Source organism: Ambystoma mexicanum, chromosome 3q (assembly GCF_040938575.1).
Source record: "Ambystoma mexicanum isolate Mex_15411 chromosome 3q, UKY_AmexF1_1, whole genome shotgun sequence".
Classification (NCBI taxonomy): Eukaryota; Metazoa; Chordata; class Amphibia; order Caudata; family Ambystomatidae; genus Ambystoma; species Ambystoma mexicanum.
In genome coordinates this window covers 458251204-459404636 of record NC_090926.1, presented here as the reverse complement: position 1 = coordinate 459404636, position 1153433 = coordinate 458251204, and the positions used below count along the sequence as shown (strand labels likewise).

Sequence of the window (1153433 nt, the reverse complement as noted above, 5' to 3'; positions counted from 1 at the left end):
CATGGTTTAGCACCGGAGTCCTAATGAGGCCATAAGTGTTTAACGGCGCTGCAGCCTTTTACGGCGCTGTTAAACACTTAGCGCCAGGGTAGTAATGAGGCCCAATGTCTTCATCTACTTTCTGACAGCAATACATATCTGTTTCTACATCTGTAGTCGTTATTTCCATTTTTCCACATCTATACTGTCAAATAATGAAATAAGAAATATGTTAGATCAAGAGTACAAAACAGTAGCTGCTTCCATTTTTGGTATGTCGTGTGGTTTGCTCTCAAACAGTTGTGGAAAGGTTTTTGTGGCTAACTCTATGTAGTCTATTTTGAACAATGCATTGTTTATTTGTGGTCCCTTGTAGCAATATATTATATCTTTGGAATGTGAAGCTGGCTACATTTCTCATTGTTGGATTGGACAAAGAATAAAGTTTACAAAAAAACCTCACCAAGATCAGCGGTGTTGTAACATATGCACTCTTTGCTGGCAAACATTTTCAAATTAAAAAAGAATTGTATAGAGTGCCGTGCAAATAGAGAAGACATTGGGCCTCATTACAAATGTGGCGGTAAGGCAACAATGCCGGCGGTAGTGCTACCGCCGCCATTGTTACCATACCGCCACATTACGAGTTGACTCGTGATTGCACTGGCACTGTTATGAACGGTGCCAGTGCAACTATGCTCCCGACCCCCATTCTGCCCTATGGGGCGGAATGGGGATCTGGAGCCCGCCCAAATGGCACCCGTGAATGGGCTATTACCGACCCCTTCAACTTGTTATGGGCCGGTTATGGTCCATTCGCGGGTGCCGGTGCAGGTAGCGAGATCGGAGGTAACCGTGCCCTTAATAAGGGCATGGCTACCGCCAAACTCGTAATGAGTCCCATTGGCTTAATCAATCAAACTCTATAACATCATTTTAAATTTTATTTATCTGTTTTTTAAATGTTCCTGAAAAGTAATGTTTCGTTTTAAGGGGGAGGGATTGCTGGCCACCCTACAGTGGGATCAGAATCAGTGAGCACCCATGTACTGGTCCAGGCAAAAACAGAGGAACATTCCCCTAACTGGCACAAACCTCACTCCTTTGGGAGTGAGGTTTGCGCCAGTTAATTGCGCCAGGGTTAATTGAGTGTGTCCTCAGGGTGTTGGAGTTTGTTTGAAAGGGGTGGGGTTCTCCTGTTGACCCTACTCATCTTATCTTTTGTCATGTCTCACGCTGTGTAGCATTATGCTTGGTCAATGTAAATTGTATTGTGTTAGGGTGCACTTTGATGGCTGAATAAAGTTTTCTTGATGATTAAAAAAAAGGCCAGGAGGCGCCCGCGGGACTAGAACCCCCAACGGGGCTGTCTTTGTCGAGAAAGAAGGAACCGCTGAGCTATAGGTGACCCGTATGTTTCCGTGTCAAGATTGTATAAGAGCTGTGAGCAGGCAGGCTGGGGCGGAGTAGCATAATGCGTCAGAAGCAGGCTGGCCGCTTGCATAAGCCGGGAAAAAGAGTAATGATAGATACTGCAAGCTGGCAATCACCTCCGCAGGCCGGGAGAGTGTGACCATTTGCCTAACCTCGACAGTTTGCTCTTGCACTAACTGCACCCCTCTGGCCGCAAGATATATTCCTTAAAAGAGGAACTCGCGTGTACGGTTCGTTCCTTAATCGTCACACTTCACATGAATGGCGCGGCGGCAGCTGCTTGGTTTCTGCAGGTAGCTGAAGCAGGCAAGTGAAGCCATCTGCAGAAGGTGGAGCTCCGAAGACTTGTAAAGAATTCTCTAGTACTGTTAAGAGCAGGCACTGGACGCGTTACTCGGCGTTTTACGCGATAGCTTCGTTGTATGAGAGAGTTTACTAAACGTGTGTTGAACAGCTTTGGTACCTTCTAAATTCATTAGTTCTCTGCTGTGGTGAGGTCTGCTATTAAGAAATATCACCCATTGCTCACTTACGTCTAGCAACACAGTATTCTGTATAATGGTTGTTACTTATTTAAGTTAATTCTCTTAACGTATCCGTGTAGACGGCGCCAGGGCCTTTCAACTTTTTCAGTTGAAATGGACCTCGTACTTCAGGAGTTCCCCGAACTGCTGTGGCCATGTTTGCAGTCTTATCGCAAAGAAAAATACTTTAATTCAGTACATTAAATGTGGTTTCCAGCAGGTGCATTACAGACTGCCTTTCCTGGTGCCCCAAGTCTCACCTCTCTTGGGCCTTTCAGTATCCACCAACTTTCTTATCACTGCTTGCCTTTTGACTCCATTTTCGACTGAATTGGCACCTGGCTGACAGAGAGAGCTTAATAGCTTTTCAGTGGACATTTAAGGCCTGATCATGAGTTTGGAGGCATTACACACAGCAATACCTCAAAACATGTTTTTCCCGTTACCACAAGCAGTAATTACCGATTGGCCTGGTAGGTACGCATGATTACGAGCCATGTAGACCATACTGTTAATCTCCATTTTCGAGTCCTATAGGACTCTATGGTGATCCGGTAAATAGCACACACATTAATACTGCAACCAGCAATTACCACATGCAGAACCTCGTTGCGGTGAGTCTGCAGACCAGTCCGAGATATTTGTAGAGGCATCCTCGTGCCTTTGAGCCCCAATCACCCCCTGTTTTCTATCCCGACCGTGCCCGCTCCCCGCTTCCTGGTCCCTCCACCTCCCGCCTCCTGCCCCTCCCACAGCCCTTCCCATTGGCCACCCGGCCCCCTTTCCCAGGCCATTACTGCACCTCCCAAGGCAGCCCTCTGCCTGGCAGCCCCTGCGGCTAAGGACCCGAGGCAAAGGACGACTCCTCCAGGGACGAACCCAGATCGTATCTGCAGGTATCCGCAGGAGAAGCAAGAAGCCAACAACAAGTAAGTGTGGCAAGGGCAGGGCCAGAAGCAACTACTTCAGGCCGTACTACCCTACCACTCCTCTAAAACAGCATCAATCCCATTATAAGTTACACTCAGAAACCCGCCATTGCATTGCTCCCAATTGTACTCTGAAGTTGCGCCCATTAGCCTCTCGCAGGAAAGTTCAATTAGAAGTGTTCCCAATTGCATTTAGTAGTTGCGCCCAATAGCCTTGAGTAGTGCTCCCAATTACATTAAGTATTGTTACCAATTGCATTTAAGAGTTGCGCCCAATAGCCTCTCTCAGGAAAGTTGCATTTAGAAGTGCACACAATTCCATTTAGTAGTGTTCCCAACTGCATTTAATAGTAATAGTGCTCCCAATTGCATTTAGGTGTTGCACCCAATAGCCTCTCTGAGGAAAGTTGCATTTTAGAAGTGTTCCCAATACCATTTAGTAGTGTTCGCAACTGCATTTAATAGTGCTCCCAATTGCATTTAGGTGTTGCGCCCAATAGCCTCTCTGAGGAAAGTTGCATTTAGAAGTGTCCCCAATTGCATTTAGTAGTCTTCCCAACTGCATTTAGGTGTTGTGCCAAATAGCCTCTCTAAGAAAGTTGCATTTAGAAGTGTTCCCAATTGTATTTCTGAAGTTGCCCCAATAGCCTCTCTAAGAAACTGACATTTAGAATTGTTCCCCAAATTACAATTAGAAGCTGCGCCCAATAACCTCTCTGAAAAAAGATACATTTTAGTAGTGTTCCGAATTGCATTCATTAAGTATTACACTCCTATAGCCTACGTGCGTATGTAGAAGTTGTGCCCAATAATCCCTCTAAGAAGTCTCTCTGAAACTAACAACCTAATACCCCTTCTAAGCAAATAGAATCTTGAGGCTGTCCGAATATCCTCCCTGGCGACAGAGGAACTTAGAAGGGTACCCAATAAACTAAAATAATCTCTGTTTACAACTCTAGCTAGAAGTGTACCCAATAAACTAAAATAATCTCTGTTTACAACTCTAGCTAGAAAGCACCAAATAAATCTAATACCTTCTTGAGCAGTTGAACCCTGAAGTGTGCCTAAAAGCGTGTCATCACTGACCTTATAACTACAATCAGAAAACCCTCCCAAACCAATCTTAAAACTCGCACCAATCATGAGTGCACCCACTCCACCAGAATCAGTCAGAAACACCACCCATGGACCACCCCCACTCTCCGATCTGTCTTCCGTCCCTTCCTGCCTCTCCCAAACCCCCCCACCCTCTCTCGCACTCCCTGCTTTTCCCCTCTCCAAACACCAAGCAAGGGGGGCACGATGGCGAGCCACCCACCCCAAGACCACTCATCCCCTGAACCCCACCCGACCCACCAGCATTACCCATACCCGCTCCCCTCTCTATCATACCTGACACACCCCACCCTGCAATCACCCTACTCCCGCCCTCCCCTTATACCCCTGCCACCATCCCCACTCGACCTCACCCCTTCCCCTCCCTAAAAACTGCACGGCTAGCCCTAGCAAGACCCGAAGCTGCCTCCCGCTCACCCTCCGACCCCCCCACTCTCTCCCACACACCAGTCGCAGCAAGGAAACTAAAGAGGAAACGTTCTTGGTCCCCCTCAATCTCACAGCACTCCTCGCCCCCCCTATCTCGACCAATCACATCTATCCTGCAATCCCCCGTCTCCCCCGCGGCTTCCCCCCGCCTGAAACCCCTCTCCCTCGATTTCTCATCAGCTGCAACTGAAACTCCTAACCGTCAACATCCCTCTTTCAAATCCCCCTTCCAAAACCCGACCATCCTATCACACGCAGCCTCCCAACCCCTCCCGAAGCCTGCCAATCTCTCTGCTCGCCCACTATTCCCATCTATCATCACCCAACCTACCCCCCTCCCCCCAAACTCTCCACCACTGCACCCTCCCCCTCCACCACCAAGATCATCCCTGACTGCCGATGTGAACTGCATCCTATTTAACGCCCGATCAATAGCAAAAAACAGACATTCCATCTTTGACCTCCTCACCTCTGACAAACCAGACCTAGTTTTCATCACTGAAACCTGGTTCTCTGACGACTTCAGCCCAATCGCCAACGAAGCCTTTCCCCCCAACTACTCCCTCATCCCACTGAACCGTCCGTCCAGGGGAGGAGGGGTAGCATTCGTCTTCAAATCTCTCTTCCGCGCCTCAATCATCGATAACCAACCCTCCATTCCATCCTGCGAATCTCTCCTTGTTAAACTATCCCTCTCACCATCGCTCTCACATAGCTTCCTAATAATCTACAGGCCCCCAGGCTACGATAGACACTTTGCAAATAACCTTTGCGACTCTATTGCCACCCTCCAACTAAACCATCCCACCTCACCCTTCTTGGAGACTTCAACATATGGCTCGACATCCCCACCAACCCTATGACATACTCCCTGGTTGACGGATTAGATGCAATTAACCTCCAACCCCACATAAACGGACCGACCCACTATAAAGGACACACTCTCGATGCCATCTTTTGCTCCAACAACCTGATTCAGCTAATGCCGCCCACCCCTATCATCTGGTCTGATCACTTCATTCTCCCTTTCACCATCCACTCACCCGAACCCCTCCCCTTACTCATATCCGAACCTCCGAATATAGGCAAATGCTGGTAGAAACTAATAATCAACCCAGACCTAGCCGAGGTTCTCCTCCAGTCTCCACCACCATCCTGCCCTCTCAACAACCATCTCACCCCTGAGGCCCTTGATTCATGGCTTAGCGCATCTCTGATGCGCCTCACCCCCTCCTGCAAACCATCAACCCGCCGTGGCCCTTTCCCCAGATGGTTCACTCCTGAGCTGAAGACCACTAAACGACTATACAAACACCTAGAACGCAAGTGGCATAAAGAGAAAACCCATGAGAGCAGGACCACCTTGGCCCGACACCTGTATCGGTACAAAGCCGAAATCCGGAAAACAAAAAAGGCCCACTACAACTCCCGAATCCTAAACTGCAAAAACCCAAGTAAAGAACTCCACAAAATTATCTCCGAATTCACCAATCCAGCTTGTAACACAACCATCCCGACCGCATCGCAATCACTCTGTGACTCACTCTCCCTCCACTTCTACTCCACGGCTATAGAAAGGACAAATACTCTAACCTCCAAACTAGCACTCTTACAGCCACTAGACAATCCTCAGCCCGTACCACCCAACCCATCAGCTGCAAGCTCCACGCAACCAACGTTCGACTCCTTCAGTCCATTAACAACAGAACAGTTTCTCAAACTCCTATCTGCCCGCAAACCATCCGGATCACCATTGGATCCATGCCCAGCCACTACCCTTAAAGAAATCTTTGCCTCCACCTGCGCAGGAGAACACGCAAGATCCATCATAAATACCTCCCTCTCTTCCGGTACCTTTCCAGACGCATTCAAATTGGTGCACGTCAAACCCCTGATTAAAAAACCCTCGCTCGATCCGCTCGAGCCCAAAAACTACCGCCCCATATCAAACACCAGGTTCCTCGCCAAACTCATTGATCGAACTGCCTACTCTCAACTTAACGCCTTTGTTGAAGCCAACAAACTCCTAGACCCCGCCCAATCAGGCTTCAGAACTTGTCACAGAACTGAAACCACCCTAACCTCTATCTGGGACGACCTTAAAATGACTGCTGACTCCGCGGGATGCGCCGCACTAATCCTTCTCGACCTATCAGCCGCCTTTGACACGATCAATCACTCAATACTCCTTGATCGCCTCCACTCCCTAGGAATACGTGGAACCGCCCTCAAATGGATAGCCTCATTCCTCAAGGACAGGCACCAAATAACGACACTCTCCAACTTTACCTCCCAAGCCCGACCAGTCGACACAGGAGTCCCACAAGGAGCGTGTCTATCCGCCCTCCTTTTCAATCTCTACCTGATCACCCTCCCACCGATAATTCGTGCACACAACATCCTATGTTACAATTACGCCGATGACACACAACTAATTCTAAAATTCTTGAACACGAATCCTAACTCACGACCTGACCTGGCATCCTGCCTCCTTAACATTGAACGCTGGATGACCCAAAACCACCTCCTGTTAAACCCCTCCAAAACAGAAATCATGGTGTGCGGCAACCCAGATCTTCTCCCGCACCCACTATCCTGGCCAACCGCCATGGGCAACTCACCGATACCCTCCAACACAGTGAAAAATCTTGGATGCACCCTAGACTCTGACCTAACACTCTCGCGCCAAGTCAACAATGTCTCAAAGTCCTGCCACTACCACCTCAAAAACCTTAGGCGCGTCTTTCCATATCTATCATTTCCTAACAGAGTCTCTGTGGTACAATCAATCGTCATCTCACGGCTGGACTACGGCAACCCCCTATACCTCGGAATCCATGCCTACAAAATGAACAAACTTCAAAGAGCACAAAACGCGGCGGCCAAAGTGTTACTTGCGCTTGGTCCAAGAGACCACGTATCCCCAGCCCTCAAGACACTGCACTGGCTTCCAGTAGCCCGTAGGGTAGCTTTCAAAACCTTATGCCTCACCCATCGAGCAGTACATAAAACTGGACCGCAATATCTTCAAGAAAAACTAATAGCTTATCACCCCACTCGCACCCTTAGATCAAGCACAGCCGGCCTCCTAGTAATTCCTAAGACAAACTCAGTCAGGTTAGGCGGAGCATCATTCTCAGCCCTAGCCCCAACCCTGTGGAACTCTCTCCCACCCCACATCAGGCTAACCGAGGAGCTAACAGCTTTCCGCAAACTACTGAAAACCTGGCTCTTACCCTAAAACCAACCGGTTCCGTTCTAGCATCATCAGAATAACACCGACCCAGCGAAGCACCTAAAGCAAAAGCAAAAGCAAAAAAAAAAAAAAAAACAAAAAAAACGGATTGTATCAAATATTCACAAAAGAAATTAAAACGAGTAATGTAGATCTAAACAGTGAAGTCAATAATACGAATTGATCACTGGATAAAAGAAAAATAGAGCGTGGACGAGCTTGGAAAGCCGATGAGTGTGGTGAACGGATGAGTGAGAAGGGCGAATGAATAATGATGATTCTAGACAAGTATAAATGAGTGTGGTGAACGGATGAGTGAGAAGGGCGAATGAATAATGATGATTCTAGACAAGTATAAATGAATGTGGAGGATGAAAGCGGTTGACAGGTGTGTCTGGAAGACGGTTGAGTCTGGAGACCTGATGAATAATACGAGCAAAATCAATGGGGATGACGGATGAGTGTGTAAACCAATTGACTGTAGAAAGCGGTCCGAGTATGGAGAGCAGCTATGTGTAGAGAGTGGAGGAAGGTGGAGAATGGAAGAGCATGCAGAGCGAAGGAGCTTGTTGAGCGAAGAGAGCATGCAGAGCAGAAGAACGTGGAGAGCAGATGCGCGTAATGAGTAGAGAAAAGTATCAGCGACTGAATGGGGGAGCGACAGGGTGTGGAGAGCGGAAGAATGTGGAAAGCGGAGGAATGTGGAGGGTGAGAGGCCGGAAGTGGGAGACCGACTGAGTACCAACGAGTGGAATGCGCGTGGAAGATGAACGCTGCTGACAGATGATTGTGGAGGGCGGATGACTGTGGAAGGCGGATGACTGTGGAGGGCGGATGACGGTGGAGGGCGGATGACTGTGGAGGGCGAATGACTGCGGAGGGCGGATGATTGCGGAGGGCGGATGACTGCAGAGGGCGGATGATTGCGGAGTGCGGATGATTGCGGAGTGCGGATGATTGCGGAGGGCGGATGACTGTGGAGGGCGGATGTCTGTGGAGGGCGGATGACTGTGAAGGGCGGATGACTGTGGAGGGCGAATGACTGTGGAAGTCGGATGACTGTGGAGGGCGGATGACTGTGGAGAGCGGATGACTGGGTAGGGCGGACGACTGGGCAGGGCGGATGACTGTGGAGGGTGTATGCCGGTGGAGGGTGTATGCCTGTGGAAGATGACTGTGGAGCGCGGATGACTGTGGAGGGCGGATGACTGTGGAGGGCGGACGACTGGGCAGGGCGGATGAATGTGGAAGGTGGATGCCTGTGGAAGATGACTGTGGAGGGCGGATGTCTGTGGAGAGCGGATGTCTGTGGAGAGCGGATGTCTGTGGAGAGCGGATGTCTGTGGAGGGCGGATGACGGTGGAGGGCGGATGACGGTGGAGGGCGGATGACGGTGGAGGGCGGATGACTGTGGAGGGCAGATGACCGTGGAGGGCGGATGACCGTGGAAGGCAGATAACTGTGGAGGGTGGACGACTGTGGAGGGCAAATGCCTTTGGAAGATGGGTGTGGATGGCGGAAGACTGTGGAGGGCGGATGCCTGTGCAAGATGATTGTGGAGGGCGGATGCCTGTGGAAGATGAGTGTGGAGGGCGGATGACCGTGGAGGGCGGATGACCGTGGAAGGCGGATGACCGTGGAAGGCGGATGACTGAGGAGGGCGGATGACTGTGGAGGACGAATGACTGTGGAGGGCGGATGACTATGGAGGGCGGATGACGGTAGAGGGCGGATGACTGTAGAGGGCGGATGAATGTGGAGGGCGGATGACTACGGAGGGCGGATGACTGCGGAGGGCGGATGACTGCGGAGGGCGGAGGACTGCGGAAGGCGGATGACTGCGGAGGGCGGATGATTGCGGAGGGCGGATGACTGCGGAGGGCGGATGATTGCGGAGCGCGGATGATTGCGGAGGGCGGATGACTGATGGGGGCGGATGACCGCGGAGGACGGATGATTGCGGAGGGCGGATGACTGCGGAGGGCGGATGATTGCGGAGGGCGGATGATTGCGGAAGGCGGATGATTGCGGAGGGCGGATGATTGCGGAGGGCAGATGACTGCGGAGGGCGGATGATTGCGGAGGGCGGATGACTGTGGAGGGCGGATGACTGTGGAGGGCGGATGACTGCGGAGGGCGGATGACCGCGGAGGGCGGATGACCGCGGAGGGCGGATGACTGCGGAGGGCAGATGACTGCGGAGGGCGGATGACTGCGGAGGGCGGATGACTGCGGACGGCGGATGACTGCGGAGGGCGGATGATTGCGGAGGGCGGATGATTGCGGAGGGCGGATGATTGCGGAGGGCGGATGACTGTGGAGGACGGATGACTGTGGAGGGCGGATGACTGTGGAGGGCGGTGAGCGTACAGAGCGAACGAATATGAAGAGCAAATAAATGTGGTGGACAGATGAATGTGGAGAACACATGAGTGTAGAATGCGGCTGAATGAATATGGAGAACACATGAATGTAGAAAACGGTTGAGTGTAATGAGGGGAAGAACATGGACCGCGGAGGAGCTTAGGGAACGGCTGAGTGTGGCTATCGGCTGAATCTGGCGAGCGACGGAGTGTAGCGAGCGGCTGAGTATGGCAAGCAGCTGAGTATGTCGGGCGACCGAGTGTAGTAAGCGGCTGAGTATGGCGAGAGAACGGGTATGCGTCGAACGAACGAGAATAAGAGCGAGAGAACGAGTGTACACAAAACAGATAAGTACATTGTACGGAAGAGTGAATGGAGCTGATGAATGCAGAACTGACGAGTGGCAGATGAGCCTCTGAAGCGAATGCGTGCGTAACAGATGAGCCTGGGGAGCGGGTGAACGCACGAAACAAATGAATGAATGGACCAGAGCGCATGATTATGCTAGATGGAGGAGTATGCTATACGGATGAATTCGCTGAGCCGATGAATAGTGCATAAGAGCAGATGAGAAACAAAACACATCGCACGGACCGGACCCCTCTGAATTGCGTGATGTGCAGACTTTGATGTGGAACGCAAGGAACCGTTGTAAGAGCATACTTCATTTCACACCCCACGCTTACTCTCTCCTTACACCACCACTCAAGTAGAACACAGAGATACTATGACACCATTCGGTATAACTGTTCTCATATCAACATCCGCCGCTCACTCCCCATCACTCTAAGTAAACATTGCTGGTTTCTCACCCCCAGCCAGGCGTTCTCGTCAGGCCTAACGCTGCCTCACTCGGACTGGATAACTCCTGCCAGACCGAACACATATTCCTGATTCCTCAACCACCACACCTATTCGCTAGGAAGCAGCTACCACAGAAATTCCGCACCAGCTGCACACATACCTGGTGCGCACACGCACCTTTGACTCTCTCTAATCTCTCCACTGACCCGAACCTCGGTTCCCAAGGGCGTTCAACCTACCAGCGCCTTCAGACCATACCAATGGTATATAAGGCGCTATATAAATGCAAAATAACAATAACAACAATAACATGCAATACTGGTTTTGTGTTGCGATAAAATCTGCCGCACAAAACCAGCTATAAAAAAGATTTTTCGTAATGAAATTCATAAATAGTTGGTGCAGCCGCAATTACCAGGTGTATCTTCTTTCGCCATCTTGAGTTACCTCAAAGGACTGATCAATTCTGGCTATTCCCTATGCCTCCAGATACTTCCAGCATTATTTGGCAGAACCACAATGGAGTTTCTTCCAAATACATTTTGCCCACTTGTGGCTTTCTCCATCGATCCTTCCTTCTCTGATATTGTCATTTGCCTCGTCTAGAACGGGGGCTTACGAATGAGTGCTCTGTTGCCCACCTCAATGTCCATCTTCTTCAGTGTAGTCCCTTAGTTGTCGTTTGTGCACAACCTCAATGTCTACTTCTGGTGTCTGTCTGGACCCATGTTTCGGGAAGACCGCCTTACTTTTCATCTCAGAAAAATACCTGTGGCTAGGTCAGGGGTGGTCTGTGGGCCATTAAGTTGCTCGAGCTTCTCTTAGTGAGCCCTCTTTCTCATGAGCAATGCAGAATGTCTTTTCCAATGTTCTAATGATCCTCCACTAATCCCATTAGCTCTCGGGCAACATGCTTTTATGCGCAATGCACCACTATCTGTCTATGAATTCCATGCATGGATTTGGGGATTGTGGTGAAAACTTGCTATCAAACACAGGTAGGACTCCAGCTGTAGTTGATGAGAGAAATCTCACCACGGGTACCTTGAAAATTCATCCAGCGAATTCCGTAATGCAGGCAGCAGAGGCAGCAGCATAATCCTGTAGCTCCTGGCCCTCTCCCTATCTTGATTATTATTAGATTATGAACTCTAAGAAGAAAATTGAGACAGCAGACAATCCCATCCCCAAAAAATCAAAACCAGCTTCTGAGATGGGGGACACCCCCAGCACAAAGGTTATTTATTCTCTGCTTCAGAAGATGGCTCAAGACCTTGGAAAAGTGGTCCAGGATGTTGGGGATGTTAAATCTGCTATGGAGGATATGTCTCTAAAGGTTTCCCAGCTGGATTGTAGAGTTTCTACCTTGGAGAGATAGCAGGTAGCTTCCGGGCATATAACCGCTTGAAAGAAGTAGTACAGAAGGGGAGAGATAAGCACCTAGAGTTGGACTTAAAATTCAGAAATAAGAACCTGAGACTGGTTGGTGTAGGAGAGGATAACGCTGAGGATCTGCGGAAACTGGTGTTGGACATCTTAAAATCCTCCTTTGGATGCGATCACATTTCTCAAAATGACATTGACAATGTTTATAGGGTTGGCAGGAGGGGCAATCCTAATCCAAGACAGATTCTTCTATCCTTTGTCTATACCAGGAATAAAGAGGATGTCCTTAGGAATACAAGGAAGAAGGGTAATGTCATTTATGGAGGTAAGCAGATTTCTATATACCCTCACTATCCTAAGGAATCTCTGCTTATCAGGAAATCCTTCAAGGAGGCTAAGGATTTGGCCAACCTTGTGGGAGTTAAAACATATCTAAACAGGAACAATGTCCTGACTGTGGCACTCCCAGGTGGTGAAAGGGTTACTTCTGATCCGAAAGAAGCTGTGAGCTGGCTGGAACCTTTACATAACAAAAATGTTTGAAGCTGCTGTATGCACCCCTCCGATATTCCAGCATTTTTTGACTTATTAGTGGTTATTTTGTGTTTGCAAGACATTTACTAAGTGATTTAAGATGGCGCCGCAGACCTGCTACAGTTGAACGTCTTGGTTCATTTGAAAAATACACATGCATCATCAAGAGGGTTCTCCCGGCTTCTTCAGCTTCGAATCGGGGCTGGGGGGCAATCGTCCATGGCAGAAAGGACCTGCCAGCGGTGCATTGTTACGTGGATTCCCCTGGATGTGACGTGTTTTACGCTGCAGCGTGTATTTTCAGGAAATGGATGGCAGCGAACGGACGATGGCGGCCGGCGGGAGCATTGGTTGGGAGCGCGAGTAGTATGCAGTGGAGCCTCAGCCGCTCGGGTGCTCCGCTCCGCTCTCGATCCTTGGCATTAGGAAGCAGCATGGTGCTAGAAGGGAGAGAGTGGTTGCGATGGAATTGAGGGAGAGTCGTCAGGGCGGCTGCCGTTCACTTTTCTGCTCAATGGTTCCCCAACTGGCCTTAGGAGGTGGGCTATATGGAATGGTGAGAGGGGCAGATGTGTATTTTTAAGGTGAGATACTGCCCCAACTCCCCAATGCCCGACTTTGATGTACAGCATGTACGGGAGATCAGCGTTCATACGTACAGTGACTACCTAGGGCAGAGCAAGCAGAAGCACAGACAATGTACTTGTATGAAACAGTGGCAGCATTATTCCAAACACAAGAATTGAAGATATTTGGTCATTTGCATTTTGTAAAAGTAATGGTAGTGTGCGCATGCTTACAAATTCCTTTCTGTATTTGGTCTTCTCTTTCACTTCTCTGTCGCTTTCCTCATCCTTTTTTAGTAGACCTTTGAGCGTGTAAGCATGCGCAGGTTTAGGCACAACCATGGCTGTTTCAATACTCTGGTTCCATGGGCTGAGAAAGTCCCGATGCTGACATTGACCCTCCGGTGACCTTTTCTCAAGCACCTGTCCGGGCACAATGCCCCCTTTTTACTACGGGTTTCTTCCTTCTCACCTCCCTCCCCCCCCACATTTTTTTGCATGGACTTAAGAGGGGAATTTAGTGTTATCCATGAAAACTAAGTGGAATGATTTAATGAATGCAGTTATTTTTACTTGTAAATTCTTAAGGAGAGGGGGTTTATAATGCAATTGTGAGGAGGATACTTGTGTTGGTTTAATTATGTTGCTACTCCTAAATTTTGGTCAAAGATTCTGAAATGGGTAGCCTAGTGGCTGCTTTGTATGGGATTTGTCATTTAAAATATATGCAATTGGGGATATGGTTGGGATGTAGGTGTGTACCAGGGATTGATATTGATGTATTGACGTTGACATGTGGGTTTTATACGTCTGATTGTAGAGAGGACTGGATTTTTCTTCCCTCTAGATGTCGTTTTTCATAACTGCCACTGCAAGGGGGGAGGGGGGATTTTTATTTTTCTTCAAATTAATGCTGGTTGTTTTTCAAATGCTTAGGTAATTGGCAGATTGCTATGTCGTGTCCTCTTCCATGGGTAATTAAGTCCTTAATGTGTGCCACCTGATGCAATTGATGCAAAGGGGGGGTTGGTATATTACTGTACCCTTGGCCTAGATTCTTAAGGTATTTCTCTGTTTGGATTTGAGTAGGTCATGGCTGTGTTATGGACATTTCGGTGATGTATGTGTATTTATTAGGGGTCTGCGATGGTAGTTAATTTGTATGGGACTGGAATCAAAAGGGGGGGTGCTTCAGCGGTGGGGGATGGGGGATGTTAAAGTATTTTTTTGCATAATTTTTACGGATTTGAAATGTAAGTTCTATATGATTGGGAGGTGGGCTGGGACATTAGGGCTATAGAATGTATTTTTTGAATGGTTGCGTTGCTGTGTGGTTTGCTTTCTGCATCTATATATGTGGGGGTGGGTTGGGTTTGTATGGTGCGGGTGTACATAGGTTACCTGGTCTATTTGCATTTCTAGTCGGACCCTTTCATTTGTGTTGGGATTGGATTGATGTGCTAAAGATGGGTGATGATTTGAGACTTGTGACATGGAATGTAAATGGGTTGAATAATGTGAAAAAGAGAATGAAAGTGTTGCATTGTTTGGATGACCTGAAAGCGGACATTTGTTTAGTGCAGGAGACACATTTGATGAAAGAAGAGATTGAAAGGCTGCGGAAAGGATGGGTAGGAAAGGTTTGTGGTTCTTCATTCAACTCAAGATCGAGGGGGGTTGCAATATTGATTAGAAGAAATGCTCCTGATAAAGTTTTGAGAGAGGTGTCGGATGGTGAAGGGCTGATGGTGGCTCTGTTAATGGATGTACAAGGCCAAATGGTATCTGTATGTAACATATATGCACCGTCAGTCGATGATGGAACTATCTTTAGAAAAGTAGCTCAGACTTTACAAGACATGGGGTCGCGGGACATTGTCTTAGGTGGTGACTTTAATATTGTATTGAATTCCGGTATGGATAGGAGTGGGAAATCGGCTAAGGGGGGTCTGGACAGGCAACACTTAGCTTTGAAACAGCTGGGGGGGAAGTTGAGTGAGCTCTCCAAGAGGGTTATGGCGGGACCGGTAGGTGCTGAGATAATGGCAGATCTAAAAAAAAACAAACAAAGAGCTGAAGGCATTGGTTGATGAGTGTGCAGAACGAAGTAACTTTTTTCTTAAATGTGCTTATTACGAGAAAGGTGAGAAATGTGATAGGTGGTTGGCCTATAGGTTGAGGAAAAGGGATGCTGAGAGAGCCATTCCGGCGATTCGGAATGGGAGTGACAATCTTACGTATCATCCTGGTGAAATAAATAACGTTTTTCGAGACTTTTATGTGAATCTATACAAAAATGAACCGGAAGTGACTGGGAGGGGCGAAGCTTTGTTGGACAGGTTGGATCTAACGAGGATTGGAGAAAATGAATCCGAGCTGCTAGATGCGGATGTTACGGTTGAGGAAATTGTACCGGCAATTGGGAAATTGAATGTGGGGAAATCCCCCGGCCCGGATGGGTTTCCAGTTGAAACCGCAATCGGCACTTCTGCTCTTGAGAGACATTTGGAATTGTTTGTGAATGGTGTTTTGCCGGATTCTACTAGACATGCCATGATTTCTGTCTTTCTGCAGAAGGGTAAGGATGATACTCTACCAGCGAGTTATAGACCTATTAGTCTTGTAAATGTTGATAACAAGATTCTGGCAAAATTGCTGGCGGTTCGGATGGAAAAATTGCTTCCGACATTGATTTGTGCTGACCAATCAGGCTTTGTTAAAGGTAGGAAGACCTCTAGTAACATTAGGAAGATCTTGAATGCTATTTCTAAATCGGAGGGGCGACAGGGGGATTGCACTATGTTGTCATTGGATGCTGAGAAAGCTTTTGACAGAATAAATTGGGATTTTCTGTTCTCTATTTTGTCCAGGATGGGTTTTGGTGAAAAATGTGTTTCTTGGATAAGGCTATTGTATGCAACTCCGACTGCTGAGGTTAATACTAATGGTATGCGATCTGAGAAGTTTGAACTGGAAAGGGGGACTAGACAAGGATGTCCGTTGTCACCGCTACTATTTGTGATTGCGATGGAACCTTTGGCTGAAGATATCAGGGAGGCGGTTGAGGTGGTGGGACTTACGAGCTGGGGTTTGTCACAAAAGATTTGGCTATTTGCTGATGATATGCTGTTAGCACTGGATGATCTGGAATGATCTGTGCCGGCGCTTATGGGGATAATAACTAATTTTCAGCTTTGTTCTGGATTCAAGGTGAATTGGACTAAATCGGAGGTTATGCCTTTAAAGCTCTTAGTGAATAGGAACTTTTTGGAGGACCTGGGCTTTCGGTGGTGTCCTGATAAAATGCATTACTTGGGGATATGGCTGTCTCCCGGGATTAAAGATTTGATTTCAGAAAATGTGAAATCAGTGTGCAGTGGGTTGAGGGTTGACCTGGACAGGTGGAGGTTACTGAATCTCGCGCTTCGGGGCAAGGTGAACGCCCTGAACATGATCTCAGCCCTTAAAATTAATTATGTTTTGGGTATGCTTCCTTTGGTGTTACCGGCTTCATTTTGGAAAGATTTGGGCAGCATGCTTCAGGAATTCTTGTGGGATTGGAAGCCTCCCAAGTTGATGTTGTGGAAATTGCAATTGCCATTGAATGAGGGTGGTTTAGGGGTTCCTAACTTCAAGGCCTACCACTTGGCTTTCATGTCTGATTTCATGGTACCGTTCGTGGATGAATTACAGGATGAGTGGGTGGAAGCTGAGACTAGTTTTGTTGGACCATTGACTCCACGAGCTGTGTTGACTTCTGTTTCAAAAAAGGCCTGTGGAAAATACCTGCTGATTGAGTATTTGAGAAGTGCGTGGAAGAGTATATGCGGATATTTGGGTGTGGACGCATTTAAAGAACCTGGTGCGTCATGGTGGTTTAATCCAGCTATTAGGATTGATGGTAATATGGTTTTTTGGGCAGATTGGTTTTTAAGTGGAGTGAGGAGGGTGGCGGATCTTTTTAAAGACGGTAATTGGTTGACAGCAGGGGAAATGCAATTGCACTTTGACATAGAGAATTTTAGGACCTCAGATTATGTGAAGCTGAAACAGGCTATTGGGGTGGCGGACTTTGATCGGAGAATTGATTTGAGTTTGTTCACTAGAAAGCCAATTGGGAGCGAAGGTGGACTGGCCAGTCGTGTGAATAAGGAGATTGTGTCACATTACAATGGTAATGACTTTTTGAGAATGGAGTGGGGTAGGAGAATTGGTTCAGATATATCTGAAGACATGTGGCGCCGGATGTGTGAGAATGTAAAGTTGTGTTCCTTGGGGCTCACAGAGAGGTCGAGACAGATAAAGATCCTTAATCGGGTATTTTGGACTCCAGAGAGAATGGTGAGTAGGGGGATGTTGGAGAGCTCGGATTGTTGGAGGTCTATACATGTAGCAGGTTCATTGGAGCACATGCTATGGGACTGCAGGTTGGTGTGGTTGTCCTGGGGTGAAGTTGGTAGGGTGTGTGGTGAAGTGATTGAGGATTTACCTGCTTTGGACTTCAAATTGATGATATTGGGGGATGATGGGTCTTTGGAGGATCTTACTCTGAATCAGAAGAAATGGTTGTTTCGAGGGGCAATGATCGAAAAGAAAATTGTTTTGCGAAATTGGATGTCTGCAATAACTCTGAATATTGAGGAGTGGTTGACTGAAATGCAAGAGTTGGTGGCTATGGAAAGGACAATTTACAGAAGAGAAGGGAAATTGAGTTTATTTGAGAAAATCTGGGGTACATTTCTTCAGCTATACTAGACTTGGTGTTATAATGGTGTAAATAGGATGTGGGGAGGTGACTGGGTGATGTTGATAAGTTTATTTGGGGTTATCTTTGGCATTGTACAAAGTTATTTTGTAATAGTTTTAATAATTTTGGGAAGTTTAATGTCTTATGGAGTGTATTGGGTTATATGTGATTTTATGGTTTTGTTATAAAATTTAAAATAAAAGTGCAAAAAAAAAATGAAATTCATCCAGCACAACTATGATGCGCTTGTCCTGTAAAACCACCCCAAAGTCTATACTGACGGCCTGCCGTGCTTTTGTCCTTTTGACCATAAATGCGAAAGGGGTAGCCGCCCTCTACATCTTATAGTTGCAACCAACAGCAGTTTTCCACAGCCACGTAGCGCTCTTCTACCAAATAAGGGCATCATACATTTGGCCTTAGGTGGGCCTTTGTTTTACTTGTCCCTTGATGTCCATTTAGGTCAGGCTAATGACTATAATTGACCAATAGCAAATACATTGATTTTGGACCAAATATCGATCTATGGCATTTTATCGTTTGGTTACATTTCGTGACATTAACATCTACGAAGCTGAGGGGTCCCCAACCTCCATCATGTGATAGACTAATCCATTCCACGATCGCCCTAAGGTCAAGTGCTCTGGTGGCAATAAATCAAACCCTGTGCCCCTCTATGTGACATCGAAGGCTATGCAATGCTCCCTTGTTGTGATGATTTATTTATTTATTTTCATTTATTCATTGAACATTTGAATGGCGCCTATACAGCAAAAGTTTTTCCAGCTGCCAAAAGACAAAAGAAGGTGGGAAACAAGGGAGAAAAAACAACAATAACGGCCCTACTAGGCCTAGTGACATTCGGATTCTGAAATTGCAGTATAAAAGTGCAGTGGGAGGGGCGGAGATCAGGGTGAGGGGATGGGATAGGGATGGGGTGCAGGGGGAGAAGTGCTAGAGGGAGGGAGCCCAGGGCTGGTTAAGTGCTCAAGGTTACCCAGGAGGAAACCAGGAGGTAGGGTCAAGTGCAAGGACAGGGGGGACAGGCCTCAGAAGGATAGTCAGGGAAGGGTGCCCGATGGCAAGTGCTGGTATGAAGGAGTGCAGGGGAAGGCTGGTCGAAGGAGGTCCTGACCCCAGTAAGACTCATTAGGGAACACAGGCAACCACTATCAGCGGCAGGAGGAGATTAGCAGGGGAGGGGGGGAAGTGGGGAGGAAAGGAGGAGGAGAAAAGGAAGGTCTTGAGAATCTTCCGGAACTTAAGGAGATGCGGATCATGTCAGAGAGGGGCAGGGAGACTGTTCCTATGGGAGGCTCCTGCCAAAGAGAGAGTTTCCCCCCACTCTCTACTTGGCGAAACGTCGTATCTGCAGAGAGTTGGAGCTAGATGACCATAGGGCTATAGCAGAGAGGTATTTAGGGAGAGAGAGTTGGATGTAGCGGGGTCCCAGGCCCCTGAAAGCCTTGTGGATGATGCAAAGGGTCTTTGATTAGATCTTTATAACCACTGGGTGCCAGTGGAGAGATTTTAGGGCTGGAAAGGGGCAGTCCCTGGTCTTGAGTCCAAAGATAAGTCTTGCAGTCCAATTCTGGATTAGTTGAAGAGGGTGACAGGTGTTGTGGCTGAATAGAATATGGAATGTTTGGGGAGTGGAACTTGGAATGGAATTGGGATTGGGTAGTTGATTTATGGCAATAAAGAAGTGTAGACGCACAGAATGTATTCATTCATTATTTGAAGACATTGGACTATTTATAAGTGTATAAAAGGAATACAACAATTGGCGACAAGCTAGTGACTCGAGTAACCCATGGAAGTGACTGAAGGAAAGCAGCCGCGGCTTGTAAGCAACAACCTGCGTTACTGCTGAAGGAAAGGAACTAATGTAACACGGCAAACGCAGCCTGTGGAGGTGCTGAAGTGATACCATGGAAATAAGGAAATATTGATTGCAAATGTATGAGGGGTCGTGAAGGAAACATAACCCAGGAACAGGAAACTACGGACAAGGATGGCAAATGAAAGCAGTCCGTCGAGGAAAGCAAACAAGTAAATGGAAGGAAAGAAAGATGTGTGGCGCAAGGTGCGGTCGATGTATTGGGACAGTTAAAGATTTAAAACATAAAGAGTAATAGGTGGCATTATCAAGGAAAGTGGCCTACAAAAGGGAAAGGCATTAGTTTTAAATAATGCGGTAATGAATTTACTCAGGGCGCGACATACAGTGCGAGCATCAGCCAGGAGTCAAGAGGACTGACGTACAAGGCAACGTCAGGGGATTGTTAGAGAAAAGGACCTAATAATGTGAGATAATGTGCCTCCATATTTGTTTACAGCTGAGGCAAACTATAAAGGCTGTCATAGCAACATAACGCTGAAATGAAAGATTGTACAGAAGTGAAACAAAAGGGATCTCGATGATGAAATTCAACCAGTGCAAGTTACAAAGGTTGTTATAGCAACGCAAAGCATCAAATGAAATAAAATATTGTGTGGAAGCAAAGGAAGTGACCCAATAAATAAAATAAGCACCAAAGTTAAGTAAATTTAAAAAAAAATCTATACTTACAAATATCCTTGGGTGCAAGCAATAGTTTGGCAACACAGCAAGCATAAGTGAAATTAAACAGAACTGGTTACTGATGCAATGAGAATTGGACTAGCATGGTACAGATGTTCGATGAGAATAAAAAGGAGCAAAGTTGAGCGGGAAATATAAGCAAAACAAGAGACATATGAGATATTGACAATACAACACAACACAAAACATGGGCTTTTGAATATGAGAGGATTGAAGTGAGCAGAACGATTAAAGAAATTGCTGCCAGCCCATTCGCATATGCTTAATCGGTTGGCACAATCAGTTGCCACTAACCGACTTCAGCAGAACTATCAAGATCACATGATCTCATGACAAATGAACATTTGAGTAACCATACAGATGATTTTGCTGCATCAGCTCCAAGCTTTGAACACATGCAGTAGTATTTAAACATGGACGTGAACACCACTTGGGAAAGATGATGATGGAAAGCTACAACGCGCATAATGAATGAGAAGCATGGCGTGTTGACATTTTGTGATCAGCCTTAAATAGTAAAGTGTAGCATCACAAAACACGAAAAATAGTGTGATAAAGAAAGATAGTAACAGACTGCACTAAAGGAAAACACAATGGCACTAAGAAAGCCCAAAGCAATGAACAGCCGAACCACTGCGATTGCGTCTGGATGTGATTGGGGAATATATATATATCTGAACAAGTAATACACTTATGAGCGCAAGATTTTGCTCCAGGATTATTTCCCTATATCTTGCCGCAATTTTGCTGATGCAGTGCCCTGGACATTTCACATCACAGATGGACCAGCAAACGACCATCATACAAGCGACAGAGTGTTTAAAGTGGTATTAAGTTTTAAGGTTTGCTTCAAGTGCATTCACATACGGATGCATATAGAATTGGGCAAATGAGAACTGCACAGATGAAATAACTTGGCAGACAATAAAGGAAATAACCTTGTGCCACCAAACAACAAGCACAGCAACAGTGTGCATGATTACATAGTTGTTGGTAAAGAGTGAAGCAACTGTCAGAAGTGAGTAATAGATACAAGCGAGGATACAAGACCAGCAGAGAATGATGGGTTTCTAGTGAACTATTTGCATTGCCCTGACCCATTTATACTTGAGCCACAAGAAGATCAGGGGCAACGGTGGCAGGAATGGATAGAGGAATTTGAGGACTTTTTGAGAGCGGCAAAAATGGACATATTCATTAATTTGGTAGGAAAGGAGATGAAAAATGTGATAATGGGCATTCCGGCTCAGGAAAGATCTACGTATCAACAATTGGTCTCTGCTATTGGTGAACATTTGGTGTCCCTCCCAATCGGGACTATGACCGGTACGCATTTAACCAGTGCACACAGAGTCCACATGAAACAATTGACCAATTTGCATTACAATTGATGGGAAAGGCAACATATTTCAAATTCGTATGCTTTAGTGATGATGAGGCAATTAGGCTGAGAATCATTGAAGGATGTATGTCATCACATCTTTAGAGACATCTCTTAAGAATGCCTCTCCCATTAAAGGAAGTCCTGGAATTGGCACGGGTGTATGAAAGAACTGAAAAGCAAGTGGCCAATATGCAAAACAAAAGTGAATCGAATATCATTACTGGTGTTAGGACTAATAGGCAGAGGCAATCCCGATGCTCGAACCTGTTCTCCGCATAAAGTGCATGGGATGGTGAAGGTAAGGGTCGACTGGAAAAGAAATGTTATAGATTTGGATTGGATTTTCCACAAAGAGGTGTATGTCCAGCTTTTGGTCAGATGTCTATGAGATGTGGACAGATAAATCACTTCTGGATCGTGTGCAATGAGGGGGTTCCATTATTGACAACATGGAGATCCAGGGCACAATTGCTACCAAAAAGGGTGTGTGACATATTGAGGCTTCCTGATGCGAGATTGTACTGGGAGAGAGACAACAGACAACCTAGTGCGAGTAGCTATGTGAAATCTTTCAGTCCCAGCGGGAATGTGTCAAAGTAGTAAAACCAAACCAAAGGAAAGATCTAGCCACGAAGCATGTTGAAAATGGGGAGGGGGGGTATGGAAGAAAGAAGACTGTAGGCCAGTGTAGATTGGATAAATCGCAAGATGAGGAGAATTGAAGGAAATCAGATGACCGTGAGTGAAAGCAAATCTGTACTAAGCAGGCAGAAACAACGAAGGAAGATGGGATCCAGCCATGAGCCAGAGTCACTAATAGTTATGGCTGTCAAAAGGCTAAGAGTGACTGCTGTGAAAAATGATGGCGTAATGACAGAAGATGATTCGCTCTTCCATGCAATGTTCCAGGATGAATTGGATGAAGAAATATATGAGGAAGGGAGAAATGAGCAACCTGCTGGTCTCATGTCACATGAGGAACCTGCTGGTCCCATGTCACAGAATGACTCAAATAGAGAACTGTTTGGGGAAAGGAGGAATGAAGAACCTGATGGTCCCCTGTCACTTAAAGACTCTAGACATTCTCCACCTTGTTTGCTTGGCATTGGTCGCCCTCAAAGGACTATATGCAAGCCCTTACGTCTCATTGAACAAATGTAGAGGTGACCCGGCCAGGCTGATGGAGAGAGTGCACTACCATGATAAGCAAGGGGGAGGTGTTTTGGCTGAATAGAATATGGAATGTTTGGGGAGTGGAACTTGGAAAGGAATGGAATGAGGAGAGGGCAGTTAATTTATGGCAATAAAGAAGTGTAGACGCACAAAATGTATTCTTTCATTATTTGACAACCTTGGACTATTTATAAGTGTATAAAAGAAATACGACAACAGGAGGAGAATTAGGTTAAGGAAGAGGTTGTTACCGTAATCAAGCTTTGAGAGAACCAGAGCTTTAGCGACATTGAGTTTCTGGGGGAAAGTGAGGAAAGGGAGAATGCCTCTAAGAATAGGGAGGATTCTTGGTAAGGTCAGCAATATGAGGAGAGAGGGAGAGATAGGAGTCATAGATGACACCCACGCTTTCAGCCTCACACGAGGGGGATGGGATAGGGCCCAAGGAGGGCGGCCAGAGTGTTGGAGGGAAGGAGGAATATGAGTCCCAATGAGAAGGTTCTCAGTCTTACTGGCATTAAGGCAGAGATCATTAGCAGTGCACCATGCCTGAATAGCAGTCAGACAGTCAGGAATGAGAGGAAGAAAGGAGAGCCACAGCGAGAGGATAGAGCCCTGAGGGATGCTGCACGTCGAGAGTGAGGTAGAGGAGAGAAAAGGGCCCAGTAGCACTTGAGAAGGCTGATTTGAAGAAAGAGTTCAACCAGGCCAGTGCCCGGTCTGTGATACCCAGGATATCACGTAGCCAATTAATGAGGATGGAATGATTGACCGAGTCAAAGGCAGAGGACAGATCGAATAGGATAAGGGCGGAAGGAGTGTTGGAGTCTAAGTTTGAGAGAAAGTCGTCACAGGTGTTCAGGAGTGCCGTTTCCATGCCTCTGGCTGCTCTTCAGCCAGACTGGTGTGTCATGGAGGCAGCCGCCCAATTCAGTGTGATGAATTATTTGGGAGATGGCCAACTTCTCCTGGAGTTTGCCCAAAAAGGGTGTAGTGGAGATAGGGCAGTAGTTAGACAGGCTGGAAGGGTCCGCAGATGTCTTTTTTTTAGGAGGGGGTGCACAAGGGAGTGCTTGAGAGGTGAGGGGAAGGTGCCAGTGGCAAAATAGTGGTTACAGAACTCAGCCAGGTAGGGAGCAAGACAATGTTGTCCTTGATAGTTCTAGAGGAGCAGGGTAGCACCTGTTTGGAGGAGACTTTCATAGAGCAGACTATCTTGGTAACCTCATCAGGTGCTATGGGTGAGAGGAAGGAGAGCGGGGGCCAGCGAGTGGGGGTTCAGGGGAGGCCTGCATGCAGGTGGGGGAAGGAAGAAGGGAAGGAGAAGAGGAGAGAGAGAACAGGAAGTCTTGAGTTTTGGTTGTGTAATGTGAGGCCAACGCAGTGCAGAGGGCCTGAGAAGGAGAAATGGAGACTGCAGTAGGACTGGCAAGTTCCTTACAGATTTTGAGAAGTTCAGCCTTGTTGTTTGAGGCTCCAGGGATGCGAGATTGTATCTGGGCTTGTTTCTTGGAGCAGATGGAGAGTCAGTATTGCCTTTGGAGCAGGTGGCAGGCCATTTCTTCAGAGGATTTGCTTGAAGCCAACCACTTCCGTTCTACAGCTTTGCACTTGCGTTACAGCGATGCAAGATCGGAATCATACCAGCTATTGCACTTGGCGTCTGGCTTCATGCGGATCCTCGTGGCAGGTGCAAGTATGTCAAGGGCATTGGAGATGGCGAGGAGAAGGTTAGTAAGAAATTATTCAATGTGAGAAGGAATAGTAGGAGTGTGGGGGGTGAATAATTCGGCAAAAACAGCTACTGACACACGCTTCATTGGTCGAATGATGGAGAAGGAAACTGGCAGTGCGGGTAGAGGCTTACCAGGGGAGCCCAGGAGCTCAATATGAGAGGAGAGGAGCGGAGAGCATGGTCAGTCCAGGAGAGAGGAGTAGTGAGAGGTGTGGAGGAGGAGATATCAGCAGAGTTGAGCGCACCCAAGATGTGCCCAGCTGAGTGGGTTGGGTAAGAAGGAGGAATGGCGAGGGAGAGAAAGTCCCAGAGGTTGTGGAAGAGTAGAGTGGCTGCATCAGGAGAATCCATATGAATATTGTAGTCTCCGAAGAGGAGAAGCTTAGAGTTAGAGGTTGGAAGAGAGGAGGCGAGGTCGGCCCACTCCGAAAGGAAGGGTGAGATTGGCACAGGAGTCCTGTAGATAGTAGCAAGAGTGAGCAAGAGGGTAGGAGAGATGCAAAACCCGCAGACAAGACATTCAAAGGAAGAGTCAAATTGAGTGGGTAACATTTTAGCAGGGACCCATTCAGGAAAGACAAGGGCCTCTCCACCTCCAGACCGGTTAGGCCTGGGCTTGGAGAGGATCTTGTAGCCCTCAGGAATGAGAGTGTCAAAAGAAGTGGCAGAGCTGGCATTGAACCACGTCTCAGTGAGGGTATGGACCTCAAGGTCAAAGTCTTCAAGAGGTGACACATGTCAGAGGAGTGTTTAACAGCAAAGCAAGATTTGAGGGTATCTAAGTGAAGCTGGTTGCCACCTTTATAGGTTTTCCGAGGTGGGGTACAGGGACAGGGTACAACCATTGGTGGGGCAGAGAGGCCAGGGGGGTGGAAGCAGGAGGAGTGGCCGGAGAAGAGAATACATTTAATGAGAGATGGGAGACGCCTGTTAAGGAGGAGGTTGGGCTGAGAGCCCTGGGCCAGGATAGTGCCATCATGGTAGACATTTCTGATGCACCTTGATGATAAGTGTGCAAAGGGAACTTCCCATCTGGTTCCACCATTAATGGGAGAGGACAGAGACCATATGGGGAGTCCATAGGTCCGGGGAGTATGTGACAAAGAGGATGTCATTGATAGTCTGTATGGAAGAAGCATTGACATAGCTGTTGGCAATGGGCAGACCTAGATTGGAGGCCAGGAGCGATTTCTTAAACCTCTTCCTTCCAGGCTTGGCGAGAGAGGTACGATAGGTGATAGAGTAACAGTTTGACTAGATAGGGGAGACAGAAAGCACCATAGAGGCAATGTGCAGTGGAGGAGGGAAGGTACTGTGCACAAGGAACTCACCAGGTGGCCTAGCAGCCATAACAGGGAAAAATGAAACAGAGGAACACTAAGTCAAGCATCCAAGAGGGAAACAAGGGCTTACGTTACAGTAAGCAGTTAAAGCAATAATGATATGTCATTTGTAACGTGCCTGCGCAAAAATCTTTCAAGGCGCGACAAGACAAGGAAGGAGATACAAAGGGAGGACAAAACAAACAATGTTACTAGGCCTTCTGTCATTCAGATTGTGCAAGTGCGAGGGGGATGGGAGAGGAGAAGTGCCATGGGGAGGCAGGGCGGAGAGTGCAATAGGCAAGCTCAAGCAACTGCTGCCGGGGTGGACGGCTCAGGTAAGTGCAAGCAGGCAGGGGACTGTAGAGTTGCAGATCCAGTCCCTAAATCCATGGGAGGCCCAGCCCCAGTTCAAGGGAATACTGTTCGTGCAGGAGCCTGGTCCCCGTTATGTTCAGAGGGTGGCCAAGTAACCAGATACAGGTATATCAGCAGGGGGGGAGAGAGAGTTAGTAGAAGTGAAAAGGAACGTCTATAGTTGCTTCCAGAACCTTTAGGTTGGTCCTGTTCAAGTTTGATAGAGGCAGGGAGGCTGTTCCAGAGGGAGGCCCCAGCTGAGGACAAAGATCTGCCCCCCTTCCTTTGCCTGGAGAAGCAACTTACCCTCAGAGAGTTGGAGGTAGATGAGCAGAGGGCTCCAGAAGGAAAATGCTTAGGAAGAGAGAGTTGGATGTAGTGTGGCCCGCCACAAAACGACTTGTGGACAATGCAGAGGGTCTTGAAATTGATCCTTGCAGCCACCGGGAGCCAGTGGAGAGATTTCAGTGCTGGAGAGATTTGATCCCTGGGCTTGAAGCCAAGGAAGCGTCTTGCATTCCTGTTCTGTTTAGTTGCAAAGGGCGAAGAGTAGAGGCAGGCAGATTTAGAAAACGGCTGTTGCAGTCGTCCAGTCTAGAGAGAACCAGGGCTCTGAAGACAGTGAACTTCTGGGGGAAAGTGAGAAAAGGTAGAATACCTCTGAGGAGATGCAGCTGGTAGTGGGACTTCTTAGAGATGTCTGTGATGTGAGGCACAAATTAGAGGGTGGGGTTGCAGATGACACCAAGGTTTTTTGCCTCGCAGGAAGGTGCAGGTAGAGGGCCCAGGGAGGGTGACCAGAGTGAAAGATGGAAAGCAGGAGTGGGGGTCCTTGTCTAGAAACATCATCAGGAGAGAACATGTGGACAGGGGAGAAAAGGGGAGGAGAGGCAGCCGGAGAGGGGCCAATAGAGGCAGAAGGAGAGGAAGACGATAGAGAGGACAGGATGTCCTGAGTTTTAGTAGTGAAGTGAGAAACCAGTGTCATGCAAAGAGCCTGGGAGGGAACAGGAGAGGTAGAGACTGCAGCAGGTCTGGCTAGCTCCTTGCAAATTTTGAAGAGTTTGGCCATGTTGTGAGATTCCACAGAGACACGGGCTTGGATGTAAGCCCTCTTCTTAGATAGGACAGAGAGTCTGTATTGCCTTTGAAGCAGGCGGCCGGCCAGTTTGTCAGATGATGAGCCTGTTGACCTCCACTTCCTCTAAGCCACCCTGCACTTGCATTTAAGGGTGGTGAGGTCAGAGTCATACCAAGAGTTGCACTTGGATGTGGGCTTCAAATGGATCCTCATGACAGGTGCAAGACATCAAGAGTGTTAGAGATAGCGAGATGCAGGTTGGAGAGGGCTGTGTCTGAGTGTGAGTCAGGCATAGGAGGAGGAGAGAAAGTAGCGGTGAAAGCCTCCACTGACACATGTTTCATGGGTCGGATGACCAAGAAGGTGGATGGCAGTGCTGGGGTCGGCTTCACCTGGGGGACAGAGAGTGACCGGTGGGAGGAGAGAAGAAAGTGGCCAGTCCAAGAGAGAGGAGTGGTGAGGGGGTTAGAGAGGGGGATGTCTGAAGAGATGGGAACATCCAGGGTGTGCCTGGCAAAGTGTGCAGAGCCAGAGGGTAGAATAGAAAGGGAGAGAGAGAGTCACAGAGATTGTGAAAGAGCCCTGAGGAGGGGCTAGAAGCATCCCGGTGGGTGTTGGGGTCTCTGAGGAGGAAGGACTGAGAGGTATAGGCAAGGAGAGAGGAGGAGAGATCGGCCCGCTCAGAGAGGAAGTGGGTGAACTGGCTAGTTGGCCTGTAGATGGTGGCCACAGTAAGAGAGTGGCTGGTAGTGATTGAGAGTACTCAGACCAGGCATTCAAAGGAGGAGTAGGCCTGCAGAGGAATGACAGAAGCAGGGATCCACTCCAGGAAGATCAAGGCTAGTCCACATCCTGGACCGTTGGTTCTGGGTTCAGAGAGGATCTTGTAGCCATCAGGGGGGAGAATGTCAACACTCGTGACAGAGCTGGCTGTGAACCATGTCTCGGTGATGCCGAGGACATCCATATCAAGTTCTTTGAGGAGTCGACAGATGTCGGAGTGTTTGACAGCAGAGCGAGAGTTAAGAGTAGTGAGATAAAATTACATAAAAGTGGCATATGTGTTCCTAAGTATTGAACAGAAACACAGGGGTCAAAAATCTAAACTTCACTTTCAAGTACAGGTGTAAAAGGCGCATAGATTGAAACGGCACAGGAATCAAAAATGTCTAAATTTGACTTCTAAGATGATACTCCATGACATAGACAAACTACCTCGTATGTAGCCACAAAATCACGTTTTCACACTCAAAATGTGGAAGAAACCCATTCAATGCATATACATATATTTTGTTTAATCACTTCACACAGAACATACTTTAATGTATTTTAATCAGAATCAATAAAGTTGTTCAAGACTTTTGTATATCCGTATGTTTTAAATTAAAATGAAAATTATTAAAAGAACCAATCAGTCAATCCATCTCTTTAGGGCCATCACTGTGGAAAGAACAGAGCGCTCATTAATAACATTTTGGGCTTTTAAAAATGATCCAAACAATAAAAAACGATGTTATATGACACAAGTTTAACATTTTTTTTAAATGTGGTGTTTCCCTCTTTGATTGTCAATTTGTAGAATTCCTCAAAGATTTTTGTTTTAAATGTTCCTAAGCAAACAGAAAATCAAAATGGTTCCTTTGCAATTCCAGTGTTCCATTGACTGACAGCCAAATCCATATCGCACAAACATTTGCGTTAACATTGGACTTGAGGGACGGTTCTTCAGAAGCACATGGGATTCCAGTTAGCTGAGTATTTTGCGGTTGACATCGAAAAATGGTTTGCTTATTTCTATTTAAAATCTTGCAATGTGCGCACTGTTCACACTATGGAACAGCGAAGGGCAAACCAACATTACCTTCAACAGCATGTTTTGTTCCTCCCCTCCCTTTCTGCATCTTTTTCCCTCACCTTTTGTTTTCTCCGGCTCTAACAGCAATGTCGCCAGGTCTAGTACGGTAGTCGCCTGTCTGCTTCCATTTCCTTCCCACTCTCCCCCTCCCTTCCTTGTCTATGTCTTATCTCTTGCACTATCTGAAATATAGTTAGGCCAAGTACGATAGTTAATTTCACATCCTTGCTGTTCATGGCCTGTAAGAATGCCATTGTATTTTCCCTTGTTCCCTCCCTTGCCTTTAAGTGCTTTGAATCACATTGTGTATAGGCGCTATATACATAAACTATCATATCATAATGTTCAAAAGTTGACAAAAGTTGAAAATGAAGGCCATAGAATGGAATATAGTTTCTGGGGCAGGACAAATATTAGGCTCACATACCTGTGTGTGTATCAATAAAGAATTATTCTAGTATCATGCCATAATCGATATTTGTTACACCATTTTCTATAGTTTGACTATACGAGCACCTCTTCAACATGTGCAGAGGTTCAACCAACACGAGTGGTATTCAAAAAGTTGTATGCTTAGCACCCCCATCATCAGAAATACTTTTGGGGAGCTCCCCCAAAATAAAATATTGTTGATTCACCCCACATGCCATATTAAGCAGTCACCCTACTCCCTTTTTTAACAGCCTCAACCCCCTCCCCTCCCCCACTTGAATTTCTTGGTTCTCCCATTAGAGGGAGCATTCACACAGTTTGAACACCTCAGAGCTACTGGGTCCAAAATAGTTTTGGAGGGGCTGGTGGGTGATTGGTTATGTAGGTTAGATCAAGAGTACAAAACAGTAGCCGCTTTCATGTTTGGTATGTCGTGTGGTTTGCTCTCAAACAGTTGTGGAAAGGTTTTTGTGGCTAACTCTATGTAGTCTATTTTGAACAATGCATTGTTTATTTGTGGTCCCTTGTAGCAATATATTATATCTTTGGAATGTGAAGCTGGCTACATTTCTCATTGTTGGATTGGACAAAGAATGAAGTTTACAAAAAAACCTCACCAAGATCAGCGGTGTTGTAACATATGCACTCTTTGCTGGCAAACATTTTCAAATTAAAAAAGAATTGTATAGAGTGCCGTGCAAATAGAGAAGACATTGGGCCTCATTACAAATGTGGCGGTAAGGCAACAATGCCGGCGGTAGTGCTACCGGCGCCATTGTTACCATACCGCCACATTATGAGTTGACTCGTGATTGCACTGGCACTGTTATGAAAGGTGCCAGTGCAACTATGCTCCCCACCCCCATTCTGCCCTATGGGGCGGAATGGGGATCTGGAGCCCGCCCAAACCGCACCCGTGAATGGGCTATTACCGACCCCTTCAACTTGTAATTGCCCGGTTATGGCACATTCGATTGGCTTAATCAATCAAGCTCTATAAAATCATTTTTAATTTTATTTATCTGTTTTTTAATTGTTCGTGAAAAGTAATGTTTCGTTTTAAGGGGGAGGGATTGCTGGCCACCCTACAGTGGGATCAGAATCATTAAGCACCCATGTACTGGTCCAGGCAAAAACAGAGGAACATTCCCCTAACTGGTGCAAACCTCACTCCTTTGGGAGGGGTGTTAGGGTAAATTGAGTGTGTCCTCAGGGTGTTGGAGTTTGTTTGAAAGGGGTGGGGTTCTCCTGTTGACCCTACTCATCTTATCTTTTGTCATGTCTCACGCTGTGTAGCATTATACTTGGTCAATGTAAATTGTATTGTGTTAGGGTGCACTTTGATGGCAAGATAAAGTTTTCGTGAGGATTAAAAAAGGCCAGGGGGCGCCCGCGGGACTAGAACCCCCAACGGGGCTGTCTTTGTCGTGAAAGAAGGAACCGCTGAGCTATAGCTGACCCGGATGTTACTGTGTCAAGATTATATAAGAGCTGTGAGCAGGCAGGCTGGGGCGGAGTAGCATAATGCGTCAGAAGCAGGCTGGCCGCTTGCATAAGCCGGGAAAAAGAGTAATGATAGATACTGCAAGCTGGCAATCACCTCCGCAGGCCGGGAGAGTGTGTCCATTTGCCTAACCTCGACAGTTTGCTCTTGCACTAAGTGCACCCCTCTGGCCGCAAGATATATTCCCTAAAAGAGGAACTCGCGTGTACGGTTCGTTCCTTAATCGTCACACTTCACATGAATGGCGCGGCGGCAGCTGCTTGGTTTCTGCAAGTAGCTGAAGCAGGCAGGTGAAGCCATCTGCAGAAGGTGGAGCTCCGAAGACCTGTAAAGAATTCTCTAGTACTGTTAAGAGCAGGCACTGGACGCGTTACTCGGATAGCTTCGTTGTATGAGAGAGTTTACTAACGGTGTGTTGAACAGCTTTGGTACCTAATAAAATTCGATTAATTCTCTGCTGGTGTGCAGTGTGCTATTAAGAAATATCACCCATTGTTCACGTACGCCTAGCAACACAGTACTCTGTATAATGGTTGTTACTTATTTAAGTTAATTCTCTTAACGTATCCGTGTAGACGGCGCCAGGGCCTTTCAACTATTTTCAGTTGAAATGGGCCTCGTACTTCAGGAGTTCCCCGAACTGCTGTCGCCATGTTGGCAGTCTTATCGCAAAGAAAAATACTTTAATTCAGTACATTAAATGTGGTTTTCAGCAGGTGCATTACAGACTGCTTTTCCTGGTGCCCCAAGGCGTCACCTCTCTTGGGCCTTTCAGTATCCACCAACTTTCTTATCACTGCTTGCCTTTTTACTTCAGTTTCTACTAAATTGGCACCTGGCTGACAGAGAGAGCTTAATAGCTTTTCAGTGGACATTTAAGGCCTGATCATGAGTTTGGAGGTATTACACACAGTAATACCTCAAAACATGTTTTTCCCATTACCACAAGCAGTAATTACCGGTTGGCCTGGTAGGTACGCATGATTATGAGCCATGCAGACCACACTGTTAATCTCCATTTTCGAGTCCTGTAGGACTCTATGGTGATCTGGTAAATAGCACACGCATTAATACTGCACCCAGTAATTACCACATGCAATACTAGTTTTGTGCTGTGATAAAATCTGCCGCACAAAACCTGCTATAAAAAGATTTTTCGTAATGAAATTCATAATTAGTTGGAGCAGCGGTAATTACCAGGTGTATCTTCTTTCGGCATCTTGAGTTAGCTCAAAGGACTGATCAATTCTGGCTATTCCCTATGCCTTCAGATACTTCCAGCATTATTCTGCGGAACCACAATGGAGTTTCTTCCAACTACATTTTGCCCACTTGTGGCTGTCTCCATCGATCCTTCCTTCTCTGATATTGTCATTTGCCTCGTTTAGAACGGGGGCTTACAAGTGAGTGCTCTGTTGCCCACCTCAATGTCCATCTTCTTCAGTCGTCTCTTGTTTCTTTCTTTCTTGTAGTCCCTTAGTTGTCGTTTGTGCACAACCTCAATGTCTACTTCTGCTGTCTGTCTGGACACATGTTTCGGGAGGACGGCCTTACTTCTCATATCAAAAATACCCGTGGCTAGGTCAGGGGTGGTCTGTGGTCCATTAAATTGCTCGAGCTTCTCTTAGTGAGTCCTCTTTCTCAAGAGCAATGCAGAATGTCTTCTCCAATGTTCTAATGATCCTCCACTAATCCCATTAGCTCTCGGGCAACATGCTTTTATGCGCAATGCACCACTATCTGTCTATGAATTCCATGCATGGATTTGGGGATTGTGGTGAAAACTTGCTATCAAACACAGGTAGGACTCCAGCTGTAGTTGATGAGAGAAATCTCACCACATGGACCTTGAAAATTCATCCAGCACAACTATGATGCGCTTGTCCTGTAAAACCACCCCAAAGTCTATACTGACTGCCTGCCGTGCTTTAGTGCTTCTGACCATACATGTGAAAGGGGCAGCCGCCGCGCTACACCTTATGCTTGCAACCAACAGCAGTTTTCCACAGCCACGTATCGCTCTTCTACCAAATAAGGGCATCATACATTTGGCCTTAGGCGGGCCTTTGTTTTACCTGTCCCTTGATATGATATGATATGATATGATATGGTATTTGTAACGCGCCTATACACAGGTGTTTCAAGGCGCGACGAGGCAGGGAAGGGAGGGACAAGGGGAGACAGACAACGATCTTACTAGGCCAGGTGTCATTCAGATCGCGCAAGTGCAGGGGTGGGGGAGGAGGAAAAGTGCAAGGGGAAGGGGAGGGGGGGAAGTGCAGTACAAGGTAAGTGGCGTAAAGTAATAAATAAATAAATAGGGCCAGCTGGTGGCAAGTGCGAGGTAAGTGTAAGTGCTGGGGAAGGGGGGGGGGGCTGTAGGGATACAGAGACAGTCCCACAGTGCAAAGGGGTTCCAGGACATCAGTGCAAGTGGAGAGTGGCTGGGCCCAGGACCGAGGCCGTTTAGAGTGGTCCAGTTGCAGGATCAGTGCAGTTTCAGTGAAGAATTAATTAGCTGTTCAGCAGGGGAGAGGGAGAGAGAAAGCAGAAGCAAAGAGGAAGGTTTTGAGGTGCTTCCGGAACTGGAGGTGGTTCTCCTCAAGTTTCAGGGAGGCAGGAAGGCTGTTCCAGAGGGAGGCCCCTGCCGCGGAGAGAGATCTACCCCCAGCTCGTTGCTTCGAGAAGCGGCTAACCCTGAGGGAATTGGAGGCGGATGAGCGAAGGGCTCGGGAAGGAAGATATTTGGGAAGAGAGAGTTGAAGGTATTTAGGACCCAGGCCCCAGAAGGCCTTGTGGACAATGCAGAGGGTTTTGAACTTTATCCTCGCAGCCACTGGGAGCCAGTGTAGAGATTTCAGTCCTGGAGAGATACGGTCCCTGGGCTTGAGGCCAAGGACAAGTCTCGCAGTTCTGTTCTGGATGAGTTGCAGAGGGCGGAGAGTGGAGGCAGGCAGATTAAGATAGAGGCTGTTACAGTAGTCCAGCTTCGAGAGAACCAGGGCTCGGGAGACAGTGAGCTTCTGGGGGAAGGAGAGGAAGGGAAGAATACCTCTGAGGAGGTGCAGCTGGTAGTGTGACCTCTTGGCGATGTCAGAAATATGAGGAGAGAAGGAGAGTGTGGAGTCGAAGATGACCCCAAGGTTTTTTGCCTTGCAGGTAGGAGCAGGGAGGGGGCCAAGGGAGGCAGGCCAGAGAGCTGCAGGGAAGGAGGGAGTGGGAGTACCGATGAGTAGAATCTCAGTCTTACTGGCATTAAGGCAGAGGTCATTGGCGGCACACCATTCTTGGATAGCAGACAGACAGTCAGAGATGAGGGAAGGAGAGGGGGAGGCTGAGGGTAGCCTGAAAATGAGCTGGGTATCGTCCGCATAGCACTGGAAATTAGGGCAGAGAGCGGCGATGCGGTGGGCAAGGAGTGCCAGATACTGGTTGAACAGCCATGGAGAGAGATTAGATCCCTGGGGGACACCACAGGTGGAGAAAAAGATGTCGGAGAGGAAGGACCCCAGTTGGACCTGGGAGGGTCGATTTGAAAGGAAAGAGGTCAGCCACGCCAGAGCCTGACCAGTGATACCCAGGTTTTCCCGGAGACGGTTGAGCAGGATGGCATGGTTGACAGTGTCAAAGGCAGAGGAGAGATCGGGCAGAATGAGAACACACGGAGTGTTGGAATCGAGGTTCAAGAGCAGGTCTTCACGGATGTTCAGGAGAGCAGTTTCCGTGCTTCTGGCAGCTCTGAAGCCAGATTGATGGTCATGAAGACTACCAACAGATTCAGCATGGAGGTTAAGCTGGGAGATGGCCAGTTTCTCCAGGAGCTTGCCCAGGAAGGGAGTGATGGAGATAGGGCGATAGTTAGCCGGGCAGGAGCGGTCCGAAGAGGGTTTCTTGAGAAGAGGGTGCACAAGGGAGTGCTTGAGGGGGGAAGGGAAGACTCCAGAGGCGAAGGAGTGGTTGCAAAAGTCAGCCAGGGCAGGAGCCAGGGAGTCGATGTGGTCCTTGATAGTTTTGGAGGAACAGGGGTGAACCTGTTTAGACGAGACTTTCATTGATCGGACTTGTCTGGAAACCTCGTCAGCAGAGAAAGGTGGAAAGGCAGAGAAAGAGGGAGGAGGGGTGACCGCAGAAGGGCCAGAGGAAGGGCCGGGTAGGGAGGGAGGGAGGTGAAAGGAGGAGAGCGAGGACAGGATGTCCTGAGTTTTAGAGATGAAGTGAGAGGCCAGTGCAGTGCAGAGGGCCTGGGAGGGGACAGGAGAGGTAGAGACTGCAACAGGGTTGGCCAGCTCCTTGCAGATTTTAAAGAGTTCGGCGGAGTTGTTTGATGCCGCAGAGATGCGGGCTTGGATAAGGGCTCTCTTCTTGGTGAGAACGGAGAGCCGGTACTGCCTTTGGAGCAGGCGGCAGGCCAGTTTGTCAGAGGATGAACATGAAGCACGCCATTTCCTCTCTGCAACCCTGCACTTGCGTTTTAGGGTGGCAAGATCCGAGTCATACCAGGAGTTACATTTGGCTTTGGGCTTCAGGCGGATTCTCATGACGGGGGCAAGGATATCAAGAGTAACAGATATAGCAGAGAGGAGCATGGAGAGGGCTGTGTCAGGGTGGGAGTCAGCCGAAGGGGTGGGGGGGGCGAGAAGGTAGCAGCAAAAGCCTCAACTGACACACGCTTCATGGGTCGGATGACCGAGAAGGTGGGTGGCAGTGAAGAGGGTGGCTTTGTCTGTGGGGTAGGCAGGGTGAGGTGGGAGGATAGGAGAAAGTGATCACTCCAGGAGAGAGGAGTGGAGAGAGGGACGGAGAGTGGAAGGTCAGAAGAGATCAGAGCATCAAGAGTGTGCCCAGCAGAGTGAGTAGGCCCAGATGGGAGAATAGAGAGTGAGAGAGAGTCGCAGAGGTCACGAAAGAGACCAGTGGGGGGACTGGAGGCATCAAGGTGGATGTTAAAGTCACCAAGAAAGAGGAGTTGAGTGGTTGAGGACTGGAGTGCGGAGGAGAGGTCAGCCCACTCAGAGAGGAAGGAGGAAATTTGACCAGGTGGCCGATAGATAGTAGCCACGGTAAGGGAATGGCTAGGAGAGAGAGAGAGTCGGCAGACAAGACATTCAAAAGAGGAGTAGGTCTGCGTAGGAGTGACAGTGGCAGGAATCAACTCAGGGAAGATAAGGGCATGTCCATTTCGGTCAGGCTAATGACTATAATCGACCATTGGCAAATACATTGATTTTGGACCAAATATCGATCTATTGCATTTTTTCGTTTGGTTACATTTCGTGACATTAACATCTGCGAAGCTGAGGGGTCCCCAACCTCCATCATGTGATAGACACATCCATTCCACGATCACCCTAATGTCAAGTGCTCTGGCGTCAATAAATCAAACCCTGTGCCCCTCTATGTGACATCGAATACTATGCAATGCTCCCCTGTTATGATGATTTATTTATTTATTTTTATTTATTAATTGAACATTTGAATGGCGCCTATACAGCAAACATTTTTCCAGGTGCCAAAAGACAAAAGAAGGTGGGAAACGGGAGAAAAACAACAATAACTGTCCTACTAGCCCTAGTGACATTCGGATTCTGAAATTGCAGTATAAAAGTGCAGTGTGAGGGGCGGAGATCAGGGTGAGGGGATGGGATAGGGATGGGGTGCAGGGGGAGAAGTGCAGGAGAGAGGGAGCCCAGGGCTGAGCAAGTGCTCAAGGGTGCCCAGGAGGAAACCAGGGGGTAGGGTCAAGTACAAGGACAGGGGGGACCGGCCTCAGAAGGATAGTCAGGGAAGGGTGCCTGATGGCAAGTGCTGGTATGAAGGAGTGCAGGGGAAGGCTGGTCAAAGGAGGTCCTGACCCCAGTAAGCCTCATAAGGGAACACAGGCAACCATTCACAGTGGCAGGAGAAGATTAGCAGGGGAGGGGGAGAGAGCAGGAGAAGGACAAAAGGAAGGTCTTGAGAAGGTTCCGGAACTTGAGGAGATCCGGCTCACGTCAGAGATGGGCAGGGAGACTGTTCCAAAGGGAGGCTCCTGCCAAAGAGAGAAATTTCCCCCCACTCTCTCCTTGGAGAAACGTCTTATCTGTGGGGAGTTGGAGCTAGATGACCATAGGACTATAGCAGAGAGGTATTTAGGGAGAGAGAGTTGGATGTAGCGGGGTCCCAGACCCCAGAAAGCCTTGTGGATGATGCAAAGGGTCTTGTATTTGATCCTTACAACCACTGGGTGCCAGTGGAGAGATTTAAGGGCTGGAAAGGTGCATTCCCTGGTCTTTAGCCCAAGGATAAGTCTTGCAGTCCTATTCTGGATTAGTTGAAGAGGGTGAAAGGAGGAGAGTTAGGTTAAGGAAGAGGTTGTTACACTAATCTAGCTTTGAGCGAACCAGAGCTTTAGCGACATTGAGTTTCTGGGGGAAAGTGAGGAAAGGGAGAATGCCTCTAGGATAGTAAGCATTCTTGGTAAAGTCAGCAATGTGAGGAGAGAGGGAGAGAGAGGAGTAGTAGATGACACCCACGCTTTTAGCCTCACACGAGGGGGGTGGATAGGGCCCAAGGAGGGCGGCCAGAGTGTTGGAGGGAAGGGGGGATATGAGTCCCAATGAGAAGTATCCCAGTCTTACTGGCATTAAGACAGAGAACATTAGCAGTACACCATGCCTGAATAGCAGTCAGTCAGACAGTCAGGAATGATAGAGAAAGGAGAGCTACAGTGGGAGGATAGAGCCCTGAGGGATGCTGCAAGTCGAGAGTGCGATAGAGGAGAGTAAAGGGCCCAGTAGCACTTCAAAAGGCTGATTTGAGAAGAAAGAGGTCAACCAGGCTAGTGCCCAGTCTGTGATACCCAGGGTATCACATAGCCGATTAATAAGGATGGAATGATTGAGGGCGGAAGGAGTGTTGGAGTCGAAGTTTGAGAGCAAGTCGTCACAGGTGTACAGGTGAGACGTTTCCATGCCTCTGGCTGCTCTTCATCCAGACTGGTGTGTCATGGAGGCAGTCGACCAATTCATTGTGATTAATTATTTGGGAGATGGCCAACGTCTCCTGGAGTTTGCCCAAAAAGGGGGTAGTGCGGATAGGGCAGTAGTTAGACAGGCTGGAAGGGTCCGCAGATGTCTTTTGTACGAGATGGTGCACAAAGGAGTCCTTGAGAGATGAGCGGAAGGTGCCAGTGGCAAAAGAGTGGTTGCAGAACTCAGCCAAGGAGGGAGCGAGGCAACGTTATCCTTTATAGTTCTAGAGGAGCAGGGTAGCACCTGTTTAGAGGAGACTTTCATAGAGCAGACTATCTTGGTAATCTCATCAGGTGCTATGGGTGAGAGGAAGGAGAGTATGGGTTAGGGAGTGGGGGTTCAGGGGAGGCCTGCATGCAGGTGGGGGAGGTAGGGGGGGAGAAGAGGAGAGAGAGGACAGGAAGTCCTGAGTTTTAGTTGTGAAATGGGAGGCCAACACAGTGCAGATGGCCTGAGAAGGAGCATTGGAGACTGCAGCAGGACTGTCAAGTTCCTTACAGATTTTGAAAAGTTCAGCCGTGTTGTTTGAGGCCCTAGAGATGCGGGATTGGATATGGGTCCATTTCATGGAGCAGATAGAGAGTATGTATTGCCTTTGGAGCAGGTGGCAGGCCATTTTTTCAGAGGATTTGCTAGAAGCCAACCACTTCTGTTCCGCAGCTTTGCACTTGCGTTACAGCGATGCAAGATCGGTATCATACCAGCGATTGCACTTGGCGTCTGTCTTCATCCGGATCCTCGTGGCAGGTGCAAGGATGTCAAGGGCATTGGAGATGGCGGGTGAAGGTTAGTAAGAAATTAGTCAATGTGAGAAGGAATCGTAGGAGTGTGGGGGTGAATAAGACGGCAAAAACAGCTACTGACACACGCTTCATTGGTCGAATGATGGAGAAGGAAACTGGCAGTGCAGGCATAGGCTTAGCAGGGGAGCCCAGGAGCTCGATATGAGAGGAGAGGAGCGGAGTGCGTGGTTAGTCCATGAGAGAGGAGTAGTGAGAGGTGTGGAGGAGGAGATATCAGCAGAGTTGAGCGCATCCAAGATATGCCCGGCTGAGTGGGTTGGGTCAGAAGGAGGAATGGCGAGTGAGAGAAAGTCCCAGAGGTTGCGGAAGAGTAGAGTGGCTGCATCTGCAGAATCCGGATGAAAATTGAAGTCTCAGAAGAGGAGAAGCTTAGAGCTAGAGGTTAGAAGAGAGGAGACGAGGTCAGCCCACTCCGAAAGGAAGGGGGAGATTGGCCCAGGAGTCCTGTAGATAGTAGCGAGAGTGAGCAAGAGGGTAGGAGAGATGCAAACCTGCAGACAAGACATTCAAAGGAGGAGTAGGATTGAGTGGGTATAATGTTAGCAGGGACCCATTCAGAGAAGACAAGGGCCTCTCTGCCTCCAGACCGGTTAGGCCTGCGCTTGGAGAGGATATTGTAGCCCTTAGGAATGAGAGTGTCAAAAGCAGTGGCAGAGCTGGCATTGAACCACGTCTCAGTGAGGATGTGGACCTCAAGGTCAACGTCTTCAAGAGGTGTCAAATGAACAGCAGAGCTAGAGTTGAGGGTAGCTAAGTGAAGCTGCTTGCAGGTACAAACATTGGTGGGGGCAGAGAGGCCAGGGGGGTGGCAGAAGGAGGAGTGGTCGGAGAAGGGAATGAATTTAATGAGAGACTGGAGACGCCTATTTAGGAGGAGGTTGGGCTGAGAGCCTTGGGCCATGATAGTGCCATCATGGTAGACATTTATGATGCACCTTGATAAGTGTGCCAAGGGAACTTCCCATCTGGTTCCACCATTAATGGGAGAGGACAGAGACCATATGGGGAGTCCATAGGTCCGGGGAGGAGGTGACAAAAAGGATGCCAGTGATAGTCTGTCTGGAGGAAGCATTGACGTAGCTGTCAACGATTGGCAGGCCTAGGTTGGAGGCCAGGAGCGATTTCTTAAACTTCTTCCTTCCAGGCTTCGAGTGAGAGGTACGATAGGTGATAGTGTAACAGTTTGACTAGATAGGGGAGACAGAAAGCACCATAGGGGCAAGGGGGTGGAGGAGGGACTGCACTGTGCACTAGGAACTCACCGGGTGGCCAAGCAGCCATAACAGGGAAAATCGAAACAGATGAACACTAACTGCCCGATTCATGGAATCATTTGTGAGTAAAAACTAGTACTTGCACACAAAAACATGTGCAAGCCCCTGTTCACCCATTCATGGACCACATTGTGCGTGGCTTACCTGAGACGTGCGCGGAATCAGCACGCGCTCAACATGTCACAGCAACACCACAAACGCATGCGCGAGATGCCCAGCGAAGGCGCATACTGCCTAGCGCAGTCACCTAAAAAGGGGGCGGCACACGTGGAATGGAGAACAAGCGTAAATGTGGATGTAACATGGGAAGTACCACAGTAAAATGCAACGCCCATATGTGCGCTTACAACACATATTCATGGAATAAAACAGGGCTCACCAGCGCAGCGAAAAAGACGCGCTAATGCGGAAACACATCTGCCAAAGCCAAGCTGGCGTAAGCATCACCACGCACAAATACAATGCATAAATAGACACGCAAAACAAAAATGTGCTTATACATCTACGATGAATGTGCCATTTCTCACAGCAGTGATCGTGCGACACCGCAAGAGGAGGAGGATAGCCAGGGCCTGAATTGTTTTACCCAGGACCAGCCTTTTTGGGATGCCTGATGTCTATGTCTATGGCAGGTGTAGGTTCCCACCTCATATCATCCTAGACCTGGTCAGGGAGTGGGAAGATGACCTCACATCACCCACCCTGTGCTCCCAAGCACTGAGCACCTTAGAAAAGGTGCTCAATGTACTGCATTTTATGTCCACTGTGTCATTTCAGCGGACAACTGCCATAGTTTGGGGCGTTTCACAGGCCACGCAGTCACGCTGCCTACACCAGGTGTTGGCAATCATGACTGCACGCCTCTCAGTCCACAGGCACATATACATGCCCAGAACACCTGTGGAAAGGCAGGCCGTGGTCCAGGACTTTTACGGGGTGGCACACTTCCCTAAAGTGCTCGGTGCCATCGATTGCACACATGTGGCCCTACATCCACCTATGGCCACTGAGCACATCTATCGGAATATCAAGCTCTGGCATTCCACGTGCAAGTTGTATGTGATGCCAAGGGAATCATCACCTCTGTATATGTCAACTATTCAGGATCCACCCACGATAGTTTCATATACAGAATGTCACCCCTACACCGAGCCCTGGAAGCTGGGAGGCATGGAAACACATGGCTCATTGGTGTGTACAAATGACCCTGCACATGCATGCATGCCTCATACAGACTAAACCACAACACTGACAAACCATCTTGCCTCCACAGGGGACAGTGTCGACCCACTGATCACCTACATGATGACGCCAATACGGAACCCCACCACACCACCCAGATGAGATACAACGTAGCCCATATTTCAACTCGGGGCATAGTCATGCTTCCGCTACCTTGACCACTCCGGTGGAGAGCTACTATATGCACCACCAGTAGTGTGCAGGATCATTGTGGCAGCATGTGTCCTGCACAATGTTGCAACACGACGGGACGTACCCGTCGACATGGTGGTGCCCCCACATTCACAACCACATGCACGGCCGCTGCGCTTGGGAGGAGAAAGGGCACGTGGTGAGGCTGCCCGTACCCAGCTTGTGGCACAATTTTTCACGTAAAATCTACCCCCCTGCGCAGTGCGCACAGCCTGGCACATTCCGGGTGACAATCGATGATGACAAAGGATCAATCCTCTGTCACAACATTACCACCCTGAGAACCTGTCCTTGGAAGTGCTACATTGTGTGCATCCCTTACAACTAAAATGAAACCAAACTTGTGAGCACAAAAGGCACACCTGGAAGATGCAGTATGCCTTCAACCCCAAATACACATCCAAATGATGGTATGTCACCTTAAGCCTCCCAAACTTCATATCATGCTAAGCAACGTCAATAGTCACACATACATGGCCAGCACACAACAGTACTTTCAAAGAGGCCTGAATGATAAACTGAACCAGTACTGAAATAACTCTCTCTCACACATCAAAACAATCATGTACACAAGAACAACAATTGGCCAGTATGACTTACCACAAACACAGGACACAACAGTGAATATAACTGACAGTCAAAAATCAGAATACCACAAGTGCCTCAATGTGCCCTAACTAACACATGGCACCCTTCAATAAGTAGTGTTGGCCTGCCAACTAAAGGTGGCATGGAAGCCCATACATCAGGAAGTCCAACAACAATGGCAACGGGCAAGCAAATACATGAAGATGAAACATGAACAAAGGATGTATCTCAATGTCAAAACGAAAAGGCATGCCAACCGTGCACGGCCAAACAATCATGAATCCCACTAGGGTTTGTATACACAGGTTGGACTTGAGTCTGCCCACAGATGAAACAGAACCCCAATGCCTCTTTTTCAGTTACTTTCACACGCTGAACTCCTTGCAAGCCCATGGAAAGGGGAAGCAGGAGTCACATATGTGTCTGGACACTAAGGCACGAACAAGCAGTGTACCGACATGATACAAGCCTGTATGGGCCCAGCTGGAACCTACAGTGGATGCCTTTGGATGCCACACAAATCAACACACTGTCACATAAATGCACAATAGACAAAAAAGTCAAAAAGAAATAAAAAATTCCCATGGTGGAGCGAGGGGGGGACCGACCCAGGCGAGTGGAGGGGCAGGGTGCACCTCAACACCCACATGTGTTGATGTTGAGAAAAAAAAATAAAACCCCTCCATGGGTTCATGGTGCGCACGGCCATCATGGACTGGGAGAGCTTTCGCTGCTGTCACTGCTGTCACCATCCTCTAGTGTAGCAATAGAAGGTGGCTGTGTTAAGGGAGGTATACCACGTGTAGCCCTGGCCTGGTCCTCCATGGCAGCGGGCATGCGGGACTGAGATGTGCGCATCTGTAACATGATGGCACAGAGGTCTGCATGCAACACCTCAATTTATGCATGCAGTTCTGCTTGCAACACCTGACGGGTTGCTCGCAGTTCCTCAGAGATGGTGCGTGTCAACTTTTGCCTGTGCTCTTCTGCAAGTCTACTGCATGCTGCCTCGAGTGCAGTCAGTGTAAGTCGCAGTTATCTCTCGGGTGGATAGTTCAGGGGACAACGTGCTCGCCTTGAAAGCGGGACAGCACGAAACAACACAGGTTCGAACCCCGGGTCCGTGCTTAGAAACCACGGGGTATTAAGCGCGTTATAAATAACCTATCATATCATATCATACCTAGCCTCATCACTCATTGATCACCTCCTGAGCTGTGCGCCTCTCATGGCCCATGGCGTTTATACGATCCGTGATGGCCTGTCAGTGGACCATTCACTGAGCAGGTGTATGTGTGCTCCCTGCCCGCATAAGCATGTCACAGTCGTGCTCCAACACGTAGTCCAGGAGGATGTCCAGTTCCTCATTACAGAAGATCTTCTTCCTCGACGTGTGGGGCTCCTGTGCCATGCCTTGGGTTGGAGCCTTTCTCGCTACTGCACGCTTTTGCTTCTTGCAAGTTGGTGTAGACCCGGAGTGGCCTGGACTACTTGGGTCAGTAGGGGCTGGGCACTAGTGGACTGGGCCATGGCATCAGCCACTGATGGGACAACAGTAGGCTGGCTTGCAGGTATCCGTCCCAGGGTGCTGGTGCCAGTAGCCTTTACGGCATGTCTCTTGCCCTTACGGACAAGGACATCTACCCCTGAGGCACTCTGTGTCTGGGCCACTGCAGTCCGGCCTGGCTGAGCCTGGGTATTGGTAGCCACAGGTGCCCCTGCAGCTTCCACACCCTGGCTGCTCTGGATAGCAGATGGCACTGCTGGACTGTGACCCTGGGTGCTGGTGCCAGTAGCTTTCACTGCACGTCCCTTGCCCATAGGGAGATGAAAATCTGACCCTGAGTCACTCAGGTCCTGGGCTGGGACCACTCCAGTCAAGCCTGGGTGACCCTGAGTCTGGTTGGTGGTAGCCGCAGGTGCCCCTGCAGCTTCCACACCCTGGCTGCTCTGGACAGCAGATGGCACTGCTGGCCCGGGACCATGTGTACTGGGGACATCAGCAGCAGCTGCATCTCCCTGATCCTGTTGGGTGGGGGGGGCATAGCTCTCCCTGCACGGGCCTGTACACCTTGTCCACGTGGCCCACCTCAGCCACCTCGCACACCCCAGCCACCTTGGCCACCTCGTCCACCTCTGCCAGGACGCCCACCTTTGCCTCCCTTCCATCTTGTTGCCCTCCCAGCCATGACACTGATGGACTAGCTCAATGGGAGGTGCAGCTAACAATTGCGCTGGGCAATTAGAGTGAGGGGGCAGGGTACGTGATGTAAAACGTACCACTGTTCTCCAATAAGGCTCTATGTAACCCCTGGTGAAACATTAACTGGTCGCGTAACGCACAGGTACCCCAAAAACAAAAATAAACATGTACGTGACCCCTCGGTAGCCCACGTATGAAGAAATAACATCACACAGTATGCTGTGGCACCCAGCAACACAAAAAATGCGTGCATGAGGAACACGTAGTGTACTATGACCTTGTAAATGGGGTACGCGACACACAGGGGCAACCACAGTATGAAAAAGCATGCTTGTGTCACCGTCTGCCTCGAAGAAAGAAAAATAATAACACGCGCGTAGGCAACTCCCCCGCCAAAAGAAGAAGTACGCACTCAAACAGTAGTGAACAATTTGAGTGGGACTCCAAAATACTCCGAAGTTCATGCGTCCTTCCAAAACGAAATGCACGTACATTGTAATGTGGTCCTACGCACACCTTTAACCCAATACTGAACGGCAACGCCCAATGTTCAACGTGTGTCATGTAACTTACGCACTTAGGGCCTTTCCTCTGATTACACACTAACGTGCTCTTTCCGCACGTGTGGAGTCACTCTGTTTCCGGCTGGCCCTGCAAAGAACACGGAAGACCCACACTCCTGCCTACCAGCCAATTTACCTCCCTCCAACTGCCCTGAGCTGCCTTCTATGAGCCATCTGCTGCTGCCTGGCCGCTCTGTGTGCCTTCTGCCTACGTGCCCTTCATTTTTGTGCCTGCTCATCAGCCGTTGCCAGTGATCCTGTCGTCGTGACCACTTCTGCTGATCCTGAAGACTCCCAACTGCCATACCACCGCTCCACAGCCCAGCACCAGGACCACCCTGCCCACACACACCTGCAATGTGGGTTGCCATGTCTGAACAACACCATCTGAGGCAAGTGGCAACCCATCGGCAGAGAGGCCGAGGGCTGTCAGCTTCTCACCCAGGAAAGTTGGCATCCTGGTGCAGCAAGTCCTGGTGCATCATAATGGCATCTTCCACGGACCATCACAAGTCGGCAATGAAGGACGGAAGAAGATCTCGGTGGACATCGTGGGTGCCATCAACGCAAAGGGGTTGGCACCCTGTGACTACCAACATGTCCGTAAGCGCTGGGAAGACTTCAAGTCCAGGACCCTCAACAAGGTCCGGTGCCTCATCAAGGATGGTGGTGTGGGAAGGGGCGACGGGGCCGGTTGACCACCGATGAGATGGCAGTCTTGGAGTGATTCTACCCAGCGCTCCCCGCCCAGGTCATGGAATTGGATCTCTGTCTGGAGTCGACTGGTAAGTGTCCATGTGTTCTTGTCCACCATAGTGCATGTGCATGTTGACGTGTGGTTGGAGTATGCACCTTGGCCTCATGTCTGGCATGCCTCCTGTACCGATGTCTGTGTGCATGTCCCAGTCACAGCTGCATGTGAGTCCATTGAAGCGTGTGCCACATCAATGGTGTCTGTGTTGGAATGTGTGATGTGCGCCTAAACAACATGCACATGTTTGCATTGTTGAGTCTGTACCGGGGCAAGCCAGAGGTGTGACACATGGGTGTTTATTGCCCACATCATGGACATACATGGTGTACATGTGCATGTGTCTGAGAAGTGAGTGTGTGAGTGGCCAACACTCCAGGATGTCTGTAACTTAAGCTTTTGATTGTGTGATTGCCTCATGCTGCCAATTTGACCTTTAGTGCTCTGACCTGATGGCTCCATGGCTTGCTTTGTGACTGTCAGGTGATGTGTGTGAATTACATGTGTATGTGCCATAATGCGTGTGAGGTGAATGCACAATTTACAGGTGCTGGTTGTGTCTTGTCCAAGGATGTGAATGTCTAGTGTGAATGACAGACATGATTGTGCATGTGTGTGAATGGCACTTCCCTGTCCTAGTGGACGGTGATGATGGTTCCAACCTTTGACAGTGCCACTGATGTACAATTGCATTGTGACATAAACACATATGTTCATTACCCTGAGGTATGTGTTCTATGTTTCCTTATCCACAGCGATGATTGAAGGAGAGGGCGGAGAAGGTGCTGTGGAGTACGGCAGCACGGATTCCTCCACCAGGCGTAGACGCAAGGCCCAGTCATCCTCCCAGGTATTGTCATCTCCCTTGAGTGAGGAGACTGGTGCCATGTCTGAGTCAATGGCCGCAGCTGCTAAGGGTATGTCCAAGAGGGCGAAGGTGGTGGAGGACTCCTCTGCAGTGGGAGGGACAGGTGAGCCCACACAGGGGCAAGACACTGCGGATGAAAGTGGGCAGGCATCCAGATTGGTGGGGCAGAGAGGAGGAGGAGGCCACATCAGCCCAGCCCATGCAGCCCCGCGGTGTTGGTGATGTAGGTGTGACTGCTGCTGTCCAGGGTCAGAGGTTGGAGGCAGTGCAGGTCACAATGGAGGGGCCTGTGCCTAATCCTGTCCTTGGTACTGCGACGGCAGCAGTATGCACCTGCGGGCATGCCCCAGGCCGGACCCATCCAAAGGTGGCAAACGATTCCACCCAGACGGAAAAACCAATGTCTGTGGATGTCGCCATTCGGTACAGGGTGGAACCTGAGCTAACCGGTATCATAGTGCGGGTAGACCCCATTTGTGATGATGTGCAGGCTTCCAATCGGGAGCTTGCACGTCATCACAAGGAGGTCTGCTGTCTCGTGAGCTGGATGGACCATTTCCTGGTATCGCAATGGGTGCAATGGTTGGCCACTTTTGTGACCCCCTCCTCACCTGCCTCCTCTGTGCGCCAGTCATCCTCCCTGCCGTCTTCCAGCCCAGATACCACCAGGGCCCCCTGTGCATCTGTCCTAAACCCGCGGCCAGTCTGGTGGAGATCACATCCCTGCCAGTATCGCGAGTTGACGGAGGATCAGCAGAGGTGGTCACCACGGAGATCTATCCAGCAACAGGACATGTGGCAGTGGTGGAAGAGCAGGCAACAAGCAGCAGGGCACATGCACGACAGCCCTGGTGGTTGTCCTCATCCGAGAGGCTGTCCCAGAGGCGCAGGCACCAGGCTTTTCGGCAGCGGCAGGCTCAGTGTAGGAGGCAACAGGACTCGGGGCTTCCAATGGAGGAGAGGCAGGAATCGGCCGTCGGGAAGGAGGCACACGTGGACCTTTCAACAAGGATGTCTTCCGTGTTGGGGTGACTTGGCCAGCAGATCGGAGCAGAGCGGCAGTGGGCGCAGGGGGGACCACTCACCATCGCCAGGGTAGAGAATACCCTCCGTCGGGCAGAGAGGCAGAGTTCCTCGAGGAGACTTGCAGGGAGTTTGAGAGGGGCACAGTGAAGTCCCTGTAAGCCCTCGAGGGGAGAGCACAGGCCCGCCTAGGGGAAATCGACGCAGAGTGCGACGATGCCCTGGCTGAGACTTTTGGGGGGAAACGGTGTGTCACATGACTAGCCCGCTGCCACTGTGCATAGTTTTTTTAGGTGTAAGTTTCCTTTTGTTATTTTTTTCTTTAGACTTTTGTGACTTTCCTCCATGCATTGTACATAGTTCTTTGTTATTTTGGTTCTTATTTGGACATGGTTTGGGACAATGGACCCTGGATTTGTGTAAATAGGACTCTTTTGAACAGATATTTTTCATTTCACCATGGAGCAATGGTTTTCTTTTGATTTGTCTTTTGATTTATTCACTAATGTAGCACATCTTTGCTTTCAGCTTCATTTGTTAGACTTGCAATTTATTTTGTTTTTGACAATCTTTTATTTATTTGCTCATTTGGTGCTCAATTGGTAAATTAGTTTTATATTAGTTCAATACTGTTTTTAATACATATTATTTTTATTTGAAATCAAAGTGTGTCTGTTCTTGATGGTTTAGGACAAGTTTTGCTGTTGCTTACTCTATTCTATGTCCATGATGTTGGCGGTTGTTGTGCATGTGTGTGCACACATGCATGCATGTGTCATGTTTCACTTTCATTGGCATGTGGCATATTGTACATGTACAATGGATCGGTGTTAAGGTGCACTTGGAGTGTGCAGCGTGTGGTGGCTTGTTACATCTGCTGCATTCATGTCTATCAGTCCACAGTGTGTTGGGGGATGAGGGGACATGTGGCGGGGCCTGCCTGCAGGTTTCCGTCACAGGTGGGGGAGTGGGGACATGAGGTGGGGCCTGCATGTAGGATGACATCACAGGTGGGGGTGGGGACATGAGGCGGGGCTTGCCTGCAGGTTACCGTCGAAGGTTGGGGTGGGGACATGAGTCGGGGCTTGGCTGCAGGTTGCCGTCACAGGTGGGGGTGTGGACATGAGGCGGGGCCTGCATGCAGGTTGCCGCTACAGGTGGGCGGTGGGGACATAAGGTGGGTCCTGAATGCGGGGTATGGTCACGGGTGATGGTGGGATCCCATGTGTTCTGGTCTGCCTGCGGAGTATGGTCATGGGTGATGGTGGGGTCCCATGTGGTGTGGGCTGCCTGCAGGCTATGATCACAGGTGATGAGGGGGTCCCATGTGTTGTGGGCTGCCTGCGGGTTATAGTCATGGGTGATGGTGGGGTCCCATGTGGTGTGGGCTGCCTGCGGGCTATTTTCACTGGTGATGGTGGTCCCATGTGTTGTGGGCTGACTGCGGGGTATGGTCACGGGTGATGGGGGTCCCATGTGTTGTGGGCTGCCTGCGGGGTATGGTCACGGGTGATGGGGGATCCCATGTGGTGTGGGCTGCCTGCGGTGGCTGGTCACGGGTGATGGGGGTCCCATGTGTTGTGGGCTGCCTGCGGGTTATGGTCACGGTCGATGGGGGGGGTCCATGTGTTGTGGACTGCCTGCAGGGTATGGTGACGGGTGATAGAGAGGTCCAATGTGATGTGGGCTGCCTGCGGGGTATGACCATGGGTGATGGGGGGGGTCCCATGTGTTGTGGGCTGCCTGCAGGGTATGGTCACGGGTAGGGGTGTAATGGTATAACGGTATACCGGTATAGATACAGTGAACAGCTTAATTGAACTATAATAACGGTCATGTAGTTTATGCTGGTATACCGTTTTAGGGCCTGCAGCTATTAAGTGAGCTTTTCAATCTTATTTGGAAAGGCTGCAGTAAGCAAGAGCTGCACATTCTGGATCTTGCACTGTGGGATGTGGCGTTTGACAGACAAGAGCATAGGGAAAGTGAGGCCACATTAGTAAATACAGCTTTGATGCTGTGACCGCTCGTTCTCTGTGAATAGAGTCGGGTTAAAGATCAGCCCATTTGTAGTTTTCCCACCAATTTACAAGATGCGGAACTACACATCCCAGAATTCAAAGGGGGAATGAACTGAATGCCCTTCTGATGCATGTCCACAAAACACGTTAGCTCTGTAGACTGTATGAACACTGGGCCTATCAGTGCTTTGTGCTAGTATATAAACTACCCCCCCCCCACTGTCCTCTGCGTAGATATTTACACATTGGCACCAGTTGCTTCGCTTGATCCTTCACATGCCTTCTGCATATGGCACTGGACTCAAGCAGGCAGGACAGATTCTACATTCAATTTGAAGTATCCAGAGCAATGGGGGTGAGATATTTCTCCAGTCTATCCTCGATTTGTGACACCATCAATGAAAGCATTCCTTCGTCTCAACTCACACGACAAGGGTCCTAATGCGCTCAGTCCTGGGAAAATGGTAATGATGGGGCTGTGGTGAGGTGGTGGTCTAAGCCATATTTGTGCCGATATATATATTTTAACTTTGTCATTTTCGAAAAGTTTTTGTGCCACTATCTTTAAGAAGGAAAATTAACATGTATTGCAGGAATCAAGATAGAAATCAACAGCACCCACTGAACGCTTTCCTGTTAGGATTACATGGTCAGTGGTGACTCCAACATCCGACCTTTAAAATACACCAGGCAGATGGTAAACAAGCTATAGTGACACTTTGACAAAAGAAACACAATGGGCCTCATTACGCGGTAGGAGGTAAGGGATTACCAGCACCGGTAAGGGTGCCGATGCCGGTAATCCCTTACCTCTATATTCCGAGGTCCCTTAGTTGGTCCCTTCCTTAACGCCTGGTCTGACCAGGTGTTAAGGAGGGTACCCGCTAAGGGACTTCAGAGCTAATAACGGTACCGCAAATTGCGGTACCGTTATCAGCTACTTCCCCATTCGCATTGAGCCCTATTGGGGCTCAAATTGGAATGGGGAATGGTTATCAGAATGGGGACTTACCGGGTCCTCCAAGGTTGGAATGACCCTGTAAGTACCCATTCTGAGAACCCGGACCCGGTATGCGGTAAGGGGGTAGCCATGGCTACCTCCTACCACGTAATGAGGCCCAATGACATGGGCTTTCAGACCTCACATGAGTGACTTTTCTCGCTTTAATGGGATAAAGCGTTATCAAAACAAACTTTTATGACTGATCGCAGCGAGGGGTCATGATGCCCATGCCACGTGTTTCCAAAATAATGCAGGTTGAGGCCGATTTTCAAAGCGATGACCTGTGACTGAGCAGCAAGCTCATTGCTCAAAATGTTCATTTTAACACTTCCACTAGTCACTCTTTCGTACAAGACAGCGCCATGAAAGACCAAATCTGCAGCTGCCTTAGATTCTGTGGAGAATCAGCAAAAAAATATGCAGAGACAAGTTTCAAAATGCTGACAATTTATGACCTTTAAGAAAATATTTGTTAAGATTAGTTAACTCCACCTGCTATACCGCGATAACCATGATATACCGTCATTTGGTAAGAATGTTATCATACCTCCATAAAACCAATACCATGACACCCCTAGCTCAAGGGTGATGCTGGAGTCCCATGTGTTGTGGGTTTCCTGTGGGGTATGGTCACGGTTGATGGCTGCTGCGGTGTGGCTATCCCATCAGTAGGCGTGTGATTCCAGGGGATTTGTGCATGTATTGTGGGGTGAGCGCAGGCCTTTCCACGCGATTTGGCTGCTGCGACCGGGGTACGCGATTACGGTGGGGTGCGGACGCGATACACGCAGGTTTTTCCACGTGATTTGGCTGGTGCAATCGGGGTACGCGATTATGCTGGGGTGCGAACAGGCTACGTGAGGGGTAGTCACAGGCTTTTCCAAGCGATTTGGCTGGTGCGACCGGGGTACGCAATTACGCAGGGGTGTGGACGGGTACACCCGGGCCTTTCCACGTGATTTGACTGGTGTGACCGGCTACGTGATTACACTAGCATGCGTGACAGGGTACGTGCAGGACTTTTCACATGATTTGGCTGGTGCAACCGGGGTACGCGATTATGCTGGGGTGCGGTAGAGCTACGTGCGGGCCTTTCCTCGCTATTTGGCTGGTGCGACTGGGGTTTGCAATTACGCTGGGGTGTGGGACAGGGCACGCATGGGACTTTCCAAGCAATTTGGCTGGTGCAACCGGGGTACGTGCAGATTTCTCACGCTATTACGATGGGGGGGCTGTGTGCTGGGCCATGGATGGCGTGGGCCTTCCACCCTATTTGGCATTTCACTGGGTTTTCCTGCGCACAGGGGCGTGTTGGGGGCGTTACTGGCACTGCTTAATGTTCATTGTGCCACGGCTACTGATGCCTCAGAAAATCCATGAATATGCGTGCCGTGCAATTGCTACTTTGTGCCACGGCTGGTGCATGCGTGGCACATGATCTATCTCGGCCCGCGGGGCGTTCTACTTCTGTGCTGGATTCTATGAATTGGGCCCTAAGTCAAGTATCCAAGAGGGAAACAAGGGCTTACATTACAGTAAGTGTAAAGGACCGGAGGGGGGTGTCTGTACTACTGCTCTATACATGGCAGAGGAGAAGCACAGAGGACCCCAGCCAAGATTCTCTATTGTTGGTAGCAATGGACGATCAATCAAGGCCTAGCTTCTCAGGAGGTGATACGGGCTGGTTCTTAAGTACAGTGTGGACCTGGGTATCCCAAAATGGAGGATACTCAGAGCACCTGTCAAATTCAGCATGGAGCTGCCACCAGCCCATACCCTGCTCTGTGGGCCACACACAGGTGCCCGAAAACATACACTAGGTGCACATGGTTGTACTCCCCACCCATGGGTGCCATAAGGGTATCTCATGGGTCTGTACATCAAACCAAAAGAGAAAGCTGCACCACCAGGAGTCCTACATGAACTCCTGCGTGGAAAACACGACAGAACACATACAAAAAATCAGTAAAGGACAAGGATGTGGAGGCCCTGTCCCTCTGATGCATTTCCAGCATCACAGTAAGCAGTTAAAGCAATAATGATATGTCATTTGTAACGTGCATGTACGCAAGTCTTTCAAGGCGCGACAAGACAAAGAGGGGAGACAAAGGGAGGACAAAGCAAACAATCTTACTAGGCCTTTTGTCATTTAAATCGTGCAAGTGCGAGGGGGATGGAAGAGGAGAAGTGCCAAGGGGAAGCAGGGGGGAGAGTGCAATAGGCAAGCTCAAGCAACTGCTGCCGGGGTGGACGGCTCAGGTAAGTGCAAGGAGGCAGGGGAGTGTAGAGTTGCAGATCCAGTCCCTAAGTGCGTGGGAGGCCCAGGTGCAGTGCAAGGGACTACTGGTCGTGCAGGAGCCTGGTGCCGTTATGTTCAGAGGATGGCCAAGTAACCAGATACAGGTATATCAGCAGGGGCGAGAGAGAGAAAGTAGAAGTGAAAAGGAAGGTATTTAGTTGCTTCCAGAACCTCTAGTTCCTGCTCTGGTCCTGCTCAGGTTTGAGAGAGGCAGGGAGGCTGTTCCAGAGGGAGGCCCCAGCTGAGGACAGAGATCAGCCCCCCCCACTCTTTGCCTGGAAAAGCGACTGACCCTCAGAAAGTTGGAGTTGGATGACCAGAGTGCTCCAGAAGGAAAATGCTTAGCAAGAGAGAGTTGGATGTACTGTGGCCCCGGCCACAAAAAGACTTGTGGACAATGCAGAGGGTCTTGAACTTGATCCTTGCAGCCACCGGGAGCCAGTGGAGAGATTTCAGGGCTGGAGAGATATAATCCCTGTGCTTGAAGCCAAGGACAAGTCTTGCAGTCCAGTTCTGGATTAGTTGCAAAGGGCAAACGTAGAGGCAGGCAGATTTAGAAATCGGCTATTGCAGTAGTCCGGCCTAGAGAGAACCAGGGCTCTGGAGATAGTGAGCTTCTGGGGGAAAGTGAGAAAAGGTAGAATACCTCTGAGGAGGTGCAGCTGGTAGTGTGACTTCTCAGAGATGTCTGTGATGTGAGGAGAAAAGGAGAGGGGTGGGGTCGAAGATGACACCAAGGTTTTATGCCTCGCAGGAAGGTGCAGGTAGAGGGCCGAGGGAGGGTAACCAGAGTGAAAGAGAGAAAGTGGGAGCGGGGGTCCCAATGAGAAGGATCTCAGTATTACTACCATTGAGGCAGAGATCATTGGAGACACACCATTCCTGAATCACGGATAGACATTAATGGATGAGCTAGAGAGGAGTGGAGGCAGAGGTGAGCCTGAAGAAGAGCTGAGTGTCATCCGCATAACACTGAAAGTTAGGAGAGAAGGTAGAGATGAGGTGGGACAGAGGTGCCAAATAAAGGTTGAAGAGCCATGGTGAGAGGTTAGAACCCTGGGGAACAACACATGTGGAAAGAGAGTTTATGGAGAGAAAAAACCCCAATTGGACCCGGGAGGATCGCTCGGGAGGATGGAGGTTAACCAGGCTAAAGCCTGACCTGTGATTCCCAGGTTGTTACGGAGACGATTGATCAGGATGGCATGTTGAGCCTGTCGAAAGCAGAAGATAGATCAAGCAGGTTGAGGACAGAAGGAAGGCTAGAGTCAAGATTAGAGAGCAAGTCTTAATGGGTGTTCAGGAGAGCAGTTTCCATGATTCTGGCTGCTCTAGAGCCAGACTGCTGGTCATGGAGACAACCAACAGGTTCATTATGGAGAGTAAACTGGGAGATGGCCAGCTTTTCCAGGAGTTTGCCCACGAAAGGAGTGATAGAGTTCTGGTAGTTTGCCGGAAGACGAGGGATCGGCAGAGGGCCTCTTAAGGAGGGGGTGCACACTGGAGTGCTTTAGGGGGAGGGGAAAGTTCCAGGGGCAAAAGAGTGATTGGAGCGAGGGTGTGGATGTGGTCCTTGATGGTTCTGGAGGAGCAGGGGAGCACCTGCTTGAACAAAGCTTTCATAGATCAGACTTGTCTAGAAACATCATCAGGAGAGAACACATGGAAAGGGTAGAAAAGAAGAGGAGAGGCAGCCAGAGAGGGGCCAAGAGAGGTAGAACGAAAGGAAGATGAGAGACGGACAGGATGTCCTGAGTTTTAGTGGTGAAGTGAGAAGCCAGTGCCATGCAAAGAGCCTTGGAGGGAACAGGAGAGGTAGAGACTGCCGCAGGACTGGCCAGCTGCTTGCTGATTTTGAAGAGTTTGGCCATCTTGTTAGATTCCACAGAGACGCAGGCTTGGATGTAAGCTCTCTTCTTGCACAGGACAGAGAGTCTGTATTGCCTTTGGAGCATGCAGCAGGCCAGTTTGTCTGATGATCAGCCTGATGACCTCCACTTCCTCTAAAGAAAGTGGTCAGTCCAAGAGAGAGGAGTGGTGAGGGCGTTAGAGAGTGGGATGTCTGAAGAGATGGGAACATCCAGGGTGTGCCTGGCAATGTGTGCAGGGCCAGAGGGTAGAATAGAAAGAGAGAGAGAGAGTCACAGAGATTGTGAAAGAGCCCTAAGGAGGGGCTAGAAGCATCCCGGTGGATGTTGAGGTCTCTGAGGAAGAACAATTGAGAGGTAGATGCAAGGAGAGAGGAGCAGAGGTCGGCCCACTCAGAGAGGAAGAGGGTGAACTGGCTGGTTGGCCTGTAGATGGTGGCCACAGTAAGAGAGTGGCTGGTAGAGATTGAGAGTACTCAGACCAGGCATTCAAAGGAGGAGTAGGCCTGCAGAGGAATGAAAGAAGCAGGGATCCACTCCAGGAAGATCAAGGCTAGTCCACCTCCTGGACCGTTGGTTCTCGGTTCAGAGAGGATCTTGTAGCCATCATGGGGGAGAGTGTCAACATTCGTGACAGAGCTGGCCGTGAGACCGAGGACATCTAGATCAAGTTCTTCGAGGAGTCGGCAGATGTTGGAGGAGTGTTTGACAGCTGAGTGAGAGTTAAGAGTAGTGAGATAAAATTAGATAAAAGTGACATATGTGTTCCTAAGTATTGAACACAAACACGGTTCAAAAATGTCAGTTTGACGTTCAAGTACAGGTGTAAAAGGTGCAGAGATCAAAACGGCACAGGAATCAAACATTTCTAAATTGGACTTTCAAGATGATACTCAATGACATACTTCCTCTGTACGTGTCCGCAAAATCACGTTTTCACTCGCAAAATGCGGAAGACACCCATTTAATGCATATACATTTATTTTGTTTAGTCACTTCACACAAAACATACTTTAATGTGTCAGAATCAATAACGTAATTCAAGAGTTTAGTATATCCGTATGTTTTATATTAAAATGCAAATTATTTAAAAAAACAATCAGTCATTTCAACTGTTTAGGGCCATCACTGTGGAAAGAACAGAGCACCCATTAATAACATTTTGGGCTATTAAAAATGATCCAAACAATAAAAAACGATGTTATATGAGACAATGGGCCTCAATCCAAGTATGGCGGTAAAGCAACAACGGTATTGCTACCGGCGCCGTTGCTACCATACCACCATACTACGAGTTCTGCTCACTGGTGCCCTTGCAGCCACCAGGTCTGACCTGGTGGCCGTACCGGCACCCGTGAGCAGAACATGATGGTAGCACTGGTACCTTTATTAACCGTTATTAACGGTACCGGTACTACCACCTTCACCATTCCCATTCAGCCCTATGGGGCCGAATGGGGATGGGGAGTCCCTTATGACCGGAACCCACGAATGGGAAATTACTGGGTCCGCCAAACTCGGCATGACCCTGTAATTGCCCATTTGCGGGTGCCAGAAAAAAATGGATACCGGTGGCAGCCGTGCCTGTACTACAAGCACGGCTGCTGCCAGCCTCATAATGAGGGCCAATAAGTTAAGATTTTTTTTAAAATGTGGTGTTGCCCTTCTTGATATTCAATTCCTCAAAACTTTGTTTTTTTTAATGTTCTTAAGCAAACAGAAAATCAAAATGGTTCCTTTGCAATTCCAGTGTTCCATTGACTGACAGCCAAATCCATATGGCACAAACATTTGCGTTCACATTGGACTTGAGGGACGGGTCTTCAGAAGCACATGGTATTCCAGTTAGCTGGGTATTTTGCGGTTGACATTGATAAATGGTTTGCTTTCTTCTATTTAAAATCTTGCAATGGACTCACTGTTCACATTATTGGAACAGCGAAGGGCAAACACCCCCAGCACCGTCTTCCCAAATAATAGTGACCAACATTACATTCAACAGCATGTTTTGTTTCTCCCCTCCCTTTCTGCACCCCTCTCCCTCACAGTGGCATGACACAAAATGTGGGGGCCCCCCTGCGAGCCATGCTGAGAGGCCCCCCCACCAACCTCGGCAACAATAATGGGTTGTGACACACTCTGGGCCCGCCTTCATTATCACGCTTGCACAATAAACACAAACGTGCTTATAAAGGGGTATGTCACACACTGTACTCAGAGAAAGATATAAATATTTGTTTTAATGCAATATACAGAACACTTTCTGAGAAAAATTGGCTAAAAAGCCAGAGCATTTGCAATTGTTTTGTAGGGTAACACCAATCCAATACATGCAAGTCACCAATAGTGCACAGGAACATCCATGCTTTGCTATTAAAAATGCCATGCCACATTGAAAACATGCTCCACTGGCTGCACAATGTAGACCAGTGTAGACACATAATAGATGAGAGGACACATTCAAGGCTGGGTCTCAGAGGCTTCTAACAACACGGCCAAACTCTTTAAAATCTGCATGGAACTGGTCAATCCTGTTATGGTCTCTACCTCTCCTGTTCCCTTCCAGGCCATCTGTATGGCTTTGGTCTCTCACTTCTCCGCTAAAACTCAGGAAATCCTGTCCTCTATCTCCTCTTCCTCTCCCTCTTCCTCTCTCGCCCCCCCTTTGCCAATCTCTACCTCTCCTCCTCCTTTCTCCTCTTTCTCTCTGACAACACCTGACAAGGTTACTAGACAAGTCCGATCTATGAAAGTGTCATCCAAACAGGTGCTCCAGAACCATCAAGTACCAGATTGACACCCTTGCTCCAGCATTGGCTTATTACTGTAATTACTCTTTCGCCACTTTAACGTTCCCTTCTTCGCTTAAGCACTCCCTTGTGCACCCACTCCTCAAGAAACCGTCTGCCGATCCTACCTGCCTGGCAAACTATCGCCCAATGTCCATTACCCCTTTCCTGGGCAAACTCTTGGAAAAGCTGACCATCTCCCAGCTTACACTCCACACTGAATCTGTTGGTTGTCTCCATGATCATCAGTCTGGCTTCAGAGCTGCCAGAGGCACGGAAACTGCTCTCCTGAACACCTGTGAAGATCTTCTCACTAACCTTGATTCCAGCATTCCTTCTGTCCTAATCCTCCTTGATCTTGCCTCTACTTTTGACACAGTCAACCACGCCATCCTGATCAATTGACTAAGTCAAAATGTGGGCATCATGGATCAGGCCCTGGAGTGGCTGACCTCATTCCTCTTGGACTGCTCCTTCCAGGTACAACTTGGTTTCTTTATCTTCGTCACCTCTCGCTCTACCTGTGGCATTCCCCAGGGCTCTATCCTCTCACCTTGGTTTTTCAACCTCTACTTGGCCCGTTTGGCCGACCTGACCTCTACCTTCTCCTCTAACTGTCAGCGTTATGCAGATGACACTCAGCTTTCCTTCGGCTCCTCTCCTCTCTCGCTCATTCCTGACTGTCTATCTGCGATTCCGGATTGGTGTGCTCCAACAATCTCTGCCTTAATGCCATTAAGACAGAGATACTTCTTATTGGGACCCCTTCTTAACCCTCTCTCACCTGGGCCACCCACCTTGGGCCCTCTTCCTTCGACTTCCTGCGAGGCAAAAAACCTTGCTGTGATCTTCGACTCCACTCTCTCTTTCTCTCCTCACTCACATCTTGTGTGTCACCAAGAAGTCCCAATACCAAAGGGACTCTTCCCTTTCTCTCTTTCCCTCAGAAGCTCAATGTCTCCAGAGCCCTGTTTCTCTCTAGGCTGCACTACTGCAACAGCCTCTTTCTCAATCTGCCTTCCTCTACTCTTCGCCCTCTGTAACTAATCCAGAACAGGACTGCAAGATTTATCCTTGGCCTCAAGCCCAGGGATCGTATCTCTCGAGCCCTGAAATCTCTCCACTGGCTCCCGGTGGCTGCAAGGATCAAGTTCAAGACCCTTTGCATTGTCCACAAGGCTTTCTGGGGTCGGGGCACACACTACATCCAACGCTCTGTTCCAAAATACCTTCCTTCTCGAGCCCTTGCCCCAGCTACCTCCAACTCTCTTAGGGTGAGATGCTTCTTCATGCAGACAGTGGGGGGAATATCTCGCTCTTCTGCAGGTGCCTCGCTCTGGAATAGCCTCCCTGCCCCTTTCAAACTTGAGCAAACCACCTGACGTTCCGGAAGCAGCTCAACATTTTCCTCTTCCCCTCTGCTTTCTCTCTCTCCCTCCCCTGATGACATACATGACCTACCTGTCTGCTGTACAGACTGGTTGCTTGGCTACCCTCTGATTCTCACTGAGTCCAGGCTGTTTCTTTATCAGTAACCCTTGCTTTGCCTCCAGGCCTACCATGCACTTACGGACTGTAACTGTAACCCTACAGTCCCTTGTTTTCCTTGCACTACCCAGAGCTGCGCTGCCCTGGATGCCGCAGTAAGAAACAGCTAGACTGGCAGCACCCAAATGCCAGTGTAGCCAGGTAATTACACTTAGCAGGATTGCTTTATCAGAAATGCACAGTTAAAAAAAAGCCATAACAAACTGAGCATGACTAGATTAGCTGCACGAAAATGCCTCTCTAGCCACTAATACCACATATCTTGCCTGCTTTGCCTGGACATGGACAACCATTATGATTTATTTCACAAGCCTGCACCTCCCACACATCCCCTCTCCCTCCCATGACCTACCCCAACCTCCCAAATCAGCTCATTGGCCCAGAATTACCTTCAAGTCCTTCTTCCTTTTCCCAGAGGGTTCATATGAGGCTCCTTGCCTCATAGGTAAGTACTGGAATGAGGAAGAGTGGGACTAGGAGTAATGAAGATTACAGGTAGCTAAATCAGACATTGGGGGTCATTACGACCCTGGCGTTAAGGGTTTAATGGCGCCGTAAAAGGTGTCGGCGCCGTTAAACCCTTAACGCCTGATTACGAGGTCCCTTTGCGGGACCCGACCTTAACGGCTGGTTTTACCAGCCGTTAAAGTAGGGTGCCGCAAAGGGACCTCGGTGCTAATTACGGTACCGCGATTTGCGGTACTGTACTTAGCGCCTTCCCCAGTCCCATTGAGCCCTATGGGGCGAAAATGGGAATGGGGAAGGGCCATGGTGAAATGGGGAAATACCGCCCCGCCAACCTTGGAATGTGGCTGTATTTCCCCATTCCACCATGGCGGACTTGTTACAACACCGGCACCAACCATGGTGCTAATAGCACCATGGTTTAGCACCGGGGTTGTAATGAGGGCCATTACCTCCATGTACCTCTATCTCATCCCAGTACTTGTGTATGAGGCAGAGTGCCTCATACATAAGTAATGTCTCATACACAAGTACAGGAAGGTGGAGGAATAGGGCTAGGAGTAATGAATATTACCAATAAGTAATCAAGGCATTAAACACAAGTAGTGGTGCAACACCACTGAGTTGACTGGGCTTCAGCACTCCCCCCCTCCAAGTTTCGGCTATGTTGACTCAACCTGGCTGACCTTCAGAGCAGTTGCTGGACAGAACAGGACACACATGTTAAACGGCACCTGGATTTCGATGTTAACAAGTGCCCAGCAATAACTAACGTAAAGCATTTCACTGTTAGTACCTGCATTCAAATGCCACATATTACGCAATTTAAACTGTGATGTAGGTTTAGTACTGGCATGCCAGGGGAGTATTTGGAAGGGCAGAGAGGGAACAGCAGACTGCTTATTCTCGCAGCAGTCCATAAGTGGGTGCTTTCAGACTTAAAGAAGAGAGTTGAACTGCTTGTAACATTGAAGCTGCACTGAATAGTCTCATTAAAATGCGTAAAGAAGTTAGCTGCCCCCACACAATAAGTTTGCCCCTCCTCCATCGCCCGTGAAGTTAGCACCTCTCTCAAAATGTGAAGGATTAGTCTCCCCGAAACGTAGGTTTTGTTGCGCCTCCAAACACAAGCACCCACACCATTCACACACACGCACACCCAGATATCCATACATTTAAGTGTGCACTATTTTACCATACATGCACACCCAGGCAGCCATCCATACATGTAAGTGTGAACCCTTCCACCATAGAGGCGCATACACCCAGGCACGCACCCATACATTAAGTTTGCATGTATGGGTGTGTGCCGCCGGGGTCATGATGAGGCCCATTGTTTCATTTTGAAGTCACTCTGGCTTCATAAAGAAATTATTTACGTTAAGGACCAAACGATAACGAAACTAATTTCTTTATGAAGGCAGTGTGACTTCAAAACTAAACTATTTCTTTTTGAAGTCATGACATGGAGGCCTCCAGCCTGGGATCTTCCATATCATGGGTTGGGGGGAACGCTGGGAGATCAAAAAGATAGTGGGCCTCATTATAAGTGTGCCGGTCCGGTAACAATGGTGCCGGTATTACTGGCACCGTTGTTACCAGATTGGTACACTACGGGTTTGCCTGCCAGAGTCGCTGTACCCGGCAGGTCTGACCCTGCCAGACACAGCGACCATGGTAAGCAGACCATAACAGAAGCACCGGCAGCGTTATTAACAGTGCTCGTGCTTCCGTGGTACCCACTCCCATAGAGTCCTATGGAACTCTATGGGAATGGGGAGTAACAGAATTACCCGCGCCTGACTTCCCGGCTGCCGGAGTTGTAATACCCCAGTGTTACCAGGAAGTCAGACGCCAGTAATTTTGTTCGGTTTGGCGGCATGTCGCCGGTATCACCATCAGGCTTACCGCCAGACCCATAATGATGCCCAGTTTCTATTTTGTAGTCACTCTACGTTCATAAGGAAATTATTTCTGTTTCAGAAATAATGTATTTATGAATCTAGAGTGAATTCAAAAAGAAAATGTAAAAAGAAAAAATATTTGAAAAAATATTTTTTACTATTTATTTTCTCCAAGTGGGGCCCGCTCCCAGGACACGTGCTAGCGAGGCCCCTCGCACTGCGGGAGCTGCGGGGGCCCCGGTTATGCCGGTGCTCCCTCACCTTTTGTTTTTCTCCGGCTCTACCAGAAATGTCGTTAGGCCTAGTACAGTAGTCACATGTCTGCTTCCATTTCCTTCCCACTCTCCCCCTCCCTTCCTTGTCTATGGGCCTCATTACACGCTGTGCGGTAACCATGGCGCTATTAGCGCCATGGTTGCCGCCAGTTTTTTAACGTGTCTGCCTTGGTGGATGGCGGAATTACCGGCCTACTCCAACTTGAGCGGGCCGGTAATTCCCCATTCACTAAGGCCCTTCCCCATTCCCATTTTTGCCCCCATAGGGCATAATGGGAATGGGGAAGGTAGTAATTACGGTACCGCAAATTGCAGTACCGTAATTAGCACCGAGGTCCCTTTGCGGCACCCTTCTTTAACGGCTGGTAAAACCAGCCGTTAAGGTCTGGTCCCGCAAAGGGAACTCGTAGTAAGGCGGTAAGGGTTTACCACCTACCGTGTAATGAGGCCCTATGTTTTAGCTCTTGCACTATCTAAAATGTCGTTACGCCGAGTACGATAATTAATTTCACATCCTTACTGTTCATGGGCTGTAAGAATGCTATTGTATCTTCCCTTGTTCCCTCCCTTGCTTTGAAGTGCTTTGAAACACATTGGGCCTCATTCCGAGGTTGGTGCTAGTCATGGCGCTATTAGCGCCATGACTAGCACCAGTACCGGTACCGCCACTGACTTGGTGGTATGGGGACTTACTGGTCTATTCCGACCTTTGCGGGACCGGTAAGTCCCATTTGAAAAGCCATTCCCCATTCCCATTTGAGCCCCCAAAGGTATCCCTTTGAGGGTCCTGTCCATAATGCCCGGTAAAACCAGGCGTTAAGGGAGGGACCTGCAAAGGGACCTTCGGAATAGGGCACAAAGGGAGTACCGGCACCGGTGTCATTACCGGTGCCCGGTATCCCTTTGCGCCCAGGTCGTAATGACCCCCAATGTGTATAGGCGCTATATACATAAACTATCATATCATATCATAATGTTCAAAAGTTGAATATGAAGGCCATTGAACTGAATATAGTTTCTGGGGCAGGACAAATATTAGGCTCACATACCTGTGTATCAATAAAGAATTATTCAAGTATCATGCCATAATCGATATTTGTTACACCATTTTCTATAGTTTGACTATACCTGCACCTCTTCAACATGTGCAGAGGTTCAACCAACACGAGTGGTATTCAAAAAGTTGTATGCTTAGCACCCCCATCATCAGAAATACTTTTGGGGAGCTCCCCCAAAATAAAAATATTGTTAATGATTCACCCCACATGCCATATTAAGCAGTCACCCTACTCCCTTTTTTAACAGCCTCGTCCCCCCGCCCCCCTTGAATTTCTTGGTTCTCCCATTAGGGGGAGCATTCACACAGTTTGAACACCTCGGAGCTACTGGGTCCAAAATTGTTTTGGAGGGGATGGTGGGTGATTGGTTATGTGGATTTGGTAGATGTGTGTCCGCATTAGTTCTACTCTCAATATAAAATAGCCGTGCTTATTCCATGGATGATATGGCTGCTACTTGGATAGTACTCGAAAGAGGGTTGCTAATTAAAAGCAATGGCCCTCATTACAACACCGGTGCTTACCCATGGCGCTATTAGCACCATGGTTGGTGCCGGTGTTGTAACGGGTCCACCATGGTTCAATGGCAAATTACCACCCCATTCCAAGGTTGGCGGGGCGGTAATTCCCCATTGAACCTTGGCCCTTCCCCATTCCCATTTTCGTCCCATAGGGCTCTATGGGAATGGGAAAGGCGCTAAGTATGGTACCGCAAATTGCGGTACCGTACTTAGCACCAAGTCCCTTTGCGGTTCCCTACTTTAACGGCTGTTGTAGACCCGCCGTTAAGGTCGGGTCCCGCAAAGGGACCTCGTAGCAAGGCGCTAAGGGCCTCATTATGACCCAGGCGCTAAGTGTTTAACGGCGCTGTAAAAGGCTGCGGTGCCTTTAAACACCTAGCGCCTAATTACGAGGTCCCTTTGCGGGACCTGACCTTAACGGCTGGTTTTACCAGCCGTTAAAGTAGGGACCCGCAAAGGGACCTTGGTGCTAATTACGGTACCGCAAATTTGCGGTACCGTAATTAGTGCCTTCCCCATTCCCATTGAGCCCTATGGGGCAAAAATGGGAATGGGGAAGGGCCATGGCGGCATGAGGAATTACCACCCCACCAACCTCGGAATGGGGTGGTAATTCCACATTCCACCAACGCGGACTCCGGCATGGACCATGGTGCTAATAGCACCATGGTTTAGCACCGGAGTCCTAATGAGGCCATAAGTGTTTAACGGCGCTGCAGCCTTTTACGGCGCTGTTAAACACTTAGCGCCAGGGTAGTAATGAGGCCCAATGTCTTCATCTACTTTCTGACAGCAATACATATCTGTTTCTACATCTGTAGTCGTTATTTCCATTTTTCCACATCTATACTGTCAAATAATGAAATAAGAAATATGTTAGATCAAGAGTACAAAACAGTAGCTGCTTCCATTTTTGGTATGTCGTGTGGTTTGCTCTCAAACAGTTGTGGAAAGGTTTTTGTGGCTAACTCTATGTAGTCTATTTTGAACAATGCATTGTTTATTTGTGGTCCCTTGTAGCAATATATTATATCTTTGGAATGTGAAGCTGGCTACATTTCTCATTGTTGGATTGGACAAAGAATAAAGTTTACAAAAAAACCTCACCAAGATCAGCGGTGTTGTAACATATGCACTCTTTGCTGGCAAACATTTTCAAATTAAAAAAGAATTGTATAGAGTGCCGTGCAAATAGAGAAGACATTGGGCCTCATTACGAGCATGGCGGTAAGGCAACAATGCCGGCGGTAGTGCTACCGGCGCCATTGTTACCATACCGCCACATTACGAGTTGACTCGTGATTGCACTGGCACTGTTATGAACGGTGCCAGTGCAACTATGCTCCCCACCCCCATTCTGCCCTATGGGGCGGAATGGGGATCTGGAGCCCGCCCAAATGGCACCCGTGAATGGGCTATTACCGACCCCTTCAACTTGTTATGGGCCGGTTATGGTCCATTCGCGGGTGCCGGTGCAGGTAGCGAGATCGGAGGTAACCGTGCCCTTAATAAGGGCATGGCTACCGCCAAACTCGTAATGAGTCCCATTGGCTTAATCAATCAAACTCTATAACATCATTTTAAATTTTATTTATCTGTTTTTTAAATGTTCCTGAAAAGTAATGTTTCGTTTTAAGGGGGAGGGATTGCTGGCCACCCTACAGTGGGATCAGAATCAGTGAGCACCCATGTACTGGTCCAGGCAAAAACAGAGGAACATTTCCCTAACTGGCACAAGTGAGGTTTGCGCCAGTTAATTGCGCCAGGGTTAATTGAGTGTGTCCTCAGGGTGTTGGAGTTTGTTTGAAAGGGGTGGGGTTCTCCTGTTGACCCTACTCATCTTATCTTTTGTCATGTCTCACGCTGTGTAGCATTATGCTTGGTCAATGTAAATTGTATTGTGTTAGGGTGCACTTTGATGGCAGAATAAAGTTTTCTTGATGATTAAAAAAAAAAGGCCAGGGGGCGCCCGCGGGACTAGAACCCCCAACGGGGCTGTCTTTGTCGTGAAAGAAGGAACCGCTGAGCTATAGCTGACCCGGATGTTACTGTGTCAAGATTATATAAGAGCTGTGAGCAGGCAGGCTGGGGCGGAGTAGCATAATGCGTCAGAAGCAGGCTGGCCGCTTGCGTAAACCGGGGAAAAGAGTAATGATAGATACTGCAAGCTGGCAATCACCTCCGCAGCCCGGGAGAGTGTGTCCATTTCCCTAACCTCGACAGTTTGCTCTTGCACTAAGTGCACCCCTCTGGCCGCAAGATATATTCCCTAAAAGAGGAACTCGCGTGTACGGTTCGTTCCTTAATCGTCACACTTCACATGAATGGCGCGGCGGCAGCTGCTTGGTTTCTGCAGGTAGCTGAAGCAGGCAAGTGAAGCCATCTGCAGAAGGTGGAGCTCCGAAGACTTGTAAAGAATTCTCTAGTACTGTTAAGAGCAGGCACTGGACGCGTTACTCGGCGTTTTACGCGATAGCTTCGTTGTATGAGAGAGTTTACTAAACGTGTGTTGAACAGCTTTGGTACCTTCTAAATTCATTAGTTCTCTGCTGGGGTGAGGTCTCCTATTAAGAAATATCACCCATTGCTCACTTACGTCTAGCAACACAGTATTCTGTATAATGGTTGTTACTTATTTAAGTTAATTCTCTTAACGTATCCGTGTAGACGGCGCCAGGGCCTTTCAACTTTTTCAGTTGAAATGGACCTCGTACTTCAGGAGTTCCCCGAACTGCTGTCGCCATGTTGGCAGTCTTATCGCAAAGAAAAATACTTTAATTCAGTACATTAAATGTGGTTTTCAGCAGGTGCATTACAGACTGCTTTTCCTGGTGCCCCAAGGCGTCACCTCTCTTGGGCCTTTCAGTATCCACCAACTTTCTTATCACTGCTTGCCTTTTGACTCCATTTTCGACTGAATTGGCACCTGGCTGACAGAGAGAGCTTAATAGCTTTTCAGTGGACATTTAAGGCCTGATCATGAGTTTGGAGGTATTACACACAGTAATACCTCAAAACATGTTTTTCCCGTTACCACAAGCAGTAATTACCGATTGGCCTGGTAGGTACGCATGATTACGAGCCATGTAGACCATACTGTTAATCTCCATTTTCGAGTCCTATAGGACTCTATGGTGATCCGGTAAATAGCACACACATTAATACTGCAACAAGCAATTACCACATGCAATACTGGTTTTGTGTTGCGATAAAATCTGCCGCACAAAACCAGCTATAAAAAAGATTTTTCGTAATGAAATTCATAATTAGTTGGTGCAGCGGCAATTACCAGGGGTATCTTCTTTCGCCATCTTGAGTTACCTCAAAGGACTGATCAATTCTGGCTATTCCCTATGCCTTCAGATACTTCCAGCATTATTCGGCAGAACCACAATGGAGTTTCTTCCAAATACATTTTGCCCACTTGTGGCTTTCTCCATCGATCCTTCCTTCTCTGATATTGTCATTTACCTCGTCTAGAACGGGGGCTTACGAATGAGTGCTCTGTTGCCCACCTCAATGTCCATCTTCTTCAGTGTAGTCCCTTAGTTGTCGTTTGTGCACAACCTCAATGTCTACTTCTGGTGTCTGTCTGGACCCATGTTTCGGGAAGACCGCCTTACTTTTCATCTCAGAAAAATACCTGTGGCTAGGTCAGGGGTGGTCTGTGGTCCATTAAGTTGCTCGAGCTTCTCTTAGTGAGTCCTCTTTCTCATGAGCAATGCAGAATGTCTTCTCCAATGTTTTAATGATCCTCCACTAATCCCATTAGCTCTCGGGCAACATGCTTTTATGCGCAATGCACCACTGTCTATGAATTCCATGCATGGATTTGGGGATTGTGGTGAAAACTTGCTATCAAACACAGGTAGGACTCCAGCTGTAGTTGATGAGAGAAATCTCACCACATGGACCTTGAAAATTCATCCAGCGAATCCCGGAATGCAGGCAGCAGAGGCAGCAGCATAATCCTGTAGCTCCTGGCCCTCTCCCTATCTTGATTATTATTAGATTATGAACTCTAAGAAGAAAATTGAGACAGCAGACAATCCCATCCCCAAAAAATCAAAACCAGCTTCTGAGATGGGGGACACCCCCAGCACAAAGGTTATTTATTCTCTGCTACAGAAGATGGCTCAAGACCTTGGAAAAGTGGTCCAGGATGTTGGGGATGTTAAATCTGCTATGGAGGATATGTCTCTAAAGGTTTCCCAGCTGGATTGTAGAGTTTCTACCTTGGAGAGATAGCAGGTAGCTTCCGGGCATATAACAGCTTGAAAGAAGTAGTACAGAAGGGGAGAGATAAGCACCTAGAGTTGGACTTAAAATTCAGAAATAAGAACCTGAGACTGGTTGGTTTAGGAGAGGATAACGCTGAGGATCTGCTGAAACTGGTGTTGGACATCTTAAAATCCTCCTTTGGATGCGATCACATTTCTCAAAATGACATTGACAATGTTTATAGGGTTGGCAGGAGGGGCAATCCTAATCCAAGACAGATTCTTCTATCCTTTGTCTATACCAGGAATAAAGAGGATGTCCTTAGGAATACAAGGAAGAAGGGTAATGTCATTTATGGAGGTAAGCAGATTTCTATATACCCTCACTATCCTAAGGAATCTCTGCTTATCAGGAAATCCTTCAAGGAGGCTAAGGATTTGGCCAACCTTGTGGGAGTTAAAACATATCTAAACAGGAACAATGTCCTGACTGTGGCACTCCCAGGTGGTGAAAGGGTTACTTCTGATCCGAAAGAAGCTGTGAGCTGGCTGGAACCTTTACATAACAAAAATGTTTGAAGCTGCTGTATGCACCCCTCCGATATTCCAGCATTTTTTGACTTATTAGTGGTTATTTTGTGTTTGCAAGACATTTACTAAGTGATTTAAGATGGCGCCGCAGACCTGCTACAGTTGAACGTCTTGGTTCATTTGAAAAATACACATGCATCATCAAGAGGGTTCTCCCGGCTTCTTCAGCTTCGAATCGGGGCTGGGGGGCAATCGTCCATGGCAGAAAGGACCTGCCAGCGGTGCATTGTCACGTGGATTCCCCTGGATGTGACGTGTCTTACGCTGCAGCGTGTATTTTCAGGAAATGGATGGCAGCGAACGGACGATGGCGGCCGGCGGGAGCATTGGTTGGCGAGCGCGAGTAGTATGCAGTGGAGCCTCAGCCGCTCGGGTGCTCCGCTCCGCTCTCGATCCTTGGCATTAGGAAGCAGCATGGTGCTAGAAGGGAGAGAGTGGTTGCGATGGAATTGAGGGAGAGTCGTCAGGGCGGCTGCCGTTCACTTTTCTGCTCAATGGTTCCCCAACTGGCCTCAGGAGGTGGACTATATGGAATGGTGAGAGGGGCAGATGTGCATTTTTAAGGTGAGATACTGCCCCAACTCCCCAACGCCCGACTTTGATGTACAGCATGTACGGGAGATCAGCGTTCATACGTACAGTGACTACCTAGGGCAGAGCAAGCAGGAGCACAGACAATGTACTTGTATGAAACAGTGGCAGCATTATTCCAAACACAAGAATTGAAGATGTTTGGTCATTTGCATTTTGTAAAAGTAATGGTGGTGTGCGCATGCTTACAAATTCCTTTCTGTATTTGGTCTTCTCTTTCACTTCTCTGTCGCTTTCCTCATCCTTTTTTAGTAGACCTTTGAGCATGTAAGCATGCGCAGGTTTAGGCACAACCATGGCTGTTTCAATACTCTGGTTCCATGGGCTGAGAAAGTCCCGATGCTGACATTGACCCTCCGGTGACCTGTTCTCAAGCACCCGTCCGGGCACAATGCCCCCTTTTTACTACGGGTTTCTTCCTTCTCACCTCCCCCCCCACCTTTTTTTGCATGGATTTAAGAGGGCATTTAGTGTTATCCATGAAAACTAAGTGGAATGATTTAATGAATGCAGTTATTTTTACTTGTAAATTCTTAAGGAGAGGGGGTTTATAGTGCAATTGTGAGGAGGATACTTGTGTTGGTTTAATTCTGTTGCTACTCCTAAATTTTGGTCAAAGATTCTGAAATGGGTAGCCTAGTGGCTGCTTTGTATGGGATTTGTCATTTAAAATATATGCAATTGGGGATATGGTTGGGATGTAGGTGTGTACCAGGGATTGATATTGATGTATTGACGTTGACATCTGGGTTTTATACGTCGGATTGTAGAGAGGACTGGATTTTTCTTCCCTCTAGATGTCGTTTTTCATAACTGCCACTGCAAGGGGGGAGGGGGGATTTTTATTTTTCTTCAAATTAATGCTGGTTGTTTTTCAAATGCTTAGGTAATTGGCAGATTGCTATGTCGTGTCCTCTTCCATGGGTAATTAAGTCCTTAATGTGTGCCACCTGATGCAATTGATGCAAAGGGGGGGTTGGTATATTACTGTACCCTTTGCCTAGATTCTTAAGGTATTTCTCTGTTTGGATTTGAGTAGGTCATGGCTGTGTTATGGACATTTCGGTGATGTATGTGTATTTATTAGGGGTCTGCGATGGTAGTTAATTTGTATGGGACTGGAATCAAAAGGGGGGGTGCTTCAGCGGTGGGGGATGGGGGATGTTAAAGTATTTTTTTGCATAATTTTTACGGATTTGAAATGTAAGTTCTATATGATTGGGAGGTGGGCTGGGACATTAGGGCTATAGAATGTATTTTTTGAATGGTTGCGTTGCTGTGTGGTTTGCTTTCTGCATCTATATAGGTGGGGGTGGGTTGGGTTTGTTTGGTGCGGGTGTACATAGGTTACCTGGTCTATTTGCATTTCTAGTCGGACCCTTTCATTTGTGTTGGGATTGGATTGATGTGCTAAAGATGGGTGATGATTTGAGACTTGTGACATGGAATGTAAATGGGTTGAATAATGTGAAAAAGAGAATGAAAGTGTTGCATTGTTTGGATGACCTGAAAGCGGACATTTGTTTAGTGCAGGAGACACATTTGATGAAAGATGAGATTGAAAGGCTGCGGAAAGGATGGGTAGGAAAGGTTTGTGGTTCTTCATTCAACTCAAGATCGAGGGGGGTTGCAATATTGATTAGAAGAAATGCTCCTGATAAAGTTTTGAGAGAGGTGTCGGATGGTGAAGGGCTGATGGTGGCTCTGTTAATGGATGTACAAGGCCAAATGGTATCTGTATGTAACATATATGCACCGTCAGTCGGTGATGGAACTTTCTTTAGAAAAGTAGCTCAGACTTTACAAGACATGGGGTCGCGGGACATTGTCTTAGGTGGTGACTTTAATATTGTATTGAATTCCGGTATGGATAGGAGTGGGAAATCGGCTAAGGGGGGTCTGGACAGGCAACACTTAGCTTTGAAACAGCTGGGGGGGAAGTTGAGTGAGCTCTCCAAGAGGGTTATGGCGGGACCGGTAGGTGCTGAGATAATGGCAGATCTAAAAAAAACGAAGAAAGAGCTGAAGGCATTGGTTGATGAGCGTGCAGAATGAAGTAACTTTTTTCTTAAATGTGCTTATTACGAGAAAGGTGAGAAATGTGATAGGTGGTTGGCCTTTAAGTTGAGGAAAAGGGATGCTGAGAGAGCCATTCCGGCGATTCGGAATGGGAGTGACAATCTTACGTATCATCCTGGTGAAATAAATAATGTTTTTCGAGACTTTTATGTGAATCTATACAAAAATGAACAGGAAGTGACTGGGAGGGGCGAAGCTTTGTTGGACAGGTTGGATCTAACGAGGATTGGAGAAAATGAATCCGAGCTGCTAGATGCGGATGTTACGGTTGAGGAAATTGTACCGGCAATTGGGAAATTGAATGTGGGGAAATCACCCGGCCCGGATGGGTTTCCATTTGAAACCGCAATCGGCACTTCGGCTCTTGAGAGACATTTGGAATTGTTTGTGAATGGTGTTTTGCCGGATTCTACTAGACATGCCATGATTTCTGTCTTTCTGCAGAAGGGTAAGGATGATACTCTACCAGCGAGTTATAGACCTATTAGTCTTGTAAATGTTGACAACAAGATTCTGGCAAAATTGCTGGCGGTTCGGATGGAAAGATTGCATCCGACATTGATTTGTGCTGACCAATCAGGCTTTGTTAAAGGTAGGAAGACCTCTAGTAACATTAGGAAGATCTTGAATGCTATTTCTAAATCGGAGGGGCGACAGGGGGATTGCACTATGTTGTCATTGGATGCTGAGAAAGCTTTTGACAGAATAAATTGGGATTTTCTGTTCTCTATTTTGTCCAGGATGGGTTTTGGTGAAAAATGTGTTTCTTGGATAAGGCTATTGTATGCAACTCCGACTGCTGAGGTTAATACTAATGGGATGCGATCTGAGAAGTTTGAACTGGAAAGGGGGACTAGACAAGGATGTCCGTTGTCACCGCTACTATTTGTGATTGCGATGGAACCTTTGGCTGAAGATATCAGGGAGGCGGTTGAGGTGGTGGGACTTACGAGCTGGGGTTTCTCACAAAAGATTTGGCTATTTGCTGATGATATGTTGTTAGCACTGGATGATCTGGAATGATCTGTGCCGGCGCTTATGGGGATAATAACTAATTTTCAGCTTTGTTCTGGATTCTAGGTGAATTGGACTAAATCGGAGGTTATGCCTTTAAAGCTCTTAGTGAATAGGAACTTTTTGGAGGACCTGGGCTTTCGGTGGTGTCCTGATAAGATGCTGTACTTGGGGATATGGCTGTCTCCCGGGATTAAAGATTTGATTTCAGAAAATGTGAAATCAGTGTGCAGTGGGTTGAGGGTTGACCTGGACAGGTGGAGGTTACTGAATCTCGCGCTTTGGGGCAAGGTGAACGCCCTGAACATGATCTCAGCCCTTAAAATTAATTATGTTTTGGGTATGCTTCCTTTGGTGTTAACGGCTTCATTTTGGAAGGATTTGGACAGGATGCTTCAGGAATTCTTGTGGGATTGGAAGCCTCCCAAGTTGAAGTTGTGGGAATTGCAATTGCCATTGAATGAGGGTGGTTTAGGGGTTCCTAACTTCAAGGCCTACCACTTGGCTTTCATGTCTGATTTCCTGGTACCGTTCGTGGATGAATTACATGATGAGTGGGTGGAAGCTGAGACTAGTTTTGTTGGACCATTGACTCCACGAGCTGTGTTGACTTCTGTTTCAAAAAAGGCCTGTGGAAAATACCTGCTGATTGAGAATTTGAGAAGTGCGTGGAAGAGTATATGCGGATATTTGGGTGTGGACGCATTTAAAGAACCTGGTGCGTCATTGTGGTTTAATCCAGCTATTAGGATTGATGGTAATATGGTTTTTTGGGCAGATTGGTTTTTAAGTGGAGTGAGGTGGGTGGCGGATCTTTTTAAAGACGGTAATTGGTTGACAGCAGGGGAAATACAATTGCACTTTGACATAGAGAATTTTAGGACCTCAGATTATGTGAAGCTGAAACAGGCTATTGGGGTGGTGGACTTTGATCGGAGAATTGATTTGAGTTTGTTCACTAGAAAGCCAATTGGGAGCAAAGGTGGACTGGCCAGTCGTGTGAATAAGGAGATTGTGTCATATTACAATGGTAATGACTTGTTGAGAATGGAGTGGGGTAGGAGAATTGGTTCAGATATATCTGAAGACATGTGGCGCCGGATGTGTGAGAATGTAAAGTTGTGTTCCTTGGGGCTCACGGAGAGGTCGAGACAGATAAAGATCCTTAATCGGGTATTTTGGACTCCAGAGAGAATGGTGAGTAGGGGGATGTTGGAGAGCTCGGATTGTTGGAGGTCTATACATGTAGCAGGTTCATTGGAGCACATGCTATGGGACTGCAGGTTGGTGAGGTTGTCCTGGGGTGAAGTTGGTAGGGTGTGTGGTGAAGTGATTGAGGATTTACCTGCTTTGGACTTCAAATTGATGATATTGGGGGATGATGGGTCTTTGGAGGATCTTACTCTGAATCAGAAGAAATGGTTGTTTCGAGGGGCAATGATCGAAAAGAAAATTGTTTTGCGAAATTGGATGTCTGCAATAACTCTGAATATTGAGGAGTGGTTGACTGAAATGCAAGAGTTGGTGGCTATGGAAAGGACAATTTACAGAAGAGAAGGGAAATTGAGTTTATTTGAGAAAATCTGGGGTACATTTCTTCAGCTATACTAGACTTGGTGTTATAATGGTGTAAATAGGATGTGGGGAGGTGACTGGGTGATGTTGATAAGTTTATTTGGGGTTATCTTTGGCATTGTACAAAGTTATTTTGTAATAGTTTTAATAATTTTGGGAAGTTTAATGTCTTATGGAGTGTATTGGGTTATATGTGATTTTATGGTTTTGTTATAAAATTTAAAATAAAAGTGCAAAAAAAAAATGAAATTCATCCAGCACAACTATGATGCGCTTGTCCTGTAAAACCACCCCAAAGTCTATACTGACGGCCTGCCGTGCTTTTGTCCTTTTGACCATAAATGCGAAAGGGGTAGCCGCCCTCTACATCTTATAGTTGCAACCAACAGCAGTTTTCCACAGCCACGTAGCGCTCTTCTACCAAATAAGGGCATCATACATTTGGCCTTAGGTGGGCCTTTGTTTTACTTGTCCCTTGATGTCCATTTAGGTCAGGCTAATGACTATAATTGACCAATAGCAAATACATTGATTTTGGACCAAATATCGATCTATGGCATTTTATCGTTTGGTTACATTTCGTGACATTAACATCTACGAAGCTGAGGGGTCCCCAACCTCCATCATGTGATAGACTAATCCATTCCACGATCGCCCTAAGGTCAAGTGCTCTGGTGGCAATAAATCAAACCCTGTGCCCCTCTATGTGACATCGAAGGCTATGCAATGCTCCCTTGTTGTGATGATTTATTTATTTATTTTAATTTATTCATTGAACATTTGAATGGCGCCTATACAGCAAAAGTTTTTCCAGCTGTCAAAAGACAAAAGAAGGTGGGAAACAGGGGAGAAAAAAAACAATAACGGCCCTACTAGGCCTAGTGACATTTGGATTCTGAAATTGCAGTATAAAAGTGCAGTGGGAGGGGCGGAGATCAGGGTGAGGGGATGGGATAGGGATGGGGTGCAGGGGGAGAAATGCTAGAGGGAGGGAGCCCAGGGCTGGTCAAGTGCTCAAGGTTACCCAGGTGGAAACCAGGAGGTAGGGTCAAGTGCAAGGACAGGGGGGACAGGCCTCAGAAGGATAGTCAGGGAAGGGTGCCCGATGGCAAGTGCTGGTATGAAGGAGTGCCGGGGAAGGCTGGTCGAAGGAGGTCCTGACCCCAGTAAGACTCATTAGGGAACACAGGCAACCACTATCAGCGGCAGGAGGAGATTAGCAGGGGAGGGGGGGAGGTGGGGAGGAAAGGAGGAGGAGAATAGGAAGGTCTTGAGAATCTTCCGGAACTTAAGGAGATGCGGATCACGTCAGAGAGGGGCAGGGAGACTGTTCCAATGGGAGGCTCCTGCCAAAGAGAGAGTTTCCCCCCACTCTCTACTTGGCGAAACGTCGTATCTGCAGAGAGTTGGAGCTAGATGAGCATAGGGCTATAGCAGAGAAGAGGTATTTAGGGAGAGGGAGTTGGATGTAGCGGGGTCCCAGGCCCCTGAAAGCCTTGTGGATGACGCAAAGGGTCTTGAATTAGATCTTTATAACCACTGGGTGCCAGTGGAGAGATTTTAGGGCTGGAAAGGTGCAGTCCCTGGTCTTGAGCCCAAAGATAAGTCTTGCAGTTCTATTCTGGATTAGTTGAAGAGGGTGACAGGTGTTGTGGCTGAATAGAATATGGAATGTTTGGGGAGTGGAACTTGGAATGGAATTGGGAGAGGGCAGTTGATTTATGGCAATAAAGAAGTGTAGACGCACAGAATGTATTCATTCATTATTTGAAGACATTGGACTATTTATAAGAGTATAAAAGGAATACAACAATTGGCGACAAGCTAGTGACTCGAGTAACCCATGGAAGTGACTGAAGGAAAGCAGCCGCGGCTTGTAAGCCACAACCTGCGTTACTGCTGAAGGAAAGGAACTAATGTAACAGGGCAAACGCAGCCTGTGGAGGTGCTGAAGTGATACCATGGAAATAAGGAAATATTGATTGCAAATGTATGAGGGGTCGTGAAGGAAACATAACCCAGGAACAGGAAACTACGGACAAGGATGGCAAATGAAAGCAGTCCGTCGAGGAAAGCAAACAAGTAAATGGAAGGAAAGAAAGCTGTGTCGCGCAAGGTGCGGTCGATGTATTGGGACAGTTAAAGATTTAAAACATAAAGAATAATAGGTGGCATTATCAAGGAAAGTGGCCTACAAAAGGGAAAGGCATTAGTTTTAAATAATGCGGTAAGCGAATTTACTCAGGGCGCGACATACAGTGCGTGCGTCAGCCAGGAGTCAAGAGGGCTGACGTACAAGGCAACGTCAGGGGATTGTTAGAGAAAAGGACCTAATAATGTGAGATAATGTGCCTCCATATTTGTTTACAGCTGAGGCAAACTATAAAGGCTGTCATAGCAACATAACGCTGAAATGAAAGATTGTACAGAAGTGAAACAAAAGGGATCTCGATGATGAAATTCAACCAGGGCAAGTTACAAAGGTTGTTATAGCAACGCAAAGCATCAAATGGAATAAAATATTGTGTGGAAGCAAAAGAAGTGATCCAATAAATAAAATAAGCACCAAAGTTAAGTAAATTTAAAAAAAAATCTATACTTACAAATATCCTTGGGTGCAAGCAATACTTTGGCAACACAGCAAGCATAAGTGAAATTAAACAGAACTGGTTACTGATGCAATGAGAATTGGACTAGCATGGTACAGATGTTCGATGAGAATAAAAAGGAGCAAAGTTGAGCGGGAAATATAAGCAAAACAAGAGACATATGAGATATTGACAATACAACACAACACATGGGCTTTTGAATATGAGAGTATTGAAGTGAGCAGAACGATTAAAGAAATTGCTGCCAACCCATTCGCATATGCTTAATCGGTTGGCACAATCAGTTGCCACTAACCGACTTCAGCAGAACTATCAAGATCACATGATCTCATGACAAATGAACATTTGAGTAACCATACAGATGATTTTGCTGCATCAGCTCCAAGCTTTGAACACATGCAGTAGTATTTAAACATGGACGTGAACACCACTTGGGAAAGATGATGATGGAAAGCTACAACGCGCATAATGAATGAGAAGCATGGCGTGTTGGCATTTTGTGATCAGCCTTAAATAGTAAAGTGTAGCATCACAAAACATGAAAAATAGTGTGATAAAGAAAGATAGTAACAGACTGCACTAATGGAAAACACAATGGCACTAAGAAAGCCCAAAGCAATGAACAGCCGAACCTCTGCGATTGCGTCTGGATGTGATTGGGGAATTTATATATATCTGAACAAGTAATACACTTATGAGCGCAAGATTTTGCTCCAGGATTATTTCCCTATATTTTGCCGCAATTTTGCTGATGCAGTGCCCTGGACATTTCACATCACAGATGGACCAGCAAACGACCATCATACAAGCGACAGAGTGTTTAAAGTGGTATTAAGTTTTAAGGTTTGCTTCAAGTGAATTCACATACGGATGCATATAGAATTGGGCAAATGAGAACTGCACAGATGAAATAACTTGGCAGACAATAAAGGAAATAACCTTGTGCCACCAAACAACAAGCACAGCAACAGTGTGCATGATTACATAGTTGTTGGTAAAGAGTGAAGCAACTGTCAGAAGTGAGTAACCATGTTCCTGAATATCACAAGCGAGGATACAAGACCAGCAGAGAATGATGGGTTTCTATTGAACTATTTGCATTGCCCTGACCCATTTATACTTGAGCCACTAGAAGATCAGGGGCAACGGTGGCAGGAATGGATAGAGGAATTTGAGGACTTTTTGAGAGCGGCAGGACATCAGGATGCCTCAAACAAAATGGACATATTCATTAATTTGGTAGGAAAGGAGATGGAAAATGTGATAATGGGCATTCCGGCTCAGGAAAGATCAACGTATCAACAATTGGTCTCTGCTATTGGTGAACATTTGGTGTCCCTCCCAATCGGGACTATGAACGGTACGCATTTAACCAATGCACACAGAGTCCACATGAAACAATTGACCAATTTGCATTACAATTGATGGGAAAGACAACATATTGCAAATTCGTATGCTTTAGTGATGATGAGGCAATTAGGCTGAGAATCATTGAAGGATGTATGTCATCCCATCTTTAGAGACATCTCTTAAGAGTGCCTCTCCCATTAAAGGAAGTCCTGGAATTGGCAAGGGTGTATGAAAGAACTGAAAAGCAAGTGGCCAATATGCAAAACAAAAGTGAATCGAATATCATTACTGGTGTTAGGTCTAATAGGCAGAGGCAATCCCGATGCTCGAACCTGTTCTCCGGACAAAGTGCATGGGATGGTGAAGGTAAGGGTCGACTGGAAAAGAAATGTTATAGATTTGGATTGGAGTTTCCACAAAGAGGTGGATGTCCAGCTTTTGGTCAGATGTCTATGAGATGTGGACAGATAAATCACTTCTGGATCGTGTGCAATGAGGGGGTTCCATTATTGACAACATGGAGATCCAGGGCACAATTGCTACCAAAAAGGGTGCGTGACATATTGAGGCTTCCTGATGCGAGATTGTACTGGGAGAGAGAGAATAGACAACCTAGTGCGAGTAGCTATATGAAATCTTTCAGTCCCAGCGGGAATGTGTCAAAGTAGTAAAACCAAACCAAAGGAAAGATCTAGCCACGAAGCATGTTGAAAATGGGGAGGGGGGGTATGGAAGAAAGAAGACTGTAGGCCAGTGTAGATTGGATAAATCGCAAGATGAGGAGAATTGAAGGAAATCAGATGACCGTGAGTGAAAGCAAATCTGTACTAAGCAGGCAGAAACAACGAAGGAAGATGGGATCCAGCCATGAGCCAGAGTCACTAATAGTTATGGCTGTCAAAAGGCTAAGAGTGACTGCTGTGAAAAATGATGGCGTAGTGACAGAAGATGATTCGCTCTTCCATGCAATGTTCCAGGATGAATTGGATGAAGAAATATATGAGGAAGGGAGAAATGAGCAACCTGCTGGTCTCATGTCACATGAGGAACCTGCTGGTCCCATGTCACAGAATGACTCAAATAGAGAACTGTTTGGGGAAAGGAGGAATGAAGAACTTGATGGTCCCCTGTCACTTAAAGACTCTAGACATTCTCCACCTTGTTTGCTTGGCAGTGGTCGCCCTCAAAGGACTATATGCAAGCCCTTACGTCTCATTGAACAAATGTAGAGGTGACCCGGCCACGCTGATGGAGAGAGTGCACTACCATGATAAGCAAGGGGGAGGTGTTTTGGCTGAATAGAATATGGAATGTTTGGGGAGTGGAACTTGGAAAGGAATGGAATGAGGAGAGGGCAGTTGATTTATGGCAATAAAGAAGTGTAGACGCACAAAATGTATTCTTTCATTATTTGACAACATTGGACTATTTATAAGTGTATAAAAGAAATACGACAACAGGAGGAGAATTAGGTTAAGGAAGAGGTTGTTACCGTAATCAAGCTTTGAGAGAACCAGAGCTTTAGCGACATTGAGTTTCTGGGGGAAAGTGAGGAAAGGGAGAATGCCTCTAAGAATAGGGAGGATTCTTGGTAAGGTCAGCAATATGAGGAGAGAGGGAGAGATAGGAGTCATAGATGACACCCACGCTTTCAGCCTCACACGAGGGGGATGGGATAGGGCCCAAGGAGGGCGGCCAGAGTGTTGGAGGGAAGGAGGAATATGAGTCCCAATGAGAAGGTTCTCAGTCTTACTGGCTTTAAGGCAGAGATCATTAGCAGTGCACCATGCCTGAATAGCAGTCAGACAGTCAGGAATGAGAGGAAGAAAGGAGAGCCACAGCGAGAGGATAGAGCCCTGAGGGATGCTGCACGTCGAGAGTGAGGTAGAGGAGAGAAAAGGGCCCAGTAGCACTTGAGAAGGCTGATTTGAAGAAAGAGGTCAACCAGGCCAGTGCCCGGTCTGTGATACCCAGGATATCACGTAGCCAATTAATGAGGATGGAATGATTGACCATGTCAAAGGCAGAGGACAGATCGAATAGGATAAGGGCGGAAGGAGTGTTGGAGTCTAAGTTTGAGAGAAAGTCGTCACAGGTGTTCAGGAGAGCCGTTTCCATGCCCCTGGCTGCTCTTCAGCCAGACTGGTATGTCATGGAGGCAGCCGCCCAATTCAGTGTGATGAATTATTTGGGAGATGGCCAACTTCTCCTGGAGTTTGCCCAAAAAGGGTGTAGTGGAGATAGGGCAGTAGTTAGACAGGCTGGAAGGGTCCGCAGATGTCTTTTTTTAGGAGGGGGTGCACAAGGGAGTGCTTGAGAGGTGAGGGGAAGGTGCCAGTGGCAAAATAGTGGTTACAGAACTCAGCCAGGTAGGGAGCAAGACAATGTTGTCCTTGATAGTTCTATAGGAGCAGGGTAGCACCTGTTTGGAGGAGACTTTCATAGAGCAGACTATCTTGGTAACCTCATCAGGTGCTATGGGTTAGAGGAAGGAGAGCAGGGGCCAGCGAGTGGGGGTTCAGGGGAGGCCTGCATGCAGGTGGGGGAAGGAAGAAGGGAAAGAGAAGAGGAGAGAGAGAACAGGAAGTCCTGAGTTTTGGTTGTGAAATGTGAGGCCAACGCAGTGCAGAGGGCCTGAGAAGGAGAAATGGAGACTGCAGTAGGACTGGCAAGTTCCTTACAGATTTTGAGAAGTTCAGCCTTGTTGTTTGAGGCTCCAGGGATGCGGGATTGGATCTGGGCTCGTTTCTTGGAGCAGATGGAGAGTCAGTATTGCCTTTGGAGCAGGTGGCAGGCCATTTTTTCAGAGGATTTGCTTGAAGCCAACCACTTCCGTTCCACAGCTTTGCACTTGCGTCTCAGCGAGGCAAGATCGGAATCATACCAGCTATTGCACTTGGCGTCTGGCTTCATGCGGATCCTCGTGGCAGGTGCAAGTATGTCAAGGGCATTGGAGATGGCGAGGAGAAGGTTAGTAAGAAATTATTCAATGTGAGAAGGAATAGTAGGAGTGTGGGGGGTGAATAATTCGGCAAAAACAGCTACTGACACACGCTTCATTGGTCGAATGATGGAGAAGGAAACTGGCAGTGCGGGGAGAGGCTTACCAGGGGAGCCCAGGAGCTCAATATGAGAGGAGAGGAGCGGAGAGCATGGTCAGTCCAGGAGAGGAGAGAGGCGTAGTGAGAGGTTTAGAGAAGGAGATATCAGCTGAGTTGAGCGCACCCAAGATGTGCCCAGCTGAGTGGGTTGGGTAAGAAGGAGGAATGGCGAGGGAGAGAAAGTCCCAGAGGTTGTGGAAGAGTAGAGTGGCTGCATCAGGAGAATCCATATGAATATTGTAGTCTCCGAAGAGGAGAAGCTTAGAGTTAGAGGTTGGAAGAGAGGAGGCAAGGTCGGCCCACTCCGAAAGGAAGGGTGAGATTGGCACAGGAGTCCTGTAGATAGTAGCAAGAGTGAGCAAGAGGGTAGGAGAGATGCAAAACCCGCAGACAAGACATTCAAAGGAAGAGTCAAATTGAGTGGGTATCATTTTAGCAGGGACCCATTCAGGAAATACAAGGGCCTCTCCGCCTCCAGACCGGTTAGGCCTGGGCTTGGAGAGGATCTTGTAGCCCTCAGGAATGAGAGTGTCAAAAGCAGTGGCAGAGCTGGCATTGAACCACGTCTCAGTGAGGGTATGGACCTCAAGGTCAAAGTCTTCAAGAGGTGACACATGTCAGAGGAGTGTTTAACAGCAGAGCAAGATTTGAGGGTATCTAAGTGAAGCTGGTTGCCACCTTTATAGGTTTTCTGAGGTGGGGTACAGGGACAGGGTACAACCATTGGTGGGGCAGAGAGGCCAGGGGGGTGGAAGGAGGAGGAGTGGCCGGAGAAGAGAATACATTTAATGAGAGATGGGAGACGCCTGTTAAGGAGGAGGTTGGGCTGAGAGCCTTGGGCCAAGATAGTGCCATCATGGTAGACATTTCTGATGCACCTTGATAAGTGTGCAAAGGGAACTTCCCATCTGGTTCCACCATTAATGGGAGAGGACAGAGACCATATGGGGAGTCCATAGGTCCGGGGAGTATGTGACAAAGAGGATATCATTGATAGTCTGTGTGGAAGAAGCATTGACATAGCTGTTGGCAATGGGCAGACCTAGATTGGAGGCCAGGAGCGATTTCTTAAACCTCTTCCTTCCAGGCTTGGCGAGAGAGGTACGATAGGTGATAGAGTAACAGTTTGACTAGATAGGGGAGACAGAAAGCACCATAGAGGCAATGTGCAGTGGAGGAGGGACTGTACTGTGCACAAGGAACTCACCAGGTGGCCTAGCAGCCATAACAGGGAAAAATGAAATAGAGGAACACTAAGTCAAGTATCCAAGAGGGAAACAAGGGCTTACGTTACAGTAAGCAGTTAAAGCAATAATGATATGTCATTTGTAACGTGCCTGCGCAAAAGTCTTTCAAGGCGCGACAAGACAAGGAAGGAGAGACAAAGGGAGGACAAAACAAACAATGTTACTAGGCCTTGTGTCATTTAGATTGTGCAAGTGCGAGGGGGATGGGAGAGGAGAAGTGCCATGGGGAGGCAGGGCGGAGAGTGCAATAGGCAAGCTCAAGCAACTGCTGCCGGGGTGGACGGCTCAGGCAAGTGCAAGGAGGCAGGGGACTGTGGAGTTGCAGATCCAGTCCCTAAATCCGTGGGAGGCCCAGCAGCAGTTCAAGTGAATACTGTTCGTGCAGGAGCCTGGTCCCCGTTATGTTCAGAGGGTGGCCAAGTAACCAGATACAGGTATATCAGCAGGGGGGAGAGAGAGTTAGTAGAAGTGAAAAGGAACGTCTATAGTTGCTTCCAGAACCTTTAGGTTGGTCCTGCTCAAGTTTGAGAGAGGCAGGGAGGCTGTTCCAGAGGGAGGCCCCAGCCGAGGACAGAGATCTGCCCCCCTTCCTTTGCCTGGAGAAGCAACTGACCCTCAGAGAGTTGGAGGTAGATGAGCAGAGGGCTCCAGAAGGAAAATGCTTAGGAAGAGAGAGTTGGATGTAGTGTGGCCCTCCACAAAACGACTTGTGGACAATGCAGAGGGTCTTGAACTTGATCCTTGCAGCCACCGGGAGCCAGTGGAGAGATTTCAGTGCTGGAGAGATTTGATCCCTGGGCTTGAAGCAAAGGAAGCGTCTTGCATTCCTGTTCTGTTTAGTTGCAAAGGGCGAAGAGTAGAGGCAGGCAGATTTAGAAAAAAGCTGTTGCAGTCGTCCAGCCTAGAGAGAACCAGGGCTCTGAAGACAGTGAGCTTCTGGGGGAAAGTGAGAAAAGGTAGAATACCTCTGAGGAGATGCAGCTGGTAGTGGGACTTCTTGGAGATGTCTGTGATGTGAGGCAAAAATTAGAGGGTGGGGTTGAAGATGACACCAAGGTTTTTTGCCTCGCAGGAAGGTGCAGGTAGAGGGCCCAGGGAGGGTGACCAGAGTGAAAGAGGGAAAGCGGGATTGGGGGTCCTTGTCTAGAAACATCATCAGGAGAGAACATGTGGACAGGGGACAAAAGGGGAGGAGAGGCAGCCGGAGAGGGGCCAATAGAGGCAGAAGGAGAGGAAGACGATAGAGAGGACAGGATGTCCTGAGTTTTAGTAGTGAAGTGAGAAGCCAGTGTCATGCAAAGAGCCTGGGAGGGAACAGGAGAGGTAGAGACTGCAGCAGGACTGGCTAGCTCCTTGCAGACTTTGAAGAGTTTGGCCATGTTGTGAGATTCCACAGAGACACAGGCTTGAATGTAAGCCCTCTTCTTAGATAGGACAGAGAGTCTGTATTGCCTTTGAAGCAGGCGGCCGGCCAGTTTGTCAGATGATGAGCCTGTTGCCCTCCATTTCCTCTAAGCCACCCTGCACTTGCATTTAAGGGTGGTGAGGTCAGAGTCATACCAAGAGTTGCACTTGGATGTGGGCTTCAAATGGATCCTCATGACATGTGCAAGACATCAAGAGTGTTAGAGATAGCGAGATGCAGGTTGGAGAGGGCTGTGTCTGAGTGTGAGTCTGGCATAGGAGGAGGAGAGAAAGTAGCGGTGAAAGCCTCCACTGACACATGTTTCATGGGTCGGATGACCAAGAAGGTGGATGGCAGTGCTGGGGTCGGCTTCACCTGGGGGACAGAGAGTGACAGGTGGGAGGAGAGAAGAAAGTGGCCAGTCCAAGAGAGAGGAGTGGTGAGGGGGTTAGAGAGGGGGATGTCTGAAGAGATGGGAACATCCAGGGTGTGCCTGGCAAAGTGTGCAGAGCCAGAGGGTAGAATAGAAAGAGAGAGAGAGAGTCGCAGAGATTGTGAAAGAGCCCTGAGGAGGGGCTAGAAGCATCCAGGTGGGTGTTGGGGTCTCTGAGGAGGAAGGACTGAGAGGTAGATGCAAGGAGAGAGGAGCAGAGGTCGGCCCACTCATAGAGGAAGTGGGTGAACTGGCTAGTTGGCCTGTAGATGGTGGCCACAGAAAGAGAGTGGCTGGTAGTGATTGAGAGTACTCAGACCAGGCATTCAAAGGAGGAGTAGGCCTGCAGAGGAATGACAGAAGCAGGGATCCACTCCAGGAAGATCAAGGCTAGTCCACATCCTGGACCGTTGGTTCTGGGTTCAGAGAGGATCTTGTAGCCATCAGGGGGGAGAATGTCAACACTCGTGACAGAGCTGGCTGTGAACCATGTCTCGGTGATGCCGAGGACATCCATATCAAGTTCTTTGAGGAGTCGACAGATGTCGGAGTGTTTGACAGCAGAGCGAGAGTTAAGAGTAGTGAGATAAAATTACATAAAAGTGGCATATGTGTTCCTAAGTATTGAACAGAAACACAGGGGTCAAAAATCTAAACTTCACTTTCAAGTACAGGTGTAAAAGGCGCATAGATCGAAACGGCACAGGAATCAAAAATGTCTAAATTTGACTTCTAAGATGATACTCCATGACATAGACAAACTACCTTTGTACGTAGCCACAAAATCACGTTTTCACACTCAAAATGTGGAAGAAACCCATTCAATGCATATACATATATTTTGTTTAATCACTTCACACAGAACATACTTTAATGTATTTTAATCAGAATCAATAAAGTTGTTCAAGACTTTTGTATATCCGTATGTTTTATATTAAAATGAAAATTATTAAAAGAACCAATCAGTCAATCCATCTCTTTAGGGCCATCACTGTGGAAAGAACAGAGCGCCCATTAATAACATTTTGGGCTTTTAAAAATGATCCAAACAATAAAAAACAATGTTATATGAGACAACAAGTTTAACATTTTTTTTAAATGTGGTGTTTCCCTCTTTGATTGTCAATTTGAAGAATTCCTCAAAGATTTGTGTTTTAAATGTTCCTAAGCAAACAGAAAATCAAAATGGTTCCTTTGCAATTCCAGTGTTCCATTGACTGACAGCCAAATCCATATCGCACAAACATTTGCGTTCACATTGGACTTGAGGGACGGTTCTTCAGAAGCACATGGTATACCAGTTAGCTGAGTATTTTGCGGTTGACATCGAAAAATGGTTTGCTTATTTCTATTTAAAATCTTGCAATGGACGCACTGTTCACACTATGGAACAGCGAAGGCCAAACCAACATTACCTTCAACAGCATGTTTTGTTACTCCCCTCCCTTTCTGCGTCTTTTTCCCTCACCTTTTGTTTTCTCCGGCTCTAACAGCAATGTCGCCAGGTCTAGTACGGTAGTCGCCTGTCTGCTTCCATTTCCTTCCCACTCTCCCCCTCCCTTCCTTGTCTATGTCTTATCTCTTGCACTATCTGAAATATAGTTAGGCCAAGTACGATAGTTAATTTCACATCCTTATTGTTCATGGCCTGTAAGAATGCCATTGTATTTTCCCTTGTTCCCTCCCTTGCCTTTAAGTGCTTTGAATCACATTGTGTATAGGCGCTATATACATAAACTATCATATCATAATGTTCAAAAGTTGACAAAAGTTGAAAATGAAGGCCATAGAATGGAATATAGTTTCTGGGGCAGGACAAATATTAGGCTCACATACCTGTGTATCAATAAAGAATTATTCTAGTATCATGCCATAATCGATATTTGTTACACCATTTTCTATAGTTTGACTATACGAGCACCTCTTCAACATGTGCAGAGGTTCAACCAACACGAGTGGTATTCAAAAAGTTGTATGCTTAGCACCCCCATCATCAGAAATACTTTTGGGGAGCTCCCCCAAAATAAAATATTGTTGATGATTCACCCCACATGCCATATTAAGCAGTCACCCTACTCCCTTTTTTTAACAGCCTCAACCCACTCCCCTCCCCCACTTGAATTTCTTGGTTCTCCCGTTAGAGGGAGCATTCACACAGTTTGAACACCTCAGAGCTACTGGGTCCAAAATAGTTTTGGAGGGGCTGGTGGGTGATTGGTTATGTAGGTTTGGGAGATGTGTGTCCGCATTAGTTCTACTCTCAATATAAAATAGCCGTGCTTATTTCATGGATGATATGGCTGCTACTTGGATAGTACTCGAAAGAGGGTTGCTAATTAAAAGCAATGGGCCTCATTACACGGAAGGCGGTGAGCCATGGCGCTATTAGCGCCATCGCTCATGCCGGTAAAATACCGGCACCACCTTGGCGGAAAGGGGATTTACCGCCCCATTCCAAGGTTGGTGGGGCGGTTAATCCCCCTTCCGCCATTGCCCTTCCCCATTCCCATTTCTGCCCTACAGGGCTCTATGGGAATGGGGAAGGCGCTAATTACGGCAATGCAATTTTGCGGTGCCGTAATTAGCTCCAAGGTCCCTTAGCGGTTTGGTTTTTAATGCCTGCAAAAAGCAGGCGTTAAAGCACCAACCCGCTAAGGGACCTCGTAGTAAGGCGGTAATGGTAAACGGTCACCGTTACCATTAACGGTGGCCGTTAACCATTACCGCCTTCCGTGTAATGAGGCCCAATGTCTTCATCTACTTTCTGACAGCAATACATATCTGTTTCTACATCTGTAGTCGTTATTTCCATTTTTCCACATCTATACTGTCAAATAATGAAATAAGAAATATGTTAGATCAAGAGTACAAAACAGTAGCCGCTTTCATGTTTGGTATGTCGTGTGGTTTGCTCTCAAACAGTTGTGGAAAGGTTTTTGTGGCTAACTCTATGTAGTCTATTTTGAACAATGCATTGTTTATTTGTGGTCCCTTGTAGCAATATATTATATCTTTGGAATGTGAAGCTGGCTACATTTCTCATTGTTGGATTGGACAAAGAATAAAGTTTACAAAAAAACCTCACCAACATCAGCCGCGTTGTAACATATGCACTCTTTGCTGGCAAACATTTTCAAATGGGTAATTAAAAAAGAATTGTATAGAGTGCCGTGCAACTAGAGAAGACATGCTCGCTACCAGCACCGCCACCTGCGATTGTGAAATACCCGGCCCATTACGAGTTGAATGGGCCGGTAATTGCCCATTCGCTGGACGTGGTATTGCCAGGCTCCCGATCCCCATTCTGCCCTATTGGGCAGAATGGGGGTGGGGAGCATGGATGCACCAGCACCGTTGATAATGGTGTCGGCACAATTACGAGTTATACTCGTGGGTGCCGCACAGCCCGCCAGGTTGACACTATAACATAATTTTTATATTTTATTTATTCCATTCTTGTTTTTTAAATTTTCGTGAAAAGTGATGTTTTTTTTAACGAGGCAAAAAAACACACATTACGAGATGCTCGCCAGGGTGCGGGCGGAAGAAAGATTCACAAACGTATCATAGAGAGTTAGTGATTAGGGAATAGAGAAGACATAAACGCCGAGCAATGCGTAACATTATAGAAAGAAAGGAAGATGGAGCGAGAGAAATTTGGGGTAGAAAGATATGAGAGTTCTAGAGCGAAATGTGGAGAAAGAGAGGAATAGAGAGATATATAGTGATCGAGAGACAGAGTGGTCATTTTATGTGAGAGAGAAAGTCCATTTTAAGTGATAGAAACAAAGAGAATAAAAGTGACAAAGATACACAATGTAAAAGACGGGGATAGAGAGTGACGGAGCGAATGAGTGAGAAAGAAAACGAGAGAGCGGGAGAAATAAAGATGTAGAGAACGAGAGAAATAGAGCAAGAGCGTGTTAGAAAAAGAGGGGGAGAGAGAAAAGGGGCGAAAGAGAGAGAGGGAGAAATAGAGATGAAGACAATGATGGCGAACGATGGAGAAAGAGAGGGAAAGGGAGTAACAGAGATGGAGAGAATACAGGAGAAAGAGAAAGACAGAGAAATGGGAAAAGAGGGAGAGAGAGGGGAAAAAAGATGAAGACAATAAGGGAGAAAGAAAGAGAAAAAGAGAGGGAAACGAGAGAGGGAGAATAGGGAGGAACATATAGAATACTGGAGAAAGAAGGAAAAAGAGAAAGAGAGGGAGAAACAGGAATGAGAGAATGAGTGAGACAGATAGAGAAAAAGCTAGTGAGAAAAAAGAGGAAGAGAGAAATTGAGAGCGGAGGGAGAGAGAGAGAGAAACAGTTGGTGAGCAGGTGCAAGTGGATCTAGGTCACCTGGCCTAAGCCCCGCCCACCCACCATTCACCTTAATCTGTTAGCAGCTTCCTGTTTTCCAGTGCTTTTTCCCTTCTTAAGCACCCCTCTATCCTCTTTCCTTTCCAGTTGGTGAGCAGGTGGAAGTGCATCTAGGTCACCTTCATAGCCCTGCCTCTTCCTTTCTGCTCTTAACCCTTAGCACAAGGGTGTCTCTGGCCCACGCATCCAAAAGTGAAGGGCAGATGAGAAAAGGGCAATTCCTATTTGGACCTGTTCAGACCCAGGGTCCAAACCCCTGCTCATAAAACAGATAAGAATGTACCGACATGTGTTTTCTCCCTCCGTCCCCACCATCACCAGGCAACTACAATGACATTTTCTCCTTCCTCTAAGGCATGGACTCTGCAATGCAGCAAACTCACCCACATCAGCCTCAGGCCCATCAACACCCCCTCACCATCCACAACACAGAAGTTAATGCCCGCCAGCGTCCACTCAGCTATCACCCATGCAGCAGACATTGCCGACCTCATCACTACACACGACCGCGACGCCATATTAATCACTGAGACCTGACTGCAACCCACCTCCACCCATATCCTAGATGTCCCTGTCCCCGACGGCTACAGCATTCAACACAGAGACCGGCTAAACAAGACAGACGTAGGACATACAGTCTTACACCAGACCTTTTGACACTGCACCAGACTTGACTTTGTTTCATTGGCTCCTTTGAAGTCCTCTCCTGGCACTTTTCGCTCTCCCAGATGGACACATACAGCTTTCATCTCATCTACAGGCTACCCAAACCCAACACTGCCTTCATCAGAGACATCACAAACCTGGTCACCACCATGTCCCTCATGCACGCAAACACTATCTTCCTAGGAGGCTGCAACCTCCCAGGTAACAAAGCCACCAAACTGATGAAGGACGCTCTCCTCAGCCTTCTTGACATCCTCGCACAATACACGAAAGTCCCATAACACAAGAAAGGCAACTAACTTCCTTGACCTAATCAATACTGCACTCTTTTCCTTCCACTACAGCTCTCCTCTCCCACTTTACTGCTCTGACCACATAGCCATGCCTATCAACATCCTGCACACCACCCTAGTCAAGCACTCCCAGCAGACAAACCCTCAGGCCCTTCACGAACTTCCCAGTAGAAGCCCTCAAGGAAGACCCTGCCAACCTACATCTTACATGGACAGAACACCACCAAGCAAACTGTGACTCTCTACTGGAAGCACTCAGCGCCGCCCTCTCAGCCTCCATCGGCCAACAAGCACCTCTGAAACATCACACCTGCAAACCAAAACTGTCAGCACCGAGGTACACGCAAGAACTCAACCTTATCAAAAGAGTCATCAGGAAACAAGAGAAAACCTGGTGCCGCTCCATGACTGCATCCGACCTGGCACTCCTCAAGGAACTCTGAGCAACCTGCCAACAACCCAGGCCTCCTGCTATCAGAATACCATAGCAGAAGCCGACAGCAAAAGCAGAGCTCGCTTCAAAGCAGTCAAGCGGTGCATCAAACTGTTACCCAACACTGCCATAAAATATCCACCGCCATCAACACCTTCTTCATTGACAAAATCAGCAAGATTCACCAACAAATAGATGCCAGCTCTGAATCCACAGACCCACCTCACGTCCCTCCTTGCGAAATATCCACACCCTGGACAACATTCAAGACATTCTCAACAGAGGACCTGGTAGAAACCCTAGCTGCCCTCAAAGCCAGTGGAAATACAAATGACATCATTCCAGCCTCAAGCCCTACCCTGCAGAAGATTTTGTTCCCTACCAGGAGAACATCAACAGCTCCGTAACTCAAGTCACCTTCCCATCGACCCTAAAAACAGGACAAATCCTCCCTCTACTAATGAAAGCTACTATGCATCCCAACAACCTAGGTAACTATCACCCCATCACACATCTTACCTTTCTAGGTAAGATCATTGAGAAAGCCGAAGCTGCACAACTGCAGCAACACATCAACACCAACAATCTCCTCCAAACCTACCTATCCGGATTCAGCCCAGATGCAGCACGGAGACAGGAACCATACTGGTGTTCAATGACGCCCCCAACAACCTTGACGCCAGGCACACTTGCCTCATGGTTCTACTTGACCTCTCGGCTGCTTTCGACTCAGTAGACCACCAGGCACTTACAGACACCCTACATCAGCGCATGCGGATCAGCAACGTTCATGTCCTACCTCGCTAACCGCAAGCAGTTTGTTCAGATGGACTCCTCTAGATTGCCAATGCTACCGATCACCTGTGGAGTCCTGCAGGGTTCCATTCTCTTCCCAGTGATCTTCAATCTATACATGGAGCTGCTGGGAGCCCTCCTAGCCACACACAACATCCACAGCCACCAATACGCAGGCATCACCGAGCTATACCTCAAGATCGACTCCATCAAGGACATCCGAAGGCTCAAATCCTACCTCCTGCTGATCCAGTCTTGGATGTCCAGTGCATAATTGAAGCTCAACCTCTCCAAGAATGAGTTCCTACTCCTCACCAACAACACTGAACACCCAGACATACAGCGATGGCTGTAAACCATGAACTCTGAGGTCTTCACACCCAAGCTCACCTCCTGTGCCAAGAGCCCTCGGGTTCCACATTAACAAACACCTCTCATTCAAGATACCAAGCTGTCTTGAGTTTTCTTAGCTATGTGTATCAGCTCTCTCTCCTGCAAAAAGTCAAGCCCTTCCTCGCTCCAGCCAACTTTAGATCCACTGTTCAAGCACTGATCCAATACCAACTAGATGGGGGCAATGCACTCCTTGAAGGCTTCCCATCATCCTCTCTTGTGCCCCTGAGAAGTGTCCTGAACACAGCTGTACTTCTCATGAAGGGTCTACGCAGATACAACTACATCACCATGGCCCTCATTGACCTTCACTGGCTCACACTGCATGCATGAATCACCTTCAAGTCTTGCTGCATCATCTATAAGGCAGTCATCCTCAAGTCACCCAGCGATCTCATGGAGAAACTCCTTATCTTTGGCAGACAGTGAACCACCAGAAGCCAGGAGACATGCAGACCTGAAATCTGCAGCTGCAAAAAGGAGAGGACCAGAAAACAAGCCTTCTCTGCCTACACCTCAATACTATGAACCAACTCCCTGTCGGCATCTGACTCGTCCCCATGCTCCTAGAATTCGGAAAAGAAGTCAAGAGTCTCTCCTCAACACCTAGGCCATAACGTTGCCCATAGCGCCACCTGACTTGCTAGACACCGCCGCCCCTCTCCTCCCTGCCCCCTGGTACAGCTGTACCCCTCCTCTGTCCCCCTCTGTATCCTACTCCCGCTGTATATCTGTTCTATTGTTACCACTGAAAAGTGCTCTGTTATGCATCTGCAATGTTGTACACCTCTGTAAAACGCTCTGTTATGTATCTGTATTGGTGTATACCGCTGTAAAGTGCTCTGTTGCTTCTTTAAGCTAGGTCGCCACTTAATAAATACCATAATAATAATAATGATAATAACAATAACAAACAGAAATAGAGGGAATGATAGAGAAAGGGAGAGAAAGGAGAACGAGAGATAGATGGAGAAACAGATGGAGGTATTGAGGGTGAAAAGGGAAGATAAAGTGAATGATGGAGAAATAGTGAGGAAGAGAGAGTGAAGAAGTGTGAAAGGAAAAGTGAGAGCTAGAAAGATGGAGAGAGACAAATACAGGGACAATTACTGAGTGAAAGTGAGATAATCCTAAATATAATAATAGGGAGGGAAAAGGGTGGTTGCATTTATAGTGAATATATGTATACAAAGTCAAAGAGTAAGATAAAAAGATAAGAAAAAGAGAGGATGCACAGAGAAATTGAATTAGATATAGAGATTGATAGAGATAAGGTTAAAGGAAGCGGGATGAGGAGGGATAGGGAGAAAGTTGAACAGAGAAATCGAGAAAGAGCTAGAGAGAAAGATGGGAGTAATATATAAGTAAAAGAGAAAACAGCAAAAGAGAGATGGATAGATAAAGGAATAATGGAGAAAAGCAATATTTCAATGGAATTTCAAAACTAATGAAGACATTATCACATGTTTCTATCTATACCACAGTAATTTACAACATTAATCAACACTCGTATGCACTTTCTTTTTCATGTGAGACAACACATATATTTGTAGAAATTATCTCTAAACGATAACTAGTAATACTTGTAACATACAGATTTATTACATTCTCATTATATATTTGTAATGTTTTTAAATAGTGAGAAAGGGACAGAGGCCAATAGAGATGGGCAGAGAAAGTGGAAGAAAGTAATAGAAAGATAGAGGAGATGGAGAGGTAAAAGTAAGCATAGTTAGGTAGAACTACACATTGAGGGAGTAAGAGACATGGAGAAAGAGATTTAGAAAGATAGAAAAAGAGAGGGCAAGCAAGAGTGAAAGATAAAGAAAAAGTGAGGGATATAAAGATAAATGAAAGAAATAAACAGAGAGAGCAGATGAGTGATAGATACAAAAAGAGAGAAAGATAAAGTAGAGATGGAGATATGGAAAGGTAAAGATGGAGAGTAATATAGATACACACAATCTAAAGATGGGTCAACCCTGTTTTTTTCATCATAGAAAGGATACCTACTCTTCATTCAGGGTTAGCTAAGGAAACACCACTGATGAGTGTACTGCACCGAATAGGGCCAAATCGCTAACTGTCGACGCCCGTATAAGTCTAGACATAGGGTTTATATCTATATGATGTCAGCCGGTGAGGGACATATCAATTCCAGAAGGGCTAACATGGGTTTCAACACTAGGGAATAGAAGGTGTTGATATATTAAAGGAATAGCATGATCAATGGTGAGGTGTGTACACAATTGTCTGTGAGACCCATGTGATCGTTCATGACAATTATACAATGTTCTTGGCAGGGGATACTGTGGCTATGTACTATACATGTTGCCTATACAAGCTGGTCAGACAGAATTTCTATGCACTTGCACTTATTTGTGGTTCCTAACATTGTTTTGCACATCGTTGTACTTTGTATGGAGGTATGTCGCTGCAATGTGCTTTTGAAATATATGAATTATGATGTATACAAGTATGAATAAAATGATATGTGTTGTTTTTAACAATTCACAACAGTTTGAGATCCTTCTATGGGAATAAGTGAAAAAATAGGAAAGAGTGTGGCACTAGATTTAATTTTCAGTATTAAAGGAATGAATAGACAGCGGTGTACATCTAGTGGATACAAGGGGTGGTGACCTCCTCTGTTTGTTAGTAACAGAGATAGACAGAGAGATAAATACAGGAAGAGTGATAGATGGCGGATATAAAGAAAGCAAGAGAATGGTTGAAAGAAGGGAAAGACAGACAAAGAAATAGTGACAAAGAAAGTAGGTTGGAAATATAGAGGAGGCAAAGTGTAAGTGAAAGGGTAAAACAGAGCAAAATAATATTTGAGGAATGATAGAAAGAAAATGGGAAACAGAGAAATAGAGCTAAAGAGAGAGAAAAGAGGGAGTAACAGATATATAGAGTGAGAGAGAGAAAGCTATACAAGCAAAGTAAAGAGAGAGACAAGAGAGAGAGGGTGATATAGATTGAGAGATAAATAAAAAGAAAGAAAGATACAGATGAGTAACAGAGCGAGAGAGAAAGAAGCGGATAAAGATATAGGGAGGAAAAAAGAGATGAATAGTGATAGAGAATGTACAAGGAAGCGAGCAAGAGAGAAAGGGAGAGAGAATGGAAAGATACATAAGATACAAGATATACATATTTATTACAGTGCCTGCAGTAGTTATGGTTAAGTTGCTCAACTCATGGGAAGAACACTTTTTGGGCGGTTTATAACTTTTCTCCCCCTGGGCAAATCCCTACCAAACTGCATAAAACGTATATTGCCCTCTCAGATTTTCTTTGTTAAGTTTGGTGAGGTTTTGTTAAGGGGGGGGGGCAAAGTTATACAGGGTGCTCCCGAAATGTTCTTTTTTTCCATAGACGCAAAGAAAAATAAATGTGCTCACACCTACTGCCCATACCACTGGACGGATTTTCACTAAATTTGTGGCAGGAGTGGCGGCTTGGTCCCAAAAGCGTGCTTTTGAAAATTTGGTGTAAATTTGTCCAGTAGTTTTCTTTACAACGGGCAAAATGTAGGTAAACAAAAAATAGTGATATCTGGGTTGGGTTCCGATTGGCCAAGGGGCCGTCGCGATGTCGATGGACATCCAACGCGCCTGCTGATTGGTTGGTAAAAAGCGGGAGGTATGTCATATTTTTCTGAGACGCCCGCCATGTTCTATCCACGGACAGCGTGGTGGGAACAGGGTTGGGAAACATGTTTTGGTCATTTGGTGTTGGAAAGAGGGGCTGCGAAAGGGTGGTAGAGTGAAAGAAAGATGATATGGGGCTATTTGTTTTGGTGGAAGAAGAGCGTGCGGGGCACGGCAGTCTGCGGACACCGTGGTAGTCCGCTGACAGTCTTTTTGGGCGGGCACGTTATATGGTGACTGCAGGCAGGCTTTATTAGGGTAGGTGAGTGGAATGTAAATGATATGAGCATTTTTGCATAGGTCACAAATAGGCCATGCTCCCAAGAATCTAGGCACTGGCACAACTACCACAGTATAATACGGCCATGCAACCAAGAGTCTGGCTACAACCATTGTAGTAGTAAGTGTTTGGTGGGCAGCTGGAGAAACACATTAGGGGTTATTTGGTGACTACAAGAGGTCTTGTTAGAGGAGGGGAGTGGGTTCTAGATGATATGGCAATATTGTCATTGGTGAAAAATAGGGTTGGCAGTCTATTTTGATGGCTGCAGATGGCGTTTGAATTGGGAAGTTAAGGCCAAGTTGTGGTGTGGTGGTTGTGGCCAGTGGCCATATTCTTGGGTGCATGGCTGTATTATGCTGTGGTGGTTGTGGCCAGTGGTGGTGGTGGCCAGTGCCTACATTCTTGGGTGCATGACCTGCCAGTTGGTGTATTCTAACTGTTGATAGTTTCATAGTTTTGAAGCACTTTCATTCCTGTTGGTGGATTTTAACTGTTTCACTATTATAAAGTAACATTGCAGTATTATGGGTGCTGTTAGAAAGCCATTGTCTTATTCTAACTGTTGATAGTTTTACAGTTTTGAAGGGCATCTTTTGAATTATTTTTTTTCTGTTGGTGTATTTTAGCTATTTTGCTATTTAAAAGTAGTATTGGGGTAGTATGGCTGCAGTTAGATACCAGGTGGCATATTCTAACTGTAGATAGTTTTACAGGTTAGTGACTAAACATTGTAGACCCTCATCATCAGTACATATTAAGTACTGTGGGTGAAACAACAGTGTGTGTTTTGCACAGTTGTTTCTGTTTGCATAACAATTAGGTCATTGGGGAAAAACCCTATCTAGCATTATCAAAAATGTACTAAATGTACCTCTGTTAGCATATTGAAGCTGTTTTCCATTTCACAAACAACAGTGTAGCACTATGGATGTTGTTAGATACCAGTTGGCGTATTCTGTTTATAGTTTTACAGTTGTGAAGGGTATTTCGCGAAGCACTTAGATACATGTTGGTGTCTAAAGTGCGCTAATTTACGATAGTTTTACAGGTCAGTGACTAAATTTAGGTTTAAGGAAAATTAAGAAGTCATTTGTTAGATTTGCGGCAATCTATGTTTTAGATTAATGGAGGTGTCATTGCATTCAAACCAACCACATCTTTTTTAATGTATGCAATATAGTGACCTGCATTGATTGTGGCACCAGTGTGATAGATTATGCCTACTGTTGTGAAGGTTTTCTTGCCAAGAGATACTTGCCCGTGTCTGAACCTAGTAAGCTTGCAGTTGTTTTTCGTACCATCTATGTTGTACCTTAAAAGCATTACTTTTACATTTTGGCCATGTGAGTTTAAGTGTTAAGGTGGAAAGATTGTCTGAATTCCAAACAGTGCATAATATGCCATGATTTGCATTTTGCACAAGCTGATGAAATGGAAGGGATCCACAATTAAGTATAGATACACACAAATGGTTCATTAGGGACCTGCTCCTGTGCAACATTGTTGCAGAGAGTGCATGTATGCTTCCACGTGTATGAAATCTTAAAGATTTCATTTATAGGTGTATTTTTGCTTTCTAGTACTTGTAGTAAGTACATTAGAAATTCTTGTGTATCTTCCTGTGTGTTATATGGTGAATCATACCATTCCTGCTCAGTAGTCCAATTCATACCTTATTCCTGAGACACTGTAAGTGTTGTCAGGATTATTTGTTGCATTTCTATGAAGGACGAGCATTTGCAAACACAACTGGTCTGAGCCGTTCAAGTAAATGTTTTGAACAATTGGTGGCAATTGGAACAGAAGATTGATTGCTACATTTGCATAGCAATTTGCACTAGTTGAGTTGGAAAATTTAAATGGACCGGAGAGTTCTGTTTCTGTGTCATTTGCTGGACCTCCACGTGTTTTTTTAGAAGACATATTTCCCTTGTTTCTACCGTTGGATTTGAACTTGTGTTTGCACTAGATATTTTTGTGGTTGTGCTACTTGATGGAGTAGCAGTTGATTTTAGTTTCTTTGGTGGTACTGTTGGGAGATCTGTTATAAGTTCTGTTTGCATTACTTTTCTTTTAAAAAGTTTACCTTTTTGAGCAACAGGGTACATATTGATATGGGGTGTGTAGAGTGCACATAATCTGTTGTACTCTACTATGCAAGGAACGTAAGCCTTGACTTTGTTTGCATCAAAGTTGACTAGAAATAGTCCTTTGAGTGTACGTAGATATGACAGTGCTATATAACTCATACCTTCTTTAAAGACTTTGCTGCCAATGTCAACCAATACCTGATCTAGGGTTAGACCTTGTGATTTGTGAATAGTGACTGCATAGGCAAGAGACAGAGAAAATTGTTCTCTGCGTACATACATGTCTTTTAAAAGAAGTAATCGTGCTGTTGAGCGTCCTATCCTTTTAGCTCCTGAAAGTTTGTGAAAGTGTATGTTGACAAACTGAATGTTGTTGTCATGTGGATATGCCTGGAAGCCAACAACTGTACCAATTGCTCTATTGACTAAACCTTGCTCCACGTCAAGGTTATGTTTCAGAATTACTCTGTAGTTGAAACACAACGTTAACATTTTCTCCAAACCAGCTCTGTTTGAGATGCATTTTCTTCTAAGCTACTTAGTCATGCTGTTGTTTGTTGACACATAGGGAGTGTCATATTGTGCACTTCCGGTTTGTCTGTGGAGCTAATATGCACTATTGTCTGCATTTCATTTTTTAACATTGGGCCTCATTACAACGTTGCCGGTCTGGAAAAAATGGTGGTGGGATGCTTATCGCCACTGTTGTTTCTGGACCGGCAAAATAAAAGTCTGTGGCCGTGTGCCATCCCACCAGCCAGGTCTGACCTGGCGGGCATACCGCCACCCTGCCGCAGACATTTGTGGAAACACCAGCACCATTATGACCGGGTGCCGCATTTGTGCAGTCCCCATTCCCATTGAGTCCTATTTGACTCAATGGGAATGGGGACGAACAATGATCGATGCCTGATTTACCGGACCTCCGGGTGTCACGCCCAATAGGAAGCGCTGGTCCATCTGGCACCATTGGGTTTGGAGGTACGCGGTGCCCATTTTTGCTTCCAAGATGGCGGCTACAGCTGCCTGCTGCAGTCTAGCTGCTCTGACTCCTTACTACACCTCGACTCCGCACCCTCGATCAGACACAGCATATCTGTCCATTCTGGCAACAAGCAGACACATTGCTACTCTTTTGAATCAACGCTATGTAAGTACGGACCTAGGCTTACCTTTCTGTCTTTTAAACATTTAATGTGTATGGTTACCTTGTACTTTCGGTTTCCCGTATCAGCTTTCCCTGCTTCCCAGTTACGGACCTGAAAGCGCATTGCCTTTTCCCACAAAGCGAACTTTCTCGCTCTTTGAGAATACTTCCGAGTTTATCCCGTACTTCAAACTATTCCATCCTTCGGATCCAGCCGAGGTACAAAAGGCAGGGTTGGTTTAACCTCTTTCATCCCTCTCGTTTTAGGAGTTGCTCTAATGGTGTTTCCTCCTTTCTCAGCCAACCTTATGTTTCTGCAGCTCCCGGTAAACATTGGGTACCTTAACTGAGCCACAGCTCAGAAGTTGTTCTATCCCTCACTACAGGTACTTTTTGCCATAATAGGTACATGCACTCTTCCACTCTTTTTTCTTCCGTTATAACGGATATTTCTTGGTAGGAAACTTTCCCGAAACCTGAATTCACAAATCATCAAATTGTAATATCCCGGGAAACTACAAGGTGTGGATTTCATCCTGTTTAATCTCCTTTTCCTCTGCTTTATACTATCCAAACCTATACTCATTACAGCTCACTGTTTCTTTTTCATCTCTTATATTAGACCCTCCGGTTGATACTATCTCAAAGCATAGCTCAGGAAGACATCCGAAGCAGATGAATTGACAGACTACACAGGGTTTTCTTCCCCCTGAGGGTTTCCCTGGGGTCTTTCTCTCCATCTGGGGTTTTTATTGCCATGGAGGGGGAGGAAGGTTTCAGGGGGAATTTCTATTAGGATCGCCCTTTCTGATCCACGAGTATAGACTGGTTCAAGGATTCTTCTCTGTTGGTGAGTCCATGCTAAAGATTAATTCCTTGTCATTGATACTGATAATACTTAATATTGTAATCATATATCATACAACTATTTGATTATTACAGTTAGCAATGCCAAAAAAAGGATATGTTGTATCTAAGGACAAGGATTGAAAATTTGGTATTGTGCTCCAACTTGGGCGTAATCCTCAAAATGTACCCGGCCCAACAGCAACAATTGCTGACAGCTGTTCAGTCACTGACAGCCGAGGTACAATCCTTAAAACAGGAAAATGCTATTTTACATCATCATATGGGAAGAGCTACCAGTTGCTCTGAATTACCCCCTGGTCCTATACCCGGAGGTTTATATGATGGTGACCCCATAAACTGAAAGCTTTTATTGAAGCTTGCACAGTGCAGTTTTCTTTTAAAGCTGCATTTTTTCACAATGATCGGGATAAAGTTGGTCATATGATTTCTAACTTGGCCGGTGCAGCCTTAGCCTGGGCTACCCCATTAGTTACCTCTAATAATCCCTTATTGGATTTGTACCTGGCTTTTCTAAATAGCCTTAGGGCTATGTTTGGCAGACAAGAAATCACGTTATCGGCACAAGAACAGCTTTTGGATTTTAGGCAAGGGTCTCAGGACACACTTTCCTATATAACCAGGTTTAAACAATTGTACTTCCTGGGCAGACGATGCTCTCATTACCCTTTTTAGAAGAGGTCTAAATGAGGAGTTAAAGGATGAGGTGTCTCAAGTTCCTCATTCCCCTAATCTCGTGGAACTAATCTCTATGGTGATGCAGATGGATTATCGATTACAGGAGAGACATAGAGAACATCGCAAGCCCAGGAATCCAAGACTTACCTCTGATTTCCCCACCATTCCTACATGGGTTCAAACAGATGAACCTATGCAGATTGGAGCGACGCAAGGCGGTTTGACTCCAGACGAATGTAGCAGGTGCCGCCAACAGAATCTTTGTATGTACTGTGGGGCTAAGGATCACACGGTACAGAACTGTCCTGTAACTCCCATTAGAAGATCGGGAAACACTTGCTCCCTACCATCAGGAGAACCATGGATAGGGAATTGAGAATCAGTTCCTCACCTATACATGTGCCTTCCCAAATCACTGAGATCCCTGATCTTGCCATGGTCGTTTTACACATAACTCTCCAATGGGATTCTGTTGAACCAGTGGAGGTATCTGCCTTGAGTGACAGCGGGGCCGCCTGCAATTTTATTGACCATCAGTGGGCTCAACGAATGGGCTTACCTTGCTCCTTGAAGACGTTAGCGATTCCAGTTGAATCGGTTGATGGAAGTCCGTTGGTTTCCGAACCTATCACTAAACAGACTCAACCTCTTAATATGAAGATTGCTTCCGATAGCAAAACCATCACTCTTGACATCATTCAGACCGCTCCTTATCCAATCATACTTGGACTACCTTGGCTCAGAGTCCATAATCCATATATAAACTTGGCAGCAGGAAACCTTTTTATGGGTTCAGAATATTGTATTAGACACTGCCTCTCGAGCTGAGCCATAGGGTTTCATCCTGGGTCTTCTTTCAAAGAATTTAGGTCGAACTCCACTATGCTTAATCACATACAAGGCATTCCTGACGTCTATCGACCTTTTCATACTGTATTTTCAAAGACTGAGTTTGCAGAACTCCCACCTTACCAGAGGGATGATTGTGCAATCAAACTCATGTCCGATGCTCCTATTCCATTCGGCCGCATGTATGTCTTATCTTCACAGGAGAAAGTAGTGCTGAAGGAATACCTACAAGAGAACCTGCGTCATGGTCTTATTGCAGAGTCAACATCCCCGGCAGGGGCCTCATTATTTTTTGTTCCTAAAAAAGACACTACAGAACTTAGACCATGCATAGACTATTGCGGATTGAATAAGATCACGATCGCTGATAGGTACCACCTTATCCGTATTTGGGCTGGCGACGAATGGAAGATGGCTTTCTGAACACCGTTTGGGTATTTTGAATATCGGGTGATGCCCTTCGGTCTCTCAAATGCCCCTGCCATCTTCCAGCGTTTCATGGACCATATTTTCTCCGATCTTCTCTTTCACTCCGTGATCGTTTATTTGGACGATATTTTGTTTTTTTCTTCTTCCCCTTCTCAACGCATACGACATGTCATGGAAGTACTAGAAAGGTTGTCCGATAATCATCTTTACTGTAAATTGGAGAAGTGTGAGTTTCACAAGGAAAGGGTGGCATATCTCGGATACATCTTATTGACACAAGGGATTTCTATGGATCCACGAAAGGTCTCTGCTATTACCGAGTGGGCTACTCCTGGGTGTCTGAAGGAACTTCAGAGATTCCTCGGGTTCGCCAATTTTTGTTGGTGCTTTATTCCTAACTATTCAGAAGGGATCTTACCAATGACTGCTCTTTTCAAGAAGGGAGTGAAGTTTCTTTGGTCGGATGAGGTTCAGTTGGCCTTTGGTAGACTTAAAATGCGCTTTGTCTCTGGACCTATCCTTTTGACCCCGTATCAAACTAAGAGGTTTATTGTGGAATCAGACGCCTCTCACTATGCATTGGGGCCCGTTCTCTTACAGGAGAACGATCACAGGGTAGAATGTCCGGTGGCCTACATGTCTAACACACTCTCGCCCTCCGAGAGAAACTACACCATCCTCGAGAAGGAACTTCTGGCAATCAAACGTGCCTACGAGGAATGGCGACATCTTTTGCTAGGTGCTTGCCATACAATTGAGGTTTGAACAGACCACAGTAACCTCCGGGCATTGCAATATGCCCAGACCAGAAACAGTAGATATAACTTTTACGTTTATACCTGGCAGAGTAAATCTCAAGGCAGACTCCTTGTCTAGGAAGTATTCCACCTTTTCCAATCCTTTTCGATCAGAGCCAATATTTCCCAGGGCTCAATTTCTGCAGGTAGTTACTACGTTTCTACAGTCCGTCTCTGAGGATACAACTCGGTTCCTCAGGGCTAACCCTACTGGATTAACTGACTTGAAACTGGTCATGTCCCATGGTTGTGCCTACTGGGAGACGCTATTATTCCTACCTTCTGATGACCTGAGGAAGACAGTATTACAGTTATGCCATGATTCAAGTATAGCAGGACATTGAGGAATCGCCAACACTACGGAGCTGGTTCAACAACATTTTTGGTGGCCCAAGTGGACTCAGGATATCCGGCACTATGTTTCAGCTTGTTCGGGTTGCTTACAAACACTCAACACTCAGCTCCCCATGGCCTCCTTTCAAACATGCCTATACCATTTCATCCCTGGCAATTTATCTCTACCGATTTTGTGGTTGACCTACCTGTTTCAGATTTTGTGGTTGACCTACCTGTTTCAGAAGGCTGTATGGCTATAATGGTGGTTGTGGACTATTTTACGAAGATGGCCCATTTCATTCCTCTTCCTCAGGTTCCCACGGCCGCTCAGATGGCGCACATATTTATCGCTCTGATCGTCTCGCTTCATGGGCTTCCAGAAACCATTGTCTCGGACCGTGGGCCACAGTACACATCTCAGTAATGGCGTCAAATCTGTAAATGTCTGAAAATCAATAGGGCCATGAGCTCCGGATTCCACCCACAGACCAACGGCCAGACGGAACGTCTCATTCAGACCCTTGAAGGTTATCTACGCTGTTTCATTTCCACCTCCCAGGACAATTGGTACGAATTGTGGCCTTTGACGGAGTTTGCCTACAATAATTCAAGACATTCTGCCCTCCAGACCAGTCCTTTTCGTTGTTCCTACGGATTTCATCCTACCTGTTTTCCTGTGGGTCTGTCTTCTCCTTCTAAGTTTCCTGATGTGGATAGCCTATTCTTGCAGATCTGGGAGTGTCACAAGCTGCTCGGACCTCTCTTCTGGCTGCACAGGAACGTGTCAAGTGCTTTGCCGACAGACGTCGCATACCTGCTCCACTATTGGCTCCGGGGGATTGTTGGCCTCCCGATTCTTGCCCGGTCATTTGGTGCCTTCCAAGTTATCTCCCAAGTTCTTGGTCCTTTCGCCATTCTCCAACGAATGAGATCTACAACGCATTCTGTCCACATCCTTCGGCTCCCTTCCTCGTGGTCCCGGATTCATCCTGTGTTTCATGTCTCCCAATTTAAGAAGGATGTGGTGGATCGTTTTTCTAGACATCGGGGTTCTCGCCCTCCTCCTGTCGCTACACCTTTGGGACCTGAATATGAAGTGGCCGGTATTTGTGACTGCCGTTATTATCAGGGTCGCCTACAGTATCTCATAGATTGACGTGGATACTCTCCAGCAGATTGTTCGTGGGAACCTGCTGCTGATGTTCATGCCCCGGTTTTGATTCAGCGTTTCTATCGCGTTCACCCTGGTAAACCTGGTGCCCCGACGCTTCGAAAAGGATTGAAAATTTGGTATTGTGCTCCAACTTGGGTGTAATCCTCAAAATGGACCCGGCCCAACAGCCTGTAATGCCCCAGTGTTTCTGGCAAGTCAGGTGGCGGTAACTCATTGCAGGTCTGGCAGCAACCTGCCGGTTTTACCAGCAAAATTACAGCTGTACTTCTAATGAGGCCCATTGTCTCATTGAATTGCGGACAGCTTGCTAGGGTTGGCATTAAGGACATCCATTTTACATTTGTTTGTGCTAATTGTTTCATGACATCAGGAGCAGATGTGTTGCCCATATAGCTCATGGATGAGTCTACTATTTAAGATTGATTGTGCGTCTTTAGAAAAAAAGGACCAGTCCTAATGCTCTTTAAAATGTTAGCATAGGTGAGGTCTGCAGAGTGACACGTTTTAGTTAGTTCTCTGTATTGGAAATGTTGCCAGAGATTTACATTTACTACGCTGCCAAGTGTGTTGCAGCATTGTTTGTGTCCTAAGGTTTTAAAAATAGGTTCACCTTTCACTGGTGTTAATTGTAGGAGTTCTCCAAAAATATTAATGTGTTTTCCTCCAAAGAGTTCTTCGTAGTCTCTTTTAAGTTTGGAGACCATGCTCACCTCATCTATTAGGAGCATTATATATTAGGAGTATTTTCATTTCTTCCAGAATTCAACATAGTTCAGTAGCAGCTTCTGTTGATAGTTTGTAGTACTCTTATTTATTTTGGTGTTCTGGAAGGTGCAGTAGGCAGTGTAAAGTAACACCTCCTATGTTGTAGGTAGCTAAACCTGTGGGGGTTGTTACAACAGCTGAAATGTTGTTTGTTAACTTTTGGAGGAATTTGCTGACGATTTGTATTAAGAATGTTTTGCCTGAACCAGCTTCACCACTTACATAGAGGAGAACAGGTTTATAATGTTGACAGCTGCAAGTTTTACTTTCATGCTGCAAACCATGTTCAGTGATGATTGAGCAGTGCCAAGTTTTGTTCTGATTGCTCATATTGATACATGGTGTTTTCTACTTCAGGCATGATTAATTCTGCTTCATTTACTATGAGTGGCTCTCCAAGTGGTTCTTGGCTTCCTGTAACAGAAGGTTGAAATCCCTCAGGAGTGTCTTCATTTAGTTGTACTTGAAATTCTTCCTCTTGTTGGCGTTCATTGTCCAACATGTTTTTGTACTGCTTGAAATTGAAATTTGTTATAAAGTTTCATTTGCATTGAATGCAGCTTCAAATGAGTCATGGGTGCCCAATCTTCTTCTTTTCTCCATGGTTTAAAAAGTTGGAGGAGTTTTAAATGATAACTTCATATGATTAATTAGGCTGGGTTTGGTAAGTTTGAGGAGGCTGCCTTTGCTAAGCCCTGAAGACCCTCGTGCATGGAAAAAAGGCACAATCACCATACACGAACTGATACGACAGACAGGAGGTTCAATTCCCAAAATATAGGGTTTATTGCAAAGCAAATAGTCTCAGTCGGCTAACTGGATCTCACATCTCGCAACGTGTGTCACCCAGACCTCGTGAGATGCAAGAGAGTGAGCATTCTACAACAGTGTCAAATATACAAAAAGACAATCATACAATCTGTTTGTGACACATCAAAACCGCCCATAATGTATCTTCTTGAGCTAGGGTTCGGTGATTGACAAAGATGACAAATATGACACCTTCTGAGATGTTTCTATGTTAATCTATATTACTTGATTCAGCAACAGTTGCAATTTGAAAGACACAGACAGGATTCTTTGTTACAGAGAACATAATGCACTTGTTTAGTGAGCAAACTGTGTTCGTAGGAGAGACACATTCCAAAGCATGCTATCTTCTAGTTTCTATTCGTGAACTAGGGGTCAGCCTGATCTAAGAGGGCCCAAAAAGGGGGGCCGTAAGGAGAGCATAATTTGTGCCTTTAATGGCCTGTTTCTACAGCTTCTAGCGAGACCAGCTGGCACCTGGCTTGGTGATTAAATGCCTCTCTGCTCGCCTTCAAGGACTTGTGAGGGAGGAAAACAATGTATTTCTGTACTGCTTTGGCATTTAATAATAATAATAATAATAATAATAATAATAATAATAATAATAATTTGGCATTTATATAGCGCTATGAGCGCTGCTTATTATTACCCACGGTGTGTGGTGCTCATTTATCGACCTCGGAAGGATGAAACGCTGAGTTTGGCGCTGCCGGGATTCGAACCTGCGTTCGCAGGCTCTGCACTGATGTCAAAGCGAGCGCTCTACTCGCTGTGCCACTTGACCGGCTATGTTATTTCTGTCTGGGCTGGTCTCTATACATGTAACTTGTGGCCTTGCTTTGTGCAAGAGCAGAATGAAATTGAATACATTTTTTGCAAAGCATTTGAACAGAAAGCAAAGAGAAAGCAAATGGTGGATCCTGCGGGAACAAAATGGACGCTCTATGGTTATGCTGACGATTCTGTATTTGGCGATGCTGGCCATATGGTTCGATTGGCTGTCGGCCAACATAATATAACATCTATGCTATGGTAGGGTATTTTCTAGACTCACAAACCCTCCTTTTGGCCGTAAACCAAGAGCATCAACCATGCATCGCATCTTCCTCTGACCATGTATCTAACTCTGAATTATGCATGCTACTGTAATCGCTGTTTGTGCCCTCTCTGTCTTACACGTGCAAGAAAATAAAACAGACACTCCCCAGACAGGGAATAAGGCAAAAGAGAGCGGGCTGCTAGAGTTCAAGGAAAAGTTTATCTAGATCTCTCAGAGCGCTCTGGCAAAATTAATGTTACAGTACATTTTATAGGTACAATGATGTGTCTAACATATGATACTACGTTGGACCCGGATTGGTCAGCCAGGGTGGTGTCTTAGGTGTGGGCATCATCTCGTCCTCTTGGTTGGTTGCTCGGTTGGCGTGAGGATGGACGTCAGACATCTGTGCTCCGGATGGGTGAAGGTCAGGTCGCTGTGAAGCAGGGTGGTCACTATCTAAGCTAACATAATACATTCTCTATAATTCAACAAAGGTAGCAGGCGCCCCTCTCTAGGAAGAACAAGGCATGATAACCTGTTCAGTGGTAGTTAACCACATTGAGAGTTCGCAGCCATCTGCTTTTTGCTCACTGTACCTTTCACAGATGGGAAATATCCATTTGCATATCAGTCTTTGTCCCGCCCACATGGGCAGTCCAGCACCGAAATGCTATGGCAATTCCTCTCTGAACAAGAGTACCACCAGCAACCCCATACACGTGTTTCAGCCTTGTTGGGCATCATCAGTGAGGTGAAGCTGAGCCTCTCTAAGCACAGTGATGCATGCACTAAATAATAGTGATTCAAAGACTCTCAATAATTTGTCATGTCTCTATAAAAGTCACACAGGTATTTATATCATCTGTAACCTTTGGATTTTAGTCATAGGTTAAGCATCTTCACCACTATAATACAATGACCAGAGTGTAGGTTTATGCTTACAAGAATCTTAGGTTGTGACGTTTGTTAGTACTGGGCACGATATAATGCAGCAGGGGTCTAATGTTAGTTGGGGGTCTGCTGGGTGGGCATCATGGCGTGGTCAGTGGCCTGGTACATGAAAGGAATACCTTGCAGGGACACAGGGTCAGAATGGCAGTAAGTTTCCGCTGGCAAGGGTGTGGGGGCGAGGACACATTTGTGGAGATGAACGAGCTATGGGCTTAGCTCGTGCCGGTTCACATGCAGGACAGTGATCTCAGAGGAAGAGTGATTTGTTACATTTATTAGTTGTTGCAAATACCTCCAGCTTCAGCCTGAGACTGGAGCCGCAGAGTTTTCCAGTCCAAGTGGGAACGAGGGTGGGGGCCATGTGCCCTGTGCCTGGGGGCTGCGAGGAAAGGGAGAGAAGCATTTCGTACTATAGCAGTGAGGCCTTGTCAACAAGATGGAGTCGAAAGGGGGTACAAAAATGGATGCCTTGTGTCCTGCTCAGTGGTCCCATCTATGCAAATGTAACCCAAAGTTAACATTGCATAAGGGCAGGGGCGAACCCACTACTGAAGGCACTTCGTCCGAGTCTTGTACTGAGAAGTAAAGGATGAGAGGGGCCTGCTGGCCCCTCGCTCCCACACATTCTCCCTTTCGTTACATCTAAAGTAACAAATATTTATTTTTTATTCTTTTCGTTCTCCCTTCGGTAGTACGGTGAAAAGGTAAGTTGGAAAAAATGCATGCCTGGATGTTGTGAATACAGCTGGACTACTGTAACAGCTTCTACCTAAATCTGCCCGCCTCTACTCTCCGCCCTTTGCAACTCATCCAGAACAGGACTGCAAGACTTGTCCTTGGCCTCAAGCCCAGTTACCGTATCTCTCCAGGACTGAAATCACTACACTGGCTCCCAGTGACTGCGAGAATCAAGTTCAAAACCCTTTGCATTGTCCACAAGGCCGTCTGGGGCCCTGGGCCAAAATACCTTCAACTCTCTCTTCCTAAATATCTTCCTTCTCGTGCTCTTCGCTCATCCGCCTCCAACTCCCTCAGGGTCAGCCGCTTCTCCAAACAACGAGTTGGGGGCAGATCTCTCCCCGCTGCAGGGGCCTCCCTCTGGAACAGCCTTCGTGCCTCCCTGAAACTTGATGAGAACCATCTCCGGTTCCGGAAGCACCTCAAAACCTTCCTCTTTGCCTCTGCTTTCTCTCCCTCTCTCCCCTGCTATAATTACTGAAACGTCACTGAATCTGCAACTGGGCCACTCACAGTTCTCGGTCCTTGGCCCAGCCACTCTCCCCTGTACTGCCTCCCTGGCAACCCCTGCACTGCGGGACTGTGTCTGTATCCATACAGCCCCCCTTCCCAGCACTTGTCTGCACTTACCTCGCACTTGCCACCAGCTGGCCCTTGTTATTTATCCTGTATGCTATAACCCTGTACTGCACTTTTCCCTCTACCTTTCCCCCCTGCACTTTTCCCTTCCCCTCTACCCTTGCACTTGCGTGATCTGAATGACACCTGGCCTAGTAGGATTGTTGTCTGTCTCCCCTTGCTCCCCCTGCCTCATCGCGCTTTGAAACACTTGTGTATAGGCGCGTTACAAATGCCATATCATATCATATCATACTCAGCCTCCGCAACTGCTTCGTCCCATGCTGGGGTACCCTTTATTGGCATCCATGCCCTGCATATGCTTCTCAAGCTATTCCCTCTCCTTGCATATTTGTCTGGTGTACACATCAAGTAGATCCCACCATCCCCATCTAAGTCCACCCAGACCTCCCTGTACCATTGCAACTCACTTGGTTCCTTTATTGTTGTAGGATGCAAATTATCAACCCTGTCCCCATATTGCCTGTAAATGGCTGTCATCCTGTATTGCGGTGTGGTGTATTCCCCTGTTTGTATTTGTGCATCTATCATGGTAGCTACCGTTGTCGGTTGGCCCATTGTTACCATCATCATAGCCGAAGTAGGCATGCTCTTTTCACAGCACTGGAGTCCCAGTTGGCACACACAGAAGAATAGGAGCACAAAGACGATGATGGGGACGAGTATTTTCATTGCCACGTTTACCCATGATGGTATCCAGCCAAACAGATTGTCAAACCATGTCCTTTCCTCTGCTCCTCCTTCTGTTCTCATCCTATCTCCTAAATTGTGTACTGCTGTTATCACATGTGAGCGTGTCCCGTTATCAGCATCTTCAGTTGGCACGAACGTGCAACACGCTCCCCCAATTTTTCAGCAAACACCACCGTCCATTGCCTTGATGATTGAACAGACGCAACAGCTTTCATTTGTTGCTTGCTTGGCCGTGGCACTCATGTCTGAATACCATTTATTTGATTCATCAGGGTGGCCGGGGTCTTCCATTTCATCTAGCCCCAGGCCATGATAAATGTCGTATCTTTTCCCTTCCACCCCCTTTTTCTTATCCTTCTCCCTCCCTCCTTATTGTTTCTCACTTTTTTGTAATGTATTGGAAACATTCCAGCCCAGGCTGTGTCATTGTTGTTCAATATGGCATGTGTATCGTCATCAGTGGCAGCAGCATGATATGAGGTAGGGCGTATGGTTGTCTGTGCATGCATACTTGTGTTAGTTACATCATTTGGCCAATAATAATCTCCATCATATTCATTAAGTTCATAATGATTACTCATATTTATATTTGGAAGTAACATGGAGACACTTGTTGGGCCTGCAGTGGCGTGTTTTGGAGGTTGCATTACATTTGCACCATTAGCATCAATGTCATATGTTTCTTTCCACATTGTCTTTACTCCAGTCCATATCAAGTGCGAGCCTTCTCGTATCAAGTTAGCCCCGCTCCCCCCCTTGTGCATGTCATTAACCAAAGATAGAAGTGTGTAGTACCAGGCCATAAAAAACAACATTACTGAAAACAATACTGCAGCACATTTTAAAATGCATTCAACATTGCTAAATCTATAAGCCCTAATGGCATCGCTATTGCTATCTAGCATTAATTAATTCTCCACGATTGTTGTTCATTGGGCCATTTGTCACCTGGAGGGGCGATACAAATTTGTTAAGTCACCACAATATATTCATGTGTTTACATTTCAGTTTCATACTTGATCAACATTCGCTTTTGCTTGTTTTTATTACACATCAATTTTTATTGAGTGCTCCATGAAAAAGAGAGAGAGAGAGAGAAAGAGATAAAGGAAGAAAAGAAAGGAAGGGAGAAAGAGAGAGAAGGAAGAAAGAAAAGGGGGAGAGGAAGGAAGGAGAGAGAGACAGATAGATTATGAGAAAACAAGGCGTATATTATAACTTTTGTTTTTAGCATATTCCTTTTTGTCAAACAATTTTGCCATTACTTCTCAATCTCATTTGTAGTGCTACTAGCACATTCCTGTTCGTCCTGGGGGATTGTACTATCCCGTGCCATCCTCAGATCAGATAAGTGCACCCAATATTTCAATCCCTTGACTTTCACTGCAGTGGGTGTACTATATATAACCTTGTAAGGGCCGTGAAACCTGGGTGAATTCCATCTTCTCACAAAACTCCAGACATATACTTGGCTCCTGGCATTAGCGGCCCACTTGGGCTGTCTGTGGATGGTGTGGTAGTATCAGTTGCCACATTCTCAGTAAAAGGTGGTGCTATATGTCGCACTATGCTGTGTACTGCGTGCGTTAACTGGGTCAGGTATTCCTTAAATTCCTCCTCCAGCACTGTTGCAGCCCTGTGTGCGTCTGATGCTCTCCTAATCGGGGAGAGTGGTGTTTGTATTCGCCTCCCAGTGACAATTTCATGGGGGCTCAGATGATGATCCTTACATGATTGAGTTCTGAGTTGAAACAGTGCTAGGGGCAAGCAATACACCCAATTGTTCTTCAGTTTATTACACATTTTTGATAGTTTACTCTTGAGCAATCCGTTGATCATTTCCACCACCCCATTCGTCATCGCATGATAAATGAAACACAGTTTGTGTTTCACCCCCAAGAGTGACGTCACTTCTTTGAAAAGGTCATTCACAAAGTGTGTGCCGTTGTCTGATCTTATCACATCACATATGCCCCATCGAGAAAAGACCTCTCGCACCAGAAACTTCGCCGCACACTTCACGTCTGGGTGGGGAAATGGACCACCTACCACCCACCTGGAAAAGGGGCATATCACTACAATTAAATACCTTGATCCGTTACATCGCTCTCCCATGTCAGCATTATCTCTAAATGGTCCTACTGGTCATGGCAGGATGCCACGCAGTGTTCTCAATGTCATTCCTGAATTGTATGTTTGGCATGTTGTGCATTCTACTACAAATTTTGACAAATGTTCCGGTAAATTGGGGACAAACCAATGTTCCTGGATGTCTGCGGCAACATGTTGTTTTGCTACGTGGGCTGGGAAGTGCAGCTGTTGGAATGCTACCTCTAGCAACACTACTTGCATTACTACCTTTCCTGTTGTCTCCTGTCTCCAAATTAGGTCTGTGGCTGATTGTTTGCACCCCTGTTTGCTCCACAATTCTTGCTCCTCCTGTGGTGCTCTCCTTTGTAGTTCTATTATCTGCGCTATTGGTGTGTTACTGTATACCTCTTCCAATGGCTCTGTAATGGCTGATTTTACAACCCATTCGATTGTTGGTGTATTGAAATACGAGGCCTCCTTCGCTGCTGCGTCAGCTGCCGCATTTCCCAATGAGACCGCGTCTGTATTGTTGGTATGGGCCTGGCATTTCGCCACTGCCACTACCGATGGTTCTGCTAATGCATCTATCAGCTCAGTCAATAGTGTGGCGTGCTGTACTGGTGAGCCATCCGCTCTTCTGAACCGCCTCCTATGCCAGCGGGATAGCCCTGAATGGACTGTGGTTGTCGCGTATGCTGAGTCTGAGTATATTGTTACTGTGCATCCTCTGGCTGTATGCAGTGCCTCAATCAATGCAGTTAATTCTGCTGCTTGTGCAGAGTAATGGGACGGGAGGCACTTCTGGACAATTGTATCGTAGCCATCTTCCTCCATGCATACTACGGCCATATCTACATGCTTTTCCCCCGTTTCAGGGTTTATCGATGCTGACCCATCTATGAAATATATCTCTCCTTCCTTCAGGGCATTTTCGCTCGCTTTGGGAATGTCGTAGCCCTCCCCTTCATAGGTGGCGCAGTCGTGTTCTTGCATGTCCTCTGTGGTGCATGGTTCTGTGATAAATGTTGCTGGGTTTACTGTTTTGCACCTGACAACGTGCACGTTGGGGCTCGAAATTATTATCTCATACGCTGTTGTGTTGTAAAGGTTGGTTTTCACCTCCCAAGAATTGCAAATAATGAGTGTTCTGCATATAGTGTTACTGAACATCCCATCACTATTGTGGCGCTTTTTTCAATGGCGAAAGCTGCTGCAGCGAGTGACTGTTCACATGCGAAGTGTCCTTGCATCACTGCATCTAATGTTCCACTGTAATAGGCCAATGGTTTGTGTCCTAATGATGTTTTCAGTGTAAGCACTGCTGTCATCAGTGTTCCATTGCAGTGTGAAAATAAGAAAAAATCCCTCTCATAATCTGGGTTTGCAAGTACTGGAGCATCCGCAATGAGGTCTTTTAATCTAAAGTACTGTGCCATCATGTTGTGTCAATTTTATTGGGGCCCTATTCTTCTGCGCTTCTTTCAATGCTTGTAGCAGTGGGTGTGTGTATGCTGCGTAATCAAGGATCCATGCTCGGCAATAATTACATATGCCGAGGAATTTTTGCATTTCTTTAACTGTTTTAGGTATGATCATGTTGCATATAGCAGCTGCCCTTTCTGGGAGCATTTGTTTCCCATCTTTTGATATTAGCTATCCGAGGTATACAACGTCGGCTAGGCAGTATTGCAATTTTCCTTTGTCCACTGTATACCCCTTTGCAGCCAACACATTTTGTTATGGAGTCTTCTCTGCACTTTTCTTCTGTGGGGCTGCAGACGAGTAAATCGTCTACGTATTTGTATAATGGTGCTCTCTACATCTATGTTTCCAATATCTTCATGCGATACTCTGTTGAAAATGCTGGGGCTTTCGCAATACCCCTGTGGGAGTCTGCGATGTTCATACCTGTTGTTTCCTAGTGTGAATGCTGTCAGGTACTGTGAGCCTGGGTTGAGTGGTATGGAGAAGAAAGTGTTCTTCAAATCCACCACAGTAAAACATGTGGATTCTTTGGGTATTCTGCACAGTATTGATGATGGGTTAGGCACTAATGGGAACTCTTTTTGGATGACGCCATTGAGTGGGCGGAGATCTTGGATGATCCTCCACGCCCCTCCTTTTGCTTTTTTGATCAGGAAGATAGCTGTGTTACAGGTGGAGCTTGACGGTACTATAATACCTTGTTTTAGGAGTTCATTTATTGTTTCCCTAATCCTGTCTTCTGCTTCTCTGGATATGGGATATTGTTTCACTTGTGGCGGTATGGCACCAGGTTTTAGTTTTATCTTTATTGGGTTCACCAAATGGAGTAATCCTACATCGTGGAGGCCTGTAGTCCAAATTTCAGGTGCCACCTTTGCCATGTCTTCCTCAAATATTGTCGGCGGAGCATTAATGCTGGCCATAAGTGGGTTGTGTACCTCTCTGTACTGAATCATAATGTCACATGGTATGCTTATTTCCATTATTATCTCTCCGTCATCTTCATTGTCAGTTAATAATTCCTCATCAGTTATGTCTCTTAGCATTATGTTGGGGTCTATGCATAACACAGGTCTCCACTCGCACCCAGGCGCGTCCAGTCCTATGACCACAATGCGTTTGCTTGATACTTGAACTGCCTCGATGTCTACGGATATGATTGTGCCTGGCACAACATCTGAGTGTGCAATTAGGCGGATTATAAAATCTGATGGTGTTCTCCATTCCTTTTTCGTTATCTCTGGTACCACTCGGGCTAATACTTTGATGCCATACATAAACATGTCTATGTCAATGGGTATCCCTCGCACCACAACTTCATTCATCACTGTATTAATCATCAATATTGCTCGTACTGGGCATACTCCTGGGGTGGAGCACACTATTCCCCGCTCAGTAAACGAAATGGTCATGTTCAATTTGCTTAGCAGGTCTCTGCCCAGTAAATTGATTGGCGCGTCTTCGTGGTACAGTAAGGGTGCGCGCACAGTTTTCCCCCCCACTGTTATATCAAGATCTTTAGTGTAAGGAACTTTTAAAATAGCCCCAGAGAACCCATGCATTTCCAAATTCCTGCCTGAGAGCGGAAACCGCCCTTCCATAAGACATGATTTTTCTGCTCCCGAGTCTACCATGAAGATTAACTGTTTGTTTCCTATCTCGGACCCCACTAGTGGTTCCTCTTCTGCACGTAGGGTGGTGGATAGAACTGGACACGCAAGTGTTCCCTGTGGGCTGACCTAGTCTGCATACCTTTCTTGCCCTGATACTGAAAAGACAATGGGCCTCATTACGACCCAGGCGGTAAGTTACCGCCTGGGTCGTACCTTTACCACCATGGCGTAAACTATGCCACCATGGCGTAAACTATGTTTACGCCATGGTGGTTGGCGGACATACCGCCCCATTCCGAGGTGAGTGGGGCGGTAAGTCCCCATTAACCCATTTACCCTTCCCCATTCCCATTTTTGCCCCATAGGGCATAATGGGAGTGAGGAAGGCGTTAATTACGCCACCGTAAATTACGGTGGCGTAATTAACAACAAGGTCCCTTAGCGCCATGGATTTTAACACCTGCTAAAAGCAGGTGTTAAAACCTCCATGGCGCTAAGGGACCTCGGAATCAGGCGGTAATGGTTGGCGCTGTTTACGCCGCCGTAAACCCCTTACCGCCTGGGTCCTTAATGAGGCCCGATGGGCCTCATTACGAGTCCGGCGGTAACCGAGGCGGTAAAACTGCCTGGTTACCGCCAGATTCGTATTACCATTCCGCCTCTGTGATTCCCGGAATTACCGGGGCATTACAACCCCGGTTTCCTGGGAATCACGGAGGCGGAATGGTGTTAATCCCCATTCCCATGGGACTCAATGGGAATGGGGAGCATGGAAACACTGGCAGCATCTCGTAATGTTAAACCCTGCAGGAGTTGTGATCGCCCGGCATGGAAACAACGGTGGCGGCGGGTTTACCGCCACCTTTGTTTCCATACCAGGCGATTTGTAATGAGGCCCTTTGTCTCTGACCACTGTCACGCCGCGAAATGGCGCAGGTGCGCCATTTGGAGCCGTTGCGAAACAGTTACTATTTGCGTTGCCTACAGCGTTTTGTCTCACCATGGGTTGCTGTGCGCTGTGATGTGGTTGCGGGGGTGGCTGTCTTTGCTGCATTTGGGGTTCATTATAGCACTGGTCTTGTTGTCTTCCCCCTCCCATTGAAACCCATAGGGGCTACCTGGGTGTGGGCATCCCCATCCTTGTTCATTTTCCATGGGCTGCTGCCCCTGGAAATACCCTGAAGGCCGCATTCTGCAATCCCTCAAATAATGTTCCCATCTCCCACAGTTCCAACAAGACCCTTGCGGTCCTCCTCTCATCCCCTGCCCACCAAATCCTCTATTCCCCATGCTCCCAAATCCTCCTCTCTAGCCACGGTACCCACCTCTTCCTCTTGCCGGTCTTTCTTGCCACTGTTGTCCGCTGTATAAATCCTCTCCGTTCCACGGTCCTTGTTCTCCTGCCGTCCGCAACACTGCTATTGTCACTGGCCTACTTACCACTCCTTCATCCCCCTCATTTGCTCTACCTGCTGCTACGCTGGTGTTTACGGCAGCAACCTTCACCAATTTGTTCTGCAATAGTTTCGCTTCGTCTGCCAACCTTTTCTGTGCTATCTCCTTTCCCTCTCTTTGATCCTCCTGCAGTGGTGTGCAATTATACTCTGAATCTCAGGCCAGCCCTTGGCTTCTATCCCAGCTATTATATCCAAGGCCTTCTGTACCTCCTTCGGAAGCCCCTTTTTGATGATAAAATAGAACAAGGTGGTGGACTGATTCCACGCCGTGCCAGTCTCGCTTCTCCATAAATCTTGCACCCGTAGTATGAATTCTGTAGGATCCTCGTTTTCCTCTATTGTACACTGCATCACTCAATGTAAATCTGGAATGTCTGGAAACGTGCGCCGCAATGCGTCCCATACTTGCGCTCGAACGTTGTTGAACGGGGATCCGTCGTAGCGGTCACAACTCATTGTTACTCCTAGGAATCCCGCCTTCTCCCATACTGCATCTGCCTGATCGCCGACTGCCGATACTAACAAACTTTTTACATCGCCTATTGCCAGTGGCACCCCTGTCGTGTGTTTTTTGAATGCGTGTATCCATTTCCCAGCCCCTCCCGATAGTGGGGTGAGAACTTTCAACAAGTTATTTTTGTCCATTTGGGCCCATGGGATATAGTGCGGCCTGCCTGCTCCCTTATGTATTAGTGGCATCTGTAACTTATGTTTCTTTCCTGTTTTACTTACTGTCCCTTTCTTGACTTTGCTCACCAACATATTCCCTGTTCGCTGTCTTAATCTACCCTGCCATCGTGGGGGTGACCGTGGGTCTATGTCATCAAAATGATGCGGTAGTGGGGACCCTAGGGCCGCCGCTCCTTCCTCGTATTCATCTAGATCGCTCCACACTTCTTCTATTTCCTCCTCTTGTTCACCATTCTCATTGTGTTCTTCCCCTCGCTCACTTTCTGGTGTGGTTGGGCATATAATCCTCACTGGTTTGTCATTCAAATGGAACAGGAACTCCCCCGATCTCCACACTTTTTCTCGCCCTTGTGGTATGTGTGTCCCTTGAGACGATATGGATCGTGCTGGCTCTGATGTGGTTGGTGCTAGTTCCCCTGTCGTGCTTGGTGGGGGTGAGAGATCTGCTACGGACAATGGAGGCACCTCCCCTCCCCCAGGCAGCATTTGGCCCCTATCGCAGAGTGCTCTCAGCCATGTTATCTCCATTTGTGCATGTGCTAACTGGCGGTCTAATTCTCCTCTCAAGTGTGCTAAATTCACGGGAGGTGCACTCGTTGGGCCATACAGATCTCCTTTGTCATAGGGTGGTGGTGCTGTAGCTACCGCTCCATTTGAGGGAGTGGGGGTGGGACATGCTGGTACATACAGGGGCTCGCTGTATCCTACTGCTGGCCTTGTCATTAACGGATATATTTTGGTTGTATCACCCTCAGCTGTGGTTGTTGTGCACTCGCCCTTTGCCGTTCCGCTTACCTCTTCCTGTGATTTTTGTTTTTCAGTTTGTCCTTCTTTACCTACCTCTGCTGTGGGGGTAACTTCCTCGAACATTCGCCATAGATCCAGCACTTCCCTTCTATTCTGTAACTGCTTCCCCTTATATCTTGCTAGCAAGTGCGTAGACACTAAATCTAACACTCTCTTATCAAATGACCCTCCTTCTGGCCAAATTGGCGTTACACTGTCTCCTTTTATCTCTGTCAACCATTGATCATGGTACTTTTGTATCTTTTCACTGTATAATGGAAGGTGTTGACAAATATGAGCTAGTGGTGTTATTCCCCCATGTCAATGTTTTTCTCCCCCTAATCCCCCTTCCACCCGCTTGCCTTTACTTTAGACCAACAATATGTCAAGTGCTTCTCAATGGCTAGTAATTTGTATGTATCAACATTCACTGTTTCTTTTGTAATTATTGCAGTTCCAAATTCAACAGTTCATTTTCACATGTGTACCACTTTACCAATAAATCAATTACAATACTTTGATACTCTTGACCAAAACAATAGACGGGACATGGAAAAACATATAACACGTAACATGCACATGCACTATCTGCACGCTTTTATTTCCTCTTTGTTCCCGTTACCAACCCTTTCCCCTTTCCACCTACTCTTCTCATTCACTCCCCACCTCTTACACCCTTTTACTCATCCCCAAGAACTCTTTCTTACACGGAAAAAGAATATTCTAAATAACTACTCCGAGTCTACTCAATATACGAGACCCCTACTATTTTCTCTTTGTCTTCTCTTATATTATCTGCACTGCACGAGACAATGCTACGCGGCGCCGCTTCTACCCCGTTTGGGCTAGTATACCTCTTCTCTTCTTCTTTTCACTTCTCACGAAACCTAATGGCCATATAAAGGACAGATCAGAAAAGCCTCATCATCACTCACACAGGCCCTACTCTTCCTTATAACCCATTACCACCAGTTCCCCTGTTCCCTCCTATTTCCCCTTACCTTTCCTTGGTAACCTTTGCAACCAGCACTCACGTGTTCAGTAAAGTCATCCGAGGGTCACCGTTCACGGTCCAACCCCAGTTATGTCCGCACCCCAAACAAGCTGCGGCCCGCCTCGGCGAGCAGCTTTTCAGTCAGGTATTCGTCAACCGGGAACCCTTGACCCTTTCTTGTGGTGCGCACAGGCTGGTCGGCCGCGGAGGCGATGGTTTTGCTGAGGGGCGTCCTGGATCTCGCCGCATGGCGCGGCCTTGAGGCACCTCTCCAAATCACGTCACAGGGGGTCACCAAATGTTTGTGCCCTCCCTGTCTTACACGTGCAAGAAAATAAAACAAACACTCCCCAGACAGGGAATAAGGCAAAAGAGAGCGGGCTGTGAGAGTTCAAGGAAAAGTTTATCTAGATCTCTCAGAGCGCTATGGCAAAATTAATGTTACAGTACATTTTATAGGTACAATGATGCGTCTAACATATGATACTATGTTGGACCCGGATTGGTCAGCCAGGGTGGTGTCTTAGGTGTGGGCATCATCTCGTCCTCTTGGTTGGTTGCTCGGTTGGTGGGAGGATGGACGTCAGACATCTGTGCTCCGGATGGGTGAAGGTCAGGTACCTGTGAAGCAGGGTGTGCACTATCTAAGCTAACATAATACATTCTCTATAATGCATGCACTAAATAATAGTGATTCAAAGACTCTCAATAATTTGTCATGTCTCTATAAAAGTCACACAGGTATTTATATCACCTGTAACCTTTGGATTTTACAACTCATAGGTTAAGCATCTTCACCACTATAATACAATGACCGGAGTGTAGGTTCATGCTCACAAGAATCTTAGGTATGTGGCGTTTGTTAGTACTGGGCACGATATACTGCAGCAGAGGTCTAATGCTAGTTGGGGGTCTGCTGGGTGGGCATCATGGCGTGGTCAGTGGCCTGGTACATGAAAGGAATACCTTGCAGGGACACAGGGTCAGAATGGCAGTAAGTTTCCACTGGCGAGGGTGTGGGGGCGAGGACACATTTGTGGAGATGAACGAGCTATGGGCTTAGTTCGTGCCGGTTCACATGCAGGACAGTGATCTCAGAGGAAGAGTGATGTGTTACATTTATTAGTTGTTGCAAATACCTCCGGCTTCAGCGTGAGAATGGAGCCGCAGAGTTTTCCAGTCAGAGTGGCAACGTGGGTGGGGGCCATGTGCCCTGCACCTGGGCGCTGCGAGGAAAGGGAGAGAAGCGTTTCATACTATAGCAGTGAGGCCTGGTCACCAAGATGGAGTCGAAAGGGGGTACAAAAATGGATGCCTTGTGTCCTGCTGAGTGGTCCCATCTACGCGAATGTAACCCAAAGTTAAGATTGCATAAGGGCAGGGGGCGAACCCACTACTGCGGTACTTGGTCCGTGTCTTGTACTGAGAAGTGAAGGATGAGAGGGGCCTGCTGGCCCCTCGCTCCCACACATCGTCATCATCAATATTAATTGACATAAACTCTTTCATAGTTTGGTTTTCGTTGTTTGCATTCGTATCTACTTTGTGAGTTCTTTCTCTGTTACCATGTGTACGCATTCATCAGTTATTTCAGAGCAAATAATTGGCAGGCAGTGTATGCAACAACAACATATCATAAAGATTCCGAGTACTGTTGCTAAAATTGCAATTAGCTTCCATCCCCATGAGCGCAGTAATTCCCAGAACCAGGAACTTATATTCAGTTCCCAACCACCTGTCGGGGCACGAAGGTCAAGCTCAGAATGTGTAATTTCTTTATTGCTTCAGAAATCGTAGGGGTGGAGTCACTTACAAATACGCAGCACACTGACTCCAGGATTTTGCAAACACTTCCACGGTCGGGCAAAATAATATCAAGAGCCATTCTATTCTGAAGTGCCATTAATCTAACTGCCTTCTGTTCGAGGGTCATATTATACAATATATCTGTCGTCCCGTTTTTTTGTATATTCCAGGGGTTTATTGCTTGTCCCCAAAATGGTATAAATGATTTTGCTATGTCTTCCGTAATTAATCCTGCCTCATCATCCTGCCGGGGCCTTGATCTAGATAATTTTGATAAATCTGATGTTCGGGAAAGGAATACCACGGGAAGAGAATCCCTAAGTAACAGGTCCCACCCCAATTTCTAGGCAACCAGGGATAATCTTTTTCTCCACATACAAAATAAACAGGATCACCCACATATATTGGTTCTTCTTCTCTCTCCAGTACTGCAATATTCATGCACTTATTGAATGTCCCTACTGAATAGGAACCTTTTTTCCGTAGCCAAATGGGACAGTGCGAGGATTGTAATTTATTGTATACGAGGGGGATACTACGTCCTTGTCCCCTACTAGGTTCATGTGAAACATGATTAGAGATGACTTATAAGGCACATACAGTCTGTCTACTGGCCTTACCACCACTGGCTTTATCACTCTTGCTCTGTTAAATATGGAACAACCTACTGGTTCCATTACCACTTTCTCAAATTCATCTATGTTTATATTGTCAAATTGACCAGTTTCACTCTTATTTCACTTTCCATAAAATAGTGCACTTAGTGATGCATAGCATTCTCTATTAAGGGGTAATGGCTGTACATACCAACCCATTCCTTTCCCGCCATGCTAGGGTAAATGGGTGCAGACCCAGCAGTTTGTTTTGTTCAGGATGGAGTGAGTCATATTCATAATTAAAAGCAATGTGTTATCACCATAACCTTCCCTGTGTCTTTCTTCTATCGAAGGGAGAGTATAAGAGAGTATATGGACTGGACTGTCTGTGACAGGTGCTTTTGTGGCAGGCAAAAGAGAACTTAATGGATGCATGCTCTCCAAATACCATAATACTGGGATACATACTACTGGGATAATTATACACAGGATACACAAAAGTGTCGTAATTATAAGCATTGATTTTTTACAGCAACACCTTCTAGATTTTTTTATAGTCTCTATATCTATTATATCATCAGCATTGGTGCAGCAGGGAACAGAAGTGTGTATGGGCATTGGTGCGATTCTTCTTCTCCAACAATGTTCGTTGTGAATACTTCTCACAGCAGCACCTGTTGAAACACCAATATGTTCGAAGAGGTCAGCAAAGTGTTTAGGCCAGTTCTCGGCAGCCTGGATTGCTAAACGTGTGACAAGATTATCGTGCCTCTGCACATTACTCAAAAAGACTCCAGAGCAAACATCAATTGCCTTTGTACCACGGGGTGATCAACAAATGGATATTTTTTTCAAAGATAGCACGGGAAGCCGCGTTCCAGAGCTCCCAAATTGTTGCAGATTGGTACAGCCCCCACGCTCCACTTCCCTAGGCCTCCGATTCCCAATTCATCCGTGATGGGAAAAGAGGCAAAAACAAAACACGAAGATCAGATCACTTTCGATTTTGAGAACGTAGGTTGTACCTTATCGCTCCAGGTACTGTGTGATCAATAAACAGTGCAGATGCACTTCCAGATGCAGGCTCAGTGTCAGCCTGTGATGCAGCAAGTGATGATGCAGGCTTTATGTCAGCCTGTGATGATGCAAATTCAGCTGGGCAAAGTTGGGGCACCTTTAGCCCTTTCTCCTCTTTAGCAATCTTTTAAGGCTTTCTCCCAGGCTCAGGCAGAATTTGTGACAGAGAACTGGCAATGGTGTCTTTCGAGTCAGAGGCAGCTATTTCTTTCTTGTCATCCAGATCAGGCTGCTCTTTCAATGGCGATGGAATTCTTTTGGTGTGGGTGGCATGGATCCATGCCTTACGACCATCCACACGGACTGCAGTCTGTGTTGCCAGGAGAATTTGATAAGGGCCCCTCCACCTCGGTGCGAGTGAGGACTTCCTTTTGAAATTCTTGACCAGGACCCACTCGTCCGGCTGCAGACAATGCCCCGGGCCTGTGTATCTGACAGGAAGAGCCTCCTGCACCTGCTGATGAATCAAACAGAGTTTCTGCGTTAACACATCACAATATGTACTAAGCACAGGGTATTCAACTTCACTCGGACGCCTAGGCTGTGGTGTGCACCAAACATTTGCAGGTCTCCCCATGACAATCTCGTATGGGGAGAGTCCAGTCCTTGCTTGCACAGACGTGCGCATACATAACAAAGCTAAAGGCAGTGCATCTGGACATTTTAATTGACTCCCTGAACATATATTGGTTATCTTATTCTTTAAGATGCCGTTCTGGCGCTCAACAAGACCGGCACTCATAGGGTGTCTGGTGGAATGGAATCGCTTATCAATCTGAAGGCCTGCACAAATCTGTAATATGACGGCGGCAACGAAATGCGGGCCATTGTCTGACCAAATGACCCGTGGCAGGCCGAATCTAGAGAAGTATGCCTTTAGCATTACTTTTTCTGTACACATCGCTGTGCAGTCCTTAAGCGGGTATGCTTTCACCCATTTACTGAATGCACAGACTACCACCAAGATGTATTTTAGATTCTGACATCTTTCCATTTCAATGAAATCAAAATGGATGACTTCAAAGGGCTTAGAGGGGGGGCCAAAACTACCTGTTAAAGTAGCTGTTCCTTTTCCAATATTATGTTGCAAACAGGTCATACAATTCTGGACTAGCCTCTCTGCAGTTTTTCTAATGTGTGGGTTCTGCCATTCTGTGGCCAGATGCTGAATCATTTTCTTAGCACACATGTGTGTGGGGCTGTGGGCCATGGTGACCATTGCAGTTTCATAGGAGTTGGGCAGCATCCACTTTCTACTTTCTTTGTCCACCCAGCAACCTTCTATGTCTAACTCTGCAGAGCCCTCAGCCCACCCTTTTATTTCATCGGCAGTTGCTTCCGCCTGCATCTCTTTGACTGTGGCAATCCCATTTCCTATCATGCATGGCACTTCTTCTGACCTTTCAATCAACATTTTTGTGTGCAAATCAGTGGCAGTTTGTTTCGCAATTTTGTCCGCCAATGCTTTTCCTTTTCCAACGTTACATGTTACTTTCTTATGCGCCTTGAATTTCATTATTGTTAGCCGCTTTGGACACGTGAGTGCAGACAACAATCTTGCTATCAAGGGGCCATGTTGAATTTTAGTTCCATGTGATGGTAGAAAACCCCTCTCAGCCCAGAGTCGACCAAAATTATGTACCACCCCAAATGCGTACTGACTGTCAGTATATATGTTTACATTCAAGTTTTCAGAAATTTCACATGCTCTTGTCAATGCTATTATCTCTGCAGCCTGAGCTGAATTGTATGGAATTATTTTGCTCTCTACAATACTCGTCAGTGTCAGGATGGCATATGCAGCAGTTGATGTGCCATCGGGCAATTTAAAACAGGAACCGTCACAAAACAGTTCTCTGTGTGGCTCTTTCTGTGGGGTGTCTGTTAGGTCAATTCTCCCTTTCGTTTCTTGTTCAGTAACCATTATACAATCATGGGGTGGTGATTTCTTCTCACCCGTATCTTCATTGGGAGGGGGCATTAACTCTGCAGGATTCAAAGCGCAACATCTCTGAATTTGGATATGTGGCGAAGAAATGACAATTTCATATCTAGTCAGTCTAGCTGATGTAAGATGTTGCGTCTGCGTTCTATTTAAAAGAACGTCTACTGTGTGAGGCACCACTAAGGTTAAGGCGTGACCCAAAACCATTCCCTCAGTTTGTTTTACTGACACAGCAGCCGCAGCGACAGCTCGCAAACAGTGCGGCAAAGGGCAAATAACCACATGGTCTATTTCTTCCTCCTTGTTCCTGAGTCAAAACAGCCAGCGCACAACCATCATTTTCATGCACAAATAACTTAAAATCCTTTTCATAATTTGGTGTGCCCAAAACTGGAGCTGAGCACAACGCAACTTTGAGCAGATCAAATGCGTTCTGACATTCCTCATTCCATGGTAAAGGCAAGGCAACATCCTTCTTTGTCAATGCCACCATTGGTTTCACAATCATAGCAAAATTGGCTATCCACTGCCTGCAATATGAAGCCATGCCTATTATGGCTCTGACTTCTTTCTGTGTCTTTGGAATTGGCATACCAGAGACGCTTTCTATCCTTTCTGGTGTCAGTCTCCTTCCCTCTTTCGAAAGGAGGTAGCCCAAATAGGCCACTTCCTTTCGACAATACTGGAATTATTTTAATGATGCTTTATGTCCATGTGTTGCCAAATGTGTCAATAATCTTATGGTACTTTCTTTGCAAATATCTTCTGTGTCGGCAGCAATTAACAGGTCATCAATGTACTGCAATAGTACACAACCCGCTGGTAATTCTAACATGTCAAGCTGTTCTTTTAGTGCTCTGCTATAAATACTCGGGCTCTCAGTGTAACCTTGTGGAATTTGTGTGAATGTGAAAGAACACCCTCCTAAGGTGAAAGCAAATAAATATCTGCTATCTGAATGCACTGGGATGCTAAAAAATGCATTCTTAAGATCTACGACAGTAAAATGTGAAGCAGAGGCTGGAATCATTGTCAAAATGGTAGTGACATCTGGGACCAATGGGAATTGGGGATAAACTACTTTATTCAATGCATGCAAATCAATTATGAAACAATATGGTATTTCATTACCTCCTTTCTTAAAAACTGGAAGAATCAGACTATTGCAGGTGCTACCAGTAATATCTTCAATCATGTTTCGTTTAACCAAATCAGAAACAATGCATTTCAATGCTTTCTCACCTTCCACTGAAATGTTATACTGTGGGATACGTGGCAATGTGACTCCATCTTTCAAAACAATTCTCACTGGTTCTATTCTCAAACAACCAACATCGTTGTCATTCATCGCCCATATACAAGGCGGTACCTTGCTTAATTTGGTTGGTAATGGCTTAGACAAAAATTGTGATACTGACATTTGTTGTGGTGCATTTGTCAAAAACACTCCATCAGGAGAACAATGAATAACCGCACTTAATGTTTTCAACAAATTTAACCCCAATAATTTCTCGCTGCACTTTTACGTTAAAAGGAATGGCCATGACTCAGTGAATGGACCTAGTGTTATGGGTACTGACTGTGACACTGGACTAATTACTGGGGTGCCTGCAAACCCTACTGAAACGTTCTTTTGCCCTGACAGTGGTATCTCTGGAACCAAGTGATGGCCTATTGAGCACCTGTGCACCTGTGTCCACTAGAAAAGTGTGCTCCTTATTCCCAATTTTCATTTCTACGTAGGGTCCTTTCTGATCAACGGGAATAGGCACTGGTTCCGACCCCTGTGTTGGGCTGTCCTAGTGGAACAATACATCATCTAGCAGCTAGTCTGCTGATGTTGATGTTGGTTCTGACTCTGGTTGTTATTTCCTTGGTTATTATAATTTTGTGGCATTCTAGTGTTTCTATTTTGTCCTTGTGTTCCCGGGCGACCTCTATTCTGTCTTCTCTGGTAATTCCCATTTCTATTCTGCAAATGTGGGCACTGTGCTCTCCAATGACCTTCTTCCTTACAATATGCACATTGATTGAGTCCAATTGGACCTCCGTGCATGTTCGAGTAATTCCTTTTTTTGTGTGTATTACTTCCGCCCCTATTATTATTTGCTACCTGTTGCAGTAACACTCTTGTTTTTAGATTCACTCTATCCCTCACCTCTTTCTCTTTTTCTGAATTTACTCTATTCTCATAATATTGTGCCATGTGTAATACTTCACTCTGTGACTTTGCTTGCCATGCACTCTCAGACGTCATTATTAAATTTTGAATTTTCGGTAGCAACCCTCTGACATATTTGTCAACAAATAGTCTTTTCCCAGGTTCAGTGCTTAAATCTTGGCTACTAAAATCTGCAAACACTCCTTCAAATCTATCGAAATGGTCAGTATCCAATTCATCTTTACCTTGCACGCATGCAGTTAATTTGTCACAGATAATTCTTCTCTCAGGTACCAAAATCTTCAATTTTTGTACTATTCGCGCTGGTAACGCTAACAGATTTGACGATGGCTTCTCACCAGCCTTTCTGTCCGTATCCTCTTTTATCAAATGTTCCCAGGTAGCACCCAAAATTTCACTATCATCTACATTTCTTATTTGCTTCCATGTATCTACTGGGAGAATTCCAGGAAATAATAGGTCAATATTACTCATTGTAAAAATGGACGACTTCAAATAGGACTCAATTTCTTTATAGAATCCTGCCGGATTCTTTCTCAAATCAGGGATTGTTTGTTTTATATTATTCACCTCTTGTCTAGAAAAAGGGACATGTACATATTGTGCTGTATAATGTGCTTCTGTTACTTGCGCTGGTTGTCTATTAATACCAGGAATTTCTACTTTTGGCACAAAAGTGGGAGGGACTTCTCTCATGGGAAATATTGCACTGACCCTTCCTTCTTTCTCTCTCTTATTAAGCACTATAGCTAGATCAAGGGATAGGGCAGTCTTTCCAGTTTCAGTTAAACATGCTCTCTTGTATACTGTCATTAATTCAGAGGGACAACAATCATTTCTCTCAACATATTTATCTTGCAAATATTCAACCATTACTTGCAATACCTTCCTTTGCATTTCTATTGTATACTGTTCAAACGTATCATACACCTCCATTATAGGAATACTAGCATCTGTAATCCATCTAAGCACCTCTTGTGTACATATTTTTATTTCTTCACCAACAGGTTTTGATGGCGGAAAACCTCAGGCTCGCTGACAACTTCACAGGAGATGCCATAGCCTGGGTCCAATCCTTTCTAGCCAACCGGACTATGAGAGTTTTCTCCACTTCCACCTGCGCTGATCCCATCCAAATAACATGCGGAGTCCCACAGGGATCTTGTGTCTCACCCACCATGTATAACATTTTCACCAAGCCTCTATTCGACAAGTTGGACAGACTGGTTGTCACCTATACTAATTATGCAGATAACACCAGAACCTCATACCCCTTTCGGGCAACTATGAAGTGGACCTGGCCTTGGTGAATAAGATATACATCCTCATTCAGGCATGGATGGCGACCCACGGCCTCTGCCTGAACGACGATAAAAATGAACCCCAAACTACGCATCCTTCAACATCGACAACAATATCATTAAGGTTATGCCCGAGGTAAAATCTCTAGGATTCTATCTGGACTCCTCACTCACCCTGAAAAAGCAAGTTAAATCTCTATCATCCACAACAGCTTACACCTGTAAATTAATCCGAGCTGCCAGACCATTCCTCTCTAGTGCCAGCTGTATCACCTTGGCTAATGCTCTTATCATGTCTAGATTAGACTATTGCAACGCCCTGTATTCAGGAGCTAACAAGTATGTCACTGACAAACTCCAAAGATGGCAAAACAACGCCTTAAGAGCAGCGTTGAACATTCCATACAGAGAGCACGTCTCTAAATTCCGGAAAGAGGCCCATTGGCTAAAAATAAAGGACAGAATCCTCCTCAAAACCATATCTATTACTTCCAAATGTCTCAACAATCTAGCACCTCCTTACTTATTGGAATAAAATACCAGGGAATCCACAACCTGACCTTTGAGATCCACCAATACATTATTTCTCTAAATCCTTAGATTTAAACTTAACACTGTTGGAGGAACTAGCTTCCCAGTCAAAGCTACGCAAGTATGGAATTCACTTCCTATAGACCTTAGACGTCCCCTACCCTACGCCAGATTCAGAACCAATGCTCTCAAATGGCTTCACTCTAATGACCCTTAACTACTACACCCTGACAACCACTGCACCTGACATTACAACTGTGACTTACACTTCGGTCCTGCTTGTCCATAGCCACAGCCGTAGGTACTCACTAATTTAGGCAATGTTAAGTCTGACCTGTGTCTTGTATCTAACCAGTTATATCTGTCCATGCTCCACGAATCGAAAATGTTTATACTGCTTCATTTACTGTATTCATATTGCAATCGCCTGTATCCATGAATGACAAATGCCTGTACTGTCTCATTTACTGTACTACACACTGTATCCACATGTATGCACAAGCCTGTGACAGGCAATGTAACTAAGCTTTGAGAATTCTTGAACTGCTGCGCCCAGCTGCCCAAGGGCTTGGTGCGCATTATCAAATTAATAAACAAACAAACAAACAAACAAAAAATCACAGTGCGACATATGGTGTCACCTCTTACCTCCCTCTTTTTACCTCTTGGTGCCGAAACCCAGGAACAGAAAACATCTCTGAATATAATTCATCAAGTTCATCTTTAAACTGAAATAGCCTGTCTATGTGCTCTTTTATTTCTGCCTCACTTTCCCTCAGAGGTGAAAATGCATTCAGATCTCGCAACTTCTGTGGTGCTACCATGCCAATTAATTGCTTCCATCTATTCATAAGATACTCTCCCATACTTTCCAAGAGTACCTGTTTTTCACCGAGCTTCTTGTAGTCATACATTGAACTCAGCGTCGATCCCTCGTCATTGCTTTCAATGTACATTTCTGCCTGTTCTTTCAGTTCTCTCTTCCTCTCCCTGCTAACCGTGCTACGGGTTACTCTAGTGCTTCCTCTCTGTGCAGACCCCGCCTCTGCAGAGCTGCCTTCTCTGATAGCTGCTAATTCCAGCTCTGTCGGTGGGGGGGGGAATGAGATCACATGTTCAGGGGGCGCTGGTGCAGATGGAACAACAGGAGGGGGGTGGCAACTGCAGTTGAGCAATGGGCACTGCTGCAATCTGGGGTGGGAGAGGCATTGTGTCAATTTTACTTTTAGGACGTTCTTGTCTTTTTTCATTCAAAATCTTATTTATTAGTTCATCTGATGCATGCATCTCTTGTTATGGATATATTTTTTGTATGCCTAATTGAATACTCCTTTCCGCCCTTCTGATATCTTCATCCCATTACTTCTCTTCCAGTTCTAGTGCTCTGTCTGCATTAGACTTGTGCCTCCGCGCATGTTTCTCTCTACTTCTTAACCGGAGGTTAGCTTCCTTCCTCCAGTCTCTAATAACGTCAAGTGTCGCAGGGCACGCTTTCTTGCGCAGCAGTACTGATTCCAAATGCTCTATTCAGGGTATCTCAAAAGTCCCATCTTTCGGCCATTGCAAATCTTCTACGTGTCTGGTTTTCCTATGCCAAAGTTCATTAAGCATTATCGCTCCTATCCCATACTTCACATACATCTCGAATGCTGGCGACCCTACAGGTGGCGTAGCCTGGCCAGTTTCCAAAGATTGTCTACCGCAGTGGAAAAATCCCACTAGACAGGAAGACAATTTCCCAGGCATGTTTGCTCTTATCCGTACCTTACCCTGGGCGTTTGATCTTGCAAGAGCAACTCTTAACCAATATCAGGGTTGTTAAGAATCGGGGCAGGACTCACCTGATCAATCAGCTTGTCTCTCAAGATGCAATTCGTCCGTATACAGATGCAACCAAGGATCGTTGTGACTGCGTATCTGGCACAATCTGTCTCGTTTCGGGACCCTCGCCTCAATGCTCTCTGGCCGGAAGCGTCGATCAGGGACCGGTTGTGTACAGATCTGCAAAGGAGTCTCTCATCACTTTCACAGGGGCGCCCCGAACACCTCTCGATCCCGGCTCGACGGCCTCGTCCTTGACTCGTTTTCGCCTTCTTCAATGTCAACGTACACAATGGAGCAAAATGGGGGTGGGTCCCTATTCGGGCGCCATTTTTTGCTAGGCCCTGAAGACGCTCGCGCATGGAAACAAGGCACAATCACCGTACATGAACTGATATGACAGACACGAGGTTCAATTCCCAAAATCTAGCATTTATTGCAAAGCAAATAGTCTCAGTCGACCGACTGGATCTCACGTCTCGCAACGTGTGTCACCCAGACCTCGTGAGACGCAAGAGAGTGAGCATTCTACAACAGTGTCAAATATACAAAAAGACAATCATACAATCTGTTTGTGACACATCAAAACCGCCCATAATGTATCTTCTTGAGCTAGGGTTCGGTGATTGACAAAGATGACAAATATGACACCTTCTGAGATGTTTCTATGTTAATCTATATTACTTGATTCAGCAACAGTTGCAATTTGAAAGACGCAGACAGGATTCTTTGTTAGAGAACATAATGCACTTGTTTAATGAGCAAACTGTGTTCGTAGGAGAGACACATTCCAAAGCATGCTATCTTCTAGTTTCTATTTGTGAACTAGAGGCCAGCCTGATCTAAGAGGGCCCAAAAAGAGGGGCCGTAAGGAGAGTATAATTCATGACTTTAATGGCCTGTTTCTACAGCTTCTAGCGAGACCAGCTGGCACCTGGCTTGGTGATTAAATGCCTCTCTGCTCGCCTTCAAGGACTTGTGAGGGAGGAAAACAATGTATTTCTGTACTGCTTTGGCATTTCTGTCTGGCCTGGTCTCTCGACATGTAACTTGTGGTCTTGCTTTGTGCAAGAGCAGAATGAAATTGAATACATTTTTGCATTTGAACAGAAAGCAAAGAGAAAGCAAATGACTGATCCTGCAAATGGACGCTCTATGATTATGCTGGCGATTCTGTATTTGGCGATGCTGGGCATATGGTGCGATTAGTTTTCGGCCAACATAATATAACATCTATGCTATGGTAGGGTATTTTCTAGACTCACACCTTCATAAATTGACCATGTATTTTCCACTTTTTTGATCTGGTTTAACATTATTCTTATAGGAAAAATGTTGCGCTATGTGGTATAGGCACATGTTTTCCAAAGCAGTACTTATGTTTGGGTAGTATGTGTCTAATACATTGTTTTTCAAAATGTCCTTGCTGTTGGGCAAATTTTTGGCTATTGTTTCTATGTCTTGGTACAATTTCTGCACTCTTTCTTCTGGATGCAGCAGGACCACGGCTTAGCCAAGACTATGGGCCTCATTATGAGTGAGGCAGTAAGGGGTTAACGGTGCCGGTAATGGTGCCGGCGCCGTTAACCCCATACCGTCTCATTACGAGGTACCCTCGTGGGACCCGCTCTGCACGTCTGGTTTTACCAGACGTAATCGGCCCGTTGTTTGCTCCCTCCCCCATTCCCATTCAGCCCTATGGTGACTGAAATGGGAATGGGGAAGGTCCGGGCCCCGGTTCCTGGAGGGAGGAATTACTGGGCCCTCCGAACTTGGAATGGGCCGGTAATTCCCCTTTCTGGGAACCCGGAAACCGATTTTGGCGGCTGCCATGCCGCCAATAGCGGCATGTCTACTGCCAAAATCGTATTGAGGCCCTATGTGTTCAGATTTGTCATATAAGGCTGTTCCTGTTAAACAAACTGCACCTTTGTAACATCTACATTCTCTATGGGAGAGCATTTTTATGCCAAAGCTGTACAGTTTTTGTGACAGTGTTTAGTCAGATGATATGTCATCCAAGAGGTCTTTTAGCTCTGTTTTCTCAGCTTTGGTTAGGTAGGCTGTGACATATCATGCAACATCAGTGGAAATGTCTGCAATATATTGTATATCTATGTTTGCATTCCACAAGAGGGCAATTATTTCATTGTAATCATTGATGTACTTTGACACTTTGCCTCTTTTAATGCTGTATGTGTTTTTAGGCGCTTTGCCTTTCACACTGCATCTCACAAAAGACATGAAGCTGTTTACTTGTCCTTTTGCTGAAACTGGACTAGGGAAACCAAAGCAGCATTTGGTATAGTATTTACCTTGGTTTTTATATCTGCATCAGCAATATTTGCCACACTTATGTTTTTGGAAGCGTAAAATATGTGTATGTAGCTCACTATGTGTGCTTTCTGAAGGGATGTTGCAGGTTACATATTTGTGAATAAACTGCAAAACAGTGGCATCACTGTCATGACCAAATTTAGGAGCATCTTTTATCCACAAAAGCATGTGGGTGTGTGGTGCTCCTATAGATTGATATTCATTTCTCCAAAAGAAGTGTTCTACGAGGGGAGGAATATTTTTATTACAGATAAAGTGCAACATGGCAATAAAGCGGTGATGAAAGTATCTTGATACATTTACAGGGTCAAGAGTGCAGAGTTCTGGTGTTTTTATGTCTATCCCTTCTTTGTGTTGGCTTGCTATGCATAGGAAGTCATGCAAGTCCTCCCAATGCATATTTTGCACAACTCAAAGTAACAAACCATGTGGGTGGACTAAGGTTCATTAGCATACACCGTACATCAGCCTGACATTGGGACCAGTATTCTTTTGTACCACACATGTTTGCCAAGAGATTTGTGATACTTGACTGCAAAACTTCATCTTTGTCTTTTATCTTTTGAAGTAGTTGGGTAACAGACATGTTTTAAAAATTGGAACCTGTTTTCAATGCGGGTGCAACGCCGTAACATAGAGTTGCTAGTTCCCTTTCAAACAGTAGGTGGAATATGTATTCAACATTTTGTCTGAAGCTGTGGTGTTCAGAATACATTCATAAAGAGCAGTATTCTGATGCTGTTATTTGTGTGCATCTTTCATCATATCTTCCCTCTTTTCCTGTATGAAAGAGTAAAGGAAAGGCTTGTGCTTCTACACTTTTTCACATATGCTGATTGGAGTTCTTTGGCTTGATGCATTTGATATGTTTCTAGTGTGTCTGTGTCATCTATGGTGTCTTTGGAGTGTAGTGGGTGAATTGTATACTGGTCTAAAATATTGGATGCCGTAATAGGATCTACAAGTTCAAATTGGCCAGTTGGTGAGAAATCCTGAATTATTTTGGTGCGTTCCCTTAGGTTTTGTTCAATGTTTATATCTTTGTAGTACTCATCCTTATCTTTAAGATATAGGGCTTTTCTAACTTTGTTTAAGTTTACTAGTTGTTGCCAAATTATTTTGTCTTTTGTTGGTACACCATTCACTTGGATAATCAAAGATTGATCTATTGGTCATTGCCCTCCTACAGTGTCTACATTTTCTTTAATATATAATGACAAATAAACTACTTTGCCACAAATTACTTTTAGTAAATATAAGGAGGCAATTTTGCTGCTTTGGGTTAAAGACGTATTATAGCTTGAAATTAGTGTACTGTTTGGATTATAATGCTCTCCTACAAATTAAGCTGTTGTAGAGGTTTTGGAAGTAGCAATATTTCCAAGTTAAAAGTGATAGCACTTGAAGGCATTTGGTTATTAGCAAGCTTTCTATTGCAGTATGTGCAAAGTATTGAGGGGGTAGTTATTTTGTATTTGTTTTCTGTTATAAGATATATAGCTAATTGGAACCATTGGGATTCTTCATTGTCTTCTATTTTGTAAGTTATATCTACAGTTTTGGTTCTCTTTTTATAAAGGTTCTGCAACAACACACACATACGTAGTTTACTTCAGCAGCTGTGCTTTTAAACTTTGCTATTTCATTTTTGTACATGTTCATTAGGAGATTGGCATTTGTTCGTTTTTCACTACTCTTCTCTAAATTTACTGGATTTTCTAAGTGATCTTCACTTCCAAAATATTTACTTTGGATGTGGTCTATTTTTTCAAGGAGTTCTTTGGCTGCGCCATGTAGGAGAATATTATCAAAATGTTGCAGTTCTGAAGCGGGACATTTTGCATAGTATAATCTCTGGAGAAGATTCTGTATAGTAGAATGGTGTGTTGCTAACATTCTGATGTGGTGGAAGGTGGTTTTGCAAGCAGGTCCTGAAATGCAGGCTAATGAATGTCCTCGCAGTCCAGTGTAATTGCGCACTGGACAGGAATCCATGGTTTGCAAAGTTTTTATTCTAATTTTCTCTTTTACTTTGACATAGTGATTGAGGAATTGGCGTAAAGATTTGAAGGATTGTTTCTGTATGTTACACATTGAGGTGCATGGCCATTTGTAGACTGGACGGTTCGGTTAAGTGGAATGAAGAGTTGATTGTAAATTTGATGGGGCCATTTTTTCAATGAGGGTTTCTTGTGCCATAATGGCATTGTCTACCATTTCATACCCTCAGCCACTAATATGTATGGCGATTGTTTTTTCTGCTGTTGTTTATGTGCCTCTTCATTGAAATATGGTTCTGTGCTGCTTGTGTGAATCCATTCACCTGCACAGAAGTTTGCAAAGGTATCTAGGTTGACATTGCGCTTGTTTATAAGCACTTTTTGTAGTCTACTGATTCATTTTGTTAGTGGTTTCATTCTGGTTAAAATTAATAAGGAGCATTGCGCTGTCAATGAGAGCTTACAGTATTACTCTTGTGCAGTAATTTCTAAGGATTGAGCGTGACTTTTCTCTTGTTTTTATAAGATTTTGAAGTACTCTAAAGTCAAACATTTCTTGTAAAATAATTTTTTTGAAATGCTTAACTGTGGCTATATTAACATTGGTAGATGTAGTGCTAGCGCTATTAGTATTTTAATTCTTCTTTATAGATTTATTTTTATTTTAAATTTTTAGAACAGGGGCCCTAGTTATTCTCACTGCTAGCTGGTTCAGTTGTGTTGACTGACTGTATTAGCAGTTTTGTTTGACCATTTGCTATACATTCTGCTAGAGGTGGATGAGTAATTTGCATGCTTTTAGTTGTATCTCCTCTATTTTTTTGTTGCTTTCTGAGGAGTTGATTTTTAGTAGGCATTCTGTTCTGTCTGTTGGAGAAAAAAAAGGAAAGTGTGGGTTTTAAAAGTTGTGGAATGTATTTGCGTGCATTGTGAATGAGTGTGTGAATATGAGGGCAGACATTAAAAGAGGGCTGTGTGATTGTGCAATGGGCTGTTAGTTCTGGTTGGGAAGGTTCTAAAATTAGCTGTGTGTGTAGATGTGTGAAGGGCTTGGGTAAGTGTGTAAGATAGTGTACTGTGCATTAATAAGTAAGGGTATTATGACGTTTTCACGATAATAGTGGGTGTTATGAGACTGGTGTTCAGATGAGAATACAAAGAGTGTACCTGCTGAGGTGCAATGAGAAAGAGTGAAGTAAATTCTGTTAGTTTGGAAAGAATTTTGTAGCTAGTATTTGGATACACTGTACTGTATGAGTAACAGAAAGAATACTACAACACTAGTGCACTTACCTTATAGGATGTGAACAGTAGTTTTCTCCAGGTTGTTGTCTTCCAAGAGAGAGGTTGTTATCTTTAGGAGGTTGTCCTTCACTGCAATTGGGAAAGAAGAAAATTAGTGGATATGTATGGTAATCGCAATGTAATTGTACTACCAGAAGACATTATTTTGCAATGTAGGTGGAGTTGTTGGAACGAATATTGGACTTAATTATGAGTCTGGTTCTACCACTGTCATTGCTGCAGATGGGTTGCCACCAGATTCCTAATAATTGTTTGGCAGCTAGCTTTCCAGTGTCACTAGGACATTACAGGTCATGTTGGCCTGGAAAATCCGGTGGTGGAAAATGTTAGTCTCTATTCTTGTCGAGTTACATAGCACGGTATGGGAATGGGGACATGGGAGCACCGGCAGCGTTGGGTTGTGGGGCTGCTGGTCCATTGATAAATATGCCACACAGGGCTGGTGTTTTGAAAGTGTGGGAGTTGTTGTTGCACTATTTGTAATAGAAATGGTGCACTGCAAGTTCCAGTATGCAGAGAAAAACCGAGAAGCCAAAAGCATGCACAGATTAGAAAAGAAAAGGTTAGGTAGCAAGTATGCATGTGTGGGAAAGTTAATTAAATTGCACACACTGAGTGCTATTGCAATATGTTGGAGAAATCGTTGCCATCTTGTTTAATTTATTTATTAAAAATTACACACAACACTGTTGTAAATGTACACATGCATTTATTTGTTTTACAATTTGTGCTGAAATGAATATTTTTAAATGCATTGGATTTTGCCATTTTTCATTCCATGCGCATGCCATGCTTTAGTAACATACATGCAATTTTCACTTTGAGTGTGCATTGTACGTGTTTTACTGCAGCTTTGTTAGTGGGAGAAGTGGTTTTAAAAGTGACAGAATGAAAGAAGAAAATCAGAGTTTGTACATTATAATGGGTTATATGGACAAGCATGTCGTGGTAAGATATTGGTAATATATTGACGTTTCACATAGGATCTGGAACTTAAACATGCCGTGGACATGGTTCAAATGCGGTTTTCTTTTGTTTCACAAAAAAGACACAGAGAGTGCTGCTGAAATTGCAAATATGTGTTTTGAAAGTTTATGAAAATCTTCATTAAAAGAAACGTTTGCAACTACACAACATTGTAAGTGAGTGCCATTTGATATCAGGAGGTGGGACAAATGAGAGTATGATTATTAAGTAGGTTAATGCAGAGTAGGTGGTAGGAACCCTGTTGACATGCATTTGCGAAAGAGTTGGAAATGTAATTTAAAAAATATATGCATACCTGTACTTTGTGTTGATGAGTGCAGATGTGGATGAATCGGCAAGGAGAAATCTTGTAGAGTTTTACAGTAGTTTTTGATGCAGGTGCTTGGGAATAACAGGAGACCTGTACTCTGAGTGTTCAACAGTACATCTCAAGTGTTGAACTGAGATGACAGAGTTAGATGTAGAGTTCTTGGATGTGATTGGTGGATGGGTGTGCGGCTGCTTAACAGTAGCCAATGAGGAAGTACAGCAAAAGTAAAGTGGAAAGGGAAGACAGACTGGCCTGTTTTATGGTGTCCATGGACACCGCGGTAGTCCGCGGACAGGGCATGCCACATCCAGGTCTTTTCATGGTGCCTGGCATGGAAAGGGGACTGTGGGGATTAGCCAATCAGGTGTTCTGGTTGTGCTTTATGGGAAGAGAGGGTAATCATTTTTTTTTCATTGCTGTGTGTAGTGAAGATGGCTGTGGTTGGAGAGAAGGAGATAGTCAGCGTGTGGATGGTGGGAGATTGTTTCATGACTAATCTGCAGAAGTATGCAGCAATATGCAGCAATATGTGGCATTTCTGCCAACCTTGGATTGGAGGAAGTGGAGGCTTTGTGGTGTGGTGTGCCTGGGAGTAATATGCAAGGTGTGTTTGCACTTTGTAAAAATATGGCTGTGGTGCATTGTGGAGCACTGTATTTGGGGTATGTTCGTTGAATAACTTTACAGGGTGCAGTGAAGGAGTTTCTGAAGGCACTAATGCAGCTCTTTCCATGTGCAAATGTCATCTTTTCCAAAATACCACCTAGACCTCTATGGACCTGTCCCAATGTCTTTTGTCCTCAACAAGACACAGGAAGGCATCTTGTCAAACAAGGCATATCTTCTTTTTTGTGCGACATTGGAATGTCATCATTCCCAAATGAAACATTCTGGAGGATGGTGCAAGTCCTTTTTTTGTGATGGCATCAATTTGACAGATTGTGGGAATTAAATCTTTGTTACTAATATTCAAAATGCAATTAGAAAGTTGTTGTAAAATCATGCATTTGGTAGGTGTAGCTATAAACATCCGAAAAGCCCCAAAAACAAATACAAAATACATTTTAAAAAGTCTCTTTTCAGGGCCACAACTAAAGAGTAAATACCTTACCTTGGGCCTCATTACACGGATGGCGCTAAGGGATTACCGGCACCGGTAAGGGCATCGGTGCCGGTAATCCCTTAGCGCCATACAACGAGGTCCCTCAGTGGGTCCCGTCCTTAACGTGTGGCCAGACCACACATTAAGGAAGGGACCCGCTGAGGGACTTCAACATACATGCAATTTTAATACATACCCCCTATGGGGGCTCAAATGGGAATGGGGAAGAAGACTTGTGGATCCATTGGTTGCAAATGTATGCAGATCAATGTGGATTGGGTGAACATTTTTGATTTGATCATGTTGATGTGAAGTGGTATAGAATGCAGAGCATGCAGTGGGTGGACTTGAATTCCATTTAGTGTTAATTTGGTCACACTGAAACATCTGCATCTGCACATTATCATTGTTCATTGTGGAGGGAACAGTTTAGGTTATGTCACTGGAATTTCTCTGTCGTTTGAAATGAAGGAAACATTTGGCAAAATGATGGAAATGATCCTGAACTGTCGCCTAATTTTTTCTCGCATTGCCCAGAGACAGATGTGGCTGTGCTCCAGTTCCTTTGGTCCACAAATGGAGAAGGCGAGGCGCAGTGTCTACAAGGCTGTCTGTGCATTTTTGGTAGATGTTGGCATGACGTCTTTCAATAATGAAAATATTAAATTTGATATTACCAATATTTTTCACAGAGATGGAACATTTTACTGATGCTGGCAACCAGCTTTTCCTGCAAAATATTTCAAATGCTTTGGCCCTCATTACGAGTCTGGCAGTAACCGTGCAGGTAAAACTGGCAGGTAGCCGCCGGACCCGTAATTATTTACCTGCGCCTGACTTGCCGGAAACACCAGGGCATTACAACCCCGGTGGTCTGGTAAGTCAGGTGCCGGTAATTGTAAATCCCCATTCCCATTTGAGTTCCATAGGATTAATAGGAATGGGGACCACAGAAGCACCGGCACTGCTAATAAAGGTGCTTCCGTGAAAGTCTGCTGGTGGGTGCCGTTAAGCCTGCTAGGGCAGACCTGGTGGGCGGAACGGCACCTGCCCGCAGACTTGTGCTTTGCTGGTCAGTAAACAACGATGCCGGTAAGCTTACCGGCACCGTTATTTCCCGACCAGCAAAGTTGTAATGATGGCCTTTAAAGCACTTTTTGTAAATACAGAAAGCATTTTGCAGTAGGTTGAACAATAAATGCATGGAATGATGGCGAAAACAAAATGCCAATTGTTGTGCAAGTTGCACCGACAAGTTTAGTTCAGTAGAATATGTTGTTTAATTTACTTTGAAACTTGAAAAAAAAATAAAAAAATAAACAATACAAGCAAAGGTTCTTTTCAGAGACAACACTTTCTCTCGAAAAAGAGTACAATGTTTTTGATGCCACCACCAGCCACATTTTTCTGATATCCATTGACTACTACGCTGCTGCAGACTTCACAGGCTGCGTAGGGGCCTGCAACTTTTTTTGGTACTTCTAATTTTGAACTGTGAAAGGTGGTTCTTCCCAACTCTCCAATGAGTCCCCCACCCATCTACACCTCTGCCCACCATTAAGACATGAGATCCAATATTCCTCATAGTTTTCTAAATCCCCATGCTACTTTGTGACCCAACCATCAATATTGTTGCATTTTCCCCAATTAGTTCATTAGTACCCTTCTCTTTTTTATTAACCCTATCAACACTCAGGGGCAGCATGAATCTTCCTCTTCGTTTGTTAGTATAAAGTCACAGAAATGTTTTGCCAATGCACAATGTGACCAGCATGAAGACCAACACCTGGACAGTCACTTTGAACATCCCTGAGAGCCAAGTAGGCACCCAGGCAAAAAGGGTGTGGAGCCATGTTTGTTTCCACTCCATTCACTTCATTTGACATTTTCTCATGGAGTATCTGTATTTCATTAATAGAGGCTTGCAAAGTTCCATTTGGTGCATCTCCATTGGGTACTACTGTGCAGGAGCTGCTGCCAATTTTGGAACACACCCTTCCCTCTATGGCAGTAGGTAAATCCAAAACATAGTGATTTTGAAATGCCAGCAGACAAAGAACCCTTAGTTCTTCCTTTACTGTATTCAGTCTTTTTGCTGTTGAGTTCCCCAATCACAGTAACTCGTACCGCGTCAACTGTAACCTCTTAACATTGGCTGCTGTCTGCACTCCTGGTATAATAGGGAAACAAAGAAAGTGGTTGCATTTGCGAATAGCCCACACTGCTTGAAATGCTGCCAGGCTTTCGGCACTCTTTTCAGACCAGTAGTTGTTGCTTGTTCCCTGTCATGCTGTAACACTTTTTCCTTTAACTCTATTGACTATTCTCTCAACGAAAGCCCCATATTGTTTTTGCTGCCTCGGGGCACCACAAGGGCAGGACTGTGTAGTGCGACAAGCACACAAAAACCGCCCCAATCAGGAGGGAGCTGGGCGTAAGTCTTTGATACACAGGCCCACCAAACATCCATTATTGTTGCTGTCCTCTGTGCCAGTGCCGCACTCCACATCACCTTCGCACAGCCATTGTTAGTGCCTATATCGATGAACCCACTGGACATGAAACACAAAGAGAACTGTGTAAAGCTCTTTATGTATACGGGTTGATGCACCTCACTTAACCAAGTTAATGCATGTACATGTTTTCCCAAAAATGCCTTACAACTGTCATTCACCTTAGAAACCACATTTTGTACAAACCTCCCCAACCCTTCAGCATGACATTGCATTATTCCCCTCTGCCATTGCCCACCGTATCACACGGCACCCTTCATTCTCATCAATGGTCCTGTGTGATACCAGGGAATGCTATGTCCTTTCTTCTCTGTACACTGCAGTCATTTGTGCTCTTTAACCATTTGTTTCCCCTTTTAGAACCTTCAGGTATTTATTATATTATCAGCTTCTTTGTTCCACTCTTTTGGCCCATACGATTGAGTTGCATATAGGTATCTGTATAAATTTCCTCCCCTTCATCCACCCACTGGACAGACACACTTGTTCCCTGGAGAAGACCACTCGTTTTGCAGACGCATAGGTGGATTAAGCATCCTGATTCCTTATATGACACAGCTTGGGGCAGGAAAAACGTGGGTGCTCTTATAACATGTGGGATTAGTGAGCAAATGTAATATGTGCTGTTTGCTCTTTCTCTTCCCAACTGTAACATTTCATCATACCAGACATTCCTGGATGTTAATTCCTGCCCTTTTTCAGTGGCAAGATCAAATTCCACCTCATTTAAAACACTTATTTTGTTTCTCTTCACACTATAATTTAAAGATGCAGCATTTTTCTATTCAAACAAAAAACATAATAACCATATTAGTTCAATACTAATGCATACTGGCATGAAAATAATCCAAAATATAGAAGTCTTGAAATATTCCCCCTCCTTCTCCATTTGTTGGCCTTCTGGAAAGTTTTATAGCTGAAAAGAAAGTTAATGAAAGTTGTGTTATACTTCCCATCACGTTGTGCTCCGCCCTTCTTCTCTGGGTGAGCTGGTGCTCTTATCCCTGCATACGTCGCTGATGTGGACCCATCCCCGGTGACCAATGACCTTGACTGCTGTTTGTGTAGCATAAGTCACCGTGTGTAGCCCAGTGAAGTGTTCTGCCTTCCACTTCTGAATGTGGTTTTTGATGAGTATTTCCTTGCCAGGGTATAGAAGTGCTGCTTGTGGAAAGTCCCTTATTGTTTCAGCTCCCTGCTCAGTTGGTGTCCTTGTGTTGCTCTGTTGGTATATATACTTAAGGAACTTAGTAAGTTCAGTGAGGTACGTATGGAACTATTCCCCCAAGATGTTAGCAGAGGAGTTAGCCTCAGAAATTATATGTGCCTGAGATATGGGTGCATGCATCTTCAGACCAGTAACAATTTCATGTCGAGTGAGATGATGATCTCCTCCAGGCGAATTGCGCCACTCAAAGAGAGCATGAGTCAAGCAATAAAGCCAGGACTTGCCAAGCGTAGATGTTAGCTTTGCTAAGCTGTTTTGTAGTAAGCCATTAATTATTTCTGCCATACCATTGGCCAGAGGGTGGTAAATGGTACTTAGTTTGTGCTGAATTCCTAAAACAGCAGTTGTTTCGCCAATGAAATAAATTGAACCATTGTCAGAGCGAATTTGATCTGTGATCCCCCACCTTAGAAATAGTTCCCTTATTAAGAATGTAGTAACTGAGCGGGCATCATTATGGGCACAGGGACCAGCCCCAAGCCAACATGAAAAAGCTCACCACAACAAGCATATACCTGTAAGAACTACATCTGTCTTACATATTGACATAGTTGGAAGGGGCATTGAGGTCTGAATATACATTAATTTGACAGACCTTTCCCTGTATTCTGGGGACCCTTCATAGCAGTATCTGGACCCGTATAAAACACCTCTGTGTGTGTGGTTATCCCTCTCAGTGTGCTGTGTGCGTATTATGCCTGTATCAATACTGCAACCCTAGTTGGGTACATTCCAGGAGTGCTGCTCACAGCCCCTTTCTCTGAAAATGAAATTGTGCCATTTAGTTTGCTTAGCAAATCTCTTCCCAAGATGTTAATGGGTGTGTCTTTTGAATGTAATAGTGGCTCTACAATGTGCTGCGTCCCTATTGTCAGTCGTAAATCCTTTGTTAGAGGAACTGCTTGCATAGTTCCCGAAAAGCCTTGCATGTCCAATTTCTTATTGGATAACGGGAACCCCCTTCTTTTATACAGGAACTAGTTGCTACAGTATCTATTAGAAAGGGGAAGCACCTCTACCCTATTTGAACTGCTATCTCAGGCTCCTCTTCCAGGTCTTCAGTTACTGGTAGGACAGGACACACTCATACTTCCTGTGGGCACCCCATTGAGAAAATGTGTTATTTGAGGATGTGAAAGGATCTCCACCCACCACTGTGACCGTGGTGAACTGAGGAACCTCATTCTGTCCTAATATTGTAATATTGTCACCCTCTTTTGTGTGTGTGTCTGTGCTGGTGCCTGCAGTATACCTACAGTAACCTGTGAATTTAGCTACCATTTCCACTTGTGCTGGTGTTTTCCCCTGTGTTGGCGAGATCTGTGTCAGTACTGGCTGCACTTACATTTGCTGTTGCAACACTATTTGCGCCTGCAGTTGTGTGTATGGCTGTGCGTACTGCAGCGTAGCTGTACCCCTCCTTGCTGTTCTGCTTGTTGAAGGAATGGGCATGTTCGAGTGAAGTTACCAAAATTACGGCAAACAAAGCACCCAAATCCTCCATACCAGGGCCCCATTCTCCTATACCCAAACCCTCTTCCTCTTGGATAATATCCTGTTCCTGACTGATATTGTACATGTTTGCTCCTCCTTCCGATACAACCCCAGACGGTTGTATATTCATAAATCCAGGCTGCTGTTCTATCTATTGTATCCCCCACTGTTGGTGATATAGTGTCTATGTATGTCCCCCCTGTTGTATTACTGTAGTTACTGGAAGCCCCCGCTGCGTTGGGCAGGTGGAACACTGACAGGTCTCATGAGTACTGTTCCTTCCATACTTATTTTCACTAGGTATTTCTGCACAAGTTTATTTTCTGCTTTTACTGCATTGTCTACTGCCACTTTGTCGTTTTTCTGTTTCTGTTTGCAATAATGTACAATAGTCAATGTATTTCAGGCCATACATTTGCTTCTATCATGACCACCTTTTCTAGGGAAGCCTGTATGTCCGTTCTTGGATTGATCATATGTGTTCTGCAGGGTCCTCATCTGGCTTCATTGTCTGTGCTAATATTTAGGCCATATCTGACATGTCTGGTACGGCTCTTTCAGACCCTTCCAGATGTGTACTCGGTAATTATTAAAAGGTACCCAGTTATGTAATTTCCCCCGCACATCCTGCTTCCTGCCAAATTTTGTCGCTCTTAATATCCCTTATCGCTAAAGGTATCCCTGCTGTCTCCTTCTCAAATATGTATATATCCACTTGGTGGCCCTTGCCATTAGCGATGGTGAACTGCACACCAGATTGTCTCTATCTATGGTCTTCCAGGGTACATATTGTACTTCCCCTTTTGCCTTCTGGAGAAGTGGCATCTGAGTTCTCCATGTCTTCCCCTCCTTTGTGGACTCTCTACTACCACCATTCTCGCTTTTCTGCTTCAGGGCCTACTTCCCCAGTTCCCTGTTTGGTTTTCCCTCTCTTGTCTTCCCCTTCCTTTCTCTTCCTTTCTCTGTCCTCATTAGTTAAGTACAAGGGTCAAGCTCAACATCCCTACTGTCATTGTCACTGCTGTCCTCCCAATCTGATACAGTATTGTCACCCTATGTTGTCTCTTGCTCGTCCTCTTCTAGGTCCTGCCCCCACCTGTCCATTTTAAATTGTATGCATAGTGCTGTCCATCACTCCTTACCCATTGTTCTTATTAATTTACTTTCTTTTTTTATTTCCCTTTATTTTCGATTACTTTTTCCGGCTTCCTAAACATTGTATCTAGTTGCTGCTGTGTACTTTCTTTGAAGTCTATTAAATATTTTTTACTCCCTTTCTCTTGTTTGTCTCTTGGATGGGATTCCTGACCCATCTTGGTTTTCTTTGTCTTTTCCCTATCTGGAGACTCCCGTCAGGGGTTTGTATATCCCGTCACTGGTTTCAATAAAGTATATAGTCTGCAGGGAGGGGAAGAGCCCGCCCCTTTTCTCCTTTCCGCACTCCTTTTTCCCTCCTTTAATTTCTTCATAAAGCTTCCAAAAGACCTAAAATATCCTCCCTCTTTTTAAGCTTTACACTTTTATGTGTAGCTAGCGATTATGAATACATACTGTCAATTATATCCTTTTGAAATGTTCCCTCTATGGCCATCCCTGATAACACTTTCCCACTGTGTCGCTCACCCACTGAAAGTGGTAATTTAGTATTAAATCGCGATAACAGTGCATATTTTGCATATGTGATCAAGGATTGCGTCCATCCATTGGGATGACATTATCACACCCTCTTCCTGATTGTTAGAGTACCCTTCCCTCCCCATTGTATACTTAACCCTTCTTATTTAACCTCCAAACTCTTATATCCTTATTCACTCATGTCCATTCACTCAATCATATACTTACTGCTTAACTTGTTCATCCTATTTCATTCATATTGGCTTTCTCCACAGGACCCACCCTCTCACACCTCTTGTTCCACTCTTACATGCAATGGGACCTCTCCACAGACCTGTCTTTTTAGTTTTCATTAGTACACAAATGGTCCACTCCACAGCCTGCCACCTTAACAACAATGCCCAATGTTAGTATACCAAAAGTGCGGTTGCTCCTCTCTTTGTTCGACCGCGTCCCATGCACGCGCTACACAGCTCTTTTGATATGTACACGCTAGTTTGGCTCTGGCCCTTCCATAATTTCTAAAGCCTCAATAAAAGTGCCACAACTTCCACCTGTTCACGATAAAATGTTATTACTCAAATAAATGCTAACGCATATGCTTCCTCACCTTTTTTCTTCTCCCTTCTCAAACTCTTTAACCCAAAGGAATATAAAAATGATGCAACTATACCAATTTTCTGTACTATGCGCAACTCTTGTCTAACAAGGTCCACCACTTAATATGCAACTCTCTGATCTACCACCTACTTACTCCCTATGGGATAAATGGACCTAAAATCTATCACTACTACACCCAATCCCCCTCCACCTCCTGAGGGTGTGTCCTATACACGATAAAAAAATCCCTCCCCCAGCATGTTCATGCATGGGTACACTCACGTATCCTTCTTTGGAAATTCTCGAGCCCCCTCGACGTCAGAGTCTCCTGTTAAATGCCAGCACCCCTTTCCGATCTCTGGGGGCGTTTAGACCAGTGCAGACCTTTGCGAATTCAGCATCTGCAATGCCTCCTCTGTGTTGAGCTCTAGGTACTGGTCTAGAAACACTGTCCCGCACCCCTTCGGGCATGGCTTGAATCCTCAAATCTGGTCGGGAAAGCTGGACTATCTCCCCGTACGGGCCACCAAAAATGTACTGCAGGTTGCTTTTGCACTCACCAATAAAAAATACAAAAGTAATGATATGATATGATAGGTTATTTATAACGCACTAAATACCCAGAGGTTTCTAAGCGCAGACCCGGGATGAAACCTGTGTTGCTCTGTCTCGTCTTGCTTCCAAGATGAGCACGTTGCCCCTGAGCTATCCTCCCAATCCAAGAAGGAGTGTGCACCAGGCAAAGGAGTGTACACCAGGCAAGAAGTAACACAGTTTTATTCAGGGCCCCAGACAAAGCTGGGACTGCCATATTCAAACAGAACACGGAACAGAACTGCATGAAAAGGTGCTGTCAAAGAAACGTCCCTAAGTCTAGAACTTTTATAATCATCTACATTAATTAACATCAAAGCATATTGATATATTTGGTCCATCCTTTGAATGAAAATCATTGGGGAAACATGTAATTCGCCTATATCGGGACATACATTAGCCTGCGATGATTGGGTCCTGAAAATCTTACCACACGACCCTACACCCCAACCGTGACATCACAGTCCAACCCCCAATTTCCACATCATAAAGCCAAAGTATTGAAACATTTGGGATGACCAGCGGATCTTTATTCATCTGTCGCCGATCATCCCCATCCGCTTCTCATGCAGATAATACTACCAATCATGACACTGGCAGAGCCATGAACCAAGGGCATGTTACCATTCTAATGTTGCATCTTAAGAGGACCTCAAACTGCTTCCCAGGCTTAATGTGTTAAAGTGCAGTTTGAAACCGTCATGGGTGCTTTGAAACTCCAGGAGGCCAGTTTCATAACTAATATGGAGAATTATTAGATGAGGTTATGTTCAATGCCTTTCCTCTGCACCTGTGAGCTCGGCTCTGTGACCTCGAAAGTATCATATATTGTTCTTTCTTTCCCTCTTGTACGATCCTGGGAATGTCTACTCTTGGGATGTGCTTTCAGCCCCTATGGCTGCTTAGAAAATTAAAAGGTGTGAGTTGATTTATACTAAAGGGACATGCTGTTAGGCCTGTTTACAGCACCTTAAGCTCATGTTAAAGTCCAGATACTTACCTGTAACCTATCTTTATCGTTTCAATGCTATCTACCTAAACTTCAATTGTTTAGGACATTCACTTTAAATTATTTAACCCTCCCCTTTTAGTGTGCTATTCTCACAACTGATATGTGTGTGCCTCTTTTCCACGCAGAATTTGCATTTCCACTACAAAGTCATGGCCAGCTACTCGGCTCGTTCCCGTTGATGTCCCCCATAATGCCATTTTGCACGTCATTGTGAATCCCTTCCCTTATAATATGTATGTGCTCATGGGCTTTCCAATGGAAATGAAATTGAAGGGTTTTGTTGCATTACAACTACACAACTTAACTACACCTTAACTAAGATTTTGTCAGTGAATTTCAAAGTTTTTGTTATACCATAGGTTTTTTTACGGGACACTAGCCATGGCTCTGGACATGGCCACTGTTGATTTTCCCCCTATATGTTTTTTTTGGACCCACTATTCATGTCTTTCAGGCCCACTAGACAGGGCCTTCGGCCTTTGCCAATGAGCACAGTCTTTCGTGCTCACTGGCTAGAGCCATTTTGCACCATTGACATGTTCTCCCAATAGGTTACCCTACACCTCACTGTAGCCGTAAAATTCAATTACTTTTGTATTAATCTAATTTTTCTAAATCTCTTGTTTAAAAAAAAAGTTTCCCCCCATAACAGCAGTTATTTTAGCAAAGGACTACAATAAAAACAAAATATTACAAACATATTTGCGGTTATTATACATGTGACACATTTTTTATTCCTATGTCAGTTTACTGGTATAATCTCGAATATGCACACACAAAAAATGAAAATGAAAAATAACCTCAAACATGCAAAAATAACCCTGAATGTGTAAAATTGTTCGAAGTCTGGACTTGGTCCCCTGACCCTCAAATTCACATGGTGTCCTCTTTTCCCCTCCCCACCTCTCGCTTGGTGACATTTCCTCCTTTTTCCTCATTCAAAAGAAATGTTTTCAACTTTTTGTTTTCAGATAACCCTGTATATCACCCCGAATATTCGTGAATATCTCTTGTGTCGGACAAAAATAAATGGTGGCTTTTTCATTTCAAAAATAGTAGACGCAATAACCCCAAAACGCCCCAGGAAATCGTGTCAACACCTTGTGCCCAAGTTGTTTTGTACCTGGTCCAATTCTGTCCGGCGGTTTGGGCTGTGCGCTTGAGTAAAAATAAGACGAGACTGAGAAGCTTTTCAGAAAAGGAGAAATGTTTTCCCGAAATTCTTTTGCTAATAACTTTTTGTCTTGCTAAATGAATTTGGATAACATTTTCCAAACAAAATGTTTTTCAAGGCCCCACCCCCTTGAGCTGCAAATTTTGGGAACAATATGTTATGAAACGAAAAATGTACTAAGAAAACATAACTCCACAGTTTTCCGTCAATTCATTTTCCTATAGAGAAAAAGAAAAAATGTTAGCCTTAGCGCGAAAACTTCTGTGCAGATTGAAATAATTAACAACTTGGGCACAATGCGTTGATTTACGGGGTAATTCATGGAATTTTGCACATAAGGGGCGCAAAATCCATTTCATCGCACAGCGTATTCATGGATTTTAGCCTCCAAAACCAGCCGTGGCACAGAGTGGCACAACGACCCTGCAGCAGCGCCAGTTACACCCCCAATAACGCCTTCGCGCAAGGAAAATCCATCAAAATTCCCAATTCAGCGCAAAGGGCTGCGCTAACCCTGGACCAGTTTACAGGGCTGCCAAACAGCAAACGCCAAGCGGGGAACGTGTATTTCAAGGGTGCGTGTGAAGTTACACGCGTGATTCCAGCAGGGTACGTGTATTTCGGGGTGCGCGGGAAGTTTCACACGCGATTCCAGCAGGGTACGTGTATTTCAGGGGTGCGCGGGAAGTTTCACACGCGATTGGGCTGGGTACGTGTATTTCAGGGGTGCGTGGGAAGTTTCACATGCGATTGGGCTGGGTACGTGTATTTCGGGGTGCGCGGGAAGCTCCACACACGATTTCAGCAGGGTACGTGCATTTCGGGGTGCACGGGAAGTTCCACACGTGATTTCAGCAGGGTACGTGCATTTCGGGGTGCATGGGAAGTTCCACACGTGATTTCAGCAGGGTACGTGTATTTCAGGGGTGCACGGGAAGTTTCACACGCGATTCCAGCACGGTACGTGTATTTTGGGGTGCGCGGGAAGTTCTCATGCGAGTGGGCTGGATATGTGTATTTCAGGGGTGCACGGGAAGTTTCACATGTGATTCCAGCAGGGTATGTGTATTTCGTGGTGCGCAGGAAGTTTCACAAGCGATTGGGCTGGGTATATGTATTTCAGGGGTGCGCGTGAAGTTTCACACGCGATACGCCATGTGCGAGTGGGGTACGTGTATTTCAGGGGTGCGCGTGAACATTCGCACGCGACTGGGCCTGGGAGAGCAGGGTACGTGTATTCCTGGGGTGGGCAGGAAGATTTACACGCGACTGGGCCTGGGAGAGCTGGTTACGTGTATTCCTGGGGTGGGTGGGAAGATTTACACGGTCGCCTACAACGCGCCAAAAAGTCGGTCCAATCCGGAAACACGTACGCCAGCATGAAGCAGGCGTACGTCGACTCGCAGGAAGCAGGCGTACGTCGACCCGCGCAGCATAAAAGTGCGCGCAAACAACAAACAAGCTCAGACGCCAGGATGAATATACCGTTCTTAGCAGCAGTGGCCGTGGGATACCGCAGGAGGAGGAAGAGGATAGTCAGGGCCAGAATCTTTACACCCAGAACCAGCCTTTTTGGGATGCCTGATGACGAGGTGTATGGGAGGTACAGGTTTCCACCTCACATAATACTCAACCTGGTCAGTGAGTGGGAGGATGACCTCACATCACCCACCGTGTGCTCCCCAACCCTCCCCCCCTGGAGAAGGTGCTCAATGTACTGCACTTCTTGGCTACCGGATCATTTCAGCGGACAAGTGCCATAGTGGGGGGGGGGTGTCACAGGCCACGCAGTCACGGTGCCTACACCAGGTGTTGGCCATCATCACTGCACGCTCATCAGTCCGCAGGCACATATACCTGCCCAGAACACCTGCAGAAAGGCAGGCTGCCGCCCAGGATTTCTATGGGGTGGCACAATTCCCCAAAGTGCTAGGTGCCATTGATTGCACCCATGTGGCTCTACGTCTCCCCAGGGCATCTGAGCACATCTACAGAAACCGCAAGCACTGGCATTCCATCAACGTCCAGGTAGTATGTCATGCCAAGGGAATCCTCACCTCAGTATATGTCAACTATCCAGGGTCCACCCCTGACAGCTTCATTTACAGAATGTCAAACTTAAACCGGGACATGGAAGCTGGGCGGCATGGCGATGCATGGCTGCTTGGTGAGTATAAATGCCACTGCACATGCATGCATGTCAGATACAGAGTAATATCACTACCCCACTAATGATACCCATCACCACCTCCCCAGGGGACAGTGCCTACCCTCTGAGCACCCACATGATGACGCCAATTCGGAACCCCATCACGCCTCCTGAGGTAAGATACAACACAGCCCATATTGCAACCCGGGGCATAGTGGAGCACACATTCAGAGTGCTCAAGTCACGCTTTCACTCCCTTGACCGTTCTGGCGGGCAGCTGTTATACGCTCCCCCAGTAGTGTGCAGGATCATAGTGGCAGCATGTGTCCTGCACAATGTTGCAACACGCCGGGGCCTGGCTGTGGACATGGTGGTGCCCCCACATCCCCAACCACATGCACGCCCGCTGCGCATGGGAGGGGAAAGGGCACGGGGTGAGGCAGCCCGTACGCAGCTGGTGGCTAATTACTTCACATAGAAATCACACTCCTGTGGAGTGCACACAGTCCTGGCACATACCATCTGACATTCAATGATGCCTCAATCTGACAATGATGATGAATGAAGGGACAGTCAACTGTCACAACCATAGCAGCCTGAGATTGTTCACCTGGAAGTGTTACAATGTGTGCATCCCTACCTACACAAACACCACCAATGCAGTGTCATCAAAAGACACACTTCTATGAAGCAAAAATGAATACCCATTTGCAAAATACAACATGAGAACAGTGCCATGTCACCCAACCCCCTCCCCGGCACCGCCACACAACACACCATGGCATGTCATGCTATGTGAAAGCAAACAAAGTAATCCCCACAACATGACACAAGTGTCACAAAGTACAGTGTCCCTAATGGAAACTGGCCACACATGAAATGCTCACAGTAATGCAGGACCAACAGCACACATGAGCAAATATTTAGCAATAATACAAATCAGCTACACAACCTCAAACCTACCATAAACATGACAGTATGAATTTGAAAAAATTGGTAGTCTCACTACCTGATAATGCCAGCACTTCGACCACTTCCAACTGTACAGTGTTGGCGCCACACAAAAGTGTAGGTGCACTGCTTACAACATGGACTCCATCTCCAAAGTAGACGGCCTTGTGAAGAAATGAGGAATGGACCTGCAAATTAGGAGGATGAGATGGATGCAGAGGCACATATCAATACACCATGCAGTGTACAATACAACAACAATGTGCACTAGGAATGTATACACAGTATTGACTACAGACTGCCCACACAGCACATGGGAGTCCAACGTCACTGTGTAAGTCAATGTCACTTGGGCACACCCTTTGCAAGCCCATGGAAACGGGAAGCAGGAGGGGTGTGTGTCTCACAAACCCAAGCATCTAACCCAAATTCAGGACAAGCCTGCATGTGCCCAGCCACAATACAGCGGATGTCTACGGGAGCCACACAAGACAACACACTGTAAAAAAAAAAAAAATCAAAAATCATAAATCAAAAATCAAAAATCAAAATCAAAAATCTAAAATGGCCATGTATGGGCCAGGGGGGGTGGGAGAGGCCACCCAGGAGGTCCGAGCACAGGGTGCACACCAAAACCCACCTGTGTGGATTCTGGGGAAAAAAAACACCTCCATGGGCTCATGGCCTGCACGGCTACCCTATTGTGGGAGAATCGCTGCTGTTGCTCTCCCCACCCTCTGCAGCTGCATCAGGAGGTGGTGGCACTATGGGAGGCAGCCCATGCAAAGCCCTAGTCTGGTCCTCCATGGCAGCAAGCATGCGGGTGTGGAAGGTCTGGTTCTGGAGGATAATCGTGTGGAGGTCCCCATGCAACAACTCACGGGATGCCCGGACCTCCTCCCGAGTTGTCTGCATCTTAGCTGAGAGCGTACGTGTGAGCCACCCCCAGCTGCTGTTCTGTCCTCGTGTCAGTTGAAGCCTCAAGCTCAACAAGAGTCACCCTGAGGTGACGGAGTTCCACCCTCAGGGCTTCCCTGTGGCCCTGGGACTCTATAGAAATGTCTTCCCGCAGAGTCTCTAGTACCGCCCGTCTCTCCCTGTTGGATGCCAACATGTCCTCCCTGTGTGACTGGCAAATGGAGTCTGTTGCCTGCTGTAGTTGCTCCATCAGCCTTTCTTGGGGGACAATGGAAGTGGCCACCCTATCCATGGCCTGAGCCATCATCTCAGCTGATGCTACCTGTTGGTTTGCCATACCGTATATGGATTGCTCCCATGCGGTATTGACAGGTGGCGTACGGCCACCGCGTCGGCGGGCACCACACCTGTCTGGGGCAAGGCGAACTGCGCCTTGCTGTGCCGGCACTGCCTGAGGCTGCAGGATTGCATTCCCCCTCTGATCTGCTGGCCCAGGAACAGGATCAGATGTTGCGGAGTGTGACCCTGCATCCGTAACCACCAAAGGCGGACCTACCAACACTGACATCCCCATTGAGGGTTCTACCCCTGGTGCAGGTGGGTTGGACAGAACAGAATCCCTCCCAGAAACACTTACCTGTGACCGCACATAGGTCTCATCATCTGAATCGACACCTGAATAGAGCTCGGGGGAGGTGCACCCAGAGTCACCGCTTGAGAGAATGGTCTGCAGCAAGAGTGGGTTCTCACCCACCACCACACCACGTCCCTCACTGGTGCCCGGTCTGGCCTGAGACCCCTCCTGGGTCTGCACCATCTCCACAACCCCAGCAGTATCAAGTGCGTAATCCTCTGCAAAGACATGAAAGAAAAGAAATGGGAACAGGCATTAGCACCATGGCACAAAATTAGGGCAGAGAAGCAACAGAACCAGTACTTCATTGACGCATGTCCCACATGACTATAACCCTCCCATGCATGCACCGTCACTGCGTATGAAGGGGAGGCAAATAGCACACATTGATGACACCAAGATGGAAGATCAACACATTTGCTGCATGCTGGCTAGCAGTGCCATCACACATTGGCCTGTGATTGGCATGTCCAATACACATACATGACAAATGCCATCACACAGATGGCATGTACCATAGCCATGTCACACATGTGACAATAGGACTGAGAAATACCTAGTGAAAGTGGTGGAATGCAAACAATCAGCCTGAATGAACACAGAAAAATACGCAACAATGTTGTGGCAAGATGACACTTCAAGGGCAACTGGCGTGATGTTGGGCTAAATGTCTACTGTTGCCAGAAGGGATACTGAAATACCCAAATCCTGGTACGCAGAATGTATTGGATGAAGCACATGGGTGACCCAAACCACCCAGGCACACACACCCTCACCTGGCACTCAATCAGAAGCCCTCACACACACACCATGCACATGGATGACACACACATGCATGTGCACTCACCGGACAATGCCTCGTAATCTGGCAGGTCTCCCACGCCTTGGATCTGTTCCTCCGTGATGTAGGTCCCAGCAACATACTCATGTGGAGTGAGTTCAATGTCCTCTGCTGGAGACCCACCTCCAGTCACTAGAGTAGCGGCATGACTTGAGGCCAGCTTTTTCTTTGCCCTGCGCTTCAGGTCATTCCAGCGCTTGTAGCAATCATTAGCTGTGCGCCTCACGATTCCAAGGGCACTTATGATGTCCGCGATCGTCTGCCAGTGTGCCTGACGTTGAGCATGTGTCATCTTGCACCCTGCAGTAATCAACATTTCCCGGTCATGTGCGGACACATACTCCACAAGTGCATCACGTTCGGCCTCACTGAAGCTAGGCTTCCTCGAGGTGCCGGACTGTGTAGCCGTGTCTGGGGCATCCGCCTGTATTGGATGAGCACTCTTCCTCTTCCGCTTGGAAGGTGGTGGGGATCCAGAGTGTCCTACACCGCTCTGGACACTAGGGGCAGGAGCCCCGGTGGACTGTGTACTAGGAGTGTGGGAATGAACACTGAGCATGGGACTTGGGGCAGGCATTAGCTGAAGTGTGATGTAGTCAGGGGGAATGTCAGCAGGATGGACTTGGACCGACACTGTCCTGGCTGGGTGAGTGAGAGCTGGGGTGGATGGAGCCGCAGCTGCCCCTGCAGCCTCCCCACCCTGCCTACTTGGGGCAGCAGATGACATAGCTGCCCCTGATCCACGTGGCCTGGTGACACCAACATGCACTGCCACACATTGCCTAGACCTGCTGACCTGGAAGTCAGCCTGGGAGTCACCCTGTGCCAGGTCTGGTGCCACAATGGGCTGGTCCAATAAGGGCTGAGCATGGATGGTGTCAGCCACGTTACCCTCAACTGGGGGGGGCATGGGTGTCCCTGACTGGTCCTCCCCACATGGGGGGCTAGGGGCACCCTGCAAGTCCCGGCCACGTCCCCTACCGTATCCACCACGCCCACCTCTTGAGGCTCAGCCACCTTTGCCACCCTTACCGCTTGCTCGCCTCCCAACCATGGCACTGATGTTGTTGTGCGTATGGGAGATGCAGTAAACTATTGCCCTGGGCAATTGGGGGTCAAAGGGGTAGGGTACTGGATGGAATTCGTAGCAAGGCTGTATGTGGGGAAAGATGACGGGTCACGCAATGCACAGGCACCCCAGAAAAGGGAGATAATGTGCACACAACCCCTCCTAGACCACATGCGTGGAAAAATAAACCTGCACTACGCTGTGGCACCCAGAAACACAAAAATGAACGTATGCGTGTCACATGCAGCCTAGAATGGCCTCTGAAGGGGTACGCGACACACAGGGCAAGCACAGGTGTTAAATACGTGTGCGACTCACCGTCTGCCTGGAAAAATAGCATGAAAAAGACGCAGGTGTGCGCGTTGGCAACACCCCTGCCAAAAGAAGAATTGTACACTGTCTGGGGTGACAGGACAACAGAAGAAGTATACGCTGTTTGAGGAAACAGGCCCAGAAAAAAGACAAAAAGAGAAAAAGCTGTCAGAGGTAACAGGGAGTACGAACTTGAAACGCTGTGAAGTAAATCGCATGTGAACTGACAAGAAGTACAGATTTCACCCACTCGCTCTCCACAAGGAAATGGCGTTCTACACGTGCCTATTAAACATGCCCATATTCCAGCGTCACTTCCGCATGTACGCACTAAGGCCCTATCCTCCAATTACATGAGCTGACACTCTGACGCGCAGTCATTGGACTTGTAACATGCACCCGTGTACACGGAAACGCCCGTGCACGCACATCACAGACGCGCATACGCGCTGAGGCCCTTTCCACCAATTACACTTGGACGTGCTTATTTTTTCCCCGCGCCATGGAAAACGCCTGTGCGCGTAACGTCATAGATGCGCCTACACGCTGGGGGCCTTTGGGCCAATTAATTCGCGTATGTGTGCTGGCGCGCTTACGCGCTAAGGGCCTTTCCTCAAATTACACGCAGACGTGCTGGATTTTCACGTGCCAAATCACTCCGTATCAAGCTGGCCACGCGTAAGCACACGGAAGACCACGCTCCTGCCCAGAAGGCCGAATTACTGCCCCCCAGAGCCCCGAGCACGCTCCCACCTGCCATCTGCTGCTGCCTAACTGCCTGCTGCCCACGTGCCCTGCCATTTGCTGCCTGCACATCAGCCAGGGGTGGTGTTGCTGTGACCACCCCTGCTGGAACTGAAGACTCCCGACTGGGATTCCATCGCTCCACAGCCCAGCCCCAGGACCCAGTTGCCCACCCACTCCTGCCTCTGGGGTTGCCATGTCGGGCACTGCAACATCTGGCACCACTGGCAAATCCCGGCCAGAGAGGCAGAGGGGCACCAGCTTCACTGCCACCGAAGTTGGTGTCTTGGTGGAGCAAGTCCTGGGGCAGTATGATGCCCTCTTCGGAAGTTTGCGTGCCGACAAGGAAGGACGGACTCGGATCTGGACGGACATCGTGACTGACATGAACGCGGAGGGGGTGGTAGTCCCACAATTCCATCCTGTCAAGAAGCGCTGGGAGGACTTCAGGTCCAGGACCCTGAACAAGGCCCAGCACCTCTTGAAGGCAGCGGATGCTAAGGGGCGCCGGGGCCACTTGTCAGAAGATCAGATGAGGGTCCTGGAACGCATATCCCCAGCGCTCCACGTCCAGGTCCTTGAGAGGCAGACCCGTCTGAAGTCGAGCGGTAAGTGTACATGCATACTGATTGTAAACTGTGCGTGTGGTGGTGTGCCAGTAGTGTGTAGGTTGCACATGTGGTTTTATGGGGCGAAAGTATGGGGGTGTGTGTACAGGGCCGTGAGGCTAACACATGTGAGGGCTCTCATGTGTGAGACATGGATGGTGCTTGTGTGTGTATGCTTGCATGCCAAATGCAGATGTGTGGGCACACATGTTTGAATTAATGTGTATGTAAGTAGGCATGGTCGTGATGTCACACATGGATGTTGGTTTCAGCTGCATGTATCTGCACCGTGTACATGTGCATGTGTGTGTATTTGACAAGGGTGCAACAGTGATGCAACATGGATGCATGTGACACTGGGATGTGGAAGACTGATTGGCAGATGTGACATGGATGCCGATCTCAACACTGCGACAGTTGGCGGAGGTGTACACATGCATGCAAGTGTGGTGGTGTGTGTGCATGTGTAGTGAACTCTCTGTGTTGCATGTGATGTCTGGCTCACCTTTGCCTGCTCATTCTGTTGTATGTGTATGGATGGTGCTGGCTGTTGCGATATGGCTGTGGTATAGCTCATGTGTGCGAGTTGAAATGACATGTGTGTTGGGGATTGTGATGCCATGTCTGAGGTTTTCCAATGCCACTCATGTACAACTGTCATGTGTGTATGAGTCCATTGTGCAGTGCCCTGATGCCTGTGTTTTATTTCTCCCTGTCTGCAGCGTCAACTGATGAAGAGGGCGGAGAAGGTGCTGTGGAGCACAGCGGCAGGTATCGCACTGCCAGCCGGAGACGCATGGCCCGGCTCCCCTCCCAGGTTGTCATCTCGTCGGGGAGTGAGGAGTCCGGTGCCGCGTCCCAGGCCGCAGCTGCCGAAGGGAGGTCCAAGAGGCGGAGGTCAGAGTTGGACTCCTCGGCAGCAGAAGGGGCAGCTGGGACCCCACAGGGCATGACGGAGGAAGATGGCACGGAGTCATCCAGGTTGGTGGGGGGTTTGGTGGAGGAGGAGGCCATGCAAGCGACAGAGACGGGGTCTGGAGGTGGGGATTCCACTGGTGCTAGTGGTACAGTACAGGACCAGGGACATGAGGCAGCACAGGCCGCTGCAGAGGTGCCTGTGTGCAATCCTGTCCCTGATCCTTTCACTGCATCATCTTGCACCAGCAGGGATGCCTACCTCCAGACCCGTTTTCAGGCAGGGGATGAGCTTACAACTGGCCTTCCTCTGCCAGCGGACGTGGCTATCCAGGTACGGGTTGAGCCTGTCCTGACTGGTGTGGCGTTGCGTCAACGGGCCATGCGAGGTGACCTGCAGTCTTTTCGTGAGGAGACTGCACATCATCTCGAATGGCTCGTTGACCGCGTCGGCCTACTGGGATGGGTCACCCAGGCCGGATTCTTCCGTTTGCTGGAGCTTGTTCCGAACCCCTCCTCAACTGAACACCGTCCTCCGTGCCATCTTTCCACCCATTTGTCACCTGAGTGCCCTGAGGAGCTGCCTCTGACCGTGCGGCCAGGCTGGTAGAGGACACATCCCTGCCACAGTCGGGAGTCGGACGTCCAGCAGGGGTGGCCACATCAACGACTGCACCCCAGCCGGAGGAGGATGTGCAGGCAGCAGGAGCCAGGGCATGGGCACAGGCACAGCAGCAGCAGCAATGAGGTGGGAGCCATGATGGCTCGGGGCCTTCAACATCGGAGGGGCAGGCATCGGCCATAGGGCAGGAGGATCCAGGACAGGAAGTGTCTTCCGTGTGGCAGCGTTTGGGCCACGCCATAGATGCGGAGCGGCAGCGGGCGAAAGAGGCACGGCCCACGATGGTCAGGGCGGAGAACTCCATGCGGAGGGCCCTGAGGCGGGCCGAGTGCCTCGAGGCAATCCGCAGGGAGTTGGAGGAGAACATGTCATCGTCCCTGCGGACCCTCTGGGCCATGGAAGAGGACCGCCTCCGGGACATTGAGCAGGAGTTCGATGATGCCCTGGCCTGGAACATCCAGAAGTGAGCTGTCGGACTAACCCGCTGCCCTTGTAAATAGTTATTTATTGTTAAGTTTCCTTTCGGTTTTGTTTTGTTTTGGGGTGCTTGGACAATGCCCCAACTTCTTGTATATAGTTCTTCATTAGGTAGGGTTTTATTTCATAGGTTTCATTTGAAGGATTGGGCACATGGACCCTGGATGTTCACTTTGTAAATAGTTTGACAATGGATTTGGATTATTGATTTTTTTTTTTCATGGATCAATGGTTTTTTATTATTTTTGCACCTTGGATTTATTTTCTCAGACTAACACTTTGGAGACTTGCTTTTGGATTGCTTTTCATTTGGATTTCATGCATCTTTTTCATTTATTGGACATGCAGGATTTCATTTCTTATTTCCATTTTCTTCTGTTCCATTTCATTCCCTTGCTTTTCTGTTTAAGACATTATCATTTGGTACTTCAGTGTGTGGTATTCTCTCTTTGGTTTCATGCATGTCACAATGTGTGTTTTATCATTCACATGCTCTCATTGTGTGGGTTTGACGGATATATGTTGATGTGCAGACTAGCCATTTGGCATGCATCATGTGCTGGTGATTTCTTTATGGGGTGGATGTCATACCTGGTGGTGTGTTCGGACTGGGGTGGCGTGGGGGGTGTATTGCGGGGGCATGGGGGCCATGATTGTGGATCGTCATGAGGTGTTGGGGGGACATGTGTGGGGGGCCTGTTGGCAGGTGCCCTGTACTGCTGGGGGGTGGGGGTGCAGGGGGACATGTGTGGGACATGAGTGGGGGCCTGCTGGCAGGTGTGCTGCACTGCTGGGGGGTGGGGGTGCAGGGGGACATGTGTGGGACATGAGTGGGGGCCTGCTGGCAGGTGCCCTGACTGCTGGGGGGTGAGGGTGCAGGGGGACATGAGTGGGGGCCTGCTGGCAGGTGCCCCTGACTGCTGCGGGGGTGGGGGTGCTGGGAGACATGAGTTGGGGCCTGGTGGAGGGTGCCCCTGACTGCTGGGGGGTGGGGGTGCAGAGGGACATGAGTGGGGGCCTGCTGGCAGGTGCCCCTGACTGCTGGGGGGTGGGGGTGCAGGGGGACATGAGTGGATGCCTGCTGGCAGGTGCCCCTGACTGCTGGGGGTGGGGGTGCTGGGAGACATAAGTGGGGGCCTGGTGGAGGGTGCCCCTGACTGCTGGGGGGTGGGGGTGCAGGGGGACATGAGTGGGGGCCTGCTGGCAGGTGCCCCTGACTGCTGGGTGCTGGGAGGCATGCGTGGGGGCCTGGTGGAGGGTGCCTCTGACTGCTGGAGAATGGGGGTGCAGGGGGACATGAGCGAGGGCCTGCTGGCAGGTGCCCCTGACTGCTGGGGGTGGGGGTGCTGGGAGACATGTGTGGGGGCCTGGTGGAGGGTGCCCCTGACTGCTGGGGGTGGGGGTGCTGGGAGACATGAGTGGGGGCCTGGTGGAGGGTGCCCCTGACTGCTGGGGGGTGGGGGTGCAGGGGGACATGAGTGGGGGCCTGCTGGCAGGTGCCCCTGACTGCTGGGGTGGGGGTGCTGGGAGACATGTGTGGGGGCCTGGTGGAGGGTGCCCCTGACTGCTGGGGGGTGGGGTGCTGGGAGACATGAGTGGGGGCCTGGTGGAGGGTACCCCTGACTGCTGAGGGGCTGGGGTGCAGGGGGACATGAGTGGGGGCCTGCTGGCAGGTGCCCCTGACTGCTGGGGGTTGGTGTGCTGGGAGACATGTGTGGGGGCCTGGTGGAGGGTGCCCCTGACTGCCGGGGGGTGGGGGTGCTGGGAGACATGAGTGGGGGCCTGGTGGAGGGTGCCCCTGACTGCTGGGGGGTGGGGATGCAGAGGGACATGTGTGGGACATGAGTGGGGGCCTACTGGCAGGTGCCCTGCACTGCTGGGGGGTGGGGGTGCAGGGGGACATGTGTGGGACATAAGTGTGGGCCTCCTGCAGGTGCCCTGCGCTGCTGGGGGGTGGGGGTATAGGGGGACATGTGTGGGACATGAGTGGGGGCCTGGTGGAGGGTGCCCCTGACTGCTGGGGGGTGGGGGTGCTGGGAGACATGAGTGGGGGCCTGGTGGAGGGTGCCCCTGACTGCTGGGGGGTGGGGGTGCAGGGGGACATGAGTGGGGGCCTGCTGGCAGGTGCCCCTGACTGCCGGGGGGGGTGCCCCTGACTGCTGGGGGGTGGGGGTGCTGGGAGACATGAGTGGGGGCCTGGTGGAGGGTGCCCCTGACTGCTGGGGGTGGGGGTGCAGGGGGACATGTGTGGGACATGAGTGGGGGCCTGCTGGCAGGTGCCCTGCACTGCTGGGGGGTGGGGGTGCAGGGGGACATGTGTGGGACATGAGTGGGGGCCTGCTGGCAGGTGCCCTGCACTGCTGGGGGGTGGGGGTGCTGGGAGACATGCGTTGGTGATCAGTAGTGTAAGGTGACATGTGGGTTGGCTGGGGGGCATGGCCATGGTGGATGGGCTGCCTGCGGGACATGACCAGGGGCCTGCCGGGGCTGTGGAGGGTGTAGAGGGAACACCTGGGAGGACCCACACTGCCAATTCATGTGTAGTACTCCCCAGCACCCCTGAAATACACGTACCCTGCTGAAATCGCATGTGGAATTTCCTGTGCACCCCGGAATACACATAGCCTGCTGAATTTGCATGTGGAACTTCACGCGCACCCCGGAATACACATAGCCTGCTGTGATCGCGTGTGAAACTTCCCGCGCACCCCGAAGTACACGTACCCTGCTGAATTCGCGTGTGACACTTCCCGTGCACCTTGAAATACATGTACCCTGCTGCATTCGCGTGTGACATTTCACGTGCACCCCGAAATACACGTACCCAGACCAATCGCGTGTGGTACTTCCCGCACACCCTGAAATACACGCACACGCTATTTTTCACACAGCGGGTGTCCGTGTTTGTCGCATACCCCTTTGCATGTCATTTGTCCTAGAGGGCCACAGTATGGGACATTCATCATAGCTGTATATAGGTGCTTTTTGTTAGCGCACATTTTGGCGCACATTTATTTCAGGCGCAGGAACGCTACCACCTGCTTTCTTGTGGCCGATGTGTTTGGGCCTGTGCGCGTCTTTGCCCGTGTGCTGGTTTGCCCTATTCGATTCCATGAATACGTGTTGTAGGCAAGCGTGTGGGCGTTCCGCGCACTTGCCTCCTGTACTTCCCCCGTGACGCCCATATTTTCACGCGTTGTTCCCCATTCTGAGTGTTACGCGCCGTGTTCCGCCTACTTTTGTTATGTGCGCCACGCTATGTGCGATTTCGCTGTGGCCGTGGCGCACGCCGTTAGATGACCTGTGCGCCGGCTTCAACCCATTTACTAAAAGCACAAATAACTACCAAAACATATTTAAAATTGTTACAGCGCTCCATTTCAATGAAGTGAAAGTGGATTACCTCAAAGGGGACAGAAGGTGGACCGAAACTACTCCGTGGTGTCTATGTACCTTTCCCCACATTGTGCTGTAGACAAATCCTACTCTGGACACAACGCTCAGCATTTTTCGGGATGTTAACATTTACTCAGACAGATTCTAACATTTTGCAAATTTTCCTAGCACATATGTGAGTGCGACCATGAGCCATTGAAATCATCATAGTGATGTACGCGTCTGGCAACATCCATTTTCCCTCTGAGTTATCCACCCAACACCCATCATCGTCCAACCTCGTCAAGCCCTCAGCCCATTGTTTAGTTTCTTCTAGAGTGGCATCGGCTTGGATATTTTTTTATGGAATCAATTCCTTCATCTATAGTGCATAGTACAGACATTTGTGGTTTCCCTTGCAATATACATTTCTGAATAGAGATCAGTAGCAGTCTGTTTGGCTATCTGATCAGTGAAAGCGTTCCCTTTTCCTACATCGTCTAAGATTTTCTGATGGACCAAATACGAAACAATTTGGGCACAAAGTGTTGACTTCATTTTCCTCACTGGTTTGGGGTAAATCCATCCAGTTGCTTTTAAAATATTCAACAGAGATGTTGGGGGCCTGCTGTTCCTTAAAACCTTTATATATATATATATATATTGATTCCACTCCCTGATGTATACATTAGACTATCACCCATATCAGGGTTAGCATGCAGATTTGGCATTGATAGCTTAGCAGGAGTAATGGATCCAGACTTCTGAGATGATGTTATGGTCTTTCTATAGAACCACGAAAAGAACCCATTCCAGATCCACCAAGGAGATAGGATTGCTCAAGAGGTGTTGAAAAAACATTATTCCCTAGGATCAAGGAAATATCCAGGTAGAAAATCACACACAGGGGGACTCAAGGCTTTGGGGAGGCTGACAAAACATCTGAAGTCCCTCCCAAAACTGAAATTAGAAATCCTATAGAGGAAGAGTCGGAGGAGCTTCCTGACTTAGCTTTTGCTCACAGAAATTACCCCTTATTAGCTGAGGCTTTCTTGCAGGCAGTTTTGGAACCTGAGGGTTGTGAAAAAGGGGGACCCTTCTTTTTTTAAAATCTGGACATCTTTACAGAGGGGATATCACTTAGGAAGGTCTAGTAAAAATGCAGTTGGTGGTACCCAAGAGTCATCAGCGAGTGGTATTAGAGAGAGAACATTCCCATCTGACGGGATGTCATCGGGGGCAGTCTAAGACTCAGTCACAAATAGCGAGAATTTACACTGACATTAAAACCTTAAATCGAACACGTGCAGTTTGCCATAAAACTAGCACACACATACCACCGCCAGCTCCCTTGAATCAGTTACCAATAATTTAGGTTCCATTTTCCAGAATTGGTATGGATATTGTGGGACTGCTGGAGACTTCTAAATTGGGGAATAAATATATCTTAGTCATTGTAGATTACGCCACATGTTACTCAGAGGCCTTCCCCTTGAGAGCCAACATGACACAACAGATCATGAAACATCTACTTCCCTTTTTCTCCAGGGTGGGTTTTCTGAAGGAGATCTTAATGGATCAGGGCTCCACTTTCATGAACCAGCTTCTGGGGGCAGTTAAAGAGCTATTACACACTGCTACCCTTAGAGCATCAGTGCATAATCCTCAGAGGGTCTTGTGGAAAGATTTAACAAGGCTTTCAAGACCGCAAGTTAGTTCAACAAGATGGAAACAATATGGGATCAGATGATACCTTGGGCCTTATTTGTGGTTCAAAAAGCCCCTCTAGCCTCAACAGGACTTTCCCCATTTGAACTCCTTCATGGACAAGAACCACGGGATGTCCTGGTTATGTTGAAAGAAACTTGGGAGGAGAGAGAAGCTTCTCCAGTTCCCCTCTCCCAGACTGGGAGTACATTGAAAGAGCACATGAAGGTTGTAAGATCTCTGGTGCAGGCTCACATGGTTAAGGCACAAGAGCAACAAAATACTTCTTACGATAAAACGTTTTCCCTTAGATCCTTTCGATAGGTCAAAAGGTACTTGTCTTGTTGCCGACTTCAGAAAATAAACTTTTGTCTAAGTGGCATGGACCATACGAAGTAATAGAACAGACTTATCCTTGTAATTATAAGATCTCACAACCTGATTGCTGCCTAAAACCAATTTGTTAAAGAAGTGGAAAGAATATCCCATGGAGTTGCTTCCCAGAATATTATCTTGTCTCTTACCCAAGGACACAGAAAGTGATATTAAGAGACTAAAGCTTGAAGATTGTTTCAGTCTCAATTTCAACAAACAAAGAAGGCACAAGAGTGACAACGAACTTTAAAGAGAAAAGGGGTATTTCTGTGCTGAAATTAATTCTTGATGAAGGGAGCCCTGAGACTTGCTGAACGCCCTTTCCACTGGCCATAGCTGAATGCCATGGATAGTGATTCCCAAAGAAACCTATTGGTGCAATATGTACAGTGGCCACAATCGAAGGCCATTACTAGTGGGCCCAAAAGAAACCTATTGGTGCAACATGTACAGTGACCACAACCAAAGGCCATTACTAGTGGGCCCAAAAGAAACGTATTGGTGCAACATGTACAATGGCTATGGCAAAAGGCCATGGCCACTTGTCATGGCTGAAGGCCATGGCTAGTGTGCCTCATAGAAAGCTATCGGTACAACATGGACAGTGGCTAAGGCCGAAGGCCATGGCCACTGGTCTTGGCCGAAGGCTCTGGCTAGTGGGCCCCAAAGAAACCTATTGGTGCAATATGTACAGTGGCTACAACCAAAGACCATGGCTATTGGGCCAAAAAGAAATGTATTGGTGTAACATGTACAGTGGCCACCGCTGAAGACCATGGCCACTTGTCATGGCTGAAGGCCATGGCTAGTGGGCACCATAAAAAGCTATTTGTGCAACATGGACAGTGGTAATGGGCCCCATAGAAAGCGATTGGTGCAATATGTACCGTGGTCAAGGGTTAAGGGCCTGGCTAGTGGGCCCCAAGAAAACCTATTGGTGCCACATATGCAAAGGGCATGGTCACTGGTCATGGCTGAAGGCCATGGTTAGTTGGCCCCAAAGAAAGAAAACTATTGTTGTGACATTTACAGAGGTCAAGGCTGACGGCCGTGGCCACTGGTCATTGCCATTGGTCAGGGCCAAAGCCCCTGGCTAGTCGGCCCAAATAATTCTATTTGTGCAACATGTACAATGGCCAAGGCAGAGGGCCAAAGGCCATGGCTAGTGGGCCTCAAACAAACATATTGCTCCAACATGTGCAGTCGCCATGTTTGAAGGACGTGGCTAGTGGGTCCCGAAGTAACCTATTGGTGCAATAAGTGCAGTGGCCACGGCCAAAGGTCATGGACACTGGTAATGCTGAAAGCCATGGCTAGTGGGCCCCAAACAAAACTTTTGTTGTAACATGTACCGTGGCCAAGGGGGACTGCCGTGGCCACTGGTCATGGCCGAAAGGGAAGGCTAGTGGGCCCAAAGAAAGCTATTGGTGTACATGGACATTGGCCAAGGTGGAATGCCGTAGCCACAGTTCATAGCCAAATGCCATTGCTAGTGGGCCCCAATGCTATTGGTGCAACATGGACATTGGCCAAGGCTGAAGGTTCTGGCCACTGGCTATTGCCAAAGGCCATGAATAGTTGCCCCAAAGAAACCTGCTGTTGCAACATGTACAGTGGCCACTGGTCATCGCTGAAGGCCATGGATAGAGGGCACCAAAAAATGCAATTGGTGCAACATGGACCGTGGCCAAGGCTGCAGACTGTTGCCACTGGCCATGGTTGAAGGCCAAGGGTGCTGATTGCCAAAGAAACCTAATGGTGTAACATGTACAGTGGCTACAGCCGAAGACCATGGCTAGTAGTTCTCAAAGAAACCTATTTGTGCAATATGTACAGTGGCTACAGCCGAAGGCCATGGCTAGTGGGCCCAAAAGAAACATATTGGTACAATATGTACAGTGGCCACGGCCAAAGGCCATGGCAACTTGTCATGGCTGAAGGCCATGGCTAGTGGGCCTCATAGAAAGCTATTGGTGCAACATGGACAGTGGCCACTAGCCAAAAGCCATGGCTAGTGGGACACATAACATACTATTGCTGCTACATGCACAGTTGCCAAGGCCAAAGGCTATGGCTAGTGGGCCCAAAGAAACATATTGATCCAATATGTACAGTTGCCACGGCCGAAGACTATGGCTAGTGGGAACCAAAGTAACCTATTGGTGCAACATGCACAGTGGCTAAGGCAGATGGCCGTGGGCCGTGGCCACTGTTCACACGACGGGCATGGACACCGGTCATGGCTGAAGGCCATGGCTAGTGCGCCCCAAAGAAAACAATTGTTGTAACATGTACAGTGGCTAAGGCAGACGGCCCTGGCCCGTGGACACTGCTCACACCTGAAGGCCATGGCTAGTTGGCCCCTAAGAATGCTTTTGGTGCAACATGGACAGTGGCCAAGGCTGAAGGCAATTGCCACTGGCCGTGGCTAAAGGCCATGGATAGTGATCCCCAATGAAGCCTATTGGTGCAACTTGTACAATGGCTACAGCCGAAATGCCATGGCTAGTGGGCCCTATAGAAATCTTTTGGGGCAACATGGACAGTTGCTATTGCTGGCTAGTGGGCCCCAAAGAAGCTTATTGGTGCAATATGTACCATGGTCAAGGAAAAGGGCATGGCTAGTGGGCCGCAAGGAAACCTATTGGTGCAATATGAAACATGGTCAAGGAAAAGGGCATGGCTAGTGGGCCTCAAGAAAAAGTATTGGTGCAACATGTGCAGTGGCCAAGGCTCATGGCTGTGACCACTGTTCATGGCCAAAGGCCCTGTCTAGTGGGTACAAAGAAAGCTATTGGTACAACATGGACAGTCGACAAGGCTGAAGGCTGTGGCCAGTGTTCATAGCTAAAGGCCATGCCTAGTAAGCCCCAAAGCAACTTATTGGTGCACCATACTGTGACCACAGCCTAATGCCATGGCAGTAGGCCCAAAGAAAGCTATTGGTACAAAAAAGCCAGTGGCCATGGCAAAAGATCATGGCTAGTGGGTCCGAAGAAACCTTTTGATGCAACATGTGCAGTGGCCACTGCCGTAGGCCATGTCCACTTGTCATGGGTAATGGGCTTTAAAGAAACCTACTGGTGCAACATGTACAGTGGCAAAGGCTGAAGGCTATGGCACTTTGGCCGCAAAGAAATTGAATTAGCAGTGTTTCCACGGGCTGCAGCGTGCGATTTTTTGCTACTCCTCCTGCTGTGAAAGTGGAGGGCAACAAGTGCTGGGTCCACATCAGTGACGTACAAAGGTATACTGGTACCCCCTAACCCTCCGCCCTCCACCTGCACAGGCGCAGGAGCAGGCTCAAAGTTAAGAATGCCCTAATGATTCACAGTACAATCCAGTGGAAAAGGGGGTTGCAGAGAAAAACCAGGAACTGACATTTTTAAACTTGGGATTTATAATGTATAGTAGGATGGTTGTTTAATGTCTGTTTTGTTTCTTTTGTCATATTCAAAGGTGGCAACTAGTCTGGATGTGAATGGTTTAAATCTATCTAGTCTCATAGAATTTAAGCACATTTTAATAAGATCAAAAAGAAATGTTGATGCTGATTTCCTGAACAATGCGGATGATGAGAATGTGGACCCAATAGTCGATGTGCGTGGTTTTGCAACAGATAATATATGGTATAGCTAAATGAGGAGAGTTGGGAGAGAGAGATATGTAGAATGTTGCTACATCTGCTCTTTCATCTCCCATGCTTCTGGGGTCCCTAGAGTGTTTCTACTGGATGAAATAGAGTTAGCAGACACACTGTGTCTAGTGCATCTAGCTCTGTACAGCGTCCGAGGGCAGTTCCAAGCGCAATCAGTCACATCATCAATTTTTCCCGTTGATGAAAAATGTTCAGCTACAGATCGTAAGGAGAAGAAGAAGATTCAGTGTATGCAAAGGGTCTGATTGAGTTTAAAAGGGGCTATTATCAATATCCGATAGGAGCAAGGGGCTCAGAAATGCAGAGCTGGAGTGATGATGGGATTCTCAGAAGAAGAGGTGGCAGATGTAAACCAAGAATGTGAAAATGTGTGGCAGAAATATCTACAACATCTGACATGGCTCAAGGAGCCAGAAAAACCTGTTAAAATACAGACACTTACCCATTTTCCTCTGTGTTTTAAGGGCGATGGCATGGTGCCTGTTGGCACAAATGGGATCTGCAGCCACATGCTTTGCATCGCCGACCGGGCTGTAGGTGCAGCTGCTCTTCTGGAAAAGAATTTGACTTGCGGACCTCTCGCTTACAGGTAGTTGCCTACAGCCTGCTGAGGTTTGTGCAGTTTCACCACATTACATGTGCCTGTCCTTGTCATTCCTAAGGAGCTCAAACCCACATCTGTGCCCCCTTTGTCGCATGTGCCCCTTGCATCTCCTTTATCATCACATCGATATATCAATGACTCTGGTTGATCAAGGAAAGGAGGGACTATTGCAACAGACAAGGCGTTCCAATTACATATCAGCAGCATCTTTAAAACCTTTAATGAACATCCCTGAACAGTATCTGCTATTTAGCTGCACAGAGACCTTCTTTTTTTCCCTCCTGGCACCTGGCGTCAAAGCCACGGCTAATGCTAAGTGGCTCCAGGTGACCCAGTATGAACATCTGCTATTTGTCAATTCATCCAAATCAGCTTTCAGTGCCATCAAGGACGAACTGCGGGCCCTGAGGCTTATAGCCTTGCAAAACAGGTATGGTATTGACCTCCCGACAGCTATGGAGAGGGCCTTTGACAGAAGCTAAGCAGCACATGCTGCATGTTTGTGCCTCCCATTGTTTCGGAGAATGGGTTCCTGACTCAGATTGTTGCCACCTTGCACATGCTCAGAGTAATCACGGAGAATGAGACAGGAATCACAAACAACATGTGGTGCCTATTTTTGTCTTTTTTCTTATTATCTTTTGCTCTTGTCAAATGTTCTTACAATGTTGTTCTGTCCAGGTACCTAAAGCAGCTGCCAAGGTGACTCTGACCCTGTCCGAAGCCAGAACGACTATCATTTCATATCACATGGGTACTCAGACTGAAGCTGTCTTGTGTCATCAAGCAAGATGGTAAGGCAAGGGAGCTTGGCCAAAGGGAGAGTTGAGGTTAGAGAGGCGGGGGAGGAGCCTGTTGAAGAGAAGAAGGTTGGGTTGAGGACCCTGAACGATGATGGCTCCATTGAGAAAAACATTAATGATGACTCTGGAAATGGCAAAGAGATCAAGGAGAACCTCCCAGCGAATGCCACCATGAATGGGAGAAGAGGCGATAGGTCTGGTGCGTTAACAAAGAAGAGGATATCAGTGAGAGCCTCTCTGGCGGAAGCCATGACATAGGTGTCTGCAATAGGAAGGCCTGGGTTGGAGCACAGTATGTCCTTCTTAAGTTTCCTCCGGCCAGATTTAGTTATAGCAAAAGGATAGAAGATAGTGAAGCAGTTGGAGAGGATAGGAGAGACAGATAGCGACATAGTTGGCTGCAGTGGAGGGGGGAGACACTTACTAGTGTGAAGTGCTGATGCACTCAGATTTGAGGGGTCGGGTGGTGGCAAAAGGGAGGGGGGAGACAGAGGGTAGCACACCAGCTAATGAAGACAGCAAGCAACCACAGGGCAAAGCTATATTCAATTACAGCAGCACAAGATGAGAACCCATGCAGCAACTGGGCACAGCTAGATTAGTGGGAGTCCAGATGAGATGGAGTGAGTGGTGGAACAGTCCCGGTGTGAAGCAAGAGGATCCATGCAGTTAGTTGTGGGAACTAACCTTCAGAGAAATGTTAGAAGTTGAATTGTTACAGTGTGTCCAGAAAGAGTGGAGTTATCATCAGCCTCCATGTGCCTGTGGGGGTGTAGGAAAGGACCCACAGACCCGGCCAGGCAATGGACAGCGGAACATACAGGGCCTTAGAAAGTGGCCTTTGGGGAGGGACCCGGCTAAAGCCTGTCGGTCCCCAGTTCGCCGCTTTAAGATTCTGGATGGCCACTAGGCTAAAGAGAGGCAGAGTGGGAGGCACTCGTGGACAGCCTTTAAATCCCAGCAAAGGCAGCGGCCATCTTAAAATTGCAGCGAGGACGGCAAGAAAGGCAAAACAGATTGGGCTCTTCAGCCACACATGCTGCAGCAGAGAGTTATTGGGCACACAGGAGAGATGTCAGGCAGCGCACCGCAGAAAGTGCAGAAATTAGAAAATCTATATAAAATGTAAACATTATTTTCGTTTTTTCTTCTTTCAATTGCAAAAGGATGATGAGATTTATTCAATCATTTCCATGGTCCTCCTACCTCCAAGAGTGAGTATTATAGCATCAGGCACGATCTACAGGCGTGCAGTTAGTCTGGGAGGGTGGGAGCACACATCTTCATGCTCCAGAGATGAGGGGTGAATGTAGGCACAGTGATGCAGGCCAGGAAAGAGTTGGTGAGACTGGGTGAAACTGAACATTGAGCGACATTTGTCGAGTACTATAGAGGTGGGTAAGGGTGTGAGATAGGGATGTGTCATGACACCGACATTCTTTAATTTGTATATAGTTGATCTTTGGGATAAAAGTACGGGGCTGTGTAGATTTCCCTCAAAATGTGGAAGATTACAGTCAAATTGCATTGCATATGTCGACGATCTGATCTTGACGGACTTCACACCGGCAGGACTTCCACGGTCACCAGACAGTGTAGCGTCCTTTTAAAGTCAGAACAAACTGATCGCCAATCCAAAGAAATCACAGATCATGACCATTACTGCCAAAAGAAGGAGGACAAAGTATGTCTGGGTAATTAAGAAAGTAAGAGTTCTGGAAGTCGACTCATTGTGCTACCTAGGCTACTTGTTCTCTACCAAAGATGTGCTAAATAGAAAGAAAAGGAAAATTGAGGGACAAGTAAGATCTTGCATCTCACTGATGAAGTTTATAAAGCACAGGCTATGAGCTTATTCACTCATCCCTCTAATTGAATTCTATTGCGTGAAGGTGTCCGCAATGGTTCTTTATGGAAGTGAATTGGCCTTCACAAGAAGAACATATTTGGACTGCCTGGGAGGACGTATCTTCAAAGTAGTCCCTGGCTTGCCCAAATCGGTTGCCATTAGTATTATTCGACTGGTGCTGGGCCTACAATCACGGTGGGCACAATACATGATAAAAATGTATTTCCTTGTACAAGTAAGTGACTAATGGGGAATGTTTGAGCCTGGGTTCATACCTGGGAGATATGCTGAAAAAGAACTCAAACGCATTTGTATGTAATTTTAAGAAACATATTGGTTTTATGAAAATGGCCAACCTAGCTACTCTTGATATGCAGTGGGTTTTGAAAAACAAAATGAAAAAGGTGGGATAAAATAACAGACTCACTGAATCTCAGAAGGTTGAAATTGTATCGAAATTGTGGCCTTTTTACATACCAATGCCTTATTGTAGATTGTATCTGATGAAACGTCCATCTCAGCTTTTCCGGTCATGGTACCTAAAGTTCAGATTGAATTGTCTTCCCACTTTGGAGGTCATGGGCCCTAGATTAAATATCCCTAAGGAACTGGGAATGTGCAGACTATGTAAAAACAAGTGCACAGGGTCACTGTATCACGTGGTGATGGAATGCCCGCAGACTACAATGTCTAAAATTAAATTCCTGGGAACACATGTTCATTCAACTTCAGCAGTAATGGCAACAAGTTTATGGAGCAGACTAATGATCGACATGCAAGTGGTGCCATTACTGACTCTGTAAAAAAATGTTATGCAAATATTTGAGGAATTTCAAAAGGTTGTGGATCAAGGTTATCATATTTTGCAAGGTTTTTTTAGAAATTGGAAGTAATGTGTAGTATTTAGACATATCCATATTTGTTTATTATATGAATCATAACATCAGTTTGTTTGTTAAAGGTTTTTGTTTCTGATCTATGCTGCTAGGACTGTAAGAGTATTTAGCATTATTTGTATGCAGCACCACTGCATGGGTTTGGTGCATTGTTATAATGCGGTACAGCAAGGCATGTGTTGCCAGTGTGACATGGACATGTAAATGAAAACAGGCTATTCAGTCAAAAACGATTTCTACATTTAAAATTCAAATAATTATTTTTCACAGTTAAAAGCATATTTTTTTCTCCACCTGAAATTCCTCTGTTGCAGGAGACACATTTGAGGATTAATGAACTAACCTTATTAACAATACTAATGATTCTAACTCATTAATAATATAATGTGTTCTCCAGTGCAAAATGAAATGAAAATGACAGGCTCTGAAAGTCATTTTAAACGCGCATCCAGATTTTTTTTCTTTGCTTCTATCTGCGCTCTGTCCACAGTATTTGCAGGAACCAAAGACTCGAATAAGCAGGAAATCAGTTTGGTTACAGTTGCAATTGTATAAACCAAGCCATTGTTAAAGGAAAGGAGGGTAGGACATGATAGAATTTCATTGGTTGAACTCGTTTGGCAGGCTGTAACAGAGCTTTGCTAATGAATCTCGGGAAAAAGAGAGGGAGAAGACATTTTACACAGCTGGGAGAAAGAACTGGCTGGTGGCTGGGGATTTTCCTGATTGAAAAAGCAGATCACAGTGCACTGCTGTAGCGACTGGGAATTCCAGTCAATAAGCCCTGGTTTGAGTGACGGCAGATGCCCGTCCTTGCTGGGGAGATTTAAGTAGAATTCATTGAACCACTTCCAGAAGGCGACCAGCCGATGAACTTTACATGCTGGACAGGCCTGGTAATTATATTACAGAGTGTGGGGGCAGTGTGTATGTGTGCGAAACTATTCAGTCAGCATGGAAGAGGGAACTCCAGTGTTTTATCAAAAGGTTTAATGTTGCGAATTGGGTATGTTCTCGCCGCTCTCTTCTCATTTTGTTACAGATAAGGTTGTTACTGTGCAATTTCCATTTATTTCTGTAAAAAGAGTAGGATCGTGTTGAAATGCAATTTTTATAATACACAAAAAATATCTGAAAGCAGACGGATAGTGTGTTTTATTTTTCTCTTTTATTTGTGCATCTACCATTACAGTACTGATAATATGGGGAGAGGTTTAGACAGTGCAATTGTCATTTTTAAGCTAGCTAAAAATAAGACTTAGAGGTAGCTGTGTGCATGATTCTATTTAGTATATAAGTGTATGTTTCTGAACAGAATATAATAATAATATAATGAAATAGACTGCTGCTGGAGGTACATGAGTCAGCAGAAAGAGAGGTCCTGGACATAGTTCACCGATGTAGATAAGTTGGTGATAAATACTGCATGTTAGCTCGCTGCCGTAGATAAGACAGCGCGGACAGCCCATGGTGGCACTCCAATTGAAAATGTGGTGTTCCTGAAATGTAAGCCTGAGGCCTCTCTAGTGATCACACGAACAAACTAATCAAAAATAAGGGGTTCTGGATATTGGGGCCACATATAAAACAAAGGAATTATGCTCACCAGAAATACCACCAATAACGCATACCAACATAATGTATACCACTATATGTATCAGTGTGCTGAAATAATGTATGTATACTGTAGGACTATATACCAAATCTAATCTGAATGCAAAGAGTGATTATTACTGAATTATTTTCAATTTGGCGGTTAGAAAGTACCGCTAGGCCCCAAATCTATACAAAATACCCTACATATTTATGGTGCGTTGCAGGCCGGGAAAGTGATCATAGAGCACCTACTGGGCGTGGCAAGTGTGTCTCACACTGCCATCTCTACATTAAAGGGAAGCCATTTCATAATAACAGTGTGTCACCAAAACGAATTTCAGAATGTCACAAAGGGAAACCACATTCTCAGACCTAGTGCAATATTTAGAGGCAAATTTGTTTGCACATGGGACGTGGTCATCGAACAATACCTCGGAATGGCATGACCGCATTCAGGGTGAGGTGCAGAAAGAAAAACTAGACAATATTTTTGCAGAAGGCAGTGTCAAGGCGTCTTCAAACTTGCCCGGCGCAGAGGCAGCACAAACTCCTTCCTCCCCGTAGGGTCTTGGCACCTGGACCTGATGGGAAACTCAGGCTACCGCAACCCGCCGGGGAAAGAGGGTTAGGGTCCGTTGAATGGATGGGTAGGGGGTTGTAGGTTCACCGGAAAAAGGTTTAGGGAGAGGTTCAGGATGGGTATGGGAATTATAAGGAAAGATGCTCCTCAGCTCCTGCCGCCCCATCCACTGGTCGTTTTCGTGGTGAGTTCTCCGCCCACTCATTCAATCCTCAGTCATACCATAACCAGTTATTGGGAGCCTTTGTAGTGGAGCTTGGAACCACTGCAGGAGCTTTTGCTTGGAGCTCTAACCACAACGGTTGCACCAAAACAGCGCTAGCATGAGCTTGGTATTCCCCACTGCATTCTCTTCTGCAGTTACCCAAAAGCCTGTGCTAACGTGCGCAATTACACAATATCACTTGTCATTTACAGAGTACCTGGCAGCTTAGATAATATGTATACTTTAGCAAGGAACCAGAAATGTACTTAGCTGCGGGTCGTGAGCTTGTTCTCCTTGACGCGGCATGGGAAGTCCTCGAAAGTTCGTAGCGAGCTCCGCTGGAAAATACCAAAAATACAATGAACGTGTGCTGGGTCAGACTACACCTTCTAGCACAGACTTGTGCTCCCAAACCACTACGTGACCCGCTGGTGTGTTCGAATCGGGTTGTCTTCACCCGAGCTTCCGCACACGTGCCTCCTGCCCTGCCCCGTAGGAGACTCGAAACTGTACGTGTCGGGTTGCCTCACCCGAACGTTTTCCCTCAGTCACCCCCACATAAGCACTCTGCATGCGGGTTATTGTTCAGCCATACGTTGCGGTCCGAACCGCCAGAATCCTATATTTGCATGCACCGCGACCTCAGCCGCTTCGTTAGTCTTTCTCCCTGCACGCGGATAAAATATCAAGTAGCACTTATCTCAAGTTGGTGCGGGGCCTGTGCTGAGTTCAGGCAGGCGAAGTGCCCCGCGAAGGCTAGCCCTGAGCGGAGCGCTGAGAAACACGTCCGTTCTCCTCTGAAGCCGGAATAGCAAGCAGGGAAGCGTGGGCGCGGTTCGCGCATGCGCTGTTCGTTGGGCGTAGCCCGCGTGCAGATGTTTTCCTCCCAGCAGGCTTGTGAAGCACACAGCCTGCTGGGATATGTAGTCTCCTGATGTTTCTTAGCCCCTGCATACTTTGCCTGCAATAGGGATGAAACACCCTCCTTATGTACAGCATATAAGGTTTACTCAAAGGTTTCACAAGGCTTTGGTGACTGTGGGATACTAGTTTCCTACATGAAGTGCTGCCAACCTGCCCAGCCCTGACAGGCAGCATAATTCAGGTCTGCCTTACAAGGTTATTGAATGCAGCCGATAAAAGTGCAGAGAAAGACTGTTTAATACAGCTATGCGCCAAAATATGGTTTATTTTGAATAGGTCGCTGCGAATGCAAGAAAATTATACCAAGCTAATTAACAGGTTAAAGACTGACTCAGATGGGGCAAGTAAAAAAGAGGAGATGTTAAGAACAGGATTAGAAGGATGTCAGAAAGACATGCAATTAAAATGCAGAGATTTTGACATTCAGTTGTCCAAAAGCAAGAAACAGTTTGAAGACAGTGAGCAAGAATTGGTACACTTAAAAGCCGAAGTGCATCACATTAGACAGGATAAAGATGAGATTGTTTCAGAAATGCAGATTTTACAAAAAAGAAAATTGTGAAAAAGAAAGTGATCTCCAAGGTGCAGAGCAAGAAATGGTTAAAATGATTCAAGAAAGAGACAAGAGAAACAAAGAATTCAATGAATGCCAAATGCAAATGTGCGACATGCAGGAGGTAATAAATAAAATGAGTGATGAAAACAACTATCTGCAAAATGAAGCACGCAGGCTCCTTAAAAAGTGCAAAGACTTAGAACAACAAATGTGCATTCCCAGGTCCCTGGAGAGGCGGCAGGGTACTACATTCAATGGAGTGGAGGTGAATTCTAGTTCTGCCCAAAGAGCTAGTGCTCCAGTTACTGGGCCGGTGACTGAACTTGGTTGCAGCGCCCTTGGGGGATTTGATACTCCCATTGGGGGCAGCCACCAATCCCATACACCTGGAACCAGGATTGAATCGCCAAGTAGTGCAACTCCATGCATTGCAACAAGTAGCTCCATAAAAATAATGAAATCTATTAAAGCTCTGATCAAACCATTTAAAAAAGGAGGGGAATGCTGCATTGAGGATCACTTTGAAGCGGTTCATGACATTTTTAAAGCACTCCAGATACCTAAGGAACAGTACAGACAATATTTTCATTTAACTTTAGATGCTCCGACGGCCAGCATCATAAGGGGATTAAATGAACAGCAGAATATGACATGGGTGGAGTTTGAAAAAGAAATTAGGCGTAATTTTTCTCCTTTCCAGTCATTACAGGAGGCAAAGAAAGTTGCTTACACACTTACTCCTGGGCCTAATACATCCCCTCGCCAGTTTTTACAAGACTTAAAAAGAGCATTTTCTCGCTTTGATGTATCTTTTGACCCCAATTCTAATGAATTTAAAACCGCCTACTTCTATGGGCTACAGAAAGACATCATATCCCAATTGGTTTGTGAATTTGATTGTGATAAGTCCCTTGAGTGGATTGTGCATCAAAGCACAAAACTATATGAGGTACTCTATTGTCAGGGTAGAGAAAGTGATAAAAGGAAAGATACTAGACCTAAATCTAAAGAACCCTCAGCAACAGTGATGGAAATCAGGTCAGCCAAAATGTCCCTTGAGTCTGGTAAAAATAATTCGGCACCTGAACAAAGGGTTAATCAACAAAGGTCATCACACTCTGCACCAATGTTTCAATCACATGATCCTAGTAATAGGGAGAGCTACATCAGTCCTAGGTATTTAGGTATTTAGGAGATAGGCCTCGGGCAGGCTATCGGCCTGATATGTCAGGTATGAACTATAATCAGAGACAAAATCAAGATCAAAGAAATGATGGTCCCTACCAGACATTGGGGGCACAGAGCAAATTTGATCCCAACACCATGATATATGGTAATCAGGATAGACCCCAATATGTGGATCGTTTTGCTGATAATGGGAATCAACATAGGGGTCGGTACCCACAACATGAGAGACAGGACATGAGACAGAACATGAATTACACTCCACGTCAGTACAATGATTCCCCACCAGGGGACTACAACCAAAAGGATAGGTGCACCCCGCTCCCCTCCACAAATGAATGAAGGGTTCAGAAACTATCCCAATAGAAATCACTCACCTGAGAGGTATCAGAATCGATCCAATCAGGGAGAAAGCAACCAATATCGATCTAGGCCACAGAGGGAGGATTCTAGAGAGATGAAAAGGTTCCAGTGCCTTGAGGCCCAAGTGAAAATGTTAGCTGAACAAATAGGGAAGCTTTGAACAGCACAAAGACAGTCATCAAAGGAGGGGGCTGATGGCCATAGCAATGACTGGGGGGCTTCTTCTGAAAAGTGACTAAGTACTCATGATACCTACATCGCCGTAAAGACAGATTGCTCTGATGTAATTTTGCATAATGACTCTGAGATGTCTAATGATTTAAAACTGAAAATACCAGTAAATGAACATGTAACAGAAAGTGCAAATACTTCTAAAAGAGAGGTACGGTTTAACCTAGAGCTAAATCAAACATTGGAGATTTGTACAAATGAAATAAGAAACACTGAAACTCCAAGAGAACAAAGAGACAGATTTAAGAAAAATGACTCATGCATGGTGAATACCAGTAAACAGGGAGTAAGTGGGGATGCTATGATTTCTTCCCTGGACACTCAAAACAATGACCAAACACAGGCAGAAAAAGGAAATCCTCAAAAGGAGGGTACATGCCAATCACTGTAGAATTCTTTGAGCCACATATCTTTGAAGAGGCTGAAAGGGCTGGTACCACACTAAATGATCACAAATGCACAGAATTAAACAATGACAGATTGCTGAATGATGTTGTTACACATGTTCAGTTGGAGGGTTGTAATGTGGCCCCTGATGATACCTGGATGGATAGGCGAACAGTGGCCACACTCCAAAAAACCTCTGAACATGGAGAAATGAATAAAGTCACTTGCGCAGAAATGGGTAGAAAGGAGGGAAACATGTCTTTCCATTTACCAATGTGCTTAGCCAAAAGTGAAAAAGGCCTGAGAAAGGTGAGTCCTGAAATCAGTAAGAATTCACACTTCTTATGTGTATTAGAGGAAGTTGAGGACAGGTATTATGCTCCCATCACTGTAGACGAAAAATGCCAAACATTTGCAATGATTGACACTGGCGCACAGGCCACAATTATGTCCAAGGAGCTGGTAAAGAGTATCAATGAAGGGAGATCCCCACAGAATCAGATCACAGTGAAGGAAAATCAAGGTCCAGTGCATAACTTTAATGGAGATGAGGTGCCCATCATAGGTGTAACTGAGCTTGACATAAAAATAGGAAAGCACAGAATGAAACAAGAGGTATTGATCACATCTATTTGTGAAATTCCATTTCTGATGGGGACAGATTGCCTGAAAAGATTGTCTCCTCTCATAGATGGGGTGAATGGAGTGCTGTGGTCCTTAACCAAAAAACCACTGAGACCAAAGAAACTAAAATCACAAAACACCAACATAAATGAATGTCCAACCGTTGAAAAATCAAATGATGCTGTGGAGATATATCTCCAGAATAGTTGCATACCTAGTGTCACTGTTATATTAATGTGTCAAGACAAAATGCAGAGCGACAATGAAAAACTATCTGTACAAATATACTTGGACCCAAGGACAAATTGGCAGACCGCCATAGATGAGCACACATTACGTTTTTATTTAAAATAAAAGATATGCAAACAAAATATTACTCCTAAAGCAGATTCAGAAAAACACATTACCACTCTTGCTGAATACACATGGAAGATGAGCAACCATGGGTTCATGTTGGTATGAATTACTATTTTAAAACAATAAAAGCCACTTTAGCGCTTGAACAGGAGAGGAACTTCATTAATGAGAAATTGTTGCAAAAAATAATGGAGAGGGAGGAAATCCCAAAATTTAGGATTAAAAACCAATATGTTTCTGGGTTGGACAGTCCAGACTTTGAAAACCGAATTGCAGGCAGATGCATGCTTAAAATTAGCATTGGGCAGAAAACAATTTACCATAATGTATGGATAGTGAGTGGAGCACAAAACGATTTTTACACGGGCAATGACATCATACACAGAATGTGTATGGTGTTAGATTTCCTTAATCAAAAAATATGGTCATGCCTAGGTGGGCCGGCATCTGAATTTGAAGACAAAAGAAGGGCTTATCATTGTGCACAACTGGTTCCTTATGCAATCGAATTACAAATGAGGAAAGATACTATTATTCCTGCATTTACAAAACAGTTTGCAATAACACTGAAATGCAAAAATGGACAGCACATGAAAGACTCTGATGCATTTGTGTGCCTGAATGAATCCATAAAACAGCAAGGCCTGGATTATGAATACATTCCATTGGTAGATATTGGTGAAGGACCTGTAAGAATTATGGTAAATAATAAGGGTTGTCAAGATATTCACTTAGAGGAAAACTCCCCATTAGGAATGGCCATACAAAAATCACATTATACTGCAGATCTAAATAACATGGTGGTTGGAAATATCCCTGACAAGTATGTAGATGCCAAGGGTGAGTTGCCAGAATACCTGGACTCTCAGCCAAAAGGAATATTTAGAATTCATTCTGTGTAACCTTATGATTCAAGTGAGACAGTGTGCTGTTATCAAGAGAGTTGTATGACATTTGATTTAAGTGAAAATGAAATGGAAAATCAGCCCATTGAAATGGAAGCTGACATGACAAAACATTTAAAAGTGGCAGCTTTACAAAGAGACACAGCCACACAGCTAGAGGAAAGCACCGAGATTCCACTACCAGAACATTTTCCGGAATTTTCCAAAATGGTAGAAGAGCAGATCTCCTTAGCGGATGCGTGTAACAACGATGAGGATAGAAACGAATTGAGGAAGATATTTATGGAATTTAAAGATGTATTTGCAAAAGATGCCTATGATTGCGGGTTAACTAATTTACATGTGGCCACACTTCCGGAAGGGTGTAGCAGAAGTCCAGTATTTGTATGCCAGTATAGACTACCGCTGGCATGTTTAGAATCATTGGCAGAGATTATTAAAAATTTCGAATCGCGAGGAATCATCAGGCCTATCCATAGCACATCCAACATGCCCATTTTAGGTGTGTTAAAGCCAAATGGTCAATGGCGGCTTTGTGCAGATTTGAGGGAGTTAAATAAAAGAGTACCAGTGTCCAGATGGCCACTGCCATTCATTGATCAGGGCCTAGCTCAGGTACATGGTTCAAAAGTGTTTACCACATTAGATCTCACCTCTGGATATTGGTGCGTGCCATTGGCAGAGGAGATACAGAATGTATTTTCCTTTACATTTGACAAGACTCAATATGCATGGGTTAGAACTCCGTTCGGGTACGTTAATAGTGGGAGTGAATTTGGAATATTTTTGAGGAAGGTCATGCCTGATGCAGCGGAAAGAGGAACCATAGTTTAAGTGGATGATGTCCTGATAAAAAATGAAAGCTTAAAAAACCATTTTGATGAAATAAAGCATGTGCTTGGCCAATTGCAGAAAGCAGGTGCCAAAGTGTCTTTACAAAAAGCACAATGGTGCAAGAAAAAAGTGAATTTTCTAGGCCATGAAGTAACTGAACATGGACTAAATCCACAAAAGAAGAAAATAGAGGGCATACAAAAACTAAAAGACCCTAAAAATGTGAAAGGGGTGAAAAGTTTATTAGGAATGCCAGGCTATAACAGAAAGTTCATTGAAAATTATGCTGAAATCACTCAGCCATTGACTAAACTGCTAAAACTAAATACGCCCTGGAAATGGGAGAAAGAGCATTCTGAGGCAGTAGCCAAATTGAAGGAATGTCTTGTAAAGGCACCATGTTTGGCTTATCCCATAAAGGATAGGGATTCCTTTATAGAAATAGGTTTCTCTGAACATTGTATGTCAGCAGTATTATCACAAAAACATGATGTGAATCACAAAACCATTGCCTATGCAAGTAAAGCATTTTCCCAAGTTGAAATGAAATTCAATGAATGTGAAAAGGCCCTATTAACCACTGTGTGGGCGCTACAACATTTCCGCCCTATTGTTCAGGGAGAAAAGGTGATTATTGAAACAAATCATCAACCTTTGCAATTCTTAGAGAGTAAAAGAATTAGGTCAGGTAATCTAGCGCAGTCCAGAATCACTTCATGGATGCTAGCATTACAAGGTTTTCCTGTAGAAGTGAGATATGGCCAAAATAAAAAGAGCCCAATTGCTCAAAGTTTAGCAGATTTACACGACTGTGCAGCTGAACAAGCATCAAACGAAATGGAAATAGAACCTAATTTACAGGAGTTTGAGCAATCACCACACAAAGCTTTTGATGAAAAATCATGCAAGGACTTGCCAACTGTATATGTCGATGGTTGTGCTTTTCACATTGAAAATGACAGTAATAAACAATTAGTGTCAGGAATAGGAAATGTCTGGTTGAAATGTGAAGGTATCCCCAGCATAGGGATGAGAATTGGAGCTAGGAGCAGTCAAGTAGCGGAATTGGCAGCCATTTTTAAAGCCATTGCTACTGCAATTGATAATAAATTCAGTGAAATTGTCCTGGTGACTGATTCTGACTATGCACGAAACAGCTTTGTGGAATATCTACCTAGCTGGAAAGCGAGAGGCATGATTACATACAACAAAAAGCCACTTAAACATGGAAAAATGATACAAGCCATAGACAAATTAGTGTCAGAAAATAATTTCACAATATACTGGAGAAAGATTTGTGGGCATTTAAAAACTCCAGGAGAGGATAAAGAGGGGAATGATAAGGCAGACCACCTGGCTAAAATTGGGGCTGTGATGGGAGAATTGCTACCTATTGAACATTTACTGGGTGAAATACAGATTGATGCAGTAACACGTTCTAAAGCACCAACGGAGACAGAACAATCAGTGGTACAATGGAGTTACAACACTCCAGACCAAGATTTGATTGAGGCACAAAAGAATGATCGAATTTTGGGAATCTATTATAACCATTTGATAGATCCTGGACAAAACCCTTTAACAGAAGATGATTGTGTGGGAAAAGAGGAATTGAGGGTGCTATTAAAGAATAAAAAACGAATTAGACTACAGGATGGACTCATGGTTAGAGAGTCCATAATAGGGCAGATACAATGGGTGGTACCCTTTTCATTTAGAGGGGTAATGCTACACCATTCACATGATGCCATAACTGCAGGCCACAGAGGTTCACAAAAAACATTGGAAATACTAAAAGAATATGCTTATTGGCCACATATGTCCCAAGATGTGGAATTGTATACTAGAGGATGTCTGGTATGTGCCCAATATAAACCTGCTTCACCAATGCACAGAGCTCCACTAATGAAAAGAGGCCTAACCCTTGCATGGTCAGATTTGCAAATAGACTATGTAGGGCCTTTAAAAAGGTCCGGCAGAGGAAACCGTTATATTTTGAGTGTGGTATGTTTGATGTCGAAGTGGATTGAATGTATTCCTGCACCAGATTGTAGTGCGCAAACAGCAGCCACATTGCCAGTGAATCATGTGTTCTCAAGGTTTGGGTTGCCACAAAGAATTGAGTCAGACAGAGGAAGTCATTTCACAAGTGCTCTAATGAGCAAGGTATGGCAAATACTGGGTGTGAAAAGGAAACTACATATCGCATATCGGGCGGCTTCTGCAGGTGGAGTTGAACGGGGTAATAGGTCTGTTGTGGACATTTTAAAGACATTTGTAGCTGAAGCAGGTTCCAGCTGGGATTTACGTTTACCGTTGGTTTTGATGGCAATAAGATCAACTCCTGCCAAAGCAACAGGTATTAGCCCACATGAGGTCTTGACAGGTAGGAAAATGGTGTTGCCGCAACACCTATTATACAGAACACACGAGCAAACACTTGTAAGCGCATCTACATTTCATGAATACATTGATGAGCTGAGGAAGCATTTACAACATGCATTTGCTTTTGTACAGAGAAATCTGGAAAGGGCTGACGGTGCTAAAACATATAATGATAAAAAGTCAACAGTAAAGGAATATTGTGTAGGGGATCGGGTGTATAAATTCAATTTTGGAAAAAGTAAACAGAAAAATTCCAAATTCCTAGCAGCCTGGCAGGGGCCATTCCGAATTATAGATAAAGTCTCTCCTGTAGTTTACAAAAGTTTAAAGACTGAAGGTGAAATAACAATAGAACAGTTTGTGCATGTAAACCAAATCAAGGCATGTCATCCAAGACATGAGATAAAAAATCTGGAGCATGTAGAAACAGATAAAGTCCCTTGAACGCAAAAAGGTCAAATAAATGGGTACAGTCAGGAGGCAGTGACAGAGAAGTTAAATAAAGATGGTTGATTATAATGGCACATAAACACTGTAATATATGTAAATATATATATAATATAAAAAAGAAGCTGAAGTTTATGGAGTCGGTGTGCAGAATGAAAATGCATTAAATATTGAATGTTGTTTTATGTATGCTTGTTCTCTATAACCTGTGCTTAATTTCAGGAGGCGAAAGAAAAAGGGCGAAATGTTTTACAAAGCATGTTTTATTTTTGGCAAAAGGGTGAAGTTAGTATCGTGCTATATACTTAATCTGTTTCTTTTCTATTTGATTTAGAATATTAACATATTTGTACCGGAGGTCACGGGAGACGATGGAGTCCTGGAGTCCCCTGGATGAAGATCGAATGATGCCTGCCTCCGGGTGGAGGTAAAGACAAAATAACCAGAATGACAAAGAAAAGATGACTTCTATAGAAAAGGATCCAAGAGTACCAAGATGAAAAAACACCCAAATGAACCAAATGATGTGACATCGCTGGTCGGGACATATCAGAGGCAGACAAGTGTCCTGGCGTATGGAGTTCCACGTATTTATTATTTTAATTAATTATTTTAATCTGTTATGTTAATTCTTTGTTTTAGTTATTTGTTTTATCTTATTGTTTTTGATTGACTTCAAGTATAAAATTGAAGCACTGAACTATGGACACTTCCATTGGGAAGGAACTTTTTCATTTTTTCATGTGAATATTCATTTTGTTGGATTGCTACATTTTAAAAGAAGGAAGGGAGCAAGTTGATTTTCCTCTAATTATGGCTTGGACTGCCACATTCTCCGAAAAAAGGAGGGAATATGTAAGAGTATTTAGCATTATTTTTATGCAGCACCACTGCATGGGTTTGGTGCATTGCTATAATGCGGTACAGCAAGGCATGTGTTGCCAGTGTGACATGGACATGTAAATGAAAACAGGCTATTCAGTCAAAAACAATTTCTACATTTAAAATGCAAATATTTTTTTTTTCACGGTTAAAAGCATATTTTTTTCCTCTACCTGAAATTCCTCTGTTGCAGGAGACACATTTGAGGATTAATGAACTAACCTTATTAACAATACTAATGATTCTAACTCATTAATAATATAATGTGTTCTCCAGTGCAAAATGAAATGAAAATGACAGGCTCTGAAAGTCATTTTAAACGCGCATCCAGATTTATTTTTTCTTTGCTTTTATCTGCGCTCTGTCCACAGTATTTGCAGGAAGCAAAGACTCGAATAAGCAGGAAATCAGTTTGGTTACAGTTGCAATTGTATAAGCCAATCCATTGTTAAAGAAAAGGAGGGTAGGACATGATAGAATTTCATTGGTTGAACTCGTTTGGCAGGCTGTAACAGAGCTTTGCTAATGAATCTCGGGAAAAAGAGAGGGAGAAGACATTTTACACAGCTGGGAGAAAGAACTGGCTGGTGGCTGGGGATTTTCCTGATTGAAAAAGCAGATCACAGTGCACTGCTGCAGAAACTGGGAATTCCAGTCAATAAGCCCTGGTTTGAGGGACGGCAGATGCCCGTCCTTGCTGGGGTGATTTAAGAAGAATTCATTGAACCACTTCCGGAAGGCGACCAGCTGACGAACTTCACATGGTGGACAGGCATGGTAATTATATTACACAGTGTGGGGGTAGTGTGTATGTGTGTGAAACTATTCAGTCAGCATGGAAGAGGGAACTCCAGTGTTTTATCAACAGGTTTAATGTTGCGAATTGGGTATGTTCTCGCCGCTCTCTTCTCATTTTGTTACAGATAAGGTTGTTACTGTGCAATTTCCATTTATTTCTGTAAAAAGAGCAGGATCGTGTTGAAATGCAATTTATATAATACACAAAAAATATCTGAAAGCAGACGGATAGTGTGTTTTATTTTCATCTTTTATTTGTGCATCTACCATTACAGTACTGATAATATGGGGAGAGGTTTAGACAGTGCAATTGTCATTTTTAAGCTAGCTAAAAATAAGACTTAGAGGTAGCTGTGTGCATGATTCCATTTAGTATATAAGTGTATGTTTCTGAACGGAATATAATAATAATATAATGAAATAGACTGCTGCTGGAGGTGCATGGGTCAGCAGAAAGAGAGGCCCTGTACATAGTTCAGCGATGTAGATAAGTTGGTGATAAATACTGCATGTTAGCTCGCTGCCGTAGATAAGACAGCGAGGACAGCCCATGATGGCACTCCAATTGAAAATGTGGTGTTCCTGAAATGTAAGCCTGAGGCCTCTCTAGTGATCACACGAACAAACTAAACAAAAATAAGGGGTTCTGGATATTGGGGCCACATATAAAACAAAGGAATTATGCTCACCAGATTACCACCAATAATGCATACCAACATAATGTATACCACTAAATGTATCAGTGTGCTGAAATAATGTATGTATACTGTAGTACTATATACCAAATCTAATCTGAATGCAAAGAGTGATTATTACTGAATTATTTTCATTTTGGCGGTAAGAAAATACCGCTAGGCCCCAAATCTATACAAAATACCCTACAGGACCTATGGTTTTATTATATTTATTGATGAATATGCACTGAATGTATAGGATTTGTGTATTTAAGATGAAATTGCTGAATGTTTTTGCTTTTCTTTGTGTAAGGTATCATGCATACTATACACACAAAATAAACAAATAAAAAAATATCTGTTTTACCTTCAGAAAACTACCCATAGTTTCCCTCCCCTGTAATACTAATAAGGTGAGATGTGTCAATAGACATTTGATACGAAAGGGATTCCTTAGTTCAAATTATGCTTTTAAAAGGAAACCTACATGAAAAACTGTACCTCATTTTCTGCATGTAGACAATTGCAGATGTGTATGCTTTTATGTTAGATACTGTATGTCCTAACAACTACTGGAATGCAATTACTGATTCCCAGCAGAAGGTATACATGGGTTGTTTTGTATGCGTATGTTGGTAAATTCAATTATACAATCAATGGCGGTGAGGCCCATCTTGGTAGAAACCCTCCAACACCTGTTTTTGAAACACAGAATAGTGTCGTAAAGTGAGATTGTTTAGCGCCAGGGTTGTCCAACTCTGGGCCTCGAGGACTGGAATCCTGGTGGGTTTTCAGGATATCCCTTATTAATATTCATGAGGAAAAATGTGCATCCATTTAGAATTATTGTATGCATACTTGTCTCATAAATATTAATAAGGGGTATCCTGAAAACCCAGCATGGATCCGACCCTCGATGCCTGTAGTTGGACAACCAAAGCCGATTTGACTTTCATGGTAGAAACCATGTATTTTAGCCATTGAAATGTAAGAAATCTTTGAGATTCCCTCTAGCAGATGGAAATCTGTCACACAGGTACATTAAGGCACTTCCAGATTAACTGTTTGTCTGCATTCCCTGTGTCAGGATTGTCCTCTCCGGGCAATGGTAGAAGCCTGATTGTGCTACCACCTCTGCATAAATCATTCAGATGTAACGTCTTCAGGGCTTTGATGAGAGTTGCCCTACAACTTTTAAGCTGTATTCTTAAAATGCAGTACTGCAGGTAAGACAGCTGTGGAAACAAAGCATAGACAGGTGAGTGGAGGCTTCTCTCAAGCGTGTATTTTCTATCACATTTTTCCACCCATCCTCCTACAATCACCACATGTGTGTCCCAGGCTCTAAGGCAGACTTATGCCTTCCTCTATGGTGCGTTAGAGGATGGGCCTGCATAGATTGATTTGTTGGTAATGATGAACAAATTGTCAGAATACCTTTCAGACATGGCTTATGACACCCTGAAGTCCTTGACATTGGCATGCTGTTCCAATGTTGGGGCCTGTCATCGGTATTGGCAAGGAGGTAGTGTTTGATTGAGGCTGCCGAGAGTTCCTCTTTGATCAACTAGACTGCATAACATGGAAGATGATAAAAAAGGCGGGTGAATGCTGTAAACTTGGGTTATCTGTGTCAGCATCCTCTGGATGGTGAGCAGATAAGCCCCCCTAGGTTTCCACCAGTACTCTCTTTTAATGCCACAGTTGGAGGAAGACGTTGGGACCATGAGGTTCATGCTCTGGTGACGCACAACCAAGATTCCTCCAAGCCTCCCAATCAATGGTACCGTCAATCCTGACTCGCACCGCCTCTTGCATCACCCGGTTCCCATCAGAAGGGTCAGCAGGAGGCAGAATCAAATGTTTTGTGTAGTTTGTAAGGCATCAGATTGCTGGGTTTTGAAACATAGCCCACCTTTGCTCCTCCCAAGACAGCGTTAATCACTACTCCACTGACAAGCAATCCAATGAAAGCTCATGAGTACATTTTGGCATAAATGTGCTCCTTGGGAAGTGGGCGATTTTGTTTGTTTGTGAGGCAAACAAGACCTGTGGTATTGCACAATCCTATATATAATCCAGAACAATATAGGCAATTGGAGGCCTGGTGCGCAATTACGGTTTTTAAATAGTTTTTCCAAAGACGAAACTTTTAAGATGATGTCCATCTCGTCTATTTCTCAGAGACATTTCTGAGTAGACTTCACAATGCCCAAAGAGTCAAAAGACACATCCGTTCACATCTATGTCGTAGAACAATATGGCAAAGTTCCCCAAAAGTGTCTGACGAGCCAAAAGTCGATTTCCAGTGAAAATGCATGAGTTACTATTGTGACTTCAAACTATCACCTCTGCATATTGTTGGGAGAGAGGGTCTTCCCACCCCTCTAGGCGATACCGAATAATAAATAAACGCTAAGAGAGCACATTCAGGGAGTTGGGGGGAGGGGAGTGCACATAGAGGAGGGTGCGCGGTCACCTTAGTGGATGCATTACAAACTATCTGGTAGATGCGAGTGTGAACGCCATCTTGGCAAGCTGCAGTCATCGTAGAATTTTGGCCCAATACAGGCAGCAGAGTTCTTTGCTGATGCACTTCTATTTTGTAGAAATAAATACTTGATATCTTTGCAAGCATGCCTTGGGCCTTTTTCCCTAGCAGGCTGTATTGTCTCTGGTGTGAGCGTGCAGTGGTGTGCCTTCATATGCTCACCGTGACATGATCCCAGCAACCCCCACACTGACAGAGGCTTCAAGGCCATTCTCCGAAGGCACCCACCTGCAGCGACCAGTCCCAGAGGTTTGCAGGAGCCGTTTCTTACAGAATTCCTGTCTGCTCTTTGAAGCGCAGCACGCAATTGGAAGTGTAGGGATGCTTTAGAGTGCACACATTGGGAGGGGAGACCCCTTTTGAGCACATTCAGGGAGTTGGGGGGAGGGAGTGCACATAGAGGAGGGTGTGCGGTCACCTTAGTGGATGCATTACAAACTATCTGGTAGATGCGGGTGTGAACGCCATCTTGGCAAGCTGCAGTCATCGTAGAATTTTGGCCCAATTGCGGCAAACAACATTTTGTGTGTTAGTGCTAGACCCCTTGCATGAGTGTGAACACCACCCTCACCCTGGCCAGGTCTCAGAGATTCACAACACCCTCCATTGTCCAGAACGTTACAGGCCCTCGCGCCCTGGAAAGAATGAACCCTGCAAGGTCATGAGAATGGAGCAGAGCGCCTTTGGGCAGTACAAACCCACGGAACAGATAGCAAGGCCCTTCTGTACCCAACGATCCCCACATGGGAAATACAGCTTTGCCATGCTTTCATCCCAGGACCCCCGCATGCCACAGCACCATCCAAACTCAGACCACCGACCATAAACCTTTACACCCCTCGATCGATCACTAATATCAGAAGGCAAGGCTATCACGCCTTCAGAAATGGGGCAGCTGATTTGTGCAGCGAGGTGTATGGTAGCATCAAAATTATGGCCTAAAACTAAGGTGGAGGACCTTGGGAGTTGCTGATCTGTCTGCGAGCTAGTGAAGCATGTGAGATAGTGTGACCTGCCAGGGGCTTGTCACAAAGAGAAAATAACATTGTTTGTGCAAGTAGCTAATTAAATATTAGGTCAGCTTCACCGTGGATGACGAGCCCAGTGATGCCCACATGGACAAAGACGGACAGATGAAGAAGGACCAATGGCCTGGCATCCCATATGGGGCAGGCCCTACATATATAGGGCTCCTCCAATCCGTATTGTAGAATTGTACTATATGTAATGGCGTCATTAGTGACGCCGTTTCTGCTCATGCCTATGGAACTCAGAACGTTCAGCGGCAGCAGAGTTCTTTGCTGATGCACTTCTATTTTGTAGAAATAAATACTTGATATCTTTGCAAGCATGCCTTGGGCCTTTTTCCCTAGCAGGCTGTATTGTCTCTGGTGTGAGCGTGCAGTGGTGTGCCTTCATATGCTCACCGTGACATGATCCCAGCAACCCCCACACTGACAGAGGCTTCAAGGCCATTCTTCGAAGGCACCCACCTGCAGCGACCAGTCCCAGAGGTTTGCAGGAGCCGTTTCTTACAGAATTCCTGTCTGCTCTTTGAAGCGCAGCACGCAATTGGAAGTGTAGGGATGCTTTAGAGTGCACACATTGGGAGGGGAGACCCCTTTTGAGTACATGTACAAGGCCCTGCCCTTGTACCGGGAGAACATTGAGAAAGACCATAAGCAGGAGGTGACAGAAACACGAGCAGGGATGCCCCGCTCATGGCCAGAGCAGGGGACCCATAATAAGGGAATTCTTGAGCAAAATCACCACATTCCTAGAAGCAAAGTACAATGCTAAACAACTACAGAAAAGAAAGGAGATTTTAGACTTATGGAAGATGATTGAGGACATGGAAGACACCAATGAGGGAGTGGCACGGAACACACTTGAGGGGGACAAACAAGCAGAAGCGGGTGGGACACAAACAGAATACAAGGGGATATATCCATTTGCAGCGCTCCCAGTGACGGGGTACACTAACCCAACCTATGCATCCACTCGGGCCACGGCCCCTCCACCTCATATATACTCACTCCAGTAACCGCTCCATCTCAGGAGTGCGCAGGGCAGAGGGAATAAGAAGAGGCACTAGAATCACCGCAAGCAGAGCTAGCGTGCCTGTGAACAGCACAGAGCGAGGCAAGGGGGAGCGGTCTACACGAATGGAGGAGAGCAGGGGACATTTTGTTTAGATTGGACAGTACAGCAATAAAGGATGTGCATACAGAGAAGGAAGAGGACAGGCAAGCAGACAGCACAGGGTATGGAACTGTAAGATCCGACAGAGGCTTAGGTGGAGATCCGGGAGACGATGGGTGGAGTACCGTGGATGAGTTTGAGGATGACATTTTGGAGGAAGTGCAAAAGGCACCGGAAATAACATCTTGAGTGAAACGTTTGTGAAATGAGAGGGTAAAGAGGTTTGGCTGGATGGCAGTAGCGAGGAAAAAGGGAAGTGCCAGAAGAAAGGAAGGGAAATCTGACAAACCTGAGATGTTTTTCCCAAGCTATTCCCGGCATCCTTTGTTCAGGTGGCCAGGGAGGGCCATCACTCTTGAATCCTAACCCTGGGGGCGGCCGAGTGAGAGAGGATCACCTGGGCAGGGAGTCCTTGGGGACTATGGGAGACAGGCCCTCAGGCGAAACTTGGTATTCCTCCCGTTCTGATACACCCCTACCTGATATCCCCTCAGTTGTCATGGGATATTGTCAGCAGAGTCCCATCATACCCGAGTACCTTTCTGTAAGAAAAAGGAGAAAACGAAAAGGGAAATTAAAACCCAATAGAAAATCCATTCACTCCTCACAATACATTAACCCCCTGACAAAAACCTATATGGGTTTTCCATATTCTCTGGAAAAACCTACAACTCGCACAATCCCTATTTCCATTCTAGAAGTCCAACTACTGGGACGAAGAGGAGGCAGATGGGAATCATGGGGATTACCCATAGGAATCTATGGGCAATGGATTCCTATGTACAGTCTCCATGTTGCCCAGATAATGAGGTCAGGCTGAGCCAGGCAGGGAGGGACAACTACTCACACCTGCCTCCAATTAACTCTAGCAGAGAGTATAAAAGCAGCAGCCAGAAACAGCATTTGGAGAGAGCAGGGGATCCTGAAAGAACCGTGAAGACCATAAGGAGAAGTCAGCAGTTGGGAGAACCTTGGGAAGCCAGAAGGGAGGACTGCCAAGACACTGAGGCCTGTGAGTACAAAGGGGGCTCCAGTGTGGTAGGGAAGCTGTGCCCTAGAGAACCAAAACTACAGCTACAATTTTCTGGTAGTGTTTAAATCAGAACTTGCTCCCTGGGTGAGTTCCAGAAACCCATGTAGTTGATGGGCAGGCACTGGGACTCTGCCTCAAGTGAATCCTCATTGAGGACCCGCTAACACCTCATCTCTGAGGGTATGAGCTGGAGACCCTGTGGCTCTAGGGAAGCTAAGGCAGTATAACCTGTTGTGTCAAGAACTTTGTGTAAATCCAAAAGGTGCCTGTAACTGGCGAAATGGGAACAAAACCTTGAATGTGCATTCTGTGACTTGCAGTCCAAAAGCGCAAAGCTGTGAGAAAGAGTGGTCCGGCACCGTGTGTGTGCCCAATCAAAGCTCTCTATAAGGTATCCAGCTGAGAGGTGAACTTTGGCAGAAGTGAAAGTTAAAGAGTTGCAAAGAATTGTAAATCGAAGTGGTCCTGCGACAGGTAAAGCAAAATCCCACACACAGTCGAAAGTCTTCAATTCTGGTGTCAAAAGGGATCTGAGCCCGGAAGGGGGGGATCCATGGTCCGAGCCCATATGAGGGAGACCAAGTTGTGAATTGTGAACATTGTAGAAAATGGGTCTGAGCCCGGACGAGGACCACCCGTGGTTACAAGCCCGAAGGAGGGAGACCAATTGTGAACTTATTAATGTGAGAATCTTGACAAAGGAAATGATCTTTTGTGTTTTTTTTGATACATCAGACCTTCTGCAGTAAGAGACTTCAAATGGCCAGACACTTTGGCACAGAAGGTCCTGATACTGAGATATTGAACTATGCGAGTAACAAAAGGAACTACAAGTACCAGCAGTCAACGGGAAAGAAGACTTTGCCAAAGTGGTGTGAGACCAGCTGAACCATTGAACTGTGTCCTCCTGCCGAGAAAGCCAGAGTGTGTACAAGGCAAGAGCGTGCTGCGTTGTACTGTGCTGAAAGCGTGATGAAGGGAGGCCAACTGCTCAACTGTCCTGACATATTGTTTTTTTAACACTTTTCCTTTTTTGCATACACTATTGTCCCACACCATTTTGTATTTAGAATAAGGATTGGCAATAGGTTTATTAGCATAGGCCCTTTTATTTTGACTGACTCGACTAGGACTGCGTTGTTACTATTTGATGGTTGTAGCTTTCTCCCATCCTGGCGTTTAACCAATGTTTAAAATTCAATAAACACCCTTGAACCGTGTCGCAATTGTGTCGGTCTTCATTGATGATACCAAGCCTTTCCTTACAGAAGAGAGTAGGCTTACAGATGCCTCTGATAAACAAGTGCATGGGTAGGGAAAAGTATGTGCCCTGGGCGCAGATGGACAAAAACAATTTTAATAAAGCGCTCTCGCCGTTGACAGCAGGTGTGTAAATGGATATACGCACTGAAAAACAGACTGCAGTTGTACCCCTTGTCGTGAGTGATATGAAAATGTTATTAGTGGCCATAGTGGGAGACCATGCTGGGGACGTGTGGATTAAAGCAGGATACCCTGGAGTGAGGTTAGATGATGATGCACGTGGCAGAGCACTGTTCAATAGCATCAGAACGCAGGTGTGGGACGCGCTTCAGCGCACATACCCTGATACGCCAGACCTACATTCAATTATGCAATATACTATGGGTGATGACGAAGACCCTGCTCAGTAAATTATTCAGGTCCATGAGATGTGGAGGGCGGAGACGGGAGACCAGTGGAACCGATCAGTTCCTCTTTTCTACTTCATTATCAAAAGGGGCTTACTGAAGGAAGTGCAGAAGACACTAGATAATATTGTGGGCATTGAAGCAAAAGTGTGGGGTGTAAATTCAGACTATAATAGTACACCACTGCAAACATATAAAGGAACGTAAAAGGGCAATGGCACAGCAATTGCAGGCAAATGAAGAAAAATTGGTCCAGAGGAAGCTAGATAAGATAGCTGCAGAGGGGGCTGTGTACACACCTGCACAGACGGAGGCGACAGGGAGCACGCATGGGTCTGTGGATGTCCGAATAGCAGCGTTTTGGCCAGAAGGAGGACAAGGGCAGTGGAGAGGTGGACAGCAGGGCCCCACCCAGGAGTGGCAACAAGGAGGTTAGCAGCACGAGAGGGGTGGATTAGGGAGGGTACAGGTGGCTTTGGAGGCATGGGACCAAGAGGGGCGGATATGGGTGTTGTAACTGCAGGAAGTAGGGATATTTTTTGAGAGAGTGTAGAAGCAGGCCAGGGCTCGGATATAACACGTACAATAATTACCACCCCCAACCCCAGAACACACAACATATGGCAACACCAAGGATGACCTCCGTACCCTACGCAATGCACCAAGCATACACGAAGCACCCACCTCACCCCTCCCAGGGGCATAAGAATAACAGCAGCATCAACGTCAGCAGTACCCACAGCAAATGATGCCCAGTCACGGAAATGGTAACTTGAGCACACCCAACAGAGTACCGAATCGCACAAAAGTGCCCTACCGAGGGTTGAGCATGAGGGGAAACAATCATTTCACATTCCCTGGGTCAAATACATACCCAGATTAGGACAGCCCACAGAGAGCTCTTGCGTGCCCAGTCCTATCTATGACAGTGCACCCTGATGCGGAACCCTTGATGGGCGCAGAGATAGGAAACAAACACTTCATTTTCATGGACGACACAGTGCCACAAAATCATGCATTAGTGATGTCCCACTATCGGCCACACACTTGACATGCACAGGTTTTCTGGGGCTGTCTCCATGGTTCCATACGCTAAAGAGGTTGACATCAAAATAGGGGGGAAGGTGGTGCGGGCCCCCCACTCTATTCCAAAAGTTCCCCAGTCAACTTCTTGGGCATGGATCTCCTCAGCAAGCTCATTATAACAATCTTGTTCACAGACAGTGGCATAGCTTGGGCATTGGAAGGGATGTGCTCCATGAGGGCAATGCTAATAATACATGCAATGGGAGGAGAAGTGGTGGTTTGTGGAATTCCCATAGACCCGGACATGTTTGTATATGGAATAGCTGTTCTTGTGGAGGCAGTCCCTCAGATTGGCAATGGGTGTTGGTGAGTACCCGCAGACTCCATTTTCTGCCCTGTTGTGTCCCCTGAGTTGGCAGCATGTACAATACTGTCTCTAGTTGTAAAAGGATTGGTGATTTCGACAAAAAGGATTGTTGTGATAGGGACTGACCAGGACAGGTGCGAGTGGCACACAGTAATTTGCATTGGCCCCACAGTACCTTTGAAGGTGGTGAGTGATGCAGAATTGTTTGAGGACAAGCAGGATGAAGGAGAAATAGTACTAACAATCTGTATCCCCTGCGAAATAAGGATGCAGTACTTAATGGTCCAGTACCTCATTACGAGTTTGGAGGTAACCATGCCGCTATTTGCGGCATGGCTGCCTCCAAACTCGTTCCAACTCCGGCCTGGTGAATGGAGCAATTACCGGTCCATTCCAAGGTCGGAGGGACCGGTAATTCCCCATTCACCATTCCCATTTGAGCCCCCATAGAGCTCAATGGCAAGGGGGAAGGTGGCAATAACGGTACCACAAATTGCGGTACCGTTATTGACCCCGGTATCCCTTTGCGGGTCCCGTCCTTAACTCCTGCAAAAACCAGGCATTAGGAAAGGTCCCGCAAAGGGAACTCGTAGTAGGGCGGTAAGGGATTACCTGCACCGGTGCCCTTACCGGTGCCGGTAATCCCTTATCGCCCACCTCGTAATGAGGCCCAATGACTCTTGCAGCTCCACCCCAGTTCATTGACGCAGATTTAAAGCAGGTGCCTGAGAGACTGTGGGTAACTAACCCCCATGACGTAGGGCTCCTACATGGAGTAGCCCCAGTACACATAACATTGAAACAAGGAGCAGCATTACCCCAAGTGAAGCAATATCCACTCTCCGGGGAGGCAGGTGAGGGAATTAAGGATACCATCAGTATGCTACTCAGCCAAGTGATAATTGTACCATCTACCTCCCCATGCAACACGGCTATATATCCTGTTAAAAAGGCAACGGGGCAATTGGAGAATGATTCAGGATTTGCGTCCCCCAAATAATGATGTTGTGCAGCAAGAGTTTCCTGTGGTTCCTAACCCTGTCATGATCTTGTGTAGCATCCCCAAAGAGGCAACAGTAGTTGACCTCAAAAATGCATTTTTCTCCATACCACCACACCCAGACTCACATTACCTCACTGCTTTTACAAATGGGGGTATGATGTATTGGTCAACTACAATTGACCAGGATACGGGTCTCAGACATACTGGTGCAGGGGTGGTGTGCCTAGTGGACGGTGAATATGAGACATTCATTCTAAAAAGACTACCAATGCATTATTCTGCGCAGGCAGCGGTACTCATTGCACTTATTGATGCACTACAGTCATCACAGGAGTTTCCCGTGACCATTCACTCTGACTCGGCATACGTCACTACAACAGTGCACACCAGTATTTCGCGAAGGAAAAGGAGGGCCTGTCGGAGGGCAGATGGGTCGCCAGTACAGCATGTTGTGTTATTAGACTGCTAATTTTTGCACTCACAGCCTTCTGTTGTGTCGGTTGGCAAATGTGCCGCCCATACTAACAACACTGACGAAGTGTCACTCGGATAAACTGTGGCCAAACGAGCAGCATATCTGCCAGTACAAACTGTAGCTGAATGTTGTCACGCTGCCTGCCACTGACCAGCCACCTGTCTCATACAATGCCCTGCCCATAGTGCAGACTATTGAATTACAAGGAAGGGCCCCGGACGAGGAAAAACAGTTGTGGGTCAGAAGGTGTTGCAAACAATCCCGTACTGATTTATTGTAGAGGCAGTGATGCTACACCAACTGTTGATAAAAGCATTTGATTAGTTCCATCACCCCTCCCACAGCTCATAACACTACATTGCTGCTGATATACAAGAGGATTGGTTTATTCCAAACATCCAGCGACACTTGACAAGCATGGTTATTAGATGCACCACGTGTCAAAGTTTCAGCACAGGCATGACATTAAGAACACTGAGAGGTACTCTGCCCCTGCCCCACTAGGCCATTCCACGAGTTGCATATCGACTATGCAGACATGGGCGAGAGATGCAGTGGGTCCCGGTATCTGATTGTTGTCGTCTACCCCTTCTCACATTGGGTGGAGGCACATCCAGAAGGCAAATGCGCTGCAAATTTTCTGGTCCGCTAAGTATTTCCCGGATGGGGTGTGTGTGATGTATTAAGGTCAGATAATGGCACACACTTTTTCAATTAGTTGTTTAAGGAGATTACTGCACTACTTGTCAATAAAGACCGAATGTGTACAATTTATCACCCCCAGGCCAACAGAGTTGTGGAGAGGATCAACGGACTCCTTAAAAGTAAGTTGTATAAGCTTTGCACCACGTTGATGAAAAACTGGGTGTATTGCTTACCATTAGCCCTGTTCAGTTTGTGCACACAGTCCAGCAAAGACCAGCATTTAACCCCCGTTCAGGTGGTAACTGGTCACTACATTCACACACCAATATCTCCCATTATGAAGGCATAAGGCACGCATAGGGCAGCAGTTGTTTTAGGTGACAAATTCAAAGACTATTTGACAACCCTTACACAAGCACTAAAATGTATTTACCGACAGATTGCACCAACCCGATCAGAAGATGTGACAGGTGCCACAGCTGACTCCCTGACTGATTCCCCACCCACACAACTGCTGCTGCCAAGAGAATTTGTCTACGTGCGGTCCTTTGTCCGCAGGTGAAACAGCCCCAGATTCAATGGACCGTTTGAGGTAGTGTTTTCCACTCTTCTTGCGGTTGAAATTAAGGGACTCTGTTATTGGATCCACTTGTCTGACATTCGGAAGGCACCTTTGGACATTACACCAGCACTTTAAAGGTAAAAGACCAGTAGTGTGCATCTACCTCATTTCCCATTTCACTACCAGCATTCAAATTTGGATTGCCCCACCCACCCCAAACCCATGCACATGCACAATTGCTTGAACCATTACATTTGCAAAGGAGACCCTTTCTTCCACTTTCTCTCTCTCGCGCTCTCACACGATCTCTCTCACTCATGCTCTCTCTCTCGCTCTCTCTCTCTCTTTTTGTGTGCATACATTTTGCCTTTCAATTGTGAAATAGATGGAACCAGCACTCTCAAATTACTCATTATACATTAGAAAGTATTCTACTTATAGTATTATGTCTAGGTTTTTGTATTCTTGCATGTGTGAAATGCATTTTATAGCAGGTATATTTGCTATTACAATGTTTATTTTAGAGATCTATTTAGAGACATATAAAAGAGGGGGTTGCAGGGATAGGAGGACATTACAATTTCGCTGTAAATAATAGGTCGATAGGTCAAATATACACTTAAACGAAACTGAACATTACTCAAATGAAACTGAATATGTATTTATCCCAAGGCCCAACTTTACGCATCAACATGTCAACAATTCTGTACACAATTAGGATCCACCCCCTTGCATTGGATTGTTATTGCTAGGTCACTACTGGTTTCAAAATGTCACAACATGTCTATAACACAAACCTTACTGATGTAAATAATATTAGTAGTGTTATCAATGGATATATAGGTGCACCCAAACGTACAAAGAGACAAGCATGAAGGGGGAAATACGATGCCTACCACGGGCTTGGTCTCGACGCCACAGAGGATAGGCATCATGCAGAACTGTCTAATGGTTGGTATACAGACATGAGCTTGGTGGTGAGGAACAAAGTAAATGACAGTTGCTATGTTTGTTCGTTGATACCGCATGCATCAGAGGCACCAAGGTCCTAGTGCCACAGGAAGTACCAATTTTATAGGCACAATGCCTTCTCATCTGGCGCAAAGTAGGTTTAGGGGCACTTTCCAGGCACACAAAGTGAGGCTCAAACTTATCGATCTAGATCGCCTGCAATGCGACAAAAATCCAAAAGGTAACAAATGCCTGAAAAGACCCTACATGGTGATACAAGGACTGAAATACACAAACAACAAATGGCAAGAAGCAACGGTTAGCTCCATGGCAGAGGGTCTAAGAGGATACAAAGAAAGGGTTCTGGCCCAGGTGGAAGCAGCATGTGCACTTCACACATCACACAACTAACATGGATTGAAGCAATGGAGAAACCGGTGAGAGTGCACAGAAAAGAAACCTATGAACATTCCTTTTATAGTGCCGGAGCAATATCTGTAGGGGCCAACAAACATCGCAATATATGATCTCAAGAAAGGCACGGCGGCCATGATGGATTACTATTGGGTGTGCGGCCGACAAGAACACTTGCACCTCACACCATCATTGATGGGCTATTGTTTGCTAGCAATGCTGTACTCAGCCCTGCTTGTAATCCCAGAAGTACATTTGCAAGGGGGGGGCGCTACCACCTTTCCAACCCTTGAAGAAGAAACAAGAAACCTGTTGCCAGCACCAGAGTTCCACACCCTACCTGGGAAAGAAAAAGGTGAAACCTTGCGAAGGAAGAAGAGACCAAACTATCTGTCCAAAAACTCATCAAACTTGCTCAATGAAATACCGGACAAGTACAGACTCATCAGCAAAGCAGAGACTTTCTTTGCCTCATTGTTACTGCCTGCTGTGCAAGCTGTGGCCAATGCTAAATGGCTGCAAATTGTCTGCTGGGAACGGAAACAGTTGGCTAACAAGGCCAAATGGGACTCTGATGTTGTCCCAAAGCAGTGCTCAATAGCGCAATGATGATGGTCTCAATTGGGGTAGCACACAAAGCACCTCGTGCTACCACAGAAAGTGGTTCCCAGACAGACGACCCAAACAAACCTGTATGATAGAGATTTATCATCCTTGGCACCCCCGTGGGACAATCACCACATTCCCACCTGGCCCCGAGAATTATACAGAGCACTTTGTTGATTTAGCTGGGGATGTTGTATTTACATGACCTGCACCACAGAAGAATATGCCCAGTCTGGAGAAAGTTTGCGAGAGTTTTGCAGAGCATGGGTTCCAAAGGACAGGTTGCCACCATAACTGAAAGAAGAAAGGTTGGAGAGGGTGCAGAGAGGGGAGGATAATATATATTGGAACTTAGCTGCCAATGACACTGCGGGGGGTTTGTTAATTTGGGATTAACAAAAGGGGGAATATTGGGAAGGAAAGAGGGTCTTACCACCCCCTAGGTGATACTGAATGAGAAATAAATGCTAAGAAAGCACATCCAGGGAGCAGGGGGTAAGGGGTGCACGTAGAGGAGGGTGCACAATCACCTTTGTTCAATAATTACTAGTTATATGGTAGATGCGGGTGTGAATGCCATCTTGTCAAGTGGCAGCCATCGTAGAATTTAGGTCCAAGTGCAGCAAACAACATTTTGTGTGTTAATATTAGACCCCTTCCATAAACCCAAACACCACCCCCACCCTGGCCAGGTTTCAGAGATCCACAACACCCTCCATTGTCCAGAAAGTTACAGGTCCTCGTGTATGATAGCATCAAAATGATAGCCTAAAACTAAGGTGGAGAACTTTGGGAGTTGCTGATCTGTCTGGGAGCGAGTGAAGCATGTGAGTTAGTGTGATCTCGGCTCTGCCCCCGAGCTCATCCCTGTATCTGCCAGGTTCTTGTTACAATGATAAAATAACATTGTTTGTGCAAGTAGCTAATTAATTGTTAGGCCAGCTTCACCGTGGATGACGAGCCCAGTGACGCTAACGTGGACGAAGACGGACAGATGAAGACGGACCAATGGACTGGCATTCTATATGGAACATGTATAGAGCTACTCCAATCCGAATTGTACCATATGTAATGGCTTCATTAGTGACGTTGTTTGTGCTTATAATGTGCCGCACATGCCGACAGAACTCAGAATGTTCGGCGGCAGCAGAGTTCTTTGCTGATGCACTTCTATTTTGTAGAAATAAATACTTGTTATCCTTGCAAGCATGACTTGGGCCTTTTTCACTACTGGGCTGTATTTTCTCTGGTTTGAGAATGCAGCAGCGTGCCTTCAATATTCAAAGAACACCCTAATGCACTCCTGCAACCTCATAGCTCCACATAGCCTCCCTGCTCTCTATCACCTCCAGGATATTATTTACCAAAATAATGGTTGGTTTACAGTTGAAATGGCAGCAGCAACAGTGTTTCATTCCTTTTGGCAGGATCACAGCTTCATCACTTAATGACACATGCATCCTTTACATAATCTCAGGACTTCTCATTGGTGACACCAATTGATGATTCTTTCTAAAGATACATGCACTAATGGCTCAAAGGTAGATGGACGTATGCACTTCGTTGCACCTGGTTGTCTTGACGGATGGTCACAGGATTAGGTCTGGGTAAATCCTGGGTAAATCCTGTGAATGTGAACAGCCTATGAGATTTGGAACCTTATCAAAAGAAAACAGTTCTCCAGCTGAAGACAGCTGCTGGAAATCCTTATTCCCATCAAATGTTTTCTCCATAAATATTAAATTATCCTGGCCTGGTTTGCCCAAACTACAAAGCGACAAAGGCCTATTTGAAACACCAAGGGGACTTATACCACTAACTCCTGGAAGACATTGCACATCAGCCTGGTCTTTTGGGGCAGAACCCCATGTTCTGTCTCTATCAGCAGCTTACATTCCAGCGGTAGAGAATGTCTTGGTAGACAATCTTAGCAATTCTTTCTTTCTTCCCTCTTTGCTTGTTGAAAATGTTGTTACAACAACTAATCCTAATATTGGGCACACTCTGCTCGGATGTCTTTGTCTTCGGTCAGGAGGAACCTCTCCCTCTTTACTCCCCAAAGAGTTAGGATTCCCTGGCATGAACTTCGATACAATGCAATTCTACTTCCAATGATATCTTCCCTATTCTTTCCCCATCCTTTGATTCTCCAGATGCTTCATAGTATTAGGGAAAAGGGGACCCATGGTTCGGGTGATTGCTTCTTAGTGCTGCAGCAGGACCTGGTTTCCTTGGCAGTTGATGGTGTTGTGTTCCCACATGTGCATGTGTCTCCTCCCTTGAGTCCATTAAGATGTCTTGATTACGCCCACGCAAACCCTCTTGTGGCTCCATCTCCTGACATGTGCAGTGACCTTGTTAGGCGTGCCATGAAGGCTAGCTACCTGAACAACATAGTTTGACTGACTTCTTCGCGTTACCTGTTTGAGCTGTACATATGAGGATCAGTACATACGGAAGGTAGACACGCCTGGCACACTATCTCAGCCCCTTCCCAAGCACCAAGTGACTCTCACAAGTCAGCAAGTGACCCTTCCCAAGCACCAAGTGACTCTCACAAGTCACCAAGTGACCCTTCCCAGGCACCAAGTGACTCTTGCAAAACACTCACCCAGGCAACACACTCAACTGTTCACTCAGCTCCATGCAGGAGCGGGGGACTGGATGCAACAGCTCTCTCCTCCATACAATTCAGACAAACATCCATGAATCGGGGTTTGTGTCAGCAGCAGAGGTCGAAGTGCGCGGGAGCGGTCGGGAGCAGTGCTCCTATACTTTTTATTTTTAAGCTTCACTGTTACCATACTTTTATTTTAAAAAGAAACCGTTCTGGTTTAGTTTTAAAATAAAAGTGTAGGAAGAAGTTGAAGCTTGCACTTCAGTGCATGGCACTGAACATTCCCGTAAACAGCAGGTGTGTTTGTTTGGGGGCTTGGATTGTGTGTCTGAGGGGGTGCATCGATGGGGTTTGTGTGGAGGGGGGGCAGGCCAGCAGGGAACATAGCTCAACTACTTGTTTTTGTGCACTTCGACCACTGCTCAGCAGTGCAAAGTCACTTTTCACCAGTGCAAAATCACTTTTCACCAGTGCAAAGTCATTTTGAACTCTGCAAAAAGAATGCCATGTTTCGTGCCCTAAACGTGCATGGCAAAAGGACCGTATGCCACCTTTTGCCCTCCACTGTTACACTCCACCTTACAAATGACTAACATTTGGCGGCGAGGAACCATTCGCGTTGTAGTGCGCGAGTAACGTTCCCCGTTGTCAAATTACGGGCTACAAAAAAATGAGCTGCTAGGCATCTCCTGGACTTGGTCCCAAACAGGCGCAAACTAGCGATTACTTCCCTTTTCTAGCCTTTTAAAGTGTGTTCGGGACACATTTTTAAAATGCAGGCAAACCTCCCTCCTCTAACCGCTTTTGTGATTGTGTACCAGGAGGGGGGGGGGGTACCTGCGCGTAACGGGCGCAACCTTTTTTTGACGCAAGTGACGGGAAGTGCTACTGCTTGCTGTTTTGGACACTTGTGCGGGACATTACACAGCGGAGACGTGCCCCGGCTCTCCTCCCCAGTCCTTTGTCAAACCTTGTTCTGAGGAGCAATGATTCACCTCCAGAGAGTGCTGTTAAAAATAGTGCCGTTTCATTTGTATGATGATGAAATCTGCCGCCAGGAAAGGTCAGGCAGACAGTAGAGCGAGCCTTCAGGATACCCCGGGAATTGCTAAGAGCCTTTGTTGCGCGGGAAAGCACTGCAGCGTGTTGCCGCTGACCCAGAAGCGACCTGCTGCCGATCTATCCATCTTATCATCAGATCCCCTCGAAGGGGGAAGTGACCCGTGCCTTAGAAACTGACTGTACAAGCTCTCCGAAGGCTCCACCATCACCATGCCCACAGCGAGGAGACGTGCGTCCACAATGCAAGGCCTTCGCCATCGCACGACTGTAGGACACAAATGCTGGCTGATGCAGTACAGCCCTGAAGGGCGGGAAGTTGCTGAACCCCCCCCCCCCCCAACCCCCCTTATAAACAGTCCCACGCCATTCATCAAAGAAACTGCGCCATTTTACAGCAAATGCAAACACCGAAACATCGTATAGTGAATCTATTGTGAACATGACAATTATGCATTGTGAGCTACTTCTTGTGCGCCTCAGGTACGCAGCCCTGACAGCTTCTGCGCATAATACTCTACCTTGGAAATATAAACGCATATAAAAATAAAACGGTCTGAAAAGAAATGTCTACATCTGAATGACAGCTCTTGCTTTAATAGATTTCTGTGTGGGTCACATACCACATAGAAGTGTTGGAATGAGCAGCAGTACCTGCATTCATGCCGCAACCAGTCAGGCTGCTCAGAACACCCGGCGATTTTTTTTTTTTTTAAAATGTTTATATGTTATATTGAAAAGTTGATTGTAATGAGCTGTATCAATAAAAATAGAAAATAAAATAAAAATAATAATAAAAAAATCCGGCGAATTCTCAAGTAAAGGCCAGGAATCTGGTTCAGTGATGCAGCCTGTACTGCCTGATATTTTGTACTCCCCTGGCCCATTTTATTCTCCATAGCAGGTCACCCTACACCCAACCAGGCCCCCCTCGCGTAACCCTTACCTCCAAATTCCCCTGTACGGAGGACAGCAGGGAGTAGGGGTGATTTGGTGTTTGGAAATCCAGACCTGTTTGGGATTTCCTTTTTTTTTGTGTTTTAAGGACATTTTTCTTGTGAATACTGTTCTAAACATGAATACAGATTGTCCACACTAACGTTGAGGAAAGTCATGATCCTAGTAAATTCATTTTGAGCCCACCTCTTTACTTCTCAAACAGCAAACCGTATCAGCTCAAACAACCAAATACACTGCAAAACCCAGGGAAAAAAAACATATGGCAGTGGCAGGAAAAAGTGGCAGTAATTCGTACACCACCCCTTTCCCTGCCTGTCAAATAACAAAACTTGCCGGTATTACCACTGGCATAATTACTGAGTAGTAAAGTAATTCTGCTGATTTTTGTAGGAAAAGTGTAGGATTTTCCCATTAGCATCAAATTCCACAAATCCCCCACTTTTTCTCTAAAAATGGGTGGAATTACCAATCTGTAGTTCCACCTATGGTAATTCAGCCAAATGGTACCGGAAAAGTGGTGGTAACCGAATTACTGCCAATTTATTCCCACACCACCAACCTCGTAATGAGGGCGATAGTCCTCTCTACCTCCCATTTTCCAAATGGAAACCCTCTCAATATTCCAAATTCCATGAGGTGATGACAGAATACATGTACACTACTGCATATTGTCAGAAAAAACAGGCTTCTGGGAATATTGTCGTATGTCTAGATGAGTTTGTGACAGAAATTCAAGAAAACAGGAATTCCCGTTGAAACTGTGTGATGTGATGCATTTTCTTTCCTGCTTGAGAAACCTGTAAACCCCATCGGGAGCGAGCAAGTGTGAATGCGTGCAGTGGTGCTTTCCAGCTCCAGCCTCGAGCTGCCTCATGACGGCTTCAAGACCATTCTCCCTGGAAGCTGTATTTGCAGCAGTGTGGCACCCTTCCTGAAAGCTGCACAGTGCACATGCAACTTTTCTTTACCCTTAGAAACACACGGCCACGCTCAGACCAATGGACCGTAACATTCTTCTGAGTTAGCCATCTCATTTCTTGCGTTTTGTCAGGTAAGGTTTTTGCTAACAAGTCCAAGGAATGAGGCTACCGTTCCCTTGTGATCAGATTTTGTTATTTCCATAATTGCTTTGACTATGTAATTTTGGATCTCAGTTTCTGCGATGACAATTCATGACCTAGGTAGTCTATTTTGTCCTTGAAGAATTTGCAATTTTCAAAACTTCTTACGAGGCCAGCATTCTATGTGAGGCATTCCTTAGGCTGCCATCATGGTCTTGATAACACTGTATTCTGTTTATTTTCCCAAATCTGTACATAAGCTCTTGAACATACTGGCTTTGCAAATTACATCCAAACCCATTGGCATAATGAAAGCTGTCAGGTCCATTGATGAAGAGTGAAGTTTTGCCTGGTGGTACACTGACTTGAGATCAATCAACAAGAATAGCTTTGCATCACTGTTATTATCTTGAAAATGTTGGGTAAGGGAAATTGTTCAGTTTGCACCAAGCAAGCCAGGCAAAGTGAAGAGAGCGATGTGAACACGGCCCTTGTTGCACCGGTCCCTCTCTCATCTCGACGTCACAGAAATGAAAGGTGTACATCATTCCTAGACCCTCCTCCCCATCATGTTGTTCTGCAGATGTGAGGAACGCTACTCACTCAGACATCTGTTTAGACTTTATCCTGATGACGTTGTAGAGGAAATACATTTGCAGGCAATGGAGCAAATGGACTGACTATGACTGTGCAAGAGCCGATGATTACACAAACGAGACCATGACATAGAAGCATTAGACATTAATCACATATGCATCACTGCAAGAAGCTGAACAGCCACTTAGATTAAACTATGCCTAGACACGAAGAACATGCTTATGACCCATTTAGATAGAGGACAAATACACTTTTGCTATGCAGTAACACAATTTGCATAAGAACACATATAAAGCACATGCTGACACTGAAAGCAACTAGCATAAGAGGCCATGTAAATCAAAATGGAAGCTCCAGCCACATTGAAGTGAATGCAAGGCACTGCAAAGGCTCAAGAATTCATTGAGAGGTCTGATGGCTGATCCAGCAGGAAAGCACAGACCAGACTGTTTGTGTAACCAGCGAGCATGTTCCAGCCAAGGACACCAAGGGAGGAAGAGTGTCACAGTTGCTGAGGTGATAGGACACCTGCATGCAGGAGAGCTACAAATCCTCATAAATGTGAGCGGGAAAATTAAGTTTATGATATTTACACACGTGACCTGGGACGTGGAAACAAAGCCTATTCATTCAGAGACTGTCATTCCCATCTAGTTAAGGACAGACGATACAAAAGTAATACTAGGTTGTGATCTAAATATTCTGTTTTAAGGTCTAGAGGATCGGAGATGGTAACCTTATTGGTACAGACAGCATCTTTCGCACTGTTCCCATCACCTTGAATTTTGCGCATGGGCTGATAACCATCCAACGTGCCATGGCTGAGAAGACCATCGCTGACCAATCTCCACTCACCTTCCGCGCTAATTCACACTTTGTTGCATGGTGCAATTGCAATGTGGTACCCTGACATGCTTGTATTTGCAACATTTAGGAGGTGGTCACAGGTGAAGCCACCAGATAGTTTGTAGCCAATGGCAGCACGACGCCCATATGGTTTCTATATGTAGACTACCTCACTAACCAATCCATCCCATGTTAGATTTGTGCAATGTATCATTAGTTTGTGATGTCACATTTGAATAAAACTCCATGACAAGCCTGTAAGCAGGTGACAGAGCATTGGAAATCATGAGATGTCCATGTTTATCCCTGTTATGAGATCTCTTAATAAACAGTTTGTTTTGTCACATTTATTCACTTTTCTGTTTCTTTAGTGCAGGGATCTCACCTGAACCAGTTGTACCTACCTGCAATTCGGAGGCATTAATAAAATCCCCTCCACTTCAAGAGTCTCCACAACACATTGGTTTTGCATACCACTACTATTGAACTGATCGACTCCGAGGCATCAGTAGGTTCTATTCTCTCCTTGACTAATCTTTCCAACTCCAATATTTCCTCCTCTCTCAAAACAAAGGGAATTTTCCTGACCCTAACTGCTATGGCAACTTCATTGCTTTTGAGACTAATTATGTAAAACAAACTTTTAAGATATCCAACCTCTTCTCTGAACACCTCTTGATACCAGTCCCGACTTTATTCTTTACCAGTGTGGGGGTGAGGGTGGGGCCACTGTCAGCCTCTTCATCAAACCTGATCTTCCTGACTGGGGTGCAGCAAAATTCTAAGTTCTGATTGATTCTTCCAACTTAGAAATGTGCCACCTTTTCTTGTGACTTGGTTGAGGACTTTGTTTTTCCCCGATGATTTCCAGTTCCACATTGAATACTTCCAGGATCTCAAAGGGCAGTTCTTCATAACTGTTCATCTGAAAGGCCATTCCTAATGGTGAAACAAAAAAATGTGCTCCTCCACACCGCTGAGTTCATGATGGTATAGTTAGTGCTACAGTCTACTAAGAGACCTACATTTATTCCATTGCCTTTGAAGCTGGCATATGGCTTCTTCATTTTGAGCATGGCACTTGCTGCACAGATGAATAGGAGATAGTCCCCATCACCTACCTGGTTTCAAATGTGGGCCCAGATTCGTTAATTTCTTGGATGGATCTTCCTTTGAAGAACTTGCAGCAGCTTCCACCTGTCTCTGCGTTCCACATTCTCGACTAACAATATCGAGTGCAGGGCGCTCTTTGTCGTTCTACAGAAACTAGGCTCTTGTGTCTTCTGTCTGGTTTCCATGTCTGGGAGCATCTTAATTTTACACCCTTGGCAGTGGCAGGGGTTTTACTTGCTCTTTTTTTTAACTCCTCTTCAGGTTCTCTAATGCACATCTCCAATTTCTTTTCTAAATTTAGGATTCTAACATTTGATCATTCATTGATCCTATGTGGGGTGCATTTAAAGCCCCAAACAGAAGTTTCACATGTTAGCAAGATTTTAAACACTGAAACACAGACAGACTGGCATTGTTTTTTTTTCAAGTAAAGTTAAAGAGCCATGTGGAAAGGGGCCTACCTGTCATTACCAATGGACAAGCAGCATTTTAAATTTACAAAAGTAGGAATCAAAGATCCCTGTCACCTGGAAAACAGGATTTTTATATATTGAAAACAAAGAAAAGGCCTGTACATGAGTGTGCATATAAAAAAGTAAGAAAAAGTAAAAGTGAAAAAGATATCACTGCTCACAGAAACATGTAAGGAAAACAAAACATGATGTGTGAGTTGACAAAGAGAAATGTATAGTATGTTTCACCCACAAAACTATAGTGACATTTGAAGAGCCACTTTGTCTTCATGAAAAAAATATCAGCCCAAGGCAGACACTTTTGCTGGCTGTGGACAAAACATCACAAGGACATCTACTTCCAGCCTGGATGTCACATCTCCCATCTAATGACTAACAGCAATAAAAACGTCCTGCTAATGGTGCCGAAATTGAATGTTTTCCAGACTTGCTGGCTCCGAAAGCAGGGACTTCAAGAAAAGTCATCCTTGGCTGGAGCACAACTAATATGTGTGACAATGGGGGCACCCACTTCAAAGAGCAAGCTCCCAACACAAAGTAGATTGATCAACAACAAAAAACTGGGCACAGGCGGACCCAGTGAAAACAAATAGCCGGAAGGTAGGAGGCAGGACCATTTATCCCACATAAAGATTCACAATTTATTTAAAAGGACTATTATTTTTTTTTTTTTTTTTTTTTTTTTTTTTGTGTTTAACCTGTTTAAGGTTTTTTACAAATCTGTGCTGTGTTGAATTGGGTTTGTGCTGCTTCCAAGAAGTTTTTGCCCAGAACTTACGACACCACTCTCGAATTTCCTCGAAGGTCTCTTGCTGGCATTGGTGTTGCGGGCGGCAAAGTGCTCTCACTGGCTTTTACCAGAGCTACTTCCAGAAACTTAGCTGCAGCTCTGGACCATCTGGTGGAATCGCCTGCAATTAACCGAAACCATATTGTCTCTTCGTCGAGTGTGAGCGGGCACGTGATGAGTGGTGTCAAGTAAGCCCTTCTTTCGTGCGCCAAGCCAGGACATGAGGTGAGTAGATGACGAACAGATTCTATTTGATCAACTAGTCCACAGACCCGGCAGTGAGGAGAATTTGCCAGTGCCCTTTTAGCCAAAATTTCTCTCGTATGCAGAAGATTCAGGCGGGCTCGAAGAAGAATTTTCCTCAGCCTTTTTTCGGGAAATTTTTCGCAGTATTTCAGCGGAATCTTTGGGCGGTTGTAAGTAGGTGGGAGATCTTTTAGAGATGTATACGTTAGGATTTTCTCGTTGGTACGTATCCAGTCTTGTTCCAAAAGTTTTTGTTTCACACGCCCAGGATTTAAGATGAGGAGGTCGTCCGTGCAGTGGACTTCTTCTAATTTTTGTCCGATTTTCTTCGCCCAGTTGGTGAATGGTGTGCACTTCCCGTTTTCCAGTTCGTTTTCTAATATCCGAAAAATCGGCAGAGAGTCGGGGGTTCGTATTTTCCTATAAAGTAGAATCGCGCTTTGCATGACAACTGAGGCTAGTGAAGGAAGGCCAAGGTCACGCCGAATGGCTGGCATGGGGGCTGCAATAGGAAGTCCCAAGACCGATTTCCATAGAAATCCTTCCAGTCTCAGCCAAAATTCAGCAGGTAGAGTTAAGTTGGCTGCCATTCCGTATGTTATGGCCGGTACTACCTTTGTTTTGTAAAATTGCAGTACCGGGGTCCAAGAGAACTTGCCGAATTTACTATCGACAGCTCGAGAATGGGCTGTCAGGTTCTTAATTTTTGCCCATAGCGAGGCTTGAAGTGAAGAGTCGTTTAGAGTGTTGTCTAGTTGGATGCCCAGGTACTTAAACTCATCTACTACTTCGATTTTTTCTTCATCGAGGAACCATGTCGGACACTTCTTTGTCTTTTTTTTGCTTTTTGAAAAGAACAGGATTTTAGTTTTGCTTTTGTTTATTTGCAGGTTATTTTCTTCCATGTATTTGGCCAAATTTGTTAACTGTCTCTGAAGGCCCACTGCCGTCTGGTCAATCAAAATTAAATCGTCGGCATACCACAGTCTTGAGATTTTAGAGGTGCCCACTCGCGGTGGGAAAGATCTTACTGATTTCACTGAGTCTTGGAAGTCTCCAATAAACGAGATAAACAGAGCTGGGGCTAACGGGCAGCCCTGTTTTACTCCCCGTTTTGTAAAAATTTGCTCTGAGAGTGTGCCTTGTTGGTTTAGGCGGACTCTGAGTGAGGTGGTTTCATGGAGTGCCATTACTGGTGCGAGAATCGAGTCTGGACATTTCCAGTTTGCTAACTTGGTCCACAGTCTTTCTCGATCTACCAGGTCAAAGGCCTGGGACAAGTCTACCATTGCCATATGGACCTTTCCCGTGCCCCTCTTTGTATTTGCTTTAAGTATGTTCAGAAACAGTAGGTTGATTGACGTTCCTGCTCCCTTCTGGAATCCTGTTTGGAACATGTCGGCTGCTGGGGAGGCACTGGCCCAGACTTTGAAGTGGCGGAGGAGTAATGCTGCGAAAATCTTCCCTATGACATCCAGTAAGACAATAGGTCTGTAATTGGCGGGGGTGTCTCTGTTTCCTTTCTTATAGATGGGTACCAGTACAGCCTCTGTCCAGGTTTTGGGAATTTCTTTTGTTTTCTGAATTTGGGTAAATATTTCTCCAATTGCTTGCGCCCATAATAGTGGGTGTGCCTTGAGATCAATGTTAGTCAGGCCATCTGGCCCAGGAGCCCTTGAGGGTTTGAGATTGTTGATTGCTTCTGTGATGTCCTCGATCGATGAGAGAGTGATCCATGGGGAGTCTGAGAGGACGGGAAGATGTAGTAACGTGGAGGTGGGACAGCGGTATAACTCCGTGAAATGCTGAATCCACTTTGACTCTGAGACACAGTTTGCCAGCGCGTTTGCCTTCTGCCCATTGGTTGATTTCAGTAGTGACCAAAAGTTCCGAGTGTTTCTTGTGACACAGGTGTGGAGCATTTCTTCAGCGTCATTTTGGTACATGAGCAACCGATGCTGTTTTAGCCAGGATTTGTAGGACTTTTGTTCTGCTTGGTAATCGAGCCATGTTGCCGGCGAGTCAGCTAGTGTGGCCGTTTTTTTCAGTTTGTTAAGATTTTTTCTTTTTTTTGCCACTTCAGCGTCGAAGGAGTGCGTATGGATCGATTTCCCTGTTTTTGTTCCCGCAAATTTCGTTTTGTGTGCGGCCAAAAGCGACACGTATTCTGGCCGACTGCCGCTTTTGCTCTTTGTTATTTGGACGGTTTTCCTCGCCATGTTAGAGAAAAAGTTTTGTACATTTTCAGAGGTTAAGCGAAGCCTGTTTTGCTGTGCGTTAGTTTCCACTACTGCAGGATAGAAGGGTCTTGATGGAGCTGTTCCGCTCCATGACATTTTTAAGAGGTTGTGGTCACTTTCCTGCGTTTTTACCACCGTGAAATCGGTGAAATAAGCTATCAGCCCTTCCGTGATGAATATGTAGTCCAGCGTGGCGGACGAGCTCAGTCTTTCCCACGTAGGGATTTGCAATTCTCGGTCTTGGAGTGATGATACATTGTGGAAGTTCCTTGATTTCATTAGGAGGGACCAGGCTCGACCTCTTTCGTCCATCGTTGAGTTCGGGCTTTGTTTGTTTTCCACTCTCCCCTCACATTTAGAGTTCAGATCGCCGCAAATGATGATATTGGGTACTTTCCGCTCCACCATTAGGTCGTCAATTTGGTTGGCGACCATGGTGCAAAATTCATTGGTGCTGGTTTTCGCCGGGTTCCAGTAGAGGTTTATTATGCCTAGGTCTGAGTTTAACCAAGCATCTCTGGTTAGGTCTTGATGGCACCATGAGGCCAGCGTCGTCAGCATTCCGTAGCCCTCTGCTGTTTTCCCTTTTGGAATGATCCCTGAGCCAGTCCGGATGGCTGTTAGTATGCCTCCGGAGGGGCGTCCTAGGATGGATTTGCAGGCGGGCGAGGCCTCTGTTACGTATCCGTCCATGGCTGGTTTGTGGACCAACCATGTTTCTTGAAGGCAGATCAATTCGAACATACCTAAATTTGTGTCACTAGGCTTTGTAAGATGTTGATGACCTCTCGTATTCCATGAAGCCATGTTTAGGGAGCATGTTTGTAGAGGATTTAAAGGAACAATGTTTTGTTTCTCCGTCGAATGCAGTCCTTGGTTTTGTTGCTATTTCTTGTGAGTTTGCGTAAAGGTTTCTGAAAGCCATTTCCATGGGTTGCGTGCTGGTGGTCTGCTCTCCTTTGTAAGTTCCGTTCTAGATTGTCTTGTTTCTCTTTTCTCGTGATGACTTTGTGTTTTTGAAGTTTCGTAGTTGTTATTTCGGGTTCTAGGTTGAAGGGTAGTTTGGTGTCTCCGCCCCCACCTTTCGTCGCCGTGTGCCGCGTTTTGTTTTCTCGGAGGCCTCTGTATGTAGTTTTCTCTGTGTCGCTCCCTGTCTCGAGTTGGATCTCCAGTTTTTTCTTTTGTCTCCTTGATGTTTTCCTTCGAATATTTCTGAAGGCAGTGGATTTTTAGGCCCATTTTTTGGAGGTCCTTATGCACGTCGGGAGTTAACTCCAATGAAGTTTTTCTTCGTAAATGGAGATAAGCTTTTGCTTTGTGTTCCCGGTGGTAGGGTTCGACCAATGTGAAGTCTTCCGTTCTTAAGTGACGGAGTGTTCCTATTTTTCCCAGTCTATTTAACACTGTTCTGCGGTTTAGGACCAGGTAAGAATCTTTAGATGATGTTTGTTCTAACTTGAAGATTTTTCCCCCTTCAGAGATCTTGTCTTTGTCTGAGGGAGTATCCTTTGCTCTTTGGTCCTTCGATGACTGGACTCTGGCAGGGTCGTTCGGTTTATAGTGTTTCTGATCTCGGTCTCTGTGAGGCTCATGTCCAACGTGTTCGTGAGTCTCTTTTAAGTTTTTCAGGGCTTCTAAGGCAATAGATGGGGAGTTTGAGTGAGATCGTTGTCTGGGCAGCTCTCTTGATACCTCAGAAAAAAATGTTTTCTTTTGTTCTCGGATAAGTTCGTCATTAGATAGGGGGTTTGTTTGCATTTGTTTTGAAGCATCGTTGCAGTTTGTCGGCTGTGGGGAATCTGTTTCCCGTTCGTCGGGGTACAACGATATGTTTGACAAGTCTGAGGATGAAGTTGAGTCTACACTTATTCTGGTTTTGTCTGTTGCGGTCAACTGCGTCAAGTTTGTAAGTGTGGGGTTCATAGTCACTTCCCCTTGGTTAGCTCCCATCTCTGTTTCCCCAGAACAATTTCGGTTTTGAGGGACTTTTTGAGGGGATTCCTTTGGGTGCAGCCACACAGGTGGTTTGGTGCCGTTTTTGGTCTTTTCTTTGACTTTGCCCCTAGCTGAGGATTTTGAGGGGGACAGTACTAGTGTATTCTGCTCAGTTTTATGTTTTTGGGGAATTTTTGTGAAGATTGGGGCAACTTCTTTGTTCTTCTCGGTCTGTGTGGACTGTGTGGTTTTGGTTGGTGGTTCCACATTTTTGTGCTTAGTGCCCTCTTTCTTTAGTAGTTCTGACATCACAATGTCTATTTTTTCCTCCCATTTTGAATGTGTGGAGTTTGACGTTCTTTCCATTGCTGTAAGGTAGCCTTCCACGTAAATTAGTTTGTCCTTTAGTTCACTGATCATTGCTGTATTGTCTTTCAAGGCCTCGTGTATTGATTCGTACAGCTTTGTGAACGGGTTTAGCACTATTGAAAATGCAGACATCACTGACAGAAGATCTTTTTTCTTTGTCGCGGGAGAGTCGTTTTCTGACATATTTGATGTGTTTCCAGGACGTCTGCTTTTCTGCGGGGTATTTGAGTCTTTGGCGGCATTGAGTGGTGCGAGTCTTTCTGAGGATCTTCTTTCTACAGTTGGTACGTTCATTAGGGGAGGCTGAGATGGATTTTCCGACGATTGGGTCAGGTTCCCCAAAGTATGCGGCTTGTGCCGCACATAATTTTCTTGTTGTTGGCTGAGGCAGGAGTTGGTCTGCTGTGGTCTCTCTAGGGTGGGCACTGGAGTTTGAGAATTCGCGTGTGGCAGCTTTGGGAGACTGGGAGAGACTTCGGGGAGCTTATATGTTTCGTCTGCCTTCTTTTTGTTCAGGTCTTTTCCTCTTTCTTCTTGCTGAGACAGTTCAGGCGGCGCTGGTCTCCTTTGGTTCAGGTCTCCCGATTTCGTGGGCTCATGGTCGGTGACAGTATGTGCCGTCTGAATCCGTTCTTGAAGATTTGTGTCAGTTTTTCTGACTTTGCTCAGTGGGGATTTGTCTTGGATAGCCTCTAGGATTTCGGCGTCTGATAGCTCAGACTCTTGGCTAATCTTTCGTTTATGTTGTTTTAGGAAGTAGTCCTTTAAGCTGCTTAGGTTTGTCAAGGTCGGGTTGCCTTTGGACCCTCCTAAAGGTTGAGAGGTGGCTTTTTTTTTCAGGGTCTTTGATATTGTTTTTTTTTCCCTTATTACATTCAAATTAAGGTTTTCCTTTTTTCGTGGAGTCTTTCTTCTCTGGGATGAGTTTGTTAGGACTGTGTTTTGATGACCGTTGTCACTCAGCTGTATTTCAGCCGGCACCAAAGGCGTGCCTTCTGGTGATTTTGATGGTTGAGGACTCAGATGTCGGTCTAGGTCCTGGACTGGGGATTCGTTTCCTTCTGGGTACCCTACGGACCCCTCGGACTGAATTACTATTGATTGGTTTTGGGCCTGCTCCGGGACATTGGTGCTGGGTATTTCTGATGGTGAGTGCCCTTCCAGTCCTTTGTTCGTGAATACGTCGTCTTCAGATTCCGTGTCCCATGAGGAAGTTGGAGTACCTCGTCTCGAGGTTAGCTGGGCCTTTCTGAAATGAAATCTCTTTTCAGGGTTCGTCTGATAGGCTCGACTCTGATGGACCTGAGCTTGAACCTTAATTGCTGTATCGCGTGAGTGTTCTTGTGCTGCCGTCGCCTCAGCATGTGTCGCGCTGCTGACCAGCATAGTAGCCCGATCTGAGTTTTCCCCAAGTTTCTGGGGTGCTGGGTGGGGGTGACATGGCGAGGTATGTGAAGCCTCCAGGTCACTTTTTCCGTTAGTGGAATAAGTAAGTTGCAGATGGGTCGTGTTTGGCCTGGCCTGCTCTGCAGTGCCCTTTCTGCAGTATAATTTCTGCCTTTTTCTCAGTCTTTTTCATAAGCCATCATCTATGTACCACTTTTTATGTAATTTCCATACGATTCTGGGGATATAAAATCCATCATCCTGTGACTCTGGGAACTGTAATGGCCAGTTAAAATAGGTTTCTGGCTGATCTGAACATGTTCCAAATGTGAGAGTTGGTGAGCGGGTGGAAAATTAAATTAGGGAAATGGGGTGTGTAGAGTGCACATAGTGTGTTGTACTCTATGATGCAAGGAATGTCAGCCATGACTTTGTTTTTATCAAAATTGACTAGAAATAGCCCTTAAGGTGTAAATAGCCATGACAGTGCTATGTAACTCATACCTTCTTTGAAGACTGCGCTGCTAATGTCAATCAATGCCTGATCTAGGTTTATATCTTGTGATTTATAAATAGTGAGTGCATATGCAAGAGACAGAGAGAACTGTTCTCTGCATACATACATGTCTTTGAAAAGAAGGAATCAGGCTGTTGAGCGTCCTATCCTTTCAACTTCTGAAAGTTTGTCAAAGTGGATGTTAACAAACTGAATGTTGTTGTCACGTGGCTATGTCTGGAAGCCAACAATTGTACCAAGTACTCCATTAACTAAATCTTGCTCCACGTCAAGCTTACGTTTTAGCATTACTCTATAGTTTAAACACAATGTTAACATTTTCTCCAAACCAGCTGTGTTGGAGATACAGTTTTCTAAGGTATTTAGTTGTGCTATGGCTTGTTGACACATAGGCAATGTCATACCCTGCACTTCCAGTTTGTCAGTGGAGTTAATTTGCACTACTGCTTGCCTTTCTTTTTTTACTATTGTTTGATTGAATTGTGCACAGCTTGTTAGGGTTGGCTTTAAGGACATACATTTCATATTTTTGTTCCATGAAATAGGCAGCACACGTGTTATGCCCATATAGCTCATGGATGAGTCTACTATTTCAGGTAGACTGTGCATCCTTAGAAAGCAGACCAATCCAAATGCTTATTAAAATGTTAGCATAGGTGAGGTCTGCAGACTGACACATGTTTTTAGTTAATGCTCTGTATTGGAAATGTTGTCAGAGATTTACATTTCCTATGCTGCCAAGTGTGTTACGGCACAGTTTGTGTCCTAAGGTTTTAAAAATAGGTTCACCTTTCACTGGTGTTAATTGTAGAAGATCTTCAAAATCAATAATGTGTTTTCCTCCAAAGAGTTCTTCATAGTTCATTTTAAGGACCTCTTGCAATCTGAGGTATTTCAGAATTCTATAGAATAGCAGCTTCTGTTGCAAGTTTGAAGTACTCGAATTTGTTTTGGTGTTCTACTGAAAGGAGCAGCAGTCAGTGTAAAACACCACCTATGTCTTAGGCAGTTAAACCTGTGGGGGCTGTTACAACAGCTGAAAGCTTGTTCTTTATCAATTTTTGGAGGAACTTGCTGATGATTTTTATTAAGAATGTTTTGTCTGAACCAGCCTCACCACTTCACCACTTCCATACAGGAGTACAGGTTTAAAATTTTGACAGCTACACGTTTTAGTTTAGTGCTGCACACCATGTTCAATTTCTTTAGTTACTTCCAGGAAAATGCTATGTTGTTCATCATTGAGTTGAGATTTAAGTAGAGCAAAGTTTTCTTCAGATTCCTCATACTGACACATGGTGTTTTCTACTTCACTCAGGGCTAATTCTGCTTCATTTACTATGAGTGGCTCTCCAAATGGTTTTTGGCTTCCTGTAAGAGAAGGTTGATGGCCCTCAGGAGTATTTTCCTTTAGTTGTGCTTGAACTTCTTTCTCTTGTTGTCATTCATTGTCCAACATGTTTTTGTATTGCTTGAAATTTATATTTGTTCTACTGCTTTCATTTGCATTGAAATCATCTTCATAGGAGTCATGGGTGTCCAATAAATCTTCTTCTTTTCTCCATGGTTTAAAAAGTTGGAGTAGGGATATGCAGTAAAGTTATCTATGTTGAGGAGTTTTAAATGATAGCTTCATATGATTAATCGATCTGAGTTTGGTAAGTTTAACATGGCTGCCTTCACAAGTTTTGACTATGTATTTACCTTTTTTTCATCTGGTTTAACATTATTCTTGTATGAGAAATGTTGGGCTATGTGGTATAGACACATGTTTTCCAAAGCAGTATTCCTGTTTCTGTAGTAGGTGTCTAATAAATTGGCTGTTGGGATCATCTTGGCCATTGTTTCTATATTTTGGTACGATTTGAGCACTCTTTTTCTAAATGCAGCAGGACCAAGGCCTAGCCAGTCTATGTTTTCAGATTTCCAATAGAAAGGCTGTGGCTGTTAAAAGGTCTGCTGCTTTGTAGCAACCACATTCTCTATGGGAGAGCATTTTTATGCCAATGCTGTATAATTTTTGCGACAGTATTTTGTCAGATGATATGTCATCCCAGAGGTCTTTCAGCTCTGTTTTCTCAGCTTTGGTTAGGTAGGCTGTGACATATTGTGCAACAGCAGTGGAATTGTCTGCAATACACTCTACATCTGTGTTTGCATTACACAAGAGGGCAATTATTTAATTGTAATCATTGATGTACTTTGATGCTTTGCTTCATTTAATGCAGTATGTGTTCTTAGGCAATTTGCCTTTCACACTCTGTCTAACGGAAGACATGAAGCTGTTTACTTGTCCTTTTGCTGAAACTGGTCTAGGGAAATCAAAGCGCCATTTGGTGTGGTAATTGCCTTTGTTTTTATACCTGTGTCAGCAATATTTGCCACATCTATGTCTTTGAAACCACAACGTTTGTGCACGTAGCTCACTATTTGTGCTTTAATAAGGGATGTCGCAAGTTACATATTTGTGAATGAACAGCAAAACAGTGGCATCACTGTCCTGACCAAATTTAGGAGCATCTTTTATCCACAAAAGCATGTAGATTGATATTCTTTTCTCCGAAAGAAGTGTTGCACCTCTCTGAGGGGTGAAATTGCTTTATTACAGATGAAGTGCAGCATGGCAATAAAGCAGTGGTGGAAGTACATTGACGCATTTACAGGGTCAAGAGAGCAAAGTTCTCCTGGTGTTTTTATGTCTATTCCTGCTTTGTTTAGGTTTGCTATGTATAGGAAGTCGTGCAAGTCTCCCCATGCATACTCTGCACAACTTAAAGTGACAAACAACTTGGGTGGGCCAAGGTTGCATAGTATACCCCGTACATCTGTGTGATGTTGGAACCAGTATTCTTTTGTACCACGCATGTTTGCCAAGAGATTTGTGATACTTGACTGCAAAACATCATCTTTGTCTTGTACCCTTTGAAGTAGTTGCATAGCAGACATGTTTAAAAAATTGGAACCTGTTTTCAATGTGTGTTTAACTCCGTAACATAGAGTTGCCAGTTCACTTTCAAACAGGAGGTGGGATATGTATTCAACTTTTTGTCTGAATCTGGGGTTTTAAGAGTACATTTGTAAAGAGTGGTATTCAGATCCTGTTATTTGTGTGCATCTTTCATCATACTTTCCCTCTTTTCAAGTAGGAAAGAGTAGACAAAAGGCTTGTTGATGAGGAATCCAGAATTATTTTGGCTGTTTCCCTCAGGTTTTCTTCAATGTGTATTTCTTTGTAGTATTCAATGTTCTCTTTAAGATATTGCAGGGTTTCTCTAACTTTGTTTAAGTCTACTAGTTTTACCATTTGTTTTGTGTTTTGTAGGTACACCATTCACTAGGATAATCAAAGATTGATCTGTTGGCCGTTGCACTCCCGGAGTGTCTACATTTTCTTTAAGATCTAATGGCAAATAAACTACTTTGCCACAAATGCCTTTTAGTAATACAGAAGGAGCCAACTTGACTGTTTTAGGTTGAAGGTGTATTACAGCTTGAACTGGGTGTACTGTTTGGATTATAATGCTCTCATACAAATTAAGCTGTTGGAGTGCTTTTGGAAGTGGGAATATTTCCAAGTTATTACTAATAGCCCGTGAAGGCATTTAGTTATTATCAAGCTTTGTAGTGCAGTATGTGCAAAGAATTGAGGGGTTACTAATTCCATATTTGGTTTCTACTATAAAGTAGAGAGATAATTGGAACCATTGGGATTCCTAATTGTCTTCAATTTTATAAGCTATATCTACAGTTGTGGTGCTCTTTGTATAAAAAGTTCTGCAACAACACACATATGCTTGGTTTGGTACTTCAGCAGATGTGCTTTTAAACTTTGCTATTTCTTTTTGTACATGTGTACTAGAAGGTTGGCATCTTTGAAGTTGTCGCTACTATTCTCTAAAGGTACTGCATTTTGTAAGTGCTTTTCATTTCCAAAATATTTGCTTTGGATGTGGTTTAATTATTCCATCAGTTCTTTGGCTGTGCCATGTAGGAGAATGTGATTTAAATGCTCCAATTCTAAAGCAGGACTTCTTGCCCAGTACAGTCTCTGGACAAGATTCTGTCTAATGGAATGGTGTGTCGCTAACATTTTGATGAGGTGGAAGGTGCTTCAACAAGCAGGTCTGGAAATGCAGGCTAATGAATGTCGTTGCAGTCCTGTGTATTTGCACACTGGACAGGAGTCCATGGTTTGCAACATTTTAATTCTCATTTTCTCTTTTGCTTTTACATAGTGATTGAGGAATTGCCATAAAGATTTGAAGCATTGTTATCGTACGTTACACATTGAGGTGCAGGTCAATCTGTAGACGGCACGGATTGGTTCGGTGGAATGGTGAGTTGATTGTAAGTTTGTTGGGGACATTCTTTCAATGAGCATTTCTTCTGCCATAATGGTGTTGTCTACCATTTCATACCCTCGAAAACCTCTATGTATGGCCTTTGGGTTTGTCTGCTTTTGTTTTTATGCCTCTTCATTGAAATATGGTTCTGTGCTGGTTGTGTGAATCCACTCACCTGCAGAGAAGGCTGCAAAGGTATCTATGTTGATGTTGCACATGTTGTGAAGTACTTTTTGTAGTTTACTAATTAATTTTGTTAGTGCTTTCATTCTGTTTAAAATTAATATAAACAATTTTCTTTTGAGGAGCATTGCACTGTCAATGAGAGCTTCCAGGATTAGTTTTATGCAGTACATTTTAAGGGTTGAGCGTAATTTCTCTGCTGTTTTTATAAGATTCTGAAGGACTCTACGGTGGAACATTTTTTGTTAAATACATTTTTTGGAATGCTTAACTGTGACTGTGTTAACATTGGTATATGCAGTGTTAGCGTTACTGGTAGTTGTATTCTTCTTAATACATTTCTTTTTATTTTTACAATTTGGAAGAGATGCCACACTTTTTTTTCCTGCTACCTGGTTCAATTTTGTTCAGTGACTGTATTAGCTGTTTTGTTTGAACATTTCTTACAAACTCTACTAGAGGCGGATGACTATTTGGCTTTTGTTTTAGTTTTATCTGCTCTATTTTTGCATTGTTTTGTACAGAGTTGCTTTTTAGTAGGCATTTTCTTTTGTCTGTTGGAGAAAAAAGGAAAGTGTGGGTTGCAAAGTTGTGCAATGTATTTACGAGCACTGTGCATGAGTGTCTGAATATCAGGGTAGGCATAAATAGAGGGGTGTGTGATTGTGCAATGGGCTGTTACATCTGGTTGGGAAGGTTCTACTAGTATCTGTGTGTGTGTTGATGTGTGAAAGGTTTGCTTCAATGGGTATGACAGTGTACTGTGCATGAATAAGTAAGGACATTGTGATTTTTTCACAAAACTAGTGGGTGCTTCGATACTGGTGTTCAGATGAGAATACAAAGAGTGGACCTGCTGAGGTGCAATGAGTAAGAGTGAAGCAAATACTGTTGGGGTGGATAGAATTTTTTAGGCTACTGTACACCAACACTGAACTGTATGAGTAACAGGAAGAATACTACTACAGTACGGCACTTATTTTGTTGTATTTGAAGGGTATGTTTTGTTCTGGGTTTTATCTTCCAGTAGAGACGTTTATGGCTTTCAGGATGCTGTTCTTCACTGCAATTGCAAAAGAAGGAAGTTAGTGGGTATGTGTGTTAATGGCACAATAATTGTACTCAGAGAACACATTATTTTACATTGTAGGAGGATTTGTTGGGTAGAAGAGTTAGTAACATTGCACATGATTACAAATACGGTTGTAACACTGCTGTTGGTGCAGATAGGTTGCCACTAGATTGCTAACACTTATTTGGCAGCACACTTGCCAGTGTCACTAGGATATTACAGGCCATGTTGGCCTGGAAAGTTAGGTGTTGGAAAATGGTAGTCTGTATGTGTTTGGAATTGTACAGCACTTTATAGAAATGGGGATTTGGGGACTTGGGAGCATCAGCATCGTTGGTATGGGGGCCAGTGGTGCAGTGATAAGTATGCCCTATGGGGCTGCAGTTTTCCAGGTGTGTGAGTTGTTGCACTATTTGCATTAGAAATGGAGTAGTGCAAGTCCTAGTAGGCTGAGAACAATGCAGCAGCCCAGAAAGATGTACAGAGTAGAATGAAGAATGTTAGTGTGTGCAATTCTATTAACTTTACCCCACATACATGCTTGCTACATGAGAGCCTCCTTTCCTGTTCCTTTCATTTATTTAGGAAAGTTTACAGATAGCACAGTTGCAAATGTACACATGCATTTATGTGCTTTCCTTCAAACTGTGCTGAAATTAGTAGTTGTAAGTGAAGTGCATTTTGTTAATTTTCCAGTCTATGTACTTGCCATGGTTTGGTAACATACATGCAGTTTTCGTTTCTGTCTGCATCCTGGGCGTTTTACAGCAGGTGTGTTAGTGGGGAAGTGGTTGTAAAAGTGACAGGAGGAAAGAAGAAAATAACAGCTTGCACATTAGAATAGGTGATATGGGCAAGCATGCATGTCGTGGTAATATATTGAAATTTCACATAGGATCTGCCACTTGAACATGCTGTGAACATGTTCCCAATGTGCTAAAATTGAAATATGTGGTTTGCAACTGTTATGCAAGTGGGCATTAAAAGAAAACTTTGAAAACAGAGAGCATTGTAAGTAACTGCCACTTGATATCATGAGATGGGAGAAATGAGAGCATGATTATTGAATTGGTTATGCACAGTAAGTGGCATGCACCCTGTTCACATGCATTTGTAAAAGAGTTGCAAATGTACTCTACAAAATATAAGCATACTAGTACTTTGTGTTGATGGAGGCAGATGTGGAGGAATCTGGAAGCAGAAATCTTGGAGAGTTTTACGGTACTTTTTGATGGAGGTGCTTTGGAATAATAGGAGACATGTACTCTGAGTGTTGAAAAGTACATCTAAAGTGTTGAACTGTGATGACAGAGTTAGATGCAGAGTTCTTGGATGTGATTGGTGGATGGTTGTGTGACTGCTTAACAGTAGCCAATGAAGGAGTGCTGCAAGGAGTGGAGTAGAACGGGAAGAATGGCTGCCCCTGTGTTACGGGGACTGCAGACACTGTGGTAGTCCGTGGACAGGGTGTGCCACATCCGTGGCTTCTCAACATGTCTGGCATGGAAATGGGACTGTGGGGATTAGCCAATCAGGTGTTCAGGTTGTGCTTCATAGGAAGAGAGGTTAATACTGTTTTGCATTGCTGTTTGCAGTCAAGATGGCAGAGATGCAGAAAGTCAGAGTGTTGATGGTAGTAGATTCCTTTGTAAGTGATCTGCAGAGGTAGGCACAGGGAAGAGGCATTTCTGCCAATCTTGGTTTTCAATGAGTGGAGGCTTTGTGGTGCTGGGTGCCTGACCACAATTTGCAAGGCATGCTTACTCTTTGCATAGTTATGGCCACTTTAAGTACTCCTGATGTAGTAGTGGTGCATTGTGGAGCACTGCATTTGGGTTACATCAGTGTTCCAAGTTTGCTCAGTGCACTGAAGGACTTGGTGAAGGTACTGATGCTGCTTTTTCCCAGCGCAACGGTGGTTTGCTCACAAATACCACCTAGAGCAGTATGGAACAACCCCAATGTTCTCTGTCCCCAGCCTCATTCCCAAAGGTGTCTCGTGAATAGAGGCATTCTGCATTTCTGCATAGTGCTGGGATGTTCTCTTTCCACAATCATAACATTGATTATCTTAGTGTGAACTATTTCACTGCAGATGGCATTTCTTTGTCCACCATTGGAAATGCCATTTTCTTTTTTGCAATTTAAGGGAAGCTTCGCAGAGGTTGATATAAGGCAGAAAGGAGGAAAAGAAGAGAATATCCCCAAGAAATACAATACAAAAGGTGTTTGTTTACAAACACTTTTAAAATAAAAAAGGCTCCTTTCATAGCCACCACTAAGGGAGGAAATCTCCAACCCTGGGTTAAATTTCTCTCCTCATCCCCTTGAATTGGATGATTTATCCACGGACACCGCAGAGGTCTGTGGATCACACGTGCTACATCCGGTGCTTTTGAGGATGGCAAGCATGGTCGTGCCTTGAAACACTTGTGTATAGGCGTGTAATAAATGCCATATCATATATCATATCATGGAATTGAGACTGTGGAGGCCCGGGGTTTGCCCAATAAGGTTCCCTGGGTGTGGTGTGCAAGGAGAAAGTGTGGCAGAGGGTCTGTTTGCTGAGGGGAGTACAGATGGCTATGGAAATGGCTGTGTATATCAGTAGGCAGAGTGTCTGGATTTTGGAGGATTCATGGATGCATTGGTTGCAGGTGTACGCAGAGCACTGTGGAGTGGCCACACATCTTGGATTTGATCATGTGGATGTGCACTGGTATGGAGTGTGTGCATGAAGTGGATGGACTTGCTCCCCTTTGTGCCACTTTGGTGATGTGCCATCATCCAGCCATTATTATTGTTTATTGTGGAGGGAACAGTTTAGTCCATGTTACCGGAATCCTACTGCAATTTGTGATGAAGGAGGCAATTGGGAAAGCCATGGACATGTTTCCTAACTCCCGAGTAATTATTTCTCGCATTGCCTAGAGACAGAAATGTGCTCTTCTTCATTTGGTCTGCAAATGGAGAAAGCAAGGTGCAATGTCAACAAGGCTGTTTGTGCATTTTTGAGAGGTGTTGGCATGTCATCCTTCCACAATGAAAATATTACATTTCGTAGCACCAATATTTTTCACAGAGATGGAGTCCATCTTACTGATGCTGGCAATCAGCTTTTTTTGTCAAATATCCAAAATGCTTTGAAGCCCTTTTTGCAACTATAGCAAGCATTTTGCAGTAGGTCATGCCACTTTACATCTTCCAAAAAAAAAGAAAAAAAGCTCTTTTCAGAGCCAGCACTTTCTCCCGCAAAAGAGTACAATGGTTTATATGTTGCCACCACCTACATTTTTTTAGATGTCCTCGAACTACCATGCTCTCCACGGATTTAGCAGTGGCCTGCAACCATTTTCGTGGCACCTCTATTTTTATACCATGAAAGGTGGCTCTGAAAATAGCCTTTTTGGTTTGTTTGTTGTTTTATAATTGTTTGGATGTTTTTTGTACATGACACACAAGGAAGGGAAGGGAGGGTAGGGAATGAGCACCAACCACAGCGATGAATGGGCAGGTGGAGAGAGGAAGATGTTGGGTGAGCCGCACAGAGGTAGGGGGCAGTGTTTCTCATGCTCCCAGATCATAACCTCAAAAGCACGTTGAGATTACTCTGCCCTGCAGATTACAGCGTCCGCAGTACATACACAGTACAGTGACCCTCGCAAGGCAGGGTCTACTGCGTTATGTATGGCCTGTGAGGCCTGGTCAGGGATCTGCTGCCCCACAGGAGTGTCTGTTGTGGTGACAGGAGCAGATGCGGAGGATGTGATAGAGGAAAGCAACCTACTACCGTCTTAGAAGGGTACGACCCTCCGAACTGCTGCCTTGTGGTTTGACCTCAGGTGTTGCCGCATGGAGGGCTATACAGCCAAGGATTGCTGCGACTGAGTACCAGTGCAGGGAACATTGGCCGCAAGCACCTTGGAAACCCACCCAATGGTGGTAAAGTGCCACCACACCCAAGACTCACGTTGGCAGCTGATAGTGGGGACTTGTACTACCCCATTCTCTTCCTCTTCTTGATCCCCCTCTACATCACCATGCCTGTTCCCCTCCCCAGGTCCTCCAGAAGATGGTGATGGTGGTGCTGAGGGTGGGGGTGGTGCTGAGGAGGCAGCAGAAGCCATGGTTTCCATTTGGATCAGCACACGAAAAGTAGCACAGCACAGCAGAAAAGCAATCCCAGAAAACCAGCAATCTGGAGCTTGGAGCTATGCTTTGTCCTGGTCAGCCAAAAACAGAATGAGCAGCAGCAGTGGATGTTAAGGGTTCAGGGGAACACTCTGCAGACAGTCACATGCTCCGCTGACACTTTGAACCCCAAGCTGGGCTCAAAGACTTGCAAAAAGTCTCTAGATCGACCAGGGCATGGTCTAGGACCTCTGCAAGGGTGAAGTTTCATCTTAAAACACTTTGGATTGGGTATCCGAGGGTCCGGAGAGTGACCGCGGATACGGACCAATGCTGAGTGTGGGTGCGGTCACATGATGACATCAGGAACATTCGCTAATGGGACAGCTGTCTGCAGGACACCTATTACGTGGGATGTGATATATGCAGGGGTGCTATGGTTACATTGCACTAATAAAAACCTATCAAAACCAGTGGGAAAAGTGTGTTAAGTGGATATTATGGTAAAATTGAAAACCCCCAGAAATTCACCAGTTAGAGTAAGCTAAGTAACCATAACTCGCGCCACCACTGTGCACTGCTAAGACTAACACCCATAACATAAAAGATGACATCACAAATGTCATTTATGACATCGCTGATGACATCACATGTCTGATCCCTTGTCTTTTGTTCACTGACATATCTAGGCCAGGTGGTTTTGTTCACTGACAGTCCGAAACAGAAAATTCTAAAGGTACTATATGTCATATGTTCTTACAGTACTTTACTTACGGTTCAGTCACATCTTGTGATGCATATCGATAGGGGAAGGAGCAGGCCTGAAACACAACAATCATTGCTGTACCTGGAGATAACCATTTAGGTTATGAACAGTTTCTGATGAAACTGCTTTTTTTTTGCTTACTTTACTTTTCCTGTACATGCCCAGATTTGTATGCATTGTGGTCTCTTTATATTTTGTTTGAATGAAGTAGTACAGGTATGTAGTAAGTGATGCATTATTAGCTAGTTATTACATGTTTCGCAGTATGCCTATGTGTGATAGGGAAGCATTCATTATTATACTATCCCACATTGCAAGATTATAAACATTGCACCTCTATGGGGCATGCTGCAGCCAATACCTATGTTTCTGTATGAGTAGGTTCCTGTACTAGAAACAACACTGCAATGGAATGTTATTTAAAGCAGTACTAATGAATTACGTAGTTCATGATACGTCTCCTGATCATCCCTGACAGTTTTTTGCCAACATTATAATCACAGCACCTTGTAGGAACTTTTCATGAAAGGTAAGTGCATATGTGATGTCATCAGTGATGTCATCAATGACATTTGTGATGTCATCTTTGATGTCATGGGTGTTAGTCTTAGCAGTGCACGGTGGTGGCACTGTGGTGGCACAAGTTATGGTTGCTTAGCTTAACATTACTGACAAATTTCGGGGGGTTTTCAATTTTACTCGACCCAAAGATGGAAGGAGAGGCTGGAGTGCCCACTCCCTGATGAAGGAAAACAACGCCTAATGAAACCCCACTCTGCTCTGCTGTTTATCAACAAAGAGTCATGGAAGAACAGGGGCAGTGACATGTGGGGTGCATTTAAAGGCCCCAAACAGAAGTTTTGCATGAATAGCAAGATTTTAAACATTGAAACAAAAATGGCCTGGCATTTGTTTTTGTTTTTCAAGTAAAGTTAAAGAGCCATGTGGAAAGGGGCCTATCTGTCATTACCAATGGACGATCAGCATTTTAATTTACAAAAGATGGAGGAATCAAAGATCGCTGTGACATGGAAAAACAGATTTTTACACATTGAAAACAAAAACGGCCACACGTCTGTACAAATAAAAACGCTCTAAAAAGAAAAGTAAAAGTGAAAAAGATATCACTGCTCACAGAAAAATGTCAGGAAAACAAAAAATGACGTGTGGGTTGACAAAAAGAAATGTGTATTATGTTTTACCCACAAAGCTCTAGTGACATTTGAAGAGCCACTTTGTCTTCATGAAAAAAAACATCGACCAAGGCAGACACCTTTGGTGGCTGTGGGCAAAACTTCACAATGACATTTCCTACTTCCAGCCTGGATGTCACATCTCCCATTTAATGAGCAACCACAATAACAATGTCTTGCTAAAGGCATCGAAATTGACTGTTTTACAGACCTGCTGGCTCCAAAAAGAAGGGACTTCAAGAAGGATCATCCTTGGCTGGAGCATGACTAATATGTGTTAAAATGGGGGCACCCACTTCAAAGAGCAAGCTTCCAACACAAAGGCGATTGACCCAAAACCCCCAAAAAAAGAACTGGACACAAGTGACTCAGTGAAAACAAATGGCTGGAAGGAAGGCAAGGCGGCAAAACCATTCCTCCCACATAAAGATTTAGAATTTATTTAAAAGGCATATTATCATTTACATCTTTTTCTTAGCCATCATAAGGCGGATGGATTTAATCTATGGACCATTTTTTATGTAATTTCCAGGCAATTTTGGGGATATAATATTCATCTTCCTGTGACTCTGGGAACTGTAATGGGCTTTTAAATTAGGTTTCTGGCTGATTTGAACATGTCCAAATGTGAGTAGGTGGAAAATGAAATTAGGTATAGGCTTAATAACTTACATATTCATGACTGTTGTACTTTTTATGGAAACAGCAGAAATGTGCCACATTGCTGTGCTACATTGTACATATTTGGTGGTCGGTTTATCTAATTCTCCATGATCAGCGGAATCAGAGAATATGTTTAGTATGGCAGTTGCTAGTAACATTATGAAATTGTGATACATAACTCGTTTTTGCCAAAAGTTGAAAGGAGAACAAAGGGGTGATTACAATTGGCAATTGCCATATGTTGCACCAGATCCGTAAACCAATCCTGACTTGGAGGCTGGCTTTGGAGGAGAGCGAAGGGTAACTGTCCAATCATAGTGGCAGGGATTATTGCAGGGTACTTACCCAAGATTGTACAATTGATGTTGTCAACGCTGCTATATAAGGGGGACTGCACTAGGACAGGGGATAGAGGGAAAAAAAGGAGAGGAACAGACAGAGAGAGGCAGAAAAAGGAGAAAGACAGTAGGACAGAGAGAAGAGACAGACCATCAAGAAGGCTTCTGAAACGTACCATCTGACAGCTATAAGGAGACACCAGATGAGATTGCTGACAGTGCATCTAGGAGGAGCTGTCTATTTCTAGGAAGGCCTCAAAGCTGACTGGGTCCTATGGTGGAGAGCGGGTGGCCATCTTTGAGAGTGGAGTGACCAGACCCCTGCCCTATCTTTCCTGAGTGTCCTGAGATGCAGCTGGCTTTCCTAAACATTAAACAGAGGCTTGATATGTAAGTCGAACTGAGCCCTGGGAAACCAAAAGGTGGGGGAGTCTGCTTGCCTGGAATCCCTTCCCTTTATAGTGGGCATGGGGGCAAAACTGCGTCGATTCTTCGCCTATTTAACCAAAAATATTTCTGTTTGACGTCCCAACATAGACCAAAGCAAGGGGGTTACTGAAAAACAAAGCGATAAATCACCCGGTGTTTATTTTAAACCAAAAGTGTTAGTGAAATTATAATTACCATATGTATTTTTACAAATCTTGAAATGCTAGTGTTACCCTTTTAAGCCTGCAGGAAAATCAAAATCCCACAACATTACATAAGTGCCTTTGTTATTGATCAGTGTAATTATTTCGTGAAGTGAAATATGCAGAAAGTGAAGAATTGTGTCTGTGTTCTTTTTAACTCACTTTTGTGATTTATTTCTGCTGAGACAAGTTGATTGTGTTGTGCCACGGATAAAGTGGTGTTTTTGACATGTTCATGCTAATTCCTATTACTTTAAATAAATACTAATATATTTCCTGTCCATCTGACTGGTTCTTGGCCCGTTGTTACACAGGGGAGATGGGTCCAAAGGGCATGATATGTGTCTGAGATAGGGGTAAAGAAAAGAATCTGTTAAACAGTTTGTTGCGTCACCACTTGAGTGGGGAGGGAAGGAACTCCCCATGTTGAGGGTGGCGTCTCAAAAAAACGGTTACACCTATGATTGTTCATAGTGACTGTTCCTTAGGTCATATTTTAAAACAAGCACCCTTATTATGAATTTTCTGTTGTTTTGTTGTTCTTTTGCTCTCTTGTCGCTAAGCAGGAGCGATTGTGTATTTTTTAGTGTATAACGTAGATCTAATTTCTTTGAACCTTTCTCAGAAAAGTTATGCTCCCCCCCCATTCCTGTTTTGGCAGGCCCAAAAGTATACTAAGAACTCTTTGACCTTCATGGCTGAGGCAATGAAATAACAGTGCGACTTTTCTGTCCACGCTGTAGGTGGGACCATATGTAGGCAAAATATATTTAAAAAATCCTTCCTTCAATTCTTTCCACTTGACCACAGTTTCTCCTGAAGAAGGAGGGAATACTGTGGGTCCTAGTATATCCGTCATTGCCGGTGGATCTGGGGTCAATGCGTGTATGCTCAAAGAAAATATACAGGCCTCAGTTGCTGTTTTTTAAAATGTAGATCCCACTGTGTTTTTAGTAGCAAGATCCTAAGCATAACAAAGAGTGTACTTATGTTCATGCAAGATAGGTGTCTCCATATTATAGGTGTCTCCATATGTTTCCATATTTGGATAGGGCAAGTTACAGTCAAGTATTGGCAGATGAAATCATGCAAGGGACGCCATAGGTAGGCCAGGTATTTACTTTGTTCATGCTGCTCATGTGTACAGACCCTGGGTGTCACTGCAGGACAGCCCTGGCTCCTTGAACTGAACTCATGGAGTCTGGAGCCATCCCCCCATCATGTGGGGTTGGGGAAAAGTGGATAGGGGAAGAGCACACGGAAAGGCGGACGGCAGAGGCAGAAAACAATGCATGGGAACACTACAAAAGGAGGACCAGGAGGACCCAAATATAAGTTCGAACCACCCCCTTGTTTTGGGTTTTTCCTTTACCTAAACATTGTTGTGCTTTTTTATGACACCTTGTGTTATAGTTTCCTCCTGATAGACCTGGTAAGCCTCAAGCCAACCTAACCTGATAGAGGCGTTGCTAGTGCGGGGGCTCAGGGGGCTATAGCCCCGAGTCTTTTGGTTGTAGCCCCGGATAGAAGCTCAGGGGATACAACCAAAAGACTAGCTAGTCCCGAGTCCCGCCAGTCCTGACATTAGCTTAGCCCCTGATCTTTTCCAGACCTAGCAACACCTGGCTGATACAGCCATAAAAGATACTAGATTCTCCCAGGCCCTGGTTTTAGGTGGCGATTGGACATTCCGCAGGCTAAACAAACTGGCATAGCCTGAAGATTGTCCCAAGCGGCATACACTGTGTGCGCCATCAGCTGCCATTTCACATCGCGCGCAGCTCTCTGCATGTGCACAGGACCCACCCTGCCCGCTGAAACTAATAATGGTAAAGTGATAAGCAGCTAGCTTACATGCACGCCACTCACCGGATGACTTGCATACTTCGTCTAAGCCACTGCAGAGCTGCTGGTGCCCCATTCTCCTGCCGCTCCTCACCAAGCAGCGCGTTCCCTGTCAGCCATGATGAAGATCACCTACAAGCTGCTGCGAACCTGCAACATTGTTGTCTTCAGCTGACCACTCTTCAATGAGAGGCAGGCCAGCTTTGCACCAGCTCCCCCTGCTGGCTATACAGAGCAAAAAGGCATAATGCTGTTACAGAACAAGATGTAAATATGCTTGAAATTAACAGATGTGAGCCCAGCAAACAGACAGCCACCAAATGAGCCAAAGATATCTTTAAAAATTGGCGGCTGAAAGCAAATCACCTCAGGCTTTTAAAAATTGGCTTGTTGCAACTTCAAATGCCTCTCTGCAAGAATGCTATGCTGGGGATAGAAGTTCTTCTGAAGCACATTGTCGCCCTACAAGCCTGATATCCATTGGCACTGGCCTGAATGCCACATCAACAATCCCCCTCATTCCTGTAATCTCAGCCTCATGCATGGAGAAGACTTCCACAACGTCAACTACATTTTCCTTTCTGTCATTAAAATGTCAAAAGAGGTAGGACTTGATAACTCAATTCGCAAGCCCAGCTTCTCTGATAAAAAGTGATCTACAAAAAACTGAAACAAATGGCATACTCAAAACAGATCTTCCCTTTTCACCTCAGTTCAAGGTGTGGTAACACTTTCAGCTTCACTTCATCTTGGGAGGGAGAGAGAGACAGCGAACATTGCCTCCAAATGCCTTCTCCTTTTCCACAAACGACAATGTTAGACTATATGCAACCGTGTCCTTCAACAAAGTCACCCAAAACTCTCAGGGCCTGATTTAGAGACCAGTTTTCAAGGGGACTTTCCCATGTTAAAACATTTTGTAAATCAGGCCCTTAATGTTTTATAGAAAAGAACAGAGACCCTTTCCCAGTGCCCTGTCCAAGGTTCCCTGTAAATTCTCTTCAACTTCATATTCAAAAACTACCTAAGCATGCACCCTGCTTTTTGTGCTTTTGATAAAAATGCCTGTCCAAGAATCTAAAATGGAGCTCCTTTTGATATACATAGAGTCCACTCTGTAAAAACACTGTAGAATCTATGATGCAGACTATTGGGTCAAAATTCAAATTCAGCACCATACGCACACCCATCACTACCTGCTAGTTGTAGCCAACACTGGACTGCAATCATAGTAAATAATGACTGTCACTGGACACCGTTAAAGGCTAGATCCTCCATAATGCTGGCAACCCAATTCTCAATTCAGCAACAACCTCCCTTACCACCACTGCCTCTCACCAACATCCTCCGGACAACTACGTCCACCACCAATAACTCCAACACCGAACTTGTCCGCTGTGTCTTTCCACCCGCCAATGTATAAACTGCACCCTCAATTTTCACGCTAATGTTCAATTCAACCGTAAATGCATTTCTTGCATCCTGTTTCAGTATTCACATTACAAACATTGTTCTGCTTGTTTACGTCCCTATTCACTTACTTTTTTATTTTAAAGAGTAAAGGGGTAACAATAGCTTTATGGCCCCTCCTTGGGAGGGGCCTCCGTTATGGCCCGTAAACCTTATTAACGGCCCTTGCTGTGCTGAGGCATTTATCTTGGACTTCAGGGCCCATAACAACCGGTACAGACCTTAGACAGGGTCTGTGAATCTTAATTAAACCTGTTCTGTGCATTCACTCGTCAATGTGGCAGCAATTATCAGGAAATATGGGAGGACCCCTGGGCAGTACGCAATGCACTCAACATTCCTCAGTGTTCCTCCGAGACGTGTCTGGCGTCTGCTATGATGTATTTTAATGGTTGTTTAATGGCTAAACAGGTGACTACCAATCGAGGGTTATGGATGTAATACTTTTGGAATAGCTGTTTGGAACATACCTCCCAGAACTCAATCAGCACTTCGTAGTTTCCAAAACAACGTCCTCCAGTGAGTTAGTGTTCGTGGCTGACAGGATAGTGTCACCCCGAGTTCAAACTAAGGGATAGTGAAAATAGTGAAAATCTGAAGAAAAAGTAAAGGCTATTTTACCTCAAAATTTGACAAGTCCTTAAAGGTCCCAATCCCTCACATGTGGTGATTGCAGGACACTCCACTTTTTGTGGGAATTGAGAGAATCCAACATCACTGTTTGACCCAGAGATGAAAGTTGGGATTGTGGTCAGTCTCGTCACAGTAGGTGGCATCCCCAGTGTAAGAGGCCCATGCACCTGGACACAGCCAGCTTCTGTTGCCATGCTAGATAGTGTGAGACGAGAGCAGGATTAACAACCAATCATAGCCTGGATGAAAATGACAGGATTGTAAATGTTGTTTAAGCATCAGTTTAAATCTTCTTGTGGCCACAGCTTGAGTCACCAGTTTTACATCTTGGGGCAGTTTTTACTACCACTCACAGTTTATCTGAACTATCACTGTCAAGAGTTTGGTAGTAAGTTCTTACTTCAACGTTGAGCATGCAGCACTGAACCTTTACTCTTAAAATCCCATTAGTTTGTTGTGGCTTCAGTGTCAAGCATGCCCTATATCTCATAGTCTCTCTGTAGTTTAGTTATACAGCGAGGTCCGACATGCAATATATTTGTTTTTCACCGTGGTTTTGTGGTTCAGTTACTCTAACAAGTCAAGCATGCAGTATTTCTCTTACTCTTAGGGTCCCATTAAAAGTAGGCAGCAGAGTTCAAAACAGGTGGTCATTCTGTTACCCCACGTTTTACCACTCTTCCTGATTATGGGTTGTACAAAACACAGCCTACAAAATCCTACTTGTGACTGGAAGTACTTTCTGCCTCCTCTCCAAATGCTAATGATTGGGCTTGCAGTATTTCTGCATGAGGTAATAATGCATTTCCCAATGAAGGGCCTGAGTCATGGAATTGTTTTCACGGTGCAAAGTGACTTTTCACTGGTGCAAAGTAACTTTGCACTGCAAAATTACACTTTGCGCTGCTCCACCCTGATTCATGGAGCAGTGCAAAGTCTGATTTTGCAGAGCAAAGTCGCTTTGCACTGCAAAAATACACTTTGCACTGCTCCATGAATTAGGGTGGAGCAGCGCAAAGTGTGATTTTGCAGTGCAAAGTCATTTTGCACCAGTGAAAAGTCACTTTGCACCGTGCAAACAGTTCCATGAATCAGACCCTAAATCCTTTGGGAATTCTTATTGGAGAATAATCCAATTAAAAACAAGTGCACAGTCACTTTTTAGTGCTGTGTTGAAATGACCACTGCTCATTAATAGTTCAGGGGAGAGCATTGGTATCTTACCCTTGTGCAGCACCCCAGACTACTACCAGTGCAATAGTGATCCGCTCATAATGGTAAGACTGGCACATAAATGAATTGTATACATTCTTCACCCCTTAAGGCCAGGCTATACTCTCTGGGGATGTTTGTATACAGTGGTACCGAAATAAAGTGAATGCCCACACAGGGTTCTTGTAAAATATAGTTACTTTACTGAAAAACAGGTAAGTGGTCAAAAACACTAAACAGTCTCACCCTCGTAAAGCAAATGCAAATGCACAAGAAAGGCTTGTTGCCCCACATGTGACAGATGTGTGGAAATTCATCCCTAAAGATGCCACACAGAGTCCGAAAGGTAGGCCTAAGGGGGGACTTGCACTGGGAGTCAGAGATCCACTCCAACCAACTGAGGCTAATATTGATTCCAATTATCTCATTGTTGGCAAAATATCATTGAATAAAAACAGTGAGCTTTAACACAACCCGACCTGACATAACGAGTATTAAGGTATACCTTCCCCCCAACTGGTCCTGAACATCAAAATATTCTCGGGTTATTGGAACCATTACTTTTATCTACCACGGTTAACTCACCAGTGGTGTTATGTGGTGACATTAATGCAAGAATTCTGAGTGATACCCCTATCAGTGTCATTGCGACTCCCCACCACTCATCTTCATGTGCACAAGGGGGTTTGTTTACGTATGTATTGGAAAGTAATGAATGCCACGCCGGTAACGTTAAATTGGTGTCGGAGAGACATTCTTGTGAGAAAGAGGGATTTCATGAGAACTAGTGTCATCTGTAGACTCTCTGTCACTGCTAATGTATGGATCAGCAGATCCCTGTATGGTGTATGGTCACTGCCTTATTCAGGATTTTAAGAATACGACTCATTTGATCTTGAATAAACACAGAAGAGAGCGACATTTAGCAGACTTTGCTGGTAAATCATCTGCTGAATGATATGTCGCGCATATCCTGAGGTTTGACAATTTTGCACCATACGCTAAACACTTTCTTGGGAATTATGAAATATTCGATGCTTACACTAGTGCTCCCAGGGGAGCAAGAATTTGTCGTTGATGTGATGAAAAGCAAACAGAGGCCGATAAACATCTTGTATTGCGCTGCTGTCAAACCCTGGAGAATATAAGAATGAAGCACCTTTAAGCTTGGGGCAAAAATACATCTGCCAATGCCTATTACATATGGGATATTTTCATGACAGGAGAAGACGAAGGGTGTATCTTCCATTTGACTAAATTGTGGAAGATAATTGAAGCAATACTGAGGATTATCAACAAACTTCTTTCTTGACTTTGAACTCAGAACTGATGTATCATTTTACATGAATATATTTTAATTGATGAACTATGTAAGATAATTGAAATAATATTAAGATTCTCAATTATTTTTACTTTCGATGTGAGTTTTAGAGAATGTATTAAAATGTTACTAAATGTTAAACTGTACAATAATGATAATTAAAAAAAAAGAAATAAAAAAAAGATTCTTAAGGATGGTTCCAAGAAAATAGTTTCAAAAGATTCACCAGAATGGGGAGTTTCACCATCATATAGTCATACGCTAGCTGGGGATTGGTCCTTTTTCAAGCCTTATTTTGAAGGACGATGCATGTCTCTGTTACAGATTTTACCTCCTTTTCATTAACATCCACAGAGTCGTTGGTTTTCAGGAAGTCAGGGGGGTGGGGGTAGTTAGGGAAGTGATGTACAGTCAGAACCAAGATGGCCAAGTCTTCTTCCTGTATATTCCTGGCCCCATGGTTTCCTGGATATCCCTGCGCCCCTATCTGTTCCACATTGAATGGTCTCCTATGTTCATTTGCTTCTTTCAAGTCTTCCCCATGTGTCTTGCAGCTTCGGTTGGGGAGACCAATCTTTCCATCTGGGAGAGGTGCTAGATTTCCAACGAGAGTACAATGAGCTCCCTTCTGGGGAGTAGCTGAGTGCATGGGTTGTGGGGGCAGCTCCAAAGGCAGAAGCCTGCAGCAGATGTCCTTTTCATCTGAAGGCCAAAGTGTAAGGCCAAAGTGGGAGTCAAGGGCATGTTAGCAAATTTATTTTTGACTGTTTAAATTTCCTTTCATCGAGCTTGTCCTTTAATAAGATATAGCTAGCTTTATCTTTACATCAGCACTGTCCTTAAGTTTAAAAGGGACAGTTTGCTCTGCCACCAGATTCGTTATGTGAAGATTTAACAACTAGGGCCTTTTTGTTTACCCTCAAATGGATTCCTGTTCTTATTTAAAAAAATCCCATACATAATTTAGCATATCTTTATTCGTAGACATAGTAGCAATTCATTCTTGACAAAGTTCCTGCCTGATTTACTTGCGAATAATTCCCACTTCGGTTAAGCCCACGCCAGTGAAGGTCGCTTTCTGCATTTGCTGTTTGGCTGTGCTTCTCACCGTGTGGAGTTGGGAGACTCCCTGCCTGCAGCCCCTGTTGAGCCGTTGCTCTGGTGTAGCTCCGCCCCCTTCAGGAAGTGGAAGTATAAAGGGCAGACAGAGACACCCTTGCGGCGTTAAGCCCGCGCCAGTGAAGGCGCTTTCTGCATTTGCTGTTTGGCTGTACTGCTCACCGGGTGGAGTTGGTATAGTCCCGGATTGCAGCCCCTGTCGAGCCGTTGCTCCACCGTAGCTCCGCCCCTTCAGGAAGTGGAAGTATAAAGGGCAGGCAGAGAGACCCTTACGGCCTTAAACCCGCGCCAGTGAAGGGCGCTTTCTGCATTTGCTGTTTGGCTGTTTGCTGCATTGATGCCGGATGCCTGTTCCATGTGATGACAGACCCCAACAAACGATAAAAGTGCTGAGAGAGCAAGTGCCCTCTAAATAGCAAAACCACGAGACAACTCGGCAACCGGAGACTGTGAGCCTTTGATCCGGGTACGCCAACAGAAGCAGTTGCATTGGAACAAAGATAAGACACAGACTAAAGCTTCTGCTACGGAGCGACTTCCTGAGGGGACCGCTGCCTGAGGCTGCTTACAAGAGCAAGCTGCCAACATCAGGGGAAACTAACCACTCTATCAACAAACTCCCGAGAGGAGGAGGGACACTGGCTCCGTAGCCAGCGTACCTGCAGTGAAGACGGTGGTTTAGTAGTCCCCTGAAACACCAAAAAAACAGGAAGATTTTGGGTAAACACACAGATGCACTGCATGCTTCAGAGACATTCCAACCCCTATCCCAATCCCCATGTACTGGAGCCGACAGACGTGCATCTCAAGCAGAGGATCCCAACACAAGGAAAACAACAACAATACTAGGATTTGGCGAGCAAATGCCTAAAACATTACAAGATGCTCCCCCACAAGAGGAAAGAAGCAGCCCTGAAAACAGGACACTTACTGAGGTGCCGGGTTGCATGGTGTCTCTCGTTCGGCTGGACGTGGTGGACTGCCCGGTGGGCGACTTGCGGGAGCAGTTCCCTCGGGAGGAGGAGCTCGGACGGGAGAGTCCCTTGGCCGCTCTCGTGGAGGGCCACTTGGAGGGGAGGGGAGGCCCAGAGGTGGAGACTACGGGGGCCGAGCACTTGGTTGCGGGGCTCGGGGTCGGGACGCTGATCTGTGCCTTGGAGCCGAGGCGGGCCCCTCTCTGGGAGAGGGAGGGGGTCAATCCTGATGCTTTTCCTCTGGGTTGTGCTCGGCCAGGGAGCCCAGTGCAGGAGGGAGTGGCGCTGGCACCTGTGGTGAGTGGGGGGAGCTTCCCATGGAGGCGGGGGACTCACTGACCTGCCGAGTCCAGTGAAGGGGAAAGATTTCTATAGCCAGACACCGTCAATCGAGGAAGCAGCGACTGGAGGGAGGGAGGAGCTCTCCTGTACATCGGAGGAGGTGGGAGGAGAAGAGGACAACGGAGAAGAAGTCCCACCCGAATGCAATTTAGAGCGTGACTCCAATACTAAAGAGATACCACCTGAAAGATTAGACAAGGTACAGCCGGTCTCCCCCAAAACCGAAAATAATCAGACTTTCGAACTATTGGCAAAACCCCCAGGGGCACTAGAAAAATCAAGTCCTGGAGCGTTTAAAAGAGATCCCATAAAAATCGCCATAGAGGTCCACCCAGTAATAGCAAGGGCAGACCTGAAAACTCTTCCAGCTACCCCACAGGTCTCAGGCTTGTAGACATGGGCCCGGGACATCTCATATGAAACAGCAGATGATTCTAACACAGACACAGACTCGGACCAATGGGAAAACACACAAAATAGGGGTCTGAAAGAGAGAAGTTTCTTTGATGAAAAAGAACAAACAGCAGATCGTCAAAAAGGCACGAGGAAGTACACCCGAAAAGGAGGTTGGGCAAACAAAAAAAAACTTAACTGACTTTCAAAAGATCCACAGCTATTGAAAAATGAGGGCTTCTAACAGACCCCTTTTCCCAATGTAGGGAAAGAAGTCGGTCTCAACCCACCTCATCGGTGGGCCAGCGAAGTGCCATGAAATGGAACTAAAAAAAACAACTGGCAACACAAAATATTGGGTCTACGAAAGGGGTTCTGGAAAACGTTTTCTATAAATGTCCAAAAAAGACAGGAACAAACAACAACGAGATAACAGACATAGAGCTACTAGAAGGGACAATAGAAGCATCAGAAACCATGCAACCAATCAATATGGAAAACCAATCCATACCAAACCAAAACATGGATGGTCACAAAGTGCCCAAGCTAACAATTGAAACAGAAATAAGATGGCACTTTGGAAAACACCCAGTAAACAAAACGTCTGAGTTTTCTAAACTTCTGAACTCTCCACAACTATCTCACTCCAAACAAAAAAAGAATCGAAATCTTCCATAAATCACAGGCCCTTTAACAACAGGGCAATATCATGATCCACTAGGAACACTCGGATCAACAAACGAAGGGGAGGCCACTTTGAGGGCAACATCAAAAGTGGATGGATCTAAACCACACTCAGACAAAGGAGAACAAGCCACAGAGGCAGAATCAGCAATAGAGGGGCCTCTGGAAATCCCGATCTATGAGCCAACCCCAAAACCTGACCCAACCTCAAAACCAAAAGTGAACCATGCGAAACAGAGTACCAGAATCGAACCACAGGAAACACAAACATCACCACACATTCCATACACGCCCTGGAAACAAAGTAGATCAAGTTAAACGGGCAAGGATGCAGAAAATCAGACTCCTAACAAAAAAATTGATCTCTATTCTATAATATCAACCCTGACGATAGCACTGGCCCCTTTTACAAAACTCTATGAGGCACTAAACGATACATCAAAGGACCTACTGACCCTGGCAGCCCTGGCGCAAACCAGACTATCCTTTTTGGAAGGTTATATCACTTCGGGAGAGCACAATAAACCAATTACAGTGGAAAGAAATAACCAAACAGGGTCCATTCAAAAGACAGCCCAGGAAGAGTAATCAACTCAAACAGAACAAGCAAAACTAAAAACCTATCATTTCTTGGCACAAAACAACAATCCTCGGGCTGAAATATTAAGTATGATTCAGTCCGTGGTCCTCCTTACGAGTACGGTGGTAGGGGGTTAACGGGACCCGCTAAGGGACCAGGGAGCTAATAACGGGCCCGCTATTTGCGGGCCCGTTATTAGCTCCTTCCCCATTCCCATTGAGTCCTATGGGGCTCGAATGGGAATGGGGAATGGTTTTCAGAATGGGGACTTACCGGATCCTCCAAGGTTGGAATGACCCGCTAAATCCCCATTCCGACTACCCGGACACGGGTTTTGAGGCAGCCATGGTGCTATTCCTCCAAACTCGTAATGACCCCCAGTATCAGGAAAATAAAATCCAGCTATACAACTCAAGGATTTGGGCCCCAGCAATCAGGGGAAGAAAACATATGAAAAGAAATAAAGGTCTACTGCAGGACTCGGAAGACAGAGCCCAAATGCATCAACTAACCCTAGAAGAGAAATACCTACAAGGGAACCGAATCCAAGGAATAAGAGACTAAATGGATTCACATTCCAAGGGACAAAAGGTTTACTAAAAATTACAAGAGATCCCTGACAGAGGTCACCCCACAAGCGAAACAAAACGGAAACGTCCGTGGGGCCTTACAAAAACCAGCGGAAAGGGAAAAAGGAAAGAAAGACGTTACATCGAGACAAATGGCACTGATGTTTGAAGATAGAACCTATCGAAAAGGAATACCCAAAACAAAAACATTGAGAAGTGTGGGATATTTTGACCCACTCAGCTGTGCTATGCTACATCACTATGCTACATCACTTTGCTGCATTGGGGCAAGAAAAAGAAAAATGGCCGCGCTGACTCCTGGGCGCGCCAGAATCTCTAAACTGTGTTTTTGCAACAACCAGAAAATGGCTGCACTACCCTGCCACACACATTTCAGGTGGGGTGGAACAGAGTACTCCCTGCAGGAACGTGCCAGTGTGCTCTGCAACATTTAACATGGAGTGAAGTGAAAGAGGCAGCATTACTTTGCTGAAAACCCAAAATACCTCTTTAAAATGACACCTTTTTCAACCTTGAAAGTGCTGCTTGGCGCTAAACTCATCCAGTCCTCATGAACCATTGTGATTAAAAAGGCTCTGCAATGCCCAGGATCATCCATTGTGTCTCAGAGGAACCGGGCCTCATTTGAATGACAGCTCCTGTAAAAAGTATCCTTGAAAAATCAACCAGGGGCTCTGTTTTCATTTTACACGGAAACGCGTCTATTTTCTTTGCAAAAGTATCAAGAATCAGCTGTTCAGAGAAAGACTCTAAATTGATGCCTGTTAAATGTATCCATGCTGCAAAACAACTCCAGCACTCAAGAAAAGAACTATAGCTGCAAAAAGTGTGTATTTGCTGGAGATGAAAACCGAATTTAAAGAATTGTAAAATTTGCTTTTTCTGCTTGAAGAGAGAAAATCGCCTATTTAAAAGTACATTGTTGGGTAAAGGCCTGCTTACTTAGAAATGTAAAAGGATGTGTTGCTGGTAAAAGTGCACCTATAAACTGTTTTGATTCCATAGGTTTAAGTCAAGATGTAAAATGAGAAAATAAAAGCTAAAACTCAGGCAAGCTTTATAAAAGAAAAAGACGTTCTCTGCCAGTTGCTAGCCCTGAGAAAGGGTGACACCTCATACACTTCTGGAACAGGAAAGCACTAATTGCTAGCTTGGAGGACTTTGAATGCACCAGGACAAAGGGACTTCACAAGTCTCATCAGACATTGATCTTTGTTCCAGGTTGGGACAATAGCAGGCTGAGACTCTCACCTGTCAAGTGTGGGGGCAATAAAACCTTCAATCAAGAGAGAGGCCCCTTATCCTGCTTCAAAGAAAGTGACAGCTGCTTGCAGTTGGGGGAAAGGAAAAAATAAACGGATCAAGTGACATTTGGTTTTAAAGGTTTTAAAGGTTATTTTGTAAATGAACTTTAAAAGATGTTTAACTTTGCCGCAAGAATTAGGAAACATATGAAAAGTTGGTAGTTCAAAATCAAATTTTATGCTCTTTATTTGAAAACTTGGTAGAACTCATAAGGAACAGAAGTCGTGAAAAAGGACAGATTGCGGGGTAAGTATTGATGTTGCAAGGATAACATTTGGTACTCACATGCCAGGGGTAAATGCGCATCTGTGTAAAAAATTGGGGAATTTTAGGCCAAATCTTTCATTAAAATTACCAAAATGTAGCAGAAAGGCAAAACCAGGTCCCACAGACTTGAGGTTTGGATTGAAATATGACGCACAAAATATGTAACCTGTGTATCTGATTAACTGCATAAATATGTATTTGTGGTAAAAGTAGATTTTGGTTCCAGTGGCTATGGGAGGTTTCTAGACATTGTAAAAATAACCTCATAAACATGACATCATTTTTCTGTGATCCAGTCAGCCGTGGGCAAGGCAGAAACTATACTCTTGCCCAATCCTAGCATTACGGGTGTGGGTAGTAAGCCCCTGCTACATACTGTAGTGATGATATCTGGCATGATAAATAAGGGCACCTGACAGCACACAGGGTACACACTGATTCCTGACTTTCTTCCTGAATTCATGCGTGGTGTTCTGTTCCTGATTTCTTCATCCTGCTTGATTATGATTCCAGATTTTCATTGCAAAGCCGAAGCCTATGCATTGCTGAACCCCTTTTCAGCTAGGCCTCACATTTTAAAATACCCAAAAACCCAAGGGAAGCATCCTGATCCAGCCTGGCTTGCTACTAATAGATGCATGCCTGCAAACTCACCATCCCGCTGATCTGTAGTATCCAGTCCAAGTCCAGTGCAGTCCGGTGACCAGAGCGGCCCAGCTGATCCTGTTCCACCAGATTTGCCCAGCTTTCCTTGGTTAGACCCGATCCGTGTGATGACCAGAACCCTTGACGGTCCAAAACCATAAATTAAAGTGAACTGTAAAAATTAATAGGAATCATAGAAAACCATAGCATACCTTGCCTTGCCTTGTCCTATCCCAATCTCCAAACTATCCTATCCTTACCTTAATAACTTTGTCAAAATTCTTACTGCCACCCTGTCTTTGATTTATCTTGCTAGGTGCCATTTCTTTAGTCAATCCTATTTTGAGTGATCCGATTGGTGCTGCATGGCTGGGCGCTGAGGATCTGGGGTTGAAGTCATGAATCAACTCCGGAGCTTACTGTGTCCCTCTTTGGTATTCTAGCCGGAATGCTCTAGTCGAGTAAAATTATAGTAAATATTTTCTTGTCCAAATTGAATTTCTTTTCTGTTTTCACTACCCGATTTTTCTAAAAACGCCTCTCATTCTACATTGCATATCTTCCTCAGTTTAATAGATAGAGACTTCATTTCCAGAGTATACCTAAAACCGATAGTTACATCCCAACCCAAAAACCGCACTCAAAATCAGTATACTTCACCCGTTTTCTATTAAAAACCGTTTGGTTAATTTTAGGCGGGAATCAACTTTTTTGCCAAGTTTTATATGTGGTATTTTTATTCGAAATTATTTTCCACCTTCCATTCAAATTCGAATTGTTTACTTTTGCTCAAACTATTGCTTATGACTGCTAGTATCTCTCCAATGTTGCTCCCATAATAATTTGTACTCATTTAAGGATTTTGGCACATTTTCAGTGTTTTATTCAGCCATTTCCAAAATGTCATTTTAAACAGTAGGGTTTCAAATCCGTTTTTCTCTCTTTTTTGGAGAGGGAAGGTTGGATTTGAATTCTGTTTCTTGTTCCTTATTCCTGATACCGGCTGCTCCCTTATATCTATTTAGAATTGCTTATTTGTGGGTTGAGGAATATTGCAGGGGGAAATCCTAATTTAAGTGCTATATCTCCAAACAAGCCAAAAGTGTTCTTTTCTCTGGTGTTTTCCATCGGTGTTGCTAAAGAGTGAATTTAAGTGCATTATGTTCCTTCTTATCTGTTATTGTCACCACATTGGTGATTGCTGCTCCCTATTAAAAAGTACATGTTTGATTTGAATGTTAAATAAATAAATACATATTACCTTTACCAACCAGCCTGATTCCTGGTCCATCATTACCTGGGGTATTTGAAAAGGGGTGTGATATGAGTGGTGTATCACTCAAAATATTGAACCTATATATATAATAAAATAAGCCTTTCGGTTGTGCGCTGCATACTAGTCTGAGACCAGGGTGTATCGCCTGATTTAAATACTTAACAGAAGAGACTCCCCTATACACGAGATTCTGCAGCACAACAAATCGCTAACGGAATCAGAACTAATGGAAATCACACTTAATATAACGCAAAACTCGGCAGTGGACACAGCCGTCGATCACACATCAAAGGGTAATGGGAAACGTATAGCCCTACTCTAGGTGAACCTGAAAAAAAGATCATCATCCTTGACCCACAATCACAATCTTCCTCACATTGTAGGAAAAAAGGACAAAACAATGGAAAAAAGGGGAATAACTCGAACTAGCCAAAAAGAAAAAAACTGATTATAAAAATAGACCAGCAAAGAGGCATACCAGAGAGCGACACACTACATGGGCAGAAAGAGACCCTCATCAAAAGAGCAGGGCTCAACTAGCAGAGAAAGGAGAGGGCCCACCAAATGGAAATCTCGTGCATACACAAAACTACACCCCACAAGAAGATCTCAACATCAAAGACAACCCTCTAAAAGGTCAACATCGAAGGCACATGGGGAAAGGCAGGAGAAAAGAACTCAACTGACAAGAACTGAGAGAACTACAAAAACCCGTACATTTCTACTAACACGAGTGAGGGGAACAGAAGGCGGCAAAATCCTAAACCGAAGATCAATACTGGTGCTCTTCCACCAAATACATTCTCTGAGATCATTAGGTTTGGATGACATTGACATAATAGAGTTTGCAGACGAAAAAGCAACGGACAAAGTATATCTGCACATAACATCACAATAGGCTAGGAAAACACTAAGAGAAGCAAAACACAAGCTAAAAGCCATAGCCCTCAATCTAATGGAAGTGAAGCATCATGGGTGCGAGGAGAGAAAGAACGTGGACAGAACAATTGGTAGATCCATTCCCGTTACCCAGACTGATTCAATGTACGAAAATGGAAAAGAGAAACGTGTCAAGCGTCAAGGTGCGAGGGAGACACTTGGAAAATCATTAAAATGGGCACCAAAGATAAGTATTGACTACCGACCAAACCCAGTTCAAAGGGGCCGTCACTCTAACTCAAGAGAAAAGACAAGAACAAGGAAAACCAAACAGGAACAAGAGAGACAGGGGTATAATCTCACTCCCAGAGGAGACTGGCGAGAAGTCAGCACTCGGCTCAAAGAAGAGATCTGAATTTAAGAAAAACGAAGAAGAGAACTATCCCTGGAAAAGGAGAGGGTACCTAATGGGCCACAGAAAAACTGGGAAATTATTATAGATCAAAACAGACCCAAAAGCAGACATAGAGAATTTGATAGCAAACTAAGACAAAACCTTGTAAAAAAGGATCTAAAGCAATGGGATTGGTTACCAAATGTATTGGCCTTTAAGCAAAGTTCCTAGCCACAAAAAGACCCAAAACCAACGCAGGTGCCCAAAAAAAGTACCCATCTCAGTACAACACCAAACAAGATAATCATTGGTTCATGAAACACTTGCAGCTTCTCACCTGTTATGAGGCCTTCGGATATAAACTTTGGAGAGTTCGACATGTGCGGCAACAACCTGCAATTGACGACTGTGAGATCGATTTCGCGTCAGCAATTAAAAGACCAAAGGTCATCCATGGTCTGGTTTGCTGTGCATTGTCAGAACAGGAAGAAACTTGGTGATTGAAAAAATCCTGGTTAAAGAGCCTTTTATTTTGGCAATTGTGATCCCTCATAGAGGAAACTCTGTCGGAACAAAAGAAAGGAGAAACAAACGGTATCTTCTGCTTAACCTTTATTGGAATCCAAAAGAAGTAGCAGACATTGCCTTCATAACAAAGATCGAAAAAGTACTAGATGACGCCTCCCAAGAGCCTGAGATTGACCACACAATTATATGCGGCGACCTGAACGCAACCTTCAACTGTAAAGATCAAAAGAAGGATGCAAAAAGCTTAACAAATAAGCGAGCGAGCACCTCACACATATTCAGATCAAAGAGATGAACAGTGGGCGCCAAGCATGGATGCTAGAGACCTACACAATTTACATAGATCAACATGAAAATCCTAAAACAACCCACCAACTTGGGAACTTGAAAATCTCAAAGCAAATTTAGACCACGTTTATGTCTCAAGGGACCTACTGCCAAGGATAACAACATTTGAAGTGGTGAGAACTCAACACAGCGACCATAATCTTTTACAAACAGAATAGGACCTGGAAACACCTTTAATTCCTCCCAGCAGAGCAAAAAATGAATCACAACTTAGAATTCAACAAGGGCGGAACCAGACTGAGGCTAAATTCAATGGTAATAAAAGAAATTACAGACGATACCAACAGGTCAGCCTAATACACAAGGGACCACAGAGTGTGCTTATCCCAGACTACCGGCCTCTGTTACTTCCGTACATCAAAAGGACAGGTAATAAACCTCACATAGTCCACAGTCACGCAAATGACCAACTACTAAAATTGAAAAGAAGAGAAGTGCGGATGGTAACAAGAAAAGCAACACAAAAAACCAACAGTGGCAAACACAGACAACATAAGTACAAACTCTGGCTAAAATCCCACCAAATTAACTTATACCAACAGGATTCCAAAAAAAATGCTATCACCATTAAGTGGGAAACAGGCGAGAGCCTTTTGATCACTGATCAACACAAAGGGAAGAGAAACGCAAGAGGTAATATCAAACCATGTGCCCAAAAAAAGAAGGATCGGTCCCGTGCATCGCCCCACCAAAGAAACTCAAAACATGGGATGTCGAACAAAACATTGAGGCAATATGTGGCAAGATCGCCAAACTGAAAACATTGCGAGCACCAGGTCCGGATGGGGTCTCAACTATAGATCTAAAATCAAATGCTGAAGATTGGGCCACCTTGATTGGTGAAATCTTCAAAAACTGCGCCATCTCTCGATCAATTCCCTTGTCCTGGAAAACCACCAAGGTAGTACCCATTCACAAAAAAGGAGACAGGGGTGATCCTACCAACTATCGCCCTATCGCCCTATTAGACACAATTGGTAACATTTTTGGGTCTTTCCTCCTGGGCAAGTTCAAAGCATGGGTAGTCACCTCAGAGGGTTACGACCCATTCCAAACAGGCTTTACAAAAAACATGGGCACAGAGGCAAACATCGTTATCCTGAGTATCTTACAAGCAAAAGTCCTGGAAGAAGCCCCTAAAATTGCTCTCACCTTTATAGATCTTTCCCAGGCCTTTGATAAGGGAAATCGAGAAAAACTCTGGGAGAAACTATACAAATGGTAATGTCCTGACACGATATTGAACCTGATCAGGGAATTACATACAGACACGTTGATGAGGGTGTGCCTGAGTGGAAGTGTTCTACTGTCTAAAAAAATCCTCACTTTCAGAGGAGTAAAGCAAGGCTGTCCCCTGGCACCGGCACTATATAATGCCTACATCAGAGACATCAGTGAAATGGAAAAAGACATCCGTACCTTTCCTCCATCATTCAGAAAGAAAAAATATACAGATTTGTCTATGCAGACAACATCATCTTCATAGATCAAACAGGAGCTGGCCTACAGAGGAAACTGGTCAGCCTACATAAATACCTCTGAAAAAACGATCTGGAGAGCAACACCATGAAAAAGAAAGGGATGATCCTCGAGAAAACAGCTAAAAGAAAATCTAAAAACTCTCTTTTCCTAGAAGGATGTGCCCTGGAAACAGTAAAGAGTTTCAGATACCTAGGAGTGAAATTCAATTGGCATCGACAAGAACTGCCAATGCAGGATTTCCTGTTCACCAAAATCAAGACCCTCACAGCTCAAACAATGAGAATGGACAAAAAATGTGGACGCTTTTCTCTCCAAGCTTCAATAAATTTCTGCAAAGCAAAAGTTGTGCCGGCAATAACCTACAGTGCCGAATCTATGCCGATGATCCCACTGCATATCTGGCAAAAACTCGAAGGCTATTATTGGAGGAAAATCTTGATTCTACCTCCCTCTACTGCAATCTCAGTAGTGAGGAAGGAGCTTAGCCTTACCTTGTTGAAAGGCACAGTGAAGTTAAATGGTTTGATGCTCTTTAGAAAACTTCAAACGTCAAACCAAACACTATTTGAACTTATGCGGGAGGAAATGAACAAAGGCTCCAACACTATGCTGCACGAATGGAAGACCAAAAACATCTGCCTTTTGGAAGAAATCGGTAGCTCTGAAAGATAATTGGACTATAATCCAACTAAAATGGCAAAAGAACTAAAAGAATGGGACTGGTGCCAGACATTGGACAAGGCGGAGAAAAACAAACTGACTAAACATCTACCATTGAACGTCTGGAAGATTAACCAACCCATGACATATCTCATCAAATTCCCAAACAATAGACTTTGTTCCACTTTCTTAAGAGCTCGGCTAAATCTGCTGAAAACCAACAAAATCTGGAAAATCAGGGGAATCGCGACATAAGATTGGTGCAGGTTTTGTGACAGAGACAAGACAACAGAAAATATAAGACATCTGCTCACCCATTGCCAGGGTCTGGTCGAAGAGAGAAGGAAGTTTATGGGACACTTATTCACTGAATTCAGGCAGCAAAACGAAGATTACTGGTGGAGTCTTTTGATGAATGGTACAACCACCAAATCAGTAATCGCTGTAGCAAACTTTTTGGAAAGTCTGAACCTGGATAACAAATGCTAGGCCACCACTTTGGCAAAGAATCATTCATTCAACAAATCCAACTCTAAGCAAGTCTACTGTACGCCACTTCAAACTTTTGTTCGATGACGCAAGACTTGTAAAAACTGGTAACACAGGTAAACCAAGTATAATAATTTAAAAAAAATTACTTCTTCCAACGTGTATGCCCCTATCACTTTCTTAGCAGGATTGGCAACCAAAAATATATTCCCCTTTGTAAGTGAACAAATAATTTGGGCCACTAGTAGAAGTGTTACGACAGTGCTGCTATAGGTGAACTTAACTTGTAATTACAAACCAGACTTTCATCTTCTTATATTTGATTAAGAAGGTACACAGCATCAGTAGTATTGTTTTGCAATTATCATTTGTATAGCACCTTTTACCATTTATATGGTCTCAACACACTGTTGGTTGAACACCCTCAGGGGATTAAAGTCCAGGTATGGGAAATTAATCAGAGGAATTTAGAATGCTTGTGTGCATTTTAGCTATTATGAAGGTAAGCAGGGTTGGCCAAGTCCCAGCTAGCCACCCATGTCGAGCTGGCATGTGGATGGGTGCTGAGAGGTAGTCAGGAGAGTATGTGAGAGCAGGAGACTGATTATGTGTGGAGCTAGACCGAATTTCTGTTGTGGCGATAGCCACACTCTTAAGGCATTGGTGGTGTGCGATGTGTTTTAAGTAGTGTATGATAGCAGATGCCTGTGGGTGAGTGGCTTACTCCATAAGCATGGGGTGGTATGAGTATAGTATGCCTGCATGGTATGTGGTTCCTAGGCACCAATAGAGCTTCTAAAACGCAACTCAAGGGAAAGGCTGCTCCTCTGGAATACATGATACTTTTCTCCGAAATTTGGCCAATTCACATTCCACTGCGGTTTGCGAACTGGGCACAGCATATGTATGCTTGTGTCCACTATATGAATGGCAGTGATCATGTTAAATAGTCACAAGGTCTGAAACCATCCCAGGTATGATCACAGATGTATAATCACTGATGGTACCTTTTTAGCAACAGACCATATGTTGGAAAAGGGTGTCTGTTTAGTAGTACTATTTTCCTGTAGAGAAACCACCCTCAACTTTCCTTTCAAAAATCAAAAACGCTTAGAATTTCCCCCTGACAGATGGCATCCTGGAATGACTGCATTTGTTAATAGTAATTGCGTTTTCTGGAATAGCACAGCCAATAGCACCAATCTTATAATGAGGCCCTAAGTGTCGTTATAGCCCGTTTTGATACCACTGCCACAAGGCAATATTTCCCTTACTCTCTGTGTCTTTGTGGTTCAGCTTTCAACGAAGTCCAGCAAGCAATATTTCCCTTACTCTCCTTCCGTCTAGATCAGTTGTGCTACTGTAACTAGAAGGAACTGTCCTTCTTACTCTCATTTGTTCAATTTCACCACAGTATCTAGTATGCACTGTTCGCTTTACTTTCAGTACGTCTGTTTAGTTTTATTAAAAGCTCTAGCTTGCCATATCACTCGTATTCTCTGTTCTTTGTAGTTCAGTTTCATAACAGTAACCAGCATGTACTGATCTCTTTGCTGTTCATTTCATTCTCCCAAGGTACATTCCACGGCGTATATGTTTACACAACACATTTATACTTACAGCAGTGTCAGCTTGGATTCTTACGTTTCTCTCCAGCACCGAGCTCAAAACTCTTTCTTTTAACATGGCATTTCTACTTCCAACACAATACCCATAGTTTCCCCATCCCCTCTGAAGCAGAATTCTGAACCACGTTGGTTTTATACATGCGTGCATAATTCTAACAGTGTCACTTCATTGTCTGAATCCGCTCTCTAGCACTAGGCTCAACCATATCATTTTTAATATGGAATTCAAACTTTCCTCGATTTCTTTATTGGTCCCTTCTCATCCGAAGGCCAAATTACCATTACTGCTTTCCCTGAGTTTCTGTCTCACCACCCATCGGTTTTAGTTATCTGTTTCTGTGTTTGCACTGTTTTCTCCATCCTTCGTTTCCATCTGCCAGGTGGCCTGTGGACCAATGTCCTCTCAAGCTGTCTTGGCAACTTTTCTCTGATGCCCCTGTAAGAGGTCTATGGGCTTGGGTCCAGCAGCTCCACTCCAGGTTTCGCTGCCTATGTTCCCCTGGTGATTCTCCACTGAGTGATATGCTGGTGTTCCTGTTCACTGCCTGCTCCCTAACTTGTCTGGTAGGCCGGCCTGGTGACTAAGGCACACACTGTTATTCTTGCTAATTTTTAATGTGCCTCAGAGATTCAGTTTTGGCCAAAGGCTGTCTCTGTGATTTGACATTCTTTCCCAGCTGATGGTATCTTAGCCCAACCTCTCCGTGCTTCGGGATTCCTACTCCTGAAACCACACAGCATACTTGAAGTAAGCAGCTTCCTTGCAAAGACCACTTCCCCTTGCTTCTCCTCTGCGGTTCTATCAGTCTCCTGTGGGGCTGACGATGATGCTGGAAAGGGCGGATAGACTTCCACACACCAGGAGAGAGGGTCACCACATGGCATGCACATGTGCACAAACACACACACACCCTCTCCCTTAACTTCTCCATCTCTATTTGTTCACAATAAGGAGTGGGGAAGTGAAGTCTGATGTATGTTCCAATTCAATGGATCACAGAACATTGTAGTGGGTTGCAGAGCATGGACCCAACTCGGAATTCATGCATTAATATCCGTATTTCTGGAAGACCACAGTAAAGGTCCATCACGGGTAACAAGCCAGAAAGGTCCTCTGCCAGGTGCTACCTCAAGGTCTCAACTGCTCACTTTATTGTGAGACATCCTGCTTAACGTTGTAATTCCTTGTTTCTCTGTAAAATAATGGCAGACTTATAAAGACAGGTGGGCTTCTCTACTTCTTCCCAGAATAGAGCTACAACGGTTCATAAATTCACCCAATCAGGGGTGATTAATACTGGTGACAGGCATAGTTTGATCTTCAGAAGTGAAGAGGATGTTATTGATGATAAATTCAATTGTATAGAATTGTGTCAATTATTTGACAGCATATCCGCTAATATGCAGTCTACGGTGGAGAATTGGGGAATAAATGTTTAGTAGTACTCAACTAAGCCTAAAACTTGTCTCAGTTCTTTTTTTTTACCAGGTAAGAAGGCATTAATGCAACTTTATTAACTAGGAGTTGTATTAACCAGTTGCCTTTGAGATTACCCAGGTATTGCAAGGATGATGTTTTAAAGTTTCATTTTGCAGGAGTGTCTGCTCACTTCCCACTTCAGAGATTTATAGAGACACTTTCCAGATTTTCCAGATGTTACTTCCAGGTTTTTGTATGGATAATTGCATAATCCACATATGCATTCCTGGTAGTTCAATAAAAGATCATTATTTAGCCATTGGAATGTGGATGGGGCTCTATTCAAGTCAAATGATACAATGGACGATGGATTGGAATTGGCCTTGATGTGTAGCAAGGGAGGTTTTCTCATGGGCGGGAGGATGTAAAGGGGTGAGATCCAGGGAAGGCATATTCTTGGATTTTTCCAAAGCACTCATTGTATTATTTCATGTTCAGCATTGGATAGACATCACACGCATGTGCTGCACCCCCTTTCTAAAGTCTGTAAAGAAGCTCCAAAAAGCCATCCAGTTTTGGTAACAAAATGATAGACAGGCCCACTCGCTAATTGATCTTTCTATTACATCCATTCACAGATTTTGTTTTTTTGCTTCTTGTATAACAGCTCTTTGGGCCGTAGGAACGTGCTAATGTTTCTGTCCTGCCCCTTTGCTTGATGAGGTTCATGTGGTGGGTGATTACTTTGACCTTGCCTGAAAATAAGTCCTGAAAGTTTCATAGGAACCTCTTCAGGTCCTGTTCTGTTCTACCAGTAGATATTCAAGAATTGTAGTAATACCTTCCTGGATTGGGTCCCATAAACCTTCTGGGTTGTTTATCTTAATGGTCATATAGGCCATCACTTGATCTTCTGCCTGCCAGGGATTCCTCTCCTTCAGCCAATTGGCCTAGTAGAGTTTCTATTACTTTTGATGGTCTGGTTGATGTGGTCTGTAGTTAGTCTTTCCTTATGTGATGGAGGCCATGCCATGGAGCTGATAGTTTTTGTCACTACTTGCCAGCAGTACCAGTTCTTGGCCTCCAATCTTGGAATGCAGCACGTGGGTCGTTCTGATGTGGCACTCTTGGGGCTCCCCCTGGATCTCCTGTCGATGTTGTCACTAAGGCTACTTCCAGATGGATTGATTGTTGGTTGTCTGCAAGAAATGTAACTAAATTAGTTTTGTTGTTCTCTTGCTTATCGTTGGGCGCCTCACACACTTATTTGAATGGGGAAACACTGGTAGTCGTTGCAGGGGTTTTTGGATAGCAGTCAACACCAAAAGCCATGGCATATCCGAATTATGGTTCTCATTATCCAGAACCTTCCTCATCAGCTCTTTCATAGTGTTATTGAACCTTTCTATCTAACCGTGTGTCTGAGGGTTGTTATCTGTAGTTAAGCTTTTATTTGCTTTGGACATGAAGTGGGTGCCCCGGTCAGATGATATCTCCTATGGAAATCCCAATCCTGGCAGAACATGGTAGCAATACTTAAAGGATGACTTCAGGGTTCTACATAATAAGAGCGAAAGGAAACACCGGGAAGCATAATGGAGCAGCAGGGCACAGGTGAGCTAACGGGACGAGAACTTCCCTGTCACGCAGCAGCAGTTCAAAGGGTCGAGCTCGCAGACTCAAACAAAGACGAGCCCTATAGAGGGTCAAACGAGTAGCCTGGGAAGGAAATGAATCGGCCAATCAGCAAGCTGCCAGAAATGTGCCCCAGGCCAGCATTAAGCAACGTTTATTGAGTGCTTTCAGGACAGGTAGAAAGGTATTCGTGAATTCTGTTATGCATGTTCAAAAGTGTGGACAAGGGCTTTGAAAGTAGTGGTGGTTTTATTAAATTAAATGAATTGCTCCGGGGGTTGCACATTGAGTGGTATTTTATAAGTGTCCGGGCGTGCATGCGCATATGTGGCGAAAGGATATAATACACGATATTTGATGAGTTGCTGCTGAAACTGTTGCTGTTGTCTATTAAGAAACATCTGGAAAAGGCCAGACTGCGAAGGAACCTCTGGGCTCAGAGCAGGTGCTAGGCCATGTTAAATTAGCGACTCCACAATGTGCTCTGCTGCGCATTAAGGCGCATTTCAAAGGAGGAAGGCAATACATACGAACATGTGAGTTTGCGAGTTGACTGTTTAAACTTTGCATTTTTCCCAGACTCATTGCTGACAGCTTGGCTGATTACTTTCTCTCTTGGCTTCTCCGTTGGCCTTTTATACCCTGCTATGCCAGCCGGAGAAGGCAGCCCTTTGAACTCCTGTAATGTTAAGGAAAACCAGCTTGCAAGTTGTCTATTTTTAAACCTTGCCTTGCAGCCCCTTTTCTCGATTCTTGTGAAGCCCTCTCTGCCTTTGTGTTTCAATACAGCTCCTTAGCAGCTGTGAAGTCGTGGCCTCTGCATTCACTCCTTTCACTTGATGGCCCGTTGGTGCTATTGGTCCAGAGAGGAACTGCATCCGGATATCTCCTGGCATGCTCACGGGTTACCAGTATATATCGCGATGCTCCTTTTGATACTTCTAGCGGTCCAATGCCATCCATAGGTATATCAGCTATGGGCAATGGTTGTAAAGGTGCATGGGGGCTTTATTGGATGTTTCTCTTCTAGTAGATGAGATGTCACATGTCTGGCAATACTTCATAATACTGTCACGCAGCAGCAGTTCAAAGGGTCGAGCTCGCAGACTCTATACTGCTATAAGCCCCCAGCCAGTAGAATCAGTTTAGAGCATGCGTCTTGGCTATCCCTAAACCTGCCGCTGTCAGATGGGCATTGACCAGATCCATAACACTTTCCTGGACCTGTTTGACTATCAACAATTGAAATCCGTGCTCTCCATCCTTCCAGATCAAGGGACTGCGTCCTATAAAGTAATCCCTCTTTCTCCACCAGGAAGACCTGGCTACATCTCATCCCTTCTTCATGGGTAATGTGGCCCAGATGGTGGTGACCCATTTACTGTCCCGATCCCGAGGCACAGCCTGGAGATGTAGCCATTCCCGGTGGGTTCAGTATTTTTATTTATTGTATTTTATTTATTTATCTATTTGTATAGCGCCTGAAACCCACAGGCATCAGGGGGCACAACTACACATTACGACACACAGAAACAACAGGACAGGTGCAGTGTAGATTAAGTGCCTGCGGGCTCTGGCGCATTATAAAAAGATAAATAAAATTTTAAAAAATAAAGTAATCTTAGGCCGTCAGGTTTAGCAGGTTTTGGACTACCTGTAAGCCATGGATGTGTTAGCCAGTTCTTTCGCCATCTGTTCATTTTTTAGGGCCGGAGAATGCAAAGACCCCAAACCATTGCACACTTGTGCTGTGTTTTTAATATGTTTGACTTCCTCCAACTTTTTGTTACACATCGTTGCACGTATTTTCTGGGCTTCAGCACAGGGGACCAACAAAGGAGTCAAGAGGGAAGTTTAAGATAGCGAAACCAGTTTGATTTTGCTGTATGTACACAATAGGATTCGAACAAAAAGGAAAAAGCAAGGTAGGACACCTCTCCCTAGATATAGCGAGAGATCTGGAATGATAAGTGCAGAGGATCTTCACAGGGTTCATGGACATCTCTCGAAGTGTCTCCCATTAGTAAATGGCCGTATCAGTTTCAGGTCAGGATGGTTTATCTTCTTCTTGGAAACTAGTCTTTCCCGGTTCCTGTCCTTCGAATTTCATCCTAGTGTCTCTGAAGTCCTATTTTACAACAACGCCCATCATGCAATATTTTTCTTACTCTCCATATGCTTGTAGTTCAGTTTTCCAATGTCCAACCTGCAATAGTTCCTATACTCTGTCTCTTTGCAGGTCGGTTTTTCTACTAGCTCCAGCATGCAACATTTCCCTTACGCTCTATAGTTCCTTACTCTCTTTTATTGTAGTTCATTTGCTGTACAAGGTCCGGCATGCAACAGTTCCCTTACTCTCTTTTATTGTAGTTCATTTGTTGTACAAGGTCCGGCATGCAACATTTCCCTTACTCTCTTTTATTGTAGTTCATTTGTTGTACAAGGTCCGGCATGCAACATTTCCCTTACTCTCTTTTATTGTAGTTCATTTGTTGTACAAGGTCCGGCATGCAACAGTTCCCTTACTCTCTTTTATTGTAGTTCATTTGTTATACAAGGTCCGGCATGCAACAGTTCCCTTACTCTCTCTTATTCTTGTCCATTTGTTGTACAAGGTCCGGCATGCAACATTTCCCTTACTCTCTTTTATTGTAGTTCATTTGTTGTACAAGGTCCGGCATGCAACATTTCCCTTACTCTCTTTTATTGTAGTTCATTTGTTGTACAAGGTCCGGCATGCAACAGTTCCCTTACTCTCTTTTATTGTAGTTCATTTGTTATACAAGGTCCGGCATGCAACAGTTCCCTTACTCTCTCTTATTCTTGTCCATTTGTTGTACAAGGTCCGGCATTCAACATTTCCCTTACTCTCTCTTATTGTAGTTCATTTGTTGCACAAGGTCCGGCATGCAACATTTCCCTTACTCTCTCTTATTGTAGTTCATTTGTTGTACAAGTTCCGTATGCAATATTTCTCTTACTCAGTATCTTTGCCATTCCGTTTTTCAGTTTTTCTACAAGATGGATCATGCAATATTTCCCGCATTATTCATACCTTTGTATTTCTGTTCAACAAATTCTAGCAATCTGTCCTTTGCTCTGTGTCTTTGCAGTTGCTCTTTACTGCAGCACGCCATCTTTGTAATACACTCAGTTTCTTTGTTTGACTCTCTTTTAGAGCACCCTGCCTGCCTATGCTGTGATTGGACATTTCTCTTTTTGTGCATGCCACGGGACTAAAATTGACATGTTACCAGAACCTCTGTTTCGTGGCCATGGCAGGCACTCCATGGGACCACTTTTAACACAGACTAACCTGGTGTAATGTCAGGAACGTTTGTACTGTCACATTTAGGTCACTATTCAGAAGTTTGAGTTAGAGAAATGCGCCTCTGAGTTGTAGTGTTTTAAAGTTCTAGGAGCTTTATGGACGCATTTGGATGCGCAAATGAACGAACTACAGTCCCGCTTCACAAGGCGGATCGGCACGGTAGCATAGATGCAGCTATCTAATATTTCATTTGAAGGTTGGTAAGTCGGGGCTGTATGAGCAAGTATGAGCTGAGGTCATATTTGTAGTGGCGTAGTTTGAGTTAGGGAGATACTTAATTTCTACCTCATGGTTGGCATCCGCAAACTTTGCAGACTTTGTTTTGTTACCGTTAGACTGAGTGTTTGAACCTTAACAATAAAATGAACAAGATTTATGGAATTAATTTTATGTAGGTAGTGACTTAATTCTTTTTGATAACTTGTATTCCCACTGATTTCCTCTGTTTTTAAATTGGTGTTTTCCTATGAATTATGAACATAATGTGTGGGTGTACTGTGTTTTCGATGTGAGTTTGAATGTGGAGCATATGTTTGTTTGTTTGCTTTCTTTGGCACTTGATTCATGTCTTACGTATGTAGGATGTGTTTGCTCATGTGTCATCTGCTAATGCATGTGTGAACGGTATTCTTTTCTAATGTGCATTGTGTGTTAGTTGCAGCCCTGTAGTGTTGTAATGGTGTCTGTATGACGAATCAACTCCCGGGGCACCAGTGGTCCAGGGATGAATATCGGTTTCTAAACCATCAATCAGCCCCACACCTCTAATACACCAGAAGGGATCTGAACAGATTGGAAACACAAGCAAATTATAAACCTCCTTGTCTAATTTTGGTAACATGGACGAAATGGCAGGCTTATCTCTGCAAGGTCGTGGATCGTTGGTTAGTTGCAACACAGCGAAAATACAATTATTACCCAATAATATAAGGCACTCTCCAGCCAAGGTTGTATAGAAATATCTACTTTATTATTATTATCACAACAGACAGTGCTAGCACACTATAAAATACAACCCACCCTGTAAAGGAATGCAGAGGACTGACAGTTTCAAAAAGGAAAGGGGATGCACTCTGGATACTCACCAGAGGGTAGTCAGTAAAGTAATCGCAATAGTTCAAGGATACTTGGTTTCAGCACAAAGGGGAAGTGGGTTGTAAAATGTCACTAGGGGCCTTCGGAGAAGAACTAGTGGGATAGAACCACAATTTGCCTTGTGCTTGTAGAAGTTCTTGGTGCTCAACAGGTTTGAGTTCGTTTCAGGGCGCTTTGAAGCTTCTGCGACAGAGCTCAAGATGGGAGACAGCTGCGGGTTCGGGTGGCAGGCCGTTCGGAGAGCGAGGCTGGCTGGACAGCTGCAGGCTGGCCTACACGGCGGCTCAGGATCAGGAACCGTCTCAGTGCTGGTTGGTGGGTCTGAAGCACTGGTCGAGGCATCTCAGACGACGTTAGCGACTGGGGCATGACAACAGTCAGTGGTGCAGTCGGTTGCAGATCGAGGGGCTCGACTGGCTCAAAAAAATTTCCTTTAAGGCAGATGCTAGTAGATGCTTGTCTATGCACTACTCCTAGCTTGTTCACTGGGCTTGTGCCATCCTTTAAGGCAGATGGCCCAAAGCTGAGGAGAGTGTTGCAGGCACCGTGCTTGTCCTTGGTTTGGTTCTGAAACCCTCTGGCACTTCCCACCTAGGAAGTTTGTTTGCAGAGCCTACCAGGGCATGCTGTGTGCTGGCTGGGTAGCATTTCTGGAGCTGCTGGAAGGGTCCTCTAGGTTCAGTATTTCCTTCTTTTCCATGGGGGGTGTTCTTGTTACTCCTCGCAAAGTCTTCAGATGATCTCCCAAAAGAGGGACTTGACACTCTTTTAAAGCCAGTGATTGTTGTAGGCTAAGCCTACCTTAATGAACCAATCCTGGGTCCCCACCAACAATCTCCTATGTGTGTGAGGTCATAACCAGATTGTTTTGCAACAAGAAAGGTAAAGGGGTGAAAACATGTACTACTAAATCCAACCCATCTTCCTGTCTGTTGCAGATCAAAGTGTCTCTCTGGTTAATTGAGCTCTCTATGGTTCCTGATTAAAGTGGCAGGTCTCCCTTGAAGCTGTGGCCAGACCAGACTTTCGTTTGCCGCAAACCATATACTCGTACCTTCCGCCTGCGGGATGACATCTGTAAACAGCTGTCCCATACATCGCATTTCACTGCCCTTTAAACTAAGAGGTGGGAGCTTGCTTCATGTTCAAACAGATGCATATTAAAGGTCTTTCCTTTCCTATCTTTTGGTAGCCCTGTGACCAGGGCTCCTGTGGGCCTGCTTGAATGAACGCTCATCAGTATGCATTGGTTCCACCAACATGGCCAACAAAGGATAGGGAGGATCCATAGAGCCTTTGTCATATAATCTGGCTGGCCATGGCAGGAGGAAGGCTTTGCCCTCCCCTTTTTGAGATGCCTTGATGTACTCTGAAACACTTGTGTACGAGCGTGATGGAAATAAAATATCAATAAAAAAAAAACTCCTGGCTGTCACATTCCAAATTAATGTGACATGCGCGCGGCGCCTGCAGGCTGTGTCTACCCAGAGTACACAGGTCTATCAGTTAGTTGTGGGCTGAGCAAAGGAAAATATGTGCAGATTAGCCCCACACATTTTGCGCGGTTCATCTACCATCATTTAATTTCATATGAAATTTCCAAAAAATCCCAGGGGAGTGCACACCCACTGTGCAGATGGTCAAATTCCTCACAGTCTATGAGTTTGCATTTGTATCTGCACATGTGTTTACAACACACTAGTATAACAGTCATGATAGGGTTTTTTCCCATTTTGCATAACATGAAGAAAGATCCTACCTGGTTCTGGGGACTGCCAAGATTGTGTCATCCCGAGCCATTGGATGCTGGGCCCCACCTTGGTCCCGTTCTCAGGAGATTGACCCTTGCAAGTCTTACAGCCAGTTAGTGAAGGGCAATCTTGCTAGTATCAACCCTTTACAGACCACAGGTGTAATCCTGCAGGACAGTGGTAGTGAGCCTCCTCCCCAAAGAAAGTGCGTATCAGACTCTATCCAAACCCAAAATCACAAGAAGGGAAAAATAAATTAATCACTATTATTGAGGTCTGTTCACTCACTCAGCAACAATAACTTTTGTTCTAAAAAGGATACATTTTAATTTTCGCTTCAGAGCTGTTACTTCAATCTCTTGACAAGACTCTTTGGGAGTCCCGAAGAACTGTGCCAAATACATTGTTTACAGTTTGACAGACTTTGACCCTGGTTTGCCTTGCTTTTGCGTTTCAGAGATCAAGTATTGATGCAGTGCCGCAAAACCCTTATAGTTTGGCCTGGCTCTACATGATGAAAAGTTCCCACATTAAGTCGTATTACATTTGGAAAACTCCTTTTGAGCGATCTTGGTTGACCTCCATTTTTTCTTGTATGAGGTGTCCGGCATTCTCTCTCCAAGCCCCCACACCCTCCCCAAAACTCGATCCCACCCAAAAAACCCTTAATCCCAAAGATGCATGTATATATATTAAATCAAAAAACTTTGTTAAAAGGACGTTATGGTTAAATTGCGCTAATAAAAACTTATGAAATTTAATAAGAAAATGTTGTTAAAGGGAACCGAAAACCTCCAGAAATGTGCCAGTTATGGTAAGCTAAGCAACTATAACTCACAAGATCAGCATGCACTGCTAAGACAAACGTCCAGAACCTGAAAGATGACATCACAAATGTCATTGATGACATCACTGATGACATCACATTTCTGGGCCACTTGTTTTGTTCACTGACATGGGTAGGCTAGTTTTTCTTTTTACTGATGACCATTTAAAAAATTGAGAAGGTGCTATAAATAAACATCAACCTTCTTATATGTTCTTAAAGTTCTCTAGAGTTTGATTTGACCTTATAATGCACATACATGGGGTAATGAGCAGGCCTCAAACACACAATTCATTTTTGTACATGATAATCAACTCTAGTGCTATTCTCATTTTCTGGTGCTGTTGTTTCTTTCTTCCTTACTTAAGTTTCTCTGTATGTGGCTCTAATTAGTATGTATTGTGGGTTTTTTATATGTATTTGTTGTACTAACACAAGTGTGTCATAAGTTTGAAATTGTTAGCTATTTATTCAGTGTTTAAAATTATGCAAAACTTTGATATGGTCGCATTCATTATTTTACTATTGGAAATTACCAGATTTAAAATATTGTACTTCTTTGGTACATGCCGAAACCATTGCTTATGTGTATGTATGATAAGGTTCCTGTATTAACAATAACACTTGAATATAATGTTTTCTTTAGAGGAGAACATTCTTTAATACATTAAGTAGTTTATGATCAATCTCTCGATCACCCCTAACATCTTGTTACCAACATTATAAACACTACCTCTTATAGGGACTGTTCATCAACATTATTTTACAATGTGATGTCATCAATGACATTGGTGATGTCATATTTCATGTACTGGGTGCTAGTCTTAGCAGTGCCCAGTGGTGGCCCGAGTTATGGTTGCTTAGCTTACCATAACTGGCGAATTTCGGGTTTTACCTTTAACCATAACGTCCCTTTAACAAAGTTTTTTCATAGGCTTTTATTAGTGCAACTTAACCATAACGTCAGTTTAACAAAGTGTTTTCATTGAATTTGATGAGTTTTTATTAGTGCAACTTAACCGCAATGACCCTTTAACACAGTTTTTTCATTGAATTTCATGGGTTTTTACCAGTGCACTCTAATTTGCTACAACTTATTAATATCATACTAAGCCCAATATAGCAACATTTTTGTACAATTTAGAAAGTTTCTCCTTAAAACTCTGCCATTTTCCACCTTCTTTGCAACCTTTTACACTGCTTTTGTGTTCGCCGATGTTTGTGCACGTGTGACGTCATCGCAGACTATCCAGACAGAATCACGTGTCCACGTGCTCCTGCGCGGCATGATCACGTGTCCACGAATGCGTCCACACTTCGTGAAAGGGTACGTGCCTCACGAACATTTTGAAACTGCATTTTTCAGTTCATCTAGAAACTTTAAAGCTCAAAATGTATCCTTGCACAGCTCCTACACCTATTCTCACTCATTCTCCATTAACAATCTAGCACACAGCACATACATGGACGAATATTAGGAACACTGCTATTTATCTTAAAAATGGCATCAGCTATTGCTAACCTCCTCGCCAAGAGCCACCACCACCACCAGCTACAGGACCTACACAAAGAAAGAAGCGCAGTACTTCAAAAGACAATCCAGACGACCGGGAAGATGAGGTAGAAGAAGTGCCCACCACTAGCACCCAGAGAGAATCATGGGTGTGGCAGTTCTTTACCACCGTTGAAATTGTACCAAAGGCTAAAGCTACTGAAGTGAAATGCATGTACAACCTGGACAGTACTCCTACGGGACCACCTCCATGCGCTGCCACACCAAAACCAACCACTACAATACTCTCAGAAAGGCTATTCCTTTCTTAGGAAGTAGTAGGCTGTCTTGCTCTACCTCATCCTCCTCAACCAATGCTGTAACCACACAGCCTACTTCTGTGGGAACACAATTCCACCAGTTACCTTGCAAAGCCATAAAAGAGACTGTTGATCCAGATCTTTTGAAAACAACACTACTCTGCATATACTGTAACACACCACTCTGCAAGGGTTGGAGCAATTTAGAAGTGCTTTTGAAGCTGTAATCAAGGAGCATGTGAAACACTGCTCGCTTCCTCAGATTGAACACACACACATCTTCCCCTGTCCACCTGCCCCTACATATCAGTGGTTGGTGCCCCTTCCCTCATTTCCCTCCCCAGCTTACTTCTGGCCTCTCCTGCAAACAAAACAAACAACAAAAAAACACATAAAAGAAGTTCCTTTAGGAACCACCTTTCACAGTTAAAAAATAGAACTAAAATAATAAGCTTATAGACTCCATCTACTTTCCATTGTAGAGGAGCAGCTGAATGCCTCTGCAGGAAGTCCCGCCCCTATCTTGCCTATATGTTGGAGACCGGAAAATTGCGACGTGTGCAACACCAGTGATGATGCCTATCCCACGAAGAGCCTTTGAGACAAGGTATCCACTGAGAAAACCCTTTATGATGTATCCCCGAAGAGATAACGATCTCCTGAGGGAGAGCCCCGAAGAAATGTGAAGATTTGAAAAGGAGAGGCTGGTGATGTAACAAGAAATGAGCGTGACACACTGAGAAGGATGACCAAAGTAGAGAAGGCATAGACCTTATAGAAACGGATAGCGAAGTAAAGAATCGAAAAGACTTTCATGTGTGGAATGAAGATTTCACGTGTGAAGAAGTACTGCAGAAATGCAAGTCATTTTATAACTGTACAGATGCCGTAACGCAAGTAGACTAAGTGATCATAAAGGCTGGCTATACGTAGTGAATAGATTGTAGGTGGTTCCGCCAATATATATATATATACATATATATACATATATATACATATATATATATATATATATATATATATATATATATATATATATATATATATATATATATATATATATATATATATATGTGTAGAATCTGAACCTTCAATGTCACATCTTTAGTAAGCTCAACCCGTGGAGCAAGGAAGATTGATAGCTGTGTGTGTGTCGCAGCAAGGAAATAAGCCGAGGCTCGAAGATGGACCAAAGAGAAACTGTTTTGCCTGGTGTCAAAGGTTAAAGCAGCCAAAACTGGTTATCAGTCCTTGAAGAACAGTGAATGTGAGACGCTGAGACATCCCTTGTTAAGTTGCAAAGAGAGAACACCATGAGTGCCAAGTTCCTTTATTCAGGACAAAGAAATGCTATAAAATGTGCCGATTCACGGTCTCTGATCACATGGGTCCAAGATGGAAATAGATGTGGGCATGCAAGCCTGAACCTTGATAAGAACATGCTCACACTCCCTTATATTATCAGGAGCAAGAAGCAACCACAATGCCAAGTTCAAAGACAATCTGAATGGCAGACGGCATGAGTGATGAGAGATGATGGGCTAATTGCGTGGGGAGACACAGTCAAGTCCACCCACCAGCACCTGGGGTACCAGTTTACGTGCTGCTAGAGAATCGAATGTTCCAGAAGGGCACAAGCGTGCCAACCAATTGTAGAGGGCCATATAATGAAGAGCCTTATAGTTTGAGATCCAATGTGATGTTGTGTTTCTAATCACTGTCAAAGGTGACTTGCACGAAAGGAGGGCATGAGTTGCCCACCGGACTATAAAGATCCAATCACAAGCCAATCCATCATAGAAAGTACACTTAGATACTCATCTTAGTCCAATCACAATCCCATGTAGTTTGTCACGTAGTATGACGTCACGTATGACGAGTTACTGCTATAAAAGTCATGTTTTTTATGAAATGTGTTGTGACCATGCTGTGAGACGTCTGTTGTACTCCCTGTTTTAGACAATTGAGAATAAAACAGACACTTTGCCAACTTCCTGAGTCGTTCTTCTTATTTGATGTGAGAGTTATTCTCCATCCCATCCATCGTACGATGTGTTACCTTAATTAAAAAGACCATAAGGGTTCAACATTTCTATTAAAGTAGTTGGATTCAATAAGATTCTCCAAAATTCCCCTTAGCATTTTCTACTATGCTAATGGGAATAATGGACAATTTTATACTAGATAAAAAAGAAAAAAGCACAGAAACACATTTTTGTCGAAATTCTTCTCTCTAGCATACAATAAACACCATAAATCATGGCCGTTTATAACCACCCACAGTCTCTACATTCCCCTGTCTAGTGACTGCCTTATTAGAAAACCTCTATTGCACATGCACACCATCACACAAGAAAGCCCTTCTACACTTTTTACTGTTCTGTTTGTAACACTCCCTCATCGACTGCTTTAAACCATTCACACATGTACCAATCACTTAAAAAAACTCCACATATAGCCTATCAACTACCACTTAACAATATTCTACAAATCCTTGCATCTCCATTTCCCATACTTATACCAAGATATTGTACATAGTGCTTCTATAAATGCACATATGCATTGTGCAGTGACAGAAGTGTGTAAATAAAAGGGGCAGTACGGATGGACACGTGCTCATGGGAGCACAGGAAGGAAGTGCCAAGGGATGCCAAGGTGTGAGGCTGTAGAGGAGGAGCCAGGTACCCCTACTCCACCTACCCCGCCTACATTACCTGAGAAGTATGAACCAAATTATGTGACATATACTACACCAATCAGAAGGCAAGAAGAAGAGCAGTGACTCTGTGCAGTACCCATAAGAATGCTTATACCTAAGAGAATATGGGAAGTAAAGTGTCCATTAAGGAAACCATACCTACATCCAAGACAATATATATCCATAGATAGAAGATAATCAGACCTATGAGGCAGACGATTTATGAAGAATGAAGAAGTACTAAGGATAAGTGACATTTTGGGATCAAGATGAAGAAACATATGCCACAAACATGATGAAGATATTTAGTTAGTTTAAAGCCAAATGCTTATAGTAAATATACACATATACCTCATAGATACATATGGATTGAATAAAGAATGAAAATTCCACTACGTATATAGCAGTCTTGAACAACGAGGAAGGCCTCAAATGTAGTGTCGCAGTTACAAAAGCAATTGAATTAAACATAATATTTGAGCTAAGGAGTTGGATGAGCCAAAGAGCCAAGGTCTTATCAGAACTGAAATTGGCTGACATTAGATACAATTAACATGAAAGAACAGAAGCTCCTGTTCAAGAAGGTCAAGTATAAACAAAGACGTCAGAGGACTATTGGAGAATACAGTTAAAAAGGCTCAATTCATGGTGTCCAGTCACGTGATGGAAGAAAGTTGGACGCATGAGGAGATCACACCTACGCACGGAAGCCAGGCAGTACCCATACTCCTTAAAAAATCACAGAGAACTGTACAATCTCAAGGCCAACTTCAGGTTGAGGTGATGATGGAGTGTCCTTTTTTAATTGGTGGGAAGCTGGTATCGAGACAAGCTCACCTGCACCTGGTTGTTCAGTCTGCATGCTGCTCACGTACGTGTAAATTTATTGACAGGGTATAGTAGCCAACCAATTGTAGAGGGCCACATAGTTGGGGGTCCTATAGTTGTGTAGCCAATGGGACGTCATACATTTAGTGATGTTCATAGTGGCCATTTTGAAGGGAGGGCTTAGTTGTCCCACCTGTTGTTGGCTATCCAATTCATTTCTCTCTGTTACTCAATATAGATATTACACCTATACGTATTAGTTCACTTAGAGCCAATCCCGCTTCCCGATAGGTTTTAGAACCTTGCCACCTAGCATCACGTTGGTAATGATGCAGGTCTACACGTCAATAGTGACACATTTGGTCTATAAAAATATGTTTTTTCTTAAATGAGTTGAGAGTTGAGTATCAAGCAATTGCTGATGTTCATTGTACTCTCTGTTTTAATTACTTACATTAAAACAGACAAAAACATTTTGCCAAGCTATTTCTGTCGTCTGAATTATTGATGTTTGATTAAAATCTGACTCCCCATCCATCTCAAGGGTATTGCTACTCATCATAAAGAGCTGGAAGTCCGCAGTGCAAGGCCACTAGCTAACTTAACTGCTTGGGCAGACGAGTCCCTAGGGTACATTTTAACCGTGATGTCACTTTAACAAAGTTTTTTCTGTCAATTGGAAACGTTTTCATATGTGAAAATGTTTCATAATCACTGTATATAAGTTATTCATAATTCCTCTTTTAACATATATGAAATAACCATAAACTTCTTTTAGCAAATATATTTTTTGCAATGCATACTTACGTGAGTCATTATCAGCGGCGCATAACCCAAACAGGCAAATCAGAGTAGACATTAGTTCTTGCCGAAGGCCAGGCCGTCTGCCCATGGCAGAAAATGTATATCACTATTTTTTGTACTTACGTTTCGACAATTGCAAAAAAGTAAAACACAGGACAGATTTCCAAAAGCATCCTTTCATGTTCTTGCTGATGCTCCTCACACAGCTTTACTGCAATCCCGTCCAGCATTACGAGCTGCAGCCGCAAGCAGATTTTTCCCATTTAACTTAGAGCTGCGGCCATGCCGCATGCCGCAATAAGTGAATCAGAGTAGGCATTCGTGCTTTCCTAAGGCCAGGCCCATTGTTCATGCACCAAACGTATCTCACCATTTTTTGTGCTTACATTGGGACACCTTGGAAAAATAAAATGCAAAACAGATTTGCTAAACCATGCTTTCAGGTCCTTGCTGATGCTCCACATGCAGGTTTGTTGTAACAGCACTTCAGGCTGTAGCCGCAAGCAGAATATTTCTTCCCACTTAAACCTGTGGTTCGGCCATGCTGCATACCCAATAACCAAATCAGAGTACACAATGATCAAATAATTGCAGGGGGGTAGAATGCACTTCATCTAGTAATTTAAACAGATTACCCCGTTGCTGTTAATGGGGTTCTTTTGTGAAAGTGCAGTTTCTTCTTCAAGTGTTAAGTTTTGAATAGGCGAGTGACCCCTGTTCACCTCAACACTGGGTTATTCAATAAGTAACTGTTGTCATACTGAAGCAGTCGTACTGAAGCAGTCTTCAAAACCATCCTTGATGCTATATTTATTGTTAGAAGTCAGCCGACGCATGATTCGACTCACTAGGGTCTTTCTTAAGGCATGTGGATTGTAGGCCAGTCATTGCTGCAAGGTTGTGGAAATGAGTCCGACATCCAATTCCAATATCTTGTCCCACTATGGTCGCAAATAAGGGTGGTTAATGTTTTCAAGGGGTGCCCTGGTGACCACATGGGCACCTAGTTTGGCGTGCTTGGTAATTATCTGCTGATTAGCATTGTCTAGAGTGTATGCAGTGATAGTCATGGCGATCTATTGATGTGATCCTGTGCAGCACTTCAGGCTGTAGCCACAGACAGAATTTTAGCCATGGGCAGAATTTATTTTCCCATTCAAACCTATCCCGATTTTGAAAAACTTCACCACATAGCCAGTTCCTGGTGGCCATGCCCACTTTAACCCCATTGCCAGTTCCTCGTGATCATGGCCAGTAGCCAGATTGTCCGAGTCATATGACTCGGACAATCTGGCCACTGCCCATGGCCACCGGCTAAACCTCAATCACCAAAAGTATATCACTATTTTTTGTACCTACATTCTGACACTTTTCAAAAAATAAAACACAGGCACATTTGCAAAACCATGCTTTCAAGTCCTTGCCAATGCTCCTTGCACAACTTTTCTGCAAATCCATCCATGATTTATTTTTTTGAAAAGTGTCAAAATGTGCGTACATAAAATAGTCATATAACCTAGCTCCCAGTTGACAAAATCCATTAAGACTTTGCAGAAAAAAAGGTTCGGTCTATAATCTTTCTAAAATCTTTTGTGCACATTTGTCAAATGTAACAAAGTTATAACCCATTTAAAAATGTTGAAACCCCCCTCTAATTTTGCTCCCTCTTCGCAAAATCCCATCAAGCCTGGCTAGAACATTCAATTGTATGTCTTAAATCTTTTTGTAAACTTTTGTGCAGATTTGTGAAAGAGCACCAAATTTAAAAGCCTTTCAAATATTTTGGGAAACTTCCTTCTAATTGTGTTCCCTCTTGGCAAAACAGCACCAAACTTTGTAGAACCATTCAAGGTCACTTCTACAATTATATGACAATATTTCATACAGTTTCATTGAGTGGTGACAAAGTTATATGCCATCCAAAAACTGCATTTCAACAACCCTTTAATGCAAAAATATCTATGGATGTCCCCGACCATCTGACCACCATGTTCGCAAAAATCACAGGGTTGTCCCCCAACTGTTCACAGACATTGGAGATGAAAACCCACCCATTTTTTGGCTTTTTATGGCCATATCCCATCTTCATCCCCCCTCACCTCCCGAGAGATTGTTTCATTATTTTGACAAGTGCAATATTGTGTTATTTAATATGTTTTTACCACGATGTTCGTGGACAACGAGCACTGTCCGTGAATCAAACATGGCAGGCGTTTCTAAAAAATATGGCGCACCTCACACTTTTCACCATCCTATCAGTGGGCGCGCCTCCAATGTCTACAGACATCGAGCCACCTTGTGGACCAATCGGAGGCCTGTCCATGGACCGAACAGGGAAGTGAGGCCGCGGACCAAACCAAGATATCACTAAATCTGTTTTACCTACTTTTTGGCCGTTTAAAAAAAAAACGACTGAACTGATTTACACCAAATTTACAAAAGCACCAACCCAACACTCCTGGTGCAAATTTGGTGAAAATCCATCCAGTGGTTTGGGGTGTAGGCGTGAGCAAATTTATTTTTCTATTGCGTCTATGGGAAAAAACACACATTTTGAGACCCCTTTATAACTTTGCCCTCCCTTCACAAAACCTCGCCTGACTTGGCAGACACAATCTACATTTTATGCAAAGTTTCGTGAGGGTTGAGAAAAGTAATAAACTGCCCAAAAGTGCTCTTCCTTTGGGTGGAACAACTTAACCATAACTACAGGGCCCCCACCGCAGGCTCTGTAATGTGTGACTCGTTTAAAATGATATAGTTTGTTTTAATCACTGCACAACCTTTTGAGCACCAATTTACCCACACCCAATACATTGTTGCAATCCTGATTATGAGCACATCCTTTTAAGGAGGAGAAGGAGGAGGTGACACCATCAGAGGCCAGAAGTCATACAGAGGAGGTAACATCAGGTGGACAGCGAACTTTGGAGGAGCTGGAGAAAAGAACATGATGAGGAGATGGTGGAGTGAAGGTGGTACAGAGGAGGTTGGAAGTGTGACATGATGAGGTGATGGCGGAGTGAAGGTGGTACAGAGGAGGATGGAAGTGTGACATGATGAGGTGATGGTGGAGTGAAGGTGGTACAGAGGAGGTTGGAAGTGTGCCATGATGAGGTGATGGTGGAGTGAAATTGGTTCAGAGGAGGATGGAAGTGTGACATGATGAGGTGATGGTGGAGTGAACGTGGTACAGAGGAGGTTGGAAGTGTGACATGATGAGGTGATGGTGGAGTGAAGGTGGTACAGAGGAGGTTGGTAGTGTGACATGATGAGGTGATGGTGGAGTGAAGGTGGTACAGAGGAGGTTGGAAGTGTGACATGATGAGGAGAAGGGGATTTCCCAGGGGAAGCAGAAGTGGGTAAGAGATAGCCACAGTGGGTGGAGTGACCAGAGCAGACCAGGAGGTAAAATCTCCAGAGGTAGAAGCAGGAATAAGAACATGGGGTGAGAAAGGACCATCCTGCAGGGAGAGAACTATCACTTTGATAGCCAGAACCGGAAGGGGAAGCTGGGTCCGGACTTCCCTATACAGGACCAGGCAGTATGAGGAGGAACAAGGCTGGATCAGGGAGTGTATTGTGAGATCAGAATTGTGCAGGAAGAGGAATCAGGAGGGTTCCCAGGCCATCATCCAAGCGAGATGAGACTAATGCCAGTATTGCTTTTTACATGAGAAGGTTGTGCTATACAGGGAAAATACTTTTTCAGCATTGCAGTGTTTGTAACCTGGAAAATGTGTGTGGGCAGTGACAGGTCACTGTCTATAATACTACCCATGCATTTTCCAGCTTGAAAAGATGCTGGCAATAGCTAGTGCCGCTGGTCAGAGTGATTTCAGGTACGACACTGCTGACCCACAATCAATAACCCTGAGAACGATTCTCATTTAGCAAAGCAAGAAAGAGATTTTAATCTTCCACAGCCCTGTCTGATGATAACATGGTAATCTCCAGGATGGTCTGGGTGTTAGCAGCGTAATTAAAAAATGTAAAACCTGAGGCTTGAATTGAAAGTGCCAGCGGCCGCAGCCACGCGTTATTTAAGATAGGGAACACACAATAATTGCATTTTGCTAGTGGGGGTGGAAAGCGTAGGTGGGTAAACTTATCCAGTTGGGCAAGAAACATGCCAGCATGCAAAAAGGGGTTCCTTCGACACTGATGGCCCCCAGCCAAGAAATCAGGACTGAGTGGCTGACGGTATCCAAGGCGGACGAACACTCGAACAGTACCAGGACTGACAGTCTTCATCAGAGATGCAGTGCTATTCAACCAGGGCTGCGGTAAAACGCCATCCTGCTTGTCTATGCCGGGGGAAGCCGGCCCGCAACGTATCCAAGAGGTTACTGCTTTCCAAATGGTTGTACACGAATTGTTCGTTTTACAACTGTTCGAATTACAATTGACCTTTTCACAATTGACTGAATTGTGAAGGTCAATTGTAACATATATGTAGGGGGAAACCCCCCACAACCCCCCAGCTAACGCCAAACCCCCCAAAACCCTTATATATATATATATAAATATATATTACCAAACAGATATATATATATATTTATATATATATATATATATATATATATACGGTCAATTGTGAAAAATCAATTGTGACCCTTTAAATTCGGTCAATTGTTCATTCGAACAATTGTAAACGAACAATTTGGGTAATACCTTCCAAATACAACAGAAGTTGGGTATCAACTATGGATTTCAAAATTGTAGGTAGCTAAGGTAGGCTATAAATAGGATCAACGTGTCCTGGATCTCTCGGATCCAGGGAAGGTTTCTTCAACAGAGGGGTATACATGTATGTCCCCTTGAAAGTGTATGGGATCTGGCCATGGCTCAAGAAGCATTTATAGATGTTACAAAGAGCACTACATATCGCCATTAAAACATGTAAATGTTGCATTTGTTTCAATGCCACCTGTATTTCAAAGCTGTTTGTTTCAATGCTGCATTTGTTTTGTGCCACGTGCTTTTAAATCTTAAATGCATGTTCTTTTAAATGATAGTTTGTTTCGAGGCATTGTGTGTTTGAATGCTACACTTGTTTCCTGCAATGCTAAGCTTCTTTCCTGTGCTAATGTTAGTTTTTTGTCGCTGGGTAATATGTTTCAGATCCATCGTTTCCTTTAATGTGTCATATGCAAACAGGCGGTTTACATTGTATCACCCACTCAGTGTGCATGAACACATCTCTGACATACATAATTCTACTATGCTCTCTGTACATTGGGGATTGGGCATGCACACTGTAAAACACACAGACATCCATAGTCAGTGACTTGGCTCCCATGCCTGACCATTCCTTTTTACATTCTGTAAGCCTCTCAGTTTTGGTGAGAGGAAACTTTGTCTCTGGAAACAATAAACAGGATGGCTCTTAGCCCAAAGGCGTGACATATGCTGCATTCACTTTATCCTCCCATCCGCATCTTGAATATGCTCAAATGAGTATATTTACATCGGGGGTAAAAACATTTTCATGTAAGGTCGAGTGTACCGAAAAATGAAATGAACACGGAGGCCAGTGTCCATTATGTAGTGATTCAAGCATACAACACTGTTATCACAGACTTTAAAGACCGCTGGTCATTGTTATACTCCCAGAATGGTCTTTCACTGTATGCAAAGCTGTCAGGGAGCCTTATTGGTGCTATTTGCTTTCTTCCGAATTCCATGGGGGGTATTTAGAAAGAGTAGAAACAGGAATGTATCAGACTGTCCATCTTAGAATAACATTTTAGCAAAAAATAATGTATATGTTATTATAGGTGTTGATCATGTGGTTTGGTCTGGTAGACAAGTGCAACAATTAACATTAGGACTGCAATAGATACTGGAAGTGATCGTAGAAATGAACATCATACAATTGTAAAAAGAGCCGTGTACGATGTTATTGTAAATATATCCCTATGTTAATAGTTTTGTTTTGCTGAGAATAAACAACTTTTTGTCTCACAAATGTCCTTCCTTCTTGAAAGGGTTTCACTCATATCGAAAGTAATGAATAGTTCCAAGGCAATGTTTAAAGTTGTGTTCTGACCACTGATTGGTTGGTAGTGCTGCTAACAAACACTGTGGCACACTCTGCAGTCTGGCCCTGTAGTCCTCTGACACCTCTTGCTTAGCTGATCCTCACCCTGCTTGCTTCTATTAGTAGGGACATTGGGTCATCAGTGTGATTATGTCATTCCTTTTCAAGCTAGCATTGGATAACCAATGGAAATGTTGGCATGGTTCCTTAATTAGCAGAAACGGGAGTTATGGCTGGAAGGTTTTGAATTAATCTTAACCATTGGCATTGCTCTTGGAATCGTTCTTCAGCCTTCAAAGCCATTACAAAAAGGGGGAAACACATGTCAGGCTAGATCCCACCCCAAGATGGGGGAGCCCTGCCCAAACTGCTTGCTCACATCTCTTCTGCCTGAGACCACTAGCCACCTCAGACATGTCCTGACCTCATAGACCTGTTCTCAAGCTGGACTCTTGGCTCTGCACCCCCTCTCCAATTACCTTGCAATTAAATGTTCCTGAATATTCAGAGGCTTCAAAGGTTCAGATCCCCCTTTCCATTTATCTCTGCATCGCTTTAAGCTCTTTCCAGTTGTGGTGCTGTGAAGTGAAGGCGCTGTGGCTAGCACTGGACAAAACAACAGTAACTACAATACAATTGCTCCAGTGGACATGACGAGTTATGTCTTTAAATACCAGGACGGTCCCAACTACGTCCCGGGAGGATAGCTCAGCGGCAGCGTGCCAGGTTCGATCCCCGGGTCCGCGCTTAGAAACCTCTGTGTGTTTAAGCGTGTTATAAATACGTAACTAAGACAAAAAAAAAACACAATTACACAACTAAGAAAAAAAAACAATTCCTGTAACAGCGCCTCGATGCCTGCGGGCTGTGTGAGCGCTTTATAAATGTAAAAATAAATAAAAAAAAAATAAGTAAAAAAGATGCCCTGTCGCTGCTGCTCTCAGTCCTCTTTTGACAATAAAAAGTACTGCCCCCCTTCAAGATTACTGTGTAGGTTTCTCTTCACACTGCTGTCAGGAGAGAGAGAGAGACGAGAGAGAGATAAGAGAATACATGAAAACAGTGCAAGAGACAGGAGTGTGCAAAAATGTGAAACAGTGGAGGGGGCAATTTTGATTTACGCATCTCTAAACTATCTTTTTCAGGATCTTTGGAAAGCCCAGTGCAAAAAAATACCTACTTCACCAAATGGTCCTTCATTAGTCAGATTTGGCTGCATCAGTTGTATGCCACATCGGGTAAACTTTCATGTCCTAGGGCATCAGTTAAGAGCATTTCGTGTTTTCCATCGAAAGTGCCATGTAACCTTAACTATAGATTTGTGACCATGACTCAATGAACTATTATGGGCCTGATTCATGTAATATTTGCACAGTTCAAAGTGGCTTTGCGCTGCTGAAAAATGTACTGCCAAAATGACTTTGCACACACTTTGCACAGTTCCATGAATCAGGGTGTGTAGTGCAAAGTCACTTTTCAGCAGTGCAGAGCCACTTTGAACTGTGCAAATAATTCCATGAATCGGGCCCTATATGTATAATATAATAGCTTGCCCACACTCCGTTTATTGAGCTTGAACCTATGTACCATTTTGTCATCTTTTCTACATCGTTCTCATAACCCCCGAGTTGCACATTAGATTGCGAGTTGCATTGGCACCTGCGGCTCCGGCATCCGGCTTCCCAGCCGCGGGCCGTGGAGCGACAGACACCGGAAGATGGCCAGCCGCCCAGCAAGAACCCCCGCACCCACCCGGTGGGCCCCGGGAGGTAAGGAGTGGTGGGGTAACGGCGCTGTTCCCCCCCTTCCGCCTTCGGGACTAGGCGGCAGCCGTACCCGCAGTGGCAGGGACAATCAAGCAGCAAAGCGCCCCCCGGCAAACCAGTCACTCCTGCAACCCGCTAGGCCCAGACGGGTGCGGCACCCGCACACACGGACGACCTGAACCCCTCCACTTGGGGCGGAGCACCCTCCCTGTCGCAAACCATCACACGGCCCTGTACTACGAATCAGGAGCACAGGGGGTTGTCCATCACTTCACCCCCTGAACCAAGAAGAGCTGGCAGAAAACCTCTGTAAACCTCTTTTGACACGAGCCAGCATAGCGCCTTTATAGTCAACCCCTCCACGCATAGCGGGCAACGCACATCCTACGCCAGTCTTCCACTGAAACCCACCAAGGGGGGTGCGCTATCAGTGGAAAAGCACAGCGCACGACGACGTCCGGCCCTCGCCCCGCATTGCTGATCAAGCACCACATTCATCCAGCCGCGGCCAGTCCGATCCGGAGGGGGATCCGAGGCACAACCTGACCACCTGCAGCCAAGATGGGCAACAACGATAAATCTCAGAGAAAGCTAAACTTTGAGAGTGGCCTGACCCCCAGAGCCCCTCACCACCCAGAAGATCAAGCTTCATCGTCCGAATGTTCCCACCAGGATTGAGCGTCGGAGAACCCGTTTGAAATCAAAGAAATCCTCATTGACTTAAAAGCAGGCATTGGCAGCCTGAGTAACAAAATGGACGGTCTCGCGTCCAAAGTCGATCTCATGCAACACTGCATGGACTCCCAGGCCGAACGCCTAAACGAGATGGAGCAAAGGGTGTCAAATCTCAATGACAGTTCGGCAACCCTCACAAACAGAGTTTCACAGCTAGAATCGCAAATGAAACTAACCGTCGCCAAGTGCGAGGACCTCGAAGGTCGGTCGAGGAGGAATAACCTACGGATAGTCGGTGTGAGAGAACATCAAACGCGGGAGAAAATGGAAGACTTCGTGGAAGCCTTATGCATCACTCTATTCGGCCGCGAGGCCCTATCTCGCCTATTCATAATCGAGAGAGCCCACAGGATTCCCGCGACGAGACCGGCCCCAGGGGCTCCCCCCAGACCCATAATAGCGAGACTGCTGAACTACAGAGATCGCGACTCCCTGCTCCGCCTCGCCAGAGAGAAAGGCGAACTGAGCCACGATGGAGACAAAATCCACTTTTACCCCGACTTCTCCCCGGCAGTTCAAACACAAAGGAAAACATTTGCAAGCGTTAAACAGAGACTCCGCAACAGCCAACTGCCGTATTCCATGCTTTACACAGCACGCTTAAGAGTCCAGCACAAGGGAAAGGTCCAATTTTTCCAAACCCCAGATGAAGCAAATTTGTTCCTGGACCGTCTAGGGCTCCCGGATCAGAATCAGGCTCGCCCCAGACCACAAAGAGATAGAATCCCCAGGAACCCTCCTTAAACGGTTGGACACAAAAGGACGCAAGACCCGACACAGCTGCACTGAGTGGGCCAGACCAATTAAAGCAGCACAAGTCGGGGCTGGGACACTTGGGAGACCCCAGGCGCCCCCAGCTCAGCTACCGTTAAGTTACTGTTAGCATGAGTGGTGTCTGCCCGGCGAGGTGTGGACGCACGTCTCGACATGGCGACTCCGAGGGCCGTTTTGGTTTGGGGTTTGGTAAGTTGGAACCTCCCGGTGAGCATGTTCAAGATTGCCCACCCTCGGGAGAGCTACGTTATGGGCCAGTTGGGGATTGCCCGAAGTTCGAATATTACAAAGTTAATGGAGAAGTCCAACGCCACCAGTTCCCGATTGTCCCGCTCGCTGCCTGCTCCCTGCCATATTCATCATCGCATTGTGACTCCCATCCATCACATACAGACCCAGTCAGCAGCTCTGGCTCAACCAGACCACGGCCGCCCGCTGATTTAGAAACGAGATCCGAAATAAAAGCAAAGTCGCCGCGTTCAACGTTTTAACATGGAACATAAGCGGAGGTAACATCCCAGCTAAATCTAGGAAAATCCTGCACTATCTCAGACGCCATGATGTAGACGTGGCCCTGATTCAAGAGACGCACTTTACGCCGGGGAGTGGCCGCCAGTGGGCCAAAAGCTGGGGCTGCCACAGATACTTCTCATCATACTCCATATACTCGAGGGGTATTGCCATCCTCATACACAGGCGGCTCAGTTTCCGGCTACTGCACACGGCAAAAGACGAGGAAGGCAGAGCACTACTGGTGAGTGGCATCGTCGCAGGTCAGAAAGTGACCTTTGTCAACTCATATGCTCCGAATGTGGATGGCCATAACAACTTCGGCTGGATGTTGACACAGCTCTCCACGCTCGGCCCAGCCAAGGTCATTTGGGGCGGCGACATGAACATGGTTATGGACCCTACGAGAGACAGATCATCGGCCGTACTTCAACCAACCTCAAAAGCTGCTATCCAAATAAAGGAAATCTGCAAAGCATTTGATTTACAGGACACATGGAGAGTCTCCAATGGGGAAAGGCACGAGTACACCTTTCATTCTACAGTCCATAACACAAGCTCCCGAATTGACTACTTTTTTACCTCAACCAACAGCACCCTAGCGTGTGACCGGTGCCTCATCCACCCAAGAACACTCTCGGACCACTCACCAATCTTCCTCAAGCTTAAGCCAGCTAGCCCCACCCCACCGCTACAATGCTGGCGCTTCAAACAGGGATCACTGCGGGACGAGGTCTTTGCCTCCGAATTAAGAGAGGAGATAGACGTGTTCTTAGGAGCCAACCTGGGTTCGGTCCCATCGGCAAGCTTCATTTGGGAATCCTTTAAATGTTTTATCAGAGGAGTCTGCCTCGCCAAAGAAAACGGCATTCTCAAACTCATTAGGGGCGAGCTTGCAAGCAGCGAAAATAAACTAAAACAGCTCGAAACTCAGAACCCGAACAATGACAACCCGGAAGCTGCAGCAGCATTGAAGACGGAATTGCAGAAATTCAACGACGCAGCGGAGCATGAGGTGAAATTTCTTCAACGCACCAACCAAATCCGCCAATACAGCGAGGGCCAGAAACCAGGAGCTTTACTGGCAAATCTAATTAAAGCCAACAATAAACAGTCCCAAATCGAAAGGATCAGAACTAGGCAAGGGGAAGTGGTCCACACTGACGAAAAGATAGCGGAGGAATTCAGCCTATTCTACCAAGACGTTTACAGTGCCAAGCTACCGAAAGATTCGCACCTCCCCCTGGAATATCTGGAAGACACAGAGCTCTACTGGGTCGAACATCAACTACGTGAACCCCTGAATGAACTAATCTCACAAGAAGAGATCAAAGCAGCCATAAAGACCCTACCGCCCTCCAAAGCACGGCCTAACGGGAGAATTTTATAAGGCCTTTGCAGAACCCCTGGCTCCGTTGCTGGCAGCGGTGTACGAGGAAGCGCTAGAGCTTGGAACCCTTCCTCAATCTTCGCGTGAGGCCAATGTCATTCTTTTACACAAATCAGGAAAACCACCAGACGAATGCGCCTCGTATCGCCCGATCTCCCTGCTCAATCTGGACAATAAAATCCTTGCTAAGATCCTGGCGAATAGATTGATGCCCCTGATGCCTGCCCTAGTACTAGCAGACCAGGCAGGTTTCATACCTGGCCGCAATACGACCTTCGGCATCCGGAGAATGTTTGGAATCATCGAGGCTCTAGACCCTATAGGCCAGGCAATCACGGTCCTGCTTGATGCAGAAAAAGCATTTGACTCAGTGGAGTGGCCGTTCATGTTCATGGTTCTCACCAGAATGGGGCTGGGGGCCCGCTTTATCAAACTGGTCTCTCTCCTGTACACCAACCCACAGGCCAATATCATAGTGGGCAAGGCAAAATCAGCAGCAATAAACCTGCAGCGCGGCACAAGACAAGGATGCCCCCTGTCAGCACTAATCTTCGCTCTGGTAATGGAGCCACTAGCCTCCAACCTGCGGGAACTATGCCAACAAATGGGACTCACCATCGGCCCACACAAACTAATTGTGTCCTTATACGCCGACGACGTAGCACTATTCATAAGAGATCCTGAAGTCAACCTGAACCCGGTCATGCGGGAAGTCATCAGATTCGGGGTACCCTCCGACTGAAAACCAATCACTCAAAATCAGTCGTCTTCCCATTGACCCGGGACACGAAACAATTCGCTGATGACTTCGGACTCGAGTGGAGAACCTCGAGGGTCCGTTATCTTGGAATCCAACTGTCACTGGACCCACAAGAGGTATTCTGGGACAACTATGAGGAGGTGTTTAAGTCTCTACAGGACAAGGTCACGCGCTGGAAGACGCTCCCACTGACCCTCTGGGGCAGAACCTCCTTAGTCAAAATGGTAATGCTGCCAAAATTACTGTATCTCTTCAACAATATCCCGCTGCTACTACCACAATCCTTCTTGAGAAGGCTGAAAAGCTTGGTTCTGGATCTACTGTGGGCTGGCAGACCAGCCAGAGTGGCGTACGCAATACTGACGCTTCCCGTGTCCAGCGGTGGTCTAGCCCTCCCAGACATGGAAAAATACTTCTGGGCGGCCCAAGCACAGTACCTCAGCCATTGGTACGCAACGCAAACGATTCGCCCCCATGTACAGGTCGAGAGGGCCTTGGCAACACCCAACTTCATAACTACCGTGGTTTTCAGTCGGCTTCCCGTTCCCAACCGCACAATGAACGTGATGCTTACAACATACAAGGTCTGGAAGTCGCTAGCAAACAAACTGGGGGTGCAGATAAGGTACTCTCCCCTCTTGCCAGTTAAATTTATTCCTGGAATCCCCCTAACATCAGAGAAAGTGTTTCACCAGTGGGTCGACAAACTACACATACAATCCCTTGGAGACCTATTCACAGAAGAGGGCTTCCTGACCCCTGACCAAGCCAAACAGAAAGGGGGCGACTCAGCACTGGACGTCTTCCTCTACTTCCGAACTCGATACACTATGCAGACCCACCTGCCTGGTTTCCCGAGACAGCCACCGACCTGGCAGCTACAGCATGATGTCATTCAAGCACAGGGGGAAGGCAGGCTGGTGTCGCAAATATACAAAGCACTGACCACCGGAACGCCCCCGTCAACTCAAGAGCGAAAACGAGATGGGAACGAGCACTAAACACAAGTATATCGGAGGTTGATTGGGACTACATTCTGAAGCAGACCCAGAAAATTTCACTTAACTCCCGGCTCAAACTTATCCATTTTAATTTCCTCCACCAAACCTATTATACACTGGAAAAAGCTAATAAACACCACCCCGACACCCAGGCAGAATGCAGGAGATGTGGTATTCTATCAGCGAGCTTCGTGCACCTGGCATGGGAATGCCCTGAAGTAGCCCCATTCTGGAACCGAGTGTTAGACACGACATCCGCAATCGTGGGTGAAGTAGTACAACCGCGATGCACAGCAGCTTTGTTGGGAATGACGAGGTTGCTATCCACGCCGTCGAGGAAACTGACCGGAGTCCTACTGACACTAGCCCGCAGGAGAGTCGCCATGGCATGGGGCCGCGGCCCCCCGCCTTCCTACACCGCTTGGCGGAAAGACTTACTCTATTACCAGGACACAGAAGCAGATTTCATAAAACTCCTCCCGCTTCACGTGCGCCCGCCCGACATATGGGGCCCGCTGATATCCTACCTGATAAGAGAGGCCGACACCTCCTCAGAGGGACCACTAGACACTGGGAACACACCCTGATGCAGTCTTAACTCGGACTGACAAGAATTACCACTGGGTCGGTGGGAGGCTGAAACGATGCACAGTGAGGACGATGCGAGGATGCAGCAGGGGCAGGGGGAGGGGCTCGGAGGGAGGTGGGGAGGTTGGGGCACTGGTTGACGGCGTAAAGTTAAATCCATCCTAATGTGGGTGCGTATTTGTATGGTGTGTTGAAAGACCAAAAATAAAGGTTTTAAAAAAAAAAAAAATTGTGGGAGCGAATTTGGCATATTTTTGAGAAAAGCTATGCCAGATGCAGCGGAAAGAGGGACCATAGTTTATGTAGATGATGTCCTGATAAAAAATGAAAACTTAAAAAGTCATTTTGATCAAATTAGACATGTATTTGACCAATTGCAAAAGGCGGGTGCCAAAGTATCTTTACAGAAAGCCCAATAACGCAAGAAAAAGATGAATTTCCTAGGCCATGAAGTAACTGAACATGGGTTAAATCCACAAAAGAAAAAGGTGAAGGCCATACAGAAACTGAAAGATCCTAGAAACATGAAAAGTTTAAAAAGTTTATAAGGAGTGACAGAATGTAACAGGAAAGGTATTGAAAATTATGCTAAAATCACTCAACCATTGACTAAACTATTGAAGCTGAATACGCCCTGGAAATAGGAAAAGGAGCAATCTGAGGCAGTTGCTAAATTGCAAGAATTCCTCATAAAGGCACCATGCTTGGCCTATCCCATAAATAACAAAGATTTCTTTATAGAAATAGGATTCACTGAGCAGTGTATGTCAGCAGTGTTATTTCAAAAACATGATTTGAACAGTAAAACTATTGCTTATGCTAGTAAACCATTTTCTCAGGTTGAGACTAAATTCAGTGAATGTGAAAAGGCTCTTCTGACCGCTGTATGGGCATTGGAACATTTTTGTTCCATTGTTCAAGGGGAGAAGGTAATCATTGAGACAAATCCTCAACCATTGCGGTTTTTGCAGAGTAAAAGGATTAGATCAGGCATTCTAGTACAGTACAGAATTACATCATGGACATTGGCATTGCAGGGTTTTCCTGTAGAAGTGAGATATGGTCAGAATAAAAAGAGCCAAATTGCTCAAGCGTTGGTAGATCTACATGACTGTGCAGCTGAATGTGTATCAGATGGGGTAGAGGTGGAATCCAGTTTGCAGGAATTTGAACAATCACCACACAAAGTGTTTGATGAAAATACATGCAAGAAATTGCCAATTGTGTATGTCGATGGATGTGCTTTTCATATTGAAAATTCGAAACGGGGGGAGGGCGTCCTGCCACTTCCTATTAAGGCTCTTCACCTATGTATTTGGGTAAAGGCTAAATTATTTTGCATGCTAAATATGGCATTAGCTATTTCATTGAGCTAACTGTTATATGTGTTAAAAAGACGAGCATTAGAGCCCTTCAAAAGTACATTCTAGCTTTTTTTATTTTGCTAATGTTAGTAGGTGCACATCACATTTTATGCATTTAAGTTTAGCAAGTCACTATTGCGTTTCATAGTGTGCATTTCAATCCAAACATATTCATCTTCTTACAGAAATATATTGAAGAAAAGGTGACAATCATTGTTTACACAAAGGTTTTGACTCAATAAGATATAATGAACAGAACCACCTTCATTAATGTTTTGTCTGAATGTGCAGTAGAGACAAGAGCACCTCAAACATGTTGTATTCTTTTTTACAAGGCAAACAATTACATGAGGTAGCTAAAGTCAAGAACCATATGTTAAAAAGAAAGAAGGAAATGGAAAGGGCATTCTTTTTATAACTAAATTAGTTTCTGTTGGCTCTTGAAGAGAAAGGGACCTAGTCGTTGGTCATATTGAAAATGACATCAATAAACAGTTGGTGTCTGAGATAGGAAATGTCTGGTTGAGATGTGAGGACATTCCTAGTATATAAATGAGAATTGGGGCTAGGAGTAGCCAGGTAGCAGGATTAGCAGCCATTTATAAAGCAATTACTACTGCAGTTGATAACAGCATTGCTGATCAAGCACCACATTCATCCAGCCGCGGCCAGTCCGATCCGGAGGGGGATCCGAGGCACAACCTGACCACCTGCAGCCAAGATGGGCAACAACGATAAATCTCAGAGAAAGCTAAACTTTGAGAGTGGCCTGACCCCCAGAGCCCCTCACCACCCAGAAGATCAAGCTTCATCGTCCGAATGTTCCCACCAGGATTGAGCGTCGGAGAACCCGTTTGAAATCAAAGAAATCCTCATTGACTTAAAAGCAGGCATTGGCAGCCTGAGTAACAAAATGGACGGTCTCGCGTCCAAAGTCGATCTCATGCAACACTGCATGGACTCCCAGGCCGAACGCCTAAACGAGATGGAGCAAAGGGTGTCAAATCTCAATGACAGTTCGGCAACCCTCACAAACAGAGTTTCACAGCTAGAATCGCAAATGAAACTAACCGTCGCCAAGTGCGAGGACCTCGAAGGTCGGTCGAGGAGGAATAACCTACGGATAGTCGGTGTGAGAGAACATCAAACGCGGGAGAAAATGGAAGACTTCGTGGAAGCCTTATGCATCACTCTATTCGGCCGCGAGGCCCTATCTCGCCTATTCATAATCGAGAGAGCCCACAGGATTCCCGCGACGAGACCGGCCCCAGGGGCTCCCCCCAGACCCATAATAGCGAGACTGCTGAACTACAGAGATCGCGACTCCCTGCTCCGCCTCGCCAGAGAGAAAGGCGAACTGAGCCACGATGGAGACAAAATCCACTTTTACCCCGACTTCTCCCCGGCAGTTCAAACACAAAGGAAAACATTTGCAAGCGTTAAACAGAGACTCCGCAACAGCCAACTGCCGTATTCCATGCTTTACACAGCACGCTTAAGAGTCCAGCACAAGGGAAAGGTCCAATTTTTCCAAACCCCAGATGAAGCAAATTTGTTCCTGGACCGTCTAGGGCTCCCGGATCAGAATCAGGCTCGCCCCAGACCACAAAGAGATAGAATCCCCAGGAACCCTCCTTAAACGGTTGGACACAAAAGGACGCAAGACCCGACACAGCTGCACTGAGTGGGCCAGACCAATTAAAGCAGCACAAGTCGGGGCTGGGACACTTGGGAGACCCCAGGCGCCCCCAGCTCAGCTACCGTTAAGTTACTGTTAGCATGAGTGGTGTCTGCCCGGCGAGGTGTGGACGCACGTCTCGACATGGCGACTCCGAGGGCCGTTTTGGTTTGGGGTTTGGTAAGTTGGAACCTCCCGGTGAGCATGTTCAAGATTGCCCACCCTCGGGAGAGCTACGTTATGGGCCAGTTGGGGATTGCCCGAAGTTCGAATATTACAAAGTTAATGGAGAAGTCCAACGCCACCAGTTCCCGATTGTCCCGCTCGCTGCCTGCTCCCTGCCATATTCATCATCGCATTGTGACTCCCATCCATCACATACAGACCCAGTCAGCAGCTCTGGCTCAACCAGACCACGGCCGCCCGCTGATTTAGAAACGAGATCCGAAATAAAAGCAAAGTCGCCGCGTTCAACGTTTTAACATGGAACATAAGCGGAGGTAACATCCCAGCTAAATCTAGGAAAATCCTGCACTATCTCAGACGCCATGATGTAGACGTGGCCCTGATTCAAGAGACGCACTTTACGCCGGGGAGTGGCCGCCAGTGGGCCAAAAGCTGGGGCTGCCACAGATACTTCTCATCATACTCCATATACTCGAGGGGTATTGCCATCCTCATACACAGGCGGCTCAGTTTCCGGCTACTGCACACGGCAAAAGACGAGGAAGGCAGAGCACTACTGGTGAGTGGCATCGTCGCAGGTCAGAAAGTGACCTTTGTCAACTCATATGCTCCGAATGTGGATGGCCATAACAACTTCGGCTGGATGTTGACACAGCTCTCCACGCTCGGCCCAGCCAAGGTCATTTGGGGCGGCGACATGAACATGGTTATGGACCCTACGAGAGACAGATCATCGGCCGTACTTCAACCAACCTCAAAAGCTGCTATCCAAATAAAGGAAATCTGCAAAGCATTTGATTTACAGGACACATGGAGAGTCTCCAATGGGGAAAGGCACGAGTACACCTTTCATTCTACAGTCCATAACACAAGCTCCCGAATTGACTACTTTTTTACCTCAACCAACAGCACCCTAGCGTGTGACCGGTGCCTCATCCACCCAAGAACACTCTCGGACCACTCACCAATCTTCCTCAAGCTTAAGCCAGCTAGCCCCACCCCACCGCTACAATGCTGGCGCTTCAAACAGGGATCACTGCGGGACGAGGTCTTTGCCTCCGAATTAAGAGAGGAGATAGACGTGTTCTTAGGAGCCAACCTGGGTTCGGTCCCATCGGCAAGCTTCATTTGGGAATCCTTTAAATGTTTTATCAGAGGAGTCTGCCTCGCCAAAGAAAACGGCATTCTCAAACTCATTAGGGGCGAGCTTGCAAGCAGCGAAAATAAACTAAAACAGCTCGAAACTCAGAACCCGAACAATGACAACCCGGAAGCTGCAGCAGCATTGAAGACGGAATTGCAGAAATTCAACGACGCAGCGGAGCATGAGGTGAAATTTCTTCAACGCACCAACCAAATCCGCCAATACAGCGAGGGCCAGAAACCAGGAGCTTTACTGGCAAATCTAATTAAAGCCAACAATAAACAGTCCCAAATCGAAAGGATCAGAACTAGGCAAGGGGAAGTGGTCCACACTGACGAAAAGATAGCGGAGGAATTCGGCCTATTCTACCAAGACGTTTACAGTGCCAAGCTACCGAAAGATTCGCACCTCCCCCTGGAATATCTGGAAGACACAGAGCTCTACTGGGTCGAACATCAACTACGTGAACCCCTGAATGAACTAATCTCACAAGAAGAGATCAAAGCAGCCATAAAGACCCTACCGCCCTCCAAAGCACGGCCTAACGGGAGAATTTTATAAGGCCTTTGCAGAACCCCTGGCTCCGTTGCTGGCAGCGGTGTACGAGGAAGCGCTAGAGCTTGGAACCCTTCCTCAATCTTCGCGTGAGGCCAATGTCATTCTTTTACACAAATCAGGAAAACCACCAGACGAATGCGCCTCGTATCGCCCGATCTCCCTGCTCAATCTGGACAATAAAATCCTTGCTAAGATCCTGGCGAATAGATTGATGCCCCTGATGCCTGCCCTAGTACTAGCAGACCAGGCAGGTTTCATACCTGGCCGCAATACGACCTTCGGCATCCGGAGAATGTTTGGAATCATCGAGGCTCTAGACCCTATAGGCCAGGCAATCACGGTCCTGCTTGATGCAGAAAAAGCATTTGACTCAGTGGAGTGGCCGTTCATGTTCATGGTTCTCACCAGAATGGGGCTGGGGGCCCGCTTTATCAAACTGGTCTCTCTCCTGTACACCAACCCACAGGCCAATATCATAGTGGGCAAGGCAAAATCAGCAGCAATAAACCTGCAGCGCGGCACAAGACAAGGATGCCCCCTGTCAGCACTAATCTTCGCTCTGGTAATGGAGCCACTAGCCTCCAACCTGCGGGAACTATGCCAACAAATGGGACTCACCATCGGCCCACACAAACTAATTGTGTCCTTATACGCCGACGACGTAGCACTATTCATAAGAGATCCTGAAGTCAACCTGAACCCGGTCATGCGGGAAGTCATCAGATTCGGGGTACCCTCCGACTGAAAACCAATCACTCAAAATCAGTCGTCTTCCCATTGACCCGGGACACGAAACAATTCGCTGATGACTTCGGACTCGAGTGGAGAACCTCGAGGGTCCGTTATCTTGGAATCCAACTGTCACTGGACCCACAAGAGGTATTCTGGGACAACTATGAGGAGGTGTTTAAGTCTCTACAGGACAAGGTCACGCGCTGGAAGACGCTCCCACTGACCCTCTGGGGCAGAACCTCCTTAGTCAAAATGGTAATGCTGCCAAAATTACTGTATCTCTTCAACAATATCCCGCTGCTACTACCACAATCCTTCTTGAGAAGGCTGAAAAGCTTGGTTCTGGATCTACTGTGGGCTGGCAGACCAGCCAGAGTGGCGTACGCAATACTGACGCTTCCCGTGTCCAGCGGTGGTCTAGCCCTCCCAGACATGGAAAAATACTTCTGGGCGGCCCAAGCACAGTACCTCAGCCATTGGTACGCAACGCAAACGATTCGCCCCCATGTACAGGTCGAGAGGGCCTTGGCAACACCCAACTTCATAACTACCGTGGTTTTCAGTCGGCTTCCCGTTCCCAACCGCACAATGAACGTGATGCTTACAACATACAAGGTCTGGAAGTCGCTAGCAAACAAACTGGGGGTGCAGATAAGGTACTCTCCCCTCTTGCCAGTTAAATTTATTCCTGGAATCCCCCTAACATCAGAGAAAGTGTTTCACCAGTGGGTCGACAAACTACACATACAATCCCTTGGAGACCTATTCACAGAAGAGGGCTTCCTGACCCCTGACCAAGCCAAACAGAAAGGGGGCGACTCAGCACTGGACGTCTTCCTCTACTTCCGAACTCGATACACTATGCAGACCCACCTGCCTGGTTTCCCGAGACAGCCACCGACCTGGCAGCTACAGCATGATGTCATTCAAGCACAGGGGGAAGGCAGGCTGGTGTCGCAAATATACAAAGCACTGACCACCGGAACGCCCCCGTCAACTCAAGAGCGAAAACGAGATGGGAACGAGCACTAAACACAAGTATATCGGAGGTTGATTGGGACTACATTCTGAAGCAGACCCAGAAAATTTCACTTAACTCCCGGCTCAAACTTATCCATTTTAATTTCCTCCACCAAACCTATTATACACTGGAAAAAGCTAATAAACACCACCCCGACACCCAGGCAGAATGCAGGAGATGTGGTATTCTATCAGCGAGCTTCGTGCACCTGGCATGGGAATGCCCTGAAGTAGCCCCATTCTGGAACCGAGTGTTAGACACGACATCCGCAATCGTGGGTGAAGTAGTACAACCGCGATGCACAGCAGCTTTGTTGGGAATGACGAGGTTGCTATCCACGCCGTCGAGGAAACTGACCGGAGTCCTACTGACACTAGCCCGCAGGAGAGTCGCCATGGCATGGGGCCGCGGCCCCCCGCCTTCCTACACCGCTTGGCGGAAAGACTTACTCTATTACCAGGACACAGAAGCAGATTTCATAAAACTCCTCCCGCTTCACGCGCGCCCGCCCGACATATGGGGCCCGCTGATATCCTACCTGATAAGAGAGGCCGACACCTCCTCAGAGGGACCACTAGACACTGGGAACACACCCTGATGCAGTCTTAACTCGGACTGACAAGAATTACCACTGGGTCGGTGGGAGGCTGAAACGATGCACAGTGAGGACGATGCGAGGATGCAGCAGGGGCAGGGGGAGGGGCTCGGAGGGAGGTGGGGAGGTTGGGGCACTGGTTGACGGCGTAAAGTTAAATCCATCCTAATGTGGGTGCGTATTTGTATGGTGTGTTGAAAGACCAAAAATAAAGGTTTTAAAAAAAAAAAAAATTGTGGGAGCGAATTTGGCATATTTTTGAGAAAAGCTATGCCAGATGCAGCGGAAAGAGGGACCATAGTTTATGTAGATGATGTCCTGATAAAAAATGAAAACTTAAAAAGTCATTTTGATCAAATTAGACATGTATTTGACCAATTGCAAAAGGCGGGTGCCAAAGTATCTTTACAGAAAGCCCAATAACGCAAGAAAAAGATGAATTTCCTAGGCCATGAAGTAACTGAACATGGGTTAAATCCACAAAAGAAAAAGGTGAAGGCCATACAGAAACTGAAAGATCCTAGAAACATGAAAAGTTTAAAAAGTTTATAAGGAGTGACAGAATATAACAGGAAAGGTATTGAAAATTATGCTAAAATCACTCAACCATTGACTAAACTATTGAAGCTGAATACGCCCTGGAAATAGGAAAAGGAGCAATCTGAGGCAGTTGCTAAATTGCAAGAATTCCTCATAAAGGCACCATGCTTGGCCTATCCCATAAATAACAAAGATTTCTTTATAGAAATAGGATTCACTGAGCAGTGTATGTCAGCAGTGTTATTTCAAAAACATGATTTGAACAGTAAAACTATTGCTTATGCTAGTAAACCATTTTCTCAGGTTGAGACTAAATTCAGTGAATGTGAAAAGGCTCTTCTGACCGCTGTATGGGCATTGGAACATTTTTGTTCCATTGTTCAAGGGGAGAAGGTAATCATTGAGACAAATCCTCAACCATTGCGGTTTTTGCAGAGTAAAAGGATTAGATCAGGCATTCTAGTACAGTACAGAATTACATCATGGACATTGGCATTGCAGGGTTTTCCTGTAGAAGTGAGATATGGTCAGAATAAAAAGAGCCAAATTGCTCAAGCGTTGGTAGATCTACATGACTGTGCAGCTGAATGTGTATCAGATGGGGTAGAGGTGGAATCCAGTTTGCAGGAATTTGAACAATCACCACACAAAGTGTTTGATGAAAATACATGCAAGAAATTGCCAATTGTGTATGTCGATGGATGTGCTTTTCATATTGAAAATTCGAAACGGGGGGAGGGCGTCCTGCCACTTCCTATTAAGGCTCTTCACCTATGTATTTGGGTAAAGGCTAAATTATTTTGCATGCTAAATATGGCATTAGCTATTTCATTGAGCTAACTGTAATATGTGTTAAAAAGACGAGCATTAGAGCCCTTCAAAAGTACATTCTAGCTTTTTTTATTTTGCTAATGTTAGTAGGTGCACATCACATTTTATGCATTTAAGTTTAGCAAGTCACTATTGCGTTTCATAGTGTGCATTTCAATCCAAACATATTCATCTTCTTACAGAAATATATTGAAGAAAAGGTGACAATCATTGTTTACACAAAGGTTTTGACTCAATAAGATATAATGAACAGAACCACCTTCATTAATGTTTTGTCTGAATGTGCAGTAGAGACAAGAGCACCTCAAACATGTTGTATTCTTTTTTACAAGGCAAACAATTACATGAGGTAGCTAAAGTCAAGAACCATATGTTAAAAAGAAAGAAGGAAATGGAAAGGGCATTCTTTTTATAACTAAATTAGTTTCTGTTGGCTCTTGAAGAGAAAGGGACCTAGTCGTTGGTCATATTGAAAATGACATCAATAAACAGTTGGTGTCTGAGATAGGAAATGTCTGGTTGAGATGTGAGGACATTCCTAGTATATAAATGAGAATTGGGGCTAGGAGTAGCCAGGTAGCAGGATTAGCAGCCATTTATAAAACAATTACTACTGCAGTTGATAACAAATTCAGTGAAATTGTCCTGGTGACTGATTCTGATTATGCAAGAAATAGCTTTGTAGAATAATTGCCTGGATGGAAAGCAAGAGGCATACTCACATATGACAAAAAGCCCCTCAAACATGGGAAAATGATTCAAGTTATAGACAAATTAGTGTCAGAAAATGACTTAACAGTATACTGGAGGAAGATTTGTGGACATCTGAAAACACCAGGAGAGGATAAGGAGGGAAATAATAGAGCAGATCAATTGGCCAAGATTGTGGCTGTTATGCGAGAATTGTTGCCCATTGAACACTTAATTGGTGAAATACAAATAGATGCAGTTACATGCTCTAAAGCTCCAAAAGAAGTTGGACAACCTGTAGTGCAATGCAGTTATTATACACCAGATCAGGATCTGATTAAGGCACAAAAAGATGACCCTGTATTGGGGGTCTATTATAATCATTTGATGGACCCCGAACAAAATCCTTCAACTGAAAATGATTGTACAGGAAAAGAAGAGTTGAGAGTGTTATTAAAGAACAAAAAATTAATTAAACTACAGGATGGTCTGATGATCAGGGAATCTATAACAGGACAGATACAGTGGGTGGTACCTCTTTCATTCAGAGGGATAATGTTACACCATGCGCATGATGCGATAACTGCAGGACACAGAGGTTCACAAAAGACTTTAGAGATACTGAAAGATTATGCTTACTGGCCGCACATGTCCCAAGATGTGGAATTATATACCAGGGGGTGTTTGGTATGTGCACAATTTAAACCTGCTTCACCAATGCATAGAGCTCCATTGATGAAAATAGGTTCATCAATGGAGGTTTAACTCTTCTATGGTCGGATTTACAAATCGACTATGTAGGGCCTGTAAAGAGATTGAGTAGGGGAAATTGTTATCTTTTGACGGTGGTATGTTTAATGTCGAAATGGGTAGAGTGTATTCCTGCACCAGATTGTAGTGCACAAACAGCAGCTACATTGCTGGTAAATCACATATTTTCAAGATTTGGGTTACCACAAAGAATAGAGTCAGACAGAGAAAGTCATTTCACAAGCACCTTAATGAGCAAGGTGTGGCAGATATTGGGGGTAAAAAGGAAGTTTCACATTGCATATCGGCCTGCCTCTTCTGGGAATGTTGAACGTTGAAATAGATCTGTAGTGGACGTACTAAAGAAGTTTGTAGCAGAGGCAGGTTCTAGTTGGGATTTGTGATTACCTTTAGTATTGATGGCCATCAGGTCGACTCCTGCTAAAGCGACAGGTATCAGTCCTCATGAGCTGTTGACAGGAAGAAAAATGCTACTGCCACAACATTTATTATACAGGACGCATGAGCGTCTGTAGATGCACTTGTGAGTGCATCTACCGTTCACAAGTATGTGGAAGAACTGATAAAGCAGTTACAACATGCATTTGCATTTGTGCAGTGAAATTTGGAAAGAGCTGCTGATAGTGCAAAGTCATACTATGATAAAAAAAGACATCTGTGAAAGAGTATAAATAAGTGATCGGGTATATAAGTTTCATTTTGGGAAAGGTAAACATAAAAACTCAAAATGTATTGCAGCATGGCAAGGTCCCTTTGAAATAATAGATAATGTGTCCCTGGTAGTCTATAAAACATTAAAGACAGAGGGTGAAATGGTGACAGAACAGTTTGTTCATGTTAACCAAATTAAGCCCTGTCATCCAAAGCATGAAATCAGGAAAATTGAGCAGGTAGCGACAGGTTAAGTGTACTGATTACATGGAAAAGAAAGATGCAGTGGGCTATTTCATAATGACAAGGTGGTATATGTCTCACGCCATGAGAAACCAGATATATTGTTTAGTGTGGAGATAAATGCAAATGAAAGTGCCACATTTGGGAAAAGTGTGGTAATGTGCATTGTTGGAATGTGCTGAATCAGGTTAATTTACTATGGTACAGTGTGGTGTAGTATTATTTTTTTTTAATTTGTTTACTCGTGAAACACAACTTTTCAAATATCATACACAAAACAATTAATAAGATACAATCCATACAATTTTGAAGCATACATTAAAATTAAGATTAACAAAAACAAATGTCACATTAATACATTGGAATACATTTGAATCAGCGAAAGACAGATGTCACATTGATCTATTAAAATATTATTCACTTTTAAACAACTTTCAATCTGGCACTGTTGCTTCTAGAAAGTGGAAAATTGCCACTTTTACAGGCAATCTTGGGCACGAAACGACTAATTGCCATATTTCATCTTGATTTAATTGGGTGTTCAGATCGAAAACATGCTGAAAAAATTGTCTGCAGATTGAGCAGAGGCCAGGACATGTTATCACGAGATGTTGCAAGGATTCGAGCTCTTGCTCATCTAAGCAGTATTGGCAATGTCTTTGACTTCTAGGAATTAGTTTCCTCCTAAACAATATTTCTCGGGTGTGCCACAGGTTGAACCTGAAGCGCATGTATTGGCTTTGAATATGTGGTGATGGACATTTGGTAAGATATTCCATCATTTGTCTATATCTTTTCCTCCCAAACAAGGTTATGTCAAAATCCTTAAAGCGGGCACAAGCAGTTATGTTATATATCCAGTTAAATTGGAAAAATGTGATTTTAGCTCACCCAGAGTTATTGATTAATAGGTCCAGGTCAATGGAAGCCTCTGCCATGGCATTGAAAACAATTTTACACCAATTTTTAGAGAATGTGGTAGAATTTCCCAAAAGATGTTGCGCTACTGTGCTCAAAATGTTGGGTGTTTGTATTCAAAACAAGCATTTACGAAGTAACAAGCACATCTTCCACAAAAATTGTGAATATAGGGACAAAGATCCCAACTCGTACCGTATCCTGGGTAACGGAGTACATTTGGGTAGGTGTAAGACTTGTTTCCAATATTATGACTCCAATTTATCCAATTCCTCTCTTTTCTTAGGGCAAAAGGCTTCCATGCCGTATATCAATATTGGTGTTACTTTCATCTGATAAAATGTTAATACATGTTTAAGTGAGTATTTACCAAATCTACGGGCTAATAACTCTGCTTGTGAGGTTAAAGCCTGTAGTTTGGATTGCAGTTCCCACTTATGACACGCTGAATTATTTAAGTTTGAGAACATGATCCCTAGATATTTATATTGGTCTACAACTGTCAGATTTTGTAACCTCCATCTGTATACCTGTTTCTTGTGATTTGTACTGTTCTTGCACACCACCACCTGTGATTTGTCGATGTTTATTACCATATTGTTTTCTTTGACATATGTGTCAAGGGTATGCACCATATTTTGTAGGCCACTTTGGGTTTGGGACAGTACCACCAAATCATCGGCGTACAAGAGATGTCTTATTTTCTGATTTCCCAGTTTCGGCGCATCACAAGCCGTTTTAACAAAAATCTCGCCCATGTCAAATATAAAGAAATTCAACAAGACTGATGCAAGTGAGCACCCTTGTTTCAAGCCCCTCTCAGTCGCTATTGGGGTGGACAGGGTGCCTTCATATGTTAATCACATTTGCATCGTTGTTTCTGTATGAAGCAACATGACTAGGGCTAATACAGATGGTGGATAATTATGTTTTTTAAAATTTTTTATATAACATAACCCGGTCAATTGAATCAAACGCTGCCTGAAAGTTGATGAACGCCAAATATAATGACTGACCCTGTGCAGCGTAATGCTTTTTGATCAGGTTTAGACATAAGATATTTGGAACAGTCCCCATTCCTGACATAAATCCCGCTTCAAATGGATCTTTTAGATGATTCTCTGTGATCCATAGGTTTAGTTCTTTTAGCAATAACCTCACATAGATTTTACCGGGGATATCTAACAATTGAGATGGGTTGGTAGCTACTTTTTGGCAATGCTTGGGCAAGATTTATAGCCGAGAATATCTTAAATAATATGGAGGCCCAAAGATCGGGATGTGATTTCAACATTTGATTAGACAACCCATTAGGCCCGAAGCCCTTGAGTTGCTTACTGTTTTAATGAGACATAACATGTCATCTTGATCAAAGTTGAGATGGAATTTTTGGATGAGCTTGCTAGAGCCTAAGCTTACACTGCCCTGGGGTACAGAGTACAGATCAGTGAAGTATTGTATCCACCTTTATTTATTTATTTTTATTTATTGCATTTATTACTCGCCCAAACCCTTGGGTACCACGGCGATGTTACAGACAGCTTGGTTAAAACATTTCTTAGAAATTGCCAATCGGGCGCAGTGCAAGTGAATACAAGATAATCATACACGAGACATTTAATGCAGGGCTTCAGTACAGTGATATTTCCTTAGTCTTGGTTAAATAGCCACGTTTTCAGGGATTTCTTGAAACCTGAGAAAGTTTGCTCATTTTTGATGGGGAGGGGAAGAGTGTTCCAATATGTGGGTGCGAGGTATTGGAAACTACTGCCTCCTGCCTTGGTTGTCTTGTAGCGGGGGATGGCTAGGAGTAGTTGACTGTTGGATCTGAGGGGCCTCTTAGATACTTTTTTGGTGATGGCGTGGTTGAGGTAGATGGGGGCGCAAGAGTGGATGCATTTGAATGTGACGCACAGGGCTTTGAATATGACCCTGGCTTTGATGGGGAGCCTGTGATGGTTTCTTCTAATTTTTGAGATGTGATCTGACTTCCTTAATCCAAGGGCCGCCCGAAGGGCTTTATTTTGAATAAGCTGTAGTTTGTTTAGATTGGCTTTTGAGGTACCCAGGTAGAGTGCGTTGCAGTAGTCGAGCCTGGATAGGATTAAAGCTCTTGCCAGCGTGATACAGTTGGTGGGTGTCAAGAATTGGCGACTGAGAGCAATAAGTTTTGCGGTGTAGGAGGTAGAGGAAGAGAGGGCGTTAATGTGCTTGGTCATTGTGAGGTTGGCATCTAGGTAGACACCTAGTGTTTTTACTTGTTTGAGTACTGATATGTTTGTGCCATCGATGTTGATGGATGAGTAATCAGCATGTAATGCTTCTATTTTGGATTGGGAGCCCACAATGAGAACCTCAGTCTTCTCATCATTGAGACAGAGGCTATTTAGTGCCATCCAATTTTGGATTATGGCATATATTTTGTGGATAGTGTCGGTGTCTTGAGTGTAGTCTCCCGATAAAGGGATGAGGATCTGGGTGTCGTCTGCAAAGTTGGTGTAGATGACACCCATGTCGTCTAGCGCTGAGAAGAGGAGTTTAGTGTATGCATTGTATAATGTTGGTGCGAGACAGGAACCTTGGGGGACACCAATGGGTACTATGATGGGGTTGGCGGCTTCTTTACCTATGGCGACCCTGGAGGTGCGGTCAGCAAGAAAAGATTTGATCCAGGTAGTAGCTTCGGTGGAGAAGTTGAAGTCTTTCGCTAGTGTGGCGCACAGTTTATTATGGTCTACTAAATCAAACGCTGCGGAGAGATCGAGTAGGAAAAGGATGCAGAGTTTTCCTGAGTCTCTGATGGTATCCATCTGGATTTTTAAGTCAAGGAGTGCCGTTTCTGTGCTATGGTTGGGGCGGAAGCCTGATTGCCTCGTCCCAAGGAGGTGGTTTTGTTCAAGGTGAGTTTGGACTTGGTTGTATGCTAATTTATCCAATATTTTGAGGAGAAATGGGACAGTTGTTATTGGCCTGTAATTAGTGGGCACAGTAGGGTCTAGGGTAGGTTTTTTCAGGAGAGGGGTGACCCAGGCTTCTTTGATGCTAGCTGGTACTAGGTTAGTATTGAAGGATGCGTTCACGAAGTTGGTGATAATGGGGGTGAGGGTGTGGGCGCAGGATTTGACTACTGATGCGGGGACGGAATCTCCTTTGCAATTGGAGGCTTTAAGTTTGTCGATGGTGTCAAACACTACATTTTGGGATACTGGTGTGAAGTGGAATGGGGAGCTGGTGAATTCCTGATGTGGTCGATTTAGATTAAGGAGAACAGGTTTGTTGGCTAGTGATTGTTTTTTGGATGTGATTTTTACTTGGAGTAGTTCAATTTTGGCTGTTAGTGCTGTTAGCCTTTGTTCATTCACTGCGCTTGATTGAATCGCGAACTGTGAACCCAAAGCAATTTGATTAATGATTGACCACATTTTTGCTGTATTCTTGGTTGCAAGAATCCTCAGCATGTTAGCACCATCATTTTGATACATTAGTGCTCGGTGTTGTTTTACCCAATTTACATAATGATTTCTAATCTTCCTTAGTTGACCAGCTTTCAGGTCCGAGGTGTAGTGAGCCACTTGCCTCAATTCGGCACAGTATAATGTTTTCCTAATTTTAACGGCCTGATCAAATGAGTGGAGGTGGAATTTAGCTTTTGGTTTGTCTTGTGTGGTAAAGTATTCTGCATGAAAATTGTTGTATTGTATAATAATGTGAGAAGTAAATATTGTTGTTTTTCTCTAACATGTGCTTAATTGCAGGTATTCAAAAGTAAAGGATCATAATGTTTCGGGCCCCATTTTTGTTTTTGGCAAGGTAGTAGAAAGGGTAAAATTGCTATAGTGCTATGTACTTAATCTGTTCCTTTTCTATTTGATTTAGACACGATTAACTGACATCTTGGCAGGGGTCAGAGGTTGCTGGACCGGAGGATGCGAGAGATGATGGATTCCTGTGATCCACAGGAGGAAGTCCCAGGGAAGCCCCGGATGGGGGCGAAGACAAAGTCTGCAAGAAGGAGGACAATGACAATAGAGTCGGCAACATGGATGTTTGGCACGCTGATCGTGGTGAGTCTTCAAGCCACAGCATCACAAGTCATCATTGAGCCCGGACCGAAATATGGAAGTGGAGACAAATAGACTAGGATGCTAAAAGAAATGATTTCTGTGGAGAAACGCCCAAGAGTGCCAGGCTGAAAGAATTCCACTGAAGGGAAGATGTAATGGAAATTTGGTGATCAGGACATCTCAGAGCTGCAGTCATGAAGATGGTGAATGCCATCAATGGAACAGCTAGTTGAACTTAATTTTGCAGTGTTGCTGGTGGAGCATAGTATTGTCCCATGTGACTGAAAATGTGAATAATGGAGACGCACAAGTTTGTTATTTTATTGAATTGTTTTAGTTAGTTATGTTAGTCATTTGTTTTATCTATTTAATTTATTTTATTGTTTTGTTGTCATACATGTACACTAATAAGAAATGTTGATTTCACACATATATAAAGACTATGATTGAAAAAACATTCAAACATACGTAGACAATGTTCCGTTACGCAATGTACATGCACATGTACATATGTGTGAAGACTAATGGGCCCCATTTGGGATCTGTTTCACTTTTGTTATGATTAAGCAATGGTTTGTTATGAAATATTTAAATATTCATTTTTATTAAGATGCCATTATTTCAACCATGATTCATCTAATAACAATGGAAAAAGAGAGATGTACATTTTAAGATGTTTCCTCCAATTATGGGTTTATTAGCCAGAATTGTCGGAAAAATTAGGGTATGTAAGGATATATATGGGGATTTTCACTTTATTTTCAATGAAGAGATGCACACTCAGTCCATGTGAGCGTTTGATTTTGTGGAGAGCAGGAATATGCCACTGGAAGGAAGAAGGAAAACAGAAACAGTTGCTTTGCAGAGCTGAAATCTTCATTATCTTGAAAAACGAGAGCTGGTACAGGATGATTGGGAGAGATTGAGGGTGGATGGGCCACGTCAATAGAGGGCTGACCTAGGGGTGGTAGGCAGGAGTAGTTTTCTTAAGGAATAACCAGGGGAAGAGTTCAGATCGTGCTGGGACAGAGATACAGACGGTGCTACATAATAAATGCTGCTGGACACCATGTGGGTGTGTGCGCTAGCTACGAACTTAAACACCTGGAAGCTCCCCACACATGCGAAGGAGTTCTTGGCACTGGGTCTGCAAAGCGGCAATGTTTTACAGACAAAATACTGACAACGAGAGTTTCAGACTTCACTGGCCTGGGTGAGTTAGTGCCAAGTGAGGAAAAAGTATGAATGGGAGGTGACAAAAGTTGTTGGCAATGCAGGGAGTTAAAAAATAAATACTGGATGTTCCTATTTCTCTATGTTAAAAAATGCTGAACACCAAATTCTTTCTTTTTGTTGCAATGTGCCTGTTTGTTTTCTGTTCTCTTTTATATTTTGTAGGTGATGCTGTGAAATCAAGTGGTAAGATGTATTTCTGTTTATAATTGTTATATAATACAGAGTGTACAAAAAAACAAATGCTGGGATTTTGGAGTCATTCATGCATCTGTGAATCATTTCTATACAGGGGAATCACAAGGGTTTGATGTTTATACCAGAGCAGTAAAGGATTTGCTAATTTACCACTGTAGTTAAGATAGCACTCTAGTTGTCAAGATTTTGTCTGTACGACCTTGCCGCTTTGCAGACCCAGTGCCAATAACTCCTTTGCATGTGTGGGGAGCTTCCAGCTGTTTAAGTTCATAGCTAGCGCTCACACCCACATGGAGTCCAGCAGCATTTATTATCTAGCACCGTCTGTCTCACCGTCCCAGCACGATCTGAACTCTTCCCCCTAGTTATTCCTTCAGAAAACTCCTCCTGCCTACCACCCCTAGGTCAACCCTCTATTGACGTGGCCCATCCACCCTCAATCTCTCCCAATCATCCTGTACCAGTTCTCATCTTTCAAGACAATGAAGATTTCAACTCAGAAAAGCAACTGTTTCTGTTTTCCTTCTTCCTTCCAGTGGCATATTCCTGCTCTCCACAAAAAAAATAAACACTCATATGGACTGAGTGTGCATCTCTTCATGGAAAATAAAGTAAATTTTAAACCATGCATGTAAAAACATAAAATGCATTTCATTGTGCACAAAAACTGCATTAATAATGTTAGAGGGGTTGAAATTAATATATTAGTAAGGCAGTTAGTACAAGGTTAATTAGTTATGTATTTCTAATGCAGTTCGCACACATGAAACATCCAATTTATAAAAATGTGCACCTCTTCATTTTAAAATGACAGCACACTGTGCTAAAATGTTTTTTTACTAAATGCTCTGAAAAACGTGCCTGCTGGCTGTTACTGAAAACTGCTGTGCACCTATTGTGCATCTATTTTGAAATAGCTGCATTTAGATATTGCATACTGACCACAGACTAATTGCTTTTAAAAATAATGCCCACAGTTTGGAAAACTGGGCCTGGCTGCATTTCCATATTGCATACTGTATACTGGCAGTAGAATCCCCATATATATCCTTACAGCCCCATATATATCCTTACAGGCCCAACAAGACCCGAAGGCAGAGTAAGAAGCCCAAAAAGTCCACAAGGCGAGGTGATTGCAGTGAAACCCCAATGCAGCGTGGGAAAGGCACAACCCCATGGATGGGTGATATGAACCAGATGCCAAGGTGTGTGAAAGGCACTGGACCCCAAGGTGGGGTGAACAAAGTAAAACCCCATGACAGAGTGAGAGAAACAAGATCCCAAGATGGTGCGAACTAAGTGTAACCCCAAGGTGGGTTGATAGGCCCAAAAAAGATCTCAAGGCGGGTGAATGAATCAAAACACCCCAGGGTGGGGTGAGAGAAGCAATACCCCAAGGAGGGGTGAGAGAGACAAGACGCTGAGTTGGGGTGAGAGAGAAATAACCCCAAGAAAGGGTGAGTGAACACATACCCTAAGGCGACATGATAGACACAAGACCCCCAAGGAGGAGTGAGAGAAACAATTACCCAAAGTGCGGCAACAACCAAGGACTATATAGATGGTGAGAATTTCAGGAACATTCTTGGTAGAGATTACTGAGACATCCTCACAGGAGTGAGGACATAGACCCTATATTCCCAAGTGAGGCTGTGAGGATAAGAGACACTTTTGAGAACTTGTTTGAACTATAAAGAGACTTTGAGGCTACTTGTTTAGACTGTGCACCAAAAGCGAGCAGCCTGATTGAGAAAGACACACCAGGGTCGGGTTTAGACACTAGCCACCATTCAATTGCTAAGGCCAAGAGCCGTCTAAGTGTTGCTGTGTTGATTTATATGTTTTTTTGTATTGTGGTGGGAACAGAATTCAGGCTAGCATAGGATTCCAGACAGAGGATTCTCTTGTTTTGTAAGGACACTCCCGATGAGCACCCTTTTAATTGCCTTCATAAAGTGTCCCAAGAATCTTATACTCAGGGACAGCCTAGGGTTAAGATTGATCATAAACGAAAATGTCAATCACAATGCCACCTTCTTCGTATACTGATTCCGATTGACCACAGGAGTGCAAACCATGGGTGAAGAGATTAGGGATTCAGTGTTGAAATGTTTGGGGTCAAGGGTTAAGAAGATATGGGATTAGGAGATAAGAAATTATGGTAAAGCATGATGAGGTTAGGTGCTATTGGTCATGGGTTGTGATGAAGTGCTGCAATCTCATTAATGCTTCAATGATGAAATGTACTTATAATCCGGATTGTGCTAAAACGTAGACCATAGGTTAAACAAGGGAAAGCCTGACTATGTAGATCCCAGAGCAGGCTACCATCAGATGTCAACCATAATTGTGATAGTAAAAACAGACACATAGGAGGACAGAAATGTTGTGTTCAGAGACCAGGAATTCCTGAATACTGGGTGCCATCCGAAAGACCCTGTACTTGAGAATGTAGACAAGGCCATTGCTGGGTGCCCAGAGGCTGCTGGAAGATGTTGGGGAGTGGGACACTTAGGAGCTGCAGAAAGATACCAGAGATAAATGCCTGAGAAGAAACAAGGTAGTGAGTGGCCCGCCATCATCTAAGCTCTAATATTTAAAAGCAATCATCAGCAATCAACATCAATTACCAACCATTGTGGGTTGAGAAGGAAAGGAGAAACATGAATTAACCAATAGTGTACTATTGTTATGGGAGACAACGTCCCCACCAATCCTCTAGCTGATCACATGGTATTATAAGAGAGACAAGTTTGAAAGAAAGTCAAAGGAACAGGGACATTAACGCAAAAGGAAGTTCTCCTTATGGTTTCCTGGCCCATTAAGGCTCTGTTCATAGAAATGTCTGGGGACTGTAAAATGGCTGAGTTACAGTTAAGTGAAAAAGGATTAAGCATTGCTAGTCCTGTGTTGCCTCTGCAATCTAACCTCCTGACGCCTAATAAAACCCTGGTGAAAACTTTGAGTGCTTTGGTTGTCAGAATTGCCCTCTGGGAACAAGGCACTGACAACTTTAAAAATAAAATAAAAAATGAAAAAGAGCTCTGACACCAGGAAAAATAACAAAGACACGCCGGACCAAGAGCTGGATACAAACTCTTCCCCTGGAAGGCTTGTGAATTTGAAGTCCTCAGTCCAAATGTGAAACAGAGAATTACTTTGAGTCCCCAAGAATTTTATTTTTAAATGGTTGTGACACACCAGGAGAGAGTGAACCACTTTTAACCCTAAGTCCTGTAAAAACCCCTTGTGAAGTACTATGAGAAAATGAACAACTCTGATTGCTTGAGTCACTACCCTTATCATTATAGAGGATAGTGGAACGGTAGAAGAGAATCATCAGTATTAAACCCTACACTCTATCCGTTTGGAACCATAGAAAGGAACTAAGCCTTGTGAAACCCTGTGCAAATGTGTCTTGCTTTGGTATCCTATGAACTGAATCCTTATTTGAGCTGCTATGTGAGAGTGGCCTACTTTGAACCCTGGAAGTATGAAGTTGGAAACATAGGAGGTAACCAACCCTTGCTATGCCAGTATACACTTGTGTTATTCTGTAACTGAATCCGCAAACACCTAATTTGGTGTGATGCTATGTGGAGATAAATTCCTTTTGCATCCTGAGACCCTATGAAATCTCATGAACTGAAACTATTAAGGCCTCCATTGTTTTGAATGACCTTGAACCTTTGGGGCCTGCAAAGCTGACATATAAGACAAATTGATGGGTTAAATACATAGACGGTTAACTATAATATCCAAGGCTAATGTTAACCCTGTAGAAATTTTGTTTGTTGAGTTTAGTAATATGACGAATGTCTTAGAGCATGACAAAATATTAAAGGGCTCGGAGTCATCTGGCAAACTGTCCATCTGATAATGTTTTAATAAAGTTTGAAGATATTGTCTTTTACATCACATGTATTTCCTTACAACAGTTAACCACATGGGTTAGACATTGTGTAATTTGGTCTTCAGGGATAGGAATTTTGAAAGGTTAGGTGTTTATGGGTTAGGGTGTAAGAGTATGGGGGTTTTCAGGATAGTGATTAGCTGCGATGTTGCTAGTGATAAGGCTTTAGGAATTATGAATTGAGTGTTCAGAAACAAAAGAAAGCGAATAAGAATGAATACATTTAAAAAAAATAGCAACTTGAAAAAACATTCAATGGTAACTACTTGAGGAGATTAAATAAAGGAGCATTTTCCACAAAGAAAAAAACCCGAGGAAGTAACAAAGATGCATGTAAACCACAGGTGCACTGTGCTCCCAATCCCAGATAGCTGACCTAGGCAGTTGAAAGCTATATTTTGTAGATGGAAAACAAAATTTGGCTGAGGGGTACAGTAATAGAATGGTGGCTGTCTGGCCTTAGTCTCTGGAGACAATACATTCCTCTCTCATATCCGGTTCGGAAATTGCCCAGGATACAATTATATTCAAAACAGGTAAGTAATTGCTTGGCGACAGCCAACTTAAGGATTTTTGCTAGAAATGGACGAACTCAAATGCGATGGTAGTTATAGAAGATGTTTTTGCATGATACAATTTTAGGTTTGGCATAACAGTTATTTGAAAATGCCATACAGTGCAGGATCTTTCAGAGAGAATCAAATACTGCATTTATAAAGCACACTTATTAGCTTAATGGATGAAGAAAATGTCTCCAGTCTGTGCTGTTCAAAGGATCAGCCATGAAATCTTGATACGGTCATACTGAATGAGAAAGCCCTCAAGCGGCACAAATGCTTCTGGTTGACCACGGTCAAGCGTCTGACTCACCTCCCATTTTATCCCTGTCCTGTTGAACCCAGTACTGGCTTCCACAGGGTACGTTGTTGGTATCTTCCATTGTTTTCAATGTGTACTTCCATCCCATGACCTAGATAACCTAAATATTCAACCTTTAGTTTTATATGTTTGCAGATGACACTCCTGTACTGTCTGGACTGGACTGACATTGGAAGCTGCAGGAATTCACCTTTGCACAATTTGTGCAGTTTACTGCAAAACTTTGCAAACTTCACTAAGTTGCTGAGTTTTGCTCACTTGGTATTAAATACCTACAAATCAGGGTTGCAGGTAGTTAAGTATGCATATGCCATCGATAGTTCAATAAATGGTGTTTTGATGGAGCTGCGCTTTTAGTACTTCCTTTGTTGTTCCTTTTCAATTTGGCTCGATGTCTTTTTCAGAAGAACCTCGACTCGCCCCTCCAGAGCAGTTAACTCCCATTGCCTAAAACTGCACAATCCTGGAATGCTCTACCACTAGCACTCAGAACTGACCAGTCCTATTACAGCTTTAGGCGCAATACCCTTATCTGGCTGCGTGCTAACGGCATATGATCCCTGGAGAGTCTGCAACATTTACCTATGTAACTGCTTTGCATGCTTGCATGCAACATTCTGTACCTCACCACTGTATTGAACTGTATTTTCCTATTGCCTTTACTGTACTTTCAATTGTGTAAATATGCCTTAAGTATCCTTGTACCTGTTGCGCCCAGCTACCTAACAGTTTGGTGCGCATTACCAAATAAACAAACAAACCAATTTTATTTTTAAATGGGGGTACCCATACCCCATTAACCTACAACTCTGTAGTATTGGGGTTCAGGTAAGCAGACACACGTAGCAGGGATGACTCTGGAGGCAGGTATGTATAAAAGGAAGTTGCTTTATTTAGTTTCAGGGCTAGTTGGGAAAAGAGAGGCAGGAGCTACATAATATGCATCCTCTCTATTCGGATCCTGATCAGGATGGGAGATCTGAATAGAGAGGATGCATATTATGTAGCTCCTGCCTCCCTTTTCCCGACTAGCCCTGAAACTAAAAAAACAACGTTCCTTTTATATATACTTGCCTCCAGCGTCATCTCTGCTACGTGTGCCTGCCTCCCGAACCCCAATACTACAAACCGCCACCCCTCTACTCCCACAAACCCCACCGTCACACCCCTACTTCCACACACACAACAAATATTTTTTTAAAATCAGTGAAAAAGAAAAACATGCATGAAGAATGTGCACATGATAAAACTTACAACGAAAAAACAAACATATTACAATAAACAATGTATTCGAAAATCCCTAGAAGGTGTACACCAATTAACACATTCATTCGTTTTGAAAATGTTTAGAATGTTTTTACTATTTAAAAGAAATAAAAAATAAAAACCTTTTACATTCTATTTTAATTGTGTACGTTTCTAGCTATGTACCCGTAATGTATACTGAATATATATTGCACCCCTTCCTTCCCAAAAGAGTCTGGGGTTAGGCAAGGGTGTGTGTTGCCTCTGATATTATTTTGCATTTTTATTAATAGCTTGTATGATGTACTTTTAGAATGTAAGGCCGATGTTCCAAAGCTGGGGGATGTGGCCCTACCAGTACTGGCATATGCAGAGCATACTGTGTTACTTGCTCATACTCAGAGAGCTCTGCAACTCTTAATAAATAGATGCACTGCATTTATGAATGCATTGGACTTGCGAGTGAGCATGGCCAAATCTGCAATAATTGTGAGTTCTAGTGTTAAGAGGAAGATAAACATATCTACTATGACCAGTAATGGCTGGCCCCATACCACGGTCACAGCAATATGTTGATTTGGGCATTCGGTTTTTCGAGCACCCTATCGCCTAAATCACGCTGGGATTAGCTATTGGTCAGGATGAGACAAGTTGTAGGGGGATCTCATTAAAAAGTGTAAACTGCAGCCTATTAACATAATTACTAAGATTTATACGTTAGCAACTAAAGTTTCTGTAAAGCACAGTGCTTAATTATAGGGTTTCTCAAATGCTCATTAATTACCAATGGGTGAAAACCTCTTTTGGAAAATATTACTAGGCTTACCTAAATCTACACCGAATTTTGCGGTGCACACGGAAATTGGGTTGCATTATTTACAAGATGAAATTATACTTGAACCTGTGCAGCATTGATTGAAAATATGGACAAAACCTCAGGTTGTGCTAACCCAGTTTTGAATTAGTATCATCAGATGTACAAAATGAATGCGGAAGTTTATTATGCTATTCTTTGCTTTGGACCCCCTTTGTATTTAAAGACTCATCATCATGCCTTAAGTAGTATGATTGTAGAATATCCCTGTAGATGTGTAAACCACTAAATCAAAGATATATGTCGATTGAAATGTGTTAAAAGTCACATTTTGGCTATTCCACTATAAATAAATAAATAAAAAAAAGATATATGATGATTACATCCAACAAAATCCAAGTATACCTCCTCTGGAGAAATCGCATTATGGAAAGAAGCCATATCACGCGAGATTGATTTAATTGTTTACAGCTGGGCACTATTTTGGCAAGCAGATCGGGCCAAATTCAAACACATAGATGAATAAAGTGTAAATCTGATCAAGAAGATTTGGCATATTTTCTATTTTTTTGTCCAGTGAATGTACATATCAAATCCAGAATGTCATTACCTGCCCTAGAAGACATCGGGCTGCTACAATATCGCCCAGCACTTTATTTGTACTTGAAACACCATTAACAGAGTGGCCTTTATTATCCTACATTGACAAGCTTGGACGATCCGGGGTTCTCTTAACACACTATTCAACATGTGTAATGAAGGTTATGAATGTTAAGCTTTGAATTGTATCTGAGGGAGGGGCTGTATATGTATTTGTATTGCATGATTTAATGCTTATTATATATTTATTGTCATCCTTTTAACAAAATTTTATGTATTTGATTATTGTTTTATGGAACTTTGTATTCCAAATAAACACGGACAATTGATTGATTGATTGATTGATTTATTAGCGATATGGTTTATAAAAACCTCCCACAAACTTCATTCATAACATTTTCAAAAGAAATCATTAATACACATAAAACAAAAAAATACATAGATTTAAACCATACTAAAATAATGCATCGTAACAGATTTTTCAATTCAATATACATACAATTTAAAATAAATCAGCAAATATAAATGACTAAATTAAAAAATACATGATTCACATTGAGACAGACAAGCTAATTGCATATTACATTTAAAGAAATCACTGCAAATTGTAAAACTTCATATGTATTATTTAACTAATATATCTTATACATCTGAAGTTTTATAATTTCCATTTATGTATTGTATAACTTCAGATGTATTATACAGCTCCTGCTGATTTTCCTCTGAGTAATGGAAACATCTATTACATGGTTCAGTATTCAGTATAACTACACCATGTACTGTGGTTAAGTATTGTGTAATATAGTATAGTCAAAGCAAACTACTACTCTATAACTATCATGGAGGCATCCAAAAAAAGCAAAGCAATGCTCCAAGCTGTGAAGCACTGTGTCCTGCGCCTCTTACCATGGCGCCTGTGGTCCAGAACGCGCCTGGGTGGCCATTAGTCTGCCTGCCGCGTTACACCACAGCAACAGGTAGCAGTCTAGTGGTTTACACGCACTCTGGATGCTACTTTAGCCATGCCTATTGTGCTCCTCACTGCGTTGCAACCTACACGATTTCCTCCGCTGATTCTGTTGCATAACGCTCATGAGTTTTCCTCTTGTTCCTTGATATGAACCTTTCTGTTTCTTTATTCTTTGTGCTTTCTGTCACCTGCAGCATTGTTCTGTGCTGCTCTCCTCTTTCTCTTGGTTGCGGCCGGCGTCCCCTTTCCCCGGCTCTCTGCCCGCTCTCTCTCCCTCTTTCTTCTTCTCTTTTCTGCGTGCTGTTGCTCCCTCTCACCGCCTCTCGCAGCAGCTTTTTCCTTACCTTACGCGGTCATTCTCTTTGGCCTCATTACTTCCTTTCGGAAGTTGCTGTGTCCCTACCGGAGTTCCTGTCTTTCTTTGCTACCTGGACCTCTTTCCTGGCAACTCATTACATCACAGCCATAGGAGCCCATCTACCCCTCATCTTCGTTGGGATTCTCTGCTGGAATTTCTCCGGATTCTACCATCACAGGTTTTTTTTTAATGCCGTATTAGGCTTTTTCCCCCTTTCCTTTTGTCTCCTTCCGGAAGCAAGTCCCCAGGGTAGCTGTTCAATAAGCTTCCATTGTGGCTTCTTTTCGGGAGAGACACTGGGGGTCATTACGACCTGGGCGCAAAGGGATACCGGGCACCGGTAATGACACCGGTGCCGGTAATCCCTTTACGCCCTATCCCGAGGTCCCTTTGCGGGTCCCTCCCTTAACGCCTGGTTTTACCAGGCGTTATGGATGGGACCCGCAAAGGGATACCGGGGTCAATAATGGTACCGCAATTTGCGGTATCGTTATTGACGCCTTCCCCCTTCCCATTGAGCCGTATGGGGGCTCAAATGGGAATGGGGAATTGCTTTTCAAATGGGGACTTACCGGTCCCGCAAAGGTCGGGGTAGACCGTTAAGTCCCCATACCACCAAGTCGGTGGTGGTACCGGTATTGGTGCTAGTCATGACGCTAATAGCGCCATGACTAGCACCAATGTCGGAGTGAAATCCACTCTCTTCTAAAAAAAAAAAAGGTGAAGGATTACAATGCCCAAAGACCGCAGTTATTTTCCAGCTCATGTTCAGGAACTGCAGGTGAGGAGGTGGAGGGGGAGAAACGGGACTTTGGGGAAAAAGGGTCAGTGGAAATTGACAGATTGCAATGCCCACGTATAGAAATGGCCACCGCCGAACAGATCCAGGAACTAGTCACTGCAGTTCAGAATATGTCTGTTGAATTGCAGAATCTAAAGGCAGAAAAGAATGTGCTTCACCAGATGGTGGATAATCGGGACTCTAGACATGCAGATCTACCCCCATATCTTTACCAACGGGCAAGTTTGATGGGACCCCAAAGAAGCTTAAAGAATTCCTTGCGCTTGCCAAGTACATTTCGCTTCCGTGCCAACACCTTTACCACGGATCACTCCAAGGTGGGGTATTTAATCTCTAATATGACATGTAATGCCCTGGCCTGGGCTACTCCACTCGTGACCAGCTCCAGTCCAGTGCCACAGGACTTTGGGGCTTTTACAGCTCAACTAAAGCAAACATTCAAAAGGCTTGAGATCACCTTTCCAGCGTGTGAAGACCTGTTGGATGCCCGACAGGGACAGATGGATGTCCTCTCATATGTCACCTCATTTAAGAGACTCTCCAATGAGGCCGGATGGCCTGAGCAGTCCCAATATGTTATATTTCAGCGTGGACTCAAGGAAGTGATTAAAGATGAGCTGGCAAGGGCGCCTCGTCCTGCTTCTTTTCCTGAGCTGGTATCTGCTGCTCTTCAGATAGAGTTCCTCCTCCAAGAACGAAGACAAGAAAGGCGTCATTTGCAAAGCTAGTTTTCGATGCGTGAAATTCCTCCTCCTCCAGCCACTGCCTCCCAGAGAAATGAGGAACCAATGCAGATTGGCACAACTCGAGCCCCTCTAACTCCAGAAGAACGGAGACGCCGGAGTGGGAAAGGCCTATGTGCCTATTGCGGTTCGGATGCTCATCTGATTAAGAACTGTACAGAACTTCCATCCAGATGCTCGGGAAACGAGCACCCTCGGTCCTAGAAGGGATGAGTAGCCGAGGGTTTCCTTCTAGTCCCTATGTCTCACTCTCAATTGGACCTACAATATCATCAGAGGACTCCCGACTCATGGTGATTGGAGTAAGACTTACTCTAGGCTCACAAAGGATAGAGGTATTGGCCCTCCTCCTAGATTGTGGGGCGGCAGGCAACTTTATTGACACTGTTTGGGAAGACAAGGTGGAGCTTTGCAGGCTGGACTGCAATGAGGACCAGAAAGTCGAAGGTGTTGATGGTAGTCCCCTCAGTTCTGGTCCCATCACACAGACCACGGAGGACCTACACCTCACCATTCTCCAACATACTGAAGTGCTGCGATTTGACATAATACGTGCAGCACATTTCCCCATGATTTTGGGGATATCTTGGCTTTGTAAGCACAGTCCTCGGATTAATTGGTCCACAAACCAGTTGATTTTTGACTCCTTTTACTGCCAGAAGAACTGTCTCCAAGAATCTACTTATCAGGAAGGTCACACTCTTCCGTCAAGTACTAGCACCACTGTTGGGGTACATACGGTTCCTTTATACCTTACCTGAATATGATACAGTATTTGCTGATCAGGCCCCTCTTGAATTCCCTCTTCATAGACCAGAGGACTGCTCCATAGATTTAGTACCAAACACATTGGTTCCTTTTGGGACGGATGTTTTCTTTATCACAGATTGAGAGGAAAGCACTCCGCTCCTATTTGGATGATAACCTGAGTTATGGACTCATCCGACCTTCGAAGTCGCCTGCCGGAGCCCCTTTATTTTTTATACCCAAAAGGGATTCTCAAGAACTCCGGCCTCGTATCGATTTCAGAGGTCTCAATAAGGTCACCATCTGGGATCGCTAGCCCATGCCCCTTATTTCTGACATCCTTGAGGTGGTACATGGGGCTAGAGTCTTTTCTAAATGGGACCTCCGCAGTGCCTACCATCTCCTAAGGATCCGCAAAGGGGATGAATGGAAGACGGCATTTTGCACACCTTTTGGGTTATTCGAATACTGTGTGATGCCATTTGGCGTAGTCAATGCCCCTGCAGTCTTCCAGTGATTCATGCATCGTTTCGTCTCAGACCTCATGTTTCTTCCTGTAATTGTCTACTTATACGCTATTCTGTTTTTTTCCCGGAACCATCAGGAACACAAAATTAATCTTAGGGAGGTCCTGAATCAGTTAAAGACTCATCATCTCTTAGCAAAAAAATAAAAGTGCCTTTTTGGAGTGGAGTCAGTTCCCTACCTAGGATATGTGCTATCTCAGAACGGCATTCAAATGGAGAAGAAGTTGGTGGAGCGCGATGGCCTTATGTTCCATGATAACTGTCTATACTTACCTACAATTCCTCTTAGGCCCCAGGCTCTGGCTTGGTGCCATGACGCTCGGTCAGCTGGTCATCGAGGACAAACCGGTACCTTGGAGCTACTCCGACGGTCTTTCTATTGGCCTACAATGACAGCTGACGTCAAGAAGTATGTACAATCCTGCGCAGTGTGAGCCAGAAGTAAATATTCTACCTCGCGACCCATAGGTCTCATGGAGCAAGGTACGACACCCACACGACCATGGAGCCATATCACCACAGACTTTATTGTTGACCTGCCGCCCTCTCAATCCTGCACATGCATCATGGTAACAGTAGACACACTGATCAAATTGGCTAATTTTTCTCCTTTACCCGGAATACCAACCGCCGCAGGTATGGCTGAAGTGTTTCTTAAGGACATTTTTTGTATTCACAGGCTTCCAGAGAAGATCACCCCGGACAGGGGAAGTCAATATACCTCCAATTTCGGGAAATCTCTATGTTCCAACCTGAGCATTGAGCGAGCCTTGTCTTCGGGGTTTCACCCCCAGACTAACAGCCAAATGGAGAGACTGAATGCTACGTTGGAACTGTATCTCCGATGCTATACCAACTGGGAACAAGACAATTGGGTGTCCTTATTTCACATTGCAGAGTTTGCCTATAACAACTCCCGCCATTCCGCAACATGACTTACACCTTTCTATTGTACTTACGGACAACATCCTCTTGCGGTGTACCCGCCATCAAAGACACTTTGTTCAGACTATCTGAAGCCGATAAGACTGCCAAGCTTAGCTTAACAGACAGTCGGAGGACATACAAGATCCAAACTGATCGTCGCTGCCAAGTGGTGCCTGAATGGAAGATGGGCTCCAGGGTATGGCTATCCACCAAGTAATTACCCCGCTGGGTACGACCAACTAAACTCTCACCAAGAAATATTGGCCCATTTCCCATTATGGCTAAACTCAATCCGGTTACTTTCCGCCTTAAATTGCCAACTATTCTTCAACGCATTCACCCTGTTTTCCATTCTTCTCTTCTTAAGGGGGTAATTCCTGCTTTGACCTCTCATCTGTACCCTATTCAGACTTCCAGTCCCTCGTATCTAGAGTATGAGGTGGCAGAGATACGCGACTCAAGATATAGACGGGGTCGTCTTGAGTACTTGGTTCACTGGAAGGGGTACCCTAGGTCTGAGGACTCTTGGGAGCCGTTTTCCCATATATCGGCTCCGATACTCATGAGGAAATATCATCGGGCACATCCCAGAAAACCAGGACGGACCCGTTTTGGTAGGAGGCATACTGTCATGCGCCTCTAACCGTGGTGCCTGTGGTCCAGAACGCGCCTGGGTGGCCATTAGTCTGCCTGGCGTGTTACACCACAGCAACAGGTAGCAGTCTAGTGTTTTACAAGCACACCTTATGCTACTTTAGCCACGCCCATTGTGCTCCTCACTGCGTTGCAACCTACACGGTTTCCTCCGCTGCATAACGCTCGTGGGTTTTCCTCTTGTTCCTTGATAGGAACCTTTCTGTTTCTTTATTCTTTGTGCTTTCTGTCACCTGCAGCGTTGTTCTGTGCCGCTCTCCTCTTTCTCTTGGTGGCAGCCGGCGTCCCCTATTCTGCGGCTCTCTGCCCACTCTCTCTCCCTCTTTCTCCTTCTCCTTGCTGTTTGCTGTTGCTCCCTCTCACTGCCTCTCGCAGCAGCGTTTTCCTTACCTTTCACGGTCATTCTCTTTGTCCTCATTACTTCCTCTCGGACGTTGCTGTGTCCCTACCGGAGTTCCCGTCTTTCTTTGCTACTTGCACCACTTTCCTGGCAACTCATTACATCAAAGCAATAGGAGCCCATCTACCCTTCATCTTCGTGGCGATTCTCCGCTGGAATTTCTCCGGGTTCTACCATCACAGGGTTTTTTTTAATGCCGTATTAGGCCTTTTCCCCCTTTCTTTTTGTCTCCTTCCGGAAGGAAGGCCCCAGGGTAGCTGTTCAATAAGCTTCCATTGTGGCTTCATTTCGGGAGAGACACTCTCTTCTAAAAAAAAGGTGAAGGATTATAACGCCCTAAAATCGCAGTTATTCTCCAGCTCGGGTTCAGGAACTGCAGGTGAGGAGGAGGAGGAGGGGGAGAAACAGGACTTTGGGGAAGAAGGGTCAGTGTAAGTTGACACACTGCATCAGCCCCCTTCCTGACTCTACAGTACCAAAGTCCACTGTCAAATGCAGTGTCATCAATAATGTCTTCACTGAAAAGATACAGAAGATAAGGCATGACATTGACAGCTCCAAACACATCACAGTGGCCCCACCCATAAAATCACACAACATATCATGGAGGATCGAATTCAGGAAACATAGTTTACACAACCCCAGCAACACTCTTGCATCCACAAAACCAAAAGCCTACCAAATGACTTCCATCCTTCTTCCATTGTGAAGCCCATTGCAGTGAATTACATCATCAATGCGTCATGGCACCAAGCCAGAGCCTGGGGCCTAAGAGGAATTGTAGGTAAGTATAGACAGTTATCATGGAACATAAGGCCATTGCGCTCCACCAACTTCTTCTCCATTTTAATGCCGTTCTGAGATAGCACATATCCTAAGTAGGGAACTGACTCCACTCCAAAAAGGCACTTTTCTTTTTTTGCTAAGAGATGATGAGTTTTTAACTGATTCAGGACCTCCCTAAGATTAATTTTGTGTTCCTGATGGTTCCGGGAAAAAAACAGAATAGCGTATAAGTAGACAATTACAGGAAGAAACATGAGGTCTGAGACGAAACGATCCATGAATCACTGGAAGACTGCAGGGGCATTGACTACGCCAAATGGCATCACACAGTATTCGAATAACCCAAAAGGTGTGCAAAATGCTGTCTTCCATTCATCCCCTTTGCGGATCCTTAGGAGATGGTAGGCACTGCAGAGGTCCCATTTAGAAAAGACTCTAGCCCCATGTACCAAGGAGGCACGTTCCCAGATGCTCTGAAACTGGGGCAGATCCTCCCCTTCAGAAGAAACTTGCTGTCAATCCAGACAACCTGGCCAACTAGATCATGCACCTCCCCTTTCTATGGAACGTGATTGAGAAGACCATACAGCACAATCTCCTCCAGGACTTCCCATCAAGATTCCTATAACGATGCAGCTCCGCGACTGCCACCATTCAATTTATTGACAATGCTCTCCACATTCTGTGAAAAGGGGACCTCTGCTTAGTTAACCTACTTGACCTCTCTAGAACCTCTGATACTATTAACCAGGGAGCCCTCTTCAGGATTCTTGACACCTGCGTGGCCTTGGATAGTACAGTACTTCAGTATTTCACCTCCTACCTCTCTAACAGAGACTAACTCATCAATAGTGGTCCCAAGATATTCCAGCACTCCCCAGGAACCTGAAGTGTTCCAGAGTGCTCCATGCTGTCCCCTGTTATTTTCAACCTCGATAAGGAATTGTTGGGAGAACTCCTCCCCAACACCAATATCAAGGTAAACCAATGGGTAGATAACACCCATCTGTACCATATCCATTGCCTCAAACATGGGGTATCCCTTATCTTATCCAAGTCGGGATGTCAAGTGTCCACCTAAAACTCAGCCCAACAAACACTCAATTAATTCTCCTAGGAAACCCCACCAAGCATGCCAAAGTCCAGAATTGGCTGACAGACATGAATATTGAAATATGCACGCATCATCTATCACCCATTGCAAAATCTCTTCGCGATGCCATTGACTGTGACCTCTCATTCAAAACTCACATCACCAAGAAAGCCGCACATGCTTGCAATTCTGCACAAAATCAAGCTTTTTACCCATGCCTGGAGTTTCAGCCCAATTCACCAATCCCTCATCCTCTCTTTCCTTGGTGGAGGCAATAATCTACTCCCAGGAGTCCCTGGTGCCATTGTGGTCTTCTGAAAGCTGTCCAGCACACTTCTGCACACCTCATAAAAAGATTAAGGAAACTCAAAGACATTACCCTCATCATCAAGGTGCTCCATTACACACATTTACAAACATGCTCTGTGTTAAAAGCAGCCTGTATCTCCAATAAAACAGTCACACCAAAAACACAACCGTACCTGGACAAAAACGTACTGTATACAGAGGCCAATGTACCACCAGAAGTTGCAAAAACACTAGACTGCAAACAAAGAACTGCAAGAGGGGAAAGATGCATTTTCCTGCTTTGCACCCTATATTTGAAATACGTGTCTAATACAGATAAGACTGCCTCCAAGCTTCTTATACTTCAGGGAGGACCTCAAGACACTACTCGTCAAAGAGCATCTTGTCAGTCACGGATGGCTTCACTCAGCCTTACTTCTACCCCTCCTCTGCTCCCCCACCCATACCTGCTACCCTCCCCCTAACTGTAACCCTGTTGGTGTGTCCCAGTTTTTTTACAGCACACTGTTGCTTTGCAGCTAGGTTTGCAGTTTATAAATCAATCACATATAGTATAGCATTTTGTCTAGTACAGGTTCGTATATAGTACAGTTTAGTGTATAGTGTATACTTTAGAAGTTAGATTTAAGAGCTTAGGTTTTCGCATTAGGTAAAACTTACATCAGAACCAGATTTCACAGTTCATGTGCTTTCCCTTTCTGCCGCCTTCTGCTACCTGTGTATCCCAGTCTCCTGTATTTCCAGGCTCCCGAGCAGGTCTGGCCTATTTTGGGATGTGTTTTCGCACCGGGGCTCATTTTAGTGACCACCTTCTGCCTCTTTACTTGGAGAGGGAATTCCCATCCACACCCCTCAGTATTCTCGGCATGAGACGTGCCACACAGCGCGTGAGGCAAGCCACTTCCGTGTCACGAAACCTAGTGCTTCAGGGGAAGTCACCAAGAAGGTGCGGATAGGAGTAGCCCCGGACTTGCGTGTGGTTTGTGCATTCATGAACTATCACTTTTGCCCACGCCATGTGCACTAAGAGTGCATAAACTCCGCATTTGGGTGTCATTCGTTATGATAGCTATACTGTAGCAATTCATAAAGTTCACACGTGGTGAAGCATGTTTTATTTTTCGTTTTATACACTTTGGCAAGTAATACACTTCGCAAATTGGATTATGCTTCCTAGTTGTTCAGCAGGACTGCATATTTGTAAACTACTTCACACACAGAACTGTGTGTGGTGATTTTTATACAATTTGTATGCAAAGAGAGCCCCAGGGAAATGGCAATGAATGATACATGCAAAAATGCTTTGCCATGGGTGTAAGAGGGAAAAATGGCAAACTTTGCAACTTCCCGTAGCTGCGAACTTGGGGACTTGCCGAATCAGATGGAAAAGAAAACTTTGCACAGCCACATCTTAGATCAGAGATCCACAGCAGCTGGGATAGTCTTTATGACTATTGGAAAGGGGCTGTGGATGAATTGTCAACAAGATTGAGATGTTAGTCATGGCTTGAGTTCTGAATCCAGAAATCGTTGGGAACCTAAATGTGGTGGTATTCTTTGGCTGTTTGCCCAGTGGCAACATCTAATTTAAGAAAAAAAGCCTGAGCATCTGCTAACTTGGATCCCTCCCTGATGCCACAGGTGAGTACAGTGTTGGGTTTCTTGTTAACGTTGTTGGGAAGGCGAGAGGGTCTACCCACCCCCCGAAGCAATTCTGAATGAGAAACAAACTGTGAACTGTACATTGAGGGATCAGGGCAGACCGGGGTGGGTGTACACATAAGAGAGTGTATGATTGTGTAGTGCATGCATGAGGTGCTATACAGTAGAGGCAAATGTAAACGCCATCTTAGTTGTTGGCAGCCATTTTTTAACGTAGACCCAAGCATGGCGAAAAGCACCAAACGTGTTGGTAGTAGATTTGCATGGCCCACACTGACATAGACCCCACCACGAGTACGCGTCAGCGAATTACAAGCCTGCCATTGTCTCAGAGGCTGTAGGCCTCCGCGCCCCGGAATGAATGTGCTCTGCAAGGCTGCGATGAGCGGGCAGAACACCTCTTGGCAGTTACCATTCTATGATACAGATGACATTATCCCCTCAGCGCCAACACCCCACACATGAGAGTTACAGCTTTCTTGTGCATGTTCAAAAGAGGAGTCCCCCTGCCCTCTCCTGTTTACAATTCCCAGTAGTTAATGATCAACGCCTTCTCCTGTCCTGATTGGTCCAGCATCTCTTCTAAGGCAACATGGCTCCTTCAATCAGCCCACGTCTTAGTCTTACACATTGGGGGCATGCGTCTCACAGCTCAACCAATCTGCACTGGCTTCCATGATCCCAATGCATTACACTCTTGTGTGCTTGACATCTTTCCTTCTATGATAAAATACCTCCTCAGAAACACATTCTTCCCTTCCATTCACATTCGTGCAGTGGGAGCTGAGTGTTCAGGAAGGGCTGATAGTTGCTCACTGCTCACCGTGCGCTACGAGGCACAGATGTGTGATATATCAAGCCGCCCCCCCAACCCTCACCTTGGAATTCTCTGTAACGCTCACCTGGTTCCCACGGAGGCGCGGCGTCGAAGGCGCAGAACTCTGAAGATGGACAGGAAGGGCCCCTCTATTCTGGCTTCCCTGGCTCGTTGGATACCCTCCTGTGCGTGAAAAGGGGGTATTACCAACTGTGGAACAATGCTCAAGCCTCCCACTCCCTTCCAGCCCTCCACGATACCTCCTCCACGATTCCCCGTGAAGCCTCACCTTAGGGTTTGGAAGGATGAGCTCTCCATCCTGCTTCTGATGCAGGGGCGCGTTGAAACCCAGTTACTTCACTGGATTGAGGATTGATGGGAGTTCAAGTAAGCTTGACTGTTCAGGTAAGGCGCTGTAAAAGTTCTGTTCAAAAGTTCAAGCTTAATAATAATGTTCGTTGTCTAATTGCAGCAAGCGCTAATGCTTATGTCTTTTTCCCCTTAGGGGCCGGGGTTCGGAGTGCCGGAGATATGGCGCCGACCCGAAGTGAAACGTTCTGGATGAGCGCTCAGGTAATATCTTTGCATTCGCTCATTCAATGTCTTTGTCTTTTTTCCCCATAGGGGCCGGGGTCCGGAGATGCCAGGAAGCGGCAGGACCCGAAATGCAGTGGGAATAATCCAACAGGTAAGACTTAAAAGGAAACTGAGCTTTCCTTATTCCTTTTCTCCCTCTCACCTTTGTTCTTGTCTTTTTTCCTCTAGATGCCGGGGCGTAGCTGAATCCGGAAGATCGCTGCTGAAGATGGAAGCGCCTTGCAAAGGTGAGTAAAATGCAGCGCTGCAGCGATCGAAACAAAATGCCTTTAAAATGATGTCTTCCTTTTCAGGGCCGTTGGAGAAATGACTCCGGGATGCAGATTTAGCAGGTAAGGGCTTTTCTTCTCCTATTCTCTTCCTTTCTCCCCTTGCAGGTGTTCCAGGGTGCTGGCAGGCGTGGCTGAAGTCAGGATGCAGGAGCTGACACGGTGAGCGTCCAGCTGCTAGGTGCAGAACAACGCGAAGCACGTGTGGCTGTTCGGGTGGGGTTTAAATAGCCTTGGAAGAAGTTCTTGGTATGTATCCTTCCACCAATCAGGTATGTATCCTTCCCCGACCACACCCGGGTGGTGAAGTAGTCCTACAGGTAAAGTAGTCCCATTCAGGCCTCAAGAGGGCCTGGATGAAGCAGCAAGGTCTGCATCAGGTAAGTGTGCACCCAAGCACTTAAACACATATCCTCTTCTATGAGCCTGGCGCCTAGGGCGCCAGGACTGGGGTCCGCTATGAGCCTGGTGCCTAAGGCGCCAGGACTGAGTCCAAAGGGCCCCGACTTGGGCCCGCTGTGACTTCCCTGGGGAAAATGATGTCTGCCTCTGGGGTTGCTGGGCCCGGCCTGGCTCCTTGGAGGTAGGCATCATGACAGTACCCCCCCTCAAGGCCCCTCCCAAGGTCTTTTCCTCCGGGGGTTTTGGTTTTTGCGGGAATCTTCGATGGAATTGTTGAATTAATCGTGGTGCGTGAACATAGTTACTGGGTTCCCAAGATCTTTCCTGAGGTCCATATCCTTTCCAATCAACAAGATAGAAGAGTTTCGACTTAACTATCTTGGAATCTAAAATGTCTTTCACTTCGAATTCTAATTCTCCATCAATTTGGACAGGGCCTGGGGGCTCAGACAGTCTGGTTCCAGGTTGTACTGGTTTTAGAAGAGATGCGTGAAAAACGGGATGAATCCGCATGTTGGATGATGGTAAATCGAGTTTAAAGGCCACTGGGTTGATAATAGCTTTGATGGGGTAAGGCCCAATGAATCTGGGATTAAAAGTTAGCTGACCCTTGAGGGGTAGATGTTTAGTTGCTAGCCATACCTGATCTCCTACTTGGTAAGGAGGAGTTTTACTTCGGTGCAAATCAGCATTTTCTTTATACTTTTTCTTGGCTTGCTGTAAGTGGGTTGTAGCTTCTTTGAAGGCTTGGGTTATTGTGGAATGAAGGTGATTTACTGCAGGAATCTCCAGGGTCAGAGGTGGATCTAGGTCAGAGGTCCGAGGATGGTGACCATACAGGGTATAAAAAGGAGTCTGTCCGGTTCCAGAATGCACTGAATTGTTGTATGCATATTCTGCAATCCAAAGGATGTCTTTCCAATTTAACTCGGATTGGTGTAACATGCACTGCAGATATTGCTCGAGAGTCTGATTGGTTCTCTCGGTTTGTCCGTCGGTCTGGGGGTGGTGGCTGGTGGATAACCGCACGTCTATTTGTGCTAGTTGGCAACATTTCTTCCAAAAGTGGGAGATAAATTGACTTCCACGGTCTGAGACTAATATGGAAGGGAAACCATGTAACCGCACTATATTTTCCATAAATTCCTTGGCCAAGGTGGAAGCTGACGGCAATCCTTTTAAAGGGATAAAATGGGCCATTTTGGAGAATAGATCCACTATTACGAGAATCGTGTTGTAACCACCACAAGGAGGCAGGTCAGTTATAAAGTCCATTGACAAGGTGTGCCAAGGTGCTGGTGGAATGTCCAAAGGTTGAAGTAGGCCGGCTGGCCTTTTCTTTTGACTCTTATTTTGGGCACAGATTCCGCAAGACAACACAAATGACTTTATGTCTTTTCTCCAAGAAGGCCACCAGAAGTGGCGTTTGATCTTTTCTTCTGTTTTCGCGATATCGGGGTGTCCTTCCATTAATGATTCATGATGACGGGTAATGACAAGTTCCTGCAATTCTTTACTTGGCAGAAATAACCGCTCTTGGAAGTAGGGTAAATCATCCTTAACGGTGTAGTGAGGACCCTTTTGACTCCATTCCAGTAAGGCAGAAGAGTCAAAAAGCTGTTTTACTTGAGCTTGGATGTCCTCAATGGTTTGCAATGAAGTCAAGCCCAGAATTCTTTGTTCCGGTATGATTGGCACAGGTTCTAAACTCGAATTGGGTTCTTCCATGCCTATCCGGGATAAGGCATCTGCCTTACCATTCTTGCAGCCAGGGCGATAGGTAATTACAAAATCAAATTCCGCAAAGAATAAAGCCCATCGGAGTTGTCGTGAAGATTGAGCTTTGGCGTCTTTAAATACTGCAAATTTCTGTGGTCCGTAATTACGGTGATGGTGTGTCTTGCACCGAGAAGATAGTGACGCCAAGCCTTGAAAGCTGATTTAATAGCCAGTAGTTCTTTGTCGGTAATTGCGTAATTGAGTTCAGGTGGAGAGAATTTTCTGGACCAAAAGGCTACAGGGTGTAGTTGGTTAGTTTCTGGGTCTCTTTGCGACAGGACAGCTCCCATGGCCGAACTGGATGCATCGGTTTCCACGATGTAAGGGAGATCTGGGCGCGGGTGCTTCAATACAGGTGCAGAGGTGAATTTGGTTTTCAGGTCCTGAAAGGCTTGTTCAGCCTCCAGAGTCCATTCAAAGCGTTTATTTTTCTTTAGGAGAGCTGTGATGGGTTGAACAGTTCGAGAAAATTCCGGGATGAACCTTCGATAGAAATTGGCAAAGCCAAGCATGCTTTGCACTCCCTTCACAGAGCTAGGAGATGGCCATTTGAGAATGGCGTCCACTTTCCGCGAGTCCATTCGGATTCCTTGAGGTGTCAGGATGAATCCGAGAAACTCCACTTCTGTGGTATGAAAAACGCATTTTTTCGAGCTTGGCAAATAATTTGTGCTGGCGCAATTTCTCAAGAACTGCCCTAACATGATTTCTGTGATCAGATTCTGAGGAGGAATACACCAGGATGTCGTCAATATAAACGATGACACAGACATCGATAAGTTCCCGAAGAACATCATTCATGAAGTACTGAAAGGCGGCAGGTGCGTTGCACAAACCGAAGGGCATTACTTGATATTCGAAGAGCCCAAATTTGGTGCGGAATGCAGTCTTCCACTCGTCGCCCTCTTTTATACGTACCAGGTGGTAAGCTCCTCGGAGATCTAGCTTGGTGTACACACGAGCATCTTTTACTTGGTCGATAAGCTCAGGTATCAGGGGCAAAGGGTAACGATTCTTAATCGTTATCTGATTTAGGGTGCGGTAGTCAATACAGGCCCTAAGGTCTCCTTCCTTTTTAAGTACGAAGAACAAAGCGGAAGAGACTGGTGACTTTGATGGGCGAATGAAGCCATTGGCCAGGTATTGATCCAAATACTGGCGCAAATGCAGGTTCTCAGGTTCAGTAAGAGCATAAATCCTACTACAAGGTAGTTGTGCATTGGGTACCAAGTCGATTTGGCAATCGTAAGATCGATGGGGAGGTAAGGTGTTAGCCTGCTCTTTCTGAAAAACGTCTTGGAATTCTTGGTATTCAGATGGTAGCTGTACAGGGGTGGAAGTTACAGAGGCTAGACCCATAGCTGGATTCCTTGGGTAACAGGTTGGTTCACAATCAGGAAAAGTTATCTTCTTTGCTCGCCAGTCTATTCTCGGATTATGTGTTTCTAACCAAGGGATACCAAGAAGTACTTGAAATTGTGGGGCCTTGATCACATCAAACACGATTGCTTCCCGAATCCGTCCTGACCCACCAGAGTGATTTCAACTGTGGAATGCGTTACAGGCCCAGAGGCTATTTCGGTTCCATCAACTGTAGTAATTACATCTTGGGTTACTTTCGGGCGGAGAGGAAGCTTAATCCTGGAAGCCAATTCACGGTCTATGTAATTTCCAATAGCTCCACTGTCTATGTATGCTTTTATAGCATGCAACTGCTGAGGCTGTTTTGGGTTCACAAGCACCATTGGCATGACAAAATGCGAGGTCAAAGAGTTTGTTTTCAAGCTCGGCAAGCGGACGCCTACGCTTGTCGGGCTAGGTCGTTTCACGAACCAGGTGTCAATAACTCGTTATCAGTGGCTCCAACCACCTTCTTGGGTGGTTTAACTGGACAACTTTGAAGAAAGTGACCGGAAGTTCCGCAATACAGACAAAGTTGCATTTGTCGCCTTCTCTCTCGTTCCTTCTGCGTTAATGGTCCTTTAACACTGCCAATTTGCATAGGTTCGGAAACGTCAGTACTCTTGGAGTTAACGTGGGTCTTGATAGGTACTCTGGTTTCATACTTGAGCCGATCTGCTTTTCTATTTTGAAGTCTGTGATCAAGTTGAACCACTAAGTCTATGTAGTCTGCGCAGGCCTGGGGTGGATCTACTATCTGAGCTATAACATCTTTAAGCTCTCCGCGCAGGCCTCGATGAAACAATGTGATCCTTTTATTTTCAGGCCATCCGGTTTCCACAACTAGTCTATTAAAGGTGGCGATATAGGACAAAAGATCCTGATTACCTTGTCGTAAGGATAGCAGTTCGTTGTCAAGGGCCTGTCCCTGCGAGTGTCGAGCGAACAATCTTTCCATGCTGGCCTGGAAGCCCTGGAAATCCCGGAGAATGGGATCATCCTGATTTACCAATGGAATAGACCAATCGGCAGCACAGCCACTGAGGTAAGATAGTACAAAGGCTACTTTGGTCTGGTCGTTGGGGAAGGCCCCGGGCCTGCATAAAAAGTGTAAACGGCATTGGTTCATAAAAACGGCATATTTCTTGGGATCCCCCGCAAAACGTTCCGGCGGGGCCAAATGCATGTGTCCAGGTGGATTGATTTGTACCGGGTTATTCGAACCCATTGTTGTAGAAATATCTCCGGAAACAGGTAAAGGAGTGTGCTCTGCCTGGCCCTGCAATAACCTTTTGGCCAGATCATCAGTTCTTTCCTTGGATAGGATTAGTTCCCTTCTGAGAGCATTAGTCTCCTGGCGGGCTGAGTGCACTACTGCCCGTAATTCCCCTAAAAGATGGGCCAGCTGATCTGTCTCGGAAGTCTCCATAGCGCACAGGTGGGAAATTGTGGTGAGGCTTCGCGTTCTGTAACGCTCACCTGGTTCCCACGGAGGCGCGGCGTCGAAGGCGCAGAACTCTGAAGATGGACAGGAAGGGCCCCTCTATTCTGGCTTCCCTGGCTCGTTGGATACCCTCCTGTGCGTGAAAAGGGAGTATTACCAACTGTGGAACAATGCTCAAGCCTCCCACTCCCTTCCAGCCCTCCACGATACCTCCTCCACGATTCCCCGTGAAGCCTCACCTTAGGGTTTGGAAAGATGAGCTCTCCATCCTGCTTCTGATGCAGGGGCACGTTGAAACCCAGTTACTTCACTGGATTGAGGATTGATGGGAGTTCAGGTAAGCTTGACTGTTCAGGTAAGGCGCTGTAAAAGTTCTGTTCAAAAGTTCAAGCTTAATAATAATGTTCGTTGTCTAATTGCAGCAAGCGCTAATGCTTATGTCTTTTTCCCCTTAGGGGCCGGGGTTCGGAGTGCCGGAGATATGGCGCCGACCCGAAGTGAAACAGTTCTGGATGAGCGCTCAGGTAATATCTTTGCATTCGCTCATTCAATGTCTTTGTCTTTTTTCCCCATAGGGGCCGGGGTCCGGAGATGCCAGGAAGCGGCAGGACCAGAAATGCAGTGGGAATAATCCAACAGGTAAGACTTAAAAGGAAACTGAGCTTTCCTTATTCCTTTTCTCCCTCTCACCTTTGTTATTGTCTTTTTTCCTCTAGGCGCCGGGGCATAGCTGAATCCGGAAGATCGCTGCTGAAGATGGAAGCGCCTTGCAAAGGTGAGTAAAATGCAGCGCTGCAGCGATCGAAACAAAATGCCTTTAAAATGATGTCTTCCTTTTCAGGGCCGTTGGAGAAATGACTCCGGGATGCAGATTTAGCAGGTAAGGGCTTTTCTTCTCCTATTCTCTTCCTTTCTCCCCTTGCAGGTGTTCCAGGGTGCTGGCAGGCGTGGCTGAAGTCAGGATGCAGGAGCTGACACGGTGAGCGTCCAGCTGCTAGGTGCAGAACAACGCGAAGCACGTGTGGCTGTTCGGGTGGGGTTTAAATAGCCTTGGAAGAAGTTCCTGGTATGTATCCTTCCACAAATCAGGTATGTATCCTTCCCCGACCACACCCGGGTGGTGAAGTAGTCCTACAGGTAAAGTAGTCCCATTCAGGCCTCAAGAGGGCCTGGATGAAGCAGCAAGGTCTGCATCAGGTAAGTGTGCACCCAAGCACTTAAACACATATCCTCTTCTATGAGCCTGGCGCCTAGGGCGCCAGGACTGGGGTCCGCTATGAGCCTGGTGCCTAAGGCGCCAGGACTGAGTCCAAAGGGCCCCGACTTGGGCCCGCTGAGACTTCCCTGGGGAAAATGATGTCTGCCTCTGGGGTTGCTGGGCCCGGCCTGGCTCCTTGGAGGTAGGCATCATGACATTCTCTCCCTGTGTTCCTCTGTGCTTCTGAGGAACGCCTGACCTTTAGGAAGAGGGTTCTACTGATAGCCGGCCCACTTAGCTGAGAACATCACCAGTGACCTTCTAGGCAGGAGGAAGCAGGAGGCCCCTGGGACTCTTCTGCTCACAGCATGCACCAAACACACACCGTAAGCAAAAGCATCTCGGAAATGTGTAAGCAAGGCTCAAGATTGAGTTTAGTTAAGAGTGAGGGGATGAAAAAGGCCTTTAATAAAGAGGTGAGGGGATTTCATCACTGCCCACTCCAACAAATTCTTCTTTCTGCCTTCAGGAGATTTGTAATTGATTATATATTTAGATTCCTTGGCTGGAAACAGCCCCCACGCATCCCTTGTGTAGGCTGTTTGGTGAAAGGTGAAAACACACTTCTATTGATCAAGCACCACTATCTTTACAACCTGTGACGCAGGGCCTCCATATCAGTATTGTGGTAGATGTATTTCAAAATAGCATGGGCCTGATTCACAGAGCTTTTTCCAATTGGATTGCGCCAGTATAAAACACTACTGTGAATCAGGCCCCTTGTGTTCTTATCACTTTCCTGGTTATGGGACTGAATGTGGTATTCACCCGGAATTATGCATATTATGAGATCAAATGCCTCATGAGGTGAAGGTCAACATTGTAAAAACGCCCCTGAAATGTTTAAAACTTCCCTACAATGAATCAAACAACGTTTTTGGCAAGCAGAGAATCCAATGGGGTGAAAAAGTGGGCCTTTATGAGGCTCACTTTTTTGCCCTCTTTGCCATGGACGGACACCTAAGGTTAAATTGACGTGTGCGCCTCCAAGAATAATTGTATAGCAGTGATTTTCAACTGCTATTAAATCCAATCCATTCCCATCCTAAACAAGAGGGTGGATTTAGGATGTTTAAAACATGCCAAAATAAGGATATGGCTTAACTGAGTATTTTAATTCATTACCTAAATGAACATGTCATTTTATTGATGTCATTTTACTAATGGTTTTAGTTTTGCTAATTTCTGTTTTTTCTTATTTCATTTTCTTTGATTTATTATTATTAAATTGTTTTGTGAATTGTGAAAAGTTAGTAAGAAATATTACAATAAAAAATGTTTTTAAAAAGATATGGCTTTTCAGAAATACTGCAAGCGTTTTGTCCACAAATCTGCACCTGTCACCGCATTTCTGGCTGTGCTCCTGCAATAAAATAGGCTGCCAGAATGATCACATGCAGTAATGAGAATAACAGCATGCATTAATCCTGGATAAAAAAAACTGCAACTTTTATAATGCTGCCATGGTTGGAAAAGAGGGACACCAAGGGCCACAAAAACAAACAAAAAAGAAGAAAATAGAAGGGAAATGGTGGCCTGCGCAAGCAGGACGAGCCGCCCGCGACCGACATCCCAGGGCTCAATAATGCTTTGCGCTGTGCATTGACATTCTGTCCAGCTCATCACTTTCATTAGCCAGACACCATCTCGTTGCGGTTCAATCATCCGGGAAGTTAGCTGTGTAAACTTTAAACATGCTCCAGTCGATGATGCAGATAATTGTGTATTACGTCTGTTTATCCGCAGAGATGTGCTCTGTTGCCGGTGTGTAGTCGGGCCTCTGTAACGATATGCAGGCGTGGGGGGAACTCTCACAGCTGGCCATGAAGGGAGTGAATGTTCCCAAGCATGCAGGCTCTCCTGAAACTCACCATGGAGGGAGTGAATGTTCCCAAGCATGCAGGCTCTCCTGAAACTCACCTTTACGCCCACAGCTCTACTGGCTTATTGTGTGAGATGATGTATTTACAGGCATCCATAAAGCAGAATCCTAGCTAGCGAGCAATGGAGCGCTGTGCAAAGGGAGCAGTGCATCCTGCCTGTTGGGGTGAGGCGCAGGATGTCCAGGAGACATCTGAAGCGTAGGGTGTCCAGCTCCTTCTTGAAGTGTACGATGAGGTCTACTTGACTGATGCATGTCGGAAGGGTTTCCCTATTTTTTTTTAACTTGTATTCTTTATTTGTTTTATAAGATTAATATAAATCATAGAAGTACCTTTAGTTGAAGTTTAAAAATGCAATAAATTGACTAAGGATTTAACACTGAAATTTGGTATATGGCTACTTTCCACACATAATAGGCAGCGGCTGACAGACCCATGCTCTGAGCACTGTATAACGTGTTCCAAAACTGATCTCCTGATATAGAAGCTGAATTGTGTACTAAACTGCTGTGATTAGCAATATAGTAGAGTGAGAGAGCCTGACAGTGAGTGAGCAAAAGGCGCACAGTCTCAATGTGCACATTACATAATCTACAACTTCTTTCATTTGGTGCTAATTTGTCCCATCTCCCTGTCTGCTCCCTGGTCGGGAGTTTGTTGCATCGCAGGTATAGGATGAACCTGCTTATGTTAATAGACAGTAGTTTTATTATAGCTTCCGAATTTTAGAAATGTAGTAGCAGAAGTGCTTTTTCCTCTTCTTATGGGAGGATTGGTCCAAGAGACCCCCTTCCCCTACAGCCTCTCCCCCCTGTGAAGTCCATGGCTCGTCAGGGGCTCCCCCTGCCACCAGGGCCCAGGTGGCGGGTGGACCACTGGCTGAAGACATTTACCAAACATGCTGTATTTAGCTAGGCCCTGGAAACCATTTTGTGAAATCAAAATGGTTTGAGCCCTGTGCACCACAGCACGGCCCCCACCCCTGGAGAGTCTCACTTGTCCCTGCGGCCGCAGCTCCCTGGCAGATCCGCTGAGAGCTGTTCCCACGAACAGACGGACATGAGCTAGTGCTAGATGCAGACACTGTAACATTTCACCTTCCGCAGTGTATCACTGTTCCCAGTATGACCCGGCCAGCAGGGCCGGGGTGGAAAAGAACTGTAAAATGGTCCCCTGACAAAAGCAGAGCCCCCAAATACTAATGAGCAAATTACCTGTGATGAAACTCTTCTCTCCATGACCTTTCTGACTAAAAACATGTAACCTCCATGAAGATGGCAGAATGTGTGCTTATATGGCATTCGGGATGAAGTACCCACATCCCCGTAGTTATGCGCAAATGGTAAAAGTGTCCCGGGGTTTTCATGTTATATGTTTCGCCGAGAAGACTGCACCCCAAGGTCCCATGCCATAACTGAACTAATGCTGCTAGAGTGCAAAGGAAGACAAATACAACCCCATTGCAAGCTCATGTAAATGGTGCACGAGAATGCACAGTATGTATGTCCAAGCTCACCATGTGTCACTGCCATCAGTCTTATTAGCCGGTTGTTCCTGCATGCTCCACCAACCTTACTACTACCTCGCTTACCGCGCATGTATAGAAATGTAACAAAATGTTGTGGTTGTTAAATACTTAACATATAGGTAACACATTTGAAATGGCAATGTAAAAGGCACTAATAATGTTGAAAACATAAGCTTTGAAAAGACTCAATGAGTATTGTATATTATATGAATGTTTATGCATCTTCCACTTAAATCTGAAACACACGAGGAAAATACCTTTGTGGGCATATCCAAGGCCATTCCCTCTTCCTCCTCATTGAAGCCTGCCAGACGGAAAGCAGAGGCCTGTGCTGCTCTGCTCCACCTCCCCCAATTCGGCTGGAGCCGCTTCAAACATTCACATTCCCCCGCAGCACCCAGGGCCGCGGCCTGCCACCTGAATTATTTACAACCCAGCAGTAAACCCCGGCCATAAACGCAGGCCCGAAGGCGCCCTTTTTTAGACTCCACGACCCACCGGCTCACCCTAGGTTAATGGCCCCTGTAAAATTAGGACACCCAATATTATAGCAACACTACAGGAACACATTCATAATGACTTCTAATGGGACATGATAACTCAGACAGCTCGTCCCTTACCCTAAAACCCAACCTCGCAACCTATGATACCCGGTCAACAGGACGATGGTAACCATGTATTGATGTATCACCAAAAGACCCCACTCTAGGTGCATTCCTCCTGTGTTGCATTAACCTGTAGAATAACCTATTGGAAGATAATATTGCAATGTTGAATGAATGCAGTGTGCGTGGCCTTAGGGCAGAAAGCCAGGAAAGACGTTCATCACTGACACTGGTCACGGCTGGCACAACAACACCGTCTGGATGAACCCAGCTGGCCGGCCTGGCCCACGAGGGTAACCAGTGATGTCCACCAACCACGGAAAACCACATCACAGCGGCACCTATAGTTAGTCATCGCCACCCAATCCCCACGAACCTGTGCCCCCTATAGTATGTAGGTTCTTATGACGTTTTTTGTAAATATATACGCCTGTCTTTGCTATTGTCAGACAGAGCGCTCTCTGAGTTTGCAGAGTCCTTTGCATGCCCTATTCTGATTGATAAACTCCCATTTAAGCTCACCCGCACTTTGTCTTAGCCTTATTCCCATCTTGGGAGAGTCCATTATTGTCTCTCATTCTGGGGAGGATCGTGCTATCTGGGGGACGCTCGCCTTCAGTGGTGACCCCGACAGCGTGATAATTATTTTTTCTTAACATATATATCCCTACCGTCCCCTTTGGCACGAAAATCTCCGGTCGAAAAGGGATACGCACAGTGCGCCGGCTCCGGAAGGCTGCCCGCCAACGGTGACCGGTACGCTCAGAAGTGCGCACTCAACAGAGAAAGGGTACGGGATCCCGGTTGAAAAATCCCCTTTGAGTACCGCTCGCCGGAGCCGGGGCTGACCGTTGAGCGTACGGCAAAACTGCCTGGACGGACCCAGTTCGGAGACTCTCTGTTCAAGACGGGCACGTGAGTATTAAGTGCGAGCGACCATAAAGGGAGCAGGGGAGGAAAACAGGACAGGGAACAAGGTTGTTTGAAAGGGGACACTTTGGGACTAATAAGAACCACTTTAGACTTTCTTTACTTTTTCTTTGCATATGGCTATTAGGATCAAGAGGTGAAAAGAGATAAAGAGACGGGAACCTAGCTCCGCAAGGGGGTAGAAGGCGGCGCCGCATAGTGCTATCTTGACTAGTACTGGGAATATATGATGAAGTGAAAATAAGATAAAGGTGTCTGTTAAAAGGGAGACACAGTGAATATATTAGGGGCCGCTATTCTTTCTATTCTTCTCTCTGGGTTTACGGGGAAAAAACAGGGTCAGTACAAAAAAAAAATATATATATATAATAAAATTATAATAATAATGTAAGAAGAAACACGAGTGTATATCAAAACTACAAGACAAATTAATATTAATATCAGATTGAGAAAAAGAAAGGGACAGCTAGTAAGGGAGGAAAGGGATTACAATTGAGCGATGAATAGAGCGTTGTTTATGAGTGTGTAAGCATCACATGCGCCAGAACATATTTGTCACGTTGAATGTATAAGAGTGGTCATTAGTGTATAATTATGGTGTGGTCATGGTAAGCGCGACCAGAAGAAATTTTGCAAGGAAAAGCGCAATGCAGTAAGGTGACTGTTTTTTCTTTGGATAAATGTGCTGAAGATATTGGCGGGGTACGAAGGGTGCTTTGCTCTTGTATGTGCCCCCTAAAAGCATACAGAAAAAAGGCTGTGCACAGCAATTCTTAGATTGTTCAGGTGGCAGAAGCACACGCAGGTCCCCACACGCAGTGATACACAAATACTCAGATATATCTGGTGACACATCTATATAAAGATATATATATATATATATATAGATATACATCCGTATCCAGCAGCCACGAACTATGGGGACAGAAACACCATTAGCCCATATTTGTAAGAATCTACCGGGGTATGCTGAGCGCATTAAGAAATATCACGATCAGTGGATTACAGAGCTGAAGGGGGAAGGGTTACCACAAATATGGCCTGAAGGTGGATTGTTTGACAAGAGTGTCCTAGATATGGTAGCTACATGCATTTATTTGAAATACAAGGGGAAGCAGCTACATAATAGGAGAGAAATATTAGACCTATGGAGATTGTTTGAAGAGGTACCCCCACCTAAGAAAAGGGAATTAGGTACTGATCTGCCATCTACCACTGACAATCCATTACTGATACCAAAAGACGACAAGGTGTTGCCGGAAGGGGAGCCACCGGTAGAGGTAACCAGGTTGTACCCAATACTAAATAAGCCAGTGCCCGCAGAAGGATACAGTGACCCAACATATGTACCCCCAACAACAGTCACTACAACTCAAGGGCCAACAGCACCCCCACCGTATGAGAGTCATAGAGAGCGCGACCAGGCAAGTACACCAATAGTGAACATAGAGAAACTAACAGAAGACCTAGAGTCTAGGCTCTCTGTAGCAAAAGACGAGCTCTCAAGGATAAAAAGCATATGCGAACAGACTGCGACTAATGCTGCTAGGTCAGAGCCCACATCAAGAGCACAGAGTCAGGATAAAACCATTGAGGAGGGATTGAAGAAGGGGGAGATATTGTTTAGGATACAAGAAGGACCGGCCCGAATAATTGAACTAGAGGAGAGGGCGGAGCGCACTGACGATGAGATAAGGACCACAGGAGGTAGAGAGGAGCTATTGTGTGATATAGGAGAAGACTTAGAGGAAAGTGAAAGATTAAGCATGGCAATGGGAGGAGGAAGTGAGGGGTTGGATGGCGCATGTTCAGGGAGAACCATGGAAGAAGAGTGGGCAGGACGACTAAGGAATAGGTTGGGGAAAATGGCACCACTAGGAAAGAACGGAGTGAAGGTGAGTGCAGACAAGACAACAAAGGGTAGGTTACAACTCCCACTAATACACAGGGGAGGAGGGAGGCCGAATTATATACCCTGGGCTCAGATGGATAAGGCCAATCTGTTAAAGTTATTACCACCGCTATCAGGAGGGGCAAGCAAGTGGATATATGCATTTGAGAAACACGCAGCCGGGGTACCTCTAGTAATAGGTGATGTGAAAAGTCTGCTAGTATTAGCAGTCGGGGAATAAGCTGACAGAGTATGGGTGAAGGCTGGCTTCCCGGGAGTAAAGTTAGACTGCGATCGACATGATGGTGCCTCTTTTAATACAGTACGTGCCAGGGTGTGGGACGCATTAAGAGAGATGTTCCCAGACACCCCAGATTTGCAGTCAGTCATGCAATGTACGATGAACGATGGGGAAGATGCTATGGATTACATTTTTCGGGTCCAGGAGATGTGGAGAGCAGAAACGGGCACGCCCTGGTATCAATCAACATCGTTATTCTACTTCATAATAAAGAGGGGGCTCCCTAAGGAGGTACAAAACGCACTTGACAAAATTGCAGGTATTGAAGCAAAAGGATAGCCTGAAATACAGAGCATAATAGTTCACCACTGTAAACAAATAAAAGAGAGGGGAAAGGATTGGCAGACGAGGCAAAATTAGTACAAACGAAACTGGTGAAGGTCGCTGCAGCAGTAGCCGTGCTCCCACACAGCAGGGAGGGAGAAGAGGAGGAGGAGGGGCTGGTAGCAATACAGGGGAGGATGGCAACAAATTGGGTAGGAGCAGGGCAATGACAGTGGGACGAGCAGGAGCAGAGTGGAGGTCCGCAGTGGCAAGATTGGGCCCCTCGAGGGGTACGAGGTGGGTACAGGGGTCATAGAGGGGGTGGACAAGGGGAATGGGGGGAAATGGATGGCAAGGTCCCAGAGGTGCGCAGGGAAGCTGTTGGAACTGCGGGAGGTGGGGGCACTTTTCCAGAGAGTGCAGGAGTAGAACAAACAACGGATTCCCAGAAATAGAACACTATGGCAACCCCCACCCGGGAAGCCCATATGGTCTCCCAATGGGGCGACAACAGAGGGAACAAGAGCAGGGGTACCCAGAGCAAAGGCAAGTGCATCACTACAGAACACAGAATCACCCACAAAACAACGACATTATGCACTACACCCCAGGCAACCCTTTCGCAACGAATGGCAATGGAGCACCAGCACCAGCCCCCTATAGTGGTGTGTCAGTAGTTTCAGGAAGTGTCTTCAGACAGGGGGGGACAACGAGACAACCAGCATAGGACAGCCCACAGAGAACACTTGCGTGTCCTGTTCTATCTACAACCTACGATGCATCTGAGGAACAATTGGTAGGGGCGCAGATAGGAGACAAGCAGTTCATATTCATGTTGGATTCGGGAGCGGAGAAATCATGTATTCGTGAGGGCCGGTTTCCGTTATCTAACCAGAAGTTAGGGACGCAGGGGTTCACTGGGGCTGTAATTGAAGTTCCTTACACAGAAGATTTGGATGTGACAGTGGGGGGTAAAACGGTAAAGACACCCTTACTGTATTATGAACAATCGCCAATAAACCTGCTCGGAAGGGACCTTCTTAGCAAATTTAATATGACAATATCATTTACAGAAAGAGGGATAGTGTGCTTGACACCAGGAATATTCCCATTACGCGTAATGCTGGTAGTGCAGGCTCGGACAACGGCACCGGAAATACGTGGCATGCCAGTGGATGAAAGAATGTTCATCTTAGGCTTCAAAATGCTCGCCCAAGTAGTTCCCCGAGCTAAAAAAGTTGGAGTGGAAAATACCCGCAGAATTCATCTTCCGCCCAATAGTGCGCCCAGACATAGCACCAGGGTCAGTGGTATCATTAGACCTACATGCTGTACAGGTATCAGCAAAAAGGATTGCAGTGATTGGGATGGACATAGATGGGTGTGAATGGCGCACTGTACTGTGCATCAATGCTGATATTGCCCTACGAGACCTATCTGATGAGGATCTCTTTTCTGATGCGGAAAATGATGGCGAGATAGTAATGGAAATAGCAATGCCCTGTGACATTTTGATTCAGACAGGACAAGTTCCCGTCCAGTTGATGGCAGTGGTGGGAACGCCACCAACCTTTTTTGATGACGACATGCAACTGGTGCCAAACAATTTGTGGACAACAGGCCCCCATGATGTAGGTCTGTTGCATGGAGTGACACCAGTGGTAATAAAACTCAAACCAGGGGCAATTGTGCCCCGAGTGAAACAATACCCATTGTCCCGCGAAGCTGAGGAAGGGATAAAAGAGACAATAAATGCATTGTTAGCACAGGGGATAATAGTGCCTTCAAACTCCCCATGTAACACCTGTATCTACCCGATCAAGAAAGCAAAGGGAGGGACTTGGAGGATGATCCAGGATTTACGCCCCCTAAATGACATCATACAGAAAGAGTTCCCTTTGCTCCTGAACCCTGCTTCAATATTATGCAGCATCCCAAAAACGGCATCACATTTCACAGTGGTTGATTTGAAAAATGCATTCTTCTCGATCCCCTTGGCAGAAGAAAGCAGATACCTGACAGCATTCACATTAGGGGGAAAGAGATACGAGCATTGCAGGCTACCTCAGGGGTACTGTGAAAGTCCAAGCATATTCAACCCCATACTACATGAAGACCTGGGTAATTTATCAGTTGAAAGCACGATCATTCAGTACGTAGACGATTTGCTTGTCTGCGCACAGAGTGAAGAGACGTGCAGAAAAGATTCAGTAACACTTTTGACGCTGCTGGCGAATAAAGGGTACAAGGTGGACAAGGGAAAGCTACATTACTGTCAGTCAGAGGTCCTGTACCTGGGACAGCTGATATGAAAAGACGGGAAAAGAATAATCCCTGACAGAGTGGAAGCAATAAGGTCAGTGAGAGAACCAACAACAGTGAAGGAGATGCAGAAATTCTTGGGAATGTGTAACTATTGCAGAGCATGGATATTAGATTATGCAGCCTACACCAGGCTATTACTGCAAGCACTCAAGGAGGCCCAGCAAGAGAACAGGAAAATAGAGTGGTCAGAAGAAATGAGTGACTCGTTTAGGTCGCTAAAAGAGCTGATTTCGAGTGCTCCAGTACTCGCCAATCCTGATTATGAGCACAAATTTTACCTGTTCTCACATTGTAAGGGAACTCTTATGACAGCTGTACTGACAAAAAAGACTTCCCTAGGACACAAACCATTGGCTTACTATAGTGGCAGATTGGATGCGGTGATGCAAGGCCACTTCGCATGCGAGCAATCTCTCGCCGCCGCCGCATTCGCCATTGAGAAAAGTGCCACAATAGTAATGGGGTGCCCTGTCACGTTGTTTGTGGAACACTCATTATTTGCAATACTTGAAAGATCAAAAAGTACACTGACCACACAGCGAGCAACTGCCTATGAGATAATATTGTCCAGCGCCAATATTCACGTGGTAAGGTGCAGGACGGTAAGCCCGGCAACATTCATCACAGAACCATGCACACTAGAGGACATGCAAGAACACAATTGTGCAACTTACACAGGAGAAACGGGGGAGGGCACGGTGGTGTGCGAAAATGCCCTGAGCGAGGAAGAGGTGTACTTTGTGGATGGGTCAGCGTCGATTGACATGGACACAGGAGAGAAACATGTGGGACTAGCAGTAGTGAGGTTAGAAGAAGGTGAGTATGAAGTACTAGTACAGTACCGCCTTCCGTCCCATTTCTCAGCCCAAGCAGCGGAACTTATCGCCCTAATAGAAGCATTACTATTACCATTACATGCAGCTAAAGGATGTGCAGTAACAATATATACCGATTCAGCCTACATGACGACGACAGTACACAGAGGTCTAGCCCGGTGGGGGCGGAGAGGGTTTCAAAGGGCAGATGGGACCCAGTGCAACATGCTGAATTACTGAAAGAATTGTTTGAGGCCCAAAAGGATCCAACAGTGGTAGCAATAGTGAAGTGCCAAGCACATACGTCCAACAGACGTTGTGTCTTTGGGGAACGCGGCAGCGGACGCTGCTGCCAAGGAAGCTTTGTATTTTGAAAGACATGGAACAGGTGAGTACCTATTGCAGCACAAGACGAATGAAGAGCTCCCAGAAGGATACAATGCCATGCCCATATCACAAATACTAGAGCTGCAGGAACAGGCCAGTTGTGATGAAAAGATGGTGTGGGAAAAAAGAGGGTGCAGCCAATCGGCAACAGACTTATTATGGCGCCAAAATAACTCAGGAAAAGTAGTAATGCCCATCAAACTGTTAGAGATAGCATTTCAGCAATTACACTTTCCCGCGCATAACACTAAACAACACATTGCAGCAGAGATACAAGAAGACTGGTTCGTGCCATGTCTCCAGGAACACATATCTAGATTGACAATGGAGTGCACAACGTGCCAGATATATGACTGTGGAATGACGCTACGAACACTCAGGGGGATAATTCCAAAACCCATAGGGCCCTTCAGAGAACTGCACATTGATTACGCAGACATGGAAGAGAGGTGTAATGCGGCACGCTACATGATAGTGGTTGTATGTCCATTTTCGAGGTGGGTGGAAGCAGGCCCATGTGCGCGACCTGATGCTAAAAGCGCTGCAATGTTCCTAGTAAGGGAAGTGTTCCCGCATTGGGGAATTTGCAACGTAATTCGCTCAGACAACGGCACTCATTTTGTGAACGAGCTCTTCAAAGAAGTGACCACGTTATTGGGAATAAAGCATAAATTGTGCTCGATTTATCATCCTCAAAGTAATGGCGTTGTCGAAAAGATGAACGGACTGTTAAAAGGGAGATTATCTAAATTGTGTTTTTCGTTGAAGAAAAACTGGATCTACTGCTTACCCCTTGCGCTGTTTGAGCTGAGGAATCAGCCGAGCAAGGACCACCATCTGTCCCCGCACAAAATAGTGACAGGGAGACGGATGCACACAGCGCATTCCCCACTATGCCAACACTCAGATGCACACAGAAGCGCCACGATATTGGGAGATGAATTCATAGAATACCTGAAGAAGCTAACTAGGGCAGCACGTGCAATCTCAAAGCAGCTCTCACCACCATTCACAAGGGAAGAAGGAAACACAACGGTGTCCCTTGCAGAACATGAAGCACAGGTACAATTAATGCCAGGAGAGTTCATTTATGTCCGGAGCTTTGTGCGCCGGTGGAATGCCCCAAGGTTCCATGGGCTGTACAAAGTGGTATTTTGCACCCCTACAGCTGTAAAAGTAAAGGGGCTCAAGTGCTGGATACATTTGACAGATGTGCGAAAGGCATATAATAGTGTACAGGAAGAGGTGGATGGGGAAGCACAGACAACAGCAAACAAAAGTAATGAAAATGATGAGTGAGCGTGAACAAGTGAATGGAGGAGTGTAACTGATAGACAAAATTGTTAACGAAAGAAATTATATCACAGGTTATTGATCGAGATAAATGAAAGAAAAAATGCGTTCAAGTGAAAATAACGATGTGTATATTGTCTGCTCCCTTCTCTGTGCATTCCCCACATTCCCCCCTCCCCCACCCAACCCATCTCCCTTTCATGACCTTGTGGTACATACAGTGCCAAAAAGAATGTTTACATGCACGCACTTAATGCACTTTTATATCTCAAACAGGAACTACCATGGCAACTAACGGGCAGCTTGCAACAGATAGATTTGTTAGATATAGAGAACTTTTAGCTGAAAGATGTAGATATTCGTATGAGTGTGGATTGTCTGTATGCATTACATTCTTTTTTACAATACTGTTTGGCTTGGTTACATATTGGTTTATAGCGTTCATCTCTATCGAGATGAACGAGGGGGGAGGGAACAACGGGATTAATGCGACAAATGAAACAACTGCTGCAAATACTAAAGAAGGTGATTTTTTGGTGTGGAACAGATCTAAACTTGTATGGGGATATTACACGACACCACCCAATGTTGCTATCTCGTCAAATGACAGACTGCAGGGAAAAATGCGAAACAGCACAACTTCCCCGCCAGAATCATCTAATTACAATGCCCACAAGTTTAAATGATCGCAACCCCTCTGTTATATCATGGTTATACAACACCCCCACTAGCGTGTCCACTCCCGCAACAGAAAACACACTGCTAGATAGTATAAAGAAAGAGAATGAAAAGATGGCTGTGAGATACGAAGCATTAGACAATGAATGGGGAAAGGGGGGCGAAGGGGAGATAGGGGGGCCTATACTGTTCCTCGCCCATGAAGCTGGGAGATATCTTAGAAATAACAGGAGGAAAAGGGAGGCGGGAAGGAGAAAATACGACGAGTATTACGGGTTGGGACTGGACAAAATGGAAGACCCACGACACCCCCACCAGACAAATAAATGGTATGCGGACATGAGTGCAGTGGCTAAGCAAACAACAAATGAGAGCTGTTATGTCTGCTCTCTCATTCCCCATGCTTCAGGTACACCCAAAGTATTGCTGCCCAAAGAGTTGCCTATTGTCGATGCCCAATGTCTCCTTCATCTCACGTTGTGCAGAATTAAGAACACCTTCCAGGCACATGAGGTAACTTTTAAAATGCTGCAGAATGAGAAGACATGTTATCCGAAGGCGGTAGGAGTGATATGTTTGGAAGAACCATTTTTTATAATACAAGGGACATTATTTTCAGAAAATAGGTGGAAAGATGAAGAAATAATGTGCAAAGCTGAAGCACTGCGAGGTGTGGCACCAGAAAAACTGCAGTGGATAGAAAAAAAAAACACCAATATGGAAGGAGCACATCTCATAATTGACTTGGGTGACGGCTATTGAAAAGCCCTTCAAGCTACAGAAAGAAATAAACTATGAACTGTGTTTCAAGGGAGACGGGAAAGTCATCATGGGGGTAAACAAAAATTGCAACAAGACCCTCACCATCCCAGATATGAGAAAGGGAACAGCGGCCCTCATGGACACTTATTAGGTATGTGGCAACCAGCCATACCTGCACCTCCCATAATCATGGAGTGGCAGATGCTCATTGGCCACCCTACATTCCGCACTAATGGTGATACCAGAAAGCCACATTGATGGGAGCAAGAAAATGCGAGAGACCCCTCAGCAGAATGAGGCCCAACCAACTGCAGAGTCACAAGCATATGTCCTGTCTTCCGGTAACAAGGAGGAGATGCTGTCACGAAACAAACGATCATCGAGCTACATATCAAAAGCATCATCAGAGCTCCTGGCCCAGATCCCGGATAGATATCGATTATTCAGCTCTGCAGAAACTTTCTTTGCCTCACTCGTCCCTAGCATCCAGGCACGAGCAAATGCAAAATGGCTCCAAATTACATGCTGGGAGCTGATCCAGCTGGCGAATGACACTGAAGAAGGATTTAACGTAATAAAGGTGGAACTGCGAGCACTGCGGCTAATGACCATGCAAAATAGGTATGTCTTGGACCTGTTGACAGCAGTGGACGGAGATGTTTGCCGAAAATTGGAAGTGCCTGCTGCACTTTCGTACCTTCCGAAGACGCAGATAATGGTTCCTTGTCCCATGTGATTGACGCAGTACATAACCTAGGAGAAAATATGAAAATGGAAGGTGGAGCAGAAGCAAGCACATGGTTCGACAACATCTTCTCCTGGGTCCCATCATGGCTGGGAATGACTGTTAAATTTTTGATGCCGACAGTAGTGTTCCTCCTTTTTATCTTTTGTATGTGCCAGGTGGGCCTTCGATGTTGTGCAAACGCAGTACCAAACGGTGCAATGATGATGGTGACAATGGGCAACGCTCGCGGTACGGTACAACATATGCAGGAAGTAGAGCTACAAACAGGAACAGAAAACATACCAAGATACCAGATGGTGCCTAGGTACCACAGAGGAGATGTAGTAGACAGGCTGTGGCACACTACAATTAAAGAGCCCCGTATACTTGAATGGTATGAGGAGGTGTGGGTGGATTTGGACGAAGATGAAGGGTGTATATATCTGACCTGCACCCTGGATGAGTATGCTAGAAGAGGAGAAAGCCTGCGAGGAGTGTGTAGGGCATGGATGCCCATAAAAGGTACCCCTGCATGGAATGAGGCTGTAGCTGAAGAAGAAGAACGCAAGAGGTTGAGGGAGTTACAGTATTCGTTACTTAAGTAACGAAAGGGGGGAAATGTATGGGAGGATTGGTCCAAGAGACCCCCCACCCCTGCAGCCTCTCCCCCCTGTGAAGTCCATGGCTCGTCAGGGGCTCCCCCTGCCACCAGGGCCCAGGTGACGGGTGGACCACTGGCTGAAGACAAACATGCTGTATTTAGCTAGGCCCTGGAAACCATTTTGTGAAATCAAAATGGTTTGAGCACTGTGCACCACAACGCGGCCCCCACCCCTGGAGAGTCTCACTTGTCCCTGCGGCTGCAGCTCCCTGGCAGATCCGCTGAGAGCCTGTTCCCACAAACAGACGGACATGAGCTAGTGCTAGATGCAGACACTGTAACATTTCACCTTCCGCAGTGTATCACTGTTCCCAGTATTACCCGGCCAGCAAGGCCGGGGTGGAAAAGAACTGTAAAATGGTCCCCTGACAAAAGCAGAGCCCCCAAATACTAATGAACAAATTACCTGTGATGAAACTCTTCTCTCCATGACCTTTCTGACTAAAAACATGTAACCTCCATGAAGATGGCAGAATGTGTGCTTATATGGCATTCGGGTTGAAGTACCCACATCCCCGTAGCTATGCGCAAATGGTAAAAGTGTCCCGGGGTTTTCATGTTATATGTTTCGCCGAGAAGACTGCACCCCAAGGTCCCATGCCATAACTGAACTAATGCTGCTAGAGTGCAAAGGAAGACAAATACAACCCCATTGGGAGCTCATGTAAATGGTGCACGAAAATGCACAGTATGTATGTCCAAGCTCACCATGTGTCACTGCCATCAGTCTTATTAGCCGGTTGTTCCTGCGTGCTCCACCAACCTTACTACTACCTTGCTTACCGCGCATGTATAGAAATGTAACAAAATGTTGCGGTTGTTAAATACTTAACATATAGGTAACGCATTTTAAATGGCCATGTAAAAGGCACTAACAATGTTGAAAACATAAGCTTTGAAAAGACTCAATGAGTATTGTATATTATATGAATGTTTATGCCTCTTCCACTTAAATCTGAAACACATGAGGAAAATACCTTTGTGGGCATATCCAAGGCCATTCCCCCTTCCTCCCCATTGAAGCCTGCCAGACGGAAAGCAGAGGCCTGTGCTGCTCTGCTCCACCTCCCCCAATTCGGCTGGAGCCGCTTCAAACATTCACATTCCCCCGCAGCACCCAGGGCCGCGGCCTGCCACCTGAATTATTTACAACCCAGCAGTAAACCCCAGCCATAAACGCAGGCCCGAAGGCGCCCTTTTTTAGGCTCCACGACCCACCGGCTCACCCTAGGTTAATGGCCCCTGTAAAATTAGGACACCCAATATTATAGCAACACTACAGGAACACATTCATAATGACTTCTAATGGGACATGATAACTCGGACAGCTCGTCCCTTGCCCTATGACCCAACCTCGCGACCTATGATACCTGGTCAGCAGGACGATGGTAACCATGTATTGATGTATCACCAAAAGACCCCACTCTAGGTGCATTCCTCCTGTGTTGCATTAACCTGTAGAATAACCTATTGGAAGATTTACCGGGGAAGATAATATTGCAATGTTGAATGAATGCGGTGTGCGTGGCCTTAGGGCAGAAAGCTAGGAAAGACGTTCATCACTGACACTGGTCACGGCTGTCACAACAACACCGTCCGGATGAACCCAGCTGCCCGGCCCAGCCCACGAGGGTAACCAGTGACGTCCACCAACCACGGCAAACCACATCACAGCGGCACCTATAGTTAGTCATCGCCACCCAATCCCCACGAACCTGTGCCCCCTATAGTATGTAGGTTTTTATGACGTTTTTTGTAAATATATACCCCTGTCTTTGCTATTGTCAGACAGAGCGCTCTCGGAGTTTGCAGAGTCCTTTGCATGCCCTATTCTGATTGATAAACTCCCATTTAAGCTCACCCGCACTTTGTCTTAGCCTTATTCCCATCTTGGGAGAGTCCATTATTGTCTCTCATTGTGGGGAGGATCGTGCTATCTGGGGGACGCTCGCCTTCAGGTTTCAGCAAAAACTAGTGGTATGAATATTGATAGACGCAAATTCTTTTAAATACACATTTCACCTTTTGTATGTTCCTGCCATTGCGATTTTTAAAAAGGTGATCGTTCTGAGCCCGATTCATGGAAATGTGCGCAGAAATCCTGCTTGTGCCACACGCTGAGAAGGACACTGTGCAAGCCTGCATAGCGATTACAAAATACGCACCCCGCGTTTTCATGGAATTTACTGCGCAAAGTAACTGTATTCGCAAGTCGTGCCCGGAACGCCTCCAACACGCCCACACGCAAAGCAAAAACAGCCAGGATAGCTACTTTTGCGTGCTCCTCCTAGCGCGAATGCATGCACCCTTCAAACAGTGTGTGAGGTCCCCTGCAAGCAAGCCTGCATTTTGGGGACCCTACTCAGGGTCCCCCGTAACTGTATCCGGCACCCCGACAACATGCGTATGAAATTCGTAACTCAGTTGAAATCTCAATAAATCTGCATGCGAACACCCGTATGCTGTTCCTGCAGCCTGCTACAGTGCGTACGCACACCCCTAATATGGATCAGAACCCCGGTTGCATACACGAACCCCGAAATCCAACATGCAAACCCACTTCTGCGCTGCCATTCCTATGCTCAAGTGTACTTACGCCTGCCTTCGAGTGGTGAATAGTATGAAGGGCTTGCGTGGACATTTCCCGGCCGAGAGATTGCGCGATTGGCTCCATGAATACGTCTCGTGCTGTACAATTGTGGGTGTGCGAGGGACTGCCTGCAAGCCTTCTCTTGGAACGCCCACTTATTCGCAAGTTCTTCTCCATTTTTGGTGTTCCGCCCCTTCTCAGCCATCTGCACAAGCCACGCCCATTCTCTGCTTGGTGTCTCGCGCAAGGCCCTCGACGGCTCGCAGAGATGAGCCAAGCCTGTGCGAACTCCACGCAAGTCCAGGAGAAGTCCCACGCATTCGATTCCATGAATCACCGAACGTGGACCTGCACGCAGTCCCCGATTTTCCCAGCAAATAATTCCATGAATCGGGCCCTCTGTGTCTGCCTTGGTTGCAATTTGTTGCCACTGCTGTCATTTGTATGGAAAGGGTCCCACATATCTGAGGCTTGATGAAAAAGTGTTTGTTTGCTCTATTTTCTTTAGTTGAAGTGTGTCTGTTTTGTGTTTAGTACTCAAATGAATGTAATTGACTCTTTGCACTGCTGCAAACTGTATTGCTGTCCTTGAATAACAACATGAAGTCTATCAGTCATTTCAGGATATACTTGACAAATGACAATTATTCTTACCTGTAGATCTTGGTTTTGGCCTGCCAGTGTGTTGTCCTCAGTAAATGCTTCAGGTACCTGATACCTTAGGTTGCTCACTGAGATAGGATGGTAAGATGGGCATGATGCTCTTGAGAGTGCAGTAGATTCTTTTAAAGGTGATGTGTGCTGGAAGTGGCAGCCAGTGTAGCTCTCCTGCATTAGGAGTGATGTGTAAAGTCTGTTTGTGCCAGCGATGAGCCATGCAGCTTTCTACTGGATGGCTCCCTCAGGAGCCAGTGTGACCTTAGAGTTGCCTGTTAGGAGGGCCCTGCCATTGCTTATGTGGGAAAGAAAAGGCCTTGGATGGCATTTCTGAAGTTGTGTTCAGAAAGTACACAAACGGCTCATTCTGAAAGGTCAGGAAGGATGGGGGAATTCAGCAAGACATGTAATTGAATCTATCCCACCAAGGCCGGCCTTTGAGAGGTGACAACCTGTTGAGAATTCCCCTGATCTTCCAAAAGGCCAGTTTGCCCAGGTCTCAGCTTGAGAACAGTAAGAGTCATAGGAAATGCATTTCAGGCTCAAGCAAGCAACTTCACAACCTTCCAGATATCCGGGATTCTCTGTTCGGTGTTGAATAGAGATCGGGAACCACTTCACGTCGATTTGATTCTGAATTACTTCTGTAATGTTGAGAACCATTGAACTAGTCTGGCGTCATTGCTAGATGGTGTAGGCAGGGCTGGTCTCAGGTTGGATGCCATACCAGGGGCGTTGCACATAACAAGGGGGTTCCTGAGGGTCCCTCTGCCAGACATTAGTTCTAGTTACGAGAGCCTGACCCAGAGTCTTTAGCTCACCATCTTTCACAGAGGAGAAATATCCAAATCATATCAGTCTTTGTCCTGCCCTGGGGCAGTCCAGCACAGAACTGCTAGGCAATTCTCCTCTGAACAAGAGTACCAGCTGCAACCACAGACACGACTTTTGGTCTGGTTGGACCTCATCAGTAGTTTGGAGCTGTGCCTCTCTAAGAATAGTGAGCAAGGGGTCCATATCTGGATTTCCCTAGTAACTTAGTGTGAGGACCAAAGTTACTTAAAATATGCACATAACAAGGGGGGTCCTGGGAGTCCCTCTGTCAGACATGAGTCCTGGTTGCAGAGCCTTACCCAGATTCTTTAGCTCACTATCTTTCACAAAGGAGAAATATCCCAAAAACATCAGTCTTTGTCTTCCCTGGGGCAGTCTAGCACCGAAATGCTAGCCAATTCTCCTATGAACAAGAGTACCAAGAGTACCAACAGCAACCCCAGACATGTGTTTTGGTCTGGTTGGACCTCATCAGTAGGGTGGAGCTGTGCCTCTCTAATAATAGTGAGCAAGGCGTCCACGTCTGGATTCCTCTAGTAACTTAGTGTGAGACCCAAAGCTACTTAAAATATGCACATACCAAGGGGGGTCCTGGGATTTCTTCTGCCAGACATTACCCAGAGTCTTTAGCTGGCTATCATTCACAGAGGAGAAAGATCCATGCAGGCAGTGATTTTCAGGCATTATTTGCACTTCGTAATGCAGACATACAGAAATGCCTCCCCCGTGTGTGCATAGGGGGAGGACTTCATCGTTGGTTACTATGAAAGGTCTCCCTAGAAGGTAGGAAAAGCTGGCAGCTCCATAGGACTCCTATGCATTACATGTTGCTGTTGTCCGACTCCAGGCCTGGAGTTGGACAACCCTGTGTTAATGCATTACTCTTCAGCCGATGGAGCCCTGGCTTTCGTACTGGGTCCCAGAGTGGTAAACATGTGAAAACATGCTATGCATAGTTTTTTAAAACATGTTTTACCACTTCGGCGATTGGAGAACGACCTCAAAAGAAGCAAAAACATTTTGGTGTGCAGAAAAAAGCTCGTTTGCAAGTATGCCTGAAATTAAAATGAATGATAACTGGTGAAACAAGGTGAAGGAATGCCAAAGAAAAATAGTGAGGCTTATAAAAAAAGATGATTTCTGACCGACAAGTCAAAAGATTCGAAAGGAAAACACATTGACTATCTTGTGAAACAGATGGCGCGAGACACGCACTGTGTGAAGCGTGAAGCGGGTGCAGGGAACCCAAGTCTGCGGAGGTTTTGTTTTGGCACATGGAAAGGGGCTTCAGGCAAAAGGGAGCTGCCAGTGGCAACGTGGTGGGATCCAAGAAATGTGGGATTAGAGGATATGGGGGATGGTGGCAGAATGCGTCCTTCGCTCGGAGGCAAACCCGTTAGGGTGGCACTAGCCAGGTTCCCGCCCTGGATGTGTGCTTTTGCCAGTTATCCACCACGTTCAAGAGCCAATCACTGGCGTTTCATTTGGACGCCCAGAGGAGGCGAGTGTAATTGCGTTAGTAGATCCCATGCATGCATTGAGAGGCAATGATGCCTGAATTCGCATTGAAGGCACGAGCGTGCGGAAGGATGGTGGGAAGCAGTTTACGAACGAGAGAGGGGCGAGCAACTCTCTGAATATTGTCATGCCTATGTTAGTACGTTTAAACCTGTTCGTGGGCCTTTTTTCTCTTGTACATATTTTGAAGACTGCTTCTCCCATAGGGCCTCATTAGGAGTGAGCTAGTCTGGAAATAAGATGCCTTAACAAACGTTACCGGCACCTTTTCCAGACCGGCTCACTCCAAGTCTGCTGGTAGGGGCTGTTCACTACCAGCAGGCCTGATCTGCCGGTAGTTCAGGCCCCTACCAGCAGAAAAATCACTGAAGCACCGGCACCGTTACTAACAGTGCCAGGTCTTCAATGTTCCCATTCCCATGTTTCTTCCACCTTATGCTCCTTCCCCTTCTATGTGGGTATGTGAAACGGTAATAACCAGGCCCTCACTCCCTCCTCACAGTGGGGGTGCGCTCGCATGGGCATTTTTTGAAATTTTAAATGGAATGATGGTAGATCAACCTCCGGAAAATGTGTGAGGCTCATCTGCACACATTTTCCTACGACATACATATAGACCCATGTACTCTGGGTGGACACAGCCTACAGGCTCCATCCCCCAGGAGTACATCGAGACATCTAAGAAGGGGGAGGCAAAACCTTCCTCCTGCCATGGGCAGCCTAATTATCTAACAAAGGATCCATGGATCTGCCATGTCTTTTGTAAACTGCAGGATTAACAAAAGACTGGAATACCACAACCTTTGAAATGCACTGTGTCAACCTGCAGCCAGCCCCCACCTCTCATTATCAAGGGCAGTGACCTGTCATGTCTGGGACTATGTGTTTCCAGTAGGTGATCCCTGCAGGTGGACCACATTCAGAAGGTAGAGTATGTGGATTTATGGAGACAGAAAGTCTGGTCCTGCCACAGCTTCAAGGGAGACCTGCCACTTTAATCAGGAACCACAGAGAACTCAATTAACCAGACAGACCCTATGATCCACAACAGAGAGGAGGATGGTATTACATGTTTTCACCCCTTTACCTTCTCTGTTGCAAATCCCTCTGGTTATGGCCTCACGCATACAGGAGATTACTGGTGGGGACCCAGGATTGGTTAATTAAGGTAGGCTTAGCCTATCAATCACTGAAGCCCATTTGGCTTTAAAAGTGGGTCTAGCCCCTCTTTTGGCAGATCATCTGAAGACTTCACAATGAGTAACAAGAAGAACTCATTTGGACCCTGGCTGAAGGTACAGTATGCCTGACAGCTTCCACCAGAGAAGAAAGGCCAAGATTTCCAAAGAGTGAAGCAAGCTACCTCCCTTAAACATCTCCCAGGGAATGGAGGGAGATGCTGAATCCAGAGGACCCTCCAACAGCTCAAGAACCGGTACCCAGCCAGCACACAGCATGCCCTGATAGGCTCTGCAAGCAAGCTCCCTAGGTGGGAAGTGCCAGAGAGTGTCTAAACCAAACCAAGGACAAGGACGTTGCATGCAACACTCTCCCCATTTTTGGACCGTCAACCTTAAAGGACAACACAAGCCCAGTGAAGAAGCTAGGAGGAGTGCATCGAAAAGCATCAACCAGCATCTGCCTTAAAGGCCATTTTCAAGCCAGTTGAGCCCCTGGTGATTCAACGGACTGCACCGATGACTGTTGTCATGCCAGAGTTGCTAGTGTCATCCAAGATGCCTCGACCAGTGCTTCAGACCCGCCAACCAGCACTGAGACAACAATTCCTGACCCGAGCCGCCATGTAGACCAGCCTGCAGCTGTCCGTTCAGCCTCGATCGCCGAACTGCCTGCCTCCTGATACCCGCAGCTGTCTCCAGTCTTGAACTCTGTCACAGGAGCTGCAAAGCGCCCAGAAACCGACTTGATCCTGTCGAACACCAAGAACTTCTACAAGCACAAGGTACATTGTGGTTCTGTCCGTCTTGTCCTTCTATGAAGGCCCCTAGTGATATTTTACGACCAATAGCTCCCTTTGTGCTGAAACCAAATATCCTTGCACCATTGTGTATTGTGATTAATTACTTTACCGACTCCCCTTCTTTCAGTATCCAGAGTGCATCCCTTTTCCTTCTTGAAACTATCTGTCTTCTGCATTCCTATACAGGGTGGGTTGTATTTTGTAGTGTGCTAGAACTGTATATTGAATAATAATAAAGTCGTTATTTTTATACAACCTTGACTGGACGGTCCCATTTATCATTGGGTAATAATGGTATTTTTGTTGTGTTTCAACTAACCAACGATCCACGAAATGCAGAGATAAGCCTGCTGTTCCATCCTCATTACCAAAATTCAATTATAATTTGCTTGTGTTTTGCTTGTGTTTCCGATCTCTTCAAACCCTTCTGGTGTACTAGAGGTGTGGGGCTGATTGATGGTTTAGAAACCGATATTCATCCCTGGACCGCTGGTGCCTCGGAAGTTGATTTGTCTTCCTTCCCTCCCTCCCTCCCTCCCTCCCTCCCTCCCTCCCTCCCTCCCTCCCTCCCTCCCTCCCTCCCTTCCTTCCTTCCTTCCTTCCTTCCTTCCTTCCTTCCTTCCTTCCTTCCTTCCTTCCTTCCTTCCTTCCTTCCTTCCTTCCTTCCTTCCTTCCTTCCTTCCTTCCTTCCTTCCTTCCTTCCTTCCTTCCTTCCTTCCTTCCTTCCTTCCTTCCTTCCTTCCTTCCTTCCTCCCTCCCTCCCTCCCTCCCTCCGAAGTTGATTCATAGTTCTTAGAGCATGCAGATCTGTAAAGTGGGGGGGGGAATGCAACACCACACAAGCGCAATACTATAACAGACAATTGCAATAGTAATTGAAGCCATAAGTGCAGGAATTCATTGGTGAATGCGGCGAAATGTTCAGGAGTACGTGCCGCCAAAAATGTCTAAGTGCAGGTACAGGCCAGCAGGGTGAGGAATGCGGGAGAGGCAACGGCAAGCTACTGCCATGGAAAACAACCAATTATTTAATGATTCATTCAATAGTTGGCTGAGAGAATTTCAATAGGTGAGGTGTTAGCATTTTTCAGAATTTTCAATGGGTTTCTCTAGCTTTGATGTTCCAAAGCAAGTTGTTCAGGAGGGCCGAGCCCACTGAACCTATTTAGTGTACACCAAGCTTGCTTTTCCTGAAAGTGGTGTAGGATAACCTTCTAGTCGTGATAGACCTCAGTTCACATGGAGGATTGCATTATTTGATGTATGGCCTGATGTCGGTTCATGCACTTGTGTAAGTGGCAGAGAACTTTGAAATCAATCCTTCCTTCAAGTTTCAAAGAGAAGCAGTGTAGGGCCTTCAGGGCTGGGGAGATGTGCCCCAGGGGTTTACATCCTAACATGGGATGAGCTGCTGTACTGCGGTAGGGCAGAAGGCCTTTAAATATGTGCAGGTGGAAGTGACAGGATTTGGATACCTCTCAGATATGTTCGTTGAAGGGAATATTTCAGTTGAAAGAAAAGCCTAAGTTCCTGCCTTTGGTAGCTGGGATAAGCATAAGGTCCAAGGAGGAGGCCAGTGGAAAGGGAAGAAATTAAGTGGCTGATTTATGTGAAATGAAGCAAGATTTCCTTGTAGTATCATGATAGAATTCTGTCCTTGCTTCTACCGAATTTCAAGATAATATAAGGTTGCAAGTTTTAATTTAATTTTAAACAAGATGTAGACTTTTGGTCGAATTTTATATTTTGTTCTAATTAATGTACATGTTTTACTTTTTAAATTTTAATGTATATAAATATATTGTTAAAGTTGATAACATCAGCTAAAACAATAAAAATCAAAAAATAAAATGGATAATTTAGATTGTGGCGTTAATACAATCCAGCAGGGCAAAAACACCTACTGTAAAGTTTAGACTTTCTGGATTTACACCATTGGATTCCTGGATGAAAGCTGGTGGAAGGTGCGCTAATCACCATTCCATCAGTGGACAAACCGCTGCTCTCCATTGCCATGTATGGTGACCAGCAGATAGTCCACTGATAGAATAGGCACCGGCGGATGGTCCACCAGCTTTCCTCCAGGTAGCAAATGGTGAAAAGGGAGAAAGTCTAAACTTTAAATTAGATCTTTGACCACCCGTGAAAACCCTGAGGATTTTATTTACAGCACACTCTAAATCACATACCTAATGGTATTAGGCCTGGTGAACAGTAAGTCGATTTTAGAAGTGTTTATACAGAGTTGGTTATTTATCATCCAACCTTGGAATGTCGCAAGACAAAAGATGATCTGGGCATTATCAGTATTTTTGGACAGCCTGATGGTGATTTGGGTAAAGAAGAAAAGGGGTAAAAAGTGTACTGGAGAGCGGAGCATCCACTGACAGGCCCATAGGTCAGAGCTCACCCTCGGGTACCTTTAAAACAAGATAGCCGCACCTTGAGGAGGATGGGGTGCAGGATTCTCTTACTCCAACACCGATCAATAAGGACAACTCAATGGTTTGGCAAAGGGAAGTCTGTTTAATGACAATTACAAAAAACGGGGAAAGAAAATGGTAATCAACAGTGATGCGATCGCCTGTTTCGCTTCAACTTCCAAATTCTTCATGCAAACAGTAACTTTTATAGCAAATTCGCGTCATCATTGACGTGTAAAACACATAAGTTTGACATGCAATTCTATTGGTTGGAAAAGGTAACTTAAGTATAGGTGCAATATCTGTATATGGTAACAGTGTGTGCAGATTGGATAACTCTTATCGGGTGGGCATCTACTCCCACCCCTCTACATCACTCATGAAAGACGTCACTACAACTACGACGTCTCATTGGTTCTACTAGCTATAGGACCCCAGATTATCTGGCCCATTGTGATTGGGTGGGTTACACCCGTAGGTATAAATCTCCACTTTAATTAGCAGCATGCAGAATGGACACCCAGGTGCCTTGTGCGCCAAGATTCAACCTGCCTCCCTTCCATCAATCAGCACTTTAGGGCTATGTGTCAATTAGTTGGGTGAGGATGGCCTCGAAACTGTAGCTTCTTATCAAGAAACGTTATGGCATCCTCGGGTTCTGGGTGACATCAGACGTTGGTGCCTCCTTGTGCTTGGCTGGTGACGTGTCTGTTCACCGTGGATCTACTTCATTTTCCTTCTTTTCGTATATTTGATTCTTTGTTCAGCCTCGCCACCTGCCTGGGGCCTCTTTATCTCGACCTTCACTGGCTGGCTATCATGCTCTGAAGTTTCGATTCTTCAGAGTTGGCGCTCTCCTCCCTTCCTGGAGTTGACCTTGAATTCACAAGCATGAGCTACTTCTTGCTGAGTTTCGATTCCCCTCTTCCCTTCTAGTCTTTAGCTGGAATATGAATCTCGGCCTTGATGGCCCCTTACAGCCTGGGCTTAGTTCTGCTTTACAAAATGGAGTCGCATTTGTATGGCATGCTTCATTGAGGTAGATGTATAATTGGTGCATGCCGCTCTATTCTTCGACTAAGCATTGCAAGCAGTACCGCTTTCTTAGCTTCTTGCGTTCCAAGCCTATTTACATGCATTCAGTTAGTCGCATATTTTCATCTTACTTCATGGTTACGTTTCTTTTCGTTAACATTGTTTCTTCTTATATGTCCATTACATCGTTATTCTTTATATTTCACCCTTGGGTGTCAATTTTCATTCGTCGTTTATGTTAATTTGTACGTCTGTCTGGGTTCTTTTGTTGTCACCATTTGCCCTCCATTAAGGTTCTTTGCGTTTCTTCAGGGACCGTTTGTAAGTAATCTTCATTTCGTGTCAGCTGCTGGTATGGTTGTCTCAGTGGGTACCTTGCAGCCCATGGTTGTCTGGTTATTGGCGCTTCAGTAGGTATACATGTCCTTCTGATGGGTACTGGACAGAGCACCACCGTGGCTCTCTGTTGATTCATTTGCTCCTTATACATCACATATCTTGGCGAGTATGCTTCTGGCATCTCAACATGGGTGGCTGGAGTGCAGGCCATATTTGGGACCTCCTCTACACACCCCCCTCTGGTCGGTTTATCGGCCACCTTTTCTTCTTTCTTTAGATTATTCTTACTTCGTTCTTCTATATCCAATTCTTCATCTTCTGGGTTTGTACATGATGGTGTGAACGTGTGCATCTTTGGAGTCCATACCTTTATCACTCCTTTCAAACTTCCTGTTGTTTTTACGTGTTCGTCTTTGTTCCAGGTCATTAGCTGGCATTGCCCATTTGGGCTGCAGTAGATCCATTTCCCTTCATACCTTCTTCGTTTTCTGGGGTATGCAAACTTTGTTCCTTCTGGCTCAAATTCGCTAGCCTTCACAAAGTTTCTTATTCCTTCATCAGTTAGGTCTCTGGGCTTCCTTCCTGGTTCGACATCGACCATGATTTTCATCCCAATGGCTTTCTTTGCAGTTTTCTGGCATTGTGTTACGATTATCTTGATAACACAAAATCATAGTAGTATTTTTACTAGCAGGGCTCCCAGAATTTTTAACATGTCTGCCATCCTTTGTGGGACCCATAGAAACAGTGTTCCAAACCAGCTGTCATCATCAACTTCGCCGGTTTCATCGATCATCTGATTCTGCAGGTTTGTCAGCATACTTATGGCTTCTGTTAAAGTTCCATTTTCTTCATCATGTGAAGGTATGAACGTGCAACATGATTCTCCGATTTTTGTGCAAACACCTCCACCCATCACAGTGATTATGTCGAGTACATATCTGTTCTGGAGCGTCATCAATCGGATTGCCCTTAATTCTTCTTTGATTGCGTTGAATCCTTTTATGGTGGTGTTGATGGTCTGTAATAACTCCCATCTGGTTATCTGCAACCATTTTGTATTTACTCCAACTTGGATGTGTGGCAAGTGTATTGTTGTGAATACTGATGAGGTAAGGCTAAACAGCCTGTGATCATATGGGATTGCATAAAATGTTTCTTCTGATTTGGCTGAGAAGTAATTCTCTCTCTTCATTTGGGATATCAGCTCCGCAGATTTCCTTTTCCTCATGTGAGCACTTTTTGGGATCACTAGTGCTGGAACGTGGACGTTCACTATCGTGCATATGCCTCCCCAGTATTTTGGCAACCTTATGTATATCTTGGATCCACATGCCCAGTAATGATCCATAATTACTGCGGTTCTGTGAGTCATATATGGCGCTTCAAAGATGCGTCCGCAGTTCTAATTCTCTCCCATCTTTCTTTTGCCATTGTTCCTGAAGCATAATTTTGGGCTTTCCAGTGGCACTATCTGCAGGGGTCCTCCTCTATCATCGACCCATGTTAGTAAGTTCACCAACTTTGCCCATAGAGGTTTGCACAGTTTTTGAGCATTTTCTATTGCTTCCTTGCAGGCTCCAAGGACCATCCATGCTCGGCATATCACTACTCCTGCTTCCCATCCGTCTGGACAAAGCACTGTTTCCCAAATCTGCATTTGACCTCTATTTTTCCGAATTCGGGCTTCTATTGGAGTTTTTCCTTGGACGTTCAGTCTCGGGTTTATCTCCCATCTTGTTCCTGCTCCTTGTGCTTCTGGCTTTGCATACCTAATCACGTGATTCCTGGTATGAGCTCTGTTTCTTGTCTTAATGTCCTGGATATAGTCATCTTCATTGGAATATGCTATTTCTGTTGCACATATCAGTGAGGCATCTCTTCCCATGAACTGTCCTCTGGTGTTGCACATTTCTATGTGTGACAAACAGTGTGCTGTCGGGACATCAATTTCTACAGCCACGAAGATCTTCGATTTTCCCATGCTGTATGGTAGGAGTGCGCAGACGTAGCATTCTCCTTCAGCTTTTCTTCTTCCGACCTCTTTCTTGTGTTGGTACCAAATGTTATTTCCTAGATGTGCTGTGCTGTCTAGGTAATCGTTCAGTTCATTGTTGTCTTCATGTGGGTTTCTCTTGATTCTTAGTGTCTTTTTGTAGTTAGCTATAACTACGTCTCTAAATGCGTCTGTGTGACTTTTCCTTGCTGGAGGATTCTCGGGCATGCTTGTCGGTAAAATAAGTCTCTTTGTTCGAGGTTCTGCAGCCATTGACACTTGTCCTTGTTCGTGTGCATTCAGTGTTTGCGTGCATGTCGTGGTCAGTGCTGTATTTTCATTAATTCCGTGCTGACCCTGTCTCCAGCTTTTCTCTTCATTTGTTACCTCAAGTATATATGAATCACTGCTAATTACATTCAATTTTAGTTTGTTTACCTTATCATCAGATTTTCTTGGAACTGGAATGACTATTTCAATCATGAAACAATTGTCAGAGTTGTAATTCTTTTAGCGAGCTCCGTTATTGTTTCTCAGGCAGTTTGTAACATAAAGTGTCTTGTGCTTCGTAAGTGTCCCCCCTCTTACGGGTGACGATTGTCTTGGATTACAGGATGCAGTCCCCTTACTAGACTATGGAAAAAGGTCAGACTAACACCTCTTTGGTGAGGCACGTTCATTATGCATATTCAAAATAGGTCAATTCCCAGTCCACCCCCCGAATTTGCTTCAGTCCTGAAGACATGCTGGATATTGTTCAATGTGAGTAACGGAAAGTTTGTAGTCAATCAAAGTCAAAGTAAAAATAAAAAATAAAAAATAAATAATAAAAAAATAAAAAAATAAAAAATAAAAAATAAAAAATAAAAATAAGAAAATAAGACAGTGAAGTTCTTGCCTCGACACTCTCGATCTGTCCCTCGGCGGAAAGATGAAAAACTGTGTCTTTGCCTCCTGGATCTGTACCCTGGCGGAAAGATGCAGACCTGTGTCTTTGCCTCCGGGATCTGTCCCTCGGCAGAAAGATTCACTGGAATCTCTATAGATACTCTTGTTGAAAGTTGGACAGCTCCACTTGGAGCATAATTCCATGGAGGAGTGTTCCCATGTGTGCTGTATTAGCTGGATCTCTGAGGAAGGTGATGACGTCAACCTCGGCAGGTCTCCCTATCATTTCTGGATAGTCAGTGACTAGACGGAATAGGACATTATGTGCCAGGCGGCTGTCCTCGGGTGACAGGGACATTTGTCCTGCTTTTCTGGGTTCAGGATCACAGGCCATTCTTTTGACATGAACAGTCTTTACACTTTCCTGCTGTGTGGATTGCGACCACATAGTTGAGCCTGGTCCACAGTTGGTTCAAATGTTCAGTGTTTCTTAGGTCTCCAATGAAGGTGGGTGTATCCGTAGTTCTCCCTACGAGTCCTGGGCATTCCTCTATGATACGAAAGAAAAGCGTGTTCGTGAGTTCATCGATGATCACTTGTGGTGGAAGCATCTGTGTCCTTATCACCGTACTCGGGCAGTACAATGAAGGCTTCCGCGATGACAGTCAGTAGTTGCCAGATTACTTTCTTTCTGGCAGGATCTTGGACAAAGTCTGTGATACTGGTAACTCTCCCTACAAGCGATGGATATGTCTCTAGTACTAACTGGAAACAGGACAGCACATCTCTTGTGATATTCCTGTTGGGGGATGTCATAAGTTCTGCAAAACAAAGTCTGGGTGTTGGTTGATTCAGGTGACTGTGTGATGCTCTCAACCTTTGCTCTTAGTCTACCAAAGTTTTGTTTACCAATAATGCTTGAATATGGCCTGATTCAAAAGTTCGTATTATCAGTGTGTTGTGGCTTAGATGCGCGATTCTCTGCAACTAGAATGCACAGAGTGTTCGTTATGTCCTTATCCCCCTTTGTTTGAAGGAACTGTCCAGTTTTAAGCCACAACTTGCAACCGGGTTCTTTGTCTTGGTTTTCCTGCTCATGCATCCTTCTTCCTCGTCATGGCTCTCGTCTGCACATGCTGAGGTTCTTCCCCATTGTCTGTAGGTTCTTTGCGGTGGGGTGCAGCTAGAGGGATGTTGCCAATATAGGGTTTAATGTCACTGAGGAAGATCCATGCTCTCTTGCCTTGTAGTTTGACGGCTGAAGGAGTGCAGTCCTCTACGATGAACGGGCCGTTGAATCTTGGCTCATCCCACCTTTTCCTTTTGTGGTTTCTTACCAGCACAGCATCACCAGGGAAGGTGATTGGCGCACATAGACCTTGAACTGCGTCATTTTTAGCACCTCCTGCTGTATCTTGTGCTGTGCTGTACCCTTTTCGTTGTCGCTGTACTTGGTCTGAAATGATAAGAAGGCTTGATGTCATGCAGTTCAGGTAATCTGACAGTTCGGTTCCCAGGACCTCTCGGGTTGGCTGGGCATCACATCTAGCTCTATCTCGCGGGATAAGGGGGGTTCTCATTCTCCTTCCTGTGACTATCTTGTGTGGCGTAAGATGATAGTCGGAGCCTGATTGGTTCCGAAGTGCATACAATGCCAGTGGTAGACAGTGCAGCCATCCCTCCTTTAGAGTAAGCTTCAACTTGGCTATCCTCTCCTTTAACAAGCCATTGAGCCTCTCACATATACCGTTACCTTTCCGGATGATAAGCTGATGAGAACTTGTGCTTTATACCAAGCAACAAGCTAATCTGTTCAAAGACTGCATTTACAAAATGAGCCCCATTATCTAACCTCATCACCTCACACACCCCCCATCTATGGAACACTTCCCTCACCAGGAATTTGGCAGCACAGGTTGAGTCTGGGTGTTTACAGGGACCTGCTTCTATCCATCTAGAGAATGGACACACCACTACAATTAAATACCTGTACCCATTACATACTTGAATCATGTCGACGTAGTCGATATATGCAAGTGCTGAAAAGGCCCATTTGGCCGCGGGATGACTCCTCTCACTACTTTTAATGTGTGCCCAGCGGTGAATTGCTGGCCGACTATGCAATTCACCATGAAGAATGCAACATGGTCCGCTAAATTTGGTATAAACCAGTCTTCTGGGAGCGTTGCAGCAAGATTTTCTTTGGACATGTGTTATGGATAATGTAGTTGCTCCAATGCTATCTTTAGTAGGGCTATAGGCATTACTGGTTTACCAGTGCTGTCTTACCTCCACAATCCATCTGAGGGGTTTAAAGAACACCCACGATGCTTCCACAGGTTCTTTTCGTCCTGTGGTGCCTCTCCTTGAAGCTCCATCAGTTGAGTCTGCCCCCTATTACCCTAGGCTTCTGGTGTGGCTCGAGCCACCATCATTCTTTCATGGGCAGCTCAAGAAGGGGTACTAGCATTAAATCATTCAAGGTGAACATTTTTAGAGGGGGTCATGAACATCCCTCACAAATTGATGCAAGCTACCAGGAGTAGCGAGGGGTCACTAAGTAATTTAGGAGGCTTTGGAGGTGTTTCTCCCTCCAAGAACACTTTGTTCACTATGGCAGCACATGAAAGCATTCAGTAGATGACATGTCACCAACAATGCACTGGAGCTTTTACATTTTTTTCCATAATGTCTATGTCCAAAATATAAGCCAGCATTGTAATTCTAAGTCATTTTGATACAGCTGTGTATGACAAAATGTGCACTGTAAATCAACTTTATGTTGCACCCACCATTTAACCTGGTACAGTCACACTGTCTATCAGTTTCAATAAGCTATGGCTACAATCTATGTCAGTATGGTAACTTTGAATAGCTTTCATGATGCTTCCTTTACACTCTATGCCACTAACAGTCATTATACATCACCTTCATGAAACTGCAGCCCCAATCTATGCTAGCAGCATTACTGTAAATCCCTTTCATGAAGTTGTGGCCACTATCTACACCAGAATGACCAATTTGTTTTGATGAGTACTGTTGCCAAACAAAATAAGCCATCACTTTCAATAGATATTTTACAGTGGGGTAGAGGGCCACTTGGTCCTCCTTTACACCCCCTCCAAAATTTTTCCCATTTTGGAAGTTTGCATGGCTCTACCCACCACCCGAAAAGGTAATATCATGGGCCCAACCCCACAACAATGGCAAGCACCATGGTAGGGTAAGCGTTGACATTTACAGAAAACCCCATATGAAATGTATTTTTCTCACCCTTCCCATATCAGGATCAGGATAACTCCATCACAGTACCACAAGCACAGTTCACCCTGGTTTGCCTTTTTTAAAGAGTTGAAATCATTGTAATTGACACTGCCTCCATGAGGTTTCCACATATCAAAGGTCCAGAGAATTGTACAGTGTGACACACAGAGTTGAGCTCCAGTGTAAGCCCGGATTTATAGGCAGGGGCTGAGTAGGTCGGTCAGCCACTGCCAGCAACTTTGCTCTTCTATGAGATGCTTCCACTTGTGAGCTTCAGCATCGAGTCACTGCCAGGAAAGTGGCCAGAATACCACACAGGTATGTGTTGGATCCAGTACCAACATAGCATTCAAAGAAAAAGTGCTGACAATTAGTACCTATTCAGTGTTGTGTGCAACGTAATGACTTTAAGGACAAGCCTGGTGGGTTTTCTGTGACTTTCATGAGCTTGCATGTTTTAATTTTTATCGCGGGTCAGACCCACAGACTGTGGGTCAGTTGGCAGCTATGTACATGATGCAGTGCCCCATCAAATACATTCACCCGTACACACAGATCTCACACACACACACACACTCTTCTTTTGGTCCGGGCATCTGGCGAGTCTCAGGTTTCACCCTTATTGTAGGAGTACATGTGATTTTGGTTCTTTTTCTAAGGATATTTGAGCTTGCCTATTTTTTCACTGAAGCATGCCTAACGTGCCTTAGAAATAGCCCCAAAACGTGTAATGAAACAACACTGAAACTGTTGGGATGGTGCTACAGGGGTCCATTATCCTTGCAATGTGACAAGCCAACATCAGGTGCCCCCCAATTCTGGGTCTCCAGCACAGCAGGGGGTGCGGGGGCCACTGCTACACCAGTGGCTGAGAAGAGGAAGAGTTCATAATTAGGGAATGGGGGTTACATCAGCACCCCGGAGGTGGAGCTGAAAGAAATATGGCATCAAGGGTGTGCCCCCCGACAAAAGTAGGCAGGAGCGAGAGGTTAACACTGTCGGCATACTCCAGGTAGCATGAGGTAGTAGAGACAAAAGGGCAGTCCTGCCAGATAAGGTTGGTGGCTAGAAAAAACAATGGCTCCCGTCTTCATGATATAATGCGTCACCTTCATTGTTCTGTTTAAGGAGAAGGGGGACTGTCCATCGGATGGCAGACTTGGCTTAGGGACAGCACAGGTTGAACAGCTTCCCCGCAGCGCTGGCTTCTCATTGTTCACCTGTCAGGTTACCCATGCCCAGGGGTGTTGTTAGATCTGGAAAAGATCTGGGGCTGCGCTAATGTCAGGACTGTTGGGACTCGGGGCTAGCTTTAGCCTTTTTGGTTGTAACCCCTAAGCTTCTATCCGAGGCGACAACCAAAAGAACCAAGGTTACAGGCCCCTCTGACCCCACCTAGCAACACCAGCAACGCCCCTGCCCATGCCCCTTAGAGCAGTGCTCTTCAAATCTTTTTATGCTGAGTCTCCACCATGAGTAACAAAAAAATCTTCCGTCCCCCCCTGCAAGCCATTAATGCTCATATTTTCTATAAAATGCTCATATTTTCTATTAAATACGTCACTGTATTCCCATTGTGAAGAGCTTTGTGCTCCCCACACCTTCTGCAACCTACAGCCCCCCTACAGGGGCCAGCCCCCAGTTTGAAGAGCACTGCCTTAGAGTTTGGAGGACCTACACCCTACCTCAAAATTGAGTCCACATGGGGAAAGCTGTGTCAGGGATTCCCTAAACAAAAAGTGGCAGAAGGGCATGTGTCAGACCTATTGGCACACCAAGGGCCTTGCTCTTATTTGCTGGTCACCATCATGATAACTAAAGACTGGTTGCACCTAACAACACCCCTTTCAACTGACTGAGCTTATTCCAGGGTACCAATTTGCGCCTATCATTCCCGGTGCAACTTCTGCATGTACTGGGGGAGTTTCCTTCAGCCCCTTTCTAGTCATAGCTGCCCCATTTCATGCTGGGATTTGTAGGCCCATACATACAATGGGAAAAGCGAAACAATACCCAGCATGCAATGGGAAAAAACAAGAGCTAGCTCGAAGTGCCATGAACGACCGAGGGCAACTTGCCAGCTCTGCCTAGTGTAGTGCAGTATATAGTTACTGAACATTTAGTGACCCTTCAACCCAGGACCCTGTACAAACATGCCCATAGGCTCTTGGTAGCTTAATCCACATGGGAGTCATTATACCATACGTCAGGCCCCCTGGGTGGCTACTTTTACAGAAGCACTTATACAAACATGCCCATAGGCTCTTGGTAGCTTAATCCACATGGGAGTCATTATACCATACGTCAGGCCCCCTGGGTGGCTACTTTTGCAGAAGCCTACAGCTATGATTCTGTGAGAAACCTTATTAGGTGGTGAGGGGAATCTGTTCTCTCCACCACTCCAAGTTCACTCTTTCAGGAAGGTCTATATGTCCATGCTTTCCTTTCCATCACCATAGGCGACCCTGCCATGCCAGGCTGGCCAGTGAGTAAATATGCAGTAATTTTGACATGGATTTCAGCTTATTCGGGAGATAGCTGTCTTGTACATGGAAGAGTATTGGTGTGCAGGCATTTTTAATAAAAACAGACGTAGGACTCTAGGCCATCAGCGATTATGATCAATAGTCACAGACTGGTCCTGCTCACCATTACTTTTCAATTTACTAATGATACACTTTTAATAAACTCTTAATATAAAGGGGTTCCTTGTCTGCTATCATTGTGTCCAGACAGCCCTCTGCTTGAAAGCATCCCTTGCTTCTGAGTTTGGTCTTCAAATACTCCACCGTAGGAGCTACACACCACTTTGAAAGCCTCTCTCTTTCTGATATCTCAACACCATTATTTCTTCTGCCGGAAAACTTTTCTTTTCAACTCAGCCAGGCTATTTTTGACAGTCACGGGAAAAAAGGAAGGGGGGCGAAAACTGCTAAAATGGGGACTGATTAAGAGCTTTCCCTCCACGTTTTTCTGACTCACTGCAATTATAACAAGAAAACGACATCAAAAGACAAGGCGTCCTTTCGTCAGACCTCTGAATGGATCCCATCCCACTCCCGGGCCTGGTTTCTGTGGCATAGCTGGAGCGTGAGCTCCTAATATAACGTTTGACATTTTTCACATTTAGTCTCTGTCCCATAATTTCAGCAAGCCGCCAACTTTCACTTCCTGCAAATGACTGGGAATAGCCCTCGTCCTTGAATTCTCGCATTTTAGGCCCTCTCTGCTGAGTTCTGTTGAGAAGCGCTGCGGCGCGGAAACAAGCATTTGGCAAGTTCAGAACTATGAGGATCAAGTGCCAAAGAGAAAAAAAAATCAGATTTTAAAATAACCAACGTCCTTTCAGATGTACACCGACCCTTTTCGCACAATCTGGACTCTTTTAAGAGAACGCATGTCATACAGAGATATTGTGTCAGGAGAGAAAACGGGCAAGCTGTTGGCTAGTATGCGGCATACATTGGGTCGAGAGGCCGCATGGTTAGTTCTCGCTCCTGCAAAGGACTGCTTGGAAAACGGAGGCCCCAAAAATGCTGCAGTGGGATTTGACAATTGTGTTGATTTTTCATGACAGTGAAACTCCGACTGGAGGACTGGGATAGACGGAGGACTCCTTCACCCACCGCTCTGGCCCAAACTCAGACTCAGAGAGCTCACACGTCAGTAGAACAGCGGCACGGTTTATGGTCGCTTGACCTGCGCAAGATATCCCCACAGGAGAGGGACGGTCCAGTTTCAATAGCTATGCAATTTTACATATGACTGAAAATAAGAGGGTGGAAACGAAAGAAGATACAGTTAGAAATACATGGTGTGGTGGCCTCTATGGATGACAGGACGCTTAGATGGGTTCTAACTGTCTTTATTAACAAGACAAACTGGTGGGCATAACTTGTCATTGTGCAGGGCAGGGGAGTTACTCACATTTCGAGTCTGGGCCTCCCAGTTGCTTCACTGGAGGCAGGGTGTGCACATGGATGGCACACTGTAAGCTTCCAAGGCCCCCATGTGGCCTCCTGTGGCATTGGACTTATGCCCTGGAAGCTAGACTCTATGGGCTTCTCTGGGCCCTAGTTATGATGGCTCCTTATCAGGAGCAGCGCAGTCTGCAGACCTCTTGGTCTGGCGCGCCGCCAATTCTGGCAGCAACCATCTCCCCACGTTCTCTCACGGGGTGTGGGCTTGCGAGATCTCGTTATGGTGAGATCTAGCAAGATCGCGCTCCCGCGATCACGTTGCGTCCCCACACATGGGTTTGGTAACGCCAGCAGCCTTGTAGCTGAACAAGAAACCCAAGAATATCAATAACATTACCTGCCACGACCAGAGGAGCTGGGTGAGGAGATACGCAACACGCTCCCATCGGTCTGGTTTTGCTTCATAAGAACATAAAGGTTTCAGGGGTGCATAGCGAAGGAGCACTGCCTGTGCAGTGGCATGGTTGATTGGCACAATTGAGTGAACCTATCTTAAAGCAACCCAAGCCAGCTCCAATGACACCATTTCCTTAAATCTCGGTCTAGAGGAGCTTAGTCTTTCAAGGTATTTTGAAAGACTGTGCCCTGCTGTTGTCGCAGGCTGCCCAGATGCATTTTGGTTATTGTATTTGTTCACGCTGGACTTGCTCTACAGACAATGTTGTTATTAGGGACCAGGTCTAGCAAGCTCTGCTGGTTGGCAAACCATTAGTGAGTGTGTCGCCGTTTTATTTGTGATGGAGTAGAGCGCACGTAGTGTTCGCCTTTTTATAGGGGCTGTTGTATGAACAGTTTTTCAGCGTTGCACTCGCAGATGCCACGAGAGAAGCCTGTGATGGCATTGAGAACCTGATCATGGAGGGTGATATTGGTTGGATTGAGAACTGCCTGATATGACCGTTGCTATGTATTTTTGTGTCGTATACATTTTGAGCGTCCTCTTCAATGGGGCGTTGTGGTGGTCCTGCACACAGCCACTGTACCTAATGTGGCAGTTTGGACTCAGTGGGATCTTTTGTGTTTTGTGTTTGTGTACTCTGATTTTCTAACATTGATGCCCAGAGCTCTTTGCACATTGGATAGGAGAAGACAGCTTTATACTAAGTGAGGACACTTTAAAGGATGAATTGCGCCAATTAAACAATGCAATGGCTTGAATCCTCTTCTTGATTGTTGCTGTCATCACCATTTTTACTGTTCCCCTTGCAGCTGGTCTGCCATGTGAAGCCACCCATAATGAACAGCAACTTTTTTGCCAGGCGTGGGCTGCCCTAGTGGCACTCAGCCTTTTGCACAGATATGTCTGGAGTATTTTCTGAAGCTAGCTGTTCCAGCCTGGCTAATGTATCTTTAGCTAATGGAAATAGTGCAAGTGTTGCATCTCCCAGACATTTGGAAAGGCTTAAGCACATGACAAACTGAACATGAAAGGGTGGTTAATCAGTGCCACGGAAAATGGGTAGAATGAGTGGTCTTGTGTGGTGATTCCAGTATTTCTTCCACTTCCATGCTGCAGTAGGAGCTAGACGCTTGGAGTTTTGTCTTGTCACTACTAATACCACCAGACAGGCCTGAAGCGCTGCATGCTGAGCAAGTGGGGAGGAAAGTGGTCTTCTTTCTGGACCCTATAAGTGAGGAAGACTCTATTGTCTTGGTCAGCCCGACATGCCCAACGCAAGAAGAAGGTGCATTGCAAACAGAGGGAGTGGGCAACACAGACTCCAAAATTAGGAACTACCCACCACGTTCCTCAAGAACATACCCTCAAAATACGTTTAGATTTGGCGATCCCCACAAGGGAAGGGAACTAAGAACAACACAAAAATTACCAATTTCTTTGGTGCTCAAGAAACCGTATCGGTTAATCAAGCCCATAAAGGGAATTAATTTTGTACCGAATTTGCAGCAGAGCTCACAGCGTCTCTACTCTGTCTTGGCCCAAAAGCCATTGAGTCAGTGGTGAATGCTTTAGTGCCGGGACACTCGGACCAGAGTTTGGGGCCTTCATCAGTCTCTTCATGGCTAGAATTGTCATGCACTGTGTGTCATGAACTTCAGATCACGCCCCTTTTGGACTTCCTGGTCCTTGTCTCAACGGGGCTTACATTCCGTACTACTTCCAACATGGCCATCCAGCGCTGAAGCCCTTGCTCGCTCCATGCGCTGAACGCGGCGTGATCTATTTATAGACCACGCCTTCCGCGGCTCCGCGCATCTCAATGCTATTGTAGAGTAGCCTGAGACGTGTGTTCGTAGCTCGTGGTATTGTTTCCTTGTCCCAGTGCTATTACCCGCTCCTGACCCTTTCCCCCTTCCTGATTCCGAGCATTACTAGCTTTCCCAGACTCCCGGATTCCTGGACTCCGCGCTCCCGGAACTAAACGCAACCTGGAACCAGACGAGACTCGAGCAGCGCTGTTCAAGACCAGGAGCGTTCGCAAGAAGGCAGCGATCGAAGACACCGGCAAACACCTTACCCAGGTGAGAAGGGGGGAACTCCTTGACAGTTTGAGACGCCACCCGATCAAACCTAAAAACGAGATGGAAGCTGCCGTGCAGGACTTAATGCGACACATGCAAGAATTATCAACCGAGGTCCAAAATCTTAAGGCGGAAAACGCTGCGCTCAAACAATTGGTCTTATCCCGGGATTCTGCTACAAAGGAGGGTGCCCTGTTGGGCGGTATTGTTGACAAGTATGATGGTTCGGCAAAAACACTTCGCGGATTCCTGGATTCGTGCCTGGTCCACTTTACCTTTAAGCCCTATTATTTCTCTACTCTTAAGGCTAAGGTGGGTTTCATCATATTCCACCTTTCCGGCAAAGCCTTAACTTGGGTAACACCCCTTGTTAACTCCGGCGATGCTCTCCTAGACAACTATGATGGGTTGATACAGGCCCTTAAAGGCATATTTGACCGTCCAGAGCAGGTCTATACTCCATAAGAACGCTTGCTGGACTTTCAACAGGGCTCCCAAGATATGCTCACTTATGTGACCAGATGTAAACAATTGGCTAAGGAAGCAGACTGGTCCTCTGAGGCTAGTTTTACCCTGTTCAGGAGAGGCCTGAACGATGAGATCAAGGATGAACTGGCCAGGGTGGCCCGACCAAATTAATTCCAAGCACTAATGGACCTGGCCTTGCAAATAGACTTTCGCATCCAGGAAAGGAAGGCTGAAAGGAAGAAATCCAGGGGAAACCCACCCAAGACTTCCTTTGAGAGCACAGCCAGAACAGACGTAAACCCAAGTCCAGCCCCAGAACCTGAACCCATGCAAATTGGAGCCTTTCGTGGGCCCATATCACCTCAAGAAAGGTTGAGAAGTATCCATACGGGTTTGTGTATGTATTGTGCTTCAGACAAACATTTGGTCAGGGAATGTCCTCTGGCACCTCCTCGGCGTTCGGGAAACACCAGCTCCCGATCTTAAATGGAGCAAAGATTCGGGAGAGAGATGTTTGCTCCACATCAATTCCATCCTTGAACTCTCCTGGACAAAACAGACTGGTCGTTCTCTAGGCATTTCTTTCACCTTCGAAGAATAAGATCTGCCCCATTCTGGCCTTGGTTGACTGTGGAGCTATGGGAACCTTCATAGATCAGGAATGGGTTGTCAGTCATCAAATCCCATATGAGGCATGAAGCACCATGCAGCCTGTGGAAGCCATCGATGGAAGACCCCTCAGTTCAGGGCCCATAAGCCTACAGACCAAAGAAATCCAGCTCTCAATAAACCACCATCAAGAGCTAATCAGATTCGATATCATTAAGTCCGCCCACTACCCCATGGTATTGGGTATGCCCTGGTTACAAAAACACAATCCGTATATAAACTGGACAGCAGGATCATTATTCCTAGGCTCTGAGTTTTGTATGTCTCATTGTCTATCCCTGGAACTTCCTTTAACACCCCCTGAGGAACCAGCTAAGGAGCAAGAAACCCCACTCATGGTTTCCAATATAATACAGGTCCCAGAGGCCTACCAAGGATTTGCCGATGTCTTTTCCACTGCCGTAGTTCAGGCTTTACCTCCACACAGATCCGAAGACTGCGCAATTGAAAGGGAACCCTCGGCAGTGATCCCTTTCGGTAGGATGTTTATCCTTTCCAAACCTGAGAAAAAGGCCCTCAATGAATATCTGGATACAAACCTTGAAAATGGTACCATAAGACCTTCAAAGTCACCAGCAGGCGCATCATTGTTCTTTGTTCCTAAGAAAGACACCCAGGAACCTAGACCTTGCCTCGATTATCGTGGCCTAAATCAATGCACTCTTAAGGACCGATACCCACTACCCTTGATATTGGATATCCTGGAGGCAGTGAGGGGTGCAGTATTATTCACCAAATTGGATCTCAGGGGTGCCTACCATTTGATCCGTATCCGGGAAGTTGACGAGTGGAAGACCGCCTTTAGAACACCCTTTGGCCACTACGAGTACCTGGTCATGCCCTTTGAACTAGCCAATGCCCCAGCAGTATTACAACGTTTTATGGATAGGGTGTTGTCTGATATGTTGTTTCTCTTCATCATTGTCTATCTGGACGACATATTGATTTTTTCCAAGGACCCTCTGAAGCATGAAAAACATGTTAAGGCAGTTCTACAAAGACTCCGGGAACATCACTTCTTAGCCAAACCTGAAAAATTTTTGTTTCACGTTACCTCTGTGCACTATCTGGGATTTATCCTTAGTCCAGGGGGGATTGGTATGGACCCTTCAAAAGTAAAGGCCACTCTCGCCTGGCCTACTCCAACGTCCGTGAAACAAATCCAATCCTTCCTAGGACTAGCCAATTTCTACCGAAAGTTCATAGCCACCTTTTCCGAGATTGTCCAACCTATAGTGGCTCTGCTAAAGAAGGATACCCCATTTGTCTAGTCAACATTACAAGAAACTGCATTCCAGCGTTTGAAGACCGAGTTCACACAAGCTCCAATTTTGGCTCAACCCGATACAAGTCGACCCTTTTTAGTGGAAACGGCTGCCTCTAATTACGCTATAGGAGCAGTGTTGAAGCAGAAGATGGAGGACGATTTGGAACACCCCATTGCTTATCTTTCAAGAACCTTAACTCCGAGTGAAACATACTACTCCGTCCTGGAAAAGGAACTCTTAGCCATTCGCCAAGCCTTCACTGAATGGCGACACCTACTTCTGGGAGCCAGACATCCTGTCCAAGTCTGTACTGATCATCGAAACCTTCAGATTCTACAGTCACTGGAGTGCAGGAACAGTCGTCAGGCATGTTGGGCCTACTTTTTTGCCCAGTATCAGTTCCACATTACTCATGTCCCTGGATCACAGAACCTGATCGCTGACGCCTTGTCTCGCCGTCCTGACTACGTGACCTCTGAAGATAAGGCATTTCCTAAAATGTTTTCTCCCACGATCTTCGTAGCCCAAGCAGTTGATCTCCTGGAAGAAGTCCGATCGCAGACCCAATCCTCGGAAATATGGAAGGACATTTCAACAAGAAATCACTGGAAAATAAGAGCCAAGGAAGGCTACTTATTCAAGGACAATGCACTACTCATTCCTACACGGAAGTTACAGCAAAAAATAATAAACCTTTGTCATGACACACTCCATTCCGGGCACTGAGGTATCACCAACACCCTCCGTCTTATACAGAGACAGTTCTGTGGCCTAAAATGAAGTCTGACGTACAGCAATACATCCAGGCTTGTATAACCTGTGCCCAAAATAAACATGATAACAAAAGACCGGCGGGTCTTCTTCTGCAGCCCACTCTACCCTCTAAACCATGGGAAATCATCGCTACAGTCTTCATAGTGGAGTTACCACCTTCCCGAGGATATACTAGCATCATGGTCACCATAGATTTGTTTACCCATATTGCCCATTTTACGCCACTGATGAAACTACCCTCCTATTCAGAGCTAGCTGGAATATTTCTGGAACACATATTCCGACTACATGGGCTTCCTTCCAAGATCATATCTGACCGGGGTCCACAATACATTTCACAATTCTGGAAACACCTCTGTCGGGTACTAGGAATCCAACGTGCCCTCTCTTCAGGATATCACCCCCAAACCAACGGAGCCACAGAACGTGCAAATCAGACCCTGGAACAATATCTCCGATGTTTCGCCACCAAGGTCCAGGATGACTGGTCTCTCCTGATACCCGTTGCGGAATTCACTTACAACAACTCCGAACATTCAGCGCTAGAGACCAGCCCTTTTTATTGTAGTCAGGGGTTCCATCCATCGGTTTTACCCTCAGTTCTTCCTTACCCTACACCAGTACCTACTGTTGACTTCTGGATCAAAACTCTTATCAACATTCATCGGGAGGCTAAAGAACACTTAGAGAAAGCCAGATTACAGACCAAGAGGTATGCGGATTCCAAGAGAAGACCAGGTCCTTCCTATACGGTCGGTGATCGAGTGTGGTTGTCATCAAAACTACTCCCCCGACACTTGCGACCAAACAAGCTGGCTCCCCGCTACTATGGTCCATTTCCCATCAAGGAAATTATCAATCCTGTCTCATATCGAATCAAGCTACCTGACTCCTGGAAAAGAATTCATCCAGTTTTTCACACATCCCTTTTGAAGCCCTACATCCAATCCTCTCGAAGATGCAGTAGACCTCCTCCTCTACTGGCTGACAGCCAACTGGAATATGAGGTGTCCCGGATTTGTGACTCCAGGTATAAGCAGGGCCATCTTCAAAACCTAGTGGAGTGGAAAGGATATCCTCCTAGCGAAAGGACCTGGGAACCTGTTTCAAATATCAAGGCGCCTCGGTTACTCACAAGATTTCACCTAATACACCCGGGCAAAACTGGAGGAAAAGGCCTTCGGAGGAGGCATGCTGTCATGAACTTCAGATCACGTCCCTTTTGGACTTCCTGGTCCTTGTCTCAATGGGGCTTGCATTCCGTACTACTTCCAACATGGCCGTCCAGCGCTGAAGCCCTTGCTCGCTCCATGAACTGAACGCGGCATGATCTATTTATAGACCATGCCTTCCGTGGCTCCACGCGTTTAATGCTATTGTAGAGTAGCCTCAGACGTGTGTTCGTAGCTCACGGTATTGTTTCCTTGTCCCAGTGCTATTACCCGCTCCTGACCCTTTCCCCCTTCCTGATTCCGAGCATTACTAGCTTTCCCAGACTCCCGGATTCCTGGACTCCGCGCTCCCGGAACTAAACGCAACCTGGAACCAGACGAGTCTCGGGCAGCGCTGTTCAAGACCAGGAGCGTTCGCAAGAAGGCAGCGATCGAAGACACCGGCAAACACCGTACCCAGGTGAGAAGGGGGGAACTCCTTGACACTGTGCCTATGAACTGTTCAAGCCCTGTGGCGGTGGATACAGAAGAACAGCTAGATCAGGTTGTGGGCAGCACAATGAACAATGAACAAGCCCCCACTAACACGATACAGACACAGGTGGACGTTAACACTTTAAAGAGGCTCGCCAGTGATTTTGCAACTCTGCATTGTCAACCCGAGCTCATGGTTAATATTACATAGTCGCCCAACAGAGAATGTAACAACTGAACTCATAATAACCTAAAATCTATTAGTTTAGCTAACTATCAAATGAGACAATATGATGAAAAGGTAAGAGAATCAGGACAACACCCTCGAGAAAATTGCAGGGGTTTTAAATCAAATTACCAACCCCACTGCTATTGGCTCGGGCAAAATTCAGGAAAACACTGCCACACTAATGAATATACCCCAAGAACAGGTCAGCAGAGACAAGTAATCTTCGACTACTAATCATGAAAGTGTTGGCGTCAATTCAGCAAACTGGTATCAATGCAAGTATCCTAAAGTCATCAAAAAGGCAGTCATGTATGACGATCTCACGGCTGTAAGGAAGGGGCCAAAAAATGGACCTAAGAGCATCAAATTATCTGCGACCTCTGCACTATGGGCCTCATTACGAGTTTGGAGGTAGCCATGCCCTTTAAGGGCATGGCTATCCTCAAACTCGGGTCCGCTTCCGGGTCCCGCGAAAGGGGAATTACCAGGCCATTCCGACCTTGGAGGGCCCGGTAATTTTCCTTTCGCTTGACCCGGAGCCGTTATGTCCCCATTCCCATTTGAGCCCCTATAGGGCTCAATGGGAATGGGGAGGATGGTAGCAGCGGTACCGTTGCTACCATCCTTTTCTGCTCGCGGGTGCCGCTTTGCACGCCTGGTCTGACCAGGCGTCCAGAGCGGCACCTGCGAGCAGAACTCGTGATGTTGTGGCGAGGTAACAATGGCGCTGGTAGCACTACCGGCGCCGTGGTTGCCTTACCGCCACAGTTTTAATGAGGTCTATTGACTACTCCGTTAAGTAATAATGGAAGCAGCTGTACCATTTTTCCTGCTCAGACGGGCAGCACAGTCAAGAACAAGGGCCTTAGTATGGAGGAGCCTCACCTGCCTCAGTGTGTGGTTGACACTTCTTTTCAGGTGGAATAAGGGAACGAGACCGCACTGAATGATAGGAAGGACCCACCCAAGAATAAAAGAGTTACTAAACACAGAGGGCTATCACTGCCCGTGGCAGCTCTCCATTAGATTGTTGGGCTAAAAGAGGGCTGGGTGAGCAACACGAAAGTACAAAGGACACGGGTTGTCCTTTGTGGGGATGGACTATAATCTTGAAGGGTTATCTGCGACAACAGATGTTGCATCAGTCATTGAGGCGGGCCGCAGTGTGAACAGTGTGCTGGTTCAGATGAACCCCCACAACATCGACACAAGTGCAATTTTTACCCTTGGACACTGAATGTATATTTGGTAGACAGCATAGGCAGCAGTGTTCCCAGTCCCCCTTTTCTGGAACATGCAGGGTCATCAGCACCTAGTGGAGCAGGATGGTTTACTGGAGCACACTGACAATTTTTTTAATAAAAACTTTATTTCGGTTACAGCATTATCTTTTTATTACATGTGTTATTTTGACTCTCTTTACATTTAGTATGCATGTGGCTTGGCCATTACCCCTTCCCAGCGGTCCCTCTTCTGCCACCTCTTTAGTCTGTGGTGTTCTGATGGGCTGGAGACCCATCAGGGCTTTGGGGGCCCAGGAAATTCGATTCCAGACGGGATTGAAATGTTAGTGCTGGGAATCGGGAGTGGTAGTCCAATACCTGGGCCCAGCAGTTGGTGAAGCGGTGGAGGGCGCCCTCCTTAGCTGCTGTGACCCTCTCCGCCACCAGGATCTCCCAAACATTTATCCACCAGAGGGCCAAAAGAGGTCCTTCCTGGGATTTCCACTTCCATGCCACTGTGATCTTGGCTGCTAGCAGTAGGTGTGTGAGCAGTTTGGCAGATCGACCTGATTTGGGATAGCAGCCCGGGCTCGCCACCCCGAGAAGGACCACTCCCGGGTCCATCGGAAGTTTGAGTTGGGTGATGTCTTCAGCGATCCACAGGACCTCCCTCCAGAAGGACTGTATAGTCGGGCATCTCCACGACATGTGGAAAAAGGATCCCTGCTCCCCGCAGCATCTCCAGCAGCTTGGGTCTATGTCAACGTTGCAGTGATGCAGGCGAACTGGGGAGTAATGTCAGCGGTGAAGAAGCTTTAGGGTGCATTCCTTGTTTGTGACGCATCTAGAAGTCGAGTTAATCCTGGACCATATCTCCACCCATGTTTGGTCCTCTATGGGGTGTCCCAGGTCCGCTTCCCAGCCGGACATGTATGGCGGTCTAATTTTTAGCATGTCCTCCTGGAGGAGGCGATACAGTTTGGTGATCTGACCCGGTCTATGTCTTCCCCTATCGCCTGTTCAAGAGGGTGGGGGTCCCGAGTGGCTCCCATACGGACAGCGGGCTGCAAGATCAAGTTGGACGTAAGCAAACCTCTCTCTTTCCGTCAGCTGAAAGCGGTCTTTGCATTCCTCGAAGCTGAGCGGGTTGTTGGCCTCGAAGACTTGGGAGATGGTTCGGAGACCTCCTGTGGTCCATCGGCCGAAGCAAGCTGCTTCTATTCCTGGCCTAAAGTCAGGGTTCCAGATGACCTGGGCGAGTGGGCTCGAGCCCTTGGGCACGTGGCCTCCACCGTCGGGCCCACGCCCATGCCTCGAGGGTCACTTTGGTGGTCGATAGCATCTGCGGTCCGTGGCTCCGGTGAGACCCTGGCATATGTAGCAGGGAGTGTAGCTGTGGCTGACATCTGGATTGCTCGATGCAGACCCATTTTAGGGGGGCCTCCAAGCTCACCCAGGCCACAGCACTCACTAGTTGGGCCGCCAGGAAATAGTTCATCCCATTTTGCCCCATTTTGCAGCCCCGGTCATGACCTTCATAGGTATTCTGGCTCTGTGTCCCCTCCACAGAAATTTCGCTAGTTTCCTCTATAGTTGTTCCAAGGCCTGTTTTGGCGGGGACCGGGAGGGCGGAGCACAGGTACAACAGTCTAGGGAGGAGGTTCATTTTACATGCTGTGACCCATCTCAATAAAGAGATCTCTTGGTTGTCCCATCGTTGGAGGTCCTCCTCCAGTTCCTTGAGCAGCGAGGGGAAATTGGCAGTGTAGAGTTGCTTCGGGTCTGCTGTGAGGCGTATTCCCAGGTAGGATGTCGAAGATGTGCTCCATGTAAGCGGGCAGAGTGCCTGGAGGTTGGCTACAAGGGGAGCGCTCATGTTGACGCTCAGTGCCTCTGATTTGGAGTAGTTCACCTGGAATCCAGGCACTTTTTCGAACGCCTCCAGCTCAGTTAGGGTAGCGGGAAAGGAGAATTGGCAGTTTGTGATGGAGATCATCACGTCATTGGCATATATGGTGATCTTGAATTGTTTGCCGTTTATCTCTAGCCCCTTGATGTGCTCGTTGGCTCGTGTCCTTTGGGCAAATGGTTCCATGACCAGGGCAAAGATCAGTGGGGAGAGTGGACAGCCTTGTCTTGTTCCGCACGAGAGCCGGATCGGCCTGAGGTTTTCTGATTCAGCCGGAGTGATGTTCTCAGGGCTTTGTAGTTTGCAAACACCATTTTCTGGAATGTCGGGCCAAACCAGAATGCCTCCAGAGGGACGCGCATGAAGTTCCAGTCCACCCTGTCGAATGCTTTGGTGGCGTCCAAAGTTAAGACCGCCAGGCCCCGTCGTTCTTGAGTCGTGACTTCGATGAGATTGAGCACTCGGCGGATGTTATCCATGGTGATTCTCCCTCTGATAAACACTGCCTGGTCCTGGTCTATGATAGTCGGGAGGATTTGCACCAACCTGTTCGCCAGAACCTTTGAGTATGCGTTAGCAACCACATTGAGCAGGGATATTGGCCTTTATGACAAGGACTCCTTGCCGGGTTTTAATAGCATGATTGTGGTAGACTCTTGCATGGAGGGCACGACAGTGCCCGTGTTCCAAAAGGTGTTAAATAACTATATCATTGGGTGCAACAACATGGGGCGAAAGAGTTTGTAAAACTTTGGTGGAAAGCCGTCTGGGCCTGGGGCCCTGGGGTCAGATTTTTTAGTACTTCTTCCACCTCTTCGGTTGTAATTGGGGCTTCCAGGGCAGCTCTGTCTGCTTCTGAGATGTGTGGTAGTCGGGCGTCTGCTATAAATTGTTCCTGGAGGACCTGTGGGCGGGGGACAGAGGTCAGGGTGTCAGCTAGATGGGCTGCCACCACCTGTAGTTTCGCCCCTTCTCCGTACAGGGTTCTGCCTTTCAGGTCCTTCAGTGCGACAGTGTGGCTCCGTCAGCAGATTTTGGCTAGTTTGTTCACCAGGTATTTATTAGCGTTGTTGCCATTCACGTAGTAGCTCTGTTTGGTCCGGAGCAGGGTCTGGGCTGTGTCCTCAGCATAGTGAGCTTCCAGCTTGGTGCGAGCTAACCTAACCATTTTGGTTGCTTTGGGCGACCACTTCTTTTTAGGGTTGCATCTGCCTCCATCATTTCCTTCTATACCTGGTTTCAGTTTATGGTTCTCCTCCTCATATATGCGGCCGGGGCTTCATGGCTTCCCATCTCGTTGCTGTAGAGGTGAGGTCAGGGGGGTTTTCCTTAAAGAAATTGCTGATCGCCTTGGCTATGGCATCGCACACCGCCATGTCATGGAGCATTGGTTCACATAGGTACCATCTGCGTTGGAGGGGCGTGGCCAGCACGCATGCTGTGAAGTCGCACCTCAGTGAAGCTCCTGTCCGTGATCCTTATCGCCGCCTGAATTAAGCAGTTGTCACCAGGCACTCTTTACGAAAACAACATCTGCTGAAGGGAGAACCTCCATGCACTGGGGTGTCTCAACTCCTGACCAAAAACAGAGTCGGCAAACCCAGAAACGAGTGAGGAGAAAAAGTGCCCCCACACACCCAAGATGGCGGAGTCCCGTGTGGCTCCCTGCGCCTTCAAGTGAGCAGCGTGAATTTCGGCTCTCAAGCCAGGCAACACTTGTGCAAACATCACACGCTGAAAGAGGACCCGTTTCCCGCAGCTGCGGCCCGACCATCAAAAGAAATCAGGGTCTGCTACGTCGGAGACGAGTTATTTAAAGAAGCGCCCCTACACACCCAAGATGGCGGAGGCTGATGCGATCTCCGGCGCTGCGGTGTGAACGGCGGGATCGCTGCGAGATCAGAGGGAAGCGGTCATTGCTCGCTCTCCCTGCAGGGACCCAACTACCGCTACGGGCCCTGATCCCAGGCGCACTGAGAGCGGAGAGGCGTTGAGGAGACCGACAGATAAGCGGGCGACGGGACAGGAGAGGCTAAAGGTGAAAGCCTCCCTCCACCGCCCAAATCCACCAGGACGGTCGCTCCCCTGGCCCTGGAAGTGAGCGGGGAATCCGGAACGTGGCGACATCAGCACCCGCCGCACACGATAGACTGGGTGTGCGAGATAGCAGCACTCCCACAGCTGGAGTGTATGGGTTGGACTGCACAATATGCAGGTCGGGACCGGCGGCTGGAGCGGGTCCTCGCACACGAGCCAGTTAGTGGCAGGACAGACTTATTCACCTCATATTGCCACAAGAGACAAAGGGGAACCTCCCGACTAGCAACACGGAGCGCACTGCTCCACAAACGCAAATTTAAAACCAGAAAGGGGGGGAAGACGGAAAAACCTTGGCAGCGCCGTTCAGCGCAGCAGGGTTATAAGTTATAACTGAACAGATCCTAAATCAGCACGAGCCCATGAGGCGTGATCCTTGAACATGAAAGAGCCCATTATATCCCTTGAGACGACCGGGGCTAAGGAACTGCAGTCACTGAACCGCCTGAACAACACACTGACAGTCAGAACTGCTGGAAGGGGGTGGCCGCCCTTCTGCCCGACTCCAGGTGAAAGTCACACAGGCACCCCCACCTCTGGCACCTCCCTGAGTTGCTGTGGACACACAGCTCACCACTGCCCGCAATACTCTAACATTAACGCATAAGGGAGCCTAACCAGACACGGCCTAACGATTTCCAGATAAGTGGCCAGTTTGGAGAGTGCAATGCAGAGCCAACGTAACCACACAGGTGCATATTGGACAGTGCAGACCGCACGCTGTCCCTAGGAAAGTAATGTCGCCACCCAAACCCAAATCCAAGACAACAACAATGGACTCTTTCATGACCGTAAAGCCCAAGCAACTGCCGCAATCTGACTCCACGGGCGTTAGCGGACCACCGAATTCAGATGCAATGCCTGACAAAATGCAGGTCCTCCAGGCCATAGCAGACCTCCGCACCTCCATAGAAAATAGGATTGATGAAGTGAAAGCGGACATGCAGCTAATGCGTCAAGACGCCCGCAATCTAACGGAGAGAGTGAACTCCAATGAAGCCGTCCTCCAGGAAAATGTAGAAAATGCTAAGGAACTGAAAGCAAAAGTCCGGGACCTAGAACAAAAGGCAGCCAGGCTGGATGCACGCTCAGAGGACGCAGAAGGACGCGCTCGGTGCAATAATATCAGGATTCTGGGTGTTCCTAAAGATATGGAAGGCCCGGACCAGACAAACTTCATAGAGACATTGCTACAGCAGGAGATTGGTGCGGGAAAACTCTCACAAGGCTTCTCAGTGGAGCGGGCTCACAGATCCCTCCAAAAGCACCCACCACCAGGCTTACACCCAAGGCCGATTATAGCTAAAATCCTTAACTTCAGGGACAGGGAAGTAATATTGAGGTACTCCAGAGAAGGCGGAGTGATCAGAAAGCAAGACTCTACAATAGTCATGTATCCTGACTATACCCCTGCAGTGCAACGCACCAGGAATTCCTTTATACCAGTGAAGGCGAGATTACGGGCACTTAACCTTAAATATATGCTGCTCTACCCATCCCGCCTCCAAGTCCTTTATAAAGGAAAAGCAGTTTTTCTAGAATCCCCTGAGGCGGCAAACATGTGGCTCGAGCACAATAATCTGGCAGATGATGGCAAGGAACTTCCAAGAGCAGACAAAAGATGAATAAGCAACCAGACTCACAAACACTGGCGGCAGATCCCACACTAAAGCATGGCATAGACTTCTAATTTGCACTTGGGACCACATCACACAGATAGCTGTATCGGACAGGAGCACCGGATACCACAAGCGAACATGCTAATGGCCCACCCCTACGAGACATGTGCAGTTCGCATTCCCGCACACCGCCCACGCCGGAAAGCCTGGAGATGTTTGGAAAGCGTGGGAGCCCCTGAGCGCTACATGTTCACGGTAAATGCTGGTGACAGTTGGCAGTTACACAGTCCGAACTGCTTGTTTGTTGGAGTGCCAGTTCACAAAGTTGATCGTTTAAGCTGCACTTGTTGTTGCAGCAGTTTCAGTTTGACACTACAGTCTTCATGCAGAACGAGGAATAAGGAGTGGTGGCCAATACATCTAGGACGCAAGAAGGAAGGTGAGGAGGTGAGGGGGAAACAGAGCCCCCGGGGTGAGCGCCCTAAATATGGCAATGCACTTAGAATACTAACTTGGAAGGTGAGAGGGTTGGGGTCATATCTACGCCGGAACAGGATCAGGTCCTATCTGCGCAGAAAAAAAGTAGAAATCGCATTGCTCCAAGATACTCACCTCTCAGTGGAGGACCAAGCAAGGTTAAGGGAGCACTGGGGAGGTCAAGGACAGGGGACCCCATATTCCAAATTTGCTAGGGGAGTGTACACTTGGATCAACCCTGTGGTGCCCTTTCAGACGATAAGAACTGAAGTAGACGTGGAGGGGAGGTATTTGATACTGTGGGGATGCTTGAGCAAGTAGAGATCTGCATAGTCAACACATACTTTCCAAACCACAGTATTCCGTCCGACCTAGCTAGGCTGCAGATGAAACTGGCGGGGCACAGAGACGGCCTTTACATATGGGGTGGGGATCTGAACTGTGTGAGGGACGTGAACCTAGATAGATCTGAACCCCCACAGAAGCATACAGACAGGACCTCTAGGGTGCTGAACAACCTGCTGGAACAACTAGACCTTGCAGATGTCTGGAGGGAACATCACCCCATGGACAGAGGATACTCACACTATTCCTCCCCACACAACCTCCACACGAAAATCGACTACATGTTTAATGACAAAATGCACCTGGCTCAGTTAGAATCAATTCAATACTTGGGCAGATCGATCTCGGACCACTCCCCCCTGTTAATGCATTGGGCTTTGAAGTGCCCTAGACCCCCTACCCCTCTATGGCGAATGCCCACGGAGGCTCTGACGGACCCAATATTTAAGGAGGAGCTAGGAGAAAAACTGGTAGAATATGTCACCAATAACAGTGCTAGTGTGAAGCACTGGAGTACGGTATGGGAGGCCCTAAAGGTGGTAACGAGGGGTGAGTTTATAGCCGGGACAGCAGGAGTCAGGAAAATGCTGAGGAAGGAGCTGGGGGAAAGGGAGGAAGAAATAAGGCTGGGAGAAATCAATAGCTCTGGTACTAGAGAGGAAGAGGAACAATTGCAGGAGGCACAGACAAATTGTCACCAGGCGTGAGGACGTGTCAGGTACTGTCAGGTTGGAGTGACATATTCTTTACATACAGTATCATATACTCATTTACATTGGGTCAGGGGAGACACATATTTAGTATAGAAAGGTTTTAGGAAGTTATTATGGGTTATATTTTTAAACAGCCAATTTTGCCCTTAACCTTCATTGCAGTCTATGGAGATTGCCCCAAGCCAAGATGGAGGTTCTCAGTCTAAATTCTGATTGGCTGAAGATTGTTTATAGGGAGGACAATGAACATTCTAAACTGCCTTTCATCGTCCTTGCCCAGCTGAGAGGTTGTGTGCCTTGTTGCTCCTGCTTAACTTTGTCAAGGGTGACAAGTTTCTAGCAGTTGAGCGGAAGATCTGAAAGTATAACAGGAGTCGTGTTTGGAGTTTGGTGGAGACACAGGACAGGAGTCAGAAACTTCCAATTATTCTGAGAAAAGAAGTTTTCAAGTCTTATTCAAGATAAGTGACTTTCCAGATTTGTTGAACTTTGTAAAAAGGTTATATTTATCTAAGGGATTGAAATCAAATCTGTATCTAAAAAGATTGAAGCGCGTACGTTTGTTTTTATCGCTACATGTCAAATCAAACTAGCGCGAGAGATTTTTGTCCGTTACTTTTCGCCCGCGCGTGTGTCTCTGCGCGTGAGAGTGGAGCGCGAGCGTGTACTTTGGACTCGCGTTTACTGTTCGTTTACGCAAGGGTTTTTTCTGCATGATAAAATAAGCGCGTGTGTATGTTGCGCGTGTACGTATTTATTTGTGAGTTGGACATTAGCGCGAGTGCGTTTTACCCGTGAATTGAATCGTCAGCGCGTGTGCGTGTTTCCCGCGACTTGGAGGAAAGCGCGTGTCATTTTTTTTGCGTCTTGGATTTTAGCGCGAGTGCGTTTTACCCGCGAATTGAATCGTCAGCGCGCGTGCGTGTTTCCCGCGACTTGGAGGAAAGCGCGTGTAATTTTTATCGCGTCTTGGATTTTTGCGCGAGTGCGTTTTACCCGTGAATTGAATCGTCAGCGCGCGTGCGTGTTTCCCGCGACTTGGAGGAAAGCGTGTGAAATTTTTATCGCGTCTTGGACTTTAGCGCGACTGCGTTTTTACGCGTGTGCGTATTTCCCGCGATTTGGAGAAAAAGCGCGTGATTTTTTTTTCTTCCCGCGGTTTCTGGCTTTCCACGTGAAGATTCCAGCGCAAGTTAAATTTGTTCCTGAGAAAAAGACTCTCTACAAAGAAAATATTAAAAACAAATACAAGAACTTAAAAGGACTTCATAAATCTTACTTGAAGACCTTGTTCAAGAATCTTTGATTTGAGCAGACTAACTACAAAGTTACATTACATTCATGGACCTACTGAGAAGGCTGAATTATCAATAACATTCTGGTCCACAAGTAAGGAAGTCTTGTCTGCTTTTCACTTCTCTGGGCATTCTGAAGAGAAGAACCAGGTATGGTTTTTAAACTATTTTGGTTAAGGATTTAGAGTTTAAGGTTAGTATAGTAACCCATGTGTAATGAGGTATATTGCATGTTTATGTTTTAACTACAGGTGAAGAACCAGCGAGTTGATAGCTTCCAGCCTGGTGTTTGTTTCTTTGTCCCTTCCCCCTTTCCCCTGAAAGTGAAGTAAACTGAGCAGTTATATTTATGTCAGCTCAGAGTGCCACATTTTGGGTGGATTGTCGGGGGTTCAGCAGCTTCTGCAGACACCAGGTTCTCAGCATGACAGGACGGCTAGCAAAATTTGACTACACAACACGCACCACCAGGGCACACATACATGGAGACAAGCCAGGTAGGCTACTGGCTTGGCTATGTAGGCGAGAGCACCCAAAACACCCAGTGACTGCAATAAAAGACAAGACGGGAGAAATGAGAACAACCCAGCACTCGATAAACACCACATTTGCCGACTTTTACTCCACACTATACGCACACGACACCCAAGTTACGTTGACAGACATACAAGACACTCTAGAAGAGATAGGACTCCCTAAGCTGAACGAGCAACAACAAGACTCACTAGAAGAGGCCCTCACGCCAGAAGACATTACAGACGCTATTAGAGCCCTGTCCACATGCAAGACGGGCTCCCCCAGAGTTCTACAAGGCATACGAGACAACACTGGTCCCATTACTGCATGAGGTATATCAAGAAGCCTACGAGACAGGAACCCTACCCAAGACCATGAGGGAGACGCTAATAGTCGAAATACCCAAACCACAAAAATCAACCGAAGACTGCGACTCTTACCGACCAATAGCAATGCTGAATTATGACAGTAAGATACTTACCACCATCCTGGCCAAGAAATTGTCCAAAGTGATAGGCAGTCTGGTTCATGACGACCAGAATGGCTTTGTGCCCGGCCGTAATACAACCGCCAATTTGCGAAGGCTACAGCACATTATAGCACACACAGAGGGAGGCCAGGAACATATGGCAGTGATGTCATTAGACGCCATAAAGGCATTCGACTCCATCTACTGGGAGTGGTTGACAGAGGTGCTAAGGGAGTTTGGATTCGGGGAAGGATTCGTGCGATGGGTCAAAATACTGTACAATGATCCCACAGCTAGAGTGAAGACGGGCAGGTGAGTATCAGAAGCCTGGGAAATACAAAGATGTACCAGACAGGGCTGTCCCCTCTCGCCCATGCTCTATATACTGGGGTTGGAGCCGATCGCAATCTATATAAGGAATCAATTCTGGGACGCTGGAATACGAGTGGGCAGGGGGCACCATGTTATCTCACTATATGCGGACGGCGTCCTGATTTATCTAACAGACCCAAAAAACAATGCCCCTACAATCTTGGAAGTGCTAGACAACTTTGCACGGTACTCAGGGATACACTTTAGCAGACAAAAATCATGCATGTTCCCACTGGCGGGCTTGGGAGGGGTGGCAGTAGACAACCTACCGCAGGTTGGGATAAAGTGGCAATCAGACATGTTTAAATACTTGGGGGTCAAGATCAGACAGACACCTGAGCTCACACACGAGCAGAATACACTGGCGGTATCTCAAGGGCTCCACAACTCAATGAAACTTTGGTCTAGGCTACCGCTCTCAATGATGGGAAGGGCATCGATAACAAAAATGATTATACTTCCACGTTACCTATACTTCTTCCAAACCATCTGTCACTACATCAGGCCACCCTTTTTCCGAAAACTAGATGCCCAGATTAGAGACTTCATTTGGGGAAAAGCACGTCATAAACTGGCATTGAATATTTTAACCCTCCCCCATGATGAGGGGGGCATACAGCTCCCGGACTTTGAAAGGTACTATTTGGCAGCCCAACTCAGACACGTCACTAAATGGCTGTCAGATGAGGACACCAATGAAACCGGCTTACTGAGTGAACTCGTCACCTCAAAGAAATAACATGGGTGCCCCCGGATCGAGCTGGAAGAGCTCCCTCACTGGCTAAACTGGGTAGACTAGTATGGGAAAGAGTTAAAATCATCACACATTTGAAGAACCCTTACTCCCCTGAACTGCCAATAATGACAGATATGAGAACGACACTAGCTGAGGTTAACACACTTAGGCAATGGGAGGGACTGGGTATATACGCCTGGGGAGACATGTACGAGGATGGGGAATTTAGAGACCTGGAATCGCTGCACGAGATAGATGGCCTACCTATGGGGCAATTCTTATGGTATCAGAAACTTAAACATGAGGCTAAGGCGAGATGGAACAGTTGGCCAGAGGAACCAGCAACGACCCCCCTACTGACAGAAATGTACAACCTAAGTGATGGGTGGAGGCCAGTGTCGAGAATCTACGCGCAGCAAAACGATAGGCCCAACCCCCGTGGAGCCACATTAAGAACCATATGGGAGACGGACATTGGTGAGGAGATCTCGGACAATGATTGGGAGAGAGCACTGAAATTCCCAAAGGCAGTGTCCAGAAATGCCAGGTTCAGGCTAATCCAAACAAACGTTCTATATAGAACATATATGACCCCAAAGAGGGTAGCAAGCTTCAAACGGCAGGCAGAAGCACACTGCCCATGGTGCACTACCGATGAAGCAGGCTTGATACACATGCTTTGGGAGTGTGCAAAAGTGGGCGTTCTTTGGGCCAACATCAAACAGGCATGCGAGAAGAGCGGAGTAAGCCGATATGAATGGACAATGAAGGAATGTCTGCTGGGCACATACCCCAGACTAAGCAAAATAAAACATATTGGGCCTCATTACGACCCTGGCGGATTTTTTCCGCCATCGACGGACTTTCCGGCCATGGCGTAAAGTCCGTTTACGCCATGGCGGATGGTGGACTTACCGCCCCATTCCGAGGTCGGCGGGGCGGTAAGTCCCCATTGACCCATTTACCCTTCCCCATTCCCATTTCGGCCCCATAGGGTATAATGGAAGTGGGGAAGGAGTTAATTACGCCACCGTAAAATACGGTGGCGTAATTAACACCAAGGTCCCAGAGCGCCATGGATTTTTCCGCCCGCAAAAAGCGGGCGGAAAAATGACCATGGCGCTCCGGGAACTCGTAGTTGGCGGTAAGGGGTCGGCGCAGCTAACGCTGGCGCAGACCCCTTAGCGCCAGGGTCGTAATGAGGGCCATTGTCCGGGTGATGGACATGGCATGCATACTGGCAAAAAGGGAGAAAGCAATGTCGTGGAAGTCAAAAAAAGGCCCACAATACATAAGATGGAAGAGGGAAATGGTGTGATGGACAGCCGCAGAAACAGAGGCCTGGGGAACTGGGATCGTTGGGGGTGATGGGGACACCAACGCTAAATTTGAGGCATGGAAAGCCGTGGTGAGAGACATGTTTCTACCATCTGATGATATGCCCCCGTGAAGCCTAGTTGTGTGGTGAGTGGCGCACAGCCGCAAGAAGTGCGTATCTCACAGAGAAGAAAAAAGGGAGATGCGACACAAAAGGGAAAGAATGCCAACCCTACCCGTCCCCCACCTACAAGGCCAGGGACAGGCCACCAATTTGATCCAAGGCGATGTAGACTCCACAATCGTTGAACATGAAGACAGTTTATGTTTATTTAATGTTGTTGTTTTATTCTGTTTGTTGTTTCCTTTCAGGAACTAATCGAATTTGTATTGAAATTGTAGAATGGCGGAGAAAATCAGAAGGGGGGGAAATTGACACTGATGTAATCTCAACTTCAAAATGCCAATACAAATATTTTGAAATAAATAGGTACCATCTGCGTTTTTCTGGGGGATCTGGGCCAAAGACTCTTGCCGTGAGGAGAATTGGGGCATGGTCCGACAACACCATCGCGCCGATTTCCACATCATCAGTGAACTGCAGGAGCTGCGGGCTAGCTAGAATCAGGTCTATTCGGGATGAGGAGAGGTGGACGTGGGAGAAGAAAGAGTAGACGGGGGTGTCTGGGTGAAGGACCATCCAGGTGTCTACAACGCCTAGTGTTTTGAACCAACCTGAAGTCCCTGGTAGAAGGGGCGCCTGTCCTGTCCAATGAGGGGTTGGGTACCCCATTGAAGTCCCCGCCCAGGACCACCTGTCCTTCGAGGAAGGGAAAGAGAGTGAATTCCAGGGTTGTGTAGAAGGCCGCCTGACCGTCATTTGGTGAGTAGACCGCGATCAGCATGTGAAGTTGACAGTAGAGGTCCCCCTTGATCGCTACGAATCTGCCATCTGGGCTACGCAGGGTCTCCTTTTCTTTAAAGGGGATGCCTTTCGCTAGCAGAGGCCAGATATTGCGTTGGGAATGATCGGCATCGCAGTCTGGTGAAGTCCTCTGCTAAGAGGTGGGTCTCCTGGAGAAACCCCACCGAGGCCTGAAGGTCCTGCAGGCGTTGCAGTATGGACTTACATTTTGTAGGCAAGTTCAGGCCCCCGACATTCAATGAGATGTAGCAGAGTTTGTTGTGTGCCGGAGGGGGGTCAGCGAGGTGCCATTAGGATTCAGGTGGGTGGTGGGTGGGGGGGGTAATCCTGTGCTTGGGGGAATCCCCCAAGGAGCCAATGTCGGCATGATTCAGCTGTAACTGAGTTTTAACTTTGTCCAACTCAGGGCCAACTGGGCCCAGTAACCGTGGGGGCTGAAGAAGGTTCCAGCCCAACAAGAGGAAAGGAAAGAACACAAGTTAACCAAACAGGCCCATAGGGGCCTCGGGCCAAAGTGATTGTCCATCCACTCAGCTGGGGCATTGCGTGGGACGCCCGGGTGCCAAGAGGGCAGGTTCCAGCCTGGAGAGCTGATGGTCGGTTACTGGTCATGTGCGGCGGGAGTTTTCTCTCCTTTTAAAACCTTCATCCAGCGGCCATGCTGGGGCTTCGGTGTTGAGCTGCGCGGTTTATCCGTCGGGGAGGTAGTTGTATCTTCTTCGGGTGTCGAGGGCTTGCTTTCCATAATGCTGCCAGCCTCCTCCAGAACATGAATTACCCTCGTTTGGCCTTCAAGAGTGAACGGAAGCGAGTCCGGGTAGATACAAAGATATTTGAATTTCCGCTCCTGCAGAAGGGATGCTAGAGGCTGCAGGGCTCTCCCCGTTGGACCGTGGGGGTGGCTAGATCCTGGAACAGCTGTATGGTGAATCCCTGGAATGTTAGGTCGCCATGTGAGCGGCTCGCTGTCATGATCTCTTGTTTTGTTCGAGAAAAAATGTACTCTGGTGATTACTTCAGGGCTAGCCGCCGACTGGGCGTTCCTGCGGCCTCGCAGTCTGTGAGTGCGATCGAGCAGAAGTAGCGACTTATCGCAGTCTGGGAGGAGAGTCTGGAAGAGATCTCCGATGTAGGGTGGTAGAGCTTGCTCTGGGATAGAGGTGGGGACCACTTTGATCTGAATATTGTTTCTGCTGGACCTGTTTTCCAGGTCCTCCTCTTTGCGGTGCATAGGTTCTGAGTTATCCTCCAGAGTCTGGATTTTCTGTTGCAGCTCTGCAATCTGTGCCGTGTGCTCCAGGACTTGATCCCCGACCCTATGTTCCACCTCCTCAAAGCGGTTGTCCAGGCTATCTATCTTGTTTGTAACCTCTGCCATGCAGTTGCGGAATTCCGTTTTGATGTCGGTGAGGAGGCCCTGAATATCGTCTTTTGTAGCCCATTGTCCTTGGGCTCTTGTGGGCGACGAGGGCTGGGTCGGGGGGGTCTGGCTGTTTGGATTTCTCCTTCAGGTGGAGTAAGTTGGCAATGTCTGCTGACTTCGGGCGCTTTTGCTTAGACATTTTGATGTCTTGGTCGCCCTCCGCACGGGTGAGTGGTATCCGCAAGCTTTCATTGCAGCGGGGGCAGTTTCAGGTGTGTCCCCCTTTTCACCCCATGCTGAGGGTAGGCCTTAGTTTGACAATGCCGCCCGGCAGGGGTTCGAGGTTTACTGCAGTGGTTGGGCTATTTACTACTGCTTCGCCCCTGTCATTTGGGCCGCTGGTCACCTGCTGTTCTCCATGTTCCCTGTAAAGATACTGGTGGGGGGTGCCTGTACTTGTGCTCTCTATATGGTCGAGGAGAGGCACAGAGGACCGCAGCAAAGATTCTCTATTCGGTAGCAATGGACAAGCAATCAAGGCCTAGCTTCTCAGGAGGTGATGCGGGCTGGTTCTTAAGTACAGTGTAGTCCCCGAACCTCCACAAAGGAATGCCCACACACTGTATTACTGAAAACACAGTCTTTATATAATTAATATTCAAAGGTATGTACACAATCACAATAACGCACTTTGTACTCGGAAATCAACAATGATAAATATATACAATTCTAAAGTGGTACCATCAATGTTATCAAATCTCATTGAAGTGCATCAACTGTACGGTTAAAATGTCACACAGATCAATAACGAGGAAACCAGCAATAGAGATAGAAAGGAACGCAAGATGGTTGAAACAATAGGCAGATTTCTGCCCCTACCACTAGACACAGTTCTGTGTGGAGATCCCCCCACCTGGGCAACCTGTAAAATAAAGATATATAGCACAAGCCCAGTCCATATATTGTTCAATAGTCTTATTTCCTCCTATAATGTTTTACCCCCCCAATGTACCTGGTGGAGTATAGTCATTCGAAGTTGCATCAAAGGATCCTTCTTGAGTGACTCCCTTTAAAGCAGGAGCCACGGATCGTCGAGAGGCGTCGAAGATGGTGAACTTGTCATCGACAGCGTCGATGAGAAGTTCAAGGGTGCCGAGACCACGACATCGATCCAGGTGGTGCTCGTCAGCGGCGACCTGTGAGGATGAGGTGTGCGGGGCACCTCGACGATGGATTGTTCAGGACTGCAAAGAGTTTCAGAAGAACTGTGGCCCAACAAGGGCGTCGAGCCGTCAAAGTCTTTGTGGCCTTCAGGTGGCGGGAAACCCACCAGCAGATTCTCCTCGGCGCGTTGGTCACCCTTGACTTTCTCCGGCGGGACAAAGCGGTCGACGTGGTGGTGAAGGGAGTCCTTCGATTCAAATGTTCTTAGGCAAAGGAGCGGGCGGTTCCGGTCGTCAGTGGCACAGCGTCAAGTGGTCCCCACGGCTGGGCAACATAACTTGGATGGGCCTCCAGTGGTTACACAAACCTGCGAACCCTGGTCGGCGGCAATAGACTTCGACAGCGGCGAAGTCCGGGTGCTTTGCTTTGTTCTCCTCGGCAGTCCCGTCTCGGGTCGGCAGCCTTTCGAGGGATTGACTTCCAGGGAGCTTCGGGGAAAGTTAGTGGTGCTCGATGGTCCCTCGGAGCACGGGAAGAGGGCGCCTTACCAGGTCGTCTCTCGGATCAATCTTCGATGAATTCAGCAGCTTTCAGATCAGGTCAAAGCAAATGCAACAGCAAGTCTTCTTCTTCCAGCTGGGCGTTGAGGATCAATTTCCAGTGGTGAGAGGTCCCCAGATATACTATCCTGTCTTTCATCCACACTGCTGGGTCACTCTCAGCAGCCAATCATACAGAAGGGCATTCATGCAGTCAGTCAGCCAATCAGGCACACAGTGCATTCAGGCCATCCTCCTCCCTCTCAGACACTCACAACAATGAATGTGGATTGGGACAAGTTCCCAGCCATTCAACACTACACACTGCATTCAGGCCAGTTTCGGGCAGGGCTGTCTCAGTCTTTGTCTCTCATACCAGAAACCAGACAGCCACAACAAGAACTGCATATTGTTCACACACTCCATTCACCCAGGTCCCACCCACAGTGTGTACCCACAACATAAAGTCACTGGGAAGGCTCCAGCCAGTCTGGACTGGACTTCAGAACAATACCATATATGGAACTTCCACCCAACAGCCAGTCAGGGGGAAGGGACAGAGTCAGGGCTTCCCAGGACTTTGGGAAAACAAGGTAACCGGCAATAGAAAGCAAGAGGCTACAGGGGCCATCTTGTTTTCTATCAGGAATCAACTGATTCCAATGGCAGGGCTGGGGTATCCCAAAATGGAGGATACTCAGCGCACCTGTCAAATTCAGCATGGAGCTGCCACCAGCCCATACCCTGCTCTGCGGGCCACCCACAGGTGGCCAAAAACATACACTAGGGGCACAGGGTTGTACCCCCAACCATGGGTGCCGTAAGGGTATCCCATGGGTCTGTTCACCAAACCAAAAGAGAGAGAGCTGCACCGCCAGGAGTCCCACATGAAATCCTGTGCGGAAAACACGACAGAACACACAATAAAAAGGCAGTAAAGGACAAGGATACGGAGGCCCTGTACCTCCAATGCATTTCCAGCATCACAGTCGCCCCCCAAGACTGAGGTGGAGGGTGCCTAATCTCCCACGGGATAGACACCCTCATCCAGACGGTCAACATACCTTCTGGAAAGGCCATCTGCATTATCATGACTCTTCCCTGGTCTGTGCTCTATGGTGAAGTCTAACCCTTGCAGGCTAATGGACCACCTGAGCTTCATCTGCATAATCCACTTCAGGGGCTTATGATCTGTTTGGACCTTGAAGGTAGACCCCGTAAGGTAGGGCCTAAAACGCCTAAGGCTCCAAACTATACTGAAACATTCCTTCTCAACAGTAGCCCACCTAAGTTCTCTACCCTTGAGTTGTCTACTGATGATAGGATGTTCCCTCCCTTTGTCATCTAACTGGGACAAGACAACTCCAATTCCGGTGTCGCAGGCACCCGTCTGGACGATAAAGGGTCGGCTGTAATCAGGTGCACACAACACGGGTGCCCTACACAGACTTTCTTTCAAGCCATCAAAGGCCCTCTGACAGTCTTCAGTCCAATTAACCTTACTAGGTTGTTTGGGTGAAGTCAGAGCTGTCAGTGGTGCAACTATGGTTCCATAGTCCGCCATGAAATTGCGATAATACCCAGACCGAAAAAGGCTCTCACCCGGGTTTGAGTAGTGGGAGTCTCCCAGTCCTTTACATCCTGTACCTTACTGGGCAGAGGTTGGATTTGACCCCCTCCTACCTCATGACCAAGATATGTTACTTTCCCCTAAGCTATCTGGCACTTGGTGGCCTTGATAGTGAGGTTAGCCCTTTTCAAGACCTGCAACACCTTACCCAAATGTGTCAAATGCTCTTCCCAAGTGGAATTGTAGACAGCGATGTCGTCTAAGTAAGCCACGCAAAAGGCTTCCAGCCCACTGAGCGCATGGTTGACCAATCTCTGGAAGGTGGCAGGGGAATTCTTCAGCCCAAAAGGCATGACCCTAAACTGGTAGAGTCCCTCTGGTATTGAGAACGCCGTCTTTTCCTTGGCATGGTCCATCAGAGCTATTTGCCAATAGCCTGAGGTAAGGTCAAAGGTGCTCACAAATTTGGCAGCACCTATGGTGTCCACGAGCTCATCAGCCCGGGGCAATGGGTGCGCGCCAGTTTTGGTGACGGCATTGACTCCTCTGTAGTCCACACAGAACCACCAATCCTTGGTACCTGCCTGGGAACTTGCCTTGGGGACAAGGACCACTGGACTGGACCAGGGACTGGTTTAGGGTTCAATAACACCCAGATCAAACATCTTGGCAACCTCAGCCTGGATGTGGTTCTTAACAGTATCTGGCATACGGTAGCTCCTGCTTTTGACAGGCACGCTGTCACCAGTGTCAATCTCGTGCTTGCACCACGGTGGAAGGCCCGGTGTCAGTGAAAACAGAGAGGCATACTGCTGGAGCAAAGTCCTGCAGTCCCTCTGCTGCTCGGTTGTCAAATCTGGAGAGAGATGCACTCCCTCCACTGAGCCATCCTGAGGGTTGCTATGCAGCAAATCAGGAAGGGGCTCACTCTCATCCTCTTCTTGCTCTGAAGCTAGCAAGAGACATGAGACTTCTGCTCACCTGTGGAAAGGCTTGAGCCTATTAACATGGAATACCTGGGGGGATACCCCCGAGGCTCCCATGTCAACCAGATAATTGACCTCGCCCATCTTGGAGATTATCCTGAAGGGTCCAGTCCATTTATCTGCCAATGCTCGAGGCTTGGTGGGTTCCATCACGAGGACCTCCTGTCCCGGAGTCCAATCCACTTGCGACGCTTTAAGGTCATGCCAGTACTTGTTCAATTCCTGGCTGGCCTTAAGATTCGCTGTTGCCTGACCCATCATCTGTGTCATCCTCTGTCTGAGGCCTAACACATAGTCCCCCACTTGCTTGGCGGGACCGGGAGGGGTGGCTTCCAAACCTTCTCGTATCAAGGCAAGGGGCCCCCTCACGGGATATCCAAAGAGTAACTCAAAGGGGCTGAAACCAACACCCTCTTTAGGTACCTCTCTGTAAGCAAAGAGCGGGCATGGCAGGAGGATATCCCATTTCCTCCTTAGGGGCTCTTTCAAAGCACCTATCATGCCCTTGAGAGTTTTATTAAATCTCTCAACCAGACCATTGGTCTGGGGATGGTAAGAGGTGGAGAACTTATAGGTTACCCCTCACTCCTTCCACATGGTTTTCATGTAACTAAACATGAAGTTGGATCCTCTGTCAGAGACAACCTCCTTAGGGAATCCAACACGGGTGAAAATGCCCAGGAGAGCCCTGGCAACCACCTTGGCAGTTACAGTCCAAAGGGGTATAGCCGCAGGGTACCTGGTGGCATGATCTACCAAGACCAGGATGAACCGATGTCCACCTGAAGTGGGAGGGACCAGGGGACCGACAATGCCGATGTCCACCCTCTCAAATGGTGTGCCAACCACTGGCAATGGCTGCAGTGGGGCAATGACACTGCCTGCAGTCTTGCCAGACAACTGACAAGTTGGGCAGGTCCTGCAGTGGGACTCCACTTCTACTCCCATCCGAGGCCAGTAGAAATGGGCATAGAGCCTCTGCTTAGTCTTCTTGGTACCAAGATGACCAGCTAAGGGCACCTCATGCGCCAACTGCAATAGGAAGGGCCTGTAAACCTGGGGTACCACCAACCTCTTGAGGGAACCAGGTTCAGGCTTAGTGGGCTCACTAACAAGGAGCTCACCCTCCCAATAAATCCGGAATGTCCTAGGCACTTCTCTTGTGCCTGGGACAGGGCCTGTTTCCTCAGACCCTCGAGAGAGTGGCACTCTCTCTGTCCCTTTCAGAAGTCTGCCCAGGAGGGTGCCCCTTCAGCTAACAAGCATTGAAGATCGGGATGATCCTCCGGGTTGAGAACCTCTCCCACAGGAGAGTCTTCTGGCTCTTTTACCACAGGAGTTGAGACGAGGTTTACCACTGGACCCAGCCCGTCCGGAGCATGGATCCCAATGGGTGCTGTAGGAACAGCAAGAAGAGAAGGAGCTCCCTCCACAGAGGTGGCCTTCTTGGTCTTCCTTCTTCTTGCCTTAGGCCTCGCCTTTGGATCGGGTACCTGACTCACAGCCAGACCCTGTGTCACCTGTGACCTAGTGACCGCAGCAGCAGTCAGGGGAAGACCATCCGAGATCAATCCCAACTCTACTAGATCATTACCTAACAGAATGTTAGCAGGGACATTGTCCTGAATCAGGACAGGAAGCTTTGCTGTCTTGTCTCCAATTACGAGTGTGACTAAGGCTACAGGTGATAATTTGGGAGGCCCACCAGCTAACCTGGTGGTTCTCAGAGGAGCACCTACATAGTCCTCTGGCTTGAGCAGGGTCCTGTCCACCACTGTCATGCTTGCCCCAGTGTCTCTCAAACCAGTAGAAGGCTGGCCATTCAGGAGGACACTTCTCAAAAATCTACGGGTGTTCTGTGGGATAGTCGCCAGTACTTCTTCGTACTGGTCCCAGGCCCCAACGGACCCTAAGGAAATCTCTACAGGAGCACCAAATGTGATCCCTGTAGAGGAGGGCAGGACAGTGGCCTCCACCTCAGACATGGGGTAAGGGTAGGTCAGGCTGACAGCCTGTATTCCAAGTGCCTTACCTTTACACTTGGAGTCACCCCTCTTGTGATCCAGAGGCCCACATTCCCAACAAGTGCCAGGAGTGCGGGGTACGGTACTGGCACCACTGGGAGCCTGCTTTGCAGCAGGTGGACCACTACTCTTATTCCCACCCACAGATGACTTATCCGAACTAGAATTTTGGGTCTTAGGAGAGGAGGGTTTAGGTTTACCCAACTGTGACTGCTTTTGGGACTCCTCAGCTTTCTGAGAGGCCCCCTTTTCTTTGTCCTTGTCCTTCCCACTGGAGTCATTAGGGGACACCCGGTGGGAGACCCACTTGTCAGCCAACCTAGCCAGCTTAAAGGGATCCAAAATGTTCTGGTCAGCAACATACTGGCACAGCTCTGGTGAACAGGCTTCAGTAAAATGCTCAAAAAACAACAGGTGGGACAATTCAACAAAGTGTTCACCTTGTAACCATCAATCCACCCCATCATGTTCATGTGCACAGCATTCACCCAGTCAACCCAAGACACATTCTCTCTTATCTTAACTTCCCTGAACCTTTTAAGGTATTGGGTAGGTGTCTTGCCAAACTTGACAATCAAAGCAGATTTCATACACTCATACTGACCCCTGTCTTCCACACTCAGCTTCAGAATACAGTCATACCCAGTCTGAGGCACTCTGCTTAACAAACACTTAGCCCAATCTCTTTTGTCAACATCATGAATTGCACAAGCCATTTCAAACCCTTCAATCCATTGGAGGATATCAGAACCCTCCACAAACACACCAACCAAATCTTTCATAAACTTGGTGGCTGGGGACCTGCCACTCTCAACTGGTTTCGCTGAAGTCTCCACTCTAGCATTCTCTAGCTGGATTCTCTGACATTCAGTGTCCTTGTCTTTGAGTTCAAGACCCCTATTCTTCAGTTCCACTTGCTGTGCCAGCTCCTCTTTCTTAAGCTCAGCTTCTATCTCCAACTTGCAGCATTCAAAGGCCAATTTCATCCTTAATAACTCACGTTCTATGGAATTGCAGGGGTTCGGAACAGAGGCAGCAGGAATGGTGGCATTCCCAGAAACAGATTCAGCAGAAACCCCAGGGGCAGAGTCCCCATTGGTTGCATTCCCCCCCTCATCAAGAGTTTCACCATCAGTCTGGTAGTCCACCAGGGCAGCTATCAGCTCAGCCCTAGACTTATCCACTAAGTCTAACTCCCTGGCTTCACAAGCACTCTGGAGAGCCTCTAAGCTCATCCTAGTCAATTTACCCTTTGGAATAGACTCCATTGCTTGTAATGCAGTTATTTTGTACACAACTAAACCTTAATTTAATAAAGTGCAGATATTTTGTAAGTGGCACGGTTATACACTGATTCTTAAAACCATAAGCATCCCACCGCTGCCACCAGTGTAAAGATACCGGTGGAGGGTGTCTGTACTTCTGCTCCCTATATGGTAGAGGAGAGGCACAGAGGACCCCAGCCAAGATTCTCTATGCGGTAGCAATGGACAAGCAATCAAGGCCTAGCATCTCAGGAGGTGATGCAGGCTGGTTCTTGAGTACAGTGTAGTCCCCAAGCCCCCACAAAGGAATGTCCACACACTGTATTACTGAAAACACAGTCTTTATATAATTAATATTCAAAGGTTTGTACACTATCACAATAACGCACTTTGTACTCAGAAATCAACAATGGCAAATATATACAATTCTAAAGTGGTACCACCAATATTATCAGATCTCATTAACTGTCAGAATGTCACACAGATCAGATCAATAACAAGGAAACCCGCAGTAGAGATAGGAAGGAAAGCAAGATGGTTGAAACAATAGGCAGAATTCTGGCCCCTACCACTGGACACAGTTCTGTGTGGAGATTCCCCCACCTGGGCAACCTGTAAAATAAAGATATAGCACAAGCCCAGTCCATATATTGATCAATAGTCTCATTTTCTCCTATAATGTTTTTACCCCCCAATGTACCTGGTGGAGTAGAGTTCTTCGAAGAAGCGTCGACGGATCCTTCTTGAGTGACTCCCTTTAAAGCAGGAGCCACGGATCGTCGAGAGGCGTCGAAGAAGGTGAACTTGGCGTCGACAGCGTCGATGAGAAGTTCGAGGGTGCAGAGGCCACGGCGTCGATCCAGGCGGTGCTCGTCGGCGACGTCCTGCGAGGATGAGGTGTGCGGGGTTCCTCGGCGATTGATTGTTCAGGACCGCGAAGAGTTTCTGAAGAACTGTGGCTCAGCAAGAGCGTTGAGTTGTCGAAGTCTTTGTGGCCTTCAGATGGCGGGAATCCCACCGGCGGATTCTCCGCAGCGCGGTGGCGGCCTCGACTTTCTCCGGCAGGATAAAGCAGTCATCAGTGTGGACAAGGGAGTCCTTCGATTCAAAAGTTCTTAGGCAAAGGAGCGGGTGGCTCCGGTCGTCGGCGGCATGGTGTCAAGTGGTCCCCGCGTCTGGGCAACACAACTTCGATGGGCCTCCAGCGGTTACACAACCCTGCAAACCCTGGTCGACGGCAATGGACTTCGATAGCGGCGAAGTCCTGGTGCTTCACTTCGTTCTCCTCAGTGGTCCCGTCTCAGGTCGGCAGACTTTCAAGGGTCTGACTTCCAGGGAGCTTTGGCAAAGGTTAGCAGTGCTCGAAGGTCCCTCGGAGCATGGGAGGAGGGCGCCTTAACAGGTCCTCTCTCGGATCAGTCTTCGACGAATTCGGCAGCTTTCAGATCAGGTCGAAGCAAATGCAACAGCAATTCTTCTTCTTCCAGCTGGGTGTCGAGGATCAGCAGTTCCAGTTATTCTTCAAGTGTAGACACAGCTTCTGAACAATTTCCAGTGGTGAGAGGTCCCCAGATATACTATCCTGTCTCTCATCCATACTGCTGGTTCACTCTCAGCAGCCAATCATCCAGAAGGGCATTCATGCAGTCAATCAGCCAATCAGGCATACAGTGCATTCAGGCCATCCTCCCCCTCTCAGAAACTCACAACAAGGAATGTGGATTGGGACAAGTACCCAGCCATTCAACACTACACACTGCATTGAGGCCAGTTTCGGGCAGGGCTGCCTCAGTCTTTGTCTCTCATACCAGAAACCAGACAGCCACAACAAGAAGTGCATATTGGTCACACACTCCATTCACCCAGGTCCCACCCACAGGGTGTACCCACAACATACAGTCACTGGGAAGGCTCCAGCCAGTCTAGTCTGGACTTCAGAACAACACCATATATGGAACTTCCACCCAAAAGTCAGTCAAGGGGAAGGGACAGAGTCAGGGCTTCCCAGGACTTTGGGAAAACAAGGTAACAGGCAATAGAAAGCAAGAGGCTACAGGGGCCATCTTGTTTTCTATCAGGAATCAACTGATTCCAGTGGTAGGGCCTGGGTGTCCCAAAATGGAGGATACTCAGAGCACCAGTCAAATTCCGCATGGAGCTGTCACCAGCCCATACCATTCTCTTTGGGCCACCCACAGGTGCCAGAAAACATACACTAGGGGCACAGGGTTGTACCTCACCCATGGGTGCCGTAAGGGTATCCCATGGGTCTCTTCACCAAACCAAAAGAGAGAGAGCTGCACCGCCAGGAGTCCCACATGAACTCCTGCATGGAAAACACGACAGAACACACGATAAAAAGGCAGTAAAGGACAAGGATACAGAGGCCCTGTCCCTCTGATGCATTTCCAGCATCACACACAGACATTAGGTCAAACTCATATTTAGAGACATAGAATATTACATACATTCAAATAGATACTAGAAACATATATTATCTACATTCAATAGATACTAGAAACATATCATAATCAATGTATACACTGAAACGCAAGATGCATAAGCACACATATAAAAGATTGCTTAACGCAGAAGATGTCACGTGCCCATCCCAGAACCCCTCTGGCAACTCCATGGGCCAAGAGAGATCAGGGCTCGGGTCTCTAACAAGCCTTGGCATCCGCTTCCTAGGCCCTCTTGGAGCTAGTCCTGGAACCTATGGCGCCAGGCTCATACACTGTGAAAAGACATGTAGGGGACTACTTTATTTTGAAGCTGTCAGCCAACATGGAGGCATCCACATAGCTTGGTCCTAGGAACCAAGCTCTGCGGTATAGTGTTTTCGGTGTGGTAGCTTAGGGACTACTTTACCTGGACTACTTTCTTGAAACTATTTAAACCACACCCGAACTGGATAACACGCTTCACGTTACTTTGCAATCTTGCAACGTGACGCTCACCATGTCCAGCTATACCCGTGAACCTCGGAGAAGCAGCACCTGTTTTGGGTGTGGTATCTTAGGGACTACTTTACATGGACTACTTTCTTGAAACAATTTAAACCATACCCGAACTGGATAACACGCTTCACGTTACTTTGCAATCTTGCAACGTGATGCTCACCATGTCCAGCTATACCCGTGAACCTCGGAGAAGCAGCACCTGCAAGGAGACAAAAGGAACATCATTAGCAGCAGCATCTTACCTGCAATCTTCATCTTTAGCCGCCGACAGCTCCTGCGAACAGCTTCCTAGGATCAGCGCGTCTCCCAGCCCGACGGATCTGAAAGAGGAAAGAAACAAGGTATTAGAGACATTTCAACATTACAAACTGCACCGAAAGGCTTACCTGGCAGGTCGCCCCTTGGCCAGCATCGCCTCGGAATTCCACACCCTGAGAGAACACCGCGACCTATGAGAAAAGAAGAGAAAACAGGTTAGCAAAGGCAAGGCATCACAGCGCTGTGCATAGCGCCTACTTACCGCATCATAGCGCTCATCATGCGCCACCATTTACCGGCGAGGCCCAACTCAGCCAATGCGCTACACTGAACCTCCGCATATCTAAGGAAGAGAAACATTATTAAACCAAGAAAGGCATGCAGGAATAACAACACTATACAAAAAGAGCAACAAGACCTACCTGAAAGACATCAAACGGGCCGGCGTCAGTGAAGTAACTAGATCGCATTCGCTCACAAAGGACAACGCGCCTCTGCCAAGAAGGCAGGATGGAGAGAACACCTAATTCAACAATAAGGTGAGGAGAGACCCCAGAGGGGCTGATGGCATACAGGGTGGTGGGAGGCTAATTATCTCAGTTGGCCAGTCTTGAACATAGCCCTCCTGTATTTCAGGCAGAACCTCCCCCACAGGCCACATCTGGGAACCACTGAGAAGGACACCAGTGTCCAATACGGCTGGGTGGCATCCCCGTGGATACCAGGTGAGCGTAACAGAACCTTCTAATGTTACAACCCCTGCCACTACCACAACCTCCTTCTATTCACTTTCCTCTGATGTTAAAACCACCTTCTTCAGTTCACTTTGACCTCTTGATGTTACCACCTTCTTCAATACCACATATTTTTTTTAGTAGTAAACAATTTATTTTAATGTACAAACCATAGCATCCACACATTGACACAAAGTTCATCACATTAAAATTAAAATGACACAAAATCAATATCATAACTACATTTCTTAATAAAGTATCAGCTAATATTCCATAAAATCTCAGTTTAAAAATAGACAATTTCATAGCAAATTTGATGGCCAGAATACTATTAATCCATGTATTTCCTTTTTAGTAACTATGCTTTCTTCAGATATTTAGGGTGAGCCCAGGAATCCCTCTGGGTTCCCATAAAGGTTTCCATTGCCTGACCAACAATAACCATTTTTAGGTTCTTGCAGATCCGAAAAAGACACCTTGTCACAGATTATTGCATAAAGGTAAAAAAATAACGAATGCAAGTAATCCTCTCTCTCACGTTGCCATATTTTACATCTTTCTGTGGTACCCCAATCCAATTTGATGTAAGGGCTGCCAATAGTAAGACTTCCAATTTGGCTTTCAAATATAGGATTTTCACTTCCTTGTCTTCCTGAAAGTTTACATACTTTTCCATGCCAAAATAAGATTTAAATGATAAATACTTTGCCGTTATGCCAGTGGAGTCTATAGTAGACAGCTTCAGTTGATAGTGGGGCCCCTAAATGGGGGGGGGGCATAATTAGAACAACTTCAGCCTGGAAGAAGACCTCTTGGTCGAAACACGTGTCGGCTATATTCATCTAAGCGAATTGAATACAAATTACTTTTCGCAATTGCGCAATGTGGTTGTGTACCTTCTTATACATTATATATTATTGTTTGTGGGTTGTATCCATATTTCTTACACTTTGCAGGTCATGTCTGTTTTTGTTTTTTGCTTTCAACATTGCTTTTCGTAGATTGTTTTTTGCGATAACCTCTCTTTTCAAATTTGGTAATTGCATTGTGCACTTCTGTTTCGTAATCTGAGATGTCACTGCAATTTCTTTTAATTCTCAGCATTTCCCTATATGGGAAGTTCTGTATGATATGTTTTGGATGGTTATTGCTGGCATGTAAGATGCTGTTTCCTGCTGTAGGTTTGAACAGTGGAGACAAATATACAGCATTTCCAAGGGGCTCTTTCTCTCCTATGAGAAAGTGGTTGGCCAACTCACATATTTATGGGGATGTATTCCGGAAGTACCAGAGGAAAGTCAGCTGACGTCTCAGGTCCTCTTGGGAGGGGAAGTTATATAGAGCATTACATGCGGAACACTTTTGCCAAAGTGGGCCACATTTTTCGCCAATGTGGTCCAGTTTGATGAGTTACTTCACTAGGCAGTTAGTAGTTTTGACCAGTGTTGCTGAATAAATATAATTTAAAATGCACAATTTGCATCACATTGTATCCCAAAAAAATCTGTTGGGTAGTATTCAAGCAGTCTATCACAAAAGGAACACATTGTCATTTGCAAATGTGGGACCCTTTTTGATTGGTGCCCGAGACAATTGTATGGCCCTGCCCGACCCTGGTGACAGTTACTTCAGTTACATCTAACATCACTGAGGTGAAGCATGCCTGGGATTTCTGTCCTGCTTCTGTCTTTACCTAACTGGAAACCTGGTGGCTACCTGCTGAATCCTGTACATGTATTCAGTCACCTGACTTGGCCCACCTGCCTCTGGTCTTTCTTACCTTTCAGCTTTAATAAATAACAGCACGGTTTGCTCGGCAGCCATAATGCCTGATTGTGACAAAAAAGGTGGGTCCCTTTCAGTGCAAGGGGCGGGGCAGAACATTTTGAGAACAAAGTTGTAGAGACTTAAAATTAGAAACTCACAATTTGTAGCCAAAGGAATGCAAGTATACATGTTCCCTATAAAGTGGTGAGAGTGGGTAAAAAGTGGGAGGCAATGGAATGTGGTTGAAATGTAGGAACCTGGACTCTTAGAGGGAATAGACATTACTAGTTAGTGGCTTGAAGTAGCAGATGGGAATGCTTCAAAAATGTCAAACTGATCCTAAGGGAACGCAGCAGAGAAAGTCAGAAGTAAACATGCACAATAAGAGCAGGGATCTTGCAAAGAGGCAAGGCAAAGGCAGCCGCCTGTATATTTCAACACAGTCTCCACTATGAGAGTCTCTAAGCTTCTATTGTTATTCAAACTGTTAGCTCTTTATGTTAAACTCTGGAGGAGGAGAAGTTGTGATTATGTTGCTAAGCTACAGCTGGCATCCTCATGCCGATTTATGTCATTACACTCTCGAATTGACTATGTATGTCTGACATCATCAGTTCACTGTCGCTTGGCCCGAATGCATGGATGTCTGGGCGGTGCACACACTTCAAGAAACCCTCACTGGACCTGGCATCCTTAGACCTGGTTTCCTTATTCTAAACACGGTAAAATAAAGCAAATCTTTACCATGGCCAATGCCCAGCAATGCTGTAACATTCAGCAGGCAATGGTGTGTGGACTGGGGCTCTGAGCTTCACTCACACCCACCACCCCCCTGCCCGTGCAACACATAATTCCTCTATACAGTAGGTGGCCTCAAACAAATGTGGCATGGCCTCGGATTCCTTGGAGATGTAATTAAAACTGCCATTACATAACCCGTGGAGTTATGGGGAAGGCTAGCAGTGGTCGGGGGCCCAGGCAGTTCTCCAAAGACACAACATACTGCGGGAATCTCTGGCGACTCTGTCCACGGCTGGAGTGTGTGTCTAGGTGGTCTCCGTAGGAAGGACCAGGGAGTTTTCCTTTTCACTGTGCCTCCCACCATTGATAGACCCTGTCATTTTTGCAAGTGCTCCATTAAAAGAGCTGGCAAAAATTAGATGTTTGAGTGAAAAATGAGGAAGGTTGGACACTTTTACCAATGAGGTGGCCACCTTGTACCACCCACTGATTCATGAGGCCACAGAATGGCCACTGTGTCTAAAGCTGTCGCAGGGAGGCCACCACTTCCATCATTTTCCCCATGCTAGAGTCCACACCCCGCCAACCCCCTCTATATGGTATGAACATACCATATATAACATTTCCTGAGCTAGCCCCTCTACTAAACATTCCTACTAGCTATAAAAAAATATACAGAGTGTGCAGCTCTTCATTCTTGCCCCAGGCAGCAGCACTTTGCAATGTTGGGCACGTCCAGTCTGCCCCCTGGGCAGGTCGACAGCACTCACTGCCTCGTGGGTGCCCTGACTTCTCCTGGGTGCCTGTGGAGCTGTTTCTTTCATCTCCTTCTCGCTTCTTCTTCTCCCTTCTCTCTCTAATGTTCTTTCTAATAGTTTCTTTTTATTTTTAAAAAAATCTCTCTCAAATCGTGTCTCCCCTTTCCAGCCCATTCTTGGCCAGGGAATATCTGTCCCTTTGTTTTTTGTTTCTTCTTTTCTCTTCACCATTTCATCCATCCCCATGGTCGGCTGGATGGATCAGGCCAAAACACTTAAACAGACACTACATAAAATAAAAAACACACTACATAAAATAGAGTACTTTATTAAAAACTCTTGTGTTTATTCCTAGCTTTTGCCTTTAGGACAAGTTTATAGCTCTACCTAGCCGGGTGTTTTTTGGGCCACGGGCTGCATTGGCTCCAAGTGGTGCTTGGGGCCACCTTTAAAAGAGACCAGTGGGCCCAGGCCCGAGCCACACCAAGGACAGACCTGTGAAGGTACTGTAAGGTGGTGGCTGACTGCAGCAGTCACCCCTATTGTGACATAATCTATTACATGTTGTATATGTCATTTTTATATTTATGTTTACATAGAAATGTATGTGTACAGGTATAATAATGTTTATTTTCGAGTACTGTTAAGTACAGTAGTGTTTTTATTTATAATTAGTAGGAATGTTAAGAAGAGGGTTTAGCTGGGTATTAAGATGGTTTTCTGAACTCTGACCTGGTGGGCAGAGGTTCAGAAGGCCAGCCTAATTTCTTGGAACAGGGTAACCTTCTGGACAAGCCAGACCAATCAAGGTAGCATTGGTGGCGGTCAAGACTAGGTCTCAGGAGGGTTGAGGGTGACTGAAAGACCTCAATGAGAACACAAAGCAAACAACACCACAAATTACTCCCAGTCAGGTGTATATATCAAAAATACATATACATTTATTAAAGGCCTTTTAACTCAAACAGAAGATGAAACTAAGCAATATTAACAATACTAACACAACACTAATTAGGAAACATATATACAGTAACTATTAGTCTAAAGTAATATTCAACAAGTAGAGGTCTGCAACCTGCAACAGAAAGGAGTCATTCAGTGCAAATAGACTTTAGGCAGTCCTTCAACAACTCAAATCCTAACTAATAGGCAGTCCAGTCCCTACGAAGTGTGGAGCCTTGTTCTCAAAAGTACATTCAGTGTTGGGACACTCGATCGTGCGGTTAAGTTCAAAACGGGTCTTCTTCATGGGGCTGTAGTGACTCAGGAAGGTAGGTGGGGTGATGAAGAATAAGGTCCCACTATTGAAGGAGGGTCTCCACAAGAGAGCAGAGCTATTTCCAGTAATCAGGAATAGGATGGTAGCACAGGCTACCTTAACAAAGGGAGAGTGGCCCTTGGCGGACACTTGTGTGTACAAGTCTATGGATGCACCAGGGGTCACTGGTAAGGGTTGCAAGTACTTACCAACCCTCGATGCAGTCCAGAACAAACATCGCCAGTCTAGTCCAGTTAATTTGTAGTTTCGAATCCGGCAGTTGCGTGTCTCTCCGGCTTTCATGGACTGTGTTCAGGGACCTCAGTCCATGGCGGGACAGTGGCGATTTCTCCGCTTCTGGTGAAGGGATCGGGCCAGTTCCACTGCAGCTCATTTTAGGGCACAGGGGGGGCACAGCAGCAAGGCACCCACAAAGTTTGTCACCAGAGCTGGGCGACACAGGAACCACGTAGGCTCGGGTTCAGGCAGACTCTCCTAATTCCAGACTCTCCTCATTCCAGACCTAGGAATGCTAGGTATACAACACTCGGTGGGAGAGTGCCTTCTACCAAGAGCTTATGGTGGAAGCCATTTAGTGATTTGTGAAAATGTTCAAGATAATCCTTACCCTATTTCCAATGAAGATGTTGCTAATGTATCACTTGTGCATTAGTAGTTGGTGGGATTTGTGTCATAAGAACTCTTGTTTAAGGTCTGCCATGAAATATTTAGCATGCTGAGTTGCCATGATGTGTGCCCTTGGTTGTTTTGTTTTTTATAGGAAGTGTCTTCCATTGAAATAAATCTGTTGTTTGTTAATAATAATATCATGATGTTGTTCATGTTAGGGGTGTCTATCTGGGAGCTTAATTACTTCAGAAATCTCCTGCATGAAACAATTAGATTTTCATATGGTATGTTCCAATGAAGTGAAGTGACATCCAGCGTGGTCAGAAGTGCATCCAGTGGTACATAGTCTGCCCCTTAAATCTTCCAGGAGAAGTGTGCTGTGTTGTGTATCCATCAACAGGGCTTGTAGGATGGATTCAATATATCCAGACACAAGCTACAGTATTAAATTGTATATTTAGTTGGAATGTTAAGAAGATGGTCTAGCTGGGAAATGTTATGTAGGATATAGAGGGCATTAGAGGGCGGAGTACCCCGGTGTGGGGTAATTGATGGAAGTTGCGGACTGCCTGAGGCTGCCTGGGGGTGGGACCAAGCATGGAGGCCATCTCCTGGCCTCCTGCATCAGTGGGTGGTATCATGTATTAGGCAGAGGGTCTGTTGCATGAGTCCAGCCTATGTGTCTCCCTGGGACCCCTCCTAAGAAAGGTGGGCTTATGGAGCAGATCTCTTTTCAGAAAGACCTCATGCCAGGGGCACTTTAGATGGCAACATTAAGTTAGGGGATAGAACGTTTATTTAAGGTTTAAGTGTTTTCATAAAGAGGGGTCCCTAAAAAATGCACTGGTGCCTCTGTGTCCATTTTAAGCAAGGTAAGAACTAAGGGTGTAGCCCAACTGCAATTTTATTTTACAGGTGCACTGCCCCTCCCTATCCAGGTGTCCTGGGCAGTGGTCGAAGTGAGCGGGAACGGTCGGGTGCGCTGCTCCTCTACTTTTTTAAATTACCTTTTATAGCTCTGTTCCGGAATGGTTTCGTTTTAAAATAAAAGTGTAGGAAGAAGTTGAAACTTGCCCTTGAACGTTCCCTTAAACAGCTGGTGCGAGTGTTTGGTGGTGTGTATTGTGTGTGGGAGGGGACGTGATGATGGGGTTTGTGGGTAGCGGGGGAAGGCCAGCAGGGAACATACCTCCACTACTTCCTTTCGTACACTTCGATACTGGTCCTGGGGGTGTGGGCGATGGTTCCCACGAAGACTGCTCCTAGCCTGGGGCATATAAGGCGTGCTGTCGGGCCCAGGCTAGGGTCAGAAAACATGGGCTACAGGTCGTCAAAGATAGAATACATTTGCACCGGCCAGTCATTTTTACCGAACATGGAGACAGTATTAGAAGCCCGGCTACATTGACATCGAATACCTTCTGTCAGCGTCATCCTCACAGATTTCTTTAAATGCCAGTCATGGGCTTCTTGTTACGCGTCACTGGGACCGAGTGCCGTGTTTAGCCTCATTTTCTGCACACTGCAATCCCAGGTGCATTACAGTGCGTGGCAAAAAAGCGTGTGCTATTATGTTAAAGGTCTGAAAAGCCATCTGCAGGAGACACTTCACTGGAGGGGGCACAGCCCTTTGAGGGTAATAATGTGCTCGAGGGTTGAACCTTTTCCCTCAGCATGACATTAGAATACCTCGGTGATTGGAATGGATCTGAAACTGCCTCTGCAAAGGCATTTGTGTAGGCAGCTTCTTTAGGTGTGATTATTTTCTATTTGCATGCACACTTGAGACACAACTGTGGGAACTACTGTCTGTAAAGCTTGGAGAACTTGTTGTCTATGTACTCACGTAATGCCACCCCAAGGGAAGGACATTTTTATTGCAGGACAAAAATAGGGAGCAACAGAGCAGCCCAAGACTAGAATCTGGTGTACTCAGCCCAAGTCCATTGACACACAGTAAGAGGTTGCATACCTTGGGAACCAACAGAATTGAATTCCTGCGACTTTGAGCAACTGGATTGGCACATACAACAATATAGGTCCTCCTTCCACCCCACATTCTGTCTCCCAAGGTTCTCTCAGAAGAGTATGCATGCCTCGACACCATGTAAGAAAAGAACCCCTGTGAATGCTACCAACCTTGTTGCCTGGTTGGTCTATCTTTGTTCAAATATCCTGTGGTCTGTTGGGGCCCATGCCCTGGCATTTTTCCCTACCTTTTTGAGCTCATGGACAGGTGGGATAACTCCTGTGGGACCTAGGATTTTCTTCACACAACAGAAAAAGGGAGGGCTAAAGACTTTCGGTCCTCACTCTTTCCTAGCCATCGATCACTGAGCGTACTGCAAAAGACCAACTGCCACGTTTTGGGTCTACTCTCGAACCAAGGGGGCGCGAGGGGGGGGGATTTTATTTCTTGTTCGGAACTGTTAATGTTTATAAAAATGCCAATAAAAAGTTAACTAAAAAAAAAAACAGTACCAGGATAGGCTAAATAAAACTATGCATCCCCTCTCCTAGAATGACATATGCTCAACATTCCAGAATTCTAGGCTCTAGTTTTGAAGGCAATGCTCTCAAAGTCCAGTAATGTAATTCATAGTCTTTGGCAGTTGCAGGGTAAGCCTTGGCAAATTAATTTGTTTGAGCCCCAAATAACTGTATTCGGGTGATAATAGGTGTGACAAACGTTTAAGGGGTTTGGTGACAGATTTGCCTTAAGCTTTTGACAATTCATGCTGATGAAATGTTGCTATAAACACTGGGCTGTGCTGAATTAACCAGCACATTTTCAAAATGAACTAAGTGCAAAGTTAATGGAATAGGTCAGCAGTACGGAACCTTTCATGTTATGGATGCTCAAAGAAAGCTAAGTGTGTAAATGAACAACATCTTGCCCCTGGCTGTTTCTTCAACAAACAAACCAAAATTAACTATTTCATTATAGCCGACAAACAATTGCATAATTTCTTTTAAATAAAAAGAGCACACGCAGTGCCAAATTCACAAAATGTAATGCAAATATAAATGCTCGGAAGATGCATTTTTTATTTGGATTACTTTGAGAAATGCTGAGGTCACCTTATTCAAACAGTTGAAAAACATATTTCCAGGGGATTGTGCTGCAGCTCAGAGGAAGCTCTGGCCAGCCCCCTTGCATGCATCAGGAACATGTACGGAACTTTCTGCACCCATAGGTTTCTTACTGTAGATATCTGCTGTGTTTTTTTCACAGGTACCGAGCTTGTAGCATTGCAACCCTACCGGCTTAATGTTATTCCTTTAAGGAATGTCAAAGACATGTGCTTACTCTGCCGGTATGTAGCAATAAAATTGCAGCAAAAATATCACCTTTACAAAAAAAGCGGCAAAAATGCTGTGGTTTGACCCGGTAAAGGTGTACCCTATTATACCATTTAAGGGGAGCGGGGGTTGAAGGGGTGTCCCCTCTCCTATTAAATGGTATAATCGGTCTGGGGGTTGCACGGGTGTCCCCTGCATCCCTTACATGGCTTGCGGCAGCAAAACCACTGCCTTTTTGCCATGATTCTTTGTGTAAACAGCAATTTTTGCCACGATATTAACACATGGAACCACTCTGCCCTAGCCCTACTGGCCTTTCTGCAGCCATGGACTCTCTCATTAAATTATTAACCTCTGTAGTCGTCATGGAAACATCATTCACATGTGTTGCATGACTGACTGTTCCCTAACTCTGCAGACTTTTCAGAGGTCTATGTCTGTTTTGAATTTCCTTGTTGCTTATCATAAACCTTATTAATACACAAAGTGTCAAACCAGAAGTTGGCACATTGTGTGAATGATGAAAAGCAGACCCATGCAAACCTGACATATGAGTGACTTTCATCTTCTAATTTTCCAGTTCAATTTCACTAATTTGATAAACTCAGAATGATGAAAAACTGAGGTTGTTTTGCCAGATACAAACCTGGAACCTGCTATTTACACATCTTTGCAGTAGATTCATTAATCTATTGAGATATATTACTGCAGATATATAATATGCTCTCATTCTTGGATAACATTTACAGATCCACATGACTCTGACTCCACCCCTACCCACCCAGCTTCACCTGACTCCTCCGTGTCTATTAACCTGTCTCTCCATTCCTGAAGCCTTCTAAGTTACTTTGTATATTTTTTCTCCCACAAATCAGCCTGAACCTGCCCAGACTTCTCCCGACCTTCCATGAAGATGTATGGCTCTTAAAGGAGATTTGGACAGATTTGTGCTGGGAGAAAAATCTGCAGGAACTTGTGAACTTACCCAAATTTCACTAGGAGATTTGGTCAGACACATGGATCACTTTTGAGAAAGTTCACCCAGGCTTATTGTAGGATCCTGGCATTGTTATTTTGTCATGGTGCGATCTGGTCCTCCAAAATCATAGTTTGGTGTTTGTCTTGGCTGCGTCACTTCCTTGGATTGCGGTTGGACTCCTGCTGTCTTAATGATCTAGAATGGGCTGGTGCATGGTTTCTACTCCTACTCTAGAGGTCCCCTGGTCTTTTCTGTCCAGCCTGGGACAACTCATCAAATAGGGAAGTGTGCAGTTCTCCCTCCTTCTCTCGTTGGCTGTTCCAAGTTGGGAAGATTTGTGGAGCGGTCTGGATAGGATTTCTCACCCCTATCTCGGTAAAAGCTAGAGTGTCTCAGGTTCTTAGGAATATAGAGTTCTGCTCTCTCTGCTACATTTGTGTGCCAATAGTGCGACTAACCTGCTCAACAATCATATTGGTATCTCGGCTTGGTTCCTCTTAGTTTCTGTCCCCAGGTCCTCAATAGGTCCTCTTTCTTTGTATGGATTCTTCCCTTGGATACCAGCTCAATGGGTTCTCTGAATCTGACGCTTCCTGGGACTTGGCCATGCTCCTGAATACTCCCTGGGTCATTGGTTGGTGGCCATAACAGTATTTTGGGCCTCACTCCACAAGGCTTGCCACCTGCTTCTCCCCAGTGACCTGGATTCTTGTGTCCCACAGTACCGATGGTCTCACCACCTACCTAGTGTTAACATCTCTCCTTCACTTTGGCCCTGTTGGAATTTCCAGTGATGGTTCTCTACTTTGGAATTCTCTGTACTCCTCCTTTCTCTTTCCTCCTCCTGCTGCTCTTGCTCTTTCTCCGGCAACCACAACCTTTCCCTCTCTTGCCTCCCTGTGTTCACCTCTTCCTCCAGGTCTTGTTTTCCCACCTCCAGCTTCAACTTGACCCTCACTCTGCTTCTCATTCCTTCCGCCTCCTCTTCTTCCACGTTCCTTCTCTTCTCTCTCTCTCTCTCTCTCTCTCTCTCTCTCTCTCTCTCTCTCTCTCTCTATCTCTCTCTCTCTTTTTCTCTCTCTCTCTCTCTCTCTCTCTGTAACACCAGCTCCCATTAACACTGTGCTTTCCCTCACTGTGCAAGCTGGCTGCCTTTAATACTTTTGATATAAGGCCGGTTTGGGTAAAAAAGGGCTCTAATCGCTGTCTGTTACTTCCTGTTTTTTCCTGACCCTCATTAGCTCTGACCTCTTGTGCCAACTCTAACTTCCTTCCCTTCTGTGTATCCCTCGGACACTCCATAACACCAGGGAGGGTATTCTTCTACTGTTCTCGTTTGTTTCACTACCATGTTATTGTCAGACAGAAGTGAAATTGCTGCTTCATCGCATAGGGATCATGGAACATGGAGAAAGGGAGAGGAGGAGAGAACCGAGAGTAACCAGTAAAAAAGCATGGAGAAGCAAGAGGGGAGAGCGAATTGGGCCTGTTGCAGAAGTCAGTAGTAACACATAAGGTTGCAAGCCAGGATACAAGATGAAGATGGGAACAGCATTATTCAGGGCCACCATGAGTACAAGATGCAAAGGAAGTCCAGCATGAGAGTTGAGAAAGGTTGACACACTGTGAATCAATGAAGTCCATAAAAGTCAAATTCAGCATTGGCCACAAGACGGTGATGGTGAAACCAGAATGTATCAGGACAGACTCCTGCAGAAATAGGCTGGAGGGGGGGGTGGGCTGGGTAGAAGAATCAAGCAAAACAGGCAACACCTGTGTGCGAGAAGGGTGGAGGCAGAAGGGAATATCACAGGGGGAGCATAGAGGTGGGGGTGGCCTGTGGGGACAGAAGGAGTAAACACATGTTGGTGCATGCTTACCTGCTGTCTGATCAGGGGGTCGGGCCCTGGGTCCTCCTGGTCCAAACAGGAATTGCTGTTTTCATCATCATTACTTCGCTTAGGATGCCCGGGTGAGAGACGCCCTTGATCTAACAGTTAAGAGCAGGAAGGAAGAGGCAGGGCTAAGAAGGTGGCTAGTGCTTCGGCCAGGTCACCTAGATCCACTTGCACCTGCTCCCCATCTGCAAAGGAAAAGAGGCTGGAGGGCTCCTTAAGTAGGGAAAAAGAGCAGCAACCAGGAAGGCACCATGTGGGTGGGGCTTGCTAAGTGGGCAAAAAGAGCGGCAACCAGGAATGTGCCAGGTGGGCGGGGTTTAGGCCAGGTGACCTAGATTCACTTGCGCCTGCTCCTCATCTGCAAAGGAAAAGAGGCTGGAGGGCTCCTTAAGTATGGAAAAAGAGCGGCAACCAGGAAGTCACCAGGTGGGTGGGGCTTGCTAAGTGGGGAAAAAGAGCAGCAACCTGGAATGTGCCAGGTGGGTGGGGCTTAGGCCAGGTGACCTAGATACACTTGCACCTGCTCCTCATCTGCAAAGGAAAAAAGGCTGGAGGGCTCTTTAAGTAGGGAAAAAGAGCGGCAACCAGGAAGGCACTAGGTGGGCAGGGCTTGTGAAGTGGGGAAAAAGAGCGGCAACCTGGAAGGCACCAGGTGGGTGGGGCTTAGGCCAGGTGACCTAGATCCACTTGCACCTGCTCCCCATCTGCAAAGGAAAAAAGGCTGGAGGGCTCCTTAAGGAGGGAAAAAGAACAGCAACCAGGAAGGCACCAGGTGTGGCAGGGCTTGCTAAGCGGGGAAAAAGAGCGCAACCTGGAATGTGCCAGGTGGGCAGAGCTTAGGCCAGGTGACCTAGATCCACTTGCACTGCTCCCCATCTGCAAAGAAAAAGAGGCTGGAGGGCTCCTTAAGTAGGGAAAAAGAGCGGAAACCAGGAAGGGACCACAGGAAATAACTCTGCATCTGACATGCTAACCTCTCTCCATCAGTTCATTTTAGGGACCTGAGAGACATACAAAGCAAGGTGACTGCAGAGAGTATCTGCCTAAATCACATGATTCTCATCTGGAATTAACAAGATGTTTTGATTTGATCTAACACTTCTGTTCAGGCATTTAGAATTTGTATTTCTTCAGCCATTGCTCGGCATTGTGAAAGTGGTGTACTGTGCTTGTTGAAGCTTCAACATGATTAGGCCTACTTTCAAGCCCTTCTGTGTACTATAGAGAGTATCTAAGCATACTACCTACACATTCCATTAAGTTCTTCTTCTGAGTCCCCATCGGTCTTGCAAAGATGACATTGTGAAATGTCTGACAATGCTGCCATCCCATAGTGGATCCCCCACTCTACAACAGCCTGCAATTGTTAGGCTGGATGGTCCACCACACTGTGCTGCTCATTCAACACCACCCGTTGAATGAGAGAGAAACAAACTTCAAAGTCTTCCCACTACATTGAATAACCCCGACACTCCTAGAATTACTCAACAACTCTCTTATGAAACTGGTGGAGAGTTATGCAACTTAAAAACCATCCATGCTAAAACCAAACCATCCCCTTGGTTCACCACAGAGCTTGCCTCCAACAAACACTCAATCAGAGCTCTAGTAAAATGGTGGTGCAAAAAGATCTCACCAACCTCAAATCTCTCTGTGCCAAGATTCGGATCACCATGGCAAAAGGCTTACTCCTCCATCACAATTGTGGCAACCTACAAAGGAGAAAATACCTCTTCAAATTAGTAAAGCATTATACAAAGTCTCACTGACCCTGAGATGCCAGAAACTCATGGAAAATGCATTGGAATCATCACCCTTTCATTGAAAAATAGACAAAATCCAACAGATCATTGAATCAACCCTCCAGCGTTAGCCCCTTCCCTGCACCCAGTTATGCACATTGCTTCTCTTGACCAAATTTTCTCCTCTCTCCCCCGACATCTCCTTCAAAAATACTTCCTCATCTGACAATATCATCCTGGCCTCCATCATTAAACAGTTGATTGTGCCAGCCCTCAATGCGCTCCTCAGCATCATTAATGCCTCCCTGACTGGAGGGTACTTACCGGACACCCTCAAGACTGGTCTAATAGGGCCTCTTTTGAAAAACAGACCCTAGTGTAGCTCAGAGCTAGGCCAAGGAACACTCATTCCTTGCCCACATCAGGGACTCTCCCCATGGGAACCACCAGCCACAACCCCCATGTGGATCAACATGGAGCCAGCGCTGCACCGGCAAAACATAATTGGTGTTAACAGGAGATGGGCTTCACCCTAAGTTCTTAGCTAACTAAGTGGACACAGACACCACAGTGGCTTTTATTGGGATCTCAATAGCAACACTTCTTTATTTATAAAAACACTTAGGAGCTCGTGTTCCACAAAATCTCAATTTAACCCTGGGGAGTGGTTACATGTTAACATACTAGTATGTGGCTCCCTGCTGCCAAATGTTTGTCATTTGCATGGCAGAGTGCAAATGTGCAGGTTAAAAGGTGGTGTACATGTGTGCAAAGTAGGTATACACTGCTTGACATGCTTGCATGCCAGCCAGCATTTACTTTTAGTTGTGAGTGCAGCTTGACATGCTCGCATAGCAAGCAGCACTCTCATTTACAATTAAATGCAGCCCGACATGCAGGCATGTCGGACAGCATTTAATTTTCATTGTGTACACTTCTTACCAGGCGTGCATGTTAAGTGTTGTAATGTTAATTCCCGTTTATTACTATCCTGTTTATTATTTGTCTAATACTCTGTCTGTGTTTATATTGTTACTAGTGTTATTGTACATAGTTTAGCAGTGTTGGAATCCAGTGACCTCATGTTCTCAGGATGCTAGAATTGTGATGAGTTGAGGGTAGGAATACTTGGATCAGTTGGAAGTTAGCTTCTGAAGAGGTTCGCCGCATTCAGATCTTGGAGCTTAATAAATCTTCCCTGCACTCTTCCATTGGAGGTTCACTAGTGCTTTATTTCACTTTTTGTCTTCACAGTAATAAGCAGTGTTCAAAATTACAAATAAACGCTGCCCGACATACGAGCATGTCAGGCAAAGTTTAATTGTAATTGTACATGCTGTCTGTGAGCATGGTAGGCAGCGTGCACAATGGATCCATATGTGGTCCGCATGCTTTATTCTAAAGCAGACAGACTCCATAGGGATCTCCAGCATTTGCGCCAGCCTGAAATTCCATGCCACTGCAAATGCTTGAGCCTTTGTATGGTGGAAAGGAAGGGAGGCGATGGATATGCTAGTTGTGTTGTGCCCAGTCTCTCCCCCCCACAAATGATCGAAAATGAGCTGTGTCATGAATGGAAAGCATTGAAGCCTTACTCAAGTCTTGTCTGTCTTCCATTTATGTTACAGCTAATAGAACATGATCTCCTTATTCTTATTTATAAATATTTGCTATCCCTTCCCTATCATAACCCTGGCGTGATAACCAACTAAATTGGGATCTGATATGTCGGCTCACCTTTCCTTGGAGGGGTCTCGGGAACTCTTAGGGTGAGTCTGATACAAGAGACCCCTTCCCTAACTTCAAGTACCACCTACATGGAGTGTGAGTCCAGAGGATGGCCTCTGTGGGGCCGATTCATGGAACAAACGTGCGCCGAAAATCCCAGCGCAAGCAGGGGCAAGGTGGCGCAAGCGTGAGAAAGCAAGCGCACGCGCACGCGTGCAATTCAAGGAAGGCGCTGCGCTTGTTTCCCACTGATTGTGCGCCAAATCGGTGCATGTCGCACGCGGGCACATATGTCATCAAACAGCGTGCGCTACGCGCACAGCAAAAGCACACATAGCGCAGCGCACACAACAAAAGTAGGCGGAACAGTGGGCGTAACACGCAGAATGGGAAATAACGCGTGAAAAAGAAGGCGTAACTGAGGAAGTACTGCAGGGAACTACACGGAACGTCCACAGGCACACGAACAACCCGTATTCATGGATACAAATACGGGAAACCCGCGCACGGCAAAAGACGCACACAGGCGTGAATGCATCCGCCACACAAAGGCAGGTGGAAGCGTCCCCGCGCACAGTATAAGAGTGCGCGCAAACAACAAACACGTATATACAGCTACGATGAATGCCCCATTTGTCGCAGCACTGATCGTGGGACACCGCAGGAGGAGGAGAATAGCCAGGGCACGCATTTTCTCACCACGGACAAGCCTTTTTGGGATTCCTGACGACCAGGTCTACGGCAGGTATAGGTTTCCACCCCGTATCATCCTAGACCTGGTCAGGGAGTGGGAAGATGACCTTACATCCCCCACCCTTTGCTTCCAAGCATTGAGCCCCTTGGAGAAGGTGCTCAATGTCCTGCATTTTTTGGCCACTGGGTCATTTCAGCGGACTACTGCCATAGTGGGAGGGTCTCACAGGCCACGCAGTCACGCTGCCTACACCAGGTGTTGGCAATCATGACTGCACGCCCCTCAGTCTGCAGGCACATATACATGCCCTGAACACCCGCAGAAAGGAAGGCCGTTGTCCAGGACATTTACAGGGTGGCACACTTCCCCAAAGTGCTTGGTGCCATAGATTGCACCCATGTGGCCCTACGTCCACCTAGGGCCACCGAGCACATATACCGAAACCGCAAGCACTGGCATTCCATCAATGTACAGGTGGTATGCGATGCAAAGGGAATCATCACCTCTGTCTATGCAAACTACCCTGGCTCCACCCATGACAGTTTCATATACAGAATGTCTGCCATGAGCCGGGCCCTGGAAGCTGGGCAGCATGGCGACACATGGCTCCTAGGTGAGTACAAATGCCCTTGCACATGCATGCATGTCACACACACACACACAAATACACAAACCGCAATAATAACAACCATAATCACCTCTCCAGGGGACAGTGCCTACCCTCTGAGCAACCACATGATGACACCCATCTGGAACCCCACCACACCACCCCAGGTAAGATACAACGCAGCCCATATTGCAACCAGGGCCATAGTGGAGCACACATTCGGAGTGCTCAAGTCACGCTTCCGCTCCCTTGACCGCTCTGGTGGGCAGCTACTCTATGCACCCCCAGTAGTGTGCAGGATCATTGTGGAAGCATGTGTCCTGCACAATGTTTCAACACCGCAGGGCCACCGGTGGACATGGTGGTGCCCCCACATCCCCAACCACATGCACAGGTGCTGCCCATGGGTGGGGATAGGGCACGTGGCGAGGATGCCCGGACCCAGCTTGTGGACACATTTTTCACCTAAACTCCCACCCCTGCAGAGTGCACACAGGCCTGGCACATACCAGGTGACAATCGATGATGACAAAGAGACAGTCAACTGTCACAACCTTACCACCCTGAGATTGTTGCCATGGAAGTGGCACATTGTGTGCATCCCTAGCTACTTAAACCCAAGCATTCCTGTGTGACAAAAAGGCACACATGCAAGGTGTGAATCACACACACCTGCAAAACAGGCCATGACTATCATTGGTATGTTACTCAAACCCTCCCAAAGCACAATATGACATGGCAAGCAATAGCCATACACCAAAACAGTACCAATAAGGTAAACATTGCCATGTGAAAAATGTAAATTGGCATCAGACAATGATGCCTGACATGGAATCAGATGAAATGACTGACCAACAACCTCCCACCCAAGAAAGGTCATACCCAAATGCATTCCAGAAGTCGAAGTTGTAACATAACAATGAATGCCTGTCTACATGCACATTGTGCATTGAAAAATCAACACTACAGCTTCTGTGTGCCGTGTCCACCTCCTGCAACACACTGCTCAGTGCACAGCACAGTTAACAGCCCTTGCGTGTGATGCACACCCTGAGCATCACATCTAAGCGACAAACCACATCAACACTGCTGCAGGGACACAGTGGGCACCGGAAGGAAAACAGAGTGTACACGTGGACATGGAAGGGTGGTTGTACAGGTAGTGCATTATAGTGCGAGTGTGTGGGTCAGTAGGGACATGCACTCAACATATGCATGTGCAATCAAGTGACCATCAGTGTCCTCTACACATCACAGGTGAACATTCACCATGTGTACACCCCAGCATGTCAAACCACAACTATCCCCTCATACCTGAAAGGTAAATACAACACATGAACAGGCATTGATCAGCAGAATACATCATGTACATAGGATACCACAATTACAATGTCAGGGTGCCCATCACACTGCAGGGCAAGGCAACTATCATCAACGAAGCACCACCCCTCCCTCACAAATCACCATGACCCACTGAACAATTGCACCAGGGTTATGGAGCCTACATCCTTGAATTCACCTGGCCACAGGATCACCCTTCCCCTTTGTCACCATCTCCCACCTTGTGTGTAAAAAGTTGCCTGCACCCTCAGAGTCCACCTTGATTTGCAAAAACACTACATCCAAGAGAACTCAAAGCAGGCCAACACAGAAGCCAAGCAAAAAGCTTGCAGGCAGAAAAACTAACCAGAACAGCCTCCAGTAGATGACTTGAAGTAGCAGTACCTCACAAAGGCCAAGTACTGCCACAATGACGTAACAACCAAGGTAGCACAGTAAAACAATGTCACAACAGGATGTGTACCATGTGTGGTACATAACATAGAATGAGGCACCACAAACGGATGTGTACTGTCACTGCTCCCGTGTACAGGTGGAGGAGTGGCACGAACCAACCACCCCCACCGTGGTCTGGGTGGCTGCAAGGTCAAACTCACACAGGCCTCTGAAACCCTGGTGGGGAAGGAGGGTCAGGTATATGGAGTCGGGACAGGCGTTGGCATACTGGATAAACCGAATGAGGGGCAGGAGAGGGGAGTAGGATTGACAGAGGAAAGTAGGGAATGGCCGAGAATGTAGTACTCACATTAACACATACACAATCATACCAAACTTGTTCGTCATAAACATAGCAGCAATTCACTGAAATGGAAGTCAAAGAGAAACTTATCTCTGGGGTGAGTGCTGGCCTCCTGCCTGCGCACTCTCAGGTCCGGTAACAGAAGCACCTCAATGCTGCAAAGAGAGCCACAGTTAAAAATCTGTACGTGCCCATAACACACAAACACACCACCAAATATGCCCCAAAGTAACAAACTACTCTACAAACAGACAATCTGGTGTGGATGCTTCGTACCCATATGTAACATTACCCCTGTGATGGTTCATACACAGTCATTGCAGTAAGTCAGGCGCCGGTGGGTGCGTGGCAAATGGAACGCCAATGTGTCACGAATCACACAACATGCAATGTTCCCTGGGTAAGCAGACAGATGCATATAGCAAGGTATGACTTCCAAACAAGTCGTGTTCCACCATGACCCAAATAAAGTAGGCAGGGGATGTTTCAAATTCTACATGGAAATGAAATGTATTGCACCCGAGTCTGTCCCTTGCCGTCTGTCCCTGTCAGCTGCTTCTTTCCATGTCTCGGAACGCTACTTGGGTGACACAAGTGCCTCAATGGACCATGGTGGACCAGAGAGAATGTGCCACTGCCCCTGCAGGTGCCCCAGACAACCTTACAATCAACTAGCCATGAGTCCACCAACACATCTGAGCTGTATTGTGCTTTTCAACACCAATATTCGTCCAAGCTCACCCTCAGTGCTGCTACTAAGCATGCATGTGCAACTGGCCTGGTGGAAGGTTTGCTGTGTTGTGGCCCCCCTGTGCTGCTCACCTTGCCTGGAGTCCCTTGAAACACATCAGCAGTTTTCGAATGTATGATTGCAATCCCTGTGCCTCTGCTTGCGCACACATGTGCATGTGGGCACCACCAAACGTGTCCAGATTCCAGACGTCCAATGGCCCATGTCTGATGGCAAAGGTGGTCTGGAGGCTCATCCCCCTGCAGAAAGGGCATGAAACACATGATTAATGCATTAGATTCATCAGTGTGTGTCTCTTCAGGCATCACATCACTGGACCATGTCAGAGATGTACATCAGAAATCACACCACAGTCCGTCTTTCACAGCCAAAGTGTGGAACACACTATCTACGGCATGAATTGCAACAAGCACATGTACAGTAAAGATAAGAAACATACTACACAATGCATGGCAATGAATGTACACATGAATCATGAAACACCCCATCTAGCAAAAGCAGAACAGTGGTCAATAACACCCCAATCATCCCCAAAAGGGGTGTTAACACAAGTTCCACAGCATCAGACATGCCACAGATATGACAGTCCAAAGCCCTTGTGTAATAGGCTGTTACACCGAACCATCCTTGCGAGCCCATGGATAAGGGAAGCAGGAGTTGCATATGTGAGTCAAGGACCCCAAGCAGCAAACACATACACAAGACAAGCCTGAAGGGCCCAGCTGGAACAGACAGTGGATGCTTTCAAAAGCCACAAAGCACCGCACCATCACATGAAAGCACAATAGACAAGCAATTTTAAACTATATTAACTAATTACACTAACTACGAAAAACCTAAATTACCTAATTAAACTAACTATGAAACAGAAACTTAACTAACTAAACTAAAATAAAAATAACAAATGGCCACATACGACCCGGGGGGGGGGGGCACCCAGGAGGAGGGAGGCACAGGGTGCTACTCAATACCCACATGCGATGATGCTGAGCCAAACCTCCATGGGCTCAACGCCTGCACAGCCCGACCTATGTGGGAGATAGTTGGTCGTCCGAGTCTGGCTCATCCTGGAAAGGAGGACGTGGCACAGTAGCCTGGCCACGCCTTGCCGCAGCTTGCCCCTCGTCGGCAGCAAGTCTGCCGGACGGGTAAGCCTGGTTCTGTGTGGGGATGACACGTAGGTCTGCATGCAGAACCTCCCAAGATACATGTGCTTCCTCTTGCAAGGTAGCACGTGTAACACGGAGTTCCTCCTGCAAGGCCTGGCTTGACAACCACTGCACCTCCCGGCAAGCCTGTAACTCAGCCGAGATGGTACTCTCAAGCTGTGCAAACCTCTCCTCTGACCGCTCCCTCTGGGACATCAGAAGGACACCCAGAGTGGATCTGAGGGAAGCATACTCCTCCCTCAGGGCCTCCATGTGTGCCTCTGCATGAGCAGCAATTGCTTGATGCAGAGACGACATTTCAGCCTGGCGTGCCCTGTCTGAGGCCGCCATGCCCAGCCTGAGCGAGCGGGCCGTGGACCGTGCCGCCTGCTGCTGGAGAAGCACCTGCCTAGCAGGGGGGAGCACGGATCGGGCCACACGCTCCATGCCCTCAGTGATGTTCTCCATTGCTGCCCCCTGCCGTTCTGAATTGGCAGTCATGTCTTGCTCCCACTCAGTATACAGCGGTTGCGCGTGGCGACCGCGTTCCTGGGCATGACCCCTGAGGGACCCAAGGACCGGTTGTCCTCATTGTGTTGGCACCGCCCGTGGCTGCACGACTACATGTCCCCGTCGACGTGATGTCCCAGGCACATCAGTGACTGGTGTGGAGGGTGACCCTGCATCCCGATCCACCACGAGCATAGGATCCAAGACTGTCTGACCCCTCAGTGCAGGTGTCGCGGACACAGAAGTGTCCACATCAGAATCACTCAACCCTGACACATGGACCTGATGCTCATCCAACTCGACATGGACGTCAGAGTCATCATCATGGCTGGAATCATAGGCAGCCAGAGACAAGATGGCCTGTAGCACTTGGGGGTTTTCGTGGCCTGCCACCCCACAACCCCCACTTGTGCCCGGTTGATGTAGTGATACCAACCCTGTGCCTGGCATGACAACACCATCCTCCAGCTCCATTGCATCATCATCTGAAAAATATAGAGAAAAAAGGTCACTACACATGTCAGAGGCCCAAAACACACACACCGACAACATCAGGCAGACATGTGACACACAAAATAGAACCTGGCATGCATGCTGGGTCAACTTGGAATTGCTTCTGTGATCAGACCTTTTGAAAGGTGGCAGTCTGCATTGAAGTGGGTCTATGCAGTGCAGCAAATATGTATGTTACTCACTACCTACATGTACAAGGACTCCATGGTGTGTGTCAGAAAATGTGAAGGCAGTGCAAGGTCAACTTCAGGCATCACGAGCAATGTGCATTCAATGGGTAGCATATCTACAAGCAAAGCACCCCTCCACCCAAGTGCAAAAGCAGGGATGCCTAGCATGGTATCAAAAGGTTGACCACAGACCTGTGTATTGACAGACAGTGTTGACTAGCATCAACAGCTTCATGTGAGTCAAGTGTCAACACTGCAAATGATGATGGGACAGTAAGCAGGACACATGATGAAGCGTCTGGAGGCCACCCACATGTGAAGAGGACACTACACCAGTTGGACAGAGTCATTGGCCATTAAACAGGCTGAGACCTGTGACCCACCCAGATTGCCAGACCCTAAACCTGTGTGCAAAGCAGTACTGAGCCACAGTAGACATGGGAAGGCTGATGAAATGCCATGCAATGTATGTCACCCAGGACTTGTATTACAGTGATCATCCAGTCAAGGACACATAGGGGCATGCCCGCAATGCACATGGAGCATGAATGGGCACTCATGTCCCTGTGGGGCATCTGACCTCTGCACAGTACAAGTGAGATACCCTGCATCAAGAACTAAGGCTGTACCACACAGCATATGTCTGGCAGATTGGTTGCGGGAAGTTAGCATGTACACAGGAAGCATTAACAGGGAAGTACCCAACGGCAATATTGAAGCGGACCAGTGCAAAGGTGGAATTGGGGTGCAGAGTGGGGGTGGAGGGGCAAGGGAGTATGCCTACATGGAGTACCCGCATGCAGGCAGAGGACACATGCACATCAATCATGCTATGAGATCGTGCCTGGGCTGAGAGGAAGGTCACCCCACGCTACATGCAGAAGGGCCAGTGAGCTGGGACATGGACCGGAGGGGCATCCTGGTAACCAGCATGTGAGTAGGATGCAATAGTGTTGATGCCAACAGTCCCCGTCTGCTCCACATGTCCACCATCCAGCAGAGCAGACATGCATCACGGAAGCATTGCATTACTTGCACATCCAAACCATGTACACCTCACATGTAGTGGCAATCATGCACAACACATCCCACAAGTAAAACACACACGTCCTCAACAAACACGCATCAACACTCATTGGACTGGGCATCAAAGTCCGGCATCTCTCCCACTCCTTCGACCGATTCAGATGGTATGAACTCTGCAACAAGTGACTCATGCGGAGTGAGGACTTCCCCCTCTGGTGCAGGCCCACCGCCAGTCACCAGAGTCAAGTTGTAATTAGAGGCACGCTTAGCCTTAGCGCTGCGTTTGATGTCATTCCAACGCTTTTTGCACTCTTGCGCCGTGCGCACCTCATGGCCGAATGCACTGACATTTTCCGCAACATGCTTCCAGTGGGTATCACGTTGGGCAGCCGTAGTCTGACTATTGGCACCCACTAGCATGTCACGGCTGTGGCCTCGCACGTAGCCCACGAGGAAGTCCAGTTCCTGGTTGCAGAAACGCTTCTTCCTCGACGTGCAGGAGGTTGTGGCTGTGTGTGAGGTCCCAGCCTGTGCTGCAGGTGCAACCTTCCTCCTCTTGGAATGTGGCTCAGACCCTGGCAGGCTAATGCCACCCTGACTAGTATGGCCAGTGGGTTCGGTGGATTGAGCCAAGGGAGTGGCAGGTGGAGGGACGACCAAAGGCCTGACTTCTGTCAGTGGCAGCTGGGTGCCCTCTAATGGACCCTGCGCAGCAACATCCGCTGTGGCAGGGTCATTGACTGCAACCGTCCTGGTTGGCAGACTCACAACCGGGGTGTTGTTGGTTGCATCTTGCCAACACCCAGCTGTTTGGGGCAGCAAATGACATAACTGCCCCAGGGACACGTGTCTTGGTCAAGGCAGCCCTGCGTGCCCCTACGGTTTCCCTCCTGGCCTGTTGGAAATCTTCCAAGGGCTCCTCCAGTGCCAACGCAGGCCGCGCTGGCAGACCCTGAGCCTGGGTGGCGGTGTCCACAGCTGCACCTGCAGCTACCACTACCCCAGGGCCGTCACGAGGGGGGTCCAGGGGGGGCAAACTGCCCCGGGCCTCGCGCTTGCTGGGGGCCTCGCGGCCCCCGCTCCTAAGTGGAAGGCAGCACAGTCTCCCGTGTCCTTTATTCACACGGGGGACTGTGCTGCCCCTGCAATGATTTTGCTGTTTCTTGTGAAGCCGTTTGGCTCCGCAACAAACAGCAAAATAATGGGAGACAGCAGGGCTCAGAAGTGAGCTCTGCTGCCTCCCGTCATTCAGCTGAAAACGTGGACACGCTGACTGACAAGAGAGGACTCCTCTCCTGTCAGTCAGTGTGTTCACGTTGCTCAGCGTGACCACACTGACTGACAGGAGAGGAGTTCTCTCTTGTCAGTCAGTGTGTTCATGTTGTCAGTGTGACCACGCTGACTGATGGGAGAGGAGTTCTCTCTCGTCAGTCAGTGTGTTCAGGTTGCTCAGCGTGACCACACTGACTGACAGGAGAGGAATTCTCTCTGGTCAGTCAGTGTGTTCATGTTGTCAGTGTGACCACGCTGACTGATGGGAGAGGACTCCTCTCCTGTCAGTCAGTATGTTCATGTCAGCGTGATCATGCTGACTGACAGGAGAGGAGTTCTCTCTTGTCAGTCAGTATGTTCATGTTGTCAGTGTGACCACGCTGACTGATGGGAGAGGAGTTCTCTCTTGTCAGTCAGTGTGTTCATGTTGTCAGTGTGACCACACTGACTGATGGGAGAGGACTCCTCTCCTGTCAGTCAGTATGTTCATGTCAGCGTGATCATGCTGACTGACAGGAGAGGAGTTCTCTCTTGTCAGTCAGTGTGTTCAAGTTGCTCAGCATGACCACGCTGACTGACAGGAGAGGAGTTTTCTCTTGTCAGTCAGTGTGTTCATGTTGTCAGTGTGACCACGCTGACTGATGGGAGAGGAGTTCTCTCTCGTCAGTCAGTGTTCACGTTGCTCAGCATGACCATGCTGACTGACAGGAGAGGAGTTCTCTCTTGTCAGTCAGTGTGTTATGTTGTCAGTGTGACCACACTGACTGATGGGAGAGGAGTTCTCTCTTGTCAGTCAGTGTGTTCACGTTGCTCAGCATGACCACGCTGACTGACAGGAGAGTTCTCCTGTCAGTCAGTGTGTTCATCTTGATTAGAGAGGACTCCTCGCTTGTCAATCAGTGTGTTCACGTTGCTCAGCGTGACCACGCTGACTGATGGGAGAGGAGTTCTCTCTTGTCAGTCAGTGTGTTCACGTTGCTCAGCGTGACCATGCTGCCTGATGGGAGAGGAGTTTTCTATTGTCAGTCAGTGTGTTCACATTGCTCAGCGTGACCCCGCTGACTGATGGGAGAGGAGTTCTCTCTTGTCAGGCAGCATGTCTACGTGTCGGCTGCGTGGATGCTTTTTAAGGGTGCATGGAGGTAAGGTAAGTGTTTTTTTATTTTAAATTAAGTGTGTATGTGTATTTAAATTAAATTAGTATGTATATGTGTATGTATGTATGAATGCATGCGTGCATGTTGATGTTTGTGTCAAAGCTGTGTTTGGTTTTATGTATACATGCATGTATGGAGTTGTGTAACTGGTGGTTGAATGCATGGGTGAAAGTGTTTTTTGTGAGTGTGTGTTCAGCACCACCCCTAAATGTAGCCACCCTGGGGGCCACTTCATTAAGGGGTGGGCTCATAGCATCAGAGGTGCACCTAGGTTAAAATGTCAGGGGGGAAAGGGGACTAATACTTCAAATGTTGGGAGAGGTGCTAACGTCAGTAGCTGTGAGGAAGGGGCAAACTTCCTTGTGTGGGGGCACCTAAAATCTTTCCACTTTTCGAATGAGACTATTCTGGTGAAGCTTCAATGTTACAAGCAGCTACCTCTTGCCTTCATTTCTGAAATATCACACTTAAGGACTGCTGTGAGAATGAGATGTCTCATGTCACCACTTCCCTTCTAATCACTCCCCTAGCATGCAAGTGCTAACCCCACATCACGATTTCAATTACCTAAAAGTGTATGGATATGAATGCAGGTGCTAACAGTGAAATGACTTCTCATGGCCATGCTTATCCCTATGGCATTCTCACCCAGTCCCTGTCCTCCCCACCCAAAACAACTCCTCACTGGAACTCTTTGGGCTAGCTTTAAACATGGCTAGCCATCAAACTTTGCCCTCAATGTGCCTGCAAGTGTTTCCTCAAAGGAGTCTTCTAAGAGTTCATGACTTCATTGGAGTTGTAAACACGTAACTGGTGTAATAAAAATGTCTTAATCAGGTCTGCCTTTGGCCACTCAATTTAAAAACACCCTGCATGTCTTTCGCTGAAATTCTTTTAAAAATAAGCATTGGTAAAGCCAACAGTTTTGGCTTATGTATAAGTATTAGGCATTTACGAGGCACTGCTATTAGCTGCTCAGGTACTCAAACCATTTTGCACTGGCACTATCAATGGCCAGCTAATACCAATACAGAAGTGCCTTTGCCATGCCTACACAAATGCCCAAACTGTTAGCATTGCCAGTGCTCTTTTTGCTTTACCCTTGATGCACAGGACTATGCATCAAGGTTAAAGCAAACATACTACTTGGCTAAATTGGCCCACTTTGAATGTAGGCCAATCTAGCCAGTAATAACACTTATGGTACACAGTCAGCCTGGATATACTTTCTGTGGCATGGCATTTTTACTGGTTGGGAATCCGTACATGGTAATAATGGCAAATATTGATGCAGCCTGCTTCAACATAATTAGAACAACCAGCATGAATATATGTTTATACTAGCATATCCCGTGTGGAAAGGCGGCATGAAATGTATTGGAAAATGTTCCTATGCACAATTTGTGATTTGCAACTATTGGGAATTTCCATGTGCTTCCATACAAAACCAATTGCAAACTGTGTGGATTTCTACCCAATTTTGCAAAGAAAGTGCTATAAAATGCATACTTTTAACCCAATGTTTCAAACATTTTCTTGGGAGTTAGAAACCCCCCCCCCCCCAAGCCACCCTTTGGTTTGGGCTCCCTCACTGTGCTCTGTTGATCCTGACTAATTGGAACAAACATTTAAGCCTCTTAAGTTCAGAAATGTACCAGCCTCCACTGTACATCATTTGTCACTGTGTATGATGTGTGTTTTAATGCGCAAACAGGGGCAGGGTGCTCCTTAATTATATGATATGGCATTTATAACGTGCCTGTACGCAAGTGTTTCTAGGCGCGACAAGGCAAGGAGGGAGAAACAAAAGAGTAGGACAAAACACAGATCTTACTAGGCCTTGTGTCATTCAGATCGTACAAGAGCAGGGAATGGGGAGGGGAGAAGTGCCGAGGGTGGGGTAGGATGCAGAAGTGCAGGAACAAAGTAGAAACAAGAGTGCAGCCAACTGGTGGCAAGTGTGAGTACTCATAAGTGTAGCCAACGGGTGGACAATACGAGCAAGAGCGGGGACTGTAGGGTTACAGATACAGACCACAAGTGCAGGGGAGCCAAGAGGCAGTGCGGGATTGCAATAGGACGTACAGGCAGGGACCTGGGCCCGAATTCAGAGCTTCACCAGGTGACCAGTGCATGGATCAGGCAGGTGATCAGCAAGGGAGAGGAAGAAAGAAGGCAGAAGCAAATAAACAGGTCTTGAGGTGCTTCCGGAACCGGAGATGGTGCTCCTCGTTTTTAGCGAGGCAGGGAGGCTGTTTCCAGAGGGAGGCCCCAGCCGAAGAAAGAGATCTGCCCTCAACTCTTTGCTTGGAAAAGTGATTGACCCTCAGAGAATTGGAGGTGGCGCAGTAGAGAGCTCATGCCATCTTATATATATTTATTCATATGATAAAAAAGTTAGTCTGGCATGAACCTTTCTTCATTAGAGAAAGTAGTAATAAACCATATTTGGGATCCTGCACACAAACTCAAGGGTAGATTTCTCAAGTCTCCTGTGTGCGGATATGCCGCCGCTGGCCGAGTGCAAAAAACTGTAAGGGGGCCTCACCAAATGTTTTGCCCCGGGCCTCACCACATCTTCTGACAGCCCCGCACTACCCTTGGGCCTGTGGCAGTAGATGGAACGGACTGCCGGGTCACATGGCACGACATCGTGCTCAAGTGGCGCACCCCTGCCTCTTCCCCCTCTGCGGCTGCCCTGGACACCCTGGAGTCCCCCTACTCCCTGGTCACCCCGGCCAAGTCCCTGAACACGCCCGCCACGAGGAGTATGCCCAGCTGAGGCGCCCCTCACCTTTGGTGGCCTCTCAACCATGGCACTGATGTAGTAGTGATGGCACAGATGGAGTTGTGCCAATGGGAGGTGTACACCACAATTGACCTGGGCAATTGGGGTGAAGGGCGTGGGAAGCAAGATGTTAACAGCCCCCCTGCACCTGCAAGGCTGTATGTGACCCTGGTGATGTAGTGACGGGTCACGCTACGCTGAGGCACCCCAAAACTGCTGGAAAACCGTGCACACAACCCTGCAGCCTACGTGCGTGGAATCAACCTCCTGCAGTACGCGGTGGCACCCAGTAACACAAAAATCGCGTACGCGTGGGACACTCAGGCTACTATGACATCAAAAATGGTGCGATACACAGGGGCACCCGCAGTGGGAAAAATAGCGTGCGCGACTCACCGTCTGACTAGCGCGATGCAGAAAAACACGCGTAGCCAATCTCCCCGCCAAAAGAAGAGATACGTCCTTGATAGCTGTGAAGTTGTGATGGCGCGCGAAACAACAGGAAGCAGCAACACACGTCGGTCTCCACGAAAGGCACGTACAGCGAACTGCTGGCCCCGCTCACCTTTAACCCATGCTGAGGGAAACGCCCGCGCGTGTCACGTCACTTACGCGCGTAGGCCCTTTCCTCGGATTACACGCAGTCACATGGGGACGTGCATTTTTTTTGCGCGCATGCTAATCCACTATGCCCATGTCACGGGGGAAAAGCCGGCGCACGCCCCCGCACCTCACGTCACAGAAGCGCTTACATGCGAAGGGCCTTTGGTCCAATGAAATCGCTGACGTGCTCACGCGCTAAGGGTCTTTCCTCGAATTACACGCTGACGTGCAAGGTTTTCACGTGCCAAATCACTCCGTATCAAGCTGGCCACGTGAAAACTCACGGAAGATCACGCTCCTGCCCAGAAGGCCAAATTACTGCCCCCCCAGAGCCCCGAGCATGCTCCCACCTGCCATCTGCTGCTGCCTGCCTGCCTGCTGCCCACGTGACCTGCCATTTGCTGCCTGCACATCAGCCAGGGGTGCTGTTGCTGTGACCACCCCTGCTGGAACCGAAGACTCCCGACTGGGATTCCATCGCTACAACACAGCCCAGCCCCAGGACCCAGTTGCCCACCCACTCCTGCCTCTGGGGTTGCCATGTCCAGCACTACACCATCTGGCGGCACTGGCAACCCCTAGCCAGAGAGGCAGAGGGCCACTAGCTTCACTGCCACCGAAGTTGGTGTCCTGGTGGAGCAAGTCCTGGGGCAGTATGATGCCCTCTTCGGAAGGTCGCGTGCCGACAAGGAAGGATGGACCAGGATCTGGACGGACATCGTGACTGCCATCAACGCGGAGGGGGTGGCAGTCCGCGAATTCCATCATGTCAAGAAGCGCTGGGATGACTTCAGGTCCAGGACCCTCAACAAGGCCCGGCGCCTCTTGAAGGCAGCAGATGCTAAGGGGCGCTGGGGCCTCTTGTCGGAAGACCAAATGAGGGTCATGGAACGCGTATGCCCAGCGCTCCATGTCCAGGTCCTTGAGAGGCAGACCCGTCTGGAGTCAAGTGTACATGCATACTGATTGGAAGTTGTGCGTGTGGTGGTGTGCTATTAGTGTGCAGGTTGCACATGTGGTTTTGTAGGGCCATGTATGGATGTGTATGTACAGGGCCATGAGGCTGACACATGCGAGTCCTTTCATGTGTGAGACACATAGATGGTGTATTTGTGGGTAAGCATGCAGGCCAAATGCAGATGTGTGAACACACATGTTTGAAGGACTGTGTATGTCAGTTGTCAAGGTTGTGGTGTCACACATGGATGTTGGTTCCAGCTGCATGTATCTGCACTGTGTACATGTGCATGTATGTGTATCTGACAAGTGTGCAACCATCATGCAACATGGATGCATGTGAGACTGATATGTAGAAGACTGATTGCCAGATGTGACATGGATGCCGATCTCATCACTGCGATACTTGGTGGAGGTGTACACATGCATGTAAGTGTGGTGGCGTGTGTGCATGTCTAGTGCACTCGCTGTGTCTCATGTGATGTCTGGCTCACCTTTGCCTGCTCATGCTGTTGTATGTGTATGGATGGTGCTGGCTGTTGCAATATGGCTGTGGAATGGCTCATGTGTGTGATTTGAAATGACATGTCTGTTGGGGATTGTGATGCCATGTCTGAAGTTTGACAATGACACTCGTGTGCAGCTGTCATGTGTCTATGAGTCCATTGTACAGTGCCCTGATGCCTGTGTCCTATCTCTCCCTGTCTGCAGCGTTGACTGATGAAGAGGGAGGAGAGGGTGCTGTGGAGCATAGCGGCAGGGATCGCACCGCCAGCCGGAGACGCAAGGCCCGGCTCCCCTCTCAGATTGTTATCTCGTCGGGGAGTGAGGAGTCCGGTGCCACGTCCCAGGTAGCAGCTGCCGAGAGGAGGTCCAAGAGGCAGAGGTTGGAGTTGGACTCCTCGGCAGCCGAAGGGGCAGCTGAGACCCCACAGGGCCCGGCGGAGGAAGATGGCACAGAGTCATCCAGGTTGGTGGGGGGTTTGGTGGAGGAGGAGGCCATGCAAGGGACAGAGACGGGGTCTGGAGGTGGAGATTCCACTGGTGCTAGTGGTGCAGTGCGGTGGCATGGACAGGGGGCAGCACAGGCCGCCGCGGAGGTGTCTGTGGGTAATCCTGTCCCCGATCCTGTGACTGCATCATCTTGCACCAGCAGGGATACCTACGTCCAGATCCGTTCTCAGGGAGGGGATCGTCTTACACCAACTGGCCTTCCTCTCCCTGCGGATGTGGCCATCCGGCACCGGGTTGAGCCTGTCCTGTGTGGGGTGGCGTTGCGTCAACGTGCCATGCGAGCTGACCTGTAGTCTTTTCATGAGGAGACTGTACGTCTTCTCGCATGGCTCGTTGACCGCATTGACCCACTGGGACAGCTCACCAGGGCCGGATTCCTCCGTTTTCTGGACCTTGTTCCGACCCCCTCCTCAACTGAACCCCCTATGCGCCAGTCGTCCTCCGTGCCATCTTCCCACCCATGTGTCACCTGGGTGCCCTGTGGAGCTGCCTCTGACCCTGCGGCCAGGCTGGTGGAGGACACATCCCTGCCACAGTCGGACGTCCAGCAGGGGTGGCCACATCAACAACTGCACCCCAGCCGGAGGAGGATGTGCAGGCAGCAGGAGCCAGGGCACAGGCAGAGGCACAGCAGCAGCAACAAGGTGGGAGCCATGATGGCTCGGGGCCTTCAATATCGGAGGGGCAGGCATCGGCCAGAGGGCAGGAGGACCCAGGACGGGAAGTGTCTTCTGTGTGGCAGCGGTTGGGCCATGCTATAGATGCGGAGCGGCAGCGGGCGGAAGAGGCACGGGTCACGATGGTCAGGGCGGAGAACTCCATGCATAGGGCCCTGAGGCCTCGAGGCCATTCGCAGTGCCTCGAGGCCATTCGCAGGGACCTGGAGGTCCAGATGTCATCGTCCCTGCGAACCCTCAGGCCATGGAAGAGGAACGCCTCTGGGACATCGAGCAGGAGTTCGATGATGCCCTGGCCCGGGACATCAACAAGTGAGCCGTTGGACTTGCCCGCTGCCCTTGTAAATAGTTAGTTAGTTAGTATTAGGTTTCCTTTCGTTTTTTCTTTATTTTGGACAGCTTGGACAATGCACCACATTTTTGTATATAGTTTCTTTATTAGGTAGTAGTTTTGGTAGGTTTCATTTCTTAAGATGGGCTCATGGACCCTGGATTCTTCAATTGTACATAGTTCTACATTGGATTAATCTTTTTTAATATTTTTTTTGTGTTCACCATGGAGCAATGGTTTTTACTTTTTATTTTCCCTTGGATTTGATTTTTTGGACTGTGACTTTGGACAACATTTCTTTTTGGATTTCTGTTGCTTATGTTTTCTTGATTTTCATTATTTATCGGACATGGACCATTTCTTTTGTTATTCCCATTGTTGTCTGTTTAATTTGATTTACGTTCATGTTATCTTTAATATATATTTTTTTATACTTCCATTTGTGGTATTATCTCATTGGTTTCATGCATGTCATGATATGGGTTTTGACATTCATTTGCACCCATTGTGTGTGTGTGACGGACATGTGTTCATTTACATACTTACCATTGGGGTTGTATCATGTAATTGGCATTTCTATGTGGGTGGATGCAATACTTGGGTGGGTCTTTGGCATGTGGAGGCTGGCCATAAGGGCCAGGGATCTAGATTGTGATGACGTGTTGGCTGGGGGACATGTGTCGGGGCCTGCTGGCAGGTTCCCTGCACTGCTGGGGTGTGGGGATGTGAGGGGACATGAGTGGGGGCCTGCTGGCAGGTGCCCTGCACTGCTTGGGGGGTGGGGGTGCAAGGGGACATGAGTGGGGGCCTGCTGGCAGGTGCCCCTCAGTGCTGGGGGGTGGGGGTGCTAGGGGACATGAGTGGGGGCCTGTTGGCAGGTGTCCCTCAGTGCTGGGGGTGGGGGTACAAGGGGACATGAGTGGGGGCCTGCTGGCAGGTGCCCCGCACTGCTGCGGGGTGGGGGTGCAAGGGGACATGAGTGGGGGCCTGCTGGCAGGTGCCCTGCACTGCTGGGGGGTGGGGGTGCAAGGGGTCATGAGTGGGACATGAGTGGGGGCCTACTGGTAGGTGCCCTGCACTGCTTGGGGCTGGAGGTGCAAGGGGACATGAGTGGGACATGAGTGGGGGCCTGCTGGCAGGTGCCCTGCACTGCTGGGGGGTGGGGGTGCAAGGGGACATGAGTGGGACATGAGTGGGGGCCTGCTGGCAGGTGCCCCTCACTGCTGGGGGGTGGTGGTACAAGGGGACATGAGTGGGGGCCTGCTGGCAGGTGCCCCTCAGTGCTGGGGGGTGGGGGTGCAAGGGGACATGAGTGGGACATGAGTGGGGGCCTGCTGGCAGGTGCCCTGCACTGCTGGGGGGTGGGGGTGCAAGGGGACATGAGTGGGACATGAGTGGGGGCCTGCTGGCAGGTGCCCCTCACTGCTGGGGGGTGGTGGTACAAGGGGACATGAGTGGGGGCCTGCTGGCAGGTGCCCCTCAGTGCTGGGGGGTGGGGGTGCAAGGGGACATGAGTGGGACATGAGTGGGGGCCTGCTGGCAGGTGCCCCTGACTCCTGGGGGATGGGTGTGCTGGGGGACATGGTTGGTGGCCTGCTGGCAGGTGCCCTGCACTGCTTGGGGGTGGGGGTGCAAGGGGACATGAGTAGGACATGAGTGGGGGCCTGCTGGCAGGTGCCCTGCACTGCTGGGGGGTGGGGGTGCAAGGGGGTAATGCGTTGGTGATCACTAGTGCAAGGTGACATGTGGCTTGGCTGGGGGAGCATGCCCATGGTGGATGGGCTACCTGCGGGACATGACCAGGGGTGCAGGGTAGTCCCCTGTGGTGTGGGCTGCCTGCAGGGGCTGTGGAGGGTGTAGAGGGAACACCTGGGAGGACCCACACTGGCAATTCACGTGTAGGACTCCCCTGCACCCCAGAAATACACGTACCCTGCTGAAATCGCGTGTTAAACTTCCCCGCTCCCCAAAAATACACGTACCCTGCTGAAATCTCGTGTGGAACTTCCCGCGCACCCCAGTAATACACGTACCCTGCTGAAATCGCGTGTTAAACTTCCCCGCACCCAAGAAATACACGTACCCTGCTGAAATCGCGTGTGGAACTTCCCGCGCACCCCAGTAATGCACGTACCCTGCTGAAATCGCGTGTTAAATTCCCCGCACCCCAGAAATATACGTACCCTGCTGAAATCGCGTGTGGAACTTCCCGCGCACCCCAGTAATACACGTACCCTGCTGAAATCGCGTGTTAAACTTCCCCGCACCCCAGAAATACACGTACCCTGCTGAAATTGCGTGTGGAACTTCTCGCGCACCCCAGTAATACACGTACACTGCTGAAATTGCGTGTTAAACTTCCCCGCACCCCAGAAATACATGTACCCTGCCAAAATCGCTTGTGGAACTTCCCCCGCACCCCAGTAATACACATACCCTGCTGAAATTGCGTGTTAAACTTCCCGTGCACCCCAGAAATACACGTACCCTGCTGAAATCGCGTTTGGAACTTCCCGCGCACCCCAGTAATACACGTACCCTGTTGAAATCGCATGTTAAACTTCCCCGCACCCCAGAAATACACATACCCTGCTGAAATCGCGTGTGGAACTTCCCGTGCTCCCCAGTAATACACGTACCCTGCTTAAATCGCGTGTTAAACTTCCCCGCACCCCAGAAATACATGTACCCTGCTGAAATCGCGTGTGGAACTTCCCGCGCACCCCAGTAATGCACGTACCCTGCTGAAATTGCGTGTTAAACTTCCCCGCACTCCAGAAATACACGTACCCTGTTGAAATCACGTGTGGAACTTCCCGCGCACCCCAGTAATACACGTACCCTGCTGAAATTGCGTGTTAAACTTCCCTGCAACCCAGAAATACACGTACCCTGCTGAAATCGCGTGTGGACCTTCCCATGCACCCCAGTAATACATGTACCCTGCTGAAATCGCATGTTAAACTTCCCTGCACCCCAGAAATACACGTACCCTGCTGAAATCGCCTTTGGAACTTCCCGCGCACCCCAGTAATACACATTCCACGCTTGGCGTTTGCTGGTTGGCAGCCCTGTATACTGGTCCAGGGTTAGCACAGCCCTTTGCGCTGAATTGGGAATTTTGATGGCTTTTCCTTGCGCAAGGGTGTTCTTGGGGGCGTAACTGGCGCTACTGCAGGGTTGCTGCGCCACTCTGCGCTACGGCTGGTTTTGGAGGCTAAAATCCATGAATAAGCTGTGCGCGGAAATCGATTTTAGCGCACGCAGCTGGCGCAGACATTCGCACGCGCACACTGTGCGCCAGCCGCGTGCGCCACTTGTGCGCTAAATTCTATGAATTACCCCCTGTGTGTGGTCCCATCTCTCTAGGCAGCCTCAGGCAGGCCGCTGCATCCTCGCAATACCTCACACCAGGGTACCTCCCCTCTACCCCCTGATCTTTTAACAATAACATCCTACACATAATTAACTTTTAAATTACGTACCATTCTCCCTAATACTTTACCCAATTGTATGCTCCCCCTACCTAACAGTTGCATATATATATATATATATATATATATATATATATATATATATATATATATATATATATATATGTACATATATATATGTATATATATATATATATATATATATATATGTACATATATATATAAATATATATACATTTATTTTTTTTTACTGAAAAACCTTTAGTTAAAGTTTAGTTAAGTTGACCACATTTATCGCAACAAAACCCCATAAATTCAGCTCATTTGGGAAGTCATGACCGGCTTAAATCAGCGACTTAACTCAACTCAACTAAAGCTTTTACAGGGAATTTCAAGGGTTTTGTTATACCATCGGGTTTTGCACCACTGACCATGGTCTTAAGCCATGACCATTGGATACGGCCTTCGGCCGTGCCCACTGTATATTTTACAAAACTACCAGGATGCTAGGCATGCCCTTCGGCCACAGCCAGTGGCCACGGCCTTTGGCCGTATCCACTATTCATGTGCATCAGGCCCAATAGCTGGGTACAATGACGTTTTTGGAGCACACACCTTTGTTCTAAATCAGTTCAAGTAGATTCTAAAGAACCTTTAAAATGGTTAACAGGTGCTGCGGATAAATATTTGACTCTGGCACAGGAAGTCACTAATATGAATCAAGAGAAGAAAAAGTTTCCCTGATTAGTGGACACTTCTGTCCCCTGCACACCTCAATAGCTGACGGAAGTGAGTCGAAAATAACACATGGTGCATCAATTCCATACGATCAATGTGTATGTGTGTCTGTCTTACAACATAGAAACAGTTATTTCATTCTCAATTAGCAAATGTAATAGGTTCAATAATTAAATGAATCGACAATTACAAAAACAAATAAAAAGAGTGCGATGCATTTTGGGATAAGAATCTCTTCATCAGGAGAAATAATTCACAAGTCTCGGGTACTTCAGTTAGTCTTCAGGCTTCAACATTCATAGTTCATCTATAAGGTAAGTAAATTGGTTCTAGGGTCAGTTTTGTGCTTAGTTGAAAACAGAAAACTCAATGGGTGCTATTGTGAATCAACTTCACCTTTAATAGGTACAGGAAGACATCTAGATGACGTCTGAAGACCATCTAATCTTCTAAATCTGATATCCTTGTGTACTTCAATTCATAGATGTTTACTAATGCAAGTAGTGTAGGTACCAGTCATTAAGGTTACATCATGTGCGGATAGCAGAAATGCCTACCTCCAGGTTTGGCAACATATAAGGAGCTTGGCGAAATCATAGAGGATATTTCTAAGAATTCCCGTCCATTATTAAATGTGACATTCAAACAGAGGTCCTTCTGGATCACAGTGTCTAAAAAGATCAAGTGCAAGAAAGAAATCAATCAGCTCACTACCATGAGTGTCATTTCACTTTTCTAGGATGTATATAAACAAAAGGATAAGGTGTTGAAGATCCTGGGTTGGTTTCTCAGCCCAATATATAATCAACAGCTCATGCTGAATATTGGGTTCTTTTCAGCATTAATAATCAACAGGAAACTGCTATGCAGCTTCCCAATTTAACTTGGTACAGGGAGAGATACTCACTTTGGACATTGTTATTTAATATTTATTAAGAACCTTTGCCCTAATAAATATGGCAAAGAATACCCCACCCCTCTCCTTTCTCCTGTAAGAACTGAAGCACAAAGGTTGGTCTTTAGGCTGATGACCATATAATCTATTAAATGCATGCTCCTTCCTCCCTCTTTTTATTACAGCGGGGGGCAAATCTGGTGCAAGTGTGTAAAGTGTCCAAATGTATCTTCTTGTTTAACAGTGTGCTGACAAACATTCCTCAAGAGCCCCCAAAGAACATTCAAAGTGCCTTCAGCTCATTTGCTTGATAATGTATGACACGGTATCCAGTAAAAAAAAATGTTTTTATAAACACATTCGAAAAAAAAAAATTCTACATTATTTTTTTCGACATTTTTGCAGTCGACATTTTCACTATAAACCGTATGACACTACACCTCATGTTGAAGAGACAGAGACATTTAATGAAGCAAAGTGGGCTAAGTTGTGACCGGGTTTACCTTGTGTTATTGGACAGTTTGGGTAAAAAGGGGCCTTCATTTGATAAATTTAACAATCCTGTCAGTATCATCTAGGGATATGTCTAAAGCCATGGTCAGCCCCTACAAAAAGAAGGGGTATTGATTAGCTTTGTTAGCCCTCAATATGTTGTCTGCTTCAAATTTTAATTTCTTGACTGGTGGACTTGGTGGTATATTAGAAAATGTCTCCAGAATGCTGAATTCGTGTAGCATTTGCCTTTGGTAGGCCCCCCTCTATTTTAGTTGATATTTCAAGACAATTTGAAGGCAGGGATTACAATGTGGTTTGAAAGGGTGAGCTTCAGAAATTCAAAGACTTGAAAAATGCCACTTATGGTAGACATTCTTTAATTATCCCCAAATTTGAGGTTTTATGTGAGGAAATCCCATTGAGAAGCTAGTTCCTCTTCGAAATGGGTCTTGGACTGCCTGATTACTTCAAGGAAACAGAATGATAGTACAGGACTTGGTATCATCTAATCTAGTGCAATGAGGATGACAATGTGGCGACTGCAGCAGGAAAATGGCAACTGGAGATACAGAGCATAACCATGGAAACTGATTTGCTTTGATTAATGAAACTGCACAGGTGGCTATTCTGGCTAACCTCATCAACCATAATGGCTTTATCATGCATCAGCTCGATTGGATACCATATAAAATCTAAACTATCCTTAATAATGGGGAGGGAAATGTTGAAAAGGTGGACAATTATCCACCTCTTAAAGGCACTCATGTTTGGGTTTAAGGACATACTAATCATGGGTGCAGTTTATTAATATTTGGTGCAGTATTCCGGAAGGGGGGCATTTTTACTGAAAATTAAATCATGTTAAAATTGTATTTATTATTATATGCAAAATGTTTCATTGCCAAATTTTGGCAGAGTGCCAACAGACCCCCCTTTAATGACACATAGTACTGGAACGAGCCGTTGTGGGCGAGAACCGTGGAACAGTGCTAAAGGTTGCATATCAGTCACCTGTTTGGTTGAAGGTCATTTTTAATTGAAAACATAAATAATTGTGCACTTTAAGTTACAGCATGATTGGGAAGCCCATGGATTATGGTATTAGTACTGTGGTAGCATTGATACTCTCCCTGTTTTGGGGGGAGAATCCTGGTTTGCTAATGAGTAAATGCTATGATTGAAGCAATGAGGGCTATAACAATAAATAGATTCATGAATACATAATTGATCCGTGATTTGAATTATCACCCTATGGGGAGCAAAAGATTGCTGATCCAGTCAGAGTGGTTTTAAATTCCAGTTTTTGAGAACAATGCTTCCCAGCAGGGATTGCCTTCTTAACCCATATTTTGTTGTGATATGGATTAGATGTGATAAATGATGGTGTCCAGACATTTGGTCGACCTAAAACTGGTCGAATGACATTTGGTCGACGCAATTTGGTCGAAAACCAAATGGTCGAATTTTTTTTTAAATTATATATTTATTTTTCGGGTTTTCGTTTTTTACAAAAATGGGTTTTTAGAAAAAAAGGGGGTTGGGGGGGGGAACCCCCCCCCAAAAAAAGGGGTGAAAATAATAATAAAAAAAATTCGACCATTTGGTTTTCGACCAAATTGGTTCGACCATTTGTCTGGTTGACCAATTTTTTTCGACCAAATGTCGTAACCATAAATGATTATAGCAATGTTCATAGCAATTTTCTCAAAAATTGTCCTCCTAAAAATTTGCATTTTTGGGTCGATGCAAAACATGTGTAGGTAAATTTCTTCGACAGATGTGAACTTCAAACAGGGGTCCGACTCTGGCAGACCAGTTTGCACATTTGTTTCCAGTGTCCATCATTGGCGACACAATGTTTTCTGCTGGGAGGGGTGATGCCGTCATAGATATTATCAACATTGCCTGAACTTTCAGCTTGGCTCAGCCCATCAGAAGCAGGGGTTCCACGTGAATCCTAGGCACTATTACCCATTATTTGCTCTGAATCTTTGTTTCTTGTCTGGCTGTGACAAGCCGAGTATTTGCTTGCCTGCAATGTCCTCCATCTCCCTTCTGTGCCCAGTACGCCCTGAGGATCTCCTTCCACTCCCCTAGGCTCTATCCACTGATGCCACCATGCTTCTCCTCTCACTGGCGCCAGCCCACATAAGCTGAGGAGCAGTGAGACTCATAAGACATAACTTATATTTGAACTTATTCCGAACTGTAGTAATCATAATCATCACTCAGAAACATATTTTTGATGACAATAAAAGGCTGTGTTTTTTATTAGACATAACACTAAATAAACATAACTGAGTACTGTGAAAATTCCCAAACCAACAGGTGTGTAATGTCTTACTTGTTCTGGGCAATTGGGCCAGGAAACGGAAGTTGCCCTTCCTTGCCCACAGGGTGCCACCAGCGTGACCTCCCGCATCTGTGTCATTTGGACCTGTAAATCGGCTGGTGATGGCAGTTTCCTTGCTGGCCCATGCTGCCATCGCTGTCCCATGACTTTTGACCATGTCCGTTGTCTTGTGCTTACCCAAAATGTACCTTCTCTGAGGGTGGGTGAGATGTGGGAAAAAGTCATGGTTTTCTGCATTCACAGAGAACGTTGTGCACTCCATCCGGGGTGTTTGGATCTGCAGGTCTGTCCTCTGCGCCCTGCAATTATAGTCCAACTATGGCCTGGGGCCATGCATTTGGCTGTTGGCTCTTGCTGCCAAATAGCCGGCTGGCACTTTGCGCCTAGGTGTCACAGTGTGCCCTTTCTTTTGTTATGGTCTCTTCCCCCTTAGAAATGGGGGAAGAGATGCCTCCTTAGATTTTTGCTGGGCAGCACCATGCATTAGCACATATTTCTATTGGACCCTCCCCAGCCCTTTGTGAAATACCCCGGTCTGGGGGGCAGAATGTGGAGCGGGTTCATCGCCTTTCTGTCACCTGCTTACCCCTTTCCCCCAGGCTCTGTTTTAGACATAAGACTAAATAAACATAATTGAGTACTATGAAAATTCCCAAACCAACAGGTGTGTAATGACCGCACAGGTCCTTGTCATGTTGACCTGTACATTGGCTGGTGCTGCACTCCTGTGCCTGATGGCAATGTCCTTCCTGGCCCATGCCGCCACACCTGAGTGGGTCCACGGCCACTTGGGTTCCCCCTCAAAAGGACTCTTGCTTTACTTTCACCCCTTCACTGTTAAGGCATTGAGAAACTCTGTGTGAAATGGCTCTATCCCTTTCACTGTAAGTGGTTTCCATCTTTGTGAAACAGGTCAGAGTCAGCTAAGGCTATGCTCCAGTTACTCATGACATTCAAGCCCCTGCTTGTGCACATTTTTTTCTATACTTTTGTAAAGCTTCTTTTTTGCTATGTCAAAAGCTTTCTTTGAAGAGACATCCCTCCAGTGTTTCCCAGGCAAAATAACTGATATAAAAATCTGCTTCCTTCCAGCATCTTGATATTCCTGTCATGGATGAACAAATGTCATGTCTTACTTAATTCTGCTAAAGTGTTGGCCCACGTGTCCATTACCCGGCATTCTCAGGGGTCTCTGAAACCTACTAGATCTGCTAGTTGTTCGTGTATGCCACCGCTTTCCTGCCAGGAGGTGATGGTGGCTCTAAAAGGTAGTCTTTCTCTTGATTCCTAGGTCGCGCTCATTGCTGCTCCTATTCTGCAGCAATGGGTTCCGTATTCTGTGTTGTCCCAGCCAGCACTGGTGGTAGTTTTCTTGGAGACTGCCTGGAATTGAAAGATTGCCGAGAGCCTCTATCCCTGTGTATTGGGGACTGGTCCCCATGGTGTGGGTGTGTGGCTAGGATCTTTCTTGTGACACGTAATGGATAATTAACCCTATTCTTGATATAATACTGGTTGATCATCCCACCTTTCCCCGTTTAAGCCTTGATTATCCTTATTGTCATGTAATCCCGCTCAGTGAACATCTGTCATGGCTAACCCACCATTAGCCCTTGTGTTTGAGGCTATTAATTCATCGTCACTCAGCTTTGTCAAAAATATTCTTCACTTTTCAAACTTCAGGGGGCATCTTTTGAATTTCGATGGTCTCTCGAGCTTCCCCAACCTTTGAATGCCTAGTCTATCAGTGTGCTGTGTGTTGGATCCTTCGCACCAGCAAATTTTCCTAAGCATGCAACCACAGACATGTGTATCCTTGCCCATACAATTCTCTTCTTCTGGCCAAAGCGCATTCTACAAATCTGTTAACTTCATTCTCATTTATATCTCTTGTGTGTACAACATTTGTTACTTGTTTTGCTGTCGCCAGGCACTTACTGTACTGTTTTGCTATTTTTGTTGCAATAGCCTTGTTGACTAGCTCCATGAAGGCACTTGAGGTTGGGCCTCCTGGCTGTCTGACAGGGAGGGGGATATGCTGGCACCCATGGCTGAGGTACGTTTTCTTGTTGAATTGTCCCTATGGCCCTGATGTTCGGAGTTCACCAGTCAGCTGATGTTAGCTTCCTGTCAGTTTTCAAAACCCCTTATGGCACCTTTGTCTTATACTGGTCTGCGTCTGGTCAGGGACACCAGACTGCATTGCACTGTGGGCAAGATAGAGCATCTGCAACTGTAGAGGAGGTCCCAGACATAGCATACACCCCAGCCCCACAGTTTGAGGTACCAGACCAGGAACAGACTTGCCAAGGTACGTGACGTACGAGGAGCAATTGAACCAACAGAGAGCTGCACTGACCCTGTGCCCAGTGCCCATCAGAAGAGCAATACCTGTTGAAGTGCCTATAACCAGACAACCATGGGCAGCTCGGTACCCACTGAGACAACCGTACCAGCAGCTGACACGAAATGAAGACTACTTACAAACTGTCCCCGAAGAGACCCATTGAGTCTTAATGGAGGGCAAAGGCTCAATAATGTGGACCCCTGCATCAAGTTTACAATGCATCATGATACCAACAATCTGGCCTTCCTAGATCTGAACATCCTCAGAGTGGAAGATGGGACGATCACAACCACACTGTATCGCAAACCAACTGAAAAAAACACATTATTGCAATTCACAAGTTTCCAGCCACAAGCCCTGAAAGAAAATTTACCCTTTTGCCAGTTCCTGAGGATAAGAAGGAATTGCTCCTCCTTACCGGAATAAGACCACCATGGCAAAGAACTTGAAAACCGACTGCAAAATAGGGGGTACCCTGCAGCAATTATCAGAAAAGCTCGCAAAACGGCAAGAAACCAGAACAGGACAGATTGCCTGACTAAACAGACAGGAACAGAGCACAAAGACAAAATGACCTGTGTCCCCACTTTCTCACCAGTCAGCAATGCAATTAGAAAAACGATCCTGACAAATTGGCATCTGTTACAGACAGATACTTTTGCACCAACAACGCCACGTTTTGCCTTCAAGAGAAATAGAAATATCAAAGATCATCTGGTACACACATACCCCATAGAGAAATCTATAACAACAGCTCAAACCACTCTTTGGCATCTACCGCCAGTAGTCAGACACTACCTCTGCGGCAAGTGCTCTGTTTGCCATCTCACACAAGACCAAAAAGAGGTATCCTTAAATGGCATCACTTGGAAATACAGAACTTTCTCAAATTGCCTCACCAAATGGAGCGTATATATGATCAAATCCCCATGCAACCTGTTATACATTGGGAAGAGCAAACGTGAAGTGAGACAAAGGATTTGTGAGCACAGGTCCTGCTTGAAAAACAAAATAGAGGACAAACCAATGGTGGCCCATTTTACGAAAATGAAACACAAACATACGGAATTAAGATGGTGTGTGATCCAAACCATCGAAGCCAAAGCCAGAGGGGGAGACAGAGATTTAGAACTAAGGAAACTAGAAAAGAAATGGATACACCGTTTGGACACAGTGAAGAACGGTTTAAATGTGTCCATTGAGTGGAACTTGTTTTTCTGAAAATTCTCCAGGAATGTAAACCAGTTGAGATATCATTTTAAAAAGCAATCATGGTTCCAATGCAAGGCGTTTCATATATGTCGCCAGATCATGTGTCCAACCTTGTCTATCACATTTAAATTATGCCACAAAGTTTAAATGATGCCACGAAGCAAAAGATTTACGTTACGAGGTTCATTTAGAACTGTGCCCGCTTTGATGTTAATAATGTAAAATACAATCTATTCTCCCAAAATGTCTAAAGAGGAGACATTGAGCCAGCAATGTAAACCTTTTGAGATATCAATTTGAAAGACTACCATGGTTCCAATGCTATGCGTTTCATATGTATCGCTAGATCATGTGTCCAACGTGGTTTGTAACCCTTAAAATATGCCACGAAAAAATGTTACGTTACGAGGTTCACTTAGAACAATGCCACGTTGATGTCAATAATGTAAAATGCAATCTGATCTCCCAACTGTCCTAGGAGGAGACTTTGCACCACACAACTTGCACAGATAATACTACGTACAGCGTAGGTTGGAATTCCACCCACACTGACGAATCATTACTGCCGAATTTAGTTCTCCCTCGCATCCACATCTGAGCCGAGACACTACCCTCATGTCCCTACACTAAGGCACTAAGACATTGATCACACGCGCATGTGCCCTTGATATCAGGCCGTGCACACATCAGTGACGTGCACTGAAATAGCTTAGACGCATGCGCACAGCTGCAGACACCACCACAACCACGGCACTGCAGCTACGGAAGCACATAGGTAAGCGCCAGCTCTGAGTTTATAGCCATCACCCGCCCGCACGGCACTTTCACTGCCTTGCATAGAAGGGAGCACTCTCTATCACCACGAAGAGGCCCCACACGGTGCTGATGAGCCGCACACCCAGTATTTTCACGGAGACTAGTCTTAGACACCATTTGTGTCTCCCGTCAACAAGCCCATAAATACCAACATGTAACACGGGACAGTTACGGATTTTCACCCATAGCACACCACCACGGCCAGATAGTGAGCACTGATAGTTGGCCCATCCCAAAGCCAGCACAGGTGCAAGAAACACGTATGCAAGTGCGGATACCTTTATCTAGACTATGTTTCACAAGATATTTATTATCTTCCCTAACAGCTATTGAGCTGCAGACCAGATCCTAGACACACAGGATCAAATGATACACAGTGCACAGAAGGCACTTGGAGTGAAGTAATTGAATAAGGTTCTTCACCAACCTGTGACACTGAAAAGAAAAGGCTCAGGTATGATCCTACCCAGCACATTCTCCAGGCACCAAAGTCCCTGCAGAGATACACCCATGTTTTCATTTTTACCTCCTTACCTTTAGATGTCCTAACTTTGTGATACATCGGTGACACCACCAAGTCCACTACAAGCGTCCTGAAGACGGCACCAGAACCCAAGCCACACAACTTGTGCCAGAAACACCATTTAGTGTCGAATAGACAGACGTGTAGTCAACCCGACCACATTCTAAAGTCACCCAATGTATTAACCCACACTGCAAAGGATTGCATGGAAAGAATCAATGCCTGAGATTGTTTTTGAGATACCTTAAACAATGCATAATCTGTCATTTACGGGCTAGGAAAAGGTTTTGGATGATAGTTTTGTTATGCTATTTTTAAACCCACATGAATAAAATATAATTGTGTTATACGTAATTTTGGTGTTCTCTGATGTACAGACCACTTGGCGGGATCTGTTAAAAAAAGTGTGCTGGATCCACACCCGACCAGTGTCCAACAGTTGGGGTAGCCTAAGTCCCTGTTTTTTCATATATATCGGGCAAATGGTGACGACAGAAGAGCCCAGACAGACGTACAGATGAACATAAACGACGAACGAAAGATGACACACAAGGGCGAAATACAAATAATAACGATGTAATGGACGTGTAAGAAGAAACAATGTTGATACATAAAGAGACGTAAGGAAACGTAGCTGTGAAGCAAGATGGAAGTCTTCAACCAGCTAACGCTTGTAAATAGGCATGGAACGCACAGAGCTAAGGAAACGGTACTGCTTGCAATGCTTAGTAGAAGAATAGAGCGGCATGCGCCAATTATATATCTACCTCAATGAAGCACATTAAATAAGTGCGACTCCATTGTGTAAAAGTAGAATTAAACCCAGGCAGCAAAGGGCTAACAAGGCTAAGATTCATATTCCAGCCAAAGCCAAAGGAAGGAGCAGAATTGAAACTCAGTAAGAAGCAGCTCAATGCCTGGGAATTCGAGGTCAACCTAAGGAAGGGAGGAGAGCGGCAGCCTCAGAGAATCGAAACTTCAGAGCCACCAGCTACCAGATACCAGCCAGCCATTGAAGGTCGAGATAAAGAGGCCCCAGGCAGGTGGCGAAGCTACGGGAGAATCAAATACACAAATAAAGGGAAATTGAAGCAGATTCACAGTGAACAGACACGTGACCATCCAAGGGCGAAGAGGTACCAACGTCTGATGTCACCCAGAAGCCGAGGATGCCATAACTTTTCCTGATAAGAAACTACAGTTTCGAGGCCATCCTCAGCCAACTAATTGACACATAGCCCTAAAAGTAATGATTGATGGAAGGGAGGTAGGGTGAATCTAGGGGCACTCCGCATCTGGGTGTCCCTTCTGCATGCTGCTAATTAAAGTGGAGATTTATGCTTAGGGGTGTAACCAACCCAATCACAATGGACCAAATAATCTAGGGTCCTATAGCTTGTAGAACCAATAAGACGTCGTAGTTGTAGTGACGTCTATCACGAATGATGTAGAGGGATTGGCGTAGACGCCCACCCGATAAGAGTTATCCAATCCTCATGCTCTGTTACCATTTACAGATATAGCACCTATACTTAAGTTACCTTTTTCCAACTACTAGAATTGCATGTCAAACTTATGGTTGTTACACCTCAATGATGACGAGAATTTACTATAAAAGTTACTGTTTGCATGAAGAATTTGGAAGTTGATGCGAGACAGGCGATCGCAACACTGCTGATTTCCATTTGTTTCCCTGTTTTTTGTACTTGTCATTAAACAGACTTCCCTTTGCCAAACCATTGAGTTGTCCTTATTGAATTGCATCGGAGTAAGAGAATCCTGCACCCCATCCCCCTCAAGATGCAGCTATTTTGTCTCACAGGTACTCGAGGGTGAGCTCTGACCTATGGGCCCGTCAGAGGACACTCCGCCCTCCTGTACACTTGGTAGCAAGAGGATGGCTGTGACCATTGAGTATTTATTAACTATTGATAAGTCACCTATTGACCGACAGCACGAAGTAACTCTAGGTTTTTGGAAATATCACAATTCCTTTGCCATTCGGCTGAGTAGACTGAGAAGCTTCCCGTGGACAATGACAGTATAAGTCCATAAAATCTGCAGTGGGTCTGAAGGAACCTGCCTTACAGAGCATAACCCTTCTCATTCCTACGGGCAGCCGATCGGACGAAAAGACCGGAGAGGCAGTAACGGAGGGGCAGGTGATCCCGAAGATCCAGAGAGGAACCATGCGAGCGGTGAGTGAACGAAAAAGATTCAATATTTTGGCAAATGTTTTGTAGGCATTAGAACAAGTAAGCGAAAAGGTAACGGAGGTTGGTGGAAAATAAAATAATCAGAAGTAGAGAAGACTGCATATATATATATATAAGGGGATAATGACTCGAGTATAATAGAGAAAACCAGTGGTTACCAGGATAGATACCCGAGAGAAAAACAGTGGTTACCGGGATAGATACCTGAGAGAAAAAAAGTGATTACCAGGATAGATACCCGAGAGAAAAACAGTAGTTACCGGGATAGATACCCGAGAGAAAAACAGTGGTTACTGGGAGGGCACCCGAGAGAAAACAGTGGTTACCGGGAGGACACCCGAGAGAAAACTGAGGATACCAGGAATGACACCTGAGATAAAAAAGTAATAGGATTCGCCTTTTTCCTGCGCTTTAATATAGCGGTCAGAAGAAACTTGAACTCATAGTCCCACATAATAGGGAAAAATTAGGCTACTAGGCTACTATGACGATTAAAGACGTCATAAAAGGGGTTTGTTTAAACTCCATGTCAGGGTTTGATTAGAAGGCAGCGATATATGTGTCCAGCTGGTGTCTGTCTGGTCTGTCAAGTGTCTGTTGTGCGTGTTCTGTTATATGTCAAATGTAGAGAACTGTATTATTGATTGTTTGAAATGAAGTTTGGGTTTTATGCGATTCTGTAACTGAGAGGGAATCACACATGGATTGATGTTCTTTAATAAATTGATGATATAAAATTTTGGAGGGAAAAGATTGGATTGGAGCTTGCGGTATTTGGTGCTCGCTCGTATTGTTGGGAGTATTGAAAGTGCATGAAAACATTGTTGAAAACATAATTCAAGCACTGAGGATATTGCACCACTCACCCACTTATGTAAGCAATTGCCTAAACATGCACCCAAGCTTAAGAAATATAGTGCTGAGTGGGTTAAGGATGCCGCCCGCAAGATGTTTATGCCGTGGCCACAGAACGGGTCCCTATCCAAAGCCGTCCTACAACACATGACGACTTATCTGCATGCCACATATACAAGTAAAAAACTAGAGAAACGCCTCGCTGTTGTTCGAATAGCCGAAGGAGGAGGAGTCACCCGTAGACTGGATACTAAACATAGGCACGGAGGGGGTGAGACGCCTGCCACGCCACCAGCCCCGCCTGATCCAGAGATCGAGGGAAGTAAGTCAGAGGGACTCTACCAGTTAAGAGAGCTTAAGGCAGCCACCGGGTATAGCAACCCTGCATATGAGTCACCTAATTATAGTAGTGATGAAATTAAGGGGAAGGATCAGGAAATTAATGTACCACCACTGTCCCGAGGGACAAGGAGAGACGCAATGGTGAAAGGAAGGACCAGGCACAGATTGGTGAACCTCTCGATAAAGAGAGAGAAGGAAAGAAGTGGAAAGGAAGTGAAGACCGAACTGATGAGATAGCATTCGCAAACGACGAATGGATGGGAGGATAGATATTATTGAAACTCGATGGGAAAGGAGGTGATGATGTGAGACCGAGAGAGAAGTCTGATGAGACGCAGAGAAGGGAGAAAGAAAAGGAGAAGGAAATAAGGGATGAAAGGATAAAAAGGAAAGATAGGCTGAGGCGAGAACAGCTATATCGGCAAGAGCAATAAAAACAGCTTGTTCGCAAACAGAAGGCAGCCTATGACCAGTACAGGCAGAATCAGGAAAGTTTGGAAGAAGCGCAAAGAGTATGTGAAAAAAGGATAAAGAGCCCAAAGGATGAGGATGTTAGAAGGGTAAATGAACGTAGGAATGAAAGAAAAAGGGAAGAAGAAAGTCTAGAGAAGACGCAAGGAGACGCAAGGAAGTTGACAATGATATAGAATGTAAGCGTAGACAGAGGGCACGCGATCTTGAATATTTGGAGCGGGAAGTTAAACAACCCAATCCTGTTGTAGAATGGGAAGATATCGAAGAATTCTTTCCCGCGTACGACTCAGTACCGGGCACGAGTGGGGCATATATTGAAGATGATTTCAACACCAGAAGCATCAGGGAAACGATCGATAAAATATATGATGAAATGGGGCTGGAGCCAACATCCCATGGGGAAAGGGAAGACGAGTGCTTGGAGAGCACTCAGTTATATGATGCAGAGGAGGTCACCCGAAGTAGTGGGAGTGGAAGATTGTAAATGATCGTAGGAATGAAAGAAAAAGGGAAGGAGAAAGTACTAGAGAAGATGCGAGGAGACACAAGGAAGTTGACAATGATATAGAACGTAAGCATAGAGAGAGGGCACGCGATCTTGAATATTTCGAGCAGGAAGTTAAAAAACCCAATCCTGTTGTAGAATGGGAAGATATTGAAGAATTCTTTCCCGCGTACGACTCAGTACCGGGCATGAGTGGGGCAAATATTGAAGATGACTTCGACACCAGAAGCATCGGGGAAACGATCGATAAAATATATGATGAAATGGGGCTGGAGCCAACATCCCACGGGGAAAGGGAAGACGAGCGCTTGGAGAGCACTCAGTTATATGATGCAGAGGAGGTCACCCGAAGTAGTGGGAGCGGGAGATTGTCCCTGGACAGGCTAAAAATTAGTAAGAACAATGATGATGCAAGGAGTTGTGTGAATATGGAACAATCAATGTCCGACTCCGGAGGGGAAATGGAGGACGAGATAAATGAAGAAGGGAGACGGTGCGAGAAGCGGCTCCCAAGGGACAAAGGGGTACGATGATCAGACGCCCGTGAGTCTCCATCTAGGGCATCAGAGTCTGTCATGCGGCCTGGCCGACATGAAGGAACACCCCACAGTAAGAGGGGGGTGTCAGCACCTGCCTATGTAGACAGATTGAGGACATTGCCAGGTAGACAGCGATGCGGTAATGCTACTCCAGCAATAGACAGGAGAGCCATGGGGAAGGAGAAGGAAGTCTGCGCATTCCAATTCCCGCTGCTAGAAAAAGGGGGAATAAGACCACAATATATTCCATGGCCACACATGGATCGAGAAAACCTGAAAAACAAGCTTCCAATGCTGACATCGGGAGCCAGGAAGTGGATACACGAGTTAGCGAAAATGACAGGGGGTGTCACGTTAGCTATAGGGGACATTAAGGGACTACTAATCGCCATACTTGGTGAGAGAGCAGACAATGTGTGGAAAAGAGCAGGGTACCCTGGGGTAACCATAATTAACACTACCCATTACGGAGAACCATTTAATAACTGTAGAGCAGCAGTGTGGAAAGTGCTACGAGTACTGTACCCAGACACTTCCGATATGGGAGCTATAATGACTCGGGAAATGAAGGAGTCAGAAGATCCATTGATTTATATCCAGCATTTCCAAGACGCTTGGGTGCTCGAAACGCATGAATCTTGGACGAAATCTATCCCTGCATTCTACCATATATTGTGCCAAGGGTTGCCAGAGCCGGTGCAAAAACAGCTCAAGAAATTGGTAGGAGTAGAAGCTAAAACATGGGCCAAAATACAGTTGACAATTGCACATTACTGTAGATTGTTGCAAGAAAAGAATTGAAAAAAGGAGGCAACTCATAAGAGTGAGGAAGCGAAGCTGGTGAAAAAAACCCTCTCAAAGTATGCTCTCGAATGCCGAGCTGAATCAAACACACCACATGCGACTAATCCGTTGCAGAATAACCAGGGAAACGCAGGATTTTACCCGAGGGGGAGGGGATTCGGAGGAAGAGGATGGCAGAGTAATCAGGGAGGTTTCCAGAATAATCAAAGAGGCTTTCAAAATGTGCAGATGGGCAATCCAGATATGTCATATGGACAGATAGCCAGACCACCGCCAGTATGTTGGCTGTGTGGTATGACAGGGCATGTGGCACGCGCATGCAGAAGCCAAGACACATTGCAAAATGGAAAAAGAATGGGAGAAGGCACAGTGAATCCGCCTGCTATCCCACAACAGGACGGTGCACAAAATCACACAGTACAGCAGCAAGAACCAGGCTTGCAGCAAGGTGCACAACAAGGGATTCAACCATTGAACATGGCAAACCTGCCACAATGGCAATCCCAACAGGCACCACCGCAAATGACTCAGGGCACAAACTCCGGAAGGGGAGGCAACCCTGGGAATGGAGAAAATACACAAGCATACAGTGGACCGAACTTATACAATGAAATAGGACAGCTCGCTGGGAACCCGGATGAGTTCTATCCTATCAGTGACACCAGACCCTAACAGGGAACCAAGGGTAAATGTCATCATAGGGGGGAAAGAATATTCCTTCTTAGTTGACACGGGTGCAGCACGCTCGTGCATACGAGAAGGCAAGTTTTCCTTTCCTTGTCTGGCCAAGCCATAGTTTTACAGGAGCGCACAGCAGAGTTCCATTTACGCACAATATCCCAGTCTCTGTAGGAGTTTGTGAGATGAATGTACCTTTGTTATATTCACGTCAGACCCCAGCAAACATTTTGGGTCGAGACCTAATGACAAAGTTGAATATGACTATATTGTTCACAGAAAGGGCATAGTATGCTCCACTCCAGGAATGCATTATTCAAACGTGTGCAAAATGATTAGAGCATACTCTGGACATGTAGCCATGAGAGCTATACCGCTAGAACATGAAGTCTTCGCATATGGCATATGTGTGCTTATGGCGGGGTTGCCGGGTCTTGCAGATAGGACCATGAGAACCCCTGACGAGTTTCTATTCAGACCAAGATTACATATGCTTGAAGAAGGGGGACAAGTATTTCCCTTAACGATACATATTGCAGCAGTACGGGGGAAGGCAGAAATGGTTGAAGGGTTCAACGACGAAGGCAGACAATGGTGTGCAATTATCGCCATTGAAGAAGGGGATCGAGTGACTGACGTCACCGATGACGATCTGTTCAAAGAACACCCTGACTTAGAAGAGACGAGGGTGGAATTAAGTCTCATATTCTGGGTCAAAATGATCAAACGAGAAGTACCACAGAGAATGATGTTAGCATTGATTCGTCCTGCATACTTTGATGACGATATGGCCCAGGTGCCTGTCTCAGTATGGACTGCAGGGCCCTATGATGTAGGCCTTATGAAAGGGGCAGGGGAAGTGAAAATTAAACTAAAACCAGGAGCAATTTTACCAAGAGTACGACAATATCCCATGTCCAGAGAAGCGGATGAAGGGATTGCGAAGACAATTTCCGCCATGATGGATCATGATGGATCAGGGCATCCTAGTGACATCAGAATCACCCTGTAATACGGTGATTTATCCCGTCAAGAAATCAAAAGGAGGATCTTGGCGTTTAATCCAAGATTTAAGAGCATTAAACGATATTGTTGAAGCCGAGTTCCCTATAGTTCCTAATCCATCTACGATCTAGTGTAACATACCGATCGAGGTGAAATACTTCACGGTGATTGATTTAAAAAATGCTTTTTTCTCACTCCCGTTACACCGTGACTCGCAAGATCTGATGTCATTTACATTCAGACAAATGCATCTGAAGCGCACGAGATTGCCACAGGGTTATTGTGAGTCCCCGTCCATTTTCAACAGTGTCCTGCAAATGGACCTAAGCAATATTGCAGTAGACAGTGTTGTTTTGCAGTATGCGGATGACATTCTGATCTGCAGCACCACTGAAGAGCAATGCAGGCGCGATTCCGTCCAACTACTGACCATATTAGCAGAGAAAGGATATAAGGTTGACAAGTAAAAGCTGCAGTACTGTCAACAAGAGGTGCTGTACATAGGCCAGTTAATTTCGTATGAAGGAAAGAAGGTGACCCCAGAAAGGGCTGAAGCGATCATGAACACGGCTAAGCCACTCACGATGAAGCAAATGCAGAGCTTCTTAGGCCTGTGCAATTATGTTAGTGCATGGGTCTTCGACTACAGCTCGTATACCAAGCCCTTATTCCAGGCCCTAAAGAAGGCCCAAGTGACAAAGGAACAGATTGAATGGACTGAGGCAATGGACAAAGGGTTCTCAGAACTCAGGAGAGCAATTTGCACAGCTCCAGTTCTCGGGATTCCTAATTATGCAGAGGAATTCTAACTGTTCTCGCACACAGATGGCAGAGTTATGACGTCAGTGCTTGCTCATAAAACCTTGTTGGGATACAAGCCCCTGGCGTATTATAGTGGAAATCAGGACCCAGTGATGAGAGGCCAGTTCCCATGCGAACAAAGCTTAGCTGCCGCAGTATTCGCCATTGAGAAGGCAACAACCATTGTAATGGGATGCTCCATGACATTATACATCAAGCACTCAGTATTCATCATCTTGGAAAAACCAAAAGGCACATTGACATCACAGAGGGCTTCTGCCTATGAAGTGATTATATCTAATCCATTGATCAAAATAGTTTGATGTAAAACTGTAAACCCAGCTATGTTCATAGCTCAGCCAGTCACCGAAGGCGAGCCGATACACGATTGCGCAAACTATGAAGAATTCTATGATGAAATCCCCAGTGTGAATGAAAATGCCCTGGCGGGGGGTGAGATTGTTTTCATTGATGGTTCTTCGAGAATCTACCAAGAAGATGGGCAAAGATACACAGGCGTTGCCGTAATGAAACACATAGCAAACGGAGAATTTCAAATATTCGTCAGTGCACAAATACCGTCTCATTATTCAGCACAGGCGGCAGAACTATTGGCGTTGATACTCGCCATTGAGAATCACGCAGATCAGGAAGTAACGGTGTACAGCGACTCCGCCTATGTGACGTCAACAGTAAATGCAGGTTTAGCGCGCTGGAAAAGGAGGGGCTACCTCCGAGCGGACGGCACGCCAGTGCAGCATGCAGCCTTATTGGACAGGCTGATAAAGGCACTGCAGCTCCCAGTGGGCATAGCGGTTGTGAAATGCGCCACCCATACTCACGGGACAGATTTTGTGTCACGTGGAAATCACGCAGCAGACACGGAAGGCAAGCGTGAGGCATCCAAGAATGAAATAATCAACGAAGTAGAAGTGGCACGCACCCATGAACGAATGATGGTAGCTCGAGCCACCCCAGAAGCCTACAGTAATATGGGGCAGACTCAACTGATGGAAATTCAAGGGGAGGCACCACAGGGTCAAAAGAACCTGTGGAAGTTTCGAGGGTGTTCTTAAACTCCTCAGATGGGTTGTTGCAGCAAGACAGCACTGGTAAACCAGTAATGCCTGCAGCCCTACTAAAAATAGCATTGGAACCACTACATTACCCATTTCACATGACAAAAGAAAATCTAGCTGCAACTCTCGCAGAAGACTGGTTTATACCGAATTTAGCAGAGCATGTTGCATTCTTCATGGTGAACTGCATAATCTGCCAGCAATTCACCGCTGGGCACACATTAAAAGTAATGAGAGGAGTCATCCCCCAGCCAAATGGGCCTTTTCAGCACTTACATATCGATTATGTCGACATGATTCAAGTGTGTAACGGGTACAGGTATTTCATTGTAGTGGTGTGTCCATTATCTGGATGGATAGAAGCAGGTCCCTGTACACACCCAGACTCAACCTGTGCTGCCAAATTCCTGGTGAGGGAAGTGTTCCCTAGATGGAGGGGTGTGCGAGGTGATGAGATCAGAAAATGGGGCTCATTTTGTAAACTCTGTCTTTGAGCAGATTATCTTGCTGCTTGGTATAAAGCACAAGTTCTCATCGGCGTATCATCCGGAAGGTAATGGTATTTATGAGAGGCTCAACAGCTTGTTAAAGGAAAGGATAGCCAAGTTGAAGCTTACTCTAAAGAGGGGATGATTGCACTGCCTTCCACTGGCATTTTATGCTCTTCGGAACCAACCAGGCTCCGACCATCATCTTACACCGCATGAGATAGTCACAGGAAGAAGAAGAATGAACACCCTCTTTACCCCACGAAATAGAGCTAGATGCGATGCCCAGTCAGCTCGAGAGGTTCTGGGAACCGAATTGTCGGAAAAGCTGAACTGCATGACATCAAGCCTTCTTATCGTTTCAGACCAAGTACAGCAACAACGAAAAGGGTGCAGCACAACACAAGACACAGCAGGAGGTGATGAAACAGACACAGTTCAAGGTCTATGTGCGCCAATCATCTTCCCTGGTGATGCCGTGTTGGTAAAGAACCACACGAGAAAAAGGTGGGACGAGCCAAGATTCAACAGCCCTTTTATCGGCGAGGACTGCACTCTGTCAGCAGTTAAATTGCAAGGCAGGCAAGCATGGATCTTCCTTAAGGACATTAAACCCTATATCGGTGAGATCCCTCTAGCTGCACCCCACCGCGAAGAGATCACAGACAACGGGGAAGAACCTCAGCACGTGCAGACGAGATCCATGACGAGGAAGAAGGATGCATGAGCAGAAAAGCCAAGATAAAAGAACTCTGTTTGAAAATTGTGGCTTTAAACTGGACATTTCCTCTAAGCAAAAAGGGGGATAAGGACATAATGGACACTCTGTGCATCTTAGTTGCAGGGTGAAGAAGAGAATTACGCATCTAAGCCACAATGCATTGACAATACAAACTTTTGAACCAAGCCACACTTAAGCATTTTTGGAAAACAAAACTCTGAGAGACTGTGAGCCAAGACTTTCTGTGTAAGAGCATAAAACAGGTCCTGAAGCAACCAACACCAAGACTTTGCTTCACCTAATTCATGGTATCTGCCAGCAGAAATCTCACATGGGATGTACTCACCTACTTCCAGTTAGTGGTATTATCTTATCCGTCACTTATAGGGAGAGTAACCTGTGTCACAGACTTTGTTCGAGATCCTGCTAACAAGAAAGTAATCCGGCAACTACTGACTGTCATCGCGGAAGCCTTCGCTGAGTTGCCTGAATACAGTGATAATGACACAAATGCTTCCACCAAAAGTGATCATAGATGAGCTCACGTACACGCTTTTCTTTCGTATCATAGAGGAGTGCCCAGGACTTGTTGGGAGAACCACGGACACACTCATGTACATTAGAGATCCAAGAAACACTGAACATTTCAACCAACTGTGGATCAAGCTCAACTACGTAGTGGCAATCCACGCAGCAGGAAAGTGTAAAGACTGTTCACGTCAAAAGAAAGGCCTATGATCTAGAAACCAGCAAAGCAGGACAATGTCCCTGTCTCCCGAGGACAGCCGGCTGGCCCATAATGTCCTATTCCGCCTAGTCACTGACTATCCAGAAATGGTGGGAGACCTGCTGGGGTTGACATCATCACCTTCATCAGAGATCCAGCTAATGTTGCACACGTGGAAACACTCCTCCATGGGATCATGCTCCAAGAGGAGCTGTCCAACTTCCAACGAGAATATCTACGGAGATACCAGTGAAACCTTCCGCCAAGGAACATATCCAAGAGACAGAGACACAACACAGTTCCTCATCTTTCCGGCGAGGGACAGATCCAAGGACAGAGACACAACACAGTTCCTCATCTTTCTGCCGTGGAACAGATCGAGAAGAGCAGAGAAGAGAACTTCACCGTTTTGTTTTATTTTTTATTTTTATTTTTTCATTTTTAATTTGATTTTTGGTTTAATTTTGAGTGATACCACTTTTGCCATTTTTCCACGTTTACATTAAACAGGATCCAGCATGTCTTCAGGACTGAAGCAAATTCGGGGGTGGACTGGGAATTGACCTATTTCGAATATGCATAATGAACGTGCCTCACCAAAGGTGTTAGTCTAACCTTTTTCCATAGTCTAGCAAGGAAACTGGATATCCCATAACCAGAGACAATCGTCACCCGCAAGAGGGGGGACACTTACGAAGCACTTCCGCACATTCCACCATAGGTTCCATAGTCACCGAAAGATGACATTTTTGTGGAGCATGGGAATTGCCTTCCATAACTTTGTTCCAATGTAACCCTTGAATCAAGCTTACGTACAATTTCCTGTAAAAGCGCCTCAATTCCTCTGGGCTGTAGTGCACTCTACAAATACAAAAAAATAAAATAAAATAAGTAATGAATGTATTAATGATAAATGTGCTTAGTGCTTGAGAAAGAGCAGCCTTGCTCTTCATAACTAGAGGAGGAAAGAGATTGGCTGTGGATATATATTGTTTACAAGTGTGGGGTTGGAAAATCCACTTTGGACCGTGACTGGGAGGAAGTGAAAGGGTGGAACTGAATACATTGTGATTTCTCACGTGCCCTACTACCTATATAATTCTGGTGGCAGCCAGATTGATTTAACGTCCCTAACATTGCGACCTGACCGGTAACCTGTAATGCTGCCTTTAACTGCATCCATGGGTGTATAAAGGCGAGCAGGTTAAAACTTTATAAATCGAAGAAGGATGTCACCATCTTATGTCCCCCACACAAAATATCTGAACTAGCCATGGTTTAGTCTTCACCAATTTTTTGTTGGAGGAGCAATGCAATAATTTACCCTATGAAAAAGTATCCTATTAACCCCACAAGAGCTCTAGCATTGACACTAGAAGATGGCATGCATTTTAAATATGATATTTTTTAGGACAGGAAAACTAGGCTAAGCCTTCCAAGTGGACCGTGCCATTGCACACGTTGATTAATAGGACATTGGAATATTGCAACTCAATGTAAGGAGGCTAAGCACAATAATCCAACTGGGGAAACACTACAGAACTAAACATTTTCTAAACTAAACATTTAGAAACATTTATAAAAGGACTTCTTGGCCAGCACCATAATGTTTCCTTTTAAAGGCAAGAGCATCATTGCTTTTAATTAGAGGATTAGATTTCCTGTGAGGACACTCGGTCTGATCCTCGGGGGGGTCCAACATGTGTTGAAGAAAGCATTTAACCTTATAGACCACAGAGACGATTCTTGACCCGCGCTGCCGTGTAGGCAAGCCTGCAGCTGTCTGCCCAGCCTTGCTTGCCCAACTGCCTGCCGCCTGAGACCCGCAGCTGTCTCCCGCCTTGAACTATGTCACAGGAGCTGCAAAGCATCCTGGATCCGACTCAACACTGTCGAGCATCAAGATCATCTGAAGCACCAGGTACATTGTGGTTTTGTCCGTCTGGTCCTTCCCCGAAGGTCCCTAGTGACTGTTACAATCCCTTGCTCCCTTGGTGCTGAAACCAAATAACCTGGAACAGATTTGTAAACTGTCCTCTGTGTCCCTTTACAGGGTGGGTTGTATTTTGTAGTGTGCTAGAACTGTCTGTTGTAATAATAATAAAGTAGATATGTGTACACACCTTGACTGGACAGTCCCTTTTATCATTGGGTAATAATTGTATTGTTTTGTTTTGTTGCAACTAACAAACGATCCACGATCTTGCGGTGTTAAGCCTGCCATTCCGTCCACATTACCAAAATTGGACAAGGAGGTTTATAATTTAATTGTGTTTCCAATCTGTTCGGATCCCTTCTGTTGTACTTGAGGTGTGGGGCTGATTGATGGTTTAGAAACCGATATTCATCCCTGGACCATTTGTTCCCTGGAAGTTGATTTGTCACCATTGGTGGCAAGCCGTAGGATCAGTTGGAGCCTTGCGCACAGCACAGTCACCCAACAATAAAAGTACTGTTGCCGGCAATGTTTAGTCACTGCTAGGTATTAGTAAAAGTCATGGATCTTGACATGGAGACTGTAAAAGGCAGGACCAAGGATGTCCTGCGCGTCTTATGTCAAGAGAGGGGACTAAAGTTAATAAACCTGAGTTGCTGACCAGCCTCCATGATTGGGTAGGGGCGAGGATGGTTGGGAGGAGACCCCCAGAGGACAGGCTAGGCCCTGTGTACCCAAATGGACAAGACCTTCCGAAGGGGGAAAATGACGAGGACAACTACATGAGCAGTGTTCCTCGCCAATCATCCCACTCGGGGGCAAGTGTGGTTTCTCAATACTTGAGAGTGTCAGTGAGGACAAGGACTAGTGCATCATCCCACAGGTCCCAGGCCTCAGCACAATCTCTAAGTGGCCCAGTTATTGCTCTGGCTGTTAATGAGGTAGCAGCTGGAAAGCTCATGCTTGATGAGAGGAGACTAGTGCTAGAGGAACAGAAACAGAGGAACAAGGTCACCATAGAGCTGTGCAAAATGGCGCTTGAAGAGAAGAAGGAGGCCAACAGATCCACCTCTAGCGAAAGCAGCAGTAGTTGCTCAGAATAGAGTGCCAGAGATAAGCCCCGGCGGCGCATCCCCAAAGACTTAGTGCAGCCTTATGAAGTGGGGAAGAATATTTTTGACTGGTTTGAAGCACTTAAGCTGGCTTTCCAGCTACAGGAGTTGGATGAGTTACTGTGGGGTGCAGCCTTGATGAATCGCTTACCAACAAGAGGGACTGATTCAGTCTTCAGTTAACTCCTGAGGAAAGGCCCGTTTATGAGAGCATGAAGACAGCCCTCCTCAGGAAGTTCTGTAAAACTCCAGAACAGTATCCCAAGTGCTTCAGAGAGCTCAGAAAGAAAAGCGGGCCTACATTTGAAGCGTTCACACACTTGTCGTTGAAATATCTGAGCTAATGGGTGACTGGTAACAAAGTAGACACGTTTAAAGGGATGTACAATTTGATTGTGTGTGAGCATGTATTGGAAAATTGTGAGGTTGACCTACACCAGCATCTTGTGGACTAGACTAATACAGACCCTAGGGCTCTTGCAAAGGCTACTGACAGGTTTGTGAGTACTCAAGTTCAGAAAAAGGCTCAGATGAGCACACCCAAACCAGAAGCAAAATTGGCAGACAAAAGAGTTAACAAGGATGGGAATGACAAAGGTCCAACACAATCCTATTTGAAGTCAGGTCCCCAAAAGAACAAAGGGAAATTTTAAAACTCTAGTTCAGCGATGCACACCAAAAAGAAGAGCGCATGCACCCCTAACACTGGGACACCTATTTGAAGTCAGGTCCCCAAAAGAACAAAGGGAAATTTTAAAACTGTAGTTCAGTGATGCACACCAAAAAGAAGAGCGCAGGCACCCCTAACACTGGGACACCTGCTTTCTCACCAAGGTTGTTTCGTGTGTAAGAAGCTGTAAGAAGCTGGATCATAGGAAAGGGGACCCTACTTGCAAGGGCTTACCCAAACAAGCTATAGTGAATGTTGGACACGTGGAAGAGGCCATCATGAGTGTGGGCCTCTTAGAGGAGGACTTCCCACAAGGCATTGAAAGATAGGCACTGCTTGATGCTTGTTGTGGCACTCCTCCTAGCTTCTCCGCAGGGCTCATGTCATCCTTTAAAGGGACAGCCCAAAGCTGAGGAGAGTGTTGTCCTTGGTTTGGTTCAGAGACTCTCTGGCACTCCCCACCTAGTTCTTATGTGGGAAGAGTTTACGACTAATGAATAGGATGGAAGTTTCTAATCCATCGCATATTTGTGACAAAACTGCTCCCAACCATGAGGCATCTGTTTGTAACACAAATTCTTTTGAAAGGTCTGCTACTTTTAGGATTGGGTTCTGACACAAGGTTTGTTTTAGGTTGTTGAAACACGCATCGTCCTCATCAGTCCAATGAATCTTCTGGGGCTCAGCATTCCTGAGTTTGTCTGTAAACCTGCCTGTTCTATCGGAGAAATATGGGATAAAACTACGGTAATAACCCATCAATCCTAGGAATGCCCTGCTGTCTCTCTTGGTCTTGGGAGCGGGGCATATAGGAGGGCTTTCAATTTTTCTTGCTGGGGTGGGAAACTGCCATTCCCTACAAAGAAGCCTAGGTATTTCATGGCTGATTGAGCAAGCTTACATCTGGATGGACTTGCAGTTAAGCCGGCCTCTCTGAGGGTCCTCATGATAGTAGAAAGATGAAAAAGATGGTCTTGCCAAGTTATAATATAAATGACTATGTTGTCAATATAGGCCCCACAGGAATCGGAGTAGTGCTGTAATATCCAGTCCGTAAGTCATTGGAAAGTGGCTGAGGCCCCATGTAGGCCAAAAGTGAGGACTTTGAACTGGAATAGTCGGAGTGGTGTTGAGAAAGCTGTCATTTTCTTACCAGGTCCACAGACTGGGACCTGCCAATGTCCCTTGGTTAAATCTAGGGTTGATGGAAATGTGGCATTTCCAAGTTTATTTATTAACTCATCGATGCCTAGGCATCAAAGGCAGAGATGGCATTAACCTGCCTGAAGTTTATGCAAAACCTCCAAGTATGATCACGTTTTGGTACCAAAACAATAGGGGAGGACCATGGACTTGAAGTGGGCTCGATAATGTTTCAGCATTTTTTTCACTTCCTCAACCACTATTTGTTTTAGTGCTTCGGGGAGTCTATATGGTTTCAAATGGACCACTTGTTTTTTTTTATTTTTGCATTTATATTACTTTTCCCTTTGGAGTTCTGATATAATGTTAAGTACCATCTACTTTCTGTGGTTTCTCGCAGAATACATCGGGGAATGCCATAATAAGGTTGTTCAAATCTTCTTGTTTCTGTCTAGATAGTTCTTGGGGAATAAGCTCAGAGTTGTCTTTTTTCACCGGTACCAAACAAGACTATATCGAGGAGATGGCAGCGGAAGGATTTTCTTTCCATTCCTTTAGGAGATTTATGTGGTAAGGGTGGGTCTTCTGCTTTCTATCTGGTTGTGCTATTTTATAGGTACAGGTTCCTGTTTGCTCTAGCACCTCATATGGCCCATGCCACTTTGAGAAAAGTTTGTCCTACTGAAAAAGATCTTAAATTCACCTTCTTGTTATAGATGGACTTCTGGTGGGCTTGAGCTTTCTCCATGTGAGTGTGGTCTAGACTCCAGACGAGAGTCATCTGCTCTTGGAATTGGGAAGCCCTCTGGGAGAGGTGAATAGGTGCCTCTTCTCTCTCTTCCCAGATCTCTGGGAGCATGTCTAGGACATCTCTTGGTTCTCTACCGTAAAGCAATTCAAAAGGAGAGAATCCGGTGGATGCCTGAGATGTCTTTCTTACTGAAGATAGGGACCATGGGAACATGCAATGCCAGTCCTTCCCATCCTCATCTACCAATTTTCTCAAAATCATTTTAAGGATCTTGTTAAATCTCTCTACCAATCCATCCATTTGGGGGTGGTAAACTGAGGTTCCTAAGGTGGTAATGTGTAGTAATTCCTTGACTTCACCCATAGGTTTACCCATGCAATTGGATCACTGATCTGTTAGAATTTCCTTGGGGAAACCAACCCTAGAACAGAATGAATGGTAGAAGGTGTTTTAAATTTGCTTGGTTGTTTTGTTTCACATGGGGAAAGCCTCTGAGTATTAGGTAGCATAATCAACAATTATGAGAACATATTTATTTCCCAGTCTAGAGGTTTTTTATGGTCCAATGATATCGATCCCAATTCAGGAGAAAGGGACCTCTATTATCGGCAAGGGGTTTAGAGGGGCAGGTGAGGGAATAATCTTGCTGATTTTATGGCATATCTCACATGTCTGAATGAAGTTCTTTATGTCAGTATGGATACCTGGCAGTATAATTTCTCACTGATGTGAGCTTGAGTTTTAGATTGTCCTAAATGTCCCCCTGTCAAATGAGAATGCGCAATCTCTAGCACGATCTTACGATGGGTTTTGGGTATTGCTGAGTGTTACTTAGTCCTTCCCTCATGGTTTCCTTTCAATACAATAATCCCTGTTTCAGAAAGAAAAAGGGGCTCCCCTTTTCTTGTCCTTTTCTCTTAGGAATCACTTGTAAGAATCCATCTGCAAGTGCCGGGTCATTTCGCTGGGTGAAGGGTAGATCAGGAAGGATGGTAGGTTCTTCTTTCCAAGTTGCCTCAGGGATAGGTGTTTGATCAGCCTCTCCAAACCCTAAACTACCTCTCTCAGTTTCCTCTGGTTCACTTTCTTCCTTAAAGTGGGGGAATACAGCCTTCTCAAGAATTCCCTATGCAATTTTGTCCCCACAGTGTATTTTAAATGAAGTTCCCCCATGGTTTGTTAGGAGCTGGATGAAAGTCTGGATCAAAGACGCCTGCCAGGACATCTAGACCAAACTTCCAGGCATGGCCAGATTTTGGGGTTAATCTTATATAACAACCCACAGGGGTTATTAGGACTAAGGCTGTGGGAATCATCCCTCTTTTCCCTGGAGGGATAGTGGATTCTCTGATGCTAGAGAAATATCAAAGCCTACGGATATATTTGTGGCGGTCGAGGGGTTTGAGGCTCTGACTAAGTTTCTGGAATTTTAGGGTCCCCAATTTGTCTCAATTGAGTCATATCCCACTCCTGACACCTTATTTAGTGGAAGCATGCTATCACAAGTATGACATTGGCACAATGGGTATAACTTGTAAAAATGTTATTGAAATTCTTGGGGTTGGAGAAACTCCTATTTTGCCCTATAACTAAATGGGAGTAGTCTCGACAATAAAATAATAAATAATGCAGTCCTAACAGAGTCTGTCAAATCAAAATGGCCCATACTAACAAAAACCTAATGCCTGCCCTTTCTCTTGTACAAGAAACATGTAAAAAGTAGAAATGTATGCAAAAGGAAAAAAGCAGTTTTCAAATGAATAAATGTGGTTGAACCAGCTCTCCTCCTCACGTTAGACCGAATGGAGTAAGGCTGTTCCTGTAGACAGGATGACATACTCTGGCTCAGCTTCTAACACATTACATAGTTCCAACACGTGGATCGATGCCCGCCTGGCTTTCCACGTTTTACTGTCTTTCATTTCTTTGACTTCAAAAATAACGTTTCATCAAAACAGTTCACAAAGGTCCTCCTCTCTTGGGCTCAGATCTTGCACTCCACAATTCTCGTAGGTGCCCCCCTGCCAGACTCAGACCTCTTAAAACAAAGTTTTACATAAACAAGCGAGGGGGCTCCCTCTGTCAGGCTCAGACCAGTTTCGGATATAATTCAACACAAACTCTTCAGGTCTCCCTCTGTCAGGCTCAGACCCCTTTCAGATGCAGCAGACTTTCGAATGTCCGTGGTTTGCTTCACAGACCACAGCAGGAGCACTTCGACTAAATGTTCACAGTTTAACTTTCACTTTCCCCCTTCTCTGGGAGTTAACTTCTTTATTTCACTTTTCTGGTTCATGTGCGTTATCGCTTTAAACAATTAACTTTTCCTGGAGACTTTCGAGTAGGCTACTTACTTTTACCGGACCACTCTGTTGCTTAGTATCACTGTTTTCCCAGCCGCCTTTTACTTTAAAGTTCCTTCACAGGTCTGCCTTTGCTCGTGTTTCATTCAAACATGCGCAGCCTCCAATTGTTATATAATGTTGCTATCTTAAACTTTTAACACACACCCGTCTTTCAGGCCTCCTTGCCGACTCACCGGCTGTGTGCGTTTCTTCTTGTTTTTTATACAAGTCAAGGTTAGTACCACAGACTTGACCTCGTCTTCCCAACTCTGCCGTTCACCCAGGAGGGTTGCTCGCGTCCTTGGAACACAATGCAATCTTGACTTGTGGAATATGGCCTTCTACACATGTCTTCCACGACCTGTCGGAGGCAACGACCTCTAGTAAGGAACTCTGGGGTTTTCCAACCCTCGGCTTCTGTCCCTTGGTCCGTTGTTTTGCTCCAGTAGGTTTGCCTTCATCCCGGAAGCCAGCGCGTACTCTTTTTCCACCTTGCGCAGAGTGTGTCTTTAGGTGCTTGCTTTTATTTGTGTCAGGAGAGCAAATTAGTGTAAGCTGTATGCACTTAGCATCAAGTGACTGCCTATGCCTGACCTAACTAATGGGACCTGTCCAGTACGAAGTGTGTAAGTGAATGTTGTTACTCTCAGTCACCCTCTTCCTTGGCCCAGTGTTTGTGTAAAAGGGGAGGGGTGAGTTCGGACCTTGTAGCATCCTAAAACATAGGATGGGTTGTATAAACAAAAGAGGGGGAAATACCTAATCTCACCATCAGTGGCCTCACACCCACTCCCCAAAGACCACTCACCCAGGTGATTCTCCCGCACTGGTCCACCACCAGGGTCTAGATTTGAAGATGATGGCCATGCCCTGGCCACCTGAGAGATCCCTGGGGACTAGCGGGTGAGACACCCTCTAGTTTCTCACAGAACCCAACGTGCAGCCTTGAATGGCAAGGTTCGCCCACTCACTCTTGGGTACCTTAGGGTTATTGCTACCTCTATGACTGTGTACCTGGTGTACAGCCTTAAAGGGCAATGATCCCTTACTAAATCTTTCCTACTTAAGGTTTACTGCCACATTAAGGGATGTGAGCCCAGCAGCAGGCTTGAAGGGCAAAGATCCCCCTACTCATTCTTGCCTTCCTAAGGTGTACTGCCACCAATAGTGATGTGAATCCAGTGTGTAGCCTTGGAAGGCAATGATCCCTTACTCACACTTGCCCAATTAAGGTATACAGCCACCTCTTGGATATGATCCCAGAGTGCAGCTTTGAAGGGCAATTATCCCTTACACACTCTTGCCTACCTAAGGTTTACTGTCAACTCTAGTAATGTGAACCCAACTCGCAGCATTAATGGGCAATTATACTTTACTCACTCGTGCCTAGGTTAGGTTTACTGACACCTCTAGGGATGTAAACCCGGTGTGCAGCATTGAAGGGCAATAACCCCATACTCACTCTTGCCTGCCTAAGGCATACTACCACGTCTAGCGATGTGTATACAGTATGCAGGCTTGAAGATCAATGACCCCTTACTCAATCTTGCCTATCTACGGTTTATTGCCACCTCTAGGGATATGAACCTAGCGTGCAGCCTTGAAAGGCAATGATCCCTTACTCACTCTTGCCTACCTAAGGTTTACTGCCACATCTAGGGATGTGAAAGCAACATGCAGCCTTGAAGGACAATGATGCCTTGCTCGTTCTTGCCTACCTAACGTTTACTGCCAACTCAAGGGAGGTAAAACAAGTGTGCTGTCTTGAAGGACAATGATCCCTTACTCATTCTTGCCTACTTAAGGTTTACTGCCAACACTAGGGATGTGAATCCAGTGTGCATTCTTGAATGGCAATGATAGCTTACACACTCTTGGGTACTTAAGGGTTATTGCCACCTCTATGGATGTGAACCTGGCATGCAGCCTTGAAGGGCAATGATCACAAACTCACTCTTGACTACTTTATGTTTACTGCCACCTTTAGGGATGGGAACCCAGCATTCAGGCTTGAAGGGCAAATACCCCCTACTCATTCTTTTTATTTGTTATTTTTTAAAGCGTTATTTAAAGAGTGTGTTTGACATTACAACAAGAGTAATACAGAATCAGCTTCAATAGCAGATTGTGTATTCCTACTTTGAACATCAATGAACATTATACAGCAGTGAAATCACAGTGAATATTGCATCCAGTATAGGGGAACAAAAGAATAACATTAAGCATTGGGTGTACATCATGAAAGTCATATTTCGGTGGGTGAGTCCTCAATGCCTTTTGTACTTGTCTGGACAGACACTAGGTAACTGTGGTACAGAGGCCATATATCCTTTGGTTTACATTTCATTGGCTGTAGTCCAGACCAGCAGCTCTCCATATCTGATGCCCATGTGACTGCTTTCAGCCACTGGGGGAGAGTTGGACAGGTAGGCCGGAGCCACAACATTAAAATACAGCAGACTGCTAGTAACATACATAAACTTGTCAGTTTACGAAGACCCCCTTGTATATGTTTGAGTTGATGAAACAAACAATTAGCTCCACTAGGGTCTAGCTTAGAGTTTAATATAGCTGACATGATATCGCAAACCCCGATCCAGTATTCTTTCAACCTCGGACAACTTCAAAGCATATGAATATAGTTTGCTTCGTTCGTGTGACACCTTGGGCATGAGGAGGGATGAGTGTGTGAGAAGCGGTGCAGCCGAGCAGGGGTGTAATGGAACTGGTGTAATACTTTAAATTGTATTAGCTGAAATCTCGAGTTAAAGGATACTTAACGGGTTTGTTGGCACATGGACTTCCAGCCTTTGTCCCTGATGTGTTCCCCTAAATCCCTTGACCAGGACTCTCTAAGCTTATGCAGGGGCTTACAGCCTCGGTTTTGCAGTGCATCATACAATCTAGCCACCATCCCTCACACGGAGGTACCCCTCATGATGGTGTCTAATAACGGTTTATCTGGCAGTTGTACCAGGAATGTGTTCTATGTGTGTTTAGTTGCCGGTAGAGCCCAGCGTATTGCAGCCACTGTATGGACTGCCTGCACAAGGGCTTAACTAAGTCTCAACATTCCATGAAGAAGTCCATGTTGTACACATCGCTGATCACGGCTTAGCCATCCATAGTCCACTAGTACGCATCAACCTTGCTTACCATAGGAAATTATGGGAAAAAATTCCAGAGAGGCAGGCCTCTATGATACGAATCAGGGGTTATTTAATATCTTCCATATTTTGTCCCATGCTAGGGCTGTTACAATTACTGGATCAGTGTCTGCTCCTTCCTTGTTGTATGGTGGTAATACTAGCGAGCGCACATCACGGGTGCCTGCAGCGTGTCTTTATATTTTTAAGTGAGGGTGCTGAGGGTCAGCATCGAACCAGTAGGCCGCATAGTGTGCTTGCGCTGCTTCCCAGTACCACTCAAGGTTTGGAGCTGCTAGGCCCCCTCTATCATAAGGTCTGGCCAGCATATCCCATTTGAGCCGTACCACGCCGGCGTGCCACATGAAGCCGTTTATTGCCTTTTCTAGTGTCTCACAAAATACAGTTCAAGGCCATAATGGTATGTTGAGGAAGTAATAGAGCAGCTTAGGGAGTACGACCATTTTAAGAAGTGAGACACGACTTGCAATAGTAATTGGGAATTTTTGCCTTGGTGCGCAGTTCAGCATGTAGCTGAGGTAGGTATTCACCAAAGTTTCGAGTGTACAGGGAGGTGTTATGTCTTCTAACAATTATTCCTAAGTATTTTATTTCTAACGGAGACCAAGTAAAACCCATTAGATCCGGCAGGGGCCTGGTTGTATCAGTCAACAGAAATAATTCAGACTTTGTGCAATTGACTTGTAATCTGGACATAGTTCCAAAACTAATGACAGTACACATAATTGGTGCCAGATGCCTAGCAGGGTCACGTATAAAAAACAACGCATCATCGGCATATAGTGAAATGATTTCTGGTTCTCCCGTGAGTCTGATACCCCTTGGCGCATGTTTGATATGGATAGCATCTGCTAATGGCTCCATTACCATGGCAAACAGCAGGGGTGACAGCGGGCAGCCTTGCCTAGTTCTGTGGCATATATTTATTGGGGGAAATAAGGTACCATTCACATTCACTCTGGCTGCGGGTTGTGTATACCATAGTTGTAGCCATGAAATTAATCATGGTCCAAAGTTGTATTTTGCTAATACCGCCCACATGAACTGCCAGGACACGGAGTCAAAGGGCTTTTGGATATCAAGGGCAGTGGCTACCGTTTGTAGCCCCAGATCTATTTGCGCTAGGATATGGAAGAGGCGTCTTAGATTTAAAGCCGTGGAGCATCCAGGTACAAACCCTGATTGATCTGGGTAGATAATGTGTTTAATTTAGGGGGCTAGGCGCAAGGCCAACACCTTGGCAAAGATTTTAATATCCGAGAGAGAGAGAGAGAGAGAGAGGGGCCAGTAAGAGCCACATTGTTCAGTTGTCTTGCCGGGCTTAAGAAAAATTGTAATCACTGCCTCTCCTAGCATTGGGGGAAGTACTCCTATTGAGCAGGCCTCTGACCACACTGACATTAACTGCGGGATAAGGCGAGACTTGAAGTATTTATAAAACTTCATCATTAGGCCATCTGGACCGGGTGCCTTGCCGGCTGGAAGCACCTCGATGGCGCGGGATATCTCTTCCAGCTTAATGGGGCTATCTAGGGCTGCTTTGGTGCCTTCTAAGAGCGACATTAATTGGAGGCCGTCCGAGTATTCATTTATTTATTGAGGGATTGCTGTATTGGAGTTGGCATACAGCTCTGAATAAAAGGTGTGAAATTCCTGGCTCACCCCTGCAATGGTATGGACCAGCGTCCCCGATGTATTCTCTATAGATGGGATATGCTAGCTACCCCAAGCCTGCCAGGCGTTCACTTTCGCCATATTTCCTTGCCATGTTAGGGCTGCCTAGGAATTTCAGCTCCCTGTCTGCATGCATCCAGAACTGATCCAGTTCCGTTTTTATATCTTCTAGGATGTGGCTACCAGAGCTTGTCTCATGTGCCTGCTCTAACCTGCGCAAGTGGGCCTCACTCGATTGTATATCTCTTCATATGTCTTTAAGTATCCAAGTTTCGGTTGCTAGGGCTACCCCTCGTATATATGCCTTAAAGGCTTCCTAGAGTATCGCCTCTGTGTACACTGTGCCCTTGTTCAGATTGAAGTACTCGCCAATACACTTTGTCATTTCTGTCTTGAATGTGGGATCCAACAATGAATGTGGCATGAGCCTCCACCCCCTTCTCACATTTGGTGCTTCACCTAGTACCAGCTGTATCGTTACTGGGGAATGACCAGAGAATGTTATGGACAGTGTAGAGGAGAAGTCAAGTAACCCCACCAAAAGCTGCACCCCCATGTTGCCTATATGCTGGGAAGCTGAAATCGTGACACGTGCAGTACCAGTGAGCTTGTGCAGCAGAGAATCCTGGAAACAAGGTATCCATTGAGAAAACCTTATATACATTCATGAAGATATGATGGTCTTCTGGACAAAGTCCCGGAAGAAGTATGAAAACAAGTGAAAGAGAGGACTGGTGATGTCATGCGGAGCAGAGCTGACTCACCCAGATAAAATGCATGAGGTAAAAGAGCGTTGACATTCTATAAGATCTGAAGAGAAGGTGATAAGGATGAGCAACATTTCGGGCTCGAGATGAAGATGCTCATGCTATAGAAACGCTGAAGAAAATCCTAAATCAGTTTACACTTGTACAGACGCGGTAACACAAGTAAACAAAGTGATTTTAAGGCTGGCTATGTAGTGAATAGTTGCAGCAATGCACAAATGTGTAATACATAGGAATGTATAGAACCTGGATATTCCACAATGCACTTTAAGCAAGGCTTAAGACTTTGTGATTGGAAAGGGTTTTTCAGTGAGGTGCAGTTGGAAAATAAGGCGATGGAGAAATACAAGAAAGGCTTGGCTGTCCCAGCACCAAGAAGTCGAGGTCACCGTGAGCCTGGTTGTCCATCCGCTAGTTGCATGAACGTGAGAAAGAAACAAACTCCAAGTCACATGGTCAGATCAAAATAGACATTGGGTCGAGCTACACCGAAACCAAGAAGATACTCCCTTTTTATTCTCAAGCGCAGAGAGCTTCTGCAAGGCCAAGTTCAAAGCCTTAATTGACTGGCAGGCTGCAAGAGTGATGATTGATGTTGGGCTAATTGGGTGGGGAGGCATGATCACGCCAACCCTCCCTTGAACTGGTATGCTAGCCTGCTTTCTGCTAGTGTGTGGAATATTCCAGAAGAGTACAAGAGTGCCACACCAATTGTAGAGGGCCACGTATCAAAGAGCCCTATAGTTGGTATAACCAAAGAAGTGTCAAATATTAGAGTGACACATAAGATGACTTGCAATTGGGATGGGCTTAGTTGCCAACCTGACAGTAGAAACCCAGTCACAACCCCCGTCAATATGGAACGTATACTTAGATGTTACTTTTAAGTCACATCACCAAGTAGATTTTTGTAGTTTGCCATGTAATATGACATCACTGATGAGGAGTTTGGCTATAAGAGTTGCGTTTTTTATAATATGCGCTGAGAGAAATTGAGCAAACGTCCAATGATGTCCGTTGTAACTCACTGTTTAGACAATTGCAAGTAAAACAGATCAAGCTTTGCCAACTTCCTGAGTTGATTTTGATTATTGATGTTTGAGTAAATTCTGCACCCCCATCTATCTCTAAGTATTGCTACCTCATCTTAAAGAATTTTCAAGAGCAGTGGTCTTTGGAAACTGAAGAGCCGTGGGGGAAATCTATATTCTATCATATATGATGTCAGGGGTTGCCAGACCAGGTACAGAGACTGCTCATGAAGCTGGTTGGTGCGGAGGCAAAATCGTGGGCAGAAATACAGCTGACCATTGCGCTCCATTGCAGATTGTTGCAAGAGAAAAATCAAAAGAGAGTGGATGCTAGGAAGCTCGAGAAAGCCAAGTTAGTACAGAAAAAGCTGCACAAATATGCTATAGAATGGGAAATGCTGACTAGTGGAGAAGGGCCAAGATCACAGCAAGTATCAGGTTTGCCGCAGGCGAATAACCAACGTCAGTCGGATCAAGTAGAGAACAGGTTTATGGCGAGGGGCAGTGGAGGCTTCCGCAAAAGAGGAGGCTTTCAGAATAATCAGGAAAATCTTCAGAGTAACCAAGGTGGGTTTCATAATATGCTAAATGATAGTCAAAGCATGCAGGGAGGGCAAGTTAGGAGATTCCCTCCTGTATGTTGGACATGTGGAATGACAGGGCACATTGCATGAACATGTGGGAACCAAGGATATTTGCAAAATGGGCAATTCTTGAGAAGGGGTGGGACAGCTTATCTTCCAGTATATAGCCCACAAAACTGGGACGAGTTCGCCCAAGGTCAGACAGTGTATCAAGCACAGGTACCACAAACAGAACAGGCTTTGCAACCAGAGCAAGCACCATTGAATCCGTTGCAAGGACAGTCAAAACATGCACCCATGTAGATACAGCAGAGCGCAAACACAGGACAGTTATTGACTCCTAGAGTAGGGGGTGTCACTGTCATGAGAGGGAATCCTTTTATGGGCAAGGGAATAAATATGTACCCACAATAGGACAGCTCACAGGGTGACTTGATGTGTTCAGTATTATCAGTGACGGCCAATCCTCAAGAGGAACTGAGGGTTGATGATACCATAGGAGGCAAATCCTTTTCTTTTTTAGTTGACACAGGGGCAACTCACTCTTGTAAATGAGAGGGAAAATGTTTGTTATGGGTAATGCCATGAATGCTCAAGGGTTCTCTGGAGCTACAAGTAGAGTTCCCTTTATTGAGAAATTGCCAGTCTCCATAGGAGAGTGTACAGAAGGGAGTCCCCCCTCAAACTGACTCTATAGGAAATAGACCCCACGCCCCTCAAATCAAATGTAGATAACTTACTGTGTTAAACAATGACTCTAACACTGTGAAAATCAGAAATATAGTGCCTTTCAGAAAAGTGCTTTAAAGGTAATCTTTTTTGTGTGGTAAGAATGTCATGCATAGTAGAGAATATGTTAAGTGGTACATGTTTATCATAAATTATCAAACAATCCAGATTTGAAATTGAGCAGGGACCAAGTTTTGAGTAAAAATAAGTTGGTCAGGCATTTTGTAATTTGGTCGGTCATTTTTGATAAGACAAGTCAGGCAACTCTAAGGCAGATGCTTGAGCATATAAAATGGTTGATTTCTTCTAGTCATGATGGGATCAGTGGATAACTTTTTTTCATAGAATTTCATGAAGAGGCCACTGGTGTAGAATGAGTTAGATGAAACCTGTTCAGACTGGGTCTGAGTGACAGCTAAGGCAACCACCAGGGATTGGAAAAGGGGTATTCTTCAACTACCAAAGCCAATCAGGATGTCTTATGATGATCATTGCATTACCTCACCTTTCTAGATTGTATAAAAGGGGATAAGAGCTCAGGAAAAGTTGGAAGTTCCAGATTTTTCTTCAATATGCTGTATCATGTGTCCTGCTCTGCTTCAAAGAATAAACAGCTGACTTTGAAACTACAGTCTGAGTGTCTTGATGTGCTTCAGCCTCCCTTTCCTCATCCTGGGGTGCCAAGACCAACAGAAGATGTTGGGACCTTCTGTACATTTGGCGAGCCATAAGCCAGGAGTCCTAAGATGATTTTTCTTTAGGACTACGAATCAATCTGGAAATACAGGTACATGCTCACATGCTATCAGGACTGCGAGAGAGGAAGAGACAGAGAGAGAGGGAGAAAGAGAGAGAGAGATTAGAAGGCACACTGCAGGTGACCGCACATCACTAAAGGAGAGGGGACTCACAGGCCTGATAGCATGGGAGGGTGCCTTGGCACCTGGGGATCGGAGTGGGCTATTTTTGGAAGTCTTCCAAGAAAAATGTGTTTACTAGTTTTTTGGGAAAACTTCCAAGAAAACATATTGTAAATCATATTTTGGGGGTCTTCTGGAAAATTATTTAATTAATTATTAAATCTTTTTTGGGGGGAACTCCTCTCAGAAAAATTATTTATTTATTTATTTTTTGTTTGTTTGAAGGATTATCTTTGGTGAGTCTTTCGAAAAAAAAATATTTTGGGTAAATCAAGGGATTAGAATGTAATGTAGTAGTTTAGAAGAAGTAACGGGAAGGTGGGGTAAAGTAACTTGAGAACGATGAGTGTTGAATATTGAGTAATTGACTTGAGCGTAGGCCAAGAAATTGAGAGGTATCATGAGAAGAAGCCACGATAAAGGATACACCCAGGTTTCCTGCATTTTAAAGAACACAGAACAAGCAGCACCTAGAACGGGTGAGGTAGATGACGTACTTGGTTAAAGACGAGTTTAACGATGGCAACTTAAATCCCATGTCAAGGTATTTTTAGGGGCAAGACAGGTCTAAAAGGGAAGACTGTGAGATATTTGTGGCCGGCCAGTCTGTCATGTTTGTCGAAATTGTATTGTGTGTTATATGTTATGTTTTGCATGCATTATTGTGAGAAAAGGTACAGAAAAGAGATGTTTAGTTATTTAAGAAAAAATGTGCACCAAGCCAGAAATTAAAGTGATCAGTTATGGAGAAAATAGAATATAAATATGAGCTATGGATGAAAATGCACATATGTGCGCTCTTTAAAATTATGGTATATCCACTATTTAGTGAGAAAATTGAGAAAAGGGTGAAAAAGTGATCATGTTTGAAACCTTGCAAAAACCAGAATTCAGTAAATACAGGGTTAATTCTTGTATTTGCCAAAAATAGACAGGTTAAGCTATTTAATTAACTACACACAACATGCAACTGCATTAGTCTTGAAAGAAACGAAGGCCAGATTAAACTTGACAAAATGTGAAAAATTGTGTCTTGCTTTAAGGCTGTTTTTTCAGATGACTGCGTAGCCTACAGATACAGAGGGCTTCATTTCTGCCAACACATGCCTTTCTAGTATAAATAAATACAGATAACAATACCACACACTGCTGAAAAGAGGGCAGTGTTTGGTTAAAGAATTGAAAGATAACAGTCGACACAGTTAAACGAGGTGATTTATGATCACAGTAAAAGTTTTCCTGAGTAAAATGCAATTCAGGCACGACAAACATGACAATGAATAAATGATTAAAAAAACAGATGTCAGGAAGGCCCTTATCTCAGAACAGGGCAAAATAACTCCTTAGTGATCAGTATGTTGAAAAAACAGATGCGTTTAGACTGAAGGAGAAGTGAATAAATTGAAGTTGTTACCTGTATGATTCAAGGTCATGGCAGCAAAGACAAGCTGACACATTGTTTAAGAAGTACAGGAGCTATTTTTAATTGAAAAAAGTTGACTGATCATGTGGAAATATAATGGTGGAAGTCTTATGTGGAGGGAGTATTAATGGACAATTTTCTAGCTAGTTGGTGATGAATGATTTTTTGAAGGGTGTACTTTGAGAAATGTCCCTAAAGATATTGGTTTTATGTGTGGCAAAAACCTGGGACATTTAGAAATGTCCATAAGTTATTGAGTCATGCACTAGTTGCCTGTGTGATTTTTTGTTGTGCCATGAAGAGGAAAGAAGACAAATTGCTAAAAGAAATCAAGAGGGTGTTTTACATAACTAGAAAGAGGAGGTGACTGGGAGTTGGGAATAGGGAAATATTGCATTGCAATCGTAGCATGAAATGTAAATGCATGCGAGTTTACAAAATTGCATTGAATACATTTGGAATATAGTAGACAAGTGCCGAGCAGAACAGCCATTTTTCCCAAGCTGTATATTATGTGTGTAATATCTGAGGACATTTGGAGATCAAATCGGAAAATAATGTGTCCAAGATCACAGGTGTAGCTAAGATTCAAAATGTACTTTTGAGTGCAAAGTACAGCAAAACGCAGACCAATGGGTATTTGAACTAGGCACAGTAAATAGTTTTGTGAAATGACAGAAATAAATGAGGGAAAGCATTGTTTTTGAAAATGTTCTTGAAATATACGTGAAAATGAAAACTTTTATATTTTTTATCATAAAGAAAGCAGTGAGCATTACAGAAAGTGCTAGCAAACTGTACTGACACATGCAGGCATTCATATAGATGCATTAACATGGGAGAGGATGTAAATATGTATGCACACACTCAAGCATGCACATATATGCACATGTGCACACGTGATGTTATGAAAGTATAAGCAATCAGTACATTACAGACAATGCATCCTTGCAAACATACACACACACACACACACACACACACACAAACACACCGGATGTTTTTGTATTTTTAAAATGCGAGAACAGGAACAGTAATTATATTTTACTGTGGTCATAAGCGAAGATTGTTTGAAGTAGATATGAAAGCAGTTTGGTAACAAGTGGGATTTGCAGTGAGTTTGCCAGAAAAGAATGTGGCAGATATCGCACATTCTGTGCTGGCTCAAGGAAGAGCTTGCAAAGGTCAAAGCTGATTCATGAGAGAAAATATTCAGGAATAATGGGGAAAGTCACAAATCACAAATAAGTGGGTGCATCACTGGCAAATAATTAAGTGTTAAGCAGGCTTTGTAATCAACAGCTTGCACCCATGCCGATATGGTACAGCGCACATTGCACACAGGATGGACACATTTAAAATATGAGAGGCTTGTTCTGCCTCAAGCATAAGAGCCTTGTCAATGGACAGGTTGATTGAAATAGAGACTAGAATGGTGAGAGTCACGTGAGTTAGGGACAGGATATGTTAGACGAGGACAGAGCAACCTTCCGTGGGGAAGAGGAAGATGACACATGTAGCCCTGAAGGGTGTTTTTCAATGGATAAGTAAGATGGTCGGATTTAGACCTACACAAATCTTGGGCGTCAGGATCATTGACACAGCTAGATCAACCTAAAGAGCGATCCCATGGTGAGAGGGGGGACATGCCACTTTATCTAAGCAGGTTAAGGTTTCTGCCAAGTGAAAGGCAGAGCGGAAGCATTGTCCCTGTTATAGATAGACAGACGATGGGTGATGAATGCAAGTTTGGGTTTTCACAGTTTCCTTTGTTAGAGAAAGGAGGAGCGAGGCCACGTATATACCTTGACCACAGATGGATAAGGACAATTTAAGGTGTAAACTCCCAAAGTTTAACTTTTGGCACTGGGAAATGGATCCATAAGTTAGAAAAAATGACAGGAGGAAACATGTTAGCTATAGGGGACACTAAGGGTCTTCTAGCCGCTAGCCTTAGGGAGAGAACTATAGGGAGCTATAATAATGTCAAGGGTTGCCAGAGCTAGTATAGAAGCAGCTCAAAGAAATCGGTGGGCATGAAAGCAAGGCTATGGTCAGAGATACAGCTGACGATTGCGTATTATTGCAAATTTTTGCAAGAGACAAATCAGCAGAAAGATGATGTTTGGGAAGGTAAGGAAGCGAAAGTAGTGCAGAAAGAATTGTCAAAATACGCCATTGAAGAGGCGATGACTAGTGGGGAAGGGTCAGGTTCTCTGCAAACTATAAGGCATGCCGCAGGTGAACAACCAAAGGCAGTTTGATCAAGGTAAAAATGGATTCATATGACGAGGAAGGGGAGTCTTCCAAGGTAGAGGCTTCCAGGATAATCAGGGACATTCCCAGGATAGTCAAAGTGGATTTTTAAATATACAGAATGATAATCAAAGCATGCATGGAAGGCACGTTAGGAGACCTCCTGTATGTTGGACATATGGAATTCCAGGACACATCTTACGCATGTGTGGAAGTTAAGGGTTTGTGCAAAACTGCCCATTCTAAAGAGAGGGACCGCACATCCACTTGCATGCATTCAAAAGGTGGAGAGTTTTTTTTTGCCCAGGATCAGATATTGTATCAGACATGAGCACTGGGGGTGCAGCTGATACAGCAGCTTAGGAAAAAAGCAAAACGGATTTACTGCAGAGGGCAAGTGCAGTGAGCCGACATACAGACTCAGCAATATGCAAGCATGGAATAAATAATGACACACAGGAATGAAGGTGTCATTAGGAAAGGAAGGAATGCTTTCGCAAGGACAAGGTTATGCATGCACTCGCATTGGGAAAGCCTCATAGGGCGACTTGGCGTGTTCAGAATTGTTAGTGGCACTAAGCCTCAAGGAGTGACAAAAAGTAATGTAGCAAAGGGAGAACAATTTGTTCCAGTGGTAGACATTAGGACTGCATGCCCATATTGCAAAGACAGAAACGTGTTGAATGATGATTAGAACAACTGAGGATTTTGTTGAAAACTATGAGCATAGTCTTCTTGCCTAGTGATGAATTAGTAGTCTATGGAGGAGAGTGTGTTATGATGAGTTTCGTTACATGTGTCATAGGAACCTGTAAATGTTTTGAGAAAGAGATTGGATGATACAAGCCTAAACATGATGATTTTGTTTACATGGTTAAGGGAAAGTGTTTTTTGTTTTGGGAATGCACCATTTGAATATGGGTGAGTTCATAGTGGCATGTACAGGGTAAGAGACCTGTTGAGACGTTTCTGGTAGAAACCAGAGGTTTTTATTTTTGTAATGAAAGCACAGTATTGCAGATAGCTGTGTGGCCTAATGGAAAAGTGGTGAGAGTATTTGAGGAATTTAGTCTCAGACTGTGGATATTTACAAACAAAGAGGGGGGACAGATGCCACCCATAAAATCTGAAGCACCCATAGTATAAGGGAACATGGCAAATGATCAAGGAATTAATAATACAAATGGACCACAAAGGACAGTGATGGTTCCCAAGAGAAAGGTTCAGGTTAATTAAACATCACTAATGATAACATATTTAAATAGGGTTTACAGAAAGATGAAGTGGTGTTTCTTTAGGAACATCACACACTAAAAAGAAAGGAATGGAAAACATTTTATTACATATGGCAATAATATAACAGCTTTTAGTATAATTTACAGAAGATTTGGAGAAAGTGCCAAAATGTCAGGTGGACTTTGGGCCTTTTTGGCATGTGTCCAGAAAAATGAATTAGGAGAAGATGAAAATAAATAATTTACTTTAAACAGTATAAGAATAAAGAGCTCAGTTTAAAGATTTGACATCATTTGGATGAAATAAATAAGTAAATAAACAAATAAATGAATAAACAGAAAAGTGAATGAAGACATGATTGGATGAATGGATGAATGAATGAATGAATGAATGAATGAATGAATGAATGAATGAATGAATGCTGGATAGTAGAGTAACAGGGAGCGTATAACAGCACCAATGAAGATTAAAGGCCAAAATTGAAAATGTATGCATTTCAATAAAAAGTAATTATGGGATTGATAAAGAATCAAAAGGGGTAGGGTTGACCAAAATTGGGTTAACCGTACAAGAAACATTATGTATAGTGCAAATTCAAGAGAACATACAAGGGTGAGTAAAAATCACATTATTTGAATTTACTTGATGGTGTTGAGTCATATTTTTTAGATGAAAACCACGGACCTTCAGTAAACATTGGAGGAATGTCTGCAGAGGGGAAGAGACAGTATATCATGACACAAGTAAGTGCTAGTGAATAGGGAGAAAAGGAAAAAGAGGTAAGTACTGGTTCACACCACTGGGTCTGGGCACACTGTTGATCATTATTACAAGTAAGAGGGCCCAGGTGAGTAACAGGAAAAGAGGTAGCAACACAGTGTTTCAATTATGTAGCATTTCTTTACCAAGATAGGTGCAAATAGATGTGAATAGAGTAGCAAATAAATACAAGAATGGCCACCTAAGACAAACGCAGGACATAGCAGACATCAAATAAAAGGTGGGTAACCTTTTTTAATTTTTGATAGTTGGCAGGATGCCACCAAGGGTAGATTTGGAGAACATATAAGAAATATTTAGAATAAGCAAACAATGTAGTTTCATGATAAAATGGGAACGCACATAGTAAGAATTGGTGTCATAGTCTAGAAAAACAGAGGTAGACTAGATTAGTGTAGTGGGGTAAGGAGATAATGTGGAGCGATATGTTTATTTTGTCTCAAACAGGATGCAAATACAGAACAGAAGGAAAATGACTATGGTCCAACGCGATTGGAACGAAAATGGCGAAGGCAAAGCAAGAAACACGTGCAGCAAAGATGGAAGGACATGAAGCAAAGCAGAATTAAGTATTTACAGCAGAGCAGATGAAGACCATTCAGCTGAGCTAGGAAAAAAACAAGAACAGGTTCAAATGTGGATAGGCCCAAAGAAAATTATTATGATTATTGTGTACACCAACAAGTAAGAGGCAGTCTATGAGTTAAATGGGCTGAAAATAGTGAGAAATGACCATAAGAAAAAAATAATTGTTAGCAGCAAGGAGAAAGAATTTAGGTTAGGAAGAAACTTGACCCCCCTTGCCACTCCCTGAATGACTTTTGTCTCTATTTCGATTTTCTACAGAGAACAGGGATCCCTACCAGCGATGTCTTCTTTTGCTACGGATGCTCCTAGGAGATGGAGAAGATGACAACATGTCTTTTTAAATGTTGTTTTTAAAATTTGTTTGTGCGTCATTTATTATTTTAGCTCCTCCTCATCTGAGAATGTCGATGTAAAGGGAAAATGAAAAAGTCCCCTGAGGCGACACATCATTTATGTAAAAAGAAGCCCATCGGACATAAGGGCAGAAATGAGATAGGACCATCTATTTATTGCCTAAAAAATAGACGCAGCTGAATTTGTTTATTGTAAAAAAAAAAACAGGTCCCAGCCATCACACAGCATACAGTAAGAAGAATAGTAAATGTGTATGAAAAAGGGAGAGAATTAGTAGCTTTGGTATATAAATAACCAAATTAAATGTTGACATTTTTTCTAGGAGGAAGGGATGTTCAAAAAGTGAGATAATGAAGTTTGTTTAGAAGGCAGGGGTGTGACAGACACATAAGAGTACATTTATAAAAAGGGTTGGGTCGAGAGGAAATGTATTGATGATAGAGACATACTTATTTTTCAAAGGAAACTCATTCAGCTATCTATTACAGTGGACAACAAGGGACCTATATAACTCAGAAAATCGGCAGCACACGAGCCTATGAGCAGAGAAAAGGGTCAAGGGACCTAACCAGATGCCCATGCACAAATGTTTCTGCTGTGCAGTTTTGACAGCAGACAAACTTTCTGTGAAAAACTCCCATATCCTTGAATCCCCCAAGAAGTGGCCGAATTCCCCCATGTTCATAATGTCATGAAAAAGACATTAAAAATACAAAAACAATGGACCAAAGTGGCCTATGCATTGAAAGGCCTAGACATTTTCTGTAAAAAAGCCTAAAAAAGGACAAAATCAACGAGACACAGATGACCTAAGATGAGTTGGATGGAAGATATAACGACAAACAATGAATAAAGAACAAAAAGAAAAAAGGCACTTGTAAAAAATGAAATTGGGGAAGACAATGGGAAACCAGGAAATGTTGTGAAATGGGAGTGGTGGAAAGAATGTAGAGTATGAGCCGCATGTGGATATTGTGTAAAGAAACGGGCTGATGGCTTACCTTAAAGAAAGACCCTCTCTTAAATGCTCATAGTGGCTGTAAGATTATCTGAGGCATATAGTTAGTTTAATAATAATAATAATACGTTATTGTGATTTAATCCACAATATTAGGATGTTACACAACATAACACATAAACCATGTAGTGAAAAGTGCAAACAGAACATATCATACAACAAGAAATAATAATCATAATAATCAGGCAATACCCATAGACATCAAGTAGTATATCACAATATATAAGGCAATAATATTAAAGTTGAACAACACATGGGGGGGCGCTGTTGCGGGCGAGAGAAAATGGCGGCTCTCGTGTGAGCTCCGGCTAGACCCAGGGCCGAAAATCCAGAAAAGACAATTTTCAGGCACCGGTTAGTCGCGATTTTTGCAGAGAACAGGTAACAATATCTTCAGACTGCCCACACGAAATTTCAGGCTTATCGGTGTGGGGATTCCAGAGATAGAGGCCTGGATGATCCGTGGGCGGCCCGGGAGTCGGCGGCCGGCGGGAGGAGAGAGGAGCCCCGCCCTGTGGCAGCGGGTGTGACGGCATCAGGCCGCTCCTGCCATCCATCCAGCGGGAGAAAGCCGCGGCTGCCCCGGACATCGTGGACCGTCCACTGGCCCCCCTGCTGCCTTCTTCGCCTGAGAGGCCTGGATGAGTGACGGCCTGCTCTGAGATCGGACCGCATTTGAAGAGGTAGGCCCTTCCTGCTCCCAGTGTGTAAATCCGCTCACGCCTCACAACCAGCGAGCCACCCAGCTATCCCCTGCGGGCTCGGGGACTGCGGGACAGACTGTAAAAAAACTCATCTTATTAAGAGCTTGGAGCTTCGCATATCGGCGGGCCACAGGAGGGCCTCCCTGCACCGCCTGCGCAGGCCTCGATCCCCAGGAGCTGTTGACCATCTGCGCGCCGAAACTAGCGCTCCATTCGTCCATATATGACAGAACCGGGAGAAACATCTGACCCTCTAATAAAGCTGCGGCGGGTCACTGATTCCACCGTCGTGGGCACCGGGGTGCCGGTAGAGACGAGAAGATACAGCGCAGAGCGAATTGTGGTGGAACCAACGCGGCCTTCCCATTGAGAGCCTGGATAACCCACATCTCCCATTCCGGAGACGATGCCCAAGAACTTTGGCCCAAAGAAAGGCAGAGGGACCATCAACAAATACACGACCGCGATGCAGAGGGAAACAGAGCCCGAGACAGTCCTGGAAACGCCGGTGCATGAGAAGCAGGCACCCACGGCTACAATGATGGACCCCCAGGCCGTTTTTCAGGCGATGCAACAGGGCTTTGCTACACTCATGGACAAGTTAGATGGGATCACGGCAAGTGTCACCAACATTAAAACACAACTTGACAAGACAATCACTCGCATGACAGAGGCGGAATCTAGGATATCTGGCACTGAGGACGCTTTAGAGGCCCTGAAAACCACGGTATCCACAATGGCTATTGATCTTGGAATGGTGAAGTCCAAATGTCAAGATTTGGAGGCAAGATCCCAGAGAAACAACATCCGCATTATTGGCGTTCCAGAAGGGGCTGTGAAAGGATCAATGGAGAAGGCGTAGAAGACCTCCTCCGCACACTATTGGGTGATCCCGGATGGTCACCGATGTTCATAGTCAAGAGGGCGCACAGATCACTGGCCCCGAAACCAAAACCCGGGGCATACCCCAGGCCCATCATAGCGCGCATGATAAACTACAGGGATAGAGACCGGATCCTTAAAACCGCCAGAGAAAAACAGGAGCTCAAATGGGAAGCAAATGTTATCCGCATCTTTCCAGACTTTACCGTGGCGGTCCAACGGGAAAGGAAGCTATTTACAGGAGTCAAGAAAATGCTACGCGAACGGCAAGTTCAATACGCGATGCTCTACCTCGCCAGGCTCAAAATCTAGCATCAAAACAAGTCATATTTTTTTACATTTCCCGAAGAAGCGGCGAACTTTATAGAAACACATATTCCTCCAATCATGGGACAGACTTAAAGTGTGGGCGATTTGAACAAGACTGAGACCTAAATATTCTCACCCCGTTCTTGAAGTGAAAAGGAACAGCAACGCCAGAGGCTTCCCCCCTGGAGGTCCGCATATGGGATGCTAAAGTAGAATGTACATGTTTAATCTGCTATGGAAACACCGCCCCAGAAGTCATTAGGATGTGTGAGAGCAACGTGTGTAAATCGGACACGATACCTACAAGTAAAGCTGGCTTGGGCTCTGGAGACGCCGCAGCCCCCCCTTTAGCAGGTGCTTGAAATGTTGTTGGGTGGGGCGGGATGGATATCTAATGGCACAGTTGAAGTTTGGGGAACTGTGAGGGTGGGGGGAGGCCCTTACACGGGCGTTACGGGGTTTTGTTATAAAAGAAAAAGCACACAGATGTCAGACATGTCGACATTCCATCTCATAATGGCAGATTATAAGGGGCCACATGGCTGTGAACACCCCATTGACAATGGCTAGTTTAGACAAAGGCAACATTAATATGCTTAGCTGGAATGTAAAGGGGTCTGGGATCTAGGATTAAGAGGGGGAAGATCCTGGCTTACCTTAATAGGCATGCAGCCAGGGTGGTCTTCCTACAGGAAACACACTCTGGACCGCGACAAGGAGGACAACTGATGCCGAATTGGGGCTCACATCAGTATTTCATGAAATACTCCAACCGGGCGAGAGGGGTAGCAATTCTGATTCACAAAACACTGCCCTTTGAATGTATTGATGTTGAGTGTGACCCGGGGGGGGGGAGATATGTCATGCTTCACGGCAACCTATATGATAAATAATGCATGTATGGTCCGAACATTGACCAACCAGACTTCTATGCCTCAGTGTTTGAAAAATTGGCAAGATACCCGACAGCCCGGGTGATATGTGGCGGGACTTTAACACAATATTAGATGTACATCTTGATCGCACATCTACGCAAGTTAGAACACTGACTAAAGCAGCACACGCAATACACCTACATATGGCTGATCTACAACTAAAAGACACCTGGAGGACAATGAACCCTATCAGTAGGGAATACACCTATTACTCCACAGTCCATGACATGCACTCCAGGATAGATTTATGGCTAATAGATGGAGACAGCATGGCATGGGTCACAGACTCCCATATACACCCAGGAACGTACTCAGAACACTCACCGATACAGCTGACACTAAGAATCCCTGGTCGGGTCACCTCCAGACCACCTTGGAGATTTAAGCCTGCGGCCTTGGAAGACCTGGTTTATAACAACTTGATGAAACAATATATACAGGACTACTTCGATAACAACGAACACTCTGTCCTGACCCAGTCTATACTATGGCAGGCGTTCAAAGTCTGCATCAGAGGTCACTCAATATCCGTGGAGGGTGGAATCCTCAAAGACATTAGGAATAGGTTAATTAGACTAGAATCTCAAATATCGTCCCTGCAATCACAGTATGCATCCTCCCCGTCACCCCAGCTCAGCTCTGAATTAAAGACCAAATTAGACGAATACACCGAGACCCCAGAACAAGAGGTCAGATACTTTGATCGATCAGCTGCAGCCCGTAGATATGGGGAAGGGGAACGCCCGGGGAAATTATTAGCAAGAACAGTACGTGTAGAGAATGGCCCCACAACCATACCCTGCATACAGATGCCTGATGGCACGGTATCCACCGACCAAGACAAACTGAAGGAGACCTTCTATGCTTATTATAAAGACCGTACATATGGAGAAGGGGAACGCCCGGGGAAATTATTAGCAAGAACAGTACGTGTAGAGAATGGCCCCACAACCATACCCTGCATACAGATGCCTGATGGCACGGTATCCACCGACCAAGACAAACTGAAGGAGACCTTCTATGCTTATTATAAAGACCAATACTCCCCACAAAGCACTGTAACAGATGCCGAGATTGAGAGCTACCTAACCCAGATACCCACAACCCTTTTAGCGGATACCACTAGGGAATCACTTGAGCTACCCATCACCGAACCTGAAATACTTGATGCAATAAAAGCTCTCCCCAACGGGAAAGAGCCGGGTTCAGACGGGCTAAGTGCTGAGTTCTATAAAGAGTTTAGTAGTGAACTGGTTCCCAGGCTCAACGCTGTATGGATGGAGGCACTGGACACAGGAGAACACCCCGAAACCACCAGGGAAGCTATAATTGCACTCCTGCTGAAATCAGGGAAGCCCCCTGAGGACTGCGGGTCATACCGACCTTTATCCCTAATAAACACTGATGCCAAGATCCTGGCCAAAATAATAGCAACTAGACTTACACCACTGATGCCATATATGATACATGAAGATCAGGCTGGGTTTATATTGGGCAGATCTACGGCAACGAATATAAGGAGATGCCACCAAATCATTGCTGCGATACCCCCAGAAACCCAAGGAATAGCGGTCTCCTTAGATATGCGGAAAGCATTCGACACTGTCTCATGGCCATTCCTGTTCGGGGTGTTACGAAACTATGGATTTGGCCCAAACTTCATAAAGTGGATCCAAATTCTTTACACGCGGCCATACGCTAAGATCAGAATGAATGGGTCTTTCACGGACATACTTGAACTACTAGGGGGCACCAGGCAGGGCTGCTCACTCTCCCCGGTACTCTTCGCCCTGGTTATTGAACCCCTTGCGGACATACTCAGATTCCGTTATAGCACATTCGGGATATGACTTGAAGGTAAACCACATATTATAACGCTTTATGCGGATGATATTTTATTATACCTGAAGAACCCAGACCGCACATTGGGCAAGGTGCTGGCTGCAGTGAAAGAGTTTGGCGAATATTGAGGTCTTCGCCTTAATCCCAATAAGTCGGAGATATTCCCGCTCACAGATGCCACCATGCAGCCCCAAAACCTCCACGGCCTCATACGGAGCCCATTACACATTGTTTACCTAGGTGCTGCTGTCGCCAGATCTGCTCAACTGTCCCGAACACTGAACTACAGCTCACTGGCAGATGCACTTTGCACCAAAATAAAGCACTGGAATGACCTTCCTATATCAATGATGGGGAGGATAGCATTAATTAAAATGATCATTCTGCCTAAGCTTTTCTATCTGTTCAGTACAGTACCCGTGTGGCCAGGTCGCGCACTATTCTCCAGAATTAATAGTGCATGCATAGCGTTTGCATGGGGAGGCCACTCGAGGCAGAGCTGGAGGGTGCTAACAGATACGTATCCCAGAGGCGGCCTAATGGCACCCGACGTGGAATTGTATTACCTGGCAGCGCAGGCACAATATGCTGCCTACAGGGCTACATGCTTCCTCAACCCTGGCCCCCCACCCCCTCCTGCGAGGGAACAGGAGGCGATACTAGCCCTACAGAAAATCACTAGGCCCACACCTAAACAATATAACACTATACATCCATCCAATGTCACAATCACTGCATGGGCCAAAATAAATGATTTGTTTGGAGCCAGCAAACTATACCATCCGAGCATGCCAATATGGGGCGACCCCCACACACCCTTCCCCATAGACAGTGCGGTGGCAATTCACTGGACTGCCAGAGGCAGCACACAATGGGGACAGATGTTTCAGGATAAACACTTTTTGAAGTGGGATGAGATTAAAGACACGGTAGGAAACACAAACACACACAGACAGCAGTTCGACAAGGTTGCAGCAACCACACAACAGATTTACCCATCATTCCTGAATGAACCCGAAATAAACATGGGTCTTGGTTACATATTCACGGGGGGGACTCAGAAGGTCACGGCCTCCACTCTCTACAAAACTATAATGCAAACACGCCCGAAACCACCCCACGCTGCAAAGGCCGGTTGGGAGCGGGATCTGGACCAGCCGATAGAAGAACAGGATTGGTCCCAGATCTGTGCACTGACTAAGCAGATATCATGCAACTCTAGATTCAAATTGATCCACTACAAAATTATCCTTGGAACCCACCACACACCAGTGAAACTCAAACGTCTATACCCTGCTCTCTCTGGTAATTGCCCAAGATGTAATTCTGAAAATGCTAACATATACCATATGCTGTGGGACTGTGTAGAACTGAGTCAATACTAGGCCGGTCTGTGGAGCTCTAGATAAGATGGCGGACCAACCGGTCGAATGGACACCGCAGTTGTGTATATTAGGTGCGATTGGGAAAATTAACCCAACTTGGCGAAAACTGCTGAATTTAAGTCTGCTGTTGGCAAAAAGGGTCATATTGATGAGGTGGAAAAACGATCGGCCGCCAACAGTAGACGACTGGAACAGTGACAAGTTGTGGGCTAACGACACCGAAGAATTGTATATAGACTCAGTAATGACCCCCTCTAAACCCAGGAATATATGGGCACGGTACAAGCAATATCTGGCAGATTTACCTGCCCCTGTTGACGTAAATGTAATGTCAAATCGGCCAATACATGTATTTTGTTCACCGAAATTGAATGTTGCAAATATAACTGCTTAATCTGTGTGCAAAGTTAAATAAAGAAGTTGTAAAAAAAAAAAGTTGAACAACACATCGGAAGCAAGATCTAGTCCATGTAGATTTAGTAAAATAGACTAATAATAAAAAGAAAAGGGGAGGGTAGATAAAATGAGTTAAGTAAAATAAATATATCTGGAGATATATATATATATATGGGATACAGTATATGAACATTAAAATAGGCAGGAAGTAGGCCACCATATCATATTTCTATTTCTTCCGCCAGTAGGGTTTTAACCTGAGACCATACCCGGAAAAGAGCCAGTTGGATACCCAAGGCCTCAGAATTTAGACAAATGTCGCAAAGGTCTTCCTCCATTATGGTCTTATAGTTATGAACCCATTTTCCAAATGCGCACATATATGTCGGTCCAAGTTTTGGCCAGAGGGTTAGGATATGTCTGGTAGTTTCCAATACTACTGTGGTCTGGCATATCTGGCAGTGTCTGGCCTCAATCGGAAGCTTTGCACGGCCCCCAATGACAGCTAAAACCGGGAGCTGGTTAGTCCGAAGTCTCAGTATAAAGTGCCTCGCTTCTGGTGCCGGGCACAATAGCAGATAAGGCTGGGGTTTTCGATATTTATGTATTCCATGAGCTACTGCCTCATATCCACTCAACTTGGCCAGATGGACGGCATTCATGCTCCAACCCCATCTGTACAATTTTTCCTCAAAAGTTTTTTTTTGGTGGATATAGGGCAAATGTAACTTATTCTCATAAGACCAATCGATCTCCTTGTAGAGGGCCTTGTTTAGTTCTTTAAAATTGAGGTCCTGCGGATGTCTCTCAGTTTCATTGTTGTCCCCAGCCAACCTCAGTAATTTACACATAGGTTCTGCGCGCGCTTTAAGGTACAATACTCCTCTTGCGCGTAAAGCCATACCCTTCAGAGGGATGAGGCCCAGCTCTAGGCGTAAATACTGTACTGAACAGGACAGCCCTAGTCCCAGCACAGTACGGCAATAGTGCCCCTCCAATATATTCAGCCACTTCAGGTCTTGCATGGCCAGTGCCTCCAAGCCATAAAGAATGGCAGGAACAAACCACTGTTGGTAGAGTTTTAGAATTCCTGCCATGCTAAAGCCTGCCGATCCCCTGGCAAATTTGCATGCCTGTAGTGTAAGCAACTTGGCTCAGTGTTTTTTATGCCTAATTATGTCATCGTAATTAGCCAGTGCTTTAATGTCCACCCCCAAATAAGGGTAGGAATCTACCACTGCAATAGTCCCCAGTTTTGTGTCAATACCAGTGCGGCTAGGGCCTTTCCTGGACTTTAACCAGGGTGGGCAGTTCATAGTTCTAAGTTTTGACCACAGAGTGTCACAAACCACCAGGTCAAAAGCACTGCTGAAATCTATGAGCGCAATGACAGGGTACGCTCCCTGCTGCTGGTGGTATTATTGATCAACTGATCAAGCACCCGAATGTTATGGGTAGTGCTTGCCCCAGGTCTAAATCCAGTCTGTGCATAATGTAGGATCTGATTTTCTGTAGCCCAGGCTTCTACTTCTTTAAGTACCAGTGTCATAAAGGTTTTACTTGTGACATCAGGCATTGACAGTTTTCTATAATTAGCAGGTAAACCCCTATCTCCCTTTTTATACACCGGGATTGATAGTGACTTTTTCAACGAGGAAGGGACGAGGCATGTTCTGCAGATGCAAGAGAATAATGTCAGCAGCACCTGCGTCCAATTATTAGGGTCCTTTTTCAATGCCGACTTTGCCAGTCCATTAGGGCTCGGGGCATTGGAAGTCTTTAGGTTCATAATTGTTTGTTTTATTATGTTGTGACTAAGTTGGAGTGGCCAAGGTTTTACTTCCAAAGGGGGCCTAGTAGTAACCACACCCTCCTTATAGAATTTATTAGAGATGTGGTTAACCCATATTTCCCCAGAGATAGGGTTCAATACCTTTAGCTTCTGCTCACCCCTTGCTTTAGCTAGAAAAGTGTCATATATTGCGGCTGTTTCTGCTACAGAGGATTTCAGTAAATTTTTGCCACTGAACTCTCTGTTGGGTTAATCGATAGGCTTGTAACCAGGAGCAAAACTTTCGTTTTATCTCATTGGTTTTTGCCTTTATCAGCCCATGATGACCAACAGTCGCTATTGGCCTTTTTAATGCTCGGATGGCTCGACACATCTCCCATTTCTGATCACGTATATTAACATCAAAAGCCAAGTTTCTCCCCACCTTCCTTCCCATCCCTGGGGCTGCAGAGCCCTTAACCAGTGTCTGAGTTAATTGAGATATCCACAATTCAATCTCCTCTGGATATTTCCCCCAAAGCAACTGTTTAATGTCTGTTTGGATAGGGAAATAGATGGTGTTCATTTTTTCAATGTTACGCTGGGTCTACCGGACCCTATTTCCAGCGTGGTTAGGTACTGCCTCATAACATGCCACCGCATTTCCAGCCTTTGCCCTTCCCTCGATACTTATCATTAAACTTGCATGATTGCTATGATTATTCAGGGCGATACATAATTGCAAGACATGACCCAATAGGTACTCCGACGCTGTCATATAGTCTAGCACAAATATCCCGGTGAATCACCGAGAGCGCAGCCATTTAATATTGTCAGATTCCACTTCTTGCAAATGTCTAACCACGCTTTCCCTTTGGGGTTACGTCTAATCAGAGGTAAGTGACAGGTATTAGTAACACAGGCATATTTCCCACACACTTCAGGGTCATAGCATTTGACATTTCGATCTCCACATAATAGTAAGGGTGCAGGGTCTTTTCCTATACACCATGAGGTCAACAAAGAATCCAATTTATCCCCTAGGGCTTCCGTGATCGATTCCCCCAGAGGGTCATACACATTAACTACCAATATGTCATTGAACCCCCCACCAACTCCCCTGGTGGAGATATCTGTATTACCAGTAGGTTTCCCCCCGAGCAGTCCCCATGGATCAACCTGGGGTTATACAAGGATTTAACAGTGGTCAATAGTCTACCCCTGGGTCTAGCCATGTCACCCTTTGTTGCCAGAGATTGGTAGGTGACATAGCCATCCAATTCCACATCAAATGTGACCCACGTTTCCTGTAATAGGAAAATCTCAGTTGACAATAGCCAGTCGCGGGAACCCCCTGCATTTAACCAGTGGCAGAAACCCCTAGTGTTCCAGCTCATTATGGTGGAATTTCACCCTCCTTTCCTTTGCGTGAACATTTCTTGTAGCCACTCCCACCCTTGTTCATCGGAAAGTTTGGTAGCAGCTCTTCCTAGGGATGCTGACGGGGCACTGGTAGAGCTGGCACATTTACATTTCCGGAATTCCTCACGTGGTGGTCTTTTAAGGATAGGAGGGTCCAATACATATCCCAGATAGCCCAAGGACGCCTCATTTGCCCTTATCATTGATGCAGTTTCCGGCAAACAACAGTGAATTGTAGTAAATATTGCACCAAGCATACGTAAGGGTTCCGCAAAGTCGACATCACTTGAATTAAGTATGCGAAGAGATGGTATTTTGGTGAACAAAGCAAACAAAGTAGGCCTTTTTAATTGGGACCCAGTTTTGGTACTTTCCACCGGCGAAATGACCACCTTTCTTATGTCTATATAGTGAGTTTAAAGTTAATTGGGTAATGGAGGTGGGACTTAGATAAAGGGAAATAAAGGTATTCTTTAGGGACACATACATGTTTAGACTAGGAGAGTATAATTTGTTAGTACTGACATTGTAGAAATGGTTTAGGATACCTCTCGGATTGAAATAAATTGTTGCACAAGAAAGAATTATTAGGGCCGAGATGTATAGGTACACTGAAAATTGAGGAGGGTGGACATGGGTGTAGTGGTATGTATTGAGTAAATGACTAAATACAATCCAGAGGGGGGAGTGTACAGAAGGTAGTTGTACTCCCCTCAAACTGACTGTATAGGAAATAGACCCCACCCCCCTCTAACCAAATGTAGATAACTTACCAGATTGATCAATGACTCTAACAATGCGAAAATCAGAAATATAGCGCCTTTCAGAAAAGCACTTTAAAGGTGATTTATTTTGTGGGGACAGAATGTCATGCATATTAGAGAATATGTTCATTAGTACATGTTTATCAGAACTGATCAAACAAACCAGATTTGAAATTGAGCAGGGACCAGGTTTTGAGTAAAAATAAGTTGGTCAGGGATTTTGTAATTTGGACAGCCATATTTGATAAGACAAGTCAGGCAACTCTAATGTGGATGCTTGAGCATATAAAATGGTCGATTTCTGCTAGTCATGATGAGATCAGTGGATAACGTTTTTCACCGAAGTTCATGAAGAGGCCACTGGTGTAGAATTAATTAGATGACACCTGTTTAGACTGGGTCTGAGTGACAGCTAAGGCAACCAACCAGAGATTGGAAAAGGGGTTCTCTTCAAATACCAAAGCCAATGAGGATATCTTATGATGATCATTGCATTACCTCACCTTTCTAGATTGTATTAGGGGGTAACAGCTTGGGGAAAGTTGGGAATTTTTCTTCAATATGCTGTATCCTGTGTCCTGCTCTGCTGCAAAGAATAAACAGATGACTTTGAAACTCCAGTCTGAGTGTCTTGATGTGCTTCAGCCTCCCTTTACTGATCCCGGGGTGCCAAGAGCAACAGAAGGTGTTGCGACCTTCTGTAAAAGAGTGTAATATGTCTGCCCCATTGTTGTATTACCGACAGGCACCAGTTACTATACTGGGCAGAGATTTAATGACGAAGTTCACTATGACGATTTCTTTCATTGATGAAGGCATAGTGTGTTCAACACCACAAATCCAATATTTAAACCTGGGTTCAGCTCTATGAGGAACACCGTTAGAACCAGACGTTTTACACTATGGGGTATGCATTTTTGTTAACATGCCTACCCAGTATAGTGGGCAAGATTATGAGAATACCTGATGCATTTTTGTTCAGGCCACAGATACCTATAGATGAAGAGGGGGGACAGGTTTTTCCCTTGGAATTACAGGCAGCCACAGTGCAAGGAGAATTAGCCATGCTCGAAGTTTGGGATCGAGGCAGGCCATGGAGAACAGTAATTGCTATTGAGGAAGGGTATAGATTGACTGACGTCACTGATGAGGATATGTTTAGAGATGACCTGTTAGATGACAATGTTCAAGATGAACATTACTTCGTGGATCAGGACAGAAAGGTGAGAGATCCCACAGAAAATGATGATAGTGCAGCAGCACACCGCATTTTTTGATGAAGATATGGAGAAAGTGTCTGTTTCTTTATTGACTACTGGCCCCTATGATGTAGGCCTGTTAAAGGAGGTGGGAGAAGTTAACATTAAATTGAATCCTGCAGCAATTTTACCTCGAGCAAGGCAGTATCCTATGTCTCGAAAGGCAGATGAATGTATTTTCAAGACTATATCAACAATGATGGATCAAGGCATCTTAGTGACATCAGAGTCACCGTGCAATACCGCAGTGTATCCTATCAAAAAATCAAAAGGGGGTTTGTGGCATTTAATTCAAGACATGAGTCCAATTAACCAGATTGTAGAGGCAGAGTTTCCTCTAGTTCCAAATCCGGCGACAATATTATGTGGTATCCCTGTTGCGGCACGATATTTCATGGTGATTGACTTGAAAAATGTGTTTTTCTCAATCCCATTGCATAAAGATTCCCAAGATCTTACATCGTTTACATTCCAACAGACTAAGCTGAAAAGCACACGATGGCCCATGGGTACTGAGTGTCTCCATCGATTTTCAATAGGGTCCTGTAGATGGACCTAAGCAATATTGATTTGCCAAGTGTTGTGCTGCAATACATAGATTATATTTTGGTCTGTAGTACATCAGAAGAAGAATGTAGATGAGACTCAATTTAGCTAATGATTATTATAACTGAGAAAGGATATAAGGTGGACAAAGAAAGAATTGCAGTACTAACAAGAATAGGTGTTGTACATAGGTCAGTTAATCTTGCATGTGGGAAAGCAGGTTATGCCTGAAAGAGCTGAGGCGATTTTGAAAACCTCTAAACCATTGTGTGATGCAACAGTTTTTAGCGCTATGTAATTATGTCAGGGCAATGGTATTTCACTATAGTTCATACACAATGCCACTGTTGCAAGCCCTAAAAAAGGATCAGGTACATCAGGAAAAAATTGAATGGACTGAGGAATTGGAGGAGGGGGTTTGATGAATTAAAAAAAGGCAATATGCACAGCTCCAGTTTTAGGAATTCCCAATTATTCTGAGGAGTTGAGACCTTTAGTAACCTCGATTCGATTATGCTCATGTGCTTAGTGGACTTTGACTCATCTATAACATGCTTTTGAGGTAGATATGTATAATTGGCACTAGGCACAATCTATTTTACTACTAAGCATAAGCAAGCTTCACCATTTCTTAGCTTCTTGAGGTTTCCTGCGTATGTTCACGTTTAAATTGGCTTAATGTCTTCATCGTGCCTATGGCATAAGTTTCTTTATCTTGAAGTCACCTGTTCCACCTTAGGCCCAAGATGTCACTCATCCATGGCATTTAGTCTCTTTATCAGGATTCTTGGGTCATTATATACTCTATATGTGTGTCAGTCCGATCTCTCATGACATCACCAGTAATCGTCTTTTAGTATCATATTGGCTTCTTTGGGTATTCCATTCTGACAAACATCTTTTTGTCGTGTCTGTAGATATGGATTCTCAGTGGGTACCTTAATGTCCAGGTTTGCTTAGGTGTTTGTGCTTCAATAGGTGCTGTTATTCCGATAGGCACTGGGCAGAGCCCGACTGCGGCTCTCTGGTGGTTTATTTGTTCTCCATACGTTACATATCTTGGCATGAACGTTCCTGGCACTTCGACGGGGTGGCTGGAGTGCAGATGATTTCTGGCACTTCCTCATTACTCATCCCTCTGGGTGATTCAGCAACCACTCCTACTTCTTTCTTTGTGTTCACCTTTCTGTCCTCCTCTGGATCTGGACATCTAGGCCTGCAGAAATGGTCCTTTGGGGTCCATATCTTTATCACTCCCTTTAAACATCCTGCTGTTCTTACGTGCTTGTCTTTGTTCCATGTCATTAGTTGACATTCTCCAACTGGATTGCAATAGATACATTTTCCCACATATTTTCTATGTTTCTTCGAATACCGAAACTTTGTTCCTTCTGGTGCATACATTTTGGCCCTCATGAAGTCTCTTATTTTTTCATCGGTCAGGTCTTTGGGCGTCCATCCTGACTCAACGTCAATCATGACTTTCATCCCTATGGCCTTTTTCGCAGTTTTCTGGCACTGAGAGATTATTATATTGATAACACAGAATCCAAGAAATATCATCACCAACAGGGCTCCTAGAATCTTCAATGCGTCTGCCATCCATTGTGGAACCCATGAAAACAGTGATCCAAACCAGCTGTCATCATCTACTTCATCTGCTTCATCAATCGTCTGATTCTGTAGTTTCGTCAGCATACCTTTGGCTTCTGTTAAGGTTCCATTTCGTCATCGTGAGATGGTATAAATGTGCAAAATGATTCCCTGTTTTTTGCACAAACACCTCCCTCCATAACCGTGATCATGTCTAGGACATATCTGTTCTGGAGAGTCATTAGTCGAATCGCTCTTAATTCTTCCTTGATTGCATTGAATCCCTTTATTGTTGTGTTGATGGTCTGCAGTAATTCCCATCTGGTTATCGGCAACCATTTAGTATTTGCTCCAATCTGAACTCTTGGCATCAGGATTGTCGTGAACACTTATGAGGTCAAGCTGAACAACCTGTGTTCACATGGGATTGCCTGAAAGGCTTCTTCTGATTTGGCAGAGAAGTAATTCTCTCTGTTCATTTGGCTCATCAGTTCCACAGATCTCTTCTTCCTCATGTGAGCATCTGCTTTTGGGAAACTGTCAATATTCAGGTCACCTTTTGGAATCACCAATGCTAGAACATGGACATTCACCAATGTGCATATACCTCCCCAATTCTTCGGCAACCTAATCTATGCTTTGGATCCACATGCCCAATAATGATCCATAATCATTGCAGTACCATGTACCATTCCTGTGGCATCGAAGATTCGCCCAAAGTCTCTTATTTTCTCCCATTTTTCTTGTAGCATTGTTTCTGAAGCACAGTTTGGAATTCTCCAATGGCACTATCTGTAGGGGTCCTCCTCTGTCTTCGACCCATGTCAGCAGTGTTGCCAGTCTCAGCCATAATGGATTGCATACCCTCTGTGCATTTTCAATGGTTTCCTTGTAGTTTCCAATGATCATCCATGCCTTGCAGATCACGACTCCTTTCTCCCAGCCTTCTGGTGAAAGCACTGTTCCCCAGATTTGCATTTGACCTCTGTTCTTCCATCTTCAAGCTTCTTCTGGAGATTTCCCTTGGACAGTCAGTTTTTTTTTTTTTGTTTCTCTTCTGATTTCCTCTCTTTTAACTCCAGGCTTTTCATATCTTAACACAATGTTCTTTGTTTTGCCATTGTTTCTTGTTTTTATGTCTTGTACATAATCATCTTCACCTGGACCCGTTGTTTCAGTTGCCCATTTGAGTGAAGCATCACTTCCCATGAACTGACCACTGGTCTTGCACATTGCTATGTGTGACAGACAGTGTGCTGTCTGCACATCTACTTCAACAGCTACGAAGATGTTTGACTTCCCCTGCTGTAAGGTAGGAGTGCACACACAAAGCATTCTTCCTCTAAAATTCGTCTTCCAACTTCCTTCATGTGTTGGTACCATATGTTGTTTCCCAAGTGTGCTGTGCTGTCCAAGTAATCATTCAATTTGTTATTGTCTTCTTGTGTGCTCCTTCTAATTCTTAGGTTTTGCAGAACACCTTCATCGCTTCCATGGGTTTTTTTCTTCCTGTGGTGCCTCCCCTTTGTCATGTGCGCTGGATAGAGTAATTGTTCCAGTGCTATCTTTAATAAGGCTATAGGCATCACTGGTTTACCAGTGTTGTCTTGTCACCACAAGCTTTCAGAGGGGTTTGAAGAACACCCTCATCGCTTCCATGGGTTTTTTCTTCCTGTGGTGCCTCCCCTTGGAGCTCAACTAACTCAGTTCTTGCCAAATGGATATAGCCTTCAGGTTCACTTCGTGCAACCGTCATTCTCTCATGCACATCAGTTATTTCCATCCTCATGATTATTTCGTCTTTAGTTGCCACGCGCTTGGCTTCAGTGTCTGCTGCTTGATTTCCACTTGAGACAAAATCTTTCCCTTTCGTGTGGGCGGTGCATTTCGTGACCGCTATGCCCACTGGGAGTTGTAGTGCCTTGATGAGCCTGTCCAATAGGGCTGCGTGCTGCACTGGCATGCCGTCCGCTTAGAGGTAGCTCCTCCTTTTCCAGCACACTAAGCCTGTGTGCACTGTTGACGTCACATAGGCGGAGTCACTGTACACTGTCACTTCCTGGTCTGTGTGATTCTCGAGTGCGAGTATCAATGCCAATAATTCTGTAGCTTGTGCTGAATAATGTAAGGGTAATCGTGCACTAATGAGTACTCGAAATTCCCCATTTGCTGTGTGCTTCATCACAATGGCGCCTGTATATCTTTGTCCATCATTTTGATCGATCCTCGAAGAACCATCAACGAAGACGATTTCTCCTCCTGCCAATGCATTTTCTTTTACTCTGGGAATGTCATCATAGAATTCTTCATAGTTCACGCAATCGTGTATTGGCTCTCCTTCAGTGACTGGCTCTGCTATAAACATAGCTGGGTTCACTATTTTGCATCAAACTAATTTAATCGTTGGATTTGAGATGATCACTTCGTAAGCAGAAGCTCTCTGAGATGGTCAATGTGCCATTTGGTTTCCCTAAAATGGCAAATAGTGCGTGCTCGACGAACAACGTCATTGGGCATGCCATCACAACGGTTGTAGCCTTCTGCATGGTGACCGCTGTGGCAGCTAAACTTTGTTTGCATGGGAAGTGACCCCTCATCACTGGATCTAAATTTCCATTGTAGTATGGAAGGGGCTTGTACCCCAACGTGGTTCTCTGTGTGAGTACTGCTGTCATGACACTGCCATTCATGTGTGAAAACAGGTAGAATTCCTCTACCTAATTGGGAATCCCTAAAACTGGGGCCATGCAAATGGCCCTTTTAGTTCAACAAACCCTTCTTCCATGGTCGCGGTCCACACGATTTTTTCTATCATTGCCTGTGCTTTCTTCAAGGCTTGTTTGTTTGTTTGTTTGTTTGTTTGTTTATTAATTTGTATAGCGCACCTGACCCAAAGGTATATGGGCGCTTAATCTTCGAGTTACAGGCAAGGTAGGGTACAATTATACAGTGATGAAGCAAAGGTATACAAGACAGGATAGCAATTCGTGCATAGACAGTAATATAGCAATTCGTGCATAGACAGTAATATGCTGGCATGGTGCAAAATACAATCAAGCAGGAGGTATGCATTCAATCATGGTAGGTTAATTGTTGAGTAACCAGGTGATGACCTTAGTTCTGAAAGGTTGGAAGGTGGGTGTAGATTTGATATCCAGTGGAATGGTATTCCAAAGTTGTGAAGCCAGAACTGGGAAGCTGGAACCACCAGCTCTTTTGAGGGAGAATTTGGGCACAGTCAATTGTAGTGTATTAGAGGATCTAGTGGTTCTAGTGTTCTGTCTTAGTGTGAATTTGTTGGTGAGATAGGGCGGGGCAAGGCCGTTGAGTGCTTTATAGGTGAGGCAGATAGTTTTTAGATCTATTTTTTGTTGGATGGATAGCCATTTGCATGCAATTCTGGTAGCCGAAATATGTTCTCTTCTGGGAATATTCAGGGCGGCACGGAGTGCATTATTTTGTATAACTTGCAGTTTATTGATTACCGTTTTGTTGGCACCTACGTAGAGACTATTGCAGTAATCTAGTTTAGATTGTATAAGTGCTCTGGCTAAGGTGAGGCAGTTGTTAGGGGAGATCAGCGGTCTACAGGCCCTGATTAGTTTGCCTGTGTAGGCCGTGGCTGAGGCAGTCATATTAATTTGTTTGGCTAGGTTAGTGTTCGTGTCGAGGTAAAAACCAAGGGTTTTTACACTCTTGGCGATAGTGATGGTGTTGCCGTCAATGGTAAGGCTAGTGTAGCTAGGACTAAGTTTCCGAATGGTGTTGGGCGAGCCGACAAGGAGCAGTTCAGTCTTGTCATCATTCAGGCAGAGGCCATGTGTGGCCATCCATGCCTGAATGATGGAGAAGACTTCATTGATCCAAATGGCGTCCGAATTATAGTTGCCGGTTAAGGTGAGGAGTATCTGGGTGTCGTCTGCGTAGTTGGTGTAGGTGACACCCAGATGGTCCAGCTTGTCGAATAGGGGCTTTGTAAAAATGTTATACAAAGTGGGTGATACACACGATCCTTGTGGGACACCACAAGTAATAGGAATAGGGTCGGCCGCTGCTAGGGGTGAGAAGACCCGCATGGTCCTATTGTCCAGGAAGGATTGGATCCATGAAATTGCGGAGTGGGAGAAGTGTACTGCCGATGACAGATGGTTGCACAGGATTTTGTGATCAACCAGATCAAAGGCAGCGGATAGGTCAAGAAGAAGAAGGATGCCAGCTTTACCTTTGTCTTTGAGGTCGTCTATCTGGCACTTGAGATCGACCAGGGCCGTTTCTGTCCCGTGTTGTGGACGAAAGCCGGACTGGCGAATTCCTAGTAGATGGTTTGTCTCAAGGTAATCCTGGATTTGTAGATAGGCCACTCTATCAAGAATTTTTAGTAGGAATGGGACAGTGGTGATGGGTCTGTAATTTGTGGGTATATCTGGGTCGAGGGTAGTTTTTTTTAGTAGTGGTAGGACCCAGGATTGTTTTAGATTACTAGGGACCGAGTTATCAGAGAAAGACAGGTTTATTAATTTTGTGATGAATGGGGAGAGATCCCTTGCAGCATCTTTTATAATCTGAGCGGGACAGCTGTCCCCCTTGCAGTTCGAAGGTTTCAATGACGCTATGATTTTCTGTACTTCGGGTATGGATACCTTTTTGAAGGTGAATCCTGGGCTGGAGGCTGTAGGAGGGGGAGGGGTGGGACTGGAGGTCGGATCATAGGTGAGTTGTTGTTGTTTATTGTCAATTTTAGACTGGAGCCCTGAAATTTTGTTAACAAGGGCATTCTGGATCCCTGTGCACCATTGTTTATTTTTAGTGCAAGTATCCGTGGGAGGAATGGGGTTTTCTAGTTCCTTTAGGATCTTAAAGAGCTCCTTTGAGCTGGAGCTTGCCTCCGAGATCCTGGAGTTGAGCGATTCTTTCTTTGCGCGTATAATCTCATTTTTGTAGAAAGTGGAGATATTAGTGAGATTCGTTCTGTTAATTGCTGAGGGCGCTGATTTCCATAGTGCTTCAAGTTTACTTTTTTGTTGCCGGAGGGATTTAAGTTCTGGGGTGTACCATGTATTCAGGTGCGCTTTTGGTTTCCCTTTGCGCATTTTTAGTGGGGCAATGGTGTCAACAGCTATGGCCATGGAATTATTGTAGACGTTGACCAATTGGTTCAGGTCAGTTGAGGCTGGTAGTGCGTTCAGGATAGGGGTTACCAAGGGTATTAAGGCTTCCGCTGTGATGTTACTCTTTTTCCTGGTTAGGCAGGCTGGTGCGGTAACAGGCTTGTTATGCACTAGGCTGCTAGTGTTAATGTCAAATGGGAGGAAATGATGGTCAGTCCATAAGAGCTGTATGGGATCCTTCATGGTAATGTTGCAGTTAAGGGCGGTTACCCAATCGAGGATTCTGCCCTTCGAATGGGTAGGTTTGGAGCAGAATTGTTGGAGGCCATGCTCCTCTAATGCTGTGGCCAGGGCAGTGGCTGGGACGTCGAGGGGGTCATTAAACCCAAGATTGAAGTCTCCAAGTATAATCATTTGTGCTGAAAGTTTGGAGCTTTCGGCAACTAGTGAGGTGATGTCTTCCTCAAAGGAGTCTGGTGGGCCCGGGGGTCTGTAAATTAAGTGCATCGTAATGTGTTCTTAGGGGACGTTTGTAATTTGAATGTGAGATGTTCACATGATTTAAGTGGGGGAGATGAGGCTAGTCTAATATTAAGCGAGGACTTGAAGATGATGGCTACACCGCCTCCTCGTGCGTTAGGTCTATCTGCTCTGAGGATGGTATAGTTGTCTGGTATAGCTAGGGTGAGAGATGGTCCTGCAGCATCATGCAACCAAGTTTCAGTAACAGCAAGGAAGTCCAAATTGTTTGTTAGAATGATGTCGGCTACTTCTATGGAATGGGCGACTAGTGATCTAACATTTAGGAGAGCTCCTTTAGGAGTAGAAAGGGTGGAATTGCTAGGTATTGCAGTGTGATTGATAGTCTTGCAGGGTCGCTTAACTAGGGGTATGCTGGTCTTATGGTGGGTTCTGGCACAGAGTCTTTTGTTCCGATCAATAGGGGTGAGGGTGGTAGTTCTAGAGACAGTAAGGTCAGCAGTTGTAGAGGTACTGGGACCAGAGGTAGGGCTTGAGGTACTTATATTGGTAGGGTTCCGCTTGGAGGTATCTAGGTGATTAGTAGCCGGGACATCAGAAGAGTATGCGTGGTAATGGGTCGAGAGGCGGATTGTGAGACTGGGAGGAAGGCAGGAGTGGTAGGCAAGAAAGGTGTGGGGCATATAATGGGGTAATGTCTTGGGCAAGCCGGCCTGGCTAGACCGTTTTTATGGGCTATGTAGCTATTGCCATTGCAGGGTATGTTACTTTGCATGTAACAAGGGTCTGGTATAGGAACTGTAGTCAAAGACCCATGCCTTGACATTTGTGCATAATCTGAGAAAACTCTGCATTTGTTTTATTGTTTGTGGTTTGGCTGTCTTTGAAATGGCTTCAGCTCTTTCAGGGGTAACCTTTTTCCCCTCATGTGAGATTAGCTGGCCGATATACAGCACTTCTTGTTGACAATATTGTAACTTCTCCTTGTCAACTTTAAATCCTTTCTCAGCTAGCATAGTCAATAGCTGAATAGAATCATGTCTGCACTTTTCCTCTGTCATGCTGAAAATTAGGATGACATCCACGAAGTGTAAGACAATACTCTCTAATGCAATATTGCTCAAGTCCATCTGCAAGACTCTGTTGAAAATCAAAGGAGGCTCACAGGACCCTTGAGGAATCCTTGTGCTTTTCAGATGAACTTGTCTGAACGTAAACAATGTCAAATCTTGTGATTCTTTGTGCAATGGGATTGAGAAAAATGCATTTTTCAAGTCAATCACTGTGAAATACCTCGCTTCAACAGATATATTGCATAGGATCATGGACGTGTTAGGGACTACAGGGAACTCGCCCTCGACTATCTGGTTCAATGGTCGTAAATCTTGGATTAAACGCCAAGACTCCCTTTCTCTTTTTTCACTGGATAAATCGAAGTGTTGCATGATGACTCTGACGTCACTAAGATGCCCTGCTCCATCATGGCAGAGATTGTCTTAAAAATCCCTTCATCTGCTTCCCTAGACATGGGATACTGATGTGCTTTTGGTAAAATTGCTCCTGGTTTCAATTTAATCTTCACTTCTCCGACTCCTTTCAATAAGCCTACGTCATAGGAGCCTGTAGTCCATACTGAGACTTGCACCTTTGCCATGTCGTCCTTAAAATATTAAGGACATTTTTGTGCCAGCATCATTCTCTGAGGCACTTCTCTTTTGATCATTTTGACCAAATAGATGAGATTAACCTCAATTTTTATCTCACCTCCACTTGTTTGTTATTCAAACAGATCCTCATCAGTGACGTAAATCAATCTGTAACCTTCCCCAATGGCGATTACTGCATCATCACAACCGTCAAGCAGAGCCATTTCTCTTCGCACTATGGCTGCTTGTATTGTCAAGGGAAACACTTGTCCCTTTTCTTCATGCATAGGTATTCTTGGTCTGAACAAAACCTCATCTGGGGTTCTTATTGTTTTGTCTGCAAGGCCTGGTAGCCATGACATTAATATGTGCACTCCATAAGCAAATATTTCTGGTTCCAGTGGAATAGCTCTCATAGCCGTTTGTCCTGCGTATGTTCTAATCATTTCGCATACGTTCAAATAATGCATTCCTGGAGTTGAACATACTATACCCTTCTCCGTGAACGAGATTGTCATGTTTAACTTTATCATTATGCCTCGTCCCAATATATACACTGGGGCTTGCCTTGAATAGAGCAATAGAGCAGTGGCACATTCATGTCACATTCTCCTATAGAGACTGGAAGTTCTTTTGTAAAAGGAACACACTTGTTGCTCCTGTGAAGCCCTGAGTATTTATGGTATCACCGGACAAAGAAAATGTTCCTTCACGTATACACGAGGGTGTTGCACATGTGTCAAATAGGAAAGAATAATCTTTATCCCCTATACAGACATCTGCCCTTTGTTCTTCGTGAGGGTTCGGTGTCACGGATAGGATAGAACACATCAGGTCTCCCAGTGAGTTGTCCTAGTCTATATTTAATCTTGGCCCATTCTGAGTGAATGGATTTCCCCCATCACTTGTGGCATTTCTCATTCCTGAATTCAGTACCTGTCCTATACCTGTTGTTTGTGACAGTTGCATTGGCGAATGTTGAGATTGTCCCGGCAGAAAATGTGTCAGATTCTGGGGTTGCAAACTCTGCTGTACTCACGGCGCTTGCTGCTGCACCGTGTGATTCTGCGCAGCTCCAATTCCACCCTGCTGTGAGAACGCAGATAGATTCACCATCCCTCCTCTTCTGAGCTGTTCGTTTGGTACCAAGCTTTGACTTCTGCATGTGCGTGTTAGATGTCCTGTCATTCAACATGTCCAACATGTTAGCAGTGGTCTGATTATTTGCCCATTTTGCATACCCTGGTTTCCATTTTGAATATTTTGAAAACCTCCCTGATTGTTCTGAAACCCTCCCTGATTAATCTGCCAGCCTCTTCCTCAAAGGCATCTTCGCCTTGGGCGAAGCCTGTTATTGTTTTGATCAAACTGTCTTTGGCTATTGGCCTGCTGCATATTTTATCCATCTGTATGAATTATCATTGCCCCCTCCGTGGCATACTTTGATTTTTTTTTCTGCACCAATTTAGCCTCTCCACCTTTCCATTTAGTGTCTTTTTTGTGATTCTTTTCTTGCAGCAGCCTATAATAGTGCGCGATGGTCAACTGTATTTCAGACCAAGGCTTTGCCTCTATCCCTACCAATTTCCTGAGCTGCTTCTGTACCTGTTCTGGCAGTCCTTGACACAATATATGGTAAAACACGGATATAGATTTCCCCGAAGATTCATGAGTTTCCAGCACCCAGGCATCTTGGAAGTTCTGAATATAAAGCAAAGGATCATCTGAATCCTTCATCTTGCGTGACATTAAAGCTCCCATACCAGAAGTGTCAGGGTATAGCACTCGAAGCGCTTTCCATACCGCAGTTCTGCAATTGTTAATCGGCACTTCGTCATGCGCGGTATTAACTGTAGTCACTCCAGGGTAACCTGCTTGTGCCCACACATCGTCAGCTCTATCCCCAAGTATGGCGATTCAAAGACCCTTAATATCCCCGATAGCTAACGTGTTCCCTCCTGTCATTTTTTCTAAATCCTGTATCCATTTTCTGGCCCCCGATGTCAACATTGGGAGCTTATTTTTCAGGTTTTCTCTGTCCATGTGAGGCCAGGGTATATGTTGTGGTCCTGTTTCTCCTTTTTCTAGTAAAGGGAACTGTGACACACGACACCCTATCTCATCATTTTTCTGTCTACTGCAGGGGTAATATTCCTGCATCGCCGTCTACCTGGCAATGTCCTCAGCCTGCTCACATAGAGTGGTGGTGACACTTCCCTCTGACCGTATGATACTCTTTCATGCTGATCTGATGTTTTAGGTGCAGACCCACTAGAATCTGACCATCTCACTTCCTTTCCCCTAGAGAGGCATTTTTCGCATCTTCTCTCGTCTTCTCTTTCTTCACATTCTTCTCTTTCTGTCTCCGATATTGTCTGTGCTCAACTCGTGCAACTTCTCTCATCCTTCTCTTTTCTAGTTAGGGTCAGCCTATCTAATGACAGCTCTCTATTTCTGCTACTTTGTGAGGCGTCCTCAGTATCGGACAACTGAGTGCTCTCCAGATGCTCACCCTCTCCTTTCCCTTCGGGTACCGTTTCTAGCCCCATCTCATCGTATATTTTATCAATCGTCTCTCCAATGCTTCTGGTGCCGAAGTCATCTTCTATATTTGCCCGTACTCAGGAAATAATTCTTCTATATCTTCCCAGCCTAATACTGGATTGGGTTTTTTAACTTCTCTTTCCAGATACTCGAGATCCCATGCTCTCTATCTTCGCTTATGTTCTATGTCGTCATCAAAATCTCTATGCTTCCTCGCTTCCTCTCTGACTTCTTCTTGTTTCCTCGCATCACTTTGTTCATTTGCCCTTCGCATTTCCATATCCCTTCATCTTTTTATTCTCTTCTCCCGTATCTTTTGTTCTTTTTCTTCTATCCTCCTTTGTTCTATTCTATCTCGATCATCAGCTGTTCTCTGCTTATGATCGCGTCTTCTCTGCTCTTCTGCCTTTTCCTGTTTTCTGACCTGTTCATCATAATATAACTGCTCTCGTTTCTGTCTATCCTTTTTCTTAGCCCCTTCGGCTCTTGGTCAGTTTTCCTTTCCATTCTCTCTAACTCATCCCATTCTCCCTTTTGTCTCATATCCTCAATGCCTTTACCACGAGCTCCAATAAAATCTGACCTCCCATCCATTTGTTCTGCGCGAATGCCATCTCATCAGTCCTATCCTCATCTCCTTTCCATCTCTTTCCCTCTCTTCCCGTACCTAGAGTTGTACTTGCTTGTGTTTGGTCCCCTTTTTCCTTTTCGTGCCTCTCCTTGTCCTTTGAGACTTTGGAGGTAATATCTCTGTCTCTCGTTTTCACGTGGCTTTCGTCACTACTTTGTGTAGGTGACTCATATGCCTGGTTGCTACATCCCGTGGCTGCTTTAAGTTCCCTCAATGGGTATAATCCTTCGTCCTTACCAACTTCGCTTTTCATTTCAGACAGGGCGGGTGGCGCAGAAGGCTCCTTACCCCCCTTTGTCCATATATTCAGTATCCAATCTGTCGGTGGGGCCGCCTCCTTTTCTTGTTGATACATCTTCTTAAGCTCTAAACTAGTTAGGCGTTTGTCTAACTTTTTGCCAGTATACGTGGCGTGCATATATGTCGTCATGTGCTGCAGGACCGTTTTAAATAGCGAGCAACCTTGGAGCCATGGCATAAACATTTTGTTTGCGGTCCCTTTAACCCATTCTGCACTGTACTGTTTAAGCTTAGGTGCGTGCTTCGGCAGCTGTTTGCACATGTGCGCCAATGGGATAATGTATTCCATGCTCAAAATGTTTATTTTCTCCTCTATACAACACTTTATTATACTTTACGTTTCACAACCGCGATCAAAAATATTTTTCAAAAAAAATGGCACTGATACTTTTGTTAACTGCAACCATCAATACATGCCATGCAACCTCATATTATCACAATCATGCAATTTTCATGCTGATTTTTAAATGTTTTTTACCTTCTTATGTCATAGGCAAAAACATGAGACAGACAAGACAGAATCCGGCCGTCTACACAAATCGCATGCCATCTGCTTCCTCAGATGCATTATGCTCCTAATTGTATTCCGACATGGAATTTAAGCCCATTTCTTTCAGATCATCTTTAATCGATTCTGATCGTCTATGTCGTCATATCAATTCAGGACCTTAAAAGAAGGCTTCTTCTGGCGCTCTTTAAAACCTAGGAAACTGGGCTTATACTCTCTATGTCGGTCACTCCCGGTATCTCTTTCTATTGCTCGGCCACCCTTGAGTCAATATTTTCCCCTTATATATACATATATATTACTCTGACTTTATTTTTTGTCCCACCTCCTTTCGTTACCTTCCCTTACTTGTTTCAAGGCCTGCAACTTTTTGCCAAAGCATTCAGTCTTTTTCACTCACTGTTTGCATGTTTTTCCTCTCCGGACGCTCGCGCTCATCGCATTCGGTACCGCTTTTCCATGCTGCTCGTCGGATCGGCTGTGCATAGAAGTTGGAAGGGATTTTTGGGGGAAAGCAAAGGTTCCTTCAGACCTAACCTGCAGGGTTTTTTATTAAACTAGCCACTATCTACGGGGAGCTTCTCATTCTATCAGCCGGATGACAAAGGACTTGTGGTATTGCCGAGGACCCGATGTTACTTATGTCGACGGTCAATGGGTGTCTTATCTAATCGAACCATCCAATCTCTGCCACCAAGTGAACTGGAAGGACCCCAGCCGGCCCATAAGACTGGGGGTCTCCAAACAGCCCTTTAAGATGAGTAGCAGCACCCTTGAGATAGATGGGGATGCCGATTCATACACTTGCATCAAATAATAATGACAACTCAATAGTTTGGCAAAGGGAGTCCGTTTAATGACAAGTACAGAAAACGGGGAGTTCAATGAACATCAGCAACCACTCGATCTTACTTCAAGCTTACACTCCAATTAATTTCAGGAAAACAACAACATTTCTACCAAAAACTCGTCTTCATTGACGTGTACTCTTAAAAACCTAACATGCAACTTGATTGGTTATAGGAAGGTAACTTTAACATAGGTACTATATCTATATATGGTAACGGGGAGAGGGGATTGGATAATAATATCGGATTGGGCAACTAAGCCCTTCCTTCAAACTGGCCACTGTAAACGTCACAAAAAGTATTGGCTCTACTCTCTATAGGACCCTAGATTACATGGTTCACTATGATTGGGTTGGCATTGAGCCCACACATACTTTTCCACTTGTGCTTAGCAGCATGCAGAATAATGAGACAGTTGCAGGGAGTAAACTATTGAAACTGATGCTACTTATGCGCATACGCCCAAAATAATAAGGCAGACACAAATGTATACAAAATTGTCCACAATGAAGATTGCTGCGATTATTTCTGTTCAATTGATACAGCCGACACGTGTTTCGACCTGACGGTCGTTTTCAAGGCTGTTAAATTATTATCAAACACATGATGAATGTATTATAATCAAAAGTCAAAACATAATATTTAAAATAAAACATAAAATGACATACCAATTGTAATAGTCGTTTGCAATCGGGTTCGAGAGGGAGCGAAAATAAAAATAAAAATATATATGTAATATAATGTGATCAATTGAGACTGTGGAAAATAAACAAAAGTTGCCAACACACCAATAAAAGCTGATGATGACAGTTAAGCTCCACAACGTAAAGCCACGTGCATTGCCATCTCCAAGCGTCATAAATCAAAGTGTGGACCACAAATGACCCAATGTAAATTATATTGGCTGGCATAAGTAGCATCAGTTTCAATAGTTTACTTGTATGATGGTCGTTATGGGGACCACATCGGATGCTCTTTGCTGCTAACACACCCTTTTCAATTGAAAGTTTGGGACCAGCGCACACCAAAGTTTATTCACATGAACTTTTTCCTTAGGCGCAGGGAGTAAGTCTGCACCTCAGCTTCCCTCCAATTTATGTTACAACCATTCATCACCTCAGTGGCCGTGTGTCAATTATTGCTTTGTAGATTGGCCTTGAGCCTGCTTCTTGGTCTGAGAAAGTTAAGGAGTATGGGTACGACAAGGCTCCATGCGTAGGTGTGAAAGTCTCATCCCTTTCTGCCTGCCTTGCCACATGACTAGAACACCTTAAAACAGGCCTCTTATTCATGCAATTTTGTGTATTGGATTAACTTCTGTCAGTCGTTTACCATCTGCAGTTTATCTCAACCTAGCTGAACAGGAGACTCTTGTTATTTTTCTCTTTAACTGTAGGCATTGCTAGCCTATCCCAGCCTGACATGACCTTGGCTTCTTTGCATGGTTACCTTCAGCAGGGTTTCTCTCCGTCTTTAATTCTTGAATTGTCTGCTGAGGCCCTCTCCTCTTGAGACCTTTAGTAACCTCGATTTGGTTCTGCTCATGTGCGTAGTGAACTTTCACTCAACTATAAAGTGCTTTTGAGGCAGATATGTATAGTTGGCGCTTGCCGCAATCTATTTTACTACTAAGCATAAGCAAGCTTTTCTGCGTATGTACACGTTTAACCTGGCTTAAGTTTCTTCATCTTGAAGTCACCTGTTTCACCTTAGGCCCAACATGTCACTTATCCATGCCGTTTAGTCTCTTCATCAGCATTCTTGGGTCATTATATACTCTATATGTGTGTCAGTCTGATCTCTCATGACGTCACCAGTCATCTTCTTTTAGTATCTGTCAGAATTCAAGGTACTCTCCCGTTCCCTCTCCTCACCTGAATCTTCAGTTAAGTACTTGGCTTCTTCGGATAACTTATTCTTACAATCCCTCCTGGTCTCCTTTGACTTTCTCTCCTCTTTAGTGTGTAAATAAGACAGATCACCTTTTACCTGAGCATCTTACTGGAGGTACAGGTGAACCTGTCTAGCGACAATGCCCACAATCTACTTGTTATGATTTTTTCCTATTTGCTTCAAGTTCATCCTTATCCTGTTTGGAGGAACACCAATACTTGTGTGTTTATGCGATATCCTATAAACTGACCACCAATCAGCCAGTTACTTGTAGAAATCATTGAGCAGATTCAACAGCTACCAGAGAATCTGACAGGTTTGCCTGAATAAAACAAGTTTTTTCTTCCTTAAAAGCAATCACAGGCAACCATGTGGGCCATAGAACATATTGCAGGTCCAGAAAGTGAGCAGAGTCAATGACGAGTGGCAAGGCGTTGATGGTGGAGGCTTATGTGTTGGTGCATAATATATGCTTGCTCTACGTTTATCATTGTTTTTCTGATCCTGCTAATTCACACTGTGTATTTCATTGGTCCCAACAAAGCAATGGTCCCTTTGATTCTTCCCACTCCAGTTACCTTGGCATAACTAGACATTGTGAGACAGCCAAGGCCTTATGTGATTGTTCCTACTCTAATAGCTCATGTGTAGACACCTTGGGCCTCATTATAACTCTGGCGCTCCCGGATTAAAGGGGGCGGTACAGGACCGCCCACCTTCAATCCAGGAGCGCCGATTGCAAGCTTCCCATTGTGGGACCCGGATCGCATGCCTGGTAAAACCAGGCATGCTTTCCGGGTCCCGTGAGGGGAAGAGAGAGGCAATAACGGGTCAGTTGTACTCTGCCCGTTATTACCTCCCTCCCCATTCCCATTGAGCCCTATAGGGGCTCAAATGGGAATGGGGATGGGTTCCTGCATGGTGGATTACTGGGTCCTCCTATCTCGGAGTAACCTGGTAAATCCCCATTGCAGGAACCCGGTAATGGAGCCCGGAACGGAGGCAGCCATGGAGCTAATAGCTTCATGGCTACCTCCATTCTCGTAATGAGGCCCCTAGTCTTGTGACAATTGTCCCTAGAAATCTGTATGCAGGACAGACTTTTATAGATATTCTTACTGAGCGCCAGATACAGATTCTGAGAGAGAGACAAAGAAAGAGACCTAAGAGAAGTGCATGGGAGGATGATTATGAATTAAACAATTTTTTGGACAGTACAGCACATTTGGGGAACAACATGTGGTATCAGCACGTGAACAAGGTGGGAAAAAGAACATCTGAGGAGGATTGCTATGTATGTGCACTACTGCCTTATGCTATGGGAAAGTCTAAGATATTCATAACTATTGAAATAGATTTTTAAACGGCTCATTGCCTTACTCACCTTGCACTCTGCCATACAAGAGGTCAGTTCCAGGGTCAAACGGAATCCTTGGTATGGATGACAGACTGGTCAGCACCAGATGACAATGATTATGTCCAAGATTTGAAGACAAGAGCGAGGGCACACACCAGAAATCATGTGATAAGGTTCCAACAGCCTGAATCAGATGGGAAGTCAACAGAAGACTCAATTGTAAAGGAAAAACTGATGAAGAGGTTTGAAGCTGCAAGGAAAGAGGTCAGATGCAGATCTGGGGAACAGTGCTTTCTCTGCATGGATGGAAAGAAGGTGTAGTCACAGGCAGAGCTGTAGCAGTAACTGGTCATCACAAACCAGTTATCAAATGAGTAGAAAATGGATGCAAATCTCTGGCCAAAGCTTGCAAAGTTATTGACATGGGTCAAAGACAAAGGAGATCCATTGCAGATAGTGTCTTTGGCAAGTGCAGAACTATGTTTCAGAAACAATGTCACAAGAAAGGTTGGGGAGAATCAGCAGTGCTGATGAATCTTTGATGTACCAGGAATGAAGGACGGGACAGCAGTGATAATGGATCACTACTGGGCTTTAGATTCAGAGCATATATGAAGCTGGCCAGAGATTGGGGCGCACTATGTTCTATAGTGATTGTCCATGTTCCAGCGTTGGTGAGCCCAAAAAGTGAAATGCACATTGGTGAGTTCCCAAAAGCAGATGCTCACCTGAGGAAGACTAGATCTGCTGAGCTCCTGAATTGAACGAAGAGGGAGAACTATTTTTCAGCCAAATCGATAGAAGTTCTGATGCCATTCCATATAAACATAGATTGTTCAGCAAGACATCTTCAGTTTTTACTATCATCTTTATGCCTGGGATTCAGACGATGGTGAATACCAAATGGTTACAGATAACCAGATGGGAGCTTTTGCAGACGATCAACACCACTATAAAAGGGATTCAATTCTATCAAGGAGGAGCTGAGAGCCGTAAGATTTATGACTCTTCAGAACAGATATGTCCTGGACATGATCACAGCTATGGATGGAGGCGTTTGTGCCAAAATTGGAGAATAATGTCGCACATTCATACCTTCTCACGACGACGAGAATGGAACCTTAACAGAGTCCATGATGATGCTGACAAACCTACACGTCAAGACGGAAGACCAAGTGGAAGACATTGCTGATGACAGTACAGGTCAATCTTCTCATGGGTTCGACAATGGATGGTGAATATCTTCAAGTTACTTGGAGCCCTGTTGGTGATGATCAAGTTTGGATTTTGTGTGATCAGGATAATAATCACACAATACAAGAAGACTGCAAAGAAAGCAGTAGGAATGAAGATTGTGATTGATGTCGAATCAGGATTCCAACCAAAGGAACTGACAGATGAAGAAATCAGAGACTAAGTGAAAGCCAGCATTCATGCACCTGAGGTACCAAAGTTCCTGTACCCAAAGAACCACACAAAGTATGTGGGGAGATGAATTTATTGTGGTCTCAATTGCCACTGCATGCTCATGACTTGGAGTGTTGATGAGCATGTGAAATCAGCAGGATGCCTGAAGGGAGTCATAAAGACCTGGGTCCCAAAGAAGAACTTCTTCAAACAAGGATGTTTTGATGTGAAGATTGATGAGAGAGTGGTTGATGAATCGCACAGAGGGGGGAGTGTAGAGGAGGAGTCAAGTACTCCCACCAAAAGCTCCGCCACATTTCGCCTATATGTTGGGAACCAGAAATTGTGACACACATAGTACCAGTGAGAATGCCTGTGCTGCAGAGAATCCTGGAAACAAGGTATCCATTGAGAAAACCTTATATGCATTCACGAAGATATGATGGTTTTCTGGACATAGTCCCGGAGGAAGTATGAAAACAAGTGAAAGAGAGGACTGCTGACGTTATGCGGAGCAGAGCTGACACGCTCAGAAAAGATGCATGAGGTAAAAGGACATTGACATTCTATAAGATCTGAAGAGAAGGTGGTAAAGATGAGCAACATTTCAGGCTCGAGATGAAGATGCTCATGCTATAGAAACGCTAAAGAAAATGCTAAATCAGTTTACACTTGTACAGACGCAGTAATACAAGTAGACAAAGTGATCTTAAGGCTAGCTACATAGTGAATAGTTGTGGTGATGCACCAACGTATAATACATAGGAATGTATAGAACCTGGATATTCCACGATGCAATTTAAGAAAGGCTTGAAACCCTGTGATTTGAAAGGGTTTTTCTCTGTGGCGCAGTTGGAAAATAACTAAAGGCGATGGAGAAATGCAAGGTGGCCTCGACTTCTTGGTGCTGGGCCAGCAAAGGCCCAGTGCCAAGAAGTCGAGGCCACCGTGAGCCTGGTTGTCCATCCAGTAGTTAGATGAACGTGAGAAATAAACAAACCTCTTTTTGAGGTGAAATGGAAAAACACTGAAGGTGTCAAGAGTTCATCATTTAATAATATTAAATACTGTAAAGAGCTTGAAACTGTGGTCTCCAAGTCACATGGCCAGATCAAAATAGACATTGGGTCGAGCTCCACCGAAACCAAGGAGATACTCCCTTTTATTCCCATGCACAGAGAGCTTCTGCAAGGCCAAGTCCAAAGTCTTAATTGACTGGCAGACTGCAAGAGTGATGATAGATGTTGGGTTAATTGGGTGGGGAGGCATGATCACACTGACCCTCCCTGCACCTGGTATGGTAGCCTGTGTGCTGCTAGCGTGTGGAATATTCCAGACGAGTACAAGAGTGCTGAACTTATTGTAGAGAGTCACGTATCAAAGAGCCCTATAGTGTGTATAACCAATGAAGTGCCAAGTATTGGAGTGACACGGACGATGACTTGCACTTGGGATTGGTTTAGTTGACCACCTGACAGTAGAAACCCAATCACAACCCCTGTCAGTATGGAACGTATACTTAGATGTTCCCAGTAAGCCTATCACATCCCCAAGTAGGTTTTGTAGTTCGCCACACAGTATGACATCATTGATGAGGAGTTTTGACTATAAGAGTTGTGTTCTTTATAATATGCGCTGAGAGAAATCGGGCAAACATCCATTGATGTTCGTTTTAACTCCCTGTTTTAGACAATTGAAAATAAAACAGACCTAGTTTTGCCAACTTTCTGAGTCTGTTTTGATTATTGATGTTTGAGTAAATTCTGCATCGCCGTCTATCTCTTAGTATTGCTACCTCATTCTAAAGGGCCAGATATGAACCACATGTCTATTCAGGCTTGTGAGTCATCTACCGTTGAGTAGTACGAATATTGTCATGACCCCTGATTCAGCATCCTCCAAGCATCTACCAGGCCCACCTCTTTAAGGTCCTCTTGTAGCACCTGAGCTGCTTTAGTCGGCTGCTGGGTTTTTGAGATAGATCCATCAAGGCTCAGGTCCATTATGGTATTAAAATCGCCCCCCCCCCCCAATGGATAGGGATCAATAGATATTGTGCCAGCAAGTCAAACATCTCTACATAGAAATTGGGGTCATCAATGTTAGAACCATATGTGTTTAGCAATAAAATCTCTTGGGTTTGTATCTTCCCGTGTATCAACACATACCGTCCCGCCAGGTCCAGATGGTCTCTTATGCGTGTATAATGCGTAGATTTGTGAATAAGGGTCATTACCCCTCTGCATTGCGTCAAATATGTGGTATAATAACGTTGCGTGCCCCAGGTGTTGGCGAAGGCCTTGCAGCTTCTCATCTTCCGGCTCTCTGAGGCAGGGATTGCTGGTCAAGTACTGCACTGTTTTACTGCATTCCTTGCAGATCGTTCTCAGTCAGTCTCTCTTCCTCCTTTCCGCTCTGCTCCTGCTTTTCTATCTTGTGGAGTTCCTGTGGGATCAGCATGATCCCCTATCTTATTTAATATCTTTACAAGATATCTCCTGCTCCTCATTGCTGCTCACGGGTTCCGCTTCTATTCTTATGCGGACGATACCCAGATCTTGGTTTGCCTCGATCTAACTAAATCTGAAACAGCGTCTCGTCTCAAACTTTGCCTTGAGGAACTAGGTATATGAATGTCTCCGAATTGGCTGAAACTAAATGGAAGCAAAACCGAGGTTCTTGTTGTGGGCACTTCCAGTCCGCAACTATTTTGGATGGCTCATCCCTCGGTCCTCTTCCCATACCTGTATCATCTATACGGAACCTTGGTGTGCGGTTTTAGGCCACACTGACCATGGACGAACAAGTCAGTGCGGTATGTAAATCTGGTCATTTTAAACTCAGGATCCTCCGGAAGGTTCTCCCTTTTATTCCGGCTGTAAACCAGGCACCTATGGTTGCGGCTTTGGTCCTGAGTGTGTTGGATATCACTTTATCTGGCCCAACCGGCCCAACCGGCCCACCTGACGGGGGGCTACATTTACCACAGAATGCCACTGCCCAATCTATTATCCACCCTTCTTTTGGCACACACATGACTCCTCTGCTATGTCAACTGCATTGGCTTCCCGTTGCTCAACGGATTATGTTTAAATCCATGTGTTTGGTGCACAGGGCCTTCTATGGAACGAGAGCTGAATACCTGCAAGCCAAATTCCCCCATTACCTGCCTACTCGCACCCTCCATTCTCAAGGGACTTGTCGGGTGGCACTACCTTGCTTTGGGCTCGCTCTTAAAGGTGGTTGCTCGTTCTCGGTAGCGTTCTCTAAAGGGCGGAACAATCTGCCTCTTCCCCTTCGCGAGACGATCGATCATCTCACTATGCGGTGAAAGTTGAAAACTCTGTTGTTTTAATAGTAGCGTCTCCTGTGTTTATACCGTCACTCCCTCTCTGTAGCACCATGATGCCCTCGGGTGTACGTGTGCTTGATAAATAACAATAACATAACATAACAGCTCTGTGCCAGTGCATGCGTCTCCTGCAGGAGTTTTTCCCAACCCCCGCACATTCCAGCTCACGAAGTGTATCAGGTCAGTTCCCATTGCGACAGTTCACGCTGTGTTTACTACATGCCATTGTGTTACTCATCAAGTACATCTGTACACCTTCCATATAGTTATTGTGGTTGCTATCAATAATTACAAACATGTCAAACACATTTTCTTTAACTTTACCCCATTACCCACAACCCCATCCCTTTCCCAATCAGAGGGTTGACTCCGCCATTGTGAACACCCCAAATACATCTGCAACATTGCATGGGGGTCTGTGTGCCGACTACTTCCGGTTCGGCACAGTTGGCTTCAGTGTTTTCCAATTTCAAATATAGCTCTTCCGGCTGTATAGTAGTCTGGGTAGTAAATGACCTTCACCCAGGTCTCAGTCACTTGTTCCATTGTTTTTATTAGGGTTTGCTGGCAAACACCTTAGAGAGGTTATAGTAGATTGGGTTGGTCACCCTGAAAAATGTTTATCCACAAAGCGCATGGCGGCCTCAGGCAGAGTGAAAAATACACCTTGTTGTTGTGTTCAATGTGCAGCTTGGTGGGAAAGAGCATGGCGTATTTCACATAGTGTTGTCAGAGTCTCTTCTTGGTCCCATGAAGGATTTACAATACTGTTGGACTGATGCTGAGAAATCCAGGTACCGGTGAATTCTGCTAGAGCCTAGTATTAGCTCGCCCTTGGCCCTTGCAGCACGGAGCAACATGTCTATATCACGATAATTCCGCACACCGGCTATTATCAGGCATGGAGGGGCCTCAGGTTCGGGCTTCGGGTTTAATGTGCGGTGGGCTCGCTCGATGTCAAAGTGCTGTGACATCTTTGGAGTGTCTAGTATCATCATCAGTATTCGTTCCACGTATTCTTCTATTGGTCCCTTCACGTTATCTTCAGGTATGCCAATAATTCTAAGGTTGTTGCAGCAAGACCTAAATTCCAGGTCCTTGTTCTTCTTGCTAATGGTCTGGACTTGCTTCGAGAGTGTGGTGATGTCTTCCCTAAAAGCAGTCACTTCATCTTCAGTCAAGCCCACTCTATTCTCGACTTTGTTAATGTGTGTGTCTGTTTTGACCATCAGGGCTTTAATGGAGCAGATTGTGCGGCTCATGTTGTCTAACTTGGATTGTAGCCTAGTACACCCCTCCTGCATGTACTAAATCATGCGTTGTAGTTCGCTGGGGCCTTGTTAATCGGCACCTTCACCGGGTGGTTCATTCGCACCCTACTCTCCTTCTGCCACCTTAGGCGTAGTCTTAGTGAACATGTTCATAGAGCTTTGTTTTTTCCCTGCTCCTTTTGTCATTGCGTTTGTGTTAGGATGTTAATCCAGTGTGCAGCCTTAAAGGGTTTTACCCCTTACTCACACTCTTGATTTGATTTTGATTTTATACGATTTTATACTTAAAGAGCGCATGAACACCCTAAGGCAACCAGGCGCTAACCAGCAAGCAGAGTAGCCGAACAATTCACTAGAAAGGGAAGGTCTTTACTGCATGGCAAAAAACATGATGGTTCTCTGTGAGCCACAACTTCTGCTGGAGTTTATTCCAAAGCTTAGCTGGCGGAACTGAAAATGTGCTGCCTCTTACACGGGAGAGCTGGAGTCGAGGAATGGGCGATAACAGAATTATAACAAAGGGCTCGAGTAGGGAGAGAAGGGCAGAATTTTTGTTGAAGATATTCAGGTCCCACTCTGTAAAAAGTCTTATGAGCCCGACAGAGGGATATGAACTGCACTCTTTTTTCAATAGGAAGCCAGTGTATCTGGTATAAAATGTGGGACATATCCATGGAAATAGGGACCTGTGAGACCACACGTGCTGCAAGGTTTTGGAGTAGTTTAGGACATCGAATAAGATAAGATGGCTGGCCTAAAAAGAGAGTTAGACTAGTCGGCTGCACTCAAAACGAAGGAGGCAACCACAGGAGCATGTAACGACAGAGGAACAAAAGGAAGAACTTTCCAAAGAATTTTTTATTTAAAGTACCCAGCTTGACAAACAGCTGAGACCCGTGCTTCTCTAGAGAGTGAGGCAAGAGAGTTTAACCCCAAGATCCTTCACCACTAAAACAGGAGAGGGTAGAGAACCGAGTGAAGCAAGCCAGAACTCCACAGTCCATAGGGATGCATTTGAAGGGGCACCCATCACCAAGACTTCTGTCTTGTCCCCATTCAGCTAAAGCCAGTTATCAGCCATCCATCCACCCACCGCCCCCAGGCACTCTCTCAGGTGAGAAGCAGCCTCCATATGCTGGAGATCAATACGGATAATTATCTGCATATCAGCAGCATATGAGTAGCACCTAAGGCCGTGAGAATAGTTGAGTCTGATCAAGGGCTGAATATACACATTGGAAAGTGTAGGGGACAGTGCAGAGCCCTGCGGGACTCCACATGACAGAGAAAGAGTGGCAGACGGAAAGGTAGCAAGAGACAGTCGTTAGGAGCGTCCAGCAAGAATGGATTTTAGCCAGGCCAGCACCTGACCAGACACCCCGGGCTCTATTAACCAATCAATGCGGATGGCATGGGTGATGGTGTTGAATGAAGCTGAGAGTTCTAAAAGGATCAGTGCACCCACACCACACTGATCAGAGAGGAGCTCGGAGAGATCATCCACAACGGAGACTAGAACAATGTCCGTACCTCAGCCAGGGCGAAAGCCTGACTGAAATAGATCATACAAACCCGTTTTTTCAAGAAAGGAACTAAGTAAAGGAGATATAAGTGATTCAAGCAGTTTCATGTAAAAAGGAAGGAGAGATCTAGGGCGGAAATTAGAAAGAATTGAAGGATCTAAAGAAGGTTTTTGAAGAAGATCAATCACCAAAGTGTGCTTTAAGTGGTCAGGAACAACTCCAGAGCTACACAAGGCCTGAGCTAGCCATAAAGCCGTCTGAGGGATAATACTCTTCACAACTTTCAAAGGGTTATGGTCAAGAGAGGAATCAGACCTCATTTTCTGTGTGGCCTCCCCTATTTCATTGGGACTTAAGATGGGAAAGGCAGCCTATAACTACAGAGGGCCCGCAGATAGAATCGCAGAGGCCTAATCACAGATCTGAGGCTCGAGGTCACAATTTAGTTTCTAATATTGACAATTTTCTGGATGAAAAATTGGGACAAAGAGTCACAAAGGAGTTGTGAAGGGGTAACCTCAGACTGGGTTTTGGAATGAGATGAGAGCTTATGCACCAAACTGAAAAGTTCTCGTGGCTGATAAAGTGCTGCCTGGATCGTCAAAGTGTAAAAGGGGCATTTCGCCTCAGACGTAGCTTTACAATAGCTATCTGTTGCTTGTCGCAGAAGTCGTCTATCCACCTGAGAATAGGATTTCCTCCACTTACGCTCAGCCTGCCTACATCTGAGATGTTGAAGCCGAAGATCACCAGTGAACCAAGGCTCAGAAGGAGAAGAGCGGGTAGTAGAAAGTCTAGGAGAAGCCAAGCAGGGGCGTTGCTAGGGGGGGGCTAAGGGGGCTATAGCGCCTGATCTTTTGGTTGTAGCCCCGGATAGAATCTCAGGAGCTACAGCCAAAAGACTAGCTAGCCCCCAGTCCCAACAGTTCTGACTTCAGCTTAGCCCCGGGTCTTTTCCAGACCTAGCAACTCCCCTGGAGCCAAGTCATCGGCAACAGCAGTCAATAGCTGAGTTCAACAAGTAAAATCAAAACAATTGCCTGATCACGACTTTGGCGGTAACGCCGGAGGTATTACTGCCGGCGGTATGAGCCCAACCGCTGAACTCCCCGACACTAATAACGCCGGATGAGGAGTTTGGCGGTAATGTAATTCCCCATTCCCCATTGAGCCCATTCGGGAATGCCCATTCCCCATTGGGCTCAATGGGGAAAATGTGCTCTCTTACCGCCGGCGGATTTACCCTCAGCTCAGAGCTAGGGCCAAATCTGCCGAAGTCCTGATTTGGCAGACCCTTAAATCCGGCGATAATAGCGCGACCGCCGGATTTAAGGGTTACCGCCAAAGTCGTGATCAGGCCCTTAGGACACCCCGATTCGATTTGAGCAATAACAGCAGGATCATAAATAGGTCCCCAACGATGTCGGGGGGTTTTAACACCAGAATTCAGGCTAGATTTCATCCTAATATTGATATGAAAAGATATAACTAAGTGATCGGACCAGTGAACCGAAGAAACTGGTAGTACCGACACTAAAACAGCAGAAAACAAGTTAGATTGAGTGTGTTGCCATGTTGGTGGGTAGGCTGACGTACCAGCCGTGAAAACCCAAGTATGCGCATTGCTGCCACAAACGGATTAATCGTGGGAGATGTGGTATCACACATGTTTAAATTAAAGTCCCCAACAATAATACAGCTACAGTATAATAATTGCAATTCTGCAGCTAAAATGTTTGCAACAAAATCATTGCAAAAAGGGGCATCATAGCGCGGAGGGCGGTAGCTGACAAGAACATGGCAAGTGTTGGTAGGGGGGATGGAAAGACGAACCCGACACGCATACATATTCGTGTTATGGGACAGGGGCAGAAGTGTAGCTTTGATGTTGGATTGATAAATTAATGCAACCCTGCTCCACCCAGGTGGGGTGTGTCATGATATGAGTGCAGTATATGGTAATCGGCAGGAATCGCCTCTATAATAGATGGACCAGAGGATTTGCAAAGCCAAGTTTCAGTAACACAGGCAACTGCCGTCTTCACCTCCTGCAAAAGGTCATGAATTGCCAAGGCATGTGCCAGCAAAGAGTGGGCATTATGCAGAAGGAATACAAAAACCCTATTAACAGGAAGCACCAATGAAGTAGTCTTCCTTTGGCTTGCATAAAATCCATTGGAAACACAACATTAAGAAGAGTTAGCTTTAGTAAATTAGTGCGTAAAGCATCTGGCTTACCATTAGAGAGTGTTGTGATCCCTGGCCTGTTCGAGGCACGGACGGGCACAGACGGGCTCTCCTTTTTCACGTCTTTGGCGTGCATTAGGCGTGACCGCTGCACCCATCCGCTCTGCGTCTAGCGTAGTGACACAACACACTTTCATTCGTTGCCTTCCTAAGGTTCCATGTCACCTCTAGGGATGTGAATCCAGTATGCAGCCTTGATGATCAATGCTCGCTTATTCACTCTTGGCTATCTAAATGTCCCTGCCACCTCTAGGGATGTGAACCCAGCATGCAGCATTGAAGGGCAATGATGACTTACTCACTCCTGCCTACCAAAGGTTTACTGCCACCTCTAGGGATGTTAATCCAGTGTGCAGCATCGAAGGGTAATTCCCCCTTACCCACAGTCTTGCCTTCCTAGGTTGTACTGGCACCTCTAGAAATGTGATCCCAGCATTCAGCCATTAAGGGAAATCATCCTTTACTCAGTCTTGCCTACATAAGGGTTACCTCCACCTCAAGGGACGTGAACCCAGCGTACAACCTTGAAGGCCAATGATCCCTTGCCCACTCTTGCCTACCTAAGGTTTACTGCCACCTCTAGGGCTGTAACCCAGCGTACAACCTTGAAGGCCAATGATCCCTTGCCCACTCTTGCCTACCTAAGGTTTACTGCCACCTCTAGGGCTGTAACCCAACGTGCAACCTTGAAGGCCAATGATCCCTTACCCACTCTTGCCTGCCTAAGGTTTATTGTCATCTCAAGGGATGTGAACCCTGCGTGCAGCCTTGAAAGGCCATGATCTCTTACGCACTGTTGCCTATCTAAGGTGTACTGCCACCTATAGAGATGTGAACACAGCGTGCAGCCTTGACTGGCAATGATCTCTGATGTACTGCTGTCTACCTAAGGATTACTGCCACCTCTATACCATTGAACTCCCTTCCTATGCAAATGCAATGGACAGAGGTCAGGGGTCTCCCATAGGAACTATTTGTGAGGAATTTGACTATCCGCACAGTGGGTGTGCACTCACCTAGGCTTTTTTTAAATGTTATATGAAATTGAATGAGGGTAGGTCAACCTAAGGAAAATGTGGAGGCTCATTTGCACACATTTTCCTATGCTCACTGCACGACAAACACATAGACCTGTGAACTCTAGGTGGACACACCCTACAGGCGCAGCCCACCCTGTCACATTTACTTGGAATGTGACAACCAGGAGTACATCAAGGCCTCTCAAAAGGATGAGGGCAAAATCTTCCCTCTGCCATGGCCAGCCTAATTAAATAACAAAGGCTGTATTGATCCGCCCTATCTTTTGTTGGTTCGGCAGAATGGTGGCAGCAATTAAACATGGTTAGCATACTAATACAGTATGCTTCAAACAGGCCAACATGGGCCCTAACTGTAGAGGCTAACAAAAGACAGGAACACCCCCAACAACCTCTGATATGCACTGTGTCAACCTGAAGCCAGCTCACACCCCTCAGTATCGAGAGTCATGTCTGGTACACGTGTTTACAGTAGGCAACCCCGCAAAGGGACCTCTTTTCAGAGGGTAGGAGTATGTGGACTGATGGAGACAAAAGTATGGTCTCGTCACAGCTTTAAGGGAGACCTGCCACTTTAATCAGGAACCAAAGAGAGCTCAATGAACCAGAGAGACCCTTTGATCCACAACAGATAGGAAGATGAGTTGGACTTAGTACTACATGCCCCCCCCCCCAGCCGCCATTTACTGTTTCTGTTGCAAAGCACTCTCATTATGACCTCATGCATAACAGAAGATTGTTGGTGGGGACCCAGGATTGGTTCATTCAGGTGGGCTTAGCCCACAACAATCACGGGGGCCTTCTGGCTTTAAAAGAGGGTTGAGCCCCTATTTAGGCAGATCATCTGAAGACTTTGCAAGGAGTAACAAGAAGAACTCATTTGGACCCTGGCTGAAGGCACATTCTGCCTTACTGCTTCGGCCAGTCAAGGAAGGCCAGGATTTCCAAGAGGGAAGCAAGATTCCCCCCGCAAAATATCTCCCAGGGAGCAGAGGGAGATCCTGAATACAGAAGACCCTCCCGCAGCTCCGGAAACAGTACCAGCTAGCACACCGCGTGCCCTGCTAGGCTCTGCAAGCAAGCATCCTAAGTGGGGAGTCCCAGAGAGTCTCTGAACCAAATGAAGGACAAAGCCATTGCCTGCAACACTCTCCTCAGCTTTGGGCCGTCCGCCTCAAAGGATGACACAAGCCCAGTGAAGAAGCTAGGAGGAGTGCATCGACAAGCATCAACCAGCGTCCGCTTTTAAGGACATTTTTGAGCCAATCGAGCCCCTCGAGCTGCAACTGACTGCACCACTGACTCTTGTCACGCTGCAGTCGCTAACGTCGTCCGAGAGGCCTTGACCAGTGTTTCAGTCCCGCCAAGCATCACTGAGACAATGATTCCTGACTCCAAGCTGCTGTGCAGGCCAGGCTGCAGCCGTCCGTCCAGCCTCACTTGCCGAACTGCCTGCCGCATGATACCTGCAGCTGTCTCCCGTTTTGAACTCTGTTGCAGAAGCTACAAAGAGCCCTGAAACCGACTTGACGCTGGCACGCACCAAGAACTTCTACAAACACAAGGTACATTGTGGTTCTGTCGCCGAAGGCCAGTAGTGACATTTTACGACCCATTCCCGTATTTGTACTGGAACCAAGTATCCTTGAACTATTGCCATTAATTATTTTACCGACTACCCTTCTGTCAGTATCCAGAGTGCATCCCCTTTCGTTCTTGAAACTGTCTATCCTTTGCATTCCTTTACAGGTCGGTTGTATTTTGTAGTGTGCTAGAACTGTCTGTTGTGATGATAATAAAGTAGATATTTGTAAACAACCTTGACTGGACAGTGCCTTTTATTATTGGGTAATAATTGTATTTTTGCTCTGTTGCAACTAATAAAAGATCCACAACCATGCAGAGATAAGCCTGCCGTTCCATCCACGTTACCAAAATTGGACAGGAAGGTTTATAATGTTCCTGTGTTTCCAATGTGTTCCGATCCCTTCTGGTGTACTAGAGTGTGGGGCTGATTGATGGTTTAGACCCAGAAGTTGATTTGCCACACTATTTCCCATCAGAATGGGCAAACAACGCTACCGACCTGTCAGAGATATGCAAACACATCATGGAAACAAGAAAGGCAGTCAGGTTCTACTCAGCTTAACTGACCTTCAAAGAACTTTAGCGATTTCCCTGTGGAGGTACCGATCCCAGTCCATGCCAATCTGACGTGTAAGACAGCACAACCTTACCAGCAGCATCGTCCAGGTGTTTGTGTGATCTGGGGTCTGCACGGTGCCAACATTCCGCACAGGTGTCCTCTTCCATCCCAACCTGGCACAGGCGCCAATGTAGTCTATTTCTCATCCTTGCCCACCAGGACACCATGTCAAGACAAATATTCCTACACCACCCCATGTGGATATTGGCACCATGTGTTCCCCATCTATTCCAGAAACCACACCCAGTGCTTAAAATGGAAACTCAGAAGTGCACTTTGTCACTCACTATCCCAGAGGACTTGCTTACTGTTGAGAAGTGCCGGTCCTATGTGTTTCAAATAACAGACGTGCAGACATCAGGTTCGTCCAGGACCTGCCCACTTAAAGCACTGTGTAGTGTGCTTGTCCGCCAAGAAATCACTGGACCTAGGCTTCACTGTAGGTATGTTTATTGGCCGTTGGTGTGCATGAGGTAGGTGGCACGCAGGTAAGTAGACAGCTCCATAAGTACGTAAGGAGACGAAAACACTGGCAAATACACACGCAGCCATCTCCCAGATGTAAGTGCCACTCTCAGAACTCTCCAGCAGTCACACACACAACATTCCAGGATGACTTCACAACATTCCGGTGAAACCCCACCCTGACGTCATAACATACTGCATGCCAATACATCATTAGGCCATCAAGTGCCAGGGCAAATTGGTGGCTTAGTTGGGACCCCTCGTGACGAATGAAAGCGCGCCTGTGAACATTTCCAAGTCCCCGCTCTAGCCCACATTAAGCACGCGCCTCTAGATGCTGATCCGTAATTCCCGTTCCCATGCGCCTCATTGTAACACATGAGGAGGAACAACTCCCCGTGCACAAGATTAGAAACTCGCAGAGCCATAGACATGGAAACAGGCCTGGCCCAAGCACGCTCGCTGCAATAGTGCTGGAAAAGCGGGGGCGGGAGTTCTCGTTTTATCGGAACCGAAATAGAATTAATGTTTATCCTGATGTCTGAGATGTAATCCCCTTCTGTGGTAATTAAAAAAAAAAATCAGTATTACAAGGAAAACGGTGTGCAGTGAAATGTAATCAATTCTGCAGGAGCTTAAGCATCTGGTAAAGGTTAAATCTATGCAGGGCTGCTGGAGGGTGGGATACCCACACCGCGGATTAGGATTTCGATGTTCTCTGGACCCTTTAATCTACTGCCATGATGGAGATATCGCTGGCATCGCAGGCAGCTCCTCGGGGGCCCGCGATTTATTTTAGTTAACAGCATCAACTCCGGCAGCAGCCGAGACAATTTACATTCAACAGTTCCAAGGCAGCGCTGCCCGCGAGCGCCCGACTTGCATTGAGCGATAAGACCAGGGGACGCCTCGGCTTCAGCCCCTGCGCTGGAATGTGTTTACTCCGGATAAGTCAGTCCCTTGGGCGAGGCTTCCACAGTCATGAGATGCACACGGCTGTATTGTTCTGGGATCTTACAAAATCACCCGCCCTCGCCTCCTGTCTGCCTTTCACCTGCCTATTAATGAAGAATCAACTTCCGGGGCACCACTGGTCCAGGGATGAAGATCGGTTTCTAAACCATCAATCAGCCCCACACCTCTAGCACACCAGAAGGAATGGGAACAGATTGGAAACACAAGCAAATTATAAACCTCCATGTCCAAATTTGGTAACGTGAATGGGACGGTAGGTTTATCTCCGCAAGGTCGTGGATCGTTGGTTAGTTGCAACACATCGAAAATACCATTATTTTTTACCCAATGATGAGAGGGACTGTCCAGTCAAGGTTGTATACAAATATCTCCTTTATTATTATTACAGCCGACAGTCCTAGCACACTACAAAATACAACCCACCCTGTAAAGGAATGCAAAGGACAGACCGTTTTCAAAGAAGGCCCCGGGTTGCTCTATGGATACCCGCAGGAGGGTAGTTGGTCAAATAATTAAACGCAATAGTTCAAGAATACTCGGTTTCAACACACATGGGTCTTAAAATGTCACTGGGGGCCTTCGGCGAAGGACCAGGGGGACAGAACCACATTGTACCATGTGCCTGTAGAAGTTATTGGTGCTAAACATTGTCAAGTCGGTTTCAGGGCACTTTGCAGCTTCTGCAACAGAGTTCAAGATGGGAGACAGCTACGGGTGTCAGGCGGCAGGCAGTTCGACGAGCGAGGCTGGGTGAACGGCTGCAGGCTAGACTGACCGCTGCAGGCTGGACTACACAGCGGCTCAGGGTCTGGAATCGTCTCAATGCTGGTTGGCGGGTCTGAAGCACTGGTCATGGCAGCTTGGACTTTAGCGACAGCAGCATGGCAACAGTCAGTGGTGCAGTTGGTTGCAGCTCGAGGGGCTCAACTGGCTCAAACATTTCCTTTTAGGTGAGCGCTGGTTGATGCTTATCGATGCACAACTCCTAGCTTCTTCAATGGCCTTGGTCGAAAGTGTTACAGCAATAGCCTTCTCCTTGCTTTGGTTCAGAGACTCCCTGGCACTTTCCCCCTAGGATGCTTGCTTGTAGAGCCTAGCAGGGCATGCTGTGTGCTGGCTGGGTACCGGTTCTGGGGATGCTGGAGGGTCCTCTGGCTTCAGTATCTCCCTCTATTCCCTGTGAAATGTTTAATGGAGAGATCTTGCTTCCCTCTTTGGAAATCCTGCCCTTTCTTCAGCCAGGGTTCAAATTAGTTCTTCTTGTTACTCCTTACGAAGTCTTCAGATAATCTGCCCAAATGAGGGGCTCAGTCCTCTTTTAAAGCCAAATGGGCCACAGTGGGCTAAATCTACCTTAATGAACCAATCCTGGGTCCCCTCCAACAATCTCCTGTATGCATGAGGTTGTAACTAGCGTGCTTTGCAACTGAAAAGGTAAAGGGGTGAAAACATGTATTACTAAGTCCCACCCATCTTCCTGTCTGTTGTGGATCAAAGGGTTTCTCTGCTTAATTGAGTTTTCTGTGGTTCCTATTTAAGCGGCAAGTCTCCTTTGAAACTATGGTGAGACCAGACTTTCTGTCTCCATCAAATCAAATACTCATACCCTCTGACTGGAGTCCTCCTGAAGGGGTTGCCTACTGTAAATACATGCACTAGATATGACCGCTCGCTGTCATTGATACTTTAGGGTGGTAGCTTGCTTCAGGTTGACACAGTGCATATGAAAGGGGTGGGGTGTTTTCTGTCTCCTTTGTTTTAGCCTCTGCAGCCAGGCCTCATGTGGACCTGTTTGAGGTATACTTTATTATGATGTTAATTATGTTAATTGCCACCCCCATCTACAGAGGGTAAACTAAAAGACAGGGGTGATCCATGAGCCATTGATAGTTAATTAGGCCGGCCATGGCAGGAGGAAGGTTTCGGCCCATCCCCTTCTTAGATGCCTTGTGTAATCCACCTGGCAGATCCCACCTAAATATGACAGGGAGGACTGCATCTGTAGGCTGTGTCTACCCAGAGTACACAGGTCTATGTGTATGTCGTGCGGTGACCATAGGAAAATGTGTGTGGTTTAGCCCCACACATTTTCCAGAGGTTGATCTACCATCATTCAATTTCAAATAAAATTGCAAAAAGCCCAGATGAGCACACACCCACAGTGAGGATGGTCGAATTCCTCACATTCCTATATCACACCAACCTGTAAATCAACATGCCTCTGACAGGTGCAGCATCCATCTGGCGGTCCATCCATCTATCTTGCCATCCATCCTTCCATCCATTCATCCATCCTTTCTTCCTTCCATCCTTCCTTCCATCCATCCATCATCGTTCATTCATCCATCTACCCACCCATCTGTCCGAAAATGAATCCGTCCATTTATCCTTCATTCCATCCATCCATCATCTGTCTGACTGTCTATCTGACCATCTATCCTTCCATCCTTTCATCCATCCATGCATTTGTCCTTTCTTCCATTCATACAGACATACATTCACCCATCATCCGTCTATCCATCCATCCATACTTCCATCCACCCACCCTTCCATCCACCCATCATCCTTCATTCCATCGATCCATCCTTCAATCCACCCATCATCCGTATGTCCGTCCGTCCATCCATCCACCCACGCACCTGCCCAAACCTTCATCCATCCATCCAGCTGTCTGACCATCTTCCTGTGGGTCCTTCTGTCCACCGCTCCATCAGTCCTGCAATCCCTTCATTCATCATTTGTAGGTACAGATGTCTGTCCGTCTTTCTGTCAATCCATCTGCCCACTAAAGATTCTGTCACAACAGCCTGTCAGCCAATAGGCCTCTGTTGCAACATCCATCTATCCATCCATCCATTCGTCCGTCCGTCCATCCACCCATGCATCCATTGCTCCTTCCAGCAGTCTGTCCCACTGCCCACTGCGCAATTACCCTACAATACCTTCATGAATCCAAGTATCCACCCATCTGACCATCCAGCTGTCTGTCCCTCTTTCTGTCCTCATTCTGTCCACTACTCACTCCATCCATCCATCCATCCATCCATCCATCCATCCATCCATCCATCCATCCATCCATCCATCCATCCATCCATCCATCCATCCATCCATCCATCCATCCATCCATCCATCCATCCATCCATCCATCCATCCATCCATCCCTACAGAGCCTTCCATTCATCCATCTGTGTCTGCTACCGACCTGTGCGGGCTACAGTCCTTCCATGAATGTACCCTCCTACATACCCTGCTCCTTCATCCAATCAAAAAGCCGTCTATTATCAGACTTAACCATAACTTATTTCAGACATCTATGTTGTTTTTTTCCTACATATCCATCCCTACAACTGCCCATCCACCCTACTCATCAAAGCATTCATAAATTCAGCCAAAAACATACCTATGCCTGTCTGTTTCCCATGTAGCCATCCATCCATCCCTCTCCCCATCCACATTAACCATACAGTAGCCCAACAATCCACCCGTCCACACATCAGTTCCATGAAATACACTTAAACATATGTCCAACCATCAATGCACCACATGCAGGCTAATGGCCCACCCACATATGCAGCCACCTACAAACATACCTCATGAAACCAATCCACAGCTCTACATACAAACTCACTAATCTATCCATGCATTCATCCACATATCCAACCAGTCATTCCATCCTTTTCCTTTCAGTCCGCCTTATTTTCCGTGTATCCTTCCATTCATCGCCTTGACGCCTTTCCCCCTTCGTCCATTTATGTCCTTTAATGTGTCCTGAATTCCTTCCGGCTTTTCCCACTCGCTTCCAAAATGACTTTCAATATATCCCCCACACGTCTTTGCTTCTCTGCAATTCCTTCCAGTTTAGCCAGTACTCCCATCTGCTCTCATTTCATTGTTCTTTCCATCGATCTTTCTTCTGGGCTCCCTCTCCTGCTAACCTTTCACTTTTCCTTCTATAACTTGCACTCCTTCCCATCCACTCTTCCATCACCATTTCTTACCATTTCCTCTATAGTTTCCGTCGTTTGCTTTCTCCTTTACTCCCCTCCTCCCCTTCTGTTACTTCGTTCATCCTCTTTCCTTGCATCATCATCTTCCTTCCTCCGTTCCTTCCTGCCTCTCCATAACTTATTATTTTCTTCCTTCATTTCCCTCCACACCTCCTTCTTTCCTTTCTCCCCCCCCGGGCCTTCTTCTTTCCTTCCTTCCCCTCCTCCCTTCCTTCCATCTCTTCCTCCCTTCATCTGATTGTCTGCCTCTTCAGTCTTTCTTTCCTTCCTTCTCACTCCCTCCTTCCCCTCATCACTCTATATTTCCCCAATGGGTACTCTCTCATTACTTTACTCCTCTTCTTTCCTTCATCCTTTCCTCTCCACTCCTTCTTTCCTTCCGATTGTCTGCCCATTCCTTCTTTCCTTCTCACCCCCTCCCTCCCCTCATCATCTAGCTCTTCCCATTGGCTACCCTTTCTTTCTTTCTTTCTTTCTTTCTTTCTTTCTTTCTTTCTTTCTTTCTTTCTTTCTTTCTTTCTTTCTTTCTTTCTTTCTCTCCTTCCTTCCTTCCTCCCTTCCTTCCCATGCCCTCCCTCCCCGCATCGCTGTACTCTTCCTTCCGGCTACTCCCTCTTTACTTTACCCCTCTTCCTCCTTTCCTCTCCACTCATCCTTCCTTCTTTCCTTCCGATTGCCTGCCCCTTCAGTATTTCCTTCCTTCCTTCCTTCTCACCCCCTCCCGCCCCTCATCACTCTATCTCGTCCCTCTGGCTACTCTTTCTTTCTTTCTTTCTTTCTTTCTTTCTTTCTTTCTTTCTTTCTTTCTTTCTTTCTTTCTTTCTTTCTTTCTTTCTTTCTTTCTTTCTTTCTTTCTTTCTTTCTTCCTTTCTTTCCTTCTTTCTCATCCCCTCCCTACCCTCTTCCCTCTGGCTACGCCCGACTTCCACTGCTGCCTCCACTTCTTCCCCCACCCTTCTTCCCTTTCCTTCTCACCATGTCCCCCCCACCCCCATTCTTTTCTTTAGTGTACCCCTTGGTCCTCGCCTGCCTTCCTGTTCGCTTGCTTCCCCTTCCTACTGGCCCCTGTAAGTTGCGTGCATGTGCCTTGGTTTCTCATCGCTGCGCCCCACCCCGGTACTGTACCGCCCGCCGGCGGCGGCTTCCCATGCCCCCAATTAAGATTCCGCCTGTGCCTGTCCCTCTCCTTGGATTGTCACTCGCGCTCATTTTCATTCTCCCCGCTCGCCCCTGCGAGCAATTAGTTCCCGTGTCGCCCCCTATCTCCCCATCGCCTCCCTCTCGAGCTGATTGCACAGACTCTCCCCTCCAGCCCTCTCTCGACGCGGCCGGGGAAGGGTTAACCAATTTCAGCTTTAATTGCCGCGCGCTCGCTCCCCTCTCTATCTCTGTCCACCAATGCGGTGCTGAAATGTGCCCCCGGAGCCCCCTCCGCCGCCGCCGCCTCCTCCTCGGCAAGAGTTGGAAATCAAAGTATTCAACGCGTCCAAGTGGAGGAGATACGCGCGCTGTCGCGAGGAGCGCGGCCGCCTGCCAGCGCCGCCAGCCCCTCATCCCAGCCGGCCTTCTCTTTCTCTCCTCCCTCGCCCTGCCCTTTTGCCCTCTCCCTTCTCGTGTCTCCTTCCCTTGCCGCCCATTCCTTCTTCCGCCGTCCACCCTTCCTCTCAGCCACTCTTCCTCTCCTCTCCTGCTTCGCCCGTGTGCTTCCTTTTCTTCCCTCTGGTCCTCCTTTCATCCTTTGCTTGCTCTGACTTTGCTGCCTTCCTTCTTTCTGTCTGTTTCCGCCCATCTCCGCTCCTTTACTCTTCCCACTTCTCTCACTTTCTCTCCTTTTATCACTTCTTTTCGTATTCAATCCTTTGCTCCCCGTTAACTTAATTTCCCCCTTCTTTCTTCCTCTTCTGACTTGCCTTTCCTCTTTCCCTTCTGTTATCCGCTCATTCTCCTCCTTCTCTTCTGGCCCCCTCCTCCCCTGCCTCTTCAGGTTGGTTCATGCGATCTTTGGGGGAGCCACTTCGAAGTGAGGGCGCCCAGGTTCCTGCCCGGTCTCATTGAAAGCTCCTCGCCTCCACGCCACTGCCATGTCCCGCGGGGGGAGACCGTGGACTTACGCCGGGTGGCTCCTGCTGACCTGCCTCGCCTGCTGGGGCCCGGCCTGGGCACAGATCCGCTACTCGGTGCCCGAGGAGCTGGAACACGGCGCCTTCGTGGGCAACATCGCCGAGGACCTGGGGTTGGACGTGTCCCAGCTCGGCTCTCGGCGCTTCCGGATCGTGCCCGGGGCTGGCAGCCGCCAGCACCTGGAGGTCAACCTGGAGAACGGCGTCCTCTTCGTGAACGAGAAGATCGACCGCGAGGAAGTTTGCGAGCTGGGCGGGGTGACGTGCGCCCTGCACCTGCAGGTGGTCCTGGAGAACCCGCTGGAGCTCTACCGGGTGGAAGTCGAGGTGCTGGACATCAACGACAACGCCCCCAGCTTCCCCTGGCACGACTATGTCCTGGAGGTGACCGAGCTGGCCGCCCCGGGGGCCCGCTTCCCGCTGGAGAGCGCCCAGGACCCGGACGTGGGCAACAACTCCCTGCGCACCTACCGGCTCAGCCCGAACGCTTTCTTCTCGCTGGAGGTGCAGACGCGGACCGACGGCAGCAAGTTCGCGGAGCTAGTGCTGGAGCGGCCCCTGGACCGCGAGCGCCAGCGGACTCACCGGGTGCTGCTCACCGCCTTGGACGGGGGTCTGCCCGAGCGCTCGGGCACGGCCCTGATCACCATCAGCGTGCTGGACGCCAACGACAACGTGCCCACCTTCGAGCGACCCTCCTACCGGGTGAGCCTGCGGGAGAACGCGCCCAGGGGCACACTGGTCATCAAACTGAACGCCACGGACCTGGACGAGGGCACCAACGGGGAGGTGGAGTACTCCTTCAGCGGGCATGCCCCGCAGCGGGTGCGGGACCTCTTCCTGGTGGAGCCCCGCAGCGGGCAAGTGCGCGTCAAGGGGGTGCTGGACTTCGAGAAGGCCAGCCTCTATGAGCTATACGTGCAGGCCAAGGATCGTGGGCCCTCCGCCGTGGCCGTGCACTGCCGAGTGTTGGTGGACCTGCTGGACGTCAACGACAACGCGCCCGAGGTCCTGCTCACCTCGGTCTCCACGCCGGTGATGGAGGACGCGCCGTCGGGCACAGTGATCGCCGTCATCAGCGTCCTGGACCGGGACTCGGGGGAGAACGGGCGGGTGGACTGTGTGATCGCCGGCAGCGTCCCCTTCCTGCTGCACCCATCCTACCAGAACTACTACACCCTGGTGACCGCCGGGCCCCTGGACCGCGAGGCTGTGCCCGAATACAACGTGTCCGTAAGTGCCCGGGACCACGGCTTGCCCCCCCTGATGACCAGGAAGACTCTGACCGTGCAAGTGACCGACGTGAACGACAACGCGCCCACCTTCGTGCAGCCCGCCTACACGGTGTACGTGCCCGAGAACAACCCGCCGGGCGCCTCCATCTGCACCGTCAGCGCAGTGGACCCGGACGGGCACCAGAACGCCTACCTGTCCTACTCCATCGTGGAGGGCCAGATCCAGGGCATGCCCGTCTCCACCTACGTCTCCATCAACTCGGACAGCGGCAACATGTACGCCCTGCGCTCCTTCGACTTTGAGCGGATCCGAAACTTTCGGGTGCGGGTGCAGGCGCAGGATGCGGGCTTCCCGCCACTCAGCAGCAACGTGACCGTCAGCGTCTACATCCTGGACCAGAACGACAACCCGCCTGTCATCGTGTCCCCTGTGCCCAGCAACGGCAGCGTGGCCACCGACGTGCTGCCCAGGTCCGCGGACCCGGGCTACCTGGTGGGGCGGATATCCGCCCTGGACGCGGACTCCGGCCAGAACTCGCGCCTCTCTTACCAGATCTTGCAGGCCACGGATCCGGGGCTCTTCAGCGTGGCCCTGTACACTGGAGAGCTGCGGACCATCCGGGCCCTGACCGAGCGGGACGCCCCCCGGCAGCGGCTGGTGGTTCTGGTGCGGGACAGCGGGCAGCCGCCTCTATCCGCTACCGTCTCCATACTCCTCTCGGTGGTGGACAGCGTTCCCGAGACCTTATCCGAATTCGGCGACCTGACCCTGAACTCAGACCCCAGCCCGTCCAACCTGACCCTCTACCTCATCATCTCGCTGGGCTGCGTCTCCTTCACCTTCCTGGTGGCCATCATCGTGCTGGCGGCCATCAAGTGCCACAAGGACGGCCATTCCCCGCGGACCTACCGCTGCCCGGCCCTGACCTGCTGCGCGAGGGCCCGGGCCTCCCGCGAGGACTTCGAGCACTCCAACATCAACCTGCAGATCTCGGCCGGGAACAAGGTGCCGACGGGCTGCGGAGAGGCCGGCCCCGGGGCCTCCCAGAACTACTGCTACAAGGTCTGCCTGACGCCCGAGTCCGCCAAGAGCGACTTCATGTTCCTGAAGCCCTACAGCCCGCTGGCCCCGCAGAACAACGAGGAGAAGAAGCACCACCAGGCTGCCAACAACGCCAACCTCAGCGCAGCCAAAGAGGTAACCACCACTCTGCTCTCTGCCTGGCCTGCCCCAAGGTTCTAAACACACTGCACACACCCTCATGTGTTCAAGTGAACATGTCTTAGTCTTAAGTCATATCTCTCAACTGCCACTTCCACTCTTTGACATTCCCCATAAACTTCAATGGGACACACTCCCAACAAGCCTTTACCTCCCCACTCCTCTAAACATACTTCATCTCCATTGGCTTCAATGGCTCACCTTCCCCGCAGACTCAACAGGCTGAGAGGTATGCTTAAGTTGACTAGAACATGTCCGTGTTCCCGGCGTCCTTGGTTGTAACAATAACTAACTTGATTGTTAGTTTGGCTCCTGGTGCCACAGGCCTGCAACTTTGTAGCACAGGTGTCACTAACTCTGTAGTTACTGAGATTAGGAGGCGTCACTATCACACCCGACACAATTGCTACTCATTTTTATAGATCTCAAACTTACGAAAATCTCAGACAATGATGGAACATGGTACATGCAGCGCAGAGACAAATCTAGGCAGTAGTCACGTTCACCCACTGAGCTATCTTGCCAGCCTACATTTAAAAGCTTGGATAGCCCGTGGCTGCCGTACACGTTCTCACTTTCGGCCATAATATGCTTCTTTCTGAATACAAGGTATGAAACACATTGTGTATCGGCGCTATATAAATAAACTATATATCAAGGAAGCGCTGCCCGTTACAGACGTACCCCTTCATGGCACTCTAAATGATGGCTGCTACTCTCACCCCAGCAGATTTGGAATAGGCAATTTACCTGGTATGTTCGCGAGGGTGGATCGAGGTTTGGAACTTTTCATGTGACGTGTAGTACACACAGATTTTGTTCTGCAGGGGTTGCATTAACCAAATAATGCAATCCAATAACCACAATGTTACTTTTGTTACAGAGTGTCTGTTCATAAACACCTCCTACTTTTCTGTACAAATGACAATGCCATCTTGCTTACTTATATTTCCGGGGCAACATTCTTAAGGTGCAATTGAGATGGTAATGGCAGGCATTGCACACATTTTGTCAACATCCGAAGGATGAAAGGCTGAGCCTGGAGGGGCAGCTGCAGGCGTGCTGATTTCCTCGGTGGGCACATTAACACACGAACCTACACCGCATGCCTCAAATGATAGCCTTGAAAACTTGGGGAGTTCTTTTACCCGTTTGATGGGAACGATACCCTCTGGCATGGCGCCTGCTGCCAGCCTTTCATCTGTGCTCACTGTCCATAGCAACTTGCAGGGTCGGACTGGGACATACGATTGTCTTGGGCACCAATGAAAAGTTGTCCCACAGTTGCAAATGGCAATCCATTTCTTTTGTGATAGACTTGTTGAGCAGTACCCAAGGGGGAGGTTTTTGATAAAATGTGACACAAATTGTGCATTTTAAACAATATGTATTCAGTAGCACTGGTCACAACTACTAACCGCATGGTGACAACACTTATCAAACTGGCCTACAGGGGCCAAAAAAAGTGGGACACTTAAACCAACAAAAACTGGCCCACCGTAGCATGTTGTGTTTTTGGTTCGGGCATTGCCCTATTGCCCAACAGGCCAGTCCGGGCCTGATAACAAGTGTCATTATGGCCTCTACATCCGTCACCCCAGGTTGATGAAGCACCCATTCAGGGAATCTGAAAGCAGGTCACCTCTGTTGCACTCGTCAGGCGCATTAACACACCGAGCTATCTAGGCAGCCTAAAGGGAGCATTTGGTGCATACGTTCAGGCTGCCCACAAGCTCACGTTTTCCCTAGCCATTCTGTGTATAACCAAACGCAACAGGAGTGCAACATTTCATTACTGCCAATCCCGCGGAAAGCAAATCACCCCAAACTTCAATAAAATGCGCTCTGAGGTGCACTTTGCATTGGAAGGGCGGGGAATTCTCCAGCGCGCCACTTACTGGTTCAGCTGTTTTCCTATAAGCCCCCCGCTATTTTTAATTACGAGAAAGCTCTTGGTAGTCAGCGCGGGCTTTAATTTCGCTGGTCCGGTAAAACCGGCTTTAATTCCGTCTCCTGAAACCCATTACAGCCTCTGCTTTGGAAAACACAGGCAAACAGCGGCGCGCGCCTCCCAATCCATCTGCCCCCTCCCTCCCTCCTCCCTGGCATCGTGCCATCGTATTTAATGAGCGCAGTCTGAAATACGAGCCCACATTATGCTCACCCAGCCAGTGCCCCCCCGCCAACACCCTCCACGGGGGTCCCTTCCGAGGTGCTGTGTTTTGGGATGGGGGTGGTCCAATCTTTCTATTTTTTAAAGATACTCTCAGCCACAGGCAGCGGCAGGAGCTGGGGTCCCACTTCTGTTTTTAGCATGCTTTCAGCTGGCTGGCATTGTCTGCGCAGCATTGTTTGGCCGTGATCAGATAATTGCAACTGCACACGCCGATAGGATCAGAGCCGGGGGAAAAAAAAGAAATAAAGAGAAGTGATGCCGACTCTGCCAGGCAGAACATCATTTCTAAGAAATACCAATTACATCCTTGACCCTCTCAGTGTTATTGGCTCTTTTTAATTCAGGGGAGCGGGCTCTTTTGTGGTGATTACTGCGCTGAGAGGGAAGGCAGACGGCTTCTTTGCGGTTGTCACAGAAACGTCTCATTGCCTTGTATGAGATCGCCCGCTATTATCTCATTTCCCAAAGACACCGCGGCTCTGCCCGACAGCTATTACAATAATACTGAAATATTGTCAGAGAGGAGAGAAGGAAAAAAAAACATTAGCTGAAGACACGTCCCAAGCCATGGGAGTTCCGGTCGCTAGGTGGCGCTCGAGATTTACATTTTAAACGCGCGATGATCTCATTGTGTAGGACAAAGGTATATATATGTCTACATATAGGTATAAATCCTGCCAGTAGAGTGCCTTGCGATTCGCAGGAAAACATTTTTGTCCTAATATAGTTTTAACAACTACTATTTATAATATTTACGTGATAGTAGGCGTGTTCCTTTACTACATGGCAAGGAAATAGCATACATCTAGGGTTAATGCGGTTGCGTGTAGAGGGTTTCACTTGCTCGGGGTAAACCTGGGAGCCCAAGATCACACATTGAGCCAGTGGGGATTACAGGCTTGAATCTTGATTCTGAGGCCTGTTGGTTGGCAAGGTAACACTGCAGGGATAGCTGTGTCCCCCGACTTCATATAATTGAATGCAAGCCTTCGATCAACCCACCTGTTGACATTTACACATAGCTAGCACTTCGCGCGCACCGAGTGAAGCGGCCTTCATGGCTGTAGATCAAGGTGTTGACCTTGCCTAAACAGTGCTGTGCAGTGCTGCTTCAAAGCACTCGCGAGGCGGTGATAGAGGCACACTGAGCAACGTAGAGTGAGATGTGTGCATATTGCAGGTTACTCCCAGGCAGGGACATTTTAAGGTCTTCTGCGGCCCAGGGCACAGATGCCTTTGTGACCCTCCCGCCCCTGAACCAAAACAATGAAGGGATCCAGAATCTATAGTCATGACACCACGATCACCAGTGCCATCACAACCCACTGCTTGATATGCTGCCCCACCACAAACTGTGCGTGGGGACTCCCTCCCCCCGTCCCCTTACCCTCTTCAGACTTGCTGGAATCAGAATAATGCAAAACTGGCAGTCCACGATGAGAGTATAGAACACATTTGACACATCTTAACACGTATTGGCAAAGTCAACCGTTTTGGCTTCTGTGTAGGCAGGCATGAGATTGGCATTTGCCACAAACTGCTGCAATGGTGCCACCTAGCCATACAATGGCAACAGCTGGAAAATTGTGTGAGTACATCGGCATATGATAGCAGTGCCCAGAAAATGCCGATCTAATGACTATACACAAGTCAAAACTGTGAGCTTTGCCAATGCTAGTTTTTCACGGCCTTCAGTGCAAGGACATGCATACGGCTTATACATCATGTGGCAGAAGGCACACTTGGTAAGACACGCTTATGGCACAAGTAACACATTTAGAACTGAAATGAAGCCATTAGGTCTCAGAAGACCAATGGCAGGCACACATTTGATGTTACAGCTTGACAAAGCGAACTAAGAGTGATCCTAGGAAGATGTGCTTTGAGTGAGGAGTGGCTGGCCATACTTGGGAATGGCCATATGGATTAGCATGGCGAAGGACAGTCAATGGGTGAATACATAACCATACAATACCAGCAGGCTGTATATCCCTCCAAGATTCCATCCCCTTACTTGCTGTACTCCAATTCCTTAGTTTCAACTTCTAGGTTGCTCAAAAGCGTCACATAATAGCCCAAACTAAAACTAGCAGCCACACATAGTAGCTATAGGAAAAGGTACACTTACTCTAGCATGGACAGGGGGCTTATATTAGCAGAATGTAACAGTGCTCAAGCATGCAGGCAGATTGGAAGCAATGGGAAAGGTGCACATACCATTGCATAGAATAGAATGTGCTACCAGAAAGGTGCATGTAAGCTAACATTTTCAAGCTTTATTGAGATTAGACAGTGAAGAAACAGATGACTTTGTGATGTAATATATAAGAAGGCCAATATTACCATTCACGAAGCAAAACTATAGCTAGTTAAACAGCGAGTGAACCTTTTTTTAAGAGCATACCCCAAGATCAATTCCCTTTAAGTGTCTGAGAACATGCAATACTTAGATAATGGTAATTTTGACAGGCTAGGCACCACACGATTACAAGAATTGCTCAGGATCACACATGTTGGTTATGAGGTGAAACTGGGATTTGAGCCAATGTGAATTTCTGCACTTGACAAATTGATTCCCATTTCTTATTATAGAGCATGGTACAATTATTTGTGAATGTTTTACTTGCATGACCTAAAATAATACCCTTTTTTGTACAACTGACTTGGAAAGTGCACCCATCACAAAATAACCTGACGTAACAATATTTTAAAAAGAATGTATAGACACATGTTTCGCAAAAGGAGAATGATTCCAACTACCTGTTCTCCATCATCAAGGTAAGTATGCAAGTACCAGAATACTCATTTGTGTAAAATATTTAACATGGGGGTGGGGGGGCTAGTATTGTATTTTAAAGCTTTAAATATACCCAAACTCAGACTTGTTGACTGTGATTTATGATGTGCAGGAGCACATTTGAAATGGTATAAGAAAGCAACCCATTTCTTGTGCTAAATAAGCACATTTGACAGTGTTATCACCAGAGGCCTGTGACATTTGGTCCGCTCTCTTCTGAATATGACACCTTCAATCAAATGGCCTGCATAAAAAGGGCTAAACAATGGCACCAGTATGAACGAAGGCAAGCCTTCTAAAGGAAGGAAGCTGATTACCAGAAAATGAGGTAAGTTGATGTGTCCAGGATCACTGTATCATCCGCTGGAAAAGCCAGGATATGAGCTTCATTACTTTGGTTGTACACTCGGGAATTTGACTACGTAATCACCTTTCCTAACACTTCGTGCTCTTTATTGGAGTGGCTGCTAGTTCTTTGAACTCGCGTTTGGTAGAATCAAGCTCTAGGCCTGCTTCATGCATGATGCCTTGTTACTTTCTAACGCTGTCTAATGAGGTACATTGTTTTGTAGCGCAGCAGGTGTTACTATCATACAAGTATATATACATGTGAGTTTATTCACCTAAGACAATGGAAAGGCTGAGGCTACATTGCAGGAATTTGGTACTGTGATATCTGCTATATAAACGCTAATCTCTGTAATGAGTGTTTATTGCATGTGATCAATATTTCCCTCACAGAAGGGTGCAAATGCTGTAGGAATGCAGGAGTTGTGCTATAGTGAATGGACAAACTGGGGCAGATTCCCAAAAATGAGTGCAAATGAAAAAAGCCTGTAGGATGCACTTTTTTCATGTGCGCTCATTTTAGAAATGTGCAGTTCACCTTTTCCTCAAAGGTGAACTGGTATTTCAAAAGTGGCTGAACAGTAGCTCAAAGAAGCCTCCTTAAATACATTCCGACACTAATGTATTAACAGCTGCCAGCACCCACGTAAGTGCTTGGAGCGTATTTCAGAGTGGCAGGCCCTATGCAGTTCTAGCTGTGTTTGAAGGATAGAAATCCAAGTGGGAGGCAGTGGTTATCACCACTGCTCTCCCGTTTCAAACACAATTCATAAAAGGTTGAGAAATGAACCTATCCTGCATTGGGCCCTGTGAAGAATTGACTTTGACCCTGAGGAGTACAAGGATGAGTAGAGGCTAAAGCACCCAGTCAGCCCTCACACTTCTTCAAACCACGAGCCAACCGAATCATAATGGTAAAACAGGCGCAGCTAAGAGATACACCTCCTTCACCATTAGTGGCAACGTGGTCTGAGGCAAGGCTATACTCTCAAGAGCAGTGTGGATGTGGTTCAGTAGTACCCCAAACTGAGATGTATAACAGTCCAACATAAATGCATGTCCAATCAAGTTTCCATAAAAATATATACTTTAATCAAACACACCATGTACAAGAATAACCAATTTGAAAACACTGTAAAAAGCCACCCCTTTAGAAAGAACACAGAATATTCAAGGATAGAAAACATATAGCACTCTGGAAAATGAGACAGTGGGAGAAAAGGTAAATAAAATACCAACATTTTCAAAAAAACTAGTCAGTCAAAGCAGAACTTACACACAACTGTGTATTGCATAAGCAGAAATGAACGCTTAATTATCTAAAAAAAATGTTTTGCCATTGCCTCCCTATCTGTTCAGTATCATTATCATTGTTAGAACACTGAGCAAGGGCGTAGCGCCATATCCTGTTTGCCGTGTCTATGAAAGTGCAAAATCTAAAATAGCATTCTACTAGCACCATTACACGACTAGAAGATTAGCACTGTTACTACTGTTGACATTGTCTTTACCAGGTTCTAAGAACTGCTCTTGAAATCCTAAGAAACACTGCCGTCTAACTGGTGCATGCAAAGTTTATTGCCTACATATTACACGTTTTCTTAGCGGGTTGACAAAACTGTATGCAGCCATCCCAGGCCCCTTTCCCTGACTCATAAGAACAAGTCACACCCATTTCTTAGTGTCTGCTTAATACAAATGTATCTGTGCTTTCTATGTTTCCTTGTAAGGCACTGCAGGTACTTACCTTTATACAGTACCACCTTTTACTACTTATGTACTGATTACGTACTGCTTCGTTTGGGGCTAATGACTTTGCTGCCTGCTACAACCTACCATGGTGAGTTTATCTTGCACCCGATTTGATAACTGTCCCATAGCCTTGCCTTGTACCTACAGGAAAATCAGCGCTAAGCCCACTGCCCCTCACCCTTTGCGCCTAACTAGTATTGCAACATTAGTGTTTGACGCGTCTAGCTTGGCCCAACTCTAGAGACCACTGATATTCTCGCCACTTTTCTTCTTTTTATATAACTTCAATTTGCGCTACCCATGCTGGTAAAAGATAATTCGCATCAGAATAACTAGCAAGTGACCCCATCATGATTATTCATATGTTTATCATTGAGGTTCTAGTAAGTCTCCTCCTACTGGGACAACACCTGCCAGCCGTAATTCCCGCTCCTCTACTCACTAAGAAAATGTCTCTTCACTGCAATGCCAAACCTGCACCCCCCCTACAAATTACTTTGCTCTCAGACTCCATCAAACCTACCCCATTCCTACCCAAACTAACTACCAACTTGGAAAACTGCCAAACAGCCCAACTGACCAATAGCTAAATCTGCCATTCCTCATTAATCCCTGTGTAATGGATTGAGCGGTTTGGCACTAAGCCAACCCCTAATCAACCTTGCCGCGGCCTCCATAGAAATAAAAGACTCGCCTTGAGGTTCAACATAGCAGCACCTCTAGTCATCATCTACCAAGAGAACCTAACTATCCAGAACACATCACCTAGCTCCTCATGGAGCTTACCATGCCCTATTATCACTGTCTCGCTTCCCAAAAAACTGAAACCAAAGTGCAACAAACCATTGGCCCCGACGGCCTTACAAATCTATCTCACCCACCAGCTCAGGCTAAACCTTCACTGATCAATGGCGTGCTTATAAATGCCAGATCTGTAGTTGTACATTCAACTGACATAGCCGACTTAATCAAGGACAACAACCTTGATTTCCTATCTGTTTCGGAGACCTGGCTCCATGCCGCGGCAGGGCCATCTCTCATGCTAGCCATCCCAGACTCTTACACTATTACCCAAGTTTACAGAGAAAATGGTAAAGGCGGAGGGGTTGCCTTCATAGCTCGATTCAACTTGGCACTCAGGCCGTCAACCACCTTGTCACTCAAATCATGCGAACTGCTCACGCCTAAAAGAGCAACTTCCCACACCAGTACCCCTACCATCCATCTCATATACAGGCCTCCCGGCCTCCCAGGTGACTTTGAGGAGGATATTATCACACTGCTTTCCGATAACACTAAACCTAAGTCACAAATTCTAATACTTGGCGATTTCAACTTAGGCCTTTCTGACCCAAATGACCAGTCTGCTAAATCCTTGGAAGAATCCCTAAGTGAACTGAACTTCACACAGAGAATCAACCAACCTACGCACTCAGAAGGACGAATACTGGATTGGTTGGCAGACCATAACTGCGACACGACAATCACCGCCATTGAACCACAATCTTGGACTGACCACTCCTTCATCTCGTTCACCATCAATGCTAATTGTCCAGTCACACAAACTAAGGCTATTGTGTCCCCCACTACTCACTAGAAATAAGCAAAACATTACAGCTGAAAAACTAGCCCCCCCGCCTGCTAATTCCAATACTAAACTCTAACTACTCTGAAGATCCTGAGGAACTAATAGAGCTCTTTAACAATACCATGTCCAATGCCTTAGGCGTAATCACGCTCCTCTGAAAACACCACAATTGAAAGCCTTGAGGCTGGAAAAAAGGAAATGTGTGGTCATTCGGAAAAACCTACCTCGAAGGAGAACAAAACTAAACAGGAAACTTACAATGACAGGATCCAAAATGCCAACCTTAACATCAAGGAACTATTTGGAATCTAAGGGAATTAGAATCACTGATAGTCCCTGATGACTCTCACCTGAAAAACAAAGACTGGTGCACTAGCATACAAAACGCCCTGACTAATAAAATCACCACCCTCCAAAAGAAAATTGCCTCTAAGAGACTCAACATTAACTGCACTGACTCAGCTCCGAACCACTACTACCCCCACTAATATTATACCTGAATTCAAATGTGCCCAAGTGACTGCCACAGAGGTCGCAAAAATCATTAACTCTCTAAAACCTTTACGCTGCCAAGGGGACATCTGCCTTGCCCAAATTATAATAGATGCAGTTAGAGATCTCAACCCGTTCATCACTAGGTTAATAAACGCTTCCTTTGAATCATGCCAGGTCCCAACCAATTTAAAAGACGCATGAGTATTACCCTTGCTTAAAAAAGCCACCCTGGACCCATCCATCCCAACTAATTACAGACCCATAACCACAGTACCTTTCCTTCTCAAAATTATTGATCAGGCAGCCTACCTCCAAATCCAGTCTTACCTAGAGATCAATAATTTCCTAGGGTTTAGACAATCCGGATTTAGACCCTTGCACAGGACTGAAACAGCACTACTAGATCGTAAAACACAAATAGACCTAATAAAAGATAACAGACAATGTGCACTACTCCTACTATTAGACCTCCCTGCTGCCTTTGACTTAGTCGACATAACATACTTTGCAAGCATCTATCTACGGCAGCCAACTTCTCCCCTGAAGCTACAACATGGATTAAATCCTTTCTAAATAATAGAATGATGAGAGTATTCTCTCCTTCAGATGCAGCCGACCCTATCCCGATCACCTGTGGAGTTCCTCAAGGCTCTTGCGTCTCCCCCACACTATACAATGTGTTTACCAAACCCCTATTCGACATCTTGGACCGTTTGGGTGTCATTTATACTAACTATGCAGATGACACCTAGATACTAATCCTACTATCGGCAACTACGACGCAGACAACAACCTACTAAATGAAATATATCTTGGCATTCAGGCATGGATGGCTACCCATAGCCTGTGCCTGAATGACAACAAGACTGAAATTCTCATACTAGGTGCCCTCATCTACCTAAAAAATCTCAACCCTAAATACACCTCATTCAATGTAGACGGTAACCTGATTACCATGGCCAAGGACACTAAAACCTTAGGCTTCCATCTCGACTCGGCCCTAAACCTGAAGAAACAAGTTAACGCCACTGCTACAGCTACGGCCTATAATTGCAAACTGATTCATGCATGCAAAAATTACCTCTCTACCAACAGCTCCATAATTTTAGCACGAGCACTAATCTTGTCCAAAATCGATTACTGCAATGCCCTCTATGCAGGCGCAAATAAACAAGTACTAAACAAACGCCAAACCTTGCAAAATAATGCACTAAGAACTACACTGAGTATCCCAAGAAAAGACCACATCTCCAAAACAAGAAGAAGCCACAAATGGCTCTGCATTCAGGATAGAATCTTCTTTAAACTTGTCTCTATCTCCCACAAATGTCTTCACAATGCTGCACCCAAATACCTTAGAGACAAAATTGCTCTAAAAACGTCTTCCAGACCCTTAAGATCAGCTAACGTCCACCACATTATCTCGCCACGTTTCAACCTAAAAAGAGCTAGCTTCCTGGTTCAAGCATACGTTGCATGGAACGTCCTCCCACTTAACCTACGCACTGATCCTAACCTACACAGCTTTAGGTCTAATACCAAAAAAATGGTTACTGTCCAAAGACAACACATACAATGCATGATGCGATAAAACAGATGCTTAGAAACTAGTGTGCACAGACCTTTTTACTGGCCTGTTTGCATAACCCCTCTCTTGACCTATGTATCTAGGGACACCTAGTTTCCTGCGCCTGTTGCCTCTGTATTGTACTGTCATGCTGTTACATTGTTTCTATGACCTGTCTACATTCTACTCTGTGTTAATATTCTTCATATGTATTTATATATTTTTAAGATGTCTTGCATAGCGCCCAGATACCTGAGGGTGTGGCACGCAGTATAAATAATAAACAAAAAAGGATATTTCTTGAGTATTCTAAAGAAATTAAACTCACCTATCCAGTCTTTAGGGTCCAAAAATGGGCCAAGGGGGCAGATATTACTCAATAATTTCAGCGTTGACCCAGGCTTTGTTTGATGTCGATCGCGGGTTGGTCTCGGATCGAGGATGCAGCAATCGTGATGGTCCCTCAAGCTGGCATCGAGTCGGGGTTGAATGGAAGTTAGCTGCTTTCTCAAAGTGTCTAAGCAAGCTGTGTGGATTGGGTGATCTCCAGTTTTGGTTCGGCGGTTTAGGATTGACGAGTTTGAACTGGTACCAGTATCCGCAGGTGAGTCAATTCAATGCATAGGTTCGGAGGTCACTGTTCCGGAAACACCAGGGTGAGGTCAATCAATTTGTAAGAGCAGCAATGGAGAAGCTGGTTCTTTGAATGATGTTTCAAAAAATGCAAGGCAGCAGTGCATCTATGGTTCGAGCTGAGGCAACGACACACTTCATGTGGCATGGTGGGGCAGTGAATGGAGTAAAACAGAAAAAAGCGGTTCGGGAACAATGAATGCCAAAGGCAGATTCAAATGGTCCTGGAGATTTGCTCAGCAGTGAAAACACTTTCATCATGGCTCACAACAGGTGGGCGTTGACAATTCAGGGATCTTGGCTGTTCGGGTTTTCAGGAGCTGCGAGACCCGCTTCAGGGTCTCAAGAGCCAAGCTTAGTCCTTTTCTAGGGCTCCCAAACATGGGGTACGTTGGCACACACCTTTAGGGATCTTGCAAGCCAGTGATGTCCCAGGTAATAGAGTGATTTTCAGAGATGTAGGTTTTGGTCCATCAGCAGAGTTCACCCCAATGGTCCTTGGGGATGGTTAGGGCACAGCGCTCACCTCTGCCTTGGAACACCTGCCTTCACCTCACAACTGGAGGACTTTAGAAAGTACGGCTCTCTCCGCAGAGTTCAGCAAAATATTCTTCCATATGCATTCCCAGAGAGGATTCAAAGAAGTGCTGTGAGAATCCTTATTTTAAAGGTAAAAGTCCACACGTGATTGGACCAAAAGTAGCCTGTTTTAGTTGTCTAATACCTGCTCTTGGAAGACGTGGACTTCTGACATCACACCCAAAGTGCTTTGCTCTAGAGCAGTGGTCTGCAACCTTAGGGTCTCCAGATGTTTTGGACTACAACTCCCATCAGTTCTAGTCAGTATAGTCAATGGTGAGGTATCATGAGAGTAGTAGCCCAAAACATCTGGAGAGCCACAGGTTGTGTATCCCTGCTCTAGAGGAAGTGGAGGGGACAGGAAGGATATAGAGAGGCAGAGAGAAACAAGATGGTGCACTCTACAGATGTATCCCTGGCTGCACAAACCCCACCCCTCTTCCTTATCAATAGAACCAAAGGCCTTTAGAAATGCAACACCATGGTGTGAGGCACAGTGTTTTGTGAATGGGTGTGCCCTTTAATTCGTGTTCCCAGGCAAGCTCCTTGTGGGATGGCTGTCCCTGGGAAAAGGGTGCTACATGTTTTATTTATTGCATTTGTATAGCATGCTCAAGCCCTCAGACAACAGGGCACTGTGAATTACAGGTTACGTGAGGCCAATAAGGCACAGAAGGTGGTTACAGGTTACATTGTTGCAGTGGTTACATTGTTGCATATGGTCATAAAAGTGTAAACTGTTCATACATATTGCTGCAAGGGTCCGGATGTGGTGGGAGGCCAAAGTCCTTCGAGTTAATTAAGAGACAGGTTTTGAGGGCTTTACAGAAAGCCCAATAGGAGCCTTCTGATCTGAGATTGTGTGTGCAGTTCCATTGCTTGGCTGCAATGGCAGGGAATCTTGAGCCACCTGCTTTGGCACGTTTGAAGGTGGGTTGAACTAGTCTTTGTGCATAGGGTGTTCTGACGTGCCTGGTTGATTGCGGTTAGGAGAATCTTTGAGTCGGGTAGGGCGGCGCTGACTTGTAGATGCATCTGTGGGGATGGTTAGGGTCTTGAAGAGAGTTCTTTCTACGATAAGGAGTCAGTGTACATTCCTGTGGGCAGCTGATATGTGTTTAGTTTTGGAGAGGTTGAGGGCAGCTCTTAGGGCATTATTTTGTAAAACTTGCAGTTTTTTTAGATTGTGGGATGAGGTGCTGGCAAATAGAGTTAATTGTCTAATCTAGCGCCCACCACAGCGCAAGTGATTGTCAGGCAGCTGTCTGGTGATAGGAAGGGTGTTCAGGCCTTAATGAGTATTGTGGCGTATGCAGCTGAAGCGGGGATGTTGTTGACTTGTCTGGTAAGTGTTAGAGATGCACCTAGATAGACTCCCAGGGTCTTTACTGAGGGTGAGACTGGGATTGGGATGCCATCGATAATGAAGGTTGAGTATTCAGGGTTCAGTTTGTTTAGGGCTGTTGGGTGTCCTAAGATAAGGAGTTCTGTTTTGTCATTGTTCAAGCAGATGCTGTGGGAGGCCATCCATGCTTGAATAATGGTGAAGGTTGAGTTTAGCGTGGTGGCATCTTCTGAGTAGGTGCCAGTGAGGGGGTGGAGAATTTGGGTATCATCTGCGTAATTTGCATATACAATGTCATGGGAGCCGAGGAGGTTGAAGAGGAGCTTTGTGAAAATGTTATAGAGTGTGGGGGAAACACATGAGCCTTGGGGGACTCCACAATTGATTGGTGAAGGTGTTGCGCTAGCATTCTCAGAGAAGACTTGCATTCTTCTAAGAAGGAGGCTATCCATGTTGTTGCTTCTGGTGAGAAGAATGCTGCTTGGGTGAGGTGTCGGCAGAGTATGCTGTGGTCATCTAAATCAAACGCTGCTGACAGGTCTAGTAGCAGCAAGAGGGCAAGTTTACCCTTATCCCTGAAGTCATCCATCTGTTTTTTAAATCAAGCAGGGCAGATTTGGTTCCCTGCTCAGGGTGGAACTCGGATTGGCAGATTCCGAGTATCTGGCTTGTTTCTAGGTATTGCTGTATTTGGACGTATGCTGATCTGTCAAGTATTTTTAACAGGAAAGGGACAGTCGTGATGAGACAGTGGTTGTTGGGGGATGTTAGATCAAGGGTTGGATTATTTAGGAGTGGTAAGACCCAAGCTTCTTTGAGGCTTGCGGGTACCACGCTTGAGGTGAAGGAGGAATTTATCACTGCTGTGATAAACGGACCAAAGCTTCACCGCAGTCTTTGATCAGGGCGGGTGGGCATATGTCGCCTTTGCATTTTGATGGCTTAAGACTTTTCAGGATGTTTAGGGTGTCTTGGTCGGAGATGGTATGGAATTTGAATTGCGGTGCATTGTGGGGTGTGGCAGAGTGGATGTCCTTGGGGCCGGTGACGATCAAGGTGGGTTGTTTGAAGGGGTTCAGGGTATTATGTTTGGCGATGATTTTATTTTGGAGTAAGCTGATTTTGTTCAGCATGGCTTGCTGGATGCTGTTGCACCATGCACAATCTTTGGAGAGCAGGGATGGCAGGGCGACTGGGGCCTCAGGATCCTTGAGGATGGAGAATAATTCTCTGTTATTAGTTCTGGAATTGAACCTATTGGATTTGGCTTGGATGATTGCATTTTTATATTGTTTGTATGTGATCAAGAATTCCTGTTTGAGGGTGTCGGAGGGCAGGTTTCTCCAGGAGATTTTGGATGCGATAGTGATGTGGCAGTTTAGGTCGGCTATCCAGTCTATGGGGCGTCCTTTGTTGTGTGTGGTGCTGTGGATGTAGTGACTAAAGCAGACTTCGGAGAATGAGTTGGCGAGAGAGGTGGCTGATGTGTCATTGGGGTAATTGAGGCCTAGGTTCAGGTCACCCAGGAGGAGTATTTGTGAGGACGGTTTGGTGTTTACTTGTAAGATTTGAAGATCTTCTTCAAAAATTAAGATGGGGTCGGGCGTCCGGTAGACTAGGTGGGCGGTGATGGTGTTGGATGGGGATATGGGCATTTCTAGTGAGAGAATGTCACAGTTGTTGTTAAGGGAGGTGTTGTCTTGTCTGATAGATAGGTGGTCTTTGCTGATAATGGCTATTCCACCTCCTTTGGAGTCCAGTCTGTCACTCTTGATGATGATGTAGCCTGGCGGTATGGCGAGGGAGAGAGCTGGTCCTGCGGCAGCATGGAGCCAAGTTTCTGTGATTGCTAGTGCATCAAGATTATTGGTTGTTAGGAGGTCGAGGATGTCGAGAGCGTGGGCTGACAGGGATCGGGCATTTATGAGGGCTAGTTTGAGCGAGGGGCTCTTGAGGGAAGCTGATGCTCTGTGGTCGGTGGTTGGAAGTGGGTGGGAAGGCTGCTTGTTCATGCTGGATCGGAGCACAGAGGCAGTGGCAGTGGGTGTACAGATAGACTGAGTGCGCATGAGGGCATTGTCAGAGGACACAAAAACAACAGACGGGGTCATGACAGTGGCAATGGGTCTGTTACCACTCAGCCTACAGGCATTGGCATTGTCATGGTACTGGTGTTGGGCAAGTGTGCATTCGTAGTAGGCAGACAAGTAGTTACAAAAGGCATATGTGCATTGGGGTTGAGCATACAAGTAATCACAGTTGGCAGGCAGGTATTTTCAGTGGGCAGGGGTAGTCTAGGGGCCAGGCTTGAGGGCTGTACATGCGCGAGGGGCAGGTTGCTTCTATCTGTACAACATTGTGCATGCAGCGTGGGGCGAATCTGGAGCTGATTCAGAGGTTGCGTGACTGGGTAGGTACCAGGCGGCTGATGTTGGGGCTGTGGGCAGAGAGGCATTGTTTTAGTTGGGTGCAGCCTAGTGGGGTTCTAGAGCCGATTCTGTAGTTGTGTAATTGCATGGACTCCGGGTGGCTGATGTAGGGGCTGCAGGCAGGGACGCGCTGTGTTTGTTGTGCGTGGTCCCGTAGGGTTCTAGAAGCGATTCTGTGGTTGCGTAGTTGCGTGGATGCCGGGGGGTTGATGTTGGGGCTGCGGGCAGAGAGGTGGTTTGTTGGTTGCGTGTGTTCTAGTAGGGTTCTAGAGGCGATTCTGCTGTTGAGTAGCTGCATGGATGCCGGGCGGCTGATGTTGGGGCTGCGGGTCGAGAAGCGTGGGTTGCTGGGTGGAGGCAGGCAGGGTTCAGCGGGGCAAGGGGTAGGTTTATTGGGTGAGCTGTTTGGGACAGATGTGGTGAGGTTGGTATACTCTCGGGGTAGGATGGAGGGCAGGAAGGTGGTGGGCGGGATGGTGGAGTATAGGGGCAATGTGGTTGCCATGCTGAGAGAGAGAGAGTGCAATTGCCACTTTCCTGGTGAAGCAGGTGCATGTACCGTCTGAGTCCAGTGGGTGGATGAAGGGCGTTCATCTTAGCCAGCTGAAGCAACAAGTGTGGTGGCTCCATTCTGTGGCACCTACTACCTGCGGAGCAAAACACCGCACCCATGGCCTGTGCAGGCTTTGCTGCAGAAGGTCAGTGAGTTGATTTTATTGTATGTGTGGGCGGAGAAGAGCATCGAAAGTGGCGTCAAGCGTTGCACAGAACGAAGAATCCGGCAGCATGCTCTGCGGACCTGCAGAGCACAGCACTGGGCCCTTGGCCTTTGTCCTTAGAAAGGAACAAAGAGAGGCAATCCCCCAAGGCTACAGCACTGCCAGTGGGCAGGCAGAGCCTTGTCTGGAAAGTTATCCCTTCCACAGCTGAACTAGGCTGACAGGGCTGACACATGTGTGATATCAATGTAATGTGGCTGGAATAACTATGAGAGATGCTGGCCACCATAACCTATCTCAGGTATGGCTTATTTTTAAAGTTTAATGTGCCACCACAACAGGATCTGTATCACTTATTTGTACAGTTGAACATGCTACCAAGATAGAATCTTCAGAGTTATGCAGTTTTTGGAACAGGTGTGCATATCTTAATTGCAGTACCTGCATTGCAGATACTTTACTGCAGCTGTCAAGAGGGCACTTGTGACCGGAACCTGCTCTGTGCCACTGGTAGAGCAATTGCTGCAACTCAGGATACTGATGCAGCAGGACACAGATACGCTCTATGCTTTTGGCATGGAGATTATGAAAGGGGAAGTTGATTTGCAGATGACCCTTTCAAAGATTGAATTTTCTGCATCATTTTTTAATTTATTACAAATAAAAAAAGTGGGGGATTCCACACCCTCGCCAGGTGGCAATTCATCACAGGCCTTCCCCAGCACCTATTGAAAAAGGATGCACCTGAAGATCTTTCATTTTTGCGCATCCCATTTGTGGATTCAGGATGCGCATTGAAATGCTAAAATATGTCCTCTTATTTGTGCAAATGAGCAAAGGGAGTGAAAAATGACATTTGAATGTGAGTATCTGAGATGTGGGTGCACTTTGTGGCGCAAGTGATGAGATGATCACTTTGAGCACAGTTGATCACTTTTACCAAAAAAAGGTTTGAGAATTTGGCCCACTGCTTGTTCTATAGTGAACTTAGGAAGCTTGATAGGATTAATTGATCAGAAAAGAATGTATCTGTGAGTAACATTCAGGCAGCAGGTTTAAGGCTTTACCAGAGCACCATAAAACATCCTGGCACGTTTTATAAATAATGACTTCTTTGAATCATGCAGCCATGTTGGCCCTTCCCAATGTGTGGCCTCTGGGAAACAAGCCTCTTTTGGCCTGCCTCCATGGCTGGGTAGGTCATGGGCTGGGCCTAGGTGCTCATGAGCAAAGAAGTAAGGCAGCAAATGCAGTGGTTTTGGGGTGCCATAGGCGGCTGCACAGTGGTTTTGCGTTCATGTTGTAATGTCAGGTGTGGGTGGTAATGTGAGAGGTGAAGCATACGTTTATCTTCTGTGCATTGCACATTGTGGGGTAACATATAGCCCCAGAATGCCAGAAATAAAGAGGCCACGCCTGTGTTTAAGAGTGAAGCTGACGGGTGCTATCCATTGGAAAATGGAGGCAAGTCCAAAATATTTTTTTGACTTAAGGACAAGTGACATGAACAGAATTGGGCCTCTTTCAACTTTACCAAAATGAACAGGCGCTCTAGTGAAGGAAAATGTGCCTGAAAACTTAAAATCGCCAGTTCTGCCCAATGTATGGCAAAAGACAAGTATGGCTGAAAATGCTGTTTTCATAAAATATGAAAAGCTACATTTTACTTAAAGTGACAGATAGCAGCATGTTACATTGACTTCAACACAGCATAATACTGTGATCCAGAAATCTAAAGTGAAGCCAAGCACTTTCTATTCATCCCGAATAAAAACACTTACTTCACAACATTAAAATTACATAATTTAAAAGGAGGGGCCTACTTGGGCTAGAAGTGAACACTGGTTTCATATGTTAACTATAGCCTATGCGTGGACATTATCAAAGGGATACTCATGTCATTTCAACTTTAATATTAATGAAATACATTACACATGGACAGATTTAAAAACTGCAGCAATGCACATGGGAGGAAAAGAAATAGTGGTGAAATTGGAAGCTAAAAGCGGAAACAATGCATTTGCAATCCAGCAATAACGTGAGGCACAGATTACATTCATCAGCAGGAAAGGGACCTGGTTTCACCATATAAAATGACAGCATGGAGAAAGAAAGGCCTATTTCGTTTGGTGTAGATCTGAATACTGATCCCTGATGTAACTGAACCCGTAGGCCCTTTGAGCGAGGTAACGCTGTCTGGGATGGATGGGCATGCAGATCTTACTCTTACACCGATAATCAGACCGACTCAGGAAGTTGGCAAAACATAACTGTTTTTAATTGCAATTGTCTAAAACAGGGAGTACAACGGGCGTCAATGAACAACCCACAGCACAAGTCTCAATGCATTCATAAAAAAACATTACTTTTATAGCAAAAACTCATCAGACATGACGTCATACTTTGTGGCAAAATAAGGAAACCTATGTGAGATTACAATAGGTTTATGGGGAACATCTAAGTATACTTTCTATGGGATATAGGCTTGTGATTGGCTCTCTAAGGTCAGGTGGACAGCTATGCCCACCCCTAGTGCAAGTCAGCTTCGCTGTCATGAAACACATGATGTTTCATTGGCTTTCAAGCTATAGGGCTCTTTACTACATGGCCCTCTATGATTGGTTGGCACGCTGTACCCTTCTGGAATGTTCCACTCGCTCGCAGCATGCAAGCTGGCACTCCAGGTGCTGTAGGGTTGGACTTGTCCATGCCTCCCCACCCAATTAGCCCAACATCCATCATCAATCCTACTGTCTGCCATTCGAATTAGTCTTTGAACTCGGCCTTGCAAGTATCACTACACCTGAGAATAGAAGGGAGTGTGAGCATGGTTTTATCTTCAGGTCTCGGTGTAGTTTGCCCAACGTCTATTTTCATCTTGATCATGCGACAGGAGGCCATGTTTTGAGCTCCTTCTTCACATTTAACACTATTTAATAAATAAAACCTGGCACTTCTAGTGTTTTTCCATTGCACCTCAACAGGAGCTTGTCTTGCTTCTCACATTCATTGTATCTTCTCAAATAGATAACCAGTTTCTTGGCTGCCCCAACCCTTGACACTGGTCTAGACAACCTTTCTCGAATCTTCCCTCGTCATCAACTGTTTTCTTCTACTGCGCCACACTTTCAGCCCTTTTGTTCATGGGGTCTTAGTTTGCTAAAATGCATCGTGGAACATCCAGATTCTATACATATATATATATATATGTATACCCGTATATATATATATGTATATTCTATACATGTATATATATATGTAAACCCGTATTTCCTGTGTGTTTCCGTGTGTGCATGGGCTTTGTGTCACGTTTTGTTTGGCGGGCATGTTTGTTTATTTTCCCTTCCCGTTGTCCTTTTCACTTTGCTGCATGTTTCAGGCGTGCTGCGTTGGCCTGACAGACATGGTAGGTTCCACCAGCAGGCAGAGCGGGCCCATTTGTGAGGTCATTTCACCTCAGGACTGGCGCAAGCCCCCCTGCAGGTGGATACAAGTGAAAGGTCCCGGGTGGCATAAGAGCCCCCAGGGGTTGCACAGGAAGGAGAGCGGCGGGAGATACGAGCCAAGAAGGAAGCTCCAGACCTCCACGGAGGGCACCCAGGCCCTCTGTTGTGTCAGGGACGACCCCCGTAGGCCCTCCACCTTTCCAGGTTGGCATTTCTCTCTCCCCTACCCTGGGTCGAGAGAGTGTGCCGGGTAGATGATCTGAAGGAGCACTTGGCGGGTACTGTACCCCGGCTGCCACCATTCATGAGGGAGAGAGCTAAGTCGTCTCTCGTGCTGTGTCATAGCCATCAGGTAGGAGAGGGAAAGAGTGAGAAAGGGATACCGTGTCCTGCATGTTCCGGCATACGGCGAACACGTGGGCCATGGTTGACTGACCGGAAGGTAATATTCTCCACACCTGTCCAGTGACACGGAGTGCTGTATGCCACAAGTAGGTCTGTGGATGCGTGGGGATGAGGTAGCTCTCCTGATAAAGGTGTGGGTTTTGCCGGCTCAGGGGACAAATTGTGAAAGGCATCAGTAGTGCCTAGAGGGGGTTTGTCACCATAGTTGAGAAGTGTCCCTCTAAACTTTGGAAGCCCATTTTGGCCCGTTTGGTATGTTTGTATTGTTCCACTTCGCTCAGTTAAATCCACACTGGGGGCAGAGATATACGCATTTCCGAGCTAAGCCCCTAGCCAGCACTGTAGGGAAACTGAAGATTCCCGCTAGGACATATCTGTCCTAGCGGGCCTAGCTCTGTTGTAGGGGTGGATTATGGCCTGGTGGCCTGACTGGGTGATTGGTGGATCAGTGTTCTAAGTGTTGTACATCCCATTTATAGTCTGAAGCTACGAGTAGTGAGGGAACGCTGGTATGGCCTATTTAATTATTTATTTACCAAAGGGGAATGCACTTGTTCCCAGGTGATCCCACTGATCTATGTAATTATTTATGTACCAAATATGAACGCACTTCTTCCCAGGTGACCCCACTGATATATTTAATTATTAATTTACCAAATGTGAATGCCCGTGTTCTCAGGTGACCCCACTGAACTATTTAATTATTTATTTACCAAATGTGAGTGCCCTTGTTTCCAGGTGTCCCCACTGATCTATGTATTACTTATTTACCAAATGTGAGTGCCCTTGTTCCCAGGCGACTCCACTGATCTATTTAATTATTTATTCACCAAATGTGAATGCACATGTTCGCAAGTGGCGGGGCTGATCTATTTAATTATTTATTTACCAAAGTTGAATGTACTTGTTCTCAGGTGACCCCACTGCACTCTTGAATTATTTATTTACCAAATGTGAATGCAGTTTTTCTCAGGCGACTCCACTGGATCTACTTAAATATCACTGTAGCAATGTGTGATTGTTTGATACCGAAGGTAATGGAAGGAGGACTTTGAAGTATTGATTTATTTCATGTACAAGCAAAGAGCACCTCCGCTAGGAGCACAGTGGTCTAATATTACTCATGTATACAGAGGATTGGTTTGACAAATTCAATTACATAAACACAAGCTGTTCACGCTTGTTATAAGAAACCAGACTGTGTCTGTTTATTTAACCGGGCGCACCAGTACATCTGTCAGTCATCTGGGCTGACCGACCATAGGCCCTCATGAGGGTCCCTTCATCATCCCCCTGGGTTTTCCTTTTTTTGCACATGTGTGAAGTAAGGAGTTAGACTCCTATGCTCAGGTCTCCTGCAGGTTGCTGTTCACTCATTCCTACAGACAAAAAGGGGAGCGACACCTTACATATATATTGGCAGCACTGCCTTTAATCTATTCACTACGTATAGCCAGCCTTCATGATTACCTCGTATATTTGGGTTTCAGCATCTGTACAATTATAAAATTACTTGCATTTTCTTCATTACTTTCCGTACGTGCAATCTTCATTTCGCACATGAAATGTTGCTGAGTTCTTGACTTCGCCATCAGATTCGTTAAAGCCTACATACTCTTTCCATTGGCATCTCTTCTGGGTGCGTCATTTCTGCATCATGTGACGTCACCATTCCTCTCTTTCATTCAGCTTCACACTTCTTCAGGAACCTCCTTTAAAAGACTGCCATTTCTCCACGGTTACATCATATATAGCTTTCTCAATGGATACATTGTTTCAAGCACTCTTCGTGGTATAAGGACCATTATTGGTGCCGTGCATGTTGCAATTTCTGGTTTCCATCATATAGGCAAAATGGGAGTGGGACGTCCGGTAGAGGCACTTGGCCCCTCCTCTACACTCCCCCCTCTGGTTGATTCATCAACCACTCTCCCATCAGTCTTCACATCTAAACATCCTCGTCTGAAAATGTGCTTCTTCGGAGTCCATATCTTCATTACTCCTTTCAGAAATCCTGCTGATTTTACGTGTTCATCAACAGTTCAGGTCATGAGACTATATTGTGCATTCGGGCTGCAGTAGTTCCATCTACCCACATACTTCTTGTGATTTCTTGGATAGAGGAACTTTGTTCCCTCAGGTGCTAAAATATTTGCTTCTATATACCTTTTGATTTCTTCATCTGTCAGCTCTTTGGGTCAAAACCGTGACTCGACATTGATCATGATTTCCATTCCTACTGCTTTCTTTGCTGTCTTCTTGCACTGTATGATTATTATTCTGATCACACAGAATCCAAACATGATCATCACCAACAATGCTCTAAGGAACTTGAAGATATTCTTCATCCATTGTGGAACCCATGAGAAGATCGATGCAAACCAGCTGTCATCTGCAATATCTTCTACTTCATCTTCCATTTTGATGTACAAGTTCGTCAGCATCGTTATGGCCTCTGTCAAGGTCCCTTTCTCTTCATCGTGAGAAGGTATGAATGTGCAACATGATTTTCCGATTTTGGCTCAAACACCTCCATCTGTAGCTGTAATCATTTCCAAGACATATCTATTCTGAAGAGTCATCAGTCGTATGGATCTTAGTTCTTCCTTGGTTGCATTGAATCCCTTTATGGTAGTGTTAATCGTCTACAGGAGCTCCCATCTGTTAATCTTTAACCATTTGTCATTGGCCATTGTCTGGATCCCTGGCATGAAGATTGTTGCGAATACTGCTAAAGTCTGACTGAACATCCTGTGTTCATACAGAATAGAATCAAAAGCTTCTATCGATTTAGCTGAAAAGTAGTTCTTTATTCGATTGAGAAATGCAACTGATCTCCTCTTTCTCAGGTGTGAATTTGCTTTTTGAAACTCTCCAATATTCAGGTCACTCTTTGCAATCACCCACACTGGAACATGAACAATGACTATAGAACACAGCCCTCCCCAGTCCTTGGGCAGCTTCATGTAAGCTCTGGATCCACAGGCCCGGTAATGGCCCATTAACACTACTGTTCCATCCTTCCTTCCTGGTAAATCAAAAATTCTTTCCAACCTTTCTTGTAACATTGTTTCTGAAACATAACTCTGCACTGGCTAGAGGTCCTATCTGCAGAGGGACTTCTTCTTGGTGTTCAGTCATAATATCTAAAAAAAATGTCGAAAGACAATAATTTAGAAAAAATAATGTCTAAAAAAAAATCAAATTCTTTATTTTTTTATTTATATATTTTTTTGGGGTTTTGCAAGTAAAAAAAAGGTAAAAACCAAATTAAAAAAAAGGGGGCGGGTGGGGGGTTTGGGGGCACCCCCCTTTTCGAATAAAAAACTTACTGAAAAAGAAATTCGATATTTTTTTTCGACATTATTTTTTCGGAATTATGACTTTCGACATTTTTGTATTCAATATTATCACTATAAACCCTTCTTTATCATCAAAACATGTCAGAAACATTGCAATCTTCGGTCAATGCTGTTTGCATTCTGTCTCTGCAGTAACTGGCACATAGTATCCTAAAAATGCTGGTGTTTTAAACACAACCAGGCCTTCCTCACATCCATATGGAGAAAGTACAGTTCCCTTGATTTGCAGCTGACCTCTCACCTTGCATCTTCGTATTTCTTCAAAGCTCTTTCCTTGACATTTTTATTTCCGATCTGATTCATGCTCCCTTCATTCCAGGCTGTTCATATCTTATCACATGATTTGTGGTGTGTGCTCTCGCTCTTGTCTGTGAATCTTGCACATAATCATCTTCTTCTGGAACTGTCCATTCAGTCACCCATACCAAGGGTGCTCTTTGATCCTGAAACTGACCTCTCGTACGGAAGAGTGCCAGGTGCGACAGGCAGTGAGCTTTCTGGGTTTCTACTTCTATAGCTATGAATATCTTGGAATTCCCCATAGCATAAGGTAGGAGAACACAAACATAGAAACTCTCCTTGGATGTACTGATTTCCTTTTTTCCACCTCTTTCATGTGCTTATACCACATGTTATTCCCCAAATGTGCTGTACTGTCTAGATAATTATTTAATTCATAATCATCTTCCCTCGCGATTCTCTTTTATCACCCTCTTGCAAGGACAGTGCGTGCATAATGCTCATGAAGTACATCAAAAAGGGTCCTTCCCACAGGGGGAATCACAGGAACACTTGTCACAGAAATGGGTGACTTTACATGTGTCACTGGTGTTGGGATAATCAAAGGGACTTCTACCTTACTTGGGCCAATGAAGTAGACAGTATGGATTAGCAAAAACAATAATAAATGTTGAGCATGCATATATTATGCACCAATACAACAGTCTCCACCATTTTCAATTCTCCACACGTCATTGAGTTTGCTCATTTTCCAAAACTGTTTCATTCCCAACATTCCTCATTGTGCCTGTGTACTGCTTTAAGGAAGGAAACAACTTTTTTAATCAGGCAAATGATCAGGTAGTTGCAGAATCTGTTCAACTATTGCCACAAGTAGCCTCCTGATTACCAGGCTATTCTTAGGATCTTGCAGAAAAATATGTATAGTACTATGCCCAACAAGAGCAGGATAGGCTTGGAGTATGTATACAAAGACAGCGAGAAGTAGTCTATCTGTACCTGGCAGGACCACAGGCTTAACCAAAGAGAGACTCAGTGAGGAAGGAATCTGGAAACTGTTTGCGCTTCCAATCATCGAGCTCGAATTCCAAATTTGGCACGTTTATCACATCAACAATTTCTAAAGTCCAATTCAAAGATTCCTGTGGCTCGAGATCTTTGCTTTTCACTCCTGCTATAATACCTATAAAGAGTGTCCGGGGTGAGCCACAGTCCAAATGCACACTTGCATTTATTTAGTCAGCAATCTGAGCATCCTTCTTCCTCATCATCGATTGAGTCTGCACATGCTGAACTTCTTCTTGTCTTGCTTCTGAATCAACGGGTGGGGTTGCATCAGTCTCACCAGCATGAGGTTATACATCGCCCAAGTGAATCCATGCACATCTTTCTTGGACTTTTACTGCTGAGGGTGTGACCTTCTCAACAATATACCATCCACTAAAACAGGGCTTGTGCCACTTCCTTGTGAAGTTGTGCACTAGGACTGAATCTCCAATAAATAATTTAGGTGCAGGAAATTGTTCTTGAAGTCTGGTTGCTGAATGGTTTTCATCTGTGTCCTGAGACCGATACCCCTTGCACTTGAGATGATCTGAAATGACAGAGATACTAGCGGTCATATATGTCAAATAAGTACGTAACTCATTTCCTAACAATTCTGCAGTCTTCTGGGCATCACTTCTGCTCCTCAATGAAAGAGACAAGGGCATTTTAATTTGCCTTCCTGTCATTAGCTCGTGGGGTGTGAGGTGGTAGTCGGATACAGGGTGATTCCTTAATGCAATTCAGCCATCCCATTTTCAATGTTAATTTCAATTTGGCAATTGCCTCTTTAAGGACACTGTTGAGTCTCTAACATATCCTGTTAGTTTGCGAGTGATAAGCAGAAGAAAACCTGTGTATTATACTAAGCAATAGGCTAATCTGTTCAAATACTTCATTAGCAAAATGGGGCCCATTGTCGGATCTGAGTACCTCACATACTCCACATCTAGGAAAGACTTCTCAGACCAAAAGCTTTACTGCGCAAGTGGCATCAGGGTGTGTACAAGAACCTGCTTCGATCCACCTAGTAAAGGGGCACACCAACACTGTCATATACCTATATCCACTACATACTTGCAGCATATCAACATAGTTAATATGTAAACACTGAAAAGGACTGTTCGGTCCAGGAATCACTCCTCTAATCGTTCGCATTGTGTGCACAGCGGTGAACCTTTGACATACGGTGCAATTTACTACATAAAATGTATGTGTTCTAACAGGTTCAGTACAAACCAGACTTCTGCAATAGCTGCTGCAAGGCTTTCCCTAGTTACATGTGCAGGGTAGTACAGCTGTTCAAGCGCTACCCTTGACAAGGCTACAGGTATCACTGGCTTTCCAGTGCTGTCCTGTCACCACAATGCTTCAGAGGGGAATAAAGAACATTCCCTCTGTTTCCACAATTCTTGCTCTTCCTGTGGTGCACTGCCTTGAACCTCCATCAACTTTGTTCTTGATAAATGATTAAACCCTTCATTTACAATCATAATTGTTACTACTTTTTTCCTTTACATCTGGAGTATCAGAACTTGAGATATCTGGTGAATATGCAGCTCTTTTGGCCTCTTTGTCTGCGGCTTCATTCCCATGAGAGATAAAGTCAGTTTGCTTAGTATGTGCTGCGCATTTAACTATTGCAATGGCTACTTTGGAGTTCTAGTGCCTTAATAAGCCTGTCCAATAATGCTGTGTGTTGCACTGGAGTGCCGTCCACTCGGAAGTAGCCCTTCTTTTTCCAACGTGCTAGCCCTGCATGCACGGTTGACGTCACATAGGCGGAGTCACTGTACATTGTCACTTCCTGCCCTGCATGTTTCTTGAGCGTGACAATAAGCACCACTAATTCTGCTGCTTGCACTGCAAAGTGAGACAGCAGTCTTGCACTTGCTACAACCTCAAATCCCCCATTATCTCTGTGCCTTAGAACAGCTGAAACTGAATGCCTTTCCCCATCAGTTTGATCAATTTTTGAAGACCCGTCAATAAAGAGAATCTCCCCCCCAGCTAACACATTTTCCTTTCCGCGTGGGATATCGTCATAGAACTCTTCATAGTTTGCACAATCATGCACATGCTCACCCTCTGCCACAAGCTCATCTACAAACGTGGCAGGGTTCACTATTTTACACCTGACTATTTCGATTGTGGGATTTGATATAACCACCTCATATGAAGAAGCTCTCTGACATGTCAATGTACCCTTCGGTTTCTCCAAAATGGCAAACAAAGCATGGTCAACAAACAATGTCATAGAACAACCCATCACAATATTAGTAGACTACTCTATTTTGAACACGGTTGCTGTCAGTGATTGTTCGCAAGGAAAGTGCCCTCTCATAACTGGATCTAAATTCCCACTGCAATATGCCAGGGGCTTGTACCCCAATGTAGCTCTCTGTGTAAGCACCAAGACTGTCATGACTGTCCTATTCATATTTGAGAACAAAAAGAATTCTTCATCATAGTTGGGAACTCATAAAACTGGAGCTGTACAAATTGCTTTCTTTAATTCTTCAAACCCTCCCTCCATTTCCTCAGTCCATTCTATTTTTTCCTTGTTCACTTGTGCTTTCTTCAGAGCCTGCAAAAGGGGTCTTGTGTATGAACTATAATCAAATACCCATGCTCTAACATAGTTGAATAATCCCAAAAACTGCTGCATTTGTTATATCGTGTGTGGTTTTGCTGTTTTCATAATCACCTCAGCTCTTTCAGGTGTGATGCTCTACCCTTCACGTGAAATTAACTGACCTATGTACAACACCTCTTCTTGACAATATTGCAATTTCTCCTTGTCCACTGTATATCCTTTGTCTGCTAGAATAGTCATTAACTGAATCAAATCTTTCCTGCACTCATCTTCTGTCATCCTACAAACCAAAATGTCATCTATGTACTTCAGCACAACACTTTGCAAATCAATGTTGCTTAGGTCCATCTGCAGGACCTTATTATAGATCGATGGAGACTCACAGTACCCTTGGGGGAAACAAGTGCTCTTCAGCTTAGTTGGTGAAACATAAATGATGTAAGGTCTTGGGAGTCCTTATGCAACAGGATTGAGAAAAATGCATTTTCAAGTCAATCACCATGAAATATCGTGCCTGTGCTGGGATACTGCATAGTATCATCACTGGATTCAGAACTAAAGAAAACTCTGCCTCTACAATTTGGTTCATTTGTCTCATGTCCTGCATAAATCTCCACGACTCCCCCTTCGATTTCTTTACATGGTACACTGAGGTATTATCCATACAACTAAATAAGGGCTGTTTTTTTTTGGAACAGAGGCCAGGACCGCGCCCCTTACACAGGAATAAAACAGTTACAAAAAAGATCCTGCGCCTCACTTTCACCCTTTTATAGCGAGATAAAAACTCACAAAATCTCCTTAAGGGTGTGCAATTACTCGGCTCAAACCAAAACACAGTTCTAGGCCATAGATGTTGAAAAAATATATATATTTTTTATTTTATTTATTAGTACCAAATTACATTCTGTTCTAAAAATCATACAACCTCCATGGGTGTACAATATCATCGTTTCTTTAAAAAATGTTTACGTTAATTACCAACATTAATGATTACAAAAATAATAACCCGAATTTTTAAACAAAAAGAACAGAAAAAGAATGTGGTTAGGTGAATGTATAAACTGATTAACCCAAATTTAACACAAAACAACCTCCACCTTTATACTGACACTATCAAAATTCAACAACACATTTACAAAATTACAAAAAAGCAATATCATCCACTTTGATTACACAAAAACACATTAAGAAACCGCTATACAATTTAGAAAAAAGCAATTTTCATTACTAGTAAAGCTATATTGGTAACACATTTGGCATTCTAGTACTTAATTCTTATTCAAGTTAGGATTTCTCAGTATTATTTTAGTACATGCAAGCTATAAGTGCTCTGTTGTAAACGTGTCTGGATCACACGGTATCGTTAACCCGACATGTTTCATTCCCCCAATCTGTAAATCTTGTGCTGGGAATTTCTTCAGGGGTATTGCTTCAATATACGACCAGTGCAACATTGACCAAACTTGTCTAATGTCGGTTCCCTTCTAAAAACTTTTTGATTTGGTTTTGCCGGTGTTGCAGCCCTCGAGGGATTCCTTCTTGTTATGAATTAACTATACATCACAACGGATGGGTAACCCCTGAACCATGGAACTGGGGAACAACAATGTAACACAAAAAAAACCCCAAGGGGGAAAAAAGTTCACATGGAAGAGTACTATATTAATTTGAGTACCCAATAATGGAAATAGAGGCGAAGAAGTGAAGGGAGCCCAATCATGATAAATTCACATTTTCTTTTTTAGTTTATTACCATTAAAAAATTGCATAATATACAAACATCACAACAACAATAAAATAGATGAATTAATTTTAATATAAAATACTTGTCAAATCTAATGCCTTAAAACATTCAATCGCAATTTGATTACCACAATTCATAACCTCGTATTACTCAAGGTAAAGCATCACTGTCTCATTTTCAAATTTCATTCGAATAGTGGAGATGCTGTAGAAAAAATGAATGGTTGACAATAGAAAAAAGTGCCAAATGCAACCAAGTGCTAAGTGCCAAATTGTTAACAATGGAATAAAGTGCTAAATGCAAAAAAGTGCTAGGTGCCAAATACTTGTCAAATCTAATGCCTTAAAACATTCAATCGCAATTTGATTACCACAATTCATAACCTCGTATTACTCAAGGTAAAGCATCACTGTCTCATTTTCAAATTTCATTCGAATAGTGGAGATGCTGTAGAAAAAATGAATGGTTGACAATAGAAAAAAGTGCCAAATGCAACCAAGTGCTAAGTGCCAAATTGTTAACAATGGAATAAAGTGCTAAATGCAGAAAAGTGCTAGGTGCCTACTGTGCATACATGATCTTCAAATATCATAACAGTTTCGGCGAAATCAACCTATCTGGCTCAATTAAACGAGCCAGTAGTCGCCTTCTTCAGGGCGCACTAAATATTGCAAATATAAACCTGGAACATACTAATGCTTGAATTTTTTTCACTCAGTAGTTCTCATAGGTAAAACTTTGTACAATTCAAGAGGGCTTGATTGTAGATCTGAAGGTCTGTTCGAGACGTTAGCCCTTAATGAAACACATTAAAACAGACAAAAAAGAAAAAACAAAGAAACTTTAAGTTTAAGATACAGAATATAATGAGTGAGCCTCCTAATATTCAACGCCTCCAACCATAGAAATGAAACCTGGGGATATATATATATTCACCTAAATTGGTCCAAATATGGTGCCGAAAATTGTATTTGTTTCAATCTGCCACCCGAACATTCCATTGTTAACAATTTGGCACTTAGCACTTGGTTGCATTTGGCACTTTTTTCTATTGTCAACCATTCATTTTTTCTACAGCATCTCCACTATTCGAATGAAATTTGAAAATGAGACAGTGATGCTTTACCTTGAGTAATACGAGGTTATGAATTGTGGTAATCAAATTGCGATTGAATGTTTTAAGGCATTAGATTTGACAAGTATTTGGCACCTAGCACTTTTTTGCATTTAGCACTTTATTCCATTGTTAACAATTTGGCACTTAGCACTTGGTTGCATTCGGCACTTTTTTCTATTGTCAACCATTCATTTTTTCTACAGCATCTCCACTATTCGAATGAAATTTGAAAATGAGACAGTGATGCTTTACCTTGAGTAATACGAGGTTATGAATTGTGGTAATCAAATTGCGATTGAATGTTTTAAGGCATTAGATTTGACAAGTATTTTATATTAAAATTAATTCATCTATTTTATTGTTGTTTTGATGTTTGTATATTATGCAATTTTATAATGGTAATAAACTAAAAAAGAAAATGTGAATTTATCATGATTGGGCTCCCTTCACTTCTTCACCTCTATTTCCATTATTGGGTATTCAAATTAATATAGTACTCTTCCATGAATTAACTATAACCTGATGGAAAACACGGGGGGAACAAATGTGAACACAACATATAAAGTCGGTTGTGTTAGGCTCGAAACATAACTGAGCAAACATCTCAACCTGAGTATATAATTTACCCGGTGAGGCTGACCACACTGCAAACTTGATAAATAGTAAGAGGTGCAGGTCACGCTTCTTATAAGTAGGGTGCTGATTCCCTAAAGGGGAAAAACGAGAAAATAACACATGGTCAGTGTCTGGTATGGGCAAGACGTTCTTATTCTACAGTACTATTTACCATGTCTAATTATAGTTCTGTACATAATTCAGAATGTAAATGTCAGTCTACCAAACAACCCTCGGTTGTGCATAAAATGTATTGAAGTGCACCAATAGGAATTGTCCTTCTAAGACTGGAATTGTAGCCATAAAAGGGGCCACAAATACTGGTCAAATTAATAATCAAGTGCTCACAGTCTGAGCAAATGGTCCAGATCATGGGCGGGACCAAGGGTCTTGGTCGCTAATATATCAAATGGGTTACGATCTCTACTGCCCTCAAGTATAGCACTTAATAACAGTTGTCTGTTTTTTTCAGGTGCAACTATGTATGTCATTCCTCACAAAATTAAGGTAATGTATTCTAAACATACCTGGTTGGTCGTAAAACAAAATCCTGTCTTAGTAAAGACTTCCTACTGGTCCCTATAGTAATTTTTCATGGAATTAAGACTCGTGGTAGTACTCTTCGGGACTGAGGTATTGCACAGTGACTCTGACGTCATTAAAATACCTTGTTCCATCAGGGTTTATATAGTCTTAAAAAATACCTTCATCCGCCTCTCGAGACATTGGGTATTGTCTTGCTCAAGGTAAAATTGCTCCTGGATTCGGGTTAATCTCAACCTCTCCTATCCCCTTCAATAGGCCTGTAGTCCATAAAGAGTTTGGCACTTTTTCCAAATCTTCATAAAAAAATGCTGGGCGCTGCCGCACGAACACCATTCACTGTGGGATTTCTATTTTCTCTGATCTTATCCAATATTTAATACTCATCTCGAATATTACTTCATCATCCGATGAATCATCTCTGAACATGTCTTCGTCTATGACGTTAGTCAATCTATACCCTTCCCCAATGGCAATCACGGTTCTCCATGGACTGCCATTGTCATTGTTCCTTCGAGCACAGCCAATTCCCCTCGCACTATGGCTGCATTAAACTCTAGGGGAATAGTCTGTCCCCCCTCTTCGTCCATAGGTATCTGTGGCCTGAACAAAAACTCATAAGGTATCCTCATAATCTTTCCCACTAGGCCGGGTAACCACGTCCACAAAATGAGTACCCCATAAAGAACTTCTGGCTCTAATGGCATTCCTCGCAGAGCCATTTGCCCTGTAAACGCCAACATAAATTCACCCACGTTCATATAATGTATCCCTGGAGTAGAACACACTATGCCTTCATCAGTAAAAAAAATCGTCATAGTTAGCTTCATCATTAAATCTCATCCTAGGATATTAACCAGTGTCTGCATTGAATACAATAATGAAACTGACATGTCACACTCTCCTATGCAGACTGGTAATTCATCAATAAAAGGAACTCTGCTTGTTGCTCCAGAGAAAACTTGAGCATCCATGGCATTTCCCGACATTGGATATTTTCCCACTTGTATACATGAAAGAGCAGCCCAAGTCTCTACTAAAAAAGAAAAAGATTTGCCTCCTATGGTCAAATCAACCCTGGTTCCTTTTGGGGGGTCTGGTGTCAATGATAGTACTGAACAGATCAAGTCGCCCTTTGAGCTGTCCTATTGTGGGTACATGCTTATCCCTGCACCTGTAAAAGGACTTCCTCCTACCACAATGACACCTCATACTCTAGGTGTCAATAACAGTCCTGTGTTTTCATTCTGCTGTATCTGCATGGGTGCTTGCTGTGACTGCCCTTGCATCGGATTCAATGGTGCTTGCTGTGGTTGCAATGCCTGTTGCATTTGCAGTGCTTTTGCTTGATACACTGTCTGATCTTGGGCAAACCCATCCCTAGTTTGTGAGCTATATGCTGGAGGATAAGCTGTCCCCCCTCTTGAGAATTGCCCATTCTGTACATACCCTTGGCTTCTACATGTTCGCGTGATGTGCCCTGTCATTCCACATGTCCAACACACAGGAGGAGCTCTCCTGACCAGCCCCGCTTGATTAAATCCTCCTTGCACATTTTGATTATCATTCTGCATATTCTGAAATCCGCCTCGGTTATTTTGAAAACCACCCCTTCCTCTGGAGCCCATTCCTCTGCCTCGTAGCATAAACCTATGACCGCCTTGATCCATTTGGGGTTGATTATTCACCTGCGATGTACCCACTGCTTGCTGCATTCCCAATCCTTCTCCGCTTGTGAGTACTGCCCCTTCTATGGCTTACTCCGATAACTTCTTCTGAACAAACTTGGCTTCCTCAGGTTTTCTAACATCTTCCTTCTTCTTATTTTTCTCTTTCAACAGCTGGCAGTGATGTGCTACAGTCAACTGTATTTCTGCCCTTGGCTTTGCTTCCATTCCTACTAGTTTCTTAAGCTGTCTCTCCACCTGTTCTGACAATCCCTGACACAAAATGTGGTAAAATACTGCCACTGATTTCCCCTATGGCTCCCTCATCTCAAGAGTCCACTGTTCCTGAATACTTTTAATATAAGCAAGCAGATCTTCGTCATCTTTCATCTTACGTGCCATAATAGCACCCATATCTGACGTATCAGGATACTGTACCCTGAGCGCTCTCCAGACATCTGCTCTACAATTGTTCAATGGTGCTCCATCGTGCACAGTGTTCTGTGTCGTGACACTTGAGTAACCTGCTCTTGTCCAAATGTCATCAGCCCTTTATCCAAGAGTGGCTGCTAGGAGACCCATAATGTCCCCTGTTGCCAGAGTATTTCCTCCTGTCATATTTTCTAGCTCATAAATCCATTTCCCCGCACACGCCATTAAGCTGGGAAGTTTACATCTTAAATTATCCTTATCCATCTGTGGCCAGGGGATGCCATTCAGCCTGACTGGACCACTTGCGATCTCAAACCCCTCCCTTGGACTCTGTTCGGCTGAGGATCGGGCCTGAAATACAGGAATTTCAGGTTTAATCTTACTGGGGGTCATTACGAGGTTGGAGGTAAGGAATTACCGGCACCGGTAAGGGTGCCGATGTCAGTAATCCCTTACCTCCGTATTCCGAGTTCCCTTTGCGGATCCTTCCTTACCTCCTGCTTTTAGCAGGAGTTAAGTACGGGACCCGCAAAGGTACCTCGGAGGTAATTACGGTACCGTAATTTACAGTGCCGTAATTACCTCCTTCCCCATTCCCATTGAGCCCTATGGGGCAGAAATGGGAATGGGAAGGGCAAAAGGTGAATGGGGAATTACCGGTCCCTCCAACCCTGGAATGGACCGGTAATTACTCCATTCACCATGCCGGATTTGGGACGGTTTCGTAGGCAACCATGGAGCTAATTACTCCATGGTTAGCTCCAAACCCGGAATGAGGCCCACTGTCTCTTGTTGCTTGGATCCCACCTCCCTTGTGGACCCAACTTTCCCCTTAGTTCTCTCCCCCCCTTGCTTTCTTTTATGATGCCTCTCGGTGCAGGGGTGCGTTGCTGGTGTGGGCGTGCCGTGACCTAGTTGCTTCACTGGTGCAGGCCCTAAGAGTCCAGACCTGCTGTGACTCCAGTCCGTCAAGGTAAGTTTGCTGGTTTTTGCAGTTTGTCCTTTTCTTTCCAATTGCCCCTGTTAATGTCTTTCCTTCTTCCTCTAGGAAGAGCTCATTAGTGATGTCGTGCTGGTTGGGGCTAAGCACGAGATGGTAAGTGAAAGAGCGATGTGCGGCGCTATCTGCCTTTTCTTGTGTTGACCTGTCTTTCTCTCTTTCTTGCAGGCCGCTGCAATGTCCCAGAGTGGATGCTGGCTGAAAGAAATAGTGAGCGGTGAGCAATGCGTAGCAAGCGGCGCCTTCTTGACTTTTCATGTGCTAATCTGTGTTTCCTCTCTTTTGTAGGTCTTTGTTATGGGCCGGAATGGATGTTGACCAAGAGCTACTCGAACCCAGGTCAGTGTGCGATTATTTTAGCTATTTTCGGAATTGGAATATAAACGCTTACTAATGCTGTTTCGTTCTCTTCTTCTCAGGTTGCGGCGTTTTCGAAGATCGAGGGGTCGTCGCCGAGATGCTGTGTTCTCTCGACCAAAAGAGCGATGGATGGCGAGCAGGATTCACTCACAGGTAAGTGTTATACTGATGGTGTTCTTGTTCTTTCAGGTACGCAGCTCTGGGAAGGCAGGCGAAGATCCGAGAAGAACGTGGTGAGCGTCACACTGCAGATCGCAGAGTAACGGGAAGCATGTTCCTCTGCCCGGGCGTGGCTTATATAGCCCCCAGGTATCCCAGGTATCCCTAGGCCTGACCACACCTAAAACACTAGACCGCATAGCCCTGTTCATTGAACCGAGCTATGCGGGGCATCCATATTGTACAAAAGTCCATTGCCAAGTCCAGTTCTCAAGTCTTCCTCACTTTATATATGAGCCTGGTGCCAAAGGCACCAGAACTGACTCCAGGAGGGTCTTAGATGAGATGGCAAGGCCTTTAAGGCCATGATGGAGGGTCGTAGCTTAGCCCCAATGCCTTGCCTATTAGGGCCAGGGGCAGGGGTCATGACATGTGGTCTGGCCCCTCCTTTCTCCAATAAAGGGAACTGCATGAACCCAAATCCTTAATCAGCTCCCATCGTCTGCCTATCCATACTGGGGACAATGGTTCCTAATTGCCTTCTACCTGGCAATGACCCCAGCCTTCTCACATATTGTGGCAACTCTCGCTTCTCACTATGCGTTCATCCTTTAGGTCCCTCTGGATACGCTGTATGATCTGGCATCCTATCCATAAGCTGTTCTAGATCAAACCATCTCACTTCCTTGTCTGTCTGCAGACATCCCTCTGCACTACATGCACTTCCTCCCTCCTCCCCACAGAAAGTTTCTCTGTCTTCATCTGACATATCTGGTCCACAACTAGTATGGCTTTAATCCCCAACACCCTTATTTAAAGTCAGCCTGTCTAAGAAGAAGGCTCTGTGCTCGAGACTAAACAGGTCTCTTTCTATGCTTTGTGCTTAAAGGACCAGGGATTGTTCACCCTTCCTTCAGCTTCCCAATTTGCTGCTTTCCCTTAAGTCTTGATAGGCTTTATCAATTCTCTCCCTGATGCTCCCAATATAAAAATTCTCCTGTTGGTTTATCCTCCCTGTGATGGGAGGAACTCTCTATATTTCTTCATGATATTACTGGACTCGGTTCCATTAACTCTTTCTGAATGAGATCAACATCGTGTTCCCTTTGCCTCCTTTTTCACTCAATTTCTTCATCTAATTCTCTTCGCTTTCTCGCTTCCTGTCTAACCCTTTTCTCTTCTTGTCTTTTCTCTTTCCTTCTTTAATTTTCTCTACGCTCTTCTTCGTCCCTTCATCTTTGTATTCTTTTATCCCTTATTATCTGTGCTTCCTCCTCTTCTCTCTTCTTTTCTTGCCTATCTCGTTCTTCCATTAATCTCTTCCTGTTGTCATACTTCCTTTGCTACTCTGCCCTTTCTTCCTTTCTTTCTTTTCTTCCTGATACATCTGTTCACGTTTCTGCCTATTCTTTCCCTTGTGCTCATCTTCTTTCAATCTTTTCTCTCATTCACTGTCTTTTCTATCCTGTTTGTCTTGATCTTCCCTTTGCCTAACTTCCTCAATACCTTTCCCATCAAGCTTGAGCAATATCTGTCCACCCATCCGTTTGTTCTGTACGAGAGTTACCTCATCAGCTTTATCCTTTTCTCCTTTCCATCTCTTAATCTCTCGTTCTATGTCTACTGATATATTCGGTCGTTCACTTTTCTCCTCCTTGTCCTGTAAGACCTTCAAGGTCTCCTCCTTTCTTTTAGTCTCTTCTGGACTATCGTCATTGCTGTTTGCAGGGGGTTTATATATCAGATAAATATTTCCTGTCACTGCTTCTATTTCCTTAAACAGATACAATCCTACATCTTCTGTACTATCGCCGTTTACTTCGGGTGAGGTAAGGAGAGCAGAAGGCTCAACACCTTCCTCCCTACACTCATTAAGCATCCAATCCTCAGGACGCAGATCCTCCCACTCCTCCTGGTACATTTTCCAGGGCTCTAAAATAGCTAACCTCTTTTCCAATTTCTTCCCTGTGTACGCAGCGTGCAAGTATGTGGTCATGTGTTGCGAAACCACCTTTGACAGCGATCCCCCTTCTGGCCATGGCATAAACATTTTGTCTGCTGTGCCCTTTACCCACTCCACACTATACTGTCTGAGCTTAGGTGCATCATTTGGCTGGGTCTTGCACAGATGCATCAATGGAGTAACATCCACCATTGTGACAAGTCTCAATTGATAATCAATACTTAACGTTAGTTACACAGATACGTTTCAGAAAAACAGCAAATATGAGTGCACTCCATCACTCGCCACTCAAAGCCTCTACTTCTCAATTATCTCACAGTTTTCTCTTGTTGCTCTTCGACACCTCTTTTTAATTACAAAATACATAAACAGACAGACTGGTCGACTTTACACATATTCACCATGGTACTCCTTTTCTCTTAGCCCCTAAAATACCCCGACTAGAGTTTGAGTCATTCCCTATCATAAACATGTTTATGTGCCGCCAATTTACCCCCTTGGGGTTTTGGAATCACTCCTCCTGGACCTTCCTTGAGGTAGGAAACCAGGCTCTACAAAACGCTCCTCGTTCGAACGCTCCTCGTTATATACAAGACAAACCCCCTGTTCCTTTTCTACATTACCACAATCCCATTCCCCTATTTTGCCAGTCCCCTCTATCTACTCACCGTTTGTTCTTCAGCTCAAGGCCCTCGGTATCGACCTCTCCTCCAATGGACCACCGTAGCCTTCAGTCCGCTCAGCGCCTGTGGAAACTGGGAGGGATTTCATCAAAGAGGGACCCTTCCCACCTGTATCGATTTTCTTGCAAGAGTTCTATATCGGCCACTCTCCACAGGAAACATTGTGATCCTCCGGCTAGATGGCAGAGGGTGTCCGATTATCTGAAAATGTTCAGACCTACTGATCGATGGGCCTGAACCATCCTCTGCTACCACCTGTAGACCCTTTAAACGATGTAGCGCTATCTGGGATGGATGGGGTTGCAGATCTTACTCTTACACCAATAATCAGACTGACTCAGGAAGTTGGCAAACATAGCTGCTTTTAATTTCAATTGTCTAAAACAGGGGGTACAAAGGGCATCAACGGACAAGCCACAGCATAAGTCTCAATGCATTTAATAAAAAAATTACTTTTATAGCAAAAACTCATCATACGTGACATCATACTACGTGGCAAAATAAGGACACCTACGTGAGATTATGATAGGCTCAAGGGGAATGTCTCAGTATACTTTCTATGGGGGATAGGCTTGTGATTGGATCTCTAAGGTCAGGTGGACAGCTATGCCCTCCCCTAGTACAAGTCATCTTCGCTATCATGAAATGCACAACGATTCATTTGCTTTCAAGCTATAGGGCTCTTTACTGCGTGGCCCTCTATGATTGGTTGGCACGCTTGTACCCTTCTGGAATATTCCACTCGCTAGCAGAATGCAAGCTGGTACCCCAGGTGCTGGAGGGTTGGACTTGACCATGCCTCCCCACACAATTAGCCCAAAATCCATCATCACTCCTACTGTCTGCTATTTTAATTTAGTCTTTGAATTCGGCCTTGTAAGTAATACTGCACCTGAGAATGGGAGTATGAACATAGTCTTATCTTCAGGTCTGGGTGTAGCTTCCCCAAAGTCTATTTTCATCTTGACCATGTGACAAGAGACCTTGTTTTGAGCTTCTTCTTCGCATTTAACACTATTAAATTAATAAAACCCGGCACGTCTAGTGTTTTTCCATTACACCTCAACAGGAGCTCGTCTCGCTTCTCATGTTCATTGTATCTTCTCGAATAGATAACCAGTTTCTTGGCTGCCCCAACCCCCTGACACTGGGCCAAACAACTTTTCTCGAATCTTCCCTTGCATCAGCTGTTTTCTTCTTCTGCGCCACACTTTCAGCCCTTCTGTTCATGGCGTCTTAGTTTGCTAAAATGTATTGTGGAACATTCAGATTCTATACACATTACATGGCCTGCCGTAGCGGCCATGTAGTTATGGTTAAGTTGCTAAACCCATAGGAAGAATACTTTTGAGTGGCTTATAACTTCGCTCCCCCTGGATGAATCCTCACCAAACTTTGCAAATAAAGTATATGGTCCACTCTGAATTTTATGCAAGGTTTGGTCCAGGGGGGGCAAAGTTAGAGGGGGGTCCAAAAATGTCTTTTTTTCCCATAGACTGAATGGAGAAATAATTTCTGTCACACTTACAGACCAAACCGCTGGACGGATTTTCACCAAATTTGTGGTAGGAGCAGCGGCTTGGTCCCGAAAGTGTGCTTTTGTAAATTTGGTGAAAATCCATCCAGTAGCTTTAAAAAAAAGGACCAAAAAGTGATATCTATGTCCGCTCCATGGACACACTTCCCTTTTCGCTCTGCGGACAGGACACCGATTCGATAATCGGCTTGCGTCATGTCCGCAGACACACGACGTGTTCGCTGATTGATTGGTGTGAAGCGTGAGGTGTCTCAGATTTTTGGAAACGCCCGCCATTTTGGATTCGCGGACAGCGGCCAGTGTCCACAGACTTCACGGTAAAAACATATTAAAAAACACAATATTGCACTTGTCAAACTTATCAAATAATCTCTGGGGATGAGGGGTGATGAGGATGGGATGGAATATGGCTGCAAGAAGCAAAAAAAGACAGGCATTTTTCACTGCGCAAGTCCGCGAATGGATCGGATGTTCGCAAACAGTCCTGTGAAGTTCACAGACACCTCTGCATTATAGGGTTGGTGAAAAGCAGTTCTTGGAGGGCTTATAACTTTGGCGCCACTTCATGGAACTGCATGATATTTTGCAATTATATTCCTGACCTGATCCCAAATGTGTTTGCAAAGTCTGGTGGGATTCTGTCAAGAGGGGGCAAAATTAGAGGGGAGTCTCAAAATAATGTAAAGGCTTACAAATGAGGTGCCATATGACGAACCTACACTTAATTTGGCAAACTGATAATACATATAGATATAAATGTTTTTGCTAAGTTTGGTAGGATTTTGTCAAGAGGGGGCAAAATTAGAGGGGGGCTCCCAAAATAATGTAAAGGCTTATAATGAGGTGCAATTTGACAAATCTACTCAAAGGTTTGCAAAAAGATTATAAATCTAGATATAAATGTTTTCGTAAAATCTGAATGGATTTTGTCAAGTGTGGGCTATGTTATATGACGATTGCATGTGCATACATTTGACACTTTTGAAAAAATAAAATATGGGTGGATTTCCAGCTAACATGTATAAGGAGCATTGAGAAGGACCTGAAAGCATGGTTTTGCAAATGTGCCTGTGTTTTATTTTTTGACAAGTGTCCTAATGTAGGTACAAAAAATAGTGACATACCTTTGGTGACTGATGTGTAGCCTGTGGCCATGGGCAGTGGCCAGATTGTGCGGGTCATGGAATAAAGTCATGATCCGGACAATCTGGCTACTGGCCATGACAATGAGGGACAAAAAATGGGGTTAAATTGGCCATGTCCACCTTGGACTGGCTTTGTAGTAAAGTTATTTGGAATTCGGATAGATTTGAAAAGGAAGAAAAATGTGCTTGTGGTCATAGAGTTCTCTTTTTGCCTTCTGCAGGCTTCCATGAAAAGCAAAGATGGGCCCTGTATGGAACCCTCACTTCCCTTTTAATGGTGGCCATCTTGGAAAAGGATTTTCCTTCCTACAACGGGATACAGGAGGCTTCTCGGTGTAGGAAGAAAAATCCTTTTTTTTAGCACCCCGGATACCCGCTTTGGGAATTTTGGGCGCTAAAGGCCTTCATCCCCCATTACAGGAATGGGGGGATAAGGGTCCAGAGACCTCGTTATCCACCCTCCATGCTTGGGCTGATAACTTGAGCTGCCGGGCGGTATCCACCTTCCAGTCCCTGGAACGGAGGATGAACGCCACAATTTTCATTAGAATAACACAAAATGCAAATGGAAAGGTTGGATAATCTTATTGAGTCTATGTATTTTACTGAGAAATATAAGGTAGATGGAGACAAGACTTTTTTAGTACTATTTTTTAACTGTGAAAGGTGGAACATTTCTTTTGTTGTTTTTGGATGTATTTTTTTTTTTGGCAGGAGAGCTAAGAACGAAAGGTTAGGAGGGAAATGAGGCAAGAGGCACCAAACACTAATATGAAGCGGTAGGTGGACAGGGGAAAATGATGCGCGTGTGTTATTTCTTTTTTTTAAACTCTTTATTTCTTATTTTCAATGATAGTCAACAAACAACAGTAGCATCATCAGAAGTCATCCAACTGCAAATATACAATAGCGGGAAGCAGTACAGCAGAATTTTACACCATAACCCCATATCCCACCATATCAAACTGTAAGATTAACTGAAAACCAAACTAAATGCACCAAACAAATAACAACAGACAAACAAGACTACACAAAACAACCACATGAACAACACAAATCCCCCCACTCCCATATGTACTGCACCTGAACGTAAACCATTGCACTCCACTCCATAACTCAACCTAGCATTAACCATAAAGGTCATTAAAACCCTCCCACATTTCATCATAAAGGTCTGCCTTGTCCTGTTTATGAAACATTGTTTTTTCAAATCTTGATAAAGCTCTAACATCCAAAATCCACTCCTCCACCGTCGGCTTTTTTTGCGTCTTCCAGACCTTCAACACCTGTTAAGCCGCCACCAACAAAACTTTACGCACCCCACACAATGTCACCCAACTTACATTATGCCCACCACCATATGACAGAAATATAACTGCTAAGGGATTGCGTGGGTAGACAATATCCCAGATTTGGTCGATCCTGTCAAGAACCTCCCTCGAAAAGCTTACCACCCTTTCACAATGCCACAACGTATGTAACAGTGTACCCTGTTCTTTCCCACAACCCCAACACAAAGCATCATCAACTAAACCCAATTTGTACATACGTGCCGGAGTCCAATAAATCCAGCCCAATATCCTTTGATGTATGTAGCGTAATTGCAAATCCACTTTGGCTGTCGTCGGCACTTTCCAAATCTCATTCCATTCTCTCAATGTGAGTTCCTATGAAATTCTATGAAATTCAATGAAAAAACTTTGTTAAAGGGTTGTTAAGGTTAAGTTGCTCTAATAACAAAGGTTTTTCAATGTATTTCATAGGTTTTTATTAGTGCAACTTAACCATAACGTCCCTTTAACAAAGTTTTTTCATTGATACATATATATATATATATATATATATATATATATATATATATATATTTTTTTTTTTTTTTTTTATTATTTGTGTTTGGTTTATTAAAACCTTTACAAAAGAAGAAGAACAACAAACAGAAACTACATACAAATGGAAACAAAGTTTAAAATACAAAAAAACATTCTAACTACACACATAATACCTAAAATGCATATAACAAATATATCTCACATAGCAACGAACTATACAAATCTCAAAATCACATAAAAAGAATGTCTAAAATATCAAAATATCAGAATAACAAAAATGTTTTATTATGTACAAAGAGATTTCAATTCACAATTCATAACATCCTAAAATACGTCTTTGTCTTATATTCACTTGTGCACGGGTACAACTCCTCAGGAAAACGTTTGTATCACAGATGTTTTTCAGAAAGCCAATGAGTCTAATTTTTAATACCATTCTGTTCCGATGCAACATTTGATGCCATAACAGGTCTCTATTTACCAAGTAGATAGAATCAACAAAATGTGAGAAGTATACAATTCTCTGGGGAAGGTGAACAGGACAAACAAGTAATAGGTGTTGGAGGGTTTCCTTTTCGCCTTCCACTTTACAAAAACAACACCATTTATCGATACCACTGTTCCCATTTCTAATATTTATTATCTCGTTGGTCATCATAACATTCATCCGAAGCGCATCGTTTCATTTCTAATCACCCTGCTCGGATATTTTTGCAGATAATCTTATATCTCAGGATAGAATTTCCAAAAGGAACATACCTGACAATAGATTCTCGATCTAGTGATGGATTCATTGTTAACACACCAATCATTGCCTTTTAAAATGTTTTCTTAGCTTATCCAGATTCTCTATCAGAGTGGATAAAGGCACTCCAAGATTCAGTAATAAAATGTCCACCTCAGTTTTTAATTCCGTCATAAAGACTCCTGAGATTTCTGCCCCTGCTATAGCATAAAAATCTTCCTTTTTAGGTGTTAAACACTTCCTCCATAACTTTGCTCTTTTCCATACCACATGTGATTTCAGTGACTGTATCACAAATTCATACCTAACCAGTTCCATAAGAACACTTTTTGGTAGGAAAATAAATACCCCTTTCCACACAATCCCTTCCACCACTTTTAGGTATTCGTAAAGTCATACACAAATAAACTCGAGTTCATACAATAATCTTGGCAGAACTTTCATCCTGTAAAATTCTCTCACAGGTACCATGGAGTTTTTGCCATATTTTCTTTAAACAGTGCACATTTGTCTAAGTGCTATTTCTGCCTTTACCTTCAAACAATTTTTAGCCATTGTTGAAGAATCCGTTCCAATGAAGGAATAGCCCAGGTATCGCAGAACATTTTGAGATTTAACATGTTTGCCTTCACAATACCAAGAGAACTTCGTTTGGTTCTTGTTTCCTTTTCCCAAACGAACAATAACAGTCTTGGTGGGGTTAATTTTAAGTTTTAATTCTCCACAAATTTTCTGAATTCATTTATCAGATGTTGAAGTCCCACTTTGGTACTATCTAGCAGCAGGAAATCGTCAGCATAGGAGATCCATCCGACAACAACACCTCCGAACTTAGTTGCAACCAATCGTTTCTCCTCTAAAGCAATTCCTGCACCAGACACGTAAAGATTAAAAAGGGTTGGGGCTAGCATACATCCCTGTCTCAGCCCATTTACAATGTCAATTTCCTTTGACATGAATCCCTCTGAATTCAGGTGGACTTTCATTTTTGTACTGGAATAATGAGCTATAATAATATCTAGCAAACCATGCGGCATACCCAAGTCACTTAACTTGTGCCACAATGTGGGACGGTCAACTGTGTCAAAGACCATAATGAGATCCATTGAGGCTATGAAAACTGGCCTTGAGTCCTTCATCAGCGCAGTCTTCTGTAGACAGCGAATAATCAGACCTCCACAGTACATTCCCATACCTTTTTTTAAACCAATTTGTTTGTTATCTAAGATGTGGTTATCATCAATGCTTTACTGGATTTGTATTAACACTAGTGAGGCAAAGTATTTGGCATCAGCTATAGCAATTGGCCTATAACTAATGGGACATAGCTGGTAACCTTTTTTTTATAGATGGGAAGTACATATGATAATTTCCAGGAGAATGGTATCATCTTGGTTTTAAGTACATCAGCAATGAGAATATGTAGCACCCTTGCTCAGAGAGGAATGTTATATTGCAAAATGTTATTTGACAGATTACTTGGGCCTGGACTCCTTGTATTTTTAGATTGTGTAATTAGTCGAGAAACGGTCCCAACTGTATTGTCTAGGGACCAGTTAATTTACTCTTTACTGCAACAGATGTAATCATTCCCATTTTTTATATAGATTACTTAAGCGATCTATCCACATTGATTTCTTGATTGGATAAATTATCCTTTCAATTTGTGTGGATTCCAGACTATTAACAAGATCCCAAAAAGAGGATGTATTATGGCTCTTCAAAGCGTGCAACATCATTTCACCATCCCTCTGATGCAACTTCCTCTGTTCTCTATCAGCCATTTCTTGAACTGTTGTTTTACCCATTTAATCTTAGATAGTGTGTCTGAAAACTCCCCAACCTCATTTCTGAGCCACCTTACTTCTTTACGCATATGCGCTTTTCGATCATGGACCATGATGCAGTCCTATGTCGATTACACTTTTTTCTAACAGGACTTATTACATTTTTATCTTCTAACTTTGCCATGGTTTCCCTCAAATATATCGAGAAGTTAGTTACAGAGTATCTTTTTACCCTTTTTTCGAGTCTAGAAGAATCATAATCATGCAACATGGTTAACATGAATTTGTTAGTTTTGCGCTGCATCCATTTTAGCCTATTATCACTTGTGTTCACCATAACACCCACTTCAAAATAGTCAATGGTTTCGTTTGGCATGATACGCTCAATGTAAACTGAAAGCATCGAGTGGTCACTAGTGAGGGAATCTCTCACTTCAAATGTGTTCATTCTCTTGCTAAACTGGCGAGATAGGAAGACATAGTCAAGCATAGATGAACGTCCCCTAGCTTTCCAAGTGGGAAACATATTCGCCACCAACTCCAAAATGCCGTATGTTTGCTAAGGTTAGCCATAGAGATCCTCGTAATTTAATATTACCTGCCTTTGTATAGTTGACCCTAGATCCGACCTCAATTTGTCAATCTGCACAGAATCAATGTTACAATCTGCATTTAAATCTCCTACTACCACTATTTGCCCCCCTTGAGTATTGTAAAGCCACTGATCTATTCGTACTACCAGGGTTGAAAGGTAATTCGCTAACTGCCTATCAGAATGGTCCATCAGATTCCAATAAAGGTTAATAATCATTAACAGGAGAGTACCTCCCGGTTCATCTACGTAAAACATGGCTATTAACATGCTATTTGATATTTCCCATTGTTCCCTTTTTACAATAGATTTCCCCAGGCGGTAACCTAAGAGCAGTCCACCTTTGGGTCTGCACCTACACCCTGTTGTTGCACACATACTTATTGTGTCAAAACCATCCCACAATAAGTTGCTTCTTGCCCAGGTTTCTTAGAGGAGGATGAAATCAAAGCACGATAGTTCCCCAACTAATTTCACATTTTTTACCAATTGAGAACAGCCATGTGAGTTCCAACTAAGTATACTCAGATTCTCTGTAGTGCTAAAGGGGTTTAGCCAGTGCTTTTAATTGGGTAATTGATTCCCGTAGAGACAAAGCTAGCCATCTCCAGTCTTGCATGTCTGTTCCCTTCAAACATTCTTCAGTCTGATACTCAATTTTTGCAGGTTGGGTTGACACTGCTCCCCCCTAACATTGTCAATTCTTCTCTCAGATGGATTATGGGATGGAGTATAGTTAGTAATGTCAAAACCTTTCCTCTGGAGAGCCACCCCCTCTTTCAACAACAAAGACCTTACAAGAGGAGAAGGTATCACCAGCTGAACATAATCATATCTTTGACTATGTATAAAATCTACCAGCACAACATTCGTGGAAGCTATTAAGCTCAATTCAGGCACCTCTGCAAATAGGGACAGCATATATGGTCTATTCAATGACCGTGGACCTCCATCCTCAAATAAATCACTTGTTATCAAGCTGGGATTCTCTGGATATACTGGCTTTCTTAAAATCAAATCCTTGTTCAACTTATTTCTATTTTGGAATTCCTCATAGTGAGTCTCAACCTTACTAGGATCTTCTTGCTATTTATCAATACAATCTGTATACGTTTGATCTCTCATGCGCTTTTTTTCTACTAGCCTGCTTTCAATTATTTGTTTCACTGCTTCTTTATCTAATTTTGAATCAGTATGACTATTGATATCTCTTTCAGTCAAAGCAGTAACCTCAGGATTAACATCACTATTATTATCAATGAATTCTGACTCCATCTGCATTTTTGTGACAGTACTAATCACAGTGCTGGCATCAATCTGTTTGCCTTGTCCCTTTTCCTGGTGTCCTAATCCTGTATTAACAGATTGTATAATAGGCCTTCATATGAGAGGTGATGCACCAGATAACACCACTGGCTGTTGGTCAATGTCCCATACATTTTGGACTTTGTTACCCAATGACTTATCTGATGACCCATTCTTATGGTTAGCAGACAATGGTGTAATAGTTCTGGATAGAGCAGCTGGGTTTTTAAAAATCTCTCAATAATATTGTTAATACCATATTCTATCGATTTCAATTGCATTTCCAACCTTCGCCAACCTTGTTTTTTCACAAAATCCAATAGTTTGTTCTCATCCTCATGTTATTTGCTCTGAGTACATTGATCTATTCGAATACATTTTTTTGCACTGGAAATGTTAACAGGAACCTCCTTCACAATGGTAGTCTTTCATACTTGTACCATAGGTTGATTACACCTTACTTCCTCCTGACAGTATTCCTCAATCCTGTGTCTTAACCCCTTGTCTCTCAAAACATTTCTTGAAGACTTATTCAGAGTCTTTAGATCATTTGATTTTTTCAGTTTAATTTTTTTCTTGTTTTTTAGTTAATTTAACTTTAAATGAAGAATCATCCACTTGATCAATCACCAGGACTTCAGAGTCTAATGTTACATCATTGAGTAGTCCCGTAGTGCTGGTTGCATTGATTTTGGTGTGCAGTCATAAAGTCGAATCAATAAAGTCGAATGACAAAAATGTGGAAAATAAAATTTCGAAAAAAAAAATTTCAAATTTCGTTTTTTTAATTTATATTTCTTTTTTGGATCCCGCAAGTAAAAAAAAGGGGTAAAACAAAAAAAACAAAAAAAGGGGGGTTGGGGGAACCCCCATTTCAAATAAAAAACGTAGTAAAAAAGAAATTCAAAATTATTTTTTTCGAAATTTTTTTCTCGACTTTATGACTTTCGACTTTTTTACATTCGACTTTATGACTTTAAACCATTGATTTTACCTCTTTTAGCGTTGATTCAGTAATAGCAATTAAACCTAATGCAGCCACACAGGAGCCATTTTTTTTGTTCCCTGTCGTGCACCTTTCTTAACTGCATATCATTCTGCAATTGTAATTCCCTTGTCGTGTTTAAAGGATAGTTCCGGGACTTTTTTTTATTGTTCCTACGGTTCGGCCATGTGTTTTTAAGCATAAATCGGTAGATCGTAGAAAACTTTCCTATGGACCTTACCCGACTTTTCGTCCATTAACGCACTCGAAAACATCCGCCATTTTATGATAATCCTATCATTTCCCCCCATCGCCCTGGCTCACCTGCTTTTGCGGCACTAAATCAAATCCCCCGCCCCTGAGCCTGACATCAGCAGACGCGTACCGCCCATTTCCCGTTTCGTGTCAACAATCGCTGCGCCTCAGCTAATGAAGTGTCGCCATGGAAATGGCAGGACGCCTCTTTCCTCAATAAGTATAAACAGACCGTTTCACAACACACAGCAGCAGATTTTCGAATCCATTCCTCTCTCTGTGTTACTTTGAGTATTCTGTGACTCGTTTCTGTGCTCTGGTCAGCTACCTTCGTTGATTGTAGCCCGTGTGAACAGATACCAGTACCACCGCTATAAATTATTTTACTTTCTTTACCACATAATGGCTACAATAATGCCGTATATGTACGAGCCCAAGTACACCGAGGAAGAACTACTGGAAAGGCAAGCACGCGAAAACGATGGGGATTCGGACGGCAGTTGGGAGGACCAGTCAACGGATGAAGAGCCTGGACCATGTCGCATGGACGGCGTCTCCACCTGGTGCACGTGCAATCGGTGCGAGCTAATGCCAACTGAGGAGGAGAACTGCTGCTGCCGAGAAAACTCGGGATGCCTGGCCTACATTTCGGAAGGCGAGCCAAGTCCGCAATGCATCACTGAGCTGCCAGAGTTCAGGGAAGCCTGCCTCTCACGGACCGTGTTGAGGATGATGATGGTGCTTATGCACGAACTTCGCGGCACTGTTCGTCCGCGTAATCCGAGTAACGAGTAAGTATACTCTGGTTGTGATGTCAGTGATGCCACTACTATGTCATGGTCGTCTCCCACATATAAAATTACATCTACATATCATTAGAATGCATGTAAATTGGTTCCATATTGTGCATTTTCTAGATAGAATTTTTTTCAAAGCAGAATGACATTTTTTACCTGAATCGACAGTGATAAGAAAGTTTTGTCATTTTAATACAGTTTGCATCTTTCATTTTCACAGGTGGTACAGGCTGGTGGCCTATTGTTGCTTCACTTGGTGGCTTCACGGGAGGCTCGGACACCGCGTTCGGAGAGTAATACCTGCCTGTGCGGTACTTGCCATTAGACAACATTTCCCCAGCGACAGTGGACAATACCGCGGATTTTCCCTGGATGTGCTGCAACCGCAAATTTACAATGTGTAATGTTTATTATTTATGTTCAATTGAAATTAAGATCCAAAATAAAACCCAATATATATTTTAACAATGGTTGTTTTGATTTGTTCAAGCGTTGGCAATAAAAGGAAGGCCGTTGTATTTTATTGATACAAAACATGGTTATGTTTTATGTACATGGGCACCGGTTATGTACATGTTATGTACATGTACATGTTATGTACATGGGCACCGGGTACAGAGATGACCACCTCTGGCCCGTGCCGCCTTGCCACCACAGGCCAGCCTGCTGCTGACTAACTGCCTAGGCATCCAGGGTCTCCAGGGTGAACTGCACCCATATATTCTCCTGGGAGGGTGAGGTATTTATAAACTCACCCCCCTGCCTTCCATGTACTAGATCCTGCAGCCAGCCTCTTACATGCAGTTAGATGGCCTCTCCTTGGTGAGGCCCTGCGGCAAACGAGTCTTGTCTGCACGACCACTGCCCCAATCCACCCCCCGCCCTATCAAAGGCAGTTCGCACCGGGGTACTTGTGCTGGCAACTGGAGCAGTCAGGGAGCGATAAAGGCCAAGAGGTGCCAAAGACCATGTACACTTCAAAGTGGTCTATAGAGCATGGGTTGTTGTTCCCATGTCTACCTCCAGACCCCGTGTCTCCTGCCAAGCATCCCCCCTCACGCTGGACGGCCCCCTGCAATCCACATAAGTGTGTCTCCATTCACGAGTCTTCCTGTGTCTTGTCTGCACGACCACCGCCCCAATCCACCCCCCGCCCTATCAAAGGCAGTTCGCACCGGGGTACTTGTGCTGGCAACTGGAGCAGTCAGGGAGCGATAAAGGCCAAGAGGTGCCAAAGACCATGTACACTTCAAAGTGGTCTATAGAGCATGGGTTGTTGTTCCCATGTCTACCTCCAGACCCCGTGTCTCCTGCCAAGCATCCCCCCTCACGCTGGACGGCCCCCTGCAATCCACATAATGCCACGACATATACACGTCATTCATTCACAAGCACACCCCTGTTTCGAATTCTTTATAACCCACTTCATATTTCTAATGAGCACTTCTTTGCGCTTTGCTAGTCAACCCGTGAAGGTGCTGGTTATCTGCTCTTCGTCTCTGTGAACTTCCGTGACCACTTCGAGGAAACTCGTCAGTTTGCAACCTGTGAACTGCTCCCTGTTCTACGACAAGAAACTACTCTGATCCCTGCATCTAACTGTTTGTTCGTCAAGGTAAGGCCATGTACCATAATCATTTTGCGTCCATTTTCTTTTTGTTCAAGACAGTACATGCAAGGAACTAGTCACATGTTCTGAGTTTACATTGGTATTCATAGAGAATTGTTGATCTTTACTTTTCAGAACTTTCCACAATGCCTGCCTGTTCCATTGGCGGTTGCCCTTCGAAGACCCATAATAAATCTGAAGGTACTATAATGCATGTTTTCCCTAAGACAATAGATCAGATAAGAGAATGGGTCCGATATTGCGGATATCCACCGTCTGAGCTTGAAAGTAGAGTCCTAGAGGTCTTTGCGGACAAGAGGGGTGATCGATACCGCATCTGCAGCAGGCACTTTACCTCTGACATGTACTCCACATCATTGCTAATAAAGAAGAACACACCGCGAGCGAGGCGAAAATTGCTCTCAACCGCTATTCCCACTCTATTCGTCCACATCCCTCCACTGGTGAGTCAAGTTTACGTATTTATCTCTTGGCCTTGCGGTAGTGTGTAGCATTAGCTAACAATAATTTCCCCATTTATGTATCCACTCAATATGAAGGCGGAAGATTCTCCATCCGTGTCGTTATTGCAGTCATCAGCCACTTCAAGCGCCTATCGGGTAATCTTACTTGGCTATTCTGCCACTGACTTGTTTTAGGCATGTAAATCAATAGTTTTAATTTATCGTGTCATTATGTCACCTAATGGTACACCCTTGTACTCGTCCTCTAGTCTTTGTTTTCAGTTATAATTATTGTTATCCAAAATAATGCAAGTACTGTCTTTCAGGGAGATGCTGAGGAGTCCAACGTATTGACGACTACCGTTGATGTCACTCAGATGCTCGAGGTACGTTTCAGGACAGTTCCGTCGCCCTCCTATGTGTCTTCTTTTTTCAATTTTGTGTTCATTACTAATGAAAGTCCTATGTTTCAGGGAGTCGATGGAGCATTAGTCCAAGAAGAAGGGGGAGCATGCAGTTACGGGTCGGCGCAACAGCTTGCAGAAGTGTGCACCGCAGTTACATCGTCCCTTGATGTTCTTATGCATTTCGAGGTATGGATACTGACAGTTCGATCAAGCGAAATCATATGACGTGATTACATCCGCTATACTTCCTTCTTTATTAACGCAAGTACTATGTTTCAGGGAGATGACGGAGCTTCTTCTACAAGAACATCACCCCTAGTAGTTGATGCAGATCTCTGGGTGGTGACACTTCCAACGATCGAGCAAATCGAATCATATTTACATATCCATTATTTATTTTAGACAACTGATCATTTGTGCAGGTCTATTTAGATGAGCCGTTGACGCCTGCACAAAGTTTCTGTTCTTTTTATCAAAATAGAAAACCATACTAATGCAATTACTGTGTTTCAGGGAGTCACTGAAGCATCATCTTCAATAATATCATCAATGGAAGTCTATGAGGAGCCCGAGGTATGGATCTTGACAGTTCCATCTAACTAGATCAACAATGCGTGAATAATTGTCGTTTGAATGTTCTACACAAAGCGTTCATTCGTGTTTTGCTATTGAGATGTACATGGGTATTGGTCCCCAAGTACATTTTGTGTTTTCGATATTATTATACATACTAATGAAAATTCTATGTTTCAGGGAGTCGATGGAGCGTCAGTGCGTGATGAATGTGCTTATCATGAAAATGTAGTCGTTGCAGCGCAAGAGGAAGTGGAGACATGCACACACGAGTCGGAGAAACAGCGTCCTGATGTTGAAGTTTGAGGCAAGAAAGTTTCAAAGAAAAGAAAGCAAAAGAAGGTTAGTGTCCTGGTCACTATATTATGTTGTTTTTCACTGTTAATAGTTCAATACTGTAAGTTGTGTTTAAACTGAACATCCCTTTTCCAATCTGTCCTCTAGTTGCGAGTGGGTGTACGAACTAGATCTACACAGACAGTGAAGCGAACGAGAGATGTTGCTTGTCAAACCTTTTGGCAGGGACTTGAGACTGGAGATGCATCGTGCCAATGGGAAGAATATGAAGTGATTGACAACGGAGCTATACCACCACCAGCCATTGATAGTGAATGTCCTCCTGGTAGTTCGGATGCAGTTGGAGATAAATTCACAGAATCCACACCCGCAAAAACTAAGACCGCGAGAAAGTTGAAGAAATTGTCCTATTCACCCATTGCCGGAGAAGGAACAGATGTTGCAATGGAAGAGAATGAAGTGGACTACAATGAAACACCTTCAATATCACTGAACATAGCGGAAGACGATATCAGAGATTCTACCTTTCATGTGAGTGACATGTCCTCAACGTTACAGGCCGAACCAGCTGGGATGCAGAGTAACAGTATAAGGAAAGAGGCCAAATTCATTGTATTCGATAGTTGTTTGATTGATATTATTATTCGGTTGAAATGTGGGCATTCGGTAGGTGGGGAAGTATGTGGGGAGCCATTGATTAATGTGACTCGTGCAATTCGAGGCACTAACCTTAAAAGACATGCCACCTGTACAAAATATCATCCTTTCTCATGGTCTGCACAACCCACGCTGGGACAACTGCCAGCAGGCAATCTACTTTGTGCAGCGGCTGCACTTTTTAGTGGTTCAAGTTTTAAAAAATTAGAGTCTTTCTTTCAGTTTGTGGGAATCCGTTTCATTGCGAAAACTCAGTTCTACAAATACCAAACTGATTATCTATTTCCAGCCATTAGCGAAGCTTGGAGAATGGAAAAAATGTCTATTGATAGTACATTCGCGGGCAAACGGTTCAGGCTAGCCGGTGATGGACAGTGCGACAGCCCAGGATTTTCAGCCAAGTACTGCACCTACCACTTTCAGGACATGGAAAGTAAGAAAATTGTGAGTTCGGTGGTCGTGCAGGTGTCACAAAGTACATCCTCAGTGGCCATGGAGAAAGTTGGCTTTGTAGCATCATTGCAAGAACTACAATCGCGGGGAATGGTGATCGACCTGATAGCCACGGACAGACACGTTTCAATTGCCAAGACAATGAGAGAAGAGTACAAAAATATAAATCACCAATTTGACGTTTGGCATCTTGCAAAAACAATCAATAAAAAATTGTCGGCTGCAGGTAAAAAAAAAGATATGCAAGGTATTTCACAGTGGTCCAAGTCAATCAGCAACCATCTTTGGTGGAGCTCAAAAACATGTGGAGGGTCGTTGGAAATTCTACTGGAAAAATGGCGGTCAGTAATGCTACACTGTACAAACGTGCACAGCTGGAACACGAACCAACATTTCCACAATTGTGAACATGGCCATTTGTCCACAGAGGAGGCACGGAAGAAGTGGTTGATTCCTTCATCACCCACTCACAAAGCCATTGAAAAGATTGTATTTGATAAAACTATAACAAAAGCTTTGAGGGGACTCACGGAATTCTGCCACACAGGAGATTTGGAGGTGTTCCACAATATGTGCCTAAAGTACAGGCCAAAACGATTGCATTTTGGCATGGAGGGCATGATAAATCGGACTCTTTTAGCGGTCTTGGCACATAACCATAATGTCGGCCGTCAACAAAGTAGGACGACCGGAACTTTAGGGACGCTTCGCTACAATAAGGCCTTCACTAAAAGAAGTAAACAATGGGTGATCAAACCAGTGTTTGAGGATATGCAATATGAGTTTATTGAGAGACTTATTGTTGACGTCCTAGATAGGCACATAAATGGAGTTGTGAACGAACCTGTGCAGGTGACAACTGCATTGCCACCCAACATTGCCTCTGTTCCATGTCCACCTAAAGAAGAGCTCATTGAGAAATACACATCACGGTTTAAATGATTGTAATTTGATTGTCTGTTCTCTCGAGTCTCCTCATGTCGCAGGCCCATTGAATATGTTTATCTATCCAACCTTGTTCATTTGCGCATTAAATTAAACCAAACAGTAATATAAATGATTTTTCCAAAAATATAGAATGTCTCCGTATTTATGGTTCTGTGGGGCAGCAAAGCACGCAGACAAAATGCAAAGATGGAGTGTAAATTTCAAGTCCTGTAAGACGGCCTTACACTGAATGTAGCTAACTAGGAATGTGTGTTCGTTCAAAGTGAAGGTCAGCTGCTTTGATTTTTTCTCGGGTGCCAGAATGGCCCACGACTCAGTATAAGGTTCTATTGTTATTTGACCTTGACAGGCCGGGACCACGTAAGAAACGATAATGAATATAATTTCAGAAACGAAAGCCATTTCATGTTCGTTCATTAGAAGAAATAAAACGTCGGCATAGAAGGAGTGGTATTTCGGGGCTGCCCTACGCACAGACACAATGGAAAATGCAAATATAATGTAAGTAACTCTTTAGATGAGTTTATACCGCAATTTAATTACTATACAGTAGCTTTAAAGACGGGTTAAGTTGTACTTGTTCATTCTATGTGGTATATTGTTTTGTACCGCGCACTATCTTGGGGAGAACCGTCTACTTTTACGGAAGCACCTCCAAACCTTCGTCTTTGTTTCTGCTTTCTCTCTCCCTCTCCCCTGCTACAACTTGTCCACTATCTGCGACCTCGGTCCTGGGCCCTTCCACTCTCCACCTGCAGTCCCTGTCAACCCCTGCACTGGGGGACTGTCTCAGTATCCTACAGCCCCCCCTTGACGTATAAAACCCAGTTGTACTGTCCTAGCTATTAAATAATTTCCAGACCTAATATATAAAATGAATAATTTTAATAAAGATCTGATGGTGAGACTAATTTCCTTTTTTTATGTTTTTCAAATAGATACATCGTCCATTATTGTCTGTGTCACGAGTACCAGACACCGGCGGATGGGTTTTTCAACCGCCAGTTGCTTCTCCGCGTGAACAACGTTAGCACCCTGACCATTTTGTGGGACGATCGCCAAGTACAAGTATGCCCTTACGCGGTACTAACGGCTAGATGCAACATACAGACCGTTGTGGTGGCCTAGTGCCTCGTTGTTGGAACAGCCATGCGATTATCAGTGCGACCGAAGAGCTTATTTTATCGTAAACCAACACCCTGTCTACTGCACACGAACATCGCTTGCCTCAAGACGAAATATTTTGGATCGAGAGCAAATAAAAATTCATTGATCTAAGACCCTGTGTACAGCAAAGGAACATCGTGTGCCTCGAAACGAACTTTTCGGAACGTGAGCAAATAAAAATGCTAATCGCTGAATATTCTCAAAACATTTGATGTCAAATAAATGTACTTTACCAAATTTACAATCTTGCGGTTTAATTTAAAAGTACAGTTTCATATTCCCAATTGTGGCGCGCTGTGTTGTGTGAGCTCATCTGTGTTGATTTCCTGGTTCTGTGTGGAGTCGCGTAGAAGATGCCTGGGCCCGTTTGCCTACGCAGCTCAGTCACGTCACGGATAGAGGCGGGGAATATGAATGTTTTGATCAAGTCTGTTTCAGGGGCGGGGGATTTGATTTAGTGCCGCAAAAGCAGGTGAGCCAGGGCGATGCGGCAAGTGAGAGGATTATCATAAAATGGCGGATGTTTTTGAGTGCGTTAATGGACGAAAAGTCGGGTAAGGTCCATAGGAAAGTTTTCTACGATCTACCGATTTATGCTTAAAAACACATGGCCGAACCATAGGAACAATAAAAAAAAAGTCCCGGAACTATCCTTTAACACAAGTTCTTGCATAACTTCCCTGAGTTTATCAGGTAACAAGCCAAACATCATTAGGACGCTGTTCAAATCATCTGTTTTTTTATGCAACTCTTAAATGATAAGACTGCTGTGCAACCCCCAACAATGAGGATAACTCAGAGATATTACCATTCTCGTTACATTCTACTTCATTTTTTTCAGTGTGTGTTCAGAGCCCCAACAGGAATATTTCACCATCTTAAAAGATTTCTGGAGTGTCAATAAATGATCTATTTGGGCTAAGTCCTGAATCTAAATTACCCCTCACCTCCTGAGGTTTGGGATTAGGTTCACCATGTCCCCTCTTTTTCCCAGTCTTCAGCAAATAACGATTGGGAGGACCCCTCATTTTCTGGCTGTATTATAAAGTTTTTGTTATTCATTTTGAGTTCATTAGAACATAGCAGCGCACAATCCAATAATTCCTTACATGCTAGCAGCAAAGGTGTGGCAGCAGCTCTAGCCAAACTCGCTCTACGTGTTTTTACTGCAGCAACATATCTGGAACACCGTCCCTTTTGCACAGCGCCAATTTTTTCTTCATTCTCCTTTATGCTACACCACTCACACTCTTCACTTGACCACAATATATTTTCAATGAAGTTGAGTGAAAAATAGGGTCCAATTAGACTTGCCTTTTAAAAATAAGAATAGTTATACTGTGTATTGTTAAGCGTATTAGACAATCAAGAGTATTTCAAAAAACTTTATAGCAGTATACCGACTACACATTAATTTACTAATGTATGTGAATGCGTAAAGGATTTGCCCCATCTGCCTCAATGAACAAATCACAATGCTAGGCAAATAGTAACAGCTTTCCTGGGACTTATAATAAAGTATGCAACCACTGACCCACACAATTTATCAGATGGAACTAATTCGTAGAGCAGACAAATTTAGCTCAGACCACAACAAGCCTTACCCAAGTTGAAAGGTCATACAGCACCCATGGGAGTCAGCTGGTGACCGTCGGACATATGACCCTGTCTCCTTGATGCGTGTATTCAAAGTAGCACAGTTTAGAAGGTGCATAGAAACTTAGGCACCTCGCACCGCCGCACAGCCAAACAGTGGACCACTTGCGATCCACTTCTGTTGCACGCGCGGGTGCAACGGACCAAATTGTAGGGTAGGTGGTAGCCCAGGGGGGCGGGGCCAACAGAGCAGTAGAAAAGTTGCAGGTAGAAACACGAAACGAATATTAGAGCATTGATCAAAAAGCAAAGTACAACAGAATCCAGCCTAATCAAACAGAGTCTAACAAAGTCACAAAAGGACTTGGAGATATTAGGTCCAATGAAAGATTAACTGCAATTCACTGAAGTTTCTCCTAATTTGTAATGAGCTGTTTCTTCTTCTTACTGACGAAGCTCCAGACAACGGATCAGGCATCCCAAAGCCAGGCAAGCAGCGGACCCCTTGCGGTCCACTTTGGGTGCGCGCGCGGGTGCGCATGCATGGACAAAATTGTAGGGTATGCGGTAGCCCAGCGGGGCGGGGCCAATGGAGAAGTAGAGAAGCAACGAATCTCCAGACAATGGATCAGGTATCCCACAGCCAGCCAAACAGCTCACCACTTGTGGTCCACTTCGGGTGCGTGCGCAGGTGTGCAGGCACAGACCAAAGTTGTAGGGTAGGCTGTACCCCAGGGGGGCGGGGCCAACAGAGCAGTAGAGAAACAACAAACCTCCAGACAATGGATCAGGTATCCCACAGCCAGCCCAACAGCAGACCACTTACGGTCCACTTCGGGTGCGCAAGTGGACTGCAAGTGGTATATACATATATGAAAAAAGTAGGTAAGGCGTGCACCCTGGTTCCCAGTCAAAAATTCTTAATGCAAATAGTAACTGGGTTAAATCCCAACAACATGCAGTAGTAACAGGGTTGAATCCCATGCTGCAGTAATAACAGGGTTGAATCCCATATGTTGCAGTTCCAATTCTTCGGTTGATTCTATCCTCATATTACTTTCCTGTCTCAAACATTCTTCAGGGAGGCTGTAACCTTTTCAGGTGCTGCTAATTAGTTTCTGATTTCAGTCTCAAAGGATTCTGGTACATGTGATAACAAAGTTCAGTCATTTCAGGTTACCAGGAACAAACACCCCTCCAAAACAGATCTCAACCAAAATTGGGGGAGGGGAGAGTACCAGCATTGTGGTCCTCCAAAGAGGGGCATGGTAACCCTTGTGCTGCTGCCTCTAGAGCCCGGAACTCATGTAGAAAAAATGAAAACAGGTCAGGCGCGCACCCTAGTTCACAGTCAAAAAATCTTAATGCAAATAGTAACTGGGTTAAATCCCAACAACATGCGGTAGTAACAGGGTTGAATCCCATGATGCAGTAATAACAGGGTTGAATCCCAATGTGTTGCAGTTCCAATTCTTCTGTTGATTTTCTCCTCCTAGTACTTTCCTGTCTCAAACATTCTTCAGGGAGGCTGTAACCTTTTCAGGTGCTGCTAATTAGTTTCTGATTTCAGTATCAAAGGATTCTGGTACATGTAGTGATACAAATGTTCAGTCATTTCAGGTGGTCAGGAACCAACACCCCTCTAAAACACAGTTCTTACCCAAAATTAGGGGAGGGGAGAGTACCAGCATTGTTGTCCTCCAAAGTGGGGCATGGTAACCCCGGTGCTGCTGCCTCTAGAGCCCAGAACAAATGTAGAAAAAATGAAAAAAGTAGGTCAGGCGCGCACCCTAGTTCACAGTCAAATATTCTTAATGCAAATAGTAACTGGGTTAAATCCCAACAACATACAGTGAATCCCATGATGCAGTAATAACAGGGTTGAATCCCATGTGTTGCAGTTCCAATTCTTCTGTTGATGTTCTCCTCCTATTGCTTTCCTGTCTCAAACATTCTTCAGGGAGGCTGTGACCTTTTCATGTGCTGCTAATTAGTTTCTGATTTCAGTATCAAAGGATTCTGGTACATGTAGTGATAACAAAGTTCAGTCATTTCAGGTGGCCAGGAACTAACACCCCTCCAAAACACACTTACCCAAATTTGGGTGAGAGGAGTGTACCAGCTTTGTGGTCCTCCTATGTGGGGCATGGTAACCCTGGTGCTGCTTCCTCTAGAGCCCGGAACTCATGTAGAAAAAATGAAAAAAGTAGGTCAGGCGCGCACCCTCCCTAGTTCCCTGTCAAAAATTCTTAATGCAATTAGTAACTGGGTTAAATCCAGTTCCAGGCGCTAACCAGACTTCATCTCCAACTTGGTAGGTTGGGGCTCTTCATCGGTGTTGGTCAGCAAACTTTTTCTCTGAGTTAAGTGTTCTGCCACCTTCTTGAAAGTGTGAGCATTTCCAAAGTTGTAGGGACGTCCAAAATCCGAAGTACGTGGATTTTTCCATACATGGTATAGAATGGACTCTGTCCTGTACTGGAGTGTTACGAATTGTTGTAGGCATATTCGGCTATCCACAGCACATCCTTAGCACCTTAGGTATTGCTCTAATGTCTGATTTGTGCGCTCTATTTGACCATCAGTTTATGGATGGTGACTGGTGGATAGACGGATATCAATTTGGGCCATTGCCCAACTCTTCCTCCAGAAATTAAACACAAACTGACTGCCTCGGTCTGAAATCAGGACCGAGGGAAATCCGTGTAGTCACACTATTTGTTCCAAGAATACCTTCCCCAGGGTGGATGCATTTGGTAGACCCTTAAGTGGTATGAAATGGGCCTTCTTTTCTAAGAGGCCCACTACCACTAAAATAGTGTTGAATCCTGGAGGTCTTTGCTTCAGGGATTTATTCTGTGCACAAATGCCACATGATAGAATAAACTGTATGATGTCCTTTCGCCAGGTTGGCCACCAATAATATTTCTTCACCTTGGCTAAAGTTTTGGCAATACCAGGGTGTCCTTCCATCAGAGAGTTGTGATAACCTGAGATGACTTGTTCTTGAAATGCCTTATTTGGTAAGTATAAAGGTCCCCTGAAATACGGGAGTTCATCCTTGATTGTGCGATGTTCACCTTGAGCGGCCCAATCTTGTAATGCCTCAGTGTTCATTAGGAGCTGAATTTCCTTGTGAAGTTCGTCCAGAGACAATGTAGCGGTGGGACCAAGTAGTCTGTCACCCGGAATGATGGCCACAGGGTCTGGGGTTGAGTAAGCATTTTCATCAACTCCCATGCGAGATAAGGCGTGCCTTACCATTCTGAACTCCGGGTCGATAGGGGATTATGTAATCATACTCTGCAAAAAATAAAGCCCACCTGAGTTGGCAAGATGATTGAGCTTTTGCCAACTTGTGGTATTGAAGGTTCGATGGTTGTTGATTACAGTAATGGTATGTCTGTTATTGCATAATTAAGTTCAGGTGTGGAAAACGTACGCAGCCAAAAGGCCACAGATGTAATTGGCCGGTTCCGGGATCTCTTTGGGAAAGAACTGCCCCGATTGCCATGCTGGATGCAGCTGTTCCTACTATATACGTGAGGTCTGGACGAGGGTGTCGTAAAACTGGAGCTGAGGTAAACCTCCTCTTTAGTTCTTGAAAGACCTTTTCTGCCTCTTCAGTCCATTGGAAATGCTGGTTTTTCTTTCGGAACAAAGAAGTGATCGGGCGTACAATCTGTGAGAAACCCAGAATGAAACAGCAGTAAAAGTTTGCAAAACCGAGCATACTCTGGACACCTTTCACTGAAGACTGGGACGGCCAATTAAGAATGGCATCCACCTTGTACATATCCATCCGGATGCCTCTGGGAGTGAGGATGAAACCCGAGAACTCGACTTCAGTGACATGGAAGGAGCATTTCTCAAGTTTGGCGTATAGCTGGTGCTGACAGAGTTTTGCAAGGACTGAGCTTACATGCCCAACATGATCTTGTTTCGAAGAGGAATACACCAAGATGTCGTCAATGTACACTAGGGCACATATGTCGATCAACTCTCGCAGTACATCATTCATGAATTACCGCAATGCGGCGGGAGCGTTGCAAAGCCCGTTGATATTGGTACAACCCATATTTGGTACAAAAGGCAGTCTTCCATTTGTCTCCTTTCTTTACTCGTACGAGATGGTCTGCTCCCCTGAGGTCCAATTTGGTGTAAATTTGGGCATCTTTGACTTGGTCAAGCAGTTCCGGGATCAGGGGTAGAGGGTAGTGTTTTTTTACTGTTACTTGATTTAGTGTGCGGTAATCGATGCACGTTTTCAAGTCTCCCTCCTTCTTGGGTACGAAGAATAAGGATGACGTGGCCGGGGATTAAAACGGGTGGATGAACCCGTTTGCCAGATATTGGTCCAGGTATGATTTCAGATGGAGGTTTTCAGGTTCTGTGAGTGCGTAAATGAGACTACATGGAATTTGCGCTCTGGGTATAAAATCGATCTGACAGTCATATGGCCTGTGAGGGGGTGAGGTATTAGCCTGCTCATTCTGGAAAACATCTTGGAAGTCTTCGTATTCACTTGGTAGCGTACTGGTAACACCTAGAACCACTGCCTCTTTACCTTGAGCTGGCATTAACGGATCAGACATTGGCACTTATACTTGGTAGCAGGCATGAGCACAGTCATTGGAGAAGGTCAATTTATGTGCACGCCAGTCGATGCTAGGAATGTGAGCCACCAACCACGGCATCCCCAAAATCACCCAGAACTGAGGGGCCTTGATAAGGTCAAAGGCTATGGCTTCCCGATGTCCATCCTGGCACAAAAGGATTCATTCTGCTGTGCGTTGAGTTACTGTACCCGATGCTATCTGTGCCATTGACTGTGGTAACCTTCTCAGTTGTCGTTTTCTGACAGAGGGGAAGCCCCATCCTTGTTGCCAGGCCTTGGTCTATGTAGTTACCAATGGCTCCGCTGCCTATATAAGCCTCCACGGCATACATCCGAGACGGTTGTTGACGACTGATCAAAATCACAGGCCGGGCAAGGTGTAAGGTCTGTGGCTCTTCATTTTCACTCGACAAACGGACCTCTATGCTTGCCGGGCCTGGAAGTTTTCCGACTCATGTTCTCCTCCTTCTTTTTCAGTAGCACTGACCATTCTTCTAGGAGGCTTCACTGGGCATTCCCTAAGTAAATGACTGGGCTTCCAACAGTACAGGCATAGTTGTTGTTGCCTTCTTTTGTCTCTTTCGGCCTTGGTCAATGGACTGCGTACCCCCTCGATTTGCATGGGTTCTGAAGTGTTTTCTGAAGCACATGAAATATACTCCTTGGGACGTACATACACAGTACGAATATTTGTTCTGACCCGATCTGTCTTTCTGTCTTTCGATCTTGCAGCCTGTGCTCGAGCTGGACAGCAAGGTTGATGAATTCAGCACAGTCTCTTGGTGGTTTCAGCACCTGGCCTAGGACGTCTTTCAATTCCCCCTGTAAACCTTGATGGAATAACGTGGTTCTTTTCTCCTCCGGCCACCTAGTTTCTATGAGTCTGTTAAAGGTGGCGATATACGTCAAAAAATCTTGGCTGCCCTGGCAAAGTGACAGAAGTTCGTTATCCAGAGCTTGGCCCTGGGTGTCGGGCAAACAGCTTTTCCATTTCCTGTTGGAACCCTCCAAAATCTTGCAAGAGTGGATCATCCTGTTTCACCAACGGTACAGACCAATCTGTGGCACTGCCACTCAGATATGACAAAACAAAGGCAACCCATGACTGATCATTTGGAAAGGCTCCGGGTCTGCAAAGGAAATGGAGGCAGCACTGGTTCATGAACACTGCGTATCTCCTTGGGTCCCTGGTGAAACGCTCTGGTGGGGCCAAAGGAACTGCCCCGGGGAGGACCACTTGCACAGGATTGACAGATGTGGCAGAAGCCGAAGGAACAGTTCCTGGCAATGGAGCCTGACCAGCCTATGCTTGGAGTAGTTGCCTAGCTAAATCTTCGGTAAGTTCCTTGGCGACTATCAACTGCCTTCTAAGAGTGTTGGTTTCTAAGTAAGTAGTTTAGCGCTAAGCGCAGCACTGCACAACGTGAGCCAGATGCTAACCTGTATTCCTTTCTCTCCTTCACACAGGAGGCAGCGCGCTGATGATCCAGAATGCAGTTCATTCAGTGACCGGATATTCAGGTAAGTGATTAATGGTGTTTTGCTTGTTTCTCTGTCACCCTTGAAGATTAGCGTAGTGCGATGTTAGAACCCGCTGTTAATGCTGTCTGTTACTTTGCAGGTTGCGGAGCACTCCGGAGATGGCGAGGCCACCCAGCACCAACGGATGCAGGAGCTGTTACTCACAGGTAATTGTCCCTTTGTAATGCTGTTCTTGTTCTTGCAGGTTGCGGAGAGCTCCGGAGATGGGTGAGCCACCGAGCGCGGACAGATGCGCGGATGGATGTTGGAGCTGGTACTCACAGGTAAGCGTTTCTAGTAATGCTGTTCTTGTTCTTGCAGGTTGCCGGTAGAATCCTCCAGGTTGATGCTGCAGATTCAAGCCGCCGGGAGAAGCAGAGGAGCTGGCGTGGGCACGGTGAGCGTTACGCTGCAGGAGTGCAGAATAACACGAAGCATGAATTCCAGTTCAGGCGTGGCTTATATAGCCAGCCACACCTGAAGATTCGACTACACCCAAAACACTAGTCTGCATGCTTCAGTTCATGGAACTGAGCTGCAGGAAGAACCTCCATGTTGGATTAAGGCCCAAAGTGGGCTTGCCTTATTCTTGATAATGAGCTTGGCGCCAAAGGCGCCTGGCCTGCCTCCATGTCTGCTGTTGCTGGGTCTTTAAGACCCTTGGAGTCGCTCTGTGGGGCTGTAGCCTCACTGCTACCAGAGGGCTGTTGCAACTGAGGGGGTCAGGGATAGGGGTCATGACAATTACAAAGTATCGTATCTCATCTGTATGTGGGTTGATACATGACATTTATCTTTTGTTTTCATTTTTCTCTGACCTCAAACTATCAACTCCTGCCTTTTATTTCCCAACCTTACCTTTTAAACAAGCACAAAACGATTTTTCTCATTTCATTTCTTTCCGAAACAGCGCCTTTTAAAATCAGTTGCAAAATAATTTTTCCATTGTGTCCACACTCCCTACACCTTGCCTTTCAATCAAAGGGGTCATATAAAATTGAGGCCTGTAGGGTGGGGGTTGCTGGGAGAAAGGTATTGTTTCAAAATAAGTCCTTTCTGTGGATTTTGTGTTGTATTGCAAATGTTTTTATTGGTTAAAGTCATATCAAATCTGTTATAAGTTTTTATTGCATGTTTCAAAATGTTACCTGTGTCGTTTTATATATATAACCGAGTCATAGTTGTGATTTTGGCTGTTGCCAGGGTTTTGGTGGCTGATGTTAGTCTGTTGGTCAAATCTTCATTAAATAAATAAATAAACATATATTCTTACTATACACCGGCCTGATTCCTAGTCCATTGGTGACGCAGGGTATTTGTTGGGGTTGTGTGCGAGACGGGTTGGAGCCTCACCAAAGTGAACTTGAATAAAAGTGTGTTATTGTGCGCCACCTTATTTTGGGGAAAGGAACTCCCTGAGTTGAGTGTGACCGCATAATAAAATGCAACAAAACCACAACTCATTGATAAAAGGTGAGGGTTCTTTTAACATTATTCAGCACGTATGTAGGGAATACCGCAATCTGAATCACAGGGCTTTTAAAATAGGTATTTTCCATATTTACTCGCGGGTGGTATTCACAGTATTACATCCTAGTGGGGATTCATGGGGGCTCTGGCCCTGTCTGGATATACATGTGATCCGACATGAATGCATAGATATATGCAGCAGGTAATGTAACCCACTGAGCTGCATTTTTCGCACTGAATGGCTTGATTACTTTCCGGTAAACTTTATTACTCTGAGTCCAGGTCTTCCTCATCATAGTCCTTGACATCCTCATAGAGTCAGGCCTGTGACAAGGAGGACGGACGAGGAGGTGATGGCCCAATTACTTACAGGCAACCTTCATTATTCCCAGTCCAGGTCTTCCTTGTCACAGTTCTTGACACCCCAAACACCCCCATGCCCTCCCCCTCCCGCGACCCGTGTGATTTTAAATCACTTGGTCATCAAACAGGAACTCTTTGTGAGTCGGTGGTGCAGTTGTTACGGCTTAGGGGAGGGGTTATACAAATGGGAAGATCAACACATTTTTGTTTTTGTAGAGCAATTGTGAAGCGCATGCCATTCGCGTGATGACTCACCTCATAGAATATGACTGTGACGAGAAAGACGGGCGAGGGGATAATGAGTCCACCTGGCCTCGAGTCGAACCTGTGGTCTACACAGAGCGAGGGGCACTCATTTCTCTCTTTGATAGGCTACTTGGGGGACCTGTGCACTGTATACAGGCCCCACACAGGTTTCAACAGGTCGCAGGGGTGGACTGGCCTATAGGGAACTCTGGAGATTTCCCGGTGGGCCTCTGCACCCTGGGCCTCATTTCTGTTGGGTTTTCAAATTTTCTCACAGGAAAAGCATTGGGCTTGCTGAAAATGTGTCATATGGGGCCACTTTGAACTTTATTTCCAGGGCCTCTTTTGGTCCCCAGTAATTATTTCCAGGGCCTTTTTTAGTTCCCAGTCCAGCCCTGACAGGTCGCCATGACCTGGCTCCCATGCTGAGAATACGGTCTGGAAAGGTGTACTTGGGGGAGTACTCGTTCCTCACCAAGGCGTTTTCACTTGGTGGATTGGTAGACCGTCAGATCTAGCAACAAGCACTCGGAGTCTGCAGACACCAGCTTGCCACCGACCCCCTCTGTGAGGGCGAGATTGCTACTCAGAACACCCCTGGAGCTCACAGCCCGATTGCAATTCAGCGAGGATCCCGGTGCCTTTCGGAAAAACGAGCCGGGAATGGCAAGTGGCTGCAGCAGCGGCAAAGTGTACGGGGGCCGGCTTCTAATGGGCCTGTAATTCGCCAAATGGCGTCCGATGACGCGCCTGCGTGGGCTAATCAAAGTCAGGCAGATAATGCCAGCGACTGGTTAAGCCGTGTCACGGGCGGCCATGTTTAATTCATCACCACCCTCTGCCTCTCCCTTGCATCGACGTCTTCCCGAAGCACCCTATTATGCCGGAGACCTCCTTTCTTGCATAATCAAGGTGTCAGGGCCCACCTCTTTGCTGCTGGGCGCGCACCGTGAAGAGGTCACACACGCAGCCACTGTCACAGATATCTGGACACTCTCTGGGCTTCTAAGAGCAGCAGGCGGTCTCGGTGGTTAAACGAACACAAACACGTTTGCCGCTTTATATAGAGCGTGTAGGATAGCTAAGTAAGGTAATGCACTGCCTGGAAAGATAGCTGCGATAATTTAAGGCCAATGGTCCACATATTCTGATTTCTGACAGTCACTGACTCTGTGCCACTGAGTTGCTGAATACCATTTCACTACTCCTGTGAAATGTTTGGCTGGTGGTGGCACTATGCGACCTATGGCTGTGCTTGGCCAGTCTTATTTTGCCCAGGTGTAGTTCTTGTCAGGTATCTTTTCTGTGGGCTATGTTCTACTTTCCCAAATTATATAATCCCTGAAAATATAAGTATGTAAATATTAACCAGGGTAAAATAGGCGTGGTAAAACATAGATGGAAACAGCACCATTTTCACAAGGCACACATCTTTATCTAAACGCAACCCTAGAACACAGGGCCCGATTCATGGAATCATTTGCACGGTTCAAAGTGACTTTGCACGGCTGAAAAGTGACTTTGCACTGCCGACACAAATCCTGATTCATGGAACTGTGCAAATAGTATTTTTGCAGTGCAAAGTGCACGAATCAGGGTTTGTGTCGGCAGTGCAAAGTCAATTTTCAGCAATGCTAAGTCACTTTGAACCGTGCAGAAAAATTCCATGAATCGGGCCCAAAGCTTTGCTTTTAAGGGTGCTGTCTGTATTTTAGTTTTGGCAGTTAGGCGCCACCCTAAACTGGATCGACTGCATTAGAGAGGGAGATGGGATATGAGGAGGGACATAGAGATTGAAAGTGCTGTTTGGGTTTTGCCCACACATTGACTGCCCCTGGACATGGTAATCCCTGTGGCCATTCGTACCCGCTTCTTGCCTCTCCTTGCCCAAAGTGCATCCTCCTTGGATCTGCTTGAGTCTCATTTATCAAGCAGTGACATCAAACCGTGTGCTGGAAGTGCCTGCCAGTGATATTTCTAAGCAGTTTTCTGAGGTAATGACATACATCTGTAAATGCACTTCTGTTGCAAAAACATAGGAGTTTTATTCAAGGTCTAAATCAACGACTTTTTTACGTGTTGCATTGGTATTGTTCTTGCCTTTGCTGAGAGAGAGAGAGAGAGAGAGAGAGAGAGAGAGAGAGAGAGCGAGAGAGAGGCAGAAAGCGAGAGAGACAGAAAGAGAGAGAGAGAGAGAGCGAGAAAGAGAGAACGAGATGTCATTCCTAAATTATATGCAATCTTGCAGGCCAGAGGGACCCTGTTCAGCTAGCCCCTCATCGCCCACTCAACCTACCCCTAGAGCAAAGGTAGCTCTGGTATAGGTGTGACAAATCAACTTCCAGGGCCACATAACACACTGAGACTAGAGGGTTATTTAAAAACGTGATAATGCAACTCCTATGTAAAGCTTATCTGCAACTCAAATACACAAACGCTCTCAGGTCTATGTGTTTCAAAGGACGCAGAGTACTGCTCGTCACATCACGCTGTGCACACAATATATTTATGAATACTTTATGTATTCACTTATTGCAATTTGTAGTTATAAAAACAGTTTTTCTATTATCATAACAAAGTGAGTCACAAGAACATCCCAATTTTTCATAAAGTGCAAGTGCTAATACTAAAGCGGTAGTCAGATTCTCAGAAAAAGCTATATTCCTAAATACTAGCGCATTCAAGCTAAAGTGCAATTCATCAGGCTTAAATTAACCTATCAGTATCTAAAACCTCGTATTCATTCCATCCATTCTTCATACCACAATAACCCCACATGTCTCATTCCTCCCTATCTTAATTAAAAAAAAATCTAGGAATTTCTTCAGGGGCAAGCTGGCTCCGCTTGTCTTTATGTGAACTGTCTCTTTTACTTAAAGCTGTATATTGTTACAGCTTCGTCTCACTATTTTCCTATTCTTGATTCTGTGCACTCATTCAGATATTCATAGCATCTCTGTGCACCCTAAAACAACATAACACTGTTGGCCTCCTTCTTCTCGTCGAGTGCCAGTCTGCGCAGCTCTATGGCGACCCTGTCCCGCTCCTTTGCGACCATGTCTCACTCCACTGAAACCGTGTCCTGCTGTTTTTGTTCCTCCAGGGCTAGTCTCCTCTTCTCCAACAGGCACGTTCTAGCCGCTACATTGTTAACAGCTGGGACTATTACTGGACCACTTAGAGATTGTGCCAGGCCTGGGACTTGCCACACAAGCTGCTGACCTCTGTGACACTCTTGAGTGTTGCGAAACCACACTTGCCCCCCGGTGCGGTGGTTGGTGAGAAACACTGCACATGCTGGCTTCCTCAAGGGACTATCCATTGAGGCTGTATACAAATCTCGACTTTATTATTATCACAACAGACCGTTCTAGCATACTACAAAATACAACTCACCCTGTAAAGGAATGGAGAGCACAGACAGTTTCAACGAAGGAAATGGGATGCTTCACTCTGGATGCAGACAGGAGGGTAGTCGGTAAAGTCATTAATCATAATAGTTCAAGGATACTTGGTTTCAACACAGATTGAGCAATGGATCATAAAAATGTCACTAGGGGCCTTCGGAGAACAACCAGGGGGACAGAACAATAATGCACCTTGTGCTGTAGGAGTTCTTGTTGCTCGACAGGGTTTAGTCGGTTTCAGGGAACTTTGCAGCTTCTGCGACAGAGTTCAAGATGGCAGACAGCTGTGGGCATCAGGCAGCAGGCCGTTTGGAGAGCGAGGCTGGACAGACGGCTGCAGGCTGGCCTATACACCGGCTCAGGGCGAGGAATCCTTGTCTCTGTGCTGGTCGGCGGTTCTGAAGCACTGGCCGAGGCGTCTTGAATGGTGTTATCGACTGCGGCGTAACAACAGTCAGCAGTGCAGTCGGTTGCAGTTCGAGGGACTCAACTGGCTCAGAAATGACCTTTAAGGCAGATGTCGGCAGATACTTGTTGATGCACTTCTCCTTGCTTCTTCACTTCTCCTTGCTTCTTCACTGGGCTTGTGTCGTCCTTTAAGGTGGATGGCCCAAAGCTGAGGAGAGTGTTGCAGGCAGCTACTTTGTCTTTGGTTTGGTTCAGAGACTCACTGACACTTCTCACCTAGGAAACTTGCTTCAGAGCCTAGATCGGCATGCTGTGTGCTGGCTGTGTATTGGTTCTGGAGTTGCTGGACGGTCCTCTGGATTCAGAATCTCTCTTTGTTCCCTGGGAGATGTTTAGGGGATGGATCTTGATTCCCTCTTGGAGGTCCTGGCCTTCCCTCACTGGCAGAAGACAGTGTGTACCTTCAGCAAGGGTCCAATGTTGAGTTCTTCTTGCTACTCCTTGCAAAGTGTTCAGATGATATGCCCAAATGGATCACAGGGATTGCTTAGGCTAAGCCTACCTTAATGAACCACTCCTGGCTTCCCACCAACAATCTCTTGTATGGATGAGGTCATAACCAGATTACTTTGCAACAGAAAAGTTAAAGAGGTAAAACATGTAATTCTAAGTCTGACCCATCTTCCTGTCTGTTGTCGATCAAAGGGTCTCTCTAGTTAATCGAGCTCTCTGTGGTTCCTGATTAAAGCGGCAGGTCTCCCATGAAGCTGCAGCGAGACCATACTCTCTGTCTCCATTAGTCCATATACTCGTACCCTCTGAATGGGGTCTCCCTGTGGGGATAACTACTGTAACACGCAGTCCAAAACATGACATTTCCCTGTCAATCGATACTAAGGGCGGGAGCTGGCTTCAAGTTCACAAAGTGCATATGAAAGGGTATTGCTGGTCTTCTCTCTCCTTTCCTAGCCACTGCAGCCAGCCCCCATGTGAGCTTCTTTGAATTAGACTCTGATTAGAATGTGAAGCTGCCACCAGCAACAGAGTTAAACAAAAGTACAAGGCGGATCCATGGAGCATTTGTTAGTTAATTAGGGTGGCCATGGTCCCCCTTCTGAGAAGGCATGGTGTAATCCTGGATTTCATATCTCAAATAAATATGACAGGGGAACTGTGCCTGCCGGCTGTGTCCACCCAGATTACACAGGTCTGGGTCTATGTCATGCGGTGAGCATAGGAACATGTGTGTGGATTAGGCCCACACATTTTCCAGAGGTTGATCTACCATCATTCAATTAAAATTAAACAGTTCCAAAAATTCCAGGTGATAGCACACCCACTGTGCGGATGGTCAAATTCCTCACAACAGGACATCCTTTTTCTGTAGCTCTTCCAAGACCTGCCCAGCCCTGCCCCAGATCTGTATCCTCACATAGACCAACAATGAAACAACCTGCTCTTCTCGACTGGTCTATCTGGGTCCGTCTATCTTGAAAGCAAATCCTACAGCAGTTTCCAGTCATATGTATGTGGAATGACGGCATTGGGCATCAAAAAGCGAAGTACGTATTCATAACTATGGGGCTTTCTTCTGCACAGGAGGGAACTAGCCACATGCAAATCAGTCTTAGTCCTGCCCTAAAAGGGAGCAGTCCAGCCTGAGCTGGTTGGCCACGTCCCCCCTGCATGAAACGCAAGCAACCCCTCGCAGTTTCAGCTTTTTTGGCTGTGAAGCTTGAAGGCACAGCAGACAAGAGACTCATGTCTCAGTACATTCCCTTCTACTTAGGGAGACTCACTACAAAGATCAATGTGCACTGGAAATGCCAACAGTGTTGGCTATTGTGTAGTAATGGGACATGCATTTGACAGGCACTGCTGTCATGGAACTAACTGGCCATTAATGGTAGCAGCTGCAAAATGGTAAATGATGTGAGCACCTGTTCATTTAATAGTAGTGCCTGGCAGATGTCTGTCTAATACCTATAGACAAGCCCACGCTCTTAGCTTTGACAATGCGTATTTTTAACAGGACTTCAGTGAAGGACACACATGCTTCTTATAAACCATGGGTGCACAACATACGGCCCGCGGGGCAGTTGCGGACCGCCATGCTCTTTTGACCGGCCCGCGAGGCACAAAGACTTTCCTAATGGAGGGCGGCCCGCGGCCGCCCTCCATTAGGAAAGTCTTTGCTGTCTTCCGGGCCGGTGAAAACACTGGCCCTCATTGGCTCAGCAAACACACGCATCACGTCGCTCCTACGAGCCACGTAATGCGTGTGTGCTGCACCAATGGAGGGCCAGCACTACGGCTGGCGTGGTCCATAAGGCTTGATGCCGGAAGGCATTTCAGCCTTCGACCACGCCAGCCGTAGTGCGATTCCAGCGACTTCCAGCTTACCTGCCTGCCTTCCAGCACGTCTCCGGTAAGTGGTCTGTTTGTGTTTGTGTGTCGGGTTTGTTTTGCTTTATGTTTGTGTGTATGAATGTTTGTGTTTGAATGTATTTTGAGTGTATGTTGAGATGCGGGGGTGGGGGGGTGTGTCGGATGTGTATGAATGTTTGTGTTTGAATGTATGTTGAGATGCGGGGGTGGGGATGTGTGTCGGATGTGTATGAATGTTTGTGTTTGAATGTATTTTGAGTGTATGTTGAGATGCGGGGGTGGGGGGGTGTGTCGGATGTGTATGAATGTTTGTGTTTGAATGTATTTGAGTGTATGTTGAGATGCGGGGGTGAGGGGGTGTGTCGGATGTGTATGAATGTTTGTGTTTGAATGTATTTGAGTGTATGTTGAGATGCGGGGGTGGGGGGGTGTGTCGGATGTGTATGAATGTTTGTGTTTGAATGTATTTGAGTGTATGTTGAGGTGCGGGGGTGGGGGGGTGTGTCGGATGTGTATGAATGTTTGTGTTTGAATGTATTTTAGTGTATGTTGAGATGCAGGGGTGGGGGGTTGTGTCGGATGTGTATGAATGTTTGTGTTTGAATGTATTTTGAGTGTATGTTGAGATGCGGGGGTGGGGGGGTGTGTCGGATGTGTATGAATGTTTGTGTTTGAATGTATTTGAGTGTATGTTGAGATGCGGGGGTGAGGGGGTGTGTCGGATGTGTATGAATGTTTGTGTTTGAATGTATGTTGAGATGCGGGGGTGGGGGGGTGTGTCGGTTGTGTATGAATGTTTGTGTTTGAATGTATTTTGAGTGTATGTTGAGATGCGGGGTTGGGGGATGTGTCGGATGTGTATGAATGTTTGTGTTTGAATGTATTTGAGTGTATGTTGAGATGCGGGGGTGAGGGGGTGTGTCGGATGTGTATGAATGTTTGTGTTTGAATGTATTTTGAGTGTATGTTGAGATGCGGGGGTGGGGGATGTGTCGGATGTGTATGAATGTTTGTGTTTGAATGTATTTTGAGTATGTTGAAATGCGGGGGTGGAGGGGTGTGTCGGATGTGTATGAATGTTTGTGTTTGAATGTATTTGAGTGTATGTTGAGATGTGGGGGTGAGGGGGTGTGTCGGATGTGTATGAATGTTTGTGTTTGAATGTATTTTGAGTGTATGTTGAGATGCGGGGGTGGAGGGGTGTGTCGGATGTGTATGAATGTTTGTGTTTGAATGTATTTTGTGTATATGTTGAGGTGAGGGGGTGTGTCAGATGTGTATGAATGTTTGTGTTTGAATGTATGTTGAGATGCGGGGGTGGGAGGGTGTGTCGGATGTGTATGAATGTTTGTGTTTGAATGTATTTTGAGTGTATGTTGAGATGCGGGGGTGGGGAGTGTGTCGGATGTGTATGAATGTTTGTGTTTGAATGTATTTTGAGTGTATGTTGAGATGCGGGGGTGGGGTGGTGTGTCGGATGTGTATGAATGTTTGTGTTTGAATGTATTTTGTGTATATGTTGAGGTGAGGGGGTGTGTCGGATGTGTATGAATGTTTGTGTTTGAATGTATTTTGTGTATATGTTGAGGTGAGGGGGTGTGTCGGATGTGTATGAATGTTTGTGTTTAAATGTATTTTGAGTGTATGTTTAGATGCGGGGGTGGGGGGGTGTGTCGGATGTGTATGAATGTTTGTGTTTGAGTCTATTTTGAGTGTATGTTGAGATGCGGGGGTGTGGGGTGTGTCGGATGTGTATGAATGTTTGTGTTTGAATGTATTTTGTGTATATGTTCGGGGGGTGGGGGGTTCGGGTCTGTATGGGTGCATGCTTGAGTGTGTGTGTGCTGAGTTGGGGGTTTGGAGTTGGGGGGGGTGGGGGGTTCAGGTCTGTATGGGTGCATGTTTGTGTGTGTGCTGAGTTGGGGGGTGGGTGTTCGGGTCTGTATGGGTGCATGTTTGTGTGTGTGCTGAGTTGGGGGGTGGGGAGTTCGGGTCTGTATGGGTGCATGTTTGTGTGTGTGCTGAGTTGGGGGTGGGGGTTCGGGTCTCTATGGGTGCATGTTTGTGTGTGTGCTGAGTTGGGGGGGTGGGGGGTTCGGGTCTGTATGGGCGCATGCTTGAGTGTGTGTGTGCTGAGTTGGAGTGGGGGTTTGGAGTTGGGGGGGTGGGGGGTTCGGGTCTGTATGGGTGCATGTTTGTGTGTGTGCTGAGTTGGGGTGGGGGTGGGGGTTCGGGTCTGTATGGGTGCATGTTTGTGTGTGTGCTGAGTTGGGGGGGTGGGGGGTTCGGGTCTGTATGGGCGCATGCTTGAGTGTGTGTGTGTGCTGAGTTGGGGGTGGGGGGTTCGGGTCTGTATGGGTGCATGTTTGTGTGTGTGCTGAGTTGGGGGGTGGGGGTTCGGGTCTCTATGGGTGCTTGTTTGAGAGTTTGCTGATTTGGGGGCTGGGGGGGTTGGGTCTGTATGGGTGCATGTTTGTGTGTGTGCTGAGTTGGGGGGGTGGGGGGTTCGGGTCTGTATGGGTGCATGCTTGAGTGTGTGTGTGTGCTGAGTTGGGGGTGGGGGGTTCGGGTCTGTATGGGTGCATGTTTGTGTGTGTGTTGATTTGGGGGGTGGGGATTCGGGTCTGTATGGGTGCATGCTTGAGTGTGTTTGTGTTTGGGGCATAGTGTTTGGGTGGGGGTGAGGGGGCCATGGGGCATAGTGTTTGGTTGGGGGTTAGGTGGGTGAGGGGGCCATGGGGCATAGTGTTTGGTTGGGGGTGAGGGAGCCCTGGGGCATAGTGTTTGGTTGGGGGTGAGGGGGCCACGGGGCATAGTGTTTGTTTGGGGTTGGGAGCCATGGGGCATAGTGTTTGGGGGTGAGGGGGCCATGGGGCATAGTGTTTTGTTGGCGGTGAGGGACAGGGGGCATAGTGTTTGGTTGGGGGTGAGGGGGCCATGGGGCAAAGTGTTTGGTTGGGGTGAGGGGGCCACGGGGCATAGTGTTTGTTTGGGGTTGGGAGCCATGGGGCATAGTGTTTGGGTGGGGTGGGAGCCATGGGGCATAGTGTTTGGTTGTGGTGAGGGGGCCATGGGGCATAGTGTTTGTTTGGGGTTGGGAGTCATGGGGCATAGTGTTTGGTTGGCGGTGAGGGACAGGGGGCATAGTGTTTGGTTGGGGGTGGGGGCCATGGGGCATAGTGTTTGGTTGGCGGTGAGAGACAGAGGGCATAGTGTTTGCTTGGGGGGTGAGGGACAGGGGGCATAGTGTTTGGTTGGATGTGGGAGCCATGGGGCATAGTGTTTGGTTGGGGGTTAGGGGGGTGAGGGGTCCATGGGGCATAGTGTTTGGTTGGGGGTGAGGGGGCCATGGGGCATAGTGTTTGGTTGGCGGTGAGGGACAGGGGGCATAGTGTTTGGTTGGGGGTGAGGGGGCCATGGGGCATAGTGTTTGGTTGGGGGTGAGGGGGCCATGGGGCATAGTGTTTGGTTGGGGGTGAGGGGGCCATGGGGCATAGTGTTTGGTTGGGGGTGAGGGACAGGGGGCATAGTGTTTGCTTGGGGGGTGAGGGACAGGGGGCATAGTGTTTGGTTGGGGGTGGGGGGCATGGGGCATAGTGTTTGGTTGGGGTGGGAGCCATGGGGCATAGTGTTTGGTTGGGGGTGAGGGGCCCATGGGGCATAGTGTTTGGTTGGGGGTGAGGGGGCCATGGGGCATAGTGTTTGGTTGGGGGTGAGGGGGCCATGGGGCATAGTGTTTGGTTGGGGATGGGAGCCATGTGGCATAGTGTTGCACTCCAAGAGTGAACTCAATAATAAAGCTAAAACAGGCACAGTTAGGAGATGTACATCCTTTGCTTTATTGAGGAAACCTGACTCAACGAAGGCCATACTCCTCTTGGGTAACCCAAACAGCAAACTATAGCAGTCCAAAATAACAGAATGTCCAATCAAGGGTCAATAAAATATATATAATTTTATTAAACAAACGATATACAATAACTAAATCGAAATAAATGATAGCAATGGAAAATGTGTAGTACAAAATGTAAGTTTGAAATGCAATAAAAATCGTTACCCCTCAAAAACATATCTTTTTCCATGTGTTTAATACAAATTGGGGGTTGAAAAAGCCTCCTGACATGTCTCGCCTACCGCCCCACCCACTTTTACTTTTCGGCCCACTATAGCCCTCATGTAAGGTACTTTCGGCCCTCTGTCAAAATCAGTTGTGCACCCCTGTAATATAAACCAAGTGGTTGACGGTGCACTTATTCAAGAATTTTTACACCAGTGGTGCATTTAAAGATCCAATCAAGCCGTTAAATCTGAGAAGACTGCTTTGAAATAACTCTGACAGGCACTTTGAGCCCAACGTTTGGTGTTACAAATTGATAAAGCTAGCTCAAAGAGATCCCAGGATGATGTGTTCTGGGTGGGGCAGGGCAGGTAGTGTGTTTGAATGACCATAGTAAGTGGCATGGCCCTGGGCAGTGCATTGGTCAGTAAAAAACCCAACAACATTCACAAGCTGTGTGTCCCTCCTTATATCCCATCTCTCTCCCAGCTGTGCTCATATACACTATTTTCAGTTCATAGCTGAAGCAAAGCTAAAACTAAAGAGTGATGGATGGAATGCTTTGAATGAATCTTAACAATTGAGAACGCCTGTGGGCAATTTTGGTTACATTGCTCTTCAGTCCCTTTGGGCCATTGCAGAATGGGGACCATAATATGCAAATGAGCCTTAGTCCTGCTCCTAAACAGTGTGGTCAAGCCCAAGCAGCTAGGTCAAGTTCTATGTGTGCAGAAAACAATGTCTCAGCCTTATTGTGCCATCGCCAATGGGGCACACATTGATTCAGCAAGCAAGGGACCTACATCTAAGCAGGGATGGGCTGGCCTATAGGGAACTCTGGAGATTTCCAAGTAGGCCTCTGCACCCCGGGCCTCTTTTGTGTAGGTATTTCCAAATGTTCTAATAGAAAAAGTGTGGGTCTTGCTGAAGATGTGTAATATGGGGCCACTTTGAAAAGTATTTCTAGGGTCTCTTCTGGTTCCCTTTCATACTCCCTGCGGATACTCGTGCTCCTGTGCAGAGGAGGTGGCTTAGCCTTGTGTGTCTGACCAGCAGGCAGGTGGCCTAGTAGATTGGGCTTGACTGCTCCAATTAGAGGAAAGGGGGAACACGAATGTGTGTATCGAAGGGCCCATTCTGTAATGGTGCAGGTCACGGGAGCTGCATGGACACATTTGAATTGATTATAAATAAATCAAAGATTCCACTGCATCATAGTTTGTAGTTTTTCACATTCCACGGCGCAAAAAAGAAGTAGCAGCATATATGATATAGGTCTATAGGTGGCATGTGAACATGGAGGGGATATCAAACGGATTGCCAGGAAGTGGGCACTTATCCCGACAAGGAACTGCCTCTGTGGCGGAGGCAGAGAATGCCGGGAACTCCTGTTCAGGAAAGGCGTTGCAGCCGGGCCATCACTCTGCACCCTCCGCCCTGGATCAAAGCCAGCTGTGCTGCCTGCAAAGTTGGTGAGCCCGAAGGCAAATCAGAGAAGTTAGGGGTGTCAAAAACTTTAAAAATAACCCTGATATTAGCAGCACGCGGAGATGTGCGAAGAGAGCTCAGTTATGCAACACATTAATCACAGGCAGTCGTCCAATACAGTTATGGCTGTTAACTCCATCTCTCTAGGCGCGTGTGATGTGCGCAAACGGCGGGACCAATCACGGCTTGATTGATGAGGCCCTGGAACCCCTCGCTTGAATTACAAGCCCCACAATTGATAAATATACACGTCAGAGTAAATTGAATTGCTTATATGTTTATTAAGAATGCACTCTGATGTTTCACAAACTCGTTCCTCTACAGTGCCCAGGAATGCGTGGGCCGGTGACAAGTCTCTCGTGACTCGCAGTTCTCCCCCCTCGGCGATGCGGTGCCACTGTGCCGCACGCCTGATCTCTGGTGTTGCGACGCGGCATGGCATTGTGGCAGCAGCCTTCACTTCCGCATTTTACCATGCTTGCGTTTGCGTAAAATATGCCTCCATGACTGTTATCTGCTCAATGTTTTCCGCTATTCTATCAACAATGAAAGGGGGGCGGGGCGGGTTGTATGTATTTGTGTGTGGGGTGAGTATTTATTTAGGGTGATTTTCTGTGCCGACAATCTGTTTTACGATCACTTAAGAGAGTTTTGAGTCGAAAGAGTGAGCAAGAGAGCGAGGGGTTGGGAATGGGGGACGAGGGGTAGGGGTAGATGGACTCAACAATCTGAGCAATGCCTCCATTACCAGCAATCTTCATTACTCTGAGTCCTTCTCTTCCCCATCCCAGTACTTGTGTCAGAGGTATCCACCTCTGATCCAGGACAATTTGTCGCTTTTTTTTGGGCCGCCCAGGCTCCCCATTAGCTGTATAATACCTGAATGTCTGCAATACACCAACACATTTTATTCCCCCACTGGATTAAGGGGCCTTTCATCCACTCATTCAGCAGATAGGAAGGAAGTCAGTACTGTGAAGAGGAAGAGTAGGATTAAGCGTAATGAAGATTACCACTGAGTAATCAAGGTACTGCTTTAACTTCCACATGTATCTTCCTCATCGATGTACTTACCTAGGAAGTATACCAAAGCCATTGGATGGGATGAGCCTCTGAATAATCCACACAGGCCACCTTAACTGCTGATGCAACACCCATCACCTTTACTAATCCAGTCCTTTTAATCCAGTGAGTGCCAGCCCTCAGCATTCTCATGCCAAAAGAGCACAGCGCTGGATAGTCCACATTGAGTCTGTACTGCCGAATTAAGGTGTCAGGGTTGGACCAAGTGGCTGCCCTACAGATGTCCACAAAATGATCCCCCTGACTGTAGGCCCATGAGGCTGCCATCCCTCTCATGGACCTTTGCTATATTCTTTAGGGAAAGGGGACGTTTGTCACCTCAGAGACTAGGGCAATACCAGATCAAATCCATCAGCTGATGAAGGTTGCTGATGCCTTCTTGCCCTGCTGCTCCAAAGGTCACAACAAAGTTATCTGTCTCAACAAAGTTGTCTTTCAAGGTAAGTACTGACCTCCGAACATGTACGTTGTGCCACCGCTCTTCTTCTGGTGTTGAGGCTCGCAGAAAGAAAGCTGGCAGCACTACCTCCTGTGCTTGATGAAGCCATGAGAAAACCTTGAGCAGGAAGGGAGTGCCCCATCTTAGAACCAGAGCCCCTGTTAATATTGTCAAGCCGATTCTCTATTTTTAGACTTACATGTCTTAAAGTAATCCAAGCGTTCCACTGTTTGTAATGATTTTATAAGGGTTTGTGATAACATTTGGACTGATTTGCATCTGTAAAGAAGTGCTCTTATTGAGAATCCAGAGGCATTAAAAAAAAGCTAAGAGTAATTGAATGGTGTAGAGACCAGGAAAATATATCCAATTTGTACCCGGCGAGGGTCAATGAGCTTGTAAAATCGCAAGGTCATTGGCCCTCCCCTGGGCCTTACCTGCCTGAAAAGGCTCTGATCTCCTCTGCGTCCAGCGTTTTTCTGCGACTGGCCGCCATGGAAAGAGAGAAGGGACTACATTTGGTCCTTTTGTCCATTTCCATGATGGCCATTTTTTTTGTTGACTTGTTTTCACATTGATTTTAATGGCCGCCATGGAAATGGAGAAGGGTATGACCCTTGGCGGGGGGCCATTACTGAGGCTCCGTTAAAGCCCTTGCTTCTCTCTGGCTTCTATCTATGGCCGCGGGGGCATTACCCAACTGTTAAAGGCCCCCCTACTCGGTCTCATATTGTCTAATTATAAACTATTCCATGATTTTAGTCTGATGCACAGTGCACCTAATCTATTGGTAAGTTATATAGTCAGATTTCCTTGCCCCTGATATCGCACAGATTCAGACTGAATGTATTGGGCACATTGGAGCACATGGGACCAATTACAAAACATGTGCCGGAATATAGAACTTGTTGTTTATATAGAGATAAGACAGCAGTGGAAACTTTAAAACATCTTTTCATTAGTTACAGTACAACTTTTAACATGCAGGGTTGCTTTTTTGGTAGATGTGTTCATTCTTAGAGCCCCTGCTAAGTGAGGACTTTTGGGTACGGCTAGTGAACGGGCATCCTTAATCATTGCACTAGTCCATTCATGTCGCACTGGGGGAACACGTTTATACTTCTAAAATGCTGCATAATGAGAAATATGTTTTATACATTAAGGTTACATGATATTGATGTGTTGTGAATGTATTGTGTTTTATATTTTTTATTGCTTTATTCTTCTTTGTTTTATACATATATATATATATGTACATTTATTCGATTTTTATAAAAAATGTGTACAAGTTTTATTAAACTATATAGACAATAAACAATTATATGTATATTGTCAAGAATGGTGATTTGGCCAGCAGGGCTCCCAATTCCCTCATCCTGCGGCAAGAGGTGATTGACACTAATACACTGTGTTAAGAGTCAATAGTGTTAAATCCATAGAATCCGTGTGTTCAAAAGGATGGATCTGCACAGACTCAAGAACCAAAGGCAGATCCCAAGTGGGAACCTCTGAGTGTGCAAGGGGGCGAGATAACAAGACACCTTACAGGGCCCTACCCACCAGGAATTTCAGCTACGCTGTGCTCTGCCTAAAAGACCAACCGGTGTGCCACTGCCACCCCCCTGGAAAGTCCGACCTTTAGAAACAGCCTAATGGCAGGGACCTCACAAGAAAGAGAATGCATGTCCATTCTGAACCTCAGGCTACAAAGTTCTCCAAATGTCAGCTATACGTTTTCAAGGTCGATGGCTGTCTTGAAGTTTGCACCGACAGGACTAGAAAGTGGAGAGTTTCAAAGCCAGCAACCCTTTTTTTCAACCTCCACCCACCCACCCACCCACGTGCAGGAAATGACCTGATGATGCCCCCCTGCGGCCCTGAAGGAGCAGGTTAAGTTAGCAGAACCCATGCCTATCACACTTGCCATTCAGAGCGCAGGTCGTGGTCTCCTTGGCCAAAAAAGTGTTACCAGGATGACACTTTCCCCAAAATTTCTGATTTTGAGCAGCACCCTAGGAATCAAAGGAGTTAGATGAAAGGCATATAGTGGGGACTTTGGCAACGACAGAAAGATGGTGCCACCCCCTCAGGCAGGCCTACTTGGGACCTCACCCAGAACGTCAGAAGCAATGCATTTTTCTTGTGATGCAAAGAGATCTGCTGCACTTTCCTTCCAATTGAATGATCAGTTGTGTGCCACCGATGGCCATTTCTGCTCATGTTCCTCCTGCATCCGAGTGGCGCGCCATCCAATACCATCTGTGTGGACTTCATGAATGGCCTACCAGCCTTCTCCAAGTTTGCCTTAACCGTGCATCAGTGTATAGCTTCCCTTAATTCTTTAGATATTGGGATTATCCACTCGCACTCCTGTGCAATTAAGTACACAATGCCGAAGAAAGTGAGCTGAGGGGCCTGATGTGCGGTGGGGTCTCACCGCTGGCACCACAAACTCACAGGGTGACATGTGCACCTATTAGCTGTCTTACTCCCACTTGAAAGTGCCGCTTAACAAGTATTTTACCATCCTTTTCTTGTCTTTGGGTAGAACGACTTTCCTCCACTCTTTGCGAAGGTGAGCCCCTGTGCACTGCAAGTCCTGAGTGGTCTCCAGTTCTGACTTGTTCCAGTTCATCTGAATTCCCCAGGAACTTCGAACATTGCGTGCTCTCTGAACAAGACACCTCAGCTGGTTCTTTGAGGTCACCTTGATCATCTGCTTGCCTAACTAAGTGAAGACCGCCTGACGTCGCACCACTACCATGGGTTCCAAGACCAAGGTGAAGACCCAAAGAGTTGATCTTCAAGCAAATGGGAGAGCTCGGAATTCATAATGGTAGTTCTTGACTGCAAAGGTAAACATTTCTGATAGGTTTCTCTGATGGGCACATGTCATCCGTGGCCTGCAGATCCAGCAACACCATGCATTCCCTGATTTCTTTGCAGAAGGTCCAGCTCACAGTGGCACTTACTGACAAACGGGCTCCATCCTTTCCAATCTAGCACAATGCAGAATGTTCCTCAAGTGTGGGGTACCAAGAATGTAATACAATACACAGTTTCCTATTCTCTACCTTTTTTGTTGGAGCTATCACTCCATTTACTTTTAACTCCTAAATGCCAAGCAGGAAACCTCCCATCTTCTTTCTTCGCAAGGGGTATGTAAATAGTGGTCAGTGAAGTGGGGGAATACTGAAATTCTATTTTGTACCCAGTTTAAGAAGCCTCATCACCCAAGCACCCCGTGTCTCCCAAGCCCAATAGGCAAGCTTAAACTGGGTATTCACTGCCAGGAATTCTTTTCCTGCTGATTTGATGGTAATTTCTCTGGTGGTGCCTTGTGTTGTCCCTTTGGCTGCTGCAATCTAGACCAGTCAAGGTTGTAGACACATATATACTTTATTATTTTCACAGCACACAGTACTAGCACACTACAAAATACAACCCACCCTGTAAAAGAATGCAAAGGACAGGCAATTTCAAAAAAGGAAAAAGGATGCACTCTGCATACTGACAGGAGGGTTGTCGGTATAGTAAATAATCACAACAGTTCAACGATACTTGTTTTCAGCACAAAGGGAGCAATGGGACATACAATGTCAATAGGGGCCTTCGGAGAAGGACCAGGGGGACAGAACCACAATGTACCTTGTGCTTGTAGAAGTTCTTGGTGCACGACAGTGTAGAGACAGTTTCAGGGCACTTTACAACTTCTGCGACAGAGTTCAAGACGGGTATTAGGTGGAAGGCAGTTCGGTGAGCGAGGTTGGACAGACGGCTACAGATTGGACTACACGGCAGCTTGAGGTCAGAAATCAGTGTCTCAGTGATGCCTGGCAGGTCTGAAGAACTGGTCGAGGAATCTCAGATGACGTTAGCGACTGCTGCGTGACACCAGTCAGTGGTGCAGTTGGTTGCAGCTCGAGGGGCTCAACCGGCTCGAAAATGTCCTTTAAGGCAGACGCTGGTTGATGCTTGTCGATGCACTCCTCCTAGCTTCTTCACTGGGCTCATGTCATCCTTTAAGGTGAATGGCTCAAAGCTGAGGAGAGTGAGTGTTGCAGGCAACAGCCTTGTCCTTTTTTTGGTTCAGAGACTTTCTGGCACTTTCCACCTAGGAAGCTTGCTTGCAGATCCTATCAGGGCACGCTGAGTGAGTGCTGACTGGGTAACGACTCTGGAGCTACTTGAGGGTCCTCTGGATTTAGTATCTCCCTCTGTTCCCTGGGAGATGTTTAGGGGAGGATCTTGCTTCCCTCTTTGGAAATCCAGGCCTTCCTTCACTGGCAGAAGCTGTAAGGCAGAATGTGCCTTCAGTCGAGGTCCAAATGAGTTCTTCTTGTTACTCCTTTTGAAGTCTTCCGATGATCTGCCAAAAGAGGGGCTCAAGCCTCTTGCCAAATGGGCCCCAGTGATTGGTTTATGATAAGCCTATCTTAATGAACCAATTCTGGGACCCCACCAACAATCTCCTGTTATGCCTGAGGTCATAACCAGAGTGCTTTGCAACAGGAAAGGTAAAGGGGTGAAAACATGTACTACTAAGTCCCACCCATCTTCCTGTCTGTGTGTAACAAAGGGTCTTTCTGGTTAATGGAGATCTCGCTGGTTCCTGATTAAAGGCATGTCATCACCAATTCCATACTGGTTGGTTCACGCAAGATGAGTTCATATTGCTTACTTTATCTGTTTGGCGATGCAGCCACAGATTAAAACACCTATGATCAGGACGTCATGTGATAAAGTTTATATGTCAATGACATGTTTACTGTTTTGTTGAGGTGGGCTTCAGAGTGGTCTAATGTGGATATAAGTGTGAGAGGAAGTGTGGGACAGTTTCTATTTAAACCCTTGCACGCATCTTTCTGTCATGCAAAGAGAGAAACATGCACCTTGCTTAAACCCCTCAGCCAAACTCTACACATTACATGCTCGGAAAAGTGACTTTAGAAATGGTTTAACGAAGGTTATACTTACACAAGACATGCCTTAGGAAAGGAACGTGTCTTGCGTAACGCACACGTTACTCCATCTCCTGCCGTTCGAAGTTCAAAGGTGAAACATAAAAATGTCCTCTGTTTTGGAGAGCAAATATTGACGGAGTGGAATTTTGAGTGGATTAGTCGCTGCACTTGTTGGCTGACGGCAAATCTGTTGTCAGTGGTCTGAGATAAGCTCGGACGTTAATTAACAATGCATACGTGGCATTTCTCAGTACGAGCTCATTGGATATTGAGGAGAAGTTGAGCAACACTATGGGGAAGCTCATGCAAACAAGTGGAAGTAAAAGACTTGATGACATTTAGGAAACTTGGCGCCCGCCATTGGCTAGGGCAGGTCGCAAGACACTATGCGATTCTGATAGGTGCTTGCATCTCTTATTGGTTGGGTGCTCTGCTCTGAAGGCCGCTCCACTTGCCGGAAACCGATGGGGCTTTTTCTGATTGTAATGCCTGCACGGAAAGCAGCGTTTCACATTTCAGGAGGCCTGGCTGGTGGTCATTGGTAAGTTCAGTCATCGGATTTCGGGCTGATTAATGAGCCAGCTCTGTATTGAAACCCCCATCACACCATGCGCGCATCCCATTCCTGACACACACACGCACAGAAGCCAGACGGTGCCATCGTTTATATTCCGGCTGCAGTGTAAACAAGCATAGACAAAGTCAATAGGGCTAGTGATGCGCTCATGCGTAGAATAATTGCTGGTGATGCCGTGGGAGGTGAAGACTAAGGGGGAATGTCTGCGCTGACAAGGTCAGACCTGTGTGTGCGTGTCTGTGTCCGAGCGCGAGCGCGCCCGTGTGTGCTGTGCGTGCCTTGTGTGCAAACGTCGTTCGCTATTGTTCACTAACATCAGACACGAAAGTTTCACGCCCTTTGGACATGCACTAAATGCAGAATCTGCGTCATTGGGACTGCACTTGCCCACATGGGTGCCTGACACGAACACAACAACATCAGAAACAAAGCGTTGTCACACAATCTGAGTTTATGGCCTGATTATGGGGCTTTGTGCTACTGAGTGGGTTATGACATCACAGTGGAACCTGGGAGGTGACTGTGGGATTCCAGGGATGGCAGTTGGTCCTGCTGCTATGGATGGGAAAGGATGTCCCAGTGTTTTCTCCACGTAATACCTTGTGTATCAATAAACTCAGGTTTATAACGTACCTTTCGGTAGTTATTACACTTGAGACGCGGATGGGATTCTGCCGGGAAGGGGCAGATGCTGAGGAGTACTGCCTTCCATAGGCGACACTCATTTCACCTTGCCAGATCCGGCCGGCCTGAAGGGGTTTGGTGTGGCAGATCCTGCGAGCCGGGCGGTTACAGGAGCAGCAGAGAGGTGTCCTTCGAGGTCCAAGAGGGGCCCTGGTCGAAGGGAGGATCATAAGCTAGGGATCCGTGCTTGTGCCTGGCTAGCTGACAGGAGGTTGAAGTGTCCAGGCATTGCCGAGGTTTCGCCAGAAGACGGTCAAGGGGCTGAGGTGGCCTGGCATTACGGCGGTCTGGGCGGAGGACTGTCAAGGAGCTGAGGTGGCCTGGCATTACGGCGATGTGGGCGGAGGACTGCCAAGGAGCTGAGGTGGCCTGGCATTACGGCGATGTGGGCGGAGGACTGCCAAGGAGCTGAGGTGGCCTGGCATTACGGCGATGTGGGTGGAGGACTGTAAAGGAGCTGAGGTGGCCTGGCATTATGGCGATGTGGGTGGAGGACTGCCAAGGGGCTGAGGTGGCCTGGCATTACGGCGGTCTGGGCGGAGGACTCTCAAGGAGCTGAGGTGGCCTGGCATTACGGCGATGTGGGTGGAGGACTGCCAAGGGGCTGAGGTGGCCTGGCATTACGGCGGTCTGGGCGGAGGACTGTCAAGGAGCTGAGGTGGCCTGGCAGTACGGCGATGGGGGTGGAGGACTGCCAAGGGGCTGAGGTGGCCTGGCATTACGGCGATGTGGGTGGAGGACTGCCAAGGGGCTGAGGTGGCCTGGCATTACGGCGGTCTGGGCGGAGGACTGTCAAGGAGCTGAGGTGGCCTGGCATTACGGCGATGTGGGTGGAGGACTGCCAAGGGGCTGAGGTGGCCTGGCATTACGGCGGTCTGGGCGGAGGACTCTCAAGGAGCTGAGGTGGCCTGGCATTACAACGGTCTGGGCGGAGGACTCTCAAGGAGCTGAGGTGGCCTGGCATTACGGCGATGTGGGCGGAGGACTGCCAAGGAGCTGAGGTGGCCTGGCATTACGGCGACGTGGGCGGAGGACTGTCAAGGAGCTGAGGTGGCCTGGCATTACGGCGATGTGGGTGGAGGACTGTCAAGGGGCTGAGGTGGCCTGGCATTACGGCGATGTGGGTGGAGGACTGCCAAGGAGCTGAGGTGGCCTGGCATTACGGCGGTCTGGGCGGAGGACTGTCAAGGAGCTGAGGTGGCCTGGCATTACGGCGATGTGGGCGGAGGACTGCCAAGGGGCTGAGTTGGCCTGGCATTACAGCGGTCTGGGCGGAGGACTGTCAAGGAGCTGAGGTGGCCTGGCATTACGGCGATGTGGGCGGAGGACTGCCAAGGGGCTGAGGTGGCCTGGCATTACGGCGGTCTGGGCGGAGGACTCTCAAGGAGCTGAGGTGGCCTGGCATTATGGCGATGTGGGCGGAGGACTGCCAAGGAACTGAGGTGGCCTGGCATTATGGCGATGTGGGCGGAGGACTGTCAAGGAGCTGAGGTGGCCTGGCATTACGGCGATGTGGGTGGAGGACTGCCAAGGAGCTGAGGTGGCCTGTTATTACGGCGATGTGGGTGGAGGACTGTCAAGGAGCTGAGGTGGCCTGGCATTATGGCGATGTGGGTGGAGGACTGCCAAGGGGCTGAGGTGGCCTGGCATTACGGCGATGTGGGTGGAGGACTGCCAAGGGGCTGAGGTGGCCTGGCATTACGGCGGTCTGGGCGGAGGACTGGCAAGGAGCTGAGGTGGCCTGGCATTATGGCGATGTGGTTGGAGGACTGGCAAGGGGCTGAGGTAGCCTGGCATTATGGCGATGTGGGTGGAGGACTGGCAAGGGGCTGAGGTGGCCTGGCATTACGGCGTTCTGGGCGCAGGACAGTCAAGAGGTGAGGTAGCCTCGCATTACGGTGGTCTGGGCGGAAGCCTGTCAAGAGGCTGAGGTGGCCTGGCATTACGGTGGTCTGGGCGGCGGGAGACTGTCTGGAGGCAGAGTTTTGCTGCGGTCGTTGGTGTGGCCTGCGTGGGGTCTGGTGTCCACGCTGGAGGAGGGCTGGGTTTCAGAAACGGACGCCAGTGGTGGAGGAGTCGGCCTGTGTGTTTCAGCCGAGGTGGCAGTGATGGGGATCGAGGAGCAGCTGTCAGGAGGTTCATGGCTGCAGGAGCCAATACCAAGGAGCAGCAGTGTTTACTCTTTGGAGCCGACAGAGTTTATGATGACGTCTGCGGGTTGTGCACGTAACTTATTACTGAACACCAAATTTCAGGCGTTTACATGTCCCTGGTGGTGAAGCCGGTGGTGGCACCAAGGTTGGCCAGCTTTTCGGGGCATACAGGATAGTAGCCTATTTATGGGTGCAAGATGTGTTGACTGCAGGAGGGGCATGCCGGCTGAGCTAGGGGCATTGGGATTGTGGCGTGGCTGGGGATTGTGGCGTGGCTCAGCTGCTAATAGCGCCAGCAAAGGGTACAATGGTGTGAAAATAGGGAACTTGATGGCAGATCCTGCAAAACCTAAATACGATACTGCAAGATGTGCAAGACATCTCTTCAAAGTCTAAAATGCCACGATCATTACGAAAACCAAATCCCTCCTTCATGACCTCATTTGCCAAAGCCTGAACACATTCTTAGTAGTTGTAAATATCTGCCACAAACTTAGAAACCACAAGGAATGCGGGCAGCATGTTGGTCCTGGAAGTCATGCTTACAGTGACTGGCCAGGGAACTGGTGTCTTGCGGGTGATGCTGGAGGCCTTGTCAACCTTTAACCTCCCTAAAAGTAGGACCCTCCATAGCAGAGTAGTACAGGCGGCCATTTTGTCGCCATTCTAATTCTGCTTCTTTGCACACTTTTCTCAGACCACTGACCAGGCTTCCTCCTGCAGTTTCTCTGCACAACTTGTGAACATCAAATCCTGGTTCCCCATGTGATAAGCTTCGTCGTCAGCCCCGCTGAGCATGCGCATCTTTAATGGAATCTCTTCTGGATAGCAAACATTGGCTTTCATATTCATTTGAAAAATATAAAACTGTTCTTGGAGTTCACAAATCCTTTTGTCGTTACATGGCAGATTTGGCTGAACGGTGGAATATTGATGACTGGCAAAATGCTCGGCTTGAACTCACCGAACATCATTCTTGTGAGAATCAAACTTCATCTCAAATAATGTGTTAAAAAAAATCGTTTTACTAAATGTTTGTGTATTGTGTGCATGGCACATGGAAACAAATGGGAACCTACTACGCTCAGTGCTAGTTGATTTTGGCATCATTTTCCCCTCTGGCTGGCTCATGGGTCTTGCTCATGAGACCTCTGTTTTCCGTGAGCTGAGGGCAGGCTTGTTTATCTTGAGTGAGGGGAAGAGGGGGTGGGAAGGGCTCCAGAGTACAACATCACGCGCAGAATCACTTCCTGGATGGGATTCATCGAGGGTCTTGCTCATGAGACCTCTGTTTTCCGTGAGCTGAGGGCAGGCTTGTTTATCTTGAGTGAGGGGAAGAGGGGGTGGGAAGGGCTCCAGAGTACAACATCACGCGCAGAATCACGTCCTGGATGGGATTCATCGATTATATGTGCATCTACCGACCCAAATCTCAGAGTGATACTTTCATCGCGGCCATACTACCGAAACACACCCACATTTATTTATTTTAATTTGGGTGGGGGTGGCCCCCCAGACACCCCAAACCCCTGTTTTTCTACCCTTATAACGCCACCCCATCCCCATACCGCTTCATTTTAACCCCTTACCCTAATACATATTTAATTAACATTTGCTGTGCTTTTCTGTGTTATGTACTTCGGTGAAATCTACCCCTCTGTTTTGTATTCGGTAAAATGACTGGGTACCGGTACATCCCGCTTGTCGATAGGGTTAAACCAAATGAATTGTGAACAGCTTCAATACATATGTGCATTCTAATGAAAGCATTGGAAATTGCCGTGATGTAAATGAGGGAGGTGGCTGAGTGGGCAAAGAAAACTATTAAGAGACTGGCTCGACAGAAGAGTGCAGTGGAACACTACAGGAAACATAGGCCCGAGAAGATGAGTGCCGAACAATGGCCACGTGCTCCCAGCTAATGCACAGGGGGACATAACATCTGTCTTTTATTGCAAATATCCCGGTATAATGCTGGTGAAATCTCCTTAATGCACTCTGGCAGATGCTTAGTTCCTTCCTATAGGCAGCCAGGCCACGTCTGACGCAAGATTGAACCTAAACGATTTTTTTTGGCATAGCTTTACCCGTTTTGCTCATCAAAATATCTGCTGCAAGCTTCTGAATTACTCGCAATTACTATAAGTAACGTTGCTGTCTTTATAAAAGCAATTTGCTGCCAATAAGGTCTGTCTGCGCTTATCAGCTGGCCACGACGGCCAAGATGAGTGTCTCACTCGTGTATGTTGCTGTAATAATGATTTCTCGCATGCGCTGTAAGTAATGTAGCTCTGGGTGGACTATGCAATGACCTTTAACAAGCATGTCACTTCCTCCACTGTGCAACACTCTAATGTCTCTTGAAGAACTATACAAAGTGCCCCAGTGGGTTACCCTGTGCAAAGCTTGGAATATTTTCACCTTGCAAACTGCACTTCAAAAGGTATCAGAACAAAAGCCAAAAAAGGCTCTTAGTTGCAACCGCAGAATATCAACACCTCCTTAAAAGAGACAGTAACAGACCTCCTCATTTACACCGATGACCACGACACATAACACACCTTCAGTCAAAATGTAAGGTCATGAGTTTCCGCACCATTGGTGGAGAAACCAGATGGAACGTCAGTTTAGGAGCTTTTGCTCCAGCCAGGCTGGTTGCTGATGGAACCGTCATGGTACAGGGCAACCTTAGAAATCTCCTTGATTTTGATACCGTTATTCCCACTCTCACAACCATCTGCTGCTAGTTTACCCACCCAAAGGAGCGCAGCACTAGGCCAATTATTAGGGCATCGGCTCGCCAGAATGTATCACCGCCGAGGCAAGTGCCCCTATGATTTCAACCTTACGCTCAGGTGTTACTCTGTCCCATTGTTAAACACTGAGAAGTTGCCCTCATTCAGGACATCACCCTCGCCCCAGTCAAGATATTGAAACTCAATAACATGCTCAACATGGGTACTCTCAACACCTGATCATCAAATAAAAAATATCCATGGCCTCCTTAAAGACCTCAACAATGACACCCTAACTATCAAAGAACCGTGGTTTCGGATAGATACACACCATTTGTGGACATCTTCCTCCCAGCAGTATACAACGTTGCGGTTAGTAACAGACCTAAGAGACGAGAAGGCTGTGTGGCCCTCTTCACTCCCTTTTACCTCCAAACCTCAGTGATTCATGCTAACTAAATCATCATCCTTCGAAAGATAAGCCTGCAAGTGCCCACTGGACTCAATCACATCCCTCATCATGGTCAAAATGTGTATACGACATGTTACACCTTCTTAAATGAATGGACAGAATATATTGTCAATTTACTGTTTCAGGCAGAGTCCTCATCCTGGTAGTTTTTAACATTTGGCTGGAAAGCCTGTCTACCAGATGCAGTGCCTCATTCCTTGAAAACATTGTCAGCCTGAGCCTTAAACTACTATTTCCAACAGCTCCTACCCCTACTGGACACTATTCTTTCCACCAAGCTTCCACTCTCAGATTTCATAGTCAACACCACTTTTCCCAGGATGGATCATAAACATGTTGTCTGCAAACTTACCAGAACCAAAAAACACACAACTTTAACATTGGTGAGAGTACAATCCTGCACATTCCATCTTCACAGAATTCTCCCCAAACCAGATAAAGCGGCCTCCCTGAAGAGTTTATGAATAACCCACTAGAGGAGATCATCCGAACACTGAAATTGTTGACCCGGACGATTGACAAACTATCAAATCTCCCATGAATAGCACTGACAAAGGGTTCAATGGCGGCCTGTACTCCTGAAACGTGAACATCAGAGACTTGATGGCAGATTAAAGGCTAAAATTCCACAGACATTCCATAAAAGAACCCCTTCCACCATGACCTAATTCGGCAAACCCTGAACATATTCTTAATCGTTTTTAAAGTCAGTGACAAACTCAGACACCCCCGGTGATGCTTCTCTAAAGCCAGCACATTGCAAAAACAAAATGTTTTAGCTTCCTAATTTCAAAAGAAAAACAGTGATTTGACGCAATTTGCACAATCCACCCAGATTGTCTGTATCTCCCACCACGAAACAGCTAACGATTACGAATCTTCTGAGCACTTAACCTTTTCTTGTAAGCCTAGCAGAGCTGTTACCTGCCACATTCCTTGAAGCTCATGGTTCTCAGTTTACGTCCATCCCCTTCACCCTCTTTGTGCAGTTAACTGATTCTAATCTACAAAGCGCTGTGAATAATCAGATATTCTGTTAATCCCTACTTTCCTGTTTTCATCCCTCCAGCCATGCCTTGCCATGAAGCAATTCATCTTGCAGATCATGTCTTACAAATGAATGATAACCAGCCAACTAAATATCAAAGCTCTTTCATACCATGGGCTCTGGCTTAACCTTTTTTTGAAATAGGCCAGCAATATGTTAACTCTTCAGGACACAACCAGCCCCTTAAACAATGATGAAACCCAACTTCAGCGCGTTGATGTAGCATACATCTCATTTAGGATTGTTTTGCTATATTGCAGTAGTATAGAAAATAATGTTTTTTGTGTGTTGAAGCAGCAGAGAACCGCCTCACGAATTTGTTACGTACCCTGACTGTGTGTTGGGAGCAGGAAACACCCAATGTTGGTGTGCTTTGATTGGAAACCTATTAAAGAAATGTCTCATTAGGAGGGTGTAGGGATGTAAGCATAGTATTTGCCCTCCACATAAGCAGCTCTGATTGGTTAAGCCGCTGTGATTGGATTCCCCAGAGAAATAAACTAAGAAAAAGCAACTTCTTTTAGTTTCTTACGACTGCTGGTTTAAGAGGTGTATGCTGAAAGAAAGGTACAACTTCTGTAGCATGTTCGTGGAAATTAAGGCTCTGCCATCGTCAGTCTGCATCCTGACACAGGCATCTGTCCCTGAAATGCATGTTTGCATTGATGTTTGTGAAATCCACATACCAAGTGCAATGGGCTCCCAGTTCATATAGACAACTGAGATTTAATAATAATAATTGTATTAAGTGCTTCATGCTGGATTCATCCTGCTTCTGGGCTCAGCAATAACAGTGTTTTTGTCCCCCAAATAAATGGCACTCATATATTGACATCTGAAGGATGAAGGGCTGAAATGAACTTGCAAATATTCGATTCCACAGAATGAACACAAAATACTGGGGCAAGCACTTAACTCATTCAACTATTGCACTTTCCATAGGGTTGAACTTCTTCCATTGTCACAATTTATTAGGCAGTCACTCTTAACTCAGGGGGCACCTTTCCCCCCCAAGCAAGGTGGCGCGCAACAATATAATGTACATAATACCATTCAGGAAATACCCTCTTTACCACCAATAAACTAGGAACCAGGCCATTTTATAGTAAGAATATCTCTTTATTTAAGGTTTGACAAAGAATAATAGAACGGTCACCAAGACATCAGCCACCAAAGCTGTGGTACTACACAATATCACAATTTCAAATTACTTGCACCAATTGACTGACATATTTCTAATGGACTTTCAGATACTACAACACACAGGTACAATTTAGAGATGGGCAGTCATCATTTTACATCATTTTACATCAGATTTCTTGCAATTGAACCCATAGAACAATATAACACACATAGGTATTGCTTAGTTTGTTATCAGGCTCTTTTTCCCCATACAACCCCCACCCGAGGCATCAATTATATAGGACCCCTTAATTTGAAGGCCAGATATAGGGAGTGGGAATACAGTAGGAAAGCCGTTTTGGCTTTTTATCAGAAAGGGGGGGCTTGGGAAATGAACTCTCTCGGAAAAATCGTTTTTCAACACACAATAAAGTGCAATGCAAGGCTTTGGGAATTCTGGTTATGGAATGAATGGGAATAACTGAGAAATTTCGTTTTGAACCACTCGAACAAGGGAAATGTAATACTTTGGGATTATGGCTTGATTATAAATGGAAAGGAATACATGGGGAATTTTGTTTTGCACCACTCATGCAAGGGAAATGTAATGCTTTGGGATTCTGGTTTGAGTATACATGAGAATAAGTGGGGAATTTCATTTTGCATCACTCATGCAAGGGAAATGGAATGCTTTAGGATTGTTCTTTGAAATGAATGGGAACATTTGTTTTACAAACTCTACATTCAATTGAAAGGCACAGTTTTAGGGTTACTCCTTTTTGGGATTAAGGACACCCCTTTCAGGGGTTTCAGAGAATTAGTCACCCAAGTACCTATTGTCTATACCAGTTCTAACACAATGGGCCTGAGCTTTGTTAGTTTCAAACTCTAACAACACTCATCCCCTGATTGTTCTATATGGAACTTAATTGATTTAACTTGTATTAAATATACTATGGGCCTATACAGTTTTACCACCCTCCCCCACAATTTAATGGAAAGCATAAAGACAGGCAGTTCCCAACACAATTTAATTTAAATGGATAGGATGGTTTTCTGTGGTGGAATTAATGTGAGTTATATTTAATAAAATGGGCCAAGGTTCTTCACATTTTCTACCCCCTACCCACTATGTGGGATGGAGATTAAGGCTGGAAGAGTCCCCCCCAGACCTTTGTTGGCATTTAGATTAATCTACTTACATAGGAGGCCTTGGTTATGGGGCATCCAGGGAAACAGCAGGGCTCCTCAGAAGACAGCACAGATCAGGTCAGAGGCTTTGGTCTAGCATAGTCCCCAGCACCCATTCCTCCACTGGCTCCTCAAATGGCAGGCCCAGCTAGCTTCTAGATTTCCCAGTCTCTGCCTTGCATGCAAGGTTTAAGGCCTTTCCAGGTAACGAGATTTTCTCCTGGCAAGGTTTACCCTGATGGCCGTAGTAGGTCTCCTTGCCTCTCTGCTAGTTGTTCCTCGCAAGAGTCCAGAAGTAGACTGCCTCCGGGAATAGAGTGGAAAAGTCAAGTGAAAAAGTCCTTCTCAGATTGAAAACTGACCTCTTATAGGGCTGGTGACACTCAATTATAATCAATATTCCCATGATACGTATTGGCTCGCTCTCTCCGTCCCTCTCCCTCCAATATGCCCACTGCCCGCTGATAGGACAAGGAGTTGGGAGGTGTGGATGATGGAGGCTGAGGGAGGAGAAAGATTCATCATCCCAAAATAATGAGTGGGTATAACCTTTCAGTGTTGCTAAAAAATTCACAACAGGGCAGCTACCTTCATTTGTCAGATAACTGCAGGCACATACATATAAATATATATTTCAGTTCAACATTTTATGGCTAGTCAGCAAATACTAATCTGATTTTGGCATGCCCTTCCTGGGAGGAGCTACTTTATTTTGTATTTGCTTTGAGCTAAAATTGATAAAACTCGGACGCTTCAAGATTCAAACATTCATTTCCCACTCTATCACCACACCAACTTTCCATTTCCTCGGAATTATGAGAAAGCCGCAATTATAATTTTCTTCATAACACAAATTGTATACATTACACATGATTCATATTTACATGGTACCAATAGGCATCTTAGCCCCTTTAATATGAGTCTGGGATGAGCTCAACGGGACACACAATGCTCTTTTTACTAAGGAAAAAGTGTCCCAATGTTAATCTATGGCGCTGCATCACATAGGAGTTCATAGTTTCATATGTAGCCCACACTATTTGTTTTAAAGTTTTAACGTTTTATTTCTGTTCTGTGACCTGTCACGAACATCTGTTTATCAGCAGGGCCTGTTTCTACAGTGTTTGAAGATCTGTTAGTTGCCCTGAAGGCCATTTCATGAGGCCAAATCAGCCCTAAAAGGGTAATTTCTGTTGGCCACTAATGCACAGTTAATGGGCAGGCCTGACATTAAAGGTCATCTCTGCAGGCCGGCTTATCTATAGCCTCCACATTTCTGATCTAATTCTCTGTAATTAGTTGTATTTTAAATTAAAAACCAGGCCTGCTTTTCGTGGTGGGCCCAGCCCAAAGGTCTTGGGGTGAACATTTCAGAGGTGGGGAAAACAAGCTACATGCATAATTCTAACAGAATAGCATTTTCAATTGAAAAGATGTGTTCAACATGACATTTTTGTATCACATCTGGTCCTGCTTTTCATAACTACAATACAATATTTAAAAAGATATTAGTTCCATTCTGGTATTATTTACACATAAGCCACAGTTACATAGAAACTAGTGTTCATTTTTACACAAACACGAAATAGGCCTTTCCTTTTAAATGTTGTCATTTTATATGATGAAAATAAGTCTTTTATTTTTATTATGAACACATGCAAAATGCTTGGCTTCACTTTGGATTTCTGGATCACCATCTTGTGCTGTATAGAAGTCAATGTCACGTGCTGCTATCTGTCTCTTTAAAGTTTTAAACTCACGGGTAGATTCCCTTTCACTTGAGCGCCTGTCCTTTTCAACACAGTGGAAGCAGGCCCATTTCTTTCATTTCACTAGGCCTTATGTCGGAAATCACTGTTTTGTACTGGCTTTTATATTTCAATGGGACTCTACATTAGCCATCTTCAGGCTCACAATGGGGGCCTAGCATTGCATCTCAGTCTCTGTCACTCTGGGGCTTTATTCTCACCCCACACAATTATAAGCCTCCTACTCAACACTTACTTTAGCTTTCAAACTTAATAAAGCAAGTTTTGCGGTATCCCATTATTGTTTATCTTGATATTGGAGCTGATATTATTCGTAAGAGAGATCTTAAAGGGGAAGGGGGGCAGGATGCAGTCTTGAAGGCTGTAAAGGGATGTGCTTTCTATGTGTGGGTGAAAGTGTTAAGTTACACATCTACCTGTTGGGATAGACACTAGGCCAAGTCTGACGTAATGTAGCTACCAAAACAACTTGCTTTCAAATAAACTTTCAGTAGTGTGAGAAAAGGATGAGGTGTTTGGAAAATTCCATGGGGACTCAGACTAGAACATTCTGAAAAATAAATCAGATAACTATCAGAGAAGGTGCCGTGGCACCCCACCATAAAGCCAATTTTCAGGCTATACGAGCTGGTATGATTAAGAAATCAAAGCAAATTCCTGGAAACTGGTCATTAAGAGGGGGAGCCACATTACTTGCCCAGTCACTGCTGCCGACATGGCTCTCAGTGCGTAAATCCCACTCATCATGTCAGCGCAGCACTGACAGCCCTGAAGGCCTCATTAGTACCCTTCTCACCCAGGCCGTACTTCACAGATGCGGGCCAAGCACCAGAAATTCACCACCCCAATACAATCCCCAGTTCCTTTTCTTGATGGGGTAGGGCAGATGGATGAGCCCCCTGCCACCTCATCTTCAATAGGCTGCACCTGGCAGATATGGTACAGCTGTTTAATAAGCCCTGCCCCTCACACTACATCACATTTCTACTTGGTTGCTGGGAACTAGCCATTTCCCAGCAACCACTCCAGGCAGATAACCTTTTTTGAACTCCCCTCCACACCACATTTGTGCAGGTCATAATAGCTTTATAAACCTGAAAGCTGGAGTATATATGCCTGTAAACCTTATTAAAATCCCAAGTGAGCTTGGTCTTTGGCGCCCATAACTCCCGTTACGGCCCCTGAGCTAGGTCTATAAAGTTTAATTAATGGTACAAATAGGAAACCAGTGAGCCAATGCATACTCAATTATGTTTTGAACATGACCATAGTTTGAAGCTTAACTTTATTTGTAAACTCTATCTGGGGCAGCATAAATCATCTTTGAGTGGCCCTTTGATAGTTGCAAGTAAGAACATGATGGGGAGGATTGATTCTGCTAGCTCTTGCTTCAGCTTTTTCTTTACCTCAGCTTTGCACTGAAGATGATGTTTAACACTAATTAACATTTGAATAAGACATTTTGTATGTGTTTACTCAGGCAATAATAACTACAATCCCGGGGCAGATGGTTAGGGCTCAGGAGCCTGAACTCTTAATCCTGTTAAATATCGTTATGTCTCAGTACTGCCCACAAACTATCTTGATGCGTTTCTTGCTCTGTATGCATTGGGGAACACTTCAGACACACTTTGCTGCGTGAGATGCTGTCGGAGTGGTGTACTGCAGATGTGCATGCAGCAGGCTTTGAGACCTCAACAGCTGTCCGTCAGCAGCCTTCTTACTCGGTGCTATCAATAACAAAGTGCCGGGCTTTGACGGAACGGACTCGGCTGGTGTCCATGTAGGCAGCCATGTTCCCCCTGAGCAGCCGATTATCTTATTGGTCACATCTGGATCCTGGTGGGCGAGGCTACCGCATTGACAAGTGGGACCTTTTTGCAGCCACCCCGTGTCGGTGCTCGTCTGGCTTAATGCAGCGGTCAGGACCTAACAGGGAACGCTGAGCGGTTTACTCTCAGCGGACGTGGGATGGATGTGAATGGTGGCGGGGCTCTCGTTGGTTCCGCGCGTACCGTGGCTGCTGGTATCAGTCTTTCAGTGAATATACCGTCTAATTTCTTCTTTTGGCATCGGATGGACATAAACTTGCACACGGACGGTGCCCATTAGAAGCAGTGATTTTATTGGGGCATGCTTTCACTAGTAACAGGCAGTGGAGCGTTTACTGACTGCCATTGAGGCATCCTCTGTACGTGTCTTTCTAATCCCTGTACTTGATTGACTCTTTTGGTTGGCAACTCAATATTGTTGTTGCAAAGGTTTCATTATGTACTTGTAGCAGACACCTTGAAAGGATATTGTTTGCTTGCATAGTGTGCACACATGGATTTCACACCCTGTATCTTCTGTCAACCTGAGCCTGGACTTTTGTGCACAAATATTAGGCTTTCATTGTTGGCAATGTCTACCAAGGCTAATTCATCCAAAAAGCAGACTTAATTAGATGCCTATACCAAAGAAATGCAGTCCGCTGCAAGCCTGGATGATTCAATACTATGCAATGGTGATTAAGATATTATTGAGGTAGCCTGTGACGACCCAGTGGCAGCGACCCTGTGTAACCTGCAAGAGAGCATTAGAACCACCAGGGAGGATATAGATACCCTTAATTTGTCTGGGGGTCATTGTTTTGAGAACAAAATGGTTGGAACATTTTTAAAGTAAATTCACAACACTGTCACTGGAGTTGGGGCGGTTGATGTCTTGTTCCCAAATCTCTCTGACTATTGCTCTGTTGGCTTTTTTGAAAAATGTATTTGAACTATTAGCAGAGAAGCAGCAGCTGGCTCTATGAATTTGAACTTTATGCAGAGAGTTGGGGGCTTCTCTCATGTTTTTGTATACTGAACAATGAGTTCATCAGTTTAATGGTAATATCTTGCTTCTTGTACTTTTTTATTGATCTCTTGCTCTTCTGTGATATAATGTGATTTAAAGTGATTGTTTTTTATTTTTATTTTTTATTTTTTTATTTGTATTGGTTTATTCAAACCTTTAAAAAGCAATACACACAGTACAATCACTTCATCCCTCCCTCCATCTCTCCATTTTACTTTAGCAGTCAAAAGCGTCGTCATTTGTTTCCACACATGCAACACATGTGCCTCCTCCAGCAGGATTCTCGGGATTACATACTCCCAGTTTTTCTTTCTCGGTATCTAGGCTGCTTTTCAACGTTCGCAGAAAGTTTACCAGAGCAAATAAGACTGCTCTGTTGTTCCCCCCAAAAAATGCTTTCCACCAGTCTTCTGTACTCATAAATTGATGCTCATTGATCATTTGTCCAAAATGTCTCTCTCTTTGTTGCTCAAAAGCCGAGCATACCATTACTAGGTGTTTGAGGGTCTCATCGCTCTTTTTGCAAAATCTGCACACCAGGTCGATGTTAGCAAACTTCGCCCAAGTAGCCAGACGCTCTTTTGTTAGAAACAAGTTCATTCTAAAGCGCATGTACAGGGCTCTTGAGTACTGGTCTGGTAAACAGGTTAAATAGGTATGTCGCTGACCATAAGCTTTTGCTTCTCCTGGTACCTCGTGCATTAGTTTTGATTTTACTCTTGAATCGCAAGCATTTATCCAGTCAGTTCTCCAAATGTTCGTTTTTGCAAGATCTGGGTTCTCTAGTAACGTTAGGAGACTGATATCATACTCCTTTAGAAGAGCCTGGCAAAGTAGATTCCATTCAAATAATATAGTGTAGACCCTGTCATTGTCGGGCTTGTGTAACAGTTGGAATTGAGGCGCCGGAGTTTTAACCATCATTTTTCTATACAAGCTCAGTAGGTTCCAAGTAACTCTTGCTTTGATTGATATGAGCCCCAGCTCATAACGTAGACATATCTTTGAGGTGCCCTTTGGAATCTGCAGGACGTGAGTCCAAAAAATGTTTTCTAGAGAATTCCACAAGGCCTCTGCACAACCAAACGCATTTTCCCCACCATATATTAGCGCAGGTACCGCTTTTTGCTCGAAGAACAAAATGATAGGTTTTAACGAGAATTTGCCGAATTTTTTGTTGATTAGTTGGGCTTGGCATGCCAACTGCCGGCATTTGCTTTTCGCAGCGTCCGACCACGGCTCGTCACTTCTGCTGGCGCTGATCTTCATACCTAAATAGATAGAGTTCTTTACAGTTTGTAGACACTCGTTTGCAAGCCGCCAGCGAAACTTCTGTTTTTGGCCCCTGTCTCCTTGTAGTTTCTCAAAGATCAAAATTTCGCTTTTTTGTTTGTTAATTTGGAGTCCATTGGCTGTTGTGTAGCGGTCAAGACAGTTCAGTTTTCGCTGGAGCCCAATAGGGGTCAAGTCTACCAGAATAAGGTCGTCTGCGTAAACCAAGTAGTCAATGGGAGACCCATGAAGTTTTGGAGGAAACGTGACTACACCGTTGAATGCTTACTTTATGTCTGATATAAAGAGATTAAAGATGATTGCTGCCAACGGGCAGCCTTGTTTCACGCCCTTGTATGTACCGATGGCAGCAGACAACGTACCTTTCTCATCCAAGCGGATCTTAATGGAAGTGTCCGTGTATAGCTTGCGGATTGCATCCACTAAGCTAGGAGGACAGTTCCATCTCCTGAGTTTTTCCCACAACTTCTCCCTGTTTATGCTGTCAAACGCTTGTGACAGGTCTATCAGGGCCATGTAGATCTTTGTATTTGACTTCATTGCTTCCATCTTTAAGAGGTTTAACAATAACAGGTTTAGCCCACATCCTACTCCTTTTACGAAACCTGCTTGCCTAGGGTCTACGTGGTTGGAAACTGTAGCCCATTTCAGAAGTTTTTGTTGCAGAAAGCTGGCGTAGATCTTCCCCAATACGTCGAGTGGCGCTATGGGCCTGTAGTTTTGTGGGTTGGTTCGATCCCCTTTTTTGAAAATAGGTACCACCACAGCGCTTTTCCAGGACTTTGGGGTCGAGCGGTTCTTAATGACTCTTTCAAACAAGGTTACGCAGAAATCTGTCCATAGTTCTGGGTTTTTCTTGAGGGTAAAGCTGGTTAGGCCGTCCGGCCCGGGAGCTCTAGATTCACGCACGTTTTTAATTACGTGAAGTATGTCAAAGCACTCAAACACCAAGTCCCATTCGTTTACCGCCATGTGTTCCCAGACTATAGAAGGTATATCTTTAGCATACAGGTTTGAGTAGAATTCGGCCCACTTTGCTTCCGAGACTGCGTTGGCCTGAAGTGCATGTTGGGGAGCCATACTGTTGTTTATCAGTCTCCAATAGTCGGCCGACTTTTTACAAGACATTTTCTGTAACATGTCTTCTGAATCATTTTGCAGCATAATGGCTGCGTGTGATTTGAGCCAGTTCCGATATCTTTGTTTGATCACCCTTTTGCGCTCTTTCATGGAGATGCTACTTGAGCCTTTTAGGCCCCTTAGTTCTTGACGCATGGCTCTTTTCCATTGCAGAATAGCCATGTCAGATTTGTGTTTTGGTCAAAACTCTTTGTGTTTCGTGTTGTGTTTCCGTTCTTCAAAGTTGCACAAGAGGTCTTGGTATTCAGGTGATTTCGAAGCGTGTTGGAAGTTGTGTGTAATAGTGGCTACTTCCGTGTCTAACAGATTTAGTCTAATCCTGCCGGACCCAGTGCTAACCGCAAATCGCCAAAATGCCTTAATACGCGAAGTGGAGTGATCAAATATAAATTGAACCATGTCGTGATCGCTGTGCTTCATTTTGACGACTTCCATTTTTCTGCTCCGTTTGTGGATGTTTTCGGATACAAATATGTAGTCAAGTACCGATTGTTGATCAAGTCTTCTCCATGTAGGGCATGCCGGAATGTCGCCGACCGTGTGGCGGTTGAGCATTGATAAACCTCGGAGCTCCATTTCCAAACACCACTCCGCCGCTACTTCTTCTATCTCTCTTGGTTTTTTTTCTATCTCTTAAAAAGCATAAGGTTTATCTTTTTAAACCGAATGCTAATTAAAAAAAAAGATACCCTCTGTATTAAAATGGAAACTTCTAATACTACAATTGAAAAGATGTGCAATAAGTTAATAAAGGCCAAACAGAGATGTTCTAAGTCTGAAGATCTAATGGCGGGCCTTGAGACAACAGTGAGATCATTGAGTTCTGAGCTTAAAGCGGCACAAGCTAAGATCGACCATTTGGAAAATCGTTATAGGAAGTAATAACATCCGCATTCTGGGCCTTCCAGAATCCTCGGACCTACAGTCAAAATCTTTCTGAAAATCTTTATGGAAAAACACCTACCTTCAACTCTTGGCAACCCGGTCTTTTCTTCACATTACCTGATTGAGAGGGTGTATAGATCATTGGAGTCGAGGCCTGCGCTGGGGCTTCCGCCTAGACCGATCAATGCTAAGATTTTCAACTTTCGGGATAGAGACCTGATCATTAAGGCGGCCAGAGAAAAAGGATCCTTACAATACCAGTCGGCTAACCTTCAAATCTTCCCGGACTTCAGTCCTGCTGTACAGGCTTCCAGGAAAACCTTTAACAATGTGAGGAAATACTTACGAGATCATGTGCGCGATGCTCTGCCCTGCCAAACTCAAAATCATCCATGCAAACAAGTCGCATTTCTTCACATCTTCATCAGATGCCCTGGATTTCTGCACCTCCATGTTTCATTCCAGTCACCCACATCGCTGAATCTTCCTTTACTTGTATAATATACCCCCATGTGTCCAGATGTACTGAGACAGGATGTTCTACTCAAGAATCATTTATTGACAGAGAAGGGATGCCGGCCCACCCACGCAAGGCCAAGTGGCAATCTTGGCTGTTGATCATTGTTTTTGTCTTTTATATTTTGTTTCAGTTTACAGTTTCCTTTTCATGTCTCTGTTATTACATGTCGTTTCAGTACATGTTTTGGTTCATAGGTGGAATGTTCTCTGGCAAGCTGGGTAGTCGTGCGTGGGTAGGGGATGGACGGCATGGCATTTCTCTTATAAGTGCCATTCATATATTTTACAGGTGCCTCCTTTCTACATTTTTGTTTTCTGAATAAGGGAAATCCATTCAAGTGAACATGATATATCTATTGTCTGCCCATACAAAGCGATAGGCTGGCAGGACCCTGGATATTACCCTTGAGCTGTAATGTCTTTCTTTAGATATATTACCTGGAATGTGCATGGGTTAAAAAACCCAATAAAAGTTTCCAAGGTATTTGCATATCTCCGGCGACACAGCACAGATGTTATGCTACTGTAATGTTGCAGGAAACGCATCTTATGAAGCAGGCACATATTTCAGTTGGTATCCAGTGATTTCACAGAAATAAATGTTGATGGATTTTTTACAGAAGGAAATCCATCGAAAAAATACCAATTTGTTTTTTCAAATATATATGGAGTAAGGGGTTAAAACAGGCGGGAGAGGGTGCTAGGATGGGGTTAAAACATAGGGAAATGGGGGGCTTGGGAGGACACCCCAAATAAAAAAAACAATTCAGTGTTTTTATCGATGGATTATTTTCAGTAAAACATCCATCAAAAAGAAAGTTTTCAGTAAAATCACAGGTAACCATTTCAGTTATCAGGAGTGGAGAGATTGCTGCTGGTATGCCAATGATTCTACTTATTCGAGAGAGGTCATGACTGTGATGCATAAGAATCTCAGCTTTAAACTGAAGGGGTTATAACTGACGCAGATGGTAGGTATTTCATAGTGGTGGGACGCCTGTCTGGGGTTGACACAATGTTGCTGAATGTATATGAACCCAATGTGGATGATCCTGATTTCTTCCAAGTTATGCCTGAAAGGTGTATGCTATCTGTGGGCTATGAAATGGCGATGGGTGCTACAGGATCACCTGGACAGAGCCTCTACAATTGGTTGTGGACATCCCAATGATGCACACAGGATTCTGGAAGCATGCACATTGCTGACTGTGGTGTATAGTTGGTGAATGGTTCACCAGTCTGAAAGAGAATATGCATTTTATTAGTTAGTCCATAACTCGCATTTATATTGGACATGTGATTGGGTTCCACAACATTACTAAATAGAACTACCAAATGTGAGATCCTGGCTCACACTCTATCAGTGTGACTGCAGGTCCGGGTTCGGGCTACTGTTCTCTGGCCCGCTATCTGGAGATTCAAAGCTGACTCCATGTCAGATTTTGTGTTTAGATCTGAAGTGAGGGAAGAGATTGTGCATTATTTTCAGATCAATAGACAATTGATTTATGATTGCTTGGTGGTCCTTCATTCGGGGAATGTGCCTGGCTAAGGAATTTGGGATTCTGAAACTGGTGCAGAGAAAGCTCACTATCTGTGAAACTCACCTGCAGATGCTATTTAGTAATCAGACCCCCACAGATCGACCTGAGACATTCACACACATCTTGCTGAATTTTGACAGCTGGCAGACAGAGGATTTAAGCTCTCTAATAGTAGACCATTAGCCACAAGATATGCAGAGACAGACAAACCCTAGTCAAGTGGGATAAAGGCTAATCAAGTATCACAGCTTTGGTGTTGAAGTGCACGTGACACATGCAAAGGTCATTAACTCCATTCTCCTTCAAGATTACTCATGGTTATACTCCTCCAAACATGATAACTCAGGACCACAGCTAAACACATGCTTAGAGAAGGCAATGTTGATATGGTTCACCGATGAACAAAGAGACACATTTAATACTCCACCACAACTTGAAGAGATCAAGGCAGCAATTGTGGAACTTCAATCTGGCAGGGCCCTTCGGCCTGACGGTCTCATGGACGGATTTTATAAGGATTTGATCGGTATATTGGCTTCAGAGTTATTAACAATGTATGCTGTGGTGCTGGATACAGGTCCACCCCCCTCTACCACAAACAAAGCTTGATTAGTGACCCTTCCAAAACTGATTAAAGACCCACAGGACTTTCGATCCTATCGAACATTGTCCATGTTGAATATTGATAATAAGATATATGCTAAAGTCCTATCTCGCAGGCTTCTTCCTTTGCCACTGTACATGGTCCTTGATGATTAGTCTGGCTTTGTCTCTGGCCGCTCCACGTCCCATAATCTATGGACATTATTTAGTATTATGGCATTGATTCATCCTGCAGTCCCGGATGTAGACTTTTGATTCCTTAGAATGGCTGTTTATAATGAAGGTGCTTACTAGAATGGGTGTAGGCTCCTATTTTTCTAATCATGGGTATCTTTGTTGTATGCTAATCCAACTGCCAGGGCTTATGCTAATGAGGTAACATATGGGCGTTTTTCACTTTCTAGGGGCACGGGTTAAGGTTGCCCTCTTTCTCTAATGTTATTTGCCCTATCTAGGGGCCTGCGACCTTTTGATCAGACTGTAGTGCTATCTTTATACACTGATGATTTACTCGTTTTTGCCAACATTCCAGACCGCAACCTCATACTGGTTGTATTGGATATAGTGCAGTTTGGGCAATACTTTGGGCTACAGATTAACTGGAACAAGTCAGAGCTCTTCCTATTAATGTGTTCTACGTAACACGGGCAATAGTGTGAGCGATTTAACTATCCCTGGACATGGTTAGATATCTGGATAAAAATGCAGCACATACCACTTCATTGCTGTACTCCCTACTCTACGACATATTGCTTGTGGAAATACAACTAAAATGGCTAGACTATTTCTCATCAAAATTCTATTGTTGCCTAAACTCCTATACATTTTTGCTATTATTCCTATCTACATGACCACCTCATTTTTTGGAACAATTAGATGGGTATTGAGAAATGTTATTTGGGGTGGAAAGAGGCCACACATTAAATGGGATGCATTGGCGTTACTGTACCACAAGGGAGGATCAAATGTTCCCAACTTTGAAGTATATGCGTGGGTGTGTATGCTTCACCATGCGGTTTACTGGTACAGACCTCCTCCAACACCCAAACGTATTAAGATGGAAAAGATGCTTTATTGACCCATGCCCTACAGAGTATTCCCACTCTCGGTGGTACTAGTTCATGTATTGTACTAGATAGAGTTGTAAACACTAGATGGGCATCAATGAAACGTCACACAAAATGTAATATGCTCCCACCCTATTCCCCTCTCCTTCCCTTGGACACCACAGTGGGGATCCCATTCACGGCTGTTAGGGGAATTATACGGCAGTTGCGCAGGCGAGAGTTTGCTAGGTTTGAAGACCTTTATGTAGGTGGGCAAATGGTCACCTTAAAAGAAATGTCTACAATGCACATTGTCCTCCATGACCAATACACTACTATACACACGCATAAAAGGCTAAATATCCATGCACACCGGTGGAAACGAGTTGTAGCCCTTTTGTGAAATACATACTGTCAGCAGATACTTCGTATAAGCCGATTTCCTCCTTATATAGACTGTTTATGGTCACCTTAAATACTTATAATGGTAGGATTTAGGAAAGATGCAAAGCTGCGTTGCAAGGTATAATCGAAGGAGAAAAGTGTGAAAAGGTCTGCTGGCAAACAAGGTTTATCTCGCTTAATTATAAACACTGTGCATTACAATATCGTTTTCTACACCAAAAATGGTTTACCCCCTGAAAATGAAGACATTTGAACCCACAGCATCTGGAGCATGCCCCAAATGAAAACCGCTTCATGCTGATTTTGTCTATATGACATGGACGTGCTCCAAAATTGAGGACTTCTGGGCAGATGTGACTAATACGATAGCTGAGATGTCTACCACTGAAGTTGGAAGCTTTAAATGGTCCCTTAATTTGCTTACTAAGTCTTCCTCCACACAGCTGAAACTACTATGTAGATTCTGTAAGGGTGTCGAAGAAGGAAGCTGACACAAGTTTTGGTTATAGATGTTTATTTCTGTGTGAAAAAAGGTCCTTACTATCCCTAACTTCGAAGATGGGTTTCTTTGCCTCATAACTAAAACTAAAAGGATCTGTCAGAATGTCCGTCAATGTAAATTCCATCGTCCTGTCTCAAAAGCTACTTCTATCCCTCACACTGTATAACTAAAATGTAAACTAACACAAAGTTCCTTCTTTACAGAGAATGTCTCCAAACTCCATCTTCTTGGGTAATGTTCAAAAGACTGTTCTCTCAAATCAAAGTTACTAGGGGTTTCACCCAGTCCTTGCACAATGTTACCTCCAGGAGAATGCCTCACTTCTCCTGGTGCAGCTCCTTATACTCTTCAGTAGAACCAGGGGGAATGAATTCCTTCCCCTGGTAAAATGTGGTACAGTTCACAACAATACCAGGGGAAATACTCCTTTGCCTGACTTCTTGATCTCCTCTCTAAGTTCAGGACCAAGAGAATGTTTCCCTTCTCTTGGTATACTTTTGGCACAGTTCAGCACAAGGCCAGGGGGAATGACTCCTTACCATGGCATCTTTGGCTTACGTCTAAGACCAGGACCAAGAGCATGCCTCCCTTTTCTTGGCATGCTTTGGCACAGTTCAACACAAGGGCCACGGTAATGACTCCCTTTCCTGGGTTTCTTTATCAGAATTCCCAATCTGGCACCAGAAGAAAGACTCCCTTCTCCTGGTATGACTTGATATATTTATTTCTCAATGCTTTCAACTTCACTCACGCGTTGCCACTTTTCAACAAAGTCCTAGATCAGTCTCCCAGGCCCTTCTCTGATGGTCAGTAGTTTTACTTCTCCCACTGTAATGAGGAAGATTTCTTCTGATGGTTTCCATCTCTGAGTTTGGGTGCCAGACACTTCTCTGTTGGTCAGTGGTTTTCCCTCTCCCACTGTAATGAGGAAGATTTCCACTGATGCTTTCCATTTCTAATTTTGGGTCCCAGACCCTTCTCTGCTGCTCAGATGAGGAAGCATTGCCCGGGTGCTTCCTGCATAAGCTATTCCCTTTGTGTCCCCACCAGGCCTTCCATGTTCCCTTGCATGGCCCACGGTGTCAGGCACTGCTTTGGTTCTTCCAGGGATGGGTCATCCGCTGTGCTGCTTCCAGGTGCCTTCTCCTTCGGCTGGCGGGTTGCACAGCATTCTCACGGATCTCCCACCTTTGTGGTCTCGGCATCTCTGTGGGAACCGTTGTTCCACTTGGCCAAGGTCACACCACTGTAACCTTGTCTCGGGAGGATAGCTCAGGGGCAACGTGCTCACCTGGCAAACAAGTCGAAACAGAACAACACAGGTTAGATCCCTAGGTCCATGCTTAGAAACCTCTGGGTATTAAGCGCGTTATAAATAACCTATCATATCATATCATATAACTGCTCTTCTTTCCAGGACAGGCAAAGAGATCTGCTCCTTGGTCGACTTTCGCAGCATCTCGCCGGCGTCTGCTGTGCCCACTTGTTTCTTTCAGGATTTGAATCTCATGGGTTTCTCGCTCCTCAAAGACTATTGTTGAGTCTCTCTCCAGTTTCCTTTTTGTAGGACTGGTCCCGCCGCGGCCTTTCGTCAACACCTGCAGTGGATGATCGCAGGGCGCTCTTCATGATTCCAGTGAGCCACCTCGTGGCAGTACCTGAAGGAGCAATCTTCATGCTTCTGATGTTCTTTCTCATCGTGAACCTTCGTACTTGGTTGGTATCATCACTCTGACAATAATACATATGTTGGCTCTCTAAGGAATGATTGGATAGACTGTAGGACTAGGGAATGTGTGGGGGTGATGGGATTTCCGGGCTGCACCCCTGGTGGTCATCCTTCTGCCCAGAGGGGAAGTTCCTTCCCATTAGATGCTCCCATATTAAACCACCCCTAGGGGGACTATTGGGTAGTGGCCACACCTCCCTGGCCCAATGAGAAGGGGCTCCACTTGGGTAGAAGTGACAACACCTTGTCACTCACCACAATTCACAGTCCTTGCACTGCTTTTGGCCAGTAAATGCATAGCTTTTTTTATTTATTTGTTTAGTTTATTTAGTTATTTATTGTGTCACGGCTTATCAACAAACCTTTCACAATATACTACACATAAACAACTTGCATTCATAAAACCTTCTTCCTCCATTAGAAAAAGTAAATATACATATAAATGCATAGCGCTATTATGGATGGACAAAGTTTCAACCACACAAATTGGTGAAACCAAATGAAGCAGAGGAGATCTATAGAGATCTGTTGCATACTTCGGCTAAGCCAGGGACATATGGTGCTACCACAGACGTTATATAGCAGAGAAAAACGTAATCAACATGGATCCAAGATACCTATGGCTGCCTATAGCCTGGGGCACTCTGTTTTGTTTCAAATGTGTGGAATTGTTTAATACTCGCAGCAACCTATAATGTATTGGAAGTGGTCGAGTGTTTAACCTTTGTGGCTGACTTGTGGATTGCTGGACGCTTCACTTTCTGTATTGGTTTCATTTATATTGGAGCACCTTTTTTCTGATGTCAGATCTGCTACCTCTTTTTTTCTTACCTCTTTTTAGTTATTTTAATGGCACACTGAATAAAAAAAAAAATAACTACAACCCCACAGGAAATCAAGGAACTAAATCTTTTAAGAACATATTTGTGAAAATCCTTGGTAGTAGGTTAATTCTCTATGGACACCCATAGAGCTTCAGGTGGGTTAGAGCTAGCCGGCTCTAAATCTTGCTAGTTACTGTTGTATTGTGCTTGGCATGAATGCAGGTGCTTGGTGATGTAAGAGAGAGTGTTGGTGTGTCAGAGAGTATGTTATGTTGTGAGTGAGGGAATGCTTGGAGTAAAGGTTCCATACTGTGCCAGTTGGAGAGTTCCTGTCTGGGTGATGGGAGCCAGCGGTTATCTCTGTAACATCTTTATGTAACTGACTGAAGCTAAATAAAGTAACTTGTGCTGGAACATACCTGAAGTACTGAGGATCCTACTTTATTTCACTGGCGACAAGCTGGTCTCTGTGTGAGGCCTGGAGATGGACCTGCGTGGAAGGAGAAGAGGTTTAAGGTGACCAGTCTGCTGTGGGGGTGCAGAGAAGAAGAGAGAGGAACCACTGCCTTCACAAGTAAGTCATATCACCCAGGGCTAAGCAAGGGGAAGCTGGCTCATTAGTTAGCAGAGGGAGAAGACAAGCGCATGGCCCAGGGTGGAGATAAGGGGGAAATCTCCCATTCCCCGGTGCAAAGATGTCTCAGGGCAGGAGAGCAGAAGCAAAGCCCATGGCAAACAAGGAGAAGGAAGACCCAGGGCAAAGTATGAGCAGTAAAACACAGGCAAAGAGCATAAGCAAAGCCCGGGGCAAACAAGGAGAAGGAAGACCCAGGGCAAAGTATGAGCAGTAAAACACAGGGCAAAGAGCAGAAGCAAAGCCCAGGGCAAACAAGGAGAAGGAAGACCCAGGGCAAAGTATGAGCAGTAAAACACAGGGCAAAGAGCAGAAGCAAAGCCCAGGGCAAACAAGGAGAAGGAAGACCCAGGGCAAAGTATGAGCAGTAAAACACAGGGCAAAGAGCAGAAGAAAAGCCCAGCCCAAACAAGGAGAAGGGAGACCCAGGGCAAAGTATGTGCAGTAAAACACAGGGCAGAGAGCAGAAGCAAAGCCCAGGGCAAACAAGGAGAAGGAAGACCCAGGGCAAAGTATGAGCAGTAAAACACAGGGCAAAGAGCAGAAGCAAAGCCCAGGGCAAACAAGGAGAAGGAAGACCCAGGGCAAAGTATGAGCAGTAAAACACAGGGCAAAGAGCAGAAGCAAAGCCCAGGGCAAACAAGGAGAAGGAAGACCCAGGGCAAAGTATGAGCAGTAAAACACAGGGCAAAGAGCAGAAGCAAAGCCCAGGGCAAACAAGGAGAAGGAAGACCTAGGGCAAAGTATGAGCAGAAAATCACAGGGCAAAGAGCAGAAGCAAAGCCCAGGGCAAACAAGGAGAAGGAAGACCCAGGGCAAAGTATGAGCAGTAAAACACAGTGCAAAGAGCAGAAGAAAAGCCCAGCCCAAACAAGGAGAAGGGAGACCCAGGGCAAAGTATGTGCAGTAAAACACAGGGCAAAGAGCAGAAGCAAAGCCCAGGGCAAACAAGGAGAAGGAAGACCCAGGGCAAAGTATGAGCAGTAAAACACAGGGCAAAGAGCAGAAGCAAAGCCCAGGGCAAACAAGGAGAAGGAAGACCCAGGGCAAAGTATGAGCAGTAAAACACAGGGCAAAGAGCAGAAGCAAAGCCCAGGGCAAACAAGGAGAAGGAAGACCCAGGGCAAAGTATGAGCAGTAAAACACAGGGCAAAGAGCAGAAGCAAAGCCCAGGGCAAACAAGGAGAAGGAAGACCCAGGGCAAAGTATGAGCAGAAAATCACAGGGCAAAGAGCAGAAGCAAAGCCCAGGGCAAACAAGAAGAAGGAAGACACAGGGCAAAGTATGAGCAGTAAAACACAGGCAAAGAATGAACTCCTGCTTAGATGAACCTGCAGCGCATAGGGATATTTTCTCTGGCATGCGCAGCTGGGATGTGAGTGCCCGCTAGGGCATAAGGAGGCCTGGATGCAACTGGCAGCTTCCAGCCCCAAGGACCAGTCGCCATACATTGCCCCATATATTGCCCTCGAGCTGGGGCTCTGCAGGGGCTCGCCGAATTGACTTCCAAACCTGATTCCCTCGAGCACTAAAGTAAATGAAAAGATGATGAATGACAATACTGCCCAGCCCCAGTAGATGTCTCTATTATCCGGTTTTAGAACAAAAACATCAGAGACAGACAATTGGAATCGATTATTTGTTTGCTAACAATATAGGAAAGGAAATTATAATACAAAGAAAACGTTTTGATTTTTCAACATATATTAAAATGTCATGATTAGAATGATGCAATAACATTCATACATAAGATTCATGGATTTTCTTCAAACTGCTGAGGCACTGAGACCTATTGTGATTTGATGACGATGTTATAATTAAAATATGCTGCTTTTTTTGTTTGTTTTACTACAGCTTAATTATGTTTGAAAGCCTTTTAAAATAGATTCCAGCTACGACAACTAGTCTACGTTTGTTAGACCACTTCTTTAATTACATGGGCACCGTGTATTTTGAAAGGTTCCTTGACTACTTGGTTTTCTGAGGCCACACGGACGCCTCCTAGGCCCAGATCTTAACATTGTTTTTTGACATGTTAGAGCAGCGTCGTTCTCTCAGGAAGCCTCCATTTTGATCAGGCCTTCCATAAACATCAGAGGCTCCAGCACCCAGGCTCTTTTGTAGTCTGGCTGGATTGGTAAAGGAATAGCGCACAGCGTGCAAATGTCTCACTCTTTGGAGGCTGTAAAGGAAAATATCATCTATAAAATCCACACTCTTGTATTGATTGTCAGCCTCGTGCTGGAGGTAAAATGACGGAACCGTTTAGAAAGGCCATGGACACTGAGCCGCCTTCCTATCCAGTGCTTCGGGCCCTCGGCTTGCATCAAGGAGGCGCTACTTCCACAAACAGCCGGGACGGGTAGTGGAAGTAAGGCCATGCTCTCAACTTGGTTTATATTTGGATCGCGCTATGTGTACAGATATTTGTCCCATGTGGGGCTAGAAATGGGGCGGGGGAGTTACTCTGGAGCTCCATCGTGATGGCGGGAGGCAGCGCTAGGGGGGGTGTCCTGGTAGGTGACCAACAGTTTTATAAAACGACTTAACTTGCTCTAAGATTTAAAAATGTTCAGCAATCACATAAACCATAAACCAACCGGATAATATAGCTGAGGAAAAAGGGTATGATTCTAGCTTTATGTTCCAACCCTGAATGGAAGCCTACAACAAATAATCAGCATGCAGATACATTTAAACCTAGAAAAAAAATCACCTCCAGAAACAAATGCAGCAAAAGAATATTAACTTGATTGTAGTGATTGTGTCACACAGCATGCAACTTCATGCATCATTCTCATTCTTAATTAGTGCCCATTTGAACCTTTTAACCAGTAATAGCTACTCTGGGGTATCCACTGCCCTCTCGATCTGTACCCATGAAACGTTGATTGCACTTAAATGCACAAAAACAAAAAAGCTATTGTGGACTCAGAGTGTGATCAAGCACTGGAAACAGCTGATCACTGTGGATACAGTATATTACCAAGACTTGGGCATTGGCTTTCGAATTTCCTGAAATCAGTCTGTGGACACAATTGTTAGCCAGAATTGGAATCTGGGGAAATCAGTCCAAATTCCAGCACTGGACCTAACCTAAGCCAAAGACAATGGCTTCGCTGGGAGAGAGCAGAACATGCAATGTCAGATCTTCCATAAGGCCTTCTGGTGACTACCCTGGGACCCCTGAAAATGTGCCCTCCATGCTGAAGCAAGACCCCTTAAAGGACTCTGCAAATTCGACCACATCATCCTGACCCTCACCAAACTGCACTGGCTCCCACTGCAAGCCCATATCACCTTCAAATCCTGTTGCCTCATCTAAAAGGCTGTCATCCAGAAGTCCCAATGCTACCTTACTGAGAAACTCACCATCTCTTGAGGCCTGCGATCCACCAGAAGTAAGGAAATGTGCAGACTTGAATTAAGACAGTTCAGGAAGGAAAGAACCAGAAGGCAGGCCTTCTCTGTCTATGCTCCAAGACTCTGGAACCTCCTCCTTGTCAACATCAGACCTGCCCCATCACTTCAACAGTTCTAGAAAGTGTTCAAGACCTTCCTCTTCAAGGAATGGCTCCTCCCTAACACCTAGGTCCAAAAACCCTGCACTCCCCACCGTACCTGAGACTCAGTGATCTGATCCACACTGTCTTCCCCACATGATGCCAACTACCCACCCTCTCCTGTTACTTCCCTGCCCCTTTTATCTCTGCTTCCCTCACTGTGTTAGTCCCCCTATGATTGCAAAGTGCTCCTTTGCTTCCCAAAGCTAGGTCTGCACTCAATAAATATAATAATAATAATAACAATAATAATAATAATAATAATAATAATAATAATAATAATAATAATCTGTATTGGACTCTACGGAACATGCATCATTTTAACATATCTGATATTTGCACATGCTTTAAATGCAAATTTGACACTGAGTGAACATTGCATATGATGTGGAATTGTACAAAGGTACGTATAGTATGGAAAGGACTACATCAATATATCAATACAGAAACAATAAAATAATTAAAAGCCTGTGCTTAGCCTAAAGAATGCCCCCTCAGCCAGAATGCAGGGAGACAACATGCTTTTCCAATTGGTCACCAGCACTTGGGGGAGGTGGGGTGTTGCTCACCGGACTTACTACCCCACCCTACCCATCCAATTCAGGTCTTGCAAATGTCGGTGGTTCCCTGGAATGGTAGATCGTCTCCATAAAAAGGAAAAACCAGATTGTATCCTTTAAAGAGGAGTTTATAGGTAAAGCATTAGGAAACTGAATTTTGTTGTCCTATACAGGAATGTGTACGAATTAAAGAGTAATGATCTATGGAAAGTAACATTGTGCATGTATCCTGCAAAGACTGCATGCCGAGAATGACTCTGCGTAAGCCTGCGTGCAGCATTTTTTCTGCACACTCTATGTATTCATACAATTGTTTGTGCAAAGTAAGTGTGCAAGTTGCGGCCGGAATGCCCCCGATGTGCCCCCACGCAATGCAAAAATAGGAAGAATAGCTACCTTTGTGTGCCCCCCCAGCATGAATACACAGTACAGCATCCTTTAATCGCGGGATTTTGTTTCGCTGGGTTTTTTACTGCGAATTTTTCAACGAAAAACCCATCTAATTTTTTAGGAGGGGTTTAGAAAAGGATATACATGGGGTGTGGGTTTATGGCAGCATCCAAACATTTAAAGGTAATGGGGGCTTCTGGGGGAACTCTCTAAAAAATTAAAAATGTGATGTTTTTTTCGTAAAAAAATGTGCTGTAAAAAACCCAGCGAAAAACATATTGCGATCAAATATAATGCAACCGAATACACGCAGCCTTCAAACAGTGCATGGGGTCCCCTGTAATCAGGCATGCATATTGGGGACCATGTGTGTGGTCCCCCGTAACTATTACCGGCACCACCGCAACATGAGTACGATTTATCGTAACTCAAGTAAAACTCAGAAAATCTGCATGTTAACTCCTGTGAACCATTCCTGCACCCCGCTACACTACATGCGTGCACCCCTAGGTCAGATCGGAACCAAGACTGCGTACACGCACCCATAAATCTTACACCCGATTTTACCTCTGCCCAGTGAATCCTATGCACAAATGTTTGTACGCCTGCCTTCGGGTGACGGATAGTATGAGGGCTTTGCATGGCCATTTCCCTGCCGAGAGATTGCACGCTGGGATCCATGAATAGGTATCATTCCACCCAATAGTGGGTCTGCAATGGACTGCCTGCGGGCCGTCCCTCGTAACGCCCACTTTCTTCCTTGTTCTTCCTCTTTTTCCATGCCCCGCCCCCTACCCTACCCTCTGCACAAGCCACGCCCATGCTCTGCACGGTGTCTCACGCAAGGCACTCGGCATCTCGCAGTGATGTGCTGAGCCTGCGCAAAGTCCCTGCAAAGTACAATAAAGTGCTGCGCAGTCGATTCCATGTATCGACAAATGGGATTTCGCATACAGTTTGGCATGCAAAGTCCCGATTTTCCACGCTGATAATTCCATGAATCAGTCCCTAAATTCTAACTTAGGCCAGCACTAATATGTACAACTTGCTTTGGCCTCGCTGTTATAGATCTGCATGTACAATAATACGGTTGCATTCTAATGTGGCTGGCACTAGTCTTTTATAAATCCTGGTTGGGTGACCCTCCTGGCCTAGCCTGGTCAGTTGTCAGAAGGAGACAGGGGTGCAGTTTGGGTGGGGTGTGGGTGAGTTATGGCACGTAGTCAGCAATAAGGATAACTGGAGTGAATGGGATGCAAATAGCTGAAGCACTAGAATAGGTGTAGAGACATCACCAAACCCTCACTGCTGATTAATTCTTACAAGGTTTCCTGGCACTCAGATGCACATGTTGAACTAAGGTTGAAAACCCGTGAGGGAGGGGAGGTTAGGTGGGCACACTCGTGAGAGGAAAGATGCTCACTTCCACTTGTTTGCCAAAGATCACACATGCCATCCCCTGAGGCACATGTCTGGTTTATAAGGTCTTTAATCACACAGGATAAAAAAGGTTACATATCTTTATTAGAATGTCAGTGTGACAGAATGCCATTTGGTGATGACGGGATAGCCTGAACTTTTTGCATGTTTAGAAATAAAATGATGCAGGTCATTCTGTTTCTGAAAGGGAGCCCTGGTATTCAGGTACCCCTTTCATAAAGCTGCATGCCTAAATCAAAGTGCACTCACGTGCCTTTGCTGTGCCCATATCCAGCAACTGCCCTGCAGTGGCAGCTGGGCAGGGTCACTTGTGCATTCCTGAAAACTGCTGCAACATACATTTCCAAAAGGCAGAGGTGGCTTTTTAATTGCCTGCCCACTGTTTAAAACTAAAATAAATCAGACCAATGGCAAGTTACACTCTAATATAAGCCATGTTGGTTTATGACATTGTGGCTACTGGGATCACACAATTATACTGCCACAGAATGCGGATGTCATATTAGTGTCGGCTTGGAGAGGTGACTTACTCATGACAGTACTGGTGTGTGTTAGCCATCTGGCCTGAGTGTACTCACAACAACATTGTGGGTCCTTGCCTCTTTCCTCCAGGGCACAGGGACCCTTTCTGTGAGGAGCCCTGCTAACTGGTTCTTCAAAGACAGTCGTTACATAACAAAGATATTCTCATACCAGGGTTCATCTCTGAACTGCTTACCTGCTTCTTTGAGCTGTCTTGACACTAAATCAACACAGCAAAGTTCATCGCAGCTGTGACTCGATATCCAGCTTGCTGCTGTGGAAGCACCCAACTTGCTGACTACTCCTGAATGTTGACTTGACCCAACAGAAGCATCGTCTGGATCCGACTTGAAAGCCAACCCAATCAACTGAAAGCCACTGACTCACCCATATCAAGCTCTAACTCGACCCATCGGACACACCAATTAGACTTGACATGACTGCCTACACAAACTGTTGGGACCTATCTACTCGGATCTTCTCGAGTGCCAACGTGATCCACAGAGAGCCTGTCTCACAGCCAACCTAATGACGACTCGCTGTTACAACAAAGTGACTCAACTGTCTCAACAGCAGCTTGACTGCTGAAAAGCACCAAGAAGTCTGGCTCGACGCTGTTGAGCACCCAAGACAAGAGATACATGTATTTGGGCCTATCCTGTTCCCGCCTTAAAGGATACTAGTGAATTAGAACACCTCACTCTTTGCCTTTTTAAGAAACTTTCAAGTACTTTTGACATTTGCTACCTACATCCCTGTCTTCATCCAGAGTTCACCCTTTGCTCCCATGGTGTGCATTCTATGTGTTTCCTTAACAGTGGTGAGTTGTTAGTATTTTTTTTTGTTTTTTGTTGTGTGCATTGCTGGTTTTAAATAAACTTTCAATGTTTTATAGAACATTGGTTGGACATCCTTTTCTTTTAACACCACTGTATTATTGGTGATTGTCATGCAATTCTGCCCAGGTCACCAAAAGAGGGGAAGGAGGTTTACCTGTTGGTCTGTGTCGATTTCACCTTCATGATTTGGATAACTGCTGTCAACACTCCTCATCCCTGTAGCCCTGCAGAGCAGTGGTGACAGGCAGGGACTCCAATAAACGCTCTCGAACTGCTGAAACAGACGCCATTTCATGAAGCCATTGCTTGCTTTTTAAATAAACGTGCTCTGTCTCTCCTGCAAGGAACCATAGCCCGCTGCAACCCTTTAATGTGTGTTAATTAACCTATATCCCTCGTTAGACCTATCACTCTTTATTTGGCCCGCGTCTGCGCCTTGGGACGTTACTCTACAACAGTCAATTAACCCGCTCAATGGACCGATTTCAGGGGTTACAATACGATTGCAGCGACCAACCTCTGTGCAAAGTAGATTTGTACTCACCACCTGCTCTCGGTTTCATCCGCTCGTGATGCCCGATCACGCAAACCGCTGCCCTGTGAGGCATTCCTACACTTGCCAATGATGCACCACCCGACCATTACACAATGCAATGTTTCCATTGGTCAGTCGGTGCATGCATTGTTTTCGCACAGGCCAATGAACAATTGCCCGTTATCCCTGAGAAGTTGCCTGGCAACAGATAACAATTGCCCAGCACTGGTACAGTTCGTGTGATCTGCACTACCGGCGCCCAGGGGTCCCCTTTCTCGGTGCCCTTCACAGTATATGTGCATTATGTAAAGCTGTAGGCTAGTAGGGGTTATTTGTCTCTCAGACTTGGCGCCTTGTGTTTGGCTTTCCATGGGCCCCTTCCTACAATCCCGCTTCTCTTTGTGCGTCTGTGCAGCCCTCCCACACAGTCAACCCTCTGCGTGTCTCCTGTTGCAGGCCTGCTCTTGGAGGGCACTTTTACGGTCTCCTTTCAGCAGCATCTCGGTGCCCTCCGCTCACCCCTCAGCACCGCCTGTCTCCCCAACCTATGCCTTTCTTTTCTGCGTCCTCGTGAGCAGCAGGAGCCCAACCTCCCCGCTCGCCAACGGCATTATCTCTCGCATTTATACAGTCATCCACTCTCAACCCACTTAGTAATTCAATGTCCCCCCACTCGCGTTCCCTGTAGACAAGCAATGTCCTCCAATTGTACCGCAATTGCTTTCTTTTCTGCAAATGGCAGCAGTTTCATATCTTGCCTTTGTGTAGGAGGTACAAAGATTATTTCTACCGGTGTGTTTTGTGCATGTGTTGTTAGGGGGGAGGTGGGGGTGTTGGCATTTGTTAAAATTCTGCTAACTGTAGGTTTTTTTTTGTATCTGGAACTTGGCGATCAAGCCGGTTTTAATTTTCCTCAAAGGAGTGAGATTGTTATTAGTTGTTTCTTTTTTGATTGCAAGTATTTATATAGTACCGACTTAGTCCCAGAAGGCAGCGGAGCGCAGTGCAGCGGTCAGATCAACATGACTGGAGACACAGGTCAGAACTTTGAGTAGCTTAGGGGAAATGCAGCAAGTTCGGGAGCCCATAGAGCAGTAACATAGAGTGTGGAAAAGAGGTTGAGTGGAGGCATAGGCGTGTTTGTGCTGGGAGGATGGAGAGAGGAAAGAGCTTCTTTCTGAAGGACCTGAAGCACAGGGGAGAGACTCTGGCAAAGAGAAGCAATGTTCCAAAGATTTCCTGCGCAGAGGAGTGCCTGCCACCTTGCCTTCTCCTTGCTTGCATTTTGGACCCCCGCAGAGGAGTGCCTGCCACCTTGCCTTCTCCTTGCTTGCATTTTGGACCCCCACAGAGGAGTGCCTGCCACCTTGCCTTCTCCTTGCTTGCATTTTGGACCCCCGCAGAGGAGTGCCTGCCACCTTGCCTTCTCCTTGCTTGCATTTTGGACCCCCGCAGAGGAGTGCCTGCCACCTTGCCTTCTCCTTGCTTGCATTTTGGACCCCCGCAGAGGAGTGCCTGCCACCTTGCCTTCTCCTTGCTTGCATTTTGGACCCCCGCAGAGGAGTGCCTGCCACCTTGCCTTCTCCTTGCTTGCATTTTGGACCCCCGCAGAGGAGTGCCTGCCACCTTGCCTTCTCCTTGCTTGCATTTTGGACCCCCGCAGAGGAGTGCCTGCCACCTTGCCTTCTCCTTGCTTGCATTTTGGACCCCCGCAGAGGAGTGCCTGCCACCTTGCCTTCTCCTTGCTTGCATTTTGGACCCCCGCAGAGGAGTGCCTGCCACCTTGCCTTCTCCTTGCTTGCATTTTGGACCCCCGCAGAGGAGTGCCTGCCACCTTGCCTTCTCCTTGCTTGCATTTTGGACCCCCGCAGAGGAGTGCCTGCCACCTTGCCTTCTCCTTGCTTGCATTTTGGACCCCCGCAGAGGAGTGCCTGCCACCTTGCCTTCTCCTTGCTTGCATTTTGGACCCCCGCAGAGGAGTGCCTGCCACCTTGCCTTCTCCTTGCTTGCATTTTGGACCCCCAGTTTTGACACGTTTGTGGCTCTAGATTATTTATTTGATTTATTTACTGTGGTTTTGTTTCAAAAGAAACTTTTGAAACTTTTCACATACACATATAATCACAAAAACATACTGATAAAATTGTGTATCTTACAAAAGTTAAAATCTATCAATAATTAAATTACCAGCAACATTAGTCCATATTCTATAAAGTGCATTGTGCAGCAACGCGTTCTTAGTGCTGAGACAGTATTTCCAGAAATCTTGATTCTTGATGGCATTGCAGCAATAAACAAACTCACCCAGCTCTCTCATGTTCAGTGGCCCAAAGTGTTTACATTGCGTACGTAGGAATACATGCCTTGGCGTCTCTAATTCATCACAGCTTTTGCATATGCAACACGGTCTATGTTCCAAGGTTACGCCAAGTCTAGGGTCTACTATACTTAGAACTGCTAGCTGGTTAACCCAAAGTAAAAAAGCAAACCTACGGACCTTCACAAAACAAAGGCAATTCATGAAATATCTTCGACGGGTAAGACATCTATGCACGTTCTCAAACACCTCCACATATGTTTTTAGCCTTCCCAGTTTGTCATAATTAACCTTTCAGTCCCAGGTTCCCAGCTTAACTTTCCACTACCGACATAAGGCTGAAAAATCCCATCCTGGGCCTGGCCAGGTGACCAAAAGATAGTTTTGAGTTTAGAATATCTTGTTACACAAAGCTTCAAGCCAGAACTTCTCAGCAGGTAATATTCCAATAGGTGCAAAGAGTGTACTCACAACCTCCAGTTCTTGCGCCTTGGGTCTTTCAGAGTCTTAAAATAATGCAGACCTCTACTTTCAATAACCTGACCTTCAAGTGGCAGGAATCCCGTCTCAAGCCGTCTGACAGAAATTGGCACACAAGGTGGCAGGGAATGAATCTCTGCCAAAACCTTGCCTCCAAATGTCCCAACCATTTTAGGTTCACACCTGTGATATGATAAGGTTATTTATAACACGATTTATACCCAGAGATTTCTAAGCGTGGACCCAGGGATCGAACCTGTGCTGCTCTGTGTCGTCTTGTTTTCTAAGGCGAGCACGTGCCCCCTGGGCTATCCTCCCATGACTAATGAGGGCCTCTAATCCATAAAGTATGGACGGACAGAAACACAGCCTGTATAACCTCAATATTCCATCCATGCTGTATCCTGATGTTCCCCTTGAACCTTTTACAATGGTGGCTATGAGCAGGAGTGCCTTTCTTCTGTCTTTAACCAGGCATTTATATCTGCTCCCAACCTCTATAATGACACCCAAAACCTTATTTTTTAGCTGTTTTCATATTCAAGTTTTCTACCCATCAGCCATATAGAAGGGCGAGGAAACTGTTTACTGTGAAACGTCATTACCTTTGTCTTGGACAAGTGAATTTCAAGGTCACTCTCAACGGCATAGTGTTCCAGGGCTTTTAAAGAGGAAATCAATCCATCTCAAGTATGGACTAGTAAAAACTATTTCATCTGTGTATAGCAAACTGCTGATATGCACTTGACCAACCTTTATTCCTCTCAATATTGAAGGTAGGTCTGGTAGGTAAAGATTGAACACGAGTGGGGCCAACACGCAAACCTGCTTCACACCGCTCTTTGTTGCTATGAGTGCAGTGAAGGCCCCACCACTGTCCAACCTATCCATTACACTTTTGTCAGTGTGCAGACTCTTAACCAAAGAGAGCAATTCTCCTGTGCAACACAAGGCCACCAGTTTAACCCATTATTTCTCCTGATTTTTCAATTTCGAATGCAGCATTGAAATCTATATATGCTGTGCTCTAGCACCTTGAAGCGTATCTTGCGCTAGATGGAATTACCAATAAGGTTCTCAGACCAAATAACCGGACGGGCTCAAAGAATTCGGCAATGTACTACTTTATTCTCCATTTAATAAAGCAGGGTACACCAGCAGACATTGGCTGATGCTTGCACACATACAAACAAACTTGAGTACACAGAGGTCTTATACTCCAATATGTGTGATCTATGACATCATCCTACATGGCAAACTGTAAATCCTACTGGCGGAAGGGATTGTTTAGGGGGACATGCATACTTACTCAAAGGATACAGGTTAGTATTTCATTGGTGGTCTCTTATCTGTAAAACACACCTCGAACTACCTCTAAATACATATAACAATGATTATAGCAGACAAAATGGCAGCGGATTGTCTATGCAACACTATATAGCAGGTTGCCCCATAGACCCACTGATTAGTTGGCATTCCTACCCAACCATATTCCACTCGGCACATAAGGAAACCGAATCCCAGGTGCTTTAGTCATGTCAGATTGCTCTCCACTTTCCCAATTAGTCCATCATCTGTCATCAGCTTGACCATTACCCAAAATGTCTTGTCTGTAGTTGATCCTGCCGTTGCTCTCTGTTATGGGACATTCACAGGAGTTTGAGCACATCACTTATCTTCAATCACAGCTTAATCAATAGCCCTTGTTTTCGACTTCTGCATTACGTGTGAGAGACTGCAAATGTGTTGATTTCAACCTCCTATTTACTGCTATTTTATTCAATTATGACGGGTTATATTGCTTCTTTGGCCTCTAGAGACTTGCTCACTCAATTTTGTATGAGCCTTATTCACTGTTAATTTTCCAATAATTGGCTCTTGCACATATTGTCATCTTCTTTAATTAATCTAACAGAAATATGTCTCACACTCATGACCTATGCATCTGCCTCCCTTTGTGCTTTGCAGCTATTTCGTGAAATAGCATCCTTGATCCCAGGCCAACATAGACTCCTCTTCGTTTGCACAAGAAACTGTTATCCAGCATCTCCTGACTCTGTAGCCCTCCTCTGTTTCTGAGGTAGAGTGAATCTTTGCACAAGCCGGCATCCATTTTCCAATGATGGCGTCCTAGCCACGTTATATATTCCTCTATAGCAAGCTTCTATTTATTTCATCTACCTTGCGTTGCTGCATATTTACACTTATTGCTCCACAAGTTACTTTATCTTCTTCTTGCATACATGATTACTTTATAATTTTGTAGATATAGCTCTTGTAGCTTCTGTTACATTGTCATTCTTAAGTATTTAAATATTGTTTCAGTATGTCCTTGTATATCTTCTTCATGATATCTTGTCTAAGGTATATATTGTCTCGGGAGGATAGCTCAGGGGCAACACGCTGCCTTGGAAGCAAGACGACACAGAGCAACACAGGTTCAATCCCCGGGTTTGTGCTTAGAAACCTCTAGGCATTAAGCGCGTAATAAATAACCTATCATATCATGACATCATTCTGCCCTGCTTCATGCTGTCCAATGATGTGTGCATACATCCTTTGACTCTTTCAGTGTGAGGATACATTTGGTATTGTTGTCTGAGTGCATATCATCTCTCATAAACGTACAGGGACAATACAGGGAGTCCCACATGCAGCTCTTCTCCTGTTGTTCCAGTATGATGGCGGTGATGGCGGTGAGGCGTCAAGAGTTAGGGTATATATGTTCAACTGCTCCTCCTACATTTACCCTTCTGGTCGAGTCCACATTCTCCACTTCAATCTTCTTCATACTGTTGTTTCTGTGGTATCCATATATTTATCACTCACCCCCTCAGGTGACCTGCATTCTTTATATGCTCATCCACATTCCAGGTCATGTAGCAGCAATCTCCTGATAGTGGCTATGTCCTACATATTTTTGATGATACCTAGGGTAATAGAACGTCATTCCTGGAGATGCCAGAGGACTTTTAGTTACATTCCCACAGGTATTTTTCTCATTTTGCATCTTTTCACCAGTTCCAGCATCTATGTAAATCATGATCTTCGACCCAATAGCTTTCTTGACTGTCTTCTTAAATTGTCCCAAGATTATCCTTATGAGACAAAATCATAGCAGTACAAACACTAGTACTGGTCCAAGTAATTTGAAGGCATCTGCCAACCAAGTTGGAGTCCATGAAAACAGAGACGAAAACCAGCCATCATCCTCAGTCTTTGCTACTTCATCCATCATTTCTATGTGCAAGGTTGACAACATTGTTATTGCTTCTTTCAAAGTCCCATTGTCTTCATCATGGGTAGGTTTAAATGTACAGCAAGAAGTACCAATCTTTGCACACACTCCTCCTTCAACTGCTGTAATTAAGTCCAGGACATACCGGTTCTTGAGGGCCATGAGCCTGATAGCCCTCAATTCTTCTCTATAGGCATGAAATCCTTCTATTGTCGTGTTGATAGTTTGCAGGAACTCCTATCGGGTTAGCTGTAATGATTTACCATTTACTGCAGTCTGAATTCCTGGCATAAATAGCACTGTGAATATCACTGCTGTTCTATTGAACAACGTATGCTCATCTGGAATGTTATAATAGGCATCTATTAATTTTGCTGAGAAGTAATTATCTCTCCTCTGTCTGCTTCGATGAAAGTATCTTTTCTTCCTCAGGTATGTGTCAATTTTTGGAAAGTCTGTTATCTGCAGGTCACTTTGTGGCACTACTAAGGCTGCTATGCGTATCATTACCAATGAACAAACTCCTATCCATTTCGGTGGTAACTTTATATGTGCTCTTGATCCACAGGCCCACTAATAGTCTATCAGGACTGCTGTTCATGCCCTCATGCATGGTACATCGAAGACCCAGCCACACTGGCAGTTTTCTCCAACTTTCACTTTACCATATTTTTTAATATTTATTGCTTTTATTGCAGCACACAAAACGCTCAGGTATCTAGGCGCTAGTTACATTGTGGAAAAAAGAAAAGGGGAGGATGAGAAAACAGGGGGAAATGCATCAGTGTGTGCAAGTGTTTGGAGTATGGGGGTACTTGCTATCATTTGTTGGCAAACTGGGAAGAAGACTTTTCTCTATGGCTACTCCAAATTGTGGTACTGCTCATTTAAGGTAATTTGCCTTATAAACCCTGCCCCGATGCAAAGCAAAGTGTGCGCAAGTGTTTGTAGTGTTCAGAGGTGGGCAAAGCTTGCTACTGAAACCCGGATAATGTTTGCATTTGCTGCAGAGGAGGGGGGTTGGATTGGCTCTCTGTGACTTTCAAGTGTGACTTGAACTTGCGGGTAAAGTAAATCACTGAAAGATCTACAAATTCTGACTTCAAATGTGGATTATAGGACAGGAGAGTCTGTCGGGAATTGGCCTTTGATCTCCCTGGTGACTCAAAACAGTGTCCCTGGCGAAAAGGGTTCTTAACAGTATGATTTATTCAATCTCCTTGCTTAGCTCAAGTTGGCACAGACTGTGGGCCACGAATCTTTGAACTCTGTGGTGGCTTATATCAGTGTCCAGAGCTCGACTACAACTACATGTCCAGCTCGACTTCCTTTTTGAACTAAGGGCAGGATAATCTGTGGGCGGCTTGCCTTTGATCTCCATTGTGAATTGAAGTTAATGCTCTTTCTGCCTAAGGAACTTACTGTGTGGCATATATTACTCTGAATTTTTTAAGTTCTGAATGGAGGAGAGGAGAGGCTGTGGGCAACTGACCTTTGATCTTATTTCCAAACTGAACTTTATGCCCAAAAATCTGTTGTGTTCATTCTACCTAAGACTAAGTGTGTGTTGTAAGTTGGTTTATTTAAAAAATGCCAACTGAACTCTGCAGCAAGGCATGAGTTCCTGTTTCTGGCATCCTAGGCTAAGTTCTAAATGAGCGGAATATGTGTATGAAAGTTCACAGACTGATGTTCCAAAGTTCCAAACATAGGGTGGCTCTGGACCCTTGGTTTCTATCCTCAGTGTCAGTTGGGAGGGTAAATCCAGAGGAAAACGGGTCAAATGATATAGAAGGTGATGTCCAGTGGATATTCTTTGAGCAGGCATGTTCTGTTACTTATGCCTAAGTTTTGTGTTCTGAGAAGTAAACTGGTAACCTTGAATGTTCTCCTCAAGAGGATCAGTTTACAGACTCAGTTGAGCCATCAGAATTAAACAACATTGGCTCGGGTCAAATGGGGGTGGATTGTCTGGCCTGGTTTTTTCCACTTGATGGTTCTGTAATACTGGATGAGTCTTTCATTAAGTTGGGTAATGTTATGAATGTGACTAATATGACAAAAACAATGTCGAGTCAGTTGAGAGACAAATCTGTGGCTCCTGTGGCACAGCTAGGGGTTGATAGTGAGGACCAAATCGGGTTTAAACATTTTGAATAAACATTTATTACGCCAAAAATCATACATCTGAGGAGTCAATCTGAAATGTTGCCTAAAGTTGACTCTCTGGGCCCGGCCACTATATCAGCACTGCACTTGTTACTGGAGTCAATCCTCAGATTGTAGGACAACATTAAAGATCTTGCCATGGGAAAAACTAATAAACTATGTTATTCAGGAAAATCTATCCAAAGAAATTGACCATTTGGGTACAGGGAGCATGGATTATGCTGCTCAGAGAGTCAACTCATTTATTCCATTAATGGAGACAACACATCTAAATGTGGGTCAACAGGTGTCTACTGCCCCTATAAACCTTGATGATATACTAATTCCACATGATTTAAGTTTACTGCCAGGTCAAAGTCCACAAAGTAAACAGGATCAAATGGCGATTAGTCAAACTCCAAATAGTCCCTCACCACTAATTGATGGTATTGAGCGATTAAGTGCCTTGCTTTGTTCATCTCCACCAATTAACCCAGGAAGATATAATGTATGGGAAAATAATGTATCAGGTGTGATTGATGGAATCAATTCTAAACAACAGACTACAGAGAGGAAAAGGGTCTACTGGAATAAAAAAAGGAAATCCAAATTATGCCTGCACTCAAATTAAATGGTCGACAATCCACGTTAAAATGGCTACGAGGTTTGCCACTTGAGGAGGAAATCATACATTTAAATAGCCTGGATGTGATTGATGTGTTGGAGCAGGGTGTAAAAGGCTGTGACCAAAGACAAACTGTGTAAAACACTATGAGGGTAAATAGGAGTCCTCTGGTATCCCCCACATCTAGTGGACCAGGGAAAATTACTCCGCAGGATGGGCCTGCTACTATGAGAGATATGGGGACCAACATCTGCCCGGAAGTATTGATTGTGTCAGGGGGTTTGAGTTTGACACCTGGTGCAATTCCCTTTGAGGTACAGACTCTGGGTCTGCCTGGAAAAGAAGTCTGTATGCAAGGACCACTTAAGACACTACAGTCTAAGATGACAACTTTCTTTCAACCTTGCAATATAGAAAACGGGATAAAAAATTGTGATGCTCCTTCCTTGGGTATAGTTGAGTCTGTGGATATTACTAGCCTCGCAGACCCAAATTGATAGAGAATCAACTTTAGCTCTGACACACGACACCTCTGTGGGTTTAAGCCAGACGGTGGGATGTGTGACCGAGGCTACAAAGGCAAATGATGTTCAAGGGGATTATAAATGGATCAAACAAGGATATAGTTCTAAGATCGTGGGTTGGACCTCTAAATGTCTCACTCCTGAAAAAATCAGAATAAATAGATCAAAACATCTACACATCTTCAGGGAAATCTTGTTATTGAGATCTTTGTCATCTGATCATATAGAACTTATTACTTTACCATTCCAAAACAATCATAGGTTGGTGTGTTATTTCCACTCAATGATGGTGACTAATATGGTATGGGGACAGAGGGCCAATTTATATACACTGGCCTATGATCTGGTAGAAATCAAATCTCCTCTGGCGGCAAAGTTGGTTTTGGTCCTGAAAAACAAGTGGCAGGGCTGATGGGAGGAGTGGTACCGCCAAATAGTAATTTAACTTAGAATGGCGCCTCTCCCATAGCCTTACTGTCAAACCTTGTGCAAAATGGACAAGACTGGTTATGGATTGAATCAGCCCTTAAGTCCTTTGCGGGGCTAAAACAGGGTTTAAATCAGCCCTAGCATTCGAGTCTAAGAATTATGTCTTGGAATGCATGCGGGAGAGTTAATATTAATCACTTTTTAAGGGAGTCTTTATTGATTAGGGTCATGGATGTATTAATGATTCAGGAAATAATTTTGAAATAGAGGGCTTTCATACCTTTTGAAATCCTGCTACCCCTTCACTTATGGGAAATCCAAGTGGTGGTTTGATTGTTGCAATTGACTATAACTTGAACTTAAATGTGTCTGTAAATATATCAGAAGGGCTATTGGTGGTAAGTCTGAATGATAATAGAGTCTGTACTAAACATTTGCTGGTTAAAATATATTGGAACCCTGCAAGGAGCAGCTAAATTAGGAACCTTCAATCTCACTTAGTGGACTGTTTTGCAAAATGATTGGCTAATGATCATCACTACTCAATTCTGCTGGGGGGGATTTTAACGCAGATTGTGATGTTGTGGCTGATCTTAATGTTAATTAAACCATTCCAAAAGCATCCTAAAATAATGTCACTAGAGGCATGGTCTTAGATAACTTTCTGTCAAACAGGGAATTCTCAAGAGTTGGTGTTGAAGACCCTTCCTGCCCCATTACCTATACCTGGTATAGGGTAAATTTCTCCTCAAAATTGACTTCATTTTTACTACCTATGATCTCAGGTCTATTAGAGGACCGGCCTCTAAACCTCATAATCCTGGCTTAGGGGAGAATATAATTCTTTATTTTGAGCTGGGTCTGGTTCTTCCTGCCCATGAGATGGTACTTGCTCTCTCCTGTCTATCTTCAGAGAGGGGGAAAAACTGTTAAGTGGAATAAGAGATGGGGGGTGGATTTAACAAAATACTATCTCAGGAGGTTAAGAATGGTAATCTCCTGTCAAATACTGATCTTGCTGCTGAGGACTCTACAGAGAAACTGTACTATAACAGTCAGGCCTGTCTTAAACTCATTGGCTCCAGATCCTCGTGTCCTCATAACATGATTGCAGTCCACTCTTTTGATGTGAAAGTATGAGACTCTAAAAGATCTATGCATAGGACTTTGGCTGATCTTAAAGGTCAGGATCACAGGGACATGATTACCTGATACATAAGAAGAAGATCTTGAGTTCATAAGAACTCCATGAAATCATTAGAAATTGATCTGCACAACAGGGACAATCAATGTATGCTCCATGATTTGGGCAAGAAATATGGAGGGCAATTTTTGAACACTATCAAAAAAGGTGTGGGTAGGATGGCGGTCTCTCTTGAGTCCAGTGTAACTGAAGACAAATGGGTTGAATATTTTTGCAAATAAGTATTTCCTACCTGATGGTAATTCGTATCTAAAGGGTCCTACAGTTGGCCCTGTCATATATGGGAAATGTCCATGGGAGGGTGAAGATATCCTCTGGGCACTTTCTAGAGTGAATCCATCTTGGACTGCTGGACCTGATGTTATCTCCCCCTTTGTTTTGAAAAATTGCCCTCTCATGCAGACTAGGATCCTTAAACCTCTATTTGTTACTATTTATGAGACCCATTTTTTGCCTACTACGTGGACTCAGTCGATCATCATAACGATTTTCCAAAAAGGAGACTGCCTAAATCCTTCCAACTATACACCTATTTCCCTAACAGATGCCATAAGCAAGGTTTTCGCAATAACTTTATTGAGAGAACTTAATCTAGTGAGTTCTTGCAACATTCCCTCTTTTTGAATTCACAAGTTGACTTTAGAAAAAGTATAGGGACTACACTAAATGCCACTGTTTTGGCTCATTTATTACATGATGTATAACTTAATTCTAAGGGTTCAATTTACATGGCAACATTGGGTATGACCAATGCTTTTGACTGTGTCGTAAGAAAAACAAGTTATGGATAAAGTTAACTAAACTAAATGCTCCCTTGAAAATGGCCCAGCTTCTGGCAATGTTTCATAAAAATACAACCTTAAAGGTGCGACTGACTCGTGTAGAATCAGTTTCTAGATCAGTATCCACCGCACTTGGTCTAAAGCAAGGATGTATTTTTGCACCTACATAGTTTAAATTATATATGAGCGATATTGATCATTTGTGGCAGACAACTACTATATATCCAGCTAAATTAGGATTACTCAAACTTGACTGGTTAGCTTTTGCTGATAATTTTATATTGTTTGATAGAACGGTAGTTGGTCTGCAGCACAAAGGAAAACTGTTTTATGAATATGCTTGTGTGAATAACTTAGAAGCAAATGGGCCAAATTAAACATTGCTATTTTTACTAAAGCTCACAAGCCTAAAACTATGTACTGGGTTTAGGTACAGTCATAGGGGAGAGGGCTTGCAGTATGAAATATCTGGAATATTGCCTGCCTAATACTGAGTTGTCTGATATGTGGAAGAATTTATTGGATGAGAAAATACAACCATTGACTGCCAAAATGAACTGTCTAATGTCTAGAATATTCAAATTCTCTATTATTCTAATGATTCGATATTACTCAATGAAAATTGAACCTGGTTTTTGTATGGATTGGACATGTGTTTGATAGATGTTGGAAAGTGGCGAAATGTTATCCAGGGGAAATTATGGAAGGAAACGCTGGATCTCTCATTAGCTATTCCAAACTCAATTGTTCGACACAAATTGTGCCTTGTATCTCTTCATGTGAGATTTGCATGGCGTCAATTGAGCAACTATGCTAAGTTTATACAACCTCCAATGAATTCTTTGTACATGGACCCTGGCTTGATGCTAGAGGGGTCTAACATTGTTTCCATAAATAGCTATGAAAAGAAAATGCAAGATCTGCTGAAGGAAATTGGGTCTACGCAGGAGGAATTAATAAATCGTCTTGGGGGGTTTACAACTAAACCTTTCTGACAAGATTGGTTGACCGCAATTGAATTAAATGATACCCATTCCTCCTATACTGAATATGCTAATTTTGCACAATAATGGCATTATTTTCCTTTATATCTAATCCGTTTTCCATGTAATAAAGTGTGTTCTCTTCTTATGCGATTCAGATTAAATCAGTTTCCGACCAGGGAATGAACAAAGCACTGGACAACATACATTTCACAATGCATTTTAACTATCTGTCGATTTTCTACAACAAATGATTCTTGGTTATGGATTGTCCATTTGTTGATTGTATGAGAAGTAGGCATTTCAAAAAAGAATTGGAAAGTTTTAATTCTGAATCCTCTAGAATTTTTTTTTGGTCTAGATTAATCTGGGGGAAAAATGTTTCACTGACTATTGCACTATTTCACTACCTAGAGGAACTTCTAGAGAAGTTAAAATGATTTTACAAAATTATTCTATGAAACGTCCTCTTTTATCTGAAAGATGTTTTAATGTAATAAGTGTATTTTGTTTATTTGTGTTTTTTATTTTTTGTGTAAGGTTTAATGCAAACCAATTCACAATTCAAAAAATGCATCAGGTTGAGTAGCGAGTCTTAGAAGGTGCTGTGTTTGTTGAAGAGCCAGTTCTTTGGATTTTTGTGTAAGGTCCAGTAGGCAGGTTCTTTGCTGAGGACTGGTGGGAGATTGTTCCAAAGTTTGGCAGCCATGACCGGGAAGCTCTTGTTCCCCACCGAGAGGCAACTGAAGTTTAGGATCTTGAGAAGGTAACAGTTCCTGGATGTGTGAGGTCGGGCTGGAGAGTATTTGTCCATGCAGCATGAGAGGTAGGTCGGGGCTGTGTTGGAAAGGTGTCTATGGGCTATGGATAGTGTTTGGTCTGCTCACGGATAGGTAGCCAATGTGCATCTCTCCTGGCTTCTGTGAAGTGGTCAAATTTGGAGAGGCCCATGGCTGCTTTGAAGGCATTGTTCAGAATAGATTGTAGTATGTTCAAGTTGCGCTGGGAGGTGCTGGCAAATAAGGTGTTGCAATAGTCAATCTTAGCTCCGGTGATTGCTCTTGCAATAGATAGGCAGTTGGGTTTGGAGAGGAAGAGTTTACTGGCATGTAGCAGTTCGGCAGTGTAGGCTGCTGATGAGGTGATAGAGTTCACCCAATGCGAGAGGTCAATGGTTGAATCCAGGTATACGCCTAGAATTTTGGCTGCAGAAGAGGTGGGGATTCGGTTTCCATCAATAGTAAACTCCTTGTAGGCTTGGTCTATGTTACGTAGCATGGAGTGGAAGCCGATGATGAGGATTTCAGTTTTATCATCCATGAGGCATAGTAGGTGAGATGCCATCCAGTTTTGTACGACTTCATTAACAGAATTTATTGTAGCTGAGTCCTGAGCGTATGAGCCAGAAAGGGGGATAAGGAGCTGCATGTCGTTGGTGTAGTTCGTATATAACATGCCAAGGAGGTGAATGTGGTAAAAATGGGTTTCGTGTAAATGCTGTAATGAGTGGGGGAGAAGCAGTAACTTTGGGGAACCTTGCATGTGACAGGAGTGGGTGCAGCACTAAAGTCATCGATGAATACTCACAAGCATGTGGCTAGAAATTATTTAATACAGTTGGTGGCAGATGGGAGAAGTTGGCTGCAGAGGCGAGTTGGGAGCAGAGAGTTTGTTGGTCTACCAAGTCAAATGCTGCAGAGAGGTCCAGCATCATCAGAAGGGCGAGTATGCCAGTGTCCTTGATGGCATCGAGTTGAATTTCCAGCTCAAGTAAGGCAGTTCTGTTCCGTGCTTGGGGCAGAAGCCTGATTGGCAGACACCCAAGATGTTATTCTGCTTGAGGTAATGTTGAACCTGGATTCAGGCTATGTGATCCAGGATCTTCAGCAGGTAGGGTACTGTTGTAATGGGGTGATAGTTTGTAGGTATCAAGGAGTTGAGGGAGGGCTTCTTGAGCAGCCGCCATTATTTCTGAAGCATAAGGGCTCATTCTTCAGTGGTAGTATTTGCAATGGTCCTCCCCCATCATCGACCCAGGTCAACAATCTTGCAATCTTAGGCCATTGATCTTTGCATTCTTTTTCTGCATTTGCCATAACTACTTCCCATTGTTCGGTTAATGCGCTGCTTTGCACACAAACAATTCATCAGCCCATCCTTCAGGAGTGAGAACTATTCCTTTAAATTGTAGTTCACCTCATTCCGAGTATTCTCGTATTTCTTTACTGTTAAGACGGATTTCTGAACTCTGTCCTGGCGGCGCAGAAGTTCAGAAGGCCAACCTAATTACTTGGAACAGGGTAACCTCTGGACAAGCCAGACCAATCAGGGTAGCGATCGCGGCGGTCAAGACTAGGTCTCAAGAGGGGTCAGGGTGACTGAAAGCCCGCAATGAGCACACAAAGCAAGGACACTTACAAACTACTCCAAACAGGTGTTATATTAAAAATATATACACATTTATTCCAAGGCCTTTAAAACAATGACCGTAGCGAGAAATCACAATACAACTCTAGTAAACCAACACATACCATACCAATACAATATATATACAAATACAAACAAGTCTAAAGCGTTAGATGGACGAAATGTGTAGTCCACCTAAAAGGGAAGGAAAACAGGCAGTGCGAAATAATGCTTATACCCAGTCCGCCTTCAGAGGCACCTAACTAAAAGGAAGTCCGAGCCCTACGAAGAGTGGAGCCTTGTGCTCAAAAGTACCTGCACACGGTGGTGCCAACGGGCAAAAAGGGGAGTCTCTTCGAGGGAATCAGGCATTTCAGTTTAGTGCACAAATGAAGAAGAACAGAGTTCCGCGACTCAAGCACAGCCTCCACTGTGGGCAGAAGCAGAGCGCGAGTACGGAAAGTCGTGCTGTTTTGACACAGCGGGGAGAAGCTATGGGCTCCTGCAGGAGGGCGACCAGTTCCTAGCTATGCTACTCACCGGTCCCCGATGCAAGCAGACCCAGGCTTCTCTGCGTCAGTTTCAGTCGCTGGCAGGTTCAGGAAAGCTGGGGACGTCTCGTCGTCGTGTTGATTCTGCAGCAGCAGAGTTGAGTTAAAGATGTCCCAAACGAAGTGAACCCGCACAGTTGGTTACCACAACAGGGCAACGGAGCAGCCGTGTGTATCTGAGCCAAATGTACACTACTCACTTCAGACCTGGGAACGCCAAGTGTACGAATCGTGTGAGAGTGACAAGGAGTCGAAATACTACACAACCTGGCGGCGGTTACAGAGCAAGACTCCTGTGTAGGCTGGTCAGTCTGCTGGATGGCCCAGAGACACTTCCGAAGGCTTACGAGCAGGAGATGGTGAAGATGCCGAGAATTGCTGTGCCCGCTATTCCAAGGGTCGAAGTACCAGTACAGGCCTTCTGGTTCGATCAGAGGTAAAAAGGGTTTCACAAGGCGACAGCAGTGCAGAGGAGCAGTCCTTCAGCGGGTCACGAGCGATTCCACGGTTCAGCCTCGTGGTTGCAGGATACTTGGCTCCTGTATTCCTTCGTTCGTGAAAACTCAGGAGATCGACATGGTAGTGGTGTTTCCAGCCCCCTCTTATCCACGGTTCCCTTCGCGCCAAAACGGAGGGGACCCAATGGGAGATCCGCTCATCAAACTCACACCATTCGTGGACCTATCACGGACCACGGTGGTCCCAGGCATTCACACCACCCTAGACTCTCTGGCACCCAGGATGTGTATTGGGACCAGACATCCCAGCCCACATCCTGGAGGCACACACCAGGCCTGTAGAAGCCCGCGAAAGCATCCGTGTTTCGCGGGAAAGTACATGCCCAAATAAGGAAGGCCCCGGGTCTGCATGACCTGGGGAAGGTGAAGGGAGCAAGACGGTCAGCGGACAGGACAAAGGAGCCTCGTGGTCTGGCCATTTTGGGAGCCAGGCCACCATTTTGGGATAAGCGCGAGAAACGTGCTTAAAACGCCAAAAGGAGCTCAAAACACAAGAAACAATCGCTGCCACCATTCCCGTCCGTGAATCACTTGCAACGATCAGTTACAATCCAAAAAGAGTGTCTAGGGCCTGTAGAAGGCTAGAGACCCAATAGAGCAGTAATTTAGCTTACAGTGCCCTCTTGTGCCATGTTGCACGAAAGCCGCAACATTATAAAAGAAACTACGGAAAACAGCGTTTCCCGGTACTGACTGTCTTAAGGGCATGTCAGTTTCCCCGTAAGAATGGAGCGAAAGCCCAGAGGATTGCGGCAGAAGGCTGCACTTCTCTGGCAAAGTCTAGCTCAAGGTGAAAAACAACAGCAAAAAGTTTAGGGGTTGCCACATGGAAGGAAAATTACCTACAATTACGAAATCTTTCCTAACACTTACCATTCTTATCTTATCCTTGTAGTATAGCATCTTTTTTTCTTCATTCTTAATTCCTGCTCAATTTATTGCAGGCTGTTCTATTTTATTATTTGATGCATTGTTTCTGGCTTTTCTCTTGACTTTGTATCTTGTACATAATTGTCTTCTCATTGAGATGTCGCTTTATTCACCCACTCTATTGATGATGTTCTGCCTTGATACTGTCCTCTGGTTAGGCAAAGTGCAGGATGTGTGAGGTAATGTTCCTTTTCACTGAAACCTCTGTTGCTATGAATATTTAGAGGTTCCCAAAGCATAAGGTATTAGGGTAAACACATAGCATTGTTCATCTGGCATTCATTTTCCCACCTTCTTCATGTGCTGATACCATAGGTTATGTTTTAAGTGAGCCGAATTATCGAGATATGAATTCATAGCTTAATGATCTTCCCCAATATCCCTTTTTAATCGATTTAAATGCCTTGTAAGATTATAAAAACAGTTGTCCATGATTCCATCAGGGATAATAGTAACTATCTCATTTCTCACCATCATGACTGCAATATTTTGCATGATATGTCTGAATAGCATAATGATCAGGATGAAAAGACAAATCATAACATTTCCAAAAAACATTACAGTATTTATGTATCTTCTCACTAAAGCTGGATGAGACTGTAACATGTAGGTAAAAACAGCAAACAAGAATGTGTGACTGTTATTGCAATATGTAAAATAAATAAAGTGTGCTTTTCCTCTTTCTGCTCCAGTAGTTAAATGTAATGTTACTTGGGCCTGTCCAAAAAGAAAGTTCCAGGAGAACTGCAAGTCTATTTATTCCTCATCACATGCTGAAAGACATTGGCCCTTTAGTTCAAAATACTGTGGTGCTCTTTATTTTCTTTGTCTTTGCTCCTGGCCATCGAACCATTCTGTAAGCATGGAACATGCTTCACCTTTGGTATCTTCGTGAGGGGCCAGAATTTCTCCTTAATATGGCTTAATGTGGTGTAAGCTTGTCTTCCTTTTAACTTTGCAGCAGTTGAGGTAACGTCTTCCACCTCTTATGGCCCTTGAAAGCGGGTCGTCCACCAAGTGCGTACAAACCTCTGTAGCAGCACCTGGTCCCCTCGGTATATGCTGGGTTGTTTCAACAAATCTTCTACTTCAATGGACTGATTGTCTTTGTTACTTCTCTTTCACCTCTCCCTCCAGTTTTTGACCTGTTGAGACATGAAAGAAACACTTGTAGTCATTGTTGTTAGGTAATCATGCATCTTGTCACCTAATACCTTCGCTACACAATGAGCATCAGTTTTTAACCTAGTTAGGAGAGAAAGGGGAGGCCTCATGCATTGTAAAGTTACCAACTCATGAGGAGTTAGATGGTGATCTGAGCCAGGCTGGTTTCCTAGGGTGTATAGGGCAATGTACCCATCCCTTCATTAGAGTCATCTTAACCTTTGCAATCCTTTCCTTCAATAATCTGTGTGATCATTCACAGAAGTCATTTGCCTGTGGGTGATACCTGGAGGAAAATGTATGCTTAATGCCTAATAGGAGATCTATTTGCTCAAAAATTATTTACAAAATGTGGTCCATTATCAGACTGCAATACCTCATACACAACCCATCTTTGAAAGACTTCACACACAAGGAACTTGGTGTCAGGGTGTGTGCATGGACCTGCTCGATTCATCTAGAAAAAGGACATACTATGACCAGCATATATCTGTAACCGTTGCATGTCTGCAGCATGTATACATAATCTATATGTAGGTGCTGCAATGGGCCATTGGGTCTAGGAATTGGTCCTCTCACTGTTTTAAAAGTGTGCCCTGAAGTACATTTCAGGTACACAATGTAATTTACAATTAACAGTGCCACATGCTTTAACAGATTTCGTGAGAACCACTTTTCTGCAATTGTAGCAGCTAGACTCTCTCTCGAGTCATATACGTGGGATAGTGGAGTTTCTCCAATGCTGTCCTCAATAATCTAAGAGGCATAACTGGCTTTCCAGTGCTATCCTGTGTCCGAATTGCCTCTTTGGGGGATAAAGTCCAGCCCTGTTTCTTCCATAACTCCTTTTCTTCTTGTCGTGCTCATCCTTGTATCTCAAGTATCTGGACAATAGACAGCATGTTAAACTTTAACAACATGCATTATCATGTCATCTGTTTAACACTTTTGGTTTCAAAATTAGTGATCTCTGGGAAATAGACTGCATTTTTGGCTTTCAAATCTGAGGCTTCTTTTCTGATGGAAATTAAATCTTCTCTTTTAGTGTTGGCTGCACATTTTACGACTGCAAGCCTCAATGGAAGTGCTAATACGTCAATATTTTTATTCAATAAGGCTACATGTTGCACTGTAGTGCTGTCTGCACAGAGGAAGCCCTGCCTTTTCCAGCGTAACAAACCTGCATGTACAGTTTACATCACAGAGGCGGCGTCAGAGTACACTGTCACTTACTCATCTTCGAATCTCTGAAGCACATTGATAAATGCCACAAATTCTGCAGCTAGTGCTTAGAAATGCTATGGCAATCTAGTGCTTATCACTACTAGAAACTCACCCTCTTGGTTCAGCTTTACTACCGCTGATCCAGTATGCGCTTTGCCAGTTTGGTGAATATTCAGAGAACCATCAATAAAAACAACTTCCCCCCTCCCGATAGCATTTTCTCTAACTTGGGGAATGTCATTATAGTTCTCAGTATATGTTATGCAATCATGTACATAATCATCCTCCCCTACTGGTTCAGCTATGAACGTTGCTGGGTTCACTGTCTTACATCTGACAATTTTATTCACAGGATTCAATATAATTACCTCTTATCCTGCTGCTCTTTGTGTAGTCAATGTACTTTTGGACTTCACTAAAATCGCAAATACTGCATGCTTTAAACATAGTTTTACTGAACACCCCATTGTTATACTTGATACTTTTTCAATTGCAAATGCAGCAGCAAATGAAGACTGCTTACAGGGATAATGCCCTTTCATAACTGGATCTAAAATCCCACTGTAATAGGCCAAATCGTCCATTGCTGTCGTGACTTCTCCATTTGAGTGAGAAAATAAATAAAACTGTTCATGATAATATGGAATTCCCAAGACAGGGGCTGTTCTAATTGCATTTTTCAGTTCTTCAAATCCTTCAGTCATCTCATCCGTCCATGTTATTTTACTCGCCCTACAATAAATACATAGGCCTAACAACTGTTGCATTTCCCTCACTATTTTAGGTTCTGCAGTCTTCATAATTGCTTATGCTCTTTCAGGTGTCATTTAACTCCCCTTACAAGAAATCAATTGTTCTATATACAAGACCTTTTTCTGGCAATATTGTAAGTACACTTTGTCTACATTATACCCGTTCTCTGAGAGTATAGACACACGCTTAACTGAATCTTCTCTGGATCTTTCTTTTGCGTCACTGCACATCAAAATGGCATCCACATATTGAACTATTGCACTTTTGAGCTGGACATTACCCAAGACAACTGAAGGATTCTGTTAAAGATCGAAGGAGACTCACAGTAACCCTGGGACAAACAAGTATGTTTTAGGCAGATATTTATATACGAAAAGGAAGTCAAATCTTTTGAGTCTTCATGAAGGGGAATTGAAAAGATAACATTTTTTAAGTCAATGGAGGTCATTACAACCTTGGTGCTAAGTGCACCAACTTTACCACCATGGTGTAAACTACGTTTACACCATGGTGGATGGCGGATTTACCGCCCCATTCCAAGGTGAGTGGGGCGGTAAATCCCCATTTCCCATTTTCCCTTCCCCATTCCCATTTTTGCCCCATAGGGCATAATGGGAGTGGGGAAGGCGCTAATTGGACGCCATGGACTTTAACGCCTGCCAAAAGCAGGCGTTAAAGTGGGAATCTGGTGTTAAGGGTTAACGCCGTCGTTAACCCTTAACGCCGGGGTTGTAATGACCTCCAATAACTGTAAAATACTTTGCCTTGGATGGAATGTTGCAGAATATTGTTGCGAGATTTGTAACTAAAGGGAACTCAGCTTCGACTACATTATTTAGAGGGGGCGAAGTTCCTCTATGTGTCCCCAAGACCCCCGTCAATTTTCTAACTGAGTACACAGCCGTGTTACATGGAGAATCAAATGGTACCAATATGCCTTACTTAATTAAAGCGGAACTGGTCTCAAATATTTCTTCATCCGCTTCTCTAGACATGGGGTATTGCTTTGTCCATAGCAAAAGTGCTCCTGATTTAAACTTGATTTGAACTGATCCTACCCCTTTTAATTAACCCACATCTTATGGACTTGTGGTTCATAAAGTATTTGGTACTTTCTCTAAATCTTCCTGGAGAAATGACAGTATCTTTTTTACCATCACCATTCTCTGCGGTATTTCTCTATTCTCTACTTTAATCCAGTAAGTGAGATTTATGAAAAATACTTACTCATCATCTGGGTATTCACCCTCAAACAGCTCCTCATCTGTCAAATCTGTTAGCCTGTATTCTTCACTGAGGGCTATCACTGTTCTCCATCCTCTTCCCTCATCATCTGGCCCACGAAGAACCCCCTTTCCTCTCTGACCACTGCTGCTTATAATTTCTAGCTTCTAACTAGGGGATACTCTGCCCTTCATCATCATTCATAGGGATTTCTGGTTTGAACAAAAACTCATCAGGTATTCTTAATAACTTGTCTAACAATCTGGGCAAAAATGATGATAAAACAGTCACTCCTACAAACATACCTCTGGATCTAAAGGAACTCCCCGTAATGCCTTCTGGCATGTAAAGGCCAATATAAGCTCTCTCACGGTCAGACAATTTATCCCTGGGGTGGTACACACAATTCCATCATCATTAAAATATATATGTTGAGTTTCGTCATCAAGTCACGCCCTAATATGTTAACTGGCGTTTGCCTAGAATACAATAATGTCACTGACACGCTGTGTTCTCCTATAGAGATGAGTAAATTTGCCTGTAAAAGAAACTACATTTGTTGCCCCGGAGAATCCCTGCACATTCATGGCTATACCTGACATTGGTTATTTTCCCTCACGGACCCAGGAACGAGTTACACCAGTATTTACAAGAAATTAAAATGTCTTGTCTCTTGTCGTCACCTTAACCCTTGATTCCTCTTGGCGTTCTGGTGTCACAGATAGTACTGAACACATCAGGTCGCTCTGTGGGCTGTCCTATTGTGGATATAGATTCATCCCTGTACCTGTGAAAGAATTTCCTCCTACCACAGTTACAATCCCCAATATGGTTGCGGGTGCTTGCTGAACTGCTGTATTAATATTCCATTGTAGTACCATAGCGTTTTCTGTCTGCACTTGCTGGGGTTGTACTTGTGTTTGAATGGGCACTTGATGTGATTTCATTTGTAATGATGCCTGCTGCATTTGCAGTGCATATGTCTGAGCCTGCGTTTTATCTTGGACATAATACTCTTGTGGTTATGTATTATATTGGAATACATAGCCCACACAACCACTTGGAGTTTTCCAATTTTGCTGCATGCTTCCTCTGCTTCTCCATGTTCCAGCTATGTGTCCTATTCTCTCGCAATTCCATCATTGTTACAGTTGCCCACCATTACATCCTCCCCTTCCCTGAGGGTTTTGAAATCCACCTCTTCCTCTAGGCTTGTTCCCTCTTCCTCTTTGCTAATAATTATACCCACTCTGATCTGGGGAATTACCTTGCATATCCTGTGTCAACCCACCTTCATTACTCATCAATACTGCTCCCACTATAGCTATTTTTGACAAATTACTCTGATCCAACTTTGCTTCAAACGGACTTTCTAATCTCGACTTTCTTTTTATTTTTCTGCTGCATTAATCTGCAGTGATGCACAATAGTCAATTGTGTTGATGATAGGTTATTTTTTTATATGATAGGTTATTCATAATGCGCTTAATACCCAGAGGTTTCTAAGCGCGGACCTGGGGATCGAACCAGTGTTGTTCTGTGTCATCCTGATTCCAAGGTGAGCACGTTGCCCCTGAGCTATCCTCTTAAGAGGATAGCTCTGGTTATGGTTTCGCGTCCATTACCACCTGTTTCTTCAGCTGTCGTTGCACTGGCTCGGGCAGTCTCTAACACAAAATGTGGTAAAATAATGCCACTGTTTTATCCCACAGTTCACGCATCTTAAGACGCCATCTCTCTTGAATATATGCAATAGGGTCTTCATCCTCCCCCATTTTGCTAGTCATTCGCGTCCATTACCACCTTTTTCTTCAGCTGTCGTTGCACTGGCTCAGGCAGTCTCTAACACAAAATGTTGTAAAATAATGCCACTGTTTTATCCCACAGTTCACGCATCTTAAGACGCCATCGCTCTTGAATATATGCGATAGGGTCTTCATCCTCCCCCATTTTGCTAGTCATTCGCGTCCATTACCACCTGTTTCTTCAACTGTCGTTGCACTGGCTCGGGCAGTCTCTAACACAAAATGTGGTAAAATAATGCCACTGTTTTATCCCACAATTCACGCATCTTAAGACGCCATCTCTCTTGAATATATGCGATAGGGTCTTCATCCTCCCCCATTTTGCAGCCATTACTGGTGTATTGGGATATTGGACTCTGAGCACCTGCCATACATCTGCTCTGCAATTATTAAATGGCTCTCCATCATGTGTCATGTTTTGTGCAGTCACACCTGTGTATCCTGCTCACTTCCAAATGCAGTCAGCTCTCTCTCCAGCAGGCATTTGATGTCACCTATGGCTAATGTCATTCTTGATGTCATTCCCTTGAACTCATAAATCAGTTTTCCCGCACCGGAAGTTAAAAACAGTAGTAATTTGCATCTTAAATTATCTTTATCCATTTGTGGTCATGGTATATATTGTGTTCATCCTCCCCCTTTCTGAAATAATGGGAATTGTGAAGATCCCGGTCCATAATCATACATGCCTACACTCCAGGAGGGGTTAGTCTCGCCCATCTGTCTCTGTCCTGGTAGTACCCTTAACCTGCATACATAAGGCAGGGATACATTCCCTGTACTGCCCTACTGTGCTTGTGGTTGCTTAGCATATGGTGTTGATGATGGTGTTCTCTCTTTGGGGTCCTCTAAATCTGACCATTTTACCCATTTCTCTATGCTTGATTATTTTAAAAACCTGCATGCGCCCTTCCTTCGCGCGCTCTCGTTTTCTTCCCTTTCTTCGTCTGACATTACTATGCCCCAGCTTGTATGACTATTATCCTTTTCCACATCATCAAGGACGAGTCTACTTAAAGACAGCATTCTATGTTTGCCTGTTATGACGTTATATGAACTTCCTCCCATTTCCCTCGAAAGAGATCCTTCTACGTTCTCTTGGGTTTTTATACCCTTCTTTACCCATCATTTACCTGTTTAAATCCCGAAGTCCTTTGTCTACACCTTCTGTGTCTCGCAAATTGGCCCATGTTGGGATTCTTGGTACTCCTTGCAACTCCCTGCGAGGCTGTTGTGACCCTCTCTTTTCTTTAAGTCGCTCTTGTGCTTTGATCAGCACTATGCTTTAATGACATAGATATTCTATCTCGTCATCTTTTATTCCAATACTTCTATTAATTTCTTCTTCTCTTTTCCTCATCTTCTTTAATTCATCTTCCTCTTGCCTTCTTTGCAACCTATGTTCTTTCATACTTTGTTCTTCTATCTCCACTCAGCTCTTCTCTTCTAGCCTTTCCTTTGCCTTCATTGACTCATATCTTCTTCGTTCTTCTCTTCACCGGCATTCTATTTCTTTCTCTTCTATATACCCTTTTTCTTCTTTTTCTTTCTTTTCCCACCTTCTCTCTCTTCTCTTTCTCGAACCCCACCAATGCCCTTATCATACAGCTTGAGTAATATTTGTCCTCCCATACACTCATTCTGCACTATCATTATTCCCTTAGCTCTGTCCTTTATTTCCTTCTGTTTCCTCACTTCTGCCTCTATCACCATCTGTCAATCTTGTCTGTCCTTCTTCTCCTCATGCTGTTTACTTTCATTGCATGGAAATATATATTTACGTTCTCTGTTTTTACTCTCTTCCGCATTGTCCTCACTGCTGTAAATGTAGGGCTCATATGTGGGATTAACGTACCCCGTCGCTGCTTTCAATTCCTTTAAGGGATCAAATACCTTCTCCTCTGTCTCTGCACTCTTGTTTTCAGGAGGGGAAAAGGGAGCTGAAGGCATTTTATCCTCCCCTTCATGCTGATTAAGCATCCACTCCTTCTCTGCTGGATCTTCTTTCTCACTCTGGTACATCTTCGATTGCTCTAAAATGGCCAGCCTTTTCTGTAGTGTCTTTCCCTTGTATGTGGCATGCAAATATGTATTAATGTGTCACAATACTGTTTTTGGCAACAAATCCTCCTAAGGCTACAGCATGAGTGTCTTATTAGTTATGCTTCAAACACATTCTAAATGATATTTCATTATCTTAGCTGTGTATCTTGGCAATGTTCTCCATAAGAGTAGAAGTGGAATGTCTCCCACAGTGACAAGTGGATTTCGACTGCCAATATTTACCTGCATTTTTTACTTGTTTCTTTATTTCGTCAAATGAGGCACCATCAATTGTTGCTTAAATATCTGAAAATTGCAATATTTTATCCGCTTTTAAAATGCTATGCTACAATGTTCTTTACACTTTCTATCAATTTTTAGTATCTCGCTTTATCATTGACATTTTAAGAACTTCTTCTTTATATATTTATTAGTTTACTTTGATTTTTATCGTTCTGATTGATGACAATCTCTTGATTCAAAAATCTAACAATCACAGTACCGTTTTACTATTGTTTTATACCTATTCATTTAAACACATTAAAAGCTTTTCATTAACATATTTATAACCCCACACATCTATCTTTAGTAAATGTATCTAATCTCATTTAGACCCCATTTTGGAGTATGATACACACTCTTCTTGTTGGCTTTGCCCCAGATATCCTTAACACCCCTATATGGAGTACTTTTAGTTCATACCCTTCCTTCCCCCTGGAACCAGGAACCGAGGTATCTACTTTTCTTCTTATTAATCTACCAAAAATCAGTTATTTAAGTATATATATATATATGTATATACGGTAGTGGCCATGTAGTTATGGTTACATTGCTAATCCCATAGGAAGAGCACTTTTTGGGCGGCTTATAACTTTGCTCCCCGTCGACGAACCCACACCAAACAACCTTGCATAAAAAGTATATAGACCACTCTGAATTGTTTCGCAAAGTTTGGTGAGGTTTGGTCCGGGGGGGGGCAAAATTATACGGGGGTCCCAAAATTTCTTTTTTTCCCATACAGTGAATGGGGAAAAAACTTTGATCACGCCTACAGCCCAAACCGCTGGACGGATTTTCATCAACACTTTTGCGGCAGGAGTAGCAGCTTGGTCTCGAAAGCGTGCTTTTGTAAATTTGGTGGAAATCAGTCCAGTAGTTTTTTTTAAAACAACCAAATAATAGGTGTAAAAAATGATTGATATCTATGTCCGCTCTGCGGACACATTTCCCTGTTTGCTCCGCGGACAGAACACCAATTGGCTAATCAGCTTGCGTCATGTCCGTGGACATACAACGTGTTCGCCGATTGGCTGGTATGAAGTGTGAGGTGCGTCATAATGTTTTGATGTGTGCGCCATCTTGGATCCGCGGACATCCGCGGACACTGCGGCGATGAATGTGGGAACAATACAATGGGGAGTGTGTTAGTGTGTAAGAGTGCTTGGGGAGGGTGTGGAAGTAAGAGATGGGTCAAATGCTGTATTTGTTTAGGTAGCAGGCGCCCCTGATGTGTTTGTTATGTCCGCGGTGACCGCGGCTGTCCGCGGACATAAAAAATGCCAATATAGCACAGTTCAAATGTTTGATTCTATGGTTGTGTTATGCTGCAGTTGTTGTGGGCACGGCCTAGAGTCTTGGGTGCATGGCCAAAGGTTGTAGGCCGTTGTCCATGCACCCAAGACTCTAGGCCCTGGCCACAACCATCAGAGGATAACACACCCATAGAATCAAACATTCATCAATTAGCCACAAATCTACAGTTTGTGTACTGTTTGATTTGTATAGTTTGTATGTTAGGTTTTGGCTACATCATGTAATTAAGATTGTAGAGTTTGGTAACAAGCACTGCAATATAACATATCCATGGAAGTAAACATTTTCAATTGTGGTGTATGGTTAGATGTTTGCTTCAATGGTTGTGTTATGGAGCAGTATTTGTGAGTTGAATTATGATATACTTAATGTTTGACTTTTTGTGATTTCGATATATTTTTTCATGACTTGGGTAACTGGAGCAGATATTCTTTTTCAATCTCTGTGATAAAAGAAAAGATCATGTTAGTGTAGGTGGTTTATAATGAGTTATTGCATTGCATAATAGACATTTCTGCATTATTTCGACCCTCATATTTAGTGGTTTACAAACCACTGTATTGTGCAATTTCCTCAGTTTCTGTGTTTCTTTCTTAAATCATTGGTTCTGTGGGAAAAAAACATGCTGGTTTAAATAAAACACTTTTTTGTTATGGTACAATACATTCCTTTCTTTCTTTTCAGTGTCTATTTGTTGTTTCGGGCTAATGTCCTATCTGTTGGCTTGTTGCAGATTGTTAGATACCTGTTGGCGTATTCTAACTGGTTATAGTTTTTTATTTATATTTTCAAGTTGCTCATATATCTGTTGGGTTGTTGAAGACTTTTGTGGCAGTTAGATACCTGTTGGCATATTCTAACTCTTTATTTCTCCTTGATTTATCTGTTTGGTTGTTGCAGAATCTTAGGGCAGTTAGATATCTGTTGGCGTATTGTAACTGGTTATAGTTTTTTATTTATATTTTCAAGTTAGTCATCTATCTGTTGGGTTGTGTAGATTTTTGGGGCAGTTAGATACATGTTGGCATTTTCTAACTGTTTATTTCTTCTTATATTTTAGTGATATTGATTTATCTGTTTGGTTGTTGCAAAATCTTGGGGCAGTTAGATACCTGCTGGCGTATTCTAACTGTTTATTTCTTCTTATAATTTAGTGGTATTGATTTATCTGTTTGGTTTTTGCAGAATCTTGGGGCAGTTAGATACCTGTTGGCGTGTTCTAACTGTTTATAGTTTTTTAATTGAAGTTTCATTATTGTTTATGTACAGATTAGTTATTAAATTTTGGTTTTAAGAATATTAAATAAGCATTTATAAGATTTGCTGATAATCTCTGCTTTAGAGTAATGGTACTATCATTACATTCGAACTGTCCACAATTCTTTTTTATATATGCAGTGTAGTGACCTGCATTGGTTGTGGGTCCTGGGTGGTAGAATATACCTATTGTTGTGAAGGTTTTCTTAACAAGTGATACTTGACCATGTGTGAATCCAGCCAGCTTGAAGTTGTGTTTGGTACCATCTGTATTGTAACATTGAAGCATTAGTATTACATATTTACTATGTGTTTGTATTTGTAAGGTGGAGCGATTATCTGATTTCACAGTTAATTATGGATACATACACAAACGTTCATTAGGGGTTTGTTCCTGTGCCATATTGTTGCAGAGAGTGCATGTATGTTTCCACATGTATGACATCTGGAAGATTTCATTTATTGGTATGTTTTTGTCTTCCAGTACTTGTAGTAAGTACATTAGAAATTCTTGTGGATCTTCTTGTGAGTTTATAGTGAATTTCACCATTCCAGCAAAGTAGTCCAATTCTTGTCTTATTCCATGAACACTGTATGTGTTGTCAGGATTGTTGCTTGCATTTCTATGAAGGACTAACATTTGCAAACACAATTGGTCTAAATGTTGTCAACAATTGGTGGCAATTGGAATAGAATATTTATTACTACATTTGAGTAGCAATTTACACCAGTTATATTTGAAAATTTGAATGGACCAGATAGTTCTGTGTCCGAGTAATTTCTTTGGAGTGTGTGTTGCTTCTTTGAAGAAGTACATGCATTACTTTGAATAGTAGATTCTTCTTTGGTTCTAGTAATTGATGAAGTATTAGCTTCTTTTACTCTCTTTAGAGGATTTGCAGCGATATCCTGTTGCATTATTGTTTGAAGTAGTTTTCTTTTACAACGTTTTGCTTTTTGTGAAACAGGATAGGCTTTTAGATGGGGGTGTATAGTGAACGTAGTCTATTATATTCTAAAATGCAAGGAATATCAGCGTTTACTTTACTTGCATCAAAGGTGATTAGAAATAGACTGTCAAGTGTACGTAAGCTTGATAGTGCTACGTAGCTCATGCCTTCCTTAAAGGCTGTGTTCCCAATATCTATCAATGCTTTTTCTAAGGTAAGAGACCTTGTGACTTGTAAATGGTGACTGCGTATGCTAGAGTTAGAGAAAATTGTTCTCTGCGTACATATATATCTTTGAAAAGAAGGAATCGAGCTGTTGAGCGTCCTACCCTTTTTACTTCTGATAGTTTGTCAAAGAGAATATTGACAAACTAAATGTTGTTGTCACGTGGGTATGTTTGAAAGCCAACAACTGTACCAAGTGCTCCATTAACTAGTCCTTGCTCCACGCCAAGGTTACGTTTACGCATTACTATACAGTTTAAAGATAATCTTAATATTTTCTTCAAACCAGCTGTGTTGGAGATAGAGTTTTCTAAGGTATTTAGTCTTGTTGTGGCTTGTTGACACATGGGTAGTGTCATACCATGCATGTCCAGTTTGTCTGTAGAGCAAATTTCAATTATTGGTTGCATTTCTTTTTTCAACATTGTTTCATTGAATTTGGAGCAGCTTGCAAGAGTTGGCATCAAGTACATACAAATGACATTTTTGTGTGCTAATTGTTCCATCACATCAGTAGCACATGAGTTATGACCATAGAGTGCATGGATATGATGGGCTTTTAATATTGCTTGTGCTTCTTGAGATAGTACACCAAATCTAATACTTTTTAAAATGCTGGCGTATGTGAGGTCTGCAGACTGGCACATGTTTTCTGTTAATTCTCTGTATTGGAAATGTTGCCAAAGGTTGACATTTCCTATGCTGCCAACAGTTTTACGGCAGGGTTTGTGTCCTAAGGTTTTAAAAATAGGTAATCTTTCACTGTTGTCAATTGAAGAAGATCTCCGAAAACATTAATGTGTTTTCCTTCAAATAGCTCTTCGTAGTTTGTTTTGAGTACTTCTTGTAATCTGAGGTGAATCAATGCCAACATTAGGTTGGAGACAATGCTCACTTCATCTATTAGTAGCATTTTCATTTGTTTTAACACTCTGTGTAGTTCCATTGCAGCTTCTATAGAAAGTTTGTAATATTCTAATTTGTTTTGGTGTTCTACTGGAAAGAGTAGTAATCGGGATAAAGTGACACCACCTAGGCTGTAGGCAGCTAAACCTGTGGGGGCAGTTACAACAGCTGACAGTTTGTTGTTTGTCAATTGTTGAAGGAACTTGCTGATGATTTTGATTAAGAATGTTTTGCCTGAACCAGCTTGACCACTGATGTATAGTAATATAGGTTTTTAATTTTGGCAGGTACATTCTTTATTTTTATGTTGTACACCATGTGCAATTTCTTTTGTTGCTTCTTGAAAAATGCTACGCTGCTCATTGTTCAGTTTTGATTGCAGTACAGTTAAGTCTTCTGTATCTTCTTCATAGTGACACATGGTGTTTTCTACTTCTGTCAGAGCCAATTCTGCCTCATTTTCTGTTAGTGGCTGTCCCAGTGGTTCTTGACTTCCTGTTACAGAAGGTTGACTACTGTCAGGAGTGTCCTTATCTAGCTGGGCCTGGAGTTCTTCTTCGTGTTGCTGTTCATTGTGCAACATTGTTTTGTACTGTGTAAAGTTTACATTGGTTATGGTGCTTTAATTTGCTTTGAAAGCGTCATCATATGAGTCATAGATATCTAGTAACTCTTCTTCTTTTCTCCACGATTTAGAAAGTTGTAGCAGGGACATGTAATACAGTTCTTTATGTTGAGGAGTTTTTAATAACAATTTGATATGATTAATTAAGCTTTGTTTGGTAAGTTTCACTAAGCTGCCTTCACAATTTGTCACACTGTATCTACCTTTGTTTTCATCTGGTTTTATATTATCTGTGTATGTGAAGTTTTCGGCTATGCGGTATAGACACATGGTTTCCAAAGTGGTACTCCTGTTTGGGTAGTATGTGTCTAGTAAATTGTTTCTCAAAATGTCTTGGCCTTTGGGGTCATTTTTGGCTATTGTTTCTATGTCGTCGTATGATTTGAGAACTTTTTTTCTAGATTTAGCAGGACCAAGACTTAGCCATACTATATTTTCAGATTTTCCATACAAAGCAGTACCGGTTAAATGGTCTGCAGCTTCATAGGAGCCACATTCTATATGAGAGAGCATTATTATGCCTAAACTGTCAAATTTCTGAGATAGTGTTTTGTCTGATGATAGGCCATCCCAGAGGTCTTGAAGCTCTGTTTTTTCTGCTTTTGTTAAGTAGGCTGTAACATATCATGCAACTGCAGTGGAATTGTCTGCAATGTACTGCACATCTATGTTTGCATTCCATAAGAAGGCTATGATTGCATTGTAATCACTGATATATTTGCTTCTTCTGTTCTTTATATGTAATATGTGTTCTTAGGTGATTTACCTTTAACACTATGTCTAACACTATGTATAACTGAAGACATGGGGCCTCATTACCACCCAGGCGTTAATGGTTTAACGGCGCCGTCGGCGCCGTTAACCCTTAACGCCTGATTACAATTTTAACGCCCGCTTTTAGCAGGCATTAAAATGCAAGGCGCTAACCCGCCTTGGTGCTAATTACGGCACCGTAATTTACGGTGCCGTAATTAGCGCCTTCCCCACTCCCATTATGCCCTATGGGGCAAAAATGGGAATGGGGAAGGGTAAATGGGGAATGGGGATTTACCGCCCCACTCACCTTGGAATGGGGCGGTAAATCCGCCATCCACCATGGTGTAAACAGGGTTTACACCATGGTGGTAAAGTAGGGAACTTACCGCCTGGGTTGTAATGAGGCCCATGAAGTTGTTTACTTGACCTGTTGCTGTAACTGGTCTAGGGAAACCAAGGCATTTGGTGTAGTATGTCCCTTTGTTTTTGTATTTGCGACAACAATATTTCCCACATTTGTGTCTCTGAAATTGTGAAATTTGTGCATGAAGAACACTATTTGTTGCTTCTGAAGGAATTTCACAAGTGACATATTTTTCGATAAACTGTAAAACAGTGGCATCACTTTCTTGACCAAATTTAGGAGCATCTTTAATCCATAAAAGTATGTGGATATGTGGTATTCCTCTGGCTTGGTATTCTTTTCTCCAAAAGAAGTGTTGCACTTCTCCAAGGGGAGGAACAGTTTTATTACAAATAAAGTGTAGCATAGTAATGAAGCGATGATGGAAATATCTGGAAACATTAACAGGATCTAGAGAGCAAAGTTCTCCAGGTGTTAGTATATCTATGGCTGTTTTGTTTTTGTTTGATATACGTCGGAAACCATGTAAGTCTTCCCATGCATATTCTGCAAAACTTAATGTAACAAACCAAGTGGGTGGGCCAAGGTTTCTTATCATATAACGTATATATCCATGACGTCTGAACCAGGACTCTTTAGTACCACACATGTTTGCTAACAGATTTGTAATGCTTGATTGTAAAACCTCATCTTTTTCTTGCACTTTTTATAGTAATTGTGTAGCTGACATATTTTGAAAATGGGTACCTGATTTCAATGTGTGTGCAACTCCGTAGCATAGAGTTGCTAGTTCACTTTCAAAGAGTAGGTGGAATATGTATTCCACATTTTGTCTAAATCTGGGATCTTCAGAATACATTCGTAATGAGCGGTATTTTGATGCTGATATCTGAGTGGATCTATCATCATACCTGCCTCCTTTCCCAGTAGGAAAGAGTAGAGGAAATGCACGTGCTTCTATACTTTTTTCCCATATGCTGATTGGTGATCCTTTGGTTTGTCGCATTTGGTACGTTTCTAGTGCATCATCTATGGTGTCTTTAGAGTGTAATGGATGAATTGTATAATGGTCTAAAATATTGGATACTGTAGCAGGATCGAGAAGTTCAAATTGACCAGTTTATGAAGACTCTTGAATTATTTCAGTGGTTTTCTTCAATATTAATTTCTTTGTAGTATTCATTATTGTCTTTTAGATATGGCAAGGCTTGTCTAACTTTATGTAAGTCTACGAGTTGTTGCCAAATTCTTTTGTCTTTCCTAGGTACACCATTTACTAAGACAATTAAAGATTGCTCTATTGGATGTTGCACTCCTAGAGTGTGTACATTTTCTTTCAGATCTAATGGTAAATGAACTATTTTGCTACAAATGCCTTTCAGTAATTCTGAGGGAGGTAATTTTGCTGTTTTTGGTTGAAGGTGTATTATTGCTTGAAATGGATGCACTGTTTGAATTATGGTGCTCTCATATAAATTGAGTTGTTGCAAGGGTTTGGTAGTGGGAATAATTCCAAGTTATTTGTGATAGCACGTGAAGGAGTTTGGTTGTTGTCAAGTTTTGCAGTGCAGTAACTGCAAAGTATTAAGGGGTCATTTATTTCGTATTTGTTTTCTGCTATAAGGTAGAGCAAATTCAAACCATTTGGAATCTTCATTGTCTTCTATTTTGTATGTTATGTTTACAGTTTGTTTTTGTACTACTTTTATAAAAAGTTCTGCAGCAACACACACACACATGATTTGGTACTTCAGTGGATGTATGTTTACATTTTAGTATTTCTTTATTGTATGTGTGTAGTAGAAGGTTGCCACTTGTAGAATTGTTCCTAGTCTGTTGTAAAGTTATTGCATTTTGTAAGAGGCTTTCACTTCTGAAATATTGTTTCTGGATATGCTCTATTTCTTCGAGTAGGTCTTTAGCTATACCATTTAGAAGCCTGTTATTTAAATTGCCTAATGCTAAAGCTGGACTTTTAGCATAGTACAGTTTATGGACTAGATTTCTTATAGTTGAATTATGTGTTGATATCATTTTGATATGATGGAAGGTGCTTTTACAACTAGGTCCTGAAATGCAGGCTAATGAATGTCCTTGTAGTCCTGTGTGTTTGCGCGCTGGGCAGGTATCCATATTTTGTACACGCTTCATTTTGAATGTGTCTTTGCCTTTTACATATGGTTGAGGAACTGGCGTAACGATTTGAAAGATTTTTTTTGGCAATGTTACACATTGACGTGCACGGCCATTTGTACACTGGACGTTTTGGTTCAGTCGGATGGAGAGGTGATACTGAGTTTTCTGGGGATATTTTTGTAAGCAGAATTTCTTGTTCCATTATGGTATTATTAAGTTTTTCATACCCTCGTCCACTAGTATGTATGGCAATTGTGTTTGTTTGCTTTTGTTTATATGCTTCTTCATTGAAATATGGTTCTGTGCTCGTGGTATGACTCCATTCACCTCCACAGATATTTAAGAAGTTATTTTTGTTAACATTCCATTTATTGAGAAGTCTTCTTTGTAATTTAGTAGTTAGTTTTGTTGGTGGTTTCATTCTGTTTAACACTAAAATAAAGAACTTCCTTTTGAGAAGGATTGCACTGTCTATGAGAGCTTCTAAGATTCATTTTCTAGAGTAGGTTTTAAGGGTTGTGCATGATTTCTCTTCTGTTTTTATAAGATTCTGAAGGACTCTGTGGCGGAATTTCTTTTGTAAAATACTTTTTTTGGTATGGTTACTTGCCACTACACCAAGATTTATAGGAGCAGTGTTAGCAGTAGTGTAGCTGAATTCTTGTTAATCTTTTTGTTTCGTTTTACATTTTGAAAGAGGAGACAACGTTTTTGTACTGGAAGCTTGTTTTGTTTCGCTTAATGATTCTATTAGATCTTTTGTTTGAACTTTTTGTACAATTTCCGCTAGAGATGGATGCTTACTTTAGACACTTTTATTTTCATTTGCTCTACTTCTGCGTTGCTTTCTACGGACTTGGCTTTTGGTAGGCATTCTTTGTGGTCTGTTGGAAAAAAAAGAAGGTTTGTGTTGGGCTGTTCTGCAATGTATGTGTGCTGTGTGCATGAGTGTCTGCGTGTGATAGTAAGGATGTATGTGGAAGTGTGTGATTGTGCAATGGGCAGCTACAACTAGTTGGAAAGGCTATTCCTGTATTTGCGTGTTACTTTACTGGGGTTCAGATGACAATACAAAGTAAGGTAGTGGTGAGGAGAAGCACTAATACTAAATCTAATGGTATAGAATTAAAACATTTCTTTGTTTTGCAATGCTAATATTCTAGGGGCTGATTCATGGAATTTGTGCACCGAAAAACAGGGTTTTGTGTGCCATTCTGCCTGCAAATCCCTGTTTCACAAATGGGGATTTGTGGGCAGAATGGTGCACAAATCCCAGTTTTTTGGCACAAAAATTCCATGAATCAACCACACAGTGTGTTTGAGTAACAGTTAGAACATTATGGTAGTATTGTACTTAATTTTTTTTTTGTTTGGCATGAGCAGGTTTCTTGTGAGTTGTTGTTTGTACTTCACATGCTGCTGCTTTTCAGAGAGTGGTCTTCACTACAATTGTAAAAGAAAGAAGTTTGTAATATTGTGTGTTTATAGCACTGTTGTTAATTTAGATGTTGATTTTTATGTTTTTGTAGTAGTATTGTTGTTTGATAACTGAACATAGTGTGTGCATGCAGTTTCCATTGACTATGTGCAGCCTTTATATTGTACTTCCAATCTGTTAGTTCACCATGCTTTGCAAATTAGTATATTACTAAGCGTATGGAACTCATTTGGTTTCTTAAGGCTGTGTTACTGGATGTTAGGAGATAGAAGAAATAATCATATACTTATTTTCTACTTTTATAGGGTAAAAGGCAGAAACTGCATAGAAAAGCATAGAATGTATGCATTTGTAAAGGTGTGGGTAAACAAGCAGAAGGATGTGATATACAGGCAGTGGTGTTATTTCAGCTGGAAGCTTTTTAATGATAGTGTCTATCTGTGTGAGTGTATACAGATGCATGAACTTAGCCTGGCTGTGTGTAATTTCATAATACACTACTAAGTGTTTTTCTACATTTATACTGTTATTTCTCCCATCTTTTAATATTAACATTTTTTAGATAGCTGTGTGTGTAAAAAAAGAATTTAGATAGACAGGTTTGGAAGTGACAGTTGATTATAGCAGATGGGAAAAATAATAGTAAGTTAATTTTATAGGTTATACAGGTTAAATGTCAGCTATTCTGTTTATATGCATTTATAAGAGTTGTACATGTACTCTGCATAACATATGCATACCTGTAGTTTGTATTCATGCATGTGTATATGTATGCAGCTGCAAGTAGAAATCTTGGAGACTTGTACAGTAGTTTTTGTAGTAGGTGCTTTCCAATGATATGAGGCTTGTACTCAGAGTGATCAACAGTACATTTGAAGTGTTGAATTCTGATGATGCAGTTAGATGTAGAGGTCTTGGGTGTGACTGGTGGATGGTTGTGTGACTGCGTAGCTGTAATCAAGGAAGGAATGGCACAGAGTGTGATGTGGAAAGGGTAGAAGGGCTGTCTAAGAGTTACGCGGTCCGCGGACATCACGGCTGTCCACGGACAGGGCGTGCTACATTCAGGCTTTACCAGCAAATCCAGCATGGAAAGGGGACTGTATGGATTAGCCAATCAGGTGTTGAGGTTGTGCATTTGTGCTGAAAGAGTCTGTGTGTAGTGAAGATGGCAGAGGTGGAGAAAGTTAGGGTGTTGGTGGTTGGAGATATGTTTGTGCATGGTTTACAGCAGTATGCTCAATGTAGGCATGTGGCAAACAATCTTGATGTTAAAGGAGTGGAGGCGGTGTGGAGCACTGTGCCTGATTGCAATGTACAGGGAATTGTACAAGTTTGTGAAGATATGGGCATGATGAACAGTCCCCATGTGGTAGTTTTGCAATGTGGTGCTTTGCATTTGGGATATGTCAGTGCCCCTACTTTGTTGGCAGATTTGGAACACTTGGTTCAAGCAGTAATGAACATCCTTCCACATGCCAAAGTTATTTTTTCTGGATTAGTACCTAGGGCAATATGGGACAATAGTTCTGTTTTTTGTCCTCAGCAAAACATTGCTAGGTGTGCAATCAACCGAGGCATGTGTGCTTTCATGCTTAGAGCTGTTATGTTCTTCTGTAATAATGAAAATATTGATTCCAGTAATGCTGTTTATTTTAAAGAAGATGGTATTTCTTTATCTTTTATGGGGAATGCCATGCTGTTTTGGAATGTAAGGGTTGCTTTGGAGACGGTTATCTCAAGATTTTAGGAGTAAATTATGAAAAAAACCAAAAAAAATACAAAATTACAGGTGTCTGTCAAGCATCTGCAAAAAATCCAAAAGAAAACAGCTCTTTTCAGAGCCAACCTCAAAGGGGAATTGGGTCACACTAAATTTAAATTCATCACGTTCAGATTTTCGATATGTCCGCGGATATGGCGGTAGTCCGCGGACACCATGTATTACATATGGGGATTTAGGGTTGGAGAGGTATGCAAATGAGAAAGAGTAGAGCAAGGGATTGATCAATAAAGTTTACTGGGTGTGTTGTGTAAGGAGAGAGTTTGTCAGAAAGTCTTTTTCCTGAGAGACGAACAGATAGGTATGGCTGTGTGTTTTAGAAAACAGATTAGATGGATTTTGGGAGACTCATGTATACATTGGTTGGAGGTGCATGCAGAATGCTGTGGAGTATCTGCAGATCTTGGATTGCCTCATGTGGCAGTGCACTGGCATGGAGTGCATGGAATGAATTGGCTGGACTTGGTACCTCTCTGTGCTACTTTGGAGACACAGCATCATCCAGACATAATTATAATTTATTGTAGAGGGAACAGTTTAGGACATGTGTCTGGAATTTTGGGGAGGTCATGGACATGTTTCCAAATTCCCAAGTAATTATTTCTCGTATTGCGCAAAGACAAATGTGGCTTTGTTCTTCTTCATTTGGTCCACAAATAGAAAAAGCGAGTCACAGTGTCAATAAGGCTGTTTGTGCCTTTTTAAGAGATGTTGGTATGTCCTCTTTTCACAATGAAAATATTATGTTTCGTAGCAAATACATTTTTTGCAGAGATGGAGTCTGGAGTGCTGGCAATCAGATTTTTCTGTGAAATATGCAAAATGCATTGCAACCTTTTTTGTAATTACAGTAATACATTTTGTAATAGGTGTTAATCGTTGACGTTTGTGAAATACAAAAAACACCACAAAAAGGCTCTTTTCAGAGTCACCACTTCTTCCCATCCAAAAGTGCAATGGTTATGATAGGGCAGCACTCCCCCCCAACAAAAAAAATGTCAGCTGACTGCCCATGGACTTTCCACAGAATACTAAAAAATGCACAGGGCCCTGCGCTATTTATTTATCACTTTTTTAAACTGTGAAAGGTGGCTCTGAAAAGAGCCTTTTTTTTGTTTTTTTGTTGTTTTAGTATTTTGTTTGTTTTTTTACACACGACACACAGGAAATGAGGTGAAAGGAGGGTAAGGAAGGGACACCAACCATGGGGATAAGAAAGGGAGGTGGAGAGAGGAAGATGTAGGGTGGGCCTTATTTAGGTAGGTAGCAACCTTCTCGTGCTCCTTGACCACAGTCTCGAAAGCACTCCGAAGATTCTCCCCCCTGCAGAGTACTGCATCACAGTACATACACAATATTGTGACCCTCGAAAGTTAAGGGTCAACAGCATCATGAACGGCCTGTGAGGCATCTGGAGGGATGTGCCCTCCCACAGGAGTGTCTCTTGTGGTGACAGAAGCGGAAACACAGGATGTTGTAGAGGAACTCAACCTACTGCGTTTATCACAAGGTACAACCTTGCAAATAGCCCCACCCTGGAACGTCTTTAGGTGTCGCTTCATTGATGTTGTACCAAAGCTGTATGAACCAGGCCTCCACGACTCAGCACCATGTGGCAATAATTGCAGGTGACCTTATTCACACGTGTTTTTGGCACTCCACCAAGGGTGGTAAACAACCGCCACACCCAAGACTCAAGGCAAGTGCTGGTAGTAGGGATTTCCACTACCTCATCCTCTTCATCCTCTTCATCCTCCTCCTCTACATCCTCACGCCTGTTCCCCTCTGCAGGCCGTGGGGAGGTGGTGGTGGTAGGGGGGTAGGGGTGGTGCTGAGGCAGAAGCAGCACCAGCTGAAACTACAGCATCCATGGATGCCATCAGGTTTGATGATGAAACAGCAAAGGCAGCAAAAGCAGGTCAATCTTCAATAGTAGAAAGACAGAATAAAGATGAGCTCTAGGGTATGGACTTTTATAGGGGTGCTGGTACGCGTTTCGCGGACACCCATGCAAAAAGTATGTATAACGCCAGGGACATTGTCTGGGACATGTGCAATGGTGAATATTTACTGTAAAATAAGTTGGATTGTCCAAAAAAGTACTGCGGTCACATGATGACATCACGAACACGTCCGCGAATGGGAAGGGTGTCCTCAGGACACCAAATGCGCAGGAACGGTCGTTCGCATACACGCAGGTGTTCTACGGACAGTGTTCGGGTCCTCAAACTAATTAAAAGTGCAACACACATGAGACAGACAGTTACAGAGAGGGGCTATGTTCATAGGATCTCTGGGTGTGGTGTGCATGTGCGTAGATGTTCTACAGACAGAATGGACAGATATAGTGTCCTTAGGACACCCCCATTTTGGTTAATTACGGACATTCCGGACACCGAGTGTGTTCTAAGAACAGTTCCGTTTTGCTTGCGGGCAGTACGGACAGGTATAGTGTTCTTAGGACACCTCCATTTTGGTTAATTGCGGACATTCCGGACACCAAGTGTGTTCTAAGAACAGTTCCATTTTGCTTGCGGACAGTACGGTTATTAAAGAAAATAAGACACAAAGGACTAAATTAAAATACACATAATATTTGTTTTATGATATACATATATAAAATGTATGAAAAAGAGGGGGAAGCAGAAACTGACACAGATTCAGGGGAATTAGGGGTTTGGAGAGGATGGATGGGAGGGGATGAAGGGATGGACATCTCATAACGTTTTTCTAGGTACTGAGGGTTTGGGCATAGTTGACTGGGACATGGAGAGGGGGAATAGCTGCATGTGGGACAACTATATTTAATTTTGTCTTTTATGTGGTCCTCCACAAAATGTCTTAGAAGATTGAAATTTTCCATAAGCATATCCATTTTTTGTTCCATACGCTGCAGAATATTTTCTAATTTCTCTTTTGCTATATTATTTTCAATGTTTGTAAAAAAAATATATATGTTAAGCACACATAAAGTAATGATTATTAATTTGCTTATATAGAGAAGTGTCTACCATTAGTATCACTGTCATGAGTCATTTCCTCATGTGGGATATTTTCTTCAAGCCATTCCAAAGTACTGGACATTTCTGTGTAAAAAAAAAATATATTACTTTTAGTGTACCTAATACAGAAAGTTTAGAAGAATAATGAAGTTTACTTAATAGTTTCTGGTAGGTTTGGTTGTTACTGTTGTGTAGGTCTGCTGTGGCTTCTTGCTGTCCAGTTTCTGTGAGGTAATTATGTTGGAGGCATATCTTTTTTGTTTTGGTATATTCCATTTTAGTACATATGCTATTTAAATGGACTGTTGAAATGGAACATAGGTTCCCCTTCTTATTTATTATTACATATAATGTGGTTATGTGCTGCTTTTTGAACTTGTTAAGGGTTTATATGGTATGATAGAACAATTTAAGAGACCTCCTGAGTTTTTGGGTAGTGTTGATGTTGTCCGCGTCCGTCCGTGGACATATGCACAGTCAGCGGACATCAAAATCGCTAGCAGGGGGTTCAGTATTTTCTATGTTACATGTATATAAAGTAAGGGAATCCTAGTAAACATCTATCAATTTCACACTATGAATATGTATATTCAGTAAAAAAAACCTTGATAAAGGGATGTTATGGTTAAGTTTCACTATTAAAAACCTAACAAATTCAGTAAAAAAACTTTATTAAAGGGACATTATGGTTAAGTTGCGCTACTAAAAACCTATGTAATTCAGTAAAAAAACGTTGTCAAAGGGACGTTATGGTTCCAAGTAAAACCGTAAACCCGTGAAATTCGCTAGTTATGGTAAGCTAAGCAAGCATAACTCACGCCACCACCGTGCATTGCTAAGACTAACACCTAGGACATCAAAGATGACATCACAAATGTCATTGATGACATCACTGATGACATCACATCTGTGGCTCCCTCTTTTTTCCTTTAGTGATATATCTTAGCCAGTAATACGTAGGAACAAATAAATCAAAAAGTACTGTATTTGTAGACTTATACTTCAAATATGTTCTTACATTAATTCATTTGGGGTTCACTCACAGCAGATGAAACATATACATAGGGAGAATACACACTTGAAAGATAGCAATGCTTTCTCTGTATGAAGACAATAAGCAAGGTTATCAACACTTTCTTATTGTTCTGCTGTTGTTTTATTACTGTACTTTCTCTGGATATGCTCATATTTATATTTGCATTACTATCTTTAGGGTGCAGTCACATCATTTGATAGTTATTCATAGGGAAGTAGTAGGTTTGAAGCAGAACAATCATTTCTGTGCATAAAGATAATTAGGTAGGTTATGAACACTTTCTACTGCTGCTTTTTGCGTATTTCACTTTCCCATTATATACTTATATTTGTATGTGTTGTTGTGTCTTTGTGTTTTGTATGTAATAATGAAATTATATAGGAAGTGGGTTTCATTAGCTACTTATTACATGTTGCACAGTACTCAAAACTCTAATAAGAAGCATTTATCATTTCACTATTCAACATGGGAAGATTATGAATATTGCACATCCATCATGTATGCTGCACACAATGCTTATGTTTATACATGAGTAGATTATTATACTGTAAAGAACTTCATAATAGAATGCTATTTATATCAATGCATTGCTTAATGCACTACATAGCTCATGACATCTATTCCAATGATCCTTGACACTTTTATTGTCAACATTATAATAAGAATCCCTTGTACAGACTTTTCATGAAAAATACATGCACATTTGTGATGTCATCTTTGATGTCCTGGGTTTTAGTCTTAGCAATGCACGGTGGTGGCGCTAGTTATGGTTGCTTAGCTTACCATAACTAGCGAACTTCAGGGGGTTTCAGTTTTACTTGGAACCATAACGTCCCTTTAACAAAGATTTTTTACTGAATATATATATATATTATTTACAACACAGTCCTTCCTCTGTTTTTGCCTTTCAATGTATTACTTACATCCGTGGCTCAGCTCGCGTCTCTTGGCATCAACACTCCATCAACTGACAAGTTTGCCTTCTGTCCACGGGGCACCTACGGGGAACGGCCAGGAATTCTGTTAAAGGGGGACCTTTCAACTGTATCTTTTTTCATGTGATCTTACACAACACTTTCCAGAGTAAACTCTGCAGTCTTCTGGCTAATGGCAGGAGAAACTCGATTATCCGAAAGCCTGGGTCTTGTCCTAGGTCGATTAGACCTTGAACCATCCTCTGCTACCAAATTGTGCTCTAGCACCTTGAAGTGTATCTTCTGCTTGATGGAATTTCCAATAAAGATCTCAGACCAAATGACCAGACAGAATCAAAGAATATGGCAAAGCGCTACTTTATTGTCAGTTTATTAAAGAAGGCACATCGGCAGACATCATCTGATGCTTGCACACACACAAAGAAACTTGATTACAGAGAGGTATTATACCCCAATATGCGTCATCCATAACGTCATCCTACATGGCAGACTGTAAAACCTGCTGGCAGGAGGAATTGGTTAGGGGAACATATCTACTTCTAGAAAGTATACAGGTTTGTATTTCATTGGCGGTCTCTTATCTGTAAGACACACTTCGGACTACCTCTAAATATCTATAATACTGATTATAGCAGACAAAATGGAGGAGGTGGTCTATGCAACATTATATAGCAGATTGCCCCATGGGGGCTCAAAGGGGAATAGGGACGTACTGGGTCCGGGTCCCGCGAATGGGAATTACCGGGCCCACAAAGGTTAGAATGGCCCGGTGATTCCTATTTTTCGGGACCCGGACGCGAGTTTGGGGGTAGCTTGGGGGTAGAACGGTAAAAACGGCATGGCTACCTCCAAACTCGTAATGAGGCCTAATGATTGGTTGGCATTCCCACCCAGCCTTAGACTTTCGGCTCGGCTAGTAGCACATAAGGAAACCGAAACACTGATGCTTTAGTGACATCAGATTACTTCTGACTTTCCCAATTAGTCCATCATCAGCTTGACCATAAGCCAACACCTCCTGTCTGTAGTTGACCCTGACTTTGCTCTCTATTTGGGACATTCAAGGGAGTATGAGCACATCACTTATCTTCAATCACAGCTTAATAAATAGCTCTTGTTTTCGACTTCTGCATCATGTGTGAGGAGACCACACATTTGTCCATTTTGACCTCCTAATTACTGATATTTGATTCAATTATGCTGAGTGTTATTGTTCCTTTGGCCTGCAGAGACCTGCTCACTCCATCTTGTATATGCCTTATTCACTGCTAATTGTCCAATCCTTGGCTCTTACACATGTGTTCATCTTCTTTAATCTAACAGTAAATAATCTCGAAGTCAATGCGATGGACACCTTCCCTTGCATCTGGTCCGACCACAATCATGGTTCCTTTACAATCCCTGCTCCTGGCCCACCTCCTAAACCACTAAACCCTCAGAAAACTGTTATAAACAAGAACTTTAAGAAGATTATGCAGCTAGACCTGAAAGACTGCCTTGACAGCATCATTTCGGCCACATCTGATCTGGACCCTCCTTCTATTCTTACCGATATCTTTAATAACCTTATGGTCACAATGCAGAATGGTGTGGAGCCAGTTAGGAGCAAACTGGTTACAGGCAAACCTTCTCACCAGAAATGGTTCACACAGCATCTATGCCAAATGAAAGTTCAGAAATGTCAGGCGGAGACCAAATGGCTCCAATGTGCTTCAGTAGACAACAAAGCCCAGTGTAAGATCTTAGACAAAGACAACAAGACAGCTATTAACAAAGCTAAAAGACTTTTTAAACAAACAAATAAAGGATGCAAACAACAGTTCTAAGAAACGTTTTGAAATTGTGAAGACATTAGAGAAACCCAGTACTCTTTCGATCGTTATAGTTCCCACGGACCAAGTCTGTGCTGATATACAGACTGCCTTCGAAGCCAAGGTGAACATGGTGCAGGGCAAAATCAGAGCTAAACTCTCGACTGATAAACATTTACCTTTCTGTCCTTCTCCTGTTCCTCTGATCAATAAATCAGAGCAAGTGTTTAGCTTTGTTCCTGTCTCTCTTGCCGACATGATGGCCACCCTCTCGACTACACACCCATCACAGTGTCCAGAGAACACCATTCCCCCTAACTTTTTCTTGGTCTACAAGGATATCTTTGCACCATTTTTGATAAGATTTGTCAGCTCCTCTTTTGACAGTAATTAAGTCCCTGATTCCATAAAGAAAACCACCATCACCCCTCTGGTTAAAAAAACAGGACTAGACCCAAGTGACCCTGGTAACCTGCGCCCCATCTCCAACTGTCATTTTCTCCTCAAGGTGCTTGATTAATGTGCTACTAACCGACTACAAGCCTTTGTTGAGAAGACTAACATCCTGGATTCCAGACAGTCTGGCTTTAGACCCCTCATGGTACTGAGACCGCTCTTCTAGATCTACATACCCACATGTTGAGAATCTCAGATATAGGTCGCTCTGGCAGGCTGGCTATGCTGGATTTATCAGTGGCTTTTGATCTTCTTGACCATGACCAACTCCTGCTCGCCTTAGAGAAACATGGTCGCTGCACTCCTGACTCAATCCTATGGGTGAGATAATTTCTCCAGAATTGTACTTCTCGAGTATGTTGGGGTGAGGCCACTTCTCCCTCTTCCCCCATTTCCTATGGGGTCCCCCAGGGAGCATGTATGTCCTCCCTTCTTTTCAATCTTTATATTCAACCTTTCTGTTACCTGTTGGATGAGCTTGGAGTGTACTTCTCAAACTATGCTGATGACACCGAGCTGGTTCTTGAGTTATCAGGGGATTATGCCAAGGATGACATACTTCTTCAGACCATCTGTCTTCGTGTTGAGACCTGGATGAGCAACAACTGGATGTGTTTGAATGGGGATAAGACTGAGCTGTTAGTTTTTGGCACCAAGCATGCTCAAGCAAAATTAGATCCAAACTACAGATTATTCTCCATTCATTGTGGTCCAATTCTGGTGCCAAAGAGTGTTAAAACTCTGGGCTTCTATCTTGATCCCCTGCTTAGTGCAGACAGTCATATCAACCAGATAGTAAAACATGGTTCTTACTACCTTAGGCTGCTGTAAAACCTGTGTCCCTCTCTGTCAGCATCCAGTTGCTCCTCAGTGGCCTGTGCTGTTGTGATGTCCAGAATGGACTATGGCAGTGCATTATTAATTGGGGCCAACAAGAAAAACATCAATTCCCTCCAGACTCCTCAAAATGATGCAGTTTGCATTATCACAAATAGATCTAGAAGAGATCATAGCTCTGGCAGCCAGTGAGATCTTCCTGTGGCATCCTGGCTGGAATTTAAGGCTGCCTCTCTAGACCATGGATCATTACATAGTTATGTACCAGTCTATATTAAAGAACTCGTATCGTTTTATGAACCACCAAGGAAGTTGCATTCCTCGGCCTTGGCGCTGGTCAACATCCCTAAATTTGTTCTTTCCAGTTGTCTGGGCAGACCCTTCCCCTTCAAGGCCACGATAATCTGGAATGCCTTGCCTTTGGAGCTCAGGCTGGTAAAGGATAACAATCACTCTTGCCGGAGATTGAAAACCATCCTTTTCAACTAACACTCTCTACAGCCATACCTCTCTGACTAGAACCCACCCCGCTTGTGACTCTCTTTCCCAAGTTGGTCACCTGTCTCATCTTTTTTGTTGCTGTTTCCTGTGTTTGCTTTTGTGCGCCCTGATGCCTTCAAGGTTCCTCAGCCTTGGCGCTGGTCAACATCCCTAAATTTGGTCTATCCAGTTGTTTGGGCAGACCTTTCCCCTTCAAGGCCACGATAATCTGGAATTCCTTGCCTTTGGAGCTCAGGCTGGTAGAGGATAACAATCACTCTTGCCGGAGATTGAAAACAGTCCTTTTCAACTAACACTCTCTACAGCCATACCTCTCTGACTAGAACCCACCCCGCTTGTGACTCTCTTGCCCAAGTTGGTCAGCTGTCTCATCTTTTTTGTTTCTGTTTCCTGTGTTTGCGTTTGTGCGCCCTGATGCCTGCAGGCTTCAGCGCCCTACAAATAAACAAATAAACAGAAATATGTTATCCATCTGCCTCCCTTTGTGATTTGCAGCTACTTCTTGAAATATCATCCTTAAACCCAGGCCACCATAAATTCCTCTTCGTTTGCACACAACGCTGTTTTCCAGCATCTCCTGACTCTGCAGCCCTTGTCTGGTTCTGATGTAGCCAGCATTCTTTTTCCAAGCATGGCCATTTTAGCCACATATATTATATATTCCTCTATAGCAAACATCTATATATCTCATCTAGCGTGCATTGCTGCATATTTACTTTTATTGGTCCACAAGTTACTTTATCTTCTTCTGGCATACACAATTACTTTATAATTTTGTACATGTTTCTCTTGTAGCTTCAGTTACATCGTCATTCTTAAGTATTTTCATACTGTTTCAGTATGTCCTCGTATATCTTTTTCATGACTCAGTTCTCCATGATGTCCAATGGTGCATGCAGACATCCTTCGACTCTCTCAGTGGGAGGTTTCCTTTTTTTATGATTGTCTGAGTGCGTATCATCTCTAGTACACTCAATGTGGTATAGGGATAACACAGGGGGTCCCACATGCAGCTCCTAGGGTATATGCATCTGTTTGCTCCTCTACATTGCTACATACAACAATGGGTTACCTCTCACTCTGATCATTCAACAGCAAGTTATGTGCAGTTGACCTCCCCTCTATGCATCCCGGCTGCATATCATCCAGAATGGTTTCCCTATCCACCCATTCTTGTAATGCTTTAAAGAGTACAGAGGTAAATAATTGACATTGACAGAAGCCAGTAGTTAACAGGTTCCTGCCGATTTCCTGCTTTATAGATTGGGACCAACAGAGATGTACACCATGATCGATGAACATGTTTTGTTTGGACTACCCTATTTATGAGTCAATTCAGCAATACAGGCCATGTCACAGGGTCCTATTTAATGACCACATTTGCCAATCAATTGGGTCCAGGTGCCTTTGAGGATTTCACCCTTTTTATCAGTCCAGTCACTGTTTCAACATCCGGCATTTATCACAACAACAGGTACTTGATAGTTGTCACCCCTACCAAATTGTCTAGTTACAGACTTCACCAACTACACTTCTTGGATGCCATAGTAACCTTCTTGGATTGTTCACCTTCCTATCTGTTCAGATGTTGCCAAATTGTTCTGGAATCCCCTCTTGCTAGTACCTGCACCATCTTTTGCCATCCCTGGTTAATAATGCCAGACTTCCTCATCTTCAGCCAGTTCCTGTATCGATTTTTGTATTCTCTGCTAGGTTCTAATTTGTTTCCTACCTCCAGAGTCCTGCTTGCTGTTAATCTAAGCTCTCTTCTAAGCTCTCTTCTCATAAAACACTTGGTGTCTGTCACCTCCTGATTGCACCTTTTAGTGTGCCCTTTGCCATCAGCAACTACATAGTTTCCTTTTTGGAGTCCAAATCTGTCAGTTAACTGATTTCTTCGGCTGTTTTATACTTGATACCTTTCAGTTCTTTATTGTGAAGTTTAGAAACATGGGCCTTCATACGCCTGACAAGGGCCGCTAATTCTGGGTCAACAAAAACATAGTCAAGAGTCGAGCTGCTGTTGCCATTTACCCATGTATCTTTGCCCGGTACATTGGAAAGCGTTCTACCATTTAGCATCAGCTGTCCCCTCTCATTGAACATGCTTTCCCAAAATGTACACTAAGAATTAGAATTCATGAACTGCATCACTGCATAAACTTCAAATAAGACCATTACCGTCTGTAGTATCTAAGGCACTGGACAAACAGGTAAGATGCTGGAGACTGATTAGTATAAAAGTAGTAAGATTTATTAGTAGCTACAGGGTACGCTTAGATGAATAAGACAGGAGCTAGGCAAGATACATCCAGTCAGTAAGCGCTCCATAGCCAAAGATCTCAACGGTAGGATTCAGAACCTTGATGACACATAAGATTTTAAATAACCTAATTACATTCCACTATCTGCACAGTGTGCACCCAGTGCAGATAAGCAGTCTAGATATTACACTGTCTCAAGCGGCTTATCCAAGGAGCGTGCATGCAAGTCAACCCCAACAAAAATGAGATCTTTACTACCATCAATTACCCATTCTACTAACCGATCATAAATACACTCAGTGGTGCTCTCAGTCTCTGAGCCATCACTAGAATTATAGACGTCAATTATAATAGTTCTCCTATTCTGGCATCCCACTTTCAACACAACTTCTACTGCTATAAAGTTTGTATATGCAGTAGGCAATACAACTGCTTGGGATGGTATATAATGCTCCACACCCACCAAAAGGCCCCCACTCAGTCTTCCTACAACTCCCTTGGTTGCAAATTTATGTTTGATTTTATAACACTCTTTACAAGCCATGTCTAAATGTTGTTGACTTTCAGCAACTTAAATGAACCATCTTGTGCAAGCTAGTGACTTAATCCTCAAGTATTCTTAACACCTACTGCAGTCACTCACGATTGCTTTCTCGTGCCACTTGGTACCATACTTACAATCCATTTCAGTACCTGCTGGATATCTTCAGGTCTGGGATAGACTAGAGGCATATTTGAGCCAGAGAGTTTCTTATCAATATTAATTATTTTCGAGTGTGCCAAAGGGGTCTATTTTGAAAACATAGTTGAAGTATAGTCCAGATCATAGCCTAAAATCAGGATGATTTGATATTGTTCTCGTATGACAGAAACCATTTCCGTTCTGTAGCAGTAATGCCTGGATGTAGGCGCATCTTCTTCATCCAGCAGATCGAGGAAATAGAAGTCGCAGGTGTCAACGATCCACAAAGAGGGTATATGCTGCACTAGTTGTAACATATCTATTTTTTCTCTTAACGATGGTTCGCTGGGAAGATACTTCATATAGTAAATGATTTCACATCACGTGGGAGTTGTGTTGTAACCATCTGCTCCTCCACCAGATGGTCAACAACCCTATTTGCTTCCTCCACTGAAGACTCTTCCAGGGAAAGGTCGCAATTGTAAGCCTGTTAGGTATGGGGACCAGAATATGCCTCCGATTGCCCATCTGTTGTGTGCAGTTTCGCAGCATCACCTTTACTGGATTGAGGCCACTGTTCCAGTGGCTTTAAGCTGCTTCTGCCCGCAACGCTTTGTCTTTTTTCCCATTTTCCTGATTGACTTATCTTGACTTTGAGTATGGATAACTACTGAGGGTTGTTGTCAGTAACTCCAATACCCTTCTCCACAGATTGTTTTCGCGCCCTCAGTCACTTTAACCTGTGGTGCTGTTTTCTAGAGCTACAGATATTTCGCTATATTGTGTAGCATTGTTAGACTCCACCAATGTCTCCTGGTGTCCCTTTCCCCGCAAAACCCACCCGTGATGCCGCTCTAAGTCCTCTACCACCTGACCCAACGCTTCTAACTTAGCTGAAATCACACTGTGTTGGGAATCTATTTTGTCTTCCACTTTCAATAAGGTAGAGCCGAAATCCGGTTGACATTCATGGATACGACCGCACAGTTTCAATAACATTTTTGCAATTCTTCAATTTGCGTAGATTCGCCAATAGAGGGCATTGTGTCATTCAGCTCTGGTGTAAGGTTTTATGTATTTGATAACCTTGGTGAAGGTTTATTGACCCGGCTGGAGGTCCGCAAGTATGCTACTACCACCCTCAATAACCAGTACTTGCTCAGAAACACATCCACAAACCAGGGTAAGGGGGTGTCTGGCTGTATTTTGAAGGACATAACCTAGTTCAAGGAGGGAATTGTTATCAATAATCAACAAATCAGTTTTGTCCTCATCACCTCCATTAACCCTCTCAATTTCTGTATTTTTCATAGCAGCCACTTTTCCCCCAGCTGAAAATATGATGTAATTTTATTTTTATTTTTTGCACTGTTTCCCACCAGTTCTTCCCACCTATTGTCCTTCAATACAGTGTTACTCTGGACTTTTTGCACAAGTGTAATCTTGTTCCCAGCACACTTGCCACCTTTGTTCCACAAATCATAGTTCTCCCTGCTATTAGAGTGCCTGCCTTTTCTGGGTGGAATAGCAGTCCAAATATTATCACTCCATATGCAACACTCTACCCCCTGTACTTAGAAAGCCAACAAAATCCAAAAATAGAGTGCAAGAATTGATTCTCCTTGGATTAAATAGTTAAATCGGTAGCATGGTCCCAGACTTCTGCTCCATAGTTGGCCACCGAAATCCAAGGAGAGCCCCTTTCACATGAGTCCTTTTTAAAGCTTGTTGGTTAAAAAGTGGGCCCCAATTTAGATCACTTGAAAAAGTAATCCCTAAATAACAAAATTGCCTGACCCACTAAAATGTACTTTCAGCTGCCATTATTAAATATGATCTTCCACTAAATTGACCTATGTGGATTATATTTGATTTATCAACATTCAAGCATGGGTTATGTGTGGACATATATTCTATGGAGCCATTGGTGAGTGCATGCAAGGATAATGGAGTGTGGGCTATTAAAACAACATTGTCTGCATATGCTAAAGGCAAATATTCCAACCAGTCACTTTAGATGTATCTACAGTGATCTTAATTAGCATGTTACTTGAGGAAATACCATGAAGGTTAAAAAAGAGGGGCCAGTATGCAACCCCGCCTTAGTCCTCGAGTTGATGGAAAAGCAGAAGTCAAGTTACCTAGCTAATCGAAAAAGAGCTTAGCTGACAGGTCTGAATGAATTTCCACTTCGGATAGCAGGAAGAGGTCTAGCCATCCGCTTGGAGCACACTTTTTCCTATAATTTGGGCTTGTTAACACAGTCATAAGCTAAATATAGATCCATAAATCCAGGAAAATAGTGTTTCTATTATCAAGAGTGCATTTATAGAGTATTAGCCATGTATGGTCTATTCAATGGTTTCCACTCCCTCCCAAATTCCAAACTGTCCCTCTGAGAGGTCCTTGTTTGTTCTAGACTAGTCCCTCACTCTGTTGTAGATCAATCTATCGAGCCATTTGGCTGATGAGTCAAAAAGAGGAGCAGGATGGTAGCAGTTAGGATCCTGTCTATAACCCTTCTTGAATGTTGGTCTAATATTTTCTTTCTTTCAACTCCTCAGAAGGGAATGTTCTACACAATTGTATTAAAGATTTGATTAACCACTGAAACTCAAACCATGTGATTTGTAACGCTCACCTGACTCCCACGGAGGCGCTGGCCTGGTTTGGATTGCTGTGGCCTCTTCTAGGGTGATGCGCAGGACTCGAAAGATGGAATGGACCGGACCCCCAATTCTGGCTTGTCTGGCTCGTAGAAATATCCTTCTGTGTGTGAAAAGGGAGTATTAACAATCTGCGGGATCATGCGTAGGCCTCCCACTCCCCTTCTCACCCTCCACGAAACCCTTCTGCGATTCCCCGTGAAGTCTCACCTTAGGGTCTGAAAGGACAAGCTCTCCATCCTGCTTCTGATGCAGGGGCGCGCTGTTATCCAGTTACTTCACTGGATCTCGGATTGGTGAGAGTTCAGGTTCGCTTGACTTTTCCGGTAAGGTATCGTAAGAATTCTGTTGCAAGTTCAAGCTTTAAATAACCATTGTCTGTTTTCTCTATTTCAGGTGCTGAATGAAGATTACGAGTTAGGGAATTGAACCGTCGAAGGAAAATTTTGGTGAGTTTTTGATGAGTGGTTCCTCTTAATGCACTAATGCTTGTGTCTTTTTCCCCTTAGGGGCCGGGGTTCGGAAATGCCAAAGATACAGCACGGACCCAAAGTGAGAAGAGATGTCCCAATAAATATCAGGTAAGTCTTTGATGAGCGTTCCGCTAATGTCCTTGCATTCGCTCACTAATGCTAATGTCTTTTTCCCCTTAGGGGCCGGGGTTCGGAAATGCCGAAGAAACGGCGCCGACCCGAAGTGAAGAGGGATTGACCCAACAGGTAAGTCTTATGGTGGAAATTAAGCCTTTCTTATTCTCTTCCCTAGCTCACCTTTGTTATTGTCTTTTTCTCCTTTAGGCTCTGAAATGCGGCGGAAGATCCAGATGGTCGCTGATGGGCAAGAAAGCGCCTAGTAAAGGTGAGTGGAATGCTGCGCTGCAATGAGCTATGCAATGTGCTTTTAAAAATGAATGTCTTCCCTTTAGGATCGTCAGCGAGATGACTCTGGAATGCGGATTAAGCAGGTAATGTCTCTTCTTTCTCCTGTTCCCCTCTCTTCTCCCTTTACAGGTGTTCCAGGATGCTGTCAAGCGTGGCTGGAGCCCGGATGCAGGAGCAGACACGGTGAGCGTCCAGCTGCTAGGTGCAGAACAACGCGAGGCGTGAGTTGCTGCTTGTGTGTGGCTTAAATAGCCTTCAAAGTAGTTCCAGGTATGTATTCTTCCTCTAAGGTATGTATTCTTCCTCCGGCCACACCCGTGTGGTAAAGTAGTTCCATAGGTAAAATAGTCCTATTCAGGCCTCTAGGTGGCCTGGATGTTGCAGCACGGTCTGCATCAGGTAAGTTTACACCAAGCACTTCTTAACACAAAGTCATTCTTTATGAGCCTGGCGCCTATGGCACCTGGACTGTTGTCCAACATGAGCCTGGCGCCAATGGCGCCAGGACTGAGTCCAAAGGGCCCCTACCTGGGGCCGCTGGGACTTCCCTCGAGAACATGATGTCTGCCTCTGGGGTTGCTGGGCTCCTTGGGGGTAGGCATCATGACAGTACCCCCTCCCAAGGCCCCTCCCAAGGTTGTTCTCTCCGGAGGTTTCGGTTTGTTTGGGAATTTCCGGTGGAATTTCTGTATTAACCGATGTGCATGTACCTGGTCGCTTGGTTCCCAAGACCTTTCCTGAGGCCCATATCCTTTCCAATCAATTAAATAGAAGAGTTTTGACTTTGACACCTTGGAATCTAATATGTCTTTAACTTCGAATTCCAGCTCCCCATCTACTTGAATTGGTTCTGATGGTTTAATTAGTCTGGTTCCAGGTTGTACTGGTTTCAACAGTGATACGTGAAAAACGGGATGGATTCGCATGTTAGCTGGTAGATCGAGTTTGAAGGCCACCGGGTTGATTATGGCTTTGATTGGGTAGGGCCCTACATTTCTTGGATTGAAAGTTCGCGGTCCTTTGAGTGGTAAATGTCTAGTCGCTAGCCACACTTGGTCCCCTATTTGGTACGGAGGTGCTTCACTACGATGTAAATCAGCATTGTCTTTGTACTTTTTCTTGGCTTGCTGTAAATGAGTCGTTGCTTCTTTAAAGGCTCGAGTTATCGTGGAATGCAAATGATCTACTGCGGGCATTTCAAGACTTTGAGGGGAGTCAAGGTCAGAGGTTCGGGGGTGATGGCCATATAAGGTATAAAAAGGGGTTTGTCCCGTTCCAGAATGTACAGAATTGTTATATGCATATTCTGCGATCCAAAGAATGTCTTTCCAATTACATTCAGATTGGTGCAACATACACCGAAGATACTGTTCAAGGGTCTGGTTTGTTCTCTCGGTTTGACCATCGGTCTGGGGGTGGTGACTAGTGGATAGTTGTACATCGATTTGTGCCAGTTGACAACACTTTCTCCAAAAAAGGGAAATAAATTGGCTTCCTCGATCAGAGACCAGTATGGATGGAAAACCATGTAAACGAACGACATTCTCAAGAAATTCCTTGGCCAGGATGGAGGCTGAAGGTAACCCCTTTAATGGGATAAAATGGGCCATTTTGGAGAAGAGGTCCACAATCACCAGGATAGTGTTGTATCCATAGCAAGGAGGCAGGTCTGTAATAAAGTCCAGCGACAAGGTGTGCCAAGGTGCCGGTGGGATGTCCAAGGGTTGTAAAAGGCCGGCTGGTCTTTTCTTTTGACCTTTATTTTGGGCGCAAACTCCGCAGGACATCACAAAGGATTTTATATCCTTTCGCCAGGAGGGCCACCAGAATTGCCTTTTGATCTTTTCTTCAGTTTTAGCAATACCAGGATGTCCTTCCATTAATGTATCATGATAATGGGCAATAACGAGTTCTTACAATTCCTTATGAGGCAGAAATAATCGCCCCTGGAAGCAGGGTAGATCATTATTGACGGAAAAATGTGAACCCTTTTGACTCCATTCTTGCAAGGCTGTAGGGTCTAAAAGTTGTTTAACTCTAGTTTGAATGTCCTCAATAGTTTGTAAATAGGTCAACCCCAAAGTTCTCTGTTCAGGTATAATCGGTACTGGTTCTAAGCTTGAATTTGTTTCTCCCATCCCAATCCGGGATAAAGCGTCCGCTTTGCCATTCTTGCAGCCAGGGCGGTATGTGATTACAAAATCAAACTCCGCAAAGAATAAAGCCCATCGGAGTTGACGTGATGATTGAGCTTTGGCCGTTTTTAAATATTGCAAATTTCTGTGATCTGTAATCACTGTGATGGTGTGTCTTGCGCCGAGAAGGTAATGACGCCAAGCCTTGAAGGCGGACTTAATAGCTAATAACTCCTTGTCGGTGATTGCATAATTAACTTCAGGAGCCGGGAATTTTCTGGACCAAAAGGCTACAGGGTGCAATTGGTTAGTTACAGGATCCCTTTGAGACAGGACAGCTCCCATGGCTAAGCTGGATGCGTCGGTTTCAACAATGTAAGGGAGATCTGGGCGCGGATGTTTCAGTACAGGTGTGGAGGTGCATTTAGTTTTTAGTTCTTGAAAGGCCTGTTCTGCCTCATTAGTCCATACGAAGCGTTTATTTTTCCGTAAGAGTGCAGTGATGGGTTGAACCACCCGAGAAAATTCTGGGATAAATCTTCGATAAAAATTGGCTAAACCAAGCATGCTCTGAACACCCTTCACAGAGCTAGGAGATGGCCATTTGAGGATGGCGTCCACTTTTCGTGAGTCCATTCGGACTCCCTTTGGTGTCAGGATGAATCCAAGAAACTCGACTTCTGTGGCATGAAAAACACATTTTTCGAGTTTTGCAAACAGTTTGTGCTGGCGCAATTTCTCAAGAACTACCTTGACATGTTTTCTGTGATCGGATTCCGAAGAGGAGTACACCAGAATGTCGTCAATATATAAAATGACACAAACATCAATAAGTTCCCGAAGAACATCATTCATAAAGTATTGAAAGGCAGCAGGTGCGTTGCACAATCCGAAAGGCATCACCTGGTATTCGAAGAGTCCATATTTGGTGCGGAAAGCAGTCTTCCATTCGTCGCCTTCTTTTACACGCACCAGGTGATAAGCTCCCCGAAGATCTAACTTGGTGTATATACAAGCATCGTTTACCTGGTCGAGAAGTTCAGGGATCAGGGGCAGAGGATAACGATTCTTAATCGTTATTTGATTTAGGGCGTGGTAATCAATACAAGTTCTAAGGTCGCCTTCTTTTTTTGGCACGAAGAACAGAGCTGAGGAAACAGGTGACTTTGACGGGCGAATAAAACCATTGGCAAGGTACTGATCTAAATACTGTCGCAAATGAAGATTCTCAGGTTCAGTAAGGCCATAGATCCTACTACAAGGCAGTTGAGCATTGGGTACCAGATCGATTTGACAATCGTACGACTGGTGGGGTGGTAACGTGTTGGCCTGCTCTTTTGGAAAACGTCTTGGAATTCTTGGTACTAAGGCGGCAGTTGTATTGTGGCGGAGGTTACTGTGGCCAGGCCCATGTTTGGATTTCTTGGATAGCAAGTTTGTGTACAATCAGGAAAGGTTATTCTCTTTGCTCGCCAGTCAATTCGAGGATTATGTGTTTCTAACCAAGGAATTCCTAGAATTACTTGAAACTGTGGGGCCTTGATTACGTCAAACACAATAGCTTCCCGATGTCCATCCTGACCCACTAGTGTCATTTCTGTAGTAGAACGTGTTACCGGCCCTGAGGCAATTTCGGATCCTTCAACTGTGGTAATGACATCCTTGTTGGTTTTCGGACGGAGAGGGAGATTAATCCTGGAGGCCAATTCACGATCAACATAGTTTCCGATAGCTCCACTGTCGATGTATGCCTTTATAGCAGGCAACCGCCGAGGCTGTCTCGGATCCACGAGGACCATTGGCATGATGAAATGCGAGGTCAAAGAGTTTGTTTTCAAGCTCGGCAAGCGGACCTCTATGCTTGTCGGGCTTGGTCGTTTCCCGAATCAGGTCCCGTTAGATTGTTGTCAGTGGCTCCAACCACCTTCTTGGGTGGTTCTACCGGACAATCTCGTAAAGAGTGGCCAGAAGCCACGCAATAAAGACATAATTGCTTCTGCCGCCTTCTTTCTCGTTCCTTCTGAGTTAACGGTCCTTTAACTCCACCGAGTTGCATAGGTTCTGAAACGTCGGTACCCTTGGGGTTAGCGTGAGTTTTGATCAACACTCGGGTTTCAAACTTAGATCGATCTTCTTTTCTATTCTGAAGTCTGTAATCAAGTTGGACCACTAAGTCTATGTATTCTGTGCAGGCTTGGGGCGGATTTACAATTTGAGCTAGAACGTCTTTAAGTTGTCCGCGCAGGCCTCAATGAAATAATGTGATCCTTTTATTTTCTGGCCACCCTGTTTCCACAATCAACCTATTAAAGGTGGCGATGTAGGATAAGAGATCCTGGTTACCTTGTCGTAAGGATAGCAGTTCGTTGTCCAGGGCCTGTCCCTGGGAGTGTCGAGCAAATAATCTTTCCATGCTTGCCTGGAAGCCTTGAAAATCCTGGAGAATTGGGTCATCTTGACTTACCAAAGGAACTGACCAATCGGCAGCACAGCCGCTGAGATAGGATAATACAACAGCTACCTTGGTTTGGTCATTAGGGAAGGCCCCAGGTCTGCATAGAAAGTGTAAGCGACATTGGTTCATGAAAACGGCATATTTCTTGGGGTCCCCAGCAAAACGTTCAGGTGGGGCCAGTGGCATATTTCCAGGTAGATTGATTTGTACCGGGTTATTCGAAACCACAGGAGTGGGATTACCCCCGGAACCAGGTAACGGAGTTTGTCCTGCCTGACCTTGCAACAGCTGTTTGGCCAGGTCATCAGTTCGTTCCTTGGATAGGATCAGTTCTCTCCTGAGAGTGTTAGTCTCCTGGCGGGCGGAATGTACTTCTGCTCGTAATTCCCCCAAAAGTTGGGCCAGCTGGTCTGTCTCGGAAGTATCCATAGCGCCTGGGTAGGAAATTGTAGGTAGGCTTCGCGTTCTGTAACGCTCACCTGACTCCCACGGAGGCGCTGGCCTGGTTTGGATTGCTGTGGCCTCTTCTAGGGTGATGCGCAGGACTCGGAAGATGGAATGGACCGGACCCCCAAATCTGGCTTGTCTGGCTCGTAGAAATATCCTTCTGTGTGTGAAAAGGGAGTATTAACAATCTGCGGGATAATGCGTAGGCCTCCCACTCCCCTTCTCACCCTCCACGAAACCCTTCTGCGATTCCCCGTGAAGTCTCACCTTAGGGTCTGAAAGGACGAGCTCTCCATCCTGCTTCTGATGCAGGGGCACGTTGTTATCCAGTTACTTCACTGGATCTCGGATTGGTGAGAGTTCAGGTTCGCTTGACTTTTCCGGTAAGGCATCGTAAGAATTCTGTTGCAAGTTCAAGCTTTAAATAACCATTGTCTGTTTTCTCTATTTCAGGTGCTGAATGAAGATTCTGAGTTAGGGAATGGAACCGTCGAAGGAAAATTCTGGTGAGTTTTTGATGAGTGGTTCCTCTAGTGTTCTGGCATTAATGCACTAATGCTTGTGTCTTTTTCCCCTTAGGGGCCGGGGTTCGGAAATGCCGAAGATACGGCGCCGACCCGAAGTGAGAAGAGATGTCCCAATAAATATCAGGTAAGTCGTTGATGAGCGTTCCGCTAATGTCCTTGCATTTGCTCACTAATGCTAATGTCTTTTTCCCCTTAGGGGCCGGGGTTCGGAAATGCCAAAGAAACGGAGCCGACCCGAAGTGAAGAGGGATTGACCCAACAGGTAAGTCTTATGGTGGAAATTAAGCCTTTCTTATTCTCTTCCCTAGCTCACCTTTGTTCTTGTCTTTTTCTCCTTTAGGCGCTGAAATGCGGCGGAAGATCCAGATGGTCACTGATGGGCAAGAAGGCGCCTAGTAAAGGTGAGTGGAATGCTGCGCTGCAGCGAGCTATGCGCTGTGCTTTTAAAATTGAATGTCTTCCCTTTCGGATCGTCAGTGAGATGACTCTGGAATGCGGATTAAGCAGGTAATGTCTCTTCTTTCTCCTGTTCTCCTCTCTTCTCCCTTTACAGGTGTTCCAGGATGCTGTCAAGCGTGGCTGGAGCCCGGATGCAGGAGCAGACACGGTGAGCGTCCAGCTGCTAGGTGCAGAACAACGCGAGGCGTGAGTTGCTGCTTGTGTGTGGCTTAAATAGCCTTCAAAGTAGTTCCAGGTATGTATTCTTCCTCTAAGGTATGTATTCTTCCTCCGGCCACACCCGTGTGGTAAAGTAGTCCCATAGGTAAAATAGTCCCATTCAGGCCTATAGGTGGCCTGGATGTTGCAGCACGGTCTGCATCAGGTAAGTTCACACCAAGCAATTCTTAACACAAAGTCATCCTTTATGAGCCTGGCGCCTATGGCGCCTGGACTGTTGTCCAACATAAGCCTGGCACCAAAGGCGCCAGGACTGAGTCCAGAGGGCCCCTACCTGGGGCCGCTGGGACTTCCCTCGGGAACATGATGTCTGCCTCTGGGGTTGCTGGGCCCGGTCTGGCTCGTTGGGGGTAGGCATCATGACATGATTATACTTAAACAGCTCCAGGGGGTTCAGATCAGTACAAGGAGCCTTCCCACTTAACCTTAGAAATATGGCTTCATTACAGGTGAACTCAAAGAGATCTCAATGAGTATGAATCAGATTATTAGCTACTGCTGCAGCAGATGGAAAAGACCTGCCGGTTTTCACTGAGGTTGAAAGTTATGTAGCAAAACAAAATGATTAACCCATATGGTCGGAGACAAGATATTACCATGGGCTACAGAGGGCTGGTCTAAACCGAGAAACAATTCTTCAAATGTGATCTTGTTCTTACTTTTGTGGGGCTTACGCAAGAGTTTTCCAATCGTCCTGCTTTCAAGTCTTTTAGTCCTCATTAAAAGCCGTTTTGTAATTGTGCCTACAATGTGCCAGAGCATGTTTGTTCCAGCACAGATATTTATATATATATAAAATGCATAGATAGCACTTCATCAGTGTTAGGTTGCCCCCTGCTGTCCAAATGGAAAATTGCACCTCTGTGTGCCCTTCCACTTCAGCAACAGCTATATAACAGAATGATCACGGTTCTACGTGGTCACCTTCACCTTCCACTATCACAAACATTCAGAATGATTTCAAGTTACTTCTTTCCAAACCCACTTCTCTTCACACTTGGCACAGCGGTTCCAGAGTCAATGAACAGTTAAATGTCAGCTCAATGATTCAGTCTCTAATGAGTGAAATGCTGTAGGACGAATGCCTCCTCACAAGCTAAAACTGAAAATATGTGCTGTAATTATGCGCTGCATTTATGCTTCTACACAACCTACCTTTATCTCACATGGCAACTGCTGTGAGATCTCTAAATACCTTTCTAACCAGCCATTAATGTACTATCACCACATTGCGTTATATATGGATGTACTAAGATACAATGAATAAACCTATGTATTTTTCTATATGCATTTTAGTCCACAAGGATTAGGACTTTCTCGGAATTATTGTGTAAAGGAGGGAATGCTAGATATAAGCTTCCCTCTTCACTGGTTCTAGGTTCTTTTGTACATATTAGTTCTACTTTATTTGTTCAAATATTTGAATACTGATCTAAATATGCCAACAGATGTTTGGAGCCCACTTATGTAATTTGTACTACACAATCTCATGCCATCACAGGGACTCTGCAATGGACACTCTGCAATGGAACAAGATTAGCAATTACGTGTCATCATAGAGGCCTGATGCTGTTCTTATACTGTGCGTACCGCTCGTTCCACCTGATACAAAAAAAATCCTTTCAAATTCAAAAGAAGACAGATTCCTATGCATTGAGCCTTTCAGTGCCCATTAATAAGTCACATGGACAGACTTTTGAGAGAATCTGCGCATACCTTCTGAAAACCTGTTTTCAGTCATGGCAAACTACATGTTGATCTCTCAAGATTTTGATAATTCGGCTCATTAAGTGCTGTATCTGAGAAGAAAGAGATTGTTAATTGTGTTTACAATGAAATATATGAGTGAATAAATAAATAAAAGTGCAATGATATTTAATTAATAACCTTTAAGATATGCTAGTACGGCGTATTTTAGGCCAGATACAGCTAGTTTTAAAATAATGCCCTTGAGGAACCTACACTCTGCTGTGCACCAATTCAGTAGATGTTTGAAACCACAATACCTGGATGTAATATGTTGCTTACATAATGCTATAATGTTGTCTTATGTCTGAGGGATACAATCTATGGGAAAAATGACTCACTACCCTCGGAAACCCTTAGCAATATTTGAATTTGCCTACCAGTAAAGGACATTTTCCTTGTGGTGGATGAAGTGTATGTACATTTTCATTGAAATGATTTATATTACCCATTTGGTCAAATAATGGTTCCTTATTACATATATAATATATAGCATGAAAACTGTAATTTATTTGATCAAGTGTCCTTGTGATACAACCTATATAGTTAAAACAGATGTCCAGTTAATATCAGGTTCACAGAAGATCACTGAAGAATTCATGATAAAAAGTTGACAGCAACTATGGTGAACATGTTTGTTGATTGTGGATACACAGCTGAAAACATTGTATGGTGGTGTCTTGAAAAGAACATATGTAATCCTAGAGGGGGTTCAGTTGCTAACAGATTGTCTCACAAACAATAAGTGAGGATGTATACTTTACATTCTTATGAGGTGGGCCTTAATGAGCAAATGGAATTTATGGGTTTTAAGTTTGAAACATAATTAACATTCTTAGAGATTAGCTACATTGATCCCATTAAATTGTACTCAATTCCATATCAACAAAGTGTCTCTAGTTGGATTCTTTTGTGATATACATGTGTGTGTATTTGCTCTGCATATTCTTTTTATACTTTTTGTTTGTGTGGGGCTATTTTTTTAGTAAGTTGTGTATTCCTAAATAAGATGTATTATACAGAACTGTCATTCAATGTAGGTACCCGTTTACTTTAGTGATGCTGCAAAGTGGATATCAAACGTTTCACAGTCAAGATACATTTAGTTTCTGAGTGATGTTTTGATTCAATTTGGTTTGTAAAAAAATGGTTATGTAAGTATTCAGAGATGCACAACAGAGTGTATAATGGATGAGGCCCCTTTAAATATATATTTTGTTGATTTCTTTAATTACTCAATTGTTATGATTTCTGCAATATCATTGGTATTTCAGTTTTCTTTGAGCAAGTTCATCTTTAATTTGATGTGTCCTCATATGCAACTGTTTAACAATTTGGCTTTTAAGTTCGGGCAAACAAATGGCCACTACATAGACATGACCAGGTTTCTCATTAGTTGACATTTAAAGAACGGTTGGCATTGAGCGATATTAGCGATAGCTCCTTTGAACACTTTGTGCATTTCCTATGTTAATGGAAGTTTGCGTATTACATAAAGTTAATGCCAACATTTTGCTTATCCATCTTGTCATTTGGGAAGTGTCTATCTGATGTACACTTTTGTCTTTAAATAATATTCTACTTAATTTTTCAATTTTGGAATGCTATTTTGCATATGGATTAGGCCAATCAGGGTCGCGCTGAGGTTGAAAGTTACATAGAGATGTAACCTAATTAACCCATATTCCTCCAGACAAGATATTAAAATGGGCCACAGGCAGCCTAAAGTGTGCCAAGCTTCCTGCATCCAACCCTTTTTGCCATAATTAATAGCCATTTTGTAATTGTGTCTATAACATGCCACAACATTTGAGTTCCTGCATGTTTCTTTAATCTTAAAGTATGCTTTTAATGCAGATGTTTTTATTTGTTTTGTATAGGATGTTATTTTTTATAGGATGTTATGTTATTGTTGTTTGCAGAACAATTTAGGGCTGTGATTATAGCGCTGCATTTGCTTCATGAAGAGCAGATGGTGTTATCCAAGTCCTGATTGTGTATAATTAGGTAATGTGGTGTTTTTTCCAGGTAATTTTGTTTGTGGTTGGCCAATGTAATCTTGATTCATGACCAGATTCAGTTATTATTTTCTTGGGACATGTTTTGTAGGAGAAACTGATTTGTTCTTTCTCTAATGCAATATTTCCTGTAAATGTTCAAGGTAATTTTCCTTGTAATATAGATTTTCATACTCTGTTAAAAAATTATGCTCCCAGAATATTTCCCTGATGAAGACATGATTGTAAAAAATTGCGGAAAAACTGCCCATTTGTTCCTTCAATACTGTCTTTTTATTGGGTTTTATTTTAGTTCAGTGCTGTATTTTTCTGTATTTGGGTTTATATTTTTGCTGAAACGTTACTTGATTGTTATACTTTCGATATACGTTGTTTCATTTATTCTGTTGACGTTTGTTTTATTCTCTTTCTTACTCAAACTAAGTGTTCATTTAATAGGGGTGGCTGGACGTATGAAGGATTTGAACTCCTTTATTTTCTCTTTTATATTTAATCACTTTGCTTTTATTTTTCCACATTTTATGTATTAAATCATTAAATATAGATCCAATGTTATATTTTTTAAGAAGATTTCCTTTGTTGAGAAATATGTGACTTAGTATTAAATGATGCAAATTAACTAATAACTATTTTTTGATCTATCCAGTCAATACATGTTTCTTGTTCTTTTATATTATGTAGCCCCTGATGATTTGTGGGTTATTGGGAATATAGCAAAAGAAAAGAGATTATGGCTAGAAAGTTTAGAATCAATCTCAACCTCCGGTTTTCTCTGGGCAACCCTCTAGACCATTGTTCTTTGCATGTCAAGCAGTTATAAAAGGGGAAAGACCATGTGCAAATCAGGGTTGATACCACCCCAAAAAGGGCAGTCCAGCCCAAACTGCTTGGTCATATACCTTCTGCACAGACATGGTTCAGCCTCGTTGGGCCTCATCAGTGCTCCCAATTTAGGTGCCTCAAAGTAGAGCTTAGTTCAGCTGTGTTTCCCATATGAGTGCCACTGTTTCTGCAGTAACGATTACCTTGTTCACTGCCCTCATTCCACACACCCTTGAAAACTATGTGTATTTTGTCCCCATCCACTTTAGGGCTAATGCTCCATTATCTATATATTCTATGTAAAGCATTTCTGGTCACAAGTCTCAATAATTTAAAACATACACATACAAGATAAGGATGGGCAAGAGATACATTGAAAGGTTACGTTCAGAGTTTAAATAAACGGGGTTTATTATTGTCGGGGTGCATTTCGTTTTTTTTGATTAGCTCTTCAGCGTCCACATATTGGAAGACGCAGAGAAAACACAACCCACACAAGTACACTAAGGTAAAAATGAGCATGGCTATACCGTGAGACTTGTACCTCATGCTATAGCATTTCATACGTTAATATTGTGACACTGTGGGCCATTTGTAGTGTACATGTTTGCTAGGAAATACCATTTTTTCATTGTGTCTCATTCCCATTAACATAAACCAAACAGTGCTGTATGATTGTATGGTGGTGTAATCCAACCACTCACATGAGTCTCTTGTCTACTCCCACCTAGGTGATCGGGGTAGTCAGGTGAGAACCAGGCGTAGCGAAGAGAACCAGAGGAGATGAGACTCAGCCGGATGGTGTCAAGAGCTGGGAGGACCAGGCTTGGACACATCCACCAGACGGTTGCACCAGGATATCTGGAGCCACAGGAAAAGTGTGGCTGTGAAGATCCAATGGGCAATGTTGCTGTGGAAGAACCACTGCACTTGGCCAAGATTAACCAAAAAAGCTGATCGCTCAACACCAGCCCTAGGCACACCCATACCAAGAGGCAACAAACGTTTGTGAAAAACACCAAAATTAATGCCATGAATTATACATTATGAAATCCAGAAAAGGGTGTAGGCAGTGTGTAAACACTGTAGTTTTCAGGAAGCTTAAGGCATCTTATCAGATAATGCCAAACGGAGGCTTGGGCAGGATGACCACTCACATTTACTTCTATCATCAATGTTTCCTTATGGTTTTTACTCCATCTTCAGGTCCACCATTAATAATGATAGGGATGAGAGGGTCCACATACAACAGGCAGATCAAACTCTATAAAATTGCATCTAAAGTGGAAGTTTAACTGAGAACTAAACTTGGGAAAAACAGAGTAGGATTGAAATGCTGAGTGCTAGATCCCCATGTAGTGATCGAGGCAGGAATGCTGTTGTGATCTGGTGTGCTGAAATCAATGGCAATCAGAATGAGTTGTAGGCAGCACTAAAGGACCACAGCAACTACAGCCTCCGAGCCACTGGATTATTCTGCCATCCAAGGAGCTGATATCGAGAGAGATTAGCCCCAGCTGGGGCTAGACTACTTGCTGATGCGACTTTAGGAGAAGCCTTTATCTACTGAGCCAAGAGAGCAGAGCAATACTCCTCTCTGTATACGTGCCCAGAGAACATTCCTGCTTTCACTACACATTTAATAAACAGGCATCAAGGCGCTCGCTCTAAAATTGCATTTAATAATTACATCCATTATTATCTTGCCATATACTGCAGCACGTTTATTGGGCCATGCTTTCCATGCAGACAGGAGAAGAGCAGAACAATATTGCGCAGAAAAGTTTTCTCTTTAGATAAGCGATACAACTGACACATATTCAACACAACATCCCGTCAGGGAGACAAGAAATAAACAGCCTCAGTGCAGACAGAAGTAAGACACTTTCTTTCCACAAGAGCACAACAAACTTCAATAAATTTCGCTAATCTCACTAACTGGTCACAGGTTCCAACTTCAACAATATCTCCACTTTGGACCTGAATAAATTGTACACTTGGATTACAATATACCAGGAGTCTATTACCTAGAGTTAAAAACAATACGTTGTGCTTTAACCCGTAAATAATGACTGCTCGTCATAGAACGTACGAAAGGTTGCTTCTAAGACAGTTCAAAGCATCCAAGTATGCACTCTCATATGTGGCCAAAAGAAAAGGTCATAACACAAGGACCAAGGCACAATGGATGCGGATCACAGCCACTGTGAGAATGTGAGAATTCGCATTGAAAAATACCATATCATATGCATAAACCATTGGACTATAAGCATTTGTTAAAGAAATCCAACTATGCGACCCCCATCTCTCCCTGCATCTCCCGCATCGGCCCTGGTCTAAGGGATGAACAGGTATTTATTGGGTATATTTACAAGGGTCTACATTGTGGAAACCCCATTCCTACCTAATCCCTTTTGGGTTTCTTCTTCTCACAGGCCTCTCGACCCTCCAGCCTTCTTATTTCCCAAGTGTATCCAAAAACAATCTCTGAGAAGATGTCAACAATATGCTCTGATCCGATGTGTACACATTCACTAAGCATATGCCCCAAATAATTTCCTGTGGGCTGTTATCAAGTCATACCAAGGGCAAAGGATTTCTATATGCTGTGTAATCCAGCTGCTACAGAGACTGAACCAGGCCCGTTGCACTGGCTCACTACACAAAGCCATTCTCAATATGAATATATAGTAGATTGTACCTCTTGTTGCAGACTAAACATAAATATATGGATGATATATGTATGTACATGTTACTGGCTGAATCCATAAATCGCCTCACTATACTACCTTCATTGAGTTATGTGATTAAATGATTGGATGAATGCTAGCTCAGAAACATATCTCTCCGAGTTGTGTCATCAGAAAGCATGCTCCTTCTATAGATGATGCTTACCACTACAATTCCTATATTGTACTGTGATGCTTGTCAAGGCTTTCTGAGTGCATCAATGCACTTCTAATCGCTGCAGCCTAAATGAAATAAAGCAAAAATACATTTGCCACCTACACTAGCAACACAATACACATGTCTACACAGAATATTTCGAACAAAACACCGTACATGATTTGCTTCCACTTTCAGGTGGCATAAACATTCTATCTGGTTCTGGCTAGGCCCCAAATGTCAACACTATAAATGGCCCGATATAAGTGAACAGGATGCATGAATCTGAGGCTCTCCTACCTCTCTTGACCCCTAGGAGGTAGACTGGGCAAAGTACTATGTGAGCAGCGTTATATCCATGAAGGTACCATGTGGGCATCTGGCAAGATACTATTCCTGATGCCTAACAGGCTAAACTCAAAAGGGGGGCAGGTACATTACAATCCAGGCAGCATGGCTTTGGAGCCCTCTCCCCTTGACCATCAGCACCGAAACAAACCACCGTGCATTTAGTGCTAAAATAAAGGTCCCTTCTTTTGAATTATTAGGATTGACACTACTCTTAACCAGGAAGCACGTTAGCCGCTTTAGGTTGCAGAGCCATGCCATGTGTGCCATTCATTCACCAAGTTGCCCCATTCATTCATTCATTCATTCATTCATTCATTCATTCATTCATTCATTTGATCAAACATCCATTAATTAATTAATTAATTCGTGTATTCATATTCATTAATGTATGCATTCATCATTCGTTTGCTCATTCGGTCATTAATTCATACTTGGATTCATTTGTACATATTTACATTCACACAAATGTTCATTCACTGATCAATTTCTGCATTTGCTCATTCTCTCATGTGTCAGATCATGCATTCGTTTAGTCACACATTTATTAATGACAATATCCAATATGAATTATTTTTGTTCGTCCATCCCTTCATGTATTCACCATTAGGGAAACCATTGTTAGCAGGGCTTTAGTCAGTCCGGCAGAGACATGCAAGCATCTTACTTGTTCTCTTCACACCCCGCACTCCACACCAATTGAGTGCAGTCGGGAAACATTAGCCCTTGCATATTCTCGTGCAGCATACATGAAGGAAGCAGTGCAGAAGCACTCCATCTTGGCTGCAGTGTGTTAGTTAAGCCATTTGCTTGTTTTGACAGCTGATTTCTGGTGGCATCTTGCTGGAGACACACTACTGCGGAAGAGCTGTTCTTTTGCCTTGCTGTTTATAAATAAAACTGTGCATTGGGCATAACCTAAAGCCATCTGCATTTGTATTTTCTGGAACGGTCGCTGATTAAACAGGGGAGAGCTGGGGCGTGGAGTGAAAAGACAAGCAAAAACAAAAAAACACCCTGGAGGTAATTTTTTAAGACCTCTTGAATTTCAATGAGGTGACATGTTACAGTGGTACTCAAGTGCAAAAAGGACGCTGCCATGCAAATGTCATCATTTACGCTACGAAATTCAAAAGGAGTAGAAACAGGCACAATGCTCGTATTCCTTTTGGCAAATGGTGTAAATGCCGCTTGCCGTTCACGCTTGGCAGCCACGTTTACTGTAGATTCCTACGGAGTCTGAATGCTTTTATCAGGTGGTAAAAAAAGAGGATTCCCTCAGAATACAATGCCTTAACACCAGCATTAAAATCTGATGCTGGAGGTAATGCCAGCAGATATGAATGCTAGAGCTAGGAGGCAACTGACACATATGAAACCTGCTCCCACCCACAAAGCTCCACGGATATGTTCAGATATGCGATCCCAGCAGAGCGGGGCCACACGCAGTGCCTTTACTATTAGTACTGCTTGATGTTATCCATGTAAAATGAAATTAAAGACTGAATGGCCTTATAAGGAGGCCTTATAAGGAATGGACAATGCCAGACAATCATCATAGTAGTTTACAAACTGAATAAACGGACAGCACCCCCGCCACCCAGTCTGACCCACCCCACTTCCAACTCGCCTTTCCCATATATCCCCATATGGTCGGGCCGCTTCAATTCAGCATCACTTCCGGTTGACTTCCCCCATGACATCATAATCACCCTTATTGATTATTGTATTAGTTTGTCCTTGGTTTCCAAATGGATCCTCCTCCCCACGTGATTGCCCTCTTCCGGTTGGTCGCTCTGGTCTGATGATATTCTGCATCCACCCCCTCAGATGATGGGTGTTGGGCCACCTCCCCCCCAAACGTATTTACGGTGATGAAGAAGAACCCAGTGTCATGTCTAGTTTAAACTGGCTGGTTCCAAGACAGAGGCCCGAGTGGTCTTCACCCAGTGCCCCTGAGAGCTTCTAATTGTAATTGTAATTGTTTATTTATACAGCTCTTATACGCAGGAGGAGTGCTTAAAAGAACTTCAAGGTGGGAAGGGAACAAGGGAGTACAGTAATCATTCTTAGGCCTTGAAGTTTCTTAATGATCTAAGAGAAAAACTAGCATACTAGGCCTGATGGCATTTCTCCTAGTGCAAATGCATGAATTGTTACAGATTGTGACCAGTCTAGTGAGGGGGGACAACAAAAGGGGGTGTGGGGGACAGACATGGCAGATGAACTTCCTTGTCCTAGTACATTTAGGTCATGCATGCGTACAGACGGAGGCGTGAGGAAGGGAGGGATGGGGGGTCAAACAGAGCGTCCAGTCCAGCAGGGCCCTGGGTTAAGTGCAGAGAGTTTGCCCATCTCATGCAGCGTAAGCTGAAAGTGCAGTAATGCCGAAAAAAAGTGCAGCAACCGGAGACAAGTGCCAGAAGACTGGCAGGGAAAGCTGGGACCTATAAGGCTCAGGGGGTGAACCAGGCAACCAGTCAGTAAAAACTGAACAATGTTAGGGAGGAGAAGGAGGAGAAGGAAGGGGGATAGAAAAGAACAGAGGTTAGCAGGGGTTAGGGAGTGACCCCTAGATTTTTTGCCTCATTAGTAGGTGAGGGCGAAGGGCCAAGGGAGGCTGGACAGTGTGAAAGTGGGAAAGTGGGAGCAGGCGTCCCAATGAGGACAATCTCTGTCTTACTGGAATTCAGGCATAGATCATTAGCAGCACAAAAGACTGAATTTTGGATAGACAGTCAGGGATGAACGAGGAGGAGGAGCCTGAGGGTAGCCTGAAAGAGAGCTGCATGTCATCCGCATAACACTGAAAGTTAGTGGTAAAGGTAGCAATCCTGTGGGCCATAGGTTAGATCCCTGGGGGACACTAATAGTAGAGAGGGTGATAGAGGAGAGAAAGGACCCAAGTTCCACCTGGGAGGGCCAGTCAGAGAGAAAGGAGGCGAGCCACATCAGGGCCTGATCCGTGATGCCCAGGGTATTACAGAGACGGGTGATCAGGATATTCTGGTTGACCGTATTGAAAGCAGAAGAGATGTTGTGAAGAATGAGTACAGAGGGAGAGTTAGAGTCAAGATTTGAGAGCAGGTCTTCATGGGTGTTCAGACGAGCAGTTTCTGTGCCTCTGGATGCTCCAAAGCCAGCCAGACTGATGGCCATGGGGACAGCCAACAGATACAGTGAGCTAGCTTCTCCAGGAGTTTTCCCAGGAAAGGGGTGATGGAGATCGGGTGATAGTTTGCCAGAATATACGGGTCGGTGGAGGGATTTTTGAGCACAGGGTGCAAAAGAGAGTGCTTGAGAGGAGAGGGGAAAGCTCCAGTGCTGAAAGAGAGGTTGCAGAGGTCGGCCAAGGCTGGAGCGAGAGTGTCAATATTGTCCTTGATGGTTTTGGAAAGGTAGGGGTCCACCTGATTGGAAGAGGCTTTCATAGACTGAACTTGTCTAATGACCTCATCCGGTGTGACAGGGGAGAGGGAGGAGAGAAGAGGGGAAGGGGTGCAGGCAGCCGAGGGGGGCACAAGAGATGTTAGTGCAGGAGAGGGAGCAAAAGAGAGAGAGAGGGCAGGATGTCCTGTGTTTTGGTAGTGAAATGTGCGGCCAGTGCCGAGGGCTGCAGTAGGTTTGGCCAGTTCCTTGCAGACTTTGAAATGTTTGGCCATGTTGTTAGATGCCGCAGAGATACAGGCTTGAATGTAGACTCTTGGAGCGGATGCAGAGTTTATATTGCCTTTGAAGAAGGCGGCAAGCCAGTTTGTCAGAGGGTGCACCTGAAGATCCCCATTTCCGTTGACTTGCTCTGCACTTTGTTTAAGGGCAGCCAGATCGGAGTCGTACCAAGAGTTGCACTTTTTGGGAGGCTTAAGTCGGACCCTCATGACAGGGGCAAGAATGTCAAGAGTGTTAGGGATGCAACAGTGAAAGTTAGAGAGGGCTATATCAGGGTGGGAGTCAGTTGCAGGAATAGAAGGAGTGTAGGTGGAGGCAAAGGCAGCCACTGACACTCTTTTCATGGGTCAGATGACCTTGAACGCAGGAGGTGGTGTAGGATGTGCCAACGCAAAAGGAGAAAAGAGCTTCAAGTGAGAAAATTGAAGAGAATGATCATTCCATGAGAGTGAGGTAATGAGAGGGATAGATAGTCGGATGTCTGTGGAGATGAGAGCATCCAAGGTGTGGCAGGATGTGTGTGTTGGACCAGATGGTAGAAGGGAAAGAGAAAGGGAGTCACACAGGTTGCAGAAAGGTACTGAATAGTCAGGAGAGTCAAGATGGATGTTAAGCTCCGCCAAGTGGAGGAATAGGGAAGAGGAAGAAAGGAGAGAAGAAAGAGGCTGGTAGGACCATTCCAAGAAGAAGAGGGTGGACTGGCCTGGTTGCTGATAAAAGATGGCCAGAGTAAGAGAGGCAACAGATGAGAGAGAGAGCCTGCAGACCAGGCATTCAAAAGAGGAGTCTAAAACTCTGTCTCAGCAGTCCTACAGTGCATGCTCGTACTAAGGAGCGCCCAGGACTGGGACAAGTACCACCAAAGCCAATATGCAGGTATTCCCTATCCAATGTCCACTAAGATCTAAAGAAAAATAATAAACTCTCTGCCTTTTTTCATATTAGGAATAACCCTTCAGGTATTTGAATATTTCCCTCCTAACATATCCTCATTTCCCTTTGTTATGTTCATTGCCATCATATCTCATTAAGACAAATAATACCACACAAATCACATCTCCTCCTCCCCCAGGCTCATAATCATTCAGACACCCCTTTTGGATTTACTGAGCAAATATTCTAACGACACTTATTCTTTAACCTAATCCACTATTCACCTGTTTTTCCTTTGCACAGGGAATTCCATCTATCTCTACTCTATGGTCCAATCCTGCTTTTCATTTGTGCAGGTAAACCACCTATTACTATTAACATCATCCTTTGCAATAAGTACAATGCCTATCATGTCTTCACAGTTGCCCCAATTCTTTCTGCAACATTACAGTTTCCTGTTGTATTTCTAGCAGGGCAAATGAGGGGCTTAGGTCAAGAGGAGAGCTGGAGGGTCCATTGTTGATCACCCTGGCTCCTGAACGGCGACAACATGTCATATAGCATGACATTATCCCAGCCAATATGAGAACATATATTATGAGACATACTCTAGTGGAATGTAAGGTTGCTCACTCACTTCCTGATTTATTGGACATATGACATCCCCTGCACCACACAAATTAACTGATCGGTGAGCTACCTCAAATACCTGTTTCTCCTTGTTACAGACAGTTTCTTCAGTCATTCTTCAGCACATATTCTTGGAATCAACACCAGCGCGGCATTCAAATAATCTGGTACCTCTTCACACAACATATCCCATTCCAGGTTTCTTCCAACCTCCTTCTCATCCTCCATCAACCTTTGCAGAGCACCCTTGATAAGCTGACTGAGGGTACCGATTGCAAGTATGTCACCAATTCGTACTTCTGTTCCCATCAACTCTGCCCCAGGTATGATCCCATTTGCTTTTTCTAATCGGTCAAACAAAACGTCTAAATGTGTACCTATATAAATTCCTTGTGTTGCAAGTGCTATATTAATTTCACTCCATGCTCTTACTAATACTTCCCTTTCCTGCCATCCTTTCAGTTGCACCAACCAGATTTTAGCCCCCATGGTACAATTACAGTAATGAGTAGTCACCTGAATTGCAGACAAAGGAACAGTAAACAATACCATAGCCACTGTGGCATTTAACACCATGTACCTATAACAAGCTATGTCCAAGTCCGACACAGAATTATACCATAATCATTGATTGTACACCTGACTATATTTGAGAAATTCTTCTATATCCATCTCTGGAGACTGTAAATTCTGAATCATAGTACGAGTTATGTTATCTATCTCGCGCCTTGAAACACTTGTATATAGGCTCGTTATAAATGCCATATCTTATCATATCATATCTATGGTATTTGAAAAATGGCACTGTGAATCCATGGAATTAGAATACACCTTCACTGTGCTAGTATTGTTATGTCCATCTACGATCATTAATAAATATAATTTGAGATGTACTGGACGTTCTTTTCCTTTACCTATCCATACACTAAGATCTTCCAATTCACATGACCCTGGTACCACCACTCTGTGCATAGCCAAAGGCAAGTTTACCAAGTCTGGAGCCGCTCCTACATTACCACTGAGTTCTCTCTGTATTGTCATCACTGTCGTCCTGGGCCACTTTCTATACCAGTAGATCCATTTGGAGGTGATATTTTTTCTCCTCCTGGTAAAAAGAACCAATTGACAGTAATAGATTAAACCAGCAATATATGAGAGTTACAGATATAATACAGTTGCTTTAATAGTTACAATTGCAGGTATATTATTAGTTGGACTCGTTTCTCTATATCTGAGGCTAGGTTGGGGTCTCTCTGTGGGCTCTTCCATTTCTGAGTTCAATACTTCCGGATAATCTTCATCACTCATCCAAATGGGTAGAGCATGACAGGGATATGGTACTACCCCCACTGGACATTTGGCTGGTTGAGGTATGAACCCCATCCAAATATCGACCTCACATTCCCAGGATCTGTTTAAATAGCAGGTTCCTTTTTGCCAGTGTACTATCCATCATTTCTTATACCAAGGCCAAGCCTTAATATCACTAGTAGTCACTACGTTAGTCAAGTTTTTCATCGCCAATATAGCCAGTACAATTCAGTCATATTTTTCACTAATGGTATTAGCATACACCAGCACAAATAAGCAAATAAGCAGTGCAATTGGACCTACACTGCAGGGTTTACTGCCCTCTTATAGTGACTCACATTCACCCATGTCGGGTGCCCCTGAACCTTTACTGTAGATCTTCAGATGAGAAGCACAATGAATTGTCCTTTCTATCGCGGGCCAGTGCTGTCTTTCTCTGGTTGACTTTTATCAGTACACTGTCCCCGGGCTGTAGGGACGACCTGGACAGTCTGGTTACAGTGGCAGAGTAGCTTGAACCTGATTGTGAATGCATTGACTGAAGACATTAATGTCTTAACATATTTCTACAGTCTCACAATTGTAAGTCATTGGGGACATTATTTACTTGTGGGTCCACAGTCAATCTCATGGGTCTTCCATACAGAATTTCATATGGACTCAGACCCGTTTTCTTAACAGTGGTACTTCTCATACTGAACCAGGTTTGGACTGGGGCATAACATTTTCCCGGGAACCATTGAAAATGTGGGCCACAGTTGCAAATGGCAATTAATTCCTATTGTGAGAAACTGAGTAGTACCCATGGAGGAGGTTTTTGATAAAATGTGCATTTTGAAGAATATTTATTCAGCAACACTGATCAAAACTACTAGCAGCATGGCGAAGTAAATCATCACACTGACCTGCAAGGGCCACACAACTGGCCCTCACTAGCATTTTGTGCTACTGGTTTGGGAATTGCCCTATTGCCCTGTAGGCCAGCACAAACCTGTACTGAACAGAACCAGTGGAAGAGCCTCTAGCTACTTTATTCCAGTCTACTGACATAATAGTCTGTCATAGACTTATTCTTTACAACCCCATGCTGTCTCTTCATTACCCCAGCTGACTGGGGGTGGTGGGGGCAATGCAAATTGGGCTGAACTTTCAGTGCAGACAACACGGCTTTGATAATACTATTTACAAAATGTGTTCACTGGTCACTGTTTATACATATAGGTATTCCGAATCTAGACACAAAATCTCATATCAGTATTTTAGCAACTGTCACAGCATCAGCCTTCCTGCAAGAGTATGCTTCACCCCATGCAGAAAACACATCCACTATCACTAACAGATACTGTCATTGATTGCACTTAGGCAATCATCAAAAGTCAATCTGTAATCCCACTAAAGGGCCATAAGTGGGAGGATATGCTCCTTGTCTGACTGGCACACGTTCCCCCACCTTATTCTGCAAACAAATCACACAATGCTGACAATACTCTTGGGCAATTGTATTGAATTCTAGCATGGACCATGACTGTCTAACCAACATCATCATTCCATCCCTAGCTACATACGCCAATCTACGATAAAGTCTAACCAAATGGGATACTAGAATTTCTGGAGCCAGTAACCAACCCTGTTCATCTCACCACAGAGAGTCTTCATGCAATGGGCACCCCTTCCTTATCCAATTGGCCTTTACACTAGATGGTGAATATTCCTCTATGCATGCAATATCTTCCAGTGTTTTATATGGAGTCTCTTCCTGTGCAATTTGAACCAGCAATGCATATTCCTCACTACCCTCTGAGGCAGCCACCAATGTGGCTGTCCAGTCAGCAAAATCATTTCCAACACTGATTGAATCATCCAATGCCTGGAGAGCAGCACATTGTACAATAGTAATCCGCTCAGGTAACAATATAGCATCCAAAAGAGCTAGCATATCTTAATGACATGAAACCCCTTTGTTTCCAACTGAATGAACAGACAGCATCCCACTGGCCTACCACCCAATATAACCCAACCCTCCTCCAACTCACCTTCCTCTTATATCCCCACATGGTATGGTCCCTTCAATTCTACCTCATTTCCATTTAACCTCCCCCATGACATCCCAATCAACCTTATTGTTTATTGTAGTAGTCTGTCCTCGGTTTCCATCTGGCTCCTCCTACCCACGTGATTGTCCTCTTCCGGGTCAGTTACTCTGGTCTGATGATATCCGGTGTTCACCTCCTCAGACGTTGGGCCTCCACCCCCGACGTATATCCAGCGATGAATAAGAACCCATTGTCTTGTCTAGTCAAACTGGCTAGACCCAAGATGGAGGCTCAAGTGGTCTTCATTCAGTGCTCCCGAGAGCTGCTAAATCTCTGCCTCAGCAGTCCCACAGCACATGCTCGAATTAAGGAGCTCCCAGGGCTGGGACAAGTACAACCAAAGACAATATGCAGATCCTTCCCATCCAATGTCCACTAAGATTTAAAGAAAAACAATTAACTCTCTGGATTTATTCACATGGCAAATGACACTTCATTTTAATATTTTAATATTTCCCCAGACACTTCCTATATCCTCATTAACCTTATTTATATTAATTGCCATTATATTCAATTAAAACAAATAACACCTGTAAGGGATCAAGAGTAAAACTCGGAAACAGTGTTATATAAGATGTTGGTTATAGTCAAGAAGGGCTGGGAAAATCCTGTCTATCCCTAACTCTATGAGGTGTTTCCCTGCCTCAACAGAACTAAGGAACGTCTGTGGCAGGATGTTAAATGAATAATCAATGTTCCATACTTTCTAGGTGGGGTTCTGAACCCCCTTTGCTCACTTCTTCTCTCACCCCTGATTTACTCTCCTGTCAGGGTGTCACAGTGTTCTGATTAGGGTGTGAGACCCATATATACTGTTTGCTTGGTTCACCAGCCTGCCAGGACTTCTATACTTTCTTTTCCATATTTCTTGCATCCAAGAAACAACACTTCTCCAATATTGGGTCACTTACCTTTTCTTCACAAGCTGTGTATCAATTATACTGTCTTTGCTTGAGTTTTCAACAATATTCAGTTCTGTATTAATGTTACTGCCTTCACTTAGGCTATTCCCGATGTTCCTATCAGTTCTATTACCTTCACTTAGGTTTTCCACATTTTTGTATCTGTATCAATTATGTTGCCTTCTCTTAGGCTTTTTGCAATGTTCGTCTCAATTCTATTGCTTTCACCTAGGCGTTTTGCAATGTCTGTGTCTGAATCGATTATTTTGCCTTCTCTTAAGCTTTTCCAATATTTGGCTCTGTATTGATTTTATGGCTTTCTCTGTTTGGGCTCTCTCACATTGGGGTAATCTCCCTGAAGCTCCCTGGTAACCCATGTGCTCTCCCTGAGCTTACTGGTGTTATTTGGCATCTTTGCCGTTTGTCTTGCTTCTCTGCACTCTTTGCTTCTCACTCGTTGACTGGCAATGCCTTCAGTGAGCTTCTTCATTACTGCCTGGCTTCCTTCTGTATCTGGCACCTCCAGATGCCCATCATAGGGACACAGCAAACTTCCTTCAACTTGTCCTCGCTGCACGCTGTCTCTATTAGCTTCTGATCTGCGTTCCACACTCCGCTCTCCTCCGGTGTCCAAAACAGCATCAGAAAAAGTTGGATGTAGTGGCAAGCTCTGACGCTCTTCTCTTCGTCGCTCACTGTGTGTGTTTTCATTTTCTGCTGCGTGTGGTCATCCTCATTACTCTATATCTTTCCCTCATCTCAGTACTATAAGGGGTGGGGGTTGGATACTGTATTTGGCTAGGAAAGCCTGGGAATTCAGTGTCCACATTACAATAAGCCATACAGGAGCATGTTATAAGTCCTTGGGTGTTACTAGAAGTTATCACTGAAGGGTTGTTCTGTAGCCTTCCCAGAGTTTGTCTTCCTCTATGTGGGTCTCCTGCAGATAACCTCTCCCAGGGTCAGTTTCAGGTAGCTTCTGCCTTTCCCTGCCCATGTAGGAGAAGCTTCCCAGAGAATCAATGGCATTGGTTCTAGATTCGCCAGACATCACACAAATCAGACCCCCCATGTGTCCTTAATCGTTCGCAATGTGAAGAGGAACTTTAAGGTAAAGAAACATCTTGTAGTTTGAAGGGGGCTTCTGGGAAATCATGTATCTTGTGTCTTGCCATGAGTGAACCCTTTGGTGCCCTGCAGCCCATCCCAAATAGGATGAAGAGGAAGGCAGAGTTGACCATCAAGACATGGTCATGGAGGAAGATAGCAGTTTAGGAGAACCCACCAACTCACCCAAACCAGTAATGATTGTGTCCCATATCAGGAAATATATATTGGCAATTCACATGGCTATCTCCCATTGCACCGAAGGCCATCCATTTGATGAGTTTTGCATAGTAAAAATGCATGTTTTCACCGATGTTTTTTAGGATATGAAATATATGTGAAGAGCGGAAACCCCTGTCTATGATGGCACTTGTTGTTAGGCGCCCTTGGATTCTGTGGACATCAATAAAGACATATTTACTCCTCGAAACCTTTGAGGCTACATGGCCTGTTCAACGTGGGCATTTTGGAGAAACTGTGTAACATTGTTCAAAAATTCTCAATAAAAATGGTTTTCAGCTGACTATCATTCATTTTCGAATAGAGAAAAGGAGTTTCCATTGAACACACATTGCATGAAAACTACTGTATGGATTTGCATCTCTGATGGTGTATTGCCTCAGTGCGGGTTTTCAGAATTGAAAACCTGCCATTATTTTTTTCCTCAGTGCGAGTGATTCCTGCAGTAATCCCAAGGGAAGGTGAAAAAGAAAAATGCTGAAAATTATATTTGCAGGAGGGAAAGAAGTAGTTTCATATATGGGTAGATGTGTCAAGGAGGGTCAAAGAAAACCCCATGTATCGTGGAAGGGCTAGGGGTGAGGTGGGGAGCACGTTTGTTCCAGATCATTTTCTTGCTGCTAGGGGAATACCATTTGATTCCTGCAAGATTCCCATAGAAAAATAAAATGCGTCATACACACTATCAAGAGTAAGGGGATAATAAGAGAGGGACAGGGAGGATTTACCCAAGGAGGGACCTTTAAAGAGGAAAGGACACATAGAGGGTTGGCAGTGGGGATGAGGAAAACATTTAAATTGTTGAGAAGTTTCCCATTCCCAAACGAGCCAAAGAAAGCCATTAGCATTACTAAAGTAATTATTACTGGTAATAGTTTCTGTGGCAATAGAAAGCAGTACATGGTGACTGCGGAATGTTTCTGGGGGAAATTACAGCAGAAATTAACTCAGAATCCCCTATCATAGATGTCCCCCATAATGTCATTGTTCTATTTAATTGTCAATCCCTACTGTGATGTTGTATATGTGATCATGGGTTGAGCAACACGGGTGGACTCTGATTTATCAGGGTTATCACACCCCATTCTGGCTGAATTTTATGGGTTCAGAAGGGATAAATGGAATCACCTCAACTCTATATATATACGTACTATACATATTGTTCTTTTATTTATTTTTAAAAAAAACCCTGAAGGGTAAACCAACAAAATCAATCTACAAACAAAAGAAATTAACGTTTAGATAACATAACAATATATTATCAATACATTTAAATATATATTATTTTCAAATCCAATATCATGATAACCTTAACTCAGACTGTTTCTGTTGTGTAACATTGTGGTTGGATTGTAACATTATTTACAGTGAAGATGATTTGTGCTGCTTTTGTAACTATATACCTTTTGCATTATTAGTAATTATTTTTAGTAGAAAATGGATCTTTGTATTTGTGTTTATGCAAAGCAGGGGTAGTATAATTTAAATGTTACTAAGTTTGCAAATGTTATAAGTTGTGTATATATTTATGTTAATTGTTGAAATACATGTTTCTAAATAGTGTTTCTAAATAGTGTTTGTTATATTGTAATTGTTTTTTGTTGTTCGGTGTATGTGTTATGTTTGTGTGTACTGCATGTTGTATTTTGTGTTATGGTTTGTTAATGAACTATATAGTTGACATTTTGAAATGTTATTTGGTTATTTTCCAAAATATAAATTATAAAACAGAAATGTTTATGTATATGTTGTTTTTTTATTTAGATGTTAAAGTAAATTCTTGATGTAAAGTATATGTGCAGAGTATTTTATTAATAAATAGAAATGTTGCTTTTGAATTATATGTGCAACATGTTTTTTTTATTATGGAGCATATTTGTATCATAAAAATATGTTGTAGTTTGATGTATTAAAGGTGTGAATTTATTTATGTTTTTAATACATTTTTATTTATAAAAAGATATGATTTGTTTGTATGCATATAATTTTTGTTACTATATAGTAATATTTTAGGTTTTATGTGTATGCATGAGTTAGGATGACCATGATATTTGATTTAATGTATTGATAATATATTTTTATGTTTTTACATTAACATTATAATGTCTTTTGTTTGCATATTTGAAGTTTTCATTGGTTTAACCTTAGCTGTTTTATAAACAAAAAAAAGGTTAAATCTTTTCCTATGTTTTCTCAGGTTGTGTAATCGTTTGAAAAATGTTTTAAGTACTATTACATTTGATTATTATAGATTATAAATTGAATTTCAATGTATGACTATGATTGTTTATTGTAATTGTGTTATATTAATGTAGTAGTGTAAAATTAACATTTTTTATAATTGCAAAATTAAAATATCATTTTTGTGAGGCCTCAACATCACCCCTTGAAGCTGTGCCTTACCACCAATTTCAATAAGAACCTTTGAAAAAAGTCCATTTGAAAATACCAGATTTGAACATTTAAAAATTTGAATTACATTGATTTATGTATAATAGCTTTTAGAAAAATACAAATTAAAGGTTCTTTAAGTTATAATAAGAATCCGTTTATGTACTTGTTCAATTTTTTCTGTGTATCAATAAAAATATCACCAGAATTTGAGGAAGTAGGTAAAAGTATACTAACTTGTTATTAATATAAAAATAATACATGTTGTGAACTTGTATGTAAAATGTTTTAAAGTATTTTTTTTTATTATTTTGTGTTAAAATGCATTTACTTTAAATATATGATATATTTTTGTTATTGTGTTTTTATGTAGTTGGATAAAATTGAAATGAATTATATTTCTGAAAATGGAAATTTTATTTTTGTTATGGACACCGCATCACCCCTTAAATGCATACCTTACATCCAATTTTAATATGAACCTTTGAAAAACAGTCCAATTGAAAAGAGCAATTTGAAATTTTAAAAACTCCAATTGCTCTTTATTTATGTATAATAGCCTTTAGAAAAAGACACATTAAATATTCTTGAAGTCATATTAAGAATACCTTTAAGTACTTGTTTATTTCTTCTGGGTATCATTATGCAAATCATCAGATAAAGGGTAAGTGTGTAAAAGTAGACTTACATGTTATGAAAAATATATGTGTATGTTTTTCTATTTTATTCATGTTGGTATTAATATTTTTTAACATTGCATTATTTTTAATATATTTTGTACAGTATAAAGCAAATTATTAAATATGTTATGTGTTGTGTGCATTTTTATATATTAATGGATAGATTATTTTAAATTGGTATACAACATATTTGTGTGTGTTGTGATTTATAATTATTTTTAAAAATACAATTTTGCAAATATTTTATTGTAGTACATGTATTATTGTTAATATCCTCATATGTTAGTGTAATGCATTGATTAATATCAAACAGCCATTGCCCAAATTATGAATACACACTAAAATACAAATTTCAATTTTAAATTTATTATTCTAATATGTGTACTATTTTGTAAACAAAACTTGGTTTTAATAAATATTTACTTTTAAAAGCATGCCTTAATTGATGATATTTACATTTTTGAACCCAAGTAACTGCATTTGTGTCTCATACAGCAATTTCTGTTTCAAATATTAACCATCCTAAAAAGGGATAAGCACACTCTGGATCAATACTTGTTAAATTGGAAAGTGACACTCAATCACCCACTTTTGGGAACTTTAGAAGGCACAGGTTAGTTTTCTTTTCTACAGTTATAGTTTCTAAATGTTTTCTGTTCCTTTTTTGTTTTTTAGTTTTACTAACTACAGTAAAACGTTTTTTTTAATTGAATTTTGTTTACCAGCTTTTCCAAAATATATTTGCTCCTGCTTATTTCACATATTTGCTACCGCTACTGAATTTCCTAAATTATATTTTTGACGGTATCCCCTCTTTAATAGTGATTTGTAGATCATGCAAACTACTTCTGTTACATTTTGCACATCATCTGGTTCAGGAGTTTCAAAGTAGTCCCAAATCCAAGATATCATTTCGCCAAATGGAGTTTTTCCAGAGGAATTTATATTTTTGGCACTTTGCTTTTTTGTTGTTGCTAGTACTAGCACTTGAAATGCTTTGACTATGATCAGCACTACAAACATTTTGTTGTGATATTTGTTCAGTTGTTGAACTTTGTGACGTACAAGTTAAAGGAGTAGTGGCAATATGTAAATAATGTGTTTTTTGGGCAATGCTAGTTTTACTTAAAAGTGATGGTGTTTTACGCTGCTTTTTTGCCTTCTTCCTTTTTTGCTGATGTTATAGGAGTTGCTATTGGGACTTTTATTGTTTTATTTTTTGTTATATCAGATGTTGTATTTTTAGAAATAGAAGTAGTCAATGTGCTACCATGTAGTCTTTTTGGGATCACTAAAAGTACTTTGCACTGCTGAAATAGTAGTAGCAGTAGTGGTAGGTATAAGGAATGTGCTTGTGTTTTATTTATTTTTGTCGACTTTCAGCTGTTGGAATAGTAGTATGTTTATTATTAGGAGATGTTTGTTTTGTTTTGTATGGTATAAAATCACTTTCTGGTATTAAACTACACAGTATAGGAAGCATATTTACTCATTCAACTGTTTACTGTACACATCTCTATATTATAAGAGTAAGGACATTAGATGCTAATGCTTACATTGTCTTCAAATGTTCTATTTAGTACTATTTATAGTATGCTGCTGCCTACTTTCATAATGACGTTTTGTATATAGTGATATTATTTATACGCTAGTACCTACATTTGTATTAATATTTTGTATATAGTGCTATCAACAGTATGCTAGTGGGTACATTGTTACTTTTTATTACCATGACAAACATAAGTGAATACACCTGTATGTTATTAATTTAAGATCAAGTGATGGTACTGCTTACATTTATATTGATAATTTGTATATAGTGTAATGTTTCAGTATTATAGTGCCAAAAGTAATATTACCATTTTCTATATAGTTCTACTAATAGTACACCTGTAGCTACATGCATCATATTTTTTATTTAGCAGTTGAAATATAACAGAATTTTGTTGAAGCTGTGCAGCATATGAAGCGTGTTAGCGTGTCCAACTGTTTATTGTACACACATGTATGTTATAATTGTAAGGACATTAGATGCTACTGCTTACATTTAAATTAACATTTTCTGTGTAGTACTATTAAGAGTATGCTTGCGCCTTCATTTGTACCTTTATCCTCTTCGCTTAATGTTGATGTTTCACCTATAGAAAAGAAGACAGGTTGTTACAATATAAAATGTTGTTCTGTTTCCTGTATACTCCTGTATATTTTGATTGTGCGGACATTTGATGCTACTGCTTACATTTATATGAACATTTTGTATGTGTTAGTATGTATAGTACGTTAGTGTCTAGACTTGAGTTGACATATTCCGTATACCGTCCTTTTGCTGATTATCGTTTTTTCAATGGATTTGTTGTGGGGGAAAATCCATCGAAAAAACTCATCAAAATGTATACGGGAGTGGGCAAGGATATAAAAGGGGTCGGGAGGGGTTGGGGTTAGAGTAACGACATAAGGAAATGGAAGGTTTTGAGGGGAGCCTCATATTAAAACAAAATATATTTTTATTAGTTTCTTCGATGGATTTACATCTGAAAAAAATCCATTGAAAAAACAAACATCAGTAAAATGACATAGAACCCACATATTCAATATAGTGCTAGTGATGATATGCTAGTGGCTACCTATGCATTCTCTTTTATTAAGCAGTTGAAAGATAAACATTTTGTTGAAGATATGCAGCATATGAAGCATATTAACGTGTTTAACTATTTTTTGTACACTCCTGGGGCCATTGGATGCTACTGCTTAAATGTGTATTAACATTTTCAAACTAGCACTATTTATAATACGCTAGTGCCTACATTCGATTTGATATTTTGTGCATGGTGCTATTAATAGTACACTAGTGCCTACATTTGTATTGACATTTCGTTCATGATGCTATCAACAGTAAGCAAGTGGCTAAATTTGTATTAAGGATATTAGATTCTACTGCTTACATTTGTATTAACATTTTCTATCTAGTACTATGTATACTACGCTTGTGCCTACATTTGTATTGACATTTTTTATATGGTGATATTAATTATATGCTAGTGCCTACAGTTATATTACCATTTTGCATATAGTGCTATCAACAGAACACTAGTGGAGACAGTGGTATTTTTGATTTAGCATGACAAATATAACTGAGTACACTTTTATGTTATAAATGTAAGGACCTTAGATGCTAGAGCTTACATTTGTATTAACATTCTACCTAGTACTATTTATCGTTCTCTAGTGCATACATTCATATTGAGCTTTTGAATACAGTGCTCTTGATAGTACGATAGTGTGTATATTTGTGTTGATGTTCCTGATATTGTTGGTACACTAGCGGCTATAATCATATACATTTTTATCTGGCAATAAAATCATAATTGTATTTTGCGTTAACAGTTGTTGAAGCTATGCAAGATATGAAGTTTATTAACTCATCGAAAAACTAATAGTCAGCTAATGTTTTAAGTTGTTCTTCCAGTTTATATTTATTGTTATATTACATTATGAAATGAGTACCTTAAAGGGTAGGTTTTATTATTTACATTGTTCACATTTAAACAATATTTGCATTCACTGTTAAAAGGTATTTTATAAAAAAACATAAAAAAACAATTTACTAACCTGGCTCCACTCAAGACTGTAAAGGAGTGGTTGCTGACATCTTCAAATGTGCTGCAATGAAATTGTAATACATCATTTATGTATTAAGTATAATATTTAAAAATTACAATGTTATCATTATTATTAAAAATGTATATAAGTTTGTAAAGGGTACTTCAATCCGAACTGGCCACTGTCTTCAATTGAAGTGTTTAATATTGTTAATAGACATGGTTGAACAAGGTGCGCATTTGGGCATGGTCTAAAGCAAAAACGCCACATGTGTTTGTTCTAACATTAGTTTGGCAGAGTGTTTCTGTACATTGCTTGGTTGATGTACATTTCTGTACATTACTTGGTTGATTTACATTACACATTGGAAGTTAGTATTTGTTTGCACAATCTGTTTATGAGCCAAGGGGTGTTTATTTGGACAAACAATTCCACATTCATGTTTTTTCAAAATGGAACACGAGGTAAATGTATAAGCAAAAGAGTTGTGTATGTGTTATGTGTATTTTGTAATAATAAGTTGTGGAAGTTTTATAAGAAAATGTTATTAGACATCCATAATTTCACTGTATTTGGCATTAGATATGCATGCGTATTTGTAGTGTTGCAACGTTATTCCAGTCATTCCACATGCGTTCGTATCTGTAGTGTTACAACATTATTAAAGTCATGTGAGTATAAGTATAGGTGCAATGTTATTACAATATACATGCGTACAATATTTGTGTATGAAACGATGTGTATTATGTGTTAGGAATGCATAAACATATGCTGATTTGTTTGTAATGCAAATGATTGTACTTTGAGTTTCACCTGCTTGTCTGTATATTTGTATGCACGTGTGTATCATTACGCATGCCTTTTTATATGTATTTTTCATGTGCATGCACTTATTTAAAAAAATATGTACATGTAGGGAAATAAATTCTTGATTATTGGAGACCCCTGGGTGTACTGGCTGAAGCATGACATCCACTGACTGCTAAGTGTGTCACCATTTGGTAAAATTAATATCAAGTTGGCAAATGGCAAAGCATTCTTGTTAAACATTTTGTTTATTATGACAATGTTGTCAAGCTGTAGGATTTTATTTTAATCCACGGCGGTGGAAATTATCTTGGCTATAGGAGAGGAACAGAAATATGTTTCAACATTAAAATTGATCTGTTATTCCTAGCAATATTATTTCCAGCTACAATTTGAATACAGGGTGGTGTGAATCATCAAAAACAAAATGTGTGATTGCACAACTAGAAATAGATATATAAATACATTTTCAGTTGAGCATGGACTACATTTGATTTTTTTTCACAAGAACATTAAGCATCAATTAGACAGTATTTTTTGAATGGATGGAGTACAATTGACGAATGATGGAAGTATTTTTTGTTAAGGTAATATTCTTGAAGGCCTACATTATGCTTCACAGTAATGTGCTGCTTTACTTTTTTTATCTATGGCATATACTTTTTTGTTAGTGAATTGTTATGTTTTTCCTTGCCTAAATGATGGATTTCCTTGCGTAAGTGTGTTTTGTGATGCGAATGCAGTGGGTGTAAGTGATATGCTGTGTGGTTATGGTAATATGGGCTGAATATTGTTCCTGGAATTGTGTTTTGTTGCTTGAGTGTTTTTTGGAATGTTTACACTGTAGGGGTTGAGTGTATGTTAGTAATGTGCACACAGTAGGGGTTAGTGCGTATGCTGTGCGTGGTAATGCTAATGTTGGATAAATATTGTTCCTGGAATTATGTCTTTTTGCTTGTTTTTCTTGTGATGCGTAGGCAGTGGGTGTACGTGTGTGTGCTGTGTCTGGTTAAGTTAATGTTGGCTGAATATTGTTCCTGGAATTATGCCCTTTTTTGCTTGAGTGTATGTTGGAATGTGAACGATTTAGGGGGACAGTGTATGTTTGTAATGTGAACGCAGTGGGGGTTTGTATGTATTTCTTGCTTAAGTTTATATTGTGATGCATACGCCATTGGGGGTACGTGCATAAGCTGTGTGTGGTTATGGTAATGTTAGCTGATAATTCTTCCTGGAATTTGCTTCAGTGTATGTTATGAAGGCATCACGAAGTAAGGCACAGACAACACATTCACTTTTCTAAAATAAAATGGTTTATTTCTTTATTTCAGGATGGAGCAAGGCCTGCCTTGTCCTATGCTAAGGTGGGATGTCCCTACCTAATGAAATTAAAGATAGTCTGTGCCATTAAGTTCAACTCAAAAGTCTGTGTCTAAAACCTATACCTGCCCTCACAACTAAAGATATACAAAGTGTAGGGATGTCAGCAGCAAAATGAAACAGTGGTCTAGCATAAAGTTCCAAGCTTCTTCCAGCTCCTAACTTGCCTTTCAGCTTCAACTTCCTCAAGTTCAAAACAGTTCCACAAAAGGGCCCTGGGGTTCCCTTCCCCAAGTTCAAAACAGTTCCAAAAGATCTCAGAGTTGCCTCCCCCAAGTTCAACATAGTTCACAAAGTCTTGGGGTTCCCTTTCCAAAGAAGGCAGCTTTTCCAGCTTCAGAGCACTGGTCAGTTCAAATCTCTCAGGTTTCAATAATGGTTCCAAATTACCATTATAATGTTTCAGGCTTTTCAACAGTTCACGTAGAGTTCTCCTTTCTTTAATCACTTCAACACTTGTTAGGAAAAACAGATTCAGTATCCTTACTTTCCTTGGTTCTTTCCAAGTAGGGGTTACTCAGTCTAGGCACAGTTCTCGGACCACACAGTCGGGGTGATTATCCCGGGGTCGGCTGGGCCGTCCGCGGACCTCCGGGCTGGGCGGCCCCAACTCCTCCCGTGTTCCCCAAAAATGAGTATGAGACACACACAAGAAGCCAGGCGGTTCTGCTGTTTATTAAAACAACGGCAGGGATGGGTCTAGGATCGTACGCGTCCATCCAGACTCTCGAAATTCGTGGGGCTCGCAGGTCCTTTTTGCCTCAGTATGACGCGCTACTTCCGTCACCTGGGAAAGTTAGCAAAAAACCTATTGCCACTCCGGATTGGTTCCTCGAGTGGTAGGGTTAGTATAGCATACATATAGAGAGCAATATTAGTGGTTGAGGATGAGTCAGGTGGTATACTTGGGTTGTCCCTTCTATTAGATAGTTGAAAATTGTTACAAGAAGACCCCTGATGATTGGCTAATGTTAGTGGCATCAGTGATGAGTGCCCCCATGTTCTGATTGGTCCACCCGCGAGCCCCCCAGTCTGGGACCATCGTTGTTCCCAGCTCGCGGTGTACCTGTCACTAGCAACAATGTGTAACTATGTGTTTGTGCAGACAATGTGCGGATTTGCTCATAGGCTTGAGAGCAGACCATTCCCATCCCTGTAGGTGTCCATCGGGTCGTTTCATTGTTGCAACCTGTGTCCCAGACGTGGGACCCAGGCGACTTCTCCCTCGTGGGTCTGGCACCCTGTCAGGTTGGCTTGGTCACGTGTGGAGAGACCGTGGCTGGGGCAGAATTCTGCACATTTAAAGTTGTATTTTGCTTCTGTGTGCTTGGCTTTGCTTACAGGTGTGACCTTGGCGCTGGCTGGTAGCATACGAGTTGCAACATCGCCCCCTTGGCTGTGAGCTCTCGCTGGGCTCGTTCTGCGTGATCAGCACTTGTACTCCCGCTCATTCGGTGTTCATGGTGGTTCTTGCTTGCGGCCTACTTGGGCCTGGTTCATGGGTGAGGTTGTGTAAATGCACGGCACCTGTGTTGCGGTGTGATATGGCTTCATAGGCAGTATTACGTCTTCGTTATATTCTCATCACGATGCGAGGGGTGGGAGAAGTGTCAGCAAGCGTATACGCGAGTGCTTTATGCGTCTTGCGTTTCTGCATTACGGAAAAACCTATGTGAAAAATAATAAAGATGCGCGTCAGTGGGTGTATCCGTCACCTACGTCATAGCACTGAATATATTCTTCGTGTGGGTTGGTGCGTGAGTGACCAGTGTGCATGGTGGCACGTGTGCTCTTGGCAGTTGGCTAGGTCGTCATGGCATCTCTAACGATGTGGGTGCTTGTTGTTGAGGTCTTAGTCGAATTCATCCATGCCGCAGGTGTCGGCTTGAGTAGGGCAGGCTGGTGGGCATATCCTTATGTTCTTGAACCAGGGTATTTGGTCGTCTGGTAGATAGACAAATTTATCTTGTGGTGGGTGTCTGGGCCGCGATCCTCTAGGCCATGGTCGCGAGGAGATTGGGTGGAGCTTTTTCTCCCATTCTCCCACTTCAGTCCCCCCTCTGGTCGACTTGTCGACCACAAACATATCTTTTTCTTTATCTCCTCTTACTCTCCACATTTTGGTCACTCCTCCCAGGTGTCCATAGTGGTTGACATGGTCTTCAAATGACCAGTACATAAATACACAGCTCCCTCCCGGTTTGCAGTATACCCATCGTCCGATATAGCTCCTCGGGTTTCTTGGGTTCTCAAGCTTTACGGATGGTGGGTTTAAGTGATTGGTGATGATCTGTTTGCGCAGTTTCTCTCTTTCCTTTATTATCACGTCGGTGTGCTGGTCATTGTCAGTTGGCATCAAGGGGTGCATGCCGACCATTTCGATCATTTCGTCTGTAGTGCGTGCCTTCCTGGCCTTCCAAAACCTTATTACAATCAATACAGCTGCAGCTAGTATTATGCATCCAACTTTTATCTTCAGCCCGTCCGACAGCCATGATGGCATCCATGACCATAACAATGAAAACCAGCTATCATCCTTCTTTACTCCTTTACTTTCTTCCATCATCTTGGAGTGCATTTGGGCCAGTTGTGATACTGCTGCGGTAAGTGTACCATTATCTGCATCGTTAGCAGGCATAAATGTGCAGCATGATTGTCCTATCTTTGCACAAACTCCTCCTTCCATCGCTGTGAGAAGATCCAGTACATATCTGTTCTGTAGTGCTACCATTCTTACCGCTCGCAGTTCCTCTTTAATTGCATTGAATCCGTTTACTGTTGAATTAATCGTCATCATTAGTTCCCATCGGGTGATCTGGAGCCATTTAGCGTTTGCATAAGCTTGTAGTCCAGGGTGTATGATTGTCGAGAAGAACATAGCAGCCCTGCTGAATAATCTATGTTCTGGTGGGATAGAAGTGAGTGCTGTTTCCGACCTTCCCCACAGGTAGTTTCCTGTCAGGGGTTCTCCTTGTCTCTTTATCCTTGTTAGGACATTATTGTTGTTGTTGTTGTCTCCCTCCTGTGATTGTACGGATCTCTTCTTCCTCTTGTTCCCTTCATCCATTTTGGGGAAATTGGCCATGTTGACATGTTTTTGGGGCACCACTAGTGATGGTACGTTGATGTGTACCTGTGTGCATATACCATTCCACAATGGGGGCAGGGTGTGATATGCCTTTTTTCCGCAGGCCCAATAGTGATCCATTATCACTGCCGTTCCAGCACCCCCCTCTGGTAATTCTAACACACTTCCACAGTTGGTGTTGTATCCCACCTCCACATCTCCTCTGTGTTGGTAGCATCACTTGGGCGCGGTCAGCGGTAGTATGCTTATTGGGTCTTCATCCTTCTCCATCCATGTCATCATGGGTACGTATTGGCCCCATGTCGTCCAACATCTGTCGTTGTGTTCCTGTATGGTGGTAATATTTTCTCTCGTTATCATGTTGCTACCGACCACTCCTATTTCCCATTCATTGTTCATGTATACCTTCCCTGTTATTGTTATCAGTGGCCTTTCCCAACATCCTTGTATACCAGGAACTTCAGTGGCGTACCAATCACATGGTCGGTATTGTAGTGTTATTTTCTTTGTTTCTCCCTTTTCAGGGCCACTCGTCATGTATCTGAACGCTTCAGCGTGTAAACTGCTCTTATGGTAGCTCAAATATGACTTGAGGAAAATGTTTTCGTATGGGTATGTGTCTCTTGTTTCCCACTGCATTCTCACCACCGTTCCTTGAAATCGTCCTCTCGTTTGAAATAGTGCCAGATATACTATACATCGGCCGTCTTTTCTTGTATTTCTGTGGCGACAAATGTTCGTGAAGCGCTCATGGCGTATGGGATCAATGAGCACACATAACAGCTATCTTCTGTTGTCTACTTACCAATTTGGGTCATGTGCTGGTACCACATGTTGTTTGAGATGTGTGCTGAATCTGTTATGTAATTATCAATACCCTTCTTACCTGTATATGTGCTGCGTTTAACTCTACTTCCCTTATGCGTAGGGTTGCTAGTACCACCTGACGTCATACCTGTTGCAGCCGTGGGAGGGGGCATGTTAGTTTTGGGTGCAGCCATAATATTGATAGCATAACTTTTCTGCCATACAGGGGAAGCCAACAGACCAGTGATGACCAATACTCCTATCATTTTTATTACAAAAGCTAGTCTCACCGGAATTTTGCCCTTACCTTGATGCAGTCCGGCAGCTTATTCTTGCGACGTTAAAGGTGCCCGCCTGAAAATCCTCAATATGCTTGTTATTATTGTTAGTCGTTGTTATTAAGCTCTCCCTATCAAGTAATCGTTCAGTGCCCAGGCGAAGAGCTGTTCCCACGCTAATCTTAGTGATCTATCTCCTAGAGCAGGTAAGTGCTGGTGAAGATGGGGAAATGATTGTTCTATGGCCAAATCAAATGCGGTGTAATATACGCGTACCCTCCTTCTTTTTAGGTACTTTGGCCTTCTTATGTGATATACAAATTGGTGTGATAGGGCTTCAGGGGTGTTATCATCCATGGGCAGCATCTACTCCTGGGCAGAGTACACTTTTAGTTACTTATTTTCTTAACAATACAATTATACACGGTACCTGCATGTGCGAGAGAAGAAAAAGAGAAAACATACAAGTGTTTTACATGTTTGTGTGCGCAATACCCAAGTTTGTTATACAATGTCCTTCAATAGGGGGTGACCTTAGAGGGGAGGGGGTTGGGGCTCAATTGGCGGGAATTTACTTTGTGATCTCGTGACCATGGGATGGGCTATGGGCAAGCGTTCAATGTCTATTTCAGTAGTTGCCTCTGGGGAATCTGGGGGGTGATCAGGTGTAGTGACACTACTGTCATCAGCTGTGGTCGACGTCTCCTTCTCTGTAGCCGATGTTGTTGCTGTCGTTGCTCTTCCAATGGCCCTGTCGTTAACGCTAGGGCGGGTCTGGAGTTTGTAGATCTTCACGTCGTGTAGGTGATTCCAGGCACGCTTATCCTGCAATTTCACCGCTCTGGTAGCTACCTCCTCTACCAAATGAGGACCAGTAAAGCGTGGGCTGTTCCACTTTCTATTGAAGTTGCGGAGTAGCACATGGTCACCTTTAGCAATTTTGCATAGTCCTTCCTTTTCCAGTTCCTTGTTGAGAACTCTTCGACCCGCCCCGCGTGCGCTCGAGCTGTTGAGATACAAACGCTACACTAGTAATCAAAGAAGACACATATTGATACATTTCGTCACCAAGAACAGTTGCAATGTTTTCATGGTCTGTGATGTAGGCGTTAGAGGAAGGCGCATTTGACGTCCTGTCACCACCTCGTGAGGAGTGAGGTGGTGATCAGACCCTGGCCTATTCCTTAGCTCAAATAGAGCTAGCGGGAGACAGTACAACAAGCTCTTCTTGGTTGTTTGCTGGATTTTTGCTATTTCTTGTTTCAATAGGCCATTCAGGTGTTCACATATACTGTTGGCCTGTGGGTGATATGCACATGCAAAGCTATGCTTAATACCCAGCAAGGACGTGATGTGCTGAAACATTTCATTAGCAAAGTGTGGGCCGTTATCTGACCGCAGCACTTTGCACACACCCCACCTGGGGAAAACATCTCTCACTAAAAATGTAGCTGCTCAGAACGCATCCGCGTGTGAGCAGGGTCTGGCCTCGATCCACCTGGAGAATGGGCACACCACTACAATCATATACCTATTTCCTTGACATACATTGACCATATCAACGTAGTCAATATGAATGTGTAGGAAGGGTCCGTCTGGCCGGGGTATAGTACCTTTTATCACTTGCAGCATGTGACCAGCCGTAAACTGTTGGCATGTGAGGCAATTGCTGATGAAATTTGTTACATGAGAATTTAACTCGGGGCAGAACCAATCTTCCCTAATTCATGCTGCAATTACTTCCTTTCCTGTATGTGCTGGGTGATGGAGCTGGGCCAGGGTGGTGTTCAACAGTGCCAATGGCATGACCACCTTTCCAGTGTTATTTTGACGCCACAGTGCGTCAGTTGGGGACATCGTACATCCTCTTTTTACCCATAGTTCCTTTTCTGCCATTGGTACGGCTGCCTGTAATTCCATTATCTGTGTTGCGGGGAGATAGGTGTACCCTTATTTCATCATCATCTGTTTTGCCATCCCCCTCCCTCTCCCTCTCTCTGACTCTGGGGGGTTCCATATTTCACCAAAGTATGCCGCATGCTTGGCATGTGCGTCTGCTGTTTCATTCCCTTTCGAGATATGGTCGTCTACATTAGTGTGTGCCGGGCATTTAACCAAAGCTATCTCTTGGGGATCATTAATTACTTCAATTAATTCTGCTAACAAGAGAGCATGTTGCACTGAGGTGCCATCAGCTCTCCTAAACCCTCTTCTCTGCCATTTTATCAGCCCCGAGTGGACAGTTGACGTGACATATGCGCTATCAGAATATATAGTAACTCTTTTGTCAACGCTTTCCTTCAACGCCAAGATCAGGGCAACCAATTCTGCTGCTTGAGCCGAATAATGCTGTGGTAACTACACGCATTTCACCGGGACATACATCAAATCTTCTGTCTTTTTACAACTGCTGCCCCAGTTCTCCTTATCGCATCACTTTGGTCTATTGTTGATGACCCATCAATGTACAAAATCTCCCCACCCTTAAGTGCATCCTCTTCAACTTTTCTAGTGCATGAGTACGTTTCGATAGTCTGTGTACAATCGTGATCATAATCACCTTCCTCAATAACTTCTGTTATAAATCTGGCTGGGTTAACTGTACTGCATCTGACAATTGACAGTTCGGGTCTAGACAAGATGATCTCATAACCTGACGCCCTCTGTGTGGTTAGTGTGGACTTAGGCTTATTCAATATTGCAAATAGCGCATGCGCCACAAATAGTGTGGTTGGGCACCCCATTGTAATCGATGATGATTTCTCTACCGCAAATGCAGCCGCGGCAAGACTCTGTTCGCAAGGGAAATGTCCTAGCATAACAGGGTCCAAGTGACCACTGTAGAACGCTATTGGCTTGTGTCCCATGCTGGTTTTCTGAGTCAATACTGCTTTCATTACTGCTGAGTCGCAATAATCTGGGGTGGCTAGTACCGGAGCAGTAGATATGGTGTGCTTCAACTCGTCAAATTCCTCCTTCATTTCCCTTGTCCATTCCAATGTTTTGTCCCCTTTGTGTGCTTCTCCAATGCCTCAAGTAGGGGTTCTATGTATGAGCTGTAGTCAGAAACCCATGCTCTACAGTAGTTGCATAATCCCAGGAACTGCTGCAGCTCCCTCACCGTTTGTGGTAGTGGCGTGTTGGATATAGCTTGTGCTCTTTGTGGTGCAATCTTTCTTCCGTGTTGGAATATTAGTTGACCAATGTATAGTACCTGTTCCTGACAGTACTGTAACTTTTCTTTGTCTACCTTGTAACCCTTTTCAGCCAACACTGTCAGCAGTTTCAATGAGTCCTCCCTGCACCTTTTCTCGCTCGTGCTGCAAATTATTATATCGTCAACATATTGCAGCACCGTACTTTCCAATTCAATGTTTCCCAAGTCCATCTGTATTACTCTGTTGAAAATTGAGGGTGACTCGCAGTACCCTTGTGGTAACCTGGTGGGTTTCCATTTTGTGTTCCTGTATGTGAAGCTTGTCAAGTCTTGTGAATCTGGGTGCAGGGGTATTGAGAAAAAGGCATTTTTGAGGTCAATCACGGTAAACCGTGAGGCCTCTGCCGGAATTCCACATAATATTGTGGCTGGGTTTGCTGCTATGGGGTATTCTGCTTCTACAATGTTATTCAAGGGTCTGAGGTCCTGGATAAAGCGCCAAGACCCTCCTTTAGCTTTGCGCACTGGGTACACGGCCATGTTACATGGTGATTCTGATGGTACCAATATGCCATTATTTCTTAGGGCCGTTATGGTTTCGTATATGCCCTCATCTGCCTCTTTTGATAGTGGGTATTGTTTCACTCTAGGTAGTATTGCACCCTTCTTCAGCTTTATTCTTACTCCCCCGATACTCTTTATGCAGCCCATGTCATAGGGACTGGTGGTCCACAGTGATGTTGGAACTTTTGCCATATCTTCCTCGTAGAAGGGAACTGGGGTAGATGCGGGTGCTTCAAGTGCCATGGCCATTTTCTGTGCCACTTGCTTATATGTCACTCTTAGCCATATATCTACACTCATCATAAATACCATCTCACCTTCTTCCTTGTCTTCTGAAAAGAGCTCTTCATCGGACTCCTGGGTGAGCCTGCACCCCTCAGCCAGGGCTATCACTGCCCTCCATGCTCTCCCTTCCCGGTCTAGGGCATTTACTGTGATATAATCTGCAGTTGCTATAATACTCTCGATGCTCACCGAAATCACCTTCCCTTCTGGTTCATTGGCTGGTGTCTCAGGCCTGAACAAATATGCTGCTGGCCTCCTCCAGATCTTTCCTTCTATTCCTGGCATCCAGGCGAATGCCATGTCTGTTCCGTACTGGAACAGTTCGCCATCCACTGGCTCAGCCCGAGCTACTGTCTGGCCACAGTACGCTTGCAGTATTTGTCGTGCAGTAAGCATGTTTATTCCTGGAGTGGAGCAAATTATGCCATCCTCCGTGAAGGAGATTGTCATATTTAGCCTGTTCATTATGTCCCTCCCAAGTATGTTCATTGGTGACTCCCTTGAATACAGGAGCGGGACAGACATGTCATAATCTCCAATAGATAAGGAGATGTTATCAGTAAAGGGAACCAACCCCCTAGCCCCAGAGAATCCTTGGGTGTTCATGGCCTCACCTGTCATTTTAAATCTACCCTCCCTTATGCAAGACCGAGTTGCCCCAGTGTCAACAAAGAATGATCATTTTTTGTCACCTATCGTTACCTCAATGCGTGGTTCCTCCGCACTATTAGGTGTTATCGACAGGATGGGACACACCAAGGACGTCTGTGGGCTGTCCTATTGTGGGTATAATGACTGACAACTTCCTGTGTAAGGGTTGTGTCCCAGGATAGTCACCCTTCCCAATTGTGTTTGTTGTAGCTGTGTATCGGTGGAGGTTACCTTATGGTCCTGTATTTGAGTGGGCTGCTGCACTGGCTGCACTTGGTGTTGTTGTGTTATTGCTACCTGTTGTTGCGGTAGTGAATATGTTGGCAGCTGTTGTTGCGTTGCTAATTGTTGCTGTGTGCTGCTCTGTGGTAGCCCCTGTGGTTGTTGGTAACCCTGCTGCTCCCTCATAGGCCCTTGTTCCCCCCATGCTGGTGGGGAGGGTCTCATTCTACACGTACGTGACATGTGTCCTAACATCCCACAAACCCAACATACAGGTGGTTCCCTGGTCTGCCATGGGAAACTTCCTGCATTATCTCGGTACACTGGTTGCCCAGTGGGGTAGAAGCTCTGGAATCCTCCCCCTTGCTGTTGTGCAGGTTGGCCCTATCCCCTCCCCCTCATAGTTCCTCCCCTTCCCCTGATGTTTTTATAATATCCATTTCCTGGTACCATGTAGCCTCCTCCCATGTTAGCCGTGTATGGTGGGGGTGGCGGCAGCTGTTGTGTTATAAGTCGTTGTGATTGTGGTAGTGGTGGTATTTGTAGTTGTGAGGGATCCTGTGTGGCCACTACTTGCGCAGGGTTTGGTGTCATTGTTGTTGGTGTAGTTATTAGTGCACCTTCAATGGTGTATTTAGTCAGTTTTTTCTGCACTAATTTAGCCTCTTCCGCTTTTCTATCGTCTTCCTTTTGTTTCATCTTTTCTTGCCACGTCCTACAATGGTGTACTATTGTCAATTGTATTTCCGGCCAAGCCTTGGCTTCCATCCCCACTACTTTCTTCAATTGTTTTTGTACTGCCTCTGGGAGCCCTTGTATTAGTATGTGGTAAAATATTGCCGGTGTCTTGTCCCATTGCTCTCTAGTTTCCATACGCCACTTCTCCTGAATCTCCTGGATATAATCAACAGGATCTTCGTTCTCACGCATCTTGCGTGACGTAATTGCTCCTATGTCTGAGGTGTCTGGGTATTGTACCCTCAGAGCTTGCCATAATGCATGCCTGCAATTCGCAAATGGCGCCCCGTCATGTGATGTGTTCATTATTGTGACCCGGGGAAACCCGCTCTCTTCCAGATGTCATCTGCCACATCCCCTAATATTGATATTAATAGGCCCTTCACGTCTCCTACTGCTAGTTTCTGTCCTGCAGTGTGCTTTTCCATCTCGTATATTCATTTTCCCGCTCCTCCACTTAGTGATGGGAGCCTACACTTTATATTTTCCTTATCGGCATGCTTCCAAGGGACGTATTGTGGTCTAACCCCCCCTCTGCAATAGCGGCATTAGGTTGTGTCCCATCTGTCCCCCCAGTTGTCGCGGTGTGGCGTCCGCATACCCCTCCTCTTCTTCGGTGTTGTCTATATCATCTGTCATGTCCATATTACCGCCGCTCGTTGCAGCTTCCCCTTCATCTCTTCCCCTTCTCTTATTATTTTCTTTATTTAATGTGGGTGTGTGTGTCGGTTCTTCCTGCCTACATCCGGGGAGATCTCTAAGCCTGCCGGCGTAGAGGGTGTGTTCAGGAGCGGGTGTGGGCGGACATGTTGGACGGGATGATGCGGGTGTAGCTGCACATGTTTGCCTTCCCGCCACTTCTCGTTCTTTCTCCTCACTTCCCCCCTGTTCTTCCTTCCTTCTGCATGCCCATGGTGATTCCCGGTTGGTGCGGGTGATGTACAATTTGTCTAAGCTTTCCCTATCGCCGCTTTTTCCTTCTCCCCCCATTCCTTCTTCTTCGCTGCAAAATTCATCCAGGAGCGACAACCCCCAATCTGTCTTTTCCCCCCTAATCGTCACTGTTTTTAAATCTATTAAATCTGTTCCTTCCTCTTCTTCTTCACCAATTGCTCCCCTTTGCGCTGATGTTGTGGCTATTTCTGCATCCTGGCGTACATATGTCCTTACCCCACTCTTCCTTTTCCTATCTCTTCTTTCCCCTTCCCTCTTCTCCACTATTTCACCACCTATTTCCTCTCTTTTCTTTTTCAATTCCTCCATCACCTCACTACTCACCTTCTTTAATATCCTTTCTTCCTCTCTCCTCCTTTCCCATCTCTCTCTCTCCCTTTCTAATATGCTTTCTATCACTTTACCTTCCTCGTATTTCTTGGTGGTTTCTGATAGTATTTTCTTCTTCCATATTTCCATTTCCTTTTCTTTCTCTTCTTCCTCTCTTTTCTTGTCACGCTGTGCTGCTTGAGATACCCTTTCTGCTATCGCCTTCATCCTTTCAGCTTCCCGCTTCCGTTCTTCAGTTCATTCCCTCATTTTTTCTAACTCATCCTTACTTTCCTTCCTTTCCCTCCTTCTCTCTCGTTCCTCTTTCTCAAGCTGTTTGATCAGGGCGTTTTGCTCATTCCTTAATTCTGCCAATCGTTCCTCTAACATCTCCTCCTCTGCTCGTAACAGCTCCCCTTCTTTCCTTTTATCTTCCTCCCCTCTTATTTCACTGCTACCCTCATCGTCCTGGTTCATTCTCCGTACTACCTCCTTTTCTTCTCCCGTTAGTGTCCCTCGCAATTTTAACAGCACCTGCGGGGCTACCCACTCGTCGTGTCCTATGGTTGGGATTGGTTCTTCATTATTCTTCCCTTCCTTTGCGTGCATCTTCGTATAAATTGGGCCTACCATACTTGTCACCTCCCCCCCTGTGTAGCTACCTGTAGCTGTATATGGTGGTGGGCTGTACGCGGGGTTCGAATACCCCTTAGCCGCCGTTAGTTGTTGCCTTACCGCTTCTCGTAGTTCCATCACAGGATATAACCCCCCTTCTTCCTTCTTCACTACTTTCGCTAAAGGCATGTCGTCGGTCCTTTCCTTTTTTATTTCTATTTCATTTGCGATGCTAAGCTTTTCCTCCCCCTCTCGGTCTCTTCCCGCACACTGTGCGCTGTCAACCTCCTTTTCCCCATTTACCTCTTCCTCCTTAATCTTCTTCCCCTCCTTCGTTTCCTCCGCAGTGAACATCCCGGTTGGTCCTGGTCGGGACCCCTGGAACATCCTCCATAAGTTAAACACCTCCACGTGATGCGCCAACTTCTTCCCCTTGTATGTGTTATGTATATGTGTCAGTAGTAAGTGTTGGACGTACGGGTCGAAACTGCCGTTAGGCGGCCAGGGTGTCGTCATTTTGTTGTCTGTTCCTTGTGGCCATTCTATGCTGTATTTGATCAGTTTTTCCCTATGGGGTGATAGTGTTTTACACATATGCTGCAGCAGGGTAGTGAGGGTATTCCCCCACCCTCCCGATCCTGACCCGTATGACATGGTTACACTGTGTTGTTAGCTCCCTTCAGTATAGTTGTCGTTACCTGGCCCCGTAGTTTGGGGACTTGCGACCGTCCTCTAAAAGAAAGCCAGTCAAATATGACAATTGCAGATATGTTACCTGGCCCCGTAGTTTGGGGACTTGCGCCCATTCGTTAAAAGGGAAAACAGTCAAATATAACAATTGCAAAAATCCTGTATTTGTTTTTCTTCCTTAATACCGTTACGGCCCCCTGCGGCCACGGCGCACGAAGCCCCCTGCGGCTGCGTGCCCTGTGTGACGTGCTTTTACAGCCGTCCCACTTTTCTCCTCCCCTCCTCCTCCTACCTCACTCGGCATGGCCAGCGTTCTCCGTGCACGGTCACTTCCCCCTCTCCACCTGTCCCCTATTTGGGGTGGCCGACAACCTCCGTGCGCACCCCCTGTCCTCTATTCACTTCCCCACCACCTCTCACCAATTCTGTGTGGTCAAGATAACCTATGAAAGCCCTGCGGGTGACGTTACCGACCTCTTCCAAAACTACCGGTAAGATCTTTTACACTTCAGAAAGCTTGCCATTAGTTTTTGCTGTTTGTCCCCGTTAACCCCACAGCTGTCCTCTTGTTACGCCTGGAACAAGGTAACCAACAATATAATCGGACTGCGCATGCTGCGTCGCCTCGTGTGTGATACGCCCCTCAACGGGAGGGCTTAACCAGCCAATTATCTTCCGTACTAGGCAACCAGTTAGCTACCACCTACAGGAAAACGTCATCTATCTATCGAGTTTCACTGCTCGATCAATAGGGATCCTCATCTACTCATTGATCAATAACCGCCTATTCGTAGGAAGCCACACACACACCCCCCTTACAGGTGGCCACGACCTAGGCCAATCAGTGTCTACGAGCAACCGCACGTGATATTTTCTTGCTCCACCCACCATTTTCCGTGACGTGGTAGCAGACGGCTCTCGCGCCTGTCCTGCTACCATTCAATTCACCGTTAACACTAATTGATCAAATCTTCGCCGCACACCTTAGTAACACCTCCCACCACCCTTATTTTACTCCTCCCCCCTCCCTCACAATCTCACATTGCTTGTTGGGTGTGACATACTCACCAAGTTCTCTTGATGCGGGGCCGCTCGACTGCGTGCACCCCTCCATGCGGCTTGCTACCTCCCCTCGTCTGGACCAGGTCTGGACACTCACCAACCGCGGGCGGGATACTTCTCAACCGGCTCCCGAGGGCCAATATCCGGATTGCGCTGTCCGGTCTTCTCGCAGTTCCACGATGGTCCTGTAGTCCTCAAAAAGGGGGCAGCAGCAGAGGGGGCTGCGCCGCCGGGCCTCCTCACAACGAGAGGCCTTGGAAAAATAAAAAGGTAGATCGTAAACAGATCTCAGCAGTGCCTCCAACTTGTCGGGGTGATTATCCCAGGGTCGGCTGGGCTGTCCACAGACCTCGGGCTGGGAGGCTCCAACTCCTCCCGTGTTCCCCAAAAATGAGTATGAGACACACACAAGAAGCAAGGCGGTTCTGCTGTTTATTAAAACAACGGCAGGGATGGGTCTAGGATCGTACGCGTCCGTCCAGACTCTCGAAATTCGTGGGGCTCGCAGGCCCTTTTTGCCTCAGTATGACGTGCTACTTGCGTCACCTGGGAAAGTTAGGAAAAAACCTATTGCCACTCCGGATTGGTTCCTCAAGTGGTAGGGTTAGTATAGCATACATATAGAGAGCAATACTAGTGGTTGAGGATGAGTCAGGTGGTATACTTGGGTTGTCCCTTCTATTAGATAGTTGAAAATTGTTACACGAAGACCCCTGATGATTGGCTAATGTTAGTGGCGTCAGTGATGAGTGCCCCCATGTTCTGATTGGTCCACCCACGAGCCCCCCAGTCTGGGACCATCGTTGTTCCCAGCTCGCGGTGTACCTGTCACTAGCAACAATGTGTAACTATGTGTTTGTGCAGACAATGTGCGGATTTGCTCATAGACTTGAGAGCAGACCATTCCCATCGCTGTAGGTGTCCAATGGGTCATTTCATTGTTGCAACCTGTGTCCCAGACGTGGGACCCAGGCGACTTCTCCCTCGTGGGTCTGGCACCCTGTCAGGTTGGCTTGGTCACGTGTGGAGAGACCGTGGCTGGGGCAGAATTCTGCACATTTAAAGTTGTATTTTGCTTCTGTGTGCTTGGCTTTGCTTACAGGTGTGACCTTGGCGCTGGCTGGTAGCATACGGGTTGCAATATCGCCCCCTTGGCTGTGAGCTCTTGCTGGGCTCGTTCTGCGTGATCAGCACTTGTACTCCCGCTCATTCAGTGTTCATGGTGGTTCTTGCTTGCGGCCTACTTGTGCCTGGTTCATGGGTGGGGTTGTGTAATGCACGGCACCTGTGTTGCGGTGTGACATGGCTTCATAAGCAGTATTATGTCTTCGTAATATTCTCATCACGATGCGAGGGGTGGGAGAAACGTCAGCAAACGTATACGCGAGTGCTTTATGCGTCTTGCGTTTCTGCATTACGGAAAAACCTATGTGAAAAATAATAAAGATGCGCGTCAGTTGGTGTATCCGTCACCTACGTCATAGCACTGAATATATTCTTCGTGTGGGTTGGTGCGTGAGTGACCATGTGCATGGTGGCACGTGTGCTCTTGGCAGTTGGCTAGGTCGTCATGGCATCTCTAACGATGTGGGTGCTTGTTGTTGAGGTCTTAGTCGAGTTCATACATGCCACAGGTGTCGGCTTGAGTAGGGCAGGCTGGTGGGCATATCCTTATGTTCTTGAACCAGGGTATTTGGTCGTCTGGTAGATAGACTAATTCATCTCGTGGCGGGTGTCTGGGCCGCGATCCTCTAGGCCATGGTCGCAAGGAGATTGGGGGGAGCTTTTTCTCCCATTCTCCCACTTCAATACATTACAGGTCACACAACCGATAACCCTTGTACTTTGTTATATTCACATGTTCTCGATGGAATTTCTCCTATGCTATTGCCTGTCTCTCCTTTTATGTAACTGTAGCCTCTGATTTGGCTGCAGGTGCAAGTCCTTTGCCTGACCATAGTTAACATTACTAGTGCGACATGCCTGACCATTGTAGTAGTGCTGCATAGTCCTCTTACTCATCTCAGTACCAAAACGGTGTGCATGAATGGAAGTGTGTATAACTCTCAGTTACCTCTTCTTCGTCCCAGTCTTAAAGGAATATGAATGTGGGGCAGTTTGTGCGTGTGAAATTGAGAAAGACTGATAATAACCTACAACGGCAGGGGGGGTGGGTGTATTTTGTCAATGGAAAGGGGCATGCCATGTCTCACCTAACAACATCCTCTCCCCACTTTCCAAAGTCCCTCCACCCAGGTGATCCTCCCTCGCATATCCACCCTCAGGGTCAGGATCCAAAGGTGATGGCCCTTCCTGGGCACCTGAGAGGAAGACCCAAGGGGAGGAGATGGGAGGATGCCCTCAGGTTCCTCACGATGTTAGAATGTGTGCACTGTGGGGATTGAGTCGGTTGCCTGGGTATGTTTTGTGTTGTTAAGACAAAGGGGGAGAGTGTATATTGTATATGGTCATGATAATAGGGTGAGTGTGTACCTTATGGGGAGAGTGTGTTTTATGATAATATTATGATAATAAGGCGAGAGTGTATGTAATGGGGTCACGGTGCCTGCGTTGTGGGTCAGTGTGTATGTTGTCTGTAGTTATGATAATGAGATGAGTGTGTATGCTCTGGGGTGAGTATGTCTCATGATAATATGGTGGTTGTGTATTTCAAGGGGTCAATCTGTCTGTTACGTAGTTCAGGGTGTATGTTGTGTGTGGTGTTGTGTGTGGTTATGATAATAGGTTGAGTGCTGTGATGAATTGTGGAAATGTATCCCTTCTCCTCAAGGGGGACCACCCCATGAGGCTAGGGAGGAGAGCCTGCTCTGCAATACCCCCCTTTGTGGACAAGGACACGCTTTCCTGTGAGGAACTCACTGCAAGACATTCTAAAATAACATTCTCAAAAAAACAATATGTTTTGTTGTAAACAGGAAATTGTAAATCTTCCTTTAAATATAAATTCCCATTCAAATGGAATGAAGAAGATGACGTACAGAAGAGGACATAAACCACTGGAGACAGAAAGAGGGACATGGAGGTGTGCCAAAAAAAGAAATTGCTACATAAGTATTGAAAGGGGAGGGGCCTGGAGATGCGAGGGAAGAACCTGTGAATTACAAAAAGGCTGGAATGCTGGCATGAGGGAGAGACTGGATGTGTAGCATCCTGGAGCTGTGAGAGTTCGAGAAGCAGAGAGAGGCGTGCTACAACATTTAGCGGGGCAACATAGAGAAATGGAGCCGGACGTGTGGTGTCCTAGACTATAGAGAGAGATAGAGACAGAAAGTTGTGGCATGGACCACGGAAGGATCATGGTGCACCGAGGGCCCTATCAAGAGCACCAAAACTACTCACTATCTGCGGAACAAGCTGGTATATGAAACACCAAACTGCCACCTCTCAATAAGATACAGAGGAAAAGATGAGGAAGGGACACAAGAGACCAAGCTGGAGCGAGAGAGAACCGACCCCGAATGACTAGGAAACCCAGTGATGTTATCCCTAAGAACATCGGGTAAGGGGGGCGGAGAATCATTATCGGAATTCTCATACTCATCCCAGTCAAGAGAAAGATATTATAACATTGTCTAAAGGTGCAGGAGTAGACGCGAGACACACATGTGGCATGCTTGTTGGCATAAACTCTAATTTAACAGAAAAATAAGGAAGAACCATATCTGCCCATATAACTAAGAGGGGTTTCCCTACCTCAATCAAAACTAAGGATGATGTCAGAACATCTGTCAAAACCAAATGGCCCACTTTCCTGTGTTCCAAACCTATGTCCATCTCTTACACTTCAAAAGAAAACTATAGAGTAGGTTACACCCTGATTCCAGAAGGGTGGCTACCTCCTTCTCGTTGATTTTAGGCAGGTTGTGACTGATGGGGGAATGTCCTCCTTCCCCTGGCCACCCCTACGCTTTTCTGTATCATTCCACACAGATGGAGAGTCGCCCTTCCTCAGGCCTTCTCAGGTGTAAGGGTTTTGGGGTCCCGGGGCTCCCGAAAACTACATTGCCAATGAGGCCCAGCGGCAACGTACCTCATGCACGTGCTGCCGGGCTTTCAAGAACTCCTCCCCTGCCCGTGCCAGGTGCTGGTTATTGTTTCCTTTGTACGGCATGAGTGGGTTCAGAGTGGAGAACACGCAGATTATAGCTGGCAAGTTGGGCGGCATTGGACTTTGCATGGAGGCCTCCACCTCAGGGGAACACTGCAGTTGGCTGCACGTTGGGGGAAGCCTCATGAGATTCCCCATGCTTGAGCTAAGTACTGTCAGGTTTGTGTACCATTGAACACTCGTTCCATGTCACAGAGCATGCTGTGAAGTTTACAAGTGCATGCTGGGGTGAAACTGTATTGAGAAGGAACAGAGGATAGTTCACTTTCTCTAAGGGGCTCGCTAAGTACTGCTAAGCGTTTGCACTGTCCAGAACACTCATTCCAGGTCACAGAGTATGCTGTAGTTTAAAGGTGCATGTTGGTGTAATACTGCTTCGAAAAGGAACATAGCACTGGACACTCGCTTTCAGGGCATTGAGTGCTGTGTCATGCCATAGTGGGTTTCATAAGCTAATCATGGCTCTGTGAGAGCAACAGAGCGCAGTTACAGGTTTGGGAGACAATAGAGTGCAGTAAGGGGTGCTCACTGTAAGTGGTCATTGTTTGCTCATTGTTTAGGTTCATGTGTCCAGCATTCAGAACTTGTGCTCCATTTTATGCTTGGTGCTGTTTTTAATTTATGTGCTTTTTTGTCTACGTTAATTTGCTCATGTTCTGTTGTGTATGTGATTAAGCTAGAAGGGATTTGCCGGAAGTGAGGCGAGAGGCATAGGCAGGAGTAGTAGTGTGTGAATTTCAGGACAGATTACAGGGAGTGATTCTAGAGTTGGCAACCTGGAAGTGAGCAATGCGCATGACAAATGTTTACCCAATGTCCCTCTACCTGTCCAATTATGCTACCCTAAACCTCTTCCCAGAGTTCCTAATTGTCCCACCTATCCACAACCTCTCCCTAACCCTCCTCCTCCATTGGCTGCCTTGTGTAGACCTGTTATTCCGAAATCAGGGACCTGTGCCAACCAAGGTGGGAGATTTGTATGCCATTCAGCTTCCGTGGTTGGGGAGAGGGTGTGAATACAGTTCAACAAAGGTGGGGAAAGTGTCTCCCTTCCCCAAGCATTCCTTAGACTTTCTTTCAATAATCTCAATGATGTCTGTATTTTCTTCCAGATGATATATCTTTTCTCCTCTGATCTTCTCTTGACTTTTGCCAAAGGATATTTCTCTCTTCCCCTGGTCTTCTCTTGACTTTCACTAAAGAATATTTCTCTTTTCCATTGGTCTTCTTCTGATTTTTGCCAAAGGATATCTCTCTCCCCCCTTGGTCTTCTCTTCACGTTATGTGGTTTTCAGACCCCCTTCTCAGGTTTATAATGTGTCTTACTCAAGATTGGTTCACTATCCTGTCAGGCACTGTCTCACATTTACAATTCTCCAGTCCTCTCAACATTCGGGTACCAGACCCCCTTCTTAGGTTTATAATGTCTCTTAATCAGGGCCGTTTCACTATCCTGCCAGGCTACAGTTGTCTCAATATTTGGGTCCCAGACCCCTTTTCAGGTGTATAATGTCTCTTAATCAGGCCCGGTTCACTATCCTGCCAGGCTCTAGAGCTTTGAACATTCGAGTCCCAGACCCTTATCTTTGTTCTGGCTTCTTTGGGGTGCTCTCTCACCAAATAGGTATCTATTGTGTTTCTCTGCTCGGTTTCACTGGGATGAGGAAGATGGTTCTGCACTTCCTCTCTATCAAAGCCTCTATTATGTTGATCCCAGACCTCCTTCTCAGGTTTGTAATGTCTCTTTTGAGGCCTGGTTCACTATCCTGCCAGGCATTGTCTTGCATATACAATTTGCTACTTCCCTCAACATACGGGTCCCAGACTCTTATCTCTCCTGGTTTCTTTGGGGGTGCTCTCTCACCCAGTCTATGTCTATGTCTATAACCCCACTGGGACGTGGAAAAACATTCTGCACTTCCTCCCAACCACAGCCCCTTGGGGTTCCAACCACCTGTCTGGTCCCCCTTTCCATACCTTCTAACTTGGTCCGCGAGGGTTCCGGTCCTCTGCAACACTGGCAAACTTCTCTGGCTTCCCCTTAGCTCTCACGGTCTACTCTCTGCTTTTGGCAGCTCTGTAAACTGGTATCTGCCAACAAATCAGGTCCCACCTGGACCACCCAGTTGGCTTCCTTCCTGTCACCAGACGTCGGGTTTCCCAGCCTTCAGGTGAGTATTGTCTCTCCTCTGCCTTTTCAGATGCCAACTTTCTTCACCAGGCATCCAGATCTGCAGTGCATCGTCTCTATGTGGTTTTGCTTCCCTCCTCGATGCTCCTCTGGGGCAGGACAGACTGTGAGGAAAGTCCTTCGTCAGTGTTTATAGTAAGTCAGCTCCCGAAACTCGCATCGCTAGTATGTTTGTTTTGGTTCCGTGTAGGGCTCTTCATTGTCCTGCTCTTCTATGTGTCAGTACTTGTGGAACCATCTATTTCCAACCTTTCCTCATTCTTCCTCATCACAGTATTGTCTATCTGATAGATAGGGCTACTATGCATGAAGCATTTATCAGAAGAAAAAGTAGAAGTAGAGGCTGGGGGTGCTGAAGCCCTATCCATGTTATAGGGTGAATAATGTAGGGCAGAATGGTGGTTGTCATACTGCATTCTCCCTTGATAGTCTTCTCTTCTCCCACAGAAGGGGTCCCTTCTCGTGGTATCCTCCCGCTGAGTACCAACCCCAGGGGGACTATCGGGTAGCAGCCTCATCTCCATGGCTCCATGGAAAGGGTCCCCCTCCCATGGAGTGACGAGACCCAGGGATTCATCACAATTGTCCCAAAGAAGAGTGAATGAAAATCATTATTGTAATGATCATACTTGTCCCACTCAAGAGAAAGATATACTAACAGGATATTATTATAACAGTGTTACAAAGAGAATTGCATGAAAACTGTTATGGGAGTGATCAAACGTGTATCCAACAAGGCAAAGAAAGCCCAATCAAAGAAGAAAGCAAAGTCATAAAAGTGAAACTTGAGAATAAGGTTAGAATACAATATAGTACCAAGGACAACGATCAGAGATAGGGTTAGTGGGGTAGTGATAGGACAGATATGAATGGAGAATTGTTGGAAGATATGGCGGATGAATTGAGTCTGGTATTGCTGAATGATGGGTCGGGTACAAGGTTGGATGTGAGGACTGGGAAGCTGTCGTGCTTGGATCTGACCTGGGTGACTGCTGCAATTGCAGGAGAATGTGATTGGAAGGTGCGTGAGGATGGAGACATGGGGAGTGATCATTCTGCTATTTTGGTAACTGTGAGGGGTGAGGTAGGGATCAGGTCACGTATGACTGGGAGTCGGTTGAATTTTAAGAAGGCTGATTGGGAGGTGTACAAAGGAGTGTTTCGGGATTTGATTGGTCCAAGGGGAAGAGAGGGGGGATTGGATGAATGGAATGAGCATCTGGTGCAGGGAATGAAAGCAGCGTCTGTGGCAGCAATTCCGGAGGTTGAGAAGGGGAAGGGTGGGAAGATCGAGGTTCCTTGGTGGTCAGTGGAATGCTCAAGAGCAGTGGCGGCACGAAAGAAGGCTAGAGCAAGAGCGGTGAGAACGGGAATGTTGGTGGATTTGATGGCATATAAGAAGGCTAAGGCGGTGGTGCAGAGGGTGATTAGGGAAAGAAAGAGAGGATATTGGAGAGACTATTGTGGGTCTCTGGGGAGTGATTCTGGTGTGAGTGAGGTTTGGAAACAGTTCAAGCGGATGTCCGGATTAATGAGGTCGCAGGGTGGTATGTCTGTGTTGTTGAAAGGAGAAGAGGTGATTAGTGAGGATGGGGATAAGGCGAATTTGTTGGGGGAATACTTTGCGGGGGTTCACAGTTCAAGGAACTTCCCAGAAGAGGTGAGGATACGAATGGGTGCGGTAGAGGAGGAAACGCGAGAGGTGGTGGTGAATGTTGGGCCTTGGGAGGAGCAATATGAGGTTTCATTTTCGATGGTAGAGTTGAAAGGAGCGATTCGAAAGGGGAAGTGGTCTAGCCCTGGGGTGGATGGAATTATGTATGTATTTTTGGAGAAGTTGCCTGAGGAATGTAAGTTGGAGGTATTAGCGTTGTTCAATGAGATCTGGAAGAATTGAGTTTTGCCGAAGATGTGGAAAAGAGCGATTGTAGTGGCGATTTTGAAGGGTGGCAAGGTTTCTACAGATTGTAAGTCATATAGACCGATCGCGTTGACTGTTGTGTTGTGTAAGATTATGGAACGGATGGTGGTTGAGCGATTGGGGTTTTATTTGGAGTCGAATGGATGTTTGAGTGACTTTCAGAGTGGGTTCAGGAGGAATCGGTCGGTGGCTGACCCATTAGAGAGATTAGTGACTGGGGTGGAGGAGGCATTACGTGATGGAGAGTTGGTGGGAGCGTTCTTTTTGGATTTGGAGAAGGCGTATGATATTGTGTGGAAGGGAGGGTTGTTAGTGAGACTGTTGGAGATGGGTGTGAAGGGAAGAATGTTTCGGTGGATCAAGGCATTTTTGGCAGATAGGACATTTCAGGTGAGAGTGAGGGGGGTGCTGTCTGAAGTTTGGAAGATGGAGAATGGGACACCACAGGGGAGTGTGATTAGTGCGATGTTGTTTAATGCGATGGTGGATGGGTTGATTCGAGCTTTGGCAGGAATTGGGTGTCAGGTGGATTTCTTCACAGATGATGGTGTGGTCTGGGTAAGAGGGCGGTGTTTGTTGTTGGTACAGAGACGGTTTCAAGCTGCGATTGTACGCATGGAGGAGTGGTGTGGGAAATGGGGTTTCTCGGTGTCTGTGGATAAGAGTGTGAGTATGGTGTTCTCAAGGAAAAGAGTGCAGCAGGAGTTGAATTTGGTTTTGAAAGGTGTGAGGGTGAAGAGCGTGGAAGAGTTTCGGTACTTGGGGGTGATTTTGGATAGAAAGTTGAATTGGAATGTGCAAGTGGATGGTGTGGTGGATAAGTGTAAATGCAGGCTGAATTTGTTGAGGGCGGTGACTGGCAAAGAATGGGGTGCGCAACAGAAGTGTTTACGAATGTTGTATAAGGGGTTGATTTTGAGTGTGATGGATTTTGGGTGTCAGGTGTCAGTGGGTTATACGTCAAGTCAGAAGTTGCGGTTAGATAGAGTACAGGCGAGGGCATTGAGAGTGTGTTCGGGTGTGATGAGGTCCTCTCCAGTGAATTCGGTTCAGGTGCTTGTGGGAGAGATGCCATTGGGGTTGAGGAGGGATGCGTTAAATATGAGATGGTGGGTGAAGTGTAGTGCGAAGAGTGTGGCTCATCCGGTGCGTGAATGTTTGAAGTATAACTGGAGGTTTGACTATTACAGGGATCGGTGGAGGAGGAAGGGGGGCACTTTTGGGTTTCACATGTGGGAGAAGGGAGTGCAGTGGGGTGTAGGTGATTTGATGATTGTGACAGATACGGATTTGGAGAGAAGGCCGAGGTGGATGATGAGATCTCCAAAGGTGTGTTTGGAGTTGGCAAATGTGGTATCGAAGAAGAGAGGTATGCGGGGAGAGATCAAAGCTTTGGGTCAGGAGTTTGTGGCAGGAAAGGAAGGATACAAGGTGTTTACGGATGGTTCAAAGGATCCTATGTCTGGGAGAGTGGGAATGGCGTATTATATAGAAAACATTGGGGAGTATAAAATAGGACGACTGACGAATGATGTGTCTATTTGTACGGCTGAGTTGGTGGCGATTGCATTGGTGATTGACAGGGTGTATGAGTTGAGGTATGAGAAAGTGGTGGTGTTCTCAGATTCATTGAGTGGGTTACAGGCGATTGTGGCAGGGGATGGTGATAGGAAGGATGTGATTTTGGACATTAGGATGAAGATTGATCGGTGTGTGCGTGGGGGTATGGATTTAGAGTTGGTGTGGGTTGCCAGCCACAGTGGCATTTTGGGAAATGAGTTGGTGGATCTGGCGGCGGGTGAGGGTATGAGGAGAGGAGCGATTGATGTGAGGTTGCCTTTGAGTATGGATGAGGTGAAGGCTGTGATGATGAGACGGGTCCTGGATGAATGGCAGGAGAGGTGGGTGAATGGGGTGAAGAGCAGGTGGATGTTCAGTGTTCGTGGGAAAGTGTCGGTGAAGGTGGATGCAGGGAGTTTAGAATGGAGGAGGGGGGAGGAGGTGATGCTGAATCGGTTGAGGATAGGTGATGTGGGGCTGAACGACTGTCTATTTTGAATAGGGAAGCGTGAATCAAGGGACTGTGCGGTGTGTGGGGTACCTGAAACGGTGGGACATTTTTTGATTAGGTGTGAAAGACATGTTACGGAGAGAGAATTGATGAGGGTTCGGTTGAATGCGTTGGGAGTGGTTTATACTGGGAGGTGATGGGGAGAGAGGCAGGAGGAGGAGTAGTGTGATGTTGGATTTTGTGAGACAGACGGGGAGGTGGGAGGAGTTGTGAGCTTAAATGGAGCCAAATAATAATTAGTGGGTGCGGTGCACATCATCCTATAGGATGGGGAAGCGCCTGCGTGGGTCCGCCCACGCTTCCGATAATTAAGAAGAAGAAGAAGAAGATCAGAGAGAAACCAAAGACTGTGAAGTGTGTACAAAGAAAATAAATAATAAAGAAGAAAGGCATAACTATTGGATAGTTGTTCCCTGTGAACAGAAAGTAACAACTCTTTGTAGAGGAAACCAAGAGACGAAAGAAAAGCCCAATTAAGTATTGAAGGAATTATATAAACTGGTACAAAAAGTCACCAAAGACTATTTAAAAATCAGATTTTGAATACAATTTGGTGGGAAACCAAAGCCCATGAGAAGAGAGACATTCTCCTGGTCTTTAGTTGTTAAGCTAGGGGTAAGGTCAGATAAAGGTTAGTTTGAGAAAGGTGGACTGCTTGTTTTCAAGACATTCACTGATGACTGATAAGCATCGTAGGTAGTTTTGTTAGCTGGGGACAGTGAAATGGCTAATCATAGGCCACGTCCACAGGGTGTATGTTATGGGGTCAATGTGTCTGTTATGTGGGTCAGTGTATATGTTGTGAGTGGTTATGATAATGGGGTGAGTGTGTATGTTGTGTGTGATAAAAATATTTGGATGAGTGTGTATTTTGTGTGTAGTCATAATGCCTTTTTTTTGTTTCAGTGCATGTTGGAATGTGTACGCAGTGGGGGTGAGTGCGTATGCTGGGTATGATTAGAGCTGCTGTGTGTATGGGTGGCATGGTTGCTGAGCTGGTAGAATATATTTCTCAGTTACGTTGTATTTTGTTCGCTGCAACATCAGTTGGTGAGCTGCAATTTTGGCCTGAGGTCGGCATACCAGTCTGGTGTGTACTGGGGATAGTGAAATCTGACCAACCCCACCCATTCACCCTGCACAGGGTGGGGTCCGGCCCTGTGCTATAAGTATAGTTGATTTTGGAGTTTGCCGATTTTGCAATTGTTGGCTCTAGCCCCACTCCAGTTGGTGAGCTGCAATTTTGACCTTAGGTCGGCATACCCGTCTGGGGTGTACTGGCCATAGTGGAATTTGACCAAACCCACCCATTCGCTCTGCACAGGGGTGGATCTGGGCCCAGCCCTGTGCTATCAGCATAGGTGATTTCAGGAGATTGCCAATTTAGCGATTTTTTTATAATTGGAAGTTATGACACAAAATACACACAAGGCTATAGCAGACCCCCACGTGCATATCAGCTACAGAACCGGGCAATGCCGGGTGGTACCGCTAGTTATTCATATTTGTCAAACAACCAGGTCTTGACTAGTTTTTTGAACGTGGAGAACATTTTTTTGTTTCTGATGTGAGTGGGTAGTGTGTTCCAGAGTGCAGGCGCCAAAACACAGAAACTAGCACCGCCTACTCTTTTGTTCTTGAAATGGGGACTCAGCAGTGAGATGCTGATATTGGATCTGAGTGCACAAATTGGGAAAATGTGCGTAATGTGTTGTTAAGGTAAAGGGGGGGGCTTCTTTGTGGATGCAATGGTGTGCGATGGCTAGGGTTTTGAATTCTACTTGGGCTTTGATGGGGAGCCATTAGGATTCCCATCTAGTAGCTGAGATGTAGTCAGAGCATTTGAGCCACCAGTGTTATTATTTGTTTTAGTACCGGTATAGATGTACCCTCAGTACAGCAGGAGGAGAAGGTAGCATCCGGTTGTCTAAGTCAGTGTGGGGAGCCAATGATGAGAAGCTCTGTTTTTTCGTCATTTAGGCATATATTGTGAGAAGCCATCCAGTTTTGGATTGTGCTGTAGACGGAACTGATTTTGATGGTTTCACAGTTGTGATCACTTTCTTATCTGGGGCCATGACTCTCTCCTCCTCTGATGGACCCTACATGACGTCAACACCAACTGTGACTAAAAAGGCATATTTTGGCTCGGTTGTGTGCTGCAATGTTGATTCACCATGTGTTGTGGCCCTTGTTCCTGCGGAAGGGCTCTGCCCACCACCATTACCATCCTTGTGTAAAAATGCCTGTCTTGCTGCTGCGGCACACTGCAATGTTGCGTTACCATGTGTTTTGCCCCATGATTCTTCTGATGTCCATCCCCCACCTCATATACCATATTTGATCAAAATGCTGGTCTTGGAGCGGCGACGCTCTGTAATATTGCCTTACCTTGTGTTACTCCCCATGTATCCACTGATGGCCCACTTCCACTTCCTATCCCATTCCTGCATGCATTCTACTCACTTGGCACCAATGCGCATTGTCCACCTGCACCCTCCAGCAGCCACCCAGATCCTCCAGTCTCCCACACCTGGGCGCCAAGGACTCTTGGTTAGCCCGATCCCAGACACAAGCCGTGGCACAACTAATGGTGACTTGCCACCCCTACTGCTTAGACCATTCTTCAGGCATTACATGCCCCACCTACTATAGTGACTCCCTCCACTCTCCCTATGCATTTCACCCTCCTTAACCTCACAATTGTACCTCCCCACTGGGCATTGACACCCGAAGCTGCCTCAATGCACTATCCACACATCACCATTCACCCTCTTCCAGTAGCCCTATCCCAGGCCACAAGGTACCATGCCTGGGCACTTCTTGTCTACTTAGACTACGATTTATAACACTCACTACCAACACCAGCTCCAGCAACCTGATACCGGGTCTCACGCTACCACGCCTGAGCGCATCTCGCCTACATAGACTCCGTTTTACAACACTCACCACCACTACCGACTTGTAACTTAGCCCTAGCTGGTGAGTTTGTACAATACGGTGAGCACAATGTATGGCAAATTGACCAAGTTATCACATGTATCACTAAATATGTGGTTTACTACATAGATTGTCCATGCAATATGAAGTATAAAGGTTCCACTGCAGTACCTCTAAAAATTTGAATTTTCCAGCAGTATAGGGCCATTAAAAACATTAATGCTAATTAAGCATTAGCAGTACACCTACACAAAAACACAGTAGTGATGTTTTGTTATGAGACTTGGTGCTCTGGCACATGTTAAAGAACATACATGCAATGGAGATGGAGAAAAACAACTCAGATGTTTGGAATCAAGGTTGATAATAAAAATGGAAACCCTGAAAACAAAAGGCCACAACAGTGGTGAGGAATTATTATTTTTGAGATAAATCAACAGAAGTAACATACAACTATTCGAATGCATAACTCCTATCATGTGAAGAGTTTATGAAATAATGTGTAATATTACTATTGACATTAGTTAGAGCTAAATAGACTGATCAATATTTTCACTCCTTTTCATCAATATTAGATCATGGGAATATAACATGGAAGTAAGCCCACTGGGGCTGAATTTTGGTCAACATCATAAGAGATATACACCTGCATTTACATATTCCTCAGCACATTAGTGGAATAATATACTCCTTTGCATTTTTGCACAGAGCACTTCTTCCTATGCTCACACCATCCGCTGCTTTGCATATGTTTTTGCAGATTTGCCGGTGATTGCTACTCTACATTGTATTTAAAATTAACTACTATTATGTGTTTACAATTCACGCACTAGCACTTTGCTTGGTGAAGATAATTTTAAAATATGATTGAACCAAGAACTTAGCACAACAAGAATATACCATTTAAAAGTTTCAGACACAGGTTTGACTTTATTGTGCGTATTAAAGGATAGTTCCGGGACTTTTTTTTTATTGTCCCTACGGGTCGGCCATGTGTTTGTAAGCATAAATCGGTAGATCGTAGGAAACTTTCCTATGGACCTTACCCGACTTTTCGCCCATTATCGCACTCGAAATCAGCCTCCATTTTGTGATAATCCTATCATTTCCCCACATCTACCTGGCTCACCTGCCTTTTTGGCACTAAATCAAATCCCCCGCCCCTGAAACAGACTTCATCAAAACATTCATATTCCCCGCCTCTATCCGTGACGTGACTGTGCTGCGTAGGCAAACGCGCCCAGGCGTCTTCTACGCGACTCCACACAGACCCCGGAAATCAACACAGATCAGCTCACAATACAGCGCACCACAATTCGGAATATGAAACTGTACTTTGAAATCAAACCGCAAGATTGTAAATGTGGTAAAGTACATTTATTTGACATCAAATGTTTAGAGAATATTCAGCGATTTGCATTTTTATTTGCTCATGTTCCAAAAAGTTCGTATTGAGGAACGCGATGGTCCTTTGCTGTACACAGGGTCTTAGAGCATCTCACAATACAGCGCCACAATTCAGAATGTGAAACCGTGGTTTAAAAGCAAACGGCAAGATTGTACATTTGGCAAAGTACATTTATTGGACATCAAATGTTTAGAGAATATTCAGCGATTTGCATTTTTCTTTGCTCTCGATCCAAATTAGTTCGTCTTGAGGGAAGCGATGTTCGTGTGCAGTACACAGGGTGTTGGTTTACGATAAAAATAAGCTCTTCGGTCGCACTGATAATCGCATGGCTGTTCCAACAACGAGGCACTAGGCCACCACAACGGTAGGTATGTTGCATCTAACCGTTAGTACCGCGTAAGGGCATACTTGTACTTGGCGATCGTCCCATAAAATGGTCAGGGTGGTAACGTTGTTCACGCGGAGAAGCAACTGGCGGCTGTAGAAGCCGTCCGCCGGTGTCTGGTACTCGTGACACAGACAGTAGTGAATGATGTACCTAAAAACATAAAAAATGAAATTAGTCTCACCATCAGATCCTTATTAAAATTATTCATTTCATAGCGAGGACAGCGCTACTGGGTGTACACAAGTGTTTAAAGGCGTGGCGAGGCAGGGAGGGGGGGGAGTGGAGTACAAGGTAAGTAGCATAAAATAATAAATAAATAGGGCCAGCTGGTGGCAAGTGCAAGGTAAGTGCAGAACAAGTGCTGGGAAGGGGGGGCTGTAGGATACTGAGACAGTCCCCCAGTGCAGGGGTTGACAGGGAGGCAGTGCAGGTGGAGAGTGGAAGGGCCCAGGACCGAGGTCGCAGACAGTGGACCAGTTGTAGCAGGGGAGAGGGAGAGAGAAAGCAGAAGCAAAGAGGAAGGTTTTGAGGTGCTTCAGTAAAAGCAGATGTTTCTCCTCAAGATAGTGCGCGGTAGAAAACAATATGCCACATAGAACGAACAAGTACAACTGAACCCGTCTTTAAAGCCACTGTATAGTAATGAAATTGCGGTATAAATTCATCAAAAGTTACTTACATTATATTTGCATTTTCCATTGTGTCTCTGTGTAGGGCAGACCCGAAACACCACTCCTTCTTTGCCGACGTTACTTCTTCTAATGAACGTGGCTCATCGTTTTGTTTCTGAAATTTTATTCATTATCTTTTCTTAGTCTTTCGGGATGGTCCCGGCCTGTCAAGGTCAAATCACAATAGAACCTTATACTGGGTCGTGGGCCGTTCCGCCACCCGAGCAAAACATCAAAGCAGCTGACCTTCACTTTGAGCGAGCACACATTTCTAGTTAGCTGCAGTTAGTGTAAGGGCATCTTGTCTGCGTGCCTTTTTTTTTATTGTCCCTATGGGTCGGCCATGTGTTTGTAATACGGAAACATTCTATAATTTTTGTAAAAATGATTTATATTACTGTTTGGTTTAATTTAATGCGCAAATGAACAAGGTTCGAGAGACACATTGCATTTACACTGAGCAATCACTTTTATTTACACAATACATAGCTACACATATGCAATGGGCCTGCAACATGAGGAGACTCGAGAGCAAAGTCACAGGTGACACCCGGGTGGTTCGCACTACTGCACGGTGAAGGGAGGGGCAAGGGTGGAGAGACACATTGCATGTACACTGAGCAATCACTTTTATTTACACAATACATACCTACACATATTCAATGGGCCTGCAACATGAGGAGACTCGAGAGAACAGACAATCAAATTACAATCATTTAAACCGTGATGTGTATTTCTCAATGAGCTCTGCTTTAGGTGGACATGGAACAGAGGCAATGTTGGGTGGCAATGCAGTTGTCCCCTGCATAGGTTCGTTCACCACTCCATGTATGTGCCTATCGAGGACATCTACGATAAGTCTCTCAATAAACTCATATTGCATATCCTCAAACACTGGTTTGATCACCCATTGTTTACTTCTTTTAGTGAAGGCCTTATTGTAGCGAAGCGTCCCTAAAGTTCCGGTCGTCCTACTTTGTTGACGGCCAACATTATGGTTATGTGCCAAGACCGCTAGAAGAGTCCGATTTATCATGCCTTCCATGCCAAAATGCAATCTTTTGGGCCTGTACTTTAGGCACATATTGTGGAACACCTCCAAATCTCCTGTGTGGCAGAATTCCGTGAGTCCCCTCAAATCTCTTGTTATAGTTTTATCAAATACAATCTTTTCAATGGCCTTGTGAGTGGGTGATGAAGGAATCAACCACTTCTTCTTCCGTGCCTCCTCTGTGGACAAATGGCCATGTTCACATTTGTGGAAATGTTCATTTGTCGACCATCGATGTACGTTGCTACAGTGCAACATTACTGACCGCCATTTTTCCAGTAGAATTTCCAACGACCCTTCACATGTTTTTGAGCTCCACCAAAGATGGTTGCTGATTGACTTGGACCACTGTGAAATACCTTGCATATCTTTTTTTTTTCCTGCAGCCGGCAATTTTTTATTGATTGTTTTTGCAAGATGCCATACGTCAAATTGGTGATTTATATTTTTGTACTCTTCTCTCATTGTCTTGGCAATTGAAACGTGTCTGTCCGTGGCTATCAGGTCGATCACCATTCCCCGCGATTGTAGTTCTTGCAATGATGCTACAAAGCCAACTTTCTCCATGGCCACTGAGGATGTACTTTGTGACACCTGCACGACCACCAAACTCACAATTTTCTTACTTTCCATGTCCTGAAAGTGGTAGGTGCAGTACTTGGCTGAAAATCCTGGGCTGTCGCACTGTCCATCACCGGCTAGCCTGAAGCGTTTGCCCGCGAATGTACTTTCCATTGACATTTTTTCCATTCTCCAAGCTTCGCTGATGGCTGGAAATAGATAATCGGTTTGGTATTTGTAGAACTGAGTTTTCGCAATGAAATGGATTCCCACAAACTGAAAGAAATACTGTAACTTTTTAAAACTTGAACCACTAAAAAGTGCGGCCGCTGCACAAAGTAGATTGCCTGCTGGCAGTTGCCCCAGCATGGGTTGTGCAGACCATGCGAACGGATGATATTGTGTACAGGTGGCATGTATTTTAAGGTTAGTGCCTCGAATTGCACGAGTCACATTAATCAATGGCTCCCCACATACTTCCCCACCAACCCAATGCCCACATTTCATCATCATAATAATATCCATCAAACAGCTATCGAATACAATGAATTTGGCCTCTTTCCTTATACTGTCACTCTGCATCCCAGCTGGTTCGGCCTGTAACGTTGAGGACATGTCACTCGCATGAAAGGTACAATCTCTGATATCGTCTTCCGCTATGCTGAGTGATATTGATGGTGTTTCATTGTCGTCCATGTCATTCTCTTCCACTGCAACAACTGTTCCTTGTCCGGAGATGGGAGAAAAAAACAATGTCTTCAACTTTCGCGCGCTCTTATTTTTTGCGGGTGTGGATTCTGTGAATTGATCTCCGACTGCATCCAAACTACCAGGAGGACATTCACTATCAATGGCTGGTGGTGGTATAGCTCCGTTGTCAATCACTTCATATTCTTCCCATTGGCACGATGCATCTCCAGTCTCAAGTCCCTGCCAAAAGGTTTGACAAGCAACATCTCTCGTTCGCTTCACTGTCTGTGTAGATCTAGTTCTTACACCCACTTGCAACTAGAGGACAGATTAGAAAAGGGATGTTCAGTTTAAACACAACTTACAGTATTGAACTATTGACAGTGAAAGACAACATAATATAGTGAACAGGACACTAACCTTCTTTTGCTTTCTTTTCTTTTAAACTTTCTTGCCTCGAACTTCAACATCTGGACGCTGTTGCTCCGACTCGTGTGTGCATGTCTCCACTTCCTCTCGCGCTGCAACGACTATATTTTCATGATAAGCACATCCATCACTCACTGAGGCTCCATCGACTCCCTGAAACATAGAACTTTCATTAGTATGTATAATAATATTGAAAACACAAAATGTACTTGGGGACCAATACCCATACGTACATCTCAATAGCAAAACACGAATGAACGCATTGTGTAGAACATTCAAACGACAATAGTTCACGCATTGTTGATCTAGTTAGATTGAACTGTCAAGATCCATACCTCGGGCTCCGCATAGACTTCCATTGATGATATTATTGAAGATGACGCTTCAGCAACTCCCTGAAACACAGTAATTGCATTAGTATGGTTTTCTATTTTGTTTAAAAGAACATAAACTTTCTGCAGGCGTCAACGGCTCATCTAAATAGACCTGCACAAATGATCAGTTGTCTAAAATAAATAATGGATATCTAAATATGATTCGATTTGCTCCATCGTTGGAAGTGTCACCACCCAGAGATCTGCATCAACTACTAGGGGTGATGTTCTTGTTGAAGAAGCTCCGTCAGCTCCCTGAAACATAGTACTTGCGTTAATAAAGAAGGAAGTATAGCGGATGTAATCACGTCATTTGATCTCGCATGATTGATCTGTCAGTATCCATACCTCGAAATGCATAAGAACATCAAGGGACGCTGTAACTGCGGTGCACACTTCTGCAAGCTGTTGCGCCGACCCGTAACTGCATGCTCCCCCTTCTTCTTGGACTAATGCTCCATCGACTCCCTGAAACATAGGACTTTCATTAGTAATGAACACAATATTGAAAAAAGAAGACACATAGGAGGGCGACGACAGAAGGACATACCAATGGCTAAAAACGAAAGAAACATTGTGTGTAACAATCACGCTACAAGAATGCAAGATCTGATGATCTCCATCGATGGAACTGTCCGGAAACGTACCTCGAGCATCTGAGTGACATCTACGGTTGTCGTCAATGCGTTGGACTCCTCAGCATCTCCCTGAAAGACAGTACTTGCATTATTTTGGATAACAATAATTATAACTGAAAACAAAGACTAGAGGACGAGTACTGTGGTGTACCATTAGGTAAAATAATTACACGATCAATTAAAACTATTGATTTACATGCCTAAAACAAGTCAGTGTCAGAATAGCCAAGTAAGATTACCCGATAGGCGCTTGAAGTGGCTGATGACTGCAATAACGACACGGATGGAGAATCTTCCGCCTTCATATTGAGTGGATACATAAATGGGGAAATTATTGTTAGCTAATGCTACACACTACCGCAAGGCCGAGAGCTAAATCCGTAAACTTGACTCACCAGTGGAGGGATGTGGACGAATAGAGTGGGAATAGCGTTTGAGAGCAATTTTCGCCTCGCTCGCGGTGTTTTCTTCTTTATTAGCAATGATGTGGAGTACATGTCTGGGCTAAAGTGCCTGCTGCAGATGCGGTATCGATCACCCCTCTTGTCCGCAAAGACTTCTAGGACTCTACTTTCTAGCTCAGAGGCTGGATATCCGCAATATCGGACCCATTCTCTTATCTGATCTATTGTCTTAGGGAAAACATGCATTATAGTACCTTCAGATTTGTTATGGGTCTTCGAAGGGCAACCGCCAATGGAACAGGCAGGCATTATGGAAAGTTCTGAAAAGTAAAGATCAACAATTCTCTATGAATACCAATGTGTTAAAACATTAAATGACACATAAAAGGTTCAATGCAAGGTCCGTTTTGGTTCTTGGAACTATACACGTTATTCACATGCGGATAAGTATTTCAATAACTTTCAAAAAATAGAAAAAGTAATTTGACTAAACTCAGAACATGTGACTAGTTCCTTGCATGTACTGTCGTGAACGAAAAGAAAACATGGATGCAATTTGATGACTACTAGCAAATAGATATAAATTAAAAAATTGGACGCAAAATGATTATGGTACATGGACTTACCTTGACGAACAAACAGTTAGATGCAGGGATCAGAGTAGTTTCTTGTCGTAGAACAGGGAGCAGTTCACAGGTTGCAAACTGACGAGTTTGCTCAAAGTGGTCACGGAAGTTCACAGAGACGAAGAGCAGATAACCAGCACCTTCACGGGTTGACTAGCAAAGCGCAAAGAAGTTCTCATTAGAAATATGAAGTGGGTTATAAAGAATTCGAAACAGGGGTGTGTTTGTGAATGAATGACGTGTATATGTCGTGGCATTATGCGGATTGCAGGGGGGCGTCCAGCGTGAGGGGGGATGCTTGGCAGGAGACACGGGGTCTGGAGGTAGACATGGGAACAACAACCCATGCTCTATAGACCACTTTGAAGTGTACATGGTCTTTGGCACCTCTTGGCCTTTATCGCTCCCTGACAGCTCCACTTGCCAGCAGCGCAAGTACCCTGGTGCGAACTGCCTTTGATAGGGCGGGGGGTGGATCGGGGTGGTGGTCGTGCAGACAAGACACAGGAAGACTCGTGAATGGAGACACACTTATGTGGATTGCAGGGGGGCGTCCAGCGTGAGGGGGGATGCTTGGCAGGAGACACGGGGTCTGGAGGTAGACATGGGAACAACAACCCATGCTCTATAGACCACTTTGAAGTGTACATGGTCTTTGGCACCTCTTGGCCTTTATCGCTCCCTGACAGCTCCACTTGCCAGCAGCGCAAGTACCCTGGTGCGAACTGCCTTTGATGGGGCGGGGGGTGGATCGGGGCGGTGGTCGTGCAGACAAGACACAGGAAGACTCGTGAATGGAGACACACTTATGTGGATTGCAGGGGGGCGTCCAGCGTGAGGGGGGATGCTTGGCAGGAGACACGGGGTCTGGAGGTAGACATGGGAACAACAACCCATGCTCTATAGACCACTTTGAAGTGTACATGGTCTTTGGCACCTCTTGGCCTTTATCGCTCCCTGACAGCTCCACTTGCCAGCAGCGCAAGTACCCTGGTGCGAACTGCCTTTGATAGGGCGGGGGGTGGATCGGGGCGGTGGTCGTGCAGACAAGACACAGGAAGACTCGTGAATGGAGACACACTTATGTGGATTGCAGGGGGGCGTCCAGCGTGAGGGGGGATGCTTGGCAGGAGACACGGGGTCTGGAGGTAGACATGGGAACAACAACCCATGCTCTATAGACCACTTTGAAGTGTACATGGTCTTTGGCACCTCTTGGCCTTTATCGCTCCCTGACAGCTCCACTTGCCAGCACAAGTACCCTGGTGCGAACTGCCTTTGATAGGGCGGGGGGGTGGATTGGGGCGGTGGTCGTGCAGACAAGACCCGTTTGCCGCAGGGCCTCACCAAGGAGAGGCCATCTAACTGAATGTAAGAGGATGGCTGCAGGATCTACTACATGGAAGGCAGGGGGGTGAGTTTATAAATACCTCACCCTCCCAGGAGAATATATGGGGGTCATCTCTGTACCCGGTGCCCAAAAAGAGGATTTATTATGATCAACCATATTTATTATTTACCTATAACCATGTTTTGTATCAATAAAATCCAACGGCTTTTTATTGCCAACGCTTGATGCCAACCCACAAAATAATATATGTATGACTGCTGCATATATGGGTTCAACGGTTATGTGGATTGAAGGTGTGCGGCCAGCGTGAGGGAGGATGCTGGCCGGAGACATGTGGTGTGACAAGACAAGGCACTGGAAGGCTATTCAACGGAGACACACTAGATTCATTTAAAAAATCAAAACAACCATTGTTAAAATATATGTTGGGCTTTATTTTAGATTTTAATTAAACATAAATAATAAACATTACACATTGTAAAGTTGAGGTTGCAGCACATCGAGGGAAAATCCGCGGTATTGTCCACTGTCACTGGGGAAATGTTGTCTAATGGCAAGTACCGCACAGGCAGGTATTACTCTCCGAACGCGGTGTCCGAGCCTCCCGTGAAGCCACCAAGTGAAGCAACGATAGGCCACCAGCCTGTACCACCTGTGAAAAAAAAAGATGCAAACTGTATTAAACTGACAAAACTTTCTTATCAATGTCGATTCAGGTAACACATGTCATTTTTCTTAGAAAAAAATTATATCTAGAAAATGCACTATATGGAACCAATTTACATGCGTTCGAATGATATGTAAATGTAATTTTATATGTGGGAGACGACCATGAAATAGTAGTGGCATCACTGACATCACAAACAGAGTATACTTACTCGTTACTCGGATTACGCGGACGAACAGTGCCACGAAGTTCGTGCATAAGCACCATCATCATCCTCAACACGGTCCGTGAGAGGCAGGCTTCCCTGAACTCTGGCAGCTCGGTGATGCATTGCGGACTTTGCTCGCCTTCCTGCAGACTTTGCTCGCTTTCCGAAATGTAGGCCAAGCACCCGGAATTTTCACGGCAGCAGCAGTTCTCCTCCTCAGTGGGCATTAGCTCGCACCGATTGCACGTGCACCAGGTGGAGACGCCGTCCATGCGACATGGTCCAGGCTCTTCATCCGTTGACTGGTCCTCCCAACTGCTGTCCGAATCCCCATCGTTTTCGCGTGCTTGCCTTTCCAGTAGTTCCTCCTCGGTGTACTCGGGCTCGTACATATACGGCATTATTGTGGCCATTGTGCTGTAAAGATAGTAAAATAATTTACAGAGATGGTACAGGTGTTCACACGGGCTACAAGCGGCGAAGGTAGCTGACCAGAGCACTGAAACGAGTCACAGAATACTCAAAGTAACACAGAGAGAGGAATGGAATCCAAAATCTGCTGCTGTGTGTTGTGAAACGGTCTGTTTATACTTATTGGGGAAAGAGGCGTCCTGCCATTTCCATGGCAACACGTCAATAGCTGAGGCGCAGCGATTGTTGACACGAGACGTGCTTGAAATGGGCAGTACGCGTCTGCTGATGTCAGGCTCAGGGGCGGGGGATTTGATTTAGTGCCGCAAAGGCAGGTGAGCCAGGTCGATGGGGCGAAATGATAGGATTATCACAAAATGGAGGCTGATTTTGAGTGCGATAATGGGCGAAAAGTCGGGTAAGGTCCATAGGAAAGTTTCCTACGATCTACCGATTTATGCTTACAAACACATGGCCGACCCGTAGGGACAATAAAAAAAAAGTCCCGGAACTATCCTTTAACTTATTCAACTTTAAAAACCTTGTTTCATACCATGTCAAGATGGCGCTCTGATCAACCAACATATTAGAGTGGATGTCTGGTCCGGGTTAATTAACAGAACACACACGTGGTTGTGCATGACGGTCTGGGTTTAGTGTTCAAATATACAACCCAATCAATCTTTTTTTAACATTTGTCTGATGAAGTATGTAGCTGGATGGAACGTGTGGCAGAATAAAACCTGTTTACAAGGGCTTACATTAACTATTCAGCTCATGAACTCGATGAGTTTTGCAATGGATGACTTGCTAATAATGTTTTAATGAAAACAAACACGTGTTTTCAATTTCTTATCAAACGGGTGCCTGGGCTTTTTCTTCTTACAACTGGGGATAATGCTACCTAACGTAACATAAAGATTGAATCAACACCTTGTATGCAGTATTTCACTGTCTACTATCATTAGAGTAATGTAATTAATTCCCTTGCTTTCAAAATAAGGGATGATCTGAAAGCTCCTTTTATAAACACTATGGGCCTCATTACGACCCTGGCGCTGGACCATGGTGCTATTAGCACCATGGTCCATGCCGGTCTCCGGCATGGTGGATGGCGTAATTACCGCCCCCATCACAAGGTTGGCGGGGGCGGTAATTCCCCATTCACCATTTGCCCTTCCCCATTCCCATTTTGCCCCATAGGGCATAATGGGGATGGGGAAGGCGTTAATTACGGCACCGTAAATTACGGTTGCCGTAATTAGCTCCAAGGTCCCTTAGCGGGTTGGATTTTAATGCCTGCAAAAACCAGGCGTTAAAGCCTCCAACCCGCTAAGGGACCTTGTAATCAGGCGCTAATGGTTTAACGGCGCCGACGCTCTTTACGGTGCCGTTAGACCATTAGCGCCTGGGTCCTAATGAGGCCCTATATAATGAATCTCTGTCAGTCTTCACCCCGTTTTGGTCAGGATTATTCTTGACTCCATCAAATGTGGTTACGTGCCCCTTTAGGCAATGGATATGGCAATTGTTATCCCATTGTTGATATTATATTTATATGGTTTGTAAATTCTATGACTATTAGATATCTTATTTAATCTATCGAATCACATTCACCTGGAATTTGAATTTTTGGTTTTCAGGCCACCCTTTCATGTAGAATGAGTTTGTAGGGCAGGTTAACTATAGTTAAACTCAGCCTACTATGTTTGCAGTGTTTGCCAAAACATGCACACAAATATTAAAATACTCCACATAACTTAGTACTGCAATTATTTGTGTGTGTGATTGTCACATCTTTTATTGAGTCCTTTGTTCATTAGTGCTTTTCTAGCAAGTCATTGGGGAAAATACTTTCACCGGGTAATTCATAGAATTTCGCAGAAAAGTGTCGCAAGCGGCTGGCGCAGAGTGTCCGCGTGCGATTGTCTGCGCCAGGCGCGTGCGCCAAAACCGATTTCCGCGCACAGCGTATTCATGGATTTCAGGCTCCCAAACCAGCCGTGGCGCAGAGTATCGCAGCGACCCTGCAGCAGCGCCAGTAGCGCCCCCAAGAACGCCCTTGCGCAAGGAAAAGCCATCAAAATCGCTAAATCATCGCAAAGGGCTGCGCCAACCCTGGACCAGTTTACAGGGCTGCCAAACAAGGAACGCAAAGCGGGTAACGTTCATATCAGGGGTACGCGGGAAGTATTGCATGCGATTAGCCAGGGTACGTGTATGACAGGGGTACGCGTGAAGTTTTACACGCGATTAGCCAGGGTACGTGTATTACAGGGGTACGCGGGAATTATCACACGCGATTTGGCTGGGTACGTGTATGACAGGGGTACGCGTGAAGTTTTACACGCGATTAGCCAGGGTACGTGTATTACAGGGGTACGCGGGAATTGTCACACGCGATTTGGCTGGGTACGTGTATTACAGGGGTGCGCGGTAATGATCACACGCGATTTGGCTGGGTACGTGTATTACAGGGGTGTGCGGGAATTATCACACGCGATTTGGCTGGGTACGTGTATTACAGGGGTGCGCGGGAAGTTACACACGCGATTAGGCTGGGTGGGTCCTCACAGGTGTTTCCTGTACACCCTCCACGGCCCCTGCAGGCAGCCCACAAAACAGGGGACTACCCTGCACACCTGCTCATGTCTCCCACCCCCCAGTCCCCCCAGCAGTGTGGGGCACCCTCCACCAGGCCCCTACTCATGTCCCCTATCACCCCCACCCCCGAGCCACCATGGGCAGCCCCAACCAGGCCCCCACTCATGTCTCCCACCCACCCCCACCCCCCACCCACCATGGGAAGCCTCCACCAGGCCCCCACTCATGTCTCCCACCACCCCCACCCCCCACCCACCATGGGCAGCCTCCACCAGGCCCCCACCCATGTCTCCCACCACCCCCACCCCCCACCCACCATGGGCAGCCCCCGCCAGGCCCCCACTCATGTCTCCCACCTCCCCCACCCCCCCAGCAGTGTGGGGCACCCTCCACCAGGCTCCCACCCATGTCTACCACCACCCCCACCCCCCAGCACTGTGGGGCAGCCTCCACCAGGCCCCCACTCATGTCTCCCACCACCCCCACCCCCCAGCCACCATGGGCAGCCCCCACCAGGCCCCCACTCATGTCTCCCACCCACCCCCACCCCCCAGCAGTGCAGGGGCACCCTCCACCAGGCTCCCACCCGTGTCTACCACCCCCCCACCCCCCAGCCACCATGGGCAGCCCCCACCAGGCCCCCACTCATGTCTCCCACCACCCCCACCCCCCCAGCAGTGTGGGGCACCCTCCACCAGGCCCCCACCCATGTCTCCCACCACCCCCACCCCCCACCCACCATGGGCAGCCCCCACCAGGCCCCCACTCATGTCTCCCACCACCCCCACCCCCCCAGCAGTGTGGGGCACCCTCCGCCAGGCCCCCACTCATGTCTCCCACCACCCCCACCCCCCCAGCAGTGTGGGGCACCCTCCACCAGGCCCCCACCCATGTCTCCCACCACCCCCACCCCCAGCCACCATGGGCAGCCTCCGCCAGGCCCCCACTCATGTCTCCCACCCACCCCCACTCCCCCAGCAGTGTGGGGCACCCTCCACCAGGCTCCCACCCATGTCTAAAACCCCCAACCCCCCAGCAGTGTGGGGCACCCTCCACCAGGCCCCCACTCATGTCTCCCACCCACCCCCACCCCCCCAGCAGTGTGGGGCACCCTCCACCAGGCTCCCACCCATGTCTCCCTCCATCCCCCCAGCAGTGTGGGGCACCCTCCACCAGGCCCCCACCCGTGTCTCCCACCACCCCACCCCCCTGCAGTGCAGGGGCACCCTCCACCAGGCCCCCACCCATGTCTCCCACCACCCCCCCAGCAGTGTGGGGCACCCTCCACCAGTCCCCCACCCATGTCTCCCACCACCCCCACCCCCCACCCACCATGGGCAGCCTCCGCCAGGCCCCCACTCATGTCTCCCACCCACCCCCACCCCCCAGCAGTGCAGGGGCACCCTCCACCAGGCTCCCACCCGTGTCCACCACCCTCCCACCCCCCAGCCACCATGGGCAGCCCCCACCAGGCCCCCACTCATGTCTCCCACCACCCCCACCCCCCCAACAGTGTGGGGCACCCTCCACCAGGCCCCCACCCATGTCTCCCACCACCCCCACCCCCCAGCCACCATGGGCAGCCTCCGCCAGGCCCCCACTCATGTCTCCCACCCACCCCCACCCCCCCAGCAGTGTGGGGCACCCTCCACCAGGCTCCCACCCATGTCTACCACCACCCCCACCCCCCAGCCACCATGGGCAGCCCCCACCAGGCCCCCACTCATGTCTCCCACCCACCCCCCAGCAGTGCAGGGGCAGCCCCCACCAGGCTCCCACCCATGTCTATAACCCCCCCACCCCCCAGCCACCATGGGCAGCCCCCGCCAGGCCCCCACTCATGTCTCCCACCACCCCCACCCCCCAGCAGTGTGGGGCACCCTCCACCAGGCCCCCACCCATGTCTCCCACCACCCCCACCCCCCACCCACCATGGGCAGCCTCCGCCAGGCCCCCACTCAGGTCTCCCACCCACCCCCACCCCCCCCAGCAGTGTGGGGCACCCTCAACCAGGCTCCCACCCATGTCTACCACCACCCCCACCCCCCAGCACTGTGGGGCAGCCTCCACCAGGCCCCCACCCATGTCTCCCACCACCCCCACCCCCCAGCCACCATGGGCAGCCTCCGCCAGGCCCCCACTCATGTCTCCCACCCACCCCCACCCCCCCAGCAGTGTGGGGCACCCTCCACCAGGCTCCCACCCATGTCTACCACCACCCCCACCCCCCAGCCACCATGGGCAGCCCCCACCAGACCCCCACTCATGTCTCCCACCCACCCCCCAGCAGTGCAGGGGCGGCCCCCACCAGGCTCCCACCCATGTCTACCACACCCCCACCCCCCAGCCACCATGGGCAGCCCCCGCCAGGCCCCCACTCATGTCTCCCACCACCCCCACCCCCCCAGCAGTGTGGGGGACCCTCCACCAGGCTCCCACCCATGTCTACCACCACCCCCCAGCACTGTGGGCCAGCCTCCACCAGGCCCCCACTCATGTCTGCCACCACCCCCACCCCCCAGCCACCATGGGCAGCCCCCACCAGGCCCCCACTCATGTCTCCCACCCACCCCACCCCCCAGCAGTGCAGGGGCACCCTCCACCAGGCTCCCACCCGTGTCTACCACCCCCCACCCCCCAGCCACCATGGGCAGCCCCCACCAGGCCCCCACTCATGTCTCCCACCACCCCCACCCCCGCAGCAGTGTGGGGCACCCTCCACCAGGCCCCCACCCATGTCTCCCACCACCCCCACCCCCCACCCACCATGGGCAGCCTCCGCCAGGCCCCCACTCATGTCTCCCACCACCCCCACCCCCCCAGCAGTGTGGGGCACCCTCCACCAGGCCACCACCCATGTCTCCCACCACCCCCACCCCCAGCCACCATGGGCAGCCTCCGCCAGGCCCCCACTCATGTCTCCCACCCACCCCCACTCCCCCCGCAGTGTGGGGCACCCTCCACCAGGCTCCCACCCATGTCTACCACCACCCCCACCCCCCCAGCAGTGTGGGGCACCCTCCACCAGGCTCCCACCAATGTCTCCCACCACCCCCCCAGCAGTGTGGGGCACCCTCCACCAGGCCCCCACCCATGTCTCCCACCACCCCCACCCCCCAGCAGTGCAGGGGCACCCTCCACCAGGCCCCCACCCATGTCTCCCACCACCCCCACCCCCCACCCACCATGGGCAGCCTCCGCCAGGCCCCCACTCATGTCTCCCACCCACCCCCACCCCCCAGCAGTGCAGGGGCACCCTCCACCAGGCTACCACCCGTGTCCACCACCCTCCCACCCCCCAGACACCATGGGCAGCCCCCACCAGGCCCCCACTCATGTCTCCCACCACCCCCACCCCCCCAACAGTGTGGGGCACCCTCCACCAGGCCCCCACCCATGTCTCCCACCACCCCCACCCCCCAGCCACCATGGGCAGCCTCTGCCAGGCCCCCACTCATGTCTCCCACCAACCCCCACCCCCCAGCAGTGTGGGGCACCCTCCACCAGGCTCCCACCCATGTCTACCACCACCCCCACCCCCCAGCCACCATGGGCAGCCCCCACCAGGCCCCCACTCATGTCTCCCACCCACCCCCCAGCAGTGGAGGGGCAGCCCCCACCAGGCTCCCACCCATGTCTATAACCCCCCCAACCCCCAGCCACCATGGGCAGCCCCCGCCAGGCCCCCACTCATGTCTCCCACCACCCCCACCCCCCAGCAGTGTGGGGCACCCTCCACCAGGCCCCCACCCATGTCTCCCACCACCCCCACCCCCCAGCCACCATGGGCAGCCTCCGTCAGGCCCCCACTCATGTCTCCCACCCACCCCCACCCCCCCAGCAGTGTGGGGCACCCTCCACCAGGCTCCCACCCATGTCTACCACCACCCCCACCCCCCAGCCACCATGGGCAGCCCCCACCAGGCCCCCACCCATGTCTCCCACCACCCCCACCCCCCAGCCACCATGGGCAGCCTCCGCCAGGCCCCCACTCATGTCTCCCACCCACCCCCCAGCAGTGCAGGGGCAGCCCCCACCAGGCTCCCACCCATGTCTACCACCCCTCCACCCCCCAGCCACCATGGGCAGCCCCCGCCAGGCCCCCACTCATGTCTCCCACCACCCCCACACCCCAGCAGTGTGGGGCACCCTCCACCAGGCCCCCACCCATGTCGCCCACCACCCCCACCCCCCACCCACCATGGGCAGCCTCCACCAGGCCCCCACTCAGGTCTCCCACCCACCCCCATCCCCCCCAGCAGTGTGGGGCACCCTCCACCAGGCTCCCACCCATGTCTACCACCACCCCCACCCCCCAGCACTGTGGGGCAGCCTCCTCCACCAGGCCCCCACTCATGTCTCCCACCACCCCCACCCCCAGCCACCATGGGCAGCCCCCACCAGGCCCCCACTCATGTCTCCCACCCACCCCCACCCCCCAGCAGTGCAGGGGCACCCTCCACCAGGCTCCCACCCGTGTCTACCACCCCCCCACCCCCCAGCCACCATGGGCAGCCCCCACCAGGCCCCCACTCATGTCTCCCACCACCCCCACCCCCCCAGCAGTGTGGGGCACCCTCCACCAGGCCCCCACCCATGTCTCCCACCACCCCCACCCCCCACCCACCATGGGCAGCCTCCGCCAGGCCCCCACTCATGTCTCCCACCCACCCCCACCCCCCCAGCAGTGTGGGGCACCCTCCACCAGGCCCCCACCCATGTCTCCCACCACCCCCACCCCCCACCCACAATGGGCAGCCTCCGCCAGGCCCCCACTCATGTCTCCCACCCACCCCCACCCCCCCAGCAGTGTGGGGCACCCTCCACCAGGCTCCCACCCATGTCTACCACCACCGCCACCCCCCAGCACTGTGGGGCAGCCTCCACCAGGCCCCGACCCATGTCTCCCACCACCCCCACCCCCCAGCCACCATGGGCAGCCCCCACCAGGCCCCCACTCATGTCTCCCACCACCCCCACCCCCCAGCAGTGTGGGGCACCCTCCACCAGGCTCCCACCCATGTCTCCCACCACCCCCACCCACCATGGGCAGCCTCCGCCAGGCCCCCACTCATGTCTCCCACCCACCCCCACCCCCCAGCCACCATAGGCAGCCTCCGCCAGGCCCCCACTCATGTCTACCACCCACCCCCACCCCCCCAGCAGTGTGGGGCACCCTCCACCAGGCCCCCACCCATGTCTCCCACCACCCCCACCCCCCAGCCACCATGGGCAGCCTCCGCCAGGCCCCCACTCATGTCTCCCACCAACCCCCACCCCCCCAGCAGTGTGGGGCACCCTCCACCAGGCTCCCACCCATGTCTACCACCACCCCCACCCCCCAGCCACCATGGGCAGCCCCCACCAGGCCCCCACTCATGTCTCCCACCCACCCCCCAGCAGTGGAGGGGCAACCCCCACCAGGCTCCCACCCATGTCTATAACCCCCCCACCCCCCAGCCACCATGGGCAGCCCCCGCCAGGCCCCCACTCATGTCTCCCACCACCCCCACCCCCCCAGCAGTGTGGGGCACCCTCCACCAGGCCCCCACCCATGTCTCCCACCACCCCCACCCCCCAGCCACCATGGGCAGCCTCCGCCAGGCCCCCACTCATGTCTCCCACCCACCCCCACCCCCCCAGCAGTGTGGGGCACCCTCCACCAGGCTCCCACCCATGTCTACCACCACCCCCACCCCCCAGCCACCATGGGCAGCCCCCACCAGGCCCCCACTCATGTCTCCCACCCACCCCCCAGCAGTGCAGGGGCAGCCCCCACCAGGCTCCCACCCATGTCTACCACCCCTCCACCCCCCAGCCACCATGGGCAGCCCCCGCCAGGCCCCCACTCATGTCTCCCACCACCCCCACCCCCCAGCAGTGTGGGGCACCCTCCACCAGGCCCCCACCCATGTCGCCCACCACCCCCACCCCCCACCCACCATGGGCAGCCTCCACCAGGCCCCCACTCAGGTCTCCCGCCCACCCCCACCCCCCCCAGCAGTGTGGGGCACCCTCCACCAGGCTCCCACCCATGTCTACCACCACCCCCACCCCCCAGCACTGTGGGGCAGCCTCCTCCACCAGGCCCCCACTCATGTCTCCCACCACCCCCACCCCCAGCCACCATGGGCAGCCCCCACCAGGCCCCCACTCATGTCTCCCACCCACCCCCACCCCCCAGCAGTGCAGGGGCACCCTCCACCAGGCTCCCACCCGTGTCTACCACCCCCCCACCCCCCAGCCACCATGGGCAGCCCCCACCAGGCCCCCACTCATGTCTCCCACCACCCCCACCCCCCCAGCAGTGTGGGGCACCCTCCACCAGGCCCCCACCCATGTCTCCCACCACCCCCACCCCCCACCCACCATGGGCAGCCTCCGCCAGGCCCCCACTCATGTCTCCCACCCACCCCCACCCCCCCAGCAGTGTGGGGCACCCTCCACCAGGCCCCCACCCATGTCTCCCACCACCCCCACCCACAATGGGCAGCCTCCGCCAGGCCCCCACTCATGTCTCCCACCCACCCCCACCCCCCCAGCAGTGTGGGGCACCCTCCACCAGGCTCCCACCCATGTCTACCACCACCGCCACCCCCCAGCACTGTGGGGCAGCCTCCACCAGGCCCCGACCCATGTCTCCCACCACCCCCACCCCCCAGCCACCATGGGCAGCCCCCACCAGGCCCCCACTCATGTCTCCCACCACCCCCACCCCCCAGCAGTGTGGGGCACCCTCCACCAGGCCCCCACCCATGTCTCCCACCACCCCCACCCACCATGGGCAGCCTCCGCCAGGCCCCCACTCATGTCTCCCACCCACCCCCACCCCCCAGCCACCATGGGCAGCCTCCGCCAGGCCCCCACTCATGTCTACCACCCACCCCCACCCCCCCAGCAGTGTGGGGCACCCTCCACCAGGCTCCCACCCATGTCTACCACCACCCCCACCCCCCAGCACTGTGGGGCAGCCTCCACCAGGCCCCGACCCATATCTCCCACCACCCCCACCCCCCAGCCACCATGGGCAGCCTCCGCCAGGCCCCCACTCATGTCTCCCACCACCCCCACCCCCCCGGCAGTGTGGGGCACCCTCCACCAGGCTCCCACCCATGTCTACCACCACCCCCACCCCCCAGCACTGTGGGGCAGCCTCCACCAGGCCCCCACTCATGTCTCCCACCACCCCCACCCCCCAGCCACCATTGGCAGCCCCCACCAGGCCCCCACTCATGTCTCCCACCCACCGCACCCCCCCAGCAGTGTGGGGCACCCTCCACCAGGCTCCCACCCATGTCTACCAACACCCCCTCCCCCCAGCACTGTGGGGCAGCCTCCACCAGGCCCCCACCCATGTCTCCCACCACCCCCACCCCCCAGCCACCATGGGCAGCCTCCGCCAGGCCCCGACCCATGTCTCCCACCACCCCCACCCCCCAGCCACCATGGGCAGCCTCCGCCAGGCCCCCACTCATGTCTCCCACCACCCCCACCCCCCCAGCAGTGTGGGGCACCCTCCACCAGGCTCCCACCCATGTCTACCACCACCCCCACCCCCCAGCACTGTGGGGCAGCCTCCACCAGGCCCCCACTCATGTCTCCCACCACCCCCACCCCCCAGCCACCATGGGCAGCCCCCACCAGGCCCCCACCCATGTCTCCCACCCACCCCACCCCCCCAGCAGTGTGGGGCACCCTCCACCAGGCTCCCACCCATGTCTACCACCACCCCCTCCCCCCAGCACTGTGGGGCAGCCTCCACCAGGCCCCCACCCATGTCTCCCACCACCCCCACCCCCCAGCCACCATGGGCAGCCTCTGCCAGGCCCCGACTCATGTCTCCCACCCACCCCCACCCCCCCAGCAGTGTGGGGCACCCTCCACCAGGCTCCCACCCATGTCTACCTCCACCCCCACCCCCCAGCCACCATGGGCAGCCCCCACCAGGCCCCCACTCATGTCTCCCACCCACCCCCCAGCAGTGCAGGGGCAGCCCCCACCAGGCTCCCACCCATGTCTACCACCCCCCCACCCCCCAGCCACCATGGGCAGCCCCCACCAGGCTCCCACTCATGTCTCCCACCACCCCCACACCCCCAGCAGTGTGGGGAACCCTCCACCAGGCTCCCACCCATGTCTACCACCACCCCCACCCCCCAGCACTGTGGGGCAGCCTCCACCAGGCCCCCACTCATGTCTCCCACCACCACCACCCCCCAGCCACCATGGGCAGCCCCCACCAGGCCCCCACTCATGTCTCCCACCCACCCCCACCCCCAGCAGTGCAGGGGCACCCTCCACCAGGCTCCCAGCCGTGTCTACCACCCCCCCACCCCCCAGCCACCATGGGCACCCCCCACCAGGCCCCCACTCATGTCTCCCACCACCCCCACCCCCCAAGCAGTGTGGGGCACCCTCCACCAGGACCCCACCCATGTCTCCCACCACCCCCACCCCCCACCCACCATGGGCAGCCTCTGCCAGGCCCCCACTCATGTCTCCCACCACCCCCACCCCCCCAGCAGTGTGGGGCACCCTCCACCAGGCCCCCACCCATGTCTCCCACCACCCCCACCCCCAGCCACCATGGGCAGCCTCCGCCAGGCCCCCACTCATGTCTCCCACCCACCCCCACTCCCCCAGCAGTGTGGGGCACCCTCCACCAGGCTCCCACCCATGTCTACCACCACCCCCACCCCCCAGCAGTGTGGGGCACCCTCCACCAGGCTCCCACCCATGTCTCCCACCACCCCCCCAGCAGTGTGGGGCACCCTCCACCAGGCCCCCACCCGTGTCTCCCACCACCCCACCCCCCAGCAGTGCAGGGGCACCCTCCACCAGGCCCCCACCCATGTCTCCCACCACCCCCCCAGCAGTGTGGGGCACCCTCCACCAGTCCCCCACCCATGTCTCCCACCACCCCCCACCCACCATGGGCAGCCTCCGCCAGGCCCCCACTCATGTCTCCCACCCACCCCCACCCCCCAGCAGTGCAGGGGCACCCTCCACCAGGCTTCCACCCGTGTCCACCACCCTCCCACCCCCAGCCACCATGGGCAGCCCCCACCAGGCCCCCACTCATGTCTCCCACCACCCCCACCCCCCCAACAGTGTGGGGCACCCTCCACCAGGCCCCCACCCATGTCTCCCACCACCCCCACCCCCCAGCCACCATGGGCAGCCTCCGCCAGGCCCCCACTCATGTCTCCCACCCACCCCCACCCCCCAGCAGTGTGGGGCACCCTCCACCAGGCTCCCACCCATGTCTACCACCACCCCCACCCCCCAGCCACCATGGGCAGACCCCACCAGGCCCCCACTCATGTCTCCCACCCACCCCCCAGCAGTGGAGGGGCAGCCCCCACCAGGCTCCCACCCATGTCTATAACCCCCCCACCCCCCAGCCACCATGGGCAGCCCCCGCCAGGCCCCCACTCATGTCTCCCACCACCCCCACCCCCCCAGCAGTGTGGGGCACCCTCCACCAGGCCCCCACCCATGTCTCCCACCACCCCCACCCCCCACCCACCATGGGCAGCCTCCGCCAGGCCCCCACTCAGGTCTCCCACCCACCCCCACCCCCCCAGCAGTGTGGGGCACCCTCCACCAGGCTCCCACCCATGTCTACCACCACCCCCACCCCCCAGCACTGTGGGGCAGCCTCCACCAGGCCCCCACCCATGTCTCCCACCACCCCCACCCCCCAGCCACCATGGGCAGCCTCCGCCAGGCCCCCACTCATGTCTCCCACCCACCCCCACCCCCCCAGCAGTGTGGGGCACCCTCCACCAGGCTCCCACCCATGTCTACCACCATCCCCACCCCCCAGCCACCATGGGCAGCCCCCACCAGGCCCCCACTCATGTCTCCCACCCACCCCCCAGCAGTGCAGGGGCAGCCCCCACCAGGCTCCCACCCATGTCTACCACCCCTCCACCCCCCAGCCACCATGGGCAGCCCCAGCCAGGCCCCCACTCATGTCTCCCACCACCCCCACCCCCCAGCAGTGTGGGGCACCCTCCACCAGGCCCCCACCCATGTCTCCCACCACCCCCACCCCACACCCACCATGGGCAGCCTCCGCCAGGCCCCCACTCAGGTCTCCCACCCACCCCCACCCTCCCCAGCAGTGTGGGGCACCCTCCACCAGGCTCCCACCCATGTCTACCACCACCCCCACCCCCCAGCACTGTGGGGCAGCCTCCTCCACCAGGCCCCCACTCATGTCTCCCACCACCCCCACTCCCAGCCACCATGGGCAGCCCCCACCAGGCCCCCACTCATGTCTCCAAACCAACCCCACCCCCCAGCAGTGCAGGGGCACCCTCCACCAGGCTCCCACCCGTGTCTACCACCCCCCCACCCCCCAGCCACCATGGGCAGCCCCCACCAGGCCCCCACTCATGTCTCCCACCACCCCCACCCCCCAGCAGTGTGGGGCACCCTCCACCAGGCCCCCACCCATGTCTCCCACCACCCCCACCCTCCACCCACCATGGGCCGCCTCCGCCAGGCCCCCACTCATGTCTCCCACCCACCCCCACCCCCCCAGCAGTGTGGGGCACCCTCCACCAGGCCCCCACCCATGTCTCCCACCACCCCCACCCCCCACCCACCATGGGCAGCCTCCGCCAGGCCCCCACTCATGTCTCCCACCCACCCCCACCCCCCAGCAGTGTGGGGCACCCTCCACCAGGCTCCCACCCATGTCTACCACCACCCCCACCCCCCAGCACTGTGGGGCAGCCTCCACCAGGCCCCGACCCATGTCTCCCACCACCCCCACCCCCCAGCCACCATGGGCAGCCCCCACCAGGTCCCCACTCATGTCTCCCACCACCCCCACCCCCAAGCAGTGTGGGGCACCCTCCACCAGGCCCCCACCCATGTCTCCCACCACCCCCACCCCCCAGCCACCATGGGCAGCCTCCGCCAGGCCCCCACTCATGTTTCCCACCCACCCCCACCCCCCAGCCACCATGGGCAGCCTCCGCCAGGCCCCCACTCATGTCTACCACCCACCCCCACCCCCCCAGCAGTGTGGGGCACCCTCCACCAGGCTCCCACCCATGTCTACCACCACCCCCACCCCCCAGCACTGTGGGGCAGCCTCCACCAGGCCCCGACCCATGTCTCCCACCACCCCCACCCCCCAGCCACCATGGGCAGCCTCCGCCAGGCCCCCACTCATGTCTCCCACCACCCCCACCCCCCCAGCAGTGTGGGGCACCCTCCACTAGGCTCCCACCCATGTCTACCACCACCCCCACCCCCCAGCACTGTGGGGCAGCCTCCACCAGGCCCCCACTCATGTCTCCCACCACCCCCACCCCCCAGCCACCATGGGCAGCCCCCACCAGGCCCCCACTCATGTCTCCCACCCACCCCACCCCCCAGCAGTGCAGGGGCACCCTCCACCAGGCTCCCTCCCGTGTCTACCACCCCTCTACCCCCCAGCCACCATGGGCAGCCCCCACCAGGCCCCCACTCATGTCTCCCACCACCCCCACCCCCCCAGCAGTGTGGGGTACCCTCCACCAGGCGCCCACCCATGTCTCCCACCACCCCCACCCCCCACCCACCATGGGCCGCCTCCGCCAGGCCCCCACTCATGTCTCCCACCCACCCGGACCCCCCCCAGCAGTGTGGGGCACCCTCCACCAGGCCCCCACCCATGTCTCCCACCACCCCCACCCCCCACCCACCATGGGCAGCCTCCGCCAGGCCCCCACTCATGTCTCCCACCCACCCCCCCCAGCAGTGTGGGGCACCCTCCACCAGGCTCCCACCCATGTCTACCACCACCCCCACCCCCCAGCACTGTGGGGCAGCCTCCACCAGGCCCCGACCCATGTCTCCCACCACCCCCACCCCCCAGCCACCATGGGCAGCCCCCACCAGGCCCCCACTCATGTCTCCCACCACCCCCACCCCCAAGCAGTGTGGGGCACCCTCCACCAGGCCCCCACCCATGTCTCCCACCACCCCACCCCCCACCCACCATGGGCAGCCTCCGCCAGGCCCCCACTCATGTTTCCCACCCACCCCCACCCCCCAGCCACCATGGGCAGCCTCCGCCAGGCCCCCACTCATGTCTACCACCCACACCCACCCCCCCAGCAGTGTGGGGCACCCTCCACCAGGCTCCCACCCATGTCTACCACCACCCCCACCCCCCAGCACTGTGGGGCAGCCTCCACCAGGCCCCGACCCATGTCTCCCACCACCCCCACCCCCCAGCCACCATGGGCAGCCTCCGCCAGGCCCCCACTCATGTCTCCCACCACCCCCACCCCCCCAGCAGTGTGGGGCACCCTCCACCAGGCTCCCACCCATGTCTACCACCACCCCCACCCCCCAGCACTGTGGGGCAGCCTCCACCAGGCCCCCACTCATGTCTCCCACCACCCCCACCCCCCAGCCACCATGGGCAGCCCCCACCAGGCCCCCACTCATGTCTCCCACCCACCCCACCCCCCAGCAGTGCAGGGGCACCCTCCACCAGACTCCCACCCGTGTCTACCACCCCTCTACCCCCCAGCCACCATGGACAGCCCCCACCAGGCCCCGACCCATGTCTCCCACCACCCCCACCCCCCAGCCACCATGGGCAGCCTCCACCAGGCCCCGACCCATGTCTCCCACCACCCCCACCCCCCAGCCACAATGGGCAGCCCCCACCAGGCCCCCACTCATGTCTCCCACCACCCCCACCCCCAAGCAGTGTGGGGCACCCTCCACCAGGCCCCCACCCATGTCTCCCACCACCCCCACCCCCCACCCACCATGGGCAGCCTCTGCCAGGCCCCCACTCATGTTTCCCACCCACCCCCACCCCCCAGCCACCATGGGCAGCCTCCGCCAGGCCCCCACTCATGTCTACCACCCACACCCACCCCCCCAGCAGTGTGGGGCACCCTCCACCAGGCTCCCACCCATGTCTACCACCACCCCCACCCCCCAGCACTGTGGGGCAGCCTCCACCAGGCCCCGACCCATGTCTCCCACCACCCCCACCCCCCAGCCACCATGGGCAGCCTCCGCCAGGCCCCCACTCATGTCTCCCACCACCCCCACCCCCCCAGCAGTGTGGGGCACCCTCCACCAGGCTCCCACCCATGTCTACCACCACCCCCACCCCCCAGCACTGTGGGGCAGCCTCCACCAGGCCCCCACTCATGTCTCCCACCACCCCCACCCCCCAGCCACCATGGGCAGCCCCCAGCAGGCCCCCACTCATTTCTCCCACCCACCCCACCCCCCAGCAGTGCAGGGGCACCCTCCACCAGGCTCCCACCCGTGTCTACCACCCCTCTACCCCCCAGCCACCATGGACAGCCCCCACCAGGCCCCCACTCATGTCTCCCACCACCCCCACCCCCCCCAGCAGTGTGGGGCAGCCTCCGCCAGGCCCCCACTCATGTCCGCCTGCCCACAGGCCCTGACAATCCTCAAGCATGTGCCTCATGGCCAGCCACCACAGCCCAAAGACACAAGCAAGTATTACATGTGCCCATGATACTCCTCCAATGGAAACAATGTAAATCAACACATGTGTCTCACACACACACAATGGTTGCAAGTGAACCTGAAAACCCATATCATGACATGCATGAAAACAATGAGATGAAACCACACATTGAAGAATGATAAAAATCCAAATAGTGTATTAAAAACAACAGCAATGGCAATCAAAATTAACCAAAATACACAAGTAAAAAAATAACAAAATTAAGCTGGCTGTCCCTTTTCAAATTAAAATCAATAAATGATAATCCAAAAAAATATCTCCCAAAGTTCAAGTCCATGAAAAGGAAATGAAGGGAAAAAAGAAATAGAAAACCATTGCTCCATGGGAAAAAATATTCATAGTAGAAAAAATATCCAAATCCAAAGTCCAACTATGTACAAAGTATTCAGGGTCCATCATCCCAAGAGAAGAAATTAAACCTACCAAACTAAAATGGAACTATATACAAAAGGTGGAGCAGTGTCCGTCGACTCCAAATAAAAATAAACTATAAAGGAAACCTATCACTAAATAACTATATACAATGGCGGCGGGCCAGTCCAGCGGCTCACTTAGTGGTGTTCCGGGCCAGGGCATCATCGAACTCCTCGTCTATGTCCCGGAGGCGGTCCTGTTCCATGGCCCCGAGGGTCCACAGGGACGCCGACATGTTCACCTCCAACTCCCTGCGGATTGTCTCGAGGCACTCGGCCCGCCTCAGGGCCCTCCGCATGGAGTTCTCCGCCCTGACCATCGTGAGCCACGCCTCTTCCGCCCGCCGCCGTTCCGCATCTATGGCGTGGCCCAACCGCTGCCACACGGATGACACTTCCCGTCCAGGGTCCTCCTGCCCTCCGGCCGATGCCTGCCCCTCCGATGTCGAAGGCCTCCAGCTATCATGGCTCCCACCTACAGCCTCCTGCTGCTGCAGCTGCTGCTGTCCATGTGCCCTGTCCGATGGTGCCTGCACATCCTCCTCCAGCTGGGGTGCAGTCGTTGATGTGGCCACCCCTGCTGGACGTCCGACTCCCGACTGTGGCAGGGATCTGTTGTCCACCAGCCTGGCCGCACGGTCGGAGGCAGCTCCACAGGGCACCCAGGTGACACATGGGTGGGAAGATGGCATGGAGGACGACTGCGGCATAGGGGGTTCTGTGGAGAAAGGGGTCGGAACAAGGTCCAGGAAACGGAGGAATCCAGCCCTGGTGAGCTGTCCCAGTGGGTCAACGCGGTCAACGAGCCATGCAAGAAGACGTGCAGAATCATCATGAAAAGACTGCAGGTCAGCTCGCATGGCCCGTTGACGCAACGCCAACCCACCCTGGACAGGCTCAATCTGGTGCAGGATAGCCACATCCGCAGGGAGAGGAAGGCCAGGTGTTGTAAGCCAATCCTCTCCCTGAGAACGGGTCTGGAGGTAGGCATCCCCGCTGGTGCAAGATGATGCAGTGACAGGAGCAGGGACAGGATTGCACACAGGCACCTCCGCGGCGGCCTGTGCTGCCTCCTGTCCCTGATCCTGCACTGCACCACTAGCACCAGTGGAATCCCCACCTCCAGACCCCGCCACTGTCGCTTGCATGGCCTCCTCCTCCACCAAACCCCCCACCAACCTGGATGACTCCGTGCCATCTTCCTCCGTTGGGCCCTGTGGGGTCCCAGCTGCCCCTTCTGCTGCCGAGGAGTCCAACTCCAACCTCCGCCTCTTGGACCTCCCCTCGGCAGCTGCGGCCTGGGACGCGGCACCGGACTCCTCACTCCCCGACGAGATCACAACCTGGGAGGGGATCCGGGCCTTGCGTCTCCGGCTGGTGGTGCGACCCCTGCCGCTGTGCTCCACAGCACCTTCTCCGCCCTCTTCATCAGTTGACGCTGCAGACAGGGAGAAAGAAAACACAGGCATCAGGGCACTGTAAAATGGGCTCATACACATGACAGTTATACATGAGTGGCATTGGTAAACCTCAGACATGGCATCACAATCCCCAACACACATGTCATTTCTACTTGCAGACATGAGCCATACCACAGCCATATTGCAACAGCCAGCACCATCCATTCACATACAACAGCATGAGCAGCCAAAGGTCATCCACACATCACATGCAACATAGGGAGTACACTACACATGCACACACAACACCAAACTTGCATGCATGTGTACACCTCCGCCAACTGTCGCAGTGTTTTGATCGACATCCATGTCACACCTGACAATCATTCCTCCACATCCTGTGCCATGCAAGCCCACACACACAAGCACCATCCATGTGTCACACATGAAACCCCTCGCATGTGTCACCCTCACGGCCCTGTACACCCCCCCTACTTGGCCACATAAAAATACATGTTCAACCTGCACACTCCTGGCACACCACCACACGCACAGCTTACAATCAGTATGCATGTACACTTACCGCTCGACTCCAAACGGGTCTGCTTCTCATGGACCTGGATGTGGAGCGCTGGGGATATGCATTCCAGGACCCTCATCTGATCTTCCGACAAGTGGCCCCGGCGCCCCTTAGCATCCGCTGCCTTCAGGAGGCGCCGGGCCTTGTTGAGGGTCCTGGACCTGAAGTCCTCCCAGCGCTTCCTGACACGTTCGTAGTCGCGGACTGCCACCTCCTCCGCGTTGATGGCAGTCACGATGTCCATCCAGATCCGAGTCCGTCCTTCCTTGTCGGCGCATAACCTTCCGAAGAGGGCATCATACTGCCCCAGGACATGCTCCACCAGGACACCAACTTCGGTGGCAGTGAAGCTGGTGCCCCTCTGCCTCCTTGGCCGGGGGTTGCCACTGGTGCCAGATGTTGCAGTGCCCGACATGGCAACCCCAGAGGCAGGAGTGGGTGGGCAACTGGGTCCTGGGGCTGGGCTATGGGGCGATGGAAAAGCAGTCGGGAGTCTTCGGTTCCAGCAGGGGTGGTCACAGCAACAGCACCCCTGGCTGATGTGCAGGCAGCAAATGGCAGGGCACGTGGGCAGCAGGCAGTCAGGCAGCAGCAGATGGCAGGTGGGAGCATGCTCAGAGCTCTGGGGGGCAGTAATTCGGCCTTCTGGGCAGGAGCGTGGTCTTCCGTGTGTGAACGCGTGGCCAGCTTGATACGGAGTGATTTTGCACGTGAAAATCCAACATGTCTGCGTGTAATTCGAGGAAAGGCCCTTAGCGCATAAACGCGTCAGCACACTGTACATTCATTGGCCCAAAGGCCACTAGCGTATGCGCGTCTATGAAGTCACGTGCACGTTGAATAGGGCACACGTTGGAAATGTTGCGTGTTAAAAAAATGAAAGACACGTCCGAGTGTCAAAGCGTGTAATTGGTGGAAATGGCCTTAGCGCGTACACGCGGAAGTGACAAAGCGTGTAATTGGTGGAAATGGCCCTACACGCAGAAGTGACAAAGCGTGTAATTGGTGGAAATGGCCTTAGCGCGTACAGGCAGAAGTGACAAAGCGTGTAATTGGTGGAAATGGCCCTACACGAAGAAGTGACAAAGCGTGTAATTGGTGGAAATGGCCCTAGCGCGTACACGCCGCGTAAGTGACGCTGGACGTGTGGGCCTCCATAAAAGGTACGTGTAGAACACCATTTCCTTGTATGTGCTTTTCGTGGAGAGCGAGTGGGTGAAATCTGTACTTGTTGTCGTTTCACACGCGATTTACTTCACGGCGTTTCAAGTTCGTACTCCCTGTTACCTCTGACAGCTTTTTCTCTTTTTTCTCTTTTTCTGGTTTTCCTGGGCCTGTTCCCTCAAACAGCGTTCCCTTCTACTGTTGTCCTGTCTCCTTAGACAGCGTACAATTCTTCTTTTGGCGGGGGTGTTGCCAACACGCACACGCGCTTCATTTTCACGCTCTTTTTCCTGGCAGACGGTGAGTCACGCACGTATCTAACATCTGTGCTTGCCCCGTGTGTAGCCTACCCCATCAGAGGTCATTCTAGGCTGTGTGTGACACGCATACGTTCATTCTTGTGTTACTGGGTGCCACAGCGTAGTGCAGGTTTTTTTTTAGGAGGGGTTGCGTGCACGTCATCTCCCTTTTTTGGGCTTCCTGTGCGTTGCGTGAGCCGTCATCTTTCCCCAGGGGTCACATTCAGCCTTGCTAGAGCACTAGGGTACAATTACCATCTGGTACCCAACCCCTTTGACCCCCAATTGCCCAGGACAATAGTTTACAGCCACTCCCATACGCACATTAACATCAGTGCCATGGTTGGGAGACGAGGAATCCGTAAGGGTGGCAAAGGTGGACGAGCCACAAGTGGTGGCCGTGGTGGATCCGGTAGGGGACGTGGTTGTTACTTGCAGGGTGACCCTGTCCCCCCATGTGTGGAGGACCAGTCAAGGGCACCCATAATCCCCCCCCCCTGGTTGAGGCTGATGTGGCTGACACCATCCATGCTCAGCCCTTGTTGGACCAGCCCATTGTGGCACCAGACCTGGCTGACTCCATGGCTTACATCCAGGTCAGCAGGCCTATGACACGTGCGCCGGTGCACGTTGATGTCATCAGGCCACGTGGATCAGGGGCAGCAAGGTCATCTGCTGCCCCAAGTAGGCAGGGTGGAGAGGCTGCAGGGGCAGCTCGGCTCCATCCACCCCAGCTCTCACACACCCAGCCAGGACAGTGTTGGTCCTAGTCCATCCTGCTGACATTCCCCCTGACACCATTACACTTGAACCAATGCCTGCACCAACTCCCATGCTGAGTGTGCAATCCCACACTCCTGATACAGAGTCCACCAGGGCTCCTGCCCCTAGTGTCCAGAGCGGTGTAGGACAGTCAGGATCACCACCACCTTCCAAGCGGAAGAGGAAGAGTGCTCGTCCGGCACAGGCTGATGCCCCAGACACGGCTACACAGTCCGGCCCGTCGAGGAAGCCCAGCTTCACGGATGCCGAACTGAATGCACTTGTCGAGTATGTGTCCGCACATGATAACGAGATGGTCATTGTTGCAGGATCCAAGACCACATCTGCACAACGCCAGGCACACTGGCAGACCGTTGCGGACATCGTAAGTGCCCTTGGAATCGTGAGGCGCACAGCCAATGATTGCTATAAGCGCTGGAATGACCTAAAGCGCAGGGCAAAGAATAAGCTGGCCTCAAGTCATGCCGCAACTCTAGTGACTCGAGGTGGGCCTCCAGTAGAAGACATGGAACTCACTCCACATGAGTCAGTCGCTGGGACCTACGTTACGGAGGAACAGATCCAAGGCGTGGGAGATCTGCCTGATTATGAGGCATTGTCTGGTGAGTGCACATGCATGTGTGTGTCATCCATGTGCATGGTGTGTGTGTGAGGGCTTCTGTTTGTGTGCCAGGTGAGGGTGTGTACGCCTGAGTCATTTGGGTCACCCATGTGCTTCATGCAATACATTCTGCGCAGCAGCATTTGGCCATAGCACTATCCCTTCTGCCAACAGTAGACATATAGCCCAACAGCACGCCAGTTGCCCTTGAAGTGTCACCTTGCAACAACATTGTTGCTTATTTTTCTCTGTTCATTCGGGCAGATTGTTTGCATTCCACCACTTTTACTAGGCATTTCTCAGTCCTCTAGTCACATGTCTGACATGGCTATGGTAAAGTGGAGTGACTTTGTTACCTGGATATCATTTGTTTCGACATGTCCCTGTGCAATCGGACCATTTTGGACTGGCAGCTCCGGGTGAAAAATCAGACCTGTTTGAATTAGAAAAGCTATTACATGAGGGAACTGGACTGAATGAATAAGTGCTGCCCTCCTCTCCATCTTCACTCAATAGCAATAGTACATGCCATCTGTGTGATGGCATGTGTATTTCACCTGGCAATCACAGGCCAATGTGTGATGCCACTGCTAGGCAGCATGCAGCAAATGTGTTCATCTTCCATCTTGGTGTCATCAATGTGTGCCATTTGCCTCCCCTTCATACGCAGTGAGGGTGCATGCATGGGAGGGTTTTAGTCATGTGGGACATGTGTCAATCAAGTACTGGTTCTGTTGCTTCTCAGCCCTCATTGTGTGCCATGGTGCTAATGCCTGTTTCCATATGTTTGTTTTTATGTCTTTGCAGGGGAAGACGCACCTGATACTGTTTGGGTTGTGGAGATGGTGCAGACCCAGGAGGGGTCCGAGGGCCGACCGACCACCAGTGAGGGACGTGGTGTGGTGGTGGGTGAGAACCCACAACTGCTGCAGGTCGTGCTCTCAAGGGGTGTCTCTGGCTGCACCTCCCCCGAGCTGTACTCAGGTGTTGATTCGGATGATGAGACCTACGTGCCGTCGCAGGTGAGTGTTCCTGGGAGGGATTCTGTTCTGTCCCACCCACCTGCACCAGGGTCAGAACCCTCAATGGGGATGTCAGTGTTGGCAGCTACGCCTTTGGTGGTTACGGATGCAGGGTCACACTCCGCGACATCTGATCCTGTTCCTGGGCCAGCAGATCAGATGGGGAATGCAGTCCTGCAGCCTCAGGCAGTGCCGGCACAGCAAGGCGCAGTTCGCCTTGCCCCAGACAGGTGTGGTGCCCGCCGACGTGGTGGCCGTACGCCACCTGGCAATACCGCATATGAGCAATCCATTTACGGCATGGCAACCCAACAGGCAGCATCATCAGAGATGTTGGCTCAGGCCATGGATAGGGTGGCCACTTCCATTGTCCCCCCCCGAAAGGATGATGGCGCGACTACAGCAGGCAACCGACTCCATCTGCCAGTCACACAGGGAGGACATGTTGGCGTCCAACAGGGACAGGCGGGCTGCACTGGCGACTCTGCAGGAAGCCATCTCCATAGAGTCCCAGGGCCACAGGGAAGCCCTGAGGCTGGAACTCCTTCACCTCAGGACGACTCTTGCTGAGCTTGAGGCTTCAACAAACCGAAGGACAGAACAGCAGCTGAGACAGAACAGCAGCTCCACCCTAGTTGCCTGCATCTCACCTGTACGCTCTCAGCTGAGATGCAGCCAACTAGGGCGGAGGTCCGGGCATCCCGTGAGTTGTTGCACGGGGACCTCCGCACATTCATCCTCCAGAACGAGACCTACCACACCCGCATGCTTGCACCCATGGAGGAACAGACTAGGGCCTTGCGTGGGCTGCCTCCCATAGTGCAACCACCTCCGGATGCAGCTGCACAGGGTGATAATAGCGACAGCAGTGATACTCCCACAATAGGGTAGCCGTGTGGGCCATGAGCCCATGGAGGTGTTTTTTTTTTCGCAAGATCCACACAGGTGGGTTTTGCTGTGCACCCTGTCCTCGGACCTCCTGGGTGGCCTCCCCAACCCCCCCGGGCCCATTAATGGCCATTTTTGTTTTTGCTTTTTTTTATTTTTATTTTTTTATTTTTATTTTTGGGACAATGTGTTGCCTTGTGTGGCTCCCGTGGGCATATGCTGCATTGTGGCTGGGCACATGCAGGCTTGTCATGCATTTGGTTCAGATGCTTGGGTTTATGTCACACACACCCCTCCTGCTTCCCGTTTCCATGGGCTTGCAAAGGGTGTGCCCAAGTGACATTGACGTACATGGTGACATTGGACTCCCACTACATGTGTGGGCAGTCTAGTCAATACTGTGTATACATTCCTAGTGCATATTGCTGTTGTGTTGTACACTGCATGTTGCATTGATGTGTAACTCATCATCCATGTCTACCTCCTAATTTGCAGGTCCTTTCCTCATGTCTACACAAGGCCCTCTACTTTGGAGATGGGGTCCATGTTGGCAGCAGTGCACCTACAACTCTACATGGCGGCAACACCATACAGTTGGAAGTGGTGGGAGTGCAGGCATTTCCAGGTGGTGAGACTACTAATTCCTTACATTCGTAATGTCATGTTAATGGTAGTTTTGAGGGTCAGTAGATGATAAGTGTTTTTGCTAAATACCTGCTCAAGTGTGTTGTTGGTCCTGCATTACTGTGAGCATTTCAGGTGTCGCGAGTTTCAATTAGGGACACTGTACATTGTGACACTTGTGTCATGTTGTGGGGATTACTTTGTTTACCTGCACATAGCATGACATGGCACGGTGTGTCGTGTGGCGGTGCTGGGGATGGGTTGGGTGACATGGCACTGTCCTCATGTTGCATTTTGCAAGTGGGTATTCATTTTAGCTGCATGAATGTGTTTTTTCACAAAACTGCATTGGTGGTGTCTGTGTAGGTAGGGATGCACACATTGTAACACTTCCAGGTGAACAATCTCAGGCTGATATGGTTTTGACGGTTGATTCTCCAGACATTCAGGATCAGTGTCAGGTTGAGTCATCATTGATTGTCAGATGGTATGTGCCAGGGCAGTGTGCACTCCACAGGGGTGTGATTTCTATGTGAAGTAATTAGCCACTAGCTGTGTACGGGCTGCCTCCCCCCGTGCCCTTTCCCCTCCCATGCGCAGCGGGCGTGCATGTGGTTGGGGATGTGGGGGCACCACCATGTCCACAGGCAGGCCCCGGCGTGTTGCAACGTTGTGCAGGACACATGCTGCCACTATGATCCTGCACACTACTGGGGGAGCGTATAACAGCTGCCCGCCAGAATGGTCAAGGGAGCGAAAGCGTGACTTAAGCACTCCGAATGTGCGCTCCACTATGCCCCGGGTTGCAATGTGGGCTGTGTTATATCTTACCTCGGGTGGCGTGGTGGGGTTCCGAATTGGCGTCATCATGTGTGGGCTGAGAGGGTAGGCACAGTCTCCTGTGGAGGTGGTGATTGGTGTCATTGGTGGGGTTGCGACCTTGCTCAGTATCTGACATGCATGCATGTGCAGTGGCATTCATACTCACCAAGCAGCCATGTATCGCCATGCCGCCCAGCTTCTAGGTCCCGGCTTAGGGTGGACATTCGGTAAATGAAGCTGTCGTGGGTGGACCCGGGATAGTTGGCATATACTGAGGTGATGATTCCCTTGGCATTACATACTACCTGCACGTTGATGGAATGCCAGTGCTTGCGGTTCCTATAGATGTGCTCAGATGCCCTGGGGGGACGTAGAGCCACATGGGTGCAGTCAATGGCACCTAGCACTTTGGGGAATCGTGCCACACCGTAAAAATCCAGGGTGGCAGCATGCCTTTCTGCATGTGTTCTGGGTAGGTATATGTGCCTGCGGACTGATGGGCGTGCAGTGATGAGGTTCAAGACCTGGTGTAGGCAGCGTGACTGCGTGGCCTGTGACACCCCACCCACTATGGCACTTGTCCGCTGAAATGATCCAGTGGCTAAGAAGTGCAGTACATTGAGGACCTTCTCCAGGGGGCTCAGTGCTTGGGAGCACAGGGTGGGTGATGTGAGGTCATCCTCCCACTCACTCACCAGGTCCAGTATTATGTGTGGTGGAAACCTGTACCTCCCATACACCTGGTCATCAGGCATCCCGAAAAGGCTGGTTCTGGGTGTGAATATTCTGGCCCTGACTATCCTCCTCGTCCTCCTTTGGTAGCCCACGGCCACTGCTGCTAGGAACGGTATGTTCATCCTGGCGTCTGAGCTTGTTTTTTTTTTGCGCGGGTCGACGTATGCCTGCTTCCTACTGGCGTACGTGTTTCTTTGCGCGTGTTGTAGGTGAGCGTGTGAAACTTCCCGCGCACCCCTGAAATCCAGTACCCAGGCCAATGGCGTGTGGAAATTCCCGCGCACCCCGGAATACACGTGCGCTGATGTACTCGCGTGTGAAACTTCCCGCGCACCCCTGAAATCCAGTACCCAGGCCAATAGCGTGTGGAAATTCCCGCACACCCCGGAATACACGTGCGCTGATGTACTCGCGTGTGAAACTTCCCGCGCACCCTTGAAATCCAGTACCCAGGCCAATAGCGTGTGAAAATTCCCGCGCACCCCGGAATACACGTGCGCTGATGTACTCGCGTGTGTAAGTGCCCACGCACCCCTGAAATACACGTACATAGGCCAATCGCGTGTACGCGCACTTTTGTCCAATTACATGCGATGACACTCTGACGTGCAGTCTTTCCACGTGTGCTCCGTCATCACGTGCTATGAGGGAAACACCCGTGCGGGTCATGTCACAGACGCGCTTACGCGCTGAGGGCCTTTGGTCCAATAGAATCGCGTATGCGTGCTGATGCGCTTACGCGCTAAGGGCCTTTCCTCGAATTTCACGCTGACGTGCAGGATTTTCACATGCCAAATCACTCCGTATCAAGCTGGCCACGCGAAAACACACGGAAGACCACGCTCCTGCCCAGAAGGCCGAATTACTGCCCCCAGTGCCCCGAGCAGCCTCCCACGTGCCATCTGCTGCTGCTGCCTGCCTGCCTGCTGCCACCGTGCCCTGCCATTTGGTGCCTGCACATCAGCCATCTGCAGGGGTCCAGTTGCTGTGTCCACCCCTGCTGGAACTGAAGACTCCCGACTGGGATAACATCGCTCCACAGCCCAGCCCCTGGACCCAGTTGCCCACCCACTCCTGCCTCTGGGGTTGCCATGTCGGGCACTTCCACATCTGGCACCAGTGGCAACCCCAGGCCAGATGGGCAGAGGGGCACCAGCTTCACTGCCACCGAAGTTGGTGTCCTGGTGGAGCATGTCCTGGAGCAGTATGATGCCCTCTTTGGATCGTCCCGCGCCAGCAAGGAAGGACGGGAGAGGATCTGGGCCGACTGTGTGGTTGCCATCAACGTGGAGGGGGTGGCAACCCGCGACGTCCAGAAGATCAAGAAGCGCTGGGAGGACTTGAGGTCCAGCACCCTCGTGAAGGCCCGGCGCCTCGTGGAGGGGGGCCGGGGCCGCATGAGTTCCATCCAGATGAGGGTCCTGGAACGCGTATGCCCAGCACTCCACGCCCAGATCCTTGAGAGGGAGACCCATCTGGAGTTGAGCGGTAAGTGGCCAAGCATTGCTGTGTGAGACAGGGCATGTTGCGGTATGCTGGTTGTCTGATACTTGCCTGTATGTGTGACATAGGCCATGTATGCATGTATGTGTGCAGGGACATCATGGTAATGCATGTGCGACCAGTGATGTGTGAACCACATGGTTGTTGCATGTGTTTAAATGCGACATGGGGAGCCCTATGCAGATTTAACACATGAGAGCATGCCAGTCTCTGTTCCTGGACATGGGTGGGGGTGAGGGATGGGTGCTGATGCTAGGTACATATATGGGAGCCATGTCTGTGTGCCTGACCTGCGTGTCTGTGACTTGTGAATGCAATGGATGCATGACACATGTGTGTGACAATGCACAGATTCACTGATGCAGCCTAGTTATCCTTGTATCTGCTGTGTTTGGGGTGTATGAGGCCAGATGGATGTGACTGAGGTGTAGTGTGTGCATGTGATAGGCATGACCCATGATGCATGTGAGTTCCATATCATTGTATGTTTCAAGAGTCCATTGGACATGTATGGAAATGTCCATGGCATGCACCATGCCTGTTACTGTGTGTGTTTTGCCTGGACTGACCCATGTGTTGTGGAGGGACATGATGGAAGTGTACTTTGACAGTGGTACTCATCTGCTATTGCTTCCTGTCTAGGGGACCATTGAACAGTACCCTGATGCTTGTGTTCTATGTCTCCCTCTACGCAGCGGCTAGTGAAGAAGAGGGCGGAGACGGCGCTGTGGAGCAAGGCGGCGGGGATGCCCCCACGGCTGCAGCGGAAGGGGTGGGTGAGCCCCCACAGGGGCCTGCTACGGCGGAAGACGGTGAGGAGCCATCCAGGTTGGTGGTTTCCACAGAGGAGAAGGAGGCCGCCACTGAGGAACACATGGGGCCTGGTGGGGGCATCCCTGCTGGTGCAAGTGGTGCAGTCCAGGGGCAGGGGCAGGAGGCAGCACAGGTCACCGTGGAGGGGCCTGTGCATGTCGCTGTCCCTGACCCTGTGAGTGCACCACCATGCACCAGGAGGGATGCCCCGTCCCAGGCCCGTCCGCAGGTAGAGGGATGTCCATGTCACTTGACTCGCCTCCACCTGCGGAGGAGGGGACCCGTGGCCGTATGGAGAAGGTCCTGATTGGGGTCGCGATGCGCGCGGGTGCAATTCGTGATGACGTGAGTGCTTCCCGGGAGGAGCACGACGTCATCACAAAGAGCAGCGTGCCGACGTGGCCCAATTGGGATCTTCCATGTTTGGGGGTTTCCTGCATGTGTCGGACAATCTGGCGGCCCTCTCCTCCTCTGTGGAGGCTATACGCCGGTCGTTCTCCTTTCCGCCTTCCGGCCCAGATGCCACCAGGGCCCCCTGTGGACCTGCCCTGACCAATGCAGCCAGCTCGGTGGGGATCCCATCCCTGCCACAGTCGGGAGTCGGAGGTCCAGCAGGGGTGGACACCACAGCAACTGTACCCCAGCAGATGGAGGATGTGCGGGCATCATCAGGCAGGGCACGTGCACGACGGCCTCGGTGGATTCCATCAGCCTGGATGCCGTCGTGCTGGCAGAGGCAGTTGCGTCGGAGGCAGCAGCAGAGTCAACGTGGGAGGCATCATGGCTCGGGGCCATCAACATCAGAGGGGCAGGCATCGGCCGGAGGGCAGGAGGACCCAGGACAGGAAGTGTCTTCCGTGTGGCTGCGGTTGGGCCAGCAGATAGGTGCGGAGCGGCGGCGGGCGGAAGTGGTGCGGCTCACGATGGTCAGGGCGGAGAACTCCATGCGTAGGGCCCTGAGGCGGGCCGAGTGCCTCGAGGCAATCCGCAGGAGGTTGGAGGAGCAGATGGCGTCGTCCCTGTGGACCCTCGGGGCCATGGAACAGGACCGCCTCCGGGACATAGACGAGGAGTTTGATGATGCCCTGGCCCGGAACACCACGGAGTGAGCCGCTGGACTTTCCCGCAGTATTTGTATATAGTTCTTTAGTTTTAGGTTTCCTTTGTTTCTTCTTATGATTTGGAGTCGACGGACACTGCTCCACTTTTTGTATATAGTTGCATTTTAGTTAGGGTTTTTTGTAGGTTTCCTTTGTTCAGTTGGGCTCATGGACCCTTGGATGTTTTGTACATAGTTCTTCATTGGATTGTTTGATTATTTTTTTTTTTTTATTTATTCACCATGGAGCAATGGTCTTTGCATTTATTTTTCTCTCTCTGATTGATTTTATTTTTAATGTGACTTTGGACGACATTTTTTTGGATTTGGATTTGTATTTTAGATTTTTTTGGACGGACATGCAGTTTATCTTTTTTTCATTGCCATTGTAGTTTGTTTCATTTCATTTGCATTCAATTGTTTTAATACAAATTTTTGTTTTCATACTTCACTGTGTGGTATCATCTCATTGGTTTCATGCATGTCATGTTGCGTGTTTTCCCATTCAATTGCAACCATTGTGTGTGACGGACATGGATTTATTTGCTTTATGAACATTGGGGGTGTAACATGTAATTTCCATTTCCATGTGGGTGAATGGGTTACTTGGTAGGGCCTTTTGGCTGTGGAGGCTGACCATAACGCACATGATTGGGGATTGTGAGGACCTGGGTGCAGGGGGACATGAGTGGGGGCCTGGTGGAGGGTGCCCCTGGATGCTGGGGGTTGGGGGTGGTGGGAGACATGAGTGGGGGCCTGGTGGAGGGTGCCCCTGGATGCTGGGGGGTGGGGGTGGTGGGAGACATGAGTGGGGGCCTGGTGGAGGGTGCCCCTGCACTGCTGGGGGGTGGGGGGGGTGGGAGACATGAGTTGGACATGAGTGGGGGCCTGTTGGAGGGTGCCCCTGGATGCTGGGGGTGGGGGTGCAGGGGGACATGAGTGGGGTCCTGGTGGAGGGTGCCCATGGTGGCTGGGGGGTGGGGGGTGGTAGACACGGTTGGGAGCCTGGTGGAGGGTGCCCCTGCACTGCTGGGGGTGGGGGTGGGTGGGAGACATCAGTGGGGGCCTGGTGGAGGGTGCCCCTGCACTGCTGGGGGGTGGGGGTGGTGGGAGACATGAGTGGGGGCCTGGCGGAGGCTGCCCATGGTGGGTGGGGGGTGGGGGTGGTGGGAAACATGGGTGGGAGCCTGGTGGAGGGTGCCCCACACTGCTGGGGGGTGGGGGTGGGTGGGAGACATGAGTGGGGGCCTGGCGGAGGCTGCCCATGGTGGGTGGGGGGTGGTGGGAGACATGGGTGGGGGCCTGGTGGAGGGTGCCCCTGCACTGCTGGGGGGTGGGGGTGGTGGGAGACATGGGTGGGGGCCTGGTGGAGGGTGCCCCTGGATGCTGGGGGGTGGGGGTGGTGGGAGACATGAGTGGGGGCCTGGTGGAGGCTGCCCCTGGTGGCTGGGGGGTGGGGGAGTGGTAGACACGGGTGGGAGCCTGGTGGAGGGTGCCCCTGCACTGCTGGGGGGTGGGGATGGGTGGGAGACATGAGTGGGGGCCTGGTGGAGGGTGCCCCTGCACTGCTGGGGGGTGGGGGTGGTGGGAGACATGAGTTGGACATGAGTGGGGGCCTGGTGGAAGGTGCCCCTGGATGCTGGGGGGTGGGGGTGCAGGGGGACATGAGTGGGGGCCTGGTGGAGTGTGCCCCTGCACTGCTGGGGGGTGGGGGGGGTGGGAGACATGAGTTGGACATGAGTGGGGGCCTGGTGGAGGGTGCCCCTGGATGCTGGGGGGTGGGGGTGGTGGGAGACATGAGTGGGGGCCTGGTGGAGGGTGCCCCTGGATGCTGGGGGGTGGGGGTGCAGGGGGAGACATGAGTGGGGGCCTGGTGGAGGGTGCCCCTGGATGCTGGGGGGTGGGGGTGCAGGGGGACATGAGTGGGGGCCTGGTGGAGGGTGCCCCTGCACTGCTGGGGGGTGGGGGTGGTGGGAGACATGAGTGGGGGCCTGGTGGAGGCTGCCCCTGGATGCTGGGGGGTGGGGGTGGTGGGAGACATGAGTGGGGGCCTGGTGGAGGGTGCCCCTGCACTGCTGGGGGGGGTGGTGGGAGACATGAGTGGGGGCCTGGTGGAGGCTGCCCCTGGTGGCTGGGGGATGGGGGTGGTGGGAGACATGAGTGGGGGCCTGGTGGAGGGTGCCCCTGCACTGCTGGGGGGTGGGGGTGCAGGGGGACATGAGTGGGGCCTGGTGGAAGGTGGCCCTGGATGCTGGGGAGTGGGGGTGGTGGGAGACATGAGTGGGGGCCTGGTGGAGGGTGCCCCTGGATGCTGGGGGGTGGGGGTGGTGGGAGACATGAGTGGGGGCCTGGTGGAGGGTGCCCCTGGATGCTGGGGGGTGGGGGTGGTGGGAGACATGAGTGGGGGCCTGGTGGAGGGTGCCCCTGGATGCTGGGGGGTGGGGGTGGTGGGAGACATGGGTGGGGGCCTGGTGGAGGGTGCCCCTGCACTGCTGGGGGGTGGGGGTGCAGGGAGACATGAGTGGGGGCCTGGTGGAGGGTGCCCCTGCACTGCTGGGGGGTGGGGGGGGTGGGAGACATGAGTTGGACATGAGTGGGGGCCTGGTGGGAGCTGCCCATGGTGGCTTGGGGGTGGGGGTGGTGGTAGACATGGGTGGGAGCCTGGTGGAGGGTGCCCCACACTGCTGGGGGGGTGGGGGTGGGAGACATGAGTGGGGGCCTGGCGGAGGCTGCCCATGGTGGGTGGGGGGTGGGGGTGGTGGGAGACATGGGTGGGGGCCTGGTGGAGGGTGTCCCTGCACTGCTGGGGGGTGGGGGTGGTGGGAGACATGAGTGGGGGCCTGGTGGAGGGTGCCCCTGGATGCTGGGGGGTGGGGGTGGTGGGAGACATGAGTGGGGGCCTGGTGGAGGCTGCCCCTGCACCGCTGGGGGGTGGGGGTGGTGGGAGACATGAGTGGGGGCCTGGTGAGGCTGCCCCTGGTGGCTGGGGGGTGGGGGTGGTGGGAGACATGAGTGGGGGCCTGGTGGAGGGTGCCCCTGCACTGCTGGGGGGTGGGGGTGCAGGGGGACATGAGTGGGGGCCTGGTGGAGGGTGCCCCTGGATGCTGGGGGGTGGGGGTGGTGGGAGACATGAGTGGGGGCCTGGTGGAGGGTGCCCCTGGATGCTGGGGGGTGGGGGTGGTAGGAGACATGAGTGGGGGCCTGGTGGAGGGTGCCCCTGCACTGCTGGGGGGTGGGGGTGGTGGGAGACATGAGTTGGACATGAGTGGGGCCCTGGTGGTGCTGCCCCTCCACTGCTGGGGGGTGGGGGTGCAGGGGGACATGAGTGGGGGCCTGGTGGAGGGTGCCCCTGCACTGCTGGGGGGTGGGGGTGGTGGAAGACATGAGTTGGACATGAGTGGGGGCCTGGTGGAGGGTGCCCCTGGATGCTGGGGGGTGGGGGTGCAGGGGGACATGAGTGGGTGCCTGGTGGAGGGTGCCCCTGGATGCTGGGGGGTGGGGGTGGTGGGAGACATGAGTTGGACATGAGTGGGGCCCTGGCGGTGCTGGCCTTGCACTGCTGGGGGGTGGGCGTGCAGGGGGACATGAGTGGGGGCCTGGTGGAGGGTGCCCCTGCACTGCTGGGGGGTGGGGGTGGGGTGAGACATGAGTTGGACATGAGTGGGGGCCTGGTGGAGGGTGCCCCTGGATGCTGGGGGGTGGGGTTGCAGGGGGACATGAGTGGGGGCCTGGTGGAGGGTGCCCCTGGATGCTGGGGGGTGGGGGTGCTGGGTGACATGAGCAGGTGTGCAGGGTAGTCCCCTGTGGTGTCGGCTGCCTGCAGGGGCCGTGGAGGGTGTACAGGGAATACCTGGGAGCACACAGCCAAATCGCGTGTAGAATTTCCCGCGTACCCCTGTCATACACGTACCCAGCCAAATCGTGTGTGGAAATTCACGCGCACGTACCCTGCCAAATCGCGTGTGGGACTTCCCGCGCACCCCTGAGATCCACGTACCCAGCCAAGTCGCGTGTGGAAATTCCCGTGCACGTACCCGGCCAAATCGCGTGTGGTAATTCCCGCGCACCCCTGAAATCCACGTACCCTTCCAAATCGCGTGTGAGACTTCCCGCGCACCCCTGAGATCCACGTACCAAGACAAATCGCGTGTGGAAATTCCCGCGCACGTACCCGGCCAAATCGCGTGTGGAACTTCCCGCACACCCCTGAAATCCACGTACCCTGCCAAATCGCGTGTGAGACTTCCCGCGCACCCCTGAGATCCACGTACCCAGACAAATCGCGTGTGGAAATTCCCGCGCACGTACCCGGCCAAATCGCGTGTGGAACTTCCCGCGCACCCCTGAAATCCACGTACCCTGCCAAATCGCGTGTGAGACTTCCCGCGCACCCCTGAGATCCACGTACCCAGACAAATCACGTGTGGAAATTCCCAGCACGTACCCAGCCAAATCGCGTGTGGAACTTCCCGCGCACCCCTGAAATCCACGTACCCTGCCAAATCGCGTGTGAGACTTCCTGCGCACCCCGGAATACACGCACATGTTATTTTTCAGTCAGCGGGTGTCCGTGTTTGTGGGTACCCCTTTGCACGTCATTTGTCCTGGAGGGCCACAGTATAGGACATTCATCATGGCTGTATATAGGTGCTATTTGTTGGTGCACCTTTTGGCGCACATTTATTACAGGCGCAGAGACGCTACCGCCTGCTTTCTTGTGGCGGTCGTGTTTGTGCCTGTGCGCTGGTTTGACCGTGCGCTTTTTTGCCCTATTCGATTCCATGAATACGGGTTGTAGGCGAGCGTGTGGGCGTTCCGCGCACTTGCACCCTGTACTTCCCCCGTGACGCCCACATTTTGGCAAGTTGTTCCCCATTCCGAGTGTTACGCCCCGTGTTCCGCCTACTTTTGTTGTGTGCGCTGCGCTATGTGCGATTTTCGCTGTGGCCTGTGCGATTTTCGCTGTGACCTGGCGCACGCCGTTAGATGGCCTGTGCGCCAACGTGCGCTGCGCACTTTTTTAGCGCACATCCGATGGTTTTCTCGCGCACGGCCTTCCATGAATCGATGTGCGCTGCTTTTCGTGCGATTTTCGCACTTGCACTGCGATTTTCGCTATTCCACTGCGAATCGCACGTTTTTGGCCACTTGCGCCGCGCTAATTATTCCATGAATCGGCCTGTCAGTTTGTTGAGAAATTACTTAGCCGTAGGACCTATTTAGTGCTATCTTAAAACATGTATATTATAGTACATGCATTAAATGTTTAATGCATAGTTTACCTACCTGGGCATTCGTTGTCAGATTGGGTCTAAACAATATTTCCCAAACGTTCCAAACCAGACTTGGCTGGCAAACCACATCTATCAGACACAAGTCAGGACCCCTAACAGTATGTTATGTATGGTTCGTGTTTCCAAGTTTCAAACAACTCTGCAATAATTTGTTCTAAATTTCACACATCAGGGGATTGAATGAAAGGGTTATGGCTATATCTTTCAGGGCATCAACTACAGAGACTAACAATAGAGTTATGATATTTGTAAACAGGCCACAAAGACATTCTTGTCCTAACGTTACCTAATGTTTCATGTTACAAATGAGATTCCTTCGTGGGAACACAATTAAAATTGGTCAATTTTGAAAAGACCTCAGAATGTAAAAACACAATTGAGCATCAAAGGGGAACATACAAACACAAACAATGAAGGTTTGTATTTTTAAACAGCTTGCAAAACGTTGTTTTTGGGACATGTTCTTCCCATGCAATGAGATATTCTTGCAAGAACACATTAACAATTCTGTCATCTGGGAAGGTCCTTAAAATGCAAATATATAGTAAGGCACATTAGAAGGGAGCATTGAAAGACTAACAGAAGTGATCTGAAAATGTTAAGCATTCCTTAATTAAAGTGTTTCTAATATTTCCCCATTACCATGAGATAACCTCACAGGAACACAATGAAAACGTCACCTTTTTGAAAAGGCATCATAAAGTAAACATTCCAAATATGTGCCCTTCTTTTCAATGAGATAATCGTGCATGATCCCCGTAGAATCCCACCATTTGGAAAAGGTCTATTAAAGTTGACATACCATTGAATGTCAGAAGAGAACATACAGACACTGACGATGACGTTCTGGTATTTTTAAAACAGCCTACAAAAATGTTTTGGGGACATTTTCCCCTGTTCCTCAGAGATACGCAGGGGCACAATAAAAACTATGCCATTTGGAGAAGATCTTAAAAATCAAAACATAGATACAACATTAAATGAGAGCACATAACGGCTACAATTAGAGATCAGGGTTCTACATGGTTACATCAACCTCTGTTCAGTCAATGTAAATTTGGTCGCAATTATTTGTGCAACCATGATCCCCCCTTCATGGCCCCCCTTCTTTTTCTTTTTTGTGGGAATCTCCACATGCCCTCACTATCCCCACCCCTTTTTCTCCCTAGCCACCTATCCCTAAACACCCCTTTATCCAGGCCTATAGAATATATAGGGCCTCATTACGACCCAGGCGGTAAGTTACCGCCTGGGTCATACCCTTACCACCATGGTGTAAACTATGTTTACACCATGGTGGATGGCGGATTTACCACCCCATTCCAAGGTGAGTGGGGCGGTAAATCCCCATTTCCCATTTTACCCTTCCCCATTCCCATTTTTGCCCCATAGGGCATAATGGGAGTGGGGAAGGCGCTAATTACGCCACCGTAAATCACGGTGGCGTAATTAGCACCATGGTCCCTTAGCGCCATGGATTTTAACCCCTGCAAAAAGCAGGCGTTAAAATCACCATGGCGCTAAGGGACCTTGTAATCAGGCGTTAAGGGTCGGCGCCGTTTACGGCGCCGTTAACCCCTTAACGCCTGACTCGTAATGAGGCCCATATTGTATAATGTGTCTGGAAGAAGCAAACAAAACTTGGCAACCAAATATACATCGATTAAAGACAGGTCATTGTAATCGTGGCATACTGATCTGATATTGCTAAATATAATACAAAACTTTTATTTTTGTAATGCTCCCCCTGTTCCTATGAGATCATTTTGCAGGAACAATAACACATCCAACATTTGGGTAAGAACTGATGAAGTAAACCTACCATGGAGAATCAGAAGGGGTCCTAAAAAACTGACAGGGAAGACCTGGTATTTATAAACACTCTACACAACGTTTTGGGGGACTTTTTCCCTTGTTCCAGTGAGATGTCCTCATGGGAATACAAAAACAATTTTGATATTTGAAAAACTTAAAATGAAAAAATAACATGAAGCTTCAGAAGAAAGCATATAAATAATAATATTACACATCTTCTATATTTAAGACCTCTCTAAGACATATTTTCAGTAGTATTTCTCCCCTGTTCCCACGAGGAAATCCAGTGGAATATCACAAAATACCAAGAGAGCCCAAACTGCATGTCTATTAGTTCCTGCTTGCCTTCTTGTTATATTTTTCTTTTGTTCCTTTAAGGAACATGTACACACTCTACTGCTTCATTTCCTTAAATTGGATAGGTGCATTTTACCTTTAGCCAACTACACAAAGTCCAAGCCATTCTTTTTCCTTTAAACTCATCTTTTCCTTATAGCCATTATGGTGTGTTCTATTTGTACTGTTTATTTTGTTTCTTTGTGTGACATTGTGTTTTGCGCATTTCTTTTTTCATGTTTCCCCTATTTCTCCCATTAGGGACACTATGGCAGGTCAGGGAGAAGAGAACATGGTTTTCATAGAGGAGTCCGCACAGGAGGACATTGGCTCAGGAAACACCTGCTCTGGACAACAGGTCACCATCATGCCTGAAGATAATGTGATGTGGGTACCTAACTCAAGCCCGCTGAACAAGATGAAAAAAACCTTACTCTTATAAACAAATCGCTGTCAATACTTCCTCTTCCCCAAGGACCAGACATTGGAGGAAGTGGAGGGTCTGTTGCACATTCTACAACAAAATCATTCAATGTGGACCCTCTAACAACGTCTGAGAACAACATCACTAATCTAGCATCTCATAAGGTGCCACTGGGACAAAGTCGAGGACAACTACCACACAACTTACTGGGAGCAAAAGGAAAAAGTGGTAGGGCATTGTTTGGAGTATCTGCATCCGAATCTCCTCCACCCACAACTGCTCCCTCCACTTTGACACAAGGGCACTCCTCCGCGACCCATTTTTTTGTGATATGCCCAATCTGCCGCAATTGTGTCATAATGGGGGTTGACAAGCTTACCGAGTGGGAAGTTGAAATGGATGCCCAATGTCAAACTTCCCAATGCAAAGGTTTTTTTCAGATTTATTTCCCCCTGTTCATCTGTTAATTGTTATTTGTATTGTCTGTACTGCTGTCCTGTGTTTTGCTTTGTATATGATTATAACCAGTTCAATGTGAATTCCTATTTGTTTTTACTCCCTACTTCCCACCCCCCTACTACCTAAAATGCTTTAAGAGCCACATACTTTCAGTTTAAAGAAGAGATATTTTACAGGATGATATTACATATACACACACGTTGTAAAGTTATCGCAAAAAATGCTATTTTATTACACCACAGTCTCTCTTCACAACCTGGGCGAATTTCTCTTCCCCAGGTTTAACGGAAATCCTGGAGTTCAATAAAGGTTCCAAGACAGTCTAATGCCACTTCAACTTGTTTGCGTAAAGTTCCAACACAAAAGTATAAGGCTTTTCCTCCTCCTTGAATAAGTTCACAGTTCAAAAATAGCAGCAATAATTGTTTTGGTCAGGATGATTTGTGCCACAGCAAATACATTCTAAAGAAATATAGTTTCTCTGCAACAGCTTTACCCAGGTTTTCTTTCAGTATCCCAAACAACATAAATAGTCTCTGTCAGAACCACTTCATAGTACCTCTACAACATCCACCTTGTTTATTCCCATGCCAGGCTCACTTCTCCAAAGGTTTGTCATGCCGGTACACTCTCCTGCCCGAACAACGGTTCACAACAACATGAATTAGCTCAACTGACAAGAGGTTCACAAGAATTTCACAGTGTTCAACAAATTGTAGCTTCAGCACTTGCAACAACGTATCAGGGAAAACAATATTCACAATGGTGCTCTTATTCTTTTACAAATGATGCTCCTCTCTCTCTGGATACCTCTTTCCCAAAAGGGCAGCCTGTTGCCACTCTTGTTTTCCTCACCACACCAGTAAAGAATGGATGCCAGGGATAGGGTTTCTTTCTGCTTCTCCTCTGGCTTTGGCAATGTGAATTTCCATCAGCTTTCAGTAAATGTTGGACAAAGTGTGGGTGATAAGTCTCCCGATTTCTGGACATTTCATTAGCCCCCTTCTGCTGTTGGCAATGTTGACTAAATTGCTCTTGCCTAAATTGTAGTCTCTCATGACTTGGGCAATGTATGTAGGTCTTAGCATTTAACAATATTGACTCTTGGCTTGGGCAATGCTTGTAGGTCTCAGCTTTTAACAATATTGCCCCCTTGGTTTGCTGGGTTTTCCACAGACTCACACCTTTAGCATTACAGTAATTTGCCTTGATTACCAAATGTTGCTTTTCATTAGTTATAGTTTTGATTTCACCTTAGGAATCACTTTAACTTCTACGCGAATACCGCATCTGCTTATGTTCAATCTTTTGGTATTCAAAATTGAGTTCTGACCTTCTGTTACTCCTACGTGAGCATTGCTCACTCGCTGAATGCCTGGGGAGCTATGCAAGGGGTAATGGAGCACGTTGGGGTCACTACAAACCTGTGAACTCACCGGGTAAGCCACGTGCCTCCATTTCCCTCGATGCTTACAGGACTTCTGCTTTGGTGAATTCTTGCTTCTTGGCAAACTGCTTCCTTCAATCTGCCTTCACCTGCACCACCTGTATATCGAGCTTCCCTTGCTCTGGAGATCTCTTGATGCACGCCAGCCACCAGAAATCTCCTTGAGGCCCTCAGGTGCACGGCAGTCACCTGAGGCATCCTCTCGGGAAGGAGAGCATCCTGTGCTTTCGCTTCCTGCAGCGCAAGATCTGCAACAGAGGTCTCCAACGGGCAAGCTTCTTTTCGGTACACTTCCCGCTGCGCAACCTCTGCCCTTCCAACTCCAGGAAGTTCAGGACCGGCAGCTGAAATCTGCCACACAGGGGTCCCAACGTCCTCTCTCTCCTACGGGCTGCTTGCAAGAGGCAAGTTGCTGCTTCTTACTGCTACAGCTTTTCTCCCGTTCTCATTGGCCTACACCTGAGGGAACTTTTTAAACTTCTTAGTCTCCCTCAGGAGTGGCTCATTGGTATTAATGATTTGACTACTCCTGCAACTGTGTACCTCTTCAACCCTCTTCCTCGTCCCAGTACCTAGGGAATTATGGGACTTGAAGTCCCTAATGACAAAGTTATTTCGGTTATTTTACAATGAGCCATTAGAAGAGTGGGATTTCGGGGAAAGTTAAACAAAGGGGGTTCCCATTCCTCCTGACCTTCTTCCCCCCTCATGTGATCTTCCCAAAGAACACCACCCCCAGGGTCGGGATCAGAAAGCAGCTGCCTTTCCATGGCCACATGAGAAGGGTCCCAGCCAGGTTTTCTGGGGGAATCAGTACTGATTCATCACATACTCTAAGGTGAGAACTTAATGCAACAAAACCCCTGAAATTCAGATAAAGCAACCTTACCTTCACGCCCCCCCTGTGGCACAACCTATGGCACAACCTATGACCACAATGAGCACATCACAGATGACATCACTGATTACATCACTGGTGACATCACTAATTACATTACAACAGTAGCCGACACTAAGCATGGCCTTCAGTCATGGTCAATGGGTATGGCTAAATACATTTTAACACATGAATGGGCCATTAGTCATGCCCTTTGGCCATGCCCACTGTTTGTTTTAAAGCACTAACAGGCAACCAACCATAGCCTTTGGCCATGGCCAATGACAACGGCCTTTAACCATGCCCATTGTATATTATACAACACTAACCAGCCACTAGCTATGGCCTTCAGGCCATGCCCACTGTATATCATAAAACACTCACTAGCCACTAGCCATGGCCTTTGGCCATTCCCACTGTATATTCTAAAATAACAATGGGCAACTAACCATGGATTATTACCATGGCCAGTGGCCATAGCCTTCGGCTGTGCCCCATGTATATTTTAAAACAGTAACATGCCACTAGCCATTGCCTTTAGCTGTAGCCACGGCTTTCAGCTTTGTCCACTGAGTACTATACACTAACCAGCCACTAGACATGGCTTTTGGCCATGGCCAGTGGCCACAGACCTTGTACGTGCCCTCTGAATAATCTAACATATTAATAGGACACTAGCCATGGCCTTTCGCCATGGTAAGGCGACGCAGACTTCATCCTTTCCCATTGTATATTGTACAAAACTAACTGGCCACTAGCTATGGCATTTGGTGATGGCCAGTGACCACAGCCTTCATCATGGCCAAATCCACGGCCTAAATTGTTATTAAGATAATCAACATATTTATGAGCTAATTTATAAATGATATTATGTCTGATGCCATTACTGATGTAATTTGTCATTTATGATGTAATTAATGTTGTCACCAGTGATGATATCAGTGATGTGATCTGCGATGCCATCAGTGATTTCAAAGATTATGTAATCAGTGATGTAATCAGTAATGTCATCTGTGATTTTATCATTGTGGTCAAAGGCTACGCATCAATGGGCACAAAGGTAAGGTTGCTTTAGCTAAATTTCAGGGGTTTTGTTGTGTTAAGTTCTCACCTTCACAGCCCTGCAACTAAAGTTTGTTTCTTGAATTTCAAGGGTTTTTATAGCATACTGTCAACATTTTCTTTGGATGTATAATTCAACATTGCTTACCTAACTTCTTTAATATGTGCCTCATTTAGTCTGCTCTGTCCCCATAACATCTGTGAAAGACAATGCAATATATTTCCTAATAGAAATACAAAGAAGATTGCTGAGATTTAAAATAAAAAGTTGTATGAATACTGAATGTATTCTGAGTACGAAGCCAATTAAGGTTGTGATTATTAATCATTAAGTAGAGGAGAGAAACCTCTAATTGGAGAGAAAAAGAAAGTCTACTCTAAACTAAATTGTATACATTAATATTACTTTTACATCTAAATCTTTTCTATGTATAACACATTAGTAATATAAAACAATACTATTAAAAATAATGACTTAATTGTATATTTCCTAAAACACATCAGTACTATGTGCAGTGCTTATTGCTAAAACATTCATTTTCTATACATGATTGCAGCTTTCACCTCTGTGTCAGGGATCTGAGATGGATGGTAACAGCCCACCCCACCTCGCCAAGGTACACCCGAGCTCAGCAAGGGCCTTCATGAGGTCTGTGGGCTGTAACCAACCATTTCAGCCCGACACCAAAGGGGTGAAAGCCATTCACACACTGTGGTTTATGCGGCATGTGAATGACTTTTTTCACCCCAAGAGATTATGGATACTCTGAATTTTGTGAGTTTATTCATGTCGATGTAAAATGTGAGAAACAATGATATTTGTAATTAACAAATATCATTCGGCGTATAGGTACACCTTAAAATTGTAAACAAAATACTATTCAAAGTAAAACATATCACTAAGGTATTTAGATAACATTGTTTTGCAAAATGAATAATAAAGAGCATTGTGCTGTTTACTTAGGCATTCTGTTTTAAGCAATTGTTAAATCCACATGTATGTCTTAATATATGTTCGAAGGAAAAGAAGAAAAAAGTCAACAAAATGATATGAATGAAAACCCTTACTGTTTTTAAATGTCTGTGCTAGCAACAAAAGTACTTTTAAATCAGTTATATCTTCAATTGTTTAAAAATATTGTAAATATTTTTAAACAGATGAAAATGTGATTCAACTAGCTAGAAGAATTAAGTAACAGTCACCTGAGGAATTCTCTGCAAATGCAATCATGGATGCTTTAACAGAAATGAAAGACATTTTAATAATTCTTCAAAATTATATGAAATCAGTGAAAAAAGAAATAAAAGACCTGAAACGAAAAAATGGATAGTAAAAATGTAGGCAATTGGGCCGATGAAGATCTATCATGTATAAATACTAAAAGAAATCCCACAACCACTTCCCCCAAATGCATATTTTTACATAGAACTTCGTTTGCATACTTATGTAACTTTTAAAAATGATTTAGAGTTAAGTGTATTGTTGGTGAAGAGAAAGTCATTACAGTGTTACAGTAACTTTGCACAAATACTACACTCAACATATCTCAAACTACAACTTTTCAGGATTACCTACCACACACATATATACATATTGTTTTTAGAAACTTTTTTTCAGAGCCATGGCTATAAACACATCATTGCATAACATAACATAGAATAACATTCATTGTAGCCGTGGCTATAATACAAACATAAATAAATGTACTTTTTTAACAATGTATTAAAAGGACTAATTAAGGATTATTGATCCATTTATACAATCTGTGTTTTTTTATTTTCTACTTTTATTACTGAAATCCTGACCCTGAAAATGGCCATTTTGGGGGAAAGGGAAGGTGGAGCATGGAACTGTGAAGGGAAGACCATTCAGGTTTGATACATATAACAACGGGCAAAGAAATGCCACATTTAATTTGGGTATTTTTCCTTTTTTTAATTTCATTTATTTCACAATAAGGGAAAAACAATTGCCACGTACAAAAGGATGCCTACTGATGGCAGTGCACCAGTGTTAGGAAATGGTTGTGACCCATCCAGGTAGGGTGGCATCTCCCACCACAACCCAATTGTGAAATATGAAGCATGTACTGCGTCAGATTGCATGCAGGCAGCAGTAAAGGAAGTTCAGTCGTAGTCCTTGATGTTGGGGTACCAGCTGAGGATGCCTTTTTCCTGCTGTGGATGTAGCTGGAAGGACAGAAGATGTTGTAGGAACAGAGGTTAGGTGTTTCTAAGATACTGCCATACCGACTGGGGTCCGTGGGCGTTTAGTTCATGTTTATAATGAGCTAGCCAGTAAGGCTCTTTGACATTTGACACTAGGTGATGAATTAGCACCGAAGTCTGCAGACTCTGTGATTGTGCCGATGCTGGGCCCCTCTGCAGTGTATTTTGGCAAAAAGTGCACATGACCTCCTCTACCTCCTTCCAGCTATGGTGTTGTTGCACCATAAAATAAATCCAATTGTCCGCTGGAGTCTTCATCCCGCACTCTAAAGATCCAAATCACCTCCTCAGCAATGCCATGTTCGGATGACACGTTCAACAGGGAGGAAAATGAAATAATGAAAAAAGACACCACACAAAAAAATGAAAACAATAAAGTAAAATAATAAATGTAGACAAAACACAAAACACAAGACAAAGGAAAGAGGTTTGGGAGTAAGGGAGGGCAAAAAGAATTGGAAAAATGAAGTTTGCAAGTGTGGAAAGTTCTTGGAGGTTTATACAGATGTGCCTGGAACCAAAATACAAAAAGCAATGAGGAAAAGTAAAGAGGTTTCCTGAAAAAATAGAGGGTATCTGCGGCTATCCAATCACTGGTCACTTTTCGTAGCCAAAATTCAAGCTTGCGGCATTGACCAATCGGAACGTGTGCTCTGCGCTCTGACTGTGCAGGTACACATGACCTATATCCGCGTCAACATTCTTAAGCAATGGCAGCGCAGGCTGCATAGATGCAGCTATGTCCATACGTCTCACAAAATCCATGCGTGTGGCATTGACCAATCAGAATGAAAAATGATTGCGCAGCTGTGCGTATACTCATGACTTTTATCAGCGTCAACATCCTCAACGAATGATAGCGCGAGCTGCATAGACACAGTTATATGACAAAATCCACGAGCGTGGCATTGATCAATCAGAACACGTACCGTGGCTGCTCAGGTACACATGACCTATATCCACATCAACATCCTCAACCAAAGACAGCACGACCTGTGTAGCCATGGATACTCACCACACCGATGGCAAATCACTCAATTTATGATTACTTTCAGTCCTTGCTAGTTAACAGGTGTTCTGAGCTACTGCAAGAACATTTGGCCTCTTATACCTACCTTATTTTTCCATCTTTTACCCACTTTGTACCTAATCCTATTGTTATTTGTTCTGTTTGACTATTCATTGTTTCAGTGGTTTTTTCATAAACATTTTGTATTTTTTGAGGTATTGCTCTTTTTGTGTTGTCATTTTTATGTTTTTATATGTTCGACCCCTGTCAGACTTTTAACATCATGTCTGCCAGAAGTGTCAGCAGTGAGGTGTTTGTGGTGTGCATTCTGAATCAGTCCCCAACACAGAAGAGGCCTACTGGAAGGAAGACTTGTTCAGACAGTTGGAGGTACTTCCGTGTCAAGGAGCACTGTTCCAGAAAGGAGACTGAGGAGGTGCAATGCACCTTTTGTCAAAAGCTGCTAAGACGTTGCCCTTTGACTGTGCCATCACTGTGCCATCACAGAGCTTGGGCACATCTGTGTTTATAAATCATCTAGTTTGTGTCCACTGGAATAATGTTGATGATGCATACAGGAAGGCCCATGAGCGCCATAAGGTGAGGGTGCATGGGCCTCATTCGTTACATTGATGAGTATCTGAGTATCTGTATCAGCCCCTCCATCCACCATCGCAACACCTCCAACCACCATCAATTCCACAACTTCTCCTACTATAAAATGATAAAATCCTCCTAAGAACCTTGTCTCTCACTCACAAATCCCTCAATAATGCGTCCCCCATCTATCTTGCTGACAGATACCACAAAATAACATCCTCTAGACCAACTAGATCTGCAAATAGGGATTGACTGTCCATCCCTAGATTCAAACTATCCACTATTGGAGGTAATAGCTTCCCCGTGCAGGCAGCAAAATTATGGAATTCCCTGCCCTCCACACTAAGAATTGACCAACTATATCAAAACTTTAGAACTAATATCACTGCATGGCTGAAATCTAATGACCACTAATTGTACCTCAGAATTCTGTACTGCAACTATCAATGCCTCCCTGACCTAGCGGGTACCTCCATGATGGTACCCAAACATTGTATGTAATTTCTGTAAATACTTGTGCCTTCCTGCTTATCTGTAATTATATGCATATTGCCATACCTGTAAACATTATGTACAAAGGTACCTTTTGCCTTGACGAATTCCTGTAACTTGTAAGCCTTGCATATTCTTGTACTGCTGCGCACGGTTACCCTTGGGTCTGACGCGCATTATAAATAATAAAACAAACAAACAAACAAACATACTGGTTCCTCAAATCCAGCTGCTGCCATTCCACTGGCACCCAATTTTTAAGTGATGAAAATCCTATGCACTATATGCCACAATTGGGTTGCCCTGGGAGGTGCTACACTAGAGGATTGGCAAAACACTGGGCCTCATTACGAGGTAGGAGGCAGCCATGGTGCTATTAGCACCATGGCTACCCCCTTACCGCATACCGGCTCCGGGTTCTCGGATTGGGTACTTACCGGGTCATTCTAACCTTGGAGGACCCGGTAAGTCCCCATTCTGAGAACCATTCCCCATTTCCATTCGAACCCCCAAAGGGCTCAATGGGAATGTAGAAGGAGCTAATAACCAGTAGCTCCCTTAGGTAAAACCAGGCGCGCTTAGCGGGACCCGCTAGGGGACCTCGTAATGCGGCGGTAAGGGGTAAATGGCAACTGCGCCCTTACCGTTACCAATAACCCCGTACCGCCTACCTCGTAATGAGGCCCACTGTCTTTGCACATCAGGTTCATTGCCATCCCTAGGTTTATTTATGTGTCAATTTTGTCCCCCCTTCTTTTTAGCAAAAAACAAAATAAGAAAACAACAAATACCCAAAAATGTTCCTTTTTTTAATCCCTTTGTTACAGGTTTGAACCTAATGGCCCTCATTACAACCCTGGCGTTAAGGGGTTAACAGCGCCGTTAAAGGTGGCGGCGCCGTTAATCCCCCTTAACGCCAGATTACGAGGTCCCTTTGCGGGTTGGCGATTTTAACGCCTGCTTTTTGCAGGCGTTAAAAATCCAACCCGCAAAGGGACCTTGGTGCTAAGTACGGTGCCGCAATTTGCGGCACCGTACTTAGCGCCTTCCCCATTCCCATTGAGCCCTATGGGGCAAAAATGGGAATGGGGAAGGGCCATGGCGGCAAGGGGAATTAACGCCCCGTCAACCTCGGAATGGGGCGGTAATTCCCCATTCCGCCATGGCGGAGTCGGTAAGTTACCGGCATGGACCATGGTGCTACAAGCACCATGGTCCAAAGCCAGGGTCGTAATGAGGGCCAATGTGTTTTCCTTCCCCCCTCTTTCCATCCCGCAAACAGCTTTTTAAGGGCCACCCTTATAAAAAATAAATGAAAACAAATACTGACTACAAAAGTAGATCACAATGTCTTATGTAATCTATTTTATGCAGTTTGAGTCACTGAAATGTATTTTTCAAAGCCATGGCTATAGTGTTCATTGACTTTTTATAGCTGCGAGTATAGGATGATGGTCAGAAAAAGAACGTTTTGTATGTTTTTATATATATGTACATATTTAATAAATAAAATATATGCCAGCTCCCCCACTACCCTGATAGCATCCTCAATTCCTCTGCCCTCTCCCATTCTCCTTATAACAATCATTATTTCTGTGACACAGTTTCAATCAAAATGTAAGCTAGTCGCGGGTATGCCTGAGGCTATAGCCAGTGCGCTGCTCTATACCTAAATATAAATAAACAAATACAAATACAAATACCCATCGGTCTGCAAACACCCAGTGACATTGTTGGTTTCTGTTTGTCATAGCCGCGGCTATCGGGAGAAACAATAAGAATAAATGCTTTCCTGCTGTCCCAGGCCCTCACCAAATGCCCCCAATTTATATGCCAGCTACCCCCACTCTCCTGATGGCTCCTCACCTCACCTGCCCTTTCTCTTTGCCTCTCTAACAGTTGTCTTTTCTGTGACGCAGTTTCAATCAAAATGTTGGCTATCCACGGGTATACCGGAGGCTATAGCCGGTGCGCGGCTCTATAACCGCGGGTCTGCAAACACTCAATAACATTGCTGGCTTCTGTTTGTTATAGCAACGGTTATCTGGAAAAACTGAGGGAAAAATAATGCTTTCCTGCGCTTGCAAAACCTCTCCACGTGCCCCCAACTTCTATGCCAGCTCCCTGCAGCACTCCCCTGATGGTTTCCTCACCACCCCTGCCCTCTCCCATTCCCCCTGTAACATTCTTTGTTTCTGTGATGCACCTTTAGTTGAGATGACAGGTAGCCATGGCTATTCTTTCCGAAAGCCGAAGCTACAGAAAAGCTTTGTGTTGCAGTCCCTAGACACCCTCCAACTCCCACATTTTACTCAGTGTCCTCTTGCCTCCCCCATCTCTAGAATGATGGCATTTGCATATTCCAAAAAATGGAAATTATTGCAAGGATGTCTTGCACCTGCAGAAAGAAAAATGGCAGGTTTTCATTCCTGAAAAGTCTCACTTGCTGCAATGCATGATGGGACATATACAAATGATTGTGGTTATAGCGTGCACTGATTTCTGTACCTAATTTAAAATAAAAATACTAAACAGATGTCTGCCAAAGTAACAAAGTAATGCCTTCCCATACTCCCTGCCACTTACCAAACACATTTTGCAAAACTCCATCCAGTGATTTAAGTCTGAGTGCATCTCTTAAAGGTTCCCAATTTCCCTATGGGAAAACCAGAGAAAAATAAAATAACACACCTTTATTTAATTATTTATATATTTTGAACCATTGGACAGTCTGCACCAAACTTTACAGTTTTTGAGCCCCTCGCTCAAACATTTGTTTAGCAAAGTCCATGCTGATGTGTACATTTGACCCAAAAATGATTATTCACAATATCCAATGGTTCTTAGGTTTTATTTTTATTATAGGTCCTATTGTATTTAAGTTAATGCAATGAGGTTTTACCATAACCCTATCATAAAACACCAACCAAGTATGGTGGGTTTAGAAAGACTTAAACCCCTTTTGACATGAAATGTTAATATAGAAAAATCCATTTGAGCAATGACACACAATAAAGCACTTTACAGAGGTATAGAACAATACAGATACATAACAGAGCCCTTTACAGCGGTATACAACAGTGCAGATGCATAAAGGAGCACCTTGAGCACATTAGCAATGCATTGTGGATATGCAGATTTTTAAACCCACCATGACTTTTTAGGTGTTTCATAAACATGCCCCAATGCGCCAACCACAAGGCTATCAAGACCAATGTTCCCTCTAATTATTTTTCTCTAAGTGCGGAAATGATTAGCCTTTGTGCGCACATTATTTTCCATGTGCGCAACTGAATAACGATGTAAGCCACTTTGTGAGCTTGCGTAGTTAGTGAGCTACTATCTCTGAAGAGTTTGGAAGGAGATTTCCCCTTCCCAACCACTTCTTTACATATCAGTTGTAAAAGGAGCATCTTACAACTCTTTTTCCAAACATAGGCTACAAAATCAAATATTTATATGTGATTATAAAGAGAGCTCATTAACCAGTCCAAGACTTCAAGATATGCCATAGTACCTACCAAAAGTACTCCTGCACATAGAGAAAAACGTGTATGCACAAAAAAGCTTTGCATGCTCAGGATAAACAATATGTTTAGTTGTGTCTATCATTTGTCAACACTACTCAGAGACAATGCAGAAAGTGTTTAATGCCATTGGGGAAAAAAACGCATGTTTATTACAAAAAACAAGTATTGCTAATCACTGATGTGGTTGTCAACAAATTCGGACATTATGCAATGTTTGCAAATGGAATAATTGCCACTGAAAGGAATGTGTCAGAAAACATGCCAATAGGAGTTCATGTGACACTTTATTTGAGTAATTCAAGGGCCAGGAGAAAATGCCTCATAATCTATGTAAGGATGATAATTGCATCAAAATAACTGCACCACAGAATATGATGATCTGAATTCCTGGGCAGCTGCTTACTATCCACATTATGATGTTGTTCTGTGAATTGTGACATTTAGTCAAAACCAGCCTTACAGCTAGGAGGCATATACTATTTTTATTAAAAACAGGGCAATGTACCCAACAAAAACGGGAAAACATGAACATATAGGAATCTACCCCCTGCTTCTACCCACAAAGTTCCACTGATCTATTTTCTAATCAGTGACCATCAGAGCAGTGTCATTGGTAGGAACTTTAATAATATTACTGCATGATCCCAAGAGGAATTTGAAGGGGAAAGAAAATATTTCAATAAGCATGAAATATCCGTAATGGCAAAGCCAATTACTTTCTTACTCCCTGAAAAAAAATGTTGATTCCAAATATGGAGTAAAATCGTATCGGAGCCCTGATTGTAACCCTGATATAGGAAGCGAAATTACAGGGCACATAATACAGCCTATAGTTTTTCCCACCCTTGATCACCACAGGTTAGACAAAAATCAACAAGGTTTCTTCTGGCGCTCGTTGAAGAAAATCACATATATTTTCCCTTTGAGTCAATTACAGTAATGCTCACAGTTACAACATATTGAGTACCTTCTTCCATAACTGTGGACCCCTCTTCTGAAATTCATTGAACAAGATGCATGGGGATGCTAGAAGAAATAAATGCAAACCCATGAACATATTGAAAAGTCCTCAGCAGCTGTTGCTCCCCAATCATAGGGTAATATTGGCAAAAATTAATATTTGAGTTTTCCAATGTGTTAACTTGCAAAGGGAACTCTTCAAAGAGCTTGTGTGACATATGTACAAAGAATAGGAAGCATTGGGATGAGGTTAAATATCCTAGTAGCCTGCTTACTTAGAGTCAGTACCCGATATTTGAGCTGACACTCGGGTGACATAATGTGGGAATGCTTTTACTAAGGCAACATGAGTAACAGAAATGTGTGTGCTTCAAAGTCATTCATATTATAACATAAACCAAGACTTGTATCTAAGTCTGTAACCTTTTGCTGAGCTAACGTAGGCAGAGTCAAGGTTGTCTGGTAACATCTGATTGTGGCTTGGGGCGGAGTTGGAGTCATACGGTATAAGTGTGGTAGATTCAAGCATAGAATCCTGGGTGGGGAGGGAAGAACATTTAGTTGATGTCTGCAGGTATATCTTACTTATATCTTCTGTTCATGGAGCCACTTTTTCATATTCATTTTTAACCTCGTGTGGGTGTATTCTATGTTTAGAGTTTTTAGGTTTTTAAGGCCAAGCTTGCATAGTAGGGCAATGTCAATAGGTTACACCAGAGTATCAAGAATAGTTCGTATAATTTAGCTTCATTTTGAGAGAAAACAAATCTAAGGTACCTGCTGTGGATTGTGCCTTATTAAATCTTATTTGAACAGGTAGGAATTGTCTGTGTGCGCTGCTAAAATTCTTCTGAGCGGCACCCAGAAGGAAGCTGGGCAAGCGCACATGCGCACAGCTTAGAGGGAACATTGATCAAGACTATAGTGCACTTATGAATTTATGGTTCATGCAAATGAAACCAGGTATGCAGTTGTCTTGCAACCTTGAAAAATGTCTGCATTGGGTTAATAAAGCTATGTATGAGATAGTACTGGCCTGTGAGACAAAAGCAAATTCCTGGAGCAAAAGATTTGCATTTGGTCTATTTTTGCATTCCCACAATGCTTTACTGATGTGGCTCTGAGCTGGAGGTGAAGTTCCACTGATATCTACCAGGTGGCATTGTGGCATGTGTTATCATCTTAATAGATGGAAACCGCCGGCTTCAGATTTCTGGAGTCATCCTAACAAGAAGAAGAAGAAGAAGAAGCAGGCATGTGTTACTTGGCACAAATGGATTTTTCCAAATAAGTACATATATATATATATATATATATATATATATATATATATATATATATATATATATATAATATGATAGGTGATAAGGTGATGGTAAAAACTTCATTGCATTGACTTTTTCACTAAATTCTATTGCTTATAACTTTTGAACAATTTGAAGAATCTGCTTTAACAGAATCCCTTGAAAGACTAGACGCAATTACCTGGAAATATGGTGCAAATCCTTCAGATTGTTCAAAGGTTATCAAGCTCTGAATAAAGGTGAGTGTTTGGCATTATGTATTGCTTTTCCCAAATGTGGCATGAGCATATCCCATATTGCTGAACAGATGTTCACAAAATATGCTGTTTGCAGGGGAAAAGCATGATCACTGTCCCTGTTTGGTTTGGTGGGAATCCGTTCATTACCATTGCTTATGCATAGACAATGTTTCCTCGTATACATCTAAACAATTTGTTCTCACAAGAGTTATCGAAAAGGAAAGCTTATAAGTACTGACCACTTTGTACGATCTGGTAATAAGAATGGTGCTATGGGAATGTGTGGGCCCAAGGAGGTTGTGACGATGATGGATGAGCAATATTGGTGAAGATTTGTGGATTTTAGGTGGCCTAGAAAAGTAGTTCTATGTGTCCTGTTGTCACAAGGAATGCTCACGAAGATTTACTAACAGATTTAAAAAAAAAAAAAAGGTTTCAACATATGTGGAGGTGAGAGCAGACAATACAAAATGCACTGAGTGCCAGCTAATTAGTTATCTGAAGCATTACGTTAATTCAGTAATTCGTGTTTAAGAAAAGCATGAAATGAAGCTTTGGTCTGTGCTAGATGTGTGTGTATTTGTTTACGCAATTCATTTCTAATAATTTTCAAGCAGTCATATTTTGCTGAAAGCTTCCATTTTTAATGAGTGTACAACATGAGTGTCATAAACTGACTTTCTTGGTTTGTGAACACTAATTTTTGATTGTAAATGTAATTTATATAACTGTACTACACCATTTCACATAGTCACAGATGATTCGGGTGTGGATTGCCATCAGCCCACATGGATATGTGATTGCTTGAAAGCATGACATGTGAGAAAGTGTAATGCTCATACAGAGTCTTCCGGTGAGTAGTTGCGGCGGAAATGAAACCTTAAGGAGAGAGTAGAGTATTAGTAGAGGAGCGGAAGTGAAAGTAAAAGTTATGAAAGATATAGTATATCAAAACTCTTGAAAAAACTTAAGTTAAGGGACAATTAAGATAGAACAGTTAGACACAAAAAAACGTTGAAATTAAGTTGAAATTAAGTGAAAACACATTAGTTAAAAAGCTATTAAGGTTCCAGTTGAACATAATGAAACCTCTGAAATTCAGCGGTTCAGTAGAGCTAGACAAACTTAACTCTGCTGCCCCCACTGCGCAGCTGATAAGCAAACGGATGACAGCACAGATGATTTTGCTGCACTCGGCTACAGCAGGCTACAAAACTGACACTTATTTCACATTGTGTCGTCGTGGATTGTTGAAAAGTGCATCTCTCTTACTATTAGTTGTGATATGCAGTACCAGTGATTTCATCTTTGATGTCATAAATGATGTTACAAGTGAGATATTTTGTGATGTCATCAGTGTGGTCATCCCTAGAAGCTGTCCAAAGCCTGACTGGACTTTTCCTGCAGGTATTGTTGCCCTCTTTTGCTTGACCTCTTTTCAGAAACATGCAAATCATCAGATTTGCTGCAGCTGACAATTCATTGCATGATTGTTTTAAAAATGAATGCAAATAAAACATTTTCAGAGGATGCAGATATTTATTTGCATTACTTTGATAAATGCACAGGTCACCTTATTCACAAACGTGACCTGCATATTTCTGGGGGCTGTGCTCCCGAACAAATAATGTGCTAGGCACCTCCCTAACATATTTCTGTGCTCGGAGCATATATACCGGTCCCTGCACCCATATGCCTCCTACTGTCTATATATGTTATGAGCTTTTTACTAGGTACTCATACAATTGTGATCCTTCCTTACTAAACAGTATTCCTTTAAGGAATGACAGAGTGTTCATCATGAATACTTGATGTGTGACTGATAGAGCCTTAGCCCGAATGGCCTTTCTGAGGTCATTGACCCGCAGCTATGTGCTGAAGCTATTATTAAATAAGTTACCACAGTTGTCCTCGTGGAAGGAAATTCAACAGGATGAAACTTCATGCACTCCTAATGCATGACTGACTATTCCCTGTTCCTATACTATATTCAAGGGTCCAGGTCTGTTATGGAATGCCTATGTTGGGGGTTGTGAGTATAGCTCTGGGGCAACTCATTTGTCCTGGACGTAAGACAGCATCGGGGCAACACGGGTTCGTATTTCCTAGAGACTGGATTCTGATATTAAGTGCATTGTAAAAGATTAATTAATTAGCTCATTATAATGGAATATTTTAAACCACAATAGTACACAATGGGCCTCTTTATGAGTCCGGCGGTAACCGATGCTTCTGGCGGGTTGTCGCCGGAATTGTAATATTTTACCAGCGCCTGACATCCTGGTGCCAACAGGACATTACAAGCCCGACGGCCCGGGAAGTCAGGCACCAGTAAAATGTTAGTACCCGTTCCTGTGGAGTCCCATAAAACTCCATGGACGGGGGGACTCGGAAGCGCTGTCACCGTTGGTAACGGTGCCAGCGCTTCTGTGAAGAGTCTGCCTACCATGACCGCTGCACCCAGCAGGGTCAGACCTGTCGGGGGGCAGCAGCTATAGTTTGCCAGTTCAGAAACAAGAGTGCCAGTGAGCTTATACCTAGATCTCTTCAATTAGTGCATTGATCTACTGACATATCTTAATGCAGAGTTTAAGAGCTGGAGGCTCTAGCTTGACATTCATCGCTGCCATGCAATGGAACTCCCTCCTACCCCACCTCAGAGGAGAAACATCTCACTCACTTTTCCACAAAGCTATTAAAACCTTGCTATTTGCCTGAAACCTGCCAGCTATTTTAGCCATCGTACATAATAAACCATGGAAAGCATTATGTGTAACTGCCTTATTGTCAGTAATGTAACTTATATGCACATGCCTTGTAACTAAGTCGTCCTCCAGTAACAGCACCTCGATGCCCTTGGGCTGTTTGCACACTTTATAAATTTAAAACATAAATAAAACAATGTGCTGTCCTACTTGGTTAACATTTACAGATACACATAACTGAATGTTCTCTTTCTACTCCCTACCAGGCTTCACCCAACCCCTCTCTTTCCCCTATACTTTCTATTGTTTCCAGGAGCCTTTTAAGTAATCTTGTATATGGTTTACCCCCACAAATCAGTTTAAACCTGCCCTGACTTCTCCTGAACTTCGGTGAAGATCTATTGCTCTTAAAGGAGATTCAGGCACATTCATGCTGGCAGATTAATCTGTGAGAACCCACGAGCCCTCCTGAATCGCACTTGGAGAGTGGCAGCCCCCAGATCACTTTGGGGAAAGTTTGCCCAGGATTACTCACCACATTTGTGTTCATGGCCTTTCACTGATCATCGACCCCCGGAACAAACCCTACTGCATCTAACGTCTCATCTCATCCAACCTCTGAGCACCAGCAGTTATATTCAAGCACATGGATGAGAAAGAGCTCGGCTTGTACAAGGCCACTGGTAGCTCATCAATGAAACTATCACAGGCTCTGTCCACTGGCCACTTACTCCTTCCACCACTGCTGGTTCACAGCTTTATGAGAAAGTTACAACAACATGCTCATCCACATGTTTCTTCTTTATATGATACTCAACCAGATGCCCTGTCAAGAACTTTTTTCCAGGGTAGTGAAAGGAAAACAGCTTCATTCAGTGTTTATCACAGAGAAACCATTGAAACCTCCCTGGGAGGTGACCCTCAGCTCCCCATTGGCAGGAAGCTTTGCTCACGAATGATGTTGACAAGGCAAGCACAATGTATACCCTTTGGTGGGATGCACAGGCTTCTGAATAACATGACAATGACCCACCCATAACGACTACAGCCATGGTCAGCATTTGGCATGCATCGATGAGAGCAGCTCGAAACCCTGCATAGAGCCGAGACAATGCATTTGATGTGATCCAGGCGTGCAGAGCCGCACCCGCAAGCAGAACTCGTAATGTGGCGGTACAGTGACAACGGCGCCGGCAGCAGTACCGGCGCCGTTGTCACTGTACCGCCACAATCGTAATGAGGCCCATTGTTTATTTGAATCATGTTAGCTTCCAGGTCTGGTGGGGCACCAGAACTCATCCACAAACTGTCACCTTCAGCAGTCTTGCCTTTCTGTTTTATGATTATTGTTCTACGTCTTATAACTGAGCGCGGGTGATTCAACGTCTAAGTGCCAATCTTGTTAGACTGATGTAAGAGTACCCTTCATATAAACAAGAGCAACAGTATTACGTTTTGATTAACTTTACAATTGCTTGAATGGCATATTATTAAACTTAAAATAGCCAGTTACACATCATTCTAGTTAATGATGGCCATCAAATACACATCAGTGAACTTATACAGTAATAAAATGGCATTTGTATACAATTGTTTGAATTGTCAACCCTATCTAAACATGAATACACTGTAAAAGCAAGAGGAAATATCGAGGATGAGTACCACAAAAGGAAATACACCAAACACAGGCTTATAAAGATTCACAGATCTTTAATTCTGCGCAGTTTACAAAGAAACAAAATCCGATAGCTCTCTGGCCCTCAGTACATCACAGTGAATACCAGCCCTTCAGTGTGAGAAGTGAGAGGTACTGAACATCTGGACATTCAGGTATTTATACAATTCAGGAATAATGTCCAGCCCCTCTGCAAGTTAATAATCCATGGTCTAGAGTTTGTGCGAGTTCATTTATGGCTTATACAACAATATGCACACGGATTACATTGGGTTTACATATAAACAAGTTACAATGGCAACAGTGTATTCCCGGATTTGACAGTAAGCCTTAGCACATGTCCCTTCACAAGGCAGCTCAGCCAGTGTCCACGTTCGATATTTGCATTATATTGTGTTCGATGTATGTCCATGGATGAGGCTTGTTGGTGCAGACAATCCTAAGACCACAAGTCAGGCATGGGACAAGGTCTCTTTACCCAGTCTAAACATTCGGTCCGCAGACAGTCTAAACATTAACTAGGTGCAAGGGTCGGGAAGGATCGGTTACAAGTTGGAAACACAGTCCACCATTTTAGAACACAGAGTTACATTTGAACAGAAATCAAAATGGCGGATGATCCTAAAATGGCGGCGTAGTCGATCTAAAATCGGAACTTTGCAACGTGGTTTTGTTCGCAGAGCGACTGGGCTTAGGCCAATATATATTAGAAAGGAGGCACAATATGAGTTCCTGTTTAACAAACCCTCCATTTGACCTAAGCCAAGCGCTAAACTACTTCTAGTCACTTTACGAGTAACTCCACGTCTCAATGTCCATACACCCTGAATCACTATCATCGGAGAAATCGATCGCCATAAGGTCAGAAACAGAAATTTCCTTCAACACAAATTTGTTTGTCATTTTCTCAGGGGCACGTACCTTGTGTCCTAATGTTCCCATCACCTGTGCACAACATCCTCCTAACACCGAACATATGCCAGGAAGACATTGTATACAGCAACAGAAAAACAACAGAATACCCAAAATAATCAGCAAGACTGAAAGTAGCTTCCATCCCCAAGATCGTAAGAAGTCCCAGAACCAATTGCTAAGATCCCCGTTTCACTCGGGAACATGCACTCTGAACTAAGGGCGTGCAGATTCTGTATAGCCTTAAAGATGGTTGGGGAGGAATCTGGCACGAAAACGCAACAAGCGGACCCCACTCATTTACATACTCCACCACGCTCAGCCAGGATGACATCTAATGCCATCCGGTTCTGAAGTGCCACTAACCTTATCGCTTTCTGTTCTAAAGTCATGTTATAGAGTATGTCAGTGGTCCGGTTGATGGTCCTCTCCAGTACCCTCGCTAGTCTTCTGATATCCTCAGAGTTTAATATTTGCCCCCAAAAAGGTACAAAGGATTTCGCTACGTCGCCCAGAACTTGTGCTGAAGTATCGCCATTCTCGTCCCGCCTTGGACGAGCCTTAGAGATTTCTATGGTGCTTGCTATGAATACCCCGGGTAACAGAATTCCTAAATAACAGGTTCCCTGACAATCCCTAGGTAGCCATGGGAAAGCTTCATTACCGCAAACAAGGTAGACAGGTTTGCCTACATACAATGACTGAGTACCATTCCTCTGTATGCAGAAAGAAACTGAATCGGGGCTGTGGTTAACAGTATAGGAAGGTGGCGTGGCATCCCAATTACCTATAGGAGCCATCATGAAAGAGATCAAAGATTGAAAAGGACGAGACAGTCTATCAGAAGGCCTAATAGAAGCAACATTAAGCTTGCTCCTATTCTCAAAGAGTGGGCATCCCAGGGACATTAGAACACATTTCTCAAAATCATTCAAATTTGTTCCATCAAAGTTCCCCGAGATGCTATCGTTCCATCGGCCAAAGAATAGTGCCCTTAAAGAAGCATAGCATGCAGTAGTCAGAGGTAAAGGATGAATATACAAGCCCAACCCCTTATCTCCATGTTGCAGTAAATGCAAGCAGACCCAACAATTAGACCTATTAAAAATGGCATGTTTGCATTCATTATGAGTAATAATGTGTTATTGTTGTAAGTCTGTCTGTGCTGAGAGTCTCTAGGAGATAGAGTGTGCAGATGCACGAAAGGTGGAGAAGCAGAAGTTACATTTTCAGTGGGTAACAGAATTTCAAGCGGATGTACTTCTTTCAAATACCAGAATCCTAAGGCAATTACTATTTTGAAGCTGGTTAATATTTACAAGACAACAATACGTTTTCGGAGACAACACGTTCGATTGTTCATTGTTACGATCGGGCACAAAGTCACTTATTCATTCCGTACGAGTGGGAGTGATTGCAGGCATAGTTTCTTCTAATGAAACACTCCAGAGTTTATTTGCTGGCGATCTCCTGATCGTGTGTTTTCTTAGTCCTTCCCTAACCCTAGACAACAGAATTCCTCACGTGCAAAAGAACAGAGCCAAAAGACAAGCCCTCCGATGATTTTTCCTGGTGGCACAGCTGAACCGTGCAGTAAGTCTAGCTCTGTGGATGCATATCGTACCTTGTGATTCCTGGTACTGCGTGATCTGCGAACAACGTGTCGTTGCTTCCTGAAAGTGGTGGATTTGTGACAGAACTTAACAATGGTGATAAAGGATCTGTAGGAAAGTGTGGAGATGAAGCGTCTGTTTCCCCAGGGCCCACGGGCTCAGGAAGAGTCTCCGAAGCACTCTCAATGCTGCTCAATGCTGCGTGATTGCTGGGAGCAGTGCAGGTAGGAATTTCTGTATCTTCTGTATCGTGTGGCAAAGGGAAGGGAATCCTTTTGACATGCGATGCGTGAATCCAATGCTTTCTTCCCGACACTCGTACGGCTTTCTATGTGGCCAAGAGGACCTGATGCGGGCCCCTCCAACGCGGTGTGAGACAGGATGCTCTTTCGAATGATTTAATCAGCACCCGGCTACCAGGCCATATGCTGTGACCTGGACCATCGACTTTTACTGGGAGAGCTTTTAGCACCTGTTGATAAATCAAATACAGATTTTTAGTTAACCAGTCACAGTAATCGGAAAGAAGTACATGTTCAATGTCCCACAAAATCTTGGCTTAGGCAAATTCCAAATGTTAGCTGGCCTACCGATAACCACCTCAAAAGGGGAGAGCCCAGTCTTAGTCTGTGGGGTCGTTCTCATTGATAATAACACGATGTAACGCTCACCTGATTCCCATGGAGGCGCAGGTCTGGCTTCGAGTGCTGATGCTTCTTCAATGGTGAAGCGCAGGACTCTGAAGATGGACAGGAAGGGCCCTCTACTCTGGCTTCTCCGGCTCGCAGGAATATTCCCCTATGCGTGAAAAGGGAGTATTACCTACTGACTGAGTTATGCTCAAGCCTCCCACTCTCTTCCAACCCTCCACGATACCCTTCCACGATTCCCCGTGAAGTCTCACCTTAGGGTCTGAAAGGACGAGCTCTCCATCCTGCTTCTGACGCAGGGGCGCGTTGAACCCAGTTACTTCACTGGATTGAGGTTGGATGGGAGTTCAGGTAAGCTTGATTATACTGGTAAGGCGCTGTAAAAGTTCTGTTGCAAGTTCAAAAGTTCAAGCTTTAAATAATAATGTTCATTGTCTTTTTTCAGGTGATGAATGAAGATTCCTTTGGAGACTTCTTGCAACAAAGCGCTAATGTTGATGTCTTTTCCCCATAGGGGCCGGGGTTCGAAATGCCGGAGATATGGCGCCGACCCGAAGTGAAACGTGCAGTTCCAGTAAAGATCTGGTAAGTCCTAGATGAGCACTCAGGTAATGTTTTTGCATTCGCTCATCTAATGTCTTTGTCTTTTTTCCCCATAGGGGCCGGGGTCCGGAAAATGCTTGGAAGCAGCAAGACCAGAAATGAAATGGGAATGACCCAACAGGTAAGTCTTAGAAGGAAACTGGGCTTTTCCTATTCCCTTCCTTCTCTCACCTCTTATTCTTGTCTTTTTCTCTAGGCTCTGTGAAGTGGCTGTGTATCCGGATGATCGCTGCTGAAGATGGAGGAACCCAGGAAAGGTGAGTGAAATGTAGCGCTGCAGCGATTGTAACGAAATGCTTTTAAAAATGATGTCTTCCCTTTCAGGATCGTCGGTGATGTATCCGTGGTGCAGATTAGCTGGTAGGTCTCTTGTCTCCCTTTGCAGGTGACCCAGGATGCTGACAGGCGTGGCTGAAGTCCAGATGCAGGAGCTGACACGGTGAGCGTCCAGCTGCGAGGAGCAGAACAACGCGAAGCGTGAGTTGCTGATCGGGTGTGGTTTAAATAGCTTTGGAAGAAGTGTGTATCCTTCCTCCGATCAGGTATGTATCCTTCCCCGACCACACCCGGGTGGAAAGTAGTCCCACAGGTAAAGTAGTTCCTATTGAGGCCTCAAGAGGGCCTGGATGTGGTAGCATGGTCTGCATCAGGTAAGTGCACATTAAAACACTTGAACACATGTCTAGCTTTATGAGCCTGAGGTCCAACATGAGCCTGGCGCCTAAGGCGCCAGGACTGCGTCCAAAGGGCCCCAGCTTGGGCCCGCTGGCACTCCCCTGGGGGAAATGATGCCTGCCTCTGGGGTTGCTGGGTCGGACCTGGCTCCTTGGAGGTAGGCATCATGACACACGATCGGTAAGGCGTCTGGCCATTTCAGTTGGGTGCCGGCACACGTCTTAGCGATCTTGTTCTTTATGATGCCGTTGTGTCTCTCTACCAAACTAGCACTTTGAGCATGTCTAGCCGAATGGAACCGTTTATCGATCTGTAATCCCGCGTATATCTGCAGAATTACAGCAGTGATAAAATGTGGACCATTATCCGACCAGATAATCCTTGGCAAACCAAACCTAGGAAAATATTCCTGAAGCATGGTTTTCACCGTTGTCATTGCTGTGGCATCTTTAACAGGAAAGGCTTCAAACCATTCACTAAAGGCACAGATAACAACTAGTACTTATTTGTAATTATTACAACTCTCAATTTCAATGAAATCAAAGTGTATAACCTCAAAGGGGACAGAAGGTGGACCAAAACTACCCCTTGGAGTTGATGTGCCCTTTCTCATATTATGCTGTAGACAGATCATACAACTCTGAACAAAATGTTCAGCTATTTTGGAGATTTTATCATTCACCCAGACATTTTGTAACATTTTGGAAACCTTCCTCGCACAAATGTGGGTGGGGCCATTAGCCATTGCGACCATCATTGTAATGTACGCGTCTGGCAACAACCATTTTCCTTCTAACTTGTCCACCCAACACCCATCATCATCCAATTTTGCCAAACCCTCAGCCCATTTCTTAGATTCTTCTAATGTGAAATCAGCTTGAATACTCTTTACAGATTCGATACCCTCATCCATAGTACAAACATTGGTGGCTTCCCTTGAAGTATACATTTCTGAATGGAGATCAGTGGCAGTCTGTTTGGCTATCTGGTCAGCGAAAGTGTTCCCTTTTCCCACATCATCTATGATTTTCTGATGCGCTGCGCATTTCATGATTGCTAACTGAGTGGGGAGTGCAAGCGCTGAGAGTAACCGTACTATCAAGGAGCCATATTGGATCTTAGTTCCATGTGAGGTCAAGAAACCTTGTTCTGCTCAAAGTCTACCGAAGTTGTGAACCACCCCAAAGGCATACTGGCTATCAGTATATATATTTACTCTAAGCCCTTCGGAAAGTTCACAAGCTCGAGTCAATGCTATAATCTCTGCGGCCTGCGCAGAGTTATGCGTGATTCTCTTGGTCTCCACAATCATGCTCAATGTGGTGATTGCATAAGCATCCGTGGATGTACCATCAGGAAGTTTGAAACAGGAGCCATCACAAAACAGCTCCCTGTTGTGGATTGTTCAAAGGAGTATCTTTCAAATCGATTATTCCTTTAGTCTCTTGATCTGTGGTGTAAAGGCAGTCATGTGATGCTTCGTCACTGCAAGCAGTACCTCGCGGGAAAGGTAAAAGTTCAGCCAGATTCAATACACAACACCTCTGAATTTTAATGTGCAGAGCGAACAAGGTCAATTCGTATCTCGTTAATCGTGCGGAGGTGAGGTGTTGCGTTTGTGTTCTGTTTAACAGAACATCTACAGAGTGAGGTACCATCAGGGTTAAAGCATGGCCTAGGACCATACCCTCGCTCTGTTTTACAGATGCAGAAGCAGCAGCGAGAGCTCTCAAACATCTTGGCAAAGCGCATGTGACAGGATCAAGGGTGGAAGAAACGTAGCCGCACAGCCTATTCTTCCCGCCATGTTCCTGCGTTAATACAGCCAAAGCACATCCATCACGTTCATACACATACAACATGAAGGCCTTTTCATAATTTGGTGTGCCCAAAACTGGTACTGAACACAGTGCAGTCTTGAGCAGATCAAACTCTTGCTGGTGTTCCAAGTTCCACGGCAATGGCAAAGAAATGCCCTTCTTTGTCAAAGCCAACATTGGGTTAATCGTTAACGAGAAGTTCGGGATCCACTGCCTACAGTACGAAGCCATTCCTATCAAGGCTCTGACTTCCTTCTGTGTATTTGGGACAGACATGCTAGAAATGATTTTTATCTGTTCAGGCGTCAACCTTCTTCCCTCCTTTGACAGGAGGTATTGTCCTGTCGACAATACCGAAACTTTTTGATTGAAGCTTTATGTCCATGTTTTGCTAGGTGAATAAGCAACAACACGGTGCCCTCTTTACAGGCACTTTCTGAGTCAGCATCCAAAAATAGATCATCTACGTATTGAAGCAGTGTACAGGTGGTAGGCAACTTGAGTGAATCAAGCTGCTCTTTCAAAGCCCTACTATAGATGCTCGGAATTTCCGTGTAACCTTGCGGCGCATGGGTGAATGTAAACGAGCATCCCCTAAGGTGAACGCGAAAAGATATCTGCTATCTTTGTGTATAGGAATTCTAAAGAAAGCGGTTCTTAAGGTCTACAACACTAAAGTGAGTAGCAGAATCCGGAATCATGGTTAATATTGTTGTTACATCAGGCACAATAGGAAATTGTGGAGCAACAATCTTATTGATGGCACGTAAATCAATGATGAAACGAAACGGAATTGCATTATCGCCTTTCTTGTACACAGGCAAAATCGGACTATTGCACAAACTACCTGCAATGTCCTCAATTATCCCACGATGTACAAAATCAGAGAATATGCACTTCAAAGCTTGCTCACCATCAACCGAGATCTTATACTGAGGAATACGTGGCAACTTTATTCCATGTTTCAAAATGATTTTAACAGGCTCAATTTGTAAAACACTGACATCATTGTCATCAATTGCCCATAAACACTCCGAAACATCACTAAATTCTGGTCTAGTCAAGAACTGAGAGACAGAATGTTGCTGTGGTGAAATCGTCAAACGCACTCCATCCGAAGAACAATGAATTACTGCATTTAATTCCTTCAACAGATTCAACCCCAACAAATTCTCTCCACAGTTCGTGGTTAAAAGAAATGGACAGTGGTCTGTGAATGGACCCAATGTAATCGGTACCGGCGAAGAAACCGGACAAACTACTGGTGTACCAGAAAACTCTACAGAAACATTGGTTTGCCCTGACAGTGGAATGTTTGGAACACGTGAATGGTCAATGGAACACTTCTGTGCTCCTGTATCTTTCAAGAATAGATGTTTCCTATTTCCCACTATCATTTCAACGTAGGGACCGTTCTGATTAACGGGAATAGGTGTCGGTTCCAAACCCTGCTTCGGGCAATCCTAGTGAAACAGAATGTCATCGAAAGGAAGTTCTTCAGAGAGATAAGCAGCAGAAGGATGATCAAAAATGTTTCTTTTATCCACACTCAGTGTCTGATTATCCTGTGAAAAAGGTTGCACAAATTTTGAGAAAACTGGCTTCTACCAGGACCCCATACCCCAGGATGGCCTCTGGATTGTCTACCCATGTTACCAAATGCGTTATTCGACCTCTGCTGGAGGATCGGTCATTGTGCACGCCAATGACCCTCTTGTCTGCAATAAGCACACTGGTTCACGTTTACAGGACCCAACGGCACGTTTCCACATGGAGCATACTGTCCCCTAAATTGTGAAGTACCCCCTCTAGGGCCTCTAACAATTTGTTGCAATAGAACTTTAGTTTTCTAGTCTCCCTTTCTTTTTTCAATTCTCTCTTTCTCATTATTGACTTGGTTCTCATAGTACTGAGCCATATGCAACACTTCAGACTGAGACTTAGCTTGCCAAACGCTCTCACAAGACATAATTTGCGACTGGATGTCAGGCAACAATCCACGCACATATTTGTCCACAAATAGTCGTTTTCCAGACTCTGTACTTAAATCTTGTCCACTGAAATCCGAAAACACTTGTTCTAACCAATTAAAGAATTTGGTAGCACCCTCAGACTTCCCTTGGACACAGGCAGTAAGTTTGTCCCAAATAATCCTTCTTTCAGGTATTATAGCTTTTAGTTTTGTGACTATTATATCAGGCAAAGTCAGAATTACCTGTGGCAGTCTCTTGCCAGCTGGCCTTTCTCTATCTAGTCTAACCATATTATCCCATGTATCCCCTAACCCTGGTATGTCGTCTACAGTCCTAATCTGTTTCCACAAATCAATAGGTAGGAGCACGGGAAATAATAAATCAATATCGCTTAGAGTAAATACTGACGACTGCAAGACAGATTCTATTTCTTTATAGAACCCTGTCAGATTCTTCCTAATATCAGGAATGGATTGTTTAATGGTGTTCACTTCCTGTCTTGAGAACGGGACGTGAACAAACTGCGACACATAATGTGCAGGAATGTCATGAGCAGCAGTACCTGTTGCAACATTAGCTGGAATCTCAACTTTTGGGACAAATGTCAGAGGAACCTCTTCCATAGGCAACTGAGAGATAGGAAACTCCGAACGCTTACTGAGCAACAGAGCTATATCGAGCGCTAAAGCAGCTGAAGCAGTGTTAGACAAAAAAGCTCTCTTATAAATATTCAATAATTCTGCGGGACAACAAATCTTTCTTTTTATGCATTCATCCTGCCGGTATTCTACCATTACCTGTATCCCTTTCCTCTGCATTTCTGGCATATACTGACTGTATGTGTCATATACTTCTAAGGGAGTTATCGACATGTCTGAAATCCACCTACTCGCATCCTTTGTGCAAATTTGTGTTTCCTCATTTAACAACTTATGACAAGGAAGGAACCGTTTCTGTACAAACATAGCACCCACACTATCTCCATCGATTTCTTCATTCTGTAACATTTCCAACTCCCTTCCATACTCAAAAACCCTCTCGACATGCTCATATACTTTCTCCGCAGTATCTCTTGAATATGATAAAACATTCAGATCCCTCAACCCTTGTGGGAGATCTATATCATCCAATCTGTTGCACATTACACTTAAATGAATTCCCAACCCTTTGATAAAAACGTTTTTCTCAGAAAACCCTTGCTAGATTAGAGAGTGCTGCAAAAACATCAGCTTGTTCACCCTTCTCCAAGCACTGTCTAGCCCATGCAGTCAAATCACACTTTCTATCTTTAGACACAGTATTGCGAGTTACAATCTTTGATTCCACTCCCTTATCAACTGCAAGCGGTACAGAACCACTTGGAAGAGAACGAGTAGACAAATCTTGTACATTCGGTAACAAAGGTGCTATCACTGGTGCAGAAGGCAAGTCTACCAAACCCGTAACAGTAGGCAAAGGCGGAGGAACAGGTGGAGGAGCAACGATAGGTGGAGGAACAACAGACAGAGGAAGAGGAACATTACGAAGAACGATAAGAGGAGCAGGAATTACTACGGGAGGTGGAACGACAGTAGGAAGAGGCAAAACAGCAGGAATAGGAACATTCGGAGGTGGCGCAGTGGCACCAGGCCTTCGTTCATTTAGGAGTTTGTCAATTAGTTCATCAGATACATGAAAGTCTTTAGACGGATACATTTTCTGAATACCAAGTGAAAAAGCCCTATCCATACTCCTAACTGACTCAGACTGTTTATTTTGATCATACAACAATGCTTTTTCGGCGTTGGACATGTGATGGCGCGCATGCTTCTCTCTACTTTTAAGTTGCTGCATAGCTTCTTTCTTCCAATTCTGTAATACATCAAATGCTGCAGGTCTAGCCTTTTACTTTAATAATATAGACTCTAAATATTCTATACGAAGAATTTCAAAACTACCATTGGTTGGCCACTGAAGTTCAGAAGCATGTCTAGTTTGTCTGTGCCAAATATCATTAAACACTATACTACCAATGCCGTGCTTACAGTACATAGTACATGCCGGGGACCCCTCCATTGGCGCCGGTCGGCCAAATTACAAAGATTGTCTGTCCTTGCGGAATAATACCCTAAAGCAGGCAATTTGGCATGTCAGATTACTGGTGTTACCTGGTCAATAATTGTACTCGCGAGTGCAATGCCCCAAAACAAATTATCAGGATACTTAAGAATCGGGTCACGACTCACCTGATCAAAGAACAAAGGAGGTCTGATCGGATTACAAAGGACTATCAAAGGACCCACGTGGTTGGTGATTTCGGCAAAACTGCCCGCCTCTATGTGGACCCTCGTCAAGATGCCGTCTCAGACCGCGGGCTCAGCGACCAGGGATCGGGTCATGCAGTACTGTTGGGGTATCGCTTCGCATCCAAGAAAGGGACCCCCTTTTTCACTGTCCGATCCCGGTCCGATAGCCACGTCAACCTTCAACGAGATGGCATCAATCTTGAGGGTCCCTATTCGGGTGCCATCTGTAAAAGCAAGAGGAAATATCGAGGCTGAGTACCACAAAAGGAAATACACCAAACACGGACTTATAAAGATTCACAGATCTTTAATACTGCGCAGTTTACAAAGAAACAAAATCAGATAGCTATCTGGCCCTCAGTACATCACAGTGAATACCAGCCGTTCAGTGTGAGAAGTGAGAGGTACTGGACATCTGGACATTCAGGTATTTATACAATTCAGTAATAATGTCCAGCCCCTCTGCAAGTTAATAATCCATGGTCTAGAGTTTGTGCCAAGTTTACTTATGGCTTATACAACAATATGCACACAAATTGCATTGGGTTTCCATATAAACAAGTTACAATGGCAACAGTGTATTCCCGGATTTAACAGTAAGCCTTAGCACATGTCCCTTCACAATGCAGTTCAGCCAGTGTCCACGTTCGATATTTGCATTATATTGTGTTTGATGTATGTCCGTGGATGAGGCTTGTTGGTGCAGACAATCCTAAGACCACAAGTCAGGCATGGGACAAAGTCTCTTTACCCAGTCTAAACATTCAGTCCGCGGACAGTCTAAACATTAACTAGGTGCAAGGGTCGGCAAGGCTCGGTTACAAGTTGGAAACACAGTCCACCACTTTAGAACACAGACTTACATTTGAACAGAAATCAAAATGGTGGATGATCCTAAAATGGCGGCGTAGTCGATCTAAAATCGGAACTTTGCGATGCGGTTTTCTTCGCAGAGCGACTGGGCTTAGGCCAATATATATTAGAAAGGAGGCACAATATGATTTCCCATTTAACAACACAAGGTTTAAAAATTAACATCATATAGTTAATACTATTATAGTTAATTCTATTGTTAATTACCCCTTGTGAATCACAAATAGCTAAGCTTCGTAAAAATACCTTTATCCGGGTTACTGCATGATGTTGTTGAAGGTTGGTCCTTTGATGATAGAGCTACAATTTCCATAATTGAGACGGGTGTACGTGCTGTTTTATTTTAGGTTAATGTACTTTGGTAATCACTGCAGATATATTCTGCAATGACTAGCTGTTGTCATACATTATACTCCTTTTATGCGAAAGGATTGGAACATTGGAGAAAAGTCTATTGATAGATACATCCTGTGTAATAAAACACCAATGTTTTTGAACACCCTTCTTCACACGGTGGCTTTCTTGAGAATACGTGGTGACATATAATAAGTCATGGGCTTTTTTCTTGCATACTGGCTCAAGTAAGGCCTTGCTATCCTTCTGTAAAGCTCTGCCTCAAGCTTTAGTAATCAATATATGATGATATCCTCGATCTACAAATGTATTCAACATAATGGGCCTCAGTATGACCCAGGCGCTAAGTGTTTAACGGCGCTGTAAAAGGCTGCGGCGCCGTTAAACCCTTAGCGCCTAATTACGAGGTCCCTTTGCGGGACCCGACCTTAACGGCTGGTTTTACCAGCCGTTAAAGTAGGGTGCTGCAAAGGGAGCTTGGTGCTAAGTACGGTGCCGCAATTTGCGGCACCGTACTTAGCGCCTTCCCCATTCCCATTGAGCCCTATGGGGCAAAAATGGGAATGGGGAAGGGCCCATGGTGAATGGGGAATTACCGCCCCGCCCACCTTGGAATGGGGCGGTAATTCCGCCATTCACCATGGCGGACCCCGGCATGGACCATGGTGCTAATAGCACCATGGTTTAGCGCCGGGGTCGTAATGAGGCCCAATGTCTAGTTAATTGATCATGATCAGATTTAATTCATTTTAGCCTAAGTAATTGACTATACGTAATTGCTGTTTAATTCCTATTTGTTGGACGCTATCCATGTTCAAACGACTATTTCGATCAGTAGGTTTATAGTACAGATGTGTAATGAACAGTTCCTCAATAAAAGAATGGGTGATATTTACATCTAGAAAATGTACACAAGGTCCTGCATCGCTCAAAGTGAATTGCAATCTCTGAATAATTGTTCACATAAATGAGAAAACCATGCAACACTTCTTTAGTGCCATGCCAAATACTGAAATATCGTCAAAATATCAGTACCACATAATTATATGTAATTTCCAAAATTCCTCCCCTATAAGCCCATGCGTCTAGTGTTAAAATGTATCTGTCAGCAACTGTGAACACTTAGGGCCTCTTTACTTTTGGCTATTAGGTGGTTGTGTAAGCGCTGCCTGTAATCCAAAACTACTGTCATGGGGAGAGAAGAGAGGAGAGAGATGAAATATGTGGAAGGATGCACAGCCTGTGGTGTGTTTTAGTTATTTACCCACCCAATGACTGCCCATTCTCATGCTAGTTCTTATGCCCATTTGCACCCAGTGTCTGCCCATCCCCACCCAAAACACCCCCCTCTGGCGCCCCCAGATCTCTTTCAGTCTGGCTCTATCTTTTCTAAATAGCACTCTGAAAGGTAAAAGATTCTTTACAGCTGTAAACCAGCTCCTGATTAAATAAATCTGTCTCAACCAAGTGCACTGTACGCCACTTGAGTCATACTCAGTATGTGTTTCTTTGCATATGTCCCTTGCCCTGAATTCCTGTTCAAACAACCAGTGAAAAGGCCAACAGTTTTGGCTCTTGCATAGGCATTCGAAAGGCATTTCCAGGGCACTGGCATACTATAGATAGGTACTAGCACTAGGTAGGCAGGTTTTGCCGTCCTATGCCCAGGTAATATCATTATGGAAGGCCTTGGATATTTCAGAAATGTCTCCTCTCCGCTTCCCAATGACCGCAGACTCAACAAGTGCACTCTTAATGGATAATCTATAGTTTGGCAACAATGCCCGTGTGGTAGATGCTCATATGCCTGCACGTGTGTATACGTCCTCGGGCTAGACACGTGACCAGCTGCTAGACACGGGCGGGCGATGGCCCTAGGTGTCATTGCTAGTTAGGGTGCAGGGTGATTTTCGCAGCCCGAGGCTATTTCTCAAGGCTTCGGGGAGCGCCGTCAAGGCACTCAGCGGATGCACACCTTGCCTGTCAATCACAGCTTCGTGTGGGAGCTACTTATAGAGCCCCATTGTTAGCAAACAAAGGAGCTCATCAGGAGCGCAGCTATTTTTACTGCAGTCTGCGCATCTCGCAATTACACCCCATTACTGAATAGTATTTTACCACAATGTCTCATTAAACTCAATCATAACAATGAGCCAGGCCTTTGCACGTGATTATTTTTTGTTGGGGGGGGGGGGGAGGATTAATAACGTGATTAAGAAAAGACGTCAATTGAAAGGCAAGATTCCGAGCCACTGAGTTAAAGATGCTTTCCGCTCCCCCACTCCAGCAGCTCCTCGCGCTTTCCAGGGCGCCTAACATATAATCAACTAAAGGACCTAATCATGCGCCAGTTCTGCTCCCTTATCGCCGCGGACGTGCTTGGCACTCGGCGACATTTCACTCGAAATTAAATGTCTGCTCAAGTCACTCCCTCGAGGACGCGGGCTTTGCACACTGCACCTGTTCACTGCACCGCGTGGCCTGCACATGACACACCAGTTACTCATACAGGTATTGAAGCATAATGCTCTTCCGGTAAGAGCAGACGGATAAATAGTCTGCCTAACAACTAGACTTGGTTTTATTTAGGAAATCCCATGAAAAAGAAATATTTAAAATTACCAAACTCTTTTAAGAATGTCCTCTTTTAGAAACACACCCTTTCTTCCCTCCCTCCATCCCTCCCTCCCAGGGACGTCATTCACCAAAATGCCAGGGTTAGCGGAAGTGACATCACATGACCCTTGACCCCCTGATGACATCACAGGAAGTGAGGTGATTTGCCCCGTCCCGAAGTGATATTGCGGGAAGCGATGGAACACCACCTTTTACCCATTGACAAAAAAACAAGTGGCATCACATAGCATTGTACACTAAGAAAAATATGGTTACGATATCACTATAATGTGATGTACATTTCATACAAGAACGGATCGCCATATGGATCGTTAAGATCAGTGTGTATAGGCCCATATTACTAAATTACTGTGAATGCAAGCAGACGTCCATGACCAAATGATAATGATGTGTTATTATATAGCACTTACGCTTAAGCGCTTTACATAGAAAAAATGTACACCCAATATCACCCAACCTGTGTTGGTACTCATTTATCGACCTCAGAAGGATGAAAGACTGAGTTGAGGCATTTAAGAACAGACTAAATGAGTGACTCGCCCCCCGAAGTGCGCCTGAAATAAACCTGAAAGTGTTAGACTTGTGGCACTCCTGTTCTTATTTTTTTTTTAAAGGGGCCTGAACAAGAAAGCCTGCCACTTCAGAAGTAAAGAGCCACATGGTGCTGGCCACAGCCCAGGAGCTTGCATTACCAAAAAAAAAAGTATTTTTTTTTAGTTTTTTTTTAAGACAGAGGTCGCAAGGGAGACCTCAGAGGTCACAGTTGCGACCTATGGTGACCCCTAAATGACGTCCCTGCTCCCTCCCTCCCTCCCTCCCTCCCTTCCTTCCTTCCTTCCTTCCTTCCTTCCTTCCTTCCTTCCTTCCTTCCTTCCTTCCTTCCTTCCTTCCTTCCTTCCTTCCTTCCTTCCTTCCTTCCTTTCTTCCTCCTTCCTTCCTTCCTTCCTTCCTTCCTTCCTTCCTTCCTTCCTTCCTTCCTTCCTTCCTTCCTTCCTTCCTTCCTTCCTTCCTTCCTTCCTTCCTTCCTTCCTTCCTTCCTTCCTTCCTTCCTTCCTTCTTTCCTTCCTTCCTTCTTTCGAGAATATTGCTTTGTCCCAGGAAACAATTTAAGAAATCCTGTCCATCCGTCTACTTCACAGACCTAGGTTCTGCTGAGCGAGCCGAGACAGACAGGGGGCATAAAGGTGTAAGTGCACACTTTGAGCACACAGGTGCTCTACGACAGACTCATGGTATCCTGTCTATCACTCTAGTCTGGGCAACTTTCTTTCCTGTGCTGTGTGCTTGCCATTTATCTTTCCCTTATCACATGTCGCAGGGAGACGGCCTGTGCGGATACTCAGCTCGATGTCACATGAGGCCATGGCTGATGCAATAGCCCAAGCCGGTGTTGACCAGTGATACACTCCATCTACCTTCTCCCACATTACCCCACCTCCCTGACCTATCTTCTCTCTACTAACCTGTAGAGTCTAACCTGCTCATGCCCATTGGTAACTTGTTTTTCCATTTCCTAATCTAATAGGTGGATTTTGGTAGTTGAGATAGTCTACTGAATGAGTAGTAAGGCTTAGCAAAAGAATGTTTAGGGTGACATGTCAGAACAGCTAAAAGGCATGGCGATCTGTGCTTTTTCTGGATGATAATCATGAATAATCAATGTCAGCTTCCTCAGCCACTTTAACAGACGCCGCCATTGAAGAAGCAGCTTCTGAATCCCTGTCTTTGTTACTTCTAAGATTGGGGAGACCCCCCTGCGCATGGTAATGATTGGTTCACATGGGTAGGTAGGTGTTTTACGTGCACAAAAAGAATGGACCTTTAGGCCTGAAAGATCAGAATTGGTTTTCCTCCAATATTTATCTGTACAATCGGTCCTGGGAGGATAGCTCAAGCGGCAACATGTTCGCCTTGGCAACAAGACGACATGAAGCAACACAGCGGGTGAGGCAAGCTTCCCGGTTAGAGCTGCTCACGCCTGGAATGCACTGCCCACCGCACTGAGAGCCAACCTACCCTACACCAGATTTAGATGCAAAGTGAAAAGTTGGCTTTGGACCAACGACGACTTACAATAGCGTTAGGCCAACACCTATCAAAATTTTTACCAAACTAGGAACTTGTACTTCACTTATCCGGCACCGAATGCACTCTGTATACCTGCTCTGTAATTTCTTCATGAACTGCACTCCCTGTATGTATTCCATGTATGTAACCTAAGCTCAAGTATTCTTATGACTGCTGCGCCCGGCTACCCCTGGGTTTTGTGCGCATTATCAAATAAATAATACAATACAATACAATACAGGTTCGATCCCCGGGTCCGCGCTTAGAAACCTCAGGTTATTAAGCGCCTTATAAATACGCAACTAAGACATATTCCTGTAAAAGCCCTCGATGCCCCCGGGCTGTGTGAGTGCTTTAAAAAAGCAAATAAATAAAAAAAATGCTTACCTCCCTTTAAGACTTAAACACCTGCATGGTTTAGAGGGGTAAATGAGAGTCCAGCAACAAACAGAATGAGTTGAGCACAATATTTATGTTTTCTTAAATCGAGTCGTAGATATGTCGGAACTCCTGATAGCATCTGGGGATGCCATAGTACGTTTCCCCACCCCATTGTATCAGAGTATGAAAGTAAGAGTAGCTGGAGGGAAGTGGACACACCAAAGCCAAGTGCTCAGTGAAAAACTAGCCACGTTCAAAGAAAAACACTTCAGCAATCTGTTCCTTTACCTCAAAGCTGTTTCCCAAACACTTGGGAACACTCAACAGCCCACGGCGGTCACCATAGTCTGCCTCCCAACCCCACCGTATGACAAGCACTGCAAGCAGTGCATAATACTGCTGAGTAATAAGAAGAATCGAGTTATTCGCGCCCAGGATACTAGGCTCCTTAGAGGTATAATGCAGTGAGGAAATCAACAAGAGGCTTCACTTGAGCATCAGGGGCCTAAGCAGGGGGTTCAAAAGGTTCTACTTAAGTTCAAATACGTAATGGAAGTTAAAAAAGTAGTCCCTAAGTCGCTAGGAATTGCTGCCACAGCCCATTTCGCAGGAAACCTAACGAGGTTAGTAGTGAAGTAAAGTTTTATTTGCCAAGAAAGAAAACAAAAGTAAACAAGCTCAGGGCCCTATTCGCATCTAGGTGTTAAGTACCGAAAAGGACGTTAAAAAGCTTAACAACCTTTTCGGTACTTAAGACCTATTCTGAAAGTGGCGCATTTCTCCCAAGTCGGAAGGAATGCGCCACTTTCGGAAAATATGTGGCGGTTGCTGGGATGGGTTGGAAACCAACATAGCAACCGCCACATTCGGAAACAGGCTTTTTGGAAGCCTATTTTTGTGGCACTCTGCCAGTTTAATATGTGCGCTAAACTAGCGCACAAATACGGGACCCTTTTGTTGCTGTTACGCTGAAGCTGCTTGCTTTGGTGTGCATGAAAGTGTTCATATACAACACACAGGTGTATTTGAACACTTTCATTTACACCAAACCTAGCAGCTTCACCGTTGCATACTGCGACGTTGAAGCTGCTCACTTTGGTGTAAATGAAATTGTTCATATACAGCACACGGGTGTATATGAACACTTTCATTTACACCAAAGCGAGCAGCTTCAACGTTGCAGCATACAACGGTGAAACTGCTAGCTTTAAATGAAAGTGTTCATATACACTGCACGGGTGAATATGAACACTTTCATTTAAACCAAAGCGAGCAGCTTCAACAACGTTGAAGCATTATTTGCATTCTATTGTAGCTAAGTTCTCGATCATCTTGTCATGGAATTTTTCCATACTTTTGACTGATAAATGGACCCCGTCTGGGTGGAACAGCTCAGGGTCCACAAGTGAAATTGCGGCGTGACTATAAAATGGATTCCCCTGCTAATGCAGAATTTTTCTATCCCCTGTTGAGCTTTTTCCTTGCAATGTCAATTGCTATGTAAGAATTAGCCCTGTGCCATGTTTTCCTAGGTAGCATGGCTGAGTAAAGGATTTCTGTGTCTCTCCAGTTGTGTGCTATTCCTGCCAATGATGGACATATGTCTGCAAGCAATTTCTTTCTGCCTTTCTCCACCAAGTTGTTGCCCCCCAGGTGAATTATTACAAATTCAAGTGGATCCCTGAAAGCCACCAAGTCCGGAATTTATTGTGTATTTCCTCCCAACTACTGTACCCCCAACACAATGTAATGGTGTTCCTAAAAGCAGGTCTTTCTTGTGTCTAATCTAACCATCTCCCTGTCCTAAAAACAAAACAGTGTCCTGTGATCCATGCCGACTTGAGCGGGGCGTCTCGTTCTGTTGGGGGAAAATCCTTGTTACATTAGCTCTAGCCTTACATATTGTTTGTAGCAATCAGATTTCCAACCTCCTATTTGTTTTACTTTCTCCGCTCTGAGTCCCCCTTGTCATGCTGCTGTGGCTGCACCTATCCAGAACGAGTGTGTTCCAAATTCGCGGCTGTTCCAACCAGCTTTGTCAATGGTTGTTTTGAGGACCGCTTGGAAATGAAATTGGCTCAGTGCCCTCCCATTTTGATGTATCAAAAACCACCCTCCTACCATGGGACGGTGCCTGAGATATTGGTTTGTGATGCATACTGGGCAATGTCCTTCGTGATCAATACAATAAATAGTACTGGTCCTATTGCTCTCAGTCCTTGACATATGTATGTCTATTGCCATGTAAACCCTTTATACCAGGACCTCCAGAATGCCCAGGCCATCAGCAGCTTTGGTGCTTGATGCAATGAGCTCGCTGACTCTGAGAGCCCCAAAATAGGCCATGGACAGTGCTGTTTTAAACAGCTACAGCTGCAGCTCGTATTCGTCTGAGCACACAGTTTCTAGTAACTTCAACAATATCGTTAACTTTGAAAAATGTAGCTGGTGCCTTTTGTCATTGTGCTGCCCCTCTACCTTTCCCCACCCCTTTTGTGCATTTGTTATTAGCGCACTCCGGGTAGGGTCAGATCCCCCTTGTATCTTATAAGAAATATTCTACTGCTGCTAAATGCCTCTTTGCCCACTCCTTTTTCATTTCTTGAGTGTAAGCCCATTCTAAAAATTGATTAATATCTTTCGCTGTAATAGCGCTACATGCTCCATCTGTGTAACTTTCAGTACCGTTTCCAGACACCTGCTATACTGGTTTGCAGTGTTTGTTGCTTTCTTGGCGAGCCCTGGTAATAACACCGTAGCAGGTTCTGTGCAAAAGCTATGCTGTGTGCTCCTGTTAGCACCCGTTTTTGAGGTGCCTGGTCTGACATTTAGCTCACTTTGGTCCCTGACATCCGGCGTTGACTCAGGTGACATCATCATCTTTCCGCCAGTATGTCCCAGCATTCTTTGGCTATTTCTGTCCTCCTGGATTCTGCTTCTGGCTTCAGTTCACGAGAAATGTCCAACTGAAAGCGAGACAAAACATCTGCAATGTTATTAGCTGTGCCGGCTATATGCTTGGCCCTTAACTCAATATTGTTCTTCATTGTTAGTATGGTCATTGCCCTCAGAATCTTTAAGACTGACCAGCATGTGGTTGATCTTCTATTTATGATTCCAACCACTGCCATGTTGTTTGACCATGCCGTCATCTCCAAGTTGGCCAAGCGGTCGCCCCATATTTGCAGTGCTAGCCAGATTGGTATGAGTTTGAGTAAAGTTATGTTCTTAGTCAGCCCTTGTGCGTGCCATGGTTCTGGCCATGGTCCCACACACCAAGCCTTTTCTAGTATTGCTCCGGAGCCATTGCTTCCCGCAGAATCGGTAAACAGTACCCGTTATTTGCTGTTCTTCAATGGCGTGCACCATATTATCTTTCCCTCAATACATTTTCCTATACTGCTAAATCCTTCTTCACCTCTTCACCTAGCCTTATGTTTAGGTGGAGTTTCTGGCTTACTCTAGTCTTCAATTCTAAAGTTCTTGCAAATACTTTTCCCTGTGGTACGACCCTGGCAGCGAAGTTTAAACTCCATGCTAATAACTGTAGTTCCTTGATTTTACCTTTGTTTCTTAACCAAAGCGCTGTACTGTTCTTGAGTAGCTCGTCTCTTTTTGCTGTTGGGATCCTGCACTCCCCTGCCGTTCTATCTATTTTTATCCCAAGGAAAATTATGTTTCTATTTGGATGTGATGTTTTCTCTTCTACCAGTGGGATTCCCTAGTGCTTCGCCATTGCTATTGTCTCTCTTAGTAATTGCTTGCATTCATTAGTTCCTGGTTGTCACACTAACAGGAAAACCTAGTGGGTTACCTCTGCTCTTGGGTTTTGTTTTAAAAAAGCTCACTGGAAGAATGAACTAAATTGTTCAAAAAGTGCGCATGATTTTGCACACCCCATTGGTAAGCATTTGTCTGCGTAAAAACGTATTGCCAAATGTGAAACCCAACCAGAGCTGTGATCTAGGGTGTGCTGGCAGTAGTGTAAATGCTGATTCAATATCTGATTTGGCCATCAGTGCATTTTTACCCCACGTATTTATTAACCTGAGAGCTTCCTGGAAGTATGTGTAAGGCACTGCTATCTCTGTGGCAGGTATCCCATTGTTTACTGACTTGACCTTTGGGTATGACAGGTGGTGTATCAGTCTATACTGCCCTGGTTTGTTTTGGGGTACTAAGCCCAGGGGTGAACATATGTATTGGCTAAACAGCATTTTTAACCACGGACCTCCAATTCTCCCTAGCCTTAATTGTTTTTGTATTTTTTGTTCAACTAAGGCAGGGTTTTCTCTGGCAGGGTTTAGATTAGCTGGTATTATACTAGACCCCTGTCCTTTGAAAGGGATGGTTAACCCTTCTGTAAAACCGATTTCTATAGCTTGGCTTATCTCCTTGTCGGCCTGGGCTTCCAATACGCTCCTAAAATTGTTTATTCTTATGGACATTTTGCCAGGGGTCATTTTGACTATGTCTGAAGTAAATGTGTCTCTTAAGCCCTGTTGTTCTGCCTGCTCACTGTTCTTTGTTTTTTCACTGTTTTTTCACTGTTCTTCCCTCCCTCTGGTCTTGTTGGCTAGTTTAGTACACCCATTGCTGCTGTGCTCGCCCCCACACTTGGTGCATGCATGCTTGTATTTGCAGTCTTCACACAATGAACAGAACCCTTTTTCAAACTTCCAACATGTGACATTGGTTCTATTGGAATTATATGGCTTGCTTGTACTCTGACTGCGGGTGTTTGACCTAGTCACCCATGGCTGCTTCTTACGAAAGGGCCGGTCTCCCTTATTCTTTTGATCAGCATTGGTGGCCTTCCCACTGTTATTCTGTGGATTCTTTGCCTTGTGCAGAGCTTTTATCCGCACAGCATGGTGATTTAGTTTTCAAGACTTCATGTATATATTTGTTCGTCTCTACTTGATCCCACTCTATCTCTGGGGGAGTTGCCATGGCCCTTCTGAACTGGTCATCATAAGTGAGCCATGCATCTCCTTCAAATGTCTCCCTAACTTGCTGTATCTTGTCTTGGTAGGCAAAAGCGCCATGCATTCATTGGGGAATTTTTCCAAAATGACTGATGCCATGATGTTAAATGCTTTGCCCCAGTTATCATAATCATGCGCTGCCTGTGATTTTCTGGCTAAGATTTTCTCTTCTTTTTGGGATCCCTGTACACATCATACCCCTTTTGTTCTGCCTCCAGCAGTGAAAATATTTCAATGAATTCCCTTTTCCATATTTACATTTAGCTACCTGATCGATATTGCAACCTAATGATCTATTGAACTTGGTCTGCATTTCCTACTTTATTTGTTTAATGATTGCAGGTATTAAAGCCTGGATCCGTGCACTCCCTTCCTGGAGTGTGATGTTGGTAATCTCGCTACTGGTGGCCCCCGTTGTATTGCCCCTATTTGTGGCTGGCCCCCGTTCGGGTTGTTTATTATTACTGCGGGTGTGATTGCCATGGCCCCTTCTATAGCAGGTTCCTTGGTGGGGTTGCCCTGGGTGTTGGTGTGTTCCCCCAAGAATGCTTGCAAATGCCCACTTATGGGTGCCCCATTCTTTTCTTGCTGCCCTAAAACACTCTGTTTTTCCCCTAATTCTGTCATTTATTTTTCCATTTTGTCAAATTGTGCATTTACCATAACCTCTTTCTGTGCCATATATTTACTTGCAAACATTTCCATAAATGCAGTCATATCTGTTTCATTTTTACCTTCATTTTTCTTTATCAGCTCTTCTGCGGCTTCTTCCTCAGTTGTAATTGGCTTCTCCCCCTCCTTTACCTCTTTCTTTGGTGGCTCGCTTTCGACCAGCTCCAGTGTCCTCTTTCTCATCTGAATCCTCGTCTAGACTCTTGTACTCCCAAGCCCAAACATGTATTTTCTCAGCTGCTGCAGCCCATTCCGCCAGCTTGTTTCCATGTTTTTCTGCTTCTGTTGGTGTTTTTCCTGTTGCCGTGTTCTTCTTATTCTTATTTAAATTTGCCATCCTTACTTGCTTCCCCGTTATCGCATGTTTCTTTCTGTTCCTTGCTGTAACGTGGTGCTCCCATGTGTATTTTCTGATTCATTCTTGTGCTGTGTAAACGGGCCAGTTTTCCTGCCACCTCTGTTTGTGGAAAACATTTTTGGTTGTTTGTTTATGCCGTGGCACTTTTAAATTAGTGAACTACTGTTTTTGGATTTCCATGTGCAAGCCCACGTCACTATTTTTGGAAACTGACACTGTTTTCGGGCTGCGGCAGCTCTTTTCCAAAAACCCTGCCGAGTTTGAAGCGTACCTCTGCTTTGTTACTTTTAACTTCTTTGCATACCGCCCAGCTTCGGTACAATGTAACTGACTAGCTGCCTTCCCAGCCGACCCTGCTTCCAGGGTCTTTCTGCCCCTATGGCTGGCTGGCGCCGAAGGCTATTCACACCTAGTTGTGGTCTTGGACCTTCCTTCCTGCCCTAAACCTTGCCCCTGATGGGCCCCCCATTGTTGCACCCCCTCCCTGCAGTGTGGTAAGTGTTTGGGAGGGGGGTGAGTTAGGAGAAGTGGTGCCAAGCCGACTCCCCCTTCTTCTTTCCCGCAAGGGCTGCCTAGCGCGCCCTTTCCTGGTTTACTGCCCCCTTGTCCCTGCCCCCCTGATTATCCACCTGTGCCCTTGAGCTCCCTTGGTGCCCATGTCCACGGCACATCCCCAGAATGACAGGGAACGGCCTGCACTGCTGCCTGCCACTGCTGCGCTGATGCCTGCATGAGTGCAGTTATGAGCATCAGCGTGGCACAGGGTCCTCCTCCCCGTCCTTATACTGTGGGAACTGCCCACACTGCTGCTCACCACGTCGAGTATATCAACTGGGGCAGGTGAGAGTATTAGGCCACATCTGGAGGGTGACAGAGTGGCTATACCAGCAGGGAGTCCTGACAATGGATTCATGCCAAATCTCTTCAATTTTACTGCCAATAGCTTTCAACGAGAAGAAACTTAACAAACGCAGCGCTGCATGTCTCAGGATTCCCTACTTTTATACGTGTGTCTGCACAGGTATTAAGGAATAATACTGAGTTGATAATCGTTCTTGGTTTCTGCTGTCCAAATCATCAAAATCAGCGAAACTCCTAGTACATCTTAAATATGTTACATTCTTATTCATTGAAATGGCCACACAGGGATGTATACGATTTGGCCATAGCACAATTGTTCGCGGCCGCTAAGACAATTTTGTTGCAGCCAACTTTGTCCAAACTTAAGGATTTACCATACAATCAATTGTAAACAATCAGTTTGGGTACTACCCCACACAGTGATTAACGTCCAGGGGCCAGATCACAGAAACTTTGCACCCATGCAAGTGCAAAGTTTGCACGGTATTAGCACTAGGGCAAAGTTTGCCCTATTTTTAAAAACACTGGGACACATTAAAACACCATTGCACCTCAACAAGTGAAGTTTGACATATTAAAAGCAGCAGGGCAAAACTTGGCATAGTGCAAAAAAAGGTGCATTTTCACTGTATGTTTGCACCAGGGCAAAGTTTGCCCTAGTGCTAATACGGAGTGGTATTAGCACTAGAGCAAACTTTGTCCTGATGCAAAAATGCATCAAAAATGTACCTTTGTAGCAATGAGGCAATTTTAGCTCTGGTGTTTTTAATATGCCAAACTGCACTTTTTGAGGTGCAGTGGTTTTCTAATGTGTCCCAGTGTTTTTAAAAATAGGGCAAACTTTGCCCTAGTGCTAATACCGTGCAAACGTTGCACTCGCAACCAGTGCAAACTTTCTGTAATCTGGCCCCTGGATAGTATTTTACCAACAGAAGGTTATCAGGCCAGGCATTCAGAGAGTCAGTAAGAAAGTGGGTTGAAACATAATTTATAGCCCATGGGAAGAAGGGAAAGGAACATGGAGAATCAGAAATACCTTGCAATCAACCGAGATGCTCGGTCCTTTTTCTTCTGCACAGTAAACTGTGAAACAGTGCATTCACATGGAAAATGCTACGGGCACCCATGAGGACGATCCTCCACTTACAAATGTGGCAACGGGTTCTATCCCAGGTCTCTGCAGGATGCCTGGCCTAGTGGAATGTAGAGTTCAGGCCGGAAGAGGGAGTTCCAAAGGACTCGCTTGGTTGACTTGCTCCGGGGTAAGCAACTGTTCTCTCTGTGCCTCTGTACACATACTGCTCTGACACTTCATATTCACAGTGGCCCTGTCAAGTCTTGTTCCTTCACTCGTGACTGTTGGCTCCCCTGTCACATGCACTGGATCCAAGTTGTTGTAGATCCTGTACTGTCCCCGTTTTGGGTGACGGTTGCCACTTCTTTCAGGCCCTCTGATCCTCTCTTCCGTGCGTGCTCTGTTCCTCCTCCAACAGGCACCATCTTTCAGGTACTGCTCTTTGGACTCCTCTTTTCTGTTCCCCTTCCTTGGCCACATTTCCTATTCCGGTGGTGTTTGTTAAAGATCTTGGGGTTCAAATATTGGCCTCTCTCTCTGCCGAAAACTAGACCAGGGCTGTTTGCCAGAAGGGATACTTCCAGCTGAAGATCCTATGTGAAGTTCTCCCCCTCATGCCAGTCGAGTTTAGAGCCCTGGTGGTGGCCTCTCTTGTCTTATCTTCACTGGATTACTGCAACTCTCTCTATCTGGCACAACCTGTGTACCTTATTTGGTGTCTTACTTTTAATTGTGAGCAGCGCTTGCCATGCTTGCATGGTCAGCGGTGTTCACAATAACAATTAAACGCTGCCCGACATGCTCGCATGTCGGACAGCGTTTAATTTTCATTGTGAACGTGGCAGGCAGCATGTACAATGGAACCCTATGCTGGTGTCTAATGCAGGCGGACCCCATACAGATCTCCATCTTTTGCACCGGCATGAAAATCCATGCCGGTGCAAATGCAGGAGGATTTGGAGGAAGGCGAGGAAGGAAGGTGGCAGAAAGGTAACTTGCGTTCGGACCCTCCTCTGCGCCTTACTAATGAGTGCAAATATGACGTAGCGTGAACGGAATGTGTTAAAGCCTTACTCAAGGTTTTTACGCCTTCCATTCACGTTACGCCACAACAGAACATTAGCTCCCAGTCTATAGACGTATTGCGCCCATGGGATGGCAGGGGCCCATGTAAATAGGACAATAGGAACGGGTGCCTTTCAAAGTATAACAAGGTTTTTACTGGGGTCGAAGTGTTTAGTCTCTTTAAACAGAAGCACATCGCGTTAGATGAAAATAAATGCCTCAAGCTAAAGACGAGATAAATATGCGGTGCAGAAAAATAACATGTTGAGGGTGTAAAAAGGACTCTTTCTGAAATATCCTCGCTCGGAGTGATCTTCTAAAGTGTTAAGCATAACATTATTGTTCTCTTCAGAGAGAAAAACGCCACACTTTCTGAGAGGCACTTGAAGGAACTCGTGTTTTTGTTAGACGTTTCTTGAATCCCACCTATGAAAGTCTCCCCTTTCTTGACCTCCTACCGTTTGAGATTGGGCCCCTGCGGAGCTAAAGTTCTTGCATCGACGGCGTGGAGGGGGAACGGACGATACGGAGCAGAGGCGTGCTGGACACCCAGAGCACTCGAGTTCCCCAGATATGGTGAATGGCTCTGTTTGTCATGAAATCAAAGAAATCCGATGTGTCTGAGTGAGTCTGACTCCAAGACTGATCTACTGGGCCTGGGTAAACCTAGGATTTATTGCAGGAAACATATCCCTTTTTACATAACACTGGTGCAGGTGACTGCAACCTTTGGCTCTCCAGATGTTTGGACCCCACATTCCATTAGCCCTAGGTAGCATTCTCTGGGGGGAGGGATCATGGGAGTTGTAGTCCAAAACATATGGAGAGCTGAGGGTTGCAGGCCCCTGCAGTAGTGAATCCCCTGGACCGTTTTACGAGCCCACCTCCACTCTTCCAACACTCCGAGTGAAGCAAAGCTTACGTGTGCCTCTATGTAGCTAACTTTGGGGTCCTACATCAAGATGCCAGTTCTCTATGCAAGGCACGTCCCTGAGTTCAGCAGCAGCTGTGCAATCAATCTGCAGTCACAGCTGATGTGCAGAAGCCCCTCATCCTTCTGCAGCTGATACACTGAGCACCACCAAATCAGGTAATGATGGCACCTATGTTTTAGAGTGTAGAAGGAGGAAGTCATGCACCATACAGTACTGTATACACCCGTGCTATCCTTATGAAGCAGGCCCATTAAGCGGAACTACATGATAGGAGTCCCTTGTATTCTAAGTACCACCATTAATAAGTGGAGCGGGGGGGGGGTCTTTCTCATGCTGGGCTGCATACTGCACTCACGTGACTTTCACTTTCATCCCTGTAGGAGGGTGAAAGAAAGTCCTATGTAGTGTGTGTGGACACGTATGTGCTTATGGGTGGTCCCAAAGAGGGTACCCTGGATGAAAGAGAAGGGAAACTTTGGACATAGTTATAGTAGCCCATATCCTAATCATGCCTTTACGGTGAAAGTTGTGTGGTAGTGGGGTTATGTTTTCAGTATAGAGCCAGGACCACCCTTATCTGACGGGTTGAGCTGCGGCATGCCGTCTTCCACGTGATCAGCCTTAGCATGCCGATACATTATGTTCATGTCACAGTGACCAGTGCCCCCTGGGATCCCCGGCGGGGCTGCTCGATGAAGTTGTGGAGCTTCTCCCTATAGGATTCCCGTAAAGGTGAGCATCTCCATGTACGCATTGAAGTGGCTGCGCCTGGTTGGTAGAGCATCAGCGGGACCACAGTATACATAGAGATGGCTCGAGACTTAGCAAGTGCAACTGCGAGCCCTAATTCCTGCTTCCTCATCTCATTCCACCACGAAGGAGTTGAGGCGTTTGTGAGTGACAGGGTGGAGAGCGACGGAAGAGCCAAACATAACTCATAATTAGATACAACTCTCAATGCCTCCTCTTAATGATGCGACTTCTAGCCAGGCAGCACGGAGGGAGATGGGATTTTTTAATGAGCCACTGACATACATTTCATCAGCAGCTCATTAATGTATGCTTTCTTCGGCACGCAGTGCCTGTTTCTCAACTCTCACCCACACATGCACTTGCAGTGACTTGCTGGCAGGCATCCTGCTGGAAGCCTAATGGGCGGACACTGGGCGGGATAAGATGTAGAAAGGAACGGAGGCTTCTTGATGGGAAGATCTTCTGGCAAAGTCATTCTTAGGGAGGGGTACACTGTGGCAATTGTGATGGACGCATCCACTGGCACATCAATTAGGCCGCACATTTTGGTCTCCTAGAGTATTTTCCATGGCTTGTCTCCAGGCTTGTTCCAGTTTCAGCGCTTGTCGTTAGAAGGAAGGGCAGCGGCAGGGGGCTGGAGACCAGGTAGGAAGCAGGTGATAATTAAGAGTCGCAGAAAAGCGAGCTGAATGAAGTGAGAGAAGATGCAGGCTGGGATTCTGCTCAATTCCGGCCATGATCATCACAAATACCGGCCAGCGGAAAATCCGGAGATTTCATGTTCTAGATGAAGAGGCTATTGACTGCCATAAAATGGCATGGACCCCATACCTTAAAAACTGTCCCGAGGATAGCGGCGGCATTTCAAAACGTGCTCATACGATGTGCTAAAGGAATGGTACATATATGTATCAGTAAATCATGGGTTTTCACTTAGCCTATGTACAATTATGCTACACATACAAGATGGCGCGCCGGTGCATGCCACGGTTGGTTTCATGCATTCTTGCTTTGTATTCTGTTAGCCTTATTTTATTCTAATGTAAATTCACATGTTTTATAAATACATTGACAAACATTCTGTTCAATGAATAATTGGGTTGACATATTTTTCCACACCCTGTGTTTGTGTTATTGGGGTTTTAGTGAAAACTACAAGAACAATGTGCTATGGAGTCAAGCATGAGGGAGCTTGTATTTAGAAGAAGGACTCATGCTGTGTTGATTTTTAATCTCTGAATAGGACTAGGCATTTTTTTTTCTGGCATCCCAAGAAAATTACATAACTAGAACCGTGTTGATTCCATCATACCTAATGTGTAACCCGCTTATTGTAGTTGTCTTTTTCCCGAAGCAAATGAATTCCGATTGGCAATTTGCACTTGCAAAGAACATCTGATGCGCTCATTGCACCGGCTCATCAATGCTGCTGAGAGTCTCCTATGGAACAGTAATTCCGAAGGCTGGGTAATGCTGACGGATAAGCTCCTCTAAGAAGTAAAATTAAAGGTCACCTCATTGTTGCAGTGTTCATGATGGGTAAATTCACAGCAAAAAGGATGGGATCAAACCCACGATTGGGCACTGGAATGGGTGTTAGGTGAAGCCGAGGGCTCTTAATAAGGCTAATGGGCCGATAACACTGGTTGCAGCTCGCTGGCAGGGGTTGTAGCAATACAGCTAGAAGTTAAAAGAGAAATGAAACCTTATAAATACACAAGGGCCACAGCTCCATGTGAGGCGGAGCAAGCACCACATGAACATGCGCTCACTCTCCCAACGCCCTCCACTCAAAACCAGCCCCACCAAGGCCATTAATTCATCTTTTATAACGCGCAGGGCCAGGATTCGAACCTGTGTTGCTCTGCATTGTCTTGCTTCCAAGACAGAAAGTGAGCTATCCTCCTGGCTTGGGGCAAAGGGCGGCATATGGGTCAAAGAGCATGTTTTGAAAAAATCTCAGAACTTGCAAAGCTGCAACAGGTGGTGCAGGGCTCCCCGTAGGAAGGAAGCAACGTTCTTTACAGTAAAGGAACATTTACCAGGGTTCCTCTCTCACGTTGCAGCCCTGGTGTAGAAAAAGAGAGAGGACAAGCAGATCTCTGGCCCTGCACCTTCACGGTTAGCCTCAGAAGCAGAGCAATGCTTCCCTGAAAAACCTTGGACCATGGCGGAGTGGCCAGGATAGGCCTGCCACCGCTCAAGACCCTGTTCCGTTCTTGGCAATGACATGTACACAATGCCAACTCCACCATGATTATTATGGGGCTATTTATTGGCACAGAAACAATGGGCATGTTAACTTGCACAGTAATGGCATTACAGACAATTCAGTGACAAAGTGATTCCACTGACATGTTCACGGACATTCAGGGATTCAGTAATTATGCTATGTTGTTGGACCTCTTCTATTTCTATGGCCTCTTGATGCAAAGTGATCGGCAAGAGATGAGGTTGGAAATTACAAGGAGCAGAGGGATGAGAGCAATACAGCGTTTTCTGCTGTGTTGATGCGCGCAGCTCGGGAGGAACCAGGTTCTGTGTGCATTTACGCTTGTTTGTGTTTTTGGCGGCCTACTGTCCTATTAGATCTTGTATCAAGTGTGCAATTGTGTAATGACATATTCGGGTTCAGACATGCATCACATGTCCTTTGAGCTTGTGTGTGAACGCTGCGTGGCATGAAGTATTTCAATGTTATGGTCTTGTGGAGGGATGTGGTGCAAGTCAGGATGGAAGTCCAGAAGGTTATCTGGTAGTTAGTGTTTGGCTTTGGCAAGGTGATGGAGCAAGGCAGTGCCACAGTTCCTTTCATATATTTGGTCTAACAGTGCCTAATAAATAGCAGTTAGTGGGGCAATTGCAGAATGGAAAACGTTGAACAGATTTATACTTTGCACATGGGCATTCACATGGCATTGCATGGCGAACCACAGAACATATCAGCAGAACATAGTATATAGTATCAATTACCGGTATTGACAGCATGACAATGTTGCAGTTGTGATATGTCTGATTGCATTGTCGTGTGTGATTGACCATGTAAATTGCTCATGCACGGTGCAAGTCCGGCCTCATTGTATTGTCACACCATATAAGGGTGAACGGTGCTGTGGTTGCAATATCTGTGAGGTGTCAGCGGGCAATCAGAAGGGAAGCCCTGGCAATAGACGCGTGTGACTTTTTGCTGGAAGGAATTAGACTTTATACTGGGGATATTACCCCGTTACTACTACAGGGACATCAGTCCTATGGATTGATTACATGCAAATACGGCCCAGATTTGAAAAAGGCTCAGCAGAGCCGAAACATGTTATCGTACATGGGCTTCTTTTTCAATGTATGACTATGCAATATTATTAAATATACACACATTTTGATGGCGCAGAGTCCTGCATTCTCTTCTTTTTTACACTGTTTATGGTGACAGTGAGCATTTATTACCGTCTGGATACAGTAACCCGCGACATTCTTGAATTTACCTTATGGTCTCAAAGATACGGCATAATATTGCCAACTCTAATTGACACTAATTCAAGGAATTGTAAGGTGTCGCCCCCCAGAGCAACCTATACTAAAGCCACTCTCTTCAGTTCCCTGGCAATATACTACACATTGTGGAACCTGTGTTTGCACCCGGGCATACTGTGACCTCACGGTTCCATGTGATAATATCCCTGCAAAAATATCGCCATTCAAGAATGTCGCCATATTTTTGCAGCAATATTACCCTCTCGAACCTGTGGGGGACACCCTCACAACCCCCATATATTTTTAAAGGGGGCGGGGGGGACACCCGCAACTCTCACACCCATTTACCCCCAGAATTATCCCCACTTATAATATCATCTATGCCCATTCCCGACGACCATATATATGGTGATATTATTGGTGGGGATAATATTACCTGATACGGACCTCACATAGTGTGGCATATTCTAACTTCACATAATAAAGACTGCAAGCCACAGCATGGAATAACACAAACTGTGTGACGAATCAACTTCTGGGGCACCAGTGGTCGAGGGATGAATATCAGTTTCTAAACCATCAATTAGCCCCACAACTCTAGTACACCAGAAGGGATCCGAACAGATTGGAAACACAAGTAAATTATAAACCTCTTTGTCCAATTTTGGTAACGTGGACAGAATGGCAGGCTTATCTCTGCAAGGTTGTGGATCGTTGGTTAGTTGCAACACAGTGAACATTCATTTATTACCCAGTCAAGGTTGTATGAAAATATCTGCTTTATTATTATTACAACTGACAGTTGTACGGTATTAGCACTAGGGCAACGTTTGCCCTATTTTTAAATACACCGGGACACATTAGAAAACTATTGCACCATGACAAGTGCAGTTAGACATATTAAAATCACCAGGGAAAAAATTGCCCTAGTGCAAATAAGATATATTTTTTATGCATTTTTGCATCAGGGCAAAGTTTGCCCAAGTGCTAACACCATTCTGTATTAGCACTAGGGCAAACTTTACCCCAGTGCAAAAATTCAGTAGAAATGCATCTATTTGGCACTAGGGCAATTTTTGCCCTGGTACTTTTAATGTGCGAAACTGCCCTTGTCATGGTGCAGTAGTTTTCTAGTGTGTGCCAGTGTTTTTAAAAATTGGGCAAACTTTGCCATAGTGCTAATACCGTGCAACTTTGCCCTTTTCTGTAATCTGGCCCATGGTCTTTACCCTTCTATAATGGCATGACAGGCTGAAAAACAATGGTCTGGGGAAGTTGAAGTCAGGATTCAGCCATTACCTTCCAGCTATCACTCTTCAGTTCTGCATCTGCACCTGTGTGGGCAGGACAAAACAGTGTCAACTGTGCACACAAATTTGGACTATGTACATCGATAGTGGGTTATTTCTGAAAGACTTTCACACATCCTGTAGTGTTCCGAGCTTTCAATAAGTTAGCTCATTCTCTGACACTCTTGTACCATTGCACACTGTGCTGCCTGTGCTCAAACATCCTGGCAGCTGCACAGTAAACAATTGGGTCATGTGACGTTCCATTGGCATGGGTTTCACACTGCTGCCCTACACATTCTTATTCAGCCCTCCTCACGCTCTTATTGATTCGCCGATCCTTACACTCATCTATTCATCCCTAGATGTCAATTATCCATTAACCCATAGCACAGTTATACATTTGTTTATCCATGCATCCTGACATTATCATATTCTCTTAAACTTTCATTCATCTTCAAAATCATTCAGTCATCCCTCCAAAACCATACACGTAGACATTCAACTAGACTCGCAGTTATCAATTCAAACTTCCACCCATGCTCTAATTTATTCATCAGTCCTCACTTTTGTATTCATTCATCCACCCCCCTGAACCCTCTCTCCACTCTTTGTCTGATTTCCCCTAAAAAGACCTCTCATCTCTTTAATTGTGTCTGTGTGCTTGAACACACACAGAACATGTTTTTACCATACAACAGTCAAAATGATTGTCCTTGTCAATGCTTGTTTTAACACTCTCCCCACCTTTTTTCTCTTTATTCACCTTTGTTTACCTATATTCCATCTAACCTGATATTTGTACAGTCATCAGTTGAATTTATGAAATTAAGGTTCTCAACATTTGTTTTGCCATTTTATTAATTTAACTGACTGACCATGCCATTTTACATTCTCCCATTCTGTCAGTGTCACACTTTTCCCTCTCTCTCCTTCAAACATAGATACAATAGTTCTAGTGCATCACCAGGAGCAGTGTCTGGAAGGTAGTGCGTGTGGGCTTGTGCTATAGCACCTTGAAGCGCCTCTTGTGCTCGATGGAATTACCAATTAAAATCTCAGACCAAATAACCGGACAGACTCATAGAATTCGGCAAATTGCTACTTTATTCTCAATTTAATAAAGCAGGGAGAAGGGGCAAACATCAGACTGATGCTTGCACACTCACACACAAACTTGATTACACAGAGGTTTTATACCCCAATATGCATCATCCTGGCAAACTGTAAAACCTATTGGTAGGATCGGTTAGGGCAACTTATCTACTTATAGAATGCATAAATACATATGGGTTAGCACTTCATTGGATGTCTCTTATCTGTATGACGCGCCTCAAACTACCTCTAAATATGTATGATACTGATTATAGCGGACAAAATGGCAGTGGATTGGTCTATGCAACATTGTATAGCAGGCTGTCCCCTAGACCCACTAATTGGTTGGCATTTCCACCAAACCTTGGGCTTTTGACTCAGCTAGCAGAACGTGAGCAAACCGAAACCCAGGTGCTTAATTTATGTCAGATTACTCCTCACTTTCCCAATTAGTCCATCATCTCTTAGCATTCTGACTGTTAGCCAAAGTTTCCAATCTGTGGTTGACCTTGCAGCCTGCTCTCAGTTCTGGAACATTCGAGGTAGTGTAAGCACATCACTATCTTCATCCACAGCTTAATGAATAGCCCTTGTTTTTTACTTCTGAATCATGCGTGAGGCATTTCAACCTCTTAATTACTGCTATTTGATTCAGTTATGCTGGGTGTCATTGCTCCTCTTGGCCTCTAGAGACTTGCTCACTCCATCTTGTCAGCGTCTTTGTCCATTGTTCATTGTTCAATACTTGGCTCTTGCAAATGTTTTCTGCTTCTTGAATCTAAGAGAAATATGTCTCCCATCCATGACTCATCTGTCTGCATCCCTTTGTGCTTTGCAGCTATTCCTTAATATAGCAACCGTGATCGCAGGCCAACACAGACTCCTCTTTGTTCTGCACACAAATTCACCAATGTCTCCTGATTCTACACCCCTGGTCTGTTTCTGAGGTAGCTGTATTGAATCTTTACATGAGCCAAGGTCCATTTTCCTATCATGGCAGCCCTTGCCATGTTATTTTTTCCTCTATATCAAGCTTCTATATGTCTTATGTATCTTGCGTTACTCCGTATTTACACTTATTGGTCGACAAGTCACTTTATCATCTTTTGCATATGATTACATTATCATCTCATACCTGTTTCTTTTGTCACTTCAGCTACATCATCAGTCTTACGTATTTTCATATCGTTTTAGTATGTCCTTGCATATCTTCTTCATGACATCACTCTGCCCCTGCCAGATTTCACTCAGCACCACATGATGTCCAAAGGTGCGTGCTGACATCCTTCCACACAATATCCTTCCACTCTCTCAGTGCGAGGATACATTTGATACGGTTGTCTGAGTGCATATCGCCTTTTGTACACTCAATGTGGTATAGGCATAACACATGGAGTCCCACGTATAGCCCTTTTCCTTCTGTTCCAGTACGACGGCGGTGAGGGGGCAGTAGTTAGGGATAATGCGTCCACCTGCTCCTCTACAGGCGGCCTGAGGGCGCTCTTTATTTCCCTATTCCTACTCCTGTTGTGCCTCCCATGAATGACATTTGTTTAGTTCTTGGCATCATGGCATGGGTTAAGTGGGGGGAGAAGGGTTGGTTGGATGGGATCATCGGTTTTAGACAATTTGTAGTGTCTCCAGTGACTGGAGCAGTGCAGCCTTCCCCCCTCTGCCTCCACATTCAAAGCTGTTGCTGAACGGAAGCCCGCCACTGTTGCAACAGCATCAGTATACCAATGTGGATTATTCCTACATTGACAGCCACGGCCTGGTCAAGACATGGATTGTGCCTCTGTAGCCTTTACACTGCTGCACACGTTGTTAATGTAGAGAAGGCGCTCTATGGATTCAGTAGAAACATCGAAGCCTATGTGGGCGGGGTAGCCACCCAAGGCCACATTTACAACTTCTGACGCACACAGAGGCTTTGCTATTTCTACGGAATAGGGCTGGGGAGTCTGTCTTTGCACTGTTGTCCCTGCTCTTCAGGCAGAGTATGCTGGGGAGTTAAAGGTGTAATAATGGATTCACTGACTCAGGGACATTTATGGGTGTTAGGTAAGATTCTTCTTTTTCAAACTTCCCTCATTGATTTTAATGGAACCCCCAGTCTTTTGTCTATGTCCTCGAATTGTGACCAATCTTTGAGGTAAGTAAAGCCTTTTTAGCTGCATTTACCTGCTGAACTCACTGTTTTGAGGTCATGGTAAGACCCTAAGGTTACCAGCGCACAAAGACCTTTTCTCCCTTTCAGGTTTTCCTATATTTTCTTTTTGTAAGACACAACCCAGCACATGGGAACTTGGTATTGCTTTTTCTCTGTTGGATGGCCACAATTTACATGTCTTTTGATGTGCCTATGACATGCTGGTGGCAGTGAACCATGTTGTACTTGTTGTTCTGGTGCACTACATTGCACCAGCTCTATTTATCGCATAATGTCAATTTGAGTACCTTCAAGCCAAAAAGGCTTCCATGTATGGTTTCAATCCTGTTCTTTGGCCATCTGGCTTTTTGAACTCCTCCTGACCGATTATGCCAGAAACTCTCAACGGAGGCCATAAACTTTTGCAGAGAGCAGCCTGGAATCCGGGGCCAATTGCATTGTGTGACTGGACTGGCTAATAATCGGTTTGGGATGTCTCGTCCCAAACTACACTTATTCCTGTGGATTTCTGTTGCTGAGCAGAAGTGACCTATCAGCCGCGTTTGAGCTGGTGGAACAACCACTATTGCTACAGAGACTGGTGGAAGTGGCACATTGCAGTAAGGATGCTGTTGCCGGGGTACTCTCCTTCCTGGAGGAAAGATCCGTTAGGGTCTGCAGTGGTATCACAGAAGTAAGCCCTGTTCCATTACCATACAGGGAGGATAAGGAGCATGACTGTCACCCTCCCTGTATAACATGTTCACAGTCCAGTTGTTTAAAATATTAGAGCGTAAGGACATATCTTTCTAAAACTATGCAGACGACATGCAGTGTGTCATCCCTTTAACCGGGAATTATGGGAGGATACACCTGCTGTAAACAATATATATGTTCCCATCCAGCTTTGGATAAGGGAGAATGGGCTTGCGTTAAATAATAAGAAGACAGAGCTTGTGATCATAGGGACAAGCCCCAGAATATCGATTTTAGGAGGTCAATACCTTGAGTTTCAAATAGCAGGAAGCAAAATTGCTACAAAAAAAAGATCAAAACCCTGTTAGTATTCTTTGATCAAAACTTGAATATGAAGGCGCAAATTAACAGTTTTGTGGCAACATCCTCCTACTATGTTAGACTACGCTCCCACATATGTCCACATCTGTCCAAAAAGAGCCGTGTGACAGTCGTGGGGAGCGAGTGAAGTTTTTAAAGTACTCCTCTACAATAAATGAAATTCTTGGATTTTCTGAAGAAGCACATTCCTGCATGTCCTGTATTAATAATTCAGAATGCACAATTGGGGTGTTTCACTGAAAATTAAACTCTACGTCCTGATGAGTCCCTACTAAGAAGTGGTGAGAGCGCAAGAGAGACAGCGCATCGCGCCTCAAGGGCCGATACACTTGTTAACTATCATATGACTTCAATGGAAGCCTTTGGTGCTCCCAGATTTAAGAACTTTTGCAAGCGGATAGACTTTTTGATCTTGATCACTATATATTTCAAACTCTGATCACAACAATCACATACCCGAATATTTTGGTGTTGATCATATGAGCCAAATGTTGCAGAAATTATGACTAAGTCACCTACTACTAACCAACCCCCAGTCACATTGATAAGCATTATGTGTAGTGTATATTGTGTCTAATGACTGCCGTGTTGTATTTGTTTTTCTATTACCTGTAATAAATCGTTTTTCAATATATTTGACGGTCACTCTATGTCGATGTTGGCTCGGTAATAGAGCCAATTAAAGGTCTTTGGTGTTTTCACAAGGAGGTGCTAAGTGGAAAGGGAAGAGTTACCAGTTTCCAATTAGGTCACCCACCAGAGTCAAGAATCACAAAGTAGAGAAGACTGCTTTGAAGATCTGGCAGACTGGTGCTTCAGACAGCCAGCGTTGCCCAAGCCAACTGCCAGTAAAGCCCTCTTGCTTCTCCTGTGACCAAGGAAGACCCTCAAGGTAGCCTTTTATCCTTTGATCTTGTGGGAGCAACCATTCCTGCATCCTGCACCAGTGCCCTGCCATCGGTGGACACAAGAAGTGTCCAGGGACAATCCTGTTGCCTTTCTGTCTCTTTCCCAAGCTGGAGCCTGGGACTCTGCAGATCTTCGACCTTTGGCCCAACAACTACTTTGCCTGCTGCTACGGCTGACCAGCATGAAGCAGTATCTGCTCATAGCCTATTCTTTGCCACAGCCGCAAACCGAGACTGAGGGCCCCTGTCCGACATCCTTGGTCTACCATGTGCTGAGGGTCCCTCCTCATTGTGGACTTAATTGTCCCTGCTATCCTGTGGTGTCTGGCCCATCTTGCAAAATGTATGCCGGAACCATCCTGTAGCAAGAGATCGGAACATCCTCCTAGCTGGGCCCAATCCAACACCTAATTCAGCCAATTAGCTGTGACTGCTAGTCTATCATTAATGGGACCAATGACAGAAGTCTCCCGAGTGACACTGAATGGTCACTTAGAAAGTAGGAGTAAGGGGTGCAAGTGTACTACCACTCTCGGCGCGCCTCTCCTCCATAGGGATTGTTTGGATGCAGCATGCACGCCCCAACATCTCCCTTACCTGGCTGTGATGGGGGAGTGCTAGCCTAGGACTCCCCCTTGAGCAATACCTAGTGTTGTTGAATTGGAAGTTTTCATTCTCCAAAGTGTGCTTTTAAATTACATCTCTTGTTCAACTTTTGGCTGTACCAAAAACGTGTGCAGGGGAACTTTGAGCCTTTCCGCCCACCCACACCTCAGGTCATTTTTAGCATCTTGAACTCTTTAAGATTCTGGACACCTTACTGATACGTATGAACTGCTTAAGTTAGGTACCTGCCTTGGTATGGATTTTGAATCACAGTTTTCTTGACTTTACTTGTTACAGTTTTGTTGTATTGCACTATTGTATTGTGTTTTTCTCTGTCTAGTGTGAAGGGTAGGCAATCTCACTTCGAGATTACAAGCAGTGTACATACGGGTGTATGTAAGCGTGCTTTGTATTGGATAGTAGATAGTATCCTTGCGATGTACCTGCTTACTGTGTTAAGACCCAGTAAATAGTACATTTCTATACAGCCTCTACTACATGGCTGTCTTTTAAGGTTGGTAGCTGTAATTATGGATCAGACCCTGGTCTTCTGTGTTTGTATTACTCTCCAGCCTATGCTAACCTGTGAGAGTTAGGTTAGAGCAAGTGTGAAACGCCCTTGCTTATCAACTAGGGTGTCCGCTCAGAAGCCTCCCACAGGGCCAGTTCTGAGAATCCATGTGCTCACCAATTGACATAATAATTCTGAAGGGCATACAGCAGTGCTGTCATATTGATGCAATAGTTACTGAAGCAGGGAATTGCTCTAGCATTTTGAGTGGTACATGCATCTTACTGGCCTATTCAGTGCTAAATGCATTTAGGTGGCTACAGTCACAGATACAGGAATTCTAATCAGCATATCCACTGGCACAGAAATTGTAATGGCCAACTTGTTTGGCACAGAAAGTTTGATGGACATATTCCGTAGCATAACAATTGCGATGGACCATTAAGTGCCACCTGTATTTACATGAGCGTATTTGGTGGTACAGAAAGGATGCTGGGACTATTCAATGGCATCTGAAGTCTAATAGGCAATTTTTGTGGAACAACAATTCTCATGGTCATACACATTGGCAAACACATTCTTATAATCATATCCAGGTTGCCCTTGAGTGGTAGCGGTGCACGGTATAAAACAACATAACATATTGAAATTCAGATAGGTACATATTTTAATGGAGTTAATGACTGACACATTATCCAAAAGTCAAATAGTCCTGGAACATTCTTTGGAAGCTATTACTGGCAATGTTGGTTTACTGTTGCGAGTGTCAGGAGAAAACAGCCTATCTCAGTATTCCCTGCTATGGGCACGTCACAGTTTTATTGATACACGGATCACTTACTTGGAGCCTGCAAAGATTTGCCACGACACACCTTCAAACTAAAAGGCAAGGAGAATAGTGGCAAGGACCTGGCCCACAGCAGAATGCAGGGATCATGCAGCTGCATTCACCCCACGGTGTCACAGATCCCCAGCCTTGCATTCCCCTGCCTGCTGTATTTCACGGCTGGGGTGCACATGTCTGTGCTCTGGAAACAGTGGCAGGGCAAGATATGATATAGAGACATGCCATAACTGTCTCACACACACTGTGGCTGTATCGTACTTAGCCAGGCACCCTAACACTAACACCCGATTGCTTCTGGTAAAGTGGGGTCTGGTTATTTGCGTTGCGCTGCTGATTTGGGGTATGGTTTAGCAAGTAGTGGTGTTGTGCGAGGCAGATCATTCTCCGGCGTGTGGACTGCGCGTGGATAATGGAGGGCTTGATCTCTGGTGGGAGCCGGCCGCTTTTCCTTGGCAGATTGATTGATTGCGGGGCTTCTCGGTGCTCTATATGAGTTTGGCCTCTTTGGCTCTGCACTCTAATATGTGATCTGCTGAGCATTCAGTAGCAGGATGCTCTGCTCTGCAATGGGGAGCTGTTGCTCAGTGCTCTTTGTGCGAGCTGTGTGATGGCTGAGTGATGAATTCCCATGAGCAGGGATTCGCCAAGGCGTGTTGCATCTGATGGCGTTCCCCAAACCTTAGTACATATTATTGATTCGTGTTTTTGGTACATTTGAGCAATTGATATCATATGATAGGTTATTTATAACGTGCTTAATACCCAGAGGTTTCTAAGCACAGACTCGGGGATCGAACCTGTGGTGCTCCAGGGAAGCACGTTGCCCCTGAGCTACCCTCCCGACTTATTATCAATAGTGAGGGTTTATGAGTGATTGGGCTTTGGTAGATTAGGATTTAGTGGGATTGTTTTTCTTTAGGGATGACTTCTCATTAGATGTATGTAGGTTGAGTGTTGGTAGTTGTTATTATTATTATTATTATTATTATTATTATTATTATTATTATTATTATTATTGTTATTATTATTTTACAGTGCAGACCTAGCTCCGGAGAAACAGAGCACTGAACAGGTCATAGAGCAAAGATTGGTAGTGAGAATGTAACAACCCATCAATTAACCATAGTAATAATGATCACAGTTCAATAAATACATGGATGATGGTGTGCACAAGATAGCCAGTTTCTAGGTTACGTGTGTGATCCTTTCTCACAATGTTTTGTTGGAAGGATGCATTGCTATGCACAATGAAGCCTTGGGATTTTGCTGAGTGGGCAAAGTGAGGGTTTAACCTGTCCAAGCTTATTTTGTCCAGCAGCCTATGAGTGGGTTCCTGTTTGGAGGTGTGGCCCCGGAGTATCAATCTGGTCTTGATGGTGTTAAGCTTTATGTAGGCACTTATCCATGGTTTCAAGGCATGAGCAAATGCGAGCAATATCTCATGGATCCTTCACTTTTAGGACCATCTGTGTATCAACTTCGAGCTGGTGTATTGCGATGTTGGGGTTATCTAGGAGTGAGCCCAGTGCTGAGCCAGTGGTTTCATACAAAGGTTAGAGATGACCGGGGAGAGCCTGAAACCCTGATGAACTCCAAATGTGGCAGGACACATTTGGACCTGAGGGAGTCCATCTGGATAGCCGGATGACTGCCACATAGGTAGGATATGAACCATTTCAGGACAGCTCCAGAGAAGCACATCCTGTTTACAAGGAGGGTGAGTAGTGTGCGATGGTGGACCAGGTAGAACACAGCCAAGAGGTCCTTGATGACTGACAGGCATGAGTCGTCTTCGTCAATAATAGGAAGGACATTGTAGACCATATGGATGGTGACAGTTTCAGTACTGTATTTGGGGTGAAAACTGCATTTCTAATCCCAGAGCAGACTTGTTTCTAGATTTTTTTTAAAAGTATTTGGTTAGCAACTACCTTCTCAGTGACCTTTATGATAAATGGAAGGCTTATGATTGGCTGGTAGTTTGCTTGGTCTTCCGGTTCATGGATGTTTTTTTCAGGAGGGTGTGTATAATCCCGTTGTGACTGTAATCCCTTGGATTGAGGAGTTGGCTATCCTAAGAAGAGAAGTAAGGGCAGGACCAGTAATTTTTACGGATGGTGGCGGAAGGGCGTCATCAGTTTAAGAGGCCAGTGTTATGGATGCAAGCATTTATAAGAGATCCTTGGATGAGAGGGGAGAAAAGCCAGTCCTGGGTTAAATGGCCACTGGTGGGATACAAGGATTGGGCGTCAATGGATTTTGAGCCCTTCATGCGTTGTCTCATGGTTTTGATCTTGTTGATAACAAACATATTGATAGCCTCACACTTCTCATAGGATTCCGGTATTACTGGGTCTGATGTGGGGTTTGTGCAGTGGTTGGCTGCTGCAAAAAGGGCTTTGCTCCTGTTAGAGGCTGCCATAATTAGGTTGGGTCGTAAAAAGTAGAATTGGCTTTGGGAACCAGGCCTCAAGGGATAGAAGGTTTTCTGGTTTGTGGGCCTTACAACAGTATTTCTCAAGGGCTTCAATTGACATTTTGGTAACAGAGACCTTTAGAGAATACTCTGGGCTGGATGGTTTGCTTCTGGCCAGGCCCACTTTTTCTAGAGCAAAGGTATCTACCAATCCTTTTGAGGTTTGGATGAAGATTTCTAACAGCAGGGTCATGTTCGCGTAGGTGGAGAAGTTGGCGAAACTGTTATCTAGCGTCTCCATTGGAAAGGCTGTGAAGGAGTGATATGCCACAATGGGGTAGAGAGTGTGATAAGATGAAGTCTAAGGCATTACTGAGCCTTTAATCAGCATCTATGTTAGTGATGTTGACGAACCTGCATGTTACGCACTATCTCTGATGTCATTGTGGGTAGGATGGCTATGTGTAATTACTAATCATCATTTTTGTTTTTTCCTTCGGGAACGATCATCATAAGCAGGTATGTGTTATCTGTTTTATTGCTTGTTAGGTCACTGATAGTGAATTGAGATAGTGCTTGTGTTTATGATCAGCGTTTAGAAGGTTTGGATCTTCTCGGATGGGCTTTATTAGGGAGCACAGGTTTCGTTATGTGCTGGTTTGCGTCTGGGGGATAAGATGTATATGATCTGAGTTGCCAGATTATGATCTATTCAGGCTCAAAATGCATGGATTTGGCTCGATTACTATAAAGGGGAGGAAGACCTTGTGAATTTCTTGGTTCCCATGCATTGTTTGATTGGGGGTGGGGGTTGTATATCAGAATTTGCCATTTCTGCCTAGCCCCACAAAGCACAGCACCATTTAGCAGCCATTACTGTAAGTTAATCACCAGTTGAGAGCCAACTGGGAAATGCATTATGGGTATCCGAATTAGCACACTTTACTTTGGTCTTGGTTAAGCATTCAGTTCAGATATGGTAGATCATCACATTCTGAATCCTCTAGACCATTGATGATGTTGTAGTCCCTTAGGAGGCTGTCGATGCTTCTCTGACAGGAAACGGTTGTTGTGAATTTCTTTCCCACAAAAGAGTGGTTCCTAAAAAAAGAGAAACACATTTTCAAAGCAGCACACGATTCCCCAACAGGTCTTTCACCCTTATTAGGGATCACCAGCACAGTATAGTCGGAGTCCCTGTGCTTGAAGCATTAGTGCATGTTGAGCAAACAGCAACAAAGTTATTGTGGGTTTAAAAGGCTTGGACAAAAAACCTTTCACCTGAGATGAGAAAGCCAAATTACCCATTTCAGCCGATTGGCACATAGCCCAGCACCACACAGTAGCCATCACTGGAGGTTCTCCTCCAATTTAGAGCCTGATGGGCACTGCATTGTGGGCATACAGAGTCAAGCCTTTGCTCCAGAAAAATGTCTTTGTCATAGCCAGTGAAGAAAACAGTTGAAGCAATGTTAAGGTGCCAAGTTAACATAATTAAACCCCTGAAATCCGGCTGGTGTTGAAAGATACGTCTATTTGCAAAGGACAAAAGCCCTATATCACACTATTCTATTTTTCGACCAAAAATTGATATGAGTAATCATTTGTAAGGTCCAGACAGGAGTCCAATGTAAGCCCAACAAACACACATACATACAAATAAAACAAATTCAATTGTGATTATTTATTATAGCAGCAAAGAATCAACTGTAACATAAATTATAATGATCAAATACACAGGTTATTCATTAATCAGTTTCTTAATAAAACAAGTCAGAAACACACTGTGGCTGCCTTGTGCAATGACGCATAAAAGAAATGTCAAAAAGAAAAAGGAGAAAGAAACAGAGAAAAGAACAAGGAAAAATCCTTTTACGTAACAAGCAAACAATATTCAATGAATCAAAACAATAGAGAAAGATCAACACACAATGTAACCATATATGCGAACAAATATTAAACATACTGGACTGCAAGCAACTGGTGGCCTGCAGAGGTTGGGCCTAGGATGCCACCGTAGCTCCACCACAGACCTCTTGGCGGAAGAACAATGCTGAGAAGGAGTGGAAGGAAGGAGAGAACCAACAGGGCCTAGAGATGAGGATGGGTGATGCCCCTGTGAAGGTAGTTTGGTGGTCTGAATGTCAGAAGGAGGAGCCGAGGCCGCTCTGCCTTCCCCTGCATGCTGGTTAAGCATCCACTCCTTCACAAGTTCATTTGTTCCTGTATCGCTCCTGGATCCGGTCGATATGGCTGCCTCAAGGAGTGCTGTCTCTCATAAATGTTGTATGGAGGCCGGCGAGGGGCTGTGTGCCGTCACCATAGATGACGTATTCATCTGTCTCTCAACACAGGTGTTAAATTTAAAAAAAAAGAAACCATAATGGAAATTAAGCTGCTTTCGCAGGTGCTCAATATACTTGTCTGGCTCTGAAGCTAAAGCGCTCAGCTTCCTTAACTTTCTAAGCCCTTTGCAGACTGGTCCTTCACCGGCCAATTCTCCCATTTTAAACAGAGCATGAAAGTGCTATTTTGCTGCAAACATTACACTTTTCAAAGTGTTCTCATTGTTCGTGCTCGTGGGTATTAAATTGAAGAGGGTGCATTGAACTGCTCCATGGTGGGCTTATAGACCCCTTAGGTGAGCCGGAGCTCTTCATAGTATTGCAGTTTGGTGGCAAGCAGGTCTATGAGTAAGGCAATTCACTGTGGTCTCTGCTGGTGCTATGAGTGCACCTGGCCCCCATTCCACCAGGGAGCCAGGAAAAGACTGCCCCCACAACATCACTAAAACTCAAAGCAGCCTGGACCATGAGAAGATGGCTGCCGCTGTGCGGGTCACACCGCAGTGCTCCTAGCCTTCCTCTGGACTGACTAACTCTGATTGGATAGCTTGTAGCCCTAGCCTGAATCTAGAGCTAAGCCGAGAGGCGTAGCCGGCCTGCAAGTAAGGTCATCGATTGTGGTATCTGCTGGTCTCAGCCAACGAAGCGATGAAGCTCTACTAGTCGCCTGTCACCCTCCTTCTGTACATTGCCTCCCCACTTCATGTAATGTTCAAGGTAAGCCTACTACACCTTATATTACGTGTGATCAGGCTTGCTCTCTAACGCTCCATGACACTATGTGCCATATACCTGTGTGCTCCCTCTTACCCCACCTACCCCTTTCTTTCCACCTCCTCTAATGTTGTATCCCCTTTGCCCGCTGGCCTTGACTTGCAGCTCATGCTGTTATAAGTCACCCACTATGTCTAACTCGCTAGACTTTGACTTGCAGCCCTGTTATAATTAATCTACCAAGGGCTTTTTGTGTGTACCTGTAACTCCTGCAGTAGCCCCTCATATCATGAGGTGTAGCTGTGCCAGTTTGTGCATTTACACAAATTCTGTGTCTCCTGTATCTGTATACCTGATGTAGCCCCCCACACCATGAGGAGTGGCTTTGCCAGTTTGCGCACTTACCCTAATTCTGTCTCTCATGTATCTGTATACCTGATGTAGCCCCCCACACCATGAGGAGTGGCTTTGCCAGTTTGCGCACTTACCCTAATTCTGTCTCTCATGTATCTGTATACCTGATGTAGCCCCCCGCACCATGAGGCTTGGCTTTGCCGGTTTGTGCATTTTTCCTAATTTTGCCTCTCTTGATCGGTATACCTGACATAACTCCCTGCACCATGCGGAGTGGCTTTGCCCGACCATGCCAATAAGAATCACTTGATGTAACTTGCATTTGTGATCTTGCACTTTCAGAACATTCACACTTACTGTAACTAGCACCCTGATGCCTGAGGGCTTGGTGCGCTGTTATACATGCAAACATAAATAAAATTAAAATAAATAAATACACTGAAACGTAAAGTGCAACTTAATCCAAAAATAGAATCTATCTAATCGTATTTGAGTAGTAAACAATCTTGTTGAGATAAGAAACTCCATCAGAACGCAGTGGGTAAAACAACTCTGTAAATTGTCTGTCGTCGACTCAAGTACTTAAGTTTCAGGCCAATGAAAGGGTCCACGTTCAACCAAAGAAATGGGCCCAGTCCTCCTCCAGATGTAAACAAGACAAATCCAAGCAGTGTACAATGGCCCATAGGTTGGTTTACATCGTCTGTGGTTCCCGAAACAAAGGATACTAAAAAGAGAAATCCCATAAAGGAGATGCAAATGAGTGGACTCCCTACAATTGCAAAATATGAAATGGCCAATCAGCCATAAAAAATAAAAATCAAGTACTTGAAGAAAAGGTCTTCAACTGTAAAATTCATTTTGAGTGGAGGAAGTGTCGATCTAAACTGGAGTTACAATCCCACCATCAAATGTAGAAATAACAGCAACGCGTCTAGGGATATGTCAGGTAAACCTCCTCTGGGGCAATGTAGAAATGTGTTGTATCAATGATAACCGCATGGAGCCCAGGAGTCAAGTGCATTTGTGTGTTAAATGTAATAGGAATAAAAAATGGTAAGGGTGGAAGCGATCCAAATAAATTGGAACATACTGTAATATAGTAAGATATTTGGTACTGAATATGGCTGAACAAGATCAACTGTGTGCCAAAAGTCACAAGAACTGTTCCCTGGCCCTCAGTCAAAGAACCAGTGCAGCCCTGTGCCTTCACCAAACATGTGGGTATAAATGCACCCTGTCGGGGAGTATAGAACTGTTGCACTCAACCATGCTGGCGACGAGTGAAGTCTCAGACAAAGGCCTGTACACGAAACGTACCTCGCAGTGCATGTTGGTAGGTACTGTCTGAACACAGGTCTTACTGTTCTGTGATATTTAGTTGAAGCCGCGATTCGTGCTGTTGTTAACAGTGACCCGGCAAGCTAGCACTCAGCAGTTTATGTCCGACATGATACAGTGAACACAAAGGTAGGACAGTAAAAACATGGACAGACATGACTTCCATGTGCGTATACTTAGTGATCAAAATATGGTGGCCATTTTGAAACACAGTCCAGGGATATGGAGCCTTTTTCCCATGTAGCAGGGTATATAGGAATACCACATCTGTGTTCACTTCACATGCATGGATGCAAGGATGCAACTATATTATTGAAGGCTTGTACAAAATGCCAAGCAGCCTTCATGAAAAGTAAAAGTAAGATGGACCAATTGATGGTCTCCTTGAGACCAGATTTATATGTGTCTAATCTGGGTATCCAGTACTGCTCTAATTTATGTAACCTGCGTGTGGTTTAAAAACAAAATTCACAAACCTGCCTATAGGTTGTAATTTGGACCCACATAGGGACACTATGTCACCTTTACCATGAGCCCTTCATTGTGCAGCCCATAAGCCCACTGATGAGATAAGATATGCCATTGCTTATAACATCACATGTGATATCATCAATGGCATCACTGGAAAATAGTACACATTGATGACATCACAGATGACATTACTATTGACATCAGTAAGTACCTCCCATGGTGAAAACGTAGCATGCTATCTTTTGAGACAAAAATGTGGGATACTAACACAGATGCAATATATCCTGTCATTTTTTCATGAATACTTAACTGAATTGCAAAACATATTTTGTCAGCATTGTAACTAATGGAAGAATAACTTTAAAAAGTGATTCACGCTCATGTGGATCTACAATTTCATATACACTAGAACACATGTTTGCAACCCTTCTCTCTTCAGATGTTTTGGACTACAAATACCTTCAGCCCTAGATGGCATAGTCAGTATGGAGGGATCATGTGAGTCATATGTCACCGGTTGCACAAAAATAACTCCAAGTCACAGAAAGGGTCCAAAGGTTATTATTTTTCCTTTTGTGGGGCCTAGGGATGTCTTTCTCTCCCTCATCTGGCTTGTGCTAGAAATTATGGTCTAAATGCTAGCTATCTAAACTCCATCAGGGACTTCCTAACTGTCCATATTCTATTCAGTTGATAGTGATCTAATGGAAATTAGGTTGGCGTCTTACAAATACTGTGATTGATTCTAGCTTTATCTAACAGGCTCACTCTCACCTATCCCCATACTAATATTTTCTCTACCCCACCTCACTCCTGCCACCACTCTTCTGTACCTTCACTGTTCTCACTCCTCCTAGACCTTGCCTCCACCCTTTGATGTTTGTCCACCTTACACTATTACTCCTTCTCTGCTCTTCTCCCTCTTCCACACTACAAAGTATTGCTCCTTCCTCCAAACCACTGCTTCTTCCCCCAAATCACTGCATATGATACAAACCATTATGCCTCCCTCCAAACCACTACTCAGTCTAAACCACTATTCCTCCCTCAAAAATCACTACTTCTCCCTCCAAAACCACTACACCTTGATCCAAACTACTACTCAAACACCATCCTTTCACTCAGTAACGTTCAATTCACACTCACTCCTTACACCACATTGTCTACCCTCTTACCACAAAACCATGCACAATGACGCAGCCGAAGCACTTTTACTCCTTAGCCAATAAGTCAACTGCTCCACAAATCACCTCCAAACTCCACCGCTCCTTCCTTCCGCCTGCTGGTCTCTTGGTTCATCACAACCTCCTCCTCTGACCTCACCCGAACAACCCACACTCCCTGCTTCCTATCCCCTGCATATATACCCCTCCTCTTACTGGGATTGGGTCTTTCTCCCTGGCCAATTTGGCCCTGTCTTCCCCGCCCACGTCGTGTGTGTGGTGAAAAACCATCAGTAGTGGAATAAGCCTCTCCCACTTTCCTCACGCTGGGTTACCGTGCAAGCCCATTCATTATGTCTGTGTTGTGGGACCCCAACTGGGTGCCCTTAAGGTCAATGTCTTGGGGATACATTGCCCTGGTTGTCCCTGGTGGTCTATGGATGGTTAATTTCCTGGAGCGGAGCTGCCACATAGGTTGTAGTCCTTGGGCGAACTGCATTTGCAAGTGGCTCTCAGTTGTGGCTCTTTCTCACCATGCGGGGTTGTGTCGGCGGGATCGAATCATACCAGTATTTCAGTTTCAGTTCTTGGGTCTTTGTGTGGATGTACGTTGCTGTGGCAGGGTGCTGATCTCAGATCCATTTTCTGTAACTGGCTGCGAGACTCTGGTTCAGGGCTCTGGCATGGACACTTCTGGAATGACATATCTATGAAATGAATATAAAAACACTGGTAAGTTTCTTGAAATAGAAGCATGACTTGAGACAAAGGTTGTCTGCACACAAACATCTCAGGACAAGGGGGGGGAGGAATTGGGCCACTGTCCACCTCCAGGGGAGGACTGGCTCTGGATTTCTCTCTGGTAGGACTCTCAACCCCAGCTGGGAGAGGTTCCCGTGCCCTCTTGCCACTTGCCAAGGCCAGATTATGGGCCTTGTCAGACATAGTAAGAACCATTTGGAGAGACACAGGTTGCAGACCTAGAAAGATTAGAACTTTAGGCAGTACAGTACGTTACCTACTCTGGTCCAGATAGCTCTGTCGCCTTGAAACATGTAACACTTTTTCCTCACTACTGACATTTATAGACCACCTGCCATGATCTCCACCTATTGACATGCTTGGGGCCTTCATCTTGTTTATCTATACTGGCAGTCAGTTTGTTGTAATATAAAAAAGGGATTTAGAAAACGGATCCTTCTTGTTCATGTGACTAAACCTTTCTTGGCTGCTGCAAAGTCATACTTCTGCTACTCATGAAATCAACTTACTTGTTCTTTATGCTCTCAAAGACTATAATCCTGTCTTTTTAACATATGGCAATATCCATTCAGAACACCTTTCAGCATATCCTGAAAGCTAGAATTACTACTTTGAGAATACACTGCTGTAGACTAAATGACATGCAAAGGGTGCCGATTTAAGGACACAGTGTAAAGACACTGGGGTATATTTACATTGTAAATCCACATTCAATACCATCTCACTCAGATTGCTACACATACCATGGTTGTAAATGTCAGGATCTAAAGGATGGGTGGTAAGTGAAGGAAGAAGGCTTAAGGAGAGTGTGCAAAACATGGCACAGATGGAAGCTGGGCATTAACACAGGAAGGATCCATTAGATCTTGTATAGCTTATTCTGAGGTGGCAGTGACCTTTCCAAAATGGCCCCAACAGTAGACCTAAAGGAAAGGCATACCATAGGGCCTATCTACAAACATCCAGTTCTGGCTGGAGAGAATAGGTCGGCAACATTCTTCCATGGATCTGTTTGCAGTTCCGTTTCAGCCCCTTTCTGTATTACTCCAGAATTTTAGTTGGTGGCTGCGGCCTGCCCTCCAGTTCCTTGCCTGGGTCGGAGTTTCGCTTTACCTCTGCTCTACTCTCCCTATAGAGTCCCTGCTTCTCTTTCCTGCTTCTCCGTGCTCCCATTCCCCACTCTGATTCTTCCACTCTCTGATTACTGTCCTATTCTGCAACTTTAGAAACTCTCTGCGAGTATCCATCTTTCGGCGTGTCCTTGCTTGCAATGCCCATTGGGCCCTCACACGCAGGGCCACCTCTTATCTTTGCACTCTCTCCTCTTGCGTGTGATTTCTCTGTGCCCTTGAATTCTGTCCCCGCCTGCTGTGGGCGACCTAGCATCGTCCTGCTTATCTCTCGCAGAAGGGCCGATACTCCACCTTGCTAAACTCAGCATTTATTCCGCAGTTTCTCAATGAATTCCAAGAGCCTGTCTCTGGAGGTATACTTCAACTATGAAGGACAGGGAAGAGGGAAGGTGTGGTGTTAGCGGGGCACTATGTATGTACCCTGTCTACTGGGTAATTCACCTAGTGCATATGTTTGACTGGTGGTCTGGCACATTCATTTCAATAGCTAACCCCTGCATTTGCCAAGGATCATGTGAAGATCCTGCTTCTGGCCTTTCCTGGCCTTTTTATACCCTCTGAGCCGTGGCCTCCTAGGGTGTGTCAGCCATTCCGGGGCTCTAGGATCCAATGGGAAGGAAGAGTTTGGCGTCACAGTCCACAGAAACAAACTCCCAAAAAACGGACTGTGTTTTTTAATGTGATCTACGCACAAACCTTGCACTTGTCTCCAGACACTCTGTTTTAGATGTAGTAATATACGTTTTATATGTTACATCTCTTTTGCTTTCAGGTGTAATCCTCTGTACCAGGGATGTCAGTGATGAAGTCAAAAGTGTTCTCATATGTGATGTCATCAGCGATGTCATCTGTGATGTCATCAGTGTGCTTTTGTTTCCAGTGTTGTCATTGATGATGCCATATATGACATCATCAGTGATATCTTGTGGTACTTACTAGCTGTCACTGGACTAGGCTAAATACAGACTGTGATATTCCAGTCTTGTACAAATAAAAACATTTTAATAGGCTATCCCCATGTAAATTCACTGGTTAACCCAATTGATTTTTCTGATAGGATTGTTGGCACAAACCAGCCTTTTGTCACCTATTCCATCAGCAAGGCTCCAAATAAAAAACAGCTAGTTTCATGCAGATTATAGATAAGAGCGCCAGGGGACTACGGCGGAGGTGATAGTGCACGGTACAAATATCCTTTAACATTAACATTAACATAGCAAAATACATCTATATGGGGAACTGAAAGAATCAAGAAGAGACGTACACATGGTGATTAATTTGAGGGAAGCTTATGAAGCACTGATTAAACAAAACAAGTGGAACATATTAGGAAACCATGGCTTCCAAATACAACAACATAACATCATTTTGACAGCTTGTCTATGAAGCTATGAATGATTGTGACACTATGAAAGATAATAATATAACAGGAAACCAGTAATTGGAATATTATGATAAGCTGCACAGTACTGGAACACTAGGGGCTTTATCGTCCAGCGCTATCCCTTTGAAGTATAATAATGTGGATATTAACTCGACTCCTTTCACGCCTGCCAGGGTGTCAATAGCATTATCCACACAAAAGGCAGGAAGAGCACCAGGGTCAACTTTATTCCAGTTGACATTTTTTAAGAACAGCCGGAAATATGGATCACTTTTCTAACTAAACCTGACAACAAACTCCTTTTGCAGAGGACCATCCCGTGTGGTGGGCAATGGGCAATTGTGATACCTATTTAAAAGGTACAGGTAATCTCCAGCTAAATTACTACCTGATTTCATAACTGGATTCATTAGGAAAGCCTTTTGGGAAGGTGATCCAACATCGAATTGAGGAATGGTGTGACACATGTAAGCTGTTATCTCCTCGGCAAGTGGTTTTAAAAAAGGTATTTCTACTACTCACCAAGCATTCCTACTTTTACTAATTCTCTACAAATTGGCTTTACTTAATAAACAGCCAATACACTTAGCATTTATTGATTAGCGCACAGTTTTTGATTGGTTTTGCACCCTAAGGAGTGGTCTGTGTTAGAAGATCTCTCAATAACAAGTGACATTGTATTTCTATTCAGAGTTGCTGCTCCCTTTCTACATGTGGTGGAAAGGGAGGTCAAAGTAGAGAGATGCAGTACCCCCCTTTCAGAGTTGTGTGCTGCACTCCTCTTGTTCTCCCTGTATATTAATGCTCTGATTAATATCATTGCGAGTTTGGAAGCAGATGTACCGAGCCGAGAAAGGTGCAAATTGGAGGCCCTCTTTTTGCAGATGGTGCCATTCTAATACCAAAAACACAGATGAGTATCCAGAGACTGCTACTAACCTTTAGGAATCCGCTAAAGACGGGGGCTACAGCTGAATATTGCCAAAACAAAGGTCAACACAACTATCAAGGACGCACGGGTTTCCCCTGCCAAGACTTGCTGTTGACAACCAAATTATTGAGGTTGTTGAAGTATGCACTTAACTAGGGAGACAAATTGATAGCTCAATGAATTGGAAACCCCAATTAGATGAAAGTACCCATACTATAGGGCAGAGAGGGGAAGCACTTATAAAGTTCACCAAAGAATACAGGCGAGGGCAACATCAAATGCAGTGGAAGTATACGGGATGCAGGCATTATCAGCCACTATATACGGATCTGAACGATGGCGGCGTGAACTAAAGAAAACCACATAGTAAAGAGATTGTTGGGGCTACCACATAACAACCATCACTCCCAGCAAGGATGGACCTGGGGCTACACCGCATCACTGTGACAATACGGCCTCTTTTATACTGGGTGAGGATCTGAAATTGTGTAAACCTTAGGGTTTATTGTGAATCACTCCATGACCACTTGTCTACAATAGGTACTAGAACTGCGCCATGACTCCATTATGTTAAAACAATGTTAGGTGCTATTCACCTACCGGTACTCTGGCCCAATCCATGGTGGTGAAGGAGGCATATAAAGGGTGGGCATTACACGTGGCATTGTCAGATGGAATTTGCCTTTGTCTATTGCGAGGCTATCTAAATCCTAAATTTTGGAGTACAAAGAACGTGCCCTTGTGCTAATTTTAAGACTAGGGCTTTTGCTGCTACACAACCTCGTTCCATGGTGGGGGAGGAACCAGACTACTGTGATGAAACAGAAGTTCACTTCCTATTTCTTCGCCCTCTTTATAGAATAATGAGGGAGCGATAGCTTAAACCTCTACTTAAGGCGAGAGGCATTAACAACGTAGGAGATGCAATATCCTCATGTAAGGATACACATCCATATGGAACAACTAATTGGCTCTTTACCTGGTAGCAGCATTGAACACAAAATTAAGATTCACAAAATCAGTGACATAACAGTGCTGCACTAATTTAATAATGATTTTTTGTCTGACATGGAAGTATTTGTATATGGGAAGAGTAATTTGTGTATGGGTTCTCAACATAGGAATCAGAGAAAACACTTCATAATCTTCTTTTACTGTTATTTTAAGTGACTTGGAGTTTTAGAAGGAAGCTTGATCCTAATTTTAGAGAAGGTGGTACATTAAAAATACTCTAATTTATTCCTGGTGAAACTATTGTGATGAGTTATGCATTTGCAGTTGCACGGGGCACTGAATAGTATGGCCTTTTGAATTGTATGGATGTTCATTTACTTTATGATGTTTTAATTCCCTGTAGTTGCACATGTCACTTTAGAGCGTGATTTTAGGAATAATGGATGCTAATGTACTATGCATTTTGATTTGATGAATATTTGTAAGTGTGGTTGTCATAATGTTTTAATGTAATTCGTATAATAATGCTATTTATTTTCTTTAGTTGTAATTTTTTTGTGTATTTTTATGGCATTGCTAAACATAATTGGACACTTATAATACATGTGTGATGTCATTAGTCTGCTTATGGACTACACAACTCAGGGGGGGGGGTAATAGTTAAGGTGCCATAGCTTCCAACACGTTCCGAATTTCACTTGTTTGTTGTGATAAACCAGCAGCTTAATGGCTCTTCAACTAAAGTTTGTATACTGAATTTCATGGGTTTGTTATGCTATTTCTCCCACACCAGTAATGCTACAGATTTTTCTTCAGATATCCCAATCCTTCCATTGGTGGTCCGGGGGTCACTGGCCATGGATATTGACAATTTGTGGCCATTTCCTGTTTTGCCACCAGACTAAGAAGGCGAGGGACTAGGATGAGGAAGAGGGAAGGGCAATGTGTTGAGCAAGAGGCACTGTGATGAGGAAGAGGGTGTACAACGTGGAAGGCAGACTTAGACAAGGAAGAGGTAAAGGTCTTTGATGAAGAATATGGACTGTGACAAGGAAGAGTACCGGGACTGTGAAGATGAAGAGGGACTGAGATGATGAAGAGGGACTCAGATGAGAAAGAGTGACTGCTAGAAGGAAGAGGAACAATGATGAGGAAGGTAGACTGTAATTAGGAATTGGGATTGTGATGAGGAAGAGGACAGTCACTTCTGACACTTGCCGAATTTCATATGTTTTGCTGCATTGAATTGTTTCAACTTAACTGTCTAAAGGTTTTGATATCAGTGCCCACTTTGCAACAGTGCCCAGTGTCGGCACTTTGCAATAATGTATGGAGTATACTATGACGGGTGTTCATTTTTTGTTTATTCCTCTTTTATTACCGTGAGAACCCTGCATGGGGTTCTGTTCCCGTGAGAATTATACTTGCAATAATGCAACCTGCTTTGGTTCTCTCGAAATGGTGAAATGTTCATAAAATAACAATCTATTGCAAGGCACCCCAACTTCAAACATTGACACTTCCTCCTTTTGTGGGCTGCACATATCCACCCTGGTGGGAAACTCCCCAGTGTCTCTCTTTGAACATCTTTTGTCTGGTATTATTCCCATGACACACTTCCAATTACTGCAATAACCTCGTACATGTGCAACAGAACATAGCTTTTCTTGCATAAAGACGAAAAGGATCAGACTGAATTCGACCTCTCTAACCACCACCCAACTCTAAAACTCACCAATTGCTTCTTTTCCACTGTCCCCACAGGCTGTGGGGGGTGGCGTTGCAAGGTCAATCACACATGGAGAATGTTTTGTGGATTTTGGGTGATTTGGAGCAATGTTTCGTGGAGTTTGGAGGATGTTTAGAAGTTTGTTGTTGGTCTGTTTGGTTTCTGGTTGTTTTTGTAGACACTTTTTCTTTTACTTTGTCTTCGTGTTTGGTCATTGACTAATAGTGTGTTGTGTTAGTTTCCCAATATTAAAAAAGACGTTTCCATGCAAACCTTTTAACTTTGTTCCCCCTTAAAATATTTGAAATAGCCCAAAATAGTTTTGTACAACTATTTGTTTTGCCCCCAAAACATAAGAAAGAAAATGTTGCATGTTTCCATCCCCCCTGTGTGTTACTCATGTACTGTTTTGCATATTACTGTAGTAGTAGTATTGCATTAGTTTATGTGATGAAGTCCCACACTATAGGTAAACCAGCAGTGATTCCAATTATAGAGATGAGACATACACACCCTGCCAAGTATAGCACCTTTACCTTTTGGGGGAGCAAAGGCTGAGGCAGGCTATAATATTCAGGGGGAGTGTAAGACTGTACAGAACGAATCCAAACAACAACAGTAAAGATGATACCAACATTAATTATCTCCAACAAAGGTTCTAGAATCTTTAATAAGCTCACAAAAAGGAACACGACTGATACAAACACTACTGGCCCACCCCTTTAAGGGAAAATACAGAGAAAGCAGACTTTAAATTAAGGGAATGTTCTGGGTTGGTAGGCAGGGGTGCTAAGTCATATATATCAGCAGCAAATGTTAATGAATATATCCTTCAAAAAGTAGAAAAGGAGGCTTAAGAGTTACTAAGGTCCTTTAAGGAGGACCATGGGGACACTTAAAATACCTTTAGTTCTTGTCCTTCAGGACAATAGGTTCGAGCCAGGCTTTTTGGCATTCAACCAGGAGTCTGAAAGCTTTTGGTTCTGTGCTTGTGTCGAGTTGGGGAGTGTCTGCAATGGGCTCAAACAATGTTGTACTGTTAGGCAATGGTGTAAGATTGCGTGTTTCAATATTCTGTGGATGGCAAGCGGTGTTGAGTCAGTGGCACTGGAAGCAGAGACTTGCCTTTGAAGGTGAGTGGGTTCAACTGGCTCAATACGTTGTTGTGGTTCTGCAGAAGTGATGGCTTGTTGCTTGTAGTGGCTGGTAACCATGCAGCGGTTGTTGAGTTAGGGAAACTAGAAAGCTCTGCAGGTCTCGGATGCGGATATGTTGGAGCTTCAGAGCTGTTGTCGAGCAAAACTCTGAGATACGTGCGGTGGTAGTGCAATGACATCGACGGTGATATTGGTGGTTCCCTTGAAGCAGCTTGGAGAGTGTTGATTGGCCCAGGAGTCGCTCCTTTGGTTCTTTGGGTCCTGAGAGGGGCAGTCAAGGGTCTCAGGTGTGTGGTGAGATGAGTCCTTCCTTCAGCCTTTCATGGCAGAAAGGTCTGTAGAGAGCACATGCAGGATTCTGTCACCTCCAGCGAGTAGTGTGCTGGGTAGCAGTATCTCAGTTGCAGTAGGCATCGTCCAGCCAGCTGGCCCTCCCAAACAGACCATTGGGATGATTATGGAGAATTTGTATTTCTTCCTTGCGACACTTGGTATTCACCTGTCTGGTAGAAGACTTTGGAGTAGACTGTACGACAATCGTGTTCCAGTGAATCCTTCCTCAAGCACTGTCTAAAAAGGCATCAACTAAGGGAAGGCCCTCTTGTTTGGGCAAAATGCTACAGTGGATTGACCAGTGAAAGTCTGTTGTTAAGGGTCCAATCCTGGCTGCTGTAATAAATGTCCTTTGCCTTCTGATGGCATAGCCAGATTGCGTTGTCTGCAGAAAGTGTGAGGGGGACAGGAATTTGGGAGCCCTAGAAAATTCCAAAATGGCAGTGCCCCTCTATGTACTGGGCTACTCTAACCCCACACCCTTTCTCTGTCCGCCTGCATTGGAAGGACTCCAGTAGTTAGCACCCTGGTGAGAGGTGACTATTTCAATGGCATAGCTGATTTTAAAGTACCTGTTCGCAGAGTAGCCCACAGGGAGTTTTTCAGTTTCCTGACGGATGTGGAAAACCTCCTCAGGGGTGTAAGAGAAGGATTTGTGGGTGGGACCCACATGGTGTGGTGGCTACAGCCAGTCTACACAAACTAAATATACACCAGGCCTTGTCACAAATGAGTCACTGTTCATGAATATGACAAATACAACGCCATCAAATGCTTGTGGCTGTATAATTTTTTAAGACCGTGCTTATTTCGTTTTTATCAACTGCCACCAGACCTACGGAGCACACATTTATGATATTTTGAACCTGATGTGGATACAGGTAAAAAGCCACCTTTTTCTGTTGGAAATGTGGGTTTCAGCAGCTATGTTTGGGAATTCACGAGTGACATTTGAACCTGCCCTGTTGCCACTGGATTGCAGCAGTTAGAATGTTGGTAGACTGTCACAACCAGGTATATGGTTGCATTATGTGTTTTGGCATGTGAGAGTGGGGTTTGATTAACAGACCTCACTTTGAGAAACACAATTATCTACATAATTGTTTTAATTTAAATCAAAAAAGCTCAGGCTATATTAGCATCACAGATAGCATTCCATCACAGTATAGCTAGTGATAACATCGTTTTAGTTAATTTTAGTAGTAGGAATGTTTTTCACTTTGTTATTGTGTTCTGATTCTTTTGGATTCCTTCTGGGCTATTTCAGTACACACTTTGCATTCTCTGTTTTCAGTACTCAGCATTAGGAACACTTGTCATGAGACACCTGCAAGGCAGGCAGGTGACATGGAAAAAGGCTGGGGAGGAGTTGAACTCCTTGTAGGAGGTGGATAATTCCCCATGACGGAAGATCAGGGGTGGACTTGTGCTCTTTGAGGGCACATTTTCACAGGCCCTTGCCACAGAGAAGTGGCAAGCATTGGTGGGGGGAGGCCAAAGCATTGGGGGAGGCCCAGGCCTCATGCTGATACCCCTACAGATGCAACCTGTGAATTGGAGGAGCATAAGAGCATTTTCCCTGCGTGAGAAGAGGGGGAGGCTGCAGCAATCAACCCGGAAGAGGCGTTTGGTATAGCTCCTGTCTGAGTGGGGGGGCATAGACCAGGAAGTGATCTCCAACCAGCATGGCAAATGTGTGGCCGAAGATGAGGGGATGTCTTTCAGGAGGAGGTCAAGTTGAGAAGAAGTACCTGCCCTTGGAGGTGCTGCAGCAGGTTGTGAATCTACCTCAGGAGGAAGAGGGGGAAAAGGTTGAGGTGCAGTCTTCTTGCCATGACAGAGGGGGAAAGCCAGGCACCTGAGGATCCCCAAAAGCAGCCATTTAACATCCACTATACGCCACACACATGTCCTGAGTGTGAATTTATTTTGACATGCGCCCAGGGAAGGCTGTCAGGGTGGAGGAGTCTGAGGTCTTCTGCATGATGGGGGGCTGTGGTCCTCTATTTTTCTTGGAGTATATCTATTTTGTTAAGCATTGCGGACTGAATGTTTGCACACCAAGGTTTGTCTTTGATGATCTCATCTGTATTGGTAGGAGGTGTGATGAGTTCATTAAAAATGGTGAATAGTTACTTGGTTTGAGAATTGACATGGGAGATCATGTCATTGAATGAGTTGGCTTTTGCTGAAGTTATGGCTTCTTTGTATTGGAGGGCTATCTGCTTGAAGCTGTTTTTAGTTGAGTCACTGGGGTTGGTCTGCCAGTTTTTCAGAGCCTGACATTTCTGCAAGCGGAGAGCTTGGAGTTCGTCCGAGAACCAGGAGTTACCGTGGAATGATTTTTTTTCTTTCTTATATTCTAGTGAAGCTATAGAGTTTACTGCATTGGTGAGGGTCTCCTTGAAAATGTCTGCTAGGATATTGGGGTCCTGCGAGAACAGAGGGGATAGGCAAGAGATGTCCAGGTAGGGTCAGAGGTTGTCCCAGTTGAGTTTTTTAAGCTTCTTGTTTTAGCTGGGGGGGTTGTAAGTGAGTTTTAGGGTGGGGGGCTGTAGGGATAGAAAATTGAATGCAGTTGTGGTCAGTCCAAGGTTATGCCATGTTAGAGCTGATAGTAGTGGCACAATTGTGATCCATCACCCAATCTAGGGTGCAACCTTTGCAGTGAGTAGGGCTCATGACTTTTTGAGTGAATCCTAAATCCAGTAGTTCTTTAGCTAGTGATGTGGAGGCTTTGTCCTTAGGGTCATTGTAGCCAAAGTTTAGGTCTTCTAGAAGTATCATTTTAGAAGATGTTTTGATATTGTTGCGAAGTAGGTGGGTGAGATGTCCTTGAAAATTGTCGGGGAGGCCTGGGGGCCGGTATAGGATGTGAATGTTGATAGAGTTGTTAGGCGAGAGGGATAGTTTGTCAGATAAGATGTCTGCATTACCGTCCCATTTGCTAGAGTTGGTCCTAATGGATAGAGAGTCCTGGTATATAAGGGCTACTCCACCTCCTAGTCTGGTGGATCTGTCATGTCTTGGAATACCGGAATACCTACTGAAGAAGCTACAACGGATCCAAAACACAGCAGCCAGACTACTCCTTAAACTATCCAGAAGAGACCACATCACCCCAGCCCTAAAAACACTACACTGGCTCCAAGTAAAACACTGTATCACCTTCAAAACAATGTGCATAACCCACAGGGCAATCGGCAGACAAGGAGTAGAATTCCTACCAAAGAAAATAACAATCTACAAGCCAACGAGACCCCTCAGGTCAACCAACGAAATCCGCCTGGAACTAAAACCATACATCAAGAAAAAACTCGGAAGAACCGCCTTCTACCACATAGCCGCAAAACCTAGAACAACATCCCAAAAGAAATAAGAAACACCGAAGATCACCTAAAATTCAGAAAATTACTAAAACCCTGGCTTTTCAATACCAGAGACTAAAACCGAAACAACAGTAAGATAAAATGACTAAACGGGAAAGGACATTGACAAGCTCCCAGAACCGACTGAGAAGCACACACGGCACCTGGATGGGAGACGCCGGACAGAGTGGTTCACATGCGAGACCCATGGAGACGGAGACAACAACCCCAGCCAACCCTTACCAACATCCCCAACTGCCCGTTTAGCTGCTACTAGGTACCACTGGGTTGTGGAACTGTAGAGATACCACCAATCACCACACCAACTGAGGTGTGGACACTGGCAGGTGCACTAGCCATGTAAGTGAGAGTGCAGAACATGCAGGGTTGTTGACGGAGCGGGCGGAGGAGGCAGCGAGATGTTCAAGGGGCCTCGAATGCAAAACGGGCATGGACCATCCAGAGGCACAGGGCGCCCAAGCACCCCATCGGGTGAGATTACTGAAGCCCAACTCCTCAACTCAGGATAGAGATGCCAACTAACCAATACCACTAACAATTTCCTCCTCTGCATATACCTCTCAAACTCCAAACCAAACACAACCACAAACCTCCAGCACAACAAACCATACAAACTTCACTACACTGCAACAACATAACAATAAACACACATAGACGCGCACATCAGTACACGATGACTACCGGCCGCATACACCCCAGACCCAGCCGACGGACCCACCGGGCTGAGGCTGCCAACAGCACATCACTGCACTCTTGCACTTTTCCAGCCTCCTCCTACTAACTCATCTCCCTCCCTCTTTCAGAGCCGCCAGAGCGCCAGGGGACCACTCCGGTGGTGATAGTGCACAGTACAAATGTCCTTTAACATTAACATTAACATGTCTTAGGATGGTGTACCCTGGAGGCAGGGCAAGTGAGACGGCCAGGCCGGAGGTGTCCAGGTTTCGGTGATGCCTAGTATGTCCAAGTTTTGGCAGGATAGGAGGTTGTATATTTCCAGCCCATGTTCGGGAAGAGAGCACATATTAAGCAGAGCACATTTGAAGTGTGTGTAGGGTGATTTTTTTATTTTCAGATTGTGGAATGGGTAGTTTGACTTTAGATGAGAAGGTGTGCAGCTTAGTTGGTGAGAGTGTAGGTTTGGTGTTGAGAGGCATCACTTTAGGTTCATGGACATGACTGAGATGGGTGGGGTGCCTGGGAGAGGTGCGGGTGCCTAGTCTGAGATTCATTCAATAGTCTTATGTGTGCAAGGGGGCAGGGGAGTTGGTAGGTGGGGGATTAGCACGGTGCGTTGTACGGAGAGTGATATAGCCGACCCCCATAACAAGAAAAGAGGTTTAATTTAGGTGAACCAAAATTAATCAAACTATTTGTAGACTTTCAAACGAGAGTCACCAAGTCATGCTTTTGTTTTGTCGCTCTCCCTGTTTGTCATTGTCTTTTGCGCCTGGGTGGTGTGTAAGCATGACTCTGAGTTGTCTGGAACGAGGTGCGTGGGTTATCTAGATGTCTGGGGGTGTTGGGTTGACTTAGAGTGTTTCAGCTTCTTGCTAAAGTGGAGAGTTTGCTAATCGTCTGAAGGCAAGGGAAGACAAGGGAATCTTTTGAGGGCCAGGCATTAATTAGTGGAGTGTTCCGGAGTGCCTTCTCTCCTGTCCTGTACGGACCCTGCAGCCGGCCAGTCCGCATCGCCGGAGGGTCAAGCCTGTGTGGCTTTCTACCTTTTGGCATCTGGGGTATGGAGATGTATCTGATGCAATGGATCATGGATATGGGGGATATATGTTGGCGTAATGCTGCATGGGAGCCCAAAATATCAACACAATGGCATCATACAGGCAATCTGGTCCAAGTTATTTTAAAAGATACATGTTTACTGGCTTCTGTGTCTACGGCACGTTGGGTTTTCATAGCACCTTCTTAGCACGTTAGCAAATGTACCTTTTGAAACAAAAGACTCATTAAATTAACTCCTAGAAGAAAGCAAAACTGTGAAAAACTGAAGAGTCGATTTTTCAATGAATGTCTTCTCCTGTCACCGTCTTCCCAGGGCATGTAGTGCTTTGAAGTTGGGGTGATTTGTGTGCTGCATAAATTAGTATGAATTTAATTCATTGCAAATTCTGTGCTGTGGAAAACAACTAAGTTGTGTGCTTATGTAAATGTAATGTGCGTTTCTGTTCCTATTTTTTTTTTTATGGCCATGGGTTGAAAATGCAAGGCAATTAATTATTTCTAGGCAGTCACTGGGGGATACAGGTTTAATGGATCCATGCAATCACTGTGTTTTCTGCTTCACTGGTGGAACATAAAAACGGAGGTAGGTGCACTCGGAGCTATGGAGGAATCCCAGCAGCCCCGTCCCCTTGTTATTCGGGGAAGTAATTAAACGCTTGCTACCTAAACTAACTTCCTTCAGCAGTGAGAACAAATATCAGGAGAGGCGAAGGAGGCAGCCCTTCTCCAAGAAACGTGCAGCTGTCCTCATAAACAGAGTGAGGCAGTGTCTCATTGGTGCAACGTGCCCTACAACGTTTTGGAGCGAATTTGTATTTTAAAGCGGCACAGTTATGAAAATATATTTATTATGATATTCTAGAAACCACATAGACTAAATTGTATGTATTCATATAATGGGAATGCAGGGCAGTTTCTTGGTGCCTAGGGCGAAATACTAGATTGCGCCTCCCTGCGCACGCTCGGCATGCGCGCTACTCCCAAGCTACACCCAGCGGTTAAGTAAATCCTACCCAACATCAATAAATGACTGATATACAAATGAAACCGGTTTTGTTACATTGTGATTCAAGAACTTTGCAGTAATTCCTGAGACACAGTAGAGTACACAGAAAATGCATACTAGTCTTGATTTTTAAAGTTGTGTGTCAATTGTCAGTCTATGTTAAGGGCACTCTCCTTGACTTTGCTGCTGCAAAAACATTTATTGCTGCTGCATAATCAATGTGTTCAACAGGTTCACTCTCAATTGAAAGTATTGCAATGGCTGATAGCCTTTCTTTAGTCATTGTGGAACGCATGGATGTCCTTATCAGTTTCAATTTATTAAATCTCCTCTCACCACTTGCAACTGTAATTGGAATTCTTAGTAAGAGCCTCATTGCAATCCACACATTTGGAAACAACCAATGTGTTTTTGTATGATGAATGTGCTGCACAACTTCAAGGGGGTAACAGAACTCTTCTGACGCAGTGGCTGGCTATGTCTCAGTTCATCAGCCAACTTGTAGCCATCTATATCCACTTCTATGGCACTATCACCCCCCTCTGCTAACAATTGCTCCAGGTGCTTGCACAGTTTTATCAGTTCTTCTTTTCCAGGCAAGAGCTTTATGTTGTTCGTGAAACCCAGCTTGTATTGTGGAGAGACAACTGGTAAAAGCACCTTTCAAGCACAGTAGTTATGGCGTCAATCAGGGGATAAAATACAGTTACTTTGAAAAGTCTTTCTTCGTTTTCAGGAGTCTCGTCTCGAGTCTCATATGCAAACATTCTTTTTTTTTCCTATGCCGTTTAGTAGCCTTAAAAGTAGGGTCAACATCTAAAAGAAGGGTCATCTCTTTTGTTGTTGTTACAGCAGACTCAAAACCAGCACTTCTTTAACCTTTTACAAATGTAATGCAGTTCTTAGGTAGGGCATTGCATGCCGGCAAATCAATGTCCTTGGACTGCATGAATTTGCTTACAATGTTCACTTGAAATAGAAGGTCATGCCACACAACTAAAGTACAAATAAAACTGAAATCATCCAAGTGCAAAGCAAGGGACTTTGCTCCTGAGGACAATGTTGGGTCATTGACTTTTTCTTTAATACTCACAAGTGTTGTGTGTATGTCAGTAAATTGATACCGTACAGCTCTAAAGCTTTCAATTCTACATTCCCATTGCGTTCACAGACCTTTTTTTAAGGAAAGCTATTTGACATGCTCACTGAGAATGCTCCAGTGTTTAGTTGATGCTGCAAACAAATCATAGAGTCTCTGAAGTACACCAAAAAGAGAAACAGATTTCACTGAGGATTTGAAAGCATCACCAACCACCACATTTAAACTGTGGCATCCACATGGGTTAAATAATGCACAGAGGTATTGGTCAAGAACTCACCCTTTGACTCCTTTGCTTACCCCAATCAAGTGTGCACCATTATCATAACCCTGACCACTGCGGTTGTCCATCTCTAGACCGCATTCTGACATTTCAGAATAAAGAAGGTTTGCAAGTCCTTCACCAGATGTGTCATGTGCGGGGTGATACCCTGTAAAATGTTCTTTGACAGAAGGGTCTTTGCCTGTAATATCCAGAGTTATTACAGTGTAAGACAGTTGTTCAGTGTGGCTGATATCTGGAGTACAATCCAAAATAACAGAGAAATATTTTGCAGCTTTCACTCTTTGTAAAATAGCATTATTTACTTCGGACCCCATTAAAATAATGAGTTCATGCTAAATGACATAGTGACTGTGGATCTCCTGGGAGATCTTGACAGAAAAGATCCATCATGATCAGTTCAAATTTCCCTAGTAGTTGAACAAGACATCGAAAATTGCCATTATTTGGAGTAAGCAATTTGTTTGAAGAGCCACAAAAGGTCAAATTATTTTTAGACAGAAAGACAACAACTGACATAATTCTTTCAAGCACAGCCCGCCAATGCTTGGTCTCCATCTGTATTTGATTTTGGCATGTTCAGACCCTTCCTGCATTTTCAAATAGTCACCAATATGCTTCCAGTTATTAATGCCATCACTACCAAGTTTTGATTTTGGCATAAGGCCAAAAAGTCTACAGCAAAACCAGTACACTATATCAGTCAAAATAGAATATTACAGCCATGGCCTGGAGATTCTTTTTTCGTTAGCTAATACCCTGCCAATTTTTGTCATCCTTTGGGTATGAATAATTAGGCAGTGGCAAACGCTGTGGCCCTCCCATTACAATTTGACCAAGCACATGTCTAGGCATTGGTTTAGGCCGTAGAGAAATGTCTTCAAGCATTTCCGTTTTAGTGCCTTGTTCCTAGTGGTCATCATTGCCCTCTAGTGTTGAATTCTTGAGGCCTCATCACTTAAAACTTCATGGCCACATGCAGTACTGATTCCTCCAGAATGTCTGTTGCCTGGCCTTGGGGGGGGGCTCATCTACTTCTTTTGCAGTCTTCTCTTCCCTTCCTGAAGAAGGAAGATTGTACTTTTGAAATCTTGCGCTAATTGTCATTTTTTTCTTTGTCGGTTCTGTGCTCCTGAAGGTTTTATTGGGTTCGATATTGTCAGTACTTTCAAATGCCTGAAGTAAAAGGAACAGCCAGAAAGTATGGCACAGTTAAAACATGTTGCAATATTCTTGCTAGGAATAATCCAAACTCCCCAAAACGTTCTAAAAAGTCTTCTCAGTTTAAATGATGCATTGAATGACAAGCAAAGTTGCGCTAAAGAGGCTCAATTCTAATGATGGCGAGTTGAAAGTGGGCCAAATTTGGAGAGGCTACCTCATGGCCAGACCTATTTGAACACAAAAGCTTTGTAGTATGTGGAAAAATACAATGTACGCCAATTTCTCTCAACATCTTCACATTAATGTTTTCGTGTTAAGCAAGAATACAAATGAGAGGAACTCAGCATCAAGTCCTACATAAAAACCTGAAATGTTTATATTACTGCAGTGTAAGATGGTACGAGCTCTTGGAGCAGAAATGGTTAGTCCGGAAAAAGGTGAGCAGGCTTCACAAGGCACAACAACCTGCCACCTTACACTCCTACCACTGGCTGGCAGGTCATTACATAACTATAACCGCTACATGAGCGACTGAAATTTAACTTTGTGAAAGAAAATCAACAAATGGTCTTAGCCTTGTCACAATATGTACACCTTTAATTTCATTCAGTACATCAATACGGAAAATTTGAATTTGATTAGGAAAGCTGAGGTGACACTGTTAATGGAAGGCACATATAATCCACTTTCACAGCACTATAATATTGCACAGTTTGACCCAGTCAGTCTCCGGAGGATGGAAAGGAAAAGCAATTGAATTTCGACCCCTGACCTCCCATTACTTTCACACAACTTTTAGCAGGACATCAATTAACCCACTGAGTTATCTGCCAGGGCCTATGAAGGCAGAAAGATGACTATTAGAACACTTCCCATGGCTTCACAGCACTGTAAACATGTCTCAAGGTGCATTCACTGCACAGATCAGGTATCCAGTAAAACGGTGACAGCATTGAACCTGATAATGGTAATAAACACAGCACATAAGGCAAGTGCTTCTAGTGGACATGTACTCACTTAACTAGATATTAAGCTTCTTTCAAGCTTGACTTGCTGGTGCCGTTTTCTGGATCCGTGGTAGAGGGCCTTTTCCGTGGACAAGAGGAGAGGAAAAAAACAGAAAGGAGGAGGGAAGACATATTAACATAAACAGGAGAGGGACAAAGAGTAGAACTATTAATAAATGCACAAATATGAACCTATTGTCAAAAGGAAGAGGTAGAACTACTGATATATACAAGAGGGGGCCAGGAAAAGAGAGAAGATGGGGAGTAAAATGGGTAAGAAATAGGAAGGGAAAGATGGGGCACATAGTGGGAAAAGTGGGCCAATTTTTTGGACAATGAGGGCCAGCTGGACGAATTCCTTCACTATGCAGGTAGTAGTTTTGACCAGTGTTGCTGAATAACTATTCTTTAAATTGCACAATTTGCATCACATTTTATCAAAAAACGACTCTTTGGGTACTAGTGAAACATTCTGCAACATGTGGGTACTACTCAAACAGTATGCCGCCTGCTTTGATACATTTCGATTATTTCAAAATGTTCAATCCCAACCGTCCTTTCCGCCTACTCATCTCTGCCCGTCATTCACCTGGGTGCTTACGTAGAGCGATGCAATAAAAGCCTCAACCTAATGGTACTTGTGTGATCAACATCGGAAAGCTGAAAGGAGGAGTCGACCCATCACCTCTGAACATGCCACCGGCACCTTACAAACACACCACTGCATTAAAGCTTTGGTGTATCATAAAGAACTTAAATAATGCCATCTGGTGCAAAACTACTCATTTTCAGGGTGCAAGTGCTCTGGAATAAAACATGGAACTGTACAAAGTGTAGAAATCCGACAACTACATAACTATGAGTCTATTATGGCATTCTACTGAGTGGCACTACACACTGGTTCACTGCTTTTGTGGAATTAAATGACAAAGATCAAAGTTTAGAGTACCCATGGACACAACCTTTCATTATTAAGAACAAACAGATCCAAGCTCATGTGTGTAGTGCTCAGGCACACGCGCCTGACTTGGGAACCATCTTCCACTTCCGGACTGATTGCATTACTCTGGCGTGTCTTGCTGTGCTCGGGTTATGACAGTGGGTTGGGGAAGGAACTGACAATCACTGGAAACAATAAGTGGTTTATTTACAAAATACTAATTGCCAGATTGGCAGCTGGAGACACTGTGAATGTTGAAACTTAGATATAGATGAAAAATGATCCAGTTAAAAAAAAAATAGCACATGCAGGGTCTTGGTTTTATGTTTTATGTCCAGAATGAACTCTTCGGTATTGTATAATGGCCGCATTGTTAAAAGTTAAAATGGATACCATCCAAAACCCAAATATGGAAAACAGAAAGGGTAATGATAATTTGACAGAGTCATCTTGGTAAAACGCACTGCAACGTAGCAAGCATGTCCCGGAGGTATCATGCTTTTTCCCTTCCCTCTGAGAGAAGGGTGCGTTTGTTTTTCTTACCTGAGTTGCAACACAAAGACAGCGCCTTTTAAAAATACAATAAACAATATATTAAGAGAAATTAATGGTACCAAATTACAAGTAACGCGAGAGTACGTTTTCCAGTATCGCCCCCCCCTTTGAAGAGAAGGAATGGGAGAAAAGGGGGGGGGGAGTTTCAAGCCAGCGTGTAATAGAGCATGCTTCTAGATTGCACCCATGGGTTTATTTTTATTTATTTAGCTGTTTTATAAAGTGCCACATTGCAGCTGGCAGCTTCAGTGCACACAAGGTTGAAGATAGGTAGACCATACATATGGTACCTAAGGAACGATTGCAGGGTAAAGTACATTCCCAGAGTAAATGAACAGTGCATACCTGGATGACCGACCTTCTCAGTACAATAATCAGAACTCCCTTTCGCCTGGGGTAGCCTACAAAGTTATGATTTAGCAAACTGAGTGTTTGAAAAAAGGCATCAATTATTTATTTATTGTCACGTTAAAACAACGTTGAATACAGCTTCACTTTTGTACATAAGTACATTAACCAAAATGAAGGGAGCCACAGGGAAGGGGCACCATTTTGAAAGTACTGAAAAGGTATATGTGTTGTTTTCATATTCTGCGGAGAGACACAGAGCTGTGCTAGGTGTTTTTTGGGGAGCCCCTACAGTGCCCCAGCTGAAGGATGATGCCCTACTTGCATGGGTGCACAACATACGGCCCACGGGCCAGTTGCGGCCCGCCATGTTGTTTTGTCCGGCCCGCGAGGCACAAACACTTTCCTAATGGAGGGCGGCCCGCAAGCAGCATCGGCCTCCCTCCATTAGGAAAGTCTTTGTTGACTTCCGGGCCAGACAAAACACTGGCCATTATTGGCTCAGCACATACGCACCACGTCGCTCCTACGAGCCACATAGTGCGTGTGTGCTGCACCAATGGAAGGCCAGCACTACGGCTGGCGTGGCCAGTAAGGCTTGATGCCAGAAGGCATTTCAGCCTTGCTGGCCACGCCAGCCATAGTACCACTCCACTTACCTCGCCTACGTTCCAGTTTACCTGCCTTCCAGCACGTCCGGTAAGTGGTCTATTTGTTTGTGCTTGTGTGTCGGGTCTGTTCTGCTGTATGTTTGTGTTGTGCATGTTGAGATGGGGGGGTGGGGGGTGTCGGATGTGCATGAATGTTTGTTTTTGAATGTTTGTGTTGTGTATGTTTAGATGGAGGTGTGGGGGGGTGTTGGATGTGCATGAATTTTTGTTTTTGAATGTTTGTGTAGTGTATGTTGAGATGGGGGTTGGGGGGTGTCGGATGTGTATGAATGTTTGTTTTTGAGTGTTTGTGTTGTGTATGTTGAGTTGGGGGGCTGGGGGGTGTCGGATGTGTATGAATGTTTGTTTTTGAGTGTTTGTGTTGTGTATGTTGAGATGGGGGATTGGGGAGGTGTCGGATGTGTATGAATGTTTGTTTTTGAGTGTTTGTGTTGTGTATGTTGAGATGGGGGATTGGGGGGGTGTCGGATGTGTATGAATGTTTGTTTTTGAGTGTTTGTGTTGTGTATGTTGAGATGTGGGATTGGGGGGGTGTCAGATGTTTATGAATGTTTGTTTTTTTGAGTGTTTGTGTTGTGTATGTTGAAATGGGGAGGTGGGGGTGTCGGATGTTTATGAATGTTTGTTTTTGAGTGTTTGTGTTGTGTATGTTGAGATGGGGGATGGGGGGTTTGGGTCTGTATGGGTGCATGCTTGAGTGCGTGTGCTGAGGTGGGGGGTGGGGGGTTTGGGTCTGTATGGGTGCATGCTTGAGAGTGTGTGTGCTGAGTTGGGGGGTGGAGGGGTTCGGGTCTGTATGGGTGCATGCCTGAGAGTGTGTGTGCTGAGTTGGGGGTGGGGGGTTCGGGTCTGTATGGGTGCATGCTTGAAAGTGTGTTTGGGGCATAGTGTTTGGTTGGGGTGAGGGACATGGGGCATAGTGTTTGGTTGGGGGTGAGGGGGCCATGGGGCATAGTGTTTGGTTGGGGGTGGGAGCCATGGGGCATAGTGTTTAGTTCGGGGTGAGGGGGCCATGGGGCATAGTGTTTGGTTGGGGGTGGGAGCCATGGGGCATAGTGTTTGGTTGGGGGTGAGGGGGCCATGGGGCATAGCATTTGGTTGGGGGTGAGAGGACATGGGCATGGGGCATGGTGTTTGGTTGGGGGTGAGGGGGCCATGGGGCATAGTGTTTGGTTGGGGGTGGGGACATGGGCATGGGGCATAGTGTTCGGTTGGGGGTGTGAGCCATGGGGCATAGTGTTTGGTTGGGGGTGAGGGGTCCATGGGGCATAGTGTTTGGTTGGGGGTGGGAGCCATGTTGCATTGTGTTGCACTCCAAGAGTGAACCCAATAATAAAGCTAAAACAGGCACAGCTAGGAGATGTACATCCTTTGCTTTTTTGAGGAAACCTGACTCAACGAAGGCCATACTCCTCTTGGGCAACCCAAACAGCAAACTATAGCAGTCCAAAATAACGGAATGTCCAATCATAGGTCAATAAAATATATATAATTTAATTAAACAGACGATATACAATAACTAAATCGAAATAAATTATAGCAATGGAAAATGTGTAGTACAAAATGTAAGTTTGTAATGCAATAAAAATCGTTACCCCTCAAAAACATATTCTTTTTCCATGAGTTTAATACAAATTGGGGGTTGAAAAAGCCTCCTGCCACGTCCCGCCTACTGCCCCGCCCACATTTACTTTTCGGCCCACTATAGCCCTCATGTAAGGTACTTTCGGCCCTCTGTCAAAATTAGTTCTGCACCCCTGCCCTACTGGGATAGGTGACTGTGTGGGAGCCCATATTAACTTTCTGTAGTAAATAACCGGGGCCTCGTTAAAAACAAAGCTCTGACAAAAAATAATAAACACACACATGCACACACAATATCGTGTTCAGAAAATGATGCGTAAAAAATGGCAAAGTTTCAAGGTTCCAGGATCATTTCATTCATGAAAGTTAGTTACTCGTTTTTTTTTACCTTCTACCCTTATTAACTCGAAACCTTTGAACGCCGTAAACCTCAATATTATGTTTATTAAATGGAAGTACTTTTTGTAGAATGTCAGGGGACTGGAGCAATTTTTGATGTTTGCATTAGAGATAATGAAGGCGGGGTGGAGTGGGGGGGGTCTTTTCACCTGGGGTAGCCTAGAAAGTTGTGATTTAGCAAACCGAGTGTTTGAATCAAGGCATCAATTATGTATTTATTGACACGTTCAAGAGATTGAATAAAAAAAAAACGTTGCCATATGAAAGACCTTTTGTTAGGGAAGTTGATAAAAGGTATTAGGGATGACACAACTTGTACACAACACAACATTATTAGGGATGTTGTCTGCTCCATGAGCAAACACACAGTGGGAAAGCAATATGACCCGAGCGGCGGGGATATTACCGACTTAACAAAGGCCCTGGGGAATTACCTGAGTCGGTAATGCCCCCGCCGCGAGGGTCATATTGCTATCAGTACCCCGGCCTGCAATATCTGTGTGACCGGGGCACTAAAAGCACTTTTTTCTGTCCCGAAACGCTGCAGCGTTTCGGGACAGAAAAAAAAGAAGAAACGACCAAGAAAATTGATGCTGGGAAAGGGAAAATGGAGTCCGTTTTCCCTTTCCATGGCGGCCAGCCGCTGGGAAAGGGAAAACGGAGTCTGTTTTCCCTTTCCATGGCGGCCATCGGAAGCGGACGCGCTGAGAACAGAAGTGTTCCCAGCGTGTCCGCTCCCAGAAAATAAGGAGCAGAAGCTAAGGTAAAAAATGTACCTGCGTACCCGGCAGGGGACGATGGAAACCTCCAGCCGTGTGGAGGCGCGGAGCGGGGATGGCCCCGCTCCGAGTCTCCACACAGCTGGAGGCTGCCATTGTCCCCCACCGGGGATGAAGGAGCAAGAAGGTAAGTGGGGTGGGGTGGGCAGGGAGGAGGGAAGAGGGAGGAAAGGGAAAAAAGAAAAAAGCTTTACCCAGGTCCCCGGCAGGGGGCAAAGGCAGCCTCTCAGCCGTGGGAGGCTCGGAGTGGGGATGACCCTGCTTCGAGCCTCCTCGTTGGCTGAGTGACTGCCACACCCCCTGCCGAGGACAAGGCGGCTGGAATCCCGGCTGAGAATCAACAGATTCTTGGCCGGGTAACGACTTGGCGAGAGCCAATCAGAATGCGTGTTGCATTCTGTTTGACTCTCGCCGGGTAAGTTATATGCGACAAGTCCTTTCTTCAATCCTTTGTTGCTTCTGCTGGGCGGCTCACGGCTGGCTTGCTTCTGAATGTGGCCCTGGCTTCAGTACTGTTGCTGCTGGAGGGCTCACAGCTGGCATCCAAGAGTGGCCACCAACACCAGGCACCCTGTTATGCCCCCAAGCAGTGCCGCGAAAACTGACAATATGGTTACCCGGGACACGTAGGTAAAGTGAGCACATCAGAGACAGCGCCAGCACCTGCTGCGCTACTCTACAATCGCGCACAGCCCAAGGCAATGGCGCTCACCCAAGGTAAATGCGCCCCCAGGGCAATTCGAGCCCCACATGGGTGGGCAATTGCACCCCGGGCAGTCGCCCGCTTCGCCCGGGCCAAGAAACAGGCCTGTGGCAAGGGAAGGGTGACATGGAGTAAAAAGGAATTGTTCCTGTGGGCCTGCATTTAGGGAAACTGAAAGGCCTTTGAACAGTGAAGTGGAGACCAATATGACTTTTAACCCCTTAAGTGCTATGGGCGAGTATGTTCAGGAATCTTTGGAGGCTCTACCCACTCCTGCAGTTAAGGGGCAAAGTTATTTACATGCAGGTTTAGTGACGTGTCTCTGAAGCTACCTGTCCCATAATCCTCTTGGGGAAACCGCACAAACATGCCAATAGTTTGCCTCAGAAAGAAAGATATTTGACATTGCTATGTATGCGACAGGGCAAGAAACCCCAGCTATGTGATAGCACTGTGGGTGGTGCATTGGACTCTTTGAAAATGGAAGGCATGCATTACTTTTACAAGTCAGGGGATCTGGGACAGGCCAAAAAGGGCCTGACTTTGCCTCTATCCAACCTCCTGGCATGCAAAAGGAACTTGACTGGTGGGATATTTCCCCGTTTCATGGGCCAGCCTTTTATAGGGGTTAAAGAGCGCAAGAAGAGAGGGTTGTGGTTGTGGGAGAGAGAGAGAGAGAGAGAGAGAGAGAGAGAGAGAGAGAGCTAAAACGTCCTGTATCTGCTAGTAGTGAAAGGGTGGATACTAGGAGGAATGAAAAGAACTGTGGAGTACTGCATATTCTAGTGTGCCGTGTATGCAGGTCAGAAACCTTTGATCCATATGAGAACACCAATGTTCTGTCTCTTCTTCAGTGCAATGCGTAAGAGCGTCCAATTTGGTCACTGTGATTCGCAATGGCAATTCCAAATTGCAGCACACTTCAAGAATGGTGCAAATTGCCACCTCACGCCCCTGTCTGCAACAATTTGGAGATTCTTCTCCAAATTGTTGCAGACAGGGGGGACCTGCCGCACATCCTTATTCATTTCATTTCTCAGTTATGCACATTACATGTCAGAATGGTACTGTTTTTAAAAACATATTTGCTGCTTGTATTCTTAGTTTTAAAAGAAAGCATATGTACAAAAATAGTTTTGGGGAATTGATTATGTTATGGTGTGTGTGAAGTGTAGAGTATGCATTGCTACATTTGTAGCTGCTTTGGCAGTCACAAGGAATTACAATGAATATTTTCTTTGCTGGGCAATGGCCTTGGGGTAGCCAGAGTTGTCTCTTTGGGGCAGTGATGGTGATGCTTGGTCTCCTAGTTAACACTAGCCTTTTTATGAACCAGGGAGCGACAAATAGGATGAATTAAAGAGGGAAACAAGAACCCTGATGCATAGCCTGAACATACAGTAGTGGAAGTAGCATGAATGAAAGAGGAAAGCAATAACCCTGATGCATAGTCGGAAGATACAGCAGTAGAAAGAGGATGTATGAAAGAAGAAAGCAATAAACCTGATGCATTGCCTGAATATGCAGTAGTAGAAAGAGGGTGAATGAAAGTGGAAAAGAAGCACCCTGATGCATTACATTAATATACATTAGTGGAAATGTGGATGGTGGATACATGTAGGAAATCAATAACTGCTTTATTGTGTTGGCATTTTAATTATATGAAGCCACCACTCAGCCAAAATCCGGGTATCCAGTCAAAATATCTGAAACAAAACAGAGTGGTAAATTTCAGAGTGGTGTTTTAAGGGTTAAAAAAACACAGGATTGAGGGGACTCCCCCAAATTAGAAAAATTCACCCATAAAACAGTGTTTTTTGGTATTTTTTCCATGTTGAAATGTTGAAATGTACCACTCTGTAATTGTGGTCGGTAAGATAACATATAACTCAAAAACCATCATTTTGCACTTTTTCTCAAACCTGCTCCCTACGAATTGCTGGCCATTCTACAACCTTTAATACACAATCACTCTGTGCTGTAATCAGGTATTGCATGTTGGCCCTTCAGTTCTTTATTTGTACTCGGTGCAGTGTAGACATTGCCCAATGTCACTGTGAGGAATTCCACCATTCAAACGGGTGAGTGTGCACTCGCCTGGACTTTTTTGAAGTTTTGTAATTAAAATGAATGATGGGAGATCAACCTCAGAAAATGTGTGGGGCTAATGCGCACACATTTTCCTCTGCTCACCACACAACAAACACATAGTCATGTGTACTCTGGGGGGACACAGCCTACAGGCGCAGTCCTCCCTATGACATTTAGCTGGAATGTGACAGCCATGGGTACATCAAAGCATTCTGAAGGGGGAAGGCAACACCTTCCTCCGGTCATGGCCAGCCTCATTAAAATATAAAAGGCTCCATAGATCCGCTCTGTTCTATTATCAAAGATCTGTGTGGTGGTAGCGCATACTGATAAGAGTTAAATGAAAACAGGCCTGCGAAGAGGCCTGGTACAAAACTGACAAAAGGGGACAGGAGACAGCAACACCTCTTTCAAATGCAATGTGTCCACTTGACGCTAGCTCCAGCCCCTCTGTATGAAGGGCAGTGAATTACATGTCTGGGGCAAGTGTTTACAGTAGGCAACCCCTGCAGGGAAACTCCCTTTCAGAGGGAAAAAGTATGTGAATTGGTATAGACAGAAAGTCTGTTCTCAAAACAAACTTCAAGGGAGACCAGCGCTTTGATCAGGAGCCACAGAAAGCTCAATTAATCAGAGAGACACTTTGATCCACAACAGACAGGAACATGGGTGGGACTTGGTAGTACATGTTGTCACCCCTCACCTTTCCTGTTCCAAAGCACTCTGGTTATGGCCTCACGCATAACAGAAGATTGTTGGTGGGGACCCAGGATTGGTACATTAAGGTAGACTTTGCCTGGATCAATCACTTGGGGCCATTTGGCTTTAAAAGAGGGCTGAGCCCTTCAGTTAGCAGATCATTCTGTGAATATGAAAGGAGTAAGAACGCAGACTCATTTGGACCCCAGCTGAAGGTACAAACTGCCTTACAGCTTCTGCTAGTGAAGGAAGGCAAGGATTTCCAAGAGGGAAGCAAGGTCCCTGCCCTAAACATGTCCCAGGGAACAGAGGGAGATACCGACATCAGAAGACCTGTCCAGCAGCTCCAGAACCGCTACCTAGCCAGCACACAGCATGCCGTGCTAGGTACTGCCAGCAAGTTTCCTAGGTGGGAAAGCCCAGAGAGTCTCTGAACAAAGCACATAGGCTGGTGCCTGCAAACACTCTCCTTAGCTTTGGGCCGTCAGCCTTAAATGATGACATGAGCCATGCGTAGAAGCTAGGAGGAGTGCCATGAGAAGCATCAACCAGCGTTCATCTTTTAAGAACATTTTTGAGGCAGTCGAGCCCCTCGAGCTGCAACCAGCTACACCGCTGACTGTTGTCATGCCACAGGCTTTAAAGCTGTCTGAGACGCCTCATCGAACATCCCAGATCTGTCAACCAGCATGTAGACAATGATTCCTGACCCAGAGCCGCTGTGTAGGCCAGCTTTCAGCTGTCCATCAAGCCTCGCTTGCCAAACTGCCTGCCACCTGATATCCGCAGCTGTCTCCCATCTTCAACTCAGTCGCAGAAGCTGCAAAGCACCCTGGAACTGACTTGACGCTGTTGAGCATCAAGATCATCTCAAGCAGAAAGTACATTGTGGTTCCGTCCCTCTGGTCCTTCTCCAAAGGCCCCTAGTTACATCTATGACCCCTTGCTCCCTTGGTGCTGAAACCAAATAACCTTGAACAGTTAAGACTGATTGCTTTACTGACTAACGTCCTGTCAGTATCCAGAGTGCACCCCTTTCCTTCGTGAAATTGTCTGTCCTCTGTGTTCCTTTTCAGCGTGGGTTGTATTTTGTAGTGTGCTAGAACTGTTTGTTGTAATAATAATAAAGTAGATATTGTGTATACAACCTTGACTGTACAGTCCCTTTTATCCTTGGGTAATTATTGTATTTTTGCTGTGTTGCAACGAACCAACGATCCACGACCTTGCTGAGATAAGCCTGCCGTTCTGTCCACGTTACCAAAATTGGACAAGGAGGTTTATAATTTATTGTGTTTCCAATCTGTTCAGATCCCTTCTGGTGTACTAGAGGTGTGGGGCTGCTTAATGATTTAGAAACCGATATTCATCCCTGGACCACTGGTGCATTGGAAGTTGATTTGTCACATTGGAGGCAGCAGTGGGATCAGTTGAAGCCTTGCGCACAGCTTAGCCTCTCAATGATAAAAGTACTGTTGCAGGCAATGCTTAGTCACTGCTAGGTATTAATAATAGTCATGGATCTTGACATGGAGACTGTAAAAGGCAGTACCAAGGATGTCCTGCACATCTTATGTCAAGAGAGGAGACTTCCCCACAACACTTAGGTTAATAAACCTGAGTTGCTGACCATCCTCCAAGCTTGGGTAGAAGGGAGAGCGGTTGGGGAGAAGACCCCAGGGGATGGGCTAGACCCAGTGTAACCAAACAGACAAGAACTTCCGGAGGGGGGAAATGATGAGGATGACCGCATGAGCAGAGTTTCTCACCAATCATCCCACCAGGGGGGGGGAAAGTGTGGTTTCTCAACACTCGAGAGTGTCAATGAGGACAGGGGCTAGTGTGGCATCCAACAGATCCCAAGCCTCGGCACAGTCATTAAGTGGCCCAGTGGTCGTTTCAGCTGTTAATGAGGTAGCGGCTAGAAAGCTCCTGCTCAAGGAGAGGAGACTAGCGCCAGAGGATAGAAAAAGCAGGGCAAGGTCACCATAGAGCGGAACAAGGTCACCATAGAGCGGGACAGAGCCACCATAGAGTTGCACAAGCTGGCACTTGAAGAGAAGAAGGAGGCCAACAGATCCACCTTTAGCGAAAGCAGCAGTAGTTGCTCAAACTAGAGTGCCAGGGACAAGCCCCAACGGCACATGCCTAAAGACTTAGTGCAGACTTATGAAGTGGGGACAGATATTTTTGACTGGTTTGAAGCACTCAAGCTGGCTTTCCAGTACAGGAGGTGGATGAGGTACTGTGGGGTGAAGCCCTTCACCAGTAAATACAAACATTGCAAATTGAAATAATTAATTCACAGAGCATGCTACGTTGTGCAGTGCAAGGCTGTTTCATGCATCAGACTCTTGTAGTCTAAACAAAGGAGTGCTTTATTTTTTCTTATAAAGTGCATTTTCTGCTTCAGAACTTTATTTTTGAGTTTCCTATCCATCTTCAGACAAATACTCAATGAACTACTTGGCAAAATACTAAATATTGCATTAAGTACATGTCTATCAATGACCTTCTTTTACAAATGTTTTCAGGGATATGATCCCAGAATTGAAGCCCAGACAGCACCACGAGACGGCTTTTTCATTGGAAAACAGTTGCTTTATTGATTTAATGATTTCAAGCTAAGGTTCCAATAACATGAGAATAAAAACGACATTGTAATTCATGGACAGACTTTTCTCACCGCTAGAAAACAAGAACGTGTGTTGCCAGACTTGAGATTCGTCAGCGTAATATAGTAAACAGGCTTTGAGCACCACAAAATACCACTGGTCGCTATTGTCAAAACAATTGCAACAATATGGAGAATAATGAAAAAGGGAAGACAACTACTGTTAACTGTGCATTCCCTGTGGGAATTCACCAAACACAGAGCACTGGCATGTGGACTATGTGGTGTGAGAGGCAGGGACAGTCCTCTATGGGCCCAAACCTGCTACCTAAGGCACAGCTCACCCCTTGATGTGCAAAAAAAGTGTGAACATTTTTTTGTTGAATTCCAAATGTTATGCAAGTTATGCATATGAACAAGCTCTGAGCCTGTGTCAAAAAATCACAGTAAGCATGCAGTAAATGATTAGAGAGCCCTCTTTCCACATAGAATTTCCCCTCAAGGTTGTGAATTAAGTAGTTGGGTGAGAAGATTGTGTGGTGTCCTGACTTGATTACTACTTTAAAATGTTCACAATCAGTAGTATATTTTGTGTGCCGATTACTGCTGTGGAGCTGAAAAGAAAACTGGTATCTATGCATCTCTGTATATTATGAATTAGTTCCCGGCGAGTGTCAACCAGAATGAAACAAACATTCTGATTGGTCCTCGCCAGGTCCATACCTCGGTGGGAATACCTCGGCCGGGATTCCACTGCTTTGTTCCCGATGGGGGGCGTGGCAGCCCCTCCGCCAATGAGGAGGCTCGAAGCGGGGCCATGCCCGCTCCGAGCTTCCACATGGCTGGAGGCCACCTTTGTCCCCCGCCGGGGATTCAGGTATGTGTTTTTTTTGGTGTTTTTTTTCCTCGCCCTCCCCATCCTCCCAACTCCACTTACCTTCTGATTTTTCCTTTTTCGGGATCGAACACGCTGGGAACACTTCTGTTCCCAGCGCATCCACTCCCGATGGCCGCCATGGAAAGGGAAAACTGACTCAGTTTTCCCTTTCCCGGCAGCCATTTCCTTGGACATTTTTTTTTTCTGTTCCGAAACGCTGCATCTTTTTTTGGAACAGAAAAGAATGCTATTAGTACCCCAGTCTTGCGGGCCTGGGTACTAATAGGAATATGCCCCTTGCCGCAGGGGCATTACCATGTCATGTAATTCCCCGGTGCCTTCGTTAATATAACTATGGGCCCCGGGGCATTACCTGACTCTGTAATCCCCCCGCGGCTCGGGGCATATTGCTTAATTGTAACACTGAAAACTATTAGGTACCACTGAAGTCCGTACTGTGTTTATTTCTGCTATCTCCGATTGTACTGTCAAATACCCTCTATCTGTGGATAGAACCAATGCTGCAACTATCGTAACCAAAGAACAACACCTGCTAGGGCCAATTCAAAAAGGAACATAAGTACTTAAAAGGTAACCACCATCATTGTGCCTTGCGTTAATTGTATTTATTTTGCATCTGATGGGGAGCAGGTGCAAGTGGATCTTGGTTACCTGGCCTAATCCCTCCCACCTGGTGCCTTCCTGGTTGCTGCTCTTTTTCCCTGCTTAGCAAGCCCCACCCACCTGATGCCTTCCTGGATGCCACTCTTTTTACCTACTTAAGGAGCCCTCCAGCCCCTTTTCCTTTGCAGATTGGGAGCATGTGCAAGGGAATCTTGGTCACCTGACCTAAGCCCCGCCCCCCTGTTGCCTTCCTGGTTACTGCTCTTTTTCCCCACTTAGAAAGCCCCATTCACCTGGTGCCTTCCTGGTTGCTGATCTTTTTCGCTACTTAAGGAGCCCTGCAGCCTCTTTTCCTTTGAAGATGGATCTTGGTCACCTGGCCTAAGCACCCACCTTCCTAGCCCTGCCTCTTCCTCCCTGCTCTTAACTCTTAGATCAAGGGTGTCTCTCACCCAGACGTCCAAAGCGAAGGGCAGACAAAGAAAAGGGCAATTCTTGTTTGGACCTGTTCGAACCAGGAGGACCCAGGGCCCGACCCCTACTCAGACAGCAGGTAAGCATGCAACAACATGTGTTTACTCCCTCTGTCTCCACAGGCCATGCCCAGCCCTCTGGTCCCCCCATGATGTTCCCTTGTGCCCCCCTTCTCGCACATAGGTGGTGCCTGTTTTGCTTGATTCTTCTACCCTGCCCCCCCACCCCTCCAGCTTACCTCTGCAGGAGTCTTCCTCATACATTCTGGTTTCACCATCACCGTCTTGTGGCCAATGCTGGATTTTACTTTTATGGACTTGATTCACGTTGTGTCACCCTTTCTCATGGTGGCCCTGAATTATGCTGTTCCCATCTTCATCTTGTATCCAGGCTTGCACCATTATGTGTTACTACTGACTTCTGCAATTGCATTTGTTCTCCTCTCTTGCTTCTCCACTCTTTTTGACTGCTTACTCTCTGTTCTCTCCTCCTCTACCTTTCTCCCTTTTCCTATCCCCCCTTACTTTCTTCTATGCACTTACCCTATCAGAATTGTCCCTGGACTTAGTATGATAGCAACCTTGTCTGTCTCCTCCCCACACCCCTTACTCCCGCCCCCCCCCCTCCACCAGCACTATCTGAAATGTCACCAGGCCTAGTACGATATTCGCTTGCTTTGTTCCTCCCCTCCCTTCCTGCATCCCTCTCCCACATGTTTTGTTTTCTCCGGCTCTACCAGAAATGACATCAGGCCTTGTACGATAGTTGCCTATCTGTTTCCATTTCCTTCCAATTCTCACTCTCCCTTCTTTATCTATGTCTTAGCTCTTGCACTATCTGAAATGTCGCCAGGCCGAGTACGATAGTTAATTTCACATCCTTACTGTTCGTGGCCTGTAAGAATGTCATTGTATTTTCCCTTGTTCCCTCCCTTGCCTCAAAGCTCTTTGAAACACATTATGTATAGGCGCTATATAAATAAACTATCATATCATATCATAGCCAACTACTACAAGTAGTTTTATATTGAGGTATTTCAAAAGTTACAAATTAATACTGAATGCACTCCAAGGACAGACTTGCTTCCTTGGTTACACTTCTAATCTGCAAAACCATCATTGATCCACAGTTAATCATTTTATAAACTGCCAAACATCTTTCACAGCAAATTGTGATGCTCTATGGTGAGCTTCTTCAGTGCATACAAATATTCAATTGCTCAATGATACACTTCTAGTTTCATAAGAGAATAAACATCTATGATGGACCCATTATACAAACACATTTTTCCAAAGAATCTGTAAGTGACTTCAATCCAGCAATCCAACTAAGTCAATGCTTAGGATGGGATGCCCAATGGAAGCCCTTATTTATATATTTTTATGTCAAACGTTCTTTAAATCTGGATGATGAACCCTTATATAACGCCCCTCTCTTTGGATCTCCCCGACCACACTGAGCCAAGAAGTAGGTTTGTTTTGCAAATTAAAAGGTTTATTTGATTAATTAAACAATATATATATCACACTTTTATGAACAAAATTATATTTGAATAGCAAACTTATGAATATGGACAGTAATCAACAATGGTTAATATTACAAAAGTAACAATCTCTTTAATCACCTATGGAGTATGGATATGAAGGATACTGTAGCAGAGAATACTTTATGTGATTCAAGGAAATGCAATAATGGGACAGAATGCAACACAGAAATAGATTTGATATGATTTCAATCAAAAGATAATATGGTCACCTTTTCCCCTGTGACTACTCACTCCCACCCTATGCAATATGAAGAGATGGAAAGAAGGGCACACAGGTTTCAGGAATACAATCAAGAATACAGTTCAATTCCAGTTCCCCAGAAAGCTTAGAGAAAACAGGTATGATTTTAAAACACAGGTCAAAATGCTTTTGAAAGTGATTGCAATGGATGGGAAAATCTGCTAAATTGATTTTAATTTACTAAAAGATATTCAGGATAAGTGATAGTTACTTTAGATTGGTTCAGGTCAACAATTAGCAATGATTCATGAATGATTATCAGATTGAAAACGAAATTCAGCAATGGAAAGCAAGAAGCAGCTATTTTTACAAGTGGTGAAATGGAGCTAAATGGCAATTCGCAGCAATTTTTCCACGTGCATAAATCGTGATTACGGAAAAACTATAATAAATCTTAGCTTTAATATGACAGTTACATTTCGCTTCTAGGACGTGCGGTTCAAAAGTAACAGAGGTTTTTGTGAAGATAGATTTTGCAGAAATAAAGTCAAGATTTCAGAATGACAGATGGCGCTTTACAGATTTGGAATTAGCAGGATGAACCCAGGATTCTATAATGCAGTTCTGGATAGGTTGAAATGAATGGAAGAGGATTAATTTAAACTAAGAGATTGGTTCTGTACAGTTCTAGACTAGATACTCACTCCTAGTTTTGGAATGGAATGCGCCTCGTCAAAGATCTGGTCAATGGTTTGGCTTCACTCTCACCACCGGACAGGTCTCAGGCCCTCTGGGTTCTGCTCTCAGCACTGCACGGCGGTCTGGGTTTCTTGAACTGGATCTGACGGGTCTGGATACAGCACTGCTCTCTCTGGGTCTGGATCTGGTTTCTAGCACAGGGTTCTTAGCTAGAAGCAAACAGCACGGCCCGGCTGTTGAATAGTTTGGTTAGGCCCCATGGAAGTTTAGGGGTTAGAATCAGGTTGCAAAAGATTCTGAAGGCCTGCTGAGAAGGATTCAGCTTGTGAATTAGGCCTTTGCTTCAGGGTTCTAGAGCTTGGTTCTAGAGTCTGGATTCTAAATTCTGGTCTCTGGATCTAGTTCTGGAGTCTCTATCTGGATATTGTCTGGATCTGGTCCGGCAGAGTGCTTCACAGGAATCGGTGAGTAGTGGAAAAAATGAGTGTGCTATCTGTCCTAGGCAGTCTCTTTTTATGTGTTTTCAAAGTGGGTGTGGAGTCTGATTCTACATGCCCAATCCCCTAAGGATTTGATAGGTCAGAGAATTCTCTGTCTTCTGACTGGAGAAAGGATCAGCGTGTCATGAGGTGTCATCATGATGCTGTGTTTATGGCTTAGCTGACATCCCTCCCCTCTGCTTTTACATAGAAAATCTCTTTTTCATAACAAACATATTTCCCAGATACACAAGTTGTTCATAATACATATACACATCACAAATTACTTAAGGTACATTCTGTTCAACTCTTATCTTCCTAAGAGCTTTAGTTCAGAAATGACAACTTATTTGTGATTTTGGTGGGTTTCTCAATATTGGTTCTGCACTAAATTTTACCCAGACAGCATATTACTGTAAGTTTTTATGTTTCTAGCATGAACACAGTATCTACAATATTAATCAATCCCAGGGTTTGGTCTCAGAACATCACACGGCGTCCAGCTTAGTCTTGAACTGTGAGTGAATTTGTCATTTTAAGAATCTCAAAGTTTGACATTTCTGTCAGCTTGGTAAAATTTGTTATAAGCAATTTCATAAAACATACATTTGCTTTCAATTCAATACACACAACGGTTTGTCTCCGCCCCCAGAATCTTGGCTCTGATTCAGAGGTCACATGTTTTGTTTCCTGCCAGGAGTTGTTGACCAGGCACACCCAAATCTGCATATTCTATTCAGTTGAAAGAGTCTATTGTCTCTTTCCTCCTGCCAGCAGGGGAAATCTCCTCCTCTCACAACAGTTCTAATTAACATGTCCATGTGATATCTTCTCCTGTCGGTAGGAAGGACAAGGTGTGAAGGGTTCCCATGGACAGAAGGCCTCTTGAAGTTTTAACTAAATCAGATTGCCTTCTATTCAATTGCAACTTAGTTCCTTGTAAAAAAAACATACATTTATAAACTCACAATAAGCAACATATCTTTAAATCAAGTCTTTTTCAACAATGAAATCACTGTGTGGCACTCTATCTGGCATTTTGATAGAATTCTCTTCTTTGGCATAGTTTGGGTTCAGTTGTTCAGTTTTTCAAAGAATATGGTTTTAAAACGCCGGCTTCTGGTAGTGGTGAGTACAGGTATTGCACCCATTTTTGGCAGCTGTCTTTACATCAGTATCTTTAAAAGGGGATTTAGCTTGATAGCATATGATTCTTGCTGACATTGTGTTGATGTGGATTCTTGCAGTAGAATAATGGGGAATACCTAACAAGAAGGTTGGATCTTTTTGGTGATTTGTGAGCCATGATTTTAGCACATTTAGACAATCAAGAAAATGAATTCCCAAACAGCTCTGTGTTGCTTTTGGCAATCAGCATTGCTATTTCCAAGTGGTTTCAGGCTACTTGGTGGGTAGCTCAATGGTGGTTTTGGCCAGTGATCTCCTGTGCTCACTAAGATAGGCAAAAGTGGATGGCAGCCTATCTTTCAGATTTTTACTGCGCATTTTTGGATGATTTTGAGCGAGCAGCATGCTTTCCAATGGCCATTCTGATGTTTCTGCTGCCAGCAATGACTAGTGATGTTGCAGGGCTTGGATGAGTGGGTTAAGACATCCCACAAAACAGAAAAGAAGAAAGTGAGAAAAAAAAGTAAGAATTGTATTACCCATATCGCTGTATTCATATGTGACTAGACTCCAAAATTGGAGACTAATGCATACATTCAAATTGGAACACAAGTGTTTCAATTAATTTGAACCAAGTGCAGATGTGGTCCCTTTGCACACACCTTAATAGTCAATGTTCATACATGTCTATAAATACTTTCAATTGATTATGCTGTATCAATGATTGGTCATATATCATAATCTGTGTTATGTGTTATGAGATCTTTGTAGAACCTTTAGGGTTCCTGGAACGTGGGCATGGTCAGGTTCTGGGATTCCACGGTTGACAGTTAGTTTGCTGTACTGGCTGGCTGGTGTGGATGTTCCAGTACTCTTCCATTGATAGTCCTGTCAATAAACCCACATTATAACTTACCTTTGTGTAGTTCTATCACTGACAACAAGGATGTTTTAAGCTGCTTGGAAGGGGTAGCTGGTGGTATGGTGATGAAGAGTATGGCCTTCTTGTGGTGATGTCCATATGTCTTTGCCAGTTCCGGTCAGGCAGAAGGAGTTGACTTTCCGGATCCTGTCGGCCAGGCGGAGCAGGAACAGCTGAAGGTGCCCCAGGGTCATGGAAAAGGAGAGGCCCTGAGGAATGTGCAGCAAACACCAGCTGGAATGATCCTAGTGTGGAGGACAATGGTCGTGCTGACAGGTTTTATAAAGGGGCTGAGGTGGCCTACAGTCAGCGACTGCGGCCGGGCCGTGTGCATGTCCAAGTGAAAGGATCAGGACTGTAGGTGATGGGTGGTGGCCGGAAGGTGCGGATTGGGCCCGTGTGCCAGTTGCTGGACTGGAGGTGCAGCATGGTGGCCAGAAGGTGTGGATTGGGCCCGTGTGCCAGTTGCCGGAAGGTGCAGATTAGGCCTCTGTGACGGGGGGCCTGTTGCAGTGCGGATTGTGCCTGTATACCAGTTGCCGGACTGGAGGTGCAGCGTGGTGGCCAGAAGGTGTGGATTGGGCCCGTGTGCCAGTGGGTGTCTGTTGCCAGCACAGTGGGGAGCGGGACAACAGTACCAGGAGAGTGCCGCAGTGAGGTGTGGACATCCGCTCATTGGCAGTGGAGGTGGATGTGCCAGCCCGTGTTTGCTGGATTCTCGGCGGAGCTGCAGGCCATGGGAGGAGACAAGGCCCATCATGTTCGGGTCGTTCCAGCACCTTTGGGGCCTGTTGATGTTATTGTTATGATGACGTCAGCGGAGTATGGGCTGACGTTACAGCGTGGGTTGCTGGGGCGTGACGTTCCATCGAAATGCATCGTGTGCGTCAAGGAACTTGAGGCGCATGCGCATACTGTTGATGGTGCTCAGAAGACGTTATTGCCTTGGAAAGCGTTGTTGCCGGAAAATGCTGTTGCAGTATCATGGCAGGGGCTGGTTGTCGTGGATGGGGAGCAGCAGGTGCCAGCTGTTGCGGGCGCTGCAGCGGGGCATAAGGATACAGATGATGGCCTCATGTATGGCAAGAGTGAATGTTCAGGTCCCATGTGTGGTAAGCGCCTGGAATGGAGTCCGGATGGGAACTTGAACTGTATTTCCAACGTGCTCACAAAGAAAGAAGAAGGTTTTGTGTGTGCCAGGTGGGGCAGGCAGCAACTGGAGTTATGTGTTAGCTGTTGTGGAGTTTCGATAAACTTGAGAGAGTTGGACCCTGACTTGTGGGGTGTGTGCATCCGCATGAAGGATCCTTCTGGGCCTGAGGACTGAGGACGGTAGGTGTTTCGGTGAGGCCTGTGATGATGTGATGATATTGTGGCCTCGGGGATAGTGTTGTTGCTCTGGGTTGGGCTCTGGGTTGATGTTAGTGGTCAAGGCCTGTTTCATGGATGTTAAGTTTGTTGTGTCTATGTTTGTGGCCATATTTAGGTGCAGGGCATTGCTGGGACTTCTGTGGACTTGCGGGTGCGGGTTTCAATAACAATGTATGTATTGTTGATTAATATGGTTTTCCTTTACAGGAGGGGGTGTGGACTTCCATTTATTTTCTTCTTTCAGCGAGACTGCAACACGTTTTGTTCGTGTGGACATGAGGGTGCGGGGACGGAGCTCTGGACTTAAATGCTGTAACATTGATGGGCTGTGAGCTGCTGCCGCAGGTGGAAATTGATTGGGGCGCACTGCGTGAGTTCCTGCCGAGGGGAGGTCATGTTTGTGGCTCTGTATGTTGTGTGATGTTTTGTGTTTGTTCATAGGGGCATGTACCCTGGTAACGCTGGTGTGGCCGGGATGGAGCTGGGGGCCATTTGAGGATGTTTTAGTATGTTCAGTGGGGTGCTGATTCAACTCTAAACGGGGTAAGGGCAGCGAGGCGTTGGCAAATGTTTAAGCAGTGTATGGGCAGTGAGGGGCTGTTCATTTCAGGAGTTGAACGGGGTATGGGCAGTGGTCGAGGTGTACGAAAAGAAGTAGTGGATCTATGTTCCCTACTGGTCTGCACCACTCCCACAAACCCCATCGCCACAGCCCCTCCCATGCACAATACAAATCTCAAAACACATGTGCCTGCTGTTTAAGGGAATGTCCCCTGCATTGCACTGACAGTGCAAGTTTCAACTTCTTCCTACACTTTTATTTTAAAATGAAACCGTTCCATAACGGTTGCTTTTTAAAATAAAAGTATAGGAATGGTAAAACCTAATTAAAAGAAATAGAAGAGCACCGCTCCCGACCGCTGGGTATGGGCTGTGAGGGGTTGGCTCATGTTTGTGCCACACGCCCAGATAAAGTTACGTTTTACAATTAATGTTGCGAACTATGACTGCGCAGTTTCCGGTGCAGTTCAGCCCTGTCATACAGATTTATAGGGTCATACAGTTATGGTTACTGTAGTTGGGTCCACCCTATGGGTTGATGGCAGTGTGCATTGGGCCGTTTGAGGTGCATGGCATTGGTAGGCTGTTGTGTACTGTCGGGGTATGGGTGCAGGGCCTTGTGAGGTGCTTGGCAAGGTGGCTGTGGGTTGCAGCCGGGGCAAGGATTTGGGTTGTGTGAGTGCCATTGGTTGATGGCAGTGTGCAAAGGGCCGTGTGTGTGGTGCAGGGAACTGAGTGACTGTTGGGTGCAGTTGGGGCAGCATTTGGGCCGTGTGAGGTGCATGGTATTGGTTAGCTGCAGTTTGCGTGGTGTCGTGTGACTGCTGTGTGCAGTCGGGGTATCTATGTCGGCCCGTGTGAGGTGCATATTATTAGTAGGCTGCTGTGTACAGTCGGGGTAGGGATGCATGGCCATGTGAGGTGCATGGTAAGGTGCCTGTGGTTGCAGCCAGGGCAAGCAGTGGGCCAGTGTGAGTGCCATTGGTTGATGGAAGTGTACACTGGGCTGTGTGTGGTGCCGTGTGAAGTGTGTGAATATGACTGTGTTGGGTCGTGTTAGGTGCATGGCATTGGTTGGCTACAGTTTGCGTGGTGTTGTGTGACTGTTGGGTGCAGTCGGGGTATCTGTGTTGGGCCGTGTGAGGTGCATGGCATTAGTAGGCTGTTGTGTACAGTCAGGGTATGGGTGCAGGGCCATGTGAGGTGCATGGTAAGGTGACCATGGGTGGGCTGTGTGAGGTGCATGGTAATGTGGCTGTGGGTTGCAGCCGGGGCAAGCATTGGGCCAGGTTAGGTGCATGGCATCAGGTGACTTTTGGTGCAGTCGGGGCATTTGGATGGGGCTGTGTGAAGTGAAGTGAATGGTGTCGAGTGACTGTTGGGTGCAGTCGGGGTATCTGTGTCGGGCCGTGTGAGGTGCATGGTATTAGTAGGCTGTTGTGTGCAGTCGGGATATGGATGCAGGGCCATGTGAAGTGCATGGTAAGGTGACTATGGGTTGCTTTGGGCCGTGTGAGATGCATGGTAAGGTGGCTTTGGGTTGCAGCCGGGGCAGGCATTGGGCATGTGAGGTGCATGGAATCAGGTGACTGTTGGTGCAGTCGGGCATATGGATGGGGCCGTGTGAGGTGTGTGAATATGTCTGTGTTGGGCCGTGTGAGGTGCATGGCACCGGGTGACTGTTGTAGGTCGTGCAGTCGGGCATTTGGATGGGGACGTGTGAGGTTTGTGAATATCACTGTGATGGGCCATGTGAGGTGCATGGCACTGAGTGACTGTTGTAAGTCGTGTGAGGAGTGTTTGACTGTGTATGCTGAATATGACTGTGTTGGGCCGTGTGAGGTGCATGGCATCTGGTGACTGCGGTGCAGTTGGGCGTTTGGATGGGGCCGTGTGAGGTGTGTGAATATGACTGTGTTGGGCTGTGTGAGGTGCATGGTAACTGTTGGTGCAGTCGGGGATCTGCATGGGTTGTGGTGGTGCAGGACCATGCGTTGTGCATGGTGTTGTGTGACTGTTGCGGCAAGTACTTTGGCCATGCCATTTAAGGTGCCATCAGTTGATGGTAGTTTGTATTGGGCCGTGTGAGATGCATGGTATTGAGGTGCATGGCTCTGGTACTTGGGCCGTGTGAGGGCATGGCATTGGTGGGCTATTTGGGTTGTGTGTGTGGTTGGGTGTAGTGCAGGGCCATGTGAGGTGCATGGCATTGGATGGTTGTTGGGTATAGTTAGGCCTTGGTTTGGACGCAGTTAGTGAGTGGGCCATTTCAAGTGGCCTTTTGGGTCAGGCAGGCCAGGGGCTGTGGATCTGGTGAGGTGTAAGGTATTTGGTTGACTGCATATGTCTTTGGGGCGTTGACAGCTTGTTGACTGTTAGACACAGTCCATGGGCAGGTTGGGTTTGTGTGTGTGTGGTTGCATGGCATGCACTGTCCTTTGGGGGAAATGGTTGGTGTAAACGTCGTGTGAGCAGTGAGGTGCTTGCTCGTGTGACATTTTTCTGTTTTCTGGGGTATTTTGGTAGGGGTTATGGTTGTGAGGCCGCGGTTACAGGGTGTTGTAACTGGAGGTTGTTTAGTCGGTTGTTTTACCTAGTTGGTTGTTTCACCAGTTGGCTGCTGGTGGTTCTTGTTAGGAAAGAGGAGGATTTATGTTATGAGTTCGTTATTGAATCTTTAGGGTTACTGTAACGGTGGCAATGGAGGGAGATGTGTCATAATCTGTGTTATGTGTTATACGTTCTTTGTAGAACCTTTCGAGTTCTTGGAACATGGGCATGGTCAGGTTCTGGGATTCCACGGTTGACAGTTAGTTTGCTGTACTGGCTGGCTGGTGTGGATGTCCTGGTACTCTTCTACCGATTGTCTTGTCAATAAACCCACATTATAACCTACCTGTGTGTAGTTATATCATCATACAATTGATCTAGTATGCCTGTTAAAATTGAATGATGAGATGAGTAAGAATTGAGCAACATGTAGGATGATTAGGATTTCTGTTCACTAGGATACACAAACCCATTAAGATGGTGATTATGGAGGACACAAGGAGAGTCAGGATTGGGGTCTGATTTACAAAAATGTTTTAACATGGGAAAGTCCCATTGAAAACATTTTTGTAAATCAAGCCCTTAGTCTCACCTTCATGTTGGCAATACAATATAAATTACTTTTCAAGGTGGCGCCCATGACAGATGAGCATGCCATATAGCATGTGGATATCATGCCGCCATTACAGAGAACAAAAACCTACGGAGTCCCACAAAACAGCTTCCTTTCCTTTCTGCTCAGAGCGAGTAATTACAGATGCATATGCATTTTTTCATGTTCACCCCCTAACCAAAAAAGGGGCGAATAACCATGTGATTATAAAAAATATACATATTTTAATTTCCATCAAAGAACATTACACTTAACAATATCTTTCTTTAAAAAGACTCAACATAATAGACAAAACACAATCTGAAACTCATTTCCATGTGTGTGTATATTGTCTACCTGGAGTTAAGGTTAACACTTCAACTCCTTCCTGTACCATCTCGTGTGGCTGATCACTATAGAATGTTTATCTTGACCACCACAGATGTTATTATTGCCCCTCCTAATTTATACGGGCAAGAGACTGTGCCAACACTACATCCATGTGTTTCTAGGACCAGCATAAATCTCAATCGAGAAAATATATACATGAATCAATCAACATTATATATCCTGCTGGTGCTGTCTTCAGGGCACTTAAACGTTGTTGTATTTTCTCTGGTTGACACGCATATCATCACGTGCTGACAGCCATAGTTCCAATATTCTAAAAAAATAAACAAACATTTGGTCTAAAACACATGGTTTTGTAATTTTAAACATAATAAATCATACATCGCATCTATATCAACTTCATCTCTATTTACAATATCAGCAGAGGAATTTATTTCATCGTGATCTCATTATTCACCACTGACACTTAATTTTCTCAACATGTGATTTTTCAACACGTGACATGTCCCAATCTCTTTATGGACAATCTCATTTGAGTCTCTCAGATCCAACCCTTGTCCTCCCAATATATCTCTTATTCAATATTGTTAAATCATAGACCATTCTCATTATTCCAGCCCCATTTCCTTTGCCATTTGTGGCTAGGTGCTGCATTCACGAGGGGTCTATCCCCACCTTGCATGTAGATATCCAAAGTTACTCATCAAATGCACAAAATGCGGGCACTTAGTAAGTGCTTACCTACTGCTGGCTCATTGCGTCATGGTCTGCCAAAATAGCGCTTGCTGTGTATGCTGTGAAACCCCACGTCTCCCTTAATCCTGACGGAGAAACTGGCAATGTTGTTTGTGTGTTGCCTCCAACTATTTCATTCTGCGTGGAAACATATAGCCGTGTGTTTTTAAAAATTTCGGCAAAACCACACGGCAATAATACAATTATACATCCTGCCTTGTATCAGGCTTACCAGTTTGGATGACCCCAAAATATATCTTTTCGGTGTACCATATGTCGAGCCCTTCGCTTTCAGCCTTAATTCTTGGCGTAAAACCTCTGTGTCCCAACGTGTTGACGCTAGCCTAATGGGGCGGAGAAAAGAGGCGTCAAGTTACCGAACGCGGGGACAAAGGAACTTTCTGACTTCCAGTTTGCTGTTCTTACCTCACAGGGGCTATGTGTCCTCATGATCTGGCCTCCATATAGCGCACACTCGTCTATTGTCCCGATGCAGCCGAATAGACGTAGTACGCTATAGACTGTTTCTAAATAGCGGTAGGCAACGTATCATGTGAGACGTTCGCAAACGCGTGCATCCTCGTATCACATGATCGGTAATCATCTCTATGATATTAACGTGCACCTTCTTGAGACGGGATGTTCTACTGTATCACGTGTGCGTCTGTGCACATGTTAGACAATCCTGCTTCTTTGTATTTAGACAATACGGCGTATTGTAACCGATAGTCCCCATTTATAGGGGTCGCTCATATCCAATGGCCCTCAATGGATGTTTGTCAAATTCGCCAACGTCCAAAAATGTAATAAATTAGCCTGTACCTAATGTGGCACTCGGCTTAGAGGAAATAAATTCTCACGAGGATCCTTACCCCAAAGAAGGATATATAATGCCTAATGAGACTTCCCTCAGCGGGTCGCACATTCAGGTTTCTTGCAGTGCTATACCTCATCAGTATTACGTGGAATTTCATGTGCCACCACATCTGAGTCTGGCCTATTATTTTTTGTGGTGAATGAATAAGGCCCATTCAATGGAAATATTCAGACCGTTTTTGACGGTATCTTGGTTTTGCCAATGTACAGTAACCCGCAAGGGCATCTTATACCATACACTACCCATTTCGAGTTGCAGTTCGTGAAGTTTTTAAGCTCCCATTTTCTCCCTTTCAAATCTACATATTTCATATTCGATGTTAGTTTACACACCAAACACTTGCCACATGCATAATGACCCACAACCGGTGGTAAATGCCACAATGTCGACTGAGTCATGAGACTGCCCTCTTTCGGTGTCCTGTATGTGTGTACCAATTTATCTCTCAAATTAGGCATGTAGCGAAATGCAAACCGAGGTTTGTTAATGGAGAAATCCTCAGTGTTGATGATACTCCAGTGTTTAAGTATACATCTACGCAAATCATTGCTGATGGGTGAGTATGTAGAGACACATGGATCTTATCTTCTGCAACTCGTGGTCGTCGAACAAGGCAATCCTGTCTTTGAGTATTCTTAGCTCTTTTCATCGACCTTCGTACAATAAAAGGTGGATAGCCCCTTGCATGAAGTCTAGCTGATACGTCCTTGCTATTAGCGTCAAAATCCTCCCTATGGGTGCAGTTCCTTCTAATGCACAAAAACTGACCAAAGGGTAGGTTTTGTCGTAGGGACTGAGGATGAAAACTCTCAAACGATAATAACTTGTTCCTATCTGGAGTTTTTCTGAACAACATGGTGCCAAACTTATTGTTTGCATCTTTATAGATCTGGAGATCTAAAAACGAGATCTTATTATTGTCTGAGCTCATAGTGAAATTGATGCACTGATCTCGCTCGTTAACCCAAATGAGGAACGATTCAAGCTCTGATGAGTTGCCTCCCCATAGCATGAACACATCATCGATGTAACAAACCCACAATTTCATTAAATGTTTAAATGGGTTGTTTTCTGCATAGACTGAGTGTATCTCAAGGTCATGCATGTAAAGGTTCGCCAAATCTGGTGCGAAACTTGAGCCCATACTGGTACCATGTTGCTGCAAATAAAATGTGTTCTGTTCCATGAAAAAATTGTTTGTGAGGGCAAGTCTAATGCATTCCAAAATGAATGCTGATGGAACTGTCTTGTCTTCTCTTTGTTCTAAATACTTTCCTATAATATTAACACATTTCATTTGGGGAATGCTCGTATAAAGTGCCTCGACATCTAGAGTGACTAAGATGTCGTCTGCTCCCACATTTATGATGTCTAGCACCTTGATCATTTGTGTTGTGTCTTGGATGAAAGAGCGCATCGTTTTCACAAATGGTCTAAGGAAAAAGTCAGTATATACCGATAGAGGTTCTAAAATTGAACCAATAGCTACCACGATAGGGCGGCCCGGAGGGTCCTCAAGGTGTTTATGAATCTTAAGTAGACAGTAGCAGGCAGGTATAATAGGGTGTTGCTGTGTCAAAAAAGCTCTCTCATCATTTCTATACACCCTTCGCCTTCTGCATGACTCATAAGACTTTCAATTTCCTCCCGAATTCTGGGAGTAGGGTCGCTCGGTAATGGTTTGTAGAAAAACACTCTTTCAAGTTGTTTCTTAACTTTGGCACGGTATTTGTCTGTGCCCCACAATACCACACCCCCGCCCTTGTCTGCTGGTTTTATCACAAACATATTATTGTCAGCTAGATTTTTCATAGCTATTCATTCTTCTTTCGACAAATTATCTTTGTGCATATTTTTTGTCTTGACAAGTGTTTTCATCTCCCTGATGATCTTAGTCTCAAAACTAATGATCTCCGAGGAGACCATAGAAGATAAAGGGGTGAACGTGGACGGTGGTTTTAAGCCTGAGACACTACTTTCTCGTGATCTTTGGTCATTGTGGTTTTTAAAAAAATACTTCAAGCGAATGGTCGGAAGAAATTACGCATTTCTACTTCAGTCGTGAAGAGGTCAGCTTTGTTCACTGGTACAAATGAAAGGCCTTTGCTTAAGACCCGAATCTCTGCCAATGTGAGGTCGTGATTACTCAAATTGAAGATCGGGATCACCATGTCGGTGGTCCTGGTTGCCAGTGGCGCGTTCGCATCCCATGGTTGCCCGGTTGGTGGTTCTTCCCTCGTCTGCCCCGGTTCTGAAAAGGGCCTCTCTGTGGATTCCCTGTATTGACAGGGCCTGTGCTTGAACCTTCGTCACTGCTGTTTGACGAATTTGAAAAGGGAACAAATTTCCTATTTGGGCGTCTGTTGTTAAAGCCCTGATTTTGACCTTGTCTATGTTACTTTGCACGAAAAAACCAGGGAGCAAGTAAGGATATGTGGACTCTTACTTGTAGTTTTGAACATCTTTCTTAAATTTCTACAACTTCTTGTCCTAGTAAAGGTCTTAAATTTCCCCATATCCTCTTTGATTTTCTCTAGTAGTGCTTTTACATTAGGTATTATTGACTCCTCTTGGATTTTTTTCTCTAATTCTGCTAGATCTAGTTTCTGTTTTTTTGCTTCTTCCTCTGCCGTCGATATGACCAAAATAATCCAATCACGAGAACATTTATTCCCTACACCGCTAAAATTAGACATACATTTGGGATTGTCTAAAAAGACCCTGGGTATATTCTTCACTTGGAGATCCTCCGGAATCACACCTGCCTTTAGATATTCCACCTCCGTATGTATACGTTTTTTCACTTTTTGAGTCAAAATATCCAAATCATTGGTATTAGGCGGTGTGGGATTGGCTGTTGCCAGAGTGGACTGTCCCAGAATCGACGGCAGTTCAAAAAAATGTTTAAATTGTTCATCCGTAAAGGATACTATATTTACATTTTCCATAATGACAAGCTAATTAGCTCTACCAACCAAAGGGTTGTCCTATATCATAAACTTTCTTGAGCTACAAATGTCCTCTTTTTAGGGGCTGTGTAGGTGAGGAAAATGAAGCAATGAAGCAATGAAAATGTTTTAACATGGGAAAGTCCTATTGAAAACAATTTTGTAAATCAAACCCTTAGTCTCACCTTCATGTTGGCAATACAATATAAATTACTTTTCAAGGTGGCGCCCATGACAGATGAGCATGCCATATAGCATGTGGATATCATGCCGCCATTACAGAGAAACCAAAAATAAAAATAAGGTGAGTCTACTTTTAATTCTGCAAAGCAGAGCTCCATGATGACTATTTTAACAAGGTAGTAGGATAATGTGTTCTTGTGATTATATTTTAATGGAGAGTGGAATGGACAAATGTTACTTCATCCATGACATATGCTTTAATAATTATCTAGGCGTAACACAAAATCTTAAGATTATATATGCATTCGGTTTCTGAAATACACTTATAATAAGATTACCTAAGCCAAGAAATACACGTAAATTGGATATGAAGTAAGGAAACAAATTTATTATTTAGGTTAATGATACAATACGATTATTCAGACCAAATCCACAATCCTATGGCTATGTTAATTTTCGCATGAGCACATAACTTTATGAGGAACATAGCATCAACAGAGATGTCTACACATGAACCCATGTTCTTGCGTATGATACATAAGATATGTCATACTGAATACATTTTACGATCAATCATGGATAAGACATACATTAATTTATTCAGAAACAAGTATGAGAGTTGATTATTATGGGGGATGTTTAGAGACCAAATCTGCACTTAGTTTAAGTTGATTGAAACACTTGTGCTCCAATTAAAATGTATTTGTCAGTCTATAATTTTGGCGACTATAGACCTTAGAATACTGCTCTTTGGTTAATACATGTTTTGTGTTTATTCCTTTTTTTTATTTCTGTTTCTTTGGAAGAATGTTGTTTGTATGAAGGGTCTAGGATAGTTGTTTTTTTCTCTAATGAAACTAGAAGTGTATAGTTAGCTAACTGAACATGTTTATTCCCTGAAGAATCTCACAATAGGTGATCAAAATATGCAAGACCTTTGTTGTGAAACACGTGTCAGCAGTTTATAAAAGGATTAACCAGAGACCATTTGAGAGTTTGCAAATTAGAACTGTAATCCAAGTTAATCCTTGGAAGAGGGCATTCAGTATTAACATGTAACTTTTGAAATACCACAATATATCTTTACTTGTAGTAGTTGGTTGTAAAATAAACACAAATGAAATTACTTAAGGCGCAGTAATGGTGGTTACCTTCTGTGTCTTCACATAGCACAAGTCTAGCTACTAAGCAAGAAAGTGCTGTACAAAAAATGAGAGAGGATGTTGGAAAGAACAGTGAAGGTGGGCAGCAGTGAATTATGAGAGGTTTCATCCCATTGTGCCAGGCTCACATGTATGATCTTTTAGGAACTTGCATGTAAAAAATCGGAGAGGGTCCTTTCTGCCTTTCATTTTAACACAGTTACATTTGTTATTTACAATTCAATGAAGGCAGCATTGGAAAGCTCAAAGTAATGAAGTCTTTCTCCCTTAGAGTATGACCGCCCCTGTCTAAGCCCACATGGTTATGGCACAGGTCTGCCCTTTAGTGAAATGCTGGCTCCACTACTGCCACATAGCCTTCTGGGCCTGGAGAAATATCTTGAAAGCTTGAATACCCACAGCTGCTGCGTTTGTCCTTCTACTTGGGCTGGGGAGTTATTGGGTGTCCTGACCCACGTTTGAGCTAACATGCTGCAACATTTGGTGCTGTGGGCTTAGAAAATCCAAGATGGCCAAAAAGCCCACATGTGCGCCAGAATCTAGGAGAACCACGCAGTTTGTGCACACTAAAATGGTTGCCTAACTTGCCACCCACCAGTGCGAGCAGGATGGGCCGGGGTGCCATGAGTGAAATGTGTGCCAAAGGAAAAAACGCACTTTAAAATCACCTTTTGTTTCTCTGAATGCCAGCTCAAAATGCCTATTTTCAAACATTACAACACATCCAAAAATCTCACTGAACACCAGCGGACATCTGGCAGAATGAAGTATGTGTGCAACTAAATCTAGGAAGTTGAAGAGCCCCAAAACAATGTTCATAACAAGATTGGCTGAGCTCTGCAGGTCTGCAGCAGCCTAACTGAAACTGGATTTAAAACTACCAAAAATCGAAAATGTTTAAATTAACTGAGTGACCTACTTTTGAGTGTCACATAGTTTGTCACTGTTGAAATGTCATAGTTTTGGACTTAGAATCAGCATTCTAGCTGCATATGTAAAAATTGTCTTGACTTAAACTGGGGAACAAAAAGTGACATTTTATCTGAAACATGGCTTAATGAAACTGAATTCTGCCTGACATCTACCCCCACAGGAGTTAAAACCTGCTCAGCCACTCTTCCCCTTGACAAAAGGAGTTGTCACCTCTCTGATTAGATTAGGGGTGGAGCAGCTACAGGGAGTTGAACAAAGACCTGTCCTGGGCCCAGGCAGATGGTTTATTAGGGTGGCCGTAAAATAGCTTCCTCTTGGCAGAAGCTGGGAGGGGCAGGGTCTCTGAGCTTGGCAGAAACTGGATAAACTGGTTTCTACACCATGTGACCTGAAAAGACACACCCCTGTTGGCCAGAATATGATTGTAAGAAAGATGTATAACTCATGGTGCGGACTTGTCAAAATTATTTAAATGATACCATAATTCTTGTGATTTTTCTGTGCACATTTTAAGACGCGTTGGGAATTTGTGTGATGTTCTGGGGCAAAACCCCGCTATTTATGGATACTTCAGACTCTGTGTTTAAGCTAGAGACATGGGAATTTACTGGAGTATGTATGGACAGGCCGTGTATATGTGTATAATTATTAATGAAGAACCAAGGTTGCATAACCCACTAAAATCGAAAATGTTGCCGTTTCTGAATGCAAGCCCTCAGGAAGAGCAGATTTGGGACAGAGACTACCTCATGTGATAGGTAATATGTACGTGCAATGACAAACCACTATGTATTTGAGAAATGTGTATTTTGATCAAATATAGATTTGTGGGCAAACTGACAAGGGGAGGATCCTCTGACCCATAAAACCTACAGCATCACTCTGACTCACAGTTCCTTCCCCAATCATGGGAGAGGGGAGAATTGGGCCAATGACAAGTTGAAAGAGGGGCTGGCTAGTGATGCTGCACACACACCCACTTTCAAAAGACATAAAAAGAGCCACTGGAAGCTAGAGAGGACATTCAATTCCATTTGCCGCGGAGCATGCTGACTGACAACTTCACATCCAGAGATCCAGACTTCAAATCCATCAATCTCCAGAACCTGTAGCAGTACCCAGAAAGCAGTGTTACATCCAGGATCCAGAACCAGAGGCCAGAGATCCAGAGTGACCCAGACCGCTGTTAGCAGAACCAGAGAGCTGACCCAGATCACTGTGAAATGCCGAGACCAGAACCGGAGTCCAGTCCAAAACCTGACCAGATCCGTGGCGAGGCCTATTTTAAAATATATTGTGAATACCTAGCAGAACTGTGCAGAACCAATCTCTTAGTTAAAATAATCTAATCCAAACTATTTTAATCTAACCAGAACTGCCTCCTAGAAGTTGTCACTTGTCATTTTGCAAAGCTGTCACCTGTCATTTTCTAGCTGCAAGCTGTAACCTGTCGCTTTGAACTTTTAAAATTTCAAATCCGAAAAACTACCTTTATTTAATCATCCATATCTCTGGAACCGTTGGTTTAACTTTCCTCTGAAAGCTTAGAATCTCAACTTTTCAACACGCTTAGAACCGACTTGCTACTCCTTATACTTTTGCCGTAATCGTGATTCACGCATTCGCGAATTTTGCTGCGATTCGCGATTTGGTTAAAAATCCAGCCACGTGTGAAAACAGCAGCTTCCTCGCTTTCCTTTGCCAAAAATTCGTTTAACCTGCTAGTTACTCCTAGATCCTTGCTAAAGTGAGCCTGAACTCATCCCAGGTATATTTCACTCACCCTGAACCTCCTAAAGGGAATTAAAACCATTTTCAGCATATTCCTCACTTCATTGCCAGCACATATCAAAGCACTTTTGCCTGTATTTCAAACTCATACCTGTAGTCTAAGCTTGCTGGGGTGAACTGAATTACATTTGATTGCATTTCTGAGAACTGTGTGATTTCCTTCCATTTCCTTGCATTGCATAAAGGGGGGGAGTGGATTGCCAGAGAAAAGTGATTACATTGTGTTGTTGAAATCATATTGAGTATTTTCTGTATTGCATTTTCATTCCACATTGCATCCATTTGAAACCATAAAAGTATTGTTGCTATCGTATCCATCCTATAACCACTCATCATTGATTATAAAGAAGTGTGCTAGTGCCGGACTATCCATTATTGATTACTGCTCAGATTAAGTGTGATATTCAATTATTAATTTATTATAAAGTGTGATATATATATATATATTGTTTAAATTATCAAATAAACCTTTTAAACTTGCAAAACAGAACTACTTCTTGGCTCAGTGGGGTCATGGGGATTCCAAGAGAGGGGTGTTATATATATATATATCTAAGCTTGCTGGGGTGAACTGAATTACATTTGATTGCATTTCTGAGAACTGTGTGATTTCCTTCCATTTCCTTGCATTGCATAAAGGGGGGGAGTGGATTGCCAGAGAAAAGTGATTACATTGTGTTGTTGAAATCATATTGAGTATTTTCTGTATTGCATTTTCATTCCACATTGCATCCATTTGAAACCATAAAAGTATTGTTGCTATCGTATCCATCCTATAACCACTCATCATTGATTATAAAGAAGTGTGCTAGTGCCGGACTATCCATTATTGATTACTGCTCAGATTAAGTGTGATATTCAATTATTAATTTATTATAAAGTGTGATATATATATATATATTGTTTAAATTATCAAATAAACCTTTTAAACTTGCAAAACAGAACTACTTCTTGGCTCAGTGGGGTCATGGGGATTCCAAGAGAGGGGTGTTATATAGGGGTAGTCATCCAGAACTCATGAACTGGACGTAAAGATATATCAATAGGGGTTTCCATTCAGTATCCCAGACTAGGCATTGACTTAGCTTTAGTGTTGAATTGAATCCGCTTACAAATTGGGGGCTCGTCCGGAATGTTTGGGTTAGATCTATCACTTGTGCAGATTGATACAGTGTGCCAGCTGACCAGATACACATATCCGGTCGGATCACCACGCTGTGTTACGCTGTAAAGCACTCCTCAAAGGAACGCTCTAAGGAAAAGGTCTGTTTTGCAAAAAATAAAATACAAACTTCTGTAAATCAGGAAGGAACTCAAATTCCAGAATGACGACCTTGGTAGATATGAAAATAGCCAGAGAGCACTTCTTACATAAGCTATTTGTGAGAGGTGAGTGGACTCATCAGGACCAGACGGTCTGGTTGCAGGCAATCGCACCCCAGATCACTGAAACAGGGTCAGATATATGGGGAGATCAGGGTCCCCTACATGTGGCCCTGAGTGAACTATATATGGCCCCTAAGGCCAAGGATGAGCACCACTAGATTGCCAGGGTAGCGGCATATTTATATTTACATATGGGAGCCATGCAGGACAAATGTGCTGAAGGCCAAGATCTGGCGAGTAGGCAACTGCTGGCATTACAGAAGGCCCAATCTGATCTGGACTCTTCTGAGCAGAGGCTGCACAGAAGCCAGGAGTCCGAAAATGAGAGTAGACAGCACATCATTAAAATAAAGAAGGATATGGATATCCTGCAACAGGAAAAGGCTGACCAGGATACCAGAATTCTGGCTTTGCAGAAGGAACGCCAAGACAGTTTGGACTCCCTACTGCAGAGCCAGAAAAAGCTGGAGCAACAGATCAATTTCAACAGGGCATGCACAGAGCAGGTAGCCACCCTGCAAATCCAACTAGACAGAGAGAAAGAGGTGAAATCAGCTCAGAGCCTGGCTGATATTCAGCAAATTGGAGAGCAATTGTTCATCCCTGTTCAGTTAAATGATGGGAAGGACTCTGTTCTCGCTCGAGTGTGTGTGAACAACGGTAAGAGCTTCATCAGCGAAGCCATGTTCCGCCAACTCCCAAAAGATCCAGCCATTCCCACATTCAAACTGATAGACAAATGGGAAATGGACCTGGAAGCACCTAATTCCAAACATCTCCTGCCAAGCAGGTGTATGCTCAAAATCTCCATTGTCAAAAAGAGCATAGTCCACAATTGTTGGGTCGTGCGAGACGTCACTGCCGCTTTTTACTTAGGCAGTGACATTCTCAATCGCTTTGCCATTAGTTTGGACCTAATAAACTTCAAAGCTTGGTCCCGATTAGCGGATAATCCCATGGGCTTTGATGATCCAGAAAAAGCATTTAGGTCAGCTCAATTGCTACCTTATGCAGTTGAAATTCAGATCAAAGAGGAAGTCACCATCCCAGAAAGGACCCGACAATTCTCCCTGGAAGTGAAAGCTAAAAGAGGACAACATTTGAAAAACCCTGATGCTTACATACATCTAAACGATTCTCTCCAACAGCAAGGGTTGGGGGTAAACCCAGCTCCATTAGTCAACATAGAACATGACACCATTCTAACAGAGGTGGATAACAGCGACTTAAAGAGTATTACTCTAGCCGCAGGCACCATTATTGGAATGGCGGTTGATGACCGACATCTTTCCATCGATTTAGGAAATGAACTGTTAGGACCAATCCCCAAGGACTGTTTTGACAATGACAGTGATGACAATACAACACCAGACAGGATTTTTACCCGGCATGGGGGGAACTTCCTGGTGTACACTTCCTGCCCCTATGGTAAGGAAGATGTGACTTGTGGCTTCAGGAGGGATGAGGTGATTTTCCAGGTCCATGAGGGTTGCCTTTCCCACCTGAGGCCTCCAGTCCAAATCAGCACTCTGACCAGGGACTTCTCCACCCAGCTAGAGGAGGCCGCTGAGATAGCCAAACCAGAAGTCTTTCCAGGCTTCAGGCAGATGGTGGAAGAGAGAGTCAACCTAGCTGATGCCTGTGTGACTCTGGAACAAAAGCAAAAGTTGAAACAAGTTTTCTTGGATTTCCAAGATCTCTTTGCGGTAGACTCATATGACTGTGGTCGCACTGACATCCACACAACAACAATCCCCACGGACCCTGGCATGACTCCTGTGTTTGTGAAGCAATATCGCTTGCCTCTCGCATCAATGGAGTCCCTTACTGAAATAATTAAGAACCTTGAGTCCCGGGGAATAATCTGTCCAGTCCACAGCACCTTCAATAATCCGGTGCTGGGAATATTGAAGCCAAACGGCCAGTGGAGACTCTGTGCTGACCTTCGGGAGCTCAACAAACGGGTCCATACTTCCCGATGGCCTCTGCCCTACATTGACCAAGGGCTGGCCCAGATCCAGGGGTCACAGGTATTCACTGCAATAGACCTGACCAATGGATACTGGACTGTGCCTGTCAGTAGGGAGGACCAATACAAGCTGGCTTTTACCTTTGGGGGCCAGCAGTACACATGGACCCGGACTCCCTTTGGATACCTCAACTCCGGCAATGAATTCAACATTTTCCTACACAAGGCCATGCCCGACCTGGGTGCAGGGGGTAACCTGGCTTATGTAGATGATGTCCTCATCAAAAGTTCATCTGTGGAGGAACACATAGCGGAGATCCGTTATGTTCTGACGCAGTTGAGGGCCGCCGGAGCAAAACTTTCCTTTCAGAAAGCACAGTGGTGTAGAACCCGTGTTAATTTCTTGGGGCATGAGATTACTCCTCAGGGTCTCTGTCCCCAGGAAAAGAAGGTGGAAGCACTCCAAAAACTGAAAGACCCCACAACTCTGCGGGAACTAAGGAGCCTCCTTGGACTGACTAATTACAGCAGAAAGTTCATTGAGGGCTACGCAGAGATCACTAGACCCCTGATTCATCTCCTGAAGGGGGGGGGGGTCAAGTGGGAATGGGGTCCAGAACAAGCCGAGGCAGTAAGACAACTCAAAAGAAGCCTCTCACAAGCGCCCTGCCTAGCTTACCCTGTCAGAAACAAGGAGTTCTTCCTGGAGACGGGGTTCTCTAATACGTGCTTGACGGCAGTATTATACCAAAAGCATGACAAGGTCAATAAAGTAATCTCCTATGCGAGCAAAACTTTATCCTCTGTGGAGGAAAAATTCAACGATTGTGAGAAGGCACTCCTGGCAACGGTGTGGGCATTGAAGAATTACCGCCCGTTTATCCAGGGGGAACACATCATAGTGAAGACTCCACACCAGCCTCTGCAATATCTCCAAAGTGACAGAATCCGGGCCGGAAATGTGAGTAATTCCCAAATTACTTCCTGGATTCTGTCAATGCAAGGCTTTCCTGTGGAGGTACGATATGGCCAAAACAAGAAGAGTCCCCTCGCGCAAGGTCTGGCTGACTTGCATGATTGTGCCAAAGAAAACTGTTTTGAGGACGAAAGTCTAAAAATCAAGGACAACATGGAGGCATACCTTAATTCCCCACACAGAGTTTTTGAAGAGGACAAGTGTGAGGGAATGCCCACTGTCTATGTGGATGGATGCTCTTACCATGTTGACAACAACGTGGAGAAAGAACTGGTGGCCGGCGTAGGGAATGCATGGGTGAATGAGTCCCCAGAACCCTCCGCTGGATACAAAATTGGTCCCCGAAGTAGTCAGGTGGCAGAATTGATGGCTGTGCATCAGGCCATCCTCACTGCTGTCCAGCATCAACTCCATGAACTGGTCATAATCACAGATTCTGATTATGTACGGAACGGGTTCGTGGAGCACCTGGTTAATTGGAAAACCAGAGGCATGTTATGTGCTAACAACAAACCCTTGAAACATGGGAAGTTGATCCAAAACATTGATGATCTGGTCACATCGAATGGGATGACCATCTACTGGAAAAAGATCAAGGGTCATTCCAAAGTAGAGGGACCAGACAAAACTGGAAATGACTTAGCTGATCAGCTGGCCAAAACCAGGGCCATCCAAGGAGATCTAATTGAGATTGAGTCCCTGTTGGGGGAAATCCAGGTCATTGCTATCACTAGGTCCCAGACAAATGCTCACAATGATCTTTCAACTGCCCAATGGAGCAAGGAGACCCCTGATGCTGATTTGATTACAGCTCAGGAGGGGGATCCAATTATTGGTAAGTTTTACCAACACCTTGAGGACCCTGAGAACTTTCCCCTGACGGATACCGATTACATTGGGAAAGAGGACCTAAGAGTGTTGATGAAATGTCCAAAAATGTTCCGAATCCAAGACGGTTTGCTGGTAAGGAAATCCAAAGCTGGCCACGATCAGTGGGTGGTTCCTACCTCATTCCGAAGCCTGATGTTAAGTCACGCCCATGATGCGGCCACCGCCGGTCACAGGCGGTTTCACACAACACTGGAAATCTTAAGAGAGGTTGCATACTGGCCACACATGGGGCAGGACCTTGACCAATACTTTAAGGGGTGTCTTGTGTGTGCACAATTTCATCCATCATCCCTCACGCACCGTGCACCCCTCCAAAAGAGGGGGATGACACTGCCATGGTCAGATTTGCAAATCGACTTTGTAGGCCCTGTGATTCGCTCGTCGAGAGGAAACAAGTACATGTTGACCGTTACATGCTTGTTTACAAAGTGGGTGGAATGTCTCCCAGCCCCAAATTGCAAGGTAGAAACAGCAGCTGCCCTGATGATTAACCACATGTTTTCCCGTTTTGGTCTACCTCAAAGGATTGAGTCAGACAGGGGTAGCCACTTCACCAGTGAAGTAATGACAAAGATGTGGGAGATACTGGGGGTCAAGAGAAAGCTACACATTGCTTACAGGCCAGCTTCTTCTGGGGCAGTAGAGAGATATAACCGAACCATTGTGAGCATATTAAAGAGGTTTGTGGCAGATTCTGGGCAAAGTTGGGATATCTGATTACCTCTGGTCCTAATGGCCATCAGATCTACCCCTTCATCTGCAACCAAAATGTCACCATTTGAGTTGATGACTGGACGCAAGATGGTGCTTCCGCAGCATTTGCTCTACAGGACCCAAGAGCAGACACTAATAAATGCCTCCCCAACTCATGAGTATGTGGAGAATTTAAGGAAACACCTTCAACATGCTTTTGCCTATGCTCAGCGGAATCTAGAAAGATCAGCTGAGAGTATGAAGACCCACTATGACCTGAAAACTTCCAGGAAGGAATATCAGGTGGGGGACCGGGTCTATTTATACAATTTCCAAAGGAACCAGGCCAAACAGCGAAAATGTTTGCCTACATGGAAGGGACCGTTTGAAATTATAGACAAGATCTCCCCTGTGGCCTACAAGATCCACATCCCCAAAGGCAGTTTGGCAGAGGGGGAAGACAAGTGGGTCCACATTAACCAGTTGAAGTGTTGCCATCCCAGGCACACTCTGCAACAACTGGAGGAATCCTCTGGAATCCCAGGGGGTACTGTCTCAGATTAATTCAGTTCTAACTTAAAATATCCTACATATAGCCTATCAAATTCTGTGTTTCTCAAGTTTGTGTGTTAATGTCTCTTAATTTAAAAAATATGTGCATGTTTATATCTGTTGAGTTCTAAAATAGATATGCCACCCCACTATATCAATGGTGGGGGAGAAATGTCCATGAATAGGTATTGCCGCTCTTCCTTTGTCGTCCTAGGAGAAAGAAAACCTGTAGACTGGCCAAGGAGGACGATCCGGAGACCGGGAGCAGAGACGCAAGTGGCCCCGGGGTACCGCCCAATATTCCCATCAGGACCGGCGAGAAGAACCGATTGATCAGTACCGGATGGAGCAAAAGATGTTGAACTGTGCCATTTGCAGAATTGGGAGAAGATTATGCGGACATACCAGTGCGTGGGTCATTACCTTCTGTGCACCCGACTCCCCATCGACTCAAATTCAAAGTGCAGTCGCGTGGGGGGGCTTTGGTGGATGTCCTGACCCACGTTTGAGCTATCATGCTGCAACATTTGGTGCTGTGGGCTTAGAAAATCCAAGATGGCCAAAAAGCCCACATGTGCGCCAGAATTTAGGAGAACCACGCAGTTTGTGCACACTAAAATGGTTGTCTAACTTGCCACCCACCAGTGCGAGCAAGATGGGCCGGGGTGCCATGAGTGAAATGTGTGCCAAAGGAAAAACCGCACTTTAAAATCACCTTTTGTTTCTCTGAATGCCAGCTCAAAATGCCTATTTTCAAACATTACAACACATACAATGTGCATACTAAATCTGGGAAGTTGAAGAGCTCCAAAACAATGTTCATAACAAGACTGGCTGAGCTCTGCAGGTCTGCAGCAGCCTAACTGAAACTGGATTTAAAACTACCAAAAATCGAAAATGTTTAAATTAACTGAGTGACCTACTTTTGAGTGTCACATAGTTTGTCACTGTTGAAATGTCATAGTTTTGAACTTAGAATCAGCATTCTAGCTGCATATGTAAAAATTGTCTTGACTTAAACTGGGGAACAAAAAGTGACATTTTATCTGACAGAAGCAGAAGCTGGGAGGGGCAGGGTCTCTGAGCTCGGCAGAAACTGGATAAACTGGTTTCTACACCATGTGACCTGAAAAGACACACCCCTGTTGGCCAGAATATGATTCTAAGAAAGATGTATAACTCATGGTGCGGACTTGTCAAAATTATTTAAATGATACCATAATTCTTGTGATTTTTCTGTGCACATTTTAAGAAGCGTTGGGAATTTGTGTGATGTTCTGGGGCAAAACCCCGCTATTTATGGATACTACAGACTCTGTGTTTAAGATAGAGACATGGGAATTTACTGGAGTATGTATGAACAGGCCGTGTATATGTGTATAATTTTTAATGAAGAACCAAGGTTGCATAACCCCCTAAAATCGAAAATTTTGCCATTTCTGAATGCAAGCCCTCAGGAAGAGCAGATTTGGGACAGAGACTACCTCATGTGATAGGTAATATGTACGTGCAATGACAAACCACTATGTATTTGAGAAATGTGTATTTTGATCAAATATAGATTTGTGGGCAAACTGACCAGGGGAGGATCCTCTGACCCATAAAACCTACAGCATCACTCTGACTCATAGTTCCTTCCCCAATCATGGGAGAGGGGAGAATTGGGCCAATGACAAGTTGAAAGAGGGGCTGGCTAGTGATGCTGCACACACACCCACTTTCAAAAGACATAAAAAGAGCCACTAGAAGCTAGAGAGGACATTCAATTCCATTTGCCGCGGAGCATGCTGACCGACAACTTCACATCCAGAGATCCAGACTTCAAATCCATCAATCTCCAGAACCTGTAGCAGTACCCAGAAAGCAGTGTTACATCCAGGATCCAGAACCAGAGGCCAGAGATCCAGAGTGACCCAGACCGCTGTTAGCAGAACCAGAGAGCTGACCCAGATCACTGTGAAGTGCCGAGACCAGAACCGGAGTCCAGTCCAAAACCTGACGAGATCCGTGGCGAGGCCTATTTTAAAATATATTGTGAGTACCTAGCAGAACTGTGCAGAACCAATCTCTTAGTTAAAATAATCTAATCCAAACTATTTTAATCTAACCAGAACTGCCTCCTAGAAGTTGTCACTTGTCATTTTGCAAAGCTGTCACGTGTAATTTTCTAGCTGCAAGCTGTAACCTTTCGCTTTGAACTTTTAAAATTTCAAATCCGAAAAACTACCTTTATTTAATCGTCCGTATCTCTAGAACCGTTTGGGCTAGGAACTTGGTTTAGCCCTTTTTTGCAGGCGTTAAAGTCCAAGGCGCTAAGCGACCTTGGTGCTAATTACGGCACCGTAATTTACGGTGCCGTAATTAGCGCCTTCCCCAGCCCCATTATGCCCTATGGGGCAAAAATGGGAATGGGAAAGGGCAAATGGTGAATGGGGAATTACCGCCCCACTCACCTTGGAATGGGGCAGTAATTCTGCCATCCACCATGGCGGAATCCGGCATGGACCATGGTGCTAATAGCACCATAGTCCACCGCCTGACTTGTAATGAGGGCCATTGTCTTCTTTGTAACTAAGTATATTAATCGAGCCTGGTCTCCTAGGAGCCATTTGATGAGATCTAATGTATGTTGATGACAGACATAGTCCGCTTGTACTCCTCTTAGACAAAGTGTATGCATGGATTTTTTGCGTTTCTCATGCACACTGTGAATATTATGCTATATGGTTTTGGGAAATGTTACTATGTTGCAACGTGTATGGCATGTTTAACCTAGTAACCTTGCTGTAATATCTTTGTATGCTAATGGCCATTGAGTCGAACAAAGCGATATGAATGAATAAATGAATGAATGAATATGTACAGGCGGTACATTCCAGCTGAAGGGATCTTAGTGAAAGATGGCTGGGTCTCATTATAAGAAGGGCAGTAATTGTGTGAATTTCCTACCGAACTACCTCCAGTCATCACTGTTACTGCCACTCTGTCTGGCAGAATTACTGCTGGGTTTTGGGTGGTAGCAATGCAGTATGAATCCCCATTTTTGGAGTATATAGGACTCCATAGGGCTTTTTTAGGATAACTGCAAATTCTCCATGATAAATCTGATGATTTTTGAAGGTGAAGTGAAGGGTTTGATTCAAGCTATTTGCTAGTGGTAAATTGTCTACTTCACCACCAAACTTGGTGGTCACTAGTGCAGCTAAAATGTCAGTGATTCAGTTACCGTCCCAAAAACGTGGTAGCAATAGAAGTACCAACAAAAATTGCCTACATCGTTCAAATCGTAATTAGGACATTGGGCCTACTTACAAGTCCGGCGGTAGCCGTGCCGGTAAAAACGGTTGGCTGCCGCCGGACTTGCAAATGTTTCCGGCGCCTGGCTTCACGGAAACACCGGAGCATTACAGCCCTGGCGGTCCGTGAAGTCAGGCGCCATAAAATGTAAATCCCCATTCTCATTTGAGTCCCATGGGACTCAATGGGAATGGGGAGCACGGAAGCACCAGCATCGTGTGCAACAGTACTGGTGCTTCCATGTAAGTCTGCGGGCTGGTGCCGTTCCCGCCCACCAGGTCTGAACCTGGCGGGCGGGGCGGCACCCACCCGCAGACTGGTAGTGTGCCGGTCCGGTAACAACGGGCCGATATGCTTACCGGCCGGGTTGTTACCGGACCAGCAAACTACGACTCCTGCTTGCCGGTGCCTTTCCGGCTGCCAGCCTGACCTGGCGGGCAGACCGGCACCCGCGAGCAGACCTACACTGTAGCACCGGCACCGTTATTAACAGTGTTGGTGCTATCGGCATTGCCATTCCCATTTGAGCCCTGCAGGGCTCAAATGGGAATGGGGACTCATAATTACCGGCACCCGGCAATGGGCAGTTACCAGGTCAGGCAGGGCGGAAATGCCCCGGTAATTACCCATTGCCGGTATATTCATGACTCCGGCGGCAGCATGCCGGTATTTACCGGAATGGCTACCGTTGGACTCATAATGAAGCCCATTGTCTTTTGTACAGTATAGTTAGTGCTTTTATTATTTTTTCAGACAATCTGTCGTCGAGTCTGTCTCTGCTAAGTATAGACTGTGAGAAAAAAAAAGCCTCCCGCGTAAGCAGTATCATACTACGAATGTTCTACTTCACGGAATTTGATAATTGTACTTTGATGTTTGCTCTGCACAGTCATGCCCAATAAATAACGTGTTATCAGAGTTTCCACCGTGGAAGGCAGGCGCAGTGCAGCAGGCGTGGGTATGGAAATGTTCACGGAGGAAGGCCAGCTTTTTGCTACCCACGCTGAGAGGCGCGCCTTTCCCGCGCAGTCAGCAGCACTTTAACCGTCGCGTTTTCAAAGCTGAAGGGACCCGAGTCGCTGGTGCTCGAGCGATTGCATTGTTTCCAAAGGTTACGGGCACCCGGGGAGCTTGATTGCTTTTGAGTGGCTGGCAAAAATGAGAGCCAGGCGGTTCAGCAACCTTTCATGCAGAAGATAAGAAAACTCTGAGCAGAAACCAACGGCATCACAGCCCCCGGTTTGTCTAGCTGAATGAAAAAGAAGATATATAAAAGAAGATATATGGTTATTGGTGCTGGCTCTAAACTATTTTCAATTGGAATTGTCAACAATTAAATTAAGTGGCAGATGCTGGAGGGTAATAATACTCTTGTTCATTCCTATGCCCTCCCCTCTAGGTGCTTCTGTAGGCAAAGCCATCCACCCATGCGCGTGAAGCCACCACATCCGGGTGAACAGGTAAGGAGCTTTATCGTAGGCACCCGACAACCATCGCGTCAGGCCCCATCTGTCATTAGGACGTCACAGGGTTCTCAGGAGGCTTGTCCTGGCAATGATGTCATAAATACAGCAAAAAGCGACACAGGTAAACACAGGGTTCTATAACGTGAGTATGCAGCTAGGTGGTCAGCAAGTACATAGGTAACACAATGGAGACACCACTAAATCCTAACTACAACACCTCTTCCCTCATAAAGGATTTCAACATAAAACACCCACCTCTCAGAATCTCTGAACCTGACCAGGACAGTTCTGTTCAAGCACTTTCTTTGCCGTCACAGACGCAACAAGCGACACCTCAACACATCTGGAGGTGCAGTCTACTTGGACCAACCAAAATCTCAGACTTCTCCCTGATGCATCAAACTGCCCCATGATACTTAGGCCGACCTTATTCTGTACTTCATCAGGACCCGAAAGGAGGAGGTCTCGGCTGCACCCATGCTGACTGGCTCTTTTCATAAACACTATAGGCAAAACACTCCTTAAATACCTCTTCCACATTGTTAATCATGGCTGGCCACCAATTCGACTCCCACAGATGTCTCTGTGAGAGTCCTTCCCAATTGGCCATCATGGGTCAAGGCGTTCAGGAAACGGGAGGCGCCGACCTGTCAACCCTTGTTACACCTCAAGGTCCCTCGGGAAAATTGTCATTAATGACCTCAAAGGCTTCTCTGAACACCAGCCCTAGTAATGCTGTCATAGAGACAGCGAGGTGCAATGCATGTGTATACTTAACTTTCACAGGGGTCAATACTCTGCCCAGCGATCTTTAATCCTGATTTGGAACCACTATGGTTGCTTCACAACATCTCTAATATCTCACTATATAAATACATCAAGTATACTCAGTTATACCACAAAGTGAATTGGACCTCAGTAAATGCCTCGACTCCATCCAAGCTCGGATGCAGGGATGTCATTTCACCAAAATGTCAGAGGTAGCAGGAGCGACATCACACGACCCCTGACCGCTGATGACATTACAAGAAGTGATGCCATTTGACCCCACCCGAATTGACATCATGATAAGCGATGGAACACGACCTTTCACCCCTTGATAAAACAGCAAGTTGAATCACATAGTATTGTTCCTAAGTGCACTACGAAAAATATGGTTACGATATCACTGTAATGTGATACACATTTCATACAAGAATGGATCAGCAAATGTATCGTTAATATCAGTGTGTATAGACCCATATTACCAAATTACTGAGAATGCAAGCAGACGTCCAACACCGTATTATAATGATGTGTTATTTTATAGTACTTGCACTTAAGCACTTTAAACTGAAAACATAGACATACAATATCACCCAACCTGTGTTGGTACTCATTTATCAACTTCAGTAGCACAAAGGGCTGAGTTGGTGTGGCAGGGTTTCAAACCTGCAACTTACAGATCACACACACACATTGCAGCAGCAAGCGCTCAACCCACTGAGCTATCTTACCAGCTATAGCTATCTTAACGGCTATAGTAAAATGAGCAATTCCATGAATGTCCTCAAAGTCAGAAAGCAAATTACATTCTGTGGTGGATACCATTAAACTGGTAACTGAGATGTAACAGCAGGCCAGTTCGTCTGCAGGTCTGGTGCAAATTTGGCCACATGTCAAGCCTGTATGGATCTATGTTTTAGGCTTCAGAGGTTGGCAAAATACATACCATTAGGAGGGTTCATAACTGTGTATTAAAGAATTTAGAGTAGCACAGGGAAAGCAGCTCACTCACACAGCATCCCGTAATTTGGGCACTCATTGCATGATGTATGCAAACAAACATCATGAACAGCATGCCTTGGAGATAGGAAATATAGACACATTACAACAAAGCATTAATTGTGGCACAATGAAATCAAGGGCCACTTTATGTGCTATGGTCAAACATTGCTGCTCTGTATGCAAGCTTTTAGGCACAAGGATTTTGTCAAATGACAGAGGACACCGAGGTGGAATGTCTTATGATGATCGTAACAGAGACAATGGTAGAAAACAAAAAACATGCTATAACTACAACTTTGCGAAAAGCAAAACACATAGTCAAAAATTGATGCCTATTCTGCTCTAAATGCTTTTTTGAAGTTGTCTGCATTGTGAATTTGAGGTGTTTTGGAACAGACTAAATCAGTGACTCTACTCCTGAAGTGTACCTGAAATAAAACTTTAATGAGTCTAGCAATTATTGTATAGAATTCCAGAAAGACATATTATTTGTTATTCCTATTCTTTCTTGTTTAGGGTCACTGCTCAAAGTGTTACGCTTGTGGAACCCCCTGCTTTTTTTTTTTAATGGCCTGAACAAGAAAGCCAGCCACTCCAGAAACAAAGAGCCATACGGTTCTGCCCACAGCCCAAGAGCTACCATAAAAAACAATCTAAATATTATATATATATATATATATATATATATATATATATATATATATATATATATATATATATATATATAATTTTTTTAATATTTTTAGGGGTAGCAAGTGAGACCTCAGGGTTCGCAGGTGCGACCCCTGGCAACCCCCAAATGATATCCCTGCTTGGATGATATGCATCTACCTGAAAGTTACTCCCACCAAAACAGAATTTGTCCTACGATCCTACTAGGACATCCGTTTACAGAGAGCCATCCGAGGTTGGTTGAATGACATGCACCTTGATGGATTCACACCTCAGTGGACCTATGTGCCAAATCATTCAGGTCTATTACTGACAGCAATCTTTCCTTCTGGCAACATATTAACAAAAAAGCCCAAAGCGCCTGGTACCTCTCTGGAAGTAAAAACTCTTCCTCCCACTGGAAGATTTGAGAACCACAGTTCAGGACCTGGTAATCTCACACCTCGATGGAGGAAACACCCTCATCACCAGCATCCCAGCCATACACCTACCCAGCTTTAGTCCATTCAACATGCCACTGCATGCTTCATGGTAGAACCAAGCCATTTGACTACATCTCCCCCATCCTGAGAGAATTTCTCTGACTACACATCCAGGCCAGAATTCTCTTCAAAACTGCCCACATCACAAATAAGGCAACTACAACCTGAACACCAGTTCACCAAGTCAAAATACTCACAGACTCAGGTGAGGCACACTCTGCTTGGAGCCAGACCATTATAATGTTTGAGACTAAAGTGGCACACAAAGAGAATACCAGGAAATAGGTCTTCTCTTGCTATGCCATAGTCTACTGGCACCCTATCTGGGTGTAATCAGGAATGCTCCAATGCTCCTTCAATTCAGGGGGTAACTCAAGACCTTGCTCTTCAGGGAATAGGTGGGGTCACTTAGGATCTGCTAATCCTAGGTATATACCATCTCGGTAGTATGGTATATCCAAGCTACTCTAACCTGTAACCACCCCATCCACCAACCTTTGTTAACCACCCTTTACTTGTACAGCACTGTGTTGCGTCATAGCTAGGTTTGCACTATATTCATCACAATACAAAATTTAAAAAAATGTGCATCCTCATATGCTGGTTTCAATTCAACATACAGCTGCGTGTCATCAGCATTATTATCAAATGTGGCAACAATGCTGAATACTGAGGTACCCCACCAGGGTAGTCTAATAATTGAGAAGCAAAAGGTGCAAGAGATCTATACTATTGCGTTATAAAAGAAGATATTGTGTTTGGGACTCATCTACCTACTCCAACATCTCTTTCTAAAACTTTGGATTAGTTGATGCTATCAAAGGCTGCTGCCAGGCCCTATAATACCAAAGCAGCCAAACCACCCTTATCCTTCTGCAGCCTAAGATCTTCCAGAACTGAGGTCAGCACAATTTTGGTAACTCTGTCCAGCCTGAATACTGCCTGAAAATTTCCCCGGAAGTAATGTTCCTCAACAGGAGGATCACTGCTTGACTACCATCCTACGCAAACATGTGCTAGACAGGGCAGTATGGAACTAGGATTATAATTTGATGTATTAATGCAGTCCAGAGGGGATTTCTGTAGACGAGGATTCACAGCTGCCACTGTTAGTGTGTAATTCGAGACACCACTGACCAGCAACGTATTAAATAGTGCTCATTAACTCAGCCGTGGTTGGATTGGTAAGAAATTATTTGTATATTTTTCAAAGTAAAGGGTCAGTTGCAGAGCCTGAAATCTCATTGTCCGTGTTGACTCTAGAAGGGCACATTTATCAAATATCAGATTAGAGGGGTTTTGTACAATCTTACCTGTCTGATGCTGAACCTGGAAGATCAGACACCGTTCCCAGGTGACTTTCCTCTATTTTGTTGGCAAATCTCATAAATGTTGAGTTGGGATGAGATTATTTTTATACAGTTTGGGGACTGGAACTCATTCAGGTTTTTACATTATTCTTTTTCGAGAAGAGGAGCTTTATTAATCCTACTCACAAAGTATATATATTTGTTTCCGGTGCAACGTTCATTCATTGCCAGGTTTTTTTGCTGTTTTTTGCAGCTGACTTTGGGCTGAAAAAACTCATTGAAAAATATGTGTGTGGGGGTAAAGAGATATAAGGGGTATGGGGTGTGGGGAATAGGTCGTTACAAAACTGGGAAGGGGGTTTGGGGGAACCCCCCAATTAAAAAAAACAATTAGCTTTTTTCAGCCAAAAATCGGCAGCAAAAACTCTGCGAAAAAAACCCTGTTGATGGAATGACACAGATCCATTTTTTTCAGAGCGGACTAGTGCATTGTAGTGTCTACAGCTCTTTGATCTACCACTTCATATTTCATGTGCCCTTTTCATTCAAGTTTGCATTTTGTACACTTAGCAATTTGCAGATTATCATTCAACCATGTGTTTGGTTTACCAACCCTACTGGTCCCGTTGGTAATAATTGGTGAGCTCAATCAGTCAGTCAAAGTGAAGTAAAATGGGTCCAGTCTATGATGAGTCTCAGTTTTTGAATCATGAGCCCCCTGGACATATCTTAGGTTGATAGGTTGATGCTTTCACTTAGTGTAGCAATATTTCATTTTTTCCAGTCTCACCTAATCAGGGGCTGACGTGACCCAGTTGTTGACACAACACTCTGATGGGCTTCTCTACTAGCGTCTAGTGACCCAGTCCCCATAGGGGTACCAGACCCAGGGGGCCTAATTCCAAGTTTGCTGGTATTCCAGCAGTAAAAATGCTGGAATACTGGCAAACGGAATTGCTGTTACTGGCACTTGGTCTGCCGGAATTATCGGCAGATTAGAAGTGCTAGCAAGGGCGGTAAATGGGACTCATGGGGAGATTTTGCCACAATTACCGGTTGTGCGGTAATAAAGGCCATTTTTTGCCATTAGGGGCTGATTTACCTCCAGCTCTCAGCTGGAGGTAAATCCTTCACCCTACCGGTAAGGTTGTAGTTGGCTGGTCTGGTAAAAGTGCTGGTAAACATTATTACTTTTACTGTGTACCGGCCAACTCGGAATGAGGCCATGTTTCCTCATCCAAATTGCCCAGGTACTCATGACTCAGATACCAAGGCACCCATTAGTTGTGCGGTTTAGAAGATCTTCCATCTGAGGCATAGCTTCTTTGCACAATGCCTGAAATAATGAGGGGGTGTATTTGTGGGTTCCACATCTGTGTGGTCGAGGGAGAAGGGGGAACTGTAAATGCCAAAACACAACTGTAAAGGGAATGTCTCACCTCCCAAACATCAGTCTCATCTGCAAGAGACATTTGAATTAAGCCTTCCCTGCGTGACCATTTACACTCCCCTTGAACTGCATGCTAGAGGCAGCATGTACAATGATGCAAAGGGATCTAATGGTCACTACTTAGGACATGTACCGAAGTACCAGCACATGTCAATGTGCTAGGCAACTACGCAGTTACATTAGCTTTGCTGATCATAGCGGACTGAGTAATGGCAAGTTCCAGATATGTTTGCATGTATTCAGTGTGGTGATTTATAATGTGCATGAAGAAAGGGGGGTCCAACTGAACTCTGCCTTGTGTAATCCCTCTCTAAACACAACCCCCACATGGCTTTATAACGTTGGCATGTTGTGCTGTCCCACACGCCTTTTTGTAGTGCCATTGGAGTGATGCGAGCTAGCACTTTCCCAGTTCAACTGTGTATGTGTGTGCCAGTAGGTGGACTTGATTTCAGATGAGTCTACTGGTGACATTGGGCCTCATCAAGGGTTAGGCCGAGCGATAAACATGCGGCAGTGACGCTATTACCAATGCATTACCGCTCCGCCCAATTGCGAGATTGGGCAGAAAATAGCAAGATTTACCTCCAACGTTTAGCTTGCACTTGCAGCACTATTACTGCAGCACTATCCGCGCCAGCAGTAATAGCACCAATACTGCCCCATGGAGTCCTATGGATTCTTAATAAAATGGGGAGTAACAGCATTACCACAACTCAGGACCGAGTTGCAGTAACGCTATTTGCATTGGCAGTATGTGTGCGGATTTACTGCCGGAATACTGCCAAACTTCTGATACGTTCCACTGTCTTCCCAATTAGTGTACTCGCTCAAAGATTGCACGGCAGTGCCTATTGCAGATGTGCGTGCATGCCTCCTGACCACTTATCATTTTACAGACAGAAATATCTGGCGTAATTGTTGTCCGCTGTGGAAGACTCCTAAAAACCTACAGTAGGCCTGTGGGCAGGACTGCCAATGGACATCTTCCCAGGTCATCTTCTGTTCGTCACGCTCTCTTTTTCCTTTCTGATACAGCAATACGACGCGTTCTTCCTTGCGCAGTATTAGTATTTACCGCTTTGCTAAAGTCCGTCATTTTTTATCCTGATCAGAGCTGGACCATTGTCGCTGCTCGGTTTCTAGAGGTCATTGTGAATGGCTGCTCTTGGTTCTGTCATCTCTAGGGGTCATTGTGAATGTCTGATCTATGTAAGTTATGGATCTAGGGTGCTCTAAGACTGCCACCACTGCTTGTCTAACAGGGGCGGTATCACCCCATTACTGCACATACAAAAATACAGTATCAGAAAATGCAGAGGTTTTTACTGTGCATTTTGCAGCAATTATATGTGGGGGGTGGGTTAGGGTAATACATTAAGTAAGGGGGTTATGGGGGAGTCTAGGGGGAGAGATCTACCCCTGCATATAATAGTGCAACAAGATAAAAGGGCTGACAGTCTAGGCGTCTTCCCCAGGGCTATCGTGGTCAGAAGGGCAGCCATTGTCAGCATTGTGGCCACACTCCGCCCCGCCTGCTCCGACACCTCACAGGTTTAAATTGGAAGGGATGGTGTTATCGTCAAGGCTTTTCAGCATCTCCCCACTCCTGCATCAACCACTGCCCTAGATGGAGTGATGTGGCTCCAGCTGCTCTCCTGTTATGTGTGTCGGTGGCAGGTGCTGTGCATTAGGGTTGATTACAATGGGCTGCAGATGTTCCTGAACGCTGTCCTCAGTGCACCTACACAGGTATGGTTCTGGTGAAATTAGGCAAGACTTCTGGATGCAGGTAACCCTCACCGGTGCTAAAATGTGGGCATGAATGTGGGTGTTTCTCCTGTGCGGGCAGCATTTCTGTTTGGAAGGTAAGGGTGCTGTGCATGAGATGCTGTAGTTACGTAATGCATGGCTTCAAAGACAGCTTGGGCAGGATGGTCCCGCCAATGTGTTGTCTACCAATGGTTCGGGGACGCCAGATGGTTCAGCAGATGGCTTGTGTGGCTGGCTTCACTGGACAGCTACATGTGTGAGTTATGTGACATTGGCGCTCATTAGGACCCTGGCGGAAAGGTGTTTACGCCAGCGTAAAGCATGGCGTACCTTTCCGCCTGACTACGAGTTCCCGTAGCGCCATGGTGATTTTTACGCCTGCTTTTTGCAGGCGGAAAAATCCATGGCGCTACGGGACTTGTTGTTAATTACGCCACCGTAATTTACGGTGGCGTAATTAACGCCTTCCCCACTCCCATTATACCCTATGGGGCAAAAATGGGAATGGGGAAGGGTAAATGGGGATTGGGGACTAACCGCCCCGCCAAGGTCGGAATGGGGCGGTAAGTCCGCCAACCCCCATGGCGGAGTTGGCAGCTTTGCGCCATGGACCATGGTGCAAATTGCACCATGGTCCTCCGCCAGGGTCGTAATGAGGGCCATTGTGTGCGTTCTAAGTAGCATGCCTTGAGAGCCCACCATCGCGAATTGGGAGGTTGTGATTGTTGTGTGCATGGTGCGTACCTGTGTTGGCAGTATCTCACCATGATGTTGCAGGATCAGCAGTGTGAAGGATATGTAATGGAATATCTATAATGACTGTGGTCAGCGTTCAACGCGGCATGAGGTATCAGCGATGTTAAGTGCATCTGGAGAGGGTAGCGTGACTCTGGTGCGCATTGTGTGGCCTCATGGCCTGGGCACTACTGCATTCTTACTGTTGCTATGGTATGCAGTGATAAAATCATGGCAAAAATGTCGCCTGTGCAAAAAATCGCTGCAAAAATGCTGTGGTTTGACCCGTTAAAGGTGTACCCCATTACACCATTTAAGGGCAACAAGGGTTGCGGGGGTGTCCCCTGCTCCCATTAAATGGTATAATTGGTGTGGAGGTTGCGGGGGTGTCCTCCGCATCCTTTACATGGATTGCAGCGGCAAATCCACAGTCTTTTTGCTGCTACCTTAACACATGGAACCGTTGCTATCCATGCTCCTTCTGTGTTGGCTGAAAGTGTACATGTTGGGTATGAAGCTTTTATGAGCAATTATTTTTGTCTACATCACCCTCATGTGTGGGCTATGCCCTTGTGTGTGCACTGCGTGATTGTATTGGTATGCAATCATGGTCTTCAATGGTCATTTGCGGGGGTGATAACCACACTTGGGTGTGTGAATGGACTATAGTATGTATAGTATAGTATAGTATGTGGACACATGACCTTCCCTTGCCTTTTGCCACTGCATAGACTCTCTACTTGTATGCACCTGGCAGAAACGTTAGTAAAGCATGCTACTGCCTGCATGTGCACGAGTGTGGTGCTTTCTATGGTTCTCATGGAAGCGTGCTTCCTGCTTTTCACTTACACAGTGCCTTTCTTGTTGTAATTCTGTCCGCATTATAGTCACCATGTTGGCAGAAGTGATCATGTTGCATTGGAAGTGACCACATATGGGGCTTTGTCATGCCTTGCTTCATTTCCTAATGAATTCGTGGGTGCATTGCTGGTGGTTATGCCTAAAGAGCATCATTGCTGTGTTGTTCGGTGCCAAACCAGGCATTCACTTGCTGTTTGTGTTTTCCTCTTCGTGGTCTGTGTTGCTCAACAGGTGTTTGCAAAATGTTCATGTTTTTCTAAGTATTGTCAAAGATGATTTTCACATCTTTGTATTCTCACATGACTGATTTCCCATAATGTGTCATATCAGAAAATAACATAATATAACACACACCTTCTATATCTTAGATTTAATACATGAACATATGAAAATAGCATTAAAGCAGAACACAACAAACCATAAATGATCATAACGCCTACTATGCACTAGTTTGTACAGACAGCCCTTTTAAGTTGAGACTGATAGTGCAGCCTTCTTGGGGTCGTTTCTTAAAGACCTTAGATTCTGGCCGAGCATCGTGCCAGTTCATAAGTGGCTAGGGCATAGAATATCTGGCTGAATTACCTGATAGTTAGTATACGTGTCATCTTCCGAGTCACCTGGGCACCGTCCACCGGCGTTATCTGAAGAGTCACATGCAGTGATTTTATAGAGCGCAGGCAGGGCCCATGCAAGCGCTAGGCAAACCCGGTGCTTTTCTAGGGAGCTGACCAGTGGGAGGCAAATAAGAGCCAGTTTTCCCCTCTGATTTTATGAATTGCAAAAGGGATGCAAACCAATCCGAGTTAACGTATCTGCATAATGTCCTCAATTAGAGGTTACCCTGCCACATGTCTAGGAATATCTAACATGGCAGTGGAAACAGGGCTATTGCCTACTGGCACACGTTTCTGAGCATCACAATACATGGTCTTGCTCAAATAAAAGCAAAGAGGCCTAGCAGGAAGAACTGTTGATAAAACAACATTGCCATAACCAGTGCACTCACACTGGGTAGGTCAAGGGTCACGGTAGAACATAAGGCAGCTGAGCAAGGGGCAGGGGAATTACACCTCACAGGCAGAAGATGAAGGAAATGGCGTGGGTCCAGGGCCTCCTGCAAGTTCAGCAACTAGGAGTTAAGGGCCGTGTCACCCTCATCTCAGAATAGGTCAAACTGTGCTGCGTTTGCAGCACATTTACTCCGAAAGAGTTTCATGAGAATGAACAATATGACAGATATAAGTACTGACCCCGAGCACTGCCCCCACAATTGATTTGTTGCAACATTTGTCTCAAGTAGAAGTAATGCATTTTCATGTACATTTAAAACTACACCATGAATAAATAGACTGTGTGTTGGGTGCACACGCTATGTTGGTGTTGAAATTCATTTATCCTGGTGAATTCACAGCTACAAGCATTATCTATCCTTATCATGGAAAGTTAACAAAGATGCTCTATTAATCTGCAATATTCTGTGTTTGCAAAACAATACTGAACCATACTGGCCAAGCCTTCCTGGCTTTGCCAGTATATTTATATCAAGTGCATGTTATATATCAAAGATAAGCATGCTGGCTTGGAATATGTGCATGTTGGGGGTATATGCATAGCACTGAACCTGTCAAAGATGTATGTGGGTGTTCGAATGTTAAATTGCTGGTGAAACATTAAGCTAACAGTGAGAGGTATTAAACAAACTGAACAAGTTGTCAGGCCATACTAGCAATTTGATGATGGGAGAAAAAGGGTGTGACGCTCTAAATTAATGTCACTTAAAAGCAGAGCACTGTTATAGAATTTAGAAGGCAGTGATGGCACTTTGCCTGCAGTGCGTGTACACTCCAAGGGGCCACATATGCTCCAGCCAAGTCTCCCTGTCCTGCCCTGCAAGTTTACATTTTGCTTTCTGTCTATAACCTCCCATGTACTTGTACAGCCTCAACATACTTGTGGGTGGAGTCTTTCTGCAATGGGTGTGGGTGGTGAGGAGGTGTGCATGTGTATTGTGCAAGGCAGCAAAAGCTGCGCTTGCCATCCAATCTTCTGCTCCTGGCCCTTCCACCTCCACACAAGTAAGTCTTTACAACATGAGCACAGTAAGCAGGCATATTATAAAGTGCAACCCCTCGACCTGCCCCACTCCCCAGCCAGCATATGGTCACTGGTAATAGCTGGCAATAGCTGCTGATTGGGCTAGACTATGAGGGTCGTGTGAAAGACGATCTCTCCACATGCACCAGGGCTAACAGGCTGGAGCTGGAGCTCATGCTGTACCAGGTGCAACATGCACACTGCCACTGCCTATGCTGTGCCAGATGTCTGTTCAGGGAGCTTACCCTGGCTCTGACCATGCTATACCTGTACTAGTTTAGGAGGAAATCCTGCACTGGCCTTGCACATGCGGTACCTGTTGCAGTGTGTGAGAGAAGCTTGCACTGATTCTGTTTCTGCCATAACTGTACCAATTTCAGTGAAGTGTGCACAGACCTTTGCCCTTGCAATCAACTGCTCTTCCAATGCTGCACTACATATTTGTGAAGGAAATGTACACTGCTTCTGCCATGCTGTGCCAGCACCTGTTTGCATGGGACTTGCACTGCCCCCGCCCATGTTGTGTCTGTGTGTGAGGGAAGCTTCCCGGAATCTACCCATGCTGTACATGTGCCAACTGGTGAGAGAAACATGCACTGGCCTGTCCTCTCTATGACTCTACTTTTTTTGAGAGTGACGCTTGCATTGATCTTCCTTATGAGGCACTTCCTATGACCATGTTGAACCATTTGTGAGCGAAGTTTGCCCTTGTTTTATAAATGTTGTATCTGTTTGAGATGTAATCTTGCACCAGCCCAGTCCATGCTGCATTAAACCTTGGTGGTTAGGGCCATGTTTGTGGAAAGCATCCACTAGCCCAGCCCACACAGTTCCTGGAGGATTCTAAGGACAGCTCGCAATAACCTGGTCTAGGTGGTACCTGTTCAAGGGAGGTCTTTGTGGCACCTGTACCCAGGCTGTAATTGTGAGGAAAGTTTGTACTTTTTGAAGAATTGCGCAGCACTGTTGCCCAGGTTGTGATTTATGAGTGCCTGTGAGGGGATCTCAAACTGCTGCCTCCCATGCTGTACCTGTTTGGTGTCCAATAGCAGCTTGTAGTGTTTCTGACCATGGTGTATCTATCCACAGATGGAAGCTTTCAGAGACGCTCACAATGTGGTTCCTGTTCTTTGTGTAACCACAACTTGCTCTAATACCCGTATTGTACAGTAACCACCGTGGTCAAAGAAGGTTCACCAGGAGGTTTCCCTACAGTACCAGATGGTGCTTTGAGTAGTGCACCACCTACTTGGCATGGTGGGGCCTCGCTCACTCCTGTTCTCCTCTCCATCTCTGAGATGACAAAGGAATTCCCTACACTTGCCTGCGAATGTACTTGATGCAAAGGGTAGTTCTCTGCCATTCGTGATACCCAGAAAGAGAATGCGAGGGGTCTCCCACCACCCTGAGCTAGCGCTGATGGTAGCAAAGCCACTGGAAGCCACGAACACTGTTTCACTTTCAGTGACTCAGCATCGGCTTATGCCACTGTCTTTGGTTGAGGTGTAATGGATGCAAGGTAGAGGCAGAGATACAGCAAGCAACGCCAGTGGTAGTTCCAGCTCTAAATTGGGGGGTAGTCGCAATTAGCCAGTTGGGTTGGTGGAAGGAAGCAATCATTAAAGTAGGGTCACAAAAGCCCAGAAAACTACCTCACAGAGGCACGCACACACACGTGTTTGCCTCTGGTGTGTGTATGCCTCAGTGAGGCTGTTTTCTATGTTACCCCTCGTGCATGTGTGTGTCTGTGTGTGTTGGTTAGGGAAGTGTGAGGAAGGGATGTCTGAGAGACATTAGTTTCAATTTTACTGAAATAAATATTTTAGTAATTCTGCCTATTGCGAACCCTTCCGGATCTGGTCATAGTTTCTAATCCAACCTGTGTATTAAATGTTGTTCGTGTAAGAGAGTATGGATTTGAAGGTTCTTTGTTCTGAAAAGGTTTGAAACATGACACGTTATGAACATGTTGGGCAGAACATGCATGTGCAGTGGTACGGACACATTTGCAATGAAGGGATTGTATAGTCAGCACACATGGGGTTGCTAATGGGGGGGGGGGGTGGCAGCAAAATTGCCCTTTTTCGCCTTGCTTGCAGAAATCCTTGCCTCGGCCCTGAGCCCAGGCATGTTGAGGCTAACTCTGTTATCAGAGAGACTTAGGGACTCGATAAAGCACAGCTTCCACAGGAACCAGACGCGTTTTGCTGTTGTAACTTTCAGTTGCTTCAGAGTGATATTGATTTTCATATGAAGCATTATTTTCTATCAGAAAATAACCATGTAAGGCATAATAAATTAAAGAAAAGTTGGCTATCAAAAAGGGGTGATTGAGTGAGAAAAAGCACTGTCTCTATCCTTAACGGATTACATTTTTGAAGGATCGCTTTGTTCCAGACATTAATGTGCACTGCTGGCAGGCACTGGCACATAGAATATGGACGTTTCCTCGTTCCCAAACCATGTTGGAATTGCATACTGGATTAGAAAGCGAGCATGCCTGGCACGTTCGCATGCGATTGTCATGGTTTTCGTGGAATAGGTGCCATTACTGAAGGTGTATCTTAATTGGAATACAACAGGGTTTCCTACACACGCTCTGGTACTATAGCACAAGGGGTGCCCACAGAGAGTGGCTTCTAGAGTAATTTTATTCTTCACAAAATGCCAAAAGGGTGTACAATCACGCATACACTCTCAGCCAAACCAGTGAGCACGTCAGCTGCTGCACTTAATTGGCAGGGTGGTGCACTGGTCCCCCCGTTTCTCCAGTATTGGGTCACAGAAGTGGGGAGCTTAAGGCAGTCAAACAAAGAGCAGTTGTCATTCTCATCTGTAAAGTTGGAGAAATGCACATGATACCTTATAAGATTGTGCCTTTTGTTTGCAGTCCTCCCTTAGCAGGAACAGATAATCACTAAAAATCACCCCACCCAAAAAGTACAATGAAAAAAATGACACAATGGGCCTCATTCCGAGTATAGCGGTAAGGGATAGCGGCCACCGGTAACGAGACCGGTGGCGGTAATCCCTTACCGCCATACTCCGAGTTCCCTTTGCGCCCTCGCCCTTAACGCCTGCTTTGAGCAGGTGTTAAAGTCGAGGGCGCAAAGGGGCCTCCAAGCCAATAACGGTGACCGTAATGAACGGTCACCGTTATTTGCATCTTCCCCATTCCCATTGAGCCCTATGGGGGCTCATTTGGTAATGGGGAAGAGCCTTGGTGAATGGGGAATTACCGCCCCACCAACCTTGGAATGGGGCGGTGATTCCGCCATCCACCAAGGCGCTGCCGGTCCGGGTACGGCGTCAACCAAGGCGTTAATAGCGCCATTGGTTAGTGCCGTACTCGGAATGAGGCCCAATATATTTTACAACCCTGCCATTTGGTGGACTGAGAGTTGTTGCCTTAAGCAAGATAGGTTGAAGTGGGAGAATGGAAGACCAGGCTCCCGTCCTTCGCCTCTCGCGCTTGGCCTAGAGGGTCACGACCCAGACACCCGCCACGAGAAGAGTTTGTCCATTTACCAGACGATCAGATACCCTGGTACAGGAACATACGGATGTGTCCATCTGCCTGCCCAGCAGGCCGCACTGGCCATGCCGACACCTGCGGCACGGATCAACTAGACTAAAACCTACACGTTGTTAGAGATGCCATGACGACCTAGACAACGGGAAGCACATCTGTACAAATGTACACACTGGACATTCCCACACCAACCTACACGAAGAATATACTCGTGCATCTTTATTATTTTTTACATAGGCTTTCAGAATGCAGAAACGCAAGACGCGTCATGAACTCTTCTACTAGCTTGCTTACGCTTCTCTTGAAACCAGTTACCGCCATGAGAAATATAATGAAGACACAACACTGGTCATGGAATTATATGCTCCCATAACCTAAAGCACCTGTACAACAAACGGACCACTTATGCACCGGGCCCAAGTAGGCCTCAAACAAGAGCTCCCGTGGACATTAACAAAGCAAGAGTCAGGTTGCTGATCCTGCAGAATGAGCTCGGCGAAGCAACCAGCCAAGGTCGCAATGTTGCAAACCCACATTCCAAGAGCAAATCATCAAAGGCACGATGTTGCAACCTCGTACTCCGCGCACCAACGTTAAAGTCGCCCCGGCAAATTAAACCAGACGCGCAGTAGAAAAACAATATTAATTGTGCAGAATTCTGCCTCTTTCACGGTCCCTCCCCACGTGACCAAGCCGAACCTGACGAGATGCCAAACCCAGGAGAACAGAGGCATCTGGATCCCTCGCTACGAGACACTGGCAGATACACTTGAAAGGCTCAATGGACATCTGCGACAGTGGGAGCGGTCCGCCGTCCAGCTATGAATAAGTCCTCACATTGTCTGCACGTACCTATAGTGAAACATTGTTGCACCTTGCAGGTACACCGAGAGCTGGGAACAACGGTGGTCCCAGGCTGGGAAGCTCACGGGCGCACCAATCAGAACATGGGGCTCTTATCACTGACGCCAGCAATATTAGCCAATCCTCAGGAGTCTTCATGTAACAATTCTCATGTATCTAATTGTAGGGACATCCCAGATATACCACCTGACTACACCTTGTCCACTAATATCATTCTCTATATGTGTGCTATACTAACCCTACCACTCGAACACCCAATTAAGAGTGGCGATAGGTTTTTTGTTAACTTTCTGAAGTGACGCAAGTAGCGCGTCATAATACAGTAAAAAGGGCCTGCGAGCCCCACGATTGTGTGTGTGTCAGGACGGACGCGTACGCTCCTTGACCCATCCCTGCCGTTTTGTCTAATAAACAGCAGAGTCACCTTGCTCCTTGTGTGCGTCTCATACTCTATCTCATCTCATCTGGGATATACACGGGAGGAGTTGGGGCCTCCCTGCCTGGAGGTCCGCGGACGGCCCGGCCGACCCCGGCAGAATTTCCCCCTGACAAGTTGGAGGCACTGCTGAGATCTGTTTAAGATCGACTTTTTATTTTTTACTTTTTCCAGGCACTCCCGTTGCGAGGAGGCCCGGCGGCGCGGCCCCCTCTGCCGTTGCCCCCTTCTGAGGACTACAGGACCATCGCGGAGCTGCGAGAAGACCGGACAGCGCAATCCGGATATTGGCCCTCGGGAGCCGGTTGAGAAGTATCCCGCCCGCGGTTGGCGAGTGTCCAGACGTGGTCCAGACGAGGGGAGGTGGCGAGCCGCTTGGAGGGGTGCACGCAGTCGAGCGGCCCTGCATCGAGAGAACTTGGTGAGCATGACACGCACAACGAGCAATGTGAAATTGTGAGGGAGGGGGAGGAAATAAATAAGGGAGGAGGGAGGTATTGTACAGATGCGCGGCGAAGGTCTAACGACTGAGTGTTGCTAATGGAATGAATGGTGACGAGACGAGTGCGAGAGCAGTCGGCTACGTCACGCGAAAGAGGGGGGCGGAGCACGAAAACATCACGTGTGGCCGCTCGTAGACACTGATTGGCCTAAGTCGCGACTAACGTGTAGGGGTGGGTGTGTGTGGTTTCCTACGATTTGGCATTTATTGATCAATGAGTAGATGAGGTTCCCTATTGTTCGAGCAAGAAACTCGATAGGTAGATGACGAGGTTCCCTATTGTTCGAGCAAGAAACTCGATAGGTAGATGACAAGGTTCCCTATTGTTCGAGCAAGAAACTCGATAGGTAGATGACGTTTCCCTGTAGGCGGTAGCTAGTTGCATAGTTGCCCAATACGGAAGATAATTGGCTGGTTAAGCCCTCCTGTTGAGGGGCGTATCACACGCGAGGCGACGCAGCGTGCGCAGTCCGATTATATTATTGATGTGATTACCTTGTTCCAGGAGAGACAGGAAGACAGCTGTAGGGTTAGCGGGGGTAGATTGCAAGTGTATTTTGAAACTTAAAAAAAAAAAAAAAAAAAAAAAAAACATAATAAGAATGTACCAGTAGCTCGAAGAAATCGGTGACGTCACCAGTAGGGATTTAATAGGATATCGCGAGCACAAGGAACTTTGGGTTTGAGAGGGGTGAGGAAGAGAAAAATGATAAGGGAGCGGATACGGAGATAAACGATAAACGAGTGGATCGGAAGAGGAGAAGGGGAGAGGGGCGTGGCTGCGCACGGAGAACGCCGGCCACGGCAAGTGTAAAAGGGGGAGGAGAACGGGGAAACAGGACGACTGTACAAGATCGTTGTAAGGGGTACGCAGCCGCAGGGGGCTGCGTGCGCTTCGGCCGCAGGGGGCCGTAGGGGAAGGAATACAAAATATAAAATTATACATATATATATATTTGTGTTTTATTATTATTATTTTTTATTTAGTTTTATATATTTTTTTTTTTTTTTGCTTTTGCATAATTTGTCAAAGGATTGTCTTAAGTCCCCACGCTTACGGGGCCAGGTAAACAATATAAGGTTGTATATTGTAAACTGATAGTGAAGGGAAGGGTAACAAGTGGAGCACGACTATGTCATACGGGACAGTGTCGGGAGGGTGGGGGAACACCCTCACAACCCCACTACAACACATATGCACCACACTGCCACCCCATAGGGAGAAATTAATAAAGTACAGCATAGAATGGACCCAGGGGACGGATAACAAAATGTTAACACCATGGCCGCCTAATGGTAGTTTCGATCCATATGCCCAACATTCACTGCTAAACCATCTGCACAATACATACAAGGGGAAGAAGTTGGCAAGCCATGTGGAGGTGTTTAACTTATGGAGGATGTTCCAGGGGTCCCGACCAGGACCAAATGGAATGTTCACTATGGGGGAAACACCTGAAGAAAAGGAGATTAAGAAAGAAGGAACGGATGGTGAAAAGGGGTGTGAAAGAACAAAGAATACGGGGAATGGAGAAGAGGGAGGAGTCAAAATTGATAAATTAGACAACATAAAAAAAGAACCGAGCAACGAGATACCCATATCACCGGGAGTGATAACAGAGGGAGGAGGGTTGTACCCTTTAAGAGAATTAGAAGAAATAGAGGGACAGTTAAGGGCGGCTGAAGGAAACTCGAACCCGGCATACAGCCCTCCACCATATGTGGCTCATAGGAAGATGCCAGTGGAGGAGGGGAGGATTGGAGAAGAACAGACTGTAGAGATAGGAAATGATGAGTGGGTCGCTGCACAGATATTAAAATTACGAGGTTCACTAACTGGAGAAGAGAGGGAGGTAGTAAAGAGAACAGACGAGGATAGTAAAAGAGAGAGTGAAATGAGGGGGGAGGAGCTATTATGGCAAAAGGGAGAGATTTTGGAGGAAAGATTAGCAAAGCTAAGGGATGAGCAGAATGAATTGATCAAACAGCTTGAGAGGGAGGAAAGAGAGAGAGCGAGGAAAAGGAAAGAAGGTAAGGACGAATTGGAAAAATTAAGGGAACGAAGTGAGGAGCAAAGGAGAGAAGCTGAAAGGGTAAAAGCAGCAGCGGACAGGGTATCAAGAGTAGTGCTGAGAGAAAAGAAGAAGGAAGAAGAAGAAAAGGAAAAAGAAATGGCAATATGGAGGAGGAGGGTACTATCAGAGACAGCTAAGAAATATGAAGAGGGGAAAGCAATAGAAAGAGAAAGGGTGAAATGGGAAAGGAAGAAAGAGGATGAAAGAATATTGGAACAGATGAGCAACGAAGTGATGGAGGAACTAAAAAGGAAAAGGGAGGAAAATAGTAGGGAGATGGAGGAGAGGAGTGAAGGGGAAAGAGAAGGGAGAAATAGGGAGAGTGAAGAATGGGGGGATGTATATAGAAGTAGAGAAGTAGCAACAACATCAACACCAGGGGGAGCAGTTGGTAACAAAGGAAGAGGAGAAATGGAGCTAATAGACTTAGAAACAGTAACAGTAAAAGGGAAAAAGGCAGAGTGGGGGAAACCATTTATGATTGATTTTTGCAGTGAGGAGGAAGAAGGAGTAGAAAGGGGAGGAAGAAAGAGTGAAAGGGAAAGCTTAGATAAGCTGTACCTCACTAGAACAAACATAGACTCGCCATGGATCAGTAGGAGAAGGGAGGAGCTGGAACGAAGTGAGGAGGGGGTGCAACAAACACCATCGCCATCTCCATCACGCCCTCCCCCATCGCACCCTACATGCTCAACCGCCACACGCTCGCTGCGCACAATAAAGCTCGCGCCCTTCATGGACGAATTGACTCCCTATGCATGTCGGCTTAGAGACCTCCCTAGCCGCAGGCAAGATAGACAAATAAACATGCCCACATTAAACACAGGAAATGACGAAAAAAGGGGAAAGGACGGAGAAGGAGGTAGAAGCAGGGGTAGTAAGGAGGAATTTGAAGTGGTAAAGGAAACGGGGGAAGAGGAGGGGTGTGAGGACTCAATATTATGGAACGTAAAGGGTGACACAAGACACAACTTAATGCCACTGTTGGAGAGAGGAGGGGTTAGACCGCAGTATGTACCTTGGAAGCATACGGATAAAGAAAATATAAAATGTAGGCTCCCATCACTAAGTGGAGGTGCGGGTAAGTGGATATATGAAATGGAAAAACACACCGCAGGACAGAAACTAGCAGTAGGAGATGTGAAGGGCCTGTTGATATCAATATTAGGGGATAGAGCGGACGACATTTGGAAGAGAGCGGGATTCCATGGGGTAAAAATAACGAACACATCGCATGATGGGGTGCCATTTGCAAACTGCAGACATGCGCTATGGCAGGCACTGAGAGTACAGTACCCAGACACATCAGACATAGGAGCAATTACTTCCCGTAAGATGAGTGAGAATGAGGATCCTGTTGATTATATCCAGGATATTCAAGAGAAGTGGCGCATGGAAACTAGAGAACAATGGGATAAAACACCAGCCATATTTTATCATATACTAGTACAAGGGCTCCCAGAAGGAGTTCAGAAACAACTAAAGAAAGTAGTGGGAATGGAAGCAAAACCATGGCCAGAAATACAGCTGACTATAGTACATCACTGCAGGACATGGCAAGGAAAAATGAAACAAAAAGAAGAGGACAGGAAAACAGAAGAGGCCAAACTAGTACAGAAAAAACTTACTAAATACACAATGGAGGGGGCACTAATAACTACGCCCACACCAATGGCCCAAAGCCCCACACAAGTAGTGGCTGCACAAGATCCAGCTCAAATAGCACCTCCACAAAGTGTAATACAGCCAGTGCCGCAACTGCAAATACACGCACCAAACATGGGAGGAGGGTACCCAATGCAAGGAGCTGGGTATTATAGTTATAACAGGGGGAGAGGAGGATTTATGAGAGGGAGAGGATACGGATATAATAACCAACAGCAGGTGGGGGGATTCAGAAATTCCTACCCCACAGGGCAACCAGTATACCAGGACAACACAGGGAGCTTCCCATGGCAGAGCAGGGAACAACCCGTGTGTTGGAGTTGTGGATTATTAGGACACATGTCACGAACATGTAGGGTCAGGCCAGGAACACCAGCATGGAATGAACAGGCACAACCTAGGACCTCACAAGAACAGCAGGGCATACAACAACAGCAGATGTTACAACAAGGAAGTGACCAACAACAACAAATAACACAACAACAGCCACTGCCACAACAACAAGTAGCGCTAACACAACAACCCCAAACTCAACAAACGCAATTGGGTAGGGTGACGGTCTTGGGACACAACCCTTACACAGGAAATGGTCAATCATTGTACCCCCAATAGGACAGCCCACAGACGGCCTTGGTGTGTCCCATCCTGTCAGTAACACCTAATAGTGCGGAGGAGCCACGCATAGAGGTAACGATAGGTGACAAAAAATTATCATTCCTTGTTGACACCGGGGCAACCCGGTCTTGCATAAGGGAAGGTAAATTTAAGATGTCAGGCGAAGCCATGAACACCCAAGGATTTTCTGGGGCTAAAGGGTTGGTTCCCTTTACTGATAACGTTCCCTTATCTATTGGAGATTATGATCTGTCAGTTCCACTTTTGTATTATAGTGCCTCACCAGTAAATATACTGGGGAGGGACATAATGAATAGGTTGAATATGACGATCTCCTTTACAGAAGACGGCATAATTTTCTCTACTCCAGGGATTAACATGCTAGCAGCACGACAGATTATGCAAGCATACTGTGGACAGACAGCGATTAGGGCGGAACCAGTAGATGGCGAGCTATTCCAGTATGGAACATACATGGCAATTGCATGGATGCCTGGGATAGAAGGGAAAATATGGAGGAGGCCAGCAGCATATCTGTTCCGACCAGAAACACCTGTTAATGAACCAGAAGGAAAGGTGTTTGTAATGGACATTGAGAGCATTATTGCAACAGCTGATTATATTGCTGTGCACGCCCAAGATAAAGAAGGAAGAGCATGGAGGGCAGTGATAGCACTAGCAGAGGGATGTAGGCTGACCCAGGTGTCAGATGAAGAGCTGTTCTCAGAAGAAAAGGAGGAAGATGAAATGGTGTTCATGATGAGTGTAGAAATATGGCTAAGAGTGGCTCACAAACAAATAGCACAGAAAATTGCAATGGCACTTGAGGCACCTGCATGCACCCCAGTCCCTTTCTTTAAGGAGAATATGTTAAAGGTGCCCAAATCATTATGGACTATTAGCCCTTATGACGTGGGATGCATAAAAAGCATAGGGGGTGTAAGGATAAAATTGAAAAAAGGTGCCATACTACCAAGAGTAAAGCAGTACCCACTGTCAAAAGAGGCAGATGAGGGCATATATGAAACTATAACGGCCCTTATAAACAATGGCATATTGGTCCCCTCAGAATCACCATGTAACACGGCTGTGTACCCAGTGCGCAAGGCTAAAGGGGGGTCTTGGCGCTTCATACAGGACCTCAGGCCCTTGAACAACATAGTAGAAGCAGAGTATCCAGTAACAGCAAACCCGGCAACAATATTGTGTGGCATTCCAGCCGAAGCATCACGATTTACAGTAATAGACCTTAAAAATGCATTTTTCTCAATACCATTACACCCAGACTCACAAGATTTGACAAGCTTCACTTACCGAAATACAAAGTGGAAACATACCAGGTTACCACAGGGGTATTGTGAATCACCCTCAATTTTCAATAGAGTAATAAAGATGGATTTGGGTAACGTTGAGGTGGGAAGCACAGTGTTACAGTATGTGGATGACATAATAATTTGCAGTACAAACGAAAGTAAATGTAGAGAGGACTCGTTAAAAATGTTGACGATATTGGCTGAAAAGGGGTACAAGGTAGACATGGAAAAGATACAATACTGTCAGGAACAGGTACTTTACATTGGCCAACTGATATCCCAACATGGAAGAAAGATTGCACCACAAAGAGCACAGGCCATCTCAAGCACTCCCATGCCACAGACTGTGAGAGAACTGCAACAATTTCTGGGGCTGTGCAACTACTGTAGAGCATGGGTATTTGATTACAGTTCATACATAGGACCGCTGCTTGAGGGGTTGAGGGAAGCAAATAAAGGGGAGAAAAAGTTGGGGTGGACTATGGAAATGAGGGAGGCCTTTGACGAATTGAAAGACGCGATATCAACAGCTCCAGTACTGGCATCCCCAGACTATGAGCGACGCTTTTTTATATTTTCACATTGCGACTCAGCAGTGATGAAAGCAGTATTGGCCCAAAAAACGAGCATGGGCTATAAACCAGTAGCATTTTACAGCGGTCACTTAGACCCCGTGATGTTAGGCCACTTCCCTTGCGAACAAGGTCTTGCTGCAGCTGCTTTTGCAGTGGAAAAAGCATCAGCAATAACCATGGGGTGTCCAACTACACTGTTTGTGGAACATGCACTATTTGCAATATTGAATAAACCCAAGTCCACACTAACGACACAGAGGGCATCAGGTTATGAGATCATTTTGTCTAGGGCTGAACTAGCGATTGTTAGATGTAGCACTGTTAACCCTGCAAGGTTCCTAGCAGAAGTAATTGAGGAGGGAGATTACGCCCATGACTGCACCAAAATAAATGAAATATATTCATGCACTAGAAAAGTTGAAGAAAACGCACTAGAGGGAGGTGAGCTTTTGTTTATTGATGGGTCATCAACTATTGATCAAGGAGATGGGATACGGAGGACTGGGGCAGCAGTGGTAAAAATGATGGAGGCGCCGGTGTGTGTGGCTATGAAGTGTGTACAATTACCACAGCATTACTCTGCTCAAGCCGCGGAACTGGTTGCACTAATATTGGCATTGAAGGAAAGTTTTAACAAACGAGTAACAATATATTCCGACAGTGCATATGTTACATCCACTGTCCACTCAGGGCTATCAAAATGGAGGAGAAGAGGGTTTAGGAGAGCTGATGGCACTCCAGTGCAACATGCCCTCTTGTTGGCTGAATTAATTGAAGTAATAAACGACCCCCAAGAGCTAGCCCTAGTAAAATGCACCGCACACACCAATGGTAAAGACCACGTCTCAAAAGGGAATGCAGCAGCAGATGCACATGCGAAATATGCTGCATACTTTGGTGAGATATGGAACCCCACAGACTCACAGAGAGGGAGAGGGAGGGGAATGGCTAGGGAGATGTTAATAAGAGAAGGGTACACCCATCTCCCAGCCACACAGATTATGGAATTACAAGCAGCAGCACCAATGGCCGAAAAGGAAATATGGGTAAAAAGAGGATGTACAATGTCACCAACCGACGCACTATGGCGCCAGGGTGGTACTGGGAAAGTTGTAATACCGTTGGCACTTTTAAATACCGCCCTGAGCCAATTACATCACCCAGCCCATACAGGCAAGGAAATAATTGCAGCACGAATTAGGGAAGATTGGTTCTGTCCCGAGTTAAATTCTCATGTGTCAAATTTTATTAGCAATTGTCTCACATGTCAACAGTTTACGGCCGGTCATACCCTAAAGGTGATAAGAGGTACCATACCCCGGCCAGAAGGACCTTTTCGGCACCTTCACATTGACTATGTTGATATGATCAACATATGTCAAGGTAATAGGTATATGATTGTAGTAGTATGCCCATTTTCTAGGTGGATTGAAGCAGGGCCCTGTTCACACCCAGATGCATTTAGAGCAGCCAAATTCCTAGTAAGGGAGGTCTTCCCCAGGTGGGGAGTGTGCGAGGTGTTAAGATCAGACAATGGCCTGCATTTCGCAAACGAAATGTTCCAACATATCACAGCCCTGCTGAGCATAAAGCACAAATTTGCATGTGCATATCACCCACAGGCTAACGGTGTATGTGAACGCCTGAATGGCTTATTGAAGGAGGCAATTGCAAAGATACAACAAACAACAAAGAAAAGTTGGTTGTATTGCCTTCCGTTAGCCCTATTCGAATTAAGGAACAGGCCAGGGTCCGACCACCACCTCACCCCTCACGAGGTGGTTACTGGACGTCAAATGCGCCTTCCCCTAACGCCAACGTCAAGGGCATTCACTGACCACGAAAGTTCAGCGAGTGTACTAGGTGATGAAATGTATCAATATGTGTCGTCTTTGATTACTAGTGTTGTGTTTGTGTCTCAACAGCTCGAGCGCATACGGGGCGGGTCCATCAGAAATCAAGAAGAAGGCACCAGTACAGAATTAGGAAAAGAGAACTTGTGCAAACTTGCCAAAGGTGACCACGTGCTACTTCGCAATTTCAATAGGAAGTGGAACGACAAAAGGTTCACCGGCCCCCATCTGGTAGAAGACGTATCACCAAGAGCAGTAAAACTAAAGGACAAGCGTGCCTGGAACCACCTACATGATGTAAAGATCTACAAACTGCAGACCCGCCCCAGCGCCAACGACAGGTCAATTGAAAAAACAGAAACAACATCCCCGACAGCGGAAGGAAGTTCTACCACAGACAACGACCCAATTGTTCCCTTACCGTGTCACTACCCAGCTACCCCAGAGACAACAACGGACAAAGAAAGGGGTGATCCCCATACTGCCCACCCCATGGTCACACGTTCAAAGAGTAAAAATACTCCCGCCATCTGAGCACAAACCCCCCCCGCCCATTGACTCCCAAGTACAGTTGTAACTTAAACTGAAAGACATTGCCCGCACAAATACACATGTAAACACGTGAATGTTCTTTTTTTTCTCTCGCACATACAGGAACTGCGTATTATTGTGTTGTTAAGTAAAGAGCTAACTAACAAGTCCACTGTCCAGGCGTAGATGGTACTCCCAGACGACAACTACCCAGAAGAATTGTCACACCAATTTGTATACGAAATAAAAAGGCCAACATACTTAAAAAGAAGAAGGGTACGTGTCTACTACACAGCCTTCCTCCTGGCCATAGAATATTCCATGCCCCACCTCCGCCAATACTTGCCGGTCCTAAGAGACCGATTAGAGTAGCGTGGGAGCAGCTCTTCGCCTGGGCACTGAATGACTATTTGATAGGGAGAGCTTAAATAAAACAAAACTAACATCTAATAACGAGCATTTTGAGAATTTTTAGGCGGGCAACTTTAACGGCGCAAGAATACGCTGCCAGGACTGCAGCAAGGTAAGAGCAAAATGCCGGTGAGATTAGCATATGTAATAAAAATAATAGGGATTTTGATAATCACCGGATTTTTGGCTGCCTCTGTCTGGCAGTACAGCTGTGCTATCAATTTTATTGCTGCACCCAAACCTAATATACCCCCGTTCCTTGCTGCAACAGGTGTTACGTCAGGTGGTAATAGTAACATTGCACCCAAGCAAAATAGAGTTAAACGCAGCACATACTCAGACAATAAAGGTATTGATAATTATGTACAAGATTCAGCACACGTCACAAACAACATATGGTACCAACACATGACCCGCATTGGTAAGCAGACAACTGAGGATAGCTGCTACGTTTGCTCATTAATACCATACGCCATGAGTGCTTCACGAACATTTGTTGCCACAGAAATAAATGAGAAGACAGCGCAGTGCATAATATACTTGGCACTGTTCCAGACGAAAGGAAGATTTCAAGGAACTGTAGTGCACATGACATGGAAAACACGAGACTCATACCCATATGAAAACAACTTCCTTAAGACCTACTTGAGTTATCACAAGACCAGTTTACATGCTGAAGCATTCAAATATATAACAAGTGGTCCTGCAAAAGGAGAAACAAAGAAAGTAACACTGCAGTATCTACCATGTGATTGGTACGCCACTGAAGTTCCGGGTAAACAAGGATGCTGGGAGAGGCCGCTACTGACGATAACAGGAAAGGTGTATCTGGACAACAGCTGGGAGATAGGAGTGATTGGCAGCAACATGGTAACAAAAGAAACTATCTCAACCATCGAGACACACAATCACCGATGTTGGACGACGTGGATCAAGTATGTACCAATGCTCACGTGGGTAGAAGAAGATGAAGACCCAATAACAATACTACCGTTGACTGCGCCCAAGGTATGCTACCAGCATAAAGGAGAGGTGGACGTAGGATATAACACCAATTGTGCAAGTGTGACGGAGTTACCTGAGGGGGGAGCGGGAACAGCAGTAATAATGGACCATTATTGGGCCTGTGGAGAAAAGGCATACCATACACTGCCTCCCCTATGGAATGGTGTGTGCACAATGGTACACGTCAATGTACCATCACTAGTGGTACCTAAGAAGCACGTCAATGTGGCGAAATTTCCTAGAATGGATGAAGGGAATAAGAGAAGAAAGAGGTCTGCAACACTTCAGGAGGAGCAAGGGAACAGGACCAACAGCAATGACACTGTCAGCAATGACACTGTCCTAAATAGAAGAAAAAGACAAGGAGAGCCACTGACAGGAAATTACCTGTGGGGAAGGTCGGAAACGGCACTAACATCAATACCGCCAGAACACAGACTATTCAGCAGAGCAGCAATGTTCTTCTCCTCAATAATACACCCGGGACTACAGGCTTACGCAAACGCAAAATGGCTCCAAATAACTAGATGGGAACTAATGATGACCATCAATTCTACAGTAAATGGGTTTAACGCAATAAAAGAGGAGCTGCGAGCTGTAAGGATGGTAGCACTCCAGAACAGATATGTATTGGACCTTCTCACAGCAATGGAAGGAGGAGTTTGTGCAAAGATAGGGCAATCATGTTGCACGTTCATACCTGCCAATGATGCTGACAATGGTACACTGACAGAAGCAGTTTCACAATTGGCCCAGATGCACTCCAAAATGATGGATGAAAGCAACGGTGTGAACAAGGATAGGAGCTGGTTTTCACTATTATGGTCATGGATGCCATCCTGGCTGTCAGATGGACTGAAAATAATAGTGGGATGTACTATATTGGCTGGAGCTACCCTGATCATAATTAGATTTTGGAAGGCACGGAAGGCACGCACTACTGACGAGTTGCTGGAAATGGTGGGAATGCACCCCTTGATGCCAGCAGATGACGGCCAGCATACAGGTGTAATAATACAGGAGAGGGAGAAGCTGCGCACCCAAATAATCACCAACCATCTAGACCCACCATCAGTGAAGATCGAGAACCCAAGAAACCCCAGGAGCTACATAGGAAGATGGGTATACTGTACGCCTGGAGGTGCCTGTGAATATATGTATTGGTCCTTTGAAGATCATGTAAACCATTATGGACATCTCGGAGGAATAACTAAGATATGGCGAGTAAGAGGAGATAACGAGAAGGATATGTTTGTGGTCGACAAGTCGACCAGAGGGGGGACTGAAGTGGGAGAATGGAAGACCAGGCTCCCGTCCTTCGCCTCTCGCGCTTGGCCTAGAGGGTCACGACCCAGACACCCGCCACGAGAAGAGTTTGTCCATTTACCAGACGATCAGATACCCTGGTACAGGAACATACGGATGTGTCCATCTGCCTGCCCAGCAGGCCGCACTGGCCATGCCGACACCTGCGGCACGGATCAACTAGACTAAAACCTACACGTCGTTAGAGATGCCATGACGACCTAGACAACGGGAAGCACATCTGTACAAATGTACACACTGGACATTCCCACACCAACCTACACGAAGAATATACTCAGTGCTATGACGTAGGCGACAGGCATATTCACGAACGTGCATCTTTATTATTTTTTACATAGGCTTTCAGAATGCAGAAACGCAAGACGCGTCATGAACTCTTCTACTAGCTTGCTTACGCTTCTCTTGAAACCAGTTACCGCCATGAGAAATATAATGAAGACACAACACTGGTCATGGAATTATATGCTCCCATAACCTAAAGCACCTGTACAACAAACGGACCACTTATGCACCGGGCCCAAGTAGGCCTCAAACAAGAGCTCCCGTGGACATTAACAAAGCAAGAGTCAGGTTGCTGATCCTGCAGAATGAGCTCGGCGAAGCAACCAGCCAAGGTCGCAATGTTGCAAACCCACATTCCAAGAGCAAATCATCAAAGGCACGATGTTGCAACCTCGTACTCCGCGCACCAACGTTAAAGTCGCCCCAGCAAATTAAACCAGACGCGCAGTAGAAAAACAATATTAATTGTGCAGAATTCTGCCTCTTTCACGGTCCCTCCCCACGTGACCAAGCCGAACCTGACGAGATGCCAAACCCAGGAGAACAGAGGCGTCTGGATCCCTCGCTACGAGACACTGGCAGATACACTTGAAAGGCTCAATGGACATCTGCGACAGTGGGAGCGGTCCGCCGTCCAGCTATGAATAAGTCCTCACATTGTCTGCACGTACCTATAGTGAAACATTGTTGCACCTTGCAGGTACACCGAGAGCTGGGAACAACGGTGGTCCCAGGCTGGGAAGCTCACGGGCGCACCAATCAGAACATGGGGCTCTTATCACTGACGCCAGCAATATTAGCCAATCCTCAGGAGTCTTCATGTAACAATTCTCATGTATCTAATTGTAGGGACATCCCAGATATACCACCTGACTACACCTTGTCCACTAATATCATTCTCTATATGTGTGCTATACTAACCCTACCACTCGAACACCCAATTAAGAGTGGCAATAGGTTTTTTGTTAACTTTCTGAAGTGACGCAAGTAGCGCGTCATAATACAGTAAAAAGGGCCTGCGAGCCCCACGATTGTGTGTGTGTCAGGACGGACGCGTACGCTCCTTGACCCATCCCTGACGTTTTGTCTAATAAACAGCAGAGTCACCTTGCTCCTTGTGTGCGTCTCATACTCTATCTCATCTCATCTGGGATATACACGGGAGGAGTTGGGGCCTCCCTGCCTGGAGGTCCGCGGACGGCCCGGCCGACCCCGGCAGAATTTCCCCCTGACAAGGTTGTAAGAGAATGGGAAAGGGCATGTTTATTTCTGCTGCCGCACATGGGATTTATACATTATGTATCTATGTAGGGAATTGGTATAGCACATAACCAGCAAAAGAGCAACAGTGGAGTGGGCAGGGTTTATGGAGTACAAAGGGGAGAAGAGAGGGAAGGTGGGTCATGATTTTAAAAGAATCCAGTCATCTTGGGTCAGTTTACTATTACTTGAGGAGTAGCATCTTTTGTTGTTCCCTATGGGCATGATACAGGAAGCCAGCCAGATGTTACAGAGTATGCTGTTCGAGAGTGAGAACACATGGCAGGATAATGCTTGCTTTCTGATTTTCTCCTTTATGCCCTTCTTGGCATCTATCTGGTAATCTGGGGATGTCTTGGCTGCTTGTTTTGCATTCAACAGCTGAGATTAACAATTTCTCATACAGGTAAGGTAGTTTCTTTGTCATCAGAGCTTTGTATGTGGTGCAGACCATTGTAATGGTTGACTGGGCAAATAGAAGTAACACCAGCACTCTCACAATATCATCCTTAATTCTTTGAAACTCCTCATCACACTCTTTTAACCACAAAAACACCTACCTTGTTTAGTAAGCTCCATCAGGAATGCAATCTTGCTAGATATGTTACTAACACATTTGGAATAATACTCAATTAGGCTTAAAGAAGATGTTAACTCAGCTTTGCCTGATGGCCTCAGCATCTCTACTGATGCTTTAAATACATCAAGCTTTGGTTGTACACGCTCTGGTGATAATTCATGCCCAAGGTAATCAATGTTCCTCTGACTGAATTTGCACTTTTCTAAGGTGACCTTCAGACCTGCATCACCCAACCTCCTTAGCACTTCCATAAGTAGTACATCATGCTCTCACTTGTCAAATCCCCATACCAGTATGTCATCCTGATGGAATGGTACACCTTCTGCAACATTTAGGATTTTGTGCAGGATCATCTGAAAGACACTTTTGGCTGAAAACAGCCCACATGGCATCCTAATTCAGCAAAATAATCCAAATGGTGTAATAGAAATTGTAAGATCTGGACATTCTGAGTGTATCTTAACCTGTTGAGATGCTGACCTTAAATCCAGTAACAAAAATACTTTAGCCCCAACAATCTCTGATACCAACTCTTGAAACGTTGGCAATGGAAATGTATCAGTAAAGATGTTCCTATTGAGTGCTCTTAGATCAATACATAAGCGTATAGTACCATTGACCTTCCTAACTACCACTATGGGCGTAACCCACTCAGATGAGTCCGCTGTCACAATTGCTTCCCCCCTCTTGCAACCTCCTTAATTCACCTTCTACCTCTCTCAGAGCAAATGGTACAGTTCTGACCTTGGCAGCCACCAGAACTGTACCGTCCCATAACCTTATTTTATGAACAAACCCTCTTTGAACACTTTTGGGACCCAACCTGAAATGTCCACTTTATTTCCTGTAATGTACTATTGGAGTTCTCCAGGACATACACTTGTTGGGTATTATTGTGGTCTACCTTCATTGCAAGCTGTTCTTGGTGGTCCCAAGATAATAGTTCTCCTTCATGACATGTCAAAAACACAGTGCCCTTGGTTGCCGTTGCTTGAAACTCTAACCTAACCTGGCCTGAATCTCACCAATGATGACTTTTGCCACCTTCACACAGGCATTTGCTCTCACTCTAGTTTCCCTAAGTGTACAATAGACAAATGTGGTTCTCCATGCATCACAACTCACCAATGAACATGTGTACATCTTTGCTATTCACTCTAATCTGTGCATGTGGCTTCTTCTCTTGCTCCCGCCTGTAGCATTAATCAAATTAATGTATTCTACACCACCATCACTCACTCTCATCCAATCTCTGTTCGAGACCTCCCAAACCACACTGCCAGGACTACTGGTAAATCTGCAACATCTGGCAAAATGGCCCTTCTTCCCACAGTCTCTGCATTCAACATGAACTGCTAGACAGTCTTTGTCCATCACTAAGTATTGAGTGCTGCTCTATCTATAACGCCTCTTCGGATAATGATTTTGACTATCACACCCTAGCCGCGAACATGAATCTTTGTTGGAATTCTTATTCCTTCCTTGGTTCTTTTCCTTATTTCATTGAGTCATTTTGTTGCGTTGACTTCAGTACTTTTCTCCAATCATGATCCTTTTTCCCACACCTGCAACCACACTGGTTTCGCCCTGCTCCTTCAGATTGTTCTCCTCTAGCTCGTTCCTACATTCCTCTCTCTGTTCAACATCCTTCACAATTTTGATGGCCTTGTCCAATGTGGAGCCTCTATCTTTCCATAACTCCTCTTGGATTTTATCATTTATATATTTTATCATTATCTGATCCCTTATGTGTTCTTCTTTGCAGTGCTCAAAATTACACTTCCGGGGGAGACCATGCAACACTGCTATGAATTCCTCAATAGGTTCATCTGTTCTTCTGTTCTCAGGTTCCAAAGTGATACCTCGCCAACATTTTGTTTTCCTTTACTTCAAAACGTTTAGCAAGCTTTGCAAGGCTGACCTAAAAAAAAAATCATCACATGATCCTGTTGCCCTCCTATGGGTTCTGACAATCTCTTTGCCAGTATGCCCTAAACAATGAAAAAGGAGAGCATCTTTCTTTCTACAGAAAAACGTACCCTATGTATTGCAAGGACATACTTCAGGAAGCCCTTCTTCCAGTCCCTCCTGTTTACTGCAGGCTCCCCTGGGAAGGGTACAAATAATGCAGGTCCAGGTACATTTGCTATGGCAAATGACGGAAGAGCCTTATCTTGGTCGCTGAAATTCACAAAATTGTGAAGGATGTTGAACAGAGAGAGGAATGTATGAACGAGCTAGAGGAGAACAATCTGAAGGAGCAGGGCGAAACCAGTGTGGTTGCAGGTGTGGGAAAAAGGACCATGATTGGAGAAAAGTACTGAAGTCAACGCAACAAAATTACTCAATGAAATAAGGAAAAGAACCAAGGAAGGAATAAGAATTCCAACAAAGATTCATGTTCGCGGCTAGGGTGTGATAGTCAAAATCATTATCCGAAGAGGCGTTATAGATAGAGCAGCACTGTTTTGCTGAATTTCCTGTTTACAGCTCTTCTTTGTCACCTTTGTCACTCCATGAAGCTTATTGTGGCTGTCACCGAGATGTATAGGTTGCTTGTTATTATGTGGCATGCCACCATCTTGTGGAGCTGTTATCTGCAGTTACGTGATGCAGTAGCTTGCGGCTCACATGGTGCAGCCACACTTGACAGTGATGCCGTTCTTCCAGATCGTTCCCAGCTCCCAAAGCATTCACGTTGCTCAGCAATGCTCGTCATGAGGATGTGAGGCAAGAGCCTCAAGAAAGTGTCTTCTGCCTCCCAGATCCTCCTTCACTTCCTCAGGGGGCATCAGTGGTGTTCTTCTTACTGGCACTCCAAACACCCGTCAAAGCCTTCGCAACCAATGAGCTTTGCGCCATTCTTCCCATAAAGCGGCCAGTTGCACCTCACTCTCCTCAGCTCTTCACCGTCCTCATCACAAGTATCCACCGCAGCTGTTGCTGTTCCTCTATCACATCACCTATTTGTCGTGTCACAAAGTGCATCTCCACGGATTTCAGGTCAATGTAATATTCTTTATTTCTAGGTTCCATAATACCACTTGCAGCCCTCTAACCTCAGCTCTTTCACCTGCCTTCTATCCAATCAATACATTCCTTCTCCACCTTCTGAGAACAGAGGGTTCTTAACATTTTATATTTGTATGTCAGTAATACAACGTATTTACACTAAATGCATTTGTACGGTTAGCGGATGCAAAAACCTGCAATGAGGGTGTTGCCACGTCTATGCGAGAGAGCACCACCAGGGCTTGTTCAACGGCTCTGGAGTCTGAGGAGGGGATGGAAGGCCTCATTCTGCACAAGGAGAGAGAAGTGGTAGCAGACAGTTTGCTTCCTCTGCAATGTGTGGTTTAAAAGAGAGGTCACAGATGGTGGTGAATCTGAGTGAATGGAACCAGCAGCCCTGGCTCTGGCCCGATGCAGCACTGGTTCCCTTAACTGTCTTATATATTATTTTCTTTGTAACACTTGTCTACTGCCAGCCCATGTCTTGGTGCTCCCAAAATTGGCTGATAAGGGAACTCGACTGCTGGTAAAGGCTGGTTGGCCAGGGGTAAAGCCAGTCACGTGCTCTTCCTACTGTTGTCAAAGGGAGTGTGAGAGCAATGCAGTATCCCGGCTCTGTCCCTAACCAACCCAGCTCCCTGCATTATGTATACGCATGGGGTCATTCCCAAGGAATGGACTGAAAGACGCATAGTTAACTGTAAACAATCTTTTAATCCTTGGATACACATTTTGAAATGCTGAATTGCTTGTTTTTCACGTTAGATGACGTGTTTGCTTGACATTGATTTTGTTAAATCAAAGAGTACCTGCTCTCTGGTGTTCAAATATGAAAATAAGGTATAAGTGAAGGCAAAATTCAGTTTACACAAAATTGTACTCATTATGTAAATGTCAAAAGTAGACTTATAGTGCACTTCCTGCTTTATATATTAATTCCTTATTGTTTTCTAGATCAAACATCCTAACACTGACTGGCTGCCACCGAAGACTCAGAAATCAGCCCTCAAAAGGTACAGTGGATAATTGACTTGGGATCATCTTGATGGTGATAGAGGTCCAGGGGTCAGATCACATGCACTAGTTTAATAGAAGGAGTACAAAGCAGGCAATTGATGCTTGTATAATAGGGAATGGCTTTGCCCTGGTTCCTATTACATGAAGTTGTTTGCACTGGGGGTTTTCCACTAAGTTTGGTGCATGATGTAAAAAGAAACATATTTTGCCTCAAAGAAAGTCCCTAGCAGCCAAGGAAAATGAGAAATCAGTTCTGGTGTTAAAGAAGCTTCACACAACTGCAAGGGCAGAAATTCCACCACTGCAATCAAGCAATAAGCCCTGACCGGTGTTGGGCAATATCGAGTCAGGTAATGCCTGGGGCTGAGTCACAGGCCCGAGTGAAGCAAGAGGCGTTAGCGAATAGTGAAAAGTGATTTTTAAGAATGAAGAATTAAATGTAAATAGTAATGATATGTTATGAATGATGGGATGTGAAATTGCTCTTTGAACTAATAGCACATTATCTTAAATCAAATAAATATGCAGCTTCTAATGTGCTGCAGGAAAATATTAGTTTAATACAATGCATCCAAAAGGCATTGAGCTTTAAATAAAGCAATACAATGCAGGCCGATTCTGGCTTCCACGTGTGCAGTAGTCCACAAACTAAACGTAATAACTGATTACAGAGAAGTAGTTGTGTCATGTTCTTGTTACTGATCCGTAGTGATGCAACAGCTAGCCTGTAATAAGAAGCTTATTTAGAAGCTTTTATATGGATATTACAGTCTGTTATACATTATTAATGGTATAATAGGGCCAAGGTGGAGTGCTCACAAATTAATAATATACAGCCACTTTTCCAAGCCATTCACAAACAATATGCTGGCAAAAATGTACATACAATGAATTTCAGTGCAGGCTACTTATATGTATTTTGGACACTTTGAAAATCTGGCTGGAATGATATAATTGGTTATTTATAATGTGCTTAATACCCAGAGCTTTCAAAGCGCGGACCCAGGCATAGAACCTGTGTTGCTCCGTGCCATCTTGCTGCCAAGGTGAGCACGTTGCCCCTGAGCTATCCTCCCGAGACAATGTACAATGACAATGTACAAGTATCTGGGTTTGCAAGCCCAAGCCAGTGCTACAACACTATGGTTTGCATTGATTCATACCAGAAAATGTTTCTATTTTTTTTTTAAATAAGAGTCACTCTCCTTACACAACCCAATGGCAATCATGTATTTGCTACCTTAGATGGATGGTAAGCCCAGGCTCAATAATGTATTGTAGTTCAGTTAAAATAATGCATTCAAGTTTGATTTATATGAAGCTTGTGCTGCACCATTGCAGGGCTCCAGTTAATGATGGCTTTTCTGTCTGACACTGACAGTGATTGAGCGCCAGGGGACCACTACGGGGGTGATAGTGTGCGCCATAAATATCCTTTAACATTGTAACAGCTCAACCAAACAAGCATTGGCAAAGCCGACTGTTTTCGTTTTTGTGTCAGTATGGGATAGACATTTGCAAGGCACTGTGATAAGAGTACTACCTGGTCATAAAATGACAACAGATGGAAAATGCTGTGATTATCTGTGTATATGATATCAGTGCCTGGCAAATGCTGTCAAAAATGTTGGCTTTGTCAATGCTTGCTTTTAACACGTCTAGTGACAGGAAAATGTATGAATCAAGAAGAAGAAAGCAGACTTGGTTGAGAATTGTTTTTTACATCAGTAGCACATTTAAAGCACAGCAAAGCAATTAACCCACAGCAGACTGCTTAGAAGTAACATTGCCAGGCCAAAATGTGTGGTTACTGCTTGATAAAGCTAGCTCAAAGAGATGCCAGGAGGATATGGTTTGGGCAGGGAGGGGCAAGTAGTGCATGGGGTGGCCCTAGGGATTAACATGGCATGGGACATCAATGTGGGGAAATAACCAAACCCCTCAAAAAACCAACGAGATGTTTGACCCTCTGCACAAGTTATCTATCTTTTATATGCACTCCACAACTGTTATGGCTTATAGGTGGCACCTAAGCACCATTTTATACAATTAAAAACGTATGTCATGTTTTGTATTTACCTGCATACAAGAGGACCGATATGTTAAGCCTGCAGGTTTGTCATTCTAAGCCTGGTGTCCGCACTGTTTGGCTCTGCAGGTGTTTTGGACTAATGGCGAGGGAGCATGGGAGTCATATTCCACAGCATCTGGAGTGCCAGAGTTTGCAGACTCCAATTCTAAATTGCATTATTTCTGCAGCTTCCAATGCTCTGGTCTGTTCATTTATCACAGTCCACATTCTCCCCTAGACTCCCAGATCCCATGCACACGCTGATGTTGTCACCACTAAAATGCGAAACAAAAATGGGAACGCAACACCCGATGTCATGGGCAATGCAACAAACACATTCTCCAGGAAAAAGGCTACATTTCACAACCGCCTCAAACCTTTCACATAATCAAAGCACACACATAAACTGTGCTTCTCACATTTCCGGTCGATTTTGTGTGTAATAATTGCTACTCAGTAGTTTCATCACTGGAGGTAATGTGCATACCCAAAATGTGTCCCTGTGGCGTGCAATGCCTCACGTAATGCGTGTGGGAGGTTTGTGAGGTTTTAGATAACAATGTATCTGCTCTATTCATCATATAAATGTGCAGTTGACCACGTGAGTGTGACGAGAAGCAAGCATCTCAAAAAGCTCAATTGTTTGAGATTGAAAAACATCTCTTTGGTTTGTCAATGACTGTGTAAAACTAAGAATTCGCAAAATCAGTGTGTTTGGCTATTGGTGAGAACAGGAGCCTTGCCCCACTCATTTCAATTGGCAGGAAAGAAGGGGCACCAGTGGGGGAGAAATGCAGCGTCCCCTCAGTCTCTTGGCCTGGCCCCCAGTCTTCTGTCACACCGCCTTTCAGACAAGCAGTGGGACTTACAGGTGAAGGCAGAGCAGAGAGGGTGGAGGGACACTGGCGCGTGACCTTTACCTGCCTGGGCACACTCCCAGATTTACAAGCCACTCTGCCTTGACCATGGGTGTTGCTACGTCTGGAAAAGATCCGGGGCTACTCCAATGTTGGGATTGTCAGGACTCACGGCTAGCTAGCCTTTTTGCTGTAGACCCTGAGATTCTATTCGGGTCTACAACCAAAAGACCCGGGGCTATAGTCCCCTAAACCCCTCCTAGCAACGCCTCTGTACTTGACAAAAGCACTGGAAGGCTGGTGAGGCAGCGGGTTGGTACCAGCGAAAGGATGTAGGCCCTGGGATGTAGGCTCTGTGTCTCAGGGGTCCAAATACCTGCCTCCGAGTCCAATGAATTAGGCCAGCAGGCCAAGGGAAGTGGGAGTGGATGTGGGGGAAAGAGGAACCACAGGTGCCCTTTGGGTACTTCTGTGTGTCTCCAAGGCTGAGCGCAGCACAGGAGAACAAGAGAGGGTTCCCCCACCTTCGGTCAATGTAAAAACTGGACTTGTAGCCCACCCAGCACACAAACTAAATGGCCCTACCCACCCCATTGCAGGCCCCTTTTAAAAACGGTTGAAATTAAATCGTGCAGTTTCTGATTTGGTGTGTGAAATTACAGATCCAGCCATCTGCATGAACTTAAGCTTTGTAATTTGAAAATCCTAAGGAAAGGTACTTTCTTAGCCAAATCACATAATCAATGATCAGCCAAGAACTTCACATCTAGGAATCTTCCAGACAGAACCTCCCATTTTAGGTTTAGTGGTTCCAGCTTTACCAGCTTAAGATAAAAGACCTTTAGTGTAGAAATATTTTTAGTTCTCACACAATTGGAAAAACCTTTCATTTTCAAACTCTTCACAGGCCTGTCCTGCAGAGCAACTGTATAAGATGACAGGGTTCAATGTGATATTTTCGATTTTGTATAGGTCGCCTAACTAAAAGACCAATTTTTTTCGGTCAATTTTAGGCGATCTATAAAAGAGCAAAAACCCACATTTCCACACCCCCGTCAATCCCAACACTCGCCCTCCCCCTCTGGCAAGATTAACCCAAATTGGCAAGACTGCCCCTATTCCCAATCCAACACAAAGACATAACACACACACACACACACACACACAGACACACACAAACACACACGCACACAGAAACGTACCTCCTCTCGCTCAACGCTGCTTCCGGGTCCTGGTGTGCCTGTCAGCCCCTGTGCACACTCGTGTGCGGCAGGTGCGTGACAGTTCATTTTAGAAAGACCGCTCCGTACGGTCACGGAGCGATCTTTCTAAATCATTTTTTTATTTTTTTATTTTTATAAAACAGCTACTTCACTTAGGACCGTGACAGGTATTCAAAGTTAGAACTGGAGAAGGTGGACGTCTCTGCAATAAATATAGTTGAAAATGATCAGAAATGCAGATATCTGCAATTTATGTAGCACACATTGAAAACTATTTTTCCTTAACAGGGCTGCAAGGGAGCAGACGAGTTGGGGAGGGTGCCCTTGATGTCCAGTCCAGTGGGCCGTCCACCCAGAGGAAGTCGGTGTACCTGAGAGTTACCGCTCCTGTGACTCTCGCTGCTCCAGAAAGCTACTGGTCCTTTAAGTTTGACCGGGTGTTCCTTTATGTGTCCTGATATAGTGGCTAAACCCAACGAAAGGCTCTGGTATTTTGACGACACACACCATATGGACCAGAGCAGCTTCTCCTAACCAGTAGAGAACCATGAATGGGACCCAGTGACAATGTGACAACCTGCAAATCCTCAGCTGCCATCCCAGATGTGGCTCCTGGACCATCCCAGACGCTTCTAGGATGGTCCACTACATAGCCAGCTGTTACACTTACACGGGATCCAGTCGCAAGGGCCAGCAGCTTTAGGTAACAGTGTAGTCAGCTATTTCCAATGGGGAGCCGGTTTCCTCACTGCTGCTCCACATGTGGATGACTCATGGTAGCCTGGGTAGTGCTGCTCTACCTGAGGTTCCTTTATTTGGGGTTTGATGCACACCCTCTCATTTCACCAACAGCATGAGTGTTGCACCAGCGAGAAAGTGCTTAGGGGGTGGTATTCAGCTCAACTTAGTCCACACTCCATTCTAGAATTTGGACCTTTGTCACTTCTCTTTTAAACTGTTTTTTTTAATTTAATTTACCCGTCTATGTTTGCTGTTATGTTTTCCTATTTCTCACAACTTTACAATGCTTGTACATTTTTATTTATTTTTTATTACTTGATTTAATTGTTTAAGAAAAACAATTTTTACAAGGTTGTTCCTGGGTGTAGAAAAAAAAAAGTCTGTATCCTGCCAGCCTCTGCTGTTTGAAGAGGGGATGTTGATCGGGAAGGACTAGGTGGAGATGCCGTTTTATTTCTTAGAAGTACCATCTCCTCTAATTGTATTGTTTCCTTAGCCCTGGTCCTGGAGGTTCAAAAGACCAAGACTTTCGTAAAACCCCACAACTGCGATTGTCCATTTAATGTTCTCTCCACTCATCAAGTTGTTCCATTTCCCCTCTTCGTCCACAAAGTCAAATTTGCCAAATAAATGCCCCAGATGACGAGAGCGAGTTTCGTCTACACCTCTACAGGTTAGGAGTAGGTGCTTCAAGGTTTCAATTGCATCTGGTTGTGAGCAAAATCGGCAGAGGCTGTTGTTGGCTTGTTTTCACCTCTCTAATATCTCGTTTGCGTATACGATGTTAAGACGGATCTGCATAGAATTTTCACGAAGCTTCTTGCAGGGACACTTCAATAGATAAACTCTCGTTTCATTAATTTTTACTGGATTGTTTGGACTGTTCTTCATTGATTTTACTAGCTGGGCTTCGTCTATGGTTTGTATCCAGTCTCTCTCCATCACTCTTTTTTTAACTTTTCCTGGGGTGTGAATGAGATCCTTTCGAGAGCAGCCTGCCCAGTCAAGACAAGAGATGATTTTCTCCTCCCATTGTTGGAGCATCTTACAGGTCCCTGCTCTCATTTCTTGTTCAACTGCTTTAAGTATCAACGAGGAGTTAGGTAGGAGCATTTTGCGTTGTAGCATCAGTTCATTCCGTGCTATGATGGAATTTAGTGACTGTAAAGTGAGTTCTTGCCTGATGACTCCAACAGGCATTGATTGTGGTAGATTGAGGACTTTGCGCCAATAACGGCCTTCTACTCTCTGCCAAAGAGCCGATTCATGGAATAAATGTGCGCCGAAAATTCCGGCGCAGAGGGGCCTATACGTGCGCTGCGCCGAAAAATAGCGAAAAGCGCAGGGAAACCAGCGCACGTCGATTCATGGAAGTCCGTGCGTAAGAAAAGCATAGGACGTGCGCTGAAAAAGTGCGCGGCGCACGCCGGCGCACAGGTCAACCAACGGCGTGCGCCACGGCCACTGCGCTATCACTCCGAGCGCAGCGCACAGCTCTAAAGTAGGCGGAACACAGGGCGGGACACTCGGAATGGGGAATAAAATGGGGCACAACACTCGGAATGGGGAAGAATGTGGGCGGCACGGGGAAGTACAGGAGGCAAGTGCGCGGAACGCCCACACGCTCTCCGGCAACACGTATTCATGGATTCGAACAGGGCAAAACAGCGCTCGATCAAACCAGCGCACAGGCCCAAAAACGTACGCCACAAGTAAGCAGGCGGTAGCGTCCCGACGCACTTAACGAAAGTGCGCCAAAACCTGCGCCAACAAATACCACCCACATACAGCAATGGGCCATACCGTGACCCCAAAGGACAAATGCGGTGCAAAGGTGTACGCCATTAACACGGACACCCACTGTTCAAAAATTCGCGCGTGTGTGTACAACGGGTTGCGCGAGAAGTCACTCGCGCGATTGCCCTGGGTACGTGTATCCCGGGGTGCGGGGAAGTCCTACACGCGATTGCCCTGGCCACGTCGATATCAGGGGTGCGTGTGAAGTTCCACACGCGAAAAGCCAGGGTACGTCAATTACAGGGGTGCGCGGGAAGTTTCACACGCGAAAAGCTAGGCTACGGGAATTCCAGGGGTGCGCGTGAAATCCTACACGCGAAAAACTAGGGTACGTCATTTACAGGGGTGCGCGGGAAGTTTCACACGCGGCTCTGCTGGGTGGGTCCTCACAGGTGTTCCATTCACACCCTCCACGTCCCCTGCATGCAACCCACACCACAGGGGACTACCCTGCACACCTGCTCATGCCTCCCACCACCACCACCCCCCCCGCAGTCAGGGGCACCTGCCAGAAGGCACCCACCCATGTCTACCACCACCCCCACCCCCCCAGCAGTCAGGGGCACCTTCCAGCAGGCCCCCACCCATGTCTACCACCACCCCCACCCCCCCAGCAGTCAGGGGCACCTTCCAGCAGGCCCCCACCCATGTCTACCACCACCCCCACCCCCCCAGCAGTCAGGGGCACCTTCCAGCAGGCCCCCACCCATGTCTACCACCACCCCACCCCCCCAGCAGTCAGGGGCACCTTCCAGCAGGCCCCCACCCATGTCTACCACCACCCCCACCCCCCCAGCAGTCAGGGGCACCTTCCAGCAGGCCCCCACCCATGTCTACCACCACCCCCACCCCCCCAGCAGTCAGGGGCACCTTCCAGCAGGCCCCCACCCATGTCTACCACCACCCCCACCCCCCCAGCAGTCAGGGGCACCTTCCAGCAGGCCCCCACCCATGTCTACCACCACCCCCACCCCCCCCAGCAGTGCAGGGGCAGCCTCCACCAGGCCCCCACCCATGCCTCCCACCACCCCCAACCCCCAGCAGTGCAGGGGCAGCCTCCACCAGGCCCCCACCCATGTCTCCCACCACCCCCACCCCCCCGCCACCAGGGGCAGCCTCCACCAGGCCCCCACCCATGCCTCCCACCACCCCCAACCCCCAGCAGTGCAGGGGCAGCCTCCACCAGGCCCCCACCCATGTCTACCACCACCCCCACCCCCTCCAGCAGTCAGGGGCACCTTCCAGCAGGCCCCCACCCATGTCTACCACCACCCCCACCCCCCCAGCAGTCAGGGGCACCTGCCAGAAGGCCCCCACCCATGTCTACCACCACCCCCACCCCCCCAGCAGTCAGGGGCACCTTCCAGCAGGCCCCCACCCATGTCTACCACCACCCCCACCCCCCCCAGCAGTCAGGGGCACCTTCCAGCAGGCCCCCACCCATGTCTACCACCACCCCCACCCCCCCAGCAGTCAGGGGCACCTTCCAGCAGGCCCCCACCCATGTCTACCACCACCCCCACCCCCCCCCCGCAGTCAGGGGCACCTTCCAGCAGGCCCCCACCCATGTCTACCACCACCCCCACCCCCCCAGCAGTCAGGGGCACCTTCCAGCAGGCCCCCACCCATGTCTACCACCACCCCCACCCCCCAGCAGTCAGGGGCACCTGCCAGAAGGCCCCCACCCATGTCTACCACCACCCCCACCCCCCCAGCAGTCAGGGGCACCTTCCAGCAGGCCCCCACCCATGTCTACCACCACCCCCACCCCCCCAGCAGTCAGGGGCACCTTCCAGCAGGCCCCCACCCATGTCTACCACCACCCCCACCCCCCCAGCAGTCAGGGGCACCTGCCAGAAGAACCCCACCCATGTCTACCACCACCTCCACCCCCCCGCCACCAGGGGCAGCCTCCACCAGGCCCCCACCCATGCCCCCCACCACCCCCACACCCCCGCCACCAGGGGCAGCCTCCACCAGGCCCCCACTCATGTCTCCCACCACCCCCACCCTCCCGCCACCAGGGGCAGCCTCCACCAGGCCCCCACCCATGCCTCCCACCACCCCCAACCCCCAGCAGTGCAGGGGCAGCCTCCACCAGGCCCCCACCCATGCCTCCCACCACCCCCAACCCCCAGCAGTGCAGGGGCAGCCTCCACCAGGCCCCCACCCATGCCTCCCACCACCCCCAACCCCCAGCAGTGCAGGGGCAGCCTCCACCAGGCCCCCACCCATGCCTCCCACCACCCCCAACCCCCAGCAGTGCAGGGGCAGCCTCCACCAGGCCCCCACCCATGCCTCCCACCACCCCCACCCCCCCGCCACCAGGGGCACCCTCCACCAGGCCCCCACCCATGTCTCCCACCACCCCCACCCACCCCCCGCCACCAGGGGCAGCCTCCACCAGGCCCCCACCCATGCCCCCCACCACCCCCACCCCCCCGCCACCAGGGGCAGCCTCCACCAGGCCCCCACCCATGTCTCCCAACACCCCCACCCACCAGCACTGTGGGGCACGTGGCCAGCAGGCAGTCAGGCAGCAGCAGATGGCAGGTGGGAGCGTGCTCAGGGCTCTGGGGGGCAGTAATTTGGCCTCCTGGCCAGGAGCGTGGTCTCTCGTGTGTGAACGCGTGGACAGCCTGATAGGGAGTGAAATCCCACACGTCAGCGTGTGAATCGAGGAAAGGCCCTTAGCGCGTAAACCCGTCAACAGCATATGCGCGCCTATAGTCACCTGCACGTGCAGGAAATTGTTGCGTGACACGTCCCAGTGTCAAAGCGTGTGATTGGTGAAAATGGATCTACACGCAGAAGTGACAAAGCGTGTGATTGGTGAAAATGGATCTACACGCAGAAGTGACAAAGCGTGTGATTGGTGAAAATGGATCTACACACAGGAGTGACAAAGCGTGTGATTGGTGAACGTACACGCCGCGTAAGTGACGCTGTACGTGTGGGCCTGTATATAAGGTACATGTAGAACACCATTTCCTTGTACGTGCTTTTCGTGGAGAGCGAGTGGGTGAATTCTGTACTTCTTGTCGTTTCACACACGATTTACTTCACGGCGTTTCCAGTTCGTACTCCCTGTTACCTCTGACAGCTTTTTCTCTATTTTTCCTCTTGTACTGGTTTACCTGGGCCTTTTCCCTCAAACAGTGTCCCCTTCTACTGTTGTCCTGTCTTCTCAGACAGCGTACACATCTTCTTTTGGCGGGGGTTTAGCCAGCCAAACGCGCTCATTTTTCACGCTCCTTTACCTGGCAGACGGTGAGTCACGCACGTATCCAACTTCTGTGCTTGCCCCCTGTGTAGCCTACCCCTTCAGAGGTCATTAAAGGCTGCGTGTGACACGCATACGTTCATTCTTGTGTTACTGGGTGCCACAGCGTAGTGCAGGTTTTTCTTTCTGCACACGTGGTCTAGGAGGGGTTGCGTGCACGTCATCTCCCTTTTTTGGGCCTCCTGTGCGTTGCGTGACCCGTCATCTTTCCCCAGGGGTTACAATCAGCCGTGCTAGAGCACTAATGTACAATTACCATCTGGTACCCAACCCCTTTGACCCCCAATTGCCCAGGACAATTGTCTACAGCCACTCCCATACGCACATTAATATCAGTGCCATGGCTGGGAGGCGAGGATTCCGTAAGGGTGGCAAAGGTGGAAGAGCCACAAGTGGTGGCCGTGGTGGATCCGGTAGGGGACGTGGTCGTAACTTGCAGGGTGAGCCTGTCCCCCCATGTGTGGAGGACCAGTCAAGGGCACCCATCATCCCCCCCCCTCCCGTTGAGGCTGAAGTGGCTGACACCATCCATGCTCAGCCCTTGTTGGACCAGCCCATTGTGGCACCAGACCTGGCTGACTCCATGGCTGACTTCCAGGTCAGCAGGGCTACGACACGTGCGCTGGTGCACGTTGATGCTATCATGCCACGTGGATCTGGGGCAGCAAGGTCATCTGCTGCCCCAAGTAGGCAGGGCAGAGAGGCTGCAGGGGCAGCTGCAGCTCCATCCACCCCAGCTCTCACACACCCAGCCAGGACAGTGTCCGTCCTAGTCCATTCTGCTGACATTCCCCATGACACCATTACACTTGAGCCAATGCCTGCACCAACTCCCATGCTGAGTGTGCAATCCCACACACCTGATACAGAGCCCACCAGGGCTCCTGCCCCTAGTGTCCAGAGCGGCGCAGGACACTCAGGATCACCACCACCTTCCAAGCGGAAGAGGAAGAGTGCTCGTCCGGCACAGGCTGATGCCCCCGACACGGCTACACAGTCCGGTCCGTCGAGGAAGCCCAGCTTCACGGATGTGGAACTGAATGCACTTGTCGAGTATGTGTCCGGACATGATAACGAGATGGTCATTGTTGCAGGATCCAAGACCACACCTGCACAACGCCAGGCACACTGGCAGACCATTGCGGACATCGTAAGTGCCCTTGGAATCGTGAGGCGCACAGCCAATGATTGCTACAAGCGCTGGAATGACCTAAAGCGCAGGGCAAAGAAGAAGCTGGCCTCAAGTTATGCCGCAACTCTAGTGACTGGAGGTGGGTCTCCAGTAGAAGACATGGAACTCACTCCACATGAGTCAGTCGCTGGGACCTACGTCACGGAGGAACAGATCCAAGGCGTGGGAGATCTGCCTGATTACGAGGCATTGTCCGGTGAGTGCACATGCATGTGTGTGTCATCCATGTGCATGGTGTGTGTGTGAGGGCATCTGTTTGTGTGCCAGGTGAGAGTGTGTGCGCCTGAGTCGAATGGGTCAGCCATGTGCTTCATGCAAGACATCCTGGCCAGCTGCATTTCGCCATTGCAGTATCCCTTCTGCCAACAGTAGACATCTAGCCCAACAGCACCCAAGTTGGCCTTGAAGTGTCACCTTGCCACTACATTGTTGATTATTTTCCTATGTTCAATCAGACAGATTGTATGCATTCCACCACTTATACTAGGCATTCCTCAGTCCTCTAGTCACATGTATGGCATGGCCATGGTAAAGTGGAGTTACTTTGTTACCTGGATATCATATGTTCACACATGTCCCTGTGCAATTGGACCATATTGGACTGGCAGCTCCAGGTGATAAAGCAGATCTGTCAGAATTAGAAAAGCTATTGCATGTGGGAACTGGACAGAATGAATAAGTGCTGCCCTCCTCTCCATCTACACTCAAAAGCAATGGCACATGCCATCTGTGTGATGGCATGTGTGTGTCACCTGGCAATCACAGGGCAATGTGTGATGCCACTGCCAGGCAGCATGCATGAAATGTGTTCATCTTCCATCTTTGTGTAATGAGTGTGTGCCATTTGCCTGCCCTTCATACGCAGTGAGGGTGCATGCATGGGAGGGTCTTAGTCATGTGGGACATGTGTCAATCAAGTACTGGTTCTCTTGTTTCACAGCCCTCATTGTGTGCCATGGTGCTAATGCGGGTTTCCATTTCTTTGTCATTATGTCATTGCAGGGGAAGACGCACCTGATACTGCTGGGGTTGTGGAGATGGTGCAGAGCCAGGAGGGGTCCGAGGGCCGACCAACCACCAGTGAGGGACGTGGTGTGCTGGTGGGTGAAAACCCACAAGTGCTGCAGGTCGTGCTCTCAAGGGGTGTCTCTGGCTGCACCTCCCCCGAGCTGTACTCAGCTGTTGACTCGGATGATGAGACCTACGTGCCGTCGCAGGTGAGTGTTCCAGGGAGGGAATCTGTTCTGTCCCACCCACCTGCACCAGGGTCAGAACCCTCAATGGGGATGTCAGTGTTGGCAGCTAGGCCTTTGGTGGTTACGGATGCAGGGTCACACTCCGCGACATCTGATCCTGTTCCTGGGCCAGCAGATCAGAGGGGGAATGCAGTCCTGCAGCCTCAGGCAGTGCCGGCACAGCAAGGCGCAGTCCGCCTTGCCCCAGACAGGTGTGGTGCCCGCCGACGTGGTGGCCGTACGCCACCTGGCAATACCGTATGGGAGCAATCCATTTACGGTATGGCTACCCAACAGGCAGCATCATCCGAGATGATGGCTCAGGCCATGGATAGGGTGGCCACTTCCATTGTCCCCCCTGAAAGGCTGATGGAGCGACTAGAGCAGGCAACCGACTCCATCTGCCAGTCACACAGGGAGGACATGTTGGCGTCCAACAGGGACAGGCGGGCGGCACTGGCGACTCTGCAGGAGGCCATCTCCATAGAGTCCCAGGGCCACAGGGAAGCCCTGAGGCAGGAGCTACATCAACTCAGGACGACTCTTGTTGAGCTAGAGGCTTCAACACACCAAAGGACAGAACAGCAGCTGGAGCGTCTCACCCGTACACTCTCAGCTGAGATGCAAGCAACGAGGGCGGAGGTCCGGGCATCCCGTGAGTTGTTGCATGGGGACCTCCGCACCCTCATCCTCCAGAACGAGACCTACCACACCCGCATGCTTGCAGCCATGGAGGAACAGAGTAGGGCCTTGCGTGGGCTGCCCCCATAGTGCAACCACCTCCGGATGCAGCTGCACAGGGTGATAATAGCGACAGCAGTGATACTCCCACAATAGGGTAGCCGTGTGGGCCATGAGCCCATGGAGGTGTTTTTTTTCCCCAGGATCCACACAGGTGGTTTCTGGTGTGCACCCTGACCTCGGACCTCCTGGGTGGCCTCCCCAACCCCCCCGGGCCCTTTAATGGCCATTTTTGATTTTCTTTTTATTTTTATATTTTTTAAAATTTTTATATTTATTTTTATTTTAATATTTTCCCCAATTTTTTGGGGACACATTGTTGGCTTCCGTGGTTCCTGTGGGCATACGCTGCATTGTGGCTGGGCACATGCAGGCTTGTCATGTATTAGGTTCAGATGCCTGGGTTTGAGTCACACACACCCCTCCAGCTTCCCGTTTCCATGGGCTTGCAAAGGGTGTGCCCAAGTGACATTGAAGTACATGGTGACATTGGACTCCCACTACATGTGTGGGTAGTCTAGTCAATACTGTGTATACATTCCTAGTGCATATTGCTGTTGTGTTGTACACTGCATGTTGCATTGATGTGTAACTCATCATCTGTGTCTGCCTCCCAATTTGCAGGTCCCTTCCTCATGTCTACACAAGGCCCTCTAGTCTGGAGATGGGGTCCTTGTTGGCAGCAGTGCACCTACAACTCTACATGGCACCAACACTGTTCAGTTGGAAGTGGTGGGAGTGCAGGCATATCCAGGTGGTGAGACAACTGATTTATTACATTACTGAAGTCATGTTTATGGTAGTACGTGCTCAAGTATGTTGTTTGTCCTGCATTACAGTGAGCATTTCAGGTGTAGGAAGTTTCAATTGGGGACACTGTACATCGCAACACTTGTCACGTTGTGGGGATTACTTTGTTTACCTGCGCATAGCATGACATGGCACGGTGTGTTGTGTGGCGGTGCTGGGGATGGGTTGGGTGACATGGCACTGTCCTCTTGTTGCATTTAGCAAGTGGGTATTAATTTTGGCTGCTTGAATGTGTTCCTTCACAAAACTGCATTGGTGTTGTGTGTGGGTAGGGATGCACACATTGTAACACTTCCAGGTGAACAATCTCAGGCTGATATGCTTTTCACGGTTGAATCTCCAGACATTCAGGATCAGTGTCAGGTTGAGTCATCATTGATTGTCAGATGGAATGTGCCAGGCCAGTGAATACTATGTGAAGTAATTAGCCACTAGCTGTGTACGGGCTGCCTCCCCTCGTGCCCTTTCCCCTCCCATGCGCAGCGGCTGTGCATGTGGTTGGGGATGTGGGGCCACCACCATGTCCACGGGCAGGCCCCGGCGTGTTGCAACGTTGTGCAGGACACATGCTGCCACTATGATCCTGCACACTACTGGGGGAGCGTATAACAGCTGCCCGCCAGAACGGTCAAGGGAGCGAAAGCGTGACTTTAGCACTCCGAATGTGCGCTCCACTATGCCCCGGGTTGTAATGTGGGCTGTGTTATATCTTACCTCGGGTGGCGTGGTGGGGTTCCGAATTGGCGTCATCATGTGGGGGCTGAGAGGGTAGGCACTGTCCCCTGTGGAGGTGGTGATTGGTATCATTGGTGGGGTTGTGAACTTGCTCAGTATCCAACATGCATGCATGTGCAGTGGCATACATACTCACCGAGAAGCCATGTATCGCCATGCCGCCCAGCATCTATGTCCCGGCATAGGGTGGAAATTCGGTAAATGAAGCTGTCGTGGGTGGACCCGGGATAGTTGGCATATACTGAGGTGATGATTCCCTTGGCATTACATACTACCTGCACGTTGATGGAATGCCAGTGCTTGCGGTTCCTATAGATGTGCTCTGATGCCCTGGGGGGACGTAGAGCCACATGGGTGCAGTCGATGGCACCTAGCACTTTGGGGAATCGTGCCACTCCGTAAAAATCCAGGGCGGCAGCATGCCTTTCAGCAGGTGTTCTGGGCAGGTATATGTGCCTGCGGACTGATGGGCGTGCAGTGATGATGTCCAAGACCTGGTATAGGCAGCGTGACTGGGTGGCCTGTGACACCCCACCCACTATGGCACTTGTCCGCTGAAATTATCCAGTGGCTAAGAAGTGCAGTACATTGAGGACCTTCTCCAGGGGGCTGAGTGCTTGAGAGCACAGGGTGGGTGATGTGAGGTCATCCTCCCACTCACTCACCAGGTCCAGTATTATGTGTGGTGGAAACCTGTACCTTCCATACACCTGGTCATCAGGCATCCCGAAAAGGCTGGTTCTGGGTGTGAATATTCTGGCCCTGACTCTCCTCCTCCTCCTCCTTTGGTAGCCCACTGCCACTGCTGCTAGGAACGGTATGTTCATCCTGGCATCTGGCTTGTTATTTGAAAAGTGCGCAAATTAATGCTTTGCGCGTGTTCTAGGCGAGCGTGTGACCCGCGCACCCCTGGAATCTAGTTCCCACTCTAATAGCGTGTGGAAATTCCCACGCAGCAGCCATACAGGTGCGCTGACGTACTTGCGTGTGTAAGTGCCCGCGCACCCCTGAAATACACGTACATAGGCCAATCGCGTGTACGCGCACTTTTGTCCAATTACACGCAATGAAATACACGTACATAGGCCAATCACGCGATGACACTCTGACGTGCAGTATTTCCACGTGTGTTCCGTCATCACGTGCTGAGTGGGGAACGCCCGAGCGGGTCACGTCAGACGCGCTTACGCGCTGAGGGACTCTGGTCCAATAGAATCGCGTATGCGTGCTGACGCGCTTACGCGCTAAGGGCCTTTCCTCGGATTTCACGCTGACGTGCAGGATTTTCACGTGCCAAATCACTCCGTATCAAGCTGGCCACCCGAAAACACACGGAACACCACGCTCCTGCCCAGAAGGCCGAGTTACTGCCCCCCAGTGCCCCGAGCAGCCTCCCACGTGCTATCTGCTGCTGCCTGCCTGCCTGCCTGCCTGCTGCCACCGTGCCCTGCCATTTGGTGCCTGCACATCAGCCATCTGCAGGGGTCCAGTTGCTGTGTCCACCCCTGCTGGAACTGAAGACTCCCAACTGGGATTACATTGCTCCACAGCCCAGCCCCAGGACCCAGTTGCCCACCCACACCTGCCTCTGGGGTTGCCATGTCGGGCACTTCCACATCTGGCACCAGTGGCAACCCCAGGCCAGAGGGGCAGAGGGGCACCAGCTTCACTGCCACCGAAGTTGGTGTCCTGGTGGAGCATGTCCTGGGGCAGTATGATGCCCTCTTTGGATCGTCCCGCGCCAGCAAGGAAGGACGGGAGAGGATCTGGGCCGACTGTGTGGTTGCCATCAACGCGGAGGGGGTGGCAACCCGCAACATCCAGAAGATCAAGAAGCGCTGGGTGGACTTGAGGTCCAGGACCCTTGTGAAGGCCCGGCGCCTCGTGGAGGGGGGCCGGGGCCGCATGAGTTCCATCCAGAAGAGGGTCCTGGAACGCGTACGCCCAGCGCTCCACGCCCAGGTCCTTGAGAGGGAGGCCCGTCTGGAGTTGAGCGGTATGTGTCCAAGCATTACTGTGTGAGACAGGGCATGTTGCGGTGTGCTGGTTCTATGATACTTGCCTGTATGTGTGCCATGGGCCATGTATGCATGTATGTGTGCAGGGACATCATGGTAATGCATGTGCGACCAGTGATGTGTGACCCACATGGTTGTTGCATGTGTTGAAATGCGGCATGGGGAGCCCTATGCAGATTTTGGACATGAGAGCATGCCAGTCTCTGTACCTGGACATGGATGGGGGTGAAGGATGGGTGCTGATGCCAGGTACATATATGGTAGCCATGTCTGTGTGCCTGACCTGCGTGTCTGTGACTTGTGCATGCCATGGATGTATGACACATGTGTGTGACAATGCACAGATTCAGTGACGCACCCAACTTACCCTTGTTTCGCCTGTGTTCGGTGTGTTTGGGGCCAGATGGATGTGACTGAGGTGAAGTGTGTGCATGTGATATGCATGAGCCATGATGCATGTGAGTTACATATCATTGAATGTTTCTAGAGTCCATTGGACATGCATGGAAATGTCCATGGCATGCACCATGCCTGTTACTGTGTGTGTTTTGCCTGGACTGACCCATGTGTTGTGGAGGGACATGATGGAAGTGTACTTTGACAGTGGTGCTCATCTGCTATTGCTTCCTGTCTAGGGGACCATTGTACAGTAGCCTGATGCTTGTGTCCTTTGTCTCCCTCTACGCAGCGGCTAGTGAAGAAGAGGGCGGAGACGGCGCTGTGGAGCAAAGCGGCGGGGATGCCCCCACGGCTGCAGCGGAAGGGGTGGGTGAGCCCCCACAGGGGCCTGCTACGGCGGGAGACGGTGAGGAGCCATCCAGGTTGGTGGTTTGCACAGAGGAGGAGGAGGCCGACACTGGTGCACACATGGGGCCTGGTGGGAGCATCCCTGCTGGTGCAAGTGGTGCAGTCCAGGGCCAGGGGCAGGAGGCAGCACAGGTCACCGTGGAGGGGCCTGTGCATGTCACTGTCCCTGACCCTGTGAGTGCACCACCATGCACCAGCAGGGATGCCCCGTCCCAGGCCCGTCGGCAGGTAGAGGGGATGTCCATGTCACCTGACTCCCCTCCACCTGCGGACGTGGTAACCCCTGGCCACGTGGAGAAGGTCCTGATTGGGGTCGCGATGCGCACGGCTGTGATTCGTGATGACGTGCGTGCTTCCCGGGAGGAGCACGCACGTCATCACGAAGTGCACCGTGCCGACGTGGCCCAATTGGGATCGGCCATGTTCGGGGGTTTCCTGCATGTGTTGCCCAATCTGACGGCCCTCTCCTCCTCTGTGCAGGCTATCCACCGGTCGTTCTCCTTGCCGTCTTCCGGCCCAGATGCCACCAGGGCCCCCTGTGGACCTGCCCCGACCAATGCAGCCAGCTCGGTGGGGATCCCATCCCTGCCACAGTTGGGAGTCGGAGGTCCAGCAGGGGTGGACAACACAGCAAGTGGACCCCAGCAGATGGAAGATGTGATGGCATCATCGGGCAGGGCACGTGCACGACGGCGTCGGTGGTTTCCATCAGCCTGGATGCCGTCGTGCTGGCAGAGGCAGTGGCGTCGGAGGCAGCAGCGGGCTCGACGTGGGAGGCATCATGGCTCGGGGCCATCAAGATCAGAGGGGCAGGCATCGGCCGGAGGGCAGGGCAACCCTGGGATGGTGGTGTGTTCCGTGTGGGAGGAGTTTGGCCAGCGGATAGGTGCGGAGCGGCAGCGGGCGGAAGAGGAGCGGCTCGCCATGGTCAGGGCGGAGTTCTCCATGCGTCGGGCATTGAGGCGGGCTGAGTGCCTCGAGGAAGCTCGCAGGGAGTTTGAGGTGGACATGGGGTTGTCCCTGCGAGACCTCGGGGCCAGGACAGAGTCCCGCCTCCAGGACATCGACATGGAGTTCGATGATGCCCTGGCCAGCAACATCACCAAGTGAGCCGCAGGACTTGCCCGCTGCCTTTGTATATAGTTATTTAGTTAGTTAGTGCTAGGTTTCCTTTATTTATTTTTATTATTTTGGACCGCTCGGACAATGGCCACTTTTTTGTACATATATTTTTCATTAGTTAGTGGTAGGTTTCATTTTTGGTGTTGGGCTCATGGACCCTGGAACATTCCTGTATATAGTTTGTTTTTTTGGGAGATACATTTTTTTAATTTCTTATTGTTTTCACCATGACATAATGGTTTTTCATTAATTTCCTATGACATGATATTGCTTTGGACAAAATCATTTTAATTTTTTATTCCTTTGTTTTTTTGTTTATCACTTTTGTTCTCGGACATGGGCCATTTATTTACTTAGCCACATCGTTGTATGTTTGAAAAGTTCACTTATTTTTGGTATTTAATACATTTTTTATATTTTCTTACACTTGTGTTATTTTCTCATTGGTTTGTTACATGTCATGATATGGGTTTTGACATTCACTTGCACCCATTGTGTATGTGTGTGTGACAGACATGTGTTATTTTGCATACTTGGCATTGGGGTTGTGTCATGTGATTGCATTCACTATGTGGGTGGATGCAATCCTTGCCTGGGTGTTTGTGCTGGGTATGCTGGCCATTACTGCCATGATTGTGTATCGTCAGGACCTGGGGCCAGGGGGACATGTGTGGGGGCCTGCTGGCAGGTTCCCCACAGTGCTGGGGGGTGGGGGTGGTGGGAGACATGAGTGGGGGCCTGGTGGAGGGTGCCCCTGGTGGCGGGGGGGTGGGGGCGGTGGGAGACATGAGTGGGGGCCTGGTGGAGGGTGCCCCTGGTGGCGGGGGGTGGGGGTGGTGGGAGACATGAGTGGGGGCCTGGTGGAGGGTGCCCCTGCACTGCTGGGGGGTGGGGGTGGTGGGAGACATGGGTGGGGGCCTGGTGGAGGCTGCCCCTGCACTGCTGGGGGGTGGGGGTGGTGGGAGACATGAGTGGGGGCCTGGTGGAGGGTGCCCCTGGATGGTGGGGGGTGGGGGTGGTGGGAGACATGAGTGGGGGCCTGGTGGAGGCTGCCCCTGCACTGCTGGGGGGTGGGGGTGGTGGGAGACATGGGTGGGGGCCTGGTGGAGGGTGCCCCTGGTGACTGGGGGGGTGGGGGTGGTGGGAGACATGAGTGGGGGCCTGGTGGAGGGTGCCCCTGGTGGCGGGGGGGTGGGGGTGATAGGGGACATGAGTGGGGGCCTGGTGGAGGCTGCCCCTGCACTGCTGGGGGGTGGTGGGAGACATGGGTGGGGGCCTGGTGGAGGCTGCCCCTGGATGGTGGGGGGTGGGGGTGGTGGGAGACATGAGTGGGGGCCTGGTGGACGGTGCCCCTGGTGACTGGGGGGTGGGGGTGGTGGGTGACATGAGTGGGGGCCTGGTGGATGGTGCCCCTGGTGACTGGGGGGGTGGGGGTGGTGGGTGACATGAGTGGGGGCCTGGTGGAGGGTGCCCCTGGTGACTGGGGGGGTGGGGGTGGTGGGAGACATGGTTGGGGGCCTGGTGGAGGGTGCCCCTGGATGGTGGGGGGTGGGGGTGGTGGGAGACATGGTTGGGGGCCTGGTGGAGGGTGCCCCTGGTGACTGGGGGGGTGGGGGTGGTGGGAGACATGAGTGGGGGCCTGGTGGAGGGTACCCCTGGTGACTGGGGGGGTGGGGGTGGTGGGAGACATGAGCAGGTGTGCAGGGTAGTCCCCTGTTTTGTGGGCTGCCTGCAGGGGCCGTCGAGGGTGACAGGACCCACCCAGCCTAATCGCTTGTGTAACTTCGCACGCACCCCTGTAATACACATACCAAGCAAAATCGCGTGTGATAATTCCCGCGCACCCCTGAAATACACGCGCCCAGGCTATTCGCGTGTGGAAATTCCCGCGCACCCCTGAAATACACGCGCCCAGGCTATTCGCGTGTGGAAATTCCCGCGCACCCCTGAAATACACGTACCCTGCTGTAATCGCGTGTGGGACTTCCCGCGCACCCCTGTAATACACGCGCCCAGCCTATTCACGTGTGGAAATTCCCGCGCACCCCTGAAATACACGCGCCCAGGCTATTCGTGTGTGATAATTCCCGCGCACCCCTGAAATACACGCGCCCAGGCTATTCGCGTGTGGAAATTCCCGCGCACCCCTGAAATACACGCGCCGAGGCTATTCGCGTGTGGAAATTCCCGCGCACCCCTGAAATACACGTACCCTGCTGTAATCGCGTGTGGGACTTCCCGCGCACCCCTGTAATACACGCGCCCACGCTATTCGCGTGTGGAACTTCCCGCGCACCCCTGAAATACACGCGGCCAGGCTATTCGCGTGTGGAACTTCCCGCGCACCCCTGAAATACACGTACCCTGCTGTAATCGCGTGTGGGACTTCCCGCGCACCCCTGAAATACACGCGGACAGGCTATTCGCGTGTGGAACTTCCCGCGCACCCCTGAAATACACGTACCCTGCTGTAATCGCGTGTGGGACTTCCCGCGCACCCCTGAAATACACGCGGCCAGGCTATTCGCGTGTGGAAATTCCCACGCACCCCTGAAATACACGTACCCTGGCTTTTCGCATGTGGGACTTCCCGCGCACCCCTGGTATTCCCGTAGCCTAGCTTTTCGCGTGTGAAACTTCCCGCGCACCCCTGAAATGGACGTAGCCTGGGATTTCGCGTGTGAAACGTTCCAGCGCACCCCTGAAATGGAAGTAGCCTGGGATTTCGCGTGTGAAACTTCCCCGCGCACCCCTGTAATGGACGTACCCTGGCTTTTCGTGTGTGGGACTTCCCGCGCACCCTTGGAATTCCCGTAGCCTAGCTTTTCGCGTGTGAAACTTCCCGCGCACCCCTGTAATGGACGTACCCTGGCTTTTCGCGTGTGGGACTTCCCGCGCACCCCTGCAATTCCCGTAGCCTAGCTTTTCGCGTGTGAAACTTCCCGCGCACCCCTGAAATGGACGTAGCCTGGGATTTGACGTGTGAAACTTCCCGCGCACCCTTGAAAATCGCATGGGCCGCTTGCCGTGATGGTCCAGGGTTAGCGCAGCCCCTTGCGCTGGTTTGTGATTTTTATGAGATTTCCCAGCGCAAGGGGCGTTCCTGGGGGCGTAACTGGCGCTGCAGCGAGTCGCTGCGCCACTGTGCGCCACGGCTGCCTGGGGAAGCTAAAATCCATGAATACGCTGTGCGCCGGATTCGGTTTTGGCGCACGCGGCTGGCGCAGACTATCGCACGCGCACGCTGTGCGCCAGCCGCGTGCGCTACTTGTGCGCTGAATTCTATGAATTACCCTGTTGATGTAATGTGAGGCATAGCTTCCATCCCATACGTTAAAGTGGGGATGACTTTCATCCTGTAGAATGTCAGCAATGGGGCAATTGAGAAGCGGCCGTACTTTCTGGAGAGCATTTTGGTCTGCGTTATTAGCAGGCATAGCTTTTTCAGAATGGTTTCACACATCGGGTTTTCTTTAACGCTTTTGCTAAGTGTTATGCCAAGATTTTTAAAGTCCTCCACCATTTCCAGTGTTTCTTCCTGTACCTTCCATGTGAATTTCACCTTTTTGCTCACGCCTTTTCCCAGAATCATGATTTTAGTTTTTTCTTGATTCATTTGAAGCTTGTTTGCCTGCAGAAAAGAATCTAGGTTTGTCAGTTGTCTTTGTAGGCCTATAGGCGTTTGATCCATCAAAATGATGTCGTCTGCGTACAGCATTCTCGATATTTGCTCTTCACCTATTCTTGGGGGGAAGGACCGTACCTTTGCCTCTTGATCTTTATAGTCTGGGGTGCATGCATTGTAAAGAGCTGGTGCTAGTGGACAACCCTGCTTTACTCCTCGTTCGATTTGTATCCAGGATGACAGTAGGCCTTGTTGTTCTCCCAGTGCCAAGATGTCCTCACTAGGTCAAACATGCTCTCTTAACAAACATAAAATGAAAACAAAAACATCTCCAAAACTTACCATAAACGTGAAAGGGCCTGATTTACAAAAGTGTTTCTCAATGGGAAAATCACATTGAAAAACGCTTTGTAAATCAGGCACATAGTCTTATCTGAAGAGCTGTTTGGACAGAATTACATACAGAAAACAGGATTGAGAAACATTAATGAGACTATGGGCCTCATTACACGGAAGGCGGTGAGCCATGGCGCTATTACCGCCATGGCTCATGCCGGTAAAATACCGGCACCGCCTTGGCGGAAAGGGGATTTACCGCCCCATTCCAAGGTTGGAGGGGCGGTAAATCCCCCTTCTGCCATTGCCCTTCCCCATTCCCATTTCTGCCCCATAGGGCTCTATGGGAATGGGGAAGGCGCTAATTACGGCACCGCAATTTTGCGGTGCCGTAATTAGCTCCGAGGTCCCTTAGCGGGTTGGATTTTAACGCCTGCAAAAAGCAGGCGTTAAATCCCCCAACCCGCAAAGGGACCTCGTAGTAAGGCGGTAGGGATTTACCGGTACCAGTATTTTACCGGTACCGGTAAATCCCTAACGCCATCCGTGTAATGAGGCCCTATGTTTCTTTTGGATAGTAACTGTTCAAACTCCCAATAATAGGTGTCAACTGAATAATGCAATACTCATAGACAGAAAATAAACAATTGTCCTTTTGGTGTAATGATTTGAATCATAATGTCCCTGGTTTAAACTCCATGCTCAGATAGTAATTAGTGGGATTAAGAGTCTGCCCCTCCCTGTTTGCAGATATTCTGAATGGTTCACAGCTAGGGAGGGGTGAGAGGCAGGGAATCTGCTTTCTTCCAGGATTGCATGAGATACAGCGGAAAACATCAACTTAGTGGCTAAAAAGCAAGCAAAAGACATTACAACATTCCCCTTTAGCCGCGTGCACGGGATGCATTGGAGTACAGGGATCATAAAACAGGTGATAACTGGATTGCAGAGCAGAACTACAGCGGAAATCCGGAGAACAAACTAATGAACGGAAGAAAAACATTCTGTCCGTTCTAAAGCTGGATAGGTGGCAAGTTTAGCTCAGCGCACACAGTGGATGACTGCAGCCTCTTCTTAATGGACCCTCTCTGTGAGGCCCTGCTTTTCCCTGTTGCCCATATCCTGTAGCAACCTCAGGAGCAGGAGAAATGAAGGACTCAACGCTGCATCTGGGGTGTGGCCTGCATGAGAAAAGTACACATGCGCGATCATTCCAGAGCGTGCCGGTCCCACGCGTCTCCATTACAGTATCTGTGGCTTCTCCCAGGTGGTGCTGAAGTCTACCCAAGAATCAAAACTAAAACGGACACACACTGTTTCAATGTTATGTTAGTTAGCTATTTGCAATGACCCATTCACATCAATCAAATGTAAAATGGAGTTCTCAACTTCTAAACATCATTTGTTATAGGTAACCGTGAACATGTATGCATCAATTGCCTTTAAAGAACTACGATTATTCATTTATGTACAGAGATGGTTCGAGTTCTAATTTTAGCCTATCATCCATTCCAGTGCACACTTTTGCCGAGTTAAATATAGTATTTATTCATCACCCTAAAGATGACTCACTATAATCAACTGTCCCGCCAACAGATGGCAAGGATGGATTCAGCTCCTCATGATTAGATATTTTTATCACTCCGAACCACTAATGAGGTGAGTCATGAGTGAGTGAAGTCAGCGTGTCAATAATCCCAGTAAGAGGGGAAAAGCCTGTACAGAACATCGTGGGGTTATGAATTGGTGCTACACCAAGACCAGCTGAAGTGAACTAATGGCACGTTGTTTAATCAAAATACTGTAACTTTCATCGTGATTCCAGTCAGAATGGTTCCCATAGGAGACCACCAGCAAATATTTCCTTTTCAAAATGTTATATCCTGCAGTTTGGAATTCCTGATCAAGTGCTGGAATGTCAGGGCAAGGGCATATGGAACTTTCTTTTCACCCTCGGGACTTGTAAGCACGGATAAAGTCAGAGAAAGACCGGCCCCCCAGCCTCAACATTCAGTGATGCCCACTCGTGCCTCCCCTCCTCCGTACCATCTGCAATGCAGGTCCACCGGAAAAGGGACATGCGGGCATACACAGCTTTAAAAAATACGTGGATAGCGTTCAACTCCAGGCTGTATTTCACCTCAGGATTCTGAGTGACATCATAGAAAACTCTTGCTTTCGGGTTCAGAACGACTCAGTTTTTCAAAATAGAAGTCCTTTGTATGTGTGAATTTATCTCATCTTGGATTTTCAGCATCTATAGCATCTGGCTTTTTTGTTGACACTGGACATTGGTATGGTGGTTACAGCAGAAGAGGGCAGCCTTTGGTATTGATTTTGATTCTGATTGCGCCGGGAGAAGACGTCACGCATACTGGACACTGAGTTGGTCCAGCCGTATGATGTTTCAGGTTATTTTGTGCATGCTTCTCACTGCCACCAGTTTGCCTGGGGAATCTTGATGTAATCACAGAGACTGCTGTATAAAGATCACTACCTTTCAAGTCAGTATTTTACATTTCAAAATTTGGGGGAAATAAATTTCCTCTAGGATTCCGCTGAACAAATCAAGACTTATGGACTTTTGGATTCTAGAGGGAAATTATGGCATTTTTATAATGAATGCAGGTCCAGATATTTCACCCATACAGCCACCTTATCATGGCTGCCAGTGCAAATGAGCAGTCAGACATCTCTTCTTATCCAAATCGGTTTTCAAGGCATCATGGTTTTGCCAAAACCCACCTAGCCCTAATGGTCCACAATAGTTGTGTAGCTTGTTAATGTGTAAGAATGACAAACACTGTGCAAAGTCACAGGGTGTCGTCAGAATAGAACTTAAAATCAAAGTACCCCTCTCACCGTATTGCACTAACACATTGATCACTTAAATGCATTTTTATATTTTCCTTATCTACATGCAAAATTCACACATATTGGCTAAAATTGAAACATGCATATAGTAATTCATGTTATATCAGTTATACAAAACATACACTGCTATGATCAATAACTTAAAATACTGCAACAAAGGGGGTCTCAAAATTAAGAATGAAATGCATATAATTAACAAACTGGCTGTTTTTGAACAATCAGGTGTGTAAGAATGCGGGCTGTCTTCACTGGTCCAAGCCGACATTCTCTTGCACATTGTGTCATCAAGCATTCTTCCTTGAACCCACTGTACTCCTACTCCTGGCCACCCAGAAGCCCATTACATGTGCCACTTCTTACACCTGTGCCTCTGCTGCCAGCCGGTACTCAACCTGCTCAACTTGCCACAGAAAGTCAAAAGGAGCCCCTTTCCCTTCTTCCATGGCGGCCATACTTTCCAAGGACAGCGTCTGTCGCTGTGAATGGCAAGCTACGTTAAAGCAAAGAAAAACATTTGAAAAGAAACTAAGCAAAATCAAAGCCTAGCAGTGTTTGCACCACAGTACCAAGCAATGTCTGTATCACAAAGCCTAGCAGTGCTCGGATGTGAAAGCCTGGCTATGACTCCCCACCTACTCCCCACCTATTCCCAGTAAATACCAGACAACAGGTCACTCTAATCCCCTTAGCCACGACTTCTACCTGATCAATGCCTGCTTCCTGCCAGTCCATGCCCTATACCTACATGACCTCATATCTGGGCACACCCTCGATGCCCTAGCCATTACATAAACCTGGCTACACACAGCTTCCAGACCGGCATTCTCCCTTGCCCTCCCTGCTTGCTATAATATTTATTGAAGTGACCGACTGAATTCCAGAATGCCAAAAACAGCCTTGCGGGATATATTGACCCACTCAACGGCATTGCCTCACATCACTGAACTGCCTGTGTGCAAGAAACAGTAACCTGGCTGCGCTGGCTCCTGTGCGCACCAGGACCTCAAAACTGCTTTTGGCAGCAACTACAGAGAAATCCAACACCATTTTGCCTCACACACTTCAGGCAAAATGGAACAAGGGGACACACTGAAAAATAGGCCAGTGTGTTCTGAAACATATATGGGTTCAAGTGAAAAAGAAAGCCTGCCATTGCTGCAAAAGCCAAAATCCCCTTCAAAGTGAAACCGTTTTCACCCTTTCAATATGCTGCATTGATGCCAATTTCATCTGTCATTCTGAAACCACTGTGAGTAAAAAGGCGCAGTTAAAACCAACTCTCAGAGACATCAAAAGCAACTTCATTTTCACTTGCACAGGAAACACACATGTATTTCTTGACAAAATGTTTCCAGGCGTAGCAGTTCAAATAGACTTTTTACCCTCTGAGCCAGGTCAAGGAGAACTGTATCTATACTTTAGATAAGAGTCCTGCTGCAAGGAAAATGACTACAGCTGCCAAGACAGTGTCAATCCGAGGAGCTGCAAAATAAATTAAAGTAAGAAATTAAACAATTTAAAACACATAGGCTGGAGTTGCAACCTGTAATTCCAGTTGCCAGCTATGAAACTCCTCCTAGGAAAGGAGATACATCCTAAATCCAGGACACTTAGGTGCGAAGTACCATCTTGAAAAACTTTGAATGGGATAGGACGATGACAGTTCACATGCTCATCAGACATTCGTCTTTGCTCCAGGCTGGGACAATAGGAGTCCTGGGACACTCACCTGTCAAGGGTGAAGGGCAATAAAACCTTCAATTAAGAGAGAGGCCCCCATCCTGCTTGGAAGAAACTGCCCGTTGGTGTTAGCTGGGAAGAAAACAATGACAGACAATGACTCCCATTTGTCTTAAGACTATTTCATAAAGAACATTAAAAAGACACATCTCAGCTGTCAAAATTGGCAAAAAATTGGAATTTTCACAGCGTAAAAGTGTAATTGTGGGCTGTGTTTGAGAACTTGCTAGAATCTCGTGGCACACTCTGGACAGAAACGGTGATATATGTTGTATTACCAGAAAAGCTTCCATGTTGCAAATGTCAAATTTTGTACATACATCCCTGGGGACAATTAACATCTGTATATAAAATTGGGGAATTGTTGGCCAAATCTTTAATGTGTAAAATTACCAAAATGTGTCAGAAAGACAAAACAAGGTCGCACAGACTGGAGATTTGGACTCATTTGTGCTTCACAAAATATGTAACCTGTGTATTTGATTTACTAAGAGGTGGCAACTGCATAAGTATCTGTTTTTGGCAAAATCGGATTTTCAGTAAAGGAAATGTGGGAGTTTCTAGATACAGTAATAATCACCTCATGAACATGACATCACTTTTCTGATACTCAAGCAATTGTGAGCAATGCAGAGACTATGCCCTTGCCCAATCCTATTGTTAGGGGCGTGGGTAGTGAATCCTGCCCCTGTCATATACTGTAATGATGCCATTTGGCATTATAAATAGGGGCCCCTGACTAGCACTCAGGACACACACACTGATTTCTGATTCCTACGCCGGGGGCCTGTTCCTGTCTGTTGCTGTCTTCACCTTGCATCTATCCATCTGAACTCCAGATCTCAACCACAAGGCCAAGCAATTGCTGATCCTGCTTCAGCTAGACCTCAATACTAAAATAATCCCCATAACCAAGGGAAGCGCTGTAGTGTTTTGGGGAAGCATCCTGAATTTACCTGGCTTGCTGCCACTCAATGCTATCCTGCTATCCTGCTATCCTGATACCCTATAGTATCCAGTAAACAGAACTTCCAGTCCAGAAGAACTATCCTTTGGTATCCAGTCCCTGTCCAGCTGACTCTGCCCCGCTGACTTTGTCCGACCGCCCTGTGTTAGACCAGACCCATGTGGCAAGCAGAACCACTGACTGTCCAAAACCCAAACTGAAAGTGGACTGTGAGTATCAATAGGAACCATGGAAACATAGCAAACATTGCCTTGCTTTGTTCCATCCCAATCTCTAAGTCATCCTATCTTTATCCTGATAATTCCAATATTGTCATAATCATTCTCGCTACCCTGCTTTGATTCCTTGTGCTAGTGCCAATATCTTTAATAATTTTGTCTTGTGAAATCCTAAGCCCCTAGTCCTCCCTCGGGTGATCAGACTGGGTCCGCAGGGTGGGCACGGAGGTGCTAGGGTTGATTCCGCAGATCAAGTCCGGAGCTTACTGTGTCTCAAGCTGGTAGCCTAGCCTGAATGCCCTAGCGTCAAGTAAAACTGTCCTTGTCAAAATTGATTACTGTTCCTTTTTCACGCCTTTATTTTTCCAAAAACGCACCTCATTCTATTTGGCATAACTCACTCAATTCAACAGGTAGATACCTCATTTCACTTTCATATTGGACCTAGGATCCACAGATACATTAATTTTCAAATTGTATGCTTTCACTCAATCTATTGCTTATGATTGCTTGTAACTTTCCAGTGTTGCTCCCGTAGAGAATTGTACTTATTTAAGGATTTTTGCACACATTCATTGTTTTATTCAGCCATTTCCGATTGCCATTCTAACATTGCATCGGTTTCAAATCCGTTTTTCTCTCTTGTTTGAGATGGGAAGGTTGGATTTGAATTTTGCTTCTTATTCCTCATTCCTGATTACCTGCTGCTTCCTTATATCTATTTAGAAATTATTATTTGTGGGTTGAGGAACATTGCAGCCGAAAATTCTAACTCCAGTGCTATCCTACCTAAAATCAAAAGTGCTCCTATTCCTTGGTGTTTTGTAGTTGTGTCAATAGAAGGTTAAACTAAGTGCATTGCTTACATTCACATCATTCTTATCACCCCATTGGTGATTACTGTCCCATATATTAAAAAGTGTGTGATTTTCATGATTTTCTAAATAAAAAATAAATATTACCTTTACCTACCAGCCTGGTTCCTGGACCATTGTGACAAGGGTATTTGAAAAAGGGGGTGTGATATGAGTGGTATATCTCTCAAATATTGAACCTATATATTACAAAATAAGCATTTCAGTTGTGCGCTGCATACTAGGCCGAGACCAGGGTGAATCGCCTGATTGAAATCCTTAACAGCCTGCATATTAGATCACCCTCCCCACATCCCTAAATAATAACTGTGATATACTCTCTCTCAAGCGGACCACCCCCCCCCCCCCCAACACCACCAATATGCACCTTGTCTACCGCCCACCAGGCACCATCCTTGCATTCAAGAGGACCTTCCTCTCATCATGAGTAACAACACTAAACCCTCCTTGCAAGTGCTCCTAGTAGGCGACCTCGACCTAGGCCTCAATGAACCCCAAGACCTACCAGCCACATCCTTAGCCAATGCCTTCACCTGTCTTGGCTTTAAGCAGCACATCCTTCAACCCACTCACAATAAAGGACGCACTCTTGACTGGCTAGCCCACACCAACTGCCATGGCACTATCCTAGCCAACTGCCCCTGCCCATGGTCAGATCATCATGTCGTCACCTTCTCACTAGCCCAGGCCCACTACTCACGTAAACTCACCAAAGAGAATCTCGGCCCTCAATCCTGACCTTCTGAATATATCCGAGTCTGATCACCTAGAAGTACACCACCACGTTGGCCAATGCCAACGACATTATCGCCCCTCTAGTGCAAAAAAAACCCCCAAACAACCACTCCACCACAACTCCTGGTACACCCAAGAGCTCTCAACGATCAGAGCACAAACAAAACTTGCAGAGTCCAACTGGAAAAATAACCCCTTCGACACATTTAAACTCACTTTCTCCCTTCTCAGTGTCAAATACAAAAAGGCTATCATACAAGCAAAAGCACCTTCACTCAACACCAAAAGCACCCGCACTCAACACCAGAGGTGTCATTGCTAACGCTCTGGCTGTTCTTTTAACATTTTATTTATTAACTTTTGGTTCCTTGTAACCGCTACGGCGGTGTCAGGTTGCCTGGGCTCACTCGCAGCTTCGGGGCTCGTCCCGTTGCACGCATGTCTTTTCTTTCTTTATTGCAAGAACCCTGCTAATCTGTCCTTACTCTCCATTGTTACTTGCAGCAGATTTTCTCCATGGGTCTTATAACTCGCCAACCGCTTAGAGCGCACATCGGTCACGCGCAATGGAATCGCCTCATCTCCACCGAGGTCCCACTTAAGTCCTGCCCATCTGCACCCATCCGTGCCTCAGCTGGCCTCTGGGCAAACCATGAGGGTCCATAGCTCTCCTTTTCCCGCACGCACAGCTATTGTCCCTCTCACCAAGGGAAATGATTTTCCCTGTCAACTGGTCTGTGAGCATCCTGCCTCTACTTAAATCATCTGGCGCTCACATGGGGGCGTGCATGCATACAATTGCTTTCACCTCCTGCAAGACACCTTGCCTGATTTCGTCTTCATCACTGAGACCTGGCTCAGCGATTCCTCGAACACTGTTATTGGCCAGGTATTACCAACTAACTATGCCATTCTTTGACAAGATCGCTCCTCTGGTTGCCACAGAGGTGGAATTGCTCTGATATTTAACTCTATCTTCAAATGCTCTATTCTATCGTTTTCCCACATGTTGCTCATGGAATCCTGTCTTTTCAGTGCATAAATTTCCGCCACCGGCACCCTCCATTTCCTGTTGGTCTATCGACCCCCTCCTCACGACACATCTTTCATTTCTGGTTTTCTTGAAGTCCTTTCTGAGCTGAGGCTCCACCACGATTCCGTCGTTGTTCTTGGGTATTTTAATCTTCACCCCAACAATGCCACTGCCCTTCAGGCTTTGCTCCTTGTGACTGCTCTTGCCCATTTCGGACTCAGTCAGCTGGCTGTTGGCCCTTCCCACTCTTCAGGTAACACGCTTGACCTGATCCTTGCCTCTCCGGACCTGGTCACTGTCCATCCGAGGCATCCTATTTCTTGGTCTGACCATGTAGTCATTCCTTTCTCTATTAAAGCATCTCCGGCTTCTCCTGTGCCTCCGCTACCTCACCCACCTGCCCGCCACTGGAATAGTGTTTGCCGGGCCACCATTGTAACCAATATCATTGACAATACTCTGGCTCCTCTTCTGCCATCTAGGCACCAGGCTGCCCTTCTCAGCTTTGGTTCTCATATTCTCTCAGTGAGCTGCGCCTACTCAGGCGTCAGACTGAACACAGATAGAGAATTGACTACTCTTCCTCTGCCCTGCTCGTACTCCGTAGAGCTACGTCCACCTATAAGTCAGCTATTTTGGATGCCAAGGGTGCCTTTTTTAATTCTTCCATCGAATCAGCTTCCATTACCCCTAAAACCCTCTTCATAAATGTGCATTCCTTATCCACCCTTCCCTCTGCTAACCTGATCAGCCTATCTTTATCTCTCTGCTGTTCCTTCTCTTCCTTTTTTCAGGATAAAATCTCTCTCATTCGACAGAAGATCACTGTATCTCAGCACTCTGCCCCTTTGCCTGCCTGGTCACTGTTCCCCCGGTTCACTGGTCTCTCGTTCCTGTTTTCTCTGCAGCCGACATCATCACAGCTACGATGTGTCTTAAATCAGCCTCTCCGGCCGATCTCATTCCTCTCAGGGTCGTCAAAGAGATTATTCCTCAGATTACCTCGCTGATGTCCTCTTCTGTGAGCTCCTCTCTACCTACTGGTGTTATACCTTCTTCTCTTAAACAGGCGCTGGTCATCCGCCTTCTTAAAAAGCCCAACCTGGACCCCGTCTCCCAGCTAACTTCCATCCTATCTCTCTCATGTCCTCCTCCTTGAAACTGCTTGAGTCGCTTATCACACCTCTGCTCTCCTTCTTCCTGGAGAATTCCTCCTGCTGCCTCAACCCTTCTCAGTCTGGCTTCAGGCCTAGTCAAGGTACTGAGTCTGTCTTAGTGTCAGTGGTGGATGATCTTGCTCAGATTTCAGACCGGGGGAGTGTGTGCCCTCCTCCTCCTTGATCGCTCTGCTGCGTTCAACACCATCGACCATGCCATCCTAATCTAGAGGCTCTACCAACTCAGTATCTCTGGCACAGTTTTGAAACGGTTCACTTCTTTTCTTACCGATCACTCTCAATCTCTGTTTCTGTCCCCCTTCACGTCTCCTGCTCTTCCCCTTCTTTGCGGAATTCCTCAAGGCTCTGCACTCTCCCCTCTACTCTTCACTGTTATTCCCATGCCGGCGATACCCAGATCTTGATGCAAATGGATCTGGCATAGCCCGACACTGCCTCTCGGTGCTGTTCCTGTCTTTCTGCCATTCATACTTGGATGGTACACAACTGGCTCCATCTCAATGGGAACAAAACAGAGGTCCTTCTATTCGGTCCCCATTCCGATGCCTCTCTTTGGTCCATTGCTTTCTGGCCTCCGGAGCTGGATTCTCTCCCTAGCCCATCGCTTGTTGTAAAAAACATGGTGGTCAAACTCTCCTCATCTCTTTCGCTTTTTCCCAGGTGAGTGTGGTTTGCCAGGCTGTTCATTTAAAACTTTGTGTTCTGCACAAGGTCCTCCCTTTTCTTCCTGTTTCCCTTCGCCCGATCGTCATCTCCTCCCTTTTCTCTGGTTCTCTTGACTATTGTAACTCTCTGTACTTGGGTCAACCTAAATACCTGTTCCACCGCCTTCAGGTTCTCCAGAATTCTGCACCCTGTCCGGCCCTCGGGCCGCCGGCTCTCCTCTGCCTCTTCTGCCCTTAAGACACTGCACTGGTTGCTGATTGTTAGCAGGGTAAACTTTAAATCACTGTGCTTGGTTCATTGCGCATTTTACAAGATCGGCACAGTCTATCTTCAGGCGAAATTCGCCTGGCATGCCCCCCCCCGCTCTCTCCATTCTGTCTCCTCATTCTGTATCTTTTTCCCCTGCATCTGGCATGCCCGCTTTGGTGGGCACTCTTTCTCACCTCACCCACGTTAGCCCCCACTTTTCAAGCATCATGACCTTGACCCTTCCACTTCAAATAACTACCGGCCCATCACTACTGTCTCCTTCCTTCTCAAAATCCTTTACAGAGCAGCCTACCTGCAGATTCAACACCACCTAGAAACATACCAAATCCTTGGTATGTGACAATCAGGATTCCGAAGAAATCAGAGACAAAGGAACGGTTGCTTTGCTTCTCCTTCTAGGCCTGTCCTCCACTTTCGATCTAATAAGCGATAATCACCTCCTCGGCAGCCTTCTCCGAAGAAGACACCTCCTGGGTTGCCTCCTTCCTCGAAGGTAGGGTAATGAAAGTCTTTGCCGAAAACACCAGTGCCCCAGCTTCCTCTATTAGCTGTGGAGTCCCTCAAGGCTCATGTGTCTCACCAACACTTTACAACATATTCAGCAAGCCCCTCTTCGACCACCTCAACTCGCTCAGCATAGACTATACCAACTATGTCAATGACACACACATTTCCCTCCCTCTTAGCAGCTCTTACCTCAAAGATGCAGCCTCCCTCACCGCCACCTATGCCATCATCCAAGTCCTATGTTTCAGTGATGAGAAAACACAATTTCTCATCCCTGGGCCTCCATCAGCACTAAAAAAACATGACCCACAATATGCAGCCTTCAACATACATGGTGGCTCAGTGATCCCAGTCTCCCCCCTACATAAAAACACTAGGAGTCTACCTAGATGCCACTTTCTCCCTAAACAGACAAGTCAATGCTATCTCCTTTGCTGCTACCTATTCAACAAAACTGCTCAATGCTGCCAGACCCCACCTTAAAGGTGACAACTGTCTAACAATCGCCCGTGCAGTAGAGGGCTCAAGGTTACTGTAACGTCCTGTCCGCAGGCACATCTGCCCAAAACATCAAAAACTCGAAACTATCCAGAATAACGCCTTATGTGCCGCACTCAACATCCCAAAATCTGCTCACATTTCAGCAGCCCACAAACTAGCTCACTGGCTACCTGTCAACAAGCGAATCCAGTTCAAAACCCTCACTATCATGCTCAAATGCCTCTCCAACTCAGCCCCACCATACCTTGTCAAAATAATCACCAGAGCCGAGTCCAACAGGCCCACTAGACCCCAGTATACCAATAGGATGGCCATACCTAAATTCAAATGTGTCAAAGCAGGAGGTTCTAGCTTCCCCTTCCTCGCCGCGAAGGACTGGAATGTCCTCCCACCCACACTAAGAGCTGAAGAATCCTATTGGGCTTTCCACAAAGCCCTAAACACACTACTGTTTACCTAACCTCGATCCCCTTGTATTCTATGCATGTACGCCTGCATGAAAACGTCATATGTTAACTATGCTCTGGCCTCCCCAAGGGCCTCATGTAATCGGATCAGCGCCCTGATGCCTCAGGGTTTGTGCCCGCTCTACAAAAGAAGAAAAATAAATTAATAAATGAATTACCATCCAAGCTTAATAACCGCGGGTGCTTATGATGATATTAACCATTGTGGCCGGTCATCCCTAAAGGTTGCGTCTCGGGTGCCCTCTTTGGAAGCCCTCACTAAGGGCCTGATTCATGGAAGTGTTTTATAATGGTGCAATCCCATAGGAAAACGTTCCATGAATCAGGCCCTAAGCCTGTGCCCTTAACTTGGGCAGCGGGCCTTTACAAGTTTATATCACCTCGTTAATGCTCACAATAGTAGAAGAGTAATACTACTGTTTAGAATAGCAGAACCTTCCTGATTTGGCTGTCCAATGATATTTTGTGTCTAGAAATTCGATTATACTGCAAGTTTGAATTAAAAAAAAACAATACACTACATTACTATTAAACATACCCAGTTTCACAATCCCAGGACTCTCCCAGTTCTCACAATCTTGTTACAGTTCAAATTTCAAAATCCCAATATAGTCTCAGATTGACACGCCAATTACTCCCATTCTAACAATCCCAGCACACTATGCGTTTTCACTGTCTCAGTAAATCTGCAGTTTAAACATTTCCAGTACAGTCGTACTCTTCGGAATTTCAGTTAATTCACATTTTACCAAATTCCTGCACATTCCTTGAATTCAAAACCTAATTAACACACACTACATTATAATTCCAAGTGCAATCACAGGCTATTTATCGCTGGTACATTTCCAGTTTGTATAATCATTGTACATGTGCGTATCACACCCTCATGGAAGCTTGCGTGTACCGGAATGGACAGCATGGCAAAGCCTTGCTCCAGCCTTCCCCTGCTGTAATAGCTAGTTATACATTTTTTTTATAGTTTATGAGGTGTACCAGCTCTTGTTGGGAGCAGGGGTAGCAGAGATCTATTTAGAACAAATCATCAAAATATACATAATTATATGTTCATATCCACACACAAATGGTTATATATTGTCTCTGTAAGCATATGAGTCAATAATATTAAACAAATGATTGTACTTATTATAAAAATGTTGATAATTTAATGTTTTTTTAAAATATAAAATGGATAAATACAATATGAAACGACCCAAATATTAACTTATATCTCCATTTGTATATCTCACAATCCAGTTTTACAGCAATGTCATAAAAAGACAACATCAATTGCTTTCACGAGTATACATCATTACCAAGGTACCTTATTATCCCTAATTGGAGTCTTAATACATGTCTTCACCGTTTGAACATATTGTGTATAACACTTCAGCAATCTACATTTTTCAACTTCTACTGTTGTTGTTGATTCTTTATGGTGTATCTACGTCTTCCTCAGGACCACAAGAGTGTGTAGTTCTACATTACACTGGGTTTGTCCTTATGTTATTCTTACCCAGCTGTACCCAATGCCTTGGATCAAATATTTCCTGAAAAAGTAAAGAAATTGAGCGAAATAATCATACATTGATGATTACTACTGATTATTACTGATTTCAACACAAGAACATTCTGTATTGTTTATCATAATTATAAAACATAACAAATCAATCACACTACTGTATTATAGCGATACATTTTCATTTCCTCATTATCCAAATTTGATTAGGATAACAAACCATAAACAAAAAAAAGGGGAATGTTGCTGTGCCCAAAGAGGAGGAATAGGTTAAATAGTTGGGATAACCACTCAAAGTCAAACTCTATCTATCCAGAAAGCGAATTTATGGTTGGAATGTGATTTTTATTTTCATTGAAACCAATCGCATTCAAACCTATTTGACAGAATGAACGAAACAACACAAAGACTGAACATATGAAACAATTCTATTTGCAATTTAGTGAGTGAAGTGAATAGACATTTGTGTTCCAAAAATAAAAAACACAGAAAAACAACATCAAACATTCAAAATACATATTTGTGATGCATAAAAATATATTGTTCACATACATATATTTTAAATTGATGAAGAAAATAACATGAATTGATTCAAAGACAATACAAACTTCAATTTTCGTTGTATGCAAGGAAATTATGACATGAATTGATTCAAACCAATGCAAACATCAATTAGCGTTGTATAAGACACCAAGGTGAGGTAGATAAAGCTAGGGAAGACCCTACTGAAAGCTAAACAAGGACACTTGGGTTGAATCTTTCAAGTGTGGCTCATCTGGGTGATTGACAATCATCAAACATATCTCTCGGGCTTGAACCTATTTGCAGAGTTACAGTCTGCCTTGGCAAACAATGTGGTCCCCCTAGTAGATAATGGTGCAAATGTTGCCAAATGCTAAGGAACTTCTTATCAATTATTCTGCACACCCAAAGGTCTGATAAATGCAAGTTCTTTATCAATTTACAGGTATTGACCATGGCACACCTAGATTTTAACCAGATTGAGAAAACATCTCATATCTATGAATGTTCTCTCTTCCATATTAAACTTCCTCTGCATAGCCTGCAAGACACATAGAAGATATAAAATTATCATAACTGTATTTGGGAAAAAAAGGGTATATATAATGTCAGGAACTGATTCAAACCTCACTTACCATTGTTCAAATGTGTTGTTCCATGTTATCAGCAAATGTAATCATTCTCTTTCTCAAGAACTCTCAATTGTCACACCCCTTTTGAAATAATTATTGGTGGGACTCTGAAATGATATTTAAAACATGCATGTGTCCCACATTTATGGGTATTCCAGTGCAACATAAGATTTTATCTTGAATATTATTTTAGGATGAGTAAAATGCTCCCACTTTTAAAGGTTTGTTTACTTACCTCATGTAATTAACATTCAGCCATCATTACCTCCAGATGGTGCCCATTTATTTTACTAACAATTTGGTTTTGTCCTTTTTATGTGGCATACCAAATCGATCAAATGTGTACGTGATGACATCATCACGGATGCATAAAACAATTGCATTCTAGTGCTTCCACAGCCTCTATCGGCCCTTTTAATGACACAATAGTATTGTGGGGATGTGAAGGTTCAGAATTACATCTCATGGTGCTACAATGCCTGTATGTCCTATGTCCGTGTTTTTTAATGCTTAAAGGGCAGTGTGTATCTATATGATTACATTTAACATTTGAACATATGTAGTTCAGGTTTGTATAATTAGATGGCACATATGATCAATAATCTTTTTTCCAAAAGGTCATCTTACATTTGCAAAGAATCAGTGCAATTGTTGGTACCAAAATATAATTCTAAAAAGTACTTTTTTGGATGCTGAGTTGGCACTACTTAGCAAAGACCAAAACTATTTTAGCTAAGTAATATTGGCCTATCTGTCATCGCACTGAAGCTAACTCCATGCGGGACAGTTTTATAATACATGATTTGTCTTTTTTACTAAGTACACTTTCCACGTTATTCCAATTATTAATTGGTTTTACTACTTCTAATGTTGGCGATTCAGTATTGTAATGATTGTGTCTCTCTTCACTGAAATGTGACACCAGAGGGACATGCTCACATTTAGAGAAGATCCGTGAACTATATACATAAATGTGTTTATGTATAAACCTGGTGGTTTTCCCAGGATAATGTTTATCACACGGGCATTTGCTTGCAAAATTCATATTAGTAGTCTTGCAGCTTGAAAATGCATATTCTAAATGCATATTCTAAATTTCTGTATGTGAAGATTACATTATTTTTAGTGAACTTGGAGGCCACACATCCGCACCAGGGATCATCTCCCTTCACTTTTGTTAAGCCTCACATTTAATTGAGGCTTATATTCTTGGAACAAGCCATTTTGTTCAAAGGATGAACCAATATATCTTTGAGATTGCTGCCTTTTTTAAAGGCAAATATCGGTTTCCTATCCTATAAATAAACACATTTGTGAACACAGATCCAACATCCTCTTTGTGTCTGAACATGCCCTAGTAGTGTCTCACATCAGTGAAAAAAGTCTGAATAATGATGTCATTAAATGGGCTGTATTGGAGGTAGTAAAACCAAGAAACAATTGGGATAATGTGGAAAATGTACTTGGTACAAAAGAACAGAGATGAATTCTAAAACTAAATATGCTTACAATTGGTCTTAATTAGATGATGGAGTGGCCAATGTGACTTAGCTGAACATGTTTTGATAAATACTAGGTATTTCTCACTGACTGTCAAACAAAACATTTTTGGAGGTTCCATTTTTTTTTTTTATACATAATAGTCTTGATTATTTAAAAAATGTAAGATAATGGACAGGAAATATGTTTAATAACCATATGCCCATCTAGGTATACTAAATCATTTAAAAACATTACTGACATAAGACACAGCAGAATTGTGTACCTTGTCATCACTGTGGAATGTTTTTCTGCCACTTTTTTGGCTGCTTTATAATGGCAGACAGAGGATGTCCTATGATGCATTTGTTTGATTAATGTATGCGTGATTATGTAATCACGCACACAAGAGAGTGATGCTGTTTGCCAAATAAGAATGAAAAAAAACAAAATTGCAGTGAACACTCGGATGCCATCTGCATGCAATGAGAACTGATAATTAATTATTTTAGGCATGTGGAAAAACCCAGTCAAGTGTTTTCCCAAATTAAAAATAAATGTAAGCTAAAAGATCATTTTACTGTGGGAAATAGCCCCGAAAAGTCAAATAAATATGTTTTGAATGTCTTTTCATAGTCATACCAAAATACATTTCAAAGGGGTTCTCAAAATTGCCAGCTGTGGAGAAAGATACAGATATAAAGATTACTTTTTTCTGAACACATGGAACAACAAATGTGAACAGATGTGGGTATGGTTTGAATACGTTCTTAAATTATACAAATACCTATGTCCAACTACAAATATGATAACCACACATGCTGTTTGTGTCTCATAGGCTATATAGAGGAAGTTTCTTTATGGATGAAGGAACATACATAGATATAATGTTTTTTCATTACCACATTAAACACTAGGTGAGTCTCGAGCAATATCTGTAAATTATTACAGAACCTACAGATATCAGAACTTTGGGGATGGAGAATCACTAACAAGATGTTCCTTAACATTTGTGCAACATTTGATCTATCATCTAACATAGACTCCCCATGTTTTGTAAATAAGTGCATGGTTTGTGATCATAATCAATTCTGGTTTGAGCTAGAAATGAAAATGTATGAATATAATAAAACGGTGTAACTAACGTGGTCTGTATTAAAATTATGATAAACCAAATAAAATGTTCTTGTTTGGAAATCCATCATAATTTTGACAAATCGTAATTATCAATCTATGAGCACTTCTCTACATTTTATGACATTTTCAGAAGATATTTGATCCTAAGCTTCGGACGTTCTTGTGTAAGAATAACACACGAACTAACCCGCTGTAAAATATATTATTTCAATTTCGTGATCCTGAGGAAATCTTAGGTGCGTTATAAAGCAATTACTGCAATATTAGAAGATGAAACATATATATCGCTGAAGTTACATTTATGGAAAGTGATTTATTGTTGTACATAATATTTGGTCAAGGGAAGTTTGAAGTCTCCTATTAGGGAAAATTGAACGCCCTGATGATCAAATAAGTTGATGAGTGGAATTGTCTTTTCATGTAATTCTTCTATGAATGTGTTATGAATGAGATGAGCCATGCATGAAGATATGAGTCAATGTTTGGATCAGTTCACATTGTATTTTTCAATATTTTATAAAACGTTTACAATAGCAATATTTTTATAGTAAGTAAAATCATTAGTTGATTATCATTCACTCACGCAATTAGAGAGCAAATTTGCGTTCATTTAGTATTGGGTGTTTATAAGAACATGATTTGATATATTTTTTAACCAATGTAGTTGGGAGCATTTCTTTTTAAACAAAGTAGTTTGTTATTTTGCAGTCTTGGCAAAGTTGAATGAGTATAATCTTTTCCAATGTACATGCGCCCCGATACCTAAGGGTTCGGTGCGTTTTATAAATAAACAAAATACAAATACAAATATTAAATAACAATTCCCAACTGCTGACCTTGATATAATGAATATTTGGCACTATCTTGACTGCAGCTTAACATACGTCCATCTAGACGATCCCATGCCACCTCTCTGTCCATGATGTCTCTAAGCATTTGCCAGTGTCACCCCCTGTTGCTCTGTCTGCCTTCTGCATCCTGTGCCATCTCTCATTTGGCCCGTGGAAGCATCTACATACGAATCTCTCTTTGGGCTGTGTCAGCATCACTGCAACATCTCTTTGCTGATCTGCAGCATCCATCAAACACCCCTTCTCGGTAATCGAACACCCCTTCTCGGTGTTCTTTCGTTGACCTATGTCTTCCATTCCGCACCATCTCTTAGTGTGCTTTTTCAGCATGTGTTGTCCATTCTGCATTACTTCCCTGTATGATTTCAAACACTCTGCCTTCTAGTGTTGAAAATATGTGCTTGCAAATGAGTTTCATAGACATCCTAAGCATTTTATATGTATCTATTCTAACACAATGTGTTAAATTCTCATTTAAAAATATGCCTTAATTAAAACGTGTTTGCTTAATGGAAACCAGTTTTGTAGCACAGGGGCACACTCATTGGATTATAGGCCTGCTCTACAGACATGTGAACTAACTGAAGGCCACACATCTGGCTGGGGCATCTCACAGCGTACACTATGTGGCCTATGGCAAACTTCCCTCTGGAATGAATAAAAAATTAATGAACAGTGAGTTTTTGATGAAAGGAATGCCAAATGTGTGTTTGTATCATTTTCATGTTTACTGTCTTTGTGGGAAATCCACATGAGATATGCAGTTTGGTGATCTGGTGAATTCTCAATTTCCACCAAACATCTGAATGCACTACAGCTGGAAGTAAATCATTCCCAGAGTATGGTATTATGTCTTTAAATGCTTGTATTGCTAAATGTGCTAGTTATTTATTGGCCTGTCTGTTGCTTGTTCCATGTATTCTTTGCCCGCCCTCCCCCCGCTTACGTTACCCCACGCTTGGCCTTTCTGCACATACTTCAGATATCACTCTACCTTCCAGATCATATGAATCTGTACTGTGGGGGTGAGGGCTCCATCCAGTACCTCACAAGCATTCTGGCACCTCGTGAGAAGAGAACCCCCAGATCACACCCGCACTCTGATGATTTTAGTGGAATTGGTGCACATCTAACCTAATTATCTGTTATAGTGACGGACGCCTTGGGTGGGTTGGAGCAACTAAACTATGGGGTGATTGTGTGTGCTTTCTGGCATCCCAGGCAAGATTACTGACAGATCTGTGATTTCTGCTTGTTTCCTTGCTTTGGGTGCCAAGTTCGCAGAGTTTGGAAGACATTGGGGAAAGAAAATTCGACAAGAGCCTCAAAGGAGAGTCTGAGAGACTGCGCACTCTAATTTCTCCTGTCTCCGGTTTGTATTTTAGATCAGAAACACGCATTTTACTTTGAGGCTGTGACCTATCACCTCGTGTTTTGTTACCCCGTTGTTTTTTAGCTTGGCTACCTTGAAGCTGGGTGTCCAAGCATTCCCCTTAATTGGAACAGATGAGCTTGTTATACACATTCTTGTTAGTTACAACATCATGGGTTCCTATTGGAAAGTCATTGCTGCATGTTAAGGGAGTAGGGCATTGGGATCTGTGCCTCTTTTTGAAATTCAAAGATGGATTTGACTATCAGTGTTTTGAGGAAAGGTGATGTGTGGCACTGTAGGTCATGCAATCAGTATGACTATAGATTGAGGAAATCTTCTGGCAAGGTACATGTAAACATGCTAAGGTTTGCCCTCTGTTGTAAAACATTAGCATTAGAAGAATTCCCTACAGGGTTAGATGTATTTGTTCAGATTGAACCTCTAATGCAGCTGTTGCTGTGATATCTGTGATAGTGGCTTCAAATAAGCCACCATTTGCCACTGGCATCTGTGCCAAACCTCCTAAGCCAATCTATAGCGTCCATCAAATAGCTCACAATTTTCTTTGACCTGCCACTATTTGAACGAATATGCTAGATTTGAGAAGGCCACATTTGCTCCAGCCATTTGGTGTGGGGAATTTGTTGCGTGTGGGGATGCGTGGAATAAGTCAAGGTCACGTGAGATATAGATGGTGGGAATGAGCATTTGCAAAGTGGGCTGATGGTGGCAGATAGTTTTAGGTGAGGCTCCTGTTGTGACTCATGTACAGGCCACAGGGTTAATGCTACATCCATATTTCTTTCTTAACCGTTCCTCTGTTACTGTTGTAGGGCACACTGAATGCCACGCCAGTCTTGGGAATAGCCCTGATCAGAAGAGGGCTGGCGAGGTCCCAAAATGCTTTGAGAGCAGAATGTTCTTAGGAATTGTCATTGTTCATTTGGAACTATACTATAAAGGAGGTAATCTCGCACTTTGCTCTTGGACCAAGTTACCCTATTTTCTTCCGTTACACTTGTTTGACCTTAAGAAAATCTGAATACGTCCCAATGAAAAGGAATCATTCGATTTTTTTCAGAGGCATTTTACCCAGATAGTCTGCCCTGTTCACTGCATAGGGTAGAGGGAGGACATGTTAGTCTAACACCAGGGCATGGAATGCCATCTAAGTCACATCCCAGAGTAATAGAGAGAAAGACCGGAGAGATTATAGTTAGGGCCATAGATCTGTTACCAGGGAGACATTTCTATCCTGTATGCTTGAGAAGAGATAAGATTGTATCTGGATTACTCCAGATTTATTTTCCCCCTGGCTACATATTTTTTACTAGTAACCTAAGACCTAAGCTCCTCCTCCCCCCGAAAGCCCATTTGCTTAAGCATTGCCACCACCCGATTTCAGCTCTTAAGCGAGATGCGCCCTGCACTGACATGTCAAGGCACTCAGGCCCCTAAAGAGACCCCATACAGAGAAGAAAGTTGCATCTCCTAAAAGCATACAGATCTTCTAAACCTCTTACCACTTTAAGGGCACCTGTCCAGTAGAGTGCATCGCATTCTCTGGCACTGCACCATTTTGAAAGGTCCAAATCGTACCAAAAGAATTGATGCGCAGCAAATCTTGATGTCATATGTTGATGCGCAGCAAGTCTTGATGTCATATGTTGATGCGCATTGCCACTTTGCTATGCTTATTATCTCTCTTGTCCTCTCCCCTATCGATTATTGCTCTGCTCTTCTTTTTTGGACTCCCTGCGTCCCATCTTGCTCCTCTCCGATCTGTCTACAACTCCTCTGTTCGTCTTTGATTCTCATTTAGCGCGTGTTCCTCTATTACGTCTTCTCTGCTATTTATACCTTTTTCTTTCTCTTCACGCACATATTCTTTTTCACTTTCTTTCTGTCGTCTTCAAATGCATCCATGGCCTGGCTCCACTTCATCTCTCATCTATAATATCTCTTTACTCTCCCCCATACTCTCTGGGCCGCCAAAACCAGCTACCCATTTTCCTCCTTTCTCACTCCCTCCCGCCCCAAGCACTGGAATACTCTTCCCTTTTCCAGCCGCTCATGTTCCTCTCTGTGCATTTTTCAAACCTGTATCAAAACTCACCTCCTTTAATCTCTTCCCAGTTACTGACTTCTGTGCCCTTCTTCGACTGTCGCCACTGCTCTCCATTAATTACACTGCATCCTTTGTTATAACTTGTTCAGTGCTTTGGTGAAAGCGCGTAATAAATCCAAATAAATAGCAATACACATGCTGGGCATGTTGCCCGAGGCTTTAGGCGTGCACTCATGAAAAATGTGTGCAACCTGCGATCACAGGCCCAAATTCAATTGGGGCCAACTCCCCCTTTCATCATTCTAACAGCTGGAAACCCCCCCCTTTTCATCGCTCTGGGGGCTGAAAACTGAGAGGCATTGATTATTTTTCAATAACACATGTTTTAGGGTCAAGGGGCAATTCGATTATGGTGTACAGTGTATAAATGAGTAATATTATAAATGCCTAACATATATGACATTAACAAATGACAAAAGTGTCTTGGTCACTGGTTCATATCTGGCTCCGAACATTTGCTATAAGAAGTCCTTCTTGCGACATTTGATATAGATCAGAGAAACATTTGAGGGAGCTGTGGTGAGAGACCGGAGAGGGCTGTGGGGTAAAGGGAGCCGCCTTCCCTGGAGATGGCATATGAGGAATTGCCCCTCCAGTTTGCTCAAACCACTGATATAGCTGATACCCCAACCTCATAGTAAATCATACTTCAGGACATTCCCCCATAGTCACCTCCCCCCGCCCAAAAGCGCTATGGGAACATTAAAGAAGATGGCCCTAGCTATCTCAGAATATCATGGGCGAAGACAGTGATACGCCCTCTCCCTACCCCAAGCCCCCAGGCCTAGGAAGCCAGCGGGGTAAAACACACGGTGTCTTGCAGGCTCGCTCCAGAGATTGACAGCGACCCATAACGGATTGCAAAAGGGACCCGGAAGGCAAAACATTGTTTGCGGCAATGCAGAAAGAGACCAAGGATACGTGTGCAGCATGAAAGAAGTACCGACACTCTCAGTGCAAGGAGCTCCGGATGGCCAAGCGGCCATGTTGAACCTGCCTGGCCCTGGACCAGCAGGCAAATAATGTTATAGATTAAACACATAGAGGCTCAATGATCCAAACACCGGAAACGCATGACAGGGAGGGGACGTCACAAGACGCTAACCAATCCTATGACCCCGCGATATTAGGAATGAAACATCCTAGTCAATCGCAATCACTGGGGAGAGACTTGACAGCCAGGTGACAGAATTAAGCTGGCAGAAGGAGGCTAGTGGGTGTTAGTAGCAAGATCATCAGCCAGAGAGAACAGCAGGTGGCTAAGCAAAATAGCCCGAACCCCAAAACATTAAGAGGTGCAAGGGGCATACATGGGGCCTGAATGCAAAAACGGGCAGGAGCCAGGGATTCTTTTTTGTTATGTGAGATGGTATTTGCACAGCGCCCATCACGACATTAGTGGTGGTGTGGCACTTGGCTTTGTCAGAGATGCTCTGTATTGTGACCATGCTATTCACACCCAGACCTTAGTCTGTGGGTAGGAAGAAAGGGAGATTGGGACAGGGAGATCAATGAAGGCTTCTAGGGGAGAGTAAGTGGGTGTAGGGGAGGGTTCTATGTGAGAGTACGTGGGTGCAGGGGAGGGTTACATGTGAGTGTAAGTGGGTGTAGGGGAAGGTTCTATGTTAGAGTACGTGGGTGTAGGGGAGGGTTACATGTGAGAGTACGTGGGTGTAGGGGAGGGTTCTATGTGAGAGTACGTGGGTGTAGGGGAGGGTCACGTGTGAGAGTAAGTGGGTGTAGGGGAGGGTTTTATGTGAGAGTATGTGGGTGTAGGGGAGGGTTCTATATGAGAGTACGTCGGTGTAGGGGAGGGTTATATGTGAGAGTAAGTGGGTGTAGGGGAGGGTTCTATGTGAGAGTACGTGGGTGTAGGGGAGGGTTTTATGTGAGAGTACGTGGGTGTAGGGGAGGGTTCTATATGAGAGTACGTCGGTGTAGGGGAGGGTTCTATATGAGAGTACGTCGGTGTAGGGCAGGGTTCCATGTGAGAGTACGTGGGTGTAGGGGAGGGTTCCATGTGAGAGTACGTGGGTGTAGGGGAGGGTTCTATGTGAGAGTAAGTGTGTGTAGGGGACAATGTAAAGGGATTATATTTGTGGTAGTATGGACGTGTTTTTCCACTGTGGTTGATAATTGGTCAGCGTGAAAGCAGTTTCCAGGACTGTATGTTAACGTGAGGGCACACTCTAGACATGACGCATCATGGTCCTAGATGGAGATGATCTTTGGATGTGTGATGAGCTTGAGATGGGCGCAAGCGGACACTTTTAGTTCAGAAGCGTTCAGCGGCTAAGTTTATAAGAAGCCATCCATCTGCCCAGGGGAAGAGCTACATTGGCCAATCCAGCTGAGGTGGTTGTGCATAGCAGTGTGTGTGGGCGAGAAAAGGCTTAGGAATTAATTAAGCAATGGAAGAGAAGAGGAAGCAGGGGCAGAGGAGAAATGCCCGCTTTGAGTTAAGTTCATTTAGGTTGTATAAGGGCGCATCTGCCTGGGATATTCTGTTCGTGTCGGAGCATTGGGTTGGGGCTTAGAGCACATTTGCCTGAGATAATAAATGATGCTGGAGACACCCTTATGGAGTAGGATTGTCATATGGAAGGGACATGTTTCCGGAGCCATCCAGTGGTTGTGCGATTCTTCTTGAGATCTATCTGAGAGTCCCACATTGGGGTTAAGTGGTATAGTATAGTATATTCTGTATTACTGGAAAGGAGCAACTTGAGTGGCGTGTTGGGGGTCCTAGCCCTGATACTTTGGGAACTCTGGGATCCCCAACACTGGATAATATGATAAAGTCAAGTATGGTCACCCTGCTACAGCTTGAGCCTGGCCTGCACTGAAAGATCTGAGACAGTGGAGAAGAGACATTAGTCAAATCAAGCACCTTTAGTCGGGTTTAAATAATTACTGGAGCTCAGAAAGGGCCCAGCTGAGGGGAAGAAGTTATGAACCAGAGCATCCCCGTCTAGCCTGGGTGTCTGCAGGAGAGGGCCAAATGTCACAAAGGACAACCTCCTATTTGGGCCTATATGGGCCAGAAAAGTTCTAGGGCCAGAGCCCCTGGTCCATCGAGGACTTTTCTGAGCTTGCCCTTTGCCTGAATCCGGCTTCTATGAATAGGGATCCTTATGCCCAGTGACTTCCTTTTCACTGAATATCTGTTATTACCTTTAAAAACGAATTGACACCCCTGTTTTGAGCCTGCTGCCTTTTGGTCACCTATAGCACTTATAGCAATGTAACCCCACCCAGAACCTACACCCTCTCCTTCCTAGCCAGCACCAAATCTCAAACCCTTTCTCTGTCCACTCACTCACACACCCTCTCCATCTTGAGCTGCACCATTCCTCCATCATCCTCACTTGCCTACATAGGTTACCCTCCATCAGGCAGCTTAACTTCAATAACCTCCTCCTAGTACTCACTTTTTCTCCCCTGATGCTCATGTTTTCTCAGGATCTCTAATCTCACGTATATTTTGTGCGTGCTGCACAATACCTGTTCTTCTCCCCCACCTCATATCACCCTATCCCTCTGCAACAAGTCTTTCTACATCACTGACCACTTTGACTCTTATCACCCTCAACTTTCACTTTTGCTATTACAGAAACGTGCATCTCCCTTCATGACTCTGCTACACTAGCAGCTCCACTCACTGACTATACAATGGATGCCCACTCGACCTGACCGATGAGGAAAAGGACGGTTGCACTGGGTTGCTCTCTGATATCACCTCCTGCTACTCTTTGAAATTTCCCACTGTTCAACTTTACCCTCCTACTCCTCTCACTGTTCTGGCTCCCTTTCACCCCCCTACCACCCTACACATCTCCTTCTTCCCCGACCAAAACCTTTTCCTACAGTCACTTACCACCAACATTCACATTGTCATGCTGGGGGATTTTAACCTTTCCAACCCCTCTTCAGCCACTTGTTTTGAACGTAACTCCCTCCTATCAGACCACTGCTTCTACTCCATTCACAAAAAGCCTACCTTGTCTGATAATTACATCTTTACCTGGTCTTTCTGACCAATTAACACTCCTCCTCTGACCTCACTACTGACCCTCCACTTACTGCTAACTCCATTGTTCACATTAATGTCTTGATCTTTCCACCCTCTAATCCTCCTCCTCCCTGTTGAATGACCAAGAGGAAATTCAATAGGACTCTCTTGCCTTGATGATATGAGGAGCTCGCTCATGTCACTTACCCTTATTTATGCCCATTCGACAAACACTTTTTTTCTGACCTTCCCTTTGTGCTTAAGACTCCATTTGATCAGCATCATCCTGCCTGCACATTCACACCTTTCCACCCCGGTCCTCACACCTGGATTATCTCTGAGACCCAAATCCTCAAAACAAACCTCTGCCCTATTATCCGCCCGGCACTAAAAACTGCCTCCGCTACTGCTCTCTGCTAAGTTTTCCTCTACTACTTTTCAGACTACTGTTCCTTGAAAACCTCTAAAATTCAAGACATTCACTTAGCCCTCCACTCATTCACTCCCCCACACTCTTTGTGTCCACCACCTCTCTCCAACTCCTTTTGCACTCATATAGCTCTCTCCAACCTCCCATAGTGAATGTTTGCTCCTTAGACAGTGAAACAGCTAGCCCCAAACACCTCCCTTCCTCTCTATAAGCTATAACACCTATCTCTCTCTTCTGGACCCTTCCCTGCCACCTTCAAATCTGCAATTGCCCCTCCCCTTTTTAAAAACCCTCAGCTGACCCAACTGTGCTGGCGAACTATCGTCAGGCTTCCCTCTATCACATTGCACAAAGGTCCTTGAGCCGATGGTCTTTAACCAGTACTTTTAGGATAATGGACATGGAGATGCTCCTCAATCTGGCTTCCATAGTTAATACTCTACCATGACTGCACTCATGCAAGTGTCCAACCTTCTCTCTAATTCTCACCACTTCAAACTCTCTTCTGTACTCATCCTTTTCAATCTCTCTTCACTCCCTAGGACCGTGGGTTTTGAAAACTGCTCTTGCTTGGGTTGCCTCCTACCTGGAAGGTCGTTTCTTTAAAGTCTCCTGGGACTCACACATCTAAGAACACCCTCCTCTCCCTGTTTCCCCCCAAGGGTTTGTCCTTGAGCTACTGCTCATCATCCTCTACACCGTCTATATTTTTGCCCCAGGTAGACTTATCTCTTCCTTTGGCTTTCACTAACACCTATTTGCTGATTACACTCAAATCCTTTTCTTCTTTCCTCCTTCACTTCAGTCATCTTGGACCATTTTACAAATTCTCTTACTGTAGTTCGTCACTGGATTGCTCTCTCCTGTGACACGCTCAACCCTTCAAAAACAAAATTAATCTTTCTCCAGGCTTCCAATGCCATCCCTCCCCTCGCCTATCCTGCCTAACTTTCTTGTTCCCCCGCGACCAAGGCTCATAAAATTGTGGTCCCCTTTGATAGAAACCTCTGACTCCAACAATTCAGTGCAACCACCACCTCTGCTGTGTATATAAACCTTCTCAAAATTCGGAACATTTCTTTATCTTACTCACCACTCTATGAAACCTCGAATCTCCACCATCCTGCTCAGCAAGCTTGTCTACTTCCAGGGCTGCCTTCTTGGCTTTCCTCTCTGCTCCTTCAACCCCCTAGACAAAGTCCTCCATGTCACTTCCAGCACTCTACATCCTACTGAGATCCTTCCCAATTCTACCTACAAACACAATGCTGTTTGGCTCTCCATGCACAACTGCGCCCCTTTTAAATCCTCATACTAGTCTACCAGCTATCAATGGTATTGCTCCTTAGTACATGGCTGATTGTATATCCGTTTGTTCACCATCTTGCTCCCTCCCCTCCTCCTCTGCATTCAACCTTCCATCCAATGCAATAATAATAACAATAGTAATGATAATGACCTTAATATCCCATGCCCAGCCATGCATCCTCTCCATTCCGCTCTTTCTCCCTACTCGCCTCGCTCCACTGGAATCCCCGGTCCATCGCAATCAATGCCAGTACAATTGGATATTTCTTCAAAGCTCAACTTATACTCCAGCTACTGGCCAATGAAGGAGCTGCCCCACTCCTTCCCCAATCTTCCCTACCCGAGCACACCACTCCCTGCAGTGCTGCATACTTGTGTATGGATTTTTGCCTATGTTTTGCAACGCTTGCTCCTCCAGGTCAATGTCGCCTTTGTAAGTTAACTGTTTTTGTCCCTGGTCTATGTCCCACTTTGTTCATTCCCTCAAAAACAGGCTCACCACTTGTTCTCTTCTTTGTGCTATTGTATTGTACAGGCACTATTTTGAGGAATGCCATGGCCATCTGTAAATGTGTTATTGTAAGTCATTTCAATGTGTTATTGTAAGAAATTGACATTGTTGTTCTTTAAATAAATGCAAATGCCCAAAAAACACAATCTCCAGGTGTAGCAGAGGGTGTTAGAAGGTATTGCCCCGGTAGAAGAGTGTCATCCCGAGGGCCCAAGTCCAAGCGTATGATAACCCTTGGTCCTGATGAAATAAAAAAGTGGTAGAAACTGATGTAGAGGATCCATGGATGGTCCTTACCTACAGAAACCAAGTGCAATCTCCAATAAAGATGTGTGCTGTCTTAGATGATTGAACGAATACATGTTTCATGGCCCTATGGGCGGAAGTACCACAACGTGTTTCCTGGTATGAGAAGAGAGCAGGCAGAGGATGCAGAAAGGCTGATTTTTACTGGGGTGTTTTTTTGTCACGGTGGATTGATTCTTTGTGGATGTTGATTTAAGTGCGTTCAATAGATGGACCCTTCAAATGCCAAGTGTATGTCGGATGCGCACTGGGAGGGCTCTGAGATATTGTATTTTTGTTATTGTTCTGGCATTTGAAGACTGCTTATGAATACAATGAGGCAGATTTCCCTGAATGGGATTTGGGGAGCCAGTGTACAGGTTCTAGGGTCAGAGTGATGCATTATTGGGTTACTTGATATCAACTAGTTCTGTCCCATTTGAAGATTGATTAATTGATGTTCTTTGTCATTTGAATTGGAATAATCCATTATAGATTTGATTGGGGTTCTCACAACTGTTGAGTGGCCCTCGAGAAAGATGAAAGAGTGGGATCCACTGCAGTGGGCAGGGTCAGAGGTAGTATCTGCTCGCTCCATGTGCATCGTAAGAGGTGTTATCTGCTCACACTGGAGCCTATCTGGGCCTTGATAGCCATTCTCGAGGGGCATTTGTTCTCGGTCTGTTTTGTGGATGTTCATTGGAGGGGCTTTTCTAATCTGTTGACGTTGCTGCAGATGTGATTTGGAAGTAGAAAGAGTGAATGGCTAACAGCACAGAGTGACTGAATAGAGATGAGGGAGCATGTATGCCTGCTAGATGGCGTAAGTCACTGGAGTTGACGGGCACGGGAGACAGAGCGACAGGACGAGCGTTCTGACGGGGAAGGGCGGAGTGAATTCCGGCCCAAAGAAGAAGGAAGAAGGAGTGATGAGATGGTATGCAAGAGAAGAGAATTGGCTGTGTTATCTGGGGGTGAATACCCTGATGCTGGATCACTGAGTGAAAGTGAGTTACTCTTGCAAGATGAGGGAAGCGGATAAGAAGAGCTGCTCAGGAAAGCGAAAGGAAGGCAGTAGAGGGGGTACTTTATGCTGAATATAAACCTTTTGCTCTCATTTGACAATGTCTCTTAAGACTTTCAATATCTACTTCATGAGCAGTGCATTAAAGCTAAATAACATAACAAAAAAGAACATTCCACTATGTGTCATTTGTTACATCCACAGACCTTGACATTTATTACTACCAATAGTATTTTGTCCATTTGCATCAAAATAATCAATGCTTTCTTTTAGTGATGTGTTATCATTGTTGTTTTAGAAAATGAACATGCTGCTTATGGAATATTTGGGACAGTTTACAAAAAGTTTGAAACTGGGATAATCCAGGCAATTTTAACCATTTGAGGGCGTAGTGGAAGGGAGGAGCTCCTACATTCAGAGTGTTGCGGGGGGTTAGGGGGTGGGGGAATGAGGTAAACACTTGACTCCTTAGAAAGGAAGCTACCAAAGATGGAGCTACAAATCTTTGGAGCAAAATGCCTTAGATTATTTCATGTTGCACAGAGCATGTAAACGTACATGGATGCCTGTTATATATATATCATAGTACCCTTCGTCTTATTTTGTGCGTTCAGTTCCTTTGTGTATGTGTACCAGTTCCATAATTCATCATTAACTGGCCCAGCCATCCATAATCCAAGGGCCTCCTCCCTCAGAACTCACAGTGAATGCTTAGTGTTTTTGCCTATCTGTGCCTGCTTGTCATTTAACGATAGATTTACGTAATTTCACACTTCTTTCTTAGATTTTAAGAAGACTTCAGGAACACCGAACAGCGCCTGGACTCCAAGATATGGCTCACGGTATTCACAACACTCACAACCACTGGACTATCAACACAATGTCTACATTCCTGGGACTCCTACTCTAAGCGGTAAACACGGCGTCTTCAGGGACTATGCTGATAAAAACAGCTTCTCCACATTTGGTAAAAAAAGGAAAATGGCGTCCTGCTGTGACATACACGATAACAGCAAAGACCTCAAGTGACACCCCCCCACCCGCCTGCACATCCCTGGGGTCCCACCAGAGTGAACTGGACCTGCCTGGTGGCAGATATCGAGCCGGCCTGCTTCTCCCACCAGGCACATTCTGTACATAGTGCCGGAAGGACTGCGCGGCATGGCCCGCCGCCTTCTCGATAAACTGTTGATTGCGTGTGACGTGTCAGTGATGGCGGCGCCTCTTGCTGGAGCAGAAGACGATTTGAGACAGTCTCCGACCTCCGCAATGTATTAGGGCACTGGAGGACGGGACGCGTCTCGCATAAATACAGTCTGAGTGCTCTGGAGAGAAACAACGTGGATAAAAGTAAATTAGGCCGATTAAAATGTTTTCTACTTTATATAGCCGTGATGTTGGTGTATATAAAAAGGAAGCAATTCCGTTTCGATTTTTGCCCTAGATGCTGGTGGAAAATCAAACGAAATTGCCTGTGTTAAAAAGTAATGTTCTCCATCCATAATGAACAGAGACACACTCCTTCCAGGCCTGGAGTGAATAAACGAGTGCCGCTAAGAAATGTCCTCTGCCTTGCCAGCCTTGAGCAATCTCCATTTTGTAACAGTTGATCTGTCTTCATTACGAGCCTGCAGGAATTAATCAAGAAACACGTTTATGTCCCCCTACCGGTGTTTCTCTTCTTTATCACGCCGGAAAAAAAGGCAAGGACGAAATATTTCTGTCTGCAAAATGCAGCCGGGAGATCAATGGTCTTATACAAAGCCGCCTTCCTGTGCAAATGAAACAGATGACCATCCCGCTGTGATCTCGAGATGTTCTCCGAAGGTTCAAATTTTAATCTAATTTTCTACCATGATTGATGGCCGCTGCGATGGCGCTGTTCCTGTTAATACCTTTGCGGTGCGCGACCTCACAGAGGCGGTGAGATGTAGCCCAGCGAATTCTGCTATCACTTATTTCAGTTTCTGGGAATTGGAAACAAAAAAAAACATTATATTTATGTCTTCTGTTATTTTATGAAGCTTTTATACTGCACCAATTACCATTCTAGTGGTCTTAGGGTGCGGGTACCTTCGCTGAGAAATTGGCGTATTGCACCTTTATCATAGATCAAAATGTTGCGCTCCCATCTGTAGAATGTCATTTAATGGAATAATGTGGGCTAGTTGACTTTGCATGTGCACAGTGAAATGAGCCCTTTGAACACAGGGCACCGCTGTGACACTGGTATTATGGAAATACAAGATGAAAGGCCTTCTATATTGCTCTGATACGAACCCGGCTGCAAAAAAGCAATATATTCTCTGATTGGCCTGTGCTCATGAAAGGCCAGTAGGGAAGGGGCAAACATGGCATCTGAATGGTTCTTCCCCCAGCTTCCAGAGACAGCAGCCTGCTGGGAAAGCTCCTAATGTCTGTAGAGGTCAGCCTGCAGCGATTAGAAAGAATATTGGGCCTCATTACAAGTTTGGGAGTAAAAAGTGGTGGTAATTGCTGTACCGCCATTTTTGTAGATATGAATTACAACCACTTTTCCCACACTGTTGAATTCCAAGAGTGGGGGTAAAAGGGGGTGGGGGGGGTTGCCACCATCAGAAAGCTGGAGGTGAATCCTCCAGTTTGCCTCCAATCATTATTATTATTTTTTTTAACTCTTTATTTCAAAATTTATATACAAAACCATAAAATCACATACAACAGGACACTCCAGAAGATAATAATTCCAAATTCATGAAAACAGTATACTAAACAGCTATAGCCTCCAATCATTTTTATCAGATGGAATTACAGCTCGCAGTAAATTTGCCAAAATTCCCATGGCGTCCTATGGACTCAAAAAATGGGGATTTACGCCACAATACCGTCACTCAAAATCAAGTGGTAATGTCGCAGGACCTAGTGCTGGTAATGGTAAATAATTCTGGCAGTACATCGGTCGATTTACCACCAATCTCCAGCATAACTTTTAATGAGGGCCAATGTTAACTGCTTGCATCAGTGGATCGGTGTGGGTGGGTATTAGTCTTTCCCTCGAAAGCAAGAGATTGGCATAAGGAGCGTCCCCTCTTTAGATCATGTGCCAGTATCGTCCATGTCCGTGGGTCTTGTTGTGTGATGTGTTTGTGGAGCGGGCAGATTCCTAGGGTGTTAGTTCACCTTATATAAGGAGAATTTCTTTGAAAACCACTGCTCGGATCAGAGAGCCAAAGGATGGGCTTACTGAGACGAGAGTGCCCATGAAAAAAGGGGAAATGTGGCTGAATGAAGAAAGCCAATGAAAGGTAAAAGTGTACATGAGTGCGGCCAGCTGTTTGCGGTTGGTTATTATGTGCAGATGAGACTTAGTAATGAGGCTGAGTGGGGAATGGGATGCTGAATGAGGACATGGCTGCTGCATGAGGGGTGAGTAATGGATAGATGTGGTTCCGTTTAGCTCAATGGCTGGCAGTGTGGAAAGGAGAGGTGGCTGACTATTGGTTAGGAATGTGTTTGCGTGAACGTCGGTGGAGCAACTGTGTATACAGCACATGCATGAGACCAAGTGTTGCTTTTTAATACAATCTAGCCAACTTAACCGCATGCCCAAAGGATCTGTGTGGGCACCACTACAGACTGCAAATTCCACTAACTTGGGTAAAAGTGTAGGGGTCATATATTGCCCTCACAAGCTCAGTTGTATGTGGGAAGGCTGAGGCGCTTACTTACTCCTCCCACGGCTACACTCCTTTCTTTGGCACTCGGAGCATAGAGGTTAGTGGACCTGCCGGATGGGTACAAGCAACAACAAGAAACAGCTCTTAATGGGGTTACTTTCTGGACCAGCGCCTTGCCTCCCCCTTCCCATACTTTCAGTAACCCCCAAAATGGCCAGGAAGGATTAAAGCAAGAGCCCAATGTGGAAATACAGAGAGGCAAAGGAACACAGAAACGTGGTCAGTAAATGATATGCCTTCTACGTTTCTCCCAAAACTCAAGTCAAGGCAGGGACCCCTCCACACCAGCAATGAATAACAGTTAAAAAAAAAATGTTATTCCACAGCCTGGAGATTCAAACCCAAGTCCTGCTGTTATCAGGCCAGTGTCACAGCCACTGTGCTATTTTAGAGTTGCTAGAGTTTGTTTTGTTTTACTCAATAGACTGCTTGTCGTGACAGGCTTCATGTTTCAAACAGTCTATTGAATGAAACAAAAAAGATTCTAGCCCCTAAGAAGTAGCACAGTGCCATTGCGCAGGTGCTGGATATCTTTTGTTTCATTTAATACTGCTTGACAGATGAAGCCTTTAGCAAGCATTATGTGTCAGGTAGTATACTGAATGAAACAAAAGCAATGCAGTACCTATGAAAAAACACAGTACAATGTGATAATGGCTTGTAAGTAGGAGAGCTCGGGTTCAAATCCCCGGCATGAGACAATAAAAAAAGGGGTGTCTGGTGATTCGAACCCAGGCCCTACCGATAACAAGCCAGTCCACGTCACTCTGTGCTGTTTAGGAGTGGCTGGATTATGATTCTCTCATGCAATAGACTGCTTGACACATACATCCTTTGTCAAGCAAGCTATTGAATGAAACTGGGTTGGGTTTCCATCTTCAGAACAGTACAACAACAAACAAAAATGACATCCAGGAACGTCCCTGTTTTTATTGTCCCGTGTTGGGGACACTTCAGGCCACGGCCATCATTTAGGCCATGCCCCTTCTTTGCAGCCCCCCCCCTCAATTTCTCATCCCACTTAAAGCACTGGGTGAAACTAATGACACCAGTCTTAATTCATGGTCTATGGGGACAGCCAGAGCCCCCCTTCATACAATGAGTCTTATTCAGATTTAAAGGACGCAGCACTGCCTCATAGAGAAAGGTGTACATCAACTCTATTCAGTACTGTGCATTATAGAACAGTAAGGTTCCCTTAAAAGAGTTAGTACAGTTCCCTGCACTCGTGTGTTGCAGCAACTGCCTCAGTGCCAAGATGTTCCCATGTAACGGGAAGACAGCCATGCCACTGCACAATACCATGTCATGATCAAAGGCAAATGAAAATGGAGAAATGAGGGACCCAGGGAAAGGCATGAAAGCCAACACAGAAAATTACTCAAGTTCTTCCCTTACGCAAAACACAATATCAGCTTCATTTTCCTCTGTAGTGTGCTGCTGAATCCTGAAATGACCCAACTAACGCCATCTTGAATCATAGCTCTTGTGGAAGAATTTAAGGTGTCAGAGGAAAAGCATGAGTTATATGTTTGTACTCAATGTCTGACCACTCCACCCACCCACACACAAACCTGTCCATGTACCATCACACACTTGACCACCAAAGGATTTCATGTTACATACATTTAATGTCACTGATCCCCGGGTGACCCATACGGGCATTTCGCATCAACGATTTTCTTTCAAACTCTAATTTATACATTTGTATAATATCCTCAGTAAAATTCCCTCAGTGGTCTGTCCTTCTAAAATCCGTGCATGTTGTTCAAAATAGTATCTTGTCCTTTTAAAAGTGGGCCCCATTAACCCTTCGCAGAGTTAAATACATGATAACCCTGCTTATACACCAACCACATCTTAGATACATGCAGCAATACAACCATCTAGAGTACCCTTTTAAATACAATCACATTAGACTGGTAATCTGGACAGTCTGTCACCACATGGCCGCTTCTTACTTGTGCAACTTATTTTATTTAACTCCTTGAGCAAAGAGAACATTCTGGCTAGCTGTACAGATACGTTCCTTTCTTTCCCTTCTGTACCCCCATATATTGGGATTTTAGTTGTTCAAGGGGACATTGGGAGCCTCACAGAAATTGCCTGTAGATATCAGTTGGAAAGAAACTGACGCTCATTCAACCACAAATTAATCAATATCTGCTTTATCGAAAGAGGAAGAAGCAAAGGCTTTGCTGCCCCGAAAACCACATGACACCTGAGCATGGCACCCAGTTCCTATGAATTAGCAACCATTGTAAAAGTGGTCTTCTTCTTTCAGTTGACTGGGTTGGTACTTTGCCTCATCAAAGGTGTCGCCTAGTTCTGTACAGTTCTATGTTCACTGTGGAAAATTGCCCATTTTGAAACAATATTTGAATCTGGACTCTTGTGAAAGTGTTAGTCATTCAATGATCTTTCCCTGCACACCTCTATGCCCCCTCTTATAGCCCCTAATCTGCAGAACACCCCTAAACCTCTAAATCCCCTGCCACTCCCCATTGCTACCCAGTCCACTCGACCCACCCCCTCACCAACCCATTTCCCTTCATTCACCTCACCTCATTTTAGCGCCTACCTACCATGTAGCTCCAATGGCCCAACCCGTCTGTCCCCTATGCATAGCCAGCATGCAAAAAGGAGTATTTGGCAGAGTGTTTTGGTCACCAGCATTCAAATTTGTCTTTTGCTACGTGTTGACTGAACTTCCAAAGGAACACTGTGAAGGAGTCTGTCTTTACCTGCTGCAAGGAGTCTGTTTTTCCATACTATACGTGCCAGAAGTGGGAGACTGCCTAAAACACCCGCCACAGCGGCGCGCGGTGGAGTGTTTGGTAGAGTGTTCCGGGAGAGGGTTCAATAACGTCCCTGAATGCACCAACCTACGATCACTAAGAACCTCAGAACAAGAAGGATAAGGCAACTAACCTTTGACTCTTCCCCTTAATAGTCTACTGTCCAACAACAGAAATTTGATGTTCAAACATTGAAACATTGAAACATTGACATTGACATTACACTGCTATACGCCCTGTAATGACTTATTATTGACATCCGTCTTTATAACAATAACAAGTAACACAATCAAATAGTGACTCGACCCCCAACATCTAACTATTCGACAATGGACTACAAACACCGAGAACATATTGTGATAACCGTCAAATCAACTTAGCCATTCCAACAGTTTCCTTCACTCATTCTAAGTTGAACACCCTTAGACTGTTAGATCTCCTAAGGCATTACAAGGTGCATTTTAAGGTGCACCCGAATAAACGGAGAGATCTGGAAAAAAACATAGGAGGATTGAATAACACATTCCAAGAGTTTGCACAGTGCCAACAATTATGGGACCTCAGTCACGAATGTACCAACAACTACGACACTTGTGGTTGCATCGTGCGACAATTTAATTGCGGGTACTGACTATTGAATCCCGATACAAGTGACTAAGAATTCAAAAAAGGGTATCCGAGGATATAGTATTTGGGGAGACTGCAGGCAACGTTGCCTTTGATCCCCATTATGCAAGTAACATTTGATTCATCAGATCCTAAGGGGAAGATTACTCCTTCGTACTGTTAACCACTCCCACAAATGATCTAGTGCCAACGTTGTTTCATTGGAGTGTATCACCCTGTTATTGTGTCTTAGTTGATTAGGCCGCCTTCCGCTTCTGCATTTTTAGAAGTTGCACCCTCCATCCAGTGTGGAGTGGAATTTGGCAGGACTAAAGGTGCTTACACTTGTGATTCCACCAAGGAAAATGCCTACTACAACTGGACCATGCACGAGAGAGCATAGATCCCTCACGACACTCCCTTCTTTCATCACTCGCCAATTTCCCCCCATCACTTGGTAATCAGGGGAAGTTGAAAGCAACGACAAAAAGAAATCGGCAAGCCAAATCTTTGGTGGGCTCCCTTATACAAGCTAACGCTAAAGATGAATGGAACAGTGACAGAAGACCAGAATGTAATCCGGGTAGGGGACACAGTCTTATCAACAAACCTACAAACCCTCAATAATAACATTGAGAGGTCAGGAGAGGAGGTGACCAATTTATAAGAAGGGAAATGTGGATGATAACGTATTCTCTGATAAGAAAGAGAAAACCACTTTAGAGATTAGCAAATCACGATCTAATAACTCCAAAGGCAAGGCGGCTCCCTTGTAAGGGTATAAGATCTGCAACAATCCACATCAACCTGTAGTGGATATCTCCAGTGAGGCCTTCTCTTTTCCAGAAAAACTTCAAAAAGAGGACCAACAGATAATAACTCACCAAGATGACACCCACCATGCATTAAATGAGACAAACATTTCTGGTGAATTAGAGGCTGTACCTCAACATGAAGATAACAGGACTCAGTACTCTGATCAAAAGAGTAAAGCAATTCAAGCAAAACTAACCTGGAAAGCAAATTACGACAAGTTGAACAAACAAACTTCCAATGTTGAGAAAGTCGCCAACTACACAGAATAAACGTATTGAGCGACTCTCGCTTGATATTACGGAAATTGAAGATTTAATGGAAAACCCTGAAAAACAGAATGAACTATTCCGTTCAACTCATATATGGAAACCTATTTCTCAAAATATAATGACGACTTCCACCCCTCTGCAGCAGATACCAAAAGAAAGAACTGAACTAGCAGCATTTAAGCAGTTGACAGCCTATAATATTAGGCAAATAAAAGAAGAAATTAATGAAAAGACACACACACACACACACACACACACACACACACACACACACACACACACACACACACACACACACACACACACACACACACACACACACACACACACACACACACACACACACACCCCCCCCCACCCCCCCGCCCCTCCCCACTGACACCACCAACATAAACCGACCCCACTTACTTTGTCTTCACGCTGGGTTCCTGCAGCGCCAGTTCCCTTTCACTTCTGTGAATGTGAAAGGGAACCAGCGCTGCAGGGTCCTTTTCTTTTTCTTTTTTTTTTTTAACACGGAAGGCTGCGGGGGTGTCCCCCGCAGCCCCCGCTCACTATACCATAAAGTATAGTGACCGGGGCAAAGCGGGAGACATCCCCGCAGACCCTGTTTTTTTTCCAATGCTACCACCAAAGGATCAAACCTTTGGTGTTCGATCCTTTGGTGGTAGCATTTTTAGAACATTTGGTCGTTTCGACCATTTGTTTTTGGTCAAATCGACCTAAACCGGACAAAATAACTCAAATTCCAGAAATACTTGGTCCAGAAACCTTCCCTATATTCGAAAGACAGAAGAATTTACAGGAGAAGTCCTCACCAAAGACGATACCTAACAAAAGAAACAAAGAGCAACGGGATACAAAGAAAAAAAATATATAAAAAGAGGATCTCGAGCATGAAACTTGATAGGCTCTGCTACAGCTGAGAACAAAATACCAACAAGAAAAGACTGTTTGAATGGGAAACAAACAAATAGCCTCCCCGAGGATCATTTGAATTCACTGACAATGGACAAAAAAATCACTCAAGAGATACTGATGAACTTGTCCACATATACAGACGAGACAAACCAATCTATAACTAACGTTCTCATAAGTGATGAAGATAAATCCTTAATTGTTGTTGATGAATAAGAGGAGGGCCACACATTAAACAACAAAACAGTCAATTTCTTATGCAAAAGTATTACAGAAGATGACATTGGCTCAAAAGAACTAGACTATAGCTATAGCACTCTATCTGAAGTGTCGGTCCTAGACCACCGAAGAGCCATTGCTCGGAAAACTCATGATGATTCCAATTCAACTTACGCAAGAAGTCTGATGGATTCTCGGCTCAAGTTATCCATCTTCTTGAATCCTAGACGGAATACGACATGTACAATGATAAAGTTGGAATGGACAATTTATAAAGACAATGGGTTAATACTGAATAAAACAAACATTCTCCCCACAAAATCAAAGGATATAAAATTGGTTGAATTTTCACCCAAAAAAAAAACTGACCAAGTTTGGGTACAATCTGAAACATCTCAAATGTTAACAATGGTGACAAACAATTCGGACCAACTTATGAAATTAGGCTTCTCATCTATGCAAGGCGAAAAAGAGGAACCTAAAAGAATTAACAACCAAAATAATGTTAACAAACAGAGGAATGACCAAACATTTTCAAAGATAAAAGAGAGAGTCTTTGATCAGAAATATAATGATGACCAATAGATGGGTCGAAATGATGACAACAGCCTGGGCTGTAAAAACACAAACTCGCCCCGAAGAGTGAGAAGAATTAATTCACCGTACCGCCCTATCTGATGTGAATTTGAATCATGGGAACTCCGAGATCTTTCTCGAGAAAGGTCCAACCAATAACAATTATCGGATAACCAAGGATCAAACATAGCGATTTGTTCCTGGAACACAAGAGGCTTCGGACATTTAATGAATGACGGAAATTAAGATCTCACAGAAAACCATATAATTTGCCTCCAAGAAATGTGGCTTCACAATCTGCCAACCTGTGATGGATATGTGGTCTGTATGAACCCTGCGATAAAGCAGCCTGGAGGACGCCCGCGTCAGGTCTGCTGGTTTTAATTAATATAGATGGTACAAAGGAAATCAAACAGACATCAAAGCCTAACCCTTGGATTCAACTAACCACTGTGGAATGTAAAGTACAAGATCAAAATATAAAGCATGAGTAGAAGGAAAAAATGAAATAAAAAAGATTGGAGATTATAAATCTATACTGGAACCCCACAGCTACTCATTCTGATGTATTCATTGATACTGTGTTATCCTCTATCGATCATATCCGTCGTAATAACAAGCATATAGAAATAATAGCTTGTGGAGATATGAACATGCACCTATTTGCACAAAACAGAACGAAGTTGAACAAATGAAATTGATGAAGAGGGCACGTCTATGGACCAAAGAAATGGAGAAATGGATTTATGACTATGATCAATGGCAATTGTGCAGATGATCATCCTGCGAAGCCGACGTGGAAATGAGGCACATCGATGGCGGTTCTCGATTATTTCTACATTTCTGATGGCACAGTAGAGAATATTATAAAATTCACAAACAAAGTGACCACAGTAAAATATCAATTGAATGGTCAGTGAATATGCCAGGAACGACCAAAATACAACTTCCCACTTTAGACTTAAACAATAGAATTAATCATTTAAGAATTTCAAAGACTCAAGCCGCCGGCTTAATGAATACGTTCCAACTTTCTCTTCGTAATGACAATGATAAATCAGAATATGGATGGCTGCTAAAACCATTTATGTTACTAACGACGAAAAACCAAAAGCAATTGAAGAACTATACTCATATATACAATACTCAAATAGTAGTAAAGTAAAACGATCTACGTAGGAAAATAAGGAAAGCAGGAAAATTAGATCACGAGTGTCCTAAGAAAATCATAAAAAATTTAAAAGAACAATATAAGAACTCATTGAAAATGCTTCATGCAGAAATGATCAAAATGACGCTGAACATATGTTAAGTGCTCTACGAAATCAAAACACCAGACATCTATGGAATCGGCTGATGAAAAAGCATATCAAAAAGACAAACAAATTTAGAGTGTCCTGGAAATTGAATGTATAACCTATGTTTCATCATTATATAAATAGAAAAAGGACCAACTTGAAGAGTCATTATGTACAAAAAAAAGATGTAAATGGGAAAGTTGTTGGGATTTCGATGATGCACTGAAACGTATAAAACAGCTAAATCCATTGCGTGTCCCTGGGCCTGACGGCCTAAGCAATGTAAAGCTGAAACAAAACCCGGAGGCATGGGCAAAATTCTGCATGGAAATATTCTCGATCATTAATGAAACTAATACTATACCAAGTATGTGTAAAACAGCCATCCTGATTCCTATCTTTAAACATGGAGACAGAAAAAACCTGGTGAACTACCACCCAATAGCGCTCTTAGACCCGCTTGGTAAGGTGTTTGCCACCTTTTTACTTAACAAACTAACCCACTGTGAAAAGAGTGCGGGTAGATGTGATCCGAGGGAAACACGATTTACAAAGAATGTAGGAACCAATGTCAACTTGCTCATACTCAAGCTATTGAAACTAGAAGCAATGAAAGACAGAACTACAACACATGCGGCCTTCATTGACCTACGGCTCACATTTGACGCCATCAATAGAACAAAATTATAGGACAATCTTAAGTACTGGAAATACCCAACAGACATTTTAGAACTCATCATAGCATTGTATTCCAATACCTCAATCAAAATTAGACTGCCACAAAAGGGTCATTTATCTGCAGAAATCATTACATGGAATGGACTAAAGCAGTGTTGCCCCATAGGGGCAACCCTGTTCAATCTTTTTACATCAGACTTTGCGGATAGCCAAACGAACATCTCTACTAATTCTCCAAAATAGAACAATATACAAGTAGCATATTTTTTGTATGCCGACGACTTGGTTATTCTTGATAGAACCCAAGTCGGTCTGCAAAAAAGAATGCACAAACTGAAAGCATATGTTAAAACAAACGAACTTAAGATTAATTTAAAAGAAATCACAGGCGATGACGCTCGTAAGCAACCAAATAAGAAAAAAAACACTAGCAATATTCCTAGAAGGAAAAAACTAGAAACAGTGACAACAATAAAATACTTGCGTGTTCTGATCAATCAGTCTGAAACAGAAAAAGAATGGGTACAGAAGCTAAAAGAGAAAGCCTTGCATTTGCACAGCATGGAAAGATCTTGCACTACAAGTACGGAGTGTATTTAATAATGCCGATCATTGACTTTTACTGACAAAAAATAATGGCAATATTGACATATGGCTCAGAAGCCATGCTAAATGCTCCCCATGACCTTTGGATCCATCTAAAAGGCATAATATGGAGAAAGATCTTGTCCCTGCCTCCTGTGTATCCTGTACCACGGATGCGCTACGAATTGGCATTACAATCAATGGAGTCAGCCTTGAATTGGAAAATATTAACATTATATAGAAAGATGGTGATAGAAGACGATATCCCGGCGATTGAAATCTTACGAGAGAAATAAATGTCATCAAAACAAACAGTACTAATTATGTGGAAACAGGCGTGTGGACAGATAATGAACCAAGAGAATATAACTATAGACATGCTTGTCAGCCGTCCTCAGAAAGCGAAACTAAGAATACAATTAAATGACTGGATTCGTACTTTAAGGCAAAAGGCACAATATCATCTTGCACTTAACTGTGAACTTGAGGTGCGAGCAGTGAACCAATTGCTGCAATATCTGAATATAAATTCCAGATCGTGCTATGAGAGACACCTTCTTGAGGTTACAGCTTAATCTGCTTCCGACCAGAGAAGTACTGTCTAAGTCCAAACAGTTGCCAGCTACACTGGAATTCTGCAGATTTTGCCTCCAACAAGAACAAATTGAAACTTTACAACATATAATTATGGAATGCACAGCGTTTCAAAGAAAACGACATTTGTTCTGCGATATGTTTCCCCAAACTAGAGAGCAAGGCGAAGCAAGACTGCATTGGGCTCAAATTTTAAGTGGAAATGGCAGATCTTTGACAATTAGAGTTATCCAATTTGAGAACTCTATAATGTTCACAAGTCACAAAGGAATGATAAGTGAACATTTTTCACTAAGTTACAATTAGTAAGCGGTTACAGGTTACAAATTGCACAGTTGTGATGGTTACAAAAGTAGCTTATCCAAGCAGTTACAGTGTTGTACTTGACTCGAACATAAGTCTGCAGGTAAGAGGCTTTAAAGACATACCCCGCTTGTTGGCTCCAAAATAAGCACAGTGGGCGAGCAGGAGCATATCAAGCCAAGTGGGAAGCAGTAATGTAGTAGTTTGCCAAGTGCACCGCAGGAAAGCCTCACTCTCGGTGACAGGGGGCTATATCGCTAATGCAGGTGTTGGCGATTTGAGTCAGTAAGTTCTACTGATCGGGGGTGATGATGGTTACAAGGTCTGTCATTACAGCACATTTGTGGATCGTCAAGGATATACGATAACTGGGGCAGCCCATGGTTGATCACTGGGGTTGTCAGGTAAGGAGAGACATAGCAACAAGAAAGTTTCAGTAGTAGTTCGAGGCAGTGGCGTCGCTACGAGCCCCTCCTCTGAAATCCTGGGCCCCCCTTGTCCCTACCTCAGATGGGCTAGTTTCTCTGCACTGTGTGAGTGCTGTGTCCACCAGCACAGCACACACAGGGCCGCAATCAATGCTGCCGCACAACAATGAAGAGCTGTTAAGTTACCCTGCAGCCAAGGGCAGCCACTCCAATCAAAATGTAGCACACAAAACCGCTAATGATGGGTCATTAGTGACTTAATGGTTTAGTGCCTACATTCTGATGGTAGGTGCACAAAAGGGGGGTGGTAGTTGGTATGCACAAAAGATTCTCTTGAGGACTGGTTTCTGATGTCACACATTGCCCTTTTATAGGCGGCCCCCCATGCTTTTGTCTGTGGAGCCCCTACTTTTGTCTGTGGCCCCCTCTGTGCCCCTCCTAAATGTGATTCCTGGCGACGCCACTGATTCGTGGCCCGTAGTTTGCAAATTAACAATAGAGGAAAGTGCAGGCTCACACCCTAATGGGGTCGCTTGCCAGGACTGGACAGTCACAAACAGGCTCCAGCCTTTCCTGGGGGCATTCCTCGGTGGACAATGCCAGTTGCGCCTGCCGGCTTCGATGAATCCCGGGAACTTGGCTACGAGCTAGCCAATCAGGAACGCAGATCGCAGGCACTCCTTCTTTGCACTCAAGGCAGTGCTATGAATGAAATTATCTCTTTCTTCCCCTTAAGCGATCTTTTCATAAGGCGCTGGAAAACGAGAGCCAATGGCATCTCCAATGACGTCACACTCATTTGCATTTGTTTACGTATACTCAACCAAAAGGATGTTATGAAACAATAAACTCTTGTGACTGTGGTGTTCAGTGTGTTACTAGGCAAAGCGATGTGGTGGTAGTCAAAGCAAAGGTCAAGAGTAGAAAACATTAGCTTCCCCTACCTAAGAATTCGTCACTTCTGCTGGTGGACAGCAATCAGCAGCAACATGCCAATTCCAGTGACATATATCCCCATGGAGATATGAGCTTTGAAAGTCCCTGCTCCTTCAGAAACCTGCGGCAACCCACTTCTTTGCCTCCTTCATGATGCCCTCCACACACATGCTTCCCAGACATTCTGCCAATCCGCCATGCAACCTTTTGGTAACTTTCCTGACAGCACATGGAGCTGGGGCAGCTCCCTCTGCAAATGGGTGCTCTGAGACTATATTGCCAACTTCTGGATCTTGTCGCTTAACGCTTCCGGGTGCCTGCAAATGATATTCCTGGTTGACAGACCATCAACACCTGTACTTTTATATGACTGCCGATGGTGAATCCGAAGCCCAATTGAGTGTGGGCCGCCCCTTTACACAGCAACTGATATGCCACTAATGGACCTCCCTTTCAAAAATAACTTTGTCATCAAACCATTCCACTATTTCAATTGTACAACTGCTATGTCCTCAAGAAAGAATAGTGATTGATGGAGATAACCCATCACACATCCCAACGTTTCCTGGAACAGACTCAGTGGAATGTTGACATGCAGCGACCCCGAATCACCATGAAACACCGCAGCGACCCCGAATCACCATGAAACACCGCAGCGACCTCAGCACGGCAGATAGGTCTTACAATGGTGGAAACATCACTCTCAGCTTTTCCACAACTATGTCCTTATCTTGCTCTGCACTACCACAGGAGTACATGTCTGCCTCAGATCTACCCCAATTCACTGCACAGATGATATCCCTAAATTTGGCTGCAGTCTTTTTACTGGGGGTTAGGGGGGGGGGTGAAGGGGTGAAAGAATCTAGAGCTGAGTAGATAAATTAAAGAAATTAAATATTTATCCAAGGTATGAAAACACAAAAGGAGGAGTGGGGCTGAGGGCTTTTCATTTTCAGGTAAAAAAATGAATCTGCCACCATTACATCATCCCGTGTCCCCTATCCTTGTGTTTATTATGTTCATGTCCCGCCTATCGAACTTTGGTTAGAACTCCACTTGCTCCCTGTTGGCGTGAGCTAAGACTTGCCCATTATGAACTGAACTGCCCCTGCGCACCATTTCTGCAGACTGTGAGCTTTGTGCCCTCCAAAGGGCAATGGGACAAGACTGGTAAAGTGAGTCTGAAGGATCTCGTAGTACAAACCGGCTGACATGAGCCTGCAAGGTGTCATGGGGCTGCAGGATCTATGTCCATTGCCTGAGGAGGACGTGACCGGAAGGAGACCTGATCGGCCATGTTTACTCAGAAGTGGACTGTCACCTGGTGACTATGTTTTGGTATAGATGGTTGCATTGTTTGTGGCGGGAGGTGGAAATAGCGTGCCAGACGGCCTGGCGAGTGCTCCTAGAAATTTCGAAGGCCATGTACGGAGAACAATACAAAAGGGTCAGATCTGTAGTGTGGAGCGAGTTAATCTGTTGGGAACATTTTAATGGCTAGACTGATGTCTGTCTTGCAAGCGAACAAATAAATCATTTTGCTTAACTATGAATTCTAAGACAATTCAAATGTTGATGTTCACAGCGCAGCCCCCATACCGCGTTCTACCAACCCATTTACCCATCCCAGCTCCCATCCCCACGTCCCCCATTTGACCATTCCCTGTCCTTCTACCTGCCCCACATATGCAATGGTAAAATGTGGTAAATTGACCCCCAGCCAAATGCGGAGAAACAGCTGCAGTGAGATGGGAGATACCCTTGTCCTCATCCACCACAACAAATACCTGGGCACCTTCACTCCTCAACTTACAACTTTTTCCACCTCCAAAGAGCCTATTTTACCACATTGCTTACAGTTTCCAAACAACCTTAAAACACACAAAATGCCAAATCAACCCAAACATAATAGTGCCTCTAAAAAGGGTCCAAATGTGCAGGTGGTGTCAGTGGCTTTCAGAGCAATAGCTTACCCCTCAACTGCATCGCCTATCTCATGTGTCCATCTTGTGCAGAATGTCTTGATAGGCATCGAGGGCTTCAGGACACTGCTCCAGAACCACTTGAAGCAGGTGCCTGCACACCTTAATTCCCCAGAACAATGCACAAGGATGAACGACTCATGTGTGTTGGTGTTTTTTGACAATCAATATCCCTGAAACAGCAATAAACTCGTGTTGTTTTTGCTGGCATGCAATGCTAAGCATAGCCGGTTTCTGTAGAAACCTAGGCAGTGGCTCAGTGTGCTACAAAGTTCGAAGGGGTTTGCTAAGGATAGCAGCCAACCCTGAAGAGCAGCCACAGCAGCAGAAAGCATTTCTAGCCTAGCTTTTTCACGGAATGTACATAATAATATGCAGCAGAAATGACAGGGACGCCAAGATAGAAGGAATGACTGTAATCAAGTCAAGATTGAGCAACGCCTGCGATAGCGAAAGGCAACAAGAGGTGAAAAGCAACAGGATGGAGAAAGAAATTGAAATATTTGCCATACAAATCAAAGATGGAAAACATGAGATGATGCCAGCTGGTTTGTTTGTCGGGTAAGAGACAGGTTGTGGTTCAACGGAAGTCCTAGGTTCTTTATCATTTGTACAGTTTCTAGGCAGGCACCCATTTGGGGTGGCCAAAGTGTGGTCCCCTGACATTTTGATTGTTGCCATCCAGCAAGTCTTCAGCCTTATCACAGTTTAATTTCAGACAGTTTTGCTTAATCCAGGTTGCAATGGAAGTCATGTGCCCCTGGAACTCCCTCACACAATCTTTCCACTCCCCATCCAAGTGGAAGAGGAGCTGGGTGTCATCAGCATAGGTGTAAAAGCTGAAGTCATAAGATTGAACAATCTCAGCCAGAGGAAGGCTGACCAGATTTAAAAGAAGGGCGAGGGAGAAGAGTCCCAAAGAACAACATAGAAAGTGAGACAGGACTGAGATATGTAAAGTGCCAAAGAGATGGCTTCTGTGCATTTGATCAAAATGAAATGTACTCAGTCCATATTACTTCTTCTAATCCATAGAGGTGGAGGCAATCACTCCGGATGGAGTGGACAATAGTGTCGACAGCACAGAGAGGCCTAACATGATGAAAGCATCAGGACCACCTCCATCCATCAGTTGTCCTATATCGTCAACCGCTGCCATTAAGAATGTCCCAGTTCTTTGGCAAGGATAAAAAGAAGCCTAGACACAGTGGAGCAGACCATTACTCTCAAGAAGCTCTTGAAGCAAAATGTTGATATATTTGGCAAACGGACTACAGCTCTGCAGGAGTACAAGGATGAGCAGTGGCTAAAACTGCCTACTCAGCTCTCACACTACTACAACCCAAAATTGATCCCAATCCTAAAGGTGAAACAGGTCCAGTCAAGCGATATACCTCTTTGCCTTTTGTTGTAATTTAGGCAGAGGACATCTTAAAAGGGGTGCGAATGATAGCAATAGCAACCCACACAGCAGAAGTAGAAAACTCCAAAATAAAGCAATTTCCAATCAAGGTTCTATAAAAATAAATATATTTCCATTAAGCACACCAATATGTGAAATAATTGACTATAAATACACTAGCAGAAAATACCCCTGTGGAAAGTACAGAAAGGATGCAAAACATGAAGTTGAAAGCACTCGGGATAACGTAGCAGGGATGAAGAGCAAGGCATTGCAACAATGTAACTTTTAAAAGACTATGCCTTTTGAGAAAAAGATGCAAAATGGTGGCTCATCAATCTCTAAGGTCCCAAAAGTGGCCGATAGGAACATGCCTCTCAACCGAACCGTGTTCTGGTTTTGGAAGATTCGACAGTGGTCAACCAGGCTTCTGTGTGCTTTCCTTGCAGGTTGAACTGGTTCAAAGGTTTCCAGCAGCGATATGAGGATTTGAACATACTGCCAAGACAGCAGCGCGGATCCTGTGTCATTTCAAATGGAATTGCTTGTGGATCGAATGTGCTTTGAAACTGTGCAAACAGGGGTCCTGTGTGAGATCAAAGGGTGTTGAACGAGGTTCGAATTAAGTTTGAAGGCATGTAAACAAGAGTCCTGTGTCAGTTTGAAGGGCATCATATGTGGTACAAATGTAATTCTAAACTGTGCAAACAGGATTCCAGCTGCTCTGGATTATATGGTGCAGCGAGTCCAAATCTAAGGGCTCAATGAGCAGATAGGACCTTTTCCTCTTCACTCCCAAGCCCAGGAGGCTAGCAGGCACCTTCAGGTATCCTTCACCTCCAGTGAGGTTTCTGGGTACTAGCGCAGCTGGGAGTGAGTGCAGGTCTTGATCCAGCAGCAGCCACCCCCAATGTTCCCAGGGGCTGGTAGAGGGCAGAGCTTGCCTCTGCCTTACAAGACCAGCCTCAACCTCATAACCGGGGAAGGGTGGAAATGACTTCTTCCCCAACAGTGTCCAGATGAATTCTTCTTGTCTTCAAGGTCAAAAAGAAATCAAAGACGGAGTGGGAGGACGCTCCCAAAAAAGGTAAATGGCCACCAGCAAATGGATGAAAGCAAGCCTGCTTTAAGGGGTAATATTACTGCCAAGGTAACAAGGGAATGTTGCTCTACAGGAAGTGTAGGAGACAGGAAGGAAAGACAAGCCCACATGAAACCAAGATGGAGTACCCATCATCCATTGCCTTCTGCTCTGTCTGATTGTCCTAACTCTGACCATTCCCAAGCATGCAGCTAAAAATGCCCTTTGGAATGCAACAGCATGGTGTTTGGCTGTCCGTTGTGTTGTGGGTGTGCCTCTTTGAATTATGGTTCACAGGAGCCCTCCTGCTGCAGTTTCCTGTGCTGGAGAGGTGTTACCCAACCTCCCAGGGGACTGTGTTGACATGCCTATAATACAAACCAGATGTGGCTTGTAATAATTGTGTGAAGTGAACTATCAGTCACCATATCAAAACCCGGGTATGTCTTCTTATTAAAAATTACCCTGCCACCAGACAGATAGTTCTTCACAATTAGTGTTGTTTCGGATCAGAGATGCAGATTGAACTAATCTGTTGTCACAGCAGCTGTCAAACAGGGCACACGGGTCCTTTGAACCTGCTCTGTGCCATTGAAGAGCAGGAACTGCATATCAGGAGACTGAAGAATGACTGCACATGTGTCACTAAGCCTTTGACATATAGCTTTCCAAAAGGTGCAGGGTCTGATAAGCAGGCCACCCTTTCCGAGATGGAATAAACCACATCAGTTTAATATTTAATAAAAGTAAATAGCCAGGGCTTTCATACTCTCACCAGATGGAAATTCCTCACAAAGGAATGACTTTGGGCTCTTGCTCTGGACCTGCTCACTTGTTAGAGTGGATCAGGACCTCTGCCATTCACCTCCTCCCCTGTCTGATTTCACTGACCCTCCAGAGTGGGACAGTGCCTCTCTTCCTAGTAAAAGCCAACTTGACCTGGGACTCCAGCTGATGAGAACCTACCCAGTTCATGCATACCCTTCAAAACTACCCTGTCTGCCATCTCAGGTTTCTTTTCTATGCCAGTGGGCAACTCTGAGATCAGTGAATCATGTGCTACATCCGTAGACACTTCAGTGGCAGAGAGCCCTTTCCTGTAGGAGTAGGCACCTCAGTGGAGCTATGATCTGGACTGCGAGTTAATTGTGAGACCGGTCTGTCATGCTCTTGAACAGAAAAAGCTTCAGCATCTAAGGCCTCAAGCGCTTCCTCTCTTGCTGCTCCCGTAGCTTGCACACTAGTCACTGCTTCGACTATGTCTGTGTAAGAGAGGGCATTATCTAGCAGAAACCCTACAGGTGTTATTCATCAGACTGTGCTCTACCATTGCCATTGGAACGTAGCACACATCATCAAGCTTAAGGTCCCTTATCAACTGGTTTGGTCCTTGGATGTACTGCGCTTCCTTCACCCATTGTCGCCTGACAGTGGTGACACTGGCATCAGTGTCTCACAAAGCAGGAGATTTTCCCATATTTATGGAGATATACTCCAAAAATGTAAGAGTGTTGGTGGGAACTGGTGCCCCATCTAGACTGTTTAGGGAAGCTTTGGCATTTCCCTGGCCTAGTGGGACTTCATCTGTTAAGATAACCACACTGAGACTGGCCTCCTCCAGAGAAATGGATACCTGAAAAGCGGGATCCTCCATCACCCTAGTTTCTTCGAAAGGTTAGAGGATCTTGAGCAGTTCCACCTTCTTAACCTTACTGCTATAGGATCAGTGATGCCAATTACAACTGTGAAACAGGCACAGTCAAGAGATGTACCTCATTTGCCTCTTCTGGTAATTTAGGCAGAGGGCAGGCTATACCCTTAAGAGGCGTGGGGATGTGATAACAACAGCAACCTAAACAGCATTAGCACAAGATTTCAAAAAATAAATCTCCAATCAAGGTCCTATACAAATATATGTTCTTTAAATGCACACACTAATATGCAATATAACGTGCTACAAAACCAGTCTGATAAAAAGATCTGTGTGTAAAGAACCAAGAAGACACATGACATGAAGATGAAAGCACTCCTGGTAACGCAGCAAGGGTTAAGAGCACGACATTTCAATGTCACATTTAAAAGGATACGTCTTTTGAAGGGTTCCAAATGGTGGCTCGTCAGTCACCAGTGTGACTGATGCCAGCTTAAGATCCAGACCTGTTCAGCAACTCATCAAATTCCTCCATCGTCAATTGTTCTTTGTCAGCTCCCACCGGCTCATCCCACTCTTCTATTCTTGGGCTATATTTATGATTTACTGATTCATGAAAATGTTCAGGTTCCAGGATGCATCATAATAAACGGATTTCTGGAACTGACATTTCACCCCGACCTGCCCTGTTTTGCTAGCATGGGGGCCGGCAACCTCTCCCTGTGCCAACATGTATCTGCTCTCTGTTCCTAAATAGAATGCGGTCCCGCCTTATGACCAAAAAGAGACACTAATTTACAAGCAGCACCTCTCCAATACCCTGGCAGAGATTCTAAGAGATCTGTCACCTCTCAGGTCGGAGCCTGGAGTTTGGGCAGTGGCAGTCTGCTGTCCCGCCAATGCCTCGACTGGGTATTCTCAATCAGAGCCAAATACATCTACTCTGTATGTTCTGGTTTGCAACAGGTAACAGTGCATTCATGTTCATTGCAATGAAAGAAAACAACCAGATAAACGAACCCCTGATCGCTCATTACAAGTTTCTTTGTGTAGGTCTATTTTTGTGTTAAAAAAAATAACAATGAACAGGGAGTAGTTAAGCTAGAAGAGTTGTCATGACCTTGTGGGAAGCAACATTCAATAGACCTAGTGCTGTCTCCTGCCAGCCCTCGCATGTACATCCATGTGACACATTCTACTGACACAGTGTACTCTGTGTGCTGTTCATTGCCTTCTGCAGCCATTAAAGAGCAGCCCATTAGTGGTGCATGTGTGGGAATTGTGTGAATAATAAAGGATGTGCTGTCCAGGAGGCCGCTGGCTAGGGCGAATATACCACTTAGCAACACGTGCAGGGTCTTTCTGAAGGGTTTCTGCGAGGCAGCAGCTGGTGCAGCGCGACGGCCTGTTTAGCGTCACCGAGGAGCCTGTGTGAGGTTCCTTGTCCAAACTTTCAGGATCTCCAAGGGGACAAAGAGCCATGTCTGCCCCAATCACCCACATGTGTTCTGCAGCCATGTTTGCATTAACGCCTGAAGTCTCAGGTAGTGCTGGCTGTTAACGACTGCTAGCCCCAACTTCCAAGTGAAGCAGGTGGCCCGCTGTTAACACAGGCTTTTAATGTGGGTTACGGTTGTTATCACACAGTGTGGCCCTGCAACTTTTGCACAGCCTGTGGGCCAGTGGTTTCTATACATGTGGTTTGTGGGAATACTAGTCATGAGTTTATTTTTTATGAAAACAGGACAGGGTGATATGGAAGAGTCCCTTTGGTGTACTATGGAAGAGTCCCTTTGGTATGCTATGGAAGAGTCCCTTTGGTGTAATATGGAAGAGTCCCTTTGGTGTGCTCTGGAAGAGTCCCTTTGGTGTGCTATGGTGTGCTCTGGAAGAGTCCCTTTGGTGTGCTATGGAAGAGTCCCTTTGGTGTGCTATGGAAGAGTCCCTTTGGTGTGCTCTGGAAGAGTCCCTTTGGTGTACTCTGGAAGAGTCCCTTTGGTGTACTATGGAAGAGTCCCTTTGGTGTGCTCTGGAAGAGTCCCTTTGGTGTACTAGGGAAGAGTCCCTTTGGTGTGCTCTGGAAGAGTCCCTTTGGTGTACTCTGGAAGAGTCCCTTTGGTGTACTATGGAAGAGTCCCTTTGGTGTGCTCTGGAAGAGTCCCTTTGGTGTACTCTGGAAGAGTCCCTTTGCAGTTCTCTTGGAGAGTGGCGTGGAGTCGACGGGATGCAAATGGGAAGTTTCATCCTTGTTGAATGTTGAGGGGTGAACAGCCAACAATCTTCTCAGAGCATTCACCTTTACCCAGGGACGGTATTTCACCAAAAGGCCCGGGGTAGCAGAAGTGGCATCACACGACCCTTGACCTCATTTGACCCCACTCCAAAGTGGCATCACGGGAAGTGATGGGACACGGCCTTTCACGCACTTACAACCAGGAACTGGCATCACATAGCATTGTCCCTAAGTACACTACGAAAAATATAGTTACGATATTACTGTAATGTGATGTACAATTCATACAAGAATGGATCCCCATATTTATCCTTAATATCAGTGTGATTAGGCCCATATTACAGTGCATGTAAGCAGACGTCCAAGGATAGTGACGTGTTACTATATTGCACTTACGCTCGCTTTATTTAGAAAAAATATACATACAATATCACCCAACCTGTGTTGGTAGTCATTTATCTACCTCAGAAGGATGAAAAGCTGAGTTGACCTTGCCGGGATTCAAACGTGCTACCTACAGATCACACACATCACAGCAGCGAGCACTCAACCCACTGAGCTATCTCACCAGCTACAGCCATCTTTCCGGCTATAGCAAAATGAGCAATTACATGTCTGAATGTTCTCAAAGTCAGAAAGCTAATTACACTCTGTAGTAGATACCATTAAACTGGTAACAGAGATTTAACAGCAGGTCAGTTCATCTGCGGGTCTGGTGCAAAGTTAGCCACATGTCAAGCCTGCATGCATCTACTTTTCAGGCTTCAGAAGTTGGCAAAATACATACCGTTGGGACTGTTCATAACTGTGTATTAAAGACATTAGAGTAGCGCATAGATAGCAGCACACTCACAAGGCTTCCCATACTCTGGGCACTCGTTAGCCCATACATGCAAACAAACATCCTGAACAGCATGCAAGGGAGATAGGAAAGGTTGACACATTACAACAAGCATCAATTGTGGCACAATGAAATCAAGGGCCACTTTATGTGCTATGGTCAAACATGTCTACACTGTACAGAAGCTTTTAGGAACAAGGATTTTGTCAAGCGACCGAGGCCCCCGACATGGAATGTCTTGTGATGACCGCAACAGAGACTAAGGCAGAAAAAAATGTGCTATAACTGCAACATGTGAAAAGCAATATACATAGTCGGAAATGGATGCTTATTCTACTCTAAATGCTTTTTAGAAGGTTGTGTCTGCATTGTGAATTTGAGATGCTGAAGAACAGACATCGCTGACTCACCCACTGAAGTGAGCCTGAAATAAACCTTTAATGAGTCTAGCAATTATTGCATAGAAAGCGTGTTACACTTGTGGAACTCACTGTTTTTTTAAGAGGCCTGAGCAAGAAAGCCAGCCACTCCAGAAACAAAAAGCCACATGGTGCTGGTGCGACCCAAGGTGACCCCCATATGATGTCCCTGCCTTTACCCTTGGATTCAGCTCACATTGCATCCAGTACATATAATGTTTTGTTTAACATCCAGTGTTTGCAAATAATGGGATGTAAAAATGTTTTACCACTTGACATATATTTATCTATTGTACATGTTAAGTATTATGGATGCCGCAGCTGTGGACCACTGCTCTGGGGACATATGTACGCGTTGCTCATGCTACCTTCGGTGCTGTGTAGTGTTCCAGACGACAGAGCACAGTATGATGAGCATTTGACTTTCAAACTTACTCAAAGACAGGATGTTGCAACTTTAGAGGAAACTCCAGGCAGAGGTTCCCTGGACTGAGGCACTGGTTTGCATCATTTCGTTCAGGGGGACAGATTCTGATGCGTTCGGGATTGTTTTACTTTGGATGAAACCATATTTTTGTTATGTCGTTGATTTTTTCAAATATACAACAGGGTGCCTACTTTAAACAGAGATCCTGCTTTACACAAGGAGCATGCTTTACAAAGGGAGCCTGCTTTACACACGGAGGCTGCTTTTCACAGGGAGCCTGCTTTACACAGGGAGGCTGCTTTACAAAGGGAGCCTACTTTACACAGGGAACTGGCTTTTCGCAGGGAGCCTGCTTTACACAGGGGGCCTGCTTTACACAGGGACCCTGCTTTACACAGGGAGCCTGCTCTACACAGGGAGCCTGCTTTACACAGGGAGCCATTCTTTACACATAGGGGAGCCTGCTCCGACCCAGGCGGTAAGTTACTATGTTTACGCCATGGTGGTTGGCGGATTTACCGCCCCATTCCAACCTTGGCAGGGCGGTAAATCCCCATTTACCCATTTACCCTTCCCCCATTCCCATTTTGCCCCATAGGGCAAAATGGGAGTGGGGAAGGCGTTAATTACGCCACCGTAAATTACGGTGGCGTAATTAACTCCATGGTCCCTTAGCGCCATGGATTTTAACACCTGCTAAAAGCAGGTGTTAAGTCCGCCATGGCGCTAAGGGACCTCGTACTCAGGCGGTAAGGGTCGGCGCTGTTTACGCCGCCGTAAAACCCTTACCGCCTGAGTTGTAATGAGGCCACATGTCTTAAAATCGCAGCAAAAATGGTTGTGTATACAAAATATTGCTGCAAAAATGCTGTGGTTTTGCCGCCATAATCATGTAAAGGATGCGGGGGGACACCCCCGCAACTCCTGGTCCCATTATAACATTTAAGGGAAGCGGGGGACACCCCCACAACCCCTCTCTCCTTAAATGGTATAATGGGGTACACCTTTACCGGGTCAAACCACAGCATTTTTGCCACGATTTTCTTTACCTGACACCCTTTACACAGAGAGTCTGCTTTACACAGAGAGTCTGCTTTACACAGGGAGCCTACTTTACACAGGGAACTGGCTTTTCCCAGGGAGCCTGCTTTACACAGGGGGCCGGCTTTACACAGGGAGCCTGCTTCACACAGGGAGCCATTCTTTACACATATTGTTGAATATTTTCCCACTTTCATGGGTTTTTTAGGAGCGTTCAAATTGCATTAGCAGAAACTCACTTTTATGGTGGTTTAAGATGTACTGTGGGGTGCCCTTCCTTCCAATGATGCCAACTGATGGGCTCACGTGATGCTTGAAGAGTTGTATCACTAATATAGTTAGACGGTTACGTCACTTTTTATATGCCTGGTAACTTTCAGTCCGTTAAAGTACCAAAATTACCATTTGGCTTTGTGGCCAGAGTAACACAATTAAATACCTCGTTTACCCTTGTTTTCCCTAATTGGGAAGGGGAATTACTCTCCCTCGAAGCAATAACTCGGACAAAGGCTACTCGCCCAGCTTTCTGGTTTGGAATAATTTCATGGGCACACAGGAAACAGTCTTACTCTTCATATAGCTATTCTTTGTACATCCTAAGTCACTTGAGGACACACTGCAAGACCCACCTATTGATGCCCTTAAACATTTTATAGAACCAGTGTGCAAAGGCTCATGCCTCCAGATGTTCCTCCTACCCTCTCTTCCCTCGGTTTCCGTTCGCATTCACCTTTCACACAGAGCATTAGGCCATTGGTGGCCTAACTGTGCTTGGCTCTGTAGGAAAAGGGTGATGGGAATGAGCATGTCATGAATGTTGCAGACTAAACACCAGCCTAGTAATACTGGAACTGCCAAACCAAGAGGCCGGGGTCAGCCTAACCAGGCTGACCCCGGCCTCTTGGTTTGGCAGTTCCAGTATTACTAGGCTGGTGTTTAGTCTGCAACATTCATGACATGCTCATTCCCATCACCCTTTTCCTACAGAGCCAAGCACAGTTAGGCCACCAATAGTGGCAGAAGGTCTCAATACAAGACCCCTTACAACACAGATAACACATGCACGTGCGGCCTACAGTGAGTTCTGCCTTGCCAATGCTGTTAACACATGCAGATTAGTATTATTATTATTTATTATTATTTATTATTATTATTATTATTATTATTATTATTATTATTATTATTATTATTATTATTATTATTATTATTATTATTGTATTTATTGAGCGCTGACCTAGCTTTGAGAAGCAACATAGCGCTATACAGATGTATGCAACAATACAGATACATAACAGAGTGCTTTACTGAGGTATACAACAGAACAGATATACAGTGGGGGGTAGGATACAGAGGGGCACAGTTGTACCAGGTGGTGGGAGGAAAGGGGCGGGCAGCGTCTAGTGAGTGAAGTGACATGAGGAAAACGTGATGGCCTAGGTCTTCGGGTGAGGAACTCATTGAAGAGGTGGGTCTTGAGTTCTTTTCTGATTTGAAGGAGCATGGGGGCAAGTCAGATGCTGGCAGGGAGGAGGTCCATAGTCTTGGGGTGTAGGCATAGAAGGCTTGTTTTATGGTCCTTTCATTTTTGCAGCAGCGGATTTCAAATCTGTACATGTCCTGGCTTCTGGTGATGCACTGTCTGTTGGAGATGCAGAGTTTATCTGCGAGGTTGCTCGGTGACTTAAGGGCAACTGTATTTTCGATGATGCAGCAAGACTGAAGGTGATGTGTGTGTGCAGTGGTAGCCAGTGAAGGTCAATGAGGACTGGGCGATGTGGTTGTATCTGCGCAGACCCTTGATGAGGTGTGCAGCCACATGTAGGACACTTCTCTGGGGCACAAAGGAGAAAACAGGAGGCCTTCGAGGAGTGCATTGGCCCCATCCAGGTGGGATAGGACCAGTGCTTGAACCGTGGATCTAAAGCTGTCTTGCAGGAGGAAGGGCTTGACTTTTTGCAGGAGAGTGAGCTGATACCAAGCTGTCTGAGTTTTCTTAGTTATGTGTGTCTTGAAGGAGAGGCGTTTATCGATGTGGAACAGGCAGGACTTGGCACAGGAGGTCAGCTTGGGTGTGAATCACGCAGAGTTTACTATTGATAGCCAGGTTGTTATGCTTTGGTGTACAGTGTTGGTGGGCAGTAGGAATTTGATCTTAGAGAGGTTGAGCTTCAAGCATGCACTAGACATCCAAGACTGAGTGAGAGGCAGGTTTTGAGCCTATGGATGTCCTTGATGGAGTTGATCTTGAGGAATCTTTGTGTGTCAATAGTGTATTGGTGGATGTGGATGTTGCGTGCAGCCAGGCGGGCTCCCATGACCTCAGTGTATAGATTGAAGATCATTGGGGAGAAGATGGAACCCTGTGGGACTCCACAGGTGACGAGCAGCATTGGTGATCTAGAGGAGTCCATCTGAACAAACACCTGGCGGTTGGCGAGGCAGGACTTGAACCAGCGTAGGACAAGATTGCTGATCCCCATGCACCGATGCAGGGTGCCTGTAAGCATCTAGTGATCTACAGTTTCAAAAGCGGCTGAGAGGTTGAGTAGAACCAGGAGGCAGGGGTGGATGTCATCAAGGATGTTGAGGGCGTCGTTGACCACCTTTATGGTTGCCATCTCCCTGCTGCATCTGGGTCTGAACCCAGATTGGGAGGTTTGGATGAGATTGTTGGTGTTGATGTATTGCTGCAGTTGTGCAGAAGGAAGGGAAGATGGGTGATGGGGTGATAGTTACCTAGGCTTTTGGGATCCAAAGTGTGTTTCTTTAGTAGAGGGAGATTTTGTTCTGTTTTAGGGTTGATGGGAAGGTGCCCTGAGCTAGAGAGCTGTTGATGATCTAAAGGTAGAGAAGGTAAGGTTCTGCGGGGAGGGTCTTGAGGATGGATGCTGGGAGAATGTCTGTATACGATGTGGCTTTGAGGGTGGCCAGGGTTTCTACCAGGTCATCTGTCAAGAGTGTCTTGAATGTTGTCCAGGGTCTGTGGATACAGATCTGGTGTCTTTGTGCTGGTGAATCATGCTGATTTTGTTGATGAAGAAGGTTTTTGATGGCAGTGGATTTTTTGATGGAGTGTGGTATGGCAGGGTCGGGTAGCAAGTTGATGCAGTGCTTGACCACTTTGAAGAGGGCTACTGTGAGGCCAATGTTGCGTATACCCAATATGGTGTGTTGCAGCAGCACTACTGAGTCAAGGTAAGAGTTCTGCTCAATTTCTATTGCATATGACAGTATATCAGTCACTGTCCATGTACACTGGCCCAAATGATACAGCTGAGTCCCACAATACATCTGGTGCAGCTATCACTTAGTCTAAGCCATGTGCATGTACACTGCATGTAAAATGTAGGAGATACCTCAACTGTGAACAGTTGCCCTAGGGGTTCATACACTGTGCATTCTTGCTACATTCATCTCATAGCTCTTCAACCCATAGTACAAAGCTGAGTCCCACGAAGAACATGTGGTCCAGCTCTGTCACATAGTTTCTATCATCTTCAATACATACCCATGCCTCTTCTCCATCCTTTCATTGGCTCTCAACCTCTCAATACTACGGTGTGCTAAAGGAGCATGCATCCTACAGCATTTCAACACCATTACATATGGCAGGAAGCAGTATACAAATGTAGCATAATATAATATGGCTAGGGGCAGAGCTTGCCTCTGCCTTGGAACATATGCCATCACCTCACAACTGGAGGATGTTGGAAAGGATTGCAACAGAGTCCAAACACATTCTTCTTCTCTTGGAAGTCGAAAAAGAATCAACGAAGGAGTGGGAGACCTCTTCCTCATAAAGGTAAAAGGCCACCAAAGATTGGATAAAAGCAACCCCACTTTAAGAGGTCCAAACCCTGTCAGGATAACAAATGACTTTTGCTTTCTTGCATCATACCCAGAGTTCTTTGCTCTGTGGGAAGTATAAAGGGACAGGAAGGAAAGAGAAGCCCGCAGAAAAAAAAGATGGTGGAACCCTTCCTCCTGTCTCTTCTCCTCTATTTGACTGTCTTAATGCCATTCCCTCCCAAAGGCTCCAGCTTCAGAGACACTTTTTGTATGCAACACCATGATGTGAGACTTGACCTTTTGTTGTGAGTGTGCCTCTTTGAAGCATTTTTTTCATGAGTCTTCCTACTGGGAGTTTCCTGGGCCAGAGATGTTTACCCCAACCACCCTAAGGGATCAAAAGAGAAAACACCTTTCTAACTATTGTCTTGCTGGTTGTGCAGAGTTAGCATACTAAAAACCCAGGTATGGCTTATTAAAGATTACCCAGATACCAGATGCATAGTTCTGTTTGCAATTCTGTTTGGAGTGATTTCACTGTTAAAGGAGCTGTTAAACATGGCACATGCAACCTTTGAACTTACTGTGTATCACTGAAGAGCAGCAGCTGCAGCTCAGGAGGCTGAATCAGCAGGGCACATGTGTTCACTATGCATTTGGCAGGTAGCTTCTGAAAGAGGGGTCTGATTAGCGGGCCCCCCATTCTAACATAGTATTACCAATTCAATGTTATTATTAAACAAAAAACAAAAAAGCTAGGGATTTCACCCCTTGACGCCTTGACCCCTTGACCAGATGGCAATTTGAAGTAACATATGCCGCATAAGTAAGTGGTATTTGAAGGTTTATTGCTGTGAAACAGACCCCACGGCCCTCTAGCCACCAAGCCCCTCCATCCATGCCGAATGTGAAACCCTGGCCAAGAGTAAACACACCAGGGTGCCATTACAACAGTCCCCCCCCCCTATTGATGATGCGACAAAAGGAAAGCAAGAGGATTGCAAACACCTTAAAGGAAGTAGAGAAAATAGTAGAAAAAAATAGTTAACAAAAGACTGATATGCAAATGGATATTTCCCATCTGTGAAAGGTACAGTGAGCAAAAAGTGATGGCTGCGAACTCTCAAAGTGGAAAACAACCACAGAACAGGTTATCGTGCCATGTTCTTTCTGGAGAGGGGTGCCTGCTACCTTTTTTGAAAAATGTTTGCAAGGAACTTGGAGTTGGTCACCCTGAGTTACCTGGGGGACCCCAGATGCGGATTCCCAGCTCACTGTGCTCAGAGAGGCACAGATCCACCTCACTGATGAGGATCAACAAGGCTGAAACACGTGTATGAGATTGCAGTTGGTACTCTTGTTCAGAAGGGAATTTCCATAGCATTTTGGTGCTGGACTGCCCATGTTGGCGGGACAAAGACTGATACGCAAATGGATATTTCCCATCTGTGAAAGGTACAGTGAGCAAAAAGCGATGGCTGCAAACTCTCAAAGTGGGAGAAACCACAAAACAGGTTATCATGCCATGTTCTTTCTGGAGAGGGGTGCCTGCTACCTTTCTTGAAAAATGTTTGCAAGGAACCTGGAGTTGGTCACCCTGAATTACCTGTGGGAACTCAAACGTGGACTCTCTGACACTGTGCTCAGAGAAGCACAGCTCCACCTCACTGATGAGGCCCAACAAGGCTGAAACACGTGTATGGGGTTGCTGTTGGTACTCTTATTCAGAAGGGAATTGCCATAGCATTTTGTGCTGGACTGGCCATGTGGGCGGGACAAAGACTGATATGCAAATGGATATTTCCCCTCTATAAAAGGTACAGTGAGCAAAAAGCGATGGCTGCGAACTGTCAAACTGGGAAATGGCCACAGAACAGGTTATCATGCCATGTTCTTTCAGGAGAGAGGCGCCTGCTACCTCTGTTGTACATGTTTTACAAAATAAATAGATGCATTGCAATAGTTGACAATATCCACAAGTGCCATGCTCACTTTCCTACACCCCACCAGACGTAGTCTCTAAATTTACCCCAGGCAACCTGATCCTAGGAACACAGCCAATACTGACAGTTTTACCCATCGCATTGGCTGCAGACTCCACTGCATTACCCCCTTGGTCCACGCACTCCACCACAGTCAAAGCAGCTTCCTCTGCATTCACAACTCCCTCCTCACACACAGCCTCATGCATCTGTTCACCAACCAAACTACTCGAACTGGGACCCATACTAGGCCCCAATGTGAAACCACATGTGTCACTCGACACCGGCCCCACAGGTGCTCCTCTCTCCACCACTATTCTCCTCTTCTTCCATCGCAACACATCATCCAAAACCACATATCCTGCACCCATCTTCACTACCGTCCACGCGGACATATACAGACTTCCATGTTTGGGTACAAATCTTGGGTTCTTCACTCGGACACAATCACCAACCTTCACTCCACTCGTTTTTTTATTTACTTGTTGCAACCTTACTCTTTCCTGTTGAGCCTGTACTCTCCAACACTTCTGACATATACACCTCGGTGAAGACATCACCCCCAATGACAGCCGTCCTCAAATTTGAAACTACTTTCCTACCCCTCATGAGTTCAAACAGTGGGCAACCTGTAATGGATGATGGCGTACGTCTATAGGCCACCAACGCTTCAGACACTACCGCACTCCAAGCCAATACATTAGCAATAGCCAGTTTAATAGTCCCTTTCACGAATCTATTCATCCTCTCAACTAATATGTTAGCAGAAGGATTACACAAAGAGGACCTGTGATTCCTCAAAAACTCTTGCATGAAGACCAGAATGAACTGAACTCTGTTGTCTGTGACAATGCTAGGCTGAACACCCTCCCTGTCAAAACCCTGCTCAGAAACTCTATAATCTCCTCAGTTGTCACTGTTTCCAATGCAGCGGTCTCCACCGACCCAACGTGTAATCCACCAAAACCACTACAAGTCTCAACTCTCCACCGAGACCATCCATGGGGCCCATGATATCAAACGCCAATTTTGACCATACTTCACCCGGAACTTTTACTGGATAAATCGGCTGTGGACACAGCACCCTGCTTTCATCACTTACAGCACAAGCCACACACTCTTTTACAGCCACCTCCACCTCTTCATCCATTCCTGCAATCTCCTTTTAGTCTATGATATGCCCAAATGACTTTCATGCACCAACTCAACAAGCTCCGGCCTCTTACTTAGAGGCGGAATTAACCTATCACCTCTGGTGATGATCCATGGACCCTCCACCAACTCACACAAAAGATGCATGTAGGCCTTCCCTTCTTCTTTAACATTTACGTTCTCCCAGCCGACCCGCAAACCATCCTGAATCCATATCAACTCCACGTCTACCGCACTCTCCCTCTCCCACTCACTCTTGTGCATGCGACCTGAGTACTCGACCCCATGCCTTTAGTAGTTAATACATACATGAGAGGTTTGTGATCCGTTCGAATTACATACAAAATACCCCACAAAAACATCCTGAAATGTCTAGATGCCCAAAGGCCACTAAAGCCTCCCTCTCAATCACCACATAACGCCTCTCTGCATCTCTGAGAACTCTGGAAACACACGCAATGGGTCTGAACCTCCCACCCTGCCACTGCTCCAACACCGCTCCTTGGCCAACATTGCACGCGTCCACATAAGTATAGTATTACTCTTCAAACTAAATTCACTTAATGACAGAGCCTTATCCACATCCTGCATCAATTGGTTACATTCCTGCTGGCAACGCTCTGACCATTTAAACTTGACATTTTTCTGCAATAAAGTACTCATGCACACAGTCTTTTCCGCATAGGACGGGATACATTTTACATACTACTCGGTCATTCCCAGTGGACCTGAGTTTCTCCTTATTCACAGGAGAAGGTGCCTCCCTTTTCGCCTTAACCAAACCGTACCCAGGTTTTCTGCCATTCACATAGATTGTGTGTCCTAGATAAGTAACACTGGAAACACCCACCTGAGATTTTGCCAATTTCCCGGTCAGACCACTATTCCCCAAAATCTGCATTACTAGAAGCACCCTCTCATCATGCTCACTCCGATCCTTACCCCAGACCAAATTGTAGTCTTGGAAGTAGTTCACACCATGCACGACCCCAAACAGTGCCTGCATCAGCTGCTGGAAAATGGTTGATGCGAACGCCAAACCAAATGGCATATGGGAAAATCTGTATGCCCCAAATGGTGTGACAAATGCCGAACAGCAGACGAGATTCTTCATGCAGGTTACCTGATGATACGCTGAAGAGAGGTTAAATGTAGAAAACCACAGTGCTTGTCCTATGGCCACCAAAAGTTCATTCATATTAGTCAAAGGATGCTGATCCACCCAGATGCTCGCATTGAGCTCCCTTAGGTCAACACACAACCTGAGCCCACCATCCTGTTTGTGCGCTAAAACCACAGACAACAACCACTCCGAGGACTCAATCTCCTCTAATATCCCTGTCTCCTTAAAATTGGTAAATCCACATTTTAGCCCTTCTCTGGTCAACACCGGTAGCTTTCTGACCTTATGATCCTTAGGCACCGCCCCTCTCTTCAGTACAATTATTTGTGAAAAACCATGCAAGATACCTAACATACCCAACTTCCTCAACAGAGCATTTGCTCCCCATCCTCCACAACAAACAGCAAAGGAACAGGCTCACCAGGATTTATTTCTGTTTTCAAAGCAGCTTGCTCGTCCCATCCCAGGATGTTCTCTCCCTTGTTCAACTTCCCCTCAGAACTGCACCCTTTGAATTCTATTCAGGCCCACTCATATCCTAGTACTTTGATAGTTACCTGCCCATACACACTGGGGTTATATCGGGGGTCTTTGAGAGTTGATACATCCTTTCCATAACATTTCTTGTACAATTCACATGAGATCATAGTGTATGATGACCCAGAATGTACTAACATATCAATTTGCACTCCATTTACAGTTAACATGTCCCATGGCCCTTTCTCAGCTGCCCCTTCAACATGTAACTGAAACCATTCACACGCCACACTGTGCCCTCAATCTGCCTCCACCATCCTGACAGCTTGACTTCCTTGCATACCACCACCCTCACTATTGAACCTGCACATTCTGCCATAATGTCACTTGGTATTGCATCTCCTGCACTCCACACTCCACACCCCAGGCCGGACACTCCTTGGCACCAATGGAGTGACCCGTCCATCCACATTTTCTACATCCTTGTCTTTCTACGGCACTGAATGGTCCTTTGCTGTTTTTGTTCGTGTGGTAATCCAGCCATTCAACTTTAGTTTTTGTGTCTCCACCACTTTTCTTGGGTGCCAACACAACCTGCACTGACTCCCCATGAGACATCCTATCGACTTACTCTGTGTCCACTTGTACACTGGCACTGGACTCTTCAATGACCTTTGCAATATCGATCACTTTGCCCAAAGAGGGATCTCTGTCAATTAATAACCTCTCTCTTACTTTAGCGTTGCCAGTTTCCATCAACACCTTGCCTCATATATAAATTCATCCAGTGAACCCGTAAATTTGCAAGGGGATATGAGCGTGCACAAAGCTGTAACATAGGAATCAATTGACTCACCGGCACCCTATGCCCAGGAAAAGAAATGATATAGCTCCAATACCACGTAGGGCCTTTTCCCAAAACGCCCTTCCAGTTTCTTCAAGGCAGTTTCGTACAAGCTTACCGCAGTTTCTACTTCCCCTCTGCCGGGGATTCGTACCTCTTCACCAGATAAATATCTGAACACTCTCAGACATTCAGTGCCTAAACAATTCAAAAGTGCAGCCTCCCTTTCATCGTCAGTGTACTAGCGGTGCCGCCAGCTGCCCTCAAGTAGACCATGAATGCATCTACCCAGAGGTCCCACAACACTGGAGGCTCGCCAGGCACTCATGGGAATGCGGGCAGAGGTCTAGAATTGCTCTGCTGCATGGTCCCAGAAATGACTTTCACTTATTGAGTAACTTGAACTTTGCCTCTTGCATTAAACAAGGCAAAACATCTTACGATACCTCGATCCGGGTAGGGCTGCTTAATGTGCACTCCATTCTGCACCTGAAAATGTGCACTCCTGTATGCACATGGACCAGCCTAGTCGACGAAGAAATAGCATCGCAGCATATGGCACAGCTGCAAAGTAAGTTCTCTTTATTACGGCGTTCCGTTCCCAAAATAAACAATGCGGTTGTTAAGCAACCTGAAATGACCTCCATGTACAATCACGTTGTTGGGTCCTTTCTTCTGACCTTCTCTCACTCTGCTCGAGCGTTGCAGTATGCATGCGCTCCTCCTATACCGGCAACCACCTCTTGTGCGCACACCACGGCCCCCAGCCGAAATCTGCACTGGTGTCTGGGGGCACGGTTGGCGGGACCAGCGCCACAGAGCCTGTAACCAAGGCATGGGCAGGAGGCACCACTCACGCCAGACCTGGAGCAACTCTCCAGTTATTGAATGCGGCTTGGCGTCCCTGACAATGCGTGGTGGCAGAGGCACAGGTGTGAGTCTGCAGGGTCTGTTTCGTTTCCTTTGACGCCAGTAAAGTAACATAGGACACACAGGTAAGTGGTAATTGAAGCTTTATTGCTGTGAAATGGACCCCATGGCCACCCAGCCACCAGGCCCCTCCAACTGTACAGAATATGGAAGCTTGGCCAAGAGTAAACACGCAAGGGTTCCATTCCAAAACAATTAATCACAACGAATGGCTACGTTATGTTTGCAGGAGCCGAATGCAGGAACATGGGGAGAAAGTTTGAAAGGACACTTAGGTCCAACAGATAATAAAACAGACTCTTCTTTACATTAGTACATTTTATCATTTCAAAGATTATATCCGGTTGTTACAAAAATTAAACACTTATTTAGAACTCTCATTTGATACGTTTACAAGTTATATTGCAACCTTTTATAATTATATTGTTAGAAAAGCTTGATTGTTAAAGAAGAGATACTAACCTGGCCTACACGCAGGGCTTTGGGGCTGGGCCCCGGCAGGCTCTGAAATTTCGTTTTGAGGCGGGGCCCTGCCGGGGCCCAGTAATCTCCCCTGGCAGCCCCGGCCACTACACGAAAAGGCATTTTTTTCTACAGCCTGAAGCGCTCGCTCGTTTGCGAGAGCTTCAGGCTACAGAAAAAAATGCCTTTCAGCCATAATGGTGGCGCCGCACCTGCGAGGCATCCCTTTAATCAAGAGATTCCCGTCGGCCGGCGCCACCATTATGGAAAAAACGTGAGGCCGCTGAAAGCAGAGGCCTTGCTTTCTAAATACTGGAGCTGCCGCGCATTCGCGGGAGTTTCAGTATTTAGGAAAAAGGCCTCTGCTTCCAGTGGCCTCACGTTTTCAGCCTTAATGGTGGGGCTTCCCCTCCCCAGCTGGCGAGGGGCAGCACCACCATTAAGGCTGAATAGGCAGGCGCTGTCCCCTGCCAGGCAAGCCTACACAAAATAAATGCAGAGATCAGCACCCTCTCCCCATAGGGGAGAGGGTGCTAATCTATACGAAAGGCTGCCTGGCAGGGGTGGCAGTTGCCCATTGAGCCCGGGCTCGTTAAGGGGGCGTGGCCTAACGGGCCATCAAGACCCCCGCTGTTAGGCCACGCCCCCTCGATGAGCCCCGGCTCGATTTGTAGTGCCACTTAAGGCACTGCCTACACGTGTTTCAATATGTGAGCTTCTTCAGAGTCTTATTATATTCTCTTTGTTTTCAATCCTGCAAGTTGTTATTCCATAAGCTATCTTTTCATCTTGAGTTGAGTTGGGATCTTCATTTATATAGTTGTTATAAATTAAGGTTTCAATGGATGGCATTCATTTTAAAAGAATGTTACCAAATGGGGAATGCAGAACGATTCCGAATTGAACAATACAAACAACATAAAACTATATGGAGGAAGTGTAAAGGTAGAAACAAGCAGCTCAAGCATCTGAACAAAGTTGCATGGAAAACATCCACAACGTTCAGAAGATGACTCGAGGTGGCTTACTATTCACCTGCTTAGTCCTTTCCAAGGACTACAACTCGACTCATGTGCAGAAATTTCTTTTGAAAAGTAGAATTAAAAAGATAGCACAGTATTTCAAAGGATCTTCGGCAGGTGAGTGGCAGGCCGCAGGGAGAGGCTGAGCCAATAGATAGGATGATTCTCTTTTGCCACATGGTAAAGCTCTGCCGGATACAGAACCTATGTTGATCCACTGGAAATGGAATCTGGGATATGCAGGGTTTGGCTAGAGGTTGGGAAAGACACAACCATCTCCACAGTCCCCATATTTGCCCACCTTATGCAGTCGAGCTGACTGTGGCAGAGAGACGTGACCATCTCTCCAGCTGTGGGGACTCACAGACACAGCGGCCCATGGCGGAAAGAACACCTTCTTCCTCCCCTGATGCCACTATTCAGGCAGCCCTTCTTTTTCTCTCTACCCACACCATGTTGTAATGTGAGCAAAAGCAGAAATCACTCAGTGTATATCATGTGTCATGCCTCACCTATGCACATTATATATGAAAATGTGCATTGTCCTTTGTCTGGCACATGCCAGATTCTTATTTCAATAGTCTTGTCTTGCTCTTGGTGGTGCTTCGGCCAAAACTAAAAATGATACAATGAAAGGGTAAAGTAGAAAGGGTACTGGATGCCAACAGCACCTCCAAGGTGTACCTTCCCTAGCAACAACAAACGTTGGCATAGGTCTGTCAAACGGGCTGCGTTAGGTCATTTCTAATGTGCAAAGACTCTACAGGTGAAGGAGAAAGCAACTCAGAATCTTCTTGTAAACATAAACCCTTCTGTCTTGGATCCACGTGAAAACAACACAAAAAACACAGTGAATCTGAAAATATTGAATTCTTTGCAACTACTTCCTCATCGATGTTGGGGAGGGATGAGGAACTGGTGCCAACTTGGGAGAGAGATGGAAATTCAGCTAAAATAGATCAATTTTTTGTATCTAGAGAACTCCTTCTGCATATTGTAGCTTTTACAATAGCACGGAACAAACACAGTGACCACAACCTGTTAATGACTAAGTGGAAAACAAGGCAGGAAATAAGAACAAAAATGAGAGCAACAATAGAAAATTGCAGTGGCGGAACTCATCTGAGATTGAAAGCGAATGCTGTGAAGAACTTAACGTCCATGTACATCTCTAACACCTCAAATAATGAATACCGGTACATATTAAACATCGAGTATGAACCTCTCTTGAATATTTATCGCACCAAAGGCAAAAAATGGAACAACAACTCACAAAGGCCAAACTGTCATCTATATGATAAAAAAGTAATTGGGGAAAAAAGCAAATCAAGAACAGCGACACATTTAGCAGCAAGCATTTAAAACTTGGAAGATATAGAAAAAGCTAAAGAAGCAACAAAAACATATAAAGGTTGGCTGAGATTCTACCAAGCAAAACTGTATCAAGCAGATGTGGGGGACATGGTAAGAGCGATATGTGGCAGAACATCTAGAGAATTCTGGACATTGATTAAAACGACGGCGAAAGATACAAACAATTAAATCCAAAATAACGTTGGAGAAGAGGTCTGGATCAAACACTTCTCTGCACTCTTTCAGAAACCTCCCTCAACTCGTCAGTATCAATTGGAAATCTCTTATACAACTTGGGACCTGCCTCATGATAAGGAAATGATTATGGGAACAATTTCAAAATTAAACTCCTCAAGGGCCCCTGGACCGGACGGCCTCACCAACGCACATCTGAAAGAGTCTACAGAAGAATGGGCTAGCTTTATTCACAAGGTTATTAAAACAATCATCAAAACAAAAACCATACCATCAACATGGACAACATCAACAGTGTCCCAATATATAAAAGTGGACTGAGGGACAGTGCAAAAACTATAGTCCAATAGCATTATTGGATGTTATTGGTAAGCTCTTTGGTTCACTGTTCTTGGACCGCTTTCAAGATTGGGCTAAGACATCTGCATGGCAGACCCTTTTCAGTCGGGTTTTGTGAAGAATGCTGGAACCTCGGTGAACATTCTTCTCTTGAGTATATTGAAAGGCAGGACAAAAGATGGTAGACACAGGATTTTCGTGGCTTTTGTTGACCTGGTCCAGGCGTTGGACCAGGTCAACTGCGAAACACTCTGGGAGAAACCTTTGGCTAAAAACTGCCCAAGGGAGATCTTAGGACCCACACAATCACTTCACAAAAATACATCAATGACAGTCTGGCTAAATCAAGCAGGTACCCTGTCAAAGTCAATTTCAACTGTGAGAGGGTTTAAACAGGGATGTCGTCTCACACCCACTCTTTTCAATTTGTACCAATGGGACTTCAAGGACACTGAATCTGGTGTCAGATCTTTTGGGTGGGACCACAGTATCCTGTCTTCTTTACGTGAATGACATGATCCAACTGGATCAGACCGCGATAGGTCTTCAGCGCCAGTTAGACAATCTGGCAAAATACATTGAAAAGAACAACTTGGAAATTAATAAAAATAAAACAAAAGTAATGACCTTTGAATTTTTTTTTTACAGAGAAGGTAATTAGCCCATATTAACGTTCACAGTTCCAATTCATTATAATCATAATATACACATAGACAAAAAGACAGAACAATTAAATTATTTCCTATCGCAATTAATAATCCATATATAAATATGTTGTCTGACCCTAGCACAATACTAGGGTCATTTTAGAAAATAACCCACTGAAAGGGCCCTAACTATTTCAAGATGGCAATAACCTCTGATCTAGTTTGAGATTGAACTAAAAACCTTCAATATGGTATATTCCCCTAAGAGAACAAGGGTTTGATGTCACAAGCCATACATCGTTTTTTTTAGACATATTTTTATATGGATTATTAATTGCGATAGGAAACAATTTAATTGTTCTGTCTTTTTATCAATGTGTATATTATGATTAAAATGAATTGTTTACATACCACTGAATAGTTTCTGAATATAATGAACTGGAACTGTAAACTACCCAACAAAAGGTAGAGCTACCGCCAAGGTGGTTATATTGGGTTTCCCTCTATATAGTATTTTGTTTATGAACTTTGAAAAAACATTTAGGAAAAATGAAAGACTACAAGGGTTTCTGGACGGTGCAAAAATTCAACAGGTGAGAGAATTTAAATACTTGAGGGACATATTGAGCAACAGCCTAAGAAAAACAAACATGCAGTCAAGTCTCTTTGCAAAAGTTAAGAAACTGGCAACCCCAGCCAGGGCTATAGACAGACAATTCGGCTGATTCTCTATGGCACCGATCACGCAATTCTATATGGCGAATGTTGTTCCCTCCTTGAGCTACGGATCAGATGCTCTGGCAAAAATTCCAGGTGATATTTGGCTGAAGATGGAAAGCTACTTTTGGCATCATGTTTTGACACTTCAACATCGACACCAATGGCGCCAATACGAAGAGAACTGTGTATACCTTCACTTCAAGCCACAGTGGACAGAAGCAGCCTGATGCTATACAGGAAAGTCATTTTACCAGACCGCTCAGAAAACTTTGATATTATCAACACTGAACTTCAGGGAAAAAAGAACAATACTCTCACTGACTGGGCAAAGAAAGACCTGGCAAAACTTGAAGAGATAAACTCGACAGAAGAACTAAAAAACAATCCAACCAAGGTGAAAAGCAACTTGAAAAAATGTGATTGGACACAAACTCTAGAATAAGCAGCAGAATACATATTGACATCCCATCTACCGGTCTCAACAAAACGAATTCATGACACTCAGGCATACATGGAAAGATTTCCAAACAAAGCGTTTTGAAACGTTTTCATGAGGGCCACTTTGAACCTCCTCCTAACTAATGAAATTAGGGCTGTAAGAGGAATTCCGCTCAACAATATCTGTCGCTTTTGCGAGAATCCAAGACAAATTGAAAGAGTTAGACACCTGCTCTTATATTGTAAAGGACTGTCAAACGAAAGAAATAAACACATGGGCCATTTGATTAAAGATCTCTCAATTCACAATGAAGAAGATTTGTGGAATTGTTTAATAGAAGGAGAAAGAACCTGCAACGTGATAGCTGTGGCACAGTTCTTAAAAAAGGTGGACTTTCAAAAACAGGAGCAAAACGGTAAAGAGAAACCATTATGGACTTTGTGTGTCCAGATGACAGAAGATTTAATACCGGATGGACTTTCCGCGAAAGCTAAAAACCTTGTCTTTCTCCAAAGCTGCTTCTTATCTTATTTTCATAAATTTCATTCTTCCACTCTTCGATTCTGTTAAAATTGACCATTCTTTCTGCTTTCACTGTTTCTTTTTCTTCATTCCTTTTCTTTCTTCTTCTTTTAATAGGACTTGACGATGTCCATTTGGGAAAAGATGTACACGTATTTAATGATGTCAACTTGTAAAAATTGCATATGCAATTAAATCAAGTAAATAAAAAAAATTAAAAAAATACATACCCCAACCCAACCCTCCGTCTACATTTTTGCATAAAGTAGTTGCAAACCGTTCGATGTGTTTGGATTTACAGTAATGATATTCGCAGGAATGAGGTGATACCTGTGGCTCAGCCCAAAATGTATGTCAAGCCAACATATTGCTGGCCATAGAAGGCTCAATTAGCACAATCCTAAAAACCTACCTTAGCCCAGGACACTTTGCAGTTTGAACCGTCCTGGGCTAAGGTACATGCAGTCCTTCCTCTTTTAAAATAAAATAATGCTTCAAACCACCTCGACCCAGTTTATTCCGCCCTATAGCAAGACTTCCTTTCATCAGCAAGATTATTGAGTCAGCCATCACCCTAAAAAATACAAAATATGTGGAATCTGCTAAAATTCTTGACGACAGGCAGGTGAGCTTCCGTGCTGGATACAGACTTGAAGTAGTGGTCACTTCAATGGTAGCTGTGTGTGAACCACAGCAGCTTGTTAAACTATTCTGGATTTGCCAGCAGGCACTTTTGATGTGTTTCCTGGTAGATTGGCCCACATGCATAGCTCTGTTGGTAGAGGGTACGGCTTGTTGGGGTTGGTTTCCAGGAAGTCCATCCACTTGGTTTCATTTGACGCAATGTGGGTTTTGTATGGAAGACTGGAATTTGAACGGTAGGTTGGTTTTGGAACTATGACTCATGGCTGCCAGTTATCTATAAAGCACAGCTGATTCCCACCACCTTGAAGACCCCGTGTCCTGGTAAAGGGGATGACGAAGAGTTCAACCTTCCTGGGAATCCGAGACATGTGGTCATTTTACTTGGGATTCATGTTTATTGACCGGAGTGGGCCTCCTTGCAAATGCCTGGGCCACATGCAAGCTGTGCATATGCAATGCTCACCGCTGATTAATTTTAACCTGTAGCATAGGAGCTACCACAGTTTACTCTTTATGTGTGCATTCATAGGACTGTTAGAGTGGAACCCTGCACAAGAACTCAATGAAAATTGCACCCAATACACGCCACCTCCCAGTATCAAAAACCCTGTTACCATGGTCAGTATAATGCCAGGTTGGACCCCTTGGAGAACGAGTACTCGCTGTGAAAGATGCCTCCATCTGGGATGCCAAGTCACCAGGTTCTACGAAGACCTCACACAATATGTCACCTGAAAGAGGAGCTCAGATTCTATTTTTCATGCAGAAATTAATGAATGATTTTTGTTTTTGGGAAAATGCCTTCACAATATCAACACGTCCGCAGAGAGTGTGATTAGGGTGCTTTGAACATTGATGCAGTAACTTTCCTATCGTGATGTATATGATCCTGGCTACATTTTCTAAATCTCTAATTGCCTCCTAAAATGTATATATCTACATGAATGTATGTATGTTTGTATTTGTGTCCATATCTTCTTAAGTTGTGTGGCCATCAAAAGTAAGTGAGGCATGTCTGCAAGGTAACTGTTGCCTTGAAGATGTCTACCATTCATTCTTTGTTTTCTCCCTGGAATGGACATGATAAGCTGGCCAGAAAGCTAATGTGTGGGTTCTAATATGCCCCCATTAGGGATACATGAACCTAAATGTCCTCGGTTCAAATACCAGAAAAATGACCCCACCTTTTAGCTTTCATTGTTTTAAAAAAAACACTGAGCTGCATAATTCTAACAATTACAGTGGCAGAATAGGAACCAATACAGCGACAGCAAGTGCTGTTGTGGAAAATCCTGTTGTTATTGCACAATTACCCTGAACCCGGAGGTCCTTTAAGACAAGGGAACAGTATCTGAGATGAATGGGGAATCAGTTCTTACTCATACATCAATAATCAGACCAACTCAGGAAGTTTGGAAAAAACACGACAGTTTTAAATACACTTGTTAAAACAGGGAGTACAACAGGCATCAACAGACGCCACACAGTATTCTCTCGCAAGAGTTCCTCGAAGCATTACATGAAAAAAACACTGAGATGCATAATTCTAACAATTACAGTGGCAAAATAGGAACCAATACAGCGACAGCAAGTGCTGTTGTGGAAAATCCTGTTGTTATTGCACAATTACCCTGAACCCGGAGGTCCTTTAAGACAAGGGAACAGTATCTGAGATGAATGGGGAATCAGTTCTTACTCATACATCAATAATCAGACCAACTCAGGAAGTTTGGAAAAAACACGACAGTTTTAAATACACTTGTTAAAACAGGGAGTACAACAGGCATCAACAGACGCCACACAGTATTCTCTCGCAAGAGTTCCTCGAAGCATTACATGAAAAAACACAACTTTGTACTAAAAATTCGTCATCACTGACGTCATACTACATGGCAAAATAAGAAAACCTAGGGTATGTGATAGGCTTAAAGTGAATATCTAAGTATACTTTCTTTGGGGTATGGGATTGTGATTGGATCACTAAGGTCAGGTGGACAACCAAGCCCACCCCAAGTGCAAGTCATCTTCCGTGTCAGACTAATACACAGCGTTCTAGTGGCTTCTCAAACTATAGGGCTCCTTGCTACGTGGCCCTCTACAATTGGTTGCCACCCTTGTACCCTTCTGGAATATTCCACTCGCTAGCAGCACGCAAGCAGGTACCCCAGGTGCTGGGGGGTTGGCCTGGTCATGACTCCCCACCCAATTAGCCCAACATCTATCATCACTCCTGCTGTCCGCCAGTCAATTAGCCTTTGAACTTGGCCTTGTGAATGATCACTGTGCCTGAGAATAAATGGGAGTGTAGGCATGGCCTTATCTTCTGGTCTCAGTGTATCTCACCCCAAAGTCTATTTTCATCTGGCCATGTCACTGGAGAACACGTTTTGAGCGCTCCTTCATTGCATTTAATACTATTAAATGAAGAACACTTGGCACTTCTAGTGTTTTTCTGTACACCTCAAACAGGAGCTCGGCTCACTTCTCACATTCATTGTATCTTCTCGAGTAGATAACCAGGCTCTTGACGGGCCCCTACACTTCACACTGGGCCAGGCAAGGCTTCTCAAATCTTCCTTCGCCATCAGCTGTTCTATACTGTTACGCCACACTTTCCGCCCTTTCATTCAGGGGGTCCAAGTTTGCTAAAATGCATCATGGAACATCCAGATTCTATACACACTTATATATATATTGGCAGCACCGCCTGCAGTCTATTCACCACATATAGCCAGCCTTATGAGTACTTTGTCTACTTGCGTTACTGCATCTCTACATTTGTGAAATGGCTTTGCATTTTCTTCAGTGCTTCTCCGCATGTGCAATCTTCAATTTGCTCCCAAAATGTTGCTCGATTCTTTACTTCGCCATCAGATTCTATAAGGTCTATATTCTTTCTTCATTGGCATCTCTTCTGGGTGCGTCATCTCTACTTCATGTGACGTCACCAGTCTCCTCTTTCATTCATCCTCACACTTCTTCCATAACTTCCTTCAGAAGACCGCCATTTCTTTATGGATACATATAGGGTTTTCTCAATGGATACCTTGTTTCAAGGACTCTTCGTGGTATAGGTACCATTAGTGGCTTTGCGCATGTCACAATTGCTGACTGCCAACATATAGGCAGAATGGGGGCGGGACTCCGGTAGATGTACTTGGCTCCTTCGCTACACTCCGCCCTCTGGTTGATTTATCAACAAATCTCCCATCAGTCTTCACATCTGGACATCCTCGTCTGAAGAAGTGCTTCTTTAGTGTCCATATCTTTATTACTCCTTTCAGACATCCTGCTGATTTCACATGTTCATCAACACTCCAGATCATAAAACTACATTGTCCATTCGGGCTGCACTAGATCCACCTTCCCACATACTTCTAGTGGTTTCTCAGATACATAAACTGTGCTCCCTCGGGTGCATGAATACTGGCCTTTACATAGTCTTGGATTTCTTGATCTGTCTGCTCTTTGGGTCCAAACCCTGACTCGACATTAGTCATGATCTTCATTCCTATTGCTTTATTTGCTGTCTACTTGCACTGTGTGATTATTATTTTGATCTCACAGGATCCAAACATGATCATCACCAACAAGGCTCCAAGAAACTTGAAGATATTTGCCATCTATTATGAAACCCCTGAGAAGATTGTTGCTAATCTGCTGTCATCAGCAATGTCTTCTACTCCATCTTCCATCTTGACATGTAAATTCATCAGCATCGTTATGGCTTCTTTTAAGGTCCCATTCTCTTCATCATGAGAACGTATAAATGTGCAATGTGATTCTCCGATTTTAGCACAAACATCTCCATCCATAGCTGTAATCATATCCAGGACATATCTATTCTGAAGAGTCATCAGTCTTATGGCTCTCAGCTTGTCCTTGATTGCATTGAATCCCTTTATGGCAGTGTTGATCGTCAACAGGTGCTCCCATATGGTTATCTGTAACCATCTGGCATTTGTCATTGTCTGGATCCCTGGCATGACGATTGTCGTGAATATTGCTGAAGTCTGGCTGAACAACATGTGTTCATACAGAATGTCATGCAAGCTGCTATCGATTTAGCTGAGAAGTAGTTCTCCCTCTTTGTTCGATTAAGAAATCCAACTGATCTCTATTTTCTCAGGTGAGCATCTGCTGTTGGAAATTCTCCAATGTTCAGGTCACTCTTCATTATCACTAATGCTGGAAGATTAACAAACACTATAGAGCATAGTACTCCCCAATCCCTGGGCAGCTCCATGTATGCTCTGGATCCACAAGCCCAGTAGTTGTCCATTATCACTACTGTTCCAGCCTTAATTCCTGGTAGATCAAAGATTCGACTGCACTGTTGATTCTCTCCAACTTTTCTTGTGCCATTGTTTCTGAAGCATTGCTCTGCACTAGCCAGGGGCACTATCTGCAATGGGCCTCCTTTGTCCTTAACCCATGTCAGCAACTTTGCAAGCTTTGGCCATAGAGGTTTGCATCCTTTTCCCACACAACCTATAACTGGTTTGTGATGTCTTGTTACTGCCACAGCTCTGCATTCAACTACGCCTTCTTCCCAGCCATCTGGAGAAAGTACCATTCTCCAGATCTGCCTTTGTCCTCTCTACTTGCATCTTTGTATTTCTTCGTCAGTTTTTCCTTGGTAATTGAGCATCTTATTTATATACCATCCGATTCCTGCTCCCTTCATTCCAGGCTGTTCGTATCTTATCACATGATCTCTGGTGTGTGCTCTTGCTCTTGTCTTTAAATCTTGAACATGATTATCTTCTTCTGGAGCTGACCATTCCGTCACCCATACCAAGGATGCTGTTTGACCCTGGAATTGACCTCTTTTATGGCAGAGTGCAAGGTGAGTCAGGCAATGAGCTGTTTGGATGTCTATTTCTATAGCTATGACTATCTTTGACTTCCTCATAGCATAAGGTAGGAGAGCACATACATCACACGCTGGAGACCAAGTAATAATACTGGGTCACACTACCGCTCTCATATGGGGCCCAAGATGGGCACGTATTTATATCTGATTCACGACAATATGTTCAAGTATCCATAATATACCATACTTCTTAGAGAAAGGAAGATGAGTCTTTCTGATTCATATCAAAAATGATTTATCCATAGTAGTTCAAACAAAAAGCTATCACTAATAATCCTTAGTGAGGAAGCAGTTGCCACAATCCACATGTATTAGACTAAAAAAGCCAATGCATTTCGGAAATTATTTCCTTCATCAGGGCGAGTCTCATTGGTGTGGTCAGTGGTGAAAAACAGAACGTCCTGTGTTCATGCCCACTCAGCAGTGGGTTGTAAATGACATTATGCACAAAGGCATGGAGAAAATCCACTCGTGCTTACAAGGAAACCAATCTTGTAATACACAGAGAGAAACGATCCTCCACTGTGCAGCTGCAGGGCACATACATAGCAATCCTCCTCAGAGGTTCTTATTCCCACCTCTTTCATGTGTTGATCCCATATTTTGTTGGCCTAATGTGCTGTACTGTATAGATAATTATGTAACTCCTAATTATCTTCCTGTGCACTTCTCTTTGGTCTCTTTCTTGCTAGGAGAATGCTTGTATAATGCTCATGGAGTATATCAGTAATCATCCTTCCTGCAGGAGGAATCATAGGAACACTTGTCAGAGAAATGGGTGACCTTACATGTGTCACTGGTGTAGGGATAATCACATATGGCCTTGGTCTCTTTGCAACAGCTAATTCTGCAAAGGTCACTGGAGTGGGAAGAATCAAGGGGACTCCTACCCTTTTGGAACCAACAAGGTAAGCAGCATGGATTAGTAAAAACAGAAAAAAACAATAATAAATGTTGAGCACACATGTCTCGGGAGGATAGCTCAGCGGCAACCTGCTCGCCTTGAAAGCAAGACAACACGGAGCAACACAGGTTTGATCCCGGCTCCACACTTAGAAACCTCTGGGTGTTAAGCGTGTTAAAATTAACCTATCATATATATATATATATATATATATATATATATATATATATATATATATATATATATATATATATTATATATATATATATATATATATATATATATATATATATATATATATATATATATATATATATATATATATAGTGAAAACACTTTGTTAAAGGGACGTTATGGTTAGGTTGCGCTACTAAAAACCTATGAAATTCAGTGGAAAAAACTTTCTCAAAGGGACGTTATGGTTCCAAGTAAAACCGAAAAACCCTTGAGATTCGCCAGTTATGGTAAGCTAAGTAACCATAACTCGTGCCACCACCGTGCACTGCTAAGACTAACACCCAGGACATCAAAGATGACATCACAAATGTCATTGATGACATCACTGATGACATCACATGTGTATGTACTTTTCATGAAATATGTGTACAAGGGATTCTTATTATAATGTTGCGAACAAGTGTCAAGGATCATTGCAATAAATGTCATACCCTAATTAGTGCATTGAACGATGCATTGATATAAATAGCATTATATTATGGGGTTCTATCTAGTATACTAAGCAACTCATACAGAAACATAACATTGTGTGCAGCGTACAAGATGAAGGTATAATATTCGTAATGTTAATATGTTGAATAATGATATGAAAATTGTTTTCTTAATAGATTGTTGTGTACTGTGAAATATGTAATAAGTAGCTAATAAAACACATGTATTACATAATTGCATTACTATAGACAAAACACAAAGACACAAGAACACATACCAATATGCGTATATACAGTGAAAGTGAAGTTAGCAAAAAAGCACAAGTAGTAGCAGAAACAATTCATAATTTAACTGATTATTTTCATGCAAATAAATGATTGCTCTGTTTCAAAGCTGCTATTTACCCAAGGTATATGTATCACTTGATGTGATTGGACCCTAAGGAAAGTAGTGTGAGTACAATGTATACAAATATGACCATATACAGGGAAATTACAGCCATAAAAAACAACAGAACTATCAGAAAGTGCTCATAAGTCTATTGATTATCTTTATGCACAAAAAGGATTGCTGTCCTTCAAGCTTGTGTCTTCCCGTATGTATATGTTTCATATGATGTGACTGGACTATAAGGGAATTACTGTAAGAACCTACTTGAAGGATACGTCTACAAATAAAATGTTTCGTTTCTGACTGTTACTGAAGAAAACCATGTGGCCTAGATATGTCAGCAAAAGAAAAAAGAGTGAGCCAGACATGTGATGTCATCAGTGATGTCATCAATGACATTTGTGATGTCATCTTTGATGTCCTGGGTGTTAGTCTTAGCAGTGCACGGTGGTGGCGCGAGTTATGGTTGCTTAGCTTACCATAACTGGCGAATTTCAAGGGTTTTTCGGTTTTACTTGGAACCATAACGTCCCTTTAACAAAGTTTTTTCACTGAATTTCATAGGTTTTTAGTAGCGCAACTTAACCATAACGTCCCTTTAACAAAGTTTTTTCATTGAATTTCATAGGTTTTTATTAGTGCAACTTAACCATAACGTCCCTGTAACATTTTTTTTGTACTAAATTTTAAAGGTTTTTATTAGTGCAACGTCACCATAACATCCTTTTCAATAGATGAAGACCACTAACATCTTATGTCCTCAAAGTGGGAACGCTGGGTGGTAAAAAAACAAAAAGATTTTCCTTCCTACACCGGGACGCAAGATGGCCACCATGGAAAGGGAAGGCGGAGTGTATAAAGAACACAACAGGGCATGAGCGGGGGGCTGGGGGGAACAGGGGAGACACATGGGCATGAGCGGGGGGTGAGAGGGAACAGGGTACAAACGGGGCATGAGCAGGGGGTGGGGGGAAAAGGAAGGAAGCACGGGGCATGAGTGGTGGTGGGGGGAACACGAGAGAGACGGGGCATGAGCAGCGGGTGGGGAGGAACATGAGGGAGACACGGGGTATGAGCGGGGGGTGGGGAGGAACACGAGGGAGACACGGGGCATGAGCGGGGGGTACAGGGCACACACAGGACATGAGCGGGGGTGGGGGGGAAAGGAGAGAGACAAGGGGCATGAGCGGGGGTTGGGGGAACACGGGGCATGAGCGGGGGGTGGGGGTAACACGAGGGAAACACGGGGCATGAGCGGTGGGTGGGGGGAACACGAGGGAGACACGGGGCATGAGCGGGGGGGTACAGGGCACACACGGGACATGAGCGAGGGTGGGGGGGGAAAGGAGAGAGACAAGGGGCATGAGCGGGGGGTGGGGGGAACACGAGGGAAACACGGGGCATGAGCGCGGGGTGGGGGGAACACGAGGGAGACACGGGGCATGAGCGGGGGTGGGGGCAACAGGAGACAGACACGGGGCATGAGCGGGGGGTGGGGCCAACAGGAGAGAGACACGGGGCATGAGCAGGGAGTGGGGAGAACAGGAGACAGACACGGGGCATGAGCGGGGGGGTGGGGAGAACAGGAGACAGACACGGGGCATGAGCGGGGGATGGGGGAACAGGAGACAGATACGGGGCATGAGCGGCGGTGGGGAGAACAGGAGACAGACATGGGGCATGAGCAGGGGGGTGGGGGGCAACAGGAGACAGACACGGGGCATGAGCTGGGGTGGGGGGCCACAGGAGAGAGACACGGGGCATGTGCGCAGAGTGGGGGGGTACAGGAGACAGACACGGGGTATGGGTGGGGCAACAGGAGACAGACACAGGGCATGAGCGGGGGGTAGGGGAACAGGAGACAGACACGGGGCATGAGCGGGGGGTGGGTGGAATAGAAGACAGACACGGGGCATGAGCAGAGAAGGGGGTGGGGGGTTCAGGAGACAGACACGGGGCATGAGCAGGGGGTGGGGGGGTACAGGAGACAGACACGGGGCATGAGCGGGGGGTGGGGGGCAACAGGAGGGAGACACGGGGCATGAGCGGGTGGGGGCAACAGGAGACACACACGGGGCATGAGCGGGGGGGCAACAGGAGACAGACACGGGGCATGAGCGGGGGGTGGGGGGTACAGGAGACAGACACGGGGCATGAGCGGGGGGTGGGGGGAACAGGAGACAGACACGGGACATGAGCAGGGGGTGGGGGCAACATGAGAGAGACATGGGGCATGAGCAGGGGGGTACAGGAGACAGACACGGGGCATGAGCGGGGGGTGGGAGGCAACAGGCGAGAGACACGGGGCATGTGCGGGTGGGGGCAACAGGAGACAGACACGGGGCATGAGCGGGGGGCAACAGGAGACAGACACGGGGCATGAGCGGGGGTTGGGGGGTACAGGAGACAGACACGGGGCATGATCGGGGGCTGGGGGGCAACAGGAGAGAGACACGGGGCATGAGCGGGGGGTGGGAGGAACAGGAGACAGACACGGGGCATGAGCGGGGGGTGGGGGGCAACAGGAGACAGACACGGGGCATGAGCGGGGGTGGGGGGCAACAGGGGACAGACACGGGGCATGAGCGGGGGATGGGGGGAACAGGAGACAGACACGGAGCATGAGCGGGGGCAACAGGAGACAGACACGGGGCATGAGCGGGGGGTGGGGGCAACAGGAGAGACACGGGGCATGAGCGGGAAAGAAGGGAGACACGGGGCATGAGTGGGGGGTGGGCGGCGGGAGGGAGAGACACATGGGGCATGAGCGGGGGTGGGCGGCGGGAGGGAGAGACACACGGGGCATGAGCGGGGGGTGGGCGGCGGGAGGGGTAAACACACGGGGCATGAGTGGGGGGTGGGCGACGGGAGGGAAAGACCCACGGGGCACGAGCGGGGTTTGGGCATGAGCGGGGGGTGTGCGGGAGGGGGAGAGACACACGGGACATGAGCGGGGGGTGGGCGGCGGGAGGGAGAGACACACGGGGCATGAGCGGGGGGTGGGCGGTGGGAGGGGTAGACACACGGCGCATGAGCGGGTGGTAGCCGGCGGGAGAGGAGAGACTCACGGGGCATGAGCGGGGGGTGGAGGGGAGAGACACACGGGACATGAGCGGGGGGAGGGGAGAGACACATGGGGCATGAGCGGGGGCGGGGGGAAGGGGAGAGACACACGGGACATGAGCGGGGGGTGGGCGGCAGGTGGGGAGAGACACACAGGACATGAGCGGGGGGTGGGAGGCATTTGGGGAGAGACACACGGGCATGAGCGGGAGGTGGGCGGTGGGTGGGGAGTGAAACACGGACATGAGCAGGGGGTGGGCAGCGGGTGGGGAGAGACACACGGACATGAGCGGGGGGTTGAGAGACACACGGACATGAGCGGGGGGTGGGCGGCAGGTGGGTAGAGACACACAGACATGAGCAGGGGGTGGGCGGCGAGTGGGGAGAGACACACAGACATGAGCGGGCGGTGGGCGGGAGGGGAGAGACACATGGACATGAGCTGGGGGTGGGAGAGACACACGGGGGGTGGGAGAGACACACAGGGCGTGAGCGGGGGGTGGGCGGCTGGTCGAGACGAGCGGGGCACAAGCGGGGCATGAGCGGGGGGGCGCAGGAGGGAGAAAGACACACGGACATGAGCAGGGGTGGGCGGGAGGGAGAAAGACACACGGACATGAGCGGGGGGTGGGCGGGAGGGAGAAAGACACACGGCATTCGTGTACTGGCGGCAGATCCCGCTCCTCGGCCCTCCGCTGGCCACCGCGTGCCGATGGCGTGAGCGGGGGGCTGGAGGAAAAGGGAAGACACGGAGCATGAGTGGGGGTGACAAGAAGGACACATGGGGCATGAGCGGGGGTGTGGGAGGAACAGGAGACAGACACGGGCATGAGCGGGGGTGGGGGACTTACTGTGCAGGTGGGATACAAAGCCTCTCATGCGAGGAACAAAGATGGCGGCCGTCTCTGAAGCCAGACGCACTGCACGCTTTCACCGCATCCAATGAGGGAGCACGTCAGATGTCCGCGGACATCACGCAAGCTGCTTGCCCAATCTCCTTTACTATCCACAGAGCGAACAGGGAAGTGTGTCCGCGAAGCGAACACAGATATCACTAATTTTTTTCACTTACATTTTTGTCATTTTTTAAAAAACTACTGGACGGATTTACAACAAATAAAGCAAAGCACGCTTTCGGGACCAAGCCGCCGCTCCTGCCGCAAATTTGGTGTAAATCCGTCCAGCGGTTTGGGCTGTAGGCGTGAGCAAAGTTTTTTCCCATTATGTCTATGGGAAAATAAAAAGTTTTGGGACCCCCCCTATAACTTTGCCCTCCCTGGACGAATCCTCACCAAACTTTGCAGAGAGACACGGGGCATGAGCAGGGGGTGGGGGGAACAGGAGACAGACACGGGGCATGAGCAGTGGGTGGGGGGAACAACAGAGACAGACACGGGGCATGAGCGGGGGGTGGGGGGCAACAGGAGACAGATACAGGGCATGAGCGGGGGGTGGGAGGCAACACGAGACAGACACGGGGCATGAGCGGGGGGTGGGGGGCAACACGAGACAGACACGGGGCATGAGCGGGGGTGGGGGGCAACAGGAGACAGACATGGGGCATGAGCGGGGGGTGGGGGGAACAGGAGACAGACACGGAGCATGAGCATGGGGTGTTTAGAACAGGAGACAGATAATGCGGCGTGTTGCACTAGAGTGCCATCCGCTCAGAGGTAGCCCCTCCTTTTCCAACGTGCTAGCCCTGTGTGCATGGTTGACATCATGAAGCAGAGTAACTGTACACTGTTACTTCCTGCCCTGCGTGTTTCTCGAGCGTGACAATAAGTGCCACAATTCTACAGCTTGTACCAAAAAGTGAGATGGTACTCTTGCACTTCCTACCACTTCAAATTCCCCATTAGCCCTGTGCCTTACCACAGCTGAACCTGAATGCCTTTCCCCATCAATTTGATCAACTTTTGAAGACCCGTCAAAAAAGAGAATCCCTCCCCCTGTTAGAGCATTCTCCTTTACCCTTGGAATCTCATCATAGAACTCCTCGTAGTTGTTGAAGCAATCATGCACTTGCTCATCCTCTGTCACAGGTTCGGCTACAAATGTGGCAGGGTTCACTATTTTACACCTCACTATTTTGATTGCTGAATTCGATATAACTACTTCAAATGCAGAAGCCCTGTGAGATGTCAGTGTACTCTTAGGTTCGTCCAAAATAGCAAACAAAGCATACTCAACAAATAAAGTCATGGAACACCCCATCACAATGCTTGTAGACTTCTCAATGGCGAACAAGGCTGCTGCCAGCGATTGTTCACAAGGAAAATGTCCTCTCATAACTGGATCTAGAATCCCACTATAAAATGGCTGAGGTTTGGTTCCTTGTGTACTCCTCTGTGTAAGCACTGCTGTATTAGCTTTTCCATGTGTGTGTGAAAACAGGAAGATCTCCTCCGAATAATTGGGAATTCCTTAAACTGGAGCTGTACAAATAGCTTTTTTCAATTCCTCAAACCCTCCCTCCATTTCCTCAGTCCATTCTATTTTTTGCTTGTTCATTTGGGCTTTTTATAAGCCTGCAAAAGGGGTCTTGTGTATGAACTATAATCAAATACCCATGCTCTAACATAGTTGCATAGTCCCAGAAACTGCTGCATTTGCTTTATCATGTGCAGTTTTGGTGTTTTCATAATCGCCTCAGCTCTTTCAGGTGTGACTTTCTTTCCTTCATGTGAGATTAACTGACCTATGTACAACACCTCTTCCTGACAATATTTCAATTTCTCCTTGTCTACTTTATATCCTTTGTCTGCTGAGATAGTCATTAACTGAATCGAATCTTGTCTTGTCTGCACTCATCTTCTGTCATGCTACAAACGAAAACGTCATCTACGTACTGCAGCATGACACTTTAAAAATCAATATTGCTTAGGTCAATCTGCAGGACCCTATTAAAGATTGATGGAGACTCACAGTACCCTTTGGCAAACGAGTACTCTTCTGCTTAGTCTGACGAAACATAAATGACGTAAGGTCTTGGGAGTCCTTATGGAATGGGATTGAGAAAAATGCATTTTCCAAGTCAATCACCATGAAATACCGTGCCTCTGTATGGATACTACATAACATTGTTGCAGGATTCGGAACTAAAGGAAACTCTGTCTATACAATCTGGTTAACTGGCCTCATTTCCTGAATTAATCTCCACGGCCCCCCTTTCGATTTCTTTACAGGATACACATCAGTATTACACAGTGACTATGACATCACTAAGATGCCCTGTTCCATCATGGCTGATATAGTCTTGATAATACCCTCATCCGCCTCTTGAGACATCGGGTACTGTCTTGCTCGAGATAAAATTGCTCTTGGTTTCAGCTTAATCTTAACTTCTCCCACTCCTCTCAAAATGCCTACCTCATAGGGGCCTGTAGTCCATAAAGAGGATGGCACCTTTTCCATGTCCTCATCAAAAAATGCAGGGCGCTGCCACACTATCGCATCTGCTGTGGGATTTCCCTTCTCTCTATTCTAATCCATTATGTAATAGTCATCTCGAATACTACTTCATCATCTGATGGATCATCTTTAAACATATCTTCATCTGTGACGTCAGTCAATCTATACCCTACCCCAATAGCAATTACTGTTCTCCATGGCCTGCCCTCATCATTTGTTCCTTTGAGCATGGCCATTATCCCTCGCACTATGGCTTAATGTAACTCTAGGGGAATTGTCTGTCCCCCCTCTTCGTCCATAGGTACCTGTGGCCTGAACAAGAACTCATCAGGTATCCTCATATTCTTTCCCACCAGGCCGGGTAGCCATGTCAACAAAATGCATACCCCATAAAGAAAAACCTCTGGCTCTAATGGCATTCCTCGCAGAGCCATTTGCCATGTAAACACCATTATAAATGTGCCCATGTTTAGATAATGTATCCCTGGAGTGGAACACACTATGCCTTCATCAGTAAAGGAAATTGTCATATTTAGCTTTGTCATTAAATCTCGGCTCAAAATATTAACCAGTGTCTGCGTTGAATACAATAATGGAACAGACATGTCACACTCTCCTATAGAGACTGGTAATGCATTCGTAAAAGGAACTCTGCTTGTATCTCCAGAGAAGCGTTGAGCATTCATGGCATTTCCCAATAACAGATATTTTCCCTCTCGTATACATGAGTGAGTTGCCCCAGTGTCTACTAAAAAAGAAAGGGATTTGCCTGCTATGCTAACATCAACCCTTGGTTCCTCTTGGGTGTTTGTTGTCACTGATAGTACTGAACACATCAAGTCACCCTTTGAACAGTCCTATTGTGGGTACATGCTTATCCCCATACCTGTAAAAGGACTTCCTCCCACAACAGTGAGACCCCTACTGTAGATGTCAATAACTATCCCTTGTTTGCACTAGGTTGTATTTGCATGGTTGCATGCTGTGACTGCCCTTGTGGCGGATTCAAAGGTGCTTGCTGTGGTTGCAATGCCTGTTGCAATTGCGGCACTTGTGCTTGATACACTGTCTGATCTTGGGCAAACCCATCCCTATTTTGTGAGCCAATACTGGAGGAAAAGCTGTCCCCCCTCTTGAGAATTGCCCATTCTGCTCATACCCTTGGCTCCCACATGTTTGTGCGATGTGCCCTGTTATGCCACATGTCCAACATATAGGAGAAGCTCTTCTGACTACCCCTTCTTGATTAAATCCTCCTTGCACATTTTGGTTATCATTCTGCATATTCTGAAACCCGCCTTTGTTATTTTGAAACCCCCACTGATTGTTCTGGAAACCACCTCTTCCTCTGAAACACATTCCTCTGCCTCGCGGCGTGAACCTTTCCCTCCTTGATTATTCGCCTGCAATGTACCGACTGCTTGCTGCGTTCCCAGCCTTTCACTGCTTGTCAATACCCCTTCTTCTATTTTGACAATTTCTTCTGGGCTAACCTAGCCTCCTCGAGTTTTCTAGCATTCTCCTTCTTATTATTTTTCTCTTGCAACAGCCGGCAGTGATGCGCGATAGTCAAAATTAGCTCTGCCCATGGCTTCGCTTCCATTTCCATTAGTTTCTTAAGCTGTCTCTGTACCTGCTCCGGTAACCCCTGACACAAAATGTGGTAAAAGAAATGGCACTGATTTCTGCCACAGCTCCCTCATTTCCAAAGTCCACAGTTCTTGAATACTTTGAATGTAAGCAAGTGGAGGATCATCATCTTTATTCTTACGTGCCATAATTGCATCCATATCGGACATATCAGGATACTGTACCCTGAGTGCTATCCAAATATCTGCTATGCAATTTTTTAATGGCACTCCATAATGAGCTGTGTTTTGTGCTGTGACAATTGAGTGACCTGCTCTCGTCCAAATGTCACCAGCCCTTTCCCCAAGAATGGCGGCTAGGAGATCTTTAATGTCCCCTATGGCTAAAGTATTTCCTCCTGTCATCTTTTCTAGGTATAAATCCATTTGCCCGCACCCGCAGTTAAACTAGGGAGTTTACATCTTAAATTATCCTTGTCCATTTCAGGCCAGGGGATATACTGTGGTCTGGCCCTTCCTTTCTCCAATAAGGGGAATTAAGTGAACCCAAATCCGCAATCGGCTCCCATCGTCTGCCTATGCATAGTGGGGACACTGCTTCCTGATTGTCTTCTACCTGGCAATGACCTCAACCTGTTCATATATGGTGGCAATTCTCCCATTTTACTATGTAATAGCCTTTAAATCGCTCTGGGTACACCATAGGATCTGGCGACCTATCTTTAGGTTGCTCTAGATCAGACCATATCACTTCCTTGTCTGTCTGCAGACATCCCACGGAACCGTATGCACTTTCTCCCTCCTCCCCATGAAAGGTTTCTCTTTATTCGTCTGTCATATCTAGTCCCCAATTAGTATGGCTTTCATCCCTATTTAAAGTCAGCCTGTGTAAAGACAAGGCTCTATGTTCAAGACTAAACAGGCTTCCTTCCTTGCCTTGTGACTGGCAACTATAGATCAATCTTCTTTTCCTCTGCTTCCCTATTCACCTTTTGCCTTCATCTCCTGATAAGTTTTATCGATCCTATCTCAAATGCTTCCTATCTCAAAATTTCTGTCTATATCAACCCTAGATGGTCCTGGCATTGTTCCTTGCGCCGGGAGAAGCTCCTCTTTGTCACCCCTTGATATTACTGGACTCAGTCCCATCAGCTCTCTCTCAATGCGATCAATATCGCATTCCCTCTGTCTCCTTTTTCGCTCCATTTCTTCATCTAATTCCCTTCTCTTCCTCACTTCCCATCTAACCCTTTCATCTTCTTGTCTTTTCTCTTCCCTTCTTTCGTTTGCCCTAACCCACATCCTCTTCCCTTTGTCTTTGCATTCTTTTATCACGTAATTTCTGAACTTCTTCCACTTCTCTCTTCTTTTCTGCCCTATAAAACCTATCTCATTCTTTGATTGCTCTCTGCCTGTTGTCGTACTTCCTTTGCTCCTCCGCCCTTTCTTCCATTCTTAGCTGCTCCTCTGATACATCTGCTCCCGTCTTTGTCTACTTTTCCTTTTGTACTCAACTTCTTTCAATCGTTTCTCTCCTTCCCTGTCTTTTCTATCCTGCCTGTCTTGATCTTCCCCTTGCCTTACTGCCTCAATACTTTTCCCATCGAGCTTGATCAATATCTGTCCATCCATCCATTTTTTCTGTACGAGCGTAATCTCATCAGCTTTATCCTTTTCTCCTTTCCATCTCTTAATCTCCTGTTCTACATCTAGGGTCACATTTGGTTGTTCACTTTTCTCCTCTTTGTCTTGTAAAACCTTAAAGGTCTCCTCTTTTCCTTTAGTCTTTTCTGTGCTATCATCACTGCTGTAAGCAGCGGTTCATGTGTCGGATTACTATATCCTTTTGCCACCTTTAATTCCCTTAATGGATACAATCCTTCATCTTTTGTACTATCGACATTTACTTTGGTCGAGGTAAGTGGAGCAGAAGGCTCAGCACCTTCCTCCCTACACTGATTAAGCATCCAGTCCTCAGGAGGCAGATCTTCCCGTTCCTCCTGGTACATTTTCCAGAGGTCTAAAATAGCTAATCTTTTCTCCAATTTCTTCCCTGGGTACGCAGCATGCAAGTATGTGGTCATGTGTTGCAACACCGCTTTTGACAGAGATTCCCCTTGTGGCCATGGCATGAACATTTTATCTGCTGTACCCTTGACCCATTCAGCACTATACTGTTTGAGCTTGGGTGTGTGTTTTGGCAGTGTCTTGCACAAGTGCATCCGTGGAGTAACATCCTCCATTATGACAAGTCTCAATTGACTGTCGATATTAACCGTTGATTTACACAAAATATGTTTCATAAAAATAACAATTATGAGCACTCACCACTTTCGCCACTCAAAGCGTCTCCTTCTCAATTTATTTCAATCTATCTGTTCAGTCAGTGCCGACAATGACTAAAAAGATAGATAACAATTTTGTCCTCTTCATTAACCTCACAATTTTACTTTTGTCATTCCTCGACACCTTTCTTCAACTTACAATACACAAACGGACAGACTAGTCGACTTTACATATAACTTGTCATGACATTCCTTTTCTCTCAGCCCCTAAAACACTCCAACTGGAGTTTGAATCATTCCCTATCATAAACCTTGTTTATGTGCCGCCTAAGTACCCCCTTGGGTTTTGGAATGACTCCTTCTAAAAGCTCCTTGAGCTAGGACTCTGGGCTCTACAGACGCTCCTTGTCATGTATCTCTGACGCTCCTTGTCATATATTAATCAACCCCCAGTTACTTTATTCTTTTACCACAATCCCCATTCCCCTATTATGCCAGTCCTCTCAATCTACTCACCATTCGCCTTTCAGCACCTGACACTCGGGATCATCTCCTCCTCTAATCAGCCGCCGTCGCCTTCAGTCCGCTCAGTGCCTGTGCAAACCAGGAGGGATTTTGTGAAAGAGGGCCCGGTCCCACCTGTGTCATTTTCTTGCAATAGTTCTATATCAGTAGCGATCTTCCAGTTAAATGGTGGACACCCGATGTTCTGAAAATTCTAAAAGCCTACTGGTCGATGTGTCTGTAACCATCCTCTTTCTGCTACCAAGTGAACCCGAAGGTGCTTTAAGACGAGGTAACAGTATCTCGGATGGGGATGCAGATCTTACTCAAACATACATCAATAATCAGACTGATTCAGGAAGTTTGGCAAAAACAAGACTGTTTTAATTACACTTGTTAAAACAGGGAGTACAACGGGCATCAATGGACACCGCACAGTATTCTCTCTCAAGAATTCCTTGAAGCATTACATGGAAAAACATAACTTTATATTACAAATTTGTCAACACTGACATCATACTAAGTGGCAAAATAAGAAAAACCTACTGGGGGTTATCATAGACTAAATGTGAAAATCTACTTTCTATATGGTATGGGATTGTGATTGGATCTCTAAGGTCAGGTTGACAACTAAGCGCACCCAAAGTGCAAGTCATCTTCCGTGTCAGACTAATACACAATGTTCTATCGGCTTCTCAAACTATAGTGTTCCTTGCTACGTGGCCCTCTACAATTGGTTGGCAAGCTTGTACTCTTCTGCAATATTCCACTTGCTAGCAGCAGGCAAACTGGTACCCCAGGTGCTGGGTGGTTGACCAGGCCATGCATCCCACCCCAATTAGCCCAACATCCATCATCACTCCTGCTGTCTGCCAGTCAATTAGTCTTTGAACACAGCCTTGTGAAGGCCCACTGTGCCTGAGAATAAAATGGAGTGAAGGCATGGCCTTATCTTCTGGTCTCGGCGTAGCTTGCCCCAAAGTCTATTTTCATCTGACCATGTGACTGGAGAAAACCTTTTGAGTTCCTTCATTGCATTTAATACTACTAAATGAAGAAAACCTGGCACTTCCATCATTTTTCCTTTACACCTCAAACAGGAGCTTCATTGTATCTTCTCGAGTAAATAACCAGGCTCTTTGCGGCCCTGACTCTTTACACTGGGCCAGGCAAGCCTTCTTGAATCTTCCTTCGCCGTCAGCTGTTCTGTTCTACTGTGCCACACTTTCAGCCCTTTCCTTCAAAGAGTCCAAGTTTTCTAAAATGTGTTGTGGAACATCCAGATTCTATACACACTTACATATATATTGGCGGCACCACCTGAAGTCTATTCACTATATATAGCCAGCCTTATGATTACTTTGTCTACTTGTGTTACTGCATCTGTACATTTGTGAAATGGCTTTGCATTTTCTTCAGTGCTTCTACGCACGTTCAATCTTCATTTTATTTTAAAAAAAAATGTTTATTTCATTTAGTTTATACAAACTTTTTGAAACATTTTCCCTTCTATACACATTTACAAAGGGCAGAGATTTCGCAAACAGCCCTATTGGCCCAGGTTAGCACAGTTTGTTCCATTCATCACATAGAAAGGTGTCGAAAGCAGACTAAAAAGAAAGGCTATTCACGGTGGAGTAAAGTCCAATCCACGTTGATCGCAGCTACTATACGCTCATCAGTTGATGTTGTTTCAGTTAGTCTCTCCGGTTGCTGTTTCGACATCTCTGCCCCTTTGTAGTTTCCGATTCTTGAGGTAATATCTCTCAGTTTTTCATTGATAATAAGATTTCCAATTTCTGTAGGAAATTTGTCAGGCCAAAAACGTCTTTCTGTAGTGGATTTGCAAATTTCAACCAAAGCTCTTCTCCTGATAGGGTTGCGTATTGGTTAATTACTTTGCTCAGATGCACAGTTCTTAAATCTGTTAGACCAGGGCAATATAACGTGAGATGTTTTAATGTGTCAGAGTGGTCATTACAGAATCGACAACTCTCTGTCACATCAGGCTTCCGATATCTCAGGGCTAAACTTGATCTTGTGTCAAACAGATTTAACCTGAATTTTAGGAGCATCCTCTGTGTCTGGCATTAGCTGTTTTTACCACATATTGCAGTTGTTTTTTTTGGTCCTTTGCTTTAGTAGCCGCATCTTTCATCAGTGTATGGCGATTTCTGTCGTCCACTGTTGCACACCAATCTCGTACCCATAACTTTTTTTTCTCATAGTTTGGGTTAGTTTTCAGTATTTCCGAGTTAGTGCCTATTTCAGCAAGATGGCTTTGGCATGCATCAATCCATTTTTTCAGTACAGATTCCTGGTTTCCTTCCATTGCGTCTCGTAATATTACAAATTGAGGTGTACATTCGTCAATAATTATTTTCCTGTAGATCGACAGCGTGTTCCATTTACGGATATTAGATTTAGTTCATACCGTAGACATGCGCTTGGAATGCCTCTTTGTAGTTGTAGTTGAAGGACACGTCTCCAGTATTGATTTTCTAGTTGTCCCCATAGATTCGAGGCAACTCCTAAAGTGCATTCTGCTCCATAAATCAATGTTGGGACTGCTTTTTGATTCTAGTGGGCTAAAACAGGTAGCAGGGAAAACTTCCCATATCTTTTGTTTATTATCAATCCTTGACATGCTAGTTGTTTGCATTTTTGCTTTACATTTTCGGCCCACGGTGCATCATTTATGTTGCTGTTGATCCACATTCCCAGGTATTTTACCTTTTTGACGCAATTCAATTTTTCGTTGTTCAGTTTCCAGGTAAAATTATTTCTTTTGACTTGCTTGTTATTCCGTGTAAGATCTTGTAGAATTATGACTTCCGATTTTGCAGGATTGATTTTCAATGTATTTTTCTCCACATATTCTTCCAGACTCTTTAGTTTTCTTGCCAGTCCAATAGGTGCTAAATCGAGCAGTACAATATCATCTGCATATAGCATCCAGTTTACGCTCGTTCCATTAATTCTCGGTGGATTGGAGTTTACTGCTTCAATGGATTCTCCGATATCGGACAGGTACAGGCCGAATAAAGTCGCTGCCAACGAGCAACCCTGTTTTACTCCTTGGTTTGTTTTTATAGATTCGCTGAGCGTCCCCCCAGCATCTAATCTGATTTTAATTTCCGTGTCGGTATGTAGCTCTTTAATAGGATCCAATAAGTTTCCTGGACAATTCCGTTTCTCCAGTTTATCCCAGAGCATTCCTCGATCGATGGTGTCAAATGCGCTGGACAGGTCGACAAACGCAATATAGATCTTCTTATTTTGACGGATGGCATCCATTTTTAGGAAATTTATTATTGCCAGATTTAGGCCACAGCCGACACCCTTGACAAATCCCGCCTGCCGAACATCGTAACTTTGAGATTCTTGAATCCATTTAAGCAGTTTAATCTGGAGTTGAGTTGCGAATATTTTCCCCACCACATCTGGAAGGGCTATTGGGCGATAGTTTCTTGGGTCAGTGCGTACACCTTTTTTGAAAATTGGTACAATAATAGCGCTTCGCCATGTGGTCGGAATCTTTTTCTCCTGCAAGAGAGTGGAAAATAAAATGTGGCACAAGTCTGTCCATAAATCAGGATGTTGTTTTAGCATCTGATTTGTAAGCCCGTCCGGTCCAGGGGCTCTGGATGTGCTGAGTCTCATGATATTTTTGTGTATGTCTTCTTTGTCTATTTTGATAGACCAGTCATTACTCAGATTGGATGGTTTGCTGCGTGTTATGTTATTGTTGTAAAATGTGTCAGAGTAATGTTTGACCCAATCTTTCTCCGACACCATATTTTTTATTATAGCTTCTTGTGGTGTCGCTATGTTGTTCAAGTAGGTCCAAAATGCACTGGTGTTCCTTTTGGCTATTGTTTCCATCATTACTTCTGCATCTCTTTGTAGCATAACAAGTTTATGACTAATCAACCAATTCTTGTAGGTTTGTCTCATTTGTTTCGTCTTTCTTTCACAATTAGCACGAGTATTGGTTCTTTTCAGCTTTCTCAGTGCTTTGCTCAGCTCTTTCTTTCTGACGACAATCTCACGATCCCAAGTATGTAATTTTATAAAGTCAGGTCGTGGCTTCAAAGTTTGCTTCTCTCGATACGTTTCCAATAGAGCTATGTATTCAATTTTCCCTATGGCAGGCCTATTCTCCAATGATTTTTGGGTAAGCTTTAGTCGATTGCGCCCTGGCGCCAAAGTCAGGTTTGTACATTGATAGGAGATTTTCCCTTTTGCACGGTGAATCTTCATAGTTGTTTTTAGCATACAGTGATCACTAGCCTCCATTTCAATGATGTCCAAGCGAGCAACATCCTGTTTCATTCTCTCTGACACGAACATGTAATCGATGGTAGACTGTTGTTGGTCCCTTTTCTATGTGAAATGTGCTGGAATATCACCTGGCGTTTCTCCATTAAGTATCTTCAGATTCCATGCTTTCATTTCTTGTAACCATGCGGAGACAGTTGGATCACTGGACTCTTTCCCATTTGCATGGTCAGTTCTAGTGTCATCTGTAAGGCAGTTTATGTTAAGATCGCCACAGATCAAAATCTTGGATTCTGTCCCATTGTCTTTGATATTCGAGATTATTTCCGTGACTTGTTCCAAGAATGTTTCTGTCTGCATCGCAGTGTGTTGCCAATAGACGTTTATCAGTGTTAGTTGATCTGCATTTCTAGGTTGCTGTGTCGGCAGTTTAATCTCAACTACTTGTATATATGCTGATACGTTTTTTGCTGATAAAATACGTATGCCGCTTCCAAGTTTAACAAGTGTGAGCAGCCCCGAGATTGGACGTCCTTTGGCTCCTTTGATTGCAGTATTAAAAGCAATCTCAAAGCCGTCAGCTACAGGCAGATGCAAAAGCCAGGTCTCCTGTAGGCACAGAATATCCACGTCTTCTAAATTCATTGGAATTTCACCGAACAAGTGCCTGTGGCCTCTAGTGTTCCACGAGGCAATACAGATCTCCTCTTGATGACATGGTCTCTGGCATTAGCTCTTGTTACAACAGTTGATGGTTTGGGCAACCCAGGTCCAGTCTTGTTCCTCTCTGGGTTCAGGACAGCTTAGCTGGACGACTTTGTCGATCTTACTGATCGTTATTTTGATCTGCTCATCTTCAAAGATCTGCTTGTCCTCACTCACTCGATGGGGCGACTCATTTTTCTTGCACATGGCCTTACATACTCTCCCTTGTTTGAGGGGGCTTTTGATTGCAAGTAAGCGGCCATCTGAGGGACACATACGTTTCTTGGGCTCCTCCGGCCCATTGCTCTTATTAATTTCAGTAATGTCAAACCCCAGGGAGTTCAAAGTGATGCTACTGTTTAGTAGTGAGTCACAGATAACTTTTGATGCTATGTGTAAAATAACACGATCGTGCTCACTTTCATCTTCAAATTCCACAATTTGAATGTCCTCAGAGGCTACCGTCCTCAATTGCGGTATGTGGTGAAGTAACAACATCACATTTTTCCAATTCAGTATCAGAGCATCTTTTTCTTTTTCAATTTGTTCAAGCCGTATAAGATATTTCCCCAATTTCTTCCGATCATTGTCTATTTTGGGTTAACGATTTGTTTGTTTGTTTACTGGTGCATCTGATAACTCTGCCCCATGTTTAAAGCAATCAAATTTTATCTTCCTTGTTATGGAGTGACATTTATCTGTCCTTCTTGTGTTTGTCTCCTGCTTAGGTGATTCGCTATTATGCTTCACTGCTCGTGCGTTTAGGCTTTCTTTAAATTTCACTGCATGAATCAGAGTTCTATTTGACTCTAATGTGTGGAATTCTTGTTTATCATTCTTTGCATCATAATTGGGTGATACTCCGTCCAGTTCATTGGTCACAGATCTTTTATCATTAGCGATTCGAATTCTTGTAGCTTCTAAGGTGAGGAATTTCTCACAGCTAATGGTTGAAGGTATCGAGATGATTTCTTCCTGCTCTTTTACATCTACAGTCACCGTCCTTTGGTTGTTAGATGTGAGTGCCCTTGTTTCCGGGGCAGTCGATTTTGTTGCTGGATACTTGTTTTGTGGCGACTCAGCCGACTCCCTGTTGCCATTTGTAGGTGAACATAGATCTATATTTATATTTGCCTGGGGCGGTTGAGAAGCCACATATGTGTCAGTGGCTGTGGGCGGTACTGTTTCGCTTTGCTCTTCTTCGTAGTCCTCATAAATTGAAACGTTTAGCAGATCTCCAGGGATGCTATCGTCTTTCTTAGAATGGTCCTCACCAGGCATGTCGTGATTTTTTTGTTCATTGGCTTTCGTTTTTTAACTCTTTTCCGTGTTGGTATTTGTTAGCCCTTTGTGTGTCTTATCACAAGTTGTTGTGATACTGAAGCCTTTGATGTTTCTTAGAAACGTTCGCACCTGTGATCTTTGCTGAGGATTCCTTTTTTTCATGTTTTTAGATTTCTTTTCTGTCAGTATGTGATTTGAGCCACTCTTTGTGGCAACATTCAGTTTGTTTCGGTTTAAGATTGAAAATACTTCTTCTATGAGACAGATATCCTTTGCACTATTTTCCACACGGTCATGTTCGTTGGCTGACCCTTGAGTGGGTAGGCTTTGAGTCTTGTTATAGCCTGTTTGATTTACCGTATCAGCTGGACAGGGAGTATCACTCTTCACCCCTGTTTCTAGTGCACCCGGACTCAATTCAAGATCTGGGATCGTAATGGGTAGTTGTCTGGAAGGTGTAGACTGTTTTGCTTCATCTGCCACTTGTTCAGGTGGCATGGTTCCCGTAATCGCCTTGTGTGCACTACTTCCACTATGTTGCTCTTTTGATGATCGTTTGTCTTCCACTTCCTTGCTGTATTTCACCTTTTGTTTGCATTTTTGAGGTGGCGCGATGGTGATAGAGTTTGCAGGTAAGGTATCGTTAATGTTTCCAGCCATAGAGCTTAATTCAATACCATAATTTCCTTTTGTTGTGGTTGTTCTCTCTTTGGGATTTGTGTACATCTTTTCAACTGCGATTCCTCTCTGATCGTCGGTTGCGTGGTGTTTATCCAGTATTGGCATTTTCACATTAGATGATTTCAGCAGGGCAATTGCTTCTCTGGCAACTTCAGCAAACAGGCGCTTGTCTGTTGCACTGTTCTTCGTGTGCTCCAATATTACCTTTACATTCATTTCAGATTTTGCATGTTCATTGGCCAAATTTGTTTGGTCGCCGTTAGTTCTTGCTCTATTGCCATCATTTTGGTGCTCATCATGGCTAATAGAGTTGTCTGGTCCTTGGCATTGTCGTTCAGATGTTCGTAAAGTTTCATATAAGACGCCAAGGATGTGGTATGAGTCGCCATTATTATTGTATTCAGATTTTCAGAAATTTTTTTGGCTAGAGTTTGTGCTAATGGTTGGGTTGGCTTTTGGCGTTTGTAGCATGGTCGTTTAAGTCTTGCTCCCCAGAATGTCTGGGACTTTGTAGGTAGCTCAGAGAAGTCATTAGCAGCTGAGAATAGGGAAGGAGATCCAATTTGTAGTTCCTTGGTTAATCTCTTTTGTGAATGCGGTACATACTCTTCTGTTAAAGATTCCAATCTCTTCCTTTTTGCCAGGGGGCGCAACCACGCATACAGTTTCTCATCCTGTCTGATATCAGGACTTTCTACTTGTGCTAAATTCTTAGGTTTGGTACCTTGAGCCCCACATGACTGATCATGTGGGCTATCTGCATTTGGGTACTCTGCAGGTTGTTCTAAGTTTGGTTCAGGATGATGCAAATTTCCAAATTTTGCATTGAGCTCTTTTAGGTCGCTTAAAACCTTGTCAACGACCACAATAGAGCTACGCCTGTTAGCACCAGTCGTGAGACTGCCCGTTTCCTCATGCAGGCTGTTCGCGTTATCCCAATCAGGGCAAATCTGTAGGTTTCCTGCTTGATCTGTTGATGATTTTCCACTTAGAGGATGAAAGCTGTTGCCTTCATCAAGGGAATTGTCAGGCTCAATTTCTTGGATCATTTTGTTTTCCAACGTTACGTTTTCCCAAATCAACTCTCCTGTTGGTAGATCTAGGGAGATTATTAGCTTTTCAGTCTCAGGGCCGTGCACATTTGTGCCACTGATGTCACAATTGTTGGTAAGTATAGCGTCTAGACAAGCCGAGGATTGGAGAGTTAGGGCGCTTTGGACAGCGTTTTCCACGTTGTTTGAGGGTAGACCAGGTGTCTCTCTAGTCCGCGTAATGCCAGGGCACATTGGACTGGTGGACTTAATCGCCTCCACTTCCACATTTTCTGCGCACGTAGCCCCACTCATGTCTACCCCAGTGGTCATGCCCACAGACGTTTTAGTACCTCTCGATCTCTCTATGACTGCCTCCTTATCCATGTTACCCTCCAGATCGATGATTATATATGGAGTTAGCGGGGTGGGTGTCAGGGATACTGGGGAGCTGTTACCCAAGCAGTCTAGAAAAACATCAGAGTTAGTGGACATAGTTGAAACACAAGTCCTTTTTCGTACAGCACGGGCACTTACCGGTGGGGGCAGGGCCATTTGCTCCGGTGACGCCTTTCCTCCGGTGGCTAAAATTCGTCGCTGTTGCCGTGTTAGTGGATGAACTCCACCATCGGGACTCGTGTTCTGAATCAACACTGCTTCGTTGTATGCTGTGTGTTCTAGTCTGGAGGTGCTGGGTCCCTGCATAGATACGAGTTGTGAAGCAGGAAAGCTTCCGTTCCCAGAATGTTGCTTATATTGAATTACCATCAGGGCTCCGAGCTCAATGCCCCCATGTCCACGTGCATCACGGACAACACACTCGCTGCGCTCCGCGACGCTCCGGGTGTGAATGTGTGTTTTGTACTGGTCGCTCCATCTCCACGCCAGTAGAAAGAGAAGATAGACTGCAGCTCCTCAGTGAATCAGGGAAACAACACGGACAACACACTCGCCGCACTCCGTTTTCCCTAATTGTAACTTCAACAGTCACTACCTGAATTGGTTTTAAGCTCAGGAAAAACCGCAGGTTGGTGTGAGGCGGTGATGTGTACAGCCTTAGAGCAGCAAAACTTGCCGGAGGATCCGAGTTTGCTCGGTTGATCTTCCCTCCTCCCCAAGGTCCTTCCCACGTGACATGGGTGACATGGGTGCCCAAAACGTTGCTTGATTCCTTACTTTGCCATCAGATTCTATAAGGTCTATATTCTTTCTTCATCTCTTCTGAATGCGTCACCTCTACTTCATGTGACCTCAGCAGTCTCCTCTTTCATTCTCCCTCACACTTCTTCCAGAACTTCCTTCAGAAGACCATTGTTTCTTCTCGGATACATATAGGGTTTTCTCAATGGATACCTTGTTTCAAGGACTCTTTGCGGTATAGGTATCATTACTGACTTCGCGCATGTTGCAATTTCCGGCTGCCAACATATAGGCAGAATGGGGGCGGGAGTTTCGGTAGAGGTACTTGGCTCCTCCTCTACACATTTTCCAGGTTTGTTTTCAACCCAGTTTATTCAAGAGTTTTCCATATAGTAAGCACAGGCCGATTCCTATATGCCCATCAGTACCATACGTGGCATCGAAACACTTAACACATATAGAACAATTTCCAGCTGTGCTCCATTTGTAACAATGACATGGAAAGTTATATAATTTTGAATGAATTAATCGGCTCAAGTGCTTCTTGGAGGTATGCCAGGCATTGCAAAAACGCTGAGGCATCTCCAGGTCTGATTTATATCAAAGTTAGGAGAGCAGGTAATCTCTCCCTGGTGGAAGAATGCATCTCCTGCTGTGCTACAGACCAACCCTCTGTGATTGGGGCTCCCAGTGCATTTAGGAAAGGGGATGAAGAGGGCAGCAATGTAGAGTGCTTGTACAGCTCCCACTTACCCATGGATATCCTCCTGCCAATACTAGTCATTTGTGTTCTCATATAGGACCTCATGCCGCATACCCCTCACTTCTAAGCGCCGTCATAGCAAATGCCAGTTGAACCCATGTAATGGTACTTAATGTAGCGAGAAAGACACAGCATGGCCGGGGCATTTGGATGTAGAAAGTTCAGATTAGACCCATGCCAGATACGAACGCTTAACTTGTGAGCTGTACCCCTGACACACGTGTACCCGACAGAGGCCGTACAACCGTGTCTTTATGCATTTTGCTAGGTATCGATTGGTCACGATACCTCTGGGTCCTCAAGCCACACCCGCTGGCCCGCGTGCCATTGTCTCCATGTATTGACACGAGCGCTACAGGAAATATACTATCGAAGAATGGGGGTGAAGTTCCATCCCAAATAAACCGCGAACTCTTTTTCCACTTGTACTGCCTTTACCATTTTGTTTAGAAATCTATTGTAGGTGTATTTCTTTGTGATGGTTCTTCTGCACCGAAAAATGTGTGAAGAGAATGTTCTGAACTGAAATCACTGGGTACATAAATGAATGCCCCTCGACTTCTCTCTACAATGCAATATTCCACAACATGTAGTACATTGCGCGAAGTTGGATTTTATAAAAGTATTTTGCAAAATACTTCAGCATGAAACGCTTGGTTCAATGCGTGTCCGCTGATCCAGCCAAGGCGAGCACGTTGGCGACTGATCACCGACTCCCCGCGCGTGCCGCCGCAGACGCGCAGTGAATTAGGACTGGGCGCGCATCACCCTCGGTGGTCGCTGATGGCGGCCATCAGACCCGTTTCTGATGCGAGCGGTAATAGCTGAGCCCTGCTTTGCCTCATATTGTTCTAATGAGGACAGAGCAATCGAGAGTGAGATATGGTGTCTCCCAGGGCCCATCAGACGCACGCCTCCTTCCCTCCCCAGGGACTTTCCTCCAAGATCCCTCTGTTGTTGCTAATGGCAACTGTCCAAATCGTGCTCTTGTGGATTATGCTCGAAGTTTTGGGGGGTCACGTATTATTGAGGGTGGCTTGGCAGACCGGGGTTATCTGTGTCTCGCAATAACCCCTTAATTGGAACTCCACCTCGGCATTAGCCCGGCCCTCCCTCAACCCTTTATGGCTGGTGTTTTCGTGGAAGAAGCCGTACTGCGCACGGTAACGGTTAAAATGTTCTCTCATATCCTCGACATTCATGTGCGCAGCCTTCAGATTTTCATCACAGGATTTAGAGATCGGAAGTTCCCCTGGGCTGTCTGCATTTGCATCTCATTAAAACATAATGCTGCCATTGTTACTTGAGTGCTGCTCATTAGTTTCCGCCAGTATAACAAAATGTGTTGGCTAATTTGCGCAGCGAGGGGCTGCTCCAATCTCAAAACACACAGCGCGCACTTGTTTTTGTTTTTCAGTCGCCGATATTTCGCGTGAAACTGGGCCAGCAGGGGATTCAATGTTGTCGGTGGGAAATACCCGGAATTAAGGTCCAATGCATTATTTAGCGATCCATGATCTAATCTGGGACAGTGCAGCTTCCCTCCTTACTTGAAATGGTATTGTTCTGGTCCAATAGGCCATAACCAGACTTCAGGGCATTAACACCTGAGGAATCTTCCAAGTAGCACAGGCTCTAACATCCACAGCCACATTGGCTGAAACAGGTGTTAGCTGCAGACATCCGAGTTTTGCTCCCGATTCGAAGCCGAGGGTGCTTTACAAGGTTAGGGTGGATGACATCTGGTACAGCCCTCACCTCCAGGCTTTAATGCCAATATACCATGGTACAATCACAAAAACCGGTTAAAACAAAAGAACGTAGTGGAAGGAGGTGCTTGCAACCTGGGAGTGAGCATTGTCATTGGGGAATGTGGTCTAAGGAAGACACCGAGCAGGGATGCAGGACGTGGAGAGCAGGGATGCAGGACGTGGAGAGCAGGGATGCAGGACGTGGAGAGCAGGGATGCAGAACGTGGAGAGCAGGGATGCGGGACGTGGAGGGCAGGGATGCAGGACGTGGAGAGCAGGGATGCAGGACGTGGAGGGCAGGGATGCAGAACGTGGAGAGCAGGGATGCAGGACGTGGAGAGCAGGGATGCAGAACGTGGAGAGCAGGGATGCAGGACGTGGATGGCAGGGATGCAGGACGTGGATGGCAGGGATGCAGGACGTGGAGAGCAGGGATGCAGAACGTGGAGAGCAGGGATGCAGGACGAGGAGAGCAGGGATGCAGGACGTGGAGAGCAGGGATGCAGGACGTGGAGAGCAGGGATGCAGAACGTGGAGAGCAGGGATGCAGGACGTGGGGAGAAGGGAGGCAGAACGTGGAGAGCAGGGATACAGGACGTGGAGAGCAGGGATGCAGGACGTGGAGAGCATGGATGCAGAACGTGGAGAGCAGGTATGCAGGACGTGGGGAGCAGGGATGCAGAACGTGGGGAAGGAAACAGCGGGCTTTGTAACAGTGATTAAGGCCTTCTGCTAACCCACTGTTTACAAGGGCCTACCCGCTTCACAGTGTTCTGATGGGGGTTCCACTGAGCACTCTAGAGATGCAGCGTGTAGCTGCTCTAGCGCAAGTGTGTCTTCTTGGTCTACATCATACCTGCCTACATTTGAAAATCAAAATTCCTGAGAATTAAGCCCCGCCCACATCCACACAAGACTCCGCCCACACGCCCCGCCCACCTTTCAAAAAGGTAAACCTGATTGTTGTAGCCTTCATTTTGCTTACTATAGCATTGAAAATAATTCATTCAATGTTATGGTAAGCAAAGCCGCCGAAATAATGGTGCTTTCAATCCATGTCATTGGATTGAAAGCGCTATTATTGCGGCATCGGCGCCTTCAGTTTGCTTAATATAGCATTGAATGAATTATTTTCAATGCTATAGTAAGCAAAATGAAGGCTACAATAATAGTGCTTTCAATCCATGTCATTGGATGGAAAGCACTATTATTACGGCGGCGTTGCCACGTTCATTTTGCTTACCACAGCACTGAAAACCATTCATTCATTCAATGCTATAGTAAGCAAAATGAATGCGGCGCCGCAGCAGAAATAATGCTGCTTTCTATCGAATGACATGGATTGAAAGCAGCATTATTTCGGCTGCGGCGCCGCCTTCATTTTGCTGAATATAGCACTGAATGAATGATTTTCAGTGCTATGGTAAGTAAAATGAACGTGGCACCACCACCGTAATAATACTGCTTACAATCCAATGACATAGATTGGAAGCACTATTATTACAGTGTTGCAGGCAGTAGGCACGAACATTTCGCGCCGTTTCCGGGTCCCGTCATATTCTCCACCTGATTGGCTACCGGCGGCAGCCAATCAGGTGGAGAATATGACGGGACCCGGAAAGAATCTCAAAATTCCTGAGATTCAAGGGATTTTTCCGGAGACCCGAAGAAATGCTTAAAATTCCGGAGTCTCCGGAAAAATTCCGGAGGTTAGGCAGGTATGGTCTACATGGCATGCCTGCAGTGTTTTCCGCATTTGTTTGCACACATTTTGATGGTGTATGCAGCTACCTCAACACATTTGAGCAATTCCATTAAAGCTGCGTAGTCCTAGGGAATGCGATATTCATAGATTGGCAGCGCAGTCTCATTCCTGTTGAATGGACTATGCTGCATTGGAATTGACATTTATATTGCGCTTAAGCAGATCTACATAGGACTCATGGCACCTGTCCCATGCTGAAGGCTTCTTCTACAAGACTCGGAGCTGAAACAACCACATCCCTATGATTTTTTTATAAAGGCTGGACATATTGCGGTCTCCAGCCTGTTTACGCTATAGCCCGACACACAAACACTGCATCACGTCGCACTTTGAGGAAGCGGTCAGGGAGAGTGGACAGAAGAGGCAGCGGGGTGGGGGTTGGTTCAGGTAAGTGGTGGGGGTGGGAGTAGTGGGGTGCCCGGGCTCTGCAGTGAGAAGAGAAATGCGGTGGGGACCACCCCAGCAATCAGGGGGCGGAGGCATAAGACTGTCCTAGCAGGGGGAGGAGTTTATGGGCGGCCTACCTCAACTTCAGTTTCATGTTTTCGGTTTTGGACCTAGATCCAGGCTGGACACTAGCTTAATTCTGACTGGCAGGAGGATCCACCATTATTTAGACCATGCTAATTCTCCAAAGCAAAGATTTCAGTGAGGAAGGTTTGGTGCATGAACTAATTGATTGAACACACTTTAGTGGAAAGCTGGTGAGGGGGTGAATGGGAAAGAGAATGGGCAGCACCGTGATGAAAGTTCCCTTGCAGGTGTGACAGACAGGACAAAATGATGACTTGAAAACATGGTATGTTTCTAAGCTGTTCAAAGATTGTCAGGTGGTCTTGCACCGTCATGGCTCTGCAACACTTGATGTTTCTGTGACCGATTCCAGTGTTCTTCCTCACCTTCAGCAATATTGCACATTTGCGTAAAATCCTGCAAATACTTTAGGAGTACTCTTTCTGAGTTACAGCCTTCTCACGTTCTAGACCTGCTTTAGCAGTTCTGGATCAAAGTTCTAGGCTGTAATATTTCTCCTTGGATTCACTTTCTTAAAATGCAAGTTCACTATCTGGCAGGTAGGATTACTCCTTAAATTGAGGTGCTCTAGGAACACTAACTCTAAGTTCCGCGAGTCAGCATTATTCCTTACATTCACTTTCTTAAAATTCTTTAGGAACCCACCTCTATTTTCCAGCATGCAGCGTTGCTTCAACTTTCTTTTCTTAATGCAGTCTAGGAACACCAACCCCAAATGACAGCATGCAGGAACTCTCAGTGTTCATCTTCTCCATGGTTACTGCATCACAGGGTCTTCACTCTTGCGCTTCCCTCTTGCTCCAGATGTTCGCCAATCAACTGTCTCTGCTCTTTCAGCTCTGGTCATTGTCTTCTCTTCATTTCCCGGTCTGCTCCTTTGCGTGCACCTACTCATCAGCACTCCCTTTGGAAGCTTTGGTCAGCTATGTGGCTGGGGTCTCTCTTCCATTCCCCACTCTTTGCATGACACCAGGTATCGCTGGTCTGTTGCAGATGTTCTTATCTTGCCCCTCAACGCCACTTAGCGGCTCTGTCTGACATCCACTTGCGCTCTGCAGCTAGGTCTCCCCTTGCAGATTCTCAATGACGCTGCTGATCACAGCAGCATTCCTTGGATGACTCTGCCATTTGCAGATGATTCTTTGCATGAGGACCAATTCCTCCCCGTTCCAGGACCTTTTCTTCTGCCACATTTCTGCAGATTGGGTCTCTGACCATAGTCATAGAAACAGTCTCTTGGAATGCTGTTTTGTTGTGGCCTCTTTGTCACACAGGCTACATTGAAACTTTTGGACTGTTCCGAATATCCAAAACCAGTGACAATTCTTTTGACTTAGGTACATCCCATCTATTGGTGAGAGTTTCAGCTTTTAAGAAGACCGTAGAGTAAGATATTTCAGTAGTCGCTGTGAGAAATCAACTTCTGGGCCACAAGTGTACCAGGGATGAAAATCGGTTTTGAAACCATCAATCATATCCACACCTCTAGTACACCAGAAGGGATCCGAACAGATTGGAAACACAAGTCAATCATAAACCTCCCTGTCCAATTATGCTAACATGGATGGAACGGCAGGCTTCTTTACGAAAGGTCGTGGATCGTTGGTTAATCGCAACTCTGCGAAAATACAATTATTAACCAATGATAAAAGGATTCCATGTAAAAATATCCCTGAGATAATGTCGCTATTTCAAAAATTGCGGTAATTTGAGCGTGTTAATGTCGTTTGGTTAAAAAAAAAACAATTACCCTTTTAAATAATTGTTTTACAGTAATCTGTGCAACAATTATACGTTTGGCCAAATAACCAAAATGCTGTACTTGCAAGGACTTGCATTCAATATATCAATATAAATCTAATCGGAAATTGTATAAGAAATGAATGAATGAACTTACCATAAACAAGGCATCCACTCTTGAAGTTCGTCTCTTAGCATCCTTTGAAGTGCCTCAGAGGACTGTGCCGCTCAGTCAGCTCCAAGAGCGTGGAAACATATATTTGTTTACTGTTCAGTATACGCAGATAATTGCTAATTTCTCACCGGGTCGCCATTAAAAACCAACGTTTTTCTTTCGATCGGCCCGGAAATGAAGAGACAGTTGAAAGGCATATGGAAACCAGAATTGTACAAATAGGCCGAAAAAAATAGTCTGAACGCACAAAAAGTCTGAAAAATGCTACCACCAAAGGTTCGAGCACCAAATGTTTGAACCTTTGGTGGTAGCATGAATTGAAGGTAAGTTAAAAAAAAGACTGCAGGGGCAGCGGGGGTGTCCCCCTCAACACCCCGCTCACCATACTATACAGTATAGTGAGCGTGATGTTGCGGGGACACCCCCGCAGCACACCCGAGAAAAATAAATAAATAACAGGGGCTGGTGGTGTCCCCCGCAACACCCCGCTCACTATACTTTACTGTATAATGAGCGGGGTGTTGCGGGGGAAACCCCTGCAGCCTTTTGTAAAAATAAATAAAAGAAAAGGACCCTGCGGGGCCGGTTCCCGATCACAGAAGTGAAAGGAAACTGGTGCCGCAGGGACTCAGCGTGAAGAAAGGGTAAGTAGGGTTTGTTTATGTTGGGGATGTGGGTGGGGGTGTGAGTGGGGGGTGTTGTAGGTGTGGGTGGGGGTGTGGTTGTGGGTGTGTTGTGGGTGTGGGTGGGGGTTTGGTTGTGTAGGGGTTTTGAATGTGTGTTTGCATGGGTAAAGTACAAACCTTTTGTGGTTCGTACATTTCACATGCAAACTTTTCCATCACAGGAAAAACAGCCGCGGTCTGATCACATAGATCCAACCAGACAACTCGCAAAATGAAGGAAATTAATAAATGCGAGTGTACATGAAACGTGTGCATGTCTGGCACATTGTTTAAATGTAATAAATAAACGTGTTCATATGGTGAATAAACAAGTGTGCCAGACAGAATTTTCACAGAGACATTTTGTAATATGACTTTTATCAAGGGGACATTATTACGTGAAACCGATAAAAGGGACTGTCCAGTCAAGGTTGTATAACAATATCTTCTTTATTATTATCACAATAGAAAGTTCTAGCACACTACGAAATACAACCCATCCTGTTATGGAATGCAGAAGACAGACAGTTTCAAAGAAGGAAAAGGGATGCACTCTGGATACTGACAGGAGGGTAGTTGGTATAGTAATTAATCGTTATAGTTAAAGGATACTTAGTTTCAACAAAAGGGAGCAAGGGGTCGTAAAATGTCACAAGCGGCCTTCAGAAAAGGACCATGGGGACAGAACAACAATATACATTGTGCTGTTGAAATTCTTGGTGCTCAACGGGGTCGAGTCGGTTTCAGGGAATTTCGCAACTTCTGCGACAGAGTTCAAGACGAAGACAGCTGCTGGTATCAGGCGGCAGGCAGTTCGGCGAGCGAGGCTGGGCGGCCAGCAGCAGGCTGGCCTACATGGCAGCTCTGGGTCAGAAATCGAACTAGCAGTGATGGTAGGTGGTTCTGAAAAACTGGCTGAGGCATTTCAGACAACTTTAGCGACTGCAGCATAACAACAGTCAGTGGTGCAGTCGGTTGAAGCTTGAGGGGCTTGACTGGCTCGAAAAAGTCCTTTAAGGTAGACGTCGGTAGATGCTTATCGATGCACTTCTCGCTTCTTGACTGGGCTCATGCCAACCTATAAGGCGGATGGCACAAAGCTGAGGTGAGTGTTGCAGGCAGCTGCCTTGTCCGTAGTTTCATTCAGAGGCTCTCCGACACTTCTTACCTAGGAAGCTATCTGCAGAGTCCAGCAAAGCACTGTGACGAATCAAGTTTGGGGGGACCAGTGGTCCAAAGATGAATATCAGTTTCTGAACCACCAATCTGCCTTACACCTCGACTACACCAGAAGGGATCCGAACAGATTGGAAACACAATCACATTGTAAACCCCCTTCTCTAATTTTGGTAACTTGGACGGAACAGTAGGCTTATCTCCTCAAGTTCGTGGATTGTTGGTTAGTTGCAAAACAGAGAAAATACAATTATTAACAAATGATAAAAGGGACTGTCCAGTCATGGTTGTATAACAATATCTACATTATCAGTATTCAAAAGACAGTTCTTGCACACTACAAAATAAAAACCCACCCTGTAAAGGAATGCAGAGGATGGACAGTTTTAAGAAGGAAGAGGGATACACTTTGAATACTGACAGGAGGGTAGTCGGTGCAGTAATTAATCCCAATAGTTCAAGGGTACTTGGTTTCAGCACAAAGGGCGCATTGGGTCGTAAAATATCATTAGTGGCCTTCAGAGCAGGTCCAGGGGGAAAGGATCACAATGTACCTTGAGCTTGTAGAACTTACTGGTGCTTGACAGTGTTGAGTTGATTTCAGGGTGCTTTGCAACTTCTGCGACAGAGTTCAAGATGGAATACACCTTTGGGTATCAGGCGGCAGGCAGTTCTGCGAGCGAGGCTGGACAGACAGCTGCAAGCTGGCCTACACCGTAGCTCAGGGTCAGGCATCATTGTCTCACTGCTGGTTGGCAGGTCTGAAGCACTGATCGAGGTGACTTGGATGAAGTTAGCGACTGCAACATGACAACAGTCAGTGGTGCAGTCGGTTGCAGCTTGAGCGGCTTGACTGGCTCGATAATGTCCTTTAAGGCAAATGCTGGTTGATTCTTGTTGATTCACTCCTCCTGGTTTCTTCACTGGGCTTGTGTCGTCCTTTAAAGCGAACAGCCCAAAGCTGAGGAGAGTGTTGCAGGCAACTGCCTTGTCCTTGGTTTGGTTCAGAGACTCTCTGGCACTTCCCACCTAGGAAGCTTGCTTGCAGAGCCTAAGAGGGCATGCTGTGTCTTGGCTAGTTACCGGCTCTGGAGCTGCTGGAGGGTCCTCTGTATTCAGTATTCCTCTCTGTTCCCTGGGAGATGTTTAGAGGAGAGATCTTGCTTCCCTCTTCAGAAATCCTGGCCTTCCTTTACTGCTGGAAGCTGTAAGGTAGACTGGGTCTTCAGCCTCGGTCCAAATTAGTTTTTCTTGTTACTCCTTTCAAAGTCGTCAGATGATCTCCAAAAAGAGGGGCTCAACCCTTTTTTAAAGCCAAATGGGCCCCAGTGATTGGTGCAGGCTAAGCCTACCTTAATGAACCAATAATGGGTCCCCACCAACAACCTTCTGTTATGCATGAGGTCATAACCAGAGTGCTTTGCAACAGGAAAGGTAAAGGTGTGAAAACATGTGCTACTAAATCCCTACCATCTTCCTGTCTGTTGTGGATCAAAGGGTCTCTCTGCTTAATTGAGCTCTCTGTGGTTCTGGATTAAAGGCAAGTCTCCCTTGAAATTGTGGCAAGAACAGACTTTCTGTCTCCATCAAATCACATATTTTACACTCTGAAAGGGGTCTTTTGCAGGGTTTGCCTACTGTAAACACATGTCCCAGACATGACAGCTCACTGAAACTAAGAGGCAGGAGCTGGCTGCAGGTTGACACAGATGCATATCAACTGGGGTTTTCTGTCTTTGTTGCCCTGCAACCAGTCCTCTCATGTGTCTGCTTAAATTAACTCTAATCAGTATGCATTACTGCCATCAGAAGGGCCAACAAAGGATAGGCTGGATCCATGGAGCCTTTAATATTTAATTAAGCTGGCCATGGCAGGAACAAGGTTTTGCCCTCCCCTTTTGAGATGCCTTGATGTACCCCTGGGTGTCAAATTCCAACTAAATGTGACAGGGAGGACTGTTCCTGTAGGCTGTGTCCACCCAGAGTACACAGGTCTATGTGTATGTTGTGCAGTGGGCATAGGAACATGTGTGCAGATTAGCCACAAAAAGGCCAAGATGGCGGGTTCCACCTAATTGTTAACTGTGTTCATGTGACATTTATTAATTAATTCAAAGAGGTAAGTTCGTAAAGTTTGAGATGAGACCGCCAAAAACAACCCAGAGACACCTGGGTCCAAGAAAACTGCGAGTACAAGAAAGTGGAGTTTGACACACCCTGCTAGATGGTCGCTCACTCTTTAGTCCCTCAACTAGAGGTTACTGTATTTAGTTATGATAATATATATATATATATCTATATCCCCATTTGTAACAATGTTTGCTGCTTGTCAGAAAATGGTTATGTATCCACTGTTAGGTACTCATTCTTATCATGAGGTTTAGTCATGCAATTATTATCCAATTAATTGGTAGCTCCTGTATGGAAGATAATCGACCACCACATAGGACTTATGTTAAACAGAGGGGAAGCTTTTTAATGTAGCCAATGCATTTCGGAGAATATCGCTCTCCTTCATCAGGGTGATGCCCCCTCTATCTTATGTCTCTTGTCGATTCAAATGAACCATGTGCGGTTCCAAAACCCAATCCTCCTTGCACGACGGTGCGTCCCGTAGCTCGTATGTGAAGGCACGGATAAAGCCTGCACTACAGTCACGGTGTCACAAATGAACGGGATGCACCTAACAGTGGATACATAACCATTTTCTGGCAAGCAGCAAAGATTGTCACAAATGTAGATATAGATATATATATATTTTTTTCCTAACTAAATACAGTAACCTCTAGCTGAGGGACTAAAGAGTCAGCGACCGTCTAGCAGGGTGTATCACACTCCGCTTTCTTGTACTTGCAGATTAGCCACATACATTTTCCAGAGGTTGATCTACCATCAATCAATTTCATATAATATTGAAAAAAACAGCCAAGTGCACACCCACAGTGCATATGGTCCAATTCCTCACATGTCCCCAGCCTCAACATATGAACTACCACCCTATTAAGGGTCTGGTTCATCATCAAGGCGAAAGTACCATCTGAGGCCATCTGCATTTCCATGCTAGGAGCCTGGCTTGTGCTGGATGTCCATATCTAATCATTCTAGTGACATGGCCCAACACAAAAGCTTAGGGGTCTCCCCTTGTACAGCATTAACTATTACAGAGGCTCTAGGTCTGTCTGGATCGCAAAGTGTGGCCTAAGGGTGCAGGGTTTCAGCTTCTTTATGCCTCACACGACCGCATAAATCCTTTTTTCAATGACAATCCAGTTCCTTTCCCTTTTTGTCAACCACCTGCTAATGTAGGCGACATGTTGCTCTACCCCTTGAGAGTTTAGCTGCACTACCACTGCTCCAATACCAAAATCACAGCCGTCTTTCTGGATAATGAACTCCTGACCATAGTTTGGCACTTTCAGAACTGGGGCCCCGCACAATCCATTCATTAAATCCTGAATGAGGTTGGACAGGCGGGGTCCAAGTTACCTTCTTAGGAATTTTCTTGGAAGTTACATCATTCAGGGGCATGGTAATGGTCCCATAACCCTTGATGAACAACCGGTAGTACCCAGTGAGACCTAGAAAGGCTCTCACCTGTGTCTGTGTGGTGGGGATGTCCCAGTCCTTCACATCATGTAGCTTTGATTCGAGAGGTTGTTTCTTACCTCTACCGACCAGGTGGCCTAGGCAAGTCACTATGCCCTGCGCTTTCTGGCACTTCCTGGCCTTGATAGTCAGACCTGCATTCTGCAGTGCCTGAAGCACTTGTTTCCGGTGGGCTATGTGATCCTTCGAGGAGTGGGTGAACACAGCAATGTCATCTAAATAGGCAAAGCTGAAGTTTTCCAGGCCATACAAAACCTGGTTAACCATCTGATGAAAAGAATCAGGGGCACTCTTCAATCCGAAGGGCATCGCAGTGTTCTGAAACTGTCCTTCTGGGTTTGAGAATGCTGACCTCTCTATGCTTCCATCTATCAAGCTGACCTGCCAGTCCTCTTCCGTGAGGTCAAAGGTACTCATGTACTTGGCAGTGGCAAGCTTGTCTATGAGCTCATCTGCCCGAGGAATGGGGTGAGCATCTGTCTTAATGACAGAATTGAGCCCTCTGTAGTCTGCACAAAAACGGACTTCAGTCTTCCCACCACTGGTCTTTTTAGGGACCAGTACCATTGGGCTAGCCAGGGGCTGTGGGATGACTCTATAATTCCTAGAGACATCATCTTGGAAATGTCTCCCTTGATGGTGTCCCTGAACTTATCGGACAGCTAGTGAATCCTACTCTTCACCGGCTTACTGTCTCCAGTTTCCACATCATGGGTGCACCAATCTGCACGACCTGGAGTCAGCGAAAACAGACAGGCAAACTGTCCCAGTAAACGGTAACAGTCTGTCAGTTGCTGTTTTGAAAGGTCCGTTGCAAAGTTGACAGCTTCAACTGACCCATCTGTGGCTTCTGTGTGTAAGAGGTCTGGCAGGGGATCGGTCTCCTGCTCAGTCTCTTCGTCGGTCCCTAATGCCATGACCAATTCATCCCGGTTGACATGAAATACACTGCACATATGTTTAGGTCCTTTCACGTCAATGAGATAATTTACCTCACTGACATTTTCCAGCACACAGTAAGGACCAGTCGACTTGTCATGAAGGGCCCTGGGTTTGACAGGCTCCATAATCCACAGCCACTGGCCTGGAGAATAAACTGTCACTGTGGCCTTCTGGTTGTGCCAGTAATTCATCAGCTCCTAACTGGCCCTTCGGTTTCTCATTGACTGTTCCATGTACTTTGCCATTCTAGACCAAAGGCCAAGTACATAGTCCACCATATCTCAAGTAGGGGATGAGGTGTTGCCTTCCCATCCCTCTTTCACTAGACTGAGGGTACCTCATGGAAGGTGTCCGAACAGAAGCTCAAAGGGGCTAAACCCTACTCCATTCTGTGGCACCTCCCTGTAGGCGTACAGAAGGCATTGCAGGAGAATATCCCATTTTCTCCTCAGGTGCTCTTCCAAGCCTCCTATCATGCCTTTCAGGGTCTTGTTGATCCGCACAACAAGTCCTTCAGTTTTTGGATGGAAAGATATAGAGAACCGGTAGGTGGCACCACACTCTTCCCACATGATTTCATATACGCTGATATGAGGTTTGATCCCCTGCCAGAAATGACTTCATTGGGGAATCCAACATGGGACAATATCCCAATCAGAGAAATTGCAATCACAGGGGCTTTGATGCTCATCAGAGGTACAGCTTCAGGGTACCTTGTGGCATGGTCTACAACTACCAAGATGTGCCTGTTCCCTGAGCTGGTTTGAGGATCCAAATGACCCACAATATCCATGCCTATTCTGGCAAAAGGCCACCTAACCATGGGTAGTGGAATTAAGGAGGGCCTTTGTGGCACCACCTGACTTTCCAGAAGCTTGACAAGTCGGGCAGGACCTGAAAAATTCCTTAATCTTTGTGCTGAACTGCATCCAGTAAAAAAGCGCAGGCAACTGGTCCAATGTCTTAGTCACTCTCAAGTGACCCACTAAAGGAATTTGGCAAGCTAAATCCAAAAGGAACTTTCTGTGGCACTGGAGAACCACCAACCTTCTGGTGCCCTTGCCCTCAGAGTATTTCTGCTCACTGTACAGGAGTCCATCCTGCCAGTACACTTTGAATATTCTGGGGGCCTTGCCCCTTAGCCTGCTCCCCTGCCTGCTTCCACAGACCTATCAGAGTGGTAAACTCATTTTGAGCTTTGAAAAAGTCAGACTGCTCTTGGCCTCCAGTGGATGCAAACTCAGCCAGCTTGGGCATGCCCTTCAAATCTGGGCGCAACTGGTCCTCCACCTCAGGTTCATGCACTGCGTCAGGCAACTGTGAAGTCACTGAGTCCCTATGCTACCAATGGGGTCCTCAGTGGCTACTGGCCCTTCTACCGCAGGAGTAGGTGACTCAGCAGTCTTTGGAACTGGACTAGGGGCTACCGGCCTTGCCAGTCCTTCTAACAAGCACTCCAGGCCCTAAGGTTCTGAGAGTGTTCAATCTTGTGATCTCTTTGGCCCTCGATCGGGTAACCGCTGCGGCTATCTCGGGATCAGAAAGATCATTACCCAACGGACATGGTACAGAGATGGAGTTGTTCACCGCTACACAGTGCTGGGTCGTTTTACCACGCCAGCTGAACTCTATTATCACCTAGGGGAACTTACTCTTTCCGTCAAATCCACTGACGCTACAATCAGGCCCCTCAATATACTGGCCTGGCTGTACCCACTGCCAGGTGACAGCAGTGACACTAGCTGCAGTGTCTCATACCTCAGGAGTTTTGTTCCCATTGATATACACATGTTCTAGATAGAGTTGAGTATTATTGGGAATTGGGATCTCTTCTGGAAACCCGGTACTGTTCCCACTCAGTGTAACTAGTCCACATTCACCCACTCCCTGGTTTAGCGAGACATCCTCCTCTAAGAGGCCCACACTAATTATGCTTCTTCCATGAGTCCAACATTCACTATGGCTTGCTTGGGTAAACCCTTGCAAGCAGGATCCCCTTTCCTATAGCCCTGCTCCTTACACACAAAACAGCCATTGGGTGGTGAGAACGCAGGCCTCCCTGTGTTAGGGGTACCTACGCTCTTCTTTTCAGTGTGTACAGCTGAACTAATGTTTTGGAATTTCCCTTCATATTTCTGGGGACCTGACTTCGAAGAGGAGTGAGTTGGACCTTTGTCCTTCCCATCCTTGTTTACTTTTTTGTCCAAAGATTTCTCTTCCGTTTGGGTGTGCTCGCCTGAGCCTTTTTCTGGACTCGAGTACTCAAAAACCTGTTTGCAGCCTTTGCAAGCTCCCTAGGGTCTGTGATAGTCTTGTCCACAAGTTGATGGTGTAGGTCAACCTCACAATTCTTCAATACATGCTCACATGCACTCAAATTGCAAATCCCTTTAAATGTGTCATCTTGGTTACCAGCCACCCATTGTTAGGAAAGTTTCCCCTTTATGTGTAATTTTCCCTCCAGTCATGTACCCCCAAACTTTTTGCTGCTGTTTAACCCCTTAACTGCCATGGGTATTTCCCCCCAGTGCCAAGGCCTTTTTTGGTGATTTCGGTATTTCACCATTCAATGCCTTGCAACCTTTTTGTTACTTGGGATATCTCAGGTAAATGTGGACCCTTTTTTTCCACATGTAGGCAGTCATAATGCCACCCAGGAATCCTAGGGGTGAGAGAAAATAACCAAAAAGGGAGAAAATGTTTTTTTTCTTCAGAAAATGCCAATACCATGATGTACAAAGAAGCCTGTGGTTTTTTCCTTGTAAGAGCTAGGAACAAATGGTTTGCTGTGCTGAATTCTCCATTTACCAGGCTTTCAGGAACAGGTTGAGTGGGAACGAAAACAATGTATTTTGATATGGTTATCAACCGTTTTGTTAGAGTTAGGTGATTTTGGCCTTTTCTTCCAATAGGACATGCGTGGACGGAATGGAAGAAAAGGGTAGGAAAGCTGAATGGGAGGACAGAAAGGCATACATTTCTGAAAAGTAGACACAATTCCAAGTTTAGGAAGGGGTGATTTTGGCAAGTCAGGCAACAACTATGTAGGGAAAATGTCCATAGTTTGGGGAAAAATCAGGGCAATTACAGAAGAAAAAGGTATGTGACGGATATGGTTGGCACGGTAAGGCAATGGCTTCTGTGAATTTTGAGAAAATCAATGCACCGCTACATTCCCCCGACTTCCAGTTAGGAAATGACACATTGTTTTTAATGTTTCACAAAAAAAGAATACCAAAAGCTAAAAACAGAGTCATGATGCACAAGAGTTTTATGCTTACGGCCTAAACAGACGTACGTAGCATGTGTAAATAAGGAAAACAAATGTGGTGAGGAAGGGCAAGCATACATTTTCTGAAAGAGCACAGGCAGACCTTTTGAAGGGTAGGTGACTGGTGCAGGTTACAAACGTGTATAGAGCCTAAAGCAGTGACTAAATGTAGGTCACAATTTGGAAATGAAAGGGTTGTGTGACAAAGGGCAGCAATAAATGGGTTGAAACGTTATGAAAACCACGCGAACACAACAATTGTCATACCATCCCGCGTTTCCACAGGTGTCCCGGCAAAAATGGTACCTCACATGTCGGGGTGCACCTACCTGGGCGCAAAGGGAACAGGCTAAAACACGGGTAACCCCAAGTCTTTCGGCACATCAGATTTTAAGGAATTCTGCTCATGCGGATACCCTACAGATTTGGGCTTAGGGTGTCAAAGCTACCAAAGAAAACAGGGAACCCCATGCATTTCCCAAAATAGGACAGCCTTGGGAATTCACAGAGGTCTGACTTGCACAAATCAGCCCAAAATGTATTACACAGAACCCCCAGCAAAGTCGGAAATGTGGCAAGAAACTTAAAACTTTCTCACATTTCACTCTGCTCACCCACCAGAACACGCCGCCAACAACACATGGCCTACCTTCCCACGTTCCCACAGGTGTACCGACGAAAATGGTACCTCACATGTGTGGGTGCACCTACCTGGGCGCAAAGGAAAAATATTAAAACATGGGTAACCCTAAGTGTTTCGGCGCAGCAGATTTTCAGGAATTTTGCTCATACAGACAACCTACAGATTTGGGCCTAGGGTGCTGAAGCCACCAACGAAAACAGGGAACCCCATGCATTTCTAAAAAAAGTGGACACCCGTGGGAATCCACAGAAGTCTGACTTCCACAAATCGGTGCAGAATTTATTACCCAGAACCCCCGGCAAACTGCGAAATGTGGCAAAAAAAAACATATTTGTGCATATTTCAGTCTGCTCACCCACCGTAACATATCGCCAACAACACATGGCCTACCTTCCCGCGTTCCCACAGTTATCCCGACAAAAACGATACCTCACCTGTGTGGGTGCAAAGGGAAAAGCCTAAAACACGGGTAACCCCAAGTCTTTCGGCACAGCAGATTTTCAAGAATGTTACTCATGCGGACAACCTACAGATTTGGGCCTAGGGTATCGAAGCAACCAAGGAAAACAGGGAACCCCATGCATTTCTGGAAAGAGAACACCCTTGGGAATCCACAGAAGTCTGACCTGCACAAATCGGCCCAGAATATATTACCTAGAATCCCCGGCAAAGTCCGAAATGTGTTGAAAAAAACTCATTTTTCGCACATTTCACTCTGCTCACCCACCGAAACACAATGCCAATACCACATGGCCTACCTTCCCGCATTTGCACAGGTATCCCGATGAAAAGGGTACCTCACATGTGTGGTTGTACCTACCTGGGCGCAAAGGGAAAAGGCTAAAACACGGGTAACCCTAAGGCTTTCAACACAGCAGATGTTCAGGAATTTTGCTCATGCGGACAACCTACAGATTTGGGCCTAGGGTGTCGAAGCCACCAAGGAAAACAGGGAACCACATGCATTTCCAAAAAGAAGACACCCGTGGGAATCCATAGAAGTCTGACTTGCGCAAATCGGCCAAGAATATATTACCCAGAACCCCTGGTAAAATTCAAAATGTGGTGAAAAAACTCAATTTTAGCACATTTCATGCTGCTCACCACTGAAACACGCCGCCAACACCACATGGACTACCTTCCCGCGTTCACACAGGTGTCCCAATGGAAATGTTACCTCACATGTGTGGTTGAACCTACCTGGGCTCAAAGGGAACAGGCTAAAACACAGGTAACCTCAAGTCTTTCGGTACAGCAGACTTTCAGGAATTTTGCTCATGCGGACAACCTACAGATTAGGGACTAGGGTGTTGAAGCCACCAAGGAAAACAGGGAACCCCATGCATTTCTGAAAAGAAGACACCCGTGGGAATCCACAGAGGTGTCACTTGCGCTAAACGGCCCAGAATTTATTACCCAGAACCCCCAGCAAAGTCTGAAATGTGGCAAAAAAAAACACAATTTGCACACATTTTACTCTGCTCACCCATCGAAACACACCGCCAACAATACATGGCCTAACTTTTCGCTTTTCCACAGGTGTCCCAACGAAAATGGTACCTCACATGTGTGGGTGCACCTACCTGGGCACAAAGGGGAAAGGCTAAATCACTGGTAACCCTCAAAGGGTTTGGGGAGGACAATTTACAGATTTGGGCCTAGGGTGTCGAAGCCACCAAGGGAAACATGGAGCCACATGTATTTCCGAAAAGAAGACACACGTGGGAATCCACAGAGGTCTGACTTGCACAAATCGCCCCAGAATTTATTACACCATAACCCTCGGCAAAGTCAGAAATTTGGCAAAAAAAACACAGTTTTCAGACATTTCCCTCCGCCCATCCACCGAAACACGCTGCCAACAACACATGTCCTACCATCCCGCTTTCTCATAGATGTTGCAACAAAAATGGTACCTCACATGTGTGGGTGCACCTACCTGGGCACAAAGTGGAAAGGCTAAACCACTGGTAAGCCCCCATTGGATTTGGGAAGACAACCTACAGATTTGTGCCTAGGGTGTCAAAGCCACCAAGGAAAACAGGGAACCCCATCCATTTCAGAAAAAAAAGACACCAGTGGGAATCCATACATTTCTGACTTGTGGTGAATCACCCTAGAATGTATTACCCACAAGCCCCGGCAAAGACCCACATGGGAGACGGGTGCCCAAGGCCAGGGACATTACCCCCGACTTTCCTGGAGCTATGGATTACAGCTTCTCACTCCGGGAAGGGATGGGGAAAGTCCCAGACCTCTCTGGATCCAATGCTGGGCTTGGGGATTGACCCCAAGCCCAGTCCAAGGGAGCCCCAGCAGGGTCCCCATCCCTTCACAAAGGTAAATTCTGTAATGCATCCCAGGCAGACCTCCAGGATGGTCCGGGGTGATGTTCCTGGCCTTGGGCACCCTTCTCCCATGTGGGTCGACCATTCCCAAGCCCAGCCTGAAGCTCTAGCTGGGCTGTGTTACAGCCTTTCCCTTCGGGGAAGAATGGGGACCCTATCGGAACTGCCACTGGACTTGGGGATAGTCGACCCACATGGGAGACAGCCACCGAAGGCCAGGGAGATCATCCCCGACAAATCCTAGAGCTCTGGCTCAGCAGCGTTTCAGAATCTCCCACGGGGAAGGGATGGGGACCCTGCCGGGGCTCCCTGGGACAGCCGCTGCACTTAGGGTGGTCCCCCATATGGGACACAGCCCACCGAGGTGAGGTACATTACCCCGACTATCCTGGAGCGCTGGCGGCCTGCATTACAGCTTCACCCTCCGGAAAAGGTTGGGGACCATCCCAGGGCTCCCTGGAATTGCTGCTGGGCTTGCGGATTGGCAAACTACATGGGATACTGCCTCCCAAGGCCAGGGAAATCACCCCCGACCATCCTCGAGCGCGTGCTGGGCTGCGATACATATTTTCCCTTGGGGGAGGGAAGGTGACCCTGCCGGGGTTCCCTGGAGCTGCCGCTGTGCTTGAGGACCGTACACCCACATGGTAAATGAATGTGCAAGGCCGGGGACATCACCTCCAATCGTCCTGGAGTCCAGCAACAGTTTCTGGGAGCCCCGGCAGGGTCCCCAACATTTCCCAGAGGGAGAGGCTGTAACGCAGGCCAGCCAGTGCTCCGGGAAAGTCGGGGGTAATGTCCCTGGCCTTGGGAGGCTGTCTCCCATGTGGGTTGACCATCCCCAAGTGCAGCAGCAGTTCCAGGGAGCCTTGGCAGGGTCCCTTTCCTTTCCCAGTGGGGAGAAGCTGTAACACAACAAAGCCAGAGCTCCAGGGTGGTAGGAGGTCATATCCCTGGCCTTGGGCGGCTGACTCCCAGTGTGGGTTGAACGTCCCCAAGCCCAGCGGTGGTTCCTGGGAGACCCAACATTCCCCATCCTTTCCCAGAGGGAGAAGCTGTAACGCAGGCCAGCCAGAATACCAGGATGTTTGGGGATCACGTACCTAGCATTGGGCACCCGTCTCCCATGTGGGTTGATCATCCCCAAGTGCAGCGGCAGTCCCAATGAGCCCCGGAAGGATCCCCATTCCTCCCTGGAGGTGACATCTGTAACGTAGCAATGCCAGAGGTGCAGCCTGGGCTTGTGGATGGTCAACCCACGTGGGAGACATCTGCTCCCAGGGAAACACCAATGTTCTGCTGGTGTGGGGGCTGGGGGGGCAATTTGTAGCCTGCCCCTGCAATTGTGTCCCAGCCCACCAAAATATCTCCCCAGAAGGCCCAATCCCACCCACACCACCAACAATCCAGCCCCAGTCTCCCCCACCCCACTGACAATCGGCCCTAACCGTAGAACCGTATAATAATAAAAAACAGTACTCAAATAATGTTGAAGCTGCTCGCGTAGAAAAAGCTGTAAAAGGAACAAAAACCATGTGTTACATACGACCACCCAAGCAAAAACAAAACATCACTTCTACTCTCCAATCACGACCCCCGTATCAAGCTATCCCTGGTGGTTTACTGACCCTCACCCCCCAGTAAAAACACATTTGCCCCTTCCCAGGGGCAGAACTCTGCCCCCAGGGAGGGCTACATGAAGTGCCCCTCACCCACTTAGGGTGGGGGGTGGGAGAGGGCCACCACCCTTTCCATTATAAAATTCTCTGGTGGTTTAGGGTGCCCCTCAGCCCCCCCCCCTAAAATACATCCTACCAATTTCAATTTTTTGTTTTGTTTACCCAACTTCCCTGGGCTCAGATGGACACATTAGTGTGCCAATCTGCCCCAGGGTGCCCAAACCTACTGCCCCATCCATTGGGGGGCCTGTCCCACCCCAAATGGATGGGGGAGGCATCTCATGCAGCACTCCCTGGGGGCAGATATCTGCTCCTAGGAAGGGACATCTGACCCCAGGGAGGGCTGCATGAGATGCCCCCCCATCCATTTAGGGAACTCTAAACCACTGGGCCGATTTGTGCAAGTCAGACTTCTGTGGATTCCCAAGGGTGTTCTCTTTCCAGAAATGCATGGGGTTCCCCGTTTTCCTTGGTTGCTTCCATACCCTAGGCCCTAAACCACTGGGGAATTTTGTAATGTAAAGGGGGGTGGCCCTTTGCCCCCCACCCCAAATGGATGGGGGGCATCTCATGCGGCCCTCCCTGGGGTCAGATGCCCCTTCCTAGGAGCAGATATCTGCCACCAGGTAGGGACACCCTATTTCATTGGAAATTCACCTGGTGGTCTAGTGGGCCCCCAAACCCCAAAACCACCATTCTTTTCTTTGTACTTTTTTAATGTTTTGCCTCTTCCCTAGGGGCAGGCCCCATCCTTTGGGGGCCTTCCCACACTTTCCTGGTGCCCCCCCCCAAAAGGATGGGGGGCACCTCACGTAGTCCTCCCTGGGGGCAGATGGCCATTCAAAGGCTGAATTCTGCCCCCTGGGAGGGCTACATGAAGTGCCCCCATCCACTTGGTGTGGGGAGAAGAGGGCCACCCCCTTTCCATAAAACATTTCCCTGGTGGGCTAGTGGGGCGGCGGGACACTCCCCCAAATCCAACCATTTTAATTATTATTATTTTGTTGTGGTTTTGGCCCTTGCCTATGGGCAGATGGGCACCCATCTGCCCCAGGGGGCCCTAACTTGCAGGCCCTAACCTTTGGGGAGCCTGGCCACAGTTTCCTGGTGCCCCCCCAATGGATGGGGCGGCTCCTCATTTAGTCCTCCCTGGAGGCAAGTATGGGCAGAAATCTGCCCCCAGGGAGGGCTACAAGGGGTGCCTCCCCATCCACTTAGCGTGGGGGGAGAGGGCCACCCCCCTTCATGGAAAATGAAATACCTGGTGGCTAGTGGCCCGCCATCCTCACTCAAATCTGTTTTTTTTGTATTTCTTTTTTTGTATCCCCTTTCCCTGGGGGCAGATGATCACCCATCTGCCCCCAGGGGTCTCCATAGGTGTAGCCCCATGCTTTGGGGGCATAGGGGGAGAGGGCTGCTTACATAGTAAGCAGCCACCTCTCCCACCCACGTCACAAAAGGATCCCTGGTAGTCCAGTGCCATTGCTGAGGGCAGATCAAGTGCTCTGCGCCTGATCCGCGCCCAGCAATGATTAAAAAAAAATAGGCGTTGGAAAGGGGAAGAGTCTCCCCTTTCCAACAATACCTTCCTCACTCACATCGGCTCAAAAAAGCCAGAGATCGAGGGAGAGGGAGAAGGGCTCTAACCTTCTCACTTCACCGCGGCAGCCGTAAATGGCTGCCGCAGTGAATATACTTTCAGTTTCATGCTGATGTGCATTACGCATGCTGACTTGAAACTGAAGGTAATCCAACCCCCGGACCTGTTAGGTAATCCAACCTCCCCCTCACATAGGGTGGGGTTGGATTACAGTTTTGTGCAATCCCTGCTTTCAGGGATTGCACGAAACAGATTGCCAAGAAGGACGAGCTATCTCGTCCTTGGCAATGCAGAGGTAATGTCAAGGATGAGATAGCTCGCCCTTGGCAATTAAGAGGTTAAACACCCTAGTCAGAATTTCGCCAGTGAAGCACAGAATCCAGCTGCACTCCACTGGGCTTTGCTCGCTTTATTATGGGGAAACTGACATGCCCTTAACGACAGTCCATACTGGGAGACTTTGTTTCCCTTATTCCTTTCCAATGTTGCAACCTTTCTGCAACATGTTACAAGTGCACAATGTGCCTTACAGTAGAGTGCGCTTGGGTCTTCCTTTCATTTCCAAAGGCCTTAGACTCCCTCTAAGGATTTTTTAGGAGAAGTGCAGATGTGCCTTGGAGAGGTGGTGGCAGCTTATCTTTTTGCTTATTTTTAACCCTTTCTTGCCATGCAAACCACGTTTACCCCAATTGACACAGGAAGTTGGCCTGGCTCCAAAATGGCCATGCCACAAGGTTCTTTGTCCTGTCCTTTGGCTATCTTGCCCCATTGCCTTGCCCAGTTCAAGCCGACCCGGGTCATTCCTTAATTGGTAATGCATTCTCCTGCGAAATGCCAAGCTTTCGTGGCCTTCTGCATGACTTGTGTGTGTGACTCCAGGAGGTGGTCTGGACTGTCTAGTTCCAATACACATCCTGGGTGCCAGAGAGTTTGGTGTGCTGGGGATGAATGGGACCACTGTGGTCTGTGATTGGTCCATGTCTGGTGTGCCTGTATGTGAGCAGATCTCCCGTTTGGTCCTCTTCGTTTTGGTGCAAAGGAGATTCTGGATAAGAGAAGGCTCCAAACACCCATACCAGGTCGATCTCTTGAGTTCTCACTGAACCTAGGATAGGATCCAAGTATCCTGAAACTAAGAAGCCAGGTCGCGGAACCGCTGGTGACCAGCTGGAAGGTTTGGCAACCTGAGCCCACTGTTGTCCCGTTGGAACCTCTGCATCTGATCGAACCAGAAAGTCTGCAAAGATACTTCAACCCATTTGAATAGTGGGACTAACTATTCACGGCACCTTCATCTTAACCTGCAAGAAAGCCTCTTCCAAAGTGTTTCTGGGCTATCCAGTGGACTGACCAGCTTGCGCAGGACCTTTACTCTGAAACCACAGCCTTTTTGAGTTGGCACTTGAAACTTGGTAGATCATAAGCTCTGTGTTCACAGCACTATCACCCTGAATTTCGTACACTTGGCGTTCCCAGGTCTGGAATAAAGATAGAGCGCCCGCACCAGAGTACACGTGGCCACTGTGTCGCCCAGCCATGGTAATGAACTTCACAGGCACCGTGCTGCTGTGCCCCTCTGTGCCCTGAAGCCTGCTACAGTGAAACTGGCCTAATCCCTTCACCAGGAGTGAAGAAATCGCCACTGTCCTGCCAAAGAATCATTGCTGTATCTTCGCAGCTGAAAGACGCAGAGTCGCACAAATGGCGCATTTGAACCTGCAACCGAAGAGGATTCGACTGCCGAAGTTTTGTCCAGAGTGCGGCAAGCGTCGGTCAGTACTTGGAACCATTACTGGTGGCCCCTAGCGCATCCATCAATTATTACGCACGAGCGTCCCCTGAGCCACTCACCTTTCCTCAGGTAGCCTGTGCTATCATCCCATTCCCAACTTGTGGAACCTGTTCTGCCCTCTTGGGGAGACCCTCCATGAATAGTGGGAAGCTATTCTTCAACGCCTCACCCACCTTCCTCAGCTGCTGCATCCCCTGCAAGAGACGCCATTTTCGCCCTTCTGCACTATCGCATGCACCCGCATTTGGAAGTACTTTTGAGCACTAGGCTCCACTCTTTTGTAGAGGAGGTCTCAAATAAAGCCTGCACTCCAGTCGCCCATTTTGAAGTACCAGGAACCTTGATATGTGACCTATGATGAGCAAATAAACCAGCAGAGAGCCACAGTAGGGCTCTGCCCAGTACCTATTAGAAGAACAGCACCTATGAACGTACCAATACCAAGAAAACCATGGACAGTAAGGTACCCATTGAGAAAACCATACCAACAAATGAAATGAAATGAAGATCGTTCGAGTACAGTCCCTGAAGAAACCAAAAAGGCATTAATGAAAGACAAATGGTGACGTCACGAGGGCCCAGACTGACTTGCAGATAGAAGAAATGACAACCAGAGAATGATGCAAAGAGAGGAAATGCCATGAATAATGATATTGTGAACCTAAAGTGAAAGGACGATGGCGAAATGCAAAGAAGTTTAAAGCTGTAAGCAAGATGAAGATATTCAACCAGTTTACACTTGTAAATATGCTTGGAACCACAAGAAATCTAAGAAAACAGTGAGGCTTGCTATGCTTAGTAGAAGAGTAGTGCGGCAAGCACCATTATGCATAATCTACCTCAAACGAAGCACAGTATTATAAGTAGATTTCTACTTTGCACAAGAAGCAGAATCAACCCAGGTTAGTAAAGGCCACACGAGAAAGCTTCATATTTAGCAAAAACGAGAAGAGATGGCTGAAACAAAACTCAGCAGAGGCAACTCGTGCCAGGAAATCCAAGGTCATACCAACAGAAGAGGCGAACAGTAGCTATATTTAATCGAAACTAAGAACAGAATATCCTGCCTCTGAAAGGTTGAGATAAGAAGGCGAAGGCAGGTGGCGGGTGAAACGAAAATCAAATTCACAAATTGAGAGAGAAGAGACAAATTTGCAGTGTTGGAATCACTTGACCAGCTGAGCAAGAAGATGCAAGGGTTCACACCTACGCTTGGCACCTGATCAGGCAGAGATATCAGAACTTTTCCAGACAGAAGCTGCAGTCTCGAGGCCAACCACAGTGAAATAATTGACACATGGCTATTAAAGTGATGATTGATTGTAACCATAATGGGAGGAAGGCCGAGTTACTAAGGGGCACCCGCACCTGGCTGACCATTCTGCGTGCTGCTAAAAGTATGCATGGGGTTAGTGCCAACTCAGTCACAAAGGACCAAATAATCTAGAGTCCTATAGTTAGTAGAACCAATGAGACGTCATACTTTTAGTGACGTCTACAGTAGTCATTTTTGAAGGAAGGGCTTAGATGCCCAACTGACAGTGTTTACCCAATCCCCTCACTCCATTACCATATACAGATATAGTACCTATAGTAAAGTTACCTTTCGCTAACCAATAGAATTGCATGTTAACTTTTGAGTGTTACACATCAATGATGATGAGTTTTGAGTATAAATGTTACAACTTCTATGAACTTCGTTGGAGTTGAAGCGAGAAGGACCATCGCATCACTGCTGATATCCATAACTCCTCATTTTTGTACTTGTCATTAAACGGACTCCCTTTGCCAAACCATTGAGTTGTCCTTATTGATTGGTGTTGGAGTAATAAATATACTCCCCCATCCATCTCATGGGTGCAGCTATCTTGTCTAAAAGTACTTCTGAGCAAACCTCAGCTCTATGGGCCAGCCGGGGGTCTCAGAGTACACTTGGTAGCAGAGATTGATGGTTTTCGATTATCGATTAGAATAAACACCCATTGACCGTCGACATATAGTAACTCTAGGTCTTCGGCAATATTACGAGTCCTTTGCCATTTGGCTGAGTAGACCCTGAAGCTCCCCGAAGACAGTGGTAGTGTAAGAAAACAAAACCTGCAGAACAAGGTCTGAAGGGACCTGTGCTTACCCACGTAACCCCTTCCCATTCTTACGGGCAACTTAACAGGAGAAAAGCCGAAGAAGGCAGTGACAAAGGCGGTGAGCCCGAGGGTCCAGAGAGGAAACATGCGAACGGTGAGTGAAAAAAGACTAAGGGCCTCATTCTGAGATTGGTGGTAGCCATGGTGCTTTTTGCGCCATGGTTGCCTCCAATACCGGGTCTGGCACCAGTCTTGTTCAATGGGGATTTACCGGTGCATTCTAACCCTGGAGGGACCGGTAAATCCCCATTGAACAAATCATTCCCCATTCCCATTTGAACCCCCATAGGGCTCAATGGGAATGGGGAGGGTGCTAATAACGGGCTCGCGACTAGCAAGCCCGTTATTAGCGCCCTGGTCCCTTAGCGGGACCCGTAAGGGACGTGTGGTCAGATCACATGTTCCTTACGGTTCCCGCTAAGGGACCTCAGAATTGGGTGGTAAGGGATTATCGGCATTGGTCTCCTTACCAGTGCCGGTAATCCCTTACCGCCCAACTCATAATGACCCCTAAGTGTTTTGGCAAAAGTGCATGCTTTAGAACAAGTGAAGGGAAAAGATAACAGAAGGTGGTGGGAAAACAAAATATAGCTAGAAGTAGAGAAGAATGTATATATATATATATATATATATAGGGGGAAGGGAATAATGACTCCAGAATAATGAGGTAAATAGAGGAAACATACCGGGGAGATCACCCGAGAAGAGAGAGGATACCAGCGAGGATACCAGAGGAGAGGATTCGCCTTAGTCCTACGCTAATATAGCGGCTAGAAGAAACATGCTGGTGTTCGTCTAGTCTGTCAAACGTCTGTCCTACATGTTGTTTGTTGTGACGTCATAAGTTGAACATTTTCTTTAGAAGAACTGACTTGAATTTTATGCGATTGGATAACTGAGATTTTATAGTATACGAATTGATGGTTTTTGAGTAAAATAGAAGATACAAAATTTTGGGGAAAAAATCAGGATTGGAGCTTACGTTGATTGCTGCTCGCTTATGTTATGCGAATTGTTTAAGTCACGTGAAGCTTCGACAAGTGTTATAGAAGGAGAAAGGGAACAGATTTAAACATGGAGGACCTAACTCCATTAACACACCTGTGCAAACAGTTGCTGAAACATGCACCTAAACTGAAAAAATACAGTACAGAGTGGGTTAAAGGAACCGCCCACAAGATGTTTATGCTACGGCCACTGGACGGGTCCTTATCTAAAGCTGTTTTTCAATACATGATGACATATTTTCACGCCACATACACGGGCAAAATGTTAGACAAACGCCTAGCTGTTCTAGAGCTTTGGAAGATGTATGAACAAGAAAAGGGATAGGAGCCGCCAATAGATTGGATACTTAATGTATGTTCAGAAGGGGTGAGATGCTTACCGCGCCACCCACCCCATCTGAAACGAAGATTGAAGAAAATAAAGATGAGGGGTTATACCTGCTGAGAGAACATAAGCATCTACAGGGTATAGCAACCCGGCATATGAGTCACCTACGCAAAGTAGTGACGAGAATCAAGGTAAGGATAAGGATATCACCTCCACAGTCCCAAGGGACAAGGAGAGACGCGATGACGAAAGAAGGGACCAGACACAGACAAGTGCATCTCTCGACAAATAGAGAGAAAGCAAAAGATGGAAAGGAAGCGAAGATAGAACTGATGAGATAGCATTCGCAAAAAACGAATGGAAGGGAGGGCAAATTTTATTGAAACTCGATGGCAAAGGCACTAATGATGCGAAACAAAAGGAGAGGCTAGACAATGTACAGAATAAGGAGAAGGAGAAAGAACTGAGAGACGAAAGAATAAGGAAAAAAGATAGACAGAGGCTAGAACAGTTATATCGCGAATAGCAAGAAAGGCAGCTCAATCGCAAACAGAGAGCAGCCATGGTCAAGATAGACAGAAGCAGTAAAAGTTAGAAGAAGAGCAAAGAATACGAGAGAAAAGAATAAAGAGACGAAGGGATGAGGAAATCCAAAGGGCAGATGAATGTAGAAATGAAAAGAAAAAGGAAGAGAAGAGGCGAGGAAGCGCAGAGAATTCGATGATGATGTAGAACGTAAGCAAAGACAGAGAGCATGCGATCTTGAATATCTAGAGAGAGAGGTTAGAAAACCTGATCCAGTGGTAGGTTGGGAAGACATTGAAGAATTCTTCACTGCATACGATTCAGTACCAGGCACGTCTAGGGTGAATATTGAAGATGACTTCGACACCAGAAGCATCAGAGAAACGATTGATAGAATATATGATGAAATGGGATTAGAACAAATACCCCAAGGGGAGGGGGAAGACGAGCGCCTAAAGAGCACTGAACTTTACGACACTGAGTATGTCTCCCGAAGTAGTGGGAATAGAGAACTATACCTGCATATACTAGAAATAAGTAGGAGCAAAGAAGACACAAGAAGTTGCATGAGTTGGGGACAAACCATGTCCGATGCTGAAAGGGAGGAACGTGAGGAAAAGGAGGAAAAGAGAAGGAGCGAAAGACGATTCCCAAGGGAAAAAGGGATAAGATGGTCGGACACTAGTGAATTTGCACCAAGGGCATCAGAGTTAGCCACACAGTCAGACCAACATGAAGAAGTATCTCACGGTCAGAGGGGGAAGTCACCATCACCCTATGTGAGCAGACCTAGGACATTGCCAGGCAGGCGGCGATGCAGGAACATTACCCCTGAACAATGAGAGAAGAGAGAGCTATACATCCCAATTTCCGTTACTCGAGAAAGGGGGAGCAAGACCACAATATATTCCATGGCCACACATGGATCGAGAGAATTTGAAAAACAAGCTTCCAATGCTGACATCGGGAGCTGGAAAATGGATACACAAGTTAGAAAAAATGACAGGAGGGAACACGTTAGTTATAGGGCATATCAAGGGTCTCCTAATCGCCATACTTAGTGAGAGAGCAGACAATGTGTGGACACAAGCAGGTTACCCTGGTGTGACCACAATTAATACCACGCATGACAGAGCTCCATTTAACAATTGCAGAGCCGTGGTATGGAAGACATTACGAGGGCTTTACCCAGACACTTCCGATATGGGAGCTATAATGACACGTAAAATGAATGAGTCTGAGGATCCGTTAATTTATATACAGAATTTTCAAGATGAGTGGGTACTCAAGACTCATGAATCTTGGGGGAAATCTATACCGATGTTCTACCATATATTGTGCCAAGGGCTGCCAGAGCCGGCACAGAAACAGCTCAAGAAATAGGTAGGAATCTAGGCTAAACCTTGGTCAGAAAAACAGCTGACCATTGCACACTATTGCAGGCTACTGCAAGAAAAGAATCGCATAAAGGGAGATGCACGAAAGGGTGAGAAATTGGTGCAGAAGAAATTGTCAAAATATGCTCTTGAGCGAGCCATGATAACTAGCAGAGCTGAATCGAGCATGCAGCAGGTCAATAATCCACAACAGAATAATCAGGGCAGCACTGGGTTTTAGCCCAGGGGAAGAAGATTTAGGGGAAGAGGATGGCAGAGTAATCAGAGAGGTTTCCAGAATAATCAAGTTGGTTTCCAAAACATGCAAAATGGCAATCAAGACACGTCAAATGGGCCAATGATCCACCACCGCCAGTATGTTGGTTGTGGGGGATGACAGGGCACTTAGTGCGCACATGCCGAAATCAAGGCATGATGCAAAACGGTCAAGGAATAGGAGCAGGCGTGGCAAATGTACCTGCCTTCGTACAACAGGGAGTTGCACAGAATCACACGGTGCAGCAACAAGCGCCAGAAGCGCAACAAGATTTGCACCAGAATATAGTGAGTTTTCCACAAGGACAGTCCCAACAGTCACGGTTGCAATTATCACAAACGATGAGTGCAGGGCAGACCGTGAACCCTGGAATGGGAAGTAACACTGGGAATGGGGGAAATCCATCAGCACACGGTGGGCCCAAACTATATATGGACTAGGACAGCTCACTGGGAGCCCTGATGTGTTCTATCCCATCAGTGACACCAGACCCTCACCAGGAACCTAGGGTGGATGTCGTTATCGAGGATAAAGATAATTCCTTCTTAGTTGATACGGGTGCAACACGTTCATGCACATGTGAAGGCGAGCTTTCCTTTTCTGGTGATGCCATAAATACTCAGAGTTTCACAGGAGCTACAAGTAGTGTTCCTTTCACAAACGCACTTCCAGACTCTATAGGAGAATGTGAGATGAATGTGCCTTTATTATATTCACGACAGACCCCAGTAAACATTTTGGATCGAGAACTAATGACAAAGATAAATATGACAATCTCGTTCACGGAGGAGGGCATTGTAGGTTCAACTCCAGGAATGCACTATTCAAACGTATGCAAAGTTATTAGAGCATACACAGGACACACAGCTATGAGGGCTGTCCCATTAGAGCCAGAAATATTCCCATATGGAATGCACATTCTAATGGCAGGGCTGCCAGGCCTTGCACACAGAATCATGAGGACCCCAGATGAGTTTCTATTTAGGCCAAGAATTCCTATGCACGAGGAAAAGGGACAAGTATTTCCCTTGATGATACACACAGATGCAGTATGAGGGAATATGGCTTTGATTGATGGTTATGACGATGAAGGGCGACAATGGTGCACAGTAATCACCATTGAAGAGGGATACCAATTGACTGATGTCACTGATGATGATCTGTTTGAAGAACAAACAGATATGGGAGAGACAAGAGTGGAGAATGATCAAAAGGGAAGTGCCTCAAAGAATGATGTTGGCACAAAACCGTCCTGAAAATTTTGATGATGACATGGCCCAAGTGCCTGTCTCAGTGTGGACCACAGGACCCTATGATGTAGGCCTATTGAAAGGGGTTGGAGAGGTGAAAATTAAGCTAAAGCCAGGAGCAATTTTACCCAAAGCACGACAATATCCCATGTCCAGAGGTGAAGATGAAGGGATTTTTAGGAAAATTTCTGCTATGATGGAGCAAGGCATCTTAGAGACATCCGAGTCACCATGTAATACGTCAGTGTACCCTGTGAAAAAAAGTAAAGGAGGGTCTTGGAGGCTAGTTCAAGATCTGAGGCTAATAAATGATATTGTTGAGGCCAAGTTCCCCTTAGTCCCGAACCTGGCTACAATTTAATGTAAAATAACTGTCGAGGCAAAATATTTCATGGTGTTTCACTTGAAAAATGCATTTTTCTCAATCCCGTTGCACCGTAACTCACAAGATCTGACGTCATTCACATTCAGACAGATGCGTCTGAAAAACACAAGGCTACCCCAGGGATACTGTGAGTCTCCTTCTATTTTTAACCAAGTCCTGCAGATGGACCTAAGTAATATTGCATTGGAAAGCGTTGTCCTGCAATATGTGGATGAGATCTTAATTTGCAGCACGACAGAGGAGCGATGCAGGCATGATTCTGTTCAGCTATTGTCTATACTGGCTGAGAAAGGGTATAAGGTTGACAAGGAAAAGCTACAATATTGTCAACAGGAAAAGTGCTACACATAGGCCAGCTGATCTCGAATGAGGGGAAAAGAGTGACCCCAGAAATTGCTGAAGTCATACTGAACACGGCTAAGTCACACACGATAAAACAGATGCAGAGCTTCTTAGGCCTGTGCAACTATGTAAGGGCATGGGTCTTTTGACTATAGATCTTACACCAAGCCTTTGCTTCAGGCCTTAAAGAAGACCCAAGCGACGAAAGAAAAAATTGAATGGTCTGAAACCATGGAGGAAGGATTTGTTGAACTCAAAAAAGCTATTTGCACGGCACCAGTTTTAGGAATTCCCAACTATGCCGAGGAATTTTACTTGTTCTCACACACAAATGGCAGCGTTATGACAGCAGTGCTCACACAGAGAACCACATTGGGGTACAAGCCCATGCATTATTATAGTGGGAATTTGGACCCGGTGATGAAAGGCCATTTCGCGTGCGAACAAAGTTTGGCTGCTGCGGTGTTCACAATTGAAAAAGCTACTACCATTGTAATGGGGTGGTCAATGACGTTGCACGTCGAGCACTCGCTATTTGCTATTCTGGAAAAACCAAAGGGCACACTGACATCTCAGAGAGCTTTTGCTTATGAAGTGATCACATCGAATCCATCGATTAAGGTAGTCCGATGTAAGATAGTGAACCCAGCTATGTTTATAGCAGAGCCAGTCACTGAAGGAGAACGAATACATGACTGTGTGAACTATGAAGAATTCTATGATGAAATTCCCAGGGTAAAAGAAAATGCTTTGGCAGAAGGAGAAAGTGTCTTTGTTGATGGTTCTTTGAGAATCGATCAAAATGATGGGCAAAGATATACAGGCGTTGCTGTAATGAAACACACTGCAAAAGGAGAATTTCGAGTACTCCTTAGTGCACAAGTACCATCTCATTATTCAGTACAGGCTGCAGAATTATTGGCGTTGATACTCGCCATCGAGAATCACGCAGACCAGGAAGTAAAGGTGTACAGTGACTCCGCCTATGTGACGCCAACAGTGCACGCAGGCTTAGCCTGCGGGAAAAGGAGGGGCTACCTCCGAGCAGATGGCATGCCAGTGCAGCACGCAGCCTTATTGGACAGGCTGATCATGGCACTACAGTTCCAGTGGGCATAGTCATGAAAAGCGCCGCCCACACGAAGGGGACAGATTTTATCTCACGCGGAAACAAAGTAGCAGACACGGAAGCCAAACATATGGCATCCAAGAGTGAGACGATCATGGAAGAGGAAGTCATCCATACCAATGAGAGAATGATGATTGCACGAACTACACCTGAGAGCTATAACAATCTAGGGCAAACACAGTTGATGGAACTCCAAGGGGAGGCACACAGGAAGAGAAACATCTATGGAAACAGTAAGGGTGTTTTTTAAACCCCTCTGACAGTTTGTGGCGACAAGACAGCACTGGTAAACCAGTGATGCCTAGAGCCCTGTTAAGATTATCACTGGAGCAGCTACATTATCCGGCACACATGACAAAGGTAAATCTAGTGGCAACACACGCAGAAGACTGGTTCATACCGAATTTAACTGAGCACGTTGCATTTTTTATAGTGAACTGTATAATCTGCCAACAATTCACAGCTGGGCACACATTAAAAGTAATGAGAGGGGTCATCCCCAGGCCAAATGGGCCTTTTCAGCACTTGCATGTCGATTACGTCGACATGATTCCAGTATGTAACGGGTACAAGTATCTAATTGTTGTGGTGTGTCCATTCTCTAGATGGATAGAAGCAGGTCCATGTACACACCCAGACTCTACCTGTGTGGCCAAATATTTAGTGAGAGAAGTATTCTCCAGGTGGGGGGGGGTGTGAAGTCATGAGATCAGATAATGGAGCTCACTTTGTAAATGAGACTTTTGAAAAGATTAGCTTGCTGCTTGATATAAAGCACAATTTCCCGTCGGCGTATAATCCGCAAGGTAATGGAATCTGTGAGAAGCTCAACGGCCTATTAAAGGAAAGGGTAGCCAAGTTGAAGCTTACTCTAAAAAAGGGATGGTTGCACTGCCTTCCCTTGGCACTGTATGCACTCAGGAACCAACCCGGTTCCAGCCATCATCTTACGCCACACGAGATTGCCACAGGAAGAAGAATGCGCACTCCCCTCAAACCCTGAGATAGAGCTAGATGTGATGCCCAGTCAACAGGCGAAATCTTAGGGTCTGAAATCCAAAATTACCTGAATTGCATGACATCTTGCCTTACTGTAATTTCAGACCAGCTGCAGCGATGACGAAAAGGGTGCAGGGCAGCACAGAACACAGAAGGAGATACTACTACAGGCACAGTTCAAGGACTTTGTGCACCATCCGTTTTCCCTGGAGATATCGTCTTGGTAAAGAAACGTATCAGAAAAAGGTGGGACGAGCCAAAGTTTAACAGTCTATTTACAGTGGAGGACTGCACTCCCTCTGCAGTGAAACTACAAGGCAGGAGAGCATGGATTTTTCTGGGTGATATCAAACCCTACATCGGAGAAGGCCCCCTGCCTGCACGCCAGCGTGAAGAGACTACGAGCAACGGGGAAGAACCACAGCACGTGCAGACAAGATCCATGACGAAGAAAAAGGACGCATGAGCAACAGAAAAGTAAAGACAAAGGAAACTTTTGTCAGATAGTTGTGGTTTTACTTTAGACATTCCTCTGAGCAAAAAAGAGGATAAGGACAGATAAACTGGACACTCTGTGCATCCTAGTTGCAGGGTGAAGAAGACAATTGTACTTATAAACCACAACATAGTTTGTTGAATCTGAACTTTGGATTGAGACACACTAAAACTGTGATGAGAAAATAACATGCCAAATTTTAATCGAGGACACATAAATTGGAAGAAAATACAGTACCCCGATTCCTTCTACACAAAGACTTTGTTCGGAATCACTTATGGTGTCCCACAGTAGTGACATCACCAAAGATGGGATGACATACTTGAATCTAGTGCTAAGATCGTACCTGTCACTGGTGGGGAGACTCACAAGTGTCACTGACTTTCTTCAAGATCCTGAAAATGAAAAGATCATAAAGAGACTGCTTACTGTAATTACTGAGCAATTCCTTCTACTTCCTGAATACAGCAAGGAGAAGCCAAATGTCCCAAGCAGAGAAGGAAGTAAATGAGCTTGTCAATATATTGTTCTTTCGTCTAATCGAAGACTGTCCAAATATTGTCGGAAGAACAACAGATGTGATCACGTTTTGTAGAGGAGACCCCAGACGTGACCTGCACCCCTGCCCCTCACTTCGAGGTGCCAGTAAAGTACTTGCAAGGTATGTGACGTACGAGGAGCAGCTGAACCAACAAAGGGCTGCAATGGGCCTCTGCCCTGTGTACATTAGAAGATCAATACCTGTTGAAATGCCCATAACCAAGCAACCCTGGGCAGCATGGTACCCAATCAGACAACCATACCAGCCGTTGATACGGAACGAGGAGGAATGCCTACACACGGTCCATGAAGAGACTCCAAAAGCCATAATGGAAGGCCAGTGGAGATGAAACAAGGACCAGAGCAGCTCCAACAACGAACTGAAGGAGTACTGAAAGCATGCATGCCAGTACTGACAACTGTGAGGATCATTGTAAAGGACAAAGGGGAGAGACACTGAAAAACGTATGAGAATGGTGCCATGAGACAAGATGGAAGCAACCGCCTTATTGAACGTGTGTAAATAAGCTTGAAACGCAAGATGCTAAGTAATCGATTCTGCTTGCAATGCTTAGTAGAAGTTAGAGCGGCAATCGCCGACTGTATACATCTACCTCAATACAGCACAATGTACACGTGCGACTTCATTTTGTATAAACAGAAGTACTCCCAGGCGGCCAAGGCCTGACTGGCCAAGTTTCATATCCAGGCCCAAGCTGAGGAAAGGAGTGGGATCAAAACTTAACAAAGGATGGCTCATGCCGGGGAAATCGAGGTCAACCAGAGAAGGGGAGTTGAGCATGAGTTCACGAGGCTCCAACTTCAGAGTATGCCAGCCCACCCGTGAAGGTCAAAATAAGAGAGGCCCATGCAGGTGGCTAAGCGCATATAGAATTAAATGCACAAAAGGTTGGTAACTGAAGCATATTCACGGTGGACCAACATGTGACCAGGCAGGCGCGAATATGTACTACCGCCTGATGTCATCCAGAACCAGAGGGTGCCATAACTTTTCCTGATAAGAGACTACAGATCCGAGGCCATACCCAGCCAACTAATTGACACATAGCCCTAAACCACTGATTTATGGAAGGGAGGCAGGGAGAATCTTGGGACACTAGGCACCTGGGTGTCTATTCTGCATGCAGCTAATTAAAATGGAAATTTATGTTTAGGGGTGTTACTTGCCCAATCACAAGGGACAATGTAATCTAGGGTCCTATAGACATTGTAACCAATGAGACGTCGTACTTGTAGTGACGTCAATCACGTGTGGTGTAGAGGGAAGGGCGTAGACGCCCACCCGATAAGAGTTATCCAATCCACTTGCATTATTTCCATATACAGTAATAGCACCTACACTTAAGTTACCTTTCCCAACCAATTGAATTGCATGATGATTTTTTGTAGAATTAGACGTCAATGATGACGGATTTTGCCCATAAAAGAGGCTGTTGGACTAATGTTCGAGGAAGTCGGGGTGAGGCAGGTGTTCGTGATGCTGCTGATTTCCATAAACTGATGTATGTATCATTAAACGGACTTCCCTTTGCCAATTTACTGAGTCCTGATTATTGATCCTTGCCGGAGTATGTGAATCCTGCACTCTGTCCTTGAATGGTGCAGCTATCTTGTATTACTAGTTTTCGAGGGTGGAGTGCTGACCAACGGGTCCGTCAGTAATTACCTCTCCTCGTCAACACTTGGTAGCCTGAGGATGGTTTCGGCCATCGATTAGTGATAATCGATTGATATAGTTATAAGACACCTTTTAAACCGACGGCACGAAGTAACTCTGGGCCTTCGGTTACATCACGAGTCCTTTCGCCATTCTGGCTGAGTAAGCTGAGAAGCTCCCCATGGACAATGATAGTGTAATTATTCCCAAAAATCTGCAGTGGGTCTGAAGGAACCCGCTTTTACATGCATAACCCTTCTCATTCCCACGAGCAGCGGATCGGACGAAAAACCTTAAAAGCAGTAAGAGGAAGGGGCGGTGATCCTGAAGTTCTAGAGAGGAAAAGAGTCGATTGGTGAGTGAAACAATGAAACTCGTTATCCTGGCAAAGGTCTTATAGGCCTTAGAGTAAGAAGGGAAAGGTAACGGTGGGTGGCGGAGAAAAAATATTAAAGCTAGAAGCAGAAAAGACTATATATATATATATATATATATATATATATATATATATATATATATATATATATATATGGGGTAAAAGACCTGGTCACCTGAAAGAACTGGGGTAAGGAATACCGGGGGGGCACCCAAGATTAAAAACTGCAAGGAATACCGGGGGGCACCTGAGACTAAAAACTGTAAGGAATACCGGAGGGGCACCCGAGATTAAAAACTGTAAGGAAAACCGGGGGGGGCAACCGAGATTAAAAACTGTAAGGGATACCGGGAGGGCACCCGAGAGAAAAACTGTAAAATTCGCCTTGTTCCTGCACTTTAAAGAGTGGTCAGAAGGAACTTGAACCCAGAGCCCACAGAGAGGGGGACGCTAGGCTACGATGATGTTTGAAGACGTCATAAAGGGGTAGTTTAAATCCCATGACGGGGTATTAATTAGAAGGCAGGTATATGTATGACCAGCTAGTGTCTGACATAGTTTCGCGATTCTATAAATGAGAGGGAATCGCCACTGAATTGATGTGTTTCGAGTAAAACTGTTGGTGTAAAGATTTTGTGGAAAAGTTGGATCGGAGCTTGCATATGTGGTGCTCGCTCATAATAGTGTAAAGTTGAAACACTGTGTGATCATTGTTGGTGACAAAATTAAGAATGGAAGAAGTTACCCCACTTGCACACTTGTGCAAGCAATTGCCAAAACATGCAGCAAAGCTGAAGAAATACAGCCAGGAGTGGGTTAAGGGCACCGCAAATAAAATGTTTATGCCGTGGCCCCAGAATGGGTCATTGTCTAAGGCTGTCTTACGGCACATGACCACGTTCCTACATGCCACATATAGTGGGAAGAAACTCGAGAAACGCCTTGCCATTCTCGAGCTTTGGAAAATGTTTGAACAAGTAAAGGAAGAAGAACCTCCCGCAGACTGGATATTAAATGTATGTACGGAGGGGGGTGAGACGCCTATCACGCCACCTGCCCCGCCGGAACCAGTTATTGAGGGAAGTAAGTCGGAAGGCCTTTACCCACTACGAGAACTTAAGGCAGCCGCAGGTTATAGCAACACTGCATACGAGTAACCTGCGTGTAGCAGTGACGAGACGAAGACGAAAGAGAGGGAACAGGAAATTGACTCGGCCTCCATGATCCCATGGGACAAAGAGAGGCGAGATGAAGAAAGAAAGGCCCAGGCACAAACAAGTGCACCTCTCGATAGAGAGAGCGAGGGAAGAAGTGGAAAGGAACCGATGAGGTAACATTCATTTGCAAAGGACGAATGGATGGGAGGGCAGATACTATTGAAATTAGATGGAAAAGGAAGTGATGATGCAAGGCCGAGTGAACGGTCTGTTGAGGCACAAAGTAAGGAAAAGAAGAAAGAAATGGCTATGAGAGACGAGAGGGCAAGAAAAAAGGATAGGTTGAGGCGAGACCAACTATATCCCGAAGAGCAGGGTATACCGCTCAGTCGCACGCAATATGCAGTCTATGAAAGGTGCAGGCAGAACATGCTAAAGTTGGAGGAAGAAAGGAGGGTGCACGAAAGGAAAGTGAAGAAGAGAGAAGATGAGGAAAGTAAAAGGGCAAAAGAACATAGAAACGAACAGATGAGGGATGTAGATAAGGCTAGAGAGGAGGCAAAGAAGCGAAGAGAAATGGATGAGGAAGCAGAGCGTAAACCCAGGCAAAGGGCGCGAGATTTAGAATATTTGCAGCGGGAAGTGTAAAAACCCAATCCTGTTGTAGACTGGGAAGACATAGAAGAGTTCTTTCCAGCAAATGATGCAGTACCAGGTACAAGCGGGACAATTTTTGATGATGACTTCGACACCAGAAGCATCGGGGAAGCGATTTATAAAATATATGATGAAATGGGACTGGAACGAATCTCCCAAGAGGGAAGGGAAGATGAGCGCTTAGAGAGCACTCAGTTATACGATACTGAGGATGTCACCCGAAGTAGTGAGAGTAGGGGACGTTCCCTAGATAGACTAGAAGTTGGGCAGAATGAAGATGATGCAAGAAGCTGTGCGAACTGGGAGTATTCAAAGTCTGACTCAGATGGGGAACTGGAGGAAGTGATGTATGACGAAGGGAGACGATGCGAAAAGCGGCTCTCAGGGAACCAAGAGGTACAATGGTTAGACGCAAGCGGGTCCATAAATAGGACACCGAAGTCCGCTGGACAGTCCAGCCGGCATGAAGAAACACCCCACCCCATGTCAGAGGGGGGCATTGGCACCTGCCTATACAGGTAGGTTAAGGGCACTGCCAGGTAGAAAGCAAGGCGGGAACGCCACCCCAGCAAGAGACCGAGGAGGTAAAGAAAAGGAAAAGGAGGATTGCGCATTCCAATTCCCACTGCTAGAAAAAGGGGGAGCAAGACCGCAATATATTCCATGGTCACACATGGACCGAGAGAATCTCGCAAATAAGCTTCCAATGTTGACTTCGGGAGCCGGGAAGTGGATACATGAGCTAGAAAAAAGGACGGGGGGAGTCACCCTAGCCATAGGGGACATCAAGGGTCTCCTAATTGCTATACACGGAGAAAGAGCAGACGATGTGTGGAAAAGGGCAGGCTACCCTAGGGTAACTTACACCTCTCATGACAGAGCACCGTTTAATAACTGTAGAGCAGCAGTATGGAAAGCACTACGTACACTATATCCAGACACATCTGATATGGGAGCTATAATGACTCAAAAAATGAAGGAGTCGGAGGATCCGTTGCTTTATATCCAGAATTTTCAAGACGCATGGGTGCTTTAAACGCATGAGTCTTGGACGAAATCTATCCCTGTATTCTATCATATACTGTGCCAAGGGTTACTGGAACCGGTGCAAAAACAACTAAAAAAATTGGTAGGAATAGAAGCTAAACCGTGGCCCGAAATCCAGTTGACAATTGCCCATTATTGTAGGCTGTTGCAAGAAAAGAGAAAGGAGAAGAGGCAAAGCTAGTGCAAAGGAAGCTCTCGAAGTATGCGCTCGAGGGAGCCATGCTAACAAGCCCAGCCAATTCGAGTGCACAATGTGCCACTAACCCGCCGCAAAACAATCAGGGTAACGCGGGATATTATCGGAGAGGAAGGGGATTCGGAGGAAGAGGATGGCAGGGTAATCAGGGAGGCTTTAGAGGTAACCAAGGAGGTTTTCAAAATGTTCAAGGTGGTATCCAGAGCGCACCAATGGGCAGTCCAGCTATGCCAGATGGGCAGATGGCCCGACCACCACCAGTGTGTTGGCTGTGTGGAGTGACAGGACATGTGGCACACATGTGCAGAAGCCAAGGAATGCGGCAGAACAACCAAGGGATGGGGGCAGGCACGGTGAATCAACCTGCTACCCTACAACAGGGCAATGCCCAAAACTATACCATGCAGCAGCAGGCAGCTGGCTTGCAGCAAGGTTCACAGCAAGTGGTCCAACCACTGAACATGGGGAATGTACCGCAGGGACAACCCCAGCAGACACTGACGCAAGTGGCTCAGAGCACTAACACTAGTGGGGGAAACCCACAGGTATACAGTGGACCGAACATATACATGAAATAGGATGGCTCACTGGGATCTCTGATGTGTTCTATCCTATCAGTGACACCAGAACCTAACAGGTAACCTAGGGTAAATGTAACCATAGGGGGGAAAGAATATTCCTTCTTAGTTGATTCGGGTTCAACGCGCTCGTGCATACCAGAAGGCAAGTTCTCCTTGTCCGGCGAGGCAATAGACACCCAGAGTTTTACTGGAGCTCATAGCAGAGTTCCATTTACTGATGCACTCCCAGTCTCAGTGGGAGAGTGTGACATGAATGTACCTTTATTGTAGTCGCGTCAGTCCCCGGTGAATATCATGGGTTGGGATTTGATGACGAAGTTGAATATGACCATCTTGTTCACTGAGGATGGCATAGTGTGCTCCACCCCAGGAATGCATTATTCAAACGTATGCAAAATGATCAGAGCATACTCTGGACGTGCAGCCATGAGAGCTGTAGCGTTGGAACCAGAAGTTTTCACATATGGAGTATGAGTGCTCATGGCAGGATTGCCAGGCCTCGCAGACAAGACTATGAGAATCCCTGATGAGTTTCTATTCAGGCCAAGAATACCCATGCACGAAGAGGAGGGACAGGTGTTTCCCTTACTGATACAATCCGCCGCAGTGCGAGGAAAGGTAGTATTGGTTGAAGGATTTGACGACGAGGGTAGACCTTGGTGTGCGATTGTTGCCATCGAAGAAGGGTATCGAGTGACTAACGTCACCGATGACGATCTGTTCGAGAACACTCTGACCTAGAAGAGACACGGGTGCAAGTGAGTCTCATATTTTGGGTCAAAATGATCAGGCAAGAGGTACCATAGAGGATGACGTTAGCGTTAGTACGCCCAGAGTACTTTGATAACGACATGACCCTAGTGTCGGCCAAAGTATGGACTACAGGGCCTTATGACATACGTCTCCTGAAGGGAGCCGGTGAAGTAAAAATTAAATTGAAACCAGAAGCAATTCTGCCATGGGCACGACAATATCCCATGTCCAGAGAAGCGGATGATGGGATTGCAAAGACAATCTCCGCCATGATGGAGCCGGGCATTCTAGTGACATCGGAATCATCCTGCAACACAGTGATTTTTCCTGTCAAAAAATCAAAGGGAGGGTCCTGGCGTTTAATCCAGGATTTACGAGCCCTAAACAACATAGTCAAAGCCGAGTTCCCTTTAGTCCCAAATCCATCCACAATTTTGTGCAACATACCCACTGAGGCAAAATGCTTCACGGTGATCGATTTGAAAAATGCATTCTTCTCGATTCCATTGCACCGTGACTCACAAGACCTGACGTCATTTACTTTCAGACAAATGCGCCTGAAAAGTACCAGGCTGCCACAGGGGTATTGCGAGTCTCCATCTATTTTCAACAGAGTCCTGCTAATGGACCTAAGCAATATTGCGGTGGACAGTGTTGTTTTGCAGTATGTAGATGACATTCTAATCTGCAGCCTCACTGAAGAGCAATGCCGACATGACTCAGTCAAGCTATTAACTATACTGGCTGAGAAGGGATACAAAGTGGACAAGGACAAGTTGCAGTACTGACAACGGGAGGTGTTGTACGTAGGGCAACTGATCTCACATGAGGGGAAAAGGTAACCCCAGAAAGGGCCGAGGCTATCATGAACACAGCCAAGCCGCGCACAATAAAACAAATGCAAAGCTTCTTAGGCCTGTGCAACTATGTCAGAGCATGGGTCTTCAACTACAGCTCATATAACAAGCCTTTGTTGCAGGCCCTTAAAAAGGCTCAGGCGACGAGGGAAGAAATTGAATGGAATGAAGATATGGAGAAGGGGTTTACCGAAGTCAAGGGGGCAATTTGTAAGGCCCCAGTTCTCGGGATTCCTAATTATGCTGAGGAATTATATTTGTTTTCTCATGCTGATGGCAACTTTATGATGGTAGTGCTCACGCAGCGAACCTCATTGGGATATAAACCCCTAGCATATTACAGCGGGAGTTTGGACCCGGTAATGAAGGGCCACTTCCCATGCGAACAAAACCTAGCTGCTGCCGCGTTCACCATTGAGAAGGCGTTATCCTTTGTGATGGGGTGCTCCATGACATTATATGTTGAGCACTCGCTATTTTGCCATACTGGAAAAGCCAAAGGGCACGCTAACATCTCAGAGAGCATCAGCCTACAAGGTGATTATCTGTAATTCATCAATCAAAATAGTGCGATGCAAAACTGTGAACCCTGCCATGTTTATAGCTGAGCCAGTAACAGAGGGAGAACCTGTGCATGACTGTGCAAACTATGAGGAATTTTATGATGAAATCCCCAGGGTAAAGGAAAATGCCCTGGCATGTGGGGAGATCGTCTTTATTGACCGGTCTTCTAGAATCGACCAAGAAGACGGACAAAGATATACAGGCGTGGCCGCGATTAAACACATAGCGAGTAGAGAGTTCCGAGTACTTGTTAGTGCACAAATACCATCCCATTATTCGGCACAGGCTGCAGAGCTAGTGGCGCTGAAACTCGCCATTGAGAATCATGCTGACCAGGAAGTAACAGTATACAGTGACTCCGCCTATGTGACGTCAACAGTGCACGCAGGATTAGCGTGCTGGAAAAGGAGGGGCTACCTCCGAGAAGACGGCACGCCAGTGCAACACGCAGCCTTATTGGACAGGCTGATAAAAGCACTACAGCTCCGCGTGGACATAGCGGTCGTGAAATGCGCCGCTCATACCAAAGGGATAGATTTCGTGTCACGTGGAAATCACGAAACAGACACGGAAGCCAAACATATGGCATCCAAAACTGAAACAATCAAGGACGTGGAGGTGGCACATACCCATGAAAGAATGATGGTAACACGAGCCGCACCAGAAGCTTATAGCAATATGGGGCAGTCACAGTTAATGGAGCTCCAGGGGGAGGCACCTCAGGAGGAGAAAAATGTATGGAAGCGTCGAGGGTGTTCTTTAAACCCCCAGACGGATTGTGGAGGCAAGACAGCACTGCTAAACCAGTAATGCCTGTCGCCCTTCTAAAGGTAGCTCTAGAAAAGCTCCACTACCCTTTACACCTGTCGAGAGAAAATCTTGCTGCAACTCTCGCCGAAGACTGTTTTATACCGAATTTAGCAGAGCATGTGGCATTCTTTAAGGTAAATTGCATTATCTGCCAACAATTCATCTCTGGGCACACAATAAAGGTAATGAGAGGAGTCATCCCTATACCAAATGCACTTTCCAGCACCTGCACATCGATTATGTCGATATGATCCAGGTGTGTAATGGGTACAGGTATTTACTTGTGGTGGTGTGTCCCTTCTCCAGGTGGGTAGAAGCAGGTCCCTGTACACACTCCGATGCTGCCTGTGCTGCTAAATTCCTGGTGAGGGAGGTCTTCCCTAGATGGGGGGTGTGTGAGGTTATGAGATCAGACAATGGGCCTCCTTTCGTGAACACAGTGTTCAAACAGATTAGCTTGTTGCTTGGTATAAAGCACAAGTTCTCTTCGGCGTATCACCCAGAGGGAAATGGGATATGTGAACAAATCAACGGCTTGCTTAAGGAAATGATAGCCAAGTTGAGACTCACATTAAGAAAGGGATGGATGCACTGCCTACCACTGGCATTGTATGCTCGTCGGAACCAACCAGGCTCCGACCATCATCTTACGCCACACAAAGTGGTCACTGGGAGGAGAATGAGAACCCCTCTTACCCCCCGAGATAGAGCCAGATGTGATGCCCAGTCAACTAGGGAGGTTCTGGGAGATGAGATGAAAGTGTACCTAGACTGTCCCATAGCCAGCACCTCTATCATTTAAGGCCAGCTGCAGCGACGGCGGAAAGGGGACAGCACAGCACAAACCACAACAGACAATGCTGATGCAGGCACAGCTCTTACCCTTGGCACACCCCTTGTCTTCCCTGGAGACAGAGTTCTTGTGAAGAACTTCACGAGAAAGAAATGGGACGAACCGAGGTTTAACGGCTCCTTCATCGTAGAGGACTGCACCCTGTCCGCTGTCACGCTCGTGGGCCGAAGAGCCTGGATTTTCATGAACGACATCAAGCTATTCATAGGAGAGGGCACTCCTGCTGCACCCAGCGACAAAGAACCTACAGATAAGGAGGGAGAACCTCAGCACGTGCAGACAAGATCTATGGCGAGATAGAAAGATGCATGAGCAGACAAGTAACGAGAACGTTAGGAAAGTGAGACTCGTAAAACAAGACATTTCCTCGAGCCAAGTGAAACGTGTCAAAAGAACAATTACACAAACAAGTCAGTATAGCCAACAAAAAGAACTATTGTGAAAATTGTGCCTGTGACTGAACTTTTTCGTATACACTAAAAGAGACAATAGTAAGCAAGCAAACACTCTGTGCAGCCAAAGGTGCAGGGTAAAGGAAGAAATCACGTACTCATATCAGCAAAAGCGTTCATCTCATGAACATTGAAAGCCACACAAAGCATTTAAAACCTAAGACTCTGATAAGAAGTAAAAGTAAGATCAAGACTTTGTTCATGGACGTATGGTTTGTCCCAGCAGAAGCCTCAAGTGGGATGTGCTCACCTATTTTGAACTAGTTGTATTGTCCTATCCGTCACTTATAGGCAGAGAAGCCAGCGTTACTGAATTCATTCAAGACCCTGCAAACAAGAAAATAATCCGACAACTACTGACAGTCATAACAAAAACCTTAATCACACTGCCCGAACACAGTGGAAGAGACACAGATGCTTCTGCCTCAAGTAATCATTGACGAGATCACATATACTTTGATCTTCCGCATCATCGAAGAATGTCCAGGACTTATCGGGAGAACTACAGATACATTGACACTCATTAGAGATCCAAAAAGCAATTACTTCCTCAACCAAGTGTGGTACAAGCTGAGCCACGTGGTTGCAACTCACGCAGCAGGAAAGTGCAAAACTTGTTTGCATCGAAAGAAGGGACTGTGATTAGGACCCGGCAAACGAGGCAAATGTCCCTATCACCTGAAGATACACGGCTGGCACACAACGTTTTGCTTCGATTAGTCACAGACTATCCGGAAATGGTGGGGAGACCTGCAGATGTGGACGTCATCACCTTTCTTAGGAATCCGGCCAACATCCCACACATGGGCGCACTCCTCCAAGGCATCATGCTCCAAGTGGAGCTGTCCAATTTCCAGCGAGAATTTCTGAGGAGATTTCAGTGAGACTATTGGACGAGAGACAGATCAAAGGGGAAGAACTGATTGCACTGAAAGAAAGGCCTGTGACTTCAGAGCCAAAGACCCTGAACACATGTCATTAACACCCGCAGACAGTCGCTATGCTTTTCGAGTTTTCTTTCATCTCATTGAAAACTTTCCAGAACTAGTGGGCAGACCCCGCACATTGATATGCCCACTTTTCTTAATGATCCAGCAAAGAATGCCCAACTAAACAGGCTCCTAAGAGCTACTGCATCACAATTAAGAAGCAATTATGGACCTCTGCTGCTGAGCCAAGCCTTAGAAAGGAGAGATCCAAGATAAAACCCTTTAGAATCCCCAGCCGGGGACAAAGCAAGAAAACAAAGACATAGTTCTTCATGTTTTCAACATAGGACAGGTCGAAAAGAGCATAAACAAGGACAACAACATCTTGTTCTATTTTTTCTTTTTCGTGTTCATCCTCTCTCGCAGTGGAGTAAATGGGGGAGAGAGACTGTTCAACGACTTGACCTCGAGGGACCAAGTGAAAGGAACAAAGACCCGAACTTCACTGCCGTGTTTACCGTTTTCAACCTTTTTCTTATTTTTTCCTACCTCCTCATATGTTTACTTTTATTTTTATTTTTGTTTTTATTTTTTCAATGGTTTATCTATGCGTGATGTGCAGCGAAGCCATCCTTTTATGGTGTCACTGCGAACAAATTCCTGCATGTCCTCAGGGCCAAGACGAATTGGGAAGGTGCCCTGGGAATGCATTGTATACAAATGCAGGAAGAATGTGATGTGCTAAAAACCGTAGTCTAACCTTTTTCCATAGTCTAGCAAAGGATCTGTACTCCATAACTAGAGACTTCCGTCATCACTCGCAAGAGGTGGGACATTAAACTGCACCCGTCACTTTAGTGTTTGCTGAACTTTTAAGTAACAAAATCAAGATATGAAAAGAAATAAACTATTGACTATGGACTTGTTCGAGATGGGGGGGCCCAAAACAGTAATTTAGTTGTGCCACCAGTGGATGGGCGCCCCCGCTTTGCTGGAAGGAGGTGCTGCAAACTGTCCTTCAAGGCAATCATGTGTATATGTATAGGGATTATTGTAGTATTTTTGTCGTTAACGATCAGAACTGCATTTTTTATTGGTGCACGAAGCATCCCAATGTCTGTGCATCCACCAGGTAATGAGCATCTGGGCCCCACAAAGACACCCAGACCTTATATTGTCATCCCTGTTCCAAGAAAAATTGATGATAAAGCAAATGATTTACAGCTGAATTTAATTAGCAGTGATATGGATGCACCTGAAATTATGAATGATGAGAAAAGCTGGAGACAGGGTCAGCACGGAATGAATGATAACATAGCACTGTCCACAGCACGCACCCACACACTGAGTGCACATGAGCAAAGGCAAGTGTCAATGGCTGTGAGACCCCAGGCTGAACCGACAGAAAACAAAAAGATACCTGTGAAACGAACAGCTCCAGAGAACCAAGCGAGCAACAAGACAGAGATGGCATGACAAAATCCCTCAAGGGAACAGAGGAGGCCACAAAAGAACTCATGGGGAAGACACATGCAGTAGTCAAGTATGTGTCTCCACTCATACTAAGAGCAAAGAAACTACATGAGGAGCTGAGCAAGAAAACTGCAGCAACTGTGATAACGAGAACACCTGCTCCAACACCAGAAATAATGACCGAGCTTACGACACCGCCACATGTTGGAAGGATGATGAGCCACATGTGGAAGGAGGTCTACGAGAGAATGCACGAGGGAAGAAGAAGAAACACAAGACCTCCCCATAGTACTGCAGGGCAGGAAATGAAACCTGCTCCTCCAAAGATAATACCAGAGAGCCTGCCAGAACGGAAGAGCAGTACAGATGCATTCAGAGACATAGTGATAGCTAACTACAGAAAAACACTAAGGATCAAGAGAAGTCCATATGAAACCGATAATGAGCTAAACGATTACTTGGACAGCACAGCCCATCTCAGAAACAACATATGGTACCAGCACATGAAGGAAGTAGGACGTAGGCAGTCAGAAGGATAATGCTTCGTCTGTACATTACTGCCATACAGCATGGGAAAATCAAAGATCTTCGTGGCTGTAGAGATTGATGTCCCCACAGCCCACTGCACGTCACACGTGGCAATGTGCAACACCAGAGGACAATTTATGGGAAAAGACGCCTCATTGATATGGGCCAACGAAAAGGACTACCCTGATGAAGACGGGTTTGTCCAGGACATCAAAACAAGAAACAGGGCACACACCAAGAATCACGTTATTAGATATGAAAACCCTGACGTCAAAGGATCAGGAATAAGGTGGGAAATGAACTCAAGACTCAACGTCCAAGGAAAAACAGCAGAAGAAGCTCAAATATGGAGGTACCGGGGACAAATGCAGATCTGGGGATCAGTAGTTTCCCCTAACGGATGGGAGGAAGGAGTCATAATCTGCCGGGCTTGGATGGTCCTTGGAGCTTGCAAGGAAGCAATAGAAAACTCACAGAGGTTATGTAAACCTCTATGGCCGAAGTTGGTGAAGCTGTTTACATGGGTTGAACACAGGGGAGGGCCCCTGCAAATAGTACCGTTGGAGAACCCTAAACTGTGCTTCAGAAGTAATGGCACAAGGAAAATGGGTGAGAATCAAAACTGTGGACTAATATATGAGGCACCAGGAATGGCACAAGGAACCGCAGTCCTGATGGACCACTATTGGGCGTGTGGATCCAAAGCATACATAAGATTGCCAAAAAATTGGGGGGGGCATGTGTACATTGGTCACTGTCCATGTTCCCGCACTGGATTTCCAAAAAACAATCTGAATCTGGACAGCTTCCCGAAAGCAGATGCTCATCTGAGAAGGAGGAGATCCGCAGAGCTGATATCCAGAATGAAGAGAGAAAACGACGTTTCTGCCAAATCAGAAGAAGCATTATATGCAATTCCATATGCACAGGCTGTTCAGCCTCACTTCAACAGTATTCACCACAATGCTCCTGCCACACATCCAAATTGGAGTGAATGCTAAATGGTTGCAGATAACCAGATGGGAGTTACTGCAGACCATCAACACCACAATAAAAGGATTCAATGCGATCAATGAAGAGCTGAGGGCGGTTAGACTGATGACCCTCCAGAAGAGATATGTGCTTGACATGATCACAGCAATGGATGGAGGTGTTTGTGCAAAAATCGGAGAATCATGTTGCACATTTACACCATCGCATGATGAGGAAAATGGAACCCTCACAGAGGCCATAAGCATGTTGACAACTTTAAAAAACCGGATGACTGATGACACGGACAAAGTGGATGATGACAGTTGGTTTGGGAACCTATTCTCATGGGTCCTGTAATGGATGGCTGATATATTCAATTTCCTGGGAGCCTTGCTAGCCATGGTACTGCTAGCATTCTGTGTTATCAAGATAGTCACCACTCAATGCCAGAAAACTGCAAAGAGAGCCATTTGGATGAAAATTATGGTCGATGTCGAACCAGGCTGGAAGCCCAGAGACCTGACAGATGAGGAGATAAAGGACTTTGTGAAGGCCAGTGAATTTGCACCGAGGGAACAAAATTCACTTATCCCAAGAAACGAAGAAGGTATGAAGGCAAATGCATTTACTGCAGTCCAAATGAACAATGCCAATTGATGACCTGTATCAAAGATGAGCATGTGAGAACAGCAGGAAGTTTGATAGGAGTGATAAAGATATGGACACCCAAGTTTCATACATTCACGCCATCTTGTGTAAACCCAGGAGACGATGAGCAAGAAGCTGAGGAATCAAAGAAACTGAATATAAAGGAGGAAGCAGGAGTGGTCGATGAACCGACCAGAGGGGGGAGTGTAGAGGAGACCCCAAACGTGGCATGCACCCCTGCCCCTCCTTTCGAGTTGCCAGTAAAGTACTTGCCAAGGTATGTGACGTATGAGGAGCAGCTGAACCAACAAAGGGCTGCAATGGGCCTCTGCCCTGTGTACATTAGAAGATCAATACCTGTTGAAATGCCCATAACCAGGCAACCCTGGGCAGCACGGTACCCAATCAAACAACCATACCAGCCGTTGATACGGAACGAGGAGGAATGCCTACACACGGTCCATGAAGAGACTCCAAAAGCCATAATGGAAGGCCAGTGGAGATGAAACAAGGACCAGAGCAGCTCCAAGAACGAACTGAAGGAGTACTGAAAGCATGCATGCCAGTACTGACAACTGCGAGGATAATTGTAAAGGACAAAGGGGAGAGACACTGAAAAATGTATGAGAATGGTGCAATGAGACAAGATGGAAGCAACCGCCTTATTGAACGTGTGCAAATAAGCTTGAAACGCAAGATGCTAAGTAATCGATTCTGCTTGCAATGCTTAGTAGAAGTTAGAGCGGCAAGCGCCGACTGTATACATCTACCTCAATACAGCACAATGTACACGTGCGACTCCATTTTGTATAAACAGAAGTACTCCCAGGCAGCCAAGGCCTGACTGGCCAAGTTTCATATCCAGGCCCAAGCTGAGGAAAGGATTGGGATCAAAACTTAACAAAGGATGGCTCATGCCAGGGAAATCGAGGTCAACCAGAGAAGGGGAGTTGAGCATGAGCTCACGAGGCTCCAACTTCAGAGCATGCCAGCCCACCCGTGAAGGTCGAGATAAGAGAGGCCCATGCAGGTGGCTAAGCGCATATAGAATTAAATGCACAAAAGGTTGGAAACTGAAGCAGATTCACATTGGACCAACACGTGACCAGGCAGGCGCGACGATGTACCACCGCCTGATGTCATCCAGAACCAGAGGGTGCCATAACTTTTCCTGATAAGAGTTACAGATCCGAGGCCATACCCAGGCAACTAATTGACACATAGCCCTAAACCACTGATTTATGGAAGGGAGGCTGGGAGAATCTTGGGACACTAGGCACCTGGGTGTCTATTCTACATGCAGCTAATTAAAATGGAAATTTATGTTTAGGGGTGTAACTTGCCCAATCACAAGGGACCATGTAATCTAGGGTCCTATAGACATTGTAACCAGTGAGACGTCGTACTTGTAGTGACGTCAATCACGTGTGGTGTAGAGGGAAGGGCATAGACGCCCACCCGATAAGAGTTATCCAATCCACTTGCATTATTTCCATATACAGTTATAGCACCTATACTTAAGTTACCTTTCCCAACCAATTGAATTGCATGATGATTTTTTGTAGAATTAGACGTCAATGATGACGGATTTTGCCCATAAAAGAGGCTGTTGGACTAATGTTCGAGGAAGTCTGGGTGAGGCAGGTGTTCGTGATGCTGCTGATTTCCATAAGCTGATGTGTGTATCATTAAACGGACTTCCCTTTGCCAATTTACTGAGTCCTGATTATTGATCCTTGCTGGAGTATGTGAATCCTGCACTCTGTCCTCGCATGGTGCAGCTATCTTGTATTACTAGTTTCGAGGGTGAGTGCTGACCAATGGGCCCGTCAGTAATTACCTCTCCTCGTCAACATTTTCTTTGAGATGCAGCAAATACAGAACATCTAAGCAAACTCCTAAATAACATTGTGATCTTAGTTGCACTCCACGCAAACGGAACATGCAGACACTGTTTACATTGAATGAGAGCAAATTGTTCCAAACCTCTGCAAGACAGGACAAATGTCCCTGTCACCTGAAGACAGTAGGTTGGCCAGCAACGTTTTCTTTTGTTTAATCAGTGATTTTCCAGAGCTAGTGGGGAGACCTGTAGAAGTTGACGTCCTCACTTCTAACGAGACCCAGCTAATGCTACACAGATGGGCATGCTCTTGCATGGAATAGTGATGCAAGTGGAACTCTCCAACCATTAGCAGAACTATTTGAGAAGACTTTAGACTTTCCGCCGAGTGACAGATCGAGAGAATGTTGCCAGAAATGTCCTTTCGTATTTTCTATTTGACAAAGACAATGGGCCTCATTACAACCTTGGCGGTATGGGTTGGCGCCGGTAAAGGTGCCGGCGCCGTTAAACCCATACCTCCTAATTACGAGGTTCCCTCGTGGGACCCGCTCTGGATGTCTGGTCAGACCAGACATCCGTTGCGGGTCCCGGGAGTGGACCAGCATGCTAACAATGGGCCTGTTGCTAACGGGCCCATTGTTAGCATCATCCCCATTCCCATTGATCCCTATGGGGGCTCGAATGGGAATGGGAATGGTCTGGGTCCGGGTTCCCTGAATGGGGAAATACCGGGCTCTCCCAGGTCGGAATGACCCGGTAATTCCCAATTCAGGGAACCCGGACCCGAGTTTGGAGGCAGCCAGGCTACCTCCAAACTCGTAATGAGGCCCAATATGTCTTCAGGAATGAAGCAGATAAGAGGCACAGACTGGGAGCTGACATACTTTGAACATGCACAGTAGAAGAGACTTGCTGAATTATTGCTTATTATTGACACTTCCCATAGCTGAGTAAAAGAACTGCATCCCGAGATAATAGACAATTCATTATTCACAAGAGGGGGGACAATTGTGTAAGACCTGAAACTGACAACAAAGAATCCAAAAGACAATATTGTTTAAGGAGTATACTAAAAGTTAACATTTGGCGAATGATCGAGATGGGGAACCAGAGCAGCAGCCTTGTCCTCCCGCAGGAGGAAAGAAGTCCACGTTTCTCTGGAAGTAAATGCTGCCGCCTGACATACAGGGGCATAATGTAATTGTGTATTATATTCATCATTGTTTTATTGTCATTAACATTCAGAACTACATTTTTTATTGGTGTACAAAGCATTCCTATTCCAGTGCACCTACCTAATGATGTATGCATGAAACCCACAAAAGTACCCAGACCTTACATAGTCATTCCAGTCCCTAGAAGATCTGATGGTGGAATTAATGAACTTGAGATGGATGTGATTAGCAATGACACACACACACACTTGTGGTGACAGATGAATCGAAAAGCTGGAGACAGGTCAGCAAAGCATGAATGTGACAAGATTACTGACAACCACACACATGCAAACACGGAATGCACACACAACAGGCCTAGTGTCAATGACTGCAGAACCGCAATTCAAAGCCTCAGAGAAGAAGAGCATGTCTACTATGGGAAATATCACTACAAGTAAAGTAAAGAACTAAATGAAGGAAGCAGACATAGTGGAAAGGCTAGAGGAGCTGAATAAGAAACCTACAGAGACAGCAGTGACAAACATGTATGTTCCAGTGAAAGGGACAAGTACAAGTTCCACAGTACAACCATATACTGGACCAATGTCAGGGTGGATGAAATTGGCATTTATAACCAGCAGGATAAAGATGTATGAGGACAAGGAAAGAACTGCCAGACTTTTGGCTACTCAAATGGCACAGATGAGGAGGCCTGCACCATGGACCAGGATACCTGAGAATCCTCCAGCAACAAGGAGCCATATAGATGCATTCAGGGATGTAGTGATAGCAAACTACAGGAAAACCCTAAGAATCAATAGAAGCATGCATGGAGATGACAGTGAACTAAACGATTACTTGGACAACACAGCACATTTGGGAAACAACCTTTGGTACCAGCACATGAAAGAAGTTGTAAGACAAAACTTAGAAGGGGAATGCTTTGTGCACTCCTACCATACAGCATGGGGAAGTCCAAAATCTTCGTAGCTGTAGAAATTGATGTCCAGACAGCACACTGTCTTTCACACGTACCCATGTTCAAGACCAAAGGCCAGTTCATGGGTAGTGATGCCTCTCTAATATGGGCAACTGAAATAGCCTATCCCGATGAAGATGATTATGTTCAAGACATAAAGACAAGAAACAGAGCTCATACTAGGAACCATGTAATCCGGTACGAGAAACCTGGAGCGAAAGGAGCAGAAATCAGATGGGAAGTGAATCAGAAGCTAAATGTCCAAGGAAAAACTCCAGAAGATGCTCAAAGTTGTAAGAACAGAGGCCAAATGCCGATTTGGGGAACAGTGCTTTCACCAGACGGATGGGAGAAAGGAGTAGTAATTTGTAGAGCCTGGATGGTCACTGGTTATTACCAAAGCACCATCGACATCGTACAGAATGGATGCAAGCCATTATGGCCAAAAATTGCATAACTACTGACATGGGTCGAAGACGGAGGACCCTGGCAGATCGTGCCACTGGAGAGCCCAAAGTTCTGCTTCAGGAATATTGGCACTAGAAAAATGTCAGAGAATCAGAACTATGGACGAGTTTTTGACGGCCCAGGAATGGTGCATGGAACTGCAGTAATTATGGACCATTATTGGGCATGTGGATCCAAAGAATACATCAGACTGCCGAAAAACTGGGGAGGTATATGCACAATAGTGAACATCCACGTTCCAGCATTGTTGATCCCGAAAAGTGACCATAATATTGACAGTTTTCTGAAAGCAGATGCTCACCTGAGGAAAAGGAGATCTGTGGAACTGATGACCCGATTGAAAAGGGAAAATTACTTCTCTGCCAAATCTGAAGAAGCCTTTCATGCAATCCCATATGAACACAGGCTGTTTAGCCTCACCTCATCAGTGTTTGCGACAATTTTCATGCCAAGATTCCCAGTTGGAGCAAATACTAAATGGTTACAGATAACCAGATGGGAGTTACTGCAGACCATCAACACCACCATAAAAGGATTCAATGCAATCAATGAAGAGTTAAGAACCATCCGACTGATGACTCTCCAGAACAGATATGTCCTTGACATGATCACAGCTATGGATGGAGGAGTTTGTGCAAAAATCGGAGAATCATGTTGCACATTTATACCTTCTCATGATGAGGAAAATGGAACTCTAACAGAAGGTATGCAGACAAAACTGCAGAACCAGATGATTGATGAGACAGACAAAGTTGATGATGACAGCTGGTTTGGAGCACTATTCTCATGGGTCCCGCAATGGATATGATATGATATGATAGTTTATTTATATATCGCCTATACACAATGTGTTTCAAAGCACTTCAAGGCAAGGGAGGGAACAAGGGAAAATACAATGACATTCTTACAGGCCATGAACAGTAAGGATGTGAAATTAACTATCGTACTCGGCCTGGCGACATTTCAGATAGTGCAAGTGCTAAAACATAGATAAGGAAGGGAGCGGGAGAGTGGGAAGGAAATGGAAACAGACAAGCGACTACCGCACTAGGTCTGACAACATTTCTGGTAGAGCCGGAGGAAAACAAAAGCTGAGGGAGAGGGGTGCAGAAAGGGAGGAGAGGAACAAAACAAGCGACTATCGTACTAGGCCTGACAATGTTTCAGATAGATCTGGAGGGAGGGGGGAACAGTAAGGGGATGGGGGAGCGACAGACAAAGTTGCTATCATACTAGGTCCAGGGACAATTCTGATAGAGTAAGTGCATAGAAGAAAGTAAGGGGAGGAGGGGAGGAGATAGGAAAAGGGAGAGGAGAGGGGAGGACAGAACAGAGAGTAAGCAGTCAAAAAGAGTGGAGAAGCAAGAGGGGAGATCAAATACAATAGCAGAAGTCAGTAGTAACATATAATGTTGCAAGTCTGGATACAAGATGAAGATGGGAACAGCATGATTCAGGGTCACCGTGAGTACAAGATGCAAAGGAAGTCCAGCATGAGAGTTGAGAAAGGGTGACGCACCGTGAATCAATGAAGTCCATAAAAGTAAAATCTAGCATTGGCCACAAGACGGTGATGGTGAAACCAGAATGTATCAGGACAGACTCCTGTGTGCAGGAAGGCGGGGGCACAAGGGAACAACGCAGGGGGACCAGAAAGGGTGGGGATGGCCTGTGGGGACAGAGGGTCTAAACACATGTTAGTGCATGCTTACCTGCTGTTTTAGCAGGGGGTCGGACCATGGATTCTCCTGGTCCGAACAGGTCCAAACAGGAATTGCCCTTTTCTTTGACTGCCCTTCACTTTGGATGCCCGGGCGAGAGACGTCCTTGATCTAAGAGTTAAGAGCAGGAAGGAAGAGGCAGGGCTAAGAAGGTGGGTGGTGTTTAGGCCAGGTGACCTAGATCCACTTACACCTGCTCCCCAGCTGCAAAGGAAAAGAGGCTGGAGGGCTCCTTAAGTAGGAAAAGAGTGGCAAGCAGGAAGGCACCAGGTGGGCGGGGCTTGCTAAGTGGTGAAAAAGAGCAGCAACCAGGAAGGCACCAGGTGGGTGGGGCTTAGGCCAGGTGACCTAGATCCACTTACACCTGCTCCCCAGCTGCAAAGGAAAAGAGGCTGGAGGGCTCCTTAAGTAGGAAGTAGGGAAAAGAGCGGCAAGCAGGAAGGCACCAGGTGGGCGGGGCTTGCTAAGTGGTGAAAAAGAGCGTCAACCAGGAAGGCACCAGGTGGGCAGGGCTTAGGCCTGGTGACCTAGATCCACTTACACCTGGTCCCCAGCTGCAAAGGAAAAGAGGCTGGAGGGCTCCTTAAGTAGGGAAAAGAGTGGCAAGCAGGAAGGCACCACGTGGGCGGGGCTTGCTAAGTGGTGAAAAAGTGCAGCAACCAGGAAGGCACCAGGAGGGCGGGGCTTAGGCCAGGTGACCTAGATCCACTTAAACCTGCTCCCCAGCTGCAAAGGAAAAGAGGCTGGAGGGCTCCTTAAGTAGGGAAAAGAGCAGCAAGCAGGAAGGCACCAGGTGGGCGGGGCTTGCTAAGTGGTGAAAAAGAGCGGCAACCAGGAAGGCACCAGGTGGGGGGGCTTAGGCCAGGTGACCTATGGCAGATGGCAGATGCATTCAAGTTCCTGGGAGCCCTGCTAGTGATGATATTGCTAGGATTTTGTGTTATCAAGATCATAATCTCTCAGTGCCAGAAAACTGCAAAGAAAGCCATGGGGATGAAGATCATGATTGATATCAAGCCAGGATGGAAGCCCAAATACCTGACTGATGAAGAAATAAGAGACTTTGTGAAGGCCAGCATTCACGCACCAGAAGGAACAACATTTCTCTACCCCAGGAAACATCGAAACTATGTGGCAAGGTGGGTTTACTGCAGCCAAAATGGACAATGTCAACAGATGACATGGAATAAAGACAAACATGTAAAGACAGCAGGAAGCCTGAAGGGAGTCATAAAAATATGGACTCCAAAGAGACACTTCTTCAGACCATCATGTATAGATCCAGAAGATGAAGAAGGAATGAACCCAGGCGATGAAGTGAAGATGAATACAGAAGAACTGAGTAAGATGAATCCAAGGACGGAAGTGAAAGTGATGAATCGCCCAGAGGGGGGAGTGTAGAGTAGGTCCCAAATAAAGCCTGCACTCTAGTCGCCCATTTTGAAGTACGAGCAACGTTCACACCGAGATATGTGACATATGAGGAGCAAATAAACCAGCAGAGAGCTACAGTAGGGCTCTTCACAGTACCTGTTAGAAGAACAGCACCTATTGACGTACCAATACCAAGAAAACCATGGACAGTAAGGTACCCATTGAGAAAACCTTACCAATAAATGAAACGAAATGAAGATCATCTGAGTACAGTCCCTGAAGAAACCAAAAAGGCCTTAATTAAAGACGAATGGTGACATCACGAGGGTACGGACTGACTTGCAGATAGAAGAAAGGACAACCAGAGAATGATGCAAAGAGACGAAACGCCATGAATAAGGATATCATGAACCTAAAGTGAAAGGACAATGTCGAAATGCAAAGAAGATTAAAGCTGTAAGCAAGATGAAGATATTTGACCAGTTTACACTTGTAAATATGCTTGGAACTGCAGAAAGACAAGAAAACAGTGCGGCTTGCTATGCTTTGTAGAAGAGTAGTGCGGCAAGTGCCTTTATACATAATCTACCTCAAACGAAGCACAGTATTATAAGTATATTTCTACTTTGCACAAGAAGCAGTATCAACCCAGTTTACTAAAGGCCACACGAGAAAGCTTCATATTTAGCAAAAACGAGAAGAGACGGCTGAAACGAAACTCAGCAGAGGCAACTCGTGCCAGGAAAGCCAAGGTCATACCAATAGAAGAGGGGAACAGTAGCTACATTTCATTGAAACTAAAAACAGAATATCCTGCCTCTGAAAGGTCGAGATAAGAAGGCGAAGGCAGGTGGCGGGTGAAACAAAATCAAATACACAAATTGAGAGAGAAGAGACAAATTCACAGTGTCGGAATCACGTGACCAGCCGAGCAAGAAGAAGCGAGGGTTCACACCTATGATTGGCACCTGACCAGGCATTGATATCAGAACTTTTCCAGACAGAAGATACAGTCTCAAGGCCAACCACAGTGAAATAATTGACACATGGCTACTAAAGTGATGATTGATTGTAACCATAATTGGAGGAAGGCTGGGTAACTAAGGGGCACCCCGCACCTGGCCAACCATTCTGTGTGCTGATAAGCGAAGTGGAAAAGTATGCATGGGGTTGGTGCCAACCCAATCACAATGGACCAAATAATCTAGGGTCCTATAGTTAGTAGAACCAATGAAACGTTGTACTTTTAGTGATGTCTACAGTAGTCATTTGTTAAGGAAGGGCTTTGACGCCCACCTGACAGTGTTTACTCAATCCCCTCACTCCGTTACCATGTACAGATATAGTACCTATAGTAAAGTTACCTTTTCCTAACCAATAAAATTGCATGTTAACTTTTGAGTGTTACACGTCAATGATGATGAGTTTTCAGTTTAAATGTGACAACTTGTGTGAAGTTCGTTGGAGTTGAACCGAGAAGGACGATCGCATCACTGCTGATAGCCGTAACTCCCCGTTTTTTGTACTTGTCATTAAACGGGCTCCCTTTGCCAAACCATTGAATTGTCCTTATTGATTGGTGTTGGAGTAATAAATCTGCACCCCCATCCATCTCATGGGTGCAGCTATCTTGTCTAAAAGTACTTCTGAGCAAACCTCGGCACTATGGACCGGCTGGGGGTCTCGGAGTACACTTTGTAGAGACTGGACTGCGTCTCAGTTAGGAATTGATTGATGAAGAACTGCCTAAAGTCTATTTGCACTCCTTCCTCCTTTTTCTTTTAGGTTGCGGACCCATTCTGTGCACTTATCCTTCGGTCCACTTCGTATTGTCTGTATGTGTTATAGTAGTGTTGTATTTGTTTAAAGTATTGCTGTTGATATTTGCTTTGTGTTTGAATTAAAAGGCCTTGAAAAAATGAACATGTATTTCTAATATATATACACCTGACTGGGAGTGATTTGTAGTGTCCTTTACTATGTGTCTTCATTGTGTGCTTTCAGTCACCCTCACCCCTCCTAAGTCCTAGTCTTGACTGCTGCCAATGCTACCTTGATTGGTCTGGCTTGTCTAGAAGGTTACCCTGCTCCAAGAAACTAGGCTAGCCTTCTGAAGCTCTGCCCACCAGGTCAGGGTTCAGAAATCCATCTTAACACCCACCCTCTCAGATATTTCGACGACAAGTGTGTGAATACTTCAAATGTCAGCCCTCTTTTCTTTCTGAGCTCTATGAAGCTCTTGAGATACTGTTCTGGGGTTTTACAGAACTTCCTGAGGAGGGCCGCCTTCATGCTTTCATAAACAGGCCTTTCCTCAGGAGTTAACTGAAGAATTGCATCAGTCCATGGTGTTGGTAAGTGACTCATCATCGCTGCACCCCACATTATATCATCCACCTGCTGTGGCTGAAAAGCAAGACTGAGCACTCCAAACCAGTCAAACATATCCTTCCCTACTTTGTAAGCCTGCACTAAGTCGTTGGAGATGTGTCTCCAGGGCTTATCCCTGCACCTTCTGGTTTGAGCTACTAATGCTGCTTTCGCTAGAGTTGGATCTGTTGGCCTCCTTCTCTGAAGTGCCAGCTTGCGCAGCTCTATGGCGGTTCTGCCTTGCTCTATGGTGACCTTGTCCCAGTGTTTCTGTTCCTCTTGTGCAAGTCTCCTCTCCTTGAGCAGGAGCTTTCTAGCCGATACCTAATTAACAGCCGGAAAAATTACTGGGCAACGTAGAGACTATGCTGACGCCTGGGACCTGCAGGAAGCTGCACTAGCCTCTGACCACACTGACACTATAGAGTGTTCAGAAACCCTGCTTGCCCCCCAGCAGATGGTTGATAAAAAGCACTGTTCATGTTGTCTTCCTCGTTATCTTCCACTTCCCCATCCAGAAGAACTTTTCCGTTTGGTTACACAGGGTCTAGCCCATCCACTAGGGTCTTCTCCCCAAATGCCCTCGCTTCTTCCCAAGAGTGGAGGCTGGTCAGCAGCTCAGGTCTATTAACCTTAGTGCCGTGAGGAAGTCCCCTTTCTTGACATAGGATGTGCAAGACATCCTTGCTCTTGCCTTTTACAGTCGCTATGTCAAGATCCATGGTTATTGCAAATACCTAGCAGTGTCTAAACGTTGCCTGCAACAGTACTTTTATCTTTGGGTGACTAAGTTATGCACAAGACTCCAAGTGATCCAACCGCTTGCACCAATGTGCCGAATTAACTTCTGTGGCACCATTTGTCCGGGGATGAATAATGGTTCATAAACCAGAAGGGATCGGAACAGATAGATTGGAAACAAAAGTATATTATAACCCTCCTTGTCCAATTTTGGTAACGTGGATGGAATGGCAGGCTTATCTCTGCAAGGTCATGGATTGTCGGTTAGTTTCAACAAAGCAAAAATAAAATTATTACCCAAAGATAAAAGGGACTGTCCGGTCAAGGCAGATATACAAATATCTACTTTATTATTATCACAACAGACAGTTCTAGAACACTACAAAATACAACCCACCCTGCAGAGGAATGCAGAGGACAGACAGTTTCAAGAAGGAAAAGGGATGCACTCTGGATACTGACAGGAGGGTAGCTGGTAACGTTATTAATCTTGATAGTTCAAGGATAGTTGGTTTCAGCACAAAGGGAGCAATGGGTCGTAAAATGTGACTAGAAGCCTTTGGGGAAGGACCAATGGGATAGAACCACAGGGTACCTTGTGCTTGTAGAAGTTCTTAGTGCTTAACAGCGTTGAGTCAGTTTCAGGGTGCTTTACAGCTTCTGCGACAGAGTTCCAGACAGGAGACTAGCTACGGTATTAGGCAGCAGGCAGTTTGGCGAGCGAGGCTGGACAGATTGCTGCAGGCTGGCCTACACAGAGGCTCAGGTCAGAAATCTTTGTGTCAGTGCTGGTTGGTGGGTCTGAAGCACTGGTTGAGGCATTTCAGATGGCATGAGCAACGGTGGCATGACAACAGTTAGCTGTGCAGCCGGTTGCAGCTTGAGGGGCTCGACTGCCCCAAAAATGTCCTTAAACATGGACGCTGGTTCATGCTTGTCGGTGCACTCCCCCTAGCTTCGTCGCTGGGCTTGTGTTGTCCTTTAAGGCAGATGGCCCAAAGCTGAGGAGAGAGTTGAAGGCAACAGTCTTGTCCTTCTTTCAGTTCAGAGACTCTCTGGCATTTCCCACCTGGGAAGCTTCCTTGCAGAGCCTAGCAGGGCACGCTGTGTGCTGACTGGGTAGTGGTTCTGGAGTTGCTGGTGGTTCCTGTGGGTCAGTATCTTCCTCTGTTCCATGTACGATGTCTAGGGGAGGCATCTTGCTTCCCTCTTAAATTTCCTGGCCTTCCTTTTCTGGTTGAGGATGTAAGGCAGACTGTACCTTCAGCCAGGGTCCCACCTTCTTCTTGCTACTCCGTGCAAAGTCTTAAGATGATTGCCCAAAAGAGGGACTCAGCCCTCTTTTAAAGCCAAATGGGCCCCAGTGATTGGTGCAGGTGAAGCCTACCTAAATGAACCAATCCTGGGTCCACACCAACAATTTTCTGTTATGCATGAATTTATAACCACAGTATTTGCAACAGGAAAGGTAAATGGGTGAAAACATGTACTACTAAGTCCCATCCACCTCCCTGTCTGTTGTAGATCAAAGGGTCTCTCTGGTTAATTGAGCTCTCTGTGGTTCCTGATCAAAGCGCAGGTCTCACTTGAAGTTATGGTGAGAACAGACTTTCTGTCTCAATCAAATCACATTCTTCAACCCTCTTCAAGGGGGGGGGGGCTGCAGGGGTTGCCTACTGTAAATAGTTGTTCTAGACATGACATTTCACTGCCTTTCACACTAAGGGGTGGGAGCTGACTTCAGGTTGACACAGATGCATATAAAAAAAGGTGTTGATTTTCCTGTCCCCTTTGTCAGCTCTGTGACCAGGTCTCTTGCAGGCCTGTTTCAATTAACTCACAGTATGCGCTGCCACACTCTGCAGAAATGACAGTGGGCAGGGCAAATCCATGGAGCCTTTGATAATTAATTAGGCTGGCCATGGTAGGAGGAAGGTGTTGCCCTCCTATGGATGCTTCCATGTACTCCTGGCTGTCAGATTCCAACTGTATGTGACAGGGTGGACTGTGCCTGTAGGCTGTTCCCCCCCCAGAGTACACAGGTCTATGGGTTTGTTGTGCGGTCAGCATAGGTAAATGTATGCGGATTAGCCCCACTGTTAGGCACTCTGTCACTCATCCACACACTCCCCAGAACACCGCTAGCATTTCCGCTACACCTTCCTCCCACTTGCACAACATCTCCAGGGTACGAGACTCACATGCTTTGGTTGCCCAGCAGGACCGATTACCGAATGCCAGGTGCAATATGCAGGCCCGCCTACATCCCTTTTTGCACTGGCAGTTGCCATGGACATCGCACGCTAGGAGGATCGGCAGAACACATCCGCATCGCCCAGCTGATTCTACCAGATCACGTGGTGCGCGGTGTCCATCACGTGACAGCAGTACGCGTCACGTGATCAGGAAGCACCCAACACAAAACGCTTGATTCCCAAAACAGTCCTCGCTTCTCAGCTGTCTTCTGGACCCTGTTTAGCGTTACGTGTTGTTTTGCTTCCTGGAAAAACCTCGACCTCGGATTACTCACCTGGACTTCTTTGGATTTCCCCTTTGCTTTGTCACCTTGGAACTGTTACCTCGTTGCCGACTCTTGGACCATCCTTCACACTGCACTTGGATTTCCCTTCTACACTTGAAAATACTTTGGCTACGTTCTTGTTCTCTGGAAGTTACGCTACGCAACCAAACCCTTTGCTCAGGTGGGTTAGCCTGTGACCACACGCAGCGCTGGTCCCTGCAGGACTTGGGGCTGCCTCGCACTTGAGTCTCGGACCACCACTAGGTTTACCGCATTCTGACCCATTGGATAGGTAAGACCCTTTCAACTTGTTATACTCTGCATTGCATTACTGTTATTGCCTGGTACTTAATATCGTTTTTCCTACAGCGGCTTTGTGGTTCTCGAGGCTCCGTGGATCCAGGCAGCGACATCTCCCACCTGTGGCCCCAAAGGTCGCACAGGGAGTACTTTTGGTTTCCCTGTGCGTCACTTGAGGACGGAGGTATCTTCGGTCTACACGACTCTCAAGTCACAACACCCACACATTTTCTGAGGTTGATCTTCCATCATTCAATTTCTTAAAAAATATAAAAGGAGCTCAGGCGAGTGCACACCCACCAGGCGGATGGTCGAATTCCTCACAGTCTGTAACATTCTTGGCTCCAACTGGCAATGAATCAACACCACCTACCAAGAAATCTACCAACCTCCCCACACAACAGCCCTCCTTTGTACCGAAGTTAGATACTTTCTGATCTAGTTCACCCTTGTGCTCCTCAATGATTCCTAGGATATTTAAATCTGATAGTTTGTAGATATATTTTATTTATTAGATATACTTTTAGCCGAAGAGGCTTTGTATAACACAAGACATACAACATATAGGTAATCAATGCAAAAAGCTAAAATTACACAATTCTATGATATAACAACCTATACACATTCAATATATATCATTCAATACACTTTAAAATCGCTACAATCTTTACATAAAATATAACAAAATAATATATTAGATTTGTATCATAACCTCTCATAAAAGACATCCACAATTCAGTAATTTGTGTCATGTCAATTGCATTATTAAAAGATTTAAAAGATTTGGTTCTTATCGCAATCAGGCTTTCACATTTCATAATTAAGTGGTGAAGTGACTCATAAACATTGTTGCCACATAATCGGCATTTCCTCATTTCATGTGGGATACCGATGATGGCACCTTTAGTTGCCAGTGCTTCTGTAATATTAAATTTCATTAAAAGATAGGTACGGAAAGTGCTGGTGCTAGGATATGCCACAATATATTTTGGGGGCGTGGCTCTGGTTAAAAACTCCTCAAGATATGGACCACTATTAGACTTAGAGGCAACATTAATTACATTTTGCTCATTCCAGAAGTCATACACTTTCTTTTTTATATCTCTTTTTTGTGCAGCGATCGTTATTGTTCCTGGAGTACTCCCAGGCATCCATTTTCTATATAATCTTTGTAGTGTGCCAAGGGTACCAACAAGCATATTGCCTTCTAGGCAAAGATACACTTGCACATACGGTACAATGATCATGTCATTTGCTACAGTAATCACCTTTTCGTAACTCCATACGCATTGGCATGTATGAGCACACCAAATTCCTTTAATAGCAAACTCCAAATATAGGTATTCTACACTAAGATTATGTGGTAGCCGAAATAACTTTCTCAATAGTTTTGCCTCAAATACCACCATACGTTTAACAAATGAGTGACCCCATATCTCGGCAGCATACAAAAGCATTGACCGTATTTTAGCTAAATATATGTTTACCACTGAGATGGCAGAGTAGCCACTGTTTCGACCAATGAAAGTACTCAGTGCATTCGTAGACACAATACACCGGTTCGTGAGTGAGGACCATTGGGACTCCCATGTGAGTTTCTCATCGACAATAATACTGAGGTATTTGTATGATGTTACTTGTTCCAATTTTTTTAGGTCTAAGTTCCACTGATATCTCTTAGGTCTACATTTTTTAGAAAAGACCATGATTTTACTTTTATCAATGTTGATGGTCAAGCCGTTGGCAGCAGAGTAAACCACTAGGGAATCAAGCATATGCTGGAGACCGGCTGGAGTATAATCTAGTATCAGCAGGTCATCCGCATAGGCAAGCCATCCAACTGTCACACCTTTTATTTTCATAGGATTGGCATTGGTTAAATTGAAAGCATTCATCATATCAGACAAGTAGAGATTGAAGAGGATTTCCGCTATCATACACCCTTGTTTTACTCCACAACGAGTTGCCATATTTTTTGATAACCTACCAGCAGCATTAAGTCTTATTCTGACCGAGGTGTCGGTATGGAGCAGCATCAAAATCCGCAAGAGACCTTGCGGAATTCCCCATGAATTAAGTTTTTGCCACAGTTTGTAACGTAGGATAGTATCAAATGCGGTAGAGAAATCAATATAGGCACAATATACATCTAGGTGCCGTTTAGCCCAAGCATGCTCAATTGCGGATGTTAGTATCAATAGGTTATGCGTAGTGCTGGATTTATCGCGAAAACCTATTTGATTTTGTGGTAATATGTTAGACGCGGCAATCCATACATTCAATTCTTGGAGCAGAACTTTGATGAAAATTTTAGAAGAAACATTGAGCATGGCTAACATTCTAAAATTAGCGGGATTATCCCATGAGCCTTTTTTATATACCGTTAGGAAATGGCTGGTTTGCCACGAGGGGGGAATTGCACCCAGTCTTCCAATTTGTTTAAATAACAGCAATAATGCCGTACCCCATAAGATTGGTTGTTTTTTAATTACTAGATTGCAGACACCATCAGGGCCTGCCGCCTGGGAATTTTTCAGTTTATCAATGATCTTGATAATATCAGATACAGATACATTGCAATCCCAAGTGGCTTCCGGCAGTGGAAGAATGTTATTAGATAATTCTATTTTGCCCAGTGTCTCTTGAATGTATAGGGCCCATGTGTCCTGAGAAATACAGTTAATGGACAGATCACGTTTTTTATGTTTTCGAAGGAGCTGCCAAATGCATTGGTTGTTGTTAGACAGGGCCAACGTTGCAATTTTTTTCCATACAGATATTTCAGTTTCCCTTTTATGTAACTTGGCCCACTTTTTATAATCCGTTTTAAGTGATTTAATATGACATGCAACAGCCTGATTGGATAAACTAGGAACAGTTGTCTTCACTGCCACTCGGATTGCATTACGGAGGGTCGTTTTTGCTTCGCTAATTGTCTTATCATTACCCACTCTACAAGGTAACATGATATTAGTCCGTTCTCCAGCAGATTTATAATGCCTACGTTCACATATGTGATCACAAATGTTCTGCATGAGCAGACTAAATTGGGACAAAATAGTGATCACAGACATTAGGCCCGAGGCCACTTCCTCGATAAACACAGGTAACCGATCAGAAACAACATGGGTGACATTCTCAAGGTTCCGACTATTCCACACTATCCTGTTTTTGCCTTCATTCACATGGATCATCCCGTTATCATCATGGTCAGTACCAACTTCACATATTCCCGGGAATGCAAATAGTAGGCAAAGTGGAAGGTGGTCACTTTCTTCACGTTCCACGATACCCATATCTCTTATAGAGTGGAGACCAAGATTATTAGTGAAGATATAATCAAGGATGGCAGCTGATCTTCCTTCAACCCTGGTATATTTCATCATGGCATCACCTGGAGTGAGGCCATTTAGTTTAACTAGACAATGGCTATTTGTAAGATTCGCCCATTTGTGGCCTTGCCTGTTAGATTCCTGGACAGTGGCTGATCTCGTCAGCCCGTGGTTGGTTTCAGGATTGTTACTAAGGTTACCAATTTTAGCATTCAGGTCGCCTACGCCAAATTGGATGGCAATGACTATACATCTTTAGAACAGCATCTACTGAATGTACATTTTCAATGGTATGGACCATATTGGGTGGGTCGTATACATTGATGACTATAATAACTTCCAATAACCAGGTTAGTTTTGCTACTAACACATGTTGGGTGGACAAGGGGAGCTTTTCAATCGTTCACGTTGATTGGACCGATATCAACAATCCCCCTTTTGGGTGGCCATAGGGGCCCTTAGTGGCTACTTGATGTACAGTACATCTATCATCTAGTTGGATTTCGGTGGACAACAAGGTTTCTTGGAGTGCAACAACTTTGAAGATTGAAAGATATTCAATAAGGCCCCCCGCTTCAAATAAATGTGAGTGACCTCTCGTATTCCACGAATACAACAATTGAAGGGAGTTTGTAGCTATACAGTTGCTCCATGGAATCTTTGACAGCGTGCTGTCAGTATCCTTGTCAGAGAAGGTAGAGCATGTCTACATTAACTTAGCCACACGCGTGTACTATACATCCTAATGCCCATGTGCATATGTGTTGCAAAGCATTTTTTCCACCAGCTTGCTGTCCAGCTCAATTTGGTTATTGTGTCTTGGGGGAAGTGCGCAAGATACCTTACTGTCAACATTTTTTAATTTTTTTTTCTGAATTCAGATAATGCACTCGACTGAATTAAATGAAAGCAGGATTAAAAGTTGAACAATTATAGTGCCATTAATAGAAAGACTTAGGTATGGAAGCAACTCATTTTGAGTCCGAAGAGACAATTTAGTTGATATTTGCTCTAGACATAGTAACCAGTATACAATGTGTGATATGAAGAAGAATATCTGCTGCCTGTTAACAAGTGAGCCGAGCTCAATAACAACCACGCATCATGCAGGAAAGAGTGGAAGAAGGTGCTGGTGTAGCTCGGGGCCAGCCAGCATTCTGGGCACCATCGTAGAAGCACTTGTGCACAGGTGCGTTATAAATGCCATATCATAGCATAGCATATCAATAGCTAACAGCTAGACAGGAAAGATCGCAAGAGTTTCTGATACTGAGCACGTAGCTCTTCGGGGTCCGCCATTGTCAATGCAAGCACATTAGACCCTGCTTAGGAACCTGGGGTGCAGTAAAGTTCTTTAAGGAAAGAGAATCATTAGATTCATGATAGAATGCATTTACATTTCTAATAGACGAAGGACTCATTTGGTGTGTGTGCAACGGTTTCCCTTTCTAAATGCTGTCCCCTCCTATTGCAGTGTCACGGCGAGGAATAACTAAATTCATAATCAACTCTTCTCCCATCACAGCAGGGTAATTTGGCAATGTCTCTGCCAGATATTCATGTTTCCTTTGTGGTTGGAGCTGGGGAGGGGGAACCTGGTTTTATTTATGGATCGTATAGTTCGCTCAGGTCATAAAACCTGTATTGATCACTAGCCGTTCATGAGTGAAAATCTACCATGAGTGAATAAAAAGCGCTGTGAAGTTCAGGCACTCGTGCCTGGGGCGAATGACGTGCATCCCTGGCAAGTAGTTCCTAACTTGACCTCTTTACCCCCGCTTCTTGCGCTCCTCTACTCTCCACCCTGCTAAGCTGTTCAGCAGAGACGGTGCAGGGACAAGAGGCACGAGTTGGGGGGCTTACACTGCATAAACCTATAGCCAGGTCGCTTTCAGCCATGACATTTATTGCACGTGGGAGTTTCGAGGGCCATCAAAGACACGTCGAGCTTTGCTCTCGTGGTTTATTCCATGTGGCTCTGAGCCCATTGGTTGTATATATGAAATATTTCATATCTATACATCTAACAGTCTCTATATTTGCTAACGAACACATTAGGCACATGGGTAACTGGATCATGTTGTTAGTTATATACTAACATCGATATTTCTATCAGCCACTTATTTCCTACAACATGAATTGCTGAATGTGTTGTCCCAGGCTGAATTGGTTCACGGAGTCATATTTCCATAAGATACACGTTTCTGTGGAGTGTATACATGTTTCATCTCCCTTCTTTCCTTGGCATGTTTCTGTATGTATCATATTTTGCCTTCTGGTAATGATGATGCATGAAA

General features: G+C 45.7%; 1 protein-coding gene across 4 annotated transcripts; it reads left to right on the top strand.

Annotated features, from left to right (window-relative positions):
* Nucleotides 1-521206: 521206 nt before the first annotated feature.
* LOC138582673 (protocadherin-10-like) lies at nucleotides 521207-1016658 on the top strand. 4 transcript variants are annotated; one of them, XM_069654206.1, is made up of 4 exons: nucleotides 521207-524380; nucleotides 963378-963436; nucleotides 1005479-1005573; nucleotides 1016059-1016658. In XM_069654206.1, exons 1-4 carry the CDS (start codon nucleotides 521909-521911, stop codon nucleotides 1016301-1016303), a joined length of 2871 nt encoding a protein of 956 aa, XP_069510307.1. In that variant the 5' UTR covers nucleotides 521207-521908; the 3' UTR covers nucleotides 1016304-1016658. The 4 variants fall into 4 exon arrangements, with proteins under 4 accessions (XP_069510307.1, XP_069510309.1, XP_069510308.1 ...); XM_069654208.1 differs by lacking the exon at nucleotides 1005479-1005573 and having other exon boundaries at nucleotides 521208-524380; nucleotides 1016059-1016188; XM_069654207.1 differs by lacking the exons at nucleotides 963378-963436; nucleotides 1005479-1005573; nucleotides 1016059-1016658 and adding an exon at nucleotides 800713-805679 and having other exon boundaries at nucleotides 521208-524380.
* The last annotated feature ends 136775 nt before the right edge of the window (nucleotides 1016659-1153433 follow it).

Excerpts from the sequence above, each read along its gene's own strand:
- LOC138582673 (XM_069654206.1), top strand. The coding sequence starts at position 521,909 with ATGTCCCGCGGGGGGAGACCGTGGACTTACGCCGGGTGGCTCCTGCTG. Across the intron at positions 524,381-963,377 it reads ACCTCAGCGCAGCCAAAGAG|ATCAAACATCCTAACACTGA; the intron begins GTAACCACCACT and ends ATTGTTTTCTAG. Across the intron at positions 963,437-1,005,478 it reads CAGAAATCAGCCCTCAAAAG|TTCGCAGAGTTTGGAAGACA; the intron begins GTACAGTGGATA and ends TTGGGTGCCAAG.